The sequence below is a fragment of the Chrysoperla carnea genome, chromosome 3 (genome assembly GCF_905475395.1).
Source record: "Chrysoperla carnea chromosome 3, inChrCarn1.1, whole genome shotgun sequence".
Taxonomy (NCBI): domain Eukaryota; kingdom Metazoa; phylum Arthropoda; class Insecta; order Neuroptera; family Chrysopidae; genus Chrysoperla; species Chrysoperla carnea.
In genome coordinates, this window is record NC_058339.1 from 53,479,119 (window position 1) to 54,602,078 (window position 1,122,960).

Here is a 1,122,960-nt window from a genome sequence, read left to right on the forward strand (position 1 = left end):
GAGAACGCGATATTTGAGAAAGAGAAAAAATTTATTTCTGTAATAGCATTTGTATTAAGGAAGTAAATCAGTTAACGCTACAACGAATACTATCATATAGTTCTGTGTATGCATTTGTAGACACAGTATAGCAAGTACTATAATGATCACAGCACATAGGTAAATTAAACAACATTGCCGCTTGTACAAATAACTTCTAGATTGGACAAAATACTCGTCAAAAAGTAATTTTTGCTTATTATTTTTTCGTAAACTAAACGGTCAATTACATACTATTTAGGCTCAAAGCATCTTTGAATTCCGCGTTGTACGTACAAGGAAAACTTTGCGTGCATAACGTGCATCTCTGCACAAATTGTGCAACCCTAGTTCCGATTTGTGCAGTTCTATATATTTGTGTACAGAACTTTTTGTTACTCTCAGTGTAAGCAGTTAAAATAATAAAGCACTGTAATAGCACCATCGTTTTCAACCCCTCAAAATTGACTAGAAAAGAAAATATGATGGAACACGTTTTAATTATAAGTACCTAATATTATTTCACTTGTGACAAAATATTTCAGACCAATATAAATGAAGGAAAGGCGTGGTTTAACCAAAGCTGACTTTATTAAAAACTAATAAAAATATCAAGAAATGGAACATATATAGGTTAGTCTGAGCGTAATACGATTTTTGGTCTTTGATATAATTATTGCAACGGTACATTATTTATTCCACATCCACAAAAAAACCATTTACAATCCTGATTTTCGAAATATATTCACTGCTCTGTAGTATCAACCGTCCATATTAACTATCCATCAACCGTCCATATTAACTATCCGTGGTGAAATGAACTGTTATTTCCACAGCATCCATAATTACACTATTTTCCACATGCTGTTTCCATGGAAACAATGACTAATTTTTAATCATGATATGTAGATAACAAAACACAAAATTATTTTATTATATTTTTATTTTTAGAAACTTAATGCAAAAATTAGGCATTCAATGACGTGACAGTAAAATCCAACCAGAAAGTGTTACTTTACGCCATACCTAACACTATTAATGTTGCTTACATTTGCGAAGCAGATTACTTGGTTTATTGTCATACAGAAAAAAAGATTGTTGATTTACAACTGCTTGCAAGTTTCTTCCAAAAAAATGATTGTTTGACAAGTCGTGATGTCATTCAAGACGCCATGAAACTCTACACTGCTTCGAAGTAAATTTGAATTGGTTTTTAAGAATTCAAAATACACAATACAAATTAAAGTGTTATTTTTTTAAATAATACTTTTTTGGTGTAAACCTTATATTAATGTAACGTATAAACCAAATTTTTCAAATTTAGGAACAAAGCCTATTCCATTACCTTATTGAAAAGACCCTTCCACAAAAATAACAAGATGGTCTCAAAATTTCAAAGTCTTTAAAGATGTAGCATTCGACATACCATTATAGTAGCTAGTTTAACTGCACTATATACTTTCTCATCATATAGGTTCTTAGTTCATTTTTCAAATAGATAAATCATTTATTTTGTTTTAAATTTTTATCAGTTTTTGGCATAGTAAATATTTTAACTAATAAGAGAAGTGATCCTTCAGAATGACATCTTTTGAGTACATTATACTCTGAAGGTCATACTTTATCTTCAAATTTATAATAGTTTTTTGTATTTATCAAAAAAAAATATCAGACAAAAGTTGAATGATTTCTTATGTAATTCTTTTGCGTACATTTGTCATTGAAGTTTTAAATAATAAATTTTTTTGTTAATTTGTTTGAAGAACATAATAGAATAGAACATAATAGATGTAATACTTAGAGTTCATAGTATTAAATTATTCTGTGGTTTCTATACAGATATTGCTGTTTACTCGATAGAATTGGTATTGAATAAGGGTATTTGATCAGAATTGAAATTGAATAGGTAGGCTGAAGATTGGTTGTCAATGAGGTACTGTTTTCGAAAATCTAAAAATTAGATTTAGTGCCGAAAAAAGTAAAAATTTTGATTTTTTTGACTTTCTATATCACTGACTCGCCATTGCATATTTTTTTTATAAATTATACTCAACGTTAATTATTGGTTATTAAGTTTTTTTTTTTATTTAAATAGATTCAGTACAACGCCCTGAATGTAAATGCACAAAATCCTTACAAAAATAAGCAGGGTAAGTGCCTCCATTTTAAGGAAAACCGTTTTGAGCTATATCTCCATAATAGCGCACTTAAGAACAAAAATGGTAAATACCTTTATTGTAGATAATTAAATTACCTACCTTTTTTGTAGAACATTTTTTTTGCAACCGTTTATGGCTTATAAGACGATTTACTCATTAACTATTTGACCGATATCTATTCTAATATTTGTTCAAACAAGAAAATGATAATAACTGAACTTTGGGTGCAAGATTAATAAAATTGAGGTATCTATATTGCCATGAAAAAAATTCAATAAATATATAAAAAATATTAATGGTAAAGACATAATTAGCAATAAATAATTTGCCTTATTACCTGCAAAATCTGCAAAAACTCAAAGTGGCGGCACTACCGCCCTCCAAATTTGTACATTAAGTACGTGATACTGAACCTATTTAAATAAAAAAATAAATAATGTAATTTATTGCATTATGGACAAGAGTACTATTCTGACAACTATTTAATATAACATTTCTATCTTTATTTTCAATTCTGATGGGCGTGTTAGAGGACCCTTAACATCAAGGTGAAATTCATTCATTTTCTTAAAAGATGTACGCTTTTAAGTCCAACAATTTTTCTTTAAACATTTTGCTGCATTTTTTTTACTCTGAAAATTTTTCCACTTATCGGTTAAAAATGATCACCTGAAAATTTGTAAAACCTTAAAGCTATTGGAAAATTTGGTCTTTGTTGTTATCATATCATATCAATGTTTTTGCAGTTTTGATCAAAGTATCTAGTTAATATCAAATCAATGACAATCGGTCAATGGCGTCTAGTATATCATCTAAATATTATCTCCATTTGAAAAGCTAAATTGACATTTTTTAATATGATCAAATCAAATTGCGGTTTTTTATATAGAGTCTTCCAATAAGAATGATTCTTTTTACAAGCTTTTATTGAGCAATGTTTCTATATGTATGTCTTAATGCTTGTCCTGATCAAATCTTGCAATTGAATTTTAAAGCAGTTTTCCTCAACCGATTGAGCTGAAATTTGACAAGTTAGTTCAGTTCCGAAGATAATTCATTTTGGAACTTTGATCTTTGATCTACCCTGAAAAAAGAGTACGACACCGAGACTTTTTTTGAAGTGAAAACTTCATTTGGCACTTCGAGCACTTTTTGGGTGAACAAAAATCATGGAACTCGCGTCATCGGTATTTGTAATTGAAATTTATTGTGTGTGTTCAAATGGATGTGAGAATGATTATATTCACAATTCGGTCCACCACAAAATGTTTTAGAAGGTTCCACACTAAAAAATGAAATCCCATGAAATAAATGGTGGAAACGCATACAAATAAAATATTTCATTACATATTACTATTCAAATGTATTTATTTGCGCTTCCACCATATTTGTATAGAATTGTGAACAGCCATTTGAATAGTATTGAGGTATTATTTATTATTATTCAGGTATTGTGAATAGGTATTCATTAGAACTGTATGCGAGGACTGCAGTTATTCCAAAGTTTTGGATTTTGAGTTCCATCTACAGTCCCCATGACTGACTATATTTCTCATCGAGGTAGTCATGCGATAGGATGTCAGATAGTAACCCACCCATTTCAATTTTTTTTTAAATATACATACGTTTTTAGAATTAAATTAATAAAATATTATTTTAATAAAAAATACTTTTTAAGGGCCTTTTATTGTACTAAAAATTAAAAAAATTTTCCTCTAAGTCACTCATATTTGACTATTTTTAAAAGTTTAAGTGATACCAGGAAAAAAACCATTTTTTAATTTTTAGTACATAAAAGCTTGATCCTAATAAAGTATTTTTTATTAAAATTTGAATTTTTAAAAAATGCAACGTATCAAAGCGTATTAATGTGTAAATTATGCATTATTTTAAAGCATAGACATTAAAGTTTTGTTATGAGCAAAATAGCTTGCATATTGAAATCCTAACCACGACTTTTTAACAAGATTTCATTCGAATTTTTTTGTAAACAAATTGTAAGACCTAACAATCATCATTCAACGTATAATTCAGAAATGAAGAATCTTCAGAAATTAAGAAGCTTCAAGCTGTACTGGACCTTTGAACGATACTTTGGTCAAAAACTAGGTTCAATGTGTAAGATAATAATATAAAGCACAATTTTCTTTAATACGTTGAATTATTTCAAATTATAAAAAGTATTGCTCTTATTGAAAGACCCTTTATAATATTTTTAATAAAATATTATGTTCTTATTATCAGCGTCGTGTTGCATATTCGCTCTGTTCATGAGTTTTATTTCAGGCAGTTACCATAGTAGAGACTCACTACTTTATTAATATAATTGTAAGGATGTTAAATTTAAATAAGCAATAATGTTGATTTACACTTAAAAAATATATTATTTAGGCAATTTCGTCTCTTATTTTCACAACTTCTAATGCAACAAGTTTAATTCCTTGTTATTTTTCAATTATTTTAATTTGACATTGACTATAGCATTTATTTTAACCACTGAAATGAAAGCGCTGGCGCCAATCTGATTCTCCCTACCGTGACTACGCACGGAGTCAATAAGTTCAACTTATTTCATATGAATTTTATTTGCTATGCTGATTTTATAAATATATAATATAATTTTTATCTTTTTAATAGATATCAAATCATAATACATTACATTTTTTTGTTATTTCAGCTAATCATATTATTTTTCCTTATTCCTGTTACAATAAATATTATTTTTTTAAACATCCGCTTGCAGAATTCTTTACTTACGATGTAATTCATAATCAATTCACTAAATTAACGATAACATAATTAATTTTTGCTCAATAAATGTTTAAAAAAATTTATTTATCAATTTAGGATACTTTATTTTCGATTCCAAAACGAGAGTGTTACCAAAAATTTGATATTTTGGGTATCAGTTAGACTCTTTAATACGTCTTCTGTACAAATTTCAAGTCAATTTTCTGTACGGTTAACGAAAAACTAAATTATAAATACAGCCTTTTTACATGATGGTACATGAATCAATGCTACTTTTTAGACAATAAGTGCTTTTAAAAATGTGGACATTTACATAAAATACTTTTGTTTATATTTCTCAAATTTTAAGCTTTATAATCATATCAAAATTAAGAATTTGTCTCAACCTCATCATTTAATAATTTAAATAAAACTGTGCACAAAAATGAAAAACCGATATATACTCAGACACAATTAAACGCAAAACTTAAACCATTTTGAGTGCTATAACTATAACATTACAGATGATTCATATATGATGCTATCGTTATAACACTTAGAATGGCAAAAGAAGTAAATTTTTTTTTATAAAGAGTGAAAATTCAAATGATACCAAAAATTAAAAATTTAATTTATCAATTAATCACCCTTTTTATACGTCTCTTGTGAAAAGTGCATTCGTATGTGTTTGACCGCCTAACTTCTAAGCTACTTTATAATAATTTTACAAATGAAGTATTGCTGAAAGCGTCTTGATCATCCACTGGTTAAAGACTATGTGACGTCACAATAAATTGAATATGGTGTTCTCTAGAAGACATAATTCATGTACTAAAAACAAATTTTAATTTAATAATTCCTTGTTGGGTGTCAAATAAAAGGATATAATGAGCACTTTTCAAAATATATACATATGTTGTTATACTTTATCACAAAATTAAAACCCCAAATTAGTTTAAATAAAATAAAGTTCAAAAACTAAAACTTCGCCTACTACAAAATCACATTCTTAAAAGATGAAAACAAAAAAATATTATCATCTGAAATTGTTATGATTTCCGTTCTGTGGAAAACTTTTTAATCTCATAGATCCTCCGACTGTAAAGGCGATTTTACTTAACAAATATCAGATGAAAATACTTTCTTATTTTCATACTTTTAAGAGAGTGATTTTATATTCAGTTTTAGTTTTAGAACTTTATTTTTAAATTAAAGAGTACGACTTTGGCTTATGGTTTTAAAATATAAATCGCTCATTTAACATACATGTGTAAATAGACTATATTTGAAGTAGTACATTATCGTATTTAAATTATTTTTTATTTAATTAGCAAAATATTTACACACAATAATTATGAGTACACTTGCAGGTACATAACCTTTTGATTATGACACTTTACAAATCATATGATTGGTTTTAAGTTAATTCTAGTTTTTTTCTCAATATTGTGAGAAAAAATTTTTTATTTGCTAATTCGACATTATTTCAAAATGTATGTAATAAAAATGTTTACGATTGCAAATAGCTCATATACTAAGTGAAATTTTTCTTTTATATTTCATGGAAGTTTTTTTCTTTCTTTCAAATTTAGCACTTTGTACATAAGGAGTTTATTGACACAAAGTTCATTCGTATAAAAATCTGAATCAAAACTTTTCAGGTAAATTATTAAATTTTTTCAATAGCATTTGTTTTTTTTTTATGAGAGATTAATACTTCGTTTTAAGAAATTATACTGCGAGGAATCGAGCTGGTATTACTTTATCTACTCACGCCTTTCCCTTTAGCTATAATTGTTCTAAGGCTAAGAATATAAATTGGTTGAAATATAAAACTCAAATCAATACTTTGTCAGTTTTAATAAGAGCATTGTACTTGTATTCTAGCATTTTTTACACAAAGACTCAATATAGCGTTAGATCAACTGTAGTTAATGGCAAGATAGGTCGGTTTGTTCTTCCTGAAAGTTGTGTATAATTTTATCACGTATAATATTCTTTAGTAAATTATCAGCACCTGATATTTAGTTCAGATAAATTTTGCTTTTACTGATTTATACTTTTGTATTTCAGACAATGGTATTGTTAACAGCTTCAATTATTCTCATATTAAGTTTACTTTTAACTTATTATTATTGGAATCAGAGAAAATTACCACCTGGACCATGGGGTGTACCCATATTTGGTTATCTTCCTTGGCTTGATCCAAAAAAACCTTATATTACTTTAACAAAGCTAACTAAAAAATACGGTCCAATTTATGGAGTCAATTTAGGATCTGTATATACAGTTGTATTATCTGATTCGAAACTAATAAGAGAAGCTTTCACAAAAAATGTGTACACTGGTCGAGCCCCACTTTACGTAACACATGGAATTATGAAAGGCTACGGTAAAACTAAGAAAAAAGATGAAAAAATATTTAAAAAAATATACATCGTTAAAGACTATTTTTTCAAATACAGGTTTAATATGCGCAGAAGGAGACCTTTGGAAAGATCAACGAAAATTCGTAGCAAGTTGTTTGAAAGATTTAGGAATGTCAAAATTTGGATCAAATCGATATAAAATGGAATCATGGATTTTAAAAAGTGTTCAAGAATTCATTCATGTAATAAAACTAATACAGTAGAACCTCAACAACAACTCAAACCTCAATCAAATAAAAATCTTTATAAGTTTATCAAATTATGTGCTGTGTTCTTCTCTACCAAAGCGCATAATTTGTGCGTTGGCTCTTAGTATTTGAGCCCGCTGGTAGCCCTTTCAAAGGCATACGAAACCTCTTCTAATAACTATATCATGTTTTGTTCTACTGTATTTTAATTTAGATTATATATCAATTTCAATTTTACAAAATTTATAATTTTCAGATTGTCAATACAAATATCAGTCTCGGCAAAAATAAATTCGATCCACATCATTTTTTGCAACATTGTGTGGGAAATTATATGAATTTCATGGTATTTGGGGTTCAATGGGAAATTGATGACCCAACATGGATTTGGTTGCAACAATTACAAGAAGAAGGTACTAAATATATTGGAGTTGCTGGTCCCTTGAATTTTATTCCATTTTTAAGGTAAGGTTGAGTAATTTAGTTTGTGATCATTAACTTCTATTCGATACAAGGAGTTTATTTGAAAGCACGGCCGTTTAATTTAACGCACGTTGATTTTATTAAGGTATAAATAACTTAGATTGATGGTAAGAGGACAACTCTTTTCGATTTTGATATGTCCTAAGCATATTTTATCATAAAAGCCTTATAATATCCTGCCGGGTGACGGATACCAGACGTCACCTTTCATAATCCATCAGCCCACTATACCATCTTTCATTGTAAACTTTAAGGCTTGCATCTAATCAAATAATAAGGAATAAATAATAATAATTTGTAAATCTTTGGTATTAAAAGTAATAAATTTGAGCAAATGGTTAATATCCAATTTTAAAAGTCATTAATTTGAAAATTTTTTTGATTGGGCCAAATAGTGTTAGGTATAATACAATTCATTTGGATGGAATTTTTACATTTTTAATTCATAATTTAAGAAGTTACACGCTACAAAATAAATATTATGCTTTCTTATCAGTCCACTGTTGTGTGTTTATGTTTTTTTTATTGTAAAATTGTGTTATCAAAATCAATTAATAATAGCTAATGATTAATAATATTTATTGCTTGTGTATTTTAACATTTGACATTCCCGTAGTTTAATATTGATTCTCCAATTAAAGTATGGTTTTTTCACGTTTTTTTTCCACGTTGAATTAATACTATAAAAATTGAGCATCAAACTTGAAACTATATATTTTATTTTTAATTTTTTTATATTTTATTTTTTTAAATGAGCTTTATTATAACTATAGACTAGGTACGATATACATAAACAGGAAAAAAGGTTTTCTAAGCTCAATAATATTTTTATTTATTTTAAATGCAGAAAAAATTTTCTTTACGCAACGAAATGTCTCTGGGCTTAAGAAAAGTTTCTTCTTACTTCAAGAAAATTTTTTGCTGCTTTTTAAAATGCAAAAATATATCTGATTGATAAACAACACTCCTAGAATCGGTACAAATTTTTAGAAATGTCGAACATTTTCTAATGTTTTTTTGGAATTTCTTAAAATTGAATTGATCTTTAAATTTAAAACGATTCCGTTCCGTTCCGTTTTGGAATAAGTGCAGCGACGGATAATAGCGGTAGCAGTGTCACAAGGGGCTGGCAAACAAATTGAAAATACTTTTTAATTAGGACTGTCAAGAAATTTTATACAATTCATATATTTTTTTATTGGAACATTAAGCATAATAAAATGAAAAATAGCCCATTTAAGTAACTTAAATTTTGATTGAAATTTCTATTAATTAACTTTCCCTGCCATACAAGGGGTTGCGACTGTCAATATGATAGTTTCAAACAATAACCAGAAAGTATATGTTTCAAAAACATTATTTGGTAAATCATATTTGCCCCAATGGCCATACGCAACCAACCGCAAATAGGTTCAAACAAAACGTAAACAAATCTTTCAGCGAAGAAAAAAAATCATTAAAAAATAAAAACTTTTAATTTTTACTGTAAATATTTGGATGAGAATATTACAAAATTGTAACTATTTAAAAAAATTATCTGATTATTTTCAAGGCAAAAAAAGTTTTATATTTTATTTAATATATTAAATTTTACATAGAATTAAATATTACTTGAATATCTCTATTCTATAACAATTTTTCTTCATATTTCAAACATTAATTGTTTCAGATATGTTCCATTCATGCAAAACCCACTAAAATTTCTATTAGAAGGAAAACATAAAACACACGATTTATATCGGAAAATTATATCAGATTATGCACACACTAGGAAACCGAATTCTATATCAGATGATGCCAATGCTAGTGAGCCAAATTTAATTGAGAAAACTGAAATTCATAGAAATCACTTCATTGAAGCGTTTTTAAGAGAGCGTGAAATACGTCTAAATGATCCATCAGAAAAATTCTTCTGTGATGAACAATTTCTGCATTTATTAGCCGATTTATTTGGAGCTGGACTGGATACAACTTTAACGACTTTGCGATGGTTTTTACTTTATATTGCCAAAAATCAAGAAATTCAGCAAAAAATTTATGAAGAATTAATAGGCGTGACTGGAAAAGAACGTAACCCATGCTTAGATGATATCAAACAGTTACCATTATTTGAATCATCAATAGCTGAAACACAAAGAATACGATCTGTAGTACCAGTAGGAATACCACATGGATCTACTGAAGAATCGATATTCAATGGCTATCGGATTCCACAGGGAACAATGATTGTACCTCTACAATGGGCTGTTCATATGGATACAAATATTTGGAAAAATCCAGATAAATTTAATCCAGAACGATTTATTAACGATGCAGGGCAGTTTGAAAAACCTGATTCTTTGATACCTTTCCAAACAGGTTTGAATAATTTTATATTTTATCAATTTTGTAAGAATATTTATTACTGTGAACTATTTTGAAAATTGACTTGTGAGTTATTTGGTCGCAATCACAGTGAAAGTGGAGATTTGCCCAACAAAACAAGTAGCTTACATCTAGTATTTTATTAATTATAAGTTAGATATTTTAGGATAATAATGAGTAAAATATTACTATTATTCAATTTTTCAGGGAAACGCATGTGTGTCGGTGAAGAATTAGGAAAAATGATGCTGTTTGTGTATGGTTTAAATATTTTATACAACTTTCACATTGATCTCGAAGAAAATTTCGATGATTTTAATGGTATTTGTGGAATAACATTGACGCCATCGAATTATAAGCTTAAATTTACGAAACGAACATAAAATTTTTTAAATAATTAATTATGTTTTTTAATTTACGTTTTTGATAAAATAAAAAGAATCCTATGTTGTAAAGGCTTTTGTTATATTTGTAAAAACAAATATACATATACATATACAATAGTTTTTACAAAATCCTTTTTCACGTATTCTTCGTTTTGTGATTTTGACCCAAAAATTTTACAAATCTGGTATAAATTAAATCGTGAAAGTTTTTGAGAATGTATAGGGATGTATGTTACCCTTTCGCGGAAAAGCTACTGAACGGATTTGAATGAAATTTGGAACACAGATAGTTTATAACCTGGATTAATACATGACATCCCGATATTATGTTCCTATGGGACAATTATAACTGACCTTTTGTTTTATCTTTTGTATAAAATCGTGAACAAAAAGGAGGGTAAACGAGGTCAAGGAAAGTGAGTGCTATAACACGGTAGTCCTTGTTTCTACAGTTGAAATTACCCATCAAAACGGGCAAGTATTTGATAGTAAGGTATATTTGACGATACAATATGTTGTCTCCCAAAAATCCCTGAAAATCGTTTCCAAACTCTTTGTGTTCAAAATACGTTATCTATTGAGTTTTATAGATATTGAAAACAAACAAAAAATTTTCTACAATAAAAATTTTTTTAAATCGAGAAAATTTGTAACAGAGTTTATAAGGTAATTTGGACCCAAAAAAATTCAAAAATCCATTCCATTGAACGATTGGATATATATTTTTAAGGTCATTTCTAAAAAATTGTCTATCGATTATTTGTCTTTTTGTCTCTTTCTTAGTTAGTCTCGCCTGGTCTTGTTTCTGTGGTTAGTCGTAGCATCACTAATAATTAGGTACTTATAAACAATTTTAATTAAAGACGTATTGAAATTTTTTGAAATTGTTGATCTTTTAATCGATTGAAATATTACTTTTTATAATTTTTAAACGTGACACGATGTGATATTATTTACTTCAAAAATCCTTTGTGTACTGATTTCATAAAACAGACGTAAAAAAATATGATATTTTTCATAATAAAAAAATATCTGTAGTTTATTTGAATAATTACGTTGCATTTTTTTAACGTCCAATTGCATTATTCTTGTAGCCTGAAAGTTTCATATTTATTGTATTCATTATAAACATTACAGAGCATATAATTTTTTTTTACAGTTGACCTCATAAAATTAATTTTTATTTCAAGGTTAATTTTATCCCAGCCTGCAACAGACATTTTTGAAAGGTACCTACATGAAAGCCAAGAATACAAAATTTTGTTTTTTTTAATATTTTTTTGCCAATCAATAATTTATAAATGATGCATTGATATCGGAAAATTACCAATCACTAAAATTATAGTATAATAGAATGTACTGTAATTGGCACGATTAGAATTCAACCCGATTTCAGTATTTTGTGAAATTTTCAACGAACATTTTCGTAGTATTTTGTCTTCAGGCCACTTTAGTAATAATATATTAAGTTCTTTGGAGTTTTAAATTGTGTATTGCATATTTACTAATAGATTTTGGCTCGAAATACGTCTGTGATGTAATAAAAATCTTCAACTTGTATAAAATGTATTCTTATTTACAAAAATGTGTCATTTGAAATTTTGAATTTTCTCTCAAAATATCAAACATTTTCCTTCTTAAAAACCCTCAAAATCCCCAAGTAAAATTCAAAATCAGTTTTAACATAAAATACTATTTCATAGATTTTAAGGATGGTTAAGAGCTCTTGAAGCAGATTGCAAGTTATAAAATGGAACAATCCACTTATAATTTGAGCATTTAGCAACCTGGTGGTTCTTATTTCTTATTGATTTTGTACTAGATCAATTAGATTCATGGTTATGGGATCAATCAAATGATACTCAGGCAGCCAACTACCTTCAGAAAATACACTTCAAAACAAGATATTGATTTTCTTATTTCCGTCTTCTATTTATTATTATATGTAGGAACAAGTCCCTAAATTTTTAATTACGATACCGGGAATCGAATTTGAGCCTCTTTGGTGATAGCTAGAAATTTTAGCGACCTGGTGATTGTTATTTCTTATTGACATTGTAAAAGATCAATAACAAGCCCCTACAAACTCAATATCAATATATGATTTTCAAAGTTGCGTGATATATTGATCATTCCCGAAAATGCTTAAATTTGGTGGAGAAGTAAGTATGAATACAACTGAACAGTTTCCAAGAAGAACTAATAAATAGCATGGTTTAAGAGCATTTTCATCATTTGTTTTTAAAATTTTTAAAAATATATAATTATAAATAAAATTTTAAATAAAAAAACAAAACTAGGCAACTCAAAGAAAATGTTCAATCAAAAAATTTATGTAATTAAATATTTCTCAGACCTCCACCTTTATCTTATGTATCTAGCGTAATTTTATGGTAAATATTTTGTTACGAATATAAAATAAAGATAATGATGATCTACTCAGAAAAAATTGTGTCTTATCTGAATAATTGAGATCTGAAATGCTACCCAGGCAAATTACAATATCAAAGATATATCTTTTTCGAGAAAGTATGCCAAAGCTTTTGATTTTGCAGATGTACTTCCGGTTAACCAAGTGCTATTTGAGTTCATTCACCTTCGCGAAAAGTTTTGCTTTTGTAATTTTTCATAATACGGCATAAATTTTTTTCAAAACAATTTAATATTATGTAGCTGAGTACAAATAAAAAATTTATATCCCGAAGCTCAATAAAGATGGTGGCTAGATTAATTTATCACTTCAGATGAATAGTTTTTCTTAACATACAGGATAAGAAAGTTGATTTTTGAAAATCTTTAGAAATACGTAAAATATGAACGTTCCTAATTAAATAATTAGACAAAGAAGGAGGTAGGTATAGTATTAGTGACATCACATCCCAAGAACGCCTTAGAGACTTAAAATTTATAAATCTCGAGATGGGCAATAATCTTTCACATTTTACAGCTTTCTCGATTTTTTACCAATTTTAATTAGACTTTTGCTATGGTATTAAAGTCTTTCAATATTGTATGTTTTTTACTACAGCGAAATGGTAAAAAACAGAATAAAATTTTAACTATCAAATATTTCAAAATTTTAGAATTTTCGCAAACGTTATCATCAACTATTATAAACTGAATTTTTTACTAATTTAATATCATCATTTAATTAATTAAAAGGAAACTGAAAAGGTTTAGAATGTTACCATAAAAAATAAGAACATAAATAATTTTTATAAAATTTTCAATTTAATATTTTATTAAATAGAATTACTACATTGTAGATAATAATTAATATACTTCAATATAAAATATATATTATATTATAGAACACGAATTTTTTGTACTAAACTCTTAAATCACAAATATACATCGATTTTAAATATCGAACATATTTTAAAAAAACAAATTTTTTAAAAACACGAACAGGTTAATAATTAATAAAAAAAAAATAATAATAATAAGAAATTCTTTCAAGAACTGTCTCAGTTAATTTTTATATATACAAAAAAATTACATTAAACGTAATTTTTCAATATATTTTAAATAGTTTTAAATAAAATAATATCTGATAAAATACAGATAATTCAGAAATATATAAATAATTAAATTATCTGAAATACAGTTCATGATACAAAACACACTCTCTACAAATAATTCAAAAATAATTGTACACAAAATTATATATAATATAATTAAATAGAACACGTAAATTTTTTGGAATTTTTCGATTCCAAAAACAATCCACCTATTTTTACACAATTTGTTAAAGGATTTAAAAAAAGTAATTTTTTAGTAAATAAACTATTAATTTTTGTTAAAAATTAATTTTTTTTTTGTGGATGGTTTTCGAAAGCACGTTAAAAATAAATAAAAAATCGATAACGTTATATAATCATTCATAATTTAATATTCTAATATTGTTTCCAAGGAACGTTTCGTCTCTTTTTTTTAACTTCTTCAGTGACTTAAATGTTTTGAATTTCTGATTATACTAAAATAAATTTAACGAAACGACCTTGATAACAATTAAAATATTAAAGCTTGTTGAAAAGAAAAGATCCAGTGAATTAAAATGATCGATAAATTAAAAATTTATCGTGTTTTGAAAGATTTTTTCAACAATATTTTTAAACCGAATGGAATGATTTGTTATTAAAATAAACTTAAAAAACACAGCCGTCTATTATAGAGATCGGGTGTGTATGAATTTACATGATGAAAATGATTTGATACACACGACATCACGATTTTTTTTACGATGCTTAAAAAAATGTGATGTAAATTTTTTTCGACTAAGAACTATCAAAAAAAAATGCATTCATACAAAAATGGATGAATCGTAGCTCACATTATTTCGTAAATGGAATGAAACATTTTTTTAGATATTTATAATTTATAAATTAATAAAAAAAATATATTATTATGATTAATATTATTGTCATCTAAAAGGAACAAACAGTGTTCGTCAATGCCATTACACAAAAATGGCCTTGTTTTTTAAATAAATCAAACGGTAATTAAAAAAACTGCATTGTAATATTCCAAGTGAATGAAATTGTTTAATAAATTTAAATAAAAATAAAAAAATCGTTTTAGGAACTATTTAAACATGAATGACCGTGCTCAGTTGGTATGATTTGCTTTTTTGTTTTTCTTTCAAAATGGCAGTGATTTGTTTTTTTTTTTTTCGTAAAAAGAAAAATTTTGGTTTTACATATTTAGTGAACACCAATATTTTTCTCCTGTCTTGGATGAACAGTATCTGTATTAAGTGATCGTGGTTTAAAACATACTTTAAATGCTTCAGGAAATAGTGTAATACCACTATTTGGTTTTAAACTTGGTAATTTTTCACCTTCGGGAACACTAATATTAAAGGTATGTAACATTGATGAGAAAAATAGGAATAATTCCATACGAGCTAATACATCTCCTAAGCACATTCGTCGTCCTACACCGAATGGTAAAAAGTATTCAGGTTTCACACAATTACCAGCTGAGTTGATGAAACGGGATGGATTGAAACGTTCTGGTTCATCCCATAAATTGGGATCCATGTGCACAGCATGTAAAAATGGATGGACATGTGTGTTTTGTGGAATACGGTATCCATTTACGGTAACATCACTGTAATAAAAGAAAACTTATTAGAAAAAGAAATTCTTAGAAATGTCTTTGAAAGTGGAAATGAAACTTACCGTATTGGAGAATGTTCAGTGCCCAATGGTACAATACTTGAAATTCTCATTACTTCGTACAAAGTGGATTCGGTTGTTGGTAAGTATGGTAAATCTTCCAATTTTGGTAAACGATTTCTACCCACAATTTGATCTAATTCATCTTGAACAGCCCGTAATGATTCTGGATGATGGATCATGTACAAGATGGCAAATTGCAATGTATTCTTAATTGTTTCCATACCGGCCGTAAATAAATCAGCAATTACTTGACGAATTTGACGATCTGTAAAATAAAAAAACGGATTTTAGTGAACAATTCTTTTAAAATCATTTTCTAATTTTTTTGGATTTTAAAACTTACCATGATTTCTGCCCTCGAATAAATTTGAGTCTGTTCCATTTTCTTTTGCCTTTTCAATTTCCAATAAATATGTATCAATTAAATCACGAATATTTTCTGGATCAAATGTACGACGATGTTCCTCTAATTGTTCTTGGAAAAATGCACTCATTTCATCACGATTTTCTCCTAATTTCTTCAAAATTACACGGAATTTTGGGAAATATTGTAAGACTGGTATACATGTAGCATAGTTCATTGATCCCCATAATTGTAGACCTTCTTGTGTTAATCCCATAAAGCGTAAAAATTTTGGATCATTATGTGTAAATCGTACAGACATCATCATTTCACAGATAACATTGCTGATACACACGGATAAAATTGGACTGGGATCAGTTGGTGCACCTTCAAAACTTTTTAATACACTTAAAAATTCCACAACTTCACCCTATAAAACAAAAAAGCACAAATTAAAATCATGTATTTTGAAAATGTATCTTGCAAAATTCGTAAAGAGATAATAATTACCATTATACGTTTTTCAATTTGATTTTTTCCAGATCCAAGATATGTTACTCCAAAATTACGGAAACGATTATGTAAAAAGCGACGTTGATCTTTCCATAATTTTCCTTCACTATTGATAATTCCTAGAACAATACGAAAAAACGTTTATTTAACAGTTGAAATATATTACGCATGCTCTATAAATTTAAAAAAAGCCGAGAGTGTCATAAGCAGTTTATTTGGCTCAATTTTTTTGTTATTTTTTTGTACAGAAAAAACAACAAAAAACAAAAACGCATCAAAATTTTTAATATAAATATGAATAACTATTATTAAAGATATTTTATTTTTAAACATTTAATTGTTTATAAAATTTATTGTTTTTATTAAAAATAAAATATTTAAAATGTAGGTTACGGCTGATAAAGCAAAAAATAAATTGTAAAATTAATTTTTTTTTTAAATAATAAAAAAATAAATAATAAATTAAAAAGTAAAGTTTAATAATCAGTTACGTCAATAATATTGAATTGAATATTATAATAATTTATTATTTGTGATTAGGCCATGCGTGCCAAGCAATTCAAATAAGTGAAGCTGTCTCATTGTTTAATTTACGCACGTCAATTGTTGTTTACATTTCAGTAATTTATGGCAATCAAAATCACGTGTTTTCACTATTAAAAGATTTTATAATTGTATTTCATTTTTAATTTTTTTTTCGCTTACCATATCCACTTAATAAATCATGAAATGGTCCTTGAGGTCGTCCACTGAATTCATCTTTACGAAATGTATCCCGTATTAATTTATAATCTGTCATAATCACATGTAATTGTGATCCAACTTTCATTGAAAATAATGGTCCATATTTTTGTTTTAATTCCAAATAATGTAAATACGGTGCACGAATACCACTTAATGTTGGTAATAATCCCAATATTGGTACACCCCATGGTCCAGGCGGTAACGCTTTTAATTCCATATAAAATTGTATAAACCGAACTACACACAATGCAAGTAGAAAAACTGCTAACATTGAAAATGTATCATTTTCAAATTTCCACAACCGATTTAAAAAATATTGTATTGTGTATAAAAACATTTTTGTTTAATTAATTTTTTTAATTTTATCTCAACAATGATGAAGTTTTATTTTTTGAGAATTTGTTTAAATCCTAAATTCTCAAAAATTATTCTGAATGTTTTTGACTTTTTTTTTGGTAAGAAATATTTTTCAAACTAAGGGAGCCAAAAGTATTATGTGTTGAAAAATTTTAATAGTGGCCTTTTTATAAAGATCCACAAATTTAATGTGGGGGTTAAAATACACCGCCTCGTCATTGTGGGGCGGCACTCTCAGGCGGAGTTACTTCTATCAACTACCCAATTAAATCCAATGGTGATAGAATTGTGGTGATTGTTGCGTTTTGTGTATGTTTATGAATTAAACTTGTTAACTTCATTGATAGTTTTTTCTCAGTTTGTGCGCGATTTCTGCGTTGCATGCTGCGGTGGTATTGTTGTCTTGGATATATTAAAAATAAAAATATATTTCAATTCTCGTAACACGCAAGTGTATTATACACACACCGTTCGTGTATATTGTTCGCTCGCGCGCCGTGCTTATTCATCGGCTAGCCAAACTAGCGTATACAACAAATGTATTTACATTGTTTTACAAAATAGACGTTTAGCTATAATAACTGGGAAACCACATGGAATTCCACGCACAAAATATTTTTTGTATTATTTTAAAATCAAATGTGTGTGAAATTTTTAAGTAGTGTTTTTTTTTTTTATAAATAAATGCGCCAGTGAATAATTTGTTGTGAATTAATTTAAATTTAAATATTTTGTAATTTTTTTTTTTGTATTTAATGTATGTATTTTTTTATTAAATTATTTTCAAAAATATTTTTGTATCTGTTATATTATTTCTACAATTCAAAAATTAACCTTTTTCTTAAGAAAATTTTTTATTTGAATTCAATAAAGATTCTTCTTGGTTTGGAAAAATTATGTTATATTGGCTGAAAGATTTCCAAAATTAAATAATTTTTACCTCCAAAAAATAATTAAAATTTTATTTAATAATTTAATGATACTTAATTTAAAAAATTTTAAGGTTTGTATCCTTATTTTCGATTTTTAAGGTATGTATATGTAGTCAAATTCATTAAAAAAAAAAGTTCGATACAAAAAAAAGTTGCAGGCTCCAAAAACTAGCTCAGAATCTACGTTAGATTATGCGAGGGAAATTTTGTGAAAGTGTAATTTAATCAACCACGCTTTGATTTTGAAAAGCTCAGGGTAAGTTATCGAGTGATTTTTTTGGAGAGTCAAGGTTGAATTTCAAACAAGTAAAAGAAATTGGTCAAAAACGCATTATTGATATTCATGTGCAAGGTAAGATAAATAATGTATGTATATTCATAAACAAATACCACGTGCTAGTATCGGCTTTCCTGATCACGGTATCTTCAACGCACTTCCTTATTGGCTTAAGAAATTACGATAATTTTGATAAATGATTTTAACCTTTGTAAAAATTTATGAAATGTTAAGTTGTATTTCTTTAAAAATGGTTGATTTGTAGCTATTTCTTAAATTTATGAGGTCATATACAGGTAGAATGAAGTCAAAAGGTTAATTTAATCTAATGCAAAATATGACCGAGTCCACTGGCAAAAGAAATTTGACATTTGAACTAAAACGAATTAACATTTTTAAAAGGAAAGAATAACCATTTTAAGGCATTTATTTTTAATGCCAGCTTCTATTTTATTTACAATTGATTTTTGTCGAGTCCTTTACCTTACAAAAATATTAAGGGTTGAATGTTATAAGTTAGAAACGACGATTTTGCAAGTAATATGCTTTTAATGGATCCGACAAACAACCCAAAAATTTGGTATACGATATGTCCAACGTATTACAAATTCAAAATTTTATTTCAACACGTGATTTCATAAAGAAGCTAAAATTTTTTGCCGGTCTTTTGGAGAACTTTTAAAGGTAAGTTTGGTAATAAGAAAATCGAGCTTTTTGGAATTTTGCAAATATCGAAAGGAGCGATCAAAGTTTTTCTACAATTGTTTACCATATTTAACCTTTTTTAAAAATCTTTTATAAAAAATCATAAAATTAAAAATTCCCTAGGCAATGAGATTTGATAATTAGCTTTAAAAGTTGTTTTTATTTTCCATAAATCCAACAAATAAAAATAAGTTTTGCATAAACGCAACCCTTCAGGTACAAACTAATTAGTTTTAAAACTTAATTTATCTATTAGCTGAATTATTTATAGCATCAATATATTTATTAATAGTAATAGCACCTTGATTTTATTCTTAATTCCTATAAACATATATATATAGGTATAAACGTAGGTAAGACAAAAAAACTATTTTACATTAGATTCCAAGGTATTTCCTCTTTTTTAATAATAGGTATAATTATTTATAGATAATATAGATAGGTATTCTGATATGTTTAAAACTATTGACCTCTGATTTTAAAATATGAGCATTCTCTTTTTTTTATCGTAAAGGTTCATTCACTTTTCGCTTTGAGGATTATTTTTATTTTTATAGTACGTCAAATTTTATTTCCTCGAATTTAATTTATTAATTTTTTTCGGTATTTATAAATTATTTTGCATTTTTAGGAAATAATACATTTAATTAATCGCCAGTAGTATTAAATTCAATTTATAAAAATAGTTTGTGATAATACTTGCGATTTTCAAACTGAATTAAATAAAGTCTTCGAAATTATAAAATTACTTTGCAAGTGAATTTATCTGCGCTTCCACCAATAAAACAATCTTTTAAAAAAAATTTAAGTGAAAATAAAACTTTTTTTTAGATGAGCTTTCATTGTGAACTATAAAAAAGTATAAAATTACTTTTTTTTTTAATGTTCAGGTAGTTGGAGTCATTTGAGGCTTAACTGCTTTCAAAGAGTTCCTTCCAGAACACTTTGAAAACTGAACAAATGTTGCTTCGAGATAGCCGGCTCAGTGGCCGAGTGAGTGTAATGACTTTTAACCGTTTGACAACTGAAAATGGGAGGTTGCGGGATTGAACTCATGCAGTGGCTGTGTGGACGTCACTTCGATAAGAACGAAGTAACTGACTCCACCCACATCATAAATTTAATTGTAAATTCGGATATAGGTTAAAATAAATAAATTTAAAAAAAAAATGTGTTTATTGCCTCTGTTATAGGTGTATGTCTGAAAAACGGAGGTTTAACCTCATTAATAAAAGGAGAAAATTGGAGAGCGAAAATTTATACGAAGCTATACCGAACTCGAATGCGACACCAACCGATAGACACTTTTTTATAGATAATTTTCTTGAAATATTAAAATTATAGTATTCGTTAACAATTTATTACCGAGATACAGAAATTAAGTATCCGTGGCTTAAAATTTTAAATAATTAATAGTTTACAATAAATAAAAACATAATAACTAAAAAGTAGAAAATAACTTCTATAAGTTCAATTATTGTAAATATTTTATTGATAGATATTAGTAAAAGTCATTCCAAAATATTTTAAATAGCACCCCACGGTATTTTACGACAAAATATTTTTATCTTGATCACTCTATTTTTCTAACTTATAAATATTATTTTCTACTTTTTAATTCAGTTAGCTACAAAAGCATGTTTTTTAATTTTTTAAATCATTAATTAAAAATACTATGGAATGATATCTGCGCTTCCACCATCAAAAATTATTTTAATGAATCGTTAGTTCTGAAAATCCTGATAAAGGTAATCGGAAAAACTTATTAAATTATTGTATTTTATACGTACTTGATAAGTGAGCGAAATTTTAGTTCAATGAGTGTTAATAATGCTTTATAATCATCGGAGACCCCACAATTATTTCACTTTTACAGAAGAGACAGATATGTTTTTTAACCTTCGGGGATGAACAAAGAAATGTTGAGTCTTGGTGAAATGAGAGTCTTGGTGCTGTAGTGAGCCATAGAAGCTGAATTCGATTTTCTGAATGTTTCATTTAACAAAACGATGGCTGCTTTGAAGAATTTCTTTGTATGCTGTTTATTTTCATCAAAAAATCACGCAACTAAAATACTGCCGTGGAATTTTGAAACACCCTCTATATAAAATTCAAACAAGGAAATTAATTTAAAACGGATTTATTGTAAAATCGATGAATTTGATAATATATACCTATAAAAATATTGACCTTACTTCCAATAACCACATTCTCTAATTTGATGAGGGGTTATTTCGTAAGAGTTCAATATCACTTTGACAGTTGTTTTTTTTTTTTTTTAAGAAAATGTTTCAAAAAGTTGATTCAACCCGCAGATCAATAAAATAAAAATTTCTGATGAAACAATATATTGAAAATGTTAACAGCTTCTTAGAATCATTATATTCATGTTGATTTTGAAAACATCAAACAAAAGTCATTGATCGTCTTAATAAATTCATAGGTTTAATCAAAAAAAATTTTCACTATGAAACTAATAAAAAAACATTTTGAAATTTTTTTAAAAGTTCATTGGTACCTACTCTCACAAAAGAAAACCACATTGTAAATTATTTATTATGTGATAAAAATGCCGATTTACAAAATTTCATATTTTTAAGCTTTATCAATACAGGGTTTTTCATTAAGAGGTGTCACTTTAATTTCACAAAAAAAACTCAATTTATCGGGTCAATTTAAACGTTCGAGGGTACACAAATTCGCAACCGTCTGAAATTTGATAGGATTGATCAAAACAACATCATAAATGAAACCTAAAAAGTAGTCTTCGATTCACATTGTGGGAAAAAAATTACGCAGGCTCAAAGGACCCAAAAACGGGTTTTTCGCGGTTTTCCTCGTTTAATTAATTGCTATATTTGAATAATTTTAAATGGGCATTTACTACACTATTTATATGTAAAGAATTGAAAATTAGTCATACAGCCACCTTTACGCCAAAATTATCCACTGCAAGCGCTGGCGTCGATTTGATTGTCTTTAACATGACCACGCACACAAAGGACATTTGTAAGTAAAAATTGTACATTTGTAAGTTACACTGACCGATAGAAACAATTTTTTTACTTGTATTACAGCTTCAGTGATGTACGTGGTGTACATATTACGACGATTGCAACTTTTCCAACTTTTTAAATCGTTATATCTCAGAAACGGTGGCTGTTAGGAAAAAAGTATTAAGAGATTTTTATATTTTTAGATTTCATTTATGATGGTGTTTTGAACAATCCTACCAAATTTCAGCCGGGTACAACCCGTATTTTGTACCTTCACTATAATTTTTTTATTTAATTTGACCGTGTTTAAATAAATTAATTAAAACTATTTTTGTCGATCATCTTTCTAGTTGAAACTCTCTGTTTCCCTGTATAACACCTTGAAATCGTTCAAGTAGAAACTCTACGTTTCATTGGGGAAATGAGCGGAAAATTTCCAATCTTTGGTAGAAGTGCTGCCTTTCTCTGCCATACATTGGCTGCTCCACTTGGCGAATAACAGCCGAATATTTACCTTGACTTCAAATGCAGGAGGACTATTGGCGTAAACTGTATATTTGACGTGAATCCACCACAAACTCTACGAACCGCCTCCGCATAATTTGCACCCTATATGTAGAGAGTAGAAATAGACGCTCTATTGAGAAATTTCGAATTTAGCCTTTCTGATTTCAAAACATCTTAATAAATAAATGAATTGAATATTTCATTTGAACGTAACAACTTGTCTCGACGATTTGCTTTCCAAGATATTAGTTCTTCTATTTCTACCAGAAAATAGCCTTCAAACGCGAACCTTAAATGAATAGTTGAATTGGAGTAAGGCTAATTTATTGCGTGTCTGTGCTAAATTCGTCCCTGCACTTAATTTGAATTGGAAATTTGACGATCGACTCTAAAACTTAATAATAAATCGGTAATCTTGATTAAAGAATTGCAGTTTTATGAGGCGGTTAAATGTGACAAATAAAAAAGCTGATAAGAATAGGTCCAATTTGCTACTTGATAAGAACAACTTCTATATATTAAAATTTCAATAATTAACATGCAAATTATGTTTCTTTAGAGTTTTAACTAATTTTTTGTGCAATTTTTATCATTTGAATGATTGATTAACTGTGTATTATTATTTACTGTATAAATTTTACTATCAACAAGAAAGAGTCCAATTTTCAGTTCTTTAAAAATAACATACAGCTACTCTCCTGTATGGTCAATTTTGTCACAAAAATCCTGCTTTATTGAAATCAAATTTTACACCAGATTTTATACTATTAATTTAAAATTAATCAAACAAATATTCATTAATGTTACATTAAAATGTTCCCTAATTATTGTTTAAATACATGACTATGACCCAGTAACTTATTTCTCTAATTCGAACTGCGACATATATTAAAAATTAAAACAAATTTATGTCAAATTAATGTAAGTAGGTACTGTCTCAACCAAAACTATTGTATACATTAATTGTATACATTTTTCCTGCAGATTTATTCCGAACTTTTCAATTTTAGAAACTTTATTCCATGAAAAATTTATCACAAACACAATTTTTTTAAACACTTTTTTCTAAAACTAAGTGAATTCGATACATATTACTTATAAAAAGTGGAACAATAAACATGACTTTTGATTGCGATAGTACTAAAAATAGATCTTAATTAGAATTTTGTTAGTTTTAATAGGATTGACATTGATTAGTTTAGTTTAATAGAAAGAAACTTGACCTATATTATTATTAAAAATATGCTATTGATATATTGTGCTTGAATTAATGCATTCTAATTGTATTAATTATTGTTAAATATTATCACAATGTGAGTGCAATTGTGTAATAAATAATTAAAGGCAATAGTAATAAATATTTATTGCGATAGGAAATAATAGTTCTAAAAAATAATCGTTTGGCGTAAAATTTAGAAAATTTCCTTAATTCTTCTTTTTCCTTAAAATGAATATAACCTAGAAAGTTTTAACCTACGGTAGTGGGAACACAAATTTTAGAAAATATATATTTTCAATTTTGATAATAAATTATATTATAACTTGACGATATAAGACGAACAGTAAGAATACAATTTTTCGATATCTGGTGTAATTTTCAAAATATCGAAAATTGAAAATTTTGTTTAATTATTCCGCTTTCGATATTTTGAAAACCAAGGCACACATCGAAATACTTTATTCTTATTTTTCGTCTGCATTCATGAAGTTATAACAAAAATCATCATCAAAGTTGAAAATAAGATAAAAATAATTTCAACCCTAAATATACCTGACTCTTACATCCCTTATATGGACGGAGACACTTGGTTGTTTATATGTTTACTTTCTATTATAAATTTTTTTTTTAATTTGTTTTCATTTATTATAAGTGAAAATTATCAAAAACTTTCAAAATATCTCATTTTTTGAGATTCCTCCATAAGAGCCAATGTATTTTAAATCGATTATCAATGACTTTTTTTCTTAAAAATTTGCATGGATATCTATGCTGAAATTTTAACTACATATTCTTTGAGTAGAAGTCTGTCTATAAAAAAATGTTAAGCACTTTAAATCAAAAATTTTTGTCATGCCCATACATCCTTAATTAACTACAATATAGAATATATATTTTCGCAACGATTTTAAGTAGGAAACCTGTAATAAATTGTTCATAAATTTATTTTAAAATTTATTTCTATGGAATCAAAGTACCATTATGAATATATTGTGTATGCCCATTGACTAAGAACACTTAAATTTCTACTTTTACATAGCAAGTGATAAAGTTGAGTTACATAATTTTTGAGTTCAATTGAAGTGACAAAAATAATAAAGAATCAATTATATATTTCTGATAATATTGTTCACATTAAGTTAAACATAAAATGAAAGTTTTCCCAAATAGACAATGTATATTTTTGTAAATGGTTATTGCCATGTAGATGGGATTAAATACCAAGTGAAAATTGATAATACAAACTTTATAAATCTTAATCAATCAAAAGTATTGTAAACTCTCCATTAATAATATTGTGAATTTATATTAACACATTTAGACAAAAAAAATTGAACAAATATAAACAACAAATGCATTTTGTAACTAAAATTTACTTAAATATAAACAAAATTCTTGAATAGCGTATAAAACATTATAAAGAAAATTTGTCAGCTCGACTATTTAAAATGAAACTGTCGTTTGAATAGTTGTATTCAAAATAATTTTAAATAGAAGTAGTTTGAGTGGAAATGAATTTCGACGAATTAAATGGTGCTTTATTCACTTTTTTCCAGAATAAAAACTTATCTGATTAACTTATCCAGTTATCCGCGAAAAGGTATTAAAGTTTGTAGTTTCGCACTTAATCAGTTTGACATGAAAAGAGTACTTATCGTATCAGTTTGACATGAAAAGAGTACTATCTGCGAAGAGTTATTGAACCTAAGTTGTTTCGCGCATAATCAATTTATCATGAAAAATGTTCTTATCGTAAAAAGAAGCATACATTAGCCAATTTTAATGCTAGAAAGTCGTATATATTTAGTTTTGAAATTTTCGTAGGAATACTGTTTTTTTAATTATAATTTTCCATTTTCTAATTTTTCACGAGCTCTACTTGACAGTAACTTACATATGATAAACTCATTCTTGTAACTGTCTAATTTTCAGGAAGTCTATGGAATATTGGAGCTCAGAGTTAAATTTGTTTACCTATTGCTTGTTTGTACCTATAGCTCATTAATTATCCTCATTGGTACAGTTTTTTTTAACTTGACTGTATACAATAAGTACATATGTACTTAAATAAAATAGTGTTAATTAATTATATAATAATATTAATATAAACAAGTGAAAAAAAACAATTGACTTAGTTAATTGTTGAAATACCATGCATAGTCAGTGTTGATTTCTTTATCACATAACACATACAAAAATGTATATACAGTGTTGATGCGCAGTCGTTTGTTTTTTTGACGTCACGTAAATAACAAAAGATATTCACTATTAAATAAACACACACACACACTGATATACACTTATATTAATGCATACTATAAAATTTGCACCTAATTAACGCCCTCGTGGGTAAACAGTGATGTTTACAAAAAAATGTTTCAAACAAAAGTTTTTTATTTTTTTATAAGGAACATTTTTTACATTTAAACTTTTGTTCTATCTCTAACGGTTTACAAGATGGGTCCTACGGATCCAAGACCCAATTGACCTATGATGCTCATTTACGAACTTGACCTCACTTTTTACGTCCTGAGTACGCTGTAAAAATTTCAGCTCGATATCTTTTTTCGTTTTTGAGTTATCGTGACCACAGACGGACGGACGGCCGGACGGACGGACGGACGGACGGACGGACAGCCGGAAATGGACTAATTAGGTGATTTAATGAACAGCTATGACAAAATTTTTTTCCTAGCATCATTATTTTTAAGCGTTACAAACTTGGGACTAAACTTAATATACTATGTATATTTCATATATGCATGGTATAATATACTGACATAGGCATATACTTTTCAATTGAATTTATATATTTAAACATTCAATATACATCTTACATGACGATGGTAGAACCATAGTGATCCAAGTATAATTTTTCTTTAAATAAAGATTTTAACATGTTGACATGAAAAAAGCGCCACCTTTCTTTCTATACTCATCAAACTTTTTCAATAAAAATAATTTAATAGAATATTGTTTTTATTTATTCCAACAATGATTCATTTTTCTCTGTACAGATATTAACGAGTAAAAGTCATTGATATTCTTTCATTGATAAAGCTTTCTTAAATTGTCTCTTAATTTTTTTAATTTTTAAAACATATTTTCTTTATTTTCTCATAAAGGTATAAATGTAACTTGGGTCACTATGGTTTTACCGGATCTATATAGACACACACACAACATTAAACATCTATAAATTGTAGAACATATAAATTATGATTTTGAATTTGATAAAGTGTGAAATTAAAAGGTTGTTGACATCTAATGTAAGTATCTAATAGGTATTGGTATAGGTAAAACATCATACTAATAAAAATATAATTTGGACTACATTTCAAATAGCAACATACCTATATTTTCAATTTAAAAGAAAAGTTTTATTTAAAACTTTCTCATGCATTCACCTCAGAATTTCTTTTAACAATCAATTATTGTTTTTTTTTTATTGAGATAATTTACATAAATTATAATATCGATGAAAATTTCGGATAATTTTTTTAAATATTTTTAACAACAGATATTAAAACTTACGTGGTTGATTGATAAAGTAAAATATTAAAATAAAAAATACTTTTAAAACAACAAGCTTTTTTTACTAAAGTACTAAAAAGTAGAGAATAATTATTTCTATAAGTCACTCATACATAGCTAGTTGCAAAGCTCTCAAGCTTTTACAAATTGTCACGTATGAGTGGCTCATAAAAATAATTTTTTACTACTAACTTTTCATGATAATGAAAACTTGTTCATTTAAAAATATTTTTTATTTAAAACATAAAAACGTATGTATATTTAATATGGTGGAAGCGATGAGAAAACCAGATCATGCTTACCATAAAGTACATTGTCAACCAATTTATGTTATTCGCATTCTTCTCAGCAAATCATTTCATTTGATACTCATAACATGGGAGTGCATAAAAAATAACTAGTCCACAATATTAGATTTAGAATGACCCCACTTACGTAACCATATCATCCAACTAATTGTATACTTATGGAAAATTGCAGCTCAATCGGCTAAGGATAACTGCTTTAAAATTCAGTTGCAAGGATTCATCCGAAAAAAAACATTCATACATACATTAATACATACATCCAAACATTGTAAATCTAAATAAAAGCTTGTAATATGCTGTAAATGCTAAAATCTCTTTATATTTCTCTAAACGAAAGTTACTGGTTTTTTAAAAAGGATTTTTTATATTTTTTAATATATTTTATCTTTGACGTATGGTGGGAGCGCTGTGAAAAATGAAAAAAAATGGCAACAATGTTTATTGAACTTAAAAGACGAAAACTTTCTTTGACCCACTTGTGGCTATAAATCAAAGTTGGAGGTGTCCAGAAGCAGTTATTTAACTGTAAATTTACTGAATGGTTTAAACCTAATCCAGGAATCAATTTTATTTTCCATATAACTGTATAAAACTTGAAAAATAAATCAGAAATCCAACCCGAACATCACTAATGTAAATTGTTCTTGCCTAGTTCGATAGGTTTATTCGCGCTTATTTCGAGCAAATATTCTGTTATATAACGTTATTTAAAAAAATTCAGTAATGCTAGATTTGTTGTGGAAAAGAATTATAGTAATTGACATTTGGATGATTAGATTGGAATTATAATATGCAAAAGCTTTCTTCAAAATGAATTCCAGATCTTCATAAAGTATATTACCTTTAGTAGGCAAAGCCAATCAATAAAGAAACATTTTTGCATGGATTGACCGCACTCTTCATAAATATGGAAAGAAGCATTACATTTTTGGACCTTAATATAAATGGCTCAATAGACATGTTCTTCAAGTCAAAAACTTTTGTTTCTGTCGCGATGCTTAAGTTTCTGTACTAAAAGTAAGCGTTCAAGTTTGATTGGCAGATAAGAATCTAAAGAAACCGTGTTCAAACTATTCATTAATCAAACTCAAAGCTCAAAAAATAATACTTGTTATTTAAAATGATTAAATTAATCCAAATATAAATTTATTAAAATAAAATATATTATTTATGAAATAAATAAATAAAATATATTAAATATATTATTAAATGCAAAACGAATCAAACACAATAAATATATACGCACAAAATATTTTTATTTGTATTTATCCTTGAAATAAAGTGTTAATAATAAAATATTAACAAATACCTCTGTTATAGCCAGCCAAGTCAGGCCAGGCCACACTCGTTGTTGGTTGAATTGTATTTTAAAATAAAAATTTTTCTCTCTAAAATTAAAAAAAGTATGTCAAATTAATTTCAATAATAGTGTGTGGTGTCATTTTTTTTGTTAAGTTTGTAGTTGTAGAGTAGTACTAAATAAATTGTCAAATATTATAATTGTCCAAATTATAAATTGTATGTATAGTTAGGTACAAGTCACGGCCATAATACTTAACTATAAATACTATATGGTTGATCATCATTGTAGTAGCATAATATTGGTGGAATATTAATTTTAATTATTGTTTTATGACTTCATATATCTGTATTTACTAGCGGACTTGGTAATTGCTAAACACTAAATGCATATAGTAATTCCGGAGTATAAGGCCAAGTTAATTTGCTGAATCATAGAAAATAGATAAGTTAAACTAACTTCAAAAATTGGAAAACCCGACTGCGATTGAAAAGAAAACAAGTCCAGTTGTCTACATAGCGACTTTAAAAGTAGGGACCCGTTAAAAACTAGAAAGAGTCAAATCTATCCAATAATGGGTCCCAATTGTTAGAAGCGCTTTTTAGACTAATGAATTTTAAATTTACTATTTTTAATTTTCCATTTTCCACTTTACAACCTTTTCTATTTATTAAATTTATTCCTTTTTTCAATATGGTGTCTGGTCGATTAACGTAAGAATCATTAAAATCGGCCCTCAGAATGAACTCTAGAGGGACACAAAGGAATGAACATAGGCGAATAAACTCATTACTTTCCTTTGCGCAATCGAGTGAAAAACATTTTTAGAAAAGGTCTGGTAAAAGTACATAATATTCAAAAAAATATAATTCTTAATTAAAATCTAATCTTGACAGATTTTATAATCTCACTGATTTAAAGATGTAAACAAGAGTTAAAGAGAGCTTGGAATATTTACTACTGAATTTTGCAGTCAATATTTCACCCACTTTCACTGAAGCTATAATGCTCAAACTTGGCACATACGTTTGGTTCTCCTGACAATGCACGTATATGGTAAGTATGACCTGATTTTCCCATCTCTTCCACCATATTTGATAAACATACGTCTCTTTAATTTAAATTAAAAAATTTAATTAAAAAATAATTTTACAGTGACAAGCTTTTACTGTACTAAAAAGTAAAAAATAATTTGACTGTTTGATATAATATATATTTGAAATACCAAAGGAAAAAGCTTGAGGCGCTCCCATTCATCATTGATAATTTAAATTGAGCGTGTTAAGGTTTTACAAATAGTCATATATGAGTGGCTCACAAACAAAATTATTTTCTACTTTTTTAGTAGGTAAAGTAAACGGTTGTCCCTAAAAAAGTAATTTTTATTAAAAAATTTTTAGATGAAGATACAAATTAAATATTGTTTGGTATTAAAAATCGTAGATTAGTACTTATCAGCACTGTGATGACCAATTGGAGTTTTTTGAGTTGGTGTGGTACCATTATTTTTTCACCAAAAGAACGAATATAATATCATTGAAGACCTAAGAATCTCGAAAAAGGTCTGTAACTGAATGTGGTTAAAATGTGTAACTAGAAAACAATTATATAAGTACAGAAGCAATAAACAAACATAAAAATTAAAATTGAATACATACAATTTGTACATAAAACAAAAATACTATGCGTATGCCATCCGTACACCTATAATTATTAAATCTTTCTTGTACATACAAAGTATCTCTCCAACAGTGAATTTTAATTGTAACTTAACAGAATAAAGAAATAAAGTGTAATGCTTTCACCAGGCCATTGAATTGGTATATAATGGTATAAAGAAAGATGGTTTATATTGTGTAGCTAAGCTAAGTTATAGGTAATAAATATAAATAAATTTCATAAGTACATTCACCTTTTTACTTTAAAAGAAATGACAAACATTCTTCTTTAAGTATTTTTTTTATTCATTTATTTGCTGCTTCATTTCAATTTTAGATCATCATCATATAACATTTCTGATCAAAAGTTCTTATATTCATCTCGATAATCAAATTCAAAAATTTTATGATATCTTACGTTTTAAGTCGCCCTATTAGCTCAGTTGGTTAAGGCGTAAACCAATTCCGTCCGCGGTATGCTTAGGGTAGTGGGGTTCGATTCCCGCCGTCGCAACAAATTTAATTTAATTAATAGTTGTGATGGGCTGGTGTAGTGCATGGTATATGCATGAAGGAGGTGCACTCAGCCTCTGAAATTGAGGAGCTGATAAATAAAATTATCAGCGGAAAGGTGGTAAAACACATATATGGTATCGCAATGGGCTCTATAGCCTATGTGTGTCTTTCGTGGATAGCGTTAATACGTCTTATGTATAATTTTCAATTCGATTCTCTATGCGGTTTACGTACATAAATTATTAAAAGCAGCCCTTTTGATATGATGATTGATGAAGAAGTCATAATAAATGTTGGTGTTTTAGTTAATAAGTGCTTTTAAAAATGTTTCCATTTACATAAAAACTTTTCTCAAGATTTATCATGTTTTCAGCTTTTGAATCCAAACCAAAATTAAGAACTGTGCATAAAAATGAAAAACTTTTTTTTGGTAAAAACATTGACTTTGATAGTTAACATCTCCTAAATCGTACAGAAAATCGATATGAGTTTTTCACAACTTAAGTATAAAAGTATGATTAATTGATAAACTAAATTTTAAATCTTTGGTATCATTTTCCATTTAGGATATCGAAATACCTTAAAGAATTGAAATGAAATTGATAGCAAAAATTTTAAATTCTATTTATCAATTTATCTCTCTCTGTACGATTTAGGAGATTAACTATCAAAATAAGTGTTTTTACAAAAAAAAGTTGTTAAATTAATATGCACAGTTCTTAGTTTTGGCTTTTTTTTAAAGCTGAAACCTTATGCTGAAACCTAATCTTGATAAGAGTTTCTATGTAAATGGTAACATAAACCGTTAAGAAAGTTTCAGTTTGAGCGAAATTTTTTACGTTTTTTGGGGAAAATTTTATTATTTAAATCAAAATTTTGATTGAAAGCTCCAATATTAGATATTTCTCGATAATTTTTATTAAAATATGAAATTTATCGAAAATTTTAGACAATTAATTGTAATATATCTTATATCTATGTCGCCATATGTATGGTTAGGGTAGCGGGCCCGATTCCCGCCTTCGCAACAAAATTAATTTAATTAATAGTTTTGATGGGCTGGTGTAGTGCCATGGTATATGAATAAAAGAGGTGCACTCAGCCTCTGAAATTGAGGAGCTGATAAATAAAATTATCAGCGGAAAGGTGGTAAAACACATATATGGTATCGCAATGGGCTCTATAGCCTATGTGTGTCTTTCGTGGACAGCCTATATAACCTAACCTATATCTATGTTAACAATAATTCAATCAATATGAAAGCTATATGTCTTTCCTCGTAATAGTCTTGTCCACCATGACTTGCTTTATTATTACTGTATAATTTTTGATCATAGATAATTTTTTTTTGAAAAAAAAAACAGTACTCTTAATCTACGCATCAATGCGTCATCAAATTATTCATTAAAATGTAATTTTATATCGCTCTTGTTTTATTGAAGAGAAAAAAAAATTATTTAGTAGTACTAATTGAAAAACTAGATTATTACAATTTTTTATTTTTGACATAATACCCCAGATATTAGATAAAACTTTTTTCGTATATTTTGAGTATTTTTCAACTTGTTTTAATTTATAATAGCGATTTGTAGCAAGTAATATAAATACATATAATAATCTTTTAGTAAATAACACTTTCTTTGGATTTGAATATATGATGGAATTTACTTGTAATCGATAACATTTTTTGATCAAAATCGAAAACACTAACCTTTACCAGTAAAAAGCCTGGCAAGTTGAAAATGAAATGAAAATGAAATATTGAAGCAAATACAAATTCAAAAATTACGTTGTTTGGCACCCGATAAAACATAAAACGAATGTAGAATGTTTTCTTATACATTTTTTTTTATAATATGTTTAGCTACTTTTCTTATATTGTAATAAATATCACGATACTCGAAATAAAATTGTATATTAAGAAATTTAAAAAAATATAATTAAAAAACATACAACAGACTTAATTTAAAAGTACATAGGTAAAACATTACCAACAAATTTCAGTAACACTTACAAAAATAAAACAATTATCACAACATTGAAAAATTAGTGTATTTATTTCAAGAACTATGTCTCGAAGTCTACAGAAATTCATCCTGATAAAAAAATTAATTAAATTCCGCTTAAGTAATTTATCCAAAAGATATTGGTAAAAGTCAAGATACTATAAAATAATTTTAAAAAGTGTCCCACGTTAATAATTTACGATAAAATGATTTTTTTCTCATTTTTTTTTAACTTATAAGAATTATTTTCTACTTTTTAGTTCAGCTAGTTACAAAAGCGTGTTTTTTTATTTTTTTAAACTATTATTAATTTTCTACTTTTTAGTTCAGCTAGCTACAAATTTTTAAAGTATTATTTATTAATATTATGGAATGTTGTCTGCGCTTCCTCCATTAAAGGTTGTTTAGTTAATCGAACCTGATCAAGATAATGAGAAAGCTTCAATTCAATCCGACGGTTTGATGTGGGTGAAAATCACGTTCAAAGACAGTCTAATAAAAGCGTGTTAAAAATTAATGCCTACTGAATTTCCATTCCCAACAAAAATGAGCAGATACGGATTTTTTCGTTTTTGTACTCATAAATTTTAATTTCAAAATATTAAGGTCGAAAATTAAAAAAAAAAAAATAACCAAACGTTTTAATTATTTTACGGAACACATAAAATTAAAAACAATATATTTATCATATTAATATTTAACAATAATAACAAAAATTGGCCAAGTATTTTAGTTGATTTCCCAAATTAATTATGAAAATAAATATTCCATTAACACCTCTCTTGTTAATATTATATAGGTACCAAAAAATTAATATTGGACACACGTAGTATCTTTAGCTGTTAAATAAAATGACAAAAAACATAATATATTTATTTCAAAATATAAAAACGGTGTTTCTTCATTGAATAGTGAAATTTTTGGAGGTATATTATATTTGTACGTTTGTATTTTGTATAATATATTTATTTATTTACGATTATTATTATTATTATTTATGTAAATAACATATTTTTTGTATTTACGTCAATATAAAGAAGCAAAGAAAAGAAAAAAAACCGTTTCATCAAGTTTTATATTTTATCCTTATGTTATTATTTATTATATGAAGATGCAAAAAATATACTTATTCAGCGTTTCTAGCATACATTTCATTTTATACAAACTTAGGATTTGTATAAGTAAATTCATAATATAAAATGAATTGTGTACCTTGTACATTGTGTTATATTTAAAGTTACCGTACTATCAAGTCAAGTCAAAGTAATTATTGTCTTGATTTTAAATTTCACATCTAGCATCTATTATAGCCGTGACTGAAAATTGACAAAAATTTTTGTCTCGGCTCTCGTCACTCTCGTAAATATTATCTCATATTATTAACTTTCCAATATAGGAAAGTTCTTGCAATATTTTTCGAAATTTTTAACTTGTATATACGTTTCATGGTCAGGACAATGTACTAACACGACTTTTCGTGAATGAATGTTGCTAACAACAAGATGTGCTGAAAAGATTTCCAAAAGTGGCACGTAGAAATTGGTTCGTTAAGGCTACACCATTAATTGTTCACACTGCCGCTGCCTGAACTCGGAACCGCAACGTCCCAGTCAGTAGCCACACGGTCAAAGACTAACGCCTTAAACCGCTCGACCACTGAGACTGCGTATAGTCAATTATTTTCCTATTAAAATAAGAACATATGCAACTATTTATAAATTTTTTTAAAATTATATTTTGTTGACGCGGCAATAACAAGCTCAATCTAAGCAAAAGACATACTAGTCTTTTTTAAAGTAGGCTTAAAAAATCACCTCACCATCGTATATTTCTAAGCTCAATCCTAAACATACACTTGACCATACAACATATACCAACTAAACAAATAAAATGAAAACACTCGGTATAAATATATAAATATATAAAGTACTATGATGCATAAAGAGTAAGAGTCTTTTAAAAATCAATATAAATAATAAATATATATATATATATATGTATAAATAATAAAATGAATGGTTGTTAGAATGTATATGTAGGTGATATCAAGTTTTTAACCGAATTAAAACATTATTACCCTCAAAAAGTGTCGTTGATCTTTTATTCTATTATTAGATCTTTTCTTCTTTAACTTAACATCACAGATCAGACATACCTTCCATAGTATTTATTACACGATACTATATGGGTAGTTCTACAAACTTAGAAATTTTCGGTGTCTCAGCTAAAATATGTTACAAATTAATTTATTTGCATAACATACCTTATGTTCACCTATGTTATCTTATTTTCCCAAAAATATATTAAAAAATCGCCTCTCAGAATTAGCATTAGGCTTTTATAACAGGATCTTGTTCAATGTAAAACAAGCGAATATTCAATGCCCAATACGCCGATCGACAATGGCGTTCTGCTCAGTTAATTGTACGTCCGAAAGAATACCTTCTAACTTTTTTCACCTAGTTTTTGTTTAGTCAGACCGACAAAGCCAGCGGAGGTAACCTCGCAAGATATTTACTTGCACTTTTTTGGTTTTACCTCCCAACCAGTCTGAATCTGAATTAACACGTAGAATACTTTATTTCTACCTAGACCCGTTTCTAAAGTCCATGGAGCAAATCCTCTCCTGCAATTTCTTATTAATTGACTCATAAGTCTAAAACTTTAAAATAATTTAATTTTCCCACTTTGCATATACTAAAGAACGTTGTTATTGATAATAGACTGAATTTTGTAATTAGAATGTATAAAAAAAGGTCAAGCAGACATTAGAGTAATTTTCTTCGTAGAACAACCCATATACTATAACATCATGCCATTGCTGGTTACTATCTCTACAATGAGACAACAGATACTCCAAACATACCATGATCGACCATACTAGTGATCACCATAAGAACTTAGTGTAAAAAGATATACATTATTCAGTCTACAAAGGTAATTTGGTAAAAGATATCTGGTATATGTTTACCATATATTTTAATTGTAACAAATTATAATTTTTTTACGGGAAACAGATGGGTGAGTAGGTAAGATAAAGGAAAGGTTCAGCATTACCGACACTTATTCGGAAGGTAGGAGTCCATTGTATAAGCCTATATAATGATTTATTTATCACCTTTTTCGCTGATTAAATTTCAGCTACTCAATTATTTTAAGAGGCTGAGTACATCTCTCTCATGGATATACCATGCACTACACTAGCCTATCACAACTATTAATTAAATTGATATTTATCTACAACCATAGGCATATCGTGTACGATATTAGTGATTACGCTTTAACCAGGTGTCATCGCCAGCTAATCCCTATCTCCAGTGTTATAGAAGGGGGGATAAGTGAGAGCAAGGAAGGTGAAGGCTTTAATGCGATGGTCTTTACTTTTAAGTTGTATATATAGTGTATAACTATCTATATCCCTAATATAGAAAACTAATATTGACATAAGATTGATCCAGTGTACAATAATGTACATACATGGGTAAAATATACCCGATCACAATGTCCTATTTGGTAGTCACAATGACTCCAGGTTAACCAACTGAGCCACTACAGTAGGCGAACACTAAAAAATGTTTATCAGTTTTGTGAAAACATTATTTATGCACATTTATGAGCCACAATAAACTTATTATTGAGTTTCATTTCAGCTCAGTGTATTGTCTATTTGAATCCTATATTCTTAAAACAGAAACATGTTTATCTCAATAATCTTTGTTCATCTTTTACAGCTTACACACAAATTTTGCGAGAGAATAGTTTTCGAAGACATTTTTCGTTGGAAAAATATATATTTTATACTAGGAAACAAACACTCGAAAGCGAAATTCAGTAGTTACTTCGAGTGCGATATTTAAGTAATTTTTCTATCCAACATGTACTACAATTTTATGCGGATTTTGTACCGGTTTCACAAAGTGTTATGATACTTTTCGTGGAAAAATAAAATATATCGAAAAGTTTTCTGGAACTATTGATATAAATTTACAAAAAATTATTCTGATCTTTTCAGTAAAACTTGAAATAACAAATTTAAAAATTGATCGATCCTTAATCGAAAAATGTAATGTCATAATAAAGTTTCTAATTCTTTTTTGAGTAAATTAAACATGGAGAGGTCAAAGACACCTTCGTTTTACAAACAAACAGAGATTTCGACATAATGAGTACAAATTAAAATACCAGTTTGTAGAACTTTTTGGCATAGTGAACTGTGTAGTATACAATATATTATCATTAATTTTCTATTCTGGTTAGTAAGGTGTTCCAAATCTTTTAAACCAAACTAACACTTTGTTTATTATACAGAGAAGATTATGTTCGTAGAGTTAAGTCATTGACCTCAGTGTCTGATCGACTAACAAAGCTAGACTATCAACATTTATCATCTATAATATAAAAACCAAATTTATCGAAATTAATGTAACCAATAAAGAAACCTGAAATAGTTCTAATTTACCTAATTTTTAGTTAGAATTTACGTATCCTTTTGAGTCTTGTGTATTTTTAACACTTAATACTTTAAATTTTCACTTTACAAATCACATATTAGTTTAGAACTGAGTTTTTATGGACATTTCGTATACTGTTCAAAATTAAAATGCAAATGAATTATCAAGGGCAAAATTCTTCATATTCTGGAGCTAAAAGTATATTTTTTCGGTGTGATTTCCCACCTTAATATTAATTCACACCCAAACTAAAAAAAGGTATGTTATAAGTTTGACCTATATATGTGTCTTTCTGTCTGTCTGTGGCATTTTAGCGCCTAAACGGATGAACCAATTTTGATTTTTTTTTTTTGTAAAGATAATTTAATGGCGAGTGTTCTCAGCTATGTTTCAACTGCGTGTTTAGATTCCGTACTAGAAAAAAAAATGGCGATGATCATCAAAATTAGCTCAGTCCGAAAAAGGCTTTAAGGGAAAAGGTAATTTAATAAAGAGTGTTCTTAGATATGTCCCAAATGCGAGTTTATGGTTCCGTACCAGAAAAATTTGTCAAGGGTTTTTTTTCTAAATTTTGTAAATTTCATTGTTTTTTAGTTATTTAAGGATAAAATGTCTGACACAAGGTTGTTGGTAGTCTGGTCAGATTTTTATCCTGAACACTGTTCCATTAAATATACTATGAAGGTAGACTTGAGATTGACGTACTGGACTGAATGTAAAAAGACATTCCTCGAAAAGAATTTAATATCACGTGAGAAATAAATTTCTTCATGCATAAAATATCCAGCTAAGTTAATTAGGGTTGAAAAGTGATTTTGTTTTTAGAATTTGATTTTTGTAGAAAAGAAAAGTGTCGAGAAATTTTAATTTTCTTTATTTTCAAACTTACCTTCAATCCATTAAAAATTCGATCAAAAGAATAAGAGTATTTTGCCTCATTATGGGCTAACGGACTAAAATGCATGGATACGTAACTACTCTCTAAATTCTAGATTTGAAATTTCTATAATAGGTACTCAATATCAATCGACAAATGATTAATATCATCTTTACGATGAAATGCATTAAACATTTGCTAATTAAAATTTAATAATTATGCTATAAGGTATAAAGTTTTAAGTTTTCCAACATATTATTTAACAACGGCAGTAATAATAATAATAGCTAAATATAATAAGCTGCACAAACTGTTTACATATAAATATGATGTGCAAACGGGTCTTCAATACATACCATATTATATACAATATATTATTTATATACAAGATATCATAAATGGAAATTATGTCAAGGTTATAAAAACAGCTTATTTATTGATTTATTTGAAAGTAAATTGTACGTATTTCAAATATTTTATATGTTTTTTAATGTAAATATGGGCACTACTACAAACACTTTTTATAGTAATGCCTATAAACATAAAGAAGAGTTTTATTTTATATACATTATTTGTTGAATATTATCAATATTATAAGTCTTATGATTGCAATAATGCTTACCATATGATAATATTTATATTGTAAAATTGAGAAAGTTAATTAAACTTTACATCTTTAACTTACTAAATTATTATTGTTTACTAAAATTGAAATTTTTGTATAATATTTATGCATCGCTATCACCTTTGATTTATTGTTTAGAGGAAAATTATGCAGCAAGTGCCAGAACTGTTTTAAGAGATGACCATAACCCAAGGAAAAATAAACTCGTAACACAGGATCTGCGTTAGCTAAGCAAATTCTCTCTTAAGAGATTAAAGGGATTAATCTATATGACATTTCCCTCTTAAGTATTTAATAAATTGTTAGTTTTTTTATAAGGATCAACTTCATAATTAAAAGTGTTATTCTATCCCTTACCGTTTAGAATTTTAATTGAGTAGCAAAGCAACCAATTATAAAATAACCTTAAAAAATTGTAGAGTTTGATAAAGTAGAGTTTGATCATGTTTTGGCATCAGATTTGACCTAACTCTTCGGATTTCTTTAAAAGACAATTTAGATCCTAAACGATAACAGATAGAATAACACTTTAAATAAGATAGTTGATTCTCATAAAAAAAACTAACATTTTTCATATATAAGTACCATAACTCGAAATCGAAAGCTTTCGGAGGAAATTCGATAAAATAAAAATATGTCATTATTGCATTTTATCGAAAGAAATCACGCAAAATACGGAAAAATACTTTAGCCAAAAGTTGCCCATAGATGATTGTCATCTTTCGCCTGTGTCTCTGACTTTGACCTACAATTATCGATAAACTTTAAGCGTATTTTCTTTCGATTAAATGCAATAATAAGGTATTTTTAAGTGGCATTCCCTCCGAAACCTAACGTTTTTGGTTTGTTTTTTTTTTTTTTTTGAACAAAAATTGAAATGTTAGAACGTGATGTCCCATATGCGAGATATTCTGATGCGTAGATTTAAATGGCCCACCCTATATTTAACGAATGGAATATATTTAACGAAGTATATTCTATTTAAATATTGTTTTTATTACTATTTTGGATAAGGATATTTTTTTCTTAGGCTATTCCTTTAAGGATTATCTTGAACTTTAACAGTCCTTTTTTTTATAATATTATTGCTGAAATCATGTATCCTCCTTATTCATTATAAGATATTTTTATACACTCTCTTATAATTCTCTAAAAATGTTTGTCGAAAGTGCAATAATCCTTTTAGATTATTGCACTTTTAATTTGATTAAGATGTAACCATAAAAATATGTTACTGCTGGCGAAACAAGTTAAAGATTTTTAATACCAATGGAATGGAAAAACTTCCATGTACCTTTACACTTTGAATTTATTCTCTATATTGCAAAGATTTACAGCTATTAAAGAATATGTTGAAAACTAAGCTGGATATCGTAAATTTATCTTACTTTACATCGTATTTCCTAACCATACGGGGGTGTTAAACGCTGAGGACTAGCTAGAAATTGTTTTTTGAAGCAGATGAATATATTTCTTTCTGAATAAATATTAAAATAATCCATTGCTAAAATTGTATACATATTAAACCACAAATTAAAAGTAATACAATTTTCAAAAACTGCTTGAAATGCTTTTTGTCAAAAGTATAAGTTAGTATAATAAGCTGGTGAAATTATCATTGAAGGCATTACCATAGTATTTTATATACATGAGGCCAATGAACCCATATAAATACATAGTATTTATATTATTATTGTACACTTACCGGAATACAAAGTGAAACAATAACTAAAAAGAAAATTTAATTCCTACAACCTACAGTATTAAACAAATTGGACCGCAGAGAAATTGTACTACAAATATCAAATCAGAACATTACATTTGATCTAGTTGGACGTTTTTGAAGTTGGATCGTTTTGTCTAGTTGCTGAAGAAGTCTCAATAAAGAAGCGAAGCGTCTAACTGCACCAAATTTATGTTCTAGTTTAATATTGCTAGTTAATTTCCTTGAGTTTTAATTTGTTTATATACTTTTCGTTTAGCTTATTACAGAGCTAACCGATTTCCATAATTTTTTTTATTGATTAGGGCACACTTCAAAGCTGGTACCACGAGATTTCTTAGACAAACCATTGCATTATAAACCTTTTTATATATCTACTAATTACCATGTCAGTTTTAATCAAGGACAGTGAACACTATATTCAATCGTTAATAGGAATATAATATTAAAATCGCAAATACCAAATGGAAGGTCCTTGTATTTCATAGCAGTATATCATAAGAAATCATAAGCCTTCACTCATGAAGATTCCTAAACTCAAACTGACAAATTTCCAATGTTTCAACCCCCGAACTAAAAAAAGGGGTATTATAAGTTTGACTGCTATGTGTTTGTGTCTGTGTGTGTGTGTCTGTGTGTATGTGGAATCGTAGCGCCTAAACGGATGAACCTATTATTATTTTTCTGTTTGTTTTGTTTTGTTTGAAAGATAATTTAATGAAGAGTGTTCCAAGCTATGTTTCAAGTGCGAGTTTATCGTTCCGTGCCCGAAAAAACGGCTCAGTTTGGAAAAGGCTTTAAGGGAAAAGGTAATTTAATAAAGAGTGTTCTTAGATATGTTTCAAGTGTGAGCTTAGAGTTCCGTAAGCGAAAAATGTGTCGGGTTTTTTTTTTAAATTTTGTATCACTTGTTTTCTAGTATTACTTGTCTAAACAAGCGTTTTAGAATTCTAAAAAATATGTATAGGAAACTCCAAAAGTCCCTGTGTCTAAAAAAAGACCGTTTCTCAGCTATAAGTGTATTGAGAAATTATTTTAATGTTATGTAACATTTGATGCAGTTCTATTGTTACAACTTGGGTCACTCTGTATATCACTATAATAATTTTATAGAAATTTCAGTTGATTAATCGTCTCATTTTGTATTCCAATCAGTGTATATTACTAAATCTTGTGTGTACGATATTATAGTATTAATAAATACTATACACACACAATATGTACTACGTACGACACAGTGTCCAAGTGCATCGGGAGAAATTTTTGTTATTACCTACAAATGTTGGTTAGGTCAATGGACTTCCTCATTTATAAAAAAAAAATATTTTTTATACACTTCATTTCCTATCTCATTTATCTATACCAACTTTTGATATTATAACAAAAACGTTCATCATAAAAAAAGCGATTAAAGTTGAAATTATGTGTCTGAACACAAAACATTCTTCACCGCATATCACCAAATACCCTAGATATCAGTAGTTCATCAAAAAATTAAATCATTTTATCTCTTTTATTTCTCAGTTCTTAACTAACCGTTGCCAGTCTGTTTCACTGGACAATTCCAACCGTATAAACACACTACTTGATTAGCATAAAGCCTCTTTGACGTTGTCCCCGTAGACACGAAATTTTGTTTCGACCAGACTTCTGCCTTCGCCAAATCTTCCTCAAAATATGACATACATATTAATAAGCAAAGAAAGGAGTAGGCATCAAGCACACCTTCGACTCGGCCTCGAAGCCCGCTACACTCACAATATGATTTTTACAACTCTAAAAATAAATGTTGTATCTACCTATCCAATAAGAAGTGATAATCCTAAAGAAAGGTTAAGGAGAAAGTTCCTCGCTTCGTTCGCAATTTTAAAAGACTGTTGAAGTTAAGCCTTCGTCTTAGCAATAAAAATATATTATGTGAAATTTGATCTCATTCGGTCTAATCTTTTAGAAGTTTCACGATTACAAACAGACACACCAACGATTACATGTATAGATATTAAAATTCTTGATTACTGAAATATATCCAAGGTTGCCAGATCATTTCGTTCAAAATTTGGTTGGTGAAACTTTTAAAAAGCAATAGATTTAAGAATTCAGATTTTCAAGAACAAATTTAAAACATCAAAACAAATTTTGTGTTTTGGAGTTCACTTCTAAGTGTAGTATTGAAAATCCAGTTTATTTACCGTTTAGACAAATGTTTTCTAAAAAAATTCCAGAAATCGTAACGAGAAATCATAAACAACTTTTTGTTTCAAAGTTTGATGAAAATTAGTAAATAAAGAAGTTTTTACACAAAAAATAAAAAAAATCACTTTCACTTGACGATTAGTCGAGTATTTTCTATGGTAACCCTCGAAATTTTATATGGAGAAAACTTTTAAAAAGAAAAAAACGGTACGGTGGGTAAAATAGAGAAATGAGATTAACCGATAAAAAATCTAAAATGTTTTCATTTTTAACTATTATTAGTAAGCACTGTAGTGTTTACTAATTTATTAATCTATGATTTATCACAATTAATTTTAGTAGTTAATTGACTTAAATTCATTTACAAACGAGAAAAATTTGTTTGTACATGCGTCATTTCTATTTAGTTTAGGAAGTGGTCAATCAATAAATCTTTTTTTATAATAAATTGTCGGTGCCAGTGTTTGTAATCATGTGTGTTTGATATGTGAATTTTATCGATAGAGATAAATTTCAAGCATATATTAATATGCTTTTATCCTGAAGATGGTTCTTTGATGTATTTGGGCCCCTTTCAAAGTCAAAGCTAGGCCAAACCGCAAGCCAAACTATATCCTAAAACCAAGCAGGAAGCCTGTTTGATACGCAACCCATATTGAGTGCAAATCTAAGTACCTATTTATTGGTGTAAATCTCAGTTACCTATCGTAACCATTTGTCGATCAACGCCGAAGCCCAAAGTCAGATCAAAAGACGGTCACGGAAAAACGGTCAAGGTAGATTTATGGGGTCTAGAAAGCAAAAAGGAATATTATGTGATAGCATTTAACCATCTGATTGGAATTGTCGAACGAAGCAGATGCAAAACAGCTAGTATTTTATAAAATTTTAAAATTATCGAAGTTATTAATGATACCAAATATACTACGGCCGCAGAGCGGCGCTAACATTATTTGAAAACAATATAATTCCAATATCACCCAACTTTTAAATTTTTACTTAGCATATATAACTTTTAATACAAATATGCTATGTTATACTTTCTATATAAATATAATAAAAAGCGCTTTCTAATTTGTTTTGAAAAAAGGTTAAAGCCCCACAATAAATTGATAATATAAATCGCATTTTATGTATTTACGCTTGTTGTTTATTTTCACAAATTAAATTCAATAATAAAATAATTAAAAGTTCAGCATCAAATATTAATTGATCAATAAAATCAATATCAATTGCAACGATTTACAACTTTATATAAAATATCATGTAGTTATAAAATCACATATAAGCACAATTGTCTAACAAACTTAATTTCAATATGTTTAATCATTTCAGGCCATGCATAAAATGCGTCACGCAAACAGGCGAGAGAAGAAAAATATTTTTGTAAATCTACCAAAAATTTTTCAATCCCATTATATTATGAACGTTGTAATTTTCTACGTCAGAATATTTCCACAATTCAATTTGATAAAAATGCAAAAGCTTTAAATTAAATTTTTCAATAATATATAATTAATTGGTCAGAAGAATTGGCATCACTTACACATGATTACGTTAATCGCATCGCATGCAAAGCACGAGTATTTTTATGGACATTTAGCATTTTTATTTTGTATTTGATTTTTTTATGCAATTGAATTTAGTAAACATTGGTGTTTTAAATAATTCGTCTGTCTTGTCAAATTTTTGTACACAAGTTCATTGCACTGTTTTATCTACAATTTCACATTAGTCCAGGAGCTGAAATGCATTTAAAGTATGCCTGGCAGTCAGTGATTATTGATACGGCAAGACTTTATTTCGTCTACACTTAGCTGGGAAATTTGAACTGCTGGAAGAGTTTAAATTAAAAATTTTTATTTGGCATCGTATCTGGATGTGATTGAGGACATACCAAATGAATCATTTTTGAGGGACTAATAATTATTAATAAAATGGACTAGTTAAAAGGGTTTAAATTAAATTTTTTGTCTGATCACGTGATTGTATCTTCATTTGATACTCGAAAACCTCCAGTTAGAGGGTTAAAAATTTTTTTTTCACTTCCAGCAGTCAAATAACTCGAAAATTCCCAGCCAAGTGTAGTGGAAATAAAAGTCTTGTCTTATTATCAACTATGAACCTTCCAAACATCAAACGGTTAGGATTTTTTTTACATAGCAGTGCGCATATCGACTCCTATACTATACTAGGTTCATTACCAATAAAATAATTGGGTAAATGCTCGTTGTAAAAATTTTATATATAATTATGCAACAATGTTGGAGTTATTTTAAGTACCGAAATATATTCAAAGGTCAAATGAATTTTGGCAAATTTTTGATTACTATATTAAAATTGCGTTAGTAACAGCTGCCGTAGTTTATATTTTATTTTTATAGTAGGTATGTATATACCTAACTAATATATTATTTTAACAAAATCAATAAGTAGCTATTAGGAGGTCAGGCAATTATTGCCCCTTTTCCATTAGTGTTTACTATTCCGTTAGTGTTTATAAGCAACATATTTATGTGGTTGATCTGCTAAGACATCTAGATAATTTCCACATCCCCTCCACCATTGAGTCCGTTTTCATCATATTCGTATAATAGTACAAGAGATAACATAAGGTCGATCTTCCCCCATCTGATAAACAGATGGGTATATTTTTTTATGAAATTTTAGTGTTTTACAAACACTCTAATTTTTTTATCGAAAAGGGTTCATGTTTATTTTTAATTAATTTAATTTTAATAAATCTTTTTCATGAACGATTTTTTTCAGGCAAGCCCATACCATTATTTTCGTAATTACATTATCTTTCTTCTGATACCAATTTCGATTGGTTAACAAATCGGTGTTGATCTGTTCATACCATATGAACAAGTAAGTCAATATAGGTAACCAATCTGATCTGTTAACCAGTCGAAATTGTTATCAGAGGAAAGACAATTTAATTACGAAAATAATAGTTTATTCTTACCTGAAAAAAACTGTTCATGGAAAAGATTATTTAAAATTAATTAAATTAAAAATAGAAATGAACATTAGAAAAACTATGATAGATGTGTTTAAAAACCTATAGAAAGATAATTTTATTACGAAAATAACGGTAAAGGCTTGCCTGAGAAAACCGTTCATGGAAAAAACTGATTAAAATTAATTTAATTAAAAATAACCATAAATACTTTTCGATAGAAAAACTTTGATAGAAGTGTTCAAAAATCAATAAAATTTCATTAAAAGTATGTTATTCGATGGGTCAAAATCGACCTTATACCGATGTCTTAAACCATAATATTTGAAAATGTTTTCAATCTACATTCTAGTATTTATCGTTTAAATCGTAACATTTTTTAAAAATCTAATCACTTTAAATTACTCAAATTTGACAAATCGATGGTAATAATTATTCGAGACTTAATGGAAATGTCCAGAGCATAGTATATCCCTAAAATTTAAAAGGTCTAGATAGCATGTGATTTGATTTTACTGATCTCTTAATTTCTGTGAACCGCATCATTACATCAATAAGAAAGTTTGCATGGTAAGCCTTCTCCATTTTTAGATGGCATGATCTATATTTAGCACATTCTTAAATTCTGACTCATTTTGGTAATGAAATTAAAAGTTATTTAAAAATAATAAATTCATTCCTAGAACTGATATTCAATGTCATACTTAAAAAATTCCCTGATCAAAGCAAAACAACCCATGTGTGTACATCATCCTCTCACCAGAACACATATTTCTAAAAATAATACCATTGAAATTTCTAAGAAATTCTCTTATGAATCATATTTATTCATGAACAATTATGTGATTGCGTTCTTATGTAAATTCTTCTCTCATACCACTAAGAAAGCAGATGGTAGTAAGCCCCCCTTCCTCTGATAACACTTTTGACCCGTCAGCACTCTTATCAACGGTTCGGTAACCACTAATCCGTTAATAAGAGATTTTCTCATGCGTTCTTAAGAAATATTCTCTAATTTACTGAATACCTACGAATAATTTTAGAACAAAAGTCCAAATAATAACCTAGCTGAAAACACTCTACATTAAATTACCTTTCAAACGAAACCAAAAAATCAAAATTGGTTCTTCCGTTTAGGCGCTACAGACAGACACACACACACACACACACACAGACACATAGCGATCAAACTTATAACACCCCTCTTTTTTAGTTCGGGAGTTAAAAATACGAATTTCAATTTTTTTTCTGATAATATGATATTCTACATAATAAACAATTCTTACGAAATAATCATTTTCGATGTATTTTGTTCGATGCATTTTGGGTTATACGCATCTCTACAGTCCCTTCAAAATGAGCTAAAGGAGGAAAGAGTGAAAAATGTAGGCTAAGTTATTAGGCCTCCAGCCTCTTTTATCGCTTTTTATGTCAAAATTTTCACATTTTTCGCGGTGTTTAAGACTTTAGGTATCTCTACAGATCTTTCAAATTGAGCTAGTAGCTTAAAAAATTGTATGTACGTGGAGTTGAGTTATAAGAAGTGCCTTTTGAGGATACCAACTTACCATGCACTTTTATTCCTTTTTTATACTGAAATGTAATTATATAAAATTGTTTTCCCCCATTTTTAAGGTTTTATTCACTTCCAGAACTTATAGAACCTTTTCCTTTTTAAGGATTCTTAAATATATGGACTTAACAAATTAAGGTTTGTTGTTCAGGGGAGAGGTTACCATAATATCTTGGACCATACATTACTAGACTTGATAAATAAACAGAAGCAGATAAATAAACAGACGCGATGCTGGTAAACAGTTTGAAAAACGCATATAAAATGCTGATAAAACGGATTCTTTGAAGGGTGTTCAATCTGATCAACGTTCTCTACTGCCATTGACCACGGTATACAAAACAACTTTACCTACTTGTCCAGAGTGGTAGTAAGAATACATATAGTAAGTATATGCGTACGTGTATATCTACTCACCATTTATTATTATATGACTGGGATTCCGTCCGATGTGATATTAAAAATAAAACCATTTCTGATACCAAGGTCGTCGGTCGATTTGAACATGATGATGCAATCACGAATACTTAGTATTTTATATTTCTTCATAATATTTGCATTGAATATTTTGAATATTGCAAATGAATTTTGTTGATGTTGTCCAAATAATGTACTAAATTACTTTAAAAGGAATACCTTCAATTTTCTAAAACATTTCGGCGTTCGTACGTATGAGTTTTTTGTTCGAATCCAAAAGGCGATTTTGGGAACAAGTGATCACTAAGATAACTTTGCAAACAAGAATATCGTTTTGACGGGAACTTTTATTCGAAGGGTCCTCATTTGAGGATATTATTTGCAATATCCTCATCACCACTCATAATCCCGTTACTCAGCCTGTATCCAATAACAGGTAACAGAGGACTGCTAACTCTCTCTATAGACTATCGTACTTATACGTGTATTGCAGGACAAACGATTCAACGATTCCTTCAACGATTTTTATCCAACAAAGATACAACCATTACCGGATACTAAAAGAGATGCACACAGAAGCAGCTATTGTTGAACGTCAGGTCTACCTTTATACAAAAAGAAAAAACTGCAGAAACTACCATTAAAAAAGGTGATAGGTGAAAGTTTTATCTACCCGCCCGCTGGTCACCCTTTGTATTCAACTGGTCCAATCACTTTCTTACCCACCTGGCTGGTTTTAAATATGAGCACACAGATAAGTTGTTAGTTCTAACATCTATGAGCAGAACAGGATTCTTTAGGGTTTATTATTGACTTTATGCCAAGTGTGCCTCACTTGCAGGTACTGGATTAAATTAAGAAACAACAATCTTTTCCATCAGTAAAGTAAAATCTATTAAATGGATCTTTAAAAGGGCATTAATAAGAAGTTTGTAGCAGACAAATAGTGCAGACAAAGATTAGAATGAGTCATATAATAAGTACTCAGTTGTACAAAACATTTACAAAAATACAAGTAAATCTTCAGAAGTCTATAAAAAATAGTTAATAAACAACGTCATTATTTCTACAAACTCGATGAGACATCCAGAATCTTCCAAACAATTAAAAACACGTTTCTTAATAAAACAACCACGAACGATCGAAATGATCGTCATAGGGGGCGATGCACTTATACATTCTCATGACATAATGCTTTCTAACATCACCGAGCGAGAGATTCCAGAAATATCCATACGCTTGAGAGCAATATCCGACTAAGATGACCATCATAGGCCGATGCCCTTATTTCTTATTATTTATTCACTTCTTAATTCTTATGACGACTTCATGCACCAATACAATTAAAGCGTATTTCTTAACCTTGTGTTGTTTAAATATCACGTTTAATGCGATACAAACATTTCATATAAATAAACGTGAAAATAATTCAAATAAAAATCAATTTTTTTATAATATTAAATTGAATTATTAAATAAATTTTATGATTAAAATATTAAAAATAAATTTTATTAATGTATTCAGAATTGACACCTAATTTTACTAAACGGTACCCCACACAACATGAAAAGTTTGAATGATGCATAAATTAAAATTTTTCTAAATTTAAAATCAAATTAAATTAATTAATTATTAATTTTCAACAAAAAAATTGTAAATTATTATTATATATGATTTTATGTTTTATATTCTGCAATATTGAGTAGTAGAATGTGTCAAGCCGGTTTTGAATATGCAAAAGTGCAAAAGATTGGCGTTTGAGGTTTTTTTAGATGCAAAATTTTATTTCAGATTTTTTAAAGAAACATTGTGTTTTTTTCTTGCATTATCCTTTACCTAGGAGGAATAGCACATATTCTATCGTAATGCTGGTGAAAAATATTCATGGTTCTATTTTGGCTAAAATTTAATAGGCGTATATCATAATGACATCAACTAGCAAATATATCAGTTATAAGCAAGCTTCAATCTTAGTAAAAACAGTGGACTATGGAATAACAAAATCCTTTAAGCTTGTTTTCGTTATTTTGTTTTAAACCACCGGTTGCCGCATTGCATAAGGATTTTCTCAATAATCAGAATCATATCATACATCACGTTCCATTAAGGCTGATATGTACATATTTTAAACATTGTTTGATTGGATTGTATAAATTTATAAAGGAATGAGGTTTTCCAGATAAGAATGGTTAAAGTTACAATTGAATTTTAAACACTGCGATTATACCCTTTACTCTATCGATTTGAAATTTGGAAAATACAAGGATTTTCGAAAAATAAAAGGAATATTTGAAAGGTTTTTTGAGAGAATTATTTCACTCCAATCAAAGAATATTTCAATATTTCACGACAATAAAAAGTTTTGACAAAACAGCCTTTTCTAGAAACTATTACATGCAATATTTACACTACCTCTTACGATTTAAAAGAAGGATTTCATTAACCCATGACTCATTTTCCTGATTTTGCTTACTTTCAATCAGTTGGCTATTTTTTTTCATCTTTGAACAAATAGATTGACAGACAGACGAGTGAACGGAATTAGTCCATTTCCGTTTATTCTTCTGCTTGTCAGTCTATTTGTCATAGATGGTTTTATTGGCCCCCAAAATTTTTGTTCCTACCAACAATATTTCAAAAAGTTTCAAATACTACACTAAATTTAATATATTCCTGATTCATTATATAAATGTGGGGTATAAATGGACAAAGGATTGTAGGATACGATTTAAAAGCTTTGTAGGATTAGTAGGATACGAAAAAATACCGGAAATAGTATTGCTACTAGAGTATAGTTGGGTTAATTAAAAGTCTGTTTCACATCGCTTCCACCAAATATTATTTTAGATTGACCTCTTTAAGGTAGGCGCTCGTACATTCCCTGGTGCTCGTCCATTCTTAAAGCTAATTAACACAGAAAAATTGTATTATGAAACCGTATCTGTAGTTAATGTTATCATTTCATCGGGATAAATTTTGAAATATTAAAATTAGAAACTGCTACATGTGTACAATTTCATAAATATTCTTTTGATCATGGGCTATTAAAAAAAATTTTCCCCTCACCGAATATTTCACATTCATAACCAACAAGTACCCCTTCAAGAATATTTTAAACAACAAATCAAAAAAAAAAAATTATTTTATTCATGAGATAATAATTTTTTTTAAATGTTACACTGACCTTAAAAGTTCAGTGCTACCATCGGCCGACCGACTCTATATACTCATGTTTGTGAGTGAAAATTTTAAAATTACGTCATATATTCATATTCATTTAATTTAATATTTATTTAGCATATTTAAGCGCACCAATATTAATTAAGGATCAAGGTCTTTATTATTACACGTATTACACGTAGATTCATATCCCTTAACATTAAAATGCTAAATTTAACAATTATTTTGCACCTCTATGTTGTTTAAAAAAAGCTAACATTCGAATTTTAGGGACTATATAGAGCATCAGCACCAGATTTAACCTTAGTGCCATCCCTGAACACTGTGAAAAATGCCCATTTCCGAAATTTTACATACAATTATAAATATTTTTTGATTTTACTTTTGTATTTTTTTTTTTTTTGTGAAAAAACCATCTAGTTTAAGAGTTTTACACAAAACTTCATATCCTTATACTTTTGTCCACAGCGCGCTTTCGGTATTCAAATTCGCTCAACCTTTTGCGTCCGTCACTTAGGTTTGTAAAAAATTAGCAAAATCTTAAGGTTATAAACCTGTAAACCATATTTTAAGGTTATAAACCGTTCTTATGTATAAAACAAAGCGGGATTGTATATGTGTATGTATGAACCCAGCCGATCAGACTCATACAATACCAAGCACACACAGGAACACATAAACATAGCACAGTACTCATTCCCTCTTTGTTTTATACATAAGAACGTCCATAAAAACTCTTCTTACTTCATATATTTTATATGGCTTACGAGATAGCTTACAATCGGTATGTAATTGCTTTAATCAATTTTGCCACCTTTGAAAATTTGCCTCCCTGGACACTAGCTCAGAATGCCTCTAATATAAATCTAGCGCTATAGAGAGTATTCCATGTTTGTTTACATTGAATTTTTCATGTGTTCAAAAAAAAATTTTTTTCTTAAATTTATAGCTTAACGATTATCAACCGTAAACTCACAATGAAGAGAATATTCCACGATTCATTTTACGTTATTTTTTATGAAATTTTAAGAAATGTTTGGTAATTAAAAAATTAGCGTTTTAACTGTTATCATTATGTCCGGAAATTGAGTTATCCGATTTTCTTTGACAACAACACAATGATCAAAATGAATTTTTCACAAAAAAATAAATAAATTGTAGAAAAATATTTTTTTTCGAATCCGCAAAAAAACCCGAAGAAATTAAAAATTGAGATATAATAATTTCTTAAAAATAACAGTAATTTCTCTTCTTGAAATTTAAATTCATTTAACTATACAGTATACAGAAGTCATATGGAAGAATTTTACACCGATATAAGAATTTTATTTCTTAAAATAAAAATAAGAAATAATGTATGTCATTTATTATTTCAGAACTGTGTCTCGTGAAGTGATTTCGAAATTATTTTTTTACGATTTATAACCTACCTCACAGAAAGCCTTGACCATTAATTTTAAAAGTAAATGCAGTAAAATTGTTTAAAATAAACCAACTGTTTTATTTTGGCTTCAACGAATTACTTTTTAATGATTTAAATTTGAGGAGTGTTCAATTTACTTGTAAACAATTTTCTCAACTTTAAAAAACTAAAAAAAAAACATGCTTTATTGCACTAAAAAGTGAATAATAATTTTACACTACAATGAAAGTTATTATCTATCCACTTTTTGATAATTTTTCTTATTTTTTAGTCTCACTAAGATAAAAGTTGTATACTCTTTCGGTAACCAAATATGACCTGACGACCTTCCGAATGCGCAGCGAGTGCTAGAGCAACTAAACCATTTAGTATTTGTAATTACTATCAATATTTCTAGAAAATATTATTAAAGTATAAAGATAAAATTATCGATCCTCCAGTTTAGGATCCTCGGATAAAATTATTCTCTTGTAATCAGACCTTGTTATGTGAGCAAATTTTCAAGTTAATATGACAATTAGAAGTGGTTTTAACTTGACTTCTAAGAATTTATTAAATTGTTAATTGCAAGTGAAGTTAATATAAGCGTGTTAAAAGTAACCGTTGACATCCTTCCCAAAATGGTTTCCTATTTTATGTCGGTTTTATTTTTGCAAATTTCCCTCGTGACAAGATTTTACTTGTTTAACCTTATTATTAAAATTCCACGCTGTGCAAAGGTTTGATTAACTCAAATTCGTAGAATCAATTCAAAATGTTTAAAGCCTTTTTAATTGCATTAAAAAGAAAAAAAATTAAAATAAACCTTGAACAATATATGTCTATCACCGACCCAACGAGATGACTTTTTTTTTCAAAAAATATTCTTATAGATTATTATGGAATTTTCAAATCTTATATTTTATATTCATTGGAAATCCTACTTCAGTTCAAAGTACTTTGTACTTTTTGAAATTTTCAAAAACAATGAATCAGTATTTTAAAAACATGTTAAAAATAAATTGTTCAAGTAATATCGTTCTTAAGAGCATTTTATTACTACTGCATGTGTTTGAAATCATGAGGTAGAAAAAGATGAGCTAAAAAAATTAAACACCACTTTATTATATTCGTCAATTTTTAAGTACATTTTATGAAAATATACTCCATCCAGAACCCAAAATATTCTCAAAAAACCTATAGATTATGTATCTTCAAGTCTGTGGGAAGAATAAGAATCTTTCGTGGAGGATTCATTCTTCTGGGATAACACTCAACTAAAACCTATAGAACTTTACAACCAATCAAAAGCTGTATCAAAATGCCTTCTCTTTAGTCTTTCCAGTTATGTCAAGTTTTGCAAATTCCAATAATTGATTACCTGAAAATATTTATTTCAATTTTATTTCCATTGAAATTAATTATGAATCCATGAAAAACGTTACAGCCAGAAGAAAAATAAATATTTGTTTATGTATCGATTAAGAGGAGTGTGTATTAAATCATAGGCATAATGACTTAATACATACCCAGTAAAACTGCATTTAATAATCTTATAAGTTTTTAATAGCCAATAAATAAACGATTAATTTATAGTGGTTTAATGACCGTTTTGAAATAGTAATAAATTCAGAATTTTATTATCTAATTAATTATGGGTATAATCTTCAATTTATTAAATATTTAATAACAAAGGTATCAAAAAAAAATTAGAACAAATAAAAACTCACAAGTTTGATTCAAAAGAGGCAAAGATACAACAAAATAATAAAACTGTTTAATTTGTCACTTTGTTTTCTCCATTAATTTATGTCTTTTGATTTCTATGTTCACGATTTGTCTGAATTGGTTGCAGTTTACTGTGATTTTTTATACAGAGTGTTCAGTAATTTCTATATTCGAGTAACACAGTATTGCAAAGAAAATTTTTTTTAACAAATTGTCCTTAGACCTTCAGTTCTCGCATCTACCGTTGGGCAATCTTTACTCGCGTGATGAGAGACTTGCTAACGCTAAGGACTTATTTAAAATATATTTTTAAAAGCTATAGACAGGTTGAAAAAATTCATAATCCGAAAATAGATAAAATTATATCAATATAGAATAAGTTTCAACCACAATACCATTTGAAAAATAAAATTTATTTATGTTTTAAATCGAAAAAGAATTAAAGTCTCACATTGATGGGAGCATAGATCCAGGCGTTGCTCATAGGTATGTGTTTCTAGAAAAGTGGATAGGGTCTATGATCTGAGAGCCACTCACATCTATTGTTAGAATTCCTCCAAAAAAACCATTTAGAGCCTCTAGCTTTCTTTGCTACGCAAAAATTCAAAACTGAAACGAAACTGGTTAACATTATAGGACGAGGCAGGCTATTAACCAACATTCTTTGTCTTTTTTGTATTAGTTTTGAATTGGTTAAATAATTAACCCAAATGCACTTTATAAAGCACATACGGTTGTTGTGACATAAATGGCACGCAGCTATTTAAAAAAAAAAGTTGGAAATCGATTGCTATATTCGCAGTAAACGAGAACGAATATTATCGGTGTAGATTAGAAATACTTTCTGGAGAGATTCAGTCCTCACTCATTTTTCGTGCTAGACATATATATATTATCTTGATTTTGTCTGAGAAAAAGAAATTAGAAGAAGCCCACTGTTTTATAGAACTATGCCAATAAATATTTGAAGTTCATAGATGGAAATTCCAAACAACATTTATGAGACCCACTTTGTTATCACCCTAAAAACCACCGATAACCGGAGCATATTATATGAGCAATTAATCTCTCATTTCCAAGCATAGATTTCTTAGCCTGCGCGTACTGTTGACTGGTCACCTTATATATAAATATTTTTCTATCATTATTTCTTTTGATATTGATGCCATAGCCACAATATTTTTGTTTTTCACTATAAAACAAAGTCTAACTGAATCTGTTATTAACACCATTAATATTTACAACTGTGTTTTAGTGACAAGCTTGTCTAGGTCAGTATAATATAAAATTCACTTTTATACTTTTATTTTTTATATTTATTTTATTAAGTGGAAATTCTATAAAAGTTCAAAGTTTTCAGGCTTGATATGGTGAATCATAAACAATTTTTATATTAGTACCGGTTAAAAGTACAATAAACATACAATTTATCAAGTCCCAGAATTTGTGTCATCTATACCAATAATAAAAAGGTAAAGAATAAATACAAAAAACTTCAAAACTTTTCTTATATCTAGTCTTAATGTGAGCAGCGGCGTTAGCCAAAAAGAATCCCTGGGCCGTGCATTTTTGCGAGGCATTTTTAGGCATAAAAGTTAACCATGTGAGCTTTTTTCAGTACTCGTTTTCACGTTATTTTAATACTCTAGATCATTTAAATTACTCACTTCATGTGTGTGAAGAGCCTTTTCTAAGAGCAAGGCTCTGGGTGGTGATCCAGGTTTCTCGCACTTTAAACCGCCACTGCTTAATGAAAATACAGTATCGTAAGATCATTTTGGACCACATATCAAACAAACCACTACTGGAATATAAGGATAATTTGGTTAAAGCTACGACCAGTCACAAAGGCGAACACCAAACAAAAACGATATTAAATGCCAAGCTATACATATAACATCACAAAGGAAATATATTCCATTAATTATGCTATGTCATATACTGCCTATTTGCATTGCTATTTGAGGTTTGCCTCCGTGTCTTGTCGCAGCATAAGAATCAAATTTCATAAAGGCTCGAAATAATGAAATAATTTCTTTGCCAATTTCTTAAGTAGAGTAGGATAGTTTGGATTTATTAAGATTTCGGATATATATTTTGCTTACATTGTGTAATTTATCGTCTAAATTGTGTATTTCTTGATTTATTCTAAATACAGTTATAACGCCATTGGAGGGATCAACAAATTTCGTCGTTATAAGCTATTGACGTTATAAGCGATATATGCAGTTTCGTATTAAAGTGAAAGTATGTATACATATACGCATGTCAGTCATATATGATGACTAATTTCAATGACCGTTGGTCGTTATAACTGATATATGAGTTAATAAAGTCCAAGATAAAGTTAAGTTAACACTCAAAATAAAGTTTTTAAAGTTAAAAATAGTATTATGATGGTGGTTTGTTTTACTGAAAAAGCATGTAAAGACGCGAGTTTTCACATGCGTTGATCGTTATAGCCGATAAATTTTCTTATAATTTCAATGAATTTGGTCGCTGTAGCCGATATGTCGTCATAATCGATGTCATTATAAGTATATACAGGGATACGGCCGAGGCCTTTCATTTTCGTTCTTATAACTGGTTCGTCTTTATAAAAGATGTCGTTATAACCGATTTTGTGGGACTATAACCGAATGTACCTATATTTTCAGGCTTCAATATCATGAACATTTTGCTTATACTTTTCTTGAAAATTTGCATAAAATAAATTGGCAGTGCATAATCGGTGTGGTACTTAAGCCGTGCGAGTGCGACTCCTGTAGTCCACACGACTAACTTCCCAGAGGGAAAAAACATTTAAAAAAAGTCTTGTTAGCCTTCATAGATTTTTTTTCGAACATGTACTGCTTATTTTGGAACGATCATTATCTCCATACATAAATGATGTGTTTTATCCACTTTTCAGATTTCAGTTTTTTTATTACCTACCATTAAAACACGGCTCAACTAATTCTCCTGAAAACTTTCTTCTTAGTTCTTAGTTCTTAAATACGCGATTACGCGTCGAATAATCCCAGCCAAGTGTTAATATCATAACTGGCTCGCGAGATAATCGAGGGTAAAGAATCCGAACGAACATAAGAACATACCCACATACGTACACACACACACACACAGGCATCACATTGAAAATGTTTGATTCGGATATTGTGACCTTGAAACTGCGGAAATATGTAAAACTGGAGATTATTAAAAATTGGCCCGATTGTATTAACTTCCTCTGGGAGGTTCAAAATGATTTAAATTTTAGGACACAGCTTTCTATTTGTCGAATATCCTTTATAAAAGTTCTAGATATCTTATACTCTTAAATATGACTAGGTATTGTACAGATAAACAAGAAATAAAGCTAGTAAAAATATGAAAGTAATTATCCATTATACCACATAAAGAACGCAGGTGTGTGTATATTAGGTATATATTTTCCGGTAAAAAGCATTAAATTTCATTACTGAATAAAATTATTAGATATAGATATTTTTTTCAAATATGCAAAATAGTTTTATCCCCCATAAACAAATTCAGACATAATACTTTTTTTTAAATAATGCTTACAATAATACTCTCACAAAAAAAAATACTATACAAATAAATGTGTTTTTTTTTTGTCTTCTAAGATTGCCTTGAACTCTTAATTTCTAAGATATTTAAATAAATAGTATTCATTAAGAGATTACATAAATAGACATCAAAAAATAATTAATCTATAGACTATTTATACAAGTATAATATGTTTCAAAAAGATTGAAATGATTGATATTAAAATTGATGATTTGTTACCAAAAAATTCGACATAAATTAAGGTATTGTTATGGAGTTTCGATATCAAAACGAAAGTGTTACCAAAAAACTGAAATTTGGTGTGTCAATTAACGAGTATTTAATACGCTTCCTGTATAAATTTCAAGTCGATTCTCTGAACAGTTTACGTATAAATTTCATGTCGTAATAAATATTGGTTTTTTAGTCGATAAGTACTTTTAAACTTGTATCTAGATTCCTCAAGTTTTAAGCTTTGAAATCATACCAAAATTAAGGACTGTGCATAAAAGTGAAAAACTTTTTTGGTAAAAACACTGACTTGGATAGTTAATATCTCCTAAACCATACAGAAAATCGATATGAATTTTCGGTATCATTTTCAATTTACGGTATCGAAGATACCTTAAAGAGTTGAAATGAAAATGATTAAAAAATTTAAATTTTATTTATCAACTAATAATCATCCATTTATACGTCTTTTCATATCGATTCTCCGTAAAAATTCATATCGATTCTCTGTAATGGATCATATCGATCTCTGGACAATTAATTGATAAAATTTAAATTTTTTTTACCAATTTATCATCCATTTATACGTCTTTTATAAAAAATTCCTGTTCTTTTTTGGTAAAGTTCTTTTCTTCTAAACCGTTCATAAAATCAATATGAATTTTTCACAAAAGAAGTATATAAAGATGATTAATTGATAAATAAAGTCTCAAATTTTTTAGTTATTTTCATTTTACCCATGCAGAAAGTTCTAACTTTGGTAGCGAATATATTTTTAATTGATAAGCAAAATATTTTGAATTTAGCTATTCTTGCATCTACAGCAGCTACTCTAACATATACTGAAACTTTCATTCTGTAAAAAAATTTGGGGACATTTTTTCTTAATATTTTGGATTCATGTTACACAAAATTTACTGCAGTTTTTTGGTACCATCTTATCTTTTAGATCGTGAGCTCAAGTGTACCGAAATTTACATAATGTTAAAAAACCGGAAATTTGCTAATGTCAAAAGGGTTGAAAAACGAGATTATTCTTTACAGTTGCACTCCTTTTTTCAACCCTTTGACATTTTCAAACTTACAACCAATTTCACATATTACATTGTGAATTATTTTTTGAGTGTATAGGATAGACAAAAACCATTGTCAGAAAACACAAAAAATTCTATTTTTTCAAATTCGTCACCCGACAACTTTCTTTCTTCTTACAAAATTCATCTTTATCAATCCTCTAAAAGGCGGACAAAAGATTCATGGAAATTTCTCTTAAAATTAAGCTTGCGGTCTAAAAGCCTAATCCCTATATATTATAAATGTGATTGTAAGGATGTTTGTTTGTTTGTTACGCTTTCACGCAAAAACTAATGAATGGATTTGATTGAAACTTAACAACAATGTAGCTCATACATCAGAATAACACGTAAGCTTTAATTTATAAAGATACATTTAAAAAATAAATGATTCAATTTAATTTAACATTACCATAAATTACAGATTTCTGTAAAAATAGTCAATATAAAAATTTCATGACCTTCTTTTCTGATATACTCAATGAATTATGACCATTTAATATTTTTAAAAAAATAGAAAACCGTATATTTTACACGTGTGAAAACAATCCCTATCATTATTTCGAGTGTTATAAAAGAGGGATAAGTGAGAACAAGAGAGGTGGAAGCTATAACACGGTGGTCTTCATCAATCTTTACTTTTAAACCCAGCGAAGCGGGTGAGTAACGCACTAGTATCATATAATTCTAGTCCCATCAAAAACGAGAGTAAGCTTTGAATATTATATAAAAAGAAAAGATTCCAACTATGAGTACTAATTTTTTTGAATTTTAGTGTATGTATACTATAATATAAACTACACAAACTATTAACAGAATTATTTGAGGATATATTATTGTAAACAAGTTGAAACCAGCGTTGTTCGTTATACGGGGGCTCAATTTGGTCCTTAAAAATTCAAATGAATGAATAATTAATGTGTTTTGATTAATTTTTATCATACGATAATGTTTTATAGTTCCGTACCAATTAACAAAAATGAGTTGTTCTTCTTAATTTTCCCCTAGATCCCGTTAAGTATAAAGTATGATAATAATAAAACTTATACACCTGGGAACATATAACGGATGAGCTCCTATATAACAGATAACTCACAAGATTATTACATATGTACTTTATCCATTATCCATGGATGTTTGTGATCCCTCTTGAATCAACTTGTCTCAAACAAGTAACTTTACCAAAGTGGTGGAAGCGCAAATAAATCCATTGTACATGCTAAGAATTGGTATACTGCATAATTTAAATGCACTTCCACCATTAATTTACTGAGCCAAGGTAACCGATATTTTTTAAGAGTATAAGCTTTACATAGAAACTAAACACATATGAATAAAAATTTAAAAACTACTTTTTAATAGACAAGCTTTTATTATACTAAAAAGTAAAAGGTATTTTTCACTCATACACGACAAATTGTAAAATCCGGAGACGCTCAATTTAAATTATCAAGAATAATTCATTGGAAGGCTAATTTTATATTAGTTGTGTTTTTATGGGTTTTTGTGGCAAATATAGAATTTATAGTGGTCTTATGTGTGAGGAAAATCGGCGCAATCTACGAACTTTATAAATCCCCGTAGAAAATAATCCATGGATGTGAGAAAACGCAATTTTGAAGCAGTATTCTAGTGTAGGTCTGTTTGTGTAAAAGTAACAAAATATATTTGGCAAAAATCATCTTCAAACGTCTGTCAAAGATCTGTTATACCATGCACACCCTACCGGTTTTAGGCTCTACCACGGTTTTAGGCTCTAAATGATAATTCTTCTTACGAGGAACAGTACTTCATACCTTTGTCTAGTGGTTATTTCTCCTTACGATCAGCAATAACAGAGTAAAATTCAGCTTTGGTTAAAAAATAAAAATAATGGTTCAGCGAAGGAAGTCTCAAGTACATCTAGGCGTTTTTAAATATAACATTTAAGCTTCAATCAATCAATTCCTATATAAATGTGAAATTAAGGATGTTTGTTTGTTTGTTGTTTTTAATGAAACTGTACAGCAATATAGCTCAAACATCAGAATAACACATGAGCTATAAATTATAAAGATATAGATGTTAAAAGATTAAAAAAAATTTAATTTATTCTGAAATTTTTAATTTTTGGTTCAAAATGATGATAACAGATAGAGCAGAGCTATGATCATCATTTTGAACCATTAATTGAAGATTTCAGTAAAAATTTAAAATAGTAAATGCCAAACAATTCATAGCCACCTTTTCTGATATACTCAATGAATTATGACTATTTACAAGTTAAAAAATTGAAAATTGTGCATATCTTTTAGCTTCGGCAAACAATCCCTTCAAGGGTTATGGAAAGGGAATAAGTGAGATCAAAAGAGGTGGAGGCCAGAAAGCGGTGGTTTTTACTTTTAAGCCCCGCTAAGCGGGCGGGTCTCAAGCTATTTTTACTAATAAATGGAGGAATTGCTTATACATCGAACCAATTTGAATGATCATATGAAAAATGATTTTTTTATACCATACTACAATATTCAACTAAAAATATTCTCGATAACAATTAGAAATAATACTGTGATGAGCTAAAATCCACTATTTTTTTTATTGGCGCCAAATTTTCCAAAATGAACTTTCCAACCATTATTTATACACATGAAATCTCACACTTAACTGTTTAATTTTTTTTTTTAATTTGTAAATTTTTAGTGTAAACTGTCTATTGGCTTTCTTAATAGAACTCACATATTAAAATAATGATAAATAAAAATTTATCCTTGAGAATGACTGAGTTCAAGGTTGTTATTTTAAAATTATATGATACAATAATATTCATACTACTTACTAATGTAATCATTTATCAATATATTATTTATTTATTTATTGTTCATTGAATATGCTAATTTTTATTTTTGCTATAATACACCGGTATCCATGTTGAAAAATGGCTCATGGCACCGATCTAGACGCCACTAATACCAATGGAATTTTCTGAAACTTGTAACAATTTTTCACTAGGTACTCGTCTATTGTTAAAAGTAAGGACAAACAGTTTTTTAAATTCCATAAAAACCATGAATTTAGACTAGAAGTCATACATAATACTCTAAATCTCAAGTGAATTTATAATAATATTTCTAAGCCTACAGGACCATTGTACAGTGCAATTTGTTTCAAATATTTTAGCACGTATTACTGAATTAATTTTGATTTCATACTTATACGCTCCAACGATCCATTTTTTGTACTGGATATTGGTCTATTTGTATCAAATAGGCACATGTTTGTTAAGGAAAATTACTATAAAACTTTTAATTTACTAGTTTTTTAAATATGTAAATAAAAAGTCCCCACATCTGGGAAATCGTTTTGTGAGCACCGATTACAACTTTTTTATTTAAATTTCTTGATTTGATGATATAATTTGTTTTTCTTATTTAGTGGGATTTTTACATAATTATTAATTTGTTTAGATGGGAAATTTTCTAGAGTTCATTGATTTATGTGATGAAATTTTTTGATAATATAAATATCAGATATCAGAATATTGAAAATACAGTTCTTAGAAATGACAATATTCACATCGGATACAAAATTCAATATGCAAATTTTAAAAGATGGTCTTGAGTTTGAAAGAAATTCTTCAATAACGGATTCAAAATCATGAAGCTATTCGATTCATCATCATTTTAATTATAATGCAATTAGACGTTTTTCTTCCACAAATTTTGGTCAAATCTTTACCAACTTCTTTTCTTCTACTTCGGAGGGGGAATGAAAAGTGTTTGAATGTTGACTAAAATGAAATATTTATGTTCCATTTATCTGGGCTTTCATCTTAGTTGAGCTGAGGGCATACAATTTCATACCTTCTAGAATCTTCTAGAAATGTGCGAAACATTTCTAAGGCACTTCTAATTTGCAGAAATGCCTTTTCCTTCAAAAATTAGGTCTTCATGCCAACCTTTTCCTTCAAAAATTAGGTCTTTATGCCAACCTTTTCTGCACGAGACGAGGTCGAGACCAAATTTTCTGAAACGAGAACGTGTAAATAAACAAAATTATTTAATTTAAGCAAGTAATAAAGGATGAGTTTTTAAAGGGAATAAACTTTATATCGAAATTAAGCACATAAAAGTAATATTAATCGTCACGATATTGGGGTTATTGGAAAGCTAATTTTATGCTAATTGTGTGAAGATGTTACTTGAAGAGGCGATGAAGCGAAAATCGTACATAAACCGCATATGGCTATTATTGTTTCTAGTGGGAGTCAATTTGGTAGGTGACAAATGAATTATGCTCCATATATTTATGCTACTCCACCATGAACAGATTTTCGCAATAACAATGTCACAAAAATGTGAAAAATTTCACTATTAGTGTAATCTCACATCTATGAACTTTTTTCTGTAGAAATGTGTGATGTTGCTAAATTGGGGCGATAAGCCATATGTACACTTAAAATCGTCTGTCTGTCCCTAATCTCTATGTAAACTTAGAACTTTAAAACTACGCTACGGATTTTGATGCGATTTCTAATAGATAGAGTGATTCTAATAGATGAAGTGATTCAAGAGGAAGGTTTTTATGTATAATACATGCATAATGTAGTAGAATAAGGAGTTGAAATTGGAGTTGAAAGGGATGTGCTTCAAAAACTTAAAAAGTTGTGCATCGATTAAGCACAAATATTGACAAGATATATAACCAGCTTCAAAAATTTTTTTATCCATTTTTTCCTGCGGGAAAGGTGGAGCGAAAAATTGGAGGTGAATCATCGAATATTTTCTAATATACCCAAGTGGAAAAGAGCATGCATACGTTACAAAACTGTAGCCCCTGCGCAAGGGATATGAGGAGGAGGGTGAAATTGGGATGTTTCTCAGTAAAGCGGGTAGTTCACAGCCAGTTTCTTGATAAAAATGTTGTTAAATACGACTTCTAAATTTCGCTTCATTGGAGTCAGCCATGATGCCCCTAAGATCCAATTCATATTTAAAACAAGTTGTATTAAATTATCTTTCAATGAACCCAATTTCATCGTGATTGATATTATTTTTGTATATTTGACGTACGTAAACAAGAATTTAATAAACAAAACAAAATTGACGTCATTTATAACAACAAGCTTTAAATTTTTTGAATCAAAATAAGCGTCACATATATATAGGTACCAAAACAACGCCTACACTAAAAATAAAAAACCCGATCTTTAAGCACAAAAAAAATCAAACCAAAACAATGTGATATTTCTTGATCGATGATGGTTTTAAATTTATGGTGAAATAAAATCCACAGATTTCCTTACATGTAGTAATATAAATGGCATATCACGTTTTAGTGTACCATCACGTTGGATAATATTATTGTAAATATGTACTATTATAAATGTACGTAAATTGTCTGAGAGTTAATTGAATAAAATATTTAAAATTGATTATTATTTATTTATAAATAAATTTTTTTCTTCATTTTAACAAGTTTTTTTTAAATTTGTGTCTGGACATTACAAATAAATAAACATATTCTCTAAAAATAATATATTTTGACTTTCCTTAAAAAATACAGCCAAAATAACCATAATAACCCACAATTCTATATAATTATACCATATATATATGAAATATACATAGTATATTAAGTTTAGTCCCAAGTGTGTGACGTTTAAAAATATTGATGCTACGAAAAAAATTTTGGTATAGGTGGTCATAAAATCACCTAATTAGTCCATTTCCGGTTGTCTGCCCCTCTGTCCGTCTGTCCGTCTGTCCGTCTGTCTATCAACACGATAACTCAAAAACGAAAAGAGATATCATATTGAAATTTTTATAGCGTACTCTGGACGTAAAGAGTGACTTTGAATTCGTAAATGAGCAATATAGGTCAATTGGGTCTTGGGTCTGTAGGACCCATCTCGTAAACCGTTATAGATAGAACAAAAAATTAAATATAAAAGATGTTCCTTATAAAAAAATTAAATACTTTTGTTTGAAATATTTTTTTGTAAACATCACTGTATACCCACAAAGGCGCTAATTAGGCGCAAATTTTAAAGTATGTTTAATTACGGGAATATCAGGTATGTGTGTGTCTCTATTTAAAAGTAGATATACAAAGTCAAAAAACAAAGGATTGCGTCATCAACAATGTCTATACATGGTATTTCAGCAATTGACTCAGCCAATTGTTTGTTTTCACTTGTTTTGTTTTTAAAACATGGTAATAAAACTTAGGTTGTTAATGTTATTTACAATTTATTTATATTTAGAATATTATATGAACGCCAACCTTTTTATTCAGTGTTTGTAAACATTTAATTCAAAATTCGATCAAAACTAAAAAAGAATTTAGGTCAAATGGGCATGCATTAGTACTTCATGTGATTAAAACAGAGTCAATAGGTACGAACTTAAAAGTGCAATCATTGAAGAGTCATGTAATTTAAAAGATGTAACACTTATAAAGGAAAATAACTTTCTGTTTCGAGCTACATGTTTCATTATGTGTTGTACGATGTATCATTATTAAGAATATTAAGAAGCTTTAAGCCCCCGAAGCTCGAAAACTAGTTATTAAAAAGTTTTGTGGATTTGAGAGCTTTTGATCAGAACGATTCGAATATCATTTTGGGGTCAGATTGAAAAAGGTTAAGAAAAAGGTCCTTCATGTTAATATCTAAATATTATTTAATTTTACATGCCCTTCCCGATCCCCATATGTCTTCCCGGGTCCCCATTTCCTTAAACTTTCTTTGCCCCTTAATCCAATTTAAAATCAAAGTAACCAAGAAAGTGGTCTGTATTATTTTATTTAAAACGAATTTGAATTAATGATTATCTAAGTAAGAAATTCCAAGCTTGACTTGATGAAATGAAGGTTGGGTCACCATTGTTTTGCCAACCATTGGTTTGCTAACCCTTACCTAAGTTATATGTTCAAGGAGAATAATTAATAAATCAAGACTTGAATCGCTGTCCCTCTCCCAACCCTTATCCAAGATTAATTAATCGAGTATTAGTTTTAGAATCTTTACTCAAGCCGTAACCAAACTTCATAAAGCAAGTGTTGATTTTCCAACTATTGTCCGAACCTTGGCCAATAGACACTTTGCCATAATACATAGGACATAAAAAATTCTCATCTTGAGTCTTGACCATTTTACTTTTTAGACAACCCACGGCAGGAGTAATTGTAATCATTTTATATTTTATGAAAGATAACTTTAATTCCGCAAGCAGATTTATTCGTATCCTGTACTATTCGACAAAGACTGTTACTACTATTTATATTTTGTCTAATGAGATAAGTTTAAATACTTAATATTAGATCTATAAGTTCAATAAATCTTATCAAGGATATACAAAATTAAATATTATCTCAACAAGGAAAAGATCTTTAAAAATAAAAGTCATAAATAGAACGTAGGCAAGTGATTTACGGAAGCAGAATTTTTTGTATAATAGGAAATAGAATATTAATCAATGAATTTTAATATGTACATCCATAACAACCCGTAGAGCACAAAATGCAGTTCTTTGTCTATGAAAGTAAATCTAATGGCATTGATTCTACTGAATTCTCCGCTATATAAATCAAAAATTGCAGTTTTGACGTTGAAAATGGACCTTGACCTTTTGCTGGGTATTAAATACTTATTTTGTTTTGTTTCTTCAATGAATTTGCATCACATATTTAGTTGTAGTAAAAAAAGAAAGATTTTACTGCAAATCGAAATAATATTCACTGATTTGCGTGACATCGAGAGTTAATCAAAGAGACATAACTTAGACCCAAAAATAAATAGAACTCTAGTAGTATACTATCAATATTTCTGTCAATATCTCAATTTTCGTATTTTTAAATCCAATGTACTTTGTACAAGAAATTAAAGAAAATGCATTTCAAAGCGTAAACATTCTGTTAGGGTGTGTGTTTTCCCGTTTTATGATGGGATAATATATGGTCTTTTCTAAATACATGCTATCTGGATAATAATAAAAATGGTGAAAGCGTTCTCATAGAAAACAGTTATTATATTATTTACCCAACACGCGCCAATGAAAACAGTTCATTTGAAATATGCCTAACAAATTTTTAAATTCCTTAAAATTTAATTGCATAGCCGCTGTATAAAGCAATTTAATTTAGCTGCTATTGTATGTTAGGAATAGAAATCTTTTTTGAAAGAAAATCTTCAACAAACAGTTACTAATGGTCCATTTTGTACTTTCCAATCTACGATACTTGTTTTCAAGGCCAATTAACTCTTAACTTCGAATGTAAACAAAAATTTGCGTGAATTGATGAAAACTTATTGGATAATACAAAGCTCTTATTGAACCAATAATATTACCAATTAATTAAAGAGAATGACGCAAAAGACTTTTATGAATGAATGAAAACATAAATGAACTTGACACTCAAAACTATATTTTAAATAAATAGATCTACACAGCAGACTGTTTTGAGTCAGAAAGCGTCATTGGAGATTTCACAACTCAAGAAATATAGTAAACATTTTATGACGTATATGTTTATAATTTTTTGTTGATCAAAAATCTTCAACAAAATTGATGAGTATATAGATTAATCCTTAGACGTCACTCTGGTTATTCCAAAATCCATATCAAATCGGTTATAAAGTAACGATCGGCATCTCTACTGATGAGGGCCAGAAAAGCGAGTGTAAAGATAGGACTTTTCAAGATTTGTTCGTGAATATAGTTAGTGTGATTACAAACTCTGGAATTATTCTTCCATTCATAAGAGTGTAAGTTTCAAATACTATGAATGATTTCAATTTATTAATTAAGATTATTTTGTCATTTCAGTGATTATATATATATATATATATATATATGTATGATATCGGTTTTGTCCCGGTTTGAAAAACAAAATTATTGACCTTTTTCCTACAAGTTTGTAAACAATGAAACTTTTTTTGAATGCTGAAATAAAGCACAAATAACGAAAGTCTATGAAAGTTTTCTCTGCAACATTAAATTTTGTTAAGTAAGATAATTATTATAATTATTCATTGATAATACTGAAAAATTCATTCAATTCATTATACAGTGCAACCTCGATATAACAAATCAAATAATTCGTTAAACTGAGGTTTGATATTTTGAGGTAAGGTTGGTCTAAAATTTGTTGGTCTAAAGGTAAATTAATGATACTTTGTTTTTCTGCGACTGATTAGTAACACCTTCTACGTTTCTAAGCCATTGCAATTTGAATTGTTAACAATAGTGACGAGCAGCAGTTTTTACATTACTTTACTAATATTAGTGGGAACGTTAAATAAAGGTTTTGAGTTGTCAAAATTCATTAATTGAGGTATTTACACTTTTTTTTGAAGTTGAAAATATTTAAACTGTTTTTTGATAGTTGAAAATTTGTTATAAAGAGGTAATTCACAAAAAATGTTCGCAATGTAAAAGTATATTTTACATTAACTCTTATGGACAATTCAAGGGCATTACGAAGAGTTTGTTAAATCGAGAAAGTTGTTATATTGAGGTACGTTATATTAAGATTCCACTGTATTTGGGAAAAGCAGTTGTCAATTTCAAATCAAACTATGAGCATTTATAGATGCTAAATGTTAAACTCATACAAGTACGAGTTTTAGGGTGAGCCACGATAAAGCAACCACTGCGATTTAATTAAGTCACTTTATTAGCTCTAGTATATTATTTTTGTCTACCTCTTTTTAAAAGAAAGATCGAGTTATAATTTTTACTATAATTATATTTTAAGTCAACGTTTAAGATTAATATATCATCTTCCGTCTTAAAATTATTATTTAAAAAAGTTAAGTTTGAAACCTATTTATAAAACTAGATTCAGTTAGGATTAGAAATAACTGAAACTTTACCATTTTAATTGAAACCAGTCTTATCTTATATATACCCGAAGAATTCAATAATAAGCATTTTGATAGCCCTGGTCGAACTTCATTATTATTTTTTTTTTTTTTGGGGATATGCTTACAAAAAATAAAAATGTTTTGGGAAACAATAAATATGTTTAAAATTAAAACCTTTTTCGAATTAAAAGCATTCAGAAACTTTTTTTCTATGAAAAATCTTTTGTTTATGTGACTTATGATATTTTTGAATTGTAACCTATTCCAAAGATTATTTTCGACTTTAAGCTATGATTCAAAGGGGGAAGTCAACTCCTAACTCTTGGTTTAAGCAACTTCGTTGATTAAATAAAGTTATAATGTCCATATTTTACCATCAACAATAAATTAGGAATGATGCAAAATATTCTTATGAATGAATCAAAACAAGTAATCTCAGTTTTTGATTCAAGAGTCATTGAACATTTCGCAACTCCAGAAGAATATTTAAAAAAAATACTTTTAATGACGTACATTTTCCAAGATTTTTATTGAACCAAAATATAAAAATTTACAAATAATCTACGTAAAAGATTTTCATAATAACAAGTGAAAACAAACAATTGACTGAGTTAATTGTTGAAATACCATGTATAGACAATGTTGATTACTCTGTCACATTACAAATACATATATGTCACACATATATAACTGATATACCCATGTAATCCATACTATACAAATTACGCATAATTTGCGCTCTTACGGGTAAACAGTGATTTTTACGAAAAAAATTTCAAAAAAAAGTTGTTTATTTTATAAGGAATATTTTTTCCATTTAAACTTTTGTTCTATCTCTAACGGTTTACAAGATGGGTCCTACGGACCCAAGACCCAATTGACCTATGTTGCTCATTTACGAACTCGACCACACATTTTACGTCCAAAGCATGCTATAAAAATTTCAGCTTGATATCTTTTCGTTTCTGAGTAATCGTGATGACAGACGGACAGACGACAGACGACAAACAGACAGCCGGAAATGGAGTAATTAATTTTAAGAACACCTATACCAAAATTTTGTTCATAGCATGAATAGTTTTAAGCGTTACAAACTTGGGACTAAACTTAGTATAGCTTGGTATATTTTATATCCATGGTATAAAAATAAAATATATTCATAACATCAATATACCATTTCTAGAAAATGTTTAGATAAATGTGGAATTTATATTCGGTACAAATGTCCTCCCATGCTAATATGATAATTTTTAAGGTGAATATACTTATTTAAGGACATCTTGTTTTATTTATACGTATTTAATATATAAATAATATTATTTACCGGTAAAACTATTAAATCCTAGAAAATTTATATGAATATTTAATTTTTGTTCAACAAGAATAAATATTAGTGTTTGCGTATTTCATAATTATATAAGTCCTTTTCTATTCCATTTACGTATAACTTCTATTATATATTCATGGAAGTTTTACATTGGGAAATTTGCAATTAATCTGACAATCAGTTTTACGTTTTCCTTATGACTGGCCAGGCTTTTTCCTTATGTTTAATATGTAAAATACAAAAGAAAAACCTTTCATTATTTAAAATTGTTATCTTCCATTTTCTATACAAATAAAATGCTTTGTCCTAAACTTTTGATTGACTGACTGACAGATCAACGCACACTTAAAGGGTGTGTTCTTTGTTCGACGTAAGCATTCGATAAGAATAGAGGTTTGAGAGGGTAAAAAGCGGAGGCAAAGTTTGTAGGGGACAACAAACTGGTTGATTCCTGAGTCCAATCTACTTCAAATTTGGCATTAACATTGATAGAAGGCGTGTTTCGTATTTTATTGAAACTCATCATTTAATACATAATATCGATTTTAAAATTATTTCACGTTTTGAACGTTACATTATCAGCGAATACAATGGGCTAAATTTTATTTTTCGACCGTCTTTAAATAAACTCTCTAAAACATTGCCAGGTCTCGTACCATACTACCAAATGTAAATGGATCCATCAGCAACTATTTACCTAGCATATTTGACTTGTGCATAGAACTTAAATTTAAAATTTGTTTTTCGACAAAAAGACAAATTAACTCTACATTTAAGCAATTTCGTTAATTAAATAAAGTTATGCTTCACAATTTTCCGCCACTGGTTCCAAAATGTCGATTATGATTCATCAAGTGAGAAATCTTACTATCTACATTTCGTTTACACATATTTTTACAAAATATATTAAATAATGAATTAAAGCAAGTAAGAAGGAACAGGAAATGGAAAATCAACACTTATTCAAAAAAACAATAACAAATATTAAAAAACAAAATTAAAAGAAATAAACATTAAAGAATTTTAAACTGTAGACATAATTTTGTTTTTATATACAAATTTTAGTTAGTCATATTTCTACTATTAAATAGCGTACAGCAAACTTTACTAAATATTTTTACTATCATTTTGAAAAGGTGGGACTCAAAATTTGATTGCTAGACTGTAGCATTGCAGTTCCCTCCCCCCTTGTTGCCAAATTGAGCGATTTATCGTAAAATTAAACTCTTTATATTGGTCAGTATTAGCTTGTCGGTATTTTCTTGAAAGAAGAAAATAATTACTTCTTATCATATTAAGAACATATTTTCTTACAATTAGTACTTTTTATACCATGCATATATGTAATATGCAAGGTATACTAAGTTTAGTAACAAGTTTGTAATGCTTAAAAATATTGATGCTACCAACAAAATTTTGGTATAGGTGTTCATAAAATCACCTTATTAGTCCATTTCCGGTTGTCCGTCCGTCCATCCGTCCATCTGTCCATCCGTCTGTGGGCACGATAGCTCAAAAACGAAAAAAGATATCAAGCTGAAATTTTTACAGCGTACTCAGGACGTAAAAAATGAGGTCGAGTTCGTAAATGAGCAACATAGGTCAACTGGGTCTTGACCTATGGGTCCGTAGGACCTATCTTGTAAACCGTTAGAGATAGAACAAAAGTTTGTTCATCATGTACAAAATGTTCCTTATCGAAAAATAAACAACTTTTGTTTGAAACATTTTTTCGTAAACATCACTGTTTACCCGTGGGGGCGCAAATTAGGCGTAAATTGTATAGAATGTATTATATAAATTGTATAATGTATGTGCAATATGATAAGAGTAATCAACAATATTTAGGCATGGTATTTTAACATTTAACTCAGTCAATTGTTTGTTTTCACTTGTTTACAGTATACTTATTCTGACTGTATGTATCACATGGACGACCTAGCTTTATAAAACGTTCATAAAAATTTCCTGTTTTTGCGTTGCGGTTAAATTTTGTAAATTACCACTTAATCATGTATTATCTAGCCCATGATAATAACTTCTATTTTCCACAGAAGTAACTAGATGTTTTAGAGTCGAATTTTTTTTAATCTTTTCTATTAATTTTTATTTCTTGTTCATTTGTTTGAAGAATGCTAATGTTTACTTCCAGTATGACCTTCTAGTGTCAGTTTTTTTTTTGTTTGTTTGTTTGAATTTTAGATATTTATTATATCATAAAAAAAATTTGAATCAGCGTTAGTTCAGTTTTGAATTAAATTGACGCCATGTGCTTATTTTTTAGCTTCCTTATATGAGTTATTTATTAAGCTATGATGATTAATTTTGTTAGACATTCACTTGACTGGTACTCCACCAATGTGTACATTTTTTTTCTTCTAAGATATTCAAGTACAGATTATAATAATATGTCAATTATGATTTGTTTATTTTTTATTTATTAACTTCGTCGCAGTATTAAATTAAAATATCATTTACCTCTAGATATTTTTTTCTTAACTGAGTTGTTTACTGTTTATATGTTGTGTTCAGCTTTAAATTAATTTAAATGATTTATTATTTTATTTTACATTCTTCTTTTAGCTAAAAGTTCTTCTACATCAACATATATACGTCATTCAACAAACATTACCCCAAGAATAGGAAATATTCATGAAATTTAAATTTGGTTCAAAATATTTTTCTTCCGTAACTTTAATGACTGACCATTCAACTAAACCATTATTTTAGTAATTAATATATTTTTAATTACTTAAAATTAATTAATAAAAGTACAAATTCAGTGAGGGCATGTAAAAATTTGTTGACATACTGTATGATATTAATTACTTACTTTTTATATGGTATGTCATTAAATTATACTATTCTACGGCTTTTTATTAGAAAACTTAATAATAACGAGTGTAAATTCTGTGTTGTAAATTCATTTTTTTAAAGCGTAAATTATACATTGAACTGCCACTAATTGACAGATCACGTACTTATACGTCATCAACAGAGAGCGTCAAAAACTGCGTTTAAATATCTCAAAATTATAATGTATTTGAAATATTTTTTTACACTTAAATACAGCATTTTTAAACAATATTTATATTTTTTACTTTGTTATAACGGTGTAAACAATGAATTAAAAATATAAAAAAAATACATGAATATTCCCTATTTGTCCATTCTTTTTTCAATGAAGGTTTTTTCACTTTACCGCATGCTTTGAAGAGACAACTTAAAACCTACCCATATTTTACCATCACCAATAATTAGGCCCCTGTAAAGGAATTATCCAAGGGAGGGGTTCAAACTTTTGTTCTTCATGTTAGGTCATATAGTCAATAAAAACAAGAAACTCATTTTTCAAGTAAGCGAAAACTTTATTAGGTCAAAGTGTGAAATCCAGTCACTATTTTTAAATGAGTTAATTCAACGAGGTACAGAAAAAAAAACCGTCCCCCAATGAGTCTGTTATGACGCGAACCTTGGCTTCCGCAATTGTATGTTGTATTCATCGCAGATATCGTTCACAGTTTTGAAAAATTTTCTGAACGCTTCTCCAACGTTTCCTCTTCTTTCAATCAAAATCTGTTTCGCAGCCCTGTTCGATAGCCTCACCAAGATCCAGTTATCATGTTTGAAGTACTCGATTGAAAGACAAAGTCAAAGAGTGTACTAGCTTAAAATAAGCATCGATATATGACCATATCAATGAAAATACGTCTCAAATAGGTGCATTTACAGGACTATATTATTAATTTATATTTAATTGGAAAGATTTTCAATGGGAGGGGTTTTGACCCCCAAAACTCCTTTAAGAATCATTAAACATTAAATTTAACATTTCACCATTCCAATAAAAATAAAATTAGGAAATAAACAACGTGCAAGATTTCCATAATAAAAGTAAAGTTTATTAATTTTCATCTTAATATTTTTTATATCCAAAAATTTCTTTTTGGTATTAAAAATGTAAAATATTTCATAATAAAAACATCACTGAACAGTGGCCTTTATCAAAGCTAATAATAATTATTAAGGTATACGTGATCCGAATGAGACAAAATTTCTTTTGCAAAGTATCGCAAGGGGTTATAAGATTTTAAATAAAAGTTTTAAAAAAAACTATACAAAACTCTGAATTTATTCGTTTTATTATATAAAAAAGTTCAAGAAAATAGGAAATAATTGTTTACCAAAGAAAAAGAATCAACTAAAAAATATGAGCTTCCATTTAAAAAAAACTGAACTTGCCCTTCATTTGAGCATAAATACGTCCTAATAAAAAAACTTGATATCGGAAATGTATTTCCCTCGCCAACTAACGAAACTTTTGTACAAAACCTTAAAAAACTAGACGCACTCCTGAAAGAAAAATGTCTAGTTCAAATATAATAGATCACTTATTATAAAGACCAACTATTGCGTTGATTCATTTCTCAATTAAATAAATATACTCAAATCCATAAAAATTTCAAGTTCAAAGTAATCCATGAAATCAAAATTGAATGGTAAAACAAAAAAATTGAAACCACCAAACAAGGTTAAATTATTTACGCAACGGTTATTAAAATTATAAAAATGATGTCGATATGTTGAAATAATTATGATCATATTAAAGTGGGGCAAACATTTTTATACCTAATTTAAAGTATTATTTTTTGATATGGCTAGCTTCTACTCGTCCGCCCCGCTGGAAAATACCAACTTTAAAAACATTTAGACTCGCATTAATCCGGGCTCTTTTCGTTTTTGAGTTCTCGTGTTAACAGACGGGTAGACAGACAGACAACCAGAAATGTACTAATTAAGTGATTTTATAAACACCTGTTGAAAAATTTTGTTTGAAAGATCAATATTTTTAAGCGTTACAAACTTGGTACTAAACTTAGTTTACCTTGATATATTTTATATACACATGGTATTAAAATTAAAATACTACCACATAATATGATTCACCTAGCTTGATATCAATAAACCCCCCCCCCTTTCTAGCTTTCACGATAAGGTGACCTTCAACCTGGCTCTGGATTTCACATGATACCAGTTCTCGTGATTATAGCAAGAGATGTACTTGTTTTTAACTCCAATGACAAGAGCTTTTAAACAATTTCAATTTCATGTAAATCGGTCCTGCAGTTTTGCTCAAACAAACACACAAGCAGACAAACAACGATTCTGTAATAGTAAAGATTATTGCTATAGGTACATACACGTTTTTTTTTTATACAGATATAATTTCCATGCGTGCGATATTGCGTATGTATATTTGATTCAAACGAAGGTCGTTCCGTTTTGGTGTATTTTTGGAAGTAACAATATGCACACACAAATTTAATTTTAATATAAATATTATTATTTTAATATCAAGATTATAATTTCTTTATTATTAACTCATAATTAACACACGTGTGAATGAATGAACACGTGAAATCATTTATAAAACTCAGAATTTTTATTAAACAAATTAAAGTTATAATTATACTTATTATTATAAGCTACTTTATTATACAGATCATTCATTTGTTATGGGCAACCCAAGCAAGTTGTTGCAAATCAGAATATTTTCTTCTATATGCCTCCGAGAATACTAAAATATAAGAGAAATTTTACTTCGCCCACAGTCTATTAATTGCCTACTTGATAAATACTGAAAAAGTATTCGGCATTTAAATAAAAAAAACTTTTGGCAAAATGAAAACCGACTTCAAGAGAAAAACTTTTCCAAAACAAATTAAAATGCACTAAAAAGTAAAAAAATAACCATAATATAACGTAGTTAAAATTATAGTTATTTTTGGAGTCGGCAGTGGTGAATTTACACTAGGGGCAGTCGGGGCTAGTGCCCAGGGCGGCAAATTTTCTGGGGCGGCAAAATTTGGAAAGTGAAAAAATATTTTCAATACAATATATAATTAACTAATTCTTTTAAATAAATATTTTATTTTTCAAGAAATATACTTTTTGCATTATGTATCAAATCAAAATTTTGTATATTATAATATAGGAAATTTAAGTGAAAACTATTAAAATAGTTTAATTAATTTATTTCCATAAAGGTTTGCAAAAATAAAATTTGATATTTTTATTTTCTGGAATTGATAAATTCCAGAAATATAGTTTTTTTGAAGAATTGAAAATATTTTCAAATTATCTATGTCTTTTTGATAACAGAAACTTTAATTGATCAATGAATTTTCCTAAAATTGGAGAATTATCCAATAACACTAATTAATTTAAATTTAAAAGAACAGTAATAAATAATATGTAATACATAATAAATTTTCTGCAATTAATTAGTTATTCTAATTTTTTTAAATAAGATATCAAAACTATTAAAATAAAATTTCAGTCATAGGGCGGCATTTTCTTCAGCGCCCCAGGGCGGCAGAAATTTAAATCCGGCCCTGGGAGTCGGTGTCAGCCAAGGAAACAACTCTGACAGAACAGTTTGCTACATTAGCTTGGCTGACACCGACTCCAAAAATAACTATGATTTTAACTACATTATACTATCGTTATTTTTTTACTTTTTAGTGCATATTAATTTGTTTTGAAAAGTTTTTCTTTTGAAGTCGGTTTTCTTTTTGTTAAATGTTTTGTTTTTATTTTGTGATTTTTAGTGAATCTTAAGTACACTAATTTGTCACTAAAAAAAGAATAATCGAAATCGGTTTACTTGATATTAAGTTATTCGTCCTCTTGTTGTGCAAACTTAATGCAAAATTAAGACTTTTATGTTTTTTTCATGGTTACCGTTGTCAAAACTGGACCAAAATGAAAAGGGGCCACACGGGAAGTACCAGTTTTTAAATAGATAAAGAATCATCAAAATCGGTTAACCCAGTCGAAAGTTCTGAGGTAACACACATAAAAAAAAATACAGTTGAATTGATAATTTCATCCTTTTTTGTTTGAAGTCGGTTAAAAATAAAGATTCTGTAAAGGTTTCGCCAATGCTACCTAGGTTTGTCATTCGCCACAAATAGACGACATATTGCTGAAAAAATATAAACCCAATTTTCTGTTTATTATTCGAAGATGACATCGACAGCGTATTTCTAATAATTCCATGAAACTTCGTCTTTTTTTTCTCATAATAGAATTCAAAAATACGTAAAGAATTGAACATTTTTTTGAGAGCAATAAGAACAAATATAATAAAGTGGAAACACCGCGATTTCCTTGAAATTCAAACTAACATCGTATATTTTTTACTCGTACATTTACTTAACTTTTTTTTCAAAAAGGCATTCAACATTACCAAATAAAATTCTTATTTAAATTTTGAAAAGAAAACATGTTTTTAAAATTGAAAGGAATAAAAAATTCTCAAAAAAATTCGTCAAAACAAACATTTCTACGAATTACCTGCTGCGTCTTCTATAAATATAATTATTTAGACATCGTATATGTTATAATAGATGAATACCATCTTGTTTTATATAATGGACCATTATTTGTCATCATTAAATGAATGAAGAGATGAAGAAGAATACCACGAAATATCATCATTATTATCTGATCACTAAATTCGTAAAAATTTGTTCAAGGTCACATTTCATACAGTGTTCTCCATTAAAAAGGAACACTGGTCTATCACATCCAAATTTTATCCAATTTTGATAAACCAAGTATGTAATCCTACGAAATTTGTGGAGTCCTGGTCCCGGAATTAAGCATATACGTGATAGCTACCGAAATTACAGCTGACATCACTGACATCACACCTGAAAAGAATAACCCAAAATTAGTGGGTTTCAAAAAAATTTCAATAAGATCGGATCAAAGTTGCCTGTGTTATTAAAAAAATCGAATTTTTTAACTTTCCATCAGAATCCAAAAAATTTAATTTGCTCAATCCACACCCAAATCCAAATTTTATCCAATTTTAATCAACCAAGTATGTAATTGTACTAAATTTGGGACATACTTTTGAAATTTGTGACCAAAATTAACCTTAGTTCTAATAAGTTTCAAAAATGTGGAGTCCTGGTCCCGGAATTAAGCACATAAGTGGTAGCTAGCAAAGAATTGAATTCATAGCTGAAAAGAATAATCCAATATTAATGAGTTTCAAAAAAAATTCCAATATGGTCGGATCTAATTTGCCTGTGTTATCAAAAAAAATCAAATTTTTTTACTTTATGACGTCATCAGAATCCAAAAAATTTAATTTTGCTCTATCACATCTAAATTTTGACCAATTTTGATAAACCAAGTATGGAATCCTACTAAATTTGGGTCATTCTTTTCAAATTTGTGCTCAAAATAACCTAGCTCTAATAGGTTTTAAGAATGTGGAGTCCAGGTCCCGGAATTAAGCACATAAATAAAAGCCAGCGAAAAACTGGCATCACAGCTGAAAATTAGTGGGCTTCTGCATATCTATGTAACTTTGGGAGAGTAAACATATGTCAACTGGATAGTCCAAGTTCTCAAGACGATTATTATTCCCCACTGAATTCTCCTTCTCCTTCCACCTATTGTTCTGCTCATCACGGCATCTAACGCTAGCAGGAAAGAGTTGGGGACAAAATACATCCCTGAAGAACACCTGCCCTATTAAAAAAATGGTATCCCATTAAAAATTATCAACATTATCAGAAATATTTATGACGGCTTTCAATGCCAAATACTTCATCAAGGACAACTTACGCAAGTATGCTTTTCGGGTCCAAAAAGTATGCTTTTGCAATAATAACAAAAAATATAGAACTATTAAAAAGTTGTTGGGTGTTTTCTTTTTTTTGAACGGAATGGTATATGTGTGCAAAAAAAATCATAACAAATTAATGGGATAAAAAATATATGTGTTACGGTCAAGGTAAATAAAATTGATAGTTATAAGAACGATGAAGAAAAAAAAAACATCCGGAGAATTAAGAACTAAGGTATTAGGTGTTATTACTATAGTTGAAACATTAAATTGTGTATATACAGTGAAAGTAAAATATAAAATATATGTTTATAATCATAATATTTATTACGAATAATTTTAATTATTATAATTATTATTATTTATAATAATTATAATTCACACCTTTGCAGTCTTTCATTATGAAAATTAATATAATTTTATACAGGATGAAAACATTTTTTTCCAACATGAGACAATTTGACAACTAGCAACTGTTTCAACTGATCAATTTTGTTTATCAAGATGAATAATACTCGTAAATTACATCATAGTTCCCGAAATTTATCTAGTACTAGGCTGATACCCACCCGCTTCGCTGGGTTTGAAAGTAAACATTGATAAAGACCACCGTGTTATAGCCTCCACCTCTCTTGCGCTCACTTATCCCCTTTTTATAACACTCAAAATAATGGTAGGGATTGTTTTACACATGTAATATATATGTATGGTTTTCTACTTTTTTTAAATGTAAAATAGTCATAATTTATTGAGTATATCAGAAAAGATGGCCATGATAATATCAAATTTAATTTAATTTTTTATTTTATTATTTTATTTTTTTTTTATATATCTTTATAAATTATAGCTCATGTGTTATTCTGATATATGAGCTTTTATATTGTTAAGTTTTATTCAAATCTATTCATTAGTTTTTGCGTGAAAGCGTAACAAACAAACAAACATCCTTACTTTCACATTTATAATATATAGAGATATTCATCAGTTTTTGCGTGAAAGCGTAACAAACAAACAAACAAGCAAACATCCCTACTTTCACATTTATAATATATAGGGATATTTGAATATGATTTTGTGAATAAGGACGGGATTTGAACAAATCTAATTTGATCCAATTTATAAGCCATTATTAAGATACCCTAAAGTCACTATTATTGGAGTTATATTCCATATTTCCTCAAAATTGAAGATCAACTAAACAGGATATTCAATTAGTAGTTACAGTAAGTTGAATCGGGATGAAATTTTTTTATCACTTCCGGTGAAGAGTTCTCACTGTACTAACAGAAAAGTGAAGTTGTTTTTTGAAAATCTTTAACAGTTTGCAAAATATGAACATTTAAAACTCCTAATTAAACAAAGAGAAAGATATCTTAAAAGAGATGTCATTAATTGTTGAGTATTGTCACAGAGATTACATATAAAACTTTGTTTTGCATGAAAGAGACGGGCGACAATCTTTAAATTCATATAAACTTCTTTCTTCGTTTTTTAAGCAATTATAATTTAACTTTCAAATTTTGTTAAGGTATCAAATCTTCTGTTACATTTTTATGGGTACTGTAGCAAATTTGATATCGGTCATCAACCCAATTATTGAAATTCCCACATGAAATTCCCATATTTGGTTTAGAAACCGAAAATGTATTCAGCTAAACTCAAAAGTTTAGCTGAAATTAAAAGTTTTAGCTGTTTTCTCCCAACTAAAATGAAAATCCCTCAATGAAATTTATATGAAAATAGTGTTCGTTTGATAATCTATAAAAATTTTTATATATTATGTTATTATTCCCCCAATTATTTCTATAAAATAGCAAAAGTCAAATAAAAAAGTAATCAAATTAATTCTTGTAATATAAAAAAAAATATAAAAGTTAGTAAATAGTTAAGGAAATTTTTCCATTTCTTAACTAATTACATAATATGAAGTAATTTGATTTATGAATTTCTAATAAACTTAACTTACGTACGAAGGAAAATTCCGTGTTCTTAATTAATTAAAAAATTTTTGTCAATATATCATAATTTTGGTTATAGATACCCTTCAATTTATATATGATCAATTACTCATATATACATACATAGATATTGATAATTTATTATTAATTAATACAATAAAAAGTTGTTATTTAATATTTATATAAATCTAATAAATCAATTAATTCACCACATTTCTTATAATTATTTTAAAAAATTATTTGGAATATTAAATATATGAGATAAGTTTTAAATTATTTTCAAGGTAATTTTCTTATTTAATAAAATTATATTATTTTTACCTATCTGTAATAATTTTGCTTTAAATTGCATTGATCTAAAAAATTCATCTATTGCAAAAATTTTCGAAAAATACTATCGAGATACTAGAGAACCACGAGAAATCCTGGACGAGAATTCTCCTAGCTCGAGAAAAAAAAAAAGTCGAGAAATCAGAAACCCTATAGATTTTATAATTTTTTTAATTTTACTGGCCAAACCAGCAAAGAACTAGGAATTAATTTAAACTCTCGACATTAAGAGTTTAGGTACTTCATATCTAGAAATTAAACATAAAGGAATTCACACAAATATTTATATTATTAGAATCGAAGGTTGAATTCATCAAAAACGATTTTATATTAGATAAATTTTTTTATGGATTGAATTAAACTTATTATTTGTAGTTATTTGTACGGAACATAAGTAGTATTACATTACTTTTAGTCTTTTTGATATTCAATAAAAGTAGTAAAATAAAACAACCTAGCTAACAAAACACGTGTTGTAGTAAAACTCGTATGTGTTTTCAAATGACCACAGGACAAATATTGGTTCATGGACATTCATCTATCTATTACTAATTCATATAATTAATAATCACCAATCAATGCAAATGATAAGAATTATTGAAAACAATATAAGTGTTAATATGCGTATTATGTACCCCCACCCTACCCTTATTTGTAAAACATACATACACACTTGTTAATTTAGTATAGGAGATGACATGTATTTTTACCCGACTGCGTAACGCAATGGAAGGAAATATGGTTATCCAACTATGCATGTTTGTTCCTATTTAACGCTCAATAATACGCGTGGGCGATATTAATGATTCTTACGTCAATCGATTATTTTTAATCTTTTAAATGTCACTAACGACATGGTGATATCTCATATTCAATATGGCGATAACTAGGCTCCTTATTGTAAAAAAGAAATAAATAAAGTTGACAAACTATGTTAGGAATGGTAAAACAGGTGCATTTTTTGTGAAACATATTATACCTTCACCATAAAACAGTTTTAGCGCCAAATATTAATATTTTAAAAATTATATGTCAACAAATTGGTCCTGATATGCTCCTTCAGAAGATACAAGTACTCCACTTAAATAATTAATAGTAAATTGGTTAATCATAATTAAAAATTTTTAATTTCTGATCGTCTTCATTTACATATACATATTTAAATCAAATTGGAGATGGCGTTAGTGGATTTTTTATATCTCTTTTCATTTTTGAGTTATCGTGATGACAGACAGACAGACAACCGGAAATGGACTTATAAGGTGATTTTATGACCACCTATACCAAAATTTTGTTCATAGCATCAACATTTTTAAGCGTTACAAATTTGGGACTAAACTTAGTACACCATTGGTATATTTCATATACATGGTATAATAAGCGGTGATTTTCAAGCGACTGATCGAATTTTCATTGAACGTAGGTAGGTACTACACATATAAAAGCAATCGTTTCAAACATAAATAATTTTTCAATCCAGTCTTCAAATGCAAATAAAATAACATGGTGTCAATTGTATAGAACAAAAATTTGTTAATAATCAAGCACTTAAATTGCAGGTAGCCCATTTGCGGGATGTTGTTGAGTAAGCTGTACATAACAAATTAAAATTTTATACATATTAAAAATTTGATTTTCTCATATACTTTTTGAGGGATGAAAATCGTAAAAATCGTGTTTTTTCAAATTTAATGAATTTTCTATTCGAAAACGGAGAGTTAGGAAAAAAATGTCTAAGAACAATTTTTCCCGTTTCGGTCAATATATTCACCGACAACCTGCACTTTTACGTTCAGGAGCATTTTTTAAAAGGGATCCAGCAAAAATTTTCATGCGAAAATTATTCATCCTCAATGATTTTACCGGGTCTGGTATTGGTAATTTTTGGTTATGTATATTTTTTCAGAAAACATATTAAGTGCCATACTACCATTGGCAACTTGATCCCAAATAAACTTATCTCAAATTGTTAAGTAAAGATCGGAGACTGGTGGCATTACTTAGCACCCATGATGAAAAAGTGATCTATTGAATTTTTTTCTAAAACTTTTCCCTGAGCCGAACATAATTTTAATCTATAACTGAATAAATATTAATCTACAATAGAAAAAAAAGATCTTCTACAGCCTTCCATAACTATTTATGAGATCCGATATTCTGGTTGAAAACTCAAAAAAAATCTAAATAATATCTAAACATCTGCAGGTGGCTAGACATTACATTATTATTATAAGTTACATCACAGATACAAATACCTCCCATTTCGACCCAAAAAAAACCAAACATGATAACGACATTTTTTGGTACAGGTAGATACCCTAAAAAAAAAGGCTAGACGTAAAACTATGTAATAGATGCCCATCTATTTTTTTTCTAGCTTATTATAATACCTTTTTTCAAGTACCAAAAAAAAACAAACCATCCGGACATTGAACTCGACCAGTCAACGACCGGACCCGACCCAATCGAATAAAAACTCTAAGCACACAAAAACAGAAAAGATTTTTTTTTATCAGATGCATGCCGGTAACGCTATAATGACATGAATTAGGGGATGGAGAATCAAAAAAAAATTTAAATTATATACAAAAATTCGTTAAAAAGAAGTTATTGACCTTACTATATACTATGAGTGAGTACCTATTTGTGTAACGACCATTCTTCAGACGGTTTATAAAAATAAAATCTAACCCTTTTCACCTAATATCTAAATAATAATTTTTTTTTATAAGATTGTAACTCTACTGATTATATATAATTGTTACGAGAACATTGTTAGGGGTCATTCACTTACTCAGGTAAAAAGAATTCTTCATCTATTAAAGTTTCTAATATCATCTTTAATATTTCGAAAGCATTTCTTTTAGATCAGTAGTTCTTAAACAGTTTTTAACTGTATTTGGTCCAACTGATAATATTAAAGTTTAATTATTTTGTATTCTTAAGGATGTACCTACGAGCACCAAAGCAATTTTAAATAAAAAGCTTGATTTTTTTATATGAAGTTAAACTAAGTTTAAATCAATTCTGAAAATTTTAGGCGGGGTTGCCATGAATATTTAAATAAATAAATGACGTCAAAAGTAGGCATTTTTAACATTGGTTTTATGGTAAAACGGTAGATGGATGGTATGCTTTCGTAGATTTTTCTAAAACTAGTTCGTGGAAATTTAAAAAAAAAACTATTCAAATTAAAGTTAAAACATTAATAAATTATTGAAAACAAAAAATGTAAATTATCGAAAACAAAAGTTTGAGTACGGATTTTTCGATATGTGGAGAAATTTTCAAAATATCGAAAATTAAAAATTTTGTTAAATTATTTAGCTTTCAATATTTGAAAACCAAGGCAGATAGCGAAAACTTTTATTTTTTGTCTTCATACACGAAGTTATATCAAAATTCATAATCAAAGTTGAAAATAAGGTACAAATAATTTCAACCCTAAATCTAAATTTGCCTTGGTGCTCATACTACTTAAACTCTTAACGTCTTTATAAAACCCAAGCACTGAAAGTGGGTCAAAATTCTAAACCACTTCTGATAAAAATGTTTTATCGATTCTTCGTGTTAAAATCCATAACTTACTGATATTTGAATTTGTAGGCAAATGGCTTTGATGTTTATTCATAGAGACCTCGAACAACCGTCAAAAAAATATTTCACTCAAATCTGTTTTATTGGATCATAGAAAAACATTTTTTTGGAGTTGACTGGAAATAATTTTTCTTTAATTAAATTCTAATGTCTCTTATACGATACGAAAAGATTAAATACAATTTAAAAAACTAAATTTTGTAGATTTTAGTAGTTAAAATTCGCATATCTATTTAACATAAAATTAATTTCTTAAACTTAAAATCATTTAAAAAAATAAAACAAATATTTTCTATTATAGAGAACTACCGGTCACTTTTTCCCATAAGATATTCTGAACACAACGTTTTTAATTGTTTTTCTGTAACCTTTGCAACTCTTTCTATGAAAGCTAAATTGGTTCAAGAAATAAGTATTATGTATACCATGTAATATGCAAGGTATATTAAGTTTAGTCCCAAGTTTGTAACTCTTAAAAATATTGATGCTACAAACAAAATTTTGCTATAGGTGTTCATAAAATCACCTATTCTGATTTTCAGCCCATTTCTGATTTTCCGTCTGTCCGTCCGGCTGTGGACACAATAACTCAAAAACGAAAAAAGATATCAAGCTGATTTTTACAGCGTACTCAAGACGTAAAAAGTGAAGTCGAGTTTGTAAATTAGCAACGTAGGTTAATTGGTTCTTGGGTCCGTAGGACTTATCTTGTAAACCGTTAGAGATAGAACAAAAGTTTAAATGTAAAAAATGTTCCTTATCAATAAATAAACAACTTTTGTTTGAAATATTTTTTCGTAAACTTCACTGTTCGCAAATTAGACGTAAATTGTATAGTATGTATTATATGGGAATATCAGTTATGTATGTGTGGCATGTTATATGTGCACTGTGACAGAGAAATCAACATTTTCTATGCATAGTATTTCAACAATTAAATTCAGTCAATTGTTTGTTTTCACATGTTTTTTTTTTGTTATATCCAGTGTTATAGCCATTTCAATCATAAATGTTGGTTTTTCATTCAAAAATATTGCATTTCCAGGAAAAAATTTTCGATCCTCAAAGTCTTGTCTATAAAATTGTGGACGCTCGTTTTATCTCAATAATTTCTGACATTAACTTTTGAATATACTACGCCACCCTATTGAACATTTTTACATCCAATATTATCCTCAACGAATCATGAATATGTTCTCAACAATGTTTTAAAAAATGTTAGAATTATGCCACTTCCAAGAAATTCAAGTCACTCACCTACAAAACAATGAGTTATTTTCGTAACAAAATTTAGAAGATTCTTTAAAAAAAACCCAAATCAAAATTTTATTTATAGTATTTTATAAAATAAACAAAAATCGTACATATTAATAGGAACGATTTTAGAGAGGGGTATTATGTAATTTATAAAACCAGGTGGTCTTTGCTAATAAATTTGAATCAAATTAGCTAAAATATGGGTCAAACTAGAGTCGAGGACATACCCAATTTATATGAGATAATAATATTTATTTGATTCATAAGTACCTAAATTTACAAAAAAAACTAATCAACGTTTAACAAAAATTGACCCTGACAACTACTTAGGTACTAGCACTTTCTCATACTATTTATACATCGTTCCTTCTTTAAACTTTAGAGTATAAATATTTAATTAATCAAGCAATATACGGTGCAATTTTTGTGGGTCTAGGCACCGAAAAATTTCTTATTATATCACGACGTTTCGTCTCCAATTGTATCTTTTTTCAGGTGGTTAATATTAGTCAATATATTAAAACAATATTTACTTAACTAAGGATAAACTTATTGAGAAATAGGGAAATTTTGGATAAAGCCAGGGAAATTTTGGATAAAGGGCTTGATTTTTTTGTATATGAAGATTTACTATGTTTAAATCAATTCTGAAAATTAATTAATTAAATTTGTTCTCCACAACTTTGTCTATATATTTCTATTTTAGTTATATTAACCGAAAAATCGTGTTGTTAAAAATAGAAAAAATTTTTTTACGATATTTCCATTTCATTTTACTAACAAAATCCTTAAAAAAATCGTCATACTATGAATTCAAATTAAAAAATAAAGGTTTTTGCAAGGTATATATATCAAAAATATATATTTTTGCATAATAAAGAAAAAATTCTCCGTGTAAATTTATAATTTTTAATTCAGAAAATGAAAAAAAAAGATTGCCATTGCTCTAAAATTAAAATTATATAGATAGTTAATTTATTAATTTAAAGAAAATTAGTGGTAGAGATTTAACCACATATCAAAAATTTTAAACAATAATATATCCAATAATTTTTTATTTTTTGTTATACCTTTTCATTATATTAATGCTTTACAAATTGCCTATCCAAAACTTCTTGGAAAATCATTGTTGATATAACAGTTTTATTATTATATTATCATATGTATACATAATGGGTTAATTGATGGCTTTTGAGATGCAAATTTATTTTCTGGAAAATAACGTGCTATGTTAAAAATATCATTCATTTTCACACCCGAATCAATGGTAAAATTAATGATAGAAGCACGTGTCCAGTAAAAAGCGTGTATATTCCAAAAATGCATCCACTCCAGGCTAAAACTGGAGCGTTGGTAAATCAAATCACACGAAGGCGCCTCGATTACGGATAATGATAACAAAAAGAATCCAAATGTTGTACAGAAGCTTTATATTAGACTTCAGAGAGATCTGTGTTCTCAGACAGAACGGCGTAAAGAAGAACCTTAACACAGATAGACTGGAAATGCTAGAAACGATAAGAACAGTGCGAAGACGATAGACTCGAAAATTACTCCAATAAACGAAGACTTTTTTTTTGTAACCTTTAAACTTTTTTTTGTAACTTTATTATTTTTCGAGTTATCTAGCAATAAAGACAATTTTTTTGTTTTTTCAAAAAATAGGCATCCTAAACTGCTATATCTTTTTAACCATGTTGTCAGAGCCTAAATAAAGTAAATTGGAAAGTGGCAAGCATTAATTTTAAATTCCAGTGTTATTTGAATTCCAAAAAGTGATATTTTAAATCATCTAAAGTAAAACCGGTCCTGTACATTTAATATTGGATACATTGTGAGTTACACATATAAAACCACATACAAACCTGATAGACCCATCTGAAGAGAAGTTGGAGAATACAAAAATATATCAATTGAATTCAATAATGACCTTTACCTAAAAAGTGTCTACCAAATATAATATTGTTATTTACTCATGATGATAGAATTCAAGTCTGGAAATTATTACGCAATTTTATGTTTAATAAATACAATAACTTTATTCTTTTTATATTATCATTATTATATTTTAAAATATTAATATTATTTAAATAATATAAAAATAATTTTTATTTACACAATAATCGATTAAAACTTGTTCATTTAATTCATTCTTGTCTTACTTATAAATTCAGTTAATTTAAAAATTTACCGTTTGTATAGATCTGCATTTTATTTTTCTTTTTGGATCGAAATACTTTGAAAATAATCTTTATCCTTCGACTATTTGTGAAATAAAACAATAAAGAATCAAAAACGTGACAAGTGATTCCATCTAGCTAGGAATTTTTCAAGTGAGAAAGTATTTAAAGCTCTTGACAAAGAGACGTTAGTGGCTAATCTCTGAGGGTCTTTAGTTTATAAAGCTTAGCTTATAAAACTTAGAAATATTGATATTAAGGTAGTACCAGCATGAAATCACTTTTCGACAGATTTGGCCGAATTTTTTTTCTCGGGTTTATAATAGCTTTATTTATGAATTCCTAAAATTTCATAATTTTTGACCGTTTAGATCGCGAGATATTTAAAGACAAAGTTCGCGATTTTGAGGGTCATGTCCCATTTAAAGCATGTAAAATGTCCGGTCTCTCCAACTATTTTTTATGATATTATTATATATTGAAGAAAAAGTAGAAAAAAATGTTTATACAATAAAATTCTAAAAAAAAAATTTAGAAATTAATTTTCACTTTCGAGATATTAATTTTGACGTAAATTGATCGAAATTGGGATGTTGGCATAATTATTTCCCATTTTAAACGGTCAAAATTTCTGAAACTTTGGGAATTAATAGTAAGCATTATTAAATTCTTAAATTTAATTTTTCGTTAAATTCTGTCGAAAAAAAAATTGTACCATTGCTTTAACATAGAAACTGCAAATACCATGCTGGAACTACGTTAATAGAAAAGCATGTTTTCAATTTTTTTTTCAAAAGTTTACTAAAAATTACTTAAATATACTATTATTGATTTATTCTTTCATATATATATATATATATATATATATATATGAATTTGTGGCAAAAAAAAAATTAATGCAAGTTCTCTATTAGTACCTCCATCCGATCACGAGTGTTTCAAAGCCAAAAGAAGCTTGCTTCCACAATCTTAGAAACTATAAAAAATAGAAGAAACAATTCAAGGCAATAAATGTCCATTTTACAAAAATCAAAACCCTACTTTTGTTTAGAAAATGTTTTCTTACTTAACTCAGTAATAAATAAGTTGTATGAATTCAACAAAATTATCCTGTTCTTCTGAATTTTATATAAATGCATTATTTTCTATGCATAGGCAACAGGTTGTACTATTATGTATGAACAGTTGTGTACAAAGCACTACACTAGTACTGCCTTACATTCTTGTATAATTCCAAAGGGATGCAAATAGTGGGGGGCAAAATAACAAGAAGATTTACATTATTGTAATTTACACTAATGAAATAAAAAATTCGTAAACTCAAAAATTAATAGAAGAAACTTTTAACATGTACCTATATAATATATATATACAATATATAGGGTGTTCATAAATATAACAACAAATTTTTAGAGGTAAGTAACATCAAAAACAATATATTAGGCCATAAATATAGATTTGTAAATGTACTCTTTTTAAGAGAGAGAATATTGAAATTTATAAGAGAAATCTTTTTTAAGGGTTAATGCTACTGAAGAGGATTTCCAAAGCAATCGAAACCGATCTATATCAAATTAATAATAATTTTTATAAGTCTAGCTAAATATTTTTATTATGCGTCCTGAAGGGGATATATTTTTAAAAATTGAAGAATTATTGTTAACTATAATTAAATTAAAATTCAACACCCTGTATCCCAAAAACGAAACGTTTTCGGGTCTATGTTTGTAAGTGTAAAACGTTTGTACATATAAATTAATTTTATATTAAGATGAATAAAAGATAAAATGTAAATTAAATGTACTTGAAATTCTTTATTATTCTTGTCGTACATTCAATAATTCAGGTCAACCGACAAAATCATGTCCGTTGCCCTTGACATAATCACTGGCGCCGCCCTCATTATTGTCAATATTAAAGTTCTCCTCTCATATAATAAAAATTTGTTGTTAATAAATCCTCCCTTCCATAAAACTTTTTTTTTAAATAAATATTAATATCAAAAAATTGATCATTAATACAATTATAGAGATGGATGTCATAATCGTTGGTATATATTAATATCACTCATAATATTTGTATATTTGAAAAGGTTGCTTAGCTCAATGCTCTCTTTAATTTTAAGATATTAAGACTATCCCAATTTTTCAGACTAAAAGGATAAGAAAGTGCGTACGTATCATTTCGGATCGCAGTGCGGACCAGATACACCAATAAGTTGCAGAAAATCTTGACAAATTTGAATGAGCGAAACGGAATCTCAGAAATTGAAAAATGTTTAAATATATCTCTCTTATCTGGCTGTCTAACTGCCTTTCCCACCGTTGGTAGTAATGTTACATGATTATTTAACACGTGTAAGACATTTTATTTCGCCAATGGTCAGGTCGTGAGCAGAATATTAAACCTACTTCATAACTGTTTCAAAGTATAGCTCTAATTAACAATAATCATCCATCATTAACCAAACAAACAAAAAATTTTAAAATAACAATGAAACATTGCTTTGTATATTATGTAAGCCATTTGGAGTTTCTAAAGTATAGGCAACTGATTGTGCATTTATATAATGATATTTGCGCAAACAAAAAAAACACAATAAATGAGAATACGTACAAGAATACATACCATAAACATGTTACGACTTAAATAGGAGGGACACCATTTGCGTGTAAATATCTTTTTTGGCAAAATATCGATGGCATTTACGTGGTAGTAGCTTAATGAACCTTGCACAATAATTTATTTAAAAAATTTGGAAAAGCACTGTGTCGATTGTACGAAAAGTCAAATACAGAAAATTTTATAATAACATACAACACAATGAATCGTTCTGGTCACTAATGTAGCAGATATCAATTTATTTTATTTATAGGACCAAAATAGGATAGAAATAAAATTTTAAATTTGAATTTAAAAACAAAACGTTACGTTTAAACAATGACAAAAAATATCTAAAACAATTAAAGACTCTTTATCTTTATTAAAATTTTACGTACTTACTTATACCGAACGCTTAACAAAATTTACTTCAAAGACTCAAAAAAAATCAACTTTTGTGGGATAATACAACATTCTCAATTAAAAACCAAAATAAAAAATATTAAAAACTAATAAAAATACGACAAAACAATAAAAGCAACTTAATTCTGAGATTAAAAAAACTATTTGACCGATAGAAGCGGATCTTGATGATCACACATAACAAATTTTAACATCAGCATGACAGAAATTAAAACAGTGTCCTAATTCATGACAAACTTAACCAAATGTTTCCGAGTAGCATGCCCCATAAGTTCCTCTAAAATCAGTTTTAACTCATAAGAAATTCTAGACATCTTTTGGAAACAACATACAAAATTTTATTCGGTGATTATAAAATTTCTTTTAAAATTTGACCGATTTTATCAATAGCAAATACAATATTATCAGGTACATCGTAATATGAACTAGGTATTCGAAACGTATGCATAGGAATCCTTTGTGAAAATTCCCACCAATTAACAACATCTTCATTGCTGCCAGTTCGAATCTCAACAAGTACAAGACCATTTTTTGATTTTATAAATCGTTCCTCTTTAATATAAATTAAATTATCCTTATTAGAATCCGTTTCAAATTCATTAAACCATCTAAAAAGTCAATTCTTAATTAATCTCAATCCGTTTTCAAGTAGATTAAAATTTTATACCTATGTGAATTCAAAATCAATCCACAATTTTTAGTAAAAAATGTAAAATCATTATAAAAATTTTCTTTTTTAATATTTGTAAATGGTGTCAATTTCTTAACACATTTATTTGATGTAGGATTTCCTAAACTTTGTGCATTTATACAAAATACACGATCAATATTATCGAATCCACGACCCATTACACCAACATCAGTATGACCCAAATCAAAACAGTGTCCTAATTCATGACAAACTGAACCAAATGTTGTCGAGAAACATGCCCCATAAGTTCCTCTAAAATCAGTTGTAACATTATCTTAAACATCAAATAGAAAATAGGAAGACTTTCTAAAAACTATCGACGGCCTAGCAGGAACAATACCAAGAAAACTGTTAAGTGGTAAAATTATCGTATTTTTTATTTTATTATTTTCTAGAGTAATAAGGATCCATAAAAATCAAGTTCAATTGACTATCAAACAAATTAGACCTAATTCCTAAGAAATGACCTGAAATCGTTCCAAAAAAACTCTCTTTGCTTGGAATTTGGACGCTTCTCAAAAACAGTGAATCCAGTCATTAAATGACCAGATTTTTGTATTTTTTGGATCAAACTAATCTTATATACAAAGTTTCACCGAAATAGGACAATTTTTTGAAATAGAAAAAATCACAAACAATTTGTTTGTTTTGGAATTTAAAAAAAAATAAATAAAAATAGAATTCATTTTACGATTGGTCTAATACTTTCTACTAAACTGCCTAAATTAATTGCAAAAAAATATTGTTTAAACAGTTTGCTTTCTGAAAAATTCTTAAAACAATAGAGTATCGCCTAACTGACCTATAATTACTATCATCCATTAATTTTTGTTTGTCGATAACCCGATCATTTATAAAACAAAATGCAATTTCTTCAACTGATTGTGGCCACGTATGTAAACATCCCGTTCCAAACAATGCTAATCCACCCCCACCCAATGCAACATGAGCGTCCGTAAGAGATAAAATATCCTCATGTTTTCGATGCTTATTTTCGTTAAAATTATCACCATTATACCAAGTACACGATAAGAACGCTAAATATTTTATACTATTCGCTGCTATTGATGATTCCATAATTTCTCGACCAAAATATAACCATAAATCCAATTGATTCATTTTACGAGCCTCGCTTACGTCTAACTTACTATAAAATACTTCACATACAGGTTTCATTGATTTATCAGTCTTGAAGAATTGAAATACTTTCTTATCAAAGCCCAAATCATGAAGTTTATTTGCGTATAATGTTTGCATTAATTGTGAAACGAGGGCAATTTTCGCACATGCAACTTTTGCTGTGTTTTCTGTATTATTTGGTGCTTGAAAGCTTCCATCATGATTCGTACAAATAATATATAAAGGTAAAATTGTATAGTTGGGCTTTGAAACTGTGAAATCTATGTTAAATTCGAACTTAGAATCACAATATTCTAAGGTAATTATATTACTACCTTGATTCAGGTCAATTAAACATTTAAAATTTAAATTAATTACTTCGAATTCAAATTGTTTTAGTTGTAAATGTACTTGTAATTTTTTCGTTAAGCATTGATGATCATTACATGTTCTTATTCGACCATTTATTAACAATAATTTATGTGATATTTTCTCATTATTTTGGATGTTAGTTAAAAAAAATTCATGCGACATATTCATACGATTTTAGTTAAAAAATTTATATTCAACATTTCTCATATTACAATCATTTTCTTCTTTGATTTCACCTAGAAAACTTTCGTCAACCTGTCAGTTCATCTGTCAAATCTGACAGTAATGAAAATGGCGTGGCTTAAAAAATCACAGACTTATGTTTAATAATCTTATTAGAAAATAATAGTATATATAAGTCTGTGGTCCAAATGAACGCTAACGTTTGGCGTTAACTAACGAGCGTCAAATAGTTGAAGTTTAAATACTTTTTGGATTTGATTCCACCGAAATTATTTCCCAATTCCTTTTTATTTGCGAATGTATCTTAACAGTCATAAATTTAGTAACTTATAAATATGTTATTCAAGGGAGTAAAATGAGCGATTCTACGCGAGTATATTTTTAAAATCGCAGCGCCGCAATAGTAACAAAATGAACTTTTTATTAGGTCATCCAGTTGATCATTTTTCGTTTAAATTATGACTTGCATTAATATAACGTGTGTTTTTCATTTATAAACTTAGTGTAGTTTTCGTCAATAAACTTAATGTTTTTATATAAACTTATAAGTTAATTTAGTATAAAATAATTTTATCTAAGAATAATAACAGACTTTCATTCTGGATATTGCCGAAATTCCCAGCTTAACCATCCAAAGTTCCCTCCGGCTTAGTAATTTTCCATCCCTTTTTATTTGTTGTTATGCTTTAGGCAATTCATGTAAAATATTATTCACTGAACACATTCAGCTACACAGCAGTGTCTTTAAAGGCAATTTATTTGATTTTCTAAAAATTTTTTCGATTGTTAAAAGAAAGCAAAAATAATATATCCAAATATAGCCAATCTAAATTATTTAATCGTATTCAATCACTATAAATAGCATATAATGAACACTCATGGCGAAACCGTACATCTGTATAATATTCTATAAAAAGATTCCAATTAGAATCGGTAGTCTTCCTTCGTAGGATTGTAGGTACTTTTTTATTATATTAAGTGACGTTTTGATCGAAACAAAATCGAATCTTAATTTAAAATGAAAAGATCCTTATATTCAAAACAAACTCGTTAAAATAATTTTTTTAAATTAATAAGGGTTTTTAAAAACTGAAGGGTGGGGAATATTGCTAAACAAAATTGGCCTCAAATTTTCAAATTTGTCACTAAAACCCATACTTCATAACTACTTTCATTTGTCATATTTCAAAGTAAACACTGAACAAAAACAATCGAATTAGGGTAGAAATGTTGTTTGTATGAATTCCAACCTAGATTCATTTTCGGGCTTAATATTGGTCAATAATGGTATAGCAATAGTGGGCAATAAATAAATTAAAATTATTTGTGAAACAATGTATTTTCAAAAATATATAAACCTTTCAAGATTGATCCATCACATTTACAATTCTTATACTTAAGTACGTATAAAATAACAAGAAAATTATTCCACATTTTTTTTAAAATTATTTTTAAAAAATAGAGTGGAATGCACATTTTTTTAAATAATATTTTGTTTCATCATTCCATTTTTATTCAAAATGCTCCTAAATACTATAAAAAATTTGAAGTATTTTTATTTTATAAAATTAAATGTTAAAACGATATCAAAATAAGATTATTATAATTAATACAAAATGAACGTGGTAGTTGATATTGAAGGTGTTGGTGGGTGGTTGTTTTGGTGTTCAAATTTTTCTGTTTTCATTATTTTAATTAACTTTTACAAAAAAAACACAACAAACATTATCAATGAACTTCTGGTTTATGAAAAGGCTATTATTGTATTATTATTTAAAGCTAAAATCTCGAGTGTGGTTTAACTGCAACAACTTTGTGGGTTTGGGTCTTTTCCGGATCGTTTTGTGATGTTAACACGAGTAAATTCTTCAGCCACTGTGGGATGAATTCCTACTGTTTGCATGAGTGTTGTCATCGTTAGATTACATCTGAAAAAATATTAATTAATTGGTTAAGGTGGTGGGTGAAAAGTAAAATAATTGAAAAATTTATATATTATTTTTAGATATGCTAATTTTTAATATTACACAAAATATCAAAATAAAAGTAAATTCTGATTTAAACTTTCAACAAAATCGATCTATCTATCAATTTGATCTGAATGAGTCAGTCAGGAAGTATTATTTTATAAGGTTTATGTATCTAGCCAAATAATATCTTTTAATAATAATCTATCAATTTGATTTAATGAATGGAAAACTTACTTGACGGCTGCTGCAAAACCTTGAATCATTTCACCAGCTTGAGGCCCAATAATATGCATTCCCAATACTTTTTGATCGCCTTCTAAACTAGCAACAACTTTTAAATAACAATAGGCAATAGGCTTTTGTGGAATGAAAAATTCGGTTGGTTTATAATATGCATGGTATACTTCAATGTTATCAGCACCATATTTCTCAATAGCAGCTTCTTCACTAAGTCCCACACATCCATACTCTAAAGGTGTAAAAACTGTTGTGGCTACATTTTGATAATCCATTTGTAATGTTGAATTTCCAAATAATCGACGTGCAAGTAATTTACCAGCATGAATTGCAACTGGGGTTAATTCGGGTTTACCCTGAAAATAAAATAAATACATACATATATATATTTATTGAAATAATAGATTTTTTGCGTTAAATTTCTTAAGCAACATAATTTTATGCCTCACGGAAACCTTGTGCTCAACAAAGTTTCTAGAAAACAACAAATAAAGATTTTCCAAATATTTGGACTTAAGAATGCATTTAAGGAAACTAAAAAACCGATTAAGTGTGGTTAGCATTTTTCTTGAGAATTAATTGGGAGATTAACTAAAGAATTAAGATAATTTACAGGACTGATAATACTCACTAGTAATACATCTCCAACGGCGAAAACATTAGGAACATTCGTTTGTTCGTTAACTGCATCAATTTTATCTTGAACAGTTACAACACCAGCATTCTCCAAATTTAATTCTTTTGTAAGTGCTCGTCGACCGACAGCTAATAAAAGTGTGTCGAATGTATCAGTAAAACTTTCACCTTTATCATTACTCCATTCAACTTCTAATTTATTATCAGGTAATTTTTTCACAGACTTTGGAAGACAACGATGTAAAAACTTAACACCCTTATTTGTCATTGAATCTTCAATGATTTTCGCCATTTGTTGATCAAATCCACGTAAAAGGACTGATCGTACCATAACGGTAGCATCAAAACCTAAACCATTTAAAAATCCAGCACATTCTAATCCTATATAACCGGCTCCAACGACAAGTGTTTTTCCTGGAGCATTTTCAAGACTGAAGAGATCATCACTTGTGATACCATATTCAACTGCACCTGGGATTTCTGGATACCTTGGACGGCCACCAACTGCGATTAATATGTATTTACCAGTAACAGTTCTTTCGCCTTGCTTTGTCGTCGCTGTAAGTGTATGAGCATCTTTGAAGGTGGCATAACCGTTAATATATTCTACTTTTCTGCAAAAGAAAAATTATTATAAATATTCAGAAACATAAATTGAAACTTATAGCTTGTGTGAAGGTCCTTTGCAGTGTCAGGGCTCAAAATAAATCTAAATACTTTGATAAATGCATAAATGATCGTGGGCCACAAACAAACAAAAATCGTGTAATTCCTATTGACTAACAAAGGCTTTAATTCATGACAACTAATTTGGTATTTATAATTATCCATTATATTCCAAATAGAGTGGCCAGTCAGTGTATTGATTGGGGATTGTAAATAATTGCTAAAGAATTTAAAGACATAATTGTAAAGCGTGTTTACAAGGGAAATAGCTAATACTTACTTATCTCTAAGTTCTACTCTTGTAACCCAATTCACCGATTTAATATGATTTTGTACAGCTTCACGCATAGCGGCCCAATCATGTTTAACATTTTCAGCGTCTGGTATTTGCCATCCATAGGCTTTAGCATCTTCAACTGCTTCTCCCAGCAAAGCAGCTTGATGCATCAATTTTTTTGGTATACACCCAACATTTACACATGTACCACCTAAACCCCATTTTGTACCAATTGGAGTTGGTTTTACATAATCAAATACACATGCTTTTGCACCTAAAGCTGTTGCTTCTTTAGCTGCAGCTAATCCACCGGAACCACCACCAATAACAACTAAATCGTAGTCGTAAGCGTCACCTATGCAAAAAAAAAATAAAAAATTATTAACGGAGTATAGACAGAAAACTTTAAGTTGCAAGATAATATTTCCGAGGCGAAAATAAAGTGGAAATTGGAACCTTACTTTCAGCTTTAACTTTTTCTAGAAATCTTTCGAAACAACCACAAGTACAAATTGATGGTGAGCGGCAATAACTATCGAGACAGTGTGACCCTTCTAACACAGTTTGGACTCTTTTCGTATCACTATTTTTCAGGGGATTCTTAAATTTTTGTTTTCGGCGAGGCTGAGAGTATGGATCGCTCATATTTCAATCTCTTTTTGTCATTTATAAAAATTAAATAGATCCCATTTCCATTTATTTTTCCTAAATATGGAAATTAGTAAGAATTTAGTTCTGTTAACGCTGCTTTTGTAACAAAACAGTAATTTGACGCTGTAATTAGATACATCATAACGACATCACACATCTTTAAAAGGTAAATCACGATAAGATTCTGCAAATGAAATTTCGTTTGTATAAGGTGAGCGAATTGGGTTTAACCATTTTTAATTTGAAATAAAAGTAGAGATATCAATATAATTTCTTTTAAACATTGAATCATGGAATTTTAATTTAAAAATGATTTCATGTAAATAAAAGCCTTTTAACGAGGTAACAACAAAGCGATTATTTTTTTTTACAAATAATATAATTCATTTACACTTCTATATCATAAACCACACCAAACTGTTAAAATTTTTGGATGTAAGCATGATTAAAACTCCAAAGCGGCATTGCTTCAAAAAGTTGCTGATTCAAAAAGTTTTTTAACCAAAAGTGAGCATCGATTTTTTCTTGAAATTATGGATCTGCTTGAACCTAATTATTTTTTAGCGCCTCGGAAATTGTAATCTGGCTAATTCATATTCAACGCATACATAATTTTACCAAATTGGATAATTTGTGGTAATATAAAAAGAAACTGTAGGTATGATGCGATTTTAATTGAAATTGACTATATAGTTAAAATAATTACATGAGAATATTTTTTAAAACAATAAATTACGTAATAAATTGCTTAAAGCGTATTAAATGAATAATGTATTTAAAAAAAATTAGATATAAGTTATATGAGTAATTGAAGGAAAATCTCATTATTTTTAAAACGAGTAGAAAATTCTAACCACATACTATTATTCTTAATCAGATATAACTCGAGGATAAAATTAAGTAAATACAAGTGTTAAATTGTTACCATTTTCCTCACTTTCTATCATAATTTATAGTGCAAAGTATAAACGTATAATTTTGACAGACAACTAACCATTGAATCTGACGTAACACTAAAAACTAGTACATGAAAATAAAATGGTGTTTTTTCTTGCTTACCAAAACTATTGCTAATTTTTTTAGTTAATAAAACACTTGAAATTGACAAAAATCTTTGAAATTTTGTTGAACTATTCCGAAACGTGCCTTGCCGGAAACATAATAAACCAATAACCGCCATAGTACTTTCACCGATAAAATTAAAATTATAATTCACTATCTAGCCGAGCAGTGCTCATTAAAGTAATATTTTTCTCAGTGTAAAAATTCAAAATGAGTTCGATTTTAATAACCGGGTGTAATCGTGGAATTGGATTTGCATTAATTAAAAACTTAGTGCAAAAGTCAAACAATAGTACACAGTTAATAGCAACTTGTAGAAATATTAATAAAGCCGAGGTAAGAACGGTTCGTTTTACAAAATGAAAAATTTTTTTACATTACTAAAATTACGTGACTACTTACCAACTGGAGCCATTATTATGAATTAAAATAACTATAAATTAATTGAAATATTTTATTAATATTTAAATTTGTACTACAAATAATACTTTTTAAAATCACAATTTGATTAAAATACGTTTTGACTTCCTGTTTTAAAAGTTATACACTAAGAAGATTAATAAATATATTTCACTTCAAAGATGACGATCCTCTTTATGCTCGACGAGCCATCTGGTGAAGTATTATATAGATAGTAAAGAATTATAAAATGAGTGTGATTAATTTCCATTTCCATACTAATTAAAATGCTACGTCATAATTTTTATTAGAAAAAAGAGATAGACGATGACTAGCAAAAATTTTAGATTTTACTAGATAATATTATGAAATAGTTCAATTATTCATGCAATTTTGTATATTATTTTAAATATGCTTTGCACGATTCTAATGCTGTTGGTCATCTTTTTTTACCGCCAATTTGTTTTAGAAACAAATTGAATGCAAACTAAATTTAAACAATCGGCAAATAAGCAATTACCAAAACAAACCGCGATTGTAGTATATAACTATACACGCCACACAACTTCCGTGTACAAACTATAATAATGATTTATGGGTAATAATCCAAGAATCTGCATTGGATGATGTCATTCTTTGTAAATTTTTTAATAAAAGTTGTTAGAATAATATCCTATTTACTTTTTTTTAAATTCTCTTTAATTAATATCCTTCCTCTAAATTTGCTTGATTTTAGTTTTTTTTTTTTTTTTTATCCCTTTTAAAGTGTGGGTTTGATACACATATCAAAATATAGATCTTATGAGGTTTCAGTCTGAAGTTCCCAAAACGGTACATTTTCACTAAATCTTATTCATAGTGATCAAAAGCGTTCCCATCCAGTATGCAGGATGGAGGATACGCCGTCCTTGATATCGTTCATACTTAAAAGTATACACACAAATACTCATTCTACAGGACTGAACGTTCCCGCCAAAATGTATCTGGTACTAATCATACTGATTCTAAACAGTTCGTTTATGTTTATTTTTCTATTTTTTGGTTATCATGTCTTTTAATTAACCAATTCATTTTAAAAACTAAGATTCATTTCATTTTTATTATGTTGACCTTTTTTGATAGTTCATTAGAAACATTTGCGTTTGATATAAAGAGTTGTTCGAAAAGATGTTGCTGTGGTCTTTTTGAATCTTTATTCAGACTGTGTATCCCTCAAGGTATGATAACTATGCTGCGACTGACGCAGTATACTGCTACTATGAAATCTAATGCAAGCGTTGCCTTAGTTGCGTAACAGCGTGTGCCAGACGCTTGCGTCTGCCCCAGCATAGGAATCATACCTTTAATGTTACTAAAAATATAGTTGTTAAGTTAGATAGTTTTTAGCCCTTTAATAAAATTAATTGACAAAATTAAAATATTCAGACTTGCTTTTAAAGAAATTTGAAAAAGATCGATCCTTTTTTTGACTCTCATTAAAGTCCTTCGAAAATAGATTTTTTGACATCGAAAACAATTCACCTGTAGATACTTTACACTATTTTGAGTCATGCGTTGTACTTGTAAAATATATTTTTTTTAAACTTCTAAAATTATAAGTATTATTTTTAACAAAATAATTTTTGTTATAAATAGAAAAATTAAATTTTTGTGTCAATTGCATTGATAATTACATTATAATTGTAGCCTTGGCATACATTGTTTTAAAAAAATAGTCTAAACAAAAGATTTTAATTTTTGATTTCTTTTCAGGAACTAAGAAAGTTACAAGAGGCGAACTCTAATGTTCACATTTTAGAACTAGGTAATATTGAATAATTAAATTATTGTTTATTTTTTTATTTTCTTGAGAAAATATAACATACTTATAATCGAGTGAGAATTATTTGTAATTTTGAGAAAACGGTACGGTTTTTTGTAAGCCTGACAGCGATAAGTTTATGTATCGTACATTTTTGTTGGACAGAGAACGTCACACACTGGATTCTGCCCGTTTCACTGAGACAGATTATGATTCAAGTCAGATTATGTGTCTTATTTAATGTAATTAGTAATTAAAAGTAAAGAACTTTTCCGCATCGTCGAACGTGAACAACACTTTTTTCAAGGTCGAATTGTGTTTTTATCCAATTGGTAAAATAGTTTATTTTTACTGCTGATTTCAAGAATGTAATATCTATGTAATAAAAAATTAATTTTATTAATGTATTTACTTATATTATGCACATCAGAAAATATAATCCAAAGTTCTAACAAATTTAAATGTGGATAATTTTAATTAATTTTTCATAAAAAAATAAATAAAACATAGAACTCTCAATTTTAAAAGGCGTCCCCGCTGAATACCTTTACGAGTGTCGATCGGCGTAACATCTAAAAATTTTTTTTACTTATCCGTTATCAGACTTTTGCTATCCAACTTTACGACTATGTATCTCGAAAATGAAGTTTTAGACCATATGTTCAAATAAAGTTTTTTGCTTCTTTTGATCCAAACGAAGTTTATGTATTATTGAATCGTTCTGTATAATAATCATTGGATTAATGACGTCAAAAACGTAATATATTCGTAATAAATTTCGAGTATCTCTCCATTACTGATTACCACAAAAAAAAAACACAATTTAAAACTTGAATTAATTACCTTCGATAGATTGCTTAACTAAAGCACTGGAAGTTTCAATTTTATTTTCCGAACTTTCGACAACATGTTTATTTTTTTTACCGCCACATTTAAACAAAAAACAACCAGACTTATTATCCATTGTTTGTGTTTTCTTTTACTTAGATCTAAATAAATTTGAAAATTATCAAGATTTTTCCAAAAATGTTGAACGTATCGTCCAGGACAAAGGTTTAAATGTTTTAATAAACAATGCTGGAATATCAACAAAATTTACTAGACTTAATTTAGTTAAAGTCGATCAATTGGTAGATAGTTTAACAACAAATACAGTTGCACCGATAATTTTAACTAAGGTAATTCATGACGTATTTGCAACAGTAAAACTTGCTTGCTCATTTTATTTATTTCACGCATTTTATAAACAGAATTTTAAACCCCTAAAACATAATTTGAGAAGGGGTAGAAAGGGCTACTCAAAGTTCCCATCATGATACTTGAAAAAAATGCAATTACAATAAGGAAGTGGCATTTTTGGCCTCCTCCACCCACCGCCAACAGTTGAGTTGTTGTTAGGTAATAACTTTTTGAGTCATACATAATGAGAAAACGACAAGCGACCTGGACACTTGAAACCGAAGATTCTAGAAACATTATTAGAAATATTGGTTTGTTATTCATATCTTTTCTTAGATGGTAAGATAGGACCTGGTAAAAATAAAATTTATACAATATTTCGGAATGGATTTTACATCTAGATAAAACTAGCCTGCTTCCTGAAGTTCAATTCAAATTTCCATTGGTTTAATTTGATGAGTAATATTAATAGTTTTAAATTTTAAAAAACGCAAAATTAGTCAAGTTTTACTGTCGCGATACATATAATATCATTTTTTTTATTAATTTGACTATGATTAAAAAAATAATTAATTTTACTAATCTAATCTGGCATTGTTTGAATTACTATAATTAACTATATGCGTGACTTTTTAGAATGCCACGCATATTTGTATTTGAAAATTTCTATTATCGGATATTGATTTCTAATCTTAAATTATTTTTCTGATTTTAGACTTTACTACCACTACTACAAAAAGCAGCCAAGATTGATCCAGCCAATAACAAATCAAAAATTATTAATATGAGTTCAATATTAGGTTCAATATCTCTAAATGATGCCGGTGGATTTTATCCTTATCGATGTGCAAAGGTATGTTATATTAAAATTCTCACTCGCATTATTATTTCAAAATTTAATTTAGTTGATTAAGACTACTTCAATACAGATAGGGTGTTTCACAATTCTACCACTTAAATTTAACTATTATTCATTTTCGAGACATAGATATAGCGTACCTTATCGAGAGTGAATATTTATTCGGTCAATTTATACTTTTTGTCATTACCCAAAATCTCAAAATAAAGGCACGAAGAAGTTACTTATAATTTGAGTTATTCACATAGAACAGGAGTAGCGGATTTGACTACGTCCTAACCGGATATCTAATGGCCTCGGGTTCGAGTCCGGACTTCTGTGTAATTTTTTCATTTCTATTTGTTCAAATGAAAATGCGTAATGTGCGTTTTCCATTGAAGTTTACAGTCTCACCCTCATATATTAAGTGGTATAACGTATTGAAATGGCAAAAGATGTTAAAAGTATCATATATGAGGGACTTTGACCATATAAGTACAAAAAAATTTGAAATAAATATAAAAAATTTAGTTTTAAATTGAATCAAAATTATTTAACAAATATTTTTATTCAAATGAAAATCGTACCTTAGAAACTATTGGGTGCGGAAACTTGTTTTGTTCTGTAAGAGAAATTTATAGAATTCTTTACGTTATTGTAGCCCATAACATGAATCGGCTAAAAAGGATGTACAAAAATAGAAAAAATGATATCTTAATTTATTAAAAAGACAGCAACAACGTATATTTTTTTTATTAAAAAGCTTAGGCTTAGAGGAAATAAAATAATAAAATATAGTCGTTATATCAATTCAAATATATCTAAACAGTTAGAAGTTTCAATTCTTCCCAATGATCCATCTTGAGATTCTTTTGTGCTAAATAATGTATTAGTAAAAATATCTCTTCATAAGCGCGGCTATATGATTTTTTACTTAATACTTTCATTTAATTTATAATTAGCTTTTAATTCACAAATAATCAGATAATAAAGTAGTGTGACCCGAACATTCACACGTTTTGGTCACAATCATGGCCGTTAAACTGAAATAACGTTTTGATTGAATTAAAAATAGCTTTACTGTTTATTTTAACGAGACAAGTGCAATAACACACATTATAAAATAAATTTAAAAATACCTTCTTCAGACATTTGTATGATATTAAAATTTTCTAGCACCTTTTCCGTTCAAATAATTATTTTGTATCCCTTAAAATCCTACAGAATTTTCTTTTTATACTACATATTATAAATAAATATTTAAAATATATAATTAATATTTAAATAATAAGTAAACTACAACATTGTTTTACTAATGACCTCAGCAAATATTTACTTTATTTAATAACTAATCAAATATTTTGAATAAATAAAGCTTAATATAATTCATTTTTATTTCATAATATTATTAATTTTCTAATTTTAATTGTAACAAAAAAAAATCGGTCAAGTTTAGATTTATTATAAGTTAAACAATTGAAATTGAATACCCGCGTTTACTTGTGCATTAAGCTCTTGGTAATAAAGTTTTAAATAAAAGCTGTTTTATTTTCAAATAACATGATCTAGAATCTGGAGGTATTGAGGTATTGTAAAGATAATAAATTCAAAAAAAGTAGAAATTTAGACTTCAAATCTAGGTACTGGGAATCCTTCTTGTTATTATTATTAAAATTGCTATATTTTCCAAAATAAATGCTAAACATTCATTTGCGAATACTCTTACTGTTTTTAATAAGTTTCGACAATAGAAGGATTAAAGTAATATTAAAGGGAATCGAATCAACTAATTTTAACTTACACAATTTCAAATTAAAATCTATTTTACAAGTTCTGTAGCAAGGCGAGCGGGAAACACAAAAATTTTTTTATATTCTAGTTAGTTTACGTTTTATAATTATTGAAAAAATATATTGTTATCGTGTGGGAAACTTATAATATATTTCAAAATATCAAGTTTGTGCGTCAACGTTAAATGATTATTTTCTATATTAATTAATAAAAACCACAGTATTCCCTGTTATCTAAAGCATTAATAATGAAATTAGTAGTAACCGATAAATATTGCGAATTTGATTAGTAACAACGTTCGCTGATACAATTTGTAATTAAAATAACATAAGTAAATTGAAAAAATAATACGAAAGTGATAATCATTTTTCAATTCTAAACCGGCTGTTTTAAATTTATTTATAGACTTCATTTGTTTATATAATACAAAATTTTTCATATTAGTATAAACAAATGATTGATACAACTGAAAATTTCTAAGAAAATATGACTTTCCAAATGAAAAATACAATAAAACAAAATAATAAAATTCGCTATGACATAACCTCAAAATAAATGTTTGTACCTTTATTTTGTGTATTTTGTCCATTATTTTCACGTAAAATACCATATAACTTATTATGAACTGCCCAAAATTCGTCTGGAATATAATATTTTCCTGACATTTCTATTTACAATAAATAATATTTATAAATTTTTATCACATGCATATAACACCACTATCACTCTTTGTAGCTTTATTTTTATTAATAAAAAATTTATTAACTAAATACGAATTTATAAGTACATTTAAAAATTTCTTGTAATAATTGTTCGTACAAAAAAAATTATTATTTACATGAAACTAAAAACAATTTTAAATTATAGATATAAACTTTCATAATTTGAACCTCAATTATTATCATTTATGAAAATTGAAAAGACATAAAATCAGCCTATTTATATGTAATTTCTTTTAAATTCAATATGCAAAAATTATAAGTTCTCTTATCATATATCTTTTTGTATTTGTATAGAAATTAATTGGGAATTGATAAAGTATTTAAAGATGGTTAATAATTTATTAGATGCAATGGGTCATGGTTACCTCCGTTTACATTAGTAACATAGGTACTATAATAAACTATATTCCTACCTTTTTATTTTTCTAAGACTTAATTAATAAAAATTGAGTAATTTCTAAAAATTATTCTATAATAATCCAAAAAAACTAAAGTTTACAAATTTATAGGATTTCTGAAAGTAATTTTAGATTGTTTTTGGAACTTGTTGAAATTTTTTTATAAACCGCTTTATTTTTACGGATAGATACAAACTACAAACATAGGTAAATTTTATCAAAGAAAGTAAAAAATAATGTTATTGATTTATAGCATGTGTAACGGTGTGGGGAAAAACAGATGTTTTATAATAAATGATTTTAAAATATTTGAAGAATATAATCTTTTATAATCAGGTCCGTCTTTGAAGGTATGCTCGTGAAAATAAGCCCAATGATCCACACTTTCATTTTTCATATAAAAGTGTTGTTGTCAGGGCTTTACCTAGCAGAGATGAGTAAAAATTTCAAACGAAAAATTTAATAATATCAGTTGAACAAATTCACGAAAATGTATATTATTCTATTCTATTTTTCACGAATTACCTATTTTGTTTTGACCGTTTTGATAATAAAAGGCTCTTATTTTTGACATTGAATGAATGCAACAAGAAAAATAAAAAATTAAAATAATAAATATAAGAATTCTGATAAATTTTGATGTTCTTACACGGGTATGATCAAGATTAAGCTCAAAAATGACTTCCAACTTCTTTCTTTAACTAGATTTATTAGCTGAACTTCAAGAGTTAAGAGCTCGCGTGTGTTGATTTAATCATATACTTGCTGTTAAATCATTAAAGGATAATTTAATTTGTTATCGCTGTTTATCTTAATGTGCCATCTTCTCTGCTGCTGTGGTCGTTTTCTTATGTATCTAGATCTTATTTATTATTGTTTTAATCTGATATTTTGAGTGAAATTAATAAAATATTTGTTTTTAGACAGCTTTAAATGCTGCCACAAAATCCATGAGTGTTGACCTCAAAAGTGATGGCATTATAGCTGTAAGTTTACATCCAGGATGGGTAAAGACGGATATGGGTGGAAAAAATGCACCGTTAGAAGTAGATACGTCGGCTCAGGGTATTATTAATATCATGGAAACAATTACGGAGAAAGACAGTGGAAAATTTTTACAATATGATGGTAAGACATTGGCTTGGTAATTTATAAGAATATTTGTTTTAACTGGGTACAGACTGGATTGAATAAAAGCCAACAACGCTTGATATACCTCATTAATGCTATTAAATGTTCATTAAAAATCGACAAGATTCTTATATGGAATACTGCATAGAGGAAGATGTTTTTAAGAAAAATCCGAATAAGGTATTAACTATGGTTAGAAATACTTCGATTAAAAACACATGGATAAAATGGCGACTATTACGAAGATCTTCTATCCAGTACTCTATATATGGACCTTGGATGAGAATCTCATTTCATTTGTACAATTTTAGTACATCGTTCTTGTTTTATTTGACAATTCAGCTCTTACATACTCTATTTGTTTTGATTTTACTCGACTGGGCAACGCATATGAGGGCAATGTGTTTATTTACAAACATTAAATCAAATCACAATCATAGACATTATAGGATCAATGTCTATTATCATCACAATTCAATACATTCAAATCAAAATTACCTGATCGCACAACTTACAATACTGCTACTGTACAGCTTCCGAGCACAAAAAGTCCATTTTAGGGCTTTGTTCATCCAGTCTGTGCCTAGATATACCCAAAGATATTATTAGCAATAAATATATATTTATACGTAATGTTGTAAAGCACTTTTGAATAAATATTTTGTTACTTCTGAAGATTGATACTTTTTATTAAGGCAAGATCCCCTGGACTCCCACTCCCAAATAAAACAAAATAATTTATGTACATATTCTTTTTTATTTAAATGCTACAAAACATGATAAATTGTTTAACAATGAAAATAAATGTTTAGGCACATTGGCTATAATGATATATAACTATTGTATAAATTATTAACAAGGAATTCAAAAAAGGCCACTGACGGTTAAAAAACATAAGAATGTGTATTTTAGGTTTGGTTTAGATTGCAAAAAATTTGATCGGCGATTTGATTCGTTTTCACATAAAACGAAAGTTTATAGCTGACCCAAAATTGAAGAAATAGATTCGAATACGATTCCCTCTCGAAAATTAAATTAATAAAAAAATAAAAAATATTAGATATGAGTGTATTATATTGCAATAAAGGTTTGCATTTCAGAAAGAGTACTTTTTGGAACTTAGTAAAAGATATAAAATCGAATCTAAAATCTTTTGTAAATCGATTGATAAACAATTTCTATTAGCCAAGAGAATGAAGTTGAGCAAACAAATGAATTTTACTGTACTTGTTCCAAAATGTACTTTTTTCTATTGTGTTTTTGAAAGCAAAAAAAAATTACTATTTTTAATTTTATGCTAAATTTACTGTTTAAAAATTATTTTAGCGAACAATCGAAAGCATAGTAAATGATTTTTTTTATAATCTAAACCGAGCCTTATCAAAGTTTTTGTAACATCAAAATTTCTATTTTTTTTGTAAACGACGACATAGTATTACGCCCTTATAGTACAATTTAATTAATAAAAACGAATAAACTAATATAATATATATATTCAAAAAATTAACTTATAACGAACTGAAGTATAAACTAAATAATTAAATTAACGGTTCCTTTCAATTCAACGTAAGCGACATTGGAAAATGGAAACTATTAAAAAAATATTTTTGTTTTGAATACAAATCTGTATTTGGTGAGTGATTTTGTTGATTATATGAAAGATTCCTGAATAAAAAATTACGTCTTCGTTAGTTCCTTACATTGATTTGAAAGGGCCTTTCATTCTGTACAGTAATAATAGCATTTGTACACTGAAATTATAAAATTTTTCTGATTATATTGATTTTTTCATTAAATATTAAATATTTTTCATGTCATTTTTTTTGAGTTGCAGTACTTACGTCAAGTTATTATAAGAATATTATTATATTGAAAATTCTTCGAAATAAATTATTTTTGTTATAATATCTAACAAAAATTAAAAATTATGTCTGCTTTCTAAATCTTTTAGTTAATAAATCTTTCCATAGGTTGTATACGCATATTATTTGCGTACAGGCAGTTATGAATGCGACAGGAACACCTTCAGATCATACTTTCTTGGCATTCTAAGGAAAAAACATTTTAGTTGCTGTGAAAAGGTCTATCAAATATTAAAAGTTGTCATTCGCTAGTATTCTAAGATACCAAAAAATCACCCATTAAAAGTTTATCGACTTAGATAAATAAATTGAGTTCAAATCGATAGACGTCTCTATTAAACTTGAAAATATACATTGTACAAGATTTTTGGTTTCATCACACTTAAAACCAATTACAAATTGAATTTTCCATTTTTGCCATTTATTTTGGGCATATTAATATACTGTCAACAAATTTGATAGCTGTGTCATTAATTATTATGCCTAAAATAAACCCGTTTTTAGTTTTTCCTAATATTTTTGAATAACGTGAGTTAATATTCTTTGGCGATAAAAGAAAACAAAAAATCCTACCCAATATAATAACTTTCATACTAAAAGATATCTATGGAGTTGAAAAACAACCAAAATTTCATTCTTTTAAAAAAAGTAATTTTAAAGTATAATCGACCATATTCTTAGTATAAAAATGAATAAATTTTCCAAAAATGAGGTACAAATATTGTTTCAAAAAGGAAATATAAAAAATATTTTTGTTTTTCTACAAATATCTATTTGTGAAAATTAAATTAAGAAAGAAATATACTACAACACGATAATACTATGACGGTATGTATTGGCTTGCAAATTTAAAATAATATCGAAAAGTTAAGTAAATAGCTAGGATGAAAAACAGGGGATAATTTAAAAAATTTGAAATTTATAGAAACAGTACACGTATAGTATTAAATATTAACAATGAATATGTAGCTCCACTTATTTTTAAATATTTTAAGATTAACTAGAGATGTTACAGACAAGAAACGTACAAGCAGTAAATTTTTTTTATAAATAACATGCATGATATTTTTTATAAGTCTAATTCTTTTGACTATAAACGTATAATACAAAAAAGTTTGTATAAATTTATTATAAAAATATGAAATCATTTTCAAATAATTTTTTTTGAGCAATAATTTTGACTCGTTATCTTAAACATAGAGATCGTGCAAATTTAGAGTTTCAGCAACTTGACTCAATTTTTTTAATAAAATTAATTTTTCTTAAGTTAAATTAAATTGTGTATGAATATTTTAAAACATTTTGAAAAAAATGAGGAACCCTATTATTTCAGGATTTAACAATAATTTAACATTTTCTACATTTTTTGAGATTTTTATTTTAACTAGTTGATAAAGGAAATTTTAGGTATTACACGACCCTTGTATAAGAAACTAAGGAATATTTCATAAGAATTTTTACACCTTTGTATAGCTGTCCAAAAATTGCTAAATAACTTAGTTGTGCTGTTTGTGAGATTACTTCCACTTATTAATAATTGAATTAAAAATTTTTTTTACAAATATAAATCAATAATTATCATATAATAATTATATAAAAATTAGATATTTTCGCATATTACATACATTTAGAGTTTCTTTAATTAAAGATAAGCCAACGTACTTTGCTTTCTAACTGGTATAAATTAATAATGGGCACAGACGTGGACTTGAATTATAAAATAATTATGAATTGGAAATATAAAAATAGTTTTATCAAGTACTAGCGCTGCAAACAACTTATCGGCGAGATTTGCAAAGTATCTCTCAGTTCCGCACATTCCTTATGGAAATGGTGGCCTCCATCAAATTTTGTCTGAAAATTTGGGATATGTTAGTTTTCGAAGAGGTGAACAAAAGCCTCAATGGCATGTTCAAGCATTGAATTCAACATTTTTAATTCGCGTCTTTATGTCGTTAGAAATAACTGTCCAGAAAACTAGATAGGGTCATGATAAACCAAAAGAAAGAGCACTGTTGTTTTACCTCTTACTGAAGGAACTCTAACATCTATTTAAAATATAAAATGATTTACTACTTAAACAAATAAGAAGAGCATAGACTTAAATTAATAAAATTTTCTTTTCTCTTTATAAATCCTTGAATCACAATTTCAATTCCCATATCACAATATGTGCGTCATTGCTGTTTGGTTCTTTTAAAGATGTCGAATGTTTTGCTTTATCACTGATAAACGACGAATGCCGCCAATTTACATATCCACGACCACCCATTAATGTAATTACAGTACGTCTTGAAACATCAGCACTCGGTGCAGACGTAACCATTTTGACAGTAGTAACTTGTTGTTTCACTGGTGTGCTTGTACTTGAGAGTACAACACTGTCACTATTACTATCAGTAAAACTTAACTGACAACCTTGTCGACTAGCATTACTATTAGTTCGAGAAACACTACGTCCCCCGCCATTTTTAACACCAACATTTTCCTCTGAACCAGATGATGTATACAATGATGATGATCTAGATTCTACAGACCAATTTGATAAATCTAACGAACGTGGCCGACCCACTTTCATACGTAACCTTCGATCTAAAGTATTCACTTTATTTGGTATTGCTGCCAATTCAGGGTCACTACGTCTTAGTGTTTCATAAACTGGATCTGTTAGCATACTATCTTCGCCATCGTAATCTTTGATATTCATTAAATCACCGTATAATCCATACACATCACACGTATCACCAGAACCTTGCGACGAAGTTGTTGAAGTGGAGAAAATTGCTCCACCACAACCTAAACCTCTAGGTAATGTTTTTGATAATCGTGATAAATCGTTATCTTTCGAACGTCTACGTCGAAGTACAACTGGACTACTGGTTAATTGATGTTTTAACTTCGCTGTTAGATTCGTGGAGTTATCGTTATTTTGTTTATCTAAATTCTCTTTGGTATTTTCTGAATCTGGGATATCTTTATTATCCACTACGGGTGTTGAGACTTCACTAGGTGGTAACTCCGTTGTAGTTGAAATTAAGTTAAACGTTTTTGTTGGATGTAAAGCTAATAAAAATGAAATTGGTCCAAAATGAGCATGATACGAAATATTTACGCGTCCACTTATTATCGGCACACCTTCCAATCGTGGTAAAGGAATTGTTAAACATATTCCAACATTTGTTCCCACCCACAACAAACCCCTACAAGCCATTAAAGCAGTCACAAAAATTGGTGGTCTATTATTCGTATTTACTTCTCGACATAAATAATTATTCTGCGTATCTGCATTTCGTACAATCCGCATTACATTCGATGCAATATTTATATCTTGTAAATGTTTGAAGGTTTCTGTATGATATAAACAAACAGTACTCGAATTTTTTAACGAAATCCATAATCCTATACCAGAATGTGCCATTAAATTTACATTCCCACCAGATTCATGTTGAACACTAAAATGCTTTTGAATTTCACCGTTAAAACTATCGAGGACAAACACTTTTTTACCACACGCTGCATAAATACACATATTAATTGGTAATAAGGATGATACTGGATGAGATCCTAGGACCACAAATTGTGGATCTTTAAGTAACCAACTTCCATCATTAAAATTACGTCGGTATATTAACAATGAACCATTTTCTAATGCCACGAATACACTATCACAGTGATATTTGATATTTGTAATGTTAGCGGGTACGGTACAAGTGTCTATTTCCTTCTTATCCGGTTCACTTGCTGAATATAACAACAATTTACGACTATCAGTACCCAACCAGACGGTATCATTAGTTTCGGTTGTGTATTCGGGTATACCTTTTACAAATTCCATACTTGTGATTTGTGTTTCAATTAAATCGAATGCCCCTATTTCACGTAACGTCCCGGCTTGTTGGTTATGTTGTTGTAATATTGCGATATGACTACTAGCACCATTTGTTGTACAAATCCATAAATGATTACGTGTTCGATTTTTACGCCGATTATGTTGAAGTGTATTGGTGTTGTTTAACGAAAAGAAACATCCACATCGGACCTAGAAATTTATACAAAAAAAAAATTTAAGTGAGTTAAGAGAAATTTTAGGGAATATTCAGACTCCTAATTTGATACTCAAAATTAAGAGGTGGGGTGTATTTTTGAAACATACAACTATTTATGCATTAAGCTACAATTGAGGCGCAATAACTCACACTTAAACAAGTTTTTCCGATCAAATGTTGTCAATTCTAATTATGTTGACGATTATGAATCCAGACACAAAAATAATAAATTTTGAGAAAGATTTTCGTGTCAATTGTTGTCTAGTGAATACAGTAGCGTCAAAAAAGTGAAAATTTACCTCTGTTTGATGTGGTGATTTAAAAACAGGTTGTGCTTGAACAAATAACGGCATTTTCGTTGAAGGTCGTTGTTCCTGCTCTGGGACTTCCCATGCTGGTGAATTTGATGGATCTAATGCTAATTGTGCCAAACGTAATTCAGTAATCCATTCCTTTTTCACAGATGGATTTTCTGTTTGAAATGTAAACACTTCTTCTTTACCATTTTTAATTTTTGCTACTAATTGTAAACAACATGAATCGACCCAAGCGATTTCTTCGTCGTTATGTTGTATGGAACTTTGAATTGTATGCAGTACTTTGCGTATATTATCCACAGTTAACGAATTGTATGTACCTATTACAATACGAAATATTAATATACTTTTATATTTACAATAGTTTATGAGCCCAGTTTGCATTACGCTACATACCTTTTAACGTTGATACTAAATCCGATATGCGACTGATCACCTCATAATCATGCATTAAATTATTCATTTCTGTACAAATATTATCAACACCAGATAACTCATTCGCAGTAATTGATGACGATGATGAACTACCATTTGATTTTAAACTAGCACTACGATTTAAACCACTTGTTAAGATACGTGTTAGCGTTGGAGACGTACTTGTATCTTGTATTTCTATATCAGATACAGGATACGACCATTTTAATGTTAAACGTTCACTTGTACTAAACTCATCTGATGTTTTTGCTGCTACCGAAACGCATACAACTAGATCGTTTAATAGTAATAAACGACGTCGTTTTGATTTCGTTATCATACCATTTTGGTTAAATTCCTGAAAAATAAATACGCATTTCGATTACAATGAAGCTATCATCAGTAAAAAAGACTAATGATAATTATTCTCTGAAGAGGGAGAGAGATGTAATAGGACCAAGATTAAGACTTACCAAATGTGTAACATTATCCTCACGAAGTAAATAACGATTACCATCCGATAATGGTCGTATTGAGAATTTTCCACTAATATGTCGTAACATTTCCTTAAATGCTAAATATTGTTCAGATTCACGTTTACGTTCATTTAACATTTCCGCTAATGATTCAAGTTGTGTTAAAGCTAATTGTAACGACATTCTGTCATGGTGGCCATGGGGTGTATGTTTTAATAAGTCTTGTAAAAATAATATAAATTGTGGAAATCTTTGTACAGGTTTTACCATCAAACCAAAAAATGATAATCGATCGTGTGAACTAATTTGTTTTACCTGAAATAAAATTAAAAAAAATTAATACCCAAAAATTGTAAATTAGCAAGTTTAAAGTTCGAAGTTTCAAACCTATGAATACGATTAAATTCAAGTCAACCAACTAAGTCATATATACATTCATTCTTCATGCACTCCAGGTTTTTCACTGGCTGCTCAGTTTTAGATAATTTTAAATTTAAATTCAATGAATTTCATGGAAAATAGTTCATAAAGTTTCTGAAGATTTTTTTTTATACGTACTTTTAAAAAATCTGCTAATGCTGATTTACGTTTTGATTCTAATTTGGCTAAGTCTAAAGCAATTGAAAAATTATTTATAAAACCACTATAAATATCTAAAACAATTGCTTTTGAAAATGATGCAATAAAAACATCTCCAATACGTTCATCACGATCCCAATTACGAATACTTTCAGCTAATGCAATACGAAATAAGGTATGGCACTGTAATATCTCTGGTAATCTATGAAAGAGTGTTGATATTTTCGATGCACTTAAAATAGGTGGACTACTTTCTTCCAACGGTTTTTTATAATCCTGAAAAATTCAAAAGTTGCATTAAAATTATATCTTAATAAAATTAATAATAATATTAATTATGGGTAATGCGGATATGTTAAGTATATGGCAATTGGCAAAGTGTCGCTTAAAGTGGATACGTCTTTAATTAATACTTACATTTACTAATCTTTGGAGGGTCGCTACATAATTATTTTCACTATGAACAATCGCCGCAACAATCATACGTCGTTTCAATTGATTCGGTGTTAAATTTTGTGGGGGAGGTGGTAATGAAGGTGGTACTTGTCTGCGTTGTTGCAATAAGCAACTAGCAGAAAATTGATGAACAACAGCATCCTCTTCCACCTGGTGAAAACAAAAATGTAAAAGATTTAAAAAACTGTATTTCCGAGTGTAATTGAAAATATTGAAAATATAGGGAATGGTTCGTTGCATCATTAAACTTGGTGGCCACGAGTTATTACAGGGTAGAGTTTTTACCCAAATAAACTTAATTTTAAACTTGCAAGGAAATAAATGATTTTTAGGGTAATTAGGTTCAAAAGTCACGAGTTATGTCAGGTTAAGACACAAATTTTTTAAGAGATGGTATCCGGATCGATTCCTTTATGATTTTAGACGATATTCCGAAACTTTGTATCTAATCATAAAAAAACTCAATTTTTAGGTTTTGTGGCTCAAAATTATTTTATGTACTGAGTGTTATCGATATTGGAGACAGTAAATTTTTCTCGATTTTTTCGATATAGATCTAAAAAATCACAGACAACTTTTTTTTCAGAATTTGATAAAACTCAGTTATACAATAATTTTGATTCAGAAGATCCAAAAAAGACATTGATTGAATATATTTTCAGGGTAGCATTATATTATATGAAGCCATATATTTTGGAGAAATGTTTGTGGTATCTTGAGAACGTATTGTTGTTTATTTTCCAAAATATTTTGATATTTCTTAGATATTCCTGGTTTCCATAATAAATCTCAGTGTATCATATTTCTTATTAATATTTGTCGATTTGTGGACACCGTGTTAAACACTTATAAACAGAGGGTAATCAGGGTAATTTTCTAACCATAAAACTTTATTTTCTTAAGTCCGATCGTGTGGAATATTGTTTAAATTGTCTAAGTACACTAAACCCATTTTTTTAAATAAATCATCTTTCAAAGATTTTTTCCACATGTTTTAAACTACTTTCTATTAAATTGATCAACTTACCTCAGGTAAATAAGGCATTTTATTGTTGCCACATTTATAATCCATCCCACAAATACATGGAGGATGGTAGGTACATTCATTATTGCATCCAATATCATATTGTTGTGTAGAACCACGTCGCAATGAAAACCATCTGGATAATCTGCCTTGATTACCAACACCTCCTGATAGTGGGGAGGCGTCAGGTGGCAATGTCGAACTATCTAACGATAGTTGACCACCGACAGCCCCCCCGCTACTACGCCAAAGTGTTCGAGCTTTATTCAACTTGGTCCGTATCTGTCCATTATTTCTAAAATAGAATTTTCGTCAATATTTAACTACAAAAAATAAAATTTCCTCATTAGAGAAAATGTTCTTTTCAATAGATTTTACAAAAAATGTTTCATTTTTAGTCGTTCAAGTTTTATTTGGTTACTTTAAATTAGTTTGTTTATAACAGGAGAGATAAAGAAAAGTAAAATTCAAATTTTTGGAAAATTATTGCTTATTTTGGAAATCCTAATTAAGGTTTTACAGCCTATACTGTTCAATTGAGGAAAAATGTATAAATTAAAATGTTACAATCACGTTTATGAAGAGTGTCTGAAATGAATCATTCAGTTTTAAGGTTGTTCGATGTCTTCAAATTTCGAAGTAAATTCATTTTCTAGGCAGTACTCTGTCTGTCGAAATAGCGTCTAGATTGTTTTTAAATGAAATAGCCAAATATCCGAATTTACATACATTCTCTGCAAGACCGTAGCGGCCAAAAATCCTTAATTGATATAAATCTAATACAGAAAAAATTTGGCATCACTTACTTAACATTAGTGGAATGATTGTTTTCAGCAATTTCCTCGTCTGACGTCAGGTCGAATACGAAATTGAACTTTATCGTAATTGTAAATTTCTTGGTGTACACATAAACTTCTAAAATACCAATTACCAATAATTCCAATAAATTGTAGGCAATTAATTCTGAAACAAAAGGAAAATAATTAAAATTAATTTTGTGATTATATTTATATTAAAGTAAATATTTAGTGATGTTTAAATATTAAGCTTCAAGTAATTTTGTATTCTAATTAATTAAAGATTGAGATTAAATTATTTAAAAAAATTGCAATACTGAGCAAATTTAGTATCACATAATATAGGCAATACGTATTACTTCGATGTAAAATTTGCATAAATGTGAAATAGCGCCACGAAGTGTACAAACTTAAACAAAAAACCGCAGGATATAAGAAGGGATTTGGTATTTTAGAACGAGAAAGAATGCACTCCTCTAAATATCAGTTGTATTAAATAAATCAAATTGACAGTAAATCTGTCAACGCTATAACGAATACCATAATATAATAAGTCTGTACGAGCGCTAGGACAATTTTGGATAAAAAGCTTGATTTTTTTATATGAAGTTGAGTTAAGTCTAAATCAATTCTGAAAATTTTAGGGGATGGGGGGGGCTGCCCGATTTCCACATGAATATATTAATAAAATATTACTATAGCCTTATAAATTATGATGTATTTTGTCATGTCTCTATATTAAGGGGCGAAATCAAATTTGTGTGACGAATTAATACACACAATAATTCATATCTCAAAAACTACATCTACAAGGCTACAACACCTAATTATTAGCACTAGAAAAACCGACGGATACAATCACGCAAATGGAATTTATAAAAGAACAAAATAGTTATAATATATTGTTTTATAACAATTTTAATATAACATTGTTAAAAATTATTGTTCATTATTTTTAATATGATTTTAACTTCCTTGTATTGTAAATTAAGGAAGTATTGTGATTGCGAAAGAATTCGATGCTAAGTTTTCAATGAAAATATTCGTTTTGAGTATTCTGAAATCGATCTATTTAATAATTCGTTATAAAATTTAATAAATTACAATATCATAATTAAAAGAAAATTTAGGTTTTTTATGTACAGCAACAATTACTAGAAATTAAATTATACCGTAAGATTCGAACGATATTTAGAAAGCAATTATTTACATTTTTTTTGGCAGTAGCTTCATAACACAAATTATTTGCTCCATTCAACAGTTTTTCTGCTTCACGAATAATTAAATAGAAATATATATCAATTAGAATTAAATAGAAATTTCAGCTTTGGATAGAGACTTTTCCTTATGAGAAATATATATCAATTATCAAGAAAATACAAGCATTTACCGCAAATGAAACCATTTTTAATAAAAACGAAAACCTGACAGTGAAAAATCTTTCGAATTATTTTCAATATTTTCAGCATTACTGAACAATACACTCATCAAAAGAAATTTCATTAAAATGACGGCCTAATTTCATAATAAATATAATACAAATATGGCGCTTATTCCACTGTGCCCATAGACATATAAAAATAGACATAAGAAGTGGGTGTGATCTGCCCAGACTCGATAAAAAGAGAACGATGCTCTGGCGTACGTGTTGTTTCTTTTTAGTTGTGTTTGCGAGTTTGGAATCCCATTTACACGATCGTCCGTTCCTAGCGTGGTCTATTCTTATATGTGGACTGGGCCCCATTTAACCTTATGCATTTAGCATAACTCAAAAATCATAAGTTGTAGAATGTTTAAATTTTGAAAATAGGGCTATTGTAACATGTAAGTAGTTGGCACCCCTTTTATATACTTTTTTGGAAATACTCTTTAAGGCGTTTCGATACCAAAACGAAACAACAAAAAAACAAACAAAAAATTGTTACCAATAAACTGAAATTTTATGTGTCAATTAAGGAGTATTTAATTAATACGCCTTCTGTATAAATTTCAAGTTGATTCTCTGTACGATTTATGATAAATTAATTATTAAAAACAGCTCTTTTTACATGGTGGTATATGAAGAAATCGTAATAAATGTTGGTTTTTTTAGTCAATAAGAGCTTTTAAAAATATTACCATTTACATAAAAAACTTTTATCTATATTCCTCAAGTTTTCTGCTTAAAAAACAAACCAAAAAAGAACTGTGCATAACACTGACTTTGATAGTTAATTTCTCATAAACCGTACAGATCGAAATCAATTTTTCGTAAAAGACGTATAAAATATCATTTTCATTTTTATGGTATCGAAATACTTTAAAATATACTGCTATATCTGCCATATGACCAAATGGTTATCATATTAAACTATGAAATGAGACGGTTGAAATTAACGTTCAATTCCTGGTCATACCCTTAACTTTTTTGTCATAATGTGGCTTTTGAATCTTAAAACTTTGGATTTAAAACTGTTATAACCTCTAGTGCACCTTTCCTTTTAAACGTCCTTATACCTATGAAGTAATATCGAAAATTTTCGAAATTCAGATTTTATAATAAATATTCTTCTTGACAATGCCTGAAACTATTTTGATTAATTTATGTGCAAGCAAGTAATGTGGTGATTCCATCAGATTTTTAAGATATTTTAAGGAAGTTGATTGTAAAGAATAGAAACGACCAATATGTTATGATGGATGAATGTGATCAAGGAACTTAATTGTATGCTAATTATTTTTTATGTGACAATAAAATATCATAGTTAAATAACAAACAATAAAAAATAGTAATAGAATATGATGTAATTTAGTAAATATAATAAAAATAATAAAAATTTTTTATACTTTTCTCAGATAATCATCTATCTTTCATGGTATGGCATAGAGCGGAGCGTATGACTTAAAAACTTCTTGTAATAGCTATTGAGATCTAATGTTATTTTAATTATATTTTAAGGTATTAATAAAAAAGATTTGTTATAAAAAAGAAATCATTCAAAATTCTTTTAAAGTTATGTGTAAAGTTCATGATGATATATGGAATTTTATTCTTAAAAATATAAATGCCAGTTAATAAACCTACAAAATAAATCAAAAATTACAAAACATGTATTCTTTTGATCCTATGTAATAATCCTTTACAAAAAAATTTGGACTATTATAATTTTATAATTAAGATTGATAAGAATTTTATTTTCTCTAAAGATTTCATTTAAGAGTAAGTATATTAAGTTTAGTCCCAAGTTTGTAATGCTTAAAAATATTGATACTACGAAAAAAATTTTGGTATAGGTGTTCATAGAACACGATAACTCAAAAACGAAAAAAGTTATCAAGCTGAATTTTTACAGCGCACTCAAGACGTAAAAAGTGAGATCGAGTTCGTAAATGAACAACATAGGTCAATTGGGTCTTGGGTCCGTTGGACCCATCTTGTAAACCGTTAGAGATAGAACAAAAATTTAAATGTAAAAAATGTTCCTCATGAAAAAATAAACAACTTTTGTTTGAAATATTTTTTTGTAAACATCATTGTTTACTGACGAAGGCACATATAGATGCAAATTGTATAGTATGTATTAATATGGGATTATCAGTTATGTATGTGCGACATGTATAGGTATATGTGTAATGTGATAGAGTAATCAACACTGTCTATACATGGTATTTCAACAATTAACTCAGTCAATTGTTTGTTTTCATTTGTTTTTTATTAAATTATTGAAACTAAACGAATGTTTATGAATATTGTATGTTTGTATATAATTGTCAAGTAATAATGTGTGTATATGTCAGCTTGTTTATTTAACGAATGTAAACAACCATTTCACCATTTGCCAAATATCACACACATATTGACAAACACAAAATTTATTGCTGCCTATTAATTTTCAACATGATATGATGTAATAAATACAAATATTTAATAGGAATCTACTAAAGAGTGTTCCATTAAGAATATCATTATTGAATGTGCCGACATTTTAGTGTTTTATATTAGAATATCATATATTGTGGACATGCGACAATTAAAAACATTCCGGTTAACAAAAAATGGTGAAATATTCCCTAAATTAAAGTAGGTTCTTATTAGGAAGTGGAGGGTGTTCCATTTAGAATGTTATTATTATTTTTTAATTACTGAAATATTGATTAATATACAAACATGTATATGTTCGAATTATCTGTTGTTTGAGTCTCATTATCTTCAAATATCCCAAAAAAAAGTCTACAGGTATTAAATCGCAAGGCGACCAATTGATGTCTGCTCCATGAGAGGCTATTAGATTGTGAATCCGTTTGTATAGATTTTTGTTAACCGGACTGTTTTAACTTGTCATCACATATCAAAATAAATGATATTCTAGTTAGAAAGATCAAAATAGCTTTCAAAATAACATTCTTAATGGAGCACCTTTTATTAACTATTGACTTTATTATTATACCAAAGGATATATAATAATCATTATTCTTCTGACAGCAATAAATAGCTCAGTTACTAACTTCAATTGCAATCGATTTGTGTTTGTGATCAAGTAGAGGCCTTGTACTCCAAGGGCAGATTCATACAAATAATTTCTATAAATTTTAATTCTCATGCGTAGTTTTTCACGGATAATATAGTTCCCCAGGGGGCATTTGGCGCTTTGCCAATTTATCTATCTTAGTGTCAAGGTTGAAAAAGAAATTTTCAATATTTATTACGCATACTTTCAAATTTGATTGTTTAGATTTTAGAAGAATAATTCTCAATTTTGTGCTTGTTATTTTAAATTTCTATACTTAGCATGTTGTAAATAACAATTTTTAAATAATTTACTATTTGCATATATTATTAATTTTATTTCAGGAAAGAAATTGCTAGTAAATTTTTGAACACATCAAATTATTTATTTGCTTTCTAAAACTATTTACCCCTAAAGCGTAAATGGTACAACATATAGTAAAGTAGTGTAAATAGTCACTTAACTTTAGTGATAGTAAAGTGACTATTTACACACGTTTTTACACGTTTATTGTTTAAATAAAATATTTTAAAAATATAATTAACAATACTTAATTAATAAGCAATAATCATACATGCAATAAAACATATGTTGTAGTAACTAGCAAGTAATGTGTTAAAGCGATTCATAAACGTTTCATTATTTAATTATTTTGTGCAATAAGTAAATGTGGTATGCTTTGAAAAAAATCGAAACTATCACACAAAAATTTGGTGAATTTGAAATAAAAAATTCGATACATTTTACGATTGGGCGAAAAGTTTTTAAGGAGGTTTTGTACTCGTTCCATCGGAAAATTAACTTTTTTTTATGTCAGAATTACCGCAAGTACAGTATTTAAGTATTTTCGACAATATTGGAAGCGACAAGTTTTTCTCGATTTCTGAAGACCATTTTTCGCTCTTTTCTTAAAGGGTAATTTGAAAAATAGATAATACTTTAGTATCGGAATTTTCTAAAACTAAGTGTACAGAGTAATTTTGACCAAAAATCAAAAATTGAGTTTGACTGACGATTAGTTTTCCTAAAATTTTAGAAAAAAAGCGGTAAGATCGGTAAAAAACCGGTTCCTATTAAAAGGGCTTCGTACGTAAAAAAAATGATAGTCAGACATGGGGACTGACGACGGAAGTAAAAACTTAAAACTTTGGAATAGCTCGCTGAATAACTCAGTGAACAATACGTGAGTAATAATAAATAATATCTGAAATGTACCGGCCGATTTTTAACCTCGATGTTAAGCCATCTTCCACAAAAAAAAACTACCTACCCCTCTGAGCACTCACAAAGATTTCGGGAGCTGCGCAAAACTTTTTAAGAGCCACAGGGTTAATTTGTATAGTTTTGGAAATAAAATTGATTACTGATTTCACTAATTAATGAATAATAAAATATTAAACGTCTATGGGGCACTTAAAGTAACTGTTAGTTTAGTGTTAAGAACACCATTATTAACTGAACTATTCATGTATCTTATTAATAAAACTATTAATAATAACACAATAATAATAATAAATATAACCAATTAAAACTAATATATTTTTTTATTAAAATACTTTTTGTATTTTGTTTTAAAAGCGGGTATTCAACTTATATACAATATGATATTATTGCACTGACTTTTTTTTACAGAAAGCAGACCGCACAGTGCACTGTCAAGTTAAAGACTATTAAATACGCATTATTAATATATTATGTGTGTATCTTAATAAAAGTATCCATAATATTAATTAAATGGAATTAATTTTTAACATTTTTTAATTGTTATGGTTATATAATATAAAACTATTTAACAGATGGTATAGAATTATATCAAAACTTTTTATCTTGAAATGCAAAATATGAAATACTTATATACCAAAATTTAAGGACGTATACTTGTGGACACAAAATCTGCAAACGGGCTGATATAGACAAAATGAAGTCCCACAGGAAACTAGTCTATCGTTATTCTTAAATTTCGTCTCTCTTTTTATAAATCGTGTTTGTAACAATATTATTTAAAAATAGTTTATTAATAAAATGTATTAATTAACACAGGTCTAATCGAAATACAAACAATTGAAAAAATATTGATATGTAAAAAAACAAGTGAAAACAAACAATTGACTGAGTTAATTGTTGAAATACCATGCATAGACAGTTTTGATCGCTCTATCACATTACACATACATACATGCCACACATACATAACTGATATCCCCATATAATACATACTATACAATTTACGTCTAATTTGTACCCTCATGGGTAAACAGTGATGTTTATAAAAAAATGTTTCAAACAAAAGTTGGTTATTTTTTTTATAAGGAATATTTTTTACATTAAACTTTTGTTCTAGCTCTAACGGTTTACAAGATGGGTCCTACGGATCCAAGACATAATTGACCTATGCTGCTCATTTACGAGCTCGATCTCACTTTTTACGCCCTGAGTACGCTGTAAAAATTTCAGCTTGATATCTTTTTTTCGTTTTTGAGTTATCGTGTTGCAGACAGACTAAATTTTCAAAATTTCAATTTTGTTTTATAATTTACAGTATAAATTTAAAAAAATAACTTTTTATTAATAATTAAATATTTGTGATATTTTACAAAGATTTTTCTTAGGCAATGCAAGTTTTATCATAAAATTATTTTTATATATTAATTAATATGTGATAATTTTTCAAAATAGTCCTTACGTGGGATAAAGGTTTTGTAGGAAGTAAAACCGAGATGATTGGAAGGTTTTTAGGTCGCCGTTTACGAAGTGTAGATTTTTTTTCGATTTCATAAAAATTAATGCTTATTCACTAAAAAATAATGTTTTTTGCGATTTTTTCATAAAATTTGAGGTTATGTTGAAAAAAGTCCCCTAAAAAAGTTGTTAAAGCAATCTTGCCGAAATAGAAATAAAACTCTTTAGAGGTGTTGAAAATTGTTTTCGAGATAAAAATAAATTTGACTCATTGTTTTAGATCACACAAAAGTATCATTATCTAATTAAAATTATTAGTAAACATAATTAATTTTTAATGATATTAATCAAATCAAGTACATTAATATCGATCATGGGAACTAAATACAATATATAAAAATAAATAAGAACTTTCTTGATAAAATTTTTCAAAAATGAGTCAAATTTATGTGATTCTAATAATTTGTTGTTAATCTGCAATACTTATTCATTTGATAGGAATAATAATATTTTTATTTTGAAACACACCAAATAATATCAGAAACGATAGATGTTTTATCAAATTATTAAGTAATTTGGCATGTGGTAAAAAAATATTTTGCTACGCATCAAAACATTGGTTCTCTTCTAACTAGTCACACGATTGTGTGAAAATAATTTCTTCGTTTCACGTAAAATGTGAAAAGTATTCCCTCTACATCACATAAAAATTTGTCTCATTTTGTGTTTTATCAATAATAATAATTTCTCAACAAATTTTCACGTTTATGCCTCTGATAATATTGGAAGATATGCAATATTCTTGTTGGAAAATTTGTTGAGTCACTCCGTCATACGAATCGAGGCGTCAACGTAACTAGGGAACAAAAACCGTGTGGCAAAAGTTTCTTTAATTACCAAAGAGTTGATGGAAAACTTTCATTCGATTATTTGGTTATTTCTAAGTATAATACAAAAAAAAAAAAAAAAAATTAAAATTCAGTTTAAAAGAGCAGCGCTGATATTAAGATCGTTTCAAATTTATCGATATTTTGGCATAAAAGTAGAAACGAAATGTTTGAGATGATGATCACGGGATGTTCCTCAAATGTTCCGCCAATAATACTATTTTTCATGAATCTTTCAAATATTTATTCATTCTCTTATTCGAAGACATAAGCGAGGAAATCGTCGAGTGCAATCTTTCACCATCTCCTGGTCTATTGGAAGTTATTTTTATCGAAATCTCAAAAAGAATAACAGTTTCATGTTCAAAGTATTTGTTGAAAAAACTTTTAGTCGAAATTAATTTGAAATCAAATTCTAAAATTGTATTTAGTGAAATTCCAGAATTAAGAATTGATCGAAGATGTTTTGATCGACTTGAAACTATCGTTTTAGAAAACAAAATCATGGTCAGAAGTTGGCGGTTATTTTAGAGTATTTGGTATATTATTTTAGTGGAATTTCTGCTTCAGAATGATCAATCAGGTAATTTTCTGCCTTTTTATATTGCTTCAAAAAACAACTTTCGCTACCGTTTAACTCGACACCGCATAAAATATATTGATTCATCAATGTGCCAAAACTAAATACGTCAATAAAAAATAAATTCACTTGTGGCTTTTTAGCACTCTTGAAATATGTGTGTAATTTTTGATGATTCATCAATTAAATTGTGTTTACTATTCAGTAAAAAAAATAAAATAAAATAACATGATCAATTTTTATTATTTTGTTTAAACAAATCGAAAATTTAATTTACAACATACCTAAAAGTACTCAAGGAAAAATACACCTGCAATTTATTTAAAAAAACAAACTTACTAAAAATAAAATATGAAATAATGAAGAAAAAGGTCAAAGTTATGTTTAAATAGGTGAGAAAACATTGATCGTTTGACCGTGACCAATACGATTATATTATAAAAAGTGTCTTAGTTTAGAGACGATTATTAAAAAAGAGGGAACCTTTAGTGTGAAGGCTAGTTGTCTGACAGTTAAGTTTGTCGGCACTGATATAAATTAGGTTTAAGAGATCCTTTATTTAGAGCGAACTTACGTGACTTACAGAAGTCCCTCGGACTCCTACCTAACATACAAGAAAAACAGTGACAACCTAACCAGCAACAACTTCAAATAGGAGTAAGACAGAGAAACAACTTTTTTTTTCTACTTATCTCATTACTATCAGAGAATCTTAGATAGGTAGAAGAATCGTATACCCGTCTCACTTCCTCCTCTATGAGCAATGCGAACTTGGATAAAGAGACACACAATAAAGTTATAACAATGGTGACTTCGAGTTAAAATAACTCGCTTATGCCTGATTTAGAGTAAAGGAAATATGTGTCAAAAATGCATCATAGTACGGTTCACGATAATAGAAAGAAACTGCAAAAGCAAAATGAGGAAGCTGAAAGACTTGTTGCTTAGCGCCAAGAATTCAAGAACTTACATTCCAAAACTGGTATCACGGCACATCACATTCAGTTAAAAATTTTGTGTTTAAAGCTGAATTTATCGGACAGTTTAGAACCATTGAAGTAAAAAATAGCTATACTAGTTAAAGAAACGCTCGTTAAAGTTAAAGAAATCGTTCTATTAGGTCACACAACAGAAGTTACTTATCTCAATTGAAGAAGCCTTCACAATATGCATTCCCGAAAGATTCTTAAGCACCTTACTCCGATTAAAAACTTAATTTTGGTTTAAATTATTGAGATATTTCGCATTTTAAATATTTAAAGTATTTTTAGCAGTATATTTTGCCACTAAAAATTAAGAAGTCATATAAATACAAATATTTTACTTTCAATTTAACAACATCGTTTAAATGGAATTTAAAAAGAATTTTTAAAAACTGCTTCCGGGGAACAAAAAAAAAACGAATCAAATTTCATCTAATAAAATACGGTTTCCGTTATTATTAATCTTATACTGAGCAATTCTTTTTAATTATCAAGGATATTTCTGTGGAATCCTTGACTAGACTAGATTTTTTAGTTTGCACGCCACGCGTTCCAATGCATGTCTTTCAAGATATAAATATATTGTAAGCATATTTAAATTTAAACAAAGAAACATTTGGCTAGACATTTGTTAATTTCCATCAAAATTAAGACAATTTATTCATAAATAACTGATAATACATAGTGTCATATTTTCCCAAAGACGACACTTTTTTCCATACAATCTATAATTCGATAGACATAATGTTTGACTTAATTCTATTTCTTTCGTTTCACATGCAGTATGTTGAAAGTCGTCTAATAAAATTAAGGCGAAGATTAAATGCAAATATGTGATAAAAGCTGAGTTCTTAATATACATATTATTTACACCTATAAAATAAATACATATTACATTATTCGATTTCTCGGAGAAATAAAAATATTCAATACTGCTTTTGAAAGCATGAGTCGTATTTTATGACGATGGCGTAAATTGTTTTGAGGAAAAAAGGTTACTTTCCGGTACATCATAACTTCAAATAGGGTTTTTACCATATTTAGGGTCAAATTTCTTGAAAATGTGATGTAATAGACCAATTTTGATCTCAGATTCGAACTCAAGTTTCTCGGTAGAAGTTTTATTGTTAAGTGCACTGACCATGGGGGAACTAGCAAAGGGCAGAGTAGATTGAGATCACTGGGATCATAAACAATCGTATCTAATCAAATAACTATTTGTCTAAATTCGAGTTATACCTACATGGAGTACAGATAATATAATTAGTAATAAACATATAGAGATACGCCGAGATTGCAATTAATTTATTTCAGTTTAAAATTACATGTAGAGTAAAATGATGCCAAAACACTCACAGCAATAAATATAAATTGAAAGCTATTGAAATAAATGTTCAACACTAGACTTCAGCTCATACGTAAACAATTCTTATAGAGAGAACTTAAATGCAACCAATCACTCAATCAACTAATCGCCACTAATTTAAATAATTTTCAATCATCAATCAGTTTCTATAAAGTTTAAAATTAACACTAAATTACTTTCAAACAAATTTTAAAGAAAAATACAAAGAAAATTAACAATTTTTCTTGTAACGATGTTGTGTGTTTCGCTTTATAAATCACATTATACTTTCTCTACTGTTAAACTTATCGGAAATAATGTCATGATCCATGAAATGAAACAAATTTCATGAATTTCCTGATATGAAATGCAGGGGAAAACATTGCATTATAATAAGGTTTTATTTTTTTAGCGAATTTCATCTTCAAGGAAGATGCTTTGCTGACGCGAATAGAAATGTATGCCATATGTGTTCGCGATCTAGCGACTACTTAGTCCCATCGATTCCAATCTGTTTTTATAATTTGATATGTGCTGAAAGAGGGACTGGTACATTTTTCTAGACTTCATTCCGAATTCAATGATCTATCACACGTATTTTTACGACCATTATTTCTAGATGTCAACAGTTTTCACTTTTTCTGTGTAATATTTCAGTTTTCTATGATAGTGCTAAAATTAAGGTGAACATACAGTTTAGGAAAAGTTCCAATTATTTAGAAAATTTTGAATTTTTCATTTGTCTCTTATTATTTACGCGTTGCTCGAAAATAACGATTTAAACAACTTTGAAAAAGTTGAAGAAATTTATTAGTAATCAAGAAAAACTGTTAGAAATAATGCAATGAATACCAACCTGATGCGAACGTATCTCAAAAAAGAAGAAAATTAATGATTATTTATAAAAAAGATTTGTACCTCTTGTGCAAAAAACTTAGATTTGTTCTTTTCACTAAAAAGTCGATGTTTTTAAATGAAAAAAAAAAAAAAAAACGATGAGTTTTAAAATAATTTAACCCTTAAGTACACAAAAACAAATCACCACTAATTATATAATTTTCGATCAATCACTTTTACAAACTAACACAGATTAATTAACAATAAACTTTAAAAACACAATAAAATATTTTTTTTCTTATTAACAAACTATTTTGTACATCACAGCAGTCAAAAGTCACATGAACAAACACTAACTAAATGCTAATTACAAATATGTTATTAATTAATATATTGTGACTGACTATTATAACTGATTGACTTCATAGTTATTTATGTTTTTCCGTTTTTTTAAATGTACGTAGCACGGTTGTTGATAAGCAAATGAGAAAAGTTTATGTTTATCAGGCTTTCTCACAAATTAATTTTAATGTTATAATCATTGACATGTATTATAAAAGGTATTAATTATAAAATGTGACGTAATATATGCACTTACTATAAAAGGTATATTTATATTCATAAAAAAATGAGAAGGTTTTGAGGTGACTAAATATCTTAGCTCTTCCTTATTGCAATGCTATTCCAATATGTCCTGTATTAGTTATCTACAGTAAAAATAATATCTTTCTTATACACATTGCTTAATGTATATGTACTCTCTCATAATCTTGGATGTAGCATGCGAATTGATTTATTGATATATTTGATGATTTATATTTATAACTATTAAATTGACGTTTGAATCTTCGGTTTTAATCAAAGGCATTAAACTTTTATCTCAATTCCGACTCTTTTAATCCAATTCCATCGGTAATCTTTCATTTTTACGAGTTGATAGTTTAAATACTAAGGAACTTGAAATTCGGACAATTGATATGAAATTTTTCGGGTTCGGATCCCTAAACTTGCATTTAAAACGTATCTAAGAACACTCTCCGTTAAATTGCCATTTTCCTTAGAGCCTCTCCAAACTGAACCAATTTTGAAGATCATCGCCTATTTTTTAGTTGTTCCGGGTATGGAACTCTAAACTCGCACTTGAAACATACCTATAACACTCCTTATTAAATTGCCTTTTAGACGAAACAAAAAAATCCAAATGTGTTCATCGCATTAGGCGCTATGATGCCACAGTAAGACATACATAGCGGTCAGACTTATAACACGACTTTTTTGTTTCGGGTGTTAAAAATTAAAAAAAACTGATTTAAATAGAGTAAATCTGTACAAATAAAATACTTTGTCCTGAATGATTGATTGACTGACTGACGGACCAACGCACAGCCTAAATCGCTGATCTTAGAGACCTGAAACTGGAAGGATGTGATCTTTGTATGACGTCCGAATTTCTAATATATAGTTGTAAAATTACATCAAATTTGGCAGTAAGAGTTTCGTAATACCTCAACAATAATTCAACAATGTATCGAACAAAATATCTGTTTTTCAGATAGATCAATATTTTCTGAACAAAGCTACCCACTGTTGTGATGCAAAAAATGTTGAATTTTAGTAAGAAAAACCAATCTTTGATTGAATAATCTCTATAAAAGGAATCACAACAAGTTATGAATCACTTGATATTCACAATTAATTACTTTATTCAAATGAAAATTGTACATATAAATACAATTAATATTTTATTTATTTATGTTCTTAGAAATGCCCCAATCTAAATGTTGTGGGTAGGGTTATGTTCTTTTGTTTTATTATGGCCGACTTTATCAAAACTTTAATGTTTTTTGTTGTTGTAATATTACACTCCTTAATCTTAAATAGCTGCCTAATAGTAATAAAATGCTACTAGTAGGGTAAAATATACTACCCAAGACACAATTAGGTACCCAAGAATGATTATTCATTCTCTAGTTTCTAGACAAACATTGCTATCCATGAGATAGCAACTATATGAAGATTCAGTTAATAAAATGCAAGCACCTTAGCAGTTGGTTATCCATGTGAATTTGTCTTGAAGTAAATTAGAACATAACGTAAAATGTACAAAAGGGAAAACTTGAAAATACGCACCTTCATGTACCTTGGATCAAACTACAAGTTGTACCACGGATACATAATAATAGCTACTCGCTTGTTATACCTACAATTTTTCTCTTTTGTTAAAGATTACCATGTATAGATTAGGGAAGTAGAAGTGGAAAAAAGAAGTCTTATTCAGTAAAATCAATAAAAATCTAGGCGTTCAGGGAAGACAATGCCTGTAAGAGATTTTTCAATCACATACATTATATAATGATGAACTATAAAAATTCATCTTGAATCATTCATCTATATACAATCGATGAGTGTGATTCTAGGTACATTAGAATATGATTTATGGTACATTTTGATCCAGTACCATCATACGTTTTTATCGAGTTGATTATTATTAATTCTCTTGGAAGAAGTACATGGTGCTGAGGAATGTTAAATTATATTAATTTTCAAAGTAAGTATTAGTATCAACATCTAAATATTTTTTTCGGTTATTACAATCTGTTAATCAGAACAAAATCGAAAGTAATAATTACTTCAAATTAACTTGGACTGAGTACTCATGACAAACACGTATCGAGGTTATTATCACATGTCGCCGTAGTTAAATCGTGCTAAAAAATTTTCATTAACATTCATTAACTACTCTGTTAAAATCATCCATAGATCATTGGTCCAATATATATATTATGTAATACACATATTAAAATAACATTTTGAAAATTTACATTTTACAAGGTTTTAAAAAAATTTTATTTTTAAACAATAATAATACATTTGCAAATAATTTTATGTTGAAAATAAAAATATATAAATATTAGCAAAAATTTATACAAAAAAAAAACAATACAAAACACATTGTTTTGACCTTCAATACCCATTTATAATTCATTATTTTATGTAACTCTGTAGTGTTTTAGTGGTGATCTCCTATTCACTCTCATAATAATATGTTAAATAGGTACCAACATCAGAGTGCAAATGTATTATTATATTTTTCATGTACAGTTTAAGTCGAAAATAAAGTCCTTGTACTTTGCTGCAGTACGCTAATTCGATTATCATCAGATTGAAGGTGGATATAATTTGTTACTTTGCTCTACAACATTTACACAGCAATCGTGGAAGGAAGAATACAGACAAATTTGAAAAAAGTAACACTAAATGATTGGAAGTCATTGAAGATATGTGAGTGTTGAGATCGAAAGAGAAAAGAAAAAAAAAGTGCAGAATGGAATAACCACAAGCCTATGCTGAAATTTGTCGGGTGAAATGACCAACCAAGAATCATGTTGAAAAAGATGCTATTATAGGTAAAAGTAAATTTAAGCACCATGATGTCAATTTTGCGAGACCGGTGAGAATATGAAGGCCACACCTCTTGGTGTGTAACCCCTGAACTACCAAATATGCAAATATGTACGGCGCTGCTGGATATTAACTCTGAATAGGTATTAGAAGCATTACATAAATGCCGTACAGAAATAAATCTGGTAACTTCAGTGCCGGAAAAATTGTTTATCTTCCGTCAATTTCCGAAGCCCTACGTGTTTATTTCTGTACAACATTTATATAATTCGCTTCGAATAATTATGCAAAATGAGTATCCAGCAACGTCGTACGTATTTGGAAGTACAGGGGTGAGACACCAAGGGGTGTGACATTCATATTCTCACCTGTACTGCGCAAAATTGAAGCCATGGTGCTTAAATTTACTTGTAGTCTAGAAGGCTATCTTTTCGAGACAAAATAAACTTTTCATTTTTTTTTTTTTTTTTTTGTAATTTTGTTTGTTTTTCCCCGAAAATCTAGTTCATTTTGCGAATTTGAGATATCATCACAAATTACTCCGAGATATCGCAGTTAGTATATTAACTATTTTAGGTTATATCTTAGAAACTACTCTTCCAATTAGGGTGGCCAACTTTGTAGCACAAAAAATGTATCAAATTGAGTGACAAATAATTGAAAGAAAATAACAGTATTTTTCAAATTTATGTTTTAATCCCTCAAAAGCATATTTTTGGGTTTTCGATCTGTTTCTCCTTTCTCACTACTTCAGATTTATTACCGAAATAACTCTCTTAGTGAAAGCTGAAGTGGCGGGAGCAGAAAGTAAATTAGAAATGTTTTCTTTACATTTGGTAAACTATCAGATGATTTTTAAATATTGCCATTTGTCAAGTTTTTTTCTTTGAAAATTTTGTATCTTAAGAATATGTTCTTTCGATCCCTTGAAGATTTATTGACTCGGAATTTAAATCGTCCATCCTAATAGTTAATCTATCTTGTTATTTATTTCATTTCAAATTATTCAAATTTTACTTCATTTTTCAAAGATACATTAGGAAGTATTAACAGCCGTTGCGCTCGATAAAATCAAACCAATTTTTCACACATCGATAAAAAGTTAAAAATTATCGATATCGAGACGTGATATCCTGAAACAATTTCATCAGTAGACCTTCTCTAGATGCACGCTTGCGTAAGCGATAAAAAGACGTTTTAAATGACTTTCATTGTAATTAAAACACATATTATATATTATATCAAGCATAAAAAATAAATAACAGACTTTATTACAATATATAAAAATATAATGAAACGGTATACTAAAAATGACGTCATGGTCATTTCAGTGTAAAAAAAATTACGAGACACTACACACAAAGTACTTACTGACAATAAAATAATCATTTTCAATGTAAACTAGCAAATCTACCTACACTACATCATAATGTTATGAATATTATGTAGAAATTATATATTATTTATTTATATTATTTTTTATACAACAAAGTAAAAAAAAAAAACGATTATAGAACCGCTTTCAAAGAGAATGAAAAAAATAAATAAATAGCACAGTTATTACAAAACATTAGGTGACTCGAGCGAACCGTATGGGATACCATACTTGGTAAATATACTAATTAATTTTATAATTGAAATTGTGAAGTTAAGTAAGTCCACTCCTGTAATTGACTCAATTTGAATGAAGTTTATGAAATATGATAAATATTCTTTGTGTATCATACATATTGTATACACTATTTAAACTGATTGTAAGTAAAAAAGGATACTCTTATAACACTGTAATAGCACTATCCTTTTCCACCAACACTCTGTATTACACCGAATCAAAAAGAACAATGGGATAATTTAGGATTGTTGATGTAATGGATAGAAGTAGCTTCAGACAATTCTATAAAATTCAATATAAGGTCAAGGGGAGCATCCATAAACCACGTGATTCGGTCAAGGTGTGGGAGGGGAATTAGTACAAAAGGTACGCTGGGTTTGACAATAAAGTCAAGCTACGTAATTTTCGCGATATATTTTTTTTGGTCAAAATGAAAATAATTTGTAATAATTTGTAATTTAAGTTTGCATTTAAGCGATACATGGATATCTAATTTCAAACAATGGTCGAAAACGAGCTTGAATTTTACTTTTTAAGAATTTATATATAGATATTCTTACAATTACTCCAGTACAGTACAGTTACGGACAGACCCAAAAATTGGTGACACTAAATATTTTTATTCATTCATTCAATAGGGGTTTGTTTGGAGACCTTAAAACTGATTTTGCGTATTTGTGAAATTAACCCTTTCTCTCTTCATTAAAATTTGACGATTTTGGTGTCGTATGACTTGCCTACGATTGATAGAAAAAAAAGTTATACGTGTTCAAAGTCAAAAATTTTTTAGTGAGTTTCTTTTTGTAACGCTTTTTGTATCTAACCAAATTTGCACACTCACGGGTAAAACGGGTTAATTTCCCAAACTCGTAAAATCAGATTTAAGGTCTCCAAACGATCCCCTATTAAATGAATGAATAAAAAAATCTAGTGTCTCAAACTTTTGGGTCACCCCTCTTCGATTTATGTAACTACACTGAACTAAATATGAACGTATGACCAGCAGTCAAATAGTGTACGGCTACTATGGGCTTAGCCAAAATAAATCTCTCCAAATCCAAACAAAATAAATTTTTTGGATATTATTACCAAAATGTAAATATTTATTATTAGCAAAGATGTAGAAAATAAAATTTAACATAATTTATCATTTATTAAAATTCATTGGCATTTATGTGTATACCGAGCATTTGGATGCGAAAATACATCCTACCATAATAAAAATCGTGAAAGTTTATGTAGATGTATAAATGAATATTTTTTACATTTCCACGCAAAAACTATTGTACGGATTATGATGAAACTTCACATTAGAATAGGAACATATTGTAAAATTTATCTAAATACTATAACGGTGGCCGAATATATATTACACTTTAAACTAATGCCTATATTGAATTGCAAGCTCCCTTACCGAATTCGGCAGCCTAATTGTCCAAGGGATGGAAGTTAAGTTGATGTTTAGGATCGGATTAAGCGGGGGCAAATGGATTGAAGGATATCATGTGCTGGATTTGTCATTAAAGTTTCATTGTCTATATTACGGGTGTTGTGGAGAGAAGAATAAAAGGAGGGAAAAGCAGGTGAAGGCTATAAGTGTTTTTTAAAGTTGAAATTTTCCAGCAAATCAATCAAAGCGGGAGGGTAACTATTAGTATGGTATAAAGACGATTTATTTATTTTTTCGAAATAAAAATTATCTTAATTACTTATGAAACAATTTTTCGCAATTCTAATAATATTGGCAACCTTGTATAAATATTTAATTGATTTCAACGTAAATAAGTATAAAATAAAAATAAAAATTTCATCTAAAATAATTAGAGTACAAGTAGATAAAATAAAATATTAAATGAATTTTGCTATTTATAGTAAACATTGATTAAAATCTTAACTATACCGTTCGAGTTCGTAAAATAATATAAAAATGATAAATCACTTTGATATTATATAAATTTGACAAATAACAAAATAAAATATAATAATATACGAGTATATTATTGTAGTATGTATTATTGTACAATAATAAACAACTTGAAAACTTCATAATATAAAATAATAAACAAACCACATTCAAAATAATATTAAATTAAGTTAAATAAACTAAAAACACAAATATAAACAACTTACATGTGTACACAAGAATGTCTAATAAAATGAATCAACCCTGTTGAATTAAAAATAAAGTAAACCAGCCCTGAGAACAAATATAGTCTTTAGAGGTTAATTCTAAGCAGTACAAATCATAGAATTAGAAGACACTATCTAAACAGCATCTACCAAACAATATGAAAAAACACAAAAGGAATTTTTTATAATTGATATACTTTTCGAGCTATAAAGCTTTTGAGTTATACACAGTGACTTGACATATGCGTGAAACTAGAAAAGATGTTTGATTGGGGAAAATGCTTCAAACGAAAAATGTTAATTTCAAAGGCACAATCATCTTATACGTGTATTGAATTCAATCTAAGTTTTCCGGTTGAGATAAAACTTCCCTCTAATTCTTAACTAACAAACATTAGACGAACACATTAAATTAGAAAGCTTTTCTTTATAAAAGTGCAGACACATGTAAATCGAATAGTTTAGACATAAATTGGTAGCAAAGACACCCTGTAAGACCCTATAAGAAACTAGATATCACAGCTTTTTGTCCGTTTCTTCATTCAATTTGAAGAAAAATAGTCTTTATAGACAAACAAACCACTTTTATTAGAAATTTTTTTTCGAGTGCTTTGATTCCGCAGAAGACATACGATAAAACAATTTTTGGGGAAAACTTTTTAGTCTGTTTTTGGTTAAACTGTACGGTTTGCAGAAAAATGTTACTTTTTTAATCAATAACAACTTTCTAATTTAAAGTGTTCATCTATCTGTTATCAGTTATGGAGTAGACTGAGCTTTTCCTTGAGCGTGAAATCCTAGGTTTAATGTCTGTGTAAGATGTGCGCGTATAGATCCAACATTTTTTGCTTGAAGCATTTTTATCGATAAAACTTATTTTTCGATAAAACTTAAACAAGCTCCCTGTATATTCCTCCAGGTCTTGGCATGAGTTCGGCAAACCTTGAAGGGGGATCCAGATCAGAGACCAAATCCATTTTCTTAGCTAAATATCACATAATGTATTTATAAATTTAACAGAAATAAAATTTCTCGATTTCAATAAATTACAATAATTTATAAAATTTCATAAATGTGGTATATTATGTGATAAGCGTTATCATTTCCTAAGATGATTGGAAAAAGAGCGCTCACCCTACCTTATGACATGTAGCAGAAAGTTTGCATATTGAAAAAAAAATTAAAATCTTCGAGGCTTCAAATTCAAGGCATGATTTAAGTAAGAATTTACTATTCGAGAATCAAAAATATTAGTTTTCTTATATTCATTTCATTTTGGTTTATTTATTTATTCTTTTCCTAGAAAATTTCATGATAATTAAGTTCCTATGCGTTTTTAATATTTCACATTATTTTGAAGTACCGTTGTGTAAATATGCAGAGAATGTATTTTTTTTAAATATTCATACAATGACTGCAAAAATACTCTGTAATATGATTCACTATCTGATACTTAACTTGTTCAGAGAATAAATTCCACTACCGCCAGGGGGTCCAGCGAACAAAACAAATCTATCTTGTATAAATATGGTATAATTTAAAATGAAATTTAAGAATTTTGGGAAAAATTACTATGTCAATCATTTATTTTGTTAATAAGTGATTGGGCTAATGATATAAAATTTGCATTCCTCGTCTCAACATAATCTACGCGATATCTTCTTTTTTTTATTGATATCTCACCAATTACTTCTTCGCTAAACTTGGCTAAAGCATTTGGCAAGTTAATAAGCTCAATTAAAGAAACATTGCAAGGTAAGGCTAGTTCCAAAATCTGAATGGGCAGAAAAGTGAAGCCTGTTTTTGAGAATTTTCACAAATACATAAAATATGAACATTTAAAATAAAACTCCTATTAAACAAAGGCGAAGATGCTTCAAAAATGTCTTTATTGTTGAGTATCGCCATAAAGATTACGTATAAAACTTTGTTTTGTAAGAAAGAGACGGGTAACAATCTTTGAATGCTTTGAACTTCTTCGTTTTTTAATCAATTTTAATTTACCTTTCAAATTTTGTTATGATATCAAGTTTACTTTTATATTTTTATGGGCAATGTGGCAACTTCGATATTAGTCATCTACCCCATTCAATTTTTTTGGACAAGTGTGTGTTAAAATTAGCATAAATTTGAATGATTTTCATAATCTAAGTTAATAAAATGTTGGCACACAAATATATATATTTCAATTAAGTATGAAAGCAATTTCAACAACCTACATATAATAAATATATATAAAATATAAGTAATTTTTGCAACAAGTAACAGATCTACCTATATAAAAGGGTGGGGCAGAGAAGTTTGCGATTTTGAAAACGTAGTAAAAAGAAATTCCATCAATTTTTCCAAATTATTTTTTAACTATCATAAATAAAAAACAATTTATACATAAAATAATTGTATTTTTAAGTAAATTTTAAATTGCTTATTAAATAATTCCTTCTCTTGGATTCACCTCGGGCGACAAACATAAGCACAGCGGGACGAAAGTTGACAATTTCCGCCTGGGGAGGTGAGAAAAATATATTTACAATGTACTTAAAATTTACACAAATTCTTTTTTATTAGTATTTTTTTATAGTAAAAAGTAATTTTAAAAATTGATTAGATTTCTTTTTACAACGTTTTCAAAATCGTACAATTTTGTGTCTCCCACTGTATCTCTAGAAATAATACTAATAATTTTAATATTGCATCCATCTTATTATGTATATAAAAACCATATATTTAAAGAAAAATTTAAATTATATACATTTATCATCTGTTCCGCGTAAACTGAACATTACTTATTTATTCATTAAGAATATTGTTACTTTATGTTTTTGCAAGAGAAAGTATTTTTTACATTTGAATGATGATCGTGAGAATTACCAGATCGATGGGGATATATACACGGTAAGAAATTTTTTGTAGATATCACTATGCCAATATCGGTGTGAACGATACTTTGACCATTGAGGCAATAGGAAAATGAGCAAGTTATAGCGGACGAGTCAATGCATTATGGGAATTAGGCCTATACTGGTTGGCGATATCACAATACTTCTGGTGGATAGAACTAGTCAATACTGTAATATTACTTATGCTAACATAGACATTATGTACCATAACAGCATTGTAGTAAACGCCATACATTTCTTATCGTGTAGAACAACATTAAGAAATTTGTAGCTCATAAAAACAGCAAAAATAATTGTGGAAACCTACAAGATTAGGCTATATCAAGTTGTATGAATAAAGATGACTACGTGAAAAAAGATATGAAAATGACGATCAGACGACAACTTTCGAGATTTTGTAAAAAGTATTACTTTTTTTCTACGATATCAGCCAAAAATTCGGATTAGAAAAAATTTTATGCTGTCAGAAACTTATCTCTGACAATTCTAAACTTAAATTATCATTTTGGAGGATACTGTGAAATGGACATTTTTGTCTTAATTTTTAATTTTATACTCCACTACCGTAACAAAACGCGATCGCCTTAAATCCAAAATCATAAAAAAAAAAATTCTCAGGAATTGCTTTGCTACAGGGTCTAATATAAATACAATATAGAGAACTAGGATATTGGGATTTTCGTAAGAAGTCTTGAGATTTGGTGTTAGCCCCAAGAATTTAAAAACTGTAAATCGAAAATCTAGGAATCCAACAAAATATTGTGTATCTTTCGTTATAGTCACATATAAACCATATTCTGATTTTATGTTTAATCTTTTACCTCTCGCCTTTAATCTCGATAAAGTATCATATTTGGTAAAATAAATAAAAATTAGTCATCACCTGTTAATGCTTCGTTGATAGAAATACCTCCATATGTTTATTGCCTGACAGCACCCATAATATCAAATTATATTAAATGCAATTCAATATTTCTTCATGTAGAACGTGAAGAAGATTCTCGTATAATGACCTGTGACTCATTATTGTCTGATCAAATTTACTGGATTATGAATGAATTTTATGCGGTAATCATGACATAAGCGAATTGATTAATCACCATTAAGACTTCCCCAAGTTTCCTAAGAAAAATGAATGCATTTCTACATAAAACAAACCACAAAGTAAGATTAAAGAATTTAGTCGACATTTTAGCAAATATAAATTTCATGAAAAATAAGCCGGAAATTTGGCCACCTTAAGTCCATAGACTTGAATCACCATAGTAGGTTTATCAAGGCTATAAGAAAACTTTAATCTATCCGAATGGAGCTGTGATTAACAAGATATTTAAATTATCGATAAAATTTTGGTATATAAATAAACACAATTTTTTATATTTTTGTTGGAAAATAATAGAGAAATATAACTTTTTTCTGTTATTTAGTTAAAAATGGACATTCATCACTTTTAAGCATGTCAACAAATGCCAAAAATCACCCCAACCCGTGCCAATTCGACCCAGACCAACTAAACATAACGCAATGAGTTGAATTTCTATCAGATTTTAAATTAACTAGTAAAATTTCTAACTAAAATTTGAAACTTAACCAATATAAAGTTTGTCCTCTAGAGGGCACCATAATCAATTGACTATGACGTCACATAGCCTATAAAACCAGCGGAAATCAAGACGCTTTTACATACATACCGGTCAAACACATAGCCCTCGCTCGGTGTCGGGGTAAAAATAACCTAATATTTTAAAGGCTTAATCATTTCATAGACCACCATCTCAAAAAGGAGTTGTTGTAGTGGCTAGTTTGGTACCCAAAGGGAACGCAATCTTTCACTTAGTGAAATTAAAATATAAGAAAATAAATTATAGATTAAAAACCAGGCTTAATACACTAAAAAGTGGATAAAGTTTTAATTGTAATGAAAAATTCAAAGCGTGAGGTTGATATCTGCCACGTCAGCTAGCTAATTTAAAGAATGAATGAAAGAGTCCCCACGCTTTGAATTTTACATTACAATTAAAATTATTATCCACTTTTTAGTGCAATAAAGCGTGTTTTTTCAATTATTTTAAGGACGTTCATGCGTCAACGATATTAGTAGAGAAATTAAAAACAATATGATAAAGCGATAGTTTAAATGATTTTCTATGATTTAAAACAGGAAAAATATCCTGTTATAGAATTAATTTCATTAAATTTTAAGTTTAAAAAGTGACTAAAAGTAAGGTTTAACATGAGACTAAATGGAAAATATAAACTTTTAATAGAATTTCAAAAAAAATTTCTATTTTCTACTAATTTAAAATTCTTTAAAATTTACATACTGTTTCCCTATGAACGCACATAGCAAAACAGGTACACGCTTGAACGTCCTTAAACTATAATTTATTGAATATTGAAGACTGCTTATCACTACGATATTAACTGCTTGACGTCATTAGTGATTTTCTCAATATGGTTCGGAAAAATTTTAAAACACGAAAAACGTTTTTTGGCGCGTGAAAATAATAAAAAAAATACCCATGTATAATAATTTGTAATGTTTTTTAAGTGTAAAATAAATGTTTTCATAAATAAGAATTTTCATATGTTTATTTATTTTGAAATTTTCGAACAAAATTAATTTCAATTATCTACATAAATTGTACACACTTGTAAAATAATTAATGTTTTTTTCAATTTCAATTTAAATTTTATATTTTATTAATACGATAATTAATAAAATATCAAAAATAATTCAATCAATGAATCGACATCTGGTACATTTTTATAATTTTGTAAAAACAAAATATTTCAAAATAATTTTATAGTTTGGTAATAAAAATCAATTTACATTCAAGTAAATTAACACATATAACTTCATAAAAATCGTTAATATGTGCGAATAACGTAATGATTTTTCCCTCACTGCATTGACCATATTTTATTGAAATGGGAAAATGTTCTACAATTGAATCAACTTTAAACTCAATATATTCTGATTGAAGTAAAGTAGGCAAACCCTGAAAAATTATTCGGGACTCCACTCGCATCAATAGTTAGAATTCCTCCAAAAAACATTCCTGATTTATTCCCATAATAGGGAATATTCATGAAATTTAAATTTGGTTCAAATTTTTTTTTTCCGTAACTTTATTAGCTGGACATTCAACCAAACCATTATTTAAGTAATTAATTACTTTTTAATACTTAAAATTAATTAATAAAAGTACAAATTCAGTGAGAAAAATTCATAATTTCTAAAACGGGAAATTCAAATTTTTAAACGGACGTGACATAATAGTACTGGCTTGCCTTTGTTGGCATACTGTATGGTATTAATTACTTACATTTTGCATGGTGTTACCAAGTATTATATTGATTTCTATTATTCTACGGCTTTTTATTAGAAAACTTAACGATAACGAGTGTTAATTCTGTGTTGTAAAATCATTTTTTGAAAGTGTAAATTATACATTGGACTGTCACTAATTGACAGATCACGTTCTTATACATCATCAACAGAGAGCGCCATAAAATTGCGTTTAAATATCTCCAAATTATAATGTATTTTAAATATTTTTTTACACTTAATTACAGCATTTTTAAGCAGTATTTTATATTTTATTAAGCGTACCAATGAATTAAAAATATAAAAAAAATACATGAATATCCCCTATTATTTATGAGTTATTATTAGGCTTATATATCATTTACTGAAGTCCAATGCCCAAATTATTCAAATTATTCGTTTAAAATATAGAGGCTTTGTATTTTAAGTAAAAGAGGTTTTAGAGATATAGGTTCTGAAGAGATGGGAACAAACAAAATTATTAATTTATTTAAGTTTCTCTTATACTTTCTCGTGGTATAATTTATCTGAAAATGTGAGATTAACTGCAAATGGATTAGTTATTTAACCCGATTCGAGAAGATATCGAGGATTTTATATACATTCACTTTTGCTGATGGTATAAACGGTGTCAAAAATCAATTTGCGCAATAAAACAAACAAAAAACAATCATTTAATCATTATTTGTCGAAGTAAATGAGATTCAGAATTGTCGAAATAGGCTTGAAATGTTTTTCAAAGGATTCTAGCAACTGGCGTGAGTGGTATCCAAATCTGGGTTACTCAGGTTTAAATTCTACTTAATTTGAAAAAAATACAAAAATTTCAAAATTAATTTATTTTTTAAATAATAATAAATTAAAATCAATTTACATTCAAATTAACACATAACCTCATAAAAAAATTATTCATATATAAAATAATTTCTTTGCAAATAATGTTGTAGGTACATTTACCAATTTTAAAAATATTGGTTTAAACTCTTGACTCATCATATTAAAAAATCTATAGGCCAACAAGACATTCATTTGTTGCATATTAATGAATGATTTTATTTACAGTATAGAGCAGGAGTTTACCATATAAGCGAGTAACTTAATGCATCACTTACTATTCCATACACGGAGATCTTAAATCAACTTATGCTAACTTCTCAAGATAAATCTACTTCTATTGACAATTTACATCAAATAAATTGTAAATAAAAGTATAAATGTGAGACAATGACCTCCTGCTCGATTACATTAGATACAAAATCATATAAAATTTTTTTAACCGGTATAGATAGATAGATACCGGGTGGCCTTAAATGTACATAATGCCCTTGGTTTAAATTAAAAACATTATTTTTTTATCTCATATATCATAATGACTTTAATTTCTTGCATAAACAATTATATTTAAAATGAAGTTTGTTATATTTTTATATTTATAGAAATTTGTTTTAATTATTGAGAAACTAAATGAAATTCGTTGAAAAATCAACAATACAAGCTCAAATCAAATAAATGGCCAAATTTAGTCAAAAATAATTGAATTTTTTTTTAATGGGTTGGTTGTTTCCAAACGAAAATTCCAAATTGAGTAAACTTCTAATTAATTTGACGATTTGGAAAGCACTTTTTATGTGGTGATATGCTTATTTGATTTAATATTTTGTAAATCGGTCTACAAAGAATCAACAATTTTTTAACTACAATTGCCCAATTTTTTTTAGAAACATTCCCTTAGAAGAAATCATCAAAACTTTTTTGTTATTGATTCAATTGAAGCTCACTTTACAAAGTAAATTGGGTACAAAGAAATACGAATCACGACCATTTAACGATGACACATTGACTGAAAATATTTGTAAGGTATGAAAACAAAGGACCGAGGATATTCAAGAAAATTACATATTATGTATGATAGATTATTAATTTATTATCAATGTTTCAATGTTTTTAGAATTTAAACTTGTTTGAATGCAGACAAATTATGTCATCCAGTTTTTAAATTCTGTTATCATTCTAAATTGATAACGCATACAAATGAAATATTTAATAATCTATTAATTTAACTAATAGTTTTGATTTTAATTAATACGAATTTTAGGTCATTATAAGTTTATAAAGAAGGATTATTTTGTGTTAAAATTTTTTTCCGAAGAAACTTTTATATTTAAGATTAGTACTTCACTTTTCTGTCCGTCCAGTGAGAATTCTTCACCTGAAGTGATAAAAACAATTAAGTCAACTTGCCTATAATTTACAAATAATCACCGAAAACTTTTTCACATGTCTATATGTATTACATTCTATGTGGGGTATAGCATTCAAATTAAAATAATGAATGAATTTGTGTAATGTCTTTTTTGAAAACAAAACATGTGTTAAATTTTATTATTTCGTAATACACACAGTGGTTAATGGTGAGTCAGTCTAGTCCGGTCCTGTACCCACCCATAAATAAACTTTTTTTATATTTATTAGCTTTTACTCAATGCTATTTTATACATTACGTAATTTCACACATATATATCGAATTTCATATGAATTTGGTCAACTGATTTATATTTGGATCAAAATTAATTTACATGGTTAAAAATTTGAATAATTTTTGCATATAATTATTTATCAAATTGTTTCTTAAGAATTAAAGAATTATGAAATAAAATTTCAAATGTTTACCTATTGATTTGAAAAGATTTTCCCAAATTTTGATATTTATCTAAATTGAAAACAGAATTTAAATAAATAAATTAAGTATACTTCAAAAGTAGGCATATTTAATATTGGTTTTATGGGAAAACGGTAGATGAATGATATTTTTTCATAGATTTTTCCAAAACTAGTCGGTGAAAATTAAAAAAAAAAAAACTATTTAAATTCAATTTAAACCTTAAAAAACCCGTTGTGCCCGACTAATTAAGGATGTATGAGAACGGTAATGAAAACACAAATTTAAAAAAATATATTTTTTCAATTTTGAAGGTGAATTTTGTTATAACCTGACAATATAAGAAGAAAAGTATAAATAAAATTTTTCGATATCTGGAATAATTTTCAAAATATCGAAAGTTGAAAATTTTGTTTGATTTATTTAGCTTTCAATATTTCGAAAACCAAGAGAGATATCGAAACATTTTATTATTAGTTTTCGTCTACATTCACGAGTTTCTAACAAAATGCATCATCAAAGTTGAAAATAAGGTACAAATAACTTCAACCACAAGTCTAAACTTGCCTTGGGGCTCGTACTACCTTAAAAAAAAACCCAACAAATTTTACTAGAATTGCTAAAATAGTTATTACTCAAAAATCACAAAAATCGAATTTATTTACTGATTGTATTTATAGTTTGTGAAATATTAACAAAAATACTAGAAGAAGAACGGTTTTTGGGATCCATTTCAAACAATTTCAAACAAAAGAACTGGATTTTCATGACTTTTAAAATCACAAAAACCAAATGCAATTAAAATCACAAAAATCATAAAAGTTCTGGTTTTCGGTGTGTCTTTTAACATTACATTCTGTTAAATGGAGCTGTTCACACGAACGTCAAGTTCAATGCACGTAAAAGCTTTACATATTTAGATTACTATGTAACAGAATTGCCAGATAAATATTTAGCAAGTAGCCCCATCTAGATTGAAAAGAGCCTAATGTGGTACTAAGAGCTTACAGTTAGTTCCAACGAATCGTATCTTTGGCGTATACAATTCAAAGCTTATAACTTAGCCATTTAGCGCTTAAAGCCTGTGTGGTCATTAGAAGAACTAAATTAATATAGCGCATAAGTACATATTCAAATATCCATTTATTTAAAATAAATGAATATTTGGCATTTTTTAGTACAAATGTGGAAAGTAGCCTTATTTACGATAAGTAGCACAATCTGGCAACTCTGCTATGTAATTCTATAGGTGCGCTAAAATCGAGGCTCGTATGACCTTATTCTTAAAACGCACACCCTACCTCGCGATGCGCTCATTTATTAGATGAAACTATAAAAAGAGTGGTTAATTAATTCCGTGTGTAGCTCAGACAGCAACTTTATGAACGCCTCACCTAACCTCATTTTTTCCTTGTTCACCTGATTAAGTTCGATATATTTATATTAAAAAAAAAAAATAAATAAATATAAATGACTGTAAACAGTAAACATGACACAGAGTTCCACACATGCAATGCACACATATTGATAGGAAATAACTAATTAAATGTAACTCAACTATTTTATTTACATATTTATTAAATTTAATTAATTTAAATTAGTTTTTATATTAAGTATGTGTATATTGTGTGGTATTTACTTTACACAGTACTGTCCATTATGCATTCATGTTTTAGTTATACGATTAATGTTTAGTTAAACTTATTCTAATAAACGTTATTTGTTATGTTAAGCACTCCATTCACCTATGAACTCATAACAACTCTGAGGACATGTCGAGTTAATAACTTAGTGTCTAGTTTGGCCTACCAACATGCCTGCTTGCATGTTGGTAGGTCGTTGATCGGTTAGCATATTATAGACCAGAAGTTACCCGCCAGATTCGCTATCTATGAGGTTATAGAATGCTCAATATTAGTTTGGAATATTGTTATTTTATATTTATTATATATATAGTTAGCCGCATTTAAGATGAAGACACCCTCATATTTCGTTATTTATAGGAATATCGATTTTGAACAATCATACACGCTAATGGGCCACATTTTTAAGATACTTAACCGAAATCTGAACTTTAAAGTTAGCATACTACAAATTGACAAATAGGGCCGATTCTTCGGCCTTTTATTCGTTAATGAACTTTGTGACCATTTGTCGTGCCCTTTTATGCAAATTTGTTTTTCCCTATTTTTTTAGCCTTCGTAAATGGGCCCCTTGTAATGCCCTACTTCGAAGCCTCAGTGGGCAACTGCTACTTTCTTTCTTTACCATCTTTTAAATCCGCCACTGGCCATTACAATCTTATTCAACATCAATATTTAAAAGCAAAAATGCATCTAGACAGCTGGGATCCAAGCAAATGTAGATTTTGTTTGTACAGTTTAGTAATCATTGTTGTAATTTAATATTTTTAATATTGTATACTCCCTTTTAAAATAAAAGATTGATAAAATGCAGCTTAAAACCTCTGTAGACTACCTAACTTATAGGTTTGAATTACAAATAGGGCGAAAAATTTGGGGATTAGGTATACATATTTAAAAATTTAATCGATACGAATCCTGAAGTGAAAATTTTAATTTTAAAACAAAAAATAATCATCTTTTTGTACGATTAAGAAGTCGAAATCATTTTTGTCCTTAAATTATACTTCAGTCGCAAAAAATAGAATATAGTATTTAACTATGTCTTTCTATTTAATTTTTGCCCTTTTTAAAGCAATGTTTTTTCTTAATTTGTAAAATTTCCTCTTTAATAAATGTATTGTTATTGAAATATATCATAAACCATAAAAAAGGTACAGAAAAAAAATATAATAAAACAATTTTCAATAAAAATTTCCATTAATAAATTGTTCATCAAAACAGATGCCTTGCTTTTGAAGTCAGAATTTATATTTATTTAAGTAAAATGATTTAATATTAGCATTAAAACGCTTGATAGAAAAAAATATACCTGCGAATCCTTGAATTGTTTTAACTGTGCGCATATATATATAAAATCATAGAAACTGGGTGTACAGTAAAAACAAAAATAAAAGCGATTTTGTAAAATAAATCCTTGTCAGCTGGGTGAATCAGTACCTATTTTGTATCCTTAATTTGTAATATTTAAGTTATACAATATTTTTAAAACGCATATCGATTGTGTTAACAAAGTTAGACAATCAGTTAAGTTTTTTAATTTAATATAATGCGTGCAATTTTTTTTCTACAAAAATATTAGTAAATGAATAGACGCTCATACGATACCAAAAAATATTGAACTTTTTTGGGAAAAGCACCTTTGCAATATAGCATCTTTGCTAGATAACTTTTCCTTTAAATTGATTTAAAAAAGGTAAGAACAAATAAAATTTTACAATAAAATATAATTTTCACAGTGACATGTTTCGGTTGTTATAAGCCACTTTCAAACTGAATACACCTCCTTAAAGACATTCGCAAAAAATGAGGTTTTGAAAATATTTGAGACTTACGTTTCATATTTTGAGAATGTATTCTGAAACTTGGGAAAATTAGATGAAAATTCAGAGTAAAATTTTTCGAATATAAGAGTTTTTGAAATATTGATGCCAAAGATTTAGAGAAAATCACTTATAGAAGAAATACTTATTTCTTAACACAAATAGCATTCATTTCATCACTTTAAATGTATTTTATGGGCAAATGAGTGCCGCTTGTTATCATTTTCTTTATAGGAAAATATTTTTCATGCTTTTAACTAATGAATATTAATTTTTCCAAATTCATCTTAAGATAATTAGCCATGTTACATAATAAATCATAGCTTTAAAAACACTTCAATATAGCAATTACATGTTAAAAACGCAAACTTTAAGAGTTCAAATCTAGAATTTTAACTCCGTAAGAGGTATAAATTTACTTGTTTATAAAGGTATTAAATGAGAATGCATATACGCGATTTAAAGATGATCCTAAGAAAACGTGATTTTTGGGAAAGTCCTTTGCATATACCTTGCTCTACACTAGCCTTATCACAACTATCAATTAAATTAATTTTTGTTGTAATGTCGGGAATCAAATCCTCTATTCCAGGAATATCTCGTATGGAGTCAGTTACCTTTTAACTTACTGAGCCGCCAGCCTAGGCTAAGCATTAACGGAAGAATGATATACACAAAAATAAAAGGTTAATTTTTTTTAAATACATGATTTTACGAACGAATTAAGATAATATAAAAATTTAATGAATGTTCTATTTCCGTACAACTCATAGTCTGCGGTATCACTCAAAAAGAAATCTAAGTTTTATTTGATTCTCCTTTTAATAGTTTTCTGCTTGCGAACATAAAATTCACGCTAATTTCCTCTCCTACAAATTTTTCAACCATAGATAATAAACAAGCCACATTTACAAAAACCAAAGATAAAAGTATAACATCAATGAATTTGATTCATCCCATCCAAAAAGAATTCGTTGTACACCAACTAAACTTTCAAAGAAATCAAATACACTTGACTTTTTAAAATGTTACAATAAAACCTGCTCAATAATATTAACACGAAATACACTTCTTTGCGGTTTATTTAACCACAGCATACAATGTACGTACGTTAAGAAGAATCATGTGTGTCGACCATCGATAAATGTGTTAACAATTCACAATAAAAGAGTGTTATGTCTCGAGTCGCTAATAAACATGCGGTCAATTTATCACGATTTACCACAAAGTCCAAGAGCTGTTGGCGAATAAGCAAATTGTTGAATTAGGTACAAGGAACGTTTTTACACCTTAATCTCAAAAATTGTTGAGTGTCATCGGGGATCAATATAATAACAGAATTCGTGACAAAAATTTGTCCTTACCATGTCATAACCGAAATTGTATTTTACGATTGTTCAAATTGCTCAAAAATGGATAATTCTACGGAAAAATATCCCTGACATTATTTGTACGAATTTAAGTATTTTCTATCGAAGTCCATAGCTTTCGAGATATGCGAAAAATCGTGTTTTACGATCCTGCTAAATTTTAATGGGACTTTTCGTTACTATAACGAATTTGTAAATATTTTTAAACTTTCGTGGCATTTATTCAAGAAAAAAATTTAAAATAAACAACGAAAAAAAGCAGATTCTTTTTAAAGGGTATAATTCGATTCTTTAGAAAAACGGTCCAAAATACCATCATATTTTTTGCAAGAATAGCATTTATTATTAAAATAGGCATTAAATTTCAATTACTGGCATACTATCTTTTCAAAAGGCTTGCCTTTGATACTTCTATAACCGTAGAGTGGTCAAAGTAATCTCTCCGTAAAAATCAGATGCTGAACTATGCAACAAACAACTAAAGAAAATCAGTTCAGAGCCACAACGAGATTATTATTCAACAACCGGTGTCTTAAAACCGAATAACGATAACAAGCTTAAACTAGGTTTTAGCCTGCTTTCGACTTCTTGACATCATTAGTGATTTTCGAAATATTGTACGTTGAGTTGTTGTTTGAGTACGTTAAATTATTAATTTTGTCGATTTTTGCCCTTTTAAATAAAAGAAAACTTTATCTACAAACTAGTGAATCATATTTTTTCTCACCAGTTAATAGCTCCTGGACTAAAAAGTATCATTCATAATAGCGAAATACTTATCTACACTAAGCAATTATCACATTAAAAACAGTATAAGGTTTAATTTTTCGCATTGAACATAATTATAAAGCGGCTAAAATAATATGCAATGCATATGCCGTCATGCATATGTTTGCAACTAATTAAAAGCTTTTTTTTTGCTTGACTTAACAAAAGAAGTTTATTTGTGTATTTAATACAAAGTGATTTAAAATGTTTGAAATTCAAAAAAGTTAACTGCCAATATAGAAAATTGTTAGTAAAGAGTTATTTGTGAATGAACTTAACAAAAAGTTTGGAACATATACTAATTTATAATCAAGGTTGATACTAAACAAATGTCCAGAGACCTGGCAATAGCTAGGGGCTACTAAAAAAATAGATTTGATGAAGGATTGTCTAGAAGCTCGCGAGAATTGCTTTGCCTTAGGACCCCGATGGGTTAATTCGGCACTGAACATAACGTCATTTGATTTGAATATTAGAATGCTCTTTGCGGGATATGTATTAAACAGCGTACAAAGACCTATAATTATTCCAGAAATATAATAATATGTAGATTGACTAAATTTGGATATATTATTTTTAAATATTGCTGTGTAACTGAATGTAATTCAGTTAATGTTATTTTACATATTCCTAGGAGAGAACAAAAAGTACAAAGGAATGGAAATTATTTAATTTCGGTTTATTTAAACCGAGGGGAATTTTGATGGCTAAACTGAGAATTTCGACAGCATTGCTTACATCAAGAATGAAAGTCTGTTAAATCCATTTTACAAGAAAAGGATAATACGATAAAGTACAAAATTTACAAGAAAAGTACTGATCAAAAATTGGAAATATCACAACAACACACGAGTGTAATCTTTTTAAATAACGAAGGGATCAGCTATAAGTACGCACAAAATTTCTACAAAATAAACAAATATATCAACGCATTATATAATCGTTATATAATCTTTTTATTCAATGGAAATGGTCAGCTGGGTGACCTAATGAAAAGTTCATTTCTTAACTACCGCGGCACTGAGATCTTAAACATATTCTCGAATAGAAAAATCAATTCTTGCTTTTAATTACTAAATAAGCATTAATTAAAAAAGTTAAGTTCTCTAGGCTCTTTAAAATTAAGTGGTTATGGCTACTCTCCCCTTTACTATATTTTTATGTTTCGCAATTTTCTAAATAATATTTCTGTAATCTTTACAACTTTGGTGAGTAACTGATTTAAAAGGAAACAAATAATATTGTTTTCCTATCATATAAAAAATACAGACTTATAAAAAGGAAATACCATGTGAATAATATTCAACGAAACGATATTATTTTCAGGAAGTTTGTTTGCAATTATAGATAAAACTTTACTGTACCAGGGCAGTCATAGAGCCAGTAAGTACCACACCAATAAAAACATAAACCGTGTGGGTATGGCTTTTTGGGACTAGACCAATAACTTCCCGGCAAATCTAATTATAGTATTAATTCTAATCAACAGCGCAAATTAGGACAAAAATTTGGTGCCTATTTTCTCCTAAACTATAAAAGATACGCCGTAAAAATATCTAGAAAATACTTTAAAAAATTTTCGAAGATCAAGACAAATGGCAGCCGAAAGATTTTATTTAAATTGTTTTCTAGTGAGGAAGCACATTAGTGCAAAACTTTGGTATCCATTTTCTCTAAGACTCTTAAAGATTTGAAAATTTGTAGGTGGCTTCAAGCAGCAAGTTTTATAAAAAAATTTGGGAAAATTTTTTATATTTCGAAAACTATAAATAATAATGCAGTTAAACCTCCGGTTCTCAGATATATACGTCTATGACAGAGGCCACCCACATTTTTATTTTTAATCTTTATTTATTTAATCCACATTTTGATATATATTCGAACCCGCAACCTACGTCTAAGTAGTTGAACAGGTAAAGTTGATGGCGCCTTAACGAAAACTATAACAAATGGTGAACGAAAGACAGCCGTAATTGTGTTGGTTTTTAAACTTTTCTAATTTATTAAAAATGATTCAAGCACTGACAATCAACACTTTCTACACAAAGTATTTCAACAATTAAGTCAATCAATTCTTTGTTTTCATTTGTTTAATATTATTTTCGCATTGTAGGGAATTCATGACGTAAATAAAAATTTTAATTTCATTTTTCGAGTTTAAAACAATAATCTCTATCAGGAAGTTAATAAACTGATGAATTAATGACCCATACCCATACGGCTTACATATGTAAATTAATAAAATACGCATTTAATTTGATAAGTTTTCGGGGGCCATGAATGAGTCATTGTTAGTGCACGCACGTGTATCTAAACTATTAGATAATTTTTATTAATGAATATAAGGTTTCGTAGATTATCTAGTTTATACTAATTGGTTAATCTAAAGCTTATATGTCAAATGGCATGTGAGCTTTGAATTATGAGACCATAAATTTTAATATAATATATTTTTAAGGGTTCAAGTCTGATAAATTTAGAAAAAGCACATTATTAAAAAATGTCCGAAGGTTAAAAGATTACATAATGAAAGTCAAAATTGAAATTAACTAGGTACATTTTGTCACGGTGCACAGTGGAGTATTTATACCAAATTTCCGGACAAAAAATAATGAAGAGATTTTTATGCTCTCCAAATTGATTCAAAAGACTATTTAGATGCAAAAGTACCTTTTAATTGGCAATAGTAAAAAAAAAAAATTTTTTTGTCATATTCGTCTACAAACCCAATTATTTCATTTTCTTCTTCAATTTTTTTAATTTATTTGCTTTTGAGCCACTTTTTTTTGTATTTATGCTTGCTTTTCGTTTCCACGTAAGGTGATTTTGGAATTATAAGTTACAAATTTTCACTGGACACTGCTTGCTCCTTTTTTAACTTTATCTATCTTAATCTCTATCCTTATCTTAGTCTTAAAAGAAAAGGAGCAAGTTTGCGCAATATTTTTTTTCATAAACATGTTATAAAATACTGAAACTTTTTCCCCTGTTATCAAAAATTTTATTCCCTACTTAATTGCACTAATAAACACAGTAAACGTAAATTGAATGGCACGGTAAATGGAAAGCAACAACAATAATAACATACATCCGTAAGAACAGGTAGATTGTGGCTTACAAAACAGGTGGGGAGCGAGGTTAAGGTAACTCAAGTGACCTGTTTGTGATGGAGTGATTATATACACCCAAAAAAACAACTTTCAATGTAAAACAAAAGAGTTGAGTTTTCTGGCTTTTGTCCGGAAATTTGGTATAAATGCTACACTGTACAGTGAATAAATGTAGATATTAATAATTTAATGAAAGAGAGGCATAAAATAAATCTATCCTTTATTATTTACACTTGCAGCACAGTGTAATAAAACATAAGCTACATAAAATCAAAAGCTTTTTTTTTCTTTAATCAAGCAAATTAATACTTTTTTCCACAATATTTTTCGTGTGACAATTAGCTTATTGCCCACTGCGTGCATAAAACTTACTAGTCGCATTCAGCCGTGACTTTTAACTATAATAAATTCGATAATTCATTCAAAATTTGGTACCGCTTAGAATTAAGAAACACAAAATTTACTAAACAAGAGTAAATTACGTCAAAAATCATTTTGCTCCTATCAGAAATTATGCAGGAACACGAAAATCGATTAGTTCAATTAAGGGAATCGTTGTACTTTTCCCAAAAAAGTTGTGATTTGAAACATTTCGTCTTATTCAAACTCTGCACGACTTAGAATTTGAATGAAAAATAAGAAATTAATCTAAAGCAAGTGAAAATAAACAATTGTCTGAGTTAATTGTGGAAATACAATGTGTAGACAGTGTCGAATACCAGACCCATTGTTTTTTAATTTAGGTAAGTTTTAAAAAACTAAAACTTTCATGTCAAATAAAATAGACGCCTTTTCGAAATTTTGAAAAAATTTCTATTGGCCCCTTTGTATTATAAGACTGATTTTATATGAAATTATAATCAATAGAGTAACTATTTGAAGCTACCTACAAATTTTCAACCTTCTATCTTGTATAGTTTTGGAGAAAATGCAAACTTATAGTCTACCCTAATTTACGCTCTCACAGGTAAGCAAAGATGTTAACGAAAAAATGTTTCAAACAAAAGTTGTTTTTTTTTTATAGGGATCATTTTTTACATAACTTATTTTCTATTTCTTACAGTTCACAAGTTGGGTCCTGCGAACCCAAGACTTAATTGATCTATGTTGCTCATTTACTAATTCAAACTTACTTTTTACGTCCTAAGCACGCTATCAAAGTTTCAGCTTGATAACTCTTTTCGTTTTTGAGTTATCGTGATGTCGGGTGGGCATACGGAAATGGAGTAAATAGGCGATTTTATGGACACCCATACCAAAATTTTCTTCGTATCATCAATATTTTTAAGCGTTACAAATTTGGAACTAACATTAGTATACCATGATATATATTTAATGTATACAGGGTATAAAAACAGAATGCGTAAATTATCTCTTTTATTTCTTATAGAGATTTATGTATACAAAAATCGGTTAATCGGATACATTAGAATTGTTGAACCTCTCCCAAAAAGAAGAATGGATTAGCTCCTTATTTCAAGTTGAATGAATCTCTAATCTCTAAAAGAACCCAAAAAAATGAGTGATTCCATATGGCTAGCTTATATTAATTCAATTGTTTCTACTATAAAACTTACTACACAGTATAAACACACGGTATATTTTAAAAACAGACAATACAGATGTATTCAAATCGAAATTAATATTCAAAATATGATAAAATTAATAAACATATTAAAAATATTCAAATACATATAAATAAAGAATCCTATTTCCGTTTTACCCTAATGTATGTTTATATACGGTTTATTCTCGTCCCATAAAAATATAATACACTTGTGAATCAAGTGCGTACAAAAATTGACCATCAAAGTTAAGACAGTACAGTCTTATTTTAAAAAGCACGTTTTCTATTTTAAGCCCGACATACACAGAATACATTTATGTAAATATTATAACAGAATAAATGTATTTACATCTACTGTAAAAACATGACGTACATTTTTAAGGTTATCGGGAAAGGTCAACAGAAATTCTTTCTTCGAATTCTAATTTATATATTTTTTTATATAAATATAATAATGGGCCTTGTGTTTATGGGCGATTAACAATAATATATACACACACGCATGCGTTCATTTGTCAACGAAACATAATTTATTTCTTTAATTGATGACTAACTTAAAAAATAATAGAAGTATAGAATTTAAATTATTTCAAGTACATAAAATTAAATTAATTATAATTAATTAGTTTTGTGTACTTACAATTAAAAAGCTATCTTATGTTTATTGTTTATATAAAAAATTTTTTATCCTGGTCTGTGTTTTATAATTGCACTTAAATCACTCAAATGTAAACAAAAACTCACATAATTTTTTTTAAATAAATAAAACAAACACTGTAAATTTTTATTAATAAGATTAAATTTTAAATCATATGTAAATATGTTACCAATAACATAATTATGTACAAACACTAATTAAATATAATAATTAGTAAGTAATAAATGTTTAATCACAATTGTTTTATTAGACACCAACAAAAAAAAATAGTTCAGACACAGACATACGTAATTAACAACATTATGTTCTGAATTGAATGACGCCACCACGCCACTGGTTATTGCTATGGATTTGTCAGATGTTTAGTCTCCCACTCTGCCTGGCAAGATGTAAAAGTCTGTAAATTAAGCACCTTCTTCTATTCGAAATTCTGATTTAATTTATTCTACGTTAATTCGGATTTAATTTTTTCCTAAAGTAAAAATTCGGCCAAACTTTCCAAAATTCTGGACAATAGGAGCAATAATAAAAAATGAATTTTTTGATTTATGGATTAATCTTAAAAATGACCTCGATTAAAATGGGGATCAAACAAATAAAATAGAAAAACTTTTTTGAAGTGAAAACTTTTTTTAGCACGTTGAGTACTTTTTGGGTAAACAAAAATCATGAAACTCGCGTCACCGATAATCGTCACCTAACACTACTCCATACATAAGACATTGATAACAACGGTTCTAGCTCGATCACTGAAGTTGAGCAACATTGAGCACACTCAGTTCGCTTGAAAACACTAAGTTGTTGCTTTTTTTTATTATTTATAATAGTTTTTTATACACACGTTAATAATTTCAATTAACAAATTATAAAATTTTAATTATTTATACTATAATTAATAAAAAAAAATTTTTAAATAAGTTATTCCAAAGTTTTAAGTTTTCACTTCCGTCGACACAAAATTCAAGTGAGGTTTTTTAATTCTGATTTTGACAGTCAGGAACTTTGTTCTAGGTTAATTTTGGCAATACGATGCTTTGAAATTGAAAAAGATTTATAAATTTAGAAATCATCTCCACAAACCTAAAATTTGTATTCATTATTTTAATCCAATATTTTGAAAGTCATTTCTCGGAAAGTACAATTAATTCGAGTTTCTTTATATTCGGCAAAAACCTGATTGTGGACTAAAATGGACACACCGAAAAAGCTGCCGTTGATTAAAATTTAACCAAAGTTGTGATTCTCGAGATGTCAGCTCCATAGATCCGAAATTTTAATACCATTATTTGGTCAAAAAAATCAACTGAATTCTTCTGTTTTTTAATTCATAAATTGTATTATTAATGATGATGCAAATCCCATTACTGTGAACCGAACTACGGGAGCCCAGTTAAAATTGACTGAATTTGCATGTATGTACATACCATTGAATAACCCATGAATGATGTTTCTATGCAATTCATCACCACATTGTATAGGGAGGTGTTAAGTTTACAGAAATAAGATGCGGGGATAATAAGCAGTAGCATACATTTGCCTGATCTTCATTCCAATTGGTACCAAAACCAATGTTATACACCACACACATGGGTTCTTTTCTGTTGTGTAAATATAAATATTGAAATAAAACAGGCATGATGTTTCTGCAGTTAATCTTTGATATTTACATGTTCAATAAAATTTTGATACTGCGTATTATCCGATTTTTGATAAAAGATAGAATTTTTTTCTGATAAAACACTCGAAATTCTTTCTATTTACCTTTTGCTGATAAAAAAGGAGGATGTTAAAAAATATTTAATATGCAGTTTGTTATTTAATTTAGATAAAGTTTTATGAGTTTGTAATGTTGACTTTTATGTACATCCTAAATATAACTACTACAGGAAGTTCATCATTTACAGGCAAATCACCCTCCTGATTCCAGAGGAGACTAGAAACATCTGAATTTTGCATAGTGTAATTAGTATATTAATAACGTTGCGTAAATAAAATAGAAATAACATTCATTATTAGATAAAAATAACTCATGTTAAATAAGACTAAAACAAATTTTTTATAATTACCGTTTTGTGTGTTTGTAAAATAAACTTGTCCACATTTCATTTTAACTCTTTATTTTGACAGTAAAATAATTTTAAGTCTAAAAATGTGTTAAAATTTTTCAAAAAATTCGCTAATAAATGACGTGTGATCCATTAGCTCATACGTTGGCGCACTAATTAATCTAATGCTCATTAATCTATCACACTACATAATACGGTAAATGATTGATATCAATTTGCCACATTACCCATAAAAATGTAAAAATAGACTTGATACCTTAACAAAATTTGAAAGTTAAATTCAAATTGATTAAAATACGGAGAAGTTACAAACATTCAAAGATTGTTGCTCGTCTCTTTCTTGCAAAACAAGAGTTTTATATGTAATCTGTATAACCATACCGTTCATTGACGACACTAAACTATATCTTCCTCTTTGTATAATTAGAAGTTTTTAACGTTCATATTTTGCATACTTCTAAAGTTTTTCAAAAACCACCTTCATATTTATGATAATATATGATAAAAGGTCGACCTTAACCCATTTGAAAACCAGATGTGGCTTATTTCTATGAAACTATACTGATTTAAAAACGATTTTTTCCCATGATCGGTTTTTTTGTAGACAAGCCCATACCATTAGTTTCATAATTAAATTATCTATCTTTCTTCTGATACCAATTTCAATCTTGAGCTTTTTACACAGCCAAAAACTGTCATTTAAGACATAAGGTTGTTGATACGATTATTCGCTAATATTAACAATAATACTGAGCGTTTTCGTCAGCTATTGAACATCAGAAAGGTCAAAAATAATTTACAATAACGCATTTTTTGAGTAATTGACTATTTTTGACATCTTTTAAATAGGATCAATAAACAATAGACCTTTTCATTTTAAAAAGTGATTACCTTTTGTTTCGGGCAGTTGTTAAAAAAACTAATGTGATTAAATGAATAACAAATATCTTGTATCTTTGCCGAACTTATTACTGTCGGTCCGAAACAATAATGAATCGCACTTGAAATGAAAAGATTTATTGAAGATATTTGGCAAAATATCTTTAACTCATAAAACCTTCAATGGTTGCATTTTCTTTCAGATAATACGCTGTTTAAAATAAGTTAAAGCTAAAAAATAACTACAACATTATTCAAATAAAATTTTTTATTGCAAGTAGCTTTGTTTTGAACTAATAAAAAATAACAATAAATAACAAAAATAAATAATTCTATATATACTGATGAAATAAACAATAAATTTGATACATTAAATGGCACTCAAAATGATCTTAAATAAAAGCGTTTTCTAAATAGAGTATTATTAATTTTTAACGGTACTGGGTAAAACACCACAAAATCAGTAAATGTTTAGTATCAGTTTATTCACTAATTTGTTTCAACTTTTCAATTTAATCAATATTGAATTTTTTTCTTTTTACGAAACAGGAACAAAGTTTTAAATGGTAGAAACGTGTTGTTTGATTGATTATTTACTGGCTTTGTGGGGTAATATATTATGTAACGCGATCTAGAATAAAATAATTGGATTACAAAAAGTGTTATATATTAAAATTGTCGATATTCCATAGAAGAATATAATGCGACATTCGATATTGTCGTCTATCCACTTTCAATAGAGATTCTCTAAATCAATATGATCAGATATCAAAAGCCCCCTATTTACCCTATTTATGGGATAATGCATGTTATTATACTAAATTACTAAATACTAGGGCATAGAATAATATACTGATATTAAGACGAGTCGTACTTCTAAATAATAAAAAATTTCAGGCGAAAAACTTCAAAATTTAATATAGCCAAAGATTTTTATATTAATTTAAAAGATTAAATATCATTTTTAAATTTTGCCAGTAAGGCCTCTAAAATAATATGTGTTCAGGAACTAAAAAAAAAGAGGAACAAAGAAATAGTACAATAAAATTAAATATCTATAAAAAAAAGTGCAATAAATAAGCCGGAAAACAGCTCCGATGGTGGTACAGATCCGATTTTAAAAATTTTTTGTGTACGTGTTCCTTAGACCTTTAGGAACATTCATCCGCACTAACCTTGGCATTACAGAAAAAACTGAGGAAATTAGAGTAGTTTTCCTATCCCCAAAGGACTCCAAATAGTAATAGAGAAAACAAATCAATATTTCAACTAAAAAATCATCTCCCGGGGGTTTTTGAGGTCGCTGATCATGAATTCAAGGTTAAAAAGCAACTGATAGTGATAGACAAGAACTTTATTATATTCAAAATTTTGCTTCAGAAATCGTCTCTTGTGGAGCTTTTAGGTTCGCTGTTCATTAATTCAAGGTCAAAAAGCAATTGAGGATGGTTTCAACTCCATTGAAACTACCCCTAGAAGTGTCAATGATAAAAAAATTGAAAATTCTGAATTTTACCGCAGAAATTGTCTCTCTGCGGTTTTGAAGTCGTTAATAATGAGGACAAAAAGCAACTGAATATAGTTCCAAACCACCCCTAAAAGCCACCCTTAGAAGGAACAGAAAAAATTAAAAATTTTTACTCGAAATTTCGGAGGGTTTTTGGGGTCGCCGATCACGAATCCAAGGTCAAAAAGTAACTTGAATGATTGCTAACTCATCAAAACTACCCCTAGAAATGTCAATGATAAAAAAAAACAATGAAATTTCAGAATTTTACAACAGAAATTGTTTCTCTGCATTTTTCGGAGTCGTTAATCATCATATATGAGTACAAAAAGCAACTGAATGTAGTTTCCAGCCACCCCTTGAAGTGACCAAAAATTAAATTTTTTTAAATGTTTATCATTGTTACTTCTAGGGGTAATTTTTTGGGTTGCAACCATCTTCAGCTACTTTTTGATCTTGGATTCGTAATCAGCGCTCCCAAATATGATATTCCTCGAAAGACGACATTCGAGGAGAAATTTTAAATTTGTTCTCTGTCACTTCTAGGGGTGGTTTTAATAGGGATGGTGTGACATTCAGTTGCTTTTTAACTTCATACTCATGATCAGCGACTCCGAAAACCTCAAAGACAATTTCTGAGGTGATATTAGAAAATTTTTTTATTGACATTTCTAGGGGTAGTTACTTTTTGACCTTGGATTCGTGATCAGCGATCCCAAAAACCTTTCAAAGGACGATATTCGAGGAAAAATGTTTAATTTTTTCTCTGTCACTTCTAAGGGTGGCTTGGAGCTACATTGAGTTGCTTCTTGCCCTCAAATCCATTATCAACGACTTCAAAAATCGCAGAGAGATAATTTTTGAGGCAAAATTTTGAATTAAATAAATTTTTGTCTCTGTCACTTCCAAGGTAGTTTTAATCGGGTTGCAACCGTATTCAGTTGATTTTTAACCTTGAATTCATGTTCAACGACCTCAAAAACTCTCGGGAGGCGATTTTTGAAGTGAAATATTGATTTGTTTGAACTATTTGGAAAGTTTTGGGGATGGGAAAACTACCCGAATTTTCTCCGATTTTTTTTAAATGCCAAGGTTAGTGCGGCTGAATGTTCCTAGTGATCTAAGGAACACGTACATAAAAAATTTTTAAAATCGGAGCTGTTACACCACTTTTTCACATTTTCCGGCTTATTTATTGTACTATATGACTGAAAACATTTTGCACACTTGAAATTATAGAATAGATATAGATTAGACGTATGAGGTGATTAACGATAAAACTAACAAATTGCAACTAATAAATGCACTTAATTAAAATTGAAAACGCTTAATGAAAAAAGAAAATTGTAAAATTGTGTTAAGGGAAGTTATTTTACATTAACTAATATTGTAGTAAAACTATATACAAGCAAAAATATTTTTAAATAAAAATTACTTATGAATATCCGAGGAGTTTTCATAAAAATTCTATAAATATTCAATTTATCTTGAAAATAATATTGGAAATTGATTATTTTGTTTTTTAAATCATTTTCCAATTTTATTTCCAGCAATAAAATACATTTTTGCTAACTTCGAATTAATAAAATTTATACTAAAATACTCAAAATAAAACAATTTTCATTTCGAATATTGTGATACAAATTTTGTAATTTCAATGAGTATTATTTGTTGGGCGTTGATTTTCTAAAATTGTATTATATTTGGATATCTTCAAAAATTATTTGATCGATATATCTTTGTTCAATGCTTTTAATCCAATTTGCTTTTCATCATACTTTGTTCGTTCTCTTCAGTCTTAATTTTTTCCATAAGTTCATTATTTTCATCAGAATTATCAACAATAATAAAATCACCGATTTCCTCGTCAATAGGTGCAAAACGTTGATATAATGCCACTAACAGTAAAGTAATCGATAGGAAATATGATAAACGATATACGGTTAACGTAGAATAGATAACAGTAAATACAGCTATCATGTATAAAATATTTCCAAAAAAGTTCTTGTATTTTCTAAAATTATAAAGAAAAAAAAAATTATTTGGGCGTCATTTGAGCATCTGAGCTGAAGTAGGATAAAGAATAACTAGAAGGGTTAGTGAAATTAGTCCGTAACCATTGGGATTTTAAGAAAAGCATCCAGGATAATAAAAAATAAATCACAATTTTATACGTAGGATTTCACGATCGTATTTTATGAATAAATCCAAAATAATACTAATAATGCGCTAAGGACCCGTTTCAATTTAATCTGCAAGTTTGCCTGCCTTTGTAAAGTAACTATTTACATATTTATAATAAATTTCAACCATAATTTTCAGAAAATGGACATTTTAAAACAATTGTACTTACAAATTAGTTTTCGGAATATCAATATCCCAGAGATAAAATGCACTGATAAATACAATAATTGTTGGAATATATGATGGATCATCAACCAGCACTTTACTGTGTCTACAACAAAATGAAACATAAATATGGACACTCAACAATAAGTAAATCAATAAAAATTACTTGAAATTCCTCGCCCAAGTAAGTACAGATGGTATACTTATTGCTGATATCTCACAAAAAATCATAAATACTATCAAATGAAAGTATAAGCCATGTAACGGAGTAAATATACTCTCATTTCTATCACAATCTTTATTTACTCTCTCAAGTTCTTGACTTTGTTCTTGAATATTTTTAATGGATTCTTCTTCATCAACTTCTATTGAATTATCTTGTTTACAAATAGCTGCAGTATTTTCAACTTCTTCTTGAATTAAAGAATTGTCGCTAGTAATAATTACATTATTTACACTCTCAGTTTCATTATCGTCGTCTTTTAATTCCAAAATTTCTATGTCCGTTTTGCTGTCATCTTTTAAAATATTCGTTTGGTCTGTAATTTCAGTACCAATTCCATAACCGTTAGCAGGTTTCGAAACAAGTGTAAAATCTTCCACTTGTGATAAAGCTGCAATATTTTTATTTTCATAATTTTCTATTTTTTTGCATGTTTTAGAATTATTGATTGCTTTCATTTCTGTCGAATTTTTACTAGGGTCGGTTTTATTTGCATCATTTACCGACTGATTTTTAGAAAATAATTTGTTTTTAAATTTTTTAATCATCGATATCACAGATGTTTTTATTAAACTTTCTAAATACTCTTCATACATTTTAACTAACTAAAAAATAAATTTTGGTATTGTTAATTCGTTTAAACTCGGTTTAACAATTACTAAAAAGTATTGCCTACTGTTAAAAATAACCAAACACTACTTATTATAATTCAACGTTTCTTTGGCCATTAACGTGCTTATAGTTCGAGAATCACTTCCTCGATTAATCGAATTATTTTAATAAGGGATGCCTGGCTGGCCACGTTTTATTAGTATACACAATCGCCTTTCGCTAGCTCGAATCTCAGGGAAGAAGATAAAAAATTGGAGTTATCAAATTTGACCAAATATTAATAAACTTCGAATTATAACGCTTCAAAAAATAAAATAAAGAAACTGTTTAAGAATTTCTCGGTATGTTAACTTTAATGAGCGAGAAAGAATAGATCTTCAAGTAAGGATATGACTGTAATTATACAAGCAAAACATCGACTTATAGAGGTAATACAATCAAAACTTTGACTTAAACAGGCTCTCAAAATTAGTCTGCTCAATGTTTTATTTTGAATATTCGATTCAGAAAGACAGATTCGAAGGCTAAAATTATATTTTTTAAATCAAATAATCGTGAAACGATTTTGATGAATCGTGAAACGATGATGATTTGCATCAAGTTCAAAAAATTATCTTTATGAATATAAAAAAGACGCTTTTTATAACAAAGTCGTGACTAATTTTTTCTGGGTAGATAGTACCCTTTGAAAAAAAAAAATACCAAAATAATTTAATTAACACCAATTCCAATTTAAAACCAGTTTCTAAATAAATAAAACATGAAAATTATAAAAACCAAGTACATTAGACGGTAAAATGTCTTCCGAGTGATGTCCACCTATGTACAGGGGTGGTGGAAGAAAATACTTATTTATGAAAATGGTACAAAAAAAAAGAAACAATAAATTAGAAAACTTTTAAAACACACCTTAAACCGACATAAAACACATAATGAAAACATTGAACACAGATAACTATACAAATTCAAAAATAAAAAATAAAAATTACCTTCAAAAAATAAAATATTGTAGCTAAAATAAGTGCTAAGCACCCAGCAGTTGTACTAGCTAAACAAATTAAAGCACATATAATTCCAAAAGTAAAATTTTGCATACAATCTAACATCCATTCGGATAATCGAACAAACCCAAACATTCGTTTACATAATACTTTTAATGTCAATTTTTGTACAGTCGAACCGCCAAGCATAATTCCAATCCATAAACCGAATGATAACATAAAGACACAACCAATACCACCCAAATATAATACGATTGGTAACAAAGTAAAATTCATATTTTCTTTTGTCAATATCGTTACATCAGTTTGTATAAAATGTGCAAACAGATTTGAATTTAATAATTCTGTGATTAATTGTACAGTTATTAAAAAGTAAAATGGTTTTGTTGCTTGAATTATTGTTGTATTAATTATTGATGTGCAATTGTCTTGAAGCAATTGATAACGTAAAATTAATATTAGCACAGCACCGATATTTGCTATTAACATTATTGAATAGTGACGTGTTATTTGACCTAACGATTCAATTATGTTACTTTTTATCCTGAAAATAACAATTATTTGTTATCATCCCGTTGTTTTTTGTAGTCGATCTGATTTAGTGGTTAAATTATTTTGCATCATAGTTTATACACAAGTTAGGTACCTATTCGTTGAATACATAAAGTGTCGCCATCGATGGCGGGCGAAAAATATATTTTGCTATTCCATTATGATATGCATATTTTTTAAGTGATTAAATAAAATAAAACAATTGGAAGTTAACATTTACATAAAATATAAAAATGCATGTATTCGCTTTGTGGAATGCCAAATATAAAAACCCCAAGCGTAAGCATCGTTTCGTTAACTACTAGTCTAACAAACGGTGAACTTGATGTACACCCAACGAATACTGGAAAAGGATCCTTGTATGATTATATTAACTGTTGAATTCGCCCCAATGATATTCCGAGAAACAAATTTAAAAAGAAATCGAAAATCTTATCTACATTAAAGCTTGTTTAACATAGATGTGTTTCAGATACTCTTTATAATTGTTATATATAAATGGGGATCGAATTGATCATAAAAATAGAATTTAAATCATTGACAGGCGTGATACCGAATCTTCCGATTAACTCATATTCTAGGCTCGTCCCATATCTGCTCTATGGGATTTAAGTCTACGAGTTAATCACATTACAGCGAGTTACACAATTTTTTTCTAATTTCGGAATAATTTTTCAACTGCAATGTGCAGAAATTGAGATTAAAAAGGCTTGCTGAAGATAATATAAGTCCCCATAAATCAACATTAGTACTAAAAACCTCTTTAGGTTGATATGAATTTCGAGGTAATCAATTCGTAGTCTCTATTTGAATCACATAGAGCTTAAATGCTTATCAGACTCAAGTTTGTTTGGAAATAGAACTATATCTTAAAGATTAAGGCATCCACTCCTGGTCTTAAAATGTCATTTTTTTTCTTTACAAAACAAGACATTTAAAAAATGGAATAGGCGGGCAGGATGGGATATTTTACCGTATTTTGTGTACGAATTACGAAAAGTGTAGATTATTAACATTTGACAATTAAAAAAAGAAAACAACAAACTCACCGTATTTCGGAAATACAAGACGAATCCAAATTTATTTCCAAATATGCATATTCATACTTAAATTCTGGTGGTTTAGATGAAAAAACACTGAGTGGAATAGGTTTCTTATTTTGAACACTAAACGTAAAAACAGATAATCTAGTTCCCAATTTGCTAAAAAAATTATTAATAGATCCAGTTCTGGAAAGAATTTGATAAAATGTGGTACATCAGCTTATCTAAGTTGGTATCATGAACCTAAGAATCAGTCAACAGATCTTATTTTTCGAATTTTTTTAACTACTTCCAGAACCGGCTCTATAATAAATAAAAACTTACTTAAAAAATCCTGAAGTGCTTTGTTTAGACCATGGAGCTTTAAATGTAGCTACAATTTGATAATTACTTGTATTACATTCAGATTTCACTACTAACGATGCCGCATTGTAAACGTGATCAAAGTTATGTAAATTTATTTTATATTTGATACCCCCTTGAGGTACACTTTTGAAAATAAGGTTATTATAAATTGAATACCATCCAGGAACAAAAACATCCAAATTTCTTGATACTGGATCAAAAATATCAACGTCTATTTTTACCTAAAAAATAGAACATAACACATTCATTTCAATAAAAAACATAAATCACATTCATTTTGAGCGAGAAGATGAGCGGAAAATTTTTCTCTTCTCTGCTTTTAGTAAACTTTAAAGATTAAAATTTATAGAAAACAAATTTAATTTTTCAAATATACATACATCTTTCGAATCAGCTGGAATTTTTACAATTAAATGTGTAACCTCGGGGAATTTATTAAAAATGTGCTTGAAGTCAACATTTATTTCTCGACGTTTTTCAAGAACTGATGGTACAATTTCCGAATGTTGAGATAAATGATACATTTTTTCACTGAAAATAATTATTAAAATTATTTTATTCCAAAATTATAATTAATCCATTTCAACTTACCAAATCTGTTTTGAAAATGTTACTGAAATAGCACTACAATAAAAAATCCAATTAGTTTCAGCTAAATTTCGTGCTTGAATAATAATGTTCTTATTTAAATAATCTCGTGATACTGGTATCATAATCCATCGTACATGTCTTAATGATACATTGGTTGAGTCAAACGATGTTTGTTCGCCATTTATTTCAATCCAATCTCCTATTTTCGAACTTGGCATTACATTAGCATACACCCCCTTGTATTTCAAATTAATACCGCTATTCTAAAATAATCATATAAAATGTTTACAAGATAATAACTAGCATATTTACTTGTCTAAACACTCTGGCATACTTAAATCTATTTAATTTACGAAACAAGTTTTCAACAAATGTGAATATTAAGTAAGAATTCAAAAAAATACACCTATAGTAGAGGGGCTCAAGAGGGGATTTGGGGAGTAATTTGAGCGCGTCAGATTAACATATGAGAGGTAGACCATCAGATTGGTAAAAAAAAAATCGATAGTGAATTAACTCGAGCACGTCAGATTAAGATATGGTGGGTCAGTTACATGGTAAAAAGTATACATTTCAATAATCTGACGATTTAACAGTGGCACAAGAAAATGGGAAGCTTACATAGTTGCAAAGAAAAAGTTACCTACATATAGTAACTCGACAGATGACAGAGTACAGATGTTAGTTTTACTCACATGAACTAAATAATGATGAAATACTTCTTTTCTAATGCTGTCATCAGCAATTAATTGTCGAGTGTCTGGATCAATTAGATCAAATAGAGATCTGAGAATAGCCATTATAACTTGCTTACACCATACAATTACTACATGTGCAGTATCTACCCAGGCTTTTGGAATACCTGTGGTCTGAAATCAAAAACTTTCAATTATTACTACAACATTAAAAAAATATTTTTAAGAACTTACAATTGCATGAATAGACGAGGACTCGAATTGAGTTAAATGGGTATTAATTAATCGATCGTTAAAGCCAGAACCAACTGTAATAACGGTTTTATTCAATAAATAATCGGCGCGTGGTTCCCATACTTTTTTAATATCTTTATAAAACTTTTCAGTGCTTGGATCTAAATTGATGGGTGGACGTAAATGTGGCGCTGACATTGTTATTATTAAATCAACATTTTGAGCATCTTTCATGTTTGTCATCACTTTTAAAGAAACTATTCCACCCTAAAATATCCAAATGTTAATTTAACACTTAATTTTTATTATCAATAGATATTTTAGAACTCGAAACTGTTGATTGCAACTGAAATTAATCATTATTTATAATTGACTAATTTATCTATTTGATCAAATATTTCAGTAAAATTAATATTTACTGGAAAAATCGAAAAAAACTTAATATTATCCTCTTTAATGAGGTATGATTCGGTGATTACATGAGCTATTGCTATGAATTTTATGATTTTCTTAAAGAAGGCTGGAACTAATGATTTAAGAATTGTATGTCAAAGGACTCTGCATGATCAGATAGGAAAATGGCTTTCTGAGAAACTTTCTCAAACTGCTCTAAAATGTTCTCTAGATCGTTCTGATCAATAGCTCTCACGGTCACAAAATTTTTAACGAGTAGTTTTCGAGCCACGGGCGATCAAAGCTACGCATATATTATAGTTATAGTATATGACTACCGTATGCGGTATGTGTATGTACGTGTTTCTGTATAGTTGTATTGTTGTATTGCCTTGTTAGTTGGTGTGTTGTACGTTGTATCATAATTAAGACGGCAGTCATATATTATAACTATAAAATATATGTAGATATGATTGTCCGTATCTCGAAAATTACTCGTTAAAAATTTGTTTGGCTGTGAGAGCTTTTGATCAGAACGATTCGAAGGGATCATTTTGATTTGGGGGGCGGTTTGAAAAAGTTTCTAGAAAGCAATTTTCCGATCAAATCGTGCGGGATCCTTTTACATGCAGTGAGGATTTCATTAAAAATATTACCATTTTGATCATTCAATATCTTTAAAAATCTTTCTCAACTCAAAAGTTTTTTCTGATGAATGTCTTATCTTATTTAAATAATCGCCAGGGGTTTTATAATATGTATTAATAATAATTTATAATATTGATTTTTTTTATTCGACATTAATTTCAGTGCTTCTAAATGACTTATTAAATGAATACCATAGAATGTCCAACTAATATCACGGTTTTGGGTTGTTCTTTTGGTGGTCTCGTTGAATATAATTGTAATATTCGGTAAATGGAATGATTTACAAATTCTGCTTGTGCATTTAGTACACCTCCATACAATCCAGATAATTCTTCATTCAAGTCAACGGTAAAGAAATTAAAATGGAATTTATAGCTGGCTATAGCTTTGCGCAACGCAATTGACGCCAAAGATCGTACTAAAATTTAAAAGGAGATTAAATAAAAATAATTTTATTTTTTAACAACTTTAAAAGAACAAACCTTGTTGATATGATCCTCCATTTCCAGGTATAAACAATACCGGTACTCCTTTAAATTTTAATTCGTGATATTTATATTTGTATTTACCTTCACTGTAAGCGTATAGACCGTATTGCGGAAACTTTTCATTTTCTTTAAGGTAAATTCTCTGCAATAATAATTCAATTGTAATTAAACTTATGTTAGTTTAAAAGTTTTTTAACTTACAGTATAATCTGGCCATTCATACATATACGTCATTAAACATTGTCGACCGTTTTCATTATTTATTAATATATCAAAAAGGCCAATTACAAACAAAAAACAGCTAATTACGGATATACTAATAAACAATAAATTAATAAACACCGATGAAATTTTCATTTTGACAGATTTTGCATTATTTTTTATTTTTATTTCATTTTTAATATTTTGACAATAAACATTTAAATTTTGTTATGTAATAAGTTCGAATAGTATTTTGGCTGTTAAAAATAATGTAAGAAATTGTAGTCAAATTCTGTTAAAAACATCATTTTACGTCATGTCTTAATAATTTTTTAGAGCCGTTTAGATCTTAATGACATCTGGTGACTGGTGAGTGAAAATGGTAATAAAACCATGAATATTAAGCCACTGAATCGTGTTTCTAAATTTTACTACTGACCTATTTATCTTTTAAATTATGATCGAAAAGAAGAACTATTAATTCTGATGTCACAAAATAATTCAAATAAAAATATCAATAATTAACAAATCTATAGTGGATATATTTGTGTGACATTGAATTGACCATAAATAAATTTATTATTATTATTATTATTATAATTTTTGTATTTTTTGGGTAAATAAGAAAATCATAACAAAATTGAGTTAGTTCCAAAATTTGATAAAACTTATAAAGTAACAAGTGAAAACAAACAATTGACTGAGTTAATCGTTGAAATACCATACATAAATAGTGTTGATTACTCTATCACATTGCACAAATATATACAATTTATATAATACATAATATACAATTTACGCCTAATTTGAGCCCTCACTGGTAAACAGGGATGTTTACGAAAAAATGTTTCAAACAAAAGTTGTTTATTTTTTGATAAGGAACATTTTTTACGTTAAAACTTTTGTTCTATCTCTAACGGTTTACAAGATGGATTCTACGGACCCATAGGTCAAGACCCAATTGACCAATGTTGCTCATTTACAAACTCGATCTCACTTTTTACGTCCTGAGTATGCTGTAAAAATTTCAGCTTGATATCATTTTTCGTTTTTTAGCTATCGTGCCCACGGACGGACAACCGGAAATGGACTAATTAGGTGATTTTATGAACACCTATACCAAAATTTTCTTCGTAGCATCAATATTTTTAAGCGTTTCAAACTTGGGACTAAACTTAGTATACCTTGCATATTACATATATGCATGGTATAATAAGCATATACAGTAACTTTGTCCCAGGAAATACAAAAATCAAAATCATTTTAGCGATTGGGACAGAAATTTATCAAAAAGTCAAATGACTTGGACTTTTATGTTCTAATTACCCCAAATTTTTCATATATACACGCAAATCTGTTTGATTTACAAGTTTTTGAGGTATCGACCGGAAAAATTATTCCATACGACTTAAGCCTATTTCTCAAAAAAATGCTATATCTTACTATGGTAACGTCATACTACCTTACTAACCAAAAGTCAAAACTTACTTCTACAGGAGAAACGAATTTTTATTGTAGAGTAGCCTGCTGTAAATATAATGACGGATAAATGTTGAAAAACGTGTATCTATATAATATTCTGTGCAATAACAACCATAGATAGTTTCTTATATTATAACATCCAAAAATACTGAATAATACCCCTACTTTTATTTGAAGCGAATGAACTACAACCAAAACGGATATTTATACAATTGGGCGCCAAAATTACGTGATATCACACCGAAGCATTTATTTGCTTAATGTTATTTTATTCATATTTTCAAAAAATTTCTGTTTTTAATTAAGAAAAAGTTTATATTAATTTAGTTTTAAAAATGGTACCGAAACCGTTAAAAGTAACAAAGATGTTTGTTTACAAAAGAGGTAAATTAAGTTTTTCTTTTAAGACATTCTAAAAGTATTAATGCTTTGTTATAATGAACAGATGGGCGGAAAGAAGAAATTCATTTCGATAAGATTACCTCCCGTTTGCAAAAGTTATGCTATGGATTAAATATGGATTATGTTGATCCCGTTGCCATAACTTTAAAAGTTATTAATGGAATTTATTGTGGTGTAACTACAGTGGAATTGGATACTTTAGCTGCTGAAACGGCGGCTACGATGACTACTCTCCATCATGATTATGCCGTACTTGCAGCCCGTATTGCTATTTCAAATTTGCATAAGGAAACAAAGAAAGTGTTTAGTGGTAAGATGATTGTAGTTAATTCCCGAAGGAGGGGAAAAATTATATGTTTTTGATCATTTCTCCTAGTATGATAGTACAACAGATAAATTTTTTAATTTTATAAGAAAATTCACAAAATAACCTAACTAGTCTTAATTTACACGATTCCTAAACTGGCTGTGTGACATTATGAGACATTTTTCTCGAAACAAATATAATTTTATGAATGACATTAAAATATCCGTACCAGAAACAGGGGGGCATTATTTACAATTATTCTATAAATGTTGAATTCCCCGAAAATTCATTAGTTGAGTCTTTAAATCAATTTAAACAATTCTGGGGGCTTCTTAGCATATATATTCGATGAGTGAAAAATTATACAGCAATGTTTTTATATTCCAGACGTTGTAACTGATTTATACACCATGAAAAATGATTACAATGGGAAACCATGCCCAATGATTTCTGATTATCATTACGAAATCATTCAGAAAAATGCCGATCGTCTTAATTCATCCATTATTTACGATCGTGATTTTTCTTACAATTATTTTGGTTTCAAAACGTTAGAGCGCTCATATTTATTAAAAGTAAAGGGTAAAATCGTAGAACGTCCCCAACATATGTTAATGCGCGTTGCAATTGGTATACATGGCGAAGATATAGATTCAGCAATCGAAACGTATAATTTACTTTCGGAGAGATATTTCACACATGCATCACCAACATTATTTGCAGCTGCGACACCTAGACCACAATTATCATCTTGTTTCCTATTAACAATGTTGGAAGATAGTATTGAAGGAATTTACGATACACTGAGACAATGTGCATTAATTTCGAAATCTGCAGGAGGTATTGGTCTTAATGTACATAACATTCGTGCTAAAGGCACTTACATTGCCGGTACAAATGGAATTTCAAATGGTTTAGTTCCTATGCTTCGCGTGTTCAATAATACAGCACGTTATGTAGATCAAGGAGGAAATAAACGTCCTGGAGCATTTGCTATTTACCTTGAACCATGGCATGCGGATATTTTCGAATTTTTAGATCTTAGAAAAAATACAGGAAGTGAAGATGTACGCGCACGCGATTTATTCTATGGGTTATGGATTCCTGATTTATTTATGAAACGTGTTGAAGCACAAGAAGAATGGTCTCTAATGTGTCCTCATGATTGTCCTGGACTATCAGATTGTTGGGGAGAGGAATTTGAAAAATTATACACACAATACGAAGCTGAGGGTCGTTATAAAAAACGCGTTCCTGCTCAACAAGTATGGTATGCTATTATCGAGGCTCAAGTTGAAACTGGCACCCCTTATATGTTGTACAAAGATGCTTGCAACAAAAAAAGTAATCAGCAAAATCTTGGAACTATTAAATGCAGTAATTTATGTACCGAAATCGTTGAATACACTTCAAAAGATGAAATCGCTGTTTGTAATTTAGCATCAATCGCATTAAATATGTTTGTTACCCCAGAGAAAACTTACGATTTTAAGAAATTGAAATATGTCAGTAAAATTGTTACAAAAAATTTGAACAAAATAATCGATGTTAATTTTTACCCAGTCCCAGAAACAAGAAATTCAAATATGAGACACAGACCAATTGGTATTGGAGTCCAAGGTTTAGCAGATGCATTTATTTTAATGCGTTATCCATATGACAGTCCTGAAGCCGCAAAATTGAATCAACAAATATTCGAGACAATTTATTATGGGGCTTTAGAAGCTAGTTGTGAATTAGCTGAAAAGGAGGGGCGTTATTCAACATATGAAGGAAGTCCCGTAAGCAAAGGTATTTTACAATATGATATGTGGGGCAAAAAACCATCAGATCTCTGGGATTGGAATGAATTGAAAGCCAAAATTGCAAAACATGGAGTTAGAAATTCATTGTTAATGGCTCCCATGCCTACAGCTTCCACTGCTCAGATTTTAGGAAACAACGAATCATTCGAAGCATTCACATCAAATATTTACAATCGTCGTGTATTATCCGGCGAATTTCAAGTTGTTAATCATCATTTAATCCGAGATTTAACTGAATGTGGTCTATGGGATGACGATATGAAAAATTTAATCATAGCTCACCAAGGCTCAGTACAAAATATTGACAGTATTCCACAAGAAATAAAAAATATTTATAAAACTGTATGGGAAATCTCGAATAAAGTTATGTTAAATATGGCAGCAGATCGTGGAGCATTTATTGATCAAAGTCAATCGTTAAATATTCATGTCAGTAAACCAAATTATGGTTTACTTAGTACCATACACTTTTATGGATGGAAATTAGGATTAAAAACTGGAATGTATTATTTACGAACGAAACCAGCTGCGAGTGCAATTCAATTTACAGTCGATAAGAATAAGGTAAATAAAGCCACAAATGCCGTTAATGGTGAGGCAAAAACTGCTCAAACGAATGGAACAAGTAGTAAATCGACTGATGATAACATGGCGACATTGGTATGCTCATTAGAAAATAAAGATGAATGTTTAATGTGTGGTTCATGAATAGCCCACTAACTTTTGTTCTTTCCATGAATTTATTTGTTTTGTTTTATTTTTTAGTTAACAGGATTTTAATTTAATATGGTGGGAAAATTTCTATTAAAATTACCATAACCAATTAAATTACTAAATTGTTCAGAAATTGCTGCTAGGAATAAATCGGTTTTTTAGTTAATTTTATCATACTTTAGTAGCTTTTATACACGCTTGTGACTAAACAAATAACTACGTTAACATTTAAAAATATAAATCTAGAATTTTTAAGTACTTTTTTGGTTACTATATAATTATTTAAAATGGAAATTTTGAAACCATAGTTTTAATTTTAATTTTTAGTAAATACCATAATTTTTCAAGATTTTAAACATAGATTTATTTCAAATATTTTTTAAATTTGAAATAGGTTTACCCTAATTCATGGAAATATAATACGTACCAATTTGCGCCTTTTAACAATAAGTTTTGATATTTTTGTAAGAATATATTCTATGTCGTTTTTACAATATATTTTATGATAGCTTTAATATTATGTACCTAGTTCTAATGATATATTCACAACTATCTATTTTGAATTGGCATATCTAATACCAAAAATAATGTCTCGATCATTCGTATGAGATCAATTTTGTTGTAATTATTTATAATTTAATAAAATAATTTTTACATTATTAAAATTAATTTTACTCGTTTTCAATTTCTAAAATTTAAAACATCAGTTTTTGGTCAGTATGGACGCCCTGGTGGAAAAAATATTTGAAAAAAGAATAAGTCTTAATAAGTCTTAGGAAACTCTGAAAAAGTCTTAGAAACTTTAAAAAAGTATTAAGAATTCTGAATAACTCTGAATTAGACTAGTCCGAAAACGTTGAGAAATTCAAAGTTCCTAAGACTTTTTCAGAATTTCTTATTCTTTCTTCAAATATTTTTTCCACCAGGGCACCTATAACAAAATTTTGTTCGGTAACATCAATATTTTTAAGCATTACAAACTTATGACTAAACTTAGTATACCTTGATATATTTCATATATACATGGTATAAAAATAAGGAAAATTTTAAGCGTAAGCTGACCTCAATGCGATAAGCAAAACCGAAGATATTGGCCTTTTTTTTGTTATCATCGTATTTAGCGCATTTTTTAAATATAACAAGTGAAAACAAACAATTGACTGAGTTAATTATTAGAAATACCATGCATAGACAGAATTGATTACTCTATCACATTACATATACATACATGTCACACATACGTAACATGTATGTATGGGTAATCACACATACGTAATACAAAGTCTCACGGGTAAACAGTGATATTTACGAAAAAATGTTTCAAATAAAAGTTGGTTATTTTTTGATAAGGAAGATTTTTTACATTTAAACTTTTGTTCTGCCTCTAACGGTTTACAAGATGGGTCCTACGGACCCATAGGTCAAGACCCAATTGACCTATGTTGCTCATTTAACGAACTTTACCTCAGTTATTACGTCCTGAGTACGCTGTAAAAATTTCAGCTTGATATCTTTTTTCATTTTTGAGTTATCGTGTTGGCAGAAAGACGGACGGACAACCGAAAATGGACTAATTAGGTTATAAACACCTATACCAAAATTTTGTTCATAGCATCAATATTTTTAAGGCGTTACAAACTTGGGACTAAACTTAGTATACATGCATATTACATATATGCATGGTATAAAATAGTCAATAAACTGACTTCTTTAATTTTCTGACGGAAATCGATAATTTTGACTTCAATACGACTCGGCTAAATCCTTAATTTATTTTTAAGTTACTAAAGTAAAATGAAATATTGTATAGGTTCGCACATTCTGGAAAGCATGATATTTATAAAAACATGGTTTAGAGCCCTCATGTTTGTCCGATTTACCCATTTCTAAATTTTAGATTTTCAATTATTAAATATTTTGTATTATAAACACTGGAATCTGCTTCCAAGATATGTTTATAAGAAAATTGTAGAACTATTGAACAATTTTCTAATTTAATCATGTCAAAATATTTTTTTTTTATTGGTGAATCTTGATAGATGTTTTTTGAACTTGCTAAATCGACTACATCAATTATACTGAAAACCTGAAACCTTAAATGGCTGAAATTGTAATGCATAGAGGAAGAAACATTGGAGGTAAAACGATTAAAAGTATAAAAATTTGGTAACAAAATTATGTTTAATATCGTTTAAAAACAAAAAATACAATTCAAAAATAATAGTTTTATCTACATAAATATTATGTATATTTTCCGAACCATTTATGATCAACAGGTGATAACCAATTGTGGCAACCACCCATATTATTTCGAATAACATACTTCATTGTATACCTATTAAGATTTTCTTTTTCTAATTGTTCTTCGTGTGCTTTTCTGGTTTCCATTAATTCCTGAGAAACAGCTTCGGCTTTAAACGGTAATTTATCAGCTACTTCTTTTAGGAACCCTTTAACTTCAGCAAATTCACATTTACCACCTAATTCAACAATAACTCGTCCAGCTTTAACAGGTGTTACATAATGATCAATTGCACCTTTACCACCGCCCATTCGTTGTCCTTGCCCTTGTTTGGTAATTGGCTGCCAAGGTGCATCAACTCTCCAAGTTAAAAACATTCGATTTGTATCGATATGTCGACCTAATGTTAATCGTACCATTTCAAAGTGTCCCCATTTTAAACGACCTCCACACAATGCCTAAAAATATTTAGAACATTAAATTTTTGTGTTTGGTTTGCATATAAGATATTCTCATTACAATTATTCCGTATTGCTTATGCTGTAGTGTGTTATGAATTTCTTCGGGACCTCTCATATATCGTAATCGCTTTTGCATTTTTGGCGGCCGTATATTTGGGGGATACTGAGGAACTTTGTCCATAAATTTTAGTTTGGGCCGTTCGGGCAAAACAATATCTAAAAATTTTAAACACAAATGAATACTTAAGTACGGTCGATTCTGCCATCATATTCCTTACGGTCATAATTTGGTGGAGGTGGAAAATACTTTAAAGTAGCTGTTGCCATTCGTATTGGAGTAGCAGATCCTGAAAATATAAATAATTATTCATAAATTTATCATAAATTACAAGATTAAAAAATATCTTACTTAAAATTTGTTTATTTATTATATTTTTTAACATCTTTATGATATAAGTTATGTTATAAGTTTAGAGGTTAAGAAACTTTTCAAAAATTGTGACATTCGACTTGGGGGGCGTCCAATGGTTTATTCAATTCACAGAGTATAGATATTCTACACTCTAGCTCAGTAAACTCAGTTTACGTTCAATTATTTTATTAGATAAGGTACCTGGATTTAAGAGGACGTTTCTAGTGTGCTGCATTGTTTAGGGTGGATATCAGTACATTGTTACGCTGCATTTTTATTTTGATAAGTATTACAATTTGTATTTAAAATTTTGTTCGAGCGGGCCACGAAAAAGAAGTTAATCCTAAAGAGAAGTGTTCATCGAAAATTGAAAAAAAAATATTTTTTAAGATTACTCTTTTAACAATTCAAAAAAATTGTCTTTCCTATTTCATTAATAAATGTCTTATCCATATATTTTAAGATATTAGGTCATGAACGCATGAATATTTTGAGTTATTTGCAGCAAAGAACTATAATCACGATAAATTAAGTTTAAGCTTATTACTGATTCTAAAATCAACAAATAAGCCGAATACTTCGTCGAGTTTGTTATGGATATTTCTAGACAGGAATAAGGACCTTTCGTGAAACTTCAAAATAGAACGCATCCTAATTATAATCGGTTTGACTTATCATGAATGCCACCGATGTTTCACAATTTGTCTTTCTTTGTAAACTAACCTTAAAATAATTCACATGTGTTTGAAATGATTTTGATTAAATAAAATGTAAGCAAAATAAATTACGAACTTAATATTTTTTAAACAGTAACTTAATTTAAATCTTATAATTTTAGATAAATTATCTTCTGATTATTTTTAATTCCAACGTCTTATAATGGTACGGCATAATAACCAATTGCCAGATAATTTACCTCAATTACAAAATTTAATAAAACGAGATCCAGAATCTTACAAAGAAGAATTTTTACAACAATACACACATTTCCTCAGTGTTGTTGAATTATTCCGTTTAACACCCGCGGAAAATAATAAACAATTCGATGATTTGATTATGTTCATTGCCCAGGTAAGTTTTTCTAAAAGTAAAATTTAATATCTAAGAATTCTATCAGTACTCTTTCTAAACGTAGAGTTATATAGTTTTTGAGGTATATTAAAGTGTTTGAACGATATTACGATCGAAAACAGATAGTATTTTCTAATTGTCATAAGCTCCAATTTAACTCAAAAGTGATTTATAATGTTCATAAGTTTTATTTAGAACGGTTAATTGATTCAATTTTAATTTTATTTTAGGGAATTTAAAACAGAAAAAATTTAAAATTTCAAGAAGTCTTTTAAATCAACTAAAATGGACAATGACATATTAGAAAGATTAAATAAATTATTTCCATGTCGAGAAAAACAATTACTAACTTTAAACCATCTTATAGGAAATGTCGACGAAATATTACCTGAATGTATTTTCATATACGGAAACACAAGCACTGGAAAAACAACAATCATTAAACGTTTTCTCTCAGAAAACAATACAAATCATGTTATAGTTAACTTAATCGAATGTTTTAGTAATAAGCTAATTTTCGAATCAATTCTGAATAAATTCACAAATCATTCACTTGCATCAAATGCATACAAACCTTTTGTAAAATGTGACAATGTTTATGATTTTACTACAGAATTAATCAAAGCTAACGAAGATGATGGCGATTTAACACCATTCATCATAGTTTTAGATAAAGTCGAAAGATTGCGTTCGAACGAATTACTTCTATCTGTATTTTTACGTCTACAGGAAATAACAAAATTAAATATCTGTATTATAATGTTATCTGATATTATTTTCGAACACTTTTTTCCAACTTCGTTAAAATCTCCAATTAAAGTATATTTTCCTCATTATACGAAAGATGAATTATTAACGATTTTAACCCTTAATTTCGAACATGAAAAACGATACATCGAAAATGAATTCAATCAACCGTTCGATGTAAACATTAATTTTTATAAAAATTATATAAATATTGTACTATCTGTTTTCTATCGAGCATGTCGTGATATTTCTGAAATTAAGTATGTCGTTCATTTAAATCTTAAACATTATTGTGAGCCAGTAATAAATAAAAAACTCGATGAAAATGATGTTTCTAGTTTATGGCGTAATATTTCTCCATATTTAAAATCCAGTTTGAATATTTTATATTTACGATTTAATACAGAGAGCGATTTTAGTTTAAAAGAATCGAAAAATGATGATGAATTAAATAGAAATATTGCTATTACCTTAGAATTACCATTTTATGCGAAATATTTATTAATTGCTGCGTATTTAGCTAGTTATAATCCAATTAAAGAGGATAAACGATTGTTTATGAAATATCATGGTAAGAAACGAAATAATAAAAAACGAATCGATTCAAAACAAAATATTGCAGAAAAAACAAATTTAATGTTAGGTCCAAAAATGTTTACTCTGGATCGTTTGTTAGCTATTTTTTATGCAATTATTGATGAACAAGTGCCTTTAACTAGTAATTTGTTAGTACAGCTATCAAGTTTAGTTGAGCTAAAATTGTTAAATTTAGTTGGTAATGATATTGATTTAACTAATCATAAGTATCGATGTTTAGTTGCGTATGAGTTCATCGAAACTATTTCGAAAATGGTGGGATTTAATATTCGAAAATATTTGTTCGATATGAAATAATCTCATTTTTTATTTATGTAATTTTGTGTTAATCATAACTTTAATAGAGTGGCCACAAATCGGTAAAATTGGGAATTATCAGGGATTTTTATTATAATGAAAATCAGTATCAAAAAATGTTCACTAAGAAATTCAAAATATTTATTGTATCTGTTATATATGATTAAGAATATTCTAAAAAAAACCTCATTAGAGATGTCGCCGAATATCTGTCAAAACTAGAGGGCTTCTTCATATAGGATTTCGAGTCATACCATAGAAAATACTAGGGTAACTTTCAAATAAACTCGTTTTGCGAATTTTTTTTTTGGTAAAATTAACCAATATATCGAGTTATATTAAATTAAAAAACAAAAAATTTTTCAATTTTTATAAAGGGATTTAAAAAAATCTTTTAAGATATTTTTTTTTTTTAAATCGATAAAAATCAGTACATAAGGTAATTTTGAATCAAAAAATGCGAAAATCGGGTTCATTTAATTAAAGAATGCATAGTTTCTGGGATATCAGCTATAATTCCATACGAAGGAGGGTTTCTCGCATATTTTACAATTTACAAATTTATCGACCTAATCACAAAAAATTGAGTATAGGCAAAACCATAGCAATCATAAAAATTTTGATTTCATTTTGAATAAAAATCTTTAATTAGTACCTAAAAACACAATCGTTCAACAATTTAACGTACAGTTTCCGAGATATCGCTCGAAATTCTATGTTGAAAAAGCTTCTAATTATGTTAAGCTAGAGAGAATAGTACAATAAATATTGATTCTTGAATGCAATTGCATCCCTGTTTAATTTAGTTATTAGTTGTAATTTTTATTAAAACGTAGGTGTAGTAGGTGTAGGTTAGTAATTTTTCGAAATACAATTTAGAAATTTTAAGTTAAATTTGCTAAATTAATGCGAAATAACATATCGTATAGTTTTAGATTTAATTCGAAATTGATTTCAAATTTAGAAACACTATCCTAAAAATATATTTTTCTTGGTTATAATTTAAACTTTGCCTCTTTTGTCACCGTGTATTATTTATATATGGTACTATATATTCTATATATATATAGAACTATAGTAATATTAATCAAACTCATTGATAATTCTCAATACTTAAAATTTAAAATGAGCAGTTTAATTTAGTTCGATGCATTGTATCTTCTCTGTCAACCAAGATGCAGAATCCTTATACACTGTACTTTCCAAAGACCATTATCCCAGACAATTCACACCCCCGTAATATTAAACTATTTGTTAAGCGTTTATTATTTTAAAATATTAGTTTTAAGTTTGATGTATTTTTATACTCCAGTACTCTTTTTAAAATGTATTTTTTAAACCAATAAACAAATTTTAAACTTTTTAAATCCAGTTTTATTGTTTTTCGTTTAAATAGAAATTATAGCGACAGAATAAAATCAAATCTAATTGATAATAAATTTTGAGAAAATTATTATTTTTATTTTGTTTTTTAAGGTGGCGCATTGCTATCCTGAGGATTTGAAAACATTTCCACAACTGTTAATGGATTTATTACAAGCCCATAATACAGTATTAGATCCTGCAATACGTATGGCATTATGCAGAGGTTTAATTTTGCTGCGTAATAAAAACCTCTTAGCACCGACTGATTTACTGTCCCTGTTCTTTCAATTGTTACGCTGCCAGGATAAAAATCTACGAACATTTTTGGAAACGCATATCATCACCGATATAAAAAATGTTAATGCTAAACATAAAAATGTTAAGCTAAATAAGGTTGGTAATCGAAAATTGTGGGAATTTGTTAATAGAGTTAAGAAAGCACGAACAAAATAAGTACTTCTACCGCTCAAGTGGATAATGGAAAATAGTTTTAAGGATTAACGGACATGGGACAAGTTCTTTCTTTTTGCACGATTTTCGGTGCAATGACAAATAGGGTCAATACTCATTTGAGTGCACATTTTCAAGGGGCAAATAAATTTCCTGCACGTAAAATAAACCAGTAGTTTTCATGTTAAAATGAAAGTCTTTATTTTTACGAACAGTGCAAACATTCCTAGCATAGTCATATAATAATAATAATAAGTATATATTAATGTTTGTTTGTTGACTGGGTTTGATAAAAATCTTATTTTTTGCAGACCCTGCAAAATTTCATGTATAGCATGCTGCGAGATAATAATTCAAAAGCTGCAAAAATGTCCCTCGATATTATGATTGAACTGTATAAGAAAAATATTTGGAACGATACAAAAACTGTAAATGTTATTTCTACAGCGTGTTTCTCAAAAGTTACGAAGGTAATGGTTGCAGCATTAAAATTTTTCCTCAGTAGTGATTCAAATGAAAAAGATTCAGACGATAGTGATTCTTCAGATGATGAACCAAATGCAAAAGAAGTAATGATGGCAAATAAAGTTAACAAAAAAACTCGAAAGCGGAGTAAACAACTTGAGAAAGTTAAAAAATTAGTTGTAAGTAATTTAAAAAACAACAAAATTTGTTGAAAATTTGATTTAATTAAATAATTTTACTTTTTAGACAAAAGCACAAAAGAAAAAATCACAAGCTCCATCTTTCAATTTCTCAGCATTACAATTAATACACGATCCACAAGATTTTGCTGAGAAATTATTCAAACAATTAGAATCGACAAATGAACGATTTGAAGTTAAATTAATGCATCTGGATGTAATTTCAAGATTAATTGGACTTCATGACCTGATTTTATTAAATTTCTATCCTTACGTACAGCGATATTTACAACCCCATCAACGTGAAGTCACGCGATTGTTACAATTCGCTGCTCAAGCTAGCCATGAATTAGTTCCTCCTGACTGTTTGGAACCATTATTACGAACGCTTGTTAATAATTTCGTTACTGAAAGAAATTCTTCTGATGTTATTGCAATTGGGTGGGTACATAACAGTTACATGTTAGAGTCATAATAATAGTCACGTCAAGTTTACGCAAATTATGTATTATTTTTCAGTTTGAATGCAGTTCGAGAAATTTGTGCTAGGTGTCCTTTAGTAATGACTGTAGATTTATTGGGCGATTTAACACAATATAAAACTTATCGAGATAAATCAGTAATGATGGCTGCTCGATCGTTAATTGGAATTTATCGAAATATTGCTCCTGAAATGTTGCACAAAAAAGATCGTGGTCGCCCTACAGAAGCTACTATTGATCTTAAATTAAAACAGTTCGGTGAAGTAATTCCAAAAGATACTATTCCAGGTGCTGAAGTTCTTTTAGAAGAGAAAAAAACGGTAATTAATTTTTTACCATCAAATAACTAGATTGTTCCATACAAATTTTTTTAATACTTTTACGAAGTGCGCGCTAAAAACTTTTTAAAAAAAATTGTCATTTAAACCTGTTTAAGCAAGCAAAGAAATTTTTATTTAGAGATAAATTGTCTGTAAACCTTTTCATTTAAGGGTTAAATGGGGTATACGCAGGTCATTTAAAAACACTTGTAATTTTTAGGATAACGAAGAAGAAATGAATAGTGACGATGACAGTGATTCTGATGGATGGGAAGATGTTTCTCATTCTTCAGATGAGGGTGACGAAGCTGCTAGTGGATCAGAAAATGAAGGTATGTAAAAAAACTTTCAAAATAAATAATTTCCTTAAATAACGTTTTCTATTTTAGAAGATGAAAATAAAACTGGCGATATGGAAACAGAAGAAACAAAAGAAGCTGAAACACCTGATAAAAGTGCTAAGGCAAAAGAAATTGTTTTGGATCGTTTATTAACGGACGAAGATTTCAAACGCATCGAAATAGCTAACATAAAAAAACAAGTACAAATTGTCAAAAAAGGTGAAAAAAGAAAATTAGAAGCAGAAAATAATTCACCTTTAGTAAAATTAGCAGATATAGAAAATATCTATAAAAAACGGAAACATGATAAACAAACCCGTATTGAATCTGTTCGAAAAGGTCAAGAAGGTCGTGATAAATTTGGATATAAAGACGGTCGCGTTAATGAATTTTGTTCAAAAACAAATCGTGAAAAACAGAAAAAGAAGAATTTCCAAATGATACGGCATAAAGCTAGAGGAAAAGTTAAGCGAAGTTTTAAAGATAAACAGATTGCACTTCGTAATCATTTGTTACATTTAAAGAAAATGAAATAAAAATGTATTTAATTATGAAAATAAAATATTTCTCAAAAATTTTCCTATGTGTTAGTTTATTTCAAATACAGTCGTGCTTTTTTTTCTGTGCTAACCATCTACTCAAGTTAATAATAATATTTAAAGTAAGAAATAATACCTACGGGAAAAATAATACATATGATTTTGTTGAATAAATTTTATTCAATATTTTAAATTTAACAATAACGCATAAAACGCGTTGATATTACAATTTTGTCAAAATTTTCCTAAACTAATTTAATTGGGCTAAAAAAATGCAGTTTCTCTTTAAAATAAAAAAATTTTAAGCTGCATCAATAGTTACTGTCAAAGAGTTTTCTAACTAAGGCTGTTGCCTCGCTATTCAAAGCGTCGGAAAGTTATAAATTTTTTTATACTTATTCAAGCTATAATACAATTATCATAAAAATTTGAAGCCGATTGACAGTCTTCAACTCGAGATAAATTTAATTAAAGTTCGGATAATAACGTGGAGAGCATAGGACAGGTTCCGTTTTAACAAGTTTTTTATTATTACTAGAAAAAAAACTAACCAAACACAGATGTATTTGTTCAGAGTTAAAAAAACCGAAATTATTGATTTTTTCATTATTAAGATATAATTACTCAAAGTTAATCAATTTTATTGTTTAACGACTATAGTTAGAGCAAAGGTAGTTGAAGAGAGATATCTAGACTTTATTACGAGAATATCTCCGCATTGTACATTAGAGTTAAAAATAACACATTATTTGACTATGTATGTATGTATACTAATTATTGTGCATACAGGTAGTACAAAACATTTTTAAAATATTGTACGGAGCCAAAAAAGCTTAAAAACCTTATTACAAACATTTTATTTTGAGACTACAGCAAAAATGGTAGAATAACAACAAATTAAATGTTTGTAATGGCCTTTTAAGATAGTATACAAAAATAATTTACAATTTTCTTTTTACATTACGTAAATTCATTTTATCCTAAAAAAGGCAAATAAACTATCTTTAATGCGAAATAATTTTTTCGTATTTTGATTTAATTTTCATAAAGATTAATTTTGATTTATCGATCGAGTATATTTCGTACCATGAGCTTTTATTGTTCAACCCTTTGTAAGTAATTGTTTATGACTAAAAAGGGATTCGTATAATTATGTAATCGTACTTAAGCATTATCCAATCGATAGCATCCATTTTTAGCCCCAGAAAATCATTGTTCATTTAAGTAAGAGGTCGCTTTCCCTACCAATTCATCACACACACGGTAACTAATCACAGCAACACTCAAATCATATTAATCCATTACTAATTACAACCTAATTTTATTCAACTGGCGTATTTCCTGGTGGTGCAACAAAGTATTCCTCTTCCAATTTAACAGCATTGCCTAATACTTGATCCCGAATGGAACCATCATTTACAACATCCTCTCGTAAATTAATGGCTATATCTTCTAAAACCATTTCCATAGGTTCTATACCATCAGTATTAATTTTATCATATCCTTCACATTCTTTGATTATTTGTTCACTAACTTTAATACATTCATCATTATTAGAAAATTTTAATAAAGACATTTTTCTTAATTTTTCAATTTCATTTTCATCAAATACATTACTTGACTGTTTACTATTGTTGATTTGTACTTGTGGCTTCGAACAATATTTATTTCTTTTAATTCGAAGAAAACTTAATGAATTGCGTAATATTATTTTATTCATATTATTCATATTTTCTACACGTTTTCTTCAGCTTTTCATAAATGACATAACAGGGTTGTCAAATGTATAGAAATTGTCTTTTGAACAAGGATTTCATAACCAAGTATACTTAGGGACTTAGGGTTGCCAGAAGTATTCACAGAGAGTAGCACAATCTCACAATTCTAAAATCGCCCAATTTGTGGAAAAACGCTCAATCTGGCAACCCTGAGTATATTTACCGTTACCATACGTGGTTTTGAAAAAATGGATTTTAAATTAAAAATTTAAAATCCATAAAAGTTTTTCTTTTGGATTCATGGGAACGAATTGTTATTTTTAGGACTTTTTCTGATTAAAATAGATAAGATAAAAATTTTTAATGTTTTTCTTGTCATCCTATTTAACTCAGATAAATTTTATTTTATTATCTACTTTACTTTTAAATAATTGACACCACCTCCACCACGTAGTTCCTAATTTAATGAGTTGTCAAAAACATAACCAAATGTCTGATAACCTCAACTTTTAGATGAAAACAATATTAATGCTTCATATTACATCAAGATGACGAGCTGTGAAGATGCTACCGAGACAAACTCGGAAACTTTAAATTCAATAATTCGTGTGCCATTTCCACATACAAATTTAGAATCGATTGATACACTTACTTTTTTGGAGGCAGCCAGAGGAGTTGTTGATCTTATCGGTAAGATTTAGCAATATGCTTGAAACTTTAAATGAAATTAAATTTATTAATTGTTCTTAGAGAAGTTTGGAAAAGTTTTTAAACCTGTTAAATATGATATGAATGGAAATATTGAGGTAACGTATTTAATTAAATTTTGTAATTTATAAAATCGTTATTTCTTATTTGATAAACATCCAGATTGAATAATTGAGTCTTACTTTAAGATTCCATAAAGATCTCTCTCCCTCTTTTATCTCAACACGTATTTCATGTTTTAATCTTAAGTAATCGTAATTGAGAAATAGTAAATAAAACGAATTTCAAATTAAAATTGAGACTTTTTAAGCCTAAAGAATACTTTATATTTTCAAATTTGGGAACATTCTTACAATCACAAATTAATAGAAAATAATTTATTGGATTTGTTAATAATTCGTTTTAAAAACTTCTGTATCGTATTTTGTTTAGAAGTTGAATCGTAAATATCAAGAAGACCCAATTAATCATACATGTCTCCAAACAATGATTTTACATGAACGAGACCAAGGTAAAGATGTGGCTACAGATGCTTTAATGTGGCTAAGAAGGTAATCTTTTTGTTATAAATATTTAAAAAAATATCCAATTCAACTTGTTTATAATTTTTTCTTATAAATGTTTTTAGAGCTTTACAATTTTTTCATAAATTTATTGAGTGCCTTATCGAAGATTCTCAAAAAGAGGAAAAATCTGAAAATTTATCAAAACTTTTAAAAGTGGCATATGCAGATACGTTACAACGTTATCATGGTTGGATGGCTCAACGGTTATTTAATGTTAGTATTTATCTTTTGTATCCTATTATACTAAAATTTCTATATAAAAGATTCAATCAATTATCAAAATGAGTTTATTTCTTTTTTAGCTGTTATCCAGAATGTGTCCGGCACGAACTCAAATATTTAATGTAATAAACCATCAAAATATAGAAGAATCTATCTTACTAGAAGATATGACTGCATTTAATGATAAATTAAATAAATGTTTACAAGAGCTTGTTAATTTTTATGACGTAAATGGACTTGAAAATCAAGCTGCAGTATAAAATTTACAAACAATCGAATAGTTTTTATTATAAAAAGATCTGAATGAACATATTATTTGTTCTGTATCACAAATTTCAATTCTAAATGCTAAATAATAAGTTACCATGTTGTCTTCGTTAAAAAATTATATTTAAATAACTTTTATACATATAATTATTTTATATAAATAACTTTTAAATATAAAAAAAAAATAAATAAATTTATAATTATTAAAAATATTGTCTTTGTTAATATTATTAAAGTAATGTTTAACAAAAACTTTAAATGTTTTAAAGAAAACAACCTTAATTTAAGGTAATCTTCATAAGGGCGCACTAGTTATCTTAGTGATGGCTTATGATCGGTTATAATAGTTCCGACTTTCCGCATTTCGTTGGCATAGTTTGGAATAAATTTTACTCATTTTTATTAGATTCTCTACCAGAAGAAAATTGCTGCAATTGAAATTGCATAACTTGATGCTTCGCAGCAGTTCTTAAAGCGAAATATCCTGTAAATAATTCCGTCAATAACAGAATTATCATTATAGTTTGTAGTACTATCTCGGTAATGAATTGATTAAAATTTGGATTAAAAGTTAAAAAAGTTTGTAGTGGAAATTGTATTAGAAACGATAGCATCCAAAAACCAGCCAAATCAGGTATCTAAAAGTTAAACAAAATTACATTACAACTATTCACATTAATATAATTTCAAGACATACCTTTTCTTCCAAATTTCCTGAGTATCCTAAATATAATCGGACACATTCTATCAACACAATTATCACAATTGTGGTAATGACAACGACTTGGTAAATAGCTGAAAAACATTTAAACTACAATTAATGTTAAAATTGAATGGTTTTTTATTTCAAAATAATGTACTTTCAAGTCCAACATAACTATCGTGTGTATAAACCAAATTGGAAAAAAAAGAACGTTAAAATATAAGGACATTTGCAAAGGTAAATTTGCAATAATTTTATTTTCATTATAAAGTTTTTTCTTTTGAAAAATTGGAAAAATTATATCCATTTAAACTATGAAGAAGCAAACCCATGTATATTGCCTTATCAGTGTAACAACACAATGTCTTGTAAACAAAAGGTTGCTAAGCAACGTATGAAAGCAACTGCCCTTAACTACTAGACCTTTTCATGTCAATTACGATTCATTATTTTTCGGACAGACAGTAATAATTTGGACAAGGATACAATATATTTGCTATTCATTTTACCAAATTAGTTTTTTAACAAACTGTCCGAAACAAAAGGTAATCACTTTTTAAAATGAAAAGGTCTATTGAGTGTATCAAAACCATATGTAACACTTGTATATGGCCAGTAGAGGGTTATTGTCTCATAGAAAGTGAGACTGATAAGTTTCTATCTCGCACAGTTGGGGCTTTTTATTGAATTTTAAAACTTTGTATTAATGCGGACGCGGAGTAGAGAGGAGCGTTTCCGGACACATGTTCTTAATATAAAATTCTTGTATCATGGTACACTACTACCCTCTAGATTATTAACCATTTTCTCTGAAACTTCAGTTTTTTTATATATAATAATAGTGAATATGTTACCGGATTGCTGCAAGCACGTAGCCAAGGAGAGGGGGTTCTGACAGTGCTGAAGAGCATTCCTGAAAACGGTTATAAAGATATATAAGAAACTTCAAACTACGCCTTTTGTTATACCTTCATATATTAATAGATTTCTATTCCCAACTATTCGTTTTAAAAATTCACGACGCCGTTATCTTAATTAGTAGTCTATATTTATTTAATACGTCTATGGTTACCCATAAGTTCGCACGACCAGCACTACCAGCAGCACAAACTTACATGTGTTATAAAAAGTAGAGATGACATGTGGATAATTTGTGGTTAAGTACTCTTATTTACAACTACGAATTGATAAAACTAAGTTTAAAATGAGCGATAGTGAAACTGAAGAAACTAAACTAACGGGCCCAATTGAAAACGCTTGGGAACTTAAAGTCCCCGAATTTAAGAAAGAAGATAATCCTCATTCTCTACTTGAAGAAAGTTCTTTTGCAACATTATTTCCACGATATCGTGAACAATATTTAAAAGAACATTGGTCTTTAGTGGTGAAAGCACTAAGTGAACATGGAATTAGAGCCGAATTAGATTTAATCGAAGGTAGTATGACTGTTCGAACTACACGTAAAACATGGGATCCTTATATTATATTAAAAGCTCGTGATATGATTAAGTTAATGTCACGAAGTGTACCTTTCCAACAAGCTGTACGTGTTTTACAAGATGAAAACGGAGCAGATATTATTAAAATTGGTTCACTTGTTCGAAATAAAGAGAAATTTGTGAAAAGGCGACAAAGATTAATAGGTCCAAACGGTTGTACTCTTAAATCGATTGAAATTATTACGAATTGTTATGTATTGGTACAAGGTCAAACTGTTGCTGCTTTAGGCCCTTATCGTGGGCTACAACAAGTTCGAAAAATTGTAGAAGATACAATGAAAAATATTCACCCTATTTATAATATAAAAGCGTTGATGATTAAACGTGAATTAGCAAAAAATCCGAAATTAAAAAATGAAGATTGGTCTAGATTTTTGCCAACATTTACGAATAAAAATATTAGTAAACGTAAACAACCGAAGAATAAGAAGGTTAAGAAAGATTACACACCGTTCCCACCAGCACAAACTGAAAGAAAGGTAAACTTTTATTTTTTTGTTAAATTCCAGCAAAGTTGTCCAAAAAGTAAAAATATATAAACAAATTTTCCCCTTTTTAAAATTGGATAAATATTCGTTTTTTAATTTTTTCGTATAAGTAATTTAGACCTTGTAACCACTAATAAAAATTGTGCCTCTCTTTAGCTTTTTAAGTATTCGGTTATGAAGTCTGAAAAATTTCGATAGTATTCTACATAAATACTTTCAGCGAAAATTTTTCGAACAGTCTACAGATTAGAGGTGAAATGAGATATAAAAGATTTCGGTAACTTGTACCGCTCGTAATATTTACGTCATTTCAAGCCTTCCATTCTATTTTTAAAAAGACACACATCTACCATAAAGGAATTCATGTTGGATATAAGGTTTTATTCGTGGTTTTAAGGATATAAAGATCCCTTTTTTCATTTTTTCCATATAGTAATTGCGAAAAAAATCTATATTGATATATTAGTGGAAATATTTCTTTTGAGCATATCAGAAGCCTTTCTAGGCTAATTTGGGCGTGACGTCTGTAAATGTATCTCGCAGATAAAAACGATTAGCCACTAAATGTTTTAGGCACTAAATTTTATATTTAGGACTATTCTACACCTTCCCTTTTTTATGTACAGCTTAATCTCTAACAAGTACTTTGTCTAGTTTTTGTATTAATTGTCTTTTTTTTTATAGATTGACAAAGAGTTGGCAACTGGAGAATACTTCCTTAGTAAAGAGCAAAAGCGTGCCAAACAACAGAAAATACAAGAAGAGAAACATGCTGAAGCAGCGAAACAACGTGAAGAACGACGTGCTAAAGCATTTAATCCACCAGAAGAAATTAAAACGACGAATGCTAAACCTTCAACTAGTAATGATAAATTTGATATTAATGCGTTTAAAGAGAAAGTGAAAAACTCACAAAAGAAAAAGAGAAAATTAGATAATAAATAAAATATTTTGTCACATTTAGATCGTATTTTGTATTATTTTAACAGTTTTAAAATATATCACTTATCTTTACTATTTAATTTGGGTTTTTAATAATTATTGTAAAAAAATGTGGCTGTATTTTCTCGTCCATTGTAAGTATGTTTTCCCAGTGAAAAGCCTATAAAAAATGATCCAAGCTTGGTAATCGTCGAAATAAATTTTGAAACTGAGTATTTTCGCGACTCTTTAACATGCTTAAATGAAAAAATCACAAAATTATTTTTTTTGTTATCATGCCAATCTTTTGGGATAATCGATCTACTCAATTTGGATGTATTCTAGTTCTTTAAGTTAATGCATAAGGCCACCTCGATAGTCTTGAACCAACCGGTTTGCGAGATTTATCATTTTAACGGGTAAAATAACCCTTCTTAGTCTACGGGGTAAAAAAATACCCCGTAGTAATAGAATAGTTAATAAAATAAAACTTTGAACGTAAATTTCTTAAAATAAGTGAACAAATGGTATGAAATTGTAGTGAAATTTTTTTTCGTAAAATATTGTTTATTATACAAAGGACCTCGCACAATTAGTTAGGAAAATGGCTTTCTGTGAAACTTTCTAATCGTTCTGATCAAAAGTTATCACGGTCCCAAATGTTTTTAACGAGTAGTTTTCGAGCTACGAGCGATTAAAGCTACACATATAGACCAACATTGACGTACGCTTATATACTTCTGGTGTACACAGATGAACCACTGTACATCTTTTAGAGTAAGTAAGTAGATCTACATAGACGAACATCTACTTAGATTTAACTAGATCTATTATGATCTCAGTTTTACCTTTTTTTTTATCAAAAGAAATCATCGGAGATATCCTAATATATAATCCATTTTTCCCTGGTTCATTATCGGTATCTTTGGAGTCCAATTCAAGAATTCCTGTGGAATAGAAAAAATGGAAGAAATAAAATTCAACATATAGGTACTGTCTAAATTCATTTATTTTTAATAAAAAATTGTTGTAATTAGGTCGCAAACAATGACCTTAAACATGTTTTTTTTTTTTTTTTTTAAATACATAAAAATTGAGCTCGTTTTTTTGTCAGTTAATAAATAAATATTTTGAGAATTAAAGAGCTTTTTATATTAAGAGCCAGCACGCAAATCGGAAAATTTAGACCTACCGCAAAGTTATGAACCATTGAAGGCAACTTTGATAGGAATTAATTTAATATTTTTTATCTGGAAATATTCTGGAAAGACTATAACAGCGGTTTTTTTCGTTTATCATCTCTTTGATGAAGAAAAATTTAGGACTTAAGTTTATACCAAAATGTAAGCCTTAAAACCATACATCATAAATGAGATTCTACCAAAAATTTGGAGATATTCATTTAGAAAAAATGAAAAAACTTTTTGAAGATAATTCTCAATTTTCACCTCCTGTAAGAGACTTTCCCGAAGATTAGAGTATATCAAAATGTAGGTATTTTAAAAGAGGAATCAGATGAGATATATTTAAAAAAGATTAATTTCGATTAGTGCTGCCCCAAGACAGTCATAGCTTAGCGATATGGTTAGCATAAATTTATCTTTGTTGATGTCGGCTCTTCCATTTATATAAATGAATTTTTGCATGATTTTTATTGCGATATCATTCAGTCTGTAATAAATAGTTGATAATAATTACAAATTATAAAATTAATATTTTTTGCAACATTCAAGTTTGTAGCTATAATAGATGGGATTTCGAGTTGTTCACAAAGAATATGACATAAAAACTGACGATTATTTTAGTTTTTTCCAAATCTATAATCCCAAGGGATTGGTGAAGTTTTCTGGACCCTTTCTAGCTACGGTTTGGTTTTGATTGTTAAATTTTATATTTATTGCTTTTATTAATGTACAAGTTGCACAAAATAATTTTTGTAGTAAAAGCACTATTAAACTCATTAGAACAGTTTTTCAAACGACCGAAATGTTATTGTATTTTCTGGTGTATTTTGGCTTAAAACATAACGAACATAGTCCAGAAAATGCAATAATATTTGAATATTCGCCCTGTAGAAATTTTTTAACTTTTGACTGGCATATTTCATAACAATAAAAATTGCAAACGAATTTAAGATATTTTACAAAAAATTTTAGTTATTTTCTAAATGTTTGTTTTTAATAAATTGATTTGAAATAAATTTTTATATTTAATCGTATTTTTTAAATATATATTTTACACTTTGCAATCCCGCCCGGCTATAAAATGGTGCTGAATATATTTTTGTCGCCTATGAATATGTGGGCTTTTAACTAGAGCTAATGTATTTATTTCATAAAAATAAACATTTGTTAAAATAGAAATAACTAATATCGTTTTTTTCAACGTATGACAGTGTCTAATAAAATGGGGTATATTCATGGAATTTTGATAATTAATTAATTGAAATACTGTTGGATTAAAATAAAATCGAATATACACCTTTTTCTTTGAGTGAAAAAGATAAATTACTTTGTTTTGTTTGATTCCACAATATTCAGGCAAACGGGATAAATATTTTCACAACTTTTTTTTAAAATATGTATTATAAAATAAGTATATTTTTTACTTGAATATTGTTAATATTTACATAATACCTATGTTTGATGATCAGACATTAAATTTAAGCATTTTTTTTTTAAGTTTATTAATATAATCCTATTGGCATACACGAATTTTGTTTTTAAATTTACAATTATGGAAGATGTAGTGATTGAATTAATATTATTCTTTTTATAAAATTTATGTTGGTATTCTGTTTAAAAATGATCCAATTTTTTTATACAATTTCTTAGAAATTGGCATAAATACAACGGGTTTTATTAGAGTGATTTTGCCTGAAAAAATAATTTCTAAAAATAAAAAAATCTTTTTGAGAACCCGTGTCAAGGTACTGGAGATAAATAATCTCGAAAATTAATCTCTACTCCGCCGTTAAAGAGCGAATTAAAGATATATAAAATTGAATAAAACACAAGTAAAGTTCTCACTTTTAAATATTTGAATTTTCGAAAAAAAGTTAATCAAATGCATACACATATCGTACATCTATTTAATTTTTGAAGTGTAAAATTTTTTGTTCAATTCACACAAAAATATAAAAATTTAATTTGAGACAAAGCAGAAAAAGATCTGCTTAATATAAAATTTCTTATTCAATTTAAACAGCACGAAAAAGGACTATTTCGAGAATTTAGATTTATTAAATTTTGATTAGGTTCGATATTTTCAGTTGAATCGCAGTGTTAATCATTGCAGTTTGAATTTATTGATTGCGTAGGTAGTAATAAATTAGTAAATATTTTATATACATGTTCATGTAAACCCTGTGTTTATGTTAAGATAAGGCCATGTATATGGCAAATGTCACGCAACACGCAAAGGACAGACGGGTAAGTCAAATAGGGATATAAATATAATCTCACAAAATGAATGTGGATTTAAAAAGAGTGTTAAAAAAAAGAGAATCCTATTCGACTTATGTGTGTTGTGTGAAATTTGCAACATATACGGCGGTGCCTTCTTGAGGTTTAAAACAAAAATACTTAGTTTGAAATATTGTGCCACTTTAAAAAAATTTGAATGAAATCTAGGATTGGTATTCAAAATTTTCACAATATCACAATAAATATTTGAGCTTTGTAAACTTTAGTGTTTTCTCCGTAAACTCTGGTTATGTGATACATTCTTGTTTTCTTTATTCACAGATCGCATCATTTTTTTAATTAGATTTCTTTTTACCAACTTTTTCATGCCAAAAACCATGAAACTTTTTTTTTTAAATATACCCTTGAGATATATCTAGATACCCTACGAAAAACACCTTACCTAATATACGTACGACCTCATATAACCGAATCTCTGAGAAACCATTGAATATCATCCTTCAATGCCTTATAACTTGAAAAATTGAAATAATAGGCTTTTGTTCACTAATAATAAATCGGTTGAATAAAAGTTTCTAATGATTAATCATGATATGTAGATAACAAACCACAAAATAATTTTTTATAAAGATTAAGGATTTATATGATTTATAAAACATAATTTAAGTAAAATTATGCTTCCGGCCACGTAACAGCAAACATCAATCAGATGTATTCGGAAAGAAGTGCGTCACGCCATTTGAAACGCTATATAAACAACATTACATTTTAACAGGTTACTTATGGTCACAACTGCAAATAACTTGAATAACAAGTCGTGATGCCATTCAAGACGCCATGATACTCTACACTGTTTTCGAAGTAAATTTAAATTGATTTTTGAAAATGCAAAATAAATGTAAATAATATTTTTTTTTAAATAATACTTTTTTGGTGTAAATCAGATACTAATGTAACGTATAAACCAATTTTTTAAATTTAAGACAAAAGCCTATTTTTTGATAATATGAAATAAGACAAAAAAATGACAATTTTGTATGAGTAATTGACCTTGTCTTACGCACATTCTTAATTTCATTTAATACTGTTATAAATTATTTTTTGTACTACTCAATTTTTTTTTATTAATTCAAAAGTGGCATTTTCTTGTTTAATGATTCATCCAAGCCCTCTAGTATTTTCTGAAAAATTATACAAGGTTTTAGGTTTTATTTTTTGGTATTTTCTTAAAAGAAACTTTAGATGAATAATCAAAAACTATTGAAAAAATTAATTGTTAGTAAATTACTTTCAATTTATTAAATATTTGCTCAAATATTGGGATGATTAGCGTGGACAAAATCTTATAGTATAAAGTTCTTCCAAAATTGACTAAATTGTTATTATAATAAAGTAAAACAATCGGGCATTTGTTGTGTTGAAATTGATAAATCATTAAAATTACCTTTGGAAAAATTCTTCACAAAATCGATTCATTCATTATTTTCAAATAGATTAATTAATATGCTTTATGTTCAAATTTGGTCAAAATATTTTTATTTGATATAATTAGACTTACAGAATTGGCACATTATTAATTAGTTATCGTCAATTTTCAATATGTAAATTTGTTTGATTTCTGAAAATAAATTTCAGTCAAATTATCTGGATTCAAATTTAATTTTTTTTAAAAATAATTGTGAAACTATAATTTTGGAATTATTATAAATTTATAATGCGATGTAATTTGCATGCTCGTGCCAGAAAGTAAAATAATTAATTTTTTTATGCTAAAAAATATCTTACTTCTTAGCATTCAAGGGAAGGTTTTTTTTTTGTGTTTTTACACGGGGGTGGTGGAAAGTTAAAAGTCATCGAAATTTGAATTGCGTAATACTTTGATAAACAATCACGACTTTCTCTGTAAGTTTGGGTGTATCTGCAAAAATATTTTCGTATGCAAAAAAAAAAACTCAGTTCAAATCAAGTAAAAAAGCTGTGTAGCAAAATAAATTTATTTATAATAAAAAAAAAAAATTGAAATAAAAAAATAAACAAACAAAAAATAATAAAAATAAAAATGTATAAATAAGTATTTTTAATTATTATTTATAATTTTTTTTTTATATTGATAGTATTTTACAGTTCTTTTAGTTTGTCATAAATGGTAACTTATTCATCATTTCCTTTTTTTTGTTATTTATTATATAATCACATTCCACAAACATTCAACACTCGCGTACATTATAATTTTCCATTTTTCCATTCAATATTATTTACTGATAATTTATTGTATTTTCTCTGTTTTATTAAATATATATTACAATTTTCGTTTATATATTAATTTATTAATTAATAATTACATTTATTTTATTCAATTCACTATAAATTTTTTTTATAGTATCATACAATACTAACCTAGATCTAAGAAATTTTTTTAAATTCAAATCGTTTATTGTCAAATACTTCGAAAAATTTTAGCTAAATTTGGATTTGTAGTACTAATAATTGCATATCATAGAAAATCATCTAAAACACATCTTTAAAGAATTCGGAATCAAATAAACCTTTGTCGCGTTATTAGAAGTAGTTTGATTTCCTGTAAGAAATAAAATTAAATATAACATTCTTTTATTAGGGGTCATTCATTAAGTTTTCGGTTAAATTTGATGTAAATAATATATGGGCTTTTTTGCATAAAGGATCATTCACGTCAGAGAAATCTGTGTTAAATCACAAATAATAAATTGTAAGAATTTTTGTGTTAAAAATATGTTAATATACATGAAAATCATATCTTAGGTATAAAAGGACCCCGCACGATTCGATAGGAAAATCACTTTCTGTGAAACTTTTTCAAACCGCCCCCCCCCCCCAAATCTTCTACGGACCGTTCTGATCAATTTTTTACGACCACTAAATATTTTAACGAGTAGTTACCGAGGTACGGGGAATCAAAGCTACTATATAGTATATGACTACCGTATTAATAATGATACCACACATGATAGTCATATACTAAACTATAATATATGTGTAGCTTTGATCGACTGTATCTGTAAAACTATTCGTTAAAAAATTTTGTAGCTGTGAGAGCTTTTGATTAGAACGATCCGAAGAACATTTTGGGAATGGTTTGAAAAAATTTCAAAGAGAGCCATTTTCATTTCTAATTGTGCGGCGTTGTCTTGCATTGTTTTGATAAATTTATTTTTGGAGTTAGTTTCTTAAATGAAATCGAGCTAGGATTTGTTAAGATGTTTTTTAAAGATATGCAAAATAAAATTAATTATATTTCTTGCACATAAGAAAGTTTCGATTGTGAAAGAAGAAATGATTTTACATTCTTCAATTACATATTTACACATTCCATTAACAATAATACTTTTTTTTATACATAAATCTTAAATTATTAATAATTAAAAACTGTATTAATTAGTAAAATGAAAATTCCCAATTTCTTCATAGTGAATTAAGTCACAAACAAAAACCAATCGAAATATATCCGTATACCATACCAAAAACGTTAAGCTCTTCTTGATCAAATACCATGATTTGAATCTCCTCTCTTATAGCGTGTTCGGTTTCTACCTCTACCGGATGCTTGCAACAATGTGTTCATACTGATATCGTGAACGCATTCAGATACGCTCGCTGATGTGTAAACTATCTCTACTAGAAAGTTATAAAGCCCCGGTAACTGTTTTTGGTTACAAGCTATTTAGTAAGAGTAAGAGATACATTCTAGTATGTTTTTTATCTCATTAGCAATATTCTAAGCTTTGGAGATCGATTGGAGAATATTTATAACATGTTATTAGATTTTATGACTAATTTCAGATAAGATGTGAAGAAATCGACTGAAAAACATTATTTAAAGGTTAGGATGGAAAAATTGTGTCGATTGTTCATACAATTCAACACTTCAATGAGCTAGGAATTCTGTTGATCGTCATACTTAAATAAGAGTATAGATGGAATGTAAACTAAATCACATTTTCGGCAATCCATTGTTAAATGGGTATCTTAAAATGGCTGACAATCAAAGATATAAAATACCATTTTTGTTTCTCTTATTTAAATAGAAATATAACCTTCTTTTTCGAATAAAAAAATATTTAAAATTTATTATAATATTAACAATAATAAAATAATTTTTTTAATATATATACATTTTAAAATATATTACATTTAAAATATAAAGGACTATGCATTCAATGAGAAATTGTCTACCACAATTCATGTGAATTGAATAATATAAATATTGGATATTTTGTTCATTATATTTTTACATTATATTATCCAAATAATCACTATAACGTTGTTTTATATAAATATCATGAAGAGTTTATTAATTTATATTTTTTCTCTTAACACTCGAGTCTGTTAACGTATACCTATGAAATTTAATTAGAGCATCGTGTTGATTTGTTTTTAATTCATTTTTATTAATTAATTGTTTATTATTTTTATCAATACACAACAAATTATAAATGTTGAGTGTTGTTAGTTCATTTTCAGAATCTTCATTCTCATTTTTGACAGAATTTACAATAGATGTGGCAACACTATTTTCATTACCGTCCAAACTATTATCATTAAGTTCTTCATTTACACTTTGTGTATTGAATTCCGTTGTAAAATTATATTCCATAGCATGCTGCTGTATGTCGACATCATTTAAATTCTCGTAAACTCATGATAAACGATTTGTTAAACGCCAACGTTGTGTTTCAGAGTTTGTGTTACAACGTTGTGCTGTAACACCTTTTATATCAGCATATCTTGAATCTAAACATAATGGATATTTCATGTGACGTATTAAACCACCAGTTTCTAATAAACGCCATTTTTGTGTGTCAGAATCATCACATATTTTCATCAATACAATGCCTTTCACATATTTATCTAATGTTAAACATAAATCATGGTGTTTGATTAAACCATTTTTTGTTAAAGCCCATTCTTGATTACCACCAGTATCATGACATTGGTATAATGACACACTGCCATCAATTAAATGTCCCATTGTATCTAAACAATAGATTCCTTGTCGTAATGCACCATAATTTACAGATGTTGTTTGTGGTATTGCTAATTCTGGGTATACATTTTCTAAATACCATTTAAATGGCTTACATTGAAGACGTTCTTTTAAGTCCAAACGATCTTGGATACTGAAACAAAATAAGAAAAGTTTAAATAAGCCGCTTTTTTAAAATGATTTTAAGGGGAATAACCATAGACAACTAATTATAATAAATATTTATTATCTAGGGTAATGACTATGCATGTTTCTATATACTGCTTATTATTATGGCTCTAATAACCGGCCCAAACAGTGGTCTACCAAACTTTTGGTCCCGTTTAGAAGGAGGAGGGAGAGTCAAAACTGCAATTTTGGTTCATATGATGGCAGATCATATTCCAGCTCTCGGTACACCCATGGACTCAAATTTGTAAAATTTCCCTAATGATTGGAATCGCAAAAATTCGTGACGATTCTGTGAAGTTGGATATTTAATTAAATAGTTCACTTACTTTCCAAATGGAACATTTTTCGCCAAAGGAACAGCAGAATAATAAAATTGTTTATAGTCATCCATCCAAACTTCAGCAGCCCGACGAGTGTTTCGTGCAAATACATTTCCACTGCCTCCTGGGAATGTGTATGGATGTCGTTTCCGAAATACATGTCCAACCTATAATAAAACAAACAAAAGTATAAAAAAATAACGCAATAACAGCGAGAGAAAAATGGTTTTAGGACCTGTTTGATTAACGTTTAGGTTAAATAAGTACCAGCTAACGAGGGTTAATGTAAAATAACGCAGTTCTCTTATGACCAATTTATATGAAGGTACAAATTTTTATCTACAACTATTAGCAACCCGGTACGGCTTCGCACGGGTTATCTATGCACCCTCCAAGAATGCATTCGGTTTACCATAAAGTACACACTCGGTTTACCTTAAAGTGAACAATTTTAAAGGTCTATAGAATCTAGTATGCACAAACAAATTTTTTACATCTAAAAATATGTAAAGACATTAATATGTACACAATTTAGGCAATTCTAATTAAACAAATTTACGAAATTTTAATTAATTTTTTCCGCAAAAAATAATATGCACAATAGAGAAAACCGTTTTAAAATTCGTTGCGTGATTTTGAAGTTGTTAGGGAATAAACAGACAGACAGACAGACAGATTGGCTTTGTTTTATACTCTATTCAAATAAAACATTTTTATTGGATAGTACGATAAAAAATTTTGTTATCTAGTAATTACTCGAAGAAGAAAATAATTCATTTCCGTATAACCGGTTGGTTATACCAGTACAATTTCATAATATTTTTAATGTATTATTTGTACATAGGTAAATATAAAATATATATGAATGTAGAAGGATTACTGGAATTGAATAAGAATGAATGGACTGAATTGATGCTGAAATATTCACGGGAAATGCCTTTTCAGTATGTTGTAAGGTATCCGGATATAAATAAGAAACATGGCATATATATATATTCTAAGTTCCGAAAGGAAACGCAATATATGTGGTATAAGTGAAAACTCATTTGTTATATAGGAAAATACATATATATTCAATATTTATTGTTTAAATATACACCCTGATTTATTATACAAAATTTTTTTGGAAACTTATTTTGTTCGATAAATATTACGGTGCTAAAGAGAAATAATTATGTGTGAGATGTCTATCAAGAAGAATTGAAACGTGTTTTTGCCATGATTTGCTTGGTTATATTTTTGAAAGTAGGAGAACATGGGGCACAATGAAACGAATTATATCTACAGAATTATTAAGTCATGAACTCATTAATTCTGTCATTTTTCTAATTCGGGGAATAGTTATTCTAAGTAAAAGCACGAAATACCTACTATTTCTTAATTACTTCAGCAAAAGTATATTCATGATTAGGTTTCACATGATTCATTACAATTGTAGAACACCGGAAAAAAATGATGAAAACTTTAAAACTTTGTTATAATATTCCAAATAATCCTGATGTCAAACATGATAAGGGGTATCACAAAAGCCTTGTATTCTAGCTTCCCTTAATTTATATATACATTCATTAATTGAATTTATATTAGGTTTTTGGTAGTACATACTATATTACAATAAATAATTAAAATAATAAAAAAAAATTTTATTTTTGGTGTATGACTACAAGTTTATTTATTTTATCTGAAAATTTCGAGCTTTCGTCATTCTCAAGAGATTAAATTAATTTACAAAAAATTTGTTTATAATAAATATTACAAGATAAATACCATAGTTTTATAAAATTTTTTGACGTGAGTATGATTACCTTGAAAACTGAAATGAAAATTTAAAGAAAATTATTTGAAATTTAGAATCAAAACAGGAGCTCGCAACACATCCTTTTCATCGTCACACGCTGTTCCTGAACTTATGAACGTTTTGGAAGTGTTGGAAATTTGGAAAAGTTCAGAAACAGCGTGTGACGATGAAAAGGATGTATTGCGATTATATTTATTATAAACAAATTTTGAATAAATTAAACGTTTAAAATTCCTAATTAAACTAAAATAATTAAAAGAGGAAGATATAGCTTAGTGACGTCATTTCACGGTAATACCAAACAAAGAGATTACATATAAAACTTAGTTTTACTAAAAGGGGATGGCAACAATCTTTGAAAACTTATAACTTCTTCGTTTCATCAATTTTAATTTCACTTTCAAATTTTGTTATGGTATCAAGCCAAGTTTTTTTTTCGTCGCCCTATTAGCTCCGTTGGTTAAAGCGTAACCAATTCTGTCTGCGGTATGCTTAGGGTAGCGGGTTCGATTCCCACCGTCGCAACAGAATTAATTTCTAAAATATTTGTGATGGGCTGGTGTAGTGCTTGGTATATGCATGAAGGAGGTGCAGTCAGCCTCTGAAATTGTGGAGCTGATAAATGAAATTATCAGCGGAAAGGTGGTAAAACACATATATGGTATCACAATGGGCTCTATAGCCTAAGTGTGTCCTTCGTGGACAGCCAATATAACCTAACCTAAGTCGAAATCAGGCAACTACCGTATGCATCTTTGCAATTGTAAATTTTCATAGAAAATGTATTTTCTATGTAAATATACAACTGCTTGTGATAGAAAAAGTTGTTTTCGCAATAGTTTTATTAAAATAATAATAATTCTGAAGTTGAAAAAAGTTTATTTTTAAATGATCATTTTCGTTCTAATTATCTTTGAAAACACTATAAAAAATCATACTATGAATATAGCTAGCATTTAGAATTTAGTGTAGTTGTATTAGGTACGTGGCAAACTTAATTAGAATTTTCTCATGAATAGAAACGAGCCTCATCGATATTGACAAGTAGTAAAATGTTTTAACGACTTTTCCGGTCGTTCTTGAAGAGCTTTTCCACGTCCAACTAACCATATTATTATTATAGTGTGGTATACTACTAAACTATATAAGTTTTATAGTACCTACCAATGTTTCTGTATATACCGAGTGTCAAATAAATTATTGTAATGCAATTTCATTCCTGAAAATGTGAAATATCACCTAAATTATATATAATTCATTAAAATTGAAATAGATGGGAAGGGCTGTTTGTTTTTTTGGAAAATAATTCTTATCCAAATCAGAGATTAAAACAATATCTCGATTTATTGCAATTTTCTTAAGCCTTACATAAACATTTGAAAAATTACGAAATGCTTTTATTTCCCAACAATTTTGGAGATATATCAAAAACTACTCATTTATTCGTCACATCTTAGAAGCTGCTTGTCCAATAGACAACAGAATGAATTTATTGACACCCGTTATAGAAAATGGAATAACTATTCGAATATATGTATTCGTAGAAAATCAAGATATATATTTAGCTCTTCATCGACTCGTAACATGGGTGAAAAATGAGCTTGTGGGAAATTAAATTTAAAAAAAAATATAAAAACATCATTTGTATAAATACAAGTCCCTGCTTTTTCAAAAAAACTAATTTCTATGCGTTAGTTTTTGATTTATGATAACCTGAACTTTTGTTATTTAAATGTATAAAAGAGCTTTTTTTGTAGATACGCTAATTGACGTAAAGAATTTGCCCTACAACGAGGTAAGTTTCTGTTCATTGGTGTAAAGACAACCGTTGGTATGTTTATAAATAAATGGTGGGAGCGCTAATCAGTCCTAAAAATATAAGTTTTTACTATGTATTATACATTTATCTGCGCTTCCACCAAAGAAATACATTGAAAGGCGATTGAATTTTGAATATTTAATTGAAAGAAGGTAGGGATGAAGTACTTCGTTTTACACCTAGGAACGGTTGCGTTTGTTGCATTTACTAGTGAAAATTTAAAAAAAGCTGCGAAAAATTGATGATTTTAAAATCAATTTAAAATAAACATTATATAAAAATTCCTTTAACAACGTTTTGCATTATTGGGAAACATTTGTTTGGCCAGTGTGTACTAAAGGAAAATGAATTTTTTAAGAGGAAAAAACATGCTAACAGTTTTAAATTTCATCACAAGTAACAACGTTTAACTACATGAGTATGTGTCGCATTTAAGACCTAATATCTAAAATTTAAATATTCCATTCGAGGCTCTAGGGCAGGGCTGGCGAACCTTTATATATCAACATGACATTTTTCTAAAGAAATTTTTAATGAGACCAAAGACCGTCAAAGCCGTCAAATATTTTTGACTTCTGCTTGCCAATCTTACTATCTTGCTTCTAAATTTTTTATTTTTGTAGACAATTCTAAAAAATAAATACTGAATAAATAGCTATTAATGCACTTTCTGTATAAAGTGGTAAGTATAGTAATATCATATTTCTAACAGTTTAAGCTTAAAATTGTAAGATTATAAACAAAAGTGGAAAATAGTAATAGATAGGAGGTGCTAAGTGCATTGTCGAAGCTTTCACTTCATATTATATGTGAGCTTGATAGTTTATGTTACATTAACCTTTACGTCGTCTACGTATTGTTTTGTTTATGCTTTTACCAATGAAACTATTCAAAGATGTTTACCTGTTATGTTGTTGTCAACGGTCATTTTGGTGAGACGTTAATGAAATGAACCTTTTAAGTATCTTAATAAAAGTGATTATCATTTATAAACAAGAAATTTTTAAGCATAGATTGTTTAATTAATTTTTTAATGATCATTTTAAAATAATAATAATAATTAAATCGAATTAATAATAATTTCTGAAGTTTAATACCGGTTTTAAAATTAGGAAAAATTTTCACAGGGCGTGGTAATTAGATCGCCCCTTAACCACGCCTGTTTGAAACTGTTTTTACCCGTTAGCACTGTTTTGGACAAGTTTTAACTAATCTAAAAGGTCCCGTGAAAATTAGAGAAACAATTTTTTGATAAATTTCATTCTCAAAATTCGCTTAAAGACAAAATTGATACAAAATTTGTAAAACATTAGTAAAGAAACGATAAAATATGTTATTTAGGTTATCGATTGTCCAAGATATTTTAACGGTTCAATTGAAAAATTGCTAAAAGTTTTTTTTTAACGAATGTGGTATGCAAGGATTGAATAATAGTAGGGATTTCAATAAATTTTTATAAATACAATTGATTAACAAAGTTATGATGAACAAAGTTTCCAAAAAAAAAAAAAAAATTAGTAGACCAGCGGTCTTTTTATTATTATTTTATCGTTCAAAATTAGCTAAACAAATGATGAATCATATAGGTTATTCTTTTCAATTGGATATTTCTATATCAAAAAATCTAGAGAGTGTGATAAAAAACTATCTAAAATATTTAGACAATCTTTTAGTTTATAATAATACCATAAAAATATAAGGTTGCCGATGATACCTATAACAACAAAATTTTAATTTCATTATGAGTTCATTTGATGAACAGAGACGACTATAGTTCGAATATTGATGATTGAAGAGCGATGTCTATATTATCAAATTTATAAGTCTCACTTACACAATATATATTATATACTTTTGTAGTTGCGTGGTATTTTAAAGCTTAAAAATAACACATTATTTGGTTTATATGTATGTACTGTGCAATAAACCAAAACTTTTTTACAATACTGTGGTTTACAATCACCTTCAAGTTACGAAAAGCTTGAAGGTAATTGAAGGTAACACTAGCTATTACAGAAAATATGCCCTAGGCTAGTAGTATTTGACGGGAATTAATAACAAATAAATAAAAATTACAAAAAGTTTACTTACTCGACTGCATGGTATAATTTCCAAACTACCACCACATTGCCATACACGAAATGATATTTCTAAATTTTCACCACCCCAAACATCCATACGCATATCATATTTTCCTAATTTTTCAAAATATTTCTTATCAATAACAAATAAACCACCCGCTATCATTGGTGTACGTATTGCTGCTGTTGGATCTTTTAAGCGATTCTGTCGTTCGGCGCTACTTAAATATTCCCATTTAAATACCAGATTCCAATCAAAACCACCACGAAGATCTGCAGATGCACCAATATATTGAAATGTATCCATACTTATCACATCGATAACTGGACACACTACCCGAGTTGGATCCTAGAAAAAAAAAACTTTATTTAGAAAAATGGTATGTATTCATAGAGCAGCGAAATTGGTTTATATTGGATGGTTAATTTTTGGAATACTTTCAAAACGGAACTGTAATATTAAGCAAAAATTAGACTCAACCGTCTTAAGCTTGAAATTTATCCATTTGCCAATTTGCACTAAATCTCATCCACCTGTTGACTTAAAACTCTATGTTTTTTTGAAAAATTGTGGGCTTTCCAAATGGGTCAATAGGTCTATACCTATCTATATGCCCAATATTTGGCGATGCAGCCAAGTTTTAAAATCTTTCCGGAATCATTTCAATTTGAGAGATTTGTTTTTCTCGTCTGATTGGAGTTACAAAATCGATTTTTCCCAGACCAGTATAAAATTTATGATATTTAAATAGTACAATAACAATATAAGTACACGCATTTAATTTAAAAATAACACAATGAATGGTAGATACTAATTTTTAAACTTTCAACTATTGAGAAATAATAATAAGTAAACAATAAGAAAATATGCAATAAGTTTAAAATAACAATTTATTATTTTTAAACTTTAGTACAATTATTTCAATATACTGTGTTTATTTAAAATTAGTTCACACTTATTCAATTTACAAATGAGCTAGTTCAGAAACGAGACAGTTTTCCATTGCAGTTTTTCGTAGCTCCCAGCAAAAAAGGCGACTTTTGAAGCGTTTGTTTGCCTGTGTCTTTCTGTGATATTAAAACATTTTTTTTTTTAAATTTAAAGACTGACTTAATCGAGATGTTTTTTGTCTGTAGTTGATGTAAACCTATACAGCCTTTTGAGACTTTTAAGATAATCTGCTCTTACCTTAGCCTGAAGGAATCTCATGATATAATATACCAAAATATTAACTAAAGTTTTCAAAGATGTTATTGCAAATTTCTACGAAATGGTGGAATTACGGGACGCAATTTTGTGTAGATGGAGATCAGCGGTTAACGCCGATTTTCATTGGATACATGATGTATTATTTCTGCGACTGTATACAAGTAAGTTTTTTAATAACTGTGATAACTTTTTGTATTTATTAGACCCTGGCTAACAAAGAGGAGTGTTATAAGTTTAATAAGTGTCATCATAGATCCTAAATGGATGAACTACTTTTGGTAATTTAGAAAAAAGGTGATGAACTTCAAAAGGCAGAGCAGATTTTCTTGATACAAAGCTAAGAACACTATCCTTAATTAAGAACTTTAATTTATCTCATTAAAATATTCATAATAATAAACACTAGGTATAAAATGAATATTGTAAAGGTATTTATTTCAGAATATTATCTGTCTAAAAATGTAATTTGTTCGCATTTAAAAAGTATTGCATGCATAAAAGATACAAATGTATATATGCAAGTTTTAACGTAAAGAGTACTTACACTACCGCTTAAAAATATTTAAAATTTAACCCACTATCGTCAAAAATCCTGATTTAGGGTGTTTCAAATTCGCATTTTTGCTGCTTACTGACAGCTTAAAGCTAGCTCTAAAAGCAGATTATTGAAAACTTTAATTGGTACTTTTTTCTCAACTTTTTCATAAATTGGATTAACTATTTTAAAAAGAATTAAGTAATTTGATTCTATGGAATCACAGTTACATTTTGTAATATGTAATATGAAGTTTACTGTTTTTTTTACTTCCTTGTACAAGCTTGATATTAATTATTCTCTTTTAGAAGTTTTTTCTGATTTTTTTCACTTTCTACAAAACAAACATATTTTTATTATGAAATCGCTGGGAAGTAATACTTTTTAAAATTGTCAATATAGAAAATAAAAAATCAAAACCTTTTCTTTTCTCAGTACTTTCATTCACCAGATTCACGAACTACATCAATTAGAAGGGGCTTTGATCTTGAAACCGCTTAGCAAATTTGTATCAAGAATAAGATATGATTACCTGTTCAAGCCAGACTAAAGCTCTCTATTAAAATTCGTCCATCTGTTAAGAATCTACGATAGCACAGACAGGTAGACGAAAAATTTAAATTTGTAACATTCCTGTTTTTTGATTGGGTTAAAAATGAAGTTTGTTTAAACAATAATGGCATAATGTTTTTTAAACGTACAATAACAAATTTTCAAATTGCAGTGTTGTGTAATCATACATGTAAACCAATTCTTAATACTCGTATAGAAGTCATTGCGATACTACAACCATTGCTAGCACAGAGTTAGTGCTATCTAAATACAAACCATTAAATTCAAATTGGATATGCAATTTAATTGTACGTGACAGAATTCTAGATAATTGATAATATTTATATATGTACTTATAGTTGTTACTACACCACTACGACTAAACTATCTAGTAATAGTTGTACCTACTATTTAGTATCTACGTGTATCTATTAGATCCGGCGATTTTAATAGAAAACATAAAATGATACAAGTGAAATTTACAAAACTTTAAAAAGCTTCATCAAAAAATATGATAAAAAACAAAATGATTTAAACCATGCATTAAGGTCCAGCAAATCTTTAAAAATTGCAAAAAAAACATTATGTTTTGATATACAAACTATAAACTTCTCGTCTCATTTAGGAGGGGCTTTGGAGTTAAGAAAAGCTCTTAAAACATCTAAAAATGTGGATTTTTGCTGGGAATATTTCTAAAATAAACAGATTTTTTTAAAACATAGCTAACACTCTTGATCGAGTAACTTTTCCAACAGAAGAAAAACCTAAATCAAAATCGGTTCATCCGTTTATTAACTACGATGCCGTAGATGGGGACATACAGATACAATCGCTGAACACCAATCTTTGTGCGTGGTTATAAATAAAATTTGCCATTTTGAATACTTAAAGTAGAGACAGCTAAAAATTTCTTAATGCGAAATTTTATGCGGTTGTAAGTGTGAGATAACTCAGAGGGTTTAAAATAGCTTATGATCGTAACCGAGATAGATGAAAAATTATATTGCGAAGTTCTTTATAAAGTTACAAAATTATTGTTCGAATCATTTTTCCGTAAACTTAATAAATGCTTTTGAATTTTAAATAAGATTTCCTCTGAATTTATAAGGTTTATGGAAAAATATTTCGAACAAAGTTTTTTGTTCTTTAAAAGAAAATAAGTTATACTAGAAAGTCTGATACTCTTGTCACAAAAATCTCAGCTAAGAATGTTAGCTTTTTTAAGACCTGTATGTTATGTAAGCTCTTAGATACTTATTATCGTATAAAATTTCTCATTCCATAGTGTGAACTATATCTATTTTGAGAATTTAATAAAGTAGACTATATTATACCATTCCCTTATCTTCTGTTAAAATAGTCCGGTCTATATCTATGCACAAAGCTATGCATATTCAATAAAATATTGTATAACAGTTCACTTGAATATTCATTTTGATATTGAAAATGTATCTGCAGACACAGTAACCGTGATTTACAATCACTGTCACTTGATTTATTATTCATTTTTTTTAACACAGCATTTTTTTGAATACTAACGCCATTGACGATAAATAATTTAACTGAATAATTTTGTTATGTAATGTAAAAAAAAATTTGAATCTTTCATATGAAAGTATTAGTATTCATATAAAGTACACAAAATTTTAGTATCTGTATTTAAATCCTGCCCCAATGGGCTAATACATTATGGCTTATAACAGTTCTACGAAAAAAAATTATAAATGACATAGCAAAAATTAGAAACTTGGAGTTATTCTTTATGGAAACACTTCTACATATGATATCGTAGATTAAATAAATATTATTCCGCATTGCTAGAGACAATACAAAATCTGTAGATTTTAAAAAGTACTTTTTGCTAACAAGATAGATTAGTACGCGTGCTTTGTCTGTCGCTCCTAGCCTTTCAAGTGCGACGTTCTATGAATGCTTATAAGAGAAAAGGTAAAGGAAAATGAGGCAGCAGTTGTTCTCCTTGAAGATAAAAGGGGACAAAATACTTCAAAATTAGAGCTCCTCTGTGATAACGAAGAAACCAAAAAGCCCCAGTCTGGCTACATCTTCTATGAAAAAAAGAGGTCTTTTGAAGTGTTCATTGAGCTGACAACAATGAATCTTTCAGGTCGTAAAGTGTTTCATTTCATTTTGATTGACAAATCAACTGGTTGTAGGTTAGGTTATATTGACTGTCCACGAAGGAGACACTTAGGCTAAAGAGCCCATTGTGATACCACATAATGTGTTTTACCATCTTTCAGCTGATAATTTCATTTATCAGCACTTCAATTTCAGAGTCTGAGTGCACCTCTTTCATGCATATACCATGCACTACACCAGCCCATCACAACTATTAATTAAATTAATTTCTTTGCCACAGCGGGAATCGAATCCGCGAACGGAATTGGTAACGCCTTAACCAACTGAGCTAATAGGGCGGCAACCGGTTGTAAAGTAGACGATCAATTTAAAAGTTGCATTTGGGTGCGATGGCAATTAAACTTATTCCAGTGCATTTAAATGAATACATTTTCTATAATGATTTGAAAAAGGCAATCGAATAACCTTAATAATTAAAAAATTAAATCCGATTCACTTTAACAATCTATACGTTTCTTTTGTTATTTTTTTAATTGTATGTAGGACGGTTAAGCATTAAAACGGGAATCAAATTAATATTTTTTTTAATAATAGTAGGTAATGATAAATTGTTGATTTATCTCGTTAAAGCTACAAATGCTACTATGTATACAAACACGTACACACATACAGAGTGGTTCAGGAGGAAGAGTAAATATATAATACTTGAGAGAATCCATGTTTATAGAAGCTTTTATATTTAGTTTAGGTACGTCTTTTTCTCAAGCGTTACAGCATATTTTTGTAGCATTTGAGAATAGGATCCATTTTTATAGTAACTTTTATGTTTATTTTTATAACATGGGTACTATTTTCAAGTGTTATAGGAATAATGACAACCTTACTTATATTTCTGTAATGCTTGAAAATAAGGCACATGTTTACATGTTTATTTTGGTCTGCTGAATACTTAACATATTGTAACAAGTCTGGTATTTTGAGCGGCTGTGAAGATCGTTTTAAGAAGAGTAAAATTAAATCTGATATCTAAGGTGTATTGAATTATTATTAAATATATTATCAAGATTGTAAAATTGATTTGTGTGGTATAATAGAGTTGAAAATGAAAGTATAACAAAATTTTCAAAGAATTCGCTTAAATGGTGTTTTATTGTTACAATTTTTACCATTCCTACTGAAACATCCTGTATACAAATAAATACAGCTCTCATTAATTTAGGTTAAGCGGTTTAATTTCTAACATTACGGATTAAAAAATATCATAACATATAGGTATGTATGTATATAGAACATGCATTTTATATAAGATTAAATAGATTTTTGTATACTATGACTAAAAATGTATTATGGGGACTTGAAAAATGATATTTAAAAACAAGTGAAAACAAACAATTGACTGAGTTAATTGTTAAAATACCATGCATAGTAGGTGTTGATTTCTTTATCACATTACACATACAAACATGTGACACATACATAACTGAGAATCAAGTATAGTACATATTATAAAATTTCCGTCTAATTGGCGCCCTCACGGGTAAACAGTGATGTTTACGAAAAAATGTTTCAAACAAAAATTGTTTAATTTTTGATAAGGAACATTTTTTATATTTAAGCTTTTGTTCTATCTCTAACGATTTACAAGATGGGTCCTACGGACCCAAGACCTAATTGACCTATGATGCTCATTTACGAACTTGACCTCACTTTTTACGCCCTGAGTACGCTGTAAAAATTTCAGCTCGATATCTTTTTTAGTTTTTGAGTTATCGTGTCCACAGACGGACGGACGGACTGACAACCGGAAATGGACTAATTAGGTGATTTTATGAACACCCATGACAAAATTTTGTTCCTAGCATCATTATTTTTAAGCGTTACAAACTTGGGACTAAACACTAGAAACTTTACCTATAAAATTTATGAAAAAGTATTTTTTGAAACATTTTCTCGAAAACCAATAAAGTTTTTCAGATCTTTTGAAGAATGTGGACCACTTTAGATCGTGATAATATCTAAACATTGAGAATCACAGCATGTAGATAAAGTTTTAAATACTTGCACATATTTTACTAAAGACTTTGATGTAATATTAGTAATATTGTATATTCTTATACATACATAATATAACATGTATTTGTATATACAAAAGCGATGTTCTACTTGAACAACTTTGTGTAAATTTTCAAGAAATTAAATATTGTAAGTACATAAACTATATGATTTATACCTACAGACGTTATATACATGTTACTCCAGTAAAATTTTACAAAAAACAAGTGAAAACACATACATAACTGATATTCCCATATAATACATACTATACAACTTACACCTAATTTGCGGGCCTCACGGGTAAACATTACTGTTTATGAAAAAATGTTTCAAACAAAAGTTGTTTAGTTTTTTATAAGGAACATTTTTTACATTTAAACTTTTGTTCTATCTCTAACGATTTACAAGATGGGTCCTACGGACCCAAGACCCAATTGACAAATGTTGCTCATTTATGAACTCGACCTCACTTTTTACGTCCTGAGTACGTTGTAAAAATTTCAGCTTGTTTTTTTTTAGTTTTTGAGCTATCGTGTTCACATACGAACGGACGGACGGACTGCCGAAAATGGACTAATTAGATGATTTAATGAACACCTATACCAAAATTTTGTTCGTAGCATCAATATTTTGTAGCGTTACAAACTTGGGACTAAATTTAGTATACCTTACATTTTACATATATACATGGTATAACAACTAAAATCACAAAACGCGATGTAAAGTTGAGTTTTTGGTATGTTATTTATAATCCTTAGAGGAGTGTGAAACTACATTCTGCAAGCAAAAAAAAGCTGTGCTACCTGCGTTATCCGTGAAAAACTGCAAAATATTTTCCGTTTTTGCAGTTAAATTCAAAAATTATGAGCTTTTTTCATTAGTTGCTACTATCATTTTGAAAGTATATTTTTGAAACAATTGAAGCTAATCCACAGCTCCATATCTAATGGGTTTTGAGATATGATGCTTGAAAAATTTACATGGTTTTTAGAATAGGGGTCGGACTAAATTTTTTTATCACTTCAGGTGAAAAATTCTCACTATGCGTGCAGAAAAGTTGGTTTTTAAAAAATCTTTACTTGTATGCAAGATATGAATGTTTAAAATTCCTAAATAAACAAAGAAGTAAATCAATTTTAATTCTTTTAATCAATTTTAATTTCACTTTCAAATTTTGCCATGGGATCAAGTCTTTACATTTTTATGGGTAATATGACCAATTCGACATCAGGATTAACTCCTATAGTTAATGTTTTGAGTTTTGCTTATGTTAGAGATAGAACAAAAGTATAATGTAAAAAAATGTTCCTCATAACCACTTTTGTTGGAAACAATTTTTCGTAAACATCATTGTTTTCTCGTGAGGAGACAAATTAGGCCAAAACTCTGGCGTCTATTTCCTCCAAACATATAAAAGAGAAAGATGGAAGGTAGGTAGATTTAACTAGCGAGCTTAAGCAAAAAAAAAAATGTTTACTACAAAATACTGCGAAAAATTTTCCAAACTACCACAAATGGCGTCTAGAAGGTGATGTACATCTGCTGTTTTGGTATAACATATGTTATTTGGACCTCCTTGAGGCGTGTGGAACCACGTTTTGAAATCAGAAAAAAGTTATGCTACTGGCGTAAAAAATTGAAACAAGTACGAAAATTTTAAGCACAACTTTTTGTTGCTTGCAAAACGTGCGGTTTCACACTTTCCTAAGTTTCACATAATAACATACCAAAAAAGCAGCTTTACATCGCGTTTTGCACTTTTAATGTAGAATTTGACTGGCGTAATGTATATAGTAGATATATATAGTATATAGTCGACCATTACCAGACATTAGAGGTTATTCAAGTTTATATTATGCAATTAGTTTACTAGCTACACAACTACTACCATACTAACTTTAAAAGTATACGAATGTATCTTGGGAAATATTATATTTCTAACAATATATAAGCTTATTGCAGTAATGTGAGGTAAGCACATTATTATGGATTATAAAACGTATCATATTTTTTAAATTGAAATTTTCCTATTGATTTGTAAGAAAATTACATAAAATGCAGAAAAATTTGCAATAAAATTTCTGTTTTAAAAATTAATGGTAGTTTATTTACCAGTTTTTAATAGTTTCTGAATAATTATTAGTTTAAAAAGTTTTCGGGTTATTGATCTTAGAAACAGACTGGCTTTTTTAACCCGAAAAATGTGTTGATATTCTGATTCTTACGCAAATCAGTAGGGATTCCTTCAATAAACATTTCTAACCTACTCTGATAATTTTAATTCACATTAACTTCGATTATTAAAATTTTTTTTCAAATATATAATACGTTTTATTTAAATAATGACTAATTTAAATTGTTTATATGTAATTGGTATAGTATATGTTAAATTAAAATTATTGAAAAATAACAATGAATTGAACTTGAATTATAGTTTTTTATAGTTTTGGTGAAAATACACCAAAGTTTTGTTCTAATTTGCACTCTCACGGGTAACATTTGTTTATTTTTTTATATAAGAAACATTTTTCACATTTAGACTTTTCTATCGCTAACGGTTTAAAAGATGGATCTTTGCTCATTTACGAATGCAACCTTACATTTTTTATCCTGAGTAAGCCATAAAAATTTCAGGCACTCTCACAGACAACCGGATATGGACTGATTAGGTGATTTTATGAACATCTGTACCAAAAATTTGTTCTTAGCATCAATATTTTTAAGTGTAACAAACTTGGGTCTAAGCTTAGCATGCCTTGATATATATTTCATACAGGTTATAAAAAAAAGTCTTTAAAATTAAAATAAATGTATACTCACTTCAGCAACACGTTCCAATAATGGTTCTAACCAATTAATATTACATTCACAATGTGAATCTAAAAATGTCAGAATAGATGCTGTTGCAGCATCCGCACCACGTACACGTGATCGCATTAAACCTTCACGTTTATCGTTACGTAATACTTTAACTTTATGGATACGTGCTAATTCTTCGCCATCTTCAGCTGTAATCAAAGAAAAAATAATTGTTAGTATAAATTGAAAAATATTAACTTGCGGAAAAAGATAGGTCATATTAGCGATATAGCAATATTATGTTTGACATAATGAGAGTTCAGTTGATACTGTTTTTAAATTTTAATGCAATAAATTCACAATTTTTTTATTAAAAAATAAGAAAACTAAATAGAATAAAAAAAAAGTAAATAGAATCCGTTGATGGCGTATATTACTCTAAGGATTTATTCTAAATTTTGAACAGACTTATTCCATAAAAATTAAAAAAATTAATAAATAGTACCTACTTCTCTTTTAAATTTTCACGTTTTTCCAGCCTGAAATGGTACTTTTAACGCGGGAGGATTATTTTTTTGACTTAGATTTCCTCTTGTACAAAAAATTTTCTTGTTGCAAAATTTCCAAAATAATTGTTTTATGGATATTTTCTATTGGTTTAAATATTTATTAACTTCCCAGAGGAAGTTTATGTAATGGGGCCGATTTTGAAAATATTCAGTTTTACATATTTCCGTGGTTTCAAGGCTGCAATATCCGAACCAAACCTTTTCAATATGATGTCTGTGAGTGTGTGTGTATGTGTACGTATATGCGTATGTTCGTTCGGAGTGTTCCGCCTCGATTATCTCGCGAACTAGTTATAACATTAACACGTGACAGAGCTTATCCGACGTTTAATCGCGTATTTAAGAACTAAAAGAGTTTTCAGCAGAATTAGTTGAACCGTTTTTTAATGGTAATAAAAAAACTGGAAAAAACTGAATTAACAGAATCTGAAAAGTGGATAAAACACATCATTTATCTATGGAGATAATGATCGTTCCAGCATAAGCTGCATAAGCAGCATGTTCGAAGAATAATCTATAAATGCTAAGAAGACTTTTTTTAAAATGTTTTTTCCGCTTCTAGGTAGTTCGTCGTGTGGATTACAGGGGTCGCAATCACACGGCTTCAGTATGAAGCCGTCACACCGACTATGTACTGCCAATTTATATTAAGTAGGTTTCAACAGTATTTTGATCGATTAAATATACCATAAAAGTACTTATTAGATTTATCAAGCCATGATAGGTAAATCAGATAACATCAATATTTCTGCACGACTAAGAACAAAACAAAAATAAAAATAAAAAAACAAAACTTTAATATGTATATATTATATATCACAACAAAGTTTTATATAATGTGGTTATATATTATGGAAGTTAAACTTTTCGTACGTGTTAAATACTGACAATAAGTTGTTCCCATAACTAAACATGTTAAAAACTTTTTTTCCCTTAGTCACTTTTATTTTTTGGTCGGTAAATAAAAACTTCTCTTTCAGTTATTAGCAGAAAAGTATAGTTTGCACGATATTGACATATATATTGTACAGAAAAAATAAAAAAACAAAAATAGTTCATAAATTAGAAAGTATTTTTCCCTATATTTTTTTTTGTGTACGTCGTAGGTCGTAACAAGGGCCATCAAGTTTTAAACGGTTTTGGTAGGTGTTAAATAATTATTTTTATGTTTGATTATTGTATAAGTCTCTAATAATTTTTACAATTTGCTATTTATATTTAACTTTTAAATATTTCTACGCCAATATATTTGTATTTTTTAAGAATTTTATTTTAAATAAAATATACTGTTAATAGAAACTTTACGTTAAAAATTTTCTCTCTTTTCAAAGATTTCTACATCTGTCAATTTAAATTCTACAATTTGTTACAAAATCGAAAGGTGTTCAAATATTTTGAACTAGAATAGATATTAATAATATTGAAATAAACCACATTTTTTCGATCAGTCACTCGCATTACCTTCATAGTTTATTTATTGGTTTATTAGGCAGTAATCAGGGTGAAAATTTAAGCCTGGAGCCTATGCTACGATCGGTATCGTGTCAAGTTCTTCTACATTGTGACACCAGAACAACTGTAGTATCATGCCAGATTTTATCTTTAAGTCTGCTTCGATTAACTATAGAATCAATGTTAAGGTGAAAAACCACTTAAAAAAATTTGTTTATCTCCCGGGAAATAATGTCTCTTCATTTTAAGTTTCCCAATCATTTCCAAGCTAAGAAGCTTCCACCCGATTGTTTCCAGGTTTTTGGAAAAATGACAATAATAAAAATTGTTCAGGCTTTGAACTCGACGTCACTACATAGTATAAAACAAAGTCGCTTCCCGCTACCTGTCTCTACGTATGCTTAGATCTTTAAAACTACGCAACGCATTTTGATACGGTTTTTTTTTATAATAGATAGAAGGTTTAGTAGGAAGATTTATATGTATAATACATGCAACGGTTAAGTGGCCGAACTATTAAAGGCACCATCACCTTTACCTGTTCAATTACTTAGACGTAGGCTGCGGGTTCGAATTGAAGCAGCGGCAGTCTGATAAATAATAATTATTGGGGCGGTAAATTGATCACATTGTTGTCGCTTGGATAAGAACGAATTAACCAAACAAATTAATACGCGAATGTATATTACATTTTACGCAACGTTATAAATAAAGTTAAAAATAATGATGTGGGTGGCCTCTGCCATAGATGCACATGTCTGAGGAATGGAAGTTTTTATAGAAGAGAAATCCTGATAATTTGAATATTATAAAGTAAAGAAATACTGATAATTTTAGAGATTTCTAATATGATGCAATAAACACATTTTTGTATATATAAAGATATTCTGTAGTAAATATCAGAATTGCACCCGTGCGAAGCCGGGCGGGTCGCTACTTATGAACGATAAGGCACAAAGGATATATTTATACGTAAATATATGTTTCAGGATAGTTCCGAATAAAAACTAACAATAAATTGTAAATATTTAGGTCAATGGTCAAATATCCACTTTTCATTTAATTGATTTTTCGATAAAAAAGTTAGAATCTCAAAATGATATTATTATGTATAAAAAGACAGCTGATATGGATATAAGAAACATATTTATCACGTTGATCATTGATATTATCGTTCGTACATGTAGCAGTGAGGTAAAAATTATACTAAACATCAAAAATTTTTATACAATAAACCTTTCAATATATTCGATTACGCTTCATATCAAATTTTGACATATTAGATATTGATGAATATCAACAAAAAAAGAATTGTGAAATACTTTCACTACGGTATTTTTCTTGTAAAAAAGGATAGTATAAAAAGTATTTTTTATGAAATACTTCTTCAAGAATGAATAATTGTTGAATCTGAATATAGGTCATTAAAAAATTACGTTCCTAATTGGTGGAATCATGATTTTACATATTTTTGGTAATTAAAAAAAAAAATAAAATTATTCTACCTAGCGATTAAAAGAAAAATCAAGCCTTATTCGAAATGTCTGTATTTTTCGTTGAGGTTAAAAACAATTATAGGGAAAAATGTATCTTCTACGCATTAGAATTCGACACAATCGCTATGTATGAATTTTAATTAAAATCATTTACTTAAGCAGTTAAGGTCCAAAAATCGTAAAAAGAAAGTTTATTCAACCCAACAACCCAGCGAGTTCCCGCCTAGTTACTAGAAGTATGACGTCTTAGTACAAAATTTCAGTTTGGTGATTTTTAGTCAATTTTTCTTTTATTATATACATAGCTCATCACGAGATCTCTAAACTCGATTGACTTGAAATTTAGTATAATAGACGCTAAATAAGAACGGATTTCGACAAATTTGACTCCCAATAAGATGAAAAAGGGGATAAAATCCGTCATTTTTGAATCCACTACTTAACCAATTTTTAAAATTATTTCATCTTTAGAATGTTACATTATGGACAAGTAACATGGGCTGTATTAAAAAAAAATAAGATAGCCAGTCATGATCACTGTGGACGAAAGTGAAAACTTAAAACTTTGAAATAGCTGGCCTTCGACTTAGCTGTGGCCTTCAGCAATGGAGCTCGCTGACCTCACAGATAGCTTTAATAACTATTCACAATACTTGAATAATAATAAATAATACTTCAATATGGTGGAAGCGCAAATAAATATATTTGAACCACCATTTATGTCATGGATTTTAATTTTTGGAACATTTTGTGGTGGATCGAATTGTGAATCAAAACCAACCTCGCATTCAGTTGAACACACAATAAAAATTTCCTCAAAATCGGCCCATCTGTATAAGAAGAGTTCAATTACAAACACCGTTGACTCGAGTTCCATGATTTTTGTTCACCCAAAAAGTGCTCAATGTACCAAAAGAAGTTCTAACTTCAAAAACTAGGGTTCCGCACAAAAAAAAATTAAAAATCTATGTGAACAAAAATAGAGATAAGCGAGGGAGAGCTGATAGTTTTAATATATAAGATGCAATTATATTTATAATAAATTCTGAAATCTTTCCATAAATCGTGTGCCATATTTTTAATAGAAAATATCAAAAAAAGTAATATTAGAAGTAAGAAAAACAAGTGACACTAATGTATCATTACGTGATATATCATTTTAATACAATATATTGAAAGTATTACTAACCAACCATAGCTGTTAGTGAAAGCAATCATAGAAGACAACATACTAAACCATATATTAAGAAAGAAGAGTTTCTGAGTGACTGACTAAGTAAGTAATTCATTCATACAATATATAAACAAAGTCACAATATATATGTATAAATAACTATAATAAGTTTTACTACTGAACTGAAATGAATGACATATGTAGGAGTTATAGGAGATGAGATGAGACAAGACAATACACTAGGAGTGAAAAGTTAAGGAGTATGAAATATATATATATATACAAATATATTATAATAACATTTATCTATAATGTGTTTATAAATTATTGGAATTGTGTAAACAAATCGTTAAAGATTAATAACTTTAAATATCCCGTTACCAGTAGGTTTGAATTTTATTTAAAATACGAAAACTTTACAAAAAAAGACTACAGTAGCGATGACTCGATAATCAGGGCTCAATAAAAACCAGGGGTGTCCCTAATATTGGATTTGTACCGATTACTGAGATTGTATGGAAAAATTTATTATAAATAAAATAAAGCATTGCAAAAACAACATTGGGATGTATGTATTTAAGAGAGACTGTATACTAAACAATAAATGTGAGTGATTTTTATGCTATTTTGTTTTAAGAATCATAATAATGAATCATATTTGATGTATATACAAACAAACAATATTATTTTTGAGAGATTGGAAGAAAGAGGTTTAAAGTGAAAGACAATTCCGAAAATCGAATATTCCCAATATCCAGACTCTACTTTCTTTAATTATTTTTAACTTAACAAATTTTCATCTTGGAAAATTTTACGACCTCAATAAATTTAGAGAATTACTGTTTCATCCAGCGCCCACCCTACCCCCAAATCAAGGTAGAGCGAAATCGTCTCTCAGTGCCTTTTTGTCATAAAATTAACTTGTATTTCAATAATCAACACTGAAAATGCGATATCGGACCTAATTTGGCATTTTGGCGCCCCTTGCTACCTGGAGCTAGATTTATTCTGCTCTTGGGCCGGCACTGGTTTCATCTATGGAAACAAAATCTAACAAAGTAAATGTACAGGAACCTTGAATCCTACTTAAAATAAAAAACTCTGTACATGATAAAGTCGTCCCTAATACCAACGTAGAATGAAAAAAATTAACACGCAAGGTTACTAAGTTGAATTATGTGAGATTTCTGTTATACTCATAATTTTCCATTTTTGGCACACCAAAATTTCACAAAAGGCTTTTTAATCTGCTGTATCGTGTAAAGGTTCGCAGGATACCTCAATGTTTTCGCGACTAGAAAATAGTGAGTTTTTCTTTTCCGAGTAGCACAGAAGAAAAGTTTCAGCACTTAAATTTATTTTTTAATGTTAGTTCTATCTTAGCCTTTGAAATGTATCAAGTCTTTTCTAATTGGCGAAGAAATTTTCATTTAAATGAGACCGCACATAAAATTCAATAAACAATAATATCAATTTAGAAAAAATTGAATACATTCGACAATTATTTCTGGGTTCATTTCAACTGTATATGTATCTGTAGCTACGGGTGGATTTGTTTCATTCAGTTTTTGAGTTTGGTGAAAATCTATTCAGAGACTACCCCCGTTTAAAGGAACTTCATTTTATTTAAGGAAAATATATTTTATATTATATATTCTTCACCTGCTTGTGTGTTTGTCTGTTTGGTTTTCACGACTAAACACCTGAACCGATTTTGATGAAATTTGGTGCGATGGAACCATGGAGATGACATAGAGAAAAAACATAATATTGCATATATAATACCAATTGTATAAGGACCACTTATATTAAATATTAGTGGCAGTGGTATTGGAATAAGATGAGTGAAGAAGTAATACATTGGTTGATAGTACCAACTTGGTACTAGATATGGTATATGTATATATATGAACAAACTCGTACAATTCGTACTCCATCCAGTTCCAGTGCTTAATGACATATCTCGTCAAGACATGATATCAGTGACGTGTTCGTTCATTTTGTAATGCATATGATGATATTTCTTATAATATTAGAAAACAACAACATGATACACAATATAATATGCATAACATAATATACAATTTATTTATGAATTTATATCTATCTAGACTAGATCTATCTAGCAGATAGCAGCTAGCAACTATCAGATACATGCCACGATGGTAAAACCATAGTGATCCAAGTATCATTTCGTTTATAAGTTACGAGACCAAACTGAAATCATCTAACAAAGATACTTTAGTATCTATCTCTATACCATGCCGGCATTGTAGTAAACGCCATACATATCTTACCGTGTAAAATTTAAAATTACCGATTAATTTTCAATTCTATCTTAATTTATAATATTATAACATTAATCTTACTATTTTTTATGTAACATTTTAGTAATTAGAAGTTACCAATCTATCCCCTAGATAGATAAACGGTCAAGGAATGCCTTAAAAAAATAAAGGCCTGTATCATGAAAAATTATTTAATTAAAACGATTATTAATTTTTTTAAATAAAAGTAATTTAATTGAATATTGTTTTTTCAAAAACTAATTTAATTGAATATTATTTTTTCATTATTCCAACAATGATTAATATTAATTTTTTTATAAATATTAACCAGTAAAAAATCATTAATAGCCTAAAACTTAAACATATTTTCTTTATTTTTCTCCAAATATGAAAAGTGTTACTTGGATCACTATATTCTACTGTCCCCATGTGTAGTCTAGAAACAACTTCTTTATGGTAAATTCATACAATCAATTGAATTATATCAAGTCTAGACATTTTATAATATTACTAAAATTTTACTTAAGAATTTTTATGGAAATTTTCATTGAATCTTATAATCGATCGGGCGATTTTAACGGAAAATATGGAAAGGTAGAATACAGTCTACCATTTTTAAAGATGCCGTGGGTCTTGGCACATGAGCTTAAAATAGGCCATGTTCGTAACTGGTAAGAGTAGAGTATAAAATTGTTTGTTGAAATTTTCCATTATATCTTATTAGAAAAAGCTCTCAACTATTAACATATGCTATTTGTTAGTACTCTGTGTTAAGTTACATTTACGACTGCATTAAATCTTGCATCCAACAATAAGGCAATCTATATTTTGAGTATTCAAAAGGGCAAACTGTTAAAACCACTCAATCTATTTGTGATCTAAAGTCTAAGGAACCGATATAATCTAGCCACATTATAAAAGGACATATTCGAAAATATTTCGAATGACAAATAGTAATTTATAACAAACGAATATTACAATATTACCCGAGAATACCAATTATGTATATTAGTAAATAGAGAAAGAAAATAAACAATAATCGTATAGTGTTGTCTCTCTCTCTACATGTCGAACTGATCATATATCTAATATACAACATTGGTTAATGAAATAACATTATATATATATAGAAAGTCCCACTTTAAATTAAACATACTACTTATAGATGATCGGACCTTAACTCGAAAAATTAATTGTTGGAATTCATTCACGTTTTCTTCGAAATATTACGATACAATTTTTTTTCTTCAATTTGATTGTCATTTATGTCAATATAAATAGTTTTAAACCACTTGATAAATGAAATTTTAAAATATCCTAAAAAACCAGACGGTATTTGCAGTTCCAGTAACGGTATACCAGTTTTGTATTCTTTACCGTATAAACAGTGATCAGACTCAATTAATGAATCCAAAAAACAATTATTAAATTGTTATTTTTCGAAGTTAACGTAACTGACAATTATCGGACTAGACAAGAAATTTTCGGGTTAAATTTTTCTCTGTTCTATCTTTGACTCTCCGTAGACTTCTAAAAATGTTTATTTTATTAGATTGCGTACATATCAAATGGTTTGATCGATAATGAATAATATTCTAGGAAATAGTACGTAAAAAAATCCATGAACCCTACCCCTTTCTGCATATACAGTGTGTCGCAATTAAGATGAAGAAACCCTCAAACTTTCGTCATTTATAGGAATATCGATTTGAAAATTTGCACAGTCATACAAGGGGGCAGAGTCATGAACTGTATATAGGTAGGAGGGAAATGTCTGCCAGTATTATGTAAAGTTTATGCGGTCGTTATAGAAGCTATTTGGCAATCGGCAGACATTTCAGTTTTATCATACATTGTTTTAACTTACTTCAGCGGTGTTTGCAATTATTTTTCCATAAAAATAAATTTTATAACAAGATAAATCGCATTGATTCATCTTGATAATACAGATAAATCGTTTATCCGCTTTAAATCACCTTTTTTCCGATTTACTTCAATCCAACCCCCTTATTACATCTATATTGGTCAGTATCTAAAATTATTATTTTCTTTTAAATTGTTGCAAATAATTTAGTCTCTTGAGTATTTGTGGACCATTCTGTAGAAACAGATACAAATATATCACCAGATAGATATTAGATACCAAACCATTATATTATATGGGGTTGGTTGATGAGCATACCAAATGACGCAAACACAATACAACAACACGATAAAGAAGGAGTCGGTACTGATGACGATATCTTATTATATTTTACTTTCCAATATTCATTTTCTCATCAGTTACCATACAAACAAACACACACACACACAACCAAACACACAACATATTGTGTTTTGGGGTAACTGTTTTAATAATAAGTACTCTAAAGCGTAAAATGTTTATTTACTTTACACCGTGTATATTAGGGAGGATTGACTCTGTGACTTGTTGTTTAGTCTGCATGTCTGTCAGATGACAAGTTGTCATGGATAAATGAACAAGTGTTTATGCAATGACACATGTTTGGGGATAAATATTACACGTACAAATTGGTATTATATTGAGTTTTGTGTGTTAAAAATGATAGGAAATAATTGTTAATTATGTAGAGAAAAAGGAAAAAAAATTTCGTAGCGCAGGAGCTACGTTAGCTAAGCAAATTCCCTCAGAGATTGAAAACAGAACATATTTTTCTTAAAATCGAATATTTCATTTTTAGTTTTTCAAGAAATGTTTACTTCAAAAACTAAGCGTCTAGAGAAAAAATCACAAGGGTGATCAGTTTTAATCAAAAAAGTTGCTTAAAACTGAACAAAAATACAACTACTACTACTATTTTTTATTTACTTTTCGCAAAAGCAATAGCTCCACTTCCTGCAGGAATTCGTTAAAATAATAATTATTTAAATTTGGAAAGAGAGCACATCAAAGTTACATCGAATTTTTTTGTAAAAGGAATCCATTTTTGTTGATGATGTCATCCAATGGTAGATTCTTATTCCTTTTGGACACTTTTTTTTGTATTAAAACTATTGTCTTTGTATTTGTGTAAAGTTAATGAAAAATACCAATTAAGTTAATGAAAATTACAGCCCGGTGGGAAGACTCACCATTGGGAGACATTTTACCTCGCCTCCTACTGACCCATTACCAGATATTTTGTATTTCGCTCGGTGAGTGTGTGAATAAGTGAAAGTGTAAGTGAATGAATAAGTGAATATTTATTTCTTCTTTTATTCACTCAAAAGGGTGAGTCAAAGAAATATTTCCATGGCATTTTGGAATTATACGTAAAATAATATGCAGCTTCAATTTTGAAAAAGTTAAAATTTATGTAAAAATATACTTAAATATTCTGATTTTGAGTCATAAAAGCACATTTTAATAAAAATAAAATATTAAAATTAAAAATCGTAATTTTTAAACTGTATATCACGTGACCTAAAACGAGGGCAAGCCTTGCTGTGATGTCATATCGGTATGACATCACAGCAGGGTATTTTTGAGCCATAGACCATCATTTAGTTCAGTGTAGGCAGCTGGGTATAATATATCCATAGATATAATAAGTATTTATATTTATTATAATCAGATGTCTATGAATATATCTGTCAAACTTATTTTACGTCATCAAATTGGATGCCTGCGTTTTTGACAGTTTAAAAAAGGTTTAAAATTTAATTTAAGTTATTGGCAAGAAAGCAATTGTATTTTTCCGAAATAAATTTTTGGTGGCTTTTTATTAGCAAAATCAACATTTTGTTGTACTTTTTGAAAAATATTAGAATACCCTATTTTTTACAGATTTAACTTACTCACAAACAAATAAACGCTAGGTAAATCGTTTCAATGATTCTTCTTTTTTATAAAGAGAAAGTAGTAACAAGGTGGTATGAAGAATGCATTAAAAAAATTGTCTATTGTTTAAAAGTGTAATAAAATTTTTTGAGTCTCACTCAAGTTAATTGGACCCAAATTACTTATAATAAAATGTTTAATTGTAAAAGATAAAATTATCTGAATTCCTATATAAATGAACGTTTTAAATAAATTGTAACAAAGTTTTATATTTCATAATTTAAATAATTTTTTTCCCATATAAAAAAGTAATTATAAGTTATAATTACACGTATTTTTGTATTTCTTATTAAAATATACATTTATTTCAAGTGTAATATAAAATTAAAGAACATAAATTATTTAAACCACTTATAAAATCATAATTAGATTCTGGGCGACCCTACTTACATCTAGGGTGGTGTATAATTGTATAACGACAGGTCAAAATCAATACAAAACTGACATTTTAACATTCATTTTCTTGTCAGCTTCGAATTTATATTAAATATTTACTACACATCACAGAAAAGTGTATACAAGTGAAATTTACAAAATTAAGAAAACCCCTTCAGATTTTCTTGAAACATAGCTAAGAACACTCTCTAACAAATTACTATTTAAACAAATAAAAATTTGTTCAAATCAGTTCATCCGTTTTAGAGTTAAAGCCCCACAGACAGACACACATGGCAGTCAAACATATAGCACCCCTCTTTTTGCGCTGAAATAACGAGCCACTTTATTGTTGATGTAAAAAAGATTTACTTGCATGCATATATATCTTTGTTATCATTAGTCTATTTGGCTTCGACCCGGTGTTACTTTTAACCCGAAAAATGAACTTAAAGAAGTACTCTTGAACCGAAAGCATTGCCAAGACAATCAAAAGTGGATGGAAAGAGACTATTCTCAAAAAAAATTACAGGTTCCATTTTAGCATTGCACGAATGGTACAAGATCACAAAAATTATGCGTTTTTTTTTTATTAAATGTTCCTGAACTTTTGATGTCTTGATGATAATTCCAATCCAAGAGAATATGAAAGCAGCGTATCTTGAACATCATTTCCTTAGTTGCCGATTGTAAATTAGAGGTTTGTTGTAGACGTTGGTAATTTTTAATTTAGGAAATTTCAATTGTTGCCCATTATAATTTGAATTTGCAGGAAATAAATAAATCCGGCTTATATGCATATTTCGTCTGCCGTTTTTCCTCTAATCAAAAGAATTTTTAATGAAAAAAATAGTTACTTTTGATAAAATTCTTACCACAGGGCAAGTTAGGCTGTTTTACTCAAAAGTTTTTTTTTTTAATTATTCCGATTCATACCTAACAAGTGAAATTTACAAAATTAAATAAGCCTCCTACATTTTATTCGGGTGCAGAACCCTTAACTCGCACTTGAAACATAACTTAGAACAGACTCCATTAAATCAACTTATTCCTTAAAGCCTTTTCCAAACTGAGCCAATTTGGACGAATTTTTTAGTTTTTTTGGCTACGAAACCCTAAAATTGTACTTGAAACATAGCTAAGAATACTCTCCACTAAACTACCATTCAAACGAAAAATCTACAGCAGTTCATCCTTTAAGGCGCTACGACACACAGACAGGCAGAAAGACAGACAGACAGATACACACACATAGCGGTAAAACTTATAACACCCCCCTTTTTTTATTTCGGAGGTTAAAAATAGTGGTATTTTGCTTAAAGAAGTTGTAATACTATTCTACCAAATGTTCAGGAACATATATATTTAATGTATTATGTAGATATCAAGGTAAAATAGTTAGTAAAGTATAAATGATATGCATTATCAATATATTATGAAGTGAATTGTGAAGTTGTAAAGTTTTTAATAAGTTGTTCAAACACATTTTAACATAGGTATCCTTCTATTCGTAAATTAATTAAAAAAGATATGATAAAACATTCATTCACAAATGATACGATAAAGTTTGTTGATGCTTTCCAACGTTAAATGTAAAAAGCTTTGTATAAATAACGAACTGTGATTGAAACTAAAAAAATACAAATGAATTACTTACATTTGTGCACTGATTATCAGAAATTTTAGTAATTTTAACACTTCGACAATATTATGCATTTTTATGAATTGATTTTCCCTTGTAATCTTTTTGTCAACACAATATTTCCATTTGGGTCAATTTTAAAGCTTGAAGGTGTTTATAAGAAAAGTATCATTCTTCGATTTTCCTTTAGGAGAGTAGTATTTCCATCTATGAAAGATTTTCATTAGTTCGTTAATGAAACTATCAAGTTTATACTGTAGTGCCACATATCTCGTATTAGCACAAGCAAAGAAGTTTAAAATTGAAAATAATTCTCTTGTCCGATTTTTCCATGGGATAATGAGGAGAAAAATAGTATTTTTTAAGAAAACATAATTTCCGAATTGTAGGAATTTTAATAAAAAACAAAAATAAAGGATTGTGGATATAAAAAAAATGAGACTCGCTAAAGTCGAATACGTTCGAAATGAAAGAGAAAACGCGATTTTACTGCGAGAATATCATGTTTTTCGTCTTTTATTTTTTCGGCTTGTATAACTCCCAAACTGAAATCCGTTCTGGTCTCAAATTTTAGCTTTTAATGGTATCTTTTTGTAAATTTCAAAATAGTATAAGGTTTCCGCATAATATGCGAAAATGCAAAAATAGGTGCTTCAATTTTAGTTTTGTATTCGATTTGTAAAATATAAATATCAAAATCCTATATGCAAATATACAGGTTGGGCAATTTTAATCTATACAGCTAAATAAGCCGTTTTGTAGTTTACCAATAAAAAAATTTTTAAACAAAGTTGCAAAGTTTGATGAGGAACATCATGTTCTCACATCAGATTAGATCTAGTTCTTCGGACGTCTTTAATAACCATTTTAGATCCTAAATGGTAATAGATAAAATAACATTTAAACTTAGATCCTCATAAAAAAAACTATGAAAAAAATATGTCATTATTACGGAAAATGGCTTTAGCCAAAAGTTGCCAAGGACAATAAAGGACATTCACCTGTGTCCATGACTTTGATCTACAATTATCGATAAACTATAAGCGCATTTTCTTTCGATTAAATGCAATAATGGCATATTTTTAAGTCAAATTTCCTCTGAAAGCTTACGTTTATCGAAAAAATGTTTTCTATCTCAAAGTGTTATTCTATCTCTTACTGTTTAGAATCTTAATTGAGTATTAAAGAAACCTGAAGAACTAGATCCAATATGATGTCAAACATAATGTCTCCCATCAAACACTGCAATTTTGTTAAAATCATTTTTCGATTGGTTAACTACAAAACGAGATATTCAAGTGTATAGATTAAAATTGCTTCTTCATTCCTGGACACAGTATCTATTTATAATACTCTAATAAAACTAAATAGCTTCTTGTCTTACATTTAAAGCATAAAATAGAGTACGTTACTTAGTTACTACATTTCTGTCTAATAAATAGCGTTATGCAGAACTATACACAATATACAGAATGTTCGATTTACATCTAGGCATATAAATATCACGATTATAGCAGAATATATGCGTTAAGCAATGCATCAAAGTGAGAGATATTATATACATGTGTTGCAGCTTCGATATGCGTTGAGATAGTTGTAAGACGTTTGGAGAGTGGGAGTTTCTTAGTTAAATAGATGAAATACAACAGATAAGCCACGATTCAAGTCACTTTTACAATTTCATATAACACCTATAATACCTTAGATGCATTGCTTAACGCATGTACTCTGTCATGCTCGTGATATTTATATGCCTAGATGTAAATCGAACATTCTGTATATTATGAAGAGATGGTACTTATTATTAGTGTTAAAAACTTATAAATTTATGTTTATTTTATGATCTTGAAAAAAGATTATAAAACTTCACCTCTTTCATATTATTAGAATATTAAATATATTGACTGCACTGAATTATGTACTTCAAGTCTAGCTGTTTCAAGCATCATCATCGTATAAAGCCACTGGAATATTAATGATGAATAATCGTTTTTATCTAGCCTTTAATATTAACTACATGAATCATATAAATTATTGTATAAATCATATAATTAAACTCTTAATCACTTTATATTCAATAAAATGGCTTTATATAATGGAACTAATCCACGGAAATATTGTTCATGGTAAATTTTTACAACAGTTATAGTATTTGCAAGTATATACGTATCGCGGAGCTACGTTGTGCTAAAACATATTTATTTTCTAATATAGATATTTTCTAATATCTATAGAAATAATTCCTATTTTGTGTTCCAAGACAAAATAGAAATATTTTTCATTAACGTCGATATAAAAACCGAATTAGTAGACAGTAGTTTACTGGATTCAATTATTCGTCTTAATTGGATCGTGCCGACCACGACTTACCTTTATTGACGATTTATTGACAACTGTTATAAATTCAGAATTCATCACGCAGGAGCTACGTGCGTAAAAATAAAAGATGACTATCTATATCTTTATTAGAGTCATGGGAACTGTCGACGGAAGTGAAAACTTAAAACTTTGGAATAACTGTGTTTTTTTTTTTTGATTTGTTAATTAATTATACCATAAATAATTAATTTGTAAATTGAAAGAATCAACGTGTGTATAAAAAACAATCATAAATAATAAAAAATAAAGTTTTATTATTTGTTTATAAATAATGAGGAATTGAAAATTTTGTATTCCCTCCTTTTCCTCTTTTAATATCTTATCAATCAATTTTCTCACCAGTAATTATATATTCAAGAATATTTCAAGATATTTATATATTAAAGATAAAAATATTTACGATATAACTTATATTATCATATCATTTAACAAATATCGATTATCAATTATTTATACACTTTTATTCACTTAATTTATTTTTTATATTTTATTTTACTGAAAACTTTCTTTAGGATTTTATTACTGCGAGATAAAAATATTTTAGTATCTTCGTCCGAAAGATTGCATATGTCGAAAGTTTGTAAATAAAATAATTTAATCGAAGAAAAATGTCGAGTGTATATAACCTCTATATTATAAAGACTTTGTTTAGATTTTATCACCATCAGAAATATTTATAAAGGATTGACTATAAAAAACGTCAATTTATATCCAATTTTCAATAGATTTTTGGAAATTATCATTAAACTGGCTAAATTTAATGATATTATAATAGAAGTTGGTATAACTAGTGCAAAAAACTAGGCTTTTTTGATGAGATGAGAAGACCAAACATGAATTGCATTATATTGTTTTGAATATTTTCTAGTGAATATTTTTTACGCATGGTTTCTGCAGATCCAAGACCTTGATCTATGTTGCTTATTTACGAAGTCGACCTCACGCCATTCCGGAAATGGACTAATTAGGTGATTTTATGCACCTATACCAGAAATCGTACCATCAATATTTTTAAGCATTACAAAGTTGAGACTAAACTTAGTATACCTTGATATTAATATACTCTGTATTATTGGGAAAATTACTAATGACGTTCAAAAGTCAATATGGCAATTATATGCAGACCATTAACAAAGTGGACTGTTTTTTATCAGACAGTTCATTCGTACATTGGAAAAGTATTTTCCAAATTACTATGGTTTTTTAATATCAATCTATTTATACAACGCCTGTTGAAACCCAGTTAGAGCCTCTTATCATAACTCTATTCCAAGCTACGGGTTGTTGATTAGCAAAATGATTTTACCGATAGTATTAGAGACGAAGCCAGTTAGGTTAATTTTTATTCTTTAAAGATGAGTGTCATATCTAATTTCTTAAAGAGAGTTGTAATAAAATTTCTTAGTTTTCTATACTTTATTCTGAATAGAAAATGATTGTGTTATCTTACTCCTTCGAGCGTATTTTAACCCTTAACAATAGATAAGGCAATACAACTTTGATTGAAATTGGATATTGTATTTTAATAGTTCAATATGTAGATTAATAGTTTAAGATAACTCTCATATTAAAGTCAGTATACCTGTATGATATGGCTCATATCCGTGAAAATATAGCGTGAATTATTTTTAATCTGTTATATAAATTTTTTTATTATAATAAGGTACTGTTTAAGGCAATTAAGTTGAACCAATTTAACACTGTTTAAGTAATACGCCAATACAATAGGAAGGCGTAGTTTAACCAAATGCAGCAAAAAAATGATGCAAAACACTTCATTTACATAAAGAACCTTAACTAACATAGCATAAGTATGTTATTTGCCACCGTACACTGATCGAACTCTTTATCAAATATTTGTTCAAAACGCTTTCTAGTACAGTACCTACCGCATTTACCATTTAGAAAAAGGCTTTAATGGGGAGGTCCCAGAAGGGGGTTCCCAGGTAGATTTACGAAGACAAAAAAAAGTCTCTCCACCAAAAATGCGCTTCAATTCTATCTCTATTCTGTTACAAAAATGTCAATAAATTTTGGAGAATTTTTAAGCAGAAACATTGTTGTTTTTGAGTCAGCATTTCTTAGGTTTAAACTTACTGTATACAAACTTTTGTTTTAAATAATTCCTATAATAATGCTTAATGCATCAACTTTCGAGATGATATTTTAAAAATTTTTTTAATATAATATTAAGAATATGAAATAATATACTTACGATGGTCACTGAAGTCATCTACAAGAATAATTTCTTTTATCAGATGTTCTGGACTCCGATTCAATACACTGAAACAACAAAAAAAGTTTCAATTATGTTTAAAATAGGTTTTCAAATTGCTAAGAAGTTCGAAAAAGAATTACCAATTTTTTTGATTTTTTTTTTTTTGCAATACCAAATAAATGTTAATCAAATTGTAACTTTGAACATAAAATCAAGAGAGTAACATTATTATTATATAACTTTGTATTTCCCGATTTTTCCACCAAATATGAATGGCGAATTTGCGAAGAAAGACGATATCAAAGAATAAAATATTCTTATGATAAAATGATGTACATCACTTTTTTTATGTTTGAAATATGATAAAATTATTTATTCGACTTAATTTTATCATGATTGTTTGATAATCATACAATTAACTTATTTCATTTACTAACCGTAAAATGGTTTTACTTTGAATAAGATTCCGAAAATACTCTAATTTTGTATGAAAAAAATTGTTCGTTATACATCATCATAATAAAAACAAAATTTGTAACAATAGAAGGTACAAAATATAATTTTAATTAATATTCATGAAATAAATTTGCAGTATATAAAAATTATTCATTTTTGTAATGTTTAAAATAATGCAATGCTGCAAAATAAAATAAAAATTTTATGCTTTTTGAAATAATTTATTATAAATTATGATACATTTTGTTTATTTTAAAATTTATGTTATAATTTTGTGATACTGAGAGCTCGCTCTACAAAAGACCTTACTTTTAAAACGAGGCGAAGGAACGATCATGAAATGTTCCTTAAGAATATATTTATAGTGGGTAAAAATTAAATGGATTTTCAAACAGGCTGCTTAAAAAGTATCAATGTTCCTTTGCTGGTAGTTTATCTGGTTTATCTGCTTCTTGTTACCTTGAATTCTCGGTTTGAAGACGTTTATTAAGTTACAGGGCGTCGTGTCCTTAGCGCATATCTAGGATCTTCTACCATTATATTTTCTAAGAAGATTTTTTTGCATTGTCTCCAAATGGATTGAGATCGAAAAAAATCGAATCATCAGGTGTATATTTGATGGTTACGATTTACGATTTAATTTTCGGATTCAAAATTACAATGCTGATTATAATCATTTGGCTGAGTCGCACAAACAATGCAAGACATCATATTCCGATTCTTTCATAGTTTTTTAAGGTATTTCAATACCGTAAAAATGAAAAAATAACAAAAGTTTAAAATTGTATTTTTCAACTAACCACACTTTTCTACGTCTTTTGTGAAAAAAAAAATTCATATCGAATCTCTGTACGGTTTATGAGAAATTAACTATCAATGTCAGTGTTTTTAACAAAAAAAAAGGCACATTTCTCATAAACCGTACACGAAACCGATATCAATTTTTCTCGCAAGACATACAAAAGTGTGATTTACCATTGTAAGTCCTTAATTTTGGTATGATTATACAGCTTAAAACATATTTATACAAAACATTTTTTTGTAAACATTTTTAAAAACACTTATTAACTAAAACCAACATTTATTATGACTTCTCCATACACCACCATGTAAAGAAAGGTGTTTTTAATGATTAATTTCAACTTGAAATTATAACATTTCAACTTGAGAGAACCAAATTTATACATTTTTAGTTTCGAAACGCCTTAATTTATCATAAATTATTAAAAATAAATTATTAGTAGGTATTCAAAGTTTAGTACCTAAAAAGATTGTTTTAAGTTACAAAATTTCTTGGTTTTAAAGAAACCCAAAGCCGAAAAGTGATTACATTCTTCTTTTTCTAATATAACAGGAATTTCGTTATTATTTCTCAAACTACGACCTTTGAGAACTGCCACAAGAATAATTTTCTACACTTGGTCAAACTACTTGGGTTATTGATTAAATCCACTAATGTTGGTAACATATGACCATATATTTATATGTATACGTACCATATTCCTGTAGTTTTCTGTACGGATGCTTACTTATTTCGAGATATAGTATAGCCGCTTTGAAAACACACTTTGGTATAATTTTGTAGTCATATAATGAAATCACAATGCGTCTGTACTAATATGAGGAAAAACAAATAAACCATTTATGACTAGTTGTGGGATAACGAACAATAAACACAAGAAATAAAGGATTTTCCATGAAAAACGATATAACTTCTATGGAAATTTCTATGATAAAATATGATACTAGCTGTGTGTAATCCCCGGTTTCGAAGAGATTTCGATTGCTTGACCCCGAAGAATCCGTTCTATAACATCGATGGCATTGTTTAAAATTATTTGTGAGGGTACTTGATCAAACATCAAGTTTCGAAAGCATTCATGTGTTCACACCGTGCGTGAGTTCTATTAGAGGCGTTTCCATGGTAAGGATACACTTCTTTAATTATAGAATTGTATGATTGCATATATAATTGTTTGGATTGCATTTATGACTAACATTGAAAATTTAATATTATTGTCTCACTTTAAATAAATAATTATGATAATTTAAATTACAGTAATAGTATTATCCTTTTCTATTTGAGAAAACTATGTAATTTTATCTTAGTTTAAAAATTTCTGTGAAAAACTGAAAAAAATTTTGGCAATTTGTTTTTGTTTAATTTTTTTACATTACTGAAAAAAACGCTATTTTAAAATTCTTCCACTCTTAATGGAAAACGCTTGATGTAATATATACTACACATTTTACGGGTAGTTTTGTGATTTATTCTATATAAACAACATATTACAGTCTAACTTTAGTACAAAGAACACATAATGAAAATCAAATACAAAACTGTAATAAAAATATATTTACGGGTTTACTCTACAACACAAGTAAATTATTACACTTACTGTTACTGAGTTACTATGGAAGGGATGCAGGATAATATCTATTTTATTAAATTTTCAAAATTACTCTCTCAAAGTAAAATGTAACATTGTAATTTTATTTTGTTCGAGAGTTTAAGTATATTACTTACTACTTACATTGAGTATATATATTTCTGGATTTATTTGTAAGAATATAAAAGTTTTTTTTACATTATTCTCGGTAGTATCTTTTTTACAAGCTTTTGTTTAACTGGCACATTGTTAAAAATTTTAAAATTTACTAGTTGTTAAAAAGTGCAGCAATGTTGCAAGAAAAATCATAGTAATGTTACAAGATTGAATGAAAAAATATCTATTACTTTGAATATTTTGAAATTTTAAATATTTACAGATCACAAATCGAAAAAAAATGACGGGTTGTACTCCGGGAGTACCGGTAGAAGTAAAAACTTGAATATTAACGTTGTGCATTTTTGATATTTTGGAATGGCCAGGGAATAATTTTGCACGAATTGCTTTAATTATCAGTATAAAAGTACTATCATTTATGTGGTAGAATACAATATTTATTTATTGCGCTATCGTACACAAACATGACAATTTCATGAACGAACATTTTTTACCCATTACAAAAAAAAGTGTATTAGGCCGCTAAAGAAGCCTTCACTTAAAAAAAAAAACCAAAATAAAAAAAAAATTCATTTTTAATAAGAAGGCAACCGCACACAGTGTTTCCAAGCGGTCACCCATCCAAGTACTGACTGTACCCAATGTTGCTTAACTTCAGTGATCGGACGAGAGCCGGTGTACTGACTGTGACATAGTCTTACGCTTTTTCGATCAGGTCATGTGTCCTGACGCGAGTTTAACATTTTTTACCCATTACAAAAAAGTGTACAACGCCGCTAAAGAAGTTTTCACTTCATTAATTTAACAAAAGTGTAGTGTGTGAATTGCTCGTTTAAATATATAAGATAGCTAAATTTGCCAACCCTATAAATTCTTGGTTTCTAAAAAATATACCATAGCCTGTTTCATGAAAAAAAATTTTTGGATACTGCTGTGATTTAGTGTCTAAGAATCTCTTATCGCACTATTATCGTTGATCCGAAGAGCACAAATAGTTGTAGATTTAGAGAAGTTTTACTCTTTTTAAAGGTCACAATGGACCTTTTGGCCTAAGATTGTTACTCTTCGGCTATCTGTTATAGCTTAACCAAGGTTCTTATTCTCTTTGAAAGTTTGAATATCATATAATACCAGATATTAATATTAACAGTTGCTTGAAATTTTGTGTACACATAATGTATAAGCGTATTACGCCCTGACGTGTAGCTATAATTTTTTGAAATGGAGAACAGAGATTCTTTTGAATCATCTATTATAGCTTAATTAAAGCTCCATTCGCTTTTAGTATCAGATTAAACTAGATCCTTATCTTTTCCGTTACTATAAATGAGGTGTACATATCAATTCGATAACTATGCATATTTGAATTACCCCATGACGTTTTTGAAAACGAGATGGATTATACACCCGGTATTTTATAGCTTTAAAAAAATTAGATTTTACTGTAGTAATTTAAAATAGATAAAAATAATTTTTTGTACTCATATGTGACAAAAGTGCAATATAGGAAAAATATACTCAATGATTTATATGTAAAAATAATATATTGCATAAAATTTGTAAAAAAAAAAAAACAATGCAAAAAATAATATTTATTTTTCTTTCGTTGTCAATTTTAAAAAGAAACTAAAATATATAAATAATAAAAAAACAATTTGATAATATTTTATTTTTGTATTGAAAGCTGAGGCTATAAATTTCTTTTATTTATTATGTTATGGATTTTTGTACGAGTTGCCGATGATAGTTATACAAATTACTTACTGCGGATGCAAATTATTAGATTTTAAAAGTATAAAATATTTTTAATGCAATAAAACTAAATTTTTTGCAGTTTATTCAAGTAGAAATTTTTAAAAGATTCTTTTCAGGTGAAATAAAACAATTTAAAGTTTGTAACTTTTAAACTGAGACATTATATTAAATTATTTTGCTATTTGGAACATTGATCGATTAATGATAAATCACTATTTTTACCAATGAGGTTAATTACGAGTCCATTTTGAGCAAATCTTATTAGCTATAGATATCATGGGAACATTTAAACTTTTAAAAGGAAAGAATAAATAAAATAATTCATTGGATTTTTAGCTGATTAAATTACAGTTATTTTGTCAGAGATTTAAAAAAAACTTTTCTCTCTGTTTGCCTGAAGTTGGAAAGATATAACTTGATTAGATTTTTAGTCCATAAGATCATTCAATTATATTTTCTTTCATATATAACTTTATTTTTATTTAAGATCAAGTTTATGAAAACATGCTCTTAAATCTTATGTTTGTGACAAATAGTGCACAATACTAAGACATTGTATCTAAACATTCATTGTATCGACGAGCATACTTAACCGTTTTCTTGGTGCTAAAAAACTCATATGTTAATGTTTCAATAAGATTTTTTTTGAAGGAAATGGTAGGAACGTTTTTCGAGATTATATAGAAAAGTATCTACTTTTTTGTGCTCAGTATACCTCCAGAATGTTTATTATGCCCATTTACTGTGAATATCCCCACAGACGGTAAAAAATTCCCTTTTTATTAAATACAGAATACTTGTATTAATATTCTATTTCAATTTTATTGCATTTCTTAGAAAAACCATTTCACGATTGAAATGCCTTAAGTCATCAGTTTGGATTTTTCTTTATCGTGATTTCTGATGATAATATTGAATTTAAAAAAAAATTCGTGGAAATCAGATAAAATTCGTCTCTATGATACATCAAAACTTGAGCTATTTATAAAAGTTTCTGAAATTTGTGTAAAAACATGCAAGAAAGTGTAAAAGTTTTTTTTTTTTGTTTTTTTTTTTTTCGAAAACGTGAATAATATAATTTTATTTTCTATACATGTCATACCAAACATACATTTAAATGGCTTATAGTGACTGGGGTGACTTTAGTTATAACTTTTTTTCGGTATAGGTACTCATAAAATATTAAGGGTTGTTGATATATAAACACACCTTTGTAATATTTTATAGTAAATACCCATCCAGACAGGAATCGCCTTAGAAAGAATCAATTTTATTGTCTTAAAGTAATATGAATTTCTTAATTGAAAAAGCTCGATTCACTATACAATTTCCCGTTGGTTTAATGAAGCAAAAACTACTTCCGGGTAACGGCTTATTACCCTTCAAGGTTTATTACCCTTCTTTATTACCCTTCTTTACTAACCTATTTTTTATATTCCCGTTTAGATATTTGTTGAAGAGTTGGTTAAATTAAGTCTAAGAGTTTTAAATATTCGTTAAATTTTTGTCATTACCCTTATTTTTGCCTTCTCTATAACATTTTCTTCTCTTTCGTCCATGTTGTCAGATTTAAGAATTTTCTTATGTATGTGTGCATGTATATGTGTATTTATACTCTAAGTGATATTACTATAAGATTACATGTTATTCATGTTATAGTTATAATACTTTGAACGGTAAAAAACGTGATTTTTTGTGACTCGGAAATAATGTTTGTTCATGTCAAATCTTCCTACAGAATTTTAAATCAGTTATCTTCAACCGATTGAGCTGAAATTTTATATACACGTTTAGTATGGGTGACAATGCATGATTAGCTAAGTGACGTCATTCTAAATACAATATGGCGGATCGATCAAGATGGCGATCGCTCAAGTTATATTTTATGCAGTAACAAGATATGATTACATAAGAATATCGGATATAATTACATATGAAATCGCTTCCATCAGATTTGTTATACATACCCTTTTTAGTTTTAAATTGAAAATTAAAAAAAAAAACTTTTAAAGAACAAACTTTTATTGAACTTGAACAATTAGAAAATATTAATTTATATGAGGCACTCGTATATGGCAGTCAGTAAAAGTTTTAGGCGCTCCCATTCATCCTTGATATTTAAAATTGAGCGTCTCCAGATTTTACTTTTTAATTTGATACCTTTCTAAAAAACAAACAAAAGTGTCTAAGTTTGAAAATTTTCTTCATAAACGCAATAAAATTTAATAAATATTTAACGAGTATTTAATCAAGTAAATCTATTTATTGTTTCAATTATTGTGGTGTATTGTTCACCTATCATACTGGTTTGGAATATAAAGAAAGGTATAATATATTGAGAAGTGTTATATAAATATTTTTCTTTCTATGTGCGTATCCTTACTATATTGGCCATAATACAGTAAATGTTATATGATTTATAATACTTTTACGTGTTTTGTTTCTATAAAACGAAATGTGTGTATCGTAAATAAATATGTTAAACTCGAAACAATGCAAAGGGTGAAAACCTTCTACGAAATGAGTATCATACATCAATCAGAAGTAAGTCTACGGTTAGTAACCCTTATTTTAGATTGACTGAATTAGACATGTGCATTTGTTTGTATTTTATTTGAAGAAAATTGCTATATTAAATGCATAAGGTAATAAGGTAAGCTATATTAAATGTAATTTATATGAAAATTACATCTAATTTTTATTAAATATTTATTTCCAAGTAAAATTAATCACCTGTCTGGATGCATATTTCGTGTGGTATTTATTGCATGTGAATAATTTTGGACATGTAATGGGTGGAAAAAATCGATATATTTGTAGTCTTACATATCTCTTTATAAAAAATGATTTCATTAAAATAAATCGTGAGCTCATAAGCGAAATTTTCATAATTCTTTTATCATTCTGTGCGGATTAATAAAAATAAGTTTGGTTATATGGAAATTTGAAGTTTTAATCGTGGTTGGTGTAGCTTGAGGATTGAAAAAAGCTTTTTTGACAGTTGCAAACTTTCTCTCATTTGTTTGTATGTGATCTTGTTATAAATAAATTTCTTTTGACGTATACGAAAACTACCACTAAAAAGCACAAAAACTGGATTTCCATAAATACGACACTCAACGATTAAAACTTGAAATTTATTACTAAACTTCTCTATATCACTCTTTAAAAAGACGTAGCGTCTAAACAGTGATGGCTACAGTTTTTAAATAATTATTTGCCACAAGTGAAAAATTTAAAACTTAGGGTCACAAAGAGAGTGATAAACAATTAGAAGTAAAAATTATTTTGAGTTTTAAGGCTGTTGCCTCCGTACAATATTGTAAAAATGTTGTATACTACTTCAACAACGATAATATGTATGTATCACATTCTAAGCACACATACATATTCAAATATCGTATAAATTTTAACTTGCTTTTAACTACAATGTACTATACTGTACTGTATATATGCTGTATGATAAATAATAATAGTAAACATTTGTGATTCTGTATATAATAGATATCTCTCTTACACTGCTTATAGTCTAAATATAATTGTTTCTATTATACAAAAAGTTTAAATAACATTTTTTACTAAACTCAAAACAAATACAAGAATGTTCAACTAGATTTTTGGAAATATCTTAAATCTATTTTTTTTTCTAGAATTAAATAACACAAAAAAAACAGAATCTTTCCTATGCTCACCATGTTAATGATCCAAAATTTAATTGAATTTATCTCGAGTAAGAGATGAGCAATCGACTTCAAATTTTTATGGTAAATGTATTATTATATTCTTAATAAGTATACAATTAATTAGAATTTTCTGTCGATATCTTAAAGCGAGACAGCAACCTTAAAGACAGTTATTTCAATTTTCGGTTCTTACTTTATATATGGTTACTTTATGTCTCAATAATTAAAATAACAATTATTTAAAACATATTAATTATTGTTTTTGTTTATTTAAATACTTGATTTGAAGAGTTAACTTTATATCATTTATTTGTATAAGAGAGTGTTTCTGTGAATTTGTAGGTAAACTAAAGTACATGTAATGGGATATGTTTACAAATTTACTGTGTATGTTTACATAAATAAACTGTATACTTATATGTGTAAATACATAATACCTTCAAACTATATACAAAAAGTTTGTGAAATACTGAAGTAATTTTTCTTTCATATAAGTGGTTTATAATTTTCATCTTGTAAAGATGATCTTGGGTATGAAACTAATGAGTAAGTAAGCTCTTCAATCATAGTAGAATCAGTCTTTATATTTACAAATCTCACATGGAATATATATCAATGCTATTTTTCAAGACTCTTCCACCAATTTTTATGTGAAAATTAGTTGAAAAGTCTAATAATACAGTGTGTTTATTTTAAAAGTAACCACCCTTAAAAACTCTTGACCTGATTATTGTTTTGAATGAAAGCACGTCGATTTAAATATCGACGGGGAAGTTGGAACCAAGAAAATTCTAGGTTTCATCCCTTCACTCAAAACAATAATCACATCAGGTCGAGATTTATTAAGGATGGATAACTTACATTTTCTGTACAGTTTTTCTAAAGAACTTTTTTTAATCATGGTTTAATAGAGAATTTTATGGGAAAAAGTAGCAGATTTGATCAAAACTATAACAATAAAAATATATTATCAATTGGGAAACATTTTAACCAGTACTTGATTCAATAATATTTTACATCTCCGCGAACCACAAAAAGAGATTTGTTAAAGTCAAAAAAAAGATTATAAGGGACAAATTCTGCTAAATTTCATTTATGTGTGTACATCTATAATATAAAAATGAATCACCGGATGTGTTGCTAAGCGCAAATCTCGAGAGCAGCTGAATCGATTTCGCTAATTATTTTTTTATAATATTCCTTGAAGTAGGAGGATGGTTCTTACGGAGAGAAAAATTAAAATAAATTGCCTGAAAAAGTCTAAAAACAACACTTGTCGATATTCCCATACAGAAGATTCGTAATAATAATTAAAAGTCAATTTGAACGATACTATAAAGTTTAAGTGATAGTAGAAGGGTTCCAGGAAAGCAAAACAATTGAGTGACGTTAGTATCATATAAATATTAATGTTAATATTTATCAATATTTATACAATTGCAACATTACTCAAAAACAAATTGTCTATGGTAAAATGTAAATTGTCTGTGGTAAAATGTCAATTGAAATGAAATCGTCTCTTTGCTGTGCATAATATTACTAAATCTAAAAGCTGACACGGTGTCCCGAATAGTAGAATTAGTATTAAAAAAAAAGAATCGATTGTTAGGCGGTACGAAGGTGGCCGAGCAGCTAATTTTATAAAAAATTTTCAAATAATTTTTTCCCGTAGGATCATATTAACCACTAATATTTTATAAACTCTCATTACCTATATAATATAATAATACATAATGTAAACAAATAATAATATAATAAAGCTATTTGTATTATTGGTATCGTAATCGTAATATTAATTTATTGAATACATAAATATTTTGTTTGTAATATTGTAATTACTTTTATTGTAGGCAGGTACTTATATTGTTTAATAAACAAATACTTATGTAGACTATATTTTACCATCAAATAATAAAATTAGATTCAAGAAACAATATCACATGCTTCAAAAAAATCAACGGTAAGTGGCAAATGGAGAATTTAAAACCTATTTCGAGAATTTTGTTTGTCATGGTGTAGCAAAACAATTTTTATAAATATATAGGACGAGGATGGGTAGAAGGTTTGACAGTCATTTCCGAAAGATTGGAAAATTGAGACGCTATTGCCAGAGTTGTGTTTAAAAAGCGGGAAAAGCTTAACATAATATGAATATTCATCAATTTGCATATTTGCATTTATACAATCAGTTTCTTCTTTCTCAATAAATATTCAGCAATGTTAGACTTTCAACGCAATGAAAAATTTACCAGATTCTATAAATTAATCAATGATTCTGACAACTCTCCAGAGGAAACAGTCGTTAGACACGACCTTATAGTAAAAAATATGTATGTGAGATCAGTTAGTACCAAGGAAGTAACTTTTAGGAGTGTCTAATAATATGGAGGAATAAAAAGCATCTAATAATAAGATGCATCTTATCTTGAGGAAATTTTATCTTAGTGACAGAGCTCAAATTACAGTGATACCTTACTGGAGTAATTAAAAAATTTATTTTAAACTAGCTTTTGCCCATGGCTTCGATCGTGATAATGATCCATTTCAATGGATTTCATAAATGATACATTTAGTGAATCATTGATACATTTAGTGAATCATTGATTCATTTTAAGAATCTACCTTTACAGACTCTCTATATACCACTCGCACTCTAGGTAATGCCAACTTTAAAGACACACATGGAAACCCGCTTGTCTTCGCTGAGCCTATCACCTTAACATCAACTTTACTCCATCCTCTTGGAAAATAACACAGTTTTCGGCCATGGGGCCCGCTGTATGCCTTTAAAGAATGGCAAAAAAAAAGTGATACAGTAAACTTTTGTCATAAACCATGAGCACATAAAAATTTCTAACTTAAAAATGACAAAGTTTCATAAAAATGTCTCCCCCTATTTTAGCGTGATCGTTAAACGCCATTTAAAAACTGTTCTTAGATTTACGTCGTTGCACGATGCATTTAATTATCCCAGAAAAATGATATAATATCTTGTATTTCAAATAATATTTAAAAAATAATACTATTTTGAATACTATTATTTTGAAGGGAATAATCGAAAATACTTTAGGTAATACCTAAAACTTAAATACCTAATAAAATTCTGTATTTATTGTTTTGTATTATTGTTATTTAATTTTTAAATGTTTTAATTTTATATTTTATTTGATTTAAATAAATTTTTAATTTGTTAATGAAGGAATTTTATTTTTAATAATAATAACAATAATAATATGATTATGTTGTTGAATATTTAAAATTAAATTAATTAATTAATCAATCATATGAATGTAAAATTCATACACCAGAAATAATTTATACATCGTATTATTTTAATCATTGACTATTGTTTTATAGAATTTATATAATCATATATGATAATTAATACTTATTTATTTATTAACAATATAACAACATTTTATGATGTGTTGCGTAAATAAAATGGTGTATCGGATGTTTTAAAATCTATAATATCATAGTAATATTTCTAAAAAGACAAACGTACGAATGCAAAAATCAGGTTCCTTTGAAGATCCAACGCGTGGTTTCTGAATTATCGAATTCAATCGTAAACGTAGGTTAATATTCCAGAGCGATTTTTTAAGCAACTTGTCGTTAATTCGCAGCAAAATCAACCAGATTATTGTATTTTTGCGAAATCCAGCTTATTTAACAATTATAATGAATATTTTTCGAGGTATTTCGAAATAAAAACGTTTCGTATAGGACTTTTTGCAATATTTAAAAAATACCAGTCCAGTCCCCTATTTTCGAATATATCAAAATTCCTTATATATTTTTCAAAGTGGATAATTAAAAAACATGGAAAATTTTTGTTTTCCTCGATTTGGATAAAAATTAAATTTTTTCGGTAATTTTGATTCAAAAAACAAAAAAAATCGATTTCGTTTGGAGATTGGATTTATAGTTTCTGATCTATCCAATAAAATTTTATGCAAGTGGTGATATCTCGGAGAAATTTCCCCAAGAAATTTTGGTTTAACCACAAAACCATACCATAAGTTTTCTTGTCAATGGAATATATAGAGTATTTTGGATCAAAACAATTAAAAATCTAGCTCTTGTGACGATTAGATGAGTATTCGAGATATCTCTCGAATCGTTCTAAAATAATAGCATTTCCTTTAAGATTTTAGGCAACATTAAAAAATACTCACTCAAACATTAAATAAACACTATTTTTGTAATTTTTTGCTGAGTTTACCATTTTTATCAAGTTTCATTAAATTCCGTCCCAAAATTATTTTGCTTTCTCAATTTTTTCAAGGCGACTCTTTAAGAAAAATACACAAAATTGAGAAAATTTGTTTGTATTATTATTTTGACACAAAAAATACAAAAATCGAGCACGTTTGACGGTTAGACGGGTTGTTTCTGAAATATCGCCAAAAATTGTGTGCGAGGAGATTATCTTTTTATTCAACAATGATTTAAAAAACGCCTTAATTAATTATAAGTCAAAGATATATCTCTCTAAAATAGTGGGACCTTATACCGAAACACACTGTCTGGTCTGTGTAATTATAATTTGCTATAATTAAATATCTATACAAATTATTGTATTGAAAAAAAATCGTGCAGGAATATTTATAATTTAATTAAATATTATAATTTTTCAACATGTTAATTTATTAAATTTATTATTCATACATTTTGATATTACGGGAAAATTTTTTTAAATTTTACAACATTTTTTTTAAACATGAATTAAAAGTAATTCCCACAGATTTATCATGGGATAAATTCAAAAGGAGCGACACAATACATTACATATATGTAATATACTCCTATATGGGCAGTTGGTACGGGAAAGAATGTCCAAACATTACGGTGCCGACAATATTTGTTTTCTCTCTCGTTCGAGACATTTTATCTATACTGCGCATGCTTGAGAATTCTCTAAAATATGTATTACATGCGCAGAGCTGACAAATGCGATCGGAAGAGTGAGAGAACGATACACTATCTGTTTCACTTAGTCCGAACGCCTTCCACTTATAGGAACTGACCATATATGTTTACGTATTACATATATGATACATTATTAAAAGAAAAACTTTCGTTTCATCCATCAAATAAGATTTTCGTCATTATAGTTCAATTAAGTGTTCAATTTTTGACTCTTTTAATATCGATTGTGAAACGTTACCATATATGAACAAATTTAAATGACGATTTAAATGGAATGGAAATGACAAATTCAAATAACTTTGTGGTAGTTGTAAAGTTTTTTGTTAATTTACCAAAGCTATAAAAACGAAAATTTTCCGCGGACTCATAAATTTGGAATTTTTGAATTCTTTGTACAAGCCGCTTTTTAAATCTGTGATTATACGAATTATTTTTATTTTTGCTATTTTAACATTTGAGGAAATACTTTTGGGATTAATTTAACATACCTGACAACCGTTCGTAGTAATGTTGATCGTGCTTCATTATGATACGTGATTATTACACTTGTTGATGGAAGATCAGAACGCCAATCCCGTTTACGGCACCTGTAAAAAAAAAGAAATCATTGAGTTTAGTTAAAATTCAAAATTTTTTGTATTATAAACAAAAAGTGTATATGAGTGGTGAAAATGGATAGTTTACATCCAAAAGTAATAAAATAACTATGGTTGAAGTAATGAAGTAAATACAAGGTTGAAGTGATTCCCAGAGATCCAGGTTCGTTTCCAGGAAATAGCGTGTCATTTTTTATATATATCTTATATAACATTTCTTAAATTTATCCATGATTTATTCATTTCTCAAATTCAGGAAGAGTGTTTATATAATATATATACACCTCGTGGTACAATCAATTGTGCTACTACCTATACAAAGGCTGGTTCATATTTTTTCCATCCCTATGCCACGTTCGACACTGTCGCTTTTTTTTTTTGGTTTTCGTAAATCTACCTGAATTAAATTAATTCTAAATAGTTTTACTCTATAGAAAGAGTGATTCACATTTTGATTCATTTCTGATGTAGTGATTATTTCATCAATCGGAGGATCAATAAAAATTAAAAGAGAACTTATTAGTTTTAATATACAGACTTTTATCAATCAAACTATTTTCAATTTGTTACATGCAAATTGTAAAGCAAATGTCAAATCAAAATTATTGAAAAATAACAGCAATTATTCTTTAAATCTAAATTAACATAATTACTTATTTAAATTTGATAGAAATTACTATTAAATTTTCAATGTAAAAGATAAATGAAAACCATAGATTTATATGTTCATCCATACAATTAAATGAATAAAGAAGTGTATGTATCGTTTCTGTGGAAAACGGCACAAAGAAAATTCATACACGGTATGAATAGAGGCTCAAACCATAAAAAATGTACACAAAATTGAATTTGAAAGTGAGCCACTGAATATTTAACCGAAGAAATTATTCAATGAAATATTATGCCGTACTAGCTTTTGAAAATAAGAATTACAAAAAATCAACCACCCTATACAAAAAATAAATTTTTCTTCAATTTTCTTACAAATTAAAATCAAAATTAATTAAAAATTTAACAAGTCATAGGTATAATAAAAACTTCCATAATCATTTATTTCCTTGTAAATATGAAAACTATTATTCAAAAATTTAGTAGTTTTAAAGTTTGATTTCTCAACACAAAACATGTTATCATTAATAATAATTTAGTAGTGTATATGTAGTATATTAAATATGTCAGATCAGACTCAGAGAGTTGAATTGAATTGAATTGAATAGAGTAAAACTTTTTAAGTTTGGTATATTATATTCTCATGTGAATAAAATTTATTTTAGAACCATGCCATCCATACAGCATCCACCATAAAGCAGTCAAGGGAATATTTTATTATATATATATTATGTATATAATAGTCAAGTATATAAATAAAATATTAATGCCTATAAACATATACAGGCTGTTTGATTTGAAAAATTATTTTCTTGTAAATTGTATAAAGATGTATCTCAGTTTGAGAAGATGTGAATATCAATTCAGAATCAACCTTAAAGAATAATAATAATAATAATGGGGTTTAACCTCCGTTTCTATGACATATACGCCTATAACAGAGGACCCACATCATTATTTGTTAATCTTTTTTTTATTTAATTACAAACATATTTACAATTACATTTTTGATGTGGGTGCAGTCGGTTACGTTGTTCTTATTCAAGCGACGACAATGTGATCAATTCTGCACTCCCATTAATTATAAATTGTTCACACTGCCGCTGCCTGGATTCGAACCCGCAACCTAAGTCTAAATGGACAAACAGTAAAAGGCAAACGCCTTAGACCGCTCGGCCATTTAGGCTCTTAAAGAATAATGTCATAGGTCGTCGAAATTAGACGGAAGATAAGAATGTAATTTTTTGATATCTGGCTCGCTCTTTGAAGTATCAAACATTGAAAATTTCGGTTTAATTATTCAGCCTTCGATATTTCGAAAACTATGTACACTTCAAAATTAGCAGTCATCATATATGGCATACTATTATTATTCATCATAAAAGTTGAAAATACAATTAAATTCCCAGAGGCAGTTAATGTAATGGGGCCGATTTTGAAAATCTCCAGTTTTACATATTTCCGCGGTTTCATGTACGTATGTTCGTATGTTCGTTCGGATTCTTTCGCCTCGATTATCTCGCGAATCAGTTATGACATTAACACGTGACTGGATTTATTCGACTCGTAATCGTGTAATTAAGAACTGAAAGAGAGTTTTCAGCAGAGTTAGTTGAGTCGTTTTTTAATGGTAATAAAAAAACTGGAAAAAACTGAATCAACAGAATCTGAAAAGTGGATAAAACACATCATTTATCTATGGAGATAATGATTGTTCCGTTATCTATGGAGATAATGATATATTTTTCTGGAATGCGAAAACAACTTTAGCTGAAATTTCGGTTTATAAATAAACCTTGGTAAATTTATTTTAATGTTACATAGATTTTGAAAGTAAAAATTCGATTGCCAACAAAAAAATTGTTTTCTGATTGTTTTTATATGAAAATACAGGCTTTAAATTGTCAAAAATATTTTTTGGAATTTTAAAAATAATTGATTATACTGCCAAATCTGTTTAAATATCCAAACCTTGTGAAAAGATTGCCAAGTGAAAAAAGATGTGAAAGAAGATGACTCTACCGAAATCAACCATTCATTATTTTCTGGAAGCTGTTTCGCTGCATCTATGCCAAATTGAAATCAAGATTTTACATTACCTGTAGAACCGAGGAACTGTAATTTTGAATATTTTATAAACACTCTATATACAAATAATTTATAGTACAACCATCATCGACAAATATTGAAGAACTACTTTAACTCTTCAGTTAGAGTTTGTAAAATAATATATTTATTTGTATTTATATATGTATGTATTATATTTGTACTAGCATGATATCCGTCTGCTCCGCTGGGTAATAAATCTAGCAAATTTTATGAAATTACAAACCCCCGATAAAACAGATCACAACTTTCAAACGGTTGAACCGACTTGCATGTAACTTGCAGATTTTAATATAGACATAGCACACTTCGTTCAACCCCTATTTCCACCCTTCACAACCCTTCCTCTGTACCAAATTTCATTTAAATCGGTTCAGTAGTTTAATCATGATTGTGTAACATACATACAGACAGGCAGTGTTACTTTCGCATTTATAAGTAAGGAAAGTAAGGATTATAAACCTACACTGATAGTGAAAATGTTTCATGAAAAGCATAAAAATAATTTCAAGGAAAAATTCTATTATAGATATGAAATAAATTGAAATCAAAGGACTAAACCTAACTTCATTATAGTTAGTTTAAAAGATAAAGAGAAAATTTTTAAACGGTTATTAAACTAATTATAAAAAACTAAGGTATATTTTCAGTATTGACTTATTTAGATAATTTTCTGAAAAATATTGGAAACGAAATACCATTGCAATATTAAGCAAGAACAAGAGTATAATTAATCCCGAGTTTTGACAGAGATTATTCATAAGCCGTCAACTATTAAAGGTTTTTTTTTACTTTCTTATGTTTTGATACAGTTTTTCACTCAACACGAATTCTTTCATGGATTTCACAGTGCATGGTTTCTTCATGAAAAGATCAAATTTCACTAAAAAGCATTAAGTTATAAAAATATGACTTTTACAATATTGATATTATTATTTATATTTTGTTGTCTATTGATTCTGTATTTAAACTGGTTTATATAAAAATATTTTACTTTATACTTTGTATAATACAAGAAATAATAGGGGAGATTGTAATACCGAGGATTAAAATTTACATTTATGTGGTTTATAAAGCAATTTTTAATGATATGACGTCAATAATTAGTCTCTTCTATTGGCACTATTTTTTCAAAAAGTATTTTTTCAAGAATTTAAATATTAAAAGTCTTCCCTCTCCGTCCTCAACGGCGCATAAAAGGGTAACACGGTTTGATTGATATTAACCGAGAAGGGAAGTAGGGACATGTCTGCTAGCATGAACGTAACATTTGTGCGGTGAATAACTAATTTGGAAAGGAAATTCTTTCCACACTGTCTCGAAAATGGTCGCTCTGTCATATATATGTCCTTTGAGAGAAAATGCTCCTTATTGACTCAGGAACTTATTTACCACATGACAGAAAGTTAGGGTACATTAATTTTTTTACGTGCCATATCCTGGAATAAAACACAAAAGTCAACTTGTAAATAAATAAACAATCAAAAGCAAATTGTTTTGCTTCGAAACTAAAAAAAAAAACGTGACAGCTAACGCAGAAAGATTATCTTTTTTTCGGTTACTTAAAGAAATAGATAGCAATATCCACCGAGAAGCTGTTGAATGATTCAAGGTAAAATGTATCCGAGGGCCTACAGACAATCCTTCAATATACATTAATATCAATAATACATATACAGATATGTATGTCAAACAAGTATCGTCTATAGATTTGTCATATGAACATACAACATATTATTATCTTATATATGTATATGTAATATGTAATATATATTGTGTGGTGATATTCTGTTTTAACTTAACTGACAATGTCACTTCTGTTTTTATATTTGTGGTTTATTTTATTTTTGTAGGTGTATCAACAATTTTATGAACAATGATACCTAGGAAAAACTCCAGCATCTCACAGACAGAAATTTAAAGATTTATTAAACTTTCATTGCGGAAGCGCAGGGAAATAACACACTGTATATTATTTGGTCTTACTCATAGCTATTTTTATATAATTGAAGAAAATAATCAATATGTAGATTCAAAACAAATGTTTCAAAATTCAGTGACCCACTTCGCTTTGTTTAAACATAAAGACAGGTAAAGACCACTGCGTTATAACCTTCACCTCCCTTAATCTCACTTATCCGCCTTCCATGACAATCGAATTAGGGGTAAAGATTGCTTTACATTAATAAAATAGATGTACAATTTTCAATTTTTTTAAATGTAAAAATATACGTTTACTATTTTTATCGAAATCTTTAATTTGTGTTACAAGTTTTTGAGCCATTTTAACACGAAAAAAAGCAAAAATTTCCCGACGCAAGAAGTTTGTTCATGTTTATTTTAAGTCTTGGAGCAAAATTCTAAAAAACTTAGTTACCTAATAATTATTAACTGGTAAAATTTTCAAGTATAGTTATCGATATTATTTTTGAGCAATATCTATTTATATTTGCCATTTAGTTCCACTTTTTAAAATTCAATAAAATTAATTCGATAACAGTATATTTTTTCTTTTTTAAATCATTCAACAAAAATTTAAACTTGTATACCATAATAATTGTTTGTTTCTGTGTTAACAAGTCTTATTAATTAATGTACGTCCTTAAGGCCAAAAACATTTCTTGGATTATTGAACTGGTAAAGTAAGTCATCTTTCTTGCAATGATGTAAGAAGTGAATAAATTTCACTATATAAAATACAAATTGCCTACTGAACCAGTTTTATTGATTTGTTTAATAAATTAAACACTTTAAATATAAATTGATTAACTTTCTTTTATATATGAGAAGTAGTCAGTAAATATAACATCTTTATTTATCTGTTTACGGATTAATTTGATTTCATTTCCGCTTCAAGTTTTCATAACCATTAATGATATTTTGTATATCAATTTATTTGTAAGTTGTATATGAGATATGTCAATATTAATATTATTTATCAATTTCAAATGAAATAAAAAACAATTTTAACAAGAAGAAAACCGACTTCAAAAGAAAAACTTTTCCAAAACAAATTAATATGCACTAAAAAGTAAAAAAATAACGATAATGTAGTTAAATTTAATGTTATTTTTGGAGTGGGTGTCAGGCAAGGAAACAACTCTGACAGAACAGTTTGCTACATTAGTTTGGCTGACACCAGAGCCAAAAATAACAATAATTTTAACTACATTATATTATCGTCATTTTTTTATTTTGCATGTTAATTTGTTTTGGAAAAGTTTTTCTTTTGAAGTCGGTTTTCTTTTTGTCAAAATTTTTTTTTTTTTCTGATTTATAGTGAATCTGAAGTACATTAACTAGTTTGTCACTAAAAAAAGAATCATCGAAATCGGCTGGCGTGATATTGAGTTATTCGTCTTCTTGTCGTGTATACTTAATGCAAATTTAAGACTTTTATGGTTTTCTCATGGATGCCGTTGTCAGTCAAAATCGGTTCACCCAACCGAAATTTCTGAGGTAACACAGTCGAATTGATAACCTCCTCCTTTTTGTTTGAAGTCGGTTAATAAATAGTTGCTATAATATTTTATTTAATTAAGAAAGAGATTGGACTTTTGTGTATTTATAAAAATTTTAAGGGTATCCAAGCACGGTACTGGTAAGCAGTTATGCAATATTGCAATTTTCTCAGTTCTGTTATAGTTTTTTATTATTCTGATTGAAAAAGTAAGTGAGTTATTTATGTGAATTGTACACGAGATTCTTTTCACAGAAAGAATTACATTTTCTAAATATACGATAATTTTTAAAGCCGTTTATCTGAAAATGAAAATACTCTGACAAAATGGCATATGACCTATTTCTTACTTCCTTGAAATGAATTAAATTAAATTAATAGTTATTTACGATACAAGTGGAATAAGAGCACTATTAACATACGCATGCGAAATGTGCTAATCGAGTGCTAGCATGAGTTGGGCAATAGCAGGAGTACGTCAATAATGCGTTATTACGTCTATTTTGTACAAAATGCCTCTGAAATATGAAAATAAACGATAATTATAATTTAAAATGTACCATGAGTTATTGAGAAAACTAGAGAAATAAAAATTTACTATAGTTACTAGTTATAAGTTTTGACAGTAATTTGGCTAATTTGATTGGTTAAAAAAGATGTTACTCATTTTTAAGCCAATTTGATTGGTGGGACTATGAACTATTTTGAGCACGCAAAATGAGTGAAAAAAGTACTTTTTATCTCACGGGCGTAGATAAATATTATTTACTGATTTTTTTAAATATTTTTTTGCTACTTTATAATTTTATACGTTTCTCGATGCCTTTTTTTAATTTTTAGTCACCAACGTGCTTTGCTATGTGCATTCATAGGGAAAGAGTATTTATATTTGAAATAATTTTAAATTAATAGAAAATTTTTTGAAATTTTGTTAAAAGTTTAAATCATTCTTAACTGGTAACAAATTTCAATAGTAATCAATTTTATAGTAATCAAATTTCAATTTAGTCTCATGCTAAACCTTACTTTTTTCCATTTTTGAAACTAAAAATTAATTCGAAAACAGTATTTTTTTTCTTAAATTATTCGAAATCATTTAAAATTTTATATTATCATAATTTTTTTTTTGTTTATTAACAGATCTCATAAATTTACGTCCTGAAAGAGATCTGCATTATTACAAATACCATACAAGTTTCACACTGGCAGGTACTTACATACATATTTTTTTGTTATATCAAGGTGTGAATTACCTACTTTAATAAGTGCCAAATAATCTTTTGCAGGTCACACAACATTCTGTTTATATAATATACAAATTGGTAGCATTGCATTTTACACAAATAATTGGATTGTATTAAAAAAAATACATTAAGAAACGTTACCAAAAACTTTTTTTTGTACAATAATTTTATAATTTTTTGTTGTTGATTGTGCAATTGATACAGCGTGTTTCAATCGAGTGTAACCGTTGACTTATTGACAAACGACGTTGAAGCTCAAATATGAGTCTTGAGAATCCAGTGTCTCGAGAAACACAATTCGGAAATATTCTTTGGCTTTTGTTTTTGTCACGTTCAAATTATTATAAAACAGAGTTTTCGTTAAAACCAGAGGAACAATTTCCTACTCGGAAACTAAGTTTTTGATGCATTCTTTTGAAATACATTTAAATCTTTAAATCGAAATGAAAAGAAAAAAAAATTCAGTTGATTTCTATTCATTCCGCTTCTATTTCAAAAGAAATTAATCTGGTAATTTTAATTTGTGATTGCATTCATTAAATAATATCCTAGAAAACTTAAGTATTCAAAAAAGAGCCCCTTCCAGTATTGCTCAATTTCTTCTACTTGTACAAAAACAAACTGTATAGAATGAATGCATCTGTTACAGAAGTTAATTTTTATTAGGTATGATATTTTTTTCACGCTATAATTGTTAGAATGTCGAGTATAAAAAAATATTTAAGAAGAATATGTGTGTGTTAAAGCTCTAGCTCTGGAATGCTTGTTTTTACATGCTCACTGGTCAATAATAATATTATTTTTATTACAATTTATATAAAATAATAAAAATACTAATTACATTTTATTTTTATATTTTTAATGTTATTTTTTACTGTACGCTGTGTACGTTTTGAGAACGTCCTAGAAAACATGATGCTAATCTAGAATATTGTTTAATTTGAATAGCATGATTGTATATGTAAATGTTTTTATATGTTATATAAATTAGGCTTTATTCTTTAATTAGAAACAGAGATATCTGTGAAATTTTACAATAATAGAGAAAATTTGATGGTTTTCAGCAGTGTTCAGGATCGCATCCAACTGTGTAAAATTATTTCTAAGACGAAGAGGTGGTTCGTATAAAATTAAGTATTGTTTATAGTGTATAATCATAGATACGTAGTAAGTATTCTTTTCTAATTTTTTTTACTTTGCCGTAAATTTAAAATGACTTTGTATTAATCCTGCTGGATGCGCCAGTTACAATGTGATCATGAAAAAGTTACTTTAAGTCAAAGAAGTCTTTTATCAACTTAATGTTTCATGAATTATAAGACAAAACGCGACAAGAATGATTTCAATGCTTTTTAATTAGCGAGATATGAAAATCAAATACAATATTAAATACTAATTTTAATTTTTTCGCAATCGAAATGTGCTGAGTGTATAGCTAGTGAAGTTGCGGGAATTGTTTTGTGTATGTTTCTCGATAAGAGCTAGAAATCTAGTTTCTGATTTTAATTTTTCCTTTGTCTTAAAGTATGCTTTGTACCCAAAGACGAGTTGTTGGACGGTAATTTTTTCTACAAAACCCTAAATAATGATAATGAAAATTTACACACACAAAAAATAGAGAATTAATTAATGAATGTGTATTTTTTGTAATTAAAAAAACAATTTGAAAAATTTTTATTATAAAAAAAAAAAAATTTAATAATAATATAAACATTTATCTATCATGTTAGACCGCAAGTGTACATCTTAAATACTTACTGATTACATCACGGTTGAGGCTTTGCATATGATTGTGATCTATATGTTTGGCCAATCTCTTTTGTAGAGGACTATTTTCATCTATTATGCCTACTAGCACGTTTTGTAGTTAAGGAGTTTGATAAGGGACATCATTTTCTGACATCAGATTAGATCTATTTATTTCCGGTTGCTTAATAGTCAATTTAGATCCCAAAAAGTAAGAGATTGGAATAACACTTTAACTTAGAAAGTTGATCCTCAAAAAAATCTAACAATTTTTTATTTAAAACAAGGTTATAGGGGAAGTTCGACTTAAAAATATATTATTTTTACATTTAACCGAAAGAAAACACTATAGCTACAGAAAAATCTTAAGATAGAATAACTCTTGGTAATTTCTAGAGTTATTCTATCTTTTACCATTTAAGTTTAAAATTGATTATTAAAGCAACCCGGAGAACTACGTCCAATCTGATGTTAAAATGTCAGAACAAGATGTCAGCCACCAAACTCTGCAACTTATGTTAAAGTTATTTTTGGATTGGTTAGTTACAAAACGAGCTATTATTGTATAAAAAAAATTCTCGGTAAATGTTATTTCATGAGCTGAGCTTAATTCAATTTTCAATCTTCAACGAATATCCGTTGAAAGAGTACTGTTTGAATGTTATTCCTTATCGCACGTTATCGTTCTGATTTATTTGCTGGTTGGGTGGCAAAACCAGAAAAAGTGCAAGAAAAAAAACTAAAAACCGACTATTTTCATCTAGATTATATAGAAAACTAAGACTATTTTAATCGATTCAGCTTGCCAAGCATTTTAGAAAATTTATGTTTTTTCATTTAAAAAAATTGAGTTTTTTAATCTTAGAATCAAACAAGAATTTGTCTTCTAAAATTAATACCTCAAATTTTCAGAAAAATATATTGTAAATAAAAGAAATAAGCGCAACATTTATAATGTACCAAGGTGCGAAAGGAATATAGGTCGTACCTGGTGCCCACGACACCTCTCGTTCTTTGTTTATGTAAGACTTTATCCAACAGAACTTAAAATACGCATACACAAAGTGTTAACAGTGATTCAATCAGTTGTTTTAGACGTAGGCTAGCAGCCTATATGATTTTTTCAATAATTTAATATTATTTTTGTTATGTTATAATAATAATATTATGTTCATTACTGATAGTCATAACATACCATACATAATATCGTGACGGTAGTGACGGTATATTTTTAATGATAGATTTTTATGACACTGAAAGGTAATAAAATAATTTATTATCTAACAGCTAATAGATAGATAGATATATACATATAGAATGTGCCTACTGTTATTATGTAGATACATGACAGTGGTTAACATTATTATATTGTATAATGTAGACTGACTGTGTATTGTTTGATTCAATAAAATAAATCAATGTATATAGTGGAAGCTTTAGAGAAACTAAAAGCTCGAGTTTCGAGAAACTGAGACTTTAACTTTAAGTCAATCCTCTTCTATGCGGAATAGTGGAATACATAAATTTCAATTATCTTACAAATGATAAATCTACTAAAATCGTGCCCTTTCTGAAGTAATTTGAAGAAGTGCCTTTTTTGTCCAATTTTAGATTTCTGAAATTATGTATTTGAGATGTGTAGATTTGTTTGGAGTATTATCGTAGACTGTTCTACAAGAAGATTCTGAATGATGTTTTGTCATAATCATTTATTTAATCAGTTAAAGATTAGGATAAATTTGGAATGATTTTACGTGAATCCTACCGACTGCGCCATACACTTTTATACAAATATATAAAATGTTTAATAATTTAACACCTGTCAAATAAATTTATGATTATCATGTCACATAAAATGTGATTGTCTTTCTTTGCATCTTGAATTTCAACATTGTTCGGATACTGGTTTTGACAAATACAAAATATCGAATATTTTTTGTATTCCTTTGCACAAGGAAATACAAAAAGGAAGTAAAGATGCTGAACATTTCTAAATTGAAAGGTTTAATTTCCTACGGCTAGTTATTTTGTAATTCATGCTTACATAAGCATATGCAGGCATAACGTTGAATCCAGTCAAAATAGATATTTCTGTAGTTACATAAGCATGTACACATATCACGCTAAAACCAATTTCGAATTTTTTGCGATTACAAAAGTACGTTTACTGTGAAATAAAAGGAAACAAAACATTTTGCTTTATCGCATACGGGTACAATTTATGTGATCTCGAGTGTATATAATTTTAAATACCATTTACAATGATATTTTAAAATTGTGAATAATGTATAAAATTTTAATGACTTGTGAATGAACAAATGAAAAATAATAATAATTTAATTATTATTATGATTATTTGTGGCCTATAAATTAAATAAAATTATTGTTTTTACTTTATTTTTGTGTTGTAATATTTCTATTCTCTGGATATAAATACAAATTGAATAATTTTTATGAACGTTTTTATTACAGTTTAATGACAAATTATATTACAGATTTTAATTTGTAATGTAAAAAAAAAAAGTAAAAAGATGATACGATCACGAGAATAAAATTTAAGTATTTTCAGCATTTACTATTATTTATTTACCAAAAGGGTGCTGTAATTTAGGATTGTGAAAAGGGTTTTATCCTATTAAAAAATTTGATAAGCAATTTAGGAGGAAAGCCAAAAAAACGCATTCCGATAATTGAAAATTTTTGAGATATTTTCCAATCTACAAGTTTTTGGAGAAAATGCGACTTAAAAATATGACATTATTGTATTTAATTTTTTCGACAATATGAAGGGCAATAAAGGTGATTCACCTGTGCTAATAATAGGCCCATTGTAAATTTTCAAGATCATTTGAAGATTAAGGTCAAATGACCTTGAAACATGAATAACGAATCAAAGCCATGAACACAAGCGAATGTCGTAGTTTAGTCGCATTTTCTCCGAAAGCTAACGATTTTCGAAAAATGTTTTAAATAAAAATGTTGGTTTTATAAAAATTTTTACTCTTAGGATTTAAATTGACTACTAAAACAACCGAGAGAACTAGGTCCAATCTGATGTCAGAACATTAATTACAAAACGAGCTAGTAGCCATAATTTCTTAAAATGGATCGATCACTCATGTATTCTCTGACTTTTAACGAAAAAATCGTTTCCTATTCATAAAATCAAAACGCTTAGCAGTTCGTGGTTTTTTATTTTCCCAAAAGACTTCATTGGATAATCTGAGTAAAATCTGAGTGTTGAAAAAAAAAAACATTTTAATGTCCAGAATAAATTTCTTCAAAATACAAAAAAAAAAAAGAAAATTAGGTCAGTTAAATGGATTGTGTAGGTATTGTACATATAAAATATATATCATCAATTTCATTACCCTTAAAATTAAAAGTTTCCTCTTGATACCCACTTCATATAAAAAGTAGTTTTCCGTTTTTAATGTTCTTATTTCCTTTGGGAAGTCAATATCCATATATTTATTTTGTTTTCTAAACATTTGAATTTATTTTTACTAACAAACATTGATTTTTAGTAGTTTTACTTCCTTTTTACGGTATTATTATACTGATCAAGAATTGTTTTTTTAAAAGGGAAAATTACGAAAAACAATTTTAAGTCCTTGCTGAATGGTGTGATCACTCAATATATAGAAGCAAAAAACCGAGATTATGGTTGATTATAATAAACAATAATTTGTAAACTTCCCAGTAAAGGGAAGGTGCGAAATAACAAATCGAAATTTTTTGCATATCTTAACATTTCCGGATGAATGTACGCATGTTTGTGCGGTCGTTCGGAAACATTTTTACGTTCAGGATATCTCGTGAATGAAATGTGATATCCTGAATCAGTAGTATTTACAGGACTCAAACTATAATTCTGGCAAGTGGCTGGTATTGATCCCATTACCTCTTGCATACAGATCGCTTATTTATCCTCTACGCTACACATCTTTGTTCAAATATAATTATCATTATTGTGTGTTTAAGACAGTTATGGAAAGTAATTTTCCTTTTGTGTGAACCGTAAGGGTCGCACTCATAGGAACAGTTTGAAATAAAAAGCCTTTTTATTTCTTTATTTCTTTAATATAACAAATTATTATAATTTAATACTATTCTTTTACCCTACTTTTTTTTTTTTTAGTTAAGTAAGATAGTAATATAAAAAAAAGTAAAAAAATTGATTATTGATTATTCAGAAAGTGTGATACAGCTGACCGTTCTGTAGGCGTTTTAGATTAATTTAAAATGCAGTTTAAGAGTTTTGTTTCCAGTATGAACCATAAAATGGCAATTTTATAATAAAATCAGAAAAACCACGGTTATTTTGTACATAAAAATAACATAAACTTATTTATTTATAATAATATAGTTTAATGAAAATGAAATTAAATCTCAACGTTCACACACGCGTACTACTATATATCTAGCAAAAATAGAGAGAAGACTGACACACTAGTAAAAACTATTATTATACGTGGAAAAACAAAACAGGCTATGTGGTAACGAACTGACATAAAACAAAAGCTTCAAATGACTAACAACTAAAACATCACGACTGATATGGTGGTTTTACTAGAGAAGTATTGCAGCATAGAAAATCACAATGAACTATATCTAGTATGTATGTGATCGTAGCGAATTCATAGCTTAATGGTAGGGGTTGGATGTGTATGCTATTTGTTATTACATCATCTTCGAAACTAAACTGTGTAGGTGCGGTGTAATTTCATGAATATATTTTCATGAAAGTCACAATACTAGACTCTTCCTCAAAGAGCGGAACAAAGAAATTCGTCATTTCCATTACTATAAATGTATACCCTAGCTGTGAGATCACTCTGATGGTCAAAATTTATGTTATTATCAATTTGAAAATTGAGATGTGAAAGTTACCAGAAGTTAAAGATAACAGAGATAATTTCTGATTGTCAAAATTTATGTTATTATCATTTTGAAAATTGAGTTGTGAAAGTTACCAGAAGTTAAAGATAACAGAGATAATTTAAAGTGAGTACAAGGAAACTTTTATGTTATGTCATAATAAATATCCTGACCAAACCAACCGTAATGTACGCATAAATTGGGTTGACTACTTAATCAGAAGTAAGTCTTTTTGTTAAACAAATATTACAATTAATTCATACAATAAAAACTAAAAGTAGCTATAAAATTAAATTTTTTCAATAATAAAACAAGTATTTGACTTCTAAATTAATTAAATATTCAGAAAAATATCTTGTAAATAAAAAAAGTAAGCTCTACATTTATAAATGTACAAAGGTGCGAAAGAAATATAGTTCCTACCGGGTGTTTACGACACCTCTCGTAGCATATGTGGTTGATCAGGATACCATTGAATATATTATGTTGGTGGGTCTATCAGTTATCGATCAGTATTTTACCGAAAAACATTCTACAAAAACCTATTGGTTAAAATACTAACCGATCATTGGTCGAACATGTATCTTAAGAACTAAAGGATTGCCCTTTATTCAAATGAATGGCAGACTGTAAAAAGTTATTGTTTTACAAAAATATTCATTCTTAACTATGCATTAATTCGTTATGCATGCATGTTATTTTATACATTTTTCTGTTGCTAGTGACTGTAATGTCTTCCATTGACAGACTAAAAAATTGATTCTATTTTTCTCATTAAAAATTTCATTTGATTAAAAATGTCATCTGTAAATAGTTTATTTTCTACGTCAGTTCGAAGTCCCGTCTCATGAAACACACCAGTTTGAGGGCAAAGTAGAATAATACACAGTTTTTTTTATTAACTAATCAGGATTAATTAACTTAATTAAATAAGATCAATAAAGTTGCCCTTTGATTTGCAAACTATTTGTTTAAAATTAACAACAACCCTGTATCTGTATTTTATGAAGCAGAGTATAGTGTCACGACCTCATTTACTGTTTGTAAACATACATAGAGCAGGCCTGTAGGTGGAAAAAGTTTATAATTAGGTAGTTTAAAGTACAAAACTTATCTAAAGGGAAAAGTTTATTATATATATAAACTAAAATACTGTTTCACGTTTTGAATTTTGATTTGGCTTTTCGATAATTTGTTAATTAACTGTAAATATGAATACACAATGTGATCACACCAGTGAGATTATCACTTCGAAATAAACTTGTAGATAATATATCTATTTTCTTTTTCAAATTATAAGTTTCTGTTTTCGTTCTTGTGATTTTCAGTATAAACAGAAATTCGAATAATTTTCGAATTGTTATTATGTAAGTAGTCATAATTATTTCCTACTAAATACGAGAATTCGTTTATCAATTACCGACAGCTGAGAATATTTGATCCACGTTTTTATCTTTTTACGAAATTTTGTAGAAAATGATTTTAGACCTAATAAGATTTTCCAGGATAAAATTTATAGTACCTGTATACGAAAAAAGAAATTTTCAACACAATTTGGGCTGTTTTGTCTAGCGTTTCTACGCTGAGAAGAAAAAAAATTGAAAATTTAAAACTTGAGTGATATATTTAAAAAAAATTTTATTTCGACATTCTTCCACAATAAAAACATTCGACGATCAATTATTTTCAGACAGATGTATTACTTATCTCTGAAAAGTGATTACGATTAGCTAATTCATGCTGTCGATTTAGCATTGGGACATATTTTAAATTTTAATTCAAATAAATAGATTTCATTAGTTACCTTTAATAATTAATAGTAAAAGGTTTAGATGCTTCTGTCATTGTTTTAATTTTAAGTATTTTTGAGACGAATAAATTAAAATGAGAACAAAAATCACAAAAACTATAAATTTTCAGTCGTTTATTGCAAATTTATGGATCAGTTAAATGTTATACAACTTCTAGACCATAAAAATATAAGTGGAAAATTATTAATGCACAACAGTACAAATTTTTTAAAAACATTTATACAAACAGATAAATCATTTCACCAAATTAATTTACTCAACAACATCCATTTTATCCATGGATATCTCCGTTCACCAACAACTTTTTAAAATAATAAAAATTATTCATCGAAATTTGCATAGGGTTTTTTATGTGTTTGGACGCAAATATAAAATTCATTCATCGTTGGTTAGATTTGGTATATACTACAACAAAATTAATGACACCCTACTTAAAAAATCATATTCCAAATTAATATTATCCCGCATCTGTGTGAATAAAAAAACAAAGTATGCAAAATAGGATGGGATAAAAATATATGTAGGAATATGAATATTCTCTCTGAAGGAAGTGAATATATAAACCACATGCACCAAACAGGCGACTAACATCACCAAAGCATTCTTCATTGCAGATATGTAGTGAATAGATGTATATATAATAGTGTTGGATTAAAAATATCTGATTCGGGAACGAGATATTTACATTTTTAACAATTTTTGAGTTTTACAGGGGACCTAATGATTAAACAATTCTAACCAATCTGTTTTTAACGTTCTACATTGACGTAAAACGCAGGGTAAGATGTCATTCCTTGAATACAATTCTGTAGTTTCTCGGCAGGTATTTTTATTTACTGGGCAGAATGATACATATATTATCAGAATGAATTAGTAGGCTGAAGACTGATTGTCAATAAAGTTTAGTTTTCGAATAAATTTAAACTATTTTAATAATTATACAATAGAAAAAAAATTTTTAGTTATTCTGTCTCTTTACAACTTTACTATTGTATATTGTGTTGTAAATCATACTCGACGTAAATCAGTGGTTATACCATATTCCAGATTTAAACATACGTTAAATTTGAGGAGGTAAAGTATCAAATACAAAAATTCATGTGTCTTGAATCTTGCAATATAATTATAACAGAGAGCCGTGAGGTATAAATACTTTAAAATTTCGGAAATATCGGGCCAGTAAATGAATCTTTGTAAAAACTGCTCGACTGTCATTCAAATAATTGAAAAATTTCAAAATTGAACTGAAAATTGATGGAGCTCTAATGAAAACAAAGTTTACTTAAATTTATTTATTTAGGTACTGGCAACATGCTCAAAAATTTTTAGCAGTTTCGGATATATATTTTTTTAAATATTGCAACTCGAAAAAAAAGTTTAAGTACAAAAACAAAGTTTAATAGATAAAATATTTGGTGAAAATCATTTCAAAAAATATATATCCGAAACTGCTAGAACTTTTTGAATCGATGGAAATGATCCTAAGTACCTACATTAGGATGTGTCCATTACATAATGATATCATGAAACACTCTTCAATTTTTAATATTTAACTTCTGGATAATAAAATTATCAAAATTGTAGTTATTTGAATAGATAATTTTTCTATTTCAAGTATAATAATCTTATTTAATCTGATTGAAAATTTTTAAAGCTTATATTTCGAGAACCATAAATCGGCACAACTCATTTTGGCAGCCATTGATATCGTTTCAAGAAATAAGGTTTTTTCGAAATTATTGTGCCTACTTGCACACCTGTGCGTGCTCTAATGTATTACCTACTAACGAATTTTATGGTCAACCTCTTGAGAACTTTATTACAAAGAGTTTGATTTGAATTATTGAATCGGAGCTTTACAACCCAACATTAACTTAAATAGAATAATATATTTTGATGTTGGTTCATGGTTGTAATAATAATGAAAAGTATTATAATGAAGTTTTATAATTTATTTTTGTTCTTATTCAAAAAGTCACTGCTATGAATTTCAATTAATTTTTTGTTGGTTGCGTTGTTTGTTTGTGTTTGTGCAGTGTCTTGTGTGTGACTATTATTATGATGACATGAAAATTGATTAACCTCATCACATAAATAATATTCTAATTATTTTTATTATTATTAGAGACGTTGTTGCTTCAGTTCATCTTGTTTATAAAATGTCGTATTTTGTATACCACTAAATCATAATTTTGTGAAACTTACAAATTGATAAAACTAAATGAAAATATCTCTATACTATAAAGTTTTATCAATTTGTTTTAATTTTTGGAAATGGTAGTCATTGATGGATGCATTGCTATCTATTTGTGAAACATTCACCTCTTTTCTTGAGATAATAAATATACATACAAGCTAAAACAGACTAACTAGTTAGGAATTCCACAGTTTCTAAAACCGTGGCCAAAACAGATATCCCAACAAACTAGTAGTATTTATGTGATCGTAGCGAATTCATAGCTTAATGATAGGGATTGGATGTATCTGCTGTTTGTCACTCCATCATCTTCGAAACTAAACTAATACAGACTATAAACTAGCTAGGAATTCTACAGTGGCTAAAATTGTGGCTAACACAGGCTAGAGAAATGATATATAAGTGAAACAATTTTAATACAGATATGATAACTATTTCACTATCTTGTTTTTTGTTAAGCGATACTTTTTTAGACCGTATGGTCTATTTTTTGTGAGTGGGCAGTACGAAAAATAGACACACGATCTAAAAATATACCGCGTAGGAAAAAACCATTCTGGAAAATCATGGAATTTGATAAAGGAATAAGGAAGAATTTGGTTACTTTGTCGATCTTTTTAAGAGAGTAATTAATTAATTTAAGAAAGTAATTGATTAATTAAATAACATATCGTTTTCTGAGGATGGCTATGTTATTTAATGTGTTTTTATTTCATAATTACTCTCTTAATTGATCAGTAAGGTACCCAAATTTTTGTTTTATATAATAATATGTAACGTTAACTATAACATACTAAAAATTCGTATCATTATTTACTAATAAATTTTTTTCGAATACTGCCGAGGCATTCCTTCCTGAAACACAATAAGAACTTGTCCAAATTTGAAGTAGGTATGTGCAGTTTTTTGAAATAATATTTTGTTCAAATTTTCTCAATTTATGTGTAGTTTTTTATGATGCCATGGTTGACTAGTAAGATTCAGTGAGTGGCACCAGTAGTGTGATGTGACTGACTATCCATGATAATATAATGTTGATTTTAATATTATTTTATTATTATGATAGATATTCTTAATATATATTAATTAGTATTATGTTTATGTAATAATACATTATGTTTAACAGTCATATGACATCACAAAATGATCAACTGTATGTATGTTTATACAAAGTGGTTCCAGTTATAACAACATTACTTCATAAAACCAAGAGATAATATTAAAATAATGTTAATTACATAGTTCAATTATAGTCGGGAAAGCGTCATTTTCTAAGTACAGTTTATTTTGGACACTGTTGGTAGAAGGTTTAACATTTCTTACATTTTACGTAATTTTTCAGCTACCTATGTAACTTGTATACAAGAAAAAATTTATATAACTTTGAAAAATTGGTTTGCAATAATTTCAAAACTGGTTTGCAATAATTTCGGCGTTTTACATATATTTTTGACTAACATTACCTCTTTAATTACGTTCGTATAGTCACGTAAAAAGTAATTATTTAGAGAGAATAAAAGTTAATATAAACATAAATGTATACTGTTTTTACTTCAATTATTGTGTCTTTATTAAATAAAAGCTATAATTTAAAAAAGTCATAAGAATTTATGATTTTAGAATTAATTAAGTAATTAAGTAATTTTGAATATAATAACTTTTCGGTATCAATGTAATTTTCAATCAAGCCACGCTGGTTTTGGTAGAAAAATATATTTTTGTGAAAAATAGAAAATTAAATAGAATTAGGCTAATGATTGCTCATGATTTATGGCTTATAATGATAAACTACGAAAATCAACGGTAGAGATATTGGTGTAACATCCAGTCCCTTGACTTTACAGCAAAAACAATAACATTATGTAATGCCTGAGACGTTTTGTGCCAATTTTTAATTTTTTTATGTAGAAGTTTTATTCAATATTCACAATAAAATACTTTGTTTCGAAAATTTTAATGCTCTGTATCTACGGAGGATAGTTTCCCAACTATAAATTTTTAATTTAAATGTTATCTAACATTTGATGAATTCCTGCTGTTTATACCACCCTGTATGTTAATAATACATGTATGCAGTATTATTTATCACGTACATTCGTGGTGTGAAAATATCAGTCCTGTAAATAATAATTAATAGTTATTATTTTCAAGTTGACATCATTCATATGCACCATAATGTGCATATTTATGAAAAATATTTTTTCTGTATCTCCTAATCGAAAGTACGTAGATTGTGATCGCATTTGATTCCAGATAGAACGATTTTTGTGGCTTGTTAAAGCTAGTGAAGTTAAAGCGTACTCTGATTTTTGTGACTCGGTAGCATAGGAACATAGGCCAGAAAGTTGGATTTCCTGACTTGTGTAATAAAAAGCCCGAATCGAACCTCTTTTATTACACACGCCAGGGCGTCCGACTTTCTGGCCGTGGGTTGTAATATACTATTTTTTCCATAAATTATTGTTAGTGAGCAATTTATTAAATGTTTTCATAATTGTTATTGGTATAAAGATAGCGTTTTTTAGAATTACTTGCAATAAGTTAAAATTTATGTTAACGTATGTTCTTGGAAATTGTAACCCAAATGAGCAAGGATGCTATTAAACATCCTGCTATGGCTTTCAGAGCTCAGAAAATTTTTATTTTCACCATCAGTTCAAAACTGATGATCAGTTTATTTTGAACCCCTGAATAAAAAGCGGGTGCAAAAAGGTTAACTTTTCGGTGTTTCTGTGTAGTTTTGTATTTGTGTGTTTATCTGTGGTATTATACCTCCTAAAATATTATGTAGAGTATTACAAGATACTTTTTGAGTGTCAATCCCTATACCATACCAACATTTCAATAAACGCCATGAATTTCTTACGGTGAATAAATATGTTAAAATGTTCTATCGTTATTATTAAATCGATTGCTTAATCGTACGTAAGATAATATAATTAATTTTATCAGTTGAGTCAATTATAATTAAACCATTATGTTTATTAGAAGTTTACACAAACATGTTTATCAGCAAACATTAAAAGCGCAATTATAAGAGATATAAAGGGTTTTCCGTTTAAAATGATATAACTTTAATCTTAAATTACACAAATTTTTTAGGAGGTATTTTTCAATTTCTTGGAAAGATTATTGCATGACAATTTCAACTCATAGTTCCAAATAAATTCATTAATTATCATCGATAACATGATTTGAGCTTACTTTTAGTGCCCTCGATTGAATTTCATGTTTCGACACCTTCTGTATGTCGTTTAATTATGAATTGCGCAAGTTAAAAATTTTTAAAAAATTCATATCAAACCATAAAAAGTAGACTCATATTGATCAGAGTCAATGAAAATAATTTGGTACATGGTAAGTAACTCAAACTAAACACTTATTTTGATATGAAAGCTAATTTTGAGTTTTAAGTTCTTTAATTTAATTTGCATTTGTTGTTCAACATTGCATGAATTGTGGAATGATGATTTAGCCAATATTAGTTATATTGTTCTGCCTAGATAAGCTACGGATTGCGCTTGTCTGGTATCATATCACAAATTTTTATGATATTTCATACACAAACTGTTTAGTTAAGGTTTGAAGTTCTATCATTTTAAATAGAAAACTATTTATTAATATTATACAGGTTAATTATCTTGAACGAATAGATACATTACAATTATTATACAAAGCAATTATATCATTATTAAAGGTGTCATAGGTCATGTGCACTTAGGTACTTGTATAATTATTGGTACATAAACAATTACACATTTGGTATACACATTTATTATTATCAGATATTAGTTAATAACATTGTATACAGGCGATTTTTCAACTTTTAGTTTACACTACGCGAGTACTCGGTAGTGATCAAATAATAAACAAGTGAGTGTTTACACGAAAATCGCGTGTAAACGTGAGTAACGAAATAAAATTGTTTTTAATTTTTAAGACAAAAGTATTGAAATTTTTGTGCAATTGGTTCACTCATTCGTACATTTGTATTCTACCGAGCATCTGGTACAGAGCACCGTAAGGCGTCGCGTCGTCCATTAATTAAAACACACGATTTTAAATATTTCACATTATATCACATTGTCATTAGCTCCCTCCTTCAAGAAGTGAAGTCACGTCGTGAAAACTATTTATAATTAAAGAAATGAGTTATTTTATTTTATTAATATATTACTCTCCACCTATTTGGTGTTAGATTTATGCAGTTCTTTATGAATTGAAAAAATACATTTTCTAAAAATTCATTGTTAAATGATCAATACATACTTGAAACTTCGTGAATGGCTTCGTCCCTACGAATCTTTTCGAAAGTGCTGCGTTTTCAAATGAGCATCATAACGTCATATTTAAGGTATCGGTCTGAAAAAGTGTGGCAGGGAATTTTTCGGCAACTATGACTATGATCATATTATTTATTAAACAATAAAATATTTTACCCGACAAAGATACTGCACCGATGAGTTTGCCTGCCTACCACCTCCAACAAGCTGTATTTAAGTATTTTTGTTTTTGAATACATACATACATTGTTCACTTTTGCTGAATTGTTTAGTAATTTTTAATGCCATCCAAGGCATAGCGCCGACAAATTCCATGCCGCGTTTCTTCAGACCGATAGCTTAAATATGCCGTTATCGTGCTCACTTGAAAAGGCAGAACTTTCGAAAAAAGTCGTAGAAAGAAGTTTGGTAGACTTGCCTGAAGGAAGCTACGAAATTTCAAGTATGTATTAATCATTTAACAAATCACCCTTTCTGTTCCACGGTGTAATATACGACCTACCTATGTATGATTTGATCATATCTCTGCAACGATTAATTTAAGAATAAATGTGTCAAAGACCGGCTATATTATAAATTTTTAAGGTTTTTTCTATTATTTTGCACACGGTATATTATGCTGCCTAATATAGCGGAAGCTTGTCATTTCTATGTATCCTGTTTATGTATTAAAAAAAACATTTTGGACCGATGTTTGTTGATAAAAATAAACATTCATATATTTCATATGAATAACCTGAATACCGATTTCATTTACAGGTCAAATTGTACACGATTTGTTTGTAATACTACCATTCACTTAGGTATCTTATAAGAATCTTGTATGTGCAAATATGGTTAGACATAATGTTACTACTTGTTGTCTGCTTCCTATTCAATTGAAATCTTCTTTATGATCTTAGCCAATGGTCATTTTATTTTATTAAAAAAAAATAACCAGGGGCGTGTATAATTTTTTATTTGCCATTTTTTGACGAATACTCTGTTAATTTGACTTTATTTTTGGTTGGCTGGTCATAACTTCATTTTTCTAGCATGGATAGAACAAACAATTGTTATATTGGGTTTGTTTTTCTTATTTTCGAGGGGGGGAGGGGTTGATATGAAAAAGATTCCCAAATGTTTCAAGCAAGTATCCATCGAATACCGAAAACCGTATATTTCTAGAACGTCTAGAAGTGACTTAGAACTTGTATGGGTAAGTGAGTGATTCAGTCAGAGTTAATTGTATTTTTTTAATGATTGGTAGAGAGCGGTGTGGAAAGTGTGGGCGGATGTTTCCATGTATCAGGTGTTCCGATTATAAACGATTTACGAACGGCAAATAATTTCAGAACAGATAGTAGTGTTAAGACCATTAGCTACATATCTATAGGATAATTTTAGGTTAAATTATTACTATTATTGTACGACGATAGTATAAAGATATTATTTTCTCTGCCAAGAAAACATTTTGAATGGTAAAACATGTTTTTTTTTACAGTTATACATAGATTCGATTTTAATAGACTTTTTAAATATGCCTAAGCTTTTTTCAGGTTTCAATTTCGGCTGCAGTTTTTCTTTTATAAATTTAATAAATTTTATTTGAATTTAGTGTATTTAAGTCGCGTGTTTTTAGTACAACTTTTGTATAAGCTTCATTATTTTCAGATATAATAGAAAAACAATTTTAAATAAAAATAAAATATTTAATAGTTTTATTGTCTACGTTATATAAATTTATAAATGTTTAGTGGGTTAAATGGCAACTTAATTTATAGTTTTTTTTATTGAATATGGAAGTACATTTTTTATGATTTTTATTAAATGTCTCATATTATTTTTATTATAGTCAAATTTTGTAGTAAGGTTCAATAAAATAATTAAATACTTCTATTCACGTGTGAATAATTAAATTTTAATTAATCTTTTTCTTTAAATATTAAAAACGTAAGATTGTGGTGCGATTATGAATAAATTTTTTAATATTAGCAGTGAATCGTGGATACCCTTTGCTCAGTATAGATCTCACAAAAATAATCGTTTCTTGTGCAGAAAAATTTATATTAAACATAAAAGTATCGATATATAAAACATGATTTAAATTACTCCCTATTAAAGTTAAAACAAAAAATTATTTCTAAAGCATTATTGTTATCTAATTCGTTCATAAATTATTATTATTATAATTATTATTAAATAGTTGGTTTGAATAAAATTTTTAAACAAATTTGTTGCACAAAGAAGTCCGCATTCTATCGCAAGGAAATAATTTTAATTAAATTAATTCGCATGACAACGATAACCGAAATAATTATTTATTATTAAATATAAACATTTAAATCAGAACAAGTGAAATTTACAAAATTTAAAAAACCCCCGGCAATTGCGATTTATTTCTTGTAAACCGATTTTTGGAAACTCAGTTATAAAATATTCTCAATCAAGTCGGTTCGAGCGTTAGGGGCTACGATGCCACTGAGAAACACACAGACGCACAGATAAACACTTTAAACTTATAACACTCCTTCTAAAACTAATATCAAAGGGATGGTCAAGGACATCAGATGAAATGAAAAGGATACTAAGAGAGCTATCATTTTTTGGGACAAGTGTTTGGAAATATTTTAATTGAAATTGAAATATTTGAGTTGACTTTGTTCTTTTGAATTATTGTTTTGAATTACTTAATTATTTTACAATTTCATTTTTCAAAATGAATTGAGCCAGATTTATTTTGACCATTTCCATAATTATTTATATGTTAAAATTATATGCCATTTACAAACTGAATCGATTTTGAAGATCATCGCCAATTTTTAAGTTTTTTCGGGTAAGGAAACCTTAGCTCGCACTTCAAACCTGGCTAAGAACACCCTCCTTTAAATTACTTTTCAAATGAAATCAAAAAAATTAACATCGGTTAATTCGTTTCGGTGCTACGATGCCACAGACAGACACACACACATAGCGGGCAATTTTATAACACCCCCTTTTGTTAGTTCGGGGGTAAAAAATAAAGAAAACATGAATCAGCGAAATTTTTTCTCTTCAAAATATAACTGTGGTGTGTTCAGATTAATAAGAAATTTCTTCCAAGAAAATCGACTGGTAGTTTATTATTACATGCATTTAGACAAATGCATTTAATTTGTGACTATATTTAAAAGATTTGTAAAAATTAAATCAGAGACGTCACTGATTTATTAAAATACATAAATTTAGATATATCTACTTTGCATACTAAACTCGCATAATTTTATATAAACCTTATAAACCGAATAAAAAGTTAATTGTCATCATCAATATAACAATTTTTAAAGAATGCTGTTTATTTTTGTTGGGTACTTTATATATTACGAAAATAATTGCTAAGATGTTCACATATAATTATTATTAATTGCTAAATTAATATTATAATAAATAATGTCCATTTTTAAATTATATAAATTTATTAAATAATTTTCTTCAATGGTCAATAAAAAAAATGTAATTACTTACTAAAAGAAAAAAAAAAAAAATCATAAATTTTATGATCTCAAATTACGTGTGGTAGGTACTTTCACTTTTTTTAGTTAATGAGGTAATTTTAATAACTCGCGCACTCATAAATTGCTTAATTTAATTAGAGTCATCTGTGTGGCTTATGTATTAAAAGGTCAAAATCATAAAGCCATGAAAAAATCCACTATTAAAAATTCAAAATGTCGCTTTTTTCACGCGGATTTCAGTGATTCTCCGGAAAAAATGTATTCTTATAAAGAGCTAATTATGTCTACTGGTCTCCTATAGTAATTAATTTTAGTTTAAACAAGTGCAACAGACGATTGACTGAGTTAGTTGTTGAAATACCATGCATAGACAGTGTTGATTACATTACACATATACATGTCACACATACATAACTGATATCATCATATAATACATACTATACAATTTACACCTAATTTGCGCCCTAACGGGTAAACAGTGATGAAATGTTTCAAACAAAAGTTGGTTATTTATAAGGGATATTTTTTACCTTTAAACTTTTGTTCTATCTCTAACGACTTACAAGATGGGTCCTACAGACCTAAGACCCAATTGGTCTATGTTGCTCATTTACCTCAAGAAATTGACCTCACTTTTTACGTACGCTGAGTACGCTGTAAAAATTTCAGCTTGATATCTCTTTTCGTTTTTGAGTTATCGTGTTCAAAGACAGACGGACAGACAGATAGACGGACAGACAACCGAAAATGGACTAATTAGGTGATTTTATAAACACCTATACCAAAATTTAGTTCATAACATCAATATTTTTAAGCGTTACAAATTTGGGACTAAACTTAGTATACCTTGCATATTACATATATGCATGGTATAATAAAACAAAATATATATTGACAATTTTTTGGACTTTTTATGATCAGCCGCGAGTTTAGAGATTTTTACACAACGTACAAGTGTGCCAAAAAGATTCCACTTCCAAAATCATTTTGATATCTCATACAGTTTTGCTTTTCTTTCAAATTAAAAATGTACCTATAAACCCAATTTGATCACATTATATACAACCTAGATAATTTTTTGGATAAATTTCAGTTAATAAATAATTTAAACAAAAACATTTCAATGGAATTAAAATTAATTATAAATTTATTAATAATAATAAATAATGATATATTCTATTGATCATTAAAATTAATTTTGCTATATACCCACATATAGGTATACTAAAACTAATCGCTATCAATAATAAATATACAAAATGCTTTCTCTATTTTTATTCAATTATCTATTTTCAAAATATTTGTTGTAATAGTAAAACCTATGATTAAAAAAAATTAATGTATTTATTAACATTGAAAATAATTTATAATACATAAACATATTATTAACAATAAAACCAATATAATTAAACAAATAACTAATAAATATTATTGTTATGTTAAATAAATAATAACTATTTGAAATGCTCGGGCTTAGCCCGAAGTCATCTAGAAGATATTTTGTACGTTACGTATTGAGTTCTTTTAAATAGACCGTGATCCATAATGAAGGAAAATTGACTTTTTTTCTGAATATTTGAGAGACATAAAGAAGTTCGATGTTTAAATCGTAGCTCGTTATCGAATTTATAGAAATCGAGTTTTGCTGTCTGTCGTACATGTTAAAAGAAAAATATTGACAGCAGAATACGTGGAAAAAATGGCAGGAAGTTTTAGTGGACAAATAAATTGTATATGTAAAAATAAATTATGTTCCAATAGTCAAAAACAAGTGAAATTTACAAAACTTAAAAAAACCCCGACAAATTTTTGGGTTACGGAACCCTAAACTTGCATTTCAAATATATCTAAGAACACTCTCCATTATATTGCCTTTTATTCCTTAAAGCCTTTTCCAAACTGAGCCGATTAAGAAGATCATCGCCAATTTTTAGTTTTTTTGGGTACGGAATCCTAAATTCGCACATGAAACATAGCTAAGAAAACTCTCCATTAAATTACCTTTCAAACAAATCCAAAAAAATCAGAATTAGTTCATCCGTTTAGGCGCTACGATGCTACAGACAGACACATACACACAGACACACACACACATAGGGGCCAAACACATTTAATTCGGGGGTTAAAAAATACGACAGACAAGGAAATTGTAAATTGGATACTTAAGTCACGCTATAAACTTTGAATTTTTAATATCAAACAAAATCATCAAAGATGGAAAAACCGGAAATACAATCAAATATTTGATACACCAAATGATAATTAATTAAATTTGTTCAATTATAGGGATAAAGAACCCCCTTTATTTGAATAACCCTGTAGAGATGTCAGTTAGAGGAACAGATTTTCTTTGGGTTAATATTAAATTTTTCTGAAATCTATATATATATAGGAGACTTTCTATAGATATAGATAGTCACTCATCACGATATCTCTGGAACTATAAGACCTAGAGACTTGAAATTTGGCAGGAATATTCCTTTTGCCAAGTAGAGGTCAGCTAAGAACGGATTTTACGAAATTCCACCCACACGGGGGGTTGCGGGGGTGTTCATGAATAAAAAATTCATATTTTTCAATTATGGCTTTTAATAGTTCAAAACTTGGTCAGAATGTTTTAAATTACATTTAGAAATTTTTTTAACCTTCGGAGGGTAGAAAGGTGTAGCGAGAAAGTGGGAAGGAAATATCGAATATTTACAAATATACCTAAGTGGGGTATCAAATAAAAGAGCATGACGTGTACATTACAAAACTGTTATCCAACGCAAGGAAATGTGGAGGGAGGGGTGCAAGTGGGGATGTTGCCCAGCAAAGCGGGTAGTTCCCAGCTAGTAAGATATATATATAAAGTACTGAACAGTACTGAATCAGTAATAAGAGTAAATATCATTCCTTTCCTGACCTATTCAGTCTTGTAGAAGAAAGTTTTAATTTCCGCATTTTTAGTTAATAAACCTATTGGATAGAATGCTAGAATGCCGTACCTATTTAAATTATATTTTAATGATATTGAATTATATATGACTAACCTCTTTAAATAAATAAACGTATATGTTGTAGTTGAGTGCAGGTAACTAGAATTAAAACTGACCATTGGCTAAATTGAGTACATATTATATGCATAATAATAAAATATTAACTATCATTTAACCTATAACTTTAAATTTATTACTCTAGCATGTGGGTAGGTATATATTGTAGGTACTGAATAATTCAGTATAGTTCATTTGATCGAACTTTTAACAATTTCTACTTTCCTGTTTAATTCATTGATTAAACTCGAATATATAATACAAACATATACAACGTGTTCTGTTATTGACTGCAGAAACCTACCTTCCGAAAATAAGCTCATCAAGAGCAACAAAAAACTCTTTTCCTTTAGATCTGAGGCATATTTTTGGGACATACGAGTATGGCAAAAAATTGATATATTTGTTCATTCACTGATTATCATTTGATTACCATTAGCCAATGATAATCAGTTTTTTTTGTTGCTCTTGATGAACTTATTTTCGGAAGCTAGGCTTCTGCAGTCAACAACAGAACACGTTGTATATATATATAAACTTCATATGGTAAAATTTAAAAAAAATGTGGTCTAACTATGCCTTATGATGGGAAAAATGAGTATACCAAATAACATAAAAATATCATGAGTGACAACATAGAAATGATAAAAAAAAGATTTTTTCTAAAACATATGTTAAGAACTAGCCCCTTCATTAAAAAAAACGGAAAGTTTGGGTCAAATTGAAAAAATAAAAATAAAATCTTTCATTTATATAAATTTGTGGCAAAAAAAAAAAAATTAATGCAACTTCTCATATTATGTTAAATAAAAACTTTTAAAAGATTTTAAAAAGCAGATATAAAGTCAATTCCCAGCTTTTATTTTTGATATATTCTTCCATTCAGTTGAATTAAAAGGCGCTCAAAATTTTGTATTGACATTACAAGTCAACTTCCTCAAATTAGCGACAAATATTATATCTATCAGGAAAATAATTTCGATAAACTAATCCATTATGATGTCATTTAAAATCAGAAAGTTTTTAGAGCTCTCAGAGTGTGGAAATAATCTGAGAAAATAACTTGACATATCAAAGCCCACCCAAAATATAAATATAAAATCAATACTCTTTCAAAATTTCAAATCTCCATAATTAGCGATTTGGACTTTGTGTTGAAATATTAGTAGGGAAATTGCCTTCCTCCTTATATTATTAGATTAACCCCAACCCCTTTGAAAGGTTTCTAATTTCAAGTAATATCAAAAAACAAAATCATAAAAAACGGAGCTGCTATGACTTCTGAATCATCCAATATTAAGGGACTTTAAAGATTTACTCAAACTAGACGTGTCATCGTAAATTAAAAACTAAAAAGAAATTATTTTTACTGTTGAAATAGAAAGTACACAGATGAAAACATGATTTGAGATAAAAAAGGATAAATTTACACGTTTTACCAAATTGGTCTACTTACACTATAGATGCCTGTAAAGAGATCCTTCATATCCCTAATTTTACATATGCTTCGATCGCATATAGCTATATATTACAAACCTTTTTATCGTTCGAATAAATAAAATAGGCGAAAATAAACTAATTTGTTATTCAAAACTATAGCATACATAAAAAGACCCTTTTTTGTAGGTTCATAAATAAAAAAACGTGAACCTTTTTTTACCATTTTAACATTTATTTAAATTGGTATCATTTTCCGACGGCCCGAAAAAAAAACAATTTCATTTGAATGTAGAAAATTTAAGCAAATAATGTAAAATAAATACCAGCAAGAAGTAATTTTTTTTGGTTTGCCAAACCGTTAATAAAGGCTTTAGGTTTTTTTGCAGACAGATTGAAAATAAAGGTAAAGAAAAAAAAACAAAATTTGTTAAAAAATTTATATATTCTAATTTAGTTAAATTTAATTGGAAATTGTATTTGCAATATACTTCTTAGTTTTAATTGAGAAGAAGTGTTTGGAAAACGTTTAGTATAGTATCACAAAAATTTCAACAGTTTTGATTGATTAATCAAATTTTATGTAAACAAGTGAAAACAAACAATTGACTGAGTTAATTGTTAAAATACCATGTATAGACTCTGTTGATTATACTGTCACATTACTGTTATTACCATATAATACATACTATATAAGTTGCGCTTAATTTGCCCTCTCACGGGTAAACACTGATGTTTACGAAAAAATGTTTCAAACAAAAGCTTTTTTAGATGAAGACTTTTGTCTCTAACGATTTACTAAATGGGTGTTACGGATCCAAGACCCATTTGATCTATGTTGTCCATTTACGAACTCGACCTCACTTTTTATTTCCTGAGCACGCTGTAAAAATTTCATTTTCAAATTTCTTGATATCATATTTCGTTTTTGAGTTATCGTGTTGACAGACAGGCAGACGGACAGACAATCGAAAATGTACTAATTAGGTGATTTTATGAACACCTTTATCAAAATTTTGTTCATAGCATCAATATTTTTAAGCGTTACAAACTTGGGACTAAACTTAAATACTATGTATATTTCATATATACATGGTATAATAAGAATCATGGAAATTTATTATTTTAATTAAAGCCAATTGTAATTTTGGAAGTAATATTTATTTATTATAACGTGTTTTTTACTTTTTATATCGGTTAGAAAAAAAAAAAGTTTTTATAAAGACTGATGTGAAGGGTGAATTTATTTTAAGAATAATATTACCGACAGAATTGATTGACTTTTTAAAAGATTTTTATTCATTTTAGAAAACAAATATTATTTCTAGAAATATTTCTAAATCGAACAGGAATTATTTTATTCGTTTTCTTGATTTTATTATTAGAAAACTTTGATATCATTATTAATAAAAATTCGATATTATTAACAGTCTAGACGATCTCTACTTAATTTCATGGTATGCTGACCTTCATCAAAATTATAACACTTTCCAAAATTCCCTTAGACACTCTGATTCATTCTTTTGGACTTTTCTAGTTGGGATTTGATACTGTAAATCATTGGTTTGTTCGGATGTGATCATTACCGGAAATTTTATTTGCGAATTAAAATCTGCGCAGCTCTTTCTAATGTAGTGTTTTAGGCGACGACATTAAAGAATAGAAATTTATGAAATTGCAGTAAATGGTTTCCTTTGGGTTTTTTAAATAAATCAACTTAGAATGCTTTTTTGGTAGTCGCCAAAATACCCAAAGGATTATCACAATAGATTTTGAAGATAGAAAAGCACTAGTTTTTCTAAAATGCATTTGATTTGGGCCAAAAACAATCACCTTAAGCCAAGAATGTAGATATTAAACTTTCAGTGCTTGAGATTGTAGTAAATTTTAGAGAATCAATATTGGTGTATTTTTAGCTGCTTAGATTCTAGTGGGACTCGGGCTTTTAAAAACTTAGATTCGCAGCCGTTACCAAATTGTTTGGTGTGTGGTGGCTTTAATATTACCAGGATATAATTATCTGTTAAAGCATGGACTATACACAATATTTTTAGATAAAATAATATAAAAATATTTGATAAATAAGTCACGTAATTTAAACTTTAAAAAATAACTTTTATATATACATTTATCTACCTAAGTAGCACTCCTAGATTATGGAGTGAGAGGAGTAGAATAAGTGTTCATCATAAAGCTTTAGGTACTCAGTTGTCGTCTTAAGATAAATAAACTTCACAATCTCTCTCTGGCTGGCTAGCTACCAGAAACGAAACTTACTTAATATTCTCTATGATTCAAATGTTTTGTATGTATGTATAAAGTTTAGTACACACATATTATGACAGTATGTCACAGGAACATTAACCGTTAGATGTTTAATGGATAAACTTATATTAAATTTATTTGAACTTTATTATCCTTGTTATTATCCTGTTTGGTTTTTATTTCCACTTGGTTCTCTTAATAAATGTGAGTTAATTGGACGTTGAATAATTTGCTTTTTGAGATATTTTGATAAGAAAATTTCTTGAGAATGAAAAGGATATTATTGAATCGACATTGCTCGAATAAAGCTTTTCAGATTCAGACCTTTTTTTTTGATCTTCTAGAATATGAATTATTATTACTTTTTTTAAACGGTATTAGATATGGTCCTACACAAAGTTATAACGTTTTCAAGATTGGAAGAAAATGTTCTTGATTTCTCTTGCTATTTCGAGTTATTCATTTCAGTAAAAAAGCAGCTTATAGTAATTTATATTTAGTTTTTGGAGGAAGCCGTTGGACAATTACTCAATCAACCAACAAATACTATTCCAGGAATGAATATAATTATATGAATCATTTTTCAAATAGCGATCAATATTCAAAGCTATGAGTTAATGTCAAAATTTTTTTGTATTTCTTGGATCAGAATTAAAATTGAAAAGCATAATTTACTTCGACTTGCGTGAAGTTATCAAATTGCCCTTTTTAAGTTGTGGGTTCGACGGATTTTTTATTTGTGCTGTCAAAGTAACTAAATGCTTTATTCTTGTCTTCCCCCGATGTTGAATAGTAAAATGATTTTCCCAATAGTTCAAGCATGATATTTGAACATGATCAGTGTTGATAACATTATAAATGTCTTTCACTGTACAATAATACACTTAAAAGTGTTAAACTCTATATAAACTTACACCAAGTTGTATGTACTTACATTTTTACATCTCTCATTTACTCCAACATTCTGTTTCTTAATACAACCAGAATTCATCGTCATACCATCCACCCATCTCCCATCTAGCTCCCCTTATTTTTACCACATACATAGAGTACATACATTTCCACAATGATCATTTAACTTATACAACTTATTTAATGTAAAAAAGTTTTTTATGTCTGCCCAACAAACTATCATAATTTATAAATCTTGTTCTGAGGAAAAAATGAATTATTGTTTTATATTTATGTTTTTAATATTATATTATAGTCTAAAAACTTCATTTGTTATCTATTATTAAGAATTATGTTTACTAGCTTAGTGCTAAGGATTTTATCAATTATTATATGTAATAGTTTTTATAATAATGTACAAGATAACATATTCAATTGAAATGACACCTCATGATTATTTTTATACCATGTATGTGAAATATACCAAGGTATATTTCTAGGTCTTGACGCCGTAGGATCCATATTGTAAACCGTTGAGGAAAAACAAAAAATTAACATGTTTGAAACATTTTTTCGTTAACATCACTGTTTATCCTTGAGAGCGAATATTATGCGCAAATTGTATAGTATGTATTATATGGGTATATCGGTTATATGTGTGTGACATGGTTGTATGTGTAGTATGACAGAGTAATCAACTCTGTCTATACATGGTATTTCAACAATTAATTAACTCAGTCAATTGTTTGTTTTCACTTTTTGAGAGTAGATATAGTTTTATAAACAAATAGTAGTAAACGCCAAGCGTGACGAGCCAGTATTTGTTTGCCAAGTTTTGGTTTATCAGCCCATACTGAAGCCTTAATTGAGTCAAATAAATCAAGTCTTGATTTACCAGCCCTTATCGAAGGCTTAATCAAGTCTTTAGACTTTTCTTGTCTCGTTTTATTTTATAATTCCCGTACCGCCTCGTTTCTCTAGCCTTTCGCAACATCATTACTAATGGACCAAATCTCGAAAAATTCCTGGCAAAACAATTATTCTAACTAGGGAGAATCCATAAACCACGTGAACCGGCAAAGTGGGAGACAGGATTAGTTCAAAATAAGTTGGAATATATTGATATTTAATTTTAAACAATTACAAAGCCGTAGTTAGTGTTTCAAAAAATACAAGATGACTTCTTGACTTGATATTAAAAAAACTACGTTTTATTCGAGAGAGAGGGGATGATAGTAAAGGCTACGCTAGTCCAAATGGAATAAGTTATTAATCAAAGTTAGAGTCAGAACCACGTTGTGGACGCTCCTTAATTCAAGTCTTAATTTGTCAGCTTTTTCCTAATTCTGGGTTAAGGCTAATAAACCAAGTTTCTTGTTAATTTATATTTAAATTTTTATACAGAGAGTGGCCGTGAAAATGTGAAAGGCGTTTAACCTCAGCAAGTACCTGATTCGTATATTACGTCATACTATAGATACATAAAAAATATCGGATTATCAAAGAGATGATATCTGACACTTAAACTCGAAATGATGTTATCATTCAAGGCTGGGACAATGAATTGGCTCGCTTGTTATTTTCTTTATGGCAAGTAATTTCCGTATTTTATGAAGCTTCAGTTGTTCTTCTAAAGAGTCAATTATAATTCGTCTACAATTGGTATTATTAAAAGGATTTTCTCACTTGAATAAATAACAGCTACAGATTTTCTTTCCTATATTTAATGCCAATTTTTATTTGAAAAACCCCAATCTTTGATAGAAATCGAGACAGATTTATAAATAACTTTTATAAAACGCATATAAATAAAAAAAAACAAGACATATGAGTATATAAATGTCATACAGGAAAAACAATTTTTTAAATAAATTTTTAATGACAGGAAAATTGACACCATAAAATGTGGTTTGTGTGTGTGTGGGTGGTATAAGTATTTTCAAATGTGTAATATAATAATTTCACTTAAAAAATAACAAATAAGTAACAAGAGTAATTTGAACCGTAGCTGTAGCTGTAGATAGCTTTAGTAGCAAATTCAATCTCTCCTACACATTATATTAACTGAACTGTCTGTGTGCATCGTAAGCAAAGTACATTATTATTAAAAGTTCAAACCAAACCGACGACTCATGACGTTATTACATTTTACGAATATAAAAGTTATATAACTATAGGTAAAATATTTTAAAGCGACAAAAATTTTCTGATGGAATCAGCCTTCTAAAGTCTACAAAGTTTATTTAATTGACTAGTCCATTATGGCAATAACAGGAGTTTTCGATGAAAAAGTTTTTTCTTAATTTTCAGAAAAGCAGAAAAATTCGTAAATAGGTCTCAAATTTAAAAATCTGATAATTTTCATGAAAACATGATTGAGGCTCATTTAAACCTACCGAAAACGATCAAATCCGATTTTTGGTTTTGAATTACGAATCCGATTTTTGGTTTTGAATTACGGATTTCGAGAGGATCAGCTTTACAGGGATCAAATTACAACAAATTCCAATGAAATGATCATTTCTTGACATAGGCAGACAATATTTTCTGGGTTTCCGATTAATTTCTAGAGTAAATCAAAAATTTTGTAGGACCTGCAAATTGGGACGGTGCGTCATGTGACTAACTAAAACGGGTTAGGCAAGATAATAGAGACTCAGTTTAAGTTCATTAGTCGTTAGAAACATTTGGTACTGTAGTATTCTCTATAAACTGATATATTTAGTTATTTGTGTAGTTGTTGTGTTTTTATATTGGATAGCCTGATCACGTATCGATAACACACGCTAGGGAAAAGAAAACTGTCACCTTTCACTATACTGTGGTTTTTCTTTTTTATTAAATTATTTTCCAATATATTATGTATGTAATGTACATGTATATCGTTGTATGTGTAGGGACTACTTAGATTACGTAGATACAATGTGTTCAAGATTTTAGAAGAAAGGAGATATTAATTACAAAGGAATGTATTCAAGTAATATACAAAGAAATTAAAAAAAAAATTGTTTTTATGGACCAAACTTTTCTTGTAATAAAAATTAGAGAATAATGTTTTCCCATGAGTTACTCAAACGTACATATTTTAAATAGAGCACCTCAAGCTATTACAAATTGCTATGTATGAGTGATTCAACGAAAAAAATTATTTTCTAATTTTTAGCATAAAAACATCTATCTGAAATTACGTCAATTTTTTGATATAAATCTATACCGGATTTTGATAATTCATTCAGAAAATCTTGGGAAAAGGCTATTTTATCGAACAGGTATTTTGTTGTAAAAAAGAGTTTTCCGGTTTTGAAATGTTCCGCACGACCTTCTGCACGCGGTTTTGGAACAACTTATCCCTCCCCCCTCCCCCATTGTTTTCTTTGGTTAAATTTTCTTGAATATCTCTGCTTCTATTAATCGGATTGGTGAATAAAAAAAAGAATTGTTTCTTATGATTTTTTTACAGCTTTGAATTCAGTATTAAAAAAAAAATTCGAAATTTTCAATTTATGTACCCTGTGCATGATGCAAATCTAGATTTTTTGCGAGTTTTTTGCATTTTTATTTTATAATGTTTTGGCTCATAATCAGCTTTTGAAAAAAGTCGTAATTTAGGTACCACACTTTTTTATGATCATAAGCTACATATTTTTCCAGAATTTCAACTCTATGAGGTTATTGCGGTTATCTTGAGATTTTAAGGTTAGTTTGCTATGTTCAGAGTTCGATAGCAGACAAGGTCGAAGCAGAGATATTTAAAAAAAATGTCAGCAAAAAAAACAATGAAGAGTTGGTTTATTTTATGTTGGACATTACAAAAAAAAGAGAATAAATAATAATACATATATACTTATGTAATATTATTTATTCTCTTTGTTTGTAAGGTCCAACATAAGGATCGTTCCGGAATCAGAAAACTCTTTATCTCTGTTTTTTACAACGAAAGGAACCTATTCCAAAAAAATTTGTGAAAATTTTCCGAATTTATTATCAAAATCTGGAAGATTTATCCCACTTTAACTGGACGAAATTCTGTGCCGGTGAATGTATATAGCAAAATTTTTTTCTTAAAACCCGGTTTTCTTCTTAAAACATCCTGTATCTGTTTATACCAAACGTATATGATGAAATAGGTGATATAAATGTAATAACAACACACTAAAAATATTTTTATGGATATTTTCTCCAGTAGGTAGTGTTCTTGTCCTAACACAGTGCTAGTTTTCATCATACATGATCCATCCTAAATTTAATTCTATCTATCATATTTTTATTACGAAAAAATATTTCTTTTTTTTATATATCTATCCATAGTTTTTGGTGATAAACATTATCATGTGTGATATTGTAGAGATATGAAGGCTTATATTATTATTTTTTATTAAATAAGTTATGATGTTACTATGTTGTTAATTAGTAATAAAAAAAATTCTCTTTTATGTTCCTTGGGAACTGGACTGGAATAATGTAGGACCCACTTAATATCACAACGCTATAAATTCTCTAAATTAAATTTACTCAAAAAACTGGCAGGGGAGAAAATAATTAATCATTAACTGGTAACACAAATATTAAAAACTTGTCATATTTAAGTGGTTTTAGAACTAGGTAAAATAAAACAGTTAAAGAAACTAAAAAACCCGCTTTTATAACTAGCTGAACTAAAAGGTAGAAAATAATAATCATTTAATCGTAAATAAACGTGGGATGCTCAAAGAGTGGTGTTAGTTATTGTAAATATTTTATAGACAGATATTTGTAAAAGTAAAGTCATTAAAAATATCTTAAAAAGCACTCCACGCTATGATAAAATGACTTTTTTGAATTTAAAGAAATTCATTCTTTATTTTGTGTTTTTAGTTTTTTGGACTAATATTTATTTATCAAAAAATCAGTATCAATATGGTTGGAGCGCAAGTAAATCTGTATATTTTCAGATATGGAAATCGTTAATCCTGAAAATCCCGATCAGGATAATCAAATGAAGTAATTAAATTATTGTATTGCCATCGGTTCTTGATAAGTATGCCAATTTTCGAGTTAATCGGACATTTTGAAGGGGATCATCATATTCAAAATTTCCGTTACATACTAACATAATAATAAAATAAATAGCAAAAGAGTATTAAAATAAAAAAAGGTGATGGGCCCTTATTAAGAATATAGTTTCTTAATAAGGGCCGCTACATATAGGAAAAACTATGTAAAATTATCTATTGATTGCGTTTTTTTATTAATATACATGTCTATTTACAATTTTATTAAGAATTTAATTTTTGAAAATTTTGACACTTGTGTCAAAAAAGTGGCTGTGGGCTCATCTTATGTCTATCAAAACTCAAAATTGATACAAATCATAATTGTTTTTCTTAAATCAAAAGTATTACACATCATCAGATATATCATATTCATTTATAACAAAATATAACGAAAAAGTAGTTTAATCAGTAAATTATTTTCGAAAATATTTTGTGGATCATATTTGATTGCTTTGAGGGAAATCAAATTCAATATTTACAATCTAAGAAAGGCCCGAATCCTAAGAAAACCACGAATTGGGTCATTATGTGATAGTTTTTATGCATGACCACGAAATATGCATGACCAAAAAACTGATAAATGATGTCTAGATGGTCATACATTTCAGGGCGAGGGAGACTATTAAATAAAAATTAAAGTAGATTTATTAAGCCCTTTTCAATTTTATTTATTTTTTATTTATTAAGCCCTTTTAAATTATTGGAGTTACTGAAAATGGATAGAAAAATTAAAAAAAAATTATTTATTATTAACTGTTATATTAAAATATTATTAATAATTTCAATTTCAGCAGAAAATGTTACCCCATTGAAAAGTATAAGTGGGAATACTTGAATAATACTAGAAAATGTGTATTTTAGGATAATTAACATTAAGGAGAAATAACCAACATTACAACGTACTCAATTTAATGGAATCCTTATGATAATTATTATCTCTACAAGGATTAATAATTATATAACTTAATTGCAAATTTATTATAATTCTCTTTAGGGTAGATATATTTCAAGTAAAGTTTAATAATTATTCCTATTTGAAGTACTCATTATTATCCTTTCGAAAAAGTCAATTAGTTAAGGTTGTCAGTTTTGTATATTATATCATAATTTTCCTTTAAGCCCGTCAACCCAATAAGTTGGCTGTATCCGCCTTTGGACGACATTAATGGTCGCATCAATGAATGTTTTTAGTCGGGAGTCCTCAATAACAGCTCCGAGCTGGCTAGGCGTTGATATACAAGTCTGGTTATTTTTACAAAAAGGATTAACCACTTAACATGTAAAATTTAATCAAAAATTAGAAAAATTGCTAAAAATCCTTATTTAAAAAATTTATTTACATTTGTATGATAGAGCAAAATTGAATTTTGATGAGTATAATGAATAACATTGAAGTTTTACAGTTTTCAATATACCCATCGTGCATCAGATCATTTGGCTTAGTACGTGAAAGAGCTCATTTTTCATAATATTCAAATATTTTTCGATTTTATGTATTTGTCTAAGACGATACACCTAGTCTTTTAAAGAAACAAATAGCCTGTGTCGTTATATGAAAGATTTCTTGTGTATGTGTTAGCATTAAAGTACGTAAACAAAAATAACTATTAATTTTTAATACCGAAGCAAAAATTCGATCATTACATCCCTTTCGATCATCCGTGCGGTTTCTATTTTTTTTAACGAATCTTCAAACTTTTTTGTAGCACCATCCACCTTAATCAAATTAATAATCAATCGCTTTCGTTCTCATTCTCTTATTATTTAAATTTTATAACATTAATTTAATGTTTGTCAATTAAAACATAATTGACAAACATTTCAATATAAAGTAAAACATTTTAGTTAATTTTTTCAGTTTAAAATGACAGTTTTAAAATTAAAAAAAAAAAAAAAATAATAATAAAAAGTTTATTGTTTATTTATAAAAATTAATTAAAAATGATTTTTCAATTTTTTAATTTTACTGTTTATAGTGACAAAAATTATTTTAACAGGATTGTAAATATATTTTTAATTACTTTCATATCATAAAATAGAGTAACTGTTGATGACATATCTCTCTAAAAATGATATTTTTTATGAAAACAAACTTTATTATTAGTTAATTTTTGTGTAGATTTGTATTTTTATATATCGTTTAAAAAGAAGAACTTTAGAGGTGTATTTTGATAGTTAGGAGGATACAAGGAAAATCTAATGATGATGGATGTACAATATGTTTCAAAGATTTTCTTCCTTCGGAATCGAAAATTAATAATATTTATAGTTCTTTTCCGAAAGGGGCGTAAGAAATTTAATGAATTACATAAATAATTAAATTATTATCAATTTGTAGTTACTGAAAAACGTGACGTGATTAAAACCAAAGTTGAACTAGAATTATTACTTAAAAATAATATATACTTATATACTTATATGGGTAACAACTTACTTATGTGCTTAGATTTAGATACATATTTGACGGATATTAATTAGAGTGAAAATTGATATAGAAAAAGCTGGGAAAGCTAAATTTAAATTTAATCTCAGTATCGAGGGCAAATAATTTTTTGCGCAAAAATTTTTTTGAAGTTTCAGCCCTATGGCCTTGCATGCCAAAAATCTCTGTTTTGCATCCTTGGACCAAAAATTGGGCACGCCCATGCATGTACAGTACAAAAGAGAATAAAAAAAAGTAAATCAGTATTCTTGTATTATCTTAAATTTGTGCCACTTTTATGAGGCAGGCTTTGTACTTTTTATATCCAATTATTAATAAATTTTTTTAAATGAGTTCGGGGGCTCTCAGTACTGAAACTATTACCAAGTTAAAAATGTGTTTTATGAAGAACAAAATATGATGTATATAAAATGAAATGAAAAAAATGAACATCAAACCAAGCAAGACTAAAAATACAAAAAAATATATATAGGGAGCTATATCCCATTTCCCCTCATTCGTAGAGCTTCGATGTGTTCGTAGTACATGTTGTAGAGTTGTATCATCAACTAACAACTATTACAACTAACTCTGAGAGTTGATGTTTGTCATTTTTGTTATCATTTTCATTTTATCAGTAATATTAAACTCACCACTAAATGACCTGATTTCTTTCTTTATTTTTATATAAACATTTACAATTATGTATCTGACTGACTGCAAGACTGACTGTTAAGAGTATAGTAGTAACTAGCAACCAACAACACAACCCCAGCAGTTATTTTTTCCATATTTTTATTTTGTGTATGTATGTATACATATCAAGTTAAATAAATTTAAATTAGGATTGCCCATATTATTTAACATAAATCTTAATTTTATGACCAAAAAGTTTTTATAAACTCAAAACAGAGTATAAATAATATTTATGTTTTCAAGTATTCTTTGTTAAAAGTTAAAAAATCTCAAATATGGAAAACAGTCGTTGGAAAATATTGTCTGAAAACTATTTTTGGTAGTTTTTCTGGTAAATTCATGTTAAAGAAAACATTATACAGCTGAATTAAATAGTGATTGGATTAAATAGGACAAATATTTACAGCCGATTTGTCAGAAATTCATTCTGTTTTCAAAAAATATTATAATAACTACTTTTAAGACGCTGTAAGCACCTTAAATCTGCAAAACTACTTGAGGTTTTTGAAGTGTATGAAATTGGAGAAAAGGAATATGTGGTTGAATTTGTGTATTTGAAAATCTTTGTGTAGATTGAGATACTGTCGAGGAAGTATTATTAGGAGTGTCAACTGCCTAGCTATCGTCTTCCCTTTTTATGCTTAAATATTATGGCTTTTTAGGCTATGCTCATTTCTACAGCCTTCCCAATTAAGCTGGGTAGATAAAAATCTGTATGTAGGTTGAGTAAGTGTCAAGGAAGTGCCCTCTGCAGGTTTCGAGTTCCCGGTTCGTCGCTCCCTTTTTAATGATGAAATATCATGTATTCTAGGGTATGTAAAGTGAAAAAATCCATAACCCTAACTTTCGGCCGAGTCGTAAATAAGCTCCTAAATCGATGTGGAGCCTTTTCTTTCATAAGACATATATATGGCAGAGCGACCATTTTCGAGATAGATGAAAAGTGGCAAATAAAATGAGCTTCTTGCCAAAGTATTCCCTAATGAATGCATAAATGTTACGTAATGCTAACAGACTTATCTCGATTCCCTTCCTGACTAATATCAATCAAACCATGTTCTTTTTTCGGGAGTCTGGAAGAAGGGAGAGGGGAAACGTCTGCTAGAAGTATGTAACGTTAGTTTGATCATTAGGGAGTTTATTTGGTAAGCGGAAAGACAAAATGCTCCACATCGACAAAGGAGCTTATTTACCACGAGGCAGAAAGTTAGGGTTCATGGATTTTTTTACGTTCAATATGCTAGAATAATGAACTTTAGCAGTTTTTAAGACTTTGGGCAAAACGATAGTCGTGCAAAAAAAGAAAAAACAAAATCTCATTGATATAAAAACATCTTAAAATAAAAAAAAATCACTTTTTTTTTTCTAGTTTCTTTGACTTAACTGTACATGATACGAGTGGAAAATGAATTCAACAATAATTTCAACTTCCACAAATAAACACTCACCAATATAAATCGTCGACAACCCTAAGACGTTATTAACCTAAATGACCAAACCAATGTTCATGAAACTCGATATATAGCTAATAGCATTCAGAGTGTATATAGAATAATTTTTTAATTGGTTTCTTTTATACTTTGAAATTGAAATTAAATCAATAAGATCAATTTTCATTACGTTTAAAATAACGAACTGTATACCTATCTTCATGTTATTTCAACCATTTTTTGTTCGTAAAATGAATGTTTTTGTTTTTATTTTTATCATATTACAAAAGAATGTTTTAAGATGTGAATCAATGTCGCGACAAATTGTAAAGATTTTTTTATTTGAAATAAAATCAACTTATATAAGTAATATTGTGAAATATTTGTTACAAGATCTTATTTAATCTGATGTAGACCGATATTGTTTATACACAAAAAAATAACTTTCTGAGTTGAAAAAGTAATTTTTTTGTACCGACTTAAACCGAACATAGAACTGACTTAAAAAAATGCCTAGATTGTCTTACAAATGCGAAAAAGTATCAAATAATATATATAAGTTATATGTTTAAATTTAATTAAGAATAATAGATTGGTTTTAAAGTTTTAATATAGTATAATAAGAAGGTTTTTTTAGTGCTAGAATACTAAAAAGTCTAAAATAAAATAAATAATGAAAAAAAATAAAAAAACCCGACTGCGTTAAATAAAATCTGAAAAGAAAAAAACAAGTCCAGCAGTTTACATAGCGATTTTAACAGTCTACACCATTAAAATTTACACCGACTCAAATCTATCCAATAATCGGCCCCAACTGTGAAAGTAGCTATGTAAACTACTGGACTTGTTGGTTTGTTTTTTTTTTTCAGATTGTATTTAACGCAGTTGGGTTATTGATTTTTATACCATGTATATATGAAATATAAATAGAATCATCTTATTAGTCCATTTTCGGTTGTCCGCCCGTCCGTCCGTACGTCTGTCAACACGATAACTCAAAAACGAAAAAAGATATCAAGCTGAAAATTTTACAGCGCACTCAGGACGTTAAAAGTGAGGTCGAGTTCGTAAAGGAGCAGCATAAGTCAATTGGGTTTTGGGTCCGTAGGACCCATCTTGTAAACCGTTAGAGATAGAACAAAAGTTTAAATATAAAAAAAGGTTCCTTATCAAAAAATAAACAACTTTTGTTTGAAACATTTTTTTGTAAACATCACTGTTTACTCACGAGGGCACACATTATATGCAAATTTTATAGTATATATTAATATGGGATTATTATTTATGTATGTGTGACATGTGTAATGTGATTGAGTAATCAACCCTGTCTATACATGGTATTTCAACAATCAACTCAGACAATTGTTTGTTTTCACTTGTTTTTTAATGATATATTTTATTAATTAATGTATATGGATGGACAATGCAGTGGTATAATGTTACAATTTGATATAAATTTTACACAAATTAACATTTCTTGTGTTTTTGAGGCAATGTATCGTATGATCCTCTATAACCTTATACATAAATTACGCAATAATAAGAAATACTACTAGTTTATAGTGTAATACTGTAGTATATAAATGAATATTTATGATTCTATTATGTGGTTAGATAAAGGACTATATAATACAATTAAAGTAAGGTATTTTGTTGAACCAAACTACATAACACATTCACCTACTAACCATAACACAAAAGACTACAAACTACACTGTTATATTTTAATGTTATATTTGGTTTAGTCGAATTATAATATATAGTAGAATCTATAATTTATATAGCCAATTCAGAAATATCAATATAGAAAATACCCAATTTGTATTTAAATGAAACCAATTTTTTTATTTTTTGGTTCAAGTCAAATTTTAGTGTCTAGTGTAAAGTCATACTAGGTTAGGTTATTAGTTAGTGGTTGTGCTGGGGTGAGATACACTTAGATCATAGGGACCAAAAACCATACTAAATAAAACGAAAAAAAATAGAGACACTTGTTTTTTATCTTCCATAAAACTAATAAACAGGGTGTCATTTTAAGCTTTGCATTTTCAAAAAATATATGGCAGAAATTCCAAAAAGTTCTCAATAATTTTGTGTCACATCCTACGAATTTACTTTGAAAAGACAGTTTTACCCTAAGATATCAATGAAAATATCTGTTATTTCTTTCGCACATCACAAAAAAATGTAAAAAAAATCTTCTTTTTTTTCACAAAAATGTTATCTTTTTTCCTATAAAATATACGAATCACCTACAAAAAATGTAGGGTTCCACTTGAAAAAGACAACCACCATTAACATAGAACCAATTCACCTAAAATTAAACCTGCATTTTATATTGATCTAGGTTTTCAAATGAGCAAACTTTTGTTTTAAACAATTTTTTGTAACTCTTATATTTTAATTTTTTTTGCAAATGTCAAGTTAAAAAAGTATTCTGTATGTAAGTACATAGGATAATACAGGCTCAAAAATACAAAATGAGGGTTAATTAGAAGAGTATTTTCATAAAATTGAGAGTCTAAGGACAATTTTCTAGGATAACGATCAAAATTTCCTACGAAAATCGATTTATCGATAATTTCAAGCAATTTTTTAGATAATGTTGATCTAAAATGTAAATAAACTTTTTCATTACCTTTAGGTTGTAATTTCTAAAAAGGGTTCAAAAACAGTGCCAATATTTACATGTAAAATCGTAAAAACCACAAAACATTCAGCAATTTCATTTTAAGTTCTTGGTGAAATGTTAGAGATTAGGAAAAGAAAGAATTTCAGTTTCACAAATAATATAACTAGGCTATTTATTTTTCTGGCTTTGTTTTTGAAAAATTGCTGTTCTAGGAGAGAGCTACACGATTATTTTTTAGATTTTTGTTGTTGATTTAATTTGAAATTTTGATGATGAAGATTGAAAAATAGAGAAATATATAAATCAAGATATTGGTACGTTTTGTGCCTGGCGTAATAACGTTGGCGCAGACTTTATCATTCACTTTGCACGCATTTTATTTTTGTGTGTTTACTTAAACTCTGTAAATTTGCAGTGGCGGATTTAGAGATTTGCCGCCCGTAGGCTATTCAATTTTTGCCGCCTCTAAATTTTGATATCTTAGTTCACAATCATATCAATTATCTATCAATAAAATTGCAACTTTATGATTTGTGCTCCATTATCCTCAGTACATCAACTTTTCCCGTATGGTTAGTATCATCGAGAACTATGGTACCGTGTTAGATCCTTGATTATTTTTACAGCAAAGAATTATCAAAAAACAATATTTTATGCAAAAAATATCTCAAACATGTACCAATTTTAAAGTAAGTTAAGGTATGTGTTAAAACTATACAATACTTATGTAATAGGAATAAAGCTTACACAAAAAATCTAGATTTGGCGAACGTTGATAAATATTTATTATTACACTTACAGTTACAAAACAACACAATAAATATATCCTTTCTTAATTATTTGTTAGTATTATAATTCAAGTCAAATTATAAAAGCATTACAATACTATTTTGCGACACTTTGAATTCGCAAAATCATTTATTATATCGTCGTACGAAATCTTGTTTATTAGCTCTGACTCTATGCACAAGAGAGCTAAAGCGTTTAGCTTTTCTTGACTTAAAGTCGATCGGAGGTAGTTCTTTACTCTCTTCAAGCAAGAGAAGCTTCTTTCACCTGAACAATTTGTCGCTGGTGTACAAAGAGCCATACGAAGTACTCTATCCAAGTTTGGATAAATGCTTCCTAGATTCTGATCTCGCAGGAATAAAGACAGACTTTTTAATAATCCAGACTATAATATGGAATCGCTATTGCGATATTCTAAAAATTCATGATCATTACATTATAATCAAAAGCGTTTAGCAATTGTTTATGCAGAGATTTTGAGATATTTATTATTTAGCACTGTATATAGGACTATATTTCGGTTTTTGTTGAATATTTTAATTCCTCTATAATTTTTGAAATTCGTATTTTGTGTGTGTATTATAATTTTTTCTAAATTTTGTCAATCGAAATAAAAAATTTATGAACTAAATTTGCCGCCCCTTAAAATTTGCCGCTCTAGGCTCCAGCCTACTCAGCCTGCTGGTAAATCCGCCACTGTAAATTTGTATACATTTTTAAGAAGACTGTATATGCACATATATAGATATATAAATTCTAATTTATATATTACAACATATAAATATCTTTATAATCTTGTAAATATAATATCCATATGTAAATTAATATACTATTTATTAAATAAAATATTACATTATGTACAATATACCAACTACATGGCTTTATTCACACGAAAGCGTGATATACCAATACCAACCAATACAATTGATGTAATATTATGATTGTGTTTTATTTTTCTATTTTATAATGTCAAACATCAAAATATTAAATATAATGATTTTAATTAACATCAATTATATATTGTGAAACATTTTTGGGCTGTGGTTTCGTCATAATGATGGAAAAAAGAGTTTTAAGCGGAAATAAGGAACCAGCCATAAATTATCTAAAACCTGCGCAGGCATGTCGGAATGACTCAAAGATAAGCTCAGGTCTACATTCCTGAGCAGGTGGAAGGAAATAAAGTGAATTTCGATTATTCTCCTGTTGATTCCGTAGGTCGCTATGCCTGTACAGTTTGGTTTGCAGCCTGTGGTATACACACTCCGGTCTAAAACCTGTACAGAATTACCCGAGAGGTATACCGGAACGTGTATACCGGGCCTTAGTTAGAGCTCTTGTACGATGCCACAGCTCCTTAGATTTTGAAAGGCCCCTCAATAAAGTGTTTGTGTCATCACAAACTTTTTGTCAAGTTAAACTTTGGATTCTGTTTTAAACTTGATGAGTAGATCATGAGGTCTACAAGTTCTGATTTTTGAGACATGGAAGTTAACGCCCTTCTGTTTTCAATAGCATACAGTTTCTTCAGCTTATAATTGTTGAAATTTTCATTATAAATTCCGGGAAAATTTTTTTTTCTATATTGTAATTATTTTGAATTTATACCCCCTTTAGTACCGAAAAAGGGAGGTTACTAATACCAGAAACCATATTGTCAATAATTATCTCGAATATAATAAATGTTTAGAGAAAAACCATAGCTAGTGGATTCAGGTTGTACATTTCATTTTCTTTTTTTATTCTAGTAAAATTTATGCCTATTAATATATAATTCCTGGAGCTTTATGTACAATACATTTATGTTATCTCTAATAAAGATATAATATGACGCTAACACAGATAAGGTGTAAACAAGCCTAAAGATTTTCGTGCGTTCACTGAATGTGCGTCTATATATTATTAATATTTTATTTATTACACATGAATTCTATATCATGATGATAATGATGAGAAGTGTTCCTCGAATAATGGAGTAAAAGGGATAAATAAATAACATATATACGTTGCGATGTTAGAAAATACATTTATTTTATATGTGTAAGTTAGGTTGTAATTTTGTTGCGCACTAAAGATTTACATTAAAAAGAAATTAGTGTAGAGAAGATTTGAGGTTTTCTGGTGTAAAATTGTCTGAAATATGCACTGTTCAACATCTTATACCTAATAAATTTTAGCAGTGCTGTGAATTTCTTCCTTTTGCATAGGTTTATGTCGAAAAGAAAGGTTCATTATACTTATTTCACCACGCAGTTTGTTATATTGTGGTTGCACGAGTTACGGCACACAAGTAATTCGACTGTTTCTATAACATTTAGTATATCTATAATATAAAAATGAATCACTGAATGTGTTGCTAAGCGCAAATCTCGAGAGCAGCTGAACCGATTTCGCTAATTCTGTTTTTATAATATTTCTTGAAGTACCAGGATGGTTTTTACAGGGAGAAAAATTTAAAAAACTGCCTGAAAAAGTCTAAAAATAACAATTTTCTACATTCTCATACAGAAGATTCGTAATAATAATTAAAAGTCAATTTGAACTTTTATATAAAATACCATAAAGTTTAAGTGTTAGTAGAGGGGTTCCGGGACAGCAAAACAATTGAGTGACGTTAGTATCGTATAAATATTAATGTAAATATTTTTAAATATTTATAGTATTGTAACTTTACTCAAAAACAAATGGTAAAATGCAAATTATCTGTGGTAAAATATCAATTGAAATGTAAACGTAAAATGAATCGAAATGTAAAAAGAATCGACTGTTAGCCGGTACGAAGTTCGCCGGGTCAGCTAGTTCAAAATATAATTCCGCACACTTTACTAGACACTCTTGAAAACTGTTTATGACTTAGTTATTTAAATTATCCCAGCTATTCCTGATGGGTTATGGTACAAGGTGAATTGTATTTTAACTTTGGACAAGTGTACTTTCTCCTGGTAATTGGAAAAGAGCCTCAAACTGGAAATGAGGCTGTACTGTATATGTACTTATTTTGTCTGTTATGAAAATCTGTGATATTAAACTACTCAGAAACGATCAACCATCAGTTTTTAGGCTTATTAAGATTATAGAAAGAAACATACGGAAGGTAAATTTAGAGAAACACCACAATATGATCAATGATATTTTGACAAAGTTTTTGATATCACTAAGCTTGCTGATTAGAAAAGGAGGCTCAAATCGTAAAGTTTAAATTTTAGAAATGTGGCAAGTATAATATTTATCACGAATTTTTATGTAGATTAAGCTCGTTCTAATTTTTTTTGTAAGGCGGAAGTTCCTCAAGACATAAAAGTTATGGTTTAGTAGTTTGAATTAAAATATACGATAACATTAACTTTTCAACAGGTTTTTGAATTTATTATTATGTTGTAGGCCTACAAAAACATTAACCAAATTTAATGTATGTGGCAAGTAAGTCATTATGAATTAATAATTCATAAATGAATTAATGAATGAATTTGAAATGACTTTATAAAATCATTATTATCTGATTTTATTACCTACCATGCTTCTAGTATTCTATTTCAATTAATAATCATTTAATATTATATCGAACTGTTGTTTGGGAAACCTTGGAAAAATTTAATACTGAAATTCTATAATAAAATTTAATATTTTCGGTTATGTAAATAAATATCTGCATTTTTCTCCGATATTGATGGTTATTGATATTATGAAAATTTGCAATGCTAAAATTTGGAGCTCTTTCTGTCCAAAAAGATTTGATTCCAAATATCATCGTAAATATTCAAAATACAAAGAAAAACTTGTTAAAAATTCATTTGAAGATTTTTTAGTTCTCTAATTAAAGGTCTCGGAAATTTTGTATTTTTCACAACAATATATAATATAAATAATTGACCTAGCGCGTATTTCGTTATTCATAGCTTTGAGACCGTCTTTAAAGTGATAGAAATTTAGTGTTATATTTCCGGTAAATGAAATGAATATATGTTCGATTAATGCTGGAAAATACTAAATAAACGGTCCGAAACATCGGACAAGACTTTATTATATTATAAAATTGATATTTTAGAAAATCCCATTTTCCGGTATTTTGAAATGTTTTCCCTAGGGTGTGACCTTCTCGAATTTTCCCGGATATGTGGCTTATACCAATCCTAGGAACACCTTATGGTTTAGCCTTGGGCCAACATTAATTTAAATCGTTGGAGCCATTTTTGAGAAAAGCCCTTAAAAAAGGTTTTCTCAAAGTTGTTGACCTTCTCGAATTTTCCTGGATATGGAGCCTATACCAATCCTAGGTACACCTTAAGGTCTAGCCTTGTGTCAAGTTTAATCGAAATTGTTATAGCCATTTTTGAAAAAAACCCAAAAAAAAAGTTTCTCCTAGGGTGTAGACCTTCTCGAATTTTACCGGATATGTAGGTTATACCAATCCTAGGAACACCTTAAGGCCTAGTCTTGTGCCCAGTTTTATCAAAATCGTTAGAGCCGTCTTTGAGAAAACCCAAAAAAAAGTTTTTCCCAAGAGTGTGGGCCTTCTCGAATTTTCCCGGATATGTGGCTTATACCAATCCTAGGAACACCTTAAGGTTTAGTCTTGTGCCCAGTTTAATCGAAATCGTTAGAACCGTTTTTGAGATAACTCCAAAAATCCTCTCTTGGCCTAGAGGGAAGTACCCTTAAAAAAGACCTAAGGAAAAAATGAAAAAAATCGTCTGGAATTACGACCAAATTGAACCTATGTACCGAGTTTGAGAAAAATCAGTTGAAAATTGAAGGCTCCAGCTTGGTAACAGACATACCGACATACCGACGGACGCAACATTTTTTAAAAACCACTTTTTTGGAATCAGGGACCCTTAAAACGTGTATTTCCGTTGAAACCCTGATATCGATTTTTTTTTCGATCACAATACTTTATTTTATTCATAATATAATAAAGTAAAAATTGTTATTGAAAATATTGAACTATTCAAAACTTCATATATCAAAATATTAAAAACGTAGGAATGGAAACTTATCAACCGATGGACAATTATTTACGATAAGTCAATTAAAAATGCTATACCAATCATTTTGTAGTAAATAAAACTTTGAAAATCGTAACTAAGTGAACCCTCAAACATATAGTCTAAGATCCGAATTAGGATCGACCTTCACCCATCTGTTTACCGGATGAAAGTTATTTTTTATGAAATATAAAATGTTAACAAATATCCCTGCAATGGGTTGCCTAAAAAAATGTGGTCCAGACTACTTTTAGTGAAAATATCAAGACTAAAATTTTTAGAAATTTTTCACTGACTTGCATATCTTACGAATTTTGATCTACTCGAAAGTAAAAGCCATAAAGAATATGCAGCAGCTATGTTGTCTGCCTTTTTTCGTTCACTATTATCGCATTTATACAAGTTGAAAATAGTAATTACGTGCATCTGTTAATTCATTGACTCGCATATCTAAATAAAGATAATTTTGTTACAATTACGGTGGCATATGATTGGCCACAAAATATTGGTCAAAAATAATGTTTACAAGCTTTCCAAGTTTTGATATTTATATTAAAAATGGTCTGGACCATATTTTTAAAGGCAACCCGTTACAGGAATATTTGTTAATATTTTACATTTCATAAAAAATAACTTTCATTCGGTAAACAGATGGGTGAAGATCGACCCTAATTCGGATCTTGTACTAATATAAAGGACATCAAACCATTAAAAATGTGCGGGAAATGAAGTTGTTAAAATGGATTACTTCATTTTCAGTCGAGGTCATTACTTGAATGAAATACTATTCCATTCTTCATCGGAAGGATTCACCTTGATAATAATGTAATAAATCTGGGGAAATATTTGTTCCATTTGTATTTAATGTACTTACATTGTAAAAACAAACTAAAAAACTTACAGAAGTCTCACCCTATATTTTTCTTACCTGTTCTTAGTTAATGAAAATTTGGTATTATTATTTATTTAAAAAAAAAATAATAAAAATGGGTGTGATGCAAAATTTTGTCAATATAATCAGAAATAAAAAAGAAAATAGGTGTTATCAAATAGGCGAAAAATAGAATTTTCCACTCTGATTATCTTATAGATAACCTAGAAATATTATTAAATAAGTTGCCTAAACACAACAGAAAATTGTAGGAAAATTTATAAATGAATTTAATTTTCTATCTAATTTAAATTTAAAATTGTAGAGAAGCATAGGTTAAAAAGTTAACAAGACACACGAAACAGAAAAATGTGAGGAAAATTTAACATACGTTTGCATTTTACAAGAAAAAGTAAAATATTATGTAAAAATAACTTTTGTATGAACTTTTTTTTTTTTTCTAACATAGTTTATGGTAATGAATATCCAAGCATCTCTCCCTCCTGTTAACTATACATAAGTCTTAATAAGAATCTTATAAGGTCTTAATAAGAAAGTATAAAAAACCATAAAAAACAAGACATGATGGATATGAACTTTACATTTTAGACCACTCTTTTGCTGATTCAGTAAATCGTATTTATAAATGGTCAAGTGAGAAAGCCCAGCACAACATTTTAGCCTAAGAATCCATCAGGATATGCAGGCATAGCGGCCTTCTTATTCTTAAAGCTTATCACTAAACTTTCATTTTTACGTTCGCCTAGAATATATCACATACAAGAATTTATGAAGGTGCAATAGATGAAATAATAGACTTCCCGGCCATATTTTCTACAACTTTGCTTGTAATAAATATTGTTTTTCTATTTTTAAGGTAAATCGGATATTAAGGCAATGTATAAAAAAAAAATCTGAAATTTTTTATGGTATTAATTGCGAACTTATACGTATAAAATAATTTTTTCTAAAAATCTGACGAAGGGTTTTATGTAATTAATAATTATAAATTGAAATTTTAATGTTGTGAATAATCAATGTTCAATGAAGGCATCCATTTTCGATGTTTCTGCACCTTCTATAAATTAAAAAGTAAAAAATTTCTGCTTTTATAAATTAATTCTCGTACATCGTTAAAGAAAAAAAAAAGCTTAAAAAGTTTTGTAAATATCTTAATTAATAATTTTCGCCAGGACAGAATCAAAAGCCAATTTCCTACCTTTATATTTTAAAACTTTATTTCTGCTAAAAAAATTTTGTACTATAAAATTGCACTGTACTATGTCCGATCATCCTTAACTGAGAACTTCCAAACTTTATATCTCTAATTACTTTTACGTTCTCTTTTCTACAGGTGAATTGAAAATTTAATATCATAAGAATCACAGGTCCGCCAGTTATCGAAAAAAACAATTGACCACATCAATTTTTTCCTATCATACAAACTCAAACACAAATAAAAAAAAAATATATATATTGAAAAAATTTTATAAATGTCAAATCTAATACCATAAACTTTTGATTTCATTTTTCTGAAGCGAATACAGATATTTTCACTCAGGACATCAATAATTTTCCCTTTACTAAACACAAAAAATTGAGATTGAATTATGGCATCTTAATATCCAATATCCACCATTATCATCTATTTACCGCTACCGTTAGTCCCTCGTGCATATTAAGCTTAAGAAGCGATAACAACAAAAAAGAAACTAAACAAAATGGAAAATAATAATACTTCATAATATACCTGCAAATTAAAAATATACAAGCGGGTAACTTTTTAATTTAAGAAAATGTTAAACAGAGAACAAAATTGAAAATGAAATCTCAGTGGTTCTAGAGGAAATATCTTTGTACAGTTATGAGATAAAATAAATTTCGATCAAGTTGAATGATCTGATGGGTAGTGTTTTATAAAGTGTTCTAAAAAATACTTTATTATCAGAAAAGATTCAAATATAAAAAAGTGCAAATAAAATTGTCGAGTATTCCATGATCTTGCGCCGGCACAGGAATCTCATTTTTAATTATTTCCCGATTAATTTTATGGGCTTTAATAAAGTTTAAAGCATCGAGTACTATTTAAGCGTCAGTTAATTCATAATTGATAATGATAAATTTATAGATTAAAAAGTGCGTAATATTTGAAATAATGAGAAAATCGAGCTTCATGATAGAATGGTGGAAGAGTCAAAAGAAAAAAAGAATCTTTTACCTTTGTTCCAATAAAAAAAACGATCAATTTGGAAATATTTTATTTGAGCAGCTTTTTTAATTGTTTCGGTCTAAGTAGCAATGAATAGATTTTGTTCGAAACATTTTGCTGTTCCTGTGTAGGGGGTAGGCTCCTTTATCCTTCAGGATCTGATATTAGTTTTCAATATCTTAAGAAATACGAATACCTAATATAATATACGTTTGTTGTTTGAATACGTTTGAAATTCCAAATTAGAGGTTTATTCATAAGGTATACACTTATAGTTAGTCAAGAGTTTTGGCTGAGTTATAACTTCTTCGCTTGTTTATCATTTTTAATTTAATTTTCAAATTCTATGATGGTTGCAAATTCGGTAGCAGACATCTATCCAATTAAATTTTGTTACCATAATGAATAAAATGAAATAGTCTTCAAAATACTTTTTCCGTTTGGAAATTTTCAAAATTTCTATAAATGAATAAAAGTTTACAGTTTCTTTTACAGAGAAATTGGTACGATATGCTAAAAAGGTATAATAGTATCAAGTTTTCATGTCCTTATATGCACAGAAATGGTGATAGGTAGTTCGTATATATACTGTGATGATGTAAAGATTTTCTTTTATAAGCCTTTGTAAAATTGTTTAACTTGTTTCTTTTTTTTTTCGTGTATATATTTTTCACATACAGGAAAAAAGTAATACGTTTATTCATCTTACAAAACGTAGATTCTTCGTGTTCAGAGTCTGCATACATACGTACAAACAACCTAGTCGTTTGCTTGATATAAATATTGTAAAAACGTACTACCTACACAGGTATTTATGTGTATTTTTTCCATTTTTCAATTAGTACAAAGTATACATTTATACTACTTCCATATAAAGTATATATTTACATGTATATTTAAATGTCGCGTAGACATCAAGGGGGCTTTTTCATTTAGAATTGCTTAAAAATTAAATTGAAAATTATATTTTTGCTCGACTTCCAAGGAACAGTGATGTTTGCCGCCCGCATCTTGTGTGTATGAACAAGTCATGTTTTGTATTGTTTGTTTGCAAATTTCTTTATAAAGTTATATCTTCCCAATTGAATAGATTTCATCAGATAAATATTTGCCGAATATAACGATGCCATATATTTGTTTTATAAACCAAATTGTCTTCAGATATGTGTTTGAATTCTTCTTCTTCTTCAGATATTTTTGAGGATAATATTTCCAAGGGTAGGGTTGTTCTCTTTTAATAGTTTTTGGAAGAAAATGAAACTTCTTTTGTTCAAATCTATCCATTGATACCCCAGAAAGAAACCCAATACTTAATTGTTTTGATTTTATTTCGTTAATGTTTTGGTAATAAAGCCTCCTATACAAATTTTGAATAAGAAATCAATATTAAATTTTAAAATATAGAAAGAGTATCAAAATTTGGTGTTGAAATTGAGTTCATTTAGTAATAAGTAGCTGTGAACTACCCTCTTCGCTCGGCAACTTTAATTTTAAATACAAAGATTATTGTGCTATAACCTTCACTTTATATGTCGTCACTTACCCTCCTTTTGTTCACAATTTTGTTTAACCTCTAAAATTATCATTGTTTCTCTACTCTATCATGCATGTATTATACATACAAGTCTTCCTCTTGAATCAGTTCATCTATTAGAATGAACAGCATCAAAATCCGTTACGTAGTTTTAAAGATCTAGGCATACATAGGGACATAGGGACAGACAGCGGGAAGCGACTTTGTTTTTTACTATTTATTGATGATAATTACCCCGAACATAATTAGAATATCAAAACGTATGTATAATGCTACTTAGAAGCAATTATTGTGAGAACTGACGATTTGACAAAGCTGTTTAGAAAAAAAGATCGGGAAAATTTAATGTTTCTTACCATACGATTTTCATATATTTTTTCACATGAAAGTTATACTCACCTGAAACAAAGAAAAATTAAAATTAGTAATCAAATTGTTGCCATATACAATCATACATAGCGGTCAATCAAATGTGATTTTCCACGAAATGTGATTTTCAAAATTTACTAACTATGAAAAAGAACTTTGGAAAAGTACATTTATAAACATAGGTGAATTTATTATTTATAAACAGAGAAGCGTATTAGAATATTATTTTTTCCTATAAATATATCCTTGGTGTAAATATTTCTATTTCCCTCTTTCAGATGTTGGTTACCTTAGGTTGGTATGTCTAGAATATGTGTATACTATCCAGGTTTTGTAATTTAGACGTAAGCAGTTTAAGAATACGTGTATCCAGTTTTTCTAACTAAATAAAACTTTTACCAACAATTTCATTCAAATGGTTTGTTCAGGTTTCCTTTTATTTCAAATTTTTAAAAATTATTTTAAAATTATTCTAAGAATACAATCAGTGGCGTTCCTAGAATAGTTTTTAATTCAATAGAAAATTACTTGGGGGTTGAGAAAGAAATTTTTTTTAAACTTTTAATAATTGAAATTTTGTTCAATGCTTTCAAAGAATAACTAAGATCGTATGAAATATTTAATTTATGAAAAGAAAAAAATTAATTAAATTATTAAATTGTAAAATTTTTTATAAAAGTGAGGCAAGTGTTCCAAAAATTAAGCAGATAATTAGTCCACAATATGTTTGAATACGCAATAGAAATCCTCAAAACTGTCTTTGAAGGCGAATTTTTCTCGATTTTGAAGCTTCTACGATATTTATGGTCTTATCCAACATCAATGCGAGTGTTGTTTATAAATGACTAATTTTGAGTCAAAGATAAACATTAGATTTACCATCTGAGAATAAAAGATTACATTCGGAGTGAATAGTTTTCTTTTACCAACTGTTTACGCTTGGTCTAGATAATTGGTCTCCTTAAATTTAGTTTGGATAATATTTGAAACTGATATTTCATTTGAACATACTTTAATTTCATTCGGAAAATATTTGAATAAGAAATATTGTGTATTTTTATAAAATTTTCATTTTATATTTTTAGGAACTTCCTGTATGTAAAGATTAAGAAATACATTTTCAAGGGTTTTATTTCTTTTAAAATTTGAGCAATATTATAAGAAAAAGAACATACAAAGATATGTATAAATGTATATAAATCAAGACGTCTTGTGCATTAATAAAAAATAAAAATTTCATTGTCAATTTATTTTAAAATATATAATTTTTAAATATACAATTTTTTTTATTATTATATAAAACAAATGAACTGAATATTCTTGTTGAACATTTATGAAAAAAAAAAATTGGAAAAACGAAGAAAAACTTCATTTCTTTTCATCTGCAATGCATATATTTTTCATTAAACCTACAAACGTATATTATTGTTCCTTAAAGTGAATTGATACTTATTTTTCTACTTGGAAATATTAACTACAGTCGAGTGGAAAATCGGTAAATATAAAACGTTTAAAAATGAGAACAGTATATAAACCTTTTTGAACCATACGTTATAATATTTTTTAATGCAAAAGTATTAAACAAATTATAATGCAAAAGTAAATGCAAAATTATTATCAAATTTTTAACCGACTTCAAAAAAGGAGGAAGTTATCAATTCGACTGTATTTTTCTTTTTTTAATGTGTGCTACCTCAGAACTTTCGACTGGGTGAACCAGTTTTGATGATTCTTTATCTATTTGAAGGCTGGTGCTTCGCGTGTGGTCCCATTTCATTTTGGTCCAGTTACTATCAGCTACGTCATCTATGAGAAAACCTTAAAACCTAAAATTTGCATTAATTATGCAGGACAAGAGGACGAATGACTCCATCTCACGCCCACCGATTTCGGTGATTCTTTGTTTATTGACAAACTAGCTAGTGTACTTCAGATTCACTAAAAATCACAAAAAAAAAAAAATCTTTTAACAAAAAGAAAACCGACTCCAAAAGAAAAATTTTACCAAAACAAATTAATATACACTAAAAAGTAAAAAAATAACGATAATATAATGTAGTTCTGTCAGAGTTGTTTCCTTGGCTGACACCGACAAAAAATAACAATTATTTTAACTGCATTATATTATCGTTATTTTTTTACTTTTTAGTGCATATTAATTTGGTTTGGTAAAATTCTTCGTTTGAAGTCAGTTTTCTTTTTGTTAAAAGTTTTTTTTTAATCAAAACCAAGTCATTAAATTTTTAGCAGAAATCTATAAATTTAACATTTTTTTATCTTTTGCATTCTATACCTACATTAGACTCATTGTATTTGGGGTTTCAATAAGAGTGATATATATTTTTTTAATGGTAATTTTCAATTTCTAATATATTTTTTGTGTGCTTTCAGGTTTAGTTTTATCTTCCATTCTATAGTTTTATCGTGCATCAGTAACTATTTTTAAAAGCTTGGTAAAACTAATTAAAAAATTTTTGGGGACAATTTTCTTCAATATATGGCTAAATAATGACTAAAAAAATTCCAATTCATGCTCAATATGCAATAATCATAAAATATTATAGTCCTCCCGAGTTACATATGGTTTGCGTAAATGTATAAAATTTAAATTGACACTTAACAGGCTGTCCTTCAGCCATAGCATAAATCGTGAGACTATGAATGGTAAAACTGCAAACTGTAGCTACTGAATATTTTCAAGCTTTAAATGTTAATTTAAAGAATTATTGCTCTAATTGGACGACTCTATATAAGTAAGATCACTTTTCCACTCAAAATTGTTTCAATCCAGCGTTCCAAATTGTTGGATCCTTGAATATTTTCGACATCACAATACTTTTTAGAGGAGTCTGTAACAACAATAGCATTTACTTATAGGCAGGCCCCCAGGCTATATCATGTAACAAAAATGTTCAATGCTTTATAAAATAGTTAAAATTATAAATTATCTGGTAAACTCATGTCTTTATTTACTCTGTTAAAAGTATATTATTATCTATTACTTAAATAATTTTTATGTATGTAATATCTTTTATATATGATGTGATCTATGTAAACATTGTTTTTCTTAAAAGCTTTTTTATTATTTTTAACCGACTTCAAACGAAAAAGGAGGAATTTATGAATTCGACTGTATTTTTTTATGTGTGTTAAGTCAGACTGAGTGAACCGATTTTGATGATTCTTTATCTATTTGAAAACAGGTGCTTCCCGTATAGTCACATTTCATTTTGTTCCAGTTCTGACAACGGCATCCATTAGAAAACCATAAAAGTTTTAAATTTGAATTTAGTATGCACGGCAAGAGGACGTATAACTCAATATCAAGCCAACCGATTTCGATGTTTTTTTTTTTAGTGACAAATAAGTAAGTGTACTTCAGATTCACTAAAAATCACAAAATAAAATAAAAAAACATTTAACAAAAAGAAAACCTACTTCAAAAGAAAAACATTTCCAAAACAAATTAATATGCACTAAAAATAACGATAATAGCAATTATTTTAACTACATCATATTATCGTTATTTTTTACTTTTTAGTGCATATTAATTAGTTTTGGAAAAGTTTTTCTTTTGAAGTCGGTTGTCTTTTTGTTAAAAGTTTTTTTTATATTTTATCCCATTGTAGAAAATTTTTAATGTGGCTTGAAAAATGATTTATTAAAGTTAATTAAGTGAAATTGCATTAAATATAAAATAAATAATAATTTTTAATATCATTCATTATGCGAACAAAAGACGGAGCAAAAAAAGTTTTATCTGTGAAAGCTGAATAGAAATAATTATTGTCAATAACATTAAGTATAATTTATATAAACTTATGAACAGTCTTAGGTTATATTTCCTCCTCATGGAATGCTTACGTTATTATTTAAGTTAAGTATTTTTTGGAAGTGGGGAAGAATATGTGTTTGCGTGTTTTTGAAAACATAAAATATCTACACAAAAAGGGCGGGAAGAGAAGTTGTAGAGATACGCACTTCCTGAATATTACCCCAATTACATACTTTACAACCCTTAAACGAACTAAGTGGGACCTTAAAGAACCTGAACGCGAAAAAACAAGATATATATGACTGAAAAGGGAGCACAAACTTAGTATACACCAAATTGGGTTGAAGATATTTTATAATAAACTTAACTTTTACCAAAATCTGGTAATAAAATATTTACGATAGTTAAAATCTAGCGTTTTTTTACGATAAAATGATTTTTTCTGAACTATTTACTCGATTTTTTTTACTTATAGAAATTATTTTTTTAGTTCTGCTAGATAAAGCGTATTGGATAATTTTTTTTAAACTGTTATTTTTTAGTATATATTTGGCCAGTATCTTGCAAATTGTTATGTTTTTTAATTTGATTCCTTCTACTTATTCAACGCTTGCTAAAAACCAGTTTGAGCCTGGTATCGCATATTATACCAGCGACATTATCGCATATATATCGTTATATTCTAAACTATCAGCTGACGCATGGAAAAATCATTTTACCAATACGAATCAATTGATATTCCTGATCGATTTCTATATAAAAACGTCATCAAAACGAAATATGTATATTATGTTATATAAGAAACATACAAATAAAAAAATATTTTAAAGAAATGCTCTTCATAGCAATTTTTCTAGTTGATTCACACATAACTCAATACTTTATTATTCAATAAAATCATAATAATAATAATAATAAATAAATATTACTCTTCAATTCTATTCTTTGATAACAATAATAATGCAACAGTGTTTGACTCTTGAATGAATCTATTTATATAATAAATATTAATGGTATTCTTTTGGTTCGATAACAATAAAAAAAAATTTATGTAACAATGAATTATATTTTATAATGTCATTTTGTTCTTCTCTAAGTCGTTATTATTGGAAACAGCGATGGATATCATAATGGAACATAGTTGCCAAGAGTAGTATTATGCTTTAAAATGCTTCAAGTTAATGGTATTGTCGTAGTTAAAGTGGCTTTGTCATTACATAAGTAGGTAAAGTGCCCACGCTAAGTAGGTTCGAAAGACTAGAATCGAATTTTTTCTTTCAAGATGAGAATTTTATGAAAATAAAAAACCTATGTATATTGGTCTAATCGTTTTAAACGAGCATGTTTTTAGGTAGAAAAAATTTTTTTCAAAATTTTTAAGCAATGTGTCTAAAAATAACACAAAGCATAGTGCATAACCAGAAATCTGTACAATGGAAATCTGTTAAAAGATCACAAAATGTAGTTTTTCGTAAATATTTCCAAATTGGTAAAACTGAATAATATAGTGCCAATGAACAAAATTCCAATTCTGTTACTTTATAGTATGAAACAAAATTATTTCACTTTGAAAATCGAAATCATCCAGTGAGGAATTATAGCATATGTGTTATTCTTATAGTCATTCTATATTATTGTAAAGTTTCATTTAAATCCATTCAGTAGTTTTCGAAATCGTCCAGCGCTTGGACGCGTAACTGCTTACGCGTGATGTTATATAGCCTATAGCGTTATTCAATTATTGGGATATCAAAAACAAAAATAATTTTTCTATTCGAACCAGTAGTTCCTGAGATTAGTACATTTTACCAAACAAACAAACAATCAAACGAATAAGCCATACCAAAATTCAGCTTTATAATATTAGTTAAAATACATAAAAGTGTCTTTGTATTTCTCTCTTTTTTCTTGATATGAGTTATATTTACAAGTGAAATTTACAAAATTTAAAAAAACTCAATAAATTTTTCGGTTACAAAAACCTAAACTCACACTTGAAACATATATAAGAACACTCTCCATTAAATTACCATTTTCCTTAAAGTATTTTGAAGATCGTCGCCACTTTTTAAATTTTTTTCGGGTACGGAATCCTAAACTCGCACTTAAAACATAGCAATCACACTCTCCGTTAAATTAATGCACAGCACAGACACATACACACATAGCAGTAAAACTTATAAAACCCCTATTTTTTTAGTTCGGGGGTTAAAAACGAACATAATTGTGTTCATTTCAAATTCTTGGACCGTCATTCATACTTACGTACGTCAAAGATACAATAAGTAATGCTTGTATTATTAGATTGAAAAAATGCTGAAAACTAATTTACAGCATATTTTGTAACATCTACAAATAGATGATATTTACATTATTTTCTATCCATGTAATAAAAACTTCAATGGCAATGGAGTGAACAGATCGGTAGAATTCGAATTACATATTTATTTCCTACGGCTACATAGTCGACGATGCAGTATTAAATCTTCTGGTGTATAAATATGTAAAAAAAAATTTAATTATTGATAAAAACACAGATAAAATGATAAAATTCGAAAATACGTTATATTTTTTGAACTCTTTGTCCATTTTTGCTTTGAATTAGAGTACCAACTTTCATTAAAATATATTTTATTAAACTAAAATTTCGCGTATTCCTACACGAATAAAGTGTCAAAATAGTTTATGATGATAGAATTCGAAAATGCGTCACATAATATTGGTGAAAGAGGTGAGAAACAATAAAGAGCTTTGAATATTTTTAGAATTAATAAAAAAAACTTGGGTATGACTATTGGATGCCAGCCCAACTAACAAGATTGTATTTTCGCACAAATAAATTTAAAGAGAATTTCAAAAGCTTGAACGCTTTCCTACTCGCTTTCCTATTAGACTACTAAAAATATTTATTAGAAAAAGAAAGGAAACAAGAAGCAAATATCATAATTTTCTTTTTCATAATACTCAGGATATGAGATTAGATTGTTTTTTGAAAATACATTCAAGTATACACCTATGTGTAGCCTCCTTTTTTGGGTTTGTTAAATGTACATGATTAAATTAAGAAATAATTTAAAAGTTAAATATTTTCAACCCAAATATGTATGTCTTACAAAAAAAAAAAAATAATAATAAAAAAAATAAAGAAAGAAATAGAAAAAAGGGTACAAAACAAGAAAAATGTAAAATTTCAAAAAAAGAAAGAATGAAATATACAAAGATTTATTTTATCTTTCAAAAAACACAGTGGTGTGTAGTTAAAGAAGACTAGAAAGAAGAAGAATGAATATATAAATAACTCTGGATATACAGGGTGCTTCAGGTAAATATAGAAAAGAAGTTTATAAGAATTTTCGTATTCGATCATATGTGAATGAGCTGAAAAGAAGGTGTGTATGCAGTTATAATTTCAAATCAAATTATCTTTTGTGTTCAACAGATGTTTTCTATTTATTAAAGTTTGTGTTTTAAGGAGTAATTCAACATAGTTCTTGTTCAATAATTCTTGCTCAATAAGCTTGTGTGAGTTAAAGATAATAAAATTTTTTTTAAAGCAGATGTGTGGAAACCAAATCAGTTCTTGTAGACTTATAAAGCAATCAAAATGGATCTTTGAGACGTCAAAGTTGATTCTTCTATTTAAATCTGAAAATCAAATATTGATACCGCTACCTATAACACCGTATAAAAGGGGAGGTTATCAAGCTAAATATTACAACAGTTCTAAATCTAAAATTTCAACATTTGTCTAATATCTTTGTGAGAGAAAGTAGATCCACCCAAGATACTATTTCTTCTTGTCATTTACGTGAAACAACCAGTATACGTTATAGTTTTTATGCCTTTATAGTAAAATGGTTGAATCTTATTCAATAAAAAGAATATCTTACACAAAGTTATTCTTTTTCTTTCGTCGTTGCTTTCTAGGTAGAAGGTTTTTTTATTCTTCCTCCAACTCCCTACCCAAAAAGTAAAAAACATATTAATGTTTCGTTTTTATTTTATTCGTTGCGTGGAATGTGCATACAGATTATAGCATTAAAATGTATTTATCTTTTACTAAACAGTGTATGCTTTGCGTATAGAAATGTCATCATGACATACAGTTTGAATTTCATCATTTGTTTATTTGACTAGATATATTCTAAAAACAACACCCTTTCACATGTAGAATAAGCTGGCATAGGAGTACGCACTTAAGTTTCATAAGGTTAAAAATAACAAAGTAATAAATTTTTATAATTTTTTTATTTTATTCGAAAGATTATTTAATAAAATAATAAAATTATGAGTAACAACTTGCTATCTCAATAAAGTTTTGCGTACTTAAGATCACAAAAGGGAATTTGCGAACTCTTACACATACAAGTATATAAGAATACCAAACGCAATATAAATCCACCAACCACTAAATATGCGGTGCATATCTCATGCCACCAAGTTTTACACCCCGAAGACTCAATTCAGACTTCTTCTTTTGGGTTTTTACGATTTTCTGGAGTTTAAATTGAAAAAAATAGGAAGTTTTCCCGTAGATTTCATGCAATTCCGGGTCGAATGTAAAAAAACGCAACTTTCTAGTACGTCTAGAAGTGTCTTCGAATTTGCATAGACAAATCAGTTTCACTTAATATACATATACCATAAGACCATAAGAAGTCGTATAAGAGTACGCCCGTACTCCTGTACACCTGCGCACTGCGTTATACCACAGAGCTATTTTATATAAATACTTTTGCTGCTACCGTCTAGTGGTGAGTAGCGGAACTATCTTTATTTACAGCATAAGCTGAATAAACCATCGTACGAAAATAATAATCGTTTTGTAAGAAATACATAACATATTTGAGTTGTAATACTTAAGAAATGATGAAAATAAATAACAAAATTGCACAAAAAACTTCAGACTTATGTAACTTCTCCATTTCACTGCTTTTTCGATTTTTTTTCGTGATTCAGTTTTACACTATTAGGTGATCTAATCACAATTGAAGTTAACTTCAACTCGCAAATCATCTGGTCGCTAGTTTCAATGCAGAATCCTATCTCTCGCGTACTCTTAGAACAGCTTAACCTACGTAAGTTTGGTATTTCATATTTCGCCCAGACATAGACTTGATTGGGTAGCTTTACATTATTATGCATACGACATATTTATATATTCAATGATATTACTAACTTGTATATTTTATATTTAACAGGAGCCCGCGTTATTTGTTTTCTTGTATAATATACCCATTTTCATCCTACACGTAGAACACACAATTCAAGTTAAACGCAAACACTTTCCATTTGAACTTGACACTTGGTACCTACTTGTTCTTGTTTTTGTGTACGATCAAATTTGTTGTGCTGGAACATAATAATACTCGGAAAACTGTTTAAAATTTCAGTGACTCCACTGAAGTTCTTTTGTGTTGAGGCTCAAAGAAATAATTATTCTTTAAAAACTTAATACTTAAATAAGTCATTCTCGAAAGAGCTTAGTTTTAAAAAAAATGATTTTGAATGATTCTTTTTATAGAAATTTGTGGAAATAAAAAAGTAGTTAAAGGGGAACAAATATGTATTGAATTAAAAAGAGAATTATTAGAAAATTTGGATTGAATCATTTTGGCATAAAATTGGAAGTTTAACATGTTCGGAAAAATCCTGAAAATCTTTAAAGCATTGAAAAAAATTTTGTTCTCATTATATTTTTCGTTCTATCTTTGCTTTTGAACAGCGCTGGAACATAATAACGTTTTACGGACAGAACAAAGTAAAAGAAACGACCATAATATTATCCACCAAAAACTTTTTTGATCTCAAAGACAAATTGTTATTTAGTAATAAAAAATTATGGCAAAAAATATTATTTTTTATTTGAATTTTAAAGTATTATTAAATTAATTTATTTTTCACTCTGTAATTTTCACTCTTAATTTTATTCATGACTAACAATTTGCCAATAAATCAAGACGCCCATGAAGATATGAAAATAATAAAGAATAATATCGTCAATTGTATCGATCTAGAAATTAGTAGGATGCCAAACTAAAATTAATAATCGTATATACAATATTGTTAAATTTCCTCTGATTAATTCTATATGTCAAATATTAAATAAAAATTTACAAATTTTCAAGAAATCAAAAATCAGGATTTTTTTTCCACGTATTGCAAAAATTCCAAAGAATCGGACGTGTCTTCATAGTCCATAGAAATAAATCTCCTTTAAATGTACAAAACTTCCATGGATGCCGATGCCATATTTTCAACAAAATAATTTGTTTTGTCAAATTTTCTACAAAACAATTAGTTCTTTTGAGCTATTTGTGTATAGTATAACATAATGTGTATCGTTTATGTTTCGACGGGAATTTCTATATAATTATATAAACTAGAATAGTTGGAAAGTCAAACAAAATACTAAAATAGTTTCTAAAACAAACATTTTGTTTATGAGAATTGAAAAGGAACATTACAAATGTGAAAAGGAACATTACAAATGAAACGAACAATTTGTTTCATCGATTTAATAAGTAAACACACTTTCTTTTTCAGCAGACGTTTTCTTGGTTTTATTTTAGAAAACAGAAAAGAAAATATATATCACTAAATATTATCATAATCTTTTTCACGTATTCATGAACGACATAAAATTTGTTTTTATCTACAATTCATTTTAATATAAATTGTCTCAGTGGACAATTTTATAATTTTAATTAGTTGATTCCCTGAAATAAGTCTCATTTACAATGATTCTCAGCGGACAATTTTATAATTTTAATTATTTGATTCCCTGAAATAAGTCTCATTTATAATGCTTTTGTAAGCCCAATTCTACTTACATAAATCATCGGAACAACAGAAACTACGATTAAAACACTAAATAAAATTTTAAAACAAAAAATCCTGAGCTGTTTAAATAATATAAAATAATAAATAATATTTTTGTAAAGAAAGGGTTTCCACAATAAAAAAAAAAACAATTTTTATTAATGATAAAAAACGTTTTTCAAAAATCATAGCCACAAAAAAGAAAAAGTGAAAAAAATAGCATCAAAAATGTTAAATAACATTTTTCCAGTGCTTTGAAAAAATTCAATAAAATCGTTTCACGAACAACAAAAAGAATGTGTTTTCATACCATGAAGAATATTTTTTGCAATATTTGCGCCAGTTTCATGATAACTGTATTTCTCATATTATTTTTTATATACCATAGATATATCATGTTACCGAATGTGCTCTGCCCTCATTCAGGAAAGTTATCATTACTTGGAAAATTTGTTCGGCATTAATCATAGGGATCGTTAGCAAATTATTAAGTGGCATGGCGAGATCAGGCGTAATTTTTTTGCTACTCCAGTTTTGAATTGTTGAAATAAACAAAAGGATTATTGGGTTGGGAAGGGGAGACCATGACATCGCCTCTCTATAATAACGAAGCGACGCTTATGATTAATAATATGAGTGAGCAGCAAGCGTTTTCCTGGATAAGGTTTGCTTGCATCGAACCAGGGAAAGAAGAAACATGGTATTCACATCACGAGTTATTAGATTCGTCATTATAATCGATAAAATAGCTAAAAGACTCTGGGTCAGTTCTACACTAGGTTCTCAGGAATGTGAAGGAAAACGAGTTGATTGCTACCTACCATCGATCAAACCGTCCAAAGGTATTATCGGAAGGTATTATTCTGCAATAGCTCAAAACTTGTAACAATTTGAACCAGAAACTACCGAATTTTCATGGACTTTACGATAGGAGTAGCTACTGAAAACTGCAGTGGGATGATTCTAAATGAAGAAAGAAAATACTAAAGATATTTTCGATGCCCAATTCTAGAGAGAGTACTAGATAATCTACTATTTTAGGTTTCGACCTTCTTGAAAGTTTGATGCAGAAATTAGAAATCAAAATTTCTAAAACTTAGAGTATAGAAATTTTAAACAAATCAAGAGTGCGATTGGCGTTTCAACTAGTTTTTATTTCGTGTCTCGTATGTACATCGGAATCAAACAATACTAAAAAAACACATTAGTACATACATCACAAATATCTAGGGACATATTTAAAAAAGTATTAAATATCTATTTCGATTTGCGACATTCGAACGACAACGCATCGCATAAGCATAATAACCAGGTAAAATTGTATATAAAAAAAAATATGAATAACAAATTTACATACCGAAGAGACATCATCATATAGCAGCAATCGATTTTTTATTGAAAAAAATATAGCATTTTGCATAAAAAAAGTTGAATGAAAAAATAATAATGACATTTTTAATTCCCTGATGCGTTATGTCAAAACGTAATTTTATTTTTACGTTCTTCGATACAAATTTAAGTAAAATATAAAAAAAAAACATTTTTTATAAATAATTTTAACGATCTATTTTGTTTAAATATCAAATTGACATTTTTATATTTTTAAACACAACTATTTATAGTCTAAGATCCCAATTAGGATCGACCTTCACCCATCTGTTTACCGGATGAAAGTTATTTTTTATGAAATATAAAATGTTAACAAATATCCCTGCAATGGGTTGCCTATAAAAATGTGGTCCAGACTACTTTTAGTGAAAATATCAAGAGTAAAATTTTTAGAAATTTTTCACTGACTTGCATATCTTACGAATTTTGATCTACTCGAAAGTAAAAGCCATAAAGAATATGCAGCAGCTATGTTGTTTGCCTTTTTTCGTTCACTATTATCGCATTTATACAAGTTGAAAATAGTAATTACGTGCATCTGTTAATTCATTGACTCGCATATCTAAATAAAGATAATTTTGTTACAATTACGGTGGCATATGATTGGCCACAAAATATTGGTCAAAAATAATGTTTACAAGCTTTCCAAGTTTTGAGATTTATATTAAAAATGGTCTGGACCATATTTTTTAAGGCAACCCGTTACAGGAATATTTGTTAATATTTTACATTTCATAAAAAATAACTTTCATTCGGTAAACAGATGGGTGAAGGTCGACCCTAATTCGGATCTTGTACTATTAATATTGTGTCTCTGAGGACAAGAAATCGAATTTTGAAATAATGCTATCCGAGTATTGGCATTAAAAATTTCTAATTTAGAAATTATAAATAAAAAATACAATTTGTTGTTTATATGTTGGATATTTTATTAATAAAATCAACATAAAACCATAATACTAGAGTAACGGAAGCCAAAAAGCAACGGTTAAAAATCCACTTTTTTGTTATAAAAATACAATCGAATGAATAACAAAAATTATTATCGATTATAATAAAAAAAAAAAACTGACTGTTGTGGAAAAGGTTTCACAGTTCATTGAATATTTATTTAATTAATATATCGGTTTATTGTCATCATCAGTAATTTTGATTCATTTTTTTTTAAGAATATGAGATAATATTAATAAAAATAAAATAAAAAAATATATATATAATAATACTTTCTGATATCACTCAAATCCATCAATTCATCCAGTCAACCATTTCGTATCGGAACATCCACATCCAATTTCAGAGAATGTATATAATAGTAATTTCTATGCTTCAATAAACAAAATATTGTTGACTTTTTAAATAATATTTTTAGATAAATAAATCTATAGATATTCATATTATGAATATTTTTCGAAAGGTTTTAAAATTAGAGTTTTCCTGTACATACTTATTACTATTGATCAATTTTAAAATCGTTTTAATGTTGAAAACAGAATTTTAATAATTATTCTGGTGCAAAGGATAAATGGATCTGAAGATGGATGGAGAATCAATTTTACTTTAAAAAAAAAAATTTAGATTCTATTTTCACAAATAAGTTAGAAATAAAATAAATGCAGTAGAATCTCGATAAGTTAAAAACCAAGCGACTGTTAAATAATTTGAGGTATCCAGATTTTAACTAACTAAGGGTTAAGTTCAGGAGTTTTTTAATGGTTCATATTTTTTGTTAATAAATATTGTGTTGTGTATACCTATGTATTATTATTTATTATGCCAACAAAGACGAATAATTGATGAATAAAAATAAATGTAAGGGTTTTAAGTTATTAATAAAGGTCGTAAATTCGCCCAATTTGAATTTTTATTTGGAAAAAATTGCTGTAAAAAGAGATTCAATTCGGGAAAGCTTGGTGTTTATAAATAGGAATAATAATTTAACCTAGTAAACCACAAAAGTGAAAAATATAAATTGATTCCTATGCATTTTTTTTTCATTTTAGTTATCTTAACTATTAATATTGTTGTTAGAATATCAATATGAATTTTGATATTATAGTATTTGTTGATATTTACAGAGTGAACCAGATAGAACGATAGGTGGTCAGGAATCATCTAATGGGGGGGGGGATTTTTTACAGAAAAAAACCTTTATAAAACTATGTGCGTATCGACCTCTAAACCGCGACGTATATTAACCGAGGTTAAAACCATTTAGCTAATCTGACGACGCAGAGTTGAAAAGAAGCGGTTATTCGTTGCTGATATCACAAGTAAAACTACTGGAACGTAAAACATTTGGTAAGCATTTGGAAACAGACATTTCACTACCAGTCTGGTTAAGCTTTTTGCCAAAGTATAACTTCCTCGACCCAGATGCCACGAAAAAAATCGAATAAAGTTGAAGAGTATATTCAAAAACTTGAATATACTTTGGTTATACTTTGACAAACTATTGCGATCATTCAAAAGTTGATCCTGTTAATGTGTCGATTCGGTCTGAAATAAATCGATGTACGGTATGTAGAATGCGATTCGAAAATAATCCTCAAGTGAATCTTTTTCTTCATTCAAGCGCACGTTTCATAAATATCTACATTTACAGGACTATAATGTTAGTTCAAATTTATGTGGAGAGATGTGGAAGGTTGACCCGCCAAACCCTTCCCCCTTCCCGTATGCCTATCAAGGCTAAAATATTTATCCAACTTTTAATGTTGTTTGCGATCACTAGATTAAAAAAAAGATTAGCAATAGTAGCTTGTAAAAGGTTCCATACCCATATAGGAACTTCAAACATGACTTTTCTTTGTTCTTCTTAATATAATTTTTTATTTTTCACTTAATTTGTGAGCATTTAAATAAATCGAAAAAGGATCAAAAACCTTTTTATATTTTGCTTTTTAATTTAAATTTTTCTAGCGCGCCCTGTATAATACATAACTAACTGTACATACCTTTTGATTTCATTTTTTTTTTTTTTTTTTGTAAAAATAAAAAGGAAATGGTTTTTTTGCTTGAGATAGATTGATTCTTACATCTGTGTCTCACTACAATGTACCTATATATTTTCTATATACATATTTAACCCTCAATTTAAAAAAAGGTACAAATTAAAATATCTTTGTTATTTTAGCACTCTTCATGATTTTTGATATTAATAATAAATTTGTTGCATTTGGGCTAACACGGATCTAGGAGACACTCTAGTCTTATTTCGTAAGTAGGTATTTCATTGCTATGACTGATATGGGAGCGGCCGCAGCTGCTGTGGCAGCTCTTTGTGCGTATAGCTAGTATAATTATCTCCATGTTGATTACAATAAAAATTATAACTTTCTTCATTAAATTAACAGCAACAATTATTTTGTTAGTTTTTCAATAACGCGACAATGTTTGGTAAAAGCTACAATAGCAACTTAGCTACAGAATATGGTATTTGTCTTACGTGAGGTACCATGCTCTTTGGCTCTATCCTCACGGTCAGACAGCGCCATGCATTGCCCAACAAGATATGTCCAAGTTCTGAGGGTTACGAGGGCCACCAAGATATGTCCAGTTAGCGCGCCAAAACTACTAGTGCGTCTTCCATCTTAGCTACCAAAGTCTATAGCAGGCCAGAGCCGTTAGCTTGGTAAGGTTCAGACGTATTTAACAGTTTTTGTAACTCTGTGTTATTATCAACCGAGTTGAGTTTAGATGTAACTCATACATCGAAGAAGTTACATCGAGTTCAATCAGAAGAGTTACACTGAATTAAAGCTCCTCTTAGCGATTAAGGTAAAACTTCCCAGCCACTCTCGCTAGCCCGCGATATTGGGCTTACCTATGCCACTACGCCTTGGACACAAGCAACCTGTAGTTCCTCTTCTGTCCTGGGTCGAGGTAGGTCCCCAAGTATGCTTGGATTCGCCAGCTGCCAGCTTAAAAAGATGTATGCGGGCCACTAAACATACAGTCAGTTAGCTACTGAACTACACAAGTAATCAGGAGAATGTGGAGATGAAGCTCTGCTGTACTCGCCAGGATGTCTCTTTTTGCTCTTTCTTGGGTACAAAAACCGCTGTTTTAGGGAAGTCATGCAAGGCAAGACGACGCTACTTGGAGTGTGGAGGAGGCTTAAAAGATATGATTGAGTCCTTTGATTTTTTTCATTAAGGGCATTTTGGTTAATATATTTCAAGTCCGTAAAATTCTTGAAACACACTGACTTTCATGATCTTCATGAAATATTTTCTGTATTCCAAGGGTTTAAAAGTTAGTACTTATCGAAAATCAAAAGTTGTCCGTATGCCTGTAGCGAAGCATCTATATCTATCTGAGTTGTATTTATATTGTTCGAAACACCGTTACATTCGTTTCTCATCTATAATACTATCAATATTTTGGTATATATGATACGTTTACGTACACTCATATGGTGTTGAGAGAACTACTAATATCAATTTATATTCATTTGAAATAAGAAATTTGAAGTGAATATAAATCTTACTTTTTATATTTCTTAAATGATGACAATGCAATTTCTATTTATAAATATATGTGAGAACACAAAAAATACAAACTATATGGTAAAACTTTTAGAAGTTAGATTAATAACTTTGAACTTTCATATCAAGCAAATGCTTGTCACAACGGTTTCAAGAATCAAGTTTAGCTTATTTCATTATTAAATCAGCGATGAATTGTAAATAATAATACATCATCAAAGTCAAAACTGCTAGAAATCATTCTAATGATCTAGGACATGATACAAAATGATTCTTTCGCAAAACTCTTAATGAACTCTTGCACCGTGATTGAAGTGCAGAATATATTGAGATAAAATGATCTCATTCGATGCATTTTTTGTGCTCTGAAACTTTCCAACTAAAAATCACAGTTAAAAAAAGTTATTGTTTTAATTTCGACAAACTCGACGTTTTGATAAAGTAGTCAATAATCGATGATTTACCCATTTAAAAATTCCAAATTTTGTGCCCTTCTTATCACCATTTTATGCGATTTGATTTGGCTGAAACTCTAATGGCATAGAAATATTAGGTCGCTCTTGATCTGTTGACGTATCAAAATTCGCTAAATCTAAGCCGATCGAATATAGATAAATTTGTTAACACTTATGTGCCTAACGAGGCACCTGGGTGCCTTTTGCGTTTTCAGTTAAAAGAAAAAGTATATTTTACGCATTGTAAATAGCTGTAGTTTCCTGAGAGCTGTAAGCTTTTTGTAAACCATTTTTTTTTGTGGTTTGAGCCTGTCAACCCATTCACAATTTTTTAAAGAAGCTGAAATGTTTTTTATCCTCATAATAGAGTGGAAAGGTACTCGGGTAACTTTTGCATTTTCAATTAAAAGAAAAAGTATATTTTACCTTTCTTAAAAAGCTGTGATTTCCTGAGAGGTACGCGGGTGTGTTTTCACTCTGATGAAGATGTTTTTTTCTGTCACTCATCATCTAAAAAATAGTGTTGTATATTTGTTAGTATTGAAATCGTACAAAGTAAATTTCCCCATTTTGATTTTAATGTTCAAGGTGAATCGAATAATTTTCTATCAGGAAATTAACATAGAATAACACATGAAATTTTTATATATGTTCATGTTCTGTTCAAATATAAAGATCAAATCCCTGGATATTTCTTCTTCTGAAGAAAAAATATATATTCTTTTGATTGATATGAAAATAGATGTGTTAAATAAATAGGAATGCTTTTTTTTATACAGGAATTAAATATGGTTCGATCTTGTAGGATTATTATTGATACGTACGAACGTCATTCGCAAGGTATTTACGAGAAGGAAAATATTTTTTCCAAATAAATTATTCTCAATTATTCTTCTTTCATAATATTGGGGTGTTTGTGGGTTTGTTTGTGTAAGATAAATTTACATAAACATATGAATGACAGTAAAAAATGATTAAAAAATTTTGGTGAAAATTTTGTTACATAATTTATAACGACTATTATGCATTTATATACGCCCTGGAAGTCATTATAATTTGGTCTGTTCAAAACAAAATTTAATCTCTAATGTGCCATTGTTTTCTTAAAAGTTAAAAAAAAATAATAAAGTTATAATTATTGTTGTTTTTGGAGTCGGTGTCAGCCAAGGAAACAACTCTGACAGAACAGTTTGCCACATTTGCTTGGCTGACACCGACTCCAAAAATAACAATAATTTTAACTATTATGATCGTTATTTTTTTACTTTTTAGTGCATATTAATTTGTTTTGGAAAAGTTTCTCTTTTGAAGTTGGTTTTCTTTTTGTTAAAAGTTTTTTTTATTTTGTGATTTTTAGTGAATCTGAAGTACACTAACTAATTTGTCACTAAAGAAAGAAAAGAAGAACTAATTTGTCATCGAAATCGGTTGGCGTGATATTGAGTTAGTCGTCCTCTTGTCGTGCATACTTAATGCAAATTTAAGACTTTTTTGATTTGCTCATAGATGCCGTTGTCAGAACTGGGTTCAAAATGTAATGGGGCCACTCGGAAAGCACCAGTTTTCAAATAGATAAAGAATCATCAACATCGGTTCCCCCAGTCGAATTGTTCTAAAGGGAACACATAAAAAAAATACAGTCGAATTATAGCCTCCTCGGTTTTTGTTTGAAGTCGGTTAAAAAAAGGAAAAACAGTACAATAAGTAGAAACAGGAAGAAAGGACTATACAACTTAATTTATTTAATTCTACTATCAGTAATTATGGCCGAATAGAAACATATATACTTGTGCTGTGCTGAAATAGTGAAAGATCTGTGAAAGCAAAAAATTTCAATTTAGGAAAGACTTTTAATATTCTCAATAAATTTGCAAAACACAAAACAATATAAATATTTTTGTTGATATGTTTAAGGAGATATTCTAACCAAAATAAGAAGAGCTAAATCGTTGATACTTCAAATATATGGAAAAAATTACATACATAAAGATTGCTTGTTTGTAGAAAGATGATATGGAAAAATTTTTATTTTATATTATACACGGAAAATAAAAGAAATATTCACTTGTAACGAAAATAGAATAAAAAAAACACATATAACATCAAATGACTCAATAATAATAACTAGTAAAGCGGAGAAAATCATCAGACTACGAAAAAGAGATTTTCCTACATATTGCGGATATATGGATTTATGACTGACTACGAATGTTATTTCTATACGTATACATGAATGTTAATTTGAATATTGAGGTTTGTCACCAAACTACAAAAAGCAATAGTATATTTTGTGTTCTATATCTTGCGTTCAAAAATCTAATTCGTTTATGTAACGTTCACTCTTTCGTTCGCTCAGGTACGGAGCTAATGGCATCATTAACGATAATGTTGAAAAGAACCAATTAAAAAGAACGTGTTGAAAAGTTATATGATCCTGTTTTCTGGAATATTAATGAGAATAATACGGTAAACCCTTTTTTGATAAAGGTATGTCCAACGAATCGTAAATTAGTATGATTATTTATTCAAGGATTACAAATTGTAATGTAGCTTAGAAATATATAAACAAAATGATAGCAATGGGGCTTAACCTCCGTTCCTCAGACATACAACTTCTTTAACAGAGGCCACCCACATCATTAATTTTAATCTTTATTTATTTAAACTACATCCGAATACATAAATTTAAATTTATGATGTGGGTGGGATCGGTTACTTCGTTGTTATCCAAGCGATTGGCCCATTAATTATAGTTGGTCAGACTGCCGCTGCCTGGATTCGAACGTTTGCGCCTTTACTCGCTCGCCATTTAGCAAGGTTATGTATAAAAAAATTGGCCAGAAGTTCGTGAGAAACAGTAGAAAATTGTCGATTGTCAAGCTGGTTGCCTACTTCGTTTTTTTTTTTATAATGTAATGACCTTTTTTGGACTGAGGCTCAAGAACAGACATAGTGAGGCCGTTATATATAGTTAAGGTAACAAGCTAGAAAGGTTCTTAGAATAACAAGAAGGCTATGCAAGTCTGTAAAACTTGGTGTTTTTTAGTTCACAACTTTAAGATAAAAATAAAAATAATTTAATGTGAATGAAATTGGCTTTATTGGAAAAGTAATTCTATGTCATCAATGCTTGAGTACCATTTTGGTCATTCACACATTTTTCGCAACAATTGCAGCCGTATATTGCAAACAACTCGTCGAATTTTGTATTCCAAGTGTTCAAGCATCTTTGATTTCTTGAAGTAGACACTTGACTTTTACATAACAATATAATGGAGTTCATCGCCCGAGCTCAGTGGTCAATTAACAGGCCCCTACGTAAAATTTATAAAAAATTTAATCAATTTCCATAAAAATAAAAAATGTTATAATATTTGCAAGCGTTGCTCTGACTCATTATGAAACGGCGAATCAAACTAAACAAAAAGCAACTTTCTGCTGTCAAATCGGTTATCAAACAAAAGAGTGTTGTTGTCTTCTCAAAGATGCATACCTCTAAATAAGAATATAGTTTAAAAAATTAAAAAACACGCTTGTATCGTTAATTTTAATTGATCTATTGCTGCCAATTTCAAGCATGGTGCAATTTACCTCATGATAACGCCCAAGTAATTGTTAACAAATCGTTTAGTATCAAAGTTACAATGTTTTTTTTTTAACAAATTGAAAATATTTAATTTCCTACATTCAAGCTCATCAAGTCAATTAACATACTGTATTAAATATATAGTTAGTCAAGCACATCAATAGTCAGTCAGTCGTTTCTATAACTTTAGATTGAATACATTTTACCAAGAAGTAGTGACTGAAATAAATAATGGTAGATTTTTTTAGTCGAATTTGACTAGTAAGTGTATCTATCAGTTGTTACAAAGAGAGCATGTTTAGTAAACCTAAACCTTTACAAAATAGATTTTACGGTGACAAATATTTTTTCCATATTCGAATATTTCAGCTTATTTTTTCTAGGATTATTTCTAGCATTTGTTGTTTAAAAATATGAAAAGTTGTTTTAACGGAATTTAAGGATTAATTTGAGCCGTTATGATTGCTTTTTACGTAATGTATTAAAAAATCTAGATCAGGATATGAAACTAAAGCTTTTGAATGTATCAATATTTCTCCAAAACTATCAATTGGTAATTTTTGTCTATGATGTCTAGGGTTGCCATTAAAAAAAATTTTATACGAAAAATGACTTAAAGACCAATATTAAATTTTTCAATTCTTTTCAATTTTTATTGTTTTCATGGTGCTGAAAATGAAAATTGATTCCTCGAAAGTTTTGATTAAAATTTTACAATTATTAGAAATTGAATACTTGAAGGTTCGATATTTATACAAAAATGATTTTAGGAAACCAATCGGAAGCAAAAAATTTTGTAAGCATGCTGTAGTATACGCTTTGATGTGCTTAATTTGTGAAGTTTGTTCTTATAGTAAGTATATTCTTATTCAATTTCAATTAATTGCATAAAGACTCAATGTTGGTGCATCTTCGAAGCGATTTTGAGACGTCGTTTGTCGAACATTTTGATTGAGAAAAAAACCATAATGAAGCAAATACCACATATCTTTACGATTATAATATGAACAGACTATAAGTAGATACGGTCATTACATAAGAATCAAACATACAAATTTTTGAGTAGCTACAAATAATTTCAAAAAATTGTACGTTGACTTTATGACTACGAAATATTATTTCGTGGTATAAAAACTTAAAGAAAAAAGTCTAAGCAATCCAAATAAAAACGAAAATTCATTTGTTATGGTAGTCATACCCATCAATAAAAAGCTAGTGACTTTCAGATATTTGAAACTTATCATATTCTTCTTTATCATCGTGAATTTAATTAATTTTTTGAGACTTGATAACAATGAATTTTTAAATTGAATTACACATAAACAAAAGTATTAATATAGTTTTATTTTAAATTACGAAATGTATTACTAATAATATAATAACTTTATATGTAAAAATAACTATAAAAATTTTGGATAATAGGTCGGCTGATAAGTCCCCGGTCTGACACATATATGGCGTCGCTAGTATTAAATGCATATTATTTTTATATAGTACCAACCTTCAAATGATTCGTGTCAAAATTGGACGTCTGTAAGTCAATTAGTTTGTGAGATAGAGCGTCTTTTGTGAAGCAACTTGTGTTATTGTGAAAAAAATGGAAAAAAAGGAATTTCGTGTTTTGATAAAATACTGTTTTCTGAAGGGAAAAAATACAGTGGAAGCAAAAACTTGGCTTGATAATGAGTTTCTGGACTCTGTATTTTTTCCCTTCAGAAAACAGTATTTTATCAAAACACGAAATTCCTTTTTTTCCATTTTTTTCACAATAACACAAGTTGCTTCACAAAAGACGCTCTATCTCACAAACTAATTGACTTACAGACGTCCAATTTTGACACGAATCATTTGAAGGTTGGTACTATATAAAAATAATATGCATTTAATACTAGCGACGCCATATATGTGTCAGACCGGGGACTTATCAGCCAACCTTACGTTCAAAACTTGAATATATTTGCTAAGATTTGTTCCCATTTTGTAAAATAAATGATGTACACGTACGACATTTGAAACTATTAATCTTTTACATATGTATCATGTATGTTATTTTATTAAAATCCTAATTAATATTTATAATATTTATACATATTTATATTTGATATGAATATATTTATCAATGTCTAAGTCTGTCTCACTACTTGCAGTTAAAGACCGTAATCCCATACGCAAAAACTCTATGTTTCTTTTTGTCTGTCTTTTTGAAGATTGTAATTTAATAATTGATGTATGGATTACTAATTTTACTTAAAGTTTGAAATGGATTTTGAAAAAGTTCCGACAATCTGGTAATCATACTTTTGTTAATTAGTTCAACTCGCCCTAAAATATATAAAATTTTGATACCATTTCTCAAATTTGTTGCAGCTTTGCATTTGTTAAACTGCACCAAGGAGGATGTAAATGTTATTTGGAGGGATTTAACTAATTGATGTGAGTAGCCTCGACTTAATTTTCGGGCTAAGAACAACTTTAAAAAGATATGTTTGGAAAAAAAGAAGATGAAAGTTTTAACTTTGGTTCGAGTACCGAGTTCGATTGTTTTGCTTTTCGATAGTGTTTTATTGTGTGCTTTATGCTACAAAGAAAGCTATTGACAATGCTATTGAAAAACGTTTACGGCAGACAAGCAATCGTGAAGAATACCATTTTCTATGGCAGACAAATGTAATCATGAAAAGTAAAACTCATTATGGGCTCACGGTCTAAAATACAAACTACTGTACTGCTACTGTTAGATATAAAATATATTTTCATCATAATAAAACATTTTAAATAATATGAATGTTTATATTTATTTACTACATATACTCATTCGTACACAAGGAAATTAAATTTATTGTTATGTTGAAAATTCAGAAAATATGTTGTCAACATCTCTATCCCTATATATTATAAATGTGAAAGTGAGTTTGTTTGTTACGCTTGCATGCAAACACTACTCAATGGATTTTAATGATACTTTATAATAGTATAGCATAAAGTAAAAATTAATGACTTCTGTAATAAAGGGTGAACGAGATACTATTTATGGCCATCTGTTAAAGCAATCCCTATCCTTTTTTTGAGTGTTATGGAAGGTAGATAAGTGAGAGCGAGGGAGATGAAGGCTATAAAGCGGTGGTTTTAAATTTTAAGCCCAGCGAAGCGGTTGGGTATCATGCTACTTATAATATGTTTCCATGGATAAATATAATATAGTAAATTTAGATAGCTAACAAAATATATACATAGACTTGATTATTTAAGAAATTTTAAAAATAAAACGTAAGAACATTACTACTATTTTCGAACGATTAGAGGATTAAAACATTATTATGCTGTCAAAATACATATAATCAAAAATTTTCTAAGTTGATCGATCGTTACCTATTAAACGTTAATCAAATCTTTTCTTTCTAAATTTGGAGGAATAATATCTAAGAAAATCTGAATATGTTGTAAAAATAAGTTAGTATGCCATATTAACCCACCCCCCTTCAGACCTGTAAATTCATGAAAAAAGAGGTCAAAGCTGTGTCAACATACAAAGATTGTTTTACCCCGGAGATGTAGGCCAAATGCCTCAGAGTGTGGGAAGCTCTCTGCCCGAGAGTAGCAATCCTTGACCCTGATGATCGAAGTAAAGTCAACAGTCTGGTTTGGAGTCTACAGTAAGAGTGTTAAGAAGGTCTTATGTGGGTCAAGAGGATAAGAATAATACTGTGTGGTGATATTTTTGTATAAAGTTATCCAGGGAAGCTGGGGCGGGTAACGGCTAGTATTATATAAATAATATTATTGTAACGTGTCAGTGAATGATCTTCTACAAGATCTTTCAATCTCACAAGCCACAAGTTTTAAGAGTAGCATGCCACTGCAAAAATTTCATTAAGAAATAGTTTTTCAAGAAAAACAATAGTTATTTGAGGAAAACCATCTGTTGGCCTATCTGTTAGTTAATTTTATGGTACTGTGAGTCTGATTAATAATAAATCTGTATAATTTTTGGCCAATTTATGTTTTGGTAGTTTTGAAATGTTCCATTCCTAGCACTTCCATCATACAATTTTGTAGATTTTACGTCTTCTATTGTTAGAAATGAAACATATATTTTTTTTTTGTATATCGTAACATTAATAATAGCATTCTTGTTCATTAATAAGCCTGAAACTAATTGACTAAAATATATAATATTGAATGCTTTTGAAACTAAATTCTAGTTTATTGAACTTCAATATTTTTACGTACGTTACATTGGAATTCCAGTGAAAATCTATAATAGTTACAGTACAAACTTTGATTTTATTTTGTATAGCAAAATATTATATAAATATACTAATGCATTTGATATTTGTTTGACAAGTAATATAGTTTATAATATGTCTTTTGCAAAGACGAAAATAGAACTTTATAAAGGCAAAGTCAGACTATTATCGAATTTTGTAGGTATATATATATTAATTTATATTTCTGCTACTAATTCTTAAAACCTGCCTACAGTTTTGTTTTGGAAATATTCCTTTTTTGAAAGGTAGTAAAATTTGACATTATTATATTGTACAAAAATGTACTTTTATCCTGTTTTTGTTACCATTGATTTAAGCAATGGCCTAACCATTAACTTTATCATTCACATCATAACGATTGACAATTTGTTTTAAACAGAGTGATGAAAATGAATAACGTGGGCGTAGATGAGTTCGATGAAATTACCCAGATACACAATTTTAGATAACACTTTCTGGTAGTTTGATGCAATGGACAATTAGAAGGAATTTCTTGAAAATTTTGTTTCCAATTTTACATAAAAATCTTCTTTTGTTCTTCATATTTTTAACCACTTTTAAAATTTTGGGCCATAGCCCACTGTTTGAGGATATTCTACAGGCCAAATAATACATGAAAAAGTGAAATTAACAAAAATTAAATACGCATATTTTTAAATTTTTACGGGTACGGAACTCTAAACTCGCGCTTGAAACACAGATAAGAATACTCACCATTAAATTACCTTTCAAACAAAAAAAAAACGGTTCATCCTTTTAGGCGCTACGATACCACAGACAGACAGACAGACAGACAGGCACACACACATAGCGGTCAAACTTATAAAACCTCTTTTCGTTGTTCGGAGGTTAAAAAGTACCGATCGAATCATTTAGATATCCATTTTTTGGTGTGAAATTACAAATTGAAGATGATGGCCCCGTGGAAGAATTTTAATAGATTACACTCTTTTTCTAGATGTCTTTAAATATTCTCGGAGATGTATGGTCGAGAAATTCGTAAAGTGAAAATCGTCAACATCTCCTTATATCGATTATATGTATAAAGTAGAGCTTGATTTTGCATATGATAAATATGATGTTATACTTTGACGATAGATACAAACATCGTAATGTTAGGGTGAAGAAGACCAGGTGGGATGGTTTTTGGTGTAGGTATATTAGTCGACACAAAATGCATTCTGCCATCAGCAGATGAAGACGATGTTGTTGTATTTGTTAAACGCCAGTAACCTACAATTGCTTTATATTATATCCAATGTTACAATAACTTGTAAAATGTTGCCAAAAACATCATCTCATCCATTCTTCTTTATATAGCACACAGATATTACATGCATTGAAGCTTTACATATTTCTAAGTTGATGCTAGTTGGTGCATTGCATTGAATTAAATGATTTTGAGATGTAATGTCATGTTTCTTTTCTTTTTTTTTTTGAAGAAGAAGATTGAAGATTATGAAATCATCGTTACGTCATGATTTTAGTAATTGATAATTCGACCAGAATCAGAGCGATCAAGTGACACTTACTTGTTAAAGAATATCAAATAATTTCAGAACCAAGACTGCCTTTATTTTATAAAAACTTTGTGGTTTGTAGTTATAAATGTATCTTGTTTGCAATTTCTGGATGCATATTTTGCTTGAATCGGTTCTACTTGAATGTACCAATAAAAGTAAGTCGGTCTATAAAAGAATAGTTCAATTATATCGTGAATGGGATAATTATATAATTTTATTTGAGAGGAACGTCATAAGTATAGCCACTTCCGTTTCGTTTGTTCTTTTAATTTGCTACCTTCATGGAATAAATCATAAATGTATAGGAAATTAAAGAGGATCAATTGTATTGCTCGAAAATGAACTTTATGTATTTTATTCTTGAAATTGTTCTCTGTAGAAGAACTGAATACCAAGTTATTATCTTGGTTGAAGTCAAGTTCGGTCCAGAGATTCTTAGTAAAGTATGTTGTATAATACTTCCTGTTACTTGAACTTAGGTTTTGTTTTTGCCGATATGATGTAATAAAGATAAACAAAATGTTTGTATACAGAGTGTTTCAAAATTGTACAACTCTATTTTAAGTGGGCATCCTTTAGCTCAACATAAGAAACTTCATTTAAATAAATATACGAAAATAATTTATTATCAAGATACACAATTTTAGATTTATTTTCCTAAAGCCAAATGTAAACCAAGTGCGAAATCAAGAAGCGTTGTTTTCAGAATCCTTAAAACTCTAATTGAAAATTGTTAGTTGATTTCGCAGGATATTAAAATTCTGTCAATTAGTGATAAATTCTTGCGTTATCATTTTTAGTATACTTTGTGTAGACGAATGGCAGAATATTTTTCACTTTAACAGAAGTAACACGCAAGTTTTAAACCTGTGTGGAGAAAAAAGAACTAATGAAGCTCTTCGAAGATACTATGGGGAATTCCAGAAATTCGATCTACGAAGCCACAGCTACTAACAAGAATCGTCCTGATGTTCTACTTATTGCCAACGACACATATATTCGTCACGCTAGATGCTTCATTCAAAAAAACGGACGTTACTTTGAGCCATTATCTGACTACTGTTTAGTTAAATAAATATCTTCTTGCTCCAATATCTTAGTAATAAATTATTTTCGGACAAATATTTGCATGAACTTTTTTTGCCTACTTTGAGCTAGAGAATACGCACCTAAAATAGTACCGTGCAATTGTGAAACATCCTATATTTACTAATAAATAAATTTATTGATTTGCAACAAGCAATATGCATATGTTATAAACTTAAGCTAAGTAGTTATGAAGTATAATATTTTTTAAATTCATATATTTACTTTATTCACCACAGCTAAGCAATGTGACATCCATATGTTCAATTTCCAAGAATTCAAATATGCTTTAAATAAAGTTTTTGATACTCAGAAAAGCGTAGAAGATTTATTTTAAAGCTAGATATTTATAGGTTTGAATTTGTTTCTTCAGTTAATGGAATGACTAAAATTCTACGAAAACTTACAAACTAGTTTTGGAGATAGCTATAGAAAATCTGATAATTTTTGTGTGTTATTATATTTTTTTATTGATGGAAGGGCAAAGATAATATTGCCAACATAGACATACAAAACTACAAAACGGCAACTACGGGAAAGCTAATATATTATCCTTAAATAGCTGATCTGATTCCCATGAAACTTAGTTATAAGCAAATCCAAATTAAACTGCAAATAAAAGAAATCATTTTTATTACGCAGGTAAGCAGATATAAGAAATGATATTCTCTGTTAATTGGATTAATTTTCATTAATTATAATTGACAAACTAGTAGTACCAGGTTTCCAGCCCGTAATATTTCAAATACATGAAGATAAAAGTTTTTCCTTTTACCGCACTCTCCAAATGGCCGAAAGTTAAATTTTATGGTAATCATTTGTCTTTGATTCTCAAGAATTCGTATACAGCCCCGGAGGATAAAATGTTTAGGCCCGGGTCTCTGATTGCCATGTGAGATATATGGGAATGATGTGGTCGAAGTTCAAATTAGGTTTTCTGGCGAGGTTGTATAGGACTGCATTATCACATTTCTTACATATTTTCTTTAGATCTGAACTCTTTTAAAAAATTGTTTGCCGTTTGCTGTTTTGTATGCCACTATTTCTGCTATTTGGTAGATTTATGGCAAAATATTGGTAGATTCGAAATTCGTAAAAGATACAAGTAGGGTAATTTTATCTACTTTCTTGTTGATCTCTTTTAAGGAACGTTATGGAAGATACGCATCAGTTTTAATTAGACATTGACCTTCTGTATCTTTTAGTCATTAAAATAACTAACTTCCTCCTCCATTAAAAAATTTCTCTGACATTCAATATCTACAATATATAACACCACTTCTATAAAAAAAAGCACATAGATGTAAGTAATTTGATATTACATTCCAACAGCCACAAAAAAATATAGAAAAATTTCAAACTTGTTGAAGAAAAATATATATATTTGAAAAAAAAAATTTTTTTTAAGAGAGACACAGCATATAAAAAATAACCTCATGTCATTTCATTTAGTTATCGTTATCTTTCTCTATAACAATACAACATGTTCACGTTTAGACACATTTTATTTGCAAGTAAGAATGGCAAAATAATTATAATAATAAAATTCTATTCGTATCGTTTACTTGTTATCTCGATCCTTTAATAGTCAATATACGTAGTATGTGGCTATAGTGGTGCTAGGCTATATTATTACAGCTATTACATATTGAATGTGATGGTAGAGGGAGTTATCATCGTTATTATTGCTTTCACCAACTTATTATAAAGTAAATGTTAGTAAACGATCTATATAATATGGCCATATAGTTTATAAACGGTATCTATAAATATAGTTCATGTCCCAGGTTTGACTTTTACACAAAGTGTTGTTAGTTTGTGTTGTTATTTTTACTCGACTGCTTAGGGAGCATTATTATTATGATTGCTCTTTCTACATTAAAAAAAATCAAAATAATGACAAACTCATCTCCCGAAATTGCGTGTTTCAGATTGAAATAAAGTAAAATACTTTCAAACAATTGCCTAACGATTTTAACAAGTACAGCTACATATTTGTATTTACAATAGAATATTACAAGAAAGAGTACAAGAAAGCGAATCGATGAATTAAAAGAAAATTTCTTTGCCTAGTTCATATGTAATTGAGCCAACTACATGAAGAATGTTGTTACTAACATACAGAAAGTTTGAAATAAAAAAATTGATCATTTTTATAATATATACCATATTTTTTGGTTTATATATAGCAAGCATCGGTAGCGTAGGTTCTTAAGTTGTAGACTTAGGACACTAAAATCAATAGTATTCCTGCTCATGTATTCTAGCTCATGTATTACTTTCATACAAACAACTCATGCGCGTGTGTCAATTTCATCACTCAACCTCGTACGGTAGTTGTATCAAATTCGTGGCACCATTCGCCATATTTGATCTCGCGATTAGGTTGAGACAACGTCTTATCGGTTAGTATTGAGAATTTTTTCTTCAGTGTATGAAAATCGTATTGCCTTGAAGATTTAGAGATATCTGACAAAGCTTTAAATAATAGAAGTCGTAACTTTCAAAATTGAGACCAATGTCATTTAAATGCATGAAAAAGTAGAAAAATAATTTTAGATACGTAACTTGAAAGCATGTAATGGCTCACGTACTTCATTAAACGATCAAGAACCATTTTTGTACACGAATGAACTGTTCACGAGCCCAACAGCTCGCTGGCAAACATTCATGAACAAGACCACCCAGAAGCTTATATAGAAGGCTTTTTCATGAGAAATGGCTTCAGAACATTTGCAACATCAATCCTAAAGAAAATAAAGAGAATATAACTGTAACACGAAATACATTGTTCTAAAAACAAAGACAGTACATTGACAACCTTCGAGGTTATAACCGTATAATGTCATCCACCAACCAAAACCATGCCAAACACATACTGGTTGTTTGTTTGTTTGTTCTTTTTCAAATTATAAAAGCTGATGTGTTTAGGTGAATACGGTAACCTATGTATATACATACATACATAGATACATACATATATTATACATATGAAAAATATCCCATGGTTCTCCTTGTTGTTTTTCCTCTAAACTGACATGCATTGGAAATTTACAGATTCTTTTACTTGGAATGGAATGTGTTTTAAGTGGAATGCGTATTGTGGTCTTTTACAAACATAACAGATAATGTCATGTCAAAATTCTTATATATATTTTCTATATAGTAGGAAGGTGGATACTAAAGTGTATATATTGTCACAAAACAAAGGACATGCAAGGTTAAGAACTCCTTCGTTTACTAAAAAGTATACAATTTTTTTAATATTATTTACAAAGAGTGAGAATATGGTCAAATGATTATTAATTTCCACTAAGTAAGTATTTAAGAATGAAAATAGCCCAAAATAAAACAATAATCAATGCTAGTATGTATGAATGACTATCTGGTAACATGAATAATAAAACTTTAGACTGTGGGTAAATGAAACATCATATACGATGATCTGCGGTACAGAAATTACTCCACATAAACCTAAATAGAAATTTTGTTTCTGTGAAAAAAAAAAAACGGTTTTCTTGAGAAAAAGAATTTTTTTGGTTTCTGTTTATTCTAATTCTATGAATGTTTTGGACAGAAGTTTATTTTGGCAAACCTCCGCACACTTATGGTTAATTTACCGGCTAAGTGTCGGAGCAAGTAAAGCCACAATCGCCTTTAGCGTTTCACTACTTAGACTGGGAGATTGCGAGGTCGAATCAAGGCAACGGCAGTCTGATCAATTATAATTAATGGGGCATTCTTTTATAGACGTGTAAGTCTAAGGAACGGAGCTTAAACCGTTACTATCAGTTATTATTACTTACGTTTAATCATATGTATTAAAAAAACCGCGAACTTGAGAGACTCTATTTAGCATGAAATTCTTGGATGCCTTTCCTCTGAGGTTTATAATTCTTTTCATATTATATGTCCAAAAGATGCTTGCAAATTATCACATTTGGCAGCAGCATTAGGTAATTTAGAGTAAGCATTGTTACTCGTTGTGAATTCCCTGAATAAATACAACAACATATCAACATATTCCAGATTGTGAAGGCGTGAGCAAATTAAATACCTGTTTCTCACACTTATTAGTGTTTATACAATATACTGAACAAAAAAATAAAACTTGAGGTTCATGTCAGAGAAGTTCGGTTAAGGATATCACATAATCAGTCATTTATATAATATTGTTTGTACCCATCTTAAAAGCAATTTCTATTTTCTTTTATGCCCTTTAACAAGGACATTTTCTAAGAAAAAAATTGTCTTTTTATTTTTTTATCGGTTAATGTAAAGCTTTTTTATTTGTATACGAATTAAGATACTTTTATTTAGGAAATTTTCTGTTATGAATGTTGTTTTTATGTACTTTGTTTATGTGTGAGAAACTTAAATTATACCAGAATTTATTTTTTTATAACTTTGTTATTCATAAATATTTTTATATTAATAATATTTTATAGATAGTTTGCAAATTTTGTGATTTGTATACTTATACAAGCAAATAATCCGCCAATATATTTCTTAAAAAAATATTTCCTAAAAAATAACTTGGGTCTTGGGTCCGCAGGACCCATTTTGTAAGCCGTTAGAGATAGAACAAAAGTTTAAAAGTAAAAAATTTTATTATAAAAAAATTAACGACTTTTGTTCGAAAAATTTTTTTGTAAACATCAGTGTTTACTCGTGAGAGCGCAAATTAGACGCAAATTATATAGTATGTATTATATGGGAATATCAGTTATGTATGTGTGACTTGTATATATGTGTAATGTGACAGTGTAATCAACACAGTCTATACATGGTATTTCAACAACTAACTAAATCAATTGTTTGTGTTCACTTGTTTTTTTGTAAGGTTACGTCTTTTAATGTTTAATTGACATGTTATCTATCTTGTACACGCTAGTTGTTAAAAGAAATAGTTATTTAATAGAGATTCTGTAAAATTTCTTGGTCATTTTTTTCACTTCTCTCTTAACTATATAAATGAAAATGTTGTCTTATTAGCTTACGTTAAATATTACAAATATTTTTATCATTATTAGGGCCCAACTTTTTATATTTTCAGAAAACAATTATTCATTTTGAAATAAGAAACCCTTAGAAACATTTTTTTTTTTTTTTATAACTGTACAAATTCGATTTCTGTTGAGTATGAAAATTAGCTAAAAATAAAATAATTTCAGTGGTTTATTGAAATATCAAGATATATTATTTCCACAGATCTTACAATAAGTGTTTTTATTGTTCCGATATAAAACATTATCTGATATGACATATTATTTTGTACATTATATTGAATCGTGTGATTATTTCACACTATTCTTTATATTTTTTTTCCTCTTGCTTCGCTTCTCTATATTTTTCTTTTATAATGTCCTCTAGCTTTCTTCATAACGTTGGTTATCTGTGTGCAACGTTGAAAAACGATGATATAGTCTTAAACAAGAATATGAACGTTAAAATAAAATACTTTATAGGTTATGGTTAAAAGATACAGCCATTATACTCTCTCGGTTCTTCTATCCTATGTATACAGAATGGACATCCAAAAATGTACTTCATTAATTCTCATAAAATCGCTGAAAACATTATGGTACTAGTGATTGAGTTCACAAAACGAAATTTGCTTAAGGTGTTTATAAGTGTTGTACCTACTATTTAGGGCCATGCAGGCGACAGACGTTTAACTTATTAACTCCTTGAATTTTTTCGGTGTCAAATGCTTGGTATGAGCTTCTATTATGAAAAAACAGATAATCCAAACCGAGATAATATACGCTAATCTCAAAAATACGACACTTCCTAATTGCATTCTGGTAAGATTTAACTAAGCACAGTTAAATGGATTCAAGCATACTCAATGAGTAAGGTAAAATGTCAAAGCCATTTTTTTCTTTGAAAATCATGGATCACAAAATACCATGTCGAGGAGATCAGAGACTGTTTTGAGAAGACATCTTGTTCTAGATAATAAAGCTGGAAGCAATCCTCAAATTTGTAAACTTAAAGTTGCACCTATCATTTTTCGGAAATAATATACAATACACAATTCAGAAGAAAAATTTGGTGCCACGACATCTTACGACAGTTTTGGAAATAATATAAAGTGTCAAACTTACATCAAGAAATTCAAATTTCGCATAAATTTGTTTATTTTTAACCCCCGAACTAAAAAAAGGGGTGTTGTAAGTTTAATCTCTACGTGTGTGTATGTGTCTCTCTGTACGGATGAACCGATTTTCATTTATTTTCTTTAGTTTGAAAGGTAATTTAATGTAGAGTGTTTTAGATATGTTTTTAAATTTTGTAAATTTCAATATAAACATATTAATATAAACTATTATAATATTGTTGGCTAGCTGGGGCCACTCCTCCACCTCACTTCCCATTTGCTTATACCATTGAAAAACAATGACTAATCGTCGTTGATAAGCAAAAGCCTATTACTTAGGGTTAACCACCCTGTGGTCTATAATGTAAAATACTATTATAGTTTATAGTCATTTGTGTTAGAATAGCTAGAGCACAAACAAAATTCAGTAACTACAATTCCCACTTGTCGTTTCGTTATTGTTGTTGCATAGAAACGCTATGATAGAAAATTGTACTTTTCATTATAAATAGATGCATACAGAGCCAAGCAAGTCAGCATATATATACAACATATATAATACAGAAGAATCTTTTGCATCTGAAAAGAATTTTTTGATATCAAAAGAAATTGATATCACTAGTAAAGTGTTGTGAAACATTCTTAAAAATTTAATCTTTTTAAATTTACGATCTATTCTTTATATTGCACATTCCATTATATATTTAAGTGATTTTTAAAAGCAGAACAAAAAAACAAAAAATTAAATTGACGAACAAACGATTTATTTGTTGTTTAAATTGCAAGAGTTTGTTAAAAAGTAGAAAAATTTCAATCAGTAATTGTCTTTAGTTTGCTTAAACACAATTCAGAAGAAATAAAGATATTAAAGTTTTAAGGTTTAAATTTTTGGACTGCTAGGAGCTAAAGTATCATTGATTTAACCGGATAAAATATTTGACATATGTAATAACTCAGATATGGACAATGCCTGAAAAACTAGTCCTGCAACAAGTCTAGATCAACCATTAGTGTGGATCAATCGAATTTAATGAACCATATTTCTGTTTGTCAGTGTTCGCCTGAGCGTTAATCAACACCAATTAACCAGCTCTGGATTTGTAAGTTTTTGACAGTTTTGGTTTTTAAGTTTTAAGTTTGAAAAAATAAATAATCAATTTAAAAATTGTTTCGTATTCAAAGAGCTAACCGTTATTCGAATTAAATCAGCTTTCAAATAAAAAATCTCGTTTTAATTGATCAATGCGCCCGGGAGCTACGGTTCAACTCTTGAACATTACCTAAAACATTCAAATTAATACCTCATAAGTTTTGAAAAATTCGAAAGGAGGAAAATTTTTCAATATGTATTATTGAAATAATAACTTTCTTACTAAATTATGAATCATTTTTAAACTGTAGATTTTGTGAAAATCGCTCCAAGTTATAAATCAAACTACTGGAGACTTAATCTTATTTTCACAATCTATCAACATGTTAAACTGTGGATATGTAATATAACTTCTGTACCATAATTCATTAAACCTTTTATTGGTAAGGTGCCAAAAATTAGAAAAATTTGTTCACGAAAAAAGAAATTGTAAAAAATCATCCATTTCTACTACTGTAAAATTAGTTTTCGTGGCAAAAAAAACATATAAACGTTTTTCTTGTCTCTATCTAACATTTTCTTTACGCCTTTCTGTTTTCTGTTAATACAGCCGGAATAAATAGAAAAACTTATTGGGGTCGTTGAAATGTGCTTAATCTAAAATCTTTGAATTAAAACAACAAAAAAATACCGATTTTGTGTTTTTTCTTACTATTTTGATAAAACTATTATAGAATATTCAGACTGTGAGCTCATAATGAAGTGGAATTTCCATGATTCTTTTTGTCTGCCTTTTTGAGGGTTAATAATGATAGATTTGGTAATTAACAAATTTGAAGTATGTAAAAAGAAAGTTATTGCCAACAGGATACGTGAAAAAAATAGCAACAAGTTTAAAACTGTCGTAAGGGTTGGAAAAATAAATAAAATTTCATAAATAAGAGAGCCTTTTTCAACCCTTTTGACAATTGCAAACTTCCTGCCTAATTTTCCTCGCACTGCATTTTGAAAAATTTGATACTCAAATCTCGATTGAAAACTGTTTCTTTATTATCAAACTTCCTTCTATCAATTTTTAAAAGGGCAGACTGAAAAATCATGAATACTTAATTATGATGGGCTCATGGCATAATAGTAATTTTTTTATAGTGCACATTATACTTAGTTATAATTTGTTTACATCAAATAAATGGATTATTATTATAGAAATAAATTGGGTCAATGGGAGATTAAAAATGTGTTTCATATTTTTTAATAAATGTATAAAGTGTGAAATAATGAAAGACTTTTATACTTGACCTAAAAATGGGGAAAATAAAATATTGTCTTATTAAAAATAATTTGTGTGGAAGTAATTAAAAAGTAAAAGTTGAAGTAAATATAAATACATTAGGAAGTGCAAACAATTGTAATGCAATACAACCGGAAGAGTGCTCTCTCGTAGGTACAAAATCCACGGTTTGGAAAACGGAATTTGGCTCGAAAAATGAGTCGCAAAAAATGAGTGGATTGGATACACAATTTGTAATTTTTATTTGAACAATGTTCCTTATCGCAAGTAACAAAAAAACCAAAAACCGACCATTTTCACCCACATCATCTAGGAATAACCTAGATCAAGCAATTCAGCTTGCTAGGAATATTGAGAATATCCAAAATTTTTTTTATAATTTGTCAACTTGTATTTTTTTTCCAAATTTTATGAATTCACTTACAAAAAGAGTTGTGAAAGTGAGTTATCAGAAGTTAAAAATAATAAGATAATTAAAGTAAATACAAGGAAATTTTATCTTATGAGATAATAAATATCCTCAAACAAAATTTAGGTAATGTAGGTACACATGTATTTGGTTGACCACTAAATTAGAAGTACGTCTTTTTTAAACTAATATTACAATTAATTCATACAGTAAATGGTAAAAGCAGCTATAAAATTAGATCATTTAATTTTTAATAAAACAAGTATTATTTGACTTCTAAAATGAATAACTAAAATTTTCAGAAAAATATCTTGCAAATAAAAAAGTAAGCGCATTTATTTATTTCGTACGATGGTACGAATAGAACATACTTTCTACCGGGTGGCTCACGACGCCTTTCTAAACTTTAAAAATATTTTAAACATAAATTAAAAGTGGTGAAAATACATTGTCTTGACTATGAAACGTAAATATTATAATTTCGATTTGAATTTTCGGATCCCTTACAATAACTGTGCTGGGAAGATAATAAAAATGGAGAATAAAAGTTTAAAACAAAAAATTGTTATCGTAAATATAAAAATACAAAAACAAATACGTTGTTAGTTTTATTGGCTAAAAACAAAATTTAAAAATAAAAAATATTGTCTTTATGCTTTCTTTTTGTGCAAAAATCAAAATAAAAAAGCAGGATGTAGTTACATATTGTACAATAAATTTAAAAAATAATAACCATATTGTTATTATTATTACATATTATCTATTTCCACTTGTAACACTGTTACAGAATATTTGTTACACTAACGAGTTATATTGTGTAGTACATCATGTTACTTCTATAAAAGAATATTAGTATTCAAATAAATTTTAATCGGTTTTAAAATTACTTTAATTTACGATGAAATTGTCATTCGTAGGATAATTTTAAGTTTTGAAAGTCGAGGATTAACCTCCCGGAGGTTTAACTCTACTGCTAACATGTTACGGTTACTTGCTTACGAATGTGTTTTAATTCCTAATTCCATATTAGGTAAAAAATGAAACCCCCATCTAACCTTTTTTCGTCCGATGTTAGAATTACAAGATTTTTACATGGAAGGAAATACACACTTTAATAAACTACCAGTGTAGAAATTCGAACGCTGATTTGATTTTCATCAAACAATGATCATAATATAAAAAATGAAATAGTGTGCCATTTGGTCTGTGGTGGTAGGTCGTAATTAAGAATTCCCGACCACCAAAAGGCCAATGACCTCCACATATGTGTCGGTTCTAAGCCAGAAATCCTTGAAGATATCAACTCCTACCCTCCTCCAACAAGTGTGTCTATTCTAACACAAAAACATCGCCTCCTCCCCTCCAGACGACCTTCAATAACTTCCAGGCAACTGTGTCTGTTCTAGGTCAATGGCCTCTTGGTGGTCGAAAATTCTTAATTATGTATGATCTGTAAGTAAAGGTATTTTGCTAGAGGATGGGAGGTAAATTGAAAAAAATAGCCGAATGCTAATCTTTGCAGTATATAATCTAGTTTAGGTACACATACCTTACATACCAGGAATTTTATGAGCATTTAAAATTCAATTGCAGTTTTTTTGGGTGGGCCTTTCAAACCTACTCCTAATAAGGTACAACTTTCTTGTTTCGGTATGCATTTTGTGTAATTCAGTATTAACAAAAATCTAAAATATGTGCAAAAATGGGATAAAGTTTAAAACGAATGTTACGTTAGCAAAAAATAACATACCATACTGGTGGCAGTATTTTTGACCAATTTAAGTCACTTTCTCTCCCTAAAGTACGGCAAGCAAAATTGTTATAGACGGAAGTAAATATTACAAAAGAAACGAAATAATGAAGATAAAATTTTTCTCATTTTGTACCTAAGTAACATCAATTCTAACAAAAATATGCTGGAAAACATTGTATAAATGTTTATAAATATGTATCTACAATTGTACCATTGTATATAGTTCAGCAGATAGACAGGAAGATAACAATTTTGTAAAACCAACTATTGGGCTAGCTCAACAAAAGTACCCAGTGACTTTATCTATCGTCTAACTTATATTTTATAAGTTAGACGACCCACTAATTTTCTGTTCGATCCAAAATACAATTCTTTTTTTCGTCAAATGGTTAAATTGCCTAGATTTTTGAATTTTTGGGGTTAAAATTACAAATATTTTTACCAATCGAAGACAAAAAAATTACTCCAGAAAAATCGAATTAATTTAATGCTTAGAAAAGTTATTTTTGATATATCACCTTAAATACGGCACGAAAAGTTTTTATTTTAAATCGATTTCAGAGCCATCCCGAAAAATACGACTTATTTAAATGTCGGAACTTATTTAATGAATTTTTTTATTTTTGAACCCAATATCCGCAAATAACCCAACAACACGATAATTTGTTGGATTTTGTAATTAAGCGAGGGATATTTTAACTTCATGATATATCCCCTCGTATAGAATTTAGCCGATATCCCAGAAAGTATACGTTTAATTAATTATTATATAGCCTCGATTTTTATATATTTTTGGGCGAGTTTATTTTGATAATCGACTAATATCCTGCCTAAAAACTTTTCAGGAATTGTGGTTTTGGAGCTATTTCGAAAAATACTCTTTTACCTCTCAAATGTGTAATTATTTGTTTTTTGAGTCCAAATTAACCGGAATAATCTAAAGATTTGAAAATATGGTAGATTTTGCGATTGAAACACAAGATCGTTTACGATTTTAGTCAATGTCTTAGAAAATATACAATTAATCAATAAATGCTTCTGGTTCATGTATTTGATGGGTCAAAATTACTCTAGAAAATGATTAATATCCAAATTAATTTGGAAGACCAAAAAAATTATCCCAATTTTTTTCAATTTTCTTTTATGCTTTTGAAAAAAACGAGAAAATCATAAAAAAAAATTTATCTCGAAATTTGATAATAATTGGTATATAGGGTTATTTTGACTTGAATTTGATTTGAACAAAAAAATTCGTTCATTTAGCAATAAGATGATCAGTTTTTGAGATCATTTCATAGCAAAATTTTGAATTCTGAAGATATCTCAAAAATACTCATCTAATCAAGTGTGCCGTGTTTTTATGATTTAAAAATCTTAACTGTCTTAAATAATTCGTAGACTCGAAAATTTAGTGCAAGTTTCTGACAAATCGACGAAATTACTCTGAGATTTATATGATTTATATACGATTTCAGTCGATATCTCAGTAATTACTCGTTCATTCTTCAATCGTCTAAAGCGACTGAACTATTCAAGAAAGATACTATGACAAACGTATAAATAAGTTGAGAGAGCTGTATATTTATTTGCATTGATACAGATATACACATATACAAGGGTACCTAGTTCTTGCTCGATATCTACATGAGCTAACTACAAAATAAATACATAAGTAAATGGCGCACAGCAATACAGGATGGGACAAAGATGTTTGTGATTTTTAAATCGCACAAATGATCTCCTTACCACCTTAAACTACATAAAAAATTATTTAAGAAAATCAAGCACTGAATAAATTAGTAAATAGTACATATTGTGTTTTCAAGTAAATTTTGTTAATTTGGTAATTATAATTCAACTAATTCTTTGTAATGTTTACCTCCAATAAGATGATATCTATCTGAGCACCGACTTGCAGGTGAATCTCGAAGTTATTTATTACATGTCCTAGCATTTCAGTATGATTTGACTCACTTCTTCTTGTTGAATTTATTTTTTTAATTCTCTAATATTATTATGATAAAACGCTTTCGTATCGTAAGTGGTGTCATCACTTTATTGTGACAGACAAAATAATTGACTAAAGGAAAACATAACTTAATGGTTTCCAATAAAATGTACTTACTTATGGTGATAAAAAGATAATTTGAAAAAACTGATGATATTTATTTTTACAGTTTTCAAAATCGCATCCTTCTCTGTCACACTCTGTACATATAATAATAACACATACGTTATATTTGTAGATTTATACCTAAATAATTTTTTTATACATTCTTCTTTAACACCAAACAATCTTTTGCTCTGTTGAGCACATATAACAATTTCCTCATTTGTGTTGTATGGTTGTAAAGTTAATAGTCCTAGTGCCTATCAGCATATAGTGTCATAGTATGCTTATAAAACCGATCAAAAGTGATCCCTTTTTAAGCAAGCTTAGAAAGCCATCAACTATCGTAATAAACTACGATAAAGGGGTGTAAATATCGTGTACGAATTAGGGATCAATAAAGCGAATGAATGAAGTATTAACTAAAATAATACGGCATGAAAATGAAATTTGTGATAAACTACGAATTAAACAAATAATCAAAGTGCTTGTTTGCTTTCCTACCAGAGTGAACCCTAGTAGCTTTTCAACCTTAGTAGCTCTAAAATAATTGAGAAGTTGATAAATAAAATTATTAGCGGAAAAGGTGGTAAAACACATATGTGGTATCACAATGGGCTCTATGGCCAAAGCGTGCCCTTCAAGGACAGAGAATATTAACTAGGCTAACCTTGCTTGCTTTAAGTATTACTTGAAAGATGTCCGAATGAAATCGAATGTCACTAAATAATAATAACTGCCGATATAGTTAAGTTTCTTGCTTGATATGACTAAGTTTTTGTGAACGACTGAACATGGAAATCGGCCTAATTGTAGATTAGCGAACACAAATTTCACTCTAAATAAACCACTCATTTCCCAAAAGCGATGTGAATCGGACGCAAAAGAATATGTGTTTTGTTTTACCATTCTAATTTCAATGCAAATGCAACTAATTATTTCATTGATAAATGTAACTTTAAGAAACTCTTCTGTGGTTTCATTGTGCTTAAATTAGCAAATGGGGTTCTCTTACATATGGCTTGGATAATTTTTGACTATACAGCAATAAGGCAAGATTGAAGTGACAGGATCTTCGTTTTTATTATTATAATATGCAGATAGATAATGGAAGAACTAATAAAAAATTATTTTATCCAAAACTCGATAAAAGATCGGTGGATTAAGAAACGAAGCATTATGAGGCTGCACAAGAAGTTTCAGATATTAATCCATTGATGACTATATATGCTGACGGGCACCTAGACTGTAACATTTATCTAGGTAGATAGTCATAAGGAATGTTTGAAGAAAAATCACTATATATTATTATTATAACTATTTTGTAAATAATAATGATGAATTGAAAGAGATATAAGTAGGTTATATGAACTAAATTTTACCGTATATTTTAATAAAACATAATAATCTTACACAAGGCATATGGATAAAGACAGCAATTTGAACTAACCGTTGTGGCTAGATTCTCTAATAGCCAGAATAAATGCGTTAAAGATTCCATTTTTCATCATGTTATAAGATTTTGGATGTTCAAAAAAATGTATTCGACTGAATGTCGCAATCAAATAGGTTTGACATTTATGGTAGTCTAAAAGGTAGTCTTATTACCTTGAAGTAACAAAAATTAATTGGGATTAGCTTAACTGTCTCTTGAACCACTATAATATTTATTAATTATTAGCTTCTACAAAACGTAGCCATCCCAAACCGTTTTCGATCACACAACATATCCCTCTTAATTAAAGCAATAAATTACTATTACTAAAAAAAAACTTTTCCCTCTCAATTTTTTATACGATGATATTCTTCAAATTGTCCTCATGATGACGTAAATGCATGTTGTCGGGTAGGAAAAGAGGTCGGCAAATTTTTTAACATTTTTCCTTAATAAAATTGCAAAAATTATTAATTATGCCTCGGGAAAAAGATTTGAAGGTTATTTGGACAAATTAGAACAAAAAAAGTTTCTTTCAAATTTTCCCTTAAACTTATAGTAAACATAAAAAATATCGTACTGTATTATGATTCATTAATATAATTAGCTTAATTTCACATAAATCTCCCGACTTCCTGGTACTTTAAGGTGGCAGCTCTAAATTCAATTGAAAAATAGCAAGAAAAATTTCTACTTACATTGCATTTCTCGTATCAGGTATAGCACGATTACTTGGTAAACTGTCACTAGCTTCTTGATTAAACTTATTGCGAAAATATGGATCTTCACCCGGTTGCAGTCGACCACGACTTATATATCCCACTTCATCAAAATAGTTCCATGATAAACGATTATCTAACATAACTTCACCAATATGCTGTGATGTTTGTGGTGCTGATACAATAGCAGCTGGTGCACGATGATGTTGCATTTGTGCATGCATGGCTAAACCACTACTAGCTCCACCACCACCACTTAAATCATCAATCACATTATTAAAATGTGATTGTGCTACAGCTAAATCATCTTTGAGTCTTAATGCTCGATTTTCAGTCTGAAAATAAGAGAAAAATCATTTAAGTTACAAATATTTCATAATAAACTTTTCTTTTGGAATCAGAGGAATATAGGGTGAACCCTAATTTTATAGGGAACCCTAAAGGCTAACTGTAACGTATACGTTCGAGGCCTTTGCATATCAGAGCGAAACAAGTATGAAATGAAACTTAATTGAAGGTCTTCATACAATTATACATGCGTACTACCTAGCTTATGGGTTTAATTGTCAAGTTAAACCAGAAGAATCCTTAAAACTTCATAAGTTTTAGAATTTTGATTGATTATATTTCATGAAATGTTTAATTGAGAAGAAAAGTTACTTCACATTTTTTTCTTTGATGTCCATCGATACCTCTGGTAATGAGATGCATAAAAATAGTATATTTGAATACTCGTTAATATTGTGTTCCTTCTGCTACAATCAACACATCCGCCATATCTTCCGAGTAATTTAATAAGATTTGCCTGGTATAAGAATTACATGTTTGCTTAGATTTTGGTAGAATATTTACTTAAAATCATTGAAAAATGTTATTTCCTTTGCAATAGCCTGACCGATGGTATCAATTTCATCAAACAATTCGATTCTTAACTGACATTAAACTTGACTAAATTTAGCGATAGCGATTTCAAAAATTCAATGAGTCTGTATTAACAATCTACGAGACTAATTAATATTAAAAATCGCCGTGAGGTAAATGGGTTTTTATCTCGAAAATATAAGAAAAACAGCTTCTATGCAATAATATTTTGATTAAGAATATGATGAGTCCCTAACAGTTATGGATATGGTAATTGGTGTTTGGTAGTGTAGAAGTGGGAAATTTGAGTAAAATATTAATTTTTGGATTACCGAACAATCCACTCATCTTAGTTAAAAAGAGGAGTCAACCTCGGAATCAAACGGAATAATCTGAATATTTGCACAAACCTTTATTTTGATAGTAAAATAGTGTCTCAAAAGTCTCATATCACGTGTCAGAATCCTTAGATATTAAATGTCAAAAGTCGCAAAAATAAATTTTTGGAAACTATCTCGTCTTCTTTGCATCTAATCCTATTTACATTTATTACAAAGTTGTAGAGAATAAAATTCTCTACCTTTTGAAATAGAGCAGAAGAACGAAATGATTATTTTGATACTTGTGTCAGATCGCGAGTCCTACGAGCGTGACTTGATTGCCGCTGAAGCAAAACACTACACCGTTTGCTATTTTTTTCTGCGTACTCTAATTCATTAGATTCTTAAACTGCATTGTGAAAAGGTGCTATAAATTTCGTGAATAATTTTTATATTTCCAAGTCAAATTTAGAGAGTATTATATAAAATTATCCGAGGAAACAATATATATACTTGATTAAAATTTTTAAAAAAATCCATGATGTAAATCTCAGGATTAACCTTTTGAGTTCAATTTCATTTCTCACCAATTTTGAAATGATAAGAAATATAGGCGCCTATCTAAACCGAACAATCTTCTTTCGAATATTAAAAATATACTGAAAAAACCTTTTTCCAATGTTTTTTTGCTCTATTTTACGCCCTAAACGAGAAAATAAATTTTAAATAGTTATTAGATGCAAGAAAGACACAACAAATATTGGTTTTTCCCAAAAATTTTTCCACTTATAATCTAAAAACGACACAACACATGACGAATAAAATTAAATTGGATTTTAAATTACTTTTTTTTTTTTAAACAACAAGGCACAAGGAAGAAAATAAATATTTTCTCTCAAAACTTTGTATTCACGTAGCAGCGAGTAACAACATGAACGAAATAAACTATTGAATTTTTAAAATATAGTAAATAAGACAGTTGCCGTATAAAATATATATATTGTACACCAGATCCATTTATTTTAGTTAAATGATGTAAAAGGAAAAGTCATAAATATATGGAAAAAGATAAGCAGCCTGAATATACAACACAATATTATAAGAGATGAAAAATATATAAATAGGTTTGCATCTAATAAATAGATAAAATGATGTTTTTCGTCAAAATAGCAATATTTTAATATACGTTGTGTTTACAATAAGTTACGTGAAATAACGTAAATATTTGGGTGAAATAATGTAAATATTCAGGACGGTATTGTTTCTCCTATTCCTTATATCATGAGGTTCGACCTCGTCGTAAGAAGAATTTTTCGGAGAGCAAAAGACTCTAGAATATTCCAGAATACTCATGGAAAGTTTTGAATAATGGGTCAAAAAAGTAAAGCATCGAAAACAAATAAAATAAAGATCAAAAACGACTCCAGCAACCACAAAATCACGCTCTAAAAAGTATAAAAACAAGGAAATATTTTCATCTGAAATTGCTATGATTAGTAATATCGTTATCACAGTCGAGGGGCGTCAAAGACTAAAAAGTTTTCTACAAGTACATATCATAACAATTTCAAATGAAAATATATTCTTGTTTTTATACTTTTTAGAGCGCGAGTTTGTGGTCGTTGGGGGTTTATTTTTTGAACTTTACTTTATTTGGTGTTTTGATTTTGTGATAAAGTATAAGAATGTATGTATATTCGAAAAGTGTTAATTACGCTCTCTCGTTTAATACCTAACAAGGTATCATTAAACTAAAATTCGTTTTTAATTTATGGCTTGATGTTTTTAGAGAATGTCATATCAACTTTAATGTGAAGTTACAGCCTTTCATCAGCGGACGATCAAGATGAACTATACCTCATTTGTCAACTTATGATAAATAATTTTGAAGTTGGGTACAGATGAACAACCGCTTTAACCTCGCCGTCGTCGTGGTACAAAGATGAGTAAAAAAATAAACTGTTTGATTATAAAATTTTAGTCAGCCATTATATTTTTTTCTCAGTTAATTCAGATATACTTAGATTCTATATAAAATTTTCCGTTCGTAGATTATAACAATCAAAGTAAACAAGTAATCTGGATTTTCTTAGGTATTTTTCCACTATCTCTGTTTAGTATACATAAAGAATGAATTTATATAGAGTGAACTGAGTAAAACAGTTTTTAAGTGGGTTTTGTGGACTGGCAAAGGGCATCTTTACAATTTGCTCAAATTGGCCAATAGGCTTAACACCTTTTTACGTAGGTTGAGTAGGCTTTTACAACATGTCTAAATTGAACTAGGGGGTATAATATTCTTTGATACTATTGTACACTCCATAGTAGAAAATAATAGAATTATTCAAATTAAAAGGCAATATTGAAATGAAAAACGTATTTTATGGTGTTATATTTTATATACTAACTCAGTAACAGCAACACAAGTAGATTATTTACATAATAAAAATAAACTGTATTATTATAAAATCTTTGTGCTTGTTTGTTGTTTATTTGTGACTACGTCTTATTACAAAATCTAATAACTAACGTTTTTAACAGCTTTAAAAAGATTATTATAATAAAAATTTTAAATTTTAAAAGCTTGAATCATAAATAAGTATGTACATCAAAATAAATTCACCTGTTAAAATGAGATATACGGTGTTTTACAAACCAAAACATTTTTAATCTGAGAATAATTTAAACAGAAGTTTTTTTGAGGCAGTAAAAGTTCGATGGGACTATCACCCAAACTACTCACGTTCGGAACGAGCGTGGTTCTACTTTTCAAAATAAATATTTGTACAGGTATTAATTAAAAAATATCTATCTGTATTTTATTTATTTATTGAATAATAATTAAAAAAAATAAAATAAAAATGATAACAACACGAGAAAATTCTAAATTTCGTAGCCAATAAACACGTCTCTATGATTTACTAGGCAAATTTATTTAGATGCAAAGTGAGAATATAAGTTGTGTAAAATCATTTGCAATGTTTCTTTTGATGTTAACTGAAAGCAATGAAACAAAAAATTTTAATTTAAACTCATAAGACAGACAAAATAATACGATACGATACCATTTCTAACATCTTTTATATTCATAAATTATGACTTTATTAATTCCTAGACTTAATAAATTTAAATTTTGTAAAATAATAAGTACTATATCAGTCAAGAAAACATAATCAAAATCATATCCTTTATACTTAATATTACCAACGCACCGCCTATAAACAAACGAAAAACAATATTTCATGTGGAGAATATATAAAGAAAATTGTGTGAGAGAGATGATGAGAATTTTGTATATATTATAAATAAACAAAGCTTTTCATAATAATAATCATAATCATAATAATTTTATACCGCATGTGAAAGTGAATTTAGTTTGTATAACATGGAACGACTAGCAACAACCAAGTCGTCAAATAGTAATCTAAACTTTGAAGAAGAAAATGTGTAACCGAATACACACTAATACATATGTTAGTAAACTGTCAATAAAAAAAACTAAACCACGATTTACTGTATTTAGTCGATGTTGTTTTTCAATAAAATCAAAACTTAATCAATACGAATTATTGTAAGACTGCGCAACTTTATAGTATACAGCTGCGCCACTATATTTATAAGCAGATTTTCTATAAGCGATTATCATGAGCTCATGGTAACTGAATTGTTGATTCATGGTAAATAAATTGTGACAAAATGGTGGGAGCGCAAGTAAATGTATATAGGTATGGAATTGTTAATCCTGAAAATCCTGATTTAGCTAATCAAATAAACTTATTAAATTATTATATTGTCATTGATCTTTGATAAGTATGCCAAATTTCGAGTTAATCGGACGATTTGAAGAGGGTAAAAATCATGTTCAAAGTTTTCATTACATACTAACACACTGACATACTAACATATGTATGATGCTAATAAAAGGGTGTTAAAAATAACCAACTCTAATAATCTAATAATAGTCATTTTATAGGCCACTACCGTTTTTTATATGATGTAAGCATGCTTATGACTGCCATTTTGACTGATTGACAACATAAGTATCTTTCCCAATAGGTGGTTCAACATTTTGTATTCAATCGTTACACACGTTTATTATACCATACCCAGAACAGTGATAATTTCCGGTGTATATAAGTTATAATATAAGAGAGAAATATATGTATACGACTTTAAATTAAGTTAGGTTAGATTAAACATTATATGGTGATGATGTCTCTTCTTCTGTTGACAATATCTAGAGAGCTAAGGAACTAGGGTTTTGGTTTGAATATAGTTCTTGTTGTTGTTGTTGTTCTTATTATTAGTAAAGTAGATGGTTGTTTGTCTTCATCATTACTAAAACGCATCAGGAAATTGAATCAGATTTTACATTCTCTCATATAAAATGTTTATTAACTAAGCTGTTGAGGTAGTTTCTTATGAAATCTTATGTTTATAGTTTAATACTAATATTAGTTTTGATAAGAAAGAAGATTGTTTTATAAAAACAAAGTGCAATTCTGAGACATTTTAACCTGTATTATAATTCCAAAACCACTTGCATACAAACACACAATGTTTGACGTTTTTATACAAATACTCCATCAATACAATAAGGCCATACTTTTCCCTCATTAGAGGCTTTTTATTATAACATGCTTCATATTGAAATTAGATTTTTGTTTTTTCAAGTTCTTGAAGGAAGTGGAGCTGGGAAGTTGACACAACCAGAAGGCATGTGCCGAATATTTTTAAATCTTCCAAGTAAATTTGGTAGTTGGGCTTTCAGAACCGTAAAAAAACTTCGATATAAAAATGGGGTCGATGTGTTAGGAAGCTGACATCACCTAAAGACATATAACCCCCTACATAAATTGGAGGCACTGTATAAATACATAAAGCCTTAAAATCATCAGAAAAACTGTTCTCCCTGAAATGATAACATGTATGATAATGCCATCAAAATTTGATTAATCGGGTTTTTATCCGATTTGAAAGTATCCATTTGAATTTAAACGGTATTAAGGCACGTAATAGATCTATCAAGAAAGGTTGGAAATCACCTACGTTTTCACTATAAAAAACAAAAAAAAAACAAACAAACAAAAAAGAAAAAAAACAATGGACTAAGGATAAAAGTTGAATACAAATCAACAATCCTATAAAAAAGTAATATTCTGACATTAAAGTATTTTAAGAAAAAGGTCAGACGATTTAAAATCAATTTTCTTTTTACCATACGCAAAACAGCCTTCTTTCGATTGTTTTTTCGACTTTTAACAAATATAATATAATCCATTATTATATTTGTATGTGTTTTTATATATACAAAGTAGAAAAATCGCAAGCAAACAAAAATAACTTGAGAAAATGGTCAATATAAAAAAAATACAACCAAGTATGTGTTGTTACGAGTTTGATAGGTAAGTAAGAGAGATCCACCAAATAAAAATAGAATAACTTTTTGAGTCTCAAATACCATTTATATCATAATACTTAATATCATAATACCAACAGCATTCAATCGGAGGTGGACTTGTTTTTTTTTCGTCCCTTCAAAAAAAAAAAAGTTCAAAAAATTTACAAAACTGAAATGGGATAAGTATTTTATTATATATTATGCATTTTAATTTATATCGCTTTAGGGTTTAATTTAAGAAAATTCAGCATGTCTGCGTCAGCTAGAAAGGGGGATGATTTTCTACTGAAAAATATCTTGGTAAAAAAAGTTAAATAAACACAAAGAATATATGATCGTTAAGTCAATAATATATTTCTATATAAAAGCATACACTGCGTATAGACCGAAGAGGTGTAGCTTATTGTAGAGCCTCAAAACTGGTATTCACTTTTTGATTATCGAATTTGTTTTCTTGTCTAAGGTTTTCTAGATACGGAATCTCATAAAAAGAAAATTTTTATAAATATTCTGTTTCAAAAGTTTATTGATTGTTTTCCTTTTTTGGTATTTGTTTGTTGTTGACGGGGTCATAATAACATTTATATTGTAGTAAGATAACCTGATCACATACAGTCACACACCAGGAGCTATTATATGAATGGTAAGAAGCAAATAAGTGGGCCTTTTCATATATTACATATAATAACACTTTCCCTTATCAGATTTACTTTTGTGATAACACAGTATATAACTAAAGTCTAACCTAGTAGACCGTAAGTCCATAATAAAATTTATATGATTATTTTTATATGGCATATAGGTAATTTTGGAAATAAAGAAAACCAGTTTGGAATTGTGGCTCGTGTGTCGAGTTTATGAAAATATTTTCGATTTTCATGTAGTTCGACGATTTTTTCTTGTCTGCCTTGTATCGTCAAAAAAAGTTATTGACAACAAACTTATAACAAAATGGTAAGATATTTGTAACAAAAGAAATGTTGAAAAACTTCCTGCCATTTGCTTGCATGTATTGTGTTTTCAATGGCTTTTATATAAAAAAATGACAAACGAAAACAAAAACCGAAAAACATTCGGCAGACGAGTCACAACTACAGACTCATTTTTCTTTGTTACTTAATGTTATGGGATCACCGTCTAATATATACAATAATATATCTATGTGGGCTAGGTTATACTGTAAACCTTCTAACCCATATTGGTATAGTATAATACAAAAATATAACCCTATATTAAAATATATTTATATTATATAATATTAAAGCGTATTCACAATAACAATTTACTCGGCATATTTATATGTATATAGAAAGGCTTAAAACAGTTTGGGAAACTTTCAGGATAAGCAAGATTCTTTGGTTTACCTGGAAAGAATTTATTAATAGTGTACGGTATATGGTACATTACAGTGAAATAAAAAAATTAGAAAAAGTAATAAAACAGAGAAAGAACTTTTGTACCGGGAATTTTAACAGAATTGTAATGCAAATTATCGCGATAGCAAAGTGTTTAATTATTTTATTAAATCTTATAGCTCACGATTTCAAATAAGGTATCTTTTTTAGAATGATAAACTAGATACATTTATTTTGAATTCCGCTGTATAAATATTAAATGATTGATTGAAAACATGGCCTATGATAACAAATATAGTTTACCCTATTTAGTCAACACGTCGATATGTCACATTATTCATTTCATCGATAAATTTAATAAAATCATGTTTGTTTACTTTATTGACACGATAATATGAAGTGTATTAACTAGTAAAAGAGGTAAATATGCAGTTAAATTATTCATATAATATGATTGAAAACTGTCAAACTCATTGAAGTATACCATAATATGTTTTTAAGGAGTTATTTTAATTCATTTTGTTTTAAAAGAACAAAATTATTTAGAAAATACCTGGCGTTTTAATCAGCGAAGATATTAACTAAAACTGCAATTATATTGATTAATACATTTTCCTTGATTTTCTATTCGAAACAATAGTCCCCTTGGCCCCATTTAACTCCGGAAGAGCGACTTTTGTGACTTGCATTTTTGTGGCTATAGGTTGGATGACAATCCTCAAGAAAATCACAAATGTCGCGGAGTTAAATATCCTGGACTACTTGTGGCAAAGGGATCAAAAAAAACATTTTCTGGCCTAAAGTTGTAATATACTTTTACATTTTTATACCATGTACATATGAAATATACATAGTATTTTAAGTTTGTAACGCTTAAAAATATTGATGCTACGAAAAAAAATTTTGTATAGGTGTTCATAAAATTATCTAATTAGTTCATTTTCGGTTATCCGCCCGTCCGCCCGTCTGTCAACCCAATAACTCAAAAACGACAAAAGATATCAATCTGAAATTTTTACAGCGCAGTTAGGGCGAAAAAAGTGAGGTCGAGCTCGTAAATGAGAAACATAGGTTAATTGGGTCTTGGGTCCGTAGGACCCATCTTGTAAACCGTTAGAGATTGAACAAAAGTTTAAATGTAAAAAATGTTAATTATCAATAAATAAACAACTTTTGTTTGAAACATTTTTTTATCTTTACTCACGAAGACACACATATAGTGTATATAAAATTTGCATTCAGTGTATGTATATGGGATTATCAGTTATGTATGTGTGACATTTAAAGATATAAGGTATATGTGATAGAGTAATAAACACTGTCTATACATGGTATTTCAACAATTAACTCAGTCAATTGTTTGTTTTCACTTGTTTTGTATGTTTTTTCTTCATACCTGTTTGCCTTACTATAGTCTTTTATCAAAATTATTATACAAGTTTTTGTTCTCATGATAAAATTTTATAACGAAAAAGTTAAAAGTAGCGTTATTGACAATGCAAGTTTTTAAAAAAGAATGACAGAAAAAGCTTCACTACAAAAGACTAAAAAGTTTAATGGTTTTTATAGAATCATATTCTTTAAACAAGGTAAATTGTTATCTTTTGTTTTTAATAGATTTTTGGACGCTGATTGTTTTCATTTTCTTCATTTTTTTAAAATTTTAATTTCAATATCAATGTTAGCATTTTAGGAAAGTTTTTAATACCATTACTCTAAGCATATAGATAGATTACCAGTACACGTATAGGTATTGTATTAAAGTATAATGTATAAAACTAGATTATATGAATTTGTTAATCCAGATCAGATTACAAATCATTGTCGCACGTAATTACATCAAATTCAATTTTGTTTTTAATGAAGTCAATATTTATTCTAACAAATATTCCAACTTTATCAAAATAAAATTAGGTTATATCTGTAAAGTTAGCTGCACATTGTTGTTACAAAAGAATTGAAAACATAAAAAAGTTAATCCGTTTCGACAATAGTTTTCTTAGACGTATAATTGAACTATTCATATGTGTCTTAAACTTATAATTGAACTGTTTGAAATTGACTTTTTTATTTTAATAATTTTCTATTTTTTTAATGATTATTGAAAATCCAGTTCAAAAATTTATAAAACTATTGTCTCATGGCTTGCTATAATGTACAATCTTGTATACTTAATTCCAAAAAAACTGCCACAGTTAAAACATTCTAAGCGTACTCATCATATATTATGTTATAATAGTAACACTTAGAATGTTTTAAAACGAGCATTTTTTTTGACATAGAGTATACATAGTTTATCTATGAGCCTGCAGAATTTTATTATCCTAAAGAACGTAGTAATAATGCTGAGGCGGCAAGGTATTGCTAAAGACGTCTTTTGAAGTTGATGACATACAGCGTTATGTTCGTGTGTCCCAGCCTTAAAAGAGTGTTTGAACATATGCATGAAATCCCTTACCATTATTTTTTGACCTAAAGCAAATAATGTATTTAAACTTTTACTCCCCAATTGCCTGTTTATCTTTTTCGTGTTGAAGTAGAAAAGCATCTTTTATACATACTGAACACATGAGCAATTATGAACAATAACATTATGAGCAATAACATTATGAGCAATAATAGCTTTATGGTAGCTCTTGCATGAGAAAATCCGTCGTTGGCTTTCCAGAGGACAACTGAATAACATGTGGGAAAAAATCGAAAAAAACAACGAAAAAATCGTTGTTTTTTGGACGCGAGGGAGGGTAAAGTAGAGTCTTGATGATCCGGACTCAATATAAACCAGAGAGGTTTTGGATTACCGGATTGTAATATTGCGACTGTATAGAAAAATGCATGTATATATTATGTATATCAAAATATCATTTTATATCTTTAAACCTTATAAATGTATTATTTGGCTACATTGTAGTTCTTTTAACTTTACAGACACAAAATTCATATAAATTTCCAACATATAGTCTACATATAGTTATCATTATCGTATCGTCATCCTCACTATCACCGTGTCAATACTGTGACAAATCATTTTCAATAAAATTGTTATAATAATGATATATAAAATGTAATGTGATTATTTATACTAATAACTTCATCCTATTGTTGTCATCAATATTACTATACAGGACTAACTAACGAGATAGGAACTAACAAACATAGGGTATTATTTAACTCAATAAAAGTTATAAACCTATACAATTAACTTTATATCCATAGGACAATCATGTACCTTGGATCATAATTTATACTTATTTTAAAGTCATTTTTAAATATAAAAATGAGAAGAGCAAGTTCGGGTAGTACTCGCATAAAAGGGTTCCGCCATATGACCTATAAGAGCAATAACAAAGAAACCTTTAATCAGAATTAAAATATAAAGAAACAACATCATCTTATATGTATACTATCTTCATCCGTCCGAAATTCCGCAGTGCGGTACCCGTGACTTAAAACAGTGATAAACACCAACAGCAATATACTTTATTTGTATTTATAGGCATTTTTATTACAGATATGAAGTACTTGCAATTTGTTGTGATATGATATGCATGTATTCTGTTGTAACATGTGTTTTTATTGAAAAAAAGATCTTTGAACGTAAGCTGGCAAAACATTTAACTTATAATTTTTTTGAAAGTGTACACATATCCTTTAATTTAGAGGGACACATGCCCATTAATATTGTCCAATATTCACGTGATCTAAAATCAATAGCCCACACGAAACACTACGTCTAAAACAATTTGTGCTGAAAATCCTAAGCTTAGCTCACTAGAAGGGGGGAGGAAATCCTATGTATGCTTACGCAGGAAGGGGTGTTGGTTCAAAAATCGTCAAAAGCATGCTTACGTAATTAATGAATGGCTCCTAAATATCATTTGAAGGATGATCCAAGAAACAACACTTTACCCAATGTCACAATATCCATCTGTCTATGTATGGGATGTTTTGGTGATTTAACATGGATCATGGACTTTTTTAAATGATATTTATTTTTTATTTGAAAATATTCTTTTCGTATTTTCTTTTTTTTTTTATTATATTACATTGGATTGAGCAGATAAATACCATACTCCATTAAATAGATGGATTTTATATGTGTTGGGACATTAACTTTTTTTCATTTACAAGATTAAAAGAAAAAAGAATTTGGATATTTCTAATGTTTTCCAAGATTTACTCAAAAATCTGTGACTTTTTCACGCGCTTGACAACAAGAACTCAACCGATTAGTGATTTCTTCTCCTATACCGTTAAATTTTTAGGTCCAAAGTCTTATAGAATTGAATATATATCGTTAACATACGTAAAAATGGTCGCCCAGAGTAAATTGTGGGAAAATTTATTATCTATTGTTTTGCTAATTTTCCAGTACTTATCGCGTCGCATTTGCTAGTTTTTTTAGCACATCTTTGCGTTATTAATTAACGATTGGCACTGATTCGAAATCGAAATTATCTTTTATTCTCCTAATAACGTTCAGGGAAACCAAACCACGGAAATCATTATACCATGTATATGAAATGTATACTAAGTTTAGTCCCAAGTTTGTAACGCTTAAAAATATTGATGCTATGAACAAAATTTTGGTTTAGGTGTTTATAATATCACCTAATTAGCCCATTCCCAGTTATCTGCTTGTCTGTCTGTCTGGTAATAATAATTATAATAATCACGATAACTCAAAAACGAAAAGAGATATCAATCTGAAATTTTTATAGCGGGCGTAGGGCGTAAAAAGTGACGTCGAGTTCGTAAATGAGCAACATAAATTAATTGGGTCTTGGGTCTGTAGAACCCACCTTGTAAACCGTTAGAAATAGAACAAAAGCTTAAATGTAAAAAGTATTCCTTAGTTATTCCTTATAAAAAAATAAACTTTTTTTTTGAGACATTTTTTTGTAAACATCGATGCTTACCCACGAAGGCGCATATTAGGTGCAACTTATATAGTACGTATTATATGGGAATATCATTTATGAATGTGTGGCAATCTAAAAGTGGATATCTTTCTTAACTAAAAAACTTACGATTGCGTCATTAAAACTGTCTATACATGGTATTTCAACAATTAACTGTTTTTTTTTTTTTTCACTTGTTTATAATATTGATTTGCTACTCTCCATTTTTTACTAATTTTTAGGTCCTACATTTAAAATAAAAAGAAACAAAAATAATAATAAAAATACAATGAAAGAATGAATAACAATAATAATAAACAATACATTGACACATAAAAACTTTAAATAATAGACTTCACGACTGGATTGAAAACAAAAGAGAATTCAAGAACTAGCTGATATACGAAATGATCGAAAACTTTTTACACAAAGATAATAATGATTTTCTCTACTTTCGTCGTTTCAATTCTGTGAGTGTCATTTAGTCTTATTACCTAACATTAGTTTCGACGAACTTTTTATTCAATATGTTTCAAACCACCATCCTTATAATGGTAGGTAGGTCGTATTGATACCAAACACTATCCAACCTAAATGTTGAAACTAAATTCGAGCACACTGGAGTCAATAAAAATTTCAATCAACAACGAAATTTTCCTAATTGAATAAAATTATTCAAAAAAATGTAGACATTATATATTTTTTTTTATGAAATAATATAAATAAATCTATGCAAAAGCAGAAAATTACGCCTCGGTCGGTCATAGCAAGATGTATTCTATGAACAATAAAACATTTGGCTAGGCGTAGTTGGTTCAAAAAACATAACATTATAAAAAAATTCTTGATCTTTTCATTCATTCATGAATGAAAATTCAATATTTGATTTTTATATCTCCTAAATCATCCAGTTTATATTTTAGAAAAAACTGCGAAACAAGATTTTTAAATTGAATATACGACCCAATAATTCTATGCTTGAAAACTCGGAAAAAAATAAAACGGTAGCTGATACCAGGGGCTATTTCAGGTATTTCAATTTTGTAAAAATGAAAATAATAAAAAAAATTTATTTATTAATTAATCACCCCTTTTATAAATCTTTTTAGAAAAATTCATATCGATTCTCTGTATAGTTTGTGAGAAATTAACTATCAAAGTCAGTGTTTTTTCCAAAAAAGTTGTTCATTTGTATGCACAGTTCTTAATTTTTGTACAATTATAAAGCTTAAAACTTGAGGAAACCAACATTTATTACGACTTCGTCATATGCCCCCATGTAAAAAGGACTGTATAAAAATTAATTTATCGTTCCGTAAGCCGTACAGAATCGACTTGAAATTTATACAGAAGGTCTATTAAGTACTTTCGTTTTGGTATCGAAACGCCTTAAATAATTTACAGATATATTCAAATAAAAATTTTTGTTAACTCGTTCTATTGTTTTTGGATATAAGGATTCCAAAAACAAATACACTAACGGATAGGAAGCACTGAGAAGTTACGAAGTGTATATGAAACGGCTGGTACCCACATTTTAAAATATATCTTTTTGAGAATGTCGTTTGCAAAGGAAGGCTCATTTGCACACACCTAGGTGGTTATAAAGTTAACACAGAGAGAAAATTTATTCTCAAATATTTCGATCTTAATTGTACACATAAGTTCTATATCGTCTCCAAACAATATATTTAAATGGTTATGTAACACAGTTGCCAGTCACCAGTCACCAATCACAAGTCACCGTGATGGTGATGGTGATCATACATGATATGATGTCAATAAATGAACTGATTGAAATGTTCTTCAAACGAATGATCCCTGTCGACTTGGTAGATACCTACCTACATACAATATATATCTCATAACTACCTACCTATCATACTTATCAGTATCTATGTTCAAAATCAATCTATTTCGTAATGTAAATATTTTACATAGGTAAATAGTTATTTGACTCGTACCATGAAGTAACTTATTCATTACTACCCAGCCAGTTCATTTTATTAAAAAATATTTTATCTGTTTTAAAGTAATAAATCTCTGAAAATTCAGACAAGCCTTTAAATTAAAATATATTTCTTGATCCCCTAGTTCAAAGCACACTATATTTAAATTTAGCTTCGGGAAGAGCGACTTTTGTGGGTTCCATTTTTGTAACTCGGTAGAATGGACACTCTAACTATACAAAAGTAGCTCTTCTTCATTTTTAGCTAGGGAATCACGAAAAATAGTTTAAAACGTCGGAAAAAATGTTGAATGCCATCAACATTAAATATTTTTGCCAAAAATGTTCAACACAATATCGCAATACATTCTAATCAAAGATCGATTCTTGAAATTAACAAGTTTTCTAAATCAAAACCGTTGTGTTGAGTAGTCTGTTTTAGTATGAAATTCTCTCTAAGTAAAATGCAAATCAGGAACGCACTGATCGAAAAATAATTTCTTTTTTGTAAAATTTCAATCTATAACTTGAAAACAGTCATCAAGTAAGAGAAAAAAATGCAAGCATTTTTTTACTGGTCAAACTGTGCCCAAAAAATAAGGTGGCATTGTATTTATTTTGAAAATTCTTTATTTATTCTTCCAAATCAATTTCATCCCTTTCAAAGTAATCCCCTCCCAATGCAATGAACTTATGCAAACGGGTTCTATAATCTTCGAAACACTGGTTGTAATCACTTTCCAGGATTGCCTTCAGTTCCGCCTTCGCTGCGGCTTGAATCTCTTCTATCGTATCAAAAAAGTGTCCCCGGGACGGATTTTTGAGCTTGCTGAACAGCACGGCGCCAGATCAGGTGAATAAGGTGGTTGCGGAACGATATGGATTGAGTTTTTAACGAAATGATCACGAATTATGAGTGCAGTATGGGATGGTGCATTGTCGTGGTGTAAAAACCATGAATTGCCTTTCCACAATTCCGACCTTTTTAACGACGCATAACGTTCAAATAATATTCTTTGTTGACTGTTTGGCCGGGCGAAAGGAATTCATAATGCACAACAAACGCGCGCAGTTTATATTCAAATGTCACCTAATTTTTTGGATACAGTATTATTTTGACATCTAGCATTTATTAATCTTTGTTTCGAGTTTTCGTAATACACTCCGCTAACATAGCCCTTCATTTATCTGGTACTTGAATATTAAAATAAATATATTTTCAACCGATGTACAATGATTAAATTGAGATATTGACAAATAACAATAATTTTTTCAATATAAGAAAATAAAAATAAAGAGATAGGTATACGAATTTTTGAACATTTTGAGTAACTTTTGTTACTCACTTATTTTATAGCTTAGGGTGAAAGAGTAATAAATATATAAGTGACGGTGTTTAACTTGGTGTTTCAATATATCAAAAAAGTTTTTCTTCTTATCTGTTCTTTTTTACCAAAGTGATTTATTTCAAGAAGAGAAAAGTTATTTCCTCAATATTTGTGTGATAACATTGATAATGAGTTTATTTATTTTTTATATCTATAGTAAACCTTGTTTATGACAATCGAGAAGATTTGCTGTTTACTGTTTTAGGGTCATTTTCGTAGTTACGTAAATACGATATTTCTAGTCGATACTAAAACAGTATGAACTATTAGGCAGCGTAAATTTTTTTTTACCAAGATAAACTAGCTCGACCCATGCTGAATTCCGCTCCCGTAGTTATCGAAACCCGTGGCTACATTGTACCCGTGGCTAAAAACAACAAACAACAAATTTCGTAGAAAAGTGGTGAAAAAAGTGAAAAGTCCTTAAACTTATATTAGGAGAACATGTATTAAAAATAGTAATTATATGTCTAGGGTATTAGGAGAGCATCTGTAAAAACCAGCATGATTGCCTAATAAACTTATTTTTTAAATTTATGATATATTTTCGTTCAAATTATTTGTCTAGCGTGTTTTTTCCTAAGCGGTACATTTTTAGACCTGTTAGTATATTTTTCGTCAAACTAAGACATAAAAAGCTTGAAAATGATAGATGAATCATGGAATTTGAAAAAAGGAATACGAAAGATAAGGGTAGGACAGAAAAAAACTTGTTAGAGTAATAATATATAAGATTATCCCTAGTAATCTTATATATTACTATATTTGTAGTATATATTACAATTTATTTGTGGGCGGGTGAATTGTTGTTTTTGGCTACACATGTCATGCTAAGCTCAAATAAACAATTTAAATCTTTCAGTTAACTCTAGTTTTTGAGTTTCAGATATCGATGAACAGAAAAAACACAAAAAAAAACACATAATTGATAAAAATCAACAATAAAAGAATCTGAGCTGGACAAAAATTTCTGAGGGAATATTGACAAATAACATAAAAACAACAACCACCATAAATTTCGCGGCAACAGACAAAAATGAAAATTTTCTAACTTCTGGTAGAGTATAATTTATTAACTAGATACAACATTGTTTTTTGTTCTGAAAATGTAATAATATTGAAGTCTCAGTACGGTTCACCATCTTTTAAATTTTCAAATAAATCGTCTTATGTTTATGAGTTCTCTGTTGACATAAAAATGAGCTTTTGGAAAACGTACACCTATATTAATCAAGCATAAATATTTATAGCTCAAATAAACAATTTAAATCTTTCAGTTAACTCTAGTTTTTGAGTTTCAGATATCGATGAACAGAAAAAACACAAAAAAAAACACATAATTGATAAAAATCAACAATAAAAGAATCTGAGCTGGACAAAAATTTCTGAGGGAATATTGACAAATAACATAAAAACAACAACCACCATAAATTTCGCGGCAACAGACAAAAATGAAAATTTTCTAACTTCTGGTAGAGTATAATTTATTAACTAGATACAACATTGTTTTTTGTTCTGAAAATGTAATAATATTGAAGTCTCAGTACGGTTCACCATCTTTTAAATTTTCAAATAAATCGTCTTATGTTTATGAGTTCTCTGTTGACATAAAAATGAGCTTTTGGAAAACGTACACCTATATTAATCAAGCATAAATATTTATTTATAAGTTTAACATCATTTTAAATATAAAAGTTCAAAATATAAAAATATGAAAAAAACTTTTAATTTTCGGGGTGAAGAATATCGTGATATCATGACGTCGATATTAACAGTTTTAACTGTATTTATGTATTTTGTGAGCCATCTATAAACTAATGTATATCGATGAATTAAGTAAGATGTATTGTTTATTGATAATTTGTCATTAGAATTTATGATTATGAGGAAAAAACGTTGGTCTAAGTTTTAACGGATGTAAACAAATTTCTACAAGGCCAGGTCGTACACATTATAACAGACTAGACATCACAATGTATTGTATTGCAGCTTTCATATGATGGAACGCCAAAACAATAAAATTTACCGAAATTCCGACTAATGTGGACATTCAAAGAGAATCCTTGCCTATTTATGGTGTATTGTGGTCGATATATGTATAAAAGTAGAGAAATGTTGAAATATTAAAAAAAATTTAATCAGAATATAAAAAAACTAAATGGAAAATACAGAAATAGGTTTTTAAGTTATCTATATTACTACATGATACTTATAAAATGTATAAACACAAAATGACTTAAAAAAAATAAATAAATCTAATAAAAAAATAGAATTACAACCAAGATAAAATAAAATTTTATATAACAATAATCAACTGTTGACGAATAACTGCTGGTATTTTTCTCCGTTTAAAAATAACAACAAAATAGTCAACATATATACAGGAATGAACACAAAGTCGGAACATTCCTGTATCTGTAGAAGTAAATATTAGTTGCAAGTTACTACTTCCTTGCTTAGAGTGGTGAAAAACTCTTGTTGTACATTAATTTAATCGAAGGTAAATAATAAAATAAATAAATATAAATATATGAAAAAGAAGAAGAAAAAGACGAGACATCGAATACAATTATTCTTTGCAAAACACCGTTCGGCCAAGACCCAACGCCAAAATGTTTTCGCATTAGAAAAAGTTTACGAGTTGAAAGGGATAAGTGGGGATTCTTAATTATCCAAAGAGATCGAAAGCTATTTATTCTACTACTGTGAACACTTCTTCCTTAATGAAAAGTGTCACACTTTAATTTTTTATGGATTTTGTATAAATAACTAACTAACTTGTAACGAGAGGATAATAAGTGTCGCCGTTAGACGGTAAGATAATAGTAATATCTAAACGAGGTTATATTAACCACGATTATCATGAATTTCTCATGGCAGGTTGCAGGGCAAGTACACTTGCGAAATTTTCTTAAAATCCAAAAGTACGCACCTGATTTCGATTAGTTGTGCACATTGATGAAAATACATTTCAATCCAATGCGATTTATATTTTTTTATATTGATGAATGACGACATTGACGTAAATGCACGTAAATGTAAATAATAGTTGCAGTCATAATAATATTAATACAATATCATACATATATATCAAAACTCTGTTATCTAATAAGTTATCTAAGAGTTTTGATCAATCCTGTATAAAAATTTATTGTATATAAAACATAAAAGTTAAAAAAAAATGTTTTTAGTTTATTACAATCCATAAATCATATTTTTCAACTTTTTTTTTTTACTTACAGAATATAAAATTATTTGTAAATTTTGTTTTCTCTTGGAAAAAAATAAATTATAAAATTTTCTTTTTTAAAAATATCTTTGCGTTAAATATATTTTGGTTGCCATGTAAATAAATGGGTGTTATGTTTAGTTAAAAACGAAAATATAATATCGACTTATCCAAGTTTATTATTGAAAAAATTATACCTGTCTTTAAGGCACTTTCTACATTGCGAAAAGTGTAGTAGTTATTTACAAGATTTTAGCGAATCGTTTTACACAACACTATACGTAAATACCAGGTAGGTTTTGTGACGTGTCGGATATCGAATAATATTTTAATGTCTTTTTCCCACATCTCATAGTTTCTAGATGGCCAAAGATTATGTTTTGTTTGAGCTACCAAGCATAGCTGAGATCTTTTTTGCGATACAGGAATAACCAGGATACAGGAATATTCACTGAAAATCTGCGATACAGGAATATCCACTGAACTGCATACAATTTTGATTAAAAAATCTGCTATCTATGCTTAGGATCTGTATCTGGTAGCATGTACTCAAACCTCAGTGTACACATCTAGATGTTTAGCTGATAAATTATATTTTATATTCTATAGAATATTCTATAGAAGTTTATATTCTATATATTTTCTAAGGACGGAGATTGTTTTTTCAAAAAGCTTATTCAGGAAAGCTATTTGTCTTCTTCTTGTTAAATATAAAGTCTTATCGAACTCTCCGAAACTTTCAAATCTCTTGTATTTTTTTTCTAAGCTAGGGCTCTTCAAAATTTTGGTTACAACCAGATATTCACTTTCCCTTGTTTAACGCACTAGAGATGCAAAGTTTAAGGAGGGAAAATAATTGAAACTTTTCAAAGGAGAAAATTGACTTATCACAAGCAAAGTTGTAAAAACTAGATTTTAATAGAATTTTTCATTCGTCTATCCTTTTTTGTAAGTCAAAGAATAAGCTTGAAAATTTAATCTTATCAACCCTTATCCCATGCTGTAAATTTTCACATTATCTTTATTAAAATGAATATATGCATGTTATACACATTATACATATAAAATAATTTTATGTAGGAATGTCAAAATAGTGTGTACAAAATGGAATGTTCCAAAGTTGTACACAAATAATATTGAAAAATGTATAACTCAAAAAGCCTTGCAGACACAGGTGTGTTCTGTGAGCTCTGCATATAATAATATGAAAATAAACATGTTTTCAGTTGAAAGCATTCAACAAACTATATAATACATATCAAGCTTTTTTACTTTATTTTGTTAGTGTGGCTTTTTAAAAAATGGTGAATATCAAATTCATGTTTTTATTACTACATACGGAAAATTTTTATATTATTTGTTATTGACCAATATTTGTATATAAACCAATAGCTGGTGGATTTTTATACAATTCAAATAAAAACGTAAAATAAAAACGTATTGAATTTTTCTCTCTTCTCTATCGCAAAATTTTAACTTATAAATGATTCATAGTTTTGCCATGCAGAAGAGCCTCGAATCCATTGTTATAAATACATAATTTCAGTTCAAAAAGAGTTTTTACCTTTACATTTATAATGGATTTTTGTCAAGTATCGACCCAATTAATTCAGAAATAAAAAAATCGGGCACTTGCATTCTCCCTTGTAGTATGTTCGAAACATTTTGAAAATTTTAGGGAGAATTGATTGCCCGATTATTTAAATAAATCAATGACTTCAAAAGAAGGTATATTTAACATTGATTTTATGGTAAAACGGTAGATGGATAATATGTTTTCATAGATTTCTCAAAAACTAGTCGGTGAAAAAATTATTAAAACTAAAGTTAAAACCTCGATAATTATTGAAAAAAAAAAACCGTTGTGTTCGACTAATTAACTATGGGCTTTAGTGGGGGACACAGATTAAACTAACTATATTTTGCACCTGAACACTGATTTATTCAATCTTTTTGACAATCACGATAATTCCAACATACAAAATATGCTAGATCAAAAATTAATGTAAAATTAATCGATCCGATCTTCATCAAAAACATGCAAAAATCTTATTTCTAAATAGTATATGAAAGATTTAATCCACAATAGAATGCTCGTTCAAATTTCATATCGTTAGATGATGATTCTGGACTCTTAAAATGTAATTTGGTTATTTACGTTTTAACTTTAAAAACATTTATACACAAGAAATTGCAACAAACATTAAAACAGGTGTTCTGTTCTAATGTTCGAAATATTTAGAAATATGATTATACAAAATGCTATAAGAATGAAAATATGTTTGTGTAGATTAAAATTCAACCCCTTTATTACATGTTGGTATCATATGTGTAAAATTTGGTGGAATATCCAGTGTAATTAGTTTTCCGACGAGGCAAGTAAACATATTACATATAGTACAAACACAGTAAATGAAATATGGGTACACAAATGGAATAATCGTATTTTAGAGAATTGTACCTTTTGGTTCGATGTATCGAATTGAGTAACAAGGTTTGGCCAAGTTTCTTCATAATAAATTTTAAATGAAATTTAATTTAGATTCTTGAATAGTATACTTTTTTTTTCTCAACTGGTTTCACTAAATTTTAATTTTTGTTAAAAGTTCATTTTGGTATCTATCAGTTAGGTTAGGCTATAAGAGCTTTGATTTGTAGGTACTTAAATATGGTATTAAGGCAACTTAAGTTCTTTTTCAACTTAAAACTCTTTTTCAACTACTGGACCAATCGACCATTGGAATTGCTCGAAATGTATGATAATATTTTATTGTAATCAGAATTGCACATTTATGAAATTTTAGTAACCTGAATTGAGAAATTCATCATCACATAACACTAATCACTTCGCCTTGATTTTATTAGAGGAATTTCAAAATACGGCATGCGAAAGGAAATTATAATTCAGTCGAACATTTCTATCGAGCAAGTGATTGTATGGTAGGAGCTTTCTATTAGAAATTGTTTGTTTTCTTTATAAAATAAACCTTTTTTCTAAAAGATTTTGTGTACCCCTCGCCGTTTAAAAGTTTTCAATATTGGGTATTCTATAAACTACTCTTCCCTTTCTTTTGATTTTCCAAAACACTTGACGTGTCCGTCCTTATCCATATGCTGAAATATATTACTAACAGTTTAATGGTCTGGTTTTTTCATAAACTTGTAACGACATTTCAATTCCGTTTCTATCGACTGTATGTACTTTCGATTGATGCGACTTTGCTTTACAGACAAATATTACCTAAGCAACGCTTGTTGTTTGTACTCCATATAATTGCGGAATAAATTCTCAAACATAGTTCTTTGGTTTTATTTCGTTTTTTAGCTTGCAGCATTTTCAAATGGAAGAGCAAACTCTTTAAGCTCCAAATCTATCTTTTTGAAAACAGTTTTAATATATCTATTAAATGGAAAAATTTGACTTTGAGAGTCCTTAAAAAATGAGATTTAAGGGCTTTGAGAGTCCTTAAAACATGAGAAAAACCCGGAAATAATTTTTTTGCATGATTACTATATATATATTATTTATTTTGAATATGGCAGACTAAAAAACTAACTAATAAAAAAGCGATAAAAAGATTTAGTATATTGTTATTTATTCAACTAGCTTTTTGCTTCATATTATTATAGGAATTATCTACCTGTCTAGCGAACAGGGAACATTTTATAAAGCACAAATTTAATTATAATTAATAATTCACTTATATTTAAAGTATGAAAATTAATTAAATTTTAATACATATTTATTATGATTTGTAATCTAATGTGAGTATATACCGAATAAGTGTATATGAGTAGGGGAAATTGTAGTACCTGGGATGAAAATTTACATAAATGTATTTTTGAAAGCGTTTATTTTAACTAGGTATAAACAACAATGAAAATAGTCTATTTATATAGAATCTAACAATCTGTATTATGAGAATATAAATATTAAACGTTTATCTATAAAAACTTGTGACACATACTACAAGGTTTGTGATCCGAGGTACAAGGTCATAATGAGGTTATAAGGTCATGATAAATCAAGGCTAGAAAATTTTAACACTCTATTTCAAGGCATCCTCTTCTCTAAAGTTGAAGTGGTTTTTTTATTGAATTGGGGTGAATAAGACTGAGTGCGCGAATTTCAGCTTGATATATCTATTCGTTTTTGAGTAATCGTGATGGCATGCGGACAAACGAACAGACGACAGACGACAAACGACAGACAACAGACAGACACCTATACATATACATACATATTTATGAACACCTATACCAAAATTTTGTTCATAGCATCAATATATTTAAGGGTTACAAACTTGGGACTAAACTTAATATTCCTTGGTATATTTCATATACATGGTATAACAAGCTTCATGATAGAAATAACCATAGGTACTACACATTACTTTATATACTGAATAAAGTGTGTTTGAGTGATTAAATTCAATTATGAATTTTGAATTACATACCAATTTTATGATTATTAAACTATCATTATTTTATTTTATTATTCCCTACAAATGAAAACTATGTTATGAATACATAATTATGGATTCCTTATAATTTACTGATTTATAACTGCGATTTACTTCACAGAATTATAATGGGTTAAGTATCTATAAAAGGAGGAAGAGATATCTATATATTTTATTACTAGAGTGATACCCACCCACTTCACTGGATTTAAAGGTAAAAATTGGTAAAGATTGCTCTCACTTATCCCCTTTCTATAACACTCGAAATAATGGTAAGGATTGTTTTACACAGGTAAAATATATGAAAGTTTTCTATTTTTTTAAATGTAACATTGTCGTAATTATTCGTTGAGTATATCAGAAAAGATGGTCATGAAATATGTTATATTGATTATTTTTACAGAAATCTGTAATTTATGGTAATGTCAAATGAAATTAATTAAAAATTCTTTTTTTAATTAATATTTTTTATAAATTATATCTCATGTGTTATTCTGAAGTATGAGCTATATTGCTGTACAGTTTCATTAGAAACCATTCGCTAGTTTTAGCGTGAAAGTGTAACAAACAAACAAACAAACATGCTTACTTTCACATTTATAATATATAGACATAGAGATAGAGATGCAGATCTATAATCTTATGAAATATAGAGGCAGTAATTAAACCAAAACACATCGAAATAAGAAAAAAAAATTGGTTTATGTAAATACGTGTGGGTAACGGATAAATGAAAACAAAAAAACCCAAATTTTAACAGACCGAGAGGTGTAGTGGTAGGAAATATGTTAATTTCGGGAAAAATTATTAATTTTTAATTATCAAAATTTATAAAATTGAAAAAAAAATCTATTAACGTGAATTGGTTTTGATCTGACGACCTCTCACAGGAGGAGCAGGCACCATAACCACAAAACCACTCCTTCATTGAGAATACTTAATATTTCAAGATAATGGATTATAAAAAAATATCGGTAGGTTGGTGGTCTAATTAGTCTCTTTTCGGTTGTCTGCCCCTCTGTCCGTCTGTCTGCCAACACGATAACTCAAAAACGAAATGAGATATCAAGCTGAAATGTTTATAGCGTGTTCAGGACTTAAAAAGTGAGGTCGAGTTCGTAAATGAGCACGAAAGGTCAACTGGGTCTTGGGTCCGTAGGACCCATCTTGTAAACCGTTGCGTTAGAGAAAAAATAAAGTTTAAATGTAAGAATTGTTCCTTATAAAAAAATAAACAAATGTTCCTTATAAAAAAATAATCAACATTTTTTCGAAAACATCACTGTTTACGCATAATGGTGCAAATTAGGTTTAAAAATTGTATAGTATGTATTACAAGAGAATATCAGTAATGTATGTGAGACATGTAGGTATGGCTGGTAATCAACACTATATATGTTATTATATGGTCTATACATGGTATTTCAACAATTAACTCAGTCAATTGTTTGTTTTCACTTGATTATTTATTAACTTTTGTCCAGTTCCTCGAACCCTTTAATGATTTGAATAAAATACAGAACCTTTTAATGATTTGAATAAAATACAATTATTATACAGGTTTAAACTAGCTGTTTACTTATATAGATAGCACAACCACCTCATATTTCCAATGAAATTTAATTATGAATATGCATTTGATATCTATTAATAACAAGCTTTTCGTGGAATGTTCTCGTAGTATCATTATAAAGTTCCAATAAAATGGAATAGCTGAATACACCCATGTCAGGTATGATAGAAATTTAATAAACCTATTCCTGCATTTTGTTTGATTATACTCGCGTAAAGAAGAATTATAAGAAAATTGAGATATAGATTTTGTTTTTAAAAAAGATTATAGGTAGAGAATTTATAGTTTTTTATGAAAAATAAGCGTTTTTTCATCCCAAAATCAACAGAGTCAATTTAAAAATCAAGTGAAAACGAACAATTGAATGAGTTAATTGTTGAAATACAATATATAGACAGTGTTGATTACTCTACCACATTACACATACATACATGTCATACATAACATAACTGATATTCCCATATAATACATACTACACAATTTGCGTCTTATTTGCGTCCACACGAGTAAACAGTGATGTTCAAAACAAAAAGGATTTTGATAATATATTCGTAAAATTTTGGTAAATGGCAAAATTTTTTTAAATAGAGGTTTTTTACGGTTTTCTTGAGATGTTGAGGTTATTTTGCTATGTTCAGGGTTCTATACCAGAAAAGTTCGATGCCAAAATAGCCAATTCGATCAAAAGAAGAGATATTCAAGAAAACGTAACCAAAGAAAACAATGTAGATATGAAAACAACGTGCAGATAATAGTGAGGATCGTTCCGTTTTTACAGGGGAAGAAACCTATTAAAAAACAATTAGCATTTTACGAACTGATTATCAAAAACCGATAGATTTACCCAACTACAAGTGAAATAATAACCACAATAAATTTAAAATGTAGAATTATTCGTATACATTGCATATTTAATGTATAAGAAGAATACTTTTATAGCAAAAATATTATCGAAATAACACGTAAACTGACTAATTACTATTTTTCGAATGAGTATATAAAACATTTGAAATAATTATAATTTACCCGGAAATATTCACACTAATGGATTACACTACCTAATATATAAGTCGTTTACAATCAAAAAGTATCCAAGGGCTATTCGAATATTTTCTAAAAATATTGAAAGCAAAGATATTTCGTATACAAACGCAAACGAAACACAAAATCAAACACAAGAAACAATCATTAAATATAATTTTTAAGTCTAAAGCAAATTAGTACTAGCACAAAACTTTAGAAATATACAAAATTGTTAATAATAATAATATCTACACGCTTGGCATTATTTGACGATCGAAAGTAATAGTAATAGCCCAGAAACACAATTCAAATATTAAATTATAAATTTATGGAGGTCCTAAAATAATTATTTGTTGATGTTATCATATTATGTTTCCATAAATTCTTACACCTGTCAATAAAATTTGTATTACAACAAATTAATTATGTTTCCTAAAATTGAACCTGAGGCATAACAACAGTAAATAGACTTGAAGACAACGATACTTAATTTCAAACCCATTTATTACTGAGAAAATATTGTAACCATTTATTACTGTTACTAATGGCGGGGCGTTAATCGAAATACGTAATTGAATGAAAACGAAAATATTGATCAGAGAGTTGGTCTTTGAGGAGAATTTAAGATTCTAATGGCTGTTCCCGAGGGACACATAGGTCAAAGGGCCCATTGTGATACCACATTATTAGCTCCGCAATTATTTTGAGAGGTTGAGATTATCTCCTTCATGCATATACCATGAACTACACCACCCCATCAAAACAATTACTTCGAGCCCTTATGGAAGGGCGGAAAAAGATTTTTCTCACCTCCGTGCGAAAAGTGTCAACTTTCTTTCTACTATGCAAAACGAAGTTGCCGCTTTCCGCCTCCGTCCCGGAGAAAAATAGTAAACACGCCACGCGGAGAAAAATAGTAAACATACTTTCGGCTTCGGTAAGCAAATTATTTTCATCTATTGCTAACATTTTCTTTCGCTCAATACTAACCTGGGAGGAGGGAACTTCTTCTATTTTTTTATAATTCTGGAAAATTGCATGTTTTTTTTTTCTGAAAATTTTTAATTAGGCTGCATTTAGTATTGAATAATGACGTTTTTAAAAACAAGTGACATTGACCAAATTTAAAAAACCCTCTACAAATTTTCCAGCTACGGAACCCTACACTGGCATTTCAAACATATCTAAGAGCACTCTCCATTAAATTGCCTTATTCCTTAATGCCTTTTCCAAACTTTGCTGATTTGGAAGATCATCGCCAATTTTTAGTGATTTCGGATACGGAATAATAAATTAGCATTTGAAATAACTAAGAACACTCTCCATTAAATAATCTTTCAAACAAAACAAAAAAACTAAAAACAGTTCATCCGTTTAGGCGCTTCGATACCACAGACTTATAACTTATAACCTGCTTTTCTTTAATTCGGGGGTTAAAAAGATAATTGGCAAACAGAAAAGTGTAATGATTTGATATTTTATAATACAGTGTGTTTGCTATCCGACTCGGTAAAAATAGAGGATATTGTAGGACGGTGAACATTACGTTTTGTAAAAACTCGACTTCCTTCTCTTTTTTATTTGTTATTTTATTTATTTTTTTGTAGAATAACAAAATTAAGCCATTTGTGAAAAACGATCTGTGATTATAGATTTTAGAGATTGAAATTTTGTTTCAGTGTCTCCAAGTCTATAATATCGATATAGAAACATTATTATTGTGTTACTTGAACACAAAATATTATTGTGTGTTTGAACACAAAATAATAACCGAACGTTGTTATTATTTGAAAATAAAAAGAACATATTTAATAAAATATAGAAATAAAAGAAAATATTATTTTCGGGAAACAAATACGTTCGAATACAAACAAAAAAGGGTATAATAATTGTTTGTATTCTTTGTTATTAGTATTTTATGTTTATTTTATCGGTTTGTTTGTTTGCACGATTACGTTATTAGAATTAGGGCCTTGAGTAAATTTTCTGATTTCTATTCTCTATTTAGACTCTCGATAATATAAATAATGTTTAAATAAATATATTTAGAAAAATATGTTGTCCAGGAGGTTTCCGAGGTCACTGAAACTAAATCTGGTGACTTAGCGACCTCGAAAACGTATTGAATAAAAATAATTTCTTGATATAGTTTTATAAATCGAGTTGCCAAAAATTGAATTTTTCGGTCACCAGTTTGAATTTTCACATTGTTATGGTTTATGGTCTCTTAGTGAGCGACCCTAAAAAAGCCCAGAATGATATTTTGATTCTCATTTATTTATTTCAGATATGTTTTGGGAACATATATGGGAAACATAAAAGTAATGAAATTCCCGAAAATAGAGTAGGGAATGATGTTAAACTAATTTAAGGAGCTTTTTTTAAATACAATTACGATAAAAATGAACCGTGGTAGATAAAAATCAGTTCATTATCAACAAAAATTAGTACCTGAAAATACATTCATTACCTGTATTACTATTAGAATGCTTTGTGTCCACATGAGAAAAATAGCTGAATATTATAGTATCGTGTAATTAACATGGTGTAAAAGTAAATGCCGTTAAGAAATATTATGATTTCGTTATTACAAAAGGTTAAGATTATTATTCTTGTTTGAAATGAAGAAATATAAGATTTATTTTTATTTTGTAAGTCTGAGATTTAAAAACAAAATAGATACTGAAGAACAATATTTCATCTTAATTTTATCTAAGCGTGGGTTAAACTCCCGAACCAAAAAAGGGGTGTTATAGTTTTGACCGCTTTGTGTGTCTCTCTCTGTCTGTGTGTCTGTCTGTGACATCGTAGCGCCTAAACGGATGAACCGATTTTGATTTTTTTGTTTCGTTTAAAAGCTAATTTAATGGGGAGTGTTCTCAGTTATGTTTTAATTGCGAGTTTTGGGTTCCGTATCTGGAACAACTACAAACTAGGCGATGATCCTCAAAATTCGTTCAGTTTGAAGAAGGCTCTAAAGAAGAAAAGGTAATTTATTGGAGTGTGTTCTTAGACACGTTTCAAGAGCGAGTTTAGGGTTAAGTACCTGAAAATTTTTCGGGAGTTTTTAAATTTTGTAAATTTCACTTAATTTACGTAAAAGTCATTATATAATTTTCATGTCAAAAAATTGTTTCTCAAGTAAATACAATACGAAAACTGAGTACCACGCCACTTCCTTGAACACGAATCGATAACTTAATGGGAGGTGCACAGCTGAGGCCAAGAAAATCCAAAATTTTAATTTCAGCTAAAGTGATGCATTTGAAACTAGTCAAAATATACATAAGAATTTTCAAACCGGATATATATTTCCGTTTAAAATTAAAACCAGCATTTTTCACGATAACAATACTTACCTTACTTTGTACAAGGAAGTAGCAAATAAAATGACACGTATCCCAAAACGTATTTCGTTATTAAATTTGACAAGGCCATCGCACATGACATGCGTAAAATGGAAACCACAGTGAATTGAAATTCGAATATTAATTACTAGTTAAAATTACAAAATAACAATATTCAATATCTAAATAACAATAATAATTATTATTTTAAACTCAAACTTTACACTCAAACCTCAAAAATTTATTGGATACAATTAAATAGTTAATAACATACAAATAATACACACAGGTATGATGCCTATATATCGTATCTTATGAGATTATACGAACTAAGTTATTATTATATAATATAGTGAAAGACAACTATAACGTTACCTGTTGATTATATGAACATAATGTTATACCGAACTAGATTCCACTCAATAGTTAAAGCCCTCAAAAGAAAGATTTCTAACCGATAATTTTTATTCAACTTCGAAACAACATTTATGTCCATTCAAAATTGAAAGTGCTTCATAAATCACATATAGGTTGGTTATTTAACCTCTATATTCTCAATAAATTTTGTATCTTTTATTGGTACTTTAAACGAGGTAATTAATTGATTGATTACCGATTTAATTAATTGGTTCAATTTGTGCCGCATTGAAAAAAGATAGTTAGTCACGGGAACTGTCAAGGGAAATGAAAACTTAAAACTTGGTTTTTTTAAATTTTTTTATTTGTAAATTGAAATTACTAACGTAGGTATAAAAAAGCTATTCTAAAAGTATACAAAAGAAACAACACACAGTGTTTTTAAGCGGCCACCCATCCTAGAACAAAGTGTGCTAAATGTGGCTTAATTTTAGTGATTGGGTGAAAATCGTTCTTTCAAATATGATATGTATGGATCAAAACGCGTGACGATGATGCGAGTTCCATGATTTTTGTTCACCTAAAAAAGTACTCAATGCGCCTAAAGAAGTTTTCACATCAAAAACTATCGTTTAATTGTTATTTTTCGAAATATATACGTGATTGAGTATTATCGGATTTGCTATATAAAAATATTTTGGAGGGATAATTTATGTGAGTGACTTCCCACATTATATAGTTCCGATCTATTTTTCGATCCAGATCTATATAATTTCCTCTAACTGTAAATTACGTGGGTATTAGCAATAATTTGTAATATATTGTATTAAATATTATATTACACAGATTTGATAATTTTAAACTTCACGATAGGTTATTACAACAGTAACAAACAATTACAATCATCATAACAAAATATTATTATATCAAACCAATATTGTGTATGTACAAACTTGTTGTACATACAAATCTGTAGATATTATTTAATTACTAGCTGTGAACTACCCGCCTTGCTGGGCAACATCCCCACTTGCACCCCTCCCTCCACATTTCCTTGCGTGGGATAACAGTTTTGTAATGTACACGTCATGCTCTTTTATTTGATACCCCACTTAGGTATATTTGTAAATATTCGATAATTCCTTCCCTCTTTCTCGCTTCACCTTTCTACCCTCCGAAGGTTAAAAGTAGAAAAAAACAATAGATCTTTGAAGCTGGTTGTATATCGTGTCAATATTTGAGCTTAATCGATGCACAACTTTTTTAGTTTTTGAAGCATATCCCTTTCAACCCCTATTTCAACCCCTTACTCTACTATAATATGGATGTATTATACATAAAAACCTTCCTCTTGAATCACTCTATCTATTAAAAAAAACCGCATCAAAATCCGTTGCGTAGTTTCAAAGATTTAAGCGTACATAGGGACATATGGACAGAAAAAGCGACTTTGTTTTATAATATGTAGTGATAAGAATTAACTACAAATATATATATATAGAGTAATAAGGTCTTTAAAACATATGTCGCCAGGCCTGGCTTTACATATTGGACCAAATGGGCCATGACAATAGCCGGCGAATTTTGGGATATACAAATTGATCGAAAGATCAAAATATATTTGCGTATATGTATGAATTTGATCTTAGACATGACGAAAAATGTTGAAGATGTTGTGAAATATTTTATACTTTTGAATTTGTACAAACTTGGGACTAAATTTAGTACCTTGATAAATATTCCATATATACAGGGTATAAAAAGAAAAATTTTTCACTGGCTGTGGAATTAAATATTCACAATCAATATGTTCATAACATGCTGGAAGTTCACCGAGACTTAAAACAATAAATACTTTACTATATATCTCGAAAACAATTCTTACTTTTTTTTTTCAAAAACATCGTATTGAAACATTAACTTATAACGAATTCCCATCTTTTTAAAAAAACACAAAAAGCGACTAATAAATTTGTAATTGTGTATTGAATATATATATACATTCAATGTTTTAGTATTGTATACTGTTGTCGCAAATAGTTCACGAAATAGTTTGACTATAACGAGTGTACTCCCTATTGACCGTGAATTACTTAGTCCCCAAGACCATTTCATAACCGCTCAATGCTAGGTTTTAGAAGCGCGGCTGCTGTGAGAGCGTAGGTTAATATTCTGCTGCCATGGTCACCACTAATAATTTATTAAATCACGAAAAAAATAATAATGGGGTTTAACCTCCGTTTCTCTGACATATACGCCTATAACAGAGGCCACCACATCATTATTTGTTAATCTTTATTTATTAAATTACATTAACTTTTACAATTACATTTATGATGTGTGTGGAATTGGTTACTTCGTTCTTATCCAAGCGACGACAATGTGATTAATTCTACCGCCCCCATTAATTATCATTTTTCACACTGCCGCTAACCGGATTCGAATCCGCAACCAAAGTCAAAGTAGATAAACGGTCAAAGACTATCGGCTTAGACAGCTTGGCTACTTTAAACGGTCAAAGACTACTCTTTTCGTGTTTTTCATCTACGGTCATTATGGAAACACTTTTTGTAATTCAAATATTTAAAGTTATGTTTATTTTATGATGTGTGTGGAATTGGTTACTTCGTTCTTATCCAAGCGACGACAATGTGATTAATTCTACCGCCCCCATTAATTATCATTTTTCACACTGCCGCTAACCGGATTCGAATCCACAACCAAAGTCAAAGTAGATAAACGGTCAAAGACTAACGGCTTAGACAGCTTGGCTACTTTAAACGGTCAAAGACTACTCTTTTCGTGTTTTTCATCTACGGTCATTATGGAAACACTCTTTATAATTCAAATATTTAAAGTTATGTTTATCAAAAGTTTTCAATAATATAAAATATAATTTTTTGATAAAACTATATTCAACAAAATTAAATTAAAATAAAACGTGAATATAGTAAATTAAACTGAAATTATAATATATTTTCTACTAAAATATAATTATTATTACTAGACAAACTGTAACATAGTTAGTTGTAAACACAAGAAACATAACTATGCTTTGCTATCATCCTATCATCCCTTCACCATTTTGCTACTTTAACAGAGGTAGGTAGTGTTTTTGTGTTGTTAATAATTATTATGATTTCCCAAGATGAACATACTTTAGGTAACTTTAATCCTTGATAGACTTAGAATGGTTTGTGTGGGATAAGTTTTGAATTATATTTACAGGTAACAGCCAACCAACAGCACATTCTCTTTGCAAGAGTAATAATATATATTATATATTATATATTGGATATATTACAATGATAAAGGATGATGTGTTTTAAGGAAGATATTCAGTTGCTTTAAATGATTCACTGAGTTGTGTTAATTTAGTTTTGTTTTAGATATGATGGTCGTCATCCTGGGTTTTAGTTTAATTTAAAGTTATTTATGTATATAGGGTTCGAAATTATTAAGAGTAGGCGAATTTAAAAAACCTTCGACAAATTTTTAGGGTTTGGAACCCTAAACTCGCTTTTGAAACATATATGAGAACGCTCTACATTAACTTCAATTCAATGTTTTTTAGTTTTTTTTGGGTACGGAACCGGTAACTCTCACTTGAAACACAACTAAGAAAACTCTCCACTAATTGATCTCTCTTGTGTTAAAATATGAAAATTCCTCAGTCGACTAATAGTGACAAATACCGTTTCTAGATATAAAGTAGAAAACAAGGATATTTTTGTGAATATTGCCAAAATGCCTAGGAAAAATTGCAATCTTTACTGCAGTGGCAGAGATAATGGTGTGACCACACCCCGTATACGGGAAAAAATTTTCTATTGTCACTGACTTTATTGCAAACACAATCACGTTACACAATGCCTCATGCCTGGCGCATTGTGTCCCAAATTTTTTCTTTGCTTATTTTATCTTGAAAAGGACTCTATAGGTGTATGAACAAATTGTTACCATTTTAACATAATATACGGTTTGAAGAAGAACATCTCTCAATTAAAATAAAAAATATTTATTGTTTTTCGAACTTAACACCGTAAGAGAACTTCTTGGACGATTCAATTTGGTTTTGATGAAGTAAAAATAGCCTGGTCATTTTCTTTATTACATTGTTTTATTTGTTGTCGGGGTTGCAAATCTTTTAACGCTGCGTCAACTTAAGTAAAATAATATCTATAATAACACTTACAATACTAGATATTATCTATTATTATCGTTAAAATTTCCTTGCAGCACTTTGTCATCTAATATGACAGGGGATGGTCCAGTACCAAAAGACCGTGAATTGACTTTTGATTTTTAGACGACCGCAACTCTCCACTTATTTACCATTATACGTATCAACTCCGGGAACATTTCGTTGTGATATTTACTTATACAAATTTTCAGTTAATCAATTATTCGGCTTACCTGAAACAAAAAAGAAATTCATTATATTTTCCATTTTATAACTTTATACTTTTAATACAAAAAGACAGATATAGTGAAGACTTCAATCAGATTTTCTATCTTTTCTTTAAATAATTATGGGAAAAATATAGGACAGTAAATTTAGTAAAAGAATCTTTTTATGAATCTCGAAGACCTGGAGTGTAAATGAATATTCAATATTTACAAAGTCTCTGTACATACACAAAGTTAGTTATAAAATACCATTTGTTCGTTGAAGTTAAGTTATTAAAATAATTATAGTATTTTATTTAAGCTTTATTATTATACTGGAATAATAATTCAATTAATTAATAAATAACAAAGGTTTATTATTATCAAAACTTTATACATATAGCACAAGTGCAGTTTTTAAAATATTTTTCGACTAATTTTCATTTTATTTTTTGAATTATTTTTGGAATAATCAAATTAGTATAAATTTCATAGTGAAATAAGAGAAATAGAATTAATTAATTTGCAAAAGGTTTTTTTATTGCAAATATTTAATTTATATTTGTCGTGTACTCAAAAATTTAGTTATTTAAAAAAAATTATATTGACTAAATTATTTTTCGAGGTACAGATGAATAAAACTGACCCATTTTAGATTTTTAGTAATTTAAGTAACATTCCGAAATATTCCGTTTTCGTATATAAGTACTGCTTCAGTGGCTGAGCTAGGTATTTTTAACGATCTCTAAAAACTATCTAAAATATCAAATAAATTTTGTTAAAAACATTTTTACATAAGCCTTTTTATAAATCGGTGGAAAACAATTTGTCTGTTGTTGTTTTTCCATTCGATTTCTACGGAATTTAGTATTACTCTCAAATTATTTTTTCAACGAATATGATTTTCTTATAAAAATAAATTTTGTTATCTATAGTTTTTCATCCCTTACTTTTACCTAAAGTGCATCCACCATACAGACTTAGATGCAAGTAGACAGATTTTTTTTCTTTTAATTTCCGTCGACTAAACAAGGTTTACAAAAAAAATTGTCATTTGAAAAAAATTTATAGTAATGTTATAAAAACAACTTTTCAATTTAAAAATTTTCCTCTATGTCTTTTAAATTAAAAGCAATAGTTGACTTTGAACTATCTTTCAAGTCAAGGTAAAATTTAAGGCATCTATGAGATACTTTGGTCACTTTTTGCAAAAACTTTTCGTTGAAGTATTTTTAAGCTGGGTTGCTTAAAATGCCACACGTGGTACACAAGCTTTTAATTTCATATGGAAATTTTAAACAACCCTACCGCCTGGCGGACAATTTATGGAGCAATCTATATCGTAAATATAACAACAGGCCAAACATTGATACAAGACTTGATGGAGAAGTGTTGGATCAAGTTTGGTAATAAAGACTGGTCTTACCACGTATTTATAATTTTAAATCGGGTCATTTATTTATAACTATACGAGAATCATTTTTCTTATTTTTAACGTGAGCTGTCAGATATTGGCTCAAGCCTCGTTTCCGGTCTTTACCTAAGTAAAAAAATTTAATTTCGCGTTTATTATCATGCATGGACCTGGATTTTAGGTAAGTTCAAGCAAGTTATAACATTTATCTGCATTAGCGATTTATGTTTAATGCGGATCTGCCTAAGAAGGGGTTTGATCCAGTAAATGTCATTGCTGAAAGTAAATTCTATTCCAATCAATTCAATTCAATTTTAATCATTCTTTTTTAAATAATACAAATATTGTACAGAACATGTCATAAAAAAGGATAGGCAAAATGAAAGAAAGAAGAGGTTGGGGGGAATCTTTCTCTACTCAAATAACCCTTCTCTATGCTATCAGAAGTGCACTAACTTGGACAAAGGCTGGTAAATTGATGTTGGTCAAATAAAGGAAAAGAGCTGTCTTAATTTATTAGCCGTTTCTAAAACTTAGGCAAGAGTTCACAAACTAAGGCTCGATTTATAAGCTTTAATCTAGGTTTACGCTAAGGCTGGAAAATCAAGGCTTGGAAAATAAATGCGAACCAAACCTAAATTCAATCGTCAGCATTAGCAAAAGCTGTATGGGAATTAACGTTTTATACAATGTTAAATATAAGTCTATAGAAGCTAAAAACAAATGAAATTCTTGAAATCAAAACTCATCAAAATAATATAAAGATAAATCACATTCATCCATCCATCTATCTATATAATTATCACCAAATGTTACCATTAACATTAAAATTTATAAATATTTATATATTATTCTTCCATATTTTAGTACCTACCAGCTACCTACGTACGTACGAACACAACGTACCAGATAACATGTTTTTGGTTTGTGTTATGTTTCTAAATGTTCTATATTCATTCATTCATCATTTCATTATCACTCACACAGGTTTTAAATTATATAAATATTGATGAATTTTACATAATAAATTTTAGAAATACAGACAGTATAGTGGAGAACTATAAACGTTTCGAGTAGTCGAGAGAATCGCTGTATCACATGTTGAAAAGGAATTACAATAACATGCGTTGAGAAACATGTTGAAAAATTAACCATATCCTTTTTGGCTTCAAATATTACAATAAATGAGCTTTTATAATTATCCAGTTACCTTGACGTCTGAAGGTACGGGGCAGTTTCCGTCAAATCCGGTAGATTTTTTCAGACTTGCTTATTATGTTGGTCTAATGAAAAATCAAGTTTGTGCCCTCCAGCGCCCAAAAAGTCAGAATGTTATTAAAGTAGACTAAATTTACTACAATAAGGACAACAATATAAGACAATTTACTACAACTTCGGCAATATTCTATCGTTTTGAATGAAATTTGTATTCTGATTCTTTGGTAATTTGTTTCAGGTTTACGAGGGGTTACGAAGAGTTATAGTCAAAATTCATTCTGAACGACAGAATATTGCAAAAAATTACAAATTTTGAGAAAATGATAAACTAAGAAAGGTTTTATCTCGAAAACTACTGGGTTTACAGAGAGAGAGTTGTGATTTCATAATGAAGCAAGTGTGAGTTGTTTCCGTACCCGAAACAACTAAAAAATAGGCTTCAAGGCAAAAGGTAATTTAATGGAGAGTGTTCTTAGATATGTTTCAAGTGCAAGTTTGGGTTCCGTTGCCGAAAATTTGTTGGGGGATTTTTAAATTTTGTAAATTTCACTTGTTCCGTAATAATCGAGAAGTTATAACAAGTTTTATCAAATGAAATTTTCGAAATTGTTTTATATTTTAGACTTAATCGTGAGAGTTCCTGAAATACGAGATGACATTAAACGCAGAAAAAGGTAATGCAGGACATTTGTAATAATCGAAAATGATGGCGAACATCGTAGAGTCGAATAAGCACTGAAATACTGTCGTAGTCGAGTATCATGGATGGTATGGTAGATCGGCCGTCAGCTGGTAGGTATGCATTCATCTATCCATCTATCCATTGTAGGAGTTGGTGTTTGAAATGAATTAAATGTATGTGTATTTGTTTGTGTAAATGAAAATTTTACCAACCAATGAACATACCATTTATCTATCTATATATATTGTATCTATGTGTCTGTCTGTCTATCCGTCCATCTGTCGTTGGTAGAACGACGGTATAGTGCGTTTGTTATATATAATTTTATCAGTTTCGAAATATGATAAACATGGATTATTAAATTTAAGAGTTTATAATAATTTAGACTAAACGATGTAAGTATATATATGTAAGGCTCTGCAAGTCCATATTTTTCGCTTTTCTGCTACTCTGTATATTTCTTCTGACATTCCAATCCAAGCTTTCAAATTATTTATTAATCTAATTTTTTTTACAACACTTTTTTTGCTGGAAACCGACAAATCAGTCCTTAAATGCCAAACTAAGCTCTACAGGATCACTTAATTAGTAGAAAATATCTAATTTAAAGGCAAAAGGAAGATAGTTCAAAAAATATTATTGATTCCAATTTAGGAAGGAACAAATTATGGAAGTTTTATAGTATTGGTCACCGATAGTTTTTTAATTAACCATATAAATCAATTTATAGTTACCACATCAAGATAATTTTTAAATGTTTGTCCCATTTTCAATACTGATCACGAAAAGCCAAAATATAAGCCTGCGTAAATGAGGCCTTTTTCAATGGAAACAAAAGAGATATATAGCTCATTTACGAACTCGATCCCAGTTTATACGATATAAAAATTTCAGCTTGAAATCTTTTTTCGTTTTTTGACAGACAGGCAAACAGACAACCGAAAATAGACTAATAGGTGATTGTATGAACACTTATATCAAGATTTTGTTCGTTGCATCAATATTTTTAATCGTTACAAACTTGGGACTAAGCTTAGTATACCTTGGTATACTTCATATATACATGGTACAAAAATGACAACTGCAGAAAATGCGCTTAGGAAAAAAGAGAAATTAAGCATTAATTGTTTTCGGAAGTTTTAGAATACAGCAAAGATAGTAAACAAGAGTGGATTTCACCATCCACTTGTAACATTTTGCTGAAATATTAGCATACCACTAAACGAAGGAAATATGATCGTAGTAGTATAGAAGATAGAGGTAAATAAACGATGAGATGCGATGTGATAGTAGAAATATCTTGTTGAAAATATTATCTTTAAAAGTTTAGTTTAGTTGAAATGATAACAAGACTCTACACACACAATTTATTATAGATAAAAACAGGTTTAAATAATATTTATATCAACTTAATGATGGGTGGAAATAATTTTCAAAGACATATCTTAAGACGGTACATCCGTAAGTCCACTTTTCCGTATATGTAATAACATTTTCGCTAAATATTAAAAATAATAGTCCCTTTGTTAATAAATTGCTAAGCTAGAAAATTTTTGCTTGTTATCAAAGTGCTATTAAAGTCTAAAAGTGATTTACTTTACATAACCTTTTAATCAGATTCACTAACTCAAAACCTTTTATACCTACAGATTTTTTTCAAAAACAACATATACATTAATTTATGACTAATTTTAATAAAAAGTGATTGTCCGATTTATTAAAAAACAAATATTTAATTAAATAAAAAACCCGACTGCTTTTAATGAAATCTGAAAAGAAAGAAACAAGTCCAGTAGTTTACACAGCGACTTAAAATAGTCATTTCCCATTATTAAAAAGATTTGAGTCGGTCTAGATTTTAACTGCCCCGATTGTTAACGTCGCTACGTAAACTACTGGACTTACTTCATAATTTTTAGATTTTATTAAACGCAGTCAGGTTTTTAATTTTTTTAATTACATATTTTATTTTAGGTTTTTTAATGTCCCAGAACTAAAAAAACTCTCTACGTATACTATATTAAAATTTTTTATCCAATTTATCTTTCCTAATTCAATTTTAACATATAATTTATATATATTTTTGAATTCCCCTCTTAATTTCCTTTATTTTGATATGCTACTCGATAGGTTTTGTTAAAATTTTTTAATCAACGTATTACTATTTCGCTCCAAAATCCGCCATTTGTTTTTCCAGCACCTATCTAAGAACACTTGGGTTTTTGAGATAAATATAATGATACCTTAAATGTTGAAATTGATTGAGCAGTTTGGAAGATACGAGATAATAAAAAATTTTACAAACTGAGTTACTATGATAAAAGCTTTTTTTTCGAAACGATAGGATACTGAGATTAAAGATGATTGAAGTTGGATAATTTTGTATGTTTTAAGGATGTTTTCAAAGGATATTTTAACATAAATAAAGAAGTTCCCTAAGAAGTATCAGTCACCATTCGCAGTCTTTTGGCAAACCTACAAAAGTAACGTAACTATTTTGATTCGCATAAAAGATTCATTGGTTTTATCTTTTATTTTTTTTATTTACCAATTTAAAACCCATTGAAATAGAAAATAACATAAGATTAAAAGGATTCTAGTTGATATTTCAAGTTGGAGAAAAACTGTATGTAGGTGTTCGTTATTATCGGTTATGAATGCTTTGAGAATTGTAGAGTATCAGGAAAATAAATAAAATATCCACTTCTAAAAATCTATAATAGGGTAAAAAAGAAATCAACAAAACAGAAAAATTCATAATTAATTTCTAAATAAATTGAATAATAAATTTCATTCTTTATTATTAAATAAAAAATAAATAAACGAAAGCTTTTTCTCATCATTGAAGCACATACTTTTTACAATCAGTCAAAGAGTATTCATTAAAATTAATATTTAAAAAAAATTCAAATTGTGTTTGTAATTTGAAAAAAATATCTATATATAAATTATTCCTTTTATTCCCTATTTTCTCCCACTTTATATATCAAATCATTCTCATTATGTTCGAAAAAGTTTTTACATATTTAAATTTAGATCAATATGTATGTATTTATACAAGTTGCAACGTAAAATATGTAAGCGAACGTTTAAGCGAAAATTAAGTCAAATACATAAATAAAAATACATTATTTTAAAGAGGAAAAATTTTATTAGTATTCGTAATTGCATGCTCGAAAAAAAGTAATTGTACGCTATTATATCCCTATATATTATAAATGTAAAAGTAAGGATGATTTGAATGAAATTGTACAACAATATAGCTCATGCATCAGAATAACACATGAGCTATAATTTATATAGATATATTTAAGAAAAAAAAATTAAAAAATTAAATATAATCTGCTCCATCTATGATCATCATTTTGAACCATAAATTAAAGATTTATATAAAAGTTTAAAAAAGTCAATGCCAAACCATTCATTGCCATCTTTTCTGATATATACAATTAATTATGACTATCACACTTTAAAAAATTGAAAACTGCTTAGAAGATGGCTATGTAAAGTCAAGAGAAATGGAGGCAATAAAGCGGTGGTTTTTTACTTATAGCTAACTAGTCCTTAATAAATTTCATTTTCTTGTACAAATTTCGGCAAAAAAGTTTAATTTTCTTTTCGACAACGTGATTGTTAATTAAACTATAAATCAAACATCATTTCAATAATAAAAAAAAGATTCCCAAAAATAAAGTTCACATTTCCCGTAACACACGGTAGCACGGATATCGCACACACAATTGATTTGTGAAGAATGCTACGTAAAATGAAAATATGAAAATCATTTTAAATTTCTAGGAAAAATTCATTAAAAATCTAAACCTTTTTGTAATTTAAAATTAAATTTAATAAGAATTTGATGTTTTTGATTAATTTTATGGTGAATGCTTTTTTAAACGATTCTTTTTTATCTATTTTTATACATAGTTTTCAAGTTCCGAAACGACTCAATAACTTTTTTTAATGGGCATTTTCGTAAAACATTTTGACATTAAACTGACTTTGAAACATTTGCCTCTATATTTTTGCGGTATCATATAAGCTTGCCTTTATATTTTTGCGGTATCATAAATGAAATTTTATGTTCTTTCTTGGTACTAAATTAACAAAGCATTTTCATAGCGTCAAAAATTCGTTGAGCAGTTTTTAACGTAAATAACTACTTTGAGTATCACTTAACCCATTTTGATGGATTTCAGTGTGGCATGTAAACGTAGAACTAAAAAACGATTTTATTTGATGGGTTTCAGTGTGGCATGTATATGTATAACTAAAAAACGGTTTGCTGGGAAACAGAAATTTCTGTTTAAATTTAAAATATCATATTTTTAGAAGTCGAATTTTGCAGAATCTATGTAGGTAGGTATTTGGTTGTCAAGTCCCTTACAGGAATATACGACCAAATAGATTTTTTGAATTGTAATATTTGCAGCAGGTGTTCTGAACCATTCCTTTTATAGGAACTCAGGTGGTTTAAAACCATTATTAGGAAATATTTCTTAAATTTAACAGTTATTCTAGTACACCCTGAAATGTATTCATTTTTCTTTTTTATACATAATCTATTTAAAAAAGTTTTCAATTATACATAATTCATAAGTTTATCGTTACTCCTCCCATGTCGACAATGTCAGCAACATTACAGTTTAATTCGAATCCATCTATACTTACATACATCTATTTATTTATTCACTTGTTCGTATATTATTAATAATCATTCATTTCAATTTATAATTTAAAATCGATGTCATTCGATGTATAAGCAAATGAGAATCATTTTTCTTATTCTTATCACATCTAGATAGCTATTATTAATGTTGCGCTTCATTTAAAAAATTTACAAAAAAAATAAAGTTTTCTTCTAAAACATATCTTTCTTCTAAAATATATTTTTCTTTTTTTTTTTAATGGGAATATTTTTCATTTATTTCATTTTTATACCAGGCAGATATGTAATGTTTCATGGTATATTCAGTAGTCCCAAGTTTGTAACGCTTAAAAATATTGATGCTACGAGCAAAATTTGGGTATAGTTGTTCATAAAATCATCTTATTAATATATTTCCGGTTTTCTGTCTGTTTGTCCGTATGTCTATATAAAGTGTATATATTAAATTAATATTAATTAAATTATATATTAAATTAATATATAAAGCTAAAATTTTTACAGCGTGTACAGGACGTAAAAAGTGAGGCCAAGTTCATAAATGAGTAACATAAGTCAGTCAGTTTAAAAAATGTTGCGGTCGTCGGTATGTCGGCATGTCGGTATGTCTGTTACCAAGCTAGAGCCTTCAATTTTCAACCAATTTTTCTCAAACTCGGTACATAGGTTTAGTTTGGTCATAATTCTAGATGACTTTTTCATTTTTTTCCTAGGCCCTTTGTTCAAGGGTACTTCCATCTAGGCCAAAACAAGATTTTTTGAGTTTTCTTAAAAGCGGCTCTAACGATTTCGATTAAACTTGGTACAAGGCTCTAGCTCTCTTAAGGTGTTTCTGGGATAGGTATAAGCCACATATCCGGGAAAATTTGAGAAGGCCCACAACCTAGGGAAAACCTTTCCAAATACAGGAAAATGTTATTTTTTAGGGAGAGGCTGAGGGGACGATAGTGAAATTTCGTATCAGGGTTTATATCAACAAAGTCCTCGGTTTGTTATAACTCCACTCTGGGGTCCCTCCCCCTGGAACCGTGGAGCTGGAGGGGATGAAATTGTCAAAAGTGGTCAAATCAACCATTTAAATAATTCTTAAAATTGGCTGCTTTCAATAAAAAATATTACAAGAATAATATATCAATTTTATAATATAATAATGTCTTGTCCGATGTTTCGGACCGTTTATTTAATATATTTTCGAAATGTACCTATACTCCTACAAAATATCGTAATATTTAATTCACAAGCATTATATATGTCTTATACAGACACCCACAAAGGATTTTCTAACTATAATAAACGAATTATTTTCGGAATAAAGTTAATTGTTAGTTGAAGTATCATTCTCTCATTTTGATTATTATTATAATATTTTCAAGTTGTACATACTCGAAAAGAACAGAATACGAGAAATAAAATTTTTTATGATAACAAATCTCTTTTTGGATGTAATAAATTTGGTTTAATTATAATCCTATTTTATTTGTTAAGACCTTTTTCCATGAAAACACTTGTATTTTAATATTCTTTTCATGCTAATTATGTACCATAATTTATAGATAAAACAACTTGTGAATGAGAATTATTGTTTTGAACTAATTACAAATAATCCTTGCATCAATACAATTTTTAGATATTTTTTTAAATCTATACAGTATGCCCCGAAAATCCTAATTAGATTCCTAGTCTAGATCTTGATTAATCCTTGAAATGTATCCCAAATCGAAAAAATAAAAAAACACGAACTAAGAGGTTGACAAATTTAAGTTTTTTTACGGGAAAAAACTTTCTAATATAAAGCCATCTTTTATCAGTAAACGAAAACGATTGAAACTTTAACTGACTGTCAAGATTAACGTTCAATACAAGGTGCTTATGACATTCCCTTCTTGCATACGACCAATTTTTTACTTACACTCTGTGTCTCGGCGTACCTTAAAAGAAAGGTCTCACTACAACAATGTATTTTGCGCTTTTTTAAAGAAATTGTGCAAAAGAGATTTTCAAGATTTTGTCTTTCATATTTTCGTTGCAAATTATCGAATTTTTTGCCATAAAAAAAACTATTTTTGGTTTCATATAAATTTTTTACTACGTTATACGTAGTAAATATTTCTAGAGAGTATTTACACAAATTAGAATATTTCATTCGAGAAAAGGAAAATTGTCTTGCTCGAACAATGTCTGTAAAAACATTTACGAAATTAAAAATAATTTGTTTCGAGCTAAAGCATTTTTAATGTATCTTTTTAATTAATTTAACAAAAAAAAATCTTTTTCTAAAAATAAAATTATCAACAATTATCACGTAAAACTTTCTGTGTAAATGTTTAATATTATTTTTATCTTTATAAATTTTTTTTTTTTAATACTTTTGTTTTTTAAAAATGTAACTTAATAGAAACATTTCTTTATCCTTGGGAAGATAATGTCGACATGTAATTAACACCTACGAGAAATAATTTGAAAAACAAACTTTTACCAAAACGAGAAAAGGAAGTTTTCTATGCATAACATAACACTGTAAAATAATATATTTTGTAACATTACTTATACTTAGTTTGAGAAATGAATGATGAACTGTTTTTTACCGTTATTATTAATAAGTTTTGTGAAATACGAAACAACATTACTGTACACCTTCATACAAATTTAAATAATATGTATGGAGTGAATATTTTACATAAGAAATATAAATCATGCTAAAACGTTCGATTAAAAACCTATTCCTATCTTCTAATTAGATTTTCGTATCTTAAATACGATATCATTCTAGTTATAGATAAACAAATGAAATTTACAATATTTAAAAAACATGAAACTTGAAAGGTATCTAAGAAAACTTCCAAATTACCTCTTTCCTCAGAGCCTTCTCCAAACTGAGCCAATTTTGAGCCTTTGACAGGCACACAGATAGACAGACAGATACACATAGCGGTCAAACTTATAGCACCAATTTTTTTGGTTCGGGGGTTAAATTAAATTCATTAGGGTTATTATATTTCAGCGACAAATCAATGATAGCTCGACCCTTAGAAACGTTAAAGGTATTCTGAAAAAAAAAATTAGATCTACAACTTTAAGACCCTTCCACTATTTTAAAGATCAAAACTATTCCAACTATTTTGTTTAACACATATTTCTACCACGAGCTTTTTTCCAAAAGGATATTTGATTGGTTTAAAATAATAAAATAAATATAAATAATAAAACAGTGTTTATGTTTCATTATATCATTTATTGTCTCAAAATAATACTGAATATAAATAACCTATCAAAACGGTGTATATGCAATATAGGTACACTGAGATTTAAGATACTATAAACATAATGTTTTGTATTTATAAGAGTGGTTCAAGGGATAGCTTAGACAAAGCCACCATTTTAGCTATACCCAGTCAATCGTGGACTTATGATCAGAGGCTGTCTATAGCCAAACCCAAAATTGAATAAAATTGGCTAAACTCTCACTTTTATGTTTGGTCTCAACGTCAGCTAATCCAAACCGTTTTGAAATAAATAGTTCACATAAACTTTAGATTTGTGGAAACAAATATCTTAATCGAAGAGTATATCCAATCTCTAAAAATTTCGAATCACTGACATTCCGGCCCTATGTAAAAATTTTACATATCTCGTTGCCATGTATTCTTCACTTTGATTTCCATGTATTCGTCACTCCTAGATCATTTGTCTTTGCTTGAATCCCAAAATAGAGAGCATATTTCTTTTCACTATATTTTTTTTTTTTACTTGGGCAGTAATTTATTGGGAGACGCAAGTCTCTGGGATACCGTTTCTTTCTAGACTGTTCTCTATGTTACGATTGACTTAATAGTACGATTTTTAGGAAGTTTTGGTCAAAATCTTAGAAGTTGATTGAAAATCGTCGTCTCTTTCCTTCTCCAATTTGCGGAAGGATCCAGAATGCATATCAATACGATAATGAAATAACTAAGCATCATGTGGTAGTAGAGGCGAGAAAAAGTTTTGAAAAATGTATTTTGTAATTTTAAAGCGTAATTATTCCCCTAAGTTTTTACAATAAAACTATATTTACTTTTAACAACCGAAACTCTTTTACGTCGGTTTGTAAAAAATAGTCTTTTGTTTGTAGCCAACCAATAATGAAATACAAAAGTGTCATTCCATTTATACAGGCCTCTAGTATTTAGAAAAACCACTATCAATTAAGCTAAAAGTTTGATGTATAATGATAGATAGGTTCTTTCTCTAATTATAAACAATTTTATAGCAGAATAATTATTTTTTCATGTGGAAAATTTATAATGAGGGTAGAGTTAAGTTTTATTGTTTAGTGTTTGAAGGATACATATAATTTTTGCGGTCAAATTTTGTGGGTTTTATTAAAATTGTGTCCTCTCACATTAAATTGTTATCGGTTCGCATCAAAATTTAAAATTCATATTTTTTTTACTTTCGCTCTCTTATTCATCGTCATCTTATTTATAATACATTTAGGGAATCGTTCTCGATTGGACTGATAATTAATTATTCTTCTGACAGATTTTTAATATTCTCACGCCGAAAATCGAAAACTTTTTATGATGTGTTTATATTACGAGGCGCTTGAAATTCATTTAAATGCACTTTTATAAAATTCATGTATGTGGGCTAGAGTGTATTCCCTAAAGATTTTTGTGCCTCTGATAGAATTTTGAATAAACGAAGGTTTTTTGTAAAGGATTATGGGTTCTCAAAACGAACGTGCTTAAAAAAGCAGTCAATAGTATATCGATATATCAAACAAACTATCAAATCCAAGCCTATGTCTGTATGAAAGTAGCAATCAGAAGAGAGAAAAGAAAAAAATGAGATAAATCAAAATTAATCAATTATTTTTATTTTTTTTCGGATAAAATGTTTATATAACGATTGTTATTGAATTTTTTTTTTAAATACAGATGTACATATCCAGTAAACAAGTTACTGGATTTAAGTAAACTCATTTATTAGGCTGTTGATGTTCTTTTAACAAGTAAATATTTTTTAAGCCAACAATCTCAATACTTAATTCAAGAAAATACGTATTTACTTAAAAATTTTGTTGAACCAAGAACATATTTACTTGTTACCATGTTATGGGTAAATTTTCTTGTAATTAAGACTTTTCTCACAGTGTGGAATGTATTCCTACCGCTAATTAAAAGATTTTCCGAAAATCTGGATATAAAACACACCACTATAAGGAGAATTGTTGTGGTAGAAAATTTTCCAGATTAATTAAAGTCTTTTTTAGAGACAATTTACTGGCAAACGTCCAGTCTAAAAGTAAGTTAAGATGTGATCAAATTTACAAGATAACACTCTATATATCCATAAATAAATACATTTAAAATAAAATAGGTACTTATTATCCAACATGGTAGCATGTTCAAATATATTGTACAGGAACAACAATCTTAATCTATGTTTCATTTTATTTTCTGTTGTTGTTATATGTGAAGAGTCCCAAAGGAATATAAAACGTATTATGTCTTTAATTAAATTCTATAAAACTTTGTGTCAAATAATGATTTGAATAAAAGTTTATTTAATTATTACATATTATAAATTTATTATTATGTGATTATTATATTTTGATTATTACTTTTTCATTTGTTTCAAATATTGAATTAAAAATATGAACAGGTTTGTTTGATAAGTTTGTTGAGCACCACTCATTTCCTCTCAGAGTGTATACTTTATTTCTTAGTTTAGGTACATGGGTCATGCCAAAAATAAAAACATATGAATTATTAATGAACATTTTTGCCATTATTTTCAAAACGTTATTATACATAAAACGTTTATATACGTTATTATACGTTAGTTAATTATACATTGAACTGTCATCAATTGACAGATCACGTACTTAAAGTAAGTCATCAACAGAGAGCGCCAAAAAACTGCGTTTAAATATCTCAAAATTACAATGTATTTTAAATATGTTTTTACACTTAAATACAGCATTTTTAAACAGTATTTATATTTTTTACTTTGTTATAGCGGTGTAAACAATGAATTAAAAATATTTAAAAAAAATACATTAATATTCCCTTATTCCCACAACAGTATCTCAAATTTGCCACCGTTTCGAAAAAACTATCAAATAATACGGTGGGCCTTAGATTTATAAAATTCACATTAAAGCATGTTATTATGATCTAGTAAAGAACACAAAGGTAATAAAATTAAAAGACTACTTTTTCATAATATGATAATACATATTTTGTACAATATTATATCCGTTTATGTTTGTTAGATAGTAACATACATACAACAACAATACGTTACTTTTTATTGTTTTGTTCAAATCTAACTCTAGCTACTAGCTATGTTGACATCAAATAGATGCAGGAAATTATACTGAAAACTTACCAAAGTAGTATACATTTTGTTTCTAAAATATAGTTTAAGATTTATATTCAAAGTGCACCAAAACTTCTTTTGAACAATATTTATAATGTAAGATGTATTATTACAATGTACCTTGAAGCATTCTGTAGTTTCTCGGCCAGCATTTTTATTGAAATGAGAGTATCTTAACATAATCCAGGCAAGCTAAAGACTGATTGTCAATGTGGTTTGAAAAACGTTAGTATTTCCAAACCAGCTATTATTTTGATTCTAAACAGTTGGAATATTCTCAGCCCCAAATTGTACAGCACATGGTTAAGCTAGATTCCTTACTTCAAGCGGTAGTAATTCCTAATATATTTCGGCGCATTTTAAGATATATGGAAATTTTTTATTTCTTCAGTTGTATTAAACATTCTTCTGTAAATAATTGTCTAGTTTTGACATAATCAACTTTTCGATTTCATTATTGCTCGTTTCTGTAAAGAGGTTAGTTACATACACCGAAATTCTTACTCTACTAAATACTAAAGTTATTTTCTTTCGAATACTAAAGTTATTTTCTAAAACTTCAACTGCAGCTAAATTATATACCTCCTGAGTTTGTGTTGCCTGCTCTTACTTTTTTTATACACACACATTAAGTATAAAAGAAACAGTTACATACATCAACATGAGAGCAAGTTGTAACATTTTTTAACAAACCTCAAGATTTCAAGCCCTGTTACTATACTTACCTCTGTTACATCAAATCCCTCGCTCCCATACCATATTCCAGTTTTTGCATAAGGTTAAATTTTGGGGAGGTAAAGTTTCGAATATACAAAGTAGTGTAAATTAAATCCAAGAAATAACAGATATATAAACTAAATACAATTATATTTTTCTTTTTTCTGAATTACCAAGTATAGTTGGTCTATGTTGCTGAACGCCAGTACAATAAATGCCTGTAAGACAAAATTGTAGGGTTTTCAATATTACAGTTACTTGAAATTCAATTCCAGCTCATATTTGAACTAAATATTTTCAGTGCTCACTAAACTTCTGTTCGAGTCTGAAATCATTTGGCTGATATTGTGTTACCATCTTTCTTGCTTTTTTAATATTGAGTCTGCACTTAGCGAGCCAGTGACATCGATTTTATAAAGATGTTTTTCTTTCTTGCATAAGCAATGGTAAAGGTTGATAGGCAAAAACCCACGATTCCTTGAGATCGCATTTCTCCAGACGCGGCTGTATATAAAAAATAAACTATCTTTCGATAAATATATGCAAAAAGGTAGTAGGTATAATAATCATATCTATCTATTCACTAGTATCTTATTTTAAACTGTAACATGTTATTAGTAATGCACACGAAATAATAACATAAACACATGAACACAAGAACATGAACATTAGAACAAATACATTTTATAGAGATATATGCTATTTGTTTCAAACGTTAATGTTTTGTTATGTTTCGTTTTATATGATTTCAAAATCGTCATATGATAATCAAATCATAATATGTTCGCAATAATCATGTTTGAAAGTGCAGTGTTGTCGAACATTTTTATTTATTATAAAAGTATCTGAAAAAAATATTGAAAAATGTTTTTCGCGAAGTTTGATGACGCCTTGAAAAATCTCCTGCTGACGTCGTTCCGTTATCTATAATTATAATGCTAATTTTGGATAATAATTTTTATACTCAAATATTTTTATTTGTGCTACGAAAAATAACTTATTCTCAATAGCAAAAAAGAAAGTTATCCTTTAAGTTTGTTTATTCTCAGCTAATAAAATGTCAAATTTTTAAAAACCTTTTTAAGTAATTTTTGCTTTATTTCTGACCAGGTTAGCATGTTTTTGTATTGTGGAAATTTGATGATTTTTTTCGGTAAATCGACAATCATTGATAATGTCCAGGTTATAACAAATTTAAACTCTTTAGAGATTGAAAGAGTCTACAGTTTCGCGATATCTATTTATCCCGCCTGTCGTGAATTCATTACGTAAATAGCGTCACTCTGATGTGAAAGAATGACACCCAAACTAGTTTTTAAGCACAGTGAAGAGGAACGAGCTTTTCCGAGATTTTATGCAATTGATAATTCTCGCCATAAATTACAGACAATTTCATCTTTTTCTTTTAAAATCGGCGCTCAGTTAATTTATTCTAATTTGATAGTGTTCGAAAAACAAATAGACAAAATAATTCGATTTTATTTGCTTTTTACTTGTAATTTATACGGATCATGGCTGCTATGTATTACATGATAAGCCAAATAAAAAAATGCCAAATTTACAAATAACTGAGAAACATATCATCATTTTTTATACAACAAAAAGAAAATAAATCCATTGCATATTTTCGCATTCTTTCCGATAAGTAAAAGGTAAAGAAAAAATTCAAATCATTACAAAATATTGGCTCTAAAATTAATCGGATAGTCTTTTCAAAAATCCTCTGATTCCGTCAGTGAATTAAAAACAATTGTTGATTTTTGAGTTCCAATTATGCAGACTCTATTTGATATAATATTTTATAGAACTTAATTAAGACAATCATTTTAAATTTCTTTATTCCGTTTCGTATCGTTCTTTTAATTTTTTTTTTCTAGTATCAAATATTTTTGAAAATCTTTTTTTTTATGAAGTCCTTGTTATAATCAAAGGTGGACATATATACTAGCAACACGTAAAAAACGTACTTCATGAGAAGAAGATTTATAACACCGAAAAACTTTATATCTACTTGATAAATAGTGTGAACGTGTGTGGTTTATGTGGCTACTTATTTCAGATTAATAATACTTTTATCAAAACCAAAATTAATCCGATTATATACCCAATACAATACTACTCAAATATTTATTCCTTTTTTCGGATTGTTATTTTCTTTGGATAAATAACAATAAAGAAAAGTAAATCATGTAAACATTCGAAAATAAGTTATTTTGATTACTCAAATATGTTCAGATTGATGTAGTGATTAGCTTTAGCTTTTAGGTTGCAAGCGAGAAAAAAATCTTTAGAGGATATTTCCTTTAGTTTTAACAATTTCTTAGAGTAAAGTAAACAAACTTAAGTACGATATTAATTTTATGTAGGTATGATTGTTTAATAGTATAAAATAGTTAATCAACTCTCAGAAAATGGCCAACGAACACCCTGCTTTATTGGATGTCGGGAAACAAGATTTTTTTTTATTATTTGGTGAACTTCCAGTAAGAATAACAAAAGATAATTATTTATCAATTTGAAAGTCACAATCAAAATTTGGCTCTTTGAAATAGAACACCACCCTATGAATAATTTCCATACATAAGAAGTTGTCCAACAGGATATAACGAGCACATATACAAAGTTTCAATGGTAATATAGTCAGTATATAGATTGCCAAAAGGGAGGATACAAATGTATTTTATATCGATTTTTTTTTTAAAAATTTGCATGATAACTTTAACTGAAATTTTAACCACGTATTCTTTGAGTAAAAGTCTACCTATAAAAAAATTTTGAGCTTTTAAATTAAACATTGTTGTCATGCTCACACATCCTTACATCTTTCCACTACTTTTTTAACCAAATATTCCGACTTATTTTTTCATAATAGGGGATCAACCTGATGGCAAGTTGGCCATGTTACCCATAAAATTGAAAAACTAAACTTTATCCGATAACAAAATTCGAAAGTGAAATTAATTGATTAAAAAACGAAGAAGTTATAAGCAATCAAAGATTTCATTCAAAGGTTGCTCTTTTCTTTTTAGTTTTTTTCTACAAAGTTTTTTATGTAATCTCTATGGCCATACCCAAGTATGACATCACTAGTGGGTATCTTCCTCTTTGCTTAAGCAAGAACTTTAAACGATCATATCTTGCATATTAGTAATTTTTTTTTTTAAACCAATTTGATTTTTGTATTCGTGGAATGAGAATTCATCTGAAGTGATAAAAGAAATTCCTAATATTTCTCGCCCATATGATTTTTGATAGTTCTTTTTTATAAGCCCCATTCAACGTATACATTGAGTGGCGCCGTCCTATAAACATATTAAAGCCCAACAGTTATTGAATAATATTCATATCAAAATATGAATTTAATATTATACACACATATAATATGTCCTCCCAATAATACTATACAATAGACCCGCCCGTGAAAATTATTCATATAATATTATATGTAATAAACATAATAATATCACATATATGGGGGAATAGAATAGGGAGTGCTCTGCGAGCTCGCTTGTCTGGGATGAAAGTAGGATTTACATATAAACAGGAATATGTATTTATATATAGTACAACAAATATTGTATATGAAATGACGTCTACAATACTGTGTAGTAGTTCGCTTAGCAGCAGCAAGCACAAATAAACAGCTAGCAAAAGTAACAAACATTTCTCTATGTGACATGACATTATAATCCAGTAATCTTTGTTACTATTATTGTGTAGACTGTATGTGTATACTCATATTATTTACTTCACTATTTACATGATTTACTGGGAGAGTCAGCTGAGTATGCCAGGAAACTAACATGGCTTTTAAAACCAGCCTGCTCAAGGATTGGGGGCTTTTCACTCAAAATACGTAAGTGATTCGATAAGAACTAAAATCTCAAAAGTACAAAACAGCAAGGCAGTAAAATTTAAATTCTTGTAAATTCAATTTTTGTAGATATTAAGACAACATGCTAGCAAAAAAACCAGGACCAGTGTTGTGTACACGAGGACAGTATTTAAAGCCAGTAAAACCGACTGAATGTAAAAAAAAAAGGCTTCGTAAACAAACTAAGATCTTAGCTTATGAAACTAAAATCATACTTTCTATCCTCATGTACATAACACTCAAATAAGAGACAGAAAAATAAACGAAGTCAATAAAATGACTTATTTGCTTACTGTGCTATCTTGGTTTATCTGGGGCAGAAGAAAAAGATTTTGTTTATAAATTTTCTTTAATTATGAATTTTTTTGCATATTTCAAATGTCTGCGAATGTCCATTTGTGGTTAAACATTATTTCGGACTTGGATATAACGATGAACATAAATACATTGCTCGAATAATGCGAAAATGAAATAAAATTTCTAAAGAAAGTATTTCAATTAACAGACGGTAAGTGGGTTTTTTTACTTTCAACAAAATAGGCCAATTCCAGAACAACGTTTACAATTTGTTTTTTACACAATATTTGTAATTTCATACGTATGGAGTACGTTCACCGAGGATAGGTGAAACGTGAGAAAACTTGGAAACCATCTTTCTCCGTGTTATTGCTGGTTTATAGACCCAATTACTCGCAGAAGTCGTCGAAAATTGAAATTTTGGTTGGAACAAGTCACTTCGTACATATAAACGAAATGAATGAATATGAACACAAATTATTTAAATTTATTTACTCAGTAACGATTTTAAATAAATAATAACAAGATTTTCAATAGAAACAAGTCCAAAGAAACTATTATAAATGTTTTTTATGTAACCCAGTCTCTGAAACACGCGGTAACAATAAAATAACATTATAATAATATGATGTTTAGATGTTACTGTTATTGTATGAAGTAAAATATAATAATAATATTTCAATAAATATGTTTTAATAGGGTAAAAGTCATTTTACAAGTTTCACATCATCGATGAGACTTCCTTTATGACTGAATCGAAAGACATTCTTATGACAACTTCGAAATTTTGAGTCAATATTAAGATAGTTTATTACGTATCCATGGATATTTGATATATCATCGCACTCTGAATTATTTGTGCAAAATTATTTAGATAGCATACCCATTTATCACACAGCAAATTATCGATAATTGAGTGTTTGCTATATTTTTTTGTGTTTGCATTTTTTTTTAAACGAAAAAAAGGTTTTACTTCAAAAGTTGAAATAATTATAACAATATTTTAAAAAAATTGAAAAAAAGTCCTCAATATATATGCGAAATTAACCGTTTTGATTTCTTGAATGAAAGTCGTAAGCACTGTTTTCTCGATGGAATAAACAAATTAATTTTTTATTCAACCACTGAAAAGCTGACATAATCATATACAAAAAGTAGATTTACAAGAAAAATAATTTTGTTTACTGTGAATAAAAATATTTTTGTACGCACTTTATATGAGCTTTCTCAAAACAATTTTTTGAGCAGTGACTCGGAATAGGTGTCCTATTAGAATAATACCTACCTTAGGCAATATTACGATCTTCCGAGAAATATTTTAACTTCTATAACTTAGAATCATTAAAATTTCATATTCAAAATGAAATATGAACAAGTACTCTATTATTATAAACGGTACATAATAATCTTTGGCCTTGAACTTTGAAACTATAAGAGAGAAATCTTATAGTTTATCTAGAAGACGTTTATGTAAGGGTTTTGAAAGGTTATTGATAAGGTTATTAACAAACTATTCAGTCGAATACTTTAAATATTCTGATGTTATTACAAAATTAATAGGAGTACTATGGAAAGAAAACTTTCTGTGTGAATTAATTTTTTTTTTTAAATATCCATTTTATTAGGCGTTTATAAAAAAAATAGGAGTTTTTTCCTGTGTATATTTCTACAACTTGGCAGCTGATAAAAAGTAAGACCGATTTAAATCCATTTAAAGCTTTCCTAAATTCATTGTGATATATTTATAGGCGTGCATAGAAGCTTTGTCAGACCACAAGCACATGTTGCAATTTTTCAAGTGAAATAACCCACAAGGAATCATGTTGAAAAAGATTCTACTGTATGAAAAAGTAAGTTAAAGCACCATGACTTTATTTTTGCGCGGTACAGGTCAGAACAGGTGAAAATGTGAATGTTACACCCCTTGCTGTCTTATCTCTGCACCATCGAATATGTACGGCGTTGATGGGTAGAAACTCTGTATAGGTATTAGAAGCAAATTACATAAATACCGTACAGAAATAAACACACAGGGTTTCGGAAATTGACGGGAGATTTGTTAACATTTATTTCTGAATGGCATTCATGTTATTCGCTTCGAATACTTATGTTTAGTTTGGATCCAGCAATGCCGTACATATTTGGTGGTGCGGAGGTGAGACATCGAGGCGTGTGACATTCATATTCTCGACTGTACCGCGTAGAGTTTTCAACATGATTCCTGGTGGGTTTTGTTACCCGAAAAACATCAGCATATGCTTGTGGTCTTTGTGTGATATACAAACCAGATTTTTTCTAATGAAAGTTTGGTTAAGCCAGAATGGCTTTGGCTGATTTTGATGAAAATCTCGTCTACTCTTTAAGAATATCAACTTAGGGATGTTATCATACAATGCATTATTTTTAATACTTGATGAAAAATTTAATTAATGTTTGGAGATACTTGAGGTTCCATTCATCATGATAAAATGTTTATTTATAGAACTTAACAGTATTAATTTAACATCTTTGCCTAAAAAACAAGAAATTTTTACCGAAGGCTTGAGTTTAGTTTCGAACCCAGATGGTTTTTTTTATTAAATATTCAATATTAAAATTTATTTATAAATGTAGTGAATTAGAAATAGCATTGAAAAGATCGAGCAAAAAATAGTGGAAAAATTTACCCAAAGAAATCATTGTTAAGCAATAATTGCAATTGAATTGTTAAGCGATAATTGCAATTATAAGACTTACATATATAATACAAGTTTATGGATAAAATAATAATTAGTTGAAAGATCAAAAATAAAGTCATCAACTCATTTTTATTCAATTTATTTAAGTTTTAATAAGCCATCAGACAAAAAATATTGTTTCAAATTCAATTGGGAATAATAAATGTTGTAAATCAGAAAAACAATATTAAAAGTAACATACAAGTAATCCTTACTTAAGTCCTTCTTTCATAAACATTTTTTATTTAGATAAATGATTTATGTTTTAAATGAAAATTTTATGTCATAATTTCATTAACGATATAAAGTACAAGAGGTTCTTAAAAAATTAAAAGGAGGAACATTAAAAATACAGTAAAATTAATTTCATTGCATGGAATTTTAAAAAAAAAATTAAATTATCAAAAATAAAATTAATAAAAGACCCGATTATTAGTAGAAATAAAAATTCAAATTTATTACAATGCCTAGATCAATTTTTGATATTATAAATTAGTATTTCATTTTTATTGTAGTCATCACCAGTAGTAATTACCTACTCGTAACTATTTTTCAAAAAGATATGTAATTCATCGCTAATTTGATTTCGCACAACATCGACGAGATACATATCTTTCAGAATATCAGTAGTCGAAATACATACTTTTAATACAAAAAATTTATCTAGGTATTGGGGTGAATTTATAGATAAACATAATGTAAGCATTTTAATAGAAAGAATCCAGAACATAAGTAATGATTGGAAGCCAAAACAATGTTTAAATATATTTATCTGCCAATATTATCGATCCTACTCAACAGTTAGAATATGAAAGACTTTATTTGAGTACCATTTGATTTGTAATATTGATACATACAATGCTAAAAGCATACACAAAGGGGTGCACCTTGTGAGAATAGACAGTATCTTATGTCCAAAGCCACGAGAATAAAAAAAAATACACCTTTAAAATATACGAATCCTTTGTATAACTTACACAATTAAAAAACTTAACAAATTTTCCTTCTTTACAATTATTTGTTTACATGATAAAAACTAATAAAAAAAAAAACATCGTCTTTCTTTTGTACATATATTTTCCATATAGTTTTAGATAGCTATAAAAAGTTAGCAATATTACAGCTATAAAAATTTTTATTTTATACTTAATTAAAAAGTTAAAAGAAAAGTTTTTGCAATGTTTATAATTACAACAAGGATTATTATAATCTCCATTACAACAACTCTTGTTAAATATATTTTAGAGGGTATAGAAAAGAGATACTACGATAGAAAGATTTACTAGGAACGTTCCAATTAGAGAACAACTACATGATTAGTTCAAACTTTTACCAGAACAGTTACATGGTACATGACGAGATAGTTAGTTTTATAATACATAACTAGATCATCATGTTACGGTTTTATGAATTTTTTTAAAAACATTGAAAAATGTAATGAAAAACAAGTAAGAAAACTGTTTTAAAAAAATATATAAAATGATACCGCTTTTTTTTTTAAATTAAATAATTAAAAACATGAAATGCTTTATAAAAAATGCATGTTTCAAAAGACGAATTAGATGTTATTAATTAACGTTTCTACATACATTATACAAAGGTTTTATGTTTTCCACTTATTTATTATTTTTTGTGTGTTTATGAATTCAAAATAGATAACAACTGCGACATAGTAAACTATTAAGATATCCTGTATATTAAAAAAAATATTTTTTGAAATTAAATTATTTTCTTTTTTCAATAAAAAAAAAAGCGGATAATCGTCAATTTAAAGCTTGCCTAAGTAATCAAAGATTATACCTTCGCCTGAATAAGAGAACGACCCAGTAACAACAATTTGCGTAGCGGAAAAATTTGTTAGGGTAAGCTTAAGATTAAGCCACATAAGATTTTCTAGAGGTGTATTTACCACCGGAAATAAAACTGATAAAATGGTAGAAGCGAAGTTCATGGTAATATTTCGTATACTATATATTTCAAATGCGCTTCCTTCATTTATTCAGTACATTTCGGACCATTCTCTCCTTAATTCTTATTGCTTACATGGAACTAAATCGTTCTCTATTTAAAGGTCGATCCAGGTAAATAAATCATTAAAAAATCTTTAATGAATATCAAAATTCTAAGAGTGTTTTGAATTTTCCTAGTTTTTTTTTTTCTTTTATGGATATAAAATATTTTCGTTTTTTAATTATGACTAATTTTAGTATTCAGGGGTTTAAAGAAAATACTGCTAGAAAAAATTTGTGTGAACCGAGTCGCATTTCATTTTAGAACAATCGCCGTAAACATGTTATAAATATTGAATAGTTTCTCAAAAAAAAAAAAAAAACTCCATGAAACCTCGATTTTTTTTATTAAAAAATAGAAAACCCCCTTAAGGTAGTTCCTCCGCGACCGTCCAGTCAAAAAGTTTTGGACTAATACTATCATTCAGTGCATTAACTGTGCTATGACTATTATACATATACCATATATTATTTAGACAAGACTGTAGTTCCTCACTACTGTTTCTAGTATACATATAAACACACACACTATGACATATGCCTTTAACATTAGTCTTCATATCTTTTCCACAAAAATCATCGCTAAAACGAGTTATTTATTTAAGTTTTTTATATATTTTCTAAATATAGTATTCTACATTATATTAGTTTTTCATAGAGATGGTGGACGTCATTCATTGGTAAATAAATATAATATTTGTAAATTTGTGTATTTTTATACACTTCTCCCATGTACACGTACAAATTGCGTCACTTTTAATTGCTAATATCTCATGTATGGCATGGTAAATCATCTTCTAATTTTAACAGCAAGTGTATTATGAATTAAATATTTTATATTCTGAGTTTTGAGAAATTCTTGGAATATCACTTTCGTGTAGGTACTACCTTAAAAAAATATTTTTTAGAGCACAAATTTTAATATTCAAAAATTTTATAATGAGAATTTTTATATTATAAATACATAAATACATATATTTGATGTAACCAGTAAAAACGAACCTTATATTTGTTATCTATCATCAAAATAATGATTTAAAATAACAATAATAAAACAACCCAAACAACAACCTTCTCTGCATGAACAATAACATACAACAACAACAAAAACAATATTATGAAAATCAGGAATACATTCATTATTATTAATTCCGCCCAAAGAAATTATTGTATTCACCACGAAAACTCAAATCACATTTTAGTAATTTATATTTTATTATTCGAGGTCTAGTGGTAACAAAAATGGAGGAAATTGAAATCGAATCGAAAATTTATTTTTCCATATATCTATTTTTTAGGTGCTTAGTAATATTTAACTTTGGGATATCTTTTTAGAACACTGCGCTAAATTGGGGGGGGGAGAGTAATTTTTTGTTAAAATTTATATTACAAAAAATATTCGACTGTCAATTATTCGACAGCCATCTGTTTCGATTCGAATTTAATATCACATAAAATTAACTTTACTGAGTCTGACATGAAAACCATCAATCAGATGGCATTCGAACCAACTCCAATGTTTTCGAAATTAGCCTAAATTTGGCTTAAATTCAAACTTTTATCCAAAAAAGAGAAAAAATATTTTTCGAATTATTTGGATTTTATTAAAAGGTCTTTTAGAGAATTCGTAAAATGTCGGAAAAGTTTAAATAATCGATTTAAACGAACATTATTTTTTTAAATTATTTTAACCCAAAAATTACAAAAGTCTAGTACATTTGAACGCTTGCGCTATGTGTTATATTCCACAACAACGCATTACATACAAAATATTCAACAACCCATTTTCTAAATTGCATGAAAGTAGTTTTAAGGTCTTGACCCTGAACATTCTTTGTTGTTTTAATCCACGGGTACAGGGTAGCCACTAGATACGGTAACTACGAGAGCGGAATATGCTTATATGTAGTATTGTAAAAATTAGAAATGTTTCAGGATAAGTATACTATAAATAACTTAATCAGAATGATTTGGAACCGTCTTCAAAAGGTAATATCCAATTTAACTTGTAATATTGTGAGTGAGTATTTCTTCCATTTATCCATCCTCCCAACTTCATATATAAATACATAACTTTAACCACAATATACAAGCAATTTAATAGGATTACGTATGTATTATGTACGTATGTATGTATGTATGTATGAACGCTAATGAAGACATTCAAAATAATAATATAAACACTATTAATATTGTTTATTTGTACAACAACTTATCAAAGGATGTTGTAGAACATAATATCATAATCATTATAATATACGTACTAGAAGAGATGGGACGAATGTTGGATTTTGTACATTAGCGAATGCGATGTTTATTTCCAATATTCGCGAATGCGAATGCGAATGTTAACTTTCAAATGAAGCGCTCACAAATGCTAATGTATTAACTTATTAATCCTTATATATTATTTCTTCAGCCAGCATTTTTTTTCTGTCCACAACTTACCCTCATTTTCAAGCTCATCATGTTGGCTTCTGACGAAAAATATACTCACTATATATGAATTTACAATAGTATTGCATGTGAAGTCAAGCAAATTATTTTTTGGGTAGTAAATAAATATACATAATCTATCAAACGAATGATAAAATCTATTCGAATCATACATAGATAGATAATGTTTCCGTTAATAATTTACACAATTGTAAATTTGCCTTTTAATTATGACAATATATTTTAATTGCCTAATATTATTTATGATAGATGATATGAATTATAATTAAATCAATTAATTTAAATATGCATGAAAAATAATATATAGTTTATTCTTTAATAAAAAACAACGATAAATTATGTACAAAACCGGCGAAACGAATTATATATTGTGAAATGAAGGTCGTCTTTATTGTGTGCTAGCAGTTATCCACTCTCTTCCCTGGGCACTTTCAACTTACAAACAAAGGATACCGTGTTATAGACTTATCTGTAGCATTTAGAGGTGAAATAATTTAAAAAAAATTTTAAAAACATTTTTTTAAATTCACGAATGTTGACTCCGCGGAATGAGTAACTAGGCTTAATTTCAAGTCAATCGGTGGTATAGTTTTGGAGATCCCATGATGAGTCAACAAATGTAACCTAAATCTTAAAATGCTTTATTACCGAGATACAGGTCGTTCAAATCAAACTAAGCCAATCAATTCAAACCAATTCCACAGTTGGATACAGCAACGTAAATTTTAAGTTTATTTTGCTGAAGAATTCCATTTTCTGCGCTTCTTCCTTAATATTTTCTCTAATCTAGGTAGGATCGCAATAAATAATTTTCTTAATTTCATCGTAAGTACCTTCATAATAAATTGTAAAATTGCATAATAATAATTGTGAAAAATTGTTCAACTTGTATATTGTTTAACCAATAGTTTCAGAAGTACCTACTTTGAATATACAGTTGAAATGTTAAATCCATGATAATTTATTTATTTACTCGATACAAAGTGTATTTAGTATCACTTTTCAACTTTGATGCTTCAAATCAATTTGTATTCTGTCTTTATCTATATTATAATTTAGATAGCAAGGGATTTTCCATTAAGATTGGCCGAACTTGTAACTTAAATTAAACAAGTTGTGAAGGAGATATCTTTAATTTAGTATAATAGAGTATTTCATGCCATTTTGTGTGATATAGAATATCATCCGAAAGAGGACAGTACCGTCGCTGGGAATATACATAAATTACAATAAAACATTTCAGAAAATTTCAATATTCTGGATCCGTTGTTCAACCTTGTAACATTGTATGACAATTTTCCAAATATTGACTATATCGCACTGCCCAGAAAAACTGTGGTCAGAATTTGGCTAGCAGTTTATATCACAATTAAATTATACTTAAAAAAAAACACTCAAAAACACGCTTTTTTGCACAAAAAATAATGATTTTAATTGTAATGTAAAATTCAAAGCGTGGGGTGCTCTGTACATAGCTGATTTGACATATATCGATCACCCCACGCTTTGAATTTTACATAAGAATTAAAATTAGTATCCACTTTTTAGTGTAATAAAACGTGATTTCTAATCTTTACTTTATTTTCTTATTTTTTAATCTTTGTTAAAAAATTTGTACCCTTTGCGTAGCAAGTAAAACAAAGAAAATTTAAGAATGTAGATGGGTTTGAACCTGCCGACCTTCCACATAAGGAGCAGGTACTATAACCACTACAGTATCTCCTCGTTGTGATTGTAATTAATATTAAGATTATCGATAAGATCAAATTATTAAATTAATATATAGTCATCGGACCTTGATACGCGTACAAATTTTCAAGTTAATCGAAAAATTAAAAGTAGACTTCTTAAGTAAGATTTTATAACATTCTTTGTTTGTTAAAAATGAAGTTCATATAAGCATGTAAAAAATAGTATGAAATTAACTTTCAAAGAAAAAATGATCTAATTGTGATGATGATCATAACTTGTTTAAGGTGAAAATTCGGACGCTTTTAATGGAAACCCTTTATATAAATATTTAAATGCTGTAAGTAATTCAACAGTAAATATCGTATCGCAACAGCAATTAAAATAATAAATTCATAGATTCAAATTGCAATTAGAATATGATATTGACTTTTAATTGTTATGTCTGTAACCCATCTAGCATTTTACTAAATCATAATTTTAATGAATATTTAGGAAATCGTATACAGGTGAAACAAAAGTACTTTACTAATTAAAAATTTTTTTTTTTAAATTTATAAAACTGATTTTTATAATTTTAAAAAAAGTTAATTATTTATTGAATACTACCTTGATACCCGCCCATGTCGCTGAACAGTTTGATTGTAAACTACTATGGTTTCTTAATGTCAATCGAAGTATTCAACGCCTTATGATTTCTAGTTGAAGAAAATTATAGTAGTCTATTTGAAGCCACTGGTTGCCGCATGACTAAGTGTATAATATTTATTCAAAGTATAAATAATACCTAATTATTCATAAATTTAAATTAAAAAATTTGTGCTTCTTAAAACATTTATTCACTTCAAAGAAATCTATTTTCATAGACTAAACGACCATAACTCAATTTGTAAAGTAAACCTTCAGGTTGGTATCTCTTTTAAATAAAACGTATAAAGATAAAATATCAAGTAAATTAAATTAGTTTTTAGAGGAATGCAAAAATTTTCATCTTAAAAGCAACGAACATATTTTATGAATAAAATTATTAGACTTGGGTTATTTATGTAGTATGCGAGTTAGAATTATTGCGTCTCTTTATAGCTAGGGAGATGTTATACAAATTAAAACATGCGAGAGCCTTTCTGTCCAGGATAGATGCTTCTCAAAGATTCCAACATAGTAACCATATTTAAGAGCCAAAGGAGGTCAATTTTTAAAATTATCCGCTGAACCGCTTGATTACCTTAGTGATGTCCTAAATGTAAAGTGATCGTCTGCCAAGAAGTTAATTTTATTCCTAAGACTCTAAGAGTACGCCCTCGAGGACTCTCAAAGATTCCAAGATACCCAAAAAATTGACTTTTTATTCTTTATAACAATTTGATTTTGCCTCGGTTTAGGACTACCGAGAATTACTGCTTAATAACATCCGAAAAACTGTTACTAGAAAAGTTTAGTCGGTTTTATCAGCTCAAGTGAATTTTCTTAAATTAGGCATTAAACAAAAAGTTGAAAATGGTTTTGATTAGGTACCTTACAACGGCCAGGTATAAAATTTTAGACTTATCGACCAAAACTAGAAATGCTGACTACTCACAGCTTAATTATGGCTACCAAATTGATCAGTTTGACCTTGATCATGAATTTCGCCACTTAGCAGACGGGAGACACGGACAATTCATGTTTCCCATTTAATATGACATCTCTCTAGCTATTATATGAAAAAGAAAAACCCTTTCTATGAAACAGTATGATAAAACATACAGAAAATTATGTTCTATCTTTGTTTTGTTTACAGTTCACATAAAATAATTAATGGCATTAAAAGCTTACATGTATACCGTGGACTCCGATATAGAACCGGATCCCTTGGTATCTTTATCTTTTTTACACTTTTATAATAATGAATATACCCCTATTTACCGTCTTACTCGAAGGAATCTGGTTGTTGGAATACAAAAAGTAAAAGAGATAAATATTATTTAAACGTATATGGTGCAAAGTACTTTTTGGTTGGACAATGAATGTATAGATATGCATGTCTACATGGAATCTACCCAGGTTTTATACCTTGAAGTTTAGGCTTTTAGTATGGACAATGTTATGTTATACAATTTATAATGTAGCACATTTATGAAGAAAGCTTAGGATAGTCGAATTTTCTTCACGGATTTCAATAGAGAAGTTGCATGTTTTTTTATTTTATTTCTTTTTCGATAGTGTCTTTAAAATTTCTAAAAAAAATAAAATGTATTTTAAAAATTGATTTTTCATGTATATTTTACAATTGAAAATTCAAACATCAGTGACGTCAACACATCGCTTTCGTCACGCCATCGCACGGAGAAATGATAACCTACCAATTCACTACCAATAACAAGTTAATGCAACTTCTCTATTAATTGTTTAAAAACTCTGTATATCTGTTCAGGTTACGAAAAATCTTTTAAACAAAAGTTTTAAATGAAAGATTTTGTAAAGAATCCATTTTAGTCAAAATTTGGATATTTTGAAGAATGTCTCACCAAAGTTATTGTGATAAAACTTCAGAACCGATTTTGGAATATTGTGAGTTCCAATGTGGGTTATCATTCATTGCTTTAGTGCCTAAATGTAACATGCAAGGAAATGGCTAAAATGTACATAAAATTTTATGTAGAAAAAGCACTTATTGACAACTAGTTGACATAATTTTCTGTGTAAGAGGGCACTCATTGGGAATCGCTACGATAGCTTAATGTGAAGAAAACTAGGGAGCAACAACTGTTAAGATGCGGTAGTTAATAAGTCACGGTCGTTTGACTGTGGGAGAAGAATAATTACAAGTTAAACAAGTATGTAACTACTGAGGCTAGTCACATGTACATTCTTTGGCTTCACTATGGCATCCAGCTATGTTCCTGCCTGCCATTGTAATACACTGAAGTAATATTTTTCTCATTCCATCAATGAGAAAACAGTAAGTTAACAAAAATCTTTACAAACACAACGTTTTCAAATCGTTTAAACTTTATTTACAATTAATTTGCAAGATTCTATTTAATCTTACTCACTTAGTACTACGACACAACGTTTATTTTACCATCGTGTGTGAAAACTACAGAAAGTGTACAAACTTTTGTTATTTACAAAATCGTTGTGTGTGCAATGATCCAATGGTTTGCTGTCACTATGTTGGATTGCCTACGATATCCAGACTGCCTGACGCGTAGTCGCTGTAATAGTGTAGTGTAAACAAGCCAGCACAATCCTTTCTGTATATTTGAGTACTTTAACTTCATTTTGATCCTAAAATTTCCTATATATTCAAGCTTCCTATACAAGTATACATATGCACTCAAACAGCTATTGTTGTTGTGTAGTTATATGTATTCTAAATGTAGAATTAACTAAAATGATTAAATGTTTGGTAGAATAGGAGGATATTTGTATGTAGATATGCTCCTTCATTCGACATAGAATAACAAACACTCTTCTCTTAGACCGCCAGATTGTATTAGGTATGTTGCCTCATTTTCTTCCTTGTGTCCGGGAGAGAAGCGGAATTTTCACATTTTTCAAAGCGGTTTCCATATAGGATAACATGTCGAAGTATGCTAGTTTAAGGCTCCTTATCTTACTTCCTTGGGGATTCGTAGACCGTATATTTTTATTGTCCTCTTGATCCCCACTATCAATTGGCATAGCTATTCTAAGAAGCAGAAATTTACCATGCTACCTTCAGCTTCTAACAAGAACAATGGTTCAAAAAAACGTAACTTCAGAAAAATAATCTTTTTTTTCAGTCCTTTGCGAATTTCAATCCTTATGTCTTTCGTTTGATAATAATTATCAAGACTGAGCCGACAAAAAAAAAATTATTGCCCACGCGAAAACTTTGGGTAATTATTCCTTATTCAGCGCTCAGTCAAACTGATATACATTTTAACTCCATCTAAGGCAGAAGTGAGAAATTGAAACACTCTGACCTATCATCATCTTACGGTCCATGTACACATTTCATCTGGTGATGTCTGAGTATTTTATTATAATATGATGTTGTACCAACATAATTTATGTGACGATACATTATTTTAATTAAACACCTAAATAATTTTGGGTATGGTAGTCACACACAAATATATAAATAACAGAAAAAATATAACCAGTCATTTTATTTAATGAGCATTTATCCTTTTTGAGTTGGTAAATTAAAAAAAAAGTAGGAAGAAAATGACGATGTTGGTTTTTATATTTAAATGGCCCAAACGATGGCAGACAAATATCCCAGCATTTTGTAACGGTATAAATTTTATTTTAGTAATTTTTTTTTTCATGATTTCTTGAGAACTGCTTCTCATCCGACAACAATTTACTTTACTCCAGTCATAGGTGGCCCGTGGCCAGAATACCAGTGGTCAAGATACAAATTTTCTTATTCACTCTTTTATACATGCCATACATAAGATTAGCACGGAGTTTTTAATACATTCACAAGTAAAGAAGATGTGAATAAAACCGTACTAAATATGGCTTAGAAAAGTTAAAAATAGCCATATATGTATAGAATCTTTCAATGACCTGATGATTTGAATAAAATTTGAATAAAATTAAACAATTCAACGTAGATACCGGAATAAATTGTGCTTTATTTTATAGCTATGTTCACAACGTCTTCTGTACCGGTTTATTCAATATCATGTTTTTTCAATTAAAGCAATTTTATGACTTATAAAAGTTGAATGTTACTTTTTATGCCATTTGTAAATTATTCACTTCATATTGCTTTTTATAATAAATTCATACAAAATAGCCAAATGAAAATGAAATAACAATGAATTCCATTAAAAAAGCCAAACGAGGTCAATTTGTGATTACAGAAATTACACAAAACTTCAAATGGAGTCCTCTTAAAGGGTTTATCAAAATATTTTATTCAAAATAAAACTCCAATGTCTTTTATTCAAATATTGAAAAATATTACTTTTATTGAAAGATTCTATATAGATATGCAATAATTTAGCTTAATCAAAAATTTTTGAGATACGGAACACTAAACTCTCACTTTAAACATATATAAGAACACTCTCCACAAAATTATCTTTTTTCTTAAGCCTTTTCCGAACTGGGCCGATTTTGAAAATCATCGACAATTTTTTAGTTTTTTCGGATACGGAACCCTAAGTTTCCACTTGAAACATAGCTAAGAACACTCTCCATTAAATTACATTTCAAATGACACGCCTTTTTTTCAGTTCGGGAGTTAAGCATGTTTATTTTTTGAGATTTTCAAAATGTAAAATATTTAGATGTTTCCCTTACTTTAATGCGTTATAATATATAATACCTTTAGTTATAAAAATTATTTTATGATAACACCAAACTTAGCTTCATTAATATCTTTTGTTGTGTATTTTATGTTTCATTAATGTATTTTATTATGAGTCTTATGATTTAATAAAGTCTTATATTTCATTAATGTCTTTAAACAGGCTTATATCATAGAGATATTAAAGACGGCTTTGTTTTAAGGTAAAAGTGTTCAAATTCATATATCACAAAATTTTTTAAATCATAATCCTTTTCTTTCGTAGCTAGCATCTCTACTCTATATATTATAAATGCGAAAGTAAGGATGTTTGTTTATCAGTTTGTTTGTTACGCTTTCACGCTAAAACTAGCGAATGGTTTTTTAATAACCATTTTAAATTTTTACAGAAATCTGTAATTAATGGTTTAAAATGATGATTATAGATAGAATCTAATCATCATTTTGAACCATAAATGAAAGTATTCTGTAAAAATTTAAAATAGTAAATGTCAAACCATTCATGGCTAACTTTTCTGATATAGTCAATGAATTATGACTATTTTACATTTAACAAAATTGAAAACTGTGCACATTAAGAGAGGTGGAGGCTATAAAGCGGTGTTTTTTACTTTTAAGCCCAGTGGAACGGGCGGGTATCAGGCTAGTATAAAATAAAAACACAAATAATCGAAAGAATTTGTGATTAATTCTAAATGTATAAAATCATTAAATGTTGTACAAAAATGAAATTATGAAAAATTCAACATCAATACAAATAGATCATTCAATATGAAAGTAACCGTGCGTATAGTGCACGTATGTGTAGACGTACATGTTTGTACACATAAGTAGTGATTATGTTAAATTGAGTACACACTAATTTGGTTCTCATATTCGTTTATACTAAGCATATAACATATTTATCCAACATACACACATAATAGTAAACACAATACATATTTAAGCACTGTATCTGTATCTGTATATTCATCCCTAAACACATTGTCAAATTCTCATACATTTATGCTTGAATAATAACTAAAACCTTTTATATTTAGAATATAGAGTAGGTATATATACTCAAATACAGAATGAGATCCATCAACAAATTATGCACGCATGTTGTGGTCACGTCAGAATATTCGAACCAAAATATGTGTGCTAAAATATCTCTAGTCAAAAACGTACAAAAAATTATAGTCAACAAAACTTAAATTTAAAGGCAACACTTATGATACATATTATATGAAATTGTTTGAGGATATCACTATGTCAGTATCGGTGTGAACGCCATACTGTGAACTGCATTGAGGGAACAGTAACATAGGCACTAGGCGGACGAGTCAATGCAGTATGGGCGCCAGGCTCATATTGGCTGGCGATACTCACAATACTTCTAGTAGACCTAACCTAATGTAATATTACCTATCCTAACAAAGATACTCAGGTGTCTGTCTCTATCACCGTCATTGTAATAATAATAATGGGTTTTAACCTTCGTTTTTCAGATTTTTGAATCTTCATTTTAATATATAATTAACTTTATGATGAGGGTGGTGTCAATTATTTCATTCTTATGCAAGCGACGACACTGTGATCAATTTACCGCCCAATCATTATAATTACAATTGATTATACTGCCTCTGCCTGGCTTCGAACCCGAAACCTCCGAGTCAGTAGCCAACGAGTAAAGTCAATTGCGCTTTAACTCGCACGGCTACTGAGCCAGTTATCAGTATTGTAGTAAACGCCATGTAATTCCTACCGTGATACACGAGCTCAACATACCCAACGAGCTTAAGACCATGCAGTGGCTTTTATAAAAGCCTTTTCATGGAAGACTTCAGAGCGTTAAAACTTTAAGAAAAAAGAATACTTAACAGTCGGATTACAGGCCAGTGTTAACTCAATCAGCATATACAAAAAATCAATCTCACAAGAAACGATATTTGTAGAATTTGTCTTGAAGGGAAGGATACCGAAATACACATTCTGTGAAAATTCGAAAACCGTTGTCTCAAACGACACTTTGACTTGGGATGGGCTGATCTCCACTCAAGTGAAGTAAATGAAAACAGATCCTAGAAATATCTTAAAGTTTATTAAAGTTATATAGTCTTCTAAAATACTTTTGAAGTACAAAGGAGGGAAATAGATCAAATTTTCCATAGTCCCAATGATCGTCTAAGACTTATTCCTTACTCAAATCAAAACTAATCTAGCGCGTCAAATAATTAACTTTTTGTTTTATGGTAAATTGTTCGTCGAGTATATATTATTTCTTTTCATGGACATACCTATAGTCCTTTTTTTGCTCAAAATTATTCAGTTAATTATTGCACAGGCATAAATTTGATTAGATTGCAGATATATTTACAAAATTAATTAAAGTACGACTTCTTCTAATGCACATTCAAAAGTACATAAAACTCACATTTTTTTTATTGAAACTAGTTCGAAAACCCGGTTCCATCAAAATTGAATGGATAGTAGCTTTTCAAATGTACATAGAAAATATTCGAAATTGATACGTTATTGATCGCAGCTAGCATCAATGATCGCTAATTTTGAAAGGTTTATGTTTGATTAAAATTGAATGTACCTAATGAAGATTCTGTGGTTTTACAAGCTATAATGTTTAGAGGCCCGTCCTGTACAATCTTCTATGGTTCTACTATACGGTATGTAACAGGAAAGTGTTTTCGTTAAAATCCTCTTTAACAATAAATTAACATATTACAAACAAAACATTCATATACGTACGTATGTACGTAGTACGTAGAGTTCTATCAAAACTAAGTGGCACTGAACAAGAGAGAGTATAGATACGAGTGCACATACATATACATCATACACTCTCTCTTGCTCGGTGCCACTTTGTTTTGATTTAACTCTACATAGACATATAGCACTACTTAAACGTGATGATAACTAAAACTCTGATATATAATCTATTGTTAGGTACCTACATGCTTAAATTGTGGACTGGTCTAAAATATTAAAGCCTAGTTTATACTATTAGACTGTATATTGTGCATTACATTCTAGTTATTTCATTATTCTGATCAGTAAACTAAATATGATTGGTTATGGTCTTTATATAACATATATTTGTAATCTTTAAAGCTCTATTGAGAAGCTCAATTCAAATTTTATTTTAAATTTTAAGTAGTTTCAAAAGCTATTACTTTTTCGTTTTTGAATATGACGCTGAAAATGACTATTCATCGTCCATCGCTTATTGTCGAGAGGGGTGACAAAAGGAATCTTATAGTTTTCTAAGAAATTTGAAAGCTCACACGTTCAATCGGGAAAACAAAATGAAATTTATTAACTAAGAAAAACACATCTTACTTTTTTACTTGTTTACTTTAATTTTAAAAATTTTTCTGCGGTAATCCCAGAATCAATAAAGCGTCAGCACTACTATTATTGTATTATTATTGTACTCTCTAAAAACGAAACAGTGAATAGTCACTATTTTTACTATTTCAAACTTAAGAGAGTAAATTCTGCAGAAAAGATCGAAAGAAGGCTAAGAATTGTTAATAATTCATATGTGCTTTAAAATAAAGAAAACCGGGAGGAGTAGAAAAAATAGAAAACTCGACTGCGTTAAATAAATCTGAAAAGAAAGAAACAAATCTAGTAGTTTACGTAACAGTTTCTTAAGTCGCTACTACTGGACTTATTTCTTTCTTTTCAGGTTTATTAAACACCGTCTTATTATACTATATTAAAACTTTAAACAAATTTAATATTCCTGATTAAGTTTAAAGAAAAATGTTTAGAAATTCCCTCAACATACAGAACTTATAGACTTCCCTCAACATACAGAACTTAGACTAATTCACACGGACTATAATCGTAATTTATGGAAAGTAATGTTTGCCAACGTCCGACAGGACATGTTAATTTAGGAGGAATTAAATTTAATCATAGGAAATTATAAGGAGATTACAAAATCCGTTTTTTTTCGTTTTGGTTTTTCATACATCTATCTAAGAACACTTTTTGAAAAAAATATAACGATACCTGAAATTTTGAAATCTGTTGAGTCGTTTGGAAGATACGAGATAATAAAGAAATTTACAAATATAATTAGATACATGCATACAAGATACGCGTGAAAAACATAACTACTCCTTGACAGTCGGGTGAAAAATTAAGAGTGTGGTCAATAAACGTATTGGGTGGCTCACAGAAAAGAGAAATAGAGACCAAGAAATAAATAGGAAGCACTCGTTGCATACCAAATAAATTAGATATCATATAAACCTGCCATTATATTGTGTTGTCTTTATATATGTATACATTAAATAGAATATGCTTTTCTAAAATGTATAAATATAAACGGTACAAAACACACAAACAAACACATAATATATACGGACAACTGTAAGTACTTATGTTCATCAACAAACATAGAACACACAAAGACAACACAAAGTTGAGTAGCCATTCATTCATCTATCCAAACCTATCAAGGACTAGCTATTTAGAGTAGCTAGAATATCCATCCATATCGTTTAGTGAAAACCATTGACAAATTGTTTGTTGGTTGTGAAAATGAATAAATTCATAGAATATTTTAAACACCTGGTTTTGTTGTGTTGCTTTTATATTAAATGAGGATATACATATATTAATGTATATTTATATCTACTTTATTAAGCATAATAGAAGTGAATTACATATGTAGGTAGGCCAATTAAATTTAAATTTTTATACCATGTATATATGTTATATATATCAAGGTATACTAAGTTTAGCCCCAAGTTTGTAACGCTTAAAAATATTGATGCTAAGAACAAAACTTTGGTAAAGATGTTCGTAAAATCACCTTATTAGTCCATTTTCGGTTGTCCGTCCGCCCGTCAGTCTGTAAACACGATAACTCAAAAACGAAAAAATATATCTTTCTGAAATTTTTACAGTATACTCAGGACGTAAAAAGTGAGGTTCGTAAATGAGCAACATAAATCAATTGGATCTTGGGTCCATAGGACCCATCTTGAAAACCGTTAGAGATAGAACAAAAGTTTAAATATAAAAAGGTTCCTTACCAAAAAAACAACTTTTGTTCGAAACATTTTTTCATAAACACCACTGTTTACCCGTGATGGCAAAAATTGTATAGTATATATTATATGGGAATGTCATTTATGTATGAGTGACATGTATGTGTAATGGGACAGTGTAATCAACACTGTCTACACATGGTATTTCAACAATTAACTCAATCAAGTCAATTGTTTGTTTTCACTTGTTTTTATTAAATGTTTTCGTATAAAACATAGGGGAGAGTTGGGGAAAATTGAGAAGTTGCTTATACTATTGTAAAAAGTCAAATTTTGATTAACTACATGATAACATTGATAACCAGGCTATTTTTCAAAAACATCTTATAGTGTCTTATGTGGGTCATTCACTGACGAGCCAGCTTTCTGTTCTTTTCTTGAACTTGAAAATATTTACTTGTTTACATGTTAAGAACATCTTTTTACTACTAGGACTTTTTTTCAATTCGTGAGTAGTAGCCTATACAAATATTTATAATATACTTAAATTTTCTATCCTATTTTTGAAAAACGCATTTACTTTTACTTAGTCATGAGCAAACCTACGTACTTGCAGTCCTGGTCTTGTTATTGCAAATTTTTCAAGATCAAGATCAAACAACTAAGAATTAAGACCAAGCCGCAACTCTATAATAACGAGATTTAGCTCTGCAAGACCAAGACTTATTTGCGCAAAACCAAGACTCATAACAAGACTCTTAAAATTTATTGTTGAAAATAATTAATGAACCCCTTGGAGAATTTTTCAATATGCTTTTTTATTTTACCTGAGTAAATTAATCTTCCGCTTTTCAAGTAAAATTAGAAAAGCATAGAAGAAAAAAAAATCTACTAACTTTAGGTATGACACAGTTTGGGTAACAGACTTTGATTAGAGAGTAATATTTATATAGAGATAATTGATTAATTTTGTAACGATTATTAAAAGTAAGACTCAAAAAATTCTGAAATAATACAAAAAGACTCAAAACTTCAAAACGTGACTGATTGAAGATAAAAAACAAGGCTCGATTGGCCAAAATCAAAACCGAGACCAAGACTCATTATTGCAATATCAAAACTCGATTCTGCAAGACCAAGACATATTTTTGCAAGAACAAGACTAAAACTAATAATGCAATACCAAGATCAAGACCAAGACCAAGATAATTTCTCGGTCTTCGTTCTCGGTCTTGTTTTTGATCTCGCTCATCACTACTTTTATTCAGAAATTATTATTGATATTCTAACGCTCACAACTCAGGCACGTTTGTATTTGATTAGTGCTATGTCCCTTGGTAGTATTTTACAAAATAATTTATGAAATAATAAAACATAAATATCGATTCAAGATGAAAATTTTCCAAACGTAATATTTTAAGTCTTTCGTTGTTTGTTGTCTGTAGTGATAACAACAGCTGTTTCATGTAGATTATACAATGTGATAGTCCTTCTATAATATTATATTAATACTGTATACATGGTGGGGCAGCAAAATGTGCGATTTTAAAAACACTGTAAAAAAAAGAAGCATTAATTTTTCCATATAATATTTTCGTCATTTTAAAATACATAAAATATAGCCCCGCAGAAATATATAAAACTGAAGATTTTCAAAATCGGCTTCATTACATTAACTTCCTCTGGGAAGTATTTAAAGTTGATTAAATAAGTTAAAAATTAATCAGATATAACAGCTTGCGGTCCCTGCATGACAGTTTACCTGAAAAAAGAGTATCGGGAGAATGAGAAATTGTGAGAAACTCGGATAATAGATCACCAAAAATTGAAGTAAACAAAATGGAACTGTTAAGTGATTAAAATTCTGCTGAATGGAAAAACTTGGTCAGCCGTAATAATGCGTGCGGCTGAATGGACTGAATGGACATGTAACAATAGCTATTTTCCGAACCCTTTTTATATTTCAAGCATTTTTTATTTTTTTTGTAATTCAGCAATTTCTTTAAAATATATTTTTTTAAACGTATTTTAAGATGGTAAAAATTAAACATTAAAAATTTTAGGTTTTTGTTTTTCAATGCTTTCAAAATCGCACACTTTTCTGTCGCACTCTGTACAAGTAAAGCCTTATGCTGTTTTAATATTATTATAGTTTGTTTTTGCGTATTTTAACCAAAGAACCAAAATATAATAATAATAATAATAATAATACACGCATATTATCATAATATGTTTTAGTCGTACTTATATATTCGTATATATCATATAAATGTTATACCAATGTACAATATGGTAATTTTCCAAATGACTGCCTATTCAATAATATCTAATAAAACTAAACTGTTTTATTATTAAATATTATAACTCTTATTTTAAATATATATTATCAAAATTTATGAATAGTATAAAATATTAAAGATCATTTTTATACACTGTGTAAATTTTCACGAAACCCTACAAAAAATGTCCATTCACAGCATATAAAATACACAATATCTGGATGACCGAGCTTTGCTCGGTATTCTTAAAAAGACACAAATTTTATCACTAATAGAAGACCGTTTTAAATGTCTCCACACAAATACCAATTTGAATCATTAACTACGATATACACCAATAGATGCCAGGAAGAGTTATAATTTGCATTGTATTTCATTAACTACGATATACACCAAAAGATGTCAGGAAGAGTCATATTTTGCGATGTATGTTTCAGTTTTTCATGAAAAAACGAATAAAACGACGTTTTTTTAAAATGAAACCTTGTTAGATCGACTTATCGCCCCAAAAAACCGCTACATACTCATTTTCATGAAAATCGTTGGAGCCATTTCCAAGATCGTTGATATATATATATATATATATACAAGAATTGCTCGTTTAAATATATAAGATAAGATAGAAACTAACCGTTCAGTTATTTCCTCAAAAAGTGAAGGTGTGATTACATTTGATAATTCTATGATATATTGATTCTATCTGATAAATTGAATACTTATACTTACAGTGGTAACGAAATCCAATATGTAAAATTAAGAGTAAAATATTCATTATATACCAAAGTTATCAAAATATCGAAGTTCTAAGATTTAGAGGAAATCTCTATTTAGACGAAATACACTATTAATTTGATACAAACGACATTCATTTCGTCAAAAATTTCATCCTTATCCAAGAGTCTGGAAACAAAAACCTTAAAAAACTCGACTTTGTTGATAATTTTGATCCAAAATATAAATGGAAAAAATGAAAAGATCAGTTTATACGTATTTTATTGTTTCGCTTACCACACTTTTCTTTATAGAAATATATTTTTCATGTTTTTAACTAATAAATATTAGTTTTTGAATAACATAATAAAATATTATTTTGAAACCAGGTCAATATTGCATATGTTAAAAATGCAAGCTTCAACTAAAGTCAAATTTAAATACCCGAAAAGGACTAGAATATGTTACATATGATGTAAGATAATTCTAAGAAAAGGAAATTTTTGAGGAACGTCCTTAATTTAAAGAAAACAACCGGCTAATTTTTACAGAAATGTTTGATAAATATTAGTAAAATTAAATGCTAATATTGGCCTACAAATTTCATGAGCTGTTTTCTAAGCCCTACACTGCGTCGTTAAATTGACATTTTTAAGGCGTAGGTCTGAGAACACGGCTCATGTAATTTGTAGACCAGTATGACCATTCAATTTTACTGAATTTATTCAACATTTCTGTAAAAATTGGCCAGTTGTTGATAAATTATCATAACATCGTTTTTCCGACATGTTAGGAGTGGAGGTCACGCCATACGGCTCAATATTTTTGTAGGCCACCATTATTCTCTCTTATTATATTCAATTATCTTGCATTCAAGAAAAAAGCAAATAGTTGTTCATATTTTTTCAATTGGTCGTTATTGACATGTTTTCCGTTTTACACATTGAAAACGCACCAATTTCCAAAGTTTTCTCAAATAAAAACGTTGTAGGTTACACTGAAATGAAGCCACTCACGAACTTTTGTAAGGGTTTTTAAAATTTTGTAAGGGTGTTAGTTCCGAAACCATACCCCCCTCTGTACAGTAGATTATAACTAGTTTTCAAAATAATGGTTGAGTGTTATTAGAAAAACAAAAGAATCGAACACAATTATTATTATACAAAGGATAAAATAAAAACAAAATTAACACAAATATACAAACAGTAATTAGGAGAAAATACAAATTTACATAAATAGTTACTGATTTTTCCAAAATAATTTAAATATTTGAATTGTAAAAATGTTTTAAATATTTTAGTGTTAATGCCATTATTACAAATAACACTGAAAACAAAATGAATATAATGATGCAGAACACAAACCAAGTGGGAAATAATATACAAATATACAATCACGAAAAAAAGTAATACTGGGTGTTCAAATATGAAACACATTTTCGAAGATTCTGTAACAAATTTTTCAATCTCGACTTTATAAAAATGTATATTTTGCATTTACAAACAAATTTTCAAATTAATTAAACAAAATTTAGTGCAACATTTTCTTTCGTGTATTTCCGAAAATTGAACATTGACTATTTTAATTAATTTGTTGTTTTGTGTTCGCTTTCATGTATGAATTTCAGATTAACGAAAACAACTCAACAATTGGTTTGCGAGCAATTTGTATGGTTAAATAGCGCTTTGCAAATAGGTTCAAGCGTTTATCTGTCTACCAGTGTATCCCTCTTTGACATTATAACTGTAAATTAAAACCTTTGGAGCTAGGAAAATATACAAACGCTGGAATAATTAATATGGGCTTGCATTTTACTAAACACTAGATTTTCTTAGAATAAAAAAAACCAAGGATTTTTAACACGTGTCTCAAAAATGTTTGCTGTTTTAAAATCGAGCCTTTTTTAATATTGAAAATATCCATTTGTATTTAACATAAATAAATTATGAAAAAGTTATAAAAATGCAAAAAATTATGGACACAATGGTCATTCTGTCTAGTTGAAAGATAATTTAAAATATCCAGTTTAGAGAATATTGTTTTAATTAAGTGGTATGTGGTAATTCATTTATTGAACATACTGTATGTATCAATTAAAATTGTAATTGTGTAACAGTATTTTGAAACAGCATAGCAATAGAGATGTTGGTACAACCATAGTACGTACACCAATGTGGAATTGAAATAATTAAGTGGTATTGTTTATCATTTGTCGGTCACTGGCTCAATTTAATCAACATAGAATATCATCAGATAAATCTATCTATATAGACAGAATGAATCAGGGCATAGAATGGAAAAGAAAAGCTATCTTCATGATGATTTTACATCAATTTGTTAAATAAATTTTCATTTTTGTTTACCTTAAATTGCGGGAACATTAGTTCGGTTGTATGGGTCTGGGACAGAGCAAGCTCCAGACATATTACTTAGTTATTTGTTTCGATTATGTGGTGTTTTTAAGTAAATTTGATTTAGTCTTGAACCAGCATATGCATTTTGAAGAGTCGTACTCACACCTGAAATCTTAATTTGTTTAAAATGTAAAATTTCAAAACGATACTTTTTGAGAACATCAATTTTTAAGTGTATTTTTTTTTTCACTTTTATAGACCAAAACAGACAAAGTTATTAAGTTTGTGCTTCCAAAGAAAGTAGCAAAGCAGTATTAATTTTAACAATAAGAGACGTATGTGATATTTTAATGAGAATTTTCTTAGCAATTATCTCGATAAAACACAATGGAGTACAGAGCCATGAAGATTGTTGCTCAGCTGGTCAGTGACCTGAGTTATTTATACGTCAAGGTATTGACACGAAAATAACTACCTGGGTTATCACATGGAAATCTATATACATTGGTAAATATATACAGCAGTGAAATGAAGAGGGTGTGGAAATTAAGCACCATATGTTTCAATCTCTAAAGGAAGCGACAGGCATAGAAGTCAGAAAGAAAGGTAGACTGCACGAAGCTGAAAATGCTTCAAAATGAAGTAAGAACAAGGGTTTTGGGAAAATTAACGTGATACAATAGACCATTGCTATTGAGGGTTAATAAACAAGCAAATTTATTTATCATTTCCAACCGTTGGTAACATAAAATTTTACGATATTGGTTCTGATTATGTGAACATTAAAATGATATATCCCCATAGGAGTTCACTTTTCAATTAACTCATAAAATTGTTTACCCAAAGTGATTGGTATTTAACATTTTAATAAGTTTAGTACATAATAACAATAATATACTTGACGTTCGTAGAATTACAATGCATTTCAGGACGAGCTGATAATAAGAATCCAGGTTATGGATAAATATTTGAGAGGTAAGCGTTAAACTTAAGAATCAGTCACGATAAATATTACATCATCAAAAATGTACTAAATACGAAGGCGATTAGTTTTACTGTACAGTTTTTTTTTTTCAATTCACTTTTTGAAGAAAATTTTGAACTATAGAAAAAAGATGATAGCAAGATATTCAATCGCAGAAACAACAATACGAGACGTTAGGAAACTATAAAAAGTCGAGACATTACGATGAACCTTCTTCACTCTTCTTGCGATAACGCCAATTGTAATCAATTTGAATTCATAGTAAATTTTATATAATTTAGAATAAATAAATAATTTTACAAATGAAATATTCCTATATATTATAAATGTGAAAGTAAGGATGTTTGTTTGTTTGTTTGTTTGTTATGCTTCACGTAAGAACTACCGAATGGATTTGAATGAAACTGTACAACAATACAGCTCATACATCAGAATAACACATGAGCTCTAATTTGAAAAGATTTAATTTACTAAAAAAATTTAAAAAATTAAATTTAATCTGATTTTGAACCATAAATTAAAGAAAAAATTTAAAATAGTAATGTCAAACAATTAATGAACATCTTTTCTGATATACTCAATGAACTATGACTATTTTAAACTTAAAAATTTAAAACTGTAAAAAATTTTAACTGTGTAAAACAATTCCATCGAATGTTTTGGAAGAGGGATAAGAGATCAAGAGAGATTGAGGCTACAAAACGGTGGCTTTTACTTTTAAGTCCAGTGAAGCGAACGGGTATCAAGCTAGTTTTATATAAATCCAATTAAAAACATAAATATAACGACTGATACGTCATTTAAATTTATATGATCACAAATCTATTTTATTTGTTAAATGTATGTATATCATGTATGTATGTATATATGGATATGTTTGTATGGATAATGTGTAAAATTCTGGTGGTGGATAAATTTGGGAGAAAATTTCGATGAAAATTTAGCAAACGTTCGATTTAATTCTAGTACAGATAGGAAATATATTTATGTATACGTAAATATATGCTCGTTGTGTACAGTTAAACATTGTTATAAAATAAAAATGTAAGTTCTCGTGGGAAATTTGAAATTCAAAACGATATCAGTATTTTCTTATATAAAAGCTGGTTTAATTGGCAAACGGATTGGTTTCGTTTTATCCCTTATTATTTCGTACTATGTTAATACATTATTGTTGCGATGATAAGCAACACCACAAGTAAAATATATAAATTTTTAGATTGACAACTTCTAATTCAATTAATATCCAGATATTTTAGATTTTGCGAATTTCACTTAATAACATTAAACTTTTATTTCTTTTATAAAATATTAAAACCAAAGAATCATAATATTAAATGGAATCGAATAAAAATAAAAATCTAACACACTATTTTTAAGAATACATTCCTAGAACTTCATTTCTAAATCTACACCTCTGCATACATAATCAAATATCATTCATTCATTCACAATGATAAAAATTCAGAAAATACCTTCAACAACTTTATAACTATAGTTCTTTTTAGAGCATGTATCTGACGTAATATTGAGAAAAATCACTTGGAGGTTATTATTCTATTTTCAAAATCGATTTAACAAAATCCCACACAAGTGAATGCACGAAAATAAATCATTCCATACGATAATTTTGTCAGAGTATTTTAAAAGAGACTAAAGGAAATACGAAAATCAATAATCCTTACACTCATGTATTTTTAAAGCTTGAACTTTTGAATACATTTGATCTACTCCTCAAAGATTGCTATAATATATAAATTCGAAAAATTCGTTCGATAGCAATTACTTAACGTCTGAGTACAATCGTAGGCGTTCCGAAGATCTTATATCACTTCCAAGGACCTCTATTAGCAAAGTTGTTGCGGCTATTACAGGACACTGGTTGGGCGGCAGACATGCTGAACGTCTGGGCCTGGCACTGTATCACGACAACTACAGGAGCTGTCACAGTAGTAAGGAGGAGGAGACTATGTCTCATTTTCTCTCTCACTACCCAGCTCTTTCCATGAGGAGATGCACTTACTTGAGCCAGTCTCTCTTTGACGACCTCTTCGATCTAAAGTTCGTCGACGTCAAAGCACTCCTGCTGTTCTTAAACAGCTCCAAATAATTCATGAAGTAGGGGCCGTAAGTAGATGGGCCAATATTTTTTCGGTATCACAACGACCCTATGGTCTAAGTGTGTCCCACCCCAGGATAGTCACTCTAACCTAACCTAACCTAATTACTTAACAGATAAGTGGTATATCGATGAATAAACTGTTTTAACTGTATGATAAATTTATACATAATGTATATATTTGTATATATGTTTTTGTTGGACATGGGAACAATACCATACGGTTTTCATCATCAAGGGATGATACAATCATTCTCACTTCTATGAGATAGAATAAATATAGTATGCATGTATGTGTTTCTAACTAATATGGAATATATTCGTGAAGTGAAATAACGAATTAATTACTAACATTGTGTTCTTTGTCATACATTCATAATAGCTATGGAGTGTAACAAAATTAAGGCATTACAAGACCAAAGGGATATATATAACATTGCATCGTTTGTCTGCGTGGGACATTCTTAGGCCATGAGGCTCACTTTGATTTGAAGAAAGACGAGCTCTTATTCCTTAAACCATACAGGAGAAAATATTTGATGTACATCGATTTTAAAGATGAGAGGTCGTCAAAAATTAAAACCCAAATATGTCAATATTCTTTTACTTTTATAATAGGTTCCATCCTCCTCCTTCACAATGTGACGGTCTTGGCAGTAATCGTGATACACTGTTAGACGCATGCATCCAGTATACCGCTTCAGACCAGATTCCGGTTCGAAGAGAAGCTGGGAAGGAAAATATTTCCTTCGGAAAGTTTTCGATTGTACTCAGGTTATATCTACCTACTCTCTTCATTAAATATTGGCCTTTCTTAGATTTCTTTCTTCTCATTCAGTAGTTTGTAATTTGAAAATAGCTGGCCTAGAAATTTCTTAGAATATTAGAATGACCTGGTGCTCATATTTCATTGTATCTTGACAGCAAATTCAGAGTGGATCAAAGTGATACAGAAGATAAAATTCTCAAACACAAAGTTGTTTTGCTGGTTAATAGTTTTGAACATATTTCGGTAAATATTAGTCAAATTGATAATATCATAATTTTTTATCCTAGTAGTCCGTGGGAGAGCATTCCTTTTGTTAAATGATTATTACATACTTGAAACTTCGTGAGTGGCTTCCTTTCGAAATTTCTGGCACTTCGGGAACTTGATTGCATTAATAACTATCATACAACTTTGCTCATTATAAAAGATAATTCAATCTAAAATTCATCGCAAAATAAAAACAATTTCCTATTGCTAATGGTACTTCAGATCCAAAAACTGCAAGAGAGCTTTACTCGTAGAATTTTACATTCTTTATCATTCAGGTCTTATAATGCGATAATTTTGAATCATCCTATATACACAAACAATGTGGTACATACGTATATTTCTATTAGATACATTTTGAAGCCACGCATTCTAACTATAATATGTTTTACACATAATTCACACACAAGATACTTTTTATTTCGTATTTAGCAGAAGCTCATACCAAGCTTTAATTGAAAATGATTGTTTTCTTTTTTAATTGTATTTTGATTTATTTATTTTTAGCTTAAGAATTAATAAAGGATTAACATTTTGATTTCATTATCTTTTTAATTGTATGAAGATTTTAATTTGAAATAAATCATTTGGGATTTAACAATAAATGGTATTTGTGGAGATGTCACTTGTGCAACTTTATATTCGATGGTCACGTTATGTTTGTGTCATGTCATCCTTTTTCTCTATATTCCAATGCCAAATTGGTAGTATTTGGATTGTAAACGAAAGCCTTGGTTAAAGAATTGAACCGTCCATGTATCTAAACTTTACTCTTTAGAAAAAGTAAAAACTATGAAATGTTAATTTAAAATCTTCGCCATTAGTTCGTGCTAGCCCGAAATTTAGAAAATAGCAAACCAATTCAGAGAATAAATTTCTGGTACCAGTAAAATCAAACCTTTGTCAGCCATGGAACTATCTTTGAAATTCTACACGATGGAACAGGTTGTTGACGGTGTAAAAGACAAATGACGTCTTTGAGACATATGCCTCAAAGACGACAAAATGATTAATGATTTAAGTTCTGAGAAGAAATCATTAGCGAGAGATTAGCGCATGATATAAAGTTTCTAATTAAAAACTACAGACGAATTTTCTATGCCCTAGTCACAAGCTATAAATTTTTCAATAAACTATCAACACTTCTTCTCTTTCGTTAAAAACAAACAAAAACTTCAAATATTGGTTAGGCTTTTTAACCTCTTTTGTCTTTGAAATTGTAATTCTAAACATATCGTCACTGGTATCACAAATCGAATTTTTAAATCAGTTCGTTATTTTGTTTAATTTTAAATTCTATATCCATTCATTATCTATAATGAATTTTGGTTAGTGCTTGAAAATCGCGCAGCAATCAACCATATTCGATAAAAATGAAAGAAACAAAACAGGGAAAAAAATATATTCAAGTCATATAAAATCGAGATGATTTCAATCCTCTCTGATTCAATTCAAATAAATTACATTACTACGCCAGTCTAATCAATTGAAATGGCAATATCATCAACATTGCTCACCGTCTTCCTCAGTGCAGCCAACTAACTTCACTCATATCATCTTCATGTCTAATCAATTTTGTATATACATACCTGCACAGATACGAATACAGTATAAGGTACATCACCTGCTTATAAATTACCCAACTAATTCACACGGGAATTCAGTTAATAATTGGAAAATAGAGTCAACTTTATAACACAAAGAGTTTTGAAAAAATTGTAAGTCGAAATCTTATTTCTACCCTCATGATGGGTGGGGAGGGCCTTGGCTACTTCAACAATTGACCTACACATGGTTCTGTTCTTTGATTTGGAGATTGCACCAAATTGATTTAAAAATCCATAATCTATGCATGTATCACCAATTATAAAAAAATTTTTATGCTGTTTCCTTCTGTACCAAATGAAAGGTAAGCCAGAGGCATAAATATAGTAAACACATATTCTTGTTATTTATATGAAACTTACTCTACAATTGAACTGTTTTCTTAAGAATCGTCTTACCTGAAACGAGAAAAAAAATTTGTTAGTGCTAAATTTCATGAAATTGAATAAATTTTGATGATTGCGTTAAGTCAGTGATACAAAATTCATTGAGTTGAAAAAATTGCATTCGTGTCTAGAACTCGAATAGCCTAATTGGTAGGGCAACCATGAATCCAAGAAGTCCGGGTTCGAGTTTTTTTTTCAATACTCTTTTATTAAGATTACTAGACAAGATATTTGTCAATATTTAGTTTACGCCTGTATGTAAGATATTACATCAAAATATAGTCGAATAGACCATGATGTAAATATCGTGTGCATGATTAAATGTAAACAACAACAATAAGTAATAATAATAAATACGTGGATAAACAAATTAAAAAAATTCATTGAGTTGAAAAAATTGCATTCGTGTCTAGAACTCGAATAGCCTAATTGGTAGGGCGCTTGACATGAATCCAAGAAGTCCGTTTCGAGTCCTGATTCGAGTGTATTTTTTTTCAATTCTCTTTAATTAATGATACAAAATATTTGCATTTCCTCCAAAACAATTTTTATTGCGTAGATAGAAGCCATAAAATCACTTACTATAAGCTCTTTTTAAAATATACATTTTACTTGGTGTGTTTGAAGTATAAACATCTATATTTATTCCACCTTCAGTATTTACACAACGTTCTGTTACTTGTAATGAATATAGATAGATATGTACGTAGAATTTCAGTTCTTAACGTTATATATATAGTTCTATCAAGATATACATAGTTCTATCATCTTAATAACCAACTATCACCAATTTTAAGTGAACTGAAATTAATCTAATATAGTTCATTAGTTCATAAATTTGGTAAGTGTAAAATTCGATATAGAATTATCGTTTTATAAATCAACATTGACTTGACATCTTAACTAAGTAATATTATAATGGAATTGTAACTTGATACTATTTGTAAACAGGAACATAATTTTCTTTACTCATGCGAGATAAGTATTCTCTATCCGCACTATTTTCTGTACAGCATAGCTAATTACTAAATAGCTAATTACTACCCTAGTAAGCGAAATTTCCTTTTCAAATAAATGTTTACGTACTCAAATTATCATTGCCTCTCGAGGCGGGGAGCTATTTTTCATTGTACAGAAAATCACAGAAAGTAGCAAAGTGCGTGCGACTTTGGACACTTGTACTACAATATACTATTGTATATACTAATTATTTGTATTACATTGTAATTAAAATAGTTTATAACATGTGCAGGAATGTTTTGGATTACAAAATAAAGTTTATGCAGTTTAAATGCCATAAAGTACCTGAATGGTTCAGAGATCGTTTATTCATTATATAATATGAATTGTTTTAATAAAAAAACGTTTAACAAAAAGAAAACCGACTTCAAAAGCAAACTTTTCCAAAACAAATTAATATGCACTAAAAAGTAAAAAAATAACGATAATATAATGTAGTTAAAATTATTGTTAGTTTTGAAGTCTGTGAGAATCTGAAGAACACAAAGTTTGTTTTATTTTGTGATTTTTAGTGAATCGAATTAAAGTACACTAACTAATTTGTCACTAAAAAAAAAATCATTGAAATCGGTTGGTGTGATATTGAGTTATTCGTCCTCTTGTCGTGCATGCTTAATGCAAATTTAAGACTTTTATGGTTTTCTCATGCCGTTGTCAGTACTGGACCAAAATTTTAATAAGACTACACGGGAAGCACCAGCTTTCAAATAGATGAAGAATCATCAAAATTGGTTCAACCAGTCAAAAGTTCTGAGGTATCACACATAAAAAAAATATAGTCGAATTGATAACCTCTCCCTAAACAAAACATTCTCCAATTTAAAATAAATAGTTAAAAATTGCTCTTTTAAAGATATATACATAAGAAAGGTTGATTTCACGGTGCCATTTTGTATTTTTCAGTATCTATTCTCATTTGGAGGAAGAATTATTTTACTAAAAATGCTTGGAAAACTTATTCCCATTTGTTATTTCTAATATAATAAGAAAATTTATACTCTAATATTATAATCGAAAAAATTGTAAAATCTAAAATACGTACTTTTCTTTCCCTCAAGTCACCAATTTGACGGTAAATTTAGTGAGATTTTAAGTATCATGGAACCTCACTAGTAAAATGTTTAACTGATTCCATCATTTTTCCACGACTTATCTCATTCTATTAGTTTGATTTTAGAAAAACAATCGTGTGGACATTAACCTATATACAATTTTTTAAGAAATACCTTATCAAAAGCTGGGAAAAGTGTGTTGTATTCAAGTTTTGTCGAAACCTACCCCACTCACAATAAGCTTTTATCATCCTTTTCTAATTAAATTATCATGAGGATATAATTTTTTAACTGACAACAATTTTTCTGCTTTTTCATTAACTTATTAATTAATTTGTTTAACAAAGCGTGTGAGCATAGAATTTATAAATAATTTTTTGTCAAAAGATGTGTGAATTCCACACTAATTATATAAAGAGAAAATATTTTTGATAATTTGTTTATTTGTTTGTAATAAACTCTAAAACTACTGGGCCGATTAAAAAAATTATTTCACCTATAGAAAGCTACATCATCAGCGAGTAACGTTGGTTTAATTTTGTTTAAAAAAAGGATACCGTACCCAAAAATTAAAACAGTTGAAGTTGCGAACGAAAGTGGAAAAAAATAAGCGCAAGGGAAGTGAAGTCTATAACGTAGTTTTCTTCAGTGGGAAATTGCTAGTTAAAAAATATATTGTGTTCAATTTTTGTCGGAACGAAAGCTACTTCAATATTCAGGTAAAAATTTCTCAAGCCCCAAAAGAAAATTATTCTATTCGTTTATAAATCTAGTAATCAAGACAAAAGACGTGGGGGAAAAATTAGGTGTCTTCTTGTATCTAGTTAAAGAATATAACAAATCAGTTTTAGAAAGTTTTGGAAAGGTGATATACGTCTAAAAAATATTGGAATTGATCAATTCCTAAACTGTTTCAAGTGCGGTACACTGAAAAAAAATTAAAATTATGACGACCTCTTCCCGAAGTTCGCCGTTTCATATTGAAATAAAGTAAAAATACTTTCAAACAATTGCTTAACGATTGGAACAAGTACAGCTAAATATTTGTATTTACGATAGAATGGGATTGAATTTAAAATAATAATTTTGATACAAAATCACTGAAGTTAAATAAACAAAATCATTACTTCAATGAAAACCCATATGAGGTTGTCTCAACATCATCGCGAGATCATATATGGCGAATGGTGCCACGAATGTGATATTTTAAACGAAATATGAAATTATTATTTTAGTGTATATCTTGCTGTGATCAAGGAATTAATTTCTACAAATCCATCAAAAATAAAACACTGATATGAGAAAGTTTTCGTGAAATGCTGTACCATTTAAAAAAAAAATTAATGAATCCCATCTAATGAACATCTTCAATAATTAATGATAAATAATTCAAACAGAAACTTAATGATAACCATTAACCTACATATAAATACAAATTAATTATATTTTATACCAACTTTAAAATAGTTATTATTACACACAGAACATCTCCCACACTCCACTCTCCTTTTTCTCTACATTTACATCAAACATTTAACACACACAAACAAATTCAAACAGAAATACAAATTATTTCTTGAAAAACTTTAACAATTAATTATAAATTATTAAAAAAAATACGCAGAAGGAAAAAAAAAACCAAGACGAAGACGATGAGAAGAACTGTTGTAATTTCCGTCTCCGTTTATAATAATTTAATGAACAAAGATGGAAAATGTTCCGTATCTATTACATATACAAAACAAGCCGTGGTGTATATGAAATTCAAAGATCACATCATTATCTTTATCATAAATCCTATTTATCGATAAATTAGGGAAACATCTATTCCTACAATTTTGTTAATGAAAAGCAATTCAAAGTTTTGTGTTAGACCGTTAATTTTAAATGACACTGTAGGTAAATATAGTAGCATGGCTTAATTTCAAATAACAGTAGAATTTAATTTCTAAAACTTTACTTATGGTAAACATTTGAATTTTATTAGTATGTACATTCCGAGAGATTCAAGATATTAATTTCATCTCAATTTGACTGCGAATAAAATGGGGTGAATTTGATTCACTAAAATTTTAGCACCGAGAGAAATAAATTTCGATTCTTGCCCCAATTTTCTAGATCAAATTTTTGTATTATATTAATACGTATTTCGATGATCAAATCATCATCAGTATGAATTAGATAATCGTAATTACTCTTAGTGTGTATGTTACTCATTGTTAATTTGGTGGCGGATTGCACATTTACAACGAGAAACATACACAATAAGAGCAATTACGATTAGCTAATTCATACTGATGATGACTGCTTGGTAAATGAAAAACGTATTTATATAGTAAAAAAAATTAGGAAATTGGGACAAAAATCGCAATTTATTTCGAAATATCCTAGAGTTTTCATTTATTATCTTTAATAATACCGAGAGAAATGTTTACCAAAGAAATTTTTATCAATGGCATTGATTACCGTGTAAATAAGTTTTTGCGGATAAATATTTTATTTCGATTTTCGAGATACAAACGACCATTCTTTATCGGAAAGTGAAAAATATTATGATTATCATTTGTACTAAAAATTTAATTACGAATTACTAGAGTTTCGAGTTTCGTTATATATTTCTATGTATGTATCCTTCTAGTACACTGATTCTGTACAACACATACAGTTTTATAAATAATGAAAAATAACTTTTAAAGACACATTTTAACTTTCGTTCCATATACTTACTGCCTTTTTTTCTAACCAGTTTCTGACATTTCATAGAATTAATTATAATAATATTTCTTCAACAAAGTATTACGTCTTTACGTGTGGTATACGCGCCCGTTGCGCATCATGCCTGTCATTATATCAAACCATATAGAAAGTGCACATGTAGAGAGGAAATTTTATTTTTCTGTCCATTAACGAGTTTCATGCATAAGAATTTCTCTTGAACTCAGAAACAGTACATGACGCGATTTTATGTTTGATGGATTCATAGACATGAAAATCTGGTTGATTATGCGATTGATCGATAAATTTCTAAGTTGTCGACTGAAGACATGGTTTCTGGATGTATCGTATAATGTTCTACTCAATTTGCAGAAAATATTCGTTCAATCGTTATAGAGACGCCATTCATTGTTTCAAATCAGAAAAAAAAAACTTAAATTATTGCAAAAATATTAAGGAGTCTTTGAAAAAATCGCGAAACTTATTTATTTGGTTTCCAAGGTATCACCAAAAACCCTGTACGAAAACCTTTTATTTCGGTTTGATTCTGTAGATACCTCGAAAAATACTAATCTTGATCACTAAATGAGTTCGATTTATGTTTTTTGGATTTTTATTTAATTACCTGATACAATAATCCATAGACAAAAAAAAAAGATTGATTTTTCAATTGAACGGCGATTTTTTGAGGTACGAACTTAAGAAATTGCTTCAGAATTTTATCAGTCTTATATCTCTATATATTATAAATGCGAAAGTAAGCATGTTTGTTTGTTTGTTACGCTTTCACGCTAAAACTAGCGAATGGTTTTTAATGAAACTGTATAGCAATATAGCTTATACTTCAGAATAACACTTATTATACTTCAGAATAACACATGAGATATAATTTATAAAGATATATTAATAAAAAATTTAAAAATAATTAAAAATTAATTTAATTTGACATTCGACATTACCATAAATTATAAATTACTGTATAAATAGTCAATATGAACTATTTCACGGCTATCTTTGCTTATAGACTCAATGAATAATTACGTATAATTAGAAAACCATACATATATTTTACCTGTGTAAAACAATCTTTACCATTATTTCGAGTGTTATAGAAAGGGGATAAGCGAGAGCAATCTTTATCAATCTTTACTTTTAAACCCAGCGAAGCGGGTGGGTATCACTCTAGTGTATAATAAAAATGAACTGCATTCGAGCTTTTCAAATTAAAATTTCCTGTCTTTGTGTATCCTGACTCTACGATAAAATATATATGCAATAACAACAAAAACCACAAGTAGCAGTTAGTTAAAATAAAGTTTTCTTACAGTTTTTAATGTAAATATTTATTATTATGATAATTATTATTAAAATATTTATAAATAAAATGTTTACTTGTTATAGTCAACAGCATCTCTCTCAAGAAGTATCTCTTAAATTACATTTTATTAATTTCCTAAAAACTAAATAACTTTTTGATTCAAAGATAAAATAATAATTTAAATATATTTTACAGTTTTACTTTCAATTGTTTTGTAATTAACTTCATATCATCTTGATAAAATTAGACTGCTTTCATTTATTTTGGTTTTAGGATGACAGGAACTGAATTTTAGGTTTGGTACGGACATATAAATATATTTTGTTTTACAGTCATTAACGACACAAAATTTGATCATATATTTTGATTCGAGAGTATAAATGATTACTTATTATTTTGTGAGTAGGTAATTATTGTTTGAATTTGACGTACCAATTAACGTTTTAGCTTATAAATCATTTTATTTTAAAATGGAATTTTTCCAAGCGAGATTGAAGGGTATTAATCGAAGCTACTGTCCCTTCTGAAATAAGGTAATTTTAGGAATTCGATGAAATTTAGCAAAAAAACTTTTTTATCTCCTAGTCGTACACAATATATTCCCAAAATCATTTTTATCAAAGAAAACAAAAAATTAGGCTTTGAAAGAGTATTATCTGCGTTATTAATTTGATTATATAAGGGGTGAAATTTCGAAGCACTTTATTCAGTCGATATTTCAGAAACTTGTCGTTTATTTTCATGTTTACGACATATTTATTATAACTAGAAACTTAAAACCTTACGATTATTATTTTCTCAGTCAAAATTATCGTACATACTAAGTTTTATAAAACTAAATTTATTTTCCTATTTTCTTGGCTTTTCAAGTTGAAGAAAAGTTTGCAACAAATCGGAAAAATTTTATTGTATCGGATTTGGATAACACTCGATTTCAAAGTAATTTGAGAAATATCTCTATTAAAAAGCGAAGGTGGACAAAGTGTCCTCTGAAGAAGGGGAAGATATATTGGACAATTAATTTCTAAGATATGCGATTGCATAGACGACATCCTTTAGAAATTTCAGTTGATAAGACAAATTTAAGATCCAGTGTTAATAGGAATCGATTCAAACTACAAACTGAAAACATGAAAAGAACCAAAAATGGTCATGAAAATTTCATAACCCCAAACCCCCTCAAAAGTTTCCTGAATCCACCCACACTTATAGAAATTCGTAAAAAATTATTGAAATATTAAAAAATGTTATTCTAAAATAGATAGGTACTCTTTTAACAATTGTTTCATGAAGAAGCTGTTGACATGATTACTGCTTTATTTGTTATTAAAATTATGGTGAATACTTATTTTAGGAATACAAATGTGAAAGAGTACGTCTGTTTAAGCTTATTTGAAAGAAAGAAATTAAAAATTGGTTTCAAAGATTTTTTTATTTTTTATTTGATAGGTCCTTCTTCAGAGGTGGTCTTATTTTTTGTGAAAAAAATGCTATCGTTTTCTAGATATATAGGAAAGTATCTATTTTTTTATACTCGAGATATCTCTAGCATGTTAATAATGCACATTTTGATTGTTAAAATCTCATTCCACAGACGATGAAAAAATTTAATTTTATAAATTAGATACAGGACACTTTTGTCTTATATTTTAATTTTTGTCAATTCCTAAGAAATTTCACGATTAAACTGTTTTAAATCGTTTTTTATACAATTTTAAACTAACGATGAAATAATTCTACGAAAGCGCATATTAATAGAGAAGTCTAACTATGGTCATTATCTATTGCTATGAAACGTATAAAAATAGGGAATAATAATGGAACCAAGCAAAACTACATTGCAAAATAACGGTCTCTCCGTTCTAAAAGGTCCTTTCTAATATGCAACGGACTCTAACCAAATACAAATAAAGCCAAAGTAATACATGAATGACTAACCAACATGAATAATGATGAAATAAAAAGAATTGGTAATATTATTGTGACTAGAATAATTTTTATCAGTTTTATATAATATTGGTTTTTAGTAGTTATTGGTTCTAGTTTGTGACTTTCTGATGTTTTTCACATACTAAACATACATTCAATCTATACATATATACACACATTATCATATACGATGAGAAGGCAAGAAGAACCCGTTGAAAAATTAATGGATAAAACTTTTGTTTTTTTTTTTTATACAATTGTAAATTTTGCAAAATGTATTTTTCTACTAATTCCTACGGCTTGTGATTTTTAGTTACGGAAGCAATATACTTGCTTATGTACGAACAAGTATGTACAGTCATCACGGCGCAATCAGTCAAAATGTTTTTAAAGGGACTTAAAATGCATGTTTACGTTGTCACACAATACCCGTTTAAATTTTTACAAGGAATTAAACGTTCATATTTAGAAGTTATATTCAAATTTAAGCATAAAATAAATGATTCTTAACTTTCCAACCCTCCATGCTCTAACCAGCTGTGTTTTGAAGAAATCTCTTTTTACTCGACTGTCAAGGAGTGGTTATGGTTTTCGCACGTATTTAATATGTATGTATGTATTTTTGTAAATTTCTTTGTTACCTCGTATCTTCCAAACGGCTCGATGGATTTCGACAATTAAGGTATCTTTAATTAAAAACCCAAGAGTACTTAAACAATTGTTTAAAATAATCAAAATTTGATGGCTTATTAAGATAAAGTAAATAATTTAAAAATAAAAAACCCGACTGCGCCAAATAAAATCGGAAAAGAAAGAAACAATTCTAGTAGTTTATATAGCGACTTTAACAGTCAAGGCTCATTAATATTTAGACCGGCTTAAATCTTACCAATGATGGGCGCTGACTGTTAAAGTTGCTATTTAAACTACTGGACTTGTTTTTTTCTTTTCAGATAGTATTTAACACAGTTGGATTTTTTATTTTTTCATTATTAATTTTATCTTATGATATAGAATCATCAAATTTTGACTATTTTACAAAGTTATTATCGCTGATTATAATTATACAGAAGGTTTTATATGTTTTGAAGGTAAATGGAAAGACAAATATAAAATAAATTTTAAAAAATTAAAATCGAAACTTCCTTCTACAAGATTTTTACTTTTATTAAAACAAGAGAGTAAGAGGTACTTACGACCCACAGCAGCAATAGATCCACTATATTATTCCCGATTTATGCATTTAATTTTTCTATTATATATTTAATAGATCTTAAGATTCTCATAAAGTTGATTTCTAAAATCTTAGAATGTTTCAAAATATGAAAAAGCAGCAGACATTGAACATCGATCTAGCTAGAAAACTTAATGATTTTTCTTCCAACATATTATTGCTTGCTTTTCTTTCATGTTGTATATGATGCAATATATATTTATTTGTGAATAGTGAAAGGGAGCAGTTTACTAGTAATAGAGCACAGGGTGCGGGATTTATCAGTTAATAGTTTTGTTGGTAATTGAATTGTGGAAAATTTATAAAATATTTATAAACCGATAATGGTTGTTTTGTACATGATTTATCATCAAAATTGGTTTCACATCAATTATATATTTGTTGACTCATTGGAGAATTTAATAATAGACAATATATACGGGTTCGATCGATTGATATTTTAATTAATATATGCATTTTTTTTTTCATTTGATAATTTAAAAACAGTTTCGGTTTTATTATTCATGGTATTGTGATTATGAAAGGAAAAGTAATTATTTTATCAACTTTAGAGAAAATATTATTTCGAGGCAACAAATAGTCAATTGTATATTATTACAAGAGAAATGTTTCTTATATTACTAATCCTTCCAGCGTCCTTCCAGGTTACGAGACTTTGTCGATCGGTTAACTCCTTTCCAAATGAAGAACCATTTTTTATCCGTCTTCACCCTAATCCGTTTTTTCGGTCATTATTATTAAATTTTGTAATTAATGACGTTTGAGATTTAGTAAAGCGAACAATGTTTTCGTCATTAGGAATACCTCGCTTCTGCATTGGTGTTTTTGCTTAATTTGAAACATTGCATTTTTTGGTTATGTTTCACAACTTAGCATCATTAGTTACTTATCAATGTTTGATGTATTTCTAATTTATAACATGACTGATTTTCTGATATGACTTCGCTTTACTCTTATGTATCAATGAGATAAAAGCATTTAAATATACATAAATGAAAGAAAAAGAAGAAAGAATTAAGACAGAATATCTTAAAATTAACGAAGGTTTATTTAGTTAAAGCTTAACCATATCGAAAAGCATTTGATGATATTTATTTAAAATTTCATTTTACGTTTAATCGTATTCTTATAAAGTGGTCATCGAGAAACAGCCTATAAAAGAAGTTCACTTCTTCGTTCTCGAAATATGTTCACGTTCATATGTTCAAAATTGCTACAATTTGCCACACCAAATTGGCTCTGGGAACTAATAATTTCTTTTTGGTATATACAGACCAATAGCTTAATGCGGCGATCTGATGTTCCTTAACATTCCCCAAAAGCGTTAAGTGTAAGCTGCTTGAATGATATTGACCGTGTTGAAATTAAATTTTTATAAATATTTAAAGAATATTCACATTCTTGATGTGAAGCGATTCGACTGTGCCTATAGAATTGTTTTCTTATTTTTAACTCTATATTTTGTCTTACTCAAATACTTTTAAATCAATAAATTTCATCCTGTACTACTAAAAGTCAGCAAAGTATTTATATTGCAATGGTACGTACATACTAACAGATAGTAGTAAATGATGACTTATATATTATATTATTATACATACATCTAGTTGGTATTAGACCATGAGCCCATATTGTAGCGAACATTCCATCATTTTTTCTGTCTGCTAATTGAAAAGTTGATAATGATAATTTATAATTTGTAATAAAGAAAAATAAGTGTTTAATCGTGACTCAAGTGTGAATGTGGATTTATGGAAATAGACATTTTCTATTTTCGTGTTTCGAAAAAGTCAGATCCCATATTATGCAGAAAAAATTGACAGGGACTTTGTAAATGACAGGGACTTAATTTCTGTGGAGGTAAAAAATAATATTCTCTTTTTTTATCACCGAACCAAAAAAGGGGCGTTATAAGTTTGACCGCTATATGTGTGTGCGTGTGTTTATCTGTCTGTTTGTCTGTGGCATCGTAGCGGTTGAACGGATGTACCGATTTTGATTTTTTTTGTTTACTTTGAAAGGTAATTTAATGGAAAGTGTTCTTAGTGTTATAGGTATCAAGTGCAAATTTAGGATTCCGTACCCGGAACTATTAAAAAATAGGAGATGATAAAAATACTACTTTTAAATAGGCCCACCAAAAGGTATTTTTAATATAAGTACCTAATGCAAGAAAATTCGTGATGTCATAAACATGACATCACCATAAAAACTACAGCCAATGATTTATTACCAGGGTATATAGTCAATGAAAACCTAAATTGTAATGCCATAAATCTTATTTGATCAACTCTAATAATAACTTAATTTTTAATACGTCACAACGATAACTTCTTATCCTGTAATAGCATATTGCAGATGACTTTTATCTGACAAAAACGGTAGGCAGAAAAATCCACAACACAAGACAGTTGAAAATACAATCACTTGATTTCGATCCTCTGGTCATGATTTATATCTTATTTTTCTTTTTTACTAAGCTTACCTTTCCCAAATTCCACAAATGGCAGACAAAAAACAATGACAAGAATTTCATTTCATTATAGGTTTACGGTCTATATCTATCTACCCCATTTCACATTTGTTCTTCACTTGTATATGTAAGAAATAATAGTAAAAATTCTTTTCTTAACATTATCGTATCTATAATATTCATTACATTTACTTGTCGTGAATTACAAATGATCATCACTTATACTTTATTATTGTATTTGTTATACTTATTATCATTCTTTCATTCTTTGTCTCTTTTTTAAAATAACCATCAACCATTTTTAAGTAGATGTCATATATTTAAGGAAGTTATCGCAAACAATCATTTGTTTTAAAAATTTGATAAAATTAGAACATTATATACGAACAGAAGACAAAGAGTCACAAAATTTTAAATGAAGTTATTTCCAAGAGGATCCTTATGTTTGGGTATACTACAGACAGGTGTTTTTTTGGAGCTTGAAAACAAGGTCAATTTGCTGAATTTGTAAAATCGAAAAAATTGCTAATGTTTATAGCTGTCTATGTAGATGAAATTTATTTTTTTGGGGGCAATTAGAATGAAAAAGTTAGTTAGTAAATTTTCCGTAATCTTGAAATTAATGAATTGGTATTTTTTGCAATAAGTACATAAGGCAGTGTGACTGCAAGTACGTAAAAGATCGGTACCAAGCAATGGGGAAGCAATAAAAATTATATTTTAACCCTCAACAAAAAAAGAAAGTTTGAAGCTGAATTTCTATGAGAACACTTTTTATGAAAGTAGAATGCATGACTCCCCGACACTTCCAACATGTACTTGTGTTTAAAGCTAGAAAAAAAGGAGTCATGTTTAACGGTAAGGTATTGTTGCTCGTTGCATCTGTTTGAATACAGCTAGAAGCTATAAAAACCGCGAAATCATCAAACTTACTTGTTATATATTTAACACTGGTTTTTATTCTTTATATGCATTAAAACACATTTTGAGCAAACATCAAAAAGATTACTTCTATTATTTTATTTCATACATTTATATAATTGATTTGCTGCAATTCGCTTAAAGCATATAATTATCTTAATTTTCTAACGAAAGTAGCATCAAAGTGAAACCGTACAAAATATTAATTAATACTCATATATTATAATAATCTTTGTTCAAAAACTTCCATTTTATATTATTTTACTAAAATTTAAGACATCGCCCCAAATTCCCATTCAACAAATTACTTAACAAGCTAAAGACTATAAAGATAAAAATAAAAGTATTTAACCAACGTGATATATTATTTTACTTAAAAAGTTCCTGAAACCATATACAAGAATAGAGCTCTGGATTCAAGGAGCGTTGGCTGTCTGTGTCTACCCTAATTTGAAATAATTGATTGTAATAATAATGTAAAAGATATGTATGTATATAAAGAATGAAATAAATTTTGGTTATAAAATGTATAACCAAAAATTTGTGGTATTAAATAAATGGGAATTAAAACGAAAATAAGATATCCCACATACCATACCATGAACCCAATTTTCTTTTACAATTAAACAAAACTATACATAATAACCATTATTTTATTATTAAAGTATTTAACTTGTATATGGTGTAGCAGAATCCACGGACGATTAAAATTTCAAGTGTGGAGAAATTTTAAGTATTAAACAATTCCTCGCACTAACTTTATAATCTTTATGATAGAGGAGGGAAAAAACAATTATAGACCAGAAGCCCCTGCGGAAATTTTTCGGGTGAAATGACCCACTATGAAACATGTTGAAAAAAATTCTACTTTATGTAAAAGTAAGTTTTAGCACCATGACGTCATTTTAGCGCGGTACAGGTGATTACAGATGAGAATATGAATGTCCCATCCCATTGTGGAAATAGACATCAGCCGTGCATCATTAAATTTGTACGGCGTTACGGATTTAGGAATGATTTTATGACATGATCGAGATTGTGAGCTTTTGAAGAATTACTTGCACCGTCTGCTTGGGGAATAGTTGTAAGAAAGTTGCCTCACTAAACCTATCCGTGTCAGTCTGAATTTTGATCATAGTAATTTTAAAGGGGTTGGAAATCAGCATCTAAAGCCCTATTGACCATCTATTATTCTCGCTATTTTTGCTATCTTTTACCAGTATCAAAAAGGCAATACCGAGAGAAATAGCGCATAGATCCGGTACTCCGGCCTGAGATAGTCTAGATGAGCACTTTAGCCGGAGAAAACACAAAAACTGTCTAGTTGAAGTAAGCCACCCCCCCCCCCAAATTCGCTCCTAAACGACTTACAGAGTGAAGAATATGCAGGACTTGGACTTCAATTTTGATGGTGAATTATGTTATAACTTGACAGTCTAAGACGAAAAGTAAGAATAACATTTTTCGATATCTGTAGTAATTTTCAAATTATCGAAAATTGAAAATTTTGTTTAATTGTTTAGCTTTCAATATTTCGAAAACTACGACAGGTATCGAAAAATTTTATTCTTAATTTTCTATATTTATAAAGTTCTAAAATTAAAGTCTAAACTTGCCCTGGCGTTCGTACTACTTTAATAAATTTATCAGATGTATTTATCAAAAAAGTTTTAACAATTTGTTCTTGAACACTCCGTAAAATGTCTTATTCCAGTTCCACCCATAAAATAAATTATAACTAAAATTGGTATCATTGATGATGATAATACTGATATTTAATGTAATAAAATGAAAATTGCTTAAGACTTGTGTGTGAAGTAGCTGCTCCTTTTCTTTTTATATTCTTCTAAAAGAAAAATAAATAAAAAATACTCTCCTTTTATCTTGCTAGTTAGTAGTTATATACAGTTAAAGCATTGTTCTATTATAAAATTATATATTAAACCATAAATAAAAATATTTTCATTCTTTATTCTTCAACTGGGGAGAAAAGAATATAAACATAAATGTAAAAAGATGGAACACAAAAAAATGTAACCAAATGACAATGATAACGACGCATTACCCATTTAGAGATATAAAGATAATACATACCGAATTCACATGAGGAATTAAATAATGGCCAATTTTTTTGAGAGAATGCTTGCCACTAGATCGTCGGCCCACACCTAAAAAACTTACAGAGTATGTCGCCGTTGAAATTTTAGAATATTATTCATAGAGAACGCAAAGGATTTGTTAGAGTGTAAGTGGATGCGATATGATGAATGAGGGAGAAGGCTATCAATGAGTTCTTCTGTGTCCTTGTCATAATCATATGTACATTTATACTTATTAAATGTATTAGGAAGTATAAGTATATGTATTAGACAAGGACACAGGGGAACTTACTGGCAGTCATCTCTCTCTTTTCGCATATCGCATTCAGTTACAGGCTAGCGTTCTCTATCTTCATATCTCTATGGTTGAAATTATGTACAGATGCTCTTTATCTCCTCTTCGAAAACATACAAATGAAATTTACAAAATTTAAATAACCTCCAAGAAATTTTTCGGGTACGGAACCCTAAACTTCGGACTCTCCGTTAAATTACCTTTTTACTTTTACTTAGAGCCTTCAAAAAACTTAACCAATTTTGATGATCATCGTCTATTTTTAGTTGTTCCGTGTACAGAAACTCTAAACTCGTACTTGAAACATAGCTAAAAACACTGCCTATTAATTTACCTTTCAAACAAAACAAAAAAATTCAATCCAGCCGTTTAGGCGCTACGATGTCACAGACAAACACACAGACATAGGGGCCAAATTTCTACCTTGGAAATTTTTGATTTCCCAAATTTCATGATGATGGCTATTCGCCTTTTAATTATTGTGAATATTCTCTAAAAGTAGAAATTTTCCATTTACTGTTTGCAACTCCCTTCCTGTCAGTACAAAAAACAAATTTATCAAGCTTAAATCATCGATCAAGTTGACAAAAAAATACATATGCAAAATCTCAACAGTAATGTAATCAGTGAGTTTTTTAGGCGTAGGCCTACGGATCTTTATTTTTTTGTAGTAACAAGGTTAATTAAAAAAATATTGAAGCATGAATTAAAATAAAATTTGTAAACAAAACAAAATCCGTATCGAGCTCCTTAGATGACAAAAATAACTTCTATATTTACAACAATTAAGTAGTTGTGTCTGACAATAAAATTAATTAATTTTTATAAATATAAGACCTGCAGAAATTCCAAATTTAGTTTCTTTTCTTAATATATCGATATTCGAAAAAAATGAAAAGATATTGATAATATGTTTATACATATTTACCAATAACATTTTTACCAAGGCATTTTAAAAAATGTATTGAAAATACCATTAAGAAATTGTTCAGATAATTTGAGTTCGTAAAAAACGTGGATATACACTCGACTTTACCAAACCATTGAAAATTAAATGCTAAATACTATTATAATAAAATTATTAAATGAACAACTGTGTGTGTCTGAACCTGGCGGGAAACCATCTGACTTTGTGTAAGCATCAGTTGGAAAAACTAAAAATATTATGTATCAAAAAGCACTTCAATTAAACAAAATAAACAACCAAACAGTTTTGGAGCTATCTAAAAACCGACATCTTGGGTACGTAGGAAACTAAAACTTTTTCAATCGATTCAGTTTATCATGAATGCAAAAATATTTTTATAACTGTTAATTTGCATTTTCTGTTTAGTAAATACAATGCAATTTTTATGTTATGTCATTATAAATATCCTAATCAAACCAAACGAAATGTACTCACATATTGGGTTGACTAATAAATCAGTAGTATGTCTTTTTTAAACTAATACTACAATTATTTCATATAAAAGTAGCTAAAAAATTAAATTCTTTAAAGAATCAAACAAGTATTTGACTTCTAGAATTGATACCTTAAACTTTCAGAAAAGTATCTTGTAAATAAAAAAAGTAAGCACTACATTTATAATGTACCAAGGTACCAAAGGAATATCGTTCCTAACGGGTGTCCAGGACACCTCTCGATATTTTTTTCACTTAATACATTTATGGAAGAGAATATTCAATAGTTTTAAAAGCAATTAAGAAGAGTACAAGGAGTATGATCTGTTTAGATACTTATATAAGAGTTAATTTGCATATCTTATTATGTAATCCTTGGTCCGAGAGTCCGTCTGCCACTTCTCTTCCATGTTTTGTAATTAATCAACTTTTTACATAGTTTCTTCTAGGAAAAAAAGAGTAAATAACTTTATTTCTCTATAAATTAAACTGAAATATCATATAAAAACCATTAACCAACACCATTAAGAAAATTCAATACAAGTATCATTTTACTATAAATAAATACTTTCTTATAGAATTATTATCCTTTATTTTTCTTAAATAGTACAATTTATTATATATAAAAATAAAAATATAAAAAATATATATGGGGGGTGTGGACTTTCTGGTGGTGTTTTAGACACTTGGTGTGTGTTAGACGGTGGTGGTGCCAGTTTGAATGATACTTCATGGTGATAACAGCAAAACACCATTCTTCATTCATTGAATAAGTGAAAACTGCACATTGTTATAGAGAACTTTAATTGAATTGATGATATATAGAAAAAATATGTTTTATTGAATGATCTGTTAATGTTGATTGATTAAGAATTTGTTTGAATTTTGAAGACGAATTGCACTGCCAACTTTTATCGTCGTTTGGATATCGTGTCAATTATAATTCAAGGATTGCATATTTCATAACACGGCACAAAATTTAATTAATTTTCCAGTTTGTGGTTTTTTGTATAACTGTTTCACAGTTTGTCCCGATTGTGTAGGATAGAATGATAACGTGGAAGTGGTAGAAAGAGATAATCATATAATAAACTCAGAAGAAGGTAGACTATTGAGAATAAAATTACAGGTGTTAGAGTCTGTGTTCTAACGTTGATAAGAGCTGCCTGCTAAATATAAATAAAATAATTTCAAATCGAACATGGTTCTTCTTTTTTGTAACAGGCCATTATACCATACTAGATTGATACCCGCTCACTTCACTAGGCTTAAAAGTAAAAACCACTGCTTTATAGCCTCCAATCTCTCTTGATATACACAGTTTTCAATTTTGTTAAATGTAAAATAGTCATAATTAATTGAGTATATCAGAATAGTTGGCCATGATTTTTTTGACATTTACTTTTTTAAATTTTGACAAAATTATTTAATTTATGGTTCAAAATGATGGTCATAGATCAACTCTATCTATAATCATCATTTTAAACCATAAATTAAAGTTTTCTATAAAAATTTAAAAAATGGTAAATGTCAAATTAAATTTAATTTTTTAATTAAAAAAATTTTTTTTTAAATATATTATTATAAATTATAGTTCATGTGTTATTCTGATATATCAGCTATATTGCTGTACAGTTTCATTAAAAACCATTCGCTAGTTTTAGCATGAAAGCGTAACAAACAAACAAACAAACAAACATGCTTACTTTCACATTTATAATACATAGGGATTCAAAACTTATTTATTAAAAATTGAACATGGAATGTCTTTGGAATTTTATTTACAGAATACATAGAAAATATAAATTCTAGGAAAATTAATTTTTCCAATTTTCTATTTTAGAATCCCTTTTCTCCGTTTAATTTTGCTGAAAATCGTAAAATATCGGAATTTTCATCCTACGATCACATGCCCATGATGTGTTTTTTCCAAGTTATCGTGAAAAATCCCTTTAATAGAATAATGTTTGAGATGAATAAATAATTGAGATGAAGATATCGAAGATATAATTTAAAAAACCATCAACACGATTGTTACCTTGCAATAGCGATTTTCGGCATGAATAGAAGAATTTGTTCCAATTATAGTTACTTTTTTTTGAAAAAACTTCTAAGTATATTTCGATTTATTGTAAATCGATCTCTCTGTAAATAAATTTTATACAAAAATTAAATTAATGATTCTACTTTTCTTGTTCCTACACTAAAAATGTGATGATCTTCTTCATCTGTTTTGTTTCGTTGTATTTTTTTTTTCGCTTCTTTTAATTTTCTGATTCATTATTACTATTTCAGTTTAAGAAAACTTTTTTTTCAAAAAAGAAAAAGTTAAAGAAAAAAAAATTTCAGTTAATAGTTATTCTCTTTTCCGTATATAATATTCATGTTTTTAATGAATTCAATTTTTTTTATTTTTTTTATAATAATAAAAATCATTTATCATTTATACTCAAACACTTGAGATGATGTTACATTTCTTTATTCTTTATTTTCTTCTTTTAATCTCTTACTTTTTTTCTTAGTAAATTTCGAATACAGAGTGGTTTCAGTTTTATTAATCGATCTTCAATGAATTGTTGTGTTCTTGACTATAATAATTAGTTTGCACGAGTCCTGCACGGCTCTGCAAGTAAAACCCTTATATATTATAAATGTGAAAGTAAGGATGTTTGTTTGTTACGCTTTCACGCTAAAACTAGCGAATGGTTTTTAATGAAACTGTACAGCAATATGGCTGATATATCAGAAAAACACAAGAACTATAATTAATAACGACTACATTTTTTGGGTTTGATTGCAAAGGAATCTGCACCATTCCATGAATACGGCAGACAAAAGTTTGGAATAGCAAGGCTGATATCTTCTCTCTGCCACAGAATTGGTAATATCTTATTGAATAACTGTATATATACTGAGCAAAATAATGATAGGAACCTTTAAACTATTCAAAATGAATGCCCAAACTTGCGTTTTAAACTCAGTACCGAAATTTCACCGTTGCAATACTTCCTTTACTTTATACACAGAGTAAAAAATATGGCAGAAAAAGAATTCATTTTAGTTCGACTCGAATTCACCACAAACAGAACAAATTGTGTATTAAAAAGGGTGGCACCACTCTGTAAATTCAAATTTTTTATGATGGTAAATTAGAGTTTCGCAATTTTCACACATAAATATACAAAAAGAAAGAATATTATTTAGGTGACAATTTCACACGTAAAAAATAAAGTTGATTGCAATATTTAGAATAAAACAAAAGCTTTTTATTCGTACAAGAGAAATATTTCTTTCTTTTATATAGAAGATAATGATTGGCAGTTTGAATTCAAAAAGAAAGACATCATCAACAAAAATGGCTACTTTATTTTTTTTTCACTATTTCATTTGTGACATAAAAATATAAATTACGAGAGTATAAACTTTTTAACAGTTATAAAAATGATTTTGTTGTTTTGCATGATCAAGATATCTAGATATTTCACAAATTATGGTCGTTTTATGTCTCGGAGATTCGTGATTTTTCCATAAAATTTTTAATAATCTTTACAGCTTCTTTATAGCTTACTAACTTACTAGGTAGTTCGACAAAATTGAGTACGGGTAAAATTGAGAGATATTACCAGTATAAAATTTGTTACACGTACTTTAATCGTCTTGTCACCTTAAAATTGATGAATAATTCTTACTGATGATGACTACTCGGTAGTCGAAATACGTATTTATATAATACAAACATTGATCTAGGAAATTGGGGCAAAAATCGAAATTTATTTATAAAAATCCTAGAGTTCTCATTTATTGTCTTTGATAACATAAGGAATCTTCTCTTCGATTGAATTGTTTAAAGCAATTTTAAAAGCTTTAAACTATAAATAATAAACTATCAATAAATTATATGATCATGAAAGAAAACTTTAGTTAAATATATATCATCAAACTATAATTCAAAATTATTATATGAATAATAACATTTCTCATATATAAAATATTGAATCCGGAAAACTACCATCTCATATCTATCTACGACAATAAAATTGTAAATAGAATATTTATAGAGGTTCTTCCATACAGACATGGAACATATACATAGATTGTACACAGCCACACAAACGTCACCAACAATAACTTATATGAATGTGTACTAAATCTCCATTACTCCTTTTTTTATCACTCACCTATACGATACCGATACGGAGTATTCAATACAGAAAGTTTAAAAAATATTTTAAGTAGTTTGCCAATTTAATTGCAAATAAAATCAAAATGCGAGTAGATAGTTTTCAAATGCATGTCTCTTCGAGGCATTCAGGAAACTGAGGCCCAGGAGTAGGTTACTGAACGTATTTGATAATCAAGAAACAAAACAGTGTTCATGACTGAATTTTGTTATCAAAATATGAGTTGAGTTTGGTTTGTGGCATCGTAGCTCATAAACGGACAAACGAACTTTTCGTGTGAAAGGAAGTTTGATCGAGAGTGTTCTTTGCTATATTTTAAGAAAATCTGCTCAACGTAAAAGATCATTACTCTTTTCTAAACAAACATATAACCCTCGAACAAATAATCTTTCAAACAAACAAAAAATCTAAATAGGTTCATTCGTGTAGGAACTACGATGCCACAGGCAGACACATTGATACACAGATATACAAACACGTTTATAAACACACTTATATCAACCATCTTTTTATTCGGGAGCTTAAAACAACTTTCTGTAGAATTTTTGCGATAAAAATTTTGAGCTGCCACTCAAATATGATGATAAAATACAGTAACAAAATGGTAATGTATTCGCTCCGTGCATGAGTTTTACCACTGTAATGACACAGTAATTTATTAATATAATTATTTGGGTAACCATATACGTCATAGGGATTGTATTTATGTTTTACACAGAAAGCTTAATACTATTTTCTAGCAAATTAAATAAGTAATTATGTTATTTTACATTTAAAAATTATTATTTATGCAATTTCGTCTCTTATTTTCGCAATTTCGAATGCCACAAGTTTAATTAATTATTATTTTCCGATAATTTTAATTTTACATTTACTATATCATTTACAGATAAAAATATTAAAATTGGTCATATTTTAATAAAACGCAAATTTTATAAGATTAAAGCTGCGATCGATTTAGCATTCCTTTCCACCTACAATGCTCTTTGTCTGCTTTACGTATATAAAATAGGCTAAGAAAATTATAGAATGATGTCACATGCGTTAAAAATATCCCGCTTCAGAGCTCCCTCAATACGACACATATCGCTTTAAGTTTAGAGAAGAATGATAATAGTTCTAGAAACATTTTTGGATTTTTTTAACAGTCTTCTCTCTGCCTCTAATAATATGTTTCAAACTTTAAATTACAAAATCGTTTCTCATAAACATACCTTTTTTGTTTTGAAAACGGAACCGCGACCCTTGTTAATTCCCCATGTGTTCAAAAATACTTTGTTTTTAAATTTTAATTACTACGGTTTATAGAAAAAAAAAACTACTATTTTTGTAATTATTTCAATGTAATAAAGCAAAAAATAGCTTGTCGAACTCAAGTGTACATATTTTCCAAATCGTACGTTAAATTAAAAGTATTTTAAATTAAATTCATGTTTTCAGAAACTTTCTGTACAATAGCCTCATGTTTGTGTATTACTCGAAAAATCGACCTCTTGAATATACTTTAAACATACGTAGAGTATAAATGTAGGTGGCAGATATCTCTTCTAACACATTTTATATTAGACAGGCAGACAGACAGACAGACAGGCAGCAAACAGGCAGCAGGAGGCAGTTATGGCCATTTAGATTCAAATCACACATATATAACATGGAATAAGTAGTAGTAATAGTAGAATTGCAAATATTCAAATTGCATGGTGATATCAATAAAACATTTTGCTCTCAAATGTTCCATTTAACTAACAGTTCTTCTCTATGGTTTGTCTTTTTTTTAGTTTTTATTTGTATTTTGTGTGGTTTGTCGGTATTATTATAGATATATATTTAAAAGCATACCATACTTGTTTATTAGACTTACACTTATCGATATGAGTTGTAAATGATATTGGAAATGGATATTGGTTGATCGATTTTTGGTTTGATTTATGGTTGGTATGTTTGTTAGAAAATAATCTCTTTGAAATAATCGTTAATAAAACGATTTCAGAACATGTTGCAAAACTTGTAGATAAACACTCACTCAAACTGGTAGATAAACTATCTACTATCTAATAGTTAAACTACTTATATAAATATCCAGCAATTAAAAATTTAAAAACATGAATTTTATTCTTATTACATCTCATTTAATCTCAAAAACTCACGCTTTTCTAATGGGTAGTTATATGTTCCCTGTTCCCGCGTTGTAAAGTCGTCAGATTTATTCATTTACGCGCCTTGTTATCAAACAAAAATATCGTGTACTATAAAGCATTGCAATAAAAATATCATTATTGCTAAAGTCTTACAGTGTACAAAACAGGATACTTATTTTTGTAAGTAATAGTTGCTTATTTTTGAGACATTAAGTCATTAAAGAAAGTAATCACTCTGAAATACTTTTGACAGAACGAAGTCTGTCGGGGCAGCTAGTTTGAAATAAATATTTATTATAATATTATTAATTAATAAGTTGGACAAAAATAAACGGGAGTTTTATAACTAAATTTTTAAATTCTAAAACAGGGGACCTTGGCACTGCACCGGCTCTGCCCTATCGTAATTTCGGCCCTCATCAAATTAATTACAATTCGTATGATATAACTTGAAAGGTTCGAAATCTGTGTAAAATACCCCCATGCTCATTTGAAATTTAATAATTTTCAAACTAATATTACGAAAAATGTTCATATTTATTATTTAATCAATTTTTATAGAATACATTTCATTTATAAATATTATGTGTTTCATATTATAGTTTTATCATAAAAATAAATTAAATTATTTACAACTATTTATCGAGAGTGTACATCGATTTTAGACAAATATTATTTTGTCTAGATTTCACTTCGTTTCTTTTTATTTACCATCGATACATTTTCTTTTATGGGCAGTAATTTTAGATCGAATTCTATTTGTTAAAACTTGGTCCAACTAAGCAAAATCAAAATAATCTCTATAAAATTTAAAACATTATTTATTTGATTTTTTGGCGCTTTAATTTTTTCTAATTTAACCGGCATAAAAACTATAATTTTTTGTCCACATAACCAATTTATTATTTAATTTATTTATTAATCTTCAAATTTCACTATAATCTTCCAATCAGAGCTACCCACCAATCACAAAAATTCGTCTGTGGACTGTCCTTGATAGTCAGCTGATGAATTTTGTCGTATTGTCTAAAAGAATTTATAATAACACATTTCTGATCTAAGCATTTTCCCGAAGTTTCGGTTTTTCAACGAGCATTTTTCGTCGTAAATACATAGTCAGACAGATTTATCAATTCGTTATAACAATACTTCTATTATTTCAATATAAAAAATTTTATATGGGTAATTACTCTTGCGTTGTGTTTATGAACAGTGTGTCCCATTTCCAGTTTACGCCTTCGTATTTTGGACTAAAGAAAACAGTTTTAATCATTTTTTACTCCACATTTACTTCAACACTGGGAGAAGCCTGTTTGAGAATCAATACTTTAAGTCGTTTAATCATGTTTTAAATACTCAAATGTGGAATTTCATAAATAAATTCCATGTTTTTCCTTAATTTTTTCTTAATTGAGTATGAAATAAAGCAATACCAAGAGTTAGTTTATCTCACGACTGAAAATAGATATAAAATAAGCTACGATGCTTAAACAATACCGAAGAAATATTAAATAATAAAATTCACAAAGTTTCAATAACAGAATATTCTAGTAGACTTAATATACAGATGATATGTATTGACTCGTTTATACACCGTGTTCTATTTTTGAGTATTTCAGAAAAGGTGGCCATGAATTGTATCTAGTTCAGCAATTTTACAGAAATTTTTAATTTATGGTTCAAAATAATGCTCGTAGAGTTAAATGTCATAACTATTTAATTAGCTCATGTGTTATTTTGATGTTTGAGCTATATTATTGTTAAGTCTCAATCAAATCCATTCCCAGTTTTCGTGTGAAAGCGAAACTATACTATATGAATATTTTTAATGATAACAACCATTATTAAAAAAACTTTGTGGGTGAGTATACTTTTCCAATTTTAGCGATATAATTCGAATTACAAAAGGCATGCAATTATTAAGCCAGCTCAGCTCAAAGTTCATCTCACACGGCTAGTAATTAGTATTGGAAATCGAGTAATTAATATTGAAAATAAAAATAAACTATTTTCTCTACTTCGGAATAAGACAGTGATTAAATTGGAAATGGGACACATTGTAGATGTAGTTTGTTGCATTTGAAAAATAAATTATTGTAGATAATAAAATTTATATATTATTATAAAAATGTTGACTTCATTCATGAACGATGTTTATTTATTTTTATACACATAAAATTGATTACAAATTTAATTTAGAAATGAACTTTAGTTGACCTTTTAAAATCAATATTTAATAAAACTTTGATGCAGATATTGATACAAATTATTTAATAAAATTATGGACCGTGAGTTCATAATGAAGTAAAAAAACTGTCATCCTTTTGGAATGTTAACCATTTTTTGTTATAAAAAAATTGACGTTTTAATTGTGGTTCAAGCTTCACGCTTATATGAATTTAATTACTAAATAATTGTGTTTTTTTATGGTATTTTAACAATTATTAACAATTTAACGAGGAACTTGTACAGTTTTAGTGATATTAATTATTTCTAAATTTTTGAGACTAAAGATTTGAGCAAAAACATTTTCGGGTCTGCACGGTATAAAATGTTGGAATTTATCGGTCGAATTTAATTGTGTAGTAATTTTAGTGATACAATTATGATAATAATTAATAATTTTAATAATAAGTTTAAACATGTAAATGACGTTGTTGTAAGTAACTTTATTTATATTATAATTTTTATTGAAAGCATTCTTACTGGTACATAATCTATGAGTACATTTATTTTCTGTATAAACTCGTCATTTTTAATATACAAAGAATTAATTCAATAAATATTTACAGCATAATGAATAAACATGGTAATGACTATTTCGATTTTTTTGACGTATGTGCAAAACGCATGAGCAAATCTCTTTTCACGGTACCAAAGATTATTGAACGGTTTACTGAAGTGTTGACGGGTTAAGATACGATTTAACATGGTTCAGTTTTAGTCAATTGGTTGGTATATTTAACCCATATACAAAAAGTTCGAACTATGACAGAAAATATCTTACTTAATTGACGGAAAAAATGTATTTATCAATTCTCAAAGGGGGGGGGGTGTTCTTAACATCTACTAAAAATTTTATTTCATTCTGTAAAAAAGTCCCTTAATTTTTTTGTACGGGAGCGTTTTTCAGGTCAAAAACAGGTCACCTCTGTTAGAATAGATAGAATCACTTATTTTTATTAAATTCTTAAACAGTTGCCTAAAATTGTTTTCCGTTATTGAAATATTCCGGGAGAAAAATCATCCTATATAATATAGTAAATAGCTAAATTATAATTTAGTGAAGAAACAAACCACACACAGTCCAAAATCATAATAATGCATGATGGTAGTGGCACTTGTCCAACATCAATCAAAACTAATAATATACTCCTCCTCATCCTTGTAAGCATAATATTATTATTATAAATTAGTACATTAGTGGTTAGCTAATGTAACATATACCGGATTACATCCAAACATAACCATCTGATAAATCTCTAATAATATTATAGAAACATCATAATTTAATGTAAAATTAATTATTATTACGAAACTAATTTATAATTATTATCACTTAAATCTTATATATGTAGTAAGGAAATCAAACTAAATTAAATTCATCAACTTCGTAATATCCTCTAAGTACTTAAATGTAGTAACCAATTTTTTAGAATTTTGGTCTAAAAATTCTTCTGTTTGTATTTTCTTAAAGACTATAATAATTTAAGAAGCCTTCAATCTAAAACAAAACCAGTAGTTAAATTTTTATACCATGTATATGAAATATACCAAGGTATACTAAGTTTCGTCCCAAGTTTGTAACGCTTAAGAATATGGAAGCTATGAACAAAATTTTGGTATAGGTGTTCATAAAATCACCTAATTAGCCCATTTCCGGTTGTCTGTCTGCCTGTCGTCTGTCTGTCCGTCTGTCATCACGATTACTCAAAAACGAAAAGAGATATCAAGCTGAAATTTTTATAGCGTGCTAAGGACGTAAAAAGTGAGGTCAAGTTCGTACATGAGCAACATAGGTCAATTGGGTCTTGAGTCCGTAGGACCTGTTTAAATGTAAAAAAATATTCCCTATTAAAAAATAAACAACTTTTGTTTGAAACATTTTTTCGTAAATTTCACTGTTTACCCGTGAGAGCGCATATTCTGCGCAAATTGTATACTATGTATTAAATGGGAATATCAATTATATATGTATGACATGTATGTATGTGTAATGTGACTGAGTAATAAACACTGTCTTTACATGGTATTTCAACTTAACTCAGTGAATTGTTTGTTTTCACTTGTTATTTTAAAAATTCTGTATAAGTTATTTTTTGGCAAACCTAGTGGATCAGTTGGTTAAAGCGTACCGACTATCGTAGGCGGTATACTCAGGCTAGCGATTTTCGAGTATTCTCAGGCACCCCGAGTGATTGACGGTATTACAAAACGAACACTTCAAACCTGACCATACTTATATAATTTTTTTTGTAAAATTGCTCTTCTCAGTGCTTCCACATGGTCAGTAGACCATATACAACGAGATTATAACGTTTTCACCAAAAATCAATTTTTTACCAAACATAAGTGACAGTCCATTCAAGCCTTTCAGCAAACCTGGTTTTAAATACCACCCAAGACAAGCTTTCAAATAAAGAAAATGCGTCAAAATCGATCATTTTCTTTGTGCTTAAAAACAAATAAACGCTTTAGACTCTTTAAGCAATCTTTTTCTTCTTTGGAATAAAAAAATGTCCATCACTTTCTAGAAATATATTTTATCACTGTAAAAATAACGCTTTACAAATTTGGGTTGAGCAACTCCTACAAGTTAAGATTAGTTAAGTAACAAGTATCGCGATTTACTAGCGTTTTTTATTAGTCTTAGCTGATTACAAATAGAGAATGCTTTTACCGGCAAAATAATTTTAATTGGATATATTTCTTAAAGAGATATAATCTCTGTCTTCTTTATTGAAAAACATTTTTCTTTCCCCTTTGAAAAGCAGACTTTTTTTTGTCTTTTCTAAGACTTTTTTCAAATTCCGAATAAATTTAGTGCAAGCTAACCACAAAACTGCATTTGTACGTCTGTTCATAATGTTTTATGTTTATTTTCTGATAATGATTAGAGATACAGAGGGAATTGAAATTATAAAAGTAGCTTTATTTAAAAAAAATAAGTAAATTTTTTTAAAAATTAATTAAAAGACTTTGCAAAGAAAAAATTTTCTAATTTACAGTCTCCCAATACAGTTTTCTGTCTCTTGTCAAATTCGAACTAATTCGTAAATGATCATTACAGATTAAATCCAAATCAAAATCGTTACAAGATTCCTGCCAACGGAATAAATAGCACGTAATTTTGCTTATTTTTGGTTGATTTAATGTGATGACCTGAATTTTATTTAATCTATATACAAAGGTTATGCGAGTGTTTCAAAGCATAAATTTTGTGACTATAGGTGTATTGAATGTATAGTAATGATCAAATAAAAACAATATGTATTCATTATATCCTTACTCTATTAATATCGTAGGTAAAACAATATATAAATTATAATTATGAATGGTCTCATTTACTGTACGTACCTACGATCAATCGATTTTATTTATATATTGTACCTAAAGGTATGTATATAGGTAACCAAACACATTATATTAAAGCTTACCATTATTAATAATAATACTGACCTATACCAATAGTAAATTATAATTACATTGAATATAAATAGTACATGCAATACCTTACAATTAGTTTATAATACACATCGATATTAATAATATGACTTTGAATATACCACGTGAATAAGTTTAATATCTATATAAATAAAAATAAAACGCTAAAATGTAAGTACGCGTATAACTTCCCAGCGATTGTACTAAATTAGATAGTTCTTTCTTTGTTATGTTTGCTATTATCAGGAGAAGGTTTAAATGAAAGATAATATTTGAAAAATTTATAAGAATGGTTGAAGTTAAAGAACATTTGCCACAGTCAGTACTTGAATGGGTAGCCGCTGTGTGTTTTTGTTTTTTTATTATTTATTTTTGTTTCTGTTCGAAGCATTTTTTCTAAAAAACAAATACATACCGTAAAAGACCTTAAAAATGACCATTAGTAGTGGTCACTTCTGCTATTTGAATATAAATAATTATGCGTTAGATTTCTATAGAAAAGAACTCCTTTTTGATAAATTGATTAGAACACAAATTTTAGAACTTTTTAAGCTGTACAATTTAAATTATTGTTTCTACTTGCTTGATACTCGCCGCTTCACTGGGCTATGAAGAAACAACCACCGCTTTATAGCCTCTAGCTCCGTTGATCTCACTTATCGTCCTTCCATAATACTCGAAGAGATTGTTTTACACAGCTAAAATATACACAGTTTTCGATTTTTTTAAGTGTAAAATAGTCATAATTAATTGAGAATATCAGAAAAGAAGGCCATGATTTTATTAAAGTCCATTTATTATTTGAAATTTTTACAGCAATTTTCATTTATGGTTCAAAATGATGGTCATAGATGGAGCAGTAAAATATTAGATTTTTTTTTTAAATATCTTTATGAATTACAGCTCATGTATTATTCTGATGTATGAGCTACATTTTTTACAGTTTCAATCAAATCCATTCGCTTGTTTTTGTGCGAAAGCGTAACAAACAAACAATCATTTAAAGGGAAACATATAAAAAATATATATAATACATATAAAATTACAAAGTCAATAAGATTAGATAACATTTACAGCCACTGGCTGAAATAAGATTATATGTTATAAATTATGAGTACTTTATAATTTATGCTAGGGCGATCTATGAATTTATTGCTTCAGACCTTACCTTATAAAGTACATATAGACTAGTCTACGCAGCAAAAGACGAATTTTGGAGGACCAAGAAAGAAGAAATCAACTATACAACTATTTTTATTGAAAAACCTTAGAAATATAATCAGGATTTTCTTCTATTTTATAACACTACAAACAAACACTATGTACCTAAACGTATAATGTAATATAATGGCTAAGGTCATGTTTGACTGACAAAATGTGATTCATTAATTATAATAACAACAACACAATAGAATACAAGTCTGTGTGAGTTCATGTAGTATGTCAGTGCATTCGACTGTAATGTCATTTTGTGTATCTATCTATCTGTATGTATCTGTCTCTATGTATCTATTTGTCTATGTATCTAAATATGTGTCTATGTGAATCTAAATATGTGTCTATATGTGTTGTTGTATTACATGCATAGCGAAATTTATATTTATTGAAATTGTTAAATATAAATATGTTACTACAATATTATTTGTGTACAGACCAATAGTGGACCTCTATGCATGGGTAAATTTTGGACGGTTGCGGTATATAAATATTATAGGCTTTCTACAAATAAATTTTAATTTATTGCAAAATAAAACTTTCGTTGAAATTACATTTTGTTCAACGATAGATTTTTGAATTAAACTGGCAACTCCCAGAACTAGAGTTAATTTTACGACAGCTTAGTTGCAAATATTCCTTTCCTTATTGATCTTATGTAGGGATGGCATACTTCTCGCACTTGGGAGCGTTTGAATATTTTTCCTCAGAATAAAATCTAGCGCGGTGTTAATAATGGGGAAAAGCTTTGGATACTGTACTTTATACTGCTAAAAGAACATCAAAAAAAGGATTTTAAAACCATTGCCTTGAAAACTTCGATTTTCTAAGCTACAATTTTCGTAGTTATTTTTCTTAATACGCATCAGTAAATTTCATCGCGTCTAGGTAATGGAAGTATCTTCATATCTACCGAATTTCAATAAGAAAAGCAATATTAAAATCTAGTCATCTTGAAATCAACTTTTTCGAGACTTTTTTATTTTTTGTATCATAAATACCATCAGAAAAATTTGAAAAATTTTGGAAAGCCGACATAAAATCGACATATTTATGGCCACATTATTGTTTCGGTTCACTGATTGTTTATTTGCTACAATTTTCCCAATAAGCTGGCTGCTTTCGTATAATCGTGTAAAATGATACACATTATTTATGGAAAATGACCAGGAAATAATTTCATGATACTTGAAGGCCAACCACTATCCGCGCGCTTTAGTTTACAAATTGGAGTGATATGGGAATATTGAAGATATGAGTCATGTGGACAGAATTCATAAAGATTGTTCGAAAACATCCAGCGTATTGGACAAGGGACAGGTAATTTTTTTTGAACCTTTTTCGTTAATATGATTATTTTTATACACCGTCTCAAAATGTTTTCATATTGAAAATAAATCTAATTAGTTTCATCAGTGAACAAAAATTAAATTTAAATACTATTATGAATAAAAAATGAACTTTTTAAATCGGAAAAAGCTTCGGACTCGTTCTGTGGTTGAGTTCCTTTATTTCGTAGAAATGCCGAACATAAAGTATAGTCAAATATTTTTGTAAATAATGAAAGTTTTATGGTATATATACATTTTTTTTGTGTTATAATCGGCGGTTAAATTAAATTTTGTTTGAGGTATATATTTTTTTTCTTGATTTATTCAAAATCTCTTTTAATACAGTAACCTTGTCGTTTGAAAGTACGGAGTAATCTGCATCAAATGCGTTAGTTCCAAATTTTTACAGACTTGTTTATGATGTTGGTCTAATAAAAAATCCAATTTTGTGACCTCGAGCGCTGAACGCAATTTTGACCCTGCACAACACTAGTACACTCCGTCGGAGGTAAGTAAATACCTCCCATTAGAGTAGTTGGAGTGACGTCTGAAATATTGCAAAAAATTGCTAAGTTAGAAAAAATGATGAATTTTGTACAGTTTTTTCTCGGAAACTATTGGGTCTTCAGTGACGATTCTAGTATTTTATTATAGCAAATTATGCCTACTTTAAAAACATCTTAAAAGGTACTTCAAAAACTACCATTTTATGGGTTTTTTCGATTTTTGACAAAGTTGCGTTCGTCGCACGAGGTCACAAACTTGGATTATTCATTGAAATAACATCATAAACAAGTTTGCAAAAAAATCAGAACTACCGGATTTAATGCAAACTGTATGTATAAAGTAATTGTAATATTTGCTACTCTTGTAACTTTTTGCATCATATTGTACACAAAATATATTTAGTAATTTTAAAATAGTTATAATAAATGAAATACATGTATTTCTATAGCAGATGTGAATTTTAACAGAAATTAACATGTGTTAATTTTCCAAATATAACACTAAACATTGTATGTAGTGTAGTATGTTATATGTGCCATGTTACACTCATACATGGTAACATTTGATACAATTTATACATTGATACACATAAATACTATTTATTTCAACAGTTTTCTATTATAAAACTCTCTCATAATATAATTGAAATATTTTTCATGCTTCATGTTTATATTGTTCATGTGTGTGTACTAGTACTACCTACCTAATGGGTAGCAAGCAGCTTTTATGTTTTATTATTAAATTGAATTGAAAAACCTATTAAAAAATCAATCATATACTCTTTTTATCTAAATTTTATCGAAACTTATGTCATACTGTGTGTTTGATCGCAAATATTATTTAAACTTTCAAAAAGGACGGATTTGAATGGGATAGCATTGTCAGAAAATTCGTTATGTATTTAAAAGAATCAATACATAATTTTTATCTCCTTGAACAAGTGACATTTACAAAATTTAAAAAACCCCCGAAAAATGAGATTTAATTCTTTTAAACCAATTTTTGGAAACTTAGCTATAAAATATTCTCAATCAAGTCGGTTTGACCGTTTAGGGGCTACGATGCCACTGAGAAACACACAGCACACATATAAACACTTATAACACTCGTTCTTAAATCATTATCAAATTGATGGTCAAGGATATCAGAAGAGATGAAAAGGATACTTAGAGAGCTATCATTTTTTGGGACAAATTTTTGGAGATATTTTTATTGAAATTGAAATATTTGAGTTGACTTTGTTCTCTTGAAATATTGTTTTTAATTACTTAATTATTTTACTATTTCACTTTTCAAAATGAATGTAGGCAGGTTTATTTGACCATTCATTTCCATAGTAATTATTTATATGTTAAAATTATAAGTCATGCCTTTTTCAAACTGAATTGATTTTGAAGATCATCGCCAATTTTTTAGATTTTCGGGTACGGAAACCTAAGCTCGAAACAAACTAGAAACATAGCTAGGAACACTCTCTGTAAAATTACCTTTCATATGAATCCAAAAAAATTAAAATAGGTTCATCCGTTCAGGCGCTACGATGCCACAGACAGACAAACACACAGACACACACACACAACTTGGACAAAAGTCCAAGAGGAACCTTTGACTTAAAATTGATCAGTAAATACACTCGTAAGGTATGACCATCGAGTCACAATACACCCTTTACATAATTTACCAGGTGCTGGGAGACTACTAGAGTCCCGATAATCTTTATACGAAGTTAAAAACGTGCAAACTTGTCTTGGGAATCCTTTAAAAAAAATATGCCACAAAATGCCAGTAAAAAATATTGTAATGTCTATATATTGGCCAATAAATTTTTATTTCCCTCATCAAAATGGTGTAAAAAGTTTTCTGGTTTGCCTTTCTGTATATGTGGCTTCAACTCGCTAAAACTATAAAATTATTTTAATTGAATTTGAGTATACTTTCGCTTACATTATTTCCAGCTTCTTCTACAATTGGATAGTAAGAGAACCTTAAGCGAAGGATATTCAATATAATTATACATAGATGCTGTTCAATTTTATATTATTGTTCATGTTTTTAAAAAATGTACATGGACAAAAAAAAAATACATATTACATTTATTTTTTTTAATTGATTTCATTAAAAAAATTTCATTTAATACCAATTTCATTTATTGGAAATTAAAACCCTTTAACATTTACACGATAGCAGTGAGAGGTGAATAGCTTTAGGAAAGGATTATAATGTGAGTTTGTTCTCTATTAGAGGCGTTGACAAACACCATTTTGAATTTTCATCTTGGTAATTTAAAGATTTTATATTTTTCAACCATGTTTAAAGGTAAATAATGATTATTGAAACTACTTTAAACAGAAATATATTTTATCTTATTTTTCATGGAAATTAAACAAAGCCATTCAAATAGCACACGTAATCAATTACTCCCAGAACTTTTATTATAAAAACAAACTTCAATATCAGTAAATGAGCAGAAAATTTGAGTAATAATTTTTTGGATAAATTTAAAAAGGCAAAAATGTATAAAATTTGTTTGTAGGACTTTTATATAGTGCATGTTTTCCATTGATGTACGTTTAACAGAAGAAAGAACTTATTTTTAAAGTTGGTTCTTTGTTAACTAAAAATACGATTCTTCTTTTATTGTTAAATTCAAATTCATATGTAACTATAAAATATCAGGGTGATGGTATTTTGCAGAATCCATTTATTTTATTCAATTTTGAAAATAATTTTTATATTTACTGAAATTTTCCATTTTCCCTTGAGCACATGAACTATGAACTATGATATTCATAAAAAAATTTATTCAATAGAAATAAAAAATTCAGGCGTGTATTTTGTATATATTTATATATACAGGCTGATTTCTAAAAAGTTTTCCACTCCTATATGTAATACCTAAATGGAATTAAAATAGATAAACCACGTATCGGTTCATTATGAAGGAGAACGAAATGCAGTACTCATTATTTTATACTTAGACTACACTTATTTATACTCTACTTTTTCCCTCGACCTAAGCTTTTGACATTATTAAATTAAAGTTTCAGGTATTTTTTAATAAAAAGGTTTTATTTTTAATTTTTAGACATCAACTTCGCAAAAAGTATGATTTTACCGGTTTTTAGCTAGAAAATGGAGGTCTAATAAAATAAAAGTTTTTCTCCGACTGAGAACAAGAATCTGTTTCAAAAAGTACGTTGTTCTGTTTTAAAAAAAAACAAAGTTGAACACTAAGTTTGACAATGAAAACAAAATGTTGCATTTTTTATTTCTCATAAAAATGAAGAAGTACGTTATTACACCTTTTCCGATTTTCCATTCAATTTTCGAAATATAAGACTGGAAACTTTTTAAAAAAGCATCCTGTACACGAAAAAAATGTCGTGGTTTATTATTTCATATACGAACAAGAAAAAATTTTCATATTTTTAACATTTATTATAATTTAAAAAATATTTATATGTAAAATAAATGATATATGTTTTACTTGTTATATAAAATACTAAATGATACAGTAGGTAAATTGAATTTTTAAATATTTTCCGAAACAAAAGGCGTTAACGGTCTCAACGCTACAAAATGGAAGCAGCTCTTAATTATGATTTATTCTTACACTTACGTGTAACAAATCCATCGAAAATTTTCATTTAATTTCTGAAACTCACCTGAAACATAGAAAGAAAAAAAATTAATTAATTTAATTTTTTAAATCATAAAGAATAACGATAATACAAAATTTTTCAATAGGTACTTTGTTACTCGATTATATTAAAATCAGGAAGTATTCCGAGGACTTTTAAAAAAGAGCTTAAATTACATTACAAAAATATCTTTCTGTATTGGAAAAACCACTAATGACCTCTTGTAGTTTTTAGAAAAAAACCTAAGGAAGTTGAAAGCATTCCTATAATCGCTACCATATTGCTAACATTTTCTAGAAGTTAAGAGAATAATCGATTATGTGCGATAGAACTGCCTAATTAAAATTAATAATTTATTTAATTAATATTTGTTTTTAGGATACAAAAAGATTAATACTTTCATTACTTAAATACAACAAAAGCTTTAAATAAATTTTCAAAAATAAATATATACCAATAAAATTAAACAAAAACTTTTCATCAAATAAGTTTTAGCCATAAATATATATATAGCATATTAAGTACTTTGAAATATTCAAAAACTTTTTAAACATTCATCATCATATTTTCAAAACCAATTTTCGTTAATTAACTAAACAAATATAAAATACACTGTTCGATAAGTACTTAAAAACTTTGTTTTATAGTTAAGAGAAAAACAATTTTATGAGAATGGACCTTTTATGTATAGAAGAATGCACGTACTTCAAGCAAAACGTAATCAAAACCAATAAAATCTCTAAGAGCACTTATAACAATTAAATAAATAACAATTTTGTTTTTTCGCTCAAATATTATCGAACCTATCTGACACGGCTTGTATGAGACTGAACACTCTCACGTGCAGCGATATAACTATCTTCACCGACAGCCAAACAGCTCTTAAATCCTTCAACTCAGTCTACCTAACCTCAAAGGTGGCATTGGATTACTGAACGTCCTTAAACGAGTTAGCGGAACAAATGAATGTAAACCTGATATGTGTACCTGAACACAGGGATATTACAGCAAATTGTGAATCTGACGAGGTTGTTAGGAATGGCACAATGCTGCCGCACATAAGCATCAATAGACATCCGGAAGTTCCGTTTGCGAAGTGCAAGTTTCTCCTCAAAGAGGATATCCTAAAAAAAGCTAATCTTAGATGGAGGGAAAAACATTCTTGTAGTACTGTAAGTGCTAAGACAGGTATGGTCTAAGTACAATCGCAGGCGTTCCGAAGATCTAATATCATTTCCCAGGACCTTTGTTAACAAAAATATTGCGGCTACTACAGGACACTGGCTGGGCGACATGCACACTAAATGTCTGGGCCTGACAGTTGCATTCTCTCTTTCACTGACTCACTTGAGCCAGCCTTTCTTTGACGACTTCTCCGACCTCTATACGGCATGCTCTTTGATTGTTCATTAATAGGAATTCGTGTCCATGACAGGAAATAAAAAGTTTAGTAGATATTTTACAGAACGGTAACTATTAGCAGTTCTGGAGCAAATATTCGTTCCATAATATTTGATTTTGTAAAAAAATCTTTTATGCTGTATTTGCTTTAGAAATCTGTAAAAAAATTTTTTGTCTTCAATGGCTTGTCAATTTCTATTGGTTCGAAACTTTACATATATAGCTTTATAACCAACCACTGTTTCAAATTTTTCATACAACGATAAAATATAGTTTTTGATTTTCGATTACTAAAGAGACATTCTTAACATATTGCATGGGAGAATAATAATTAAAATTGGCAGTACATAGTCGGTGTGGTACTGAAGTCGTGTGAGTCCACACAACTAACTTTCCAGAGGGGAAAAAACATTTTAAAAAAGGTCTTGTTACCCTTCATAGATTATTCTTCGAACATGTACTGCAGCTTATGCTGGAACGATCATTATTTCCAAAGATAAATGATGTGTTTTATCAACTTTCCAGATTCTGTTTAGTCAGTTTTTTCCAGTTTTTTTTATAACCATTAAAAAACGGCTTAACTAATTCTGCTGAAAGACTCTTTCAGTTCTTAAATACGTGATTATTCGTTGAATAAGCCCAGTTACGTGTTAATGTCATAACTGGCTCGTGAGATAATCGAGGCGAAAGAATCCGAACGAACATACGCACATACGCACACACACACACACACACACACACACACACACACACACACACACACACACACACACACACACACACACACACACAGAGACATCACATTGAAAAGGTTTGATTCGGATATTGCAGCTTTGAAACCGCGGAAATACGTAAAACTGGAGATTTTCAAAATCGGCCCCAGTACATTAACTTCCTCTGGGAAGTGAAAAATTATCTTTTGTAAATATTATAAACCACATGAAATTAAAAAAAAACCTTAGTAACACGTTTAGGAAAACGTTGACCTTTATTTGTCTATAAAGTTATTTACGTGGGTTTCCCATATGCGAAATTTCATTCTCACTTCCATCTCTCCTCCCCGATTGTCCATCCGCTGGGGGTTGGATATAAAAAAACAAGTAGGTTGTATATCGTGTAAAAATTCGAGCTCCGTTCATTTGAAATCGAAGTCTTATGCAATTAGAGCAGTTAACATTTTGTTCTACGATGATCTAAAATGTCTGTCATTTTTCTCATTGTGAAATTTATGAGTGTATGTTATATATACTGACACATTTTGTAAATAAAAAACTAAAAAAATATTATGAATTTGAATATAAATACCGAGTTAAAAAAACTAAATAACAACGATATATTCTACCGCACAATATGCAATTTTAAAACATATATAAACTAAAAATAATTTCAAAACATAAAGTCATTTTATTATTATTATTATTTACATTTTACCTACTTCATATTATGCTTTGGATTGTTGCCAACATATGAATATGTATGTATAGAAATATTATTAAATACTATTATTTAATTTCGTTTTAAAATTATTTATTATTAAATAATATTATTTTATTTTGAATAGGACCGAACTAAAAACTCAACTAACTTTAAACTTATAAATCATTTTAAAATATAATTTGTTATACATTATTTATAATTATTTAAGTTTCACTTGGTGAGATTTTTTTTATTAATTTAATTTGATAAATCATAAAATTATGTAATAATTTTCAATAAAAATTCACTTCAAATATTAAGGTGCTTTACAAATATTATGTAAAATATTGCTCGCGGCTTTTTCGCTCATTTGATGCCTACTGTTTAGAAAAAAAGATTAATTAAAAAAGTTATTCAAATAATTTATAACAATAATTTTAAACCTATACCTTTATAGGAAGTTGAAATTTTGAGTATGTGTAGTTTTTTCTCAAAAGGGCTTAGGAGACATTTTATCACGAAGTATTTCATAGAAATAGAGGTTTATCTATGTACACATATCGACGTAGGTAAATACATAGAATTACCTTAATAAATGTTTGTATTTTACAAGCTTTTGCAATGTTTGCATCCCTATATATTATAAATGTGAAAGTAAGGATGTTTGTTTCTTTGTTACGCATTCACGCAAAAGTTAGCGAATGGTTTTCAATGAAACTGTACAGGAGCATAACACAATAAGAGCAATAACACAGGAGCTATAAATTATAAAGATATAGATTTTTTTTAAAATGATCAGAGATGGAGCAGAGTCATCATCATTTTGAACCATAAATTAAAGATTTCTGTAAAAAATTAAAACAGTAAATGTCACATTCATGGCCACCTTTTCTGATATACTTAATGAATCATCACTATTTTAAAATTTAAAACTGTGTATATCTTTTAGCTGTCAAAAAAACAATCCCCTCAAATGTTATGGAAGGGGGATAAGTGAGATAAAGATAGGTGGAGGCTATAAAGCGGTGGTTTTTACTTTTAAGCCTAGTGGAGAGGGCGGGTATCAAACTAGTATATGTATATTTGTTTGATCAAATCTTGCCATTGTATTTTAAAACAGTTATAATCAACCAATTGACTTAAATTTTTGCATACATGTGTAGTTTGGATGACAATTCATGGTTAGCTAAGTGACGTCATTCGAAATCGAAACAAAAAAAAATGCATTCGCATAATTTGGGTATCAAATGAAAGGTTTGCTGAAAAGAATACGAACAACATATGTAAAATATATGACAATGTATTTTTATGACTAGCACGGTCTGACTTTTCCATCATATTTGATATAAATTTAGTTTAAAAAAAATTAATTGAAAATTATATTTCAAAGAACGAGCTGTTATTGTACCAAATAATCAAAAAGAATTACTTCTATGAGTCGCTCATACATGAAAATTTATAAGAGCCCCTCTAATTTTTACAAATAGTAATGTATGAGTGACTCAAAGAAATAATAATTTTCTATTTTTATGTACAAGTTCAAGTTCAAGTTCAAAATAAGTTTATTTATCATCAATAATATATGTATATTAAAAAATATCTTAAATTTATTGTTCCTAGCCAAGATTTTACCTATAATACATCGTTTATTATAAAATACATCGAGATTTATAAACATTTTACATCGTTTTTAAATGGAAAATTTGATAAAAACCATTGAAATCATAACTTAACCTACTTTGGATGGATAACCCATCCCTAGTTTTTAAGTACAATAAATACTGGTTCTTTAAGTATTTATTATAAAAATTATTTTTCCTTCATTTATTACAGTAACTTTATACATTACAGTCTGCATCATTGCCGGTAGTTCTGATTTTTCGCAGACTTGTTTATGATATTATTGCAATGAATAATTCAAGTTTGTGACCTCAAGCGATGAACGCAACTAAGTCAAAAATCCGTGAAAATTTTGGATTTTGGCGATTATAACCCTAAAGGACTAGTTTCTTGGTGTTACCTTTTCAGAACGTTTTTAAAGTAGATTAAATTTGCTACAATATGAAACGAGAATGGTCTCTGTAGAGCCAATACACTCCGAGATAAAGTCTTTCAAAATTTATCGATGTTACATCAGAGCTAACGTCAAATTTGGTAGTTTTGATTTTTAGCAATCCAAAATTTTTACGGTTTTTTCGATGTTTGACACAGTTGCGTTCAGCGCTCGAGATCACAAACTTGCATTATTTATTAGACCAACATCATAAACAAGTCTGCAAAAAATAGGAACTACCGGATTTGATGCAGACTGTAATGTATAAAGTTACTGTAATATTAACTGAGCGCAGATTTATCCCGTACTTTCAAACGACAAGGTTATAGTATTAATTATTAAATTTTCAAATTTTTTTTGAAAATGCAACACTGTATTACTTCACATAACGTATGCATACAACAGTTTTATGATCTTGTTGAATATTATTTCAAATAACATGTCACGATATAATTCTAACATACACCTACAAAACTAACGGTAGTGGTACCAACGTAATATTTCGACAACAATAATGAAAACAATAACAATAAGAAGCGTTAATATTAGCTTGCTCTATGATTTAATAAATGCATATAGTTATTTTATAAATTTACTTTATTGACGTAAATATTGTAGTTAAGTTTATAAATATACACAATATATAGGGTTGCCAATAAAATCGGAGTTTCCGTTTTAAAAATATTTTTAGTTCGGAGATTTGAGGATTAGCAAGTTATGAAAAAGGATTTATTTTTTAACCCCCGAACTAAAAAAAAAAGCGGTGTTATAAGTTTGACCGCTATGTGTGTGTGTCTGTCTGTGGCATCGTACCACCTAAACGGAATAACCGATTTTAATTTTTTTGGTTTCCTTTGAAAGGTAATTTAACGGAGTGTTATTATACATGTGTTCAAGTAAGGTTAATGGTTCCGTAACCGAAAAATTTGTCGGGGTTTTTTTAAATTTTGTAAATTTCACTTGTATAATATTTTATATTATTAAAGATCTCCTATCCTTTTTTTTGTTAAATTGTCCATTTACGAGTTATAAATTTTAATGTTTTGTGTAAAAACACAAAAACAAGAAATTAAAATTCAAAGTTTTAAGCCTATCAAAATTCTTCAATAATGTTTGAACATTCTTAATAAAATCTTCGAGTACAATTGATTTGAAAAAATTAAAAAGAGAATTTATACCTTTGTCTGGGGACTCGAAAATAGGAGACTCCAACCCAAAACTGAAGAAATGCTTCCCCCAAAATATGTTGGCTAAGATATAAAAACCTACAACTCGGTTTGATCGAGAAGTACCCGGTCCATAAAAAAATGTGAAGTATGTGCTTTGTTGCTATAAATTACTTAATTCAAAGCATTTCTTCGCATTTTCAGACATGATTGTTTTATTCATAGTACCTACCGAGTTGGTAACGGAAATATAGCACCGAAGATTCAATATCAATCAAAGTGACTCCAATTCCGCTCGAGATATTATCGTACGTTTGGATAATTAACGCTACACAAGACTATTTTTAAGCAGGAACAGAACAAAACAATTATATGTGAATGAACGTTTTTCTAGCGTTCATGAAGATGACACTTCCTTTGTTTCTACTGGTAATACTTTGAATTAAGAAATCTTTGGCGATAAGCTGCACACGACTTTTAATAGCAGAGTATTTGGCGATCAAAAAAGATTTTGTTTTTATACTACACCCTGTAAAGTGCTTGTTTACGTACCTGGGTGTACCGTTATTATAAAATAAATATGTGTATCATATGCATATTAAGGAAGTCACTACTTTTATAATAAAAGGTTATTATTATTGTTACATTTACCTACTATTACTTTTGAACTATAAAACACAAGGTGGATATGATCGTATAATAAGTATAATACATAGAGATGAAACTAAAAAAAGTATGAATGATTCCTTATCGAGTTAACAGATCAAATGAGTCGTGTAAATTATTAATGCTAAGGTTATTAATAAGATATTTAATAGATTTAATATCGCTATGTAAAAACTACTTACTCTAGTCAAAATCTACATTAACATCGCAAAACACAATGTAACGCTGCTTGTTTGCTTCTTAGGGGAATGTGAAACTACGTTTTGTAAGCAAAACAAAGTTGTGCTACCTGAGTAGTACGTGAAATACTTCAAAACTTTTTTCAGTTTTTGCAGTTCAATTCAAAAACTATAAGCTTTTTGACAATATACTTTCAAAATTTTCCTTCCTTTTCCTTCGCGTTTTGCGCTTTAAGTTTTTTTTTTAAGAATTTACTGGCGTTCACTGAATATGTTTTATTTTCTGGTTTTTATTTAAAGCAGTTCGGTTTTTTATTTTTCTTTACTTTTTAGTTAAGATTTTCAAATACCAATTCAATAATAGTTACTTCTCTGATAGTTACTTTCACTTAAAATACTTTTATTTTCAACCTATATATATATATGTTTGGTCCTTTGTAGCGCTCTAGAAACCAAACGGAAATTTCGAATTTAAGGATTTTTTTGGCAATCGATTTGTCTATTTAATACCTATTCAATGATATCCACTTAACATAGTCCCCCAAAAATTTTTTCTTTTTTCACAATATGGCGTTTGCTTGTCGCTTTCATCACTGCCATTTTTTTCAATGAACGGGAGCTGTAAGCAAGCGTAGTGAGCTCCAAGAGATAGGTCTAATTACCAAAGAAATAGGAATAAATTTTGTGTTTTATGGTTTTGCTTACGGGGGGGGGGCAAGCATGGTATATCTTTTATTAAATTAGAACTACAGGTTAATATTAATAATCGCTAATAAAAAAAACGCTGATTAACAAGTGAAATTTACAAAATTAAAAAAATCCCCGACAAATGCGATATATTCCTTGTAAAACGATTTTTGGAACCGATTTTAGTTTAAAATGTTCTAAATCGAGCTGGCTCGTACGTTTAGGGGCTACCATGCCACTGAGAATCACACAGAGGCACAGATAAACAAATAAACTTGTAACACTCCTTTATAAATCAATATCAAAGTGATGGTCAAGGGCATCAGTTGTTTTGAATTATTTAATAATTTTACCAATTCACTTTTCGAAATGAATGGAATCAGGTTTATTTGATCATTCATCATCATAGTAATTATTTATGTGTTAAAATTATATGTCATAATTAAATGAAGAACACTAATCTCGCACTTGAAATATAGCTAAAAACACTCTCCGTTAAATTACCTTTCAAATGAAATCAAAAAAATTAAAATCGGTGAATGATTTTAGGCGCTACGATGCCCCAGACAGACACACACACATAGCGGCAAAACTTATAACACCCCTTTTTTTAGCGCTTTCCCAATTTATTTGTTACATTAACCCACAAAAATAAAATAAAATGTTCATATTCAAAAAATCCGTTTTCCAATTAAAATCTTGAAATCAATTAAAATAGCAATATTAAAATGTCTTTTAATCAAGAGCATATTTTATTGCACTACCCACACGGAAGTACAAAAAAAATAAACCAGTTAATCGCAAGTGAAGACACGTAAATATATAAAAAACAAAAGTAGATCAATATCATAAATAAATGATTGTCGTATCTACTTTCAATTTAATATTGATAAATTAAGTAACATTAATGACATTTGAATAGCTTAACTAATACCTAAGCTATAGATTAATTAGCCAATGTTATGTCCAACTATCTATAATAAATAAATTCATCATTATCATATAACAGAAAATTCAAAAGCAAAATACTTAATTACTTTCAATAGTAATTACAGAGTTTGTTTTTTTTTTCATAAAAGAGAAATTAAATTTCATTTCACTTACATAGCTACAGCCGAAATAGATAAGGTGGAATGGGCTCTGCTATTTGGAAGTAAATACTTGTTTCCTATAGCCAGTTTAAGATGGCTATAAGATAACGAACATTTTGAAAAATCAAGCTATCGCATGGGTTCTTAGGTTACGTGTATGATATGAACAAAAAAAATAAAGTAGTGGCCCAAACACAAACCGTAAATTCATTAGATCATTGTCTATCAAATAATATTGCCTCATCCGATTGGGCTTCGTTTTTCTGCTCGATAAGGTTATACCCAGAAAGTATAGATGGCAGGAAAAAACTTTAACAGAATTTAGGCTACAAAATTTCATCAATATGTGGTAACTATCAGAAAAAGAAGAGTTGCAATAATATTAAGAACAAGTAGAAAACTAAAATTATATATTTACATTGACCAATACTTTACTCATCCTGGAAAAAGTTGTGTAGACGCGAAATACATGGCGATATTGAAAATAAAATTACCAAAGATATTTTTTGAGAACTCAAGGTATTTTGAATGAAAAATTTCCAATTCACTCCAATGTCTGGATCAATTTTTTTGCATTATCAATACGTATTTCAACTATAATGTGATCATCATCATTATGTACACCCGTAGAGAGATATTACTCGTTACTAATTGGATGACTTCTTTTTCAAGTGAGAGAGAGATCAACTTTTGCTGATTTGGGTACCGCTTCCATGATTTTTCGAAACAACATGACGGGTGTGTTTTGTGAATGGGGATTAAAAATTTCAAATTTCTGTTTTTATAGACCATTCACGACAAAAAACACTTTCGAATTCTTAACACTTTCAGAATATTATAAATAATTGAATTATGGAAAACCGTCCTAGTATATGGAAAACTTTTTAATCTTAGAAGTCCCTCGAATTCATAAAAATTTCAGATGTAAATATTTTCTTGTTTCATACATTTTAGAGCGTGATTTGCAGTCGGGATTTTTAGTTTTTGAACTATTATTCACAATGAATTGTGCTTTGTAAAATTCTTAGACTCTACCTATGATTCACTACCAAAATTATTGGTCAATTTCTAATAATTGAGAAAATAAATTTCAAATATAGGTAAAAAACTTAAAAAAATGCTATTTTGCTTTGCCTTATTTATCTATAAATATATAGGAGACTTTCTATAGATCTATATAGATAGATAGTCACTCATCACGATATCTCTGGAACTATAAGACCTTGAGACTTGAAATTTGGCAGGAATATTTCTTTTGCCAAGTAGAGGTCAGCTAAGAACGATTTTACGAAATTCCACCCACAAGGGGGGTTGCGGGGGTGTTCATGAATAAAAAATTCATATTTTTCAATTATGGCTTTTAATAGTTCAAAACTTGGTCAGAATGTTTTAAATTACATTTAGAAATTTTTTTAACCTTCGGAGGGTAGAAAGGTGTAGCGAGAAAGTGGGAAGGAAATATCGAATATTTACAAATATACCTAAGTGGGGTATCAAATAAAAGAGCATGGCGTGTACATTACAAAACTGTTATCCAACGCAAGGAAATGTGGAGGGAGGGGTGCAAGTGGGGATGTTGCCCAGCAAAGCGGGCGGGTAACAGCTAGTTTTTAATAAAGAACATCAAAGAAATATTTTCATAATCTGTATCTGTCTAACTGATTTCAGCAACATTTCAATCCGTATGCCAAAATGTCATAGCCCATATCATCTAGACTATGAAGTAAGTAAGTAGAGCCAGCCATTGAATGAACTAAATTAAATATTAACCGATAATTAATTTTTATAAATTAGAGCTGTGTTGTTGTTATAATGTTGTAGAATGATGGTATTTTTTAATATCATTTACTTCGTTATTAAACTGCTTTTGCTTCTTTTCTTGCTGCTGTTTGCTCATCAACAAAAACCAGTCGATCTGATATTTAATTTATTTACTTTTTTTATTATTATTTTTGTTGTAAATATAATTCAACCTCTTATTTACACTTGCTATACGTTCACATATATATCTGGTTCACTCTTTTATACCATGAATATATGAAATATATTTATTAGGTATACGAAGTTTAATCCCAAGTTTGTAACACTTAAAAATATTGATCCTTCAAACAAAATTTTTTTGGAATTTTTAAAATCACTTAATTAGTTTTCTGCTTTTTATGTCTGTCTGTCGGTCTGTAAACACGATAACTCAAAAACGAAAAGAGATTAAGCTGAAATTTTTATTGCGTGTTTAGGAAGCAAAAAGTGAAGACAACATAGTAAATATGCAACATTGATCTATTGGGACTATAAAGTAAATAGAAAATATAGGTCCTTTGGGTCTTAGGTCCATATGACCCATTTTGTAAACCGTTAGAGATAAAACAAAAGTTTTATCGTGATGAAATTTTTCATGAACATCACTGTTTACCTGTGAGGGCGAAAATTAGGCGCATATAGTACATTTCGTGTTTTGATAAAATACTGTTTTCTGAAGGGAAAAAATACAGAGTCCGGAAACTCATTATCAAGCCAAGTTTTTGCTTCCACTGTATTTTTTCCCTTCAGAAAACAGTATTTTATCAAAACACGAAATTCCTTTTTTTCCATTTTTTTCACAATAACAAAAGTTGCTTCACAAAAGACGCTCTATCTCACAAACTAATTGACTTACAGACGTCAAATTTTGACACGAATCATTTGAAGGTTGGTACTATATAAAAATAATATGCATTTAATACTAGCGACGCCATTTATGTGTCAGACCGGGGACTTATCAGCCAACCTATTACGTGTCATATGGGAATATCAGTTATATGTGTGTGACATGTATGCGTGTGTGGCTGTCTTTTTTTTACTTACATGACGTAAAAAAACAAAGGATTGCATAATCAACACTACCTATACATGGTATTTCAACAATGAACTCAGTCAGTTGTTTGTTTTCACTTGTTTAAAATTCATTTGTTTATATTAAACAGTGTCTTTATTTTTAAGTATCAATTTACAGAAAATTCACTTGAAAAGAAGAGGGTAATTTAATAGGTAAAGGCGTCTTTTCGGAAGAAGTGAACTGATAGTATTATTTTTAAACTTTTTCCTACTAAATATAAATTTAAGAGGGGTGTTGCCTTTCAAGTCACCTGAATTTCAAGGATTTCAATTTAATAACATAGGTTTTCGTTTTTCCGATACATTCTAAACTGATTTTTTGATGCGAGAAAAACATTAAGTAATCTGACGAGCCAAAAAATAATATTGTCGAATCTTTGCAATCAATATTTATGTCAAAAATAATGTTTTTGTTCAAGTAACTATCTACTAATTTGACAATTTTCATTGGATTTCATAAGGCCAAGCATAATTATTACCCACAGTCATTTTAAATTCCACAATAATCAATGGAATTATATACTGCTGGCCATCAGGACTATATCTAAAACAAATACATGAAATTAAAATATGGTGGAAGCGTTGGGAACATTCAATTTTGTCACAAATAGAAATGTCCGAATATGAACTTTCTCCCACGTGAGAATTAATAAATTCTACCACTAATAAACTAGTACATAGTAAATTATCTTAACGACACTTAAGCATAAAATGTTCTCTTGATTCCTTCTTGCGTAGGGATTAAGCACATTCTTATAATATATTTTTATTTGGCTCTAAAAGAACCCACGAGAATTCATCTATTAATTAAAATGAATTTTTAGATTGTCTCTTGAGTGGTTATATTAAATTAAAAATTTATGGGGAGTTGCTTAGAAAATTATCTAGATATTCTTCAAATACGATGAAATATTAGTTACTAATGTTATGAAATTGTAATTGTTATGAATTAACTAATCTTATTAACAAAATATTAGATCGAAAAATTCGAGCAAGATCAACCACTGTTTATTCAACTACGAAATAATTTTATTATTAAAATTAAAGACACTGTAATCAAAATTTTATACACTTTTATTCCAACTTCTTCGTTTGATATTTTATTAAGAGATAATGCCGATGATAAGTAAACTCTACATTTTATAAATTATGAAATTATGTTTTCATTTTTGTATAGTACCTACCTATCTACGTTTATACATACTATTATCGCTGCAGGGTTACATTTGGTTCGAAAATCGAATTAAAAGTAAAGAAGCAAAACTTGAATATATGTAATAATAAAATGAAATTTTAAAATATATTTTTGATTCATTGAACAAACTCATATTTTATATTGTATTCAACGCAACGTCAAAATCATAATAAAAAACACTACAACTGATTCCACATAAACTTCTATATTACTACTGGTATTAAAATTTTTGAGCTCCATTTCGGTTCTTGTCTAAAAGTAAGTTTTAGGTAAGTGCAAAAATACGTTTAGAAGCATGTGCACTCCAAAAAAACCAAACAGACATTTTAATTTCTTTTGGGACTTACAAAAACTTCTTGAATCCAATTTCAGTTTTCGACTAATAGGCATGATTCCAAATTTTGTTACAAAGCATGTATATTTAAAAAAACAAACAAAAAATCGATCAATGCTAATGGTTTTGCATTTTTGCCCGCTATTTGAAACGCTCCACAAGCAATCTACAATTTTTTATGGTTTCGTAACAAACCTTTGGAAACTTAAATTAGAAAAATAATCTCATTTCACCTTCGTATTTTTAATATTATCAGATAGAATTGGCATAAATTAAGCATTACAGATCAACAAATCGAAAGTACACACCGATTGGCAACCTTCTATCTTTAATAGTATAGGAGATAGAATGCATCTGTTTGGTACGAAAGTTCCAGTTATTGGTTATTTGTGCCTAATTTCATGTCAACCCGATTTGATTTAAGGATTGAAAAAGGGTTAATATTTTTAAAGAAATATTTCTTCACCGCCTTTCGCTTAATTAATTTCAGATCGAGTTGGTGTAAATTTCAATATAAATACATACCAATTTCAACATTGTATGCCTGTCGGCCTACGCCGTAATTTTTTAATTTTCTGAAATGTGAGGGGGAATGCAATTTTTTTTTCCCTGGTTCGATTACAATAACTTCTATTTATCGTTTTTTGAAAGACAAAAAAATTGAATTTTATATGAATATTTCAAAAACATATGATGAACATCACGGATATAAGTCTGAACTTTATTTCTATTATTTATATAGTTCATAAAATTTATAGCTAAAATATTAATAATTTAGCTTTTGCACTACTTTATGCTAAATTGTCTTTTTTTTTTTTTAAATCATTCACTTAAAGATAACGATATTAGCGATTGTTTGAGATTATTTTTATGGAGTTTTATTTTATTATACTATAAATTTGAACAGTTATTAGTTATTCCAAATTTTCTAAGACAATTAAGATTTCTTTCATACATAAATGAAAGTGAACAAAAGTAAGGTACAATGCATTACGCCTATACTTAGAATAAGTTGGATAATTATTACAGAGACGCCTTATAAGGCTGCGAGGTGCACGGGAGCTGCAATTCTGCAATGATTACTCTCTAATGATTACTAAGTGCTGGATACTTAACTCTTGGACTTTAAAAAAATTTGAAAGTTAATACATAGATGTTTTGAAAACATTTATTGAAAATCAGTTAGTTCTCAAAACTGCAGTGATTGAAATTTAAATAAAAAAACCGTTTGCTCATTATTTTCTCGATGCCATTCCCACTGCTTCCCCCAGAAAATTTGGAAGAACTTGTCCCAAAATTTTTATAACTTCATTTTTCCGGGAATCGAATCATCAGATACATCGTTGTTCTTGACGCATTCTCTCCAGTAGTTTTCACGTGTGATCTCCCATTTTTTTAAGTATGGAAACGTCTTTATAAATTAACTTTCAAATTCTTTAGCTTCACATCCCGTTAAATTATCAACCCCTGAAGACAATGTAAAAGTGATTGCACACTTTTAACAAGTTTTACTGTTTATAAAACCTATTTGTTGTATTCTCTGTTATACAAAAAGAATATCTTTACATCTTTTTAATTTGTTTTTATATATATTTATATAAATTTCGTATAAATTTTTTAGTCTGAAACAATAAATCTTCTCACTTCAGATGTTTTATTTTCAGAGAATAAGACAACCAAAAAAAAAAAGTGAAAATAAATGTATACAAACAGCAGCAGAGAGCTAGAAGGAAAACAACAAAAGATAGAGGAGAAAATTTTTCGTGGTAGCTTAGAAAAATAATACAAACATGCAACAACAATACCTACATTCACTTGTACGCTGCGCTGCGCTGCTGTAGTGAATGGAAAAGGAACACAAAAATGGGTATATATACAAAGTTTTACAGCATGTTGATTTTATTTTCAAAATGAAAACATTTATTATCATTGGAGATGGCCATGACATGTTACATAGCAAATGTATCTTCGTATTTCAATTTTATAACTCCATGTGATATTTTAGAATTGAAAGTGTTCTAGACATTGAAGGTAGAATGTCATATATTATTAACCAGGTTCGAACTTATTAAACCCCTTTGATCAATAGAAGGGATGGAACCGGTTCGTTGCTGGAATAGGTTTGTGGTATCATGGATGTCAGACGAATGGATCAATTGAATTTTTTTTTATTTGAAAGGTTACACTACAATTTTTATTTCCGTACCCCTGAATGAAACTGGAGTTGGCGTGCGTATCTGTGTATGGCATCGTAGTGAGTGTGTCTGTGTACGGCATCGCAGCTGTTAAGCGAATGAACCGATTTTGATATATTTAATTTGAAAGGGAATTTGATCGATAGTGTTCTTAGCTATATTTCAAGAAAATCTGCTCTTTTGTTTGAAGACCGTCACCTCTTGTTGAAGTATATTAATATATATATAAACAGATTTGGTTTCTTCAGTTTTTTTATATTATTTTAAAATATACCTCAAGGTAGTTATTTAAAAAACATGAAAGAAGAAATGGCCCAAATGTTTAGAAAACTTCTAGAACTCTAGAAAGTTATTAGCTTTCGGTATATTGCTGGTGTATTGAACAATGAATATTTTTTATTAAATTACTTCCTCAAACTTAGGGTCGTATAGTACCTATTATTTTGCTCTATTCGTCCTTCTCCTGCTCTAATCTGCATTATTCCGATAATAAGTGACACAAGAATATAGGATCAAAAATGAAAATTTGTGAAATTCTAAAGAAGACTACTTTTACAAAGTATTTTTGTTTTAAATACCCTCTACAGTAAGCATAAAAAAATGTAAAACGTAAACACTGGAGTTACTTACCCTCTTTCAACTTCTCATGAATCGTCAATATATATGTTACTGTTATACAATGGCTATATAACATGTTTTATCAAAAAATTTATGTTTTACTTACAATAAATTTTCATAAACGAGACAATCTCATTGTATCACAACTGATCGTAGATGGATATTTGCAAAATCATAAAATATTATGTAGATTTTCGTATGAAATTATTAAATGAAACTTTGAAAAATGTGTATTTTATCCCAAGGCGTTGATGTCAAATTTTTGGATATTTCCGTTTTTCTCGTTGTGGCATTTGGGGTATTGGACAGTAAAAAAGTGGAAATTTTATTTATAACTTTTTTATAAATAACGTCAACGACTTAATCTCACTAAGATCGACGTTGATTTGACGATATGATCTATAATAAGACATATTGATAAGATTGTTAGAGAATTATTCGCGATTCCAAGATACTATAGAGAGCCCTGTAATGGCGGTTGCAGAGGATGTACACATTATCTTAGAAAATGTAGTTAAATAACAAAAAACAGGAATTTCTTCTAGCAATTGGAGTTCTGAATGATATAAAATAGATTATATGTTCTATGGTTTTTGTTTGCTTACACCATGGGGATAGGTGTTTACACCCTTTTCAACCGCCTTTACAGTGCCATTTATGCTATCTTTGGAGTCGCGAATAGTTTTTTTCAGAACCTAAGCATTTTTTTCAACATCAAAATTGTTGGTATAAGAGCTGACGCGTCACGAAAAAATTGATATTAAAACGGCTATACATTTTTAATATTTCGTTGTTTATGAAAATAAGGTATACATGAAATACGCCTGGCATCTAAGAGCGGTTGCGTTACTTGCATTTGCTAGCGCGCTTTCTCGAAAAAATCGGGAATTTTTTTTTCATTTTTCCTGTTCTTTTAGGAGTATAAATTTATAATTACCAGGCAGTCTTGCCATTACTAACTCCGTTTCAGATATTATTCTAATAATCGAAAAACGTATTCAAATCATTTTAGTGCAGCTGTAATTTTTATATAATTTAGTTTTATAATTAAAGAATGTTAATTTACTAGACAGAAGACAGAAATTCTTTGCTTTACAAGTGTACATTTTGCGTTAATTAACGCAACCATTCGAAATACAATACGTACTTTATTCTACCTAAGTTCAATAAGGAAGAAAATATTCAAATTAAATCGTCTTAAAATAAACTCTCCAAATTGTCTGCTACCACTTGTACCATGTTCCAGTATCTACTAATTTCAAATTATAATGACTAATTAAGCTATTATTAAAAACCAATAAATCATTCAGACAGTACAGTACATTCTTCAAACATCCGTGAAAACGTATATATTATTATAAAAAAATAATGATTTTATCTCATAAATAAAAATCATATTTATTTAATTTAATAAAGAAAAAATCATTTACTAACAAACAACACGATTTATGATTATTAAAAACAACAAATGAAATAATTTTTCTTTATAAAAATTTTAATTAAGACAGCAGGCAAGCAGAGGCATAAACAAAGATGATGACGATGAAAAGTATTACAAAACAAATGAGAATAACAATTGACTGAGCTAACTGTTGAAATAGCCTTTAACTAACTTTTTCTGTCGTTTTTTTTTTTTCAAAAATCGTTTTGAAAAACGACTTGATGGAGAATTTATATTATAAATACGAAAGTAAGCATGTTTGTTTGCTTGTGTGTTTGTTTGTTTGTTTGTTTGTTTGTTACGCTTTCACGCTAAAACTAGCGAATGGTTTTTAATGAAACTGTACAGCAATATAGTTAATACTTCAGAATAACACATGAGATATAATTTATAAATATATATTAATAAAAAAATTAAAAATTAATTTAATTTGACATTTGACATTACCATAAATTACAGATTTCTGTAAAAGATGTCATTTGACATTACTATTAATTACAGACTTCTGTAAAAATAGTCAATATTAAATACGGCCATCTTTGCTGATAGCATGCATATATTTTACCTGTGTAAAACAATCTTTACCATTATTTCGAGTGTTATAGAAAGGGGATAAGCGAGAGCAATATTTACTTTTAAGCGAAGCGGGTGGGTATCACTCTAGTTAATTATAAAAGTAAATTATATTAAAATTACAGCAGTACTAAAATGATTTGAATACCCATTTTTAATTATTAGAATAATATCTGAAACGGAGTTACCAACGACAAAACTGTCTAGTAATTATAAGGCTCACTAGTAGAAGCTAGCTATAAATTTTCATCTTTTATAATTTTGAAGACAATGGACACCATAGTTTTGCTCAAATTTGGTACCTCGCGGGAAAACAGCGATGTTTACCAAAATTTGTTTATTTTTCATAAGAAACATTTAAACTTAACGGTTTACAATATGGGTCCTGCGGATCCAGTTGACTCATGTTGCTCATTTAACAACCCAAGCTCGCTTGTTACATCTTGAAGCTATAAAAATTTCAGCTTGACATCTCCGTTCTTGAGTTACCGTGTTCACGGACGGACAGAAGGGCGGACAAACGGGAATGGACTAATTAAGTGATTTTATGAACAACTATTACATACTTGGGATTAAAATTAGTATACCTTGATATATATTTCATATATACAGAGTATAAAAACTGGTTAAAATTATTATTAAATATAAAAAATAAAAACGTAAAATGTTATATTTCCTGAACTAAACTCTATGCTACTCTCTTTTGTTAATAATCACAGTACCATTAAGTAAAGTCGTATAACGTTTCAATCCCTATGGAATGAAAAACTTTTTTTATGACCAATAGTGGTGATATCATGAAGCTGGTAGCTGTGTAGGCTTTAGCGTACTGCTTTCTGGTGTGGTGTAGTTCATTCTCTCTAAGGATTGTTTTAAAACAATTGTACCTACAAACATATCTATAGTAGTTATTGTGTATAAACTTAATATAAAAAGTTTTGTTCAAAGATAAAAAATTAAATAACATTTTATTTAACTTTAAAAATAGATATAAAAAAGGGATTTTGTTTTTAATTTCGAAACTTTTTTTCAATTGTATAAAGGTATTCAGGGAGAAATGGTTCTCTCGCCATAACCAAATTTCTGAAGCATTGTTTACTTTTGCATTCCTTAGTAAACTAACTGTATTTTGTGGATGCATATTTTGAAGACAACAATCTATAGAAATTAATTAGTTAAGACTAATTGTTGCTTCAATAAGAAACAGATGTTTGCGAAACTACTAATATGCACGCCAACAAATTGGCCGACTTGTTCGTCAATGTGTGGTAAACCGACATTTTCCAGAGCTGACTGTAATATATATGTCTACCTGTTTTTATTTGTATTCATCATAGTTGTTTACTATTCGATATTAACGCTAGGAAGTCTACGCCACGAGTAAAAAAATGTTAACTATACTTTATAATTTGGAAATTTATGAAAAATGAACTAGCGATTTACTTTTTTAAACGACATAATGACCCAAATTAAAATAAAAGCAATTATTTTAATGTTTTAGATAATTCTTTAACAAAATTTGTGTTGTAAAAATTGTTACATTAATCTCTTAATATCTGTTTGATATGTGCGCATGGTTTACAAGATTTTAAACAAACATTTTTGTAAATATTATGTGCATATGGGCGATGCAAAGTATAGTTCATTTATTATCGCTAGATAGAGTCTTTCTAAGTATTAAAATCCATTGATAAACTCTCATTGTATTATATACATAAGTGATGGTAATGACCGTCTATTTTGATTAGTAAAAGCCACAGATTAGATACATATAACAGTGGTAACTAACGAGCTAGCCACATATGTCCACAGACCTGTTCGACGGACCGATCAGTCACTATGCCACCAACTCTGACAAGTGAGGTAGATAAGAAGTAAAATCTCTCTCTTAGTTTAGACAACCGAATATTTCCCGAAAATAAAAACTGTTTGTCATGAGTCAATCGCTAATTTATTGTAATGTTTTAATGACCAAATTATGTGCAAACCTAAAGTCGTTAAATAACAAACATTAAACAAAAAAAAGTCATACAACCACAACAAAACGCCACAATTACTTTTGCAATAAAAGCCAAACATTTCTATAAATTAATTAGGACAAGAAGAAATTTAAATTTAAAAAAATAAATATTTAAAATTAATTAAGTGTAGAAATATTTATTTAATATAAAATCATCAATTTAGAAAAAATCACTCACAACATTTAAAATAAAATAAAATAAAATAAAATAAATATAATTATTATTATTATTATAGGGTAATATGTAGTACCCTGGATACTCAATAGTTTCTATATAGATATTTCTGTCTAGGAGATGGCAACTGTATGAAGGTGCATTTTAAACGTAACGTAAAAGGTAGATGGAACAGGTAAAGTTTGAAAAAACTCATGGACCTCTCACTATGGCCAAACAATATGGTATACCTAAGGTACATTAAAATAGGAGTTAAGCACTAAATTTTACAATTATTTTCAACATTGCTATAATTTAGCGCAGTTCAATATAAATACCCGAGCCTATAAAAGCACCAAATTAAGTTGTTACTAGAGAATCCGAGACTTGTATAGGGTTTTTAAGGTTTTAACCACAAATATTATATGATGATGTTTTCTAAAAAGACCTGTCTCCGGGTACAATCGTTGGAAAGTAAGCTTAGGTACACTAGAAAATGATCAATGGTAAATTGTAATAGAATATTTTCCTACTGAACACATTTTTTTAACGCTGTTTAATAATTTAATTAACATAAAAAATCAATTGTGTGAAGAAATAACAGTACAATTAATCAAAACTATGTCCATAATATATTTGAAAATATGGCAATAAAAAATGTATAATTGTAAATATTGATCACTGGTAATACATCGTCTCTTATATTTTAAAATTGTTAATCATTCAACTATAAATAATATTAATTAAAATGCTTATTAATAATTATAATTAATTATTAATAACAATTAATTAAGAAATATTTCAAAGTAAATGATTCGACTAGATGTAGGTAATAAGTTCTATCTACCTTACTTCTGAAGTGTGAAACTTCCTTGTTATATAAATTACATTTTAACTTTAGTAGGTAAATTTATACAGAATGACGCAATAAAATGAGAAACTTTATAAATATAGAATTATAGATAATAAGGAAATTATTGAAATACACTTATAACTATAAGTAATACAAGTAAAAATTGATTTTTTTATTGAAATAGATTAGACAATGGAAGGTATGGTTTTTCCCCCTTGGATTTTGCAGGACCTTAACAAAATTGGGACACTAGAGATATATTTTTCGATATAAGATTTGTTTCAATGGTGCCGACTCATGAACAACTTGTTTGTATAAATATATGCTTAGTAAATATATGTAAATAGTGTTTTTTAAAGGTTCATAGCAACAATTTTTTCTATTTGATGACCAACTTGACAGTCAAATGGTTTTGTGTTTAGTTTCGTTTGTTGACAGGCTCGCGCTAGACCAACGGTTACAAATAGTTAAAATGTTTAATTTTTATGAAAATTTATGAAATTTTTATTAATTTCATATAATAGACCTGTTAATTGGCTTACAAGATTGTGAGATCTAGTCCCATTAGATTTCTTTTTAAGGATATGTAAAGTCACTTGCCTACGCCGATAAACCACAGACGGTTGATCACTTGCAGTTAAATATTCTGGGAATTCTTTACGAAATACGACTGCAGTTGCTGCGAAAATTGTACTCTCCGATTTCACCATCTATGCGCCAAGCGTGCCGGTCACATGATATATCCAAATATTTATGGCATAAATTTATCTTCCTTACAAAGTTAGTTTCTTTGATAGTAAAAATATTTTTGTTTTTTTAATTTTAATGAAATTAAGAACCTCTGAAAAACACAAGTACTTACTGAAATTTTGTGACTACCTGCTACAAAAGAATGTGCGATCACCATTTAAAAAACAATGCATTCTTTAAGTTGCGTTGTTAAATAGATATCAAATTGGAGCGGTAATCTTTCTTATGAATAAACTCTCAGCCAAATCACACATTCACAATTTGCTTCTTTAGGTTTCAGGATACTACGAGGTACATGATTGCTCGAGATTTTTATATAACGAATAACAAGATTTTTGGTCGCAATTGTATCGTTTGTTTCAATGGAAGTCATTAGATTTTTAGCCTAATGGTACACAGAATTGTTACTAGATTTCATTCTTATATGCTCATATATTTCGGTTGAAACACTTCATATGTATATAAGAAATATCACAATGAAACATGCAACCCCTTGCGAATAAATTTATTTATATACATTTGTATATATTTAGATCTCAAAGAATCTTTTACATCACTGTTTTGTTTATCTCAGATATTTATTTTATTCATTGTATAATGTTGGTATATATATATATATTTGTTGATGTAGGTATTTGTTGATGTACCTTAAACAGGATGTTCTAAACTTTAACAGCCGATCTTCGGCAAATGGTAAATAATGACAATTTCTCAATATATTTATTATAGCTGGAAAAGCCTTCTTTTCTGAGTAGGTACTGGATGTTAAAATTTTAGAAAAAATTACATTTTTGGGAATATTACCCAATTGTATGCTAAGAAAAATTGAAATTTTGGTGCACAGTAAGGCCTAACGATTCTTCATAATTTAAAGCCTATGGTAATAATTACGATAGCCAGTGGTAAAGACATGGACGTATCACATAACCTTGTTTCGAGAAAATCTCTTATCCCTCTGACTTGATTGAAAATGAAAGAATACTTAAGATTATTTATTATATTTGCAATGAAGTCAGTGGCTAAAGAAATTTTTTCGCAATGGGTTATGGGAAACTCATATCTCCACCTCTGGTTTTCGTAAATCATGATCAAACCTTTAAATCATGAAAGTCCCTTATACTTTAAATACTCAAAATATGTTTCAAAAATTTCAACACGCGGTATATAGAAAGGGAATCGCTATAAAAGTATTGGGAAATTGTTAGTATTTTAACGTTATTTACCATTTGCTGTTAGAACATGGATTCTGTTAAAACTTTGATTTGCTGTTATAACTTGGAAGTTACTTGCTGTTATACTTGAGATCACCCGTTATATAGCTTGGAAATTTAATGCAGAAAAATAGGTAACTATATATAGTTTAAGAAAAATAAGTAGCAAAGATTGGGTGGGCAATCAACTAAAATCATATATGATAAATTATTTCAGTTTCTTTAGTTGGTTCCTCAGAAACTTGTTCATTGGCAAAATCGACACGTTTTTAATTTTTTTATTATTATTCAGGATGATAAAGAGCCAAAATGCTTTAAGAAATCGTCTCATTTGACACGGGGATAAGTATTTTAGAAATATATCCAGAATTACTCCAAAATCAATGCTTTTGGCACATAATTCTAGATTTGTCACCAAATTTCAAAAAGTTGTTACGAGAAAAACTCGTATTAAGTTTGAGGGACCATTCCGGCAAAGTAACTAGGATAATAATATTTCATAACTGGATTAATCGACGATTCCAGATCCCTACATGAGGCCTTCTTTTACTGGAGTTACTTTAAAGAAGGAGACTTCAAGTCGTCCGGCAACATCTGCCGTTTATTTTGTGCTGCCCTTCGCTTGGTCGTCACAAAAAATCACACAAATCACAAAAATAATGCTAGTTTTAGAAAATCGCTTTAAAGACATATTCTTACGGTTCTAAACTTTGATAATAGAAATAGTCGATTTTTTCAAATTTTTAGATCAGAAAACCGCCTTAAAACAATAACGTTATAAACACCCTAAACTATATTTTATTTCGTTAATGTACAGAAATGTTTACTTACAATACACCTAGATACCTACTTTAAATAAAGTGTAATAAATTATAAATAACATGAAAACACAACCTGTACTGTTTAATTACTTAAATGTTATTTATTTCTTCATTAAAACAATGTATCCATAATGTTTGTTTGTTTGTGATTACCTATATTATTGTATTCTATTCAATTGTGAAAATTTTAATTAACAATTATTTTGTAATGATTTTGTCATTGTTAAAATAAATTATGGGGGCTTTGTTGTTACTAATTTCTATTCTAATTAAATCATTTTTAAAACAATCCGTAACGTCAAGATCTTTAAAAACAGATCCATAATTTCCTAGTAAAGTATTTAGATAATTGGAATTAAGAAAAATAAAAATTTTGTAAATTAATTATTTATTAATTATAATTTGCAATTCCACTCTTTTATTTAAAAATACGTTAACATGTTTCGGGTTTTATCCCATTGTCGAAACTAACTAAGAAATGTACTACAGGTGACAGAGTATTTATACAAAAAAATTAAATAATAATGTAAATAATTGTATACAATAATAATATGTGATTTTTATTGGGAAAATTACTAGTGACATCAGCCAATCAATATAAGAGTCATAAGCAAGGAATGTCTCTGGGATGACTAGAAGAAAATAGTGGGATATTTTTATTACACAGTTCATTTATACTTTGAACATTTTTTACGTAGGTAAATATTCATCTATTTATTAAGCCACCTTACCAATTTGTTTCAAAATTTTAGTTTCCCACTTGCCCCTACATCGGAAAAATGGTTTCATCAAAATACGATTTATCATAAGTTAGTTTATACGCATCGCGCATTTGTTCAAATTTTAAAGACGAAGTGGCAAAACAAAATGAAATTAAAATAAATAATAGCTGAAAAAAATTAAAAGACAAGCTTTTGTAACTAGCAGAACAAAAAGTCAGAAAATACTTTTTTTAAATTCAATGAAATCATTTTATCGTATATAAGCATGTGGTTCTAGTTCTATAGATTTCAATTATTGTAAATACTTTATAGACAGACATTGGTAAAAGTAAAATCATTATAAAATATCTCAAAAAACACCACACGCTTTTTTACGATGAAGAAATTTTTTTTTTTAAATATAAAGAATTTATTTTCTACGTTTTAGTTCAGCTAGTAACAAAAAAGTGATTTTTAAAACTATTATTTATTTTGCGTTTTTTAATTTTTTAGACAATTATATATTAATCAAAAATTCAGTACAAACATGGTGGAAGCGCAAATAAATGTATATATTTTCAGATATGGAAATGGTTTAGATTGAAAATCCCGATAAAGATAATCAAATAAACTTTTTAAATTATTGTGTTACCATTGGCCCTTGATAAGTATGCCGAATTTCGAGTTAATCCGACGTTTTAAACATTTCGCTGGGTTTAAACATTTCTCTCGCTTATCCCCTTTCTATAACACTCGAAAAAATGGTAAGGATTGTTTTACACAAGTAAAATAAATGTATGCTTTTCTATTTTTTTAAATGTATAATAGTAATTATTCATTGAGTATATCAGAGAAGATGGCTGTGAAATATTTTATATTGACTATTTTTACAGAAATTTGTAATTCATGGTAATGTCAAATGTCAAATTAAAATTAAATTTTTTTATTTTTTGATATATCTTTATAAATTATAGTTCATGTGTTATTCTGATATATGAGCTATATTGTATACAGTTTCATTAAAAACCATTCGCTAGTTTAAGCGAGAAAGCGTAACAAACACACAAACAAACAAACAAACATGCTTACTTTCCAATTTATAATATATAGACATTCTATGGGATGAAGTTAAACGATGGCAATAGACGTAGCCTCCGTTGACTTGAATAAACAGTATATTGTTTCATCTCATTCAATTATTATTTTTTATAAAATAGCATATGTTAATTTCAAGGACAAAACCCAAAAGACCTCCCAAATAATATTTATTTATTGAATATAATAAGATTTAAATCCAAAATAAATAAACTATTTACAGTCAACTAATAATAAAATAATAGATTACTACTATACCAACCGCCGCCATATGTGATTTTATTCCTAATAGTTTTTTTTATTTTTATTCTTTTTCCTTCCTTTTTATAAAAAGTTTTTTATTATTTATACAAACAAAATGTATAAATATTATGTATCTATTATGTTTGATGGTATTAAAGGTTCTTTTTTAAATAATACGTGCTTCTTATACCATATCAACTACTTTAGCACAAAAAATTACAACACGACACCAGATAACTACCTTGTAAGCTTAAAAAAATTCAAAATTGATTCTGGTATATTCATAAAAGATATTGCTACTGAAAACTTAAAATCAAAAATTTTCTATATCGTAATGAAGATGGGAAAACCTTAAATTAAATATTTGAATATTTTACAGCTAATACACATCCATTGTTTAAGTGGCCTGTTATTGGATGTATCTTTCGTTAATTTAAGTGTATTGAATAATCGATTTGATTCATTATCTCGAAAATTAGGCCTCAGATCCAAATTTGTTATAAAGCTATTTTGGGATATTGTTGTTAATACTGCCAAAGTGTCGGCTTAAAAAAAAAAAAATTTGACAGTATCAGCAAAAAATCATTCATGAAAATTAAGAAAACCAGTAGTAGAAATATGGATGTGCCATCACCCCTTTTCAAAAAAAAACAGAATAACGTTATGCAATGCCTCTTGTTTGGGACTTGTTTTTGCGTGCAAAATATCGAATTTTTCTAAGCAGGCATTTTATCAATATTCGCATTAATCTATTAATAAATTTTTTTCTAAAATTTTACAACCTGTATAGAAAAAAAACGCTTTCCCAGGTAAATATTAATTGAGAAATTGATTTTCTTTCAACGTTATCAACCACTTGATGAAGTCCCTGTTACAACTTCTTCATACATACGTGCATACGTAGAAACGTTTCGCTTAAATTAGCCAAAAATAATTCAGATATGCTCAAAATATATACTTTGCTTATTTGTTTGCACAAGGGAGTAGAAAAGTCTCTATGGATTTTAAAAAAACACAAAAATAGAATAGTAAAAAAAAATCCTTGATGATCCCATTATTATGGTTCATATTATATATTATGAATTTTTTATATTGAGGGAAATGACAGCAGACAGCACATTGTTTCGTATGAATTTTTTAATAGAAAACGATATTATATGTTGTTAAAATAGAAAATATGTGTACAGATTGCGATAAAAATGCGTGTCGGATTTTTCTTGTTTTACAGATAACTGTTCTTTGCAGTTTTCAGAGAAGGATTATCTATAAGACAGAAGGCACGTGCCTTCAGGCGCGAGGTTACAAACGGACGCGGAAATTTCAGAAACTTATTTCGGAGGCTAAATTTTTAAATCTTACTGTTGTGATATAATCGATTCACGACAATGATTCTCGTATCCACGGTCGCGGTACCGTTCTTTTCGTAAATAATATATACTATGTGCGAAAGACACTAAAGCTAACTAATATTAACACATGTTTAAATAATTTCATCTGCACAATGTAACAATGATTACTACCCCACTAAAAATTACCTTTCCATCACTATTTTAAAAACGGTACTCTTGATATGGAGATAAGAGTAACAAAATACTGATATCGGTGGGTGACAGATGAGTGGAATAAAATTTTGAAAAAAACTCAAATACCATAATTTCTGTCTGCTAAAATGTTACACTACTTTTTAGCTTTTAATAAAAAGTTAAAAGTTAAAGAAAGGTGTCTCGAAAGGCACTTTTAATATACCTATTCAAAATTTTACGAAATTATCATTCAAAAATTATAAACTAAAAACGTTTCCAATAAAGTCACTTGACACTTTCTAATTTAAACTGACAACTGATGATTATCAATTTTATCCCTTGTATTTTGAAAAGTTCATTTTAAGTTTTATAGCACACGGTATAAATTGTAAAGCCAAAAATCAAATCATTGAAATCCTCCATACAGTTTTAATATTTATCTATCCGAAATAAAATTAAAAAAAAACACTTTGTCATTCGAGAAAAATTCTATTAAATTTTGTAAACAAAAATTTGAAATAAGAAATAAATTTAGTCAATGTAAATACAATTTTTTAAATCTAAGAACTGTTTTATTCGTTTTTATGAATTATCATGAAAGAAGCTTGAATTGTGTATGCTTTAACATTTAAATGATAAAATAAAAACTGAATTTTAAAGCACATACAAACAACAAAGAAACTCTCTTAAAAAATACATCATATATATGTATATATACAACTAGCTGTACCCTGCTACGCCTCGCTGTAGAACATATTGGTGGCATGGAAATATATGAGAAGTATCTAGTGAAAGAGTTCACAACTTTTAAATGATTGAACTGATTTTCATGTAACTTACAGTTTTTTAATGTACCCATCAGGTTCTTTTGCAGACTTGGATATATTCCAAAATATTCTATCGTTATCCCCACTTTAACCGCTCTCCCCATACCCCCATGCGTCAAGGTTTCAGTTTTGAAATGTACACGTTATCCTCTTTTATTTAAAACCCCACTTTAGTATATTTGATAATATTCGATGGTTCTTCTTTCTTAAATGCTTTGCAAATTTCTGACGGTTCGAACTTTATACATATAATTTTATAACGATTGTTTCAGATTTTCGATTTATAAAGAGACAATTTTAACATACTGCTTTTAAAAAGAATAATTAGAATTTTCTTTTGTAAGCATTAAAAACTATATGAAGAATGAATTATAAACCATCCTCGCAGCAGGTTGGATATCGTGTAAAAATTTGAGCTCAATCGATGCAGAACTTTTTTAGTCCATAAGCAATACACAAACAAACATAACATTTATATATATACAGAACTAAACAAACTTAACACATAAACAAACTTACTTATAATGTGTTTAAAAATAATAGATTGAAATCTTCATTTAACTAAAGTTGAAAATAAGAACACATGTTAATAGTCAATTTTAGATTAAACCTTATTAAGAAGATAACAAGTTTCTTCTTTTATAATGATTTGGCGAGCAGTTTGGATATAAGTTGAAATCTTATGACTTCGTACCGAGAAAATAACAAATAATAGTAAGTATGTTTTACGATTTTATCAAAGTTTACTAATAATTTCATGGTAATAAAAAAAAAATAATAATAAAAATTGAAATGATGCACGAATTGTATAAATTGGTTCAATAATTATTTCCACAAACGCTTTCAACTATTCGTGGGCTATTTGTGATAAATATGTGACATTTATTAGAAACCATAGGTTAAATTTAGGAACAAAATAATATTTATATTACGGAGTTTTTTGTTAATTATTATTAATTAACGCAAAAATTAATTATTGTTTTTATGCCTCTATTGTAATGTGTATGACATACTATATTGAAACGTAAACCGTAGAGCAGTTTTTAAGACAATGATCAACAAATGAAATTTACAAAATTTAAAAAACAATCCGAAAAATATGTTATTATTCTTGTAACTAACTTCAAAACTAAACCGATTTTCTTGAAACATGGCGAAAAATACTTACTTATAATCAAATTACCTTTCAAACTAAAAAAAAATTTTAATCAGTTTCACACACTCATACAGCAATCAAACTTATAATACCCATCTTTTTGCGTCGGGGGTTTTAAAATGAACTTCGTTATTCCATTTAATTTTGATGATTTATATGAAATAAATGTACGTTAAAAACACCATTAATATAATCTAACTATTTCTGGTTAAAATTGCGCTACTTTTTACCATATATTTTTGTTAAATAATAAACGGGAATAAAACTTCACTGTTTTCGAAAGTAGTAACTGAATCTTCACCACTTTGGTTTTCTTTTCTTACGGAATTCGAAATTACAATTTTTTTTATCAGATTTTTATTTTTACTTTTTTACTTTGATGAGAGCTAGGGCTTCTATTCAGTGCAATCAATAAAACATGGAAATGGAAAACACAAAACAGTATAAAATCAAAGTTGTATAATTAAATTGAAACTTTCATATCATAAATATTTTATTTGTTTTGTTAATTGGTTCTCTCAGAACTACCATATGATTCGGAATCGAAGAGAACACATAAAAACACATAATTGATGATAGATATATTGATTTACAATACAATATCAGTCTAGAGCCGGATGTAGGTTTTGAGATTGCCTTAAAATGCATTTTTACCCTTGTCCGCTAAATCTCATTCACGATTACTTCGAAATATAACGATTTAATGGTTTATTTTTTGAATTCGCAAAATTGTATCGGATCACTATTTGTACCAACGATAAAGAATATCAAACTGAGCGAGTCTTTTAAATAAAAGCCTAAGCTACTAAATAAAAACTGTGTATTCTATTAACAAAACATTGTATTGCGACCGAATATCCATAAGACCTTTTACTGAGCATAAAAAATCGGAATGAAATTGTTAATTTTTGGCCCTTAATTTGTTTATAACAATTGAACAGTCAAAGACAAAAGGTTGGAACTAGTTTCAAAGGACATATTTTTTTAAATCTTAATTTTTGGCTTTTAATAATAAAAATTTCCGCTAACGTTCATAATTTTTAACAATGACCCATTTTTGCAAATTTTTTTTTGTGACATATTCAACGCATTTTTTTTTACATAAAAACAGTCAATAAATTTTTCTTCTTAATGTTTTGACCGATTAAAGAGAATTGAAAAAATACATTCGCATCGGAACACTTTTTTTCAAATCTCTTTTATTTAGATTGCCTACACGGAAAAGATATTTGTCCGCAGAAAAGATATAGTTTGCCATGATACCCCATTGTATCATAAATTAACATCAATTATAATCTTAAAGACTTTAACGTTTACAAATTGTATCCAAGCAAGTAAACAAAAACATTAATCATATCTGACGGATATCGATAATTTGGACTTCAATACGACTCGGCTGATAGGCTAAAAACAGTTTGTGAAGAAATTTAAACAATTTATATGAGTTGCATATGAAAAAGAGTCCCACCCTCGTTTTGAGCTAGAAACAGTTCCATAAACTGTCGGACAACAAAAAATTCGTTTTTTTCTTTTTTAAATGTGCATTATTCGATTATCTTCTTTTTTATTATCGTTCCCATTCAAAATGATCGTCAATTTTAGATTTTCTGAGCATATAAATACTTTCTAGGATCTCTAGAAATCTATTTTCATTGCCAAAAAATTGATGGTTATGATCTTAATAGCAGCCTCTCGAATCTTTAACCGTTCTGATATCCCAAATACTTCACTTGGCCCCAGACCCACCACGTCCAAGCGTACAAATAAAAATACAAACAAAAAAAATACATCACTGATAATGGATTAATTTTGTTTATTTGATTATTTAGTCACGCATTTCAAAAATTAAATTATAAACAGATATACAACATCAGCGTTGTTCATAGCAATAAAAGATAAAATTTTATTAATGTCAATATTTACTTTTATTTCTCTTATATTGTTCATAATATCATTTATTTTCTTATTTCCTATTATTATTCTTCATGATTTTTAATTATGAACAGAAAAAGATGGAAGTATTTGTATTTATATAGCCAAGAGCAATTTTGAAAATTAGTTTTTTGTATCAAAAAGGTTAACCGACATTGAAGTAAAAAATGCTTTGAGTATAATTGAAGTAGTACCGTAATAAATGTGATAGTTAAAAATCTACAAAAAAGACAAAACCTAATGAATTTTGGTATGCATGGATTGTTTGAATATAAAAACGCATAGAAGCATATTCATAAAATATGCCAAGCAAAATAGCATTTTTTTAAATTCGTCACTCTCCCCTCATACTATATTTTGATACTTTCTAGACCTACTCTATAAAAAGCCCAAAATTTAGACAAAAAACGAACAAGCTACTATTAAAACCAATATGAAGTTGCCAACAAACTGTGATTGTCACATTTCTCTGAAGCATCCAACCATACAGATCATGTTTCTTTTTGTTTGCGTGATATATCAAAAACTATTCAACCTGACTGACTTTTTAATTATTTCAAAATTTCACTAGAAAATGGGTGTTTATCTAAGGAATTTGATATAATTTTGGTTCAAAATAGTTCAATATACCAAAATTACATTAAATTCCTAATGACTTAGATAAACACCCATTCTCTAGTGAAATTTGGAAATAATTAAAAAAATCGAATCAAAAATAAATACAACGGTGGAGTCAGGATACAGAACTAGAAAATAAACCAAAATCGTTTTTTTTTTCAAGTAACTCAAATGAAGTTGGTAACGGAAAAAGCTAAAGAGTATAAGAGCATTACAAGTAAACAAAATTGTAATCATTTTATCAAAAAATGATTATTATAAATATATAGGGCATTCAAAAAGTAAGAAAACAGTCGAAAAAGTCGAGAAAGGCAGTTTATTTTGTAAAACTAAAAAAAAAAAAAAAAAACGTTTTTCTGAGCCATTTTCTAAAAAACTACGAAAAAAAGGAAGTTAGATTGCCAAGGCAAATCGAAAAAAATATTTTAGATAGCTTTAAAAAAATTATGTATAACTTTAAAGTTGGCCCCTAATCCAGTGCACGGAATTTACGGGGAGGTTCGATTTTCATTTCATTTCAGATTTAAAAACTATTGAACACGTATTTTTTCGTTTTTCAAAACAAAGTACTTTTCTCGAGTTCTTAGACTGTTTCCATTTTTGAATTCTCTGTATATAAATAAGTATAAATAAGACAGTCCAGATTTTGATGTTAAAGAAGAAAAATCTAAAGGATTACAAACCGATAAAGATGTAAAATTCTAAAAAATAATAAGTGGATTGAAACATTTACATTTTTTAATATAAAACAAATTTAATTTAGAAGTGGTTGTCCAGCGACAGTTCAGTACACTACAGAAACTATGATTGCAGACAACTTTTCCGTTTACATTGTACATTCAGGTTTGAATAAACTGTATCCATCTGAAAAAGGATTCATAAAATTATGCATCCAAACGTTTTTTTTTTCCAAAAAGGAAATATTAAAAATTAAAAAAAAATTCGAAAGGTGTTGTGGGCACTCGGTAGGAACTATATTCCAAAGTTCTAGGTGCATTATAAATATAGCGCTTACTTTTTTATTTACAAGATATATTTCTGAAAATTTGAGGTATTAATTTTAGTAGTCAAATACTAGTTTGATTCTTTAAAGAATTTAATTTTATTCGCTCCGTGCGTGAGTTTCGTTTCCATGGTAACGATAAACTACTTTAATTATAGAATTGTATGGATGCATATATAATTGTACGGATTGCATTTAAGATTTACATTGAAAATTTAATATTATTGTCTCACAAATTTAAATAAATAATTATGATAATTTACATTTGAAAAATAATATTTGTGCAATTTGATTTCTTATTTTCACAATTTTTAATGCATTAAGTTTAATTAATTCGTGTTTTACAATAATTTTAATTTGGCATTTCTATAACATTAACATGTAAGGAACTGCAAATTAGTAATAACAGCCCCCTTTAACGCCAAAATTTTTCACTGGAAGCGCTGGCATCGATTTTATTGTCCCTACCATGACTACGCACACAACGAATAACTATTTTAAGTTTGTACTGTATGAAATAATTGTAGTATTATTTTAAAAAAGGCATACTTCTGATTTAGTAGTCAACCCAATATGTGAGTACATTTCGTTTGGTTTGATTAGGATATTTATTATGACATAAATATATTTAAATTATCTCTGTTTTCTCTAACTTCTGATAATTTTCACATTTGATTAAATGATAAAACATAAAAATTCGACAAAAAATACAAATTAACAATTATAAATAGATTTTTGCATTTTCTCAAAATTCATGACAAGCTGAATCGATTGAAAAAGTTTCAGTTTTCTAGGTACCATAGATCGGTTTCTGATGTCTGTTGCAGTTTTTTGAGTTTTAACTCCCAACCAGCAAACAAATATCGTGCGATAAGGAACTTAGTTTCAAAAAACAAATTAATAGTGAATTATATATTGTCGGTCTGTTGAATCAGATAGCACATCCTGAAAGTCAGTTGAGGAGGACGTAGAATCAATATTTGCCGGTAATACTGTCTTATACATGCGAAGCTTTTCGTGGCTTCAGACAAATAACTTTTTAATCGATATAATATTTTCATTTGGTTAGTTTCAATTTTTTTGATTTACAAGATCCGTTTGTTGAAGTATAAAAGCTCACATACATAGTGTACCAACCATTCAATTTAAAAATGATTATTACATACAGACAATCTATTTTTATGTGGTGTACAGAGAGTAAAGTAAACTGAACCATATATGTATGTACTACCTAATACTAGTACCACCTAGTACTAGACTTACTAGCACTCTTCTCTAGCCATCCGTGGCGAATAGTATAGTAGTATAAGTACACTTATCCTAGATAATAATTATTATTATACATACACATATATACAGGTCAATTGTATATTGTATTGTGTATGGTTCATGGTATATATAGGTATATGAATGAACTAGGTGATATAGACGTTGTTATTCTGAAAAAAATTCATCGTGAAAATGATTTCGGAATGAAATGACAAACACAAATCCATGGAAATGTATTTTTGACATTTTGTATTCTGAATAAATTTCTCAATGGATACAACAACATTTTTGGAGTTATTAAGTTTTTTCGCAACTGATATATATGGTAATATTTTACTTTTAATTTCAATTAATATAAAATAATTAGCCTGATACCCGAAGACTTCGCTGGGCTTAAAAGTAAAGACCACCGCGTTATAGCCTCCACCTCTCTTGCTCTCGCTTATCCCCGTTCCATAAAACTCGAAATAGAGATAGGAATTGTTTTACACAGGTAAAATATATGTACAGATTTCAATTTCAAGGTTTTTTTAATGTTATATACTCATGATTTATTGAATGTATCAGAACAGGTGGCCATGAATTGTATCTAGTTCACCATTTTTACAGGAATCTTCAATTTGTGGTTGTAGAGATCTCATAGATGGTGTAGTGAAAGAGACCAAATTTAATTTCTTTAAATTTGTTAAAAAAAAAGGACTGGCGACTTTTTAATATTTTAAAATCACAGCCGCTTCTAGTGGCATGAATCGTCTTAATCTTCTATCCGGACTCCAGTCCTATCCAAATTAACATGGAAATACAAGCGTCTACACTACCCAGTTTATAGTAGGTTTACCAACCAACAGGATCTACCTTTCACATATATGGAACAAGTAAGTATCCACTTATGAGATGATATTATTAACTTTGTTATTATTGTTAAAGCATATTGTAATAGAACCTTTTTTATAATATCCCATGTACATAACCTCATTTTTATTTTAATTAGATTGTAATAAAGAAATTTTACCGAATAGAGATTTAACACAATTTAGTTTTGTTATACAAAAATGAACTCTGATTCTTATTTTGACATATATAAAAATTATTATAATTCAATTTAAATTTCAATGAATTCACTCTCTATAAGGATATTTAATAAAATTTTATTGTGTATTTAAATGTGATTATGGCGTCATAATCATTGATTTAAAAATAATTCAGCGTTATGTGGATAAAGAAAGCGAGAATGCTTCCGAAGATTTTCAGCCGTTTTAGTCGAAAAAAAAAAAACTGTGTATTTTAACATTTTTTACAGTTCAAAAGTAGATTTAAATTTTTAGTTGCTTCTTTCAAATAATAATTACACTAATTTAGTAAGTTATTGAAAGTAATAATTGAAATATAACAATTTACAATAAGGCAATTAATTCTAACAATCTTATCGTAAATCTCACAATAGGTACTTAAATAACAATAATATAATTGATTCATAAAATGAAGTATCAATTACTAAGAAAAAAAAATTACCATTATGCAATTATTAGTGTAATAACTACAGATGCAATTGTTAATTTTATAGCTTCAATTGATAATTTATGTATTGACTTCTTTTACAGTAAAGTAAATATTAGATGATATAAAATACATAATTACAATTGTTGAATCTACCTACTACATTCAAAGTTGTCCGCGTGGGTACAAATAAGTTTGTAAATATAAAGGTAGTTGCTCTGCCATTGCAATATTTTATATAAAATTATAATTTTTTTTTAGTTGAAATATTACCATCTTAATGAACAACTTTTTACTAGAATTATATGTCTAAAAAAATTTTCCAGTAAAGGGGAGACGGAAAAAAATGTGTGGACAATTGTGGACAAAGTTGTGGACAAAACAACTATAGTAGAGCATTGTGGTTGTATCAGAAACAACTTTAGTAGAGTATTGTGGTTGTCTCAGAAACAACTTTAGTAGAGAATGGTAAACACCCGATCCTACACCAAGTATTTACTGAATTTTTTAATATTATTGTTTTGCAATTTTGTCTTTATTTTAAAAATAAATATTTTTAATTAATTTTTTTTATTGTATCGAGATATACCAGTTTGAAGCTTACCATACGCATTTAAATAAAACCAATTTCATCAAAATCGTCTAGTAGCTTTTGATTGTTTCTCCAACAAGCGCAAAAAAAACAGTGACTATACATAACATTCTTTCTGTAACATTATAGTACAACAGTGCTATAATGTTACAGAAAGGTTGCACATAAATTTGAGATTACATACAGTTAAGTGATTGAAAGTAATACTCGTTTTTTTTCTTACAATTTTTATTGTTTTTTTTTTTTTAAATAAATGACAAACAATTGTCGACATATATGAAATAGAACTATTTCACACTATTTTTTTTCTAGAAAAACACGTACATTGTGAGAAAACGCTATATAAAAAAACCGAAGACGTGCAATAAGGATGTACAGGATGGTTCAAGTTATCACAGCCGAACATCATCAAATGATAAACAATATTTTAAAAAAAATAAAATTATTCCACTGTCCATACAAATATAGCCGAAGAAAACGTTCTTATCTAGATACAGTGATGCAATTTAGGAAAAAAAGGATATTTTTGTAAATATTTTCAAACAGGCTGTTTTGAAAAATTGGAAATTTGACGGTGCGAGAAAAAGTTTTTTCAAGATATAGTACTGTTAGTAATAGTCATATAACCAGCGGTAGAGATATGCATGTAATATCACCCTGTATCGAGAAAATAAAATCTTTAGAGTCACTGATTTCAATGCCAATACAATACCGTATCTCTTATAATATCCTTTTATTTAAATTTCAACACCCTGTATCTAGAAAAGACGCTTTCCCACCTATAAGTATAGTTTTAAACTGTGATTCTTTAACCGTATCTACCATTTGATAAAGTAATTATATTAAGGAATTGTTGTTATTTTTTGTTCAAGTCCTGTTGTTATAACTTAGATCATTCTGTATGTTGTATCAATAATGCGACTTGCTATACAAGTTGTAGTTATGGCTTGTATACTGGCTTCAAGTAAATAGATATAGCAAAATATATTTAGTTTTATACAATGGTTAAAGCTATCTGCTATATATTGTTAAAGTTATTTTATATAGTTTCTTCATAGATTATGCTTACAAAATAATACAGAAAAGTTTCAAAATATTTGCTATCTTTATGGAGTAAAAACAGCGAAGAAATTTACGAATTATTATTAATTCATAAATTTCAAAAAACCTGATTTTTTTCTTTATTTTTAACTAGATTTTATGATACTTTTAAAACCACAAACAAGAAATTAAATAATTGAAAATTTGAAAGATAAAATTTAGTCGAAGGTTTTCAAACTGGTCTCTCCTATCAATGAATGATATTGACAGTCGAATAATAATAACGATTATGAATATAGTTCCTTCCACGTAGTATTTGTAATTTGTTTACTTTGTGAAGTACAACAGCAAGAGGACTGTTACGAAGGTGACGCGTAATCACATTTAAAAAATGTCAAAATTAGGTAGTTTTTAGGTGCTAATTAGGTACCAGAGTCAGAAATTAGGTGCTCTGTAACTTACGCCGCACTCAGTACTCAAAGTTGCTATTATCATACAATAATGAAATAATTAATGTTGAGGAAACACAATTAAGTCCTTATTAAGTGCGTAACGGTCAGGATCTCGGAATTATGTAAATAAACGAAAGCCTTGAATTTCGCTAAACAACGGATCTAAAACTGGTATGAATACTTAATCAGGTATAAACTAATAAAGCAAGGTATTTAGATGCTAATTAGGTGCTTGCAAACAATTAAGATGAAAACGATTATAAATAAGCGGAACAAAATTTGGGAAAGAAACTGAATTTTTGACATGCAACACAAACTAACGAATTAAATAATTAATGATAATTAAAAAAAAACATTATAACTCAATTTTAAAATATTAGTACTAAAAACGCTTATGTATTTTAATAATATAGTAGTTACCTTTATTAAAATTTATTACTAGCAAAGTGGGGCTGAGTAGATGAGACTTTGAAAAAAAAGGTAAGAATAATCTAATAAATTTCGCCAAATTATCACCTTAGAGTCATCCTCGTGTCTTGTGACATGTGGTACTATATCAAAATAACATGAAAATTTATATTTACGATAAATTAAAAATTTTTTGGTAATAATGAATACTTAAATAATACCTATTAATTATCCTGTAAAAGTTTCAGGTATTATTTCTCGAGTAATTGTTAAGAAATATCGAGTAATACTGTCCATGTATAACATAAGGTTTATCATTGTTCAAACTGAACATTTAAAGAAATTCCTTAAAAAATCATTTCAACAAGTTAAGTAAAGTATTTTTTAGTAAATTAAGTTAATTTAGTAATAGCAGTTTAAATATTTATAAGTATTAGCTCTAATAAGAAGACGTTCGACTGGGCATTGAAATTCTTGCAGACTTTAAAAATAAATTGGCTAAAAAACACAATAATACAATTTTTTAATTAAAAGATAAATTTATTTTATTCAATACTTAATTTTCATATAAAGAAAATGTGAATTATTTTTCATATAGTGAAAGGCTGAAAAAAGTTAATTTGTCTCTGCTTCCATGCTCTACATACTCGCAACATATATCATAATTAAAAATTAATTTATTTGATATTTCATTTAATTAAAATGTTTTAAATTGAATATTTTATATAATAACACTTTTAGTTGATTTTGTAGGACTACGTTGGTACAATATACTCGAAAATAAATAATTGCGTTGCGTTTCAGCTGTTGGATTCTAGGTATATTTCATTGTATATTAAAAGTTTCGAAAATTCAAAGTTGAATCGAAATAGCATATTCGAAGTATCAAGATGCAAAGACGAAAAATGCAGGATCTACAAAATTTAATATAGGATCTTCAAAAATCCAGATTATGGGTTCCAGGTCATTTTTTATTCAATTATTAGATTATATCTCATTTAAAGGATCGACTTTAAAAAAAATTAATTCAGACCAAAACGCTCTAAAAATTCATTATGGTAGGCAGTAGTTTTTATTATCTGTGAGTATAAAATTCAATAGTGAGTTACTAGCGACTTTAACACGTGAAGATGTTCAAAAGTTTTTTATTTCTAAATTTTAAAACGAAAGCAAATAGTGTCAATTGGAAAAATGTTGAAAGGTCAATTTCAATAGTCAATTCTTTTCCAAACCCTCTGTGGGTATATAAATATATAATATAAAACAGTTGTAAATAGTAATGAAATATTTATTGTATTTTATTCATGTGAGTAGTAATTTATGTTGCATAAACATGCATTTAAAATAAGCACCTACTATATACAGAGTGTTCCATAAGTATATAACCATTCATTTCGAATGAATATTTACTGTCTGCCAATAAACCGTGCACCAATCTGTATGAAAAACATAAGGAGAAAGTCTAACATGCATTTAAAATAAGCACCTACTACTACAAATATATACACAGAGTGTTCCATAAGTAAATGATCATTCATTTCGAAGGAATATTTACTGTCTGCCCATAAACAATGCACCAATCTGTATGGCATACTTGACAGAGAGAGTCTAATAGCTGTGGTTTATGATGCTTGCTTGTCTAATTTTCACAAAACCGAATTACCTCTAGACCTTTGGCTTGAAATATTTCCATTTTAGCACTAATTTCTTTATCTTTTTGGATTCATCATCAGCTGCGTCTTCAAGATATATAGTTCGATGCCGTTGTACTTGGAAAATTTAAAATTAGTAAATCAAGTAGGTACTCAAGTAAGAACTTTAAGAAGGTGGTAAAAACAAGCCTCACTATACGTTTAGAAACCTTCTTAAATCGAAGCATATGTAAACAGAGTTTCACAATATTACATCGAGTTTGGCTACGGGAGACCAAATGGTTCTTTTCTGGATAATATTCAACAAGAAAATATTTCATTAGTGGCTTCATTTCGACGAGACTCACTACTTTTTTGATTTAGAAAAATTCTTGTTAGTGGTATGCTCTCTTTCCACAGCTGGAAGAAATCTTAATCGCGAACAGAAGCTTCAATTTTACTTATATGCCTTATTTTATTACTCTAAAAGGAACATAATTGATTAAAAATGCAAAACTAGTTTTGTCCGATTGAATCGAACTGTGATATGCAAGTTGTCGGACAATGTTTACCTATCTTCTTTAATTCAGAATCAACAATAACGAATTTGGCATTTATTTTTCAATCATCTTCCTATTAGATAGAGTTCAGAAAAACGAATATTCGTCAATTGAAGTTCGTGCGTGCGATTAAAAAGTTTCCAAACTACGTGAAAGAGAATATTAGCTTGATGCTTATCATCCTGAAAAAACCTTTGGTCTTTCGAATTATTATTAAGGGCTACTTTTGGGACACATAGTATATATGTGCAGAAGTGTATGTAACTAAAATGTATATTACAAAGTACGGCTTTATATACTATTTATATATTTATAGTGCTGTAGTATGAAAATTTGAGGTATTATTTATTTTATACCATTTAAGTGATGCAAACTAAAACTTTAAATATTTTTAATTATTTATAAAATAAAATTCATTTATTAATAAAATTATATCAACTTAATGCAATTTTTAAAATGTAACCTTTGTTACAAAGTGCATGTAAAGTTGTTTTTTATTGTTTCGTATTATAACTTTATGTAACGTTACTCACGGGAAATACATCAAACGTGAAAAAGCGCTTTTAATATTCATAAAAGTAATTATAACAAGGCGTTATGAGTATGAATCGTCGATAACTTATGGTAACAAAGTTACAGTTATTATTTTCCAATTTTCTAGTCAAATAGTATAATTTTCGATCAGAAAATTAAAAGTAAATGCTCTAGTCAGCATACCACTAGTCAGAATAAATTTTCTTAAACTCAGAGGCATGAGTTGAATTTTCGAAAGGTTTTTGATGTGCTGAATAAAAATATGAGCGCATAATGATTGCTTTAGCATATCAAGTTTTCAAAAAATTCAACCATTAATATAGAAAATATCAGTTTTTACTCTTAATTTGAAGTCATGTATCACTAAGCAATAATTTTTCTCATAGAATAATATTCAAGCCATAAGAACATACCTTTCATTCCCCTTTAAAAGCCATTTTGAATTTTGCCAAATTCATATAAAATACAAAATCAATAATTATACAGGAAATAAAACAAATACAATTATTTATATATAAGTGTATTAATGATTTCTCGAAGAGAATAAAATATATCGGATAAATTTTAAAAAAAGATTTAAAAGGAAGAGGACGATTTCCAATTTCCATTAGGGGTAAAATTACACAGTGATTTGGGATTAACGGATTTTTTTTTTAAAACCTTAATTATTGGAGACATTCCGAAGATAATTCAATATTTATCTACCATTGACTTATTGTTTAGATTTAGAATATAAATATCGGGACTATAGAATGCGAAAAAAAATTCTTGCAAGTTTGTAAAAACACCACTATGCAGATACGTTAAAGATAACCCTTTAGTGAGAAAAATCCATACCAACTATATTAATTTTATTCCGTAACCACCTCAAGTTTGATCGGCGGTTCTGAAATTTCTAGACGAAAATCTTAAAATCGTTTTGTTGGAAGCTTAAAAATGAACCATACTTTATATGATTATGCAAACGAATATATATAATGAATAATTTAATTATATTTTATAATATATAATGCATATATAAAGTTACAAATCACCAAAATTTAAAGTTGTAAGTAATTATTATTTTCAGTGCACTTAGTTATGCAGCTAGATATAATTATGCAGAGAATAATTTTCTGGAATTTTCTTGAATTTCGTGAATTATGATAATCCGTAAATTATGTATGAAGCACGTAAATAAAATTTCATGCACTAACAAAGTATTAAATCTTTATTTCTTCGTTCATCACAATTTGACATGAAACAATTTTGGACAAGACCTTTAATAAGGCACTTAAATAAAGAAAAGCATTATTCATCAATTTTTTAAATTAATTTTTACAAACGCAATAAAAAAATAACTTGATAAAACGAAAAGTTTGCATCTTTTTCGCGGCAGCACTATACTACAATATTTAAAGCAATGTTTTATATTATATGTGGTATTTTATAATTTATTATAATTAAATGCATTTCCAATATTAAGTGGAATTTTGGAACAGTTATATGTATTCAAGCACCATATAAATTATACGAAGTGATACAGGAATTTATGGCAGTATAGGTCTTAAAGCCACAGAGGCAACATATAGAATGCAGCATTAAAGTCTTTCAATGGAGATAGAGGGAACACAAAGCGACAAAATAAATCTCCTTGCCGCATGCTACAAGTTGAACAGTGTCTATCCAACAGTGAAGACTTGTGGCATTCAACATGGAATTTGGACAAATTTAATTGAATTTTGTGCTACGTTGTCACACGCCTACAATAAGCAACACTTGACAACAAATATCGAGCCACATGTTCACCACGGTCTCCCGATTTATCGCTACTAACTTATGTTACGTGCGCTTAAAAGCTGAAGAATTGAAAGCTGCAGAAACAGGTATTCTGCATGTTTTTTAAGTTAATATCTTTAACCACCTTTATCTCAGTAATATATTTTTAAATTTACCATATTTGCTAGAGAATACGTATCAAAATCAGTGCCGTGAAATTCTGAAACACTCTGTATAAAGTGTGTATTTAAAATACATTAAAGTTTGTTTAATTGAAATAACTGTAGAAGATAAACTAGATAAACTTGAAGAAAATTGAAGCTTTTGAAATTGTTATCAATTTTATGTGATATATCAGTTGATTGCACTACATTAACACACTTTTAACATAAATAATACAGAAGTCAATTATTTGCTTAGTTTGTTATAATAAAATAACTGTATTTATTTATCGTATAAAATCAATATACAGGGATTTTGAAAAACTTTGCACGGCGAGTTATACACCAGCTTTTGTTGGAGGAATACTGTTGTAAATTTGAATAGCCCCTAGACAGAGAAATAAAAATACTTTGTTTTTGAAAATGAATACGTTAATTCATAAAATTGAAATGTCGTTTTACACTGAGATGAGTATGTAACCTGTAATCGAGGTTCTATGAAAACCTGAAAAATAAAAAAACTGTTGGCTTTTCGAAATATTTTTTTGACAAATTGATTATATGATATAAAGATATTTTGAGCCAAAAATCTACCCCCTGCACGATTTACCGCACATTTTCATAGTGTTGCTTAAAGTCTTATTCGAAGAAGAAGTTAAATAAACTGAATTTTTGTATTTTTGGTTCCTGATTGCCCTCAATATTATCTTTTAATTTTCAAAATATATGTGAGACTTTATTAACCGAGATAACATGATGGACATACTACTCTCGTTTTGCATCGCTTTGCATTCATTATTATTTATACTTTTTAAAAGGAATAAGGGTGCGAGATTTGAACATTGTGGGAGTCTGTATTTACAATGAACGATTCTATACCTGCCTGCAGTGTCTGCTTTTGATAGTAGAAAACTTTCGTTTACAAAATCAGTTTTAACTTTATATATATATATATAAATATATACAGTACAAATAGGCAAAGTTGAGGCCTAGCATCAATTATCAAATGATATAATAACCTAAATACAAATTACATGGTCGCTGCAAAGCGTGAAAATAGGTAGTTTTTATTATTTTAATGGTAAAATAATGAAATGTGTGCGAAATTTGAATTTGTAGATACACTCTTCAATATATATGTAGATCAAACCTCAGTTGGTTATCATGACACGGATTTTCATTTCCAAATAAAACCAATGATTTTTAAATTAAAACAAATTTTTAAAAATGAGCGTTTCTTTTGGTGCTTTGTAGACATTTAGCGAAACATATATCTATAACTAAAAATTATCGTGTCTGTTTTTATGCATAATTTATGCTTTTAGAGAAACTAAAAAACACAAAAAAATGGTGAAATGTACCTACTCCTTCAATAAATAATTTCATTAATTTTTTTTGTTTGAGAAAAGAGGCGTGCATCATAATGATTACCCAGCTCAAAGTCGAATATATATTCCCAGGACTAATGGAATCGTCCAAATGTGATTTATTCGTAATACCTTTCATTGATAAATAATACAAAAACTATTTAAATAAATAAAATAAAATACATAGTCAATATAAAATAAAAAATTGCATAACTTTACAAACAATAAATAAAAATAGCTCCTCTATCAAAATGAATAAATAAATATATAAATAGAGAGTTTTTCAATTAGAGGGATACTTTTTAAAATTAAAATTTTAGTCGCTCATGACTCAATGCTTTTGAAAGTTTAAACATCATTAAAGATAGCCACTAAAAATTGTTTAACCCTTGGTGGTATTTTTGGCCCTTCTTTACTAAAACGCATATATATAGTCCAAAAAAAGTCGGTGGCCTTCCCGATTCAAGTATCAAAGATTTCTAAGCGTTCAAGAAGCACAGTAAAACTACAGGCTATTGAATATTTTCACACCCAGAAAAAAATTTATTAGAAACTGAAATTTAAACAAGTGAAAACAAACAATTGACTGAGTTTGTTGTTGAAATACCATGTATAGACAGTCTTGATTTCATTTGTATTTTTACGTCATGTAAGTAAATTAAGATAGCCACTCTTACATAGTCAGACATACAACTAATATTAACATATAATACATAATTTTGCTACATAATTTGCAACTAATTTGCGCTACCACGGATAAATAGTGATGTTTACGAAAAAATGTTTAAAAAAACAAATGTTTATTTCTTATAAGGACATTTTTATATTTATATTTAAACTTTAGTTCTATCTCTAACGGTTTACAAGATTGATCCTACGGACCCTAGGCAAATTTTTCCTGGGTTGATCATTTACGAACTCGACTTTTTGTAAGTCCTGAGCACGTTACAACAATTTCAGCTGGATATCTCTTTTCGTTTTTGAGTTATTTTGTTAACAGACGGACAGACAGACAATCAGAAATGGATTAAAATTAGGTGATTTTATTATGAACACCTATACCTACCAAAATTTTGTTCATACCATCAATATTTTTAAGCCTTACAAACCTGAGACTAAACTGAGTATACCTTGATATATTTCATACATACATGGTATAAAAAAAGGTACCACTCTTATTGAAAAATCCTATATTTATATTGATGATATAAAAAAAAAAATAACTGCATTTAAAAATAAAATAAAATATTACCTATTTATTAAAACAAATTTAAAGTGATAGGTGGTAATGTTCTATTATTTGTTTGTAAAATACTTTCACTTTTAATATAAAATAGTAAACTATATAAACTACATAATAGGTAATAATATAAACCAATGTACATACTCATCTGCAGAACAAATCAAATATATGTAGCGAAAAAAAATATAACAATCAGTTTAAATAAAATACAATTACAAATAATAAATAAAAAACAATATTAAATTACAACAAATTATTATAGTCTAGAAAAAATAGACTTATATTGATACGACTAGATCATGACAGTAGGTAATGGTGAATCGTCAGAAAAAAGAAGTTAAAATTGCTTGTAAAAGTTCAACATAAAAAAGAACAACAGAATGAATAATTTATTTCGAGAATTTAATGAAGTCGGAGAAAAATTTGATTGTATATCCAAGTAATAAATAGTGGAGACTCGACAATCGGGACATAAAAACCAGAAGTGTTCTGATTTGAATTTGTTTCCTAAAAAGGTGGTTGAATAATCTCTATCTCCATCTCTTTTCTCTATTATATTATAAATGCGAAAGTAAGCATGTATGTTTGTTTGTTACGCTTTCACGCTAAAACTAGCGAATGATTTTTAATGAAACTGTACAGCAATATAGCTCAAACTTCAAAATAACACATGAGATATAATTTATAAAGATATATTAATAAAAAAAAAAAAAATTAAAAATTAATTTCATTTGACAGTACCATAAATTACAGATTTCTGTAAAAGTAGTCCTTTGACATTAACATAAATTACAAATTTCTGTAAAAATAGTCAATACAAAATATTTCACGGCCATCATTTCTGATATACTCAATGAATAATTATGACTATTATACATTAAAAAAAATAGAAAACCATACATATATTTTAAACAATCCTTACCATTATTTCGAGTGTTTACTTTTAAACTCAGCAAAGCGGGAGGGTATCACTCTAGTGTAGGTCCTAAAAATATATCTCATACACAATAAGAAATGAATGGCGTTATCACAATGCTTGTATGATATGTGGCGTGTTATTTACGATACTCTATTGCGTTATTCAAAATGCTATGGCGTTATTTACATTAAAAATCTAGTGTTATCTATTATGTATATTTTATGTGTGTAGATATTATTCCCTTTCAAATGGTGGGAGCGCATATAATAATATATTTTATTATTATTACAACTTACTATGTACTATGCATTTTTAAAAGTATTGAGGTATTATTTATTTTTATACAGGTATTGTGAATAGGTATTTATTGAGCTATAGACAGGCGCAACGAGCTCCACTGTCGAAGGCCCCAGTCAGACCGAAAGCCATGCCAAAAGCAGAAGTTCGGGACGTGGCCTGTCCAATATATGGGAGTAAAATTTAGGTTTATAAGTTTATCAGGGTGGGATTAGCGGGCAAGCTTAACATAGTATAGGTATTAATGCATTGAAGTTACATTCCACGGAGCAACGTCTGTTTGGTCTGCTAGTATACAATAAAATTCTAAAATATTAAAAAAATCAAACTGCCATTTATTTACAATTAAATTCTAAAATATATAAAAATCTAACTGCCATTTATTAATTTTATTTCAGTTTTGCTTTCTTTATCATTGGTGTAAACGGCAATCAAATCAAATGTACGAATACAAGACAAAAGCCTCCATTATATACTGAAGAAAAGGTTAAAGAGAATTTATCGAGGTAGGTAATAAATTTTAAAGGAATTTCGTCCAATTTTTCGCTAACTATAACATGCTAAAAATTCAGATCATTATCTACTATTTTTTTTTCTTCTACTGGCGAGTTACCTTCCTTAACAGTGAATGATAAAAAGACTTATATTCATACTAATTTTCCTTGCTATGCCTGGATTATAGATACGTACAAATATATACACGATCGAATAATAAAATAATAACACAATAGCGTATAATATCTTGTCTACGAGTACTAGTTAAGTCAGTCCATATAATATTATTGCAATAAGTGTATACAGTGTAAAGTACTGTACAGTACAGTACTCTAGTACTTACTATCATCTATGGTACTGCTATGAACACATTGTAATATCATAACAATATCATTCATATTTCTCATCTTCGTCTATTTTTAATTAAATTGTTTTGTTAACGATGTGATATTGTGTATATAATAATATTTTGAAGCTATTTTCACTGTGATGTTTCTTCTCTAGTTATACAGTTCTTATTATTCTATAATAATGTATGTAATTGTTTTAAATATTCTCTGTTGAGTGAACAATGACGTTTCATTCAAAAAATCGTGGTCCAAGATTAACTCTGGTTTTTACACTAGGTCGGCTTTGTGCTTTCACTATTTTATCTTGTTTATATGTTTATTGTTTTCACTATTTTAGTATGTTTATTTGAATCCATCAGCACTTATGAGCATTTTGCTCACGATCGGTTTAAAAAATAACTAACTTTGATTTTTCAAATGGTGTATGTGGTTGAAACGTTTTCTATCTTCGCATAATTTTGTCTATTTTCTAATTATGAATTTTTCAGATTTTTTCTCCCAATTTATAGTTTAAAAAAATATATTTTTCCAAGCCCTTCAGAAATTGTGAGAATTTCCCTCATCACGAGACTAAAGGAGTAAATACTTCATGCTCTCATCATGATTACTCAACGGTTAACGATGGTTTAACTTCAGGACGATAATCATTCTATTAAAACTCGTAATTAACTTCTATTCTTAGTCTTCTTGGATAACTATCAAAACAACACTCTTTACGAAAAGAAGTTAGGGTAACAGAAGTAAGGGAACAAAGGAGGGGTTTTCGTAGGTACATTATTGCTTTTCAGGCTCTTTTATATTGAATCTAACTTTCGTTGAGCTGAAACATAGAGTGTGTTTCGTTGAACGCTAACATACTTTAAGAAATCATAAAGAAAGAATATTTTGGCTTTGGCAAATCCAATTTTCAATTCGATAAAGTTAATTTCATGACAGTTTTATCCAATGATCCACCAATGATTTGCGGTACGAGGGAAGAATAGCAATGAGGAAGAAAGGAGTAAGGGTAAATTTGTAAATAACGTTATTTTGTATGAAAAGTTCAAACACTTCCTTAGTCTTAAAAATCCATGGGACACATTATTTTAAACAAGTACGGGGGATCCTATCCATCGGAGTTGAATATAGATTAAAAATATCACCCCAATGATGGAAAATCTTCCTTGTTCAAGAGAATTTTACTTGCGTTTGGACACATCCTGAAGATTGTGACTCAAATAAAATGTTTTGTTTATAGAAATGTATTTAAAATATTTGTTTACAACGCACGTTTGGAAAAACGTTTTGATAAAATAAATAACATGATTAATTTTTCAACGAGGGTTTCGTTCTGATATAATATAATATAAACCATCATTATACAAACTATTAATCATTTTAAATAATAATTATATTGTATTTACTTTCGTTTTCTTTCTTCAAATAGACATTCAATTTCTTCTTATTAAATTTGGTTTAATTTAAGTGTACTGTTTTTTTTTTATATTTATATTATATTATATTTGTATTGTATAATGATTATGAATAGTTTAATTTTAATATAAGATTTTTATTTAACAAATTAGTTATGGATGAATACCTTAATGATTCCCAATTTCTTCTTGTTTGCACTTCCTTAACAATTTTGCACAAGTTACAATTTCTTATATTTTATTAAAATTGATGAATGCACTTTTCTTAAGATAATTATTTTTTTGCAATTTTAAAAATTATGTTCAATATATTATAAAGTCAAAACTTTCAGTGTGAAATTAAAATTTTAGCAATTTTACTTTCTATACTGCCAAATATTCTAGTTATTAGACAAATAAAATTTTTTTTGTAGATAAGTAGAGAAAATAAACACCTTGTTTTTAGAATTGCTAGATAGAAGTCCTACCTATTATCATTTATTATTTCATAAACAATTTTAAAAGAATAAATCTATTCAAAACTTAAAGTAAGTCGAAACCAAATTCTGAAGTTTATGCTTATACTAAAACCCTTAGTAGAACTTTTGGACAAATATTTTCCTTAAGGATTTTGTCTTAAATAATAAATGATACTTCTCTCTTCGGTAGTTTTCATTAGATGGATCTTAAAACATTTTGCCGACATCTAATTATAAAAAAAAGTTTTTACTTTTTTTTTTAATCTATGTATAAAAAAAAGTTTCTTGTTCCAAAATTTACAGATATTTTATTGTTTTATGTTTTATTTGTTCATGTTTGATATCAAAAATTGCAATATAAAATTTTTTAACTTATTCGACGCGTAATCGCGTATTTCAGAACTGAAAGAGTTTTTAGCAGAATTATTTTGACGTGTCTTATTTGTTAGACAGTTTCCATAAAATAGTTACTACTTAAGACTTTGCAAGTTAATTTTTTAAACCAACACATATTTCCGCGGTTTCAAGGCTGCAATATCCGAATCAAACCTTTTCAATGTGATGTCTGTGTGTGTGTGTGTGTGTGTGTGTGTGTGTGTGTGTGTGTGTGTGTGTGTGTGCGTATTTGCGTATGTTCGTTCGGATTTTTTTGCCCCGATTATCTCGCGAACCAGTTATAACATTAACAGGGGATTGGGCTTATTCGACGCGTAATCGCGTATTTCAGAACTGAAAGAGTTTTTAGCAGAATTATTTTGACGTTTTTTAATGGTGATAAAAAAACTGGTAAAAACTGAATAAACAGAATCTGAAAAGTGGATAAAAATCATCATTTATCTACGGAGATAATGATCGTCCCAGCATAAGCTGCAGTACATGTTCGAAGAATAATCTATGAAGGCTAACTTTTTGTAATGTTTTTTCCCCCTCTGGGAAGTTAATCGTGTGGACTACAGGGGTCGCACTCACAAGAGTGCCATTTTACAACCATGTATGGACTCGTTAAGTAGGTTCCTTGACAATAATACGCTCTAAATTTTTTTCTAGATTTTAGTCATCTTCTTTAATTATTGTCAATATACGAACAAATTTTAGGAATTATTGAAACAAAAAATGTTAATTAATTAAATCATTTCAATCTCATCATAAAATATTTTGCAAATTATTTATACAATTTTGATATTTTTCTAAATTATTTTTAGCATGTATGTTGAAGAATTAGTAGTAATAAGAAATATTTACAATAATTGAAATTGAATGAAAAATATGTTTGAAATTTAATATTAAATTACTTCTGATTACTTTCAATTTTCTATTCCAAAATACCGCACATTTAATTTCTTTTTAAAGAATGTTATTTACATGTTTTACGAATAAAATTCTTATTAAAGGATAATGTGTCGTACCTCGGAATCACTTTACCGTGAAGTTGCAAGATTCACGGTAAAGTGGTCGCTGAACACGAATCCGCTGTCATAAAAATTCAGTCAATGCTAACCATGATTCTCTGATTTGTTTTAAATTACTATTTTCTTATTCAATGATTTTTCATATCAGATTACTATCCCAATCAAAAGCCACTTTATTATTTATAAAACCATGCTGGACTATTTTTAACCCTTGAACGAAAAAAAGGTGAGTTATAAGTTTGACCGATATGTGTGGGTGACTGTGTGTCTGTCTGTGGCATCGTAGCGCCTTAACGGATGAAGCGCTTTTAATTTTTTTGGTTTCATTTGAAAGGTAATTCAACGGGGAGTGTTCTTAGAAATGTGCGAGCTTAGGGTTACATACCCGAAAAAACTAAAAAATTGGCGATGATTTTCAAAATCGATTCAGTTTGGAAAAGGCATATAAATAATTACTATGGAAATGAAAGGTCAAATAAACCTGGCTCAATTCATTTCGAAAAGTGAAATCATAAAATAATTAGGTAATTCAAAAGAACAAAGTCAACTCAAATATTTAAATTTCAATTAAAATATTTCAAAAAATTTGTCTAAAAAAAGATAGCACTCCAAGTATCCTTTTTATCTCATCTGATTTCCTTGATCATCACCTTGATATTGATTTAAGAAGGAGTGTTTTAAGTTTAAAGTGTTTATCTGTGCGTCTGTGTATTTCTCAGTAGCATCGTAGCCCCTAAACGGCCGAATCGTGATTGAGAACATTTTATAGCTAAGTTTCCAAAAATCGGTTTACAAGGAATAAATCGCATTTGTCGGGGGTTTTTTTAATTTTGTGAATTTCATTTGTTAATATCATATTTTAAAAATTGGCTTTAAAAGTACATCCATAAATGTAAATTTGAATCCCTGGTATTACACTCACCCCGATTATTTAATTTATATTTTATATGATTTTAATTAAATTATTGAAATACATACGAAATGAATAAGTTAATAAATTGTTTTGACCATTGATGATGATTTGTGGCTAATGTTAAGTGTCCATTACTTTTACAGTTTATAATTACTTTGTTGTAGATAGGTAAGAAAGTTTATATTTTCAAGTAAACTGTTTGTGTACATCGGTTGAAGTTTTGTAATTTAATTTTCACTTACTTCTGTTTCTGTGTTCATAACCGATTCCATTTTAAGTTGTTGGTTAATATAAATATGCTGGTACTTTATTTGTATTATACAGGATTCACTAATTTGTTCGAAAGTTAGAAAATCGTTTATTGGCTTTCAACTGACAAGCAAATCATATTCATGCAAGTTGGTGCTTCTTAGATTTACGCAGAGAGAAAGACAGAGGAGGGACTGAAATACCTTACTTTCGGACATGACCATCTCTTTATTTAACATTTTAAAAAAAACTATAGGATAGTATATTTCGGACGATTCTAAGCATTTCCTACTCTTTGAAATTTTTACCTAAGCTCACTATTTTCGAAACATAAGAATTTGAAAAAAATGGCGCTTTTAGGTAAAAAAATGTCAATAGCTAAAATAGTTTTAGAATGGTAGTATAATATAACATGGTTTTCAAATCAAATTTTGGGCTAGAACCACAATAAAAAATTTTTTAGCCAAGAACGAATTTACGGCAAAAACTTTATTTAATTTTTTTCTAAAGCGTTAAGTGCTTGCTGTGTGATACCAAAACTATTCTCAACGATAGTTTTGATTGACTTTATTCCTAAGGGCTACTTACAATAAAGAATCGAGGCGTGATTGAAAAATTATCTTGTTCTTTTCTTGTTTAACGGGATAAATTTTTATAGGATATAGCTAATATTTTGAGTATGAAAATTGTATTACACGGTCTAATTTTCTTTAGGCCAAAAACGAGTATTAGCAGAATTTCAGCCCCCCACCCCCCCCCCCCCCCCCGGCTATAATTCTTATACAAATTGGGCTTTACTCAAGAACGTGAAATTATGGATTGTTCTATTTTGTAACAGCGTAAAATTTGTTGGTTTTGGTCGTTTCATCTAGAATTAACAAACATTTCAGACCATTTGACCAAAACCAAGTTTTCATAAGGACCATTTCATAAGTGCGTGACTCTTTACCAACGTTAATAAACTTTATTTTTAACAAAACTGTATCATGTATAAAATCTTTAAAAGAATTATGAACTTAAGAATAATAAAATTTAAATAAAATAGTTGTATGTTTTCTTAAATAAGAATTTACTTACACGTTTCATTCACATTAATTATCTTACCCTATATTTTCCACTAAGGTACTTCAAGTACACACAATGTAGTAAATTCTTTAAAAAGTTTGAACACGTAAAGGAAGCTTGCTTACCTGTAACAAAAAGAAAAATATTTTCACAACTAATTATAACTAACTAGACATGTATTTATATATATACAACACGTAACCAATGCATTTGAAAGGTTTGTACTATTTTGTAGGTTTACGTTCGCTACTGTACTACCTTAAGAAAACGAGTAATTGTTATGTATGCTTCTAAAATATTGGTACAGTCAAGAACAAACAGTTATTTTCAATAATGTTTAAGAAAAAGTTTACCTTGAACAAAATACAGAAATTGTTAATTTATTTAGGAGGTTTACAGTCATATTTTTATTGAAAGTTTTGAGCTTTCGATCTTAAGGTGTTGGTGCTTATAAGAGCATAACCGATCGAAAAAATAAAAAATAGCTTTTTGTGATTGTTTAGTGTATTGCCAACACATAAGCATGTCTACATGATCCATTTAGAGTGAAATCTACAAAACAACAACCGGGCTTATATCGATTCAAGCCTGGCTAGAGATTGTTGAGCATCGGACGAAGTTTGACAACCATAATTTACGAAATCTCGTATCAAATGGCTTCTATCATTGGTTTGTTTTGCTATTTTAGTCGCGTTCTACTTGGATTTTCCGAGTGTTCATAAGTTCAAAGATTTAGCATATTGGGTATATACAGGGTGGGCCATTTTAATCTGTACACCTAAATATATCGTTTTGTAGTTAATCAATAAAAAAAATAACTTTAAAAAATTTTTGTGGGGGACATTGTTTTCTGACATCAGATTGTACCTACTTCTTTGGGTTTCTTTAATGGTCATTTCAAATTTTGAACGGTAAAAGATAGGATAACATTTTAAATAAGAAAGTTGATCCTCATAAAAAGCTAACATTTTTTGCTAAAAACATTAGTATCCAAGAGCAATAGAAATTTATCTTTCGATTAAATGCAATAACGTATTCGTTTATCTTTCGATTAAATGCAATAAGGAAATATTTTTAGCTCGCATTTGCTCTGAAAGATATCGTTTTTCGAAAAAATGTTTTAAACAAAAATTGTTAGTTTTTTTTTAGGAAGATCAACTAATTTAAAGTGTTATTCTATTTCTGATCTATCTTCTTAAATTTGATATTAAAGAAACCCGAAGAACTTGGTCCAATTTGATGTCAGAACATGATGTCTCTCATAAAATTTTGCAACTTTTGTTTATGTTATTTTTTGATTGCTTAACTACAATACGAAATATTTAGATATATAGATTAAAATGACTCTGTATATTAAATATAGATTTGCAAGGCGTGGTAAAATAAAAGGCAAAAGAGTATGTGCTTGTTGTAAATTAAGCATCTTTGCTTGCAAGACCCACTGGCAAAACTGGATAAAAATTAACAAAAATTAATAAAAGCTTGGTTCATTAGCAGATTATCATATACTATATGGGCAGTAGTACCCTGGTGTAAAAATTATTAGACCTTGTTGCTTGTAAAATAACGAAATATGGAATGACCTGAGACGATACACAGCAAGACAAGAAACATGCTACATTCCTGGTGTTTCGGTCTCTTATTCAAATTTATTGATTTATTTGTATTCAACATAGAGTATGTAATTTTTTTCCCGTAGTAAACTTTACAAAATATTGTGGATTGCAAACATTTATCATTTGTGGTTAAAAATTTTAAAATACGTTTGTTTTGCTTTGTACTCAGTATATTTACTTACTGTTGGTAGTTTAATATATTATTATAGTTTGTTGATGTTGTGAATGTGTTTATTATACAAACAATATTTTGTACAGTTTCATTCAAGAAAAGTAACACTCAATAACTTTGTACTTATTCCATTCTTTTATCTTATTACATACTTATCCTTTCTTACTTTAACATGTTAATTTATTAACTCGCTTTTGTATGTCCGGGCGGAATTATGTAATGGATTTTAAAGTAACTTTTCGATGAGCTAGAAACTTAAAATTTGGACCGTAGCTCAGATGTGGATCACTATGAATAAAAAAGGAGAAGAAAAACGAAAAGGAGGAGAGAAAGATAAACGATTTTTAGGGTTCAGATAGAATTTTGTAATTGATTTTAAATTCACTTTCCGATGAGCTAGAGACTTTTAATATGGCCATAGATCAAAAGTGTATGACAATGCATTCATATAACCCTAAAAAGCAGAAAAATTTCAGCAACAATTTCTACCAATTACATGCGCCCCATGTTTGTTCGTTTCCAATGTTACAAGTATTTTAATAACTAGTAAAAGTTATTTTATACATTTTTATTCCGTCATAAAATCATGGTAGATACATTAAAAAAATTTTTTTTAATTATCAACAAGAAAAGTTTGATTTAGGGGGATTTAAATTTCAAGTTTCATAAGCAGTAAAATTATGGTAACTCTTCTTAGACTAGTCGCATAACAAATTCATTCTGTAAGTTTTATTTTTTGATCAATCAATGAAACATAGAAAATTTGTCGAATGTTTCCTCTTTTATGAATCACACTGTACATACTTAACTATACAGTTAGTTAGTAAAACGTTTAGATTTAATTTTATTTCTTTGTGGTAAATCTGAACTCTGTACTCCTATTTTTACCTGTGCTGTCTCTATACAAATATATAATTTAAAATATAATTTACAAGTTTGTTAAAACTACTACGTACATCTACCTATCTAGAAATAATGAAATATTTTATTCTGCAGTAACATTGTTGAAATATCAAATATCAGAAACAAATAGGATACAATGAATAATTTTATAATTAGACGTTCGAATTATGAGGCAATGTTTAAGTCCGAAATGACTACAAATAATTTTCCAAACATGTAGTTTCTAAAGGTTTCAAGAAAAGAAGCGAGAAATAAGTCGATTTGATGCGGGAAACTAAGGTTTTCTGAATGAAACCCGATCTACTTTAATTTTTGTTTACGTGGTTTTCTATACTTTTTTTAGCAATCACTAGCTATCCCATAAGAAATTAATATGGTTTGTTTTTAATTTTAGGAATTGAATCATGGAATTTTGGTCGAATGATCGATATTATGTAAATGATCGCCTGTTCGCAGGGGTAACAATGCTATTTTCTTCCACAACCACAAACTATTAATTGATGTGAATTTAATCATGATTAATGTAACATCAAAGCGGAAATTTTACTCATTCATGAAGCTATTTAACCAAAAATGAATTCATCGACTTGTTCATGAAATAATGGATCTGCTTGAACATGAAAACTTCGCTTGGAATTTAAAAAACCCACATACCTCTCTACGGAAGCACATTGACAATCTCAAAAATAAATAGTTTGGTGTAAGTATATTTGCTGGATCGTATATTTGAAAATAAAAAGAGTCTTGTTGTAATCAAAGAAACGATTATTTATCCGGAAAAAAAACTCTAAACTGATATCTTCTACCGTTTTGTTTTTATAACAATGTAAAAATATATAACTTTCTTCTGATTACCTTCTATATCCTTTATAAACATAAATCAAAGCATGGTATTGTATAATGAACAATTAAAATATTTCGTATGTATAAAAGCAACAAAACATAAATTTCTCTAAAAGAAAAGCATAAAATAAATGTTTTAAATTACTTAATTTATACTTCTGTAAAGGGTTCTCTGTTAAGAGTGAAAGAACTTAAACAAGTTGTGTATGAGATATACTTTCTTCTTTTTTGGAAAGGATTTTTTAATAACGACTTGTCTGATGAAATTAGACCTCGCAGATTCCCGCAGCTTCGCTCGGAGGTGAGTATGCTTGCATTGTTTGTACTTTCTTTAAAGGAAGTTCACATACGAGACTGTGTGAAAATATTTGTTTCAAATGTTCAGGGTAGATTCTGTTAGAACTTTAGAATAGAAAAGAAAATTTATAATAAATTTTTTTGAAATATCGATACCTAAAGTTTTGGAAAAAATCAATTTTGAAAGAAATATCTACTTATTTTCTTAACACAAATGCCATTCATCACTTTAAATATGATTTATGGAAAAACGAGTTCAACTTATTATATTTTTTTAATAATATTTGTCATGGTTGTACCTAATTCATATTAGTTTTCCAAATAAATCCTAAGAAAATTACCCTTGTTACAAAATAACACATCCCTTTAAAACACTTAAATATTATTTATATGTTAAAAACACAAACTTTAACAGCTCAAATCTATAAATTTACTTGTTTGAAAAGTACATAATGAGCCCTTAAGGACACTGGTTGAAAGTTCACGTTTCAACGAAGGATATACTCTTGTTATCTGATTATTTACTGAACTAATGGATTCCAAACTTTCAGACCATGAATAATCAACTCATCTTGATGATTTCAGCCAATGAAAATCATAGAGTACACACGGTAAGTAGCTGGAACTGAATGCTTGTTTAGATAAAAAAAGTTCAATAATTTTCATACATTGTTCAACATTGCTTGCAATCTAACGTAATGATTTTCCTAATAGTAGTTACTAAGGTGCTGTCCAGCATGGAATATCACACCAATGTCATGCACAAATTGTTTAATTTAAGTTGAAAGTTCTCTCACTCTGAATGGAAAATCTTTTATAAAATTATATTACAATGGATTTAGATATGAACGGATACATGAACTCACTATGGAACGTACAAACAAAAGTATAGCGACATACCTTCTTCATTTTCTGAATCTGATACTAATTAGAATTTTAATTAATATAAAATTTGTATGTGAAGCAGTCAAAATAATATAAATATAATATTTAAACAATATCAAATATAATAACTAATTATATTCATTTTTGTGTGTATTTTTTGAAGCTTGAGTATTGCGTTGTTTTCATATTTATTTATATTAAATATTCTCTGTTCTATGTCCTCTGTAAAATCTAGATTTATATCCAATATCACATGATAAAATCACCAAAATCCGTTTATGTTCTTTTTTTTGAGTTCTCACTTCGTTAAATAATTCAAACTATGTTTCATTTTGTAATTTCAAAACGAGTAATATTCCAGAGACTACTCTTTGAATAATCAAAGAAACCTACTTTTGTATTTTCTTGGTCAACGTTGCTCTAGAACATTTTTACCCAAATCGTATATATAATAATTCTTCTTGATTTTTTGAAAATTTCTTAAAAACCTTAAAAACCCAGAAAATTACCAAAAAAACTTTTGGTTTCGAATTTGATAAAATATTTGGGTGTATATCGGGTAATTTTGACCCAGAAACTATAAAAATCGGATCTATTTTACCAATGGATGAATAGTTTTTGAAATGTATACCAAAAGGCTGTATATATTTTTATGTTTTAAAAGTTTTTGATAGTAGTTCAACTAGTTTGCCCGAAATATGAACAGGTTTTTAGTACAAATAAATAAATTAAATATAATTGTATAATACATACTTAATTCTTAATAAACACTGGGAGTTTCATGAAAAATAAAGGTAGTAAAAGAAAATCTTACGACGAAGACTGTACTCTCTAAACAATTTTGAGGTATGATTTGATGTTTTAATGCTTGATACATATGAGTTAATTCCGTCGTCATTATTTTATAAACTTATTTTAATTAGTAAGTATATAACACTTCTATCAAGTTAAATATTGTTATAAAATAAATGAATTTATTCATTAAAACATTTTATTAACAAAGACATTTTAGTCATTTAAGGCATTTTAAAATATGTTTTGATTCATCCAACGAATATTATATATAACAAGTGAAAACAAACAATTGACTGAGTTAATTGTTGAAATACCATATATAGACAGTGTTGATTACTCTGTCACATCACATATACATACATGTCACACATATAAAACTGATATTCCCCTATAATACATGCTATACAATTGGCGCATGATTTGCGCTCTCACGGGTAAACAGTCATGTTTACGAAAAAATATTTCAAACAAAAGTTGTTTATTTTTTTTATAAAGGAACATTTTTTACATTTTACGAACTCGATCTCACTTTCTACTTCCTCTTTTCGTTTTTGAGTTATCGTGATGATAGGCGGACAGACGACAGACAGACAGACAACCGGAAATGGACTATTTAGGTGATTTTATGAACACCTATACCAAAATTTTGTTCATAGCATCAATATTTTTAAGCTTTACAAACTTGGGACTAAACTTAATATAACTTTATATATTTATATACATGGTATAATAAAAAGATTTTATTTGTTTGTTTTTAGGAATTCGCTTAAAAATGTTTCTTAATTTCTATCGAGTTTTTAATAGAATACAACATATTTCTTAAAATACTTTCTTTGTTAATTGTTGAAAAATTTAGAAAATACAGAAAATGTAAACATCGTGTTCGCATTCAGCAATGTTGGGACGTCGGTTGACATTTTGGTACACTGCTCGAAAAATAATAGTTTTCTGGATGTATCCTGATTTTTTATCATAGAATGTCTTTAAACTCTCCATTTCTCAACAAAGCGACACAAAACTATTTTATCAGTCTGAACATTTATCATCCAAAAGTTTACACACGTGATCTTTTTACAAGGAACAAGTTTCAAATTTTCGACAAAAAGCTTCGATGATTGTGTTACAAATTTGATTTTACTTTTACTTGAATAATAAGAAGCTATTCATAAAATACACCACGCAAACAGGGGTGACGAAGGGGTATTACCTAGCATGACGAAATATGATTAAAGCTTAAAGCTAAGATAAAAATCTGAAAAGTATCTTTTTGCTACTCCAAAAGAGAAAACGAAAGCCGTTTTATCTTTGGATCAATGAATTTAATATTATTTTTAAAATAATTAATAGCATGTTAATTACACCTAAATTAAACATGAATTGAATTGCCCTCACATATTCAAGTCAACAATTTTTACAGGTTAATCTCTAATTAATTCACCTTAATATTTATTATTTTTGATCGAATGATGTAACACTTTAAATATAATGTAAGACACTATTTGTGTTAATCTTTGCATCTCCATTTTTAAACATATTTTTTTTAAATACTGTGATAGATAGGTTCATAAATTTTTATTTAGTTTTTTTTTTTAATTCATGTATTAAATCACATGGTAAGAGATTTTGAAGTACCAGCGTGTTAAATGAGGTAGGAATTAATCGAAGAAATTATCCGCGGGTTAGTTTTTTTCCCTTCAAATGAATTTAAATTTCAAAGAAAAGGATTTTTAATAAATTAAGCTGTAATAAAACTATCGCAGGTTATAATACAATTCGAGTATACTGATAAAATTCCTAGTTTTTATGAATATTACTACAGCCGACATATTTAATTTTCTAGAGTGATTATCTCGCAGATAAAAATTTACCCACGAAAAGTTATTAAGTAGCCTCACAACACGGATCAAGTTATGTGCCCAACAAATTTTTATTTCCTCGCCAGCTTTAAATTGATGAAAATTTGCATAATTTCTTATTTTAATAGGAAGATAATCCACTCTACAACTTTGGCTTGACATGAAACAAAGTGGCTTATCTGTAATCCAGCTCTTTGAAAATTTCAAACTTTTATTTCTGGTGATTACCTTTTATAGATTATAAAACCATGCGATGGAAATCTACGCATAAAAATTGCCATCGCACAATTTTTATGCGTAGATTCGCGTGGATTCTTTACAATTTTCTAAAGGTGTAAAATAATTTTTAATGTATTTCATTGTAGCTACGGTCTATCCGAATTATGTATAATTAAGTAGGCACTGCAAGTGATTTTATAACTGCAAACAGCTAACTTAGCTGGCCTACTCTTTTTAGAATGGCAATTTCTCCGATAACTCAATCTTGATTCAAAGTTGATGCGTTAATTTTTTAAGCACTTTCTTTGATAGTCTATTTTAATATTAATATGATTGTTTAAATAAAATTCAAACTAAGTTATACTTATTTTTAACAGTAGAAACGGTATGAAGGTCACTTTGAAACATGACCTTCACATCTGAAGGCATTATTATGAATATGTCTTGTAATTCATCAAAAATAATATATTACACAAATACAAATATTATTATTAACTAGAGTGATACCCACCCGCTTCGCTGGGTTTAAAAGTAAAATTGAAAAAGATTGCTCTCTCTTATACCCATTCTACAACACTCGAAATAATGATAAAGATTGTTTTACAAAGGTAAAATATATCTATGTTTTCTATTTTTTTAAATGTATAATAGTCTTAATTATTCATTGAGTATATCAGAAAAGATGACTGTGAAGTATTTTATATTGATTATTTTTACAGAAATCTGTAATTTATGGTCATGTCAAATGACTACTTTTACAGAAATCTGTAATTTATTATAATGTCAAATTAAATTAATTTTTAAAAATTTTATTAACATATCTTTATAAATTATATCTTATGTGTTATTTTGAAGTATGAGCTATATTGCTGTACAGTTTCATTAAAAACCATTCGCTGGTTTTAGCGTGAAAGCGTAACAAACAAACAAACAAACATGCTTACTTTCGCATTTATAATATATAGAGATAGAGAAGAGATGGTTCTTGTATCATAACATATACCATACATACATCATCATTTTAATAAAAATAAAAAGAATGCACACATAATTAAATTTCAAAAAAGTGGTTCATCTTTCATTTGTAATAAGAATCATCACATAAATATAAATATATATAAACAACTTTTAAATTTATTAAAACCACATTTCACTTTTAAAAACACATATTAAAATAGAATAAAAATATATTTTTAATATGGTTTATATGCTCACACAACCTCCATTTTATTATTAATTTTATCAAATTATTTTTCTTAGACTTCCAGCGATCGTAAAAAATGAGGCAGAAGCAATTAAAAAAATAACTAGTAAATTGGCATCATTTGCACTTCCTGGGCCTATAGCCTGTTAGTTATTTGTGATTTATTATCCCATGTATAATATATGAAATATACATAGTATATTAAGTTTAGTCCCAAGTTTGTAACGCTTAAAAATATTGATGCTACGAAAAAAAATTTGGTATAGATGTTCATAGAATCATCTAATTAGTCCATTTCCGGTTGACCGTCCGTCCGTCTATCCATCTGTCAACTCGATAACTCAAAAACGAAAAATGTTATCAAGCTGAAATTTTTACAGCGTGCTCAGGACATAAAAAGTGAGGTCGAGTTTGTAAATGGTCAAATGGAACCATTTTGTAAACCGTTAGAGATAGAACAAAAGTTTAAATCTAAAAAATGTTCCTTATAAAAAAATAAACAACTTATGTTTGAAACATTTTTTCGTAAACATCACTATTAACCCAACTTATATAGTATGTATTATATGAGAATATCAGTTATGTATGTGTGACATGTATGTGTAATGTGACAGTGTAATCAACACAATCTATACATGGTATTTTAACAATTAACTCAGTCAATTGTTTTCACTTGTTTATTATAACTTTGCATAACGATCGAGCTAATGAAATTTTTTTGGAATAATGTTTGCATCACATGTTATATAAGAACAGAGATCAGTGCTGGCCTTAAGATGGGTCGAGTAGTACCTTTTGCTCCGTTGCCCGTACCAGAAGACGCCCTATAATGTTATGTAAACCTAATTTAAAACCTAACCAATTATATTAGAAGACTTTGAAAGTGTTTTGGCTGTATAGTATTTAGTCGCCGATCTTTAGACATCAAAACTATACCGAGCGTAGTAACAACTTAGTTATTGTATATTGTGTTACGGGACGCCATAAGGTAATGTCGCACCAAAACTTAGAAGAATCAACACAGCCAAAAAGTTCACTTCATGTGCTTACATTTCTTAATGTTTCAGAAAATTTGATCGAAAACTATTTCCGTTAAGAACGGCACATGGTCCTCAGTCCATCAGCATGGTCCTTGCCTCGCGTCAACCCCTCGGTAATGCTTAGTGACGTGAAGAGAGATTTGCTCACGCCTTTTGCACTCCTTCAAATATGTTTTCGAGCATGAGCAAAATGCTCATAACGCTAGTGCTGACGGATTAATTTACAATATCTTCTTCTTGTAGGAACTGACTAAGCACATGGACGTTGCAATATATAATTGTAGGTTACTATATTTTTACACCTAATAAAAACGATGTAATCTAAGATAACTCGATGAGATTTTTACTTCTTATTGTGGGGAAAGTGAATGTATGTTGTATCTATATGTATCTTTGTAAATAATAACTAACTCACCGCACATGCACAGAGTCCGATTAAATTCTTTACTCATTGGTCAGTGGAGGTCATGTTTATCCATAAATAAGTATAGAATTATTTATAAATCTAAATAACTTATTGTATACATCTTTGATATATTGATAGGCAATTAAAAAAAATTGCTGCCATTACAAGTAGGTAATCATTTTTATTTATTATTCATTATTTTCTATCATTTCTTTTCTCTCATTTAACTTGATGAAACCCGAAGAAAAATCACGGTTTAATTACATATTCTTGACAAAATGACATTTTATACTTTTAAAGTAATGTACTTTCAAAACTGCATCCCAATATTTCACTTCTTTGATCTTAAACAAGTCATATTTGTTCCTAACGTTAAGTTCCTAACAAAAGCTTGCCATGAATTTTGGAAAATGCAAAAATATTTTTATAACTGTCAATTTGTATTTTTTATCAAGCATAATGAAATTTTTATGTTATGTCATAATGAATATCCTAATCAACCTAAACGTAATGTACTGGATTGACTACTAAATCAGAAGTATGTCATTTTTTAACTAATACTACAATTATTTCATACAGTAAAAACTAAAAGTAGCAATAAAATTAAATTCTTTAAAAAATCAGACCAGTATTTGACTTCTAAATTAAAACCTTAAATTTCCAGAAAAATATCTTGTAAATAAAAAAAGTAGGCGCTGAAATTATAATTTATAAAAGTACGAAAATAATATAGTTCCTACAGGGTGCCCACGACACCTCTCGTTCTTTTTTGATAGCGCAAACGTCAACTGCTTTAATTAGAAGTTATTGAAGATTTAGTTCCTTTTTAGAAAAAAGAGAGTTGAAAAATATTTTAGAAAAATTTTACACGTTCACCAAGATGGGTAAAATACTTGTTCAATGAAGAGTAAAATATTTGTCCCTTCTTTGAATGGATTTTCGACTTTAGTAAAAATCTTCTTCTTCTTTTTTTCCTAAAAGCTAACAATATGTTCAATGACCGTTACAATCGAAGATTAGGCCACCATCAATAATTTACAAACCTTCGTGATTTAACTATTCGAGATTTTATTAAATGATATAACAATTAATTAAAATTTTGTATCGAACTATTTTAAAGTAACCTTTTCAATCATTTTGAAAATATCAACAAACGTCAATCTCTTAATTTAATGATCGGAAACAATTTTTGTAATCGTTTTCTATTGTCAGTTACTTTAAGAAATATATCCTGTTCTGATCAGTGACCATTGGAATAAAAAACTTTCTATCATTTAAAACAAATCGTTATTACCACAATCATTAAACATTGAATGCAAATATTTTATAAAAGCCAGTCAATCAATCACTAACTAAGTAAATTTAAATATAATTAACTTAAATACAATATAAAATTATTTAAATTAATTCTAAATAGTAATTAAATTCAACTTAAGCTATTTTATCGGATGATTGCATCTTATAAATATATAAAGAAATTATTTAAAAAAGTGAAAATTAACAATTGAGTTAATTGTAGAAATATCCTAAGACAATGTTGAAAATTAGTGCTTGCATTATTTTATAAATTTTGTACTAGAATTTATGCTCTATCTGTTACTGATTCAAAAGAAGGTCCAACGGATCCATGACCAAATTAACTAATAAATGTTACGAACTCAAAGCACCTTTTACATTCTGAACTCGCTACGAAATTTCTTCTTTTTTTTAATTAGATGATTTTATACACACCTATACCAAGTTTTTGTTTTGTAGCATCAATATTTCTAAGCGGTATAAACTTGGAACAAAAATGAATATATTCTGGTATATTTTATATATTAGGTACAAAATTATGCATTAGTATGTGGAAATTATTATTTTAATGATCTATTTGCATAATCATTTTCTTGAATAATTAACATTTTCTGTCCTTTGTTCCATGTTATATAGTTAGGAAATTTGTGTCGAAATTGCACATTCAAAAAAAAATTTTTTTTGAATGTGTAAGATTTGTATTTTTGGGAACTCCTTTTGGACAAATAAAAAGCCTCAAGGTACAAAAATAAACTTTTCGCTAATATTATAAACTCAGATATATGCTCTCAGAGACGTACATTATTACCATAATTAAAATTTTAAACATAAATTTTTTTTAAGAACAAATTTTACAATATGAGAGCTTATAGCCGAACTGATTGTATGTGTCAAGATTAAAGTTGTGCATCTTTGTTCTTATCATCATTATGATTAAGTAAGCCCATAGTCTATTTATTTCTCTGATCATTAAACTAAATTTCGTTACAATTTATTCAACAAATTATATTTTTATGAGAAAAACTTGTCCCGTAAAAGTTATTCCAGCATAATAACCATGCAGTAAACACTAATTTGTTTACGGTATTCGATTTTTTTCGAATAAAATAATAAAAATATTCCAGAGTTAATAAAAAAAACTGATTCGGAAAAAAAATTGAATAAAAACCAGCATCTACAATATTAAACGCATTGCCAACAATATAATTATTTGGGTGCAGAACAGAGCTACCGCCTGAGGTTGCAAATTTACCAAATTCACCATTCCAGCAATTCTGTTTATTAAAAAATATAGATAAACATAATAATATTATTACATAAATTATGAAATACTTGTGCAGAATATCTCATAAAACGTAGAATAATTGACATTAAAAGAATATATTGAAACAAATTTTTACAAATCTTTTTTAAATAAAACACAAATAATGGATATATAAATACAAAAAAACACCGACAAAAACGATTTTTTTCTCTCCAACCTGAGCCGACTTTCTGAAAATATAGATAAGAACACTCTCGATTAAAATAGCTTTAAAACGAAACAAAAATCAAAATCAGTTCATCCGTTTATAATGACTCAGGCAGGCAGACAGGCACACACAGCGGTCAATCTTATAACACCTCTAATATAATGAAATTATAGATATTTCGGCGATGTGGCACTAATTTCAGTTGTGCGCGTAATGAATAGAGGTAGAACATACATATGTGTGCTTAAAAATTGATGTCAAAAATGATGTCATTTTTTTTGAAATGATTTTATTCCACGAATATAAAGCCTTCTTTTAATGCTTTTCAATTTTATCAAACGATGTGATATTTGATACGGCTACGGTTAGAAAAAAAAGAGTATCACTTTATATGTAATAACATAGGTTGTAGTCCAGCAAATATCAGTGCACGTGAATCGAAAACTATTCGACTAAAATTTCGTTTTGGCTACATTTTAAAGGACAAGCTTTTATTGTAATAAAAAGTACAAAATAAATGTTTCTACGAGTCACTCATGCCTGTCAATTTGGAAAAGCTGGAGGAGCTCTAATTAAAATACACAGGATGAGTGGCAAATAGGCAATATAGGCATGTATGAGTGGCTCTAGGGGAAAAAATTTCTTTCTAATTGTTTGTACAATAAAAAACTTCTTTTTCATAAAAAAGAATTTTGTATCAAATTTTTGCAGTTAAATCTAAAAAACCTATGAATATCAAATATGGTGGGAGCGATGGAAATCGTATGTATATCAAATATGGTGGAAGCGATGGGAAAATTTGAAAACCCTTTGATTTGATACCCACATCATATGGGAGAACATAAGAAATAATCAGTCCGCCATATTAGATTTAGAATGACGTCATTTAGCTATCCATGCATTATCATCCAAACTACACGTGTATGCAAAAATTTTTGCTCAACCGGATAACTGCTTTGAAATTTAGTTGCAATATTTGATCTGTACACAAATACGAACATTGCAAGTTAAATAAAAGTTTGTATTAAACGAAGTATGCCCTTTTACTTGTTCCAGTACTGCACCTTTTTATAAACCGGATGTGTGTAGATGTACCCATCCAATGTTTTTATAATACCAAAAAATGATGTCCAAACTCATATGCAAATATAATTTTAATAAATAGAAAAACGTTTGATTTGACCCTTGCTCACTCATAATTTTAAATACTTTCTTTCTAAACTTATAAAAGTTATTGATGTCAATTTAAATTGGATTCAAGACATATAATTTATTACAAAAACTAGTTAAACAATTAAGTGCATTAAAAAACAAAATAACTTTAATACAATATACATAAAAACATGTAATTACTTTATCATGTGATGTCCATCCGAACATATACAGATGTTTTATTGAAATACTTTGTATCTATTTCTTCAATATTGGTCCGGGAGATGGATGGGCAAAATCCGTGCGAAATATGTGTACACGGAATATTGTAGTAATAAAGTACTAAAGTGGAAGATTGCTGTAATACTACGTTTCTTGGCCATTTTTCGTTATGTATAGGCGTGTCTAAAAAGTTTTCAAAGGAATTTAAATTTTGAGGGCGTATTTCTCCCCCCTGATGGAGGTTAAGAGATCTAATCCGGCCCGGGAGACAATATGATAACTTTGGCTTGTAAAAAAATCACGACGTAGCAATTTCGTAAAGATTTTTCCCGTTCATTTATACCATGTATATATGAAATATATCAAGGTATACTAAGGTTAGTTTCAAGTTTGTAACTCTTAAAAATATTGATGCCGCGAACAAAATTTTGGTATAGGTGCTCATAAAATTCCCTAATTAGTCCATTTCCGGTTGTCCGTCTGTCTGTTCGCCTGTTAACACGATAACTCAACAACGAAAAGAGATATCAGGCTGACATTTTGTTTTAAGTTTAATTTTTTTATTTATAGCGTTCTAAGGACTTAAAAAGTGAGATCGAGTTCGTAAATGAGCAACATGGGATCTATCTTGTAAAACGTAAGAGATAAAATTTTAAATGTAAAAAATGTAAAATAAACTTTTTGTTTGAAATATTTTGTTGTAAACATCACTGTTTACCCGTGAGGGCGCAAAAAATATATAGTACGTGTTATATGGGATTATCAGTTATATATGTGTGAAAAGTATATAAGCTTTTTGTGTTAATATAATTGGTGATTAACATGTATATATGTATACATGTAATTACTATTTTTAACAAACCTTAGAAATTTTAAATATAAGAAACTTTAGAATTTTTACTGAATCAATAAAAATGGATAATGAACTAGGATAGATTTTGTGGCGCAGAGTATATGTTTGGCTATCTAAGAGTGGATATCTTGTTTTTTCTTTCATGACGTACCAAAACAAAAAAAAAAAAAACCATTGCGTAATCAACACTGTCTATACATGGAATTTCAATTGTAAAATCACTACTGATCCGGAAGATGGATGAAAAAAATCCATGCGAAATATATGTTTACGGAGTATTGTGTAAAGTGGTAGATAGCTCGAACACTACGTATCTTGGCCATTTTCTGTTATGAAAATGGCCAACTGATGGGCGTTACGATATCGAATCCCGATAAAAAAAAACCGATAATATGATATGTCTTGTATTAGAAAGTCGATCCAGCCATTTCGTATAGATTTTTCACTTTTGTCGTTTTAATCGCCTGGGTCATGTGTATTTATTTTATTTTTACTTCTTTTTGCAAATCAATAACTTGAGTGAAATAATTAATTTTTGCAATTAAAATAGATAATTGAACTTATATGCTTTTTTTTTCTTATAAATTGTCGGATAGAATTTTGTTTTCACTTCGAAATCGAAATTTCGGATGTCTACAAGGGTCGCATTAGTATTTGTAGGCAAACGTGTGCGCATGCAAGTGTTTCTGCGTCTATTATAACGTTATTATCATTGGTCCTATTAAGCACAGTTAGTCTTTATTTTAAGGGAAAAGAATTAAGCTTAAAGATTCCTATCACAATATCAACCCTAGTAGCGCAGTTGGTTAAAGCTTAATCAATTCCGGTCACGTTATGCCTAGGGTAGCAGGTTGTGATGGGCTGATGTAGTGCATGGTATATGTATTAAGGAAGTGCATTCAGCCTGTCAAAATAATTGAGGAGCTGATAAATGAAATTATCAGCGGAAAAGGTGATAAAACACATATATGGTATCACTACGTTACGCAATATTCTACTCTAGGGCAAGTAATATTGCCATAGCAAACGAAAAGTGCTGGAAGATGGAAAAAAATGTTCAATGTTTGCCCCCTGAAAAGGTTAAGATACCATTTATTTAGCGTTAAATGTTAAAGTTAGAATATCTTTAATTTAACGACAACTAGCGTTTAGATGAAAAAGAAAACTTAAAAAAAAAAAAAAAAGTAAATATTAATGATTTAATAAAAACAATCTTCTTAATCAGAAGTTACTGACCCAGTCCCTATGGATATCAGCCACCACAGCTTGTTTTTTTTCTTACTTAGGTTAATAAAAAGAACTGATGATATCGTTTTTTTTTTTTTGTTTTTTTTTTTTACTTATGTTAATAAAGAGAACTGATGATATCGTAATTTACAAGAAAGTGAAATTCTTGCAAAAAAAAAAAAACTTTCATTTCAATGACAAAAAAATTATTAACAATTATTAGAAGAACAATTAGAAGAACAAGGCCATTGTATGTTTTTTGTAAAAAATTATATTTTAATTTGGGTTTTTCTATATTGTATAATTTGTTTGTTTGATGATTTGTAAATGTGAGTAAATTTTGAAGAATATTTTTTTAAAAATATTTTTAGCTAAAGGTTATAAAAATATAGATATTTGATTGTATCATTTTTACACGTAAATTGTTTTCTTTCACACAATTTTTAATGTAATTGTTTTTTTCTTAAAAAATTTCAAAATAACTTTTCGATGCTAAAACTAGTGCGGATTGTTGTACGATTGATTTCACATCATTTTATGTTTTTCAAGCAAATATTAAATCGGACTTACTTTTAAGCTAGATTGGACCATTGAAACAAATTATTGAAATTCATATGTGTTTATTTTTAAATTTTTAACCCTCGAACAAAAACAAGGGGGTGTTATAAGTTAGACCGCTATGTGTGTGTGCCTGTATGTGGTATCGTAGAGCCTAAACGGATGAACCGATTTTAATTTTTTTGGTTTCATATGAAAGGTAATTTAACGGAAATTTGTTCTTAGCTATGTTTCAAGTGCGAGCTTAGGGTTCCGTACCCGAAAAAACTAAAAAATTGGCGATGATCTTCAAATATATTCAGTTTGGAAAAGCCATGGCATATAATTTGATATATAAATAATTACAATGGAAATGAATGGTCAAATAAACCTGGCTCCATTCATTTCGAATAGTGAAATGGTAAAATAATTAGGTAATTCAAAACAATAATCCAAAAGAACAATGTCAATTCAAATATTTCAATTTCAATTAAAATATTTCCAAAAATTTGTCCGAAAAAATTATAGCTCTCTAAGTATCCTTTTCATCTCATATGATGTCTTTGACCATCACTTTGATATTGATTTAAAAAGGAGTGTTATAAGTTTAAAGTGTATATGTGTGCGTGTTTGTTTTTCTTAGTGCCATGGTAGCCTCTAAACGGTCGAACCGACTCGATTGAGAACATTTTAAAGCTAAGTTTCAGAAAATCGGTTTACAAGGAATAAATCGCATTTGCCGGGGGTTTTTTAAATTTTGTAAATTTCACTTTTTGTATCATTTCTGGCCCTAGATGACTCCTTCATTTGAAAAGACTAAAAACAATCACTTTTTTTATGAGTGTTTGCACTTTTTAAAAACATCCAACTAATTTATTGAATTCTCGATTTAACTGGAAAAGGTCTCATTTATTGTGTCTTTGAAGTTTCCATGTTTTAGAACATCATGAAATTTCTATGATTCTTTTTTCAATTTTTCATAATTTCCATTTTACAATTCTTGCGACCATTTCAAACTTTCTGCCATTGAAATGAAATGGCAGAAAAAATCCAAAATCGCAAAACCCAGATGTACCGAGTTCGGGAAGAAATAAGAGAAGTTATTTTTAATAAGATTAAAAAATAATTTTAAATAAATAAACTATATTTAATTATATAATTATTAAAAACAAACAAAAAGTTATTGCATTCATAAATAATATGATACAGTAACATAAAAACCATATGGATTATCTTTTTAAACAGTTCACAGTTTAATACATTCAACTTTATAATGTTTACTCTGGATTAAATATGATTAAATTCTATGTATGAGAACGTAGCATAGAGGCAGGCATTTGATTTCGATTTTAACTTACTGGTTGAATAATATTAATAATATGGATAAATTGTGGGTATTATTTAGAGTGTCATAAATTCGAATATCAATATTTAATTCTGATTTGAGTATGAAAATCCATGCGAAACGGCTTTGTTGAAATTTTAATACCATTGAATGATTCCTACCTTTACAAAAGGCACCTACCTTTACAAAATCATGAAACTCATTATTTTTAGAAAAACTGGCAGATTGGTCTACTTACTATACTTAAATATCCATAATTATTATTTGCAAAATTTTTATTGTTTGCAAAATAGCTATATCGAAAAGCTACCTCGCAAGTAGTTCAATTTTGAGTGTTTATATTTCCACCTGTATAATACTGTACGTCTGAAAAGATGAAATTATTAGTTTTCTTTTACGAAGAGTAAAGTATGCGGCTATAGTCGGTCTGAGAAAACAATCCCAAAAGTACGTTGAAGTTATAACAAAGTAATGTTTCGCGGGAAAATACTGTCATTTTCAAATTAATTATAGTCCACAGATAGTATTGATGATAGTTTTTAATAAAGCTTTCAACAATTAGTTTCTTTTTACAATAAAAAACTTGTTAAAACAAAAAAATTATCTCGACAATTTTGGAACAAAAAATTTATTTTGTAGAAAGGCAGGAAAAGATAAAAAATTAAGTCCCTTGTTTTAAGAATTGCCATCTCAGATCGAGAATTACTTATTAACATCATCACATTAACGAAAATTTTCTTATTAACACCTTCTTAACGAGAAGTACAATCTTAGTTTAGAGCTTATTTAAAATTTGTTCCTCAAAAATTTTCGATTAAAAAATAAATAATAGAGCTTCTCTTTTCGAAATTCTTGGTCATATAGATATTGACATTTGCGCCCCGCAGAGATGGCAACTGTAAAAACGAGGGGCTTAATCTTTTACCCGGTTCTAGCCTACTACAAAAGAAAATTTCTTGTTTGATAATTTTTACTAGATCTATTTTCAAACTCAATAGTTAGAATTGGATACAAATATTGATCTGAAGAATTGAAAAATCACACAAACCAACGGAAATAAAAGTCTTCAAAAGCGACATTTTTAATAAAACCACATATTCTTTTCCCCTGGTAGAAATGATTCCAGGCACCTGACAGGGTTTCGTTCCAATTGCCCGGTTGATATTAGGGCCAGACAAACCAACCTGGCTATTCGCCCGACCAGAATGTAATGCGTTTTAAGAGGGTGTTAGCTTAAATGCCTGACCGGACAAATCTCCGAGGAAAAATTAAAAGACCCGATCTGGCAGTTGTTCGGCTGTATAATGGGAAATCGATCCCGAGAACCGACCTGGTTATTTAAAATTACCCCGGCTGTTAGCCCGATTAGAATGTCATGCGTGTTGAGAGGGTCTTAGCTTAAATGCCTGACCGGGGAAATCGAATCACAATTTTACATTCATAAATAAAATTTATTATTAAATATAGAATGATGAAAATTCATCTACAATGAACAACTTTTAATTTTGTAAATATATTTATGATGGACATGTTTGAACTGTATATGAATGAAACAGTTTTGAACAACATTAATAAAATAAATAATTAATTGATATATGAACAAGTTTGACCTCCATCCATCGATATTAATTATATAAATTAAATATGTACCTAAAATATAATATAATATATGAATGTTAAATATTATTTTAATGAAATAGCTATACAAAACTAACTAAATATGAATTATATTAATTATTATTTATATTATAAATATATATAAATAAAATGAATTATATATGTTTTAAAAATAATCATGTCAAAATGTAGGTATATGAGTTTCTATTATTTATACATGTATTATTTAATACTCTTATTATTTATACATATTTTAAATACAGAGTGATCTTCATTATTTGATATCCAGTTTTGTTCTGTAATTCAATTTTTCATTGTATTTTTTTCAAGATGTAACGCAATATGGAACTTACTCAGCAATACAGGATAGGGCAGAGAAATGTACGATTTTGCAAAATGCATTTCTTGTGTGTAGATGTTAGTCACTGTACTCTTCTTTAACGGATTCGCCGATTTTGATAATATTTTTTGTGTGTATTCAAGTGAATCTGATGATGGTTTAGATTCCCAATCAATCCACTAGAACTGTCTTCGAGGGTTCCGCATATAGCATAGCGGGAGAGCATATAAATAGTATATTTCATTATTATTACAATGTACTTTGTACTTTGTACCATTTATATTTAACTATGTACTTTTTATATTAGAGCTATATGAGAGCACAACGAGCTCCACCGACGAAAGTTCCAGCCAGACCAAAGGCCGAAGGTCAAACCATGGTCTGTTCAATAAATAAGAGTAAAATTTGGCTTTAGCGGAATAGAAGGAGGAGGAATAGGATGCAGGATAAGCATAGTATAGGTATTAATGAATTGGAGTATTTTATAAAGAATATAACATATGATTAATTACTTTTTGATCGTAAAAATTTGAGCCCATTATAAGCTTCTATAATAACTCTCCTAACAATCGCTGCATTTTTTTTTTTTTTGCAGTAATATATTTTAACATTTTCGTAGATCAACTAGTTAAAATTTGAATAATACAGTAAATGCAGGTATTATTAGTATTATTCATCGAAATAAATATAGAATTATGTTTTGAAAATTATAAATTCAATACAGTATTAAATCGAATATTACCTCGGCTTGCTGCTGCTCTAAACAACAACAATGATTATTTATTTATTGTTTTGTTAGTTCAATAACTAAAATATTGTTTTTAGATAATATAAACATATTTACAATAATTATACTTTATAATACAATCCATTTGAGTAATGCACTTCAATGTTCACTGTTCTTTATTGAATGCTAACTATTCGCTTTGCTTGGCAACATCCCCACTTTCACTGTCTCTTCCATATCCCCTTGTGCAGGGGTTACAGTTTTGGAATGTACACGCCATGCTCTTTCATTTGATACCCCACTTGGATATATTCGATTATCTTGTCAATATTTGGGCTTTTTCGATGCACTCCTATGTGAGTTTTTGAAGCACATTTCTTTCAACTCCTATTTCAACTCCTTACTCTACTATATTATGCAAATATTATACATCAAAACCTTTCCCTTGAATCAATCTATTAGAAAAAACTGCATCTATCAAAATCCGTAGCGTAGTTTTAAAGATTTAAGCATACATAGAGATTAGGAAAAGACAGACGGAAGCAAGCTATGTATTGATACAAATTTTCAGTGAACATGAAAAGTGTCTGTAGGTACTGAAAAATTCATTTTTCAATTCAATATTACAAAATGTCACAAAAACAATTTTAGGCATATTATTTTTGTCAAGAAATACGACATGAAGATAGTATATAAAATCTTTTGTAGAGGAAATCACAAAAAATGATCCCATAGCTAAGCCTAACTAGTAGTACGGGCCTAACTAGTAATAAAAGACGGGCAGGATGACTTAGAAAATAATTTTTAATGATTTTTGGAGGAATTTTCCAGTGTATTTTTGATATTTTGGAAACTAGGAGTTTCAGTCACCGAGCAGATGCATTGACACTTCTTCAATATCAACATAACCTCTCACATTTGCGACTTTTTAAACAATGTATAATAAGCAATAAATTGTAATTTTTACACTTTTTATGCACTTCACGGACTAACAAGCCGCTAATACGAGCATCGCCCGTGCCCCTACGTTTTCATCAGAGAATTTAGAAGCATCTCAAACAACACAATCACCAGGTTTCATTAAAACTCTGACGTGCCAACAAAAACCTTAGATGATTTGCGTTAAGCTATACCAGCGAACATGAAGACGAACACCGCAAAACAAGAAAAATACTCAATACTCGGTTTGATTCTTGCCTTTTTGTTTTTGTTTGATGCTCGTGTCTGGCCTTCGTGTCTGGCCAAAGCATTATTTACTAAACTGGGTTGATTTTTCAACTAGGTGTTCTATTTTGATTTGTTTTATAGCCAAATATAATAGAAAATATAAATATATTTTTTTTGTATTATAATATTTGATATTCATTATTCTATTTTAGCTCGTTTATTAAATAAACCATCATTTCTTTTGTTTGTAAATAATTAAATAAAATTAATATTTAAATCAATTAATAAATCATATATTTTAGTTTTTATTGTATGGAAAGAAACAATTTATTTCAATGCGTGATCATTTATAATTTATAGCTGAATTTTTAAAGATATCTTCTTTTATTACATTGCTATCGGTGATGTTTTGTATTTAATAAAAAATAATTGGGTAAGTTTATATTGTTTTATATTGAGATTTATTTCAGAAAGTTCATTTTTAAATAAATAAAGCGTGGATTTGTTATTTAAAAAACAAAAAACCAAAACAAACGCCCCTTTTCCAAAAAAAAAAAAGTAAAACAATTAATTATTGGTAAACAGAGTGTATTAACAAAATGCATTTTGGTTTGGATTAAGGTCGTACGAACACGAGTGTTATAATCTTACCAATGACACGACCACAAATGGCATCAGAATTCATTTGATATTACTGAAATAAATCCGTTTAAGTCCGCTTATTAAAAGTTTAGCTTTAGCCTATAAAGCTGATATTTCGAGGCTCATAATTTTGTTTTATTAAGCTTAATACAATTTTTCGTGATAGATATATTAACACAAATATTGAATTTTTATTAATCTTTTACAATATTCTAAAGCGAAGCCTTTTGGAAAATGTAAAAATATACAAAAATCTATAATAATATTACAATAAAAATCATTTATTTTAGAATTTCTGATATAAAAGTAACGAAAATCGGAATTTAAATGAACGCCTGTCTAAAAATTAGTACATTGTCGGCATTGGATTATAAATTTGAGCCCTTCGTAGCTGATATCTCCCGAGGGTCATAATTTAGAAAGAATTTCAGGCAATATCATAGTTTTACATAAATCTAAAAAGAAATTTTCGTGAAAAATTGTGTAATTGGAATGTTTTCTAAAATCAATTAAACTAACTATAAATTTTTCATGCTTCAATAATCGTAACTGTAATGAATCATCCAAATTGACCCTTTGGACGTCACAAATTAAATTTTTAAAATCCAATTTCGGTTTCTATAAAAATAATTGGTATATTTCTCAATCAATTATTCAAGGTAGGATATAAAACAATTCGAATAATATCAAACAATAGCAACATAAAAACCAACCCCTACAACTAATACAATGATTAACGTCCTCCCTACTCTAACCCATTAAGTTCAATTAAACAAACACACATCTATAACCCTAAAATAATAATACATATCATCACATAGGTGTAATATATTATACCTAAAATAAATATACTTTCAATAATAAAAAAAATATTTAAAAACGGATATCCTGTAATAGAACTCAATAATATTATTGAAGTCCATTCTTTCCATGCCGTATACACCATATAAAACCATTCCTACATCTTCAATGAATACGGTATTCAACAATCAGATATGTGTATCAGTAGACCAAACCTTTTAACCCCTATAATAATACATAAATACAGTGAAATATATTAATAAAGCTTAAGCAGGTAATTGTAGAACAATTATAGACTACCATATTTGAAACCATAAGATTTCATTAAGTTAAACGATGCAAAAACTCTGGATCCAGTATATTATTCACAATCTCCAACATAAATAACGGAAAAACTTTTATAAAAAAAATTTTTTTAAATAAATGTAATTACTAGAAAAAACCCTTTCAGGTATGATTCCTATGCTGTGGCTGGCGCAAGCGTCTGACGATGTGCGACTGACGCGCACTGTTGACGCATGCTTGAATGTTTCTTCTGACGTGTCAGATGTGTGCGGTGCAACACATATATACAAAATTTTGTATGACAAAGTAAGATGGCGGCTACTATTTCATGTTGTTAAAAAATAGATTAAATCCGATAGAGATAAACCCGATTTTGTATACCATTGGTATAATGGACAAGAACGGGACGTTTGAAACAGCCAGTCAAGGTCAACAGTGTTCATTATGGCCACTTATTTTATTTGAGATTGGCGCTCCTGTAAAAATTACTTCTTCAAGTTCAAGTTCAAAACACCTCTTATATCATTCGAAAAGTTCCCAATTAAGTAAAAAAATCGCTGGTAAGACTAGAAAAGTTTCACTCAATGTAAAGAACAGATCGAGGAAAGTAAATTTGACGTTTATCGTAGTTTTATAGTCAATCTTAATAGAAAGTTGGAACAATCCCTATTTTTTTTTTATTATCTGCTGTCAATCGTATTTCGCTTACGATTGACAGCAATCTGTCTACTTTCTATCCTTGATATAATAAATTTACAAAGTATACACTAGCCCTAAATCCAAACATAAGTGTCGTTGTATATTATTAATACTGTGGAAGACTCAGCAAAGACCAGAACAGTATAAGTTTTATATACAAAGTTTTAACGTCACATAAAACCAGCGATAAATCGATTACATTATGTCTACGTATGAGCAGTTTTCACTGTGTTATAAAAGTGATATAATAAATATTAAAAACATTGACTGAATGACCGCCGCTGAGGCAAAACCGCCTGCCACCAACCACGAACGGTATAATAAAAAATATCACTAATAATAAAATCATGTAATGTATAACGAACGCCACCGCTACTTTACCTACTCGCATTTTGATAGTATATAAGTTTTATTTTATTTTTTTCCATATATTTAAACATTGATCGATGGTTCTTTTCCGCATATACAGACCAATTTAACTTATGAGATCGTATAAATAAAATCTATGAACTCATTTATTTATGTAGAAACGTATCACTTGTAATAAAATATTTAATAAAATTAGTCGAATTTTTATATGAATTGAATTCCGCCATGGGAGCTTACTGCTAAAATAATGTTTCACTTTTAATAGGTGTCTAAATTGACAACATAATATATACTCTACACTACAAATCAAACTGGACTAGTTTAAGTGTTCATAAAATAAAAACGTGGTTTTCCAGCTGTAACGATGTTCAATCAAGATAGGTAAGTTTCAGAATTATACCTCTTTCAAGAGGTATGAGAAATATGTTCAAGTAATGATGTTGCGAGGTTTTCGATGAGCTTATAACGGCGGATATTTCGAACGTAAATCATATGCTTAGGGGACTCACATAAAATTGGAGGGAGGAAGAAAAGAGCGCAATAAATTTAATAAAGAAAGTATGACACGTTAATCAGGATGTGCCATTACACTTCTTAAGTCTTATATTGAACAGAATAAGCATATTTCTTTAACATTACAATGAGCTAGCTAATTTAAGTTTATCTCGAGTTGAAGACGGTCAATCGACTTTTTTATGGTAATTGTTTTATAATATCTTTATAATAACCATGAAAAAATTAAGAATTTTCTGACAATATGTCCATTGTCCATGGCAAGACAACAACCTTAATCTGGTACCACTATATACACTCCAGAAAAGGATCCATTGCTGATACCGTTTATATCTGCGTTAGGAATCAAATTTTTATAAAAATTCAACTTCAGTTTTGTTTGAACCTCATAATACTGTACTATAAAACACAGTATACATTAAAAATATATTTCATTTCCTTTCTTTTACTTATGAACTGGATGGCTATGATGATTCTTTTTTTTTTCTTAAATCCGGTTTTTTATTATTCTCTCATATACAAATATCTTTTTATTATTATTTATACACACAATACTTAATAATAATCTATATAGTTATTATTGAGGCACTAACTACTTACTCCAATTTAAGTATGTTTATTTTATACGTGACAAGAAACACCCGTTGAAAAAATATCAACTATAACTAACGACATTATTCTTAACAAAATGTATAAATTAGTCTTCAAGTGTTCATGAAACAGTTTGTTTATATAACGATTACGAAATTAAAGTCGTATTAATGAATTGACAAAATAACAACGGAATAATATTATTTTGTTATTCGATTTTGATAATTTTTGGAACGAAGTTACTTCACGTGGCTTGACATGGTGAACAAGCTGGCAGAAATTATCACGTAACGGAGTGAGATACGCCTTGCGTGTGTGTGTGTTCACCTACGATATATTATTTTTATTTATCCTAGTACACGAATTTGGATGTAAGTAGTACAAAAATGACAAAATTCGTATACTATAATTATGTGCTCAAATTCATTACTATTCTGTGAGCTGTCAAACGAATATCAATGGTGGTTAAACGAAGATCAGGTGGTGTATATGAAATCGCATACATATACACCGCTAGACAAAATATAACTGTGGAGACTAACTAAACTGTAGCAACTATGAAAAATCAGGGTTTCAATTCGTCAAGCGAATAAAATATTTAATGATTATTACAATCAGCTATAATGCATCGAATGGATCATAAAACAGATATCATGTTTTTAAATCAAATATTTTGCATCGAACATTCAAGACAATTGATATACATATACTACAGCTCATTTAAATACACATTAAATTAGTGAATTTAAAAAATTTTATGATAAAGATATATTCATATTAAAAAAAATTAATTTTATTTTTATGTCTTACGTGTGTATTGTGTGTTACCACCTTTCTCTTTTTATTTCTAGTAATAACCATAATAAAAATAATACAAAATATTTAATGCGATTACAATTATTATTATTAAAAGAAATTGTCGGTAAACTAGTTTATTAATATAAAAAAAAATGCAATATTTGGTGTGTGCACATCATTAAAACTTCCATAATTAAGCAATAACATAACCAGCTTCAAGGTGAGGAGGAGCGACTACTTGATCCGTATAAGATCGGAATAGTTAATAAGTTAAAATTAAAACTTTAATCAAACACAATTTGAATGCTTAGTACAGATATTTAAATGATACGTTTTCAGCAACTCTGTAATAGTTGTTTGAATAGAATTAGGAAATATGGTACAAATTGACGTCGTTTTTATAGTTGTTTCTGAAACGGAACCCTAAACTCGCACTTGAATAGCTAAGTAAATTCCCGATCAAATAGTGTACCCATAAACACTCTAGATCCAATTACCTTCCAAACAAACAAAATTAAAATCGGTCGGGCAAAAAGGATAGACAAACAGATACACAGATACGTTAAGCTTATAGCAACCCCTATTTTTAGCCGGGGGTTAAAAATAAAACTCCTTTCTTAAAAATTTACATTTATTGCTCACCGATTATTTATGAGCATATGATAAAGTAATAGATGCAATAAAGTTAGTAGGAGAATTTAGAATCGATTACTACTTCGACGATCTAATATAAAATTATTAGTTAACAAAACTCCTAATGTAAAAACTATGGGAAATGTCAAAATAAGTATATATTCAATGTAGCAGATAGACATCCAGTCGTTATACAATAATTATAATTACTCTATTACAAAAAAAGAAATTATAAAATATAAACAATATGATAAGTTGTTACCCATGACTCCCCTTCCATTTGTGTTTGAGATAATATTATTTGAACGGAAGTTAAAACATATAAAATATAATTCCATTTTAAAAAGAAAGATTCACTTTTTGTGTCACATGCAAATTAAAACTTCATAATAAATAAAAAAGTGATCCATTAAGAGAAACAGAAATTAAACAAGCTGTGATATCATTAAATTTTTAAGAGTAGGTATAGCTTGTCATTTTATGTGATATGTATTATCAGCCAAGCATAACTTCGCTGGACATGACTTAGGTATACGAAAATTATTTTTCGGATAATTCTACCGTGTAGATCGGGCTCGAAAACATCCATGGTATTATTTACTGCGATGCGATTGTTCACGTATTATTTGATCATTTAAATTTTTCAACCAAACGACGAAAAGTCAACTTAAAAGGTCGATATATTGGGCATCCAACTGAGCACGCTGGCGTTACTCACCTTTTCGTTTAGTGTAGTTTACTGTTCCCTATATTAATTACATCGCGCTTTCAAAGTATTATATATCACAAAAAATGGCATTATATTTCAATACGTTTCAAATAAAAAAAAAAAGAAGATATTTTAGGTAGGCACAACTCGCTAAATGACAGTTTAAAATTCGGACAATCTTACTGGAAAACTCTTTATGACTGAATGAATGTAGTAGACGACTTATAACCAACTATTAATTTAAATATAAAAAAAGGAAGTTTGTGAAAAGATTACATTTAATTACATGTAATTAATATTAAAAATTGTTATTATACAAACATTTTTTTAATTAAATATAAAGTATACATGAATATCATATTTGTACATACAAATTAGATTAACAACGGTAAGATGATGAATATTTTATTTATCAAGTAATGGATACAATTTATATACTACACTATTATTTAACTGCCTTCAAAAAAATGGAGGTTGTGTACTACAGCAAAAAAGTTTTCTTCAAAAACATTTTTAAATATAATTGATTAATGATGACATTTTAATTTTAATATCATGTGATACCCATAAAGACTACTTCAACAGTTTGCAAAAATCTTATGGAAATATTTATTATAAATAAAATGCACTGCTAATTTAAGAATCTATCTCATCGGGAAGAACTTCAAGTTTTCATCATCAAAGATCTTAAAACACAAGATTTATACCTAAAAAATTAAAAGGTTATAACATAATTAAGAATAACAAGTGAAAAGAAACATTTGACTGAGTTAATTGTTGAAATACCATGCATAGTCAGTGTTGATTTCTTTATCACATAACACATACAAAAAGGTATAGACAGTGTTGATGCGCAATCGTTTGTTTTTTTGACGTCACGTAAATAACAAAAGATATTCACTTTTAAATACACACACACACACAACTGATATTCCTATATTAATACATACTATAAAATTTGCACCTAATTAACGCCCTCGTGGGTAAACAGTGATGTTTACAAAAAAATGTTTCATACAAAAGTTTTTTATTTTTTTATAAGCAACATTTTTTACATTTAAACTTTTGTTCTATCTCTAACGGTTTACAAGATGGGTCCTACGGACCCAAGACCCAATTGACCTATGATGCTCATTTACGAACTTGACCTCACTTTTTACGTCCTGAGTACGCTGTAAAAATTTCAGCTCGATATCTTTTTTCTTTTTTGAGTTATCGTGTCCACAGACGGACGGGCGGGCGGGCGGGCGGACGGACGGATGACGGGCGGACGGACGGGCGGACGGACAACCGGAAATGGACTAATTAGGTGATTTTATTAACAGCTATGACAAAATTTTTTTCCTAGCATCATTATTTTTAAGCGTTACAAACTTGGGACTAAACTTAATATACTATGTATATTTCATATATGCATGGTATACAATTGTCAAATTTAATAAATGCTGATATATCTCGACGAAATCAAGGAAATGAAAATGCAGAATTGCTCATTCATCGAATTTTACGTAAACGAAAATTTGGAATAGTTGTAAGTAGTTTAAAAAAATGTACCCTGTTTTTTTTTTAACTTATCAATTTATTAATTTAGTTGCATTATTATTGAAAATATTATTTTCAGATTTTATTACTTTGGTTAGGAAATAAAACAGACTAGTAAGAAAAATATATTATAAAAAACGATCATAAAAATTTAATTTTACTTCACTAAAATGTAATTTCAGTACTATCAGTCGTTGGAATATAGTTTTTTTTTCTTTTACACGCAAAAAATATTCTATATGATAAATTTTATACCGATGATAAATACAAGAAGTTTTTAAATTAACAAAGGTAGAATTTCAAATTTAGCTCCTGTTAGTGTCTGAATAGACCGATAATGGAGCTTCATCAAAATGAGAGTTCAGTTTGTTTTGTCCAATTTGATACGAATTTGAAACTAGGATAAGTAAAATCGTTTTCACAAATAAGATAGGTGAAATCGATAAAATTATGCGGAGAAATACTTTTCGTTATTGATCACGATGAAGAATATTATTGATCACAAAATTTAATATCGCTGTAAATATTAGTGATATTCAAGTTTCTGCACTACATTAATGTTGCCTGTACTCAAATATTTACGAATGCTTTCTATGAAAATGCAATTATGTTTATTTATATACATTTTCAAAGCCTAGCTTACCTTTGTAGGTATATCAAAACGATTATGTTAGACATAGATGGTACATACGCGTATGTATAGATAAACTGAAAAGCAATATCGTATACCTGTGGGCGTAATGAAATCTGAGTTGATTTTCTGTTTTTAATTTTTTTTCAGTCAAAATAATATGCCAAACTCTTTATTGCTATTTTTATACCATGTATATATTTAATATATATCAAGGTATACTAAGTTTAGTCCCAAGTATGTAACGTTTAAAAATATTGATGTTACAAAAAAAATTACGCAATAGGTAGTCATAAAATCACCAAACTAATACATTTATGAATGTCTGTCCGTCTGATAACACATATAACTCAAAAACGAAATTTGATATCAAGCTGAAATTTTTACAGCGTGCTAATGACGTAAAAAATGAGGTAAATGAGCAACATAGGTCAAAGTCTTGGGTCCTAAACACCCATCTTGTAAACCGTTAGAGAGAGAGAACAAAAGTTAAAATGTAAAAAGTTCCTTATAAAAAAATCAACGTTTGAAACATTTTTTTCGTAAACATCACTGTTTACCCGTGAGGGCACAAATTAGGAGCAAGTTGTATAGTATGTAATATATGGAAATATCAGTTATGTATGTGAAACATGTATGTGTGTGTAATGTGACAATGTAATCAACACTGTCTATACATGGTATTTCAACAATTAACTCAGTCAATTGTTTGTTTTCACATGTTTTAGTCTTTTTTTAATATATTTCACCTTTTGGAAGATTGTAAAAAATTGAATAGGAAGCGCTGCTATCAATATTTTCCTTTTTTCATTCTCAAATTTCGAAATTTCTTATAAAGAAAGTCTTTTTGTAGTGACTCTGGCTTTAAAAGATATAGAGTAGCATGATTTTTAGAACATCAATCACTTTAATTTACTTTTACTTTTCAAAACAAAGATTGAAAATATATATTGTTTTGATTAAATTTACAACAACTGTTGAATCATTTATTACTTATATAATACATTTTAATATTAAATTTTACAAATTTCTATGTCATCCTATTGTTCGAATGCAATTATTTTGAAAGACCCAATATATCATCATTATGCACTTAATGATATAACTATTTAACAATTTATCCCAATAAATTTGAATATAAGCTTTTAAAGTTTTTGATTTAATGTCTTTTTTGAGAGTATACAGTTGGTTTTTAAATATTTTCTATCTTAAGTTTGAGCGGACATTAAAGTAATATATACATGTAAAATGCTTTGTTCTGAATAACTGATTGATTGACTGACTAACTGATGGATCTGAAACTTAGAAGATGTGTTCTTTGTACGATGCTGGTATGGGATATGAAATTCCAAAATTGGACCCCTAAGGGGCCGAAATAAAGGGTGAAAGTTTGTATGAAAATCTGTCATTTTTGAGTCCTCCACTTAACCGATATTTAAAATTATTTCACCCATAGAATGATACATTTTCAGCAAGTGACATGAGCTGTATTATATTTTTTTTTAAATAGGGTTACGCACAAAATAATTAAAACTCATTATATGGCGAACAAAAGGGGGATTGAGTAAGGGTAAATGAAGAGAAGGCTTTAACGCGGTAGTCTTTGGTTTTCAAGTAGAAATTGCTCAGCGACGCGGCGAGGAACTGCTAGTGCGGGTCCTAATTTTAACATATTTTGTGTAGCAAATTTTGAATGAACGCATATATTTTCGATAAGGTTGCTTCGTATTAAATTAAAATTAAAAAAACAAATATTCTAACGAAGAGTTTTGAGTCGAAAGACGATTATATATTATTTTTAGTAATTAAATAATATTAGATACTATATCTTAATTTAAATAATTCATTATCGATTAAATTTTTTATGTTTAAAAATAGTTTTATAGTTCGCAAACACAAAGCCCAATTAATCATTAAGAAAAGCCTACTTTTCAAATATGTAATAGAAATTGTGTCACTATGAGCATACGTCACTTGATTCTATTCGTATTCTGTTATACTCTGCTAGACATCAAAATTCAATTCGAAGCTGCTGGTTATGTATAACGTATTTCAAAATTAAATTTTACAAAAATTAGTTTGAGCGATAGATATTATCGTTCCTTGTTTTTGTTTGTTTAAAGTCCCCATATGTAATGATTTTTATAAGAAAACTTGTAACACTGTAATAAAAGTAAGATTCTTGTATACTTCTTTACCTCACTGTCTTTAGTTTAGTTTACAATATATATTGGAGTTAGATCCACTCATTTTTAATATACACACAAAACAACATTGTGTGATGTTGATGCCCGCAGCTAAAATTTGGTTGTATCTTTTGTGTGAGTTCTTTTTTAACTATTTTATATACACAGACAAGTTTATTTTTTTCGAGTAAAGATGATACATACCAAAAAGTGTATCTTATTCTTTTATGTGTTTATTAAAAAGAATGATCTCTATGACCTAACAGCAACTATAAATGATTGATTTATAGTTCATTTTCATCAAAAAACAGCTTTCTTCCTTGTAAAACCGATTTTTGGAAACTTAGCTATAAAATATTCTCAATCAAGTCGGTTTGACCGTTTAAGGGCTACGATGTCAATCCTTCTTAAATCAATATCAAAATGATAGTCAAGGACATCAAATGAGATGAAAAGGATATTTTGAGAGCTCTCATTTTTTGGGACAAATTTTTTTAAATTTTTTAATGGAAATTGAAATTGAGTTGGCTTTGTTCTTTTGAATTATTGTTTTGAATTACCTAATTATTTTACCATTTCACTTTTCGAAATGAATGGAACCAGGTTTATTTGACCAATCATTTCCATAGTAATTAATTATTTATATATTAAAATTATATGTCATGACTTTCCAAACTAAATCGATTTTGAAGATCATCGCCAGTTTTTTCGGGTACAGAAACCTGAGCTCGCACTTGAAATATAGCTAAGAACACTCTACATTAAATTACCTTTAAAAAAAAACCAAAAAAATTTAAATCGGTTCATCCGTTCAGGCGTTACGATGCCCCAGACAGACAAACACACACACATAACGGTCAAACTTATAACACCCCTTTTTTAGATCGGGGGCTAAAAAGACGTCAAAAGCTAACAGATTATGTTCTGATCAATCGAAACTAATAGGTAGCTCTGACTTGTTACACCAGCAAATGAATTATTTTAGAACTTATGTCACTTGATGTCACCTATTAATTCCTTTCTTAAATATTTTGCCTTTTATTATCTCGAATTGCATTGAATGTTTCTAAACAAATCCAATGACTACATTACATTTTGGATCAAAAAATAATTTTTCACTTACGGATTTAAGTACTGTGGCGTTTGATTAAATAAAATGCTTAGATGTTAACTTACGGATTTAAGTATTGTGTACATTGATTGAATAAAATATTTACCTGAAACAAAAAACATTAATTAAAAAACACATCGAAATTAAAATTTTGGGATTAATGAAATTTTTGTATACAATTGGTTATGCAGGGTTTTCATTTATAGATATTGCATGGGAGCTTATCAGGCAGAGACTTCATGTCATTTATGTATACTCAGTGCCAACAAAAATGCACGGATTACATTAACGATAACTGTCGGTTTGTTCAATCAAAAGAAAATATTGTGGATTTGATAATATTTGCTTACTGTCGAAACTTTTTACTCTCTACTTTTTACTCTCGAAAAAAAACTGTTTTTTTAAACGACCATCTAATATAGATAATAAATTAATCCGACTATGATTTCAAAGTCTACAAATGTGGATTTTTCAATCAGAAACTTTTGTAAGCGGGATCCAATTGAAGAAATCTGATTACAATGTTGACACACTTGTAGGTTTAAAGAATGTAAAGCCTTATTGTGCTTCTAGGTTTTATAAATTTTGCAAATTTAGCTTTCGACAAAATATTTATTTAATAGTTATTTACGATACTAGTGGGATAACAGAATTATTTACGTACACCTGCCAAATTTACACAGCGTGTGCGTAGCGCGAGATGGACAATCGCAGAAGTGCGTTAATAATGCGTTATCACACATAAATCGTATAACACTTTATCTACGCCTCTAAAATTTGTCATGGCTTATTGAGGAAAATATAAAATGAAAAAAGTGAGTAACTGAATTAATTACCACCCTGTGCGGAAATGAATTCATTATCACACTTTGGCGGTAATGAACTATTTTTCCACGCATACTGAGTGAGAATAGTACTTATTTTCTCACGGGCATAGATAAAATAAATTTTAGCATTTATAAATCATCCAATACATGAAACTGATATGTGTTGTTGTTCAAAGTAAATAACAAACAACATTATTACATGAAGAAATGATACAACAGAAGCATCATATATACGAAAAAAAAAACTTTTTTTCTTCTATGTATGTACTGCGAAAGAGGAAAGCAAGATAAAAAAAACTATATACTACTTTCATGAACTTTCTTCTAGATAATTAAGTTTTTTAATCTTCTTTTATCTAACATTCAAAAAGTAAACAGAGCAACTATAAACCATCTTAGGTAGCAGCAGTACCAGGGTTGTGTTGATGTTGTACTTATTTTGTTTTTTTTTTAATACTTTTTTATGTGTGTTTCGTATGTTTTATGCATAAATTTACACAATTGATTAAAATCATATGCTTTTTTGGGGTAATAAGTGTTGGTTTGTGTGTATGAACGTGGATGTATGGATGTATTAAATAAACTTTTTGTAAATCGAATTTAAAAAAATACACTAGAAAATAAAAATTACTGAAGCACTTATTCATGAGCTGACTAAGTAAACACGGCCAATTTCAAGTTCTTGAAAAAACACTTTTTAAGCGAAAAAAATTTAAATTTAAAATTGCGTTTATAGTTAAAACAAGTTTTGATTTAACTTTCCACCAAAACTTCCATCATTTTTGTAAATTCTATAATATTTTTTACATTTAGGAATTAATTACCACTATAGCCATGCAAAGAAAACTTATATGGGTTATAATTTACTACTCTTATTTTGAAATTGGTTAAAAACTGTTAACGTGATAGAAAAAGTTCTTTCATTATTTTTCTTCGTTTATTTACGCGTCGATAAACAGATAAAATATGGTTTTGATAATAGTCGATACAGCTGTTTTTGTTTTTAATGCTTACCATATTATGAAGAGAACAAAAAAAGTTATGATATAGTTTTTCTACATAATCTTTTTTTTTTCACTACCTTCTTAAATACCGGGCGTTGCTACGATAAACAAATTTAGCTATACTTTAGTGATTTTTGTTATGAAAGAATGAGGTGTAGCCAAAATTTGTTTCTTGTGAGGAAAATATGCCTCCGGAAAATGAGAATTATTATTTAACTTATCAGTAAATTCTCTCCAACCAATAGGGCTTTTCATTTTAAAATCACGACTCACATTTGTTTCGTACTAAATGATTTATAACCAATATGATAAAATTCATAACAAATATCTTCTATCTTAGTCCTACTTATTGCTGTCAGTACGAAAAAATAAATTCTGCACTTGCGCATATGACATGATGAAAAGGTCTATACCGAAAAACTACATGCATTATGTCACCGTATTGTTATTAACAACTGTTATTATCGAATACCTACCTCACATATAAGTATTACATAAATTCTTTATTTGACATAATAGTCGCATAAAGGAAAACATAAAATAGTCATTTTTAGTCAATATAGCAGTTTCGATTTTGATAATTTCTTTGAAAAAGATTTCTTTTTAAAATCGGAAATCTTTCAGAGGAGGGAAATAAATCTCTAATGATAGAAGTTTGAAATTTCGAAAGAACATTGATTTTATACTGTAGGTGTTTTCATTTTCATTTAAGGAAGGATTTTTCGAGATTCATCCTCTAAAAGGTCGAAATATGTAATGAAAGTTTGTATATACACATACACAAACCGCCAGTTTTGAGTACTTAAGCGATTTTAAAAATTCCTTCACTTATAGAATACTACATTATCAGCCAATTACATGGACTGTTTTTTATTTTCCAAAAATTAAAGCTCTGCTCCAAAAGTTAAAATCCATTAAAAAGTCAAACCGTCATTTTTGAATTTAATACTTAACCGATTTAAAAAATGATTTCACCTATAGAATGATACATTATCAGCAAGAAACATGGGCTGTATTTTAATTTCAAAAAATATATTGTTCCTCGCCAAAACTTAAAATGCTAATAATGTAGCACTTTATAGGTGAAAGAAGAACTCGAAAATGAAGGTTTGTATATATTTTGATACAAAATTTGCATCCCCTATTTCATTTCTATAGGCGATGAATTTTGAAAAATTATTTCTTAAATTCCACCTTCAGTATAAAATCAATATCATCTAGAAATATGAAACTTGTTTCATTAGCGATTTATACTGGGCGTGGATATATTAATCGGGACATTTTTTCCCCTCTCTGAAAGGTTTCTGATTTTAAATAATTTATTAAAAGAAACCTTAAAAAAATTATAAAATTCCCGTCAAATATGGAGCACAACTCCTCCACTTACTATTTAAAATATAAGAAAAGAGAATGAATGATCTGGATTCTTTCAAGAAAATTAAGGCTTGATTTTTATTTACAATTTTATGAAATTACAATAACTTAGCAGGAATAGTTATAAAAGTAGTGAAAAGGACACATTATCATTTATTATTCTAGTTATTATATATCTATAAGAAAAATCGAAATTTATCGTAAAGAATACAAACGGTAATTATTGTATTGATATCAGATGATAAATTGATGATTGTATTTGAAAAATAAATGATATTAGAATTTAGCAATCAAAAGTTTCATAACAACTTATTTCACACCAATCATACACAATAAAAATTAATCAATTTGATTCTTTTGATTTATTATTATTTTACGGAAAAAAAGAAAATTCTGTAACAAGGATGTATATTTCTTTTCATCACCAAATTGTCATTTACATCAATATAATAAAGAGATAAAATTTGTTTGTTTGTTTTTTTTTGTATGCATTTAAGAGGTAAATCCTGAAATTGAAATGAGTTAGATGAGAGTTACACTCTCATTCGAGCAAATCGAACTCTAAGCTAAAGATAGAAGTTGGATTTCACTTTGTCTTTCAGATGTTAATAGGGATATGGAAGGTGAAGCAAGGTTAAGTGCCTTTTGATATTGTCAGCTCCCCAGACCGCCCTTCTAAAAGATATTTCATGTGTTTAATGAAAAACAAATATTTGTATTTAAAACATTATGAAATGACATTAAACTTCACTAGGCATACTCCCTAAGGCAACTTTACATAAAATACAAATTTCACCTGTGCGTTATAAATTATAACAACCAAGTGCGTAAAACTTGTTTATTTTTTTGCATCTCATTAGCCTAAACTGTTAATTATTAGCTTACTTTTGCATAAAATTCGTATAAATTGATAGAAATATTTTTTTAAACAATGTTTCATCCAAAATTATTACTACATTCCATTCTCATTGAGTAATTCCTCGAGTTAGGTCCATAATTTATATTAATTTTAGCTAGTAGGTATAAAATGTTTTAACATTAAATATTTCATATATTTGAAATCGAAATAAACAATTTAAATTATCATTAAATTCCGTTCACGCAATTCAAATAAAGCTAATGTTTTTTATTTTTTTAAAACAAAGTAATACAGATACATTGAAATGTCTTACAAGTTAGCAGAAACATGGAGTCATATATAATGAGTCTAATGTATTGTTAATCACAACATTAACTTAGATGATTGGAAGTCAGGTCTAAATCGGAGTCGAGTACGAGGTGAACAAGTAAATATAAGTTATATTTTGAAGAAATAGAAGAGTAAATAAATAGTGTTTTGGGATAAAAAGGGTATGAGGAATTTGTCTGCCTGGACGCGACTAAAAATCTGCCAATGCAGAGTTAAGAGTCATGGAAATGCGTCGAGAATACAGACTTCAAATGCCTGTGTGGCCATTAAGATCAACTACTACTGATCAATTTTCTAGTAAGTACTTTGGAGAAATACTCAAAGAAACAGTACGTGAAAATAAGGAAGAGATGTTTGAACCATAGGTCAAAACTTGTGGCCAAGGCTTGTTAATAATAGTAAGGCCATCGTGTCACTGATTCCCAAGGAGAACCTCAATTTTCTAGTAGGTACTTTGGACAAATATCCAAGGAAATAGCCCGTGAAGATAAAGAAGAGATGATTGATCCATACCTCAAAAACTTGTGGCCAAGGCTTGATAGTAGTAGTCACTGATTCCTAAGAAGAAACTAGTTTGTATAGCTACTGTAGTAATGACAGTAAACTGTGTTGCCGGCTTAAATCTTAATAAAGAGGCATTATAGACAATACCACCGTTGTAAGGAATTTAATCTACTGAAGCTTTGATCTCTGACCTTAGGGATCTGAGATTATGGGAATGTTTAAGAAATTGTGAAAGACATTTTTACGTAAGATTTTATGAGTTGAAATTTAATATTAGTGTTCATGAATGTACATCGCAAACAGTCTCTGTGCCAAAGAATAAAAATCTAATTTACGCAAACTGCGAGCTTTGGTGTAACTGATCCTTTCTTAACAATGTTTTATTATTGGGCAACACAAAGTTGAATATTACGTAAGATGGGGGAGGAGAGTGTTTGAGATCTTATGTATGCTTACGTGCAGGAAAGGGGTGTCGAAAATCGTCAAAATTATGCTTATGTAGATAATTAAAGAATGATCCCTTATCTAACTTAAATGTTTCTGGTAAACTTGTCTCTGCAATCTTAGTAGGCCTTCGAATATATTCAAATTGGACTGGTCCTATATGACACAGTTTTTTTTTATAGCTAGTGCATGTAATCTTATATTACACGTAATTAATTTGAACTTGTATAATATACCTATTTATATTATTGTTTGTTATTCCTCAAGTGTGTTATAAGGTTAACATACTACACAACACAAAGGTTCTATGAACATTGACCTTGTCTAAAAATAATTTAAAAAAAAAAACAGTAATTTTTTTTTTGTGAACTACCTTTAAATATTGAATTCTATTTTATAAAAAAAAAAAAAAAAAAAATAATTGTAATGAAATAAAATGTTTATTTCCTTTCATGTAATAATAAACACAGAAGTGTAAGTAGCCTGTAATTTGTGTTTAAATAGAAAGTAATTATTATTTAAAGTATTAATTTTATTTATGTGATTTGATTGTAGTCAATTATAAATGTATTTATTATAATATTATTATTGAAAATTAATATTTATAGCAATAATAATATGAATTATATTTTATTATAATTTATTTAGCTACACTTTATAAATATCAAAATGTTTTTAAATGGGTACAACACATTTAGATACAACTTTCGCTAGGTAGCTATTGCTTACGTGCTGGCATATCTAACATAGTTCATCATAAAGAAGCTCTTTTAATAAGTACAGAAATCAATTGTTCTTGTTATGTGTCAGCAAGGCCAGCTTCGCTAAGTTTCCAACCCCAAAAATGGAAAAAGAGAAATATTTTGATAGATAGGAAGAATTTATCATCCATAAATAATAAATATGTGATTCAAAATGGTTTTTAATGAAATTGTATAGCAATATAGCTGACATGAGATATATTTTATAAAAAATTAAAATTAATTTAATTTGACATTACCATAAATTACAGATTTCTGTATAAGTAATTATTGGACATGACTATAAATTACAGATTTCTGTAAAATAGTCAATATAAAATATTTCAGGGCCATCTTCTCTGATATACTCAATGAATAATTACTACTATACATTTAAAAAATAGAAAACCATACATATATTTTACCTGCGTGTAAAACAATCATTATTTCAAGTGTTATAGAAAAGGGATAAACGAGAGCAATCTTTATCAATCTTTACTTTAAAACCCAGCGAACCGGGTGGGTATGACTCTAGTAGAAAAATAAAGGCTATAAATGTTTCATTTTTAATGACCGACATAAAAAATAAAAACTTATCAACATAAATTTTATTTATGAATTTGTATCAAAATAATGAATAATCGGATGCAAGAACAATAACAAATTATTACATAATTCATTCAAATAAAATTATCAACACAAACGAAAAAATGATTTTTATACCATGTATATATGAAATATACATAGTATGTTAAGTTTAGTCCCAAGTTTGTAACGCTTAAAAATAATGATGCTAGGAAGAAAAATTTGTCATAGATGTTCATAAAATCACCTAATTAGTCCATTTCCGGTTGTCCGTCCGTCCGTCTGTGGACACGATAACTCAAAAACGAAAAAAGATATCGAGCTGAAATTTACAGCGTACTCAGGTCGTAAAAAGTGAGGTTAAGTTCGTAAATGAGCATCATAGGTCAATTGGGTCTTGGGTCCGTAGGACCCATCTTGTAAACCGTTAGAGATAGAACAAAAGTTTAAAAGTAAAAAATGTTCCTTATCAAAAATTAAACAACTTTTGTTTGAAATATTTTTTCGTAAACATCACTGTTTACCCGTGAGGGCGCCAATTAGGCGGAAATCTTATAATATGTACTATACTTGATTATCAGTTATGTATGTGTCACATGTTTGTATGTGTAATATGATAAAGAAATCAACACTGACTATGCATGGTATTTCAACAATTAACTCCGTCAATTGTTTGTTTTCACTTGTATTTAAACTTGTTTTACAAATGTAACACAAAATTCAACTGTCAAGAAAATAGAAAAGTAAATGAATAATTTTCAATAATGCAAAAGAAAAAGAAGGTACACAATAAGAAAAAAACTTTTAAATTCAAATAAATAATGATTTTGATATAATAAATTGTGGAAACATTTTTTTCTTTGATTTATTTCGTACCATGTTTTTTACGAACGCAACAACGGATGGACAGATAGTGAGTGAATGTGTGTTTATGCAGAAATAAAACAAAAGAAGAAAAAAAAACATAGAAATGGTCAACTAAAGTAGATCTTGAATCTCAGGTACCGTAGGTTAGATTTGATAATAAACTATCTTACTCTCGGAAAAACTTTTTGCCAAGCGGTTGAAAAAATAAAGAAATATCAATTTTCACCAGGGGTTCAATGTTAGTATACTTTAACTTTAAAATGATTAACACATTTTATGTTTTCGGTCTGAAATCAATTATTAAATAAAGGCATAAGGAGACTTAAACAGTCATAGGTACAATTTAAAAAAAAGACGGAAGTGATCTATGGATGACTTGGTCTTTAAAAGATTGGGCAACTATATATTAGGCAGTTCTTCATTCATTTTGAACAGAATTATTGGTTATATGGTTTTAGACCACAAGCTCATGCTGAAATTTTTCTGGTCAAATTATTCACCAGGAAACATATTGAAATAGATGCTCCTATATGTAAAAGTAAGTTTAAGCACCATGGCGTCAGTTTTACGCGGTACAGGTTAATACAGGTGAAAATATGGATCTCACACACTTTGGTATTACACACCTGCACCAGCAAATATGTACGGCGTTGCTGGATACTAACTTTGCATAAGTGATCAAAGCGAATTACATAAAAAAGTTTTATTTTGACTTCCGGTACAGAAGTTCCCGAAAAAATCATTAGTGCCAAGCTTGTAAAAATAAATTACAAGAAAAATTATTTTAAAAAAAAGTTACGGATTTCTAAAAAGAAAATCCATTTTCATACAATATACCTATCTTTTCACTCTTGTGTGAAATCTGTATACTACTTTAGTAACAGTTTTATATATTTTGTCTACCAATGTAAAAATCAGGATATAGGAAATATATATACTAACAAGTGAAAACAAACAATTGACTGAGTTAATTGTTAAAATACCATGTATAGACAGTGTTAATGACGAAATTTTTGACATCACGTAAGTAAAGAAAGATATACACTTCTAGATATCCACACATTCATAACTGATATTCCCATATAATACATACTATAAAATTTGCACCTAATTTGCGCCTTCGTGGAGGAACAGTGATGCTTACAAAAGAATTTTTCAAACAAAAGTTGTTTATTTTTTTGTAACGAACATTTTCTTTATTTAAATATTTGTTCTATCTCTAACGGCTTACAAGATGGGTCCTACAAACCCAAGACCCAATTGATCTACGTTACTCTCACTATGTTGATCTCACTTTTTACGTCTTAATCTCGCTAAAAAAATTTCAGCTTGATATCTTCTTTCGTTTTTGAGTTATCGTGCTTACGAACAGACAGACAACTAGAAATGGACTAATTTTGGTGTATTTATGAACACCTATACCAAAATTTTTTACGTAGCATCACTATTTTTAAGCGTTACTAAATTGGGACTAAACTTAATATAGTATGATAAATTTCATATAAACATGATATACAAAACTAGTACAGTATGTGGAAAAACTTTTTTTTATACAAAAATAAACTATTTTAGTGAATTGAAAAATGTTTGAATGAAGAATTCATACCTATTAGAGAGATGATACACCACAGGCAACAACATACAAAACTATACCTAGAAAAATGTTCTTCAAAGTCAATATACAGTGTGATCAATTCAAAAGTATCCACTCTTAATAACTCTTGAACTGATGTGATTCTTGTTTTAAGTGAAAACACGTCAATTTAGATATTGACGAGAAAGTTCCAAAATGGTTCCTAGAAAATGTTAGGTTTCATTCCCTCACCTCCATCCACCCCAACTTGAAATTTTCTTACTTCCTTCTTTGAAAGGTCATATAATTCTCTCTTTAACCATCATAAAAAAATGAAATCGATCGATTGGTTCTTAACTTATCTTTTGGGTAGTCTATTTTAAGAATCAATTTCATATTTTTACCATGGTTAAAGAGATAATTTCATGCCCTTTTAAATGAGGTATCACAAAGTAGGAAGTGCTATTTGAAATTTCAAAGTTGGGGTGGATGGGTGTGAAGGAATGAAACAAATCTACTAGTTATTTATGATACAAATAAGAGAAGAACATTATTAAAGCACGCATTGTCTACGCCTCTAAAATATGGTAATAAACCGTCTGCCCTTTTTGTTTATCGTGTTTTTTTTTTTTTTTTTGCTTGCTCTATACCTAATATTTGATAATTTTTCCGTCAAACTGACCAGATTTCATTTAAATAGAAGAATTTCTTTCCTTTTTCTTTCACTTCTATAGGATCGTCTTGATTTTTATTTTTCGCCGACTTTCATTGGTTTCCATTCAATCTGATTCTTATTTTCTCAGAAATCTTGTTACTAAACAACTTTTTTTAAGTGTCTACTATTGGCAAATTCTTAAATTCGGTATTGAAGAATTAGTATTATTATAACTGAAAGAATTATAATTCTTTCAGTTTTGGACAAAATATTTGATTTTAAAGATAAATTTTTGACAGGATCACACAATTTAGCTATACCTACGTGTTTCTCAATAATAATAAAAATTTTACGTGTGGTTAAATATTTTTGAAAAATACGTAGAGCTTTAAACAATGTTTATTGACATTTCAAAGCGAATAACTTTAAAACGTATGCATTTAGTACATTGTACTTTTAAAACTTTTGATAAGAATGTCGAAATCTATAAAATCCTTGGAAGGATCCTTTATGTCAAAATAAAAAACTACAATGAAAGTTAATGATATCATACCCAACATTGAAATTTTTTAAGCGGTGAAAAAAGAGCGATATACAGTTACTATTGTACTTATATTAAACTAACCAACCGTTCCGTTGTAACATACGCAGTAAGTAATTACGCAACGTGTAACCAGAGATATCACAGTCAATTTATTCAACTGTTATTTTTTAAGGCAGATGATAAAAAGAAGTTGATAATAATGTTCACAAAAGAATACTGCATAAAACGTGGATTAAAAAGTGTGGTCAAGTGCGAATCGGATTTGTAAATAGAGGATTTCATAAACAAAATAAAATTTGGTTGAATTCATTAACCAGCCAACTACCATGTCGATTTCACTGTTCAATCCAATAGGACTTATTAAAAATTTTTTTAAAGCTATTGACACATTGAAAAGTCGAAGCAGAGTGTTCTAATGACACATTGAAAAATCGAAACAGACAATTTGGCAAGATATTGAAATTTTGTTTTCTTTTTATACCATGTATATGAAATATACGAAGGTATACTAATTTTACTCCCAAGTTTGTAACGCTTAAAAATATTGGTGCTATGAACAAAATTTTGGTAAAGGTGTTCATAAAATCACCTAATTAGTCCATTTACGGTTGTCTGTCTGTCTGTCTGTCTGTCTGTCGTCTGTCCGTCTGTCATCACGATAAGTCAAAAACCAAAAGATATATCAAGCTGAAAAAGTGAGGTCGAGTTCGTAAATGAGCAACATAGGTCAATAGGTCACTCATTTTTTAAGCACGTTGTAAAACAAATTTAATCATGATTTTTAAATACACGACCACTCGACTTGTTATTGTAAATAAAGATATCAGATTCTTGGAAGATCGAATAAGAGTTAGAAGATACGGAATCCTAAAATATATGTATACAAAGTCGAGGTAATAAATAACTTCGATTTAGAAATCGATGATGTATTAAATTACCACCTACGTATATTTCCAATGTTAAAAATGACAAATTATTATTTTGTTAAAAAAAGCCAATATGTTTTAAATAATGTCTTTTCCATTTATCCACCTAAATCAGTATTGCTACTCTTTTTATATATTATTGTATCTCAGAATATATTTCAATTCCACACACTTTATACAGGGTATATCATAAGTCACGACGAATTTCTGGTGAAAAAATTCAACAAATCAAAAAAAATCTTTAAAAATTTTAATCCTTAATGGATCATTAACAATATGGTCATTAATTAACTTTTATAATTTTCGGAAATTCTTGAATAATATTCAACAATTTTGTTTTTGTAAGGAATTAATTTTACTACATTTTATTACTTACAAATTTTTTAATTAAATGTCCTCTAACTTGATAAAGGATTCCTTGTTTTTATTGACTTTATGACCTAACATGGAGAACAAAAGTTTGAACCCCTCTTTAATCGAGTAAATCATAAAATTTTAAATACAAAATACACACACACAAATCAGGAAAAAACAAAATTTTTATTCAAATATTGGGGTACAAATTCAACAATCAATCCCATTTTGACAGTTCAATACTTATAGGTAATGCAACGGCACTCAATTCTTTGGATTTTACTACAGTCTCTGTCTCTGATGAATTATCATCAGATTCGTGTAATTCAACACTTTGAATTGTCTGCGTTTCACAGATCTGCGCCAGTTGTTCATCTACTAGTTGTAAGCGATAGCTTCGAACTAATATTAAACCATAAAAAGAAATAGAAATAATTATACATGCGAGAAATATTTTGGGATATTTCATGCAATTAGTCTCTATAACAGTATGAACTATCTCAAAACAAAAACTTAAAACAATGTAAAAAATATTCACTATATTGAAAATTAACATTAAATTTGGTTTGCGACGACGAGTACCATAGAGTAATGCTAAACTAACAATAATCATAATTATATTTATTATTACGACATAAATGGCTTCGATATTAGTTAAGTGGTCATATATCCAAGACTCTGGGCCACTCCGTATCTTGCTATAATCCAAGCTTAGGTTCCATGATACTAGGAAAATTACAGAAATAATACCACGTAGTAAGGTCAAAGATCCGACTATGTACACGGCTTTTCGTAAATTAATACGGCATAGGCACTTCTTCACAGTACATTCATTCATAAACTCTAACATTATGAGTGGACTAACCCAATTTCGATTTTTTCCTCATTGAATCAACTGAAACAATTTTATTTTATTATAAGTGGAAAAAATTAATTTAATTTTAGGTCAATTAGAAATTTTTATCAAAAATAACAAAACAAATAATCAAAATGTTTTACATACGGTGCTTACTTAATTGGCACACTGTATATTATCAGTATTCAAAAAGAATTGTATTCTGCCATTTTTCTGTTAAAATCTAATAAATTTTAAGCAGGAATGAGCCATATGCAATTATCCAAACTTAAATATCTTTGAAATTTGTAGATACCTCAGTGCACATAAAATATGGCTTAAATCATTCAAGAGATATTCATTTTGCTTTCATAAAATTTTTTTCACAAAATTAGACAAAAAAACTTCGATATGAAACTCCATTTCATAAAACGTTGAAACCATAAAATATATCATCACAGAAGATTATGATCTTTCGTAAACAATGAATAAATTTGTACGCTAACATAGAAATTACTCAATTCGTTACAAAAATTTAATTTTAGAAAAACACAAATTTAATCCAAATAAACCATAATTGATTACATTTTTTGTTTCCCAAATTGGTATTCCAATTAATACATTTGTGTTTATCAATTAAGTTTGTTTGGAAATAAAAAAAATTTTAAAAAAACATTTTTGAAATCATTCAAAAATAAATAGCCCCATACTGTCAAAGTTAATTTGACATATAATCTACACTTACTTCGATTATTAGAACTCCACAGAATAGACCTTTTCATTTTAAAAAGTGATTATCTTTTGTTTCGGATAGTATGTTAAAAAACGAATGTGATAAAATGAATAACAAATATCTTGTGTCTTTGTTCAATTTATTACTGTATGTACGAAACTATAATGAATCGTAATTGAATTGAAAAGGTCTATAAGCGGCGATTGTTGTAGTGGTGTTTTTTTCAAAGAGAATGAACTTTAAATCGAAATTAATATCAATTACCCCATTAAAATTCGCTATAGTATTGGACAGATGATTTGTTGTTTATATAAAGCTTCAAAAATGTGAAAAATTGCACCATTTGTGTGATCTCATACCATAAGATTATTTACTGTAAGGACATGCGAAGTGATTGCACACATATATACTAATTGGAATGCAAAATTTGTCATAAAATAGCCAGCATACTGACCCATAACTGCTCAATAAAAATAATTCTTCATTTTAGTCAGTCATGGTGCCTCCGTAATGAATATTGAGTGGACCATCCTGAAGAACAAGAGTTCTGAAAGTTCCCTTAAAAGAAATTGTGCTACAATGTAATATCTTAAATAATTGCTTAAATAGTGAAGATTAAATACTTATGACTAGTCAAAAATTGAAGCTCTAATAGCAGAGAAATATTTACCAAGCTTCTACATCCAAATTTTACAAAGCTCTCTTAATGAAATATGTTTCTAAACCAATATTTGTTGAAAAAAAAAATTTCTAAATGTTCAAAGTATCACAATAAAAATACTATTCATTTTTCAACTGCGATCGGATTGTTGAATTACCTCTTCTAGGAAATTAAGTTGTTGTCTTTGTACTAAAATTATTAACGTTCGTCCATCTTGCTAATGTAGTAGACGTCGACAACGACCTTCGTTAAAATTTATATGTACAGGATGAATATTAAGCTACTCCTGCATAAGTTTTTACTTTTAATCTTGCCATGATTTTCGGTTGATAAATAATTCATATTGAATACCGTAATAAATCGTGTTAATAAACATCTGTTGTTATATTTTCACGATACATAAAATAAACAGTTAAATTACAGCAGCAATAGTTTTAACTATAAAAAAACAAACGTAATAAATACCTACCTTTAAAAAAAATTAAAAAATTAAATTATATACTTTACATCTTAGCTACATAATAAGTATCTGTTATTAGAGCAGAACTAAATTAAAATTTGAATGTAAAAAAACATCACTAACATATCGCGCCGCGCTATGCTAAAATCATTCTTACAGCTATCAGTGAAATACTGGAATGTATAATAATACTTTTGCTGGCAATTGATGTGTACCAATTTTTTAAAACAATGAGAATAATTCTTTAAAACAATGAGAATATTTATAATCGAGTACTTTCGCCCCTACAACCAGTGAAAAATTGGTTATTAGTTGAGAACTTATACTTTTTTAGTTGCCTGCATTGCTAAAAAAATGGAGCTAAAAGTTTTTTTATTTTGATAACTTTTTCTATATTTGCAAACTTCGTGATTTAGATGTTGAATTGTCAATTACTTTCTTTTATCGTGAACGGCAGACCAAAAGAAATATTCGAAAATCAAAAAATTCATTTTCCATAATTTTCATCAATTTAATGCCAGGGCACGGTTTCAGCTTCAAATTTGCTTACTAACAAACTTTTCTTTATCAATCCACCAAAAGGTAGGTCTAATAATAACATAATAACATATAAATACTTGATAATTTTGAAAATTCAATTAGCCATTCACGAAGCTCTATAAAAGAAAAATACAATTGTTTTGTTTTTATTGCTGCTTGAATTTTGCAAGGGAATTGTATAAAACAACAATGAAGGTAGTAAATGCGAAAAAAAAATATTTTGTAAAAATTAGTACCTGCTAAGTTAATTTTTTAAACATAATATGCGAACATTTAATATTACTAATTGAATTTATATTTAGTTACCATATATTAAACAAATTATAAACATGTATGTATCTATCTATACTGGGTGGGCCAATAACTATTAACACTTTCAATATCTTCAAACCGAGTCTATGAATTTTTGGAAAAAATATTTAAAAAATGTATCCATGTTTGTGAACATAATTTTAAAGAATGATATTTGGTTTTTATGAGTACCAACCAATGATGGGTTAAATCAGTCTTTCTGAATCAATCGGGGTCTCATAAAACAAATAATGATAAAATCAAGATCGATACTACTACTATAGTCCATGACCAAGACCAAGATCGTGTTTCAGTCTCTTGCGATTTCTGCATAATTTTGTTAAAATGAATTTTATGAAGTGATCATAACATTTCTTTACTCGACAGAAAAATCTATACAATATAAATAATAAAGGCTTTTAAGTGGCAGTTTAGTTTTTTTTTTTGGCTGAAATGGGGAACTGGTTTCATTTGAAAGTTAATGAAAAATAAAAAAGGGTGTATGAAACAAAGTCTGGATTTTTCTTACAAGAGTCTTGCTACAAGATCAAGACCAAGACTAAACTTTTATCATAAAGCAACACCGTCCATTTTTGGTTGTACTTTTGATCTTACCCATCACTAGTATCAATTTTCTAATTTAAACTGGTTTTCTATCTCTTAACAGTTTTAGCTCGATTTGACTTATAAATGATTGGAAATTCAAATTGAAAACCATTTTATTATGTTCACTTCTGAATCCACTTCTCGGACTAGATTTGAAGATATAAAGGATATATAATTTTATTGGTCCTCCCGCTATATTATATTAAATATTTTGTATATACCAATTTACGTACGTATATGTACACATATGAACAGAGAGTTAACTTAGTATAATAAATATAACACATGAAGTAGCAGAGAAAGTAATGCAAAAATTAATTACTTTCAGTTAATATAGTACAACATGGGTACTAATTATGAACACATATTTGTAATTATATTATATTTATATTATACTGCAGTATATAATATATATTTTTAAAATATTTGTTACATCCTTAATATCACATTTAGGGGTTCTGTAACTTCATTAGACGAGAGATGCACGATGTTTGCTATGGATCAAAAAGTGAGGTTTTCGTTTTTAACTATGCGCTAGGGGAAATTTGCGAATTTATCTGTGGTTAATCTGTCAAAAAATTCGAAATCGAGCATCTGACACGGCTCACTGATTAAATTCTATATGATAAAATATGTCATCAGAAACGGTATCTAAGAAGACTGTACATTAAATTACCGCTATCCTTAAAGCTTTTTCTAAACTGAACCAATTTTGAGGATCATCGCCGATTTTCTAGGTTTTTCGAGTAAGGAACCCTAAACTCGCTTGTGAAACATTGCTAACACTCTTCATTAAATTCCCTTTCAAACAAAATCAAAAAATCAAAATCGGTTCATCCGTTTAGGCTATACGATGCCACAGACTCTGACAGACACACACACACATAGCGGTCAATCTTATAACACCCTTTTTTTTTCAGTTCGGGGGTTAAAAACGATACCAAGAGGTAGTAAAAAATTGGATAATAATATCTTTACATTAATTGTTGATTTGAATATCGAAAGGCAAAAACCGATATTAATTAAGCATCTGAAGTAAAAAGAATGTATCCAATTGTTTGAACACTACCAGTAACAAGTCGATCAATGCATATACCAACTTTCACGTATAAATAACGTCTAAAATGAGCTGATTTTGTAAGAACAACTGTGCAAAATATTGGTAAAAGGAGGGTCTGCAAACCTTTAAATGAGATTAAGGGCCTGAAACATGGAAAACTGATATTTCAAAATTACGAGATTTGTTCGTAATTTTCTCCTCAATTAAGCCTTTTTTTAATTATTTTTTTGCAGCAGTTGAGGCAGAAGCCAGAAAATGAGGCACCTTAATGTGGTCACCATCTTCCTTTTGAAACTATCAGTATTTATTATGATAGGTATTTTGTGCGGAAGCTTACATGTTTTTGAAAAAACTTCCGTGAATCACATATAAAATCATTTTTCCATATATTCCTCAACAAAATGACATTACCCTGATAAATTCAATTTTGTATAAAATATTTTATATGTTCTGGTAAGAATGGCCTCTCTGGGAGTTTTACTAAATTTTTGTACAAAAATGAATAGTGAATGACAAAAGTAAAATTATTTTGTAATTTAATTACAAACAAGCCCCAATTTTGTAACCCAAAAAAGGTATCATTTTATATGTAGAAAATAAATATACCCACATTTATTCCATGTATTCAAATTTTCATATATGTATTTATAATTTAATTATTTAATTATATGATCAGTATTGATAATAATTTCATCTACCCCCTGTAAAATGACCTATTCTCATTCTTGACAACATCATCATTTTAAAAGTCTTAATTAAGGTAGTTCATTTGTAAACTCACTTTTTTTTTAGAATATGATGAAATAGAAGATCCGGAATTGTATGGGGTTAAAGGGTAGTGCGACTTACCGTCATTGAGGTGATGTGGATGGTACACCCATCCATCTTCTAACAAAATGTCCATACAAAGTTATAATGGGATATCTAGTCTAAGGTTCGACGAAATCCGAGGGAATCCGAAGTAAAACAAGTGTGAGCTTTCTTATTTGAAATTACCCGTAAAGAAAACTTGTAGTATTCAAAAAACAAAACCAAGAAATTAACCAAGTATAGCAGATAGTGAATGGGGTTGGTGGGAAAGGAGAAGCGGGAAGGGGTTATTACTGTAGCCCCTAAAGGCATCGAATACTACGATTTTATCCGAAAAAGTGCTTGGGCATACGCTATAACAATGGAAGACCTAGAAATCTTAACATATAACTTTAAACCTAGATCTTCATTTGATAAAAAATTGTGTACCAGTGCAGGTCTGTAAAATAAGGCGTGGTTCACAATTGAAAAAAAAATTATTTTTCGAAGTGGAATAGAACCTCCTATCATTTCCAACAAAAAATTTTTATTTTCTCTCATCAGAACAGTGTTTTATTTACCATAAATAACTCAATAACCGAGGCAATGGCATTTAGATCGAAGTCCCGATAAATTTTTTATAATGTTCTCCATATAAATTTTTTAAATCCAGTATAAATAATATACGTTTAGGTACATATTTATGTAATTGTATGAAGGGTTAATATTCAATTATATTTAATTGAATACCAGAACTGTCTATCCTTCTATAAAACAACATATAATTTTGAATAAATTTTATTGAATGGCTTATGTGGAACACTGGAACAGTAGAGATGTTGGATGAATACATGTTCACTGATCTGTAGAGTTTTATACTTCGATGAAGAATTATAAATTTTTTAGTACAGTTTGTATTTTTTAAAACTTAACATATGTATTTATTTATATGTTAAATTTACAACATTTAAGAAATTCCCGAAGTTAAACAGCTAAAGTATAATTGAATTTTTAAAATATAATTCAAAATTGGTAGGTATACAAGTATATAACTGATATAACTCCTAGTGCACGTAACTCAAAGCTTTCTTCTTATGGTTACGTTGTGAACGACGGAGATTTAGTTTACAAATTAGTTGGAAACTGGTTTACAATTCATCGATATTCGTAGTTATATACTTAGAAATTACATTTTTGTTGCAAATTGAAGCCTAAAAATTGGTGTGCAACTAATTTCGGACCAGAGTTGGGTCATTCCGGACCAGTATAGTCCCATGAAATATAGAGCTTTATGTCGGATACGTATTCGATCGTTCCGCGAAATTCATTTTAGTATACTGCGCACGTGCACCGGAATCATTTAAGAAGGGAGGGTACTACCGCAAGTAGAACTAACCTAGAATTTGGAACGTAGTAATAGAGGGTGGAAAAGGAGCGAAAACTCAAAAGAAAACTAGCTCCAACATGGGAAAAATGTAGCATCGGTATATTCAGTAACAAAAATACAAGACGTGTGTGTATTTGTTAGTAATGAGTATTTTATATTCAATGAATTAGAATAAAAAACTATAATGAATGATGGATATTTAGTTTAGGTTTGAGGATGTGGGCAATGAAATTCAGGAATTATCTAAGGATTTTCTTTTATAAAATTCTTACAATAGTTGTTCTTTCTGTATGCGACGTAAAAAATACGAAAATACCGTACTATACTAGGCAAATATTTTTTAAGCAACTGTCTAAAATCTATCCGAAAAATCACTTTTCTTTTGTCATTTTAAACTGTATCTTAGAGTCTGTGAGTCCAAACTTCAAATAACGATCGACTTTTTTATTTTGCTTTTAAAATAACTCGTTATTCCGAGCCCTATCATAATAGAACACAAAAACTGTTTCCCTATTTTGGTAATTTTCTAAAAGTGAAAAACCAAGTAATTTTGATGAAAAAAAATACAAAAATCGACTTCTGAAGATTAGTGAATTAATAATATTTTTATCGTATCGTTCGAGATTTTTTGATAGTTTTTATATTTCCGACATAATTCTCTCTTTTTCGCTTGGCGGTAGCACTTGAAGCCTCTTTTTTCAAATAAAATAGATTTGGGAGTTTAAAATTGTGCGTGTTTATGTAAAAATTATTGAAGAAATTTAAAAAACAATTATTTTGAAAACTCGTTCAATTTCCTTAAGGCCCCTTAGATACCCGATGATAATCATATTCACCACAAATTGATACCTGATACATTTTCTTCATTTTATTTTTCGTATTTTTATTTTATTTACACTTCATATAAACAAAATCATACATGCACCTTTACTTATTATTAACTGAAAATCATACATCACGATTCAATTAAATCCATGTAATTCCGTTACTTGATAACGACTTAATAAATAAATCAAATAAATAAACTATTATTAAAAAATTTATCTAAATATTCATAGTGAAAGTTCCACTATAAAAATTTGGAATAACAATAATAGAAAATAAATCTTTAATTACTAATGCCTCATAAATTTTTGAAAAATAGCAAATAAAAACATATAAATCTATAAACGATATCCGTAAACAATGTAAGAAAAAATTTTTTAGTACAATAGAATTTATGCAAAATCAATAAATAAATAATGTGGTATATTTTTATTAAAATTCCTAAATAAAAATTATATACTCTTTCAATGTTTATTATAATTCTTAACTAAAAACTCTATTCTTTCAATTGGAAAGTATGAAGAATAGTTACGATATCTATATGTTCATTCGCCACTGAATAACTACTTCGTATCCCTTACGTAAATTACATGCTATCATAAAAGGTCGGAAAATTTGTAATTTTAAAAGTTAGTAGCTATGCTATCCACGTTGGCTGAAATGATCGATACATGTCATAATGCCATACTTAAAAGCTGGTCAAACCATCCTACCAATTTCTTCTCTTTAATTAACTTTAAATTATTTAAGGGTTTTTATTTTGTTCAGAATTTTGAGCGTTACCGAACTAGTCGATTTTAGAGATAAGAGATATCCCTTAAAACAAAATAAAAATGTCGAAATTTGAGTATGTTCCAATAACTGATTTGCAAAAACCTTAGTATTTACTATTGAATTCTAATTACTTCTACTTTCAAACGAACCATTTAAGGTTGTAATTCTATGGAACAATGCGACTTTTTATGGGACCCAGCTCCAAATGTACGTACGAGTGTGTAGAACAAAGTCATCTTGATTAGATAATGTGCTTTTTCTACGCTCATTTGGAGACGTCATATGCCGACATATTCTTCCATAGAATTTCAACATTTTGAACTTTTGCTGGCTTTATTTCTTACAGTAAGAAAATCCAAAACTAAAACTAATTTTTTGATTTCTTTCTAAAAAATCAATTTTTTAGTTTATTGTAAAAATCAAAAAGTAAAAAATGAAAAACAAAGATTTCATGAAGGGCTGCAAAGGCAACTTTTAAGTTGCTTATGGTTTTTATCGGAACAAATCTTCAATCAACAATAAGCTCTATATAGTCGAGCTTGAAAAAAGGATATAGAAAATCGTAGCTTACGTACGAAAGTCCATGAAGAAATATAGTTGGTATATTATGGAATAATAAGTAATACGTTATCCACTTTTATAAACACTATTTGCGTGTTAGAAATAGTATTACCTTGTGAATAGACACTATATTTTAGTCTACTGGTTATAGTTATTTGAATTTATGTACAATGATAATTACTAATAAAAAACAGTTAACCAAAATTATGTCATGTAAGTATTTGAGGATGGTAAACACCAGGAATTATGCATAAACTTTGCCAAAATATCTTTCCCATATACGAAAAATACCTTCTTCATTCTTCCACTTTAGATATCAACAATAAACTTATAATCTAATATACAATTATAACACTTGTATAATATTTGAAATATTTTCTATATATCTCGTGCGTACAAGTAATTGTGATATTTGGTGTCTTCTATTGTATATCAATGTATTTAGAAGTCACAAAATGTGATGTAATTTTAAAATGAATCAACTAAAAGCTGTAGTTATAAACATTACAAAATAAAATAAATTATTTAAAAAAATAAAAAACCCGACTGTATTATATAATATCTGAAAAATTATATTTTTGGCTTTTTAGTGTACCAGCACTAAAAAAATCCTATTAAAATAAAACTTTCTTAAACCAATTTATAATCCCCTTTGTAATCCCCTTTTAATTTTGCTTATTTTGATACCTACTCAATAGATTTTGCTAATATTTTTATTAACGTTTTACTATTTCGTTCCAAAAATCCGCCATGTTGTTTTGTTTATTCAAACACCTATCTAAGAACTTGGGTTTTTGAGATAAATAACGATACCTAAAATGGTGAAATTCATCGAGCCGTTTGGAAGATACGAGGTATTAAAGAAATTTACAAACAAATATACATACGTACATAGATACATACTAGAAAAGCGCGAAAAATATAACCAATCCTTGAGAGTCGGGTTAAAATAAAAGCTTACTTGAATTTATTTGATTGAGATCGATGGTTAAGCCTGTCTTCAAATTTTCCTCAACTTTAGATTTATAATTTAATTCTGCCACTATTTATCATTTTCCCTGTTTCACCGCGTTCTAATCCCTCCTATTTTTAGACAGATCAAACTTTTTCAGCACACTTGAAGAAACTCTATGATTTTTTTGAATTTTCTCTTACAATGGTAACTAATTAAAACTCTTCTTGATGTTCATTTTTCTAAGAGACGTGTTGCCAATTAAAAACTTGGAAATTGGAAGCAACTTAAAACATTTGCCTCTCCTCTTACGGAGTATACTAAATAAAAGTTAGCTGAAGTGAAATCATTATCACAGTATCGTGCTATGGCTTATATCGAAGTGGAAACTTCTGTTGCTGTAGCTTTCTGTGCGTATATGATTACATTCATCAGCAACAATTTTTATTTACGAATATAAATGACGTTATTTTAGGAAATTAACTCTTATCAATAACACAACAATGATTTGTATAAGCCCCCATAGCTACTGAGCTACACAAGTAATGTGGAATTGAAGACTCGCCCGGATGCTTCGTGTTGCCTTTAAGTCGGGTAAAGAAAAACCGCTTTTTTGACCCCAAACGTAGAACCACACGTATTACCGTTCCAGTAACAATTATTAGAATTAAAAAATTTTAAATTTCTTACCATTCTACCATACTTATCTTTTTTTTTTTTTTTAAAGTGAACCAAAGGAAGTTTGTGAAAAAAATGCATCAAGGATTCTTACCTGCAATAGAAAAATAAATAATTAATAAAGATAAGATGCATAATATAAATATTAAATAAATATAAATTGAAACCAAATACAAATATTTATGAAGATCTATCTTTATGAAAAAGGTGTGTTTTTAGCTGATTACAAAATTATGATTTATTTTTAAACGTTTATTCCAATAAAATGCTATTTAAATATTTAGAATTTAATAATAATTTTTATAAAAATTGATAATTTACCTATGATAAAATTTTTTTATGTCAGCAAGCGAATGTAATTAAACAAGCTCATAGTAACTTTGAGCCAAAAAGTTTAAAAGGCTATACGCTCATCCTCGGGGTTCTGTCATACCTCTTTTGATTGAATATGATTATTAAAATTACGAAATTCTTTAACGCAATAAACAGTGGTTTAGGTGAGTATATTGTTTAGGCACGGTGTTTATGTGCCCAAGGCTTCAACAATCCGAACGTTTTGGTATTATCCTACTTCACTCTCTTGTGCCTGAAAACATAATTGACACTTAGCTTTACTTATTATTAGCAAAAAGGAAATTTTACATTAAGTACAATAGTTCTCCTGTATATATTCTCACGTCAAATATCCAAATTATTGTGATATCGTCAAGCGCAAAGATAATTAGATACAGTATCTACTACATCCCTTTCTTCTTAAATTGAATAAATTTTCCAAATCTTAGTTGAGAATGTTACCTGGTGATAAATAATATATCTCATTATCATTTTTAAATAAAAACTTTTCTGATATACGAATGTAAATTTCCCACAGAAAAGATTTACTGATATATTGTATACTGGCCACTTGAATAAAGGTAGCAAACAGTAAACTAGCCTCAAAAATTCAAAAGAATATATAATTTAATTCAATTTAAAAAACATGAAACCTTAGAAAATTTCATCAGTATACGAAATTTTTTTATAAAAAGACACTAAATATAATATTAAGGTTTTCCTTTACATCTTCGTTCTTGGTCAATATACGAATGATTTGAAAATAAGAGAAAATTTTTCGTCTATCTGTCTGTACAATATGTCTCAAGAAAATAAATATTAAGTCTTTTTGAAAATTTGATGATTAGATTTATATAGAAAATTTCACTTATATGTAATTTTGTTGCAGCAAGCGAAGTTAGCTTTAACTCGATTTCCTAAGTAATATTAAGGCAGTTGGATTCGCAAAGCTCTGCAATAGACTCAATAATATCATTGATTGCTTAAAATTAAGATCTTGGATATATAATTATCTTGGTAAAACAAAAGAAATTATGGCAGAATCGCTAGAATTTCTGCCATTTTCATTAGTTTCTCTCAAACTTTCTAGTATTTTCTCGTAGTTTTTGACAGAGTATAACAGCTTGAATTTAAAAAAATGCGATGTTAAGTTGAGAAAAAGGTATTAATGCACTCTTGGGGCAGCTGTTGCGTAATATGCACCTGAGGAGAGAGTCACATAAAGACCTCTTTTATAAAGATCTATGCGAGACAGATACACCAGGATGCAAGACTTACACGAATATAGAAATTTTTAAATTTTGGGCTAGAATCAATCTTGTTGTTACAAAGACTAAGAAATCCCATCCATTTAAAATATTAAAAATAGACCTCAATTGACTTTTTTCCTCACGCAAATTTTACCCAAACGTTCCCATGGAAACTTTTGACGTATTCATCAAGGGCTACTAGAATCCATAATTTCATCGAGTTTGATTTAAATTCTTTTGTCATAAGACGCAATATTTTATATATTAGATTTTACGATGATTTGTATAAATCACTGAATCACACTGTATATCGAATGTGTAGGATCATAAATATATTCGAGGTTTCTTCTATATATTCAATGATTACCACTCAACACAGTATCGTCTACCGTCACACTACACTTTAATAGATAGAGTAATAGAAGTCCAGAGACCAACCAGAGTGAAGGTATATAGAATACTAGGTATGCATCCTGTTATACTAACATTTGTCTGGATATACATATAAATTTTGGGGTTGTCCAATAATAACCTCATTCCCATATAATATAATAACTAAAGTCTACACACATTTTGTATTCAATAGAGCTGATGGTCGTTATGTTCGCTTGTGTGGTCAGCCAAGCCACGATATTGTAAATTTATACCTTCTATATAATTACAGTAAAAACTCTTTACAACTCACAGCAATTATTTCTTTCGAACTAGGTCAACATTCGGTTGTATTTTAAAAGCTAATTTTGTAATTCATTTTAATTATGTAAAAGATTCTTGTATGATTTTCGGCTAATTTCAAGTTTTATTTCTTTGTCTCTCTAAAACTCATAGTGTTTGTCTAAGAAGCCATATTTTATTTAGACATTCTAAAAAAATTTATTCCCGAAAACCTTAATAATATCATAAAGAACGTCTATATATATATATACGGCTTTCTGTGAAAGTTTTTATAACTTAAGGATCACCTTAATGTGTGTGGTCATTTTTGTCAGAGATATGGATCCAGACTTTTCCAATAATGATGAACTTTGGTTCATTACATTTTTTCATTTGTGAAAAAATGTTCAATAATTGCATTACTTTCCTTTATGTGGAAATTTGAGCAGCCAGTTCTACAATCGTAAAACCAACGTATCAGTTATATATGTGGACCGTAAAATCAGAGTGTATATACTAGACATTTTAAGCGTTAAATTTCTTCATTTTTCAATACAGGATATACGCTTATTCGTCAGATCAAACGACAGGTTGTGCGTCGCATATCACCGTATACCCTTCCGCCACCAAATCTTGGTGATTTGTGAAGTTAATTTTCACTTCAGCTTATACCACGTTAAAATGAGAACGCTTGTAAATTATTACAATCACCTATTCGTTTGTGTAATAATTATTACTAAAATCGAACTTATTTTAACGCAGTGTATGTATATGGATCAGTTTATACATCTTTGTATTTCATCAGAAAAAACTAGCTCACGTATTTGTTGTTCAAGCTATACTATGAAATTTTATTTTACCTTTCACAAATGAATATCGCTATAAACAGGTTTAACTGTAAATATAGTCTATGTGCTCTAAATGTTTATTTCAAAAATTTTAAATCTCATTTACTTTTCTCGATATATCTTTCGACTTACATACACAATATAAACGTTTAGGGATGATGTTCTTTTCTATGATATTTCGTTTTTTTTATGTACCAGACACAAAAACTTCTAATATCTTTATTGTTTAGAGACAATGTTTTGGTGTGTATTTCATTTGAGCGTGTTTTCATTGATTAAAAATTTATTATAGTAGAACTAGGTCAATGTTATTTTAAAATACATTTCACGTAGTTTTTCCAACATATAAAATTTTTTCGGTTTAAATCAAATTTAAAACTTGTGATTTAGCTTTCACAATACAAAATTGTAAACCACAAAACTTTACATGAAAAATTGAATTTGTGTTTCTCCGAAATATTTTTCCAAGTTTTATAGAAATTGTAGATAAAAAGGTTTTGGCGGTTTTTGACAGCTTTTATGATAGATACTCTTTCGAAAAGTTTGCGTATAAAGTAATTTTGAACCAAAGAATACAAAATTGGTTTCACTTGGCAAGAAATTGAATATTTCTCTGGTATGGTAAGCTTTTTACTTGATTTTTGGCTTTCAGTTCCTACACATGCCAAAAAGAGCAGTTTTCAGTTCAACTCCACAAAATACTTGTTTTACTAAAAATCATACAGATAGTATAAAACCTACTCTAACTTTTTCGATAGTTATTTGTAACCCTGATTATTTTCAGTTTCTATTGGGAAAATCAATAATGACATCAAGCAATCTGTATGACAGCCATTAGCAGGCGTAAATTTAAAAAAAAGAGGGTCAATGAAATGGCGGGAAAAGAGTGGATTACATATTTTTTCTTAGATAGATTATTCATACATTCGAGCAGCATTGTTGTAAATTACTATGGTTTCCTAATATTTATGTATTTATTTAACACTTGCTGAAAACCCGTTTAAGCCCGAAGTTTTATTTAAAGACACTGATTGTGTCATGGCTAAATGATTTTCTCATATTAACCTAATCCATATTTTCATACCCTGTATATGAAATATACCAAGGTATACTAAGTTTAGTCCCAAGTTTGTAATGCATAAAAATATTAATACTATGAACAAAATTTTGGTATAGGTGTTCATAAAATCACCTAATTAGTCCATTTCCGGTTGTCCGCCTGTCTGTCGTCCGTCTGTCCGTCTGTTATCACGATTACTCAAAAACGAAAAGAGATATTAAGCTGAAAAGTGAGGTCGAGTTCTTAAATGAGCAACATAGGCCAATTGGGTCTTGGGTCCATAGGACCCATCTTTTAAACCGTTAGAAATAGAACAAAAGGTTAAATGTAAAAAATGTTCCTTATAAAAAAATAAACAACTTTTGTTTGAAACATTTTTTCGTAAACATCAGTGTTTACCCGTGAGAGCGTAAATTATGCGGAAATTGTATAGTATGTATTATATGGGAATATCAGTTATATATGTGTGATATGTACTTATCAGTAATATGACAGAGCTATCAACACTATCTACATGTTATTTCAACAATTAACTCAGTCAATTGTTTGTTTTCACTTGTTAATAAAAATATTGAATTTAAACTGATAATATTTAATAGTTTTACTTGAGATGAATAGTTTTTGTACAGTAAAACTTAAAACTTAATATAACTAACAATAAAACTTAATACGCCAATTAACTTAGTAAATCATTAAAAAATTACAATAGAAAACTGTTGTTAAATGATATAAATATATCAAAAACAAAATACTAGAAAAATATCATAACAAAATAAAATGTTACACTTAAAAAGAGAGACACATGAAATAAAAATGTAACAATTTACAAAAAACAAACAAACAAGATAAAAAATTTTACAAAAGTGTCCAATTTATTTAACACAAAAACATTTTAGAGATACAGACTCTCTGATAGAACCAAATACACATTTTTAAAAACTTAGAATGGATACTTTGAATTCATGTCATTTATAATACATCAAAGTGAATAAAACACTGTACAACGGCGAAACAACAATATAATAAAATGAAAGGATTTTTATATTATAAATAAAAAAATAAAAACTTTTTAAGGAAGAAAAAGATACTTTAAAAAAGTAGGAAAGGATTTTTTAAAGACAAGCTTATAATTAAGTGCAGTGTGGCTAGACTGAACAAAACGGAAGAAGTCCCTTTAGTGTCCACGGCGTAAAATAAAAGCAAAAGACGCCCAAGTTTGTAGAAAATAAAAGAAAAGTGGATGATTCTTTAAAAACAATATTTCAGCTTTATATTTTATAAATGCTCGAATATGTTCTTTTAATTGTTTTCAGTTTTTATTGGTCTCACTTCTCAACATCCTAACTTCCCACAGAGTCAGTTCATAAGTGACAATAAACTTATGTTAAGGTAGTATGAGTGCCAAGGCAAGATTAAACTTGTGGTTGAAATTATCTGTACCTTATTTTCAACTTTAATGATGAATTTTGTTATAACTTCATGAATATAAACAAAAAATAAGCATACAATTTTTCGACATCTGTCTTAGTTTTCGAAATATCGAAAGCTAAATAATTACACAAAAATTTTCAATTTTCGATATTTAGAAAATTACTCCAGATATCGAATAATTGGATTCTTATTTTACGGCTTACATTGTCAAGTTATAACTTAATTCACAATCAAAATTGAAAATATATATTTTTTAACTATGTTTAATAAATAATCTGGCAACCTCCCCTAAAATTATCAGAATTGAAAAACAAAATCTAACCTTTCATCCAAAATTGCCCTTGCACTCGTACATCCTTTAGCAGTTATGCTGCTGATTTTCAGCTTTAAAGGGCTAGCATTTGGATAGTCTAATGACATGAACAGATAGTTGGATCGTCTAGAATCAGACAGAAAGTGGTAGATCTTTTTTAAGCAGATTATATTTGCTAAAATAGAAAATTCAACGAATAGAAAACGTGCCTACAAATTTGGTTATCGAACATTTTGGACCATTTTTTAAAGCTGTTTATTCATTGTAATAAAACTAAAATCAAGAAAATTGCAACAAATTTGTTTTTTTAACATATATTCGAGCACTTTTTTTTTGATTCTTTTGAAATAGGTTAAAGAACAGGAAAGAGAGACAATAAGTAATACAAACTACTACTATTCCAGGATTACATCAACATGGTGGTGGCGGCATTGACATAGAGAATTATTGTCCAGTTTTAGTGTGTAGTGTTTGTTGGTGAAACAAAACACCCAAACATTATTTTTCAAAAAGTAAGAGAAATGAATCTTAAGTTGTGCTACTGTTTTCTTGATACTATTGTAAGACATAAGACAGAGTGTCTTCCATTGTCGATATGCATCTCGCTTCATTATTGTATTTGTTGAGCATTCTCGAATTAGTTTAGGAGAATATTTATTGTATATCAAACATTCAATAACCTAAATTATTATTATATTATCACTAACCGTTTCCTAAAATTACATTTTTGGATAAAAAAGATCCACTCGCTTTGATAAATCAACAATAATATAAAATTTCTGAAGAAGTCAGATTTTCCGAATTTTTTATGAACTTTTTGCTGATTAAAAGCCTGCACACTGTATATTATTTGAAGTTTGTTGAAATTAATGAGTGTTTCGAAATTAACTATTTTTGCACTGGATTTGCAACTAGGGAAACCTTCGTTGACTCCAATGAAGCATAATCTGGAAGTTTATGTATTTTCGACCTTTTATGGAGTAGTTAGGGACCGCATTTGAATTAGTGTCCTGTGTATGGTTTATCGACGGAATCTAGCGACCACGCATATCCCCAGAGATAGATTTAAGATCACACAAATGATGCAATTTTTCACGTTTTTGAGTGTAATCTTGTGTAGATCTATTTAGGGAAGAATATAAAAACATATTGACCAAAACTCGTCATAGCTCTAAAATTAACTCTCATTACAAACAATGTGTTCACATCTTGTTTTCGCTTTTAGTACACTTATTTCAGTTTTTCAGTTCTTTTTAGACCCAATATAATATTTTAAATAGCATAATAATAGATTTCCAATGAAACTAATAATATTTACTGTCTTCTTTTTCCGAATTCCTGGACAATAAACACATTTGACTAGGAGTACCTCTCTGTATGATGGTCCTGTAAGTATTAAGTATGATAGTACGTATATATACACTATAACATATACAGACCATATTTTTCACAAAATCGTTTTCTTCCAGTAAATTGCTTCTTCCTTGAAATATATACAACAACAATATTTCGTACAGTGTAACTTGGATAGATAATTTTATACGAAAAATAACAAAAAAAATATCATCTGGCAAATACAAGCAGCATTTTTAATATACAAATGAAAAAAGAACCGGTTGAGTCATGAATGAATCCGTATCAAATTAATATTAGAATTGTCTTAAGTTTGAATACAAATCAGATAAGCGGGCTCTATAATATAGTATTTCTTGGCAATTTTAGGGCACGCGATATATCTAAAGCTGACATGAAGTAATCGATCACATGCAGATACCTAGAGTTACTTGGAGAAGTTAAGAGATTACCAGCTCTTTGTAAACTGATACTGTTTAGGGTACCAAAATCTTGATAAAGGTCAATAGATGAAAAAGAAACTTATTTATGGAATCTTAAATTTTATGAGTTCGGAAAATAGAAGTGTTCATTACAGTTTAGAATGAGGATTTTTTTCTCCCAGGAGGCTCGGGTTCAATTACTGATATCAAACGGGAACCAAAAATATAAGAGGTGGCTCTTATATTTGAATGCTGAAATGTGGAGAGAAATGAAAACAACTTGATTGATGTCCACTTTCTGAGGGAAATTGGTTGTTAGCATAACTAAGTAATATACACGAGGTGGTATAGATCTCATTAATCTTGCATAAGATAAAAAAAAGAATTACTAATTGATAACATTAATTCACAGAGTCTATAAATGAAACTGTTCATGAAGTAATAGCCAGGCTTAAACCATTCCCTTTCCGATGTCACAATGCATCTTATCATCTTATTTGGTAGTTCCCAAGAGTAGGGTTCAACCCAATCGACCCCTGGGGGTTGATATTAACCACTTCACCACAAAAACTGCTCTCCCCCCTTCCAACGGACTACTGGTGACACAACAAAGAAAAATTTTCCTGCAATTCTTTCAAGATCTGATTTTTGCATATTTGACTATCCAATAATTTTATTTTCATTTTTTCGAAATATTATTGAGTAAGCATTTTTCGAATTGATGGTGACAATTACAATTATACTCCTCCAGCCAATAATAAAGGTATTAATTTTATATGACTTTCGAATATTTCCTGAGCATTTCTGTACATTTGAGTTTATGTTACTCAACTTAAGTTACACTGTGCATCATATTCACATGCATATACTTACACTACTATCACATACGGTAATATTCTTATATGAGACTACGTATTTATTTATATTCCTTCGTATATATTGGTTAAAAAAAAGTAAGATAATAATAAAAATTTAAAAACATGGTTTCCTTCTTCTCTCCCGTTTATAGATAAAATTTCATGAATGTTCGCTCAACTAAAATAATATTATACAAAGTGTTTTATATAAAATATACCATTATATAACAATGCATACAATATAAAAAGAGGAAAAAGGAATAAAATTTTGAGTCACTCTAAATCGATACCATTATTATTCCATTATTACTGATAAATAAAGAATGCAGTTTTATACAATTTATAACAATGATATAGTATAAATTTAAAACTGTTCGTAAAAATTCAATTTTTATACCATGCATATATGATATATGCAAGGTATATTAAGTTTAGTCCCAAGTTTGCAACGCTTAAAAATATTGATGCTATGAACAAAATTTTGGAATAGGTGTTATATAAAATCACCTAATTAGTCCATTTTCGGTTATCTGTCCGTCTGTCCGCCTGTCTGCCAACACGATAACTCAAAAACGAATATCAAGCTGTAATTCTTACAGCGTACTCAGGACGTAAAAAGTGAGATCAAGTTCGTAAATGAGCAACATAGGTCAATTGGCTCTTGACCTATGGGTCCGTAGGACCCATCTTGTAAACCGTTAAAGATAGAACAAAAGTTCAAAAATAAAAAATATTTCTTATAAAAAAATAAACAACTTTTGCTTGAAACATTTTTCGTAAACATCACTGTTTATCCGTGAGTGCGCAAATTAGACGTAAATTGTATAGTATGTATTTTATGAGGATATCAGTTACGTATGAGTGACATGTATGTATGTGTAATGTGATAGAGTAATCAACACTGTCTATGCATGGTTTTTTCAACAATTAACTCAGTCAATGGTTTGTTTTCACTTGTTCAATATACAGAAAAAAATAAAACATTTTTGGTGTAATCAAAAATGGTTATTTAATTATGATTGAAATTTTGTACATTGCCATTGCATATCTCAGCAGATATTGGGAAAATCTGTTTTGGTATGTGATCACTGCTTTCAAATAGAACTACGATAACAGGCTTAAAAGGTTTTTTGCAGGCGTTGAAGAACTTAACGGATATTAAGAAACCATAATAATTACAACAATTCTGTTCAAATGTATAAATGAAATGTCTAATTAACAAGTGAAAACAAACTATTGACTGAGTTAATTGTTGAAATGCCGTATATAGACATGCGGGAAAACCCACGTTATAATAAAACGCATGACTAAATTATTTTTGAACTTTTTAATTTTGAAACTAAGCGATGTTTCATTCGAGGCCTAATTCTTGTTGCCAACGAGTCACTTTAAATTACGACACATATGTAACATAAAAACCTGTGGGAAAAATATTCCTGTTCTAAGGAAAATTTTTTTTTTGTATTGCAGGTGCTGTCACAGTGTGGAGGAGGACAATGTCTCATCTTTTCTGTCACTGTCCAGCTCTTGCCATGAGAATATGGACTTATTTGAGCCAGCCTCTCTTTAACGATCTCTCTGATCTAAAGTACGTGGACGTCAAAGCACTCCTGCTGTTCTTAAACAGATCAAAATGGTTCATGGAGTAGTAGTCGGGGATGGGCAGCCCTTTTTCCGTATCACAACGGATCCCAAGGTCTAAGTATGTCCCACCCCGGGACAGCCAGTCTAACCTTACCTAACCTAACCTAAGGAAAAAATTTCAAGACGAACATTTCCGCACTCGTGTACTACACTCAAAATAGCAATTCAATTATTATTGATTTTTATTTAAATGTATAGTAATTTTTAAGAAAGCGTTGCCAATAAGTTTAAATAAATTATAATGGAATTTTAAAAGATGGTATAACCTTGAATAGAAAATAATGAATTCTGTTATTTTGTATTTCTACTTTATAATATAATATGGAGAACTCAATTCGAATAGTTAGTACTCAATTATTCAAACAAATCAATCATATATTAGCAAAATTATACTTAAATGAGACTAAACACCCGTTGAAATATCATATTAATCAAACTTTACCCACATGGTCCTACATAGTCCAAATCTTAAACCTGGAAGAAAGGAAGAAATATATTTTTCTCAATATTTTCCTTTAAAAATTGTATTTTTCCTGTATCTAAAATGTATCATGTTGAGAAAATAATATTATATTCTCGAATAAGAATTCTGATAGATATTTCAGTAAATCGAAAAATTGTAATAGTAAAAGAGGTACAGTTTCGAGTTTTATTTTTTCATAACTAAAATTTACTCAAACGAAGTTATTAGGCAGTCCAACAGCACGCCGCATTCTTGACTATCGTACTAAAATCTACAGCGTCGGAGAGTAACTTAATCCGAACTAATTTTAGCTCAGAACAAGTCAAATTTACAAAATTTAAAAAACTTCCGCAAATGCGATTTATTCATTGTAAACCGATTTTTGGAAACTAAGCTATAAAATATTCTCAATCAAGTCGGTTCGACCGTTTAGGGGCTACGATGCCATTGAGAAACACAAAGACGCACAGATAAACACTTTAAACTTATAACACTCCTTCTTAAATTAATATCAAAGTGATGGTCAAGGACATTAGATGAGATGAAAAGGATACTTAGAGAGCTGTCATTTTTTGAGACCAATTTTTGAAAATATTTTAATTGAAATTGAAATATTTGAGTTGAGTTTGTTCTTTTGTATTATTGTTTTGAATTACCAAATTATTTTATCATTTTACTTTTCAAAATGAATTTAGCCAGATTTATTTGACCGTTCATTACCATAGTATTTATTTTATATGTTAAAATTATACGTCATGCCTTTTCCAAATTAAATCGATTTTGAAAATCATCGCAATTTTTTTGTTTTTTCGGATACAAAACACTAATCTCGCACTTGAAGCTAACATAGCTAAAAAACTCTCCGATAACAGACATACACACACACACACACACACACACACACACACACACAGCGGTCAAACTTACAGCACCCCTTTGCTTAGTTCGGGGTTTAAAAAAAAATTCTAGAAAATGTACGCTGGCTTCAAAACTATAGCTAAATATTCACGAAAATGATATTTCAAATTCAAGGTCAATCGATTTTCCCAACTAGTAAGCATACTAAAAACAAACAAAATAGTTTTGTCTTCAAATATAAACTACATGTTTGAATATGTAGTTCTTGTAAATGTAAATAATTAATAATGTATAAGCTAGAGCCTAGCTGGGGTAAATATAACTCTATGGGTTTGCTATAGTAATGTATGTTTGACCTAAATAATTTTGTATCTGAAATTGATTGTCTGTAAATGTAAAACGTGCCAATAAATTTATATATTCATGTCTAAAACTCTCTAGATTTATGGAACAAGACATGAATGAAAAAATAGGACAATGATATCCAGGGAACGAATTATACATTATGTGTTGTGCATTGTTTATAAAAATATGATTCAAATGTTTTTCAAGTATTCCTGATATAATGGGTCAATTAAAATACATCACGAATGTTATTAAAGTTTAAACTGTAACGACATAATTTAGGAAGTCTGTAAGTATTAGTCGCTTTCTGAATTTGTGAGCTTTACTCAGGAATTGCATCTACTTTGATACAAATTCTATAGATGTCAATTTCTTTTCGAGTTATTTGAATTAAAAACACTTGCCTATTTTGAGAATTTTCCAAACACGAGCACCAAGACAATTGTAGATTTAGGGTTGAAATTATTTGTACCTTATTTTTAACTTTGATGATGAAATAAAAATAAAATGTTCCGGTATCTGCCTTGGTTTTTGAAATATCGAAAACTAAATAATTAAACAAAATTTTCAATTTTCGATATTTTGAAAATTACTCCAGATATCGAAAAGTTTAATTCTTACCTTTCGTCTTACTTTTGTCAAATTATAACATAATTCACCATCAAAATTGGAAATATATATTTGTTTAAATTTGTGTCCCCACTACCGTGCTCATACATCCTAAATTAGTCGGGCACAACGGTTTTTTTTCAATAATTTATCATGGTTTTAACTTTAATTTAAATAATTTGATGTAATTTATTGGTTTAAATAATTAAATTACTTCAAAAAAATCGGGAACCCCCCCTCCTAAAATTTTTAGAATTGATTCATTTTTAGAATTGATTTGTTTTGAAGATTTGAATTTTTAAATCAGGATGATTGATTTTTGTTTTGAAGATGTGAATTGTTCAATCAAGGGATTATCAGCTAGATAGCTCTTAGTTGTATAAATGGTTAGACTTTTATGATTGCCAGTCTTAAAACGTGTTACTTATCAATGGATTCCACATTTTTTTATTAAGATTAAACTTCCAATTGTATAAAAAAACTACGTACGATTTGATTGTAGAATAATCGATCGAAATTTACTTTTCCAATATGTTATTCAATTCTCTACCAAATCTAAGAACATTCTATATAACTAAGACATAAATCTATACAACTCTTGTCATACATACATACACCTCATATTTATGCACATGTTCATACTGAGCAACTAAGAATAGTAAAACAACCAACAAGCATGAGCCTCTCTTTGGTATAAAATTTATAGGTATGTATGCATCGTTGAAAAATAATGTATATATATTATGATTTACTCAAGTGAATATTGTTTTCTGGTCGCTATTTCACAATACAATAAATTTTAGATATTATTTTTTCTACTTGAAATACAATATACCCCCCGCAAACATTCTAGCAGTGGTTTTTACCTATATTTATACCAGGTGATTCATCTCATATGAGCATATAAAGCATAACAAGTATAGTTGAGATATCTTATATGATAGAATATGGAATAGAATATGTTGAATAGAATATATGTTGTTGAAAATATATTTTAATATTATAATAACAGAATATTTATATATAAAAAGAAATAATGAAAAATTAAAGAATTTTTTTTTAATTTTAACTATTTCACTGGAAAGACCTACAAAACATACGTTCGGCAAATTTCGAATGTCATGCACCTGAAATTAGTAATTACTTTATTGAAGGACAAGCTATTGTATTGAATAATAAATAATTCAATGCATATTTTAAAAGTTTTTAAATTTATGTTTTACGATGAAGATAAAATGTCTCAATGATTGCATGGGAAAAATTTTTTATTTGAAGACGAGGAGGTTGCGGAATTTTATGAATATTTAACAAAAAAATCTGTAAATAATGTTTATTTAATAAAAACAAATATTTGTTTATATTTAAATCGTTATTATTAAAAGTTACACATGAAATTGTATTATTTTTCAAAACAATAAATAAAAAATAATTCTTTTTATCACATTTCCGATCTAACCGGATATAATTTTGTTATTATTTTTTTAAATTAACACTCATTTTAAAACATAACATACTTACGTATGTCAATTTTATTGTAGAATAATTTCACCATTTAATAAAAAAAGTTACTATTTCCTTCCTAAAAACGAGGGAACTTGACCATTTACATATATAATGTATAATGCATATAACCTGTTGGTACCGAATTGTTGTTTTTTATGCATTATAATGGACAGGAAACTAGCAATTACAATTTGGAAAAGATATATACAAATTCCTAAAATTTTCCAACATTTCATCTTTTATCTTCCTATTCTATCCCCGTTTCTGTCTATTTGTTATACTAAGTTTATTGCATTTACTTGTCATAAACTGTGGCTATATAGTATTGAATCAAGTTTTCAAAACTCTAGATTCAATTTTCAATAGTCTATAGATAAGTCAAAACTAATTTCTGTTCACCGATTATTTCAAAATTAAATTATTAGACATTATAGACGGGACGAATTACCCAGTACAATACAGTATTTAGTTCTGTATAAAAACTTTATAATACTCATTCATCCATCCTAAAACGATTTTGAATCAAGTATTAGAGTAAGTTCTGTTTAAGAATCATATCACAAATGTATATATATTATCAATGTTCGGTCATGTTTAATCTTATTCCGTTTGTATGATAAAAAAAATCTTATATACCTTCGTGGAGTAAAATTGATTTAAATAAAGCTGAAATTTCTAGTTTATGGGTATATAGTTTTATTATATCAATATCCATTTAAAACAGATTCACGTTCATTCACTGATTTCGGGATATATTCATGTACAAAATGCGTCAAAATGTTCTGTTTCTGAGAAATTTATTGGTATGTGTTATTTGAAGATGATAATACTTGTAGACGGAAAATTGTTAAGGTAATGAAAGTTTTACATAGCCACATAATAAACAAATTTGAAGCGCCATTTATTAAAGCTAGGGAAATGGAAGTAGACTCTTTTCTATGAAGCGTCTCGATCAAAAACATCCCCACAGAGTTCATACCAATGTCTAAGTTGTATTAAATCTTTTATTGAACAATAAAACCATGTTGAAGATTTTATTTTTAAATCAGATAGGGCACTTTATTCAAGATATTGTATGTTCTTTCATTGATTTAAAATACACTTTTTACGTTTTCTTCAAAAAGACATCTTCTACAACTTCAATTTATTTCACTTTCCATAAAAGCTCTCACAACATGTGAAAATATAACCCAGCAACGTATATACACTTTAGATACACATATAAAACGTAAAATTTATATTTCTTTAAATTTATATATATCTACTGATTATATAAATTTAAAATATCAAATAAAGATGTAATAATAAAAGACAACATTCTAAATATATCCATAGCTCAGAAAAAAAAAACGAAATTATATGTCCCTTTTTTGCAATAACAATATTTTACTTTGTCCTATAAATATACATATGTAGAATTTGTTTAACAAAAGTACACTCATTTTGGGAAAAATTTGTACCGCTTCCAAATAAAATAAATTAAAGGTTAACAGACGAATGAATAAAGGGTTTAAAAATTTGTACTATTAAATAAATATTTTTTGAGATATTCCACATTCGCTTCGAAATAAAAATATTTCATAGAGGCTTTTGTTTTATCAAATTTTAAAACAAAACATATCGGCTCCCTTTAACGACTGGTCAAGCAATTTCTGAGTTATCGGCAAAAATCGTATTTAAGGGATGATATCTCGGAAAAAGTACAGAAACCGGAATATTTTTGTTAATGTTTTTCAGTGCGATAAAACTTTTTGATTAAAGGAATTGTCAATTTGTGGCTATGTTGATAATATGGTGCTGCAGAAAAAGTAAAAGATTTTAAAGTTATTTTGCAAAGCAGATAAGCGTTGGCCAAGGAACATTTAAGACAATAAAATTTATTTTTGGTTGTTTGGTTGGCTATTGATTACTAGAAATTGCAACTCGCTAACTGGCGATAGTAATACGTGATAATTAAAATTAGAAGAAGACTCGAATTCAGTAGTTACAATTTCGACTACCAGATGGTAATACTTGAAAATACTTACAATTTTTTAAAGTCAATAAAAATATTCAAATTCAAACCAGATAAAGCCTGCCAACTGGCGATACAAATTTGTACTATTAAACTGGAAGTGGACCGCTTTTTCAGTAGTTCCTATTTAGACCACCTGATTATTTACCATTTATCAATAACGGGCAATCATATTGTATATTAGCAAAGATAAAAAGCCTGTTTGGTTAAAAACAGCCCTCGCCTTTAACTCATTTTTCCAGGTGCCTTCATACTGCAGTTACAAAACTAAATTGTAAATAACTTGACGCAAAGTGATCAGCACTTTTACGCCGGAGTTTCGTTACATTTGCACAGATAAAATAGTTTTTTTATCTCAAGAATGTTTTTTGCAGTTTGGAAGACAAAAGTTTTTTAAAGTAACAAAATTTGTTGTACTAGGTAAGTTTTCTATTCTCAAATAGTTCTTAGCACTACACAAATAGTTTTCTTCCTTTTAAAAATCAAAAATATTCCTGCTTCAAACACAATTTTTTTTCACCAAGCTTGCGTTCTTTCGTCTCTTCTTTTTTATAGTATTCAAGTAAGTTTATCTCAAGTTTGTAATGCTTAAAAATCTTGATGCTACCAACAAAATTTTCGTATATATGTTCATAAAATCACCTAGTTAGTCTGTCTGTTTGTCCATATGTCTGTCTGAGACCACGATAACACAAAAACGAAAAAATATATCAAGCTGTTTTTACAGCATGCTCAGGACGTAAAAAGTGAGGTCGAATTCGTAAATGAGCAACATAGGTTAATTGGGTCTTGTAAACCGTTAGAGATTGAACAAGTTTTAAATGTAAAAAATTTTCCTTGCAAAAAAAATAAACAATCTTTCTGCAAACGTTTACCCGTGAGGGCGCAAGATATATAGTATGTATTATATGGGAATATCAGTCATGCGTGTATAACATGTGTGTATGTCTGGCTATCTAAGAGTGGCTATATCTCTTTACTTACATGATGTGAAAAATCAAACGATTTCGTAATCAACACTGCCAGTACATAGTATTTCAACAATTAACTCAGATAATTGTTTGTTTTCACTTGTTTTTAACTTATTTTCTATATTTGAATCCAGATCAGTTAGTTTTTTCTGATCCAAACTGTATGATGGCACATGTAAAAGATTTTCGTTTTAGAGGGTATGTAAATGTTACTAAAATATAAAGTTTATTTCTTTTTTGACCCAACGATGATGATCACGACATACATGATGGTACGTACAGTCATACTGCATACATACATACATACATACATACGTACGTAAGGCAGGCAGTATAGTGTTAGTACAATTACATGCTATGAATATTGATGATGATGATGGCTAGTGAATACTCTCTCAGTACCTCAGTACCACCTATTCACCAAATGTTCAAAATGTGGGTGAAAAAGAATATAATCAAGTAAAGTTTGCAGGAAGAAGTGGGAAAAGAACACGAAAGGTAGTTATATTGTATGAATCTGATGTAGACATACAAATTTTGTGTGGGCGATTTTGTTAAATTGGACACCCATACACGAGAATCTTTTATTTTAAATAAAAAATTTTTATTTTTAATGTACTACGAGCACCAAGGCAAGTTTAGACTAGTCGTTGAAATTATTTGTAACTTATTTTCAACTTTGATAATGAATTTTATTATAACTTTAGGAATGATGATATGTCAAAAGCTAAATAATTAAAATTTTCGATATTTTGAAAAATACTCCAAATATCGAAAAATTTTATTGTTACTTTTTGCCTTATATTGTCATAAGTTATATCATAATTCACCATCAAAATTGAAGTTCCTAGCGCAGCTTGCCATGGTGAGCAAACTGGCCAAAACCGTCACGCAACAAAAGGACGTATGCATTGTGTGTATGTGTGTGTGTAGCATTGAATGGAACAGATTACCTAAAAGTATTGATTTAACGTTTACAATTGATTCTGTACAGGTTCGTAAGGAATTTCGTTCTATGAAAATACGCATAATAAAAATGTTAAATATGCCTACTTTTGAAGTCATTTATTTATTTAAATAATCGGGCAACACCCCTTCCCACCTCCAAAAATTCAGAATGGATTTCGTCTTTGTCCAACTTCGTATAAAATAATCAAGTCATTTATCCAAAATTTCCCTGGCGCTCGTACATCCTGAAAAGGTCGTATCAGTTGAAGCAAGACAATTTCACGAAAAGCTCATGTAATTGACACACAATTTCCATAATGTCGTTTGCCTACCTTTTGAAGCTTGATAAAGTTTGAAAATGAAGTTTTAACTATAGTTCAAACGTCATATTTATGAAAATCGAGTTTTACCGGGCCCTCTCCCCGAATTCACCGCCCCCATAGTCCTACATACATATTTTTGAATACTAGCAGAGTCGTCTAATGCCTCTTCATCTTAAATCTTTGTGATAAATATCAAAGTATTCGGAAAATCACTAGTGATTTCTATATTGCGGTCATAAGCAGGCTTAAATCTTAAAACAAGCAATTGCAGTCCATAGAATAACTAAATTTTTAAAAAGTAGGCTATTTTTTTAGACCGTCCTTTTTACTTGGACAGTATTGTTATAAATTACTATAATTGCAATATATAAATATTTTTTCAACGCCTGCTCTAACCTTGTTTAAGCCAGTAATCTTAGTTCTATTTTAAAACACCATTTGCATCATTGCAAAATGATTTCAGTAATATTAGAATCAATCAATCAAGACTAAAAAATTAAACGATATTATCAAAAAAATTTCATTCAAAAAAGAAAATATAAATAAATATAACACGTATTCATATTTATATGGTTTACCATAAATAAATTTATATCCAAGCATCATATCCATAAGTTTTGTGGTGTTGCAGAATACTTTTATGTTGGAACACAAATAAAATTCAAACACTATACATAATATACGTAATAATATCAAATTCTTCAAGAACTACAATAAATTTAAAACTTCTATTCCACATATGATTCTTATATGCGTAATACATGCTCAGATATCAAAAAACTATATCATGTTGTATACAATTCTAGTGAAAATTCCTTGTATAATATCCCATTTGTAAACTTAGAAAGTTTATTTGCAAACTAAATCAAAACCATGAAATGTGGATTAATTATTGTACAAGTAACAAAAAGATATACCACGGACATATACCTAGTAGTCATCTATAAGAAAAGATTTATATCCTTTTCCTGCCAATTTAATTGTCTCTTTTGGGCAAAAATTACGCTTGCCTCATTTCTACTGAAAATGACTCCATTATAGCCGAAATACGCATTTGTAGTACAAAAAGTTTATCTACAAATTGAATTCCTTGACAGCAAGACGTTTCAGTTGATTTTCCAAATAAGGAAAATAAAATCATTTTGTCTTGCCTGCTTAATTTTACTTCATTTGTAGGTATCAAAATTATTATTCTAGCCCTTCTCCTGTGCACAATAGTTTAATTATCTTAGGGTTTCATCTCAAAATCTACCGAAATAAGCTGAATACTTGTACAAACTTTTATTTTGATAGTTTAAATACTGTCTCAAAAGTCACATATGGTCACGTGTAAGTGTCCTTAGATATCCAAGGTCGAAGGTCGTCAAAATCAGTTTTTTGAGAATATCTCGTTGTCTTTGCCTTCAATCGTATATGCATCTTATATAAAAGTTGTAGAGGATGAAATTCTCAATCAAATTTTGCTGAAATATTTTTTTTTTTACGTAGAACCGTTTTTGAAATAGAAGGTGGAACGATCAGCTATATGTACCTTAGTGTAGGGTCGGCTGTAGCAACCGATGTGGTATTTTGCTTCTGCAGCAATCAAGTCGTGCTCGCAGGATACCCGATCTATGACAAGTACTTCCAAAATATCGTTTCGTTCTTCTAATCTATTTCAAAAACAGTTTAACGTACACAAAAAGCTTTCAGCCAAAATTTGTAGAGAATTTTACCCTCTACATCCTCTACAACTTTTGTAATAAATATACTATCAACTATCAATATTCCGTTATATTTCGAGTTGATCCCTTTTTTTTACTAGTTTGGGTGATTCGAAGACAAATCTGGAAAAAATCGTAGCTTTACAACTTTTCCCAGAAAGTGATAAAATAATGCCATGTGATTCTCTCGCAAATTTCTATAAGGGTATATAAGTGAATATCATCTTGAAGTCCGCAGATGATTCCGAATAACTTTAGCAATGAAACATCGAGAAAAATCAAATTAACTATTTTGTATGAAAACAATGATTTTTAAAAAGTTGGATTAAAGAACGTGTAGTATTTTCAACTAGTTTTCCACCTCAAACAAAATAATTGAGAAAGTATGAGAATTTTTCTATTGAAACGTAATATTCAATGTTACCAGAGCCACACTACCATTCACATTTTAGATACCGCAGCATATATTATGATTTTTCATTTGAGAAAATTTTCTTTATTTTCGTTCTGTGTAAAGAAACATGTAGCATCGAATAATGTACACGAATAATATGATACTTACTTTTTATTGAAGTTATTATTAAATATAATAAAGTTATTGTCTACGATATTTGATTTTAAATTGATTCATTTTTTGGTTTTTATATGTTATTATTTGTCATTAAATATTCGATTATTCTCGTGATAAAATTGGATGTTTTTGTTGGTTTAATGTTGATTTACAAATTTTTATTTACTGCATTCAAGGCAAAAGTCAACCTTGAAATAAATTTTTCTTAAAATATTACTTAAACGATAGTTTTAAAATGTTGTTGATAATATGTAAATCTTACGAAAGCAAAATGAACAGTTCATTCCAGAGATATAATGGAAAAATAATTATTACCCAAGTGTATTTTGGAATGGGATTACAAAAAGTTCGAAAAATGCAGTATCATTTCTAGAAATATGACCCTTGTCAAGCATCCCAAAGGCAGGTAAAAAAAATCACACAATTGTAATTTCATTATGGGCCAATAGTTTGATACATATCATGTAAAGCTTATATATAAACTAAGCTAAATAAAAGCTGAATTTACAACGAGCGTTTAAAATTTAAACGCTATAACCCCTTGATGCATTTCACTCAGGTAGTTGGGTAGAAAAACAGTATATTCTTTGAAATTCCTGATTGAACCCCATACGTCCAATATTTATATCTTTAAGAATGTACGAGCGCCAGTGCAATTTGGGATAAAAGATGATGTTTTAAAAATAAAGTTGGACTAAGTCTAAATCTATTCTGAAAATTTTAGAGAGGTTTCCCGATTATTTAAATAAATAAATGACTTCAAAAGTTCGCATACTTTACATTGGTCTTATGGGAAAACGGTGGATGGGTAATATGTTTTCATTGATTTCTCCAAAACTAATCGGTGGAAATTAAAAAAAAGCTATTCCAATTAAAGTTCAAAACTTAATAAATTATGGAAGCAAAAAAAAAAAAAAAAACCGTTGTGCCCGACTAATTGAAAATGGGGCCACATAATAAAATTTTCGATATCTGGAGCACCTAATTTTTAAAATATCGAAAATTGAAATTTTTTTAGCTTTCAATATTTCGAAGACAGATATCGAAAAATTTTAATCTATTCATGAAGTTATAACAAAATTCATCATGAAAGTGGAAAATAAGGTACAAATAATTTCAACCACATGTCTAAACTTGCCTAGGCGCTCATACCACCTTAAGGTACTCGTCTGGATGGAAAATTTTTCTTTTTTCGGTTTTCGTTTCAGAAGAGCTATAGTTTAAGGAAAAATTGCATTATGCGCAAAATGAGTTTACTAAAACAAAAAAAAAAAAGTTGTGCATAAAAAAATAAAACGACATGATTACAGTTCAAAGGATTCAGAAATAAAAAAAGGTATTTCTAAAAAAACAACAATGTTCACATCGAAAAATTCCGTAGATGGGACGAATGTATGGCAAAAGATAATACAGTTTTTTCCTTCAAAAATATATTACGAAAAGAAATTGTAGTATGAATAAAAAAATCATTGGAAATTTATATAAACTAAAAGAAACTATTACCAAGCTTCATCTATACGTATTCTCCTAGAATATGATGTCTCTTGTTCATAAATAATAGAAATATGTGTTTTGAATTTAAAAAAATTTGTGGTAAGTTTTTAGCATCAAACTTTTTCTATATTATATTTATTTATGATTTTACTGAAGCCTCAAAAATAATGCTTTTCATTCATTTGACTACAGAGGAATCGTTTTCGAGTGTCTCTCAAAAAAAGTTCCGTTTTTTGCCAATATCACAAAAAAATAATGTCGTCATTTTGTCGTATAAACAACTTGTATTACGTATATCGATGACGATATCGCTAGTATGGCAACTTTTGCAACACTTTGGAACCACCTGAAAAGTGTGGGTATGTTGATTTCATAAGAAACCGAACCTTAAAAAAAACCTATAGCAAATAAAAAAATCGCCTCAATATTTTTTGAATCGTTTTTCGATTTAGTTCCAACGACCACCGCTGTGACTTTGGAATGTTTCGGAAATTTTGTGTCCAACCAAGAATTTCATCATCTTGAAGGAAAGTTTTAGAACCATTAAAAAAACAAACATTCCTATGCTTGCATTTTTTCTAAAAAAATTTTATATAATGATATTTAGTCCGAAATGGGTTAGAAATTAGCAAGTGAACGCAACTCAAACCAAAATACCATCTAAAACATTTCTACTCTATTCCGCATTCACTTTTACGTAAACTATTTAAGCGAAATATAACGATTTAAAATTTTTCCCCTTAGATCCATTTATGCAAATGATCGGTACAAAACTGAAAGTGTTTGATAAATCAGATAAAGGTTTAGTTATTTAACTTAAATTTAAAATTGATTCAATAATAAAATAAAATAACAAATTTAAAGAATCTGATGTCATAAAATCAGGTCCGATCGATTCGTTTGTGGCATCGTAGTTGCTAATTGAAACGATTTTGATTTCCTTCAAAGTAATTTGATCGAGAGTACAGACACACAGATACACAGATCTTCCGGCACGTTAATTTTATAACACCTCTCTTATTAGCCGGGGAATTAAAAGAGAGCCGAAAGTTATTCATAAACTTTTACTTGATACTCTACCATCCTCATATATGTAGAAAAAACTCCATTTACGAGTTTCAATCCATTTTTTATCGATTGTAACAAAAAAAAGATTCTTAAATCATTATATTTCGAAGTAAACATAATTAAGAATTAGTTTAGAAATGTTTGCTGGATTGATTCTAAATTTTAATACGAGTGGCGTCTTGATCAGGGCCCTGGCTCATTTATCGGACTAAAAACCACGAGAAAATTTAAATCGAAAATAAGATCGAGTAAGTTTAAATGTCAACCATATTTGTTACACGGTGTAATCATATTATCCAAATAAATATAAAATGCATTACAGTTTTTTTCAAGAATAAAAACAATAAATATATATTTTTAGATATGGTAAACAATTTGATCACGAAATGGTCATATTAGAATGAATGGATTCTCTGTGCGCTGTATAACTTTATTGATATTTTATATTTCATGTATGCAGACAAATTTCTCAAATAGCAGAAACAAAGAAACTTTTGTTTTTTTTTTTATATATTTTTGTTTTGTCTCTTATACACATCCACACACCAGTATACATGCACAGTTTACAGTTGATCGAAGTAGAAATTTACTTTTAAAAGATTTCTCTATTCGAATTCTCGTTTATCACAAAATTGATTTTTCTTTTTGTAAGTTTATTTATGGCATTTAGAAGGGTATAAATATTAAAACTTTCTATACAGATGTTGAACTGATAATTTTTAAGTCGACGATTTTCGGTCAACTCTAATGCTTCGTATACACGAGAACAGTGCTTCAACACAACAAATCAGCAAACCAAAAAACTGGCTTCGTTTAACCTCATAATAACTTATATATGAAAAAAAAATATTTTAAAACCGTTGAGCCCAATTGTCAGAAGGAAATAATTTTGTTTACTTAAATTTTGAGTTGAATATTATAACTACCCGATAATTTGAAAGCATAAAAATAAAGTTAACCTAACAATTTTTCAAAATTTCCCGTAGTTTCATGCCAGATAAAATATCAAAGTTTGTGATTTTTCATCATTAAAAATGAAAATTTAATGTCCCATATCTGGGACAAAAGTTGTCAAGTGATGATTACCAGCCACTTAGTTCAAAAATGAATTAAGTGGCTGGTAATCATGAGGTTCAAAATAATTATTTTTTGAAGCTAATGGCTTACATAATTTATACTACGTGCACACAAGGTTTTTCAAGCTAGCAAGCCAGTAAAGCTGGCTTTGTATAAACCAGTTTGACTTGGAATAAGCTAGTAAAAAAATCAAGCCAGTGTTCCAAGCCAGCAGAAAATTATAAATTTCGATATATTTTTAAGCCACTTATGCCACTGTAATACATTCTAACTTTAATTTCATATCCTCGAATAGACAGCACTGGCCCAATATCAAAAATAGAGATATATTAAGCATAAAAAACCATAATGAAAAATTAACATTTTCGAAATAAATTTCAAAAATTCTTCAAGGATTTTTCAATATCAAGGTGTAAATCATTACCGGGTTTTATTATAAAACATTTGAATTTGAAACAAACAACAGTTATAAATTATTTATGAAAATTTGTATAAAATAATGACTTATTATTTCATTATTTGATATTTATATTCCATGTTCACCAAAACCTTTACGAAAATTTTATCTGAAATTTAAAACATTTGAATTTATATTATTTTCCATAATTATTTTAGTGCAGAGTAAATATGCGAAATCATTTCGAAACACAATTTAAATGTTAGCTTTCGACATCTACATTTATATATTTAAAATAATATGTACAAGTCTTTCAAAAAGAAAAGGAAGTATAAGTCTTTCTATTCGACAGAAGTAGTATTGTAGTTTTGTGCGCATATACACAAATATAGCTCTTACTTATTCGGTTTCATTTTGTTTTAAACGACCTACAAACAAAAAAAACTTTGTAAATACACGTATTTGAGTGGTGAATCAGCTTAGGTCTTTCAACTGAGGCGTTACCACTTTCCAACAGGAATGCTTGGAAAGATTATGTTTCCTTATAAGAAACAGCTTTCAAACTATAAGCTTCAAATCAGCTTTTATGATATACATATCTATAAATATCATAAACAAAGAGTTTTTTTACAACTTTTATTTGAAACTTTTTTTTAAATATACTTAGGCAAAAAATGTACCAGTATTTCATATTGTATAAACAAGACAAGCATGCACAAGTACGTCAGACGTATCCAGGCTGCAAAGCAACACTACTACACTTAAATAATTTTCCGGACTAAGTTCGCATCTATACCTCGGACTATTAATGCAGTATTATTTTTCACAGTTGATAATGAAAGCATGTTTAAATCAGAAGGTATATACTACATTAACTATATTATAAGTATTTTTTTATTATAACATTACATATTTTATGACTTAGCTAATGACTTAAATTATAAAATATTGTTTTCATACTTTACTTCCGACATTAAATTTTTATTTCAAAATGCTTTTAATGCAAATTTTAAAATCTCAATTTTATATAAATTTTATTTCAATATATTAAAATTTGTGAATATTTCAAACCATAATGAGTTTTGTAATAAGTAATAATGATGTTAGTATACCTACCTCATGGGGGAAATCAAATCAAAGTTATGTATATATATATATATGAGTTTCTAATAAGATAAGTACTAAACTCGACAAGTCCATTAAGAGAATTTTTACGACCCAAACTCGACAAGTCCATTAAAAGAATACTTATCTATAAATATAATTATTAAAGAGCCAGGAATGAATTTTTAAATTTTATACGAATTAATACCGCACTAGACAATTCGTGTATTTCTTCGAGAATGAACAAAAACGAGACTTTCAGACAAGGTAGATTTTTTAGCAAGTGAAATTTACAAAAATTAAAAAACCCCCATCAAATTTTTACTCTAAACTCGCACTTGAAATATATCTAAGAATACTCTCCATTAAATGACCTCTTCCTTAGAGCCTTCTCCGAGCTGAATCGATTTTGAGGATCATGGCTTATTTTTTAGTTGTTCCGAGTACGGAACCCTAAACTCGCACTTGAAATATAACTAAAAAACTCTCCATTAAATTACCTTTCAAACGAAACAAAAAAAAAAAACAAAATAAGTTCATCCGTTTAGGCGTTTCGATAGCACAGACAGACAGACAGACACACACACATAGCGGCCAAACTTACAAGCGGAGGTTAAAAAAAGAAAGCCATATCAGAAATCAAAAAAAAGTGAAAACTCCTTACTAAAAACTTACCTAGTAAAATAAATAATACCTAGAAAAATAAAAAGAGTCTTGATCAGATAAAAGAGAGCCCGCATCAAACAAAAAAGCCATATTGAAAAATATCAATGACCTTTGGGTCTAGGGTACCAAAGACACATACAGGTAGGCCGTTGGCTTGAAGCACTAATAAACGGTGCTTGACAAATTCTGCCTTGAATTTGTAATTCCATGTACAAAATTTCTGTCTTGATTTAACTATCAAAGCATAACATTTCTGTCACTCATTTGGGTTTTTCTCATCATACTCTGTTAGTGATTCAATATCAGTCAAACTGAGGTATGATATTTATACAAACAAACGAATGGGTAATTTACAAGGAACAAAATTACTACGACTACTATTATCTAAAAGTTATCCCAGTAGATAACACTGTCAGAAAGTGACTTAGTAAATGGAGTAAATTTGTTGTAAACCAGACGCATTTAGAAATTGTACACACATAAATATAAACCAGATACACTGTATATTTTCTCTACTTTGTAAAATATAGATATTTATATGCTACAAATATATCTAGCTCATTTTCTACAGAAATACTTACTTTTGTAATGAAAACTGGCAATAAAAATGCTTGCAAATAAGTTTTTCTAAATAAGTGAAGTGTCTCAAAATTTTATTTTACAATTGACTTGTACAAAAATTTAGTTAAATAAAAAAATAATTTTAACGATATTTATGACTTAAATTTGTAATTTATGACCAAAAAATATAATCTGAGAGAATCACACATCCTTTGTACGCTTAAAATGAATACTGTCGTTACGTATAAATAAGCACAAACGGGAAGGTACCCAGGTAGACTGTTATAATCGTTCGTTCACAATCGTGAATTAAAAATTTCAACATTTTACGACTAATGTTTCTTGAGTTATACTGCTCTCCACAGTGGCAGATTTAAGAAAAAAAGTTTAGTGAACAAAATCTATAAACAGGGCCGTTTTATAATCTTCGTTAATCAACTTTGTCGGTGTTCCCCTTGTAGTGCCCTTTTTCAACAAATTTCCCTTTGTTGTACCTTTTTGTACTAATTTTCATCCCCTTTTTTAGTCTTCGTAAATATACTTGGAGCTCCTTGTGGTGCCCTATTTCGGGGGCGCAGTGGGCAACTTATGTCACCCTAAATCCACTCCTGGCTCTGCATCTTCTAAACGAGAATTTGAATTTTCAAATACCAAATTTCATCAAAACATTGTAACAATTGTAAATTTTTGTATTCCTGCTTGTTCTTATGAACAAAAACTGTGTTACTAATTAAATTTAATTAAATTTAAACAGATGATTAATATTTATTTTTGTAATTCCCTTTTAATTTTCTAGTTTTTATACCCTACTCAATAGATTTGGTTAATTTTTTTGTTAAAGTATTTTTTTCGAAAAATTTAACAAAATCTATATATAAGGACACAAAAATCTATACATATTTTTAAAACGAATATAACGATACCTTAACTGTCGAAATCCATCCAGCCGTTGAGAAGATACGAGATAATAAACAAATTTACAAACAAATAGTGGTATTTTTATTGCATCGAACTTACGGGAGTAGAACTTTACAATAGTATTTCTATAAGAAACGAACTATAAAAAACATAAAACATTATTCACTAAACCATATAGAGAGATCCCATTAAACCACTTAAACTAATCATTTATACCACAAAGCAATTGACTTTTTCTGCACAATAGTTAGTTCTTTTTTCTTTTCGTATAATCATAATTTATTTCATTAAATTGTTTTTTGTTTTGCTTCATACTTTATACTAATAATAATAATAGTAGCGATAATAATGTTGTTATTCACTTATGAAATACATTAATAAAACATTTTGTTTACTCTCCTCCTCTACCATTTTATGGATAACAATATTTTGACAAGCATAATTTATTAAGAATAATACCTACAGCAAGTTCATTCATTTTAATTGAGACTTTTCACATTTGTTGCATTAAAATTTTACAAAATCATTTTGTGCGTTTTAAATTCATGAAAAAAAAAGGCCCAAATGGAAAATTCCAACATATCTTACAGTGTGGTGTATTTTAGAAACCATTCGATCGATTTCCATATTTTTTTGTCATGATTGAATAGAGAATTTTATGCCCTTCCAAATAAGGTATCACAAGGTAGAAAGAGCAATTTCAAAGTTGGACTGGGGGTGAAGGGATGCAACTTAGAATTCTCTGTTTTTGAACTTCCACCCTCTATATCTCAGTCGACATGCATTCGCTCAAGGAAATAATTACATCAATTCAAGAGTTATTAAGGTGGAACACTTTTCATCTTCTGGGCGATGTATCTTAGGAACCAATCAATCGATTTCCATTTTTTTATCATAATTGATTTCAGAATTTTATGCACTTTCAAATAATATAGGACAAAGTATATTTGGGGAAGCTGGTAGTGAAGGGATGAAACCTAAAATTCACTAGGTACCATTTTTGAACTTTCCCTTTGATATTTAAATCGACTTTTCACTCAAAACAATAACCGCATTTCAAGAGTTCAAGGTGGATACTTTTGAACTGAACACACTATATCAAAAAGCTTGAAAAGTTACCTTGTTCAACCAAGTATTTTTTCACGCAATCTTAAATGCCGACCTTCTTAGTGTCTTCCACACAAATGTTATCCCAAGCATTTTAAATGCTTTTGCAGCCATTTCTTCTCCTCCCTATTTTAATATCTTCCACCTTATAATTTTTTAAGTTTTGACCCTTTGGGTAAGTAAGCGATACAAATTGTCTAAAAGAACTGCGTTGTATTAAAAAACCACTATGTGCTATTGACTTTTCAACAAGTTTTCCATTTCATATTTAATATAATATGCTTGTCAATATTTTCTTTATGAACATATTTCATTTTCAGTAATTTAATCATTTAATAAATAAAAAAACCTTTGAATATTAACCATACAAAAGTTGAAATGTCGACGATATAACACAAAAACAAAAGTAATATTTTTTAATAAAAACATATTCATTTTGTGTCAAATAAATTGAGTATATATCTACAGAATCTAGTATACAAGTAGTAGAAACAAGGGGTAAAAATAACGTAAAGGTTATGTTCTTACCTCACAAATATTTTATAAAAGATGTTATGGTGGGTAAGACATTCGAAATCCTAGCCATTTGACAATAGTATTGTACCGGAGCTGTGCAAGGAGCAATGGTGTTTCCGAGTAGATTATACTAAAATACTAAAATATGCGCAGTCTACATTTTATTCTACCGATTTTAATCGAAAAAACAGAGCGCTAAATCACTCTACTAAAATTTTGGCTTAAGTATTTTCATTTCTGCTATAACTGCCCAAATTTAACTCGAATGGAAGGAATCGATTCTTCCGAGAAAAACTGCACTCAATATCAACAAAGCATAATTTTTGACCTCAAATTGTAAAGATATAAATTTTTGTTTTATTTAATAAATTTTCGGGATAAAAAACCGATCTTTCTATCAGAAGACTAAAAAAAAGAAAAAGTATTACTCGACTCTTATGATGATATATTGATAATGTCATATTTTATTGAAGATACAAAACACAAACTTTTTTTTTAAAGTTAATATCGAAAAGTGTTTTCCAATTTCTTTTTTCCTTATAAATATATATAATAATAATATGGTGGAATTTTTTATGCATGAAGTTTTGCACTAGTGTTTTTATTTATACTGTTTCCTGTTTTCATCCAGTTCATAACCTTAACGTGTATGAAAACATATCAATAACAAAACATATCATCCAACAGTTAAATATTGGTATGTATCATATTAGAAGTGTGTATCAGCAGATGAGGAAACACAAAAATTTTAATATTTTCTGTCTACTAACGATTGAAAGATTGTAATTAATATCGATTGATTTTATATCTATGTGAATTACATTGATGAAATATTATTAACATATACCATATTTGCAGATTAAAGTGAGAAAATTGGTTTATCAAATGGAAATCTCTGACAAGGCGAGATAAAAACAGACACAGAACTACAAATAATTGATTTTTAATTCTATCTATCTTTTTCGAAAAGACTGGGTTTTCAAATAAGCATAATGTGGTCATACTTAAGCCATCGGTCTGAAAAAAACGCAAAAGAAAATTTTTCAGACACTATGACTTACTAATATTAATAATTATTAAATAATTAAATATTTTGCCTGACAAAAATACTGCATCGATGAGCTTTTATACCACCTCGAACATGTACTTAAGTATTGTTGCCATTGAATATGTACATGGTTCACTTTTGCTGAATTGTTTAATAATTTATTAATGGTATCAAGTGGTCACAGTGTCCGACAAATTCCCTGCTGCGGTGTCCCACGATCCAATTCTATAATACATACATTATTTCTTCTGTAGCCTTGATTAGAAATTAAATATTATTAAACATTATCAAAGATAATAAACGAGAACTCTAGGATATTTCGAAATAAATTTCGATTTTTGCCCCAATTTCCTAATTTTTGTATTTTATAAATACGTATTTCGACTACCAAGTAGTCATCATCAGTATGAATTAGCTAATCGTAATTACTCTTATGTTACTCGTTGCAGTCCGCCACCTAGGCATCTACAAAATTGGGGCAAAAATCGAAAATTATTTAGAAATTAAATGTCTAAATCTATCACTCTTTAAGAATTGCAAATACGTTTATGTTAAGTTTTCGTTTCGTTCTTTTAAACGTATTTGCTGACAATCCTATGTAAGTAAAAACGATAAAAAAATTTTTATCTTTCGCTTTTATTTTTTGCTGTAAGTTTGGGTAAAATTTACGTGTGTTTTTCAATGCAACGCTTTTTTATTTTCCTCACTTCAATTGAATAAGTAGGGATATTGTATATATTTAGAATTTATAAATTGGTAATAGCGCAATAATTTCAAAATTGGTACACAAAGTTACCGGAAAATTAATTTTAAACTATTTCCTTAACGATTGGTACAGAAAGACAAAATTTTGGTTATCTTATTTCTCATGTAATTAAGAGTCTCAAAATAGTTCAACTGATCGTTAAAAATTAACGTGCATATCAGTGAATCCCTTTTCGCATAGTATAAAAAGGGTTTCCCATGCAGGATAAATATTTTTCTTATTTTATGTAGAAACGCCAGAAAAAATGACAACAACAAATTTCTACATGATTCAAAAATATAATAGATATTTCTTTGCGCTTTCACCAAAAACCAAAAAATAAATTTCTATTATCTTTGTCGAGACAGCTCCTGTATTACTTACAGATGTTCAATGTATAAGCAAGGTCGAAAATAAATTATTAAAACTATTTATCTATTAATTCTAGTGCTAATATACGACAAAAAACCGATCACAAACATGTAAACAGGCAATATTTATTGTTTATTTTAATTCATTCAAATAGAAAAATAGAGATAAAATGCAACAATATATAATTAAAATGCCTTGAAAAATGAATAAATGCAATTATAGACTTCGAGACACTGACACAAAACTAACTTCAAACCAATTGTTACAGCATGACGACCGCATATAATAGATTGAGTTACATAATTATTGAAACAAAATTATTGCTACGCATTCTGCTTACATTAATGATAACGAGTGTAAATTCTGTGTTGTAAATTCATTTTCTTAAAGTGTAAATTATACATTGAAGTGTCACCAATTGACAGATCACGTACTTATACGACATCAACAGAGAGCGCCAAAAAACTGCGTTTAAATATCTCAAAATTATAATGTATTTTAAATATTTTTTTACACTTAAATACAGCATTTTTAAACAGTATTTATATTTTTTACTTTGTTATAACGGTGTAAACAATGAATTAAAAATATAAAAAATACATGAATATTCCCTATTACCTACGTAATGTTACGTATTTACGGGCTGCCGTATTGCAACAAATTGAGTTACAAATTTTGTTTCAGTGTCTCCAAGTCTTTAAGTTGTGTGCAAAAAATCACTAAATAATAAATACAGAAGAGTGTTCTTTTGCATGGCTGATTTTCTTTTATAAGTGTTTTCATGTCCTTTTAAAAAAAAAATGTATTTTTAACAATGCAAACAATTGTATAGTTGATATAATAAGTAAATGGATGTAATTAATTCAGTGTTTTGTTTTATAAAGATACGATAATAATACAAAAATATATAAGCAAGACTGTGTCAGGGAATAAATTTAAAAGGGTTCCAGAGCCACTTTAATAACGAATTGCCTTCTCGTTATATATGATGACTTCTTTAAATGGTTTCTTACTTTTGCATTCTTTTCTCTAATCAATGTTTCAATTAAAAGATGTTCCTTGAAAATGTAAAATACTTTTCATTTCATGAAAAAAGAAAGTTAATGCTCCAAAAAAGTAAGCTTAAGATTTATAAGGCAGACCACTCTATTTCAATTTAAACATATTTTACCTTTATATAAGTATTATCGAAAGGAAATAAAAAATTAATCTTAAACATGCCTTAGTGATATTGCAAATTTCAATTTCTAAAAATTCATATTTTTCATATCAACTTTTTAAATTTTTATTGATTTCAGTTGGGTGAAATTCAATTTTCTGTGATATTATAGCATATATAGCATAGTAAATTTTTAAATTACCATTTCCTTATCATGTAAAACAACGATTTCCTTATCATGTTTTTATAATAACTAAGCGCATTCTTATTTAAAAATCAATTTTCTATGTTGCATACGCTGAAACACATGTTATAATCGAAGACAGGTTAAGTTTTTTCAATTGTTTAAAAGCATTTTTAAATGAAATTAGTCCTATAAATTAAAAAAGAAAGTTATTATTGGAATTATATCTATAAATCCAATATATTTGTAAAATGTCGAAAAAAACATTACTTTTAAAATGTTCAGCTTTTAAGCAGATATCTTTAAAATTGTCCTTTAAAGTAATACATTTATTTCTTCTCTCAAATTGTGGGTGATTACGGGCTTGTTGACATTCACTTCAAATTTAAAAAAAATTAAAATTGATTAAAAAATGAAGAAGTTATAGGCATCAAAGATTGTTGCCCATATCCTTTTGGCGATACCAAGATTTAAATGTATCTCTTTGGTGATATCGGACAATGACGTCACTAACCTATAACTTCCTCTTTGTTTAATTAGAAATTTTATAACTTCATTTTTGCGTACTTCTAAGATTTTCAAAAACCAACTTCAATTTTCTGCCTGCAGTGAGAATTCTTCACCTCACTCAGTGACCAAAACACTTTTAGCAAACATGCCCTATAATGTTTAGTAAACATGCCAGCATAATGTTTAGTAAACATTATGATATAGATTCTCTGGTTTGTTTTTTTTTAAATTAATAGTTTCGATTCTTCCATTTTTAAGAACGTTAAACTGTCTTGCTGGTTAGAAAGATAGCTGTGCATAAATAGCTTAAAATTCCAATTTCGGGACGCCTTTACTAAGAACAGATAATTAACTTTGAATGTTTATGATTTTTTTTAAATCATCGCATTTTATACACAAAACAAATTACTAATATTTGTAAAATGTCAATGATATTGACATAAATAAAATAAATTGTTTTGATAAAAAGAAAAATGATTTTAACATGTAATGTGTGTGTAATATGAACCACTGTTCAAGTGAATTTATACAAATTATTTATTTAAATTAATTATTAATTTTAAATCATCAATCACATATCAATGTTGTAATCAGTGGTAGAAATATAAATGATAGAAGGTAAATGCTTGAATATTAAATTTAATTAATTTTATTTTAATAAAAAGTTTGACTTGTAAAAGTTTGAGTTTTGTGTACGAAATATGTTCACTTAATTATAATTATGTACCGTGTGTATGGCGAAATAATACGCCATGGAATAATTTGGGGAAGTTAGCCAAGTATAATCGATTAAAATATACTTTCAAATCTGTATGTCTATATACGTTTGTGGTATTGTAGCTTAATTTTAATCGAGATGATTGAACATCACGGAGCAAAGACACTTTCTTTATCTTACCGTTCTTACCAATCATAAAAATTATCTTACCATTTAAATTGGACCAAGAAATGCACATTTACAAAATTTCATTAAAATCGATCGAGTAGTTAATTCGGGCCTCAACGGAAACGAACATCGGAGCACGGAATTATATTAAGATAGATAATAATAGGATAATATAATAATAATAATTATGGGATTTAACCTCCATTTCTCTGACATATACGCCTATAACAGAGGCCACCCACATCATTAATTGTTAATCTTTATTTACTAAATCACTTCGTTCGTTTATTTATTAAGTTACTTCGTTCTTATCCAAGCCACTGCCGCTGCATGGATTCGATCCAGCAACATATGTCTGAGTAGATAAACGGTTAAAGTCTATCATTATAGACCGCTCGGCCACTAAGGCTCTTATTATAGGATAATATAGATAATAATGTAAATTATAGTGTCACAGAAATCCTTACACTAGATAATACGAAACTTACAGTAATCCGAATATTTTTCGTACTTCCTTTCCATACCGCTCTACGCCGACGCCTGTGAGAGTTCAATCTCTTAAAAGAGAAATTTATACCTAAATATATACATGCATATTTCTATACAATCCTTGTATTACGATCAAATCTAGTAATCCAAAACCCTCTGGTTTTAATTGAGTCCAGATTATCGAAACTCTACTATAAACATTTGCGTCACAAAAATTTGTTTTCTTTGGCCTCCCGTTTATTTTCTCACCGCTTCCTCGAAATTATAAATTCAATAAATTCGTTAAAGATTACTTTTTCCTTTGATTTGTGATATTTGGTATAGATCTATATTTACAGTAAACATTCAATAAAAAATATCTATGGAGTACTTTCATAATAGTGTCAAGTAGTTAAAATAAATCATATAAAAAATAGAACACACATGAATGCTAGTACTACAGAGGGAAATGTATAATTAAATTACATGATATAAGTTCAAAAATTTAACAATCATAATAATCACAAATAATAATACAATTACATAATTTCAATAAATCTGAAACAAATTTTAATTGTGTTATTAATTTTATATTCAACTATAATAAAAACAAAAAAATATTATTATTTAATTGTTTATATACTCGTATAAACCAATTTAATTATTTTATATTTATTTATAAAAACCACTTCAATATTTACATTTAGTTTTTTTTATATTTCATTATCAAATTTAAATTACAAAATCAATTAAAATATTGAAGTAGCGATAAGAGAAGTTTGTATATATTTTTTAATATGTACCCATATAGTTTTTAGTAAAAAAAAAACATTTTAAATGTTACAATCCAAAATACAATGTATTTCATAATATGGGTGTGGATAAGAACGAGAATTGTCAGGTTGGTGGCATATAAAAGCAAGAAATCATTTATATTTTCATTGTAAAACCATAAGAATTTAATATGTTTAAGTTGCTCTACCTAAATTTTTTTTGGAGCGAGTTGTGACTAAATTCTTGACCTTGCCTGTTATTTTTAACTAAAATTATAGAAAACTAATGTAAACAAAGATCTAAATGAATTTAGTTCTAGAAATCTGAATATATGATTACTAAGATTTACCAAGCATAAAAAGAAAACGTGAGACGTAAGCAAATTAACTAATCAGAGTAAAGTGTTTCACCTTTTTGAAACGTCAGACATAAGACATCTTACGTTTTTTTATATGTGATAACCATTACAGGATTTCAATATATGTCTGTTATTTCTCAAATTTAACGTATATACTTAAATTAATATTTCTTGCCAAATAGCTAATTTTCAATTTGCACAAACTACTGACAAACCCTACCATTGACGCCTTAAAATTAAGACCAGGAAATATTATACAATTTTACCACAAGTGTACCCACGCAATCTTTGTCTTCCTTTGAGTCGTAATTTCACTTTTAATACTAACATAAATCAGACAAATAACATCCCGATTAATTTACTTACTGGTCAGAAAAATCTAATCAAAATCAACTTACCTGAAAAAAAAAAAAAAAAAAACTTTAAAAAAAAGGATATTTGTTTTAAGGAGTTAGTTTTTTGTTTTTACAATTTAAAGATATTCTCACATGTTAAGGGGGTTAATTATAAAGTCAATTCATACTTATAGTGGGAGATAGAAGAAAATTTAAATTATAAATTAATTTTCCTTTAAAAAATTCTACTTTTTTTAAAGAACTTTTGCTTAAGCCGATTAGATTATAATAATTTTTTAATAATTATCATACGCTGTCAGAACATGTCATAATAACAGGCAAATGAAGGAAATAGGGAGGTATGCAGCTATGGCTGGCATATTTAGAAACAATCCCAGTATTTATTATTTATGTACAAACTGAATGGAAAACCAATAGAAAAAAGCTCACGTGGTACTTAGAGGAAGTATATGTAGACAGTAAATTTGAAAACAAAAACTGTAAAATTAAAGACGTCAATTTCTCCACTTACCATCAGTCATTGTAAAGTCTTATTTTTTAAATACTTGGTATTATTAAAATCAAATTAGAACATAATAAAAGGTAAAAAACAATAGAGAAAAAAATATATATTGAAATCAATAAAGCAAAATAAATAAGAAAGAATATAGCACACACATAAATAATTAAAACACAATACATAACATACAAATAAAAAAAATAAATAAAAACGATTGATGTACAAACCTACAAGCAAAAAAAAAAAGTAAACAAAAGGTAAGAAATTTAATTGAAAAGGAAATAAATCAATTGAGTATATAAAAACAATGTTATATTGTTACGATCGCCATTAACTACTACACATATTATTATTACTTTGCAGCATTGACTACTTGGCTATAGGTATACGAAAAGGTAACAGAAAATATGTGTTATACATTTAACACAAAAATAAGTACAAGAAAGATTCTCTTTTATTCAATTATGAAAAATACATCTGTGTCATTCATGAAAAACAAAACAAGGAAAAAAGAAAGGTTTTCTTTTTTATCTATGTGACATGATGGCTGTCTTATGTACTTTATTAATCATAAAATTTGAACATGTTATTAGAGCAGCGAGAGAGATAGTCAGGCTACGATCAAAGTGCAAAATTGTTTTAAAGTGCATGTAAACACTTGAAAAATCTGGGTGACAACAAAGTCATTATTGGTTGGGTGTCCGGACACTCAGGAATCGATGGCAACAAAGAGCGGGTTAGCCAAATCAGCCACAATGAGTGTATGTTCGCTGTTTTTAGAACCATTTCTTGAGGTTTCAAAAAGCACAATAAAGTCAAAAATTAGATATAGGAAGGTTCACGAGTCCTATCGCTCTTGAGTTAACTTCCGGCGTCAAGATAATGCAAAAACTTGTAAAAGTCTTTTAATGAAAAAGCTTTAAGAGCGTTTGCAAATAAGGAAAAATCCTTTGACGATACCTTCTTGTTCTGCGTAGAGGTCATTGTTAACTAGTTAACTAGATAAGCATATGCATAAAGTCAAAATCACAGAAAACGATCTGTGCAGATTCTGCCATGAAGAAGGAGGAAACTCGATTACACATTCTGTGTGAATGTGAAATACTTTCTTTCAAAGTGAAATGAATGAAGTACCGCCCAGGAATATCTTTAAAGTTTATTCAAGCTATAGAACTTCTGGAGCACTTGTGAATCTATTTCAAGACTATATCGAAAATTAGAAAGAAGAACCCGAAAAATTTATCTTCGTGTTATATTATATTAATTTTTATTAGGTTACTTTATGGTGAATTGACCTTCTCTATAAACGAATGAGATAATATATTGATTGTTTATAAAATATGGGTACTTCATCGGCCGGTGAGTTCAATAGGCCAAGTTTTCCATAATATTTCTGAGGTAAAAAGGTACTGCATTCCAATCATTCATTTTAGCTGAATTATTTAAAAATCAGATATTTAAAAAAATCATCTGAATAACTATAAATAATGATTCATATCTAAAAAAACCATAAAAATCAAATAATTCGAGGAAAATTCACTACAAACTTTATCATAAATCAAATTTCCGTATGTCCCACCAAATCATTAATTATAAACTAACGGAATGTTCCATTCAAGCTTAGAAAAAATTAAATAATGAAAAACTCAAATCAAGTTCATTCTCTGATTTGTCGAATAAATGATGAAAACTCAAATTGAATCCGAACAAATATTTCCAAAAATTTATGTGTTTGCAATAATGGATCTTTCCTTACAAAAAATTGTAACGAAACAGGTTGAATTGATTCAATATTATTGAATGAAATATCAACTTCTATCTCATTCTATATATTTTAAATACACTTATTAAGTATGTAAAATATATTTATACATCTCACTTTGTAGTACAATAATGATGTTTTTAACTCACATATTTAGATAGATATGAGGACGATAGAACCATAGAATCCAAGTAAAATTACATATTTGTGGGAAATTGAAGAAAGTGTGCTTTTAAGTTTAGAGAAAATTGAAAGAAAGTGTTTTATGGATGATGTTTATACAAATAAATAATTGCCGTTGTTGGAATAATGAAAAAACAATTTTATATTAAATTATTTTTATTTAAAAAATAATATTCGTTTTTACATATTAAACAGGTGAAAACATTGACCATTTGACCTATGTTGCTCATTTACGTACTCGGCCTCACTGTTTACGTCCTGAGTACGTTGAAAATATTTCAGCTTGATATCTTTTTTCGTTTTTGAGCTATTGTGTTAACAGACGGACGGACGGACAACCGAAAATGGACTAATAAGATGAACACCACCTTTACCAAAATTTCTTTCGTAGCATATTTTTAAGTGTTACAAATTTGGGACTAAACTTAATATGCTATGTATATTTCATATATACATGGTATAAAAATCAATTCTTCATGAGTTGGTTGGGGTTTCCCGGGGTATATGATGACAAATGCCAATTGGATGAGAAATTAAGAAATACTCTGAATTGAACTGAATTATGAAGAAATACTCCTTTTTCATTCAGATGCCAATTATTTTAAGAAAAATCATACTTGGATCACTATGGTTCTACCATCGTAAAATATTCAGTCATTCATTTTCCCTTCTGTGATGTTCTTTTGAGCTTGAACGGTAAATTTCTGCTTCATTGAACCATAACTGAATTTGTGAATAAACGTTATACATATCTATCTATATCTTTTATTATGTTTTATTTTATTATTTTTTTAATAAAATGCGTCAATTATTGTTATTATTTAAATTAGTTAATTGAAAAAATAAGTGCTTACACTTAAATTTCAATTAATTTTAATCCTTAACTAGATTTGCCGCAATATTTAAAAAATTTTCACTTAAATAGAAACATATCGATAACGGAGAAAAATAGAGATGAATTCTATTATTGGCTTTTTTTCATTTAATAAAAAGTTTTTAATTTAATCGGATAAGTGCTTTAGGATGTATAATTTTTAGAATATACAAAATATCTCGTAATGACCAAATTCAGTCAACATGAAAGAGTTTTAGATGTTTTGATCGATTTGCGCAATTTACGTGGAAAAACGTTTACTCGAATAAGAAACATTTTGTAAATCCCATGCTTGCGAAGCTGCTGCTTTAGACAATCGTTAAACTTAGTGTTCTTATTGAGTAATGATGAGTAATGAGTATATCGTTGCTAAGTATGCGTTTCCGAAAGCAAAATGCTTGTTTGCGTTGTGTATTTATTTTAAATGCTACTTTAAATATTACGCCCAATTAACTAAAATTGTATTCCCTCAAAATATTTGACTTAAAAGTAGTATATGAAAGTAAATACAGTCAAACCTGGGTAAGTGAGAACTGGATAAGTGTCTATAAGTTAGAGTAATAGCCAGGATCCGTCATTTTAAGCTCCCAAACTCTATTGGCGAGAAACAGAAACCTCTGTAAGAGAGAGTCGTTTTTCCCTCATGGTTCACCGTAAGTGAGACTGCTACTTATCTATACCTCTATAAGCGACAGTCGAGCTTTATTTATTTATATTATTTAGGAGGAACCTTAGCTACAATAAATTTTGTCATATTACATATTTACTATATTCGTACTCTCTGTGACTTATTATTGCTGCGTACCTCTATAAGAGAGGAATGCTACCCAAGTACCTGCATTAGCGAGAAACTCGGGTTGTGAGAAATCTCTATAAGCGAGAATGAGATTGTGCTCCCTTGAACTCTCGTTTATCAAAGTTTGACTGTATTATGAAAACTACTTTCCTACAAATTCACTCACGATAAAAAGTCCCATTTTTCTAGTATAAATCGAAAAATTTGAAAATTTGTCATTCGCCTTTGTAACGCAAAATTTCATTGAAAATCTTATCAAATCGCTTCTTCATGGAGCCTGAATGATCTTATCAGATCGATTCTTTATGGAACCTAAATAACCTAATCAGATTGATTCTTCATGGAATCATTGGTTTAAATTTCAAATTAATAAATTTCCAAAATAACATTTATAAGGGAAAAATTTGGTAAAGAAACACAAACAAACATACATTTTTTAAACAAATTTCATAGCATTGCAGACACTTTCAAAAATTAAGATTTCATAAATTATTTAATTTCGAATGCAAGGCTGTTCAACACTTTAGTATTATATGATACGTTATTCATTTTTAGTTTCTACGTCGGTTATTTATTTTTAGGGTCAAAAACAATAATTTGTAGAACCTATTTAATTAAACTCACTGTATATTTTAAAAAACATACATTAAAAAATAAAATTTGTACAAAAAACAAACCATAAATTTAAATAATTATTATAAATTTTAATAAATCTCAGGTTGACATAAAATTTTCAACAACAAGAAGAGTATGAGTGAACCAGATTTCAGTATATATTTAATTATATGAATGTTACGTCACATATGGCAATGGTGTACCAACTAGAAGTAGATAGAAAAGTAAGTATCATCAGGCAACATTGAGTGAATGGGTTTATGGGTTGTTGTTGTAGAAAAAAAAAAAACACACAAACTAACTCTTGTTAGTATATAGTTATGTAGTTAGAATTCTCAAGTGGTTTTAGAAAAAAAAAAGTTGTACATACACACAAATATACCTACAGTACAACTTCGATATCAACTATTCACCTTTTTGATTCCCCATAGATAAGAAACAATCCCAAATATTACATATAAATTGAATTGAAAGTAACCCGGATATCTTTTAGTGGTAGGGTAATTTTAATTCAAGTTTTATTTCTTATCAATATTTTGTTGAAACTCCTAGATGAATTTAAAATAGAATTATTTTTTTGCGTCAGGCATTCACCATTATAACCTCTTGTAGCAGTACAGCCAAAAATATATTCCAAAATTATCAATAAAGACATGTTTATCTTTTAATATGGCCAGTGCTTTCACACTATCTTTATCCCTACTATTGATAGCTGGAAGAGAGGAGCGATTTAATAAATATGGCTGACTTTAGGTTGCAAATTTTTATTTATAATAGGGAATATTCATGTATTTTTGCAATATTTTTAATTGATTGTTTACACCGTTATAACAAAGTAAAAAAAATAAATACTGCTTAAAAATGCTGTATTTAAGGGTAAAAAATATTTGAAATACATTATAATTTTGAGATATTTAAACGCAGTTTTTTGGCGCTCTCTGTTGATGACGTATAAGTACGTGATTGTATTTTCGTTTTAGAAATTTTTAAATGCCCTCACTGAATTTGTACTTTTATTAATTAATTTAAAGTAATAAAAAATATATTAAATACTAAAATAAGGGTTTAGTTGAAATATCTAGTCATTAAAGTTACGGAAGAAAAATATTTGAATCAAATTTAAATTTAATGAGTATTCCCTATTATAGAATGCTATGTATTGACAGCGTCTCATGCAAGACTATTACAGTTACAATTTTAACCATCAGGTATCGTGATCAAAATTGTCAGTTGTCAAGAGAACCATAAAATGGCTTGTAATTTTCAAACGGCTGAATGGATTTTTAACCAAATATTTCAAGTACCCCCCTTTTTTTAAAAACAGATTTCCAAAGAAAAATGTGGTAGTATTGGTTGTTTTGATTGGAAACCCGGATCTCATAAACATATATGGTCACTGATAAAACACCTCTAGAAATCTATGGAAGGCTTAAGGAAGTTCCCTCACCAGTAATAGAATGATCCAAATTTTTAGTATGTTGTAGTTAACGATACATATTATTAAATCAAAAAAAAATTTGGGTATCTTATCGATCAATTAAGAGAGTAATTAATTAATTAAAAATACACTAAATAACATAGCATGATATGAGGATGATTATGTTATTTAGTGTATTTTTAATTAATAAAAACTCTCTTAATTGATCGATAAGATACCCAAAATTTTTTTTGATTTAATAATATGTATCGTTAACTACAACATACTAAAAATTTGGATCATTTTCTACTAATTTATTTTTTCTATTACTGGTGAGGGACCCTCCTTAATAATGCTTCTTTTAGAGTTTAACTAAGGCATTCTGTTTCACACAGCTTTAACTCAACGTCTCTTATTACATTCAAATCTCATAATCACTAGAAGCAATATTTTCAATAATTATACAATTTACATTTTTAATATATTATTTTTTTTCTGAAAACTTTCTGACAAAACTAGGTACAAGGTTTTACTATAAATAAATATGTTTTAATGTTTATATCTGCATAAAATTTTCTAGTAGAGACTTCTTTCTTTTATTAAAAATATTGTACCACAAAATAAAAAAACGTTAAAAATATAATCTAATAAAATATTTCATATGTTAACTTTGAGTAAATACAACTTTTTAGAAATAAATTCAAATTTCATAAATATGTGGCAAAAATTTTAATGTTAACTTCAAAATCCAAGAATGGGAATACGAGAACAAGAAACTAAACAATTTTTAAATATTATCTGTTTTTACTAAGCTATTATTAAAGAGAAAGAAATCTTACAACTTGTTTCTGTTGTAACACTAAATATCTACTCTCCTAAAAAGCGACTCAAAATATCAATGACTTTCGAATAAGTTGTTTAGAAAATACATAAAATACCCAAAAACATACCGAAAACTTCAAAAGATTTTAGGAATAAATTATGGCCATCAAACGATTTAATATATTCAGCAGTAAACAAATAAATTAACTTTGATGTCTAAAGTCGTCAAGCAAAATACTCCATTCAATATTCGAATTGCAATATACGTACTTTGGATATAATAATTTAACAATTTCGATGGATTTAGAAAATTATATATCAGTACTTCCTATACTTTGTACACAAGAAGTAAATGTAAGAAATGTTAGTTGAATTAATGCAAAAAAAATCCAATTCCATTTTAAGTGTTGGCTAACGAATTGCTTTTTCAAGCATTGTTATAAGATATTCAAATATGTTAGACTCTGTAATCAGTAAAACGTATTCTCCTATTGGCTGTTTTTCATCAAGACTGGATCTCATTACCCCAATTTAGAAAACTATACTATAACTCCCAATATTTCAATTAGGGAGGAGATACTCGGCCAAATTTTAAACTAAAAACTTGAATTGCTCGAATGAAGGTGGCTGAAATTCGGTGCAAACAACCCATATTTTATGATGCAGCCATATCAAAACTTGTTATTTGTTCCCCCTGGTTGGATTTAGGATATCGAATGTCGGTAAAAAAAACGATAAATAGAGCTATATAACCGACTGGTATTAAAAGTTTCACGTAATTTTCGCGTGCGGAGTCTCCCGCTCATCAATCTCCCGGACCTTCATTTATTATCATTCCTGGACTAAACTTTTTCAGTTATAAAACAATATCATATAGAAAATTTATTTATTAGTTTAGGTTTTAAATTTATAGAGTGGGGAAAAACTGTTGGATATTTAAGAGTAAATTCTCGAACTTTCTAATTCCGTATTTGCATTTATCTGTCTACTTTTCTATGTTATAATATATATGAAATCGTTATACAATCGTTGTCAATGAACTTTCCATCTTGTATTATCAAAAACTGATTTTATTTCATAACAAAAAATAATTAGCTAAAATATAATTATTCAAAGAAGAAAGTTAATATATGTTAGTTGATTATATCGCTCCATGTCAACAATATAAATAAATATATAAAAAACAACTTATAATTTGATAAAATAATTATTACGAAATAAATAATGCATTATCTAAAAAAAAGTATTTTCGCATACTAACATTAGAATATAGAAAACAATAAATCATTATGCAAGAAAACCATCGTCAGACAGTCTGCAGAGTGAGTGTTCATTAGTTAGTTTAGGTATTAAATTTTTATTCATTAATATCTTTTTTCTAATTATCACAAGAATGTTGTGTTATAAAAAGTTTTACAGAATGAAATAATTATCATCAGTTATTTCTCACACTTTATACACTGAAATTTTATTTTAATAATTTGATTGGATAATAATTTATTTGTGTAGGTAAATGCACTGAAATATTTTATGAATCGATTTAGTTAGAACCGTTTTGAATCAACAAGGCTAATAAAATTTTTCTATTTAAACATCTCAATTGTAGTTTCCGTTTTTCTAAGGTTAATTTACGTAGAGCTATCGAAGTTACTAACATATCTTTATAGTAAACAAAAGTAAAAAAATAAGATAATGTAGTTAAAATTATTGTTATTTTTGGAGTCGGTGTCAGCCAAGGAAACAACTCTGGCAGAACAGTTTGCTACATTTGCTTGGCACCAGCTCCAAAAATAACAATAATTTTAACTACATTATACTATCATTATTTTTTTACTATTGTTACTTTTTTACTTTTTAGTGCATATTAATTTGTTTTGTAAAAGTTTTTCTTTTTAAGTCGGTTTCCTTTTTGTTTTTTTATTTTGTGATTTTTAGTGAATCTGAAGTACACTAACTAATTTGAAATTAAAAAAAAATCATCGAAATCGGTTGGTGTGATATTGAGTTATTCGTCCTCTTGTCGTGCATACTCAATGCAAATTGAAGACTTTTATGGTTTTCTTATGGATACCGTTGTCAGAACTAGACCAAAATGAAATGGGACCACACGGGAAGCACCAGCTTTCAAAAAGATAGAATGGTCAAAATCGGTTCACCTAGTCGAAAGTTCTGAGGTAACATACATTAAAAAAAAAACAGTCGAAATGATAACCTCCTCCCTTTTTGCTTGAAGTCGGTAAAAAAGATGCAAAACAGAACCAAAAAGGATAATGGTTTCAGGATTTTTAAATATTTTAAGACAAAATAAGCTATTATTAAATGACTATGTATATCCAATTCTCAGAGAACTCCGTTTGCGAGCTGCAAGCTGCTCCTGAATGAAGAAACCCTTAAAAACACACCGTTAGATGGAGGGAGGAACCCACTTGCAGTATTTCAAGACAAATTCTGATCGGAGTGCAATCGTAGGTGTTCCGATGATCTTATCTCGTTTCAAAAGGCCTTTTTAAGAAAATTCTTTGCGGCTATTACCGAACACTGGCTAGGCGATAGGTACTCTGAAAGATTGAATCTTCCAGTGTATCGGGATTATTGCAGAAACTGTTACAGTGGGTAGGCGTATTTCTGACAACTTCTCCGTTAAGGTCAAAACACTTGGCTGTGCTCAAATAGCGCCCAATGGTTCATTGAGTAGTGACTGGGGTTGTACCAACCCTCTCTTTGGTATCATATATAGCCTGAGTGTGGCTCCTTCCAGGACAGTTACTATATCCTTACCTATTCAAATCCAGTGTTGGCTCTTTTTCAGTTCATCTTTAAAATCAAGTTAAATAACTAAGTCATATGTGATTTATCAAAGACAGTCATTTTTGTATTGACATAAATACTTATAAGTAAATTAAAAAAATATCGAAGGATTCAATACTTTGGTTTTGACTGTTTATAGAAGTTCACAAAAGTGTTATTTTTAGACCTGTTTATAGATTATAGTGTTATTTTTAGACCATTAGCATGTATTTGAATTACATCTGGATAAAATCAATTACTCGTATCTATGTATTCCTTAACGATACTACACAAATAATAAATATAAACAAATATTCCCCTTTTTTAAGGTTCATTTGGCTCTTATAATTGGTAAAATAATTGGATGTTTGTTCGAGCTTAATTAAGCTCTATATAATTATAATCAAACATCAAAGACAAATTGGCTTAAATATACAAAGTTAAATTTACAATGAGTTTACTACAGTGTATATTATTAGAATGATATTAATGATTTAAAAAAAGAAATATATATATTATAGGATATTTATATCACTTATATTTATTATCCTTTGTCGCGATAAATCTCAACATATAATATAGTAGTACGAGAACTGCCACCACTATGGAGGGTTTACTCTATGATTGAATTTCGGATATTTCTTTCTTTAATAGATTTTGTGGGGGCTAAAATACATCAGGAATTTGAGAGCAGTTAATTGAGGTTAATTTCTGTTTGGAAAATAAAAAATACACTAATTAATTGCAGAACAGAACTAAATCATTTTAAAATTTTCCCACTTAAATACGATTTGAACACTTATCTTTTTAAATTATCCAAATAAAATCTTGGAAGGATTGGGTGTGTTGGTAATGGCAAAACTGCCTGGCAGTTATAATTGAAATTGCTTTGCTATAAGGATATGGACAATTTAAAATTTACAAAATTGAAGAAAAAAAACCCGACAAATGTTTCGGATACTGTCTTACAACGGAATAGTGAAAGGTATAAGAAATCACTATTTTCAACATTTCAAACTTAAGAGATTACGGAACTTTTAACTCGCACTTGAAACATAGATAAGAACACTCTCCCATAAATTACTTTTTCAAACAAAACACAAAAAACAAAGCAGATTCATCCGTTTAGGAGGTATAATGCCACAGTATTGTACAATATTTTCGCTAATTTTACTTACATTCTGTTACAAAACACTTTTTGGTTTTATAAATTAACAAACCACCGTTTTTTAAAACATTTTCTCGAAAACCTAACAAATTTGTCAGAAATCAAATGCAAACTTGTGAACGCAGAGCCAGTTCATAAAGCATTTTGCGAGAAAAACGAAATAAGCAAAATATCACAAAAACGTATTAAATTTGACCTGACCCCTCGAGTTCGCTAAAAATCAACCCATGCAACAATACGTTTAATTTTAATAGTTAAACAAATTGCTTCTTATCTTTACTTTAATTCGTGATTTCAAACTTACCGATTTTTTGTTTTTCCGATTCGCTATATTTGCTAATATGAGCCCATTAAGTACATTTTCTTGGTTTTCTTGTATAAATTATCATTTCAATAAGGTTTCAGATATTATTAATAATTTCAATATTTAAACTAGCAAATATACAAGGAATGAAAAAAAAACCCGATTAGAAAATTGCGTGTTGTATTAAAATGCATTTATAGTTGTTTTAACTTGCTATTAACGAGCATCTATTTGCATAACTATAATGGTTTTTATTGAAAGTTAAAGTAATTTATTTCTAATCACATTAAATGATTAAATAAAGTGTGAACCATAAATATGTTATTATGGAATGACCCACACGATTTCAACAAATTCAATACGAGAATACTAAATCCATCACTACTGCGCAGTCGAAGTATTCGCCGCGTATATCGACGATTCAAGAACAGATTGCATTTTTATCGTTTCGTATTGTCGTTTAGCGCTTTCTTTGGTGGATTGAAAAGTTAAATGTATACTCTCCCGGTTGTAAACCAGGCTTCAAACTACCAATTAGGTATCACACTACCACATGATGAATCCCAAGGTAACCAAAAATGGTTTTACCCATTAGATTTAAAAATTTGGTATTTTGAATAGTTATTGATACAAATAGGTGTATACTTATTTTTATGGCTTAAAACCCTGAGCAGTTGTGAAATATTGAGGCAACTGTACAACTTAAGTTATGAGCACGGCAAATTTTTAACTGTCCCGATAACTTCATATATAATTTGCTTTTAGCAACTCTGCGAAATTTTAAATTTTTGACTGACACTGAAAACAGCGGTGCTTAGTTAGACTTTGAAAGTGTGGAATTATAGGCAAATCGCTTTGTTGAGTGTCAGACCAAAGTCTACAGTGTCGGAGAGCCGAATATCTTCTTAACAAAATAATAATAAAAAATATTCATAAATTTAAAGCTGACGAGGAAATAACAAATTTGTGTTGCCTAAACTTTAAGTATTGCAGCTCTCTAAACATCGCTATTGCTCGGTGTTGTCGAACTACCAAATAACTTCCACTAGACTAATTCTTAGCTATGAAAAAGCAGTACTAGAAAATGTATGCTCACTTCAAGACTATTGTTATTAAACAAGTATAAGAATTCAAAATGTGCTAAATTATTTGCAATAAAAACATCTGAAGCACTAATTAGTTTCACGAAGAAGGAAAATGAGTTGAAGGTTAAGATGAGAAGAAGAGACCTTTACCAAAAGATGACGAGTTTACTTTCTGTGGAGTCAATTTTTGCTTTTTGTAAATAAAAAAAATTAAACTATAATCGACTTTGCTAGTAATACGTGTTTTTTGAAACATGTTAAAACAGTCCATCCTATATTATTATAGGAAATATGTTAACTGTAAATGCACTTTAAACTTCGATTAATCTCAATGCAATTATGTTATCTATTATATGCATATGATACTTATGATACTTTTTCTTATTATAATATAAAAATATTTTCCTATAAATAAACGCATAAAAATTTTTGATTAAATTTTAATATCTAAAATGACCACAGCCTTGATTAATATACTCATCATTTAGTCATTATATATCTGAAAGTTTATCTATATATTCTTTATGCTTCAGGCAATGAATGTTTTTATTATCGTACATATAATTTTATTTAATAATAATATTTTGATGACGATTATTAAGTTACATTAAAAATGTTTGTTGAGAATGGTTATTACTTCGATGTAGTATTAGTTGCATGCAGAGGCGAATTTAACACGGCACGTGGAAATTCTTATAAGTTTTATATCTATTCATTATATTATTAACATTACTTGTCTAATATTATTGCTTTTACTTAAAAAAAAAACTCATATTAACAGTACAATGACAATATATAGAACTTCAATATTTGCAGGCGCAGCACTAAATCCGGTTCTGCACCTAGCAAATAATAATTGCGCACAAGTCTTTTTTTTTTTTTAGTTCATCAATAGGTTTTATTGGTAAAAATGCCCTGAAAGTTCGTTTCTTATAATTACATAAACGATGTGTTTGTGAACAAAATTATATATTTTATTTTATTTTTTCTTTTTATGATTATTTCTTATATGTTAATTGGATTTTTCTTGCACGTTATGCGTAAATGCTTAAAACTATGAAATATAATATCTGTAGAAAATTTGTTTTTATTCATATATACCTTTCGGGTACATGTAGATATTTTTATCCGATCATAAGGTATAGCACGTTGATCTCAAGCTATGCTGTGAAAAATACATCTGAAAATTCTCAAAAGAGTACAACAATTTATTAACAACAATAACAAGTTAAATTACTGAAGTTATAGAAAAAGCCCAGGCGTAAAACAACAAATCTTTTTCGTCGGTTGTTAAAAAATTGAAGCAGTGTTATTGAGTGCAAGGAAATTATAAATTTTAGCATAACTTTTAATTTTATCAATCCTTCCATTATCACAACTTAAAAATAGCTTTTATTATTTAACCGCCTGAGTACAAAATAAGAACCCTCCCCATTATCGTCAAATACATCAAACTTCCTTTAACTGCCGAATGGGCCTAGTCAGCAGATGCTTTAAACTTAAAGTACCCCTCTTTTTTTGGGAAAATTTCTTAATACTAATAAAGAAAAAAAAACAATTTTTGAAAAGAATAGAATATTTTTACAAAAACTTTGTATATGACAATTATTCAAATATGTACATATTAAGTAGAGTATGAAAAAATCCATTAAAATATGCAAGCTAGCATCACTTTCTAAAGACGCTATATTTTTGTATATCTATATTTAGATCAAACATTGATTTTATTGCAATTAAAAGTCAAAAGTCATTTTAAAATTCACAAGACATCAGACATTTACTCTTATTCAAGTATTAAAAAAATTAATCGCATAACTGGTTTTGTATGACGAATAATACAGTTTTTATTTATAAATTTCTGGTTAATCAACATTGTACCATCCAGGATTTGGAATATTCCACAAAATAATACAAAATACCAACAAAAAAACCACCCAGAAAGTAACAACATAAAGTAGTTATTGAAATTGAAGTACTTTAGAGGTAAAACATGATAAGTGTTGTAACACCTCTGGTGGTAAATAATTAAACATGATTTACTAGGTAATTTATTATTAAGTTAGTTTAAATTGAATTTGCTGCCCACGAGGGACACTCTTAGGTAATATAGCCCATTATGATACCATATACGTGTTTTACCACCTTCTCCCCGCTGATAATTTCAGCTTCTCAGTTATTTTAAGAGCCTGAGTTCACGTTTTTCATGCATAAACCATGGGCTATACCAGCCTATCATAGCAATTCATTAAATTAATTTTTATTTGACGGCAGGAATCGAATTCGCTACCCTAGGCATACGAAATTGATTATGCATTAACCAACTGAGTCACTGGGTTCACAATTTGTTGAATGATTGATTTAGAATAGCCAATTTACTTGGGTGAGCTAACAATACGGTTTATATGGTTTCATAGAAGAGTATTGGTTTTCTTCAGTGTCGATTTACATGCAGAAAAGGCTCGATTTTTAAATTTTAAAACAGATTCCAGACGGACTGGAAGAAAAAAACTGTACAAATTTAAAAACGAAGGTTTCAAAAAGGTAAATTTTATTTGATGCACGACTGCAAGCTGTTTCAAATTTCTGAATGCATATCTGTGTACCCTGCAACGTACCTTAACCTACTTTCTATTGCTAAAGAAAGACATCGTTGTACTCAACCCTTGAAATTTAAATACTTGAATACTTGGCAGTTAGAATTTTTTTATTTGAAGTTTAATTTGACTCAAAAAAATTACGTAAAAAAGACGTGCAGCTTCCGAGATATCGCTTAGAATAAAAAAAAATTGAATCTCAGAAACTACTCGACCTTTTTTATCGACATTGGGGTCAACAACTGTTTCTCGTTTCTTGCATTTTTCTTAAGGTCCTTTAAAAAATCGAAAAAACTATAACAAAAAATCACCAACTTTTCGATTCGGAATTTGATAAAACTTGGTAACATTTAATAATTTGCCGGATTTTCTATCGTATGGCTCGAAATATTATATATGATTGATCAAAAAGTATGAGATCTGCCGCTTAACATAAGATCTGTCAGCCATGTTTACCGGTTGAGAGCTTTGAGATTACAGGTTTCAAAACCAGCAGAGACAGTTTTTGATAAATAAGGATAAAAATAATTATGATACACAAAACTTCGATAGGCATATGACACAAGTGGTCATAAAACTATTACTCTCATTATGATACTTTAATCTTAACACCTAGCGATTTTTCCTACAAGAAAGATATTTCGATTTGCATAGCGTGACGATATACTTTAAATCTGATTATAAGGCACTTAAAAGTTTTCTAAAATGTTGTCACGTAATATATTTGATAACTTCACTTAGAAATAAGACGTACATATTATAAATTCATATCCGCATGATATTAATTAAAATAGATTAATTAATAAATATATTCGTTATTTAAAATGACATAAAACAGAAGTATAAAATAATAAAAGAACAGTTAAAATAAATTTCGACACATAATTAAAATGCATGATTGGTAACGATAGACATATACATATATTATTATATTTGAATGATTTAAAGTAGATATTGTATACATATACTATAATGTACACAATTGTCAGATAAGAAACACGCGATCAATGAATATAAGAGGTCTCTTTATTAATATAATAAAATAAATATGTATATATATTTATTTTAAATAAAATGTATTATATCGTTGACAATCATATACAGAGTAGTCCAAGATATTAGCAGAGCGCATAATAGTGTTTTTTAAAATGGAGCGCCGCACGAAAGATAACGGGTTTCCAGTATAGAGTAAGTTTTGGGTAACTTTTAACCACTAATAGAATAACCATAACTGACGTTAATACTATTATAGAAAGGTTCTCTTTTTACTTCAGGCAAAGTGATATGACAAGAATTACATCATCTGAGCATAGCCCATATAAGCACTTGACCTTTTCGGAAGGATCGCAAGCATATCTATCATTTACTTGTCCAATACAATTTATACGAGTATTTGCGCAGTTACGTACCACAAACCATAAAATTTTAAGAATCGTTATTAACAACCTAAGCTGCACTATTGATCAAGAAACTAATTGCTCCCTCTGCAGCTTAAACGAAAAAGAGAGTCTTGCTCATTTGCTTTGTATCTGCCCGGTTTATAATTACGAGCGTTTCATCTTTTTTCAAAAAGCTAGCTGCAACCAAACTGATCTGGAAAAGATGTTACATGACATGAGCATCGGACATATAAAAAGAGTTTTCTGGCTTGTTAGAACAATATTGTTGATACGTTCCTTCCTACTAGATCAATAGCGATTCCATCGATAACTTCTGGGCTGATCATGTTTCTCTTTTACTTGTAGAAATTAAATAATTAATTTTCGTTTTTCCCTCCTTCTTTTTAACATTGAGTTTGTTTTTTTTTCTTTTTTTCTTATTTCTAAAACTTGAATTTCCTTTATAAAGAATTGTAATATTCTAAATAAAGTATTATTATTATTATTATTATTATTATTAAAAAACTATAGCAATATTCGTAAGTACCGCCGAATTAGTGATCCAATTTCATTGAATTTGAAAAGTTAAATTAAAAAATTGTCAGATAGACTGCACTTTAATTGATCGCCGAAATCAGTTTATTAAATACTATGTGTTTTTTATTTTGAGAGTTTTAGAAGTTATAGGTTTATGTTAATAAGTCCGCGATTACCTACATCAATATCGTCAAGGAAAATTTCGTCAAAAAATTCGTATATGCCAGCAAAGCATTGGAGATTTACTCGATGTACAATTAAGTCTATTGATTTGCTATTAATTAAAAATATACAATTTTTTTCAATGTTACTGCTTGCGTTAATTTTTTACACCCTGTAATAGGTATGTGCAATAATACCATTATAGTAAACAACACTATATACTATAACACTTATTAACAATATATGCCTATAACAGACATTTACTAATGATACAAATAATATAAATTGATACAAATAATTGAGAGCTTCAGGAGAAATACTTCATGATGGATTATCTTAACAATACCAGAATGCGTAAAAATATTGTCTTAAATCGAGGAAAAAAAGGGTACAACTACATTTACTAAACTGTTTTTTAAGATTGTTATTGAAGTTATTAAATTCAGAGATAGCTATCAGAAATAGAAATTTAATATGTAAATTCGATTGATGTTGCGAACAAATGTTGGAAATATAACTGGAAAGATCAAGTTACTATCTAAATCATAATAATGGGGATTTTGATAAAAATGGAAAAATCATATGTAAGTTTTATAACAAAACTGTTTTTTCATGATAATTTTTAAATTACAGACCCTTTTAAAAGAACTTTTCAAAAGAGAAACGAAAACGAGCGACAAAAAAATGTTCGTAAAAGATCGTGTGACGTCATAATGTTAATTAATAATTGCATACAGTGTATACTATACAATTAACATTATTACGTTACAACACTGTTTTACGACCTTTTTTGTCTTGCGTTCCGGTTCTCTTTTGAAAAGTTCTTTTTAGACAGTCTGTAACTTGAAAATTATCATTAAAAAATTTTAAAAAAATAGTTTTGTTATAAAACTTATATATGATCTTTCCAATTTTGTCAACCAAAAATTTGGTTGAAAATCCCAATTGAATGAAAGTTTAACCTTGGATAAGTATATTTTACCGTTAATAAAAAACAGATTACCTATAATGTTTAAGTCATATACGATTAAAAAAATATGAACATTTTTCTACTATAGGTCTCATTTAAATGATAATAAATATAATAAAATGACTTCATAATAAATAACACAAGTTATTTTGAGTTTTTTACTTTCACTCACGTAATTCTGTTCTATACCTACTTTTTATTTAATATTATATTATACATTTATATACGTACATATGACATTGTCAATCAACTTTAATAAAAGGTGAAGGTTATAACAGTATTAAGAGATATGGAGAAGAGTTTCAAAATATTGTTATTTAAAACTAACTACAAATATTCTTACTCAATTTATTTTATATAATTTTGATGTTGATGCAATCTGATTTAATTTTTTAATGTATTCGAATGTATCGAAAATTCAGACTTGTTGTTGCCATTTTTGGAACTTTATTCCTTATCGATATTTGTTTGCTGGTTGGGAGTTAAAACCAAACAAACTGCGACAGACGCCTAAAACCAACATCTAGGTTACCTAGAAAACTTTTTCAACCGATTCAGGTTGCCATGAATTTTGAGAAAATACAAAAATATCTTTATAACTGTCAATCAATAACTGTATTTTTTGTCAAAATATTATGTTTGAAAAATTGATTGTGAAAGTTATCAGAAGTTAAAGAAAAGAGAGATAATTTAAAGTAAAATGCAATTTTTATGTTCTGTCATAATCAAACGTAATGTACTCACATATTGGGTTGACTACTAAATCAGAAGTACAGGCTTTTTTTTAACTAATACTACAATTATTTCATGCAGTAAAAACTAAAAGTAGCTATAAAATTAAATTCTTTAAAGAATCAAACAGTCAGTATTTAACTTAAATTAATCAAAAGTAACTTTTTTTTAAATACAAATCGCAAGAAAACATATTTTTATAATTGTTTGAAACTTTATCCTAACTGCAATTATTTTACAATATTTCATGAAATTTGTATATTTACCGATGGATAACAAATTGATTTTAAAAATACAATAAAAATTATTGCAAAATAAAGGATTATAAAATTATTTTAATGAGTGTTGTAAAAATGTATATATGTGTATACGAAAGTAGAAAAGAAAAATGTATCACAAATAAACCTTTTCTTCATATATTGCTAAATCGTTGCCAGATAGCAAATGCTTAAATCTGTGCTAATACATAATGCATAATCATAGAAAAACCACAAGTCTAATCTTGCTTTGGCGCTTGTACCACCTTAATATGCCAGTCATAAACAACCTTGAATCTTATATAAAATAGCAGTAGTCTAACAGGCTGATAAGTCCCCGGTCTGACACATAGATGGCGTCGCTAGTATTAAATGCATATTATTTTTATATAGTACCAACCTTCAAATGATTCGTGTCAAAATTTGACGTCTGTAAGTCAATTAGTTTGTGAGATAGAGCGTCTTTTGTGAAGCAACTTTTGTTATTGTGAAAAAAATGGAAAAAATGGAATTTCGTGTTTTGATAAAATACTGTTTTCTGAAGGGAAAAAATACAGAGTCCGGAAACTCATTATCAAGCCAAGTTTTTGCTTCCACTGTATTTTTTCCCTTCAGAAAACAGTATTTTATCAAAACACGAAATTCCATTTTTTCCATTTTTTTCACAATAACAAAAGTTGCTTCACAAAAGACGCTCTATCTCACAAACTAATTGACTTACAGACGTCAAATTTTGACACGAATCATTTGAAGGTTGGTACTATATAAAAATAATATGCATTTAATACTAGCGACGCCATCTATGTGTCAGACCGGGGACTTATCAGCCAACCTATTATAGAATGGCTAGACCAATGAAAGAGAGAGCTATTTATTATTAGACAGTTCATTTATAAATTTAAGGAGCTTGTTTGAAATCACTGTGTTTCTATCTATTTTATCTATTTTAAAATAACGATTGTCATATGATAAAATGGATTCAGGTATTTCAATATTCGCCATACAAATCACAAAACAAAATTTTAAATTAGTTAGTGGTCAGATTCCTTTTCTCGTGAGTGTAGGTAGGAAACAGTGTAAACTGCTCTAACATATATTTTTAATTTGATTTTATTACCTGTCACACAATTGCATTGATCGTTAAGGTGTTAAATTTATTGTTTAAATATTTTACGACCAACCAAACGATCTATACCCACGTTGGTTGCTCGTTTTGTTTATTATATGATATGAAAAATTAAAAATGTTATTATTGTTTCGATTAGACGTTATTAACACGTCTTTTAAGTCGACCAATAAATAATATCCGTTTTTATTTCTTTAATTTTATTACTTACGTTTCTGTTTTATATCAAATTTTATATTTCTTAATCGTTGCGCTTTTAAATCGAGTAAGATGTTATTACGTTATATACTGAGTTTGATTACCTGTAACAAATAAAAAAGATATATTTAGAAAATAAATTGCTTAGATTTATTTAACGATTATTATGAAATTGCTATTTTCAATTTGAAATCAATAAGAGGTTATAGGCCAAGATTTAGCACGAGAAATGAATTTGAACGGTGATTTTGACGCCAATGACATCGTTTGTGCCTTAAAACCACAGTTCTATGGTATTCCGAAATTTCTCTATCACGTGGCCTTCGAGATTCAGATTATATTTTGGCGTAAATAATAATGGCGTAAGGATTACTTTGTCTTGACTTTGGAACTAATTTCAAGAAGAGAAGGGAATCTAAATTACAGATAATTTTGTGCAGAACACAAAAAAATATAACTACATATTAAGACGCCTCTCATCAATTGTATATCTGTTTTGTACATTTTAGCGTTGATTTAAACAACAATCCGATCCAATTTGCGAATCGAAAGTAAAAATAAAGAGAATCAGAAAGAATATTAATTAATACTTTTAAAAAAAATTCCGCCAATTTATTAGGGGAACAAAATTTTTACACAAAATTTTACCTAAATTTCAAACAACTGTATCTCCGCGAAAAATCATCGAATTGGAAACTTTAATAGCTCGTTTGAAAACATGCACTTTCTAGTTTTTGCATCTATTAGTCAAAAATTTATCAACCCTTGCCGCTTTGGACAGAGGGTTGAAAGGATGTGAAATATTTTCCCTAAATTTTATATAAAGTTTTGAAGCTTACCAAAATTTTACAAATTATATTATTTTATTCCTTTAATAAATTGACTTGTTATTCCAGATACATGTTTAGGGGAGAAAAAGTAAATTTAAAAACAATTTTGAATTATATTTTTCAAAAATTTTTCAATTAATAATAAAAAAAAATATTTCAAAAAATCATTTAATGAACAAGATCTTAACTTCTCAAAAAGTCACTAGAATTGAGAGGATAAATCATTAAATTTTTGGTGTTTTGTTGTTACATTGACAAAATTTACTCTTGTTCAACAGTCCGGGTTTGTTGGTAATTACCATTGTTTTCTACGATGACACATTATAAGATGATTTTTGTCGTATCAACTAGTATCTAAAGATATTACTAACGCCAAACTCAATAAAAATTTATATCTATTTAGAATACTTCCTGTCTGTTTTTTTTTTTTTGTTAATAAGACCCCTTAATTTATAGACAACATTCTATATAAATAAATAATGATTATATTAATAAAATTCTAATAAAAAAACAATTTATTGTTAACATTGTACAGAAAGATAAAAATAACAATAATAATAATAACAAAATAGAATAACACAGCAGTTTGATTCTCGTAGCACAGTAATATCAAATGCATAGATACAACGAGTAAGTCGTAGCAATAATATAAAACACCAAACTTAAAAGGGGGGACATTATTATGATAACATAACATGTTGGTATATAAAATTTTAGGACATTGGCCTCATATTCATATAGATATGAAGTTAATAATATTCACTCATATTCATGAACAACTGAGCATAGTTGAATGAAATATTTGAAAACTGTTCCTGCAATTTTTATAAAATCACTGAAGAAATAAGAAGAATATCATTGTGGAATTATTTTTTTATCGATTTTTCTACATAAAAGTTTGCATACAAATTTAGATTACTTCTAATTTGGTCGGAGTTCTTGATCACATACAAGAGAGGAGTGATAGGATAAAAGTGAATTTTAGATCTCTAATAAAGTCTAGATGAAATAAGATAAAACATAGTGTCTTCTGTTCTGTCAATTTCACTATCCAGCACTGTTCCATCGAAAAGCAGAAGAATAGAGCATACTTATTTGGTGAAACGATAACGAAGAATATCCATAAAAACTTAAAAATTAAAGCAAAATTAAAAAAAAATCGAACAGAAAAAAAATGAGAAATTTGAACATTGGAAGTAAAGGTCTCATTTGATTATTAAATCTATTTTACTTTCAGAAGAGATGTTTTAAAATTTATATCGATAAATAACAATTATGATAAGCTACAAGGAAAACACTACACCAAAGCATTCAAATTGCCAGGGTATACTTATTAATTTACTTCCAATGTTCAAATTTTTCATTTGTTTGCAGTTCGTTTTTTTTTTTTTTTTTTTTTAAATTTTGCGCTTATCTTTATAGATATCCTCTGTTATCGTTTCTCCAATAAAAGATATGCTCTATCCTTATGTCTTTCGATGGTACAGTGCTGGATAGTGAAGTTTACAGAAGACAATATATTTTGTTTCATTTCATCTCGACTTCTTCAGAGATCTAAAATTCACAATTATCATTTTGCTTCTCGGTAACTTATATATTTATGGTCTCGGTCTCGTACAGATAGTTCAATCTTGAGCGTAATACTTGAAACCGGTCCAATCTATGTTTAACTTTAATTGATAGCAACACCGTCAATATTGTCGGTTTAATGATTTGAGCAATTCCAGAGACTTATTTAGAGCAACTTAAGAGGCTAATTAAAATTTGTTTGAAAACAGTTTCAATTTTTTATCAATTTAAGTGTACATAATGTAATGTACAATAAATTGTGTGACAATGTCTATCTGTTCGGTTGTATAGAATGATTCAGGACGTGCAATTGTCTAGCATTGGATAGGAAAACTGCATTAGACTACTATACTACAATGATACTAGAGTAGTATTAGTAGAGTAGTAGATGATGTGGAGCCAGAAACAGACAGGAAATATTCATAGAACACAATCATTATATGACATTCAATTCTCAATGTCTATCTATCTGTTGTCTGTAGTCAGTATGTACACTGTATACTGTAAATGTAACGACATAGAGACACATTTTATTTGAATCACATGTATAATAACAACAACGTAACTATACAAGATACAGAAAGGTTCTGCCAAAAATTTGAATGCATATTTTTGAAATTAAGCTTCTGCTTATTATGCTATAAATAAAATATAAGTTTTTGGAACAAAACTAAATAGATTTACTAAATTTATAGCGGCTTTATAGTTGTTCTCCTAAGTTGGTTAAATTCTCCATAATCTGTTAGCTATTTTCTCAAAAACTCATTGTTTTCATCACCGTTGAATCTTCATATAAGGGTTCTTTATAGTCTTTGCTTAAAATTCTCGGTTGAGGATTGCGCCCCAAAGCTTAAAATTGAAAGACATCGATTTTGTTTTCTTATTCTAACAGAAAGATAATCGAATAAAAATGAAAATGTTGCCTGATTTTCAATAAAATGGAATGTCGCTGTAAAAATTCAATTTTCTGATTGATAGTTAAGAAACATTTTTTTATATCGAAGATTGGCGGATATCTTTCTATTTGAAGCTTAGGAACACATATTAACAAACAAAAATATTCCGAGAACAGTTAAAAATAATGCTTCGATACAGAAAGTCTTAAGTTGGTGACCAGTAAGTTTTTTGGGAGTAAACTTGCAGACTTAAATGTTTAATTATTGAAATGAAATAATTTAACGAAAGGGTTTTCAATGTTGAATTGCGAACGGAATTTCGTATGCCGATTCTTCTACTTTTAGATGAGGCTTTTTATGGTGAAGAGTATTTTCAAAATATGGATACGAAACACGAGCATCAGTGAAGTATTTTTAGAACGAAAATTCCATCAAATTAGCTCAACAGACAAGGTGATGCTTGATACTGTTTTTGCCGATAAGCGTGATTAAAGAATATCTACTTTTTTTTTCAAATTTTTCATTCAGCAAATCCTTTGATTTCTAGAAAGAAAATTGATCCCATATTTAAGCATTGATCCCAAGTGAGCTTAAGATGTTGAAGGAAATACCGGAAAGTCATTGTAAAAATTGTGTTAAATAAGATCTATTTTCTTTTGACTGAGCGGTTACAGGATTGAAAAATTAGTCAGGCTCGAACACCGTTTTTAAAAGAAAAATCAATGCATTTCATTTTTTAATATTTGCCAGCCGGTACGAAACTGTATAATAATAATAGTAATGCTTTTTGAGTACTGCCAACAAAATAGTGTGTATAAATTCCCTATGTTGTGTTTTGTTTTTTTCTCCATGCATAGTGTTTTATGTGGTTTCTCATCAAATTCTCATTTTTTGTTATGTTCTGTGTTATATTTTCGAAAATTTTTTTCCTCTCTATTATTGTCATTATTTTTCCTTGTAAAATATATAGGGAAGTTATTTTGTTTACTTAACTTATGTGTTTGGCGCATTCTGAAAATTCTTGTTTTTTATCCATCATATATTTTACATTTTTTTATACGAGGGCCATGGATTTAGAAAATAATAAAAAAGCATTTTTTTTTTAAATATAAGCTCGGCTATGTCGACCAAGTTTATGTTAATCTTTGCTATAACTTTTATCCTTTGTAAAAAATTGGATTTTTATCCAAATTCGATTTGAAAAAATGTTTTTTTTTTTTAATCTTCTTTTTCTATACAGCTAATACTCTTTTGCTGATAACAAAAAAAAAAACAGTTTTAGTCCTTAGATATAAGGACAACGGTTTCATAATTGTCACCAAATTGTTGATTAGAATAAGCCGAGATGAACACGATCCTTGGACACAAGAGCATTCTTTTCCTAATTAAGGCTGTTGTCTCTGTACAAAAACATACATATTCAAATATAGTAGTCTTTTTAACTCTAATGTACCTGATGTATGGTATTCTGAGTGATAAATAATAATATCTGTGATTCTGTACATAATGGACTCTCTCTTACACTACTTATACTCTAAATACTTTGTTTCTGTTATACAATAAATTTAAATAACTTTGAGTATGTTAATTAATTATCCTTTACTTGAATTTAATTTAATTTATCTCTAGTTAGAGACGGTTAATCAACTTCAAATTTTTATAGTAAATGTATTATTATATTCTTAATAAGTATACACATATTTAGCCTTTTCTGTCGATATGACCTGATAGGTCTAAGAATTTTCTGTCGATATGCCCATAGCGAGACAAAAACCTTAAGAAATGAATTGGATTTGCGACAACTTGTGAGGCTCATTATGCTGCCCTGTATTAAAAAAATCCCTTTAACCCCTCTAAAAACTTGACTTTTCCAAATTGAAGAATTTCCAGCTGTTGCCAAAGCTCACTTTTTTTTTGTTCATTCCCTTCTGGTATTCCAAGTTTCCGGTTATCATCTGATAGATGATCTATCAAATTTCTCGAGATTTATTCTCAGCATAATTTCCTGTAATCCGTCCAGTTGTTTGGCAGACTCAGTCATCTTAAATTCTTTTTATTCCTCCTTAATCGGAAGAGTTTTGTAAAAATATCAGAGGCAATTTCATTAGAAATCAAAATGTTGTTTCAAAACTTTTAAAAAATCAAAACTTTTAAAAAACCTCCAATAGTTCAAAGCACACCTAATATTAAGATAGAAAATAATACAATTACAACAATAATACAAATTTTTAATTTAATTATATTAAATAATAAATAGTTATGATTATATAAAATAATAATTATCTTTTTACTGTTTCCAAAAACAAAAAAATGAAATAATTTTTTTATTTCGTGTATTATTTTATATACCTTCACTAAAATTTTGTGTGGTGTAGGTACCTTTACTGTCTCTGATGATACCTATTTGTTTTAATCATATTGTGATTATAAGCATCTGGTTCCACATACATAACGATAATTGTAAATGCATGACAAACAAAAAAAAAGTATTTGTTTTTTTGTAATTTTGTAATAATTATATTTACATGCATGTGTTCATTATATGATTACAAGGTTATTATCTGGAAACACTAACTAGACTCCATATGGTAGTATGAATCTTTCTCCATTTCACTATTTCCTTCAGATCATAAAATTTTATAATTTTTCTTTTTTTTAAAGTAATTAAAATTACATCAGAGTTTATTACTTTTACGAAAAGTAATAACCATGTGATTTTAAGATAATTATTGTATGCAGTGTAGATAATTCATTCACAATATGTGGTCGAATTTTTAATTACAAGAAATTATTTGCAAAAATTTTGATGTAATTAAGATAGTGGGTGTGATAATATTCTTAGATTAATTTAAAAAAATGAATGTAAAATTAAGATTTGATTAAAAATTAAAATATTGACACCTAATTTCCGACACAGCGAAGACTTATGTCAAACACATATAGTGACGTATTCTTATAAATAATTATTTTATTTGTAAAAAAATGCATTGAATTTCATAATATAATAAGTAGATTTAACTTTTAAACTAAATAAAAGTTAGAATCTTTTTAAAAATATAATCAAGGTACAGTACAGGTAGTCATATGCCATTACAACCGGATTTTAAATAACTTTTGATAAAATTTCCGGCAACTTTTAAAATCTATTTCATACTCAAGGTTAAGTGGCTATACGCCATTTTTAAGTACTATATATATAATTGATGAAAGTTGTTTCAAACCCAGAGTCTCAATCTATTTTTTGAAAAAAGAAATTTCCCATCTATTAGGTTAGGTTAGGTTAGATTATATTGGCTGTCCACGGAGGACACACTTAGGCTATAGAGACATTGTGATACCATATATGTGTTTTTCCACCTTTCCGCTGATAATTTCATTTATCAGCTCCTCAATTTCAGAGGCTGAGTGCACCTCTTAATGCATATACCATGCACTACACCAGCCCATCACAACTATTAATTAAATTAATTTTGTTGCGACGGCGGGAATCGAACCCGCTACCCTAAGCATACCGCGGACGCAATTGGCTACGCCCTAACCAACTGAGCTAATAGGGCGTCTTCCGCTCTAATAAAAACAATATAAAATTCTACAAAATTTTCCCAAATCGCTATTTTTATCTTTATATTCAGTAAATTTCACATCTTAGATTAAGAACGAAAACTTTCTGAAAACTTTTCAAAGATTAGTTAAAACTTTACGAATTTTATGATTTTTTGAACCACTTTTCTTTTTGTTCCAGGTGATCACATTTGTGAAACCAACTCCCCTGGTATGACGTCACAAATTTCGCGTTATAATATTTTAGATTTTGACATATCACGTCACAAGTTTTTTACCTCTCTACCCTTTATCACACAATGTCATATTTCGTTGACCCCTTCGCCTTCACTTAACGTTTGACGTAATTTTTAAATAGCCTAATTCGTTATTTTATTTTTTGAAAATTTTATTCTTCTGGTTCAAGAAAAGTGATTAATTATGTTTACAATATTTATACATTCACAAATATTTCGTTAATATTTTTAATATGTACACACAATTCCATATGCCTTCTGCCAACAATTTTGTCCTAGTTCACTATATAAAATAATTTACCTTAACATTTACGTACTCTATAATTTGGATTAAAATACACATAAGCCAGTACTTATAATTTGAAAAGTAAGACAAATTGTGAGAGATCAGTTACTAAGAAATCTTATGTTTGATGTAATATTATTGAAGTGTTAATACATCAGCATATTCTTCATACAGTTTTGTGCAATACTTTTTTTTTAAGTATTATTACGTCACTTTTTATAAAATATTTGAAAGTAATGAATAGTATTCGTGAGAAATTATTGTATTGTCTGTTCTTCATTATTTGAACGGTGATTGTCGGTTTGTTTTTGCTCTTAAATGTATTTTCTTCCACCAAATTAAACCAGATGGTCATTTCATATTCCGACCCAAAAGGGATTTGGGTAGAAATTGGTGAGACTTTAGTTTGGATCGCATATATGACATATATATATATGGATGATAATACGCTTTTAGTTTGTATGACAATAGTAGTTAGCTAAGTGATTTCCTAATTTTCCCATCGCTTCTACCATAATTATATACCTTTTCTAGTTTAAATAAAAAATTAAATAAAAATACCAATTGAAGGACAGTCTTTTATTGTACTAAAAAGTTGACAGTTATTATTTCTATTATAGCTACTCATGACCATTTCAAGCGCTTCTCGATATTTTAAATTGAGCGCATCCAGGTTTTAAAGAGATGATTGACTCATGGAAAAAATTATTTTTTCTTTATAGTACAATAAAAATCTTGTACTTTTTATTTATAAGAATTTTTTAATTAAATTTTTATTTATCAGGTACTCCACTTCGATAGATAGCGGCACTATAACTGTAAATGTTTGAGTTAAATCTTGCAATACAAATTTGGAATACTTCTAAATAGAAGATATTCATCGTAGAAGACATAGAAAAGAATACAAGATTGGTGGAAGAACTGAGAAAATTAAGTAGATTTTTTAGTTGAGTTGCAAAATTTATTAAAAATGGTAAAAGCTCGAGTTTAACAAAATGAAAGTTACTTAGTTAAACGTTTTCAGAATAACTTTTATGATAATTGAAAATTAATCTAATCATAATAATTATTACTTTTCTGCGATTAATTTACCTACACGAAAATATTTCTTCCAAAATGATGGATATACATGCGGAAACATATCAACTTTCTAGAGCAGCCGTGTAAAAGTCTCACGTTTACAAAATTAATTTACAAAATAATAAATAATTATATACATCATTTATAAAACAATACCTATATATTATTGACACGTTGACGTCATAAATGATAAATGTTAAAATACAAAAACCTTTATACATTTATAAATAATACCTATCACAACTTACAAGTATGTATTGTATACATAAAATAAAATTGAAACGCACAATTTAGCATAAAATATTAAGAGTAATTAGTAAAACAAAACATTCAATATTATGTATAGTGTAGTTGTAGTATATTTATGTTGTACTAATGATTGTATTATTGTCTTACACATAATCAAATATAATTATACATGACATGAATGTGTTTTACTTATACATATATATAAACATATAAACATACAGAATGTACGGTAACATAAATTACTGAACTATTGTAAAAATATTTCAGCTATTCCAGCTGTTCCTATGCAAATGTAAACATAAATAGTACATGGTAAAAAATGCGTTTCATGCGTTTGGATACAGACAAACGCTCTATACGATTAGAACGAACGCCTTCGAGGTTTGAAAACTAGTCCTGATTCAAGAATTATTTTCTTATGCCAAGAAACAGAAATGTTTGAGAGAACTAAATAATATCCATTTAAAAAAGAAAATTTACTTGAAACCAAAGTTAGATGAAAGAAATTACATTGTTTTAAATGAAAATTTTAAATTATTTAACTAGAACAATAAAATTCTTAATGTAAATAAATAATACGCTATTTCATTAATTTTTTATGCTTTCATTCAATACTAATAATGTATTTAAGAGTAACATAAAAAAAGCCTAGATTGAGAGCTAGACACAATTGAATACAATAACAACTACTTATTGTCATTATTTTTAACATATTAGATGAGATTGGTGAATTCTTCCAATCTTTGATCTTAGCTTTACACCCGAGAAGCCATACTAACTGCCGATAAAAAATATTATTATATACCCTAAATTTCATAAAACTAACTCCGCGAATTGTACACAAAGTTGTAACATAGTTGAATGAAACGGTGTTACTCTAGTTGAAATAGGCACAATCATATAATACATTCGACACAGGTATATATAATAAATAATTTATTTTCACTAATACATATTCAAATCGTTTGCTCATGAGCAATACACAAATAGTATAGAAAAACACTATTTTGGATCTGTCATCATAAAATATTCATGATTTCAAAGAAAGAACCATAAGAGAATCAAATTTACTTTAAATAAGAGTGACTAAAACTTTCTAAGTACTCTTCAATTATTTATACCACAATTTAAAATAATATTAAAATGATGAAATTGATTATTATTAATATCTAAATTAATTGTTAATAAGTACTAAAATGAGTAAACTTTTTTGGTTTCATTCAGTATATAAATATTTTTGCTAAATATTTCTATCTTTGACATAAAAAGCTTCGTCATTTGATGCAGTGGTATGAGTTTCTTGGTTCAAGAAACTATTCGTTTTCTACAATACGAGTCATTGTTGCAGGAAATCATAGAATAGATTTACTCAATTAAATTATTACCTAAGCCTAAGAAAATTGAATTTCTTGATACAAACAACTGAATTTTGTTTAACTATAGTTAAACATAAGAAATAATAAAATAGCCGGAAAAATCTAGGTTTCTCATTAGGCGATGGGACGAGTATTTTCGGATCTATCACACGGAATTTCAGAAACATTGCTTTTTCGATAGGTAATATCGGAGAAACAACTCGCCCAATTTTCGAATTCTAAAACCAAAAGTTTGTTTGTTATTTTTGCAAATTTTTTAAAGGGGTGACCTACTACTTAAAAATCTTAAATTGCAAAAAAAACGAGCCAATTAAGAAATTTCCATTTATTATAAATATATAATTAAAAAATAAAATTCGTTAGACGACTAGACAGATTCTTTTTGACCATCGGGAATTACACAAAAAATATATACATGTCCCAGATGGAACTAAACAGGAGGAGGAGGATAGGTACAAGGGAAAAAAAGTCTTACATTACCGCAAAAAAACAGCATCTTTTCTTTGCTGCAGTTATTTTTAGACACCCTGTATACCGTAGGTATATTCCAAATATTTGATACAACCAACTAAGTATTATATTGTGACTGAATAAAGTAAATTCATTTTAAATTACCATTCCGTTAATTTAAACGAGTTAATGCTAAAATCATGTTAATCATAATTGTATTATACACACATATAAGGTTATTTTATATATTTTGTGGGTATAAAATATGTTTGTTATATGAGATGAGTGCAAAATATTTTGATGTATATGTGTATGAATTCAAATGTTTAAAATATTATGAAGAATTTGTTTGATTATTTTATCCAGATTACGTTTTTGGGTAGGTACTATAAATTTATATGACACATATTTTGACACACGATATGTTATCATGAATTCTATTTTATTATAGGTCATTTTATAAATTATATAGAATTAAGTATGTAAGCAAAATTAAGAAACTAATATATTCATTTTTGTTAGAATATAAGAAATATTGATTTGTAAATTATTTGAAACTCTAATTACAATATAAAGTCACAAATACACTCTAACTAAATTTAATCTAAATAGAATTCGAGATTTGGTCTTACTAAACTAACTAGTTGTGCTTTGAAGGTTATTTTATTTTTTAAGTATTTTCAGCAGATTTCATCAGCCGTCATCAAAAACATGATTTTTTGGTTGTAAAATAACAGACTTTTGTTTTGTCGGATGTTATCAGTTTTAAACTCTTTGAGTAATTTAAAATTTGCTGGTTTCCATTCTTCAAAGTGTGATTTTTTTGGTGGCACTCAAGACTAAGATACGGGAAATCTAAATTTCAAATTAAATATCATCTCTTTACCACCTCCATCCCGTAAATAGTTTTCTATTATCTTAGATCAAATACAAAATTAATTATGTAAAAGATGTTATATATATGTAAATGAAGGGCAAAATTATTTTTACAAACGATAATTTTGATGAGTTTTTTTTAGAGGTTCATTTTAAATTTCAATCGGCTTTATTAGAAATATAATTTTATGCCATTTATGTTTGATCATGTAGCCACCGCAAATTTTCACACATTTTTCGCAGCAATTGCGATCATATTTCGCCCATAGCCGACTGAATGTTGAATTCCAAGTGTCCAGTTAGATTTATCAGTGTAAACAAGTGACTTCACATAGACGCAAAGAAAAAAATTTAATGGGATTAGATCCCGCGATCTTGGAGGTCAGTTAACCGGTCCTTTACGTGTAATTAATAAAAAATTTCATTAATTTTATCCAAAGGAAGGGTGTGACCAACTCAAAGATCTAAGCTTCTAAAAAAAAACACATTTTTACAAAAATATACAGAAATACTTCAAAAATTAAATGACTATCCTCTATCCATGCAATACAATAAAGGCGTATGATCAGCGTTTATAAATAAAACTTAACAAAATATCATTTATAGAGTAAAAAATTGCCTCTAAAAAATCATTCCATAGATACGAAATATTATTATATATATATTTTTTTGATATCTCGATATAAACCTATCACATAAATTTAAAAAAATTTTACACAATTATATGATAACACCTCTACCTATTAGATCATCTCTCATAGTAATATCATATCTACACAGCTATCTATCTGCCAGAGTAACAGCTAGCTATTAAATAATCATATGTTCAACAGAAAAAAATAAAATGAAACATCAGAAATTAAATGAAATTCAAACGAGTAGTATATGTACTATTATTATACTAAAGAAACTCATTGAAAAGCAAACAATACAAAAAATAGACTACATATATAAAATATTATTATAGGGAAACAGATAAAGAACTGCATAATTTTTACCATATGCTTGGCCTCCTTGCAACATAGTGTATATGGATAAGAAAGGTAAAAGATTTTGATTTTTCACTCCAAAGTCTTTTGTCTTCAAATATAGGTTATCCGAAATTGAATCCGAATACCAAAATAATTTGTATTATTTTTTATTTCATAGCTTAAAAAAGTTTTTTTCAAATTTTTGGAAAATCGAAAAATTATAATTTCCTTCGATTTTGATATTAATGAATTTTTTGACCCATTCTGACCCAAAAATTACAAAATATCATTTAAAAATTTGTTTTGAATTACAATTTTCAAAACAATTACTTTTGAGTGAATTTTCGTTTTCCTATAGGGTTCAATTAATCTACTGAAATGATCCTTTCGGATTCTTTGTTAATCCCTTTCAAAAAGTCGAGACTATCGAAAAATAACATTTTTTCCAATTTTAATAATAATCAAAATTTCAGGTCGTTTTGAACTAAAAATTGCAAAAAATTGGATTTGAACTACGACTTGCAAAATAATTGACTTTATACAAGTCGGATTCGCCTGTTTGGACTTTTGGTCAGAATGACATTAACGTCCTGTATCCAGTGTTGTAGGAAATTTTAATCAAAGCCAAATACATTCTTTAATGTGCCGGGTATTTATCATGGACTAGAAACTAATTTTGAACTTAAAAGTACTAACTAAATATGAATAAATATAATGGCACGTCATAAAAAACATACAAAGGAAGCTTGAAAAATAATTTGGGTTTTAGTCCAAAAAAAATTGTTAGTAGAAAATACTTTCTAAAAGCTAGCTTTTTTTTAAACAATGGGATAGAAAGTTAAAATTTGTAATGAATTAAAGAAACTAAATTTTTTTCTTCAGTATGCGTGTAATAAATGAAATCTTGAGGCACTCAGGTAATAAATTTAAAAAAATAAAATTAATTTATATTTTACTACCATCAAGCACCTGAAGCTTTCATTTGTCACATGCAAATGACCAAACAAAAGGAAAGTTTATTTTTTTTTATTATTACAATTAGCCTAAAAACAATAGAAACCGTAAAAATATGTATTTTCTAGTTTATAGTTCAATAAAATTGTTGTGCCTGAATACGAATTAATGTTTAAAATATTTAAAAGACAGTTTCAAGATAATTTTTTACAGACTGTAAAGAGCAATGCGCAAGGGATATTTAAGAAAATTCCATTTATAGTGTACATTTTAGGTAGGTACTTTATGTACTGAATGCAGCATCATGTACTGTTTTTGTTGCCTAAAGCAAACTTTGTTTTTAAAACAATATGTTTCTGTACTGAGCTGAGCTGAATGTGTTGTTGCTATACAATTTTTTTATATTTTTTTTTTTAACTTTCTGTCACTAAATTTGTGATATTGTCTCAAAAACTGAAATACAAAAATTTGTATAACGTTACGATTTGAGATGCAAACTGCGTTTGAGTATCCTTAAGAATTTTTATCCTTAAGAATTTAGTGAAAATCATTAAACGTTTGTAAAAGTAAAATTGTAAAAAATTAGTTTTTGAATAGGTAAGTGGCGAGGTAAAGTAGCAAGCGATATTGAAAAGCCGTAAAATAAAAATTTCCATCAATTTTTGTATAACCGTAAAATACATAAAAAAAAAGGAAAAAATTTAATAAATTGTATTGTTAAGTTAATTTTGTAAATGGTATTTGAGTAAATTTAATCTATCATTTTAAATTACATAAAAATTTATTCACGAAAATTTACTAGGTTCATATGACTCCAGTAAGATAACGCTCGCGACATTGTCAGTTGAATTTTAACTAGCGCGTGCTGTTAAATCCAAAGATCTAACAGAAAGATAATTTAAAAAAATAATAATTAAAATTTATAATTTCATATAAAATAAATATAATATGGAAATAAAAATAATTAAAATTTATAAATTATTAACGATTAACGTCAAACGGTGTGTTAATGCAAATTTTGAAATAGATTGGACCACGAAATCACGTTGTCCCATACAAATTTTGCATCTGTTTTTCACCCTCTTAAAGGTAGAATTTCTTAACGGAAACCTACGTCATACAAAGAACACACCCTCCAAGTTTCAGGTCTGTACCATCAGTGATTTAAGCTGTGCTTTGATCCACCAGTCAGTAGTTCAGGACAACGATTTTATAAGGAAAGATGTACGATCAATGTTAAAGTATTGTCAGGTATAATCTTTTTTTTTTTAATTTATATAGGTATTTAATTTTGATGATGAATTACGATATAACTTGACGAAATTAGACGAAAAGTGACACAAAATTTTTCGATATCATACGATTAAGAATTTCGGTTTAATTCAGTATTCAGTATTTCCAAAATTAAGCCAAATATCGAACAATTGTATTCCTTATTTTTGTCATTCATCAATTTATTTCAAAATTCATTTCATCAATTAAAGTTGAAAATTTGATGAATAATCTGGCAAACTTAATCTAGAAAAATGCAAATATTTTTATAAGCAAAAATGAGAATGACAAATTTTGCTATAATGAATTAATGAATACAATAATTAATCAGAAACCTATTGATCCGATCTCAAAAGGTCATACCCATCGCATCATGTTTTATTTTTGATGTTGTTAGTTGTAATAATATACTACCATAGCTCCAACAACTCTCCAATGTTGGTTATGTTTTGTTTTATTTAGTAGGAAAAATTGCAATGAAAATTTTTTTTAAATTCTACAAGTACCCACTACTGTGCAATGTTCTTTTTCCATGTATATGCCATCCATGTTTTCTATTAAAATATTTACTGGCGCACAATATTAGAAGAAAAATTATATTTTTAATTAACTTTTATTTTTTAAATGCATTTGTATTCAGTGAATTTAAATCTCGTATTTAAAATAATAATATTTTACAATTGTGTCTTTTTGTGGTTTTATTTGATGAAACTATTGGTTACCGTTTATGTACAGTAAACTACAATGTACAGGTTGTTACTGTTAAAATTAGTCACTAATTTATTTAAACTGTTCAACTCCAACTCATTTTGTTTGCAATATAGGGCTAATGATTTTCACTCAAATTCGATGACGTAACGGATTTTCACGTTTTAATTTCACTTGAATTCAAAAATACCAATTTATCCATTGCTCTGTATAGAAGAAGGACGGGTGCAACCAAATTGCTCCAAGCGAAAAGACCCAAATTATTCAAATATCACACACAAATTAAGGTTTAAAAAGCTTATATATATATATATATATATATAATACTCAATACTTTAAAACTTAAATAAATGGGCAGTACATAGTCGGTGTGGTACTGAAGATGTGTGAGTGCGACCCCTGTAGTCCACAGGATTAAGTTCCCAGAGGGGGGGGGGGGAAGGTCTTGTTTGTCTTCATAGATTATTCTTCAAATATGTACTGCAGCTTAATATGCTGAACGATCACTATATCCATAGATAAATGATGTGTTTTGTCCTGCACTTTTCAGATTATGTTTATTCATTTTTTTCCAGTTTTTTTATTACCATTAACGGCTCAATTAATTCTACTGAAAACTCTTTCAGTTCTTTAATACGCGATTACGCGTCGAATAAGCCCAGTTACGTCATAACTGGTTCGCGAGATAATCGAGGCGAAAAAATCCGAACGAACATACGAACATATACGTACACTCATACACAGACATCACATTGAAAAGGTTTCATTCGGATATTGCGGCCTTGAAACCGTGGAAATATGTAATACTGAAGATTTTCAAAATCAGCCTCATTACATTACTCTTCCTCTGGGAAGTTAAAAATAATTAGAACTTTAAAAGTAATCTGATCGTAGAGACCAGAAAACTGGAGGGTGTTTTCTTTGTATGCGTAAGCATCCGATAAGAAAGAGTTTTTCGAAATTCTACCCCTAAGGAAGTAAAAAACAAGGGAGTTGTGAAAAACACTCTCACTTTGAGCAAGGGAGTTGAAGACTATAACGTGGTAGTCTTTACTTTTAAACCCAGCGAAGCGAGTGGGTATTAAGCTAGTATAATATAAAAAATAAATTCATTCAAGTTTTTGAAGGTTATTTAAAGGTCAATATGTTATGTGTTGTTTCTATAATAACTTGATTATGTATAAAACATAAAAAAATTTTAACAGATTGTTGTCAGATTTCAAATAACCAAACTATTAAATAGTAAAAAAATAAAGATCCCTAATGAAAAAATGTAGTTAATTTGTACTGAATATTTTATAGGTATTCTAAAATATTTTAATGAATTCAACATGTATTAAGCAGATGTTACAAATAAATAAAGAAAAAGTTTATAGAATCTAAAATTTAGAAACAGCGAAATAATTATTATTCAACACGTGTATAAATAAACCAAAATTATTACATTAAAAAAAAAAATTTGATTTAAGTGTAAACGCGTTTACTTGGCGTTTGATGCTCTTGTTATACGTAAATATTTTCTTCATTCAACTATCTAAATACAAAATTCCAGAAAATAAGTAGTAATATAATTTCCTGGATACAAAAATTAAGATTTACGGAGTAATACGAAACGAGCAGAACTTTCACAAGTGAAATTTACAAAATTTAAAAATTATCCGATAATATTTTCTGGTACGTAACCCTAAACTCGCCTTTGATACATATCTAAGAACACTCTCCATTAAATTACCTTTATCCTTTAAGCCTTCTCCTAAGTGAATCGATTTTGAGGATCATCGTCTAATTTTTTAGTTGTTCCGGTTACTTAACACCAAGCTCACACTTGAAACATAGCTAAGAAAACTCTCCATTATGAAAATTGGTTCATTCGTTTAGGCGCTACGATCCCACAGGCAGACAGACACGCACACATACATGGCGTATAAGCTAATGACACCCTTTTTTTGGCTCGGGGGTAAAAAATGTGTGTGTCAGTTAATACATTCATTCTTTTCAGAAGAGTAGAACACAAGTGTCAGAGGCCCACTGTGATACCCTATATGTATTTTACCACCTTTTTCATGCATTTACCATACACTAACTACCTACATCAGCGCATCATGACTACTAATAAAATTAATTTTTGTTGTGGCGGCGGGAATCGAGCCAGCTAACCCAGGCACACTAAGTTACGTTATCTGGAATTAGTTACCCAGTAACCACATGAGCCACTAGAGTGTTGTTTCTAAATATAAAAATAGTAAAGTACATAAAATGTAGAAAGCACAAAGAATGTACAATGTAATACTATCGCCGAAATCGGCTTTTTTAACACCCGAACAAAAAAAAGGGGTTTTATAAGTATGACCTTTATGTGTTTGTGTCAGTCTGCCTGTGACATCGAAACGAGTAATTATATGAACCGGTTTTGATTTATTTTGTTTCTCTTGAAAGTTAATTTAATGGAGAGTAATCTTAGCTATGTTTCAAGAGCGAGTTTAGAGTTCCATAACCGAAAAAACTAAAAAATTGGCTACTATCGTCAAAATCGGTTCAGTTTGGAAAAGCCTTTAAAGAAAAAGATAATTTCATTGAGTGTTCTGAGATATGTTTCAAGTACGAGTTTAGGGTTCCGTACCCGAAAAATTTGTGAGGATTTTTTTAATTTTGTAATTTTCACTTGTTATTAGTGTAGGTTACACTAATATTAGCGAGAAGTTACTTTGGATTGATCATTGTTATGATGACCCAAATTTTGATACACCTATATTTGCAAGAAAGAAAGAGGGATTACAATAAATCACGATTATTTTGCGATTATTAAATTAGGTGTGTATTCATAATTTTATAAAATACACAATATTTTTACACGTTTGTAGTAATATTTCATAAATTTTACAAAAATGAAATGCGTATATAATTAAGGAAAATAATTATTAATTATTATTGACTATGTAAGAAAGAAGATGATGTTAATATTATTACTTATACTACTGAACATCACGCAATGGTACATCTTACTTTAATAAAGATTTTACAATGTGTACTCCAACAGTACCTACATTGCATCAGTGGCGAAATAAAATTAAATAATTCAGAAAGTAATCGAAAAAAAACTTGCTTAAGCAAAGCGTACACAAACAAGCGAATACACCAGAATCTCGATAATCGGAAAACTTGATAAACAATATTCGCCTGTCCACAGTTTCCACACTGTTCGCAATCACTCACAAAAAATATTGTTTTTTTGCTAACTTCCGAACTAAAAAAAGAGTGTTTTAAGTTTGATCGCTATGTGTGTGTGTCTGAAGTCTATCTGTGTCATCGCAGCGCCTAAACGGGTGAACCGATTTTGATTTTATTGTTTCGTCTAAAGGAGGTAATTTCATGAAGAGTGTTCCAAGTGCGAGTATATGGTCCCGTGTCCGAAATAACTCCAAAATTGGCGATGATCTTCAAAATCAGTTCAGTTTGGTAAAGACTTTAAGAAGAAAGATTATTTAATGGAGACAGTTTTGAGAGATATTTTAAGTGCGAGTTAAGGTTACCCTAAAAGTATGTTTGGGGTTTCTAATTTTTGTTTAAAGTTTCTCTTGTATTTATTTGATTTTTATGGTTCTAAAAACACAATAACATTTAACGGCACTGTATAGTTTGGTGATTCATATGAAAATTTACAAAATGAAAAAGAAACAACGGAGCGAAATGTATTTGACTCACATTTCAGAACAGCTAGATACTTCAGAGCGGGATTTTAAGATCATGCTTTCACATTTTATTATACGAAAGTTTCAAAGCGTCTTTTCTTGCATAGGACCTGGGAAATCTCCCTCTAAAAGAAAGGGTATAAGAAAAAGTTGTGAAACATTCTCTCAGGATTGGAAGTTCGGAACCCTTAAGGATGTTCCAGCATGGTATTTGCAGTTTCTATGTTAAAGCAATGGTACAATTTTTTTTTCGACAAAATTTAACGAAAAATGTAATTTAAGAATTTAATAATGCTTACTATTAATTCCCAAAGTTTCAGAAATTTTGACCGTTTAAAATGGGAAATAATTATGCCAACGTCCCAATTTCGATCAATTTACGTCAAAATTAATATCTCGAAAGTGAAAATTAATTTCTAAATTTTTTTTTTAGAATTGTATTGTATAAACATTTTTTTCTACTTTTTCTTCAATATATAATAATATCATAAAAAATAGTTGGAGAGACCGGACATTTTACATGCTTTAAATGGGACATGACCCTCAAAATCGCGAACTTTGTCTTTAAATATCTCGCGATCTAAATGGTCAAAAATTATGAAATTTTAGGAATTCATAAATAAAGCTATTATAAACCCGAGAAAAAAAATTCGGCCAAATCTGTCGAAAAGTGATTTCATGCTGGTACTACCTTAATCGATTTAGAAACATCCATCGACAAATGCGATTTATTTTTTGTAAACCGATTTTTGGAAACTTAAAATGTTCTCTATCAAGTCGGTTCGACCGCTTAAGAGCTACGATGTCACTGAAAACACAAGGACGCGCAGATAAAAACTTTAAACTTATAACACTCCTTTAATCAATATCAAAGTGATGGTCAAGGACATCAAATGAGACGAAAAGGGTACTTAAAGAGCTATCATTTTTGGGGACAAATTTTTGGAGTTTAATTTTTTCGGGTACAAAAATCTAATCTCGCACATGAAATATAGCTAAGAACACTCTCTGTTAAATTACCTTTCAAATGTAACCAAAAAAATTAAGTCACAGACAGACAAACACACAGAAACACACATAGCGGTCAAACTTATTACAGAACACTCTCTGTTAAATTACCTTTCAAATGAAACAAAAAAAAATGGAAATCGGTTCATTAGTTTAAGCGCTACGATTGCACCACAGACTTCAGACACACACACATAGCGGTCAAACTCATAACACCCCTTTTTTTTACTCCGGGGGTTACAAAAAAATAGACCATTGCTGTTATTTTACAGAATTAAGCCTGCTTTTGTGACTGTGATATTGACTATACTTGACGTGTTTAGTAATTTTCCCAATAATGACGACACTGAATTGTTATATCACAATGATATACGTTGTAATTAAATTTATTTAAGTTTATTATAATTTTGTAATGTAAACGTTTCATAATAGAAGTTTGATTTAATTTAATTAAAATAAATATAAATAGATGTATAAAGTAAGTAATGTATTCATTCAAAACAAAGAAAATTAAACAAGTATTTTATAATCAATTTCTTCTAGGAAAATTAAAGCTTTTTCTTTGTATTTAATGAAAAGCAAATTTATTTTACCAAAAATGAATCAATTTTTATTTTAAAAAACTTTTTTATGTTTAACTTGAAAAATGTAAAAAACAATTGTTAATTAGATACCAGCTGATTAAACAGATGTAATTTTCTTAAATGAAAGGGTGGTCGTTACCCCTTCTTTTATAAAGTTTGTTAATTTTTGAAATAAATAAAAAATAAACTAAATAACTTTTAAACTAATTTTCTAATTAGACAAAATATTGAGAAAAAATATTCTCTTTTTCAAAAATTGTTCAAAACAAGTGAAAACAAACAATTGACTGAGTTAATTGATGAAATACCATGTATAAACAGTGTTGATTACTCTGTCATATTACACATACATACATGTCACAGATACATAACTGATATTCCCATATAAAACATACTATACAATTTGCGACTAATTTGCGCCCTCAAGGGTAAACAATGATGGTTACGAAAAATTGTTTCAAACAAAAGTTGCTTATTTTTTTTATAAAGAACATTTTCTACATTCAAACTTTTGTTCTATCTCTAACGGTTTACAAGATGGGTCTTACGGATCCAAGACGTCCTGGGACACTATAAAAATTTCAACTTGATATCTCTTTTCGTTTTGTGTTATTGTGATGACAGGCGGGCAGGCAAACAGGCAGACAGGCGACAGACAGACGGACAACCGAAAATGGAATATTTAGATGATTTAATGAACACCTATACCAAAATTCTGTTCGTAGCATCAATATTTTTAAGCGTTAAAAACTTGGGACTAAACTAAATATATACCGTGATATATATTACATATAAACATGGTATAAAAAGTTGTTCGAGGAAACTACATATGTGATTTGTTTTGGCATATCTCTTAGTTAAGCAATCCTAACAATGAGGTATCGCCATACTATAATATAAATGATTTTGTATAAGGTAATCATATTAAATTTTTTGAAAAACTATTTTTTAGACATTATTTTCATTGTAAACATATTTCGATATAATAAATTCAGGTTATATTATGCTGACAAATAAACATAGATACATTGATTTGGATAAACAATTATAAATATCATTTTTGGTATATTGGTAATTTTTACGTCAACACAGTCAATAATTTCTATGTCTGGTAACTCAGTCAGTCATAATTCAAATAAAAGTGGGACAGAAGTACCCTTTTCTCTTATAAAGTGCTTGCGTGCGGGTCAATTAAGGTCTTCTGTCTAGTTGCACAGACATAGCTCCTATGTACCTGTACAGGTATACCAGAGGAACGTGAGCCTCGTTGAATAATTTATTCCACATCTTCCACTTAAAACATTAAATACGGTTCAAGTTCAAAAAATTTGAACAGTAAGTCGTGTTTGAACGCGGTTTTCAGCATTCGATTCGTTAGAGCGTCAGGAAATGACCTAAATACATTTATAAGAAATAAAAAAAATATGCAATTTGGATAAATAATATGCATTTTAAATTAACCGTTAATATACTAAATTCATAATTCGGCTTATAGTAACATTATTAACCGAATGGTGAATTTTGCTTATTTACAAAATTTCCTGACACTAACGAATCGAATGCCGAAAACCGCATCCGACTTACTGTTCAAATTTTTCGAACTTCATTGCTTCGTTTCGAATATCGAATTTCGTAATCGAATATGCCAAAAAACGATTAATATGTTCATTGTGTAAAATCAGCCAATTATATTTTATTGAAATATCGTAAGAATCGACATAATACTTATTATTATTTTATATTACAATGAAAATAGATAAAATTTTAATTTAGAGCAAATATTTTTGTGTACCTATGTATAAAATAATATAATGTTTGTTTCACATACAAACAAACAAATTCAAAAATCTATTGTCTATTAAAATTTAATTAACCAAAGTCACGAATAAATAGAATTTAGACTCATGAACAAACAACACATTTCTCACTATTTTGATAATAATACTTATAATAATGTAATATAACAGTTAGGTATGAATTGTATATGAAAAAAATTATTATTTACAGTAACACTTTATGTATCAAGATATACTTAATAATTTTTTTTTAAATCTTTAATAAAAATTTACGCGAAAAATATTACTTTTTAGAAGAGAATTACATACATATTTTTACTTGATTACATCTTTACAGACAATATCATACTATTTAATAAGTTATTTCTGAATAGTGATGGGCGAGACCAAAAACCAGACCAAGACCATAGTTATCTTGGTCTTGGTATTGATCTTGTCAATTGTATCTTGATATTGGTCTTGCATTATTAGTTTTAGTCTTGGTCTTTTTTAATCGAGTCTTGTTTTTGATATTGCATCATCCATGTTTTGAACTTTTCGAGTTTTGATTTATTGTTATCGTAATATTTCAAAATTTTCGTGGTCTTAATTTTAATAATCTTTACAAAATTAATCAATTATATTCATATAATATATTATTTATATAAAATGATGAGAACAGGTAATCAAAGTCCGTCACCCAAACTGTGTCATACCGAAAATTAATGGTTTAGTTATTATTTTTTATTTATTTCTCTGCTTTTACTTCAAATGCGAAAGAAAAATTTACTCAGATAGGTTTATAGCTCAGTTGGTTTAGGCGCTTGCCCTAAATTCAATAGAACTGGATTCGATTCCTGGTATGAGTGTATTTTTGCAATTTTCTTTAATTGAAAATGTATAATGTATATGCTTATAAGCATTGGGATCATAGCTTACAATTTCATCGACTTCTTGTAAAAAATACTGGTAAACTGCCTTCAGGTAGTCCTTTCACTGGCTGGAAATGAGATAAGTATTTGACATCTTAAAAATTAAAGTGTAGCTAGAAAATATTGTATTAAATCAAAGTATTTACTTGCTGCTTTAAGAACAGATTTTCCGGCTAGTGCGTTTTTTCAATTTATTTATTTTTCAATAAATTTCACGGTAAAGCATATATTTTAATGCAAAAACAAAAAATGAATTTTTCGAAAAAGTAATTTTCGTTTGTTTTATTTAACTTAATTTAAAGTTTTTTTTTTCACTCTATCTAAGCGATAACTAGTAGTATAATTCAAGAAAATTTGATAGGGTCTTACTTTCTCGTAAGATTATGAACAAATGTTTGCATTTGTAAAAAAAATATTTTACAAAAATTTACACGGTAAAGTATGATCAAAACTTTACTATACGATAGATAAAGACCTAAACTATTATAAAAAAATGATTTTTCCTTGTAATCTAATTTTTTTAATTAATATTGGCGGCGAAATGACCGCCTTTAAACTGCAATATCCATTTTACTAAATGGTAAATGATACTATTCATTACAAAAAAAGTACTTACAGTAATACAACATTTACTCGACCTTTGTAGGTAGAGGTACTACTTAAATTGTTAAACAGTATAACATTATAAAAGTTTGGGTCTGTTTTACTATAGTAAAGAAATCAATTACAAGACATAACATATACACATTTGTTTTAAATAAGAACAGAATATAACAGAAAACTATCTCAATATCAATGTATACATGTAGGGCATGGTGAAGGCACACACGGACCACGATACGCGGTAGGTTTATAAACAAACGAGGTATCCCAACATTATGTTATTACATACACTGAGTTGTCTAAAAACATAATAAAGTAGCACACAACGTACGAGGTATAATAATTATAGTTAAGAAGTATAATGAACGTATTTTGTAAAATAATAATTTTAAATATGGCAATAAAATACCCAAAAAAAAAAATAACAACCATTACGAAATACCAAACAAATTCTGATTTAAAAGGACTACTCGACGTGACAAACTTACGTCGGAATATGTATTAGAGACGAATAACAGATCTCTCAGAGATATAAAATTAGAATTAGAATGATTGGAGCGAATTTAAATTATTGGATTTCTTTTTAATTACAAATACGAGTTCTCTTTTTTTTTTATTGTTCATTTTAAAGTACTCCATTAGGGTATTTTCTAATACAATTTTTTCTATTCTACTACTCTGAGAGCATTTTTGAGAAAAAGCTCTCAAAGTTTAATGCGCATATTACATTTTTTAAATTTTTAGGCTGGCCTTTGAACTAAATATTCACCATAAATCCCTAAGAGGATTTCGGCATCTTTTGCTTAAGTTGTTGCTAGGCAGCAAAAACTATAAAAGTAGCTTTTAGAACTATTGAAAACATCAAAATTAATGGAAAAGCATTTATAAGAATCGTTTCTAAAAAAATTTTATGGACTTTTTTATGGGACACTGAAGAAAACGCCTGTAAATAATTTTTTTTTCTATTTTTGAGATGAAGACTATAACTTTATACGCGCATTCATTAAATAATTTTTATACGTTGAAAGAAACATGAGGTATTGATATTAAAAAGTCTATGAACTCTTAATTTAAAAAAAAAATATATGTATTAAATCGATTTTGATTTAATTACTTATTCTTTGCTTGAAAAAAAAAATGTTTGAAAAATATTGAAGGCTGATTTAATTATAATTCAACTAAAGCAACACAGAACAGTTAAGTTTTACGTAAAAAATCTTCAAAATCGTTAAGCGAATTCAACATAAAAACGTAAAAAGATAGATTCAATTACTTACTTTGGATTCTTTGATTGTTTGATTAATAGGAAATTAGAACATCCACTTACCTAAAAAATAAAAGATTTTAAAATGAACACATATCATAATAACATTATTTTTGTTCTTTAATAAGATTCTAAAAAATCTTGGCCTGATTGAGTTTTAATTAAACGTTTTACAATTAAATATTTCTTTAAAGGATAATTAATTTTTAATATAATTTTATTTGATTGATTATTTATCGCAGCATTTTGTAAATTAATTGAAAGTAAATGAAGATTTATAATATGAAGTCAAAGGACACATTCTTTTACATCAATTATAATTTTTATACCATGTATATATGAAATAATATACATAGTATATTAAGTTTAGTTACAAGTTTGTAACGCTTGAAAATATTGACGCTACCAACAAATTTTTGGTATAGGTGTTCATAGAATCACCTAATTAGTCCATTTCCGGTTGTCTGTCTGTCTGTCATCTGTCCGCCTGTCCGTCTTTCATCACGATTACACAAAAACGAAAAGAGATTTCAAGCTGAAAGGTCGAGTGAGGTTGTAAATGAGCAACATAGGTCAATTGGGTCTTGGGTCCGTAGGACCCATCTTGTAAACCGTTAGAGATATAACAAAAAATTAAATGTAAAAAATATTTCTTATAAAAAATAAACAACTTTTGTTTGAAACATTTTTTGGTAAACATCACTGTTTACCCGTGAAAGCGCATATTATGCGCAAATTGTAGTATTATATAGGTATATCAGTTCTATATGTGTGACATGAATATATGTGTAAAGTGACAGAGTAATCAACACTGTCTATACATGATATTTCAACAATTAACTCAGTCAATTGTTTGTTTTCATCTGTTTTTAAATATAATTTAGATAATATTAGCAAGCTTTTATTATCTACTATCTATTATTTTTGAACCAGTATACAGGGTTTTTTTAGGTGCAATAGTAAATATTTTACGCACGTATGCAGGAACACATATTGACATATACATGGGACTTATTTTCAAGCGTTAAGTCTTTTGCAATCTCAAAAAAAAGGCACAAAATCGGGTGAGGAACGAGAATGAGGAGGTAACACTTATAGGGATTCACCTCAACTCACTATATAAAAGGCGGTTTTTCTATTCGAGTCAAAGGCAACACGAGGCAACCAGGAGAGCATACACGAGCTTCATCTCCAAATTCTCGAGTTTACTTGTGTAGTTCAGTAGCTAATGTTGCTTATATAAATCATTTTTGTGTTATTGATAACGGTTAATGTATTAAAAAACGTTTTTTCAAAAAACGAAATAATTATTACTGCTAATTTTATGAACAAAATTATATATTTTTTATTCTATAAACATGGAGATATTGTACTGGCCTTCCGCAAAGAATGCTACCGTAGCCAGCTGTTCCTACATCGTTGTCAGCCATAAAAACGAGATACTTACGAAATAAGACGAGATTGTGGTTTGAGTGCTTCACGTTGACTTAGTTTAGCGAGTGTACTCTCCATCAATACTGCTCTAGAGATACATGAGTTACAGAAAAGTAAAAGAGCGTTATTATGAGCTTTTATGTCTACTAAAACTATGCATTCAGGGACGCAAAATAAACATAAAAGTCCGTATAACAGACGACTTATCTTATTCTCAAGAGTAACAACGATAAAGACAACTCTGTGCTTCTGTAATGTAAGAGAATAGGACCAATGTTCACAGGAACTTCTATGTTTATTTTACATTACTGAATGCGTCCTTTAAATATTTTCTATGCTTACTAAACTACAACTTGGAGCTTGATGTGTAAGTCTTATAAGAATCTGCTCAGTCTCTTAAGATGAGTATGATTTACATCCTAATTTGTAAAATAATCTTCATATAGGTGAAAGAACATAGTAGGCACTGCATTGAACATTTATTGAGAGATTTGCTGATTTATTATAAAGATTTATCTACAATGAACTAAACTATGAAAGTCAATTTTAAAATCTAAAAAATTCACAGATTGGGATTTATGTTGATGCTTCATAGCATGTCGGATACCATATCATGTGACCAAGGCCAAGTTATCAAATTTCATGATCCAAGAATTCTATTTAAAGAAAGTGAAGATAATATTTCAATCATTAAAATTTTAATGAACATAATAAAAACGGTCTAAACAAAGAGAATTTTTCAAAAAAAGAATATTCTCATCGCTCAAAATTTCATACTGTATCAAATGTTCCCTGTCCATTAAAATTTTATAAGACAATGTGAACTAACTAAATATAATAATAATTCGATCGAGTAATAAAATATTTATGATAACCACAAAACATGAACAATCCCAACATCAAAATAACTAAAATGCGGATAACGCAATTATGGTAATTTTTCCACGTTCACTCGAGGTCATAATTTCAAGAGAGTAAGTTAGCAAATCAGAAAAACTGGCTTCGCCTGAACAAAATTGTCTTGGCCTTTATCTTGCAAACCAGTTATAAAAACGTCAATCCAGCAAAGTATATTAGAATGAGATCTATTTTTTAAGTTAGTGACACACTCCCACTGACTTACTTCACTTATTTCATTTCAATCATACTAACTTGCATTAGTAATGCCAAGGTAGTAAAAAACAAACCCAGTACCATACCCAGTCTCACTATGCAAACCACTGATCTTGTATATCTGAGACATTAGAATTATTAGATATAATATTGAGACAGTATTTCATGGTACGGGGTTTGTTTTTTTTTACTGTCTTGGCATTATCAATGCTGCCTGCTCGATGATATGAAATTCAAATCAGTATAATCTCAGTGAAATAATTGAAGTAGGCTAATGTGAGTGTTCAAGTAACTTAAAAAATAGATCTCATTCTCATTTACGAGATATTAGAATTATTAGAGATCCTCATATTTTGAAAAACTGGTCAAGTAATAACACCGCAGCCACGGTTTTGTTTCATGACTTGTAAACTCGACAATATTTAAATGATATTTCTTCCAACTTATTCTTAATGTTCAGTAAGAGAATTAGATCTGTAAAAGATGTGTTTCCGAGAGCGGGACGCTTCTCTTGCGTTCTATGCATAATTGAATTGCCTTTGAAGTTTTATTCCTGCAGACTCTGCAACATTTTAGGCTTACCGGATTTTTGTATCAAGCATATTCTATTTCCATTTAATTAAATGAAAAGTTTTTCCATATTGTGAGCCACATCTTTCGATATACTGTTCAAATAATACAGTCATACAAAATCAGACGGGGTGTAATATAAGATTTGAATTAGGAGTAGCTCTCTGGAATGGCGACCAATTTGATCTGTTGTACCTCCTTTGCGCTTCAAAGAGAAGTCAAGAGGAGAGAAGTCCACAAGAAGAGATCAGGATGATGACGTCTAAAAAATAAGTTTTTACAACGGGGTACAGCATACATACTTGTGACACACCGGCTCTCAAACGATTCTGGCTAGATTTATTGTAAGAGGTTAATTTAGATAATTCGATCAGAGTAGTAGGAGATCAACCCACTAAAATTTTACAAAACAATACAACAAACTAAATAATTCGATCAAGTAATAAAATATATATGGTAACGTCAAAACATGAACAATCTCACACCAAAATAACTAAAATATGGAGTAAGGGAGGTGAAATTATATTAGAAAGATCCTCACTTCTTGAGCTGCTGCTCATGGAACATAACCATCATTGCTCAAGTTCTATATACATACATACATAACATAATGATGACAAAATACAAAGCCACAAAATACAATGTTAAAACTGTGGTTAAGAAACAAATTTACTATTATTAAGTTATATACGAACTAAAGACTGAAGAGTGTACATGGAGAGAGCACGGTGTCCTTGTTAGAATAATACCATACTTCGTTAGTTCAAGTTGTATTAATAGTTTGTACAAGATTTTATGTTGAAATGTATATAAGCCGGGCATCATTTAACACATTTGATTAGAAGAGAATATTCTAATATCAGTGAGATACAATTTGCTAAACCTGTCTACCTCTCCTGTAATGCTAATTTGTCTCCAATAAGATATGTCAAAATTTCAGAGATTAATGGGGGCCCCATCATGTCTGGCATGTTTTTTGGATTTCTTCAATAGCCAATTTAGTTCCTAAACGGTAAGAGATAGAACACTTTAAATGAAAATATTGATCATCATACAAAAACTAACATTTTTCATGCTAACCATTTTAGCTACGGTAGCTGCGGAAAAATGCTTTAGCCAAAAGTTTTCAAGAACAAAAGAGGATATTCGCCTGTATCCATGACTTTGACCTACAATTATCGATAAGCTGTATCGTATTTTCTGTCGATTAAATGCAATGACATACATTTACAAAATATTACATATTTTTAAGTCGTATTTCCTCCGAAGGCCAAAGTTTATCGAAAAAATGTTTAGAACAAAAGTTGTTATGTTTTTTATGAAGATCAACTTTCTAATTCAAGGTGTTATTCTATCTCTTACCGTTTAGAATCTAAATTGGCTATTAAAGCCACTCGATGAACTAGGTCCAATCTGATATCAGAACATGTTGTTCCGAATCAAACTCTACAATTTTTGTTCAAGTAATTTTTTGATTGGTTAACTACAAAACGAGCTATTAGCCGTTATAGATTAAAATGGCCCACTATATATATATATATATATATATATCAGGCCGTTTTTGTACCATCTCGGCATACCAATATCATTAGTATGACAGAATACATGCCTTAAGCCATGCATCTAAGTGAGAGGTGTTATATATACTTCTCACTTAGATGCATGGCATAAGGCATGTATTCTGTCATACTAATGATATTGGTATGCCGAGATGGTACAGAAACGGCCTGTATATAGTCTGATAAACTTAAAACATCAAAATATTTTTATTTAAGTACACAAATATCTTTGGAAATTATTACCAGAATACACAGTGCATTTAACGTTCGAGTCGTTTAGTACCCACTTTGTTTCTAACCTATATTCTATTCGACATCCAATTCTAGTTGCTGAAGTTTACCTTATGAAAACATTATGAAAAGTTGTATGTCAACATATTTTATGCTAAATGCAAAAGGGTAAGCGAAATTAGTACATATATATATATATATTTATATATATATATATATATATATATATATATATATATATATATATATATATATTCTTTTTTATCTAGGGTTGTTTTTACTACAGTTAAATTTTAAAAGATGAGAAAATAAACATGGATACTATAGAGGGATACTTTTCAAACAAACGGATCGTAAAATTTAAGATACACTATTTGTACAAGTCAGAAATTTGTCTAGGCGTAACCTTGTAGCAACCTGACAACACCAAACAAGTAAGCGATATTGAGAAAACTACCGATATTTGGCACAGTTCACAAATTTTTGTGCGCGTACTATTAAGAAAATCAATAATAACGTCAAGCAGTTAATATGGCGGTCGTGAGCAGGCTTAAATCTTAAAAGAAAAATGCATTAATCGTGAAATTACTGGACCGTTAAAAAAATGGGCTATTTTTATTAAACAATTTATTCATATACTTGAACAGTTTTGTTGTGAACTACTAAGGTTTCTTAGTATTCATCTATGTATTCGAAGGTATTTGAAAATAAGTTTAAATCGACTATCGTAGTTCTATTAACCCCCACCCCCTAATATGATATTATTTCCAACAGCCACTATCTGTGTTTGTTTTGTCCCACTGAAAAGTATTTGTATATAATAAGATGATTCAAAAAAACTATCAAAATTGGCAATATTTGTGCTGGTTAAAAATAACAAAGCGTGTCAAAATTTGCGTGGTTAATACATTATCTATATCATACTAACTGCAGGAAAATATTTCCTTTCCTGTACGCACAAAACTCGAAGCGCATTGTTATTTTGAACAAGCCCATTAAAAAACCAATAATGCTCAGAAAATCAATCGGTACTGAATCTAAAGAAACTTTATATTCTGCAGAGACAATATGACTGGATTATACTTTTTCATTTCGAAATAAAATTAATAAGATACTTTTATGACACTGTCTGTTATTATGTATGCAAATATTGTAAATGAAACTTTTATTTTTATTATTATTATTAGTCCTAATTAAATAAGTTTAATTAATTAATTAAATAATAAAAAAAAAGACTTTATGAATGAAAATTGTAATTTTCTTTTTAAAATAATTAAATCGTTATTTATTACGGTTTTCTTTTGAATATAAATGAGTAATAAAAACATACAGGGTGAACCTTATAAGTTAAATAATAAAAAATAATATTTATCTTAAATTTAAAATGTATAGCAACAAAATATTAAGGTCACAGTGATACAACTTTTGGACATCTTGAATTTGACCATCTAAAACTCACTTCGCATCCGTTTTTGTCAAGAATACTTTAAATAAAAAGTTGTTCTTTATAAAAAAGAAATATTTTGTCTGAATTTTTTTTTTTCGCAAATTGAATAGATGTTTCTAAAAAAACTAAACAAGTTTGATAGAAAGATTTTATCACGTCTATCTATTTAATCTCATTTTTACTTTAGAACCATGCTTTTTCTGTATTAAAGCCATCCACAAGATTTTTCCACTTATCATCGGTTAAAATAGTCCACCGTGTAGGTACAGCTAAAAGGAACACAAATATTTGTTATATCCATTTGAAGTTAAAATGCGTGTATTTTTGCGTTCTTGGAAAAAAAAGTTTTCAATATCATTACTTAATAACAAAAAAATTTTGAAGAAAATTGTGGTTTTAATTATTTTTTTTCTACAATATAATTATTATTTTATTACCTTTTATTAGATTTTTCCCTACTTTGAAAATGGATAAATGTGTATTTTTCTTTCAATTTTAATATGCAAATCATTTTTTTGAAGGCAATTTCAAACTTGATTGATGGTCTTTTCGCAACGACTTTTTTATTACTTTCACGAAAATTATTTTATTTTTTTAATTTTCTTATTACTTACTTTAAATTCGAAAATTAAATCATTAAGACCAATTTCACTATGCATAACATCTTGTTTTCCGCTGGAATCACGTCGGGGCCTATCGTACGACTAATTTTTTAACATTATCTCAAAGAACTAGTCCAACGAAGCATGACTACCTCATCTAACGCATAATTCCAAATGGCCGCCAGTCATTTTTGTTATTTTTACATTTAACTACCACCAAGATTCTCGGAAATTGAAAGACAAATCTTGCTTGCGTTACCATCAAAAACTTCTATCATAAATTGGAAAATGGCAATTACATTAAAGACTTCAATAAAAGAAGGATACAATTAAACTCCTGATGTGCTACAAAGCGATTCAGAGAAGGTAGAAATCAAAAAGATTATCAACCTGCACGAAATTGTAGATATTAGCCCCAATAAGGTGGTACAATTTGTAACGAACTGTGAAAGGTAAGTATTTTACGGACCAGAACCTTTTGGATTGACCTTTAGGTTTATCTAGCCTAGAATCTCAGAAAAAGTTTTTCAAATCTACAGCTTTATTGTATTTTCGTCCATTTCATGGTGTCCTAACAATAAGTACTTTTTAATAGTCCCAATTAAATACAATTTCAAAGAAAATGACGTTGTATATTCTAAGAATGTCGATCGATCCCATACAAATATTTCCTATTCTTATTAATTACTAAAACATAGTATTTAACATTAAAAAAGGAAAACACTCCTAAATACATGAAGTACAAAATATTTATGCTGGTTTTATAATATTTACACAAGATATTATATTATTACTATTGGTGGTATAACATTGAAATTAAATTCAATCAGTGTATGTATGTACCCTATACAGTACCTGAATTCTATACCATGTCGGTATTAAAGATTATATCCATACCCAATTACATTTTAATAATATTATTTTTCAAAAATAGTATTTAGAAGTACGTACACTCACTGTCAGAAAAAGTGCCACAGTTAAAACATTCTAAGCGTACGCATCATATGTTATGTTATAATAGTAACACTTAGAATGTTTTAAAACGAGCATTTTTTGTGACATTGAGTATACCTAAAAGTATGTACATGTATGTGATAGAATTAGACTAGGGGATAGAGTAGCTGGAATTTAGAAATATATTTGAATTGAAGTTTTTTACTGAAATCAATACGTGAAGTATTAGGTGAAGAATTCTCACTGGAAATGCAGGAAATTGAAAGTGGTTAAAAAAAATCTTTACTAGTATGCAAGATATGAACGTTTAAAATTCCTAATTATTAAAGAGGAATATACCCACTAGTGACGTCATACGTGGGTATTGCCATAGAGATTACATATAAAACTTTGTTTTGCTAACAGGAGATGGGAAACCTTTGAATGCAATCTTTGATTGCTTATAACTCCTTCCTTTTTTAATCAATTTTAATTTCACTTTCAAATTTTGTCATGGCATCAAGTCTAATTTTACAATTTTATGGGTAATATGGTCAATTCGACATCAGACAATTATTCCCTATTACGAAAGTAGCACAGATTACAAAAATTCATTAGATTAAACTAAATACTGTTCTTCATTCATCAACAGACGATTACTCTGATCCATAACAACTCCAAAATCAGATAATAAGTTCTCATAATGAGAAGTACTCTAAAATGAGATCCATTAATTCATCCTTGAGATGAAAGACCTATTGTGTATGAGTTTAATAATTCATAATAGTTGAACATCGGCGCCGTGGCTTAGTTGGTTAAAGCGCCTGTCTAGTAAACAGGAGATCGTGAGTTCGAATCTCGCCGGGGCCTATCGTACGATATTTTTTTAACATTATCTCAAACTAATCCAACAAAGAGTAACTTCATCGAACAACATGATTTCCAAATCTTGTCTTTCATTTTCGATTTTTTTACTTCCGCCAAGATTGTGGCAAATTGAAAGACAGATATTGTATGCATAACTATAAAACTGTATAATGAATTACCAAATATGGGAAATGACAGCGACAGTCAGGGTTACAATAAGCTATTATCTATATAACGACAACAACTCCAAAATTAGAAAATAGTGCAGTATTTACACAGATTGAGATCCCATGGATTTGTAACTTTTAATCTTTTCAAGTTTTTCGGGACGCTAAGTCGAAATTTCAAGAGTAAGAAACCCAAATCTGGTCTGGAATAATATTCGTTGTTATTATGCTTTGAGAAAATCTGATGTAGTCAACGTAGTGCAATTATAAACTAGTCATTGACCAAATGAATTCAAAAAATAACACATTTTTCTTAAAATCGAATATTGAATTTTTAATTTTCAAGAATATTTATTTCGAAAACTAAGCGTTGGAGAAAGAATCACAAAATTATAAAGCACAATTTTTTCTTTTGAAAAAACTCAAAATTTTGTACTTTGCACTGTAAAACTATAAATTACCTATTTTCTCTCCTACACTAATTCTAATTTAAAATTTTTTTTCCCATATCACCCAGTCTATAAAAAAGATCTACCTATAATTTCATAATAATATTATAACGTGTACATATTTCGATGAGGCATAATATTATATTTTGTCGTGTGTTATTATAGAGGTACCCATAATAACAATTTGATTACGGTGTACTCTGGTTAGTTGTACCATAAATTCATTTTAGTCTGGTTCGTAATGCGTATGATATTTTGTAAGGCTAATCAAATTTAGAAAAGTTATTCATTGAAAGCCATTATGATTTTATTCTTCCACTATAAAAGCTAATTTCTTGTCTGGATAAAGAAAGAAATACGCATGCTTATAGCTTCTTCAGGAAATATAGTTTCATTAATTTTATAGAGAAAACTGTCCCCAGCGAAAAAATTTTTTACTGTCAAGGAAGTTCACATACCCTTTGATATTTGCTGACATTCAAAAAGATTCATATTTCTTAGACAAGTAACACAATACCTTCATCAAGGCTTTTTTTCTTATCACTGCTTTCGTTTTCGACTCTTATATTTTTTTACATGCCCAGGCAAGTTTTTAGTTGTCTAAATTTCCTTATACCTAAAGCGTAAATGATTTTATATTGAATTGTGTAGGTATAGTGTACGGAATAATGATGGGGTATACCATAAGTTTATTAAAAAATTAAAAATTCATGTAAAATAGAAAAGTTAAAAGTTAGTTATAATTTGATTGTAATGAGTGGCTAGCGAACTGCGCTTTCTCTTCATATAACGATCTCTACCATTAAACAGAAAGATTTATTATTTGTATAGATCTCAAATTTTCGTCGTATGAATACACATTAATGCCGATCAAATTCAAAATGTCACTCGCATTGAATTCGGTCTTAATGTTTGGGAAGTTAAGATGCATAGACACAATAGACAGCCACATTGCAGGCATGCTCTTGCCGAGGAGTAAAATGAAATTGGTTTTCAATAAAATAAACAATCATTGTCGAAGAAAATTTTCCAATAAACACCCGTTATAAAACACATTATAGGTGTAGTAATAATGAAAATACATGAAGTAATTTGTACATACTTCGTACATCCATACACGTACATACATACACCATTCTCTTACTTACATCAAGTACTTATCATTTTATTTACCTTAATTTACTACAAAATTAAGAGAAAATTATTTTCAGATTACATTTTCTGTTACCTATAAGCTTGTTTGTCTGCTTCCATTCTACAATGTGTATGTAAAGTTTGTTTTATTTAATTAGTTCAATTTGAAGAATTTAAATATTGTAGGCTCTAAAATGATTTTAAACTGTCGTATAAAATACACAATTATTTCCCTTATTTATAAAACCATATATTGCAAATTTCTGGCTGAGTTTCAATCTTAGGGCGCTTAAATCCTCAAAGACATAATATTTAATTAATAGAATGTCGGAGGAAGCATTCAACATATTCAATCTCTATCTCCATCTCTATATATTATAAATGCGAAAGTAAGCATGTTTGTTTGTTACGCTTTTACGCTAAAACAAGCAATGGTTTTTAATGAAACTGTACAGCAATATAGCTCATACATCAGAATAACACATGAGATATAATTTATGAAGATATATTAATTTAAAAAAATTTGAAAATTAATTTAATTTCACATTACCATAAATTACAGATTTCTGCAAAAGTAGTCATTTGACATTACCATAAATTACAGATTTCTGAAAAAAATAGTCAATATAAAATATTTCACGGCCATCTTTTTTGATATACTCAATGAATAACTACGACTATTATACATTTTAAAAAATAGAAAACCATACATATATTTTACCTGTGTAAAACAATCCTTACCATTATTTCGAGAGTTATAGAAAGGAGATAAGCGAGAGCAATCTTTATCAATATTTACTTTTTAACCCAGCGAAGCGGGTGGGTATCACTCTAGTATTGTTAATTAATTTTATTATTCCTGTTATTTAATATAGACTATATAGCAAACGAAACTTCGTTCCAACCGGGTGTCCTAGGACACTTCATGTACTGTTTATCTCATGTTGTGAGTTCTATTACCAATATTTTTTAATTACAAAGATATAATATTTATGAGAACATTTCACAATAAAATAGGAGATCTATTAAAATAATAACAATCTAAAGAATGTGTTTCTATTGTTTATTTAATTTGTTTTAATTCATAATTGTGTGCCCACAATTGGATTGTAGTATTTAAAATCAATGAATGTTAAGGTAAGAAACATTTAATATATAATAAAATGATTATATACCAAGAAATAGAATCATTTACATTTCTATTCATTACACATTTTGAATACTGAAACGAAACAATGACATATATAACTACATAACACCCTTCAAGATCTTGATTTTAATCAAACAATATATCACAAATCAAATACACGCCTTATTCATTAAATTATTTTATTAAAATTTTGTTCTGGTTTTTTTTTTTTTTGCAAACCTGATATTCTGACAAACTTTGATTATTAAAAACCGGCTAAATGCGCATAACGAGGGTTCCATAAAACCACACATATTTTTAGAGCAAAAACAAAAAATTGATGAAGAAACACGCTTCTTACATCTCATATATTTAAAAAAATATTATTCATTAGGGGATGCCCGCTATTTGAAACTTATTACATGCAACCGGCTTTTTATTAATTATCAAAACATATAGCATTTGTTCGAGCAACAAAATATGAAAAAAGGATTCTCTCGAATGGAGATTATTTTTTCGTTTAAAAAAAAAAAAAATAATATTCTTCAGATCGAGATTTTTTCGTCTTAAGAACATCTTTTTAAAATAAAAAAATGTTTAAAAACCGTTTTCTATGCATATTTTGTTCGAAAATTGTTCGTTCAATACCAAAAAACCACATCCACATATAATAATATGACGGACGGCATGTTGTACCATGTATATATAAAATATATCAAGGTATATTAAGTTTAGTCCCAAGTTTGTAACGCCTGAAAACATTGATGCCACGAACAAAATTTGGGTCTATGTGTTTATAAAATCACCTAATTAGTCCATTTTCGGTTGTCTGTCCGTCAGTTTGTCAAAACGATAACTCAAGCTGAAATTTTTATAGCGTGCTCAGGACTTAAAAAGTGAGATCGAGTTTCTAAATAAGCAACATAGGAGTAAACATCACTGTTTGCCATTGAGAACGCAAATAAAGCGCAGATTAAATGTTGATTTATATAGGAATATCAGTTATGTGTGTGGTGGCTATCTAAGAGTAGAACGATTGCATAATCAACACTGTCTATACATGGTATTTCAACAATTAACTCAGTCAATTGTTTGTTTTCACTTGTTTTAGTTTAAAAGGAAAATTTTTAACAATAATATATAAATTACGAAACCACAAAACTCTAAATAATGATACAAAACAATAATAATAAATAATATGATTAAAAAAAAGAATATAACATAGATAATATAAACAAAAATAATTAAATTGTTTGATGAGTAAAATTTAATATACCAATTTTTTTGTGGAATATGTATTTGGTAATACATACCGATACTGATCAGCACTAAAAATGAAACATATTTTGGAATTATCGCAACAGATTCTAGAGTTTAATGGGTATAATCGAATAGGTACTATGCAAGGTTCCTATTTTAAAAGTTACATTTTTTAAGTAGTAATGTTTGAAAATTTATGCTCGATTGAAACAATTGCCAACCAAATTGTACAATAGTCTGGTCAATATTATACAATCACTATTCGGCACTAATGCAGTGTAGGAACTAGGAATTGAAAAAATATTATATAATACATATTTATAACAAGCGAAATTTACAAAATTTAATAAATGCCTGACATATGTTTTGGGTGCGGAACCCTAAATTCGCACTTGAAACCTAGCTAAAAACACTTTCCATTAAATTATCTTTCAAACGAAACCCTAAAATAAAAATTGGTTCATCCGTTTATGTGCTACGGTGCCACAGACAGACAGACACACACACATAGCGTTCAAACTTATAACACCCCTTTTTTTTAGTTCGGGGATTAAAAATCAAGTATGGATAAATAAAATTTTAGCAGATTTACGTGAGCATTTTCTAATAGTTTATACAATATCTATTGAAATATTTTCGGGATATTGATTGTCCTTCGAATATTTAATACGTAGCTTAGAAACGTTCAATCGCCAAAGAGAGGGGAAAATTACTATAGAATTCTAGAAAATTATATTTATTCAAAAATTCACAACAAATTCCATCTAATGTTACATTTTTACATGAAAATGCTTTTGATGTCTGGTTTTCTGTTTCAAGTAGAGTATGCTTTAACTCTGTATTTAATTATATTTTCATTTAATAAAAAAATTTATATGTATACATTTTACATTCGAATAGGTTTATAATTAAATTAATTAAGTTGAGTTAGAATTTATTTGTTAATTTACTTAAATTTAATAGTCAATTACTCTTCTCTCCAGTTGTGTAGGTTACTACACTTGTTAGTACATAAAATTATCTCAATATTTATATAAAGATAGTACATACTTATTTTTTTTATATATATTTTTTTGTCACAAAAAAATTGCAAAAACCTGAACGTTTTTTTCATTACTAAAATCAAGGATTGTTCACACAAGCGTATTCATTGCGTCAACTAGGTAAGTGCGCGAAATGAACCAAAACTACTTCTCCATCGAACATACCTTGTCTAATTCTACCATGGTAAGCAGTATCGCGTAAACCATTCATCTTATCGCAATGAAGTGAATTTTTTTTTTGGGTTTAAATGACCTTGTAAAATGAGTTTTAACAAATATGGGAAAATATATTTTTCCGATTTGTTGGAGTTTTATAAGAAACGTTCTTTTTGAAAAATTTGATAAAACCAGAAAATTTTTTTCCCCCGATTTCCATAGAAATACAAACTATGAGACATTTTAAACCAATAAATTCAAAATATCACTATACTGCTTTCTTGAGATTATTTAAAATCCAGTTTAAAGAGTTTATCCCTAGGTTATCTCGGAAACTATTTGTCTTATCTATTAGAAAGAAGAGTGTGTCATGGCATTTTAGAAGTTTATCATTTTTTAATTTTTGGATTTTGTGAGTATTTTTTTGACAAATTGAAAATATTTAGTGATTAAAAAAAGTGCCTACTTTCATTTTCTCCCGAATACTTAACGTTCGCTTCTCGAATATTTATCGAAAATAAGGGTTCTAACTATCGTCTCGTCTCTTATTACTTTATCTTATCTTTTGGGTTCCCTCTTCAAACATAATGTGCATATGCATATTAAAGTATACACTCCTCTGTTTTTCTTATTTTTGGCTGATGCATCTTTAAAAAAACGTAGCTCTTTAACACAAAAATAAAATAAGGATTTACGAAATATGGTCAAAAAATGTTTTGTTTTAGCCAGTGAAACGAGACGAATGAATAGATTGAAAATGGTAGGATTGAAGAATAAAAAACATAATTATCTCGATTCTTCATTCTTGAACTATGTCAAACGACCTTAAATATATAATTTCATTAAATGCATTTCATAGTAAAATAGATAAGTTTTTGCATAATGAAATTAATCAATTTCACAATTATAAACGGAAATTGTATAAAATTTTATAAAACAACAACATAAATTATAAATTCCATTAAATCATCAACAGTGTAAAAGATTTATTGATATAACTCAACAACAACAACAACAGAACGAAACATTCATCCATTCCGACGCGACGCGACGGTCCACTGGCTGCACTGGCTAGTGGCTACTTGCGTCCAGTTTTATATGTAGTAAAATCAGTAAAGCAGGAATCAAAATAATTTAAATAGTTTGTTAGATTATGTAATTGCAAAATGCAAACTATAATATATCTTATATATTTAAACGAGCAATTCTTGTATATATATATTTACGATCTTGGAAATGGCTCCAACGATTTTCATGAAAATGAGTATGTAGGGGTTTTTTGGGGCGAAAAATCGATCTAGCTAGGTTTCATTTTTAGAAAATTTCGTTTTACCTATGTTTTCAGGAAAAACTGAAACAAAATGCAAAATACGACTCTTCCTGACATCTATTGGTGTATATCGTAGTTAATAAAATACAATGCAAATTATAACTCTTCCTGACATCTATTGGTGTATATCGTAGTTAATGATTCAAATTGGTATTTGTGTGGAGACATTTAAAACGGTCTTCTATTAGTGATAAAATTTGTGTCTTTTTAAGAATACCGAGCAAAGCTCGGTCATCCAGATATTAGGTACCTATGATGAAAAGTATTCGAGTAGTTTGGATTAGATTAACGAAGAGTCGGTATCGTATAATCGATTTCTCATAATATGAACTAAATTATTAAATGACACAATTACACCAATAAAGTGTACGAAATTTGTTTGTGGCTCTTTTCTGATTTTTTGGCAGTTCTGTAATGAAGGGAATACGTGCATTTTTCATGTGATTAGATCTAATAAATTACCATATAGCCATAGCTTATTAAAAACGGAACAGATTTAATACTTCTCCTGGCAACTACAGCACCTTCTAATTAGAAACGGTTACTTTTATTCAATGTCCAAAAACTATTGGAATTTTCCTTCGAACGAAATTTCAGGCATCTTCCGGTGAAAAATGACTTCTTGACCAAAATTCTTAATTTGACCTGTTTAAAAAGCAGCCCACTAGTGGCCTAATAATTCCATAAACCACTTATGATTTTTTTTTAAATTTAAGCCTGCTTATGACTGTCTTGTTAACGCTTGTCAAAATTAGTGATTTTCCCAAAGGAACTTTTCTAATGGTCTATACTTCCACCCACAAGCTTTAAAATTGGGCGGATTTTCGAGAGTGTATTTGTGAATTTTTGAATTCGATTCATAAACATCCACTACTCAAATTCGAGATTTTGTGATATAGGTGTCAAAGTGACCTTTGAAAGTGTGTTTCTGATTCAACTTAAAATTTTAATAATCGATTAGAAAATTCAAAAAAAAACGCCGAAAAATGCAGCTTTTTCCTCTTGTAGCTTTCTCCAAACTGAACTATTTTTTTTGAAAAATACTTAAGAACACTCTGCATTAAATTATCTTTCAAACTAACAAACGATTCATCCGTTCGAAGATCAATATCTTTTTGGTTCGGTGGTTAAAAATGAATGAATAAATAAAAATATATGTCATTATGGAATAAATAATTATTTATTGAGATTTTTTAATTTATTCTTTTAAAAAATTAGGTCAATTGCGTATAAAATAATAGTAAAACTATTGATGCATAATACTGCAAGCATAATGCAATGCCGAAAGGCATTTATTAAAACACGACGCAGTCAATAATTCCCTCAATGAGAAACTGATAATACACTGATGATGAAATCTTCGAAAATATAGACCAATGCACTGGAACGCTAGCAAACGGTGAATGGGGATGAGAGATGCGCAATAAATCCGTTTTATAAGCCATGGGAAAACCGCTTTTTTCAACATTTTTAAGGGTTTGCGCAGCTTAGGTCGAAGTTAGTATTGAAGAAAAGCCTTTGAGGATGTATACTTATCAGAAACATTCCTCCTTTTTAATATCGAAATATCATGGATTTTCATGATTTTTAGGCTTTGTGAATGTCAACAGAAACTTTAAATTGAGATATATTATTGAAAATATGTATGTATGTTGAGTAAGAGCCAAGAAAGTGCCTTCTGGGCGTATCAACTTTCTAGCACCTTCACAGATTGAAGAATTGAGATAGTGTTAAACACTGCCTGTGACAAAAAAATCGAATAATAAGAAGCAACTATAAAGAGAAAATATGACCTTAGTGATAGTGCTTTGGTGCTCTTTTTGTATTTAAAAGCATTTATTAGTTTCAATGGTTCATTTAAAAGTTTATCAAAACATTATGTGATAGTAATTTTATTTAATTTATTTCCAATTAATTATTTTTATGTGATATATTTATTAATATTTAGTATAATTATTAATAATTATATCCTTTAACACTTATTTAAAAAAATAAATATTTATTATTTTATTATCTTTCTCTTCCGTGTAAACAAATTTACGAAGTTTTTATTATTATTTTTTTTTTATATTTTATTCATGAATGATCTTTAACGTCAATTTCAAGTTAAATGAGTGGGAAATTTTGTGTTTCTTTGTAGTATTTGAAATTCTTGCACGTGAATAAATCATGCTATCTAAAAATAAATAATTAAACAATTTAGAAAAACCCGACTGCGTTGAAAAAAATCTGAAAAGAAAGAAAGAAGTCCAGTAGTTTACATAGCGACATTAATATTTAGACGGACTCAAATCTTCCCAATAATGGCCCCCCACTGTTAAAGCCGGTACGTTAACTACTGGGCTTGTTTCTTTCTTTTCAAATTTTATTTAACGCATCCGAGTTTATATTTTTTTAATATTTTTATTTTGGATTTTTTAGTGTCCTAACACTTAAAATCCCTCTTATTATATACTATATTAAAATTTTTTAATCAATTTATTATTCCAAATTAAATTTAAACTTATAACTTATGTATATTTTTGTTGTTTTTTTATGATACCCTACGATAGGTTTTGATAATTTTTTTTATTAATGTATTATAATTTCGTTCCAAAAATTCGCCATTTTGTTTTGATTTTGCAAGCACTTATCTTCGCCATGGGAACTGATTCTAGCGCTGTCTAGTGGTAGAAAATAGAAACTGTCAATGCCAAGTCAAATTTAAGCATGGCTATGATTGAATTGTTTATTTATATTTTGATAATGAGTAAAATAAAAAAAATATATTATTTAAACTATGTGATTTGATTTATTTCTTATTTCTGTTGAAATTTGACTTGTCATAGACAGCTTCTATTTTCTACCACTAAACAGAGCTAGAATCAGTTCCCATGGCGACTAAGAACACTTGGGTTTTGAGACAAATATAATGATACCTTTAATGTTGAAATTCATTGAGCCGTTTGGAAGATACGAGATAATACAAAAATTTACCCACAAATATATATACATACGCGCGAAAAACATAACCACTCCTTGTGTTATATTATATGTCTATACGTAATTAATCTTTATCAATTTAAATCAGAAATTTTTAGCCCAAAAAGTCCATCAACTCAAATGTATTTTGGGATAAATACCTAATTAGCCAACAAAATCAATGATAAGTATTGGTCCAGTGGATGGTAGGAGGGAAGGATGGGTAGAGAGGCTCATGATTAAAGCGATTTTGAATTTGAACTGATATATTTAAAAATTCACACTCTATAATGGATTAATCTTGACTCTCACATGATCAACAGGAATGTATATTATTTATAAGTGTGTGATTGTATACTTACTTTTCAACGTCAGTATCATTTTGATATGATCTCTAGATATTTTCAAGTACTTCTTAGAATTATAAATATAAGCATTACCGCCAGACGGATAAATTACAATTTCATATTTCATTATACGCTTGGTAATCACATATAATGCTTATACAAAATGTGTTATTATAAATAAGGTATACTGTTGAAAAAATTTAAATAATGGTTTGTCGTAATGGAATTAAATCCAACCGATGTATTTATCACTTTTTATCAAAAATATGAAACTTGAAAATCATGATGCCTAGGAAAACAATTCATTCTGAGCATCTCACTATACTTATCACCGCGAATTTTTAGTGAAAGTAGTTACCAATGAAAATATGACTTGAATGTGTGTATTTCTTAAATCGAAACTACGCGGTCAATTTAAGTTTACTTTCGTTGGCTAAAAACGCAACGACCAATAAAATATTTCACAACTTATGATATTGAGGCCCATTTACTTAAAAAAAAAACGTTCCAGATCTGGCAAGCCTGATTACGTCCTAGGCTTGTATTGTTTCTTGAAGCTAAAAATAAGAGCTACGAAGAAAGACACCGTACAATCGAATGAAAGGGGTGAATTTTTTTTGCTTGCCGGTCGTTACTGAATGAGAACAGTGAAAGCAAAGATAAATGACTAACTACTGGAATGATTCGAGCTTAAGTATTAATATTAACTTCTAGATGTTATCATTAAAGCTAAAGACTGTTATACTATCAAGTTATTTTTTACACAACCAGTATTAAACCAAAATTCATTAAACCGAAATAACAAAAGAATCGCCGATTAATTAAATACTGTAATTATCTAATATATCTCATCTCCAAAAAAAGAAAAAAAAATTGAATTCATTACAAACAAATTAAAGTAAACTAATTTAAATATCGCTAATTTAAATATTATTAAAATAAATATGTGTATATTATTCAATAAGACAAGACAAAAAATAAAAAAATAAAAATACACTTAAAAAAAAGAAATAATTAAATTATTCAAGAGTATTGTATTGTATTTATATTATTATACGCATTTTAAAACAAGACAATAGTAATAAAAAATCATTAAAATTGTAGATATACCATTAAAAAGGTTTCGCTTTACTTTTTAACCCACTTCAAACAAAAAAGGAGGAGGTTATCAATTAGACTGTATTTTTTTTAATGTGTGTTACCTCAGAAATTTCGACTGGGTGATCTGATTTTAATGATTCTTTATCTATTTGAAAGCTGGTGCTTCCCGTGTGGTCCCATTTCATTTTGGTGCAGTTCTGACAACGGCAACCATGAGAAAACCATAAAAGTCTTAAGACTTATATTTGCATTAAGTATGTACGACAAGAGGACGAATAACTCAATATCACGCCAATCGATTTCGATGATTCTTTTTTTAGTGACAAATTAGTTAGTGTACTTCAGATTCACTAAAAATCATAAAATAAAAAAAAACTTTTAACTAAGTAAAAGAAAACCGATTTCAAAAGAAAAACTTTTCCAAAACAAATTAATATGCACTAAAAAGTAAAAAAAATAACGATAGTATAATGTAGTTAAAATTATTGTTATTTTTGAAGTCGGTGTCAGCCCAGCTATTGTAGCAAACTGTTCTATCAGAGTTGTTTTCTTGACTGACACCGACTCCAATAATAACAATAACTTTACCTACATTATATTATCGTAATTTTTTTAGTGCATATCAATTTGTTTTGGAAAAGTTTTTCTTTTTAAGTCGGTTTTCTTTTTGCTAAAAGTTTTTTTATAATAAATACATATTCAAGTCATAAGAATATTGTGAAAAAAATTTATAAAAATAAAAGTATTCAAAAATCATTAAAAGAATGTAATACGAACGAATATTCAAGTTGTTTGGGAGAATTAGATTTATAGCATTTGAGTACATTAACCATTTAGATTAATTAAAGCAAATTTTTACTTTTTTTAAATACTGTTATTTATACTGTGCGTTTTAGATAAGTTCTATTCTGCGGAAGCCTGAATGGCTCAGTGTCAATTTATTGTGGCGCTACATTCGCTTATTTTTTAATATATACTACCCACTAGTTTAAAACCAACTTTTAAAAAAGTCACTATTTCCTTCAAGAAGTGCACTTGTGACTTGTGGTATTATGGAAACGAACCTTTTTGAAGATGTGAAGATGAAGAAAGTGAACTAGTGACTTTTTAATACTTGTGGGTAGTACACATTTAAAAAATAAGCTAGTGTAGCGTCACTTTCTCATAAATTGACAGTGAGCGATTCAAGCTTCCTATTGTGTGGCCAACTGAGAGATAGACACTCATCGAAATCCGAAGAATGCACACAACCTGTTTCTTACTCGCACACTGACAAATTTGGATCCTTTTGCTCAACTTGTGGAAATTGTCGTGCATATTATTATTCATTATTTACTTTGCTTAGTTTTTCATATATCGCGAGGTTATGTAACTAATTTATCTGATTTATAGCGTTTGGGATCGAAAAATGTAAAAAACGATGGTTTATAAGAGCTATTTTTATGGATCCGATATAAGGAAATATCCGTTCATAGACACAAATACTAGATGTATTTATATAATTTTCTCAAGGACAATTGGCAACAAAATCGCGATTGGTCTACTCTATAGCATGGATATCTAATGAGTCAAAAGTGTCCAGGACGCCAAATAATGTCCGATCAGGACTACCCTGATCGGACATCGAATCTTGATAAGCTAAGCTTGCCTTAAAGTTAACTGAGTCATTGAATAAATAACAATAATTTTTTGATAATGTAACTGAAACATTCTGTACAAATACACATCCAAAATATAAATAAATAAATAATACTAAAGAATTTAAATTTGAAATAATAAAACAACACAAAAATGTAACATGAATTAGATTCATTAAAGAGGAACACCAAGGGAAAGTAATAATAATAATTATTAAATTTTTTTAACATACGAAAATATAAATGTAAAAAATTTAAAAAAAAAAACTTTCTGTTAAATTAAAATTCAGATTGCATTCATTCATAGAAGCTAAGGTTTATTTTGTATGTATACAGAATGTAACACCAAAAATCAAACACGTGAAAATTTTAACAATAATAATTATTATTTTTACCTGTTGTCAATGGATACATTTTACATAACGATAATATTTACTAAAAAATATTAAATAAACTGAAAATATTTAATTTTTTTTTTTGTAGGTACAAACGAATTTTTTTCCTCATAATTCATCAAACTTTTTTTTCTAATGATTAATAGATTTTATATATTTGCCAATAGGAGAATAACCCGTGAAAAGCAAATTTCTATGGACACAATTAATAATATCTCACAAATTTCTACGCCACAAGAAATTGCACATATTCCTTCACTTATTGATAAGTCAGAACTGAATCGATCTATAGCAACCATTTTAGTAAACAGTGAAAAAATCATAGGTAAAGGAAATCCTATTTATATCTCTTAAGTTTCTATGAACAAAATATCGTTCATAAATGCAGCGACGCCATCCTGTAGGTATTTTAGCCAAAAAGATATTATAGTTTATGAATTTATTTAGTTTGTAATGTTTTTTACTTATGTTCAACTATACGCGGCTAACAACCAACGTTGAAATAATAAAAATAACATTTAATTACTATTTTTATTTTTTAAAAGAATCATAATATAAATACTATATGTTTTATCTCAGCATTTTTATTGCCAACGTGTTAAAAAAAATTAACCGGAAATCTTTTTTATTATAATTATTTTCAATTACATTTTGTTTTAAATAACACCATAAATCAAAGATGAACCAAATTTTGAGTTTTAATATTAAGTATGTATTATTTTGTTAATACTAAAACTTTATAGATTGAAAAAATTTAAGAAAGTCGGTTATTGGCATTTGGATAGAAGAATGTAATAAAATCCAAAGCGTGGGTCAGCGAAACATGGAAAAAGAGAAGAATATGGCATCCATAAATCTAATAATTAATTTTTTTCCATAAACCGTGTTTAGATGTAATAAAATTAAAATAATTTTTAAAAAATTAGACAGTTTTCATCATTATCCAACGCTTACAAAGAACTATAAAAATTTTTGTAAATAATATAATATATTATAATAAACGTCCTACGTCTTTCTTAAGTTATTGACTTTACTGTTTATTCAATAAACATTGAAAGTAAGTGGATGGGATTTTAAATTTAAAATGCCAAAATTAATTAAAATACTTTTATATTAATATTCTCAAACGCCGTATTAGGTAGTCTCTGGTTTAGGGATTTTTAGAAATCATAGACCCTATATGGTAACTTTTATTCATTTCTCGATTTTGCGTTTCCTCAAAGGTCAAATTAGAGAAAAGGCTATCTTAAGACTAAGCTTTCTAAAAATCAAGGCTTATTAATTAATATTGACTGATTAAAACGTCTAGTTCATTACTTATGTAAATTCTATTAAATGTTATTGATTGAGTGATAAAACCTCGCTCCTCAAATTTGGCTCTGATGTGCAATTAACTACTGGGGGCTAATTTTAAAAATATATACCCGATTTCCAGAAATATATACCAGTATAAACCAAAACTCACAGCCCAATTATTATCATAATTACGTTTTTAAACACATCAGGAAAGAAAGGTATTGATAAAATTTCTGATAAATAAAATAATGAATTTTTATAAAAATTATAGAGAAATTTAATAAAAATTTCCATTCGGTTGCAACCATCCAAGTTTATAACGTTGAAAATATATTAAATAAAAATTTGTATTCTTAATTATTTAAGCGAAAAATATACAGAATAATAATAAAAAAAAAAAGTAATTTTAATGATAATGATTATAATATCCGTTTTAATTAATTTTATTTTATATGATAAATTGATTTTTAACGAGATGTAAAAACATATTGCATGAAAATATTTATAACATGAAAAAAAACAATTTTTATATATTAAGTTTAATAAAATACAAAATATCTTTAATATATTATTTACAATAAAATACATTCGTAGTCCGAGAGTCAATAGTTGGTTCCAATCAAGTACTCATTGAAAATCTAATGAAAAATACATAAAAAACCATGAAAAACCATGAAAACCCAAAAAAACATGAAGTTATTTTCTAGATGGATAAGTTTCCTAGATTTATTGAAGCTTCTTAGATTTTACTGGTTTAAATATTTAAAATCAAAAGCTTTAAATGAAGAAAATTTATTTTAAGTTGTCGGGAACTATACACAACGTTAAATTTAGTTTTTTTAGTTCTTGTTTAACTTGCATACATAGAAAACTAAATCAAAATAATACAAAGTCTATTGATTGATTTGACTATTTATCAATTTCATATGAAATCAAATTTACATTTCTTCCAGAAATTGGATCCCGAACTATCTATACATGGAGCAAAATATTTTCCGACATTTCCATCCCTCAAATTCCAAGAATAATAAAAAATTGTAATATATTTAAAATAAAGTACAGGGTGTTCTATAATTGACTGCAGAACTTTCGCTTCTTGAATAAGCTGAAAAAAAAGAAGAAAATGTTCTTTACTAAATTTGGATATGAGTCCTAATTTACGAAATAATTAACCTACTCTTATATTAATCAATTAATAAAAAATTCATTCATAAAACTAAAATTCATCCAATAAAACACTACTTAAATAGAGGATATGTTTTATCATAGTGTAAAGTAATGACCTAAATACGAAATTACAACAAAAAAAGGTATGTAATATGCGCATGATAGATTGCGTACAAAACTTAATTTACAAAGAAAGGGAGTGTAATAAAACTTGGTTTTTATGGGTTAGTTTTTATAATAATATAAGTAGCCAAACAGAGTTTTTTTTGTAGTAATTTTGCATTTAGATCACTCCTTCACAATAAGATAAAACACACTCTCTGTTTAAGTAGTAATTTATTGGATTAATTTTATTTAAATGAATATATTTTTTAATATTTTATTAATATAAGAGTAGTTTCATTCATTATCTCGTAAATGTGGTCTCGCATTAAAATTTGGTAAAAATCATTTTCTTTTTTTTTTTCTCAGCTTATTCAGAAAGCGAAAGTTCTGCAATCAATTATAGAGTCCCCCTTTATAGTTACCACTATTTAATATCTACGAATTTCATGTAACGCAGTTAAAATGTAAAACGGTAAATCGAGGGTTAAATAAATATCTGTATAATTCAAATTGCAATTCATTTCATAAATATTCATTAAAATTTAATAAAGCTACGTGTACAGAAAATAACATTCTTTTGTTTGGTGTGTTTATGTGTGCAAAAAGGCCTAAGCCATTAATTAAATTAATTATATTCCCACGACATGTATAAAAAAATAAATAAAACACAGAGGGCATAACGTTTGCTTTTACTTAGACATCATCACACTATAAAATGCAATATTGCGTTACAATATTTAGAATTTCCAGACAGTAATTATTATATAGTTGAGAATGTAAATTAGTTTGTATTGTTTCTAAAAATTATCTGGAAATGTTTCTGTAATGACGACAAAGTGACCTTTAGTCGAAAAGTAATTCTATGTATTCAATACTAGTAATATTATTTAATATCATAGTATTTAAATAAGAAGTTAAATCACCGGAAGTATAATATTTTCTTGAAGTCTTTTAGTTGAAGCTAAGACACTATTTATAAAAAACGAAATGTAAAGTTTTGTGATTTAATGGACTTAAATCCTCCCTTCGTGAAGCAAAAACTGCAGTAACTGTAGCCCCCTTTTTCGTATCGAATTTTATGAGAAGCTCCAAAGCAATAATCATCTTCCCCACTCTTTTTCATGACGTATTTTATAAATACAATGTATTGACACAACGTATTAATATGTGCGGGGACTGTTAACCCACTGCTACAAATTCAACACTCATGACTTCCCTACAAAACTGTTGTCGATCCATATTTATAGGTGGAATTTTATATTAGCTATTGCTAATAACCGTACGTCTGTGTTGAGATAATAGTGTTTATTTTACTTTCTTCCAATAGCGAAAATGTTCGAAAAATGTCATTGTGATAAAAAAAAAGTCGTGGGACACCTACCGGGTGCACGATATCCTCTATTCCTTTCGTACCGTACACGAACTATATTTTTTTATTTACAAGATATTTTCTGAAAATTGGAGGTACTAATTTTAGAAGTCAAATACTTGCTTGATTTTGAAGAATTTAATTTTTAGTTTTAAATATATGAAATAATTGTAGATTTAGTTTAAAAAAGACATACTTCGGATTTAGTTAGTCAATCCAATATGTGAGTACATTACGTTTGGTTTGATTAGGATATTCATTATGACATAACATAAAAATTGCATTGTACTTCCTTTAAATTATCTCTGTTTTCTTTAACTTCTGATAACTTTCACAACTCTATTTTTTTAAATGATAAAACATAAAGTTTTGACAAAAAATATAAATTGACAGTTACAAAAAGCATTTTACTATTTTTGTCAAGGTTCATGGTAACCTGTTTTCTAGGTAACCTAGATGTCGCTTGTTGGTGTCTGTTGCAGTTTTAACTCCTAACCAGCTAACAAATAAGGAACATAGTTCAAAAAAACACTCTGTATAGAGGTAAATAATCAGATCAAAACATGGTTATTAAATCAGACTAAATCAGTTGAATCAGTTCAATTAACAAACAATACATTCAAAGAAAATCAAACAAATTCCCCGCGTTCTATATACTCACTCAATTTTTCATTTAAAGAGCTTAACCCACATAAAAATTTACACCATATGATTTCATCAATATTTTCAATATTGAAAAGGTAATATGCAAAATAACCGTATCATTGATTCTTCACGCCATATTTTATTTCATAGAGCAAAATATTAAAAGATTTTAAAAAATAAACATTATTCGATCGTTCGATGTTCGAACTCCGCTAGTTTTGCTTCGCTTTGCTTATGCTACCAACATAATATATATATTTTGTATTTTTTCTTCTAGATTTAACAATTCTTTAACTCTCAATGATTTTCCATCATCATACAAAGAGAATGTGTGTTGTATATTCAAAAAAGAATCCTTTCTTTCAATATCAGTGATTTTGAAATAATAAAATCATTCACACTTCAATACATTCACACTTAACTGAACATTATTATTTATTTATCTATCAAAGACACACACTCACTTATAGAGTCACATGTGATGGGTGTGTAAAACTGTTCTGATGCCATCACTCCAGGAAGGCAGAGATCAAATTTAGTATTGTTGAATGTTTTTATCTCCATATACAAAAACCAGACAAAACTTAGATTTTGAATCCTTTTAAATTTTATGGCTTTACTTATTTCGAAAACTCAGCGTCTAGAGAAAAAATCACAAGAGTACTTTTTTGCTAAAAATTAATCTAAAAATAGAAAAAAAAATTGATTTTGAAATAATTCAAAATTTCATACTTTGTTAAATATGTTCTGCACCCAACGAATAAGTAAATACTAAGGAGATTGTTATTGATCTATCTGTACATGGAGGTTATGTTACGTTAGTTTCTGTAGGTACTGCATACAAAGAATTTTATTGACTATTTAATTTATTCTTTAAAAAGTGAATGGATGCATTTTCATTGAACTTTTAAATAAAATTGTATTAGTTTTTTTATATTCAATTTTATTTTGGTATTTTAATTTTAAGATTTATAAAGAATGTACGAGCGCAAGGGCAATTTTGGATAAAAGGCTTGATTTTTTAAAAAAATATTATCTTGAACTTTGTTTGCCCGATTATTTAAATAAATAAATGACTTCAAAAGGAGGCATATTTAACATTGATCTTATAATAAAACGGTAGATGGATGATATGTTTTCATATATTTCTCCAAAACTAGTTGGTGGAAATTAAAAAAAAAAAAAAAAAAAACTATTTAAATTATAGTTAAAACCTTAATAAATTATTGGAAAAAAAAAGTTGTGCCTCACTAATTAAGGATGTATGAGCACGGTAGTGGGGACTCAAAAAACTTGACAATATAAGACGAAAAGTAAGAATAAAATTTTTCGATACCTGGAATAATTTTCAAAATATCGAAAACTCTGTTTAATTATTTAGCTTTCAATATTTCGAAAACCAAGGCAGACATCGAAAAAATTTATTCTTATTTTTCGTCTGAATTTATGAACTTAAAATCAAATCCATCATCAAACTTGAAAAAAAGGTACAAATAATTTCAACCACAAATCTTGTGGTTGTACAACTTAACTTTGTGGTCGTACTATCTTAAGTTCTGAGATTACATTATAGAAAAAAAACAGTTTTCAAGATTAAATAGGCAGATTTTTACAGTGATATTTCTGCCTTTCTACCTTAGATCATATAGCTTTCTACACATCTTATCTATTATTTTTACAAAATATTCAGAGCTCTTTTTCTGTCTCCTCCTCTCACGCGCTATCTCTCTCTCTCTCTCTCCTGTTCGAACCTGATAAGGTTTTACTATCGAGATTGGGATTCTTACAAGTTTAGCAGATCGTCAACAACGTAATCTTAAAGCTAATCCTCCACACATGTTAATATTCAAAAATAAAATTATTACTTTTCGCAATGTTTCAATAATTTTAAGGAATATAAAACCACTCTTTCTGAAATTCGACATATTTTGTGTAGCAAAAAACACAAAAAAAAAATCAACCATAAAGAATATTGATGTTAGTTTTTTCACAAGACAAAAAAAAAAACAATATTGCATTGTACCAGAAAGACATTTTGAGCAGTAAACAAGCAAACCGTGTACTCTTCTCTTTGATATTATGTGGTTATATCTAGCATATAAAAACAAATTGACAATAAACAATTCTTATATATTAAACAACATACACGGTGTAACAGAAATAAAGTCCAACAATTGCTTCCTTGAAAAAATGGAAAATTTTGAAAACACATTCGAAAATTTGAAAAAAAAAATAAATAACGCATGAAAAAAAGAAAAAATCCATGTCAACAATATCGATCATTCATTGCCCCCGAACGATTTGAAATTAGTTTAAATCTGTATTTCCCGCGTATAGTTGGCGCTTCGGTCGCTCGTATTTGTGTCAATGGTACTCCGAATTTTCTAATATCTGCAAATAATCGGCATTTAGTACTAAAAATTCATCTGCAATATCCCTGCATTTGCAAAATCATCCTTTTATACTCAATACGAAGCTTTTGATGCTGTAAAATAAAAGAAATGTTGACTGTAGATATCTAAGCTTTTGAGCTCTAATATATGGCTGTTTGCATTCCATGCACAGGTAAAAATAGGGAACATGCAAATTTTTTAATTTTAGTATTCTTTCAAAAGTTTACTAAAAATTCCTACGTCAACACATCGTTTTTAGCAACGTTATGAATGATAAAATAACATGTAGAATGGTTTGTTTCGAAACTTGCTTTCAATAAATTATACCGTAATTTTCCATAGAAAAAAACTGAAAAATGTGAATTTAGCGTGATTCCGATTGGCTCACTGCCTCAACAGGTGTAAATACACCACTACCGTTTCTTTTTTCATTTATATATGAATTTGTGACAACAAAAAATTGCAAGTTCTCCATTATAACGAATCAATACACTGAAAAAAGGGATTCATAGAAAATAATTATTTTTTTAATTTAAGAAAATTATTAAGCTGTTGAAAGCTTTATTTTCTTGACTTTAGTGTAGAGATCGTTAATTCAATATTATTTGTTATGAGGATATCAACAGTCAACTTTAATTTATTGTTTACTTTGTAGAGTAGGGATGGAACAAGAAAAAGGTAGATACCATTCGACGTAGTTCTTGCAATTTTTCACATAATGGTTAAAAGACTCAATAAATACATCATATTTCAAGATGCTTCAAAACTAGCAAAACTATTGCTAAAATTGCAAGTCAGCAAACGTTTCGCAGTAAATTTCAAAAACCTGCAAGTTACGGTTGTCGTTGATCTAATTAGTTAACGATTTTTCTTTTTGACCGACATTTCCATCCTATACCCATTCATATCCCTCCTAACTATAATAAAATTAAGTGTATTTTTATTCACGAAAAATGACATTTTTATAGACTTTCTTTTACATGTTTATATCTAGAAAACACAATATCATTTTATTACTCATTTTTACAAATTACTTCATGTTATGCCACAATTTTTCTCATTTTATGACTTGACTACACCTATCTCCAAAATACGGCACTCCCTTTTTTGCAACATCTTGTATTTTCGAATATATAAAACCATTATAAACAATTTTGTAAAATTATCTATTGATCAAGTCACAAACATAGGAAAATATGCGGTTGTTATAAGCTTAAATAATAAAACCATGCTCCCTCCAGCAACCCACCCTCAATTATTATTCCCAAGTCTACCATACACTTTTCTATTGCTGCAACAATATAAACATTGTTGTTTGTTTTAATATTACACTTCAATAATTCTTTCAACTAAAAATATTTTCTTTTATTCTCTTCTTTTTTCCCTAAAATAAATTGTACTAATTTCACTCAAAAAAAAAAATTAGATAAAAGTATGGTCTTTGATATTGACAACAGTTGCAGGCGATTTTCAAAATACATTTAACAAGAAATATAGATAGATAAAGCTGTTTATTTTGTCCTCTAAAAAAAAACTAAGGCATTTAGCTTTATTAAATACCGAAAATCAAAAGATTATATTCTTTTCTAAATATAAAAGTCTACGCTGATAGATAAGGTTAGGTTGAAGAATTGGTTCGGTAGTGCCGACACTCACTAAGGCCCGAAAACTATTGTGTTACCCTATGTATTTTACCTCCTTTGCCGCTGATTATTTCAGCTAGTCTTTTATTTCTACACTTTCTTCATGCATATCCCATACCTTACAATAGTCCATCACAACTATTATTTTGCCTAATGATTGTTGCGATGGCACGTATTTAGTTGCAAAAACAGAATGGTTTCAATTACTCAAGGTTAGGTTAGGTTATATTGGCTGTCCACGAAGGACACACTTACGCCATACAGCCCATTGTGATACCATATATGTGATTTACCACCTTCCCGCTGATAATTTCATTTATCAGCTCCTCAATTTCCTTCATACATATACCATGCACTACATTAATTCAGCCCATCACAACTATTAATTAAATTAATTTTGTTGCGACGATGGGAATCGAACCCGCTACCCTAACCATATACCGCGGACGGAATTGGTTACGCCTTAACAAAATTCAAAATCGCAAATCTGAAAATACTATCGACAACGCCACAGAGTAAGCGAAAAAAATTCAGCAATTTTTTACATAATGATTAAAAAGGCTCAATAAATCCATCATATTCCAAGCTGCTTTGAAACTAGTGAAACTAAGAAGAAACTAACAAGTCCTATTTCTAGGCACTCTGATCGAACTTCATTTCGAAAAGATCAACTTTTTTACTTTCTACCTCTATTAACATTTTATGACTTTGTTTGAACGGTTGTCTTTCGCCTTGTTAACCTATCATGTTATATGAGTATCCTAGTGCTTCGTCCCACATCTTTGTGAACGTAGTTTAAAGGCTCACTTTTGAATTTTAAAATTAATGTGTCGTAGGTGTATGTTGTAAATTAATCACTAACAAATAATTTAATCTCAATAAAAAGTAATATAATTTAAAGTTGAAAAAAATGCTTATTCATTGATTATAATCATAAAATATAAACATTTTTTTATCATTTCAAAATTTTGTTATATTTTTAAATATATATATTCATCGTTTTTTGCGAAAAACTTCCACTTACATATTATCCTACTATATTTTAATAAAAGTTGTTATTCGAGCTGAGATCTCGCACAAAATTACTCGATAAGGCGTTTTTTATAAGCTAACCGTTGAAATTGTAATAGCTTAAATATGTTGTTTCTAATCCTGTTCAAAGATAGAGGAGAATTTACCACCCCACGCCTCACACAATATTTGTCTACAAAGAAAATCTTCTCAAAAGTTTTTTTATACCATTTCCTCAATATCCAAAATGAAAAAGCTGAATATGGTGCTGAACATTTTAAAATACCGGGTGAAACGAAAAATTTGAAAATTGCTTACGGTTTTTAGAACGATACTTAAGCAGCGTAAAAAAATAATGTAAGTTTTGAATGAAGCATTAAAGATTGTCCAGATTTCACATCAATTAACATTCACGCTGTATAGTGCCCAAGTTACAGAATCTAATATTTTAATGAATTCATTTTTAGACAGGGGCGTATCAGCCGTATCAAGGATGCGGGGCCCCCGAGCTACAGAGGCTCCTTACGTACACAAGCAAAAATTAGTAAAATGTTATCCACAATGTCACTTAAGAGGTCATTCATTAATTTCGTAAGCATTTTAGAAAAACTGCAATCGTCTTCAGCTATACATGATTAAATGAATCAATTTGCCGAAAAAAGGCAAGAAAAGTGTATATTTAATTTGAATTGTTTGGCTAGCTCAATTTCTGAAAACTTATAATCAATAAATATTTATTTTAATTTAATGCAAGCAAATTGTTTCTTTTGTGAGAAATCTTCACTCTTCATTTGGGCCCCCCAAATAATTTTGATACGGGACCCCTCCAAGGCGAGCTACGCCAGTGTTTTTAGAGTTTTGTACACTACAGCCGTTGTGTAATTTCAGCCATTATTTGATTATATAAGATATTTAAAAAAATATGATTTAAAAAAAAATTTCTTCTGGAACCTTTTTGTGGTTTATAATTTCAATAAAATATCAATTTCCCAATATTTTTATTTATTTATTTAAGTTTTGTCTTACAAAATTTGATACATAAAACGACAACAGTTTTTTCATACAATGAATCAAAACAAACGTAATTTAATAACAATTTTATATTAATGTTGAAAAATACTTAAATTTCTTTATTAAGTTTATATTATTCAAAATATTGAATTTAATGTCAAAATATCACTTCTATTCGAAAATAAATTCGTATCTCAATTTTTTTATTCCATTTTCATTTACTCTTGAATTATTATTAAATTCTCTTAAGATCGATTCAATGTGCTTCATTCATCAAAGTATTCCCAATAGAGTTTCTATTTACGCATAAGGTTATTATTCAATAATGATGTTTAATTCGTAAATTTCAAGCTTTATTAACATACTGAGTGTATGTTTTTCCCTTATAGGGATCTTTTTTTAGGGATTAACAAAAACGAAACAGCTTCAATCGGTTTTTTATTGATTCATAGTCAATAGAAATTCTTTTGATTCAATCGTACTCACCATTATTAAAGCATGCTGACTTTTAACAAAGGATAAAGTAATTGCAATGCAGATAATAAAAATCACTTATCCGTGGTACAGGACATTGATTTGTTTCCACATGACGATATGTCGGATTAAACTACTTGATATTTCACGATATGCTTAAAATTGAAATATCGCATTGCAAATTACCCAACAACAAGCATTAATTTAGTAGAAACTGATTTCAAACGCAATCATTTTTAAATAAATAATAAACCCATAATTTTTACTATTTACATTAAATTATTTCTTTCTATTTTAATCAAAAACAAAACACTTGGACAACCACTTTCCCGTTTGCTTGTAGTCTTGTTAGTAAAATAATTCGGTAGTCATCGTCTTGTAGATAACATCTGTCAGGAAACTGTGGATGGTTCAAGATAAATAAAATATGTATATATAAAAAATGTATATAACTGATGATGTCCTATGCATGAGTATGATATTAGAGAGTTACATACAAACATACATACATACATACATACATACATACATTGCAAGCGTGTTAATAAAAAAGCACAGCGAGTTGTGTTATTAAGACCATATTTAATAATTTGTAATTGATACCAAAAATTATTGCAAGTTAAAAACTCTTTTTACATTGATTAGCACTGATTAGCTTAAATTACAATTGGCCATGAAATGTTTTTAAATACAATGTTTTTTTTTTTCATATCGCTTTCGTAATGCAACACAAGTCATTGAATTAATTTATTTGTTGTTGTTGTTTTTTTTTTTTTTAATAAAAATTGTAAATTAAAGATAATTAAAACTTGATCATGTTCCTTGTAATAAAAAGGGTTTTCGTATGACTAAATTTCAATGAAGATGTGTATATAGTTACCAAACAAAAAATGTCAACACTATATCTAACTAGCTAACCCGGCGAACTTCGTACCGCCTAACAGTCGATTCTTTATTTTCTTTTTTTAATACTTATACTGCTATTCAGGACACCGCGACCGGGTCAGCCGGAACCTGTATGGTATGGTATTAAAGTTTAAATTGACTTTTATTATTATTAGTAATCTTCTGTATGGGAATATAGAAAAGTGTTGTTTTTAGACTTTTTCAGACAATTTTTTTAATTTTTCTCTCCGTAAGAACCATCCTCGTACTTCAAGGAATATAATAAAAAAAGGCTTCGGTAATTTATGGCTTCGATAAAAAAAGTGCAAATAACACATATTCTTAAATCCAAAAAATTTTGTTGGAACTACGTCTGGATGCAAGCAATTGATCTTCGTCACATATCATACAAATTATTAAAGTCCTTTTTATTAATCGATGATCTGCTATATAATAAGAGTCCCTGTATAGAGTAGTTATTTAATACTTACACGACGTACAATGATTAAAAGTAAAAACTTAGATCAATATTTAATTATTTAATTTTAATTTCTAGGCGTTTTAAGTTAAATAAAAGCTTGCGTTTAAAAAATATCATTCATCATATGTATCCTGTACACTCTGTGAGACCCTCTACATTTACATAATAGATACGTTGATATTAAACTCACCTAGGGCACACGTGATATGTACCTAATGTGTTTAATATAAATTTCCCAGTAATGAAGATCAAAATGGGTCAGAATATATTATTAATACATATTATACGCAATTGATGTGTCTGATCTCATAGGAATTAAATTATTTTCGGACCACCGAACATAGGACCAGTTATATTTAAAACGCAATTTAATTATGTTCGACGATAAAATTTCAATATAGCACGATACAAAATCAATTACTTTACCTCAAATGCTTGCGTGAGAGTTCCGACTCTGTCTTGCTTGTGTAATTAAACAAAGAATGCAATAAAATTTTAAATAAAAATGTTTATTTGATGATTAATTTAGAAATATAGATTAATTAAGATAATTACAAAATTAGGTGATACAATTTTACTTTCCAAGAAGACAATTTTTCCAGGCTTTTACAAAACGTGGCTTTATAAGACTATTAAGCTCTTTGAGTACCCCCGTAATTCTTGTAGCTAAATAATTACAGAAAATTAGCAATTTTTGATATTTTTAAAATTACTCCAGATATCGAAAAATTTTATTTTTACGACTAAATCTATGAAAACATATCATCCATCTACCGTTTTTCCATAAGACCATGTTAAATATACCTACTTTTGAAGTCATTTGTTTATTTAAATAATGAAAATTTTAGGGGCAACTCCCCCTAAAATTTTCAGAATTGATTTAGACTTAGTCCAACTTCATATAAAACAAAATCAAGCCTTTTATCCAAAATGGCCTTGGCGCTAGTACATCCTTAAAGCCACCAAATAATTACAAAGTTTGAATTTTATTATTTTTAGATAGAGTAATTTCAATAAGTCTTAGCCTAACGACCATTTACCCAAATTAATGGTTCACTAGGTACCAAATGCACTGACCAAGTAACAACCCACCATACACCAGCACATGCATACAAATACGAGATACAACATACATCAGCTGTGATAATTGAGCATTGTAATAACTACAATTACTAAACAAATTTACCAATAATAATATATCTATGTAGACGAACGGACCGGTACTAACCAAAACCAATGTTACAATATTCAATATTTGGTTACATATGCACTACAACATAAACCAAAAAACCTGAACAGCCTGAACTCAAATAACAAATTCATAATAGATAAAAAGAAAAAAACATATTGAAAGCCTTCAACTTTATGTCATCTTTTAAGGATTGATTACTCAAAATTCTTAACCGGTTTTTAGCTTTTTAGTTAACATTTCTTGTAATCGAGTTTATTTTTTTTTTTTTTCTTATTAATATCAATTTTTTATAATTCTTAACAAATCCAAAAACACCTCAATTACAAAAATCAAGTCAGAAATTTATAAGTTAGAAAAAACTCACATAAATTAATTCTTACAAATTGGAAACCATTTTCCTTTTAGCAGTGTAAAGATTCGAATTAAACAATTTAAATTTTTTGTTACACAGATATGAAACGTTTGGCAAAAATCGATATCGGAATATCTGAATGTCGCAATGCAAATAAAACTTTTTTTATGATAATTGCTTGTAACTATTGGGAAAATCATTTAGCCATGCGACAACCGGAGGCTTAAAATAGACCTACGATAACAGACTTAAACTGGGTTTCAGCATCCGTTTAATAAACAGAAGCATATTTATTATTAGTAAATAACAACGAAGTAATTTAAAACAATACTGTCCAAATGTATTAATGAAGTAAGTTCTCATTTATAGTGCACTCTTTTAATGGTAAATAGGCCTCTTGTGTTTTTAACCTGCTTACAACTACTTGCTGTTATCAGTAATTTTCGTAATATAAAATGTTTAATGACAATCATTTTATGCCAATTAATTTTTATCAACGAAATTTTAACAGTTTTAATAAATTGATACATGAAATTTCTCAAATTTCAATAATTAAAAAACATTTAAGTACGTGGATTGATTAGCTGAAATTACAATGTTGACCGTGAAATATTGATTTATTTTTTCTCAAATCATTGATTTTAACAGTAACTGAATTATATATTAATTTTAATATCCAAATATAATTTTATTTGATTTCTTATAATATTGATTCAGCATACTGAAATTTCTTTTTTAATATTTTAAATAATTTCTTGAAATTTAAACTTGAATAATTAAACTTTAGTTGAGAAAAATAGAAAAAAAACAGAGATCAATTTAGCCAAAAAGTCAAGAGTATATATTTTGAGAATTATTAACAGTAAATCGAAAGTATGTGTAGACTTGGTTCTTGGGTAGGCTGACAATTTATTAACTCTTAAATTTAGTAATGATTTGTCGGATTTCAAAATCGTTTCTAACAACTTGCTTTGTAGTGATTATCCCACTCAATGGAAAAAAGTATCACAGTGGTTAACAAACTTTAAGAGAATATTGACACCGTCGGATTGTCGGATACACTTTTTTTGAATTGGCTTGTACCTATTCCATGTAATGATATTACATATTCAATTCGCTGTTGACGAGTAGAATGACCCATTATATATATTATAACGTTTATATTAATATAACATTTCAGCCGATAAATGCCTGGTTTGATTACTAAGATAATATTATCAAATATTAATTACTATATGTAGTATGTACCTCGAACCAACGATATATATATAATATATTAAATATTAACACCAATTGGTAATTATTATGCTTGTAAAACAAGCATATATACAGTCCTGGTTCCTTATTTCTCAGTTATGGGGTCACTGACAGTTTATGTATAAACTATTGGACCAAATGTAACCCTATACTTACGATTCATTTGGCTTTATTATTTAGTCATTTGTAAGATTTTAAACATAAACCCTAAATAGTATCTAACCATAATATTCTTGGTTTATTTGATATATCTAATACTCCTACTAACTACAAATAAGTTAGTAGTTCGTAAATGAATGTTAGTCAAAATTTTCACTTTTAACATTAGACCGAGATTCAAAATGCTAACCATTAATTCCTTCCCAAAGACTAGCAGACTTTATACAATTTATTAATGCAAAAACTGAAAATAACTCAATCATATTTTAATCTAAAATGCAAAAACTGAAAATAACTCAATCATATTTTTATCTAGGTGCAAACGTAACCCGTAACGTAAATATTTATCCCCAAGAAGTGGGTATTGGAAATTAATCCTTTAATTATTTATTATTAAATATACCTTATAATTCTATTTATTTTTTTCATGAGTACACACACATGTAAAATATAAACTGGTTTTTAATCATATTATTAATAACTCAAAATTTTAAATACCACACAATGGCTTTATGTATAAATATATATGCAGTCGAACTTGTTTAGAACGCATAAGGTATGAACAAACATATAAGTAAACTGTCCGCAATTTCTAATCCTCTTTTAACATATGATATTAAGGCAATAAAAACAAGAAAAGATATGGCACCTTTCATTTCAATTTTTTGATATTTTACAAATTTATAACATCAACTACCCCCCCCCTATACACAAAATGGCGAATTATAATACTTGTTTTAGGGCTTATATGAAATTTATTGACGATATAAAAATTTTGGAGTCTAGTTTAAAAATCATATTCACTTCTGTAAGTATCATTCAAAAAAGACAAATACCCTAATTATTTGCCGCCTCGAATAGTGAATCCTCGTTGCACATACGTGTACAGGCTCAGGCAAAGAGGATACAGAAGAAAGACAGAAGATACAAAGAAAGGAGACAAAATCGGGATAACCTAGCAGCTCGAGCAGTATGAGTGGAGGTAATAGACTCTGTTTAGTCTAAACGCAATATGAAAGCGACAAATGAGCAATTGAATCCGTAGTCGTTGTCCTCAACGTCAAAAGTACAACCTGATTTTTAAATTTTTATCTTCAAAATGTTGACCATTCACAAGTCAGTTCACCTTTCTCCCTTGGTGTTCGAGTAAGAGTTAGCACTTTTATTTACTATTGCAAATTCATACATGCAAATTCATACCTATTGCAACTTTTCACTTTTACTTGTAAAAATTAATTGTATATACATACACATGTAACTTTTTAGGCTCTGTGCCTGTTTTTATTAGAAAATAAATAAATAAATAACATTTCGGAAAATTATAACATGTACTTAATACCGGAAATTCTTCAAACATAGGCATAGGAGAAATTTTACAGGATAGCATGTCTCCGAACATTAGCAATAGTAACGGCGGATAACTCAGTGCAGTATAGGCGTAAGGCCCATACTTGTTAGCGATACTAGCAATTTGTCTGGTGGATAGCTATATTGAATACTGTAATATTGTATTTGTAACATTATATTATAAAGTAAACGTCATGGATTTCTTACCATTCAGGCCCCCCTTACTTGTATTTGCACAAATTAATATTCGGGTACTATTAGCTTGGATGTAAAATTATCAGCCAACAATAAATTATATAGCAAAAATATGATTTAAAATTGATGATTAGAAGCAATTAAACACTTAAGATTTAGGAAATAAAAAATTGAACTACATACATAAGCAAGAAAACATATTATCCATAATTTCTTATTATTGATATAAATGCTTATAAAAATGAAATGCACAAGAGTGAATATCAATCATATTTAACCCTTCCACGGACAACGAATACCAATACAAAGCATTGAGGCATTATTATTTTGCACAGTTTTGACTGTAAATGTATAAAAGAGTACATACACCTCTAAAGTATTAAAATATTTAATACTTACTAGAACATGAATTATCTCATATTATTTTATTATTAACTTTATAACAATTTAAATAATATGGTTTTTAATATAAATAAAAAGTTACTCAAATAGATTATCATCGTATACTCAGCACACAGGTTACAGTTAAGCTGCAACTGAAAGGAAGTGAAAAGTGTTTTAATTTAATAAAATATTTTAACTTTTTTTTATATTAAACTTCCAGATTTATAGAGTATAACATATTTGGGGCATATGTGAGTTTATAAATCCTTTAGTCAAAAATTGTGTGTACTTATTATGTTCAAACAATAATTTTGTTATTTATATTAAAACTTTTTTTTAGTATTGTATGAAATATTATGAAGAGGGGCTGAATAAATGTTTAAAAAGTTTGAAATTACAGAATACAAATAATCAAAAATATTTTTTATGCTTTTAAGTCTTAATTCAATTCTATAAAGCTTATTAGTAATTAAAAAATCATCAAAATAGGCTGGCGCCTTGTACTGTTAAATAATCTAAAGTTTCATACACTAACTGATGGATACATTTCATTAAAAATTTACAGATGGAACTCTATACAAAAAGAGTAATGTCACACCCACAAGATATGTCATATTTTTGACTTTTTTGAGATTATGATCAACGCTACTATCAATCAAACCTTTCAAAAGTGATTATAAAGCGGCGATATCGATATGATTCAAAACTTTTGGCAGAGTATCATTACGACTATCAGTTTCTGAATAAGAACTTAGCTTACTTAATCACTAAAGTGATTACAGAAAATGTATATATTGGGATCAACTTCAAAAAGGGGCATTTAGAAACCGATTCACTGGCCGAGTGAGAAAAGGCGGTACTGCCTTTAACCGTTTGATTACTGCCTGAGAAATTGCGGGTTTGAATCCAGACAGCGATAGTCTGATCAATTATAATTAATGGGGCGGTAAATTGATCACACTGTCGTCCCTTGGTTAAGAACGAAGTAACCGTATAATACATATCATAAATTTAGTTGTATAATCGAATGTAGTTAAAAATAATGATGTGGGTGGCTACCATTATAGATGGATGTCTGAAAGACGGAGAATAAATCCCATTACTATTAAATGGTTTAAAAGAGGCAGTATAATGTATTTTTAGAGCTTAATACCGAAAGTGCTTCCAAACAAAGGTATAGGAGAAATTTTAAAAGATAGCATGCCTCCGAATAACCGTCGTAAGTAGTATACGTAGTAACTGTATAAATTCATATTCGGGTACTATTTTCACAAATAAAAAAGTTTTTAATGATGTTACTAAATTATACCAATTAAAAAATTGTTTTGAAATTAAAATATAAATAAATATTTTTGAGCACCGATTGATTTTAAATTAATTGCGTCAGTTCAACAGTGATTCAATTATTAAGTTTATTCATTTACATTCCAAAATTTCTCTTTGCATCCTTTTAAATAATTTCATTAATTTAGAACCAAATGATTAATGTAAGTTTGATATGGTCGAAACAGAATGTGAACATTTATTCGGAAATTATAACAGATACATCATTCATCTGTAATTTTACATACTTGAAATAGACTTTGAATTGAAAATGGGTCAAAAATCTCGTACATATTTAGAATTAACATACTTATGTGCATATTATTTTTAGCTGTTAAAATCTAATAATTTCTAGTGCATTTATTTTAGTCAGTAAAGTACAATTTTACATTTTTATGGTACAGATCATTAGCATGTTACGTGTAGAAGAAGTATAAAAAAGTTTCGAGTTTGTTTCTTGCTTATAAAAAAAGTTTAAGAAAATTTTTGAAATGATCATAACAATAAAACGGAAGTTCTTATTGGAACACCCTTTCCTAAGTTCCACTACATTAGCAGATTTTAAGGATGCCTTATTTATGGTCTGAATTTTTGCAATCAATTCAATATCTAAACAAAAGATGATTTGCTGAGAATTTATTCACTAAATTACTTAAAAGATAATACAATCAGTATAAGAATTGCTTAATTATATTTTGGCCAAATTAGGGTAGATATAATCTTAATATTATTTTTTGGAGGAGGCTTGTACTAATTAGTCTATAGTTAGCCGTCTAGTCTACTTGGCTTTTAATTTGTCACCACATCTTGTACAATACGAAGAAACTATTTTAAAAGTACTGATCAAAATGGAAGAAGCAAAATGACCTACGTTTAATTTTATTATTTTACATATCACAGAGAAAACTTTTTTAAGCATTTACAATTATAAAATCTCAATTATATAATAAGTCTTTAATAAATAAATATTAAAATGATTTATAGTCTAAGATCCGTATTAAGATCGTCCTTCACCGAACTCCTTACCAGACAAAAATGATGTTTTAGAGAACAAGATAATTTTTTAAATATGTTTAAATTAGGCAACCCCTTTGGAAATTGTCATTATTATTTTTAATTAAATTTATAAAAAATTAATTTTTTTTTTAATTTCACTGGCGTGTCTACTAAATAAAATTAACTCCGATGGAAAGTATATAATGTATACAATATGCTACACCTCAGTTGCAGACCTTTTTTTTGTACCTATTACCTGGTTGCCGTGTTTAAACAGGTAAATTGATATTAGTAATTGCGCTTTATTGTTTACCAATTGAGACCAGTCTTAAAATGTAAGCAATTTAATTAGAAATAACGTAGTATAAAGTTGCTTGAGAAAATTCAGTCGTAAATGCGGGTTGCAAGGGTTTAAAGTTAAAAAATTCGGGGCGAGCAAAATTGTTAGACAGAGAGGCATTGAGTGTATAATTCTCTGTTATAGAAAAGGATACACTACTACAGCTGCGCGCACAAGCGTCGTAAACTGTGAGAGAGTGCGCATGTTCCATACTCCATGGTAAAGACAAGAATAAATCAAAGTACTATAGTGCAGTGTTTTGAATGCGTATTTTGTTAGTAAAAACGTGTTGTGTGCTGTAAAAAAGTACAAAAATGACAAAGAAAAAGTGTTTTTTATGCAAAAAAATTTCAGGTCCTCAACAAACTAGACTTACAGATTTTTTGAAAAGTCTGAAAAATTATCGTTTCAAAGAGGCTTTGATAGAGTTTTTGAGTAACTATTGGGAGAATGACTACTTAAAAAATTTAATTAATGACAAAAAAATATTTTTGACAGTGAAAGAACATTGCTATTCTTATAAAACTCAACAAAATCGCGTGATAAAAAATAAAGAAAATGATTACGAATGTTTTCACGAAGAAGCGGATACAAGAATGGATTTTCATGCTTACAAAGCAACAGCAGGATCAAGAATTTTAATTAAATCGGCAGACACAGATGTTTTGATAATTTTACTCGGTAACATGCATAAAATTAAAGATTCTCAAATTTGACTTGCAAGTTCATTGATGAAAAAAAAAAGTGGCAATGATCTTAATTGCATAAATTGCACAGAATTGGCATCAAAATTGGGATCCGATCTGTGTCTAGGTTTACCTGCTTTCCATGCATACACTGGTTCTGATTACACCGCTGCTTTCTATAATAAAGGAAAGATAAGACCTTTCAAGTTATTTTCAAAAAACCAAAAGTATCAACAGTATTTCGCTTCATTGACTGATGATACTGACATTTTTATTGATGAAAAAATGAATGTAGTCCAAGAATTCACCGTAGCAATGTATGGTATTAAAAACTGTAACAAAGTAAACGACGCTCGATATGAAATATTCGTAAAAAAATTTTCTGCGAAAGAAGATAATGAAAATTTTCTAAAAAAAGTTGGAAGTTTTGACTCAAACACGATACCACCATGCTGGGAATCACTAAAACAAAAAATTTTACGCACTATTTATGTAAATTCAATGTGGCTACATGCAACTGAATCTAATTGCGTAAAATTAAACCCTGAAAATTGTGGTTGGTACCTTGATGGTTATTTAAAACCAAAAGGATTTGATGGAGACCAAACACCTTTAAAAATAGAGGATATTTTACAAATGACAGAAAAAGACAATGAAGAAGTTTCCTCTGACTTAGAAAACGATACAACTTCCGGCGATTCTGATCCGGAATAATAATCATTTAATTTTATATTTTGTGTGATTACTTCTTGCAATGTATTGATTACTCAATAAAAAATTTTCTATTTTCCTACCAAACATGTGTTACTTAATAATTTTTTTTTAAATATTGTTTTTTGATTTGTTTTGAGAATACTCAATAAAAAAATTTCCTATTTTCCTATTAAACATGTATTAATATTTTTTTTAAGAATATTGTTCTTTGATTTGTTTCAAAAACGTGCTTCTCTACTAGTTTCATATATGCCAAGCTTTTCAAAAATCATTTTATTGAATTTAATAAAAAAATCATTTTATCCACTCCAAAACACTACACTATAGTACTTTAATTTATCCATGTCTTTACCATGGAGTATGGAACATGCGCACTCTCTCACAGTTTACGACGCCTGTGCGCGCAGCTGTAGTAGTGTATCCTTTTCTATAACAGAGAATTATACACTCAATGCCTCTCTGTCTAACAATTTTGCTCGCCCCGAATTTTTTAACTTTAAACCCTTGCAACCCGCATTTACGACTGAATTTTCTCAAGCAACTTTATACTACGTTATTTCTAATTAAATTGCTTACATTTTAAGACTGGTCTCAATTGGTAAACAATAAAGCGCAATTACTAATATCAATTTACCTGTTTAAACACGGCAACCAGGTAATAGGGACAAAAAAAAGGTCTGCAACTGAGGTGTAGCATATTGTATACATTATATACTTTCCATCGGAGTTAATTTTATTTAGTAGACACGCCAGTGAAATTAAAAAAAAAATTAATTTTTTATAAATTTAATTAAAAATAATAATGACAATTTCCAAAGGGGTTGCCTAAATTAAACATATTTAAAAAATTATCTTGTTCTCTAAAACATCATTTTTGTCTGGTAAGGAGTTCGGTGAAGGACGATCTTAATACGGATCCTCTACTATTAGAATAATACATTTTGAGACAATCGATTCGGAAAACCTCGATATTTCAAGTAAGAGATTTTTTTATTTTAAAAAATTTTTGACCAGAGAATTAATTTTTAATTTATTTCAGAGCCCTCAACCTATAATTTAGATTTTGTTGGTTTTAGTAAAAGAAAAGTTTTCAATAATTATTTGGAGGGTCATAACTTTTTGTTCAATGAAAATACAATATTTTAATAAACCATTAAAAAATTGTTATAATATTTTTGAAATAAAAATATTAATAACATTTATATAACTCATTTGACAACCATTTTGACAAATTCTACCAAAAAATCCGCAAATTTTGTTCCCATGAAGGTTTCGTATTGAACTTAAGAATTTATTCGTTTCTTTGATCTTTTTTGCAAGACAAGCAACTAAAATGCAACGTTAAAGTAAATTAATTTCAAGAATTTAAAAGGAATAATTTATTTTAAATTATTGAAAAATTAAAGTTAATTTTTTACATTTAAAAATTAAGAATAATTAAACCAATTCTAGTGTGGTTTTCAATTATCTAATAAAAATAAAATAAAATTGGAAGTCACGCGATCCATGAAAACTGAACAATAAAAACTTTATAAACTAACCATACACTCTAAAATAACTACAGTCAAGGCATTTTATATAAAAGTCATTTTCATACTTTGAGTAAGTTAAGGATGTTCCAGCATGGTATTTGCAGTTTCTATGTTAAAGCAATGGTACAATTTTTTTTTCGACAGAATTTAACGAAAAATTAAATTTAAGAATTTAATGATGCTTACTATTAATTCCCAAAGTTTCAGAAATTTTGACCGTTTAAAATGGGAAATAATTATGCCAACGTCCCAATTTCGATCAATTTACGTCAAAATTAATATCTCGAAAGTGAAAATTAATTTCTAAATTTTTTTTTTAGAATTGTATTGTATAAACATTTTTTTCTACTTTTTCTTCAATATATAATAATATCATAAAAAATAGTTGGAGAGACCGGACATTTTACATGCTTTAAATGGGACATGACCCTCAAATACGCGAACTTTGTCTTTAAATATCTCGCGATCTAAACGGTCAAAAATTATGAAATTTTAGGAATTCATAAATAAAGCTATTATAAACCCGAGAAAAAAAATTCGGCCAAATCTGTCGAAAAGTGATTTCATGCTGGTACTACCTTAACTTTTAATCAGAAAAGAATTTACAATCCTCAGTACAGCATACATACAACTTATTTAGTTCAGTAACTTGTTTGATTTTCCATATCTTCGGGTACTTTGCTCATCGGTGTAATTCAATTGCAACGCAACTACAACCCGATTTATTTGCAGTAATTGAACTAAAATACAAATTAAAGCAGGTCAAACTTCAGTTGAATCAAGATAAGGTTATACTCGCACCAGTGGGTGAAGCTTAGTGAAACAACATAAATCCTTCTTAAAGACGAATTGCAAACGTATTATGTCCATACCCGAAAGACCAAGTGTACAGTGTTAAAATTGAGGCTAGTGTAAGACTCTATTATCTCGGCTGAGTTTGAAAACAATCTTAAAAATGTTTAAGTTTGCAATCAGATAATTGCTATTGGAAATAATAGGATGGCAGTCGAGAATGTGTTAAGTAAATTTCTGATAATGGGAATTACACATTAACATGACCTCTCTTAAATTTCTTAAGTTCTCAAAATTATGATACCAAGCCAAAAATATTGTTAAAAGTAGCCTAACACCAAATAAATAGCCTAAAGAAAATCACACTGATATTCAATTTAAAAAATTATGCCCCGGAAATTGTCCATGGCCGGCATGTCCCGATTTTTAACATTTCCCAGGTATCTGTTGATCGTGCGTCACTTTAGATATGATTTTTCTATAGAGTAAATATATAATTATTGAAGGAGCCGATTTGAATAATACTTTTTCTTATACATACTACTAGTAAGAGGAAAATTTCTTGTCTGTAATTTTGCTCGGCTTTTCTTCATAGGTTTTTTTTTCTATGCACAGAAACCATAAACATTCTTATACTTAATATTCTAGATTCGAATTCAAAGACAATTTTCATTTGCAAATATAACAATGTAATATTTCTTCTCGCTGTAGTTTTAAGAGTGAAAACTTGATTGCGTGTACAAATATAAAAAAGTTTTCAGTTAGAAAAATACAATTTTATATTCTACATTTTATAACAAATTCCTCTAAACAAGTAGGTTACGAGAACATTTCATGAATAAATCAATGGTAACCACAGATACAATTTGTAAGCATGTATTTTTAAATTTTAAATGTAAGTTATAAATCACAGTTTTTGGGAAGATTAATCTATGTCTCACCACAAAAAATAATGTTTACAAAAAATATTCAATCTTATGCCTAATTACTGAATGCAGAAGACATAAAAGTACACCATAACACTAAAACTTATATCTTCGGAATAATAAGGTGCATCCTCTTGTAAAAAATGGTAATGTCATCCTTTATGGAGGATTACCTCTACCCTCCACAATATAAAATCATCCAAATCCTTAGATGTGCATCACTTTTTCGTAAAGGTGACGAGGGGGTAAATTACTAAATAGGTAATTCGAGAAGTTAAAATTATTCCGAAAAAAAAGTATACTACTATGCTTATAAAAAAAATTAATATACTGTATCGAATACATCAAATTACAACGTTTAATAGAAAGAAATATTTCAAAAGCCGGCAAACAATAAAAAGCGTCATAAAAATGCTTAATCAGTAAAACATGCCAAGTTCAAAATTATCTAATCATTCTAAAAATAAAATTTTTCCTTTCAAAACATTGAATAAAATTTCGCAACATTAAATAAACAAACTGCAGCTGAAAATAACGACACCGTCATTTAAACGTCAAATCACGAGAGATTGACAGTTAAAAAAATACAAACAAAAAACTGTCCATTCACAGGAGTAACATTAAATTAAGGGATTTTATGAATGAAAATACCATTAAAAATAAATCCTTCAAAAATTTTCCAATTAACATCACGAAAACGATACCATTTATACAAAATTCTTTTTCATTTATACTAAGGGTTGTAAAAAAAACAAATGAATATCAACAAACCTTTCCCTCTCGACCCGTCTGAAGATAGTAAACAATCACAAACATCCATGCCATCGAAAATAATAACAATACTTTAACATTACGCCTCATTATTAACATTTGACTAGAATTTTATTCAAAAAATATTACAAAAAAACTAACAAATTATAAAAAACAAACAATCACTTTGATTTTATATTAGAAACCACGAGGATCAACGACACTACACGATTATAATTGTTGTACATTTGACAGTAGCGTCCGACATACTGAAGTTGTCAGCGCTACTACGCCTTCCTCCTATGTTTATTGTGTATATTCAACATCGACATATACACACGCAAACGGCAAACGACGGGGTTAGCTAGCGCATGGCTTTCTATCATTTCTCTCTGATTATTCGCCAACACATGGTGGAATAACAAAGATAAAATTATTATTTTATGGTATACAGATGATTCATTTTTAGATTATTAGTAGAGTATGCCTTATCAACAATGCAAGTCAATTAATTCACCTGCTGCGTAAGACTTCTACGTCATTAATCAGTTGTTACTTTCAATTTCTTAAAGTTCATTTGCTTGTATGCTGTACGTAAGTAACAATCAAAGTTCAACAATTAAAATTATCAACTTAACAAATTTTATGTGTTCCGAATATAATTTGGAAACGTGGAATCAAAACAAGACTAAAGGTCGTTTACCTACCACAAAGTATACTTTGATGATGCTCGCTGAATGGTCGTGCTTGACTTGAACTTACTTTCAAGTCAATCACAAAAACACAAAACAATGAAAGCAATATCGGAGATATTGTTTTAATTGATGTGTTTTATAACAAATCTTCTATTGGTACCATATCCACTGGACCCCTATCTAAGGACCAAAAAGTAGAATATCAGATCAAACTGTTTTCAACAAAATATTCGAATTTGTTCAAAGATATGTTAAATGAGCAATTTCATTTGTACCATTACTTTAATGAAACATATCGATATAGCAATGCTCTAATGGCTATTTCGGATAAAGTAAATAGTCCAAAATTTTCTCGAACTTATTATGCGCTTTCCTGAAGAAATATACACCACGAATGTTGACAAGGCACACAGTTTTGTCAGAGACGATAATTTCAGTACCATGTAACTGGAACTGAGACACATCAATATGAGAGAGGGACCATGGCTAAGATTTCTCTTGACCCGTGGCTGAAATGTTTGTCAATATTCGAAAAGTTTCAAAACCAGTGAGAAATAGTACATTTCTATCTATAGATTTACTAAAGAGAACGGTTTTTTTGCTGGTTTGCAAAGAGTAATAAACTAAAAAGAAATATAACAATCACCTATACATTATTTTCTTTCCTTTACCTTGAACGGTACATATTTTAACCATCTTCTTTCTCTTTAATGAGATTGCGCTGTTACATAAAATCATGTGGAGCAAACAAAGAGAGAATAAATGGTCGATAGGATACAATGCAAAGAAGAAAGTAATTGAATGCAGAAGAATCATCGGCATGAAATTACTTTATCTCATGTATAAAAGATACCATAGATGGCAGTTATAACAATGAACAAGATGACATTTCACCCTAAAGACATCTCTAATATAATTCTGGTACTAACAACGTTTAACCTGATACAGTTCGTACGAGATCAAATAGATGGACTGTAACATGTGAAATAAAAACCCTCACATCTGTGCGAAAAACTTTCAACTAAAAGATAATTACATACGCTGACAAAATGTCAAATTTGAAAACACATTTTCCAATTTGAAAAATAAAAAAGATGTCTTTAAATGTAATGTGCCTAACTTCCAGTGGAGGTTTACCTTTGTTCATACGTAAAAAAGGGGACACCATAAATGTAAGTACTGACTTTTTACCCTTCGAGAAATTTTCGTAATTTTTCATTTGATTCCAGCTTCCTTTTTCAACCGTAGCGGCTTTAAATGGGGTTCATATGTTTGGAAAATCACACAATATAGAATTATTAAATACAGGAACAGAAAATGCAGCAATTGTTTGGAAAGAGTTCCAAGATAGGTTAGTTTTTTAGATACCAGTGAAATAAATGCCAAACTTGAGAATCAATTTGTTTCAGTATTGTTCTAATTGGAATAGCCCACGAAACGAGCGAAGAAATTATCTCACTATTGCTAGAATCCATATTCCATGCCATGGTTTTAACAGTCGGATTAGAAGATATTAAAAATCAACGAAATGTAGAACGTTTAAAACGAGATTTGCGGGTAACGATCCGAATTGTATTTTATAACCCGCCTAGGACTAATAATTCTTAATTATTTGTAGATAAGTTTTCCATTGATAGATCGATTATTAGAATGTGTAGACACAGCCTCGACTGTTAACGAAATTGTTGATCTAGTTGGTTTATCCGAAGTAATTTTAACTCCAGAAAATCATTTATTACAAGTAACTATATCCTACGAACTATATTCCCTTTCAAAAATATTTACAATTTATTTTTCCATAAGACAGTTTTGGACACATACGCCGAATGTATGGATTCATTATACGGCTGTCTATTAATCCACGGGCGAATTGCCGTAGCAACAAAAAATTGGTGGAGTTTGCATCCTGATGAACGAAAGTTGCTTTCCTTGTTGATATCCACAGATAATCTAGCAACAGCTCGTGATATTCCTATTTTTCTACCATATAAAAGTCCTGAGGTATACTCCTAATTTATATTATTTTCAAATTACCATTAATTGTCGAATTTTTAGGTCGCTTTCCGATTAGTAACATGTACATTAATAAAAAATGTAGTAGTTTGTACAATTTGTGGACCTGCACCAGAATTAGCTGAAGTTGATCACATTGTAGTGCAATGTTTTAAAACAATGGTTGAAGTCTTGAAATCAGCCGAACAATGTTACCCAAGAAATTTCCCACAATCATTACAGTTGGCACCTGAAATATTAGGGTATTTAATATTAAATAAATTTTAAATTTATTTTCTGAAATAAAATTCCTTTTAGGTTATTACTCATAAACACCGATGATAAAAAATTTATGTTATCCAGAAATGCTCAGCAAGTTTCAAAAAAACGTTCTCTAAGTGGTATGCATCGACTTGACACTCTACGAACGTTTTATTATGAATCAGTTAAAACATTTTTAATGCCAACGAACGATGCAGATCCCGAAGAAGAGGATGCTAATTCAGAAGCACATGAAACTTATTGGTGTTCTGAGTACCATAAATGCCATGCTTTAAAAGTAGCTAATAATATTTTATGCCTTTTATATACGTCAGCCGTACAAACACATACAATGCGTTTGATGAGTCAGAAAACGTTAAAAGACTTAATTTCGGATAAACAATTATGTTGGTAAATGTGCCTAAAATTATTTTAGATTAATTTCCAATTAGTTCTTCTTTTCATTCTTAATAGCGTCAGATGAAAAATGATTATTATTAATATACCCTACTTTTAAAAACAGCCTACCCATTCGAACAAGTTAGCAAATTTATTAGGTGCATAACCATCACAATTTGACACCCTCTACCCATTTAGGCGTTATTTTTCACCCACATATTATTTAAAAAAGGCATAATTTGTTAATTTTAATTAGCATATCATTGCTCATTGGTCATGCCACCAACTAAAATGTTTCCCCTACGTTTCTGTATTGTTTGTTGGGGGAATGTTAATCCGGAAACTTTCGACATTTTAACTTAAAAACTGGAATGCATTCGATAAATTTACCGAAGAAAAATTGAAATGTCCCCATTTAAAAATAATTCTATACGATCCAACTGTTAACTTCGAAAACGGCAACCTCTACTCGAGAATGGAAATAAAAATATGCAATATTTTAAGAGACTTATATTACGTTATAACTTATTTTACGAAATCAAATTTCAATTTACCACAATTTCCAAATGTTTTAGTACTTTATAGTACCTACGTAATATATGAACTAATAGCTGAACATTAGGTCATACATTACGTCTGATAAGCCTAAAATAAAACACACACACGCCAGGATTTCCTCTAGGAAAAACTGTACAAGAAATTCTGTGTGTGTGTACGTTATGAATAACAAGACATACTTAATTAACCATTTATGGAATGCTTTAGTCACTCTTTTATAACATTAACTTGTAAGTTAATAAAAATTGGCTAAATCAGTCTCTAAAGAAATGGAGTATCTTGAAATTTGGTTTTCTGGATACCGTCCAAATATAAAAAAAATTAACGAACGAATTTATGCTACCGTTTAGAATATAGAAATAGTTATTTTTTGTATTATTAATATATTTTATTTAATAAATTTTATACTTTTATACGTAATTTTATTGCCCTGTTTTTATTTAAATAGATATTTTAAACTTACCTACCCACAAAGAATATTTGGAGTATCTTTACAATTCGAAGTCTTATATATGCATAATTCCTAAGTGGATAGGATCCGAGTTCAAAAATAGAAAATAAAAAACAACAGAAGCATTTTTGCAGAAGTAAATTCTGCAGATATTTAAAGTAACATGAATACACGAGGCGAGAGGAGCTCAAGGAGGACTTTTTTCCGAATTCTTGCATCCTTATTCGAATCGCTTTAAGTATTTGTGTTACTTTTGGCATCACACTAACCTGTGTGTAGTAAAACGGACTTTTTTCAGTTTAAATTTTTTCAATCTCACCCCTTCTGTCTTAAAAATGGTAAACATCAAAACGAGTTTTAAATCATATTGTTCTTCGAAAAAAAGTACATATCTATTAAGTAACTATAGGGCTCAGTCTATTTTTTTTAGTCCATGATCGCATCACATCATTACAGGCAGTTTCTTAAATCTTTTAGAATTAGAAAATCTGAGATAGTATTTCCTTCGTCAACTCAAAATATTTTTATGCCAAGAGGAACAGACTACTGAAGAGCATGTAAAATTAACGAACTCAAATAAATTATCAATATTTTCAAATAAAATACAATGTCATGCTTACCTTTTTATAGAATAAGATTTTCCACCACTTTTCCTCAAAATTTTCACAACCGCCCACAAAAAATTACTAAAATTTCAAACAAATTACCAAATTAATTCTTTTAGATGTTATTATGTTATATTATGTCACGACCGTTAAAAAACAAAAAACAAATGACAAACTTGTTAAAACAAAGTTTTAAAAAAACATTGGATAGATTGTGCTGCTGCCTAGCGTTCATAAATATAAACATTTTAAATAAAATTATATGTGTATTAATGCGCAGGTATAAACTTAGCATGTTTAGTTGAATATTTGTGTATACTTGTTTTCATTCTTTGAGTCGCAATCGTTTTTAAAGTTTGTTGGTACTAACTATATACCCAGTGTTTAAACTTTTTATACAATTTTTTTTTGTTTATAAACCATTAATTAAAAAATTCTTCTAGAAAACCAATATTTCTAGTAAACATTCTTAAAAAAATGTTGGATATAATTTAAATAAAATTTGTTTATATTGTTTCGTGTTTTTTTGAGTTTTTATTTTATTGTTTATAAAGAATTAGTTTTTTAAAAGTGCAGTTTGAAAACAGTAGTAGCATGCTTTACTACACAACTTAAGTTTTATTTTTTAAAGTGATTTTTAAAAAGTTTTGTTATTGTTTTCAGTTTTATTTTGATTTTTTTTTTTTGTAAATTTAAATGTTTGATTAAAAATTTTTGTGTGATTGTTTTTCAAAATCAAGAATCGTGACGTTGTTTTGCGTGCCTCGTCAAAGACGATCATCTCATAGCGAATATGTAAGTTTCTTTTTTTTATTTGAAATTAAAGTTATTTGACACGCTGCGGTGGTCTTCGAAGCAACATGTTACTTGCATAACAAAATGTTTTATTTTAAATGAGGGTAGATGAGAGTACTTTGAATATTGAAATTTCAAGTGTATACAATTAACCGTTATTTTATTATGATTATAAATCCGGTTTCATAAAAGAAGTGTTGTTTTAAAAAAATTTTATGTGATGAAATTTTGTGTAATATTCTCAAGTTGAATGTCATTCAGAGGCAACTTTTTTCAAAAACTTTTTAAGGTTTAAGGTATATGAAGTATTACTAAACGGAAAGGTAGATGCGTTGTAGTAAGAAGTCAGTTCCATGTATGGGCTACGTAAACACCTGCAGTGAAAAGTTTTTAAAACATCCGCTGACTATTTAACTCTGAACATCTGTGTTATATCTCTTCAGTTTTGTACCTATTTTTAAGAATTGTTATTTTTAGTACAATTGAATGCATAAAAAACTTATGGTCAGGTTTAGTTTTTGGTCCAAATATTTTATTTGGTCAACATAAGATGACAAATATTAATAGCGATGTATATACTTATATAAAAATTTTTGCTGTTAAGATGCATTTAAAGAAAAATAATTAAGCGTTCAAAACAAAATTTTACAGGGGTCTTGAGAATGCAAATTAAATTATAGTTTCCAGAGCCACCCAGATTTACACATAGGCGTGGTACAGGTGTCGATTGCTGCGATGAAATTAATAATAAGATTTTTAAAAATGTTCAAATTTCATAATATTTTCAATGTCAATTATTCTTAATTCATGTTTGAACATGTCTAAAACACAATACTGAACAAAATTAAATCTTTAATTAAAATTTTTACTGATAAGAGATGTCGGATACGGATACACGATTGCATTTCGGATATCCGATAGTTTCATATATGATTAGAGATGTTCACAACATCCTGATTTTTAAATTTTATTTGAATTTGCCTGTACAAAAATTGAGTGTGCTTATTTAAACTTTGCAATTTTTAAGAAATTAAAAAAAAATTGTATCTTTGTATTCATACTGTAATTCAAGAATTTGATCTTGAATATTCTTTAACTTTAAAATTTCGTTATTATTTACCATGTTTCAACTTTTTTGGAAAGCAGCTAAATACTTTATTAACTAAGTATTATATAGTAAAACTTCAATAAATAAACCTTTTATCGTTTAAACAGTTTGGCTCGTATGTCTTCTGTGGAATCTAGAATCTAGATTCTAGATTCGGATCTGTTTAATTTGTAAAAGTTGTTGTTTTTTGCAAAGTTTTCGCCAACGGTTATCGTAATTTCTTAACTAGTAATATGGTGAATAAGCGAACTTAATGAAACTTTTATAAAGTGTAATTTGACAATCTAATACGTGTAATCTGATATTGGATTCGGATTCAGCAACCAAAATACCTACTCGATGATAATTTTGAGCCAAAATAAGCATTTTAATAAAATTTTGGGTTGCATATGCCCCCCGTTTGAGCCCTAAGCCCCCTTTTGGCTAGGTTAAGTTTTTGGAATGTTCTGTGGTACTATAAACACGTTACAAAAAGTTTCATTAAAATCGGTGATGTTTCCCAACTTTTCAAATGCACCCCGGCTTATTAACTGTACTAATATAGTAAAACCTCTATAAATAAAATTTAAAATAGTATACAATTTGAATTATAAAATTTCCAAGTGTTATATTTTTATTAGATGTTGCTTTATTTTGACTTTTTTTTTTTTTGTTATTACCGGTGAAACAATTATTTGTAAAATTTCGTAACTTCAATAAAAGAGATTCAAGACCCTGTGGAGATGCGAATCTAACTTCAATTTTGATAGATTTTACGATATTAATGATTAGTTATCCACCGTATAAAAATTCAAAAGTACTCAATTGATTAATGAACACTTGTCATGCATTCTGATGGGAAATTCACTTTGAGAATTTTCATTGTACATCTTATTAAAATAAAATATTTGAAATATTTTCAGTTATTTGTCAAGGTCATACTGGAATTATGATAGGATTCACAAATCAAAGTATCATATTACATAAACATATTTAATGGATTTCTATAAAATTAATACTCAATTAGTAAAATTAAATTGAAGGACATGTTTGTTGTTTTTATATATTTTACATAGAAATAAGATAACAAAAAAATATGATATTTTACGGTTTATTCGATTATATTAGTTCAAAACAGAGATTTGAACATCTTTGGTAATGAGAAATGTATGTTGATATTGTTATTTTTGAATTACTAGTTCAAATCAAAATCAAATACTCTTAGATGCTTGAAAATATTCCGGAAATAGTGATTCTGCCTACATAAAAATTTGAAACCATCGAACCAAATTTTTGTTTATTTTGAGGTTTTGACTTTCAGTAAGACTTGATGAAATTAGGTGTAAAGTTATATTATTATGAAACTTACCGTAGAGTTATTATTTATAATAACTGTATGATAATTAGAATCCAAAAATAACAAAAAGTTCGTTTGGTTATTTTACAATTTACGATAATTTCTATGAAACGAATGACATGAGATAGATCTGAAATACTTTTTGTAAATACAGTTTTGAACGATATTTCAGAAAGCATTATAGAATTTTATCATCAAATAAACTTAATTTTTGTTTCTTTTTTTGTAAAATTATTTTATATATATACAGAGTTTTATGGAAAACAGAAATAAATTAAAACAGCTCGTTTTTCTTGCAATTTTTCAGGGCAATTTTGAATAAAAGGCTTGATTTTTTCATATGAAGTTGGACTAAGTCTAAATCCATTCTGCAAATTTTGCTCAATTTTTGATTGCAAAATTAGAGAATATTTAACATTGCTCTTATGGGAAAACAGTAGATGGTTATGTTTTCATAGATTTCTCCAAAACTAGCCGATAGAAATTAAAAAAAAAACTATTTAAAGTTAAAACCTTAATCAATTATTGAAAACAAAAAACCCCGTTGTGGCCGACTAATTAAGCATGTATGAGCACGGTAGTGGGGACACAAATTTAAAAAAAATTGTCAATTTTGATGGTGAATTATGTTATAACTTGAAAATATAAGACGGGAAGTAAAAATAAAATTTTTCGAAATCTGGAGTAATTTTGAAAGTTTTGAAAATTTTGTTCGATATTTCGAAAACCAAGGCAGATATCAAAAAATTGTATTCTTATTTTTCGTCTACATTTATGAATTTAAAACAAAATTCATTATCAAAGTTGAAAATAATTAAAGACACAAATAATTTCAACCGCAAGTCAAAACTTGCCTTGGCGCTCGTACTACCTTAAAAACCGGTTATTTAAGAACAAAATGGGTAGAAGTGGTAGGATCTGCCAATCTTGAGTATATTTACTTTGTGAAATACTTTGAGCACATGTAAAAGCTTCTCACAAGGAGACTTCTTCCAATCTGAGTGATATCTTTTTGTAAAATATTGGTTCTTGAACAATCTGAATTGATCATGTTTATTATACTAGAACAACATTTAAACTATTAGACAAATTGTCTCCTAACAAAAAAATTAATATGCATAAATTTTTAATAGGAAAAAATATACTTTCGTAACAACATTGAACACTTCATAAAACTGCTAATGTGAACGATAATTATTTAGTCAGTCAGTCATTCATGTAGGTATAATTTCCTAAATAAATACAGAATTTTTCACCTAAACATAATAACTTTGACGTAGGTAGCACAAAATATAAAATTAATATTTAAAATTGTAATTTATGACACAAGGTCATACAAAATTATTATTATTATTAATATTTACAAAGTTTTTAAAATTTACACACAGAAAATTTATGAATATTTTAATATAAAAAGAGTCATATTTTTAGTACCTACTTGACTTACAAATACTTACCGAAATAATAATTAATTTTTATTTTTAATTCATTTATAACTATGAGGGTTAATTATATTTTGTATACAGGGTGTTCCAAATTACATGGTACTATGTAAGGTGTGTGTTTTCTAGTTCAAAATAAACAAAATAGTTTATGTATAAATTTATGCCTGTGAAAATAAATGGTCACCGAGCTACTAAAGATTTAATAGATAACCAAATCGGAAATGTTTTGTAAAATTTCAATGATTTGGTAAATACTCTTACGATAACTTGACTATCTTTTTGTTTTGTGTAGGCATGCTAATACCATTTTTTTCGTATTTAAGTTATATTTCTTCTGATATCAACTTCGATTGATTAACAGATTGGTGTAATTACCACCTATGTAGGTTATGAACAGGTAAGTAAATATAGGTAAATAAACCGATCTGTTAACCAATCGAAATTGATATCAGAAGAAAAAAAATTTAATTAGATAACAAATGAATACAAACAATTGACTGAGTTAATTGTTGAAATACCATGTATAGACATCGGTTGTTTTTTGACGTGTAAGAAAAAGAAAGATAGTCACTCTTAGATAGCTAAACAGTGATGTTTACAAAAAAATGTTTCATACAAAAGTTGTTTATTTTTTTATAAGGAATATGTTTTACATATAAACTTTTGTTCTGTTTCTCTCTCGGTTTTCAAGATGGGTCCTACCTACCCAAGACTCAATTGGCCTAAAGTGCTCATTTACGAACCTCGCGACCTCACTTTTATGTCCTAAGCACGCTATAAGAATTTCAAGACAGGTAGGCAGACGGACAGGCAACCGAAAATTGACTAATTAGGTGATTTTATGAACACCTATACCAATATTTTTAAGCGTTACAAATTTGGGACTAAACTTATTATACTATGATATATTTCTGGTATAATAATGGTATGGTCTTGTCTGCAATAAATCGTTCAAGAAAAAAAAATTGATGAATGTAATTTAAAAAAACCATGGACACTTTTCGATAGACAAGCTATCATAGACACGTTTATCAATCAATACGGTTATCAGATGGGTGAAGATCGATCTTATACCGTCTCTTGTTCGGTTAAGCAAACGGGTGTGGTATAAGATCTTAAGATCTAGAAACTTTAAATTAATATTTTTATTTCCCGGCAGGAAATTACAAATTTGTCAATAAGTAAACAAACCACTGCTTGTGTATATTATTCATTAGTTTTATTGATATGTCAAGTAGAGAATAACGTGGACTAAATTTTTTGCCATGGAATTTGTCAATTTAACGACGCCAAAAAAAAAAAACGCGGTATAAAAGAGTCAACTTTGACACAGTGTTTTTATTACAACTTTTGACCATTGTTATTTGTTTCGATAAAAATTAAATTAAGGTTTGCAATTTTATTGTAGCTTGGTATCATCGCTTATCAGCTTACCGAAATTGAATACCTTTTTTAAGATAGGTGACTCAAGGTTTTTCATATAAAATGTTTTATGGGTTATTCAATAATTTAAAAATTTGGTAAATTATAGAAACTCATTTTTATATTTGATGCATCATAGATCAAGCATATGACTTGTTGTTTCATGAATTATAAATATTTCGTGTAGTTTACTGTTCAGACCAACTCCCACATGCTATTGTATTTACGAGTATGAATTTTTAATTTTTTGGGTCAAGTAGGTTTGCTAATCTAATCCAAATACTTGTCCTTAGCACGAAATACTACATATCGCAAATAGATTTGCATGTATGAGTTACTTATTAAGTTAGGCTTAGCGAAAGTTTTGGCATAGCTTGGTGAGGTGACTAGTGTTTCTGTAGATGGAAGTCAACTTACGCTCGTTTTTAAAATAATTTTGGTTATTTCCTACAACTTGGAAACTCGATGTATATCGATTAATATTTTTTCATTTCTGACATTTTCAACCAATTCGGATAAAAACTTTGTCAAAGTTCAAAACGATGTTTACTTAAAATAATAAAAATAAATTTTGTATCGAATATAAATTAAATTTTTATGCTCCTGTGAAATTTTTCGTTTCATTAATCAAGAACCAATCAACGTTTGTTCAAAGAAGTTAACGAGAAAGATCAGTCATTCATTCATTGATCATCTATACAAACAAAAGAAGTAAAGTAAGTTTTTTTTATATTTCCTGGCTCATTTCCCGGCGTCAATCGTCTTAATTACATTCATTAATATTATTTCTCATTTTAAATTCGTTCTCTTTTATTTAGTTCCAAAGAAAAGGGTTTTTTTATGATGTGAGTGCGACCTATAATTTTTGACTCAAGTATAATTTAGATTTAAGAATTAGACTTTCAAGATGTTATAATTTCGTATTCATAAAAATGGGTTTGTGCACAAAAATTAATTAGCATGTCGAAGATCCAACTTATACTATCATCAACACAAAATGTGTGTATAATTTATACAAAGAAATACTGAAAGTTTCTAAAGTTTTGAGGTTGAAATATTATACATCATGCACTACTACAAATTAATATACTTTATCTTATGAAATATGTAAAATATGTTGTTATACTACTTAAAAATAGGATCTGAAATAAATCTCCGAAAATTTGGATAAAATTGGTTTATAAAATCTCCGAAAATTTGGATAAAATTGGTTTATAGACTCCATTGAATCAAAAATTCAAATCATGGTGAATTGTGGTTTTCTAAATATGGCACCTTTGAAAACCACATCAGGTATCTCATAAGTTTAATTAGAATTTATTTGAATCAAGGAATAATATAGAAAAAGAGATAATAATAATAGTAGAGCTTGACCTATTATAGTTGCTTTGTACTTCCTGGAAAGTCGCCTTTCTCTTGGAAAAAGCGAATGAAGATAATTGACTCCATTATGACCGGTGAAAATGGACAATCTGTACAGCTGCCTGTCATCTCTCAAGATGAGTAGGTCCCAAATTTCGAACCCTAGTATTCCGCATCACACCCCTTCTGTATTCCTACTACGCAGAAGGCTTGTTAAGGCTGTTGTATTCACATTTTTGATTGTCGTGTAACTTTATAATTTTTTTTAAGAATCCGCTTAAATTTGTTTTCCACCAATGAATATTTAAGAGAATTATAAAGTTCCTCGCTAATCAAAGAATAATTTTACGTCAATCAAAAAAGTGCATTGAGCAGTGTTTTAAGCTACTACAAATGCGGAATTCAGTCAAACGAGTGGCGACAATGCGTATTTAACCCTTTTCTACTGCAATCTAATAAGTTTAATGTGAATTTAGTTAAGGCTTTTAGAGTGGTTTCCTTCGTCTGACTGTGTCTTCTGCTCTCCTCTTTTTTTATTTAAGAAATGTTTTTGCCTTGGCAACGATTTACGAGATATGATATGGAATGTACGTTTCCAGTTTATACGGCCGGTCTTCTGTTTTTCAGAATTTATAATTGACCCTGTCGATCGCTGAGTAAGACATTAAGATGTAAATGAGAGATTGTGGTTTAATCATATCTCCGGCTAGCGCCATCGTAGCGATATGAAATGAATGCCAGTTTTAAGCCAAATCATGAAAGCAAATTCAATTTCATTCTAATTGATTTAGTAGTTTTTATGTGACAGTCAAATAAACACACAACCAGGCAGACAACAATTTTATGATAGTTAACATATTAAGAAGAAGGCGTAAAGATAATATTCCTGGATAATTCTTTTTGTATTATTTTGGGAGTCTCTATATACATTGGTTATTATATTAAAACCATACCAGCTGTACTCATTCATTTAGTTGATTTTTAATGATATGTAAAAAATCCCGCCTACTTGACTCCTTTATGTGCTACAATGAATTTTGACTTTGGTGTTTAAAAAAAGACCGTACTCACGCACATCTCGTTCGCTTGTTTGTTAACCTGTTAAACCTAAACATGTTTTTTTTATACGTATTTAATTCAATATAATAATAATAATATTGGATAAATAAAAATTAAAAGATCCACATAGTCTAAGAGCTACCACACAAAATTCTTGTGCGCTTATTGGAAGGTTAGGAAATACAGTTCTTAGACACCTCTATCCTCTCCCTTTTGCACGAAGAAAGAAATGCAAGAAATGCATGGTTTACTACAATGCTGATATAGTATAGAGGCAGATAGTTAGCATACAAGTAATATTACAGTATTGAATTGGGTTATCCACCAGAATTATTGTGGGTATTGTCAACCAGTATGGACCTGACGCTCGTACTGCATTGACTCGTTCGCCATACTATTGCTAATGTCACTATTCCCCCAATGCAGTAATGGCGTTCACACATATACTGACATAGTGGTATCCACTAAAAATTTTTTAACCGTGACTTGCCGCTCATTTTACTATGACTTTGTCATTAAAGCTTTGCCCCTTTTGTAAAATAGTCTTGGTGATATAATGTCGTTATTCTTGACAGAATTAGGCAAAGGTAGATTTGTCGTCCGAATAACTGAACTTTTGAAATCGCATAGTCCAGAGCCGAAGTGGAAAGACAAATATAATTGCTTCATAACAACTATAAATCATTGATTTTCAATTAATTATTCTGATTTGATGTGTCCAAACATAGCTGCTCGGCGTGGCTATTGGTTTCAACGTCATTTGTGCTTCCTAATCTGTTATGACCTGAATAACTATTATTCTTCTCTCACTCCGTAAGGTGATGTTTTACTCGTATTCAAAATGCTCTAGGCACTTATAATTATTGCTTGCTCTTAGCCAATAAATTTTTTTCGATTGTCCTTTATTTTTGATTCCTCTAAAGGTTAAGCTTGTTGGCTTCGAAACAGTGGAAGAATTCTTTCCAATAAGCGTCGTTGATGGCTCTTTTCGTGCAAGGCAACTAATAATTCGTTCTTCTCCACTGGCAACTCTTTGACTATAGTCTTGGATAAATAAAAAATTAAAAGATCCATCAGAGTATAATATTATATTGTATACAAAAACAGTACATTTGGTTGTTCTTAGTTTCTTTCTTATACTCCGTATATACATCTACATATAAATATCACCGGAAATGAACTGGATTCAAGGTCTTTATATAAAAATCGTAAAAGAGAAGGATTATTGAACTGATTTGTGTCGATATAATTTTATTATGAAAGTACAGTTTGTTCAATGTTACAAAATCACATTTTACTTTTTTTTTTCTCTTTGTTATCTTTTGAAGAGGTGTATTTTTTGTCGGTTTAATATCTTTGCATAAATTGTTATCTATTTCTATGATAATTTTTAGTTTATCTGTATATAGTGTTGGGTAATAGTTATTTGCAAGAAGATATTTTTTCCTGGTATTTTTAATAATGTTGTGAAAAAATTAAAAAGATTGTTTCTTATGTTTATGAAAATTCTTTCCGAATCAAAACATCATTGCTATGAAATTGTTCACGGGTTTTCTAGTGATATATATAATAAATAGTGCTTGAGTTTTTGTGTCAAAATTCAAATTTAAATCGGTAATCGATTACAATAGAATCAAATAATTAAAATAATCAAATAGGTAAAATAGCTCTTTTTTTCAGGATAATAATAAAAATTTTCATTCTAAAAGCTATTAATGAGAAATAAGCGCTCAATTCCTTCGAAAGCTTTTGTTCTCACCTATCTCTTATCGTTTGTTACATACTTATGGTTTTTCAAAGGAAAAAATATTCCCTTTCGAATTTGATGGAAATTGGCATTTCTGGTCTTTAGAGGTCACTAAATCAGATCGAAAATGAACTTTTTTCGATATTTTTCCGTTAGCTTCTGTCATATTTTAAACTAATCAAATTATCATATTTTTTATCTAGTTGACAATAAAATTTCTGTGCAAATGTTACACTCATCGCATACAAACTGGCTATGCCACTGAAAATTGGGACATTGTTAATGGAACTCATTTTTGGTCTTCCGGCAGTTTTATCCGCTGTTTTTCTCGTTCGTAGGAAAAATGTATTTTATTGTTCTAATCTTTGGCTATCTAGTAAATGGATTGCTAATCCTTTTATCCTTTCCAGGAAATGAAAGCTGTTATACATAAGAGAAGATCGAAATGATATTCAGGTTATTTAATCCTATGTTTTACGAGCATAAACGACGGCTTCCGGCTCAGAAATGTCAGTTCTTATTTGTAAAGTTTCTTTTTGTAAACATACGCCTGAGTCGGAAATTAGTTTCCGAAAATTGCTGAATCTATTATCATAAAACATTGAATTGTTTTGAACGTCATTTCTGCCTGCTCCTATGTTTGACCGGTTAATGATGATCAATCTATGTGTACTAGATAGTCATAGATATTAGAACATTCTACAAACGTTCTACAAGTGTGTACAATTATAAATATAAACGACAATAATTTATATGAAGTTGCTCATGCAATTGCTATCCTTCACTTTGTCGTACAGATGAGAAACTGTTCTAACAATGGAGAGAGGCACCCTGTTTATGAAAACGCCCTGTATAATATAAAATGTATATCTATGTGAAATATTTGTCATTTAAGTATATTAAACGCTTTGCAGTCAAATTCTTTTATATGGTTTCACACTATGTGGTATATATTTTAAATGTTTGTGTGGAATACTGCCCGTTTCGTAAATTACATACTTGAGAGCGAACACAGGCATTAGCAAGCACATTCAGGCTGGCTGAATATAATGATAGAAAGAAACGAGAGAGAACCACTCACTACACATTACGAATGGAGAATAGTGGTCTGAACCATTGAACTGAAAATATATTTATTTTCTTTTGTTGTAGTGAGTAAGTACTTCTGAATAAATTTATTATATAGAACAAACACATTGTTTTTGCCTGTTTTTTTTGTGTGCTTTCCACGTTATTTAATTTTTAAGTATTCTTTTCTTTTTGTTTTTTCTTTAATTTTGTAATTTATTTTTGAGTGAAATAAATAAAATGAGGAAATATTATTTTATTTAATTGTAGACATAATTTTTTTCGTAGGGGATTTTTTTGTCAATTAGTGAGTGATTAATAGAGTAATTACTAATTTTCTTCCGAAGTATCAGTGTTGATGCTGTAAGAACTGGAAAAGATGATTTGAAAGTCACGAAAAAGGTGATTTGAGGATGGAATACCAATAAGTATTCAAAAGGTATTTTGAATCGATATTCAAAAGGTATCAACTGGCACCTGAGAGCGGTTGCATTTACTGTGTTTACTAGTAAAGAAAAACTTTGAAATTCATTTTAAGACAAATTTATTAAAATCACTTTTCATGACTTTTTAGCAATATAAAGACACTGGCATACAAAATTTGATTTTTTTGTCACTTTGATGCCATAGAATATTTCTTATTTTTCTCTTATGAAGATTGGAAAGCTTCCTTTTCCTTCCCTCTTTCTTTCAAATGTTTTGTGAAATTTTCCGATATTTTTTTTCACTCTTCGAGAAATCATTTATTATAGTTAATATACAAATAGTAGGGGCATATCAATGCTAATGATCTGGTATTCTGGAATTTAAAAAATTTTTAATAAAAAATCTTTTTTAGTGCGCAAGCTTTTATTGTACTCAAAAGTATAAAATAATTTTTTTTATTAATCACTCATACATGGCTATTCGTAAAAGCTTGAGACGCTCAATATAAAATATTAACAATGATTCGGAGCACCTCAATGTTTGTAACTAAGTTTATTTGAGTGGGATCTTGTAACTTAGATTTGTATTGAGCGCCTCAAGCTTTTACGAATAGTCATGTATGAGTAACTCATAGAAAAAATTATTCTATACTTTTCATCTCAAGACTAACTACCGCATATATATCAAATATGGTTGAAAAAATAAATAATCAGGATACCACTTACTTTATATCATGCATTGTCATCCAAACTAACCTCTAGGTAAAATTTCAGCTCAATCGGTTGAGGATAACTGCTTCAAAATTGAGTTGCCAGATTCTACCCGGACAAACATACATTCATACATACCTACATACATACATTGCAAGTTAAATAAAAGCATTATAAAATAATAATAATAATAATTTGAATTATTTATTGTAGGTTAAAAATTTAGTGTTTGGTTAAAAATTTCATTTGTCCGTTAGCATACAAAGTCACAAACGAAAAAAATATCAAATGGTCAATCTGGAATTTGATACTTAAAAAAATTAACACAGGATAAAAATTCCCAAATTCCCTTAAATGTATGATTTCACAACAAAAACGGTTTTTCTAAGATTTCATCATAAACCGATATAAACATCCTCTCTTTGATGGGCATGTGCATACCACAAATATTTTCGTGGGTAGAGATTTATAACCACTCAATAATATTGTGTTGTGGTTAAAGTTACATTGTGGTAATTAGAGCAGTGTTTATGCATAATAACTGCAATGTTATAATATAATATTAATAATAATTATTTGATTTATGCATATTTTATGCATATCAATTTTACATTAATTAAATGATTTACTTGTGTTTGTTACCATGTACATCAAATCGCTTATTTTGTACTCATTATTATGTAATATATCAATCAATTATTTAATTAATCCATTCTGTATTATAACATTAATTAGTAGGTAGGAAAATTGGAAAATATGGACTACACACTAACAGAAGAGGAAATTTAACCCAAAAACGTCAAAACCGCGAGAATTTTTAAATTAAGATGGATCGAGAAGCGATTTTTTGCATTAGGCTCTAGAAGGTGATTTTAAACTTTGTGAACATTGAAAATTATGGGGACATAATTTTCCTTGTTTGTGTCCATACCAAATGAATTTTTTGTGATGAACTATTTTAGGCAATTGCAAAAAAAAAAAAAATTATCCCGTCAAATGTACCAAATAGACTGAAAATGATTACTCATGGGTTTTTGGAGTCGCTGGACATGAATTTGATGTTAAAAAATTCCTAGGACTATCTGGGGACCTGGGCAGCCTGATTTCAAACGCAGAACATAGACACTTTAAACTTATAACACTCCTTCTTAAATGAGTATCAAAGTGATGGTCAAGGACATTAGATGAGATGAAAAGGATACTTAGAAAGGTATCATTTTTTGGGACAAATTTTTGGAAATATTTTAATTGAAATTGAAATATTTGAGTTTAGTTTGTTCTTTTGAATTATTGTTTTATATTACCTAATTATTTTACCTTTTCACTTTTCGAAATAAATTGTACCAAGTTTATTTGACCATTCATTTCCAAAGTAATTATTTATATCTCATGCCTTTTCCAAACTGAATTGATTTTGAAGATCATCGCCAATTTTTAATGAAACCAAAAAAGTTAAAATCGGTTCATCCGCTTAGGCGCTACGATGCCACAGACCGACAAACACACAGACACACACACATAGCGGCCAAACTTATAGCACTCCTTTTTTTAGTTCGGGGGTTAATTAAAGTTTGTGGTCATGATCATGAAACGTATAGATATCAGAAAAAAAAAATTGAAAAATGCATTTTCAAATACATTCTAGACCCTTTTTTAATACCTTCTAGAACCTAATGCAAAAAACCGTATCACGATCCATCTTATTCTAGAAATTTACGCGGTAAAAGATTGCATAATCGTTATTAAAAAACTTGGCCAAATAACTTTTAGCGATGTTCTATACAGTTTCCGAGATTATTTCCAGATAAATTTACTTAACTTACTTTGTTAAAAATACGTGAACAAAGCAAATATAAAACTATATAGGCGAAAAACTAACCAATTTCATTTTTTGATGCAATTTAAATCCCAATTTAATATGGTGCGATAAACACAGACTACCAACATAAAATATACTTAGTTGTATATACTATAACATTTTACTAAAAACCGTTTACCGACGATTATTATTACTGTAACCTAAATTGTATTTTATTGTTGGATTATAGACTAACTCTCTCTGTTGGCTGTGGCTGTGGCGAGATGCGATGGCGCTCATCGTCGTGTTGTTCGTAATACTGTCTGAATTGGAACTCATGACTCGTTCACCTTCCGGCAAAGTAACATAATAGCATATTATTATTATTTAACTTTACAAAAAAAAAAAATAAAAAAATAAACTTCATGACGATTCACTTCTTTACATTTACAAGCAACACTCTTTGCTTTAGATTTTATTATTATTATTGTCTTTTATCTTTGTTTATGAAAGGGTTTTTCATTTAAAATGATATAACTTATTTATACATTACGGGGCTATATTTACCTGAGAATGGTGTTTGAGAATGATGTTTTTTCGTGTATAAATCTGAATTTTTTTGAACAACATTTGATGAAAAATTGATACAAAATTTCAAATAATCTTTACCATTTATTTTTTTATACTAGTTTGATATTCGCCTTCTTCGCTGGGTTTAAGAGTAAGTATTGGTATTGACCATTACATTATAGCCACGCCTTCCTTGCTCTCACTTATCCCCCTTCTATAACATTCGGTCCAGTAGCTCCGACGAAATTTTTGAACAAAAAATGTTACTTGCACATCTTCTGGGAGATGTTTTTGTGCAAAATATAATTAGTCTGTACTTTGACATAAATGAGTTTGAAGATAAAACACAGACGAGTCCAACAACACCAAAATCATCAAATTTTAATCAAGATTATTTTCCAAGATGGCGGTGCAAGAAACCCCTATCGAATGAAAGAGTAAAAAAATCGAGTGTTACAAACTTTTGTATCAATCCGTAATTGCACTGGATTAGAATGGAAATCGTTAAATGTTAATCGGTAACTATTAAATACCTCAAACTGTACACTCATTTTGAAAGAAAAGTTCAATAAATTGTACATTGATGTTTTAAGAAGATTTATCCAATATTAATTATATCAACTGCCCACGGAAGTGAAAATTGCCATAGAACTCTTTGAAAAACATAGAAGTTATATCTCATATACAAGTTGCCTAATTGAAATTTAATGTTCTATCATTTTAAATAGTAAACCCTCTATTATGACCTTTTTTTTATTGGTATGAAAATATTTATGAAAAATATAATATTTTGTATGAAATGCGTCTAGCCTCGTTTTCTCTAAGGACCGACCATTACTATGCCACAGTTGGTGGTCGTTATATGCATTTGAGTTTTGACTTTGTTACTTTGTATTAGGGAATTCTTTTCAATTTTATTTTTATGGGTGACTAAAGTGTTAATGGTGACATCGGAATGTGACTCATACATTTTTATGCATCTGCTGTTTTTTCAGTGATTTAATAGACAATATCTGTAGTGGTTTGAAATTTAAAAAAAAAAATAAATTTCATAAAATTTTGTCTAGGCAACAGTTTAATATTTTATCTTTATTCTGTACTGTAAAATAACTTTAAACAAAAGTTAAAATTGGTTCATTCGTTTTGGCGCTACGATGCGACCGACAGACACACACACATAGCGGTGAAATTTACAACACTCTTTTTTTTTTAGTTTGGGGGTTAAAAATGGTAAAAATTTGGACCTTACTAAGATATTTCAGATATCCCGTACGAATTTCTGAGGGAAACTAAATAGAACTTTGCTAATTTGGATGCCAAGGATGCGGGTACACCGAAAGAGAGAAAATAAAACTTCGAAGACTGAGTACTAAAGAAATGAAAGGTACTTAGTGGCTTTGTGACTTTATGAGAAAATATATAAGATCGTTTCCTATGAAAATTCTCAATCACGGTTTACATTCCTTGAAAGACTGACTACTAGTCAGTCCTTCAAATTGTCAGTGACTACCAGCTGGTTGTATTTTGCGTGGCCTTAGCCTAAGTCTCATTCATTATTTTAACTGTCTTTAAACGTCGATAATGTTGGCATATATACCAAAACACTCATTTTTCTTGCGTGTCACCTTTTGTCTCGTGGGAGAGCAAATTGCGTTTTCATACTCATGCACTTACTTGCGCCTCTCGAGACTTGGTGTGTCACGTACATTCTTGAAGATTGGTCATGTCTATAAGTAATTGGAAAAAGTATAGTTTTTGGTAAAACTTGAGATAAAAGTTTAAATATCAATTGTTTTTTATCAGGCAACAGGCATGCCTATGTTCTGTAAGAATTGCTTTGTTCTGAGGATTATGAACTATTAAACATAAAATGTCCATAAATTTTGACTAGTGATAAAAAATGTGTTGATTATTAGCAATTTTGCTTGCAGTCATGACATTTAGCAATTTAGGAAATAAATATAAAACTTAATTATTTCTTCAGGGAAGAATGCGGGTATGTTTGCGTTAATTTCCTCAAGAGATGTTTTATAAAATAATAATCTCTCTAAACATTTTGATTTACAAAGTAGAAATGTACAAACCAATAACATGAAATATGATGGGTAATAAATTATATTAAAAATATAAAAAGTAAAAAGCAACTCTAATAGATGTTCAATCTACAGGATGAGTCATGAATGCTTAATACTGTTTTGAGGGACAATGAAAATGTTATGTTCCGTAATCATAGTTTCATACTGTTCATTTTCGTTAGCATTTCAATAATTAATATTTTTATTCTTTTGATTGAACAAGTTTCTGAGGTATTGAAGTGTAAAAAGATAAATTAATCGTAGGTATTGACTGAACAATTACTCCGGGATATCATTCCTCATATACTATTTTAGTCCATATCTCAGAAACTACTCTGACAATCATCAAAACGACTCAATTTTTGAACTATGTGAGCTCAGTCAGCCAAAGGCAGAGCTGAGTGATAATTTACCGTTACAGGTTCATTTATTGATTCAGTGAGCAGTTTTTGATAAATCGCCTAAAATCCTTTGAGAATGCCATAATATTTGAAATATCGCAAAAATCCTTTTAGAATGAACTTAATTTTCATGTTTTTTGAGTTCTACTTGCTTTATTAAATAATGTATAGACACGAAAATCTAATTGATTTATCGATTTAACCTGATTGACATTGGTATAGACAAAATTACTCGATTATTATATCTAAATTCGAGACAAAAATTTACCTTAATTTTTGCAATATCGTAGGAGCTACGTTTATTTTTTGTATCTGTTGAAACACCCTGTATAAAATAAAAATAAAACCATAATATTATTAACGTAAAGATCATAGAACACAACACAACAAACCAACAAACATAAAATAAAATAACTAAACATAACCTTTTTATATAATAATTTTGATCATTGCAGTATCCATATATTTTATGACCGTGAGCTCAATGAGTCGAAAATTATATGATTCTTTTTGTCTCGTGTGTTGATTTAATAGAAATCTAGTTTTTCGATTTTCCTTTTTTTTTTTTTGCGTTTTTTTGGTCTGCCGTGTATGTTTAAAGATACTTATTGACAACACGATAAGTGAAAAAAATGAAACGTGTACAATCTTGAAACTGAATTTTACAGCAGTCTTTTCCTAAATTGATTTAGCTGAAATATTGCATACATGTTTAGTTTGGATGACAATGGTAAGATAAGTCACGTCTATCTAAATTCAAGATGGCGGACAAAATGGGGGACTAGTTATTTTTTATGCACTCTAATGATATAGATATGAAATGAATTTTCCCGATGATTTCACCCTTAATTAATACTTACTTTTTTAATTTAAAATTAAAATTTTAAATAAAAACTTTTTGAAGGACAAGCTTTTATTGAACTAAAAGTAGAAAAAAATTATTTCTATGAGTCATTGTATACATGACACTTTGTAAAAGCTTCAAGTGCCCTTTCATCAGAACACGGAAGGGTGGCTTAAACCTAAATTACTTTTTTCTTACCTACATCAATTTTTCGCAATGGCAGATCTTAAATCTTATTACATATTTCATGAACGGACGGACACTTCAGTTCAATGCCGTGAAAATCAATCGCAAATTGCATCTTGTACCAACAAAGTTAAGAGCAATACTTCACAGTATCCTTACACAAACTTCATCGTTTTGTTATAAATCAATAAAAAATATTTCACTGAACTGAAGGTGTCGTCCGGTCACTGAGATTCCCTCACATTGGGCTCACGGTCTAATACAGATAGCAATAACAACAAACATACAGAGAAACAAACAAACTGTACAGAGTCATGACCATGATTTTGATTTGATATTAGTTGTTTTGTAACATTACATTACATTACAAAAATACTACTTACTAGTGTACGTACGTACTCTTACTACTTCTTTTATTATATTTATCGATAATATTGTATGATGTTGATGATGTAATGGACCAGTTTTATATATTTTATAATAATAATAATAATATTATTATTATTATTTTAACTTATTACATTATTATATGTATTAGTAAATTGTATAAATATACAGATAGTTTGAAAAATAATGTAGGTAAGATTTGTTATAAGTTGAATGATTTTGATAATATTCCCTCAAAATCAAAATGAATTCTATCAAAATAATTTTATTATTATAAATATATTTGAAATGTTAATGTTAATTTTTTTTGTTTTAGGTAAGTTCTTAAATTTCGTAGATCATATCAATACGTAAGTACTCTTATAAGATTAATAAAAAATTGTGGAAACTTTTAAACATTTTGATAATTACTTGAATTTATTTAAATGATAGAACAAAATAAAAAAAAAATGTAGAAAAACATTTTTAGAGCCCTTATCAATTTTTAGGAATGTATTTTTATACCATGTATATATGCAATATACAAGGTAGACTGAGTTTAGTCCCAAGTTTGTAACGCTTAAAAATCATAAAATCACCTAATTAGTCCATTTTCGATTGTCCGTCCGTCTGTCTGTGAACACGATAACTGAAAAACGAAAAAAAATATTAAGCTGAAATTTTTACAGCGTACTTAGGACGTAAAAAGTGAGATTGAGTTCGTAAATGAGCAACATAGGTGCATTTGGTCTTGGGGTTGTAGAACCCATCTTGTAAACCGTTAGAGATAGAAAAAAAGTTTAAATGTAAAAAATAATGTTTCTTATAAAAAAATAACAACTTTTGTTTGAAACATTTTTTCGTAAACATCACTGTTTACCCGTGTTAATTGTTTGTTTTCACTTGTTTTAATGTATTTAAGGAGTTTGTTTATTGGAATCTTGATAGCGATTAAATCGATCTTTGAATTGGGAGTTTTTGGATATAGTTAGCAATAAGTGCAGAAATAGATACGTTAATTGCTTTTTGTGATCGAATTGTCTTCATGGAACTTTCTTAACTTGTGAATAATATTTATTCGGTTTGTACTATGCAAACAGTAGTGAACTTTAAACTTTGACTGTCTATACCTGATTTAACAATAATATTTATTTAGTATCCGTTAAATATATGTTTCCATTTAGTTTAAACTAACTTTTAACACAAACATTAAATCCATTTTACAGTTTACAATAATAATTTTAATTATATGTTATATTATTTATATATCTGTTTTTATACCATGTATATGACATATACCAAGGTATATTAAGTTTAGTACCAAGCTTGTAACGCTTAAAAATATTGATGCTATGAACAAAAATTTGGTGTAGGTGGTATAGGTATTTCCGCCTGTCTGTCCGTCTGTCATCACGATTATTAAAAAATGAAAAGAGATATCAAGCTGAAATTTTTATAGTGTGCTTAAGACGTAAAAAGTGAGGTCGAGTTAGTAAATGAGCAACATTGAATAATTAGGTCTTGCGCCGTAGGATCCATCTTGTAAACTATTAGAGATAGACCAAAAGTTTAAATGTAAAAAATGTTCCTTATAAAAAACTCCAACATTTGTTTGAAACATTTTTTTGTTTGCATCACTGTTTACCCATGAGGGCGCAAATTAGATGTAAATTTTATAGTATGTATTATATGGGAATATTAGTAATGAATATGTGGCTTTTTAAGAGTGACTATCTTTCTTTACTTATACGTGACGTCAAAAAACAAACAACTGTGTCATCAACACTGTGTATACATGGTATTTCAACAATTAACTCAGTCAATTGTTTTTTTTCACTTGTTTTATATTAATATTTTCTATATTTATAGCCTATTATTACTTGGTGGCTGCTATATGCCTATAATATGCATAATAGTATTTATTGTACATTATTGATTGGATGTGTATTAATAAATGTTTATTTAAATGATCTATGTAAAATTTATTAAAATTAATATATTTTATGGTAATTTTGTTTTATATATTTTAATTAGGTATCTCATTTGCATTCAATTATTATAAATGAGTAATTGGGAGTAAATACATGATTATTCATATCCACTAACTAGTATTAATTTATCTACGTAAATAGTTTTTAAAAGTACTGGATTTATGTAATATAACCAAATACAGTTAAAACCTAGTAAAATATCATTGCAGAACTGTGCATGTAAATGAAAATATGAATAGATTTGTAAATGGTTATCAAAATTAAACATTTAATAGTTTGTTCATCATCACACTGGTTAACAAAAATTTTGTCATCTGCATAGGATATTTTTGATAATTTATGTTTATTAGGTTCTGAATCTAATAAGTTCAAGTGAAATTTACTAAATTTAAAAAATCCCCGACAAAGTTTTCTGGTACGGAACCCTAAACTCGCAGTAAAAACGTATCTAAGAACACTTAGAGCCTTCTCCAAACTGATCCGATTTTAAGACACAGACACACACAGCGGTCAAACTTAACACTCCCTAATAACACCCCTTTTTTGGTTTCAAGGTTAAAAATAATATCCATTTCTTTCTATCTCGTCAGATTTTTTTGCAAAACTCATTTTCAAAAATTAAAAATTCGATAATTAAAGGGGTTAGTAGGGATATATTAAGTCCTGAAATTGAACTGCAAAACACTAGGGATGATACAAACTCCTGGATTTTTCAATTTCCCTTTTTTGTCTATGAAAATTTTTCTTCTCGATTTTGAACTTCCAAGACTGCGATGTTTCTTCATGAGTCTTCACTTGATTCTTCAAATTTTGTGGTTTGTCTAATGAGTTTTGCAAGAAAAGCTGACGTTTAAAATCTTTAAAAATATTACCCAGTTCACGTAGATCATAGATTAGTTAAAGGATGTCTCACTTTCTGATTTCTACTTTGTTGGAAACTAAAAAGTATGTCAGTGTTGAGTTAATAAAAACACCTTAAACGAGAAATTTTTTTTATACAAAACATATCCTTTTCGACTCTTTTGCTACATGCCATTCTTGTGTTTAAGTTAAAACACTCAAAATGTCAAATTTGTGGACGTTTGTGACCGAAAAATGATCCATAATAGTATACCCGTATTGAATATATTCAAATACTTTCTATATCCCATATCAACTAATATAGTCGACGGTACTAAAGAAAACTTTTTTTTTTTTGAAGCCTTACATTAAAATCGACACTACAGTTTATATTAAAGATTTATAAGATAAAGATTTATAAACTCTGATTGTATAAATTGAAAAAAAAAATTAAATGACTCATATTAAAATTAAATTCTTTTGACTGAACAATAATTAACAAACAATTTTTAAATGCTGACCATGAAATAAATCGTATTAACCATAATTTTTCAAGGTTTTATTATATTCGTATTAATACTAATTATTTTTTACTATAATTTTTATAAATAAATAAATAGTACAAAAATTAAAAAAAATCGTCATGGAGGAGATGCGTCAACTAAACGAATATCCCCTTAATTAATTATTTATAACTAGCTAAATACCCGCCCGCTTCACTGGGCTTAAAAGTAGAAACCACCGCCTTATAGCCTCCGCCTCTCCTGATCTCACTTATCCCTCTTCGATAACACTTAAAGGAATTGTTTTACGCAGCTAAAAGATATGCACAGTTTTCAATTTTTTAAATTGTAAAATAGTCATAAATGATTGAGTATATCAGAAAAAGTGTCCATGATTTGTTTGACATTTACTGTTTTATTTTTTTTAGATTTCTGTAAAATTTAAAAATAGTAAATGTCAGATTAAATTTAATTTTTTTAATATTTTTTTTTTTTTTTTTTTTTTAATATCTATATCTTTATAATTTATAGCTTATGTGTTATTCTGATATATCAGCTATATTTCTGTACACTTTCATTAAAAACTATTAGCTAGTTTTAGCGTGAAAGCGTAACAAACAAACATCCTTGCTTTCAAATTTATAATATGTAGGGATAGGGCTAAGTATATAAGGATTTATTAAAAGAAAACATGTAACGTTTAAAATTTTTGATAAGCTCATTAAAGAACACTCGCCTATATCGTCTGATGTAAATGAAATTATTTTTGAAATGTGTCATTAAAAACGCTCTACCTAAATCATTCTAAGTATTACAGAGTTGTTCAATTAGATTATTACTGTGATAATATGTTCTAAAAATACTCGTCTCAGCCATTTAAGTGACAACATCTTTTTACGTGAAATCTCATCCGTTTACAAATCAATTATTGAATAACCCTGTATACTAATATTGAGTATGTATACAGAAAGCCGAGGACATATCGATAAATTCCGTCGTCGATACTAACAACTTATTTGTCTTGAAGAAGAAATTCGCTAAAAACAAATTAGTTAACAAATAATAAATACAATAAAAAGAAATAAAAATAAACCTAATAGAAGCACAGATACAACGGATATGTAAACTTATAAATGCAATTAAATACCATTACTAATGGTACATTTTGTTACAGATAAAGAGAATTTAAAAAAAAAAAGATCATAATGTTTTATTTTATTATTGAGTGGAATTGTTGTAATTTATAGTAGATAAAAAGAAAAGAATTAGTATCATCATTTTATATATAAATGTTTTTGTATTATTGTTACAAACGTTAGTTAATTTTCCATGTAATTGTTGTATGTGTGGAATACTTAACTAGCGATGTGTGGAGAAAACATCCTACAGTTATAATTGGCTTTTTTTTTCAAAACTGTTAATTTCGGAGATTCAAAATAATTTTCTCAAACTTGGGGCAATAGGTGCATTATTAAATAATCTTTTAAAATACTGCCGGTTTTTTTTCTAAAATTTTAAAATTAATTCCGCATGAGAAACTATTGGCCAAATCATTAAATTAAGTCATCGAAATCAAATGACGCTTTTTATTGAAGATAACTATTGCCGTATTTTTTCAATTTTTTTAAATTTTTATTATCTAGTTTACTTAAAAAGTTTTATTAAAATCAAAACAAAAATCCTTTAAAAAATCAAAAACAACTTTCTGTTTCAGTCAGGGTACTCTCTACATAGGTAGGTACCCTTAAATAGATTCACAAAAGTTTTAGATATTGGCTATTTCTTTAGGGTTTTGACAAGACGAGGTTATTTAAAAAAAAAATTTTTTTTATTTAACACTTAAGTATTTCTATTGAATTATCGATATCTTAAAATCGTAATTCTTATTCCTAAATTAGGGGAATTGCGTAAAAGCCCCACATCTGCTAGGGGCCCCGTGGAAAGCTCTAATGGGCCCCACACAAGATAGAACCAAGTTTTTTACGAAGACAAAAAAAGACGACGCCGACTGATTTACAAATCGCCTAAAGGCACCGGATAATTGTATTGCCTAGGCGTCCCGGCATGGTTAATCCAACATTGAGAATTCTTAAAGGAAAAACAATACGTATGAGGCTGATAAACATAATAGGTATACATAATCGCTTAAAAGAGCGCTTTAAGCTCGGTTAATCGTATTTTGATTTAAGACTGATTTTCTTGATGTAGCAGTGCCATCAAATTGTTTCTTATCTCATAAGAAAGTGTTTTTATATATTTGAATGGTTAGAGTGAAAGCTTTTACCATCATGTTTCATGAACAATACCATATATGTAACATAAATATAATCAAATACCATGTCTGTCAATTTACAACACCGGTTATAAAAATCTACAATTTTTAGTCAAATACGTCAAAACGACATCCATTTACTTTAAATGGTCACTAAATATTACTTACTGCATACAGCTGTGATCGAACTCAGTCAATGTCTACAATACACGAGGAGCTCTACATTTTTTTAATTAATAATATATAATCTTCTTTTGTTATGTGTTCTTCGTTTGCTAGGTGTTTGAATTGGGCCAGAATCTTAAATATCGTAATACTCAAAAGACTTTTTAGTCTGATTTATTAATACAAAAGAAATAACCACTTACGACATACTGGATGCATTTTTGAACCTAGAAGAAACTTTCAGTACTGCAAATACTCGAATTTATAAGAGAGATCAATAAATTTCAGGCTTAACTTAAATTCTTTGTGACAAAAGAGAATCGAGAAGCGTGGGAGAATCTTCAATATTTGAAGTCAAAATCGTCTACTTTAGGTCCGTGGTCACAGAAATGAAGAGGGAAACAGTCAAGTTGATAACTACCAAGATCCTGTGGATCAAATTGAGATGATAACGTCCATGCGAATAGTTTATTATAAAAAGAGTCTAGACATTCATAAAAGTAATCTCAGAAAATTGTGTTAATCGCAAAAAGGAAAATGATGAGGAAGGATGAAAGACAGAGTAATTCGAAAGCGGCGGGAAAATAATAAACTGAAAATTTTTCAAAGCGAAGGTTTAAGATAGGTTCTTTTGAGCTTTGGATATAGGATAGCATAAAGAGCTTTAGATGTTCGAAAATCAGCATTGTCGACCGAGCTATTCAATTAGCCCAGACCTTAACCTTTTAATACAGACAATGTCATCCAAGTAATTTTGTTGAATTTTTTTAATTAAAACAGTGAGAAATGTCTGCGGATGATTTCTCTTTTCATTTTTCTCTAGATGGGTCCTCGCGTCCGAAATGAATACCTATGGAACGATGTGATATAAAATTTTATTCTAAATTATGCAAAATAACGCCGATGGTATAATGCGCAGTTTAAAGATGATGGCTTCTGGTTTATAATATTTTGTATTCTTACTTGTTTTACCTCTCAAAGAATCTAAACAGAATTCTTACCATAACAAAAATAACAATAACACATTTTTATGACTATATATGAATAAGACCACTTTTTCTTCTGTAGTACCTACTTGTAAGTCAGTAACTCTAAATAAAGTGACTTATTGTTAAATACTTTTAATAACAAACCAACAATTGAAATGTAAATGTACAAGCAAAGCGAAAAGCAATGACATTATTATAAATAAAGACTGAGGAATATTTTATTTTTATACCATGTATATATGAAATATACATAGTATATTAAGTTTAGTTCCAAGTTTGTAACGCTTGAAAATATTGATGCTACGAAAACAAATTTTGGTATAGGTGTTCATAAAATCACATAATTAGTCCATTTCCGGTTGTCTGTCCGTCTGTCTGTCCGTAAGCACGATAACTCAAAAACAAAAAGATATCAAGTTGAAATTTTTATAGCGCGCTCAAAACGTAAAAAGTGAGGTCGAGTTCGTAAATGAGCAACATAGGTCAATTGGGTTTTGGGTCCGTAGAACCCATCTTGTAAACCATTAGAGATAGAACAAAAGTTTAAATGTATAAAATGTTCCTTATAAAAAAATAAGCTTTCGTTTGAATTTTTTTTTGTAAACATCACTATTTACAAGCTATTTACCCACGAATGCGCTAATTAGGGTGCAAATTTTATAATATGTATTAATATGGGAATATCAGTTTGTGTGTGTGGCAATTTAAGAGTGACTATCTTTCTTTACTTATACGTGACGTCAAAAAACAAATTACTGTGTCATCAACACAGCCTTTACATGGTATTTCAACAATTAACTCAGTCAATTGTTTGTTTTCACTTGTATTAAATAATTTTTGGAATCTATTCAAAAAGTGGTGAATATTTGTAGAAAGAAAAAAAATACAATTAAGATTGTTAATTGTTACTTTCATTTTATTTATGTTGAAGGCATGTATGTTCATGCTTGCCGCTATGCATATTTATTAGATATTTGCTTTTGTAAATTTTTTTATCTATTAAATAAATAAAATGTTTACTTTTTTACGCATTTCATTTCAATAAAATAGAAAATTTGTTGTGTGTGTAATAATCTTACATTACAAGGGGTGTTCAGGTATTGTAGGATGAAAGCTAGCGCTAAGTGTGGCTATGACGCTTCGATTAAATATGAGTTTTAAACACATTTGTGAATTCTAATCATAAGTGCGTTTGGCATTGGACAAGATGTCCTAAATATATAAAATTTTAATAAAGTTCTGCTTATCTCTCTGCTTTCTATATAGATTGCATTGATTGCGAAAATATATTCAAGAAATATAGAAAGATTTGGAATGGAATAAAAACTTTACTTGATATTTTGTAGATTCAGTGTCTTCTATAAGATACTGAGCGCGCCGGTACACATGTACCGTTTTGTGCAACTAGGTATTAAACATTCTAGATTATTGCTATGCACACTGGCGATTTTAGAAGGGATCATCGGGGCGTCAGGTTTTCCAGGGCGCTGCGCGTGCCAAATCAACTAAGCCACTAAATTTGAATATCGATCTAATGGAAAACTAAACTCATATTCTCTTAAGTTTGAAATAGTGAAAATAGTGAATAGTCACTACAAAATAGTGATTTGTTTTACTTTCCACTAATTCGTTTTTAGAAAGTAGCATTAATTAGCACCCGAACACCTGGATGACCAAGGCCGGTCCTTGCTAAACAGTGGATCCTCAAATTTACCTTTCATTGAATGAATGAGGAGTGATTTAAAGAAGTATTTGAAAGAAAATGGTTCTTGATTTTTTCTACAGGCCTTTTTCGATTTAGTAAACATTATTATACAGTAAAAAGTAATTCAATTCCATTTTTTTGTAATTTACAAGAAGTGAGTTATTTTAATTAAATATGAATATTTGTTTATATAATCATAAGTTATAATATTGTTGATAACATAAAAAAAATAAATTTAAACTTTTAAAGTGTCCATTCTTCATAAGTCTTAAATGATTGATATATTACAGTAAATATCTAAAGCATCACCATTGAATTTAAAGATATTGTTCAAGTAATTGATGAAAGATGACAAACATATATTCATCATTATTATTAAAACATCATAGAATGTTTAATCTATGTTATTAGTTAACAATAGACATTGTTTAATTATTTCAAGTTATAGTATTTAGATCATGTGTATTAAATTGTGTCAACTCTAAATCATTCACTTGAAAGTTTATTTTCCCTTTTCAATTTTAACACTAGCAATCATTTAGCTTTGAAATGTTTGGTTAGGAAAATATTTATTTTGCGAACTTTACTTTGAAATGATAACCGATTTATGTTCAATGTAAGTCGTACATTGAAAGATTGATTCTCGTCATCACAACATCATTTAATTTTGGTATGTAGCTGTAGGGCGTTACACCGCCTTTTAAATCGACAAAAATAAAATTAATAAAAATTTCATCTTAAATCTCCATTAACAGATTATTTACTCAGAATTGATTCAAATTTCGTTTGGAATAATGTAGACTACTTGAAATCGTTATTTTATACCAACCGTATCGAAGTCGACATGTGTTCCCCAGGGATTTGGGAGCCGCTACCTTAGTCTAATCTTACCTTAGATTTAGTTGACTATGTGTGTGTCTATGCAACAATATTGTTGAATTCTTGCAATTTCTGCTCTCCAGGCTAAAAATTCGTATAAAGCCTACTCTTCCTCCCTCCTTGAGTTAAAAACTGAATATGCCCATGGAAGTTGGTATCTGATGAACTTTGCGTAATAAAAAATAATTTAGACAGTAAGCAGTTGAAGACTCATAGTTTAGTTTTACTGAAAAAAGTATTACAAAGTTCGTGTATTTATCTTTCAAACTTTGATTCATTTCTATTGCGAATGAAGATGATACCCCAATTTGCGTTTAAAAAGCATCTAAAGTTTTAAAAGCAATAATGAATCGTCGAGTCAAAAGGGAAAGTGGTTTTTAATACGTTATTTCGATATTCAACAAGACAAGATGGAACCCGTGCGTTGAATCATTCTGTCTAAACGATTAGGTATAGTATTACCATATATTTTTTATGATCAAAACTATACAAATTTTTCAGAACAAAAAAAAAAACTTTCTTTTGTTATGTGTACACGCGATGGTGCTTCAGGCATAATAATTTAACTTGAAAAGCTTGCTTTTTTGTAACTTAATTCAATTAACGTAAAAGTAATTATTTTTTCATTTTTTGTTGGAGAGTATTGTAATTAATTTTTATCATGAATTATTATTTTTTTATGCACTGAACATAACATAACATAATAAATTAAACATAATGTTTCTAACTTTTACATCCATACGCTAATTACTGCTCAGAATCTTGTAATAATAATGCAGCCTAATGTCCTAAATTAGCTCAATGGATAGACAAAAGAATTTTTTATTTTGGGCTTTTTTTTTTAATTTTTTCGAGGCTTATGTTGTTCCCTAGTGTTCACAATATGAACGAAGTTTTCCATTGTCTATTTAGATTAAACAAAAATTTGGAACACGTACACTGGCATTGACAATATAAAGGCATCTAATACCTGGGGTTTGTCATTTCGTTAGGTTTTTTTTATATAAAAATAGCTAATGTCGCTCTGTTGCGTTTTATGGTTTGGCCCAATTTTTTGCTGATGATATTTAACTCGTCGATTATGATTTAAAAAATTCAATTTTTCTAATAACACAGGCAAATTTGATCCGACTTTGTTGGAATTGTTTTCAAACCACTAATTTTGCAGGACTCCACATTCTTGAAACCGAATGTAGCTTGGTTAATTTTGATCACAAATTTGAAAAGTATGACTCAAATTTAGTAGGATTACATACCTGATTTATCAAAATTGGATAAAATTTGGATGTGATAGAGCAAAATTAAATTTTCTGGATTTTGATGACGTCATAAAGTTAAAAAGTTCGATTTTTCTGACACAATCAAATTTGTTCCGATCTTGTTGGAATTTATTTTCAAATCTACTAATTTTAGGTCATACTTTTCAGTTGTGATGCCAGTTTTTCGCTATCAATCATTTATGTGCTTAATTCGGGGACCAGGACTCCACTTTCTTGAAATCTATTAGAGCTAGGTTAATTTTGATAACAAATTTGAAAAGTATGACTCAAATTTAGTAGAATTACATACTTGATTTATCAAAATTGGTTAAAATTTGGATGTGATAGAGCAAAATTAAATCTTCTGGATTATGATGACGTCATAAAGTTAAAAAGTTCGATTTTTATGATAACATAGGCAAATTTGTTCCGATCTTGTAGGAATTTTTTTCGATCCCACTTATTTTGGGTCATACTTTTCAGCTGTGATGTCAGTTTTTTGCTAGCAATCACTTATATATGCTTAATTATGGGACCAGGACTATTGACTTATATTTAGTAGGATTATATGTATGTATGACTTAAATTTAGTAGGATTACATGCTTGTTTAAAAAAAGACTGACTTACAAAATTAGTTCAGACGAAAATTGATCAAGAACTTGTTTATCCCATTGAATTTTGTAAAATCTAAAAAGGCAATATATATATATACAAAAGAGTCTCAATTTTTCTTTTTTACCCCACATATACATAGAGGACACTTGAGTATTTCAGACAAGATTTTTTTCTTTTAAGTTAGTTGTTAGTAGTGGTATAGTGTAAATGTGAATTAATGATATATTATTTTATAAAAACCGCCTCTTTAAAAAAAAAGTTTTAGTTATAATTTCATTATTACAAAATTACATGACTTTTTTTAATAGGTCAATGACTGTGAATGTAATGTTAGTAAAGTACTTATAATATGTATGTTGTTTTTCTATGCACAATATGCGATCATATAATATGCGCATATGCATCTTATAATTGAAAAAATAGTTTGTGGACATTATAATTGTATATAATTATTGTATTTATGTTTGTTTAATCGAAACATTAAAATGTTTAGTACTGTGCTCTAATGCTATGCTTACAATTGCTTGATGATTTTGTCGTTGACAACAAAAATGATATGATGGACAGGTTAAGGTTTAAAATATATCTATTCATTTTTGTGATATAAAAAACATAAAATACAACTTATTTAACGATTAGATGACAGTTTCTGAAATATGTACAGTCAAAATAGGTTATAAGGACGAAATTGAAAGGTCCCGACTGAATCCCTAACATCGGTTATTACCACATATTAGTTATAGCACCCTGTGTCTGTGGAAAGGAGTGGGTATATAAAAATTGGAGCAATAGGCTTTCTGATAACATCCGAAATATTAATCTTTAAGATTATCTGTTCAAGATATACTTGACAGACTCCTGGTATATGAAGGGCGGATTCTTAATAATATTATTTGTTGTTGTTTTCTGAGAATAATATAATAATAATCGAGAAAAGTGGCATAATTTGATAATTTAGGTAATACGAGCGCGAAAGCAAGTCTAGACTTGTGGTTGAATAAAACTTTTCGATATCTGACTTGATTTCCAAAATATCGAAAGCTGAATAATTAAAGAAAATTTTCAATTTTCAATATTTTGAAAATATATTCCAGATATCGAAAAATTTTATTTTTACCCTTGTCTTATGTCAAGTTATAACATAATAAACCATCAAAATTGAAAAAAATATGTTTCTTAATTTGTGTCCCCCCACTACCGCTCTTAAATTCTCAATTAGTCGGGCTCCACGGGTTTTTTTGTTTTAAATGATTTATTAAGGTTTTATTTAAGGTTTTTCAACAAATCCGGCAAGAATATAGTTTTCTTTGATGAAAAAAATTCGTCATAAAAGAAAGTATTAAGTTGGTTGTTTTTGAAAAAAATATGTAGTCAACTGGTCGGTCCATGCAATTTCAACTTAGCGAATATCAAGGGAGCGATTATTTTTATATACATCTATCCAAAATTCTTCTACAGAAAAATGGACTTGTACGGATGTATTAGTTTAATTTCTATTTTATTTTTTCTGCATAACGTGAAAAGATTTCATCATTAATTTTTAATAATTCGATATTTCCTTTTCCTTTAACTGGTCAAAGAGTTTTATCATCATACACATACATAGCCAGGCTATTTATTTATTATTTGATGTTACATAGTAGACACATATGTTTTACGTTTTTATACCTTTTTAAATATTAATTCTAAAAACAGCATCATTCATCCATCCTCTTTAAATAAATAAAGATGAGAGTAATGCACCACACGACCGATCCACTACTACTACTCTCTTGGATGCTGTGTTTATTAAACTAGCTGCTGTGGATGCTGCTAGAAGAGTTGAGCTGTTATTTTAATGCTGTAATAAACAGAACAAGTACTTCTTGTTTGTATCTCACTAATAAAACAATGCATTTCCCTTTTTTAATTTTATTTTAAATGTTGCGTTTATTTACAAAACAATTAGTGTTTTTATGTAAGTAAACCTACGCAAAAGTTAATTGAAATTAAAAAAGACCTGTTAGTATGATACTATTAAATCGAAATTTATGGTTTATTCGCACTTATTTAAAGACCTTCGAATACGACGCCATGTGAATTTTAGCTATAGCCACTTAGAGTTTGACTTAGGTTCTAGAATATATATAAACTTTGTGAACATTGCAGATTCTCGGGCGATAATTTCCCTCGTTTGTGCATTAAAAACTTTAGACAAGTTTAGACAAGTGAAATTTACAAAATTTAAAAAAACCCCGGCAAATTTTTCGGGTACGGATCCCTAACTCGCACTTGAAACACATCTAAGAACACTCTCTATTAAATTACCTTTTTCCTCAAAGCTTTTTCCAAATTGAGTCGATTTTGAAGTCATCGCCAATTTTTTAGATTCGACTAATGGAAATGTTTTATGACTTACACACCTGTTCTTTACGAATGCTTTCGACAAATCAAATTTCGTACAAAATATGCAAATTTTTGAAGGAAATAGTCTATCTTTCAATCATGATGCATAATACGTTTTGGAAATTTAAAAAAAGAAAAATTAATCATGAAAATGATTCTTTATTTTACCACACCTTAAATTTCCCCCTTTTAAGTTTTAAGATCACACCTTATATGTCATCATTTTTCCACGTGTCTCCACTGGCGAATAGACAAACAGACATACTACCATTTTAATTACATTATTGTAAAAAAATTATAAATTCAAAATGCATTTCACAAGAAATGTAATAATAATAATAAATTGAGATGAAATGTTTTAAAAATTGTATTATTCTGACGAGAAAAGTTACCCGTTGAAAAATAAACGGTTTATAATTTGCATTGATGCTAATACTTTCAATTGATATTAGCTGTCTTAATTGCAGTTAAATTAATATTTATATTCAAAATGCTTGTATTCAAAAAAAAAATGGTGTATTCAAAAAAAAATTTTATGGCTTGGTGGTTAGAGTGCTTCAACAGGATAGTGAAATATCCGTTGTTCGTTTCTCAGTCTCGTCCTAAAATATATTCATACTCAGAGAATCTCGATAACTTCTATTCGTCATGGTGTAATACACAAAATGTAGAGAAAAGAGGATAGTGTTAGACTGAGTTAGAGTAATAAAACTATCCTTTATTACTATCTGACACGTGTGGTAACTGAAATACATCTTGAAATCTTGACAATAAAAAAAAATTGGCGGTCTGTCAATAGCAGTGAAAACTTAGACTTTTAGTATAAAAATTTGAAATTTCATAATATTTCAATTAAAATTATCAACATCAAACTGGTTTTCACATCTATATTGATTCTCCGAGCAACAATTATATGCATGTTTAAATGGTTTTTCATTATTTGAATATATTACGGCCTGTACAGGATTATGACAAAATATAAATACAATTCAAATGAAATAACAATTAATATACAATCATATGATTTGTGGATAGTATTTGTATTTACATAAATTTCAATGTATATACTTGTTATATACGCAGCATAAATGTTACACAATACGTCAGCTGTATAGCTACAAATATACTGCTATAAGCCTGTTGGTGACGCGGACGCACGAGATTTCACCCATGCAAAAAGCGTTTCACGCGCACAGCACAGCACCCATAACATTTTCCCCTACCAAAAGTGCCCAACGTCGCTTAAGAAGTTTTCACTTCAAAAACTAATAATAATAAATCGCTTTACTTATCATCTCCGACAACTACTGGACCTTATAATGCCTTAGATATCGCCCATTGAACATTCAATGAAGTTATTTATATACAATTCATATAATTCTTACAATTATCATCATTCTATCTGTTCTGTTTGGTTCATTCGTTACACACACCCACATATATCCTCGATATTTCGTACATAATTCTGATAAAAAACACATTTTTATATTCTATATATATGTATAGTCACAGTCATCATATAATTGAAGTGTAGGAAGTGTAATAATAATATTTGATGATAAAAGTGTAAGAAGGAAGTAAAATAGAATGTGTACGTAATTATGTGCATTGTATCCGTTAGTGCGAACAAAAATGAACCATCATGTCCGCAAAGCAAATATTTAGCCAACCTTTCTTTGACGACCACTCCGACCTAAATCGTATTGACGTCAAAGCACTCCGACTGTTCTACACAGCAAAAAACTGAGCATGTAATCTTCTCCGTAATACACATTTGTTTTCGCTGCCTGTAAGAACATAAAATTTTCTATAAAAAAGTTCCTTTACAAGAGTTTCGTATTTTTCACAAAATCCGGTAAAAACACGATTTAAAATTTATATGTGTTTTTATATGTTTAAAACGGCTAATTTACACTTATTATTATATCTAGAAATCGGAAAATCACACGGAAATTTAATATATACCAAAATCAATATGAAAAAAAATGCCTTCAAAGGAGAGTAATTTGTTTCAAGGTTTTTTTTTACATCTGTCTGCAGAAAAAGTTACTTTTAGTGTTACCAATTTGTCGTTTGTTTTTTCATATCATGTAAGTAAAGAGAGATAGCCAGCCATACATATATGTCACACACACATGACTGATATTCCCATATAATACATACTATAAACGAGTAAACAGTGAGGTTTTCGAAAAAAAGTTTCAACCAAAAGTTATTTATTTGTTTATAAGGCACATTTCTTATATTTAAACTTTTGTTGTGTCTAACGGCTTTCAAGATGAATCCCATGGACCCACGACCCAGTTGAACTATGTTGCTCATTTGCGAACTCGACCTCACTTTTTATGTCCTTCAACTATGATCTTCAACTTTTATGTCCTTCAACTATGATATATGATAATCATTTTGAACCATAAATTAAAGAATTCTATAAAATTTAAAGTAGTAAATGTCAAACAAATCATGGTCGACTATTCTGATATACTCAATGAATTATGACTATTTTACATTTAACAAAATTGAAAACTGTGTATATCAAGAGAGGGTGGAGGCTATAAAGCGGTGATTTTTACTTTTAAGCCCAGTGAAGTGGGCGGGTATCAATCTAGTTTTAATATATTTGGGTAAATTTTTCAAAAAATTGTAGGCTGATCTTTGATTTGATTAGTATATGCAAATATAAAGCAGCCGGATATAGTTTTCGATGATAACAAACTCTTCTCTGTGCTTCATTTTTTCTGCATCGTACAGTAACAAATAAGGACCACAGTATACTCATCTATCCTTAATATACAGTACACCCACACAATATATACATTAAGGTATCTCTTTTTTTGTTGTATTATATTATGTGAATAATACCTTTATATAGCTCAGTTTATTTTTTTTATAGGTAAAAATAAATTGTGTTATCGTTTCTATTAAAAGTATGTTTTTTTTTGTAACACTTTTAGACACATAGATAGAAAGAAAATTGTAAGAAATGATTAAATAAAGTACACAATATAAAGTCAATCTTCATCATAAAGAAAGAAAGTGTTATAAATTTTTATTAAACATTCTAAAAAGAAAATAATGAAAGAATAATAACATTAGGAGGAAGATTATTGTAGAGCAGGCATGGGCAAACGTGGCTTAGAGAAGTCCCTCAGACTTATGTATCTAAAATACGAGTAAGATAGAGAGACAACACTTTTTTTCTACCTATCTCATTACTATTAGAGAAACTGAAATGGGTAGAAGAATCGTATACCCGTCTGACTTCCTCCTCTACGAGCAATGCGGACTTGCATAAAGAGATACACAATAAAGTTTATGACACCCAATAAAGCAATAACAATAGTGACTTCGACTTACAATAACTCGCCCATGTCTGTTGTAGAGTCTTACAAGTTTTTACTGTTTTCTTCAAGTAATTTAAGGTAGTTTTGTCATTTAAGAATGTTAAGAGATCTTCAAATCCTTTAATATAAGTAATTAAAAGCCTAATACACACGCTATTAAAATTTAAAGACAATTTACCACGCCTACCATGCTATAATTGCCATTCAAATGACATTTTTAACACACGCAGCATAAGAGATTACATTTAGAGTATTATTTTTAATGAAGAGTTGTATGTTTGTATTAATTGTATTGTATTTGATTGTAGTAGTGTACACTAAAGTAAGCAGTAAAAACTTTGTTGTATGCAGTGTAGTTGTATAGCTATGTAAACACGTTTAGAATCGTTAATAAGCCAGTAATTTTATTCTGGATTGTAGGGAAAGAACTACCTTAAGCTTTATTAACACCTAGAGAAAAATCGAAAAAGCCAAATCTTCGCTATCCCTAGGAATAATATTTTTAAAATTCAAACCAAAGTCGGAGCTCTAAAATTAATCAAATTAAAAGATAATTTGCAGAAGGAATTTTTAGGAAACATTCATCTTTAAATATATCTTTATTTTTAGAAGCTTGAAATCGTTCCGAGTTTTTCATTTTACGGGTTTTTGGGAAATATTTCAGAAATTATTCATCTGTTTGTCAAACGAGACCGATTTTTATTTTTTTACGTGTTCTTGAGTCGTATCTTCGAATTTTATAAATGAGTTTTACAAGAAAAACAGATTTAACACAAGTATTAAATAACCCAATTTTAGTGAGTGAAAATCTACAGTGTGACACATTTAAGATGAAGACACCCTCATATTTTCCTTACCTATTAGAATATCGATTTTAAATTTTGCACAATCATACAGGGTGATGGGTCACATTTGTTAAGATTCTTAACCGAAATCAAAACTTAAAACTCAAAGTTTATTGAAACTTAAAGTTTATTGAAATATTTCAATACATAACACTATTAAATTATCAATTTGTCCAGTTTTTACATTCCCTAGCATACTAGTTATAAACGCGATTTTTTTTAAATTTAGTGTTGTTTAATTTGGGGGAGGTGGCTTCATCTTAATTGCGACGCACTGTATAAGAAATTTTGTTAGAAACGTTTTTTTGTAAACATCACGAGGTTTACTCACGAGGGCACACATTAGAAGCAAATTTTATAGTATGTACTAATATGTGATTATCAGTTATGCATGTGTGATATGTATAGGTATATGTGTATAATGTGATAGAGTAATCAACACTGTCTATACATGGTATTTCAACAATTGACACAGTCAATTGATTATTTTTACTTGTTTTAGTTCCAGTTATGTATAATATGATACATAACAATTTTCTTCTATTTCAATAAATTCTTATTATAATTACAATTGAATAGGTATTTCCATTTTCTTGCACTCATTAATAATATTTGCTACACAAGTAGTAGTTTAGTTTGATCCATCATATTCCATACATTACACACAAACACAATACAACGTGAGTCACGTGTATACACTACCTACAAATTAATAAAGTGAGGTGTTGTTGTTTGTTGCCTGCCATAATCAAGGATAAATATATTATGATTATTCATTCATTCAAAATTATTTCATAACAAAAATGTCCTTCTTTAGATAATAATTAATGTGTCATCATTTCAAAAGAAAACTAAATAAAATACAATTAAAAATTAATATATTTTTATTAGTTTTAAATTTATTGAATATATTAAGTATATTGTTTTTTTTTTATTGTCGTGTGACTTGGGTGTTTCTTTTGTCTTCATTTGCATATATTAATGGTTTATGTAATTCTTTATCGTATTTTAAAGCATAATTTTCAATGGTATTCAATAAAGAAAGTTATCTGTTCGGAAAATTGGTTTCTCAGCAATTATAGACATTCACAGATATATCATCATATTGGCAACGAGTAACATGTTTCTGGTTATAGTCCCCTGGTCCACAGCTACAAAATTTACTGAGCACATCATCATTGATACTTGGTACTGTTATTTATGCTCTCTTGGACAATTTCTTACGTAACTGAAATCTCGTTGTCAGGTCGATTTCTTTCACGGGATCCAGAAAATTTATTTATTACACTTCTAAGCTTCAAATTGATAGGTAGATATCTGCTTCTTTAGTATTCTAACATACAAAAAACAATTTATCCGACAATCAATAACAGTAGGAGGGAGGGGTGCGGTGATACCATTAAAATTGTAATTTTCTGAATGCCGGCTAACAAAGTCGATAACAGACAGCACCCGAATTATTTCGTACAAAAACGTCGGATTGAGAAAAGAAACTTTTTCTGCCTCCATAACAAAATTTGGCTCGAATTCATGGATTCGATCGATTCCCATCCAATTCACACCTGAAACCAAAAAATTAATTATATGGAATTATAATTTCATCGAGTCAAAATTTTCTGAGTTTAAAGGATCTTTAATAGGGATCTTCAATTTGTTATTGACTTTGAAGGTTACTGAATTTCATAATTGATAAAGAAAAACATCCTAAAATACAAAGTTGTTCTTTGTAATAAAAGAATACATTTTCTGTTTGAACAATTCTTTCGATAACCGAATAAATTTCCTAAAAACTATTTGTTCTAATATCGACAAAAAGTTTGTGGTAAAATTTTTTCGAAAATCGATTACTCCATGGTTTTAATGCTATGTTACGTTATAATAAAATAATACTTTGATTTTGATGTAATAAAATAATTAAAAATCGTTTTCGTTTCATTTTATCTAGAAAGAGTAGGTATAATTATCACCTATTTCAATTAATATCAAAATAGATTATGAAGTTTAAAGGTAAACATGTGGAAAATCCACAATGAAAAGATTTATAATTTGAAGGCTATTCCAAATTACATAGGTAATCATTTTTAAAGGTGTGTTAAAGAAGTAACACAACTATTAGTTTAAAATATTTTTTAAAGGTCATTAATTATAATTATATTGATAAGACAGTTTTTTTTTTGTTAAAAAAAATTAATTTATTGCTTGATTTAAATATATAAAATTAAAAACTAATTTAAGTTTTCTTTCATATTAATAATTTTAATTTTCTTGTTTGCTTTAGGTAAGTGTATTAAAAAATTTCACATTTCATATGAGTACGTAAGTAATTTTTACCTATATATTTAATTGATTTTAATTATCAGATGATTCAGAAAAATAATAGTTCTTTTATCACGTTAAATAAAAATTAAAGTACATGACAACCTCATTCCGAAGTTGGTCGTTTCATATTTAAATAAAGTAAAAATACTTTCGAACAATTGCCTAACGATTGGAACAAGTATAGCTAAATATTTTGTATTTACAATAGAATGAGATTGAATTTTAAATATGAATTCGTTGATACAAAATCACTGAAGTTAAATAAACTAAATAATTTTTTTTTAATAAAAGAGATTGATTTTAGTTTAAAGTCATGCATTTTATTGGTGGAAATGAAAATTGTATTTAGTTGGAATATATAAACGTGTAAATAAAGTGAATATACAAATTAAAATAATATATCTTTACGTTTGCTTTAAATGTAAAATTAGGTTAGTACGAAAACAGATTTATCATGTCTAGTCCATATGTGATTGAGCAACTTCAAGTTTCAAGTCCGACTTGAAGAAATCTTATTTTTTTTAAATAAACCTATTAACAGGTATAAACCTTTTTTTGAGATGTCTACGAAAAGCTTTTATTTCTTTAAAAGAAAAGAAAAAAGCTACTTGCTATTCATCTAATGTCCAAACGAGCAAAACTGTTTTTAGTCTTAATTACCTTCAATAAGCCATAATCAAACAAAAATATTATTGATTTTGCGATATGACAAGTTTGTGAGATATCCACAGAAGAAATTGCTCTGGGATATATCACCCTTAGTGTACCTTTTCAGACGACATTTCAAAAACGATAGAGCTTCGATTTTTGTGTTTTGTGTTTTTTTTTTTTGTGTTAACTCAAAATTGTGTTTTATCCGAATCTGACAAAATTTGTTCGGAGGATTTCTGTAGAAAAATCGCAAAGTAGAATAGAGTAGTTTTTTACACCAATCAGAAATTTTTTAAAAGAAGTTGTTCACTATTTTTTCTTGATTGTAAAGGAAAAAGTCAATTAAAAGGATACAATGTAGAGTAGGTAGCCATTTAAAAAAACTTAAATATTTTATAAAAATGTCATCGGATATATGCTTTGAGATATTAAAAATAATTAATAAATTAATTATATTTTTAACATATTTGTTATGTTATTAGTAAATTCACCGACATTTGATAACGTTTTTTAGTGTTTGTTTTATATTAACTACCTTCATTAATAAAATAGATATTATATCGAATAACATCCGCTGTATTCACTGAAACGAATCAATTCATTTATTAAAATTAATTTTTTAAAGCTTCAATTTTCAAAAATAGCGTTCATAAAATGAAAAGAAATTAGCTTCATTAAGTTTTGTTTGATTTGAAAGAAATTATCTAGATAATTATTTATGATTTTATATCAAATATGATATTTGGATAACAGTTAAATATCTGAGTGTCGTGAAACTGATTTTCTTTTCGTTTTTCTTTAAGTATCAGAGGGTAATATTGTGTGATATATAACCCCTACCTCACGAATTTTCAAAAATCGGTTTTATTGATCTTTTCAATCCATCTTTAGGTTTCTTCCAGGGAATTTTATCTACACGCACTCGAATATTCCCACATAGACAGAAATTAAAACTATGTTGAAAATTTTGATCATTTTCAGACTCTTTAGAATAATTTCTATAATCTCGAAATTAATAATATGTTAGCGAATTGCTGAAGGAAATGGAGCTATTGCTTTCGTCGATTTGAATAAAATTTATTCAAATTTATTTAATTCGTTGATGAGAAAAATCGACCTATAATCAAGGGGTGAGGGATGCGAATAGTATAAAATTTTGATTTTTTTCTAATAAAAAAATTTTTGTATTTTTTTTATCAGTTTTAAGCAAAAAGATACTTCTGTGATTTTTTCTCTAAACGCTTAGTTTTCGAAATAAAAATTCTTGAAAAATTAAAAATGCAATATTCAATTTTAAGAAAAATATATTATTTTTTCAATTTCTGAGGGATTTCGCTTAGCAAACGCAACTCCTGCGCTACGAATTCTCTTATTCTTGGAGGATGTAGTTTTGTTATAGGTTGCTTGAGTTCTGATCTTATTTCAAACAGAATCAATTAATTTAAACTATAAATTTTACGAAAATATGAGCCGACTGTTTCCGGCTAAAATGAAGATAGCAAAAAAGTTAACATTTCAAAAATATAATAATAGGAATATACTTATTTCCTTTTCCGTTTATAATCCATTTTATTTAAGAATATACTGTAAAACTAGGTTTATCTAAATCTAAATATCTCTATAAGAATTTATTTTTTATTGACTAAATAAATATGAAATATTAATAACGGAAATAAGACAATTTTCTATTTAAATTGACAATATTATATTATTATAATCGATTAGACATTTTATTTTATTATAACAACGATAACATAATAGAAATATGTAATCATTTAGAAAACTTATAAGTTATAGAAATTCTTTTACTTCGAATTAAAAGTATCAATTACTTAGAAAAGCAGTTTCTACAGTTTAATGTTAGAAAATAAATGAATTATTTTATATAATTGAAAATCTTTTAGAAGAATTTACCCTTCCAGTATTAGAAAAAATTGTCCCTTTTCATAACGTCAAACTTAACCGTTTAGGTTAAATTGGCTGGAATACATACACATTCTATATGAATATGAAAGTCTTGTTCTCAAACGACATCATCTCTTGTTATTCACTCAATCACATGAAATAAATGAAGTGTCGCCTGTGAGTATTCCCAAAGTTTATTACAGCTATAGTGCTCTTGGAGTACCTTTGAAACTCAGGAGGTAGAATAGATGAAATTGGTCGCAGTATAAAAGATCTTGTAACATTTTCTCTTAACTCAAATCTTATCTAATATTGATCAGATCACTGATCTATATTGATGTTTTTTCTCCGTAGATATGCTTTTCTTGATCGCGCATTTATTAAAATCGTTTTCGTATTTCAAATTGTTTTTAAATTTTTTATTATTCCAATTAATAATTAAAATATTTTAATTTCTGATATAAATAAATTTGTTGTTTTTTTGTATATAAAATTTTTATTTACCTATTTAATTGAAAATTTAATATTTATAAATAAAAAATTCAATTGATAAGATATTAATTTAATTAATCAGTTGGTTTTATTTTGTATTGTCTGAAAATAGTAATCAAAAATTATTATCAACAAAATTTTTGAAAGATAAAAAAAAACTCAATTCATAAGTAAATTACTTATACATATGTCATTTTCATAATTTTATGAATTAAATATTATTTTAAAAAAATTAATCAAATCAAATTTGAGACTTTTCTGTGTTACTATAAGGTGATTCAAAATTGAAGGGCAATATTTAAGGTGCTCAGTTGCTCTTTCAGAATAAGCAAAAATTTGTATATTATATGGTCGAAAATCATTTGTTACCGAGATATTGAAGCAAAAAGATTGTTATTTATTTAACAATACTGTGTTCAAAGCAGCTATGGTTTTGCGAATTTTGTTGAATGTAACATCCAATGAATCATGCTTCTGTCAGGCTTAGTATAGAATCGAGACTATTCTTGATAGTTCTTGCTGCTTCTACGATTCGATTTCTAAAATTGTATCAAGGTATCTGCAAAAAGCCGCTATATTTTTCTATTTGGCTCACAAGTAGAAAAGCATGTCTATGTTTGTTCTGCAAAGTCAAAATTTTCCCAATAATACTCGACAAATACCTAAAAGTTTAAGAAAAACATGTAAGACACAATTTCCCTTTTAGGATGACTTAGGTACAAACGCAAAATCTTCCAATGAAAAAGGTCGCAATGAGAGTTGACTAATTTATCCCTGAATATATTTATAGCCGGGAAAGTCATTTTTTCCAGATACAGGATGCTAAATAAAAACTGATATTTTTGAGAGTATTACATTCATGATTTAAAGCTTATGATGATAAGTTACGAAAACCAGCGGCGAAGAATTAAACGTGCACATAACGCTGTTTCGGAAAAATCTCTTACACCATTGACTTCATAGCAAATACAATAAAGTAAAGTATTCTTTCATTTTCAATAAAGTCAGTAGCGTAAGATATTTTATTGAAACAGAATTATGGCACATCCAAGCCTTAAACAGGGATTTTCGTAATTTATCACCATAAGCTTTAAATATGATACATTTCTAATCCATACTGTGTTCCAAAATTTCAATTTATTTAAGTACCCGATTTGATAGTTCTCCCAAAAATATCTCTCTGTATCTAGAAAAAAAGTTTTCCCGACTCTATAAGTTTATTGAGAAATTTATCATTATTGTCTACTATTTGCTGAAGTCCTCCTCTTTTAACTTGGAGCACTCTGTTTATGGCTACCTTCAGTAGATACAATATATTTTACATCGAATTCTTCATAGGTAATTTCCTTTTGTTATAAGTAAAGTATAAAATGGACAAAGGAAAGTGTCTCGGATGAAATACGGTAAGATATATGTCGAGCCAAGTATCAACTATAAAATATGCCACAAAGTTTCATGTCAGACATAAATTTATATTTTGTAGACAAGCAAAGACATAAAGAAAACAATACGTTGATACCTTGATGATATCCAAAAAGTAAATTTTTGATACATTGTCAAACCATTTCCCTATAGAAAACTATTCAACAACAACACACCTTGGTTCTGCAAGCCGTTTCATGGTTTTCTATCATCAAACTGTTTGTTGTTCATCACCCAACGCACAGACAAAAAATACATTTAGTCGCAGAAAAGAAGCAATGAAGTTCGAAAAATTTGAACAGTAATTCGTATTTGAATGCGGTTTTCAGCATTCGATTCGTTAGAACGTCAGGAAATTTTGTGACCTAAATTGATTTATATAAAAATATGCAATTTTATAAATAATATGCATATTAACTGTAAATATACTAAATTCACAATTCGATTAATATTGAAGAAAATGATTCCAAACTTGTTACTCGGGGGTTTTCGAGGTCGCTGAACACTAATATCGTGACAGAATTGATACCGAGGCACCTGGTGCCCAGGATATTTCGCATACCACACTGGATACTTGGTGCCCGACTCTGACGCAATATTCGCGTTCACCGACCCCAAAAACCGCAGTGATAAGTTTGGAATAATTTTCATCACATAAAATTAACTGACGCTATAACGAATCGAATGCCGAAAACCGTATACAAATCTGACCTGCTGTTCAAATATTTCGAATTTTGCTCGTTTTTAGTGATTCGTTTCTGCGACTAATTATACGCATTGAACAACAAGGAAGGAAAGAGATAGGAGGACAAAATTGAGACAGGTAAACATGTGTACGATAGAGTTGAATAACAACTTACACAACAAACATGAACTGTGGAGTCCACTGACCTTGTTTCTGTATTTTCAGTATATTATAAAATACATAATAATGACATAAAAATATTGCTTGTGGACTGACTGACACTGCCATCATGAATCATGACAATAAAAATTGTTGATTTGTTTTTGTATTTATTTATTATAAATTAATTATAGTACACCTTCAAAATGGTGTACCTACCAACTGTTGTGTTTTTTAAATGATTATCGAATAAATGTTATTGTTTGGTAAATAATTATTTTTATTGATGCCAGCATGTGATCGATCATTGATGTGGTTTTAATGGCAATTATATAATACTGGTTAACAAGAGAAATTTACAAAATTTCAAAAACCCCCGACAAATTTTTTTCGGGTAAAGAACACTAAGCTTACACTTGAAACAGATCTAAGAACACTCACTATTAAACTACCGTTTTCCTTAAAGCATACTCCAAGCTGAAACGATTTTATAGTTCTTTGCCTTTTTTAAGTTGTTTCGGTTACGTAACTATAAACTCACACTTGAAATATAGATAAGAACAGTCTCCATTCAAACGAAACAAATAAAATCAAAATGGATTTATTCGTTTAGGCGCTACGATGCCACAGACAGACAGACACACATAGCGGTCAAACTTATACCACTCTCTTTTTGGTTGGGGGGTTATAAATACGAATACTCGACATTAGCTAATCATGGCCTGCAAAAAAAATGCTCTCCCATCGGATTGGAGCCATACATGTGATTGATGATACCAGCAAATTACGTGCCTTAAATGAATCATTATACTAAACTTTGCTTCTAAAACGATTCGATCTCTACAAAAATTATTCGATTATAAAAGTTCAAAGTTGTAAGGATGAGCAAAATTGGTCTCGGTCTTACAGTTTTGGTCTTGGTTTAGCAAAGTTCAAGACCAATATAGTACCACTTCGACAAGCAAGGCCCTATCTATATGAATTAAGATCAAGACTCAACTCTGCAAGACCAAAACCGAACTCTGTAAAGTTAAGACTTCTCCAAAAATTCTGAAATAATGCAATAAACTCGATCGAAACTTCAAAATTCAAAATATGCTTGATGACCAAAATCAAGACGTAAGATTATTTTTGCAAGACCAAGACTCAACTGTGCAAGACAAAGACTCGATTCTGCAAGACACTAGAAGACTAAAACAAGTAATGCAAGACCAATACCAAAATTCAATCGTCAAGATCAAGACCAAGCAACTATAGTTTTGGTCTTGGTCTCGCTCATCACTACTAAGTTGCTAAATTTTGTTATAAAGAATAACTTCCCAAATTAAAGTGTTCGTGTTATGATTTTGATGGTTTTGATCGAGCTATATATTCTCCGAATAGAACCAATACTTTGAAAGTTTTCCCCTAAAGCATCTAATCACTTCTATAGAGTTTTCGCGGAGTTTAGGCGGTGCTTTAGCGTTAGAAAAGCGAAGTTTTGGGTGTAGTTGCGACACGGGATTCCTACGGCGTTTTGCCGGGATTTCCGTTGTATATTATCGATTTTTTCACGGAGTGCCAATGGAATATTGCTGGTGTTCTTTCGGAGTGAGAAAACCGGCATTACTCCGTTTATACTACGTAAAAACAATCGCAGTATTCCGTTTTAACTGCGTGAGAACATCGTTGTACGTCCTGATTAACGTACTCTATGTTTATTGATCCTCACAATAGATACTTCTGAACGTACTCTCTACCCTGCACAAAATTATTTTATACAGAAAAGCATGGACGCACAAGAAAATAAAAATGTACTCATTGACTTTCGCATACTCCAAACTAGTTATTTTGATCGTCTATCAAACTTCCTTTTCATTCTTAAATTATATAAAATTAAATTCATTAAAAAATAACAAATCTTTCTGCCACATTTATTTAACTTTCAGAGTTAAATTCTCATTAAACATCAGATACACCTGTTAATTTTTGTATTAAAACAACAAACAAACAAAAAAACAAAGTTGGAAATAAACTCTGAAGATTACTCAAGCATGTTATCAAACCAACAAACAACGCAAACAAACACAGTCAAAAGAAAGAACAAAAAAAAAACTACAAAATAAAAACATGTTTGTAGTTCATAGTAAAGTAATTCTAGTTTGTACATATATTTTATTATTGCGTAAACTGGTACTTAGTTTTGTTGTTGTAACATTTATAGGTTATGTATACGTACGTCAAACGTTCGTACTTAGCAGGTATTTGGATGGCTTGTTAATAAATGTGAGGAGCTATCTTATAAATCTTTTTTAGTCCTTACTTTTAGTTTTTTATTAGTTCTTTGGTTTTGTTTTTGTACAGTGTTTGTTGCCTGTATAAATATAAAATGATGTTTACACGTTCAGAGAAAACATTTATCTAAATAAATCTATGTTAAAAACTTCGGTGACATATAAAGGTGACTTGTCATTTTAGCAAACATGATACTTCCAGTAAAAAAGGCGAAATTAAGTGATGTTTTAAATGCCACATGTGCCAAGTTTAAGGTTTTTGAAATTTTCAAACCGCATCTCGTTAAGTTGAAAATTCTTTGAGAAAAATAATTTTGCAACTTTGGAATTTTCGCCATTTTTAAACCGCTGTAACTGTAGTTAATATTGAATATGAGTATAAACAACAAAATTGTTAAATAAAATTGACATTTTGCTCTTTCGATTCCCGTCATTGAGATTGCGATCGGATAAAAACTCAGACCTTGCGGCCTGCTCAAAGTCAATCATTTTTTTTCAGACGCCTAGTGCAAAGTGGAATTATGCAAAAACTATTAGATTTAATAAAAGAGCTAATTTTGTTCTTTGACATGAGAAATAAAGTAGTAGTGCTATGACTTTATTTGAGATTCTAAATCGAAGCTATCGTCTCAATTCTCGTTATTTTATTTTATAGTCTTCAATTTTCAGAAATGTGAAAATAATTCTATTTGAGTGATATCTTATATATTCTGTAAGATTTTTCCGAGAAACCTAATTTTACTTCAACAATCATTCAGAAAAAATTATATTGCATTTACACAAAAAACATTTTTTAGAGCGAAAAGAAAATGTATAAAGTATTTAGAATAGTATATATCACTAAAATGTAATGACTCTCTCTTTATGACTAGATTTCTCTTTTTTTTTTTCAATTCAAATGAAAATTCAGTATCGGAAATACAAAAAGTTAACAATAGAATGTACTACAATCAATTGTATATTGTATTTCCGTTTGTTAATAGCTAGGCTACAACCAAACACAAATGTATTTTAAATACAGGTACATAAATAATATGTATAACATATACATTAGAACTTTGGAAAAAAAAATTACGTTTGTATTGGGAGTCCTGAAAACAAAAAACGATCGAGAGGTGTCCTGGGACATCCAGTAGGAACTATGTCCCTTTCGTACCTTGAAACATTATAAATTAATTTAAGGTATTAATTTTAGAAGTCAAATACTTGTTTAATTCTTTAAAGAATTTAATTTTATAAATAATTTTAGGTTTTACTGTATGAATTACTGGTAGTATTAGTTTAAAAAAGACATACTTCGGATTTAGTAGTCAACCTAATATGTGAGAACATAACGTTTGATTTGATTAGTATATTTATTATGACAAAACATAAAAATTGCATTGTACTTACTTTAAATTATCTCTGTTTTCTTTAACTTCTGATTTATTTTTTTAAATGATAAAACAAAAAATTTTGACAAAAAATACAGACAGTTTTGACAGATAAGATTTTTGCATTTTCTCAAAATTCCTGGCAACCTGAATCGATAGGAGTTTTAGTTTCCTACGTAACCTAGATGTCGGCTTTTGATGTTTGTTGCAGTTTTTTTGGTTTTAACTCCCAACCAGCAAACAAATATCGTGCAATTATGAACATAGTTCCAAAAAAGATACCCAGTCATGGAATCCATTTCGTGAAATTAATAAAAAATGTCCTAGATTTTAATAAAAATAATAAATTTCAATAATTTGCAATTAATTATGAAATAGCAAAATAAACACAAAAAGACTCAAATCGGTTATCAGTCGAAAGAGTGTTGCCAGTTCGAGGCAACACTCTAGGAAACTAAAACTTTTTCAATGAACTCAGGTTGCCATGAATTTTGAGAAAATGCAAAAATCTTTTATTACTGTCAATTTTGTATGTTTTATCAAAATTTTATGTTTTATTATTTAAAAAATTGATTTGTGAGAGTTATCAGAAGTTAAAGAAAACAGAGATAATATAAAGTAAATAGGTACAATGTAATTTTTATGTTATATCATAATTAATATCCTAATCAAATCAAACGTAATGTAATCAGATGTTAGCTTGAATACTAAATCAGAAGTATGTCTTTTTTAAGCTGCACTACAATTAATTCATAGATTAAATACTAATAGAAGTAATAAAATTAAATTCTTTAAAGAATCAAACAAGTATTTGACTTCTAAAATAAATATATTATATTTTACAGGAAAATATCTATAAAAAAGTAAGCGCTATATTTATAATGTAGCAAGGTACGAAAGGAAAATAGGTCCTACGGGGTGTCCCACGACGATTCTCGTTTTTTGTAAATAGTCACATAGTGACAACAATCAATAGCAAATCCGTATTTCGAGGCCACTCTATACATATATAGACTAATTTTATGCTCATATGATTTTAATGAATAAATAAATAAAACATATGATGCGTTGATAATATTATATATTGTTGATAAGGTTGATGTATGAGCTACAATATGAAAAAACATATATACATATTAAAAACGTCAACCTGACTGAATGTTTTTGTTTAAATAATAGCAATTATTTATTATTTATTTTTTGTACATACATATGTAGAAAGAACAATACTTATAATATTTATTTATATCATCCAATAAATTACTTTTGGTGTAGGTAAATCATCAATTGTGTTTGATATTTGAATATATTTTTTGTATGAAGAGTTTTATCATTCCATTTATAAATAATGAATACTGAAATGAATGAAACGTAAACCAGGATTGTACATAGTAATCTATGTTTTTGTGCTTCCAATCCGTCTTAAGATATACACATTCAGTCCATTTGCAATATAATTTGTTCTTCAAGAAGGGAATATCTCAGAATAGCAACTTTTTAAAATTTTGTTTGAAATCCAATCTATTTTTGAATTTCAAACAATAATTTGTTTGTCGGAAAGCTTTTTTTATACGCATCGCTCGGGTATGCGTATCTCTGCGTCACAAAATTTGCACATGTTTGAAAAGTGTTATAGCTATATGTACTATTATAGTAATATCTATTAGAATGGTAAAAAACGTGAAAATTTTGTGACGATGAGTGTACCTTAGCGTAGGGTCGATATTTATAAATATAAGGTATTTAATAATTATTGTAGTAGTATTTAATTGATAGTTAAGTGAAAAAACCGTATAATAGACAGGGTCAATCGTGAATTCCAGTCAATTAAGCGGTTTTTTTCCTTAATTTTTCATTAAATACTACTTAAATAATTGTTTAATGCCTTACATTTATAAATAGTGATCCAGCACTGAAGTATGTTAAGCTGAGGGCACCATCTTCTGCGCCCTCTATTCCAAAAACGCTTCAAAGTACAAAAAAAAGTTTCAGCCAAAATTTATTGAAAATTTTATCTTCTACAACTTTTATTATAAATGTTAATACGATTGAAGAAACTAGATACGAGAAACGAGATATTCACAAAAAAAAAATTGATTTTCGAGACCTTTAACGTTATGGGACATATGTGACTTTTGAGACAACATTAAAACCATTATTTCAAAATAATGGTTTGTACAGAAATTCAGCTTATTCCGTTAGATTCCGAGGTGAAACCCTAAGATGATTGCAGTATTTCAAGAATTAGTTTTGAATTTCAATCTAAATACTTAGTTGATATGGAATTAAAAAACGGGCTGAGCCCACTAATACCAACAGTTAAAGTGGCAAAAGACAATTTGAATATCGATATTCGAAATAGGAATATCTGATAAATAACTGAAAAATATCATCTGAAAATATTTTGTAGAATATTTTGAATAAAAATATCGAATTTTTAATTTCAAATTTTTTAATATTTGAGATGCATTGGACGACTTTTAAGGCACTGACCAGACCATTATAATTTTGGAATAGAGATTCCTACTTGTGCACATATTGTGCGATTGCCAAAATTTGATGTCGGCATGTCGGTATTTTTTATACAAAATCGATATTATATTATGAACAATTTTTGCGAATTTTTTAGGCTATGGCCAATTATTTATCACCAGAGGTATACCATTCGTATTATTTATTTTTTATTCATTCCATTTATTCGATGATTCACGTGTTACTTCACTGTTTCCATTACGATTCATGACATAATTAATGGAATATAACTTATATTAAATAATGATATTACTTTTAATATAAACAGTTAATATATAATATATATGTAGATGTATTGACTACAGGTGTATTCAAAACTACATAATGTTCCAATTTAATAATTATACCATTATTTATTGTCCTATGTAATATGAGCTATAAGTATTTTATTTTGTACATATAATAATTGAGTACAAGGATACGTTATTAAATTATTATTTATTGGATCATAACTATTCATTAATATTCAAAATACATCCTTGTTGCTTGTAAATATTAGGTACATATAGGTATAGTCCTTACAATATTTTAATTATTGAATTATTATTCTACTAGTGAAAATGCAGGTATGAAAGATATTCTATTTTTAGTCACAGGTGCGAAAATATTGTTTAAATTAATCAATATACCAAAAGATTTCAATGAAGACTCTTAAATACAACTATGGAGTGGCCATAAAATTCGAAAGTAAGAAATTAGTAGGGAATAAGAATGATAAAGATGAAGAATGGCTTCACGTACAGCACAGTGAAGTTAATTTTTGAAAATCTTTAGAATTGCTTACGCAAAATATTAAATTTCAAATTAGACAAAGAGGGAATGTACTAAAAGGCTTCATAAAATTGCATTTTATAAGAATGAGAAGGACAACAATCTTTGAAAGCTCTTAACATTACTTGTTGTGAACAAAATTTTGGTACAGGTGGTCATAAAATCACCTACTTAGTCCATTTCCGGTTTTCTGTCTGTCGTCTGTCATCACGATAACTTAAAACGAAAAGAGATACCAAGCTGAAATTTTTATAACATGCTTAGGACGTAAAAAGTGAGGTTGAGGTATGTAAATGAGCAACATAGGTCAATTGGGTCTTGGGTCCGTAGGACCCATCTTGTAAACCGTTAGAGATAGAACAAAAATAATGTAAAAAATGTTCCTTATAAAAAAATAAAAAACTTTTGTGTAAAACAATTTTTCGTAAACATTGTTTACCCGTGAGAGCACAAATTTTGTGCAAATCTTATAATATGTATTATATAGGAATATTAGTTATATATGTGTCACATGTATGTATGTGTAATGTTACAGAGTAATCAACACTTTCTATTTCAACAATTAACTAAGTCAATTGTTAGTTTTCAATTGTATAAATTTGGGTTCAATCAGACCCTAGTAAAGATATCCGGTTGGTTTGCTCGAGTTGGAATTGTGCCGACAGAAATTACTAATTAATATATTTACCAAATTGATTATAGGGTTCTTCAACATTTTTCTGTGTTTTATTACTTTAGAAATATCAGTTTTGTAGCTTCTTTGTTTATTATAATTTTTGATCCAGTATATATCATATCTAAAGAATTATTCATATTTTGTAGGCGTCAGATCAGATCACCCCATATAAAGATGATATAATAGATAAGAAAGATAAAATATAATAAATCAATGGTTTATTTTTGGAATAATTTATTTGTTTCTGATCTAAGATTGACTCTTAGTCACAACGGATTTAATGACATCGCAGTCAATCATAAGTAGTTTTATTACACCAAAAATTTTTAATACATACTTCAAACATATAAACTTGTAGCGATAAAAACTTATGGAGCTACTCAACTTTTTTAGTGCATCCTGTATATAAACGGTATCTTCTTTATTAGATGCGATTGAAAATAGATAATAGATAAATGATATTTACTGAGTATTATAAGTATGAGTATATGATGATCATGATCAAGAAAGATAATGATGATTTGTGATGAATAAATTTAATGTAAACATCATTTACTCAAAGTATGTTTACGATTTCTTTTTATATGTATTTATTCTTACAATAAATAATATATTAACATAAAATAAGTAAGATTATTTTGCATATATTATTTTTATTGAAATAAAAATCAAAAAATCATCATCATATATACATAAATACGATGGGATTTGATTGTTGTAGAAAACTATTGTGTGTAGTAGAGTGAAATTGAATAAATATTACTTGAAAATTATATAGTCAAGTGTGTGATTTATTACACATTAAAAAAAGGTTCGGTATGATTACAAGCATAACAAAAATGTGATAATATCTCGTTCACATGATAAACCATGTTTTGTAAAATTAGAATATTTCACATAAATTTTAGCATAATTTAAGTTCTATTTGCTTTTTTTATACCATGTATATATGAAATATATCATAGTATATTAAGTTTAGTCCCAAGTTTGCAACCCTTAAAAATATTGATGCAATCAACAAAATTTTGGTATAGGTGTTTATAAAATCAATTTTCGATTGTCCATTTGTCTGTCTGTCCGTGAACACGATAATTCAAATGTAGGAGTTCGTTGGAGTCTGAAGCTTTTAGCCCTTGAGTTCAAAAATGGGAAACTATACAGACATTTTTTTCGGTCTATTTTTTCCTAAATCCATTACTAAATCGCATCGTTGGAAAAGACACGTTGCCAACAATCAACAGAAGTTGTAGGTCCACGCCTTCCTATTTGCGGACCAGATATAAGTCTTTAAATTTCACTCAATTCATCCATCTCATTAGTTTTGACAGCAAAGCGTATATAACTAAACTAAACAAAACAATAGAACGGAAAATGTATTTAAGAAAATCTTGTGCAATTAAAAATGAATTTATTTGATTTAAAAAACAATTTCCATTGTTTAAAAATATAAAAAAGAACAAATTAAACTATATATTTCATTAAAAAGATATAAATAATGTTTTCTCTTAATGATATTTTACCTAGTTTCCTAAACAAAATCTGGGATGGTTGAAAATTTAAATAAATAATTGGGTATCAACCATGGAAAACTATGAACCTCTATAAGATATTCAGAAAAATTTATTTACTCGATCACAAAAATTAATATAAAATTTTATTACTTTTGTACTAAGAGGCGGGGTGAACATTTACTGCAAGTATACATTTTTTGAACTTATTTCATAAAATCTAGATAACAAATTTGGCTCAATTTTATCATCATTTTCATAAAAACACACAGCTGTAAAATTCCAACAATCTAGACTCATATTTTATTGTGTCAAATATGAAAATGTAATATGCAAATAATATGTCATCACAACACAGCGCAGAGGTAGATGATATAATATTTGTGAACATAGTTTTTGGGTTATTATTTTATATGTTTGAACTAAATACATTTATTTTGAACAAATACATGCATTTGAACATACTGGGTGTTTCTCTATAAACTGTAATGTTGACTGATTACAATCGCTTTTCTTAATCGCTCTGTGAAAATATCAGCAATGCTATCATAATATTGTGAAGGAAACGGTTAACATTATAAGCACAGCAGTAGTTTCCCAGTTTAGGGAAGACTTTGGGATGGGTCCTAAATTCTAAATTATTATCTTTGCCTGGTGACTATGAGAATATTTTAGACTTACTAGCCATGTGTACAATTGGTAATATAACATTAAAATTTAGTGAAAAATATTACCAAAAAGATGTGTAGCAGTGCCAAAAGTAAGGTTGAAAAGGCCCTAGAGCATTACCAATTTTGGGGATCCCATCCAAAAATCACTCGTTATAATAATATTGTGGAAATGCAAAGTATTTTGTCCATTTGAAAAAATGTTATTTACATCTTATACGAACATGTAGAAACAACAATTTTTATCCATTCTTATACGAAGAGTCGACAATAACCTCTGAAAAGACCTGTCACCACAATCTTTCAGTTGATTTTACATAATTCAAACACAAAGTCAAACAAATATTTATTTAATTTATATCCTTATATGGGTAACAACTTACTTATGTGCTTAGATTTAGATACATATTTGACGTATATCAATTGAAGTGAAGTTTGAAGTAATTAATATAGCAAACGCTAGGGACGCTAAGTTTAAATTTATTCTATAACTATCGACATTAAATAATTTTGTGATCCAAAATAGAAAAATGTTGGGAAAATATTTAAAAAGGTGCGCTCGGGGTACTGCCCCAGTTTTGCCTGTTGTAGTTTTGGCTTTGGTGTGTAGATTATTCCTGAAAAATGAAGTTTTGCGTCCATTGCCTTGGTTTTCTTTGGCTTGGCTAAAAGCTTTTGAAAGGCTCACCTTCCTTTAACTCATATTTGTGTAGTTTGTACCTGGATAAATAATTTTTGTATTTCGTCTTGTAGTTTGAGTTATCGAAATACTGTGTATAAAAAATAATGGCGATGGAATATAATTTATTCAAAATTGCGTAGCTAGGAAGTTGCTGGGTGTAGAATAAGTAAATCATAATGATCATTAAAGAATTGGGGTTTTGCATATCTTATTTTGCTGGAATGTAAAGCTTTTTATTTATCCAGACCTCTATTTCTGGAACTAAGGACACCCAGTTGAATAATATGAACTTAAAGTTGGCACAAATATTGTAATAAAAACAATATTCAAGATGGTCGTTATGTTTAATAGTTTGGTGTTTCTACTATTGCATCTAATGTTTGTCCCAGTTTATAAATGTGATCAAATGAAGTTTATAACTTCTAAATGAGGCTGTTTCCTTCACAGACAACTATAACAACTAAGATAAAGTCTATGTTCTGTTTATAATATCTCGCGTGGTTGTGAACATTTTTTGACAAATTAATTTTTATTTGTTTAGTTTAGAGACAAAAAAAGTTTTTTGTATAAATTTCGGTGAAATTAAAAAAATCTCAAATGAAAAGATTTAAGTACTTAAAAACTTTTAAGTAACAGAAAATTACTGCAAGCAAAAGGAATTTTATGTGATAGTCATTATAATAATTTTTCCCTTAGTTAGTACCTGTGTTTTTAATTAGGTACAAGCTTATAAGCTTAAAACTAGCACGGTTTGTCAACTGCTTTGTTTATTGCACATGTACAAATCAGTACTCCGCGAAAGCTGTGTACTGAAAATAAATAATGTATGAGAGACTTTGATTTATAAACATATAATCGGAGTCACTCACATAAAGCAGTAGTTACGCAGTTGGTTACGTCCTAAACCGGGTATTTACAGCACCCGCGTTTGAGTCCCGACTTCTGTGTAATTTATTTCGTTTCTCTCTGTTTGTTCAAATGCTGTTATTGTTTCATCAGTTGATTCTCATTTAGGGGATGCTTCTTTTAGATTTAAATGAATTCGTTCCAAAAGTATAAATATGACATAGAGCTGCTGTGCCTGAAGTTGAATGTATCACTAAATCGCTTACGAATAACACTGAACCTACAATAACTTCATTCAAAAACACGAGAACACGGTATCTTTTTTAATAACCATATTGTAAACACTACACAGCCGATACATACCAATAAATGTTTTTACTAGTATAGTTTTGAAAAACAGAAATATAGAAGAGCTTTGTTTGTCATTATTATTGAACGATATGCTGCATTCAACAACGCCTACATGAAGCTCTCTTTGTGAAAGCTCTCTTTTACGAGTGACTAACTATACCGTTTCTTATCATTATTTTACTGTATTAGTATGGTAGCATGGTTTTAGCAGGCTGGATTGGACTGGTGTTTTTATTGACTACTCCTTGTGTTATTCCTTCCTCCTTATTGATGATGACAAAAGTTTTGTACTTTGATTAAGACAAATAATATCAAGGACTTTGTGATATTTTTTGCATCGTTATAACTTTCTTGATATTTTCGAATCAATATTTTTTAATTCTATAAAATGTATTAAGAAGAATGTATCTTATCTCTAATAGTTAAGTAAACTAAATTTTTTAATACGTTTGAAGGTATACTGTAAGCGTCCAAAAATTTTTCGGGTAAATGTTAAAAGAACGTAGAAATAAGAAATTTTTTATGACATTCGTGTAATGATAAGCAGGCAAAATTTGTGTTGCTCTCAATATAGCTTTAATGGGTTCTCTATCTTAGACATTCAAATAAACGATAATCAAAATTTTGCATATTAATAATTCGTACAATTTATTATATATAAAGATATGAATGCCAGCCGAATAAAAGTCTACCCTAATTCCGTCAATTGTTTTAGTATTTGCCTATTATGAAATGAGGAACTTATTACTAAAAGTTAAAATTAATTCAATTTTTTATTTTAGTTCTGACTTTGACCTGCATTCTTTTCCTGCTGATTTTTTCAGAAATTGGTGCTGTAACCGTTGTTTTGAGATACCTTGTATATTGCCGACTAAAAATCAAGATTAATCACCCAGTTATCCAATAATAATCAGAAGTTTATTTTAAAGACACCAAAAACTTCAATTACAACGTATATAAATTCTGCACAACCAGTGTACGCAGACAGGTAATACTTCACAATAAATTGAAAACTATTTGTACCATGTTTTCAATCCAAATAAACAAAGCTTAGAAGAAAACTTTACTTTTATTCTGATTGTAATACAAACAACACTCACGAACTCTTCTTCAATTGACATTTACAATTTTGTTCTGCTATATATTTTCCAAATACAATTTTCTCGCTTCTCTGTATGTACAAATAGTCTCATGTGCATAGTGTTTATATTGTTTTATGCTGCATTTTCTCTCTATTTTAGAACAATTTGTGATTGCTTATGGATTTTTACCTCTATATATAATCGATAGTAAAGAATATTGAAGTTTTATAATAGATAATAAATGGAGGCTCAAATTTTTACTTCATGGAGTTTCGAAATTCAATACAAAATGCATATGTGGTAATTCAGAACAAAAAACACGAATATCGCTTTCATTTACACATTACAAAAATAATTACCAAGAAATCACATGAGATCGATTCAAGAAATGCATATGCGTGACCAGTTTTTTTTAATTTTTTGGTTTATAGAATTCTGAAAGAATAATTTGTGTGTGATTTTTTTGAGAAAAAATACCTTTAATGTTTTTTTTGTTGAGCAAAAGTCTATGTATATATCTAATTCTAGACCTATTTTCGAAAATGTTTTAAATAACTAACCCATATGTGTTTTACTAAGCACCCTTCAGTCTGATGTGGCCATAAATGGCGATCAGATTGAAGAAAAAATTTTTAAATCATTATATTTCGAACTAAAGATGAATGAAAATTATCAAGTAGAATAGAAAAGTTTTTAGAAGGGATTCTAACAATGGATGTGATTGGTTCCCAGATAAGAATTGCACTCATTTTTTGAGAACTAGTGGCAAATAATTTTGTCCACAAATTTTACCTTTTATTAAAGCTGTGTACATATAGAAGTTATGTGGCATTCGCATCACCAATTTTTTCTATCCATTTTATTTTTATTCTACGGCTTAACTCGTATAAAACAATACAATAAAATCAAATTGTGCATTAATAAGCATTTTCTATATACCAACCTTTTATTTCATTCAAGGTTTTTTTTTTCACTTGGTTAAATTGCTGGTATTCTCTCTTCTATATTAGTAAAATACTTGTGTAATAAGCATTTTCTAATACTAACTTGTAGCATATGCTACAAGTTATAAGGTTGCTTGTCTTCTTGATTAAAAAATTTTTTATAATTCGTTATTTTTTTCAATTTCGAAGATGGAAATCGAATACGAAATAGTATACTAAACTACAAGGGCAGAAAGTTTGAGATTCCTGCACTGCGCGATATGATTCCAGCATCGGCTAGTCGACCAAAGTCGGCACATCTCCAAAAGTATCCTTTAAGACCCTATAACAAACTGTAGGTATATCATAGCTTTTTGCACGTTTCTTCTTGCAATTTGAACAAAAACGGTCTGAAAAACACACCACTTTTATTAGAAATTTTTTTCTAAGAGTGTCTAGATTCGGCAGTAGACATACCAAAAAAACAATTTTTGGGAAAAACTTTTCAGTGCGTTTTTGCCTAAACTGTACGATTTGCGAAAAAAATGTCAATAACAACTTTCTTATTTGAAGTGTTTGTTCATTTATCTGTTACCAGTTAACCTGACCGAAAACCTAGGTCAAGTTTAATTTCTGCATAAGATGTAGCCATAGACCCAACATTTTTTTATTGAAATATTTTTATCAATAAAGCTTATTTTTCGAGTTTCGAGCTGTCTTTTGCATAGGTAAATTCGGCTACGTAAAGTTACTACGAATTTTTAAATAATCATACATATTCGGTTAATGTAGCCAATATTTAAGACTAATATCGTCAGTTTTCATACACATTTTTATAATATTATATTTTTTCCAGGTTAAAAGCGTTATCCAGTTATTCAATATGTCGCCAAATGTTTTATTGCAGTAAAAGTAATCAACTTATCGTATTCCATATAAAATCATTCGATACTTTTTAGTAATATTATTTTTCGTTACTACCTAGAACAACATTGCTAAAATACAGTGTAGCAGATACACATGGAAATTTATTAGGCCTGTTTTATTATATCTCATCCACCTGTTAATATATTAATCAAAATTGATAGTTAAAAAAAATATTTTTTATTTATAAAAAATGTATTTTCCTTCAATATTTTACATTAAAAAAGCTTTTAAATCTTTAAATGTAACAATGAATATAAATAAATAAAACTTTTAACAAAAATAATACCGACTTCAAAAGAAAAACTTTTCCAAAACATATTAATATGCATTAAAAAGTAAAAAAATAACGATAATACAATGTAGTTAAAATTATTGTTATTTTTGTAGTCGGTGCCAGCCAAGGAAACAACTCTGACAGAACAGTTTGCTACATTAGCTTGGGTGACACCGACTCCAAAAGAAACAATAATTTTAACTACATTATATTATCGTTATTTTTTTACTTTTTAGTGCATATTATTTGTTTTGGAAAAGTTTTTCTTTTGAAGTCGGTTTTTTATTTTGTGATTTTTAGTAAATCTGAAGTACACTAACTAGTTTGTCATTAAAAAAGGAATCATCGAAGTCGGTTGGCTTGTTATTGTGTTATTCGTCCTCTTGTCGTGCAAACTTAATGCAATTTTAAAACTTTCATGGTTTTCTCATGGAGGCCGTTGTCAGAATTGGGCCAAAATGAAATAGGACTACATAGGAATCACCAGCTTTCAAATAGAGAATCATCCAAAACGGTTCACCCAGTCGAAAGTTCTGAGGTAACAAACATAAAAAAAAAATACAGTCGAATTGAGAACCTCCTTTTTTTTTTGTTTGAAGTCGGTTGAAAATAAGGTTTTGTTTCTGTACGCGTTGAAAAAATTTTAAAACTAAAAACTATCGTGATACTTTATCTTTATAAAAACTCTTTTTGTAACAACAAATTCAATGAAGATAAAACATCTATCACGTAAAGAATTTTTTTAATGGAATTCAATTTATAAATCAGAATTATTTCCGGTAAAACCACTTCATAATGGAATGCGAATATAAAAACAATCAATCAAAAATTATTGTCAAAACGATAAGCGATATTTGCGATCACCATTCATATCTTTAACTTGTTTTTTTTGTTTTATATGTGTAAAACCACGATAAAAATAAAACCTTAAATCATTCAAAATTGAATATTATTATTTTTATTTCGATCGTAAAAACATCAAAATAAATAATATAAATAAATAAATACAATTGGAAAGGGGTTTGTAATAAATACATGGTTGTTTGTTTGTATCATCAAATCCAGACAATTGAGCATAACCTAAATATTTTGTTGACATTCTAGTATTCATACATGGTAAACGGGTTGTAGTAGTTACTACGAATAGTATTCTGGAAACGACATATATATATTTCTAAAACAATTTAAACCTATATTATTTTTGGGTTTAAAACGGATGATTTTTAATTTATCCAGTTAATTAAAAGTGAAAACCCCATGATTTAATAGCTTGAGACATTTTATTAATTTGAAAAAGTATTCGATGAACTTACAATCATAATATTTTGGGGAATTTAGAGACACCACTCAATATTACACAATCCGTACTAATAATTGCGAAAGTAACTCTGGCCTTTTTGTGTGTATGTATGTTACGCAATCACGCCTAAACTACCGAACCGATTTAAATGAAATTTGGCACAGAGATAGTCTAGATCCTGAGAAAGGTCATAGGCTTAAATGCCAAAAAGGGCTGTAAAGGGTTGAAATAGAGGGCCGAATGGGGTGTGTTTCAAAAAAGTTCTGCATCAATTAAGCTCAAATTTTGCCACGATATACAACCAACTTCAAGGTTTGTTTTTATATATTTTTAACCTTCGTGGGAAGTTGGGCCGTTAAAGTGAGGATCAACAATCGAATATATTCAAATATACTCAAGTTTGATATCAAATAAAAGAGCATGATGTGTTCATAAAAACTGCAAGTTACATAGAAGTCAGTTCAACCGTGAATTCTTTTATCGGGGTTTTTTTTTATCAAATTTCATAAAATTTACTAGATACTTCTCATTTATTTCTATGCAACCATAATGTGTCCCAGCGAAGCATGTCAGGGTATAACTAGGGCTTTATCCCGAACTTGAGGATTCCACACGAAAATCATAAAACCGACGAAATTGTGAACAAAAGGAGGATAAGTGACGACATATGAAGTAAAGGTTATAAAACAATAATCTTTTTATTTAAAATTGAAGTTGGCCATCGAAGCGGATAGTTCAAATCTAGTGTAGTACGCACAAAGGATTCATCTTTGATTTAAATTCGCTAAGGTTTATTGACCTTTTTACTTTTGACCATTCGCTGTTTTGACCATTTAATGCAATAAAATTTTCTCTTTTAGCAAACATTACAAACAGTACATCACATTTGTTCAAAACCTTTTTCAGAAGAAAAAAATCATGATCCGAAATTGAATGTTTTATTGAAAAACATCACCCTCTAGATATTTAATAGTTATCGATACTGTACGAGAGAGTTACTTAACATTCCTGAAGTTTCTCATATAATTCCAACATCCTTTGTGTATATTATCCTATACAATGGATTTACTATTATACAACTCTAATAGCAATCTACTAAATCTAGTGTATTTCTAGAGAAACTCATGTATACAGTTAAACTTATGTAGTACCTATTACATAAGTGGGATTTAAGTTTATCTCGATATGTTTTAATCTTACTCTTATCTTAATATCTCTATTACGTAGGTACGTTAATGAAATTTTCAATAATTTATATCCACATTTTTAGTTTCTTGTAGAACTTCTTTTTAAAGTAGTAAAACGCCATTGACCTAACATTGATAAAAACTGAGTTTGGAGCAATAAATATCAGTACGTTACGAAAATACCTTATTATATAATAGTGGAAGCGATGGATAGCTACCTATATACCTACTCTATGTGTATTTACTCGTTTTTATTTTTTGACGGCATGGCTTCAAGGCCTCTATCGCGAGGATGTTTACCAATTTAAACGGTAAGGGAGCTCCCTTCGAAACAAGACCTCCTTTTAGTTGGACAATAGTAAGACATCTATGAGTTGGAGTCAACTTAGAGAATTGTCTATGAGCGATTATTTTTAAAGTCCAGGCATGAGGTTCCACAAAAGTTATTGATCGTAGGATCTCAAAACTCTTAACACAACTTTGCATAAAAATGTTAGAATAGTGTAGAAAATCTTGAATCGTCGTCTTAGAGCTAGTGCTAAATAAAGTTAGTTTTCATACGGGTGCTTTAAGACTTCATCGAAGCTTCCAGATCAGTCAAATAATTGTTCTTTTTTTTTAATGTCTTGACAAAATTTAATTTAAAAGTGATTTTTTTTGTTTTTTTAATATCATCATTTTTTTTAGTAATAACAATTGGTTATGGATAATAAAATGAATGGATCATGGGCTTTCAAATATTCGAAATCAAATTCTAAGTTAAAATTGGATAAAACAAATAAAAAAATTAAAGAAACCGTTGCCAAAAATTCAGGTCTGATCGATTCGTCGTAGGTCCTAAACGTGAATGAGTGAAGATCAGCATCTCTTTTCTAGTTTTTGTCGTGTACGGAATCCTAAAGTCGCACTTGAAACATAGCTAAGAACACTGTTGATCATAATATCTTTGAAAAATTAAATTCGGTTCTTCCGTTTTTAGGAGCTCTGTTAGCATGTCTGTGTATCAGCCACACACAGCTACACAGACATTTCAAACTTATACCACCTCTGTTTGTAAGCCGAGGGTTAAAAAATAAGTATAATCAAAAAATAGGCCAATATTTGTATGCATTTTGGTGACGTTACGTCATTAAGTTAGTAAGTAAATCTATTACTGTCCTACTTATTGAAGTTAAACTGTATTAAAATTGATTTTCCATAATATTTCCTTATTTTGTTCTCGTTTGCAACTTTTGGCCACTACTAACAAACAAATATGTATAGTTTTATTATTATATGGATGCTGCAACAACAATGATGACATTGCCAATCCATTTCGCATAGCATCATAAAAAGTCAGAAGAATATGAAGTATGCAATAATATTACATGTTTGTTTGTGCCAGTTGGGCAATGACCCAACATCTCTCATAATCACAACAAATATATTTTCATCTTATGTATATTGTATGTATTCGTTTTTTATTATTATAACGAGATTTGATTCGGTGTGTTCTAAAATTTGTATCTTCGTGTCTGGTCAAACGATATCGTGATAAAAATTATGTGAATATTACTATAAACAATATTCGTTACTGTTCTTGCAAAACAACTCTCTTAGTTTTAACAGATTTTGTGAATTTGACAGTAGTGATCGAACATACTGCATGAAGACAATCTGCAATCTTGGGTCGGCGGAGATTGCGAAGGAAACGTAGGTTAAGCACGTGAAATATGCAGTATTTTTTCGAAGCCAAAGATAAAGCAAAATTTCCTAGTAAAAGATCAAAGTGTCATTTCCATGATTTCACTCTTTTTTCCTATTATGTTTCTAATTAAAATACCAACTTTATTTTAAAATATTTTTTCGAAAACCCAATGGATTGAACATATACAGAAAACGATGTACAAAGTTTCTGATTGATATAGTTCCAAAAAGCGGCATCTTTAACAAACGGTTAGAAAAATCTAAATTACAAAATTGTTTCTTTACAAAATACCAACAACTTTTTCTCGAAAACAACATAGATTCGGTACAAATATAAAAAAGTTTCGAGGTCTGTAGCCCCGAGAGGGACCGTTTCTAAACACATGTTTATTATTCAAAAATGATTGTTTTACCATACCCTATTAGCCCCTAATAATATTGACCATTTGTTCTGATACACCCGGTATATACTATTGACACGGAAATACTTTTCGAAAAATTTGAATTAATTTTGTGTCATTTCTAGTATCTATATTTTCTTGTTATCTTTATGAATTGTTATTGCCATTTTTAAATAACTTTTTGCCAAATAGGAAACCTTTTTTTGTTTGTTTGTGCTATTTTGTTTCATTTGACATCTCTAACTACTATTTGATCATTTATCATTTTCTGGAAATGTCGAAGTTTTATTTTATACCATATTTTATATAATAAAATATGGAAATAGAAAAAAAATCTTTGCCGCCCTTATAACAATACATAGAAAAATTCTTTCACCCTTTATAACAATAGACAATTCATATTCTGTTCTGCAAAACTTTTGAAGTTTTTTTTGTAGTTAATATTTTTTTTATTGATAAAAAGACGTTGTATGGGCTGAACTGAATATTATGTCAGTTTAGAATCTACATATAATAATAATTGGGCTTCGCAGTATCATGTAGATTTATGTATTATATGTATGTATGACTTATTTTTGATTTTTTATCTATTTCAAATTCACTTTGCTTTATTTTGTGAGATGTATCAAATTCTCAAATTTCCAAGTAGAATGATTCTAGTTATTCCATGTGGTGTAGAATTATATAAGCCTACGTCCTTATTTGACCCTATTGTTCAAACGATGGCTTTATGGATTAAATAGAGTCATAAACAGTAAATACCTATTATTTAATATAATCAGTGTCTATTACGTATGTCTGACCGGAACTGATATCACTTAACTCCATCGTTAATTATCATCCCTAATGAGATATATTTAAATTCATATCATAGATATTTAAATATAAAAATAGTTTAAAGAATTTATGTTATTTTTAAAATTTAAGTATGCAACAAATTTTATGAGTAATTAAAATGAGAGAAAATATACCTAATGTGTGTTTTTATTAAAAAATTAAAGAAAGAAAGTGGTAAAAGAATTTATGAATAATGTAAAGGCAAATCCTTTTAAGGTCAATAATTAATAAATGATGGTTTTAATCATCTATAAAGATTATGATTCTTGTTTATTGACAAGTCAAAATAAATTCTTTGTTTATTTAATAAATTTCTACATTTTTAACACACTTATATTAACTTCACCTGTAATTAATAAATGTAATAAAATGTTAGAAGTCAAATTTAACCTATTTCTAATTGGCCTTTGTCCTGAATTCGAAAAATTGGTTTATACGTTACACTATTTACATTATATATTTTGCATTTGCAACAGTGTAGTGTCATGGCATCTTGAATGACATCTCGTCTTGTATACAATAAATTTTGTGTATTCAAGTTATAATCAGCTGTGATCAAGTAACCTGCTTCGTTCTGTTAAAATGTAATGTTGTTTACAAAGCGTTTCACATGGCGTGGCGTAATACTTTCACAATTGATCTGATTGGCTGTCTCGTGACCGTATGCATAATTTTACTAAAATTACTTTCTAAAAATAATAATAATCCTTATTCTTTCAAATAATAAAGTTAATTATTAGAAACTTTTATCCGATTCATTCTGAGTGGGCAAAAGCCTATTGTCCGATTAACTGGAAAATATCCTAGTTATTATCCTAGTACCCTGTACCCCAATCATCAGGATCGATAATCTTATATTTATTACTTTATTATTAATAATTTTAACAGTCGGTCGGTCCCTCTTCGTGGGTTTTTTTCTTTGAATAGCTTAAAAAAATCGGAAATTTAACATATTTCGATTTTTTTAACTTTAGGAATAGTTTCAGAGATGCATGTTTTTTTTGTATTGTTTTTGATATTGGTTTGTATGTAAAATTATGTGCGATGTAAAATAACCGCAAGTCAGTTTTTTCATTCGTTTCAGAGCCAGAACAGCAGAATGACATTGTAAAACAATTACAAAAATTTTTACAATGGATTGACTGTTTTTAAATTGCATTGCTCAACTTGAACTACTGATCATAAAAAATTTGAAAGGAGATAATAAAAATTTAACGATTACATTACATTGAAAAAAGAACAAATAAAATAATTACATTTTTATTAATGTGGCGCCTACTAAAAACCGGTTTGTTGTGTGGTTGGTTGGTGACTTTGGATTATTTAAAATACGAGAAATTTATTAATACTTCATGTAATTTGTAAAAAAAAATTGAATATGCGTTTCTTGTTTGGATTGTTGTAACACTTATGTGAAGAAATAATCAGTTACCTTTGTAACATTACCTTATGACCCACTGATCTAACGAAATAAACAATGGAATGTTTAAGCTCTGGCTAGATTTTTCGATTTTTTTGGAACAACTGAAAACAAATAATTTACAGAGTTAATTGTTGAAATACCCTGTATAGATAGTGTTGAATGCCAGTACTTGCATTATTTTTAATAAATTAGAACGGTTTAAAAAACAATTCAATTATGGCGGCTGGCCATATGTATTTGCTTTAGTTTTCGAAAGTATTTTTTAGATCTTTTCTTCGTTTTTCGAGAATCTTTAATAATACAACTAGTTCAAGCTACTGCATTTTCAACTTCCTATCTTTTATATTTTTGGAACAAATGAATAACAAATGTTGTCCTAATTTGCATCCTCTCAGGTAAACCATGATATTTACGAAAAAATGTTTCAAACAAAAGCTGTTTTTTATAAGAAACATTTTTTTTCATTTAAACTCTAATGGTTAAATTATGGGTCCTACAGACCCGAGAAACAATTGGCCTATGTTAATCAATTGCGAGCTCACTTTTTATTGGTCAAACTGTCGTCGCTGGTATAAGAACGAAGTAACAGATTCCACCCACATATTAAAAATTTAATTGTATATTCGGATGTAGTTTAAAAAGATTTAAAATAATGATGTGGGTGATATCTGTTATAGATAGATGTCTGAAAACGGAGGTTAAACCCCATTATTATTATATGTACGTATCTACAGGTATCAGATTTAGAAAAATATTTAATAAATAATTTTCCATGTTCTAAATTAAAATAGTTGTAACTTAACATGACGTTTGAGCGACATCAGTTCCGGTCAGACATACCTATTTACGTACACATTCTCATATTATGATTGTAATTCGTAAGTGCACACATATCGAGCCTCAGCAGCACTAGAAGCAAACACAAGGTATTTATGTATGCGTGTCTTGTTGTCATTATAATAGCGTCCAAAACCATGGTAGGTATGTAATATGTTAGAGACATAATATTAGACCGTGAGCCCACAATGAAATTAAATTCCTATGGTTTTTCTTCTTTGTTTGTCTTTTACAGACTAAATACAGATAAGGTTGGTAATAAAGAACATTTAGTTTTTAATCATCGGTCAAGTGTAGAATTTATTGAAACTAATTCGATTTTACATGATTTTCAAAGATTTTGTCTGCTGTATTATGATTTCAGAAAAATTCTAATGAAGTTATCTACTAAGATATCTACTTTGAGCTGATTTTTTATCAGCTTTTCGTGTATTTAGGTAGTCTTAATGCAATTCCTTCATGCATATACTATATGATGTTGAGAAAATCGATTTTCCATAGAGGCAGTGGCTTAAAATGAAACCATGATAAAAAGATTAAATTGAATTTGAGTATTAAGAAACCATAATAATTTACTACAATACTGTTCAAATGTATGAATTCACACTAATCTATTCATTCCATAGACTACTGCTGTTTCTTTTTAAGATAAAGAATGTTACTCCGCTACAATATTGTCAAAAAGTTTAAAATTATATGCATGGTAAGAGTATATGAGCTTGTAGTGAAATGTGGTATAATTTTTGAATAATACTGTACCTGTTTTCAATACTTCTACTATAGTTGTTTCTGTTAAAACCACAATACTATTCTATAGTTGTCTTATTCACAATATTTGTTTCGCATCCCCTCCACTAAAAATATGAATAATCAATTTGAATCACAATTTTCTCATAAAATGGTGTAGTAAATCGTCTAATCTAATTTTAACATGGTGTGCTTTGTTAATTTTTAAAAATCATCTTTAAATTGTGTAGGTAAACGCATTTTCATGTCTTTTAAGCAGGTAAATTTTTTAATACCCGTTACAGTAAAATCCTATATTGGAGTGTTTTTAAAGGAATTTTTTATCATATTACAAGGATAACTTTCTTAGGATTAATTTGGAAAACTAATATTCATTAGTTAACAAGTGAAAACAAACAATTGACTGAGTTAATTGTTGAAATACCATGCATAGACAGTGTTGATGACTCCATCACATTACACATACATTGATGTCTCACATAATAACTGATATACCTATAATTACATACTATACAATTTACGCTTAATTTGCGCCCTCGCAGGTAAACAGTGATATTTACGAAAAAATGTTTCAAACAATAGTTGGTTATTTTTTTATAAGGAATATTTTTTACATTTAAACTTTTGTTCTATCTCTAACGGTTTACAAGATGGATCCTACGGACCCAAGAACTAATTGACCTATGTTGCTCATTTACGAACTTTACCTCACTTTTTACGTCCTAAGCTCGCTATAAAAATTTCAGCTTGATATATCTTTTCGTTTTTGAGTAATCGTGATGACAGACGGACAGACGACAGACAGACAGACAGACAACCGGAAATGGACTAATTAGGTGGTTTTATGAACACCTATTCCAAAATTTTTTGCTTAGCATCAATATTTTTAAGCGTTACAAACTTGGGACTAAACTTAGTATACCTTGCATATTACATAATAGGTTGGCTGATAAGTCCCCGGTCTGACACATAGATGGCGTCGCTAGTATTAAATGCATATTATTTTTATATAGTACCAACCTTCAAATGATTCGTGTCAAAATTTGACGTCTGTAAGTCAATTAGTTTGTGAGATAGAGCGTCTTTTGTGAAGCAACTTTTGTTATTGTGAAAAAAATGGAAAAAAAGGAATTTCGTGTTTTGATAAAATACTGTTTTCTGAAGGGAAAAAATACAGTGGAAGCAAAAACTTGGCTTGATAATGAGTTTCCGGACTCTGTATTTTTTCCCTTCAGAAAACAGTATTTTATCAAAACACGAAATTCCTTTTTTTCCATTTTTTTCACAATAACAAAAGTTGCTTCACAAAAGACGCTCTATCTCACAAACTAATTGACTTACAGACGTCAAATTTTGACACGAATCATTTGAAGGTTGGTACTATATAAAAATAATATGCATTTAATACTAGCGACGCCATCTATGTGTCAGACCGGGGACTTATCAGCCAACCTGTTATATGCATGGTATAAAAAGATTACAAATATTTTCCTATAAAGATGATTATTAGAAGCAGAACTCGTTTTTCCATTATATACATTTAAAGTGATGAAATGAACGGCATTTGTGTGTTATTTCTTTTAAAAGTGATTTCCTGAAATGTTTAGACATAGATTTTTCGAAAACTATGGTATATATCGAAAAGTTTTATTCTAAATTTCCGTCTCAGAACCCACCTTTGAGATGGAAGTTTCAAAGAATAATTCATCACTTAGTTGAAAACGTCCTTAATTACTTATTCTCCAAGTTTTGTAAATTTGTTAACATATTGCAATCGCGGAGTAACTACCTTAAGGCTACTTAAATTGACTACTTGACATCATTAGTGATACCAGCAATTTATATCAATTTTTGTTGTGACTATTTAGCGTACTGTGGTGTGGTATAGCATTTAGTATACTTTTAATAATGAGCAGCTACCTGGATCGGTTCATTATAGGCTTAGGATCTATAAAATTGAATCATTCAAAAACATGAAACAGTTACAATGTAATATTATAATATACATAAACATACTCTGTAGGTTTGTCATCTGTTCTCTTGTATGAATAGGGGTGGATGTATTATATTTATATTATTATAATAATATTATTTTATATGAAAACGTATACGGTATATAATGTAATATATCTAATTCCCAATTGTATTGTCTATCATAATATTTTTTGTTGAAAATATTTTATAAATTATTTTAAAATGAAATGAAATGCTTTAAATAGACGGTGATATTTAAAAATCTTATTGATTCTTTCTTAAGGCCTCCATATGAACATGTTACCGGGCTGATCAAAAATATGTATTCAGCGCAAAAACTGATGAATTTACCACGGAAACTAAAATTAATGCCACTTTAAAATTTACTTTATAAAGGTACTGAAAGCATGCTCAAAAAGTTTTATCTGTTTCGGATTTATTGTTTTCGAAATATTACAATTCAAATTTTTTTTAAATTTTCGAAAAAAGCAAAAAATTGTCTTTATTGTTAAATAACTGGAAAAACAATAAAATTACATTAAATAAAGTAAATTGGAGAGCGGCAAGCATTAATTTTAGTTCCTGTGGTATATTCATCCGTTTTTGTGCTGAATAAAAAATAAAACAAGTGAAAACAAACGATTAACTGAGTTAATTGTTGAAATACCATGTATAAACAGTGTTGATTACTCAATCGGTTACTCAAGATGGCCATTCTTAGATACATGTCATACACTTATGACTGATATTCCCACATAATACATACTATATAATTTGCAAAAAGTTTCCATTTTCAAGGGTAAACAATGATGTTTACGAAAAAATGTTTCAAACAAAAGTTGTTTATTTTTTTATAAGGAACATTTTTTTATATTTAATCTTTTGTTCTATTTCTAACGGTTTACAAGATGAGTTCTACCGGCCCAAGTCCCAATTGACCTATGTTGCTCATTTACGAACTCGATCTCTAGGGTGATCAAAGCTTAATCTCAAATTTTCATCAAATTAGAGTATACAACTTATTTTTTGTATCTAGCCGCTTTCTGATAAATTCAAGCTACTAAATTTTGAGAATCATTCGATATTTTAAAAGGAGAAAATTATACTTTCTTATTATGGTTTTCTTTAAAAAGCTGTAGAATCTATATGTTGGAAAATCATTGAGATTACGAAAATTAATTATTTTTAAAATATAAGATAACAACAACTTCTAAAACAATTTGCATCTCGAAAACAATAAATTAAAACAACGATTTCCTATGTCAAATAGTAATGCAATTACAAGTTTTATAAAGTTTTTGATTAAAAAATTTGATAATTTTAAACGAAAAGTTGAGAACCACTGAATTATACATAATGTATAATTTATAGTCTTATATTATAATGCCAAACATAATATAACGTGAGCGAATTGTTGTCGCCATCCTTTTTTGTATGCATTTTTATTCGAATCAAGTTTTTTTTTTTCGTTTCATATAATTTCATTTCATTTGTGATACAAAGAAAAATTAATTTTGTTATTTTATTTTGTATATTGTTGTCACTTCGTGTCAAACTCTTTTAACCAACATATAAAAATAAATAAACTTGACCATTTAATTTTCTGTATTTTAAATTTCATTAATATCACTCACTGCATAAATTTTAATTAAAAAACAATTAAATTATTGAATCTTGTTCACTAATTCGGTATTCAGGGAAAACCAGAAAAATTCAGTTGATTTCTGTTAAATAGGTTAGAGATTTTTTTAAAAATATGTGTATTTAAAAACCGTAACTATCGAGTAAGGAATCAAAATAAGGGGATACAAAAATATATATAAGATGTTTACCCAACTGCCAAAGAAGGATTAAAATTTAATTAGGAATAATAAATTCGTTTGTGCGATATAATTGGATAGGTATCAAAAATACTAACTGAAAAGAAAAAATAAATAGTAAATTTAAAAAAGTCGAAAAACCCGACTGCGTTAAATAGAAACTAAAAAAAATGAACAAGTCCAGTATTTCTCATGGTGACTATATGAGTTCCGACTGTTGAAGTTTCTGTGTAAACTACTGAGCTTATGTTTCTTTTTTTTCAGTTTTTATTTAACGCAGTCGAGTTTTTCAAATATAGTAGAATACCCACTAATATTTTATTAAAAGTATAACTAATATTTGTTTAATTCATACTAATAATAATTTTTTTTCATTTTTTTTTCTAGGTAAGTTGATGTTTGCAGTCTTATCAACCCATATAATCTAAAATTATTTTTATTGTGTAAGTAATTTAAAAAACTGTTTTCTATTTTTTTACACTTCTGTTTAAGTACAGTTAACTGTTTAAGTGAAAAACTTGTCCCAATTATTTACTATTTTAATATATATAAATTCACATCGATGTGAAAAAAGAAATTGAATTAATTATAATAAAACGCGTATTATTAAAATACAGTAATTAATTAATTACTGAAGACAGGTCCGTATTATTATGCAGTAATTTAATTACATAGATGTATACGTACTCTCAGCACCTTGTTGCAACGTGTGGGAAATTGAATAGAAAAGTTGACAGATTTTCAATTGTGTGGATAATTTGTTATTAGTTTTATATTAAAATATAATAGAAATAAAATAATGATTTTATGTGAAAAAAAAATTGAAAAAAAGATTTTCTAATGAATTACACGCGCTTACCTGTTGTACAGTACAAATTATAATTGTTCATTAAATTAGGCAACTCCGATTCATGAATTCATTAATTTCTTGGCCATGAATTAATTCATAACTCCTTAATTACAATATTGAAGCAACTGAGTTAACGTTAGGCCTGCAGTCAAATTTGTCTATTTGGAACTCTAATAAATACGTCACCATAGGCGTAAAAGGTAAATACCACTTAAAATTTGATAAAATTTTACCAAATACATCATCATTGCCCCAAGACTTATCATTTATTGTCACACCTTTCGGGACACTGGATGGCAACGCCCTTGAACTCTAAGCTTAAATGCAATTCTTGACAGTCGGATAAGTTATGTTAAAACAGCCTTACACTTGCGTAGAAAACAGCCTTTACTTTTAAAAATAGCTTCCTTTATAGAATTAACGTAAGAGGGATAAATTTTTTGTATAGGCTAGATCACAAATAAGTTTTTGTTATTCTAAAAAAGATGAAAAACAAATTTTATCGTATGTGCAATGAAAATCTAGCTAAAACTAAACTTCAAATCAGATAAAATCTTGACTATCACTCTATCAGTCAGATAAAGTGAACTCTAAACTCACTAAAGTGATTTTTGTTTGTTTTTGAAACAACCAAATGTACTATTAGCTTATTTTAATTTGAGATATTTATTTAATGAATAACAGGGAAATATTCAAATATTTATTTTAACTTGTGCATTTTCATATTAATTAAAAAAATTTTAAAACACCAGTCTAGGCGGTGTAGACCTTCATCGAAAGTTATACATTAATTAAATATTTTTTTGTATCCAATAGTTGTTGTTTCCATTATATTTTCTAACTTGCACTAAAATAAAAATAATTGAAATAACAAAAATTAAAACCGAACAACAATCAATATTTGAGATTTGAGATGAGTAATTATTTTTTAGTAAATGTTTATTGTGTGATACCTCATACCACTCACACAAAACTCTTTGTTTTGTAATATTAAACCAAAACATACAACACATATGCATCATAGTATAGGATGTATCGATATACAATTGTCGAAAATTGTTCCGAAAATACACGCATGCGTTATTATTTTCCTGGAAATATAGCGTTTATTTTTGTCTCGAAAATAGAGACCCAACATTGTATGATATCTTGAAGACTTCCTTGTATCTAGTTTTTAAAATATGGATGTTTTTTTATTTTTGTACTTAATAGGCTAGGTCCTGTTACTCGGAAACTTGAAATTTTTAGTATTGCCCTTTTTAAAAAAATGTTCTAACTTTGAAGTATTTCCAGCTTTCAGCCCAATCGATTACTATATACAGCACCGTCTTTTCAGTACCGGACATTGAAACAGATTCTTTTGTTTTCCATACCTTGTAGCTTGATCCCATAATACAGTTATTCGGTAATGACACTTGGTTGGGAATGCATTACATCCTACAAATTGTCACTTTAGCGCCATTCAATTCGTGTAATTTGGTAATCTAGGTTTGGTTATATTGGCTGTCCACGGAGGATACATTTAGGCCATAAGGCCCATTGTGGTACTTTATGTGTTTTACCACCTTTCAGTTGGTAATCCGCGAATTATTAGCTTCTCAATTATTTCGATAGGCAGATTACACCTCCTTCATGCATATACTATGTACTGCACCAGCCCATCACAACTATTAACTAATTAATTTTTATCACCTCCGGGAAGAAAGTGTCAATTTTCTGCCCACTGGGCAAAACGATGTTACCACTTACGGTCGGGGAGAAAAATAGTATACACATCACGGGAGCAAGTAAAGAATGTCTCAGATCTCATGTTCATTGTCGCCCGAGACGAAGCCAAGAATGACAAAATATTTGCTTCCTAGGTGTGTGATATATTGTTGTGGCGGCGAGACTAGAATCCTTTACCTTAGGCATACCGCGTACGAAATTGATTTCGTTTTAATTATCTGAGCCACTAGGGTTGACAATCTGAGTAAATTAAAATATTCCTGGATGGTATTGCACTAGTCATTATTTGTGACTTTTAATGCCTTTTAGACTTTGATTTCGATTCGATTTTTATACTTGCTTGTCTATCAGGCTCCGTTTTCCTTCACATTTCTGTGGTTGGAAACCCATCATCATCCTTTATCTTGTCACCTTCAATATCATATATTTATCTAAAGTCTGGTTATTTTAAGAAAAATTGATAAATTATTGCATGATTTGATACTATTACACGGTAATGCATGGCGTTTACTATAATCCTGGTATGGTATAAAGACACATACTATGAATATCTATGATAGCAATATTAAATAGATATATCCACCAGACCTATTGTGCATTGACTCGTCCGCCATAACTATTGCTAATGTTACTATTCCCTCAATACAATACACAGTATGACGATCACACCGATACTGAGATAGTAATATCCACCAAAAATTTCTTACCGTGTACTTACTGTCTTTACTGCCTCTTTTATATTCTATAATGTATATATCGAAAGTTTACAACCATTTTTCAGTCTACGAATTTTGAACTATAGTCGACGATAACCATTAACACATAACGAGGCACCATAAGACCTTAATTTCAACGATTTTACGCCGTATAAATTTCGAAAATATTATCTACGCCAATTTATGCTAAACTACAATGATTTTTATGATTAAAATCAAAAATAAACAGAACATAAATAGTAATAATGACTCCGGTGGGGGTGCAGTATGTTTGTTGTGTGGTGTGTGTGGTGATGATGGCTCCCACACACACACTTTTGATATTAATATTCACAAATGTGTTGGAGTATTGTTTTGTTTTGTTCATTTTAATAAATGTTGTACTTGGCTAATAATTTTTTTTTTTTTTGTTGTATAATAAAATGTATAATGTGCAGCATGTGATTAATACAATTATAATAATTATATGTAGATTATTTTAATTACAATTTTATAATTATTTTATTAATTTTTAATTAATTGGTATAATTAATTTTTGGTTTATTATAAAAGAAATTACTCTACTAAACTAATTTTAATAAATAATAATAAAATTTGGATTCAGTAATTTCTATAGCTCTAAGAGATATGTGCACAGTGTATAGAATGCACTTTATCCCCATGTATTATAAAAGGGAAATTGAAAACTACTGAATGGATTTAAATAAAACTAATATTATTATAATTATTATATAATTAAATAATAAGCTCATTCATCAGAATAACACATAATAATTTAAAAACACCTATAATTTACAAAGATAGCAAATACCCATCCACTTCGCTGGACGATTTCGAAAGCTACTAAATGGATTTCCATGAAACTTCACAATAATATAGCTCATACATCTGCATAAAACAGATTCCTTAATTTATTAAGATACTGGCAGTTACAGGACCGCCTCGCTGGAATATTTCTATTTTAAAATCAAAAACTAAATAATTTGTTTTTGATCATGCTAGCTATCATTTATGTGCTTATTTTAGGCACCATGACTCACCATTCTTGAAACCTATTAGAGCTAGGTTAATTTTGATCACAAATTTGAAAAGTATGATCCAACTTAAGTAGGATTACATAGTTGGTTTATTAAAATTGGATACAAGATAATTGGATGTGATAGAGCAAAATTTAATTTTTTGAATTCTGATGACGTCATAAAGTTAAAAAATTTAATTTTTTGATAACACAAGCAAATTTGATCCGAACTTATTGGAATTTTTTTGAAATTCACTAATTTTAGGTCATTCATTTCAGCTGTGATGTCAGTTTTTCGTTAGCTATCACTTGTGTGATTAATTCAGAGACCACGACTCCACATTCTTGAAACCCATTAGAGCTAGGTTAGTTGTTATCACAAATTTGAAAAGTATGACCCAAATAAATTCTTGTTCATGAATCTCCCATTTATATTCAGGCCAAAATATTGAAATTTAGAGATCATCGGACATGAATTTGTTATGTAATAGAACTTGATATTTTTTTCTAGGCAGAATCATTTTTGAAATTAAATACCATGATCCAATGTCTAAAATTAAAAAGAAAAATCATATTGATATCTCGTACCGTTTTGTATTTATATCAAACTAAAAATATATGAATCCCATTTGATCACGTCTACAGCATAAGTTCTCGATTGTACGGTACAAGTAAAATTTTCCGATTTCTCTGAAAGAGCTTTAGAGAATTATTTAAAAAAAATTTGTTCAATCTCACGATATTTGTTTATTCGACGCATTTTATCAACAAAACTTTAGGTAATATTTGATTTTATATAAATTTTGAAATAAAATATTCCACCTACAATGCTCAACTAACAGAACAGCTAACAAACAGCTGATAACTTGACATTAATGATAACTACAACAAATTTAACATAAACACATTTTACAATAACGGTTTATGCTAGAATACATTTTATGTGTAGTGTTATAACATGACAACATGTTTGTTCGTTTAGTATCTATTTCAATAATATGATGAAAATTATTTTACAGAATTAGTTATCTCGTTAAAATTTTGATGTGTATACTTCACTGAAGTTAATTCAAAAAGTTCTTTTAACAAATTTTTTTTTCATTTCGTTAAACTGCTCGGTTAATTCAGAAGAGTGATTTACTGGCTATAAACTAATTTAAAAACACAACAAACTTTTGGAAAAATTATTACATGTAAATTCATTATTAGCGAATTTTGTCATTAAAATCGGTGTAGTTATAAAAAAATCTTCTAATCAATTTTTTCTGATAGTTTTTTTCGACATCTCTAACCATCTCTGACACTAAGCAAAATATTAAGAATCTGATTTCGGTTAATAGTTTAAAAAAATATGACTCATCACCCTGTATTACTGTGGAAAATTTCAAGTCGATATTTCTATAAGCAACGAAAATATGAGGATGACTTCATCTTAAATGAGACACACTGTATATCTTTCAAGTATATATGTAGAAATAATTAAATTAAAACGGTAGTTTCAAAATTTCCATTCAAAATAATCTTAAATAAAATTTACATCAATTCAAATATTTTAGATAATTGACAAAACAAAAGACTAATTAAAGAACGATAAACGATTAATTATACAATTAACATTTCAAAAAATTTAATTAATTAAATTTTATTAAACAAAAGATATGAAAGTTAATCGTTTCGAGTTAGTAATATTTTTCAGTTTTTTGTTTACGTTTAAGTTTTGCGTTTTAATATTTAAGATATTTATTTCCCGAACCAAAAAGAGAGTTTGACTGGTAAGTGTGTCTGTCTGTGGCATCGTAACTCTTAAACCAGTGACTCGCAAAGTAGTCCATTTGAACCCCCAGGGGTCCACAATGACCTACAAGGAGTCCATTTGGGCGAAAAAAAGAATAGAGAGCCTGTGTGATGTAAGGGGCGTTTACGATAGTCGATTCCATTTAATTACTTCTCATTAATAAATGTGTAAAAATTAAATGTTAAATTTTACACCTCACTACAGTTAGAAATGAGCCAAAACACATATTTTTAAGTTAATGTTTAAAAAAAATTTAATATTAGCTCAACAGGAGTTCCATACAAAACTGAAAAACATAGCAAGGGGACCACGAGACAAAAAAATTTACCTCTGTCCTGAAACGAATGAACCGATTTTGAGTTTTTATTTTTTCTTGAGAGATAATTTAATCGAAAGGGTTCTTAGCTATGTTTCAAAACAAGTGAAAACAGACAATTGACTGAGTTAATTATTGAAATACCATGTTAAGACAGTGTTTATTACTCTGTCACATTACACATACATACATGTAACCCCTACATAACTGATATTCCCATATGATACATACTATACAATTTGCGCTCTCACGGGTAAACAATGATGCTTACGAAAAAATGTTTCAAACAAAAGTTGTTTACTTTTTTATAAGGAACATTTTTATATTTAAACTTTTGTTCTTTCTCTATAATGGCTTACATGATGGGTCCTATGGACCAAAGACCCAATTGACCTATGTTCCTCATTTACGAACTCGACCTCAGCTTCAGCTTGATATCTCTTTTCGTTTTTGTGTAATCGTGATGGCAGGCGGACAGACAGACATCCGAAAATGGACTAATTAGGTGATTTTATAAACGCCTATACCAAAATTTTGTTCAAAGTATCAATATTTTTAAGCGTTACAAACTTGGGACTAAACTTAGTATACCATAGTATATTTCATATAAATGGTATAAAAATTGGTTCAGTTTGTTGAGAGCTACATGTGTGAAGTAACAAAGCTTTTGACCCTCCTCCTACCCTTAGTCATACAATGCAATATATGGACGACCCCTAAAAGACTTTTAACAAAATTTTACTAATATGCACGCTTTCAGCTAGAGTATATTTTGTCTACAAAATGTATTGTTTATGTCGCGGAGTAATATTATACAGTGTTTGATTGGTAAGTAAGGTGTGTATTTAACTAACAAAACCAATGTTGTTTGTTTATATATCACACATACGTTTAATATTAATGATAACACAATTTTATGCTATCGATTCAAAAATTATATTATTCAAATAATATTATTTTTAAGATAACACTAGATTATTATTTATATCACAGTGTTACAACAAAAATACAATGACTACTCATTCATTTTATATATTTCTTTATCGATATTAATATATTATGAGTTGAAAAGTAAGCAGATTATTATTAAGAAAGAAACAGGAATACTTGTTGAAAAATTAACGCCATCCATTTAATCTTAATTTTCTATGCACGTGATTTTCATGCGATTGGAAAATCTATTTGTAAGGCCAACCGAGAGAGAGAAATACTCTGTGTTCAGAAACTTGAATGCTACTGAAAACGATGAAATTTTACTCTCTCGCTAATTTATATTATGGGGTTCCGATAATTATTCGTTTACTTCATCTTCGTCTGGCATGCCATCTGTGGATGACTAATCATATTATCCAAGTTTAGAGAAGCTGTGCCTTCGAAACTATCGGTCCTATAAAAACCATTCTGGCCTCAAATTGTTGTAAATTTAACCTTATTTTTAAAACAAGTGAAAACAAACAATTTACTGAGTTAATTGTTGAAATTCCAAGTATAGAATATGTTGATTACGCAGTCCTTTGTCTTTTTACATCATCAAAAAAAAATAATCACTCTTAGAAAGCCATATATACAAGCATGTCACACACACAGCTGATATTCCCATATAATACATACTATATAATTTGCGCTCTCGCGGATAAACAGTAATGTTTACGAAAAAATGTTTCAAACAAAAGATGTTTATTTTTTATAAGGAACATTTTTTAATATGCAAACTTTTGTTCTATTTCTAAAGGTTTTCCAGATGGGTCCGACCAACCCAAGACTCAATTGACCTATGTTGCTCATTTACAAACTCATCCTCAATTTTTACGTCCTTAACACGCTATAAAAACTTCAGCTTGATATCTCTTTTCGTTTTTGAGTTATCGTGTCGACAGACAGGCAGGCGGACAGACGGGCAGAGGCATTCAAGCGGAAATGGATTTTATGTACACCTATACCAAAATGTTATTCGTAACATCAATATTTTTAAGCGTTACAAACTTTGGACTAAACTTATTATACCTCGATATATTTCATATATACTTGGTATAATAATTAATAATATTTAATAAAAATCAGTCCTAGCGTGTCAATAACTGAAACAAGGTTAGACTTTTTAGATATTTTATTTTTAAGAACGACCCAATCGTCTGAGTGAGTTCAAAATTTGGATTTAAAATTGCCATTACAAACAACATATCAAAATAACAAAAATATCTAATTTGATATAGTCTTCTATGTTTAATTTGACTGAATTAAATTACCCACAACACTTTCTGTAAAATTTTTATTCTAATTATTCAAAATTGCATATAGATTAAGATAAGGAAATAATAACAGCAGACATGCAGACAATTTATGAATTGAATTTTTTAATTTTTTGTTGTTACATGTTCTACAAACAAAAATTGATTAACCTTGAGTAATTTGAGTCATATTCATCGTCTGTGCTATAAGAACACCTACATAAGTCTAGTTCTTTTGAGAGTTTTATTTTTGCTTGAAATTTTCCAAATTTTATTTTTCAAAAACATAAAGATGTTAAAAAATTTTTAGGATCATTAACTGTCTCTGTTAGCTGCTATATATTTTCCAAGTTGAAGATCTAACGCCTTAGACCGCTCTTCCATTTAGGCTCAAAAATTATTATTATTATAAAAGTGAATTGTTCAAGCGGTAACGTTAGTGCTGCTTCTTATATTGTGTACATAGATGAGCAATATATGATAGTATTCGTTGTAGCGTTGACAGATTTACTACGCTAATACAACAGCTACTCAAATTAATTCTTTCTAAGATATCGCATTCTTCTTCATGTCGTAATAAATGCCTTAAGGCTTGTATTGTATAACTCAAATGAAACTATACTTTTAGTATAAAATACTAGGGTTACCAATTCAAAATTTGAGAAAGTCTGGAGTTTGTCCGAATAAATCTAAATATATTTATTCTAATTTGTAAATACTAAAACAAGATTCGATTCGAACGAAATGTACTCTAAATTTGTTAGCATGAAAAAAAGCTTTTTGCAAAAAGAACATGTAGACTATAGGGAATCAATCAGACTAAATTTTTTTTTTATCACTTCAAGTGAAGAATTCTCACTTCACGAATAGAAAAGTGAAGTTGGTTTTAAAAAATTGTTACTAGCATGCAAGATATGAACGTTTAAAATTTCTAATTAAACAAAGCGAAAGATACTCACTAATGACGTCATACGTCGGTATCGGCATAGAAATTACATATAAAATATTGTTTTATTAAAAGGAGATGGGGGCAATCTTTGCTTATATTTTCTTCGTTTTTTAATCAATTTTAATTTCATTTTCAAATTTTATCATGGTATCAAGTCTAGTTTTACATTTTTATGGGTAATATGGCCATTTCGACATTAGGATTATGATCTATTTCTGGCAAATATTAAGCAAAATTTAATCGACTCTCAATTTGATTTCCTACAACTTGTTTAATATTATAGCTAACAGCATATTTATTTACAAAAAGTAGATTCAGGTAATAATGTATTAGTTAGAACTGCCATACATGCAGACAATTTTTTTTTTCTTTTAATTTTTACTACCTGCACTAATAAATAATAATAAATTTATTACCCTTGAAGAATATATTGAGTCACCACGTTGTGCATAAGATGAATTTTTTCCTCTCTTTTTTTATAATATTTATTTTAAATTTCTAATAATTAGTTAATTTAAAAAGAATGATTCAAAACATTGGAATTTATTTAATAGCATATAACTATGTAGAGTACGTACTTATTACAAGAAGTCTTTTATGTACAAAGATCACCCATTTATTTTACTTATTACAAGCAAGTTCATTAATGTTATTTAATTGTGTATATATGTATTTTTATTTCCATGGTGTATAAGCGAAGAGCTCGTGGCAGTAAAACTGCACTTACACGGATTTCGAAATTTCGCAATACAATTTAATGTGCCAGGGTTTGTCCTGCCAGAAATATTTTTAATAAATTTTTATATTTTTAATAATTGTACTTTCATGGAAATTAATTTGTAAGAGACCATTTTATTGCAAATTTTATCTATGTGTGACAGCTCTTATCGTGACAGAAAAGCCTGTCACACCGATTATTATACCATGCCTATATGTAATATGCGAGTTTCCTAAGTTTAGTCGCAAGTTTGTAACGCTTAAAAATATTGATGCTACGAACAAAATTTGTATACAAGTGTTCATAAAATCACCTAATTAGTCCATTTTCGGTTGTCCGTCCGTCCGTCTGTGAACACGATTACTCAAAAACGAAAATAGATATCAAGCTATCTGTATCAATTTTTACAGTGTGCTCAGGACGTAAAAAGTGAGGTCGAATTCGTAAATGAGTAACATAGGTCAATTGGATCTTGGATCCGTAGGACATATCTTGTAAACCGTTAGAGATAGAACAAAAGTTTAAAAAATGTTCCTTATCAAAAAATAAACAATTTTTGTTCGAAATATTTTTTTGTAAACATCACTGTTTACTCTGGAGGGCACACATTAGATTCTAATTTTATAGTATGTATTAATATGGGATTATCAGTTATGTATGTGTGACATGTATAGGTGTAATGTGATAGAGTAAGCAACTCTGTCTATGCATGGTATTTCAACAATTAACTTAATCAATTGTTTGTTTTTACTTTTAAATATATAAATTAAATACAATTTTCTACTTTCGAAATATCTTGGTGTGACATCTCAAAACTTGCCCAATATATCTGTCTCATCAGTAAAAAGAAAAACATCCTGGCAAAAAATATTTATGTCGGAATATTTCTGGCACACGTAGCCCATATTTTACGTATCGTTAAAGTAGTATTGATTCATACTATTTAACTTGATGAAATCTCCAGGGCTAGTAGGTTTAATTCCATACTCTGGATCTCATCGATGTTACAAACAATAACTAATTTTTTATGGCATTTTTAAAAAAGGCCAGCGAACCGTTGCAAATTTTGAAAATCTGACATCCATATTATTTAATCTAAGTTTCCAAGGAAAACTATCTCGTATTTTAAATTGCTTATGGTTTGTTTAATAAAAGATTTGACAAAATTTGATAAAATACAACATTTAAATAAAAATTAACCCCCTAAAAAAATTCTGATTAGCCCACCATTGAGAATTTGTATACGTGTTCTTTTCTTTCATTTTCGATTTTTAGTTTTCAAAAGTTAATTCAACAAAACTGACGGTGGAAAGTATACGAATGTTTAGAAAAAAAATTTCTTGGAGAACATTAATTAATATTTTATATAGTTTTTGCTACGGAATTCTAAATATATATTTAAAAAAATTATAAAATTTTTATTGTATTTAATATTTTTAAAATAATTGTATAACAATTATATAAATAAATTAAAACATTTTGTTAAATCATTTAAAAATATAAAATAAAAAATATTATTATATTTATATTAAAATTTAAACCTATTAATCATTTATTAATACATAACATTGCTATAATCAGCAAAAAAAAATTAAATTTCATATGTATAATTTAATTGTTTGTGCGAAGTGCGACATGCATTGACCTTCGCCTGGAATACGAAAAACCCAGGAAATTAGATTTGTCAATTAAAATATTTTTCAAGTAATTTTATTAATAGATCACTTCTCAATCTTTAATGACAAGTAGCCATTTTCTTTAATTGCTCTTTTGCTGCTTAAATATAGAATATTTATTTTCAAGCAAAATGATTCGTATAAAACTGCTGGAAGAAATCGCTCTCCTTTTTTCGATTTTCTGAAATATTCGATATGTTGCGTAGGTACCTCGGAAACTAATTGCAAAATGTGTTATTAATAAATCCATTGATTAATTATTATTATTATTGATTTTGTAATAAAAGAAAAATTCGTTCAGCAATCTGCTTTTTTGCATCTAAGTTAGAACGTCGTTAAATTTTCAACAGGTTTTGCGTCTCGTAAATTAAAAATTGATATTTAAAACACAGACTTTTTGTTTTAACCTAGTTTTTGCATAACATTTTAAATTTTAAAACTCGTAAATTATAATTTTTCATAATACAATAGAAGTCAATGTCATATTATTTATTATCTGTCGGTTATGAAGTGAGATAAATTGTCGGTAATATGATAGGTAATTATATTACAAAATCTGTTTTTGTTATTTTAAATAAAATTTAATAATTTAATGAATTCCGTGGTTTTGTGGTATCCAAATATTTTTTTTTCGGTATGCAGTTTTTAATATAAATTAACTCGATGTAATTTTTCGGTTTTGAATATATTTTGAAAGCGAAATTTAGGTATATTTATATCATTTTATGTAATTTTTGATTTAGAATGCAGAGGGGCGGTAATTTGGTAATAATTTACTTATTGACTACAAAGAATTGGTTAATTAATAAAATTAAATTTTTAGAATTATATTTCAATACTGTCTTGCGACGCCAATTACAACATTTACCGACCGTAATAAAAGGTGTTGACAAATGTGTATTTTTACAATCACAGTGATAATATTTCAGGGATATTGATACCAAAAACTTTGATCTATTAAAAGCTACACTATGTTTGGACTATTTACAAGTGAGAAAATTCGACAAAAATAGTTTTTTTCTTGAATTGGACCTTGATTTTTAGGATTATAGAACACTTTTGGCTGTAGAATGTTGGTGAGTAATGTTTCTCATTAATCTTATGCAAGATTAATGAAATTATTAATCGCACAGATGCGATCGTCGCTATATTGGAATATTCCCAAACAGCCTGCAACTTGAACGCAGCGATGTCGAAGATTTTTGTTATCTTGATTCAAGACTTGAGTAAAGGTTGGAAAACTTATAGGTAAAACTAAAATTTTCACTTGGAGTAAAAAAAGGTGAATAAATAAATACCAAATGTCACCGTCCTTATAAGGGATATAGAGTAAATTTAGGGTTGAAATTATTTTTATCTTACTTTTAACTTTAATGATGAATTTTCTTATAACTTCATGATTCTAGAATAAGTAAGAACAGTTTTTTGATATGCCTTGGTTTTCGAAATATACAAAGGTGCAAATTTATACAAAATCTTCGATATTTTATAAATTAAGCCAAATCGAATTGTATTCTTAGTTTTAGTCTTATATCGTCAAGATGCAACAGAATTCACTTTCAAAATTGAAAATACAATTTTTTAAATTTGTGGATTTTACCGAAAGTTGCTACCCTGCTCCTAAATTCTTAAATGTAATTGGGATGCTTTGATCAGTAGACCAAACACACTTAACAACTTCAATACCATTGGTTCCTGTCATATTAAACGTTCAATGTTAGTTAATATTATATATGCTCTCATATTAAGTAATTTAATAGAACTTTAACGTTATAATTTAGTACCTATACAGTTGACGAAAATTTAATATCACATTTCAATTAATCTTTCACCCACAAATACGATAAGGGCTGTAGTTGTAGAGTTGTAGTGTAGTGTTAACGTTATACATAACATCCATTCACACACGTTAATAATGATTAAACTTTATATAGCGTAAATCGTATTTTATATTATACAAGATGTTTAGTAAAAATTCATTACCCTCAAACAAGATATAAAAAATATTAATATAACGGCAAACAAAAATAATTCTTTTTCGTTACTACTCTTACAGGATAAAAGTACTGTAAAAGATGTTACAAAAATTGGCTAATAAAGGAAAATGAAAGAAGCCGTTCGCATTTTGCTAAAACCTCATGTATTGTGATTCTTAGGTGTCAAATATCATTAGTAACGCATGAGTTAGTGGCGCAAATGTTTCTATTTGTTAATAAACAATCTTGTAATATCTTTAACTGTACTATGAGTACTGTTTTTCGTTAAACAACAAATTTCCCATTACTAAATAATCGTATTGCGTAATTTTCGAAAAATCGTGAAAAAGGAAAGAAGTAGTACTGCATTCGTAAAAAATGCATAAAATAAAGCCACTCAAGAATTTCTGTTCGTATAATTATATCATAGTTAGCGTTCACTAACAGGTGCAAGACTATTTATTGTCTGATCACAGTAAAAAGATGCTTTTCCAAAATGTTTTAATTTAATATAAAACAAAAACGAATTCACTCAATAAACTTCATTCAAAAAGTGGGTAATAAAATTGTTTGTTGTATTCGAAAAGAATTGACAATTGAAAAAGTTTATAAGCAATTGACCTGTACGCTGTTTCCTTTACCCTTTCTCTTAAGTTGCGACATATTACTCGATTTTAGTGCGGAAATACGACTTGGAAGTTTATCTTATACCCATTTCAACGGATATAACTAAAAATTGTTCATCTAGTTGACGCCAGATTAATAAATACTGGAATAATATTTGTAAATAAATATCGTCTTTTTATCCTTCGAATCAAAATAAAGGACGTGTTATAAGTTAGACCGCTATGTGTGTGTGTCTGTCTGTGACATCGTAGCGACTAAATGGATGAACCAATTTGTATTTTTTTGTTTCGTTTGAAGGGTAAATTAATGGAGAGTGTTCTTAGCTATGTTTCAAGTGAGACTTTTGAGTTTCGTACCCAAAACAACTATAAAATAGGCGATGATCCTCAAAATCGATTCAGTTTGGAGAAGACTCTAAGGAAAAAGTTAATTTAATTCAGAATGTTCTTACATATGTTTCAAGTGCGAGCTTATGATTCCGTATCCGAAAAACAAATAGGGCGTTTTTTTTTGTTTCAAATTGTAAACAATTTAGCAAACACCTTTGTATTCGTTCACATTGTACAATTTATATATAACTTCAAATATAAATTACTCACTAAATTTAGCGTTATCCGTATTATTGAGAGTTTGAGCCCTACAGCAATGAACTTTATATCACATACGATCGAACCTTGTGTAGTATGTACGTATGTGTGTATGTTAGTTTATACAATTATTGTTTCAGTAGTAATTGTTATATTGCCAAATTTATATCTGTTGTATATTTTGGTATGGTTGTTATTGGTAGCGTATATAACTGTTGTGCTGTCGTAAACATTATTTGACTTTTATTAACATTTTTATTGTGTTTAAATTGAATGATTTGGTTTTACTATTATATGTGTATTATGTGTAGGTGGTATAACTACAACAGTGTGGCTATTGAAAAAGTAGGTACCCAAATTGTAAGTAATTCAAACTGAAATGAGACTGCTCGAGACAGAGAGTGTAGATATGAGTACAATGTGAGTATAATCTGAGTATATGTATACATTATGCATACACAAGGTGCACTGCGCTCTCTTTATTTATCCGGTCTTATTTCTGTTTTAAAGATCTATGAAATACTAATATTTTGACCAAGCTTGAGAAGAAACAAGTAAAATTTACAAAAATATAAAATAACCTCGAGAAATTTTTTGGGTACGGTACTCTATAGATGCACTTGAAACACATCTAAGAACACTTTCCATTAAATTATCTTTTCCCTTACAGCCTTCTCCAAATTGAACCGATTTTGAAGATGAACCTATTTTTTATTTGTTCTAAACTCGTACTTGAAGCATAACTAAGTACACTCTTCATTAAATTGCCTTTCAAATGAAATAAAAAAATCAAAATCAATTCATCTGTTTAGGCGCTACGATACCACCGACAGACAGACGGACACACAAATAGCGGTCAAACTTATAACACCAGTTTAAAAAATAATAATTACATAGATGTAATCAGAGTGGTTATACCTTAGAACCAACCATCAGCGAATATGACTGATATAGCCATGGAAATATCGAAAGAACAAAATATCTATAAATTTAATTGCAGTTGAATTCCGTCATTGAAAAAGCTAGAGTTTTTCGCCATATATTTGTCTTATGCTATTTTGAATAACTCAGTATTAACATTTTTTCCCAAAGAAATTTTTAAAAAAATCAAGAAAATGTATGATATGTACTACTTACTAATCGACAAATAATAAAAATAATTTTTTCTTCAAATTCTTGTAGTTGAACTGTCATCATAAAGAGGCGCCTGGAAAATTTCTGAACTTTTAAGGAACTTTTAGTCGGAAAAGGGATAAGTTTTATATTTTTAAACTGAAGACTTTTTTAGTCAGGACTTGGCTGGGCTGTCGACTTTTTAGTATTTATAATAATTTTCATACCGATGTATGTATATCTTATATTTAAAAATTTGGCTTCCGTATGTTTATGGCCGCAAAACTCGAAAAGTATTCGACGGATTGACTGACATTTTGATAATTATTGTCAATTATAGCTAAAAGTGTTCATACATACTTTGCATCTCGAAGTTCTCATGAGAACGAATATTTAAAAATTACTAAAAAGGGGATGAAAATCGTATAAATGTCAAATATGTTTTTAGATTATTTTTATTTACTCTCCCCTAATAATTAATATCAGACAAAGCCACATGAAAACGTGACCGGGTTTAACAAGTATTTGTTAATAATTTCAATTTGCAAATTATGAAATTTAAATTATTCATACTATAATTAATTGAAAAATTTAAAAAAACGCAGTTGCTCAAAAATTTTAAGTTTTCACATCTATTGGCAGTCACCAACGCGTTTTTCTGAGGTTAAAGGTCTATGCTATCTCAATTTTAAGCACAAAATCTTGGTTTTTTGAAAATCTTTTTTATAGTCTATATTGCTGTCTATATGACTTGAGTCTTGAGGGTAACCATTTCATAGGAGTGGAGTAGTCTTACTGTGTGGTGCAGAATGAAATAGGTATGATTTTTAAGTTTTGTAACACAATTTAATCTTTATAAGAATTTTAAAAAATGAATTATATTTGATCCCAATATCATTTTTTTTCAGTTTTAGAGTTAAATTAAAATTACGTAACATAAAATATAAATTAAAACGTAGATCTATAAAATTATGTGTGAATTATTGAATATTTATTTAAAAACTTTAAACAAATTAATTTTATCGAAAATTTATTTAAAATATAAAATATACGTATCTCTTTTATCACAAACATATGCTTGGCTTTATTGAAACATTAAAGCAATTTTATATAGAACATAACAGATGGCTGAATCAATTTGATTGAAACAATAATTAATTATCGAATGTTTATATAAAACTCAAACTGAACTATAAACTCAACTCAACGCTGTGCTGTGTTTTATTTATAAAATGTATTTTTTTTTTATATAAATGTATTAATCCCATCCTGTGTGTATTTTTTTAAAATTAATTTCCGTAATCAATTTTAATGTTTTATTTATATAAAAACGCGCGTACGTGTAAAATATTAGAATATAGTTTTGGTTTGTTGAAAATTCTAGAATTAACTAGAAACAAAAACAATCCAATTAGACCTCGCACAGTTTTAAAAACAATTTTGTGAAAATTATTCCACTTCCTCGATTCTGTACAGCAAAACGAGTTATACCCAACCACCAATTTAGATTGCATTGTCGACCAGATACATAGACTAATAAAGTAAATAATTGATTCTTTTGAAACAAAAAATGGTGTATGAGATCCTTTTTCGACATTTCACAGGTATTTGATCGAATGTAGTATTGGATAATTATTATTTTAAATAAAGTTTTTTGGCGGATAAATATAATAATCCCCCAAGGTAGGCTTCGATCAGGATAACTTCGAATATTCTATTTTGTGAAATTTTCTTACAATCTAAGCTTTAAAAATAAGAATAAGTAAAAAAAACCTAAAAAATTCACGATTCAGTTCAATTCACGACTAGATAAGAAGTTTTAGATTTCGCTGAAAATTTCTCTATAGTGGAGGGCTACGTATGAGATTTTGAGCCATTCTATTGAAGATACTCGACCAATCATCAATTAACTCAACCAAATATTATGATATTCCGAAACAAAAAAGGGTTAAGGGTTCTAATTACTCTAGAAAAACAAAAAATTAAATGCTTGTAAAATCGAAAAATTCAAAAAATTTTGTTTTAAACGAACATTTTCTTCTTAATTATTACTCCAAAAATATTTTAATTTAACCATTCTACTTACAGCCTTCGAATTATCCCCTGGAATTTTTATGGTCACTCTTGATATCTATGGCAACCGCGATATGTTATCCTACTTTGTATTATTTTTATTTATTATAGTTCACGAATTTTGCATTTTATTACTATTTATATCCAAAACTAGTTATGGATACATATGCATTACCAGTTTTGGATGTAAATTGTTCAATAATTGCAAAATTCGTGTACTTTAAGTATGTGCGTCTTGGAATCTTGCCTACTTGACACTACAAATTGAACAGATTACTTATATATATTTATTTCTGTTCAGCTTCACGAGGAACTTCCTAACGGGGATCCCTCGACCGCAATCTTTTTTGATGTTGAAAATTTGATATTTATCTAATATTTTTGATCAACGCATCAGGAGAAGCTCCTTAACAAGTGTTGAATTCATGCAAAATTTGTATTTAAATTTTAATTTGGATACTTTTTTTCGAAAAATTTTTAATGAATTCCGTATATTAAAATACAATTATATTAAATTAAATCAGATATGGAAAGCAAACATACACATTGTAAAAAAAACTGTTTTGTGATGATGAACATGGCCAGAATGGCGTGTCGTGATTTCCTGTCCATCAAAACAATCATAAGTATAATTTAGATACGAACAACCAACAAAAGCATAGCATTCACTGACAAAAATTTTTTTTATGGTAAACGTATGGCTAGCAATTTTCTACATGAGATAATTCATTGAAGGTTAATTCTGGTTTTTATTTTACAATTAATTTGAATTTACCTACTACTGGAAAAAATTACCTTATTTTTTGTGTTGATTTTTTTTGTTCAGTAACTTTTTAACATGACAGAAATTTTTAGGATTTTAGGATTTTAGGAGAGAGGGAGTTTAATGTCATTGTATGTTTATTTTTTATGCAAATATTTTCTGAAATCGGATTATTTTCTGCCAGATACATATTCAAACTATATTAAAATTTACATGGTATTTCGTTCATAGATTTAGAAAAATAAAAGAATACATTTTTTAGAAGTAAACCGTTATTAGCGGTGTACAACATATTTTTACGGGACCAGGCGCAAAATGTGTGGTCTTAAAATTTACTCGCCTGATCGTGCTTACAAGTTTTTATTACCAAACGAATCGCGCTGAAAAATCATCAAAATAGTATTAAAAAAATGCTAGAAATTTGAACTATTTTAAGCATGTTTTGTCTTTTGACAAAATTGTGCAAAATTAACGATTATTGTGTAGTTTTTTTTTTCACCATTTGATTAGGAAACCAACTGAGCCAACTTTATATTTGTGACTATTCTAAATACTTTAGAACTGAAAAGATAAAAAATATATTTTTTTACATTTTCAACGAAATCGATTTTATTACATTGTTTTTAACGGAGATATCTCGAAAACTTTTAGTTAAGGTAATAAATGTCAAAATACAAAAAGTGTTTAGCATAGTCAAAAATATAAAATTAGTTAGTTTTATAATAAAATATTTGATAAAAATCACTCGAATATCATCAAATTTCTTGATAACCAAATTTTAGCTTAATGAAATTTTTTAGAAAATTCCAAAATATAAGAATCAATTACTTTCGAATAAAATATTTGATCGAAACCAGACAATAATCGTTAATTTTGTCAATATCAAAATTCCATCAAAATCACGATTTTTTTTATTGCTTTGCACCAATAAAACGGGTTTAGGGAAAAAATGCCCAAGGACATAAAGTGCTTAAATTAATACAAATTATAACATTCAATAGTTTTGCAACAGCAATGAAAACGTATTTTTTCACCGACTCGTCCATTTAAAAAACTCGAAGCTGTCAGTTATCACGCTGTCTTTACTTTTTTATTGTTAACACTTTACCACGCAAATGGGCAAACTTTAAAATCTTGTGTTAATTTTGGAACACCCTTTATGGCGATAATTAAAACTGGTACAATACTAATTAAATTTTTTTTACTAAAAAAATATTTTCTTTATCCAACTTCAGGTAAGTAATTAACCTTAAATGGCTAAGAACTTATAAATAATATTAAAGTGAAATTTATAGCTTTAAGTCATATTTGAAATATTTTAATTTATATAAAAAATTTTTTCTGAGATATATTTATTTTTGTTTGAGACAAATACCCGTTGAAGAACAAATTTTGTAGATTAATTCTACAGTTTTTTTGAACATTTTTTAACCACAAAATCATAAATATGTCAACAAAATCTCCAAATGAATGAAAGTATATTGCACAGTTAAACAAATCCCCCCTTTTCTCGGCTTGAGGATATTCTATTAATATTATTCACATATCCAAAATTTCTCTGCGAAATCTATATCATCCTTTTAGAAATGGTACATCGAACATTCAACAATATTTAAAATTGTTGAATGTATTTATGTTTATTTGTTAATTTAATTTTTTTTCATTCTTTAAAAGAAATAACAATAATTATCAATAGTTATTTACCACTGACATTATTAAAACAAAATTTTTAGTTTTTTTAATTAACCTTAATTACAATACAATTAAATTTCTGTTGATAATTACCTTCATATCAATTAATTTATTATTTTTATTCATTGTTGTTTTTTTTTCTTTTGTTTCAGGTAAGTTTTTATTCGTTTTGTCTGATAACTCGAAAAGGATACTTCTCAACAGCCTGAAGGGTACAATAGTAGGTATCGTATAGTTCTTCCAAGTTCTTCCATACTTTATGCATCGTTGGAAATATGGAATGATTAATATTTAATTAATTACTAGTTCAAAAACATACAAATTGATATTAATTTAGACGATTGGAGGTGTATGTATTAAGATCGTATTTAATGACGCATTAGGTCTGCAAAGCAATTTTCTCTCTACTGGAGGCGATCGATTGGAAGTGGCTGGCTAGCACCGTTGGTAGCAACAATTCGTCTAGAAACGTAGGCTTTTAGTAGCTGGAAGTCGAAGCTTTGTGTGAGTAACAAAGTAATCTAGTCTTAGCATAGTTTGGTGTCGAGCCCCAGTTGTAGACGCTAGCGAGCGACTAACTAGTAATGCAGGCTGAAGGCCATCTGATCGCCAACAACGCCGATAAAACTGAACAATACAAATTTTACTAAACGCTTCTAAATGCCCGGTAATAAACCGACGTAATGAAACCGTTGTAGCACTGCGATGTAATATAGCACTGTGATGAGAGAATTTTTCCTATAAATTGGAATGCTTATACCTTCGACTGAAAACGAATTTTGAAACAAATACATTAAAAATGACCAAAAGAATCACATCTTGAATTTTTTATAAATTCTCCACGATGATGGAAACTAATCTCTTATAAGTGATGAAGGATTCCACTAGTATTATATAATGCACAAATACTTATTTTTTTATATAATAATTTATCATGACGATGCGATATGTAACAACGATGAACTCCTCAGAGGATTGTAGAAAATCTTTTTAAAACAGACAACAAACATTGCACTTTGTGGGTAATATTTTATATGATATTAACGTCCCGTCCGTGTAAAATTGAAAAAAATGTGTGATCTAATAAAATTTATGGTTTTCTACATGTTTGGTTTCCTATCTAGAATTACCACCTTCTAGTTCGTTTCTAAAATAAATCATGTGATGACATCAATTTTCGTTAAAACTTTTTGATAATTGAAAAATGTGGTCAGTATATTCAATAAATGTCTTAATAATATCGGAACATTTTTCGTTTTTTCTCTTAATGAAAATAAACTTCTATTTCTAGAAGTAGAACATATATCTAAACTATTATATGTATACTTCGAAATAAGAATTAATTTCATCTTTAAATTTATGGGATGTTTTGAATACGTATAAATTTTTAGACTACGGATCCTTTTACTGAACATATTACTTTTTCGTAGACCAGTTGTGACCAATCTTAAATTCATCACTTAAACTGGGGGCAAATGTAGTTGACAAATTTTGTTCAATTTGGCATGACAAATAATTATTCAAATGAAGCCAAGCTTACTTAAATACCATTTTATCTATATTTATTGATAACTAGAAGTTGCAACCCCGCCAACTGGCGATAATAGTTCTTACTTATTAAAATAGGAAGTAAACCCGTTTTCAGTAGTTCCAGTTTATACTACCAGATGGCAATACCCGTGCTTATCTTTTTTTAAAACCAATAAAAATATTCAAAATCAGATAATTTACTTAAAAAATACCATTTTTGCTATATTTATTGATAACTGGGAGTTGCAACACCATCACCAGGCGATAATAACTCGTACTAATTAAAACAGGAAGTAACCGTTTTCAGTAGTTACAATTTAAACTGACATGATGTTACATTCCATTTACCAATTTTCAACAGTATCTTAAATGTCGGAAATTCAATTAAATCTTCGCCTGACAATATTCGATTGGGATATTATTCATTTAGTTGAAATTTTTAAAAGAAAGATTCGTAAGGAACCTACCTTATGACACAGTAACTTCAAGATTGTTAAACGGCTTTGCTTAAAGATATCTTAACCAAACATATTATTTCCTGTAAAAATAATTTTTTAAATTGGCCTCTGCGTTCATCGGATTTATCCTGGCTGTTTTTTGAAGATATTTGAAAAAAATTGCCATATATTGATCATCTATGATTCATTCCACAACTAAAATATATGCAAAAAATATTTCAGGAAAAATACGAATGCCCAAAGCAGAAATTGAAATCTTCTTGTCAGATAACATGCTTTGTAATTGGGCTGGTTTTTTGCCTCTATCGGTGATGTATCTCTAAACGGTTTTTTTAATTCGTCTGTGAAATAATAGTTACTTTAAACAAAACAAATAGTTTGAAAAGTTGCAAATATTCATTAAATTCTGAAGATATGTAGAAAATACAATCTTTGAAAATGTCGAAAGTTATTTAAATATTTGGCAACGAATCAAAAGCTTGTTATTTTCACTTGTCTTCAAACCTTGTTATTTGAAATTTTACAATATTTTAACTAAAGGAATTGTAATAATACACAAAAAACATAATATTTACTACTATTTCTACAAGAACATAATATAACTTGAAGAGATCTAAGTTACAGCAAAGCTTGTTGTAGGATAGATGAAACTCTAAAGTATGTGTAGCGATAAGACTTTCATTTTATGCAAGGATTGTAATAATATGTAAAACAATATTTGAAATACAATATGTTTAGCGTATTATCAAAACTTTGATTTAATAATATATGTTTATATTGCAGAGATAAAGTCTGATAAAATCAATATAATTTTTAATACCAACTGTTTCACACATGAATAAAACAATTTTATTTTTAATTAACTTCGATTCAACTATTGCACATACGAACTCACATGTTAATCTGTTGTGTTTTGAAAAAGTGAGTCATAATGCACTGTTTTAATAGAATAAAGCATAGTCATGTGTATTATTAAAATTTTATACCAAGGTGTTTATTATGTCCTGTACACATAGTGTTATTTCAAATCAGCAAGCCAATAACAACTGTATTCCTGTAAAATAACAAATATAGTTTAAAAAACTAAAAAACACGCTTGTTGTTTGTTCTAAGTTTGTATGTTTAGTATGGTTTTTAATTCTAGAAAAAAAAAACCGTCAAAAATTTTCAAAAAACTAACCATTCATTGATGTATTTAGTTTGAATTAAAAAAATAAAAACCAAAGTTATTGACCGTTTCATTGTTGAGATATAATAATGCAAAGTATTCATCAAAAAATATTTTATTGTTGAACAAAAACAATTATTCTTAGAGTATTGTGGTCGAAGAGAAATAATTATATTAGCAGAATTTTAAACTCATCCTACATCATATATTGTATGAGAAACAGTCGAGTAAAATACTATTGATAAAAATTGTACCTTTTTTTCACTACAAGCTTATATATACTCTTAGCACGCATTTAATCCAGAACTTGTTGACAATATTCTAGCAAGACAACAGCCTTATTTTTCCCAATTTTTCAAAGTAACAACCTGACAAACCAATAAAAAAATCGAGCCAGTGTAATGCCAGCATAAGCCAGTTAATAGCTTGGTTTCACTCCTTTATTAGGCTTATGTCACTGGCTATTGTTTGCGTCTCATTCTCGAAATAATTTGACCGTTAGGCTAGCTTACCCTATATTACGTAATTTGGGGATAGTTTAAAATAAACACTCGGTATATTTGTATTTAAAATATTAGTTAGTTGGTCTTGATGACTATTCATTTACTGGTAACCGTATAATAGTACGGGAGATCCACGAGAAATATCTATGCGAGATTGCTTCGTCGAGAATTAAATACCAGTCAAAGATATCATCTTATCTGCCATTTATCACCAAGGCACGGTTTCAGAACCTTTTAACATTTGATAATTCTTATTTCTTTTTTATCTTATGCAAAATCAATGACATCCATGGTTACCATCTCGCATATATTACTTATTGGTTACGCTAACAACCAATTACCCTCAGAAAATGGACTTCAAGGCTTCAATCAAATTGTTTCCATTTCTCTAAATATTTCTTGATCCAAAAAAGTTGCAACGAGGTCTATCGTCATCCATCTGTTCATGTTTGATTATACAGAATTCAATTCAATTCAATTTTGAAAGTTTATATTCCTCCTCCCTCTGATTAGAATTATGATATCGAGTATTGGTGAAAAGTGGAAAATAGAACGAGATATATTAATTATACTTTCAGTTTGAGACAATCACATACAAATTTTTCTCGTCTATTACCCGGACTATAACAAGTAACTGTAACTGTAAAGACAAATTACTTATAATCTGTATCTATCTGAGTTCTCGCTACTACACTCACCAATGACCAAAACCATTTTAATATAAGTAAGTGTAATGTGGGTGTGATAAATATATATATTATTCGTTTCAATTAAATTAATTGATTATTTTGATCTTAGGTTTTATTAATATCTACACCATATCTAATGTGATATTTACAGCGATATTATTACACAAGAACTGAACATTAGGAACGGACTTTTTTTATGCTAAACAGAAAGAATATTGGTGTTAATAGGATATCAATAAATTAACATTGAAAAATTTCTCGTAGATAATTCACGGATTTATTAGAATGGACTATGTACCTTATCGCGTGTTTGGCGGATGAGGGTTAGACAAAACAAAGTGCCCGTTCGATACATTTTGTATAGTGTATTATCTTGAAAAATCAATAGTATTTTCAACCTGGTCATGATCTTGTAAGGATCACTCCTCATCGAACATCGTAACCATGCGAAAGGTTATCAGATCGAAACCCATTTACGTCAATACATTTTTTTTAAGTTCTACTTAGTTAAATAAATAACTTTTGATTCTGACTTTTTGTAACTTCTGATTACTATTCATAGATGGCTATTGACCTAACATTTAAAAAAAAATCTTTTGTTTTGGTTACTATAATGAACAGTGATTAAAAAAAAATTTCGTGTTTTCGTAACTTCCCGATAAAATTAAAAAGACATCCATTCATAAAAAAATTTTTATATTTAAATTCACATAATATAAATCAATATACAGTAGTATAATTTAAATATTCATTTTTTAATAATAATTAATAATAAAATGTCTATTTTCATAACTTGATAAACGAAAGCTTTAAACAAATTTTCTTAGTATTCAATAATATATAACAAAAATGACATAATTCCTATCAGGTATCTCATCTTTCGCTCTTTTCTTTTAGTATTTTTTAAAGACGAAAAATGACAAAAATCAAGATAATTTTCCGTCTTGTGTTAAAATTTGTTATTTATCAATGCTAAATCATGAGGATATATTATCGTAAATTTTTTGCACAGGAAAAAGGAAAACTGTTACGTAAAAACTGAAAACGTAAAAAAATTGACTTTTCATATAAATCAAAAACTGTTTATTTTCGTGATTTACTCGTGATGGTAAATTTTCGAGCAATTATAGCACAATAAAATGTAAATGAGTTTTTTGGATTTCATGTGAGAAATGTGGTCTGAAACTTTATAATTTCTAAGCCATGACATAATCAAAAACCGACGCATAAAAATCAAGTTTTTAATATACTCCCTTTCTTTGTAAAATAAAAACTTGATATTATTTTTGTCCTAAAACCAGCCGTACCGTTTAGTTCGATTGGATCACGAGAAAAACGTTAAAAATCGATCCAGTTTTTTCGTCAGGCAAGCAGAGTCTATGAATTAAAAGAAAGGGAGTAAAAAAGAATTCAAATTTACATCATCATTTAAAATCGAAACTTTATATATGTTTACTTTTTTTTATGAAAGGAATCAAAAAGGAAATTATTTTTGGTTCAAACCTTTATCTTTGTATATCTTGGAAACGAAGAGTGTTTGACCTGAGGTTTATTATTACAATACTATTATCAACAGTCAGTCGCCATTGTTATTTCATATTGCTTTTTTTATTTTCATAATTTTACTTTTTACGTTTAAAGAACTCTTCCAGACGAACCAATGTTAAACAAAAACTCCTCGATGCTTACAAAATCATATCCGTCCAGCACCCAGTGTAATTATTATACTCGGCATGTTTTTAAATATGATAAATATTTTGAGTATGCGTTGTCGTTGACTTGATAATTAAGCGTTATTATTTCAGTTATTTTTAAGTATAGTTATTGTTGTTTATGTTCAGTGGTTCTTGATTATTATAGTTAGCAGAATATATTTTACAAGTAAGTATGATTGATTATGACACTTGATATGTAATGTGCTGATATTTTCGCACTTGTACATAACACAATTATGAATCATTGACATAAGCTATTTAAATGTAAACTGATAAATTATAATTATTATTTAATAATTGATGTCATCATTGTCAAGATTGTTATAAAATTATTATAATTCAAAAATTTATTACCAAATGTGCAATAAAATCAACTGAAAATATAGAGAAATATTCGTTGCGTGCAGAAACGAATTTAGCGCCGAGCGTGAAAGTTCAACACAAGACCGAAATCTTATATTATTAATATGAATTTTAATACAATAATTTTATCATTTCTGTTAAAATATTGCATATATTTTAAAATAATAATATAGTTTATTTAAAAATTTAGATAATATTTTTACATAAATGATGAAATCATTGTGTGAAAACTCATATCTAAATATATATAATCACGGACTGGCTGAGTTACTTATCACGAGATCTCTAAACTATACACCCGATTAATAATCATTAAAGCAATTGGTTTGAATTTTTATACAACAAGAACTTTAGGCCTTAAACATTTTCTGGCAATGGCAGAAACTAATTCTATTTGATGCAAATAGTTATGTACATTCCTAAGTGTATCCTAAAAAAACATAACCGTCTTTTTGAAGTAATCGGGCATTTTAAGGTTCCAGAAGGATAATCAACGAGGCCCAATCACTACGACCCCGCTCTCTCACAGTCTGTCATCGAGCTGTTTGTCTTAAACCGCAATAGTTGTACAGCTGAACGAGCGTGTGTATTGCTCATGGCGCTATAGCAACAAACAATACAAAATATAAATTAATTATGGAAAACAAAAAAAAATTTAAATATATGTTTAGTTTATATTTTATAATAATAGATGACATTAAAAAATTAGTATTTGTCGATAATCATAGAGGGCAATATGTGGCTTGTATTATTAAATTTACTATGCCAATGTTTGTAATCATAGATGGATTTACAAAAATAATTTTTTTTTTTGTCTAAATAGCTTAGTCAATTTTATCCTGGAATTCCAAAATTGAAAAACTGTTCAAGTACGAGCTTAAAGTTGACACTTATTTTTGTCTTTTACAAAAGTATTTAATAAAAAGTGTGAAATAATAAAAAAAAGATCGAGTATTTTTTTATCTTGTACAAAGTAATTTAAAAAAAGAATTTAGTGCTACATTTCTTAAACCAAAACTGAAGCATTGATGTTTCCAGTAGAACCCTTAAATCGATCGTTTTCACACATACTTGCTTTTTCCATGTAAATACAAATAAAGAACTAAAATACAAATTTCAAGATACAGATCAAGTTTAAAAAATATAAATTTTATTTATTTATTTCTATTTTTTTAGAATATATTTTTAGATTTACTATTACATCTATCAATAATACCATTATTCATTTATGGTAATATCAGTTTACACAACTGTGTAAGATAGAAATAATAATAATAATAGTTCAACCAACTTCAACTTACACTTGCATATATTTAAAATGTCAACAGACAGAGACACCGAATCACGCATTTATAGATATGCTACGTTGAACGCAAAGGCCCAAGTTCTTGATTTTTTTTAAATCGTTTTAAAGTCACTGTAAGAGCTACCGCGACGGTAGCCTGGCTCCAAAAGACAAAATTTTAACCAAATGGTTTAAGGTAAGGTATTCATTAAATTGGCAAATAAACGGAATGTTTATATTTGTCCTAAAGAAAGATCTTAATGGTTTTGTGATTGAACGACAAATATCTGAGGTATCAACTGAATAAATTGCTCCGAGCCGTTGTAAACGAAAAATTACTCTAGAAAATGTTATTTCATTCAAATGGGAGACAAATAAATGTTTTTTATTTTTTACCGATTTTTACAAGTTTGAAAATTTTTGAATTTGATGAAACTTGGTACATAGAATAATTTTGAGCTAGAAAAAGAGAAGTGTCGTGGGATACCCGGAAAAAACTATGTTCCTATCGTATCTTCGTACATTATAAATGTAGCGCTTACTTTTTTACTCAGAATTGCTTTGATTTTTTTGCTGGTTTGAATGATTGAATATAATATGTACATGCTCAATTTTGTAAAATCGTTTTGTGCTTTTTTCTTCTGTTTACATTTTCAAATATATTCAGCTCGACTTGTGGTCGATTTGCTATAAAAAAACACAATTTAAAAAAAAATGAAAATATACAACATAATAAAAATTATTTGAAAATACAAATAGTATTAGTAATCAAATATAAATATTAGTTTTATGGTAAGCTACCTTGCAGGTTTAGTGTAATTAGTTTCTTTTAATTTTTTTTTTTCTCTCAATACTTTTTGCATTTCTGTGCGTTGGTAATTCTGAAAATGTAATGGTATTAATTTAAGAAGTCAAATTCTTGTTTTATTGTTTAAAGAATTAAATATTATACCTACTTTAAGTCTATACTTTATGAATTAATTGTACCTAGTATTAGTTTAAAAAAGACATACTTCTGAGTTAGTAGTCAACCGAATATGTGCGTAAATTACCCACAATTTGTTTGATTAGGAGGTAATCTGCAAATCGGATTTTGGGGTAATTTTTATTTGTTACATTTTTTTTTTTATTTTACCTCCGAACTAGCAAACAAATCATAACGTGCGATAAGGAATATAGTTCCAAAAATATAAAAATCAGATGCATTTAACGGTCGAGTAAATAATTTTTTAGATATCGCATTAAATCCTGTACAAATAGCTTTTTTCGAAGCAATTCTGGACATAACCTCACTCCTGAATATGATTTTAATCGATATCTCAAAGTCATTTGTACAATCTTTAAACGGACTCGATTTTTATATTTTGAAGTCAAATTTACTCTAAAAAATAATTCTTCCTAATATCGCGGATAAATTTTTTTTTATTTTTAGCAATTTTCTTAAGAAGTGCTCTTCGAAAACAATCGAGAAAATCTACAGCGATAAAATCTTTAAGCGTTATTCAAACCTTGCACACTGATATATTAATACATGTCTAGTGCTCGAAGCTCGAACTACTGGTATCACACTCTCATGCATGTAAATTATCATTGATATCAAATATCACCATTGATCGATTACAGTCGTGTATGTTCTCTTAAGTATCATTAATCTGTGACAAATAGTAAAATACATCATTGTTGTATATAAAAATTCAAGTCTATTTTGATTGATTGATTCTGTTATGTGTGCCTATGTTTATTTGTTCAATGGTAAATCGATGATATTTTAAATAAACAATTTTTTTATGTGATTGAATAGATTATTTCGATTTTAGATTAGAAATACATTTTTCCACTATTTTTTCAAAGTTTTGTATATTTATATTAGAGGCAAAATTATTCAATCTAGTGTTGTTATAAAATCAGTGATCATAAAGTCTTCAAATTAAAGTGCTTGTAAACAGTGTGAATTCCGTCGAAAATGTAAATGATAGATTAAGGATTTTTGTTTATAAGTAATAGGGGATAACCCTGATGCCGAATTGGCCATATTATCCATAAAAATGTAAAACTAGACTTGATACCATGACAAAATTTTAAAGTGAACTTAAAATTGATTAAAAAACAAAGAAGTTATAAGCAATCAAAGATTGAATTCAAAGGTTTACGAAAAAATGTATCAAACAAAAGTTGTTTTATTTTTTATAAGGAACATTTTTTACATTTAAACTTTTGTTCTATCTCTAACGGTTTACAAGACCCAAATGACCTATGATCTCACTTTTTACGTCCTGACTACGCTATAAAAATTTCATCTTGATATCTCTTTTCGTTTTTGAGTTATCTTCAATTTCTTATTCTATTACTTTCCAATTAATTTTGAAATTTTTAGAGGGTTCACCAAGGTCTTTGAATAATTATTTATTTTTAAAAATCTCATAAAACCACACATTTTGACAGCTTTTGGTAATTTTCGTTTCAAATAAAATAAAGGACAAATTTGAAGTATACAAAGATACTGCATGCTTATCATACATGGGGCTTCCACAGAGTATTATCTGAGGACTGCATCGCCTTCTTATATTATAGCTATTGGCTTTTCTATAAATTTAATCTAAAATCATAATTAAATATTTCCCCTTTTATTCATTAAACTTTTCATAATCTATTTCAAATTGTGAGAATTATTTTTACATACAATGTTAATAATAAATAAGTAATTCAAACCTGTTTGTTATTGTTATCGTTTTGTAAATATTCTTTAGTCAATAATTATTATTTGTGCAACAAGTATATAAAAAGAAATATAATAATAATAATGATTACTTAACCTTACATTTAACGAAATGCAAAATAAATATTAAATATAGAATTGACAGTCACGCAAAACTTCTATCTACCACTAAAGTATGTTATTATTCAGAGTGAATTATTCAAGAGTTTTAAACCTATGTTTATTCTTAGCTTATAAAGTTATCATTGGAGGAGTGATGGTTATGCGAAAATATCTAACTAATATCAAAAAAAAATTTATTTTAAAGTAGTTCGGATATTTGAGCAAGTACAGTGAATGTTTTTTTTTTTGTGGTAAACTTTTGTGGGAATATTACGAGACAAAAATGTGAATTGAAATGATTAATTATTTCATTTTATACAATGTATATGAAATATACTAAGGTATACTAAGTTTAGTCCCAAGTTTGTAACGGTTAAAAATATTGATGCTATGAACAAAATTTTGGTATTGGTGTTCATAAAATCACCCAATTAGTCCATTTCCGTCTGTCATCACGGTTACTCAAAAACGAAAAGATACATCAAGCTAAAAATTTTTATAGCGTACTAAGAAAGTAAAAAGTGAGATCGAGTTCGTAAATGAGCAACATAGGTCAATTGAGTCTTGGGTCCGTAAGACCCATCTTGTAAACCGTTAGAGATAGAACAAAAGTTTATATGTAAAAAATGTTCCTGATAAAAAATAAACAACTTTTGATTGAAACATTTTTTCGTAAAAATCCCTGTTTACCGGTGAGAGCGCAGATTATGCGCAAATTGTATTGTATGTATTATATGGGAATATCAGTTATATATGTGTGATATATATCTGTGTGAAATATGACAGAGTAATCAACACTGTCTATACATGGTATTTCAACATTTAACTCACTCAAGTCAATTGTTTGTTTTCACTTGTTAAATTGTGATTTTTAACACAGTAATTTATGGAAGAACTCAATAATGTTAATTATACAAAAATTTATCGGTGATTGAACTTTTAAAAGTTTTCATCATAAAGGAAATTTATCGCAGATTCTTACGGCGAATTCCAAAAAGAAAGCATAAAAAACTTTGGTATTTTACGTTTAAACGACAAAAACTAGTCAAATTGACGTATAAATTTCATCTTTTACGATATTTTTAAAGCATTAAGAAATATTTACGTGATACAAATATTATTTTTACTCATAACTTCAATGAATATAAATTAGTTGCTAGTCATGTGACGGCCGAACTACTTTAAGTTTGCATGATTCTTTTCTTCCTTCAATTTATTTTCTTTTCTTATTTTTTGATATAAGTGTGTTGCAAAAAGTTTGGCTTAATAATATAATAACTTCAGTCTAATTACGAAATAATGTTGAAAGATTATGTAAAAATGCTTTCAGCGGTGGATTAAAACTCCCCGTGGAAAAAAATGGTAACTATGCTCATTCTGTATTTTTTAAGTATCGCTTATTATTATTTGACTCATTATGAAATGTAGTTTTTCTAAAGTTAGCCGAACTTCAATTTTCATCAAAAATCGTGAGATATAAATTATTGTAAAGTTTTTCCGTACATTTAAAGCCCTGTATAATAAATCAAAATAATGATAAATCAGAAACGTGCTAAAAATATATTTTTTAGATTATTCATATGAAAATTGTTCAAAATCAACAGATTTTAGCTTTGATATTTTATGAATCCCCCTCATATAATTTATTAATAAATACGTGTCAATACATGATTTACTTAAATTAAGAAAAGAATGTCATTAAAATCAAGTCTAACAATCAATTACTAAACGAAATGTTATCAGTTTACAAGAATGCAATAAATTATATTATTATTTTATGCACTCAGCGCCACTGAAAATTGGAAGTTTATTTAATTAATTTATAGTGGTAGCAGTACTTTGATAAATATTTCATTGATAAAACTTTGCTTTTGTGCTGTTTATGGAATTCTATTATTGCCCGACAATTATTTTGATTTATTTTTGAAAGATTCTTAAAACTGGAGTCATAAGGAAAATAAATTTTGTTGTTGGAACAAATTTCACACCACGAAAATTGGTGTATGGCTCACGATGAAAATAGAAACTAGCTGAACAAGCGCAGATTGCACTTGAAATGTGTAATCTTAGCAGTTAATGGTAATAGTGTTCGCCAATAAAATTGTGATAGATTCGATATCAAGTAGAAACCTCCACGCTCTAGCCAAAGGAAGAGAGTCACACAATCACTAAGAAGAATACATATTTTCAGTGTCACCGAGTATACTTTTAAACAACTGTATAAATTAAATTGGAATTGAACTAAATAAAAGATGTGCAAATTTAATTTAAATAATAATAATTAATAAAATAAATTCATTTAATAATAATAATAATATTAATATAATAAATAAATTGATTGGTCGCTTGGTAGTTCAGTCAATCGCTCTCCAACAATAATTATCACATTCATTGCTTTAATAAAAATTGGTTAGTACCACAGTACCAAATATATGATTTTTAAGGTGCTGTAGTCAAACAACTATTTTTGGATGCGGGATTTATACTCGGAATAAATAGGGAAGAGTTAGTTATATTGTATTACTATTTAAATTGAATCAGTTCTAAATTCTGCATAGAATAATCTGGTTTTCTTGATCCTGATAATTTTTATAAATAACATTTACAAATTTTGGTCGCAAGAAGGTTTAATTGTTTGGTTCGATTAGTATACCAAAATGGATAATATCGTGGAAAATATGCCACCCATGTAAGTGTAAGGATACGATTTCTCGAACACTACCTCCTCTTCTTACGTAAGATTCTATTTTTTCATAATAATAAAATGTTGTTAGAAAATGATCAGTTACACTAAAACTTACTATTTGACTTTTATCAAAGATTTTTATTTTTTAACAGATTATTTTGGTTGTACTCTTTTATTGGTAGCAAAATCAGATATGAATTACCATTATACAGTAGACCCATGGTAATTCGATCCCTGTCTAATCCGTCACATTTGGTTATCGACATAACTACAATGTTAATTACAACGGCAGATTTATTATAAATTCGCTATTATTTCTTGGCTGAAATTAGAACATGATTGAAATCTTATCACGATATTGTAATTTGTCGGATTACAAGGTATTCTTTTTCAAAAAGTTCCGGACTTCAGGAGGTTTGTGGCAGTAGGTACTATATAATCTGACAAATTCGAAATTCGACACCACCTTGATACAGAAAGAATAAATATAATAGTAAAAATTGCATAAAAATTTTAATGTACCGTATTGAGTGTTTGCTTATCAGTATGATATATTTAATTTTTATATTTAATTTTTATATTTCTATGGAATCCTAGCTTAGACTTAAACCTCACTTAACCGATTTTTTATTTATTGAAGGTTATATTCATTATTAAATAAATAATAATTATAAATTCGTCACGTATTTTATAAAGTAATATCATAATAATTTATATTATAAAGTCATAATTGGCAAAATTGACCAAAATACTTATAGACTATTATAGGTTTTTAATTTCTGTAATTTTGTGTGACCGATTTAAGTATATATTATAATAAGTTATATAATATAAAGTAACCATTGTTTGTAGATATATGAATGCTTTGAATTCTTTTACTAATTATATTATTATTTATTTAACGACCATTTACTTTCGGCTTCACTTTCAATAGAAAATTTATCTAAATACAATAAGAAAGATTTATTGTGGAATTTATCTATGAGAGTATGGAGTTTGAAATATTTTTAGTCTTATTTTCTCCGAAAATTGTATATTATTCATAATTCTGTATGAATTGCATTTCTGCATTGTATCGTTGGTTTTACACCTAGAGCATGATTTTTGACGATTTTCATTCCAATTGAGTATGTAGGGTTGTTTAATAAGCGAATGAATATTATCAAAGTATTGGTACCATAGTAGTTAAACACGCAGTATAATATTTTTAAAAAAAAAAGTTGTGGTTGATTTTAGCCAACTAGAGGTGATTCCCAGAAATAAACCCACTTTATACAGCTTTACACATTCGCTAAATATGTTTGAAATTGGAAATTTGGAAAATTAAGTTTAAGGTAAGGAAAAATACCTATTGGTAGTGTCTTTTTTTTTTGTAAATACTTCGTGTGTTCAAAAACCTGAAAAGACAATCTTTTCAAAAGTACAAAAGGTATACTTGAATGTTGTAAGTTGACGCCTACGTAGCAGGTTTGGATTTCAAACAAAAAAGTTAGCTAAAATTCAAAACACTTCCTTGTACGTCAAAATATGTCATATTAATGCGGGTATTGTCTTCTTATATTAATATGATGGTTGATATGCCTATCCAAAATGGTAGATGTCACACCATATGATAACAATTCACATAGAGATGAAAGTTAGAATTTATAAGAATTATACGGATTTAGGAAAAAATAAACCAAAAAGTGTCCTATTTTTGAACGCGAGGGTTTAAATTTTCAGAATCCAACCAACTTCTCTACAGTCGACCCATACAACTCCTAATTACAACAATAATCCGGGCCTATAAAAATTTCTGTGTATTTCTTCCGAGTCTACAAACTACAAATTCAAGCCATACAACTCGTAATTACAACAATTATCCGGGTCTAAAAAAATTGCATTCCAATTATCATTAGTGCCAAAATTGTGCAAATAAAAGTTAACAAACGGATCATTAAGATTGCTGCTGCGCTTTTTAATATAAAATATGGTAGAGCGATGAAAAATCATAAATATGCATTTTCATTCGATATAAATATGTATGCAAAATTTCAGCTCAATCGGAAACCGGGAAGTAGGTCAAATTTTGATTGTAAAATTCCAGATCATACAAGTATACACTTTTAAATGAAAGCTTTAAGCTTTTTTTATTCAGTCTTTCTAAGGTACCTTTAAACCATTTTTAAGACAAATTCCTGTGGTTTGTCAATAATCTAATTTTAACAATGGTCTTGAAATTAACCACTTTGAACGTTGTTAGATTTCATTTTGCAATGCAAATTGGTTGTAATTTTTTCCAAGATCGGTATAACTTGGAAACAGAACATCTCAACAAATCAACCAAGGTCAGAGAAAATGATCAAAATGTTTTCTCTGACATTAAGCACAAAATCTTGATTTAGGTTAGTAAGAAACTCTACGGATCCTCTCTATGTGTGCACGTATTTTATAATATTATAAAAACACAAAACATTTTAGATGATGTATTGAAGACAAACAATAAAATGTGTGTACATGTAACAATTTCCTGTTTGCAATAATAAACAACACCATGGTATAAACAACAAAATAAAAATTGTTTTAAACGTCTTGTCACTTGTTGAACGCACAAATAATAAATTCTTTAAAATATTAATATATAATATACTTTGTTCCAGAGATTGTAGAAAAAAAATTAATTCAATACCTCTGTATTCAGGTAAAAATAAATTGAAATAAAAAAATACTTTTTAAGGAACAAGCTATTATTGTACTAAAAAGTTAAAAAATAATTTGTCGTATTATACTGGAGTCACTTATACTTGACTATTTGTAAATACTTGACAATTTAAATTGAACGCTTACAGCTTATAAATAAATCAAGTATGAGTGACTCGTACGAAAAATTATTTTTTACTTTTTAGTACAATAAAAATTTTAGTACATATCAAATCACTCACCTTGCATATAATATATGGTGGTTGTTAATTTCTGTAATGCTCGCTAGAAAAACATGATTGAGAGAAGAAAATCTTCTTCATATACCAAGTATATGAAATATACCAAGGTATACTAACTTTAGTCCCAAGTTTCTTAAAAATATTGTTTGAAACATTTTTTCGTAAACATCACCCAAATTATGCGCAAATTGTAAAATATGTATTATATGGGAATATCACTTATAAATGTGTGATATTGTATGTGTGATGTGACAGAATAATCAACACTGTCTATACATGATATATCAACAATTAACTCAGTAAATTGTTAGTTTTCATTTATTTTTTATTAAATTTTATGTAAAACATATCTTAATGACGAGTTTTAGAAAATGCAGGTATATCTAGAAAAGTTTTCCCTAAGAAAGACTATCGATAAATAACAGAACTTTGTTATTGCTCATAGTCAATATATGGATGTTTACACGAGGTGTTAAGAACAATTTTTTTAATTTTAATTTTTAAATGCATATTTAATTAGATCTGATTTATTATTTTATAAGTTTAAAAAAATTTATTTTATGTGAAGTAAAGAAAAAAAAAGTTATAAAATTTAATTAACTTAAGAAATAAAAATAATAATATTAAACAATAATAATTATATACGGTTAAGTAATTTTTCTTATTTTTTGAATTTATTTAAATGAGTAAATATTCAATGAATGTTTGAAGAAAATTCTTTAGTTTATACTGTCAAGTGTTTGTAATTATTTTTCTATTGTATTTTTAAACCATACTGATTTTAATTTTTCTAAAAACTTTATGCTCGAAATAATTTTATAAATTTCAATTATTTTTCAGCCTACTACTGCTATTTTAAATTAATTACATAATAATTTCTTTATGAATGATTATTGCTTTTTGAAGACTTCAAAATTATACATTAATACAACCGAAAAACATAACACCTTGAGGAAATAAAAAAATTAAATTATTTTCTTGTCACGACAAACGGAAAATTTATTTTAATATTATTTTAATTCGTCTTTCTCATGGAAAGGTTTTCTGGCAATCTGGTAGTAAAATTTAACAAAATATTTGAAAAAAAAAAAACGGCTCAACTAGTAAAATTACACACTTGGTATTGCAAAATTGTATGAAAACCTGTAATTCACGAAAATATTTTTATTTTATTTTGATGACGTTAGTAAGGACAAATTTTTCTTAAGTTATCGAAATGTGATTCCCCAAATTTAGTATGATTACGTACTTTGTTTCATGAAATTCGATAAAATTTGCGTGTAATATACCCAAAATAGATACTTTGAATTTTGTTTGCATCTCCAAAAAGGAATGGTAAAAATGTTGCATCTTCGATATAAAATTCGAAGATTCTTTTAAATAATCACAAGTGTTTTATAAAATAACATTCCATTAAAATAAAGTTCCATTTCTTTGCATAAATTTCAATAAAAATGACACATCAAGCAGAAGTTATATAGCGTAATATAGTTCCATAAAAAATATTTTTAGCATTTCCTGTTGTTGGATTTGACCTTTCTTCATAATAAACTTTGGTTACACTAATAAAACATTATATTACTTAAAGCATAAAAAAATAAATTGAAATAAACATATATATCAATATGGTATTCTATAGAATGTTCGGGCAAATAATGCAAAGATTTTACACAAAACAAAAATCAGAGCTTATGTAGATAGATATTATTAACAACAAGAATCAGAGCTTATATAAACAAATATACCTGGATTATGTAGTCTTTAAAAAATGACTAAGTTCATGTAGGAAGCTGCTATTCTGAAATTCAATGATGCGTAATGCAAGAGGTATTTCTGAACAAGCTTTTGAAATTTCTATGTATTCAAAGACTCATAAATTTTCGTCATTATTCCTTATACAATGAGTCAAAAATAAAGGTTTTTCAGATGTTTTGTTTTTCTTATTAGATCTATCATCTCTCGACTGTTAAGTTTCTAACAAATTGCTCCCCTTCCATTCTGTATATTATCATGTTTATGTTGTTAGTTTATACATTTCTGTCACTACAATAGTAATATTTTGCTATCGATAATTTTTATAGCTAATGTGACTCAAAATATAAATTACTCAAAAATGTACTACCATTTTTTTAAGGATGTATGAGCATGACAACAATGTTTGATTTAAAGGCTCTAAATTTGTTTATAGGTAGACTTTTGCTCAAAGAATATGTAGTTAAAATTTCAGCTTAGGTATCGGTGCAAATTTTTAAGCAAAAAGTCATTGAAAATCGATATAAAATACATTGGCTCTTATGGAGGAATCTCAAAAAACGACATATTTTGGAAGTTTTTGATAATTTTCATTTGGAATGAATGAAAACAAATTTTTAAAAAAAACTTTTTAATAGAAAGTAAACATATTAGCAATGACATAGAAAAGAAAAAAACTAAGTGTCTCCGTCCATATAAGGGATGTAAGAGCAGGGTAGATTTAGGGTTGAAATTATTTTTATCTTATTTTCAACTTTGATGATGAATTTTGTTATAACTTCATGAATGTAGACGAAAAATAAGAATAAAATTTTTCGATATGTGCCTTGGTTTTCGAAATATCGAAAGCTGAATAATTAAACAAAATTTTCAATTTTCGATATTTTGAAAATTACGCCAGGTATTGAAAAATTTTATTCTTACTTTTGGTCTTATATCGTCAAGTTATAATATAATTTATCATCAAAATTGAAAATATATATTTTTTAAATTTGTGCCCCCACTACCGTGCTCATACATCCTTAAATTAAAGGTGAATGAAACAAGAAGAACTGTGAAAATAAAGAAAAAATTCGTGATTAAATGGTTGCGTATTAGTCAAAACGTTCGGTAAGGAAGTTAAATGATCTTGTTATACAGCTACCATATATCGATTATTCTTTGTTAGAAATAGAACTGTAAATTCTAGGTGTATGGAGTGCAAGTTTTATGGAGATTGGACAATTTCTGTTCCGAATTTTCACTAATGTTTTCTTAATGAAGACATACGCATACATTTCACAGGTCTGCCCTCGATAATTACAGTTTTTTCGATGTTTTGTACATAGAATATTCAAGATAATTATGAATATGAAATGAAAACAAGTTTTTGTACAATAATATAAGAAATATTATGTTTAAATAATAAAAATATATCGTGCAGAATAATTAATGTAATAATTATTCAGTTTTTTTTAATAATTCATTTATTTATACATTTTTATTTTACTTCGCCATTGACGTCATTCAAAACACAGTCCCACCTGAATTGAAAAAATTCTAAATATAATTTCCCTTGAAAAAATGCAGTAATACCTACAATTCTTTTAATTAAAGTGAAACATAGTTTCCAATATGCTATTATGAAGCTATTACTAAGATTAACACGGAATATTTAAAACATTTCTTTTGAAATGCACTTTTTTTTTAGAATTTAATATAGGGATGCTAAATCAGAATTTTAAAAATAAGTCCTAAGTTGATGGACAAGCCTTTACAAAATTTAAAAAATCCCCGGCAAATGCGATTTATTCCTTGTAAACCGATTTTTGGAAACTTTGCTATAAAATTTGGAAACTAAGCTATCACTTTTTGTGACAAATTTTTGGAAATATTTTAATTGAAATTGAAATATTTGCGTTGACTTGGTTATTTTGAATTATTGTTTTGAATTACCTAATTATTTTACCATTTCACTTTTCGAAATGAATTGACCCAGGTTTATTTGACTATTCATTTCCATAGTAATTATTTATATGTTAAAATTATATATCATGCCTCTTCCAAACTGAATTGATTTCGAAGATCATCGTCAATTTTTTAGTTTTTTCGGATACGGAACTCAAAGCTCGCACATGAAACACTCAAGCAAAGAACACTCCTCGAATTACCTTTCAAATGAAACCAAAAAAATTAAAATCGGTTCATCCTTTTAGGCGCTACGATGCCACAGACAGACTATTTTATTTTAGTCTTAAGCTTACGGGATAAATAGCAATTACAAGGTCAAAAGGTTCCAAAAAAAAACGGTTGGTTTGAAACAGTTTTATTATAAAAATAGGTCTACTGCTAATTCTCACAAAATTAGCGTAACGGTAGTTGTTCCAATGATATTAGATATAATACAGAAATGGAAAAACAAAGTAAAATAACACCAGTTAGTAATCGAAGATCAATAGTTTTCTCGACAACTCCTGAATAAAAAATTTTCTTTATCTATATTAATTTTTTGAAGTACAGGTAATAACTTATCGGTCGGTCTATCATATCACTCGTATCATCTTAAAATTTGAATAAAACAATGTATTGCGATGAAAAAATGCAGATAAATTTTACTTATTTTAAAATTATTTTTTTATAATTAGAATAAATTTCCAGTTTTATTTCAAATAATTTTTTTTTGAATTTTTAAAACAAAAATTAAATTTATTACAGATATTTATCAAAGTGCGTAATTAGTTTTTAAACAAAAGTTTTAACACAAAAAATAAAAGTAACATTATATTGAAAACTATTTTAATTAGATATCTACTAAGTTAGTTGTTCTCGTCTTTCGTTTATAAAGTAAAGTAGTAGTTCAAGAAATTATAATAAATGATAAGTTGTTATTTTATTTTTTGATGAACACTAAAACGATTTAAAAACAATTAAATTACAACATATTTTGAAAAAAATATTCTTAGAGTTGAGTAAAATAATATATTTATTATCTGTTTATTAAATCTTTAAGTTTTAAGAATTATGCCAAAATATATTATGGACGTAGGTAATTACATCCGTCCGATCTTTGTTTATGTATTTTAATTTTTGTGATAATTTTAACATTTTATAATTCAGTCCCCCTATCAGCCAAAAACCAAGATTTTTGAGGTACACACTTCGAGATCAGGTTGGATGGATTCTTAACATTAGCAAAAACAAAAATTCAATTTCCCTCGGAACGGTTAATAGGGTATTATCGTTAGTCAAAAATAAATTATGAAATTTGAAAAAAGTAAAAATTTGTGTAAAAATATACTTAAATATTCTGATTTTGAGTCATAAAAGCACATTTTTCTTTTATAATATTAAAATTGAAAATTGTAATTTTTAAACTGTATATCACGTGAGCTAAAACGCGAGCAAGCCCTGATGTGATGTCATATCGGTATGAACGATAGACCATCAGCTAGTTCAAAGTAGACAGATGGGTATAATATATCCATAGATAATCAATATTTATATTTATTATAAGTAGTTGTCTATGAATATATCTGTCAAACTTATGTGTGTATAATGATACCGATATTACGTCACCAAATTGGATGCCCGCGTTTTTGACAGTTTAAAAAAGGTTTAAAATTTAAGGTAGTACCAGCATGAAATCACTTTTCGACAGATTTGGCCGAATTTTTTTTCTCGGGTTTATAATAGCTTTATTTATGAATTCCTAAAATTTCATAATTTTTGGCCGTTTAGATCGCGAGATATTTAAAGACAAAGTTCGCGATTTTGAGGGTCATGTCCCATTTAAAGCATGTAAAATGTCCGGTCTCTCCAACTATTTTTTATGATATTATTATATATTGAAGAAAAAGTAGAAAAAAATGTTTATACAATAAAATTCTAAAAAAAAAATTTAGAAATTAATTTTCACTTTCGAGATATTAATTTTGACGTAAATTGATCGAAATTGGGACGTTGGCATAATTATTTCCCATTTTAAACGGTCAAAATTTCTGAAAAAAAAATTGTACCATTGCTTTAACATAGAAACTGCAAATACCATGCTGGAACTACGTTAATTAAAGTTTTTGGCAAGAAAGCGAGTGTATTTTTCCAAAATAAATTTTTTGTGGCTTTTTATTAGCAAAATCAAAATTTTAAAGTAACTTTTCAAAAATAGTGGAATACCCTATTGTAGACGTCTGTTTCTTCAATGCAGTATAGAATGTCTCCAAAACACTTCTGAACAAAAGTCTCGATGACAATATACTTATATGATCTAATTACCACCGCCCAATGCTGCCATACTGCAGATAGGACTAACTAATTCGGCTCTCTTTGTCCCTTACATGAACATGAGCATTCCTCATCAACTATACAACAACATGTTCCAGCATTCAAACTCAAATATCCTTAATTCATGTATGTACCCTTTGTGCGCTTAAATATTTGCGTAGATGATCCAGGAACTTCTAGAGTGTACAAGGCCAGGCGCGCTACATTCTTTATTTCGATATGCATTTGTACCATAACGAATTTTGTTCCTACCTACGTAATACAGTAAGTAATTTGTTTAACTTTCAATTCAACCAAACTAAAGAATGAATTTTATAGTTTCTACACCATAAAAATAAAAATAAAATTGTTTGTTTTGATTTGGTTTAGTGTTTTATTAGTGTATATGTTAAAAAATGACGTCATATATGGTATGGTATCACGTGATTAAAAATATAAAATGCAGGTGTTGTATTGTTTTTATTAAATATGGTTTAATATGTTGTTGTAGTTATATGTAATGACCAGTGGTATATAGTTTTATCGTTGTTAATTTCATAAACAACATAAGGCTTACACAGAAATGAACAAGCTGTGGTGAATATGATTCTTTGAAATGGGACTATAGTCCCACTGTTACACATAGTAGAAGGAAGCGAATTTCAATTAATTTTATGTAGTCTTTCACATTACCGAAAAAAATTTCGTACCATATCAAAAAATAGTAAGAAAACTACTTATTTGTGAGTTTAATATAATTTATACCTACTTTTTCAAGTTTAGCGAACTAAAATTGACACCCAGAGACATGAATTGATCAAATCAGTTGCTAAAAATGACACTGACCATAGAGAACCATTGTTGTATTGATTGGTAATTTATATACCAAATTCAATCGTTGAGCAACTTAGTAGCATATAAAGTCCAGTTAGTTTTAAACGTTCTAAATGTTTCTTATTAAATTCATGTAGATAACGAATTAATGGCTTAATTTGTTTTTAATTATAGAAAAATCTTATCTAATGAATGCACACAATAAATTAACAGATTTTGTAGAAAAATGTCAATAAATTTTAAATACTAAATTACTCAATTTAATGTTGGAAGCGGAATACTGTAATATCGATTTGATAGGAGGGAAGGCTGGCTTAACTCTTGACTAATATTTAACGGAACTGACAATGGTATTTTAAACTTACCGAGAAATAAGAATATCAGTTGATTGTATTGGAATTTATTTTCTCCGACTTTTGGTTTGTTGTATACAAATACTACTAAATTTTTTTCGAGACGAATACAATAATTTTTTAATCAAGGAATTAAAAATGAAAATAATATTTACATACTAAAAATTATATTGAAAAAGATTAGGTATATATTGTTTTTAATATCAGTAAAACTAAAATAATATGTATTGATTTTGGTTTTAGTATTGAATTTGTATTCGATAAACGTTTTTATGTTTTGTGGTACAAACTAATTTTATTCGAATATTATTTATTGGTTGGTACCAATTGTGTTTAAAAAAGTCATATTCGCAACCAATAATAAATCAGTGGCGTAACCATACCATTCGAGGCTTGTGACAAATGAATCGATTCTGGTCCCTTTCCCACCCAATATAAATAAGCTCAACCAATGTTATAGTTTTTTTTTTTAAAGTTTTATAATAAATCACTACGAAACGAAGATACATAAAACGCTGTTATAATTAGTTGATTTTCTATTAGCTTTGAATGTAAAATGATTCGTTTTGATTAAAAATCAGAAAGTTATCCTATAAAATATGTCATTTCTATTTCAAATCGAAAACTGAAAATTTCCTTGGCAAGCTAAATAAATATGTTTTTTTAATATAAATCGGCAAATGTTAAATTCTTTTCCAATAAAATGGTCTCATTTAAATTTTACAAAATGGTAGATTGCAAGACATTGAAATCGGAAACATCTCAGTTCAAAACTTCATTTCCTTCACCTATAGTGCTTCGTTTAAAATTGCCGAGAATTCGTTCTATAACTGACTGGATAATAACCCCTTCCGAGTGGTGGGCTCGTTCTGCCACTCGAATGTTACGTCACTGATCTTCGAGAAACTAATAACGATAATTTAGTTTTACTCATGAAGTTAACTTTACAATCGAAGTATGATATCAAACAAATAAATAATAATCTAGAATTTAATATAATATAAATAAATGATTTATTTTATTAACCATTTTTAATTTATTTATATTAATTGTCTTTTTTCTTTTGTTTCAGGTAAGTTTCTATTCGTTCTCTGACTAATAATTCGCTTACAATGCCGCTTATTATCTTGGAAGCTTAGATTAGCAGTAAAATAAAGTAAGTTCTTCGTTACCAATACAAAGAAATTATACTAACATAGAAGCGAAACGAGATTATATCTTTTTGTCGTCGATAAACAGACTATACCTTGTACATTTTGCTTAGCAACTTATGCGCCTGGAAAATTTTTTCTTATATATTTTTGTGTGCGAATATCAAACAAAAGTTGTTGGCTGTAAAATAATTGTTACTTACTTAAGGAGTCTATGGATCCAATAATTGAAAAAACTCCAAAATCAATAGGGAATATTAATGTATTTTTTTAATAATTTTAATTCATTGTTTACACCGTTATAACAAAGTAAAGAATATAAATACTGCTTAAAAATGCTGTAATTAAGTGTAAAAAAATATTTAAAATACATCATAATTTTGAGATATTTAAACGCAGTTTATTGGTGCTTTCTTTTGATGACGTATAAGTACGTGATCTGTCAATTGGTGACAGTTTAATGTATAATTTACACTTAAAAAAAATGAATTTACAACATAGAATTTACACTCGTTATCATTAAGTTTTCTAATAAAAAGCCGTAGAATAATAGAAATTAATGTAATATCATACCAAATGTAAGTAATTAATGCCATACAGTATATCAATAAATTTGACAAGCCAGTACTATGATGTCACGTCCGTTTAAAATTTTCCAGCCAATAAAGTTACGGAAAAAAATATTTTAACCAAATTTAAATTTCATGAATATTCCCTATTCCGGAAACTGAAAAAGAACTGTTAAGCAAATAAATTTTTCTAACATAAAAATGATCCGAAATGAAGTAAAAATTTAGATTAACTAAATCACGAATTAATATCATATTTTCGAAGACTTGCATAAAATGGAAAAAAATATTGAAAGCTTCAAAACCACTGTTAAACAATCTACTTTTGAATTAACTACAAATATTTTCACTTTTATCAAATATCAACCACCTTTGTTTATAACATTAACTGATAGCAATATTGGCTCTGCCATAATATTTGTTTGTATTTCACAAACTATTATTATTATAACGCTGTCGATAATTTGTTAAAATGTAAATAATCTATCCTTGCTACCTGCAAGTTCATGTTTGTTAAAGTTATTTTGCTAACACAGACGTTCTAGTTATAGATATAAAGCAAGCGTAAATTTTAAGACAATTTGCGTGGTTGTAATTCTTGAGTAGTCTTAACAACATTTACAACGGTCGATATTTTGAAAATTAAGCCAGATAACGCAAAATTTTATTCTTACTTTTCATCTTATAACATAATTCACCATCAAAATTAAATTTGTGCCCCCACTACCGTGCTTATACATCTTTAAAAAGGGCAACTCAATAGCAAGAAACGTTTTCTTAGTAAAAAAATTCTTTATAAATCAAGGCATTATTAAGTTGTTTTCGAACAAAATCTATAGAAAAATTTTTAAAATATGTCAGTTTTAGTCAATTTAAAATTTGGCAATTCTCAAGGGGTCGGTTATACTCAACATCTACTCAAAATTTTATGTCATTCTGTAAAAAGTTTGGGTTTACAAACATCCTGAATGAAATAGTAGAAATACATCAATTTAAAGCCTGCGTGTGGTAAAATTTTTCTGGCCTCATAACTTTAAATGGGTAGCTCTATCAATAAGAGGTCATTCATTAATTATGTAAGCATAATTTCTAACGATTTTTCATAACCAACATCCAACCAACACCCCTCTCACCCTCCGCGTGAGCTTACATAAGATTTCTCAAGCCCCTTCCCCTTGTTTACGTAAGATTCAATCTCATTTTGCCTACTATAGTTCGCGATGTACATGCATTATTTCTAATATTAAATTTCAACTCTTACGTAAGTAATGAAATAATACGTAGGAATGGGTTTAATCTCTCCCCCCTCCCCCTACGTGGGCATTTGAATCTATTTTTTAAAACTCCTTCCTCCCAAAATGCTCACGTTATTAATGAATCTTGCTTAATCTTGCCAGGCTATCTAAGAACTGTGTCAAACAAATGTTTCATTTGTTGCAAATAAGACAAAAAAAAAAAACGGTACCTTTATACCTATGATTATTATAAACAGTAACAAATAGAAACCACATTCATTATAATCTAAGCTTAGTAAGCATAGAACAACGTGAGTAGGAATAGATAGACGAAGTAGTAAATAATAATAATATACAAAGTTATTTATCAACTATTAGTTCAATTAGTAACATAGTGAGTGACCTCGGCAGGAAGCCGATTTAATTAACACGATTAACAACTTAACCACACTAAACTAAACTAAACAGTTCACTTGTTGTCGTATGTTCGTCATCATCATTTAGCTTGCAAAGTAGTTATCAATTATTAAGAAACAAATATTCATTAATACGACACGTCGGTCCGCGAGTTAACTTAAGGTGCATGTAAACACTAGGGAAGTTTAATCTATCTATATTCAAAGGCCATGTTACACGGTATTTCTATTTAAACGTACTGAGTGCTAGCTTTGCTCTAAGACTACAGATTTTTCCTTTTCTTCCATAATAAAGTATTTCCAACATGTTATTTGCAGTTTCTATGCTAAAACTATGGTAAAACCCATTTTTCGACACAATTAAACGAAATTTTTCACCTACTAAGAATAGGACTTACTATTAAATCCTAATGTTTCAGAAAGTTTGACCTTTTAAAACACGAGATAATTAATGCCTATGTTCCCAAATATGACCAATTTACGTCAAAATTCCTTTCCATTACCCTACATTTTTTTCAACTGTGTAGAGATACTTTTTTTTTTAATATCGTAAAAAATAGGTGGGAGGACGGAGAGTTTTACATGCCTTGACTGGAATCGCGAACTTTGCAGTTGATTATTTCGCGATTTAAACGACCAAAAATTCTGCAACTTCGGGGAAAAAAAACTTCTGCAAAAATAAGCCAAATCTGCTGAGAAGTGATTTCATGCTGGAAATACCTTAAGAGTAGAATTTAAAAATAGCTTCAATTCAAATTTTATTTAATTTATATGTAGCGGTAATTGGTAAACTCTCAACCCATCAAATGAGTGATTCAATTAAACATTACAGAGTGATTCAATTAAATCTTGACAAACTTGGAACAAGTTAGCTTGCCCAAAAGAAAGAAACAGGTTCACTTGAACACATGGCCTAGTTCTTTTTATTTACAGGGTGGTAAAATTTCGAAAAGAAATGCGATAAAGGTAAATAAAAATTTTTTTCAGATTCTCTACGCAAGAAATAACAGAAACGGTCATATAAACATATAAGACTTTTCATATCGTAATATACGGTCATAAGGTTTTCAGATTATTTTTCTAAATCTTTATAATTAAATTTCTCAAAAATGAAAAATCCTTTGTTTCTATGATGTTTTTTATTATACTTCCTAGAGGAAATTAATCTAATGCCGATTTTGAAAAAATCCAGTTTTACATATTTCCGCAGTTTCAAGGTCTTAATATTCGAATCAAACCTTCTCAATGTGATGTCTGTGTGTGTGTGTGTGTGTGTACGTATGTGCGTATGTTCGTTCAGATTTTTTCGCCTCGATTATCTCGCGAACCAATTATGACATTAACACGGACTGGGCTTATTCGACGCGTAATCGCGTATAACTGAAAAAAACTCGATAAACAGAATCTGAAAAGTAGATGAAACTCATCATTTATCTATGGATACAAGGATCGTTCCAGCATAAGCTGCAAAAATTGTTCGAAACATGATCTATAAATGTTAACAAGCCCTTTTGATTACTTTTTATTATACTGGGAAGTTTTTCGTGTGTACCTCGAGAAACGCATTAGACTCAATTTATTTTTTAGTAAAGTATCGCAAAAATATTATTTACTTATCATTATCATATCTTGGTTTTGAAACTACATCTTATCCAGTATCTTGAAAATGAAACGTTTTCGGCTATATGCTACTATGAACATTTTTACTTCCATAGCTGCACGCAACTCTATACCAAAGTTTGTGTCCGTGTCAGGAAATTAATGTGGTGCCACTGTTAAAAAGACAAAAAATGTTGAAATAATAATAATGCAGGCTAAAAGATAATTTTCATTTATGTTTTTTTTTTTTTGTGTAATTACGACGTAAAAACCTAGATTGAAATTTTAAATAACTTTCACATCAAAAAGTCACGGGTACAATGGAATCTAATGAGTATGCAACAATAATAACATTTAAAACTAATAAATAAATAAAATTCTAGTTTTGTTGTGTTCAAGCTACTGAATAATAATTTTTCAATTGAAATTACATCACATAAAATGTAATAATGAGATGAATTAAAAAATATTTACCACAAAAAAACACTTTATAAAATACCTACATTTTGCAAATTTAAAATAAGTATGGTTACAAAAATTATAGAGAAATAGCAAGTGAAAGTTTTTACCTAGTTAAATCGAAAAAATTAGAAATAACCAAAAAAATCAAAATTAATTGATCACCATGAAATTAATAGAAAAATTGGTAATACAAAATAATTTTTGTATTAAAAATATATTAAATTTTAAGAATAAAATAGAAATTAATTTTTTTGTTTGAATATCAAAGAATATACCTCTGTAGACTTAATAAAAAAAAATTTGTTTTTGTATAAAAAAGGTAATTTTTAATCAGCTCTTTTGTAATAAAGTTTAAGAAATATTTTTTATTCGTGCATTTATATGCCCTGTAGTTGTTTATAAACTTCTCAGTAAAGGAAAGTTTTTGTAATCAGTCCGAAAGTCTAAATCGAAATTTTTAGCATATCTTTACGTTTCATGGTCGGAACAATTTATTATTAACACCACTTTTAGATAGATGTCTGCGTGTACGCATGTGTATTGTGATCGGGAATATTTTTTCGCTTAGGATTTCTCGTGAATTGAAGGTGATAAGGATGTGCGCCACTAAATAACATTAAAATGTGTTGAAAAGACTGCTAAAAGTGGAGCGTAGAAAAACAAGTTGGAAAGGGGAGGGATATGTTGTGTAAAAAAATATCCTGATCAATTTTCTGTAAAAACTGATTTACAGAAATATTTTCGATCTGCTTTTATGAATTTGTACAAGCTAGTGAACAAAACATAAATAATAAATAAATGAGTTAATGTTGACCAACAAAAAAAATAAAAATTAGATCAGTTGAAAAAATTACACTTCCTGACTAGAGCTCGTATAGCTGAACTAGAAAAGGCGATTGGTATGAATCCAAGAGCTTCACATTCGAGTCCTGATGCGAGTGTATTTTTTTCGAACCCGTTTAATTAATTTGTATAACGTGTATTTAAAAAAACGTGTATTTAATCTCTAAGCTATACATCTAGGATTTTATAATAATTAATATTGCAGCCTCTACCGATAAAGGCGCCGAATGTTATCAGCTAAAATTCGGTCATTAGGCATCGTTCAAATATTTAATACATAAAGGGTATGTTCCGATATATCCTGAGACCACTGTAAGATGGAACATTAATTCAGTATACTGCGCAAGCGTTTCTTTTTAGTCAACTATACTGGTTACTGGCTAAAACTGAACGCAGTCCATATGATGAATAATTAATTTATATTAATAATTGTCGTGAAATAATATAAAACTGGCGCTATTTGAATTTGATCACGTGACCAAAGCACTGAGAGCATCTTATCTCTAAAACGCCAGTGCTTGCAGTGCTAAAATGGCGGTGATTCATGACGTTTCATGACCTCATTAATTTGCTTAGAGTACTGCGGCAGTGCACCGATAGTCTATATCAGAACGATTTTCTCTCCAGTAATAACTGAGCAGTGTTCGCAGTGTATATCGGAACACAGCCAAAGTGTCTAAATGTGTATGACACATCAACCTTTTTTTGTTACATTTTAAAACAATTCTGTCCAAACTTGATGAATATTATTTTCATATAAAAAAGGTATAAAATTAATATTAATCATTTCTTTTTTGTAATAAATTTTTTGTTGTTGTTATAAAAACCAAAATAAAAGTACAAAAAAACACTAAAATATTGTAAACAAAAGCAGATGCTTATTATCTTTTCATTGTGTTTAGTTAAAATGTTTAAATAAATAATGACTTACTCTTATTATTATTTTTCATTTTTTAAGCAGATGTTTGAGAGAAAAAGTATACTTTTTTTTAAATAATATTTATTGAAGTAATCATATTACTTCATTGTTATGATTATATTTTCTATCCTTTTTCATTTCATTTTTGTGATACACATCTTTATGTTCTTTTAATTTTTTTTTTTAATTTGAATTTACCGATGTATGATTATCAGGTCGTGTGTGTTTCAATTAATGCATCATTTTAATACTTGGTTATAAAGAGTCTGAGATCCAATGAGAATCGGATAATCTCCAAGCTTGCTGTACTGTTCTATAGGGTATAGATATTTAATGACACCCAGCTGATTATATTTTGATATTTATATTATATTATCATTATAATTCTCTGTAAGCTTAAATTCTAACCCATGTATTTTGGAAAATCTTACCTACCACCAGACATACCTAAGCGGCCATTCGTAACACTAAATTTTTAGAGAACTAGAAAATGAACATTTCTAGAGAAAAATGTTGCGCAGGGCACCAAGCTCTGTATAACTACAGCTAAGCCATTCGACTGTGCTCGTTTGAAACTTACTAGAGCACAGTTGAGAAGGGTGGTGGGACTCTTGACAAGGCACTTGTCAGATTATTATCAGTTAGATTAAGAATGTTCTAGTCCGAAACCTTGCAAGGTTTCCATGGATCCATCTATCCTGTTAGAGATCCGGACGGAAAAGCTGTGGGATTTTTGCGTGGCGTCTGGCCTCGACAAAATCATTTAGCTTCATCCGATTTTAATAGATCCTTCTAACCGAAGACGTCTTGTCTTCGGGTGACTGGTCGTTCTCAAGGAGGGCACACAGGACTCTTATTCTAGTTGCTAGGGTCCCACTTGCGGTACCCCTATTTTGTTTTATTATTATTATTACTGTTGTTGTACTTCGCCGTGATAAAATTAAAAACGCTACTTAATTGAGTTACAAATACACGGCGACTTACACACCACTAATCATAATACCTCTATTTTTATTATTTTTTTGTTTATTTTTCTAAGCAACTTTGTCAAAATTATTACTCTTATTAAATAATATTTATTGGAATAATAATTATATTACTGATTGATTTGTTTACATTCTCTATCCTTTGTTACTTTTTCGTAAAGAGAATCTGGCAAGGATTAAATCTAGGAAAACAAATACCAGAAATAAGAACATAACAGACTAATATATAGAAAGAAGCTAATTTATGGAGGTGAGATAACTATGGATTGTTACAGATTCTAGCTAATTTAGATAGGCTTCTCACAAGAAAATATCAATGTATATGATCATATAAAATCACAGTGAAAATCTTTCCATTATTTTTTCCCTAAAATTATTGATTATTTATTATCAATTATTTATTTTGGATACTGTATATTTTTTTTTGACATGAGTTCTTTTAGCGAATGATATCAAATTAAAAAAAGTTAAACTATTCCCAGACAACAGCAATAAAACTAAGAATGATTTATATTATTTTTAATTAAATTGTTCTGCCAACAAATTGATTAAATAACCTTTACCAAATAAAAAAAAATGCATAGGTACTTGTAATGTTAAATTAAATTAAATTAAAATATCATTTTAATTTATGTAATAAATATAAAATAGAATACCTTCAATTTATATTTATATTGTACATAAATTAACATTTGTATACGTACCTATAACTATAATGAAAATGTAACATGTTAAATTAAACTATGTATTAATATTAACAAGTAGTGTATACTGTATAGTAACATAGTAGTTAGTATACAAATAATATTGTATTCCTTTATACAACAAAAAGGAATATAGATAGTGAATGTACCAGGAGCTCGGTAATACTGAATGTTTTTATTTCTTAACCCAATGCACGCTTAAAATAATTTAAAAAATCATAAACCCGACTGCTCTAAAAAAATCTAAAAAGAAATAAACAAATCCAGTAGGTTATATGGCGACTTGAATAGTTGACTAGAGAGAAAAAACTAGAAAGATTTGAGCCGGTCTAGATTGTTAAGGACCCCGACTCTTAAAGTCCCTATGTAAAAAACTTACAAACAAATATACATTCACTCTGTGTCAAAAGTACACGTGTTTACCCATCCTAAGCATTATATATAAATTACATGTAGTAATATCAATTAGAATGGTTCAACCTTTACGATTATTTTGACTTACAGTGTATATACATACATACAAGATACTCGCGGACTTCATGAATACTCCTTGACAGTCGGGTAAAAAATAAAATCCCCTTAATTTTTCCAAATTATTTGTTAATAATAAATTATATTTTGAAGCATATTAAGTTAGTAGGTATTTGGTAAATGTATTTTAATTTCTAATAAGTTTTTGCGATGCCCATCTTGGCAGAACCATTCTGCAGGCTAATCTTGTTTTTCGTCTCAGTGGGATTCGAACCATCTCTTATCGGATCTGCTAATTTATTGCTCAAGATTTGAAGAAACGCGATGCTAGAGTAGCCATCGCTCTTTGTGACTGGAAGGATGATAGGAAAAATGTGTAGTTGTTGAAGACGAAAGTGGTTTCATTTCGTGAGTGGTTTTATTTGACTGATCATTATAATAAAAGCCTTTAAGAGGTTGAAATGAGATTTTTTTAAGCCCGTTGATAGCGATTTATTTTTGCCTCCGTTATTCTTTGGAGGGTACCTTTTAGGTGCTGCTTTCCCCCTTAAATAAATAGTTTAAGGTGGTAAAATACATACCACTTCTTCATTCATTAATTTTTTTACATTATTTTTCCGCACATCCAGTACAAACTTAAAATTACTTCAAATGCAATGCATAGTAATGACTGTGTAGTGTTTTTGTTAGCTATCAAGTTTAGTTTAGAGTTATATTTACTTTTAACCCTATATATACACTTATATTTATTTATTTGTAAAAGAGAATTAATATAACAATAATGTTAAATATGATATGTACAAATAATTCTATCACATAAATATTACATATATATATTTTTTGTAGTACCAAACACACTAAAGTGTTGACATTTGATGTTATTTTATAAAATTATCTTGATATCGTCGTATGTTTGGAGTATTACATAAATATGTATATTCTTTTTCGAGATGCATGATGATAAAGTTGTATAACAAAAATATAATAAAGATAAGTTCTATATTAAGTCTTTCAGGTTAGTTTTGAGGTAAGAAATCTCAAAACAGTAACATACGATTATCAATGGTATTTTGTTTAAAAACTTTATCAATTTTTATTGAAGTAGCTCGAAAACGAAACATTTTGGTAAATACATTTTTAGACTAAAAATATTTGTTTAGAATACCCATACAATTTACAGAAATTTTTTACAGAGAGAACACTTAATTATACACAGTGGTCCCAGATGTAACAGTAGAGCTTCAGATAACGTTAAAATAATGATATCTTCTTTTTTTTTATTTCCACGGTGTCTAGAAAAGTCCGCTTTCAGGCTATAAGTGTATTGAGAAATTATCATAATTTAAACGTTATCTACCATTTGTTGAAGTTCTACTATTATAACTTGAATCATCTTGAATAAACTCTGCTGTTGTCAATTTCAGAAGTAAACTTAGCCAGCAAATTTTAGAACATACAGTACATTATCCCACAAATAAAAGAAACAAAACTTACATCATATACATACACACATACGTATACCTAATATATTTTTATAAATATATTTTTGAAAGGGTTTCATTGTGTTTCAATTCATTTGTTTAATTTGAACAATCATACATCTCTTACATGAATATAAAACCGGTTTCTTTCTCGGTTTTTTTTTACGACGTATATTATCTCTGTTTAGGTTAACTATAATATTATTGACTACAAAAGCGGCTTACAAACAAACTATGCATAGAAAATACTCTATTATTTCATGTATTATGAATCATCATCTCTGATTATGATAATAACGATTCTCTTCTGCGTCGCATCGGATCAGGCCTGGCATCATACCATCATACTTTACGAACAATTGATTCACTGTGCACTGAATTATTTAAATGATCATACTGCGTGTTTTTTTTAACATTCTGATAGAAAGTTGTTGTTTTCACTTCGTTAAAAGAAATCACAAATTTTGAGTTTTTTACAATTTTAAGGTGTCCGCAATTCGAAAATTATATTAAACGGATGTTTCCATCACCAAAATTGTGTGTCGAATGATATCCCTGAATAAATTAAAGCAGGGCATTTCCACTGATAGTACTCTTCTATATGGTATCAATCCTGTTAGATTAGCGGGTAAATCGAGAAATCCAAAAAGGGTGTTACTTTGGGGTTACACAAAATTTGAAATAAAATAACAAATTTTGAACTATATTCCTTATTGCTCGTTCGGCAGGTGGGGGCTAGACAAAACAAAGTGACCGAGACTGACCAACCAACACGCGGAAGATCGTCAAGTCCGATCCCATCCATGGCAATTTTTTTTAAAATTCTTATTTAATAAAGAACTTTTGATCTTTGGAACCTTCTGATTACTGTTCATAAATGGCTTTTGGCACAAAATTTGAAAAACATGATTAAGTTGATTTGTGAATATTTTTAAAATAATAATAAAAAATTAAAATGGCTTTTTTCAGGACTTGATAGATAAAAACTTGAAAAAAAATTATTAAATACAATTTTAGTACCATTCTTTTATTGTGCGTCATTAATCCTTATATATTTTAAATTTGAAAGTAAAATTTCTTGTTTTTTGTCTGTTACGCTTTCACGCCAAAACTACTGAATAGATTTAAATGAAACATTACAATAATATAGCTCATACATCACATTAGTCTATGACATTTCACTATACCATCTATGAGCTGCATTTTAAACCATAAATTAAAGATTTCTATAAAAATGATGAACGAGATACATAATTTATGGCCATCTGTTCTGATAAACTCAATGAATTATGACTATATAGCATTTAAGAAAAATGGTAATCCCTATCCCTTCCGAGTGTTATGGAGGGAGATATATCAAGGATAGTGGAGGCTTTAAGTCGGTAATCTTTGTGAAGTGTAAGGTATCACGCTTGTAATATATAATTTATAAAGGAACATAATTCTTATCGGGTGCTCCACGGGAACTCTTCTTCTTTTATTAAGCTATTATCTTAATACGAGTGATTTGTCATGGTATCATACTAGAATATAACTCTAAATATTACAATTACACAACACAAATTTATCAAAATGAGTAAACAAATGTACGAAATCACCATTTTTTAAGAAGTTATTGATTTGACACCCAACGACCATATTTTAACTTCATGTTTAGATTATCATACTGCGTGTATTTGGACCTATTTCTTTTTTTTATATTAAAAGCTGAAATAAAAAGAATTAAATTAAAATGAACATCTTTATAGAGCAGACCGGTTATAGTTGTTGTTATTTATGATATCATCAGTTAATAATTTTATATACGTATATATTTTAATACAAGAAGAACATTGAACTACATTTTATTTATCATCTAATAATATACTTAGCCTAGCTTGTTTTTTATGTTGTTCGTAATAAATTAGTTGAAATTCAGAACGTTTGTTAGGGGATCGTCTTCAAATGCAAATCACTTGATAATCGGGTTTTGGTATAATTTATATGCCAGGGAGAATTTAAAGGGTTTAATTGGAATTAAAGCTATTGTTAAAGTGTAAACGATAACTACAAATTAGAATCATACCCTGGCATATATATATTTGCAAATTATACACCAACGTAAGAAAAATAAGTAAAAAAAAAAATTATAAAAATAATTTAAGAAAAAAAAGTAATATTACAAAAAATGTATCATTTTCGGAATATAATTTAGTTTTAGTAAATCATGCATCCAATTAGAATCTACTATAACCTAGGCTAGGTTATAGTTGCAGTCCTCGAGCGAGACACACTTAGACCACAGGGTTCGTTATGGATTAACCCCTCAAATGTAAACGCATGTTACTGAATAGGGTAACAAGCCCATATTCAGTAACATGCGTAGATTCGATAAATGAAACCATTGATCTCGGTTGGTTAAATCATTTCCGTTCGCGGTATTGCTTTTTGGGTAGCGGGTTCGATTCCCATCGTCACATCAAAACTTGATTTAATAACAAAACTTGACTAATAGTTGAGGAGCTGATAAATGAAATTATCAGCGGAAAAAATGCGGTAAAACACATATTTGGTATCACAATGGGATAGCCGAAGTGTCCTTCGTGGACAGCCAATATAACCTAACCTAACATATGAACATGTTTCTGGGATATTGTAGTGAGAAACTGGTAATTTTTATTCATTTTTGGAAGCCTATGAGGCAAAGGAAGCTTTTCAAAAAGAGTCCAGTGTCTTAGGTACTTTCCCAAATTTTCAATGAATGTTGGCATTATGACGTCCCATGGATATGAAAGCAAGAGTTTCTATTAATATCGAGTTATGCCTCTTTTAAATTTTCCAAATTTGTTTTTATACGAATGTACGTTACATGTATAAAAATCAAGCCTCTTTATAGCTTGTATATCCTTTATTTCGTAATTTCATAATTGAATTAAGAAAAGCTGTCAAATGTTTGTAAATGAAGTGTTTTCATGTAAATAAAATCATTTTCATGTGATATCCACGTATATTTTTCTGAATCGAGGAAAAAAGTTTTTTAAACTTTTGAATAAACAATTTTACAGCAAGTAGATAGAAAGCGATAAAACTTTTCGACATAAAATTTTATAAATAAAAGTTATAAATAAAATGAATCTTTTTAGTATGATTTTTACGTTACACAAGTTTGTCGGAACATTTTTATACTGAAAAGGTATTAAAATATATTTTATTTGAGTTGATAAAACTGTTTTTAGCAAAAGGAAATTTGACGATTAAATAGAATATTTTATCTTTGATGTGTTTTATTTTTATGTAGGTATTTTTGTTATTTAAATAAAACCATCCAAGCATTTTTATTATTAACATTTTAAATATTTGAAAACTATACTAGAAATTTGTCGCCAATTGGAACAAAGATTAATGCCAATTTCCAAATTGTTTAGTTTAGCTTCTGAGATGTGTCATGAGATGTGTGCTTCACTTAGGGGTTCTTTTTTTTAAAATTAAAAAAAAATCTAAGTTATTTTTATTATCATACAAAATGTTTCTTTTATTTCTTAACATTCAATCCACAAAAAATTTAAAGTGCCGGCCAAACGTAAAAGTAAATGGCGACCATTATCGTGCCATGATAACGGACTACTTGTTTCCTGAAATTGAAGTTCGTGTTCGATAGAATATTTGGTACCAACAATATGGCGCCACTTGCCACACAGCACGTAAATCATGGCCTTATTGTGTGAACATTTGGTGAACAGTTAATTTCGCACTTCGGACCGATGAGTTGTCAGTTTTGATCCTGTAACGTCACATTTCTACACATTTCCATTAGGTTATATAAATTCCTAAATCTAAGAAACCAACATTACTCACCTATTATTAGCACCCGATCCAAATATTAGGACGCGTCAGCGAAAATTGGACCTGCAAAATAGACCATGTTAACCGCAGTTACTGACAACATTTAAAAGGAATAATTAAAAAAAATAAAGGTCAAGGATGGTTCTTTTATATGGAAAGTAGCTGGATAATCGTCCGTTTCGCTAGGGCTTAAAAGTAAAATAGCGCGTAATAGCTTCCACCTCTATTGCTCTCACTTATCCTTCTTCCATTACACTCAGAATTGGGGTAGGAATTGTCTTAAATAGATAAAATATATGTACAGATTTCAATTTTTTTTAAATGTTATTTAATCTTGATCCATTAAGTGTATCAGAACAAGTGGCAATGAATTGTATCTCGTGTCTCATCATTTTTACAGAAATTTTTAGTTTATGGTTCAGAATGATGCTCATGGATGGCGTAGTGAAATGTTGTAGGCAAAATTTAATTTTTTAATATATATAAATTATAACTAATGTGTTATTCTAAATGTATGAGCTATATTATTTTATAGTTTCATTCAAATTGAAAATCCTATTGCCTTAAATAAAAAGCAAATAAAAATTTGGATTTGCGATTTCGATTATCTTTTTCAAAAACCACAAAAACAATTCTATATTTACAGACTGGAAAACATAATTCTTACTCAACTGATTATGAATGAATGAAAATATTTATAGATAGAAATTCCACAACAAATCATCATTAATTATTACAGGAAATAAAAGTTCAGGACCCCAAAGATTACACAAAGGATATTTTCATGTAATAGGAGTCACGACCTAATTATTTTTAACTCTTTCAAAAATCCCATACAATTAAAATTATGAATGACATAAAATATTTGCAGATGGAAATTCCAAAGCAAATTATTATTAATTCTTAGAAATAAATTCAAAGATCATTCTTTAAAATAAATTTTTTGAATAACTAAACTTTCATATGTGTCACCCTAATAACAGAATTACTCTAACTAATATTATTTATACATCACATTACATATCCGTTATAGTATGTATTGAATATTTACCGGTATCGGATGGTTGGTTACACCCATGAACGTCAGCAACACCCGGTTATGACGATCATGTTATGTGTGTCGCATTCATATGAGAGTGGTGGAATTATGATTATCATTATTATGCATATATGTATATGGATTATAAATGATTAAGAAGAGAATCAAACCAACATTCGCAAGGTCGATTGAAGACGATGTCAGATGTGTTTAACCTAATATTACTCTGCGGTAGTCGTATGTTTAATGAATTCCTTTATATGGTAAAAATATATATTTTGGTTAAATGTAATATTTGTTATACGGAGTGGTTCAAGTTTAAGAAATATTTAAAATTTGGCACAATTTTTCAAAGAAGAGACACATGCATAATATTATTTTATTTGTGCTAGACATTTTTTAATTTTTTCCTCGAAATGAGGTGATAGAACAGTCATTTCTGGGCTTCTTAATTTATCACCATTAACCTTAAATCGTAAAGGATCTTTAGCTCATACAATCAAATTTGCAATTTTTCTAAGCTGGTGTTTGGCAATATTCACAAAAATATCCTTTTTGTTCCAGAGTTTTTCTTCTGTGTCTAGCAAAGGATGCCTTCCCAGCGATAAATGTATTGAGAAAGTGCCATTATTTTAACGTTATATATCACTTGATAAAGTCAGAATGTTCTAACTTGGACGATATATAAAGTTAATCATTTTTTAATTTAAAATGATTAAAATTTATATTCACTTTGAGCTTTTACGATTTTTTTGTAGTGGCTATCAGATACTCAAAATGTTTCTCGAAAGTTTCAACCATTCTTAAATATTTTTTGTTCGTAAATATTCACTACCAACTGATACATTTCTCTTCATTAGGTGGATTTTTACATACTAACAAATATTGTATTTGGAAGAATACAAATTACTTTATACTCGAAATATTTAAATTAGCAGACTATGTACCTTACTTTGATAATTTTCGTTCACCTTTAGATATTTTTTTTCGATGATGCGATTTCTAAATTAATTTCAATCGTCGTTTATACCGACGATAAATAATATAAATATGAAACAAAATATTACGATAAATAATATAAATATGAAACAAAATTTTTATATATTTTAGGGCGGAACAGGTTACTAAAGAAAAGTCTTTACAGATAATAATTCTGACCGTGTTTAAAATCCGTTGTCGGAAAAATGATTAATCCATACGCCATTTATCAAGAAGCACTTTCAGTTTTGAATTGATGTTAAGAGCGATCAAATTTGAGAAAAAAATTATTAATCGTAATATTTCGAAGTAAACGTAAATAAAAACTATCGGAGATAGGATAGAAATGTTTTTTGTAGGAATCCCAACAAGTGATGTTAGTGATGTCTAGAGTTGCGTCCGATCCATTTTCTGGGCTAGGGACTTCTCTATTTATCAGAAACGTTTTGATTTGTATACCGTATTTAAACGTTAGTAAATAAATTTTATAAATGTTTAAAACGAAGCTGATAACATATGCGTATATTTTTTTCAATAATAATAAATCATAATTTTTTTAAACAAAATGTTATTAGTAGTACTGTGACAATAATGGATCCAGGTCTGAGGTCTCACAACCAGTAAGTAAGATGTAAAAAATAAATAAAATATAAAATAAACATTAAATTTAAATGTTTATTTTATAACAAAACAACCAACTGACTGAATGTGAATATGGACGAAGAAGACGAACATTTTATCGCTTAACAAACCATTTTATGCTTAAATCTAGCTTGCTAAGCTAACTTAACTATCGTATTTTATATTATTTATTTTAATATACATGAGTACATACATATGTGTATTTTAATATATACATCTGTCTTGTATATATTGGTTATTTACCGTAATATAGTCCAGCAGCTAGGTTCTTGAAATTGGTTATACATGCGTAATTGGTTATAAATGTAGAGTAACGCTTTCCTGAGTTAAGAAACATTGTATAGTAATGCATGCCACTTTCTTTTACCAAAGGTGCAAGAGTAATTTAGTCTCCTATTTATGCAAGTCCTACGGTTTAGGATTGTTTCTTAAGCCAGTTTCTTAATAGGTATCGCCGAATTATGCAGAAAATTGTACTCGATTTTGTCTTCACTTTCTTTCATTGAAAGACTGTGCGCGTTGGACCAGTGACAATACTAGAAGCTAGCGCCAGAGTCTTAAACTTTAAAGAGTTCATTTTAAGAATTTTAATAAGTATACTTCTAAAGAATATTTTATTTTTAATAAGGAACGTGATTTTTGAAAACTAGTACTGGTTATTTTAAGCAACCACACTGTAAGTTTTGTAAACTGCAAAAAATATTTAAAATACACCAATTGTTTAAGTTTTCAAATAAAAAGAATCAGCAAAAGCTGTTCTTTTCACATACAAAAAACGAGTATATGATATACATATAAAGCTACCGTATTTTTTTTGGATTTGCAAGGACGACATTGAGAGAGCTTCCCTCTTTACAAATTTTTTTAATGCTCTCTCTATCAGCTTAAAATTTATGAAAATTGGCTTTTTTTCTTATTTTAATTGAAAGAAAATCAACCCTTCGATTCTACAGACTTCAATTCGACTCTATAAAGCTATATTTGAGAATTTTAATTCCAAAGTTGGGGTCGTTGTTCGTACGGTAACTTTATACACATCGGCCTTTCTAGTTTTCATCGAACAAAAGTAGGACTAAGAACCTTTCGAAGCTACACCAATGTTCTTCAAATAGAAAGGATTGCATTGTGGATATGGGTTTCATGACTTTCCGGAAGCTCTACTAATATTATTCAATTAAAATTTAATATTGGGTAGTTTTTACTCAAAACAAACTTGAAGAATCATTTTATTTTTGCAAAACTATTGGATCGATTTAGATATCAAAGTTATGTATATTTATGTACTGGTTTATGAATATTATAGTATTATCTCGTGCCAATTGAAGTTTCAATTAATTTAAATTAAAGTTGAAGTATTCACGTGTTATAGATAATTAAATATAATTGATTTATCGCCGCGCTGTTGTACTAAATACAAAGTTTTTAAAACTTTATGTATAAATATTATATCCCGTTATAATGTTTAACATAACACAACACATACGATACCAATAATATATTTTATGTTGTGTACAGGCTACAGACTTACATGTAGACTATGCATACATAATATACCTCGATCCCACAATGCACACAAATTTTCATGTTTCTTTTCTCCTGTCTTTTTAAGATCGCTAAAAGTAAATTTAGTAATAAAAAAAAATTTTAACCGGAGTTGAAGTGTCAAATTTATGAAAAGCTTTTCAATTTTCATATTTTTAGAAGACCTATATACAGGGCCGGATTTAAATTTCTGCCGCCCTGGGGCACTGAAGAAAATGCCGCCCTATGACTGAAATTTTATTTTAATAGTTTTGATATCTTATTTAAAAAAAATTAGGGTAACTAATTAATTGCAGAAAATTTATTATGTATTACATATTATTTATTACTGTTCTTTTAAATTTAAATTAATTAGTGTTATTGGATAATTCTCCAATTTTAGGAAAATTCATTGATCAATTAAAGTTTCTGTTATCAAAAAGACATAGAAAATTTGAAAATATTTTTAATTTTTCAAAAAAACTATATTTCTGGAATTTATCAATTCCAGAAAATAAAAATATCAAATTTTATTTTTGCAAACCTTTATGGAAATAAATTAATTAAACTATTTTTAATTTTCACTTAAATTTCCTATATTATAATATACAAAATTTTGATTTGATACATAATGCATAAATTATATTTCTTGAAAAATAAAATGTTTATTTAAAAGAAGTTAATTATATATTGTATTGAAAATATTTTCTCACTTTCCAAATTTTGCCGCCCTAGAAAATTTGCCGCCCTGGGCACTAGCCCCCCGCCTGTCCCTAGTGTAAATCCACCACTGCCTATATACTAAAAGAAAGTTATTGACAACAGGATTCGTCAAAAAAAATGTTGAAAGGGTGTAAAAGTGTTTCTTTTCCCATTTCATTCCATTTTTCAAATTTTTTGGCAGTTGTAAAATTCTTACTTTTTTTCCCACGTATCTTGTTCCCATTAACTTCCTTTTAATATACACGGTTAGCAAAATAAAGTTGCAAGCACGAAAATCCAAGAACGCGATTTCCATAAATTCGACTTAAAACTTCAAATTTCTTACAACCAAAATATACATAGCGGCTTTTATCAGTCTTCAAGAAGGCAGATAAAAAGAATCGCTTCATTATGGGTTCACGGTCTATAAATACATACAAACAGACTTAATAATAGTATTTCAAGTGGATTTTTTATATTGAATTGACACTGTTTTGATTTAATAATATGGTTCTTAAATTTAATGTTCAATCAATTTTTCTTTATATAACATAGTTATGGCAAAAACATTACATGTGTTGAAAATATGATCGTATTTGGTAACTTGGAATTAGGTCATTCATTCGGAGGCACGAAGCTTATCATGCTATTTTGTGCTTAAAACCCATTTCATCAAATCTTAGCTTCTTTTTTTCTTTTTTCCCCATTCTGTATAGTTGCCAACTCAATTTCTGATCATTTTATCAATTTTATCAATCTCTCCACGTTTTCCAATATAATATCCTCTCAAGTTTCATTGAATAAATTAATCGTTGAAAGCACTGAACCTCTTCTCTATAAGTGGCCCTTCCAAGCATATACACCTTTCCCACTTTTTTGGTGACTTAGAACTTATCGTATACAACAAATCTTGCCGTTTCACATTCAGAATCAGCACATATCTACCGATGAACTTATCATCCCTGACGTAATGCATTTGAAAGTCGCAAAGATAACTGAGTAAATTATCTGTTGCCTTTCTTATTTCATAGGTTTACGTCATAAACAAAACAACTTTCAACCAAGTAACTCCAAAAAACAAAACCCTGGTAGAAACTGAAAAATACTTGGTATATATAACATATTGTTGATGAAGGGCAAACTAAAACAAGTGAAAACAAACAATTGACTGAGTTAATTGTTGAAATACCATGCAGTGTTGATTACGCTATCACATTACACATACATACATGTCACACACATATAACTGATATATCCATATAATACTACAATTAGCGCATAATATGCGCTCTCACCGGTAAACAATGATGTTTACGAAAAAATGTTTCAAACAAAAGTTGCTTCTTTTTTTATAAGAAACATTTTTTACATTCAAACTTTTCTTCTATCTCTATCTCTAACGGTTTACAAGATGGGTTCTACGGACCCAAGACCCAATTGACCTATGTTGCTCATTTACGAACTCGACCTCACTTTCTACGTTTTCAGCACGCTATAAAAATCGTTTTGACAGACGGACAGACGACAGACAGACAGACAACCGGAAATGGGCTAATTAGGTGATTTTATCAACACCTATACCAAAATTTTGATCATAGCATCAATATTTTTACCCGTTACAAACTTGGTGCTAAACTTAGTATACCTTGGTATATTTCATATACAATTAGTCTACTTCTTCTGTAACATTTTGTGCCTATGTCCAGCTTTTGTTACTTTTATATTATTCACAAACTAAGGTGCATAGAATTACAAAAATTTATTTTCTTATTTTCAAAAATAGCAGAGTATATTTTGCATTTAACCCTTCGTGGTCGAGGTTAAATGTCAAACAAAAAAATTTCTTGTAATTAAGGGTTAAGTAGACAAAAAAACAACTTAAGGAACCAGCTTTAAATATAAATTTTCAAATAATTAAGTTTTTAAAACCTATTACACTATTATGTTATTTTTTTACACATTTACCAATTTCATTTTATCTTCATCTTTATCTTAATATTTTACTAATTATTTCTCTTTTGTTTCAGGTAAGTTTCATCAAGAATATTTTTCAAAAGAAATATTAAATTTTCATCGGAATTTCAACACATAATTAAATGAACAATTTTGGTATGTAAAATAATATAAGAGTACTTTTATGTTTTTAATTAACTATGAATTCTTCAAAACTTACATTTAAAAGCAGATTACACACTGTAATAAAAAAAGTATCGTATTTCTGAATTTTTTACGCCTTGCATATGTTTTAAAAAATTATTCGTTGTGTGCAGTAAAATTCTTTTGCATGTTTTATGCTTATTGCACAAGAGATAAAAAAGTTTTAATTTAGAAATAAGAATTTTAATTATAAGTAGCGTTGAGACTTAGACCGTCTGAGTTTCTGGAATTTATTGTGTGACTTTATTATGGCAATCCTTCAAAGAATTTGAGTGATTACTTATTAATTGACTGGCTATGATCGTTTTTAGTCTGTGATACGTTTAACCTTCAGAAACGACTTTTTCGTAAAGCAAAATTCAACTAATTTTGATTGAAATGGTATTAAGAAATCTTTTCAGTTTTTTCAATTTTTGTATTAATGCAAGTACTGACACTTTATATACATGGTATTTCAACAATTAACTCAGTCAGTTGTTTGTTTACACTTGTTTTAAAAAAAAATTTAAGACTGCACTGAAATTAGCTAACAACTGTGCAAATCGAAAGTAGCAACTGCGTAAATTGTGTAGAACAGCGTTAGAAGGAATAGAAAAAAGAATCCACTTGCTTACGAAAATCTTTAATGTGTAGGTAGTCCCTAAGCTCCCGGATTATATGAATCATAAACATAATTATCATATTTATCATATTATCACATTATAAAACAAAATTTTATTAGAATAATTAATAAAAACATTATCTTTGTTAAGTTTTTATCAATGGCAAATTAAATTTTAAAAAAAATAAAAACAAATAAAATATTAAATAAAACAATAATAGATAATAAAATAATTTCACATTTAATAACAAATAGAGCGTAAAATAAGCACAATTTAAAAATTAATAACAAATATTGGAAGTCTATTAATATATTATTTTATAATAACTACTTGTAGAAATAATATAACACAAACACATATTACGACAGTTTATATTATGTCAACTATTATTTCATGTACCAGACGTAAGGACCCGTTGAAAAACCAGTGGTACTCTTTTCTGATTCAGTTTATCTACATGTAACTATCACGTGACTCTAATTGTGGATTGTATTTGAATACGCAAAAATCCAGAGATGAAATCCTTGATAAGAAAATAAACCGGGAGAGATGTCGAGATTATAATACGGGTAAAATTTTTCGATAAAGCTCCAACGCAAAACATAGACAGAGAGGCAGCAATGGGGTTGTCTGCAGCTTTGCACCTAATTTAGTTCATCTACGTTCAATCGGAGGAGGAGATATAGGTACACACTCAAGGTTCACACTATCTGTGAACTGTCAGATAGTTTCATTTCGACCTATTATACATCAGCAATGTATTTTATATCGATTTTCAATGATATTTTTCTTAAAAATTTGCATGGATACCTAAGCTGTTTTAACCACATATTCTTTGGGTAAAGGCTATCAATAAAATTTTTGAGCCCTTAAATATTGTTGCCATGCTCATACCTTACGGAAAAATACTTATGACTCTAGACCATTTATTTAAAATGCGACATAAAATTCAACTTTCTAGATACCACAATTTTAGTGACGGTATATTAGAACATCGCATCGGAAGATTAAACTTTCAAACAAATTATGTAAACACAGATTTTATTAAAGCAAGTATATAAACCTTTTTACTTATTTATATTTTTGAGATAAAAATATTAAAAAATAAGTATAAAAAAAAAGTTTTAAATTACTATAACATTGAATGGTTGACTGATTTTAAAAGTTAATCAACCAATTATTTTTACACCTAAACAAGATTATATTTATATTTAAAGTATTGAACATGTTATGAATAAATAAAATTGTATTCATCTTTAATCGAGAGAGATGAAATCTACGCACGATTTATAAAAATGTATTCTGCGTGACATGATGTAGGTAATATTAAATTTATCTTGTTTGGGTTTTGAAGGTAACTTATTTTTAACCGACTTCAAACAAAAAAGGAGGAGGTTATCAATTCGACTGTGTATTATTTTTATGTGTGTTACCTCAGAACTTTCGATTGGGTGAACCGATTTTGATGATCTATTTGAAAGCTGGTGTTCCCGTGTGGTCCCATTTCATTTTGGTCCAGTTCTGACAACAGCACCCATGAGAAAACCATAAAAGTCTTAAATTTGCATTAAATATGCACGACAAGAGGGCGAATATCACGCCTACCGATTTCGATTATTCCTTTTTTAGTGACAAAGAACAACTTTTCCAAAACAAATTAATATGCAATAAAAAGTAAAAAAATAACCATAATATAATATGGTTAAAATTATTGTTATTTTTGGAGTCGGTGTCAGCCAAACTTATGTAGCAAACTGTTCTGTCAGAGTTGCTTCCGTGGCTGACACCGACTCCAAAAATAACAATAATTTGAACTACATTATATTAACGTTATTTTTTTATCTTTTAGTACATATTCATTTGTTTTGGAAAAGTTTTTCTTTTGAAGTCGGTTTTCTTTTTGCTAAAAGATTTTTTTTTATACTGACCAATGTTCACTTTTATAATATTTACTAGTTGACTCGATCACACATTATAAAGAAAATTTTTAAGTAATCTTGAATAGAAGATCAGTTAGTTAATAAAATAAAAACATTTTGCACATTTTGTTGAAGAAAATTCGACAGCTAATGCATAATTTTTTTTTCAAAAAAGGCTGTGATATCCAATAAATCTAACTCCATCTCAAGTTGATCATTGTAGATTTGTAGAATGTAAGATAGAGTACAATAAATGCATGTTAACGTTAACCTAATTAAGAATAATATTCAAAATACTTAAAGCATACTTACCATAAGACATACTATAAGAGATACATTTAAGAAATTACATTTAGAATTAAAGTTTGTTAACAGAATTATCTGTGATAAAATGGAAGGAATTAAATTTAATTGAAGATGGTTGCTTATATTAGCTACCACTGTGCTGTGTGTGCTTTTCTCAATTCTTCTTGATAATTTACGTCTATTATTACTTTAGTGTGTTAAGTATTCATTAGTAAATAGTCTGTATACAGTTAAATCTCTTTATACATCCATTACAAGCAATACCTAAAAGTATTTATAACTCCAAAGAAAGATCATTAATTAGTTTTACCAGTTTTTCCGAGCTTTTATTCGGTAGAAGTTTTGTATTTGAAAAATAATATACTTGGCAAGAAAGAGAGCTATAAATCAAAGAAAATGTTTAGACATACCGTACAAGAGTCTTTAATTAAATAAAAAAAAAAGATAGTCAGCCATGGGGACTGTCGACGGAAGTGAAAACTTAAAACTGTGGAATAACTGTGTTTTTTTTTAATTAATTATAGTATAAATAATTAAAATTTCATAATTTATAAATTGAAATTATAAACGTGTGTATAAAAAACTTACGAATAATAAAAAAAGCAACAACGCACTGTGTTTTCACTTGGCGCTCATCCTAGAACTGAGTATGCTTAATGTTGCTTAATCTCAATGATCAGGCTTCAGTATTTGTGTCGTCATAACTAATAAAAAGTTCTTCCTTTACATAACTAGAAATTTAATCAACAAGAATTTCAGTTATTTAAGTCAACTAGGAAACCAACGCGAACGCATACTCTTCAAAAAATTTATAAATCTGTAATAAATATTCAGTCAACATCGCGATCGACGGAGAATGAGCGTGTTTTCTCGTTATCGCGAAATATTGCCACTAACATAAGAAACCGCCTATTAGACGATACTGTTAATAGCTCTTGTGTTTCTGAAAACCTATTTTATGATGGAAAAGATTAAAAACAAATTGCTCGAGAATTATCGAGCAGAAACCCTAATATATTCATTTTTCATTCAGGTGAGTTTTTCTACTCTTGTATATAAAAATTTAATAGGATTCAAATAATAATAGAACTCTTCATGCCTTATCATTAAAATTACAAATAATCTATAATACTATATAGAAGTTTAACTGTGCGTAGTAGGTAAATATACATTTTCTAATGTCTTAGAATGTCTATAAACATTAAATTAAATACCAAAAACATTTTATATAAACATATGTTATGACGTTTAATCTCACCAAAACACTCTTCAATGTTAACAACACACGAATATATTCCACTGAAATTTTTTTTATAAATATGGGCTTAATAGTATTACTAACTATTTAATATTCTCTATCACCACTTTTTGGATCAGAGATAGCTACAAAATTATCAACTTTCTGATACGAAGTTGTGTCTGTCTCGGAAATCGAAATCAAACACGAAATTTTGACAGATGATGAAACTGTGCAATGATAAGGATATATGCACTGATTCATTTAATTGAAATTATCAGAATGATTTTTTCTATAAGTCTAATATTTTCAAAGCTGTATGTTTTAAGTGTTGGAAATCAAAAAATTGGAAATATTCGGTATCAGCAAAATTATTATATTTATCATTAGCAAAGTTGTATAAAGCAAATTTCTATATAATTTATCACTAAATACATTGATAGGTTTACTTAATAAGGAACTTATTAATTTGGCTTCTAAAGACCATATTCACCACGACTTGTTATTTTAATAATATGTTGTAAATTAATCATAGATTTTATATAAATAAATAAAAAATTTGGGTTTTTAATTAAATTTCAAATTCATAATAATATATTTAAATTTTGTTTTAAATTGGTTAAATTTATTTTTTTATATTATTAAAATTAATAGTTAGACATAAATTACCTCACTATTCAGTATTGGCAAGCGTTCTTGTTAATGACTAAAAATGTACAATTACGGTTTTAGATAATTTTGACCTAAAAAAAGACCTATAAAATTTGATCCGGGTGAATGACTTTAAAATAGTAGAGAATAGAGAATATAATATGTAATATATGTAATTAAAGATTTCCATACTAGGTCGATGGAGCTTTAAATATGTCGGAACCGCTTTTAAGAGGCTAATATCAAAAAAAAAGTTTGCAGCAAACATTATTGGTTTAATTATATGTAAGCAACAATTTTAAGTTTTCCTTAATATCTAAATGAACCTAAGTTTATTTATAAATAACTCTTAAGATCAAGTTAAGTAAACCAAACAAGATCCCGGATAGGAGCAACTTTTAATTGAGTTATTTCTCTCAAGACAGTTCGTTAAAAACTATGCAAGACTTTCAAAGTGGATCTCCGTGAATATAAAGATATTGTTTAAAAAATTGACAAATATTATTAATATAAAAAGAGTTTCATTCGTATATTTCCACAATAAAATTTTTTGGGTCTCAACACAATTTGTTGAATCTTTAAAAGTGTAAGATTCTTTGACGAAATCTGAACACATCTCAGAAAGCACTCTTGCCATCTTAAACAGAGCCAAGTGGTTCAGAAGATCGTGGCTATAAAAGAGCCAACCTAATCACGACGAACCACATATATAGCCTCAGTGTGTCTCAGTCTAAGACAGCCATTATAACAAAATATAACCTGTTAAGTTATTTTTGTTTGTAACTTTTTTTGCAAACAAAACGATTTAGAGTATTGTTGTTGTGTCTACATAAAAATATTTGGGCTGTTTATTTTTATTGTCTCAAAATTTTATGCAATTCTAAGATGAAAACAATATTTTTGTTTTAAAACTTCATAAAACTCCACAAAAATCATCCTATATACAGAAATTACTATCCTTAAAAGCTTGTTGTTACGTCACTTACACTAGTTAATGAGTTAAATTTGTAACAATGATTTTTATTCATTAACAATAGTTCTCTTCTCTAGTAACATATGCGTCCCATTAATTAATTATTATATATAGTAAACATGAATATATTATAAAATATGATTTCTTAAAATATATGTTACATATAATAATACTAAAATATAATATTAATTAGAACATATGTTTTGTAAATTAAAAGATACACAAAAGATGAATACTTACAGCTATATCAGCTACCCTCATGTAAATAATGTATTCAAACAATATTGGAACAAATTTTAAAGGGTGTACAATTTACCATTCATTCATTTACGCTTATTTATGTATATTAATACATACTATATCTATAGTACTTTCAAAAATATATCGGACGTAACAAAAATATTGGTACGAAATAATTACTTTCGAAAGAAATTTTTGAAAAAAGTTTCTAGAATCAAAAACAGTGTCTTGTGATGATCAAAAACTTTTAAAGTTGCAAAATAATTTTGCTTAAAAAAATTTTTTAAGAAATAGTTTTTTTTTTATCACTGTACTCCCGAATTAAAAAATGGGGTGTTATAAGTTTGACCACTATGTGTGTGTGACTGTCTGTGGTATCGTAGCGCCTAAACAGATAAACCTATTTTATCTCGTTTGAAAGGTAATTAAACGGAAAGTGTTCTTAGCTATGTTTCAAGCGCGATTTCAGGGTTCCGTTTCCGGTTTTTATATTATGTGCATTTTCAAAATCCAATTCAAATTTGCTTCGAAAACAGTGTAGAGTGTCATGTCGTCTTGAATGACATCACGCATTGCTTACAATCATTTTTATGTATCCAAGTTATAAGCAATTGCAATAAAATACTGCTTCATTCTGTTAAAATGTTATGTTGTTTACATAGAAAGTATGGCGTGACGTAATACTTTCACAATACATCTGATTGGTGTTTGCTGTCACGTGACCAGGTGCATAATTTTACTAAAATTTCTTTCTAAAAATAATAATAATCCTTATTATTTATAAAAAAATAATTTTTTGTTTTGTTATTTACATATCATGATTAATCATTAAAAACTTTTATCCATCCGATTTATGCTTAGTGTACAATAAACTATTGACGCGATATATCGACGATATTTTAACTGAAAATAATAATCATACAACGATGATTATGTTGAAATTTGTGAATCAATTATATTCAATATGTAACCGGTATTGTAATTACATGTTATATTATACATAATTGTGTAATATTTACTGTTTAAAGGGTATAATATGTTACCCCTTTTTTTACTACATGTATTAATCATTCAATTAATTGTGTTAAATATTAACCCTCATTATGTGCAAGTAGTGGTCTGTAGTGTAGATTATTCATTGACTTGAATAAGTTTTTTGTTGCATACATTTTCCACACCTAGTTTTTTTTTATGTTTGATGGGAAAGATATCTATTTGTTTTGGTTTGGGGTTGGTTTATTTAACTTTAAAAGGGTTTTATGCATAAAATTATAAAATAAGGTTTATATCAGTCTAAGCGTTGTAGTTTAGGAAATGAAAAATTTCCTTTACCAAAAAATATAATTTACGTCTACTAAGACTACTGTGACTAATGGAAGGGAGTAAACGTAACTGACTTTTGAATAATGTTAAACAACACTTCTCTAAAATAAAGAAGCAGAATTCTAAAATTCACCCGAATTTTCCTCATAATATACAGCTAAAATAGTCATAAATCATTGAGTATATCAGAAAAGAAGGCCATGAATTATTTGACATTTACTATTATAAATTTTTACAGAAATCTTTAATTTATGGTTTAAAATGATGATCATAGATGGAGCAGTAAACTGTCAGAATAAATTTAATTTTTTAATGTTATTGTTTTTTCTTTAATATTTCTTTATAAATTATTGAAGTTGTGGTCGGGGAGGGGCCAACCCTTTTTCGGTATCACAACGGACTCTATGGTCTAAGTATGTCCCTTTCTAACATAACCTTATAAATTGTAGCTCATGTGTAATTCTGATGTATGAGCTATATTGTTGTACAATTTCATTCAAATCCATTCGCTAGTTTTTACGTGAAAGCTTAACAAGCAAATAAAGAAACAAACATCCTTACTTTCACATTTACAATATATAGGGATAACTCAAAATGATTGTTCAATTTATCTCCGTTGTAGATATATATCTTATGGTTTTATCTGATTACAACGAAATCAATCTTTCCGCTAAATAAATAAAATCAATAATTTTTTGCAAGTGTTGCCAACATTAGTAATTATAATTTTAATTAGTATATAGCTGAAAATTTATTATTCCGTGAAATAAACTAAAATAAATGTATTGTATTTTTAATGAACAAACAATAAAGTAATAGGTGAATTGACTGACCTAATTTGTGTATCCACTACAAAAAAAAACTAGTCGTAATGAATATGATCCTCAGCGGTGTTGTCAAACCTCACAAAACTTTTTTTTAAAATTATTTCGCTAGTTACACTTTTAACCCACCGTTTATGAGAATAAAAATACAAATCTTTGGAATTGTGAAATGATGTAAATAATAGCAAATTTTATTGTATTAATTTTGTAAATTATGAAAACTAAAAATATCTGCGGTAGAAAGATACGATAGATCCCGACCGTATCTTTGTCGTTCTTCAAAGACCGGACCAATACTTTTTTTGTCAAAATTGATAAATAACAGAAAATTAAGTTTTTTCAAGGTCCAAATTCAAATTTTACCGTCTTTTTAACCCCCAAATCAAAAGAAAGGGGTATCGTTTGACCGCTATGTGTGTGTGTCTGTCTGTTTATGGCGTCGTAGCGCCTAAACGGATGAATCGATTTTGATTTATTTTGTTGCTTTTGAAAGGTAATTTAATAAAGAGTGTTCTTACCTATGTTTCAAGTGCGAGTTTAGGGTTTCGTACCCGGAACAACTCTAAAATAGGCGATGATATTTAAAATCAGTACAGTTTGGAGAAGGTATGTTTCAAGTGCGCGTTTAAGGTTCCTTATCTGAAAAATTTGGCGGGGGTTTTTTAAATTTTGTAAAGTTCCCCTGTTTTTCATATTTTTCTTAACCACTCCTATGTCCTATCTGTAGTCTGATTTAAAGGCATGGAAGTCTCAATTAATTGAAAAAAATTGTTATTTTTGATCTGGAATATTAAGGCTCATTTATTTATACTTCCTCTTAAACTAATATCGAACGAAGTCCAAATATTATTTTTTAAAACTTTATTGAAGACTCAAAACGTGAATGTAGTAGGTGTCGAGACAAACACAATAATTTGCTATCAGGAAATTAAAAACAGATTATTTAATGTATGGACATACACGTAAATAAAATATCCAACTAAAATAGGTACCTTAATACACCCACATTAAACTGACGTAGGTGTGACGGCTAATAATAAACAAAGGGTGCTTTTCTAACTAAATTTACTCACATCCAGTTAAATATATGAATACATTGTATGTATACTCAATATATTTATGTATAAATTAACTGGGTCGCGGCGTCATTTATGGGACTTTTGTCCATCCGGGTGGTGTTGATGAGTTTGTGTTTTGTACATCATACTTGTTGAAACATAGATTTTAGGTATTTCGATTCACCCCCAAATTAAAAAAAACATACATAATCTATACATATAATTAATTACATAGATGTGGGCGATGTTCTTTTAACCTATTTTATACCATGTACATATAAAATATATCAAGGTATCGTGAGTTTAGTCCCAAGTTTTTAAGGCCTAAAAATATTGATACTACGAATAAAATTTTGATATAAGTGTTTGATAATTAGTCCATTTCCGGCTGTCAGCCTATCCGTCTGTGGGCACGATAACTCAAGATGAAATTTATAGCGTGCTTAGGGCGTAAAAAATGAGGCTGATATCGTAAATGAGCGACATGAGTCTTGGGTCCGTAAGACCCATCTTGTAAACCGTTAGAGATAGAACAGAAAATTTATAAAAATAGGTTAAAAACCATTATATTGTATGTATGCAGGTATTGTAAATATTTTAAATTTATACGTTACATATATTGTGTATGTGTTTGTTTATTACTATATGCAACTGATAAAGAAAAGATTTAAAAGATAAAGAAATGATAAGAAAGATTTTTATTACTTTGTTTGTAAGAGTGACATCTTTCTTTGCTTACGTGACGTAACAAATAACGATTGCGTAATCAACACTGTTTATACATGATATTTCAACAATTAACTCAGTCAATTGTATGTTTTCACTTGTCTCTCTAACATTTTATTCTTTTAAAACCAAAAACATAACATTTTTACAAATTAGGATTCGTCAAATTTATTTTTCTCATATTTTGATTTTCGACGTTCTATGAATTTTTAGGAAGTCGGTTGCTATCAGATGTTTTTTACCACAACGTTTCTAAACTTCCAAAATATAAATAAATCCTTGAAGGTTTTTCAACATGTTTGCGCCACAAAACATAGACAGATAAGTAGCAATGAACTTATCCGCTAATTCTATCAAAATTTCTTCCAATTTGGGTACCTTCTATTTGAGAGGAAATATACGCTCCCAATGTTTAAAAAAAATCAATAGTGCCAAATTAGATACATAGCAACCTACCTGTCTATGTTTCGAGATGTTGCGTTTCGAAAAATTATTTCTGGAATAATTTTAACTTCGGATCAGAGAGGGGAAGTGAGTGGTTTATATCTCTTTGATTCGAGTTACGAGCTTTTATCTTATATTCAAAGGGACAGATAGTTCGATATATTTGACTGATATTTAAATTTCCCCGTATGGGCTATTTTTTCTAACGGTTTATTTGATTTCACATATAGAAGTTGATTTGCTTAACGTATCTGTTGATATAGATTTCCAAATCAGTATCATCTTTTCAACTAATTCTAGCAAAAATTCAATTCGAGTGTAATTCGAATTCATAACGAAGAGTTCTATAATTAATTTACCGTTAAATATAATAAGAGTCAACAAAAATTTGCTTAACACCCATCCAAATTTATTCAGAGTAAAATAATTTATAACATGTGAACAAAAAGAATATAAAAACAAAAAAAACAATGTTAATATTTCATGAAATAATTAATTTACTATAATTAATTATATATTTCAGTTTTTAAAATGTCGTCTCATGTAATTTGCTTTGCTACTTGACAATTTCGACCTAATTTTATCAACAACGAAAACAATGCAAATAATAAACACTTACTTATGTCAGTCATTTCTTGCATGATGTGTAAACACACTAAAAACATACACCAAAACCCTAGCCCTAATTATCATAATTATATTTGATGTATTGTATTATATAAAAATTTTAGTTTTCTGATCGAAAGTAGTTATTGTTTTCTTCCCCGAAAACTAACAATGAGAGTAAAAAATTATGTGTCATTACATTTCGAGATGTCTAGTATATTCAATATTCAACCAAATAGTATGAGTCCTTCCTTAATAAAGAGAACAAAAAACTCAAAAAAAATGCACATATAACTAAAAATTTCATTGCGATGATTTTTTCAGATGATACAGTGTTTTAAATCCAGATGTCTCTATTTTGTTTAGAAAGTTTTCAACCTTTTCAACTCTTCTTGTAAAGCAGCAAGGATGGTAATTCCAAAACTAGAAATTACAAGTTTTCAAATGAGCTTTTGCGGTTGCAAATTCGATGAATTTTCGCTGAGATACAGCTGTTTGTTTCTTTTTTAATTTGGCGCAGACTGCGCCGCGCAGTGTATGGAATAACCAAGGTATCCTAAGTTTGTAACGCTAAAAATTATTGATTCTATGAACAAAATTTTGGTATAGGTGTTCATAAAATAACCTAATTAGTCCATTTCCGATTGTCTGTCTGTCGCCTGTGTGTCGTCAGTCGTCTGTCGTCTGTCTGTCGTCTATCCACCTGTCATCACGATAACTTAAAAACGAAAAAAGATATCAAGCTGAAATTTTTATAGCGTGTTTAAGACATTTTGCAGAAATAAAAAATATTGATCTGTCTTCTAAACATCATATTTTCATCTTGATGATAATGTAACACAAAAAATATAAACAATTTTTTGATGTTTTGTTTGCGACAATGTAAACAAATTTTAATTGATGTGAAGTTTTGTTTAATTCATAAAATATTGTGGGATATTTTGTTTTCTCTAAATAATATGAAAACTTTCATAGCATAAATAATTGTGACGATTATTTAAAGAAAAGAAAAAAAATTATGTATTATTAAAGAAAGTTTTTATTTTTGTTACTTTAAAGTGTAATGGTTTTATGCTTTTGTTTTACTAAATCGGAATTCGGAAATACGTCCCACAAAATGTTATTTAATATACCTATCTTGATTAAACCTACATTTTTTATACCATGTATATATGAAATATACATAGTATTTTAAGTTTAGTTTGTAACGCTTAAAAATATTGATGCTACGAACAAAATTTTGAGATAGGTGTTCATAGAATCTAATTAGCCCATTTTCGCTTGTCCGTCCGTCTGTAACTCAAAAAAGATATCAAGCTGTAATTTTTTCAGCGCACTCAGGACGTAAAAGGTGAGGTCGAGTTCGTAAATGAGCCACATAGGTCAATTGGATCTTGTAAACCATTAGAGATAGAACAAAAGTTCAAATATAAAATGTTCCTTATCAAAAAATAAACAACTTTTGTTTGTAAACATCACTGTTTACTCACGAGGGCACACATTAGATGCAAATTTTATAGTATGTATTTATATGGGATTAGCAGTTATGTATGTGTGACATGTATAGATATATGTGTAATGTGATAGAGTAATCAACTCTGTCTATACGTTGTATTTCAACAGTTAACTCAGTCAATTGTTAGTTTTCATTTGTTATCAAATAAATTTCGTTCCATGATGTTATTGTGTTCATTTGGAAAATTCATTTAATAAATTTCATGATGTTTCTAATATTTACAAAGATTTTCTGCTGGATTTGCGATTTAATGAAAAAGCACTAAATTCAGTTCATTCAATTCATCCGATTAGTATAGAATATAAAACGCACTGAATCGACTTTTTAGAATTTTTAACATTTAAAACTTTCTAGAAATTTCATAAAATAAAAGTAAAAATACTAATAGAATTTGACTCATAACAGGTTGACAGTTTAAGTTTGATAGTAGTCATTAAATGAGTGAACTCGAATTTGAACGTATTCAACGAATATTCTACATAGCGTTAAAGTAAATAAATTAAAATAGAAATATAGGTCAATTTTAATATGAAAATTATTGTTGTTAACAGTTTCTCAATAATAAATTACATATGCGGGCCAAGAGCCAGCGTGAGTTAATTTATGCTAACCTGCAGTAAAGTCATTGCCAAAAATTGAAGGCTTATACATATGGAATTGTAGGTCTCAAAATAACATATCGATACTGATACTAGAAAAAATATTGTTTGAATCCTTTTTAGAAAAAAATTGAATTACATGTTCGAATTCGAATCATCACAAAAATTTATATTTCTTTAATTGCTTTTCCTTTGGATTAATGTGAATGAAAATCTAGGTATTAAAGACATTCATGAGATTTGTTAATATACAAATAACAAAAATTATGATAACATAAAAGTTTAAAAGATTTTGAATTTAATTAATTTAAAAAAATATACTTTTTACGAATTAATTTCGATGAATTTTCAGTTTAAAAAGTGACAAACAGTCAGGTTTAACATAGAAGTAGGTAAAATATATTTAGATAAAAATATAAGTAGATAAATGGAAAATATAAATCGATATTTCTCTAAAATAATATCGATAATCATACTTGAAACTTTTACCAGTCAATAATTTTTCATTCAGAATTTCAAAAAATGTTTCTATTTTCTATTAATTTAAATTTAAAACAGATTGATGAATAAACGTCTTTAAAAGAATCAAGGGTGCTTTTTAAAAACTTCTACGCCTTAAAAAATAGTTTTCATAAATTTACCCTTCTTTTATACTGGCTTCTGGTCTAATACAAGTATGAGACAGTATTACAATCTGTGTAGTGTATACATACAACTTTTTAATTAAATTTAAATTAATTATTAATAACGACAACGAGAGAGATCGTTTTTAAATTGACACAATTTTCATAATCTATATTTTAAATTTAATTATTTTTCACACTAGTTTAATAATATAGTTTGTGACTAGATCTTTTAAAGCATACTATTCAGGATAATTCAATAAATTGTAGTAAAAATAAAATTGGTCTTAGAATATAATAAAAGTCTTCACATAACCAAGTAACCTCGGGATTCTTTCTAGCTACAAAACTACAAAATTAACATTTAAAAAAAAAACATAATATACGAATATCTATAATTCGGGTTCGATTCCCGGATTTTGTTTAAATTTTTCGTTTTTATGTATTTGGTCAAATGAAAATACGTAATGTGCGTTATTTTCTGCTTAGAATTATGTATTTTATACAGTTTTCGTCTATAGATAGCACAAGCGATAGAAAAATCAATAAAGTCTAACATCAAAAACTTGAGCAGCTCGATGAAAATTTGGTCACCAGTATTTTTTGAAAAGATGGAAAATAATACAGTAGAGATTCAATGACCGAAAACACCGCACTTTCCACATACAGTTAAGTCTCAAAAATCGTTTTTTCGATACCGCTCTACCAATCGATCAAAAATGATATTGTTTGTGTGTATATATAATTAATATGGTTCATTGTTATCATTCTAAAAAGACAATAGCATCACAATAACACGTGTTTAATCATGTGTGTACGTCCCGCTTAAATACATACATTCCAATGCTGTTTTAACAAATTCAGTAATTGGAACATCTCTGATTTTTATGGAATCTCGATTATCGAGACTGCTGTATATTTTAGTGCCTGTCATGGTTTTGGAAAATTGAAAAATATAAAAGATTTACATTAAGTAAAATATAAAAGTTGTATGTATAATTCTGACCATTTTCATTTTTTATTCAACTTTCTAGCACCAAAATCTGTTACTTTTTGCGATTAGTACATTTTTCATATTATTACAAAAATCTGATGAATGCATGAAACCCTTTTTTTATCCAGTTGTTCGTTCATAAGTCAAATATCGTACATAATCGATAAAGTATAGTATCACTATAATGGACCACTACCATCTCCTTCTAATCTATTTGGACAATTTTTCCGCTACACACACTGTATATACATAGCATTAAAATGCATACACACTTATTTTTTTTTATTTTGCAATTTAAAACCCACATACGTGAATGATAATAAAAAACAGTTTTATGTGTAGAAAGAATATTTTAATATAACCGTAAAATAATTATCAGTTATAAATAAAAAATTTAAATAAAATAAAGCAGAAAAAAAACATATTTAATTGGTAGTTAATGCGTTCTGAACTATATAATAATAATAATAAGTAACTAACTCTTAATAGGAAAAATTTTAATCATATTGATGATGATAGGTAATATGAATTAAATAACAATATAAAACAAGCAGTGGTGCATATGACACTTAGTGGCATTTCAATAACATTCTGATTAAATATAGGTGATTTTTTCAAAGCTAACTAAAACCCAAAAAAAAAATAAACTGGATTTTCATTACTTTTCCGTTCTAACTGCTAAAACAAATGCTAGAACAAGCGCAACGCTTTCTTTTTTAATTTTTTGTTTTTTGAATGATAATCCGAACTCTATTGCCGAAACTTATTGTGCAATAGTAAGTTTCTGTTATAATAACATACTACCGTGGCGACACCTTTAAAAAGCAGAAAATCTGGTAAAAATGCTGTAAATGGGCGTCACCAAGAACTTTTATAGTTTTTTTCTTTTTTAAATGAACAATACATTTAAACTTTTTTTCTTCCATTTACGGTTTACAAGACCCAATGGACCCATGTTGTCCATTTACGTACTCAAACTCGTTTTTTGGGTCCGGAGCACGATATACAAAAAATTTCAGCTCAGTTTTAAGAAAAGGTCGCCACACGAAAAAATAAAAGTCCACGGTGTTCACCACTATAAATCCGGATTCCAGTGTCTATGACCCTCCAAAATTTAACTGTAGATAACGCCTGTTTTCAGGTAAATGAATTCACCTCAATAAATAAAATTGCTGAAATTACTTGTTAATGTGGTTTGTAATTTTTCGTGTACTTGCAAACGCTTTTTATACCATGTATATGAAATATACCAAGGTATACGAAGTTTAGTACCAAGTTTGTAACGCTTAAAAATATTGATGCTATGAACAAAATTTTTGTATATGTGTTCATAAAATCACCACCAACTAGTCCATTTCCGGTTGTCTGTCTGTCGTCTGGCGCCTGTCCGTCTGTAATCACGATTACTCAAAAACGAAAAGAGATATCAAGCTGAAATTTTTATAGCGTGCTGAGGGCGTAGAAAGTGAGGTCAAGTTCGTAAATGAGAAACATTGGTCAATTGGGTCTTGGGTCCGTAGGTCCGTTAATCGTTAGAGATAGAACAAAGGTTTAAATGTAAAAAATGTTCCTTATAAAAAAATAAACAACTTTTGTTTGAAACATTTTTTCGTAAACATCACTTGTTTACCCGTGAGAGCGCATATTATGCGCAAATTGTAGTGTTATATGGGTATATCAGTTATATGTGTGTAACATGTATGTATGTGTAATGTGGCAGAGTAATCAACTCTGTCTATACATGGTATTTCAACAATTAACTCAGTCAATTGTTTGTTTTCACTTGTTAATGATAATTTTGCTAGTTTTTGCACACATATAAATTTATAGAAAATTTTCAAAATCATAACTAGCGTAAAAACAACCGCATATGTGTCCAAGTCATACATAACTCATAAAAAATGTGGGTTGTCTACTTTGATTTACGGAGTGAAAATAATATATTTTCTATCAGAAAGTTAAAATGTTATACATTAAAATGTTTAAACAATAATAAGTTGTAATAAACAATATAACTACATACATTTTACATAAAATTGAATAATGAATTTCAATTTTTCCCAGAATTACGAACGCAAAACGAAGTTAACAATACTTATAACTTTAACCAATGATGATTATAATTTAAATTTTGTTTGTTTTAGAAAATACATATTATTTTATAAATAATATATATTTTAATCTTTTGTTTGTTAATAATTATTTGTAGTTTAACAATTATAATTTTGCATGTTCTACATAAAATTTAAAATGAAGTGTCGAGGAAGAAAAGATGCTAGTTTGTATAGAAGAACTTTTCATAACTGTAAAGTATTTCTAGTAGAAATAATATATAGACCAAAACTAAACCAGTTAAATTTCCATGATATTCAGGATGTTTTAATTTCTAAGAAATGAAAAATTATAATTATAGAAAACTTTCTTATCAGATTACCAAGTTCTTAATTCTGGTTAGGTATCATGGCATTAATAAAAAATCCGACAAAAAAAATAGATTGGGGCTATGAAGGGAACCTCTGGGGTTAAAGTTCTGTACTTGTTTATTTAGATTGTGTAGTAGGTAAAGAAAAATGCTGGGCATAAAGGGGACCCCCTTGCGGAGCCTGGTTCATTTTGTATTCTGATAAATTAGACAGTATGTGTCGTAAGTTAAGAAAACATTGCGCATGAATCTCTATAGGCCAACAATTTATTAAACTTCCTACGAATGTCAAATTTCTACATCTGGGATTATGGTACCAATGGTCAGTCGAAGGTATCCTTAAATATCAACTTTCAATTTTTAATTAATATGTGTATCAATACAAAATAGTCGCCCTATTAGCTCAGTTTATTAAGACGTAACCAATTCCGTCCGCGGTATGCTTAGGCTAGCGGGTTCGATTGCCGCCGTCGCAACAAAATTAATTTAATTAATACATAGTTGTGATGGGCTGGTGTAGTGCATCGTATATGCATGAAGAAGGTGCACTCATCCTCTGAAAATGAGGAGCTGATAAATGAAATTATCAGCGGAAAGGTGGTAAAACACATATATGGTATCACAATGGACTCTATCGCCTAAGTGTGTCCTTCGTGAACAGTCAATATAACCTAACCTAATACAAAATAGAAAATATCATAAAACCAATTTTTATAAATTCATTTTAAAATTAATTTATTTCACCTAAAATTTTATACATATTTTCAATTATATTTAATAAAATTGATAAATAATGTGAGATTAAAATATAAATAATATTTTGAACAAAGAAAAATTTAAAATTTTTATGTTCTGATGGGAAATAAAAATTATATATAAATATTTTCAATTTTCAAAAAATTAATTCTAATTTTTAATATTTTTTTAAACTTTCACTTGTGTTTTATAATGTGTAAATGTAAATCAAAAGGAAATAAATTGATTGTTATCAGATGTTTGAAGAATAGCCACTGAAACATAAATATTAATCATAACAATTGAATTCAAGCATATATTAATTCATATCCTTTATTAAATTATATTTTTTATAAAATGAAATTGATATATTTATGATTTTTTTTCTCATATTAAATGATGCAGTGTGTAATTTTTATACTTACATAATAATTTTGTTTAATATAAATTATTTTATAAACAATAACAACAAAAAGATGATTATTTTAGAAATTATTTTTGATAACAATATGTAATAATATTTAATAATGTATGTTTGTATGAATAAATGTATTTCTTACAAAATTAATATTAAGATGTTTGGTAAAATAATTGAGGACTGACTATGCATTAGGTATACAATTTGTTATATGTAATTATTTAGTTCAGCTCATTCTAAGGTTTTCTACCTTGAGAACGACATCAGCAACTGGTACATACCAAATATTATTTTGGTATTAGAGTCGCCGTTGAAGGTGTTGGGAAGTATAGTTTGAGTAATCGATTTTCAAACGAACTTTATAAAGTTATGATTTGAATTGGTTGTTAAACTTTCGAAAAAGTGGTTCGAGAAAAAGTTGTTTGATATTTAAACAATTTGGGCTTGCTATTACAAACAAGCTTAATAAAGATAACTGTTAACCGTAAATGTGTATTAAAAACCAATCGGATTTGGCTCAATTAAAAACGATGTGCAAAATTTGAAACCTGTAGCCTCGAAAGGAACCTCTTCCAGGCACATGTTCCTTAATCGAAAGACTTTCTCGAAAGGCTTAAATGTATGGGGATATCAATTTGCACAGTAAATCAAGAGGGAATTTAAATGATATATTTTTATACCGCGTCGAAACGATAATTTTTGTGCCATTCAAAACAAATTAATTTAAGATTTCTTTGATTTTTAGCTGGCTTCTTTATTCCTTTATTATTATTCAATCAGATTGCAAAAAGTTTGGCTACTAATTACGAATGAATTTTATTCCTGCAAAGCACCAAATATTCAACAAGAAATTGTTTCTAGAGAATGCAAAAATCGATCGTATTAAAAATTAAGCTTCTTACATTTTATTCATCGATATCATTTTTTACTTATCCAGAAATGTTTTCAATGACAAGTAAATCCATGAGAGTATTTATATTCAATACTAGCTTGACGCCCGCTCGCATCGCTGGTTTAAAAGGAATGACCATCGCATTATAGCCTCCACCTCTCGAGCTCTCACTTATCCACCTTCCATAACACTCGAAATAGAGGTAGCGATTGTTTTACACTGGTAAAATATATGTACAGATTTCAATTTTTTTTAAATGTTATATAGTCTTGATTCATTGAGTGTATTAGAACAGGTGGTCAAGAATTTTATATTGCTTACATTTGGCGTGCTTTGATGGCGTGATAGTGATGCTCATGGATAGTGAAATGTCATAGACTAAATTTAATTTTTTTTTAATTATAGCTCATGTGTTAATCTGATGTACTAGCTGTATTATTGTACAGTTTCATTCAAATCCATTGAGTAATTTTTGCGTGAAACCATAACAAACAAACAAACAACCTTACTTTCACATTTATAATATATAAGGATAGGAATAAATTCACACTTTCAAATACTTACTTAAATTTTTTTTCCATAAAAAGTTTTAAATAAAGGTATTCTATGTTATTGAAATGTATCCGTTCATATTTACAATCCTCCTTCTTCAGCTACTGTCGCATACACAAAAATCTTTTAGGTAGGTTTTTTTTGTTATACGGTGGTTCTTTATCGTTTCATTCTATCTTTGTTATAGTACAGCTATGGCTGTATTGCGTCGTCATTGATAAATTCCTTTTTAACAAATTCAATGCGGAATACATTGGCTCTATGTCAGCTGCTTTTAAATAATATTATATACGTAAAACGTATCGTACATACGTTATATACGTATACGACCGACCGACACAACACGACGTGTTGGACATGTTACAACAAAAATGTTAGGACAAAATATTTCAAGTTTGTTCTGTTTGAGTTGCTACAATTTTGATTATAGTTTTAAGAAAGTTAGTTAAGATTGAAGAGTTCTCGATCCGAAATAATAACACTGTCCACGTCTGTATCCTTTTACATCACTGTGGCTGGAAACCCATAGTAGATTTTTCCGTCGCGTATCCAAGGCAGTGCTTCTCAGCAACTTATTACCATCCTCGATCTTGCCAGTTTTAACTCTATGAATGAATTCAACTTATTAATGTGATTATTGCGTAATTATCGCCTGTAATATGCTTCTACTTTTCAGCCAATGCAACGTTTGTACATCTTATAGATACCTGAGTTAACCGTCTTTGAGGTTGCAGAGGCGTGCGTCGGATTATTTTAATGCCTCTTTTTTCTTCAATTAGGGACTTATTTTTTCATTGCATTTTTAAGGTTGTGTAGGCTGGCTCAGGAAACCTGTCTTAGATATTTTCATCTTCCTCGAGTATTAGAAATTGGATTCAATTCCATAAATTTCTTTACCTGAATATTAGAACACTAGAAAGTGCCTCTCAAACAGAAAACCGTCAGGAATCAATAGAAAGTGCCTCTCAAATGTTTGTAGACCTAAGATTGTTTCCATTTTTAAGAAACAAAAATCCGTCAGGGATCAATACGAAAACTTAAAACTGCACAAACATACGTCAGTAAAAATAAAATAGCAGGACTGTGGGCTTAAACACAGTTAGGAACCATATTAATCCAAGTATCTTACAAAATTAAAAAATTTGAAAATAATGAAAATATTTTGTTAAGTTTTAAAAATGAATATTTACCATGTTGGAATGGAAAATCAGTGTTCTATTAAATTATTTTTATAAAAAAATAATAATATTAGTTTTTAAGTATTAACAAATCTTCATGAAGTAAGAGTTTGGGATTTCTAGGGAACATGATTACAAATGGCTCCGCTTTGATGAGTATGGCTTATGTGATTTTTTTCTTGCTCACATGCCAAAATCTTTATTTTAAGAAAAGTGCTACTTGAATCACTGGTTTTATCCCTCGTCTATTAACAGCATATTTAGAACAAACTTGTTGAAATTTGACTCATATATAAATAATACTATATTACCAAAATGCATTACTACAGCAAATGAAATTTTTTTTCTCTGCTTTTTTTAACAAAAGTTTTGTTCTTTTATCTAATTTTTAAAGCATTCCTTGTCAGTAATTATTTTTTTCTAATTAAGTGGGTGTCGAATTATGTGCACAAAGGGTTGTGTTGTAACATCCAAAATATTGTAGAAATTGGTATTTTGTCTAATATGTTTGAACAAATTAAAAATTTCTTTATAGCACAAAGTTAAAATTAATCTCTCAAAGTTTTTAATGAAGTGTAGGTCATTCGAATTTTAACAAAATTTTCAGCGCACATAATTCCGCTAGCACCGATTGTATCGGATCCTCACATACGATTTATTTTCGCTTCTATTGACGTTTTAGAAAAGTATCTTTTTTTATATTCCTGTTTCCAGCATGTTAATTATCCAGCAGGCGGGGAAAATTACTTTTTTTTTTATTAAATGCAGAATCCTTTCATTAATCTTAGATTTGAATGTTATTGAATTCTTAAGAAAAACAGTTTCACGATTGAACTACCTTAACAAACTCTTGAGCTACAGAATGAAATTTATATATTACGTTTGTTTCTTTCGTCCCGTAAAATGCTGTATCTGAAATAAGTACACTTTAAATTATAAATTAATGAACGCGGTTTTTCTACAACATTTATCCGGTGTTAAAGTATACACACTGGGATACTACAAGAATACGGGTACTACATATTAACATAAACGATGATGTCCTTATGGTACGGCATCTTAAAAATAAATACAGAACCATACAAAGAAATGTAGAATACCTCCATTTATCAAACAGAATTGTGAATGGTCCATCGATCTTTTAGTACATACTGGATAACAGAACTGACTAATAAAATTAAATACTTTTCAAATATACTACACTGATACATATACTCTTGTACACAATTGTTGAAAAGAAATAATAAATATATTTCGTCTTTCAACTGACTATTCATTCAAAATACGAAAAGATAAAAAAAGAAACTTTTTTATTTTGCAATTCTTCTGTTTCTTATACCTTACAGTTTATTTTCGTTCGTTTCATGTACCAAACACCAAACGTATTATTTAAATATTTGACTTGAGTAAATAAATTTTCTATTCAAATATCTTAAATTAAAACAAGTGAAAACAAAGAATTGACTGAGTTAATTGTTGAAATACCATGTATAGACAGTGTTGATTACTCTGTCACATTACACATCCATACATGCCAAACATATATAACTGATATACCCATATAATACTACAATTTGCGCATAATATGCGCTCTCACGTTGTTAATTTTTAGGAACATTTTTTACATTTAAACTTTTGTTCCATCTCTAACGGTTTACAAGATGGGTCCTACGGACCCAAGATCCAATTGACCTATGTTGCTCATTTACGAACACGCTCTCACTGTTTACGTCCTCAGCACGCTATAAAAATTTCAGCTTGATATCTCTTTTGGTTTTTGAGTAATCGTGATGACTAGACGACAGACGACAGACTGACAACCGGAAATGGACTTATTAGGTGATTTTATGATCACCTATACCAAAATCTTGGTATATTTCATATATATGGTATAAAAATCATTATTAAAATGTTTAATTATCGAATAATGTTCGAATAAAATTTTCTTTTTTATTAAATTTCAAGAAAACTATTTATTTTGTTTGAGTTTTTGTAGAAAAATTGATGACTGTGGCCATTTTAAAAAGAATCATTTTATCAACGATATTTTGTCGATCAACTAAAAAAAAAACTTGTAAAGCTCTTGCATTAAATTTGCATTTCATAGCATTATCAAGTGCGAAGAAAAGTATTAAAACGATTGTAAATAGTAATTTACAAAATTAGTCTCGGATTAGCAAAATTAGTCTCGGACTTGCAGTCTTAGGCTTGGTCTTGAAAAATTTGCAAGCCCAAGACTTACTTGCACAAGACCAAGACTCGACTTTTACTAAACTTTTTGTTGAAAATAATAATAATTTTAAGTAAAACCGGAGAAATAAAGAAAAAACAATAACGAATCTACTAACTTTCGGTATAACACAGTTTGGGTGACTTCGATTATCTGTTCTCATCATTTTTTATAAATTAGTAGATAATAAGTAAGACTCCAAAAATTCTGAAATAATGCAATAAGACTCAGTCGATTGACTCAAAACATGATTGATGCAAGATCAAAATCAAGACATGATTGACCAAGGCCAAGACTGAGATTATTTTTGCAAGACTATGGCTCAACTCTGCAAAACCAAGACTCAACTCTACAAGACCAAGACTCGATTCTGCAAGACCAAGACATATTTTTGCAAGACCAAGGCCAAGACTAGAACTAATAATATAAGAACAATACCAATCCAGATTCAATCTTGGTCTCGCTCATCACTTATTTTAAAACTCTATGTAAATTAAAACTAGTCGAAAGTATGGTTGTAAAATATTGGCATAAAATTTTGGCATAAAAACAGTCAAATAAAAGGATGTGAAAATGAAAAACAACTTTTAAGATAGGTACGATATCCATGTAGCTCAAATGTAGCGCAAAATTTCTCAGTTTCAGTAACACTGTAATGCTTTTCGGTTTCATCAGAGGCTTAAACTAGTGAATAAGGCACACAAATCTGTTAATAATTTTGTTTTAACTAAAGTTAAACATAGACGTTGAACATATTTGTTCCCTATTTAGTTTGTTTAGTAATACGCATAAAAACATTGAACGTCTATAAACTACTTTAATTAAATATACATCAATGTTTCAGTCTTAATAATATAAAATAAAATAATTATTAATAACAATTTAAGTTTAGCTGATATAAAAATTATTACATTGATATCAATTAAAATATTGTATATACGTATTTCTTCGTAGTTCAATTCATGTATATAATTTAACTTCATTTAAACAACCATATGTTCTGTTTATCTTAACATATAAAACTTTAAATGTTACAGAATTGCATGTTTTGTATTTTTATTAATAAATATTCTTTTAATTGATACCGTTTAAACTATCATCATCATTTACTTTGTAATAATCAAATAATAAGAAAAAATATATATAAATGATTGATCGTAATTTTTAATATCCGCGTATTCTTCTACAGGGTCTTCCACTAAAATCAAGAAAAAACTATTGGTTTTAATTGTTTATAAAACATACGGATATTAAATTTATTGTTTTTTAGATATTTTTTGTAAAAATTAAATTTGTATTTCGACAATTTTTAATAAAACTTTTTTCAAGTTGTACGTTACACACTTGACACTTTAGAGCTAGGCTGAAAAAAGGTATACAATTTTGATTTTATGCGAACCGAGGTGGGTAGACTGTACTTGGAGTCAGCACAGTCTACGTTAACCCCTGTTCTGCCCAATTCATCTTATACCTATCATTTATTTAATATGCTGTAGTTTTAAAATTTGTATTTCTTTTAAATTACTACTCTCAAACGTTTTTAATTTATTTCATTGTACCTGTTACTTATTACATAATGAACATCCATAACAAGAGGAACTTTTTTCCAACCAGCTCCCACGAGATATGGTTTCCCTTTTTTATAACAAAAAAATAATAACGAATCCTATGACAATATTATCCTTACAATAGCACCTTACCAAGCGGTGCTAGAGCCCGAGGTGGCTTTGGTCTCCTAAGCCCACATTCTATTTTTCCCTTGAACATTTCCATTCAGTTTTACATTTAAACTTTTATTCTATCTCTAACAGTTGACAAGATCCAATAGACCTAAATGTTGCTTATTTACGAACTCAAACCCACTTTTTATGTTCTGAGCACGCTATAAAAACTTCAGCTTGATATCTCTTTTCCTTTTTGAGTCATCGTGATGACAGACGGACGGACAACCGAAAATGGATTAATTAGATGGTTTTATGAACACCTATACCAAAATTTTGTTCGTAGCATCAATATTTTTTAGCGTTACAAACTTGGGACTAAACTTAGTATGCTTTTATATATTTCACAAACTCATGGTATAAAAATCATTTAAACTTTTGTTCTATTTCTAACGGTTTACAAGATGGGTCCCACGGACCCAAGACCCAATTGACCTATCTTGCTCATTTACGAACTCGACCTTACTTTTTACGTCCTGAACACGCTGTAAAAATTTCAGCTTGATAACTTTTTCGTTTTTGAGTTATCGTGATGACATACAGACAACCGGAAATGGACTAATTAAGTGATTTTATGAACACCTATACCAAATTTTTTTCATGGCATCATAATTTTTAAGCGTTACAAAAAGCGGGACTAAACTTAGTATACCTTGATGTATTTCATATACATGGTATAAAAAGGATTGCTAATTTGACTAAGCTGTTTTCCGCTTCGCCAATGCTTTACTATTTTAATCTAGGTAAAATAAGTTAAATCTGATCCTGGATAAACCTATAAATATATTCGAATAACATGAAATAAATCTACATGAACATTAGTATTTTAGTAATTATATGTAACATATTATTGTTTTATTTCCGGTACATTTGTCCAAATGATAATTAATAATGCCAACATAACCAGATATTACTATTAATAATGAATCCAAAACTATAATATACCACCAAACCAAACCAAACCATTGTCATTAGCACAAAAACATTTTAATAATAATGAGGAATCGAATTATAATACAACCATTCAATTGAATGATTGTTGTATATAATTAGGAATGCCATTTAATTATTGTATAGATATGTGTATGTAATTGTTTGTCATTGTATAATACAGGTACATATAGATCGGGATATTTTAACAGGAAAAATGGAATGACATACATACATACCCTTTTTATATCCTGTATATATGTAATATAAATCAAGGTATACTAACTTTAATCCCAAGTTTGTAACGCTTAAAAATATTGATGCTACTAACAAAATTTTGGTAAAGGTGTTCATAAAATTACCTAATTAGTCTATTTCTGGTTGTCCGTCTGTCACCATGATAACTCAAAATCGAAAAGAGATATCAAACTGAAATTTTTATAGCGAGCTTAGGACGTAAAAAGATTTCATATATTAGCAACTCAATTGGATCTTGGTTCCGTAAGACCCATCTTGTAAACGGTTAGAGATAGAACAAAAGTTTTAATGTAAAAAATGTTCCTTATAAAAAAACAAACAAACATTTTGTTTTTTTTGTTTGAAACATTTTTTCGTAAACGTCACTGTATACCCGTGAGAGCGCAAATTAGAAAAAAACTTTGATGTTCATTTTCTCCAAAACTTTAACAGATAGGGAGTTGAATATTTTTAGGTAGCTTCAATTAGTGGTCTTATGAAATATTTTCGAAAAAAAATTCGTGTTGGTTGATTTTTTATCATCTTTGCATTCCCTCCAACTTCTGTTTCAACTTTTTGTAGAAAAACAATAAATAGAATTTATTGTAATCGAGCAAGGAAAGAAAATTTCAACACCCCTCCTCTTAATTTTTTATCGATATGTTTTTTTGGAATGTATACTTGCTTTGAAACGAATTTTGGCATTAAATCAGCCCCAAAAGTCCGACATTTTAATAAAGTTTGTGTGGAATCATTTGCAGTGTCTAATTTGTTATTTATTAAAGATTAATGCTAAAGGAATCTGCTTTTAAAGTTTCCTTGATTATTTTGCCCAGATACATTCACAAATGGCTTGAACTATATAGGATTGCCATTATAGCATACGAGCTGATATGTAATCGAATTTCAATATTAGATTTGAATAAATCTATAGGTATGGTGGAGACATATAAAACCACAATTATGGACGTTTAATACGTTTTGTGGTAATAATAAAACCACTTGAAAATTTATTTTTTCACTTTTAAAAAATATTAATCCGTTTTCTCTTGAGTAGTTATTGTAATTAAAATGCTGGTTTTTTATCTAGAAAGTTGAAATTCTTTAAATCTTTTTTCTCATAATTATCGAACTTAGAATGCTTGATCTAGAATATAAAATTCTTCAAATTTTTATAGTTTTTTGCTTGATAACTTTTCCTTATTTTCTTAATTATTTCGTCGAATATAAAGAAAAATAAACCTTTGTTTTACATACACTTTTTCTGTCAAACATATAAATCTTCTAATTATATAAAATTATTTAATTCTAGGACATTAAATAATATAAATTATAATAATAATCATTCATACACATTTGAACAGAAAGATTAATAGATCCACGTTTTATAAATGCAAGAAAAAAATTATACATAATAAAATAAAAAAATTTAAAAAAACTGAACTGAACTCAAGAGATCTTTACATAAACAATGAATCTAATAAAATTCTATTTAAAACAATTAAGAATAAAAATAATAATATGTATATAAGTATATACAATATAAAATGGTGCCCTACTTTTGTTTGTGAAGAATAATTATGAATTAAAAATTATTATTACAAGAAGACAAAGAAAATATACGGTGTGTTTCAGAATTATAAGGCATCTTTTAATGCCTAATCTAAATAAACAAAAAAATTATTCATATAATCGAAAATATAAATATAATCATATGTTCGAGATATTGGAGCATAAAGGTTTTTATTTGAGTTCTCAAAACTTATATTGTAACCTAGTACTTTCCCTAAAACGCCTTTCAATAGTTTCAAACGTTTTGCGATTCGGTATTCTTCTCCTGGGAAATTTTGCAAAGTATCTTCGAAAAGCAGCCCCATTTTCGTAAAAAGTAACATATTTCAGCCAGTTTTGATGCTAGAAAGTTATATAAAAAACGAAAATGTGCAGAATTAGGTCAGTTATTATAGTGCACATAACTTCACAACTATTGGATTTTCGGACATTGGATATATAAGACATTTTGACTTAAAATTGTCCAAAGATTATGCTCTTAAGCTATGGCTAAAAAGTCACGGGACTAATAATACACACCTTAAACAGTATCTTGTAATACTGAAACATCCTGTATATTTAACTCCTTTTAATAGATTATCATAATTTTTTTCATCTTTTATATATAGTTTAGTATAATGTATAATATTTTATATTATTATACGTTGCATATCCTTTTAATTTTATGTTTGTTTAACCTTTAACTACTCACATCACAACATATACACTGCCACTAGACATATAATACTGCAACTGCTTAGTGGAAAATTAAAAGATCAGACCTATATTGTGAAACTAGCATGTATTTTAAAAATATTTCATAAAGGATCGCCTTAAACGTCTCTCTCGGAAACTCCTAGGTTAACACCACAAAATGTCTGAAACGTGCGTTTGACAAATTAAGACAAGTGCATACAGATTTGTCTGGTGTTAGTTTAGAACCGATCAGAAAGAATTAAATGATTATAAATGTGGAATTAAGGATCATCATTCAGCAGTAATAAAAGAAAATAAATTAGTAGATAACGATCCGAACGACAAAAATTATGGGTACCTCGATCATTTAAGAGAGTAATTATTTTTCAAAAATACACTAAATATCATAACCTGTTATAAGAATGGTTATGTTATTTAGTATATTTTTAATTAATAATTACTCTCTTAATTGATCGGTAAGGTACCCAAATTTTTGTTTTATACAATAATATATTTCGTTAACTATAACATACTAAAAATTCGGATCGTTATCTGCTAATTTATTTTTTTCTATTACTGCCGAGGGATGGTCCTTAAAGATAAAGGATTTGTCAATCGAAATCCATAAAGTATTTTAAACTATAACAAATACCAAAACCTTGTAAGGATTAAAGGTAAAAACCAAGGATTCAAATTTAAACCAAAACATATTAGGTCTCCTTAGGATGGATGTAATAGTGAAAAGAGTCTATGTTATTATAACTAATTCTATTTCGTGAAGTTAAGTAAAAATGTCATGGTCATTCTGGGTGACAAAAGTAATAAAATTGCAAAATAATCAATAAAATTAAATTACACTTTTATTGCATAAAGGGGTTAACGACAGTACATTAGATACTCGACAATTGCGTGATCTACAATCTTATCTCTAAATATGGTAAACTTTTTTAATTGTTTTATTTCTGCAATTTCCCGTGGTGTGTAAACTGCTTTAATATAAATCGTGACTTACTAAAAAAACACTATTTTTACTGTCAATATGTTTTAATGAATGCAAAAACGGTTATGTAATTTATTAAAATCACCATTTCTTTGTAATAAAAAACAAATTTATTTATTAAATTATTGGCTGCATAAAACAGCTTTATCGTGCGATATTCATTTAGAAAAAATATCTTAGAGACAGTTTTTCTCCGTCACACTTTAGCTAAAAAATGACAGCTCGTAGTTTCGAAACTCTGAGTATCGTTTCTCTAAAATGCCGTATTTGTAAACAAATCTTAGTATCGTGTAAATGGTAATAATGTCTTTTTTGTTTTTGCAGCGTGATGGGATGATCGGGCTCGAGTCACCAAGTGTGCCGGGTGGAGGCGGGACACCGTCTCGTGGTCCTGGCCCTGGTGGTGGAAGCAACAGCAACATGAATGGAGGTGGTACTACTCGTGAGCGAACAATGCAAGCCGTCGAATATTATAATAGTAATGTTTTACGTGCTCGTCAAAATGCTGGCTTAATTTCTGCATCCAAAATTAATTCACAATCATCGTACAATGATCGTCATCCACATAGCATATTACATTCATCATCTACTTCATCAATGACTCGAAGACATCATTTAGCACAAGATGCACTCTATCGTAGTAACTCTAGTTTAGAACTTCAAGATCATCATCATCATTTCCATGGAGAAACAAACTTACCAAATGGTACTCCATTACGCCGTGAATATGGAAGTCATGGTTCAATCGATGTAATTGGATCAGATCGACCTGGTGGACCAGTGACTGGAACAAGTGAATCGTTTTTTGCAATGTTACAAGATTACCGACCTGCAGTGTTAGGTGTGATTGGTGCAAATGATCAACGATCACCAGGTCCTTCTGAGTACCTTCGTGGTAAAGTTGAATCACCTTCATCCGGTATGGAAAATTCACCGACAATTTTATCAGCCGGTAGTAGTGACAATGTGGATTCGATTTTATCTGATCGTGGAACACCTGCCGCAAGTACAAGTCCCAAGTTGAAGTTAAAATTACACAGACTATGGGGTGGTTCTAGTAATAATAATGCTGCGACTAGCAACGGTTCAAGTAATAGTAATTCAGGACATTCTTCAAGTGCTAGTAAATCGCATCATCGTCCGCATGGTATTGTTGACGATAGTGCAGTGAATACAAGTACAACACAAAATAGTAATAGTAATAGTGTAGGGACATCTTCAGCGGACATGGAAGAACGGCAACGGCGACGAGCATTTGCACATTACGATTGTCAATCGTTAACCGCGAACTTAGGCTACGCTGCTAAATTACGTGGTATACTGTTAGCACGTCGTCGTAACACTACCACGGGTGCTTCTGCTGCATCAATGTTAACAAGATCCTCAACGCCAGACGGAGATAGTGGCGATGAAGATTTTGGTGATGGGCAGTCAAATGATCTCATTGAAAGTTGTCCATTCTTTCGGAATGAAATTGGTGGTGAAGAAGCGCGTGTTGTTAGTTTAACACGATTACAAGCGCCTGGTTCACAACAACAACAGACTTCATCACGAAGAAGGCCGTTACATAGACCTTCATTAGCGTACGGTGTTTCAGTGTTGGAATTTCCTCCAGGTGAAACCCATTGGCGTAATAATACATGTCCATACCAAAGACTTAGCAGACCAATTGAGAGTATAGACCAAGGTGCTTTGTATTATAGAAAATATTTTTGCGGCTTAGGTAAGTTTATTTTTATTTTTACTTAATATGTGACCTATAATACTTTTCCTTAGATTTAATTAATTCATTTTCTTAAAAATATAAAAAACTTGCATAATTGTGTGGCATAACATTGGAAAGTCGGAGAGGTTAATACAAACGTATTCTATATTTTCTTATACAATTTGCCGAAAAAATATTCTTTGCGGAACAACTAAAATTTTTTAATTCTTTCAGTTTCTAATGTTATGGAGCACAATTTTGCAACACCCTACAAAATTATAACTTTACAGCTGAGTAATTTCCAAAACTTTAACATTTGATAAAGATAGTTATCAAACAACTTGTAGTAGCATCTATTGCCTTGTTCGAATAATCCCAACCAAAAGTCTTAATAAACAGAAATCAATAGACGTACCGACGTCTTGTGCTAGATGTGTTTACCTACTCATAAAAGTTAATTTAAGTTCTACATAAAATCCCACTTTTCGGTTTGAAAATCAAAAATGGAAACCATACCACATTAAGGTAGTACGAGCGTTATGGCAAGTTTTGACTTGTGGTTGAAATTATTTGTACCTTATTTTCAACATTTATGATGAATTTTGCTATAACTTCATGAATGTATACGAAAAATAGGAATAATGCCTAAGTCTGACATCTATCTTGGTTTTCGAAATATCGAAAGCGAAATAATTAAACAAAATTTTCATTTTTCGATATTTTTAAAACTACGCCAGATATCGATTAAGTTGAAAAAATATATATTTTTAATTTGTGTCCTCACTACCGTGTTCAGACATCCTTAATTAGTAGTGCACAACGGGTTTTTTGTTTTCAATAATTTATTAAGATTCCATTTACCGTTTTCCCATAAAACTAATATTAAATATACCTACTTTTGAAGTCATTTATTTATTCAAATAATCGGGCAACTTTCCCTAAAATTTTCAGAATTGATTTAGACTTACAATTAGTTCAACTTCATATAAAAAAATCAAGCTTTTTAATTAAAATTGCCTTGGTGTTCGTAGATCCTCAAATCCGAAATCGTATTTTTTTTTAAGAACATTGCGAAATAGAAACCATATCACATTAAATATTTAGAACCTTTTTCAAAATTAGTACCTATTTTAAAAAACTTCAATTTAAAAAATTTGTTATTGGTTTTTCAAAATTTATGTGAATCGTAGTAATTGAAAAGTAAAGTTTTTTGTTACCAAAAACGATAACTTTAGATTTTTAAGGTCAAACAAGTCATCAATTTCGTGACTAAAACGCTATATACACACACGTTTTAACTGTACAATATACAAAAAAATATTATATATTTTGTAAATCAATCAGGCGCGTTATATTTACTTCTCTCGATAAATTTCTATTGTAAGTTTGTTTGTAAATATTGTTATTGTAATATTCTTCTGACCTACTACAGAAAACCAATTTATTATTTTCAATTTTTTCCAAAATTATATAATGGCTCTGTATATGTAAAGGTGATCTTAAAATGTTATCTATCGAATTATTACCATCGAAACCACCAAAAATCGAAATACTTAGGATACTATAAATATGAAGGGTACCGAGTCGCTGTGGAATCAAAAAAATGATACGGGTAGGAAAATAATGGCTTCAACGCCGCTCATATCAACGAGTAGGGAGGTGTGCAATACTTCCAACGGGATTCTTCCCAGACTAACTTCACTATCATAAGGAAATTTCCAACGAGATTTCTGACGAAATCTGACTTTAATAGATGTAATTTATATCTCAGTAGAATAAAAAAAGCAATTTTCGATTGTTTCACCTCAAAACCGAAAACCATCCGCCCTCTTGGGATCCTCAACAGGATCATATAACTGCGTTTTTATTTAAAGAGGTTATATTTTAAAACTTCAGTCTTGAAATAGTAAGTTGGCAATAATCTAATAGGCTGACTTTTGATAATAATCCAAAGCAACATTAATTTTAAACGTTTATTAAAATATTAAAATATAAACACCAAACTTAATCTCGTAGAGATTTTAGGTAACTTTAGGTGAATAATTCATGATACGCCGCGAGGTCTAAGGTGAGAAGCACCTACACTTTTACACTTTCCTGCAGGGTTATCGCGCCACGTTCTTTCTTCCAGAAAAAATTATCTTTTATATGACTAGCTAGCTAATCGCCACTACTCTTATTTTCAATTGAACATTTTCTGTACAGAACCCTTTGATGAAAAACTTCCACACGTATTCGAACTTTTTTAACAATAATAATATTTACAAAAAGATTTTTATTTTATACTTTTCAATCATAATTAGTCATTTGTTTAAATCTGTCACAAACACGACTTGAATCCAGCATTAAAACATCGTTGCCAAGAAGAATTGCAGTAAAAAATGTCACCTTAGTAAAATATATAACAGAAAGATAATTTAACTTTCTCGTAATATGAGAATTTTGTGTATATCTTAAACATTCTTGATATCAACACTCTTACCCCCTCCCCCTCCCACCCGGTGCCTGTTCCTCGTAAATATATTAAATGTTTTATCTAGAAGATGCACTATGAATATGATCTGTAAATATCACCTATGTATATACACATAGAACTTGCATACATTTAAGTCTTGCTTATCATTACTTTACATTCGTGAAGTATTACATAAACTTGCTTTTAACATGTGCATACAATTTCTTATCTATTATGGAAATGTTTCTTATCGTATGAAAGCAAAACGTGATAAATTATTTAATACGTTAGTAAAATTCTTATGGCTCAGTGAAATTTCCTTCGATTTACAAGAAAATGCAGTTATGTTTGATTAATCTATGATAATATTACCTTTTAAAACTCTGAATATACGTTAGATTATTCTAGAAACTAGTCTATCGCCTTAATCGCCCTGCATCATGAGCAGGGCATTTATACTGCCACTTAGGTATATGGTACAAGAATCTACGGCCCTGGTTTACCACTTCAAGGTAAAAAAAATCATTACGCTTCTCATGAAAATTACAAACTTAATTTAGTAAGTTTTTATCTTATTCTGCACAATGATAATTCGCAGATGATTCGAATCAAAAATCATAAGTAAAGGAATAGAATTCTCTCAGTATTTATATGACGATTTTTGAAGCGAGAATATTCGAAATGTTTACATTACCCTCACATTTACTAGTCAGATCCGTAAAGTTTGTAAACTTTGAACCAACTTAGAGAAAATAAACCCAATTCGCTGTGTAATGTAATCAGCTTGATTTTTGTGCCAAATTCTGACGTGAAAGAAAAGCTTGCCCGTTTGATGATCGTCCCAAACGCTTCTTTTGTTATTTTAACCTGTAGAATCAATCCTAAGTACAATATATTTTGGTTCGAATACACCTCCTTCCGAGGCGCTTTACATCTGAAGGAAGTACCTAATTCTCGCAAATCTACACAGCGCTTTTGTTTTCAATTATTTTTCCCAGGAAAAAACAACTTTGAACTTTAGTTGTAGACAACTTTCATGATAGCTGCGATTTATTACTGAACGATTTAAGTTAAAAAAGCTTTCCCGCTTTGTTTTAAAAAAATTTGTTTTTACCTAATTTTATTCCTGTGCCAAGTCGAAACGCTTCTCGGGTAAAAAAGTCGAATTCATTAAACGTAAATTACGGATTCGCTATGTTATTCCAAGTGCTTTTACCTGCTAAACGGTGACAATTCCTATAAAATATTGGCAAAACAGTCTCTTTTCATTTGAAGAAAACATTTAATATTTATATATAATGTAGGTAAAATAAAGTCAAACAAAGGAATTTATTTCGAATTGTGGTTTTACATAAATTGAGTCAAACAATCTCTTCAGACAGTCAACAAACTTAGCTTTACATCCTGTATATCATAATATGAAGGTGAAAACAAACACATTTCGCTCCAAAAAAATTGTGAAAAAAAAATCCACATCTGAAAAAAAAATCTACTAGATAGAGTTTCTATGCCAAGAATAAACTATAACATATATCTCATTGTCGTTTCGTTGTCATGGGGTTAATTGCCTTATTTCACTTTATACTCCGTACTGTATCTGTACAAAACATATTCTAGGTCAGAGTGTTGAAGAGAATCACATCTAGTGTTGTTTGTATTGTTTATTTGCTGTCACAAAAGTAACTTCACGGGTCGTCTCACCGTCATATTTTTTGTATTTATTTTGTAGTTACTTTTTTTGTGTTGTTGCTTGCATTTTAATTTTACAACAACAACAAAATGAAATGGTTCTTTTTTAACAATCTGTTTCTATACATCCTTTCAAACAAAAAATTTGTATATGAAAGATGATGAAGTATTATATAGAATTTTTTGCAAAAAGATTATGTCAAACTTAAGTGTTATGATTGTTACTCTTCATACAAAAAATTATTCCCACCGGAATAAATTAGTATATATAGTTTGTTGGTTTCTTATATTATCCAGGGATTCATTATATATTGCGTATTTTATCGTATATCCAATTTTAGACTAAGAGCTTTCTGAGCAATTTTAAGAAATTGGTAAACATACCTTCATAAACCCGAACGACGACAGTCAAATTATTTCGCCAGCCTTGAGTAGCGTCAACTAGATCGCACAATGTTATTGAAATTTTTTATTTTTTTAAACAAGTTGGTTGATTTTCCTTGTGAAGTAGTAGATCTGAGGAAGATACTCAAGTCGGTAGATCTAACTGGAAGTTGGAAGTTGCTATAGAATGCCAACGCTACCATGGAATTTTATTTTGCTCCTCACTATGCTTTCTTTTTCCAAATTTTGCAAGTTTATCTACCATACTGTTCCACATCTCAATACTATGTTCAGGTATTCAATCAAAGAGGATCTTAGTTCATCGAATTCATGGCAGTCTGTTCGACAACTCCTTACTTTGTTTTCCGAGTATAACGTGAATTTTGAAAGCCGAATAATCAAAGACAGACTTTGGCGCTAAGAATGTAATTAAAACAAAAACAGCTACTATATTTTTTTGAATCAGTTAACGTACAACAAACCCCTTTTGATTTTTTCGTGAATAGGATTTGTAGGATTTTGATAAGCTCAAAATTTAATATCTAGCCTCGTTTTTCAGCTTTGAAAATAGCCTTTTTGGAGTTTTTCCAAACATTAAGCTGTTAATATCTCGAAAATGGAGAACTTTATGAAAAACGAAAAAATCTAAAACTAGTAAATTTGCATTTAACTCACTCCTTCCCCTACCATATATGTAATATACGATGTTCCGCCCAGATCCACGTGCTCTGTAATTGGATAAATTTACTGTTTTTTTATAAATTTTTGTTTTTAATTATATCGAAAAATAGGAATAAGATCGAAATTTTGTAAAAATCTTTTTTGTTGGTCTTGATAGGCTTAATTTTGTAGTATACTTTTCTACTACCAATTAAAGTTCAACCTATATATGCTTAATATATAATACCCTTATGTAAGTTTGATCCTTAGTATCTAAAAAACCCAGAGTTCTAAACTTTTGACTGTGGAAACTTTTGATTTATTAATCAGAAACTACCAGAGTCAACAAACTTCAAAATATTTTATAGATAACAAGGTCCTTTCCCTCATGGAATTGATTTATCACTTTGATTTCGAAATTTAAAAAATAGTCGATAGCAACAATTGACACCGATGAAATAAAAGATCCGTTAAGTTTCGTTTTCATCAAATGTTAAAGTTTTTTTGTATACAATTTCTAAGTTTCTTTGAACCTAGAAGTGAACGGCCTATATAAACACATAATAACCGCAGCATACATAAGAAGGTATTTCAAACACAAAATAGAATAATTTTATTTCACATGACAGAACATCAAAACTGGTTTGGAATGGATGATCAACTCGGTCCAGTTGCAATATCAATACGTCGTGAACGAGTCAATCCAAGTCTATCTAATGGCAATGGTTCTAGTGACAATAACACAACCGCATCTTCAACCTCATCCACATCACTATCAACAAATAATTCAAATCAGTATCAATATCGTTTAGTTATACGTACATCCGAATTACTAACGTTACGTGGTGCGGTCTTAGAAGATGCTATACCGAATTTAAAATCGACAGGGAGTAGTAAAGCAATGAATACAAAAGAAGTACTGGAGTATGTTGCCCCTGAAATACAATTATCATGTTTACGATTGGGTGTTAATTCACCGCAGACCGAAGAACAATTATTAAAATTAGATGAACAAGGTTTAACAAGTCATTATAAAGTTGGTATTATGTATTGTAAAGCGGGACAATCTTCGGAAGAGGAAATGTACAATAATGAAGAAGCTGGACCTGCATTTTTAGAATTTTTAGATACAATTGGACAACGTGTTCGGCTCAAGGGATTTGATAAATATAAAGCGGGCTTGGATAATAAAAGTAAGTTTCAAATTTTGTTTCAATTTTAATATACTTATATATAACTTATTTTCTAAACCAGACCTATAATAACTAACATAGTTTATTGTTTAGATATCCTTTATTTAAAAAAATGTTTCAAACATCAGTTATCTCAGTTAGTAAAATTTAAAAATTACATCTCCAAGTTTTAAAATGAGCTACAGCATACTGTATGTAGCTTGAAGAATTCTAGCCCTAGAATTCAATCTCTAACTTTTGTTACTATTCAGGAAATGTGATTATTCTGTTTTCGAATTTGTCCTACGGTTTAAATAAAGACAGTTCTGATGATGCTTACAAGAATAAATTTAATTATTCGATTATCAACTCTTCATCCAAGTGCAATAATATCGCATACAAATTGCAAACCACTCCAGCATCTGTTGGCTCAGGTGTCCATAATCATAAAAAGCAGTGGGCTTGGTTCCCATCCAAATCAGGACTCTATATTTCTTCATACGATGCTGATCTTAGGAATGTTAAAACAAAATAGCAAAACCACATTTATCCCAAAAGTGATATCAGAAGAATAAATATTCATATTCCCATCCAAATCAGGACTCTATATTTCTTCATACGATGCTGATGTTAGGAATGTTAAAACAAAATAGCAAAATCACATTTATCCCAAAAGTGATATCAGAAGAATAAATATTCATTTCATGGCATCGTAGAATTATGTATTATGTTTCCGGAAAATTCACTTTTTCAAATTATAAATTACATCTTCGATGGCACCGAGATTAATCATCCAACTATTCTCTTCTCTTAACACTGGTACGGAATTTGATTAGTATATTAACATTTTTATTCTTTTATTTTCTAGCTGATTCGACTGGAACATATTCAGTGTATTCACAATATCAAGATTGTGAAATAATGTTTCATGTTTCAACAATGTTGCCTTTCACACCTAACAATCGTCAACAATTACTACGAAAACGACATATTGGCAATGATATAGTTACAATTGTCTTTCAAGAGCCTGGTGCTCAACCATTTACACCAAAAAATATACGATCACAATTTCAACATGTTTTTATTATTGTCCGAGCTGTAAATCCTTGTTCGGACAATACACAGTACTTAGTAGCAGTTAGTCGATCAAAAGAAGTGCCAGTATTTGGACCACCAATCAAAGATGGTGCGAAATTTCCAAAGTCAAAACAATTTGCTGATTTTTTACTGGCGAAAGTAATCAATGCAGAAAATGCTGCACATAGATCAGAGAAATTTGCTACAATGGCTACACGAACACGCCAAGAATACTTAAAAGATTTAGCTACCAATTATGTTACAGCATCGATTGTGGATACTGGTCAAAAATTCTGTAAGTAGACATTTTGCTAATCCAGTTCGACGTAGAATAAGAGTTAAGATTTTCAGCCAGGTTTGAATATCTATCTCAAAGGTAAGTATTTCAATCAGTAACCACCGTCTTTACTCTTATTTTGCGTAATTCTAGGGTAAAATTTAGTTAATGCCAAAAATGCAGAAGGATAATAAATTCTGTTCTTCTTTATAGCTATTTTTGGTGGCAAGAAAAAAGAAAAACCACGCCCTGGTTTCATAAGTGACGCTATTCAAAGAGGTGCAATTTGTTGGCAAGTTATTCTCGATGATAGTGGACAATCCTCTTTAGTAGATTGCTTTCTAGGAATTTCTACAGATAGTTTAGTATTAATTGAAGAGTGCTCCAGGCAAATTGTGTTTGTGACTCCATGCAAATCAATTTTGGGTTGGTTAGCGCATGCAAGTAGTCTTCGAATATATCATCACCAGGGTGAATGTACCACAATTCATATGCGTGAATCGAGTAGTGATCGCGATGAATTGATGGAAATCGTAGCCCGTTTACGTGCAGTAACTCAAGCGTGTCCTGTTCAAGAACTCTCACTACGCCGAAATCCAATGGGTCAACTTGGTTTTCATGTCCAACCGGATGGTGTGGTCACTCAAGTTGAAAGTATGGGGTTAGCATGGCAAGCTGGACTTCGGCAAGGCGCACGTCTTGTAGAAATATGTAAAATAGCTGTGTCTACTTTATCACATGACCAAATGGTGGATTTATTAAAAACTTCAGTTTTGGTAACCGTAACTGTGATCCCAGCACAAAATGACAATACGGCACGTCGTGGTTGCTCATTACAAAATTGTAAATTTAATGCTGGCAATTATGAAGGTGATTATGAAAATGTAAATGGTGAAGACCGTCGGGATAGTATTCGAGGAAAAGGTGCACAATTACAACAAGCTGTGCCTGGTAATCATCGACGAAGGTATGAACGAAGTTTTTCACCACCACGTTCGAGTAATAGCTCTGGATATGGTACTGGAAGCAGTAGTAAATCCTTTCATGATCCACGATTTTCGTTAAATCCAGAGGTAAGAACAATTTTATTCGAAATTAACATAATATTTGCCAATACAAAATAATAACTTTTCTCATTTTCCAGGGTACAATGACAAGTTCATCCAGTGGACATTCAAGTGATGATCGTTGGTATGAATTATTAGAACCACCAGAAAATGGCCATTCTTTACAAGGTACAACCCCTCCTCCATTACCAGCACGTATTGGTAACGCACCAAATAGTGCATTTCAATCCGTAACACCCAAACAAAGTATTGAAAATGTAGCCCAAATGTCACATTCAAAGTCACAAGTTCAAATCTCACCAAAGCATCAAAATACAACTTCAACGCCACAACATACAAAATTACACAGCACACATTCATTACCGCTATCGCATGGTAATTATTCGTTATCAACAAACAATACTCCAAATCATGTCCGACATATTGATTTCGAACATAAAATCAGTTGTTTAAAAACATCAATGAATGATTCACGGCCGTTGCCACGTACTGCTAACATCGAGTACCTTCGAACACCTTCAAAAACTGGTACATATTCCACGGAAAATTCTACAAATCATTCCACGGATACACTTAAAAGTGATGGACATTCAACAGATACCAGTTCCACTAGTGATAGACAATATGGCTTACTTAGCGAAGACGAATTATCAGCTGGTAGTCAAAGTGGAAATGTTTCACCGAAATTACGTAGATCACAAAAGGGTCGCACACAAAATCTTACTCCATCTAATAGCCGTAATCAAAGTCCTCGCCCTTTAAATAATGGTGAAACCACGCGACTTCGACCTGGTGTCACAACGCGAAATAACATTAATCGAAATAGCGCAAATTTAAGTTCCAGTACACTGCAAGAGGATTTAATGAAATTAATTAACCCCGATTACATGATGAATGAAAATGCGGAAAATCCACAAAAAACAGAAACAAAGGAAAATCGTGTAAAATGTCGATCACGTGAAAATATAAATAATTCACAAACAAATCATCACCAAGTGAATGGCAATCAAACAGAAGTCATATTTACAACAGCTAGACCGGCAACTGTTATTTCAAATGCAAGTACGGCTTCAAGTCCTGCACTTTCTGAAAAGAAAGATGAACGAAATTCACCAATTGTGCCAAATAATTTACAAAAGAAGAATACAAATTTTACACTGTCCCCTGAGGTTTTACCTCTACCAGATGCTGGTGAAATGGATTGGCCAAGTTTAGTTGATACTGCAACTCGTGCAATGTTACATGTGAAAGATGATTCTGAAAATTTAAATGCATCAGATGCATGTATTTCAGAAACTGTACGAAACGGAGAAAATTTAGGACATTGGGTGGACGATGTAGCTGAAAGGTTAGGTTTAGATGCATCGATTACATCAACGTAAGTAATTTTTATATTTTTCATTCATTTATTTTTGCGTGTTTTAATAAAATTATTTCGCTAAACTTAGTAAGCTAAACTCGAAATAATTTTTGCATGTTATTTTTCTGTAAAAAAGTATTTCTCAGTAAATTATTAGTTCGTTAAAAATTACTGACAAAATCTAATATTTTGCTTTAGGATAAAATACAAGAAACGGATTTTTATTACTGAGAATTGTAAGTCAAAATTTATAGTAGTTTTAAAAAAATTTTTTATTGAATATCTTTGCAACTTAAGTAGAGGATACATTTTTCAAAATTCTTTCACTTTAGATTTTTAATATTTTAATTTTTTTTTTTTGTAAATATATTAAAAAGCGGTGTAATTTCTTTTTAGCACCTTTAAACTTAAAAAATCTTTTCTTTTGTTAATAATATGTAAATTTTCCCAAAAAATTTCTGTAAATTTTTGTCATAAAATGGATTATGGATCAGAGTTTTATGTACTAACCACAAAGTCTAATTTATCCAATCAAAAATGTAATAAACACCAAAAAAAATTAAACAGTTGTTTTATGATGTACTACTAGACAATTTACGCACGCTTTAGGCAATATTAAGTCTGTAGGTATTTTAGAACAGGATATTATTTATTGTTTTGCCCTCTGCCCAGTGGTTTTTGTCATTAAAATAGATCTTGCACCAGTCGACATAAACGTAAAGAATGAAGTTAGTAATTGCAATAAATATAGAGAATGAAATAAGTAATTTGGATAATAGTCAAGATCAATGCTTGAAAGTAGATAATATTAAACGCACTAGTAAAACTGAACAGTTTATAATCAACAATAATTATAAATATTATATCATTCATTATAATTCAAGAGATGGTGACACATTTAGAGCACGGATTTAACCCATCTAGTTATGTAGCTTAAACGTATCGTCAATGAGATCGGGATATTTTTAAGCTTGCCTACATTAGTGCTCTAAATGTATCACCAGCTCTTGGACTATTTATGCTTCTTGCTTTCTAGACAAATTTTAATATTATTTTTCTTAAACATTAAATATTATTTAAACTTTAAGATGATGTAGAAACTATTAAAAGATAAATATCATAACACTGCTAATAGCGAAGTAGTTACCGCATAATCGCACGTATTGTAAATTAAACAAATTAATTCCCAATATTTATGTAGTTATGTAAAAAAGACATCTCCTTCTATATGACTTCAACCTTAAACCTAAAAGTAACTATTCGAGCGCCAGGCATTTATTAAGGAATCATCCAAATATCGCCGTATACTAAATACCTGTTTTGTAGGGATGTAGAAAAAGTCGTAACTTCTGTATATTTTGTTGTAATTCAATAGCTTTATTATATTCTTTAAAAAATACCTGAATTTCATTTAGCATGTACCTACCTACTTGTCTTTTATTTAGTATTTTCGACCTAATTGTAGTTTAAACTTCACTTTGCTTCCCTCCTTAAAAGTTTTTTAGGCGGTATTCGAAATCGTTGTACGTCTACCGACACTTAAAGTTTCGTTATTCCACTGTAAACCAAATGAGTGAATTTTAAAAACTAGTACATATATCATAAAACAAAGTGTAAAAAAAATTTTGTAAAATAGTTTTAAAATCAAATTAACTTTTAAAATTTAGTATAAAATTTATTTTGATTTAATTTTACTTCTAGTATAAGCACAAGTACCAGTGTTCCCGAACTACAAAGTCATGTTACGGAATTAGAGACACGCGTAAGTCGTGAAACAAAACGTCGTATGTCATTAGAGGATGAAGTTCGTCGTTTACGTGAAGAAAATCGTCGATTACAGGATGAATCACAAGCCGCAGCTCATCAATTACGTCGATTCACTGAATGGTTTTTCCAAACGATTGAACGACAATGAATGATTAATTTTTTTTAAATAAATATGTAGAATAGCGTTTTTTTTCTAAATAAAACCATAATTAAATTATTCGTTAGGTTATTGTTTAAGCAGAAATTAAGTTTTGACTTTGTGTATATTAAAAAAAAATTTTTTGTCACAATTTTATTCAAAATTTATATTTGAGATTAACTTTTATAAATTTATTGAAATGTTATAAATTTTGGAATTGTATAAATTTTATGTGATATATATATTTCAATATTTTAAAATACGTATTTCAAATTATTTATAAAAACGAACAAGTATTCAAACAAAAGAACAAACTATAACCATAAACCATGTAAATGAGAATATATAAATAGAAGAACCAAATATGGAGCTTTGTGTCACACCAAGTTTAATCCGGCACAACCGACAAATTCAATGATTAATTACTCAAGAATTAAACTTGCCTTAGTGACTTTTTTGTGAAGGTTAACGAATGGCTTGAAATAATACTACGGAAAAGAAAGGAAACTAAGCAACATACAGAAATTGAAATTTTTATAATAATCAAGCTTTGAGTATTTTTATTTACAAATTATCATTTGATTAATTTACGCAGCTCTCACAAATGCATTTTTTTAAATAATGCTCCTTCCTCTCATATTTTTCTTTACATTAATTAAAGTAACAATCATATTATTATTCTAATAGTCGACTTGCTTTCGTAATATTATTTGATCATCAGAGTCGCGTGTTTTCATTCTTAAGACGATATTATAGTCTTTTCACAAGTAGATTCATCCTACATATAGGCTTAAACTATTGGAGTATGCAAATATTGGTAGTGACAGGCGAATTAACCTTTTGGCAGGTTTTGGAAACTTCCTAGGGCTCGCACATCGGCTAGGGATCCCGGGGAAAGGCTAAAAGAGAGAAAGACAGATTTATAGGAGAAGGGCGACACAAGGAGATGCCAAGTTGATTTACGAAAACCAGGGGAGAAGACAAATTTTTATGAAAAGGGACGCACACAAGAGGTTGTCAAGGTGATTACGAAGACCAAAAAAAAACACAGCGCTCTCCGATTTTCACACCACCTAGGAGCCTCGGAGAATTACATTGCCTGAGGGCCCTGACATGGGTTAATCCGCCACTGATTAGTGGTGGTACGAGTCTTTCTCAATTTGTTACGTCATTAATTCCCCACTGCAACAACAGCGATAGCATAGTCCAATATTGAAAGTCTTTAAAATCTATTACGTAATTTGAAAAACTGATTTACAAAATACAGAAAGACATTTTTAAAACGTTATCCTTTAATTTCATGCCGTTAATGTATTAAAAAACAATTAAATTTGTTATTTTCAGAATATTTTTTTTAAATTCTGTTAATTTATATTTAAATAAAAATAGAAATAATATAAACAAGGTTATTGATACCAAATTGTGTATATTTTCCACCCTTATAAATAAATAAAAATATATATAATTTTCTTAAAAAATTTAATTTAAATATTAAACACATGTACAAACAGATACTTTATTTTAATTTCTTTTGATTATAAACTTTTGAAATATATTTATTATATATATATAAACAAATTATATCACCACGATTTAAATATTAAGTTTATAGGTTGTTCATATCAATTGTGAACACCAACTATCTACCATGTTTTTTTATAAAGATTTTCTTCGTCTTAGATCGTTTCCATCATAATGTTTTGGGATTTCATTTCAAAATATAAAACATCACATTATGGAAGCGTATTTTGCATTATAAATTGTAAAAGCAATATTTATTTTTCGACATAGTTTATTATTAATTATTTAAATTAATGAATTTTTTATTGATTTATAATTAATGGATATTTTATTTGAAATATTTCCGTTGTTAATTTGAAAAATAAATCTGTGATTGTTACTAAATAGATTGTTACTTATATTTGGTTGTGTTAATAGAGCCAGAGTACAGACAAATAATGCTTATAAAAATGAATAGTCTGAGTAATGTCAAACAAACGATTTGTACACAGATTCTAAGTAGCAACTATAGCTAAAAAATGAATCACTCGGCATGATTATAACAGATCTGACTTCGATTCGCGGCAGTTATGTTTAATTTTTTTAATGTTTTGTAGGGTCCTTGTTTATGTTTTGTAGGTGCTAATATTCTTCAAATCCTTTACAGCTGATTTCAGATCAGAAGAATTCAAACTAAAAGTCATCAAAATCATTAGAAATTGATTGGACAGCTATTTGTTAAATTAAAGTACTTTACTTTTTGTAATCGTTAATTCCAACTAAAGTTAATAAGAAAAATAATTTAATTTACGAATAATAATAACAGAAATTTAGACATCAATATTCATCTGATTAAACAACAAGGTCACCGAATAATTATAATTTTATAACAATTATTAATAATAAATTCATATTATTATTGTTAATAAAAGTAATTATTTCAAACTCAACCTACGTAACAATCACAGTTCAAAGTTTGAGCTTTTTTATTGCTTGATTTTATACACGCAAGTGAATAAGAAATTTGTCATTACATTATTTCTCTTAAAATTATAATTTACTTTTAAAAAAAAAGATTTATGTTCATTATCTAATTATTGAAAGAAGTTGGATATTATTTTCGAAATATGTCACAGTGATACGTTACGCACATATTTGTTTTGTTTTTAAGTATCCATTAATTAAATCAAAATTGTATAAAAATTAAGCATTCCAAAACATAGTAAAAAAAAATTTGTATTATTTTATTTTTTTTAGATAAAAAATCAAAAAAGTTATGTTTTTAAAAACTATTAAAGAAACGCATATAGTATATTTATAAATGTTTTTAAAAAAATATGCAAATTTATAAATCAGACATGTAGAGAATTGGACAACAGGCGACTTCATACATCACAATAGGCGTTATAATCCAGGATCTGCTGCAAAGTTCAATTCTTTATGTATATTGTTAAGTTAGAACTCCATTGTGACGAATTGAAATATTTAAAGCGTATTGACTAATCCAAGATATTTGTATGATTTCTCATCGAAAATTTCACATTATTTGACAATATAGTTGAATAATGGCATTAAAACGTTTCAAATATCAACTTTAAGAAAATTACTACTTGATATTCGATAATTATCGGAATTCGTCGTCTATAATTTGAACGTTTGGCATTTTAAATGTGAATTTTTCATTTTAAGATTTTATTTTCGTTAAATTTTAACAATTTAAGTACTTCTCCTTTCTGAAAATAAAATAATTGATGAAAAGGCGTATATTGGTGAACCAGCAGTTATCCGCCCGCGTCGCTGGACAATTTTAATTTTAAAAACAAAGACAACTGCGTTACAACATCTTTCCTTTCCCCTATCATTTATCACCCTAACTTATTTCCGCTTTTGTTCACAATTTAATGAATTATTATTTTTTTTAAAATAAAATACAGCCCATGTTGATAATGTAGCATTTAATAGGTGAAATAATTTTTAAATCGGTTAAGTAGTGGATTCAAAAAGGACGTATTTTCATATAAACTTTCAAATTAATTAATTTTTCAACAATTATGTCTCAATATTAATATGTAATTTTTAACATATTAATAATTAATATTGAGAGATAATAGTATTTATTCGTTAATTTTTAGCGTGAGAACGTCCTGTATAAAGTCGTCCTAATGGAGTTCTAACTTTCATGAATAAACCAAATATAAAATACCTTATTATTATATAAATACAATGATTATATTAAACAAATTATAGAAAAAACAAATAATTTAAATCTTCGTTAGTTGTTTTCTTTTTTTTAACAATATTAATTATATTAATTATTATTATATAATATAATAATAACATAGCGTTATAATATAATAATAAATAAATAAATAAAAACACCAAATCAAAATAAAATTAAAATGTATTTGTAATTTTTAATATATTTAAAAATAAAACGACATTCCAGTGCCTGTAAAAAATGATTTAAAAGCACTGTTCTGTAAATTGTTAAATTTATTATTATTATTATTCATACGTATATATGTTAATTAAACTAGTATTATTGAATTTTTTGAATATTATATATTATACAATCATAATGAAAATAAATGATAATTGAATTTAAAGATGAATTTAAAATTGTTTCATTAATATTTTCCATTATCTTAATTTACATTTATAGCGTAATTAAAAAGGAGACATTCATAATCTAAAGAATATTTTATTTAAAATTAAGGTAAGGTAGTTTTGTATATTATTTAAATGCTCGTCTACCCATCCATTGTTGGTAAATGATACAGTCAATAAATATTAAAAATATAATATGGTTAATAAATATACCTAATCACTCTCTTATTTTGTCTTTTTTGATTAATATTTGATTTGATAAAAAAAGGTGAGTAAAAGGTATTATTGATAAGATATTATTGATATTACATTATTAATAAGTATAATATGTCAAAGGTGGACTAGTGGCTAGCCCAGTCGCCTCCGGTTACAGAGTAATTCGGTTCGTATCTAGTATTGTCCCATTTAATTTTTAATTAAATAAATTATTATGCCGAGAAAATGTTTTTTTTAGAACCAAAAGCGACAAATAAGTAAGAAAGCGGGGTATATTTTATGTTATTTTAATTCCCACCCCCTGACAGAAGATTGATTTATGATATAAGCAGGAAAGTGGTACTAACACAATTAATTGTTTTTGTGCAACAACATGTTCTCCTATTACAAAATCTTATAAAATTTCATAAATTTTAGCATGTAACAAAAAAGCAAGCAAAATAAGTAATATTTTAATATTTTGTAATAGGCGAATATGTTATAAAAAAAATGGGATAAAATATATAACATGTTCTCCTATAACAAAATTTCAAATTTTAGTCTTAACGAGCGATTTTTTAATTTTATAAATACAAAATTTTAATATTTTGTAATAGGAGAATATGAGTGAGATAAACTATATGACATGTTCTCCTATTAAAAAGTTTCAAATTTTAGCGAAACCAAGCCATTTTTGAGCTCCGCGATCTTAGCACCTCATGTGCGGAATTTCGATTGACCAATTATACCATCTGAAAGGTCAGAAATTGGTCATAAAAGGTCAGTTGGTCTCATTAATTGGTCAGAATCAGAAAATTTTTTATTAAAGATTAAAGTTTTTCAAGGTCAATTAATAAGTTTAGCACCTCATTCGCAGAAAAAATAAAAACTCCACCTATGCGCGATCGGGAAGCATTCGCTGATAATTGGTCAGCTAATATAAATAATTGGTCAGTTTAATTTAATATTAAAAAAAATTAAAAAAGTTGTCTCTGTCGTAACGCGCATGCTTTGAGCCGGATGGTTTTATCAGGGCAGTGAGTACTTACGCACAGCTCTTCACTATAAACCAGACAGAGTAGGGGAAATATTTTTTTTATAATTTTTTTTTTTTTTGATATGTACTACTATTAAATATACATGTATATTTGATAGTAGTACATATCAACAAAAAAAAATGGATAAAATTTTTACTTTTAAAAAAATGAATTTTTCCTTTTATTTAAATTTTTCACTCTTTTTATACCATGTATATATGAAATATACATAGTATATTAAGTTTAGTCCCAAGTTTGTAACGCTTAAAAATAATGATGTTAGTATAAAAATTTTGTCATAGGTGTTCATAAAATCACCTAATTAGTCCATTTCCGGTTGTCCGTCCGTCCATCCGTCCGCCTGTGGACACGATAACTCAAAAACGAAAAAAGATATCGAGCTGAAATTTTTACAGCGTACTCAGGACGTAAAAAGTGAGTCAAGTTCGTAAATGAGCATCATAAGTGAATTGGGTCTTGGGTCCGTAGGACCCATCTTGGAAACCATTAGAGATAGAACAAAAGTTTAAATGTAAAATTTTTTTTCATAAACATCACTGTTTACTCGTGAGGGCGCCAATTAGGCGGAAATTTTATAATACTTAGGTACTATACTTGATTATCAGTTATGTATGTGTCACATGTTTGTATGTGTAATGTGATAAATAAATCAACACTGACTATGCATGGTATTTCAACAATTAACTCAGTCAATTGTTTGTTTTCACTTGTATTATATATATTTGTACATATGTCACCTATAAAAAATTTGAATGAATAATAATAATGGTTATTTTATATAGTAAAAAATCAATTTTCGGGATAACGTTTTCAAATTAATATAAATAAATAAATATCGTTATATATTTTAAATTTTGTTTTATTTTATTCTATCCCATTTTTCCTTTCAGAACAAAATTATTAATTAACTAATTAATTTTTTTTTAGTAAAGGTACAAACAAATTCTTATAAAATATAGGTGAGATAAAGAAGTTGGATTGTAAATACGTAATATTCTTTTTGGATTTTCATTTTATTTTTGTGTGGTATTTGGTTTGTAAAAAAAAAGTTGATGCAAAAAAATTTTTTTAAGATGAAATTAATTATATGGAATTATGTGCAAGTAATTCGTAAATAGTTTTTATGTATTTTGATTTCATTTAAATAAAGTAGAAAACTCAAACCCTGTTTTTATTTTATTTTTCCCCATCTCTCTGTAGCTATACAATATTATTTCAGTTAAAAATAGGTGAGTATTTCGAACTTCACGATAGGTAAGTATTTCAAACTTCGTTTGCCATTTTTTTTTGTAATAATACTACTCAAAATTTTCCGAAAATGAGTTTTACTTTTTGTTATAATTTAAGAAAGTCGAAAATATGAATATAATTATTTATTAATACGAATAACAGAGCCCTAATGGTATAGTGGTTAGCGTATCTGACTTCGAATAAATTGTCCCTTGGTTCGAAACTAGGTGAGGACATATATTAAAAAAAAGTTCATAAAATGTTTTAAGCAAAATCTGATTTTTTTTTTCATTTTTTTTTCAAATTTCCACCACAGCATGTTTGCCTAGTAAATGATGAAAAAATTAGTTTTTTTTCGTTCAAAAACTTCAATTTTTTTCACATTTCTACTAGGAGAACATCAAGGACGGACGGAATAAGTAGTACCTGATAGCAAGGTAATTGTTGTCACCTCGTAAGTCAGAAAGTTAGTGGTCTGCACACCCGTGTTTGGTGAGTGTGACCTCTAGTGGGCAGACCAATAACTTTCTGCCAAAATAAAATTTTAGACTTTCGGGGTGAAAACACTTACTCACTTTTCTCCTTATCAGGAACTACTAATTCCCACTTATGTTCTCCTAGTACAAATGTTGAAAAAATTGAAAATTTTTTCGAAATTATATTATTTTTTGAATATAAAATTAAACTGACCAATTATTTATAATTAGCTGACCAATTATCAGCGAATGCTTCCCGATCGCGCATGGGTGGAGTTTTTTCAATCTTTAATAAAAAATTTTCTGATGCTGACCAATTAATGAGACCAACTGACCTTTTATGACCAATTTCTGACCTTTCAGATGGTATAATTGGTCAATCGAAATTCCGCACATGAGGTGCTAAGATCGCGGAGCTCCATTTTTGTACAAATTTTTTAATATTTTGTAACAGGAGAATATGATTTTAAAAAGGGAGACATATTTATGATTATTTAAATTCCCACCTCCTGACGGAATAGTGATTTATGACATATGTATAACTGGAGTTATTTATAGCAAGAGGGCGGGTTATATACATAATTAAAACTATAAAAGTAGTGGAAAATTTTTAACAGCAGAAAAAATGCATTTAATTTAAAAGTAAAAATGTTAACTACACCAGGATACGACCGAGCGTACCTTTGTTTTAGAGGCAAGTGCTATACCCACACAGCCACCCAGCTTATTTATTACCCTATAATTAACTTAATACTTACCTTTACCATATAATTAATTAATTGATAATTTTGTTCTGAAAGAAAAATAAGGATAGAAAATTTAAAAACAAAATTTAAAATAAAAACCGATTTTTATTTATAAAAAAAAAAATACATTTTTATAAAACAAATTTACAGAGATTCTTCTTTTCTTATTAAAGCTTTTAGTTTTTTTACAAAATAAGTAAAATTCTATACTTTTTATAAAATAATAATAATATTAATAAAGGGTGTACCGAGATTAACGTCTGATTCGAACTTCTTGCGTTAATTTTGGAACACTCCTTTATAAAACACAATTTATACTTTCTTATAAATACTACTAACTAAACCATAGAGGAACTCGGTTCGTATCTAGATAAAGTCCTTGTTTAAGATAATTATTGGGAGAACCAAAAGCGACAAATAAGTAAAAGAGGGGGGCATATTTTATGTTATTTTAATTCCCACCCTCTCTCTCTCTCTCTGACAGAAGAGTAATTTATGACATAACTAGGAAACTGGGACTAATATTTTTTTTTGTGAAATAGCATGTTCTCCTATTGCAAAATTTTATAAAATTTCATTCAACAAGATTCAATTTTAGCATGTACAGCAAAGAAGCAAGCTAAATAAGTATTTTTTTAAATATTTTGTAATAGGAGAATATGAGTGAGATCAACTATATGACATGTTCTCCTATTAAAAGTTTCAAATTTAACATAACTGCACACATTTTTAATATTTTGTAACAGGAGAACTTGATTTTAAAGAGTGAAATATATTTATGATTATTTAAATTCCCACCTCCTGGCAGAATAGTGATTTATGACATATGTATAACTGGTGTTATTTATAGCAAGAGGGCGGGTTATATAGATAATTTAAACTACAAAAAGAGTGGAAAATTTTAAATATCAGAAAAAATTCATTTAATTTAAAAAAAAATAAAGTAAAAATTTTAGCCGCACCAGGCTACGAACCAGCGTTCCTTGATTTCATAGGCGAGTGCTGTATCCACAGAGCCGCTCTGTTTTCTTAATAATAATATAATTAACTTAATACGTTTGCTAAATAATTAATTAATTGAAACATTTTGCTCTGAAAGAAAAAATAGAATAGAAAATTTAAAAAATAAAACAAAATTTAAAATATATAATGATTTTTATTTATTTATAACAAAAAAAAAAAAAATATTTTCATGAAAAATACCAGTGTTCCTGAAACTGTGCATATTGTACATTTTCATAAAACAAATTAACAGAGATTCTTCTTTTCTCATTAAAGATTTTATACAAAATAAGTAAAATTCTATCACTTTTATATAATAATAATAAAGGTGTCCCAAGATTAACGGCCGATTACTTTCTTACAAATACAAGTAACTAAACCATAGAGATATGAAGGGAACGCTAATCTGTAAGTGGATGCCCTATTTGGGTCAAAAATGTTTGGTTTTATATGATATACAACCTTTTAAAGTTTTTGGGAATATTTATTAAACATCTTTGGTCGTTCAGAGTTCTTGGTAAATTTTGAAAATGCATGTAGGATAAGTGGGGTATTTTCTAACAGCGACCAATGTTGCGTTCGTTCTCTTTATGATAACAATATTAATATGTATCTGGAGTATACATTTGTACGAAGTAAATAAAAAAAATTCAAATTTTAACATAAATATACACTTTATTAAACATAGAATATACATTTATAAAAAATTCAACAAAAATTACAAAATTAAAATTTAAAATAAAAAACACTAATCATAATATTTTAAGAATCAAAAAAGGCACTATTTATAGTTAATTGCAATATAATCACAGACCCCTTTTTAATATAGACTGGTAACAAATTATTTAAGAAATCACACCAAACAGTAATTACTCTCCTCTCCCCAATAATATGATTTAAAACAAAGAATACAGAATATTTTAAAATAAGTAAACCCACTTATATTGTGACCCAATGTATCCATGGTCTATATTTAATATGGATAATAGAAGTCTGTGAATATCACCTGCTTTGGTATTAGGTATTTTTTGAATGCAATTTAAAGCATTTCTATTTAAAAAACGCGGATACAAAAAAAAAATATTGTAAAAAATTTCTATAAAATTTAAAAGTTAAGTTCCATGCGGAATTTCAGAGAAAAAATTTTAAACTTTTAGGTATTAAATAATTTAAATATTCGAGATAAAATAACGACAGCTGCTACTCAGGAAAGTTTGAGTTGCATTAATAATAAATATTTGAGTTATATTAATATTTGTGTTATAATATATTTTCTACCGACTTTTTAATATTTTGTACGCCTACGTATATTTATCGGTAGATGTCTATACTTTCTTCGAGATCTAAAAGTGTTTTTTTTTTTTTTAATTTTATTGTTAAATATTGTCGGTACTAATAATTGTACTTGTAAAAACATTTGTATGTAATATTGACTCCAAATATTAAACATCGAAACCGAAAAGCCTTCAGATATGAGAGCATTATATGGATGTCCATCATTAACTTTGCTATGTTTTTGTATGGACTTTAGTTTAAAAAAATTATAAATAAACATAAAATTATAAAATTGTACTTAATGCCGTTGATTTTGTCCTGACATCAAAGACGATAGTGCTCCACTTAGGAATCCTCCCAAACCCTCCCCTTGATTTTGTCCACCGCTTTGTGGTCCACCTTGTGGAGGATATGGACCTTGTCCTTGATATTGACCTTGAACTGGACCTTGAGATGGTTGTGAATGTTGTGATAATGCACCAGAAAGTAAACCACCAAGCGCTCCTCCAAAGCCTCCAGATTGACCACCACCTTGTGAATTTCCTCCACCAGATGTTAAACTGCTTAATAAGCTACTCAACGGGCCGCCACCGGGACCTTGGTAACCAGGGTATCCTCCACCTATAGGACCATGTTGAGGTGGTGGATTGGGCTAGAAAAAAAAAATGAGAATCACAATTAAAATTTAATTGAAACTAATCTTAATGCACCATTCCCTTTTTAGGATTACAAAAGAGATCCCATCCCGCATCTAAATTCAAAATAACGGGTACCCCAATCAGAAACCAAAGGGAAAAAGTCCTTTTTATTAGCTATATTACTGGTTTAGGTGTATACTTACACCTGCGAGGATACCGCGAATTGCTCCAGTGCTAATAGCATCTGCCGCAGCTCTTCCCACTTGCCCTAATATTGATTCAAATGGACCGGGTTTTTCACCTCCTTGACCAGCTGGTGGGGCATAGCCTCCTGGTGGTCCATAACCACCTTGACCTGGTGGCGGTCCATAACCACCAGGGCCGGGTTGTGGTCCGTAGCCACCGGGACCTGCTGGTGGTCCATAACCACCGGGGCCTGGTCCATATCCTCCTGGACCTGGATATCCCGATGGTCCTCGAGTATCATCTGCAGGAGGTAACGTTGGGTAGACAGGATTTAATGGAGCTGAAGGCTTAAAATCATCTATACTCAAATCTATATCTTTGTTAGCAGTAGGTGTCTCAGCAAAATTAATACCAGCATCTTTAGATTGTTCGGGTACGGCAGGTGTTCCACCTAAAATATTAATAAAATATACACTAGAAAGTTATTAAAAAAATAGTATAAGAATTTCGGTTAAATTTTAGGATACATTTTCACAGTCGCCGGTCTTTAATATCTGGAATATAACTCAAGTAGTGTGTCCACTGACCAATTTAAATAAATTCATGTAATAGAAAGGGGTCATTTCTTAATTTCATAAGCATGATTTTGACGAGTTTTGGCCCCCTTCCCCCCACGAAAGCAAACATAAGATTTCTCGATTCCCCCGCCCCCTTCTTACGTAAGATTCAATCTCTTTTTTCCGAATAAGAAAACGTTGTTAGAAAAGGATTAGTTACACTAAAACTCACAGTTTGACGTAAATTAAAGATTTTTATTCTTTAGCAAATATTTAGATTAACATTAAAGAAAAATAAATTTCACAGTTAAAGCTATCTGCTATTAAATTTCAACTAATAGAATCTTACGTAAAAATAGGTTTAATAACGCCCCCCCCCCCCACCCAAACGCTTCCGTAATCAATGAATGGCCCCAAATAACATAGCTCCTATAACCTTAAAATGTTTCGATATTCCAAATAACTTCAAGGTATAATTTTCTGATCTTTTAACTGAACCTCATCGAATAAAAATGAAAATTACTACTGTCATGTATTTTTTATGTATTCCATTGATATTGATAAGATCTTAACTAAAAATTAGACAGCTTTCATTAAGGTGACGATAGGAATTGAAGGCAAGCCTCGGCACTTTCAAGGAAAAGTACAAAATAATTTTTAAATGTAATGTTGAACTTAATGTAAAAAAAAAGTATGCAATTCTAAATTATAAAAGTTAAATTAGAGAGCAAGTTTTTTTTACATTTAAAAATTATTTTGTAGTTTTTAATCCATATTTCAATAAAAGCGGTTTCCTTAATTTTTTCAAAGTGTAATTTTTTAATTTAAAATTAGAAAATTAATTTAATTTAATTTAAAATTTTTTTTCCTACTACATAATAGTGAATTGTCATGAAAATTGCACATTTTCGAAGTTTTAAATCGATATAAAAATTAGAGTGGGTAAAAAGTGAATTCTGAAATTTATTTACAATGAGCGTGTTTAACAGATAAGAAGGTCAGTATTCTCAGTAAATTTAGTACCCGTTTTAAATTTTTCTATGGTATAAAAAAGACGGATAATGTATGGGAATGCTAAATTTACAGAAAAGGCGTGTGCTTTAACACTCTCATTCATCATCTAACAGAAAAAATATATAACGAGTCCTAAATTAACAGAATCCGTGTATTTATTATATGCCGAAAAAACCTAATATTAAAAAGTTAATTAGTTCAACAGATTAAGCTAATGAAAGCGTGTTAATAAGACAAAACACAGCAACTATGAGGGAGTTGGGAAGTAAATAAATCACACTATGTGTTTCTTAAATAGGAATTTTTAGCTTTTGGTTGCAAAGTTTGCAACTTTAATTTCAAATTAAAACTAAACACGATTAATTCATAAAGATCTTAAAAAAATTCATTTGTTCATACTTTTTGAGTTCGTTTTGAATAAAATAATTTACAATAATATAAAATAAAAATATTTACAAAAATAAAAATAATATTTAGGTAATAAAAATACATTATTCAAATACCTTCATAGCAAATCAATGAAATTTCAACATTTCCTTTAATACTCAAATGTGTTACACGACTTCGATCCATACGATGATGGAATTCAGCAAAATGTTGACCATTTACGGCCAATTTATAATCCTTATCATCACAAAGTAATAAAATTTCGAAATGTTGACCTTGTCCAATGGGTAGCGGTATATCTGGAATCTTTTCTTTACCCCATGTTCCATTTTCTTTCGTATTCAAAACTACATAGTTCTCAGAAACTCGTACAGATACATGTAACGCAATATCAATACCAGGATCTGTGCCATCTCCACATTGTAAGTTGATTGTAAATCTAGAAATAAACATTTTTCAACTTGGAAATAATATTTTAGTTAATTATTCCTTACCTATCAGTGGTTGGTGATGTTAAGCCTTGGATTCGCACCATTTCACCTGGTGTAAATCCTTTTTCAATTGGTCCTACATAAGGCACACCCTAGAAACAAAAATTTTGTTTACATCGCACTTTTTATAATTTGATTTAAAATAACTTACAGGATTAACAATTGGTGGCAATAACGCCATTTTTACAACTGTTGTCTAGTGTTCTCGAAATATTTTATACGAATGGCAACTGTAAAATTCTCTTGCACTAATAAATTATGAACTCACATAAAAATAATAATACACTGATGGTCACAACACTGCAGTGTAATTGGCATATTTTTAGGCATGACGTAATGATGAAGTAATGAAGAAGAGAAAATCGTTGAAGCGAGTAGATTAAATAAGCAAGAATGGAATCTTCTACGTCTTATTTTCTGAATCACTTTTAACTCAAAAATTGTTGAAACTTCGAAAAAGAATTTTATTCTGTAAACATTCAAATGACGTGTCATCAGTTTTTGTAAATAAATAAAATATGGATTACACTTGACATTTCAAAATTCAAAACAAATGGCGCTTAATTTAAACTTGTATGAAATTGCTGTTGAGGTTATTGGAATCAACTCACAGGTTTTAAGTTTTGTCTTTCTGATCCGCACGTCAAGTAAAATGTAAATCCAGCTATAATTATGGATTGTGAACTAACAAAAAAAAAATAAATAAAATCTTCTTCTTGATAATGATAGTATTTATTTGACTCGTGGTGGATGCGATTGCTAGGTGTAATTTGAGCAGTAGTAGCCGTCTATTATCGAAATGCTGAATTTGGTGACACATACTGAAACTTATGCTTATAAATAATTTAACGATTCAATAATAGATGGCAAGAAAATTATATGTTACAGAAAAAGACCATTATTAATATGCAAAATATTCAATTTTTTTCTTGATTGAAATCTTTATGATCTTGGCCTCAATTCTAATTTTAGACTAAAAAATCAATTTTTAAATTTATCTTCTTTTAAATTCACACTTGAAAATTTTATTTTCTTAGCCTGAAGCGTAATGAAAAAAGTTATGTTTTCAAACATTTTTTTATGAATTTTGAGACGTTCATTGTTGCATTGAAATTATAAATAAAAAAAAAAAGAGATTCTTAAATTATTTGAAAGAAAAACAGATAATTCTAGTTTAGACTGTAATAATAAGACTTCTAGGAGATAGGATTCCGTAGCCATCAAAACAATGACGACGTCATGTCATGAATCAAAATTATGCAGGTCATTTAAAAATAGATGCCTTTTTCAAGGAATTAAGTATCTCGATTCTTAATTATTAATTCATTAATTTTGAAATTGAAAAATATCATAATGATAAAAATACCTATACCTCATTCATCAATAACATTTGTCTCTTTAACACGATAAAACAATTTGTTATTCGCTATCACATTAACTTGAAACTTCTTCTTTTTACTAAAAGTGAAACCAGGTTTCATACAAAAACTGGTAGACCGTGTAATTGAGGTTCAAAAATGTATATACGTTAAGATAATCTTTTTTGTACGTGCTTATATATCGACTTCCACTGAGTAATAATATGATAGTTTTTAGATCAGCCAGAAAATTTCGCTAATTGCTTACTCAAGGCTTCTTTTTAAATTTGTTTAACGCGTTAGACGTCAACATTAACTAATCAGAAACCAACTTTTGGCGTTGTACCACAAACAGTTGGGGTGTGGCCTTTATTCTGAATGCACCAAATATAGTGTAATTTTATTCTAGTTTAAAAGGCACCAATTGTCAGAGCCCAAATTATCGACTCACAATATCGTGACAAAGCTGAAAAAATTTTTTTTTGCGGAACCCTAAAAAGAGTTTAATACGAAATTCGAAATCGAGAAAGGAATAAATTACGATTAAAGTCATATCTCATATTTAAAATTGTTATAGGTACCCGGTTAGTTTCTCTGCGAATGGATTTTCGAAACGTTTCTCATATGCGAGCAGTTTTAGCGATATTTTTTGATTGCAGAGAAATTAAAAAATGACGTTCAAAAAATTGAATTTAATGTTTTGACGTTTTTAAATTGACAAATATTTAATTTTCGATAATAAATATTTTTTAAATAATTATTTCGTTTTTATATAAAAAAAAAGTAATCATTTAAAAAATGTTTTTATCAAATTATAAATTTAAACGAATTAATATTATAAAAATTTTGAAAAGAGAAAAAAAATAGAAGCCCGGCCCATAATTATGCATATATATGTTAAACCTACCATAAATATTTATGAATTTATTTTAAAAAATTAATTAATGACATCATTTTAATGCATTAATAATATTAATTATTTATATTGGAGGTTTTTTTCTGCTTATTTACTAATTACTGATTAACATTCTGAAAGGTACTGATAAAATAAAATACGCCACTGAAATGAGTGGTCAAGAAAGTGAAAATAAACTTCATGTGTTATTACAATAATTCTAATATTTTTCACATATGATATTTATACACAAAACATATTATTTCCAACTTTCTGTGTGTTTTATCGTAATTTACTTAACAATCGTACAAATGTGTTAACAAGATTCAAGCATGTTTTAACAAAAAATTTGCGAACTATTATGGAAGATTCGGTAGATGAAGATAACAATGAATTGAAAGGTGGTTGTTGTTTTCGTTGCTGGTATTGTTTATGCTGTTGCTGTAGGAATTGGATAAGAAAAAAATATGGCAAGAAAAAAAAAATTAGTATTGTGACAGAGCAAATTGTAAGTTTAAAAATCAAAATTTTGTTTTTTTTACTAATTTAAAAAAAAAAAAAATGAAAAGTAAAATTAAAACTTCGTTAACTCTTTTTGAAAATTGATTTTATTAAAAAGTCGCTAACCTATTTTAACTATGGGATGGATACATAATCGATTTCCACCTGAACTTCCCATGGTAAGGACTTCCTGTAAAAATTACCTTTGATATTTTTGTTTTGACGTCTTGATAACCTCAATTGATAATAATAATTTATGAGTCAGATAATTAGCTAATAATTTAATAACAATAAAAAAGATTGAAAAAAGTAAGTTTGTACTAATTATAATTACACGATTGAATTATTAATAGCGATTTTGACATTAAACAATCTGGTTCGAATATTTAACGTCACATTAATCGAAATTATTGTTTATTAAATTGTATTGATGATTTAATAGTGAAGTTTGAACCCCGGAACTATAGTGGTTAGATAAAATTAATTTTATAATTGATAATTAATTGGCACATGAATGACGAAGTTAACATTAACAACATAGATAAAATATAGTAATAGTAGACACCTGACACAATGAGTATTATAGCGATTCAGTAAATAAAATGACATTTCTGGTCATGCGTACCAAAGGATTACAGTGCAGGAAAATGACGTTATCAATATTTTTAGACTTTTTGGCTTCTTCTGTGCGTCATAAATTTCTGCGAAGAAAGGAGGGATACAAACTTGTTTTCAACAAGTTTTCAACGTTGAAGTTCCTTCGATATTAATAATTCCCATAGGAAAAGGCTAACTAATCTAGTAAATAGTCCTATTCTCAGTTTGAGGCAGGAGAGATTAAGCGTTGCTAATGTTTTATGCTGCTTTATTTTATTAACTCAACGTAAACGTTTTGGCACATTTCCACCCTCTTTTTGTCTCATGATAGATGTGCCTCTTTTGGCAACGGGGAAAAATTATTGATTTATAAACTAGGTTTCAATAATTGATTTTTTTTTCTTCAAAAAACCCACAATGGAATGTTATAATACTTGAAAGGAGGGGTATGGGTAGTTGTGAAAATGTTACGATGCGTTTTGCAAAGATACAGGAGTCTCTAAAATTTGATCCAAATTTGTTACTTGGTTGAAGGTTTCTTCATAACTTAGAAAGGCAAATTAGAAGAGGACTTGTAAATATAAAAATTATTGCATTTAATCACGGCAGCTGAGTTGTTGCGTCACGCGACATTTTTGTATAGTAGATATACATGCAATATTAAACAATGCATACTAATTGCCGTTATAAGGTCATCCCCCAAATGAAAATATTGAAAACGAGGAATTAAAATATATGACTGGTGGATATCCGTATAAATTTTTTAAAACTAGACATGTGCTTGAAACTTGAAAAATAAGTTCTCGAGAAAGAAAAATTCACTTCAAGCAAAATAACTGATAGAAGAAACTTTAAATTAGAAAGTTATTAGTTCGCGGGATAGTGCCCTTTTTGTTAAATGATTAATACATTATAAATTCGTGAGTTCGGTTAACCTTTTGGCGAGTCTACCAAACTTTATTTCTACGATTTTTTTTCGAAAGTGCTGCGTTTTCAAATTAGCATGATAACGTCTTATTCAAGCTATCGGTCTGAAAAAAAACAGCAGGAATTTGCTGGACACTATGACCAATTGATAACAGAATTTAAAATCGTCATTTAAGCATAGCAAGGAATAATTACAAATTACAAGAAAATAGCAATATTCCATACTCGATATCACTTTATAACGACTTTTACGGTTCATATTTACAGAAAACGATATACTAATTACAAAACTAATTATATCAACTAGTTTTGCTATTATCAACATGCAAATCAGAAACTAATAACTTTGATAACAAAAGTAGTAATAATATAATAAAAATATTATACACCTACTATTGTTAACACTAATTACAACATACTTCGAATCCTTGAATATGTTAATTACTATTAATTACAATATACATCTTAAATTACATCATATTAAAATTATTTTTGAATTATATTATATACATGCGATTATCGATTCTATTAGAGATGTCTAGCTGGGTATTTTGGGGTCATCTTTGCGTCATGCGCGACGTAATACAAACATAAATTTTATATCAAAAATAATTTGTAGCAAGCAATCTGAGTATCAAATAAAAATTCTGTACTTTATGACTGCATTATTATAAATAAATCAGTGAAAAAATGATCACATAGTGACTCAAATTTGAGGTGTACCTTCAGCACCATTAAAGAGAGAACACAACATATAGTGTGTACTTTATTTTATCAACACCTACATATTACATGTAGACCATGTGACAAAAGAGACAATAACACAATATTGTAATCATTTTTTCCTTTTACATATTATAAAAACATAATAAAAATGTCGAATAACGATAGCTATAATTCTTTTGTTGATTTAACTAAAATTGAAACATACGCTGAATTACAGGAGATTGTACATAGTAAACCATTGGATCAACCATTAAAAACGTCCGATGTCATTGTTATACATGGAACTGTCCATAATGATTGTGAAAGGTTTGTACAAAAATTGTTATTATATTATTTGCTTTGGTAGCTAATAACTATGCATTTTTTTTCGAATAAAGGTCAATGTACCGGTAAAAATATCGAATAGAATAACATTGTTGACCGTTTGGAACGCCTCTATCGGAAATAAAATTAACTAAAATACGTGATTAGTAAAACTTATTTTATACCATGCATATATGTAATATTCAAGGTATACTAAGTTTAGTCCTAAGTTTATAACGCTTAAAAATATTAAGGCTATGAACAAAATTTAGGTATAGGTGTTTTTAAAATCACCTAATTAGTCCATTTTCGGTTGTCTGTCCGTCTGTCTGCCACGATAACTCAAAAACGACAAGATATCAAGCTGAAATTTTTACAGCGTACTCCGGACGTAAAAAGTGAGGTCAAGTTCGTAAATGAGCAACATAGGTCAATTGGGTCTCGACTTATGGGTCCTTAGGACCCATCTTGTAAACCGTTAGAGATAGAACAAAAGTTTAAATGTAAAAAATCTTTCTTTTCAAAAAATAAACAACTTTTGTTTGAAACATTTTTTCGTAAACATCACTGTTTACCCGTGAGGGCGCAAATTAGGCGTAAATTGTATGGTATGTATAATATGGGGATATCAGTTACGTATGTGTGACATGTATAGGTATATGTGTAATATGATTGAGTAATCAACACTGTCTATGCATGGTATTTCAACAATTAACCCAGTCAATAGTTTGTTTTCACTTGTTTTTTTTTTTTTTTTAATTTTCTTCTAATAATAAGTTTTTATGTAACCGCTAACATCTATTTACCAATATCTTGGCAAAAATGAAAAGATTATTGCTCTATGACAACTTTAATAACTTTTTGATAATGATGTATGACAACTTTAAGATAAAAAATGACAACTCTAAATCGACAATAAACGGTAGAGCAAGAACATATTAGGACCGGTTGTATTTTGTTTTCAATCAATTGAAAGTGGTTAAAAATTAAAACATTTTCAAATATTTTCAATCACTTAGACAGTCTGATGTGCAGTACAAAAGTACGTAACGACGCGACCGACCCGTACGTAACGACGCGACCGACCCATGACTGGACCCCGCCCAGATAGGCGACGTAAATTTAGCCATGGGCGCTTACTACTCGGCATGGGAGGTTTCACGTCCTTATGTATATATGTTTTTGCGGCAGAGCTTTCGTAAAAGTATTACGTTGATAAGAACACTGTCGATCATGTTTAGTTATAAATAAGAAGCTTTCAAAAGTCAATTTATAATACAATCATCGACTTGTATTAAAATATAGACTGATCACAAAATATAAAAAATGTTGCCCTACCTAGCATAGATATCGACATTTCATGAAAAAGCAAAAAAAAATCCCGAGTAGACGAAATGGTACATCGTTTTACATATGAGAGATTAATTATAATGCACATCTGGATATGTATGCTCTTTTTAGTATATATATAAGCTGGTACCGACATGTAAAATAGACCAAAATAAGATAAACTTTTCAAAAAATCGATGCGATAATGGTTTTTGTTTGATTAAAACTGTTCTTTACATTGGTGTGGAAATATCTGTGCCCTTGATAGAAAAATAGCAGTTTTGTATGACAAATGGTTGTTTTACAGTTTTACGTACTAGAGTCAGCTCAGTCCACAACAAAGAAAATACACCAACAAATAGAACGAGGAGAGAAAACCGGATCATCATTGACATAATTTCAATTGAATTTTAACAAAATTCAAAACGTGGCCACACCTTATAACGTTATTTGTAAACCCTTAAGAAAGCATGAATAGTAGTGATACAAAGACGCTACCATAGTGGAAAGTATATCGGCATTAATAAAAAAATTAAGAAACGCATGCTAGACATCTACATAATGGCGTTCACAACATCTTAATCAACGGTTTCTAACAACCTAATCTATAATCTATTGTTTCTGATTAAATCAATTCCTAGCTTGTTCCCAAATTTTTATTAAATAACCGTATAATTAAAAAAGATGCATTCTATATTGTGCAATTTTTCGTTACAGGTTTACAATCAACTTACTAAGCGCCCAATCATCGGATCCTACCCATAATGTTATACTGCACATAAATCCACGATTTGAACAAAGGTATATAGTACGAAATAGCCGTATAGGTGGAAAATGGGGGGCAGAAGATACAACTGGAAAATTTCCTTTTATTTTAAAACGTGGTTCAGAATTTAAATTACATATATTTGTAACTGATTCTGAATTTTTAATATCTATTGATGGCGAACACTATTGTGCATATCCGTTCCGGATTCCGGCTAAAAAAGTGACACACATTGAAGTAACTGGAGCTATTCAAATTCATGATTTACGAATTGATTCCCTAAATATTTATCCAACGTCGCCTGGTGATACTTCAACTGTACCAATATTACCAATAAATCACTCACTTGAAGAAACTATTAAACTTGTAAATATGCGATACATTTTATTTTGTTTCTGGTAAAGATTATATTTTGGTCAATTTTTCAGCCTTTTTGCTGGCGACTGAGTGGACCATTCGTAACTGGACAACAAATTGCTATTGAAGGTGTTGTCAAACTTTTACCGGTTGCATTTTTTGTTAATTTACAAAATGGTGAACATGTATGGCCTCATCCAGAAATTCCATTGCATGTTAACACTAGATTTGGTTAGTATCTATTATTATATTGTAACGCTATTCTATTTCAACTTTAAATCAAAAACACCTTTGCAGTTTTAAGTCCTCAGCAAATTTTAATTTAACTGTCCAAAGGCAATATTGTCTGTATGAAACATTGAAATACACATTGTTTATATTTACATTATATATGCGTTTATAAGCACTTGAAAGCAATATGGCGAATTATGATATCCTGGCTGATAATTTCTCAGAAAGTTCTTGTTTATCGAATAAAGCTCATTCTTATCCCCCTCTTCTCCAATTGAGAATGTCTTCACATAAATTTGGACTAACAATTTCAATATCCACTTCAAAATAGACTCAACGGTCGAATGTACAGACTAATTCAGTTGAAAATTATTTCTGGGTCATAATCTGCATACCGTACATCAATTTGTTTCTGACATATTCACAGGATCGATTTTTATACCATAGCAATATTTTATCAAATTTTGCTTGTCTTTTTCCCAACAAAATGTAAATTTTGACGAAGACTCTTTGCGCTCAAGTTTTTGAACCATACTTATCAATCTTTCACGATGAATCCACTGAAATTTGGGTCGACGAAGTTAAACTTTGGCAAAAACGCATTACCGGACAGAACACCCAAAATTCACTAAAACCACTCGATATTTACAATGAAGAAACGTTTCCAAATACCTACCAAATGTTTCGCGTTTTGGCAGTTTTATTTGTGACAACGGCGTCGAATGAACGCTCCTTTTCAACTTTTCGTCATCTCAAAATATACCTTAGATTGACAATGTCTGAGGGTCGGCTAAACGGTTTAACTTGGATCAATATACATATACGCGATGTAGAGGTCGATGGGCACAGAGTTTTGGAATAGTACTTTTTGTACCTCACAGAATTATTGAAAAATAGTGACTGAATATCACATTTTGAAATTTCTTTCCATCATTTTTTGTTTTTATTGACTTTATATTATGGCTTAACTAACGATAACAACAACTAATTGCAAACGAGGCCATTAATAACAATATTTACTTTTTTAATATTACATAATATTTTTACAGTACAAAAAGGAGAAATGTATCTTGTTCGAAATTCGTGGAAAAATGGACAATGGGGTTCAGAAGAACGTGCCGTTACAAATAAATTTCAACCTGGACGACCGTTTATTCTTTCTATAAATTGTGAAGATGATTTATATTCAATTTGGGTAAATAAATCATTAATCGCTACATACAACCATCAAATGAATCGTGATCTAGCAACACATTTGTACATCGAAGGTGATATAAATGTTAAAAGAATTATTCATTCAGATAAAATTTTAGATAAATATACTCATGGTAGTATAAATGATAGTGAAACTATTCATGATAATAATAATTGACAACTATTAGTATGGAATATTTTTAAAAAATATAAAATTTTAACGAGATTCATTTGCCCATTATTCATTGATTACGTTTCAAAACAAATCATATTTTCTTTATTTGAGCTAATTAAGAACTTATAATTGATATACTAGCTAGCCGATTAAAGGAAACTTTTAATTAAATCATTTTTTTTTCTGTAACTGGACATTGTCTTTTTCTTACTTACAAGCTCTGAATAGAGGTTTCATTTCCATTTTTTCATTTTATATAGTTGCTAAACTCGTACAAATTGGCATCCGATGAATTTTACAAATTTGATATTCAACGTGGGCATTCTTAAAAAATATGAATTTTCAAAAATAGTGTTTAGTTTTTCGAAAATATGAGATAAAAATCATGTATGAAATGAAACATGTTTTAAAAAATAATTTTTATTTTTAAAAAGCATTTTTAATATAAAATAGGCCGTGAAACACAAATGAATGTAATTTTAATCGAAATTTAGACATCGTGAATGAGTTCTTCCTGAATTGTATTGTGTCAAATTATTTAGTACCGTAGATAGAACAAAGAAAAATTTCTTCAATATATGGCGATTGTAAAATAAGATATAATCTGAAGTTGGAATATTAATTCTGCAGTCAAATTAAACATTAAACTCTGTATCAAATCAGATATTTTTGTTTTGTTTTTTATATGTTGTTTTTAATGTAAAGACAATGTGAAATATTTAATTTCGTCATTTTCAGTACCATTCAAGTTTCTGAAGACCTAGTATTTCCTTGAAAACCCGCTACCTTCCTCTCAGTTGGCTCTTGGTTGCTAGAGGCCACTTCGTTTCCTGAGACCTCAAGAGAACTAACTAATCTGACACAGTTTTGATGATGTATTTATTTTAATCAAACTTTGTCCTTTTTGATGGACCTGATTTGTCCAAGACGTCATCTTTTGAGATATCAGGAGGCTTATCAAGAATATCCAGACGGACACCGACAATAATTCGTTTACTTCATTTTTGTCTGGCATATCATCTGTAGATGAGTAATCGTGTAATTTAAAAAACTGGCCAAATTGTTGCAAATTTAACCTACTTTAACTATGAATCCATAATCATTGATGAACAATCAGTCCCTCCAAAGTCAAAATTGTCGTCTGCCGATAATCGAAAACTTGTATTTAACATTGACTCTATATTAAAAACAGCATATCAAAAAACAAAACAAAAATGTCCTATTTGATTCAGCGTTCACGTTCTTTTCATGTTTAATTCATGACTGACTTATATGCATGCTACAGACATTTGAATCGATAATGTTAGCCATGATTTTATGTCAATAAGTATTCTGTGTGGCATCTTAGAGTCTTATTTAGTGATGGTACGATATTATTGACCATTGATCGCTTATTAAGAACAAATTCATAGACATTTTCCATTGAATATGATTTCATAAGAGAAACTAGAGCAGAGCATGGAATTGATAAAATAACTATCAAAAATTTCAAAAAGATGACTTGTAAATTGATCGTTATTTTGATATAAGACAAATGCATTTAAGAATATTCTCCGATAATAAATGAAATTCTTTTGAAAATGTTGGATAATTGAAATTTTTAAGGAATAACACCATATGTAAGCAAGGCCTAAAAAATTCAGATCTTAATTAAGGACTTTTTTAACTTTTCTGTACTTCTGGGTAGAAAAATACTAGTAATTTTATAACAGAGAAAAACTAGTAGAAATATGCTATTTTTAATATATAAAAACAAAAAGATAGTTTTTATGCCTCGAAAATTAAACTTACGAATTATGAATGTCAGCTTATTAAATATTTCTAGTTGCCAAAAACAGAAAAATGGAGCTATAGTATAAGTTTTACAGTTTGGACAATTTTTTGTATTTATTAATATTAATGTACTTATTTTAAATGACAAAAAGGGATTAAAATGAACTTTTCATTTGTTTCGCCAACGATACCACTAAATAGTTTTAGCAATATAAAGTATTTAGCTGTCAACCTAAGAATCTAAGATAGAAGAGAGGTGAGAGGTCGCCGAGTATTTGTGTCCTGTAAATTACAACCCAGAGGCCCGTAGATCGAAGTTACGCTTTGCTAACATAATTTTTTTAAACAAAATTATGGAGGTGAAGAGCGTTTATGAATGAATTACTAGAGGCGTTGGAACTCGCATACTCTTTATTACATTGCTAGTAATGGGAGCCTTCTTCTTATACTCTTTGGTGTCAACGTAGAAAAATTTTTAATAATTTTTCTAATTTTATTATTTACGAATTATTTTAAAAGTTGTAAATGTGTCTTATAACTTATCTCGAATGATTTTGTTTTTCTCATTAATTTTTAAACACGTTTTGGCTATCCTTTTTACTCCGGTAAATCCTGGATCTTATTAAATTATTGGATATCAATCGAAACAATTTCACAATTTAAAAAATAATCGCCAGCTTCATAAAATATTACGGAGCCAAGAGGCTAGTCACTGCGATTTTAAGTATAAAAAAATTTTTAAAGGCTGATAATTTATCTCTAATAAAATTTTTTTTATTAAAAAAAAAGTGTAAATAATTGTATGTTAAGACATAAAAAATATATATATATAGCCATTTTGTTATTTTTAGCTTGTATATCTTGTTATTCAAATAAAATCATGAAAATCAAATCACTTTTTGTTTTATTTTGGTGGCAATAAGGGTGTATTCGTATACCATTTTCTTTTCACATCATTTGGGGGTGTTGTAACTGCAATAACTTCTACTTTGTCCATGGGATTACATTTTAAAGTTACTGCTGTATTGTGATCAATCCTTCTGGAATTATAGACATTATTATCAGGTGCCGAAAAATTGTATTTTTCATCAGTTTTTATTTTATTATCTAATCGAAAAGGTTCTTCAGGCACAAACATATCATCTTCATTATTGAATGCACTTCTTTTATTTTCATCTTTTATATTTACACGATGTTCTTGAGTATTCGAGGAGCCAATTAAAATTTCTCTCAATTTTTCCGAACTTAAAAAATCGTCATTCTTTTCTTCGTTAACGGTATTTATAGAATCTGTTTCTTGTTTAATATCTTTAAATTCATCTTCATTCTTAGTACAACTTACATTCTTTGGAGGACCATCTGAAGAAGGTTTTGGTGTGTTAATAATTATTGAAATATGCACATTTGACGTACTATCCATGTCTGTGGAATATACAGTTTTACTTGATGTTTCGACAGAAGGTTTCTCAGCTTTTATTTCAGGATTAATAGTTTCTACCAATGAAGCAGGTGGCGATGACGGTATAAATTTTTTCTGTAGTGATAAATCAATTTTATTTTTATTGTCTGATTTCTTTAATTCATCGATCTTTGGCTCGTCGAATACATGTCGAATTTTTGTTACATAAACAGCATAAGCTATTTCCAATGCAAACATGCCACCAAATAGCCCTAAAGTGGCCGCTCCTAAGCCTCCGCGGGGCATTTTTTTTATAATTTCGTTCAATAAAAACACAAAAAAGGAAATTATTTAAGGAGCATTTGATGCACTTATTTTATACCATCCTGTAAACCTGATGGTATTCCACAATCACTGCGAATTTTATTAATTTTTTTCAAAAATTAATTAAAACATTATAAATTATTTTAAGAAGACATTAGACAAAACAATTGATGTTTTTTTTTAATATTTACCTTTTTTGAAATTTTACTGTAGTTACAAAAAATGTTTATAATTTGTTTGTTTTTAGATTCTTTTATGTAAAATGTTGATGGGTTGGTTTCAGAAAATTTTTGAACTCACTCCCAGCCATTCGTCATTTTAATTAGTATCGAAAAATCAAGGTTTCTCGAATGTCTCAACCAGCTGTTACACGCCGTACTCATAACAAGTTTGAATTTGACAAAGACAGATGTGAAAAATTAGCTTTGGGCACGAAAGTTGAGGTACATTTTGACTAAAAGCGAAATCTAGAAATTGTAGAGCTAAAATCCACTCTATTAGCTATTGGTGTAGTATCAAATGATACTACATTTTTTGGTTTATTTACAAATGTTAATTCAAAAATTGCAAATTATTTTAATAAGACATTTAATCAGTCTGAAAACAATTGACATGTTTTTTAATAAATATTTACATTTTTTTTCGTTGTAATTTCATTGAATTTATAACAATTTTTACAATTTATTTGTTTTTCTTTTCTTTGTAATTTTTAAAATTTGTAGCTACATAAAATAATATAGAATGTCATGATAAAATAATATAATGAACTGAAAATCTAAAATTTGTTTTTTTAATATGTTTTTTTATTTTTTATTGCAAGTAAAATTATTCACGTGGTTCATGAGGTGCTGGAAGTTTTTCGTAATTTGGAGCTACACCCCAAATATCACGTCCATATTCTTCGATTGTTCGATCACTTGAGAATTTGCCAGATGATGCTATGTTATGGATTGCCATTTCGAGCCATTTACTTTGATCCTTAAAAATAAAACAAAACAAACATTCTTAGACTATGATCAACATTTTAGACTTTTAAGGTTCCAGAGTACTAGGCAGCTTAGTTGCGAAATAATCTTAGTACCTAGATCGTTTCAGAACGTAAAATACAGGTGCTACGACAATCGAAGGGATTATCGGGGAGATTATTACAAGATTATCGGAGGCAGCTACGTATATTCATATTATCTCGCTATATAGCTGCCTGTAATCACACCCGGACTAAAGGCTGCCATCCTTCGAGATTCTCGGACCTCTGTTGCGCGATCTACAATAAACCATCATTTATCGGATCACCCACATATTATATAGACAAGTAGTGTACTGACCACACAACATAAAAATGTGTTACAAATTTTGATTTTCGAATATATTACTTTTCGAAATTCCATATACTGGGAAGAATTATGATAAGGAAAGTTTTAGAAGATTCGAAAAGAAGATATACGGCGGAGAAAGTAAATAACAAATGGAGAATCCGATAAAACACGGAGATAAATATCATTTTGCAAAATTGAATGGTTTGGCCACATACAACACATGGACGACTTCCCAAGGCCTAAGAAAGTACTAAATACACGGATGGACGGATGGACAATGTCACAGATGATGCTATGGAAGTCAATTGTTGAGGAGGCCCTGGGCTCACTCAGGGTTGTAGGGCCATTTGGTCAGACATCTATACGAGACGATCAAACTAATCTCTAAAAAGTAATATCTTAGGAGAACAAGGTAATGAAATAGTGAAAGAATAATTAACTAAATTTGTGTTGATCTTTGCTATTTTTTCTCTTTAAACTATGAGTCACGGAAGACCTAGTATCTTTTGAAAATGTAGATATGGAAGTATTAGGGACACACCCTTTAGGACGGTAGTAAAAATATTGAGCTATGTTTAGAAAATGAATATTCGAGTTAAGTTAAAATTATAGCATATACTCACTTGATAAACAGCACTGACGCGATCTTGACTCTTAATATAAGAATCAAAATCAGCCAATAATAAATAATGGTCGTGATTTAATAAAATATCAGCAATATCTTTAAATTCATTTGGATTATTTGGACTAAAGAATCCATTACCAATTTGATCAACACATTGTTTAATCTCTGGATTTGCTTCATAATATGTTCGTGAATTATATCCTTTTTTCCGTAACGCTTCGACTTCTTTTACCGTCATACCAAATATAAATATATTTTCATTGCCCATTTCTTCAGCCATTTCAACATTAGCCCCATCTAAGGTACCAATTGTTAATGCGCCATTTAACATGAATTTCATGTTACCGGTACCGGATGCTTCAGTACCAGCTGTAGAGATTTGTTCACTTAAATCGGCGGCGGGTATAATTTTTTCGGCCAATGTAACACGATAATTTTCTAAATAGATTACTTTTAATTTGTCACCAACAATTGGATCATTGTTTACAACGTTTCCAACGGCACATATAAGTTTGATAATTTTTTTGGCAGTGTAATAACCTGGAGCAGCTTTACCACCAATCATTATGGTTCGTGGCGTTATTTTGGCATTTGGATTTTTCTTAATTCGATTGTACATTGTAATTATATGCAAACAATTTAATAATTGCCGCTTATATTCATGAATACGTTTTACTTGAATGTCAAATATTGACGCTGGATTAACTTTAATATTGTAATCTCTTTCAAGTAATTGTGCTAATTTTAATTTATTCTCTTGTTTTACTTTCATTATGGCACGTTGGAAATTTGGATCTTTTGCGAATTTTTTTAACCCTTGTAATTTATCTAGATGTACTGGCCATTCTTCGCCAATTTTATCACAAATTAAATCACTCAATCCTGGATTACAGAGCAATAACCAACGACGTGGTGTAATACCATTTGTTTTGTTTTGGAATTTTTCTGGTGTCATTTCATAAAAGTCATGGAATCTGTAAAAACCATAATAAAATCAATTTTGATGTTTTTTTGTTTTTTTTTTTACTAAATAAATTATTCTTAAAAAGACAGTTTCATGTCAACAGACTTTTTGTTCATATTTACACAAGTCATGGAGGTATTATAGAAAGGAGACCTGTTACATTCAACAACTTCCACATAAAACGGTATCTATTACTTGAAAAATGTTAAGTACCAATATGACAAATGTATAGTACCAATACCTGATACCGTTTTAGTCTACGTTACAGTATCTCCTTTTTCTAATACCTTCATGATATTAGTAGGTATACGGGAAACCGGGTTTCAGCAGGCGTTAAATAAATATATGATTATTAATAAACCATAGTTACTTACAACAATACTGTTCAAATGTACCTACGAATGAATTGTCTAATAAAAAGTAGCCCACTCTTTTATTGGTCTAGTCACTCCATGGCTGACCAAAATAAAGTTGTAACTCTTTTACTGATTTATTTTTATAAAAAGGATTATTAAATTAAAACTATTTTCAAATAAAATATTTTGAAAAGGAAACTTACAGATCATCTTTCAAAATTTCTGAATGAATCCATGCAACTCCATTAACAGCATGGGATCCAACAATAGATAAATGAGCCATATTAACACGTTTAACGCCGTCCTCTTCAATCAAAGACATACGCCGCATTCGATCTAAATCACCAGGATATTTCTTTTCAACTTCTTGTAAATGAAGGAAATTAATGTGGTATATAATTTCCATATGTCTAGGTAAAATACATTCCAACAAAGATACAGGCCACCGTTCCAAAGCTTCTGGAAGAACTGTATGGTTTGTGTAAGCACAAGTGCGTACAGTAATATCCCATGCTTTCTCCCACGATAATCCTTCAATATCAATAAGAATTCGCATTAATTCTGGTATGGCAAGTGATGGATGTGTGTCATTCAATTGTATGGCAACTTTATCAGGGAATAAATCTAAATTAGTACGAACTGGTTCCCGGGTACCAAATTTCGATGATTTAAAACGACGAATAATATCTTGTAATGTAGCAGCGCACATGAAGTATTCTTGTTTCAAACGTAATTCTTTACCCTCGAAGAAATTATCATTGGGGTAAAGAACTCGTGAAATGTTCTCGGCCAAATTACGATCCAAGACAGCTTGAATATAATCACCATCGTTAACTGTTAAACAAGAAAAAGTGATCAATTAAAAATTCCATGCTAAAATATTTTAATACTTACAGAATTTAAGATTGAACCCAATTGGAGATTTTGCGGACCATAAACGAAGGGTATTAACAACATTGTTGTTATAACCAGGAATTGGATTATCGTATGGCATAGCAAAAACAATTTGAGTGTTAACCCATTTCTTTCCAGTGGGTGTAGTTTCAACATGCCCATAGAAATTAACGGGTAACATATATTCAGGACGAGCTTTTTCCCATGGGTTACCATAACGTAACCAATCGTCGGGTTCTTCAATTTGTTCCCCATTTCTAATTTTTTGTGCAAAAATACCGTATTCATAACGAATACCGTATCCATAGGCGGCAAGACCTAATGTTGCCATTGAATCTAAGAAACATGCAGCTAAACGTCCTAAACCACCATTTCCAAGACCAGCATCTTCTTCAAGTTCTTCTAATTCTTCAATATCCAAACCCATTTGATACAAAGCTTCATCGCAAGCACCTTGGATTCCAATATTGATCATAGTGTTTTGTAATGATCGTCCCATGTAATATTCGAGTGATAGGTAGTAGACTCTCTGTAATTAAAAAAAATACATTAATTTCTACAGTTTCTGGTGCAAAGCAAGGAGTGTATCAACCTTAAAGAGTTTTCTCGGATTTCATTCTCCAACCTCAATAATAAATTTTCAAAATTCCCTGATGATTTCCGACTCGCTAGTATCCTGATTTTTTTTCTAAACACAGAGATAGAACTCCCTATTTTTTTATAAATCCAACTCAATCATATCCCCTGATAAATTTTCCAACTTTTCTGATTTGTTGCTACTCTGTTCTCTAATAAAACTTCAAATATCTCATTTTTCTTGATAAGAATTTTGGGAGAACTTTGGGAAGTTTTCATTAAGAACATATTCCAGGTAGGAGAATGTACTTCCGTACGAGAACTTTCGTTAGATAGAAGGGAGCTGTATTTTATACTGTCGAATCGAAGCTAGAGTAAGTATAACTGCCTCTACTGGATTTCTACAGTATTTGTAAAGTAGAAGTCATTGCGAACGAGGTATTTATACGAATAAAATTGATCAATATAAGGATTTAGTTACATTACATTTTCTAACTTATTTATCCTCTCAGATGGTACAAAACTTATACTCTAAAAAAATTACTTCTTAGCTAATGAAAATCTAAAATAGATAGATACTAGATAATGCGATCATTTTAAGAAAATGTCTCTCATGGCAGAGTGTACTTCTGGAGAATAGCAGATAAGCTGAGAAACTAAAATAGCCAACTGATTTTGTTTTTCCAGTGGATTTTGCTACGTATTTCAACTAAACACACCTAACAAAGATTCCTGTCTATTGCGATAAAAATGAAATTCTAGAAAAAAATGGATATAAACATAATCTATTTTCAATATTGTTTTATTTACAGCAACAGTTCGCAATATTTATTAATTTAAATACCTTTTAAAATGGTTAATAATACATTCTATGTACATACAATACCATATGTTTAAGTAACGTATGTTTATATTATATGAGTACACATAATATCTAAATTGTTTGGACTTTGCCAGAATAACTACGTCGTATGAAAACAAAAATATCTATTTTTAAATTTTTTAAACATATCGTTCTAGTGACAACGCTATGCTATTCTTCGAAATTGTATTATGTAGATATATCTTTTTTTATTTATTTTATAAACAGGATATGATTTTTAACAAAAATGTTATTACTACTGAAGTAATTCATTGTAGTAAGTTAAAAAAATGTGAAAAATTTGTACCCAAAATTAAAGTTCGAAAATAAAACGAAACTGGATTGTTAATAAATAAACAATCAAAATAACGACATAGTAGGGATTAACAAATTTTGTCATTTTAACCGATTGTTGTTATAAACGATATGTACATTTTTATATTAAAGTGAAAGTATGTGCATATGTACAAATGTCGGTCGTTATTGTTGGCGAATTCCAATGAAAATTGATCGATATATGAGTTAATAAGGTCCAAAATAAAGTTCATAAGACTCAAAATTTATATGGTTCTAAATAGTATTATGATGCTGTTTTGTTTAACTAAAAAAGTATTGTACATGTAAAATAAGTGTGTTTTTACATTCGTTGGTCGTTATAGCCGATATATTTGCTTACAATTCCAATGAATATTAATCGCTATGTCCGATATGTCTTTATAATCGATACATTCATGAATGGGTTTATATGGGAATTCAGTCGGGACTTTTCATTTTCGTCGTCATACCTGGTTCGTTGTTATAACCGTTTTGACTGAATAGGACAAATCAGTTATCTGGAAGCTTCGTCTTACTGAGATATACCCCCACATTTCAGGACTCACATTGGGGCTTACCTTTTATTACAGGGCTCACATTAAATGTCCATAATAAGCTCCAATGTGATACCTGGAATAAAAGGGCTGACAAAAGTAAGAGATTTTATGTCTAAAATGCGAGTGGCGTCCGGATCAGAGTCTCGACCTATTTTCAGGCTAGGGTCTGGTCTATAATTCCCAATCATTTGATATTTAATAAGGTTGAACTAATATAATATTACAAACAAATCACCTACAGATATTACTTAGGTAAAATGCAGACCACAAAAATTTCAAGGGCATATTAATTATCAACTAATATAAAATTAATAGCCTACCTCAATGTTAAGTGAATTACTAATTAATTATATTATCTATACATAAAAGAAAGTCGGTATCTGCGCTTGTTTTTATATCCTCTTACTCCTTCTAAACTGCGCAACGGATTTTAAAACGCTTTTCACTATCGTGTAGATAGCTTTTTCCGGAATGTTTTTATGTATAGTACATTCTAATTAAATTTCGTAAATAATTAAATTTTTGTAAATTGAGCAAATACTTGACTTTAAACCGGGTGTATACTTGCTGGTGCGAAAATTTTGCACGGGTCATCGCACCTGTGCAAAAAGAGGCTACTATGCCCCACACCAAAAATATCTTGGCGTACTGCCGTAAGGGCGGCAAACATGTTACTAATTTTATTAAAGCTTATCTATTTGAATATTTTTTTAAAAAAAGGTTTCTTAGTGCATATAATAATTCTTGATAAACGATATGATCTTGGAAACGATATATTTTTTATTACATGAATAGTCTATTTAAGCAACGATCCAGAATTGAAACTCGATCAATATTTGAATTCCTTCGGATAACATTATCAACAAAAAAGCAAAATGATTTCTTTCTATAAGGTATAATAGTGAGTGATATTTTCTGTATTATTGTTGAGTAAACTTTTTAGTGCAAAGATATTTTTGAGGTGCAGATATATAGGTGCTTTGTTTATAGATTTTATCGATGACAAATGTCAATTAGTAGTTTATTGTCTATTTTGGCAAGTTTGTAAACAGTGAAAATATTTTAATGACGTTGTACCTATATTTTTAGTTTGAAATATTCACTACACTGCGTATATTTGATTATATCAGCTGATTTAGCTTTCCTCCTTTTTGAATACATTAAGTCTAATTTTCTAAGACATCGCATAGTCAATTAACTTTGGACTATTGTCCAATCAGGGTCGGATTTAGAATTCGAATGCCCTGGAGCTAACATTTGGTGAAGACCCCTTAAACTTTTTAGGTATAATTAAACTCAAGCTGGACAACATGAATGATACATTTCAAACTTTTGCCACGAAGTATGTCACTTTCTAAACTAAGAATTATCATATTCGACAACCGTTTTTAATTAATTCGAGAAAGATCTCCCGCCACTATAATTCGTTACAGTTATCGATAAATACATGCGTATTACAATTTCTGGATTGCAGAAAGTAGACTGGACATTATTTTGAAAAATTATGCATCCTTCCTTCTTCCCTACTGTTTCACAAAATTGGCAATATGTATTAATTTATTGGCTAAATCGAATTCCAAATTTTTAAGATATAGAATTTACAATAATTATCAGTTTTCAGTTTTAACCAATAAGATTCTATTGTAAATATTTTCTGATTTTTTTTCAAATTGGTCTTGAAGTTTTGATCCGTCCTAAATACGGCGCAGCGTCCAATTATTACGGGTAACATTAAACAGATTATACAAGTATTTTTCTCCACCCACGCAGGATAGATATGATATAGTTTACGTACGAAGAGTTCATCTTTTCAATGATGTCCGGATCGTTCCTACAAAGCTTGAAAATCCAACATGAAGGCCACGTTAAATTTTCACACCAGTTCGTAACGTCGTTACACGTTTTTTTCTAGTAGAAAGTTGAATAAAAAATGAAAATGTGCAGAATTACATCAACTATAGCTTTTGTATGAAATTTTTTAATTAATAAAACATTAAACCATTTTACACAACATTGTCTTTACTTTATTGGTTTAATAGTGCTTGCAACTCCTTAGCTATTGGGTTTTGGAAAAAAGTCCAAAAGGCATTTTTGACTTAAAATTGTTCAGAGAATACATTCATAAATTATGACCATCGAGTCATGGGACGCCCTGTATAACAATACCACGCAAATAACTTTTGATAAGTTTTCAGGAGAGACAAAAAAGTGTATATTTCTTTTGAAATCAGAAAATTATACTTATTTTAATGAGTACAATCGTAAATAAAGCTAATTAAAAATACCCATTAATGGATATATTCCACATTTCCGAAGAATTTCAAAAGAAATATACACTTTCTTGTCTCTTCTGAAAACTTATCAAATGTTATTTGCACGGTATTTATATAGAGATGAGTAAATTCATAAACCTTGATTATACCACATGAGTTCTTATCAAATTTTACTCGCTTTAAAGTATCTAAATCCAGATAAAACAAATAATATAAAATACACCAAAATTATATCGTAATTAAAAAAATTATGTAACATTTTGTGGCAAGATAAATAGTCTAATAAAAAATAAATACAATTTTAAATGTTTCAAAATGATTTGAACTTTTGAAGATGAACTTGTAAAAAAATTAATTTTATAAAATAAGATGGATTAATTTTACTAGACCGGCCGGCAAATCGACCTTCACTAATCATACATTATACTTAAAATAAATCACGTGTATCAGATGTTAAATTTTTCAAGTTGATTAAAGTTCATATTTTTATACTTATAATATGCATTCTAACTAGACAGTATTAGTTTAAAAATGGATGAAATAATTGAGTAATTTTGAGAATAAAAAAGTATTTGGAGTGCATGGGCGCCGCCATGATTACATTCAGGGGAGAGGATGCATCTGCATCTTCATTGGGTGGGTCAAAACAATCGACTATTTTCTTTAACTTTCGATACCCAAAAATTGGTTGCTATGCATCTTTAAAAAATTATCTGCAAATACTTAACATTAATAGGAAGGTCCTCCTCATCAAAGTTTTCATTTTTACCTGAACCCCTTATGAAAAAATTCATATCTTGTCATTTATTGAACATACAGCAAATTTTAACACATATTTTTGTAGGAAGTAGAACAGTCTACAAAAGAGATATCTGACAGTTTTTCCACTAATATAATCATTTAAAATATATTGAAAAACAAAATTTGAAGAACTGAAAAAAATTTTCTTTTTAATTTTGTAACTCACTAATTAATAAAACTAATAAAAAATAGGTACCTAATACATATTTTTGAAGAAACTTAACTGACAAAATTGACCTCTTTTATTTATTAGATTACTGTAAGCGTTTAAAAAATATTCGTAATCAAAATTCAAAGCATATCGATTTGCTCCGTTTTTTGATAATTATTTTAGAAAATACGATTTCAAATCATTTATTTTTGGAAAAATTTCTAAAAAATTCGAGTTTTCGAAAGCTTTTCAAACTATTTCTAATTAGACACAAATAAGACAAAGTGTATGGTAATAAGCAAACAAAAACCAAATGCGAATTAAGAATTCATAACACCACGGTGGAATAAGTGAATCAATATGTATACCTTGGAGCTTTGATAGTAGAAAACGGTAGATGTGCACATAAAATCAGGAGGCGTCTGACCCTCACAAAGAAAGCTTTTAATAAATTCAGGTCGTTACTGGCAAAAACATTTCTAAAAGAACAAAGATTTGGGTACTAAAGTTATGTTTGGCTTGTTTTATTGTATGATGCGAATCGTGAACTGTGGCAAAAAGAACAGATAACTTCTAGAAGCAGCGGAGATGTGGTTTTATTGATGAATTGAGCGTATTTACTGTACGTTTAATTATTGGTGAGACATGGAACTTTTCGTATGGGACTGAAGTGAAAAAGAGTAGAGGAGGATAATGAATTTTAATCTTTTTCTGTGTATTTTCCTTCAAGACAGGCAGTGAATGTGCACTCCCTTGAATCCCCTCACGGTGCTCATAATTTGGAGAGTAGGTATTTTTAATCGTTCATTGACTTGTACGGTTGATTTGTATTAAGCTTTATGGGAAATTAATGTGTTATGAAAAACATTCTTCAGCTCTGTTGTTTTGTGTGCAAATAGTGCAAAAAAAAGACGCATGATTTAAATTCAATACAAAATAACATGAAATTAGTAGCTCTGAACTGAACATACTTTAACTGGGTTTTACGTCATCATGACATGCACGTGCAAAAAGGAAAACTTAAAGATAATTGCATTTTATTTCAGTGTTTGAAGAGGTTTCAAAGTACTTAATTCAATAAGAAGCATCTCATAAAGCATATTTTTAACATATGCAATTGCATGTTTATAACACTGCTTATACTTCCAATTAAATTGAAAGACATTTTAAATTGAGGCCAATCTATTTTTTTTTTCAAATGTATATTACATTGATTTGTTTATGCATATTTATAGCTTGGGGCTACACTGTCACGATACGTCACAAAAAAAATAAATAAATGTATGTTCTACTTCAAATTCAAATCCAAGACTTTGCATAAATTAAATTAATAATAATTATTATTTATTCTTATTTAAGTAAAATACAAAGTTATAAATAATATAAGCGTGTACACCACTGATAAAATAAAAGTATCTAAGGGTCTCCGCACATTGTGCGAACATCAATGCCAACATGTTGGGGTATATGCTCGAAAGCATTTTTTTAAACAATAAGCCAGTCTGACGAGCTGGCAGAATTGTTGGCGGATCGATCAGTCAATGTGTGGTCAACTATGACATGTCAAAGAAGGAAGGGTATCTAGGAAAAAAGAAGGTAAAATAATTCAGTAATTGAGGAGCAAGATGTATCACTGATGCCTCTAACTCCATATGGAAAATATATTTCAGGCAAAAGACTTTAAAAGTCTTATAAATGCAAAAGAAAAGTTTTTCCAAGTTCAGAGAAGGGGTATCCCAAGTTCAGTATGGGGGCACTACTTGAAGATATTCGACATTTAAGTGCTTCCAAGCTATAGACTGATGAACGATATCAGTATACCACTGGGGATGTTATACTTTGCTCAAATATCTAAGTTGAACTTCAATTCAGAGAATCCAAGTCAAAGATGATAAGATCAAAAGCGATGATGAATTGTCGAAAAAAGCACAGAGTTGCCAGTTAGAAAACTGAATGGAGAAATACGATTGCAAGCAAGTTGAGAGGGATAGGAGTCACCATTGATAAAATCATTGAAAGACGATCGAGGAAGTCATACAGAAAAAGTATAGGAAATATTTCAGAATCTTATGAATTCGTTATAGCTCAAAACATAAAGTCAAGGATGGATGGCCGTAACACCAAAAGATGAATTTAAGAGTAATCACAGGAAACTGTGTAATCTGAAACTCAAAACATGAATTTTTGCAAAGGCAAGTACTGTCTTTTTTTGAAACTCAACACGTGCATATTTGGAGTATTGTTTCTAAGCGAACTAAAAAAACGTCAAAAATAGCAATAAAAAATAATTCTTTACCCTTTTCTAACATAAATGTGCCAAACATTTTAATAATTAGGAAGTCTCCTACATTTAGTAATTGTTAAATTTTTTATGAACTGGAGTGTACATTAAAATTTTAAAGTCCCTGACCTAAAGTGTGATTTGATTTCATGTAATGCCTGATATATTTACAATCGTTTTATTCACAGACGCATTGAGACAATATTTTTATATAAAATTTATAGAAAATAGTAAGCTAACCTTAAAGACCTTAAAAGTATTATATTTATTATCTATTTAAAAATTATGTAATAAATATATTTTTATTAAATCATGCGTTTTTATCATGTTTGGCTATAATAAATTATACAACTTTAGAATAATTATTATTATTTATTAATGATCTTTATGGTTCATGGAGTAGAAATTTTATTCATAGAATTTTCTTTTTCCTCCAAATAAAACATTTTATTTTTACAACACAAAATTTCTATAATAAGAAGCAAAACTACAAAACTTTCATTTGATTCCCATATTGATAAGAATGAGGTTAGGTTAGATTAGAGTGGCTGTTTTGGGGTGGAATTAAAGAGGTTATTATAACCTGTTGGGTGGGATACATTTAGACCATAAGGTCCGTTATGATACATAAAGAGGGTTGGACAGTCCCCTGCCACTAATTCATGCAGGAGAGCTTTGACGTCAACGGACTTTAGGTCAGAGATATCGTCAAAGAAAGATTGCCTCAAAATATTGATATTGATGTGATTAAAAAATAAATAAATAAGTAAAAATCATTTGCGGCAAAAATGGAGAATAACGGTAGTCGGGTGCCTAGGGTTCTGACTCCCGAAACTGTGTAGTCTTTTCCTGACTCCCATATAAACATAAATTCTCCAGAGTTCAGTAAATAAAGTTTGGCTTCTGAAGTTTTTCGAACCCTTGCGTTTAAAAATGGGACACTATTACAGAAATCTTTTTCGGTCTATTTTTTCCTAAATCCATAGATTTATATACCCGTAATAAAAGTAATGCAAAACCTGAAATAAAAATGTAACTGAAGTTTCAACTAGTTATTAACTGAAAATTATAAAAAAAAAAAATGTAGGCCGCCGTCCACCGATTTTATCAAAAAAAGATTCTTTATAATGTACTGAATAAAAAAGTATTAGGCCATTTTCCAATTCAAAGGGCTAAACACCCCCCCAGGGCACTTTGAAAATTTTTTACATATACATAACTGAATAATGGTCGCCGCCGTCCACCGATTTTTTCAAAAAATGATTCTTTATAATGTACTGAATAAAAAAGTATTAGGTCATTTTTGAATTCAAAGGGCTAAACACCCTCTCAGGGCACTTTGAAAATTTTTTACATATACATAACTGACCCTTATTCACTGCCGCCGTCCACCGATTTTTTCAAAAAATGATTCTTTATAATGTACTGAATAAAAAAGTATTAGGTCATTTTTGAACTCAAAGGGCTAAACACCCTCTCAAGGCACTTTGAAAATTTTTTACATATACATAACTGACCCTTATTCACTGCCGCCGTCCACCGATTTTTTCAAAAAATGATTCTTTATAATGTACTGAATAAAAAAGTATTAGGTCATTTTTGAATTCAAAGGGCTAAACACCCTCTCAGGGCACTTTGAAAATTTTTTACATATACATAACTGACCCTTATTCACTGCCGCCGTCCACCGATTTTTTCAAAAAATGATTCTTTATAATGTACTGAATAAAAAAGTATTAGGTCATTTTTGAACTCAAAGGGCTAAACACCCTCTCAAGGCACTTTGAAAATTTTTTACATATACATAACTGACCCTTATTCACTGCCGCCGTCCACCGATTTTTTCAAAAAATGATTCTTTATAATGTACTGAATAAAAAAGTATTAGGTCATTTTTGAATTCAAAGGGCTAAACACCCTCTCAGGGAACTTTGAAAATTTTTTGCATATACATAACTGACCCTTATTCACTGCCGCCGTCCACCGATTTTTTCAAAAAATGATTCTTTATAATGTACTGAATAAAAAAGTATTAGGTCATTTTTGAATTCAAAGGGCTAAACACCCTCTCAGGGCACTTTGAAAATTTTTTACATATACATAACTGACCCTTATTCACTGCCGCCGTCCACCGATTTTTTCAAAAAATGATTCTTTATAATGTACTGAATAAAAAAGTATTAGGTCATTTTTGAATTCAAAGGGCTAAACACCCTCTCAGGGAACTTTGAAAATTTTTTACATATACATAACTGACCCTTATTCACTGCCGCCGTCCACCGATTTTTTCAAAAAATGATTCTTTATAATGTACTGAATAAAAAAGTATTAGCCCATTTTCCAATTCAAAGGGCTAAACACCCCCCCAGGGCACTTTGAAAATTTTTTACATATACATAACTGAATAATGGTCGCCGCCGTCCACCGATTTTTTCAAAAAATGATTCTTTATAATGTACTGAATAAAAAAGTATTAGGTCATTTTTGAATTCAAAGGGCTAAACACCCTCTCAGGGCACTTTGAAAATTTTTTACATATACATAACTGACCCTTATTCACTGCCGCCGTCCACCGATTTTTTCAAAAAATGACTCTTTATAATGTACTGAATAAAAAAGTATTAGGTCATTTTTGAATTCGAAGGGCTAAACACCCTCTCAGGGCACTTTGAAAATTTCTTACATATACATAACTGACCCTTATTCACTGCCGCCGTCCACCGATTTTTTCAAAAAATGATTCTTTATAATGTACTGAATAAAAAAGTATTAGGTCATTTTCCAATTCAAAGGGCTAAACACCCCCCCAGGACACTTTGAAAATTTTTTACATATACATAACTGAATAATGGTCTCCGCCGTCCACCGATTTTATCAAAAAGTGATTCTTTTTAATGTACTGAATAAAAAAGTATTTGGTCATTTTCCAATTCAAGGGGAGAAACCCCCCCCCTCCCCAGGGTACTTTGAAAATTTTTTACATATACATTGTTGAACCTTATTTTTATCCGCTGTCCATAAATAATGCCAAAAAAGGATTCCTTATAACGTCCTGAAGAATTAACTAGCGAGGCATTTTTCGATTTAGAGGGCCCGTTACCCCCGTGGTTCGCTTTGAAATTTTATTTTTTTTAACTTAAAAATTTTTAATTAAAATTTCGAATATGATGTAATACTATTTTAATATTACTAATAATTAGTAATAACTACTAATAAATAGTTATAACGCTTAAAATATTTTAGTATTTCGATTTTAGTGACCAAGAGATATATGTTTTTTCATTTTTAATAAACATTCTGTATAGTGGGTTCGTACATGCTGCCTGTATATAATACACATATTATTTTATTTAAGATACTGTTTCAATTTTAAAGTTTAGTCGCTGGATGCGTTACCGTTTGTAAATTATTTTCATACTTGTTTCGCATGATGTAAATTTCATTTGATTAACGTGAATATTAAATTAATAATAATTTTTCCAGTAAATTATTAAGAACAGTAAGTAAAACTCATACTACGAACAAATACAAAATTTTGATTTCTCTTTTTTGAATTCGTAATACTAAATTTCTTACCTTGTAATAAAATTTTCCTGATTTTCATTCATTCATTCCTTGTAATAAAATTTTCACTGATTTTCACTCATTTCACTTTAATCACTTTCAACATTTAAGAAACAATGCTTTTCACAGATTTTACAAATTCACTTAAAAAAACACTCTGAATTAATTCAAAAACTACATATTCTATTTATTAAAACTGAATTAATTCAAAAACTACATATTCCACTAATTAAAACTCTGAATTAATTCAAAAACTTAAAAAATTTTCACCCAAAACACACTGAATTAATAACATACTAACTTAACTCATCATAATAATTTTAACAACTGCAGAATATATCGAAAATCCATTTAAAAATGAATTAAAAAAAGAAACGTTTATCAAAGAGAGTAAAAGATATTCAAAAAAACAATAATTCTATCCTTTTGTCCATCCACAGTACAGTCTCTAAAAGATATTATGAAGAACATGTAAAAACTTGATTAAAATTTACAATAACATATCTTAATATCGTTGAGTGTTGATTCAATTAATAATATGGACAAAAGGATAGAATTATTGTTTTTTTGAATATCTTTTACTCTCTTTGATAAACGTTTCTTTTTTTAATTCATTTTTATATGGATTTTCGATATATTCTGCAGTTGTTAAAATTATTATGATGAGTTAAGTTAGTATGTTATTAATTCAGTGTGTTTTGGGTGAAAATTTTTTAAGTTTTTGAATTAATTCAGAGTTTTAATTAGTGGAATATGTAGTTTTTGAATTAATTCAGTTTTAATAAGTAGAAAATGTAGTTTTTGAATTAATTCAGAGTGTTTTTTTTAAGTGAATTTGTAAAATCTGTGAAAAGCATTATTTCTCTTAAATGTTGAAAGTGATTAAAGTGAAATGAGTGAAAATCAGTGAAAATTTTATTACAAGGAATGAATGAATGAAAATCAGGAAAATTTTATTACAAGGTAAGAAATTTAGTATTACGAATTCAAAAAAGAGAAATCAAAATTTTGCATTTGTTCGTAGTATGAGTTTTACTTACTGTTCTTAATAATTTACTGGAAAAATTATTATTAATTTAATATTCACGTTAATCAAATGAAAGTTACATCATGCGAAACAAGTATGAAAATAATTTACAAACGGTAACGCATCCAGCGACTAAACTTTAAAATTGAAACAGTATCTTAAATAAAATAATATGTGTATTATATACAGGCAGCATGTACGAACCCACTATACAGAATGTTTATTAAAAATGAAAAAACATATATCTCTTGGTCACTAAAATCGAAATACTAAAATATTTTAAGCGTTATAACTATTTATTAGTAGTTATTACTAATTATTAGTAATATTAAAATAGTATTACATCATATTCGAAATTTTAATTAAAAATTTTTAAGTTAAAAAAAATAAAATTTCAAAGCGAACCACGGGGGTAACGGGCCCTCTAAATCGAAAAATGCCTCGCTAGTTAATTCTTCAGGACGTTATAAGGAATCCTTTTTTGGCATTATTTATGGACAGCGGATAAAAATAAGGTTCAACAATGTATATGTAAAAAATTTTCAAAGTACCCTGGGGAGGGGGGGGGTTTCTCCCCTTGAATTGGAAAATGACCAAATACTTTTTTATTCAGTACATTAAAAAGAATCACTTTTTGATAAAATCGGTGGACGGCGGAGACCATTATTCAGTTATGTATATGTAAAAAATTTTCAAAGTGTCCTGGGGGGGTGTTTAGCCCTTTGAATTGGAAAATGACCTAATACTTTTTTATTCAGTACATTATAAAGAATCATTTTTTGAAAAAATCGGTGGACGGCGGCAGTGAATAAGGGTCAGTTATGTATATGTAAAAAATTTTCAAAGTGCCTTGAGAGGGTGTTTAGCCCTTTGAATTCAAAAATGACCTGATACTTTTTTATTCAGTACATTATAAAGAATCATTTTTTGAAAAAATCGGTGGACGGCGGCAGTGAATAAGGGTCAGTTATGTATATGTAAAAAATTTTCAAAGTTCCCTGAGAGGGTGTTTAGCCCTTTGAATTCAAAAATGACCTAATACTTTTTTATTCAGTACATTATAAAGAATCATTTTTTGAAAAAATCGGTGGACGGCGGCAGTGAATAAGGGTCAGTTATGTATATGTAAAAAATTTTCAAAGTGCCCTGAGAGGGTGTTTAGCCCTTTGAATTCAAAAATGACCTAATACTTTTTTATTCAGTACATTATAAAGAATCATTTTTTGAAAAAATCGGTGGACGGCGGCAGTGAATAAGGGTCAGTTATGTATATGTAAAAAAATTTCAAAGTGCCCTGAGAGGGTGTTTAGCCCTTTGAATTCAAAAATGACCTGATACTTTTTTATTCAGTACATTATAAAGAATCATTTTTTGAAAAAATCGGTGGACGGCGGCAGTGAATAAGGGTCAGTTATGTATATGTAAAAAATTTTCAAAGTGCCTTGAGAGGGTGTTTAGCCCTTTGAGTTCAAAAATGACCTAATACTTTTTTATTCAGTACATTATAAAGAATCATTTTTTGAAAAAATCGGTGGACGGCGGCAGTGAATAAGGGTCAGTTATGTATATGTAAAAAATTTTCAAAGTGCCCTGAGAGGGTGTTTAGCCCTTTGAATTGAAAAATGACCTGATACTTTTTTATTCAGTACATTATAAAGAATCATTTTTTGAAAAAATCGGTGGACGGCGGCAGTGAATAAGGGTCAGTTATGTATATGTAAAAAATTTTCAAAGTGCCTTGAGAGGGTGTTTAGCCCTTTGAGTTCAAAAATGACCTAATACTTTTTTATTCAGTACATTATAAAGAATCATTTTTTGAAAAAATCGGTGGACGGCGGCAGTGAATAAGGGTCAGTTATGTATATGTAAAAAATTTTCAAAGTGCCCTGAGAGGGTGTTTAGCCCTTTGAATTCAAAAATGACCTAATACTTTTTTATTCAGTACATTATAAAGAATCATTTTTTGAAAAAATCGGTGGACGGCGGCGACCATTATTCAGTTATGTATATGTAAAAAATTTTCAAAGTGCCCTGGGGGGGTGTTTAGCCCTTTGAATTCAAAAATGGCCTAATACATTTTTATTCAGTACATTATAAAGAATCATTTTTTGATAAAATCGGTGGACGGCGGCCTACATTTTTTTTTTATAATTTTCAGTTAATAACTAGTTGAAACTTCAGTTACATAAATAAAACTCATGCACGGAAAGGAATAAAAATAAGTATAATATATTTCCTAACAGTTTTTGTATTTATTGAATTAAATTTTGTTATAACCGCCAAATACATTGCTGCGATTTATTTTTCAAGTTATCTAACGTAAATAAATGCTCTTTAACATTTAGTTTGTTTAGATTTTAGACTTTAATATATCGTAAATATTATGATTTTATAAAATAATTTTCGAAAATAGTAAAATAAACTTAATGACCTTTCTATATTTATCTATTTGAAATCATGTTTTCTGTATGAATCATGTGACATTATGAAGTTTTAAAAGTTTCTATTTTATTTACTGGGGTTCCGCACTCGTAATGTCAATTTGTTTTTAATTTATCACGAACGATTGCCATTTTACGATTCATAATGGTTCTTGTTACAATACTTCACCAAAAGTATTTTAAATATATTTTTATGTTATGACTAAACATGGCGAATGCAAAAATGATACTTAAGAATTAGTCCGAATATGTTATAAATCATAGTTAGCTGCAAATACGTCAATTATTTAACACTTGGACAAAATATGGCGACCAATGCGAAGACCAAAGATGGTTATTTACATAGAATATTATTCATAGAGAACGCGAGGGATCTGCTAGCCTGTAAGTGGATGCGATATGATGAATGAGAGAGAAGGCTGTCAGTTCCCCCATATCCTTGTCATAATCATATATACTTATTATATGTAATATAGAAAGTATATGTATTAAACAAGGACACAAGGGAACTTACTGGCAGTCTTCTCTCTCGCTTCCCATATCACATCCACTTATAGGCTAGCGTTCTCTATCTTCATATCTCTATGGTTATTTACTAGAAGCGATCGCGGATAGCTTCTTACTGTTAATCACTGCCTTTATAAGGAGGTTGCAGAGATTTACCTCAAAATTAGCCTATTATTTTTGTGTGAATGGCTTATTTTTACTTTAACTTATTAATTTATACAATGTTAAAATATTTTTATCATTACAATGTAAATTATATTTATGAAATTCTACAAATTTAATGTAGAAAATGCCAAAATTTCATAATTTATTTTAACGCTTTGAACAACACCAAAAGAAAAAATTTATTAATAACCATTTACTAAATTTTTGTTTAAAAAAGTTTGGCCATTTACCAGAAAATCATTCAAGAAGTACAATTATTATGAAATTTTCCGTTGAACAGGTTGTTAATTTGATAAAGTCAAATGAACATTCAACTTAGGCATCAAAATTTTAGATTATGTCTAACTGAATTTTAGTGGATGCGTCTAGCTGAACTGAGTTCATGTAAAATGTTTTGCTAATAATGATAGTGAAAGTTAATGATTGCCTTCTAATTAGTTTCTGATAATATATGGTAAAATACCTTTGATAAAATATCTATAAAACTTGGTCACACGAGCGTTAAACAAAGTGTCAATCTTTAAACTGATTTCAACAACGCCACGTAGTTAGAAATAAACTTTGGCTGTATAATACTATGGCGTGGAATTCTTCGGCTATTGGTAGGAAGAAACTGGATCATTTGCTCAGAGTTCTCACTCAAAGAGTCACTGAGGCCATTAGAATAAGTATGATCTCAATTACATGGTTTCGAAGGAGATAAATCGGATTGGCCTAATGAATTCAGGGTTTGAAAGAGTGTCGTATTAGGATAAATAAACAAAGAGGTTTTTTCTTCATATCTTAAAGATTGTAAATGAAACATACCTACTGTTTTTTTTTTCCTCTTTTTTGATTCAGATCTGCACAAATAGGTCAGTGACCGGAAATTAATATGCAGTGTGGATTTATGCATCTAAAATTACTGAAATTTTCGCTTTGTTGAAATGGCTTTAAGTTTGTGACTTTAAAAAAAGATACAATAGAGTTTTTTTTATTCAATACTTCGAATCCTTGATGGTATAAAATTGCAATCAAGATTATCCATGAATGATTCCTGGAAATAAGTCACCTACCATTGAATTTTCTCAATCTAAATCATTTTGAAGGTATACTGGGTCATTTTAAAGAACTTTCACTCCCAAGTTGAAAATGGAATGGCTTTAGGTGATGGCTACAGACATATGGTCTCGATAGTAGACACTAGTCGTGACACCTAGAAGTCTATTTACATTTCTATAAATTGATTTTGTTAAATTGAAACCTATGATCTAGGATGGAGTGGTTTATGTACACTTTTGGCGGATTTTCATGTAAAATTTTATTTTGTTTTTATTCACTTGTCTCAATAATACGCGAATGGAATGATATAATAAGTTCTAGTTTATCAAGTCGTCATATTAATATATATTGTTCTTATATAAGAGCCTATTATTTGTTATTAAGAGATTATTGCAATCAGAAACCGTGTCAACAACTTTTGCTTTTGTAGTACAACACAGCTCATGATTTATTACATGTTACATTTCTTATAACTAGAAACCTGTTATTCTCGACAACTTTTGTACAACAATACTTTTTTTGCACTTGTTTGTTTAATTAAAGATCTAAGTAAAAAATATAATTTATTTAAATTTATTTCTAAATAGAATCAGGAACTAAAGGTTAAAATCATCAATAATTTTGTACATTTGTTATTTGGGTGGTACAGTCGTGTTCATAGTTTAAAAAAGGAATTAAATCATTGATCAAATTTTTAAGCGCCAAAAATTCTAAAGAAATATAATTATATATTTGAATTTGTTTTTATTTAAGATTAGATAAAAATTATAAACATTTATTTTAATTGTTTATAGAGTTTTTTTTTATTCATTAGTCACAAACCAGACACTTTAAATTATTTTTTATGAGTATCATTCCAAGTAGGAATTATTATCACGTTTTTGTTTCGTGTTCATATTCAGTAGTCTGAAGAATAAAAATGAAAAATGATCACATCTCAAAAAATATTCAAAAAATGTTGTTTTGCTTCAAAAAAGCAGAAAGATATATACATTCAAAAAAGCATAAAGAAAATAAACTTTTATCGAAATTTTTGCACATTTAGTTATGACTAAAAAGAATTTAGATTTTCGATAACTCTACAATTTTTATATATTAGGTATATTTTTATGAAAATTGAGAACGATTTTCCTTTTTAAAGTCGGTTAAAAATAGCCAAGTACCAACCGATTATTTAGTTTACGATTTATTTTGTAAGCAATGCAGCATATTTTTGATTTCTTAATACTATTTTTAAGCCCTAAAGCATCTCTTTATGTATAGTTTAGGAAAATAATGTAAACAATGTACTGCAATTTTTTTTATAACAATGATTATACATTTTGATTAGTAGTGCTAACTCAGTGGTTTTATCACTAAAACTGGTGATTTTACTCTTCCTTTATAGTGAGCAAAAAAAATTAATATTTTAATATTTTTTATGCTAATTATTGAAAGCTTATAACGTTCTCTCGAAAACTATTCTGGAAAAACGCCCTCACATTTGGCAAAACGCAGCCACTGTTTGTGATAAATTTGAAATTTTAAAAAATTCTTCAAGATTAACAATCACTTCCTCCCCTTTCCATTTGGCTTAAGTTTCGATTTTTGAAATTTTGATGAATATCAAAAAGGTAAACTGACGTTTATTTATTTCATAGTTATTGAAACAGTTTCTTACAAAACGGCTTTATTCTCCTGACTATAAGTTTTTTAAATGAATTTATTATAAAATATAAATTACATAATTGTGTAAACAATTTTTGATAGACAATAAGTTAGAACGTTAGTTAAAAGTTCAGTTTAATAGACAATAAGTAAGACTTCTGTGTTGGCAAAGTTTATATCAATTACAATTATTTTTGGCTCAAATTCAAATAGAAAGATTACCATTTAAAAAAATGTTTATAAAGATTTGTAAAAAATATTAAAGAATAATTACCTTTGGATCTTTCTCGTAATAATACTGTTGTGTACGGATCCATCTCGATACCAGATGATCTTTTACAGTATGTGCCAATGCAAAATAATAATCTCTGGGGGTGGCTACATTACGATCTTTGACCAGCGTATAATGTAAATGTCTATTAAATGTTTTTTTCACTTCAGTTACATTTTCAACTCCTGCAATACCACGAACACTAATCTGTTTACGTTTCTCTATATCGGATTGTGGAGTTGCCATAATTTGATATTTTCAACAGTAAATAAAAATTAAATGTTTGAATCAACTTGTTCACTGAGATGTTCACCGTTCGAGCACTGGGCAACGAACTGTCATCGTTATCTAAAATTTTTAAATACTAAAAGCATATTTACTTGTTATTAAACGTCTTAAGGGTCACCTTCTCAAAACAAGGTCGCGCACGCGTAACTTACTAAATCACTTTCTTTAATTAATAACTATGTATGTTTTATTATTGAAAATAAGAAAATCATTACAAATAAAAATGCAATTCTACATTACTGTAACGAGAAATATATATTGGTTTTGATTACTTTGTTAAAATAATACTCATTAGTTGGGTTAATTCACAAAATTAATTTTTAAAATACAGGGCTCTCTATTATCATAATAAATAAAAGATAGGCAAAGATATTTACGTGAAAGTAAAAATTATGTCTTGGTACATAAGTGTCAAATAAAAATTGCTTTGAGGATTCACTATTAAATTTTTGCATCCTTATTAAAAATTATGCTAAAATTTCCTCTTAATGAAAAATATATTGCTTTTAAATCTTCTACAAATGCTTTCCATAAAATCCTCAGGCCAAATTTTTGCATCGTCTTTAGTTATGGTCTCCCTTGATCAAGTATGATTTGCATACGGGCCTAATGGAAAGCCACTCCCGAGCAATATAATTTATTTGTATTTTAGAAATTGGATGAAACGATAAAGAATTTGATTTACTAAAACTTTTGAATAAAGAATTTTATATTTAAATTTAAACACGTTGTAATTTTTGTTAAAGTAGCTATTTTTAATATAATTCAAACACAAAATACACAATAACGATTCAATGATGGATTTATGTTATTAGGCACAATAGATATTGGCCTAGGGCACCAACGCAAAGAGAGTATCGGTATTTCATAATATCATCAATTTTGACGATATTATCAGCGATTTCGCTATTAAAAAGTCAAGTAAACAGTATTTTAATCATAAAGTATATCTTAAAAATTAATATAAAATAAAAAACAAGGATACCATTGCTATTAAAAACCTTGAGCACCAAAAAGTTTAATCAATAAAAAAAATGTCTTTTATCAAAAACAGTTGCATTCAAAGGCCTTACCTCATTCTCGTAAATTTTTTAGCTTTCAATTTTTAATTTAAAACATTTCAAAATCAGGGCAACCAATTATGAATTTATTTCTAATGAATGGAAAATGAACAGGCTTAAGCCATTTAGTTTAAATTTAAACTTACCTTTGTTTCGAGCCTCATATTACGGGATTTAGATAGTCAACAGCTAAAAAAAAATATTTTCAAAGTCTTAGAGAATTATTTATTTTCCCACAAACCCCACAGATCCACAAATATCGTTATTCGAGTTTCATAATAATAATCGGGAGGAGTATTTTATTTGAAACTATTTTGCATATTTTGAATACTCAAAAATGATAGTTTTTTTATTTCTAAAAATGATAGTATGAGGGATAGAAACGATTTGTTCGAACTTACAACGAAATAATTAACCAGAGACGAAATATAACTACGACCCGAAGGCCTTCGAGTAAAAACAAATTAATTCGAAATTTTCGCTTTTATCATTCAAACTGTTTTTTTTTTTTTAATTTATAAATGAATTTTCTATAGAAAAAAATGCTACTGACAATCAAAAAATTAGTCCCAGAAATTGGAAAAAAGGAAATTAAATTATGTTAAAAGAAAAATCATATGAATTAAGCGAATTAAAATAAGTATTTAATAAACACCACCAGCAGCAAATTTTTTAAATACAGAGAGTAGATTTACAATAATTTTTTTTTTTTTATAAATAAACATAAAAATAAAAACTTTTCTTGAAATTGTATAAAAAAATAAGACAATTATATCATCAGCGTTTTTTAAAATTGTATTTATTTTTCATAAGTTTTCTTTATTAACTCCATCGCAAATGTAATTAATATTAAATTTTAATAATTATGTATAATTTTTTCTTTTCTTTCTTTAATATATAAATTCTTATATTTTATAATTAATTTTTGTAAAACTACATTCAAAGGGATTATAAATAATTTTTCTTATAAACTTTTCTACTGTTTATTACAACAATAATTAATATTTTTCATATGAATTGATTACAGATGTCTATACTATATCTAAATTGCTAGTCAAAATTGAAAAAGGGCATCGTAATTGATGATTTTGGCTCCTCAACAAAATATTCAATTGTTTTTTCTTCTCCTAAAAACAGAAAAGAATCTCAATTGTGTTTGATATTCATTTTGTACACATTCTGTCAAAAAGTATCGAGAGTTCATTATTTAAAAAATCGCAATAATTTTCATTAAGTTAGAATACATGCTCTTAATTACCGTCCCTAAAATTTCGTTTATCAAATCGCTAAAATTTGTGGTTTATCTTATTAAGACGGGAGGTCAATAGAGAATATTATTTGACCGCATTGAAGCATTTACATGAAAAAAATTTATTAAAAATCCCCAAAATTGTGGGAAAACAATTCGTTTATTTTGCACGATAATGTATATAAATACCATCGCACAGAGCAGCTATAATTGTGTCTGAATTTAAGTCAAATTACAGAAAATGTTCTCGAAAATTGTCTTATTTAACGTCTCTTACTAAATTTTGACAGAGCAGTGTGTGTGGTAGTTTTTGCTAGAGAATATTACTTTTACCGATTGTACAGAACGGCAATTCTTGGCTTATTTTGAACCTACAATAAAATCTATATTCAATATCTGAATATACATCTAAACAATAAATTGGACTTTCTGCTTGACACATTCATTAAATTCCATGATTACACCACGAACATGAATTTAGTTACTTAGGTTTAGTATAAACATCTGTGTTAAAATTGGTTAATAAAAATGAAAATTGCAAAAACCTAAAATTGTTTACAATTTGAAACATATTGTACAATTTATTAATTGAAGCATTAGAGTATGAAAATAAGTTTTGAAAAGCTAATTATAAAATAAGATTGCATTCAAATGACTTTTACACATCAATGAAAATTGTAATAAATTATTCAGTCGATCACAAAATGTTAAAAATTTGTTATGATAAGATTAGTAACCATAATAACTGAGTAGAATCCACTTCAAACCTTTTTCCAAACAAATAGAAGCAAAAATTAAATCAAATAGAAAATTTTTCGAAGTAAATTCTACCTCAAAAATGTACTTTTACGGTGGTCTAATGTGTTAATAAGGTATAAGTAAAACTACTTTCACCAAAGTAAATAAACTAAATTTACCCACCTTATCAATAATTTCGAATATTAATTCGAAACCAAAATTTCCTCCATTTGTTTGAACCCATATAGAAAAACAACGTAAGCTCATATTTTTCATAAAATTATATAAACTATTTAAAAAAACACAACTCAAGCAGAAACTTTTTCAGAGCTCCTCATAAAAGTTAGCCATACACGAATACCTCTGTTAGAAAGAGCGGAAAAACACAAAGGCAATTAAAATGTTCATATCCTTTGGTATGATTTGATTTTATAAATAATTTTCACTTTCTGGCAGTATGACCCGACAAAACGTTTTTGTTTGAAGGTGCGTAGAACTGATCAAACGTTCTTAAATTATTTTGAGAAACCCTTCAGAACGGTTGCGTAGATTCTCTCACGTTTATTTTAAATAATTCTTTTTTTATGATAATTTTAAGTGAATAAAAAATATCAACCGTGAAAGTTTTTCTCATCACTTCAGTAAAGTTAGTTAAAGAAAAACAAGCAATTCGGATGCCTTCGTTATACTTCGGCTATCTCCGTAGATACACTATGTTTTCAATAACATATGTCTGATTAATAAAACGTGATATTTATTAATTATTATTAGAACATTGTTCTTCTTTATATGAATTAATGTATTTTCACTTGCACAATAGCGTGAGATTTTTTCTCAACACAAGAGTAATGATTGTGGTACGAAAGACGGTCAATCTGAAGAAAGTATTTGATCACGTTTTATACGAAAAGACGTTTTGTTGCTGTGTGTCGGGCCTGTTCTTGTACGGTGAACAAAATCTGTTCGTAATTTTATGATACATAAATTTCATATGATAATAATGTATCTAATTTTTCCCAAATACTAAAACTTATTACTTCTTTCATTTTATGAAGCACCTATCTTCACAAATATCTTAAGCACTAGATTTTCGATTTAGATACATTAGATATGGATATTTCGAAATACATAAATTATCTAAAGTAATATTTAAGTATTAGTGCGACAAGATTTTAAGCCGATTTAAATATTTAATCATTAAATATTACCTACGTTTCACTTATCAATCGCAACACTCTCACAACAGTCATTAACTCTTTCTTCCACAATTTTCAGAAGTAACGCTTGGAATATAGTGAGTTTTCAACGACCGATTGCGATATTAAGCGCAACGTACTCTAGGATAAACTCTGAAAAAGAACACATACTTACAATAGCTAACATTACTTCTTCGGATATTTTTAAGAAACAACAAAAACTAATTACACAGTTTATTAAGATAGCGAAATTTAAAGGGTTACATCACTTTTGAATTTTTGCCCTGTATCTAGAAGAATAAGCTGCTGTAATTCACTTTGAAATTAATTTTTTATCTGGTAGCTTATAACCAGGTTAAATGAAACGGTTCGTTATTTTAAAGTAAATATTTAGTCTTAACATTCAATGTAGCCCACAGGTTCTGAAAATGTTGACTTTACTGATCTAGGTTTGTAGAAAATAAGGAAAAAATCGAAGAGATTATGATTATATAATCCCCAGATACTTAGTACTCCGCTAAAGGGTTAAAAGTGCCATTTTGAGTTTTGAACAATTATTACGGTTCGAGAAACTATCTAAAGTACACATCTATTGTTTGAAAATATCAGATAAATTTTAATAAAAGGTATCTTTACAAATTTTTTCTAAAAAACAAAAGAAACTTTTAGCCCTTCAGCTACTTCAAAAGTTAATTAAATGCATCTTCGTATTTTCCTCATTCTCATATCCCATTCTGTTATTAATAGATGGGATAAATTTTCCCCATGCGGAAAACTTACAGATTAAGGACTAATCACATCCGTAGGCAAGATGAAAAATACACTTGTCACAAGGTAGCAAGAAAAGGGTCTCTGTGAACACCTTGAATTATTACTTCATATTGTCGAAAAATTAAAATAATTATTTTATTTTCTTTATTAAGTGATGTAAGCTCTTTAAAATTTATAAAACGTTTAGAAAAAAAAGTGCAGTTTTTATATCACATCGACAAATATTATTTTTTTTATTTAATTAGGATTCAACAAATCCTTACATAGAAAAATTATTATTAAATTTTTTTTTTTTATTCTTCTATAAAATAGACCTTAATCTACACACATTTTGGAATTTCCAAATAATTACGATCTTTTTTTGGTTTAGTTTTTGCAAAGGGAGGGTAAAAAAAAGAAAAAAAGTATGTATATAAAAAATTTTAGCAAGTTCGATTCATATAATTATTTATTTTGACCAATAACTAAAAACAATTATACGTATATGTATATTTTATATAAATTAAAAGAAATAATTATATACCATTATATTAAGAAAATCGCTTTGTTTTTTTAAATCAAATCGGAAAAATAATTAACAAAATTTGACTAAATTACTAAAAGTATATTAAATAATGCGATCATGTGTGTTTTGACTTAAATGTTTTTTTTTATTAAAAAGCACACAAAAACGAAAGAAAATTAAAGGGGGGATCATATTTTTTTATTTTTAAAAAGCATTTTTACAAAAATGTTTGGCTAATTTATTATATTTTTTTAAAATTGTTTGAATTAAAAAGAAAAAAAACAATATTTACACATTTGAATTTCTAAATTTAACGAATCTTATATATATAATTATAGAGGGGATGAGAAGAGCTACCATTCTCACAGGTCACTGTGAGAATATTTTTAAAAGGGGAAAATATTTTGCATGATCGACATTAATTTTCATTTTTTTTTATACAATGTGTTTTGTTTGTAATTTTTTGATGTGAGAAGAAGAGGTTATTTTAAAAATTCTTAAAAATAAGAATTTCGCTTTAAAATGATGATGCGTGAAAAATGATGACAAATATTCGTTGACTCGAATGTATTTGATTTTTTCCATGGTCTTTGCATTGTTTGTTTGCATTCTTCCATTTGTATTTTTTTAGTACTTTTTAGTCTTATTATATTTTTGTTTTAAAACTATATAATAATTTGTATGATGATTTCATTTCCCCCTATCACCATCACTCGCTTTTTCTAATATAGTATGTCTATTGCTCCTTTTTCTCTTCCGATTTCTTGCCAATTGGCACGGCTGCTTTTACTCTGTAGAAGTGCCAAAAATAAAAAAAATTAATTTATATATATATATATATATTTATAAAATTAAATATCAAGTACTCTGAACTGAATTTTAATGATTTGAAAATTTACATGTTATTTATTTTTATTTAATTTTCATTGTTTTTTATTAAATAAGTTGGGAATAATAGTTTAATTATTTACTTTTATTTTATTACACTCCGTAGAGGTATCAGTTTTATGAATGCAACAATTTTTCTTTTAATTTTTGTCCTTGAACTTATTATCGTTTAAATTAATTTATTTAATAGTGGTTTGCACTCTTATCGAAAATAATTTCATTCTTTTCGAAATAACATGCGATAGGATTAATTCTTCTTACGTTCATATTTTTGTATGATATGAACTCAGGGCCGAAGATAATAAATTATACATAACAGTTTTTATTTTTCCGGAATTATTACTTTTTTGAGCATCTGAAAACTACTTATTAATCGGGTTTCTGCCGTATATTGAACTAACACTGACTGGTAAAATTTCTAAAGACTACTAAAGACAAATGAAACTTTAAAGATTTGCCCCCTAAGGCCATGGAATAGAAGATGATACTTAGAAAGCGAATTTCGTTTGTATATTAACATGAATTTAGACTTCATCGTTTTTGAAAACTCATCCATTAATGCATTAAAAAAAAAAAAAAAAAAACAACAAAATATTTTATTCAGATCCAAATTTTATCTGTGGGCAGTGTTGCCAATTCTATCAACCTTTAGGTAGATTTATCAACTTTGAGTATCTTTGTCAAATCAACAACCTCGCAAGATAAATCTATCAACTTTTTAAATCATATCTACCACCGAGACAGATTTTGTGAAGTACCAACAGTGCCTGTTGGTAGTAATAATGGGTTGCTTTATTTAGACCTATAGAAATCAGATAGACATAGAAATTAGTCCAAAAAACTTTAGTCTTTTAAAGAAAACAGGCCAGTTTAAGTTTTACCGTTTATAATTAAAGAAAGTGGTAAAAACGCGAGCAAAAGATTATCTATTTGAGGTTTAATGCCGGTTTTACAGTAAACGGACAAACAAAAACAAAATTCAAACAATAACTTAACTTTTCGTAAACTTTTTGAAAACTGGCGTGTTTTGCGACAGTTGAAAACCCATATTTTATTATTATTATTATTATCCAACTGTCGCAAAACACGCCATCTTACAAACAAAAACAAAAAATTGCGTAAAGTTATTATTTGAATTTGAATTTTGTTTGTTTTTCCGTTTAGTAGTAGTAGCCTCAGTAGTAAAAATATAAAACTTATCAATTTAAAATGAGATTCAATAATCTTAAGAGCAAAATTTGAGCTTTAGTTTAACGGTCAAAAATTAAAGTAGCAATTTTGTTATATTTATTGAATTTTTACTACAAAATACTGTAAAATGAGCAGCGTGGATGTTCGTACAAAATATTAAAACGTAGACTTTTTCTTTTGAAGAAGATAACTTTTGTTAACACAAATGGAAATTTTATACGTACTTGGATGTAATTTCAGCAAGTTTAGTTCTGACAATATCAAGATTGGCATCAATTTGTGTTTTGTTTGTCTCATATACCTTGGGTAATGTGAAAAGTGCGACAAAACCTAAAACAGAGAAAGAAAAAATTATTACAAAACTTATACAAATTTATTAAATATAAAAATTACAACTTACCGATGATGATAAGAGTCATTCCATTGAACCATGCACCAAGATATGTGAGACACCATAATAGAACACCAAATTTAATTGAATCAATTAAATCTTCAACAAGGAAAAGTCGTCGTAATTCGTTTACACCGCCATTAATATGTGCCACAACTAATTCTGTAACTTCCTTCACTTTGTCTTGTGGTAATGTTAAATCTAATTCGAGGAATTCTCTGAAAAAATTTAATTTACAATTTAATATGTTTGATGAATGCAAATCTTTTAAAAGAACGTAATCCAAGTAACTAACTTTCAAAGTTAAATAAATCAATGATATTTGAATTTTTATGAAACGTAATTGCAAGAACTCTTAAGGAATGCACTAAAGTTGCTTCCGGTTAATCGGATAACTTTGGAGCTCCATGTTGGAGCTTTACGGATTGCATTTGGATCAATCCTTATATTAAAGCTTCCAAGTTTTAAATATGACACAGTCTTGTTATTTGAGGATTAAGTGTAATCTTACTTTTCGATTATATTAGAATAATTTTGATTAAAGATCAAAATGTTATCGGTTTCATTTCGAATACAAACCTTCCTTGAACATTTAAAGTAATCCATTAAATACAACGGTATTTTGTGCTATTAATCTGAAAACGAAAAATTAAAAAAATTGAAGTAAATATTTACTTGAAAGGATGTCCATCTGATGTTTTTTGTACGGCTTGCATAATATTCTTGTAGATTCGGAAACATATTGTTCCAACCAGTGCGATCAATGATATATATGCTGTTACACTGATGAGTGAGAAATATGCGAGTGATAACAGTACAACTAGGATACTGCCAAACACTGCACCAGATTTTTTGGGGTCACGCCAATATATTAACGATTCCACTGTAACAAAAAAGAAAAAATTATTAACAACAAATATTAAAAAGGTTTAGGAAATTTATATTATTTGTAAAATTGATCAATAAAGGTCTCTTTTCGAAGCTAGATTATTTTATCAGAAACAGGACTGTAGCTAAAGTCATGACTAAACTTATTTTGTATGAAAGAAAAAATAGCGTAACTTAATAATTGTGATTCATTGAGTTTACGAGCATCGCTGACAGCATTCAGCGATGACTCTCTTTAAAGTTCCTTTGTTTTGATGTAACGGAAGTAGGTTTTTCTTATCCATTGTGCGCTTGAAAATAGTTTTCAAGGTTTATGATACGTTGATATTTGTCGCCTCTTTTAGGGAAGTTTGGCAGATTTTTTGCAACTTTACAAGATAGAAAGATTGGGTTTAGCTAATTTTACCGCCATTTGATTTTCAAAGAAATCACCCAACCTACTTTACTCTCAAGCTGAAATCCGCCAGAATAAAATACCAGGCTCTTGAGTCTAATCAATTTTTCATTCTACTATTGCTTGAAAGACATTTTTTGCATTCGCAAAATTAGGAGAAGGTAGAACGTAGTCAAAAAGTTTTGGAAGTGTGTGTCTCCATAGAACCTGAGCATAACCATAAATGTCTCTATCTAAGAGAAGGCCAGATTCAGCATGAAAGTGCATTTTCCACATACATTTCTAACCTTCTGATTACATACCTTTGATATAGCTTTCACAACAAATTCAATCTATAACACGTGTTTTTAAAAGTTACTCCTGCCCAAATGGCGTGAGCAGATCCCTTCAACCTCGTTAGGATTATTTTAAGCGATCAAAAAAACCAGGAGAGAAATATCTTTAAAAATTGAAGTCTTACCAACAAGGGACATAAAAACAAGAAACGTAGCAATTAAATATTCAATCGTAATATTTTCTGCAAAATTATCATTTTCCAAAAGATCACTTTCCGTAAATTCATTTTCAATAATAATATTCTCAATGAACTCATTAAAGTTATGACTCAAATCAATTGTTTGCTGTGATCGATGTGTAATAACACGATAAGTTAAACATTCTGTTTGTTGGGCTGCATTTAAACGTAACACACTGCTTGGTTTATTACACGTCACATGAATATTATCTAAACTTACACAATCTGTACCAGTATTATTAGGTTTATCGTTTGTAATCACTTGCAATTGATATTTCTTTTTTGTGATTTTATCTTTACTCTTGTTACGTATATTGCATATAGCGAATTCAATTGATGACATGATTTAAGAAAAATTATAAATGTATTTAAATTTACTGATAAATTTCTAAAAAAAATTGAGTAATTTCTTTATAAATGTTATTTTTGTTAAAAATAATCTTCAAAAAGTGGAATTATTAGGTATAAAGCTAACGAATATTTTGTCTGTTGTACTTAGGCAGTCTAAGAGCACTAAGCAAAGACGATATCGAAAGATAGGCGTTCATTTTAAGTTATGGTCCCGGTAAATTTTTCATCACTCCGCATGCAAAAAATTGATGATTATCTACTTATTTTATTAATAAGAAGGTAATTGACATTACAAATAAGTCCAAATTTTACGATAGCTTTAAAAATTGAATATTTGAGGAAAAAGACTTAATTTATCTAATAAAAAAAAGGATCAATTTTTGAAAATTTCTAAGTCTTCTCATATTTTTGTGAAATGATATTTTTTTTACTTTCGTTTAGATTTCTTTTTTTAGTACTTATTGTCTCGTTAAAATACAATAAGTTGGGAATAAAAATCAGACATAGAACTGAAAATTTAACAAAAATAATTAATATTCGTAAAAAATTACCTAATTTAGAAATTCTAATGAATAAATATTTTTGTATTATTGTTACATATTTTTTTTATTGAAGTTATTTCTATTAATTACCAGTAATTTATTTTTTTTTAATTTGAGAAAAACGTACATGCTATTTTGATATTTCAAAGGAAAAAATATTATTTAATCTAAGCATGCTACGATTTTTCTGTCAATAATTTTCCAGTTGCCTTTTTCACTGTCGTGTCGAGAAAAATTAGCTCTCTCTCAGTTTTATACGTTACCGAGGCTGTTATTAATTACCTAAATTTCGCCTTTCAAAGGAATATTATTTGATTTTGACATTCATTATTGACCCTTTATTTTCGACAATCAATCATTAATGCGATACAATAAACCGAGTAGAAAATACAGAAAAGTTTCAGAAATGAAAATTTTCAGAATGATAAAACCGAATATAAAAAGAAGCACTAGACATATATAATAACCTAACATTGAAAATTTAGTGAAAATTCATGTTATGATCGTGGTTGTTAAGAAAATGTCTAATTTTATATTCTCTACATAAAATCATCATAAAAATTATTGATTTAATTTAAAAAAACATGCAAATATGCAATAAAAATGTACATTACATATAAAAAATAATAAAATAATTGCGTTTAGAAATAAATATATTGCGAATAAAATGTAATTCGTTGGAAATTTTACAAGGAAATTTAAATATTTCGTTTATATAAATGAGATTGTAAAATCTATTCGATTAGTTTGATGTGTCATAATAATTTGAAATCGAAAAAATTATAACACAAACAAATATCATTCTATTTTATGGTAATAAAAGTTGATATGTCAATTTTTTCGAAATCTCGAAAAGACTGTAGAAATATCACCACTCGTATATAGGAATTTTAGTCGATATTTCAGAAAATATCCGCTCAATCGTAAAAAGGGCAGGATTTTTTGTATATTTGAATTATATTATTCTAGAAAACGTTTTTAAAAAAAAAAAACAAAAAACGGGTTAGTTGTTAGTAGTTAAACTATTGGGAGAGTCGTTTTACTGATAACGTAAGTCTGTAAGTATAAAGTTTTAGTTTTGGAGTGATTCAAAAGATTTTACGAAAAATATTCATCTAAATGTCATAGGAACTAGATTTTTTTTGGAGCCCTAAATAAATCTACATGTAAATTTGGTCCATTTTGGATTTGAATGGCAAAAGGACCCAATTTTTGTATTTTCTATGTCAAAATTACTCCATTAAGGTTCTTGAACCCGAAGATCTCCTCGAGAAAGTTTAAAGGGGGAAAATATAGGTTGGGAGGTTTACGTTTGTTAGGCCGATGGCTGAAGCCATGCTGAAAGCCGTTTTGCAGCTTCAAGGAGAAAGGAGTAGTTTAAATTTTATGTTAAAGTTTCTGAGTTTTTATTGAAGAGACGAGAAGAGACCTTATAAATTTATTTCTAAGAAATATAGATTTAACAATAAATTTTATTTAAAAAAAACTTTATGTGTGTGTGTCTGTCTGTCTGTCATTGGCATCGTAGCGCTTAAACGGATGAACCGATTAAAATTTTTTTGTTTCGTTTGAAAGGTAACTGAATGGGGAGTGTTCTTAGATAATCATTTCAAGTGCGAGTTTAGGATTCCGTACGCGAAAAATTATTCGGAGATTTTTTTAATTTTCTAAATTTCACTTGTTAAATATAATCCCATAAATGATTTTTCATTATAATCAAAGTATACATCAATATTTAAATAAAACAATATTTTTGTATTTACTTTTGTTTATTAAAAAAAAAATAAAAACATTTTATTAATTAAACGTAAGTATACATTCATAAAAATGGTAAAAATAATTTGTACCGTTATTAAATTCATTTATAAACTTATATTAAAATAATGAATGTTTATTTAGATATATTATTTATATGTAAATGTAATAAATACATAATATAACAACATACAATAACTACCGTATACAAGAATAATATGTAGATATTTTTTATATAAGTACGAACATTGACCGCAAATTAACTTCACTCAACCAACGTAGAAGTTGTTTATTATTATAGTTAGAGAAGATTGCGATTTATAGTTGTAATTAAATTTTTACAAAAATAATGAATAATTTGCAACTATGGAGGTTCAAACAAAAGTAGTTTATTATTTTATAAGGAACATTTTTTACATTTGAACTTTTTTCTATCTCTGGCGGTTTACAAGATGGGTCCTACGGACCCAAGACCCAATTGGCCTATGTTGCTCATTTACGAACTCCACCTCACTTTTTGCGTCCTGAACACGCTATAAAAATTCCAGCTTGATATCTCTTTTTGTTTTTGAGTTATCATGTTGACAGACACAGATAACTTTAGTTTTTTTTCCTTACACAGTGTCGAATTAAGCCAGCGCGGGGCGTATGGTAAATTCTATATTTCTTTTCTTTTTTGCTTGCTCGGGACTCCCAAATGCGCAGGGCCTTTAGCATTTGCTACTCTTGCTACATCGCTAAACCACCACTATTCTCACCATATTTCTCAAACCAAAAAATTTTTTGAGATAAATATTCACTGTTAAAATTTTATAATGTTTTTAACGACATTTTTTAATTTAAAACCTTTGAGGAATAATACGATAAAAAGGATTTGAGGTCCCCTTAAAATTGCTGTCATAAAACTCAAGTTTGTTCCACTTAATTATTATAAGTGTTCAATAAAGAAGACCTGACTATTAAGTTTCTAATACCAAACATCATATTTTTAAATTATAGTTACTGTAATTATTATTATAAATTGAAGTGTTATTATTAATAGTTAAAACTACATGTGTCTGATAGGTAATAAATTTACTTTTAATAGTTCTCTATTTTACCATCTACTACACCAGTTTTACACAATAAATTTATATGGTTATTTTCCACTTTCCACCAAAGTTTGATCAATAAAATGTAGTTTGTTTTAATGTGACGTCGATGTTAGTGTATCTATTTGGTGCAATATTTTCTATGTAATGTATCTACGAGCTTTTATAAGTTGTGCTTTTTCATGAAACACGTGATCCTTTTTTAACTTAAAATATTGTGTTTTAAATTTATGTTTTATCTGTCTGGTTCCCAAACAGATTTTCACGAAACTTGTTGCATTTAATTTATGGTATTACAATTTATTATTGTGAAAATTTATTTTTTACGATCATGATACATATTAAGATTAAAATGTAAACCAATAAAACAACTTAATTGAAGATAATTTTATTGTTAAAATATTTATTCATTCCTAAGCAATTGTAAAAGTCAATTTTACAAACCCCAACATAAGCTTTTTTACTTTTTAGAGTGGGATATTTAAATCTAAATCAATTATATTCCTGATAAGGTTTAAAATAGTAGAGTTAAAAGTCGTCACTATTGTTTCCGAAAAATTCGACATAAAGTATCAAACTTAACATGTGTCTTGCAGGAATATCAAAAATAATAGTTCCTAGGCTTTTAAAAAAAGTCGTTCTGAAGCCGAATCTTTTTGAACGAGACACAAACATGAAAGCTGAAATTATGTTAGGTCTATAGGCGCACATTTTACGCAGACATTAAAATTGATCCAGGTTTTCGGGCTTAATGAAAAGCTCACTCTATTCCATATCTGGTAATAGATAGATAAACACTTCAAATTCGAAAGTTGTTATTGATTACAAAGGTAATATTTTTTGCTTGAAACATTTTTTCGCAAACCTCAGAGTGTAGGCAAAAATGAATTGAATCTAGGCACTATTTGAATAAATATATAATTTTTTTAAGCATAAAAAAAATATTTCAACAAATTTTGTGTGTAATATTAGCGTAACGGATACCCTCGTTTAAGTCACTCGTTGTTGTATACGTCATATTATTCTGTACAGTATAAAAGTTTTTGATTTGTATGCAAATTTTTAATATATTTTGTGCACGTTGATACGAACGATGCTAATGACCTGAAAAAAGTCATCAAACAAGACATCCCATTCAGCTATTTAATCAATAAGTACTATCTTTTGTATATAAATTGCCAGGCTTGTTATAATATTTTTGCGTGTGCATATCAAACGAAGTACACGCGAATCATTGTAGTATGGAATTCTTTGAGAATCAGAAAAAGTTATATAAATTATTTCTCTAGATAGTGCGAAATTTATGTTGTGGAAAATTTTTTATTTATGTTAAAACATTATTCTCGATTACTTAACATTGTCTTAGACCTTCTCAACTTTGAAGCTATTATTTTAAGTTCTGTCTCGATATACCGCAGTATATGAATCTTTAGGACTGTAAGCCAATCGTAAATTACGATTTTTGGAACCGTTACAGAGGGTTACACTCTCCAAAATTAATTTTCGATATCATGTAGACTGTCGATCGAATAAAAACTAAGCTTGGATTATTTTATTTTGTCTTTCTTATCTCCGTCAATATTCTAGAGCGTTCGCAGTTGAAAAGTTTGACAAATAGGCTTGTGATATCTTGTTAGGCTCTTTGATTGTTCTTCTTCAGTAGCGATGTCCTGAATAAACGGCAGTGCGGTAGTGCAATAGAATCAATTGAGTCATATCTATCTAACCTAACCAAAAACATGATATTTTTAGCCAACGAACCAAAAAAAAAAGTATTATTATAAGTTTGGTCGCTATGCGTGTAAGCCTAAGTGGCCGAGCGGTCTAAGGCGCTAGTTTTAGAACGTTAGACTATTTAGACTTAGGTTGCGGGTTCGAATTCAGGCAGCGGCAGTGTGAACAATATCATAATTAATGGGAGTGCAGAATTGATCACATTGTCGTCGCTTGGATAAGAACGAAGCAACCGACTCCACCCACATGAAAAATATAATTGTAAATATATTTGTAATGGAATAAATAAAGATTAACAAATAATGATGTGGGTGGCCTCTGTGATTAGACATGCGTCATAAAAACGGAGGTTAAAACCCCATTATTATTTGTGTGTGTGTCTTTCTGCCTGTGGCTTCGTAACGCCTTAACGGATGAACCTTGACTTTGATTTTTTAAATTTAGTTTGAAAGGTAATTTAATGGAAAGCGTTCTAAGCTATATTTCAGATGCGAGTCTAGTGTTCCGTACTCAAAAAATTTGTCGGGGTTTTTTAAATTTTGTAAATTTTACTAGTTATCATAAAAGTAAGGCAATAGCCCAGACATCAAGGGCCACCACGAAATGCTGAAACTCTTCTATTACGTAGACATTTACTAAGGAAGGCACTTTTGTTCAAGGTTGTACTTAAACAGTTTGAATGAACGAAAAGTACTTGAAAATTTGCAAATGAATTCTTGAATAGATAATTTAGAGGAAACTTCCTAAATACGGAAGTTGGCACAAAGGAAACTTCTTTACGTATCGGTAACCAATTGCATTGGAGAGCGTTTATTCTAAATACTAAAAAAATAAGTAAAAAAAAGTAAGGTCTAGGAATGCAAATGATAATTATTGCTGTTTTTGTTCTAGTTGGGTTTTGGAGCTTAAGAATCAACAAAAAAATTGCAATATCTAAACAAGTTATTTTTGAAAAAAAAACATAACTTAATCGTTTGAACATTTTTGTAAAATAATTGCATAATAAAATTCATTGTATAATAATTGGCAAATGAATAAAGAAATGGCCTTGACATTTATATAAATCTCAACGACAATTGTCTACAATAGATTTTCACAAAACGTATAACAAATCTGAGAAAAATTAAATTTCGAGTCAGACAACTTATTTGTAAAAATGACCTTATATAAAAAAATTACATAAAAAGTAAATTTTTTTTTTTATATTAAGTAATATTTTATAAATAAATTGTTAAGATAGCAGAATATAATAACGTTTTTGTTACTTTATTTGTCACACTCACATGTTCTTGATAATCAACTGGAATTAGAAGGTGATTTCATTGATGTATGACTTTCAAGTAAACTACATACAAACATAAGTTTACCTACTTTCTACAAAACTGGCAGAATTAAATAAATAAACATTATAATAATTTAATAAATAATTATGAATTATTACAATTAAATCTGTTGTCGTATATTAATTAACTTTTTTTTAAATAATTAAAAATTATGAACTTTTTTTTAAAGACTTTCTTAAACAATGTTTGTTACATTTTTATGGTAATCAGAATTAATGGTTTGGATAAAAAAAAGTTAAACTACAGTTTTTTAGATGTTTTTTTATGTAAAAATTATGTACATTAATTTTTGAATTATTAATCATCTAAAAATATTATACTTATGTAAAATGTTGTTCAATTTTTTATTCATATTATTTATAATTTTTTTAACCGACTTCAATAAAAAAGGAGGAGGTTATCAATTCGACTGTATTTTTGTATGTTTGTTACCTCAGAACTTTCGACTGAGTGAATCGATTTTGATTATTCATCTATTTGAAACCTGGTGTTTCCCGTGTGGTCCCATTTCAGTTTGGTCTAGTTTTGACAACAATGTACCGATTTCGATGATTCTTTTTTTAGTGAAAAATTAATTAGTGTACTTCAGATTCACTAAAAATCACAAAATAAATAAAACTTCAAAAAAACAAAAACAAAACCGACTTCAAAAGAAAAACTTTGCCAAAACAAATTAATATGCACTAAAAAGTAAAAAAATAACGATAATATAATGTAGTTAAAAATTATTGTTATTTTTGGAGTCGGTATAAGCCAAGCTAAAGTAGCAAACTGTTCTGTCAGAGTTGTTTCCTTGGCTGACACCGACTATAACTATAACTTCCGAAAATAACTATAAATTTTAACATTATACATATTATCGTTATTTTTTTACTTTTTAGTGCATATTAATTTGTTTTAGAAAAGTTTTTCTTTTGAAGTAGGTTTTGTTTTTGTTAAACGTTTTTTTATAATAAAAAAAGTATAAAAGACATTCACTTTATTGAAATCAATCATATTTTTAAACGAATTCTTGAATAATAATATGTTTTGACAGTGAAATTTTGAAAAGTGAATTAATTTAGCATGTTAACTTATGCAATAAATATACTATTTTGAAATAAAATTCAATTAAGGAGTAAAATAAAACCGAACATAATTTGATTATCTAATTACATATTTCATGAAATGGATTATCGCGGTGTTTTTTGAGAAAAAGGGCATGAAATAAGTCAATTATCAATTGCTACGTTTTGGACGATAAAGTCGTACGGCAAAAAATGAAACAAAAGCACCTTATATTTAAAACTCAATTTTTCCTCAAAACATGGGGTGTTAGTAGTCTTGAAATCGCTCAGTTTGTTTACCGGGCACAGAATCAGCAGTCAACAAGATAATTTTACATATTTATCTAATTTCCGAGCGTTAAGTTGTTGGTAAAACGAAGTTAAGAATTTACGCAGTTACTTAGCGTTTTGGACAACAATTTAATGCTTTAATAAAGTAACAACTAACAATTTATCTTAAGAACACACCTATGGAATCAGCGACCCGGCAAGAAATTTAAGAAAATATTATATAAGTTTGCTGAATTTAGAATAGCCTTAATCGTCTTTTAGCTAATACTTGTTGTGGGGGCAGTTGAGAAAATCTTGTTAAGTTGTAAACCCAAACTGATTAAATCTAACAATAAGAGGAATAATAGGATCAAATTAACAGATATTGAAAGATAAAAACGAGGTCACTAGAAATTTGCAAAATTATTTTGTAAACCGAAATTCGATATCCAATATTAAATTTACAATATAAATTTAATCATGCGTAGCAGCCACATAGAACCGCAAAGTCTTAGGGGGTATGCATACACAAAGAAATGTATGGCTTTTTTGATTTCAAAGGCACAATTTTCGCTACCAAATAAAGCCCTTAACAGTTTTATTGGTAAAAAGTTTCAAACTTCATGAATTGCTCAAATTAACTTGAAATTACAGAGAAAACATGTGCTCTTTTTGTGCTTTCTGATTTGTGAAACCTTATTGAAAAAGAAAAATTTAATGTATCAAAATCTAGCAGACAAATTATATATTTACTTTTAATTATATTTGAACACAAAATATCTATAATAAAATTTGAACGGTGTTCTTATTTTAGAACACAAAAATGCACTAATTTTATAAATAGTATCCAGGTCAATTGAAACGAATTTTTAAAAAAACATATTATTTTGACTAAATTTTTATAGACCAGGAATAAATATTTATATTACCAGAGTTAGAATAATAATAATGAAATAAAAATTTATTTAAAACAAAAATTTCGGAATGAATTTTTCGGGTTAAATATTTAGATGGAAATATCTGTTTTATAAATTAAAATTAAGAAAAACTCGAGGCAGTCGGTATATCGAAAAATATTTTTAAGCAAAAATATTTTTTTAGAATGAAGAAGGAAGAATAGAAAATACATTGATGGTTCTGGAATGAAGATAATTATTTACACGTGTCAACGAAGGATTCCTTCTTTGAATCGAAGAATAATTGTGGAATTTCCCTAAATTTTTATGTGTATGTATAATTCGTAGCCATAACACATCGAAATTTCATAACACATGCTTTATCAATTTCCATGATTTATCCTTCATTTTCAAGTTTGTGCTGATTAAGGACGAAAAATATACTCACGGTCTAAAAATGTACCCTATAGGAAAAAGAAGGCTAGAGAAATAATATTAAGATTTTTAACTTTGTTTAGTATGTAATTTGTATATCATATCTGTAATAAAATTGCCTAAACTGATATTTTGTATCACTTATATACTATTTCTCTAGCCTGTTTTTAGCCACGTGTGAAGCTATTTAAAATTATAGATATTACATGAAGGTTGAGTTTTTGCTTTAAAAAGAATTACATCTCAGTTAATTTTGTGAGAATGGGCTTTAAAGTAGCAAATTTTAAATGTTAGGAACTGGGCAGTTAGCGTTTAATTCCCAGCAGAAGCAGTTCTAATATTAGAATAAATTACCGCAACATGACATAATAAGAACGTAACAGGACGAATGTTTGTAGAAATTTTGTACAATTTACTTTCATAAATTCTAGGCGAAGGTAGATACAGTTTCCATCAAAAACCGGGTGTAACCGTACAAAACCTCTCAACTTTTAGATTTCATAACTTCCTTTTTCTTCAACAATTGCAAGAATAAGTAATCGAAGCGCAAACCGTTATTGAAAATGGGTATGTATCAACTTTTTTCGATAAGCATTAGAGTACAATCTCACTAATCCGGCACTATTAAAATTCAGAGAATGTCGGATTATTGGAGTGCTCGAGTTACTGAATTGTATTGAAAAATTGATAATAAATATCATCATTGCCATGAAATAATATTTTGTTAATTTTTTTTAAAATAAAATTCCATTGCCGGAAGGTGCCAGATTATTTGACGGATATATCGGTCCATTGGAGTGCCGGATTAGTGATATTGTACTTTCTTTGGAAAAATATAAAAATATGGATAAATATATTAACTCAAATATTATATTTTACTACAAATGAAAAACCTGTAATTATTTTTAATGATTACTTCCGAGCTACAGTCGCTGAGAACTCTTAGTCACTTGGTGTAAGGAATTATCTTCGAAAATAAAACGCGTAAAATTTATTAAAAATTAATCATATTAAATCTTTAGATTCATGAACAAAATCGTTCACTTTCACTAACATTGTTTTTTATTTTAAATGAAGCATATTCAACATCCACAAAGTAGCAGAAATATGATCACTCTCCCATACATTCATTTTTATTTATTTAAATTTTATCTTAATAAGCAGCACCTAAACTGGTTTTTTTTTCTGACGAAATAACATTATAGGCATAGATATAGACACCCCAAACCAAAAAATTAATACGTTTACACTTTCATAAAAAAAAAATATTTTTAATTGCTGTATCGTAAAAATTTAAACACGATTCCGATATTTTTTTTGCCAACAAGACAAACGCATCGTTTTTGCATAACGCATATTAAAAAGTATATACCGGAACTTTTTAACAGCAATAAAATTTCAAAACAGAAAACATATGTGAAACAATAAAAAATATTTCAAATCTAAATAAAAATTTAGTTTATTTTATATAATTTATCATTAAATTACTGATAAGAAATTTAATACGACCCTAAGTTAAAATTGGTCAACTAGATGGCGCTATCCAAAATAAATTACTCCATATGCCATATGGAGCTGTCTTATAAAATAAAATATTAAAAAAATAATTTTCATGAATTAAACTCGCGTTTATTAACGCCATAAAATTCAAAATCTTACCAGGTCCTCGTTCAGGTAAAGGTTCTGACTGTGAATAAGAACGAGACAAGTTTTGTTTGCGTACCATCTTAACTTTTAAAAACACAAATAAAAAAAAAAAAAATAGTTTAAGTAAATCTACACAACTACACTTAAGTCACTTAATTAAAGTAAATGTTTTTTTTTTCCACAATATTTAATTTTTTTTTATACTAAAAGGTCTTAGCAAGTGATGAATGATGGAATTACTGAAATGTATCTCATGGAATTAAATTTGTTGTTATGTGTGTAAAGTATAATAAACACTCACACTACTACTTAGACTGACAACTGGACGGCCGTGCGGGCATTGATACCGTCGCCGTGGCACATACGTAACCACCAACATTTTACTACCTTACTCTTTTTGTTCCAACATATTGGAGATAGAGGTTTTATGTGTATATGTGATAATAAAATGCCATTGCGTTCATGCATCTTGTTATATTATTTTAAGTTGCTTATACTAAGTAACAACAATTTTTTAAAAACATATTTTAGTTTATTCATAGTGAAAAATCACGGTAGCTTCAATTATTATCTTTAATTAACAGGAGTATGAAAATGTGAATAATCACACGACATCTATATACAGATACAATTATATCTGTAGCTTGAATTGATGTACAGGTGTCCAGTAGTGAGAGATCAACATACACCTGTCTAAGAAGGCTATTTCTTGGGAACAATAAAAATGGACGGAGTGTGCTGGGGTGCCTTGGAGAATTTTTCAAATGAGCCTTTGCTGTGGAGTCATAGGAAATACAGTGTAACCTCGATATAACAAATCGGAAGGGAACAAGCAAATATTCGTTTTATGAAGAAATTTGTTATAATTAGGTTAGGTTGGTCTAAAATTTGTTATAAAGAGATAATTAAAGATGTTTCGCTTTTCTGCGACTGACAAGGAATACCTTTTACGTTTCTGAGCCATTTCAACTTGAGTCTTTAATAATAGTGACGAGCAGCAGTACTTACAATGCTTTCCATGAAACAATGATTGTTTTACGAAAAAAACGTGTCGGAACCTGTCGTGACATGAATCACATACTATGGGATTAAGTGTCATATATTGATGGGAACGTTTTCTAAAGGTTTTGGTTTGACAAAATTCGTTAATTAGAGACTTTAACACTTTTTTTTGATAGTTTAAATTCGTTATAAAAAGGTTGTTCGTAAAAAATGTTCGCAAACGGTATATTTTACATTGACTCTTATGGACAATTCAAGGGGATTCCGAAGAATTAGGTTAAATCGAGAAAGTCGTTATATTGAGGTACGCTAATTTAATGTTACACTGTATATTGAGCAGTTAAACAGCATGTCCAAATTATAAATAAGACACCTACTTTAAGCAGGCCACATTTTGGGAACAGTAAAAATGGCCATGGAGGATGTCAGAATACTTTATGGGCGCCTGGGAAAAATTTTCTGCTACTTATTTTAAACAATGCGTTCCGATTAAAACAACCACGTGTCAATTCAATGATTCTGTATACATATTGCTGAAATAAGCGATAATTACTCTAGATTTAAAATTTGTAATTTAAGGTGAAAGGTTAAAAAATTATAATTAAAAAAATAAATAAATAAGATTCAAGTTTTAAAAAAAATCTATTACTTTTATGAAGTACAGTCACAGATAATCCTTAGCTACACAGTAATTATTTATTTTTGATTATAAGTAATACTGATTGAGAAATAGCCAGTGGCGTAAAAGATGAAGTTGTAGCGGTCACAATGTATTTACTCTTTTGTTCAAAGGAATATTTTCCGTCAATGAAATGACGCTAAAAAGTCCAGAAAGAACTATATTTCGTTTATTGTATCATCGCTAGATTTAGCGCTATGCCAAGGAAATCCGGCGCTATAGCGGCGGATTTTAGGTACAGCAAAATTTTAAAATTATTTAATGTGGGCGAACAAGTTTTTGTTGGGGCTGCTAATCATTAACAAAAGGGAGCAACGTGGAGAACGCAGACAGAAAAGCAACTGGGGAAGCCTATATAAATATTATCATAGATAATACATGAGCAATCTAAGATATTTCGAAATAATTTTCGATTTTTGCCCCAATTTCCTAGATAAATTATTTGTATTATATAAATACGTATTTCGACTACCAAGTAGTCATCATCAGGATGAATTATCTGATCACTGCACACAGAATACAATTTTTGACAGGAAATTAATTAATGTAAATTGATGCTTTTTGCTACTCTCGAAGTAAACGAATGTCTCGGTTCGAATTCTTCGATTTGATCGACGGTCATGCGGATGGCTATTCGATACTGAAAATTCTACGCCACTGGTAAATATAACTTTGTTTATTAATACATAATAATCCTATGAGCGATAATTGATAATACCAACTGTTTGAACCCTACATTATCAATTAAATGGGGAAAAAAATAATACAATTTTCTGAAATAATGTATCAATATTTCCAGAGTGCTAAGAACGTAGAGTATTGTTTTGTGAATTTATTGATAGCTTCATTAACAAAAGAAATTAAATAAAAAAAAATTTCAAAGTTCAATATATCTCTTTAAAAATGAACAAATAAAAGCTGGTGATAAAATATTGTATTACGATAAATTATCAATTATTTCAATAAAAACAAATTTTGAATTGTGTTTGATCGAGTTATTTTTGTAGAAAAATTTATTTTTGTTTAATTTAATCATATTTTTATTACTTTGCAAATAAAAATGGAAACGCAATGTTATTATTATAATTATATTTAGATTTTTATTATTTTCACAAATATTTTTATTGCTATATGCACTAATTTCTAGATTTTTAGTGTGTAATATGCAATTACCAATAATTTTACGTTATAATTCAATTTGAAATAATTTTTGAAAGAGATTTTAAATTTTAATGAAAATATTAATTTAGAAACGAAATAAAGTAGCACGAGAAACACAGACTATAAGGAAAAAAATGTTGCGAAATGCAAATAATTTGCTCAAATTCACCATGCTTGGCTTAAATATTCACTGTTCGATCAAGCATAACTGAGATGAATGGTTCAATTTTAGTTCGAAACTTTTTACAAATATAGATTAGATAATTTTTAATCTCTCACACCAGCACTGCTTTATGATGTTGATTAACTGGCATGGCAGAAATGACTTTATTAAATTGCATATTTGAGTGACTATAAGGTTATATTGCGCCAAACTTTACACATTGCTTAGAGAAGGCCTAGGGCAATACAATGAATCTCAGGACAAGAGAGTATCACTTCTGACCGACCTCTTCAATCTAACAAATTAAAATGTCTCGGTTAAATGTCGAGAGCGCCCTGGAATCATTCATTCTAAAACATATATTCTAATAATTGCTGTGTCACAGTGGTGAGGAGAAGGAGACAATGTCTCATCTTCTCTGTCACTCCCAGCTCTTGTCATGAGGAGACTGCCCAGCTCTTGTCATGAGGAGATGGACTTACTTGAGCCAGCCGTTCTTTGACGACCTCTCCGACCTGGAGTCCGTCTACGTCAAAGCTCTCCTGCTGTTCTTAAACAGCTCCAAATGGTTCATGGAATAGTAATCGGGGATGGACTAAGCCTTCTTCGGTATCACAACGGACCCTATGGTCTAAGTGTGTCTCACCCCAGAACAGTCACTCTAACCTAACCTGCCTAACCTAAAAATAATTCGGCCACTCATAATTTCGAAAAATTGGTCAAAATAATATTGATTTTTTTTAAATGGTGTCATCATCAAATTTAGACTTAGGAAGACATTACACTCCTCTTCTATTATTATCGCGAGGACTGAACTCATATTCAGTTGGATTATGAATTATTTCAATTAGATTATCTATGCGATAGTGAAAGAATGTTTAAAAATTACATTTTATATAATCTATATTAATACAATTATTACAAATATAATCTATATTAATACAATTTCAAAGAATATTAAAAATAATTTTGATTGTATTTAAGTGATGTCATCCTCACATTTATAGCTAGCAAAATTATTCCCCTTTTCTAGTATATCGAGAATTGATTTTGTAAATGTAACGATAGTAATTGTGTTTCTATCGGAATGTATGCACATTTGCAAAGATGTCTCCAACACAAAGCTAAAAAATTATTTGGCTTATTATATGGTCTAGGAATCGCTGACAAATGTTAGGTAAGTATATTGATAAAATACATTAAAAAACAACGGTTTAAAAAAATGCTTCCAATGATCCTCAAAAAACTATTTGACCTATGGTCTTAAATCTTTGTGCAACTTGTTTAAAATAGTTAAAACCTGCCCCCAAACATCCAAAATTATTCAAAAAAATAAATCAATTTAATAATGATAAAAATCCGTTTAGTTATACTCTTTAATACTTACATAATATTATGAAATATTTTTTTGTCGTAAATAATAAAGTTTCTCAAAAAAAGCGTAGCGCAGGAGCTGCGTTAGCTAAGCGAATTCTCTCAGAGATAGAAAAATTAACACATTTGTCTTAAAGAAATTTTTCCAAAATTCCGTCATTAGTACAAATTCAATAACTCCATTTCCTTTAAAAAAGACTAGTTTTTGTCAAAAAACGGAAAGTGGGAACCAACGTGGAGCTTGAATTCACGACCGTGAAATTAATTAAGAGTCTCATTGATATTCAGATGTATTGCTTCGATTATCTTTGAGAAAGTGGACGAATTGGTAATTTTAAAAATGACACTAATTGAATTATTGTGATAATCTAATCTACAAACAATTTCGAAGAATATTAAAAATAATTTTGATTGTATTAAAGTGATGTCATCTTATATTAAATGTATATAAATGATAACCTTCAAAATCCAATTACGGTACAACATAATTAATATCAGTGTGTCTATTTAAAAAATACATATCAAACACAAATACACGCTATGATGACAAGTATCCCCATTGCAAATAAATTTTTAGTGTAATATATTACTAGATGAAATCATTTTCAAACACGTACTAATTTATATGTGAATTGAATAGAGACAGTCAGATAAATTTATTCGTTGATTCGTATAATATATCTATTATCTGTGGCGCGCACCAATTGAGCAGGCAAAGTAATTTTGTTATTTTTAAACATTCAATAATATTATATGTATTTTAATTGTAAGTTTTGTTTGTTCGCCGTTACTGCTTTGAATAAAATTAATTCCGTTCAGTCATTAAGTTCCTCGAATCTTTTAACAATTTATCTAGAAAATCGTATAATTAACTTAAATGAAGGTGCTCAAAAACGTCTTAACACTAGCTTCCTTGGAGTTGGATGTTAGTATTAATATGAAGGTTAATAGGCTTTCGTTCGCTAAGAATAAATCGGTTGGATAAAAGTTTCTAATGATTAATCATGATATGTAGATAACAAACCACAAAATTATTTTTAATAAAAAATAAGGATTATTATGATTTTTAGAAAATAATTCTAGTAAAACTATGCATTCGGTCACGTGACAGCAAATCCAATCAGATGTATTTTGAAATTATTACGTCATGTCATTTGAAACACTATGTAAACAATATTACAGGTTACTTGATCACAATTGCTTGTACATGCTTATAACAATGCACAAAAATGATTATTTGGTACGTCGTGATGTCATTCAAGACGCCATGACACTCACAACAAATGCTTAAAATTGTCTAAAATACACATTTATATCGTTTTTAACTCAAATATTTGATCACCAAATCCATACGATAATCGTCAATTTTGTTGATGACAAAATTTTAGCTTAATAATGTGAATTTTTTTATAACGCGAGGTGTGGTGAAAAAAGTCATGAGATAAAAATTGTTTAAAATTGTGCAAAACATACGTATCATAAATACGTTAAAAATGAAATATTTGATAGAAAAACCACACAATAATCGTTAATTTTCACATAATATCAAATTTTCTCCAAAATTAAGTTTTGTTTTAATAACTTGTATCTCAAAAACGGTGAATATTTTTGGAAAAAACATCACGAGACAAAAAAATGCTTAGAATAGCCCAAAGTATAAAGTGTAATGATTGTCTTCTCAAATTTTATGGTTTCAGCAGAATTAGCTTGGGCGAGCTCCTGAATGCGCGCATGCTTGGAAAAAAAATCCATGTTTTTATCAATATGACTTTGTTCTACACACTCGATATGAACATTTTTATACGAGTCCCATAAAAAATCATATTGTTCTTTACAATTGCAACCTTTTGACCTTTATTCGTCTTCATTTTTTAGATTATTTCGTTTGTAGGGTTGGAAGAAAATATACAATTTCTTATTTCAAATTTAAAACGACAAAAAGTGTGGGGAAGGCATTCGCAAGCAACAAATTCAAGAAATACTTATAGTATGACAGCTTCCACGCATTTTTTTGCACATGTAATAGCAAAGTTTTCACACGTAAAATATTGAAGATTGATCGAAACGACTTCCACTCACGAAGAAGTTGCAAAATATTGTAGACCATCTAAATGTTTAAGGTTACAATTCACGCAAAAACTTTGTGTGGGAAAACTTCAGATGTTCTAATTGATCGTTCGTGAATGTTTATATCTATTTGAATTTTTGAAATATTTATGAATTGTTTATTTACAAAACTGAAATTTGTCTAAAAATATTTCTTTTCATGTCTAATAAAAAGCACGAAAAACTTAAATTACCACAGATTTTCATCGATTCATGAAAAATTTTCTTGTTTTTAAAACATTGAACTTGATAAAAATAAAATTATTATAATTTTTCAAAGTAAAAATAACGCACTTAATTTGTAATTACTGTTAAATTTTAAAAAAATTGTATTCAGTGCCAAAATATTATTATATTAAAAAACTTTTCTTTTTTTTTAATTTTTAATTCTTAAAGTTGGTAATACTGTATTAAAATTCTAAATCGTTCATTGATCGCAAAAAGATCATTCAGTAAGATATTTATGATAATTATTCGACATTTTATTTGTTATAAGAAGAAGGAAAAATGGATTAATATTTTATGAAATTGCATACCTGGCACCTGGGTCTATTTTAACAAAATTACGACCAAAAGGAAAGAGGAATTCAAGAGAATTTACAAAGCCATTTTATAGGATGTTCTTCGAGTGAATTCGGACTGTTTTATAAGTCTGCTGTGTATAAAAAAAATACGATAGAAAATATATTATGTACGATTTTCAATTATCCCTGTTGTAAATACGTTTAGCAATTACTTTTTATAACTTCCTTTCTTAAAGAAAAATAAATTAAAATATAAAAGTATAATGTAATCACTACTTTTTTTATACAAAGTGTATATCGAAAATTGTGAACACACAAAATTAGACTTTCCAAAAAAACAGAATTGGAAATCGTTTTTTGTAATTTCTTACAACAGTAGAATATTATTATAATACATATGAGGACGGTAGAATCATAGTGATACAAGTAACAATTTTATTTTGGAGAAAATAAAGAAAATATGTCTTATGTTATAATAAACATTATCCGCTGTTAGAATAATGAAAAAATAATATTTTAGTTATTTTTATTTAAAAAATAATCTGTCTTCTTACATATTAAGAAATCAATTTTTCATGAACTAAGAGGTTGCGATTTCTATAGAAAAATGATACGAAATGGCATTTAAGAATTATGAATGATTACGTCTTTCTCATTCCCACATGTCAAAATCAGTATGATACTTGGATCAGTATGGTTCTACCATCTTCACGTGTCCTCTTACAGCATTCTGAACATGCAAATTTGAGAGTTATAAAAATTATCGAAGACGTTTCATATAGGTTATAGGCAGTGGTATGTTGCGGATGACTCACCAGAGGCTCACGCTATTCCATTGTTACTATTCTATAATTTTCGAGTCTGTCCTTAGCAAACACAATTTTCCAACAGAAAGTATCCTAAAACCATTATCATTTTTGTAAAGTTATATTTTAGTGCGTTTCACTGATAAACACCGTAGAATTAATATTGTTTTTTAATTATTAATATTTCTTTTAATTGAAAAAAAAATTTTATTAGAGAACTTCTTTCTAAAAATCTCAAAACATTCCACTGGTTCAAGAGATTAACCGCTTACTACTTCCATCTAAGGTTTCGAGTTTAGACAGTAAAGAATGTACAGATCGAAAGGGCTGATTAAAATTACGTTTGTAAAAATTCAAATAAAAAATCTGGAGTAGTGTAATTTTATACGATCGAACATCTTTGGCGAAATGGACAAACAAGTTTGGATCCTAGAAAACTAATAGTTTTGTGAAAAAATACAATAATATTTCTGAGATAACAAGTGAAATAGAAGAGGTTCAAGGCAGTAGGTATGCCAGACTTTAAAAATTTTATATTCCCCCTTTTAGAAACGCCGGATAAAGTTACGCGTATTCGCCATGTCAAAGCCTTTCTCGAATAAGGTACATGTAAATGGCATTTTGAACCGATCTACATTTCTTCACCTTTATATAAAAATTTTTAAGACCACGAATAATGAAATTGACCTACACTTTTTTCAAAATACTTTGTACACTTTTTCGTGATTATAATATTATTTCAACATAATTTAAAATTGTTGGAAAAAAATAACAGAACGAAATGAATTTTAAATGATATTAAAATTTGTGCATCTGGCAGATATTAAAGACTATGCTTACTGTTCGTATAATTATAATATTGATTTTAAATTATAAAATAGTAATTAAGTTTAAGTGTTTCAAACATTACTCGGTAAATACTAATTAATCATTTTTAAACAGAAGTATAAACTACACAGAATTGTTCAATATGATGTTAGCACGTATAAATGGGAGATATTTTGTCTAAAAAGATGTTACCAATCAAATGATTAGGATTCTTATATTTTAAGAATCTAATAAAACTAATAACTACTACTACTTATACTAATTTCTTCAAATACATATTTCTGAAAAATGGATTGTAAAATAATTCTGACGTATTTACAAGCATGGTAAACATTTTTATGAATCATAGTTTACAGTATTTGTCTGTAAAACATTATGGCCTCTTTTATGTTGTAAAAATACCTTGGAACTGTTTATTTTCGTTAATTCTAGATAGTTCCGAATTTCACTTTACTAAAACCTTCGCAGATACCCTCCTCTCACATTGAAAGGTAAAGACTTCTTAAAGCGATCACATCCTCAACCGGAAAAGTTCGACTTTTATGAGCCTGGATAATGTTAGACATACATTTCATTTTTTCGTAAAATCAATGCCGATGAAAAACCTATCTTGCTGACTACTCGCAAAGTTTATTTAAAAATTATTTTAAAATTTATTATAAATTTCTAAAATGGCATTGTTAAATTCGTGTGCTTGAGTATTATGATAAAATGATAAAGTGAAAATTTCAGGAATTATTTAATGTCCTGGAAAGATAAAAATAACGAAGGTTAAAATAATATATTTTGACAATATATAGTGAAAAACTGAGTATATGAACATATTTTCCTATTACGGTACTTGAAGAAATGATTTAATATTGCACCTGATGCGAAACGCTGATTGAATGTAACTATCATTAAGTTTCGATTTGGGAGCCCTTAAAGCACTAGTAAAATTGGAAAGACATGCAGCTCTCATTTTGAGCAAATTTTCTGTCATTTTTGCCAACACTGAAGTACTTTTTCTTTTAAGGCAGAACTAGGAACATGTAACTTCCAAATCTACCACAATCTTATGCAGTCTACTAAAGTAGTAATTAAATTGCTTTATTTACGCCCGTGAGATTTTCCGTTAGTATGCGTGGAAAAAATAGTTCATTACCGCCCTATTGCGGTTACTATAGTAACTTTTTTAATTTTCTATTTTTCTCAAAAGACATGAAAAATTTTATATAATAATTATCATTTATTTCACATTTTAGAGGCGTATATAAAGTTTTGTACGAATACGTATGATAACGCATTATTAACGTACTTCTGCGATTGTCCAACTCGTGCTACGCACTCGTTGTGCATATTTCGTAGGCGTACGTTAATAATGCTGTCATTGCACTAGTATCATAAATAACTATTATCAAATTAGATCCAAAAAATATTCCTGAAAATATCAAATCTCTCCTTTTAGCTGATTTGTAAAGACATTGTAGCAAACATCTAGTGACTGTTAATAACTAATGAAAAATTTGATACTTAAATTTTGCAACGCTCTGTCCAAATTACAAACAAAACTCATCGAATAGTTTCTCTCGAGATTAAAAAAAATCTATTTATATTCGCTCCAGAGAGAATACTGATCAGAATATAAATACACATCGCAACAATATTCAATTTAATTCAGCAACTAATTAAATCTTGATTTCCACATACAAAGACAAAAACCATTGTTTAATTGTAATATTGAAAATATTACGTTTATAAATAAATAAAATATGCACTTAATAATTATTCACGCACACGATGGTATATCATGGTTGACTCATAACACACACACACATAGATGATTCATTCAACCACCCTAAAAATATTGCGTATTACAACGTCAAATAGAGTATTAAAAAAACCTGCATGTTACCTGCAAATTACATATTTAAACAAAGCTTATTGATTTTAAAATACATACTTTTTCAAGCTAAAAAAAACTGTTCTGTCTATTCACAACTATCACACAGTCGTAAAAAACTAACACAAGTAACGTTATTGTCCACTTTTAAGAAAGAGAAAAATTATAAAACTATACACAATAAAATGCGTTGTTCACAACACTTTTAAACATTTACTGGCCTGCATACAAACACAGAGTCTACATCATACCTCAGGCAGGATAGATATTCTACACAAAAAATTATTTATTTTAACTTGGTGTGTGCGACGCTATTTTCAATTTTATTCTGCAGAACGTTTTAGTTAGTACTACATATAATAATATCTGTAGTGGTCGTGTACCACCATAAAAAGAGGAATCATCCAACGATACGACGAACGTTCACGCAATTACCGGGATATTAAAAAAAAAGGGAACACAGGGAATAAAGTTAATAACACTATTTTATCTAGAGATTGATTAAAACAAAGGGGTAAAATGCCTTATTTGTTTGGGAAGCGATCATTAACTATGCTCTTTCTTCATTTTGACATTTTAATCTCTCTTCACGTTAAGTAGTTTGGTAAGCAATTCATTTTCTCTTAATCCTGGAATATATTTTGTGTTATTTTCTGTTAAAACTAGCCTGCTACCCGCCCGCTTCGGGGATTAAATTGAAGACAGTCGCGTTAAAGCCTCGACCCTTCTTGCTCTCTGAGTCCTCAACCTGAAGGCTTTTTAATTTAAGATTTGAAAGCGGAAAATTATCTCACAAAGCAGAACTTAAACTAAATTCGTATCTCTGTACGTGGGTTGAAAGTGATAAATGGAAATACAATTTTAGTGAATTACTATAGTTTCTTAATATGCATCCATTTATTCAACACCTGCTGAAGCCCAGTTTAGGCCAGTAACCCTATTTATATTTAAAGCTACTGATTGTCGCATGGCAAGAAATTGTTTCCAGTAGACAATTTTCTTTTCCTTACTAGGTTTTTTCACTGAGTAGAAACCTTTTCCTCTCTAGCAGATCCTGATTTCAGAACTTTAACGCCTTCGAGGGGCAAAGTATTTACCTGAGAAGTGAATGAAATCAATAGCTCGCGATACAATATTTTGGGCACACCGTCGATCACAAAGTTGAGACTGCCCACATTGTACCTTTTTTGGAGAAAATAAAAAGGTTTTAGTTGAAAGTATTTAGTATTATTAATTTCCCAATGATCACGAAGTCAAAATTGCCTGCCCTATACGATAGAATAATATTCAGTTCATTAAAAATGTAATTAATACTTTTCTAAAATTTTCCCCACAGATTAATACTTCTCCAATTAAAAGCTCCCGAAAGCATTACGTTACTGGTACATTTTATCGATGATCATTGAAAAATGACAAAAAATATACAAGGTATGATTTTAAATATCAAAGTAGTATCCACTAAAAACGCCGTCAACTATCGGAAGTGCTGAGCATATTTGCTATCTGACCGGAACGTAATCGTACGTTTTTTGAATAACCCGGTATGTAAATACTATCTTCTACATAGTGTACATGAGCTTAACGAACGTAAAGACGGAAAATACAGAGAGAAACGTGGCTGTGTCTTTTTAGAATAATAAAGAGTGTAGACGCGTCTATAAAATAAATGTCGCAAACTATTATTGTTATATAAAACATGAATTTTATTATAATTCTCTGGAAGTAGAAGGAGAATAGTTATGTGTCGTCACAATTTTACTATGTTATAAAATGTATTGACCACTATTCGTTTGATTATTAGGAATGCAGACAAAATGTAATTAAAAATGGGAGTATATACTCTGTGATAGATGCAATTTTAAGAAAAACCTCAAGGTTATTACATTTGTTAAAATAGAACTACGATAACAGGCTTAAACTGAGTTTCAGCAATAGTTGAATAGATATACTAATAGTATATTAAAACCGTAGTAACTTACAATAATAGGGCATCGAACTAAATTTTTTTTATCACTACAGATGAAGAATTCTCACTTCACGAATAAAAAAGTGAAATTGGTTTTTAAAATTTTTTTACTAATATGCAAGTTATGAACATTTAAAATTTGTAATTCGACAGATGAAAAATACCCACTAGTGACGCCATACGTGGATATTGCCATAGAGATTACATATAAAACTTTGTTTTGCTAAAAGGAGATGGGCAATATTTGAATTCAATCTTTGATTGCTTATTACTTCTTCGTTTTTTAATCAATTTTAATTTTACTTTAAAATTTTGTCATGGTACCAAGTCGAGTTTAACATTTTTCTGAGTTATATGGCCAATTCGACAACAGGATTATCCCCTATTACTATTAAAATGAAGGTATGAACTGCCCTAAAAAATAACCTTCTCTTTTAATGGTCTAGCTATGCCATAGACCATGCTGATATATTAAGCTTTAAGTCTGATTATAACTGCCATATATTGTTGCTTGACCTAATTATGACTTTCAAAAACGACGTCAAAAGAATTGACGAAAAGACAATATTTTCTGTTTAATGCAGGAATCTGCAAACTTATATTTAAGAAAGTTCTAAGACTATTAGAAAGTTCTAGGAGGCAGGGAAAATTCCATAAGACAATAGCTAAAGACCATAAAAATCGTTCATCAACCTGAGTAAAACTAAATCATAATTTCCCGAAATACCTCAGTATGCCTGGGACAAATCGAGAAAAATTAAAAAACTTAAGGCGACACAATGTGACATGTTAGAAAGTATATTTAGAATAATCTAAGTCGTCACCAAATTATTCACCAAAAACTCAAGCCAGGGTTCAGAGGTTTTCTTCCGATAAAATTTAAGTAATACGATATTCATAGAGGGTCCTGAATGATCCAACAACTCGTACACTTTTCTCATTTTCAAAAAATATTTTATCCTGTTTCTTTAATTTTATCATGCCAGTATTTGCTGCTTTTTACGATTCTTTAGAAGTTCCAATATCTCGAAAATGGGTCATTTTCGTTTGCCACAAAAAATAATGAGAGTAGAATAAACAAACAACATTTGAAACTTAAGAGTATAATATATAGTCAAAATCGGTAAAGGACGAAAATGAAAGTTCCCTGTCAAAACTCTATATAAATATAAAAAATTGTCGGCTATAACGACTTATCGGTTATAGCGACCAATACTCATTTGAATTATAACACACTTTTATAACATCAAGAAAATAAAGAAAAATATTACCGCTTTTATTGGACTATTATTATGTGCACTGCAATCAGTGATCTATTATCCAGACTATAGTACGATGTTTTTATCGATCATAACATTATATTTTGCAATATGCGTCTGGACTATGTAAATAAATAAAAACAGACAATATATTTGCATTATTATTGGTTTTCAATGCTTTAATATACTACTTCACTCCTCACCTACTTTTATTTATTTTTCCATTGGGGTATAAAGAGAAAAATTAATTATGAAAAATTTTATTTTTAATATGAGTCAATCATCATATATGCAGTTTTATACAAAGCTTTTTATACATGGTTGCTAAGATAAACCTGTTCTATCAGTTTTTCAAAATTTTATACATAAAAATATGGCATGAATATCCCACGTGAAATGAAAAACTTGTTAGTTTATTCAAAGTATTCACAAATTGAATTAAAATTATAATAACTTATTTAGAACAAGAAATTAAATTGATTATATAAAGTAGGATGTTCTACCATGTAGAAAATTCTTATATTTTTTACGATTTTTATCGCAGAAAATTTCTTATTTATAGTCTAAAATAGATTTATTAGTTACAAATAAAACTGATTTTGACTCTACGTGGTTTCCTTTTACTCATGATAGGCTAGTAGTAGAAAATTGAAAATATTACTCTAAATATTGGAAAAGAAATGATGAATTATTAAATTATTGAATTATTCTTAGCCGACTTCAAAAAACGAAAATTTCCTGTGATTGATTTCATGTATTTTTTATGTATGTTCACAGATTTATCTTCACCAACTGTGCACCGATTTTGTTTGTTTGAAACGGTTTACTCTCGAGGTGGTCACATAATTGTTGCATTAAAATCAGTTCAGTAGTTTATAAGATATGGGCGTGTAACTGACTTTCTTTATTACGTAGGAAGGTCACTAAACTCACTAAAAAGCACAAAATATAAGTATCGACTCCAATCAATAATTTCCTTGTGAGCAATAACGCTTTGGAGTATTTCACGCTAATCATATTCTTAGCTAAAAAAACGATTATTTGATATCGACTTCAAAACGTAATTGAAGGAAATTATTGATTGGAGTGGATATTTTTAAATTATTTTTATTTTTTTGTGACTTATTTAGGAGTCGTTTCTATTTTTTGCAAAAAAAAATTTAAAAGATTTCAGAAAATCCTGTAAATCACTCTTATATAGGTACCAAATTTTACCAGTGTTTTAATAGGTCTCAATCCAATATTTTTTACGGCTAACCGAGTTTTAGATATACGAGATACGTGCATACAAATATCCTGGCGAAACTAGAGAAAAGGTTGCTCTAAATTGGTTTCAGTTGAAATCTTAAAAAAAAAAATTTCATGATTACAATATTTCTTTCACATCGTGCTAGAAAAAACGTACAGATACTTTTTGTTTTGATATATGGGGTGTAAAAAATTCTTCCAGCCAGTTCTCAGTCACTCTGTAAAGTAGCTTCTTTCAATCACCACTAGCGTTATGAATTTTTGAAATTCATAGAGCTCTAGTAAATGTTCTGGTCGCGTGACCCAACCGGGTCGTGAATAATCGGAATGAAGTAACGAGTAATCAAGTTAAAAATTCTAGGATTTAGTAAGCAATGAAATAATCCAAAAAGTGAGAAAATGGAATATATAAAATTTTTAATTGAAAATTTCTGAATCCTGTTCTACCAATTGAGTTTCTTTATATAAAGCGAGGAATTCCATTTGTTTTAAAAATAAATTTTAATTGAAGAAAAAGTGTCAAATTATCTCATCATTTGTGCAACCACATGGTTATTTTAATAAACAGGAAATGTATGAAATGTATAATAACGGAACTTTGGTTTGACAATTAGTTTCCTATTACATTTATGTGGTAACAGACATCATCATATACAAATACTATCTATTATTATTCGAATTTTTAATTGTTGCTTTGGTTTTTATGGACGGAATTCCATAAAATAAATTAAATATCCATAAAATAATTTATAAATTAAATCTCGTACAGTAAGTTAAAATAAAAAAAAATAAAAATAGTCTGGCGTAGTAAGAAAGTAAGTCTGCAAAAAAATAGATCCGGAAAAAAAGTCCGAAAATTGTATAAGCCCGGAGTATTGTTGTAATTACGAGTTGGTTGGGTTGAGTTTGTTGACTATAGAGGAGTTGGTTGGGTTCTGAAGTCTTTAGCCCTTGCGTTCAAAAATGGGCACTTCTCTTGATTGAAGAATACTTTTTGTTTTGGGAAAAGGAAAAAATAGGAAAATTTCCGTTGAAAATTCTGACACACTTTTTTTTCAAATCTAATACTTCCATAGCTTTTAACAAAGAAGTAAAATTCATATTCGTTTTCGAGATTTTAAGAATTGAATATAATATATTAATTAACTTCATTTCTTCCATTCATCATTCTTCAAGTTTGCTTGTTGTTGACAATTTACAAAGGGTAAAAAAAAAGTGAACATACTATATTAAATAATACACACATGTAATATATTGATTCAGACAGTATATAAATATGACGCCAGTAAGTTTTTATCCAGGACACATCTAGTTAAATATTGATGATCAAATGAAAATTATTTTAATAAAATAAATAAAAGAGCACATGAGCAGCAGAACTCCATCAGTAAAGCTATATTTTCCCTTCATTATATGCTTCATAAAAGATAAAACATTGAAATAGGATTGTCTTTTCATGTGTTTGAAAACAATGAAATATTACATAAAACGCCGGGGATGGCGTACTGGAAAATTATCACAACCTTCTCACAATTCAATCGTCTAGTTCAATTTAAAAGTGAAGGTAGACAAAGCCCTGAAAATCGAAAACATCTTGGGTGTTGATACCTACGGGACTTGGGATTGATACCTTCAAAATACAATTCTTTGTCACTAATTCAACCTATACATCCATTTTCGCTGAGAAATCTCAATAATAACAACGATCCGCCTAGTATAAAATCCTACAAATCCATTTTCCGCTCATTTGAATCATAGGAGGTCGCTGGATATATCCATAAGTAGCGGGTTATTATAAATATTACCGTTATTACCTTCTATCTAATGCATAAGTTTATACTTTCAGGGGAAATATGACTTAAAAAGTAGTGTATGAAAAGAAAAAACTACTAAGCTTCAAAATAAAAACTATAATACTGAATAAGTAAATATTTCATTGATTTTTTATATTCATATTTCGTTCAACAACCAAGCTTTCGGGAAAAGTTTATAAAAAAAAAAATAGCATAAATACATATTACTTACACAGAAAATTTCTTATCATACTTATTTCTTGTTTCTTTTTTAGGAGGAAGCAACCAGGAGGATTCTTGATAAAGGTAAAAACTTTTGTTGAATAACGTCTAGTCAACTGTCGTTTTATCTAATTCAGTTCAGTAGATTCGATACAAAACAATTTGACCTCGGAAAATCTTTCTGATTAAGTTTCTGTCTTTTTTCAACCCTTATACGCGTAAAGTTTCAATTTATGTGCATTGGGCATTATTCTTATATATAAAAAAACGTTCCTTAAAACATCACATTTTTATCATTTCTCGCACATCAATCTTCCCTCACATTTTGGGGGACTATCAGTTCTGACATCAGATTGGATCTAGATTTTCGGGTTGCTTTAATAGCCAATTTAGATTCTTAACGCCAAGAGATAGAATAACACTTTTAATTCGAAAGTTTATCCTCATAAAAAACACTTTTTCGAAAAACGTCAGCTGTCGAAGGAAACTTAAAAATATTTTATTATTGCAATTAATCGAAAGAAAATACGCTTAAAGTTTATCGATAATTGTAGGTCAAAGTCATAGACACAGGCTGAATGTCCTTTATTGCTTTTGACAACAATTTTCCGTAGTTTGAGTGTTTTCATTTCGATTATATGCAATAATGACATATTGTTAAGTCGTATTTCCTCCGAAAGCTTACGATTTTCGCAAAAAGTGGTTTAGATGAAAAGTGTAAAATTTTTTATAAGGATCAAATTTCTAATTTAAAGTGTTCTTCTATGTATGACCGTTTAGGATCTTGGCTATTAAAGAAACCCGAAGAATTATGATTATAATCAGAATATGATACCCCCCATCAAATTTTCCAACTTTTGTTAAAGTTATTTTTTGATTGATCAACTACAGAACGCGATATTTAAGTGTAAAGATTAAAATGGCCCACATTGTATATTTATATACGTTTATATCTTAAATATCGAATACAAAAATGAAATTATGATAAGAAAATGATACAAATATGTAGTTTTTTAACTACAAAATGCCAGTAAAACCCTCAAGAAGTTTTTAAGTTCTTATTTCAGCGCATATTTTGTGACTAATAATTTTAGTAACTTTGAACATTTTTAGATTATATTTAACATATTTATGTTAAAAAATTGCATATAAAAACTTTTTGGATTAAAAAACATTATCTGTATATACAAAACTTATAGGCCTTGTTGAGGATTTTACTGGCATCAATTACTGATATTCCATTATTATATCCATAACTACAGTTAATTAAAATTTTAAAAATAATATTTTCGATTTGATAAAAATATTATACACAGATACAATACGCATGTATTGATGATAAACTGGCTACACGAATAATTAATTAATGCGTTAAGCACTCTAGCCAAAAGTCGCATGTGATTTTTTTAATAGTAATCGCCAAGGAATTCTAAATTTCAGGGTCGAATACACTAATCTTTGAATAAATATAAAGTCTAATGCATTATCTAAATTTCATAGCTACAATTTTTAATTTATAGAATTTATTATCATTATTTCAGGTTGGGTAAAGACTATTAGACGGTGTTTAACCGTGTAGTATTTAATCAAATATAAATCTTAGAAATATTTATAAAGTAATTGAAATTTAAATCAGGTCTTGAAAACGTAAGCATTTATGTGGCCAACATCGTTTCAAAATAAAAATTTGCTAAAACGCTGAATATTCAAATTTCCGATATTGTAAAATCCAACATTTATTTTTTATAAAAAAAAATTGATTTAGCAGTATGTTCAATCGAATAACCTTAATAATACAAAATATTTAAAATTGAATGCTTTCATTACGTAACGTTACGAAAAACGAATAAGTGATTCGTGAATAAAGACAAGACCAAAAGTGATTGAACGAAAATTAGTTACAACACGTGACTTCAAAAACAAAAAACTAGAAAAATTTCCATGAAAAAAAATTACTTACAATCCTCCCTCTGAAAACTCCTTGGTATTAATTCCAATATCGCTTCAATATGATTCATTTTGAAATATTTTTGTTTTTATCTCGAATACACTTTTAACACCAAATATTTAAAACTATTATCACCACTTAAAAGTTATTTTAAAAAAATTCTAAAAAACCAAAAGTGAAACACTTTGGAAGGAATATAAAAAAATGTTCGATTCACATATAAAACAAAACAAAAAAAAATTCCCTAGGAATACATCGATATAAAAATTTAATAGAGTTCCTTGTCACAGAACTACTATATTCAATACGCAACTGATGATTAGTTAATAGGGCGACCCGAACCTGGGCAAAAAGTATATACAATAAAGAGTCACACTCAGAGTCACCAACAAGCAGCTGGGGACACACACATACAACATATTATTAACACAATATGTAACTATTAATTATAAATAACGAGAGTTTCTTAAGTGTTGAAGGTGGAATAAAAAATCTTGGAGCATTAAGTCCTATAATTTCTCTTGCCTGCTTAACCTAGCTCCCATGAGTGCGGTTTTGTATAGTTTAGGATGTCCATGTGGATAATTCGCAGTATCGTAGAAACTGAGATTAGAGAATTGTTGAGAATCTGATAAGGATTAAGAGCTTAAATTTTGAATCAAAAACAACAGACTGCATATAATAAATGGGTGTACTAATAAAATAAATAATTAAAAAATTAAAAACCACGACTGCCCTACCATAAAACGGGCTAAAAGGTAAAAAACAAATTTTATTAGTATGTCGCATTTAAGATGAAGAATATGCTTTTAAACGCTAAAATTAAGATTTTGTCTGTATATAACAGTAGTATCTGTAGAATCTTAAAGATGATTCAACCTTTACTATTTTATAAACTCTATATTACCCATATAATAATACATACACAATTAACGATATATTTAAAGTGACCTACGTTTTATTATACTTATTTAATTTTACTAATATACTGAAGATGTGGATGACTGTGTAGTGGTAATCCATCCAGTGACTGTCAATCGTTTAAAACTTAACACATGTGCCATAAGAGCAGACCAATAAATAAGAATTTGTTGACAATAAATTTAGTAGAATGTCGAGACTACGAGACGAAATATAGATAAAAACTTTTTTTAAACAATTGAAACCCTCTATTTCGTTCTTTCCAAGTACGTTTTGATTCCCAAGAGCATCATTGTCTCTCGAGAGTTAAGACAGTAATTTTCGGTTAGAAATGCAATTGTCATACCAAATTTTACTGATAGTGTTGAAGAATATAGAATAGATCTTTAGGGTAAAACATCTTTTAACAAGTTTTTAATATTTCCCAACATCAATGGAGCGTACATCGTTCATCGAGTGCCGAAATAATCGCTAGTTCAAAAACGAACCAAAATATGTCTTACCCTGATTTCTATACTATTTCTCAAAAAAGGATGACCAATCATACAGTGTGTCACATTTAGGATGAAGACACCCTTACATTTTCGTTATTTATAGGAATATCGATTTGAAATTTTGCACAATCATACAGGGTGATGAGTCACATTTTTTTAAGACACTTAACTGAATTTAGAACGGCGCTCGGCAAAATTAAGAATCGGCCCTATTTATCAATTTGTAGTAGGCTGGGTTTGCAGTTCAAAAATGTGACCCATCACCCTGTATTACGCAAAATTTCAAATCGATATTCCTATAAATAACAAAAATATGAGAGTATCTTCATCTTAAATACGACACACTGTATAAATTTTTCTTAAATCGATGTAATGCTTGATTTGGGGTTATTAAATCAGCGATTTTGTAACATTATTCATTCACGCTTGATAACAAATTCAATTTCTGTTCCCCTATTTAACAAATTAATCAGAAAACAGTGTCCAAAATAAACCAAAGTCTCATTGATAAATTTTACTTGATTCATTGAGGCATTGAGCTCCATCTTTCACTTTAGAGAATATACATAAAAAAAGCTTTACTTCCTGGTTTTTGAATGCTTCAAAGTTGAGAATCACAGATTGAATTATAATAAAATGTACAAAAGATAAAAAGAAGATATAATGAATTGGCAACATTCCTGCTTACGGTTCCGAATTCGTCTCATCACAAATCACACAAATACAAATAAACAGTCGATAGTAAAAAAACTATTATTATACATACTACAAACATTTTTTAATTAAAATTTCATTCGACTGAATACGTTTTGGTTCCATGTAAATCTTAATACTAAAAATATATAACTTCTGTAAAAATTTAAATTTGATTTTTCTTCAGAATCGATTCTTAGAAACTTTGTGTTAAGACTGCAGCATATATATTATTTCATTATAACATGAGCGATTAATTTCGAAAATATATCTGTGTAATATATTTTTTTTTTGAAAATTAATATTGCTGATATCTGGCGCCATTTTTTTCCACATGTATTATTTATTTTGAAATACTTTGAAAAAGAGTATCAACAAAATGACAGACGTAAATAAAAATAATTCACATGCAGTACCATACACAGTCAATTATTCAAATATCCTTTATATATTGAAATTTATTTTTCAAAAAAAATTTCCAAACAAAATTACTATATATTTCCTTTATATTTTGTCATTTTTAGTAATTTTTGAAAGAAAAGGAGCCCCATTGCTTTTGTACTGACGATGGAATTTTGAAAAAATTTCTTTAATCATTCCTGTGATTTTTTCTCTAGACGCCTTCTTTTCGAAATAAAATTTCTAGAAAAATTAATACCGAAATATTCGATGTTAAAAAAAATGTGTTATTATTCTCTGAGGGAATTCGCTTAGCTAACGCAATTCCTGCGCTACGAATTGTCGAAAGCCTCTTCGTATATTTCAATGAAATTTCCAGAATAGGCTATTTGAAAGTATAAAAAATATTGTAAAAAAATTAGTGAAATCTGCATAGATTATAGGTTTTAAAATTTATTTGCCGTGGTATTATGGGTTTTAAAATAATTATGGATTATTTATTTAAAAAATCCTGAATTAAATTTTTTAAATCGCGTGATTAAAAATAGTTTCGATTGGCATGGATATGAAATAACAAATTATTAAATATTATAGTTGGTTAAGGTAGGATTAAGCCAACGCAATTTAATTTTTGGTCCGGCCATATATATACAACTTAATCATAAGTCTACCCATAAACTCAAAGTCTTAATCATAAGCTATATCTCATTATACTTTCATAGACATCAAACTTATTTGGCTGAAAATGGAGGCATTGGCTAAGCTCTTTCTTCAGCAACTATAGTTGAATATAAAACATTATGCTAGGTTAGATTAGTTTAGGTTAGAGTGGCTGTCTTGAGGTGGGGCACACTTAGACCATAGGGTTCTTTGTGATACCGAAAAAGGGTTGGCCCATACCCGGCCTCTACTCCATGAACCATTTGGAGCTGTTTAAGAACAGCAGGAGAGCTTTGACGTTGGACTTTAGGTCGGAGAGGTCGTCAAAGGAGAGGCTGGCTCGAGTAAGTTCATCTCCTCATGGCAAGAGCTGGGCAGTGACAGAGAAGATGAGACATTGTCTCCTCCACTTTTAATGGGCTCTATAAATTCCATCTAATAATCTAAGATGGTTTCTTGAAATCAGTAAAATATCCTTTTGGGAGTTTTAGTTTAGTTTAGATTGAATAACTTTAAAATTCTTTTTATTCAAAACACAATGCAAAAAGTTTACAATAATTAATTAATAATTTATAAGGATTCTCTTAAATCCTTTGACTGGTTATAACATAGTGTTACATTAAATAAATTGAAGCCTCATAAATAGTTATACAATGTATTTAATAACTTTCAAGTCTAGTTAGAAAAACTAGACACAAATATTGACTCGAATATATATAAAATAGGTAAACAGAATAATATTTTACGAAAAATTTAAATATTTAGTCTCAATAAATCAACTTTATCATTTATATATACTGAGCAATGGTTTTTTGTAGCGCCACTGTAGTGAAATATGTATATGAAGTTTTTATTTTTCATAGAATCTATATTTAAAGTGGTCACTACCTCGACAATATGAATAGACCGAATAGTAAATATATCATTACTATCGCACTGTCTGTCTCACATAATCATATTCAAATAATTAGTATGCATATTTTATGTTTTTGAGACATTAAAAAAATTATTCTGTAAATTAATCATGAAATTTCGAATTTATTTTTGAAGTTCGAGGTTTATTCTATTCTGAAAAAATTCAAACTAGAGATATTTAATTTCTATCGAAATGAAGATGTAGTGATGACTCGATACAACCTGCAACTCGCGTAACAATAGAAAGTTGTTCCTTTTATAATTTCATCTATAAATTACGTGACACAAATGTTATGATTTTTGGACCCACCCCTTCTTTGTTACAGGTGATAAAACCCCCTCTCCTTGGTGTGACTTAACATATTTTTCAATTTTATATTTCTTTAAATAAAAAGAAGTTTCAAATTTTTCATTTCCATTAAAAATAATCCTTAATAAAATTAACATTAAGTCAAACCGTGAGCGCTGGCGCGTCTCGAAAGTCTAGCAGATAACTAACGCTCGCTGACGACTTAAACCTATACATAAATAAATCTTATAAATATAGATGGAGTTAGTAATATTTTTATGTTTTTTGTACTACGTATAAATTTCGCGATTTAACATATTAAATTTTGACATGTGACGTCACAACAGCTTTGATTCCCTGCTCCTTGTCAGACAATGTCACATTTCGTTGGCCTCTTCTCTCCCCTTAACATGTGACGTAATTTATAGACGGCTGCTTGCCAGAAAAGATTGGGTTTAATATGCGAACTTATTCGTTCATTTCCGAGGTGATCTACGGTGGAACGCATCGAGTTATCTATCACATCTGCTTCTTTTTCGTCTACTTCAACGATTTTCCATGTAAGAAAAAATTAACTACTTCAGAGCTTTTCCCGCCTTTTTTTCGATAGATCCGGAAGCCAGAAACGAAAAGTAGTACACCATTAACCAGTAAAGATTGAAAAATGAAATTGGAAGATAATTTCCGTGGAGGGTATACAAAAATATAAATCGTACGTTTCTATGAAAATTTTGTTTGTAATTAAAACAGTTTTTATGAAATTCTATCTAGCATTAGTAATTTAGCATTTTGACAAGTATCTTCTCTTCTCTGTCTGCAATCAAGATTGTTTTATTATGAATTGAAGTGTACAGTATTCAACAATCATAACCGATGGGTATGAATATAATTTTACAATATAGTAATATTGATTTTAAAGTCATTATCTATAATTACGGATTTAATTCACTATTAATAAATAATCAATCATGCAAGCCTCAACCTAACAATAGAAAAAAAAACTAGTTAACTAGAGACTTACTCATATGTCGGGCACAGGGTGATCTAAGTTTTTATAAGCAGTACTTCAACAAATGCAGATAAATAACATTAAAATAATGACAATTTATTAATAGACTTGAAAAGCGACTTTTTTAAATACGAGGTGCTGAAATTTTGGAAAAATATAATAGTTTTATTAAAATTGGGCATGTGCTTAGAAAAATTGAAAATTCTGACAGAAAGAATAAAGGGTCCTTCATGATTTAAGACTTATAGTGATTAATTAAATGTGCCATTAAATCGTTTCGAGAAAAAAGTTCCTAGTGCCCATGACTCAAACACAATAACGTTATGCAATCCCCCATGCTGAGTCTTTATGTGCCCTTTTTGTCATCCAGTTGGCAATTTTCAGAATAGCATCCTTTTTTCCTAAAATTTTAACACATTGTAAGTCATTTTTCCGGTCATACGTGTACTGGGCAAAATAGAAATAATTTTAACGATATCTGCCATTTGATGAAATCTTGATGGTATAACTTGGATCACCCTATATAAACTGATAAAAATTTAAAACAAGTGTTTTTTTTCTTACATGTTTTATAATTGCATACAAGAATAATCAATAATACCGTAAAACAAAGGAAAATCTTTTTTCAGAGGCATGCCAAATTAAGGTAAATGGGCCACGCGTCAAAATATCTTACTTTCAATATAAGTCATTAAAAGCCTTACACACGTAGCATGAGACATATGTGACTTGATTTCGCGTCGGGAAATCGTCTGACTTATTCATATACGCAACAGACGGGAAAATTTAAAAGCATTTTGTTGATCTAAAAGCATTTCAATAATAGAGCAGGCGCTAGATAGAGTTGAGTGTGTAAAAATCGAAGACCACATTTTGTCAATTGATTCTTGTTCAAAAAACCTTATAGATTAATATTCCGGATGTTGAGAGAAACCTTATTGGTCAAATCTATATCTATAAAATTCTTTGTCTTGAATGACTGACGGATCATTGCACAGCCTAAACTACTAATCGTAGAGTTTTTTTGGGTACTTTTACGACAAAAAACCTCCTTGTGATTTTTCTCTAAAGTTAACCGTTTTTGAGTTATAAACAGTTAAATGTATGGAAAAACTCCTGAAAGGTTATTTTCACATCTTTTATGAAGTTCTAAAGAGTAATTACAGATTTTTTGATTCTAAAGCCTCAATTTTTAAATTTTGAAAATTGTTTAATTATTTAAGACCAAAATTTTTCCTGATTATAATTGTATATGTAAATATATCAATTTTCACAAAACGTACACTTGAATAGAAAATCAATTTCCAGTTCGTATGAGACAGTTTATAACCGTTTAACCGAACAAATAAGGTATTCGTCACCCACTACAGTCAAGTACCAAACTACACCAACCACCACACAACAACAGCTACCAAACACATATGGATATGACAAAATCTAACAACATGTTATAATTTCTACAATGTCATATACTTAAAATATAATGCAGTCGTAGTTGTAAGTAGTCGTTATACAAAACACAACCCTTCCGAGTTATTGTGGAAAGGTAGTAAGTTTTCATTATTTATTGTGATGATGATGATGATAATGTTGTAGGAATAATAGGCAATTTTGTATTATCAGTTCAGTAAAATGTCAAATTTATCGCTTTAAGTTATTTTTCTTACATGAATAATAAAATTAACTGACGTCATAAAGCTGAAATGTCAAAAAAAAAAATACAAAATTATTTTTATACTACATATTTTCTATCTACAGAGTGAACCATTTAATCTATAATAGCTAATAGTTCATTTTTAGTTAACCAATCAAAAACTAACTTAAACAATAAGTTGCAGAGTTTGATGGATCATCTGATGTCATGTTCTGACATCAGATTGGACCTTGTTTTTCGGGTTTCTTTAATAGACAATTTAGATCTTAAACGATAAGAGATATAAAAACACGTTAAATTACAAAGTTGATCCTCAGAAAAAAACTGATATTTTTCATCCAAACCATTTTTTAGAAAATCGTCAGCTTTCGAAGCAAAAGTTACCTAAAAGTATGTAATTATTGTATTTAATGGAAAGAAAACACGCTAAACTTCGGAATACTTTAGCCAAAAGTTGTCCAGGACAATATTCGCCTGTGTCCATGACTTTGACCTACAATTATCGATAACTTTCAAACTTTGAGCATATTTTCTTTCGATTAAATGCAATAATGACATATTTGTAAGTAGCAATTCTTCCGAAAGCTAACGTTTTTTCAAAAAAATGTTTTAGATAAAAATGGTTAGTTTTTTATGACGATCAACTTTCTAATTTAAAGTGTTATTCTATCTCCTAACATTTAGAATCTAAATTGACTTTTAAAGCAACCCGAAGAACTAGGTCCAATCTCAGCATAATTTCTCCCATATATAGAGTGTACCAATGAAATGGTACACTCTATATATCTTTCATGTATTTCAAATGATTAATACGAAAATAACTACGCTTTTCGAATATAAAAAAATGTGTAATTTTAATAAGATCTAAACTTTAAAAGAAACGATTTCGAGTATATGGAATAATATCAACAATAAGAAGTGATTTGATATACAGCCGTATAAAAAAATAATACCAGATAAAGACAAATAGCATATAAACGGTTATCAATATACAGTTAAACCTCGATAGTTCAAACCTCATGCAGAAATAAAAAAATTTTTGCCAAAAAAAGTTTTTTCGATTGGTTGAGGATTATCAATTTTACATTTCACACACAAAAATATTTCCTATTTAGAAAGCTATTAGAACAATTTGAGTTATGGAATATGGAGTTAAAGGAGGTGAAACTTCGATTTGCAGTCATAAAAACAGTTTTACCCACCACCTATCAAAGAAAAAAACTAATTGAGAGATTTATTTTGAACGACTGAGACAACAATGGTAGTAGCAAACGCTCTAAGGAAATAAAATATTGGCAAAATCTTTTCGAAGGACTTTTATTGAGGTTCGACTGCATTGTCTATATCTGTGTCAATTTTTTATGTATTGTAACATGCTTGAATCAAGGTTTTTAAAGGATATAATTCTTTGCCCCAGTAGTAGATAGCATGCTACAAAAATGTATTATTATTCAATTACCTTTGTCTGTCTCTTTTTAGATTGTTTTTAAATCAATAACGATACCGTGTGACGAAAATTCAACCAATCTAGTTACAAATTTTTACTGTGATCACACTTCCTGATTTTAACAATAACTCTCATAATTTCAAGCATGAAAATCGTGCATTTCAGCATATTTACTGAATCGATTTATATAAAACTTTGTATAATACAGATACAATATAAAATTAGATCGACTAAATAACGCAAAGAATTCACTGAAAACTACAAAAACATTAGAATATATGGTGGTAAATCAATAGTTTTTTAAATCTTGATCAAAATCAGGAATAAAAACGCCTATATCACCACTGGCAAGATTAGTCCTTTAGAGTTAAGCGATGGAATTTCGTACATGTTTATTAGACCCCGAAGACAATTTTCAGATGTGTTGTCCATCCTTCAGTATTTGTGGAGGGGAAGAGGCGTTAGTTAAACCGAGACAAATTTTGAGCGTTGTACTAAAATAGTTCATTTAAAAATGAGACTTGTTTAATAAATTAACAATTTTTTGTTTTTAATTATAAAATTAAAACATTGACTGAGTTGGGTGTCAATTTATTGTTTTTGTAATTTAATAAAATGAGCACGAAACATTTATATCAGATGTTTAAATATCACGAAGTTTTATTTTCGGCTTAACACACCCCATCATATTTGTCTTCACGAAAATATAAACACCCACTAAATATCACCCACCTAATACCCTAATTTCCTTTGTAATAAAAGTACTTGAATGTTCTTTTCAAGAAACATTTTTAATTGTTCTTTTTCTGTTTATACAATTTTATATATTATTACTCTAGCAAATTTTTTTCTGTTCTATCCTTATCTTCCTTATTTCTTAAACAAATTCCATGATTCACCCCTCACTTTCAAGCTTATTATGTCTAGGTTTGACGAAAAATATACTCACGAGTCACGGTCTAAAAATGTACTGTTTAGGAAAAAACACGGGACAAATAATAATTTGAACGAGAAAATATCATAAATTTAAATAATAAGTTTATTAGGCGAACATGTAAGTTTTTACAGATAATACTCTAGGCATATAGTTACTATTTTTACATGTTCTCCTAATATTAATTTAAGAACTTTTGATTTTTTTCACTATTTTTCTTCGAAATTTGTTGTTTGTTGTTTTTAGGCACGAGTACAGGCTAGCCACGAGTAACGGTAACTTAGTTCCGCTGCTGTAGTTACCGTAACTACAGCAGCGGAATTCCTCACAGGTCGAGCTAGTTTTTTTTATTGTATTCGTAAATAAAGTAATTATTGCTTTTTTATGGGAAGATATTTCTGATAAATCCCTTAATTTAACATCTTGAAACACACAGTAGAGTTAAATAAATAGCAGTTGCAATTATTTTTTTATCTTGACCTAATATAAACAAATGGCAGTTATTAAATTTTATAAAAATGAAAATTATTTAAAAAAATGTCAAACTATAAAAATTATGTTTTAAATAATTAATAAACTAAATGTCTTTTGTAAAGTTTCAGGCAACCGATCATACATGAACGTAATTTAATAAGAATACTACATACATAAGCGAGGAAAATTGAATTGATTCTACTGTTTCATTGAATCAAAAAAAGGTGCAATTTTTAGAAAATTCATGTTTTTTCTTTGCAATAGGCATGTAGTTTAATTTTTTAATCAATTCAGGTGAATACTTCTCACTGCACGGGGAGAAAAGTTGGTTTTTGAAAATATTTAGAAGTACGCAAAATTTGAACGTTAAAAATTCCTAATTAATTATGCAAAAAGGAAGATATAGGTTAATGACGTCATTTTACGATATCAGTATAGAGATACAAATAAAACATTGTTTTGCTAAAAGGTTATGGGCAACAATTTTTAAATGCTAATAACTTCTTCGTTTTTTAATCAATTTTAATTTTACTTTCAAATGTCAAAGTATTAAGTCTAGTTTTACATTTTTATGCGTAATATGGCTAATTCGACATCAGGCAACTGCCGTATTACATGTATCCAATATTTTTCGTTATGACTGAATAATTTCAATCATTATGGTTTTTGCCAAGACCGGAAATATACAAAGTGTTCCGTGATTCGATAGACATAACTTCCAAGAACATCTATACAAGTAAATATAAAAATTTTAATAAACATTACTAACAATGTCTTTATTGGATAAATTTAACAGTGCACATAGCTCCTTAACTTTTGGATTTTGAACAAAATTACATTAGGCACTTTCGACTTAAAATTGTCCTAAGAATACGCTCTTAAGCGTGTCTATCGAGCCACGGGACACCCTGTGTTCGAGACCTTTATTGAAAACTACGTAAAAGACTTAATCTTACTCATTTGAATTAATGATTTTCTTTAATTCAAACTTACCCGTAGGGTGTAATCTTTCTGGATTAAACCACGTATCTGAAAAAAGAAAAAATAAGTTAAATAATATGCATATTACGTTATATTAAAAGTACTATTCACAAGGATGACGATTTATTAAACTCCAACTTTTATGGTATAAGTCTTGGACCGGAAAATTTTTTACTCTCAATAGCAACACTAGAATTGATAATTCATTTACTTGAATGAATTTTTATTAATTTATGCCATTTCTGTAAATATAACAGCCCTTCATGGCTGAAGAAAATAACTTCTTTTTTTATATCCATTAAAAATCACATTTTTATTATATAAATAAAATTGTATTACGTCAGAACCGAAATCATGGAATGTTATATATATTTTTTGGCATCGTGTATGACAATTTGGAACAAATGACCTATTGTTAAAGGAATTGCCTTGGGATAACATGAAAATAATTTGGAAAACCATGACTAATATTATATTAATTGGGTTTTATAGAGGTATACATTTAGGATATATTCTCTAAAGAAGAAAAGAACTACCAATGGCCATTCTTCTTTCGTAAACAACCTGTAAGGAGAGGCTCTGTATTATATAAATACGACTGAACTAAATAAATAAAATTATATTCACTATAGGAAAAGAAAATTCTATTTACAATCGACAACAGTGGATACCCTCTGGCACTTTTTTCATAAAATGCACAACTTTTTTTCATAACATATAACTAAGCCACAACACATCATTTATGAATAAAAGCAAGTGTACGGTTATATTATACAATTTGTTGGTAATGTTGTTCTTTGAATTCAATGGAAGTTTTTTAAAGTTTTGTACATTAAAAATAATATTATTTGAAAACAATTTTGAGATTTTAAAAGTAGATAAACCTGGGCAAAATTATAGCAGAACTTTTGATGAATGTTTTCTAATCATTAAAATTAATAGACCCTGAAACAGAAGGGGTGGCTTTGTAAAATGATTGATACATACTTGAAACTTCGTGACTGACCTCTTTTAGAGAGTCTATCAAACTTCTCTACGACTTTTTCCAAAAGTGTTGCGTTCTCAAATGAGCACGATAACGTCAAATTTAAGCAATTGGTCTGAAAAAACGCAGCCGAGAATTTAATAACTTATCTATATTCAACAATAAACCTAGCCTTGGACTATTAAACTACCTTCGAGGCGGATTTTGATGATCTTATAGATTCTCTCGGAGAGACGAAAGCACGCCGTGTAAAGTTGTAGCAAGATTAGAGAGAAAAAGATGCCAGGTCCTAAGGATTAAGAAAATGCGAATAAAGCTAATAAAGAATGCTAATTTATTAAAGGATTTTAATTTCCTGCAAAAAAAAAAAAGCCATTCATTATTATATTTGTGAATTCTATTTTAATAATTTATCTCAAAATTAGGAGAGGGGGGCGCCTGAGGCAGATTATACATACGGCAAAGTAAGCTCGTGTCTACAGACGCGAAGTTACATATAGGCACGCTCGTGGAATTTTTTAAACAAACACTATAATTGTGTAAGTACAGTCCATTGATATTGACATTTGTACCGTTATTCAAATGTATGACAGTCTAATTCATATAATTTCTGTAGAAAGGGAAAATTTTAATAAAATTAACAGCAAGCCTTGGAACTCTAAATAGTCAAAGAATATGAAAAGGATAGCTCAAATCTGAGAACTGCTCTGAACAACCAACGCGATTTTCAAGGTTCTAAGAAATAAAGAACTAAAACAAAAGTCTTTATTGATAGATTTTTATCAAATTCCTGCCTCGAAAGTATTTCTTAAACGCACGTTTGACGATCTATGTGACCTGAACTTTATTCAGAACATAAACCAGAATAAAAACACTTTCGGCTAGTTAATTATTAATTAGCAATATTTATTGTATTGATGCCTGATAAAATATTATCAAGAGAATTGTATTGAAACAGTTCTAAAACTATAAAAAGGATGATACGCGAATTTCGAGAAGATAAAATCAAGATAGATATATATAAATAACAAGGGCGTGAACACATTCATATACAAAGTGTTCTATTTTATTTGATGAACACACTACCACACACCAACACAGTGCTAGAAAGGGGTTACCAATAGGGGCTTAACACAAATAATATGTAGAGTATGGTATTGGGGTGCGTATAGTATATATAATCTTATGAAAGCATCAAAACTAGGTCACATTGGATGATATGTATACCAAACAACCTACACTAAATGAAATAAAATTATAATAAAAAGTTACTTTATATTTGTAAGCAGCGGAAAATCTTTTGTTTTTCAATAAAGGAAAAAAAAACTTAACAAAATGAAAACCGACTTCAAAAAAAAAACTATTCCAAAACAAATTAATATGCATTAAAAGTAAAAAATATCGATAATATAATGTACTAAAAATTATTGTTATTTTTGGAGTCGGTGTCAGCCAAGGAAACACAGACAACAGTTTGCCACATTAGCTTGGCTGACACCGACTCTAAAAATAACAATAATTGTAACTACATTATATTATCGTTATTTTTTACTTTTTAGTGCATATTAATTTGTTTTGGAATAGGTTTTTTAATGTTTTTTTGATTTTTTGATTTTTAGTAAATCTGAAGTACACTAACTAATTTTTCACTAAAAAAAGAATAATCGAAATCGGTTGGCGTGATATTGAGTTATTTGTTCATTTGTTGCGCATATAGTAAATGCAATTTAAGACTTTTATGGTTTTCTCATGGATGCCATTGTCAGAACTGAACCAAATTGAAATGGCATCAGTTTTCAAATAGAAAAAGAATCAGTTCACCCAGTAGAAAGTTCTGAGGTAACAAACATGAAAAAAATACAGTCAAATTGAGAACCTCCTCAAAGTTTGAAGTCAGTTAAAAACTTATCTCTTAACTTGGAGAATGTAATAAAATATTAATACTGCAACTTGTTATGCATTTATGTAATGTTTGAATAATATATTATTGAGAAATTGCCAGCTGAATATACGCTTTAGATATACGGTTGTCATATCTTCAGACATAATCGGTAGACTTCAGAAATCGTGTAATTTCTTCCGACTCCCGATATTAACATAAATCGTCCAGAGTTCAATAAATAAAAAGATTTGATTATTTGTTTCATATTCAGGTAAATTCGATAGTACTGAGCAGTTTTTATTTTAAATTATAATACAGATTTTTTTATTTAAAATGGAAAAACTAGATATACAGTGTATCGCATTTAAGATGAAGATACACCCGTATTTTCGTTATTTATAGAAATTTCGATTTGAAATATTACACAGTCATACAGGGTGATAGGTGACATTTTTTAAGATACTTAACCGAAATCAGATTTTTAAACTCAGCCTACTATAATTTGACAAATAGGGCCTCCATTCTTTATATTTTGCCTAGTATCAGAGAAGGTTAGATATTTTGTTCACTTTTTACATTCCACAGCAACTAGTTATAAAAGTTAAATTTTAAATTTTAAAACTAGGGCGCGCTATGGCCTAATGGGCACAATACGGGATATCGGCCTAAATTAATTATTTTATCACTTCGAATAAAGAATTCTCACTTCACGGATGGAAAAGTGAAGTTAATTTTCAAAAATCTTTAATAGTATGCAAGATTTGAACGTTTAAAATTCATAATTAAACAATGACGAAGATATCCTCTAGTGACGTCATACGTGGGTATCGTCATAGAGATTGAATATAAAACTTTGTTTTGCTAAAAGGCGATGGGCAACCTTTGAATGGAATCCTTGATTGCTTATAACTTCTTCGTTTATTAATCAATTATTTTATTAACAAATCAATTATTATTTTACTTTCAAATTTTGGCATGGTATCAAGTCTAGTTTTACGTTTTTATGGGTAATATGGCCAATTCGACATCAGAATTATCCCCTATTGCTTCATCTAGAATTTTTATTGGAATGCAGTTTTTTTTGTAATTTGTAAAAAAATGCACACCTTCTTCAAATTTCGCAATTATTAGGTTTCCAAAAGTTATGAATACCTCCTATAATTGCGCAAACTCAGATTACATGCATTTAGGACCAAATGAAGATATTAAAAGAATTTCCAGCTTGCTAGAAATTAATTCCTCAAACCGCTTTTTATGTATTCTATTTGATTATCATACAAGCAAACTGTGAATAAAAATGTTTAAACGTAAACTAAAAATTAAAAATAAATTAACATTTTAAAAACCACACTGGATAGAATAAGATTCTTGTATGAAAGTCAAAGTCCAACGACATTTTTATACTTCTTGATGTATCATTAAGCATGTGATACATGATTTAATCTTGTGCAATATAGTAGAGATGTTACCATGACACTATACTGACTTATAAAAACGTGTTTTTATTCTACGAACTCAACTTTATAGACAAAACAAACATGATATAATCACCTCATGTACCTCAAATTCAAGGATGACAAGGATAACAGAACATGTGTTTTTCATTTGATATACGCTTATTATTGATTATAATTTTGTCCGTATATAAGTTATGCGTATAAACATTGGATTATATTATTGTTTAAGGCTAACTCATAGATTTCCATGTACATTGCTCTCACTCGCACGGACACGTTTTTCGCTCCGGCAGACTGTTGGTGATGGAATTTAGTTCTGGCATTAAATATTATGAATTATTAATTTATTTGATTTATTCTGTTAAAATTTAAAGACTGATGAAATGACAAAATTTGATTTTTTTAAATAAATATTTATAGCATTCTGGTAACAATTAGGAGGAATGTAAATGTTCTGGCAAAAATTGTATGAAGTAAAAATATTGTCGAAAGTAATTTCCTAAAATTTTATGACTTATACTTTAACAAAAATGAGCCTTATTTCTCTTACCCTCTTAAAAAACTTAGGGCAGTCCAACCCGGCCACACATGGCTGCCAGAAGTGGCTTTTCAGTATCTGTAGGTATTGAGGTTTTTTTATGAAAAGTTTCGTGACTTTTGAAATGACAACCTAAAATTGGTCACTGGCTCTTGGTCTATAGGTGTTTATAAAATCCATTTCAGGTTATCTTTTCTTCTGTTCGTCTGACAACACGATAACTAAAAAACGAATAAAGATATAAAGCTGAAATTTTTATAGTGTGCTCAGGACATAAAAAGTGATGTCGAGTTCGTAAATGAGCAATATAGGCCAATTTGGTCTCGGGTCCGTAGGATCTATCATGTAAACCGTTAGAGATATAACAAAAATTTAAATGTAAACAATGTTCTTTATAAAAAAATAAACAGCTTTCGATTGAAAATTTTTTCGTAAACATCACTATTTACCCGTGAGAACGCAAATTATTTAATATGTTTGATATGGGAATATCAATTATGTGTCTATGTGGCTCACTAAAAGAAGCTATTTTTTTTTACATATATGACGTAAAAAAAAAACAATTGCGTAATCAACATTCGAATAAAATGATGAATCTTAAAGGACTTCTGGTATAATTTTATGAATCGACTATGTCTATAACAACAAAGTTAAACTATTTATTGTTGCAGTAAAATATGATTATAATTTATTAATTTTATTAAATATGTGAATGCCTAATGATTCGACACAAATCCTGTACTGTATAAGTTTTCAAATTAATCGACTATATTAATGATCATATTATTCGGTTATATAATTCCATTAATAGGAACACATTGAACGTAACAAGAGGATTAAAGACATCAAATATTATGTTTCACTTAGAAACAAGTCGATTAAACTTATGTCACCTAGTTTATCGATTTCGTGAATTTGAGATATATATTTTTTTCATTGCATATTTCTGATTTAAATTAATTTAAGCTATGTACTAACAATTTTAAATTTTCTAACCGATGATTTTTTTACACGAGGTTGTACACTCGGATTGAGACTCTCTTGTAAATTTTGAGGAGGAATGTAGGATTTTTTTAACATCTTATATTTTGTCTTTTATTATTTGATGATATTTTTAAAAAAAACGCCTGCAGCCGAAATATAACTTTTTGGAACGGTATTAATTGTAATTGAAAAAAATAGACTCGGAAAAAATATACCGAAAATTTTATAGACCCAGAGTATTGTTGTAATTACAAGTTGGTTGGGTTGAGTTTGTCGACTATTGATAAATGGCAAGTAATCAGGTGGTCTAAATTGGAATTTCTGAAAAAGCGATTCACTTCCTGTTTAATAGTACAATTTTTGATCGTGAATTGGCGGGATTTATCTGATTTGAATTTAAATATTTTTATTGGTCTTAAAAAAATGGTAAGTGCAAGTATTGCCATCTGGTAGTCGAAATTGTAACTACTGAATTCGGGTCTTCTTCTGATTTTAATTAGTACGATTTATTATCGCCAGTTGGCGAGTTGCAACTTCCAGTAATCAATAGAAGTTGATTGAGTTCTGAACGTTTTTAGCAGTTGCGTTCAATTCCTAAATTCAAATGAAACCCTTTTTAACGTAGTTCCAGCATGGTATTTGCAGTTTCTATGTTAAAGCAATGGTACAATTTTTTTTTCGACAGAATTTAACGAAAAATTAAATTTAAGAATTTAATAATGCTTACTATTAATTCCCAAAGTTTCAGAAATTTTGACCGTTTAAAATGGGAAATAATTATGCCAACGTCCCAATTTCGATCAATTTACGTCAAAATTAATATCTCGAAAGTGAAAATTAATTTCTAATTTTTTTTTTTAGAATTTTATTGTATAAACATTTCTTTCTACTTTTTCTTCAATATATAATAATATCATAAAAAATAGTTGGAGAGACCGGACATTTTACATGCTTTAAATGGGACATGACCCTCAAAATCGCGAACTTTGTCTTTAAATATCTCGGGATCTAAACGGTCAAAAATTATGAAATTTTAGGAATTCATAAATAAAGCTATTATAAACCCGAGAAAAAAAATTCGGCCAAATCTGTCGAAAAGTGATTTCATGCTGGTACTACCTTAATCATATGTCTATGCGAATAAAAATTTGAAAGTTTCCTATAGCATTCTACAAATAGTTTCGATCACGCAGTTATGTGTGTTTTTATATTTCTTTTTTGTGTGGAATACTATAATTTCATGAGAAGATCGAGATTAAAAATCATGCTATTGGAAATTAACCATGCGGACCCCACACAACCCTTCCATTTGCCGATTCTAAATCATACGTTATTAACTGATAATCATTTTATAAATAAACTACGGCAATTTTTTTTTGTGTTTCATAAAGATAAAATACAAAATTGATTATTCAACCATTGAAAATTTTAATAAATTGATAAATGAGTAACTGGACTAATTCAAGTGATGACTTACTAAAATTGTAATTACATTCATATATTCGATAACAAACATTTGATAACGTTCAAGCTGATAACTGATTAGAGATTAGTAACCAGTAGTGATTAAATGAGCACTTTGATTCAGGAATATTTCTATCAAAATTATCTATAATCACAAAGGGTTTATACAGTTTTTGAATTGCGTATTAGTACTAAATATTCTTAAGATATGATAGTATAAATTTTGGTTAAGTAACCACTTACGCTATCACTTGGTTTAGACTTTTCAGCTGATAATACCTTGTTACTCTATAAAAATGAAATTGTTCTAATCTGAGTCAGTCTAAGCTAATCCCGAAAGAGAAGCTAAATAAATTGGTAACAATTACCGAAGAATGTTTGAAAACGGTCATACTGCCACCTAGTAATATAGTGACTACCTGGTTATTTTTGAAACTAATTATGATTACATTAAGTAACTAACTACGTGATATTTCTAAAATACAGATGTGTGAACTTTCTTATCACTTGGCGATAAAAAAGGCTATGTGGTGACGAGTAGATAAGCTTTTAGTAACTATATAAGCCTTTTAGTCTTCAGCTTCTCGCTAGTCATTTTCTTTGACCCTCAAAGATAACATAAATAATTGTGTTTCGTATTTGGAAAAACGCCATAAGAATACTAGCAGTTATCCACCCGTGCCGATCGATAATTTCAACTTTAAAAACAAAGACTATTGCGTTACTATCGCCTTAAGTGATCCCCTTTTGTTCCAAATTTCATGGGTTATAATATTTTGGTGGGGAGCTCTATTAAAAAAAAATTAAATACTTCTTATGTTATTTGCTGGTAATGTAACATTCTATAATAATAATTTTCAAAATAGGTTAATTAGTGGATTCAAAAATGACATATTTCATACAAAATTGTATTCCCTTTTTTACCTAATAATCCGTTATTAACGAGCGTCTTCATAACAAAATGAGTAACTATACTAAATTTCAAGTCAATCGGGTGTATAGTTTTTTACTTCTTGTAATGAGCCAGTGATTAGTATTTCGCTTAGATATATATACTGAGATGCTATAAAAACTGCTCACTTGATTTGTTACCCCAAATTAATAATCAAGCACAGACTTTATACGAATCGAGTTAGATTTCTTTATTTAATTGCCCACGTTATACAAAATTAGTCGTATATTCAAAAATAGAACAACGATCGATTTTTGTTCCTTTTAAATTTAATTAATTTTCGACATAATCGCCCATTCTTAATTTTATGTGTACATGATACATATTATGTTTTATAATTGAATCATCAATGCTCACTGGCATTTTCATGCATTCTTATAAATTTTTGAGACCATTAAACACAATCTCTTACAAGAATAAATTTTTCTTCGTTTGCTTGTTTCGATTTCTTATGCATGGCCTTATTTTTATAATATTGAATGAAAAAGTCCTCTCTGGCAGTCTATCTAAAAAGTCTTTTTTTGAAAAACATCTATATAATCCACCCGTTTACGAGACTCGCACAAAACATTTCATTAAATATTATCTCGCTAAAATGAAGAAATGCGAAAATTTTCTTGTGTAAGAAGTTGTTTAACAGGACAAAAACAATACATACATATTGTCTCAACGATTTTTTACGAGTCAGCTTGGAGTGTACAAGAAGTTAAAATATTAATACTTAAATGAATAAAAATGGAATAAAACAATTGAGGAAAAACGGATTGAGTTTTCAACGCGTGTTACTACCTCATGATATCAAGAATATTTTTCAATTTATCTATCCAACATAAATTGATTGTTTCAAGTGGTTTTATGTTACAAAAAAAAATTTATATTATACTTTATTTTCAGTTAGTTACATCATCATAATCTAGAATCTAGATTATGGAAAATAATAATGAAAAAATATAATTAATAATTTATTTTTAAAATTAATTAAGTCTGATATAAAAACATCTCATTTCATAATATTGTGAAGAAGGTGGCATTTTTGCCATGTAATCAAAGTATACATAGCAATTGTTATATATTTTATAATTTATATTTTCAGCGACGTACCTTAAGGACGTTCCCAAAAAATTATGTATTCTTAGAATCATCTCTAAATCGCGTATATTCTGATCAACGCCCTTTATAAGCAGGTAAATTTTTTATTACCCCTTACGGTGTTAAATTTATAGATTTGAACTATTAAAATTTGCATTTTTATACCATGTATATATGAAATATACATAGTATATTAAGTTTAGTCCCAACTTTGTAACGCTTAAAAATATTGATGGTACGAAAAAAATTTTGGTATAGGTATTCATAAAATCACCTAATTAGTCTATTTCTGACTGTCTGTCTGCCTGTCTGTCGTCTGTCTGTCCGTCTGTCATCACGGTTACTCAAAAACGAAAAGAGATATCAAGTTGAAATTTTTATAGCGTGCTGAGGACGTAAAAAGTGGCCAAGTTCGTAAATGAGCAACATAGGTTAATTGGGTCTTGAGTCCGTAGGAATCATCTTGTAAACCGTTAGAGATATAACAAAAGTTTAAATGTAAAAAATATTCCTTATAAAAAAATAACCAACTAGTATTCAAAGTATGACAAATATTTTCCTATAAAGAAAATTATATGAAATGAACGGTATTTGTGTTAAGAAAATAAATATTTCCTCTATAAGTGATTTTCCCTGAAATCTTCAGGCATATTTCAAAAACTATATGTATGGTATATATCGAAAAACTTTACTCTTAATTTTAGTATAATTATCCCAAGCTGTAACAAAATTCACATTCAAAATTTTAAATATCTCAAATATTTTCATACACTCATTTTTTTGGGAACTTCCTTAAGAAAATTGCAAATAATCGAGACAAATTTTTTGTCTCCAATTTTAATAAAATTTCCCCAATTTAATAAAAAAAAACACAAAAATAGGTTTCATTTGATGATTGGATGTAGTTACCAATTTGCCGCCCAAAATCCCATAAAAAGAGCAATTTAAGGTTAAAAAAGATTCGGATGCAGTAACCAATTACAGCTATTAATATTAATAAAATTTTTCCATTGAACTGAATAAACTGCATCATTTGAGTGATCTACTAGATCAAACCCACACGGGTCGCAAACTGATAAACCCCTAAATAGTTAATAATAATGCGTAAAAATGTGTATAATTATTAAAATTAAACTGTTCAATTAATGAATTATTAAATTATTATAATTTAAAATAATTTTACATAAATTTGTTGTTTTTGTATTATAATACGGTGTGATTGTTATACATAATTCTTCATAAACTTAAATAGTTAAATAAGTTCAATGTTGACAACATGTTTGTTTGTAGTTATCAAGTTATGATAATTCAATGTAAATATCAATTACCTAATTAATTATGTAATACGAGTACTTGTTATATAAATACACATTTTTATATATAAGTTGTTATCAGGGTCGGGTCTACATGAGGATGAATTGGGATGCAGTTCAAGGTCCCCTAGTATCAAAAATTAAGGATTAAGGAATTATTATTATTTTTCTTTATCTGCCACCTTTTAAGCTTAAAAAATTAAGGCGAAGTGATATTCGATTACGTTTACACAGGCTGTATTTATCTATTTACCGTTGACGTGGATACAATTTCCACAGGTGTAAGAAAATCACTTGGGAACGAATCAAAGACGCTACAAATACTCTAAATGATGACGAAGAAATTATAAAGAGATTTCATTATAATTTTATTCGCCATGTAAATCTTTGTATGCGGTTTAATAGTGGGCACTTCAAACAATTATTATTGTAACTTTTATTTACATGCGTGTTTTAAGTTAACTTAATTTTTGTGTCAATCTTGCTGCAACCAAAGATCAAAATTTCAAATTCTGAATAAACCAATAGAATAATCGATGTTTATGAAGAGTACCTTTTTTGTAGTAAAAAGTTAACTTCATCTAAATTCCATACTTTAGCCTTTACCTCCATGGGCGTAAAAATTAGGTGGGTTTTAGCCTCCTGAAACTCCTACATTCTACGCTTATGAATTGATATCAACCTTATGATGAGTTGTTGTGTATGAAAAACAATGTCACCACACCAAATTTTATCAAAATCGCGTATAGAGATAAAACGGAGCAACTTTTACTAGAGAAAGTTTAGCCAAATTGTCTTATTTTGAGCTAAGCTAATTGTGGTAGAGCGTTGTAAAGACATTTAAGGTCGACCGTTGTAATTTTCCTAAATCTAATGTAGAACATCAAGTACAGCAAGAACTTTCCAAAGAAGAAGCTGCTATCCTTAACATGGTGAAAAACAGTCCCCCTTGGTAGTGTAGGAAGAAAAATTTTTAACTATAATAAAACATTAATATACTTTACTCAATAATATAAAGACTTTTTTCGTTAAAATCATTAGTGCCCACAACTCCCTAACTATTGGTTTTTGGAAAAAAGTATATATTGCACTTTAGGCTTAAAATTGTCCAAAGAATAAGCTGTTAAGCTACGCCTATCGAGACAAGGAACACCTTGTATAAGCAAGCTAAAAGCCAAGTTTAGTCCCCTAAAGATTACTATAAACCAAAGTTTAATAAACGACCTTTGATGATTTTTTCAGTAAAAAATACCACGATTACAAGATAAGTATTTATTAATTGTTATTTACATTTTTTAAGAATAATGTTGCCATATCACGATCAAAATTTATAATTATATTAACTTTTATATTTTGATAAAAGGAATTACGATGCAAAGTCAAAATTCTTCAAAAATAGTAAGGTCACTTTCAATTTTAATGACAATAACTTAAGTACGAAGGTATAGATAAAAAAATATTTTAGTTAATTATGAAAAGTATTTCATAATTAAATGCAAAAATATGATCAAATCGATTACAAATAATAATGACATGAGTGACTGACTGACTAACTTATCATTATTATAGGCTACTAAATAAACTCGATAAAGTAAACTTGTACTTTGAATACATTAATGATATAGCAAGGTTTAAAGTACATTCTAACATTCTTTGTTATAATATTTTAATACGCTTCAGACATTAAAAAAATATAAAAATATAAAATATAATAAATTACTTTTTCCTCAACAAATTCGGAATACATAAATTGTTTTCAAAATAAAATTATCATGTCTTGTAAACATTATCGTTTAGAAGAATGAGTTTTTTACCTGCTTTCTTTGATAAAAATAGGTTACAGAGTTCATTTAACTTTAGAGAAGTAAAATTATGTCTGTATTAAAAACATCCCAATATAAAGACATTGGGGAAAGCCCTGTTTTTAAATTATATTCCATAATAATAGTATGACGACGTTCCTTAACTATTCTAGATTTTAATTTTAATTCTATAAATTTAATTTTAAAGTTCTAAATTCAACAGACGAAATTTCAGTACAGACATTTCCCTACAGCTAGCCAGTTGCGAATATTCTATGTACAGTGTGTCGCATTTAAGATGAAGACATCTTCATATTTTCATTATTTATAGGAATATCGATTTAAAATTTTGCAGTCATACAGAGTAATAGGGCACATTTTTAAGATATTTAATCAAAATCTGAACTTTAAACTTAGTCTACTACAAATTGACAAATAGGGCCGATTCTTGATATTTTGCCTAGCGTCAGAGATGATTAGAGATATCGAAAAAATCACCTTGTATGACTGCAAAATTTTAAATCGATATTCATATAAATAACGAAAATATGAGGGTGTCTTCATCTTAAATGCGCACACTATATTTTTTATGTACAATTTTTAGCAGCGTTTTCGATATTTATTTTTATATATTTCCCAGTTCATCAAAAAATGTAATTGTAAATATGTTTGTAATTCAATAAATAAAGATTAACAAAATAATGATGTGGGTGGCCTCTGTGATTAGACATACGTCGCAAAAACGGAGGTTAAACCCCCATTATTATTATATTTCCCAGTTGGATCCCAGCACGATAGAAATATATTGGAAACTACTAAAAAACTTCGGAGATCTAACAAGTAATAATTTCTATTTAGAACGCTACGCAAAATTATCCTGATAGCTTGTGTTTATTAGTATGCTTCTTATTTTCGTACATAGTAAAATTTTAGTACAAAGAAAAGTTAGGATGGCGGGGCATGTACCTACTGTCATCATCGCAACGATCATAATCAGCTACTGAGAACTATATGGGACAAATATAGCCAATAAGAAAAATACGAAATAAACCAGATAGATTGGGTCAATTGAAAACTGCATAATCAGATCTCGCCTTGGGTCCATAGATTATAAAAATCAAAAACCGAAATTGTCTGCTTACATACACCTACTAGACACTATAGAGGCAAAACCTTTTTTGGAATATATTTTAAGAAGAATCTTTGTATTGTTTGTAAGCAGAAAATTTGCTGAAGTGCAATCGTGCGCGATTTGTTTATAGATGTCACCGCACCCAGGATATTTTTATATGTTACATTAGCTCCTTCCTAGAAGAACGGAAAGCCCTTACAATCAATCAATCAAACCCTAAATTGGATATATTTTATATTTTATTATAATAATAATTGAAAGTGATAATAATCAAATAATCTTAAAAATTCAGAGTAGAAATTTCTTGTTTAAGGAAAGGATTATAAATTATAAATTAAATGTCAATTAACTGGAATATGATTCATATTTATGGCTTAAAATATTGTTTTCAAACGAAATTCTTATCATATGTCTATATTATAAATTATATATTTTGTTTATTCATCCTGTTTAGATTGATAAATTTTATTATTTTATAACAATAATTAACATGCAGGCAGACATAAATTATAACAGACCGTTATTTACACATGACTATGCATAAATTTCGTATTTATTTTGTAATTAACTTCTTTTACGTTTCCAGATTTTTTACAAATTGTATTGATCTATGAAACTGTTGAAAGATCTATGAATCTAACGAAAGATTTAAAATTTCAGATTATGGAGATTATAACCCTATTCTCTGAAAATAGTGAAAAGTATAAAAAATTACTAATTTGTAGTGACTGTTCACTATTTTCACTAATGGAGGGCTAGTTTTTTATGTACTTTTCAAGATGTTTTCAAGTCGATTAAATTTGCTACAATATGAAACTATAATTGTCTCTATAGACCCAATCGTTTCCGAGTGTCTCTGTAGATCCAATATTTTGGCTATCAAAATTTAAAATTAAAATCATATACTTTAAGAGTTGGTAAAGTAAATATTTCCTCGCCTAAATAAAATCTATAGTTTAAAACCACAAATTTTATTAAATTACAAATGTCGATGCGTCTGTCTACTTCATAACTAGACAGACAATCAAATTGACTGTGGTTTATTCATTTCATAAACTTAAGAAATCAATCTTATTTAAGTTCTTATTTTAATAAAATACAATAAAATCACATTATTAATAAAAATATATTTCCAAGAACATATATTAAACGCTTTCTTTCTTCGTCCCTGAAAAAATATTTCTTCAATTCAAGGTCAATATTTTTATAACCGCTAATGTTTATTTCAGTAACTTTATATATTACAGTCTGCGTCAAATCTGGTAGTTCTGACTTATCGCAGGCTTGTTTATGGTGTTGGCCCAATGAATTATGAAGTTTGTGACCTCGAGCGCCGAATGCAACTTTGTCAAAAATCGAAAAACTGTGAAAATTTCAGATTTTTTCGATTATAACCTTTAAGGACTAGTCTCTTTTGAGGTCGTTTTCCAGTAGATTTTAACTACAATATGAGATTAGAATAGACTCTGTAGACCCAATAGTTTCCGAGATAAAAACTTCCAAAGTTTATCAACGTAACATTATACAACACAGAGCTTACATCAAATCCGATAGTTCTGAATTTTAGCAGACTTATTTATGATGTTGGCCCAATGAATAATCTTCGTTTGTGACTTGGAGTGTTGAACGTAACTTTGTCAAAAATCGAAAAAACTGTGAAAACTTCAGCTTCTTTTAGATTTTGGCGATTATAACGCGTTCTGAAAAGGTACTACCAAAAACTAGTACATAAGGTTATAATCACCAAAAACTGAAATTTTCACGGATTTTCGATTTTTGACTTAGTTGCGTTTGGTAATTCATTAGACCAACATCATAAAGAAGTATGCAAAAACTATCCCGTACTTTCAATCGACAAGATTACTGAATTAGTTGGGATTATTTTATTTTCAAACTTTTTTAATAATATTTTATTAAAAGTGTCGTGTATCGAGGTTACGTAGACTCGACACCATGCGTATATTTTTCTATTTGTATATAAAAAAAATTAGGTTGAACAAATTAAGGTTATAATGTGTAAAAAAACAACATTAAAAACGAATAGTGTTTTTTCTAACTAAAAAGCAAAAATAATTACATAACTGTAAAAATTATTTTTGTTAAGTAAATAATAGATACATTCATGTCGACATACATTGAAGTATAATTATCAGAATCTGAATACAAAAATAATAATCGTTAGAGTACAATTTTTGAAAACAACAAAATACCATTTGGAAACAAATTTTAATTTCCTACCCTATTCGAAACCTATTTAAATTTACGAAAAAAAAAATCCAATTTATACTACATGTACGGCCGTTGTTAATTTATAGAGAGAGTCGCAAATCTAAATAAGTCATCAGGTCAAAAATCAATTAAGCTAAGTTATCCACCAAAAACCCCAGACCTATATAAAGAGGACCAACCATAATGCAACCTTTTTCATAATAATCTACACATAAAAATATAAAATACACAGGACCAACAATAAGAGTGGCGTCTCAGGCTATCGTAAAATTTTCCCTGAGGATAAAGGAATGCAGGACCATCTAGACTCAATATCTTAAAAGCTCTAATTCATTGGATAATTATTCCATTTTCAAAGTTATATGATGAAAATGGGCACAGGATTGGGTACAAAAATCCTTAACGTTCAATTGTATTTTCCCGCCCTATTAATCAAATAACTTTTCCATATTAACAAAGATCAAATAGATACTCTAAAATGGGAAAATTGATGAATCATGTTCCATAAAACTCATTTCTCACACTCAATCTTATATAAATGTTTGAAATCATACTTGAACTTTGAGCTTTACACCTTTTTCTAGTAAAAATTTTGTACCTAGTAACAAAATAAGTCGTTAAAATTACTCATGAATTTTCAACAAAGCAAAATTCGTCCGTTTATAATAATTAAAATAAACAATAATAATATATCGATTTTTAAATGACATAATATATCTAATTAATAATTAAAGTGATTTTATATTTCAAGGTTTCCCTTGTTATTGAAATTTTCCATGCAAAAATCGCATTTAAAAATTTTAGAACTTATATAAGTCATTTTCTTCCCGACTCCCTAGTAAAAAATTCCATATCTCCGTATGTGTTATATTGCCCTCGGGGAAAAATAACTTTAATCTAGGAATTTTCAAAAATGAAAAATACATACGAGGATTTAAAAATGTGCATAATGATACACTGGCCAAAAAGGCATCTTTCTTGGTAGCGAACGGACATGCTGAAGCACCGGCTCCAGATGAAGTACCCTGCTGTACACCATTTAGACCCTCTTGAAGGACATCATCGATTAAAGCTTTTGCAGTTGATGTAATTTCAGCATCCATTGTTAAAAAATCAACACTTGGCACTAATCACCAAATTTAACACCAATTAAATCAACACCAAAAAGGGTTTTTCAACACACAGAAAGAGGACCGATTTATGCTGAGAGTGAACAAATAAAATAACTTAGTGCAATAATAGTTTAAGTCGAGTCCTACTGAAGGTAATTTATATGTGGTTTGATTGTGGTAGCGCGCTATACATATATACACGAATGAGTTTGTCCAGCAGTTGAGAGCACCAGGCTGACTTAGAGGTGTATTTTATCACATAATACATATACGAACGAATATGAATTGGTGTTAGTAGAAGGAATATAGCTAACATTGAGCAAGCGTTGTTATTATGACGATGATATCGACCCGATGCTGCGCGCGTCAATCTCATTTCCAACTACAAAATACTCTATGTGTACCTTATTTTGTTATTTTATTAATATAGGTTCCAATTCTTTTGGGAATTTTTAATCCTTTATTTTAATTTATTTTATTTTATTTGTAGAATGTTAATTATGAGAATGAGAATTTCAATACAATTGAAATTTAAATAATTGGTAATACACGGAAATGTTTGAATAGTTCACAGTAGACATAAAGGCAATTACCATCCTCCCCTCTTCAAGGACATTTGAAATATCTAGGTCATTTAATTGAACGCATACAATTAATAATGACGTATCAATCTTTAGTTAATGTTTATTTTTTATGTGTGTTTGAATTCAATAATAAATTGGGAGTATTCTTGGATTTGAAAATGTAAAAATGTTTTCGAAATGCTTTCGGAATTTTTAACTTTTGAAGAAATCAACATTCATTTGAAAATTCGTACTTTCCAAGACCAAAGGTTACAGTTTTGAGCTCTGAAAATCTGCCTACCGGGTATATATGCAGAAGTGCTGGTTTGATTTGATCTAAAACAGGAATGGTCTGTATGGCACTAACTTTTTATAGATAGTGGTGGGGAGAAAACCCCCACTGACACTTTAAGGTACCGTATTTTCCTCTAACGCTACCCTTACTGCCACATTAAGGGTATTCTCTAACGTTATTTTTCGGCTATTCCGTCATTTCATTTTCGGAAATTTTAAGGTTTATTTTGAAAAGTATATTTCCAATTTAGTTAAAATGGATATGTTTTCGAAATCCAAAAGTGTCTGAAATTGCAACCCTTATTTTTTATTCAGCTTTGTCGATCATTCCTACTTCGAAACAACTTAAGCTTATATTTTTTTATATTTTCAACTTTATTAAAATAGGAAGTCAAGGGCAAAAGCTTTTTGCCCAAATTTATACACTCTATTTAATTAAAAGAAAACAAAAATTTAAACGATAAAAAAAATACAAATTGTATTGTTAACTAGAAAACGAGAATTGAAAAAAAATTCTAGATTCTATTGTTTATTAAAAATTATGTAGGTTATATTAAAAAAATCTATGCCGTTATCACGCGTTTTTGTATATTGTAGCGCATAATTCCTGATACATGTTGACAGTATTATAGCCATTTATACGCCTGGTATGAATGTTATTCGACCTCTATGTAGAGACTGAATAATTATATAAGTTATGTGGTAGGGTCACATTTTTCATCAACCGAAACGTATTTAAAATAATAAAATTTATTTACTGCTTTGTTACAAAGGGTGTCTAGCGGATTTGGAAAGTAAAATTTAAGGATAATTCAAGAATTTCCAGGACTGAAAATATTATTTTTTATATATTTATAAATATATGGTATAAAATAATTATTTAAGTAGTATTTAATCGATAATTAAGTCAAAAACCCGTATAATAGACCGGATCAATTGTGAATACCAGTCTATCATGCGGTTTTTTCCATAATTATTCAATAAATACTACTTAAATAATTATTTAATACCTTATCTTTATAAATATTGACCCAGCACTGAAGTACGTTAACCTGAGCGCACCAAACTTTCAGACAAAATTTGTAGAAAATTTTATCCTCTACAACTTTACTAGTAAATATTAATACGATTGAAGGCAAAAAAAAGGATATATTCACAAAACAGATTTTCGAGACCTTTGACCAAGAATTGACCATATGTAACTTTCGAGACAACATTTGTCCTATCAAAATAAAGAAAGGTTTGTACAAAAATTCAGTTTAATTCATTAGATTCCGAGGTTGCCGACTTATTTTGACTAAGATGATCGGGTTAATACTCGATTTTAAGTACAAAAATGGACATTTTCAAGGATGCGAAAAGAATCCAGATTTTTCAGGACAAAATTAAAAATCAAGGAAATTTCCAGGTTTTCAAGGGCCACTAGCTAGACACCCTGTATGTAGAAGCTTGAACAGACCGCAAATTTTTATAAAATATTAATGAAAAACCAGACCCGTAATTGTTTTGTATCCATTTTGTATAGAAAAGTTATTCTCCTTAGTAAAAAAATATAAATTTTCGAAACTGTTCACCTTTTTAAAATTATAGATTGCAAACTTCGATCAGACCATAATGTAAATTAAAGAGTGCTTATATTTATTTATATGGACGTAAAAAGCTCACGGCTGCGTATAAAATATCTATAATCTACCCTTTTGGTGAACAATAACAAGGGAATTTATTTAAATCCCTTTTTCCCAGTGTTCACTATTTAATATTTCCGTACTATAAAATTTAGTTTTGGCGATTAAAAATAATAATAAAAAATTTTATAAATAGAATAAATTAAAAATAATTTCTAACATAAATAAAACTTAAATTAGTAATAATTTATTCGAATAGTTCAGAAAATATCGGCGTATGAATGGATTTTAGAAGTCAATGCAGTTAGGTAAATGTTTCTGCTTATTTGTAAGTTTTGTTTTGTTCCTGATTTTAAGTAAGTTTCTGATTTTTGTAAAAGTAAATCCCTCTATAATTCAGTAACCTTATCGCCTGAAAGTACGTTTATGATGTTGGCCCAATGAAGTAATCTAAGATTGTGACCTCGAGCGCCGTACGCAATTTTGTCAAATTACGCAATTTTGGCTTTTTGGAGACTTTGAAGAATATAACCCTAAAAGACTAGTTTTTGATTGTACCTTTTTAGGATATTTTTAAAGAAGACTAAATTTGCTACGATATGAGATTCGAATTATCTCTGTAGACCCAATAGTTTCCGGTATAAAACCTTATTCAAAGTTTATCATTTTTTATAGAAAAACTCAATTCAAAGTTTATCAACGTAACTTCTTTATGCATCAGAGCTTGCGTCAAATTTGGTAATTCAGATTTTTTGCAGACTTGTTTATAATGTTGGCTCAATGATAATCCAAGTTTGTGACCTCGAATGCCGAACGCAACTTTGTCAAAACCGTGAAAATTTCGCAATTTTTCAAATTTTGGTGATTATAAGCCTAAAGGACTAGTTTTTAACACTACCTTTATACGATGTTTCGAAGTAGACTGTATTTGCTACAATATGAGTTTAGTATTGTCTCTGTAGACTCAACAGTTTCCGACATAAAGCATATCAAAGTTTCTACAATATGAGTTTAGTATTGTCTCTGTAGACTCAACAGTTTCCGACATAAAGCATATCAAAGTTTCTACAATATGAGTTTAGTATTGTCTCTGTAGACTCAACAGTTTCCGACATAAAGCATATCAAAGTTTATCATTTTTTGGAGAATAAATTTTAAAAAAAAATTCTGCATATCCATACAAAATTTCGCGGCTATTCTACACCATACAACAACAATCAACAAACATTATAAAAGTATTTATAAAAGTAAATTATTAATATAAATTTAAAATAAATTGACCTTGTTCGTAATTACACTCATCGAAATAAATATATGATATTATTACTTTTATTTTATCAATAATACTTGTAATGTATTTTGTATATAACTCTGGTTATTTGTGCCATCATACCAGAGTGACAAGCAGGTGATAATTTAACATGATTATACAATAATCAGATTTAGTATGTCTATTCTTTCTGTCACGATGTACTCCGCTAAGAGCAGATAAGAAAAGATAGCTTTATTACCTCTCATTCACTCTATTCTTTTCTATTTTATGCAGTGTAGCATACAGTGACAAAAATAACATACAATTAACATTACTTAACAATTATATGGCTGAGACGTCTTCTATTTCAATAAATAACACTTAAGGTAGTTTTCCAAATTTACAAAACTAGGAAAATGAGCAATAAAATTGACGATACACACAAAGAAAGCAATAAAATTTGAAAAAGATTTACCACTCCGATTATGGGATAATTTCGATTAAAATTGATATATTTCACACGTACAGCATGATGGAAGCGTGGGAAAATAAGAATTCTAACTTTTTTTGCTTGATGGAATTATTATCATTTTTACGAACAACTGATATCTACTAAAATTTTATGTTTAAAACAATTGTGTTGACAAGACAACTATATGTACAAGAGTACTGTGGTTGTAGCAGAAACAACTATAGTAAAGAATTGTAAACTACTGATCAGAATACAGTATTAGACAAAATCTACAAGGTCATTTGTTCTTACCGTGGCGTGTATATAATCTCAAATTTTTGGATAATATTCTAGCGGAGCAACATTCTTACTAACCACCCTTTCTTGTTATTGAACATTTTTCATCTTGAGGGGCCCATTTTATTTTTTACGTCTAAATTCGTTCATCAGTATACAAATTCTAATTAATTTCGTTCATTCGTTATAAACTTTTAAATTTTAAGTCAGAACACAGTATGTACAAAGAAAATAACAACAACGATCAACCTATAAGGCCAAATTCTCTGCCAAATAAAAAAAAAAAAAATTTGATTTGGTCTGAGTTCGATCATTCAATTAGCGTACGTAAAACCCAAATAAAAAATCTCCAAGCGAGACCATAATCCAGACTCATAAAAAGAATGTCAGATGTGCATCTGGCGCACATCGTGAAATATTAAAAGAAATAGAAAGAAAATCTATTTGAAAACACAGTGCTTCGACCTGTACAACTTTTCGTCGTATCAAATTTTCAAATAGGTTTGTATCTTTACTAAATAAATTCATTTAGTTACTAACAGAGTACACTAGTATATAAATTTAGTAGAAATACTCGTGGAAATACCATTATACTTCACAATAAGCAAACGAACAAATGGAATTTATATACCCATAGATGGTATTATTATATAGACACAACTCTATAACTAGTAGTTCGTTGAATAACAATTCGTGGATAGCAAAATCTTTAGGAGCCTGATCAACAGTTTTCTAATGCTAATGATTGTATTAAAATTTTGTGTTTACTTTTTTCAAAAATATCACATCTTCGATTTTAAATCTAATCAATTTCTTTTCAGTTTAAAGGTTGACAAAATTCGATCGCATTTTTTAAAGCATTTTAGCGACAACCTGTCGACTGAAATAGCGTGATTTGAACACGTTAGAATTTTTCATAAACAATTACAACATAAAGGCCTTTTCGTCAAAGATTAGACAATTCGAATATGTGCCAATCAGGGAAGTATTCTTTTCATGCATTACACATAATGGAACTGTTTAAAACAAAAAAATTAAATAGTTTTAATAGAAAAAAAAAATTCTATATAAAATTTATATGGAACTAGATTGATACCCGCCCGCTTCACTGGGCTTAAAAGTAAAAAACCACCGCTTTATAGCCTCCACCCTCTCTTGATATACACAGTTTTCAATTTTGTTAAATGTAAAATAGTCATAATTCATTGAGTATATCAGAAAAGTTGGCCATGATTTTTACATTTGACATTTACTATTTTAAATTTTTACAGAATTCTTTAATTTATGGTTCAAAATGATGATTATAGATTCTACTCCATCTATAATCATCATTTTGAACCATAAATTAAAGATTTCTATAAAAATTTAAAAAAATGATAAATATCAAATTAAATTAAATTTTTTTATTTTCGTTTTAAATATATCTTTATAAATTATAGTTCATGTGTTATTCTGATTAATCAGCTATATTGCTGTACAGTTTCATTAAAAACCATTCGCTAGTTTTAGCGTGAAAGCGTAACAAACAAACAAACATGCTTACTTTCACATTTATAATATATAGGGATTATCTATCTAATATTTAATATTGCAATCTTAGAAAAACTAAAATTATGTCTAGTTATGTCTATCTTTTTCATTACTCATTCATTGAGGAAATTACATACACAGTTTTGGTCATCTCATTAATATTATGGTTAGATTTTCAATAACAAACACAAAAGTTTGATTGTGGTCATGGGTTTTGTAAAATGTGGTAAACATGCGGAAACTATTTTATAATTATAATGTGATAAGTATATATACAATCACATAATTATATTCATATTGTCCTATGCATATACCAGAAGACCGTATCCACACCAACACACAAATTTTTAGGACAATCGTGGATTGAAGTTTTGCCAATTTTTGCCAGTACAAAAATACTTATTTTAATTTGACAAATGAGGTATCGTTGGAAGCGTTTTGATCGTCTGCTGCTTATAGGTCATGCGACGATACATTAAGTGAATAAGGCGCCCTCTCGAGGACATAAAGTCATGAAAAAACAATTTAATTAAATAAATACCGTGTTGAGTATGACAGGGCTTAATTAGAACATTTCAAAAATATATTGTTATACTTTATCGCGAAATTAAACCACCCAAAATAATAAATTTGACTCGTCGGAGCTTTAGTTTTTAGCTTTACTTTATTTATTATAGTAATCTGTAGACTTTAATGAGTAGAATTCAATTAAAACAGTTTAACAACTTTAACGTAAGTTTAGCTTAAAAATTTTCATTTTCTGCGAAGAAAAACTTTGCAAATATCTCCACAACTATTTGCAATAAAAAAAATTTGTTTTGCCAATTTAAAGAACGTTTCATTTCTTTTAAAAAATTTCTTAAGCAAAATTTTCGTATTTTTTACAGGAGCCGAGGAAAACGCGATCAAAGATCTATATGTGTGTTTAAGATAGTTAACTTTTAAATAAGTTTTGATTTCTATCAATAAAATTTTATTCAATTTTTTCATTTTCATATTTATTATTTGCAATTAAATTATATTAAAAATAAGCAAATTGGAGGATACGCCCTTCTGGCATAAAGCCCTTGATGTTCTATTTTACGTGAATAATATTCGTAGAAATTTCTATTATTCTATTTTGAATAATTACTAGACAACAAAATAATGATGCTATTTAATATCAATTTAATTAAGTCTTAACTATGCCCTCAGAGTGTGCGTGTGCTAATTATCAACTATCTATAATAATATTTTTCATATTAAATGATTATAATTTGAGTTACTGAAGCGCAACATTTCAAATATTAACTAAACTAACACCTCGTTTAATACTTTTGTACTTTAAATACAGGTAAATAATTACCTTCTGGTAATTAATATCTTTATGAAAACTTATTTTTATATCCGACACTTATGTAATAAATAAAGACTATATTAAATATTGAAAAAATCACTAAATTCAGCAGTCTATATAGCAGGCATAAGCTTAGAAAAAACAACAGTAATCTATAGAATCACAAAACTACACGGTAAGAAATTTTTTGTGGATATCACTGTCAGTATCGGTGTGAACCGAATTGAAGAAATATCTAATTAGTATAGTAATTAGCAATAGCTATGACGAACGAGTCAGTGCAGTATTGGTTTCAGTTTCATACTGGTTGGCCTAATCCACAATACTTCTGGTGGATAGTCTTATTCAATACTGTAATTTTACTTATGCTAACATAGATACCATAGTATCTGTCTCTATACCATACCCCAGCATTGTAGTCAACGCCATGCATTTGATTATACGTTACCGATTAAAAGAGTAACCTATTTTTTATTAATCAGTTTAAATAGAATTTTGCAAATTACAAATATTAAATGCCTGATGAAACCCAGTTGGAGCCTGGTATAGTCTATTATAAGTTACCGATTGCCACATGGCAATTGATTTTCCCAATAGTCCATTTAAAGGACAAAAAATTTTTACTAATACCCCAAAAAAGAGATATTGGCCTGAAAAGTTGAGATTTTTAAAATATAGACCAATTGGCTTATTTTTTTGTAAACATAATTCATGTTTTTCCGAAAGGGCCCAAATTTGGAGTAAAATTTTAGTTTACATTTTCTCAAAAAATATAAAAGACATGAGGTTAAAACTGGATGGATTTATAACTAATGGATGAAATTTAGTATGAAAGTTTAATTACTAGGTGGGTCGATGTTATAAAAGCGGAGGCTCATTTTAGAAATTTGAAGAGAATTCCCAGGGAATTCATCGCTTTCCGAAGGTTTTGAAATGTTGTGCACTTGTACAGCTGCTCAAAATTGAGCTAGGGGGTTGAAAATGTGTATGCAGGTTAATTAGTGCCAGGGAAGTGCCTTTTGGCGGAGTAAAATTTCCAGCACTCCTAATTCTTTTTATGCCAAAACCCTAAAAAACACTCTACAGCTGCATCAACTTGAGCTAGAGAAAATTATTTTGTGAATTGAGTTTTATATTATAGAGGTGCCTCTTGGTAGCATGGACTTCCCCGACCACCATTGCTCTTCTTTTATGTAAATATTCTATGTGTACAAAAACATCCCATTTCAATACAAAGCCTCTGATAATAAGAAGCATCTAATGTAGGGAATGACTTCAGTGATGGGAGTATGCTGCTCACAAAATTTTCTGTAAAAAACATTAATTTGTGAGAGTCTTCAGATCTTATTTATACCCAAATAAAACCCCAGTGACTTTTGTCTGTTTCTTTTGGGATAATACCAGTTATTATTAACTAGCTCCAATTGTGTTCAATAAAATTGTGCCTGTAAAAAATATATTTACTTAAATTTTCATGACATTACATTATTTTATGATATAATAAGCACATGCAATGTCTATAATTCATAATAATTTTTTTGAAAACAATAAATTTTCAATAATACATGTTTTTTTAATAAAATCTTTCAATAATTAAAGTTAATTCGTTGTTTTGATTTGACATTAAAAACTCGTATGTGTGTGTATGTGTGTGTAATTAAATTTTAAAGGTATTTTTGATTACTTGACATTAACAATGCAGATAATAGATACAATTATACGATAAACTATGCAATTATTAAACACGATATAACATAACCAAACCATTGTTATTCAAAGAACTATTGAAAATACTACTTTCAATTTTAATTGACTTCTTTAATATTTTGTCAACACGTGGCAAATTATAAATATGTATTGATCACTGAACGGAAGCTAGCAGACAATTCTAGCAGACAAATTTATTCTCCTCTCAAGAATATACGAAACACCCTGTGCATCCCTGAATTTGCAGGATTTTATGATTCTATCTTTAATATCGAATTCAAAAATAAAATTATGAAAAGAAAATAATACAAACATGTAGTGAAAGTATTATTTTAACTACAAAAGGCCAGTAAAACCCTCAACATGGTTTTTTAAACCATTATTGGAGCTTATATGTATTATAGGCCAGTAAAAATTAATTAAATTATATTATAGGCCTAGTTAAGGTCCTTAAAATTTTTTTTGTGAATACAGGAAATTTTTTCATCCAAAAATTTTTTAATTATAGGCAATTTTTTTACACATACGTTAAATAGAGTCTAAAAATTTTAAGTTAAAGGGTTTAAAAAATCATGTTGAGAGTTTTACTGGCATTTTGTGGTTAAAATAATTTAAGTAACCAATTAATTAATTTGCTTATACTATATTGGGGAAAATTATTTATCAAATTACAGTATGAAATATATTCTGAAACAAGTGAAAACATACAATTGACTGAGTTAATTGTTGAAATACCATGTATAGACATTGTTGATTTACAATCATTTGTTTTTCACGTCATGTAAGTAAAAAAAGGTGGTCACTCTTACACACAAAGTAATAATAGTAGTATTTTTCTTCTCACTTTCTCAGTGGGCATAATATTAACGAACACATACATATAGCATAATACATAATGTTCTAGCCTAATTTTCACCTTTACGTGTAAACAGTAATATTTACGAAAAAAATGTTCCGAACAAAAGTTATTTTTTTATAAAGAACATTTTTTACATTTAAACTTTTGTTCTATCTTTAACAGTTTACAACATGGGCTCTACGGATCCAAGACCTTGACGATTATTCTCTTAACGTAGCTGTAGGAAGCTATGATCTTTCGAATAAATTTTTTTAAATATTAGTTGACCTTCGATACTGTTATACTACCTTAAAATGGTAGCAATTACTTTTTTTTCTTGGTTCAAAATAATTCTTAAGCAGTCAAATACTTATTTTCTTGGCTCAAGTATTGAGATCAAGAAATATAAACTTGTTATAAGAAAATTTACTAGAAACTAGAATTGTTTTTTATTTGGTACTATTTTCATATTTTGATTAGCACTCTCTACCCTCAAAATGTAGTTCACTTAATTATGACATTTTGTACATGCTAACAAAAACAATTTCTTCTATTTACATGAAAAGATTGTTGCGACAAATTATTAAACCAATGTTAAATATTTAATAAGCAAGTCAATTTATCAGCTGTGTACACACGGTTTTATTTATAACACAGTGATGTACCACTGTTTAACTATAATTATACATGTGTTTCAATTTTGTTTGAATCCATGCAAAACCTATGGTAGCTGGTAATTTAACCCATGCAACAAATTTTAACTGTGTTCGGGAATTTTTTTTTTATTGATAGGGAAAAATTTTGAATTTAGCAATTCTCAAGGAGACGGTTATTCTTAACATCTGCGCAAAATTTTATTTTTTGAACCCATGCAAAACCTATGGTAGCTGGTAATTTAACCCATGCAACAAATTTTAACTCTGTTAAAGAATATGTTTTTTAATTGACAGGGAATTATAACTTAGAGTTGATCAAGGGAATATAAGGTCTCGTTTATAAGTCTACGAATAGCATTTTTAACTGAATAAAAACAAACAAACGTCAACTTTTGTTTGAAAAAATCAATTATCAAAAATGATAGAATCTACTAAAAATTATTTATTTCTGACTAATAATTATAAATGTATATAAATAGATTACAAATTTTTATTTTTATTGATAAAATTTAAAAAATTGATAGGGATAATGATGACAATTTGTACATATACAAATTATACACACTATGTATACCTACAATAGTAATATAGTTAATGTACCTATAAAATTTTGTACTTAAAGTACCTAATTGTGAAGCTGTGCTTACACTTGACATTGATTTTTAAATTTTGATTATTTGATATATTTTGAGAAAAAAATTTCTTTAGTAAAATTCAAATCATTACGAATTTTTGATTTAAAACTTAACACAGATCAACTGCAAAATGTTAACCAAATCGAATTGGTTTCGTTTGGTTTTGTCAAATTATGATATGCTGAATTTTTTAAATCCGATTGGATTATGACCAAGTCCTATCATATCAAAAAATTACACTAAGCGTGCCATCACATATAGTTCTGTCTTTATGATCCTGTGTGTTTCCCATAGTTTCCCAAAGAAACATAATATTTAAGCACCTCCTAAAACAACCCTGCGTATATAAGGCACGGTTCTAAACAAATAACAATTTCGCGATCTAGCCACTCCCCAGACCATACCGTTAAAAATAGAAATTGAAAAGATAAAGCTAAAAATATTAACCGCATGTAAATAATTTTCTAGAAAAATATAAATCAAAGTTTTTTTAAACTTTATATGGCTAATATTTATAACAGTGAATTTTAATTATTCTTATCAGATGTACTATGTTACGAATGTTTGTTTATTAATGGAAAATTTATTTGATTGCTACGTGATGTCATATCACTGTTTGAGGAAAAACATTAATGGTTTTTACACAAAAGTAGTAATTTTAATAACTCAAGGCTGCTGATTTAAGGTAGTCCTCAAAAAGTGAATGTATGATCATACTTGAGACTTCTGTTTCGAATTTCATTTATAAATTCTGTTGAGAATTTGGGAAAATTAGACCATGCTTTTAACTGATTAATAACATATCAATCTTAGTAGCTCAGTTGGTTATAACGTAACCAATTCCGATCCTGTATGCCTATGGTAGCGGATTCGAATGGTATCACAATGGGCCCTATCGCCTAAGTGTGTCCTTCGTGGACAGCCAATATAACCTTACCTTACCTAACTAATAAATATTAGTTTTTCAAAATTTTCTTAAGAAAATTATCCTTTTAAAAGCTCAACGCAAACTTTAACAGCTCAAATCTATAAATTTAACACCCTAAGGGGTATTAAAAAATTTACCTGCGTAAAAGGAGTATGCATTAGAATGCAGTTACACTATTTATAGATTTTCCTAAGAAAACAAGTTTTTATCATTAAAGCTTCTTTTTGTAAGATGATAGGTTACATTTTTTTATGTAAAAACTTTAAATCACCAGCGAAGCGGGCGGGAAAAAGCTAGTGATGTGAAAGTGTGTACACAGCCTGACGTGGAACAAAGTAGTTGAATTCCATACTCAATTTACAAAGAGTTTTATTATTGTAAAAGATGTTTTATGTTGTGTAGGTATTTATTATCTGTTTTTTTAAATAAACGTAGTGATTGTTGTATAAATTAAGTAACGCTAACATAGAGCAGAAACAAGACAACTACTTAAATATATTTTAATATATTAAATAACACACGAGCTGGAACCAACTGATAACATTACATTTAATTAACTTGTTTAAGAGATCACATACATAAATTGGACACTTCATCGCGAAGACATCACATCGAGAACAGTATTTAGTTAAAATTGTGATTTTTTTTAAAATATGAACTGAAATTTGATGGGAAGTGTTTATTTTGGATTCAGTGTGAATATGACACAAGGTATGTGCAGAAATTTTAATTACTGTTTAGCGTAAAAATAGGGGAGGTACTATTCCATTTCGATTTTATGACACCACAAATACTTCCAATATACAGGCAGGGTGTCTTTTTTAAGTTCACATATGCTTGAAACTCGAAAAAATAACTTAAAAATTAAGTTTTATCGATAAAAAAGTTGGGCGTGCAAGCGCACATCTTACGCAGACATTAAACTGGACCTAGGTTTTCAAGCTCAATGAAAAGTTCAGCCTACTCCATAACTAGTAATCGATAGATGAACGCTTGAAATTAGAAAAGTTGTTATTGATTAAAAATTTAAATTTTTTGTCCGCAAACAGTATGGCAAAAACGGACTAAGAAGTTTTACACAAAATTTTTTTTTTCATATAATTGTTTCTGCGAAATCCAGACACTCTTCGAAAATAATTTTCTAATGAAAGTGGTTTGTTTTTCTATAAAGACTATTTTTTTCTAATTGAATGAGCATTTGAGCAATAATGCACAAAAAGCTAGACTAGTTTTTGCTATCAATTAATGCTAAAACTATTCGGTTTATAAAAAAAATATCAACACATGATATTCGGTTCATTGGAAAACTAAATATGTCATTCGTGCTTAAAGATGATTTTAAGAAATGTTAGCACCATACATGGCTCCAATGAAATGTGGAAGTATTTTCAACCTTTTTATCAAGCAGGTAGGGGTGAATGTCGGCAATATCACAGCAAATGTTGGATTCCGCGACTTTACATATCCCCACAAATGATGAATAATTTTTACGTAGGTGTATTTAAATGCAGACTTTACGCTTTTTTGGAACCACAAACGATGCCATCGGGCTTAAAACCATATTTTAACACAAACGGCCTAAAATGAGCTTTCCAATAAACCCAATATCATGGCGATTGGTAATATTAAACCGTGCTGTGTAGCATTAATTTAGGAACACTAGTTAAGTCGAAAAAAGATTTTCACGATTTTCAAAAAATGTATCTTTCAAGTAGAAAATAGAGGTCCAGTACCTCTATTTCCTTAATATAGCACTCAATTCACGTAATTGAAATTTGATAATAATTTTCTAGTGATTTTTTATTGTAATTCGTAATTCTAATAAATCAAATGTTATTTAAATTTAAAAGAATTTCAATTAAATTAATTACTTAATTTAATTACAAGAACTTCATTGAATTAGATATTAATTAAATTATCGATGACGCAGTAAATTGTTTATTTATTATAAGATAGCACCATCATTACCAATTCAAATATTCATTTCACATCATTATCACTACTCCAATAAATTTGTATTTTATAACATATAAGCGTAATAAATTTGTTGCAAAATATAATGTTCTCTATTCTCTAGCCCGGACGTCTTTGGTTTTTTGCTGATAAAAAATTTTTCCTGCCTTTTTGTATTATTTAATTTGTTTAGAATTCACTTCAAAAATTATCAAGAAAAATTCGTATTATTTTTAAAACTACAAATAATACTAGCCGACCCGTGGCTAAAAACAGGCTTCAGTAATATTATATAAGTGATACGAAATATCAAAAGTAAGAAGCACTTTTATTACAGATATAATTTTTACAAATTACATACTGAACAAAATGATATCTTAACAAGTGAAAACAAACAATTGACTGAGTTAATTGTTGAAATACCATGTATAGACAGTGTTGATGACGCAATCGTTTGTTTTTTGACGACACGTAAGTAAAGAAAGATATCCACTGTTAGATAGCCACACATTCATAACTGATATTCCCATATAATACATACTACAAAATGTACCCTCGTGGGTAAACAGTGATGTTTACAAAAAAATGTTTCAAACAAAAGTTTGAAAAAGCACCAATATTTTTAAGCGTTACAAACTTGGGACTAAACTCAGTATACCTTGGTATATTTCATATACATGGTATAAAAAGAGAATAGATTCAAATGCGATAAAATTAATTTTATTTTTGCAATTTACATGCTTTGAAACAAATTTCTAAATATCAAAATGTTTCCCCGAAAACCAAACTTAATATACTCAGATATACTTCATATATAGGGTATACAAATTTTACTTCACTGGAATTAGAATCTAACGGGAAGTACGAGAATGTTCTGTGTAAATTGGTCGACCCGCGATGGCACAAGTAGGTACTTAGTAGATGTAGATACTATAGCTACGTTAGAACCTATCTACATAAACAAAGTAAGTAAAACTTGTCTTATTATGAATGACTCACATGCTACTACCTTATAGACATAATTACTGCTGACATGCATATTAATTGCACACGCATCAGACATAACTATCGATTTTTTATTCATTTTAAATAATAATATGCATATAATAGTACAATCATCTAAGGTTTTCACATCTAACCTTTTGCAAACAATGTCAACTTTTGGTAACTTATTAGGGCCCCCGCAGACTGCAGACTTTTTATCGGCCGATAGTTTGGTCGGCTTCTTAATCAGTATGGAGAGGAATGCATATGCGCACACTACAGCGATTCAGTATCGGCCGATAAAAAAGTTTGATGGGCTACCCGATTACATTCAAACAAATCTGTCGGCCAACTATCGGCCGACTGTTTAATCAGTATTGGCGCATACACGCCTGCGCATACATGACGATTGTTTAGTCGGCCGATAGCTCAGTTCGCTCTGTGATTTGGCTCTTCCACAGGTATAGAAAGTCTTAAATTTGTATCCTCCTTCGCTATTGCTGGTCCAGTTAGCTTGAAAAGTTCATTGAAGCTGGTAATGCTCATTCAATAATAGGCGGAAATTTTGTTCGGGTAATCAAGTAATTTGGAATGCATAGTGTAAAATTTTCCACTAACTAATCTATCACTGAGAATGGGATGCACCCGATACTCTCGGAATCTCTTGTTGATTTTCCTCCTCCGGAGTATGATGAGACCAATAATTTTCCTTGACAATATTTTCATTGTGCGACCGCTTCAACAGTCAGTTACAAACTAGTTCGAGAATAGTCGGCCGTCTGTTGGATAGTTTGCGCCCTGTTCACCAACCAAACTGTTTAGTTGGCTCGGTGTGCGCACTTTCAGCCCAACCCGACTAAACTATCGGCCGATAAAAAGTCTGCAGTCTGCGGGGGCCCTTACAGTTTGATGAGAAAAATCCAATAAAAATAAATGATAGCTTTAAAAAAACTAATAAAACGAGTTTTTTCTTAATCACTTTTTTGTTTTTAATTATAGAAATTATTTTCTACTTTTTAGTTAGGTTAGTTACAAAAGCATGTTTTTTAGTTTTTTTAAACTATTATTTATTTTCAAATTCTTAGTTCAACTATTCAAGTTTAGTACCAACTGCATAAGGTTATTTTTTAGTTTTAGCTGGAAAAAATCGGTAATCTTGAAGATTCTGACTAGGATAATCGGACAAACTTATTTAATTATTGTACACACACATGTTACCAAAAGTTTGATTTGTTTATAGAAAGCGACAGGTTGGTTGAATAATCGGTTTCAAATGACTGTAGTATAATAGGTACGATACCTTATTATTATTCAAATTCATTCAAACAAGACGAACGGCAAGTGTTGCAAATATTTGTTTTTTATAATATTTTATAGACATCAGTTATAATATGTAAGTGCTGCTCTCTATATTATGTAGGCTGCAATTATAATCTATTTTAGTGCAGTAACTCCGAACTACGATCATTATAGTCAAAGCAAGCCTCTCTTTTCCATTGGATACTCTGGGCAAGTTCCAAGGGCCCCTCGATTGTCGAGTGCCCGGGCAATCCTCAAAAATCATTGCAGACGTCCTTCCATTCTACAAATTAAGTACACAATTCGATAACAAAATAATTAATTATGCAATGCGATTTTCAAAGTTATTAGCCCCAAAATAATGAAGTATTAGTATTATATTTGGCTTCAATTGAACATTGAAAGAAATTCGATTTGCACATTATCAGAAAATGTAAAATGAAACGAAATGCGGAAGTGAACTTTTTCTTCCCTTCCAAGGCAGAAGCGAGAAAATGGGGCACTTTGACTTTTAATTAGATTTGTCGCAAGACTTTCAAGACCATAACTTCACCTCTGAACCAAGCCAAAACTAAGACCATCTTCTCAGTCTCACATTTGCTGAACAAAGGATTACATATAAATTATATTATAACTGAAAATAATATTTTACAATATTTTTCGATTGTCGCGACGATTCATCGATAAAATCATTCCTTATGATATAAAAATTATTATTAATTTAAATTTCTATGTAATCTTGGTTAATGGCGATAGCAAATCTACCTCGTTACTTGCAAAATAAACATGAAACAACATATTTGTATGTAATATAAAAAATTAATTTATTATTTTTAAGGAAGTATACTCGGGAAAATCAGAGATAAAAATGGATATTGATTTTTGAAAATTTAATTTTTAAACGTTAAAAATTTAATAAAAAGATGGTATGTGATATGATTGAAAATAATTGTCTGTAGTAATTAAGCATTAAAAAAATACAATAATTTAACTCATTAAAATATAGGGCGCCGTTTTCGTTTTAAAAGCCCAAGTTATTCAAAATTTAAATTACGATTTACGGAATTAAAACTAACAATATTTATCAGAATTTTAATTCACAGAGAGCTCGTTCTTATAAGCAACCTTATAAGGAACTTGGAATTAAGATTATCAATATTGATAATTTTAAAGCATGCTCAGGCTAGGCCCCATCTTGTAAACCGTAAGAAATAAAACAACAGTTTAAATATAAAAAATATTTTTTTAATAAAAAAATAAATCTATGAAACATTTTTTTCGTAAGGTCCAATTTAGGACAAAATTTGAGTTCTCATTTTCTCAAAAGCTATAAAAGATAGAAAGTTAAAAATTTGTAGGTAGCTTTAAGTCTAATTAAATACATATTAAACCCATCGAATAATATTAAGGAGGTCAAAGAGGATTTTCAGGGGAATTGTTTTTTAATTCGTTTTAAAGCATGTAGATTCCAAAAAACGAAAAAAAAAAGCCTAGAAAAATTTTCGGGGAAAAGTGGCCATCATATTTTACCCTACATAAATCTTTTTATTTTTTTAAACTATCTTATTTGTAAAAATAATACAAGCACTGATAATCAACACTGTCTATCTAAAGTATTTCAACAATTCACTCAGTCAATTATGTAGGAAGGTAGACCTAATCTCAATAAAAACTAAAAAGTACATAATAAAATTTTTTAGAAAAAATAGAACCGATTACAAAAAAATGCACAAAAATAAAAAATAATTTTAAGAAGTAACCATATATCCTTAGCTAAAAAATCGATTCAAAGAAGTCGACTTCAAAGTGTAATTGCTAAATAAAGAAAAAAATTGATTGTATTACGCGTTAAAGCTCTATTTTTGTGCATTTTTTTGGAGTCGATCTTTTTATAAGTTATATATCAAATTCTTTACAAAAAATGACTTAACGAGTGAACTATCTTAAATAATGTTATTTTCTTTCATATTAACTTGAACTAAATTTTCAAGTGCAAGAAAAAATGAGAATTATGCTGATTGGAGCAGAACGTTATCGTTATAATATGTATAGTGAGTGCATAATACGTACAGTGAGTGTGGTGTTATAATACCATGAAATGTTTCGTATTATATCATACTCTAGCGGTAAAAGACCGACGTGGATTGATCCTATAATACACAAATAATACTGAAATTATTTATGCTATATACAAACTCATGCACCAAGTGTGGATTTAGAAAATATTTTTTAAGAGGGCATTATTAATTATTAAAGAGCATTTTCGAGTAACTAAAATTATATACTTTTCAAGCCATATATATACGTATCGGTGCCTACTGATGATAATCGATAGGCAGGCACCGTATTTTTTTAAATACACCTCCGAATTTTATGGGGTCGAGCACAAACTGTTCGTAGAAGGATGTAGAAAGTCATATAAGAAAAATTATTTAGAAATGTCCAAAACGTAAGATCCAATTGGTTTTGAATCAAATATTTGATCAACACCACACAATAATTGCTAATTTTGGCGGTATCAAATTTTCATCAAATAGCATCAGCACGATTGATTACTACGCACTTGTAAACGCACTCACACGCGTAAATTTAGAGGGTACACTTTCTGACTAACCTGACTTTTTTCTACACCTTTATACAAACAGTTTGCGTCCGGTCCCGTAAAAGTCGGAGGTGCACTTCTAAATTCCGACCTCAACAGTCTTATTTCTTGAACTATGACTGGACGTTTGAAATTTAGCAATCTTTTAAAATTTTTTTCGATAATAAGATATTGACAGAAATTTGTCTGGAATATCGTCCTCCGTATACAATTTTGGGCGATATCTCGGAAACTATACACCCAATCGTAATAGAGATAATAGAGATCTGATCATTGGGCGATTAAACGACAAAATTCTAAGAAATCGATTGAAATTGGTCTGGGATATCGATCACCGTATACGATTTTGGGTAATATATTGGAAACTACACACCCAATCGTCATAGGGACCTCATTTTTATATTTTCTGGATGAATTTTTAGATTCTGGTCCAAAAAATTGAAAAAATTGATTAACTAAATATTGAACGAAAAGTTTCAGTCATTTTGACAGACGAAATTGCACCGAATATCGAACGAAAAATTTTCAGATACTATAGTTTTTAACTATCTATAAACCACTAGGATTTCGAAACCACAAGGATAATAATAATTCATAACAAAAAGGTTATGGGCTTGAATCTATTGAAAATAAACTTTTTAACGTTTCCTAAAAATTTTGTAATTGTTCAGTCAAAAGATTAGACTTATTAAAAATAATTGCTCTCCTTGATGATAAATGCAATTCGCTTTTTATTAAAATTTTGTTGGTAATTTCACATCGCGAAGAATATGAAACATAATTTCTATGAAACCCATATGATGTCGAGTAACTCATATGTACCTACATCCGTAAATAACACATTAAAAATATGAAATTCTCTACCAGAATTCACATATGTATGTTATATTTAGAATAATGTTGCGAATAATATAATTTTTATAGAACGGGGCTTGCAATTATTAATATGAACATAAAAAAAATTTGTATCTAGGTCATTTCAATTTGAAAACTATTTACACAGAATACATACGAGTCGGGCCGTCTATAACGCACAGGAAATCCCACAACAATATTCCATACTTCCCACTAGGTTATTATATAAAAATCAGGAACTTTGATTACATTTTTGATATCATTTTGAATTAGATAAAATTCTCACAAGAATAATTTTTTTTTTAAAATGTAATAACTTATTTAAAAAGCCCGAATAATAAGCCGCGTGTCTTTAAGGCTGTTGTCTTCGTTCAATATTGTAAAAATTATGTATACTACATCATAAAGCAATAGTATATAGACATACTTAGCACACATACATAGTATTCGTTTTAACTCGACTGTACTGTACTGTATATATTCTGTATGATAAATGATAATAGTAGACATCTGTGATTCTGTACACAATAGACATCTCTCTTACACTACTTGTACTCTAAATATAATCAATTCTCTTACACAATGAATTTATTTTTTGAAAGTATCTTAAATCTAGCTTTTTTTTTCTAAAATTAAAAAACGTGTTAAAAACAAAACAAAGCACAACCTTTATTATCCTCTCCATGTGAATTATCCGAACTTTAATTGAATTTATCTCGAATTAGAGATGGTCAATCGCCTTCTAATTTTGATGGTAAATGCATTATTATATTCTTAATAAATATACATAAATTTAGAATTTTTTGTTATATGCCCATAGCGAGACACCAACTTTAATTCGTGCAGTGATTTTGTATTGGCTCCGACTATACGTTTAATCTCGGGAAAAAAAATTTTCATTTTCTCTGACTGAGACTAACATCTAAAGAGAAACGGTAAATATTATACATTTAACTAATTTTCAAATAATTTCCACCAGGTCAACTTATTACAATCATTGTTTGCACTATGAATTTTATTTCGGAAAATTCTTAGAATATTTCACTACCATACATTTTGATTATTGATTGTACACAAACGAATAATTATTTACTTATTTCGTGCGTTGCCAATAAGTCTAGAAAATTAAATAAATGGGGGAAAATAAATACATATACCACGCCTGCCCCAATTACAATTTTTTTTTTTTTTTTTTTTTTTAATAATTGACATTATGTAAATTTATCTGATGGAACAGTCATTCTTGGTAAATTGTTTTCACTTTCGTTACGTTATAATTCGATAATGTAGCACATTTACTGAAATACTAAAATTATTAATGCTAAAAAATTTGAAAAATCATTAGAATTCATAGTACGAATTGGCTAGAAAAAAAATTCAAAAAAATTCATTTGACAAGGTTTGAAATTCAGGGTTCCGTTGGATGCAGGCTTCTATCCACAAAGCTAACGAGTGAAAATTTCCGAAGAGTTTCGTTGGAGAGATCCTAAAATCTTGAAAGTCATGACATCATGAACAATTTTTTTTCGTTTTTAAATAAGTTTTTAAACAACTATCAGGGTATAGGGAAATTTTACCCATCAGTTTACTGGAAATACAGAAAATTTGGATAAATAAAAAGCTAACCGATTACATTACAAAATTTTATTACGATTTTAAACGCTTGCCACGATATCCACATAATAGGACGAGCAAAAAAAAATTTGTAAAAAAATCTCTCTAAATAAAATATAACAAGCTTAAAATTTGGAATTTCAGACTTTCCTCATGGAATTAAACCTAAATTAAATCCTTTCTTTCCTCAAACTATTAAAACAAAATACTTTTTGCACCTATTACATGTACGGAATCCTTGAAATTTATTTTGGCACATGTATCAACAAATCAACTTTTGAAATATATTGTTGATTTTATCCTACGGATCTTAAAAATAAAAAAGGAAATAAATGTGATGTGAATTTTCTAAATCTTGGCAATTTACTTGATTAAATCGATAAATTATAAATTTTATGACGGAGAATTTTATAACATGTAAGAAGTATTTTCTCAAAGTACTCTATGATTCATGATTAAAAATAAAATATTTCAAGAACTAAAGAACTAAAATGTATTAATTTTTATATTAGTAATTTTCACTCGTCATAATTTAGTCAGATTTCGTATGTATATACATGTCATACGGCATATATATTTATTATTAACAACGCTTCCGGCATGTAAATCCTATATGAATGATGGTTTAATATGATCATTCACCAATATTTTGGTCATATTATTATAATTTCACTTTGATAATTTAATTTTAGTAGGCAATAAATGTGAAGTCACAAATTAACCCTTGAAACTCGTGAAACTTTTATACGAGTATCTTTGCCAGACCATACACTCACTCTAAAAATCTAAAAATATGCGGTCTATCCACAAATTTGTTTTTAAATTGCAGGAGAAAGGGAATTTCGAAAAGCATTCTAATTTGCATTACAGCCTTCGTCTACAAGTTTGTCTACAAAAACAAATACCAATAGTTACTGTTAAAAAAACCATAATCACTATATTTATTTTAACCAGACAAATAATTAATTGACCATAATTCTTTAACATAAAAGAACAATATATTATGATAAATAATCGTATATTATAATGAAATGTCTATCGTTAAGTGCAAATTTGTGGCAAAAAAACATACTTCAAAACGGAAATTAGTTAACATTTTTAATAAATAGAAAAAAGTAACCTTATAATGGTATTCAATTTCACATTCATTAATATGATGGATAGACACATATTAACCGCTAGTTTTTTCATTATTTCTATTTTAAAGGTTATTAAACTTAATGTATCGTTTTGCTTTATTATTTTTTAAATAAATATCGAGGTACCTGGTGCCCAGGGTAAACGGTATCAACGACGTCTCTTCGAATTTTTGGGAAATTTGTTCTATAATCGATCCAAACTCGTTACCCGCGTGTTTTTGGGGTTGCTGAACACGAATATTGCGACAGAATCTGTTTCCGCGGTTCATGGTGTCCATAGTCAATGGTATCCTCGGTGTCCCCACGAATTAAAGTTATTATTACGTGAAAAATATAATAAAAAATCATGTAATAATAAGATAAATTTATGGAGAAAATGAGGATACCGTTCATCCTCGGCATCCGGTACCTCGGAGCCTTGTTGCGATATTTATGTTCAGTGACCCCAAAAACCCCAGAGTAACAAGTTAAACGATTTAAGTCGTTTCAGTCGTTTCATGGTTTAACACACAAACATGCCCGAACAACATATTCCATTGTCTTTATTTATATTAAAGCACAACGCACATGATCCGATAAAAAAAGAACATATGTTGGTTTGAGAAATCTTTAACAAAAGGCGAACAAGTGTCACGAAGAATAACATCATTAAAAATAATAATAAAGGTTCTAAAACATAAGGATTGTTGATGATGGTGGCCTGAAAATGGTGTTAAATGAACAGTAAATAATTTTAACGCATGAATAGTTGAAATATACACGTTAGTACATATTATTAATAAACCTTGAATATAGATAGATCTCTCCATATACTACACGGTTTTCCATTAAGAGATGTCATTTTAAAGTTCGCACCAATTGTGTACGGCCAAGGATATTAATATTATTATCTGATAATTGGATATTTGCCTGATTTTTTTTCGCTTTATTAAAAACTTAACCATGCAACAACAGAGGATATAAACTAGGCCACAGCCTTCATGATGTAGGTGTTAAATTAGGATTCCGCACCAAAATAATAAAATCTACGAAATTGTGAACAAAAGTAGTATAAATGACGACATATGAAATGGAGGTTATAACACAATAATCTTTGTATTTAAAATTGAAATTTTCCAGTGAAGCGGGTAGTTTACAGCTAGTTTGAGAAATAAAACAATCAATGTTCGGTGAGGTAGAGCAATGCAGCATTTTTCCAAACAATAAAAATTGGTCGCCTCAGCCGTGCCGACCTTTTAAGTGAGTTTTCACTTGAAATTGGGTTACAAATTTATTTCGATTTTAGTAAGAAATTTAATTTTATAATTTTTAAATGATACCTCTTGATGTAAAACTTTATACAACTTAGTCAGCATGTACTCTAAATATAAAAATATAAAATTCAATGATCAAAGCAAACCAAATGTATTCATGTGTTTATAAAAACAAAATTATACAAATACAGAAGAAAAAATAATCAATTTGAATGTATTTTTAATGTGACATTTCCAATAATAGAATTTAAAAAATTAGCAAATAAACCAGAAGCAATCTTTATAAATATAACCTTGACCAAAATTTAACCTCTGTCCTTGAAGGTCTCCTTGATTCATACCTTCCACCCTGGATATTACTTTCCTTATTGAAGTTAAGGTAAGGATGTAGTACGTCTCGCAACTAAAAGCGATTGCGTAAACTAACGCTAGATGTGCGATTGTAAAGCATCCTAATTTCTATGAAGCAAATAAAAATTACATGTAAATGAATGATTTGAAAACATGATTTTTAATTATTATTGCTAACAGAGCAATCAACAATTTTCGCAATTTTTATTCAAGGCATCTTTCAGTTGCAAGACCATCTTTCAAGATGCATCTTTCAGTTGCAAGACCCCTACGTAGTTTTAATTTGAAAAGAAATACCAAAATCCAGTTGCTAACTTTTAAACCAATAGTTTTTGGAAATGATCCGGGAACCAATTTACATGATAAACGCGTGGGTCTCGCAAAACAATTAATGAAAGTATATTGTGTGCAAGTATACCATCACCTTTAGGATGTACGAGCACCAAGGCAATTTTAAATAAAAACCTTGATTTTTATACCATGTATATATGAAATATATCAATGTATACTAAGTTTAATCCCAAGTTTGGAACGCTATGATAACTCAAAAACGAAAAGAAATATCAAGCTGAAATTTGTATAGTGTGCTCAGGACGTAAAAGTAAGCTCGAGTTAATGAGCAATATAGGTCAATTGGACCTTGGATGTGCAGGGCCCATCTTGTAAACCGTTATAGAGATAGAACAAAAGTTTAAATGTAAAAAAAGATCCTTATAAAAAAATTAACAACTTTTGTTCGAAACATTTTTTCATAAACATCACTGTTTACCCTTGAGGGCGCAAATCAGGTGCAAATTATATAGTATGTATTATATGGGAATATCAGTTATGTGTCTATGATATATATGTGTATGTGACTTTTTACTATCTTTCTTTACTTACACGACGTAAAAAAACAAACGATCAACACTGTATTTACATGGAATTACAACATTTAACTCAGTCAATTGTTTGTTTTCACTTGTTTTTATATGAAGTTGGCCTAAGCCTATTGAATTATATTATATCATGACAATATAAAACGGAAAGTAAGAATACAATTTTTCGATATCTGGAGTAATTTTCAAAATATCGAAAATTGAAAATTTTGTTTAATTATTTAGCTTTCGATATTTCGAAAACTAAGGTAGATATCGGAAAATTTTATTCTTATTTTTCGTCTACATTCATGAAATTATAACAAAATGCATCATCAAAGTTGAAAATAAGGTACCAAAAATTTCAAAACATAATCTAAAATTGACTTGATGCTCGTACTATAGAAAATGTGTAAGATTTATATTATCAATCTTTTTCAATAACCACTCCAGTCGTTCGATTTATTATAAATCTTTTTCAATGGCCACTTATTGACTTTATAGTCGATCAAGTATTATAATCAAAACACCTACAGTAAGAAATTAAAGAGTAGCTGCTTCAAACTGCTTGACATCCAAGTACACTACAGTCAAACCTGGATAAGCGAGAGTTCAAGGGAGCACAATCTCATTCTCGCTTATAGAGGTTTCTCACTCATCCGAGTTTCTCGCTAAAGCAGGTAAATGGGAAGCGTTCCTCTCTAATAGAGGTACGCAGCAATAACAAGTCACAGCAAGTACGAATATAGTAAATATTCCTCCTAAATAATAAAAATAAATAAAGCTCGACTGTCGCTTATATAGAGGTATAATAGATAAGTAGCAGTCTCACTTACGGAGGTCCATGAGGGAAAAATGACTCTCTTTTACAGAGGTTTCTGTTTCTCGCTAATAGAGATTTTGGGAGCTTAAAATGACGGGTCCTGGCTATTACTCTCACTTAAAGAGTTTTCTCACTTATCCAGTTCTCACTTACTCAGGTTAATTGACTGTATATTAACTCCAACATTCAAAAAAAATCCTTAAATCACTACTAATAGTTAGTTTTGAAACGTTAGATAGTCAGTCAAGCAACATCAAACAAGTATAATCCCAAGGATAATGCGTCTATTATCCAGTTAATACAAGATTCGCCCCCTTGTCATGCATATTAGTCGTATATCATTCAAAATTAACATAATTAAATTTATTTAAAAAACTAATTAGATAATCTAACACCTAAATAAACAACATACATATTTCATTTCTAACCTAATTAAATTTTATATTAATATAATGAAAATATTAATTATATTATGAAGAAAAATATTTTTGATCCATTATCAATTATCATTTTCAGATCAATATCTCTATGCTTGTCTTAACGATTATAATTTGATACGGTTTTATGAATAACTCATTAAATTATATTATTATTAAAATTCATACTTCTACCGAATAAATATATTTTATAAAGCTTCCATAACACTTCTGATTATTACAAATGTTTCCTTTAGGTTAAGATAACACAGACGGCGAATGTAACGCATGTTTTTTCCAACGCACGTCAATTTAAATGTACGATTATTAGGATTACATAGTGTTTTTATATGGAGGTCTAACGTGCGTTGACATTAACGTTCGTCTGAACATTCTATTTTACATAATGTATTGCTGAAACGCATGTTTGAAGCATCGTGTAACCTTAGCTTTAGATCGTTTAATCCATACTCACTGAAGAAAATTTATAGTTCTACTAGCTTGATACCCACCCGCTTCGATGGGCTTAAAAATAAAAACCACCGCGTTATAGCCTTCACCTCCCTTGCTCTCAGTTATCCAGTTCTAGAAGGGGAAAGGAGTAAAAATTAAATTTTAAGTTAGGGGTGGGGGGTTGGCTAAACAGAAATTTTGACCTGAAAAGTGCATAAATTCAACAGTTTTTTAGCATTAACACATAAACATCTAAATCGATGGTAAATCCAGGTCCTGAAGAGGCCTCTCTGCCCTTCCATGTATTTTTTGTCTCTCAAAGAATATTATAACAATTTCAAACAAAAAGGAAAATCTCATTTGATTTATTTATTTTCAACTTGTAGTTTTTCCCATATTAGCAAAAAAACTAAGTGCTGATTTTTTGTAAATAAAGTTCAAAGAAAATTTGCTATTTACATAAACGCCCAAAAAACTGTTTAGACGACATAAATTTATTTGATTACAAATATTCTAGAGGGATATAGAAAAACGTATTTCACATGCACTTTTTTACCATCGCAGAATTAGCTTTTATTATTTCCTCATGATTTTCCGTTAAATGTCAAATAGCTAATTGCCTATTGAGTGTGAAAACCGTGCAGAAAGAGAATACTTATCCTGAGTAATGAATACGTTAAACCGAATAAAATGTATAAAAAACCTAAAGCTATACACACACTAGATGTGAGACTAAGTCTCCACGCACTTTTGTCACCTCCGCTTTATGTTTAGTCTTGGGGTTACACTTTCAACAAAACATATTTAATCATAAATGTACAGTAACTTTTAAACCATTCGTATTATTTCAAATGTAATGCAGGCTATATGCATGTAAGTTAATCTGTTTAATAGTATACGCTTATAATATTCTACGCTCATCACTATACTTGATACAAAATATTTTAAACATGTTTATTTTTATAAAAATTCAAATAAAAACAAGTGAAAACAAACAATTGACTGAGTTAATTGTTGAAATACCATGCATAGTCAGTGTTAATTTCTTTATCACATTACACATACAAACATGTGACACATACAGAACTGATAATCAAGTATAGTACATATTATAAAATTTCCTCCTAATTGGCGCCCTCACGGGTAAACAGTGATGTTTACGAAAAAATGTTTCAAACAAAAGTTGTTTTATTTTTGATTAGGAACATTTTTTACATTTAAACTTTTGTTCTATCTCTAACGGTTTACAAGATGGGTTCTACGGACCCAAGACCCAATTGACCTATGATGCTCATTTACGAACTTGACCTCACTTTTTACGTCCTGGGTACGCTGTAAAAATTTCAGCTCGATATCTTTTTTCGTTTTTGAGTTATCGTGTCCACAGACGGACGGACGGACGGACAACCGGAAATAGACTAATTAGGTGATTTTATGAACACCTATGACAAAATTTTTTTCCTAGCATCATTATTTTTAAGCGTTACAAACTTGGGAGTGAACTTAATATGCTATGTATATTTCATATATACATGGTATAATAATTTTAAACAAGTTTTTAAAAATACAAGGTGGGGCAAAAAAGTATGCGATTTTGAAAACGCTGTAAAAAGGAATATCATTTTTTTCAAATAATCTTTAAACCACCTTAAACTACCTAATAAAGCATTTAAGAAAATTAATTGCAATTTTAAGTAAATTGTATTGTTTTTAAGTCAATATATTGTTAAGTATATTGTATTGTCAATATTGTACTGGAAATCAATCATGTTTTTCTTTCAACGGTTATCACGTTTTTCCGGTCATTCATTCAATCACAATGGAGTGGTGGGTACTCTAGCATTGTTTTGTAAACCGACAGTAGTTGATAGCCAAAATCCAACTTTTTGTGCATTTGTTCATACAATTTGAACAAAAATGGTCTTTTTAGAAAAACAAATCACTTTTATTGGATTTATTGGAAAATTTTCCTTTTTACAAAAATAATTATTCTAAAAAACAATTTTGGGTAAAACTTTTCAATTGGTTTTTATCTTAACTGTCCGGTTTGCGGAAAAATGTTTCGAACAAAAAATACTACTTTTTTAATCAATAACAACTTTCTAATTTAAAGTGTTCATCTATCGATTACTAGTTATGGAGTAGAGTGAGCTTTTCATTGGGCTTGAAAACCTAGGTCAAGTTTAATGTTTGCGTTAGATGTGCGCCTACACACCCAACATTTATATCGATAAAAGTTATTTTTCGAATTTCAAGCATCAATTGTAAAAGCTCTCTGTATATAATTTGCTTAAAAACACATGTTTATTTTTCATAAATGCATAAATGGTTTTTATGTAGTTTAAAATGGTAAAAAATAATTTGGAAACATCGATGGGTTTTCTTTTTACAACGATGGGTTTTCAAAGTCGCACATTTCTCTGCCCCACCTTGTATAAACTGCAAATAGTCTTGATGTTATTATACGTCCCAATGAAATAGGGTTGTATTGAGCATCGAAGAAGCGATAAATTCTTAAAAGGGTAAGAAAATAATGTAATATGCAAAAGGTTAACGTACCCTTTATATTTATATAAATTAATATGAAGTTTGATGTTAATTCATAAGAGTCTACCCTTAATAAAAAAGAATGCTGTCAACCCTTACAAGTTTCATCAATAACAGGCTTAAACTTTATATCAATCTCTCTATAAAATACTGTTAAAGATACAAGTTTTATTCGTCTCATTGCGAGCGGTTCACTCGCAATGAGAACACTTGAGTTCTTATAGCATATGTTTTAAGAATTTCGGTTCTTTTATAGTAATTTTCTCAAAATTGTTCACTTATAATGTGAATGACTGTACATTAAAAGACTACACCCAAAGATTATAGCAAACAAATACAAAAGTTCTAAAAATAAGTAGTGAATTCAGAATTCAGAAATGATTTCATTTTTATGTCAACATAACAATTTTATGTTCATGTTGCAGTAAACATATCGGGTGTCACAAAAGTAAATTTTATTTTAGTTTAAATTTTAAATGGAAAGCTCCATTTTTTATCGTCGATACGTGTAAAAGAAAAAAAAAAAAAACAAAAAAATATTTCAGGCATAATAATTTTTTCATGCTTTTTCGAGAATTAGCAATCATAAGGGAGGAGGATGTTAAATTTCAAAGCAGCACAAATAAGCTGACTATATAAATATTTTTCACACTTAAAATTTTCACGGAAAGTTCTTGGTTCCGTTACTTTTGCAACACAGTGTATAAATATTTGCAAAACCTACATACAAAATTTTATAATAATATATTTTTACGGAACAAATTTTTTTATTTTATCAAAAGAGAAATAAAATTTATACTAATAAGGCCGTTAAAAATATTACTGCCGAATAAATATTTTGAAAGGTAATTAAATTATCTGATGCATCTCAAGAATATAAATATTTTCTTTTCTAAAAAGATGTACGCAGTAAGCATTTACTACGCTTGCGCTCTTAAATCATTTTTTTACATAGAAACATAATTCTCATGAAAATATTTAGGTTATGTTAAACAGGGTTGTTGTGCAACGTTGCCAAACTTATTAATTGAATAAAAAACAAAAAATTGATATAAATTCAGAGACTATTAAACTTTCAGAGAATATTTTTATCTTTCTATGGATTTTTATGGCATTGTAAACAAAAGCACAGTTATTTACATTATTATTTGGGCATGTTTACACCTACAAGAAATGCAATACAGGATGTATCAGAATAATTAGTCTTAAGTTCAAGGCATGGTTAACAAAAAAGCAGTTATTTATATCATTATTTGCGCATATCTACACCTACAAGAAATGCAATACTGGGTGTACCAAAATTGCTAGTCTTAAGTCGAAGGTCGTAGCTAGAAACTTTTTTATTAGTACGGATTTATTTTTGCCGGAGTATTTACAAAAAGATTTTTAGTTTGGATAAAACCGAAATTTAAAAAAACCAAGAGTAAAATTTTACGGTATCTAAATTAGTTATTGAGATAACGAAAATTTGGTGATGATTTACTACGGGCACAGTGAAAAAAATTACTATTTAGACGCCTCAAATACCTTTCATTTCATCAAGAATGTCAACGTAATAAAGAAAGCGAACAAATTCGAATTTATATATAATTTTAATAAAAAAAATCACTCAACAAAAATATGATTTGATTTGTTTGTAATTCTTCTCTTTAACGATCAAAAACCACTGAATATCATTGTAAATTCGACTCAAGACATGCTCAGCATAAAAATTTTTACACATTAACATTTTAGGAAGCAAATAAATTTGAGAACATCGAAATAATTTAAAAGTTATAATGAAATATACCGATCCATTGATTTTTCTCCTGAATTTACCATTTACACAATGAATATAGGTATGTTTATAGCACAGTTCGTTCATGAATTAATCAGTGTACAAGAGAAATAACAATTTAATTTTTTACATTAATTATATTCCACACAATAAATGTATGTATGTTTATAGCACAGTTAATTCGTGAAGCGATAGCGCTATAATTCCTTTGTCTTATCATAAATGTATTTAAAAATACGTATACATACTACCAAAAAACAACAAAAAAGTATAAGTTCTAACGTTGTTAAGTAAAGCACGAATTTTGATCTTAAGCCAGGGAAAATTTCTTTCGCCAACATTTAAATAAAAATGCTATAAAACGCTACAATGGTAATTTTGGGTAATTTGTAATTCTAGTTTTTTTGGATTTTCAATATTCTTAGGCAATCTTAAATTAATTTGAGACGATATAAACAACAAAGAATTTCCGTTGTTAAATTAAAATAAAATATTCTACTTCTGAATTTAAAAGACCATATTCTTGGCACACTCAGTGGAAACTTATGCAAACAGTATTTAGGAGAATAATTTTACAAAAGTATTAACCTACACTTTACATTTTAAAAAAATGAATTAATAACTTACCAAGACCCATTTTAAGGAACATTTCTTCAGCTTGCATAATACCAACTTCAGGTTTCTTAGCGGTGCTAGTCGAAGGCTTTGATAATTCAATACTCGATTTCTTTTCGATACTCGCTTTTGTTACAGTTTGCTTCACAGGTTCAGGTTGTTTCACGGGTTCAGGTTGTTTAACAGGTTCAATATAGTCATCCTGAATAAATTCACGAATTGGTTCATCTGGTTCGATCATATACCCTTTAACAGGAATTTCCGCTGGTGGAGCAGATGGAACAACACTAGGTTGAATAGCACTTAAAATTTCCTCTTTCGGTGTTGGTGACGAAAACATATCATCACTATCATGTAGCTCATGTAGCACATCCTTGAACTGATCAGAAGGTAACGCAGTTGGTGAATCAGCTCTTAATAAATCATCAGCCGATGCAAATTTAGCTTTATGATCATCATGCAAATATCGGTCCTCATCAATATCCAAATCTGGATCACTGTCAGTAAATTTATCAGCCAAATCATTAAATGACGGTTGAATTTTACTTGATTCATGAGAATGATCACTAGCTCCACGTTCGTAATCCAATAAATTTTGTGTAGTTGCTTTTAAACCATTTAACAACGAATCAATTTGTTCTGTCGATTCAGAATTTTGATAATTTTTTATTAAATCCGTTGGTGTTAAACCACTGATAACTATATCATCCGTTTCAACATTATCCAAAAAATCGGGTTTTTTATTATACTCTGAAGGTATCTTTAATTCTTCAATATTCATTTCCATTGCTTTGATATTTTCACTTGCTTGTTTTTCTTCAATATTTTCTTTTGACATTATTAGTTCATCGCCTGCGTCGAATGCAGTTCCTGACGCCGCGACGTTATTGATTGGCGCATCACTAACCAAATCGTTCACTTGAGCACGTGGAATATCACTACTGTCACCGGTGTCAATTAATTTTTCTGTATCTTTTGTTATATGCTCTAAATGTTCAAAATCATCTAATGAATCTTGTTCGCGACGTATTTTATCTTTTGGATCTATGGGTGCTGCTGCTTGTGTTGTATCTATTGTAATCTCTTCATTGAAATTTTCCATTTTCGGTTTCGATACGGGATAAAACACACACTTATTTTAAAAAAAGTTTTTGTTTTTCTTTTTTTGGCCAAAAATTTTGGGAATTTTAAAAATATTGTAGAAATTTCTTGTATATTACACGAAGTGTCAAAATGTCAAACAAATTTGTTATTTTTTTTAATTGAAAGAGTTTTTTTTGTATGAGAGTGAATTGAAGTGGTAGTCACTTGTTTTATGTCCGTGATGTAAGCAAAGCAAACACAAGCATCGACTGATGACTAGTTCTCGTTGTATCGTGGACTACCGACTTTGTGTTTAACATTGGGATTGGATTGGATGCTATGCCGGTTAAAAACGTATACCATATCATTGGTGGAGAATTATATTATGAACCAGACAATTCCCCCACATAGCGTCATCCGCATATGACTCATTCCCTTTACCTTATGTTTTTAATATTGTGTAATAATAATCATTACTTCACTTCTTTTACTATTATTAAAATTTTTTTAAATCATAATCATTTTTATAGTAATTGCAAAAATAATGTTAAGTTCATTAATCTTAAGATAAAATTCTTAACTATTTTCCATGTGGTAAATATTGGTTATAATCCGTTGCGTTTTATTCAAGTATGTGTGTATATGGTATATTTTTATCTCTATGTATGTACTATAAGAAATGTTTTACACCCGAAAATTCGATGATGAGGCGTGTTTATGAAATCCAGTTACTCTCGTGGCCTAAGCTGGCCTTAGGTATCAACCACAATCAGCTGACACAATTTCTGTGTTGGCCAGCATCAACATGCTCTGGATTGAAGTTTAAGACCCACTAATTCCACATATACAATTTTTAGTTATTTATCTGAATTTCATAATAATTGGAAAGTACACGTACAGTTTTAAAAAACTTTTAAAAGATAAAATTTTCATAAAACATCCTGTGACGTAATAATATTAATTAGGAATTGTTCAGTTATATTCTGTATACAATTCTTAATTAAAAATATTACGTCACACGATGTTTTACGAAAATTTTTCTTCGGGTGTTTTCGTTTCTCTTTTAAACAGTTTTTTAAAACCGTATTTAACTTTTTTCGGATTTTAACTAGACTCTATATATATCTTCTATTCACCTTTTTTATTTTTTTTAACGATAAAATATCAATTTTTAAATAGTGCACTACTTTTTTTAAATTTCTAAACCAACCGCGACATTTTGTTGTATTTTCAATCAACTGCCTATTTTAGTTTTTCAAAAAAATTTAGGGGGAGGGGGCGGCAAATTTTTAAATTCCATCCTGAGGATAACCGAATCTTACCAATGGTATATTTTTTGTAGTAAATAATTTACTGAATCTAAATTCATCGAATTAAGAAATACAGGAAATTTGAATTCTAAAAGCTCCATGTTCCTCGTCAAAATATTGATCAACTTAATGTTATCTGGGCTTCTTGGCCTTTAAAATAATGTCATCATAACCAATATTACCAAAATAGCATTTCGCGTTTGCAGCTAAGTCACAAAAAACGATTTCAAAATTTTAATTTGGCTGCCTAGCTTCCAAACGAAGCTACTTGGTACTACAGGCAAGTCTATCTAAATCGATTTATTTTGAGTTGTACTATATCTGGTCGAGCATTGTACAAATATTTTAAGAACAGCCTGTATATTACCCAATTAATTTTTTTACATATTATACATAGACAACTTGTATGCCTTAAAAATTAAAATTGCCTAAAAAATTTTTAAGTCGCATCTAAAAAATTTTTATGACTCATAACAAATACAAAATTTTCAGAAAATCGATTAATCATATCTCAAAAATGTATTACATTTTATACAGAGATATCTTTAAATTTAATTAGTCAGAAATTTAAAAATCGATTAAGATCATATTTCTAGCTCATATAATCTCAATTATATTTATTCTTAAATTTTCTATGTGTTATGTAAATTTGAACTTGTATACCATCTTATTTTATTTGTTTATTTTTTTTCAAAAGCTGTAAAATTTTTTAGTATAGTTATTAACAACAAATTTTTTTAGTATAGTTAGAAAATTACAGATAATTATTCTAAGCACTTAGACCTGTATATATTATGTAAATCGGAATTTTGGAAGTTGCAATTACTTTTAAGCATCTAGGCATTCAATAATAACTCTTTTAGCTTTATAAAAACACAAAATTCAATTATCAACTTTTATAACAAGTTATTTATGCAAATTTCAACTTTTAATTATTCAAGTCTGTATTCATTGTTAATAATCACAACTATTTATAAGTACATGAGTACATCTGCACTTCCTGTACTAAATTTATTAAAATATTTCAGATATTTGGAATGGACCATCTAATAAAGTGGCAGCTTATCAGTGAACCTTGAAAATTTTATGCAGATTTTATAATTGTTTTGAAAAAATTGTGATTATTTAAGCAATAATAACGTAATAATCATCATTCCGTGTGGGTTGGGTTCCTGCATAACGTTGATACGTTTTACGTGATTGTGAAAGCGCTTGCGTTTTGTCTGTTTACGGTGCTTGACATACAAAAAACATGGACATGAGAATGAGACGAAATAAATACACGGGCACTTCAATACTTTGTGTTGAAAATACAACAGAAAATGGAATAAATAAAAGTACAACTAATGGCATTAATAAAAGTTGTTTTCTTAAATCGTATACAAATGGATATGTTGAGGTTAGTTTTTATATCTATGTTAATCGTTCACATGCCCTAGACCTTGCTGTAAGATAAAATTATTCACAATTTATTAAAATTTTTTAGGTCAATGGACAACAAAAACTGCCGGAAAAAAAGAAAGATATTCCAAATGAATCCAAACCGAAGGAAATGTTTGAGAAACCAACGTTAACTACAGCGTGTTTAACGTTTTTCGGTTTTTATATGCTTATGCTTCTTGGCTACATAAATCAAATCTTATTCAAACCAAAAACCGCTACAGAAAATTATCGTGATGGATACCCGCCTTTGTATGACTCATTCGAAAGATTTTACTTGAATTATGTGTATCGACGTATTAAGGATTGTTGGAATACTCCTGTGTCAAGCGTTCCAGGATCAGAAATTGTGATTAAAGATCGGATTACAAGAGATTATGGATGGACTTTTGAGTATGTTTTCGTAATAAGAATTAGTTTCGAGATTAAAAATATTTTTAATACATTCTGAGGCGTAAATTGATATTACGCATTTATAAAGTAAATTGAATGTTCATAAATTTTTCAAAAACTAGAAAAGTAGGTAAACAAAATTAAACGTTCGATTACATACACGTTTTCGCAGTTAATTTTAAATATTTTATTCAAACATTTCTAAAAATTGTTTGAGGGAATGATATTTTGAAAATCGTAAGTCGTATTATAAATATTTTAAAACAATACATCCAGCTGACTTTGGTAGCGAAACAGTATCCAAATTCGAACGAGGGTTTGTTTGGGTTGTGACGTTTTCATTCATCTGTTTTCTGCTACTTTTCAGAAAAAGCACTCAATAAATATGGAATCTGAAGAACAGTTTTTTAAAATATGTTATTTTGTATAAAATTAACTCTCGAAATTATTTTTGATTAACTCTTCGAAAGTGCGCCTAGAATAAAAAATTTTTATTTTTCAGACTTACAGGTACAGAAACGAAATGTTTGAATTTGGGTTCGTACAATTATTTAGGATTTGCTGAAAATAATGGGCCATGTGCGCATAATGCGGTGAAATCTATTGAAAAATATGGTATATCAACTGCTAGTCCCCGTTCCGAATTGGGAACAATTCCATTGCATTTAGAACTTGAAGCGTTGACTGCTAAATTTTTGGGTACTGAAGATGCTATCACTTTTGGTATGGGATTTGCTACAAACGCATTGAATATACCTACGCTGTTATCGTCAGGGTGCCTTGTTATAAGTGATGAAAAGAATCATGCTTCATTAATTTTGGGTATACGGCTGTCTGGTGCTACAACCAAAGTTTTTAAACATAATAGTAAGTATTTTAGTTAATTTTTTTACCTCGTTTAAAAGTTTTCAATTTGTCCCATTAATTTTGACAATGGTATTTTCATTCAATTATTAAAAAATAAAGCGAAAATTCGATGATACCTTCCCCAATAGAAAATTTTAAAAGAAATCATTAATAATGCTTGGATAGTTCGAAAAAAAATCCTACATTCTGAATAATTTCACTAAAACCGACCCAAAAACACAAAAATAATCCATTCATTGACGTGAACCAATATTGAATTAAAAATATAATTTGAAGAAATCTAACGTAATATATTTTGAGCAAAAAATTAAAGTAAAATATTTTGATATATGACACGTATATTAGGAATTAATAAATGTAAAGGATGTGGCCATACAACCTTAATCCGGCGTCAGATAGAGGAGAAGGTCGGGTATACAGGCACGAATGCCATCTGATATTTGTGTCCAACACAAATATCAGATATGACTACTGTAATTACAACAGAATCAGTACATGTCATTACGATATTATTACACAGAGCAGTGGAGCAGTGGCGCAGTGGAAGCGTGCTGGGCCCATGTCTCAGAGGTTATAAACGAAAATATGGAGAAGAAGAGCGTTTATGACTGGACACAATCATTAGAGGCGTTGAAAATCGTATATTCTTTATTAACATTACCAGTAATGGGGGCCTTTTTCTCTATCTTATTTCTTATACTTTTTGGTGGCGAACAAACAGCACATAGACGTTGTGGCCGGGTATATAGTTTATCTGTTATTTATGAAAAATCAACATTTATTTATTTAAAAATGAGCATATAATAATCAAAAATTGAAAAAAAAAAACTATGTATAAATGTTACGTGATCATTGCTTAACTCTTGTAAACTCCACCGTAGCCGCAACGACACTAAATGGAATCAGTGTAGCGAGACCATCTCGACAAAAAATCGGTAGATGTTACCTTTAAAAATTAAATTCAAAATATTCGTCTAGATGCGAAAGGTAGTGGTTTAACATGATTCTTCATTATTATGAATGCGCTGCCTAAATAATAAAAAACGTAGATTATGGAAAAACTGTATAAAAACAAAATCAAAACTCGATAGATATACCGTTTTAACGGGAAATTTGACAACGGTGAATAAAATAGCAAATACGTTCGTAAAACTCTGAAAAGGGATAGGCAATTCATCAATAAACAATAAATACGTTGTATTTATAAATGTTACGTGGCTATAATGACCGGGTACAACTTATCCGCGCGCTCTTCATAGACCGCAGCTACTTTGAGTAGCAAATAACGCGCGTATTTTGTTTTAAAGTTATTAGGGATTTAAAAACCGTCGGATATTAGATATCCGGCGACAATGACACCGGGTTAATAATTAATTTTTTTTCCTATTTTTAAGATATGAAACATTTGGAAAAAATTTTATCAGATTCAATATGTTATGGACAACCGAACAAGCCTAAATACACACCATGGAAGAAAATTATAATTGTGGTAGAAGGTATTTACAGTATGGAAGGTTCAATTGTTAAATTACCAGAAATAATCGCTTTAAAAAAGAAATATAAATCGTATTTGTATTTGGATGAGGCACATAGCGTTGGGGCTATGGGTCCTCGTGGTCGTGGTATTACGGATTATTATGGATGTAATCCAAAAGATATTGACATTTTAATGGGAACTTTTACAAAAAGTTTTGGATCTGCTGGTGGATACATTGCAGGTTCTAAGGTACAATTTTTTTTATTTTTAAGTTTCGAGTGAACATTACACACGGTTGGCTTATATAATATAGGTTTATGAATAATGAAAAAAGACTACTATTAATGTTTTAATATAATATTTAAAAAAATTTATTTGATGCTAATGGGATTCGAATCCCAACTTCTAACAACACTCCTTCAAATTCAAGGTATCGAGTCAAATTTTGAAATTTCCACAGCAAAAACTTTATTTCGCAAATTTTGAAAGGTAGAAAAAATTTTTATTATGTAGTGATTCCAATTTTTGTTTAATATAGAAGCAAATTTTTGTTATGTAGTGGTACCAGCTTTTGTTTGAAACAGTTTTATACCCTGTATATAAATAAAATCTTAATCTGTTTCGTCATTTCATGTAAAAATACTAAAACAATTGAGCTTCAATTTCTTAAAAAGACATTACCTAGAATAAAATTGGTTTAATCACAAATTGGTACGAATAAAAGCAAAATTTGGTAAGTGGTTATAAGAGCACTACGGTTTTCATTAGTTGAAATACTAAGAGTGTCTTCTAGTGCTAAAAATTAAGTTTAAATTCGTGACTACGCAAAATTAGTACATGAATTGGGTTATTAAACTTTGCTAAAAACTTTTTAAAAGCTATGTATAATTAAATACAAGTTTATTAAAATGGGTTACAAAAAAGAATTAAAATGAATTATACAAAATAATTCACAGATTACAAACGTTATTTAGGTACAGTGTACTATATGTTCGTGACGTAGAAATATTAAAATACAAAATCCTATGTATAAATTATTTACATATATAATTAAAATTACTACGTCACACGATGTTTTACGATAAATTTTCTTTCGGTGTTTTCGTTTTTCTTTTTCGATCAAAATTTTTTTGAAACTGTATGTAACTTTCAAATTATCATGAAAAAATATAAACAGTTTTGTTATAAAACTTATATTTTGTTATAAAACAGTTACAAAAAAAATTTTGTTAAACAAATTGTTTTAATTTTTTGTAAACCCAATATATTTCGGTATATACAGGGTATTTAAACACAAACTATGTGTTAGTTTTTTGTTTTGTTTACAAAACAATTTATTATACATCTAATTTGTTAATTTTATTTATTTTTACAGAAATTAATTAATTTTCTACGTGTAAATAGCCATGCTCATAATTACGCTTGTTCAATGGCCGCACCCGTGGCTCAACAAATTATCACCTCCATGAAGATAATAATGGGCCTAGAAGAAAGTGGTGATGGAAAACGACGTTTAAATCAACTAGTTCGAAATACAAGATATTTTCGTCGACGATTACATCAAATGGGACTTATTGTATATGGTCACGAAGATTCTCCTGTTGTCCCAATTTTAGTCTATCTTTTCTCAAAAATAGGGTTTGTTTACACTTTTTTTTTTTTTTGAAATTTTTAAACATTAAAATAAATAAATAAGATTATTTTGTTTTTGTAGAGCTGTAGTGAGATTATTAAAATCAAAGAATATTGCAACAGTTGGAGTAGGTTTCCCAGCAACACCGTTAATGGAGGGTAGAATTCGTATATGTTTGTCAGCATCGCATACAAAAGAACAATTGGATCATGCATTAGAGGCAATTGGTGAAGTTGCAGATTTATTAGGTTTAAAGTATTCACGATTACCAAAAGAAGTTGGTACGATTTGTTATGAAGATATTGCGATTAATTAAAAACAGAATTTTCGTCAAATTAGCACAAATAATAAGCATTGCGTCGTATGGATCGTTCGTATTTTATAATAGGTAATTGTTTTATGAAATTTAGAAAAGCGCTGTATCTACTCACACGCTAGTGTTATAGATAAAGCATTCGCTTAAGGATTATATTTTCGGTCATAATGCTAAATTTCACGTGGAAAACGCAAACAATAAAGCTGCTACTTGTGAACCTTGGTTTGTGCAAACAGAGTTTAAAACGGCGGAGAAATACAAAAAAATTCGATAAAAAAAATTCATATAAGCACAAAAGTTAGAAAAATAGTACATAGCTTAACTTATGCGAGAGAAATAAAAATCATCCTCATGTTAGCGTGTGAGTAGGCATAACGTTAAAAAAATTGTTAATTTTAAATTTTTCGTTGTAAATCTAGAAAATATTCTTTTCATCTTTATTTAAAATGTTGTTCATTTAATTATTTATGTGCTTGTGGTTTTATTTAGCGGTTAAGCCCATGTTTTCATTAAGATATCCCATTAAGTACAATAGAAATATTTATTTTTATAATTTGGTGTTGTAAAAATTTTGTTTCTCCCGCAAATTAAAATATCGATAATTTTTATTTTTAATTATTTACATCGAAACAATTTATTATGTGGACCAAATACTATTAATACGTTTGCACTAAGTATTTGGTACAAATTATAAAAGGTAGTAAAATTAGCTTAGTGTTGTACCAAAATATATTTTTAAATCAGGCATGGCATCTTGACTTTAAAAGTAAATCCGTGGTGGCCGAAGCTGCAATTAAAGCGCCAATCTGGGTCCAGTTATGACAATCATTGTTTTAGAGTCTGCGGCGTTATATCTTTGCTAAATAAAATTCTGGATTAAAAAATATCGAATAGCGATACATGCCTCAAATTAAAAACAAATTTATACTATCCTTTTTTTTTTGGCTTTAGTACGTTCGATGTAAACATAATGGAAAGATGCAAGCATTTAGATGTAAACAAATACTTTAAAATATTCAATGATTTTGAAAACAGTGCCGATTTAAGAGCAGAACATAGTTGACAACCGCCCAAATCACTAAAACTAGATCGGGACACGTAGATAATTTGAAAAAGTTTATGCTCTAATAATTAATTTTCTGTTCATTTATTGGCAATGTTTGTATTTAAATATTATTCGCCATGCTCATAGATCTCAATATTTTTTTATGAGACTTCAAAACGAATCACTTACCGTGGTGTTAAATATTTTTTTTTTACTCTCGAATTTCTGTTTACTTTTATTATTCATTTTTAATTACGAAAAATCCAATTTTTGAGCTTATCTATAGTGAGACTTTACACAGTTTGAACAATCTCCTATTGTGTTCTATGTTTTCAGTCTAATAAATTAATATTCAGAAAGTTTCAGAAAGGAGCGAATTTTAAAAATAAGGGTTTCTGCATTGCAAATAAATTAAGTCGACATTTATAAACATATAATTTTATATTTTTTATTTTCTTAAGAAAAACCGAAATATGTTCAAATAAAAATGTAAAACTTGAAGCTGAAGTATATTTATTGAAGTATTTACGCAATGTACTTAAATTGAAATATTTAATTTCGCTTACCTATATTTATTAAACAACATCAATATTTTATTTTAAACATGAATATCTATGCTAAACTATGAGGGCTAGAATTTCTTTGTTATATTATTATCATTAAATTGGAAACGAAAACCTGATGTCCAAATAAATAAATGACCCTCAAAATTTTTTAAATTATGGGAAAAAAATTTCTAAAAATAAATCACAATTTTGGAGAAAACACAAATATTGTGTTTTAGGCTTTTTATTTTCGAAAAAATCACATCTTAAAATACACGTGAATCTCGAAAAACATTCATTTTGGGAAAAAGAGTATAAAATAACATTAAACGCCACTTTCGGATCGTTAATTCAGTGAAGTAGTGGCAATACAGTATTATTACAAAATATACGCAAAATGATTTAAACTATCTTTTTAGGTACCAAAGTTTGAAAAATCGAAATACGAATTCCAATATTTCTGCGGGATCCTTGAATTTACGTATCGTTGCAAGTTATATTTTCAGAAAGTGTAGAATTAATAAATCCTAAATTAAAGTTCAATGCAATGAAGGTTTTACATTATTTTTAGTGTATCTCTTTAAATGAAACAGATATACTGCAAACGTCGGTTCAAACCTAACCCAGCATAAAAACACCATAAAAATTCTCGCTAGATGATAATTGACATTAGATTGCCAGCTCCTAAACTATTATTGCAGTATTAAATTAGGACATATTTTAATTTAAGTGAAATTTATTATTATTTTTTTTTTATAGACACAAACAACAAGTACATTTTAATTAAATATGATTCTATTTTTTTTGTAATTATTGGTTTTTATTCAATTCATTTTTATAGAAAACTACAATACATTGAAGATATATAAGTTCAAGAGTCAAAGAAGGATATGCAACAGCATTTTTTTTTTCTTATGAATTTAAATTCAATCTTTCCCGTCCTTGGAGATTTGCTTTAGTCAACAATTTATATAACGCGGTTTAGTCATTAATGTTCGTCTGCATTCGCGAGCGCTCAGTTACCATTGATACTCAATATTTCGACAGTCCAATTTTTCTTTAAGATACGTAGGGTGGTGGAGTGCAGTATACATGGGCATAGTTCATTAATCTAATTGAGCGCTCAGTTCGGCCGAACACAGCCGAACATCTAGATTTCGAAACAAACAAAACATATTTTTAAATAGATATCTACAGCTTTGTGCTATTACAACACTCTTATTATTAAGCGTTTATTTTGCTGCAAGTTGGGCCTAGCCATTTCCGAAAAAACGAAGGCTAAAGCAACCTTCCATCAATAAGTATCTGCCGTTTGGTTATATCAGAATTGTGTATAACGCTATATTGTTCAACCAAATTGTTTTTAATTATTATAGCATTATGAAGTAGCCTTAAGATTTCAAATAACGTACGATTAAATCAATGAAATTTTATGCAAAGTATTCTAAAACACCTTCATGCCTCATTAGAATTTTATTACGATTTTTGATCATTCTCCTGCATCTACGAAAGTCTCTTTTGCTTCGAGTAGATTTGAATTTTAAGGAGGCTGAATGATTGTTTTGGGAAATTTTATAAAGATTATATTTATTATTTGTAGGTTTAGTGAATTATTGAATTATAAAATTATCATAAGTAATAATTACCTTAATAAATTGATTAATAATTATTTTTATAGAAAATATAATAATTAATTCTTGGATTCACCAAATCACATTTATTTATAATTTTATTTTATGTAATAACAAAACCACTCAGGTAATATTTAACATAATTATTTCTCAAAATTTAAAAATAATTAAACAAATTTAAGATAAGGAATGAAGATATTTTCTGGTGTCTTATTTTTATTTGGTTTTTTTATTTAACTAAAATTGTTTAGAAAAAATTCATATCCAGTCATATCAGTAACTAGATAACTATAATAATCGTTAAAAAAAATAGAATAAAGGGATTGGTTTTTAATGAAGCTGAGATAAAAAAACGGGAACAATAAGTGTCATCGACATTCTAGCTTTCTCATAGCAACTAATCAATTTTAAAAATAGTCAAAATAAATCTGATTGCGGCTAAAAAAATGTTTGAAATTTTTTTGGAATTAGTTTTTGAGCCATAAAAATTGGACGGAATTTATTTGCTGTCTATTGTGTGGGGTATGATAAGAAGACCTTAAATGTATTATTGGCTCCCTGAATTTTCTAAAATGGATGTAGGTGTGCGAAATGTAGTACAATGTTTTTTATTTTTAGCCGTACTTCATCCGGTAATTTTCAAACTTAAGATGCTATTCTTTAAAGGGTAAGCATCCTAAAATCTAGAATGGGTATCCAAATTTGAGGGGACGTGTTTAGCTATTTCCTCATATACCTACGCCAATGATCACTTTTCATTCATTGTTCGAAATATTTCGAATTCTGTAGGATGTACATTCGGAATTTGATTGATTATTTATCTTACATCTATCTATAAAAACTGTTCTTGCTTTCTTCTTAAAATAACAAAGCCGCCGAGAGGTATAACTTATATTCGATAGATGTTGATTGAATTTACGAAAACTCATGATATGAGTCAATCGTGGTATTGATATTAGTTGCCTTAAAAAAACGTACAAAAATTTAAAAAAAAAAAGAGATTAGATCATGGTTGATTTTAATACTGCTGTAGGATAATTCTTATTATATTTAGAAAATAAATTTTTTGACCATTAAATCTTTGAGAATTTTTAATAAATATAATTAAAACAAATGAAAAAATAGTATATGTAGTATGTTCAGGACGATTCATCACAAACCTGGAAATCTAGATTTTATAGCTTATAAAATATAAATTTGGTACAAATCCGTTCAATTCTTGTGATACGTTTGTCGCTCGCGTAAACGTTTCTTGATGTTGAAAATGGGATTCCAAAATCTTGCTAAAAATTAAAATTTTACCAAATGCTGTTTATTAAAATACCGTCGTTTTTAATCTTTTTTCGTGTGTAGAACAGTAAAGTATGAGGGTAGAGAATTAAGGCTATGTGTTATCCTTATATAACTTATATAATGCTTTTTAACGAACACTTTTTGATACACTGAGATAGTTCTCCTTACCTCAACCCTCAATAACAGCAAAGTGCTGAATTAGCTAAGTAACATATTCATCTAAAGCCTATTCTACAACTGAAAGAATATGCTGTTTGTCTGATAACGCCCACATGTCGATCTACAACCATTTTAATTGTAGAATATATAGGTCGAATTTAGTCAGAAAGCTTGTTCAGGACAAACATCTCTGTACTTAGTTATGCTGAGTGTATAACATTCCTTACTGCACTTTGTAACTATAAAGAGGTCTAATGAGTGTAAGAGTCTTAATGTGGAAATTTCATCCGCGGTCGAATAATCAAGTGTTAGTTTCCTCCTAAAGTTAACGAATAAGAGTAATTTTGTAGAAGTTTAAAAGTGAACATTCTATATGATACTATTTTAACGCAATATGATACTATATTAAATATATAAACTTTCATCAAAAAATTGTATTCCATTAAATTTAAAATACTTCATATTTAGACAATTAAATAATTATTCTGAACTAATTATACTGTAAACGATATTTAAAATCTGCTTATATAAATTTTATTAAAATCTAACAAATCCTTCTTTTAGGAAATTTTAATTTTATTCAATTAAAAATATAGAAAAGCTTTTAGGAATATACACTTCAATTTTATAGATTTGTCTTCTACGACAAACACATTCGAAATTTTTAGCTATTTTTTAGTATTGAATTTTAAAAAAAAATCATGTTACATTTTAAAACTATAATTTGAAAAAAAATTAGATTTTAGAGTTTCCTCAACTGATTTCTTAATGCACTCTCTTTTCTTGAACTAATATTGAACAAGAATATCTTAATTATTGAAAAGGGGGTATTCGTTTTTATTATAAAGGTCATTTCTTATTTATTTTTATAAAATCGTTAGTAGATTGTCATGAATTGTGCATGGACAATATTAACAGAAAAAATCCCTATTTCTTTGAAAATTATAAGCTTGTGACCTAAACTTATTTTAGCCACCAACTATTTGATGGCCATTTTAAGGGATTTAGGAAAAATGGACGGAAAAAAATTTTTGTAATAGTGTCCCATTTTTGAACACAAGGGCTAAAAACTTCAAAATCCAACCAACTCGTAATTACAATAATACTCCGGACCTATAAAATTATCGGTCTATTTTTTCCGAATACTCATTTTAAGTGTACGCTCTGTAATAGCAAATATGTAATACTCCTAAATGCCAGCATAGTCAAGAGTGAGAGGTACGGGCGAAAACATCACGGTGCAGACGATATATATCTCTCACTCTGTCGACGCAGGACTGTGGCTATTTAACGCATGCGTCACTTCATGGCCAATTATTATTCGTGGCGCGATAGTAAATGGCCAATATTAGAAGAAAGTGTAATTCGGACGCATGCGCACAACATACAAAGTACTTTTGCTCTGTCTCGCTTGTTTTCGCCGGTCTCTAGAGGAACTTAGGGCGGTGGCAACATAGAAGTATTACATATGTGTGAAATAGTGGCACAATTCTAATTTAAAGATATGCAACTTCTATAATTTTAGATTTTTGATTACAATATTTAAGCGTAAAATGCTCCCTTTTTATTAATATATCACAATTTTTATATTAAACACCAAACAAAATAATGGTGAATGCTAAAAATTTTTATTTTCACTATTTCAAAAAAATGTCATAGTTAGATCCATTAACTAAAATCAAACAAAGGATTTATGATTTTTCATTTATTTTTATACTAACGAACTTAATTTTTTCACGGACTGGACGAAAATTGTTTTTTATGACCAAAATTGTCGACAAGAGGCAAATTTAAAATAATTTTTTAAGGAGTGCAGTCTTAGGAATAAACTTCGTATCATTAAGTAAAAAATTTATAATTATTCTTTATTTATCGAGATAATAATTCCAATTAGAACTAGAAATCACTACTCTCTACTAAAATTAAGAAATCAAATAAGTCGAGGCCTTAAATCTGAAAAGGTGTTATCCAGCTGAAAAGGTGTTATCTATATGAGGCGTATAACAGAACTTTACAGATTTGATTTTAGTCAAATAATAAATTTAAATTATCGTTATTGATTTGCATAAATGAGGTGTTATTCTCTCGATAAGTAGAGTATAGATATTAATTGTCGTGTATCACGACTTTTTTTTTTATAATAATGTTGTGGATCAAATTTTGCGCAGTTATCTTCATTTTTAAGTTTTATTTTACATACGAACATAACAGCCAAAAGATATTTAAAGAAAAAACAAAATTCCTATTTTAAAATGTTATAAAAAATGTAAATTCATGGCTTGAAAACATATTTATATTTATATAAGTTGATTATTTTGTACAAATAATAATTAAATAGTTTATTGAAAATTTGCTATGATATTTATAATAAAAGAAAAATTCAATACATTATTATGCTTTTTTTTTAATTTTTAATATGCCCTACAATTTAAAACTTTGGGGTATTATTTCCAGTGTATGTTCGTCACTATATTAGTACATTTTTAAGAACTTTATCTGAATTTTTCTGAAAATCAACATGGCTGCCATGTTTATCCCATGAGCTTTTTAATTTGTTTTGAAAAACTTAAATTCAATATTTATACTGCATGTTACCCTTTAAAGATTTACTATTTGAAATTATATGAGTATTATCACTGATAATAAATTAGATCAATTTTTATATAAATACATATTTCGACCACTTGGTAGCCGAAATACGTATTTATATAATACAAAAATTGATCTAGGAAATTAGAGCAAACATCGAAATGCATTTGAGATTATTTACTAATTCATATTTTACGACTTCAAAAAAATAGTGGTTGTTTCCAAATAAAAACTTTATTACATTTTCAAAAAATTAAAAATTACATAATTCTAAAAATATTTCGAAATGAAAAATCAATTAAAAAAATATAATATTTAACATGAAGAAATGTATCAAAAATGGTACATTTCGAACACTCACACCAGTGAGCGATTACTAGTTTAGCTAATAGGATTTGGAAGGGACTCCGCCGACAGCAATGCATTTTTTCATAATATCTTGCCTGTCTTAAAATATATTTTAAAATGAAACAAAATTCCGGCCGGCGATACAATCATTTGCACTCATGTTTTAATTCAAAACGGATCGCAAAACAGTTAATTGGCCAAAATAATCAAAGCTCACTAATGGCTAATTGTTATGAATGCAAACAATACTGTGATTATGATATCGAAGACTATAATGGCGTTAATAAAGCTCCAAAAGAAACAGGAAAGTACAAGGGGGTAGTTTATTGAAAATTACAATCGTTCGTAATATATGAAATATATACAGCGGATCAAGTCGTGGAAACGAAAGGTAAGATAAGCAGCAACGCCACAAGTGTAGGTGATAACTTGGAACCTCAAAAATCGCTTCTATAAGATATACCCGTACTTAAAATGAATACATCATGGCCAAAATAACATAAATAAAAGTGTACAAAACAAATGATAATCGATCAATAGCCGTGGCAAATGAAAGCCAATCTTGTTGATAATTCTTCTTTGTGGAACCACTTGAAATCATTTGATGATCATCGTTTCCAAGATGTTCATCAAAAACAATCGACGAATGTTCTTTTAATTCTTCAGCATTAACTCGATGTGACATTAAATTCTATATGGTATAAATTTGGAATATTAATACTACATAAAGAATTTAAAAAAAACCGAAGAATCTTTATGAAAAATTGACTAGGAAAATATCCCAAAATCAAGGTTTTCAATAAAAATTCTTCAAGGTGTTTTTTAGGAAATACTCACCTGACTAGATATTTGAAGACTTAATATTCGGCCTAACCAACCGGTTAGTAATTTTTTTATGAACCATGGTAAGTTAGTATTATGTTTTGTTCTTGAAATATGAAGAACAATTACCGAAATAATTGTTGAAAAGCATGCCAGGTAAAGATTATTCGTGAAAAACAAAACTGTAAATAGTAAAAATAATTTTAAAATATAGTATTCAATATTCCGTCAAGATTTTATATTCAACGAAATCCATGACTAAAATTCATGACGTAATATAAAAAACTCAATATGACGTTTTATCCCATGTGTCTAATAATAGCTCTCGATAAATATGGCAGGGATGGCGAACCAATGGCACCTGATACAATATTTGGCACGCCACCGGTCACAAATTTCATGAAGTCTTATATTACGAACGAACGCTATGAGTGATTCTATATCTAATATGAACGATGTAGATGTACGAAGGCAAAAATTGATTCTTCTGCGAGATTTTCTCAGTTCAAAGAATTATCGGAAAAAAGTTTATTTATGTCATTTGATAAACTGAACTTGTCCCAATTCGATGGGTTGGAAATATTGAAGAATTTGAAACGCAGCTAATTGATTTTGCTGATTATTTTCAGAGCTGAGAAACGTTAAAGACTCGCTTAGAAACCGTTTTGACAAATGACTCCAGTTCAGCATGCATTCTGTCAAAAGTAACATCTTAAAACCCTAATATAAATTATTTGTCATCTAATCTGCAATAACAGAAGACACACTAACTGAGATATTGCGAAATGTGTTTTTTTTGTAGTAGTAGTAAATAAAGACTTTTATTATTATTATTCCAATAATCATGAAATTAAAATTATTTGTATGTTAATGGTCTCAGTTCATTTTTTTTTTTTAAATGGCACGTTGTTGCAAAAAAAATTCGCCATCCTTGCTATATTGGGCTATGTTAATATCTTTCGCAGTAAATTTACTCAAAACTTAATGCTATTGTCATTTTTTTTCATTTCTAAAAGTTAGTAACTCCTGGTTACTACGTTAACTTACTGACTAAAGGTGTATGAAGACGAAGAGGAGGTATTTTATGAGTTAAATACATTAAAATTAAACAATTGATGACAGCAACACACCCATTCAGTAAAATTTTTTCACCAGCATGAGAGGGAAGCCAAAATGTGGATAGTGTCATAAAAACAATAGCTGAAAATAATACATTATTTTCAAATTAGTAAAAAGAGATTTTAATTTTGTTATGGGCTTTGTTATTTTCAGTTTAAAGTGATCTGCTTACGCTTGCGCTCTTGGTATTTACTTTAACAATAAAACAAACATAGATATGGGAAAATTATAAGGAAACCGCTCATTCAATACTACTTAATTTCTATGCAGTATCACATTGAATTCGTGAGCAGTTAACTTTTGTGCAATATTAGCCAACCCTTTTAGGTATAAACATGATTTTTACACTTACCAAATGCGGGTGTAACAATAATGGCTCTGTACGTTGGAGAGTTTCTAACTACAGTAAAATTATAAGAAATATGAGGATATGGTTCTTCACAACACGCATATATAATATTTTTTCGCACTTTCCGTAGTTTAGTTAGCTGCCATTCTGTATTTGATATAAGTAATTCGATCTAAAATAAATAGGTAATTAAGTATAAATTTGATTAATTTTTTTAATATTAATTACATAAAGTGTCTTAAAAAAGTGTTTGCCAGTGACACACATTTTGAGATAATATGTACGTACCTCACTTGAATTCCCATCGGACATTTGTAAATCGATTTGATTACCATCATACGTCCATGATCCCATTTTTAATTCACATAATTGTGTGTCAAAGGGCCAATATCGAAAATTTAGATCACAAAAGACATTAAATTGTGATGGTGGTACCCAAATAACATTGCCATCATTACCAACAAGGGAATGGGTGCTGCCATAATGATCAATACTATTTCCATCGGCACCATTGTAAACAACAACATCAGGCTGCCAAATTTCATGATCGGCTAAACGAATTATTTTTACACCACCATAATCGGATGCATTCCATTTTAATTTCTCATCCAACCATGTCTAAAATTTCATTCTACTATAAATTTTTTTTGTGAGCAAAGAAGAAATCGATTATCTTATCTTATCTTATATATTTAAACGAGCAATTCTTGTATATATATATTTGGAATCTCGGAAACGGCTCCAACGATTTTCATGAAATTTTGTATGAAGGGAATTTTGGGGGCAATAAATCGAACTAGCCACTTTTTTTTTAGAAAAAGTTCCTTTTTCTCGAAAAAAACACGATTTACCAAACAAACAAACAAAAAATTCCCAAAAAAACACGATTTACAAAAAAAAATATATAACGTACAAAGCTCGTTCATTCAGGGGCTTTACATTAAATTAGTTATTCAATAATCTTTAATTTGGTAAAGTGTAAACAATTTAAAGCGTCAAGGGATTTGAACAAAATTTGTATTTTGACTTAGTATAAAATAAAGAATAAAACCATAAAAAACGCAATTAGCCCACGGCATATTTATGATATAATCTATGTATAGAAATTTATGTCGAAAGATCGGTGTATTGACGTCATATCGTGGGGCTCTTTTAGCGCGAATTTAAAAATATTAAATTTTATTTTGGAATTCAACTTAATTTATGTGAAAGTTAAATCTTGAAACTAAAAATTAAGACAATGCAATGTTTATGTGGAACTATATGGTTTTGATAACCTTATAGAAAACTAGAAAATTACTTACAAATCTTGTCCAACAAAATATTGAAAATGTTGATTTGTGTTCATCAATATCGACATGTAGGACATTTAAGCCAAGATAAACTGTTGTACTTTTCGAATGTTGTGCAGGTCTAGAAAATTTATCATAATTCTGAAGTAATGCTCTTTTTATTAAATCAGTTTCAGTAGCGTTCCAAATTGGTTTCGAACTAATATCTGTAATTGCAGGCATAGGATCTGATTGAAATTATTTATTTTCCATATAGATTGTGTAAAATTATTTTATCAAAAAAAAAAAAAAAAACTCAATAGCTCGATATCTTTAAAATTTTGGGAATGGTATTGGCACAAACAGAGGGTTTAAATAATTAATACCACTGTCTAGTAGAATAAAAATACGACCGCTTTTTTTTTTTTTGCATAGACGCACATAAGCGTAGTGCCCGCGATCGCATAAAAATGAACTTGCTGCAAACCGCCAATTTTTGCTGGAGCAAGATAAATGTAATAAATGTATCGAACTAATCTTGTCCAGTGTAAAAAGTTAGTTGATTATCCGATATTCACTTGTTTCAAAGTATACTGAAGCATGTATTTCCAAAAGCGTACCTATCTTTTAAATCGGGGAAAGGCAAATTAAAATTTTTTTGTCATAGATGGGGGGGGGTAAAATACAACAATATTTAAACGCAAACCCATACTTAACCAGCGAATTGTGTGTGCAGCCCAAATCAAGGGTGAGGCAGTTATTGTGGAAGGGGAGGGGGAGGGGTATACAAAAATTGAAGCAATAGGATTTTTGGTAATATCCGAAATATAAGTCTATAAGATTTTCTGTACAAGATACAATTGGCAAAATGCGGTACACACATATTGCAAAATCAAATACTCTGGCTCCAGGTATGTGATGGAAGGAGTCTTAATAATAATATTTGTTCTCTCAGAATATTATAATAATAATCGAAAAAATTGGATTAATTTGATAATTAAATAAAAACTACAAATTAAACCATTTTATAGTTTTGTAAAAGTCCCCTTTCATATAAGTAAGTGACACCTACTACGCCTGATGACTATCATTGGTGAATAAATAATTTTTGCATTTTTTCCTTAACTATATTTCATAAATTAGGCCTCAGATCGAAATTTGGTCAAGAGGTTTTTTTTAATTTTTTTTTCAGCTTATTCAGAAAGTGAAGAGGTTTATAGTAAATTATGGAACACCCTGTATACAAATTGTTTAACTTGAAAGTTACATCATTTTAAATAGTAAACCCTTTATATCGTTGGCCCTATCAGAATATCTTTTATAAATTAACTATTCATCAAACAAAGCAATAATATTTATTGTTTTAAGTGCCTAGCTTGTATGGCTGCTATTGTTGTTTATTTACTATAATTATTCTATTAAACCAGTAAACATTTTTTTATATTTCATAATGCTAATTGGTTATCAATTCTTATTGCGAATGTGAGAGAAACAGTGGCGGCTCTAGAGTGATTTAAGTGGTGCCTCTGCACCGGTGGTACCATAGAAAACGCTGAAAAAGCAACATATTTTCCTATTTTGAGTATATTTGATAGCTTTTTGGGTTGTCCCAATTAAACAAATAAATCATTGTTTATTGAAAGTCGGGGTGCGACAACGGCATTTCGCACCATACTTAAATCTTGCTTGGGTCCCTTGTTGGAGAGAAAGATTTTTTATGTCAGATCTGATGGTGGAAACGCAGTGAAGAATACTTTTTGAAACATTTAAGGACGTTCATGCGTCAAAGATATAAATAGAGAAATAATATAAAATATGATAATACAATAGTTTAAATGATTCTGAATGATTTAAAGAAGAAAAATGTGCTGTTATCGAATTAATTTCGTGGAATTTTAAGTTTAAAATCTAAATCGATATTTCTCAAAAATAATTTTCGATTTATACTATTTGTGTCACTGTTTTATTTTCCATGCTGACATTTTTTTTGTAATCAAGATTATTAGTGTTTTATTTTTATTTTTTTTAAATAAATTATCTATCACACGAGCAAACTAGTTGAACTGTTTTCGTTGATAGTTAATATGAAGGCGGAAATATTTAATCATGGAAGCAACATGAAGATTATTATATGAATCTTTATTGTACACACGAATTAAAAAAAAATGAACTAGTTGATGTAACGGATTTTAATTATTTTTTAGAAAAGATTATACAACGATTAATATCTTTTTACGAGATTTTAGATTTAAATGTTTTTTAATATTTTTTTCTCAATTTTTATTTTAGATGTGCTCAAATTTTTTGATTGATATTATACAGATTCTATAAATATATAATATTTTTATATTTTATGTTTATAAATAAATCTAATATTATCTTCATTAAGCCTCAATAATACACAACAGAATTATGTCTTTGTTCTAGTAAATCTAATTTTTATAAAAAGAAAATTGTGTATTAATTATATTTTTTAGGACAATCTTTTTGTTTGCAGCTTGGCAAACGATTCATAACTGTTATTCGTACTAGAATAATAAACCACACAAAGCATATTAATAAAATTTTTTTGTTAGAATAGCTCCAGGCCGTCAGAGTGTAATCTGTTAAATCATACATTTTCTTATTCGCCAATGCTTGCCTGCAACTGGGAAGTTCTTCGGGCGCCTATGATTGAATCAACAAAATTGCCGCGGTATTACTGACATTAAATGACTTCAGCTATCAGTAGTCGAAAATCAAACTTCAAAATTGCTTTTCATTCAATTCAAGCCAGTGGCCCAGCATAGTCTTTAATATTATTTTTATTTCAAGTTTAAAAAATCACCCTATATTTTCTCAAATTTAAAAAGTCAAATACTAATTCAAATTTTTTTAAAGCTATACAGTAACGAAAATATTAAAAACTTTTCGAAGACATGTAATCTTGGAATTTAATAAGCGTATTATTCATTTCAAATTATTTATATTTATTTTAATAGAAAAAAAATTGAAAATTTTATCAATATACTTTATCAATGCCCGACGCTTCCACCAAATATTATTATCTATATATGTATATAAAAGAAGAAATTGACCGACTAACTGATCGATCAACACACATCTGAAACCGCTTTCTAGAAGCATGAAATTCTCTACACACGTTCCTTAAATGATGTAAGTGTGCACTTAGAAGGTATTTTCGGAAATTCATCCCCAATGGGTTAAAAAGGGAATGAAATTTTGTATATAGAAAACCCATGTAAATAATTTTATAGACTAATATATATCAACGATTTCTATAATGTCATGTTACAAAGGTTTTTTAACTTTTGTGGTTAATAATATTTACAAAAGAAAATTCTAATTATTATTCTTCTCACAAGCAGTAGTTGGGAATGCTTCTTTTTAAATTGAAAATCTGAAACTATATATTTTATCGTTGTACGAAAAATTTGAAACAATGGTTATAAAGCGTATATATAAAGTTCGAACCGGCAGAAAATGTCGAGAACAAACCATTGAAGATAGAACACAGTATAAAATAATTTTCTTACAAAATCAAATATCATAGGATAAATATTTGACACAGAACTACTAATAGTTACGGTTCTATAAAATATCTACTTCATATTTTAAGTATACCTATTCAAATTTTAAGTATCAAAATTGATATTCGAGTTTCTGTTCATAAAAACAAGTATTACTAATCAAAAAACGAAAATCAATCACTCCAGTTGTTTATATACAATATCTGCATGTCCAGTTTAGCGGTTGTGAAAATGTTTTTATATTATTTAGTATTATATATAAAAGAATACTCATAACTGACTGACTGGCATATGAACGCACAGCTAAAACTCTTGGGCCTAGGACCATATAAATTTGCATGTGGATTTTTTTGACACTATAGATAAACCTAAGAAAGGATTTTTGAAAATTTAACTCTTAAGGTTATAAAAAAGCGGATGAAAGTTTTTTAAATGTATCAATATAGTATAAACATTATCGAAGATAATAAATGAAAACTCTAGGATATTTCGAAATAAATTTCGATTTTGACCCAATTTACTAGATCACTTTTTTGTATTTTATAAATACGTATTTCGACTACCAAGTAGTCATCATCAGTATGAATTAGTCATCATCATTATTAATATAGGTTTACATTGGATACACCGATAGAAAGCTATATATGTATTATCAGCGCGTAACATGAGATGTATTTTATCTTCAAAAAAACTAGGACTCCGCATCAAAAAATTAAAACCAACGAAATTACAAGGATAAGTGATGGCAATAGTTTTTGTATTTAAAATGGTAGTAGCCCAGCGAAGCGGGTGGGTTAACTGCTAGTTATAATACAAAAATACATAATTCAAAAAGTTCAAATATTATAACTACTTTATACCTATTTTATAAAGGAATTTGAAAAATTTATATTTTTATTATAATTCTATTATCGAATTTAAGGTGAATTTATCCTAGTTTTTTAGTATATTTTGACTTCATAATCGCAATATTTTATGGGTAGAAGTTTAGAAGTTCGCCCGCGGGGTAGAATGTAGGTCGAGTATAATTATTACAAATAAAAACTCTTCCAAATGACGGTAAAACTTACTAACGTATTTATTCAAAAATATCTTTTTTGTGCAAAATAAAAAATAGTTTATTGTTTTTTCGACTAATTTTAAACAAAAAAATCATTTTTGCTTAGATTTTGAAAGTGCTAAAATGCTTTTTGTTTATGACTGCAAAGAGCAATAAAAGCTTAATTTTCCGCATTACATTTGATTCTAATATCTAAAGATTTTAAAAGATATTCAAATTTAAAAATCGTAAAATTCTGTTTTTTGGCAATCTTGGTTGGGCGAAAAAAATCATAAAATTTATTTCTTTTGTTTTTTATTTTGAAAACGAAGCGTTTTGGAACATGTTTGTTTTGACGTTCCCTACAACCCCTAGAAGTTTGTCAATATTAAAAAAATTATTTTGATAAAACAATAAATTTCAGGATTTTTAGCAAATAAGAATATTTTTGAATCTCATTATTAACTCATATCAACTGCATTAAAAATTATTCAAAAAAATTCTTATGATCTTGACTTATGTGAAAGATTTAAGAAATCATTAAATGTACAATAATAATAAATAGGTACTTACTTTCAGCAATTGTAAAAGATCCCGTAATATAAAACACAAATATTAATAATGTAATTTTAGAACAATAAAAGTAAATCATTGTTTGTATGAAATAAAAATGTTGAAAGCAATTTATATATTCAAATGATCATCATATTTCATAATAATGTATAATATAGAGTACATACAATTTTATTGTCAATAAAAACAACTTGCTAACATTATTTAAGGCGGATGTTCGTTATCTTCCCACTTTATATAATTCTTTACTTCTATATTAATCACAATTTATATATAGGGCAAGATTACAAGGATTATGTAAACCCCGCTACTAGGCAAACCTGGGAAACTGCCTAGAACGCCAGGATATATGGGGTGCTAATTCTTCTGATAATTATTAAATTAGTAGCATTACACTGGCCTCAACACGGTCAATATTTTTGAAGCAATATTATTGATTCAATTGATGGTGAAATTCGGGTGCTCTTTCACGATTTAATGATATAGGAACCAGGAATAATTTAATATTAGGATCATATTTATGCATGGGGAAAGACTAAAAAGGCTCTATAAGGCTCCTGAATGAAAATGATCCAGTAACATTTAAGTTATAAATTTTGTTGTCGTAGGTATATTTATAATGCAGTGAATTCGTATATTCACAATGCCGCAACTGCCACGGTTTTTGTACACAAAACTAGTAAACATGAAAAATATTTTAAAAATTGAACATTAAGAGTATATATCTCTCTTGAGATCCCATATACCGGATCATGAAAGAATTTGTATGCAAGTAGTTTCAGGTCGTGATTTTCTCCCTATGCCCTTAGGTGTATGACTGTTGCGTGAGCAGCTAATACTTTTTGGATGCAATCATGGAAGTTGTGTGATGTAATAACATATTAACTGTATTATTTAAATGCAAGCACGCATTTAGAGAGGGGCAATTTACTCCTCCAAAAAAGTAGGGAAGTTAACTATTGTAGCTTTCGGATGCTTGTAGCTAGAATAGAATATCTAAAAAATTTTGGGATATTTCTTGATTTTTTCAAAAGAGTAGGTAATGACTCGAAAATATAAAAGTCAGATTATTTTGTCAATTGATTTGTTTCTGAGATATTGACTAAAATTGTATACGAGGACTGATATATCCCAGTTATCCAGTTTCTGGATATTTTTAGTTGATATCCAGAAACTTGCAATTCTTTAGAAAATCAACCAAATTTTCTTGTCTTTCGATTATTGTTAAGTATGCTAGTAGTTTCTGAGACATGGAGTAAAATCTTAAATAAGGCCTGATATTTCTTCAGTTGATGCCCAGATGATTTTACTGGCTAAAAGCAACCACATTTTCTTATCTTTAAATTATTTAGGGTAAGAAAGATCCTAAAATCATAAAAATTCAGTTTATTTAACGATTAGATTAGATTAGAAATATTCTTAGAAATATCTCCAGAATTGTTTGCAAAAAAAGCTTCTTGTAAACGCTTTTAGACGATATCTCAAAAATTATGCATCCAATCGTTAAATGAACCCGATTTTTATACTTTTTGAGTCAAAATTACCTAATATGTATAGTTTCATCAAATTCCGAAACAAAAACTTTTGCTCGATTTTTTTAACTCTTAAACAAAATTGCAAACAATCGGAAAATTCGATTAGGATAAAAATCATTATCTAGAATAATTTTGATCCAAAAAATAGAAAATTTGGGTTCATCTAACAATTGGACTAGTAGTTTTTGAGATATAAACTAATCGTACATGATGAATGATATATCAGAGCAATTTCTTCAGTTAAATTTTGCCGTTCAGTAGCAAAATAAAATTTTCGCAAAGTAAAGATCCAAAAACATTAGAAAATAGAACTATAAAGAGCATGAAAAGTATAAAATTATTAATTACTTTAAAAACGAGCATGGAAATTTTATATTGCTCTTACAAAAAATTTTCTGGATACGCGCTTGAGATGAATCTATTAAAAACGAATATATATGATTATTTAAATTTTATATATATAGGGTGTCCCATTTTTTCAAATTATTAGTAATTATCTTAAAAAAATGTATTATGTAAATATTCTTAAGATCTACATAATCATTTTAGTAATATTTTTAGTATCGAAATTTTTTTTCTAGCCTTTCCAGAAAACTTTCATTCGATACAAAAGAGATAGTTTTCTAAATTTATTTAGTCAAACAAATTTTTATTTAGCTACTCACTTTATTAAGATTAAAAAAATAATAATATTTTCTTTATCTCACGCAAATTTTATCCAATTTTAATTTTGAATTAGGGGAGCGGAGGCTGGCAACAGGCAAGGACAAACATACATGATGACGTAGGAACTATTTAGGTCTGTTGGATCATTTGTCTAACTTCGAATTTTTTACTCAGTTACGTCATCAAAAATCCATAAATTTTGAATTTATAGGTAATACAAAAATTAGACATTGCGCCAGAATTGCTAAGAAAAAATTTCAAAGAAATGCGTCGCTCAATTAAGATTTTCCACTTCATTATTTAAAATACCTACGTCTTCCTCGTATATGAAATACGTCTTGGCGCCTGACCTATAAACATTTTTTAAATTGATAAACAAAATAATTTATTTGACAATTTTTAAATTATGACAAATTTTTGACAATTTTTATAGAAAATATTAAGTATTGTATTATTCAAAAGATTTGAAGACTAAAAATATGTGTACAAACAAAGAGACAATAACTGCATTCATCTCAAAATCAATACCAGAATTAACACGAAATGCTCGTGCAAAAATATCGGAACATAGTAAAAATGATCTTAATGAATGTGATATTCGCTGGGAATTACATAATAAAAAAATAGAATGTGATAAAGCTAATGAACAAATTCGGGAATTACAAAATAAAATTGATAATTTACGTATTGAATGGCGATCACAACAAGAACATTTAGGGAAATTAAATCAAGAGTATATACAATTACAACAGACACTTGGTGAACATAGTATTTACTGTGCAACATTAGGTATTCTAAATTATCCTTTTATTACTCATAATTAAGAACTTGATATGCAGCCCATTGCATACAAATCCTAACCATCTGGTAGAGGAGCTGGTAACAGAAATTTTCGCACAATTTGAGCAAAGTTTATCGAATGCGCTGACCCCATACATGAGTATGAAACAAAAAAATTTCTTTGTTTACTGAGTTTTGGAGGATCAATTATCAGCACTAGTTGCTGTGTTGATAGGCCACTTTATAGTCATTTCCGGTCTGAACAAGCTGCAAACTCCAGACACAAAAATTTAATTCAAAAAGCTTTTCAGTTTTTTCTAAATGATAAAAACATTGTATTGGTATCTTTTCAAGCTTCTCAGGCACAGTGCTTTTAATAAAACCTCGCATATTAATTTTTAAACTGGGGTACTGTGGTGTTAACAATTAACCCAACAATATAAATAAGCTGTCGTTATAACAATACAATATAAACAACCCGACGATATATTCATTCAACGGCTCACACACATACAATACAACTAGAATTCTAAAAAGAAATAAACAATATCGTTTTATACTACTTAAACAGAAATAGAAAACATATACAAGTAAAATATATGCAATAGAACATACGTGACAGTTCTAGAATTTGCTTGACTGTACGGTAACAATTGATAATTGATTGTAACTATATAAACAGCGCACAGTGTGCGATACCGTCAGATTACAATACAGACTCTTCAAGTTAACTACAGTCAAGTTTTATCATCTATCAGAATAACATTAAGTAAAAGTATTGTGAACTATACTTTTTTATTACACAAATTTGATTACGTTAAGCCAAGAGTACAAATTAAATTCTAGGTGCAACAATGGGTAGTTTATTATGGAAAGTATCACGACTTGATGGCGCAATTGAAAGTATGTTAGAAAGTAATCGTATTAATCAAATGCTTATAATTATGGATAATTCATTAAAAGCATTTATTGAGGTGTTTGGCCGTGATATACCTGATCCATATGGTAACGAATATCAGTTTGTATTATCATGGATGGGTATTCTAACAAATATAAGTGCATGTCCAGATGGACGCTACTATTTACTTAACAAGTGTGAAGGACAACAGTTGATCACAAATTTGATTGATAGTGTACAAAAATTGACACATCATAACGGTAATTAAACAAATTTAGCGGCTTAACTGCAAATATGTAATTTAGTATTTTTTTCTGTGAAGATTGGTAAAACCCTTGTGAAAAAAATATTTGAACTAGGAACTCTGAATAACTCTGAATTTCTAAACGTTTTTGGACTGTCTAATTCAGACGGAATAACTCTGAATTAGGCAGTCCAAAAATGTATAGAAATTCAGAGTTCCAAAGACTTTTTCAATGTTTCTAAGACTTTTAAAGAGTTTTTAAGACAATTATTAAGGCTTATTCTTTCGATATCTCATAAACTTATAGTCAATCGCAAATCAAACCAAATTTTCGTGTTACATCAATTTTTTCTGGTTTAGGAGTACTATTGCAGCGTATGATATTAATGATTTTATATAACTTAATGATCAATGCAAATGGTGTAATATTCATCCAAAATCATACCGAATTTACATCAATATTAAGCAAAACATTATTGAATTGTAAAGTTGATAAAGAAATACAAGATTTAATTTATAAATTAATATATGCTCTAACACAAAATATACCAACATGTCAGTATTTAAAACATCTAAAAGAAACCTTACCATGGGGCCATATTGAAACAACCATATGCGATAGACAATCACCAAATCAAGATATTGCAAATAAAATTAAAATCAATTGCAAAAATATGGAAAATAAAATACAAATGGAAAAACTATGGAATAATCGACCAGAGGAATTAATTATTGGTATGGCGTTAAATGTGCCATTAACTTCAACAACGAACGTAACAAATAAAAAATATGAACCATCACAAAAAATTTCAGCACATACATTTGTAAAAACACCGTCAAAAAGTTCAATACATTCTTCGTCTGAGAATGTTGATATGAATAATGCTACAGTGGCAGAAAAAACTTATTTACCAGACTTAAACTTCTCTGATCAATCACAGGCGATTAATTTTTGTTTGTGGGGAGATAGAGCCGCAAAATGGAATAAAGGTGAAATTGATAAGAATGTACAAACGTAAGTAAAATCAACTTTTAGCAACCTTTCAATCATGCATGGCAGATTTTTAATAATGTAAAGCCATGCAAGGTTTTTAAACTTTGGACTACTTAAAATATCGAGTATCTGAGACAGATTTCAGTTTACTAGCTCTCAAATATTTCCACTTATTTTCTTATAGCAGCTATGTACAAATTGATTGATTGATTATTAATCTTGAACTCATTGAATAGACCAACTACAATCACTTCCCAGGTTCTCGCGCGGGGAGAATGTTTCTTTTGAGATTGCTTTTTATATATTACCACTCAGATATTTGACCACTCCCATTAAACATTTTACTCAAACGCTATTGCGACGATAAACATCGTTTTCGGTAGGTACAAATTTTCCTAAGTCGAAGTTTTAAATCGAATATTTACGATTTTTTTCAACCGTTCCTGGCCAGTAATTTTATATGACGCATATTGAATTGTTTCAATAGAATAATCATGCTGAGATTAGTTTGATCTATTTGCCCACCTCATTAAACGGTTGACTTAAACGCTATTACGAAAAATATAACTTTTTCATTTTTGATTTTAAATGAATGATTATTGATTAAAGAAATTTTGACTCTAAAATGACAATCGGATTTATTTAAACATAATGCGAGTCTCCAAGATATAACTTTGTCAGTTCATTTGATTTTAATTTTGAACATTGATATATCTCGAGAATCAAGTACGGAAATGATTTTTTTAGCCTTGTAGTATCGTTTTCACCAAGGTCAAATTAGCCTAAAGTTTTCGTGAAAATAAGAAACATCTTTTAAATCATAAATTATTCTTGAGGCTTACAAATGTGTGCGTACAATAATGGTGCAAAGATCAATCCTACCCTGACACCATTAGATATATAATAATTTATAAAAAAATATATATAATATGTATAATTTGTTTCATAAATAGTAAAGTTGCACAAAGAAACTCGTACAAATTAGAAGACGATGACCTTCCTAGAAATACAGAATGTATTTTCGCAAAAAATATTACACTCACTGCAAATATTGTACCTTGTGATGATGACACAAATCCAGTAAATATGAAACCTAATAAGGATACAAATATGAACATCAAAATAATAGCTGCAACCGAAAAGCATAATGAAGGTGAAACCGAATCTGAGAAACAAACACATAATACTGAAATTTCAACGGATACAAATAAATTACTGTACACAATAAATCGTATAATGACGACTTCAACTGAAAACTATATTTCTAAATTAGAAGTTGATTCAGATTTTATAGTAGAGAATTCCGTTGAAAATGCGATTCCAGAATGTAATGATCAACAATATTCACCTGAATTGAAAAAGCACAAGTATCATTGTAAACATCTTTGTTCGAAAAATTGTCAAATATGTTTAAATAAATAAACACTGATGTCCCATAAAAAATTAATTCGAAATGTCATCATTTGTTTATTGTAATTTTATATTGAAATATATCATGCTCTAATTTTCTGTCCCTTGTCAAGTACCTATTTGTAAAATTTTATGTAATTTTTTCATAAAATTATTTTACTTTCACTTAACAAATCTATAAATAAGACGTATGGAATAAAATTATTTTACTTTCACTTAACAAATCTATAAATAAGACGTATGGAATTTAATTTTCTTGGTATGAAAAACTCGGTGATGGATACGCTGTTTCCATCGATGCTTCAGCAGCATTGGTTAATCTGGCCTTGTTCTTCTAATTTTTACGCAGGCGAGAATTAAATCTAACAATCAAAAAATTAACTTTGATTTATCACCAATCCAAAAATTTTGATTCTGCTTGTATCACACCCAAATTTTATCCTATTTTAATAAACCAAGTATGTAATCCCGCTAATTTTGGGCCATACTTTTCTAATTTCTGGTCAAATTTATAGTTACTGCAATAATTTTCAAAATTTAGCTACCATGGTTTCCACATTTGGCCCAAAGGGTTGTATAAAAGACTCACTAACAAAAACATGGAAAGGACGACCCAAAATTTGTATATTACAAAAAAAAATTTGAAATCCAAAAATTTTGATTATGCATTTTACATGCATATATTTATATATAAAAGATATTGATAAGGTATACAGATAATAATAATTTTTATTATTATAATCAACCCATTCTTCTTCCTTTTTTAAAGAATGTCGTCTTTAAAAATTATAGCCTATGTTATTCTGTACTTTTCGTTATTCTGTAAGTTTCATTTAAATCCATTCAGTACTTTTCGAAATCGTCCAGTGAAGCGGGTGGAAAAATGCTAGCGCGTGATGTTATATAGCCTATATAGACTTCCTCGATAAATGGGCAATTCAGCACTAAAAGAATTTTCCAAAAAGAAACAGTATAGTTCCTGAGATTCAACCAAAAGAAAAGAGTTCAACCAAACGTTCATTTATTAATAGCATCATGATGCCATCACGATATAACCTTATCAACAAGAAATTTCAGCCCCTGTATATCGCATTATGAATATAATGCAACCGCTCTCATATAAAACCCCCTAATATTACCACCGTATATCTGATTAATATACGCAATCCCAGCAAATGTAGATACACATATATAATCCGTGGAATAACCAAATCGAATCAAAGTATGGTTATAAGGCTTCTACTTATCACCATTTTATATCCTTATATAAATGGGTTATTATGATGTTGTTTATTGCAACTTTTCTGGATATTAGTAAATAAAATACAACTAGATTACTGGTACAATAAAAATACGTGTTTATTTAAGCCTAAGAAGGAATAATTCATACAGGTTTGGCTCTAAATCGAAATAATGATTTTTAGTATAGAAAAACAAAGTCGATCAGAAAACAAAATTCAAATGATTGTAACTTAGTTAATTATTGAGATATCAAGACGAATAGAATGCAATAGAAAGAAAATTTTATTTACAATTTTTATATCCTGGCAAATTTTTCTACTGGAGATGATTTTCGAACTCTGAGCCAAAACCACAAAAGGGTATCTTTAAGTCCCCAACAAAGACGCGGACTTTCTCGATCGTTTTTCAATACCAAATGTCATCATCCGGGTACAGTCAACAATAGGGTATTCCACTATTTTTGAAAAAGTACTTCAAACTGTTGATTTTGCTAATAAGACACCAAAAATTTATTCCGGAAAAATACACACGCTTTCTTGCCAAAAACTTAATTTTTTTTTTAAACTGTCAAAAACGCGGGCTTCCAATTTGATGACGTAATATGTATATCACTATACGAAATAACACAAATAGTTTGACAGATATATTCATAGACATCTGATTATAATATAAATACTTATCTATGTATATATTATACCCAGCTGTCTACACTGAACTAACTGATGGTCTATGACCCATACCGCTATGACATCACAGCAGGGCTTACCCGCGTTTTAGGTCGGAAAAATTTGTTTTATGACTCGAAATAAGAATATTAATGTATATTTTTACATAGATTTTAACTTTTTTCAAATTTCATGATTTATTTTTGACTAACGATAATACCCTATTATTCTGATTTGTACTAATTATTCCGATTAAAAATTTTATTTTCATTTGTCTATAAAATAATTTATTTTATTACATTACAAGTGATTTATTTTCATTCATGAGATTTTTTATGTCTATTTAAGGTATGTTTTTCGGTGAATGTTTTCTTGCAAACATCACATGAATATGGTCGTATTCCTGTATGAGTTCGTTGATGTCCTCTTAAATGATGTTTGTGGGTAAACTTTTTACCACAAACATCGCAAGAAAAAGGTTTTTCACCCGTATGAATGCGTTGATGTGCGGTTAACACATTGCGTTGGGAAAATGTTTTATTGCAAACATCACAATGATGAGGTTTCGCTCGACTATGCGTTCTTTGTCCAATTTCCTGTTTTTCATTTTTTATTATTAATTTTGATGAAAATTGTTGTCCAGTTTCAAAGCTTCCATTTCCAATTGTTAATTTTGATTGTTGTCCATTTCCCATGTCTTCAACTTTACTAAAAACTTCACTATCTACTTCAGAATTACTTAATTCAGACTTTTCTTCAAAATGAATTCGCTGATGTCGAACTAAAAGTTGATATTGAGTAAACTTTTTTTGGCAGATCTTGCATGAAAAAGGTTTTTCTCCAGAATGTATCCGTTTATGTGTAATTAATGTGACTTTTTGGATAAATGATTTATCACAGATATCACACGAGTATGGTCTTTCGCCCGTATGAGTTCGTTTATGATAATGTAAATTGGTTTTGTTAAGATATCTTTTGTTACAAATATCACAAGCAAACGGTTTTTCACCCGGATGATCACTTCGTATATGAGAAATTAAATCAGTTTTTCTATTAAATTTTTTATCACAAAAATCACATGAAAATTGTTTCTCACCAAGGTGTGTTTGTTTATGTTGATATAAATTACTTTGGTGGCCGAATTGTTTGTCACAAATGTCACATGAAAAAGGTTTTTCTCCTGTATGAATTCGTTTGTGTCCAACTAGGTGGTGATGTTGGGAAAATGTTTTATCACATACATCACACGAAAATGGTCTCTCTCCCGTGTGAATTCGTTTATGTCTTTTCAACAGATCTCGACGGGAAAATGCTTTATTACAAAGCTCACATGCGAAACATTTTTCAGGGTAGCTTTCAGTAAAATTTTGTACATGTTCAACTGAAACATTGTCTTCTATTGTTTCATTTTTAATAATTATTAGCTCAGGATGAATTTGTTGTTCTATTTTTATGTCTTCGTCTTGGATGATCAACCCTGTATGAATTTGTTGTTCTATTTGGAAGTCTTCGTCTTGAGATATCAATTCTGTATAAATTTGTTGTTCTATTTTTATATCTTCCTCTTTGATCAATTCTGTATTGAATTGTTGTTCAATATTTATATTTTCAATTTTGTTGAACACAACATTATTTAAATTATGATATGAATAATTCGACATTTTATTTATTTTAATTCACAATGTTCTTTACATGAATATTGGTAGTGACAGCTAACCTCTCACTTTGGCCATTTTATTTTTACCTTCAAAATTATTGGGTTTGTAAGAAGTACTTGTAGATGTCAGCAGTTTTAAAAGTAATTGAATACCACAGACTAAGATTGAATGTAGACCGATTCAACCCAATTTTCAACTAAGACTGGATTAACCATTGACGTTAGAGTTATATAAACTACTAAACTTATCTACTACTAAACTTATCACGTATCACTTTACATTTTTTTTGTTACGAATCTGCAATGGTTGGACCTAAGCAATTACCTCAGGTGTTGGCACGCTTAAAATCGTTTGACACTCAATCTATATAACTCTAACGTCAATGGGATTAACTTAGCACAAGTTAGCCTTTAGTAACTCTCATTAGAAAAGTGATACGCATTAAACTATAAACTCATATTTCTAAAATAAGTAAACAATATTCTGTTCACGATAATTATCTACTTCAAAATATTTTAACGTGAGATTCACGCTAAGCCACAGTCGTGTATATATAAGTCCGCTAAACATGATAGACTCCCGTGAAAATATAATTCTAGTCAATACAGAGACTATATCAGTAAAATTCTTTGCCTGATATGTTTATATAAAAAATTATATAAACATATCAGTCTCTATGTCCAAAAATTTGACATGCTCGTATCTATCTTAATGTTCTGATTTATTCATATATGATTTTTGCATATGATCTAAAATGATCTGATATTACCTAAAAAATCTTGTAATGCACTGATATTAGATTATATACTAATTACTTTGATATCTTTCCATATATCCTTTTCGTAATAACTGTAATCTAATAATGATTATTGGTTCAAATTTTGTACATTGTACATTATCCAAATAAATAATAATTTTTTGGGTATTAAATGCGAGATAAGCGTTTTTACCAGTTATTTTTTATTCCATGCTAAGTGGGAATATTAATTTCGATTATTTTTGAGAATTAATATTAAATTGTGGCATGTTTACAGCCCAAAATTTTCAGTTTAGAAATTGTAGCTAGCAAAAATTGAATTTCAAAAATTTAATTAATAGTAAATTATTTTTTATAATTCAAACAATTTTTTTTTAGGTTAATATCGCTAAAAGCTTTTTTAATATCTTTATATTATTTAAAATTAAAAAATAACAAATGAAATATTTTTATGATCCATCAATAATAGAAAATATTTTAGTAGGTATACTATTGTGAAAAATCATTAAAATATTTTCCAGACCTTAACCTTGAAAACAGTATTTAATTGTCCTAGTTTTCGCTTATATCATTTTATTCAATACTTGCAGCACAAACCGGGAATAACCTTCGCCTATTATATATACCTTGATATTGACCTTAAACTACTGTCCTGATTTTGGAATTTTTATGTTAAATTTTCAGTTACGCATGATCTGTAACCTAATAACGGAATATGTAAAAGGATAATATTAATTTACCTATTACATTTTATATACACAAGGAATTACATTTCAATGCAACATCTGTTCTTCTTTTAAGTAAATATTTTCATTCAAGATAAAATAAAATTATTTTCTAAATTTTTTCTTGAATGCGGTTATTATTTTATCAAAAGTAATGCTGAAATTTTTTTCAACAATGGGTGATAAGGTAACACAAAATTCTGCTTTTTAATAATACAAATTTTAAATACATGTATGTATTTTAGCCGTTAAAAGGATATAAAATTACTGACTCTGAGAGGAAACAAAAAATTGGTATTGCTGCAAAAAGTTTAGATGATTTAAAAGATAAAACACTAAAAAAATTAAAAACAAACTACGGGGTAAATTTTTTATTGTTTTATAAATTATTAAAATCAATATCTATCTATAAATTTTATTACTTTTTTAGAATTCGCCAGTGCCAAAAAACATATATTTTCAATTGGTTGATGGAACCATTGTTGATACTGAACAATACTTTCAAACACTTCCATCACAAACGACACTAGTGTGGGTTGAGGAAGGCAAAGTCGCAGAAACTGGTAAATATAATTTAAATTATTATTAATTCAGGAAAATTGAACACAAAAATTGAATTGATGTTTTGAAAATAATTTTTCATAAACAAAATTTTAGTTAATAGTACGAAAGATAAAATTTAATAATCGATTCGAAAAAGTTAATTTTATATTCGAAAATTATTTTATAACTTATAATCGAAATAATTATTTTATAATCGAAAAAAGTTAATTTTAAACTAGAAGAAAAATTCAAAAACAAAAAAATGCATATTTTATGAAAATTTGATACTTAATAGATTTCAATATATAGTGTGTCCTCGGATAAAGGTAACTATACTTATACGTAAATTTCCTTATTTTGCATTTTATGAAAAAAAGTCATTCTTTATAAGAAGTTTTGCTTATTCTGAAAAGTGTGTAGTGTATATTTAAAACTTCTTAATAATGTACAGGGTAGCCAAAAATTTGGAATCACTATTTTTATTTTTGGTAAACTACCCTTCTTTTTTATAAGTTGGCGAAATGTTACTAAGAAAAGTTACTCGCAATTAAAAATTATGACTATATACAAAATATCAAGAAGATCCGAGTACTTTAATTATAGCATCATTTTTTATTTGAACAAAAGCTCTAATTATAAAAAAACGTAAGAAAGAAAATAATAATAAATCAATGAACATGTACTATCCGAGAGTATAATTTTTTGTGGACTCGTTTAGAAAATTAAAAAGAAAATTTATTATCTCGGATAAACATTCAATAAGAATGGAATTGTCTAAGTTGGAAAGATCTTCTTGATATTTTGTAAAGAGTCATAATTGTTAATTTCGGGTAACTTTTTTTAGTAACATTTTGTCAACTTTTAAAAACGAAGGGTAGTTTAGAAAAAAAAAACAAATAGTGATACCACATTTTTTGCTACTCTATACATTATTTAGAAGTTTTAAATATTCCTACATACTTTTCATAATAAGCAAAACTTCTTATAAAGAATGACTTTTTTTCTTAAAATGCAAAATTTACAAGTATAGTTACCTCTATCCGGGGACACACTGTATATAGTATATATAAACACTTAAATAAATTAAACAATATATTCAGTAGAAATAGTTACTATAAAAATTACATTTATTCCGGAATAAGGTATTTTCCGAAGAAGTATGTATGTTTATAAGAATATTTTTACGGTTACCTAAGTTTCGCTGGGCAATTTCATTTTAATTTCCTTGGACCCCTCTCACCTACTTAATCCCCTAAGAAAGCCATTGTACTCCTGAAACTTTAATATTATTTCAGCTTTAATCTCTTCCCCTTAACCCAAGGGCGGATAAAAAATTTTTGCACCCGCAGACGGTTTCAAAAAGTAGCGCCCCCCGTAATAGAAATCGATCAAATGATTTTTTTTTTTTTGGTCTTTTAGTTTCAAGTTCTTTATTTCTTAAAACCTGTAAAATCGCGTTGGTTGTTCTAGACAGTGCTCTGGCTCGAGCTATGACTGTTAAATAAGAACGTAGATGAATACATTCATTAAAAAAGCATTTTTGTAAATTACCAGAATCTTTACTAACATACTTGCTCTATTTAGAACTACTCCAGTGTTCAAATTGATCAAATTGCTTAAATGCGAAAATTTACTGTAAAAATTGCTGTAAAATTATCGTCCCTTTTAAAATTCAACCACAAATCTGTCTATAATTATTAGATATACTCTCACTCTGAATGTTTTCTGACCAGATAAAGAAGAAGTAATATCTTCGTCAGATTCATCTGCTGTGAGCATTCTCTTTCGTATCCTCTTTGTGTCCTTTTCATATTCTTGGACTGTTGAGAGTTCCAAGACTGTCATACATTTGAATAACTGCACAAATGTCAATATAGACTGTAATTTTTTGTATACTTACTATTTAATTAACTGTATATTTTTTTTAATAGTTCCACGCGCGCACCCCTTTGTAAACTCGCGCCACTAGGCTCTTGCTTATTTTGCCTTATGGATAATCTACCTCTTCCTTAACCCCCTAAAGAGGCAAGCCTTTATACACACTACATACAGACAGATATTGTTCTCTTATAATAAACCTCGTAAGTGGAAACTCAGCATAACGTCAGGTAAGCGAAAGTAAGCAAAATGGTTGTAGGATTCAAATTTTGAATCTAATAGTGACCTGGAAAGTAAATTTTGAAGCTCTTTCAATATGAATTTGTGTTTTTGAAGATTTTAAGAAAAACTTATTTACACATTTCAGATGCGGAACGTTTGTACAAAACAATACGGGAAGTCAACATTGAATACATAACTGCCGGTACCAAAGTACAAGATTTTGTGATGAACGAATTGAAATCGAAAATATACAAACTAGCTGATAATTTTAATAAAAACGACCAGCATGATAAAATATTGTTGAGTTCAAGGCTTGAACATCCAGATTGGTTTGAGGGTAAAATTTGTTGCATTGTTTTTATTATTTTAAAGAAATAAGCACATTATTTATTTTACGTTTATCACACCTAAAACAAACAAAAAATCAATTCAGGTTTAAAATATTAAACTTATATCGTAATAATCCATTAATCTTAAAATGGATATTTTATTAAAATGAAATATATATTAGAAAAATTGTATTTTTATAATAGATATTTATAATTGTTAACAAAATAATTAACAATAATTAATTTTTTAACGCTTATTCAAGACCTAGGATCTAGCAACAAGATTCTTTTACAAAAGCCGTCGTGGATTATACGTCAGCTGCTTACTTTCCGTAAAATTGATTTCCATTTATTTAAAAATATTTGCCTATATTTTTAACAAATGAAAATTATCTTTTTCGAAAAGTAAGCAAATGATGTTTAATACATTGCATTATAGTCAGCTGACGATTATTTTAATATTCTATATGGATTTATCATGAGCTACTATTTTTTTAATTAACGCAATAAAAAAAGGCATAAATCGAATCTCTTATAGACAATCTGGATTTGAGATTTTTTAATAAATCGACGGTCATAACTTAACAGAAGGGTATCACTCAAAATAAGTTGTATAATTTGAACAAAGACATCAAAATTAGTAACTTTGAATTTGATCTTGCTCTAATAAAAATACTCCAATATATTTCCTTTTGAAATATATAGGATCTTCATTCTGATCCAATCTCGATCAAAATTTTGAATTGGATTGTACACAGATATATAAATAATTTTTTACTTCAATCAAGTCAATTCATGTTCCAGTCATGATGTTCCTTTTAAAATAATAAAATTTTTACATATTTATATCTGAGCAGATATTCTGAGGAGTTATTTCCGTGAATCGGTTAAAACATCCCTAATTATATGTCATTAATGGACATTGATAAGCGAATGTTTATTCTTGACATCGATTTTTATCAGTAAATATTATACTCACTTGCGATATTAGTAGTTTTAATTTTTTGTAATTTTATGTTTCGATATTCTTCTGGAATTCTCAGACATAAGCCAATTGAGCAGATTGCTTTCTTGATTTGCATTATTTATGTTGTGTTCGAAAGAATTGAAATCTGATTTTTTCAGTCAGAACATTTGGTCTTGCAACTAAAATATAAAGATATTATAAAATAGACGTTGCTTAACTGTCGTAAAAGTTTTAGTACAAATAAATGTTTAAATTTTCTTAGCTTGTTCTTGTTTAAAAATAGATTTGCCATTTATTTTCTTGATGTAACCTGGAGCGTGCCTCCATTTTTAAGCCAGTACCTCCAATAATATTAAAAATTGAGCGGCTCATTGAATTAAAAAAAAATAATAAAAAATAAATAATACCGATTAACATGCAGTGAACAGAGGAGGTGGAATATTCTTCTCTAACAGGTTGGATAGTCTACATTGTAGTGTAATCAAGTTACAGCTTGTTTGTTTTTAGTCTATATATTTGTTAAATCATTTTCTTTAGGAATTTTTTTATTGTATAGTCTTCTTGGTGTAAAAAATACCCCTTCGACAATAAAAAACAACTTCAGTTTTCCTTAAAATAGTACCTTAGTGACAGAAATGTTTATTATATTATTAAGTTTTCATATAATGATTTCTCATTAATGTAATAATATTGCCTAAATTTTATAATAAATGATATAGTATGATTTATTATTATTTATTAAAAATTATGGAATTTTAACGCTAAGATGTCAGCCTCACGAGGCAAAAAAATGTAAAGCATGCTTGTTAGACTAAGCTGATTTTTTCATTGAATGAAAAGACAAAAGATGTATCATATTTATAGTTACATATGTTATCTCTGGCACACATACTTTGAAATTTTAAGTTTTTAAACTTTTAAGCATTCTATTTTTACTTTTTATATCATGTGTACTAAGTTTAGTCCCAAGTTTGTAACTCTTAAAAATATTGATGCTATGAAGAAAATTTTGGTATAGGTGTTTATAAAATCATCTAATTAGTCCATTTCCGGTTTTCTGTCGTTTGTCCGCCTGTCATCACGGTAACTCAAAAACGAAAAGAGATATCAAGCTTGTAAACCGTTAGAGATAGAACAAAAGTTTAAATGTAAAAAATGTTTCTTATAAAAAAATAAACAACTTATGTTTGAAACATTTTTTCGTAAACATCACTGTTTACCCGTGAGGGGTTAACTACTTGTTAACTATACTTTTGATATTTGATTTAAACGACATAGTGCCCCAATTTATAATAAAAACAATTATTTTAATGTTTCATATAGTTCTATAGGAATATTTTGCTGTCAAGTTGCTAGATACTCTTTCTAAGCATTTAAGTTCCTCCATAGTTAATATATTTATATTAATGATGAAATCATTTTTGAGAGCTCACATAATAATATAACGAATTATATGTATATATAAGCAACGAGACGCAAAATTCGATACTACACGCAACGAATATCAATGTCTGTCTTATAATATTTTTACGAAAAAAATATCATTTGAAGTTTTCAAATTCTCAAACATAAAAATATTAATAAACAATTATGTATTTTGATTAATATTTTTATGCGTTCAAATAATTTTTATAGGTTTAGACACAAGATCAAAAACAAAAGAAGAATATTTATTTCGTAGATCACAGGACCGTATCCGTAATTATTATTATAAAACAAAAGATGAATTAAACAATGTCAATTCAAAGGAAATTAATAATTTATTATCATTTTTATCAAAAGAATTAAAGAATGTTAATTATTTTGGTTGTTATTTCGATAGAAGACATTTTACAATTGGTGATACTAATTTAAAATGTTTATGTGATAAAAATGGTTACTTTTATTGTGAAGGTAAATGGAATAAAGCAAAATGTGAAAGTATACCAAAGCATGTTATAAATCCGTATGATAGCCGTGAATCGAGAATATTATTTCAAACATGGAATTTAGATCATGTTGTTGAACGATCTAGATCGATTATACCAAAAATAATTACAAATAAAGAGGATCATATTAATTTTCAAAAAGTTTTTAATGATTTATTTACAAAACATAATTTAAAATTAGTTCATATTGTTTGTCATGATAAACAACGGCATTTAAAAGATATTTCTGATTATAGTATTACAAAAAATGATGATCAAGAACTTCATTTAAAATGACAAACGTATTTGATAGTGATTTTTTAATATTAAGTGGGCTTATTTATTATGTATGAAATGTTTTGAGATTTTAGATTTTAATCTCCAAAAACATATGACTGAGTGTTAGCGCAAATCCTGGAAAAAGCGAACCCTCACTCCCAAAAAAAGTAAGAATGTCAACTAATTGTTGGCAAATATTTTCTAGATTTTTTCAAAAAAGAAAATTGTTTAAAAACCTGGAAAATTTTCTTTTTTTTCCATTTGGATAGAAATAATCTTCTTGAGTAATTTTGATTCAAAAAACAAAAGCGGGTTCTTCTGACAATTGGAAGATTCAAAAATATCGACAAAAGTCGTATACGAAAAATGATATCCCTTCGTAAATTCAACAAAATTTTCGTGTATTTAAATTATTTATTTTCATTTTGATTGGACGAGTATTTTTTGAGCTTTTCACAAAATGAACCCGATTTTTTTTTACTTTTTGGATCAAACTTACCTTATATGGCTATATACCAAGTTTCATCAAATTCCGTAACAAAAAATTTTTTCTATTTTTTTTAATTTAAAAAAAAGAAGGGGGTGAAATTTCTCCCTGGAGATTAGTATTAACTGCTTTCAAACTTGTTTTTAGAATATTTTTACTAAAGATTGTATGAAGTAATCATCAAGACTCAGAAAAGACAAATCCAGACATGGCTCTAGAGTTTCGGGTGAGGGGAAATGTTTAAGATGAAGAAATCGTGTTGCCTTGAATTTACATCCTAATGCGTTCCTAATAAATATTATCCTTTCATATTCGTGTTTGGATTTGTATTTTCTAGTTCGAAATATTCATTGTAATGAAACTTTCGTAATAGACCTTTTCATTGTTTTTGAATAGGTAATTAGGATTTATTAAAATAAACAACTCGATTTAATAAAAGTATTTGTTATGCTTTTTAATGCTTTTAAATATTTAGTAATTTTGTTTTATTGAATGATATAAATAAAAAAGAAGTTTCACTTCTTACAAGTGTGATATCTTAAAATAAGTTCACACCCTTATTTCAGCACTTGTTTAATCATTAAGCCACTAAAAAGTATAAAGTGTTGAATAACAAGGAAATTATCGTAATCATTCCGTTACAAAAACTTATAATCGTGGTTACATATTCATTAAGCGAAATTCGTTTTAAGGACCAAATCAAATCTAAAAAGAGCATCACACTATCCGATCAACAATCAAAATTCTGTTAGTAGATGACGATTTAATGGCAGATTGTAGTCATCTTCGGCATATCAATTAAAGGTGTGAATACAGCCATAATTTTGACTGAGACTGTCCGGTGATGGTTCGGTGGCTGAATCGACCTAAGGAAATAATTTGTATATCGTTACCGCAGAATTATCAATTACAAATTGCCGTTAATTTGTTTTAATAAAATTTTGGTTTTAAATATCACGTATTGGTATTTTTAACGGAATTATCACGTTCATTTTTTAATGGCTTATTTATGCAATGATTAAAAAAAAAAACTTAATTATTTTAATATATAAATTATTTAAACTATGAAGACAAAAAAACTATATTATATATACATTATATTAGATAATTTAGTGAATAAATATATTAGGGTAGTTCGTAGATCATTTTAGCTAAAAGTGCCAAGTTAAATAAGATATTAAATAACGTAGTGTCAATATGTATGCATTTTCTTAAAGAAAGTATTATTTTTTTGTTGCTAAAATATTTTTTGATACATGCATAAAAGTGTATACAGGATGCATCCTAAATACTAGAAACTATTTTAAAACCAAAATGGCATACGTCACTTTAACGTGACAATTAGCACCTAAGTTTAAATTGTATTTCATTGGAATAAGTCTAGGCCATAGACGCGCAGAATAATACAAAATTTATCTCAGAAATAGTGTAAATTAAACAAAATCTCAACTGTAAATAAAAACATGGTATAAAAGGTTTTCAGGAATCCAATACCATTGTACTGGTGGTACCTGTATGCCATTCACGCAGGCGTAAATGGTTGGGTACGACAATATTTGGATCATTTCATGTTGCAATGTACAAAGATCAGAGTTATATTACTATATTATTATAGTTTTAGTAATATGTGAATGAATGTGTGTTTTTTTTATTGAAGAATTAGAATATTTTCTTTTTCAAAAAATTCCAAAATTTTCTATTCGATTTTAATCAATGGTAGAGGCATATATGTAATATTCGTATTTGGTCAACTGGCATGGGGCAGAATGTTCCAACGTTACGGTGCTGGAAATATATTATTCTCTCTATCCTCTGAGAGACGTTGACTACAGACAGAATATTTCTATTTTTGTCAAAAAAAAGAAAAAATATTTTTTTCCATAATCCCAATTAGAAAAACATTATCCTATCTTAAACCTTTGCTTTGAAGCATTCCCAACTTTAAGCAAAGCTCGTTATTTTCTCGATTAGCAATATCTTTCTCCCCCTTTACAGATTTTATATTTAAAGCACCGATTTTTCAGTGCCATACTTCAACAAAATAGATGTCCTATTCTGAATGTTTATATCCTAATAGATGTTGACCTTTTATAAGACTGATTTTGCAGTATTATCTCTTCGGCATCTAAAACGGTTGAAAATGACTACGATATGACTACGTATATAATAAGCCCAATTTTTCTTTAATTTTAACGAGGGTACACTATTTTGGTTAATCATTGTATTTGATTAAAATCGTAAAGAACATAGGTACTGCACGGTTATGGCCTACGCGATGATTTATAAAATAATATTTTTACAAAGCTTTAACTGTTGATAACTGTAATAATGAGAAATAATGATCTCAAATATAGAAATTGTTTTGTAGTCGATGTTAATTTTTTTAAAAAGTGGTTTGAATGGCTATGGAGATGTATCTGTGTTCCATAAATCTTCTCGCTATTTTTGATATGAATATTGTAAATTTGGTCATCATATCAAAACAAGTAAAGAGAATTTTAATTTAGGATATCTTATAATTTAATTATTTTGAGTGTTACGTAATTGATAAATACTTATATAATAAAAGATACGATTCTGGGCACAACTTTTTATACCAGCCATTTTGACTTTTCATTTCACAATAAATACAAACAAGTCATGTATTGGAATTTTTGGAAATGTGCAGTTATTAATGCACAGAATCCAGTAAAAATAGGTTACAACCTTTAAACTGACCCATTCATAAAAATTTTGCGCCCAGAAATATTTTATTTTCTAATGATTGAAAGTCCAATGTATTTTAGAAATGTTTATCAATGTAACAAAAGTATTAATTGGGCAAGTATTTCACAACAATGATAAAATTTCTTTGAAAATTTAAGAGCATAGAATTTTAAAAAAAAGTTAAAATTTAAATTATTGTTGATTTGCTTACCTCTAAAATGAACTTAGTATTGTATTTATTAAAAATATCATTTGATTTAAAAATATGTGAAAGACTATTTAGAATTAGAAGGCTTAGTTCATTCGTGGAGGAATTGTTCATTTTAAATAGGCTGTCGAACTCCATAGCCGATATAAAAACTATATAAACTCATAAAATGGACTGCTCATATCGTAAAATGCATAATCTTGTTAATTTTTATTTCTATATTCGAATGAGCAATTCATCTTAAACGTCCATGATATAACCAAATTGAAAACAAAACAAACCGGCTAGAAATGATGAACAACAATTTACTTACAATATCCATTTTCTGGAGGTGATAATTAACAAAAATTTTATTTGAACGTCATAAAAACATATTGAATTGACAATATATTTTTGCTACAGAATTTATCCTTCCCAAAACCAAATGTTCAAATATTCCTAGTCGTGTACAAAATATATAAAAAAAAATATAATAATAAATTTCATTTCTTTATATTTCTAAATCTTTAAGTATTTTCTCAAATCGTGAACTGCCGATTTTAAGTAATTTTAGTTAAAAAGACTGTTTTTAACGAATTTATTAGTTTAAAAAAATTTTGTATAGCCTGGTTTATTTTTGACTTTGATATGAAATATATATTATGTAGAAAATGTAAACAGAACTTATTTACTTAAATTTTTCAATCACTAAGTATTGTTGAATTCTTTACAATTTATTACAATTGGGTTTTAGAATACTAATTTATGAATTCAAAAAAGTAATTTACAAAAAATACGTAAATTATGATGGATTTAATTTAATATTAGTTTTTGAAATTGAATATTCGATTATATTAAAATAAAAAAATTGTATAAATAAGTATTATTAGACTTTGTCATACATATTTTATAACTACGCAGGCTTGAACGGAATATCATCGCATTTTAACCGATAAAAGCTATTAAAACGCACTTGAAAGTAAATTTTATTCCACTAAATGTTAATTCCGTAACAGAACTTAACAAGCAGCCAAGTAAAAATACGATTCCGTAATTTGCCCGCTTTATTGTTTTATTAACAAAATCACCAGTTTTTCATTTAGAGATTTAATCTCGAAATCATTGAATTGAACATATAAATTGATGGGAGCTCCAACGTTCCACTTCTTTGATTGATTCATATTTTAGTCATAGTTTATGTTACATATTTTTATTATGAAACTAAAGTTTTACATTATACTACTCAAGATATGAGGATGAGACTGTATGCTTCAATGGAAAATACACATTACGTATTTTCATTTATACAAATAGAAAGAAACAAAAAAAAATTACACAGAAGCTCGGACTAGAATCCAGGTCCTCTAGATATCCGGTCTAGAGCGTAACCAACTCCATCACTTCTGTTCTATTTAAGTGACACAAATTGTATGTGATCTGTTCGTGTCTTTATACTATTTGTATGTTTGTGTATACAGAACACACAAACGTTTCGCACTACTATATAAGTTATCGAGTTACATATTTTGATTATGAAACTCAATTTTTTTCAAATTTTTGTATACTTTATGTAAGTCAAAGTTCTTCAGTTTATGTTAAATTTCTTAAATTAAAATATGACGTCAGTGTTCTGAAAAAATTTTTAAAAACATATCGATCATATTAAAAAGGTAAAAACGCACAACATTATCTAATATTGCAAAATGTAGGTAATCCATTATTTTACGTATTTGCAACAAGTTTAAAATAATATGAATTCTAAAACCTAATTTTATAAATATTAAAAAAAATTTTGTATTTATAATCCTGTAATCTTGTTGTCCGATATGATATTTAGAAAAATCTTAATATAAGGATACTTTTGTATAAAAACATGGCTTATCTATTAATTATAATTTGTAAAAAATATATCAGACTGTAGTTTAATAATTCGTAATTGTATTTCATTCATGAAGAAAGTAAGATAAAAATATTTAGGAAAAGTGTAAAGAATTTTCTTGTTTGTTTGAGTGGGAATGATGTTTGAAAATCGTAAGCTGTGTTCGAGTTTAAAATGAACCAAATAGGATTAAAATAAAACGATTAAGCCTGCATGCATAGAAATTAGTGGCAGGGTAAAATGAAGTAAGAAACGGAACTTCATGTGTTGTGCAAAGGAAATGAATTCATCAAGCATACATGTAACGCTTAATTTTTTACATGTCGACACCGTTGTTAGTTAGCCTCTTTTCGAATGCCGACTCTTGACGTGGTTTTTTTCGACTCTCCTTGCTTTTAACAGATATACTATAAATTCTCCTCTAGCTTTTTATCGATATAAAATTTGAGATATATTCTTTCTGTAGTGGGTACGGAACCATTCTATAGTGAGTTGTGTTCATCCAAAAAACTGATTCGATAAAACACACGGGCTATACTAGAATATGGGCTGAAGGAATTTGAGTATGTTCAAAAATCGCGAATTGAAATTTTTCCTATATTCATGCAGAGAAATAATTTGAGCTTTTTTTTTACCCATATTGCTAAAACCCTCTGAAAACTTTTGGTTTTAGTATTTTACCATATATTGAATCAATAATATTGACCCAGTGAAGCTAGTTTCAAAGAATATGGAGTGGTGAAGGTAAACTGACCCCTTTATCAGTCAAATGTACTTACAAAATAGAAAATAAGTTTTAAAAAACGTGGAGTGTTCTTAATTTGTTTGATGATCCATTAAACGATTCGTGGAAAACCTTTCTGATCATGATTTTTGCATATTCAAATCCATCTAGCGCATTATCTATACATATTGATAAATGGGTACATGATATTTAAATTTAATAAGTTTGAATGTATTTTCGAATGAACTGAATGTTTGTTTTGAAGAGAAATTTTTTTTTATAAAATTTTATTCGAATATAATATAATGATATTTGAGGTATGAATGGCTGCTATTTTGGTTAGTTAATACTTTTTCATGAATGAAAAACATATCTATTTTATTTAGATAATTAAAATATGTATGGATAAAATTAGTTTGATAGTAGTCTTTAATTTTCGAGCAATAATAATCTTACTTAAAAGAGTTTATGAAATATACATTAAAATATACATACATATATTTTTGTAAAATTTGTTTGATTTTATGGAAAACGTTATAAAGAAAAACTATTTTCAATTGTTATTTTTCTAAACTTATCAATTGCTGTTTCGCTTGAAATAAAATTGTTTTTATGGAGAAATAAATAAATTGATGTTATAAATACATTTGGATATTATTTTTTTATCAATTGTATCTCCAGGATTATTCTTACAAATTTGGAATTGCAAGCATTCTGATTATTCAAAATTAAAATTATATTTCAATTGTTAAAAATAAATTTATTTTTATTTTTCATAAATTAATATTAATTCGGTTACCCATTGTTTCGTCAATTGCGTATTTCAGTACTCAATGTTTCATCACTCGTTACATTACTCAATGCTTCATCGCTAGTTTCATTACTTGATGTTTCGTCAACAGTTAACTGTGAATAATGTAAATATCGAACAGGTAAATCAATTCCAATACATAGGAAGCATAGTGTCAAAGGAAGGTGGAACCGATGAAGATATTACCTGCAGGATAATTAAGGCCAAAAGAGCGTTTGCATACAGCCTGCACCAGTGTGGCAATCAAACCAAATAAGAAACAAAAAACTCAAAATATTGGAGGCAATGTAAAATCAGTCCTTCTGTATGATTGCTAGACGTGCCAAGTGACTAAAACGAATGCAAATAAATTACAGGGATTCACAAACAAATGTCTCAGAATAATCTTCAATACACTGACCAGAAAGAATTTAAACGAAAAATTGATGAGGAAAGTAAGTCAAAGCCTTATGAACGAAACAATAACGAAAATAAAGTTTGGGTTGATAGGCCACAGCTCAAGAAGACCATGTAATCAGTGGTGGATTTACACTAGGGGCAGTCGGGGATAGTGCCCAGGGCGGCAAATTTTCTAGGGCGACAAAATTTGGAAAGTGGAAAAAATTTTGTTATTGTCATCAAAATTTCTTAATAGAAAATTTTTATTCTTTTAATTATTAATAATACACCATTTAATAGATAATTTAAGAAATTCGACCCATACAATATTTGTCAAATCGAAATATTGTAAATCATAATTTTGACACCTTAAGTAAAAATTTATCTTCGAAATAATTTAATTAATTCATTTTTTTGAAGATTTGAAATGGTAATATTTGATTTTTTAACTTGCTGGAATCATAAAATTTAAATTTGGTTTTTTTAGAAAAATTAAGAACGCTTTTGAGCTATTTTTGCATTTAAAAAAAAAAAAAAAATTAATCAATGAATTTCTTAAAAATCGAATAATTTAAAAAAAAAAACTACATAACTTTTTTAGTGATATTTCAATGATGGGGCGGCAGAAGTTTAAATCCGGCCCTGCATGTAATACCATCAACAGACAAGACCTATACTGGAACCTAAGGAATCAGAGAACTTGGGAGGCCCAAGATAAACTGGAGGAGATCAGTCGAGAAAAAGATGAAAATCCTGGAGGGAAATAAAGCAAATGGCTCAGAATTAAGTAGGGTGGAAGGCAATTCTTGCAATGTTGTTGTTATCTTGTATCTTCTAGGATTATTCTTACAAACATACAATTGCGGGCGTTCTGGTTTTCAAAATTAAAATTATATTTCAACTGTTAAAAATAAATTTATTTTTCATAATTTAATATTATTTAAACAATTAGTAGAATTTATAAATTTTCATGGTTTTTCGTCGTTTCAGTATTCGATATTTCTTCACTTGTTACATTACTCAATGCTTCGTCACTAGTTTCATTACTCAATGTTTCGTCAGCTTGTTTAAAATGTTTGTCTGCTTCGTTGCTTATGGATTCATTTGATCTATTTCGTTTCTTACTATATTTTCCTTGATTTCTTTTACTTTTCGATAATTTATCAATATCAACCCTGAAACAAATGTTGAATAAAGATGATTATTGTCATTGTAAAGATGATTATTGTAAAGATGATTGATGATTAAGTATTGAAAAAAAATAGATTTGCTGTAATCAGTTTAGCAAAAAATTTCTCTAAATTTGAGTTATATAATGTTATGCTTCATATTATATTTTGAAGATTTTAAGATTGGAGAGTCGTGTTCTGTAATGTTTTGATACAAGTGAACTAGGGAGTGATTTTTACTACAAAAAAAACCCGAAATTAAACTAAAAAAAATTCAATATCGAACAAAATTTGGTTCTGTTATAAATTAATCGATTTTTGTACTCTGTAACGTTATCAGAATCCATAAAATTTGATTATTCTCCAGCAAAGCTAAATTTGATTCGAATTTAGTCAAATTAGTACGTAAGTCCAATAAATTTGAGATTTGTATTATGAATATTTTGTTATCACAATTGCACAATAATTTGGGAGATTTGTTTATCTACATTTATTGATTTTTGGACAAAATTTTTGAAAATTTAAGAATAGAGAAAGCAGATAGATACATAGAAAATTCTTTAAACACTTCAGTTTTTTTTTCGATGATTAAAATTATTTTTTAATTTTTCTTACATAGCTGTCCCACGAGTTCCAGGTCCCCAATTAGCTTGTGGATTCTCTTGATATCTAAGTAAATTTAATTTTCTTGAATCTGGATTAGCATGTGGATGTAAATTCCAATTAATGTTTATATTAGAGTTTTTGTTTTCTAATAATTTTAGTGCAGGATCTTCCTTTGCAATTTTGGCTTTATTTACAGGATGTGTTGTTTCCCAATTTCTTAACAAGTCCCATAAAAATGAAGCTGGAGCATCAGTTTTAATTGATACTCGATTTGCATGTGAAAACGATACTTTATAGCCTGCATTTAATATAGCGGATCTAAAAATTAAAATAAATTTTTATGTAGTAATCAATGAAGTATGGTTTGAGAATAGAGACTTAATACGAAATATAAACTGTCAATACAGACCTGTCCATCATTTATACATGGAATCACAAATTCACAATACGCGGGGCAAGAATATTAAGGCCATGAAACCTACTATGCCGAGCTATAAGTGCCCATGACTGAATTTAAGGCGCCTATCTGGACGAGGTATAGTCATCGGTCGTTGCCTATTTTGTACTGCGCATTAGACTGTCTAAGTGATTTAAAACAATTGAAATTGTTCAATTGATTGAAAACAAGAGACAGCCTGATACGCAGTGCAAAGTACGCAATAAGGAACTCGCACAGGTAGGCGCCTTTTTCCTGCTACTCTCTTCACTTTAGTTATACGTCTTTAATATTTATGTTCTTGACCCAGAGATTTTTTTTTAAATGTACTATTAGTCTATAATTAACATAAGTCTGTGGATCAAATTTTGAAACTTTTGGATATCCTTACCTAACTTTCATCATAGATGGTGTTTCTAAATGCATTTTTCCGCACAATCTATCTAAGGTATAATATAGAGGAACGTCGATCAATTCTTCTCGTATTACATTTAAAACGCCTAAAATACGTTTTAAAGTACCCAAATGTTGCGGCACTGACAATAATACTTTTGATACAAAAATATCATCGTGAATAGGAGCTGACCATATTGGTCCACCAACCTACAATATTTTACAATTATATAAATATATACAATATTAATTATATAAAATTAACTCAATTTGAATTTTAAGATTTGTTTTCTAAGTGAAAATAGAATTCGAAAAATGTATGTATTTTATTCCCTATACTATTAAACTAGATGTTATTCGTCGATTCGCTGGACGATCTCACTTATCCCCCCATTCATAACAGTCGTAATATATGTTACTTTTTATTATGAAACTAAATTATTTTGCTTTCAAAATCGAAATTGTTCAGAGAAGCGGGTGGATAACTTCTATCTTTATAAATTATAGCCTGCGTGTTATTCTGGCGTATGCGCTACATTATTGTAAAGTTTCATTAAAATCCATTCAATAGTTTTAGAAATAGTCTAGCGAAGCGTACGGGTAACTATCAGCTCGTGATGTTATATAGACTATAGCCTTTCTCGATAAATGGGCTATCCAATACTAAAAGACTTTTTCAATTCGAAACAGCAGTTTCTCAGATTAGCGCGTTCAACCAACCAAACAAATTAACAAATCGAAGACCAATTTCATGTTGGGCGACTGGCAAAGTTACATTTGAAATCTTGGTCAAAAAGAAAAAAAGTTTTTAAATAGGGTCTTAATTGGTAAGTTTAATTATTTAGATCATCATACTTAAAGACAAATAATAAACTAAGTTTAATTACCCGAAATTGATGTCCACAGTGTTCACACTCTTCATTAACGGGTAGTCCCACTGGAATAACACTTTTTAAAATATTTGGATTTTTAGATGGTTTTAATACACCTAAAGGGTGTAAATTAAATGTTTCACATCCAACACACTCGTACACGAAACTTAATTTGCTAAACATAAAACATAAATATTTTAAGTTTTTGTTTCTAAAAAACAAACCTGTTAGCCGATTTAGAACTGTTGAGAGGATTAATTAACTGTTTTAAAATTCCTACACACATTATCAAAATATTGTTTCTTTTTTTTTTGTATTTGAGATATCTTCTTATACGTTCAATTTTGTTGCCCAGACTGAACTAATATTTTTTTAATATATTCATTTATATAGGATTTTTCAAGTAGCGTTTATTTATAACTAGACAATTTTATTTACCTGGTTGTTTTCTTACAAATAGCTGGTCCAGTGAAAATTTTAACAAAAACACGAATATAAAAATCTGCAGCCAAAGACAATAATGGCACAATATATCGTCCATAACGATTTGCATGCGATTCTATGCATTGTAATAATATTCGTAATGCCTAAATAAGATAAAAATTTGATTAAAATAATACCCTTTATACACTTAAAGTATATTGCGAACTCTAGTCTCACCATCGGTGAGTTAATTATACGAAGTTCTCAAAAATCTTAGTAATGTAAGTTCAAAGACATGTTAGTGTATAGATCGACACATTTATATGAATATATGGGTAATAATCGAAGATAATAAATGAGAACTCTAGGATATTTCGAAATAAATTTGCACCGTGCAGTCTGCCACCAAATGAGCAACGAGTAACATACATAATAAGAGTAATTACGATTAGCTAATTCATACTGATGATGACTACTTGGTAGTCGAAATACGTATTTATAAAATACAAAAAACTGATCTAGGAAATTGGGGCGAAATCGAAAAATAAATATATGTTTATATGGAATAAAAATTTTGTTGGACATTTTTTTTAAATATTTTTTAACTTTCAATTAAAATATTAAATTTCCAAACGCGAAAATTTTTTTTAAGTAGGATAAAAAAAATCTATAATTTCTTATTTACAATTAGCTACTTTTTTTAAATAAGCTTATACTTTTTTCTGTATGACAAAAGCAACACAGTTTTGACTGTGAAATTTATTTTATTTACAAAATTTTCGTTTTCAATGCTCGTTATTAAGTGACAATCGTACAGAATTGATTTATTTTGAAATGATAAGATATTAACTAAAGGCAAGTGAATCATTTGTATCAAAAAGATAAATTTTTTTGACAAAGCATCTTTCAAATATGCCAAGTTTACGAAGTTAACATTGCAAAAAAAGGAAGTTTCATCTTCTAACATTGTATAAACATGGAATGTTATTAACAGAATTTGAAGGCATCCCTAAATATTTCAATAAATTATATTATAGAATTCTTAATGTCTCAATAACTAACCATTTCATGACAACTTCGAAGTCTTAATGATATTGCGCCGTATTTATAATAACATGTTTCTGGTGTATTTCCAGCTAATACTGCCATATCAGTTGCAGTCACAAGCAGTAAACCACCGTCTTCTACACACTGGACAGCACTATCTAAAAATATTGTCGGACTGCCATATGGATCAAGATCAACGGCTGAAAATCTTTCATTCGGTTTTCGATGTTGATACATAAGCATTCTAAAGGAAAATTAAAAAAATTGAATCTTTAAAAACCTACCAACCTTTGATATAAAAACAAAACTTACACAGCATCATTACAGCTAGATTCAACGATATTTTCTACCGAATTTAAAACAATATTTTCTTTAATATCTTCTACAGCTTTATTCGATATATCATTAGCGATTATTTTTTTAACTTCAACTACTTCTTTCGCATAGCGAATACTTCGTAATCCAGTAGCTGATAATGCTTCAAGAATAGTAAGTTTTTTTCCAACATCACGTTCGGCAGCAAATGCATTCAATACCGCAATACTATTATAAAATAATAAACTATAATTAAATCATTCCTAATTTTTAAATACTTGTAAGACTACCTTAAATCGCGGTTAAATTCTTGTACTGGATTGTAAAAAACTTGTCCTTTTGTAAGAATTTCTGCTTTGCCTTCTGAAATTTTTGTTACGTTCTCCACGTTTTTAATTTTATCCATTTCAATAAAAATCTTCAACGTTTGCAGATCATTTTTTAATGTTATTTTTTAGAAGTTTAAGTGTGGTTATGTTAGATTTATTTACCTTTTTACCATATATGTAATACTAAAGGTATATGGGCAGTTCCTATAAGAGGAAGGCGTTCGGACTAAGTGAAACAGATAGTGTATCGTTCTCTCACTCTTCCGATCGCATTTGTCAGCTCTGCGCATTTTTCGTGCGCACTATTTAAAATTTTTAAATGGTAACCATGGTTACCATATTTTAGAGAATTCTCAAGCATGCGCAGTATAGATAAAATGTCTCGAACGAGAGAGAAAACAAATATTGTCGGCACCGTAAAGTTTGGACATTCTTTCCCGTACCAACTGCCCATATACCTTTAGTATTACATATATGCTTTTTACACGCATGGAAAAAGTTAATTCTCAAAAAATTAGTAAATAGGCAACTTGTATGACATTTATGCGAGTGTTTGTCAAATATTACCTATTTATTAATTTTTTAAGTCAACTTTAACATTGTCGGTTTACTGATATAGTCTCTGTTGACGGTTTCACGTTTCATTGAATTAACAATTTATAAACATTTGCGGAACGAGCTCATACTTTACTAATGATTTTTGACGCTTTAGAAACGTATTCCACCAGGTTTTAGCTACAAACCGAGTGGATGATTTCATTTTTCTCAATTTTTAACATCTTTTACTGTACTAATAGTGGCTATGGAGGGTAGAGATAAGGAGGACCGTATTATAAAGACCTTTTTCACATTTTTTTTTCTTTTTTTTTAAATGAAAGTAAATGTCTTGATAAATGGACTAATTTTTTTCCCCGATTTTTTTGGAGCTATATGACCGAGAAAACAGACAATGAAAATCATTAAAATTCAAATTGGCGAAAACGATCCGGAAACACACGATGTTACACGAAGGTTGGTTTGACTTCATTTAAAGTTGATAATAATGATATATTAATAGGACTGTTGACACTGTTTTATTGTCATTGCTTGTCGAATTGACATCACGCAGATCACGTGTGCGATGGAACAAAAAAAAAATCGTTTTAAATTATTTCAAATATTGTGACTTTTTTACAATTTTTTTTCATAGTGTTTTTATTCTTAAAAATGCATAATTTTCGAGTTACAGACTCTACTCGAACTATATTTTCATAAAAAATTATCTAAAAGCATTTGTTTTTCATGAAAAAGGTCTATTGGGAGAAAATCATAGAATAGCATAGAACCGTAATAGCTTCCTTCGTCTGTCTTTTATATCCCTTATGAAATACACAGGCATTCATGTGTTTATACAAAAATTCAAAATATTAATATAGCGCTTTGATCGGCTGCGAGACAAAGAGGGAAGACGGTCCCTTTTTTCGATCTCTTTTATGACAGTCAATAATTCACTTATTGCGTTTCCTATGCTTTTAAGTCTCTATGTTATATATAATCTCTTTGGAGAAAATTGAAAAACTGGCAAAAAAATTTAAATTCATAAAAAATAATAAGCAAATTCAAATAACTCTTCTTTAAGTTTCTCTTTATTAATTAAAAACATATTTACAACTTTTAAAAATATAAAACATTGACATTTCTTGTTCACATATTTCCATTCGTGACTCCACAATACTGAGAACTCTACTGATTTAAATATAAAATGAGGAGGAGGGTTAAGTATTATTCTAAACATAATTAAACTAGCGACCCGGCCCGGCTTCGCATGGGTTCAATGCTGATAATAAAAATATATTACAGAACAGAATATCATTATATACAAAAATGTGTTTATTTACGACGTCACATTAGAAACCTCTAAATTTAATTATCAGTGATTCTTTACTATATTATGCATGTATTATACATGTAAACCTTCCTTTTGAATCACTCTATTAAATCACTATCATTCTAACAAACGTGCAGTTGAAAAAACGTGTGTTAAAATCGACTGAGCTCGTGTTACTTCAGTCTTAATGTGACCCCGTTTATGTTTACTTAAATTACTTTTATCTGAAAATGATTTACTACAAATGTCGCATGAAAATGGCTTTTCTCCACTGTGAATCAATTTGTGTTTATTTAAATTACTTTTCTTATTAAATGTTCTATTACAAATATCACATAAAAATTTTTTATCATGTAATTTTTCTCCGGTATGAGTCCGTTTGTGTTGGGCTAAATCATGTTTCCTACTAAATTTTTTACTACAAATATCACATAAAAATGGTTTTTCTCCACTGTGAGTCAGTTTATGTTTAAATAAACTACTCCCATGAGCAAATGATTGGCAACAAATATCACATAAATATGGTTTTTCACCAGTATGAGTTCGTTTATGTTCATTTAAATGACTTTGACATATAAATGTTTTATTACATATATCACATAAAAATGGTCTTTCTCCTGTGTGTGATTGTTTATGTTTAACTAAAGTACTCGCATGGGTAAATGACTTGCTACAAATATCACATAAATATGGTTTTTCACCAGTATGAAGACGTTTATGCTCATTTAAATGATTTTGGCTCGTTAAAACTTTACTACAAATATCACATAAAAATGATTTTGCTCCCTTGCAAATCTGTTTAGGTTTAATTAAACCTTTTCTTTTAAATTTAGGAAATAAAAGTGGTTGATCTTCAATTTGAATTTGTGGTTCAAAAATATTTGGTTCTAACATTTCTTCTTTAATCGACAATATTTCGGTATTTATTGTTTTTCCATTTTCATGATTTCGTTCAGGTTCCCAACTAATATCACTTTTGTTATCTGGCATTTCTACCATGCTATCAGTGTTACTTTCTTCCAATATTGAATTTTTAATCTGTGCATCTTGTGTAGTAACTCTGTCTTCTTTTTTAATAGTAAATTCTGTATTTAATTCTTTATCAAGTTTATCGTGAAAAACTGACAATGGATGTTCATTTTTCTCCCGTTCATCAGACTCATTTCGTGAAAATAGTTTTTCTCTGGTGTGAAGTGATTTTTCAGGGTTTAAATAGTCTTCTTCGTTTTTAATAGAGAATTCTGTATTTAATCGTTTTTCAAATTTATTATTTTCGCTAATAACTGCCAATGAATGCTCATTTTTCTCCCGTTCATCAGATTTATTTCGTGGAAATAGTTTTTCTTTGGTGTGAAGTGATTTTTCAGGGTTTAAATAGTCTTCTTCGTTTTTAATAGAGAATTCTGTATTTAATCGTTTTTCAAATTGATTATTTTCGCTAATAACTGCCAATGAATGTTCCATTTTCTCGTGTTCAAAAGATTTAGAAAATGTTTTTTCTCCATTATGTGTCGAACGTTTATGTTTATTTAAATGACTTTGACATGTAAATGTTTTATGACACATATCACATAAAAATGGTCTTTCTCCCGTGTGTAATCGTTTATGTTTAACTAAAGTACTTCCATGATTAAATGACCTGCTACAAATATCACATAAATATGGTTTTTCACCAGTATGAGTCCGTTTATGTGTATTTAAATGAGTTCGGCTTGTAAAACCTTTACTACAAATATCACATAAATATGGTTTTTCTCCAGAATGTATCCGTTTATGTTCAAGCAAACTCCAATTTCTATTAAATGTTTTTTTACATACATCACATGAAAATGGTTTTTCACCAGTGTGTGACATTTTATGTTGAATTAAACTGCTTTTTCTATTAAATGTTGCATTACACATATCACATAATAATGGTTTCTCTCCCGTATGAGTTCGTTTATGTTCAATTAAATGAGTTCTATTCACAAATTTTTTACTACACATATCACATAAAAATGGTTTATCCCCAGAATGTATCATTTTATGTTTAATCAAACAGTGTTGTGTTTTAAATGTTTTTTGACACACATCACATGAAAACGGTTTTTCACCAGTGTGGGACATTTTATGATGTATTAAACTGCTTTTTCTATTAAATGTTGCATTACATATATCACATAAAAATGATTTCTCTCCCGTATGAGTTCGTTTATGTTTAGTTAAATCAGTTCTATTAACAAACTTTTTATTACACATATCACATAAAAATGATTTATCTCCAGAATGTATCATTTTGTGTTTAATCAAACTGTTTTGTCTATTAAATGTTTTATCACACTTATCACATGGAAATGCATTTTCTTCAGTATGAGTCCATGTATGCTCAATTAAATTACTTTTATTATTAAATGTTTTATTACAAATATCACAAAAATATGGCTTTTCTCCAGAGTGAAGTCGTTTATGTTGAACTAAAGTCCAATGTTTGGAAAATTTTTTGTCACAAACATCACAAGGCAATAGTGTTTCTTCAATGTGAGTACGTTTGTATTCAACTAGATGATCATCTCTCAAAAATGGTTGTGGATCTTCAGTGTCAACATTTATTAATTCATTTTTAATAATGACTTCTGTATTCAATTGCCTTTCAAGTTTAACATTTTCATTTTTAATTAAATCATTTTCATTATTTTGTTCATGCTTAAAATCACTACTGTTTTCTAGCGTTTCTTCCAATTTAACACTGTTGCTGAATTCTTCTATTTCATTTTTAATTCGCCCTTCTTGCATTGTATGATTATCTTCTAATATTTCATCTTTAATTTCGACATCTTGAAATGAATTACTTGCCATTTTTAATACTTGTTGTATATTAAAACGAGAAAAAAATTCTGGTTTTATTTTTCATCTGATACACGACACGAAAAGTCTTACTTTTATAGGAAAACGTAACCTGATTCTTATCCGCCAATCACATTATTGTGGATCAAACGACTTGCTATTCTTTCATAATTTTATTTTCAGTCAATATGAGCACTTACAGTGTCTTGAAAACAAACAATTGACTGAGTTAATTGTTGAAATACCATGTATAGACACCATTGATTAAGTAATCTTTTTTTTACGTCATGAAAGTAAAGAAAGGCAACCACTCTTCCACACAAAGTAAAGGGTATCTTTCTTCTCACTTCCTCAATGTATTACATAGTTATAAACCGCATTCAAAACATGTATACTTGATACAATAAAATACCTACATTTGCTTTAAGTCTAACCTAATTTGTGCCCTCACGGGTAACCAGTGATGTTTACGAAAAAATGTTGTTTATTTTTTTATAAGGAACATTTTTTACATTTAAACTTTTGTTCTATCTCTAACGGTTTACAAGAAGCACGGTTGACCTATGTTGCTCATTTACGTTAACTCGACGACCTCACAATTTACATCCTAAAAGCACGCTAAAAAATTTCAGCTTGATATCTCTATTCGTTATTTAGTTATGTGGCGACAGACAAAAAACCGTAAATGGACTTTTTAGATGTTTTTATGTATATCTGTACCAAAATTTTATTCGTACAGATATACATGAATATTTGCTGAGTAGCATGAATATTTTTAAGCATTACAAACTTGGGACTAAACTTAGTATACCTTCATATATTTCATATATATACTTGTATATATACATGTTATAAAAATTATTTTTTCACTAACTCAAATTAGTTCATTCAGTGTTTCGTTACGAAATATTACATTAGGTATCTTACAAAATCGCTCGTAACTTGACAACGAAAAATCACTCGGCTCTCTAATCTAACGATCATAATAGAACTAGGTTAGGTTAGGTTACATTGGCTGTCCACGAAGCCCATTGTGATACCATTTATGTGTTTTACCACCTTTCCGCTGATAATTTCATTTATCAGCTCCTCAATTTTAGAGGCTGAGTGCACCTCTTTCATGCATATACCATACACTACACCAACCCATCACAACTATTAATTAAATTAATTTTGTTACGACGGCGGGAATCGAACCCGCTTTCCTAAGTATACCGCGGACGGAATTGGTTACACCTTAACCAACTGAGTTAATAGGGCGACATAATAGAACTAAAACGTATATCAAATTCCGAGGAGAAAATAGAACTCCCTAACGGTAGAGTTTTCATAAAAGCAACCTGACACGTACAATCTCGTGTTATTTCAAGATTCTTACGGCCCGTATGGTACTATAATCGCTATCCCACTACTATATATTTTATCTATTGACTTGGACATACGTCTCCACTTTTTATTACACCCTGTATTGAAATATACTGACAGTGAAGTGATTTAACTCGAATGCAAGTAACTAAAAGAAAAATAAATGGTTGACATTTTGAAGAGGTTAAAATTCTTTGTTTTTATTTTTCTAAATTATCAGTGTATATGTGTGTATATTTTATTTTAAATGTAAGTTAATTTCTAAATTTCCTTTAAAAATGAATGTTTGTTAATAAACATAAATAGACTTAATAGTTTATAAATAATTTAAACACTCATAATGACAATAATATAAGGAAAATATGGATCAATTTTTTTTTTTAATTAGGTAATTATTTAAAACCCAGCACAGAGAAATGAAATATTGATATGTACATTAAACTTGAATTAATATAGATAAAACATAAATTCGATAGTTCTTGTATATCTCTCAACCAATTTCTATATTTAAACTTCAATATGTTGCTAGAGAAATGATATAATTAATACTTCGAAATATAATAATTCCTCTTTATAGAAAACTCGTTGGCTCATTAAACAAAATATTCCCATTTTCTATGAAATAAATTTTATCTAAAAGCTTTTAGACTGGTAAGGACTAACTTTTTGTCTGGTTTATAAAATTCTGGAATACCTATCAAAATCCTTATAATCATATAACAATTATAAATATCGCGGATTAATATTCTGCTTAAATCGATTTATATTCAGATTTTCAAACATATCTCTTTCTAGGCTAATAGCACGTGAACAAAAACCATGAAATGACAAAATGGTAATTTTTTGATAGTCGATTACAGTACAGATGTACATTAATATAGGCTGGCCAGTCAAGCTATTGTTAGGACTTAGGACATAGGACATGTCATATTTTCTGAACTCGTGAAACGAATTTACCAAGGCTTCAATCTATTTTAAAAGTTATCATATTTCATATCACATTTCATATTTCCTGAGTTCGTGAAACGAATTTAATAAGTCTTAAATCTATTTTACAAGAATATGCATAAATTTGTTTGCAATCAGTCAGCTGTTTGCTAGGATGAAGTTGGTCAGTTAGTGGTCAGGCCCGAGCTATGTATGAAAAAATAACTATAAACAAGTCATGTACAAAAGCTAAAAAAATATATGGCTTACACTTCATGGCCACTAACAAACCAATTAGAGCGATCGCGTTGTCGTATTTTTTGCTTGCCATTTTTGTGTGTGTTGTCTAGCCTGCACTTTTCCGTTATACCTGTACAGGCTTCCAACTAAGGTATACCGTTACGTGTATGCCCGGCCTGAGTAATAAATATCTTATTCAAAGTTTTCCTCTATTTCTTAACATTTAAAAGCTAAAGTTCAATTTTTACTAAGCTTGAAAGCCAAAGTCGCCCTCAAGGGCAAAAGTTATTTAACTCTTTTAATTCTACAACTTTTGTATGGATTTTTTTTTTCTAAAACCATTATTTTCCTTGTCATGTTGCTATTCCAGGATTTTTCTAAAACTGTGTATGTTGTTAGGACCAGGACGACAATATCCTTAAAATTTTCTGTCCAATGAATCCAGCGTTCTAAGTTATAAAATTATTATAAACATTAAGCTTATAACCTAGCTTTTAACTGTATTACTTTGTAAAATAATATGTTTTTATAAAAATTTTCACTGGTCAGCAAAATTATTATTTAATGTAACCTCTTTATACTTCAATAAATTATATTTCTGACCCAAATAATTCAACATTCATATATAAATTCATATATAAATGAAAGAATAATTCATCCAAAGTATATTTAAGTGATTTTGAAAAAAAATTAATAATTCCATTTTTTTTTTTTTTTTATTAATTATTAATACAAAATAATTACATTTTTGAATAAAAAAAAAAAACGACTTGTTATTGGTAGTGGCATGTTCACAACCGTTGAGGCTGTAAGCTCATCGGAATCACGCTAAATTCACATTTCTCAATTGAATTTACAATTTATACTAGAGTGATATCGACCCGCTTCGCTGGGTATAAAAGTAAAAATTGATAAAGATTGCTCTCGCTTTATCCCCTTTCTATAACACATGGAAGTACTTCTGATTAAGAAATATAATCAGAATATTAGCGATGAATCGAATTTAAATGAAAGACTAATGTCTTTTATTACAAAAATCAAATCCGCTGCTGAGGAAGTGTTAGTCGACCAAAAAATCGAAAAGAAAAAAGAATGGATGACCGAAGAGATATTAACCCTAATGATAGAAAGAAGATCACTTAAAAATAACGCTACCCAATATAAACTCAAGAACTAACAAATCAAAAACAAAATAAAGAAAGCAAAACAAGCATGGCTAGATGAAAAATGCAACAATATAGATATGTATGGAAAACTTAATAATCCACATAAATTGCATAAGGAAATTAAGAGCATGTGTGGAATATCACGTACACATGTAAAAGGCAATTTAAGGAATAAAGATGGCAAGATCTTAACTGAAAACGTGGAAATTGTCAATAGATGGCAAGAATATGTTGAACACACCTTCAAAGATCAAACGCGTCATGCTTTGCTGGTGGAAAATACCACTAACTCTCCATATCTACCAATATTGTTAGAAGAAGTTGAAAAAGCAGTTGAAGAACTTGGAGTGCGTAAAGCCTGTGGAGAAGATGGAGTTTTTGGTGAATATTTAAAGTGTTTGGATTCAAGTAGCATGCGTGAACTTCAAAATTTATGTAATGAAATGTATCAGACAGAAGATGTTCCTAAAATACTACTTGAATCAAACTTTATTTTATTGCCAAAGAAAATTAACGCTAACGAATGTTCGGACTACAGAACTATCAGTTTGACATCCAATATAACTAAAGTTTTCTTAAAAATCGTGTTACGAAGGATAAATACGAGCTTACAAGCTGAAATAGGACCGACTCAGATGGGTTTTAAAAAAGGAGTGGGTACTCGTGAAGCCATTTTCTGTTTAAACATTTTAGTGGAGCGCGCTATCGAAAACAATTTACGAGTATTTGCCTGCTTTATAGACTATGAGAAGGCATTCGACAACGTCTCACACGATATTCTTTTTAATATTCTTAACCGATTATGTAATGACAAAAAAATAATTAACATCTTAAAAAAATTATATTGGTGTCAAACAGCTCAAGTTACAACTGGGTGTGGCAACACTAAGGATATCAGAATTGAAAAAGGTGTTCGCCAGGGATGTGTTCTTTCTCCAATATTTTTCAATGTTTATGCCGAGTACATCATCAACGAGGCTATAGAAAAATTGGATATTGGTGTTTTTAACGGAGTTCGAGTGAATAATCTGAGATACGCAGACGACACAGTATTATTGAGTTCTAGTGAAGTAGAATTGCAAACTCTCATTTCCAAGGTGACTGCAGTTAGCGAACAGTATGGCTTAAAACTTAACATTAAAAAAACATCGTGTATGGTATTTAGTAAAGATCCTGTGCAGCTTAACGTAAATATTGTTTACAAAAACAATAAAATAATCCAACCAAACCAAACCAGTTACTTGGGGAAAATTATTACCTACAATAATGATCAGTTGTTTGAAATTAAAAAACGAATTGCAATTGCTAAAACCAATTTTATGAAATTAAAAACTTATCTAACTAATCGACATATAAATTTCAATAACAGATTTAAAATGCTAAAAACATATATATGGTCCGCTTTACTCTATTCTTGTGAAACATGGGTGCTTAAATATGTCAGTGAAAAAAGACTAGCCGCGTTCGAAACATGGTGTGTTAGACGTATGTTAAAAATAAAGTGGACTGATATGTTAACAAATGAAGAAATTTTTGCTCGTGTAAATTACAAAAGGTGTTTAGTGACGGAAATTAAAAAACGAATTGTGGGTTTTTTCGGTCATATATGTCGTGGCGAACAATTTGATCTCGAAAAGCTAATTTTATTTGGAAAATTGGAAGGCTGGAGTTCAAGAGGAAGAAAAAGAACAACATGGCTTTCTACAATTAAAAGATTCACAAATATCACCAACATTTATGAATTAAAAGAGACAGCCATGGATAGAGACAAGTGGAAAAATGTGGTCTCCAACATCCTGTAAAGGATAAGGAACTTTTATATATATATATATATAAATTCATATATAAATGAAAGAATAATTCATCCAAAGTATATTTAAGTGATTTTGAAAAAAAATTAATAATTCCATTTTTTTTTTTTTTTTTATTAATTAATAATACAAAATAATTACATTTTTGAATAAAAAAAAAAAACGACTTGTTATTGGTAGTGACATGTTCACAACCGTTGAGGCTGTAAGCTCATCGGAATCACGCTAAATTCACATTTCTCAATTGAATTTACAATTTATACTAGAGTGATATCGACCCGCTTCGCTGGGTATAAAAGTAAAAATTGATAAAGATTGCTCTCGCTTTATCCCCTTTCTATAACACTCGAAATAATGGTAAGGATTCTTTTACACAGATAAAATATATGTATGGTTTTCTATTTTTTAAAATGTAGAATAGTCATATTTATTCATTGAGTATATCAGAGAAGATGGCTATTTTATATTGACTATTTTTACTGAAATCTGTAATTTATGGTAATGTCAAATTAAATTATTATTATTATTTTTTTTTTCTATTAATATATCTTTTATATATATTTTTTTAATAAATTATAGTTCATGTGTTATTCTGATATATCAGCTATATTGGCTGTACAGTTTCATTAAAAACCATTCGCTAGTTTTAGCGTGAAAGCGTAACAAACAAACATGTTTACTTTCGCATTTATAATATATAGATAGATAGATAGATAGAGAGAGAAGATAAAAATAAAAAGACATTGCAACTTTTCTATTATACATACTTAGATTTGAACCCTTTTACCCACTGGGTACACGAGAGTGTATAGATTTCAATTTGGTTGAAGAGTTTTATTTTTGTTTTTTTTACAGTTTTAATGCAAATAATGTTTCCTATGGTTGAAATGACGGGTGCAGTGAATACAGCTGCATTACTTTTACAAATGAGGCAAAATTTAGAAATTTTAAATTTAGATGTAAATAATATTAAACCAAAGTCAATTTTAACTTTGCCAGAAGTTGAAGCTCAAGTACTTAAAAAGAACATTATTGAAACACCAAAGAAAAATGAAAATTTAATCGACGTTTATGATGATAGCTTTGATGATTTTAATAAAACTGACGATCCGTTTGTACAACAATCGAATCTTGAATCATTGAGATTGAAGCCAAGAGACAGTGATGCAAAATTTCGGGCATATAAATCAGCTACAGAATCATCCTGTGATAATGAATCATCTTCAGAATCTGCTAGATGCTGTTCGTCACCTTATAGGAGAAAAATGAAAAAAGTGAAGAAATTACCACCCATTGGAGTATTTTGGGATATTGAAAATTGTCAGGTGAGACAATAAAAGTTTTAATATTACTTGATCATCTTACAAATTAAAATATTTAAATAGATTTGAATTTTAAAATTATTCACGTTTCGTAAGTCGAATAGGACTTATCCAATTTTACTTTAAATAGACGTGAAAACCGGGAAAATCGAAAATTGTCAGGCAATATGAATGATCGGAAACTATTATGGATATCAGAGAAATCTAAGAAGTATATGAAAATCATTTTGCTATGCGACAATTCGTGACTCTAAAATACTGACCTGACATACTGATTTAAATAAGGAGGAAGGTGTAAACATTATCTTAGAGCATGTAATTAAATGACATAAAAAGAGAATTTCTACTTATTTACTTACGAACTAGTGATAACTGGGAGTTGCAACTCGCCAACTGGCGATAATAATTCGTACTAATTGAAATAGGAAATAAGTAATAAAATCAAGTCTTGGTGAGAAATCAAATCGATGGCGCAAAATCGAGTTCGATGACTTTTCTTTGTTGAGGCCCTACAGCCTCTTCGGGATTAAGGACACAAGTCAAGTAAGTCAAAACAGGAAGTAGGCCCGATCCGTTTTCAGTAGTTAAGACAATACTTAAACTTTTCAATTTCAATAAAACTTGGTATATGAGGTAATTTAAACTTTAAAAATACAAAATTCCATACAAAGAGCGAATTCTCGAATCAGTTTCAATTGGCCATTTATCGTACAAAAATCAAGCCTGTCTGGTAAAAAATTTTAATAATGGCGTCAAACTTTAGTGTGACTTTAATCTATATGCATTTTTTTAAAAGTCTGTAAAAGTGTAATTAATTATATTAGAAAATCGGTAATAATTACGGATTTTTGAACGTTAATCGTTGTAACCACTTTTACTTTTTTGACGTAATATTTGTTTACCTTTTTGGCATGAAATTCAGGTACCAAGAGGACGAAGTGCAGCTGGTGTTGTGCAACAAATCAGGGAATTATTTTTTAATGGTTATCGTGAAGCAGAATTTTTAGTTGTTTGTGATGTTAAAAAAGAAAATGGTACTATTTTACAAGAATTAAACGATGCACAAGTCAATTTAATACATGTTGCATCAACATGTAAAAATGCAGCTGATGAAAAATTACGTCAGGCTATAAGACGATTTGCTGATATACATAAATTTCCTTCAGCAATTATCCTTATATCTAGCGATATTAATTTTGCACCTGAATTATCTGATTTACGACATCGTAAGCGTATTCATATTATATTATTACATAATCAAAGTGTGTCGGAGGCATTAATTCTATGTGCAAATGAACATTATCTATTTCAAAATATTTCTGAACAAGCACCTTTACGAAGTAAGGTAAGTTTTTTCGACCAATCTTTAATAAATATCAATAATAGTTATAGATAAAAATAGATCATAAATGAGGTGACACAAATAATATCCCAGGCACGTAGATTTGTAGACCTTTGAATATAAAAAGAATCAATTCTTTCAATATTTTTGCGACATTTTCACTAATTAAGTTATGTCGAATTTCACATAAATTAAAAATTTGTTTTTAATCTTATTGATATTTAGCAGAAAATATTGTAATATTTAGAACGCTTTTATTAGCTTCATACGTATGTTAGTATTTTAGTATGTAACGGAAACTTCAAACATTATTTTGACCCCCTTCAAATCATCGTATTAACTCGAAATTTGGCATACTTATCCAGAACCGATGGCAATACAATATAATTTAATAAGTTTATATGATTATCCTGATCAGTATTTTCAGGAATAACGATTTCCATCTTTGAAAAATATACATTTATTTGCGCTCTTACCATATTTATACTGAAGTTTTGATATATAAATAATAGTCTAAAAAACACAAAATAAATAATAGTTTAACAAATTCAAAAACACGCTTTTGTAACTAGCTGAACTAAAAGGTAAAAAATAATTTCTATAAATCCAAAAAAATTATTTTATCGTAAGTAAGCGTGGGGTCCTTTTTTACGATAAAATGCTTTTTTGAATTTACAGAAATTATTTTATTAAAATCTTTTAGTTAAGCTAGCTACTATTGTTTATTTAAATATAAGTTTAGACTACTGTCTCCTTTAAATCATAATTTGTATGCCACAGAAGGTATATTTTATGTTAATATTTAAATTTTAAGAATATAATTCTAATGTTTTATGTGAAATATAATTGAATTATTAATATTTAAATAAGTGAAACATTGCTTCTCATAGGTTTGTTAATTGCAAGATTGTGATTGTTTACCTTTAAGAATATTTTTTATATTGAAGTACTTTTTGAACCATGATCCCTTCCGATTTCAAAAGGTAAATTATCAATTATCTTACCTTACTTTGAAAGCCGTCCATAAATTTTGTAAAACAATTGGGGAAAGTAGGGATACTTAGACAAATTTTATAAATCTTCATTCAGGAATCTGCGTGAGTAATATTTCTAATTTTTTAATTTTTCTGTTTCTAAACAAAAAAAAAATTATTTAATCATATGTAATTTATGAACGGCCCGTTATGATATTTTAATTTTTACAAAACTATTAATAATATTTGATTATTGACTCTAAACCGATTCTTTTCGAATACACTTCGAAAAATATAATACATCCAAATTTTTTAAATAAATTTATTAGGCTCAAGTTACACCGAAACAAGAAATGGTTGAATTGATAATATGGAATTTACCGAAAGGCTATGATATTCAACGTTTAAAAGCACGTCTAAAACAACTTTCTGACAATTGCGGTGGCAAAGTTGTGTATCTAAACTCAGAAAAAGGAACAGCTAATGTTGTTTTTAAATCATTAAATGTTGGTATTCGGTAAGTTATAATGTTATTAATTTTTTAAATACAGAAATGATTTTAGATACAAATTCAGGGTTGTCTTTATCTAATCTGTTATATAATCCATAAATAACTTTATCGTGGTTGAAGAGAAACAAACGAAAAACCTCCCAAGTATTCAGCAATATCGATACTTTAAACTTGCAACAGCTATTTAATAAATTTCTCTATTCTCTAATAAGAATCGAATTTCGATTCTTCTTAGGTCGACTTGCACAGGTATGCCTGCAGTTGCTGGTACGCATGCTCAGGTACACCTGTACATGTGATCTGTCGGGTATACCGTAACGTGTATGACCGACCCAAAAAAAAAACAACTCAAAATTCAATTTTGAAGATTAGAAGAATAATTTAGATTTAGGAGATATAATTTTTAATTTAGCTATTTCTCCTTTTATTAATAATAAAATATATATTTAGCTGGAAACCGAATGGATAAAGACGATCCTGTTAGGATATCTAGTTATGATAATACCTTTTAAAAAATTTTGCTTCAAAGTGGCACAACGTAAGACAATTTACTGATGTTATATATTAGAATAAAATTATAATATTTACAATTTTCAGCGGATAAAACATAGTTTTGTGTAACCCTATCGATTTAACTAATTGTTATTCTAAATTCTAAGTTTACATGGAGGGTCCGATAGTATCCCGAAACACGTAACTTCTATTCTTACCAATTGTAAAAAAGTTGACTCGGATAGTTTAATTTTATCAACTAATTTATTCACGAGTATTAAGAAAAATAACCGAGTGTCATATATACATGGAACGAGAATCTCTGACAGTAACGAGGCAGAATCCGTATCAACATTTTAACTTTTAATATCCGATCTACATTTACCTCGAAAAATCGCATGACAAATATTATCCCAATCCGCCTAATATATGAAATGATTAAATTATTATTTACATAGCGATGTCAAATGATTAGTTAATGAACACTCAGTTTTTCTGAAAAGTTTTAACGAAACACTCTATAGTATAAATTATTTGAAATTTTAGATATTATTATTTCGTTTATATAATCAAATTGTTTTCAATAAAAGCAACATGAAAATACTGGTATTTTTAATGAAAAAAATAAGCCATTTTTAAACATTTAAATTTAGTACTAACTAAAAATAGCTACGAGAACAAAGTCAAAAATTAAAAAAAAATTGTATATATTTTACGCAATAAATTTTATAAAATTAACAAAAAAATAAAAAAATATTATGTGAATCAAGATATTTTAAAAATAAATTTTTAAATTAGTAAAAATATAAAAATTTTTTATAAAAAAAAACACGTGGAAATTTAGATTTTAGGTTTAAATTTTTCAAGGCGTTTACAACACAAATGTATAATCCATATTTCAGGGGCGGCGGGTATAATATTACGAATAAGTTAATATAAAGTATTTATAAATTAATTTTATGATTTCATTTAGAGCCCAAAAACGTATGGATGGAGAAGATGTATATGGACATCGTATTACTGTGAGTTATCCAAGACCATGTAGTTGGGAGAAGCCACAATCGCCATTTAAACAAAATATAGGTAAATTAAATTTATAATTTTTACCCTATGTTTTACGAAAGAATGCGAATTCATACATGGTAAAATATTTCAATTGTGGACAACACGGGAAAATGCTACAATCAAATGTTCTCTAAGGGAAAATACGACATGGGTGTACCTGGATTTACAATTTTTTTTTTTTTTTTAATTTTTAATATATATTTTATTTTATTTTTTAACTAGGTACAAAAACAACATATCGTACTGAAGTTCCTAATTATCAACAACCAATTCTACCCTCGAACTGGAATAGCACTCAAACAGGAATAGGAATATCAGAAATGACTTTACCAACTACAAATATATCACCATTAAATGGTTTTTATTCTTCAGCCGATATTCAAAAAATTGAAAAGGGAAATATGTTGTATGGTCGTGGTTTTGAACAAAATTTGATGGTAAGTTTGCCTGCAATTTTACGATCTATATGAGAGTTTTTCATCAAATTTTTTGTATAATAGGATCAATTTAAAAATCAAAATATGATGGAAGATGAATTTGTTCCAAAAGGTTTTCGGCGTATCAGAGGTACACATGGGAATTCAATATTAAAAGATTCTACAGTATCAGAGCCAACAATAAATAATCGCATACGTTCAAATCGAATTGATAACAATTCATCCTTTCACGATCCTACTACGTACAATAATAAGCCAAATTTTGTTCCACGCGATTGTATAACTTTTAATAATTTTCAAACAGGACTTCCATTACAAAATAATACATTTGAAGTAAGTTAATATTATTTATTTAACTTAATTTGGTTAATCGAAACTTGAGAAAATATTTTATTTTTCATTGAAACCAATTTCAGGTGCTTTTTACTGTTTCTTTGAGTAAAACGTAATAGTTACTTCTGATTTCGCTTAACTAGTTTGGACCGTATTTGAAAATTTAGTTAAATAAATGAAAATTTTGACATTATTTTATAGCATTCATTTCAACCGATTCGAAATTATCCAAATAATGAAGAAGTTGTCGAAACAAATAATGCTTTAACTCGAAATAATAATTTACAACAAAATGTTGAATTAATTGTCACAAATATTGATTCAAGTATTGAACCGCGACAAATGCGTCGCATACTTTCATCGTTATTTCGAAAACATGCACAAGTTTTAAATACTACACTTTTTAGACAACTTGATGGTAGTGTTGCTGCAGCTGTTAAAGTAAGTATTATAAAATAAAACAAAATTTTTTGCGTTCTTAAAAATTATACTTTTGTTCAGGATCCGAAAATAGAAAAGAATTGAATTATTTTAAATTGGTTGGGCTTAGAAAAATAACGGAAAATATTATTCGTAAATATAAAGCGCAATATCTAATATTCACAGATTGTATATTTATTAGTGATAATCACCATACTAACGATAAATGATATTTTTATTTCGATAAACCAGTAGATACTTATTTTATATTTTATTTAGGTCTATTCATATTATTTTTTACTCGCTGGGTTTAAAAGTAAAGATCACTGCGTTATAGCCTCAACCTACCTTGCTCTCACTTATCCCTTTTCCATAACAATCGAAATAGAGATAGGGATTGTTTTACACAGGTAAAATATATGTAGAGATTTCAATTTTTAAAAAATAATATATAGTCTTAATTCATTGAGTGTATCAAAACAGGTGGCCATGAATTGTATCTCTTTCATCATTTTTACAGAAATCTTTAATTTATGGTTCAAAATGATGCTCATAGATAGCATAATGAAATGTCATAGACTAAATTTAATTTTTTGTTTTTAATATATCTTTATTCGAAAACGCGCTACATTTTAAATTATAAAACTTCCCTTACAGATCAAATAACATAGTTTAAAATTAGACGTCATATACATCTGTAAATAGAATAAGATTATGCTTTAAAAAGCAGATTATGCTACACATAATAATATTTTGAAAAAGCATCGTCGATCTAATTTGAATTCTCTTTCACAGTTATGCCAGAACCACCATAACTTTCCAAACTAATTTTGATTAAAATTTAATAGATGATGACGAAACATAAGCCGAGTCTGATTATAGATTTTTAAGTTGAGCTGAAAATGTTCCTTTTAAATTATTATGATCTTAAATAACAGCGATACTGATTCTTATTATAAATAAAACCAATGACGCCATATTTTTTTGATATTTTACTAAATTGTATTCAATTGATTTCAATTCAGGTTGCTTCACATATGGATGCACAAGTAGCAATTTCTCAACTTCATCGTTATCGCATTGGCCATAAACGTATTACCATTGCTTATGCAAATTCTGATGGAACCAATCCACAACAATTACGAGCACAAATTATTAGCTTACTTCAGGTATTTAAATATTTTTGCTTCCTATGTTTATGGTACTACTGGAAAACTAACAATTATCTAGTTATCTATCTATGTTGTTTAGTTACCATAGAGATAATTCCATAGAGTAGCAAAGTCGCCTCTCAAACGGTTAATCGCTGTAGAGAGACACTTAAAAAGACAGCTGTATAACTGTAGAGAGACAAGTCAAAAATTCACTTATTGCGTTTTTTATGTCTATGCAGCTCTATGGCATTATCTCCATGGTAGTTACCCTTAAGAATTCATTACAGCTGATTTAATAATTTTATCCGAAAATACTATCTTTTTCTGTCATCATATGAAATCACGCCCTCCTTAAATTGTCTAACATGCTAAAAAATTTCAAATAGTAAAAATTAAAAAATAATTTTCAGGATGTACCTGGTAAAAAATTACCAATATTTAAATTTCGTGAATTATTTGAAACACGTTATTTAACATCGATTAGTATGCCTGAATTATATCGATTACGTGATATTTGTTCAATAATCGATGATCCAAGTGGCAGAATGATTGCGTTGAATAATGATTCTGTATCGAGTTCCTCATCACCCGATTCAAACTTACATGAATTAATTTATTGTTTGAAACATAATAATCCAGATAAATCGAAAGGATGGGCAGAAATGGAAATATCTGAATTACCAAATATTCGTATTGGTTTGAAATTATTTAGCGGTAAATTACATATATTGTTACAATCACATAAAGGAATTTTACCATTACAAAGGTAAATCTTTCTATAATTTATTCACTTTAGAAGTACGGATCATGCTACTAAACTACAATTTTGATAACCAAATAGAAAGCCATCCGTTTAAACCATCCAAACGTCTAAAAGGTTAAAAATGAAATATAGGTAATACACTTTTTTATGAAACGAAATCTACTAATGAACATAAAAATTGTCTAGTTGTTTCTTTGTCAGACCATATTAAAAAGTAACATATGATCAGAATGTATATAAATGTATGCGAAGACCGCTTTTCGCAGCAATACACATTTTCTATATGCATTTCTATGTCTAGTTCTTTGTTAGCCAACTAATGAAGAATAAAGAGGAATTTATTTTTTTTAATTTTTAACAAGTGAAAACAAACAATTGACTGAGTTAATTGTTGAAATACCATGTATAGTCAGTGTTGATTTCTTTATCACATTACACATACAAACATGTGACACATACATAACTGATAATCAAGTATAGTACATATGTAAATGACTTTATAGGTTTCTGCATTACCGACCGACATTTAGTGTATAGTTTGTACACATATTATAAAATTTCCGCCTAATTGGCGTCCTCACGGGTAAACAGTGATGTTTACGAAAAAAACGTTTCAAACAAAAGTTGTTTAATTTTTGATAAGGAACATTTTTTACATTTAAACTTTTGTTCTATCTCTAACGGTTTACAAGATGGGTCCTACGGACCCAAGACCCAATTGACCTTAGATGCTCATTTATGAACTTGACCTCACTTTTTACGTCCTGAGTACGCTGTAAAAATTTCAGCTCGATATCTTTTTTCGTTTTTGAGTTATCGTGTCCACAGACGGACGGACGGACAACCGGAAATGGACTAATTAGGTGATTCTATGAACACCTATGACAAAAATTTTTTTCCTAGCATCATTATTTTTAAGCGTTACAAACTTGGGACTAAACTTAATATACTATATATATTTCATATATACATGGTATAAAAAGGACACCTACTCTATGAGTTTATAAAGTTTTAAAATTAATAGAAATAAACTTGACTGACACGTTAGCCTGGAGGTCAAAATTATCAATCTACCAAAAATGAACAAAACCAGAACGAATTTTTATGCTTAAATTGAAAGCAGGTTGTAATTGTCTTGCATCAAAAATTGGATTTTTTTACTCTTATAAAGTCAATTTCTTATGCTTTGTACAATCCTATTAGAGAAAACATGGAAGGCAATTTTTTTAGAACCTATAATTATATTATTTTCTTAATCTTCTGTTTGTTTCTATATCGATTTCTAAATAAATTTTCATTAGTAGAAAAACATCTTAAAAATCGACTTGATTTTGTATCGTAAAAACTTAATGCATTTTATAAGTTTTCATAAATTGTTGAGTAATTCGTGAGATATTTAGAGTAGCATTATTCTTACTCCATCACTGATTAAAACATCCCTCTCAAATATGAGGTTCATGTATATTATATAAATAAAATTTTATAGTTTCCAAGCATGTTACGAAGCAGTTATACGCGAACCATTACCAATCGATCATACCGGTGTTCCTTTGGAACATTTGGTTACATGCGTCGCTGGTGTAGATCTACAACAAGGACCGGCTAAACAAATAATTTGGTCAGCACAAACATCACCTGAAGATGTAACAGAAGATGGTAGTTCGTATTCGGGATTATGCGGGTCACAATCACCAAATACACCTCTAGCAACACAATTGGCATTATTTTCACGAGAGCTTGTTGATTTATTACGAACAACACCAAATTGTCGAGTATCATTTAATAAATTTATACCAGCATATCATCATCATTTTGGTCGACAATGTCGTGTAGCAGACTATGGATTTACGAAATTAGCTGAATTATTCGAATCGATGCCACATGTTGTTCAAGTAAGTGTTTTTGGAGATTTCTAGTATAGCAATTTTTGGACTGAAAGTAATTTTGTCAATAAATTTAAATATTTTTGTTTATTTGATAGATACTTGGAGAAGGTAATAAACGTATGATAACATTATCACATAGAACACAGATACGTCGTTTTACCGGTGATTTAGTGCGGATATTAAAAGGATCAGCATCTAGACAGATTAACATAAGCGAATTTGCAGCAGCTGCTGAAAAAACTCTTGGTAAAGTTTGGGATCCTGTACATTATGGTGTTTGTGATCTAGATGATTTATTATCTGCAATACCTGAACATATCGTTGATATAACTCCATTAACAGAAAATGATGCTATTATTGCTCTACCAAAACGTGTACAAACATCTGAAGAAATAAAACGAACACAACAATTCGCAATTCAGGTAAATATTTGGTGAATTTAATTTTATTAATTTAAAATTCAAATATTTAATATCCGTTGTTTTAAATTTGTACCCCCGTCAAATAACTTAATAATTATAATTTATTTTATAGGTTATCGAATTATTACGCCATGAACCACAGTGTGCAATGCATTTCAGTAAATTTGTTCCAGCTTATCATCATTATTTTAATCAACAATGTCGAGTAGCAGATTATGGTTTTGTCAAACTTATTGAATTGTTTGAAGCTATTCCAGAAATAGTTCAGGTGAATATATTTTCGTTGAATTCCACTGTATTAAATAATAATTAACTACTTCATCCGTGAATTCTAAATCTATAAAATAAAAGATATTTCCGATGTCCAATCGGTAATTCTAGATTAGCAATATTTAGAACATTTTTATACCATGTATGTATGAAATTTATCAAGGTATACTAAGTTTAGTCCCAAGTTTGTAACGCTTAAAAATATTAATTGAAAATTTGTGTATAGGTGTTCATAAAATCACATAATTAGTCAATTCCAGGTTGCCCGTCTGTCTGTCAACACGATAACTCAAAAACGAAAAGAGATATCAAGCTGAAACTTTTATAACGTGCTCAGGACGTAAAAAGTGAAGTCGAATTCGTAAATGAGTTACATAGATCAATTGGGTCTTGGGTCCGTAGGGCCCATCTTGTAAACCGTTAAAGATATAACAAAAGTATAAATGTAAAAATGTACCTTATAAAAAATAAACAAATTTTGTTTAAAACATTTTTTCGTAAACATCACTGTTTATCCGCGAAGACGCAAATTTAGTTTGGAGCATATAGTACCCATACATACGTATTGTATAAAAGTATGTATACGCGTATTGTATTTGTGTGTACGAAGAGTGGATATTTTTTTATACTTACATGACGTAAAAAAAACGATTACGTAATCAACACTGTTTACACATGGAATTTCAAAAATAAAATCAGTCAATTGTTTGTTTTCATTAGTTTTTCTTAAATTTGTGTTCTATTTAAATTGAAATATTTCTATGGAATAAAAATTACATTACGATTTGCATCTCAAATTTATCTCATCACCAAATTGTTTACTTTATTATAAAACTATTTTAGATTGAAGAAAAACCAGGTGAAGAACGAATAATTCGTTTAACCACAAAAGAAGCGTTAAGAATATTATCGAATCAAATCTTTCAATTAATTGTCAATAGTTCAATGAAAGGTCAAAATGGTATCCCAATGTCTGATATTCCAACACATTTTCTGCGAGAATATGGATATACATTACGACCCGATGGATATAATTGTAAATCGATTCGCGAATTATTAGATAAAATCGATGATTCTGTAATGGTTTGTAATATTTTTCTGTGATGAAAATTTTGTTCAATTATACTTATTGCGTTAAAATATTTTAATTTTTTTTCATAGATTGTTGATAATATGTTAATGTTAGTTGATCGATCAGTTTTCCGTACGTTAGGTCTTCGATTATGGAGAATTTTAATGCAATTACCAAATTATTGTTTAACTTCAACAAATTTATTACAAAATTATCGTTCAACGTATAATCAGCATTATGAATTGAATCAACTCAAACAAATTTCATCGGTTGTGAAGGTACGCCTATTCTATTATTTAAAGAAACACTTATGCAATTTTTTGTATTAACTAAAATGTAATATATTAAAATCCAAACTTTAACATTAACATTTGAAATACTTATAAAGAAAAATCAAGCCTTAACCGATTTGACGGTAGTCGTACTATCTTAATGAATAATTTTTTTCTTTTTAGATTACAAGCAAAAATAATGAAACATTTGTTGGACTAACACCATTATACATATTTGCAGCAAGAGCATACACCATTTTATATGAAAATAATACAAATAATATGAATTTGACAATATTTCAAAATTTATACAAACAACGTTATGGTATTTTAAATCCTGAAGATGCTAATTGTCCAACTATTACGGCCTTAATCAATTCATTACCCGATATTTTATTATTATCGTCACGTAATCGACTCAAACAAACGCTTTCAATTAATTCACAACTTGAAAGTAAGTATTTTTGTCTTTTTTTGTAACCTCATTTTTATCTAAGCTCAAAGATATATGTCTGTTAAACACAATTTGCAATTAACGCGCATGAAAAATTATAAATTTTTGAATTTGCAATTGTCAAGTCCCTATCTCTATCTATCAGTGATGGACAACAGAATGATGCATGACTTGGAAAAATCTGATCTGATTATTTAATATTGACGCACTTCGCTATTTCCGGTTTTGTTTAAAGTAACGTCATGAAAACCAACCTTAGCAGACATTTAAATTATCTTAAATACATTGTTAAAATTTTTAATAGATGTTGGAGTACCCTTACCAGAAAGTGTCGATAGTATGAAAGTTGAAAAAGTTGCTGATGAAAAACTTTCAACATGGAGTTATTCAGAAATTAATCAACATAATCAAAATAGTAATTTGGAATCAACCGTCCAAGAAATGTTATGGCCTACAAAAATGTATTCAACAGCACGTTCCTATTCACCTCCTAAGCCAGATACACCACCATCAAACGTTAGTAATGTTTTTTTGTTTGTTTTAATATAAAATGATATTTCTGCGATAAAATTATAAAAATTAATATTTTCACTTTTTAGGGTGCTACGAACTGGAATGAAATGTGGGGCAGTCCGTCCGCTGCGAATTATGTAAGTAGTTATATGCAAAAAATTTCTTATGAAATGTTCTAAAGTAACTGCCTTTAAAAAAAAACTAGAATTTTTTTTCATTTGTAATACTTTTTGTTTGTTGCAGAATTTATCGATACCGATGCCTATTTCCGAAGTGAACAATTTACCAGATAGTCCAATGTCATTAATATCACCAGCACGATTTTTACTCCCTGCTTATATGAATTCATATGGAGAACAATCAATTTTAATGTCACCTCCAGCTAGTGCTTTGCCACAACCTAATTTGTTGGATACAGGTATATTAAGATTATATATTAACAATTTTTGATACACCAACGCTTCCATTTTTCGAATATTAACATAAACAAATTTTTTGTAATTATTACAGAAACAGAATCATGCGACTCAAAAAGTGAATCAAATAATCAAAAATCACCAACCACGCCAAACCGTTGTAGACGTAAGTATAAAATGATAATGAGTGAATTGAGAGGGGCATATCAAATATTATAGAAATGTTCTACAAGCTTAAAAAAAAAAAAACATATATTATGTCACACGATTTTTCAGATTTTGTAGACGCCTATCCCCATATGTCATATTTGTCAGTTTTTAATTTAATAATCTGCAGAAAATTTGGTTTAACGTCTTGATTTTTGTGACCTCAATAGATTTAATTATCTCCAGAGGTGGATTAACAAATTATGCACCCGTAGGCATGTTAAAAAATTAGCCCCCACCCTCTTGAAGTTCAACCACAAATCTGTCTATAATTACTGCATATACTGTCACTCTGAATGATTCCCGATCAGATTATGAAGAAGTAATATCTTCGGAAGATTCATCTGCTGTGAGCTTTTTCTTTGTGTCTTTTTCATATTCTTTGACTATTGAGAATTACAAGGTTTGCTGTTCATTTTTATTAAAATTTTCCCTTTCTGCAGAAATTATGTGAATTTAGACTGTCATACATTTGAATAACTGTACAAATGTCAATATCAACGGATTGTAATTTTTTGAATACTTACACAATTCATTTTATGTTTGTTTAAAAACTTTCACGCGAGTGCCCCTTTGTAACCCCACGCCTGTAGGCACGTGCCTATTTTGCCTTAAAGGTAACCCCTGACTATCACAATTTTAAAATTTCCCAGAACAAGTTGAACTATTTGTTAGAGATCTTCAGTGGTGCCCTGTCCCTTAATGCGTGATATAAATTATAAATTAACATATGTAACGCAATCAAAACAGCTTCGTTAAATGTTAACAATTTGTAAGACGTTAAAATTACTTTTATGTCTTTAGTATTTTGTATTCGCTCACTCTTGAGTCAATTCTTCTAGTAAAATTATCTAACGAATTGAAATATTTACAGGTAAATTACGTGTCGCTGCACAATTTAAATCACCAATCAGTCTGTAAGAATCATTTTATTATATAAAACAATTTATAAAATGTTGCTATTTACTTTTTGAGACTGATTTTAACAACAAAAATTTATTATCAAAGTAAGAGTACCTGATCGCAATTAATAAATAATAAGAATAATAATAATAATATTATTGTGATAATTTCATTTCATCGAATCAAATCATGTTATTTAAATAAATGTTCACATAGATATTTAGTATTTTGAACATCGCCATTAGAACATATAATTTATAAATAGCAGTCATTTTTTTATTTTAATTAAATGTTAAGATATTTCTTTTTAAGATGTCGAATCAATTAAGAATGTAGTTTATTTCTTAGTCTTGAAGAACACAAATGATTTAGTTATTGGATGGACATCGTATATTGAGATAAAAAATTCTCATTTCAAAATGAAAATTCGAATTATAAATTTTAACATGTTTTTCTTTCTAATTTATTCAAAGTCGGTTATGTTTCTTGAAGACTAAGAACTTCTAAATTATCAAGGTACTTCGAAAGTCGTAATTAATATAACGAAAATAATTATCATAAACACGTTTGTTATCAATCGTTGGGATTGTAGAGATCAAATCAATGTTCGAGGGGGAGATATACAAGATGATTCATTCTTCCACCCCTGTTCGTAGTAACTGCCATTCAATATTCAAAGATGCCACGGTTTACATTTAAGATAAAATATTTTTCTAAACCGTAGATCATTTATTTTCGACTCCAAAATTAAGTCTAACATGCTAACCAAGTTTCGGTAGCAAACGTGTTATTTAGCCAAGAAGCAAATCCTTGGTCTACTAGATCCAAAATGGGATAAACATTTAAATGATTAGTTAATAATATCGATGATCAATTTCTAATTACAATATCAATAATTCGATAGGTTATTTAATCAAATATAATTATCAAGTCCTTTTGAAAATATCAGTTAAAGGATAAAGATTATAATATCTCAGAAGGGAAGTTATTTTTCTAATAAAATAATAGAAATATTATTTAATTTAATCCATTTTCTCTGCTATTTATAAAATCATTCGAATTTATAAAAAAAAAAAAAAACATGTGAGACATTTTATCGAATTACTACATTTTTCTCATTAAAACTTTGTATTTTGTATGTGTTCATAGTACTTATATTAATTTTATTTTATGTATAAAAATTGACCAAAAAAAGCAAAAAAGAAATATAATGTTGTGGGGGGTATGATATTATAAAACAAGAGGTTACGAAACAAAATTCTATACTATGTAATACATAATTAATTTTTGATTGAACTCAAATTGAAACGAAGTTCAAGGTTTGTTGATTAGACATTTAACTTATCTTAATTTGACCCACATAAAACTTTGTTTATCTCACGCTAAAGTTTATAAAAATTAAAAAAACCTTCACTCTAAATATAAGAATAAATTTCTTATTGCATAATAAATTTATTCAATTTCTTTTATTTACTGCAGTTAAATCGAACACTGTTATGGTTTTTATATATTTTAGAGGATAACGAAGTTGTTAAACAAAGTTTTATATAGTCCAAATTCCCTGTATGAACATTAACTTCGTCACAATGCTGTGTTCTTTATCATTAATATAAATGGCGATTAGATTGAATTTACATTTAAAGTAATCTTAACAAATTAACGCTCACATGGTTATGCCTCCCAGAAGAGGGGGAATTTAAATTTACATATTACCGTTATATATTTGTATTCTTATCTGATAATCTTTAAACCATACATTTCTTTATTAATTTAAATGTACGATCTTCATTTAGTATTAAGGATTCAGTGAGGAATATTGAGGTGGCCTCTTGTATTGTTATCGTATGTGGAGGGCTCTTAGACTCAGCCTTGTATCTCAGAAAACATAGATTAATACAAAAGAGATAATAAAATACACAAATCAATCGATAACTTTTTTTAATTAAATATTTTTAATTGTTTATCAATTAAAAATTTGTATATGAAAAAACATTTGCGTTTTGAATCCCCTTACGATAATTCAAAAAAGCATAATTTTTAGTATAATATCGAATTATCAGTAATCAGAATGAATTTCTCATTAAATTTGCGCAGTGCGCACTTTGTTATAGAATACAAAAAAGGAATAATTGTTATTATGCAATATTAGTTTTTACAATATTTTTATTTAAATATGTACTTTTTTTCAAGGTTTATGAATTTTATCGATTTAATTATTTCTAATCAATCGTTTTTAATAGGTTTTAACAAATGCGGAATAATAGAATATGCTTTAAATTTTAAAAATAAGCTTTAAGTTTTAAAAAAATTTAACGTACTTTTAGAATAAAATTATATCGAATAATATGAATTTAATCGAAATATAACGAGCTCCATTTTTTTGTGTTTAAACATAGGTGTATTATAGAAAAAGCTTACGAATCGATTGCATTTTAATTTTAGCGTATTGAAGCTTTTCTACATAGGTTGGTTTTGGTAATTCTCAATTTTCCAATAAAGTATACATTTTTTAAAATAACAAATTTGTCTTTCATAAACAGCAAAACGCTTTTTAGACCAGAATTTTATTCCAAAAATTGATGTATATCTACACGGAAATTGTTGGGATGTATTTTTTATCGCTGTAATTTTTACTATTTATAACAGACACTTTAAATATTCGATTATTCCAAAAAGGTTTATGCGCTACGGGAAAATATTTTATTTTTCAATTAAAATAAAAGTTTCTAAATCAATGCGCGTTAAAAAAATTCTAAATCGAATCGGGAAAGTAAATTAAATTTAATCAAAATTAGCCTTGAGCCGATTTTTCAAAAAGGAAAAGAAGTACACTGTTTTTTTTCGATATTTGGAACCCATTGCCTTCGATCGATCTAAGAAAGAGGCAGTGCGGTAAACATATAATATTTTTAAAATGTGCAGGGAAACAAATATCCAGAGAAAAAGAATATGGTTAAATTAAAAATTAATTACTAAAAAGAGTAGTTAAACAATAACTAATTGAATACCATTAATGTATTAATTTTCTTGAATGCAATTTAGAGATATAGTTCCATATTTTGTTTTTAAAAACGATTGATTACTAATAAAAATAATTCAGTATTTAATTTTAATTATAAATTACTGAAATAAGTTTTATGTATCTATATATAATTATGAATTTTAAAAATAGTTTCGTTTCGATAAAAACACGACAGTAACATCGAAAGTAGTTTTATATTCAGATACAAATTGCGTTTATTATTGATTTATTTTTTTGTGATATTATTTAATATTCGACGAAATATAATAATTTTCTAGTAGTGATTAAGAATTGAACTATAATTATTGTATATTCAAATTAGTCCAAACATCTGGTTTACCTAAAAAAATAAGCAAAAAGATTTTTTCGAATTTCCATTTTTTCTTTTCAACTATAAAAGTTTTGTACAAAATTATTCTAAATAAAAGTTCCATTCAATTTTGCTAACGCATTGTAAGAATAGAAAAACAGCTAACGTTAAAAAAACTAATGATTTTCTTCGAAGCTTCTTTTTTTTATAGTCAGCGTCAAAAACAAAAATTATTCGGTCAATCAGTCAAGTAAGGAAAATCTTTTTCGAAACGCTTTGATGTACTCAGTGTAGAAACAAAAATTACTCGGTCAATCGAAACAATTTTTTTAGTCCCTAACCGAAAAACAAAACAGAATTAAAATTATTAAAGTTTTTTTAAGAAAGTTGAAAATATATTAGGGATCACGGAAGAGAAGAAACTGTATTAAATGTTCAGCTTTCTCAAAATCATTTTAATACACTTTTTGTTTTTCGAAAACAAAAATGTCGTAGGTCATAGTAGATGATTGATTCACCAAACGATTTTTATTTTTGATTTTGAAAAAAATCATTAGATTTTTTAAGCGAAGATTTTGAGTTATAGAAAATTTTCTTAAAAAAAATTATGTACACGATCAGGAAATTTATTTAAAAAGCAAATTTTCCCCTCCAACACATTCAAACTTTCCATGTTGAAAGTTTGAATTGTTAAAATTATCTCTAAATTTTTTTTAGGTAAACCTCTTTATCTGAGCAGCTAATGCTTGGGCTAATAAATAAACAAATGCAGGTTATAATTTAATTAAGGTAATTAAACATTCCTTTTTTTTATTAAACGTTTTATTTTTCACGAAAATAATCAATAGCATGTTTTTCATTATACGAAAAATAATTTTATCAATTTTTTTACTTAAAAAAAATGTGTTAATTAAGGTTTATTTATATTTTATTAGGGTTTTCATTAAACACAAACTTTTTAAAAATTGTAAATAAAATGAATTAAAAATTATTAAGTAATGCCCAACGCACATTGATCAAGCCAAAATCTTGTTAAACAAAATGATTTTGCTTAAATTACTTAAAACGTAAATTGATCTATCTTGAAAATTATTTTTTACCAAGGCATAATGTTCGATCAGTGTGCGTAGACATCTAACAAAACGTATAAAGTGTTATATAAAGATGTCTGATC

At 28.6% G+C, this 1,122,960-nt stretch overlaps 30 protein-coding genes, 1 long non-coding RNA gene and 1 other non-coding gene across 44 annotated transcripts; 15 read left to right on the forward strand and 17 right to left on the reverse strand.

Moving 5' to 3' along the window:
• Positions 1 to 6,992: 6,992 nt before the first annotated feature.
• Positions 6,993 to 10,754, forward strand: LOC123296109 (cytochrome P450 306a1). The gene is made up of 5 exons (XM_044877570.1): positions 6,993 to 7,299; positions 7,373 to 7,518; positions 7,781 to 7,989; positions 9,677 to 10,365; positions 10,579 to 10,754. Exons 1-5 carry the CDS (start codon positions 7,287 to 7,289, stop codon positions 10,752 to 10,754), a joined length of 1,233 nt encoding a protein of 410 aa, XP_044733505.1. The 5' UTR covers positions 6,993 to 7,286.
• Positions 10,755 to 15,431: 4,677 nt separating this feature from the next.
• On the reverse strand, positions 15,432 to 17,864 carry LOC123296986 (cytochrome P450 18a1). Its single transcript, XM_044878727.1, has 5 exons — positions 17,502 to 17,864; positions 16,794 to 16,915; positions 16,284 to 16,713; positions 15,941 to 16,205; positions 15,432 to 15,869 (listed from the first exon to the last, which is right to left on the reverse strand). The coding sequence occupies exons 1-5, from the start codon at positions 17,809 to 17,811 to the stop codon at positions 15,461 to 15,463; spliced, it is 1,536 nt and encodes a 511-aa protein (XP_044734662.1). The 5' UTR covers positions 17,812 to 17,864; the 3' UTR covers positions 15,432 to 15,460.
• A 74,237-nt stretch (positions 17,865 to 92,101) lies between these two features.
• Positions 92,102 to 94,188, reverse strand: LOC123296739 (the record flags this gene model as incomplete). Its single annotated transcript, XM_044878357.1, has 3 exons — positions 92,102 to 92,605; positions 92,665 to 92,940; positions 93,491 to 94,188. Coding segments are annotated over 3 exons (1,233 nt in total), but the record flags the coding sequence as incomplete, so codon positions are not given.
• A 1,728-nt stretch (positions 94,189 to 95,916) lies between these two features.
• Positions 95,917 to 106,549, reverse strand: LOC123296737 (thioredoxin reductase 1, mitochondrial). 5 transcript variants are annotated; one of them, XM_044878353.1, is made up of 5 exons: positions 106,435 to 106,549; positions 98,152 to 98,503; positions 97,201 to 97,819; positions 96,567 to 96,925; positions 95,917 to 96,290 (listed from the first exon to the last, which is right to left on the reverse strand). In XM_044878353.1, the coding sequence occupies exons 1-5, from the start codon at positions 106,532 to 106,534 to the stop codon at positions 96,161 to 96,163; spliced, it is 1,560 nt and encodes a 519-aa protein (XP_044734288.1). In that variant the 5' UTR covers positions 106,535 to 106,549; the 3' UTR covers positions 95,917 to 96,160. The 5 variants fall into 5 exon arrangements, with proteins under 5 accessions (XP_044734288.1, XP_044734287.1, XP_044734285.1 ...); XM_044878352.1 differs by lacking the exon at positions 106,435 to 106,549 and adding an exon at positions 102,905 to 103,040; XM_044878350.1 differs by lacking the exon at positions 106,435 to 106,549 and adding an exon at positions 99,859 to 100,023.
• Positions 100,065 to 108,760, forward strand: LOC123296738 (C-factor). The gene is made up of 5 exons (XM_044878356.1): positions 100,065 to 100,197; positions 102,013 to 102,064; positions 103,049 to 103,239; positions 103,956 to 104,093; positions 107,913 to 108,760. Exons 1-5 carry the CDS (start codon positions 100,072 to 100,074, stop codon positions 108,135 to 108,137), a joined length of 732 nt encoding a protein of 243 aa, XP_044734291.1. The 5' UTR covers positions 100,065 to 100,071; the 3' UTR covers positions 108,138 to 108,760.
• Positions 108,761 to 111,329: 2,569 nt separating this feature from the next.
• Positions 111,330 to 133,684, reverse strand: LOC123296110 (rho guanine nucleotide exchange factor 10). Its single transcript, XM_044877571.1, has 9 exons — positions 133,660 to 133,684; positions 118,101 to 118,257; positions 117,298 to 117,589; positions 116,232 to 116,420; positions 115,794 to 116,090; positions 115,233 to 115,550; positions 114,742 to 115,117; positions 114,328 to 114,665; positions 111,330 to 114,021 (listed from the first exon to the last, which is right to left on the reverse strand). The coding sequence occupies exons 1-9, from the start codon at positions 133,682 to 133,684 to the stop codon at positions 112,126 to 112,128; spliced, it is 3,888 nt and encodes a 1,295-aa protein (XP_044733506.1). The 3' UTR covers positions 111,330 to 112,125.
• Positions 133,685 to 162,970: 29,286 nt separating this feature from the next.
• LOC123296111 (GPI inositol-deacylase) lies at positions 162,971 to 170,805 on the reverse strand. Its single transcript, XM_044877573.1, has 13 exons — positions 170,711 to 170,805; positions 170,504 to 170,651; positions 170,213 to 170,439; positions 168,981 to 169,247; positions 168,747 to 168,920; positions 168,052 to 168,314; positions 167,841 to 167,991; positions 167,419 to 167,681; positions 167,101 to 167,217; positions 165,544 to 166,043; positions 163,830 to 164,463; positions 163,668 to 163,769; positions 162,971 to 163,328 (listed from the first exon to the last, which is right to left on the reverse strand). The coding sequence occupies exons 1-13, from the start codon at positions 170,741 to 170,743 to the stop codon at positions 163,067 to 163,069; spliced, it is 3,141 nt and encodes a 1,046-aa protein (XP_044733508.1). The 5' UTR covers positions 170,744 to 170,805; the 3' UTR covers positions 162,971 to 163,066.
• A 1,595-nt stretch (positions 170,806 to 172,400) lies between these two features.
• On the forward strand, positions 172,401 to 175,654 carry LOC123295515 (ribonucleoside-diphosphate reductase large subunit). Of its 2 annotated transcripts, XM_044876895.1 has the most exons (4): positions 172,401 to 172,576; positions 172,638 to 172,904; positions 173,289 to 175,270; positions 175,304 to 175,654. In XM_044876895.1, exons 1-4 carry the CDS (start codon positions 172,528 to 172,530, stop codon positions 175,412 to 175,414), a joined length of 2,409 nt encoding a protein of 802 aa, XP_044732830.1. In that variant the 5' UTR covers positions 172,401 to 172,527; the 3' UTR covers positions 175,415 to 175,654. The 2 variants fall into 2 exon arrangements, with proteins under 2 accessions (XP_044732830.1, XP_044732829.1); XM_044876894.1 differs by having other exon boundaries at positions 172,402 to 172,576; positions 173,289 to 175,653.
• A 1,976-nt stretch (positions 175,655 to 177,630) lies between these two features.
• Positions 177,631 to 178,648, reverse strand: LOC123295620 (39S ribosomal protein L16, mitochondrial). Its single transcript, XM_044877031.1, has 4 exons — positions 178,533 to 178,648; positions 178,402 to 178,470; positions 178,182 to 178,339; positions 177,631 to 178,120 (listed from the first exon to the last, which is right to left on the reverse strand). The coding sequence occupies exons 1-4, from the start codon at positions 178,564 to 178,566 to the stop codon at positions 177,662 to 177,664; spliced, it is 720 nt and encodes a 239-aa protein (XP_044732966.1). The 5' UTR covers positions 178,567 to 178,648; the 3' UTR covers positions 177,631 to 177,661.
• A 571-nt stretch (positions 178,649 to 179,219) lies between these two features.
• Positions 179,220 to 185,395, forward strand: LOC123295503 (protein SDA1 homolog). The gene is made up of 8 exons (XM_044876876.1): positions 179,220 to 179,305; positions 179,374 to 179,606; positions 182,724 to 183,005; positions 183,374 to 183,706; positions 183,774 to 184,147; positions 184,226 to 184,508; positions 184,729 to 184,840; positions 184,898 to 185,395. Exons 2-8 carry the CDS (start codon positions 179,415 to 179,417, stop codon positions 185,383 to 185,385), a joined length of 2,064 nt encoding a protein of 687 aa, XP_044732811.1. The 5' UTR covers positions 179,220 to 179,305; positions 179,374 to 179,414; the 3' UTR covers positions 185,386 to 185,395.
• Positions 179,848 to 181,374, forward strand: LOC123295504 (origin recognition complex subunit 5). The gene is made up of 2 exons (XM_044876877.1): positions 179,848 to 180,699; positions 180,760 to 181,374. Exons 1-2 carry the CDS (start codon positions 179,892 to 179,894, stop codon positions 181,245 to 181,247), a joined length of 1,296 nt encoding a protein of 431 aa, XP_044732812.1. The 5' UTR covers positions 179,848 to 179,891; the 3' UTR covers positions 181,248 to 181,374.
• A 1,044-nt stretch (positions 185,396 to 186,439) lies between the features above and the next one.
• LOC123296402 (glutamyl-tRNA(Gln) amidotransferase subunit C, mitochondrial) lies at positions 186,440 to 187,144 on the reverse strand. The gene has a single exon (XM_044877867.1). It carries the CDS (start codon positions 187,115 to 187,117, stop codon positions 186,710 to 186,712), a length of 408 nt encoding a protein of 135 aa, XP_044733802.1. The 5' UTR covers positions 187,118 to 187,144; the 3' UTR covers positions 186,440 to 186,709.
• A 393-nt stretch (positions 187,145 to 187,537) lies between these two features.
• Positions 187,538 to 188,969, forward strand: LOC123295794 (pleckstrin homology domain-containing family A member 8). The gene is made up of 5 exons (XM_044877252.1): positions 187,538 to 187,796; positions 187,857 to 187,912; positions 188,247 to 188,365; positions 188,443 to 188,593; positions 188,683 to 188,969. Exons 1-5 carry the CDS (start codon positions 187,655 to 187,657, stop codon positions 188,860 to 188,862), a joined length of 648 nt encoding a protein of 215 aa, XP_044733187.1. The 5' UTR covers positions 187,538 to 187,654; the 3' UTR covers positions 188,863 to 188,969.
• Positions 188,970 to 189,176: 207 nt separating this feature from the next.
• Positions 189,177 to 189,772, reverse strand: LOC123296543 (transmembrane protein 17B-like). The gene is made up of 3 exons (XM_044878053.1): positions 189,730 to 189,772; positions 189,567 to 189,664; positions 189,177 to 189,507 (listed from the first exon to the last, which is right to left on the reverse strand). Exon 3 carries the CDS (start codon positions 189,481 to 189,483, stop codon positions 189,259 to 189,261), a length of 225 nt encoding a protein of 74 aa, XP_044733988.1. The 5' UTR covers positions 189,484 to 189,507; positions 189,567 to 189,664; positions 189,730 to 189,772; the 3' UTR covers positions 189,177 to 189,258.
• A 901-nt stretch (positions 189,773 to 190,673) lies between these two features.
• LOC123296112 (KRR1 small subunit processome component homolog) lies at positions 190,674 to 192,504 on the forward strand. The gene is made up of 2 exons (XM_044877574.1): positions 190,674 to 191,550; positions 192,244 to 192,504. The coding sequence occupies exons 1-2, from the start codon at positions 190,777 to 190,779 to the stop codon at positions 192,502 to 192,504; spliced, it is 1,035 nt and encodes a 344-aa protein (XP_044733509.1). The 5' UTR covers positions 190,674 to 190,776.
• A 7,888-nt stretch (positions 192,505 to 200,392) lies between these two features.
• On the reverse strand, positions 200,393 to 704,563 carry LOC123295325 (polypeptide N-acetylgalactosaminyltransferase 2). The gene is made up of 8 exons (XM_044876633.1): positions 704,307 to 704,563; positions 346,420 to 346,775; positions 247,624 to 247,722; positions 233,800 to 233,867; positions 216,390 to 216,577; positions 207,128 to 207,466; positions 201,426 to 201,586; positions 200,393 to 201,061 (listed from the first exon to the last, which is right to left on the reverse strand). The coding sequence occupies exons 1-8, from the start codon at positions 704,403 to 704,405 to the stop codon at positions 200,581 to 200,583; spliced, it is 1,791 nt and encodes a 596-aa protein (XP_044732568.1). The 5' UTR covers positions 704,406 to 704,563; the 3' UTR covers positions 200,393 to 200,580.
• Positions 497,634 to 516,910, reverse strand: LOC123295326. Its single transcript, XR_006535148.1, has 3 exons — positions 516,852 to 516,910; positions 511,385 to 511,389; positions 497,634 to 497,645 (listed from the first exon to the last, which is right to left on the reverse strand). It is a non-coding gene; the product is annotated as an uncharacterized LOC123295326 (long non-coding RNA).
• On the forward strand, positions 665,681 to 665,754 carry Trnat-agu. Its single transcript has one exon. It is a non-coding gene; the product is annotated as a tRNA-Thr (tRNA).
• Positions 704,564 to 706,025: 1,462 nt separating the features above from the next.
• On the forward strand, positions 706,026 to 708,529 carry LOC123295056 (protein fuzzy homolog). Its single transcript, XM_044876265.1, has 7 exons — positions 706,026 to 706,152; positions 706,210 to 706,331; positions 706,390 to 706,537; positions 706,599 to 706,721; positions 706,784 to 706,981; positions 707,036 to 707,235; positions 707,291 to 708,529. Exons 1-7 carry the CDS (start codon positions 706,075 to 706,077, stop codon positions 707,646 to 707,648), a joined length of 1,227 nt encoding a protein of 408 aa, XP_044732200.1. The 5' UTR covers positions 706,026 to 706,074; the 3' UTR covers positions 707,649 to 708,529.
• Positions 708,530 to 709,904: 1,375 nt separating this feature from the next.
• On the forward strand, positions 709,905 to 889,395 carry LOC123294723 (signal-induced proliferation-associated 1-like protein 1). Of its 2 annotated transcripts, XM_044875846.1 has the most exons (8): positions 709,905 to 710,041; positions 875,852 to 877,250; positions 883,050 to 883,613; positions 884,461 to 884,964; positions 885,160 to 886,019; positions 886,091 to 887,391; positions 887,572 to 887,609; positions 889,075 to 889,206. In XM_044875846.1, exons 2-8 carry the CDS (start codon positions 875,861 to 875,863, stop codon positions 889,077 to 889,079), a joined length of 4,662 nt encoding a protein of 1,553 aa, XP_044731781.1. In that variant the 5' UTR covers positions 709,905 to 710,041; positions 875,852 to 875,860; the 3' UTR covers positions 889,080 to 889,206. The 2 variants fall into 2 exon arrangements, with proteins under 2 accessions (XP_044731781.1, XP_044731780.1); XM_044875845.1 differs by lacking the exon at positions 887,572 to 887,609 and having other exon boundaries at positions 889,075 to 889,395.
• A 9,441-nt stretch (positions 889,396 to 898,836) lies between these two features.
• Positions 898,837 to 902,987, reverse strand: LOC123295701 (spidroin-2-like). Its single transcript, XM_044877126.1, has 5 exons — positions 902,793 to 902,987; positions 902,645 to 902,733; positions 902,267 to 902,589; positions 900,210 to 900,643; positions 898,837 to 900,020 (listed from the first exon to the last, which is right to left on the reverse strand). The coding sequence occupies exons 1-5, from the start codon at positions 902,820 to 902,822 to the stop codon at positions 899,667 to 899,669; spliced, it is 1,230 nt and encodes a 409-aa protein (XP_044733061.1). The 5' UTR covers positions 902,823 to 902,987; the 3' UTR covers positions 898,837 to 899,666.
• Positions 902,988 to 905,126: 2,139 nt separating this feature from the next.
• LOC123295111 (galectin-9-like) lies at positions 905,127 to 912,314 on the forward strand. 2 transcript variants are annotated; one of them, XM_044876334.1, is made up of 5 exons: positions 905,127 to 905,402; positions 907,863 to 907,951; positions 909,995 to 910,409; positions 910,472 to 910,631; positions 911,681 to 912,314. In XM_044876334.1, exons 1-5 carry the CDS (start codon positions 905,256 to 905,258, stop codon positions 912,001 to 912,003), a joined length of 1,134 nt encoding a protein of 377 aa, XP_044732269.1. In that variant the 5' UTR covers positions 905,127 to 905,255; the 3' UTR covers positions 912,004 to 912,314. The 2 variants fall into 2 exon arrangements, with proteins under 2 accessions (XP_044732269.1, XP_044732270.1); XM_044876335.1 differs by lacking the exon at positions 905,127 to 905,402 and adding an exon at positions 905,426 to 905,574.
• Positions 912,315 to 916,235: 3,921 nt separating this feature from the next.
• LOC123294810 (glycogen phosphorylase) lies at positions 916,236 to 938,505 on the reverse strand. The gene is made up of 5 exons (XM_044875965.1): positions 938,134 to 938,505; positions 919,652 to 920,180; positions 918,961 to 919,591; positions 917,436 to 918,411; positions 916,236 to 916,474 (listed from the first exon to the last, which is right to left on the reverse strand). Exons 1-5 carry the CDS (start codon positions 938,374 to 938,376, stop codon positions 916,322 to 916,324), a joined length of 2,532 nt encoding a protein of 843 aa, XP_044731900.1. The 5' UTR covers positions 938,377 to 938,505; the 3' UTR covers positions 916,236 to 916,321.
• A 5,685-nt stretch (positions 938,506 to 944,190) lies between these two features.
• LOC123296544 (reticulon-1-A) lies at positions 944,191 to 1,039,098 on the reverse strand. Of its 5 annotated transcripts, none has more exons than XM_044878054.1 (6): positions 1,037,747 to 1,039,098; positions 989,158 to 989,193; positions 947,084 to 947,291; positions 946,418 to 946,626; positions 946,242 to 946,347; positions 944,191 to 944,729 (listed from the first exon to the last, which is right to left on the reverse strand). In XM_044878054.1, the coding sequence occupies exons 1-6, from the start codon at positions 1,038,834 to 1,038,836 to the stop codon at positions 944,675 to 944,677; spliced, it is 1,704 nt and encodes a 567-aa protein (XP_044733989.1). In that variant the 5' UTR covers positions 1,038,837 to 1,039,098; the 3' UTR covers positions 944,191 to 944,674. The 5 variants fall into 5 exon arrangements, with proteins under 5 accessions (XP_044733989.1, XP_044733991.1, XP_044733993.1 ...); XM_044878056.1 differs by lacking the exon at positions 1,037,747 to 1,039,098 and adding an exon at positions 1,005,901 to 1,006,326 and having other exon boundaries at positions 944,200 to 944,729; XM_044878058.1 differs by lacking the exons at positions 989,158 to 989,193; positions 1,037,747 to 1,039,098 and adding an exon at positions 978,288 to 978,423 and having other exon boundaries at positions 944,200 to 944,729.
• Positions 1,018,874 to 1,046,768, forward strand: LOC123296545 (serine palmitoyltransferase 2). The gene is made up of 7 exons (XM_044878060.1): positions 1,018,874 to 1,018,907; positions 1,041,156 to 1,041,526; positions 1,041,614 to 1,041,960; positions 1,042,463 to 1,042,827; positions 1,044,222 to 1,044,553; positions 1,045,680 to 1,045,942; positions 1,046,019 to 1,046,768. Exons 2-7 carry the CDS (start codon positions 1,041,380 to 1,041,382, stop codon positions 1,046,251 to 1,046,253), a joined length of 1,689 nt encoding a protein of 562 aa, XP_044733995.1. The 5' UTR covers positions 1,018,874 to 1,018,907; positions 1,041,156 to 1,041,379; the 3' UTR covers positions 1,046,254 to 1,046,768.
• Positions 1,046,769 to 1,053,733: 6,965 nt separating this feature from the next.
• Positions 1,053,734 to 1,062,688, reverse strand: LOC123294700 (neuronal acetylcholine receptor subunit alpha-5-like). Its single transcript, XM_044875820.1, has 7 exons — positions 1,062,567 to 1,062,688; positions 1,057,458 to 1,057,672; positions 1,056,442 to 1,056,771; positions 1,056,157 to 1,056,325; positions 1,055,733 to 1,055,885; positions 1,054,701 to 1,054,867; positions 1,053,734 to 1,054,554 (listed from the first exon to the last, which is right to left on the reverse strand). The coding sequence occupies exons 1-7, from the start codon at positions 1,062,643 to 1,062,645 to the stop codon at positions 1,054,333 to 1,054,335; spliced, it is 1,335 nt and encodes a 444-aa protein (XP_044731755.1). The 5' UTR covers positions 1,062,646 to 1,062,688; the 3' UTR covers positions 1,053,734 to 1,054,332.
• A 2,558-nt stretch (positions 1,062,689 to 1,065,246) lies between these two features.
• LOC123296113 lies at positions 1,065,247 to 1,070,000 on the forward strand. The gene is made up of 5 exons (XM_044877575.1): positions 1,065,247 to 1,065,556; positions 1,066,394 to 1,066,705; positions 1,067,050 to 1,067,704; positions 1,068,637 to 1,069,050; positions 1,069,961 to 1,070,000. The coding sequence occupies exons 1-5, from the start codon at positions 1,065,247 to 1,065,249 to the stop codon at positions 1,069,998 to 1,070,000; spliced, it is 1,731 nt and encodes a 576-aa protein (XP_044733510.1).
• A 1,317-nt stretch (positions 1,070,001 to 1,071,317) lies between these two features.
• On the reverse strand, positions 1,071,318 to 1,072,733 carry LOC123296114 (zinc finger protein 271-like). Its single transcript, XM_044877576.1, has 2 exons — positions 1,072,718 to 1,072,733; positions 1,071,318 to 1,072,576 (listed from the first exon to the last, which is right to left on the reverse strand). Exons 1-2 carry the CDS (start codon positions 1,072,731 to 1,072,733, stop codon positions 1,071,318 to 1,071,320), a joined length of 1,275 nt encoding a protein of 424 aa, XP_044733511.1.
• A 1,557-nt stretch (positions 1,072,734 to 1,074,290) lies between these two features.
• LOC123294984 (DNA fragmentation factor subunit beta) lies at positions 1,074,291 to 1,080,694 on the forward strand. The gene is made up of 5 exons (XM_044876173.1): positions 1,074,291 to 1,074,327; positions 1,074,386 to 1,074,502; positions 1,074,571 to 1,074,703; positions 1,076,929 to 1,077,120; positions 1,079,715 to 1,080,694. The coding sequence occupies exons 1-5, from the start codon at positions 1,074,295 to 1,074,297 to the stop codon at positions 1,080,281 to 1,080,283; spliced, it is 1,044 nt and encodes a 347-aa protein (XP_044732108.1). The 5' UTR covers positions 1,074,291 to 1,074,294; the 3' UTR covers positions 1,080,284 to 1,080,694.
• A 7,701-nt stretch (positions 1,080,695 to 1,088,395) lies between these two features.
• On the reverse strand, positions 1,088,396 to 1,093,181 carry LOC123296864 (probable tRNA (guanine(26)-N(2))-dimethyltransferase). The gene is made up of 8 exons (XM_044878543.1): positions 1,092,989 to 1,093,181; positions 1,092,696 to 1,092,926; positions 1,092,399 to 1,092,627; positions 1,091,352 to 1,091,500; positions 1,090,929 to 1,091,088; positions 1,090,040 to 1,090,251; positions 1,089,222 to 1,089,530; positions 1,088,396 to 1,088,612 (listed from the first exon to the last, which is right to left on the reverse strand). The coding sequence occupies exons 1-8, from the start codon at positions 1,093,102 to 1,093,104 to the stop codon at positions 1,088,396 to 1,088,398; spliced, it is 1,623 nt and encodes a 540-aa protein (XP_044734478.1). The 5' UTR covers positions 1,093,105 to 1,093,181.
• Positions 1,093,182 to 1,094,745: 1,564 nt separating this feature from the next.
• LOC123296863 (zinc finger protein 2 homolog) lies at positions 1,094,746 to 1,096,813 on the reverse strand. Its single transcript, XM_044878541.1, has one exon. It carries the CDS (start codon positions 1,096,794 to 1,096,796, stop codon positions 1,095,012 to 1,095,014), a length of 1,785 nt encoding a protein of 594 aa, XP_044734476.1. The 5' UTR covers positions 1,096,797 to 1,096,813; the 3' UTR covers positions 1,094,746 to 1,095,011.
• Positions 1,096,814 to 1,099,297: 2,484 nt separating this feature from the next.
• LOC123296862 (meiosis regulator and mRNA stability factor 1) lies at positions 1,099,298 to 1,118,594 on the forward strand. Of its 2 annotated transcripts, XM_044878539.1 has the most exons (21): positions 1,099,298 to 1,099,331; positions 1,104,082 to 1,104,551; positions 1,105,471 to 1,105,897; positions 1,107,201 to 1,107,381; positions 1,108,841 to 1,108,950; positions 1,109,155 to 1,109,369; positions 1,109,433 to 1,109,702; positions 1,109,904 to 1,110,143; positions 1,111,148 to 1,111,291; positions 1,111,687 to 1,112,042; positions 1,113,526 to 1,113,931; positions 1,114,021 to 1,114,347; positions 1,114,460 to 1,114,615; positions 1,115,461 to 1,115,700; positions 1,115,779 to 1,115,967; positions 1,116,145 to 1,116,415; positions 1,116,720 to 1,116,931; positions 1,117,015 to 1,117,065; positions 1,117,172 to 1,117,346; positions 1,117,439 to 1,117,510; positions 1,118,426 to 1,118,594. In XM_044878539.1, the coding sequence occupies exons 2-21, from the start codon at positions 1,104,087 to 1,104,089 to the stop codon at positions 1,118,470 to 1,118,472; spliced, it is 4,554 nt and encodes a 1,517-aa protein (XP_044734474.1). In that variant the 5' UTR covers positions 1,099,298 to 1,099,331; positions 1,104,082 to 1,104,086; the 3' UTR covers positions 1,118,473 to 1,118,594. The 2 variants fall into 2 exon arrangements, with proteins under 2 accessions (XP_044734474.1, XP_044734475.1); XM_044878540.1 differs by lacking the exons at positions 1,099,298 to 1,099,331; positions 1,104,082 to 1,104,551; positions 1,105,471 to 1,105,897; positions 1,107,201 to 1,107,381 and adding an exon at positions 1,108,648 to 1,108,778 and having other exon boundaries at positions 1,118,426 to 1,118,593.
• The last annotated feature ends 4,366 nt before the right edge of the window (positions 1,118,595 to 1,122,960 follow it).

Coding starts and splice junctions, on each gene's coding strand:
- LOC123296109 (XM_044877570.1), top strand. Junction 7,519..7,780: donor GTGTTCAAGAATTCATTCAT/GTAATAAAACTA, acceptor TATAATTTTCAG/ATTGTCAATACAAATATCAG. Junction 10,366..10,578: donor TTTGATACCTTTCCAAACAG/GTTTGAATAATT, acceptor TCAATTTTTCAG/GGAAACGCATGTGTGTCGGT.
- LOC123296986 (XM_044878727.1), bottom strand. CDS start 17,811: ATGTTAGCAGTTTTTCTACTTGCATTGTGTGTAGTTCGGTTTATACAA. Junction 16,714..16,793: donor AAATTGAAAAACGTATAATG/GTAATTATTATC, acceptor TTTGTTTTATAG/GGTGAAGTTGTGGAATTTTT. Junction 15,870..15,940: donor ACTGAACATTCTCCAATACG/GTAAGTTTCATT, acceptor CTTTTATTACAG/TGATGTTACCGTAAATGGAT.
- LOC123296738 (XM_044878356.1), top strand. CDS start 100,072: ATGAGTTCGATTTTAATAACCGGGTGTAATCGTGGAATTGGATTTGCA. Junction 100,198..102,012: donor GAAATATTAATAAAGCCGAG/GTAAGAACGGTT, acceptor ATTTCTTTTCAG/GAACTAAGAAAGTTACAAGA. Junction 104,094..107,912: donor ATCCTTATCGATGTGCAAAG/GTATGTTATATT, acceptor ATTTGTTTTTAG/ACAGCTTTAAATGCTGCCAC.
- LOC123296737 (XM_044878352.1), bottom strand. CDS start 103,025: ATGGATAATAAGTCTGGTTGTTTTTTGTTTAAATGTGGCGGTAAAAAA. Junction 97,820..98,151: donor AGAGTAGAACTTAGAGATAA/GTAAGTATTAGC, acceptor TTTCTTTTGCAG/AAAAGTAGAATATATTAACG. Junction 96,926..97,200: donor CCGTTGGAGATGTATTACTA/GTGAGTATTATC, acceptor TTTTATTTTCAG/GGTAAACCCGAATTAACCCC.
- LOC123296110 (XM_044877571.1), bottom strand. CDS start 133,684: ATGGCTTCAATTTTGCGCAGTACAG. Junction 116,091..116,231: donor CCCTCCAAAGATTAGTAAAT/GTAAGTATTAAT, acceptor TGAATTTTTCAG/GATTATAAAAAACCGTTGGA. Junction 114,666..114,741: donor TTTAGTATCAACGTTAAAAG/GTATGTAGCGTA, acceptor GTATTGTAATAG/GTACATACAATTCGTTAACT.
- LOC123296111 (XM_044877573.1), bottom strand. CDS start 170,743: ATGACGTATATGTATGAATGGCCAGATTATACT. Junction 168,315..168,746: donor TTCATCATTATTTAGTTCAT/GTGAGTAAAACT, acceptor TGATTATTTTAG/AATAGCGGTATTAATTTGAA. Junction 163,329..163,667: donor GATATTCCGAAAACTAATTT/GTAAGTACAATT, acceptor TTATAATTTTAG/AAAATACAAGAACTTTTTTG.
- LOC123295515 (XM_044876894.1), top strand. CDS start 172,528: ATGGTACCGAAACCGTTAAAAGTAACAAAGATGTTTGTTTACAAAAGA. Junction 172,577..172,637: donor GATGTTTGTTTACAAAAGAG/GTAAATTAAGTT, acceptor TATAATGAACAG/ATGGGCGGAAAGAAGAAATT. Junction 172,905..173,288: donor AACAAAGAAAGTGTTTAGTG/GTAAGATGATTG, acceptor TTTATATTCCAG/ACGTTGTAACTGATTTATAC.
- LOC123295620 (XM_044877031.1), bottom strand. CDS start 178,566: ATGTTAAAAAATATAATAAATAAACAAATTTTAA. Junction 178,471..178,532: donor AATAAATAAACAAATTTTAA/GTAAGATATTTT, acceptor TTATATTTTCAG/GATCTGCTACTCCAATACGA. Junction 178,340..178,401: donor ACCTCCACCAAATTATGACC/GTAAGGAATATG, acceptor TAAAATTTTTAG/ATATTGTTTTGCCCGAACGG.
- LOC123295503 (XM_044876876.1), top strand. CDS start 179,415: ATGGTACGGCATAATAACCAATTGCCAGATAATTTACCTCAATTACAA. Junction 179,607..182,723: donor TGATTATGTTCATTGCCCAG/GTAAGTTTTTCT, acceptor TTGTTTTTTAAG/GTGGCGCATTGCTATCCTGA. Junction 184,841..184,897: donor TAGTGGATCAGAAAATGAAG/GTATGTAAAAAA, acceptor TTTCTATTTTAG/AAGATGAAAATAAAACTGGC.
- LOC123295504 (XM_044876877.1), top strand. CDS start 179,892: ATGGACAATGACATATTAGAAAGATTAAATAAATTATTTCCATGTCGA. Junction 180,700..180,759: donor TGATGTTTCTAGTTTATGGC/GTAATATTTCTC, acceptor GATTTAATACAG/AGAGCGATTTTAGTTTAAAA.
- LOC123296402 (XM_044877867.1), bottom strand. CDS start 187,117: ATGAATAATATGAATAAAATAATATTACGCAATTCATTAAGTTTTCTT.
- LOC123295794 (XM_044877252.1), top strand. CDS start 187,655: ATGACGAGCTGTGAAGATGCTACCGAGACAAACTCGGAAACTTTAAAT. Junction 187,797..187,856: donor AGGAGTTGTTGATCTTATCG/GTAAGATTTAGC, acceptor AATTGTTCTTAG/AGAAGTTTGGAAAAGTTTTT. Junction 187,913..188,246: donor ATATGAATGGAAATATTGAG/GTAACGTATTTA, acceptor TATTTTGTTTAG/AAGTTGAATCGTAAATATCA.
- LOC123296543 (XM_044878053.1), bottom strand. CDS start 189,483: ATGCTATCGTTTCTAATACAATTTCCACTACAAACTTTTTTAACTTTT.
- LOC123296112 (XM_044877574.1), top strand. CDS start 190,777: ATGAGCGATAGTGAAACTGAAGAAACTAAACTAACGGGCCCAATTGAA. Junction 191,551..192,243: donor CAGCACAAACTGAAAGAAAG/GTAAACTTTTAT, acceptor TTTTTTTTATAG/ATTGACAAAGAGTTGGCAAC.
- LOC123295325 (XM_044876633.1), bottom strand. CDS start 704,405: ATGTTAATAATGAGGCGTAATGTTAAAGTATTGTTATTATTTTCGATG. Junction 233,868..247,623: donor TTACTACGAACGGTTGTCAG/GTATGTTAAATT, acceptor TTGTTGTTTCAG/TGTATTGAATCGGAGTCCAG. Junction 201,587..207,127: donor AAATTATACCATGCAGTCGA/GTAAGTAAACTT, acceptor GTTTTATTATAG/GTTGGACATGTATTTCGGAA.
- LOC123295056 (XM_044876265.1), top strand. CDS start 706,075: ATGTCTTTAAATGTAATGTGCCTAACTTCCAGTGGAGGTTTACCTTTG. Junction 706,722..706,783: donor CAGAAAATCATTTATTACAA/GTAACTATATCC, acceptor TTTTTCCATAAG/ACAGTTTTGGACACATACGC. Junction 707,236..707,290: donor TTGGCACCTGAAATATTAGG/GTATTTAATATT, acceptor AATTCCTTTTAG/GTTATTACTCATAAACACCG.
- LOC123294723 (XM_044875845.1), top strand. CDS start 875,861: ATGATCGGGCTCGAGTCACCAAGTGTGCCGGGTGGAGGCGGGACACCG. Junction 884,965..885,159: donor GGATACTGGTCAAAAATTCT/GTAAGTAGACAT, acceptor TCTTCTTTATAG/CTATTTTTGGTGGCAAGAAA. Junction 887,392..889,074: donor GATGCATCGATTACATCAAC/GTAAGTAATTTT, acceptor TTTTACTTCTAG/TATAAGCACAAGTACCAGTG.
- LOC123295701 (XM_044877126.1), bottom strand. CDS start 902,822: ATGGCGTTATTGCCACCAATTGTTAATCCT. Junction 902,590..902,644: donor ACATCACCAACCACTGATAG/GTAAGGAATAAT, acceptor GTTTATTTCTAG/ATTTACAATCAACTTACAAT. Junction 900,644..902,266: donor TTCATTGATTTGCTATGAAG/GTATTTGAATAA, acceptor TTAATATTTTAG/GTGGAACACCTGCCGTACCC.
- LOC123295111 (XM_044876334.1), top strand. CDS start 905,256: ATGGAAGATTCGGTAGATGAAGATAACAATGAATTGAAAGGTGGTTGT. Junction 907,952..909,994: donor GTCCATAATGATTGTGAAAG/GTTTGTACAAAA, acceptor TTTTCGTTACAG/GTTTACAATCAACTTACTAA. Junction 910,410..910,471: donor TTGAAGAAACTATTAAACTT/GTAAATATGCGA, acceptor TCAATTTTTCAG/CCTTTTTGCTGGCGACTGAG.
- LOC123294810 (XM_044875965.1), bottom strand. CDS start 938,376: ATGGCAACTCCACAATCCGATATAGAGAAACGTAAACAGATTAGTGTT. Junction 918,412..918,960: donor GAAATTTTGAAAGATGATCT/GTAAGTTTCCTT, acceptor TGGTTTTTACAG/ATTCCATGACTTTTATGAAA. Junction 916,475..917,435: donor GCGTCAGTGCTGTTTATCAA/GTGAGTATATGC, acceptor TTTATTTTTAAG/GATCAAAGTAAATGGCTCGA.
- LOC123296544 (XM_044878054.1), bottom strand. CDS start 1,038,836: ATGGAAAATTTCAATGAAGAGATTACAATAGATACAACACAAGCAGCA. Junction 989,194..1,037,746: donor GTTCCTTAAAATGGGTCTTG/GTAAGTTATTAA, acceptor TTCTTTTTTCAG/ATACGTGGTTTAATCCAGAA. Junction 946,627..947,083: donor TCAGATGGACATCCTTTCAA/GTAAATATTTAC, acceptor AAATTTTTTCAG/AGAATTCCTCGAATTAGATT.
- LOC123296545 (XM_044878060.1), top strand. CDS start 1,041,380: ATGGACATGAGAATGAGACGAAATAAATACACGGGCACTTCAATACTT. Junction 1,041,527..1,041,613: donor ATACAAATGGATATGTTGAG/GTTAGTTTTTAT, acceptor AAAATTTTTTAG/GTCAATGGACAACAAAAACT. Junction 1,042,828..1,044,221: donor CAAAGTTTTTAAACATAATA/GTAAGTATTTTA, acceptor CCTATTTTTAAG/ATATGAAACATTTGGAAAAA.
- LOC123294700 (XM_044875820.1), bottom strand. CDS start 1,062,645: ATGATTTACTTTTATTGTTCTAAAATTACATTATTAATATTTGTGTTT. Junction 1,057,673..1,062,566: donor ATCTTTTACAATTGCTGAAA/GTAAGTACCTAT, acceptor AATTTCAATCAG/ATCCTATGCCTGCAATTACA. Junction 1,056,326..1,056,441: donor CCGATGGGAATTCAAGTGAG/GTACGTACATAT, acceptor TATTTATTTTAG/ATCGAATTACTTATATCAAA.
- LOC123296113 (XM_044877575.1), top strand. CDS start 1,065,247: ATGTGTACAAACAAAGAGACAATAACTGCATTCATCTCAAAATCAATA. Junction 1,065,557..1,066,393: donor TATTTACTGTGCAACATTAG/GTATTCTAAATT, acceptor ATTAAATTCTAG/GTGCAACAATGGGTAGTTTA. Junction 1,066,706..1,067,049: donor AAAATTGACACATCATAACG/GTAATTAAACAA, acceptor TTTCTGGTTTAG/GAGTACTATTGCAGCGTATG.
- LOC123294984 (XM_044876173.1), top strand. CDS start 1,074,295: ATGCTGAAATTTTTTTCAACAATGGGTGATAAG. Junction 1,074,328..1,074,385: donor TTTCAACAATGGGTGATAAG/GTAACACAAAAT, acceptor TATGTATTTTAG/CCGTTAAAAGGATATAAAAT. Junction 1,074,503..1,074,570: donor AATTAAAAACAAACTACGGG/GTAAATTTTTTA, acceptor TTACTTTTTTAG/AATTCGCCAGTGCCAAAAAA.
- LOC123296864 (XM_044878543.1), bottom strand. CDS start 1,093,104: ATGGATAAAATTAAAAACGTGGAGAACGTAACAAAAATTTCAGAAGGC. Junction 1,091,501..1,092,398: donor TTCGAAGTTGTCATGAAATG/GTTAGTTATTGA, acceptor TATCTTATTTAG/GCATTACGAATATTATTACA. Junction 1,088,613..1,089,221: donor GGAACTCGTGGGACAGCTAT/GTAAGAAAAATT, acceptor CATTTGTTTCAG/GGTTGATATTGATAAATTAT.
- LOC123296863 (XM_044878541.1), bottom strand. CDS start 1,096,796: ATGTGTAATGCAACATTTAATAGAAAAAGCAGTTTAATTCAACATAAA.
- LOC123296862 (XM_044878539.1), top strand. CDS start 1,104,087: ATGCAAATAATGTTTCCTATGGTTGAAATGACGGGTGCAGTGAATACA. Junction 1,113,932..1,114,020: donor CGATGCCACATGTTGTTCAA/GTAAGTGTTTTT, acceptor TTTATTTGATAG/ATACTTGGAGAAGGTAATAA. Junction 1,117,347..1,117,438: donor ACCTAATTTGTTGGATACAG/GTATATTAAGAT, acceptor TAATTATTACAG/AAACAGAATCATGCGACTCA.